Raw genomic sequence first — 1,153,433 nt, forward strand, 5'->3', positions numbered from 1 at the left:
AGAAAGGCTCTCAAGAAGAAAGATTACTAGAAGGAGATATTTAAACTAAGTGTTACAAAGATAGAGAGCAGTCACCAGGCCAGAAACCAGCCCAACACTCTCCAGCCTGGAAGACAACTCAAGAAAGGACATGCTAAAAAGCAGAAAGCAATTAAATTAACTGTACATTTACACAGACAGCCAGGGCCAGTATGAACAATTAAGACAAACATTAGAATATACAATTTAAGTAATCCCATAGGGGAAAGGGAAATGATTAAAAATAGTGGCCAAGGCCAGAATTAATAAATTAATTAGTACATTAAGTGTATCATTGTACATATGGCCAAGGCAGAATGGATTAAACAATTAATTACATTAGGATATTATCAGCCTAAAATAAGCTGGTAGAAAAAGAGCAAGTGTTAACACAAGATTAAATTAACTGTACATTTGTACAACGGCGAAAGCCAGAATTAATTAATTAGATATCTTCAAAAGTAATTTTGAACCAGAGGCAGACCTAAGCCGGAGGAGGAGCCCACACCCGGCCCAGGAAAAACTTCAAGGAAAAAAACCACACACTCTAAGAAATCAGAAAGAATAAGTATGTACAAACACAGCCTGAAAGGAGTACTATAACTAGTCTGCAGAAGGGAATATACCCAAAACAAACATTTAAATATATTAACTTATGGAACAAATAGTTAGCAGGTACCAACAGAAGACACCCAACAGAAGACAGAAGAGTTCAGGCAATATAACAACGTGACAATTTTTTCATGGTACTTAAGACAGTAAGAAATTCATACTGAAAATACCCATGAAATAAAGAAAATTCAAATTAAGGCAAATATATCATTATTAAACAGGCTGTGCTCCATTTATAAATCGACGTCTCTTAAATACTAAGTCTGCGAAAGTGGAGAAAGCCGAGAAGGACTCAGCTTACTCAAGAAATTTGGGAAATTCATCTATAGTATATACATTTGTGCAAAGGGTAAGCTGAATCCTAAGATCAGCGTAAAGATGACAATTTAGGACCAAGTGTTCCACAGTCTCCTCAGCACCACAATGGCAAAGAGGAGAGGGAACCTGACCAAGCCTCTAAATGCACGCATTAAGGTCATGCCCGGAAATCAAAAATGTTGAAAGAAGACCAGGTTGAAACCAACTAAGATTCTTAGACTTTGTAAAGACCTTGGGGATGAAGGAATGGGTGATGCGCACGTGACTAGAATTATCCCAAGAAAATTGCCACTCGTCCCGAGCCTGGGAGAAAAGACGATCAGCATCCAAAGCTGGAGTTGTAGAGTAATCATTTACAAAATTTCCGACCGAAGCAGGAGAAAGGGTTTTCCGATGATATCGAAGGTAATGAAGGATAACCTCCAAAAAGACAGGAGGATGACCATTAAGAACCAGCAGAGTGTCTGTAGAGACAGTCCTGCAGACCCTGCATGTTGCCAAGAGAAAAGACCTCTGAGATTGAAGAAGATGCTTCTGAACAAGAGGGTTTAGGGCTCTGAACCCCCAGGCTCCAGCACCATAGCAAATAATAGGGATATAAATACATTTGTATTATAGACCTAGGGTAGCCGATTTAATATTCCGTAAAGAACGTGCTAGATGGATCATCCAGCCAGAAACAGACTTCATTTTACGTTTAAGATATAGGCAATGAGGAATGAAAGAAAGCCGGTCATCAATCACCACCCCAAGATATTTATACTCTTTAACGGATTTGATTGCCTGGTTTAGAAGTTTCACCACGGGGGGACGATCACGATTCAATAGACCCTTTAGAAGAATTTGCTTTGTTTTATCAATTGAAATTGAAAGTTTATGAAGAGAACACCACATGTGTAGATCATCCAAAATGTGGTTTGCTTTAGTTTCAAGCTCCAAACGAGAACTCCCAGGGATCAACAGGGCAAGATCAGCAGCATAGGCAATACAAGTAATATCGCCATGAGGGGAATTTAGCCATCCATCAAGGACCACGTTCCAGCAAACAGGGCCAAGGACAGATCCAGGAGGACAATCCCTAGAAACCGGTCTCAAAACCGAGCAAAAACCCAAAGAGACTACTAGATTTCTATCTTGAAAATAACTGGAAATAAGGTTATATATAGGACAGGAGACCTCAGCTCTTCGGAACCTCTCCAGGACACTCTGCCACCAAATGGTGTCAAAAGCCCCTTTGAAGTCCACGAAGAGACCGAGAACGTATTTAGAAGGAGAAGAGGTAACAGTATTAAGAAGATTAATGGCATCTGTAGTTGCTCTGCCCTGCATGAAACCAAACTGAGAGGAAGAAGTAAGATTTTTAGCAGTATAGTACTTTTTAAACCTAAGAATTAGAAGTTTTTCCAAACTTTTGCCCAAAAATGGAAGGAGAGAAATAGGCCTTGTAGGAGGAAGGTGAGTTAACAGGTTTGTCCAGACTCTTGATTAAAATTTTGAGATTGACAGTCTTCCAACGAAGCGGGAAGACGCCAAAATTGAGACAAGTATTCATCAAAATGGAAAGAAGACGGTTTGATTCTCCAAACGCGCTTAATAATAGAAACTTCCAAATTATCCTGACCTGGGCATTTACCAGTGGACAGTGAATTAACCGCAAAGTCAATTTCATCAATAGAAAAAGGCGGTTCATGAGACGGACCTTGAAAAGACAAGTCCTGAAGCCGAAAAAGAGTCTGCTCAGGGCTCTCAGGAACAGAAACATCTCGAAGTAGAAGTGTATCCAAAATCGCATCGATTGAAGCAGTCCACATAAGTGTTTCTGAAGAATTAGGTAGAGAAATAGAATTTTGAGGAACATGAGGATGCAACTTTGAGGACAAAACTTTGTATGGCAAGCCCCAGGGGTCAGTTCTGACTGTCCTTTCCACGAGTCTAGACCAGGCCAGAGCTTTCTCTTGCCGAATAGTGTTGAAATAGGTGCGGCGAGCATTTTTATAGAGTTCAGAGAGCCTTTCTAACTAAGCAGGAGGCCTGTTCTTTCGCTTAGCCCTATTTAGATCTCTTCTGGTGATTCTAAGATGTTGACAAAGAGTGGTGAGCCCAGCGGTCCACCAGGGAACAGTGTTAATAGCTCACTTCTTTTTTTACAAAACTAAGATCAGAAGCTTTTGTAATAAGATCTGTAATTTTAACTTCTAGAGAATTTGGATCAAGAGAGGAAAGTTCCGAAATCAAGTCTTCAGTAACCAGCCCAAGGAAGTTTGAGTCATACAGAGACCAGTCACAGTTTTTAGTCCTATATCTAGGAACGTCATGATTAGAGTAGGAGGGCAAAGGTCTGAGAGTGGTGACCAAGTTAAACGTGATGGGATGGTGATCACTGCCAGACCATGATGGACGAACCATCCAGTCACCGACAGTAAAATTGAAAGAACGATTTGAGATAGTTATATCCAAATAGGATTGACCCAGAGCATTGGAAAAAGTAAAGTAGGAGGTTGGCCACTAGTATTGTGGATTTTGAAATTTTTAGAGATAACAAGGTCTTCGAGAAGGGCACCTTTAGGACAGGTAACGTTACTTCCCCAGAGAGGAGAAGAAGCATTTGAATCAGCGCAGATTAGTAGAGGAAGACCAGAAAATCTAAGGAGAAGATCCTCCACATAATTAAGGAAGGGCTCTATTGGTTGACGATCCTGGAAACATCTCATATACAAAGACACCATAAAAATCGCCCAAAAGAACCCTCAATGCAGGCGCAAGCTGTGAATTTAGAACAGAGGCTGGTTATTTTTGTAACAGTGATCGACGGGTCAGCAATGACCAGGGCCGCCCATACCCTAGTCACCACGTTACCGCCAGCACCAGTAGAATCAGGAGTGGAGTTTACAATTTGAACCTGAAAAACGAGGCCCTTAGTGACGCCCTTATAGGAATACAGCTCCTGAAGAGCCAAAACAGAAAATTTTTGCAAAGAAATCAATCTATTTACATCATTAACCACAGCGAGACTTCGCTGGCAGTTTAACTGCAAAATATTTACACTACTATGTACATTATTTGCTGGTGTATTAGTCATAATTAGTTCTCAGTTTGGTCTGCTCCTGTGCCCTACGAAATTCAGGGCAGGTGGTATCTTTGAACGAGTGATTATCAGGTTTCTTCCTTAATTTGCAGTTAGGACAAACTATTGGTGAAGACTTATCAGGACAGTCCGCGAGCTGATGACCCTGGCGTGCGCAATGTCCACAGGTATGCTCTTTAGATCGACAGTTCTTAGTGGAATAACCATAACCCAGGCAACGGAAACAAAGGGATGAAACAACGAAGTCTTTAACGCCATGTACGGCCCAGCCAATATACACTTTGGAACAACCACGTATCATATGACGTCTTATAATACCAGGGACTTCCAAAACCCAATGTTGATATCCTTTTTGTTGAGCACCCAACTTAAAACATAAATTTGCTGTTCTTCTTAAAATCATCGAAGGCGATGTCTGTATCACTAAAATTTTTATCAAAAAGGTCTTGGAAAAACTCCTCCTCTTCGGAGGTGTCCCTACTGGTGTCATAAACAATAACCGTCGGGTTCAACTTCTTAGGTGTATCTACGGTGAAGTGGAGTTCATCAAACTTCCTACAAGCCTTTAAAGAGTCTAGATCGGTCTTCGAAGCTGTCTCGATAATAATTCCTCTCTCTCTCTCTCTCTCTCTCTCTCGCACCTTACCAACTGCCTTAATCTTAATATTACGGAATTCATCCCTAAATTTGGAGGTAATCTCCTTCTTCACCTCCTCACTGGTTTTGAGATCGGATGTATCCTTAGCTCTGACCACAATTACATGCTGTGGTTGAGGATGAAGACCTCTGCTGAAGACCAGCAGAGGGTGGAGGAGCCATAGAAGTAACATCTGCAAAGGAAAGAACAGTCTCGGGAGCCTTGGGTTCCACAATCTTCTGTTTCAAACTGAGATGAACATCATCAGACAGGGCCTTAAAATCATTGAAAACTCGTAGATACTTTTGTTCCAAGGGGGTAAAGATCTCCATAACCTCGAACTGAGTAGAGGCAGGAATTCTATCTTCTTTCTTAAGGATATCAATGAGACGGTATCTAAGAGCATAAACAGTATCACAACAGTCCATCAAAGTATCATGGGGAAGATCAAATTTTGGATCCTTCAGGGACTTCAGTGTAAGACCTTTCCTTAGCACAATCCACCAACTCAACCCTAGGGTTTAATTCATCAGGGATTTTGATATTTCCTTCAGAAATGTCCTGAGAAATATCAAATGTATTGTCTAGAGTCAAGTCCTTAACAGGTGACATACTGGAGTCACTGTAAGTTTCTAAATCACAAGTAACATCCATAGCAAAATATAAAAGTTATTGCTGAAATACAAGGTTTAAAAAGATCAGAAGTTCACAGTGAACACGCCAGCACACCAAAACTTACAATTTAAGCCCAATGCTAGGAGAACCACCAAACTCAGCTAGTTCTCATCAAGGGGCGCTGAAAATATTCTCAAAAATAAGTAATTTAATTTTGAACCTACTCACCAAAGATGAGCAGGATGCGCCTAATAGGTGCGGAGAAAACGATGATTTAAGTACAGAATTTAACAGCCCAAACTAGCCCAAAATACAAATTGAAGGGCAGTTTGAGAATACAAGACAAAAATGACTATATCTGCGTCCCTAATTTACCAAATTCCCCGAACATTTCTGGAGGGGGTCAATAGGGCAAGAGAAGGAAGTACACTAAATATCTAAATAATAGGAGCGCCCATTAAGAAGTTATTAAATATAAGAAAATTAAGCATATAATCAAACAGTTCTATACTCACTACCTACAAGCAATGGTAACTAATGGCAACCAAAACAAATATATTTCAATAATAAACTGAGACAATATTTATATCTCAGTACACCTAATATTCTGCCATAAAGATAGTATGTCAGACAGTTCTAGATATATCAAAATGTCAGCAATAATACCTGAGACACTATAATAATACACGTCTATGACGGTCCCACGAAATGGCGCTCGCAGCGGAAGTAGCCATTAGAATACAAAATGGTAGCCAAGAGTAAATAAATAGTCCGCCAAAATCACTTGACCTTTAAGCTTATTGGGTGATAGATTGGGGAAGACAGTATGGCTTCCAATGGTAACCAAAAATAAATATGGTAAGCAAAAGCTAAAAGATAATAAAACAAGTTCATGGCTGGCTATTTGCATAAAATAAAAATGTCCAAGTTATCCCAGTGCAAGGATCAGCAACCCTAGTGTTCCAAAACAGTGTCAATACCCTTGACAACCCAAAGCTTGAGGGTCAAAAGCCAAGCAGGAGAATTTTCTGAACATGAAGGGAAACAACAACGTTAAGTGTCAGCCATTTTCTAACGTTATCTATGGCGGCAAATACAATAACAATATGCAAAAGTGAAATGAGGAGCAGAGCGCAATCCCTTCACACTCAGAAATAAGAAAGATAGTTACACACTCACCACAAGATTCTTATTATGGGGACATACTGTTTTAGAAGGGGGGGGGTGGCCTAAAACACAAAAACCAGGTAAAATCCATGGAGATTGAAAATGCACACCTAAACACAAAGAAAGCTATCCAAGTAGTTTGTACAGTATACAACTGATTTGGAATATAATTCAGAGACAGTTTATCAAAGGCTTTCTCTAGGTCAAGCACCGCTAGGATTATGCTGTACTCTTTCCGCTGACAATATGGTTGCACATCCCTCAAGAAAATCAAATTTGCTCCCATGGCTCTGCCTGGCACCCAATATGTCTGGTTTGCCCCTATAATGGATCCTAAATGTCTTTTGAGGCGATTATTCAATATTTTGTCATACAGTTTATAGTCTATATTTAGTAGGGAATTCGGCCTCCTGTCTCTCACATCTTGAACCCTTCTCCACTGCTTTTTTAAGAATACCATCTGAGCCTCCAGAAAATTTTACCCGCCAAGAAGAAGTCATAGAGATTTGTAGCCAAAACTGGCCCCGTTTTCCAAGCTTTCTTATAGAAGTCTGTTGTTATTCCATCTGGGCCTGGCGCTTTGTTTGGTTTCATTTCTTGTAAGGCTGTGGAAACTTCAATCAGAGAGATTGGATGGTTGTGCTCTTGTTGCTCAGCTGCAAAGAACCATGACGTCTCCCACCTAGTTGGTAACGCTGGCCCTATAAATGCTGCATACAACTGTTTGTATACGCCATTGACGTATTCCATGATGTCTTTGGTGGAAACGTGCTGAAGTGATCCGACTTGGATCTGTTGTATGGGGCTATTGCTCGGTTGCATCCTGTTGTAGTGATCGAAAATCAACCCTACCCTCTTGTCGGCAAGCCTATATCGCAGTCGCATTTCGACTGCTTTATTCTCTGCCTGTGTTTCCAGATGTAGCTGTATTTTTTTTGCAGTTGCTGTACCAGTATTTCATCATGACAGTAGCTTAACAATTGCCTTACTTCACACAAATACCTTAACACTTTTTCCCTTTCCACCCCTCTTTCCTTAGCTGTCTTTTGGAATGATGTTCTTACAGCCTGCTTAAAATCTGCCCAATCCTACCATGTCCAATGCTCAGACTGTACAAGCTCATGTAGACATGTATAGTATCTTATGTAGGACGGCACCTGAACGAAAGTTCAACTCCGTGTTTGTACACTGTGATGGTTACAGAGCACTGTAACAGGCCAGAAATGTGTGTAATGTTATGTTCGTGCAGTGTGTGTGTTGTGTTGTTTAGTTGTTTCTGGCTGTTTTGTCACCAGGCAGGCGATCACTGGAAAGCCTGCCCAGTGTCCGTCTACACCACGGGGAGGGAGGCCACAACTGCGCAAGAACCATGGCCAACCTCAACCATCATGTACTGAATGTCCAAAGAGGGTTTGGAGCCATTCAAATGAACCCCGTGCAGCAAGCCACAACAGTGCACGCACATGCACAGGCGCGCACGCACACACACACATTCCCAGGAGACAGGACAGCAGAAGACGAAGAAATAAGGATGAGAATAGCATAAAGTAAAAAAGAAAAATAAAATAAAATAAAATAAAAATAAATAATAATAATAATAATAAAAAAATATATATATAAGAAGAAAAAAAAATATATATAGAAAATATATGTATTAAAAAAAAAAAGGAAAATAAAATCTTTATCCATTTCTTGCCCACATCTTTATGCAGTGCTGCCCAAATTGGTCCACAAAGAGAAAAGGTGTATTGTCAAACAGAAGTAATAATATCATTCAATCATGATCGGCAGGAACAAATTCTAGATATAATTCTGAATTCTGTTAAACTGGAGTGGTGTCAGAAGACTCTAGTAGATGACGGTATCACTGAGCAGAGGTTTAGTTGAATAGAGTCTTGATAAAGGATGAGTCAGAGAAGTGCAGCCTCTGTTAAAATCTTTGTGTGGTCTTGAAAGCCAAAACAATTTTGTATATGACGCCATCAGGACGACAAGGCAGCGCACAGTTTTATTATGATTTATGATGCATTTTCAGTTTCATTTCTTGAATTAGTAATGTGGGTGGCATAACGTTGGAAGTTTAACGCATGCAGCAGCTCATGCGTTAAACTTCCAAGTTATGCCACTCGTCCTGCAAGAGAGCCAAGTTTAGCATTAGCATTTAGTATTAGCATTAGTAGAGGCATTTGATGCAAGAAAGCAAGCTTATGCAGCATCAGCCAAAAAAAAAACCCACTTTCACTTCACCCCTCTGTTCATTCAAAATACCTGTCCAGCTGAGCCTTAAACTTATTTAGGCTATCGACCTCCACTACAAGGGATGGAAGCCTGTTCCACCAACCAACCACCCGCTGGCTAAAGGCAAATTTCCACACGTCTATCCTACATCTGTCTTTCCTCAATTTGAATTTATGCCCTCTCAGGAGATTTTTCTGAGCTAGAGGAAGAATCCCATCAGCATTGAGCATGCTCAAACCATTCAAGGCTTTATACACCTCTATCAGAACACCTCGCTGGTGCCTAGTCTCCAGACACTGTAATTTGCAAAACTTAAGCCTTTCTTTGTAAGAGCACCCCTTTGTTCCATTAACTACTGTTTTGCATTCACTACTATTCATGATTGGAAAAAATTCCTGTATATCATTGACAATACTCCATGAGCTACTCTTGCAGCCTGTCTGCACTGCTCAGAGAACTTCATATCTGCCTGCACAACCACCCACAAGTCCCTTTCATTCTCTACCACTGTCAGTGTAGTACCACAGAGTTGATACATTGCTCTGGGGTTGCTGTTTCCCATGTGTAGTACTTTACATTTGTCAATGTTAAACTTCATTTGCCACCTCTCAGCCCATCTGCTCAACCTTTCCAGATCCTGTTGCAGTAGCATAGTGTCTTTCACAACCCTGCCAACTTTGTATTGTCTGCAAAGTTGGACATTAGGCTTGATATACCATCATTAATATCATTTATAAATACAGAAAACAAGAAATGGACCCAACGCTGAGCCCTGAGGGACTCCAAAATAACATTTGTACACGATGAGCAGTGTCCATTGATTACCATTGATTACCATTAAATGCCAAGTGCCTCTGCCATAGTCTATTGTTGTGCCTAACACAGGTTCGTTATTAACAATTTGTGATCCATCAGGGGGGCGTGTGTCCCAGAGATATTTACATGCCTAACTCTGGTTGCTTTGCTTGCCATATCCCTTGGTGCATATATACAGACTATTCATGTGCAAACTAATCCCCTAGACCAGGTTGCGCCGTGTGCTGTGGGAATGTGCCAATGCCATACATCCACGAGGTCTCATTTTAGACAAATGTCATGCAATTTCAGTGCACCCCTTGTCCCCCTTATAGGTTCCCACGTGCCGGTCTTATCCTTGACTGGATCTAGGACACAGTTCCAATCGCCCCCAAAGGTACTACAACGTGTGCCCATCAAAAACGGGGGCAAATTATTAATTAGCTGTACCCGTTCTGGGGCATCGTTTGGCGCATAAGCACTTATCAACCGGATTGTATGGGAATCTAGTTTCTCGTCTCTGCAGACTACCCTGCTTTCCCCATCTCTTTGAAGGTTGCAAAATATTCCTACAATGTGTGGTAGGATTATGCAGCCGAACTCCCTGGCATTACTTGTGCCAAAGCTCCAAAAGCTTAAACATTTAAACCGATTTTGAAATTTTTGTACTTGTAAGATATTTTGCATGTGGCTTCCTTGAATAAATAGAATTCCAATACCCATTAATAATATCATTCTCAAGATGTGATATTGTGTGTGCCCCTTGAAAAAACCCTGGACATTCAGGGTTCCGATAATTACCATGTGTATTGATAGTAAGTAAGTTTAAGGGTGTTTTCAGTGTCTAACAGCACCAGGGGTTTCCCCCATCTCTGCGTTGCTTTTATTGTGTTTGTACCAGTTCACTGGGAAGGCCAGAGATTTAAAAGTGTATGGATCATGGAAGTGTGGTGTTTTGTACCATTGTTCCTCAGGCCATTTAGCCGCTGGACCTCTTCTGAGGCCCAACGTTGCCCCACTTATGCCCCGTGGAGGCAGACCAGGTACCCGATAGTTTTCAGTTCACTCTATCAGGTCCTGCCACCTAATTTCCTGAGATTTCAGTGGCTAGGACCTGAAAAAAAAAATTTTTTTTTTTTACACATATGTGTAAACCTATGTGTGATATCTCTCGATTGCATAGGGTGATGTCGCTTGAATAAGGATAGACCGAAATATGGGCGTAAGTTAATTTGCATTCATTGAATTTATGTGTGTGGGGGGGCGAATTTGCTTGTGTAAAGATAGAGAGGGAGAGAATGAAGACTGGGGGGTTAAAGGAGGATAGATAAGGCCAATAGAGTAGGAGGCCTCGATTTGGTGTCAGCAGAGCATGCCCATGCCCTGCCAGAAGGAAGAATGGGGGTGGCGTGGAGGGGAGAAAACAGTATGACTGTCTCCTCCTCCTGCTGGGGTGGGGTAGAAAGGGCCGGCCAATGGAGCCGGCACAGGTCGACAATATGGCACGTGTTCAGACTGGCTGCAGAGTGGTTAAATCAGCAGGTTCAGGACAGCATCACAACACTGGCCCCACCAGGAGGTACATCCAGGGACAAGGTCTCTACTGACTTGTTCACAGATCGGTTGAATGCCAGCGTTGTTCATGGGATCAAGGTTTCATCAAGTTTGGTCGTGGTCATTCTATTTCCATTTTGGGTGGTCAATGTTGGTATGTGGTCACTTCCACTGTTTGATTTGTTGTCTGGGCGCCGATGCAGTATGTCAGTCCTGCGTATGGTGATTATCAGATTCTAGGATAGTCCGTTGGACAAATTACATGCGCTGTTGGTCCAGTTGACAAGGTGTACGTGTTTGATTGTGATGTTCGTGGGAGGGAAGTCCAGTCCGATATCGCGGTACATTGATCTTTCTGGTACAGTTGACAAAGTAATGGCAATCACGATAGCACAGCTCCGTCTGATGAGTTGTAGTTGTAGTCAAGTCCTGCCTCAGGCCTGGGGAGTTTGGGTCATTGCCGTTAGCTGGGTGAACAGCTCATGTGCAAAGCACGAGAGGGCCTTGTAGTGCTAATCCTCATGTAATATAAGGTGCTCCCATTCCTTCGGATTAAAGCGTATCTTTGTGATGATATGACATCTGATGTCCTCAAAGAGGGGACAATCGTCCATTAGGTGTGACCATGTTTGATTTTCTCTGCAGTGGCATAATGGGGAATCCCTGATGCCAAAATTTGACAGCTTGGCATTAAAAGAGCCATGCCCTGTTAGAAGAAAGGTGGTGTAGAGCCCTGGTGAGAACCAGTTTGATTGTTCGGGATACACTTGGGTAATGTCCGGGATGGACTTCCGGGTTATCTCACCTTTAGTTGAGCCCGCCCATCGGGACTGCCAGGTTTGTTGAAGATATTGGTTAGTTGTTTCTTTTCAGCGTTGCTGTTGTTGGTCGGGTCTGTCGTGAAGCCAGTGCAAGTTACACTGTTCCCTCTTGACAGTTGATATAGCATGCCACAACGGACAATCTCCAGGTCCAAGGGCCTGCAGTGTGTGTGAGCTGACCGTGCAGCATGCTCTAGAGACGGTGAGAAAGATGCTGTGCTGTATCGTTTCTAACTATCTTTTATTGACTTCGGTGATTGCTTTTTTAAACCAGATCCCTGCTGCATAGCTGATGGCTGGAATTAAGAAAGCCTTGTAAAAAGGATCAGGTTCTTTTCCTTAAGCGCCAATCCTTTCGCGAGACTCTTGCTATGAGGGCTGAGTAGTTTTTGATCTTTTTTGTAGATATACAAGGCGTGTGATGAATGAAAGATTTTTGTTAAGGATGATTCCTAGGTATTTTAATTCCGTGGTCAGTTATAAGTATTTTCCTTCTAGTTTTATCTCAGGTGACCTCCAGATATCCATTGAGCCTTTTAAAAGTATTGAGGATGTCTTATAAGGTGATTTTCTTAAGTGATGTGTATTGATGATGGATCCGCCAAGGGCTTCACCTATTTTGTTTGTGATATGCTAAGGCTGTACAGGATTTTACCCAGCTCTTCTTCTTCTTGCCCTGCGATTAATTTAATTCGGGAGGAACTTAATTGCTGTGTGATTCCTAAGAGGGTCTGTCCTACCAAATTGTCGAAGAAAATATCCGTCCCCATAAATTGTAATCTCTCCATTTTTCCTTCTCCGGTTTGCTCTAGTATTATTATGGGTTTCCGCAGACTTTGCTCCCATTCTGTTACTTTTCCCCCAGCTTTTCCTGATCTGCCGAACATATTTTGTTAAATGCTGTACCCCGATTAGCTTTTCCCTGCCTTCCCCTAATGGCCCTTCATTTTCGGAAGTCCTCTGAACCCGACTCGTCCAGATCTTCTGCAACGATGTTGTATTCCTCTGTGGTTTGCTTCTTCCTCTTTTCCCTCCCTTCTTCTAACTGTTCTCTTTCTCCGTTTTCTCCCCTCTTCTGCCCTCTTGCTGTTTCTTCTGTTTCCTTTGAGGTGGGAGTGACTTGTTTTATGTCTGTGGCCCCCTCCTCTTTTTCCGTTATTAAATTCACTGATTCTGTGAATGGAATTTTTTTCCTCTGTGTGGCTTTAGAATAATCATGTTTGCCTCTATCAAGCTCTTTTCTTTTTCCTCCCCCCCAGTGGCATCTGCGGATGACCTCATTGAGGAGCTGCCTGCTTTGTGGTTTGTATCACCATATTTGGTGCATGGTTTTGGACAGTCGCTGCTGATATGCCCAACTTCTCTACAGTTAAACCACCACCTTTTTTTGTGCAATTCGCCCCTGGATGGTCCGAACTGCGGCACTTCAAACATTTTACTCCACCCCTCTGTAGTTTAAAACTAGTCGGTTCACCATAACATATATGATATTGGGGACCTGCTTCCTCATTTCCATTTGTATCATGACTTTGCCTGTGTATAGTTCTGGGAAATACTCCCATGCATGCATTTCTATTTGTGTAACATTCCCGTATGCATCTAATGCACTTTTTAAATATGTGTTTGGTATTTCGATCAGATACCGTTCTATGGTTATATACTTCCTGATACTGCCCACCAAATGGGGTGTATCATTTGGTTCTCGAATAGAAACCCTCTAAGCAGTGTGTCTCTAGTTACATGGTCCTTACATACTACTTGATACTTCCTCAGAAGTAACAAAGTAAACCCCTGTAGTCTCGACAGGCTCACGCATTTTGCTAATCCCTCCATTACCTGCCTTGGTTCGTATTCCGTGTCCAGGGTGAATTCTAGAGTTCTTTCACGTAGGCAAACATTTATCGTGGAGACAGAGAAAAAAACACTACAAAAGTGCCCGCAGCCACTTAATCCCGCCCTGTAAGCTTTACTAGGGTCAGCAAAAAAATAAACTTAATGTCAAAACTTACATTCTCCAGAAAAATCTTCCCTCTATTCGAAACAATACCCAACGAAGCAGTACCACAGCAAAGTCCATAGACCATCTTCAGTGGGTGGGCAGGTTATCTGGTATTGCAGACACTACGACCCAGTTGTGAAGATAATCACACAACATGAGAGATGCCAAAGGGATATATGTCAATATTTAAAATAACTAAATGCACAAGGCATAATAGATTAAAAGTTTAATATCTATATAATTTCGGTGTGTAGATACACCATAGACAACTCTTAAGAAAGTACAAAGAAGTTGTTGTAGGCATCATTTGCTCTTTCTCATATTGTGCTCTGCCTTCATGATGAGTTGCCATGATATTGCACTACCTCGAATAAGTAACTCTTCACTAATAGAGAAGACTATTTTTACTTATTCTCAGTGATATCACTTATATCATGGCAACTGGTTGTGAAGGCAGAGCACAATATGAGAAAGAGCAAATTATGCCTACAACAACTACTTTGTAGTTTCTTAAGAGTTGTCTATGGTGCATTTACACACCGTCAGGGTGGGATAAAGTGCCTGCGGGCACTTTTGTAGTGTTCTCTCTCTCTCTCTCTCTCTCTCTCTCTCTCTCTCTCTCTCTCTCTCTCTCTCTCTCTCTCTCTCTCTCCCCAAGATGAATTTTTACATACGTGAAAGGATTCTGGAGTTCACACTGGACACGGAATATGAACAGAGGCAGGTAATAGAGGGGTTAGCAAAATGCGTGAGCCTGTCTAGACTACAGGGGTTTACTTTGTTACCTCTGAGGCAGTATCAAGTAGTATGTAAGGACCGTGTGACTAGCGACACACTGCTTAGAGGGTTTCTATTCGAGAACCAAATGATACACCCCCCATTTGGTAGGCAGTATCAGGAAGTATATAACCATAGAACGGTATCCGATTGAAATACCAAACACATTTAAAAATTGCATTACACGCATACGGGAATGTTACACGAATAGAAATGCATGCCTGGGAGGGTTTCCCGAAGCTATACACAGGCAAAGTCACGATACAAATGGAAATGAGGAAGCCGGTTCCCAATATCATATATGTTATAGGGAACTGACTAGTTTTAAAGTGCAGAGGGGGTGGAGAAAAAATATTTGAAGTGCGGCAGTTCGGACCATCTAAGGGCGATTTGCACAAAACGGCAGTATTTTAACTGTAGGGAAGTTGGGCATATCAGCAGCGACTGCCGAAAACCATCCAGCAAATGTGGTGATACAAATCACAAAGCAGGCAGCTGCTGAGTGAGGACATATGCAGATGTAGATGCCACTAGAGGGGGGAGGAATAAGAAAAGAGCTCGAGAGAGGGAAACATGATTATTCTAAAGCCACAGGGAGGGAAAAAATTCCATTGACAGAATCAGAGAATTTAATAACAGAAAAGAGGAGGGCCATAGACATAACACAAGTCACTCGCATCTCAATGGAAACAGAAGAAATAGCAATAGGGCAGAAGAGGTGAAAAAACGGAGAACGAGAACAGGTAGAAGGAGTGAGGGAAAAGAAGAAGAAGTAAACCACAGAGGAAGACAACATCGTTGCAGAATATCTGGGCGAGTCGAGTTTAAAGGGGAAGGCAGGTAAAAGCTAATCGGGGTACAGCATTTAACACAATATGTACTGGCAGGTCAGGAAAAGCTGGGCGAAAGGTTATCAGAATGGGAGCAAAGTCTGGGGAGACCCAGAATAATACTAGAGCAAACCGGAGAGGGAAAATGGAGAGAATACAATTTATGTGGAGGGATATTTTCTACGGCAATTTGATAGGACAGACCCGCTTAGAAATCAGACAGCAATTAAGCAACTCCCGAATCAAATGGATTGCGGGGCAAGAACAACAGCTGTGTAAAATCCTGTAGGGCCTTAGCATATCACAAACAAAATAGGTGAAACCCCTTGGCGGATCCATTATCAATACACATGGTAATTATCGGAACCCTGAATGACCGTGGTTTTTCCCAGGGGTACACACAACATCACATCTGGAGAATGACATTATTAATGGGTATTAGAATTTTATTTATTCATGAAAGCCACATGCACAATATCTTACAAGTACAAAAATTTCCAAATCGGTTTAAATGTTTAAGGTTTTGGAGCTTTGGCACAAGTAATTCCAGGGCGGTCGGCATCATAATTCTACCACCCATTATAGGAAGGTTTTGCAACATTCAAAGAGATGTAGAAGGCAGGGTAATCTGCATAGACTGGAAACTAGATTCCCATAAAATCCCGTTGATAAATGTATATGCGCCAAACGATGCCCGAGAACGGGTACGGCTAATTAACAATTTGCGCCCAGTTTTGATGGGCACACGTTGGAGTGTCCTTTGGGGCGATTGGAACTGTGTCCTAGATCCAGTCAAGGATAAGACCATCACGGGGTACCATACAAGGGAGACAAGGGGCACTCTGGAATTGCACTACATTTGTCTTAAGTGTGACCTCATGAATGTATGGCATTGGCACAATCCCACAGCACACGGTGCAACATAGACAAAGGGGTACAGTGGGCACAAAAATAGACCGCATATATGCACCAAGGGATATGGCAAGCAAAGCAACCAGAGTTAAGCTTGTAAATATCTCTGGGACACGCCCCCTGACTAATCACAAAATGTTAATAATGAACGTCCCGTTAGGTGCAACAGTAGACTATGGCAGAGGAACTTTGCATTTAAACTCGGCTCTCTTGCAGGAAGGGTGGCATAACATCGAAAGTTTAACACATGAGATGGTGCAGTCTGCCCACTAGACATTGGAGAAGTGGGCAGATTTTAAGCAAGCTGTAAGAGCATCATTCCAAAAAAACAGCTAAGGAAAGAGGGGTAGAAAGGGAAAAAGTGCTAAGGCATTTGTGTGAAGTTAGGCGATTGTTACTGTCATGATGAAATATGGGTACAGGAAGTGCAAAAAGAAATACAGCATTATTTGGAAACACAGGCAGAGAAAAAAGCAGTCCAAATGCGACTGCAATATAGGGTTGCCGACAAGAGGGCAGGGTTGATTTTCTTTCAGTACAACAGGATTCAAACAAGCACCAGCCTCATACAACAGATCCAAGTGGGATCACATCAGAACGATACCACCAAAACATCATGGAATACTTCAATGGTGTATACAAACAGTTGTATGCAGCATTTCTAGGGTCAGCGTAACCAACTAGCTTGGAGACGCCATCGTTTTCTTCGGCACAGCAACAGGAGCACAATCAGCCAATCTCTTTGTAGGAAGTTTCCACAGCCTTACCAGAAATGAAAGCAAACAAAATCAGGCCCAAATGGAATAACAACAGACTTCTATAAGAAAGCTTGGAAAAAGTTGGGGTCCGTTTTGGCTACATTTCTCTCTGACTTCTTCATGGCGGGTAAAGTTCCGAAAGCTTTCTGGAGGCTCACACGGTATTCTTAAGAAAGTAGGGGAGAAGGGTCAGGCAGTGGGAGACTTGAGGCCGATTTCGCTACTAAATGTAGACTATAAATGTTATGCCAAAATATTGAATAATCGCCTCAAAAGATATTTAGGATCCATTATAGGGGCAAACCAGACATATGGGGTGCCAGGCAGATCCATGGGAGCAAATTTGACTTTCTTGAGGGACCTGCAACCATATTGTCAGCGGAAAGAATACAGCATAATCCTTGTGGTGCTTGACCTAGAGAAAGCCTTTGATAAACTGTCTCAGAATTATCTTCAAAATCTGTTGTATACCGTACAGCACCCAGGGAAATAGTGATCCCTGGGGACTTATTTACAAGCTTGTGACCAAAAAGATTCCACCTGGGGCGATTTTCACTTCTGTCACAACAGCAGAAGGTCAAAGTACCCTATCTTGGTCTTCTACTATTGATAGAATATTAGACGTAATTATACATCAAGATTCTGATACTAATATGTCACCGGAACAAATTGACATCGTACATTTAAATTCTAACTACACAGGATTGACTGAAGAACCTCCATTCTCTCTGGAAGAGGTCGAATGCGCAATAAAATCCATGCGCTCAGGTAAATCACCTGGGTATGATAAAATTGAAGTTGATGTTGTTAAAAGAGTCTGGAAAATTGTACCAGCTTCAATATTAATTTTGTTTAATTCATGCCTACGAAGTGGTGAATTCCCTAGAGTGTGGAAAAGAGCTTTGCTCAAAATCTTGCTTAAGAATCCCAAAAAACCGGCTGAGGATCCATCATGATATAGGCCTATAGCGCTTCTCCCAGTTCTGGGAAAGGCGCTAGAGAAGGTTGTTTAGCCAGCAGATTAATTGCAGCATATGCCGACAAAAGACTTGCTTCTGGAGACCAGTATGGGTTCACCAAAGGACGAGGGACAGAAGATGCATTAGTTAGACTTCTAGATATTCAGGCTGATACAGATTCCAAGTATTTGCTCGGCCTCTTTGTGGACTTCAAAGGGGCCTTTGACACCCTTTGGTGGCAAAGTGCCCTGGCGAGGTTCCGGGAGGCCGAAGTGTCCATAAATATATATAAGCTTTTAAAGAGCTATTTTTCTGATCGTACCATTTCTGTCAAATCTGGAATGGAGGAGGTCTGTCGCAGAGTTACAAGAGGATGTCCACAGGGGTGAATACTTGGTCCCTTGTGTTGGAATCTGGTTTTTGATTCCTGGTTGGTTAAGAGTTTTCCAGCTATTCATATGATCGCATACGCTGACGAACTTACAATATTAATCCAGGGTAATTCTATGAAAAGCCTTGAAGAATCAGCAAATGCTGTGCTGTTAGAACTCTCCACTGGTCTTCAACACATAAATTGCAGGTTTCAATTGCAAAAACGTCTCAGATGTTGCTTAAGGGAAAGCTTGACCATGGAAGACCTCCAGTTATTAAATATAGGGGACAAACCATTAAGTACCTCTCGAAGACCAAATACCTAGGCATTTATATTGATGATGCTCTCAGTTTCCTACCACATGTTCAGTATGTGAAAGAAAAGGCTAAATTGTTCCTGAGCCGAATTAAGCAGATAACAAGACAAGACTGGGGTCTTAGAGGTCAAACCTTACGACTTCACTATAATTGTGTGTTTTTGTCGATAATTTCTTATGGAGCTGGTGCATGGGGCTTTAGAGCTAATAAAGTTGCTGTAGTAAAGCAACTGTTACAAGCACAGAGGGCTGCCCTCCTAACCATGTCAAGAGCTTGTCGAACTACCTCCACGATGGCTCTTCAGGTTTTGCTTGGGAAACTACCTGTCCATTTTGAAGTTCAATACCGCTACCTTAAGTATCACCTTTTGAAGAAAATACCATTGACCTATGATAACATCCAATTAGATCTAAGTGCTCCCATTAAGACTGAGAAGACAAGATTAAGGCAAATTTTTATTGCAAAATGGCAGCAGGAGTGGTCTTCATCTGATATTGGTGCAGTCACAAGGGACTTTTTGCCTGTAGCAAGGGAAATTAAAAAGGAGTAGTTAAAGTGGTTTTCGCCGGGCTTATATGGTATGTTTATATTAACTGGCCACGGAAGTATAAATACTAAACTTCACAAACTGGGACTTTCACCAACAACATCTTGTTTGTGTGGCCAGGAAGAAACTGTTAACCATATTCTTCATCAATGTCATTATTATAACGATCTTCGACGTGACCTACTTAGTTCCTAACTTGGACTCCAGCAACAATAAAATTCTGGTTGAGTCCCAGACAGCTTTTAATGCTATGAATGTGTTTGCTTCTGGTGCATTTAAAAGAAGAACCGAAATTAGGTCCTAGTTTTACTGTTCCTGCGATTTCTTGGATCCTTTATTGGATTAGGAAAGAAATATCTCTCATTTTTGATTGGATTCTATATCTGCAACTGATTAGTATCATTAAGTGCTACACTATACTTTCCTGGATTTTATAATAGACTTGTTCTTGATGTGGAACTGTTTTCAGCAGAATAGGTATTTATTGTATAAGGAATTTTCCTCTACTCATCGAGATATTATTTGGCCTTTAGCGTTTCATAGTTTTTGGAATTAATATTTCTTTGTGAGTGACATGTGACCACTGTGACTTTTCATATTACAGACTTTTCCTAGTAACTCTGTTATCAACTATCTTGGATGATTATCTTAGACTTTTTGGGCTCTCTTAGAGCTTGTATTTAGGCAAGAACTTTTTAAAACATAATTTTGAACCCTGCCTAAATGTGATCTCATCTAGGATTTGGATATGTATATTACTTTTGCGTTAACCCTGAAACATTTTATTTATTGGGCCAGGTTATGGCATTACCCTGGCATTACATTGGACGAATCTGTACATAGTGTATATTCTGCTGTGTTCCTGAAGAAGAGGATATTGTACATATTGCACATAGTGTCTTTCTGTGGAGCTTTTCAGAATTCGTGGATTTGCTTTCACTGTGTTTTTTGTTAGAAGATCAATTATTTCTTCAACAACTGAAGACGTTCTGCCTACAAGGGGTTAGGCAAACTGTAAATTAAGATGTTTTGCTGATCCTAGTTCCTAGGATGGGATTTTCCATGAGATAGGTCTCCACGGTTAGAGAAGTTAGTCCACTTCTCCCTACTTTATTCTTGCTTAACTTCTTCTCACTTCTAACTATTGAAGAGTCCCTCTGTTGATTCTCCTCTATTCTATCCATTTACCTCCCCAGATCCGAAACTTCTCCCTCTGTATTCCTCTTTTCCCACTTCATTCTCTTTTTCGGGCACTCTCAGGTGTTATGCCCTGGGCTTGCCCAGCAGGAGATAATTGATCCTGGCCGCCTCCACGTGGCGGGGATGGGGGGTGAGACGTAGTGACCAGGTGTTACTGCTTCTTACCTGCTAAGAGCCAGGTACCGGCCGATAACATAACAACAGAACACATCATAACACTTACACGTCCAACACACTACATACAATTGGCCGGTCTTGGCATAAGCTTCAACACAAGAAGTACAATAGCGGCTTATGGGGGAAACCCTGGGATCCGCCACAACAACACATGAATATCCCTGAATATCCCTGTATACCGTACAGTTGGGTTCACAGTTAAGAGCAGCCATCAGTTTATACAAAGGAACTAACATTACTCTAGCAATCAATAGATACAGCTCGAATAAAGTAAAACTGGAGAGGGGGAGTGAGACAGGGCTGCCCACGAGACCCTGCTCTCTTATCAATGGCGCTGGAGCACATACTCAGGCAAATAAACAACTCCAGTAATACCAAAGGAGTCCGCCTCCCAGAATCGAATCCAGATTGCAAATACATAGCCCATGCGGATGTTGTCAATCGACACATGGCCGATTGCAGCTCCTTGCAGAGTGCGCTGGATTTGTTCTGTTACTTCAGCCTGTCAAATGGCCTATGTCTTAATAAGCATAAAACAAAATGTCAACAATAGGAAATGGGATCTGCGGGGAACATCCCCATTCTGGGAGTGCCTTTCGCAAGAGAGCCAAAAATAACAACCCAACAACTATTAAGTGCCTGGGAGGAAAACTCGGTCAATGGAACTAAGCCTGGTGTCGTTCTCTAGAAGAGTAACAATCATATGGATGATTCTCATCCAAATGGTGAGGAATATCGTGACGGTCACCAAGTCACCAAGTTTAAATATATCACACAAAAAAGGTCACAGAAGGCTATTCAAGTTCTTCTGGAATAACAGGCAACAAGAGGTAACGCAACAAAGGTTGCATTGTAGAAAAGCGCTCGCCGATTATGAAATACCACAACTAAAGTGACTACGGTGGGCGTGTCTAAGGAAACATGTCCAAATGGCCCTATGGGACATGCATGTAGCTTCCTCTCTAATAAAATATCATATGAGAAGGTTTACAAAGTTGCTAAGAGTAGAATAGACAGGATCTGCGGCATAAATAATACCACCTTTCTACAAACTGATCATCATATACCTCCAGCAGCAATCGGCATCAGGTTTAGACATGGGGACGAAATTAAAAGTCTCGAAAATTTACTGGCAACTGTTTGACATATACATGCAACCAGTACAAAATCCCCGAGCGTGGCACAGCTTAGACGAAACCCAAATGTCTAAAAATCTTCGGAAACATACAGGATATGTGCCAAGAAATGACTTAGCCTGGAGAGTGATTTACAGGCACCTGCCGGTGGAAGTAAACAAGGCTAAGTTCCGAGGACACTCAAACACTGAGTGTCAATATTGCAAAGCGCTCGAAACAATAGATCACACATTTTTCTCCTGTCCAGCTGTACAACGTGTCTGGAACAAGGTCCACAAAATCATGAAAGTACCACGATTAACAAGAGATCAGGTGTTATTTTTGCAATTTCTGGAGCTGGTCTCCAGAGCTACACACATCTCTATTCGTAATAAATGAAGGAAAATACCAAGCGTGCAAGATTAAGAAGAGAACAACAGAGGGAACATGCATAGAGATATACAAATACACTATCCGATCCATGTATGCTGCAATTATGAGATTTCTAATGTTGGAACTTCAATTGTGGGAACCAGCAATTCCTAAAACAATGGTGTTACCCAACACCACTATGCCAGCTAGTGAACAACGAGGTGTACGTGCAGCTTAGGTGGTAAAGCTAGGGACTAGGGAGTAGAAATCTTCTTAGCTTAGGCTAGGAGGGATATGGACCAAGCTGGCTGCAAACAAATGGTCCCTCTCCCGATAATGTGGCGGCTTACATTTAGAATAAAGCTGTGTAAGGATGGAACAATGAAAGAAGTGGAGGACTTGAGAATTCATGTAGGGCAAGCCAACTCCCGGCGGCTTCTTGCGTTGCGAGTAGTCACATGGACCAGGCCCTCTACGGAATGTTTCCGAGTGAGCTTAACCCGATTGGGATATAAGATCATGTTAATAAGTGCAAATGAGACCAAATTTTTTTTTCAAGAAGTAATGGATACCTACCCACCCACTGAGGAGGAGCCAAATAGCCATAAAATGACGTTTCCTGAGCGTCCTTATGGCCACTGAGGTTCCCTCGAATGGGCAGCAACAGACCCCTCATCGGTGAAGAGCTGCCCATCGGTGGAACACGAAATCATGAATGAGCTGGAGGAATAACTGCCCCTTTCCTTCTTCATTGGCGATCTTCTTCCTCTACCTCTCCTACTATCTCTTTCCTACCTCTTTATTGCTCTTGTGATCTAATAGGGCCAGTGTGTGGATAATTCAGAATCATTATCCCTTACCTTTTTTTTCAAACATGTCTGGGTGGTGGTACTCACTGAGAATAAGTAACAATAGTCTTCTCTATTAGTGAAGCATTACTTATTCGAGGTAGTGCAATGTAATGGCAACTCGTCGTGAAGGCAGAGCACAATATGAGAAAGAGCAAATGATGCCTACAACAACTACTTTGTAGTTTCTTAAGAGTTGACTATGGTGTATCTATACACCGATATTATATAGATATTAAACTCTTAATGTATTATGCCTTGTGCATTTAGTTATTTTAAAAATTGTCAAATACACCTTTTGGCATCTCTCATATTGTGTGATTATCTTCACAACTGGATCGTCATGTCTGCAATACAAGGGTACCTGCCCACCCACTAATCGTAGGCCAATAGCCTTGAAACATGTCTAGAGGCTAGTTTGTGAATTGCTTCGATCATTTCGGTATTCTACTCGTTCTGAAGGTTGAGGAAAGTGTCCGATCGTATCAAGAGGTTAGCAGCGGTTCTTTCAGCTGAGGTTACCCCGTTGTGGGGAACCTACTTTAGGAGAGTAGTATGTGATTGATTTTCTTTTGTTTTATATTTCTTTGAAATTTATTTCTGCCAAGTTATTTATTTTCTTTTTTTATTTTGCTGGTGTCAGGCAGGTCACGGGATTTTTTAACTGTTCATTTTCCTTAAGGAACCGAGATTAGTAATGGCACAGTTCTTTTTTACAGAAAGAAAAGTGGAGTTTCAGACCACAGAGGTTGTCCAATTAGAGAGGTAATGCGGGGAGTGACTGAGGTTGTTTCGGTTCACGAGATAAAACGATTAACTCCATTACCGAGGCAGAAATATCAGTTGGTCTTGAAAACAATAGATTCAATAGAAAAGGTTTTGAAAGGGTTTTCAATTAGAAAGGTAATGATCAAACCTGTGCAAATTGGTAACATAGGCAAAGTGGTGACTATTGACAGGTTTCTGGTAGAAATGTCTGATAATCCTGTCGAATGTTTTTTTTAGCAAGTTTGGTAAGGTTGTTAAGATTCACAGGGAAGAATATGAGGAATGGCCAGGTGTAGAAACAGGTATGGTGCAAATTCATATTGACATGAAAACGCTGGTGCCAAACATCATCGATTTGATGGGTCATAGGTTATTAATAAATTACCAAGGAATTCAGAAAGTTTGCTTGAGGTGTGCAGGTAAACACCATTTGGGAGCAGAATGCCAAAAAATAACATTGTTTTAATTGTAATGGCACCAGTCCTATTACGGCCAACTGCCTTAATAATTGTAAAAAATGCAGAGCTTCCACGCATAAATTCATTCAATACCAGGAAATCATGTTTGCCGAAAGAGTTGCTGGTGGGGAGGACAGCAGAAAGCGAGCGAACCTCCAAAAAGATATGCCTAATGATGAGAGCGTGGAAACTATAGTAGCACAGAGGGGTGAGACACAGATTAAAGAAATCACACCAACGTTAAAAATAGAGTAAGATATATCGGTAACACAATCAGAACACGCAGAACTAACCGAGGATATGGAAGTGGAAAATACAGTACAAATGTACATAAGCAGGGGGAGAAGGAAGAAATAAGCCGTAAAACTAAAAGAGCAAAAGGGGGGACATAGAAAATTGAAGAAGAGACCGAAACAAAACAAATAGAGGGGGAACAAGATTGAGAAACACTTTCGGGGTCTGATTCGGATTCAGATGGCATACAAACGAAGGAATACAAAGGAATAGAATGATTAAATCTAGTAGGAAACACAAGAGAATACAGGCAATATAGGCAAAGCTTGGCAGAAATTGTTAATCGAGGAGAATGTAAATGAGGAGGTCAAGTAGTTAATATTCAGTTCAATGGGGCGATTTCGTTATTTCCAATATTAAAAACAAGAATGTTGGATTTCTCACCATGTTGCTCACCAGTAACAAGTTAAAAGTTAAATGCTGAACATAGGAATATCTTAGCAAACGTTCTAGTAAAGTTCTGCTCATAATGTCTGGAATAACATTTATGTTGTTAAATGTACAGTGTCTTAGAGCAATTAACAAACAAAGGATAATATGCCAAATTATGATGAACATGGGGGTGAAGATTTGGTTTTTATAAGAAACCCACTTTGCAAGCTTAGCAGACATCCAGTAGTTTCAAAACAGATACCGGTTGTTAGGATTTCAGAGTTTTGGGACAAATCGCTCCACAGGGGTGGGAATAGTAGTGGTTCCTCCAATTTTAGGGACTGTACAACTGGCAGTAGGGATACAGAAGGTCGGGTTGTGGCAGTGGATTGGAGTTATGGGGGGCTCACAATTAGACTAATCTGTGTATATAGTCCAAATTCCACTTTATAAAGGAAAACTCTGTTTCAGGGGCTGGGCAACTATATGAGGGGGTGCATTGGTTTATAATGGCAGGGGAGTGCAACTGTGTTCCTCACCCCATTATGACAAAATTCTGGCAGGTACCCCACATCATGGTACGGGGGGGGGTTCGTGAATTAATTGAGGTTTGTACTAAATTGGACTTGGTAGATGTCTGGAGGGAAAAAAATTCGGGGAAACGAGTGGCCACGAGAATAGCCAATAATATAGGAACTAGGATAAATCGCATTTATGCAACATTTATCTTATCCTTCAGTTGAAGGATAAGATAACAATGATACGGCATGTGAAATTTGCAGAAGGTCGACAAGTTTCAGATCACATGGTAGTAATGTGAAAGGAAGATTTATTTACGAACGTTAGTTTGGGTAAAGCCTATTACCCAAAGAAGATTTATTTACGAACGTTAGTTTGGGTAAATGTGGAAGCTCACCCCAGCAGTTCAGGAGTGAGAGGACTGGGACTTTACAACAGTTATTAAAAAGAGAGTAGAGCAAGAAGGAAATGAGTGGGAAATGTTGGCGAAAATGAAAGAAAGTGCGAAATCATTTTATTACTCCAAAATTTAGGACAGAAACGAACAACGCAGAAATAGACTGAAAGATCTCTTACAAGAAAAAAGAATTTACCAACGTTGCGGGGATGAAATGGCAACAGCGGAAGTACAAGCGATTATTGACGGTATAATATTGGAAGAAGTGAAAGAAAAGGCGCGAAAAATACAGCTGCAATTTAGGGAGGCTGATAGTCCTTCAGCTGCGTTTTACCAAAGAAGACTAAGGCTAAATAATTTAGTCAAAACGGTTCAGGAAATTAAAGACAATGACAACACACATTCAACAACGCAAACTATTATGAATAGTTTTGTAAATTACTGTGAAAAAGAGCTTGCTTTGCAGAAAAAAGAGAGACAACTCCATTTGGACGATTGGACAATTCACATCCGAGCAAAAAGCATTACAGGACAGGGAAATAATTATGGGGGATCTAACTGTGGCTCTGAAATCATGTAAATTACGACACGTGCCGGGACCTGTTGGTTTGAGGGTTGAATTTTATAAAAAAATTTGTTACTTGTTAGCGCCTATTCTTCTGGCCATCTTTAACAATTTTTTTCAGTTAGGGGTTGTTCCCGAAGGCTTTTTAAATGCCTGTACTACTTTCATTCCGAAGCATTAATGGGATTTAACGAAAATTTCTAATTGGAGACCTATAACGTTGGCTCATTGTGACTACAAAATATTTGCAAAGATTTTGCAACTCAGTTAAAACGCGACGTAACTCAGGTAGTTAGAAGCACACAGCGCTATGGTATACCGGGAGGAGGATAGAATATAACCTTTGGCTATTAAAAGATATATTGGAATATCGGAAAAGAAACAGTAACAATTTAGCGTTAGTAGCAATCGACCTAGAAAAAAGAATTTTGATAGAATCGACCACGACTACCTTTTCACTATAATTAAAGATACGAACATAGGATCTCAGTTGTTTACAGTCCTGAGAAATCTATATACACGTAGTAACACCCAACTTTTGATAAATGGAGAAATTTCGAAAACATTAAAATTGATAGGGGAGTAAAACAAGAATGTCCACTTAGTCCTTTGTTATTTACGTTACCACTGGAACCACTACTGGTAAGAATATCAAAAAAAAAATCAAATTATTATTTTAGGTTTACCCGTAATTAAATACATTAACCCGTATTTGTGTCTGTAAATTGCGTATGTTCTATGGTTGATTTGCCTGTTTTGCTGGAAGAAAAAAACCCCAGTAACTGAGGAGAAAAACCTTGCTACCTGAGACCAACTAACTCAGCCATGGAGTGAAAAAAGCCCATTAAAATTCCTCGCATCTCAATGGAATTCGAACCCAGCCCTTTCCACCCGGTGTGGGGGAGGGCGGTGAATATACCACTGTGCTACTCGCGCAGACACTGGGAAGAACTGAGGCCATTCAGGGGATACCGTTCCCAAAGCCGGCAGAGCAGTGTAAATGTATAGTGTATGTGGATGATGTTACCACCACTCTCACTACGAGTTATCCGTTGGAAGAATTTATGTCCCTCGTTACTTCTTTTTGGTAAGAAATCTGGGATAAACATAAATGAACACAAGACTAGGATTAAATTGCTAGGGGAATGGGTACATCGGCCTTTATCACAACGAGAAGTGGAGTCGGATAAATCGATCCAAATATTGGGAGTTCCGTTTAGAGAGAGTCCCATGCTACCCATAGGAGGGCTCACCACTAAAATGTGGGAAAGTTTAAAAGAGTGGGAAGTGGGACAATTTTCTTTTGAGAACAAATCCATTATTGTTAGACCGTAATCCTTCCTATTAACTTATACAGGGTGTTTATAACAGAAATCACAGCTAGGACAATGAAATGATTTTACATTCCAACATTTCAGTTTCTATGGGGAGGAAAACGGCAAGAGATAGCACAGAAATTTTTATTTTTACCGTGCGAGGATGGGGGAATAAGTATTCCCAAAATTAATTTGAGGTGTAGCTGTAAGAGACTGCTAGATGTGGCTAATATGGTGCAATCTAACCATTTAGTAGCAGTACTGATAAAATATTTTATGGGATTTAATACAGCCTTAATTTAAGGCGGCAATTATCTAGCGCCAAAAGCAGAGACAATTCTTATATATTACAAAAAAATTCGGGATATGTGCACGCAGTTAAGGGAGAAAGATATAGATCCTTTTAAGGGTGTTTAAAACGACTCTACTGGGCATTGTTTTACTCAGAAAATCCAGAAAAGCCAAATTTATGAAACCATAATTCGCAATTGTTTTTTAAAAATCTAAAAATTGGCGGAAACTATCCAGCACGTATTATTTTCCATGGAGGGTTGGTTACGGAAATATACCATTGAACGATATTACCTATAGATTTAGTCAGACAGGCAACAGATTATGCGAATTTTGTACAGTGTACCATTTATTTTATTACTGTCGATTGGCGCAGGAAGTTTGGAAAAGAATTTGTAGATTTTTGAGGATAAGACAGTTCACAATAGAGGAGGTAATTTACTTGCAATTCGATCATCCATTGGGCAAGAAAAATGTTCACGATATTTTTAATTACAGAGGAAAAATATCATGTGTGGAAGCTTCGAAAACGGAAAAGGTTTGGGACCTTTAGGGGATATCTTTGGCACTTGAAACAATGTCTGCTTCCATGCAAAGGCTTTTACAGTTGGAAAAATGGCTTTTAGGGCCTCTTAAGTTTCTGAAAAGGTGGGGAGAGCCACCTCTTCTGTGTAGTTTGGTTGTTGCAGATGAGGTTCATCTTAAGTACTGGTTTTAGTTATTTGGAGAAAAAAAAACTGTTCTTTTTCGATTCTTAAAAAATTCAGTTTTCTTGATAAAAATGTGGACATCTTAGGCTTTCATTAAAACAGTTCCATGATATAAGTTTAAATATTATAACTCATTTGTTTGGTTTAATAGACACGGTCCAATGGGTTATTTTTCACATTAATGGTGAGATGCCGGCAATAGATTGACTATTTACTGATCAAGTTTAATGTGATTTATTACTGAATTAGATTTGAACATCTAAGGTTTTCAAATTTCATAAATGCGTTTTATCATTCCTACAGGCGTTTTCACGAAAACTTATCTCCTGTACTTAAATAATCTCCTGTTCTAACTGTGCGCTTTAATACCAGATATTAAAGCACACAGGTAGAGTTCTATAAGTAGTAGTAGTAGTAGTAGTGGTAGTAGTAGTGGCATGTGATGTAAGAAAGCATGTGTATGAGCTTATGCAGCATCAGTTAAAAAAAATCACATTATTCCCTCCAAATGCCTGTCCAGTTCCTCCTTAAATTTATTCAACCTATCAACTTCCACAACAGCAGATGGAAGTTTGTTCCAGCAATTAACCACCCGCTCGCTAAAGGCAAAATTTCACATATCTATTCTACCTCTGTCTTTTCTTAATTTGAATTTATGCCCCCTTAGGTTCGTAATCTGAACAAGTGGAAGGATCCCATCAGAATTCAGCGTGCTCAACCTATTCAAGCTCAACCTTATACACCACAATCTGACCACCCCACAGGTGCCTAGTCTCCAGACATTGCAACTTGCAGAACTTAATAAGCCGCTCTTGGTAAGAGGATCCCTTCATTCCCCTCACCAATCTGGTTGCCCTTCTCTGTACATGCTCAAGTAAATCTACATCCTTCCTAAAGTGAGGCATCCAGACCTGTCCGCTGTGCTCAAGGCGTTGCCTGACCATTGCCTTATCTTCTTCTTCTTCAACAGGAGTGTTTCCATTTACAATGGGTTTCCTCAGCCTACAAGTTAATTCTTGTTAGGAAATTTTTCCCGCCATAAAATGTGGTTCTAGGTGTCTTTTGGTCGGTTAAGCCTCGGGCTGTCATGGGCTCCCATACTCCATCCATCCATGTCCTCCTAGGACTTCCTCTTCTCCTTCTTCCAGGAGGTATCCAATCCAGGATAGCCTTGGGGTATATGTTTTCTAGCACCGATTTTACATGTCCATAACATGTAAGACGCTTTTCTCTGATAGTGTCAATAATAGTCTTTTTCACTTCCATTTTATCCGTACCGTCTTAATTCAGTTTTCTGTCTCTCCTAAAAGTTCCTGCTGAGCCCTCCCAAAATTCCATTTCTTTGGGGAGCAATTTTTTTCCGCTCGCCTATTCAATGTCTAGGTTTCCGCTCCATACAAAAGAAGACTTTGTACAATCGTTTGAAATAAAAGTTTCTTTGTTTTATGGAGAATATTTTTGCTCCACAGAACAGAGTTTAACATGCCAATAGCCTTTCTGCCGTCTGTAATTCTGTTATTGATCTCTGCTTGGGATGACCATCAATTTGTAAGATTGATCCCAAATATTTCAATTTATCGATTTGTTTGATTTTAAATCCTGCAATCTTTAGAACGTGTCCTGGCCCTGAAGTCAACATTTCAGTCTTGCTAAAATTGATTTTTTTTATTTACAGAGGGATAATCACCTCATTGCCTTATACAGAGGATAATCACCTCATTGCCTTATACAGAGGATAATCACCTCCTTCTCCCTGCTAGCAAAATTCCTATATATCATTCACAAAACCCCATGACTTGCCCTGGCAGCCTGTCTGCATTGCTCAGAAAACTTCATATCTGCCTGCACAAATACTCCCAAGTCGTTTCCATTTCCTACCACCTTAAGTTTAGTACCACACAGTTGGTACGTTTCTCTGGGGTTACTTCTACCCATATGCAGTATTTTGCATTTGTCAAAGTTAAACATCAGTTGCCACTTCTTAGCCCATCTGCCCAAATTATATAGATCCTGTTGCAGTAGCACACTACCATTACTGTCATTAACAACCCTGCCAACTTTTGTCATCTGCAAACGTCTACATTAAGCCTGATATACCTTCATCAATATTATTGATAAATATACAAAACAACAGTGGACCCAACTCCACTAATAACATTAGTCCACAAAGAGCAGCACCCATTGATTACCACCCTCTGTCTTCTCCCACTTAACGATCCTTTTATCCATTGTAGCAACTTACCCTTAATATCATTCTGCTCCAAATTGTACAATAGACGTTCATGCACAACAGTGTCAAAAGCTTTCCTAAAACCCAAATATATGATATCAAACTTAACAGTTGCATCCAGTTCCTTGGTAACCACATCATAATATACTATCAAACATTGTCAGACAAGACTTTCCCTAAATAAACCCATGCTTTGTCTGAATTATTGCTGCAGTCTGGTGTAGATGATCCTGCAATGCATCTTTAACTACTGACTCCATTATTTTCCAGGAACAGAAGTTGAACTAACTGGTCTGTAATTACTCGTGTCACCTTTCCATACCCCTTTGTGAATTGGGGATACATTTGCACATCTCCAGTCCATGGAAACCTCCCCTGAGTCCAAGGATGCTCTCATAATTATGGCTAAGGGTTTGCTTAGTTGCTCTGCCACCTCCTTTAACATAACTGGATAGATCCAATCCACTCCAGGTGCTTTTGTGAGGTTTAACTTCAACAATTTCTCGTCAAATTTGCTCTCAGTTATTAAAAAATCATTAAGTATCCTGCTACAATTTGATAACCTTCTGCCATTTTCAAACCTTAATAATTCATCATGTGTGAATGTAGATGCAAAATACTCATTCACTTTGTTTGCTATCTGAGCCGGATCATCAACAGTCGAACCATCGATGTGAAGTGGACCAATCAGATTCATCCACTCCCTTTTAGAGTTTATATAAAATAAAGAAATCTTTGCTGTTTTTCTTAGCATCTTTTGCCAAGGGCTTCTCGTAATCTACCTTCGCCTGCCTAACCTACTTTGTGACCTGATTACAGACTAGCTTATATCTGCCGTAGGCTTCTGAGTCACTTGATAATTTATATGCATGGGATTTTTCTTCTCTGTTACGAGTGTCACTAGTTCATTTGATAACCATTTAGGCCTAAACCTTGAACAATATTTCTTAATTGGTATGAAACTTTTAGTAGTATCCACGATTAATTCCTTGAATGCTTCCCACTTAGAATTTACTGTTTGTAACATCGTCAGTTGATCCCACTGTACAGAATTTAAAAACTGTCTGAGACCACTGTACTCCCCTTTACGGAAGCAAAAACCCTTTCCTTTACTCCTGGTGGTAATTATACCTTTAAGTAAACCCGACATCAGCACACTGTGATCACTACCACCTAGTGGTTCCTTTATCCGCAAATTCTTAAAAACGAATAATCACTGCTGATAACCAGATCAAGAGTATTACTCTTTCTGTTTGCCTCTCGAACATGCTGGTGCAGAAAACAATCATCCAATAAATCCACAAAATTCTTACTAGTGTGTGAGTGGCCAACCCACAAGTTCCAATCAATATCTGGGAAGTTAAAATCCCCCATTATAAGACATTCTGATTTACTAGCCCACTTTATTTCTCTGTACAATTGTTTATTGTACTTATTCAAGTAATTGGGCCTATAACACACTCCTGCTCTTATTTTTGCTTTCGCAGTGTTTCTGTTACACCAAACTGACTCAACAGTGCCCTGTTCAACTGTATCAACTGAGTGCACTTCTTTTGATTTCATGTTTTTCTTAATTAACAGCATAACACCTCCTCCCTTTCTATCCTGTCTATCCTTTCTGTACACATTGTACTCCCCAAATTCCAGTTCTGCACTCCTTATATCTGTGTGTGACACCACGTCTCTGCTGTCCCAACAATATCCGCCTTTGATGTCTTGACCAACACTTCAAATTCATCAAATTTATTTACTATTCCTCTAGCATTGGTATAAATGCAAGCATACATGCTCCTATTCCTATTACTAATTACCTTAACACATCCCATATGCCCACTTATTTGAGGATAACTGCCATCCGTCCCTGAAACCCCCAACACCCTTCGCTCCAGGTCGCTTATTCTAGTAGACGTTGTGCAAGAATCACCTTCACCTCTGCCTAGGGCTACTGTTAAATTATTAGTCCTTGTATCCCCCCAATGTATCTGTTTTCCGATCCACCTAACACTGTCTCGTTAGCATCAGGAAATATTCTTGCACCCTTTCCATTTAAGTGTATCCCATCCCTGTAGAAGTAGTCTCTCCTGTGAACAAATACAGACCAGGCTTTAAAAAATTCTACCCCGTGAGCCTTGTACAATCTTTCCAGGGCCGAATTGATCGACAAGGCTCTCATCATATACTCCCTCCTATCATGTCTTGGCACAATTGCAGACACTTTCAAATTCAACCCTAATTCAACATAAGTCAGTACTCTCATTGTATAGGTTAGTATTTACAGGGTACAGGTTCATATTTGTAGTGTTAAGAAGTCGGATGTGTTTTTGTCATTCACAAAATTGGCTACACCTGGAAGAATTAAAAAAAGGCGCATTTTTGTATCCTGAACTACGATCGTTTTAGATAATTTCATGGTAGCTGTAGTTTCCTTCAGTGAATTATATTTCAAATCATGCATTTATTTATTTATTTTCATTGCGTCTCTCTCTCTCTCCTTCTCTCTCTCTCTCTCTCTCTCTCTCTCTCTCTCTCTATCTATCTATCTGTCTATTTATCTTTTCCTCGTCCTGAGACTTATAGATGTTGAGAATTGGTGTTTCTATTCTCAAGCTACCCTAGCAAAACGCTAAGCTTTTCTGCAGTGTTGAGTTAATTCTAGAGTTTAGGATTTAGGTATTGTCGAGAAATCTTCACTTTTTTTAGCAAACCATAACAGTTTAACAAAAAGGCACATCACACTTAATGAAATTTAATCAAAAATTGCTGTTTAGTCCTTTGTAATCACTTTATTATATTTAGAAATTTATAACATTATAACGAACCTCTGAATCACTTTGATTAATGACTCATTTGTGCAGAAAACTATCAACTTTTCGCATTTCACGGTAGGAAAATTGCAAAAAAAGAGTATTTCCTTTTGAAAGAAACGCTGTAGAAATTGAAGTATTCAAGCGCACATCCTTCAGAAGGTTTGACACAGTTCTCTGGTCTCATGAGATATAAACGTTGCTTATTTCTGTAACAGAAGGATGTTGTAACTCACAGGCTGGTGAACCAGATGTGAATGAGCTGATGTCTTGCGGGGCACACGGTCGGGCAGCAGAGTCCATCGATTGTCACATAACACTCCGATCAGTCAGGATATCCCTTTTCATTAGGAGGCAAAACCATCCTGAGCTGTCGTGGGAGCACTGATTCGGAGAAGTCACGTGGTAGAGGCCACTGTGAAGATTTTGATAACTAGTCCTGAAAACAGAAATTCGTTTGAATGAAAATTAATAAAAAATACACTAAATTATAAAACTAATGAAAACAGTAATGCTTCAATTATGCAACGTGGCAATTATTGCATCAGTTTTCTTATTATACTAATACCTTTAAGAATATGTAGTTTTAACAGAAATATTGAGTTTACACTGTACATGTGTCTGTATAGTATACCAAAACTGAAAGCAAAAATACAGGGTTATTCAAAATGAAGTCCAGAGTTTCAGAATTTTTTTTTGGGAAAGCGTATGTGTCATAATCATTTGTAGCTATCTCAAAAGACCGCATAATATCTCAAGTTTCGTTCCCACGCTCGCATTTGTTCGGTATGCTGCACGGCTAACGAGCAGATGGCGTTTGACGCATACCGCCGTGCAGTCGTTCGTTTTCCTGTGATGCTAGTTCTGCTATGTTGCGACATGCCTTCGGAATGTAATGTGAAAGCTTTTACTGTGTTGGAGTTTCATGTAAGTAAATCTGTTACCGTTGTGCAATGCCACTTTGCTGACAGAGTGATTTTTTCTGATGAATCGATCTTCCATTTGTCGGGGAAAGTGAATAAGCAGAATGCGATTTTGGGCGATTTCAGGTGCGATTTCACTAAAGGGTCTCCTATTGAACATTCATGAGGTATGGAAAAAAACTTAATTACTATACTTGCATTCTGGAAATATTTCTTTCTTCCTATGTCTGCTCATGTGTGTACAGGAATTGTTTGAAACCCCGGACCATTTTCAATAACCTTGTATATTGAATTGGACATAAACGCTATTTTTTATGCGTCTCAATCGCCTGGATAATTGATAGAAATACAAAAGGAATATTCACGACACGAGTACAGAAACTCCCCGACTTATGTAAAGGTTGCGTTCCATGGAAGCTAAGTAATTTGGGGAATTCCCCATGCCTGTGTTGCACTCGCAATTGCGTTCGCTGAATTGATTGAATCAAAAAATAAATGTTCGACGAACATATAAATAGAATTATTTATTCAATTTTTTATCTCATGTGCAAAAAAAATTACAAAAGCGTGCAATTTAAAAAAATTCCAAAATTATAAAATTAAAAAAAAAAGAAAACAGGAGACAGGTATAATGTCAGTAGATTTTACCTCTCGAGCATCATTTTCAGAATCGACGTCTTCAGCTGATAAGAACACCGCTCCGGAAGTTGAGAGCTGTGGAGAATTAGAAGCCACTGAACCTTACGAATGAATATATTAATGGATGACTGGACGGTGGCGTTTTCTTTTCATGGTTGATTTCTTTCGCCCCTCAGTTAACTTTGAAGAATCGTTCGCTGTCAGAATCCATTGTCTCAAACCTCGCTATTTCTGTTGCAATTTCTGAAAATGCAATTGGCGTCTCTCTGGCGATGAAGCATCTTGGCTCATCATTTGGTTCATCTTGAGCTTCGACAGCATTTTCTTCTTTCATATCGCTGCGTGAAAGTCATTAAGTTCTTCGTTAGACAATTGCTTATCTTCTTCCTCTATTAACTTCTGCACATCTTTGGCATCAACCTTCAAGTGAAGTAGCTCTGAAACGTTTACAATCTTCTCTGTAGCAGCTTCATATGATTCGTGTTTTTCAATTCGTTCAATTCGATTTTATATGTCGTGGGCATATTTTCTTCCATGCGCCATTTAAACAAATTTTATTAATTTCTGCACAGGCCTTATTAATGTTTAATTAGGCATGATATAAGATGGCATGATAAATATTGTAAGATTTCCAAGTCTCTTAACATAAAATTTTTCTCATCGTCTACTGCAGACAATGCCTCAACAAATGTTGTGCATAAATAGTATGATTTTAAATTCGAAATAAAACCGTGCTCAATAAGATCGATGAGTGAAGTCGTGTTTGGCGTTAGAAATATGACACTCTCGTTCGAATTGAAATCATCTATACGCGTAGGATGTCGAGGATCATTATCTAATAGAAGCAAAATCTTAAAAGGAAGACCGTTGTCTTTACAATATTTTTCTACCCTGGGAAGAAGCTAGAGCATTTAAACCAATCCTCACAGAGCGATATTGTTATCCATGTTCTCTGTTTGGATCGGAAATGCAAAGGTATGGTGGCTCTATTGATGGCCTTAAATGCACAAGGATTTCCAGAATGGTGCAGAAGCAGTGGTTTTAATCTGTAATATCCCACTGCATTAGCCCCAAGCAAGAGTTGGGCCCTATCTTTTGATGACTTGAAACCTGGCATTGTGCTTTTCACTTTGGCAATGTGTGTTCGAATCGCCATTTTTTTCCAATACAGAGTAGTCTAGTAATCCTTAAAATTTTCCTGCATTGAATAGCCGCCTTAATCAATATTTTTCCCAGCACATCACAAAATTTATCTCCAGCTGCTGAATCCGCATTGGCGACTTCACAGAATAATTTAAGGTTGTGAAAAGCAGTGCGATGCTTGAACTTATTAAACCACCGTTTGCTTGCCACGAACTTGGGTCGTGGTTTGCCGTACTTATCCTTAATATCTTTACAAATACTTGTTGCTTTTGAATGAATGGTCATTAGACTCAGAGGAAGTCGCTTCTGAATCTGATTTTTGGTCCATATTATTGGTCCGGTCCATATCAGGTGCCATGGAACAGCTGTTCCATCGTCGATATAACACCTGAACGCTGTTTGGTGATCACTGTTGATCTCATGTGCGTTGATTCTTTGACATGTTCCTTTATACCTGCACTGTCCTTTAAAAGAGTTCAACAGTATTCAACATTTCAACAGTTTTCACTATGGAAGTATTCAACAGTTGAACAATATTCACTGTTGAATCAGCTAGACCTAATTTCCCTTGCAATAGATGAAAAAGTTTCTCCTGCTTCATATTTAATCATTTTCATCTTCATTTCAAACTCCATTTTGTTTCATTTCCTGGCATTACCACCACTTGCACCTTTCGTTGGTCGCTTTCCCTTCAGCATTGTAATACGTAATTACAAATGAAGAGAAGTTTCTGAAAATTTGTATTTTATGTGATCGAAGATTTCAATGAAGGGGAACACATTTCACCAGAATAGCTTAAAAACTAACACATTTCAGTTTTCGGCATTATTGCAAATGTAATAAGATCGAGTTTACCACTCGTTTATAATCAGATGCACGAACAGAAAAGCCGTAAAGTTTGAACATAAAGTGCATACTGTTTTATGGTAGTGACCTCCAGAAATGTGCTTTAGATAAATATTACAAAGGCGTTCAAAATTGATTCTTATAACGGGAACATATGATAAAAATGAAAGGGTAGTGCAATTTCCATTATAAATATGACCTTTTAGAAAGATAAATTACTTAGTAATATAGCGATATTTTCAACTTCCAAGGACTTGGAACAAATTAAAAAATAAAAAACCATGTATTATTGGGTTCACATTACGATATTTTCACGATACTTACATTTATTCCTACTAGATGCAAAATACGTTTCCATGATTTTTTTATGTTTGCACGGGCGGGGAAAAACTTACGTAAAATCGAATTCAGTAAGTCGAGTTTACGGAAAGTCAGGGAGTTCCCGTATAACTTAGAAACCAACTTAGAGAAACACAAAGGTATTTAAGATAGAGAGAAAACGGAAACACAAAACAGTCAGAAATAATGGGGACTTGGATCTGAGTGAAAAAAAGATACGTGTGTGCCCTGTACACACGAAAGATATTTTCATCTCGCTGTTTGGATGATTGTAAAAGTTTGTCTGACGATAACCAGACGAGAATGTTTGTTGAAAATCAGAACCATTTTAAAATCGTACAGCTAGAACGGAAATCATGAATGATATAACATTTTAGGCTCACGCCCGTTACTTACTCTACGCATTAATGTTAGAGATATTTGCCTCATACTTCAGTCGAAATATTTAGTATGAAAGATGCAATCTTTTATGCACATGCCCACTGTTTACTATACAAAATCAACGTTTGAAAGATTTTAGGTCAGTAGGCTAATTACCCATTTGATTGTAGCCATTTGTTGAATAGTATAATTGAAACTACAAATATATGTATTGTTATAATATGCGTTTTTTTCCTGGCTAAAGGCAAATTTCCACACATCTATCCTACATCTGTCTTTCGTCAATTTGAATTTATGCGCTCTCAGAATAATCATCTGAGAGGCCATAAATACAAATTGAGGAAAGACAGATGTAGGATAGATGTCCGGAAATTTGCCTTTAGCCAGCGGGTTGATGGAACAGACTTCCATCCCTTGTCGTGGAAGTTGATAGCCTAAATAAGTTTAAGGCTCAGCTGGACAGGTATTTCGAATGAACGGAGGGGTGAAGTCGAAGGGATTTTTTTTTGTTTTTTTGGCTGATGATGCATAAGCTTGCTTTCTTGCATCATATGCCTTTACTCATGCTAATGCTAATTTTTCTTTCATTCCATTGTTAAGTGCCTAGATGTTTTCACATCAAGAATTTTGTGAGTAGTGAAAAAGACTGAATGCCATACTACTCTAACTTTTCTGTTCAACGATGCCGAAGTCAAGTACAGAGCATTGTCGGGATTATCAAACAAGCCAACAGAAGAAAATGAAGATGTAGGTGTCAATGGCTGTGCGAGAATGACAAAGGAGTTTGAGGATACACACAAGATCAAGCTTTGGATTTTGCAATGCCTTCAATCCGCAATGACACTTCATCTTACACCAATTTAACCGAAGAGAGTATTAATTGTGTACAGCAGTACAGCTCTTCTGTATGCTAGATTTCTGATCATCTTTGGTTCGAAAACGACACAAAAAACCACCTGGTAAAGATGCACCATTCAAACGAACTGCATTTCCCAATGTTGATGCGGATGGGATTCTTATGTGTAATAATAGCCGCTGAGGATCACTTCAGAACACAGCATTCCAAAACTATGTAAGTTCAATGGCTTTGACTATCCAGACATTCATTCACATTTACCGAAGTTGAATTTAGTGACAGAGACCCTTATTTCTCTTCACTTACCATTCATGCAAATAAGGCACTTGCGACATGCGTACGGACAATATGCTATTTTGGGCCAAGTGAGGAATATGCTTGTTTCAGTGAAAACAATGGTAAGAGAATTAATTTCACAAATATAAGAAGAAACCACACCACTTGGATAGTGTTACTCTGCCATGCTTTGTCGCAAATCACACATGCAGCACTATTGAGATCTGCAATAAACTTGGGAGTCTGCTTCCGAGGCTTGTTGGAGCCAAACACGTTCAAAGCCGCCAAGTGGATTTTTCTTATTTGTTGATTTGAAATTATTGTTTTTCTAAAACGTTTGATTTAATTTAGTAGTATAGCATTATACTGTGATTTTCTGATTAATCTGGTGTATTAATTCTTAACTGGGCCTTGTAATTGCATAAAAGTATCGGTAGGGGTATCAAAATCACGTGGTGCAAGTTGCAGCTCCGCTGAACGTGAAGTTTTTTGCAGCTTCATTGACAATGTTTTACATCAAATTATTTTCTGTAAGTAGAATATAGACCTAGGCAGGATCGTTAATTTATTCTGAATTGAGACAGCGAGATTTGGAAGTTAATTAATACTTAAGGGTTCATAGATTTACCCTTCCTAACTTTCCGCCTTTATTATACGATACGTTATATTCCGAACTAGATAGCGTTAGTATTGTATAGGTTATAATATTGTCAGTTGATCAGTAAAATCTATTAAACTTCTTAAACTTCGTTGTCAATTAAATAGTACTTTTAATTAAATATATATAACAGCTTAGATTACAAACGTAACATAATTAATTAATACATAACTTGATACGGAAGTTATATAAAGGGGACTCATAGATAATTAATACTTGATACTGAAAAATATATAGACCGTTACAACTGTGTTGGGATACAAGTTTAGGGTTATAATTGTGTATTTAAATGAAATTTTATTGAAATTAAATCGAAATCATGACTCACACCAGAGCAGAAAAGCAAAATGCTCAAGCTAATGGGAGTGCTGTGGCGCAGAGGAGAACTGAGGGGGGGGGATGGCAGTTGTCCTCTGAATCACAGCCTTTTAAAATGCACTGCTTGCATGATGTTTGTGATCCAATTGGGTGCGGGACATGATATTGCCATGGGTAATGTCTTTGTGAGCATGATGTAAGGAGTGTAACGAAATCAGGCAGCAACTCAGCGTTGTTATGGGCCTATACGAGAGCTTAAATTACAGGGTGGATGCCCTCGAAGGAACTAAATTAAGGGGCCCATCAAGCTCTCAACTGCCCACATCAATGCCAGAGGATGCACTTGTTCATCACGCAACACAGCGGCAACACCCAAGGCAGAAAGCGCTGGTCCCACAGGAACTAGTAGTTGTTGGTGATTCTTTTGTCAGGGAAACAGGAAATATGCTTTGTAAAAAGGATAGCTGGAACAGGACCAGGGTATGTCATCCAGGGGCAAAGGTTGATTACGTTGTAGAGCGGATATTATCTTTCAAGGGCACAAAAGGTGATATAGCTGTACACTTTGGCAATAATGATATAAAGAGTAGGAGACCGGCAGAATTACTTAATAAGTACAGGTCAATGTTGAAAAAAAGCCGTGAATTAGGGTTGAATTCGAATGTGTCTGCAATTCTGCCCAGGAACGATAGCAGGGAGTACATGATGAGAGCCTTGTCGAACAATTCGGCCCTGGAGAGATTCCGCAAGGTTCAATGGGTAGACGTTTTCACAGCTTGGTCTGTGCTGGTTAACAGGAGAGACTGCTTCTTCATGGATGGGATACACTTAAATATAAAGGGTGAAAGAACATTTGCTGGTGCTATCGAGGCAGTATGTGGAGGTCGGAAAATTGCTAGATTGGCAGAAGTGAAAATCTTGCAGTGCTTGTATTGGAATAAGCAGCAGCCTGGAATAAAAGAAGCAGGGGATTTCTGAGATTGCTGGAAGTCACTGTGGTACAGGTAAACGCGTGGGTTCTAATAGGGTAGCTAAGAATAGTAACAGGTGCATGTATAATTGCGTGAACACCAATGCTAGGAGTTTGGTAAATAAATTCGATGAATTTGAGGTGTTGCTCAAAATATCAAAAGGCAGATATTGTTCGTATATGAGAGATGTGGTGTCAAACAGATGTAGTGAATGCAGAACTCGAATTTAGGTAGTACAACATGTACAGAAAAAAAAAGTATTATTTTAGGGTTGCCCATCATTAAATACATTAACCCGTATTTGTGTCTGTAAGTTGCGTATGTTCTATGGTCGATTTGCTTGTTTTGATGGACGAAAAACCCCAGTTACTGGGGAAAAACGTTGCTATCTACGCCGCAGACCGACTAACTCAGCCAAGGAGTGATAAAAGCCCATTAAAGTTCCTCGCGTCATCGACGGGATTCGAACCCAGGCCTTTCCCACCAGGTGTGGGGAGGACGAGGACGATTCCACTGTGCTACCCGCGCAGACTACATGTACAGAAAGGATAGACAGGATAGGAATAGGAGGTATTATGCTATTAGTTAAGAAACACATAAAAACAATGAGGTATATCCAGTCAACATCGCTGGACAGTGCAGAGACAAGTCAGTTTGGTGTAACATAAGCCCTGGGAGATCAAAATTGTGAGTAGGAACTAATGACTCCGATTAGTATAATAAGGAACTGTAGAGGGAAATAGAGTGGGCCAGTAAATCAGTGATTCTTATAATGGGGGAATTTAATTCACCAAATATTGACAGGAATTTTTGCGTTGGTCACTCACACACTAGCAAAGCTTTTTGGGATTTATTGGATGATTGTTTTTTACATCAGCATGTTCAGGAGGCAATTAGATGGAGTAATACACTTGATCTGATTATCAGTAGTGATTCTTCATCCATTAAGAATCTGCAGATAAAGGTACCACTAGGTGGCAATGATCACAGTGTGTTGAATTGGGATTTACTCAAAGAGGTAACTACCATCAGGGGTAAGGGGAAGGGTTATTGCTTTCGTAAAGGTAGCTACGGAGGTCTGAGACTGTACTTAAATTCTATATGGTGATACCAATTGACGATGTTACCAACAGCAAATCAAACTCAAAATGCGAAGCATTCAAAGAATTAACCTTGGAAGTTACTAGGCTTTTCACACCAAGTAGGGAACCTTGTTCAAGGTTTAGGCCTAAATGGATATCAGATGGACTAATCAGACATATGGCAGAGAAGAAATATTCATGGGATACATATAAATTAACACGTGACACAGAAGCCTATGATAAATATAAGTTGATCTGTAACCAATTCACAAAGGAGATTAGGCAGGCAGGCAAAGGAAGGTTATATGAATCCTCTATGGCAAAGATAGCAAAGAAAAATAGCGAAGAGTTTTTCACCGATGCAAACACTAGAAGGAAGGGGATGAAGCAGATTGGTCCACTGGATATCGATGATTGAACTGTTAATGATCATGCTCATGTGGATAACAAACTAAATTAGTATTTTACATCTACATTCACGCACAATGAATTATTCAGGAAGAATTCCAGAGATGAACTAAACTGGCAGTGAGCTGGATGATTTTGTAATAACTGAAAGGAAAGTGGAGACGAAATTGTTAAAGATGAACATAAGAAAGACACCTGCGATGGAGGAGATCTCTTCAGTTATATTATAGAAGGCAGCAAAGGAAGTATGTAAACCCTTCGCTATAATTATGAGAGCTTCCTTGGAATCAGGGGTGGTACCCTGATTTCAAGGAAGAGACTAGAGAGGTGCAAATGTGACTCCTCACAAAGTAGGATCAATGGGCGACAAAATTAATTATGGACCTGTTAGTTTTACTTCTGTTGCAGGGAAATTAATACAGCAACTGGTTAAAGAAGCAGTGCAGGATCATCTAGACCAGACTTCTGTTATAGCTCAGACAGAGCATGGGTTTGTTAAGCAGGAGCTTTGTTTCTCCAATATGATTGAATATTATTATGCGGTCCGAAAGCAACTGGATGCAGGGAATAGTTTGATATAGTATATTTGGTTTTGAGAAAGGCTTTTGATACTGTTGAATATGAAAGACTGCCGCACAAATTGGAGCGTATGGCATTGGAGACAAACTGCTGCAATGGATAAAGGTATACTTGAGTGTCCCCTGATATAGAGGAATTTTTCTAGCAGGGATAAGGAGGTGATTATCCCCTTATATAAGGCAATGGTCAGGCCACACCTAGAGTACTATATACAGGTCTGGAGGCCTCATTTTAAGAAAGATGTAGAGGTGTTGGAACGATTACACAGAAGGACAACTAGATTAGTGAATGGAACAAAGAGTTGCTCTTACGAAGAAAGGCTTAAAATTTGCCAATTACAGTGTCTGGAGACTAGTCGCCTGCGAGGTGATTTGATTGAGGTGTATAAAGCCTTGAATGGGTTTAGCATGATCAATGCTGATGGGATTCTTACTCTTGATCAGAATAATCATTTGAGAGGGCATAAATTCAAATTGAGGAAAGACAGATGTAGGATAGATGTGTGGAAGTTTGCCTTAAGCCAGCGGGTGGTTGGGTGGTGGAACAGACTTCCATCCTTTGTTGTGGAAGTTGATAGCCTAATAAATTTAAGGGTATGCTGGACAGGTAACTGGAACGAATGGAGGGGTGAAATGGGAGCGTGTTTTTTTTTTTGGCTGATGCTGCATAAGCTTGCTTTCTTGCATCATATGCCTCTTCTAATGCTAATTGTAATTCTAATGGTATTGAACACTATCCTGGAAATCAAGTCAATGGAGATTTCAAGGCCTGCTGGGAATCATAGTGGAACAAGTAAATATATGGTCTGTGTTAGGTTAACTGAGGATAGAAACAGGTGCATGTATACTTCCATGAACAAAAATGCTATGAATATAGTGAATATATTTGACGAAATTGACGTGCTGATTAAGACATAAAAGGTAGATATTATCGGAATTTATCAGAGACGTGGTTTCACACAGACATAAGCAGTGCAGAATTGGAATTTGGGGTATACATGGGTAAAGAAGGATTGGTTAGGCTGTTAGATAAGGAACACAAAATCTAAGGAAGTGCAACCAATTGATGTTGATGGTCAATGCAATTTTGAATCTGTTTAGTGTGACATAAGCACTCGGGAAGGAAAAATGAGAGTAGGTGTGTTTTATAGTCCTGATGAATATAATGATTATAATGAGAAATTGTGCAGAAAAATTGAGTGGACGAGCAATCTGTATGTCTTATAATGGGGGATTTTAACTTTCCGCATATTGACTGGAACATTTGTGTGGTCACTCCCACTCTAGCAAGACATTTGTGGATTTAATTATTGACTATTTTCTTCATAAACATGCTGGAAATGCAACCAGTGGGAGTAATACTCTCGATCTGAATATCAGCAGTGATTATTCATGCATTATAATTTTCAGATAAAGGAACCACTTGGTAACAGTGATCGTAATATAGTAATGTGGGAATTACATTAAGATGTAACTACCATTAAAACTAAAGGGAAGTGCGTCTGGTTTCGTAAAGGTGAGTACAGAGGTCTCAGACAGGTTTTAAATTCTATACCGTTGAATGAACTGATGATGTTACCAATGATGATGTTCAGGGACTTAATTCTGGAGATTACAAGGCTTTTAATTCCAACTAAGAAATCCTCTTCAAAGTTTAGTCCTAAATGGATGTGAGATGGATTAATGTCTCGTGGTAGAGAAGTAAAATATATGGGATACATAACAAGTGTCAGGTGACACACATGTCTATGTCAGATATATGCTAGTCTGTAATCAGGTAACAAAGGAGGTGAGGCAGGCGAAGGCAGAATAAGAGAAATCGTTGGCAAAGGTTGCAAAAAAAAGAGCAAAGCGTTCTTTACTCTAGAAGGAAAGTGCTGAATCAGATTGGATCACTTAATAGAGATGGGTTGACTATTGATGACCATTCCCAGGAAGGTAATAAACTGAATGAGTATTTTGCATCTACATTCACACAAGAGCAGTTATTCAATGAGGGGAATACCGGAAGCTCATTTAATTCTAACAGGAAGCTAAATAATTTTTTAATAACTGAGAGCAAATTGCAGTAGAAATTGTTGCAGTTAAACGTAAGGAAGCCACCTGGGTTGGCCGGGATCTATTCAATTATATTGAAAGAGGCAGCAAAGCAAGTAAGTATACCGTTAGCCCTAATTATGAAGGCTTCCTTGTGCTCAGGGAGGTCCCCATGGCATAAAGCTGTGCAAATATATCACCGATTCACAAAAGGGATTCAAAAGATGAAACAAGTAACTGTAGACCTGTTAGTTTAATTTGTGTTCCAGGGGAAACATTGGAGCCATTTGTTAAAGAAGCATTTCAGGACCACCTATATAGAAGACAGCAGTAATAGTTAAGACACAGCGTTGGTTTATTAAAGGGAGATCTTGTCTGACAATTTTATTGGATACTATGATGTATTCACAAATTAGCGGAATGCAAAAAGTAATTTTGATATCATAAACTTGGGGTTCAGGAAATCTCTTGATACTGTTGCACATAGAACGCTGCTGTACAAATTGCAGATGTATGGCATTAAGGGTAAGTTGCTACATTGCATAAAGGGCCAGTTGAGTGGGAGATGGCAGAGAATGGTAATCAATGGACAGTGTTCTTCGTGGGCAAATGTTATTAGTGGTGTTTCCCAGGGTTCCGTTTTGGGTCTATTGTTCTTTTATATTCTTATCAATGATATTGTTGAAGTTAAATCATGTTTAATATCCAGGTTTGCAGATGATACAATGGTTGGCAAGTAAAGGTTGACAGTACAGATTGAAGGTGGAAGGTATCAAAGGTTGACAGTACAGATTGAAGGTGGAAGGTATACAAAGGTTGACAGTACAGATTGAAGGTGGAAGGTATACAAATGTTGACAGTACAGATTGGAGGAGGAAGGTATACAAAGTTTGACAGAAAAGACAGTATGCTCCTCCAACTGGATCTAGAAAACTTGGAGAAATAGGCTAAGTGGCAACTGAAGTTTGAAATTTGCAAATGCAAAGTACTGAATATGGGTAGCAATAACGCAAGAGAAACGTACCAAGTGTGTGGTAATGCACTGCGGAAAGTGGAAAGTGAAAAAGACCTAGTGGTAATTGTGCACTCGAATATGAAGTTCGCTGAGCAGTGCAGACGGAGTATCATATCAGCTCATGGACTCTTGTCAATGATATTTAGTAATTTTGCTAGCTGGGACATGGAGATTATTGTTCCATTGTGCAAGGCAATGGACAGGCCATACCTGGAGTACTGTGTACTGGTCTGGAGGTTTCGTTTTAGGAAGGATGTAAAGTTGCAAGAAAGAGTACAAAGAAGGGCAACAAGATTGGTGAGAAGAACAAAGGGTGCTCGCACCAAGAAAGGCTGAAATTCTGCAAATTCTAACGCCTGGAGAGTACCCAGCTGCAAGATGATCTGTTTGAGCTGTATAAGTCCTTGAACGGGTTGAGCAAGCTGAATGCTGATGGGATTTTTCATCTTGCTCAGGTTATGAATCTGACATGGCATTGATTCAAATTGAGGAAAGACAATTGTAGAACAGATGTGCAGAAATTTGCCTTTATTCAGCGGGTAGTTGATTGGTGGAACAGATTTCCATCTTTTGTTGTGGAAGTTGATAGCCGGAATAAATTTAAGGCAGAGCTGGACAGGCATTTGGAACGAATGGAAGAGTGAAATGGGAGTTTTTTGGCTGGTGCTGAATAAGTTTGATTTTTTGCATCGTACATCTCTGCTAATGTTAATCAAGAAGACTAAGAAGAAGAACTTTTTATTTCATACAAAAGGCACATGCCGTACACAATACCATTCACGGCTACAAGCCAGGGGTTTACAGTAAAAACTAAAACAATGTAATGAACAAGGATTAGATTGGAGGGAAAAAACCAATATCAGTGTTAATTATTCAAGTGTAGGTTTAAACATGGGAAAAAAAAAATAAAAATTTACATATTAAAATATTTACACAAGAGCATGTTATCATTGCTATTTAAACATTGGCAATAGTTATTTCTTTTAACTATTTTCTGGGTTCCATAAACAGATCAACAATCACATCCAGTGATGTGATTATATGCTCTTATTTTTTTTTTTTTAATATTGTGTATTACGCAAACTCTATCATGGCGTTGCTTATGCTGCCTTGATTAGCTTTACATGCACATCTTACTCAGTTTTTTCAGCTGGTGACTTTCAAATTTTGAAAGTCAGACCGGCCATTGACTGCCAGAGTCATGGCATATTGGAAATGGCCAGCATTTCCAATATGCCATAATCAATTTTTCCTCCTCCTAGTCATTGGTATTGTTTTTGAAATATTTCTGTCTTTATTATATTTTATTATAACTTTATGTCGCTTCACCTTTCTTTATGCTTATTGCGAACTGCTAACTTAGTAATGACATTCTACACTGGTGTGCAACGCTTAAAGACCAGTCAGGTTTTCACCCGTAGCTTCTCAGAGGACTGGCTTGGATATGGGAAAAGTATACCTAAGGAAACTCGACAGGTAAAGAAATGATGAACTGAAGGAAACAACACCGACAAAACTACGGAAACAAAAGAGTACAGAGGGAATGTATTCAAAAATGGCAACATAGCACTGGGTGCCATGATACAGATGCATCAGTCTCAAAGATAGAACAAAGGGAAGAGTGGCCCTCAGTAGGAGATATGGCAACCCCTAATGTCGATGCTAAATTTGCCCACCTGTCCATACTTAGCACAATGTTGTTAATAAGTGCTTGTGGTAATATCGTTCTTTGTCAGCGCCATCTTTAGCTGGTTGACATTTTCTGGTGGTAGTGGACGTACTGTTAGCCGTCACCCCAGAGTGTCCACTATGTGTTCGGTGGGATTTAGATATGTAGAACCGGCAGGCCAATGCACGATAAATGCCCTCAATTAAAAAAAGCATATCAACAGCTGCAGTGCAGGTGTGGTATCATCCATCAACACGAACTCGGGGCCAATGGCAAATCGGAACAGATGCACATGGGGTAGGATTACATCATTACAGTAGCGTGCACCTGTTACACTACAGCATTCCAGTATCTGGAGTTGTGTACGTCTATTGAAATTAACACCTCGCCAGACGAGAACACCTTGCTGTCATATCGATCCATTTCAGTGATGTTTGCGGGGTGATATTTCAGTGATCACAGTGTGCTGAAGTGGGATTTACTCAAAGCGGTCACTACCATTAGGGGTAAAGGGAAGGGTTATTGCTTCCGTAAAGGCGACTACGATGGACTGAGACAGTAATTAAATTCTACACAGTGGGATCAACTGATGATGTTACCAACAGCAAATTCAAAATGGGAAGCATTCAAAGAACTTATCTTGGAAGCTACTAGGCTTTACATACCAACTAAGAAATATTGTTCAAGGTTTAGGCCAAAATGGATGTCAGATGAACTAATGAGGCATATGGCAGAGAAGAAAGATGCATGGGATACTTACAAATTAACACATGACACAGAAGCCTATGATATATACAAGTTGATGTGCAACCAAGTTACAAAGGAGGTTAGGCAGGCAAAGGCAGATTACGAGAAATCCTTGGCAAGGGATGCAAACAAAAACAGCAAAGGGTTCTTTACATATGTAAACTCTAGAAGGAAGGGGATGAATCGGATTGGTCCACTTGATATTTATGGGTCAAATGTTGATGATCCTGCCCAGGCAGCTCACAAACTAAATGAATATTTTGCATCGACATTCACACATGAGGAGTTATTCAGCGAGGGGAATGCCAGAGGTGTATTCAACTCTTGCAGTAAGCTAGAGAATCGGGAAATAACTGGGAGTAATGTGGAGGAGAAACTGTTGAAGATAAACACAAGAAAGGCACCCGGGGTGGATGGGATCTATCCAGTTATATTAAAGGAGGCAGCAAAGGAAGTAAGCAAACCCTTAGCCATAATTATGAGAGGTTCCTTGGACCCAGGGGAGGTACCCATGGACTGGAAATCTGCAAATTTGACCCCAATTCACAAAGGAGGATCAAAGGCTGACACAAGTAATTATAGACCTGTGAGCTTAACTTCTGTTCCAGGAAAATTAATGGAGGCACTGGTTAAAGAAGCACTGCAGGATCATTTAGACAAGACTCCAGTTATAGCTCGGACACAGCATGGTTTTGTTAAGGGGAAGTCTTGCCTGACCAATTTGATTGGATACTATGATGCAGTCACAAAAGAACTGGATGCATGGAATACCTTTGATATTATATACTTGGATCTTACAAAGGCTTTTGATACTGTTGCACATGGAAGACTGCTACATAATTTGGAGCAGTGTGACATTGGAGGCACATTGCTGCTATGGTTAAGGGGGTAGTTGAGGGGGAGAAAACAGAGAGTGGTAATCAATGGACACTGCTCATCGTGGACTAATGTTATTAGTGGAGTCTCTCAGGGCTCAGTGTCGGGTCCGTTATTGTTTTCTGTATTATAAATGATATTGATGATGGTATATCAAGCTTAATGTCCAACTTTGCAGACGATACAAAGGTTGGCAAGGTTGTCAAGGACACTACTGGCACTATGCTGCTGCAACAGGATCTGGAAAGGTTGAGCAGATGGACTGAGATGTGGCAAATGGAGTTTAACATTGACAAATGTAAATTACAACACGTGGGAAACAGCAACCCCAAAGCAACGTATTAACTCTGTGGTACTACACTGACAGTGGTAGAGAATGAGAGGGACTTGGGGGTTGTTGCGCAGGCAGATATGAAGTTCTCTGAGCAGTGCAGACGGGCTGCAAGAGTAGCTCATGGAGTATTGTCAATGATATACAGGAATTTTTCCAGTAGGGTTAAGGAGGTGATTAATTCCCTTGTATAAGGCAATGGTCAGGCCACACCTAGAGTACTGTATGCAGGTCTGGAGGCCTCATTTCAAGAAGGATGCAGAGCTGATGGAACGAGTACAGAGAAGGGCAACAAGATTAGTGAATGGAACAAAGGGGTGCTCTTACGAAGAAAGGATTAAACTTTGCAAATTACAGTGTCTGGAGACTAGGCACCAGCGAGGTCATCTGATAGAGGTGTATAAAGCCTTGAATGGTTTGAGCATGCTCAATGCTGATGGGATTCTTCCTCTAGCTCAGAATAATCACCTGAGAGGGCATAAATTCAAATTGAGGAAAGACAGATGTAGGATAGACGTGTGGAAATTTGCCTTTAGCCAGCGGGTGGTTGGTGGAACAGACTTCCATCCCTTGTAGTGGAGGTTGATAGCTTAAGTAAGTTTAAGGCTCAGCTGGACAGGTATTTTGAACGAACAGAGGGGTGAAGTGGAAGTGGTTTTTTTTTTCTTTTTTTTTTTTTGGCTGATGCTGCATAAGCTTGCTTTCTTGCACCAATTGCCTCTACTAATGCTAATGCTAATGCTAATATCGTGTGCCTACCTCTCGCCAGATTAGCTGACGTCCAGAATTCCTGCTGAGAGTGAATATACTCTCATCAGTAAAGAGTACCTTACCCAATTGTGGCTGCTCTCTAGACTTTGTGTTTCATGAACAACTGTAAATGTTTTCTCCGATGGGCAGGTCTTAAAGGGACACACCGTACTATCCGTCGGGAAAAGAGTCCATCTTTGTGGAGTCGCCTGTTCAGAGTAATTCGGGATATCCTGCACCCTGTGCTCCTGGACAGCTGATTTCCAATGGATCCCACTGTCTGTTGTCGGTCCCTCTTGGCCTACGAGTACATAGCGGAGATCATTGGGCGTGGATTTTCTTGGGCGACAACCACTGGTCCGTTGAACCGTTTTTCTTTACATCCTTTGCCAAATATTTCTGGTAATTGCCATTTCGGTGCTTTGTCTTTGCCTTTGCCTCCATTGTGACTTGATTACAGACCAGATTATATCTATCATGGCTCTGTGTCACCGGTTAATTTACAGTATACATATATCTCATGCATTTTTCTTCTCTGTCTAATTAGTTCTTCTAACATCCATTTAGTCCTGAATTTTGAACAATATTTCTTAGAATGAAAAGCCTAGCTGCATCGAAAATTAAGTCCATGAAGTCTTCCCTTCCCGTATAAAATTCAGCGTTGGTAACATTATCAATTGATCCCACTCTACAGAATTGAAAAACTGTCTGAGATATCCGAAGTCACCTTTCCGAAAGCAAAAGCCCTTCCCTTTACTTTGATGGTAGTTACATCTTTCAGTAATTCCCACATCAGTACATTGTGACAACTGCCACCCAGCGGTTCCTTTTTCAGGAAAATTTTAATGCATGAATGATCACTGCTGATAATCAGATCAAGAGTATTATTGCAGGAGTCGGGCAGATTTTGCTGATGCGGGAGTCTGCGCGGGTAGCAGAATGGTATCATCACCGTCCTCCCCACACCGGGTTGAAAAGGCCTGGGTTCGAATCCCGTCGATGACGCGAGGAACTTTAATGGGCTTTTTCACTCCGTGGCTGAGTTAGTTGGTCTCAGGCGTAGATAGCAAGGTTTTTCTCGCCAGTAACTGGGGCTTTTCGTCCAGCAAAACAGGCAAATCAACCATAGAACATACGCAATTTACAGACACAAATACAGGTTAATGTATTTAATTACGGGCAACCCTAAAATAATAATTTTTTTTTTTTTTTTTTTTTTTTTTTGCTAATGCGGGATATCAATCTTTCATGTTCGTTCAACACTTTTTTTTTGCTGTCTCCTTAGGTGTGGACAGCCTGGGAGCGGGATAGAGGAACCCATCAGTCTTGCACTGCTATTGGTGGGTGTGGAATTGTGTGCTTACAGTATAGAAAGTTTAGTAGACCCCCCCCAGTTTCTGCTTCACATGCCAGGAAGTGACCGCCAGGTAGCGGATGCCCTGGTGGCTAACTGGCCTGCCAAAATCACGAACATTCACTACACTTACACTGACACATTTCCACTGCAGGCCTATATGTAGAAGATCCACTCGAATATATAAGATACAAGGTGGAGATGGGCATTAGCCTGGATGCATTTAACCAATGACAAAATTCAAGATGCATGGCTGTCTCCTATGTGAAGATTTTGCCTAAGCTGTGGGTGAAATGGATACAAGCTCTCTTCGTGTAGTGTTCTGAACATCGAAACGTGCAGAAAGTCTTCGCGTGCTAATTGTAGGACTGCACTGGACCATGTTCAGAATGTGTTCCCGTTCTTGCACATTTTCTTGACGTCCTGGTTCAGATGAAACATGAGCACTGGGAAGCATACCACTTTCACGCAATGCGTTGAAAACGTTGGAAAACAATCTACGATCCGGAATTCGACGTGTAGGAAAGCGCCGATGGTATTTTTCAACAGCAGCAGGGGCACTACCATCGCAGAAGCCGTAAACATACAGCATATCTGTATATTCGGCATTTTTAGCAAACGCTTCTACAATTAGAACTGACAACTGACGCTACTCACTGATTCACTTCTACAGTCACAACTATCAACTGATAACTGGCAAACGACAATCAAATGGCCCAGTCTGATGGGAGGGAAGGAAAATATTGCGCGCCAATTTCAAAACAATTGTACATTAAAGTAGCTCTTTCTGGGAAACCATTCAATATATATATATGCATATGCGTTAAGTTAATAGTGGTAAGAGTTTTTAAAGTTAAAATATGATATACTAGCTTATCAGGTAAACCATACACCATAGCGGGTACCCAACGTGACCTGGAAAAAATACAAATATATGCCATGACATAAGCAATAAATTATAAAAAAAATATATAAAAAATACCCTTAAAATTAATTATGGCAATAAAATGTTAATTATGGCAATAAGTGGCAATTTATTTGTACGGACCGATATAATGTTTAATCGTCTTGGATGGCATTAATTGGTTATGTGACTATTTAATATTTAATATAATATTTATATTTATTATATCATCTACTATTTGCTTTTTCATACTTGGATATATATATATATATATGGTGTCCCAGAAGGAAAGGTCAATATTTATTCAAGGAGGGGACGGATCATTTTAAATATTGTAACTAGAACGCGTAAATTAGATTTAATTGGTTTAAGTCTAATGACAATGCGGTATACGAAAATACAGGCACTTCCCCCCTATATTAATTAGCTTCTTAGTACCATTATTCGTTACTTTTTTTTGTATATATATATATATATATATATATATAGTGTGTTTCACTACCAGTGCGACAAATTTGCAGGAGGTGTAGGGGGCACATCGACGAATCGGAATCACATAGCATTGCAGGGTCCGAAATTCCTTCGTCATGCGGTAGAGGACGTTGAAGGAGGTCGCGTGAACAGCGATCCCGATGGAAGTCAGCATTTGCGAACCGTTTCTGTTGAAGAAACCAAGTACCAAATGTACTCCGGAGTGTTTAAACTGCAGGCTCCAATGATTGGACGCGTTGCAGATGCTATGAACTCATTTGGTTTGTTGACAGTATCCTCCATACAGTGAATTGGGAAATACCCAATTGTAGGCCTATCGCTGGAGTACTCTTACTCGGAGTGCCTTCTGCAAGATGTAGGACATTCTCCTCATTGTCTGGCGTCGTCGTCGTTTGCTCTCGAATCATGGTACTTCTCGTGAAACAACCAGTCTCACGTAACCTTCTGTGCACACGTGCGAAAATCGTATGATGAGGAGCACGCCTGTGCGGGGAACGTTCCTGGTACAAGCACAGAGCGGCGCGCCCGTTACAGTCCGCAGCTCCATACTCGAGGTGCATGTTGGCCAGTTCAACGTTTGAATACTCATCGATCCTACTGCCTTGGGAACCGGTTCGCAAATGCTGACTTCCAGCGGGATCGCTGTTCACGCGACCTCCAGTTCAACGTCCTCTACCGCATGACGAAGGCATTTCAGACCCTGCAATGTTATGTGATTCCGATTCGTCTTTGTGCCCCTACACCTCCTGCAAATTTATCGCTTTGTCGCACTGGTAGTGATTCAACCTGTATATATATATGGCAATATTTCTTGCACATTACATCAGATAAGACTGACACATGTAGGTAGTGAAGTACTATGAATTAGCTGTTATTTCAGCTATATAAGGCACGCTCTGAAAGAGATGCAGTCAGAATGGGGAGTTACGTGGAGTTGACGCCACGAAGAAAGAGCTTATACAGCATCAGCCAAAAAAAAAAAAAAAATTTTCCATTTAACTCATCCGGTCACTCGAAATGTTTGTCTAGTTCATCCTTAAATTTATTTAAGCTTTCAACTTCCACAACAATAGCTGAAAGTCTGTTCCCAGCAATGAACCACCCGCTGGCTAAAGGCAACGTTCCACACATCTATTTTACAACTGTCTTTCCTGAATTTGAATCTATGCCTCCTCATTCTTAATCTGAGGAAGCGCAAGCATCCCGTCAGCATCGAACCTACCCAAAACATTCAAGGCTTTATACACCTTATACACCATATTGCTCATAGAGTGTCTTGTAATCAGTCGACATTGAGTAGATTTCTTATCAAACTCAAGAATACCGGTTCTACTGATAGGTAAAAAGGAACCGGACGCAAATGAGTTTCTACGCCAAAACAGGACCGCATTTTGAAGCGCATATGCCTTGAAACCCGTAAAGCTTCTTGATTGAGCTGAAAGGAGAATGGGAAGAACATACAAGAGTTGGAGAAAGTGCAGGAATAGTCAGAAGACGCCTCTTCAAAAATGGAGTTCTAGACCATCGTCCTAAGAAGAAGCTCCTCCTCACAAAAAATGAAAAAGGCCTGATTAATTTGGTGTATGGAGCATGTCAAATGGATCCGCGAGCAGTGGAAGTCAGTTATTTTCTCGGACGAGAAGAAATTCAACCTGTATGGCTTTTATGGAATATGAACGATTCGCCGCAGACGTGGTGAGAATACTATACAGACTGTGTGGTGTCTACACTGAAATTCCCTACCAGACAAATGATATCAGAGTGCATTTTGTATTGCGGTGAAAATTACCTGCAGTTTATAAAAGTTTCCATAAATGCGAATGAATACCTGTCTATATTGGAAGGCAAATTGCTGCCAAAAATTAGAGACTATTTCAACCTTCCCAAGGAACTACATCTTTCAGGACGACTCTGCTGCTTGTCATTGGGCGAAAAGTGTAAGTAGGTACTTCTGTCGTTAGGTTAGCTTCATTTCTGCGTTAGTGGTTCGACAGTAATGGGCTTACATTTGTTACAGGTGAAATAATGGTTAGAAAAACGGTCCAATACAACTCTTAGCTGGCCAGGAAACAGCTCGGACCTAAGTCCTATAGAGAACTGTTGACATCGTGTGGAATGTGCAGCTGCCAGAAAGAAACCAAAGACCCTTCATAAACTTCAGGAAGCCATAATTGATTTGGAACCACGAACGATCAGCCGATTATCTTCAGAAATTGATCTTGTCAATGCCTCGACGGTGTGCTGCTGTCATCAGGGCCAGAGGCGGTTCAACTAAATATTAGTTTGCATCTGGTGAACTTTTCATTTTGTTTTCCCTTAAAAATGATAAACTGAAGGAAATTCTGATAATATTTCAGCCATAATTGTCGTGTTTACCAAAACTGTTGTAAATGCTCATTATGGAATATTTCAAGAGCACCTGTCAAATATTACTTAGCTGCCTAAACTATTAATAAATATCTTTTGTTTATATTTCTATTTGTGATGCTAGTCATTAACGTAACATAACATCGCAAAAAATGAATGCACAACAATTTGATAATTCAGTATGTAAATACAGTATACGCATAAATCAGCTATAAAAACAGCTGGTACATACTGAGATCCTGAAATAATAGTAGTATTAATCGTAATATTTATTGAGCAAATGATGCTAGAAAGCACGCGCATGAGCTTATATAGTATCAGTCAAAAGGAAAAAACAATTTCACACATCCATTACCTCAAAAAATTTGTCCAGTTCCTCCTTGAATTTACTTAAGCTATCAACTTCCACAACGATAAATGGAAGTTTTTTTCCAGCAATTAACCAACCGCTGGCTAAAGGCAAATTTCAGCACATCTCTTCTACAACTGTTTTTCCTCAATTTTAATTTATGTCCCCTCAGGATCGAAACCTGAGCAAGCGTTAGAAGATTGAAGATTTAACTGTCTTAAAATGGGCGACTTTAGATGGAACTGTTGTTGAAACTAAAAGGAAAGAATATATCTATGGATTATATTTCTATTCCTCAAGATGATTGTCCCTAATTTGTAGCTGGAGTTAACCATAGAAAGCCGATTTAGGAGTAAGCAAAGAAACACCCAAGGAGAACAACAAAGCAAAGAGAGGAGCCCGAAACACGAATTCTATTGACCAAATGTTGAAAACGTTGGTGCGGATGTAGAGATGGCAACGTTGTACTGTCCCAATAATCAATTCTTTCTCACTTCGACCTCTCACTTCGACCGTATACTTAGAAGGGTTGTTTGTGAGGAAAACTATCAAGCGTATTGGTTGTATGATTAGGATTGTCCAGTATTCTTGTAGGTAAATGAACAATCTGTGCAAGGTCATTAGTAATTACCAAATCCTCAGCATCTCGACCAGCTGGTCGGTGTGACTAGAAAACGAAAGGCAGCTGGAATTGCGAACATTAAAGTCACCAAGGAAAATTACTTCACTGTTAGGAAAGTTGGACTGGAGAAAGTCAAGTTGCAAAGCGAGGAAGTCAAAGAGCTCCAAGTGATTAGTGGAGTTGGGAGAACGGTAGAGACAACAGATGAATTTGACACAATGAAGTAGAGGGAATTTAACCAGAGAAGATCAAAGAGAGGAGATTCCAAATTGCCAAGACTCTGACAGGGAATATCAGAATGGACATATGCACAGGTACCACCTTTGAGGCGAAGGTAATCATACAGCGAAAAATTTAGGCATCTGAGATGAGCAGTAGTTGAATCAACCGATAAAAGAAATTCTGTCAGAAAAAAAGTACATGGGGTTTGGCAGACTGCAAGTGGAAATGGACATCGTTGAGATTTGAATTGAGACTACGTATATTTGTGAAATGAATTAGGAAGTGGTGGACCACGGGCTTGAACACCGATCTAATCAAGAAGCGTGTGCTAAGCACTGCTGCTCCTGCCCACCTTGCTACGGAGGCGCCCCTATATAAATAGGTTCTCATATAAAAGCTGCAGTTTTTTCATAGGATTTTATAGAAAATAGACTTTCAAACGTCAAAAACAATTGTAATAACGAAAGGCAACGATTCTTTGGAAATGTGTTTCTCCTTTAGCTCAGTACAATATTAAAATGAACTAAATTGTGTTGCTCAACTGGCATTTAAATAATAGCAACTTATTCTGAAATGATTTGATGTCACCAAACAAATCAGACCAATTATCCTTTCCCTTGTAGTTTTAAATTAAGAGCATTAAATTACTAGAAATGTATGTATTAATTGGAAGATCAAACAGCCACTCCATATTTGATAGTTGTTTTATTTATTTCCATTTTTCTTTGTTGAAACATTCGGCGATGTTTCAACAGCCATATTAAGGCCATGTGATCTTGTGAAATTTACAGTTGAAATAGCCACGTTCATAACTTGTTGGAGATCCAATATTTTCCCATATAGAGCTTCTTGATGTACAATGCAGTGAATTTCAATCGGAGTTTGAGCTCCGATATTTAACATTTTCTTGGTTATTCTACCAGTGAGCCCAATGTTTTTACCAATCATAATTTTTGCACCACCAGTTGTGACTCCTTCCAGGTTTTTAATATTTAATCCTAAGTTTTCGATAGATTGGCAAAAAATTTTGAAAAAGATTTTCACCTGTAGGTTTCCCACGCATACTCTGTAGATCAGCTAAATCTTCAACTTGCACAAATTATCATTAATTCCACGAATGAATATGAGGAGTGGGACTGTGTCATTTACATTAGTATTGTCATCCAGTGCCATAGTAAAAATTTTCAAGTGTTTATGTTTTCCAAAAGTTGTTCGAACAAATTCTTTCCAATATTTTCTACTCTTCGCATAATTGTTTGTCGAGACAAAATAATGTCTTGTATCATTGTTCGTTTCTCCGGACAAATTTCTTCCAAACTTTTTAACAAACACGTCTTAATAAATTCACCATCATTGAACGGTTTACTTTCAAAAGCGATCAAATGTACAAATTGATAACTGGCACGTACAACAGATACGTGGCAGTTCTCAATTTGCCATCATCAATTTCTTGACTGATACCTTTACAGTATTTTTTGTTGTTTTCTTAATTCGTTTTGTAACTTTGAACATTTCTTTCCGCACCACTCCTTTATGTTGACCATGAGAGTTATGATTGGAATCAGTGTCGCTTTAAATTTATATTCCTTAAAAACTCACACAGTCTTCTGACACACCAAATACACTGCTGCTTTTTCGTGGTAATCAATGAAGAAATAGTCTTCAGTCCATGGATCAAAAACACGACACTCCAAATCGATTTTCCCCTTTTGGAATCTTTTCAAGAATGATTTTTTTAATGCAATACAAATGAATAATTAATTCAATCCAATGAACAAGTTATATCAAAATACATCACTGTATTTAGCGTGCATATGACTGCACTGGACCACATGTACCTGTTGGATGCAGTCGAGATGGACGCTTAAATGCCTGTACACGCAGTGACGATCCATGCTGTTTTAGTTCCCTTTCCGCGGGCCTTATAAAAACTTATTCGCGGGTCGCATTCGTCCCGTGGGCCATAGGTTGATCACCACTGTTCTAGGTGGTGCCCATTTCATTCCTTTTTCTTTAGGTAATCTCTCTTCCTCCATTCTCATAACATGTCTATACCATTCTAATATTTTTGTTCTATATTGTTGATGATGTTTATTGAACGTCATTTGCTTTTCTTATGTATTCATTCCGAACTCTTTACAGTTTAGATTTTGGGCTGCTCTTCTCCAAAACAACGTTACTGTTCAATATTGGTTAGCCTCAGCCGCGAGGTTAATAATTAGCCATGTAACCAAAGTTTTGCGAAACTGTCATCATATTTATAAACATTCAGTGCTTTTTTTTGGGACGGTATGCAATGGTACGGCGTACCGGCACCTTTATTAACAGTGACATGTGGCACTTGGATGCAGTGCACTTAGAAATTTGTAATATTCCGTAATTTGTTTTCGCATGTTTATTCATTAAGCTTAAAATAATTTAACTAAATTTGCATATTTTACTCTCTATTTTTAAGACATTTTCTATATAAAACTGAATAACCATTTTTATGATTGTTAATTACTCAGTCGAAGCTTTGTTTAAGTCCTTTTATAGCGAATTATTTTGAATTCCCGTTGGAAGTTACATTTAAAATACTTTCGGTTGAGCGAAGAAAATTTTCATATAGCGAACGGATTAGGAGAAAAGCCTCCGTAGTAGAGTGGTCAGGAGCTGGAATGCAGTAGCACACGCTCTTTGAGTAGACCGGGGTTCAAATCCCTGATTGTTAAATACGGTCGATCTGTCAACCCGCATTGGACCATTGTCAACCCGCATTGGAAATAGACCATGCGGATTATGGTCTATTTCCCTCAGCATGAATTGTTGAGGAGGCTTCCATCCTGCAGTTCCATCCTGCAGTGAGTTGATAATGGCTGCAGTTTTTTTTTTTTTTTTTTTTAACTCGGTACGCATTGTTCGCATTTCTGGCCCTCAGACAATTTAGGCAATTAGTGCTGCTGTGCTAATTAAGAGAGCTAAACCATTCTACACCTTAGTGGTATCTGATAAAATTTATCGGACCACCTGTCTCACATACGGAGGAGTCTCGCTAGTCAAGAGTGAACAGATCCAGGTGTATTCCCAATGGGCTCTGGCCTACCTTCTACTGCAGTGGTGTCCAACCTTTTTCCGCACAGGCGCCATATTCAAAAAAATTAAAAGTTTGATTTCTTTAGCGTGTTACATTTTCCATATCTTGTTGCTTCTAAAAGTAAATATGAACATATTCGAAAATTTTTTTAAGTACAATACACATGTGTGTGTATAGGTAGGGTGGTTCCTAGAACGTTCTAGAACGTTTTGCAGAGTCTGTTCAACGTACAAAGAATCGAGCTGGATTTGAACGTTCCGTTCAAATCCAGCTCGATTCTTTGTACGTTGAACAGACTCTGCAAAACAGGCCAGCATGTAATAGTGTAATATTCATAAGTACAATGCACAATGACTTTTACTGAACAAAACATTTAATGAGAAAATTTTTTTTTTGATAAATAAAATTTAAATTGCTGTTTTTGTTCACTTTCCTCACGGGCCCTAACTTGGACAGCTCTGTGAATCAACTGTAAGCCCCCGTTCGAGAATTATAAAAGTGCTTTTCTTTAACCCGACAAATAATCATCTGTTATTTCGCGGAAGTGCGTTATTTTTTCCGTATCTCTGTTTACACGGTCACTGTACCTGGATATCCGAATGACACCGGCATTTCGGACAGTTTCAAAAAAACAAAAGAAAAGAAAAAATTCAAATTTAAGAACTAGTGACAATACCGATGACGAGAGAAGGAAAATGAGGACAACGAAGGCATTAATCCTTCTAAACATGAATTGTTGGCATTTGGTGAAAATGCAGTTAGAAAATTGTCGATTAGCTTACAGTTAAATGAAAGAGATGCAATTCGGGGATACCTAATTGATAAGAATGTTTCATAAGAATTGAAGCATTTGATGAACGCTGTAAGTACGATACCAATTTCATCGAGTGAATGTGAATGAGGATTTCACAAATTAATCTAATCGCCAGCCCAAAAAGCGCTTGGTTGATGACGAAAACAGTTTCTTGACTACTGTTTCTTAAAATTGTAGGCCCACCGCTGACCCGATTCGATCCACCAAAATACATTATGGTGATTGGTGGCTGCTTCGGAAAGTTCATCCGGCAACCGACACACGAAGAGGAAGAAAAGGAGTCGGCATTGGTCGAAAACCTACTGCTCGCGAGCCCCATGCAACTCTTTTAACATGTAACTGCGACTCTAATTGTACAGCTCACATGACGCACAGTTTGAAATGGAGTTCGAGGATATAAAAATCAAGGACATGTTGAGTGCAAGACTAAAAAGCCTTAAAACTGAAATTGAAGATTTGGAGAGGCAAAATGCTGCCCTTGCAATTCTAAACAAATGGACGGCGATAGATGATTAAAATGGAAACCAAATTGTGCTCGATGCGTGGAGTAGCTTACCGGACCCATGTATAAAAATTGGAAAATATTTGCGTTTGGACTTCTCTCAGTGTTTTGTATTGGATGTTTCTTTTATAAACACCTTCCCACTCTGTTCCATTGTCCCCTCTCAGCTTGAGCTGAGGTGTGGCCCTTTGCATTCTCTCCCTTTTTTTTCTAATTAGATCAAAATGGCTCTTTTCTCAAAAAAGGCTTCCGGCCCTTGGCATAGGGTGTCGGATGAGAACTTAATAAAAATTCGGGAATTCTAGAAAAACTTTATTATGAAATTATTTTTACTTATGTTATTAATTTTTACTGATTTTATTCACATTTTACTTATTTTTTTATATACTTGAATAATAAATTTATGCTAAATAAACTGTGTATTAATACACTTAATTTGTTCTTATTCTAAAAAAATTTCTACTAAAGTAACAATATCAGGAAAAAAAATTTCAGAGTATGTACTTCTCATATCCCTTTAAATTTTCAGATTTTCCTGATAGCAAAGAATGATTACCGGCACCTATTTTGTTTTACAAAAAAAGCATGTAAACATTTAAATTTAAGCAAAATATAATTTTAAATTTAAGTAGAATTCAGCAAAGAAAAGGCAGAGATATAAAAATCTACGTACTTATTTATGTTGATCACACTTTTGTCTGTCTGCTTGTGACTTGCAATAGCTCAGTCTGTGGAAGGCAATTTTCTTCTGTTCTCACATTATTTTGCGAAGTTTTAGTAGGAGAATACTCCTGTAGTAGTGTCGGCTGTAAGGGTAGTTCCTGGGACAGAGGCGGTGTTGAAGGGGTAGTTTGTAATAGTGGTATTCCTGAAGTATTCTAAGGTGGAAAAAAATAAGAGTGTATAAGTTTTTCATAATCGGAATGATACTTTATATCCTACTGATACGATAAACCAGATAATAAGGATAATAATGATTTCTGATTTTGTTTTTGTTGTTGTTGCTGTAGGATTACTATTTTTGTTGTTGTTGCTGTAGGATTTTGTTGTTGTTGCTGTAGGATGTGCTATGCCGTTGATTTTCTATTTTGCTGGACGAACCAGATTTTCCGGGAGCAAAAGCCATGCTACCCTCGCGGAGACGGACTAACTCAGCCATGTTTTGAAAAAGAGCCAATTAAAAAAAACTCCCGCCATCATCTGAACTCCAACATGAGGCTTTTCCTCCCGGTGTGGGGAGGTCGGCGATCAAACCAACTGTGCAAACTACGAGGTCACATGATTATGTCTAAAGCTTATTTAACCAGTTAATGGTAGCACATGAGAAAAGGACCCGGACAGCATTTTTTTTCAATGAATCTTTTAATTATCAGAGGTTCTATCTTGTCACTCTTTGTACGTCCCCCCCCCAATCACTTTCCTCTATACTTCATTAGTTGGTTGGGTATTGGGCTTTACGAGCACCAGCATCTAAGGCATATTTCCCCGTATATAATATCTGTAAATTGCGTATATTCTGTGATCGATTTTCTCTTTGCTGGGCGAAAAGCTCGAGTTTCCGGGAGAAAATAAACCATTACCTTCGCTTGAGACCAACTACCTCAGCCACGTTGTAAAAAAGGCAATTAAAAATTCCTCACGTCGTCAACGGGACTAGCACTCACATGTTTTCCATCCAGTGTGGGAACGACGGCGATTCTACCATCTGTGATACCAACGAGGCCATGATTAAATATAACTCTTTATTTATCATTCAAAAATTGTTCTGTATAGTTTTGTTTTGGGAAGACATTTGCCACAACACCATGGATTTTGTAAATTTATATGCGTATTCTCTAGTTTGTTTCGATTTCAGTGCTTAATTAGAAATTCCAGTTATATATTGATATAACTGGAGTTTCTAAATTTAGCTTTGAACTGTGTACAGAAACACACGATAAGTTACCTGATATGTAAAGGTAAAATTGCATAGATTCACATTTTTTTGCCATTTCATTCATTCATTTATTTTGTAAAGCTGCCCCTAGCCAAAATAAATCTGGAAAATCCGCCATACATAAAGAAATACAAAAGCGGAAAGTATCACGGCACTCTTTGCCCAAGATCATGGGATCAACTTAGAAGCAAAGGCTATCAAAACGAGACATCAGACCATCTCCTGCCCTGCGAATGCAAAGTATATCGTCTTGGATTCTAGCTGCTGGCCCGTAGGCATCCTCATAAAGCCATTCCAAGAAAAGAACAGATCAATCGCCTCCAACGGACCCAGTCGAGATAAACAGCCATAACTACAAAAGGATGACTTGCTACTGAAGGAGAGATTCTCTGGTTCTGGAAGAATGTACGCAGCCTAAAAACAAGCTTCATTCTTTCCAGACTCTTCCATTTCTTAAGGAATTTGATGTCATTTGCCTTACAGGAACATGGTTAACGGTGGATAGACAGCTTGATCTTACCCCTTTTAACACCTCTTACAAACACATAGGGAATCATAAGATTAGCGGGCTAGACGGAGGTGTTGAAATCCTATTTAACGATCAATTCCAGCCAATAAGGACACGAGTGAGCTAGTTGAATACATTTTCGGCAGTCTGCACGATGCTGAGGAGTCCTCTTCACCAAATCCAATGCTGCTTGGTTTACATTCCCCCAGACCACAAGGAAGACTCTAGAGTTGAGCTGCTCACATCGTTAGGAACCAGCTTAGTGCCTAATATTCCAACTGTTGTAGCAGGTGATTTTAACTTGCCACTGCCCAGGCATGGGGATGCTCTTGTGGGCCTTGAGGCCACTCTTTGGGTCTTTAATCATACGCAGTTAGTGACGCAACCAACTAGAGCGAGTCAAGCACACGACCTAACCTTCCACAACTTGCAAGACATCAAACTCCTCTCTAGCAATTTTCGATTCCAAACCGTTCACTCGCCAATTGCACGTACACTATTCTTACAGAGCAAATCTGGGATCCCTGACGAGTACTCTGCTGACTTGCCTAAGATAGCTTTCTCTACTAAATATCTGAAGCCACAGATCGTTCTCCAATGCTTGATTCGGTTTGACTAGGGAAGTCTCTATTCTGAGCTGTTGGCGGATGCCACTATGCTCTTGTCCGAACAACTAAAGTTAACTGCACTATGTGGTGCAGCTAGAATCACCTAGATTAGTAACAGGTCAAATTGCAGTTTTAATAAGGAAATTAAGACGGCTTTCATCAGGAAGCGAGAAGCCTACCGAAAACTTCCCTCAGACCTTTCCATCTTTAAGAAAGAAAGAGCATGCTTCTTGAAAAAGAAAAGACAAGTCCTTAACGAAGCAGTTCCGGATAAGTTGAAGAGGGGTAGAAGGATACTTTCGCATCATCATCATCATCAGCTAGCCATTGACGAAAAGCTTGTCCAGGAATAGGCACAGTTCAGCTTTCTGCAGGCAGATTTTCCTGATTCTAATTCCTCTCTCTCACAGGAGGACTGGTTACACAGGGCACACTTGAATGACATCGAAATAACTAGAGAGACCCTAAATGAGGTCATTAATAACCACCAACAAAGCAACTGTAGGTCCGGATGGTTTCCAACTCTTTATTATCAAAATTTTAAGCCCATATAGAGTTAACTTTCTCCTTTACTTTTTCAGATAAATACTGCAATCTGGAACAGTTCTTTCAATTTGGAGAACTTACCAGGTTAAACCCATTCCAAAGGTCAAGAAACACAAATCTCTTAAAGATCTGCAACCAATCTCTATCAGTTCTTCTTTAGACAAAATTTTTGAAAACCTAATTCGGCCAGCAATTGCCCAGCATTGCTTTGGACATAGGCCCCAGTATCTGCATAAGTTTTACACGGCAGATTGACAACTGCCAATCGTCTTGATACCCTCTTCAGAATTCAGCGGACCCTTAACAGCAAATCACAGATTGATATCATATTCCTGGACATTAAATCAGCTTTTGACAAAACACACCTCCCAGCCCTTTTTATCCTCAAGAAACACTACTTCGGCCTGGCAGATACCTTACTTCAAATTTTGAAGTCTGTGACACAAAACAGACTTCCAGGTAACTACTGACGTCTCAGGAGACATCCCGCAAGGAAGCATGCTGTCGGTATCCTGTTTGCAGCAGTTTTGGAGTTTTCCTAGCTCAGAATTCTAAATTTTTCCCTTACGCCGACGATCTGAAGTTTTAGTTGAGCTCAGATCATTATCATCAGATTCATGATATTAACCATCAAGCGTCTAGGCAGATGAGCACGGAAAATTATCTTGCCACAATTGGGTTTCAATTAAGCCTTTACAAAGGAGTGCAACTGCTGATAACCAAGAAAGAGTTAAAGATGATAACTAAATATTTGTTTTATGTGGGTAGCCGGTGCAAAATTTGACCTCCCATACTGACCTGGGCTTCACCTGGGATGTTGGGCTCACCTTATCAGGATGAGGAAGATGACGTACGCGGTTGTTTGGGCAGTGCATCAGGAGCTCGTTGGTGTGCATCACCCAGCGCTGCTTGTTCGGCACATAATGAGGTGTGTTACGCCGATCCCTCTCTGTGCATCAGAAAATAGGTGATTTGCCCTGCCTCATACCTATACAAGTATCTCAGTTTACAGTACTAGTTGCTTAGATGGATGAACAGAGTGGTAGGCCACCCCCTAACTATTTAAAGATCGATCCTGCAGGCAAATCTGGGCACCACTCCGTGCAGACATATCATCATGACAAAAAAAGTCCTCACACTTTCACAGCATTTAACGGGACGAATTGATGCTCCATCGGTGTCCACATTAATCTCTGGCCTGAAGAACGCAAGAGGGGATCAACCCGACTTCTATCTCCCTCTGCATCTTAGACTATCAATTATTGATTCCCTGAAGAACATGTTTCCAGCCAATTGTCTTCGGATCTTCAATAAATTTAGGATCCACCCTGTTATGCTATCTGAAGAAAAGCTCTAAAGGAAGGAAATCCTCAAGAATTTCTACCAGATAATGAATCTATGATACTGACCTGCTCGTGGACATGATTGAGTTTTTTTTTTTAACTTGACTATTTGTATTTGACAAGTCTTTGTTTTGTCTTCATGCAATTGTTTATTTTGTATATTTAATTTGTAAATGTCTTGGGTCGAGCACGCATTATTGTTTATTGTTTATTGTACATATCTTTCTCATACCTAAATCTGTAAATATTCACACCCGTCTGGCAGAGAGTCATAAAATAAACCACAGGATATAAGCCGAAGCTAAACAAGTCCATCTCCATAGATAGATAATGTCAGAGAGAAATATTATTCATGCTGCATCGACTGTGTAATAGAATTCGAAAGAATGGACCCAACAAGAACCCACGTGATACCTAAGCAGATGCCAAATAAATCATGTGGAGAGTAACAGACCACCTCAATCGGCAAATAATGTCACATTACCTTGACAACAATGGTGCAACGCTAGAGGCTATCCACATAATCGTAAACTGTGCTGCCATAGCAGCTACTAGAATTAATGGAAAAGACACGAGAGACCAGCAACAGAAGAACCGAAAACAGAAGGAACCGCCATATTGGGAGAGAAGACTTCAGCAGAAGATAGAAGAATTAAGAGTCAAGATAGGTCAGTTGACAAAGTACCAACAGGGTAATAGAAGTAAGAAATTGGTTGTAAAGGTGAATATTATCCTCAAGAGAGACAGCGTCCACAGCAAACATGAGACCAGAAATCAGAGAATAGGAGAATACTTGGAAACACTGAAGCAAAACCTCCTCACACCCAGCATGAGACTACACAGATATAAAGAGAACTCCCAGAGGAAAATAAAAAACAGAATCTTCGATGAGGACAAAAGAGCCTTCTACAGGAAACTAGGTGAAGATGAGAAAGTAGGAAACGGACCACCCGGGAAGAAGACGATTGAGCAGTTCAGGGGAAATATCGGGAGCAATGAAGTAAGATATAACAGCAGAGGACCCAGAATAGAAGCAGAACGGAAGAAGAGCAAGGACATACAAGAGATGAGAGATTGGGAGATTCGAGAAGAAGAATTGAAATAGTCGATCTGGAACACTCACAACTGGCGAACCCCTAGAATTGATAACGTCGACAACTACTGGTTGTGGACGTTATCACTGCACACACAAGCACCTAGCAGAACAGTTCGCTCGAATGATGAGGCACCCAGAGACAATCCCGAAGTTTCTCACCAAAGGAGTCATATCTCTGAAGTCTAAAGACGAACATACAAGAAACCCGGTGAAATACAGGTCAATCACCTGCCTCCCAACGATATACAATATCCTGACCAGCTGCATAACAGATATCAGACCACTTAGAGAGTCAGACTGTAAAGGCCGAACAGCAGAAAGGATGCAAGCAGAGGAGCAAAGGATGCAAGGAGCAAATTAACCATAGATGCCGCAGTTATGGAGCAAGCCTACATGAAGCACTGCAACCTATACACGGCTTACAAGAAATACCGCAACCTATACACGGCCTACATCGATTACCGCAAGGACTTCGACTCCGTACCTCATAGCTGGCTAATAATGTATGATAGTCAGAGATTTCCTGGAACAACAGTAATACCAGACATTACAACCACACTGTGTACTTGGCAGCAGTACCCGTCACTGAGTGGAATCTCGCAATTAGGGAGAAATAATATAAGAGCAATAATAATAATAATAATAATAATAATAATAATAATAATGGGTGCGATGGCCCAGTACCAACCTGACGGACCCGGATTCCTTGGTGGGATTCGAATCCGAGTCCGTCAGGTTGGTACTGGGCCATCGCACCCGTTTTTATGGTGGAAGCGAACGGGACTCTATAACTCTGGCAGACCGATATATTATTAATAATATTAAATAGGGAGAAAAAAAAGAAAACATCGCAAAAGTTACCCCATTGGACTTACCTTCCCCAAAGTCGGAGTTACGACTCTGGCAGCTAGTGGCACCTTCTGGTGTCACTCGCAAGCACTAAAAATAAAATAAATAAACCACTGGACATAAGCTGAGGCTAAATAAATCCACCTCCATAGATGGATGGTGTTGGAGAGAAATGTTATTCATACTGCAACGAGTGTGGTGGAGGATAAAGTCACTTGCATTCAGGCCTTAGGCAGAGAGGTCGGTTCGAAATGTTGGAGAGAGTGTCCCATGCAAAGCAGTGGAGCAAGTGGCGCCGTCCCCTGTAAGCCTACCACAAGAGAAGGGCAAGACCATCCAACCCCACCAACTGGAAGTGCTACCTGCACAACTGCGCCAGTGACCACCCAGGAAAGAAGCAAAAGCCAACTCATGAAGTGGAGCATTGAAATCAATACGTACATCATGCCAGCATTTTATGAAATAACCAGGCTAGAGACCGACATGACAATGTACATGTCGCAACTACATGCCAAGTGTTTGGAACGATACCCGGATTTTCAGGTCACCGAACAGCGATTAGCATACCAAAGGAGGGCCATCATCACGAATAACCTAATAGTTCCTGCCATCTTGAAAAAAAATAAGCAAGATGTCAGCGTTCAACTACAAAGCACAAAGAATATGGTTATTATGGAACCAGAGGAGGAACATCGTAACAGGAAACAAGAGAAGGAACAGCAAGAAGAAATACATCCCACAGTAGTTGAAGTGCAAATAGATGAAGTCATGAAATCTAGAATAGAAGGTGAGTGGAAGAAGGGCCTCTCAGAATTCTAAGAATTAGACCCCACAAAAACCCAAGTGACATCTAAGCAGAGGCCAAATAAAATTCTGTGGAGAGTAACAGACCACCCCAATCGGCAAATAATGCCACATTACTAATGAGGCATATGGCAGAGAAGAAAAATGCATGGGATACTTACAAATTAACACATGACACAGAAGCTTATGATAGATACAAGTTGATATGCAACCAAGTTACAAAGGAGGTTAGGCAGGCGAAGGCAGATTACGAGAAATCCTTGGCAAGGGATGCAAAGAAAAACAGCAAAGAGTTCTTTACTTATGTAAACTCTAGAAGGAAAGGGATGAATCAGATTGGTCCACTTGATATTGATGGGTCAAGTGATGATGATCCTGCTCAGGTAGCTAACAAACTAAATGAATATTTTGCATCGACATTCACACATGAGGAGTTATTCAGCGAGGGGAATGCCAGAGGTGTATTCAACTCTAGCAGTAAGCTACAGAATCTTGAAATAACTGGGAGTAAAGTGGAGGAGAAACTGTTGAAGATAAACACAAGAAAGGCACCCGGGGTGGATGGCATCTATCCAGTTATATTAAAGGAGGCATCAAAGGAAGTAAGCAAACCCTTAGCCATAATTATGAGAGCTTCCTTGGACTCAGGGGAGGTACCCATAGACTGGAATGTGCAAATGTGACCCCAATTCACAAAGGAGGATCAAAGGCTGACACAAGTAATTATAGACCTGTGAGCTTAACTTCTGTTCCAGGAAAATTAATGGAGGCACTGGTTAAAGAAGCACTGCAGGATCATTTAGACAAGACTTCAGTTATAGCTCAGACACAGCATGGTGTTGTTAAGGGGAAGTCTTGCCTGACCAACTTGATTGGATACTATGATGCAGTCACAAAAGAACTGGATGCAGGGAATAACTTTGATATTATATACTTGGATCTTAGAAAGGCTTTTGATACTGTTGCACATGGAAGACTGCTACACAAATTGGAGCAGTGTGACATTGGAGGCAAATTGCTGCTATGGATAAAGGGGTGGTTGAGGGGGAGAAGACAGAGAGTGGTAATCAATGGACACTGCTCATCGTGGACTGATGTTATTAGTGGAGTCCCTCAGGGCTCAGTGTTGGGTCCATTATTGTTTTCTGTATTTATAAATGATATTGATGATGGTATATCGGGATTAATGTCCAAGTTTGCAGACGATACAAAGGTTGGCAGGGTTGTCAAGGACACTACTGACACTATGCTGCTGCAACAGGATCTGGAAAGGTTGAGCAGATGGGCTGAGAGGTGGCAAATGAAGTTTAACATTGACAAATGTAAAGTACTACACATGGGAAACAGCAACCCCAGAGCAACGTATCAAATCTGTGGTACAACACTGACAGTGGTAGAGAATGAAAGGGACTTGGGGGTGGTTGTGCAGGCAGATATGAAGTTCTCTGAGCAGTGCAGACGGGCTGCAAGAGTAGCTCATGGAGTATTGTCAATGATATACAGGAATTTTTCCAGCAGGGATAAGGAGGTGATTATTCCATTGTATAAGGCGATGGTCAGGCCACACCTAGAGTACTGTATACGGGTCTGGAGGCCTCATTTCAAGAAGGATGTACAGCTGCTGGAACGAGTACAGAGAAGGGCAACAAGATTAGTGAATGGAACAAAGGGGTTCTCTTACGAAGAAAGGCTTAAGTTTTGCAAATTACAGTGTCTGGAGACTAGGCACCAGCGAGGTGATCTGATAGAGGTGTATAAAGCCTTGAATGGTTTAAGCATGCTCAATGCTGATGGGATTCTTCCTCTAGCTCAGAATAATCACCTGAGAGGGCATAAATTCAAATTGAGGAAAGACAGATGTAGGATAGACGTGCGGAAATTTGCCTTTAGCCAGCGGGTGGTTGGTTGGTGGAACAGACTTCCATCCCTTGTGGTGGAGGTTGATAGCCTAAATAAGTTTAAGGCTCAGCTGGACAGGTATTTTGAACGAACAGAGGGGTGAAGTGGTAGTGGTTTTTTTTTTTTTTTTTTTTTGGCTGATGCTGCATAAGCTTGCTTTCTTGCATCAAATGCCTCTACTAATGCTAATGCTAATTACCTTGAAAACAATGATGCAACGCTGGAGGTTATCCACACAGCCCTATACTGTGCCGCCATAACAGCAACACGGATTAATGGAAAAAAAAGGAGAGACCAGCAGAAGAAGAAACGAAAATAGAAGGAACCCACAACTTGGGAAAAAAGATTTCAGTAGAGGATTGAAGAAATTAGAGTCAATTAAGTGGTAATAGAAGTAAGAAATTGATTGCAAAGGTGAAGAGCATCCTTAAGAGAGACAGTGTCCACAGCAAACATGTGACCAGAAATCAGAGAATAGGAGAATATTTGGACACACTGAAGCAGAACCTCCTTGCATTCAGCAAGATATTACGCAGTTACAAAGGGAGCTCCTAGAGGAAAACAAACAACCGACTCTGCCAGGAAGACCAAACAGTCTTCTTCAGGAAACTGGATCAAGGTGAGAACGCAGGAAACGTACCACCCGACAAAAAGACGATCGAGGAGATCTGGAGATATATCTGCAGCAGTGAAGTAAGACATAACAGTAGAGCACCCCGGATAGATGTAGATCGGCAGAAAACCCAAGGACATACAAGAGATGAGAGAATGGAAGATTCGAGAAGAAGTAAAACAGTCCATAAGGAACACCCACAACTGGTGAACCCCTGGAATTGAAACGATCGACAGCTACTGGTACAAGAATACACCTTCACACACGAGCACCTAGCAGAGCAGTTTACTCGAATGATAAGGCACCCGGAGGCAATCCCAAAGTTTCTCACCAAAGTAGTGACATATCTCAAGTCTAAAGATGAAGATACAAGAAACCCAGCGAAATACATGAAAATCAACTGCCTGCCAATGATGTACACGACCATGACCAGCTACATAACCAAAAAGAGATCAGACCACTAAGAGAGTCACTACATAATGGCCGAAGCGCAGAGAGGATGCTAGCGGAGGAACAAATAATCATATATACCCCAGGTATTGAGCAAGCCTACAAGAAGCATCGACACTTATACAAGGCCTACATCGATTAGCGCAAGGCCTTCGACTCCGTACCTCATAGCTGGCTAATAGAGACCCTGAAGATCTGCAAGGTCAATCCGATAAACTTCCATGGAGCAACAATAGCGAAATGGAGTACCACCATTAGGGTTGAGAACATTACAACCAGGCCAATCCCGATTAGAAGAGAAATATTTCAGGGAGATGCTTTGAGCATACTGTGGTTCTGTCTAGCACTCAACCCGCTATCCTCAGGGCTTAACGGAAGCCAGTATGGATATAACCTCAAAGAAGGAAGAAAGATCCTGTACACATTCACCCACCTGATGTACACGGTTGACATCAAGCTCTACAAGGCAACCGAGAAGCAAATACAGCAACTGCTCTGGTTTATCGAAGAATTCAGCAAGGACAACAAGATCGAATTTGGTCTAGACAAATGCAAGATCCACGCATTGCAGCAGGGAAATTAGTCCGCCGAAACTACCAGCTGCTGAATGGTAAAGTGGTCGAAGTTATGTCAGGAGGAGAGAGACCTAAAAATAACTAGGGATGATGAATGTTGAGCAGTTAGAGGACAAGGACATGAAGAAGTGCCTGACCAAAAAATATTATCAGAGGTTCAGAAGCCAGTTGAATGCAAAACTGAACGGAGGGAACACATTTAAAGCCATAAACACGTGTGGATATGGCTTTATATGTGTGCAGCCACAGTACTAATATGCACCTTTAGTGTTATAGATTGGACTAACACCGAGCTAGATGATATCAGGCGAACGACAAGGACAATGATGACCAAGAGCCGCTTACTCTACCCAGTCAGCAGTGGAAAGACTAACAATAGCTTGCAAAGAGGGCAGTAGAGGCCTGATAGACATGATAGGGCAACAGAAAAAAGCGATAGTTAACCTGAAGGATTACTTCGAGAATAACACCGCACAACTCCACCAGGCCATAAGAAAGATAGATAAGTGGTATCATTCATCATCATCATCAGCCATTTTCAATCCACTGCGGGATGAAGGCCTATCCAGCAACTTTCCAGTTCCTTCTGTTTTGAGCACTGGCCATCCATTTACTACCCACAAAGTCATGAAATTCATCTATCCATCTCCGCCTTTGACTTCCAGGTTTTCTTCTAGCTCCTCTTGGATACCATTCTGTTATTTTCTTAATCCATCTGTCATCATGTCTTCGGGCTACGTGTCCTGCCCAAGACCATTTTAGTTCATTAGTTTTGATAAGAATGTCCTTTACTTGAGTTTGCTGCCTAATCCATGTATTTCTCTTCTTATCTAACAGTCTGATTCCCAATATAATTCGATCCATTCTTCGCTGTGTAGTTCTCAGCTTCTCTTCCATTCTTTTCGTGAGTGGCCAAGTTTCACTTCCATAAGTCATGGTGGGGAGTATACATTGGTTCATTATTTTACGTTTCAGACAATCTGGGGTATTGCTCTTCAGTATGTGAATATATTTCCTGAATGCTATCCATCCAAAATTTATTCTTCTATTGACTTCCAGCCATTTATCATTATTACAGCTAATAACTTGTTCCAGATAAGTATATGACTCCACCTTTTCAACTACTGCTGCTTCAATCATTATTTCCCTTTCTGCGGCATACTTGTTCATCATTACTTTTGTTTTAGCCATATTCGTCTTTAGTCCAAAATCCTTACTAGCTGTGCATAACTGATTAAAATTTTCCTATAATTCTTTGGGATCTTGGCTTATGACCACAATGTCATCTGCAAATCGTAAATGGTTTAGGTACTCTCCGTTCAATTTGACTCCTATCTGCGACCAGTCTAATCTTCTGAAAGCTTCCTCAAGGGCAGCAGTAAACAGCTTCGGAGATATTGTGTCTCCTTGTGGAACTATTTTCTCAATTGGTAATTTCGTACTGTCTTTGTCTAGCCTAATAATGGAGGTAGCACTCTCATATATTTTCTTCAAAATCATAATATATGGGGTATCAATGGCTTGTCTTTCCAATGCCCGAAACATTGCGTTATGCTGTATGGAGTCAAATGCCATTCCATAATCCACAAAGGCCAGGCATAATGGTGTTTTTTATATTCATTTGCTTTCTCCATTAGCTGTGATATTACGTGAAGGTGATCCATAGTTGAGAATCCTGTCCTAAAGCCAGCTTTCTTTTTCGGTTGATTCTCATCAAGTATTCTTTCTAATCTGTTAGTAATGACCCTTGTGAACAACTTGTATATGTGGGATAACTAGCTAATTGGTCTGTAATTTCCAATTTCTGATTTATCTCCTTTCTTAAGCAGCAAAACTATGATTGCATTATTCCACTGCTTAGGCGTCACCCCTTTTCTAATGAACTTTGTGAAGAGTCTTCCCAGTTTTTGTGTTATGTGTCTTCCTCCCAATTTTAACAACTCTACAGTAACTTCATCTTCCCCCGGGGCTTTCTCATTCTTCATTTTCTTCAATTCATGTTCTACCTCATCAGGAAGAATATCGGGTATGTCGTATGTGTTGCTACTTTGCAATCCATCTTCCCCACTGCTGGCATCATTCAACTGTTCCTTGTATAATTCTCTATAGTAGTCTTCTGCTATTTGAATTATTCCTTCTCTGCTGTTTATAAGTACACCATCGCTATTCTTCAGTTTCAGTATCACTTGTCTTTCTGTATTACTGCTCATGGCTGCTGATTTAAATCCTTTGTTTTTCATTAATGTTTGTTCTACTTTTCTTGTGTTAAATCTTCTTATGTTCTCTCTGAGTCTCTTCTAATGGCTTTGCATAACTCAGTATACTCAATTTTCTCCCTGTCAGTGATTTTCTTGCTTTTAATTTGTCGTCTTCGATTCATGATTACAAGTGTTTCTTGACTAATTTTTTCTTCTTTGGATTTCTTTTTCCCTGTAGGTTTCTTGGGCTTTATCACTTTCAAAAATTTGTAATATTCCTCGTCGATATCTTGGTCCTCAGCAGTCTGCAGAATCTCATACTTGTTCTTAAGTTCCAGTATACACTGCTCTTTCTCCCCTTCTATTATCTCAAATACCTTTGTATTATTTACTCGAGTCAGTTTCTTCCTTTGCTTTCCTATATCAAGTGTACATCTTACCATTCTGTGATCACTTCCAACATTTACCTTATTCAGGACGGTAACATCATTCACAATATATCTTCTGTTAGTGAGGATGAAGTCGATTTCATTAGTAGTTAATCCATTTGGACACTTCCATGTCCACTTTCTGTTCACCCTTTTCTTGGAAAAAGTGTTCATTATTGACAGTCCTTGAGATTCTGCAAATTCCACAAGTCTTTCACCTCTTTCATTTCTTCCACCAATTCCAAAATTTCCTATAGTTCCCCTTTCTGCGCTGTTTTGTCTTTTTCCAACCTTAGCATTGAAGTCTCCCATAATAATAGTGTAGTAGGTTTTCTGCTCATCTTGAAGACTCTCAATTTCGGTGTACCTTTCTTCAACCTCTTCTTCATCATGGCTCGATGTTGGTGCATAAATCATTATAATCTTTAGCTTGTATCTCTTCGAAATCTTGAGGATTAGTCTTGAATTTCGGTGTACATTTCTTCAACCTCTTCATCATCATGGCTCGATGTTGGTGCATAAATCATTATAATCTTTAGCTTGTATCTCTTCGAAATCTTGAGTATTACTCTTGGCACTCTTGGTGACGTATTTTTTGAATTCTAAAATGTTGTTTTTAAAATCTTTATGGACCAGAAACCCGACTCCACCTTCACTTCTTTCATATTTCCATTGGTGTACAGCAGATTTCCACTTGATAAACTTATAAGTGATTCATTTCTTCTTCTTGTTTCAGCCAAACCGATGATAATCCAATTCACATTTTCTAATTCCTTTTCCAGCTCTAATATCCTGTCTTCATCGATGAGTGTTCTTACGTTATAACAGGCCAAGTTCAGTTTCCGTGCATGGCAGCCTGGTCGTACCCAGAGATTCTTAGCACCCTCTGCTTTTACTCTGATCCTCTCGCTGCTGTAAGAGGGAGAGTGAAGACTGCTGGGGACTGAGGGCCATTTGTTTCGTCGTGCTTTCATATGCTGGAGGGTTTGGTCTTTTCCTCTTCACGCTGACCAGGCGTCTTTAAGAGAACCACTCTACACGTTCGTTGCCACCTAAGTGACGTTACAGGGCTTACCATCGAGAAGGTGTGCATTGGTGGATTTTAGGGAAGCAGGCCAACCGGACTTCTCCTAAATCTTCTGTAATGGAGAGATATTGGATACATCAATGTTTTAGGCTGAGTGTCTGATAACACACAGGATACCTGTTCCCCTCTAAGCCCCGATAAGTGGTATTCTCTACTGCAACTAAGCGAGGAACCCCCCTCCCACCCCGATGACACAAAGAATGAAGTTAGAAAGATAGGCAAAGGGAACACCTCAATGGCAGACACTACAATGACCTCCTTCAAAATCACATCGATAACATTGCTTCCAATGCATGGTTAACAAGTGGAACGCTCTTTCCCAAGACTGAATAATTCATGCTGGCCATCCAAGACCAGGTAATTATTAAGAGAAACTACAGAAAATACATCGCAAAAGAGCCCGGAGTGTCAGGAAACCCAGGAAACCCAGGAGGAAAAAATTAGGAAGTACACGAACCTGACACTTGAGGTCAAGGAGATGTGGCATATGCAAGAAGTATCGACCATCCCGATCATCGTGTCAACCACCGGTATGGTGCCCAAGATTCTACATAGCAGCCTAGCAGTAATAGGTCTCCCAGGGAACACCTACAAGGAACTGCAGAAGGTCAGAATCCTGACACCTGTAGGACAGTCAGAGATTTCCTCGATCAACAGTAACATCAGACAGACGCCTCCATAGCCAGTTGGACAGAAGCAGCAGTGCATAATATACGGTTCTTAATTAAACCGGAGTTCAAGCCCTCGACCACAAAATACGGAGGATGTGGAAAGGTCAGGGAATGAACACCCCATATCGCCAGAGGAACATGGCCTCAGTTGCTAATCTCCTAAAAACCAAATAACTACAACCACAGCAGCCATTGCAACCACCATGTGTATTTAGTAGCAGTACCCGTCACGGAGTGGAATCCCTCAATCAGAGAGAAATAATATAAGAGCAACAATAATAATAATTATTATTTTCAATACACATTTCATATTCACATTACAAATCAACTGCACTGTGCAATGGTCATCCCCTCAGCTACAGTAGAGCAACCTGGCAAATAGGCTACAGCAGAACTGATGAAAAGACACCGTCCACAGATGAGCACGTGCCATATCCTAGAGACTGATCATCACAACGAGCTCAACAAGTAGGCTACAACAGAAACCGATGAAGAGACACTTTCCACAGTATGTGCAAGCATCACATCCTAGAAATCGATCCTTGCCAGTATTCTCCAAAAGACGAAGAGTTCAACAAACAGCCATCTACCAGCAGCCAGAGAGCTCAACAGAAGTTACTCGTATTAACCAGCAAAACCAAGCTGGAAGAAGGTGTTATTGTAGGATCAAATCCAAGAAAAACAACTAAGGCTTCTTGCCAACTGCGTTGGTAGGAGCAGAATTGGCACCCACCCACCCATTAAGGAAACACTGTACCAACATCCTGTCCACCTCTAGAAAGAATTTTCTCTGTTCCTATATAGAAAATAACATACTGTTCCCATTAAAGTAGAGGGTACAGTCCACCAATTCATCCATTATTCAACCTTAACTCTTGCAATTGCAAAAGTATATTCCTTCTCATGAAAACTGAATTTGCAAAATTTTGGAAGGCAATGAAAGTTTTACTTGTTTTAATAAGTAATGGCTCAATTTCATCCACCAGACGAGTTACATCATCAACATTATTCAATAAACGCAAATCAGCAGATTCCAAACAATTAAACACATGTTCCCAAGTTTCTAGATCACCACACGTACAGTTGCATCATGCTACGATTCGAAGACTATTCAATTTAGCGATAAATGATCCATGACCTGTTAGATAGAATGTATAATGTAGACTTGGTACTCACCAGATTGGTGTAATATTTTCACACCATTAATATAACAGAAAAAGTTGAATGTTATTCTACCTTTTTCCGAAAAATTCCATCTGTTTTTCCATTTTTGTAAAAGGAGCTCCGAAATCCTTTTCTTTTCGTTTCTCAAATCATTTAAAGTGTTAATTTCGATGTCCAGCAACTCGGATTTTATACCTCTTCTCAAATAAAAGGATTGGCTTCTATACCCTAACTGCAAATCAAGTGGCATTTTGCCAGCTAACCCTTGCAAAGCTTCTGTGGAAATAGTTCTGCAGACCATAACCATTTTGAGTGACATAACTCGATGTACAGAATAGAGCTTTCTGGTGTTGCTCACATTGATTGCCTGGCCAACACAGATTGATGTGCCATGCGTAACAATCGGCAGGAAAATGCATTCATAAATCAAAAGGAGTGCTTGCCCCTTTATCCTCCATTCTACCCGTGTTATTCTTGAGATCACTGCAATAAATTTCTTCACTTTCTCTGATATATAAATAATATGCGGGATAAAGTTCAAGCCACTAGCAATACATATTCCGAAGAATTTAATCATTACCACCTGCTGTAAGGAAATACCATTCAACCTTACGAGCGCAGGTCTACTGAGAGCTAATTAACCCTTCAACAACATCATGATTTTAGTTTTGAATGTAGAGATGGTCAACCTATGTAAATTACACAATTTGCACAATCCTTTCAATATGCAATAAGGTCTCATTTCAAGTTCTTTTCTGGTGTTTCCGTGCACAAGTATTACCATATCATCTGCATACGCTGTTGTCTGTGAGTGGTAAAATTCTCTCCTGACCCAATCTTCCAAAACCAGTTTCCTTGCGGACAGCCTCGAGTCACCCAATGCATAATCGATCCAAAATTCGACTTACCCCTAACTGTCTGATCCCAAAGGTAATCTATAATTATAGATAAAATAATAAAAGAACATTTCTATCCTCTCTCAGCATCAGTACACTGTCCCAACTAATATAATCAAAGGCACCCGCAAAATCTACAAAATTCCCAAGGTATATTTACATAGATTCACATTTCATAAAATACACTCTGCAGAGTTTCTAATCAATAATTACTCAGCTTTTAACCATATTTTAACCTCGTAGGTTGGAATTCGAATTAGTCATATGGTACAAGGAAGCCATACGCTTTTGATGAACCGTCCAAAAAAAATAAAGAAAAACCTAAAATTATTAATTAACTAATTAACTGAAATAAAATAAAATACTCAACCTATTTGACTCCCCTCTTTACGTAATTCTATTTAGCGAATTTTCTCCAGCTATCAGCTTCAACCAAACATGAAGGTAACATATTCCAGTAATTTATAACTCAACGGCTAAAAATTCTTCAAACAGGCCTCTGAGGTTGGGTATGTTCATATTGTAGTTTTAAATGTTTTTCACCAACCTTATGTAGAAATAAAACACAAAGAAAACAAAAACTGGAATCTTCATAACTGTATTTATAATAAGTTATATTTGTCTGAATTTACAATAAATTATATTTAACTTTACAACTAAAATATATACATATAAAATATACATTAAAATATACTGGGTTAAGAACAATAAATTGCGCTAATGGGCTCCCCCATTAGCGCAATTATAGCTAATTTAGCTATGGAGGAGCTCGAGGCTAGAATATTTAATGTTAGTGTTCTCCCTATGCGCCCCTGGAAAAGATACGTAGATGATACGTTTTCAATTATTCGAAAGGGGAGTGAAGATCAGGTGTTGAATATTTTAAATGGCTTCTCCCCATTCATACAATTTACCTCGGAGGCAGAAGAAGGAGGAGTTTTGCCGTTCCTAGATGTGTTGGTCTGTAGGGAAGACCAACAACTAAAGACTAAGGTCTATAGGAAATCGATGTGTAAAGGTCAATATTCGCACTACAATTCAGCTCAGGCCAACCATCATAGGAACAGTGTGGTTAGAACATTAGTTGACAGGGCAAAATCACACTGTAGTACCTCCGAGGATAGGAAGATAGAGTATGAACGTGTCACGACGGATCTTACAAAATGTGGCTACCCCCAGAGGATTATAGAAAAATATATTAAAGGAAATCAGAGGAGAGGCGAATATTTTACGCCAGTATCCACTGCATATATTCCCTATTATCCGGGTCTAACCGATCACATAACTAGAATACTAAGAAATTATCAGACACGTTGTGTGCAGCTTCTGGGGCGGAGGCTGCACACAATCGTGTCACGAGTAAAGGACCCCATTCAAAAAGAGAATGCAAGTGGGGTCGTATACAGTATCAGATGCCCGGATTGTGGGGAGTGTTATGTAGGGGAAACAAAACGCCGTCTCAAAGACCGTCTGGGGGAGCACACTAAGGCAATAAGAAGTGCGGACTATGGTAAGTCCGCCGTGGCCGAGCATTTTTGGGAGAAGCAGCACCATATCTCCCCGGACGAGGCTATCATCACCGATCGGGCGAATAAGTTCTGGGACCGGAAGTGGCTTGAGAGTTTGCGGATCTGTTCCACAGTGAACATTAATAGAGATAGAGGAATGCGGATCCATCCCCTCTTTGAGGCTACTATCCTCAGAAGGGATGAACGGTTCCACATGACCCACTCTCGAGCCACTTCCGATTCCGTAACACAAGAGAACGGAACACGTGGGAATGAAACACGTGATGAGTACCGTGAACCTGCTGGTATTTAAAGACGCACAGCAGAACAAAGAAAATACCGCTGAAGGAAGGCAGGAGCCTTCGAAAGCTTTGGTTTTATCGATTTTAATTTAGTATATTTTAATGTATTTTATTGTTCTTAACCCAGTATATTTTAATGTATATTTTATATGTATATATTTTAGTTGTAAAGTTAAATATAATTTATTGTAAATACAGACAAATATAACTTATTATAAATACAGTTATCAAGATTCCAGTTTTTGTTTTCTTTGTGTTTTATTTCTACATAAGGTTGGTGAAAAACATTTAAAACTACAATATCAATGGCTAAAAGAATTTCAGTTAAGCCTTTCCTTCAGTAATCTGAATTTATGGTCCCAAGTTGTGGATTAATTTATAATAGTGAAAACTCCATCTTCATTCATGTTTCTATCCTCCCTCAGAACTTTATATAGCACAGTGAAGTTGTAGTTCTGAAGGCACCGAAACGTTTCCTCAAAGGTAAACTCATGAACCATTGCATCCAGCTCATGAACCCATGAGCTGAATGGAAGAAAATATTAGTAACTCTGTTAAAATTAGGAACCAGGTAACTTAAAGTTGATTTTCCTCTTTCAAAACCATGCCGCTTTTCATTTACCATTCCATTTAATTCTAAATGATTCTCTAATGTACTTTTGAATATTGCCTCCATGATTTTCCCTGTTACTTAAGACCTACTGAACGCATTTAGAACCACCTTTGTAAATTGGCACTTCCCAGTTCAAGGGTATCCCTCCACAGCTCGATAACATCATCATAGTTAAACTTAAGGATTCAATGCATTTTCTTGCTGCCTCTCTCAAAGTTACTGGATGTATGCCATCAACATCATGTGCCTTACTTGCCTTCTAGCTCGAACGTTTTCTAAGAAATAATTTTCTGAAATTTCAAATTCGCTAAATTCATACCCTTGAGCTTCGCCCGCACAATTTCTCCTCACTACGAAGGGTCTTCTTTGTAAATATCACCGCCGACCGGGCTAGCCAGGTGTGTAAAGTGCCTGCCTGGCAACGCAAAGGTCGCGGTTTCGAATTCCGCCTCGGGCTTCAGAGTAAAAATGCAAGAACTTGGGGAGGCGCATTATGGCCACAGAAGCCGATGCGACAACAACTAACAAAAAAAATATCAACCTCGTGGGTAGCACAGTTAGTATAGTCCCTCCCTATCGGGTGGAAAAGGAAGTTCGAATCCGGTCAATAATGCGAGTATGTTTTATGTGCCTTTATCACAAGTGGCTGAGTTATTCGGTCAAGTGGCTAAGTTGGTATGAATTTTTTTTGGGACACTCGAGTTTTTCGTCGATTTATTTTTTATTGCAAACTTTCTAATAAGAACTAATTTAAATATTGAAGTGAAGTACTAGATTAATATAAGAGCACTAAAAGGTTATCTTTGCAAATGTATAATGGATAAAGGCACCCTTGTGTTTCATGCTAGTTGAAAATCCCCGAAATTTAAAAGAAAAAAAAATTAAAATGTAAAACAAAATTTATTAAAAAAATTAGAGATATATTATGATGCTTAAAAACCTTTAAATAATAATACATAATTTATGTTTCTTGATCCTTCTGAGTTAATTTTCATTTTCGCTCTTCCACACTCATGCAATATTTCTGAAAGAATGAAGAATTTGAAAAAAAGGTACCTTTCAAAAGGTAACATTCGTTTTAAATAAAAATAAAAATAACATCAATTTTAAATAAAAAATTAAAATAACATCAATTTTAAATAAAAAATTAAAATAACATCAATTTTAAATAAAAAATTAAAATAACTCTCGTTTGAAAAAAATAATCCATTCATGTTTTCGTTTCTTTCAAAATAGTTTCAGCTTCTTCCTTTGCACGCATTGATATTATGTCGTTTTTTCTGGCCTAAATCCAGAGAATTGATACTGATGATTTTCCCTTGCATCCATAAAGCTCTGTTTTATTTCTTTCACTTTTCTTTTCATAGCATATCTCTTCTGAATGATCGCTGCTCCACGACAGGTTAAGAGGTCACTCAATAACCCTCCAACAGAACTCGGAACGGCACATGTAAATTACGATCTCACATGACTGTCTCGTCTTTCTTGCTGCATCACACCAGTCATATTTGGAGGGATCCTCTCAGTGCTGTGACAGGGTACCTTCCTCTCATCAAACGCATTGCATGAGAAGACAGAGATAACTTGAACAAATTCTACACTAACATAAAAGTAATCATGGTAATTTTAAGAATTATGAAAATATACAAAACAGCAGGAATATATATATATATATATATATATTATATATATATATATAGAGAGAGAGAGAGAGAGAGAGAGAGAGAGAGAGAGAGAGAGAGAGAGAGAGGGAGATACTCACCAACCTACTTCTAGGGTAGTCTGGACTTAACAAAGTCTGACTATTTTCTGTCTTCCTCCAATGAAGACCTTCTGTGGCTGTTTGTTCGTCATCTACGCTGCTTTCTTTTATAGGTTCTGGAAGGAAAGCAAAATAAATGCAATTGTATTTTGCAAGTGAAAGTTACAAATTTTTCATATGTACCCAGAAGCAACATATTGACAGCATAACCTTCCAGATGAGCACTGGGAACCGCTATCAGGTATGCGCATTGACAAGCGACAAGCTGTTCCGAGATACAGGATATCATTGCTGGACCGTCAGATCGTAATAGAACTCATAACACGCACTGTCATTCAGATCCAAGCTCTGCAGCATGACCTCCCTGGATAACATGTTTCAACTTAATTCCATGGGAATATTTACGAGGTTATCCATTGACTGTCAAGCTCTGCAAAGACAAAACGTACAGATCTCCCTCTCTGGCAGATATGTATGCCCTGGTCAAACTGTAGGTGATATAACTTCCAGGATGCTATATTACCTATATATTGTTATATTATGTATCTACGATTATGTATTTATGTAATCAGATGCGGTTTTAGACCATGTATTGTATCAATTCATTTGAGTATTCTGTACGTAGATTGTAAATAGCATGGCAATGTTTATTTATTCCATACTATCATGTAACTTTTTTTTTATTTAGTTTATATATATATATATATATATATGTGTGTGTGCGTGTGTGTGTATATATACATATATTTATATATACACACACACGCATTCCCCACAGGTCTAAATCTAAAAACATCAAAATTACTGCCCGACCTATTTGGCCCTAGAACAAGTTATCAGCGAACAACCCTACGCTCTTAAAATTACAACCGTTGCTCAAGAAACAGCGATCATCTCATTCTCAAATCTGGTCCTAGCCACTGAAATCCCAGGAAAGTAGGTGGCAGGACCCGCCAGAGTACTCTAGCTACAGTGGTACACCCGGTCAGCCTCCCCGTGGCATGGTGTGGTAACGTCGGGTCCCACTAGGGGCTCGGCGGCTAATAGACCGGAGGAACAAAGGGCACAACACAATATACAGCACATGACCCCCACACACTTCAAATCTCTGGCCCCGATACAATGTACACCCGCGGAGATGGGAGAAATCCCAGGAGCCGTTAGACACTAACATACCTTATACGTTATACTATCATGTAACTGAAGGAACCAGCACAGCCAACCAGTGAACAACAACTCAAGCTCTGCAAAGAAAATGAAGAATACCTCACGGAACAGATAGAACAACCATTTACAATGGAGGAACTTCAAGAAGCGACTACCCGGATTAGGCCCAAAAGATGCCCTGGAAGAGATATGCTTGAACCTGAAATCATAAAGAAGGTTGCTGACCTAGAACCACAACTTCTCTTAAGGCTGTACAATTGCTGGCGGGAGGCTGGCTACTTCCCTATGGAGTGGAGAACAGCAAATGTCAAATTAATTCTCAAAGCCCCAAGCAAAAATCCGGCATTAACGGAATCATATCAACCCATAGCGCTCCTAACAGTTTTAAGTAAGCTATATGAACGGCTCCTTCATAGACGGATACAACACTACTACTCCACTGCCAACCTTGAGGCAAAAAACCAATTCGGATTCAAGCCAGATCACTCGACTGTCGATGCGATGAGAAACCTACTGATATCAGTGAATGATTGCCAACAGAAGTACTTTCTCGCTATTGCAGTGGATTTTGCCAGGGCGTTCGACACACTTTGGTGGCCGAGCGTCCTGGGCAGGCACAGGTCCCAAGCAACCTTTATAATAATATCAAAAGCTACCTCTCACACCGAAAAATAGAAGTGAAAGTACCCTACCAACAGATCAGCAGGAACATCCACAGGGGGTGCCCTCAGGGTTCTGTGCTCGGTCCACTGCTGTGGAATATAGTATTTGATGATTTTCTGAACACCGGCCTTGGGGAGGTGGTAACCCAAGCATTTGCGGATGATTTAATTCTCACTGTGACGGCAGATAATAGGACACAACTTGAGATTCGAGCAAATCAAGCTCTGTATACTCTACAGCGGTGGGCTACGGAGAACTTTCTACAGATCTCGCCTGCCAAAACGACTTCCATCTTGCTTAAGGGAACATTGGACATAAGGAGGCCACCGCAAATTAAAATAAATTGTGCTACAATCAAATTCGCCCAACAAATGAAATACCTTGGGATCATTTTTGAGAGCAAGCTCACATTCCAACCGCATCTCAGGCAACTCAGGACGAAGATTAGGAACTACTCAGGCCTGATTGCGCGAGTCTCACGGAAGGACTGGGGACTGAGTAAACAAACCATGTTGCTATACTACAAGACTACTTTTCTCCCAGCGATCACATACGGTGCACCAATATGGTACCATAGAACCAGACTGACCACCAACAAAAGAATACTGGACTCAACACAACGAATAATATTGCTCAAAACAACCCGAGCATGCAATACTGTGAGCACGGAGGCGCTCTAGGTTCTTACTGGATCCTTACCCCTGGATCTCGAAGTGATCAGATGCGGACTAGCATACTACATATCAAATGGAATCTCTGTGACCTACTCGGGCTTTACGATTGAACCCACACACAATATAAAAATGGAAAAGGCTCGGCTCTTAGCACACTTAAAACAGGAATGGCAAAACAGATGGACAGACTCGACCAAAGGAGAGGTGACACGACGCTTCATACCTGATGTAGACAGGTTTTCCCCAAATCTACCTGTATGGTTCCACCCAGGCCTATATGCCACCTACTTATTGATGGGTCACGGCCCCTTCAACGAGAAACTAACATCCCTGGGCCTCCTCCAAGACCCCAACTGCTCATGTGGCGAACCGGAAAGCTGGACCCACCTCATGCACGAATGTACAAACTACGAGGACCTACGTGGAAATCTAATAACAAGATTGACCTACGTGCCGCGAGGCCAGGAGCATCATCTCTTGGACACAAGCGAAGAATATAAAAACCTCACCAGATTTGCACAGGAACTCTTTGCCAGAAGAAGAACCTGTTCTGCGATCAGGAACTAAGGGCACAGTATGCCTTGTAGCAGACATTAAACTTCCACAACACCGGACTATAAGCAGCACTAGACCACCCTTCCTGATGATGGAAACAGGATCAATGGACCAGACCCATCCGGGATGCAAAAGAGACACTCCACGAGACTACCCTGGTGGTGTATATACCGCATAAATGTGACTGACCTCAACTTACCTGGATGGACACATAGCCAATGAATGACATCGGGGAACTGGTTCCGACTGCTTCGTTGGACCCATATCTTTTTCCCCACCTTGAACAGCAGATTTGCTGCCAGTGCGCCAACTGGCGACCGAGCTGGGCACTCTTTCCTGGCTTTCTTTCCACTCCACTTCCCTGGCAGGGGAGGAGGTGCCTGTCCTATTGTCTCCTCCCTTCCTCGCCACCACATTTTTCCTTCTGGTGAGGCATGGGCATGCCCCACTGACACCTATTGGAGTCGCCTTCCCTATTGACTCCATATTTCTGTCTCTCCCCCCCAGTCTTCAGTTTCCCTCCCCTACTCTATCTGTACACAAGCGATTGCCCTACACGTCCAAATTTAATCATGCCCAAATTACTGTTTGCCAATAGTTTCGGCCTTTCAAATCCTAGCACTCTTAACGCTCCCCCCTACGCGAAAGATCAAAATTTTTTTTTTTTTTTTTTTTAGGTTCTAACCACTGAAATCTCAGGAAATTAGGTGGCAGGACCTGCCAGAGTAATTAATTATAATGCTGATATACCTGACCTGCCTCCACGGGGCTGAGTGTGGACAACGTTGGGCCTCAGCAGGTGTCCAGCGGCTAAATGGCCAGAAGAACAACGGTACATAGCACTATACATATACAATATCCATACACTTTTAAATCTCTGGCCTTTCCAGTGAACTGGCACACCTACAATGAAAGCAACGCGGAGATGGGGGAAACCCCTGGTCCCGCTTGACATTAAATACACTCTACACTATCATGTAACCCGAGTTCTCTACTGGACAGTTGTAAAGGGACATTACTTTGGAAATAAACTGATAATAATATCAAGTCCTCACAAATAGTACAGTAAGTTTAAGTAAAGCCCTCATAACACACAATGGAAAAGAACCGGGTGTGAATTCTGTTAGTGGCGTGAGGAAATTTTACGGGCTTTTATTTCAGAACTTCGCTCAGTTAGTCAGTCTCCGGCGTGGAATGAATATTTTTTTTCATCCACAATCGGGGATAGAATTCCCGATTGTCGCTTCCCGATGAGGTTAATTCCGGATTGTCGATATCATCGACAATCGGGAATTAACCACAGTACACACACAATTTACAGATATAACGTGTGCTGCTCCAATATAATCTAAGTCACTGATACACCTAAATTCCTATTACAACAAAAACAACTACGTCAAAAATCGGCAATATCAATTACTGCAATAAGGAAAACGATTTCCTCATATTTGGATTCGTAGGGACCGTTCTGTTAACATTTTTGTTTATTATGGTTTTTTTCATCTGTTTATCGAACTGTTTTATTTTTTTATTGAAAAACTCAACTACAGCAACCACAGTATAACACGCTACTTCTACAACACGGTTTCTCTCTAATACGATTGATAAATTGCTGCAATCCTCGCACAACACGGTACATTTATAACGATTTCGCTCTAACACTGTTAGAGAATTTCGGTAAATCTCGCATAACAGGAAATTTTTGAGTTTTTGTGCGGGGTTTGCCCAGCACAAAAGCTCAAAAATATAAGCCCTGCAATTATATTGGATGTAATTTTTAAGCATATCCACTCTTTTTGAATCCCCGATGTTGATTCGCTAGTCAAAAGAAAAAATATATATATGTTAAGAAATCGCTGTATTTTACTTAGTCGGGAAATCCCCGTGTTATGTTCTATGATATTGAACTTGTTCTTGTTGAACGTGTGGAAAAATCTAGATTTAAAAGTTTTATTACTATTGGATAGTACGCAAGGCCATCCAAAAGATTTAAGTCGTCCAAACGTTGAAGTGTTATTCCTCCCACCACAGGTTAATACTAGGTTGTACTAGGTTAATACAATTTCTTTCATTCAGCCAGATGAAGGCATTATGTCCACCTTTAAAACTCATTACATTAGAAAATCGTTACAATTGATTTTGGAAAAAAATATTCTGAATCTATTGAAGTCATGGAAATTTTCCTCAATTGTGGACTGTATCAGAATTATAGTTTTATCGCTGAAAGATGTAAAACCGTCAACGATAAATGCGTTAATTGTTGCGACGATAAATGCAACAATAAATAAGCAACTGCCTCATCAGGATTGATGCTCTTGTTAAGATCTTTTCCATTAAAGAAATCTTGAAGAAGCTTTTGAATTTTCGGAATTCTTGTGGATCCACCAACCAGAACAATGTCATGAACTTGATTTTTATCTAATTTTGCATCCCGTAAAGCTTTCTCTACAGGCTCTAAGGTACTCCTGAATAAATCTGCATTAAGCTCTTCAAACCGAGCTCTTGTTATTGTTGAGTAGAAATCTACTCCTTCAAATTATTATTATTATTATTATTATTATTATTATTATCTTTATTTTCGCCTAAGAGACATCCGCTTACAGCTATTAACCAGGGGGTGCACATTCATATATACAAATATACGTTATATAAATAATTATCTATTTATAATTTATACAAATCAGTTTTTATAAATTATACAATGTCTAAATTATACATTTTCTAAATCATACATTGTCTAATTAATTATATTTTACACATCATTGGCTTATTTTACATGACAGGCAGATAGAAAGAGAGCACAAGCATAATTTACAATTTTTCAAGGAATTAGAGAATGTTCACATCTACAGCACTATTTACATCGAGTTCACAGAAAGAGAAGACGTCCAATATAAACATAACAGGAGCAAAAACAGTCCCGACCAGTTCGTTCTTCATTTCCTGCATTCTCTTTTGTTTCCCTCAGTCGGCATCACTCAACATTTATAGATGGAGTAATGCCTTTTGAAACACTTCGGTCCTGTACCTCTTCTCTGCGCAAAGCCTTTCTGGGTCTGCTTGTAGATCGTTGAACATCTTAATGGTGTTCAAAGGAAAAAATCGCCGAAGGCTTTCCAGCTGTGTGAGCGCGCTACTGATTGGAAGGGATGTTGTTCTATTCTCCAACCTTTGCGTCATGCGGAGCCGAGTCAGCAGGTGGTCAGTTTTCGGCGAGTCGACTCTCCCGGTCAGTAGTTTTGCAAGAGTGAGGATGTTCTTGGTGACAATAATGTGAGACCAAGGCGTGACATCCAAGTTGGCATATAAAATGGTTCTTGAGATTGTAAATGGCTGCGTAGTGATCCTGTTTAACCATCTCAGCATCCAGTACTCTAAACCGAGGAAAGCCTTGATGGTAGCATCTGGGGCAGAAGACCAAATCTGAGATGCGTAGAGAGGGATGGGAATGACGCATCTTAAAATATATTGTTTAACAAGGTCAGGGTTCCTGATACCTACTAGTTCTTGTCTGGAGGTCCATAGCGCTGCGTAAGTTTTCTTTTTTACATGTCTGAAATGGGGTGTGAAGTTTAGGTTTTCGTCCCATTTCAGACCAAGATCAATATGTGTCCTGACCTTTTTGACCACACTGCCATTTACGCGTATTGATATGTGGTTTTTAAATACCTTGTTGGTGAAAACCATTTGTGCTGTCTTGTGTTCATTTAGTCGGAGCCCCATGCAATTAAGGTATTCTTGCAACTCGGCGATTTTGGAGTTTGCTTCGTTGTTGCATTGTAAAGATGTGTTTTGGTCATTCGAAGTGACGAAATATTTCAAGTCGTCTGCATATACGACAAATTGCTTTTGATTTTGGGTCAGGAAGGGATGCAGTGCTGTTGCGAAGAGAGTAGCAGAGAGGACACCACCTTGTGGGACTCCCCTGTTGACTTGGAAGGTCTCTTTGGAAGTTCCATTTATGGCAGTGATGTGTCTCTCCCTCAAAGAACTCGTTATTATAGCTAATACGTGCCCAGTTATATGGAAATATTCCTCCAAGATGATAGTAATAGCCGAGACGGATATACTGTCGAAAGCGGATGCAACGTCTAAGAAGACAATGTCTAATTGCTGTCTGAAGTTAAGGGAGTGTTGGATTCGGAATAGAGTCTCCATGAGATTGGTGGTAGTAGATCTTTGTGGGATCACTGAATGAAGGTACTCCAGTCTATGCCCGAAGCAGTGATGGTTGATGGTATTTAAAATGGATTTCTCAAATATTTTTTGAAACGAACATCCAATTTCAATAGGCCTGTAGTCTTTGGCGGACTTAGGATTGTTATTTTTGGGAACAGGTTTAACGAAATATGTATTCCATATCTTCGGAAAGTGGTTTTCACTTAAAACTTTGTGGAAAATGTGAAGGAGCAGATCTATGATGTATACACTGCTGATCTTAATCATGAAGAGCGGGAATTTATCAGGCCCAATTGTGGCTTTATTCCTGAGGCTATTCACAGCGGCTTTAATGTCATCTCTAGTGATACTGATTTGAGACAGTTCAGCATAGACCTCTGTCTTCAGTTTGCTAATTGCTTCGCGGATTTTCTCTGTGTTGACTTCACTTTCAACTTGATTTTCTGCCAGAGGAGTTCCAAAGGTGGCTTGGGTCCATTCTGAGAAGATGTACTCGGGCATTATATCCGTACGCCTTTTCTTGTTATATATTCTGCTTCCTTTCTTTAAATGTGATCGCACCATGTCATAGTGAGCTTGACGTTTCAATCGAATGAACCGCGCTCTAGCTTCTTTATATCGAATATAATCAGGTGGGTGTTCAGTTTTTTTCCATTTTCTGAACAGTTTTTGCTTCTTTTTAAAAGCATATTTTACTTGTGGACTAAACCAGGAATTTGCTCGATGGGAAATTTTAATGCGTTTTGATGCACCCTCAAGCGCAATAAAGTGAAGGGTATCCGAAAATGCTTCTAAGGCTTCGTCTACGGGGAGTTGGAAGAGATTTTGCCAGTTGAAATTTACGAGCCGTTTCAAAATTACGTCTGGTTTTATATACTTGGTTGAGAAGAAAACATCACCGTTGTTTTCCCTCCTCCAGTTCTCTTTTTGTCTACAAGCTTGACTTCTCAGGTTGACTTGGATTGAGAGAGGGATGTGATCCGAAGCGAAGCGAGTCGTACTGTTAGTTAATGTGATGTCTAGAACATTATAGTACACCAGGTCAAGGCGCTGTGTGCCTCTTGTGAGGGGCGTTTCAAGTTGTTTCATTGAGAGGGTTTCCATAGTATCATCCAACTCGCTCTTTGCATCTTTGTACTTAGGAAGAGGCATGTTCAAATCTCCCATCACGATAGATTCTACATTTGGGTTTAAGTTTGCGACGAGCCAAGTAAGGAGTTCATTTCTGACTTCGCTGTCATGGTTGGGTGGAAGGTATATAATACAAATTTGTACATTCTTTGTACCTTCTCTGAAGGTTGCTGAGACGGCTTCAAAATTTTCCGAGTGTGACTCTTGGTTTTTAATTACAGAGAAATTATTCGTATAGAGTATCATTACTCCTCCTCCTCTTTTGTTTTCTCTTCCTCTTGTAACACATTTAAAGCCAAAATTGTCAGCCAGAGCATCTAGCTGTCTATTATTATGAAGCCAGGTTTCTGTCAAGCAGATGAATTCATATTCAGAGCTTAATAGAAGGTTCTGCAAAGTGTGAAGTTTATTGGTTATGCTGCGCACATTTTGAAGGTAAAGAGAGACTCGCATATTTTCTTTCGAGTCTGATGAGGAATTCCTTAATTGCTACTGCGCTACCCTAGTTGAGGGCCTCGAAGCACGTTCCCTGAAGCGTTTAACCAGGGTGCCAGTGGGCCAAATGGTTTTGTCTAGTAATCGTGCTTCACAATTAATAGGGCATGAGATAGTGAAGGAGGAATATGCTGGATGTCTTGTTCGTACTTGTCGTACTTCCACGTCAATACCCATCCCCTCTACGCACATTTCTTTAATGACGCTCGGTGTGATACTGGGTTCAATCCGCGAGACAAATAGCTTTCCTCTTGTTTGAACTGAGGTGATGCTGTATCTTTCTGCAAGACAAGGGTGATAATCAGATGGCTGGAGTGTTGGAGGATGATCAGTAGGATCGCCATTTGTCCGTATGGCATGTTGTTGCTGATGGGCATTTAGGTGAGGGGGGTCCTTTTTAGTGGAATTTTGAGGGGCCGATTTTGTCGGCAGAGAAACAGCCTGAGCAAAAGTAGGTTTCTGGTTCATGTTTGGCACTGATGGAGGGGTTGATTTCTTTTTATTGCGGTCTTGGTTTGCAGAAGAAGTAGAGCTGGGGATAGCGGTCGCTGGACCGTTTTCAGACCTGTGCATTTGTGCATTCCTTTTATTGGAGGATTGGTTTTTTGAATTATCAACAGTTTGAGAAGGTGACTGCTCTTTGCAGGGATCAGCATCTTGCAACTCTGCCCTACCTTTGAGGGTAGTCGTCCGTTGTGATTTAATGTGCGGGTTCTCCATCGGTTTCCCTCTTGCAACTTTTGAAATACCAGCTGGGCAAGTCTGTGGGCTTTCGAGTATCGGGATATTTCGTCCGATTGTTCCGTTAATTGCGCGTAGTTGAGTTAGGACTGTGTCTAATTTATCATCAATTAGTTTCTGTTTAGCTATTAAAGTTCTATTCTGTTCATGCAGTTCATGGTTTTCTTCTTGGATTCCTTGCAGAGTTTTGTGGATCGGAAGGAGGAGTTCCTCTAGTAAATCTTTTAGTATTTGTGACTCATGATTAAAGTAATCCTGACCTTTTTTTCTGTCTTGATCATTCCGAGCCCCACTACAGCCTATTTCTTTAATGTAGTCAAGAGTATCATTTCCATCTTCATATGTTTTCTTGTGCACGCAGTCGTCTGGGCATGCATCACAACCTAAGATATCAATTAATGAGCCACTAAGGTTCCCGTTCAGCTCCGTTACTGCGAGGTTGTCGGAAACATGTGGGGAAGGTTCCTCAGTTTCTGAGTCATCGTTGTCTATGACGTGAGATTCTGCTGCATTTATTACTTCCCGTTGTTCTGCGCTATTATTCTCGTTGTGGGACTTGCATTTTGAGCAAAGGAACTTCTTTCTTCTGCTTTGATTTAAGCGCACGATGTCAACTTGGGAACAGCAGCTCCCAATGACGCTGTCACATCGCGAGCATTTAATGGCGTATTTATTTACAACGTGACAAATGCCGCATACTTGCTCCGTCATATCAGATGGTTTCTTTTCCATATTTCTAACGATTGGGATCGTAGAAGCGTTACTTATATGTTTTACTTAAATCTGGAGCGTTGGACAGATATTTCACTTATTTCTCGATAAAAGGTGCGGTAGTGGAGAGAGCTATACACTCCACACCCCGTTACGGTTAAATTGGAGCCTTTAATGCACGGAGCGACCTTGAGAGGGGATTAGTGGTGGGGAAAGCTGAGTAGTTGAACTTTCCGCAGACAAGAAAACTTATCTATAGCTGTACCACATAAAGCAAAGTTCATGCATGAGACCAAAAAACAATAATCATAATTTACCTGACTGCGCATTTCTTCCTTAGTTGGTATATTTAGATAGAGGCACTTCTGAACTTTCGATTAATACTAAATATAGCTAGTACATGACTCATAATTAAACTGAAAATATCAAAAAATACGGAGCACGATAATCACACTGTTGTCATCTCCGCCACCTAGCGGAACATCTCCAAATAAGGAGTCAATTTCCATACTGCCCAGTCTGGTTGATGATAATGTCCTCTTAGCTCTTTCACATGCAGTTCTCAATCTCCTAAGATCACTTTTGTTTGTTGTTAGATCTTTCTTGTGTTTTCTTTTAAAGTCCTGTACAAAATGGTTAACCATACGGTTGTCAAAGTCCTCTCCTCCTAGATGGGTGTCACCAGCAGTGGATTTAACTTCGAATATACTATCTTCTATTGTAAGGATAGAAACGTCAAAAGTACCACCATCAAAATCAAAAATAAAAACATTTCTTTCTCCAGTTCCCTTTTTATCAAGACCATATTAAATTGCAGCTGCTGTTGGTTCATCAATAATACGCAGCACATTTAACCCAGCAGTAGTACCAGAATCTTTAGTTGCTTGCCTCTGAGAATCATTGAAGTAGGCTGGTAAAGTTACAACAGCATTTGTAACTGTTTTTCATAGATACGCTTCTGCAATTTCTTTCATTTTGGTCAGTACCATTGAAGATCTTTCTTCAGAATAAAAAGATTTTTTTTCACCTTTGTAAAATACTTGAATCTTAGGTTTTCCTCCATCACTAATTACAGCAAATGGGCAATGCTTCATATCATATTAGATTGTACAGAAGGATCATCAAAACGTCGACCAATGAGTCTCTTGACATCAAATACAGTGTTACTTGGCCATTCTAACTCTGGCCATTCAAATTTCCACAAATTTGAATGGCCAAAGTTAGTTTATTCAGGAAATATGGTCGAGCCGGTAAAAAATGGAATCCGTGCGATAGTAGAAATTGCTACGTTGGTAGGAGCGGAAGGTTTTGATAGGGTGACTACACAAACCCTCGTGGGTAGCACAGATGACACAATCTCCCAACGTCCCATATTGAGTGGAAAAGACCTGAGTTCGAATCCCGTCGATGACGGATGGAATATTTATGGGTCTTTTCTCAACATGGCTGAGATAGTCAGGTTCAGGCGATGGTAGCATGGTTTTTTTCTCTCCCGGAAACTCGGGTTTTTCGTCCAATCAAACAGAAAATCGATCTCAGGGCATCTTCTTTGTGGTTTTTTATGCCACACACACTGTATATTTATCAATGATATTGATGAAGGTATATCAGCTTAATATCGAAGTTTTCAGATGATACAAAGGTTGGAAGGGTTGTTAATGACAGTAATGGCAGTGTGCTACTGCAACAGGATCTAGATAATTTGGGCAGATGGGCTAAGAAGTGGCAACGGAAGTTTAACTTTGACAAATGCAAAGTACTGCATATGGGTAGAAGTAACCCCAGAGAAACGTACCAACTGTGTGGTACTACACTTAAGGTGGTAGAAAATAAAAAACGACTTGGGAGTAATTGTGTAGGCAGATATGAAGTTTTCTGAGCAATGCAGACAGGCTGCCAGGGCAGGTCATGGGTTTTGTCAATGATATATAGGAATTTTGCCAACAGGGAAAAGGAGGTGATTGTGCCCCTGTATAAGGCAATGGTCAGGCCACACCTTGAGTACTGCGTAGAGGTCTGGGGGCTCATTTTAGGAAGGATGTAGATTTGTTTGAGCGTGTACAGAGAAGGGCAACAAGATTGGTGAGGGGAATGAAGGGATCCTTTTACGAAGAGAGGCTTAAGTTCTGCAAATTGCAGTGGCTGGAGACTAGGCACCTGCGCGGTGATCTGACTGAGGCATATAAGGCCTTGAATGGGTTGAGCACGCTGAATTCTGATGGGATCCTTCCACTTGTTTAGATTACGAACCTAAGGGGGCTTAAATTCGAATTAAGAAAGGACAGATGTAGAAAAGTGTGCGGGCGGAAATTTGCCTTTTTCCAGCCGGTGGTTAATTGCTGGAAAAAACTCCCATCTCTCGTTGTGGAAGTTGATAGTTTGAATAGGTTGAATAAAGAACCCACCATAAAATAATAAACACTCCCTACAAGCCCCAGAACTAAACAGTAATTCAATTAACGCCCATCAAGCTCTGCCCACGTCATATGCTGGTATGCTTACCAACAGCCCTTCTAGTGATACTTACGTCCCATCTGGAAATTGACAAAATTCCCTCATTACCACTGCCAACCCTGCCTCATATTCCTCTGGATGTCTTTCTGATATCAATATTGATTGCCTTTCCCATCACGCTAATATTCATAACCAGATCTCCCTGCCCTGTCTAGTAACAGCCTCTAAATTTCGTCTGATACTTGCCGAGATATATAGCATCTCGGTAGTTTCCACCAAAGCCAAGATTTTTGCATCCAGATTTGGACCGAGAACAAATCCCGAATCTATAATGAGAATGTTTACCGAGGAACATAACCTCTCAGTTCAGGTTAAAGGGCTTAAAAGCCGGCAAACACGATATGCCTCTTTCTTATAATGTGTTCTCCTGCTGTCTATCAAAAGGTTATACATCCAGCTTCCTGGCCCCAAGGTATATTAGCATTAGCATTAGCATTAGCATTAGTAGAGGCATATGATGCAAGAAAGCAAGCTTATTCAGCATCAGCCAAAAAAAAAAAAAAAAAAAAACACCACTCCCATTTCACCCCTCCGTGCGCTCGAAATACCTGTCCAGCTGAGCCTTAAATTTGTTTAGGCTATCAACTTCAACAACAGGTGATGGAAGTCGGTTCCACCAACCAACCACCCGCTAGCCAAAGGCAAATTTCCGCACATCTATCCGACATCCGTCCTTCCTCAATTTGAATTCTGCCCTCTGAGCTGATTATACTGAGCAAGATGAAGAATCCCATTGGCATTCAGAATGCTCAAACCATTCAAAGTCTTATACACCTCTATCAGATCACCTTGCCGGTGCCTAGTCTCCAGACTGTAATTTGCAAAACTTAAGCCTTTCTTCGTAAGAGCAACACTTTGTTCCATTCACTAATCTTGTTGCCCTTCTCTGTACCCGTTCCAGCAGCTCTACATCCTTCTTGAAATGAGGCCTCCAGAACTGTATACAGTACTCAAGATGTGGCCTAACCATTGCCTTATACAAGGGAATAATCACCTCCTTATCCCTGCTAGAAAAATTCCTGTATATATCATTGAAAAGACACCATGAGCTACCCTTGCAGCTCATCTGCACTGCTCAGAGAACTTCATATCTGCCTGCACAATTACCCCCAGGTCCTTTTCATTCTCCACCACTGTCAGTGTAGTACCGCAGAGTTGATACGTTGCTCTGGGGTTACTGTTTCCCATATGTAGTACTTTACATTTTTCAATGTTAAACTTCATTTGCCACCTCTCAACCCATCTATTGAACCTTTCCAGATCCTGTTGCAGCAGCATAGCATCAGTGGTGTCCTTACCAACCCTGCCAACCTTTGTATCATCTGCAAACTTGGACATTAAACTTGATATCCCATCATCAATATCATTCATAAACCCCGAAAACAACGGACCCAACACTGAACCCTGAGGAACTCCACTAATAAGATTAGTCCACATTGAGCAGTGTCCATTGATTACCACTCTGTCTTCTGCCACTCAACCATCCCCTTTTCCATAACAGCAATTTGCCTCCAATGCCACACTGCTCCAATATCTGCAGCAGTCTTCCATGTACAACAGTATCAAAAGCCTTTCTAAGATCCAAATATATAATATCAAAGTTATTCCCTGCACCCAGTTCTTTGGTGACTACATCATAGTATCCAATCAAACTGGTCCGGCAAGACCTGCCCTTAACAAAACCATGTTGCGTCTGAGCTATAACTGAATTCTTGTCTAGATGATCCCGCAGTGCTTCTTTAACTAGTGCCTCCATTAATTTTCCTGGAACAGAAGTTAAACTAACAGGTCTATAATTACTTGTGTCAGCCTTTGATCCTCCTCTGTGAATTGGGGTTACATTAGCACATCTCCAGTCTATGGGTACCTCCCCTGAGTCCAAAGAAGCTCTCATAATTATGGCTAGGGGTTTGCTTACTTCCTTTGCTGCCTCCTTTAATATAACTGGATAGATTCCACCCACCCCAGGTGCCTTTTTTATGTTTATCCTCAACAATCTCTCCTCCACTTTCCACTCAGTTATTACAAAATCATCCAGCTCACTGCCAATGTTTAAATTACCTACATCATTCTCCTTCCTGAATAACTCCTCATGCGTGAATGTAGATGCAAAATACTCGTTTAGATTGTTAGCCACCTTAGCAGGATCTTCAACTGTTGAACCATCAATATCCAGTGGACCAACCTGATTCATCCCTTTCCTTCTTGAGTTTAAATAGGTAAAGAACTCTTTTCTGTTTTTCTTTGCATCCTTTGCCAAGGATTTTTCGTAGTCTGCCTTTGCCTGCCTAATCTCCTTTGTGACTTGGTTACAGACCAACGTATATCTATCATAGGCTTCCATGTCACACATTAATTTGTATGTATCCCATGCATTTTTCTTCTCTGCCACATGTCTCATTAGTTCATCTGACAACCATTTAGGCCTAAACCTTGAACAATATTTCTTAGTTGGTATGTAAAGCCTGGTAGCCTCCAAGATTAGTTCCTTGAATGCTTCCCATTTTGAGTTTCTTGTTGGTAACATCATCAGTTGGACTCACTGTATAGAATTTAAATACTGTCTCAGACCATCTGTCTCATAAATGAAATACTGTCTCATACGAAAACAAAAACCCTTCCCTTTACCTCTGATGGTAGTTACCTCCTTGAGTAAATCCCACTTCAACACACTGTGATCACTGCCACCTAGTGGTTCATTTATCTGCAGATTCTTAATGCATGAAGAATCACTACTGATAATCAGATCAAGAGTATTGCTCCTCTTGTTACCTCACGAACATGCTGATGTAGAAAACAATCAACCAATAAATCCACAAAAGCCTTGCTAGTGTGTGAGTGACCAATCCACAAATTCCAGTCAATATCTGGGAAATTAAAATCCCCCATTATAAGACTCCTTGATTTACTGGCCCACTCTATTTCCCTGTACAATATCTTATTATACTCATCAGAGTCATTAGGCCTATAGCACACTCCTACTCTCAATTTTGATTTCCCTATGCTTATGTCACACCAAACTGACTCGACACTGCCCTGTCCATCGATGTCGACTGGCTTCACTTCCTTGGACTTTATGTGTTTCTTAACTAATAGCATAACCCATCCTCCCCTCCTGCCCTGTCTATCCTTTCTATACACATTGTATTCCCCAAATTCCAGTTCTGCACTCCTTATATCTGTGTGACACCACGTGTCTGATATCCCAACAATATCTGCCTTTGATGTTTTGAGCAATACCTCAAATTCATCAAATTTATTTGCAAAACTCCTAGCATTGGTGTACACGCAGGTATACATGCACCTGTTTCTATTCTTGGCTACCCTAACACAACCATGTGTTTACTTGTACCGCAATGACTCCCAGCAGTCTCTGAAATATCCTGAATCTTGTTTTTCAGGCTTCTGCTCATTTCAATAGAAGCAGTGCACCGTGGTTAGTCCTGTTAATCTATTAGTCCCTGTATGCCGACCGGGCTAGCCGAATGGGTAAAGTACCTGCCCGGCAACCCAAAGGTCGCGGGTTCGATTCCCGCCTCGGGCTTGGATCACTGTACTGCAAAAACCTTTGGAGGTGCAATATGGCCACAGAAGCCGATGCGCCAACAACTACCAAATAAAAAAAAAAAAAAAAAAAAAAATAGTCCCTGTATCCCCCCCAACTAGCAGTTTTCCGACCCACCTAACTCTGCCTCGACAGCATCAGCAAAAATTCTTGCACCCTTTCTATTTAAGTGTATCCCATCCCTGTAGAAGCAATCTCTCCTGTTAACAAGTACAGTCCAGGCTGAAAAAAAATTCTACCCCTTGAGCCTTGCACAATCCCTCCAGGGCCGAAATATATCAGACCATTTTCTGAGAAAAAGAGCCCCCATCAACAACCTGTGTGGGGATGCAGCATACCGGAAAGAGATCTTTCAGAATTTGTACAGACTTACTGAAAAATGAATCGGCGGCAAAGTACCAAAGAATTGTGAATAAAAGTGAAACTTTCTGCGTTAAGAACAATAATAATTTGTTGACTGAAAAGATATACCTTCTGTAACAGTTATGCAAATATGTAAGTTATAGATGGAATTATTAGTGAATTGTAAATATATGAGTTGTAGAATGTTTGTACAGAATGATTAATGTTTAAATACTGTATATATTAAACATAAAATGTGTATATAATATGTCGGGACGAGACTACGTGTTCAGTATATGTAACCCACTGCACGTAGTATCTCGTACCCTGATATGTACTTAGCACCCTCCTGGCACTTTGACGTCCCGGGGTGGTTTACTTATGGAAATAAACAAATAATAATAATAATAATAATAATAATAATAATAAAAATACAATACAATACAATACAATTTTATTTATCAAGATAATTCGTTTACAATAAATTAACTTGTTAAGAAAGTAAATTTCTTGACAACAAGTTGTCGTTCTTCCTTTACAAGTTTTGTACAAATTTGTTATCTTACAGAAAAGACTATGAAGTCACTACACATAGTATATTCCACACTGTAAACAGAGGTAGTTTATCTGCATATCAATTCTAATCTATTGTGTCATTGAGTATCAAGAATTTTCTTATTAGGAATTTTAATTTGGAGATGGGATAACTTCTCCTGAGCCTGAAATCAATGCTAGCCAACAAGTTGTTTATTACATTCATTGTGTGCCTATCTCCAAATCTATTTAGTATCCTAGGGTGAGGCAAAGTAATTGCTTTTGGGTTCCTTAAATTATGTGAGACATTTCTTTGCATTCAATATAATAATAATAATAATAATAATAATAATAATAATAATAATAACCTCAACTAATTCACCCTCCTCGATAGTAATCAACGCTGCAAGGGAACAAGCATGAATTCCCCACATTCCGGGCAATTTCTCAAAATGTGCGCCGCATAATTCAAAATTATACAAGTGGTGACTAACAGCGGCATCATCAAATTGGTACCATCAGCCTTCAACCATAAATAAATAACAGTTCGGGAATGCTCATCACAATGTGGGTCACGAACCGACAAATTAGAAAGCCTGCCTTGAATAAAAATACTAGAGACACTTGCCTTAAAAAGATCCAAAAAACTTACATAATCAGAGTCTTGTACCAGAATATTAGAAGCCTACGCAAAAAACTGGATATGATTGATCAAATTCTGCTCGCTAGTGATATCGATATTCTCTGTGTTACAGAATCCTGGCTTGATAAAGACCAAGAATTTTTTACATCTTGTACCCCAGATGGGTATAAATCAGCGTTTATTTCCAGAGTTGGCCAAAGAGGAGGCGGCGTTGCCATTTTCTTTAAGAGCTCACAGGCCTCACTTGTTCATCAAGTGAGCAAAACAACAGCATTTGAAGCTCTCGCTGTTACTCTCAGCTACCATGGCGTTCTTATAGATGTAATTGTTTTATATATACCTCAGCACCTTCATATGACACCATCCATGAAATATCAAATTGGATCATTAACCAGTTTCATCATTCAGCCATTTGCACTTTGTCTGTGGAAACTTTAATCTTCCTCCCCAACTAGCTAACCTTCAGAAAATGCTCCTGTCAAACCTATCTTGTACAGGGTTACAAATGATGAACGACCTTCCGACCAGAGGTAACAATCAACTAGATCTCATTCTTGCCTCTTTTCCTTGCACACCTGATTACATGCCAGAGACTTATTTTAATACGGACCACAAGCCAATTATTGTTCTTTTACAGATACCTGCTCCAAACTTCAATGTTATGAATTCATTTAACACCAAAGTAATATTTAGTCCCAGATTTTTGAGCATTGCTAAATGCGTTGAGGCTGCCTCTGCCATCCCGTGGTTAGTCCTAGAAAACTGTTATCTTGAAATTGCAGTAAATCTGCTTACTAATTGGCTTAAGACGATTGCGACATTTGCAGCATCAAAGAGAATTTCTGTTATGCCTCGGTCCAGAGCATGGTGGACTCCCCATTTAATATGAGCTTCAAATTAGAACAGCAACTCCACAAAATGTGGAAGCAGTCGCAAAGTGTTCAAGACAGGATAGTCTACTCTAGAGCCCGTGCAACATTCAACAGGCTGAAATCTCAAACAATTAAGAATTATATGGACACCACCCTTCGTAGAGGAAAAACCCCCTACTTTGAACGGCCTTCTGATTTCCCACAAAAACGTGAACCTAACCGGTGGCTAGACTTTATATCTAGATTTGCATCGACCCCGGAACAATGTGCTCATCTTGAGACACCTACAACTGAAATCCCACCTGACACTATCTGCAGTATCAATTTCCAGGGAACAGCTGATTGCTGCCATAAATTCTACACCGGCTTCTGCTAAGGCAGGTGCAGATGAAATACCCCAATTCATTATTAAATGTCTTAGCCCATACATTTTGGGTCCCCTGCTAACTATTTTATCAAGTAATTTCTTTCCCCAGCAGTGGAACATCTACCTCGTGAAGCCTATACCAAAAATTCAATCAACTACTCTTCTTAAGCACGACCGGCCAAACTCCAACGCCTCATGTCTTCTAAAACTCCTAGAGAAGGTACTTCTCCCCATTCTAATTAAACAACTTCCACATCAGCCTCATCGAATCCACTACCCTCTTCCTCATCTCAGCCACCACCAGCTCTATCCTCTCTGCGTGTGAATCTCATGCAGAGCTTGCAGTCACCTATGTAGACCTCGAAGCAGCTTTTCACTCAATACACGTTCCTGCAATGCTGAAGCTACTTTCAGACCATTATCAAATCAAGGGAAACACTCTACAGTTCCTCACTTCACTCCTTCAAAATAGAACAATCCGGCTTACTGTCCATGGCCAAACATACGAGCGATGTGTCTCTTCAGGCGTCCCACAGGGTGGTGTCTTACCCAGCCTCTTATTTACAGCGCATATCTCGCCGCTTGTTGAATCCAGGCATGATAATCTATGTTATGCTGATGATATGAAACTCCTCACACTGATTTCTCCACATGATGATCTTACCACGTTCACAGCATGAATTAACAATATACTCCTGGAATTTGCAAATTACCTCAACCAGTTTGCACTAAAAATAAATCCAGAAAAGTCTGAATTTACGATATTCTCATTAAAGAAAACGCCTTCCTATATTCAGCCAACACTATGCAATTCCCATCGTCAAGAAACATACTAATTTGGGCGTTGTATTTGATCCTATGCTCTGCTTTGGTAACCACATGGAAAAGCTGCTCACCCAGGCAGCTCGACTCCGGTGGATGGCCAAACAGCATTTGCATTATATTAATGAAGTAACGACCACCAGAAGATATATAAAAAGCACGGTATGCTCTCCGCTTCTATATGCTGCAGAAGTATGGGCATCTGCCGCCCCTAGCACAATTCGACCACTCTTTTCTACTGAGTTTTGGCTCTTAAAATGGGTCATAAACTAACATAAACTTCCCTATACAGTTAAGGACAACTGAAATGGCCAGTTTGAAAAAATATCACAGGCTTCCCACGCTGATTAGGGTGAAATGCCTTACCACAACTGTAAAAATGATCACTGGAAAGATCTCGGCACCATCATTCTAGGACCTGTGCTCTTTGAGAGTCCCTCAGCCTTCCCTCAGAGCGACTCCAACTCTATGCCCACATCTCAGCCGTCTCTCTACCTCTCCGATAGGTTTCTGCCATATCAGCTTTGGATGCTCACTTTAATAAGTTTTCTTGTGATAGGGAGTACAGATGCCGCATTCTTAAATTGTACTTCCCTGTCCCTGATTCTCCTTGAAGCTCGCCTTAACGCCGCAATCCAGCAATGCGACATGCAGATGGCTTACCAACCAACCTTGCAGTTAGCATTAGCATTAGTAGAGGCATTTGATGCAAGAAAGCAAGCTTATGCAGAATCAGCCAAAAAAAAAAAAAAAAAAAAAACCACTTCCAATTCACCCCTCTGTTCGTTCAAAATACCTGTCCAGCTGAGCCTTAAACTTATTTAGGCTATCAACCTCCACCACAAGGGATGGAAGTCTGTTCCACCAACCAACCACCCGCTGGCTAAAGGCAAATTTCCGCACGTCTATCCTACATCTGTCTTTCCTCAATTTGAATTTATGCCCTCTCAGGTGATTTTTCTGAGCTAGAGGAAGAATCCCATGAGCATTGAGCATGCTTATACCATTTAAGGCTTTATACACCTCTATCAGATCACCTCGCTGGTGCCTAGTCTCCAGACACTGTAATTTGCAAAACTTAAGCCTTTCTTCGTAAGAGCACCCCTTTGTTCCATTCACTAATCTTGTTGCCCTTCTCTGTACTCGTTCCAGCAGCTGTACATCCTTCTTGAAATGAGGCCTCCAGACCTGTATACAGTACTCTAGGTGTGGCCTGACCATTGCCTTATACAATGGAATAATCACCTCCCTATCCCTGCTGGAAACATTCCTCTATATCATTGACAATACTGCATGAGCTACTCTTGCAGCCCGTCTGCACTGCTCAGAGAACTTCATATCTGCCTGCACAACCACCCCCAAGTCCCTTTCATTCTCTACCACTGTCAGTGTAGTACCACAGAGTTGATACGTTGCTCTGGGGTTGCTGTTTCCCATGTGTAGTACTTTACATTTGTCAATGTTAAACTTCATTTGCCACCTCTCAGCCCATCTGCTCAACCTTTCCAGATCCTGTTGCAGCAGCATAGTGTCAGTAGTGTCCTTGACAACCCTGCCAACCTTTGTATCATCTGCAAACTTGGACATTAAGCTTGATATACCATCATCACTATCATTTATAAATACAGAAAACAATAATGGACCCAACACTGAGCCCTGAGGGACTCCACTAATAAGATTAGTCCACAATGAGCAGTGTCCATTGATTACCACTCTCTGCCTTCTCCCCCTCAACCACCCCTTTATCCATAGCAGCAATTTGCCTCCAATGTCACACTGCTCCAGTTTGTGTAGTAGTCTTTCATGTGCAACAGTATCAAAAGCCTTTCTAAGATCCAAGTATATAATATCAAAGTTATTCCCTGCATCCAGTTCTTTTGTGACTGCATCATAGTATCCAATCAAGTTGGTCAGGCAAGACTTCCCCTTAACAAAACCATGCTGTGTCTGAGCTATAACTGAAGTCTTGTCTAAATGATCCTGCAGTGCTTCTTTAACCAGTGCCTCCATTAATTTTCCTGGAACTGAAGTTAAGCTCACAGGTCTATAATTACTTGTGTCAGCCTTTGATCCTCCTTTGTGAATTGGGGTCACATTTGCACATTTCCAGTCTATGGGTACCTCCCCTGAGTCCAAGGAAGCTCTCATAATTATGGCTAGGGGTTTGCTTACTTCCTTTGCTGCCTCCTTTAATATAACTGGATAGATCCCATCCACCCCGGGTGCCTTTCTTGTGTTTATCTTCAACAGTTTCTCCTCCATTTACTCCCAGTTATTTCAAGATTCTGTAGCTTACTGCTAGAGTTGAATACACCTCTGGCATTCCCCTTGGTGAATAACTCCTCATGTGTGAATGTCGATGCAAAATATTCATTTAGTTCGTTAGCTACCTGAGCAGGATCATCAACACTTGACCCATCAATATCAAGTGGACCAATCTGATTCATCCCCTTCCTTCTAGAGTTTACATAAGTAAAGAACTCTTTGCTGTTTTCCTTTGCATCCCTTGCCAAAGATTTCTCGTAATCTACCTTCGCCTGCCTAACCTCCTTTGTAACTTGGTTGCATATCAACTTGTATCTATCATAGGCTTCTGTGTCATGTGTTAATTTGTAAGTATCCCATGCATTTTTCTTCTCTGCCATATGCCTCATTACTTCATCTGACATCCATTTTAGCCTAAACCTTGAACAATATTTCTTAGTTGGTATGTAAACCCTAGTAGCTTCCAAGATAAGTTCTTTGAATGCTTCCCATTTTGAATTTGCTGTTGGTAACATCATCAGTTGGTCCCACTGTATAGAATTTAAATACTGTCTCAGTCCATCGCAGTCGCCTTTACGGAAGCAATAACCCTTCCCTTTACCCCTAATGGTAGTTACCTCTTTGAGTAAATCCCACTTCAGCACACTGTGATCACTGCCACCTAGTGGTTCATTTATCTGCAGATTCTTAATGCATGAAGAATCACTGCTGATAATCAAATCAAGAGTATTACTCCCTCTAGTTGCCTCCCAAACATGCTGATGTAGAAACCAATCATCCAATAAATCCACAAAAGCCCTGCTAGTGTGTGAGTAACCAGCCCCCAAATTCCAGTCAATATCTGGGAAATTAAAATCTCCCATTATAAGACTCTCTGATTTACTGGCCCACTCTATTTCCCTGTACAGTTCCTTATTATACTCATCAGAGTCATTAGGCCTATAGCACACTCCTACTCTCAATTTTGATCTCCCAATGCTTAGGTCACACCAAACTGACTCGACACTGCACTGTCCAGCGATGTCGACTGGCTTCACTTCCTTGGTTTTTATGTGTTTCTTAACTAATAGCATAACCCCACCTCCCTTCCTATCCAGTCTATCCTTTCTGCAGACGTTGTACTCCCCAAATTGCAGTTGTGCATCCCTTATATCTGTGTGACACCACGTCTCTGATATCCCAACAATATCTGCCTTCGATGTTTTGAGCAATACCTCAAATTCATCAAATTTATTTACTAAACTCCTAGCATTGGTGTACACGCAAGTGTACCTGCACCTGTTTCTATTCTTAGCTACCCTAACACAACACAGTTTTCCCTAACACAGTTTTCCACCTATATATTCTTTGCACATTGTGATGTTTTTAATTGTATTATACTTTGAGTGTTCAGCTGTATTTACTTTTTATCCGTTCATATATGTGTTTTTATATTTAATTTATTAATTTCTTTTTCTTACATATTGTAATATTACTGTTAACCCCTGGCCTTGTGGCCGTGAAGGGCTTAAATGGTGCAAGAAAGCCTATGGCTAATGCTGCACCAGCCATAAAAAAAAAAAAAAAAAACGCGAATAGAACAATGATAAAAAAATAAAATAAATAAATAAATATATAAATAATAATAATTAATAAAATAAGAGAAAATTAAACCTATCATCCTATGCACTTCCCTTACCCGAAGGTACTATCCAGATCACCGTTGAATTTCCCGAAACTGTCAGCCTCTATCACCCATGTGGGCAACTTATTCCGATAATTTATAACTCGACGACTAAAATAAAACTTCCTGTTGTCCAATCTAAACATTTCCCTCGGTAACTTGAATTTATGTCCCGTAGTTCTAGCATCATTTATAATCTTGAAAATTTCGTCCTCATTCATTTTACTGATGCCTCTCAGAGCCTTAAGCACCTCAATCAAATCTCCTCTAAGGTGTCTAATTTCCAAACTCTGCAACCCACATATTCGAAGTCTTTCTTCATAAGGGCGCCCTTTTGCCGAACTCACCAAGCGAGTTCCCTGTCTTTGCACCCTTTCAAGAAGCTTGATGTCTTTCTTTAGGTGCGGTCTCCATACCTTAACAGCCTTATATATTGGGATTATCACGTCCCTATCTCTACTTGCAAAAGTTCGATAGAACACCATGGGCCTGCCTTGCAACCTGTTTACAATGCTCAGAGAATTTCATATCTGACAGTATAGAAACATCCAAGTCCCTTTCCTCCAGTACTGGGTTTAGTAGAACTCCTCCAAGTGAATAAGTTATTTTGGGATTACTGTTTCCCAGATGTAATACCTTACGCTTTGTTGGATTAAAGCATAGGTGCCATTTTTCTGACCATTCCTGAAGTCTATCTAGGTCTCTCTGAAGAAGCTCACCTTGACAGTGATCATTAACTACTCTACCAATTTTAATATCATCTGCATATTTAAAAATCACGCCCGCTATCCCTTCATCGATGTCGTTTGTGAAAATTAAAAACAACAGTGGTCCTAAAACTGATCCTTGGGGAACCCCACTTCTTACATCAATCCAATCTGAGGAATAGCCATTTATCACAACCCTCTGCCTCCTGCCTTGAAGCCATCCTGCTATCCATCTAAGGATTTTTCCAGTGATTCCAACCTGTTCCAGCTTATAGAGCAACCCACTCATAAGGGACTGAGTCAAAAGCTTTGCTGAAATCTAAATAAACAATGTCGAAATTATTCCCTAAATCCAGCTCATGAGTGACCCTTTGAAAATAGCGAAGCAGATTTGTTAAACATGATTTTCCCTTTACAAAACCGTGCTGAGTATCCTTGAGAATTTCAATTCGATCCAAATGATCCTGAAAACCACTCTTGAGCATTGCCTCGATGATTTTCCCTACCACTGAAGTCAGACTGACAGGTCGATAATTTTCCACTTCACTCTTAACGCTCCTAAAAACCAAATAACAAACAATCCACAGCCCTAATAGAAGAATTTGACTATTATCTTGAGAATATTCGCTTATCCATAAACCCGACCAAGTCAGCACAAATGTCTTTCACCAACCTGAAGAAGAACGTGAAGATAGATATCTACATGAATGGTATTAGGGTCCAAAAGGTCTCGCATCACACTGATCTAGGGTTTACCTGGGATGAAGGCCAGATCTTCCAACAGCACTTCGCCAACACTAAGGCAAAAATCATGATTGTAATTTATAACAAAATATAATTTATAACATATTTATAATAAAATGTAATCAAAAAGCAACGATTTTTATCCGCGAAATGAGAACATTTCGTTTATACGCTTCCATCACATTGCCGTTTCATGCCAGAACCAGCGCATGGCACCGCACATATCACATAGACTATCCATATATTGTAGTTCTGCTTCAGTTACAATATATGGTAAATGGAGAGCGTATGTGATATGTATGAAAAAGATTAAATAATAATGTCAGCATTTTTATCTTTGCTGGTCCTATTTTAATGAAATATTCGGAAGGCTTGACAAATCTTTCTAAAAGAGGAAAGCATAAAATTCCATGATCATCTGTTCACTGCAACTCGAGTGGAACAAAAGAGACAATTGCCGATTTTCTATTTGCATCAGTTCAATAAAATCTGTGAGACTTCAGTAATCTTTTGAAGGGGGCCAGACAAAAATTTTTATGAAATCCATCCGTTAGGATTTGAATTTTAAATTTGAAAAGGCCGCTAGGAGGCGAAGGTCAGTGAGTTACTGAATTATGTGCTCCTAAAAATACTCAAATACCTAAGTTAATCTGAAAGAATCATAAATGAACTGCATATTGACAGAGAGCTTATGAGAAGTGGAATCCGGATATAGTGTCTACTAATGGAATCCTGAACAGGTAATATGTCTAATCTTGATTTTAAGCATTCATACTTCGTGTAATAGTTGAGAGGAACGGTTGGTTTATAGCGATTCAGTGCAGCGGAACATAGCAATATTCTGCTTAAGGCAATACGGCACTTAAGCTCTGGACAAGGTCAAACGGTGACAAAGTTAGGGATTAAAACCTCCCCCATTTCCACCTGCATATTTCATAGGCTAGTCATCGAACGATAGAAGTGCCCTATCTTGTTGTACTAAAGACTACCTGCCTCGAAATTACTGAAATTCCGGCTCCCATTTGCATTTCAGAATGACAGATTTCAGCGCATCAGCCGTGCCGCTTACTTGCTGCATATGTCTGACCAATGATGACTTCATAATTAAATGCGTTACTTGTCACAAAAACTATTGCAATAAGCCGGATTGTACTTCTGTAGATATTAAGAGATTAAACAAAACTAGAAAACGCAAGTTTGAATGTGACGCTTGTAGGCAACAAACAGGGAAAAATAATGAAGAATTACCTAATGAAGTCATTTGTGAAGATTCATGCACAGAACAGATTAATGACCTTGAACAAGCAACAAGAGAAATCCTCTCTCAGACTGACCTTGGAAATGGCATCTTGGGCCATCCTGTAGGATCAATTTTTGAAACCTTGGGATGCGATATTTGCCCGGAAGACTGCGAGCACTCTGAAGGGGCTTTCGCTAGACAGAGGAGCAATCATAGCCCGGATGAAAGGCAGGAGGAGAACCGTAAAGAATATGTCTCGCGTACGGAATTAAAGGATATCCTTGCAGACTGCATCAGCCCCTTTTCGATGCAGGCTGTGGAATACGCTGAAAACCTCGCGAGCAATTTCATCCCTGTACATAAAATGCTACAGGAACTGCAGGAAGAGAATTTTCTTCTCAAAGAACAAAACAGTAAAATTTTGCACACCCTTAAACGACTGGAGGAAAAGCTAGGATGCTTTGAATCAGTCTTCGTTGCACAAGGTGGCTCAGCGGCCCCCGTAACCGACGAAACTTGCTATGCGAGGCAGAGCTACCCAAAGAAAAGTAGAAGTGGTATGCATGGATTGTACAGGAGGACAGAAAGCATTCAAAATCAGAAACAGAAGACAAGAAAAGAATTGAATTCGGGGGAAAACGTATCAGAACGAATTGCAAAACTACAAGACAGCCAAATAATATGTGAATTTCAAGCCCAGCCGGGAACTGTCTGTTTGCAGCAGGACCTCGCAAGCAATAGCACAAAATCCAGTGAAACTTTAGGGGCAGCACAAGGAAATGGCTCCACACATTCCACTAGGAAAAGTCGAAACCAAAATAAAGAAGTCTCAGAAATATTAGGACAACAGGAATCAACTGAAATGATTGGGGCATCCATGTATTCCAAGAGTACGATCGCGAGAGTTACATCTTCCCCCTCAAATCATGTTCCTGCAAACCCACTCACTTATGCGCATATCACTATGCTACCTAAAAAGCATAACACTTTTGAGGGTAGAAAAACCCGCCCATCCCAAAATTTCATGCCTACTCTCGCCGAGGACGGCCGACGACGTAATCCAGTTCACAGAGAAAGTATTAATGTGTCTTCCTGTAACACACCAGAAACAAACAAACGGTTTTCTGAAATGTACAACATTACTTCCGTTGCAACCAGAGAGCAAATTTTTGTATCAAGGCTGGGACCCACAACACAGCCCAAAAATATTAAAGCCATGTGTGAGGGCGAACATGGGATAACTGTGGAAGTAAAGCAAGTGAAAACACGACACCCAGCTTACTCCTCCTTTATAATCTCTTGTCCACCAGATAAGGCAACTCGCCTACAAGACGTAAGCGCCTGGCCAGTAGGTACCTTAGTCAAGCCCTACAGAGACAGATGGGCCAGACCACTGGTTAAAAATGATGCAAGGAATCGGGCTCAATAGCAATCAAGAAAACTACCCCCAGCTGGGGATGCAGAACATCACATCCACCTGTTTGCACAAAACGTGAGGAGCATCTCAAATAAGCTCCACACCCTACAAACGATGATGATGTACGGGGACCTGGATTTCATTTGCCTAATCGAAACCTGGTTGGGAAATGGAAAACAGTTAGATCGGCTAACTGCGGCAGCAAACTGCAAATGTGTGGGAACCGGAAGAACAGATAGGCGAGGAGGGGGAGTTATAATTTGCTATCAAAATAAATACCAGTCTATAAGAGAACGAAAAACCAATTCAAATAATTTTGAAGGGATTTGCGTTACCTTTTCAAAAGAGCACGTGAAAATACAGATATGCATCATATACCTCCCACCTGAGCACACAAAGGAGACAAGAAACGAACTCTATGCTTGGCTTGCTGCAAATCTAAAGCCATCAGTCGACATAGTAATAGCGGGAGATTTTAATTTGCCTCTTCCGAAACACAGGGAGGCCAAGAAAGAGCTGGATGCGACATTGGGTGCATTGCACTTAACGCAGCTTCCGACACCAGTGACAAGGGGAATGCAGCAACTTGACCTGTTGTACCATAGTTCCTTAGACATAAGGCTAACGCAAAACTGCATAAAATTTAAGTCGGACCACAATCCCATTGAAATAGAAGCAGCACTGAAGATACACAAATACATGCAGGGTAACCACACGAACTGGGAAAAGCAAAGTAAGTATCTTTTCTCCGTGAAGTATATTAATGCAGAGGTCATTCTCAGTCACCTGACTAGTTACAACTGGAATGACCTGCAAGAAAAGCCAGTAGATGAAGCTTTAGAAATGATCACTAAAAAGCTATACCAAACAGCATTGGAAGGAGCAGCAAAAGAAATCAAAATATCTGAGAGAACAAAAGAATGGTTTAACCCACAACTGAAAGCAAGTTTCCTCAGGAAGCAAAAACTGTATAGAAAATGGCAAAGAACGGGTCATCCTGCCGATCACATTCGTTATAAGAAAGAAAGAGCACATTTCATCAAAGCAAAACGACAGGCACACTGCAGTGTTATTCATAACAAACTAAAACGAGCAAAAAGAATTACTAGCAATAGAAATAACACAGAGAATATGACAGAATGCATTTTCAAGGAATGGGCTAATAACACTTTTAGTAACCTGCATGGACTGAATCAAATTGAGAACACTGATAATGGTAACAAAATTTTGGAATTCCTGAAAGATTTAAACAAGCGAAACTATTCGGCAAGAGAGGAACCAACAAGACCTCCATTGAGTGAAATACTAATCACCAAAGAGAGCGTAATGAAAGCAATCAACGATCTGCCCAATAAGGCCACTGTTGGACCAGACAAATTTCCAATGTTCATCCTTAAGGTAAGTAGCCCATTTATAATAGATCTATTACTGCACATCTATCAGAAAATCATCAGGACAGGAGCTTTCCCGCAAGCTTGGAAAAATTACATTGTAACCCCAATACCAAAGATTAAACACCCAAAATTGGCTAAGGATTACAGACCAATTTCTGTTAGTTGCACCCTACAGAAGGTATTCGAAAAAGCGCTTCTTCCCACCATCAATCAACACTGCTTCAGCCATAGACCACCACATTTGCACTCAGTTATTTCGGGTAGATCAACAATAACAAACTTACTGGAAACCCTTTTTCGCGTGCAGAAAGCACTAAATGAGAAAAAGCAAATTGATATTATTTTTTTGGATATCTCCGCAGCCTACGACAACGTCTCAATTCCAGCGCTCATTGCGATTTTAAAGAATTATTTTAATGTAAGAGGAAATCTGTTAACTATAATAAGCAGCCTGCTAGAACATAGGAAACTTATTGTTAAGCACCAAAAGCTACAATCTTGCTTTACCATCTCGCAAGGAGTGCCTCAAGGGGGAGTTCTTTCGGCTACTCTCTTCGCGGCCGTCCTGGAGCCGTTTCTTGCACGGTACTACAATTTTATAACATATGCTGACGATGTAAAATTCTTCATCACTTCCAAAGACCATGAATCAGCAGAAAGTATTTGCCAGATGGCAAATAGCACAATCCGAGAATTTGAGAGCTACCTGGATTGCATCGGGCTCCGTATTAATGCACAGAAGTCTGCCCAAATGACCATAAGTTACAAGCAGAATAAAAATGACATCTCAATCTCTGTGAACGGGTCTAATGTGGTAAAAGTGCACTCTCACCTGGACCTGGGTCTTAAGTGGGATGACAGACTCACCTTTGCTCAACACTTCGCACATATGAAGACAAAAATATTCGCCGCTTTATGGGCTACTAGACAGGAACTGGTAGGAATTAGGGATCCTCAGCTAGCGACCAAGTACATTTTAATGTGTGTCCTGCCAATTGCAATGTATGCCTCGCAAATCTGGTCTTCAGCTCCAGATTCACATTATAAGTCCGTCCTTGGGATCGAGTACTGGTTCTTGCGATGGCTTAACAGAGTTGCTGGCCACCCTTTTACTATCTCAAGGGCCATTCTCTACTCAAACCTTAACATCACACCCTGGATGCAGCGGACAATTAACAGGAACATACACACTCTCGCACAAATGCTCACAGGCAGAGTGGATGCTCCAGTCCTGGATAATATTCTAGTTAAACCGCGTGCCACTGCTAGACGTTGCGGAGAACTAAATAATCCACTGCGTTCAGTCCTGAACAATCTTAGTAGCCTGCAAAGATTCTTCCCATCAAATGCAGCGAGAATATTTAACTCACTACAGATAGATGCCGAAAAACTGTGTGAGGATGCAACATACCGGAAAGAGATCTTCCAGGATTCGTACAGGCTTACTGAAATATGAATCGGCTGCAAAGTACTAAAGAATTGTGAATAAAAGTGAAGCTTTCTGCTTTAAGAACAATAATCTGTTGACTGTAAAAATATACCTTCTGTAACAGTTATGTTAATATGTAAGTTATATGTGCTGTATAATGTATGTACAGAATCATTAATATGTAAATACTGTATATATTAAACATAAAATGTGTATAAAATGTATTTCGGGACGAGACTACGTGTTCAGTATATGTAACCCACTGCACGTAGTATCTCGTACCCTGATATGTACTTAGCACCCTCCTGGCACTTTGCCGTCCCGGGGTGGTTTCCTTATGGAAATAAACAGATAATAATAATAATAATAATAATAATAATTATGCGGACGAGCGGACTGACATGGTGAAGCCAAGAGGAGAATTATTTCTATATGCTAGCGGTTTAAAAACAATAATAATTGAATAGTTATGAGTTACTATTCAATAGCAAATATAATTTATTCCTATTGGGATAAATTCTTTTAGATAAAATTGTTCACTGGAATGTAGGTACAACTGAAAAACTTTGGATTAATTATGTTCATGCAGAACGCTATATCAGCAAGCCAGAAAAGACAATAATTTCAGTGAAATTTAGCTAATTATGTCGTAATTTATCAAAGAATTGTGTATAAAAAAATTCTTTATCGATTTATTGGATTCTCATTTTAATTTACTGCTGTTTTTGTTGTTACTGCAGGAGGATTTCGGGAGCATCAGCGACAAAGGTGTGTGTGTATTTTCTGTAATTTGCGTGTGTTCTGCGGTCGAATTTCCGTTTTCTGGACGAAAAACCAGAGTTAACGGAAGAAAAAAAAACACGTTACCCTTGCCTAAAACCGACTGACTCAGCCGCGTTGTGAAAAAGTCCCATAAAAATTGCTCGCGTCAATGTCAGAATTCGAACTCAGGTCTTTTCCAGTTAGTGTGGGGAGAAAAGACCGCAATCTTACCAACTGTGCTAGCCACGAGCCCACAAAAGCCTTCCTGTCATGATTGAATTACTTTTTACACAGGAATGGATATTTATTGTAACCGGTGCAATATACACATATCGTAATTTTATTATTCCAATATGAATGCTTTTTCTCCTGACTATAAATAAACTATATGGAAACGTAATAAATATGAAACATAAATAAGTATAAAATGTGAAATTGTTTTACCTGGTATGATGTCTGGGCACTTTTCTTCTGCTGTACAGGTACACTGTTTCCATTCATCATCTGTGTCCTTTCGTAGAGGCGTTTGACATCTTAGAAAATTTAAAAACGGTACCGAATTATACACATTAAAAATAGCTATAATACCGTTTAATTTTAAAAATGAATTTGCTTTCTTAATTTGAAAAGGTGTGCGTTTACTGATTGTAATAATCTTGGAATTTCCAGAAGATAAACACTTCACTGCGTTTATTTTTTCTGCTCTTCTATTCTCTTTTACATAAAATCTGACAGTTATTTTTAAGAGATTCAGTATAAAAAAGAAATGAGTCGATTAAACAGTAGCAAATTTATTATTTTTTGCGTCATAATAAATCTAGAAATGCTTGTATTTAGAAAATTCGAATATATCCGGAAACTATGATGATGCTATAGAGGCAGTGTTAGGTGGGTCGGAAAACTGCTAGTTTGGGGGGATACAAAGACTAATAGTTTAACAGTAACCGCAGGCAGAGGTGAAGGTGATTCTTGCACAACTTCTATTAGAATAAGAAGCGACCTGGAGCGAGGGGTGTTGGGGGTTTCAGGGACGGATGGCAGTCATCATGGAATAGTTGGGTATATGGGATGTGTTAGGGTAACCAGGAATAGGCATAGGTGCATGTATGCTTGCATGTATACCAATGCTAGAAGTATAGTAAATAAATTTGATGAATTTGAAGTGTTGGTCAAGACATCAAAGGCGGATATTGTTGGGATAGCAGAGACGTGGTGTCACAAAGATATAAGGAATGCAGAACTGGAATTTGGGGAGTACAATGTGTACAGAAAGGATAGACAGGACAGAAAGGGAGGGGGTGTTATGCTGTTAATTAAGAAAAACATAAAATCAAAGGAAGTGCACCCAGTTAATATAGATGAACAGTGCTCTGTTGAGTCAGTTTGGTGCGAGATAAGCACTGCGAAAGGAAAAATAAGGGTAGGAGTGTGTTATAGGCCTAATGACTTGAATGAGTACAATGAACAATTGTACAGAGAAATAGAGTGGGCCAGTAAATCTGAATGTCTTATAATGGGGGATTTTAACTTCCCAGATATTGACTGGAACTTGTGGGTTGGTCACTCACACACCAGTCAGACTTTTGTGGATTTATTGGATGATTGTTTTCTGCAGCAGCATGTTCGAGAGGCAACCAGAGAAAGTAATACTCTTGATCTGGTTATCAGCAGTGATCATTCGTGTATTAAGAATTTGCAGATAAAGGAACCACTAGGTGGCAGTGATCACAGTGTGCTGAAGTGGGATTTACTCAAAGAGGTAACTACCGTCAGGGGTAAAGGAAAGGGTTTTTGCTTCCGTAAAGGGGAGTACAGTGGTCTCAGACAGTTTTTAAATTCTCTACAGTGGGATCAACTGACGATGTTACCAACAGTAAATTCTAAGTGGGAAGCATTCAAGGAATTAATCGTGGAAGCTACTAGACTTTATATACCGATTAAGAAATATCGTTCAAGGTTTAGGCCTAAATGGTTATCAAATGAACTAATGAGACTCGTGACAGAGAAGAAAAATGCATGGGATGCATATAAATTATCAGGTGACGCAGAAGCCTGTGGCAGATATAAGCTAGTCTGTAATCAGGTCACAAAGGAGGTTCGGCAGGCGAAGGCGGATTACGAGAAATCTTTGGCAAAGGATGCTAAGAAAAACAGCAAGGATTTCTTTACTTATATAAACTCTAAAAGGAAGGGGATGAATATGATTGGTCCACTTGACATCGATGGTTCGACTGTTGATGATCCTGCTCAGATAGCAAACAAACTGAATGAGTATTTTGCATCTACATTCACACGTGAGGAATTATTACAGTTTGAAAATGGAAGAAGGTTATCAAATTGTAGCAGTGTGCTTAATGATTTTGTAATAACTGAGAGCAAAGTGGAGGAGAAATTGTTGAAGTTAAACATAAGAAAGGCACCTGGGGTGGATGGGATCTATCCAGTTATTTTAAAGGAGGCGGCAAAGCAACTAAGCAAACCCTTAGCCATAATTATGAGAGCATCCTTGGACTCAGGGGAGGTTCCCACGGACTGGAGATGTGCAAATGTGTCCCCAATTCACAAAGGTGGATCGAAGGGTGACACGAGTAATTACAGACCAGTTAGTTTAACTTCTGTTCCGGGTAAAATAATGGAGTCACTGGTTAAAGATGCATTGCAGGATCATCTAGACAAGACTGCAGCAATAATTCAAACACAGCATGGGTTTGTTAAGGGAAAGTCTTGTCTGACAAATTTGATTGGTTATTATGATGTGGTCACAAAGGAACTGGATGCGAAAAATAATTTTGATATCATATACTTGGATTTCAGGAAAGCTTTTGACACTGTTGCGCATGGAAGACTACTGTACAAATTGGAGCAGAATGGTATTAAGGGTAAGTTGCTACAATGGATAAAAGGATGGTTAAGTGGGAGAAGACAGAGGGTGGTAATCAATGGGTGCTGCTCTTCGTGGACTAATGTTATTAGTGGAGTCCCACAGGGTTCGGTGTTGGGTCCACTGTTGTTTTGTGTATTTATCAATGATATTGATGAAGGTATATCAGGCTTAATGTCGAAGTTTGCAGATGACACAAAGGTTGGCAGGGTTGTTAATGACAGTAATGGCAGTGTGCTACTGCAACAGGATCTAGATAATTTGGGCAGATGGGCTAAGAAGTGGCAACTGAAGTTCAACCTTGACAAATGCAAAGTACTGCATATGGGTAGAAGTAACCCCAGAGAAACGTACCAACTGTGTGGTACTACACTTAAGGTGGTAGAAAATGAAAAAGACCTGGGAGTAATTGTGCAGTCAGATATGAAGTTTTCTGAGCAATGCAGACAGGCTGCTAGGGCAGGTCATGGGGTTTTGTCAATGATATATAGGAATTTTGCTAGCAGGGAAAAGGAGGTGATTGTACCTCTGTATAAGGCAATCGTCAGGCCACGCCTTGAGTACTGCGTACAGGTCTGGAGGCCTCATTTTAGGAAGGATGTAGATTTGCTTGAGCGTGTACAGAGAAGAGCAACACGATTGGTGAGGGGAATGAAGGGATTCTCTTACCAAGAGAGGCTTAAGTTCTGCAAATTGCAGTGGCTGGAGACTAGGCACCTGCGCGGTGATCTGATTGAGGTCTATAAGGCCTTGAATGGGTTGAGCACGCTGAATTCTGATGGGATCCTTCCACTTGTTCAGATTACGAACCTACGGGGACATAAGTTCAAATTAAGAAAGGACAGATGTAGAATAGATGTGCGGAAATTTGCCTTTAGCCAGCGGGTGGTTAATTGCTGGAACAAACTTCCATCTGTCGTTGTGGAAGTTGATAGGTTAAATAAATTTAAGGAGGAACTGGACAGGCATTTGGAGGGAATGGTGTGATGATTTTTTTTTTTTTTTTTGGCTGATGCTGCATAAGCTCCTACACTTGCTTTCTTGCATCATGTGCCACTACTACTACTACTACTACTACTACTACTTGCATGTTCGAAATATATTCCAAATCTACAGCTTGGAAACTGTTCAATTATTCAGCATTTTATTTTCATTTCGACATTTCACTTTTCTTTTCCATTGTCAGAATATATTTAACCTTGAATCGAGATCATCACCCTTGATTCCAATGTGGCTTGGGATCCCTCAGAAAGGGGATGTTAATAAAGAGAATATAAGTTCTGCTGAACCGGATGAGGACTGCATCTAATCATTGATAAAGGATCTGATTGAGTTTTAATTCAATCCGATCAAACCGAAGTTTCTTTTTACTTCATTTAATTTGATGTGGGGTTTATTTTCACAAGAGGAATAGGCCGTAAATCGCCAAAACGATAAGTGAATAAAATCCTTATAAAAATGTAAAAAAAAAATCAAGTGGTTAAAAGATTACAGACCTGTTAAAATTGGTCAGATGTCAGAAAACCGATTTGTGCACAATATAAGAATACAGTATCGGTGTAAATACACCATGGTTTACCCATAAATTTAACTACATCAGTAGTGTAATGGTATTGTGTGGTTTGGTCTCATATTGTGGCTACCTTCACAACGAAATACCAGATATTACTGCACTACTTATTTATTCGTTAGAAGTAGTGCAATACCTGGAATCTCTTTGTGAAGATAGCCACAATATGAAATAAAATCAAACGATGATGTTACACTACTTATGTAGTTAAAATCATGGGTAAACTATGGTGTATTTACACCGATATTATATAGTGAATTTCACCCATAACATATTATGCCTTGTGCATTTAGTCTTCAAAATATTATCATTATCTTTACCATTTGGTATCTCTCATATTGTGGAATTAACTTCGCAACCCGTGATGGCATGGCTTCATTACCAGGATACCTGCCCGCCCACCGATGAGTGAGCCAAAAAGCTCTGAACTCGTCTGGATGGTGGTGTCCTCTGAGAATAAATAACGGTAGTCTCCTCTGCTAGAGAAGCGTTATTTATTCGAAGTATTGCAATACCAGTTATCTCGTTGTATAGCCACAATATGAGATGAAATCAAATGATGCCGTTACACTACTTATGTAGTTAAATTTACGGGTAAACTATGCTGTATTTACACCGATATTATAAATACTTAATTTCTCCCATAACTATAAAGTGTTTAAGGACAAAGGCCTCATGCTACGAGGTAGAATGACTATCATTAATTTAATTAATTAATTCAACTACTTTGGTAGATAGCTATGTTAAAATGATGCATCTCACCCATAACATATTATGCCTTGTGCATTTAGTCTTCTATATAATAAAATATAATAAAATAATATAATAAAATATTCAATATAATAAAATATAATAAAATAATATAATAAAATATTCAATATAATAAAATATAATAAAATTATATAATAAAATATTCAATATAATAAAAATTGTGAACAGGAATAAGCGATAAAAATAGAAGTAATATAAATATATGTATCAAAAGAGTGTATTTTAAACAGATGTAAACAAATTTATCAATTTTAAACAAGTAAAAATAGCTGACTCATGGTCACTGTCAGATAGTATCTGACTGAGTATATCGGGCTCAGCCAGGTGGTTAAAAGCGTTCAAAGATATACGTCATTCTTGTCTAAATGGTTAAAATGGTCTCGCAGTGCTCATAGACAGGATGGTTATCGCCCTTAGAAGAAAATGATGCGTAAGACGACTGTGTTCTCTGTGAAAACGAGCAAGAACTAGCAGTCCAGAATCATTCTGGCATTGTGCTGATCAGGCTGCAGAATCTGCGAGTTCATTACCCATAATCCCAATGTGGGGTTGGTATCACGTAGAACGGGGATGTTAAATATATATTCATAAAGAGAATATAACTTCTGCTGAACCCTGGACAGAACCGAAGGCGGACTGCATCTAATTACTGATAAAGCCTGTAGTGCAAAGAAACTGGGTAAACCATAGTCCTTTGATATTTATTGGTTTTTGATGTGATCCAAGGCTGGTTTTATAGTACACGACTCTGTATGTATATGCTGCACATTCGGGGAAACTTCTCAGATACTGCGCAACCTGGGGGAAACTTCCCAGATACTGCGCAACTGGGGGAAACTTCTCAGGTACTGCGCAACCTGGGGGAAACTTCTCAGATACTGAGCAACCTGGGGGGGAACTGCAGAGGATCCCACAGATGTCTTTTATTTCGAGTTATCAGGGAAGACAAACATGAAATCAGAGTAAGAAAAACGGTGGACCGCATAGAGTTTTAGGTAGAGAAATGGTGAAATGCTGGTCTTTCCCCTGATATTAAAGGATAAGTTGCTTAGAGGAATGTGTGCATGGCAGAGTTGGAAGGGTTGCTGTCGAAGACAGCAACATTTTCTACCATGATGCTCTTGTATACAAATATCATAGAGACGATTGGGAGTCTGACTGGTATTATAAAAATTTTTCCATCGTGATTTGAAAACGGGTGTTTTAATACGAAAGTTTGAAAGTATAAACGGGAGTTTATACTTTCAACCTGAAATGCCTTCCAGAGATTTCAGGTTGAAAGTATACTTTAACGACAATTACTTTCGTTGAAAAGACAGCTGTAGTTCATTTTCTTGGAACTTATAAACTCTGGATAGAGGAGGTTCGTAATGCCCCAGTAGCAATGCGTAGGGCTTGACGGTGAACTGGTCTAGCCATCGAAGCACACATGTAGCAGATGCGTAGACTTGGGACCCATAATCTAATATAGATCGGACAAGTGCACTACAAAGGTGGAGTGAAGTGCAGCGATCTGTTTCCCAATTATGGGAGGTTCGGGTCTCTTGTGCATCTTGTCCCTTGTTAAGAAGAGTTGTAGAAATGTCAACTTATGCTGAAATATAAGCCCTAAGAATTTTGTATCGGGTGCTATTGGAATGATGTTTTGCCCAAGTTTTAATTCTGGTTCAGGATGAAGGTTTCGTTTGCAACAAAAGTGTATGTTGACGGTCTTCTGAGATAAAAACCTGAAACCGTTATTCATCGCCCAAGATTTGAATGTCAACGGCGTGGTGCAATTGTCTTTCGATAACCCTTATGTTGTTTGTCTGCACGAAGATCGCAAAGTCATCAACGAAGATGGAACTTTTTGCAGTTGGAGGAAGTTGCTCAGGAGTAGAACTAACTTTTGTAGCAAAAAAGGTAACAATTAGAACTAACCCTTAGGGGGACTGCCTTCTCTTGACAAATGGAACTTGGAATGAGCGGTTCATTAAAAAAATGAATAAAAAGGCTAGATGGCCCCTAAGACTAAGTTTGTAGTTATCTTTCTGGATTTAAATCTCCAAGCATTGTCATACACTTATTCCACATGAAAGAATATCTCCACCAGATGCTCACTTTTAAGGAAAGCACCTCGAATAGATGTTTCCATTCTTATTAAATGATCGAGCGTTCATCGAGAGTATTCTGTTATACATACAGAGCAGGCCATTCATAGATTCAGATTAAAGATGTTCAATCATCACATAACGGTTGTCATCTGGGCCGATGGCATTCGCGGGATAGTGCCACTTTCATTTTCCAATCTGTGAAAGCCTGATTATATGCTTCACAAATATTTGATCGCAACATCAAATACTGCATTGCTTTCAGGCTTTTGTTTTAGGGCCAGAAACACAATGGTAGGATAATTCGGCAGACACTTTTGCAAATATCTCTCCTAGAGCGTTCACAATTGCAAATGTTAATAAAAAAAATTGAAATTAATATTTCATTTTTTTATTAACGTATATACAAACACTTTTCTTAAACAATTATTCGTTCTGTAGGGAAACTCGTGGTTAAAGGCCATCTTATACAAATCCATGAACAACTATAAAACATTGAAAGACTTAAGAAAACTTTCATTGTGTACCCCAGGGTTCCTCCAATTAGCAGCTTTTATTCTTCTTGTGCTGAGGCTTGCGCCATAACCGGTAACATGCGTGTAGAGATTTGTGTGTGGATTTGTGCTCTGCTGTTAAGTTGTGGGACTGGTGCCTGCATTTTACCAAAAGTCCCATCCGAGTATCAGGATCAACAACCAGAGTAAGCTCCTCAAGGATATTCCTGTCTTCTTTCAAGAAAGAATGCAAATATCATGGATTAATTTTCACCACATTAAACTCCATCAATATGGAAAAATTCATCATTAACAAGTATATGTACTATGTACAATCAATACCAAGGCTAACTTGGGTTCAACAGTTCACCAAACAATACAGGTCCAAAGGATAATCCACTGGACTGCATTCCCAAGGATCAAAAAGAAGAATTTTAGAGGTAGTAGAAATAGAGTAGTTCTAATTTATAACAATAATATTGTTACCATCTAATACAAGTAATCACTGAGAACTCGTGGTTAGAAATCACTTTTCTATTCACCACACCTGAAATACAGTCACAAGAACAGCAGTCTATGTTGAGTTAACTGATTTACGTTCATCTCTCCTTTTGAAAACACGTGTAGCAAATGTATTAAGAGCATTAAATACAACCTGAGATAAAATAAGCCAAGGTTTATATTCACTAGTGAAGTGTCCTGCAATAAGTTGAAGTTCTTGTCTATAGTCCAAATAGTAGTGACAATCAAACAACCACGTTCTCTTCCGCCCCGCATAGTGCTGCAGGAGACAGTCGTAGTTTAAACAGTTTACTATTAATGCTGCCATTACCGAAGGCAGGAATGTGCAGAGCAATCCTGGAGAAAACCATAAAAATTCTTTCTTCTTAAATTCTCTAACTAATGGTAAAAATTCTCTTGCTACACTACTATGGTCTGAGGTATTCCAATCACTTTGCCACTTTTCAGTGTAGATGGAATTCAGTGTTTTCCTCTCAGATGTCAAAGTGGCACGCAAACCAAGCTGCACATCTTCCAAGAAAACAGGGTGTGCTTTCTTCAGATGATAATTCATGTATCTCTATTGGATCTCATAATGTACTGGTAGTTTTCCAAACAGAGGCTGTAAAGCCACTGTAGATGTCATCCTACATGCTCTAGACATCATCAGGAAGGCGGCATGCTAGGCCAGTAACAACTGTCTAATCACAGCAGACTTAGTAGCTGTATAGCCTCATGCACTGGCACCATAGGTAATAAGAGACAATAAGACAATTTTAATATAGTCTGAGAGAGTGACCGCTCTGACTCCACTGCTTTCTGGTTATTAATCATAATCTTGCTAGAATTGATTTACATCTTTCCTTTATGTACCTTACATGGGGCAGAAAACTTAAGGCGTCATCAATATAGATGCCTAAATACTTATTTGTGCAATTATATTTAATAGACTGCCCCGATACTTGATTAGTGGAGGGCGCCCCCTATGTAGCTTATCCTTCAGCAACATCTGAGATGTTTTAGATGTTGAGACCTGCAGTTTGTATTTCAGACCAAGTGGAAAATTCCTGCAGTAAGTGATTGGCTGTAACCTCCAAAGATGCCCTTGAGTTTCCTTGCACAATAATGTTAAGGTCATCAGCATATGCAATCATTATGATTGCTTCAAATCTTCTGTTAAGGGGTCTGAGAGTTCCCTGTCTCAAGCTATAATAAAAGTCTGTCTTTTTGCCTGTTATTACCTATGGTGACAGTGAGCCAAATAGAAGATTAAAACACAATATTGGACCAAAATATTGTCTCCTGTGGACATCCTCGTGAAACATTCCTGAAGATTTGTACAGATCCACACTTGATGTTTATGGAACGATGTGAGAAATAGCTTGACAAAAGATTATATATTGCTCTTGACACTTTGGCCTCCAGGAACCTCTCCAAGGCATTTTACCACCAAAGGTTGTCAAAGTCACCTGTGAAATCCACAAAGAGGACAAGCAAATATTTAGTTGTAGTTTCTGCCTGTGTTGCTAGAAGAGAAGCAATTACATCCTCCGTACTCTTGGCACGTGAAAATCCATGTTGCACCGGAGAGGGAGGCCTTTTTTTAGTGTAAGCAATCAAAACACTTCCAACAATAACCTTTACAAATGCCTTGCCCAAAAGGGGAGCAAGGCAATAGACCTGAATGAGGACGGATCAGACTCGAGCTTCTCTGCTTTTTTTTAGCAAGATCACAAATTAGCAATCTTCCATGCCCTAGGAAAACACCCTGCAAAAGACAAGAGTTAAACAAAGCAAGGATAATAGCAGGAACAATCTTCCAAACCCGTTTCATCACATCAACCTACAAACCGTCATTACCCGGGCACTTGCCAGATTGCATTGATTTGATAGCATAGTCAATCTCCTCAGAAAGGAGGTTCATCAGGAGAACCAGTATAGACAGAGTTTCTCATTTTTATTTCTGTTTGCTTGTGATGAACAATCTCATTATCCTGATGCATAATGACATCAATAATCCTATTAACACTGGATGCCCAAGACAAAGTATCATGATCATCTGTCGCTCTGACCGAAGAAAATACCTCTCCAGTTGGAATCTTACTGTTCAACAGCTTATAAATAAGTCCCAGGGATCAATATTTCCCTGAGCACTCACCAAGTTTTCCAAAGAGGCTTTCTTATGTTTAGAAACCTCCTGATGATATTTCCTTCTTGCCTGTTCATACCTATTCTGTAACACAGTTATCTCTAGGGAAGAACGATATCTATCTCATTTCGCCCTTTGATATGCTGGCCTTGCATGCCTGGTCAAAGATTTCGACTAAGAAAGAACAGGGGACCACCAAGGTACATGATGTGGTCCTTTTTTTATAATGCATTGACATTTTACAAGCTGTTAGGATTTTCTTGCTATGAAATCTACCTGTTCATCGACGGGTACAGATTTCATAGAGTTCAGCTGTTCCTGTGTTAAAGATCCCTAAGGTATTCATCAAAGATCTGCCATTTTGCATTTTTCATATAAAAACTTGATCCAATCTTGATCACAATTACAGAGTGTTAACGGTGGAGGATCATTTCCTGTGAGGAGAAATAGAGTAATCTAACTATGAAGGATTCGCTAACTGACGGCAAATCTTCTCATATCTATTCTACAACCATCTTTCCTTAATTTGAATTTTTACATCCTCATGTGCACACTGAACAAGAGGAAGGATGCCAATCAGCACTGAGCTTGCTGAACCCGTTCAAAGCCTTAATCTCCTCAGTCATATCATCACAGGTGCCAAGCGTGTAGACCCAGCAACTGGCAGCAATGAACCCTTTTTTCCCCTTCTCTAGTCTTGTTGCTTTTTTGAGCCATTCGACCAGGTCTGTACTCTTCCTAAAATGTGGTCTCCACACTTGTTCCGAAATGCATGTTCTTCATCAATTAAGCAATCATTGACACTTCTTAGAAATTAGCATAATAGAGAATACTATAACACTCTCTCTCTCTCTCTCTCTCTCTCTCTCTCTCTCTCTCTCTCTCTCTCTCTCTCTCTCTCTCTCTCTCTCTCGCAAAGATAGCAAATAAATTCAGCTAGAATATAAAACACGCGATACTCACTTGTCCTCTTTGGAAGATTCTGTGTTAGCTGAAAGATAAATATAAAATGGGTTAGAACCCGTGAAAAACACAAGTAATTATATTTAATTATAGAAATAACTAAATTTGATAACTCCCAGTATACATTTCGCATCACGAAAAATACGTTTCGTGAAATGCAGATGGGAAATGCAAAATCACACTTGAAATCAATCAAGAGCAATTGAGACCCCCCCCTCTAATGAAGACCAGCAAGCGGGATCCTCCTTTAACGGATGCGACAAGCCGGAATGGTAACACCTGTATTCTTTACAGATCAAATATTGAGATAATTACCGACCCCATTTATAATGGTGTCCTGGCTGGAAGAACGAATCTAAAATATTTGTATGGAGGTGTACATTTTATTTCTTTCCGCAAATTACAGAATTGAGTCCAGATTACAATTAATAGATCCTACGTACACAAAAATGATACTTGATGAAATACTTGATAATTTAATACGCAAGGCCAACATTTATGGCTAGGGGTGAAAACAGATAAAACGCTGAAGTTCATGTGCCGCATTGGTTTTTGAGGAAAGCGGACTGCGGATCACAAGACGAGTTCCTTACATTATGTACATATTTTTCAAAATAAAGTTTAAGTTTCGTTATCTACTCATATTTACAGTGTTTTTTTTTACATTCAAGAATTGAATATGAAAATCAACCATTTATTTCAAAATACCAATGACACTCTTATTATAATAATATTCATAAATTCCTGGTATGATACAAAAACAATCAGAGAGCTATGTAGAAAAACCGGATATTATTAAAAATTGATATTTTCAAAAGTCATCATGAAACTATATTTTGTTTTAAGCTAATTTCAGCTAGTTTTAAATTCGGGGAAGGATGCGAGATCCTGGAAAACTAGTTAATGGCCGAGGGCCATACAATGTGAAAGACTGGGCTGTAGGGTGGACACCACTGAATTAATAATTTAAAATGCATTTTAAAACGCTTTAAATGTCAAAACAATGAATACATAAACAAGTATAAAAGCTAAAAATATAATTACAAAAAAATGCATCTGATAACAACTCGTCAGGAATGTAATATCCTGACCTAAAACTCTTTTCATAAATTTTATAATTTAAAAGAGAAACCTAAAAAGGGATATACGGATTGTTGCTCAAATACTGGCAGGACGAAATAATAATAAAATGCCTCACGTTTTCTTCGTGTTTTGTTTATTTTTTCGAGCAGTGGTAAATAGCAATATAGACAGAGTTAATTGCAATGATCACCACCACACAAAGTAGAAAAGATAGCATGGCAGATGTTCAACCCTCTCGTGAACATTGTGGAATTTTTGATGAATACGTTGAAGAAAAGTTTATTTTTGAGTTGTATGAGTCCCAGACGTTTTTTGTTTCCAGTGGTAATGAAATGGCATTTTGTGCACTGTTCAATTCAAATTCGGGGTGAAAGTCATGCTTGTGACAAAATGTAAGCAAATGGTCTAATGCAGTTAGAACATAAAGCCATTGGTCCATGCCCAGGAATTGAGGTGGTCGATGGCTGCTTGCAATTGTCTTTCAATTACCCAAATTTATACGACTGGGAAATTATGTTAAAATCACAGACATAAAAGGCAGCACTCTTCACAACTGGAAATATTTGTACGCTATTAGTTTACTTCTACAGCGAAAGATGTAATACTTATAACTGATCTTCAGATATTGCCAAATATGGTCGTGCAGAGGTAGATGGCGGTCCGGATGCAAAAGGGGTTAAGGGGCTTCGCTTATTAGCATTAGCATTAGTAGAGGCATTTGATGCAAGAAAGCAAGCTTATGCAGCATCAGCCAAAAAAAAAAAACACTTCCACTTCACCCCTCTGTTCGTTCAAAATACCTGTCCAGCTGAGCCTTAAACTTATTTAGGCTATCAACTTCCACGACAAGGGATGGAATTCTGTTCCACCAACCAACCACCTGCTGGCTAAAGGCAAATTTCCTCACGGCTATTCTACATCTGTCTTTCCTCAATTTGAATTTATGCCCTCTCAGGTGATTAATCTGAGCAAGAGGAAGAATCCCATCGGCATTGAGGATGCTCAAACCACTCAAACCATACACCTCTAACAGATCACCTCGCTGGTGCCTAGTCTCCAGACACTGTAATTTGAAAAACTTAAGCCTTTCTTCGTAAGAGCACCCCTTTGTTCCATTCACTAATCTTGTTGCCCTTCTCTGTACTCGTTCCAGCAGCTCTACATCCTTCTTGAAATGAGGCCTCCAGACCTGTATACAGTAATCTAGCTGTGGCCTGACCATTGCCTTATACAAGGGAATAATCACCTCCTTATCCCTGCTAGAAAAATTCCTATATATCATTGACAATACACCATGAGCTACTCTTGCAGCCCTTCTGCACTGCTCAGAGAACTTCATATCTGCCTGCACGACCACTCCCAGGTCCCTTTCATTCTCTACCACTGTCAATGTAGTACCACAGAGTTGATACGTTGCTCTGGGGTTGCTGTTTCCCATGTGTAGTACTTTACATTTGTCAATGTTAAACTTCATTTGCTTTGCTTCATTTCATTTTATTTACGTTGAGACTTTGATGGCTCCGTAAATTAGCCCCTAGACAGGGGTTCGCTGGTGGAGTGCATCCAATGCACCCTCCAATTTGCACAACCCTGTGCCCAAATCTTGGCAAAGGATCAAGAGAGAGAGAGAGAGAGAGAGAGAGAGAGAGAGAGAGAGAGAGAGAGAGAGAGAGAGAGCGAGAGCGAGAGCGAGAGAGAGAGAGAGAGAGAGAAGATGGATCCTATACGAATTTAGAAAAAAGACGGGATGAGACGGTTCTAACAAAAACAGGGAAGTTGACCTTGGATACAGATTCTATAAAGGTTTTTGAAAATGTCACATCTCCAAGTTGTGTTATATGCTTCTTCTGTATCGAAGAACAAGGATACCAGGTGGTCTCGATATACCAAAGCATCTTTGACTGGTATTTTTCATTTAATTTAATAATATGGTCCAGATCATTATTTCATAATGATGTCATCTGGCCCAACACATGTGCTTTGGTAAGAGTTAAAGCTGTGTTAACTGTCGCATTGTAAATGTGATCAACCCTTTGATACGAAGTTAGGCAATGCGCTTCACTTATCCCTTTCAGGGCCAGAACCTCTAATAGGACATTCTTCTAAAATGTCTGATGATGCAAACATTTTAAGAAAAGCTTCCCTAAGCTGGATCTGTCCCTTGTAGGTCAAATTTTCTTCCATTACTACAGCTATCAATTTAAGTTAGGTTATTATTTACAGAATGAAATTACTGACAATATGAAAAGGGTAAATTATTTACACTATCATATAAAAGTAGACGTTCGACAGTGATTTTATATTATTCATTCAATCTTTATCAGAGTAGTTTCATAAGTGGTTCTCCTGTTCTACATTTGAAGTAAGCTGTGTTCTTCACTCTGTACTGCTTGCTTTCAGAGTATTTCACAGGTTATATTGCTAATGAATTAAAAAGATTGAGTGTGTTGTTTGGGAAGAAATTCTTTAGATAGGTCAGGTCTAACAGCAGAGAATGTAACAATAGGTAGGAGTTGCTGTTACTGCGTCCAGGATATGAAGACTAAGGGAGTCAATCACACCGGCAAGCATATTAGAATGAAGAAGAATATTCCTAGATGATATGCGAACTTCCCGGGAGTGATATTTAGGTTGGTATGTAAAACAGCCCTGGAGACTGGTTGCGTTGCACGTGACCCTATTCATCCATTGCATTTCCCAGTACTCGACTGCCAGGAATAAGTTTACGTACAACGTCGGTGCAGAAGACCAGATTGGAGAGGCATACAGTGCAATTGGTCGTAGGCACCGCTGGACGTATCTTTCGACTACATCGATGTTCAGTTACCCTGTCAGTTCTTGTCAAATGGCCCATATTATCTGCGCGGCTAGCACAGTGGTATCATCACCGTCCTCCCTCCACAGGGTGGAAAGGCCCCGGTTCGAATGTTGTCGATGACGAGAGGAACTTTAATGGGCTTTTTTCACTCTGTGGATGAGTTAGACGGTCTGAAGCGTAGATAGAAAGGTGCCCCCCCCCCCAGACACTTCGGTATTTCGTCCTGCAAAACAGGCAAATCGACCAGAGAACACACACAATTTACAAACACAAATACAGGTTTATGTAAGAAATTATGGGTGACCTTAATATAATAATTTGAATTTTTTTGAATTGGCCACATTGCCGATTGTCTTCGCTTTCATGGTCGAAAAATGGTTCTGAAAAGTTAGGCCATAGGTCCAAGTTAAGACGCGGTCGGTGTGATACATCACTTTCTTTATCTGAAATCCATTTTGATGGGCTCTGATGTCATTTTCGATTATCTTTTTTATAAAGGTAATTAGAGCTGATTTAGGTTTGTTTAGCTCCTGACCTATTTGCCGTAGACAGGCTACAAAGCTGTTGATCGGAATGGATACAATGATTTATGGGACGACTCTGCTCAGCGTTTTTTTGATGTTAATCTAATTTTAGGGCGTCTGCATCAGATGGGAAATCAGTGTACTTTGTAAGGAAAGGTTCAAGGGCAGCAGACTGCACAAGTCACCTCCGTGGGGTGCTCCACGCGTTATAACGCATTCCTGTTGAAAGGATTTATGGGTGATAATGAGTTGCCTTGCTGTCCCAGTGGCTGCGTTAGTGTGTCTCAGGTGTAGATAGCAAGGTTTCCCCCGAGAAACTGGTGTTTTTCGACCTGCAAAACAGACAAATCGATCATAGAACATACGCAATTAACAAACATAAAACACTGAGCACGGCAGATTAATTTAATTATTCGGGTGGCCTAAATATAATAGTTTGGTTTTTGGTTTAGTTGTCTTGGTGTAGAGATGAGGTTGATGGTTTCTTACAAGTTTCCTGTAATGCCAAAGTATTTTTCCAGAATGTAGATGAGAGCGGGAATTGAGAGTTTATCCCATAAGAAGATGATCCTATATCAGAGAAGATGACGTAAGGCTGATATTTACTGTTGAGGGCAGTTTGAATTTTAAATTAGGGTATCCAGGAAATTCGTATATCTTTTGGGGCTCACAGTATGCTGATGTCTATGAGAAAAGCATTGGTCGATCAGGACTGATAAGATAGATTTCTCAAACACTTTTAATAAAGAGCGGCCCACTGAGATTGAACTGTTATTTAGGGGTTTATCTTTTGGGTATGGGTTGCGCCCTGTAGTGATTCCACGTTGTCGGGTTTTTTCCGGAATTTAATATCTGATTAAAGATTGTTAAAAGGGGCTACAAAATGAAGGCACTGCACACTTTAACCATGAATGATGAAAAGCCATGAGGACGAATTGTCGATTTATTCGGGAGACTGTTGATGGCATTGATAAGGTGTTGCTTCGTTAGAGTTATAGTTGAAAGTGACTATCTGGTGTATATGGATAAATAACTTAGGTTTGTGGTTTTTGGGTCTGATGGCACCTCATTGAAAGCCAAAGATACTCATTCATGAAATACCTTCTTTTCCATATGGAAATCCTTGTTGCATTTGGATGTAATACATTTGGAGTGGTTTAATTTGTTCAGTTCAAGCAGCCAGATTGTATTTTGTTATATTTAAGGAAGGTTGCCCGCTCTTTCTTGTACATCTGGTATTGAGCTGAGTTATGATACTTTTTCCATATTCTGAAAGTTTTTTATTTCCTATTGGATGATTCTTTGACTTCAAGATGGACCATGTATCAGATCTATGAGAGAAGTTTATTTTCCTGGAGAAATTGCCATCCAAGGAGCTTCCAGGACCGTTCCTGGAAGCTCCTTGGATGGCAATTTACAACTAGCTGGTTTTCCAGGTTAGATATAGAGATGTCTATTGATTTATGTTTTAGATCCCTCCAGTTTGTTTCTGTGAAATATGCAAGGATGATTAGTGGGTTTAAGTAATTGATATAATATACTGTTTTAGTCATCACTTCATTCCCGAAAGCTTCACCTAACGTACTATTAACATTATAACCAACCAACAGCAGATCAGTCTGATCTTAACCTGTACTCAGTAGCGTATGGTGTTGGTCAACTGTCAAGGTTAATAGAGCTTGATCGTGTCCGCTTATATTCTGCAATATGAAAGAGAACAGAAAATAATAAATACCTTGGTACCTTGATCGCCTTAAACTTCGTGTCTTCCTCTTCAGTCACTTGAGGAGCATAACAACACTAAAATAACCATATAAACTTAAGCATAACTCTATTAATTTTAATGATTACTGAGAGCAACACGCATATGTAACCGTACTATCCGGCCCCACCTGGTTACGCCAGCCAGAAACATTATGAAGATTCAGTTTTATTGATAACTTTCTCGAAGAAATAGTAGACAGTCAAATCAAAGTAGTATTAATAAAATTAAGTTATAAAGATAGCAGTAAAATATCACCATATATTTATCCATAATAGAATAAACTACAAAAGTAGTGTAAATGGCATCGTTTTAATTGTGTCATATTGTGACTATCTTCACAACGAGTTACCAGGTATTGCACTACCTCGACCACCACCCAGACGGCACAGTTTCAGGGCTTGTTGGACTATCGCCCGTGGGCAGGTAGGACCCTGGTGTGCAATCATGCCAACCCAGTTAGTAAGTATAATTCCACAATATGAAAAACAATAAGGTGATATTTCACTGCTAGGGACGCTTCTGTTAAAATGAAAAAAAAAATAAGAAGAAATAAATAATGCTATCTTTATAGTGTATTACTAATCCGTAACTTATTACGCCTTCTGCGTTTATTTTAATAGTATTACTACCACATACACCAAACGGCATCTCTCATATTGTGGAATTATACTTCACAACGGGGCTGACATGACGCAACACCGGGGTACCTATCTGCCCACCGATGATAGGCGAACAGGCCTTGAAACGGTGTTGTCTGGGTGGTGGTGGTATCCCTCAAGAATAAGTAACAATAGTCTTCTGCACAGCTGATTCCTTGTTCCATCGGTTATTTTATGAAACTGCTAAATGTTATCAATCAAGCTGTGTCCCTCAGTGATCACAACTAGCGGCGTTATTGTTCTGGGGTTTTAGGAGCATCAAGGACTAAGATCATATTACCCCGTGCATACTGGCGTAAATTGTTTGTGTTCTGTGATCAATTTTCTGTTGTTGAACCAAAAATTCGAATTTCTGGGAGAGAAAAACGGTGATATCCACGCCTCAGAATAAATAACTCAGCCATGTTGTGAAAAAGACACATAAAATTCTTCACGTCATCGACAGGACTGGAACTTGGGTCTTTTCGACAAGGTGTCGGCAACACGGCGATCCTACCAACTGTGCTACCCACGAGGGCACACGCGCCTTCCAATATATCTTACTAGATTTACTTGGTACTACTGTTCTTTAAAATTAATATATATTCTAGCGAAATTAGTGTCTGCAGCTTAGCGTGTTCTATTTTGTATGGTTTCTACCTTTGATCACACAGTTTTCACAAAGCATCTTCTGTATTATACTCATTAACTTATTTGGAAAATTAAATGCACTAGGCATAATCCTTATGGGTTTTGATAATTAACTATATAATATCGGTGTAAATACACCATAGTTAACCCACAGATTTGAGCTACGATTGTAGCGTAGAAGGCATCGTTTTAATTGTATCTCATATTGTGGTTGCCTTCACAACAAGATAGCTACTATTGAATTACTTCAAATAAATAACGCTTCTCTAGTAGAGAAGGCGACTGTTATTTATTTTCAGCGTACCACCACCCAGACGATCGTTTGTGAATTTAATGTGAAAAAAAAAACCCATTGGACCAGATCTATTCAAACCATTGTCCCTATTAGACTTAGAAAAGCAAAAAGGTAGAGGGAAAGTAATAGTAGGAGTGGAAGAGGAAAAAAAAAAAACGTCGTCGAAGAATGAAAGGGACAATAACTCTTCAACTCACACCACTCAAAAACTCATAAATTCCTCCAATAGGTAACGCTTCCCCAGTAGAGAAGACTGTTGTTACCCATTCTCGGAAACTCCGTGATTATCAGGCTCCACCCCCGACGATCGTTTCGAAGCTTTTTGGCTTCGTCATCAGTGGGCGGGTAGGTAATACAACAAGCCATCTCAGATGCGAAGTTATATACACATCTGAGAGATGCCAGAAGGGTGTGGTGGTAATGTATTTGGAAAATTAAATGCACTTGGAAAAAAAACGATACCTTCTAATCTCTGGCCCCGATACAATGTACACCCGCGGAGATGGGAGAAATCCCAGGAGCCGTTAGACACTAACATACCTTATACCTTATACCTTATATACCTTCTACGCTAAAATCGTAGCTCAAATCTATGGGTTAACTATGGTGTATTTACATCGATATTATATAGTTAATTATCAAAACCCATAAGGATTATGCCTAGTATAGGCATCTCTCATAATGTGGATATAACTTCGTCACCACTGATGACGAAGCCAAAAAGCTTCGAAACGATCGTCTGGGTGGTGGTACGCTGAAAATAAATAACAGTAGCCTTCTCTACTAGAGAAGCGTTATTTATTTGAAGTAATTCATTCAATAGTAGCTATCTTGTTGTGAAGGCAACCACATTATGAGATACAATTAAAACGATGCCTTCTACGCTACAATCGTAGCTCAAATCTATGGGTTAATTATGGTGTATTTACACCGATATTATATCATTAACTTATATATTATTACATAATTTATATGCCCATTTTGTGTACATTCTGAGTATTGTGCTCTCAGGCAATGGTATAGCAAATTAGCTAACAGGCGGCGAAATTAGGTAAGGAACTAGGATATAAAGAGATATTCTTGCCCTCGTATGACTAATAGCCCAGAATGTGGAAAGAATTAATTGGAAGAGAGTGAACAGTGCATGAATGAAGAATATAAGTTAGTGTTCGGGTTATCCGGGAGGACGATTTCCCCTCAGGGCTCATAATGGTCCTGGATATTGTGGATATGTGGATCAGTATATACATTGGTGTGCAAAATTTAAGGACCAGTTAAGTTTTAACCTGTAGTTTCTCATAGGAGTGGCCTAGATATGGGAAAAGCATACCAAGGGAACCTCGTGAGGAACAGAAATGATGAAGGAAACAACACCGACACAACAACGGAAACGAAACGGCACAGAGGGATTTTATTCAAATATGGCAACATAGCACTGGCTACCATGATACAGATGCATCACTGCAAAAGATGGAACAAAGGTTAAGGTAACAGGTTGTCCTCAGTAGGAGATATGGCCACCAGTAGGAGATATCACCAGAAAAGGTGTTCAAAAGAAGGCGAAAATAGCTAATTTCGCCTTCTTTTCAATGTATCTTACAACGTATCTTTTCAACATGTTTTCTCCCCTTCCCCTCCCCCCTCCCCTAGAATTTATCATTCCTTATACCATTTGCTTGTCTATACTTTTTCATGCACTTCACATATATTTGTACTATATTCGACATTACACTTTTGTAAATTTGTATATATTTGTATTTATTTTAATTTACATTTTTACACTGCGTAGGGACTACCTTGTCTACTGGTATTACGATAAAAGGCCCCATATTTGCCCATCCCCCTTTTTTATAATACTATAGACAAGTTTGGAAACGGAGTGCCTGATACATGGTGAAGAGTAGTCCCCTGATGAAATTCCTGGCTATGAATCATATTTTCATCTATTATATACAGATTCTGCATATGTGCCTTCCCCTGATTCTAGCTTTTGCTAAAATTGCCTTCCCAAATCTGAATATAGTGTTATTTATTTATTTACTTATATATTCCTTTTTTTCCTCTCAGTCCCAGTTCATTTTTGTACCAACCTTTTAAATTCTTTCACCTGTTTAACCACTTCACTTCTACTTTCTAATATCCATTAAACTTCTCTTAGTTCTAGCACCTTGTGTACTTTTCATTTCCATTTTCTCAGACACTTTATTTATTCTAAAAACCACACATTATTTATATCGTTTTCCTTCCTCCACTGCTGCACTGCGCGTTTTGGAGCATTTAGACGTACGATAACTTTTGTTATTTTCCTTTTTTCTGCTTATTTTGCTTCTTAACAGTTTTATTTTACTACTATATATATATCGACCAATATACAGGGTGGTTCACTACCAGTGCGACAAACTTGCAGAAGGTGTAAGGGGCACAAAGACGAATCGGAATCACATAGCATTGCTGGGTTCGAAATGCCTTCGTCCTGCGGTAGAGGACGTTGAACGGGAGGTCGCGTGAACAGCGATCCCGCTGGAAGTCAGCATTTGCGAACCGTTTCTGCTGAAGAAACCAAGTAGCAAAAGTCCTCCGGAGTGGATAATCCGCAGGCTATAATGACTGGACGCGTTGCAGATGGTATGAACTCATTTGGTTTGTTAACAGTATCCTCCATACAGTGGATTGGGAAATACCCAATCGTTGGCTATCGCTCGAGTACTCGTACTTGGATTGCCTTCTGCAAGACGTAGGACATTCTCCTCATTGTCTGGCGTCCTCGTCATTCGCTCTCAATTCATGGTACCTCTCGTGAAACAACCAGTCTCACGTAACCTTCTGTGCACACGTGCGAAAATCGTATGATGAGGAGCACGCCTGTGCGGGAAACGTTCCTGGTACAAGCGCCCGTTAGAGTCCGCAGCTCCATCCGCGAGGTGCATGTCGGCCAGTTCAACGTTTGAATACTCGTCCATCCTACTGCCTCGGGAACCGGTTTGCGAATGCTGACTTTCAGCGGGATCGCTGTTCACGCGACCTCCCGTTCAACGTCCTCTACCGCATGATGAAGGCATTTCGGACCCTGCAATGCTATTGTGCCCCCTACACCTGCTCAGCTTTGTGTCCCCTACACCGCCTCTAAGTTTGTCGCACTGGTAGTGAATCACCCTGTATATATATATATATATATTGGTCGATTTTATTTAATTAAATGGTATTTATCTGTAGGGAATTAGGTGTATGTGGACCAGGCTACCAAGTTAGCAAATGTAAATTAGCTTTATCCTGGGAGGTCTATAAACGTTATATTAATGAAGTGGTATTAAAATAATATGATGCTAAATAATGAAAATAACAATAAAATGATAACAACACCGACACAACGACGGAAACGAAACGGCACAGAGGGATTTTATTCAAATATGGCAACATAGCACTGGCTACTATGATACAGATGCATCACTGCAAAAGATGGAACAAAGATTAAGGCAACAGGTTGTCCTCAGTAGGAGATATGGCCACCAGTAGGAGATATCACCAGAAAAGGTGTTCAAAAGAAGGCGAAAATAGCTAATAATAATAAACAATAATAAACAACGTAAATTGCAAATAACATTCCCTCACGTGACCATCTGTCTGCTACTTCATCATGGGCTTTGAGCAGAACGATAGCCAGACGAAAGGAATGTCTCATACCAAACCGTTTCTGTTGTCACCATACCAGTTTTGTTAGATATTACTCTTTAAGTGATTGTATTAAACTTAAAATTAATAGAAATTCAATGAGAATGAAAAATGTTTAGTTTTATTTTCGTAAAATATAAAAAAAAAATTAATTTTAATTTTAAATTTTGCCAACGTACTGTCAGAAACAGCAAACTGGGATAGGTGACACAAGTTTGCTGTTTCTGACATTACGTTGGCAAAATTTAAAATTAAAATTTAAAATATTTAAAATTTTACGAAAATTAAATTAAACATTGTCCATTCTCATTGAATTTCTATTAATTTCAATTGACAGTTTGAGGAAATTCAAAAGTCATCTGGATAGTACATTTGGGTCAGGGAAGCCCATAGGAAGAAAGATTTTTTTGCTTTTCTTTTATTAATTATTATTATTTTTTTTTATTTATATTTTGTATCATTGTTTTATTCGGTTTTTTTTTTTTTTTTTGGCTGGTGCAGCCTAAGCCAACGGCTTTCTTGCGCCATGTGGCCATTACTAATACTAAATACATTATACAAGCCGTACTGAAACTCATCATTCCCATTTTCCGGGTGGCACCACATCTCTGTAAGCCCTATTATGTCCGCGTTACTTCTTTTAACCAGCAGTTCGAATTCGCTCATTTTATTGACGACACTTCTAACGTTACTGTATAAACAATTAAGATTTACTGTTCTTGTATATTTAACAACCCTTGGTGTTTTTTAGGCTCTCTTCCCTGGCATTAGCTACCCGCTCAATTGAAACGTTTCTGCCCCCAGAACACCTAGATAATATGTTCAGTTGGGGTAACAGATAAGAACTCTTGAGGTATGTGCAAGAGTTACTATGACCAATATTATCAGATAAACGCGTGTCAGTATTACATACATCCCCCCCCCCCCCAATTAACAGTTTCCGAGAATCATTAAGGTATCCTCAATAATACTGGCAAAAACTTTTGCACCACCTTTGTTTAAGTGTATCCCGTCTCTACAAAACCAATTCCTTCTACCTACAAGTGTGGGCCATGCTGATAGAAATTTCCCCCCTAAAGCCATGCATAGTCCTTCAAGTCTTGAGTTAATACACAGGGCTTTTAACATATAATCCCTCCTATCGTGTCTGGGCAGAATTGCAGACAAATAGACATTGTAGCCTAGCTCGCGGCATTTCCTCAGCATGGTCCTGTATTTTTCCAACAAATCGTCAGATCGTGTACGTTTAATATCGTTTGTCCCCACATGAATAATAATATTTTCTTTACCCCCTTTAAAATCTGACAATCTGTTGGTGACATCATAAATAGTTGCTCCCGGCTGACATACCATCTATCATTATTCTACTCCATGTATCATTATTACAAAATATATTCGACAGCCCTGACAATGGAGTCTCTTAAACAAAACAAAGTCCTTTTTAACCAGAGTAGTTTACACATGGTTTTTCTATTTTGAGGCACTAATCGTTAATTAAGACTCCAGCAATCTCACTTCGTAGATTGCTGGAGCCTTGATTCCTTGATGAGCTCCCAGATGCATTATTCTCGAGGGCAAGCACCCGTTTTTTCAGGGACTCAAATTGTTCCCTCAGTGCACCAAATTGTAATTTAAGATCGGTGCACTCCTTACAATGATCACAAAGAAAAGAAACCCCGGTATGCTATGATTAGTCACCAGGTCGACCTTGGAAAACATTCCACAGGTTCCGCAACGGATTAAGTCATGACTCACCCGTAAATCGCCATCGGCTATTTCAGAGTGAGTCATGATACCCTGTGACGTGTTTAAGCAGATCTCATAACGATGATTATAAAATTAGCTAAATATGAATGAAAATTAACATTAAAAATTTATATCTATAATATTAAAAATTAAACTGTTAGAGGAAAACCTATAACAAAATAATCCAACAATATCTAAATAAATCAAATATTGAAAAGCAATAATCAACAGTAATCCAATCCACCTAACTGAGTAGCCCTAACAAAGTGCTTCAGCTCACCTCGAATGCTAACGGTCGAATCTATTTATGCCCTCCCACCCGATTATTCTGAGCGAGAGAAAGAATCCCACCAGCATTCAGCATGCTCAAACCATTCAAGGCTTTATGCACCACAATCAGATCACCTCACAGGTGCCTAGTCTCCAAACACTGTAATTGGCAAAATTTAAGCCTTTCTTTGTGAGAGTAACCCTTTATTCCGTTCACTAATCTTGTTGTCCTTCTCTCTACTCGTTCCAAGAGCTGTACATCCTTCTTAAAATGAGGCCTCCAGACCTAGATACAGTACTCAAGGAGAGGCTTGACCACTGCCTTATACAAGGGGATAATCACCTCCTTATCACAGCTAGAAAAATTCCTGTATATCGTTGGGAAGACACCATCAGCTACTCTTTCAGACCGTCTCCACTGCTCAGAAAGCTTCATATCTAATTGCTCAATTACCCCATATCCTGTTCACTCTCTACCATTGTCAGTGTAGTTCCACACAATTGATACGTTACTCTGGAGTTACTGCTTCCCATATGCAGTACTTAGTGGGGAACAGGAATCCTGTGTGTTATCAGACACTGAGCCTAAAACACTGATGGATCCAATATTTTTCTAATACAGAAGATTTAGGAGCAGTCCGGTTGGCCTGCCTCCCTAATATCCACTCATGCACACCTTCTCGATGGTAAGCCATGTTACGTCACTTAGGTGGCAACGAACGTGTAGAGGGGTTCTCTTCAAGAAACCTGGTCAGCGTGAAGAGGAAAAGACCAAACCCTCCAGCATATGATAGCACGACAAAAACATTTGGCCCTCAGTCCCCAGCAGCTTTAACTCCCCCTCTTACGGCAGCGAGAGGATCGTAGTGGAAGCAGAGCGTGCTACGAATCTCTGGGTACGACCAGGCTGCCATGCACGGAAACTGAACATGGCCTGTTATAACGTAAGATCACTCATCGGTGAAGACAGGATGTCTTCACCGATGAGTGATCTTACGATGAGTTGTGTTGGGGTTTCTGGTCCATAAAGATTTTAAAAACAACATTTTTGAATTCAAAAGTACATCCCGAAGGGTGCCAAGACTAATACTCAAGATTTCTAAGAGATACAAGCTAAAGGTTATAATGATTTATGCGCCAACATCGAGCCATGATGTTGAAGAGGTTGAAGAAATGTACATCGAAACTGAGTCTTCATTTTCGATGTACATCGAAATTGAGTCTTCAGGATGAGCAGAAAACCCACTACACTATTATATTGGGGGACCTAAATGCTAAAGTTGGAAAAAGACAAAACAGCGCAGAAAGGGGGAACTATAGGAAATTTTGGAATAGGTGAAAGACTTGTGGAATTCGCAGAATCTCAAGGACTGTCAGTAATGAACACTTTTTTCAAGAAAAGGGTGAACAGGAAGTGGACATGGAAGAGTCCAAATGGATTAACTACTAATGAAATCGACTTCATCCTCACTATAATAGAAGATATATTGTGAATGATGTTACCGTTCTGAATAAGGTAAATGTTGGAAGTGATTACAGAATGGTCAGATATACACTTGATATGGATGTAGGAAAGGAAAGGAAAAAACTGACTCGAACAAAGGTATTTGAGATAATAGAAGGGGAGAAAGAGCAGTGTGTACTGGAACTTAAGAACAAGTATGAGCTTCTGCAAACTGCTGAGGACCAAGATATCGACGAGGAATGTTACAACTTTTTGAAAGTGATAAAGCCCAAGAAACCTACAGGGAAAAAGAAATCCAAAGAAGAAAAAATTAGACAAGAAACACTTGTAATCATGAATCGAAGACGACAAACTAAAAGCAAGAAAAATACTGACAGGGAGAATATTGAGTATACTGAGTTATGCAAAGCGATTAGAAAGAGACTCAGAGAGGACATAAAAAAGATTTAACACAAGAAAAGTAGAACAAGCATTAATGAAAAACAAAGGATTTAAATCAGCAGCCATGAGCAGTAATACAGAAAGACAAATGATACTGAAACTGAAGAATAGCGATGGTGTACTTATAAACAGCAGAGAAGGCATAATTCAAATAGCAGAAGACCATTTTGAGAATTATACAAGGAGCGAGGGAATGATGCCAGCAGTGGGAAAGATGGATTGCAAAGTAGCAACACATACGACATACCCGATATTCTTCCTGATGAGGTAGAATATGCATTGAAGAAAATGAAGAATCAGAAAGCCCCGGGGGAAGATGAAGTTGTTAAAATTGTGAGGAAGCGACATAACACAAAAACTGGCAAGGCTCTTCACAAAGTTCATTAGAAAAGGTGTGACGCCTAAGCAGTGGAATAATACAATCATAGTTTTGCTGCATAAGAAAGGAGATAAATCAGAAATTGGAAATTATAGAACAATTCGCTTGTTATCCCACATCTACCAGTTGCTCACAAAGGTCATTACTGACAGATGAGAAAGAATACTTGACGAGAATTAAACGAAAAAGCAATTTGGCTTTCGGAGAGGATTCTCAACTATGGATCACCTTCACGTAATATCACAGCTAATGGAGAAAGCAAATGAATATAAAAAAATACCATTATGCCTGGCATTTGTGGATTATGAAAAGGCATTTTACGCCATACAGCATAAGGCAATGTTTATTATGATTTTGAAGAAAATATATGAATGCTACCTCCTTTATTAGACTAGACAAAGAAAGTAGGAAATTTAAAATTGAGAAAGGAGTTCGAGAAGGAGACACAATATCTCCGAAGCTGTTTACTGCTGCCCTTGAGGAAGCTTTCAGAAGATTAGACTGGTCGCAGAAAGGAGTCAATGTGAACGGAGAGTACCTAAACCATTTACGACATTGTGGTCATAAGCCAAGATCCCAAAGAATTAGAGGAAAATCTTAATCAGTTATGCACAGCTAGTAAGGATTTTGAGCTAAAGATGAATATGGCTAAAACAAAAGTAATGATGAACAAGTTAGTAAGGATTTTGAGCTAAAGTTGAATATGGCTAAAACAAAAGTAATGATGAACAAGTTAGTAAGGATTTTGAGCTAAAGTTGAATATGGCTAAAACAAAAGTAATGATGAACAAGTATGCCACAGAAAGGGAAATAATGATTGAAGGAGCGGTAATTGAAAAGGTGGAGTCATATACTTATCTGGGACAAGTTATTAGCTGTAATAATGATAAATGGTTGGAAGTCAAGAGAAGAATAAATTTTGGATGGATAGTATTCAGGAAATATTGTCACATACTGAAGAGCAATATCCCAGTTTGTGTGAAACGTAAAATAATGAATCAATGTATACTCCCCACCATGACTTATGGAAGTGAAACTTGGGCACTAAACAAAAGAATGAAAGAGAATGTGAGAACTACACAGCGAAAATGGAACGAATCATATTGGGAATCAGGCTGTTAGATAAGAAGAGAAACACATGGATTAGGTAGCAAACTCAAGTAAAGGACATTCTTATCAAAACTAAAGAACTAAAATGGTCTTGGGGAGGACACAGCTCGAAGACATGATGACAGATGGACTAAGAAAATAACAGAATGGTACCCAAGAGGAGCTAGAAGAAAACCTGGAAGACAAAGGCGGAGATGGATAGATGAAATTCATGAGTTTGTGGGTAGTAAATGGATGGCCAGTGCTCAAAACAGAAGGAACTGGAAAGTTGCTGGAGAGGCCTTCATCCTGCAGTGGATTGAAAATGGCTGATGATGATGATGATGATGATGATGATATGCAGTACTTTACATTTGTCAATGTTTAACTACAGTTGCCACTACTCAGCATATCTGCTCAAGTTTTCTAGATCCTGTTGCATGAGCATACTGTCATTAACAATCCTGCCAACATTTGTATTATCTGTTAACTTGGAAATAAAGCCTGATATACCATCATCGATATCACTAATGAAGACAGAAAAAAAAAAAGGATTCAATCCTGAAGCCTGTGGGACTCCACTAATAACATTAGTCTACGAAGAGCAGTGTCCATTGATTACCACCTTCTGTCTTCTCTCACTCAACCATACCTGTATCCATAGCAGCAAATTGCCCCCAATGTCACACTACTCCAATTTGTGGAGCAGTCTTCCCTATTCAACAGTATCGAAAACCTTTCTAAGATCCAAATATATGAGATGAAAATTATTCTTTGCATCCAGTTCCTTTGTGACTTCATCATAGTATCCAATAAAATTGGTCAGATAAGTCTTCCCCTTAACCAACTACTCATTGTGTCCTAGCTATAAGTGAAGTCTTGTTTAGTTTATCCTGCAATGCTTCTTTAATCAGTGCGTCCATTAATTTACCTGGAACAGAAGTTAAACTAACAGATCTCTAATTACCTGTGTCTCACTTTGTTCTTGCATTCTGAATTGTGTTCACTTATGCACATCTCCAGTACATGGGTACTTCCCCTGAGTCCAAAGATTCACTCATAATTATGACTGGCCACCCCACAAATTCCATTCAATCTCTCGGAAATTAAAATCTCCCATTATAAGACTCTCTGATTTACTAGCCCATTCTATTTCTCTTCCCAATTGCTCATTATACTCATCTGATTCATTAGACTTAAAACATATACCTACTCTCATTTTGATTTTCCCAGTGCTTGTGTCAGACCAAACAGACTCAAAATTGCATTGTCCACTAACATGAATTGGTTGCACATCCTTAGATTTTACGTGTTTCTTAACTAACAGCATAACCCTTCCTCCCTTCCTATCCTGTCTATCCGTTCTGTACACATTGTCCTCCCCAAATTCCAGTTATATAATCCTAATGTCTGTGTGACACCACGACTCTGATACCTCAACAATATCTGTCTTTGATGTCTTGACTAGCACTTCAAGCTCATCATATTTATTAACTATACTCCTGGCATTGGTTTACACTCAAGTGTACATGCACCTGTTTCTACTCTTAGTTACCCTAACACAGCCCATGTATTTATTTGTTCCACAATGACCCCCAGAAGTCCTGGAAATTCCCATTGCCTTGCTTTCCAGGCTGCTGCTGTATTGCATTTCAATAAAAGCAGTGCAAGAATCATTTTCACCTCTTCCAGCGGCTATTATTAATCTTTTACAATGTGAATCCCCCCAAGCTAGCAATTTTGCTACCCAGCTTACTCTGCCTCGATAGCATCAGCAAATATTCTTGCACCCTTTCTATTTAAGTGTATCCCATTCCTGTGGAAGCAGTCTCTTCTGTTCAAAAGTACAGACTAGGTTGTGAAAAAATTTACTATATCCCAGTGACTGTGACTGGACTGTTTTAAAAACGTTTACTAATTTACTACGTGAGGATTTAGCGACTGAAGTGAAAATTTGACATTTTAACACTAAAAGTAGAACGCAATTTAGGAATGTTCGTAACAATATGACTGACTCCCACGATATGATACTACGGACTACTGATTCTTTAACACACAATCAAAATACTGACTGCCACGATATAAACTCTTATTATTTTTGGTTATTACAGAATTACCAGAGCGAAACGGTGACAAAATAAGTAATGAAGAATTTAACTTTAATTGGAAGACACACATATATTAAATTAGATACTTACAAAAGCTTTCGGTTAGTTTGCTCACCTTCATCAGTCAAACTGATAGTTAAGAGTGTGGAACATGAGGGCGTGTTCTGCCAGTCATGTATATGAAATGCGTCCTTAATTGTTGGATGTTGCAGCCTGTGATTGTGACGCATGTTGCCAACGTTTGTCTTCCATCAAAATGGTTGCTTCAATGATAGGGTGGACACGACATCCACTGCTCCTGTTGCCTGAGGTATTGGAGCATATGAGGTTCAACGACTCCAACCCGGCGCACCGCCGGTAGTGGGGGGACCTATCTACAATCACGACACCGCGGTGTGGGTCAATGTCGTGGTGGGTTAACCAGAAGTGTTCGGCAATGGCCGAGTGTTCTATGTACGCTAAGCAGATGACTCTTTCGTGTTCCGAAAGACATTTTCCGAGCCGTCTCACAGTTTCCACAATATTCCCACAATTTGCCGTGTCTGCACTGGCTGCTGCATTGGGGAAACTGGGAGGCGGCACGGAAAATGTATTTCGGAACACTACGGAGCCATCCGCTTAGCGGACATAGAACAAAAGCTGCTCCCACTTCACCCCACCATTCGTTCAAAATGCCTGTCCACTTTAGCCTTTAATTTATTAGCATCCAAAACAAAAGATGGAAGCCTGTTCCACCAACCAACTATCAGTTGACTAAAGGCAAATTTCCGCACATCTATTCCACAAATATCTTTCTTCAATTTGAAACTGTACCTCTTCAGATTCTTAGTCTGAGCAAGAGGAAGAATACCATCAGCATTTAGCTTATCCAACCCATTCAAAGCCTTATACACCTCAATCAGATCACCTCGCAGGTACCTACACTCTAAACGCTGCAATTTGCAGAACTTAAGCTTTCTTGTTAAGAGCACCCCATTGTTCCCCCTCACCAACCTTGTTGACCTGCTTTGTACTCGTTCTAACAACTCTACATCCTTCCTAAAATGAGGCCTGCAGACCTGTACACAGTACTCTCGGTGTGGCCTGATTATTGCCTTGTATAACAGGATAATCACATCCCTGTCCACGCTAGTAAAATATTGCTATATATCATTACCGGCAACCGTCCGCAACCCTCAGCGAATTTCATATTTCACTGCACAATTACCCCCAGTTCTTTTTCACTTTCGACTTCCTGCTGTGTAGCACCATAGAGTTGATATGTTTCTCTTCGATTTTCACTACCCGTATGCTTTTGCATTGTCAATGTTAAACTCCAGTTGCCACTTCTCAGCCCATTTTGCCAACTTATCTAGATCCAGTTCGAGTAGCATACCCTCTTTACTGTCGTTAACAACCCTGCCAACCTTTGTATCATCAGCAAACTTGGACATTAAATCTGATATACCTTCATCAATATCATTGATAAATATACAAAACAACAAAGGACCCATCATCGAACCCTGGGGAACTCCACTAACAACATTTGTGTACGAAGAGCAGTGTCAATTGATTACCACTCTGCGTCTCCTGCTCAACCATCCCTTAATCCATTGTAGGAACTTACCTTTAATGCCATCCCTCTCCAATTTGTTGAGCAGTCTTCCGTGTGCAACAGTATCAAAAGCTTTCCTGAAATCCAAGAATAGGATATCGAAATTATTTTTGGCATTCCGTTCTTTGTGACTACATCATAGTATCCAATTAAACTGGTCAGACACGACCTCCTTATTACAAACCCATGCTGTGTCTTCACTATTACTGCAGTCTTGTCTAGACGATCCTTCAATGCTTCTTTAACCAATGATTCCATTATTTTCCCCGGAACACAAGTTATACTAACAGGTCTGTAGTTACTTGTGAAACTTTAAACCCCCTTTGTGACTAGTGATATATTTGCAGATCTCCAGTCCATGGATACCTCCACGGAGTCCAAGGAAGCTCTCATAATTATGTCTATAGGGTTGCTTTGGTCCCTCCTTTAATACCACTGCTTCCTTTGTTGCCTCCTTTAATATAACAGGATAGATGTGGCCCACCCCATGTGCTTTCCGTATGTTTAATTTCAACAATTTCTCCTCCAATTTGATCTGAGTTATTACAAAATCAATTAGCTCCCTGTTAGCGTTTGATAAACTTCTGGCACTCCTCTCATTGAATGACTCCTCATGTGTGAATGTAGATGCAAAATCCTCATTTAGATTTTCAGCTTCCTGAGTATCATCATCAATAGTCAACCCATCTATGTTAAGTTGTCTAATTTGATTCATCCCTTTCCTTCTAGAGTTTACACAAGTAAAGAACTCTTTGCTGTTTCTCATTACATCCTTTGCCAAAAATTTCTCGTATTCTGCCTTCGTCTGCCTAACGTCCTTTGTGACTTTATTATAGACCCGTTTATACCTGCCATAGGCTTCAGTGTCATCTGATACTTTATATGCATCCTATATATTCTTCTTCTCTGCCGTGAGTCTCATAATTCATCTGACATCCATTTAGGCCTAAATCTTGAACAGTATTTCTTAGTTGGAATGAAAAGCCTAGTACTCTCCAACATTAATTCCCTCAAGGTTTCCCATTTAGAATTCAACGTTGCTCACATCATCACTTGAATCATCATTGAATTGCACTTGATTGCACTGTACAGAATTTAAGAAATGTCTGAGACCACTGTAGTCATCTTTACTTAAGTAGAAGCCCTTCACTTTAGCCTTGATGGTAGTTACATCGTTAAGTAATTCCCATATCAGTACTTTGTGATCGCTGTCACCCAGTGACTCCTTTATCTGCAAATTCTTAATGCATGAATAATCACTGCTGATAGATCACGAGTATTGCTCCCTCTGTTTGCCTGTCTAACATGTTGCTGTAGAAATCAGTCATCTGAAATCTTGCTAGTGTGAGAGTGACCAATCCCCAAGTTCTAGTCAATATCTTGAAAGTTGAAATCAACCGTTATAAGACATTCTGATTTACTGGCCCAATGTATTTCTCTGCACAATTGTTCATTATACTAATCAGATTCATTAGGCCTATAACACACCTACTCTCATTTTTCCTTTTCCAGTGCTTATTTCAAACCAAACAGACTGAACACTGCATTATCCACCAACATCAATTGGATGCACTTCCTTAGATTTTATGTGTTTCTTAACTAACAGCATAACCCCTTCTCTCTTCCTGTCCTGTCTATCCTCCCTGTACACATTGTACTCCCCAAATTCAAATTCTGCCCTGCTTATATCTATGTGACACCACGTCTCTGACATCGAAACAATATCCGGCTTTGATGTCTTGATTATCTCTCCTAGCTCATCAAATTTATTAACTAAACTTCTAGCATTGGTGTACATGCAAGAATACATGCATCTGTTCCTTCTCTTAGTTACCCTAACACAGCCCATGTATTCAATTGTTCCACTGACTCTCAGAAGTCTTGGAAATGTCCATTACCTTGCTTTCCAGTCTGCCGCTCATTCTAATAGAAGCAGTGCAGGAATCACTTTTGCCTCTGTCTGCAGCCACTGTTAACCTTTTATTCCGTGATTTCCCCCCCCCAAGCTATCGGGTTTCCGACCCACCTAACATTGCCTCGATAGCATCAGCAAATATTCTTGCACCCTTTCTATTTAAGTGTATCCCATCCCTGTAGAAGCAATCTCTCCTGTTAACAAGTACAGTCCAGGCTGAAAAAAATTCTACCCCTTGAGCCTTGCACAATCTTTCCAGTGCCGAATTGATCGACAAGGCTCTCACCATATACTCCCTCCTATCGTGTCTGGGCAGAATTGCAGATACTTTCAAATTTAACCCTAATTCACAGTTTTTTTTCAACAGTGACCTGTACACTTAGAAGTTATAGTATGTCTTAAAGTATTGTTTTATTCAATTAAATTTAATAAAATCAAGGTTAGTTCTGAAAAATTAAGCCCTTGCTATTTTTTGAATTCAGTGACCTGTACTTGTTGAGTAAATCTGCATATCTCCTATTCTTAATGACATTAGTTCCAACCTGTAAACAATATCACCTTTTGTGCTCTTAAAAGATATCTGCTCTACAACGTCATCAACCTTTGCCCCTGGCAGACATACCCTGGTCCTGTTCCACGTATCCTTCTTCCATAGTATATTATCTGTTTCCCTGACAATAGAGCCACCAACAATAACTAGTTCCTGTGGGACCTGCGCATTCTACTTTGGAGATTGCGCTGTGTTTTCTGATGCCCAGGAGTGAGCTCTGGCGTGGAGTTCGGCAGCTGAGAGCTTGACGGGCCCCTCATATTAATTTCTTCGAGTGAATTTACCGTACACCTCAAGCTCTCCTAGACGCCCATCAGAACGATGATTGGCGCCTAATTTCTGGATACTCTCGGACGCACACACAACGACATCCTCCTTAGCTAGATCATTTCCTGTTTTAGAAAGGTCAGCAAACATTTCACTTTCTTAGATGTGAAATGTTTGCCGACCTTTCTAAAATAAAATAATAACATTTATTTATTATTATTATTATTTTATTTTATTATATATTTTTAAAATTTTCTTTTAATTTTTTTTATTTATTTTATTATTTTTTTATTTCATTTTTTTAATTAATTAATTTTATTTTAAAAAAATATATATTTATTTATTAATTTTGCCGGCACTAGGGATTGGGCGACCTGGGTATGGGGTGTTGTCACCCACCTGTATAGCACTACCTCAGGTGGGTGCAGGGTTGGTGTCAATTCGCACGATGAAAATGTTAGTAGACCCAGGTTGGAAAACGTGCCTGGAACGGGCGCCAGGAAGCAGCCGCCCAGGGGTGATTGTTTCCTGGTGGTGAGGTGGCCTAAATATAATGTTCGGGCCACCTGCAATACTCAAGTACATGTTTGATTATAGTTCTAGGTGGATTTCGACGAGAGTCTTGGGGCCACCAATAGAACAGAAACAAAGATGAAGATGATGATGAAACATTTCACATTTCGCACATTTTTTGAGATTGTGATGCATTGGAGAATCGCCCCCTTCATTTCTCCAACGAGTCACCGCACTCTTGCTTCGCAGCTCTAGTTTGGGTCATGATTTCCGTTTAAATACAATTTAATTAACAATGAATTTTAATAAGATTAATATTATTTTTGATTAATTGATAATACTATAATAAGCTAACAGATTCCTAATACAATGCTTCGTATTACGCTATCAGTTCGAGATTTTATATATATAATGTATATATACACAGGGTTGATTCAGCCTTTTGATAACGATTTTGACATTAATCCTGCTTGTGATATATAGCAGCAATGTAATTTTTTATTTTCCCAAAGGCGCTGTCCCAAACCTTATGAACAGGTGTATCAGTTGTAGAAGTTGTTTTAATGTCGACATGCCTCAAAAATTAGACCCATGGTTGGAAGGTTACATAACCGCACTTTCCGAAGAAGGGTACAGTTATGCGAAAATTATTGATAAGTGCAAGTCGAAAAATTTTAGTGTACCGAAGTTCGGTATCCATAAGGTTTTTAATGGCAAAGGAAAATTCCGCGAAGCTGATACAAGTGGGCAGAAAACAGCGCAGAAACTGCAACCTGCTCCAAGTCGAACGAGGGAGGTAGTACGAAAAGTGCAGTCGCTCGTTGTCGGTGAAAAAAAGAAAACCCAAAGAGCTATAGTGTCACGTGTGGGGACATCTCAGTCAAGCCTCTGTCGCAAAATAAACGAAAATTTGCAACTGGAAAAGCACAAGGCCCTCGTACACCAGGTAGGAACAAGGCACATTGCAGAGCGGCGGGTCAATGCTAGAAAATTCTACAAATATTATCCGGCAGCTGGTGGAAATTCATAGCAACGTTGGAAGAAGCGTGGGTGCATCTCTCCTACTGCAACAAAATACGAGCAATTTATTACCGTCCACAGAGTGACAAGGCCTTTCCAAAATGGGCGCATCAGTGCAAGGAACGTTTTGGCCTAGGTTTAATGGTTGTAGCCAGTTTTTGTTGTAACGATAGATTTGAGTTGCGTAGACTCGCTAAAAATGTGAAGGCCAGCTCAATGTATCACCAGACTGAAGTTCTACAGCCGTTGTTTGAACGTGAAATACCCACATTGTACAATTCGGACGCTGGAAGGATCTGGGATAAAGTGTCCAGCCACAGTCACGTTCCAGCTGTGCTCTTTTGCGGATAATGGAAGCGGTGACAGGTATTAGTTCGATCTCGTTTGAAGATATACCTGTTAAATCACCTAACACCGCACCCATGGATTTTTGCGCATTCGGACTTTTGAAAAGAGCTCTCGGAAACCGCAGCCCCAGAACTGTTGAAGTTTTGTGGAAAGTCTGCCGGCAGGAATGGAACAAGATCGACTTGGCAGTTTTGCAGCGGGCTTTACTTCAATAGAAATTGCGATGCCGTGCGAGTCCATGAGCAGTGAAAACAAATAGAACAGAAAAGGTGGTGGCGGCACGGAATTTCGTAGTTTTTAAGGCCTGTCAAATCGTTATCAAAAGGCTGAATCAACCCTCCGTATATATATTAACCGATAATAAATATAAAATTAAAATCAAATTAAAACATTTAAATTAAAATCAATCAATAAATATATAAGTAATGATATTAAAAAAATAAAATAGATAAATAAACATGAAGTAGTCATTAGAGGCAGTAAAATACAAATCTTCCACATGATACCCAATATATTACGGAAATTACGTATTGAAAAATTAATACAAATGCCCGTAGTATGGCAAAATTACAGAGCGAAAATTTAACATAAACCTAGCAATTAATCGAAATGTGGAAGGTAGAGAAGGGGTAACAAGACAAACTATAGCCGAAAGCCTCCAAATAATTTAGAATATAATTTAAATCCAATTCAAATAAATCCATTTTAAAATTTAAAATATAGAACCAATTGTATAAAAATTTAGCAGCACCTTCCCTAGTAAGGTACCAGTTTTCTCGGAACTGGTACCTTACTTAAACTGGCCCCATATCGACAGAGGACCACGAAGCTAATAATAGTCATGGAACCGCTGCATTTCAATCGCTAGACCGTCGCATAGGTGAACCGATCAAGGACCTATCCACCCCCTCTTTCCCCCTATCGAGCCACAAATGCAGAGGATTTTTGCATAGCGGTGTTCCTTTTGCGGCGAAAAATAAACAATAGAACAGACTTGCACTCCAGAGCAAAGCCACACCACCGACATACTGAAAGCTTGGCCAGCTATAACCAGCTTATATAGACAGAGAAATAGAAAATTGGCATACACCAAACGTTATTCGTACACAATCTTCTCCCACTTTTAATATAGTGACATACTGGATTACAAAAATGTCACTAATCTTTCGTCATACACATTAACTCAACACGAAAGTTCTCTTTAGGGAAAGGTTTAAATTGTAATTTACCCCTCGTATACTTCCGAAGAAACAGTTAATAATGGACCTAGAATTTTGTCTTTGGTACATTCCTCACAAAGATGTTTTAATTCAACAATTTAATCGGATCATAAATAACCAGAACTGCCAGGTTTACAGAGATTAAATAGAAATGAGGCAACTGCAACACGTAAATTAAGGGAAAAAAAGGGTATTTTTATACACAAGGCCAATAAAGGGGATACGGTGATGATTTTGAATAAAACGGATTATTTAATAAATCGCAGACAAATCTATCAGATAGTTCAACCTATCAAGAGGTTGACACTTCCGTTTCTAACAGTGTAGTCAATAAGTAACAATCTAGTCAATGATTATAAAAAAAACACTTACGTTATATCGCAAAATGGATTACATTTCGATGGCACAATAAAAGCAACTGAAAACTAGAACGAATAATATACCTATACTTTTTGACAAGTGAAATAACATAAAACTGCACACTAAAGTAAGCCGCTTTAGGCTTAGTCTCGTGGCCAAACCGAAAATCTGTGTGTAAATCCTACCGTGAAATAAAATTCAATTTCCCCTCAATCAGTAATATCTATTTTAGGCAAACTGGTGCTATTAATGCTGCTAGTACATATTATTGTTCAATAAATCACAGATTATATCCAGAGCATTTTGGAAATAATCTGGGCCTGATTCTACCTATAGTCTTATAAAAACTCCGTTTTCATTTTTGGCTGCACTTTATATCTGCCGAAAACATTTGATAATGTTTTCGGCAGATATTAAGATATAGTATTGGAAACTATGATACTCTATATACTAATTTAAAGGACCGCAGAATTGGTGAAAAAATAGAACTATTTTACTAAACGTAATCTCACTATACACTAACGTGAATCTATATATGATATCGGTGTTTAGATACACCGTAGATAACTCTTAAGAAACTACAAAGTAGTTGTTGGAGGCATCATTTGCTCTTTCTCATATTGTGCTCTGATGATTGGCCAATAGCCATGAAACAGTGCTGTCTGGGTGGTGGTACTCAACTGAGAATAAGTAACAATAGTCTTCTCTATCAGTGAAGCGTTACTTATTCGAGGTAGTGCAATATCATGGCAACTCGTCGTGAAGGCAGAGCACAATATGAGAAACAGCAAATGATGCCTACAACAACTACTTTGTAGTTTCTTAAGAGTTATTTATGGTGTATCTAAACACCGATATCATATATAGATACGAAACTCTTAAAGTATTATGCCTTGTGCATTTATTTATTTTAAATACTAACGTTAATGTATTGTATTATATGCTCTGGATATAATCTGTGAATAATATGTACAATATTATTTATAATATGTACAATCATATGTACAATATTATTTATAATATGTACAATCATATGTACAATAATAATTGAGCAATAATATGTACTATCAACATTAATAGTACCAGGTTTCCTAAAAAAGATATTATTGATTGAAGCAAATTGCATTTTTTTCAGGGTAAGATTTATACACAGATTTTCGGTTTGCCCATGAGCCTAAGCGGCTTAACTGAGAAGATTTACCTAGACAGAATTGAAAATATGTACTTCACACCGTTTTCACCGAATTTACATTTTATGGTAGCTACCTCGACCATGTTCTCATTATTATGGATCGCAACACTGCAAACGAGGTTTTACAAACCATCAACAACATTCACAGGAAGAAAGTAGGACCATCAATTTCTTAAACTTCACGCTTAAAAGGGAGGGCGGAAACATAAGTTTTAGTATTTGTCGTAAGCCGACAAATCAGGGGATGTTTTTTTCACCACAGTAGTTATCACCCATATTCACAAAAAAAGGGGTCCAACGTGTTGAACCAATTCTTAAATGCGTATAAACTTTGAATACACAACTTGCCGTACAGACAGAAACAGAAGAAATGACAAAAAAGTTTCTAAATAGTGTACCTTCTTGCCCCTCTAGCAGTATTACATTGGAAACTAAAGATAAAATAATTAACACCAGATATGATAACAGGATCAATAAAAAATACTTGATTCATCATCATCATCATCATCGGCCATTTTCAATCCACTGCAGGATGAAGGCCTCTCCAGCAACTTTCCAGTTCTTTCTGTTTTGAGCACTGGCCATCCATTTACTACTCAAAAACTCATGAATTTCATCTATCCATCTCCGCCTTTGTCTTCCAGGTTTTCTTCTAGCTCCTCTTGGGTACCATTCTGTTATTTTCTTAGTCCATCTGTCATCATGTCTTCGAGCTATGTGTCCTGCCCAAGACCATTTTAGTTCTTTAGTTTTGATAAGAATGTCCTTTACTTGAGTTTGCTGCCTAATCCATGTGTTTCTCTTCTTATCTAACAGTCTGATTCACAATATAATTCGTTCCATTCTTCGCTGTGTAGTTCTTAGCTTCTCTTCCATTCTTTTGGTGAGTGCCCAAGTTTCACTTCCATAAGTCATGGTGGGGAGTATACATTGATTCATTATTTTACGTTTCAGACAAACTGGGATATTGCTCTTCAGTATGTGACTATATTTCCTGAATGCTATCCATCCAAAATTTATTCTTCTCTTGACTTCCAGCCATTTATCATTATTCCAGCTAATAACTTGTCCCAGATAAGTATATGACTCCACCTTTTCAATTACTGCTCCTTCAATCATTATTTCCCTTTCCGTGGCATACTTGTTCATCATTACTTTTGTTTTAGCCATATTCATCTTTAGTCCAAAATCCTTACTAACTGTGCATAACTGATTAAGATTTTCCTCTAATTCTTTGGGATCGTGGCTTATGACCACAATGTCATCTGCAAATCGTAAATGGTTTAGGTACTCTCCGTTCACATTGACTCCTTTCTGCGACCAGTCTAATCTTCTGAAAGCTTCCTCAAGGGCAGCAGTAAACAGCTTCGGAGATATTGTGTCTCCTTGTCGAACTCCTTTCTCGATTTTAAATTTGCTACTGTCTTTGTCTAGTCTAATAAAGGATGTAGCACTCTCATATATTTTCTTCAAAATCATAATATATGGAGTATCTATGCCTTGTCTTTCCAGTGCCTGAAACATTGCCTTATGCTGTATAGAGTCAAATGCCTTTTCATAATCCTCAAATGCCAGGCATAATGGTGTTTTATATTCATTTGCTTTCTCCATTAGCTGTGATATTACGTGAAGGTGATCCATAGTTGAGAATCCTGTCCTAAAGCCAGCTTGCTCTTTCGGTTGATTCTCATCAAGTATTCTTTCTAATCTGTTAGTAATGACCCTTGTGAACAACTTGTAGATGTGGGATAACAAGCTAATTGGTCTATAATTTCCAATTTCTGATTTATCTCCTTTCTTATGCAGCAAAACTATGATTGCATTATTCCACTGCTTAGGCATCACACCTTTTCTAATGCACTTTGTGAAGAGCCTTGCCAGTTTTTGTGTTATGTCTCTTCCTCCCAATGATTACAAGGTGTATTTAGTGGCAGACGGCACCAGGGGTTTCCCCCATCTCCACGTAGTTTTCATTGTGGGTGTACCAGTTCGCTAGAAATGCCAGAGATTTAAAGTGTATGGATATTGTATATGTGTAGTGTCTTTGCCGAGTTCATCTGGTCGTTTAGACGCTGGGCCCCTGCTGAGGCACAACGTTGACTGACCTTCGCCCCGTGGAGGCAGACCAGGAACCCAGTAGTTTTAGTTTCACTCTGGCAGGTCCCGCCACCTAATTTCCTGAGGTTTCAGTGTCTAGGACCTAAAAAAATAAATAAATAAATAATAAAAAATAAAATAAATAAATAAAAAATAAATAAAATAAAAAAATAAAATAAAATAAACATATTCTTATATTGTATGTATATATGTGTGTATACAAATACATATATGTAGTTGTATACTCTCAGTTTGCTCAGAACACACAGACGTACGTATATACACACAACGTGCATACACATACCAGCGTCAATCGTGGGAGTTGATGTCGATTGAGTTGATAGGCTGGGACGTGGGCGAAGATATTTTGGATGTGTTTAAATTTAGGCGTATGGGGGCTTCGCCTGCGTGAAGATAGAGAGGGGAAAGCTGAAGACTGGGTGGAGAAATACAGAAGTATTGGGCCAATAGGGAAGACAGCCCCAAGTTTCAGTGGGGCCGGCCCATGCCCAACCAGAGTAGAAATGAGGGTGGAGGGAACGAGAGAATCGTCCCCCAGGAAGTAGGGTTTAAAGGTGAAGGGGTCTAGGGCTGCTGTAAAGCTTTGAATGCTAGGCTGCGTTTGTTGTCTCATCCCTGTCCCCTTGATTCAGGTTGGGCCACTCATGGGGCAAGCCACGTCCTTTTTTTTTTAACCCTTCTTTTCTTTATCCCTTTTTCCGTTCATTTTCTTTTCTTCCGCAGTTTTCTCTGTCTTATGCGCTTTGTTTATGATACTGTATTATCAATCTCGATGTATGGCAATTAGCATTAGTAGAGGCATATGATACAAGAAAGCAAGCTTACGCAGCATCAGGCAAAAAAAAAAAAAAAAAAAAAAAAAAAACCACTCCCATTTCATCCCTCCGTTCGTTCGAAATACCTGTATATCCTTGAATTTATTTAGGCTATCAACTTCCACAACAAGGGATGGAAGTCTGTTCCACCAACCAACCACCCGCTGGCTAAAGGCAAATTTCCTCACGTCTAGCCTACATTTGTCTTTCCTCAATTTGAATTTATGCCCTCTCAGGTGATTATTCTGAGCAAGAGGACAAATCACATCCGCATTGAGCATGATCAAACCATTCAAGGCTTATACACCTCTAACAGATCACCCTTCTCCTTGTGAAGAGGTCCTGTGCGTACTAGGAAAGCGCTCGGTACTCCTCTTCCGTGTCAATGAAGTGAAGTTCAAGTCCTTTGGGGAGGTAATGGATTTTCGTGACGAGGGTGCATCTGAGATCTTCGTATTGTGGGCAGTTGTAAAGCAGGTGGTTCCAGTTTTCGACCCCCCCGTACGTGCAATTTGGGTCATCCGTGAGACCGAAGCCGAACAGTTTCTGGTTGAAGGGTCCATGTCCTGTGAGTAACGAGGTCAGGTGCAAGCCCAAGAAAAACCAGCCTGGTTGCCTTGGGTATGTTTGTTCAGTTCTGGCAATAATTTACGAGTAAGCTCGTCTTTTGTCGTCTCTGTCCATCTTTGCTGCCACTCTTGAAGGAGATAGGCCTGTAGTCGGGCTCTTTCCGTTTTTTTTTGATTGCTTGCTGGGTTGATTGTCAAGTTCTGATGATTTGCGGCCACTCCCTTTGCGTGCAGGTAGAGCAGACCTGCTTTCACAGCTTCAAAATCCAGGGGGAGCGTTCCAGCAAGCATCTGCAGCGCAGGTGTGCTTACCGTGCAGCAAGCTCGTGTGGTTGTCACTAGGATGGTCCTATGTCTCATGTCCAGGATTTTCTTGTTAGTTACTAGTGATGTTTTAGTGTACCATGCTGCAGCTGCGTAGGTTCCTGCTGGGATGAAAGTTGCCTCATAATATAGCATTTCGTATATTGAACACTGGTACAGGCAACTTAACAATCTTTTTAGATTGTTAAATTTTCTGTACAGAAATGAAATTAGTGGCTAAACCGACGCATCAATTACATTCGCTATTAAGTAATCACTCGGTATTATCTTCTTCCGAACAGTTACAAGACCTAGTTTACAACATTTCTTGTAGGGATTGTGACTCTGCTTTTAAATCTTAGGGTTAAACAACAGGCAGCATCTATTAGTGCATCGCATGCCAGTGATTCGGAACTAGCATTTGATGGTATAAATGCAAATCACACGTTTCTTTTTAATGAAGCTAAAATTCTGAATAATCAGCATAATTATACTAAATTGTTAATTGCCGAAACTTTAGAAATGAAACTACAAAGTAATTCTATAAACATTCGCCCACCATTTCTCGTATGTGATTCGTGGTCGTTGGAACGAATGCGAACTTAAGATTAATCTCCTATTAATAATATAACACACCTGCACAATATTCGTCAGTTTTATTCCAAACTGTGAGCACGACACAAGTCGAGAAGTTTTGGTCCATTTCAGGGAGGAAATTTTTAGTGGATTTTATACTTTTATTTTTCATCATATTTTAATCGTATTCAAATTTATATTTTTCACTTGGATTTTTTCTGACATAATGTCTTCCAAAACTAGAGGTTACATGGGGTTTAATATTTCTGGGGTCCGGTTAGCGTCTACGACTGGGATCCTGGGATATTTAATTACTCGTGGGCTGATGGAGAGGAACACATTTGGAGTTTTAAAATTATTTTAAATCATCATTTGTAATTTATTGGCATTCTAGGAGAGTTGGATAAGAAGTCCTATAGACGGAATGAAGATAATTCCTTTGTTTATTCTTGAATGTTAATATAACAAAGGATAAATTGAGCCTAGTGAAGCTCTTATTTAATTAATACAACATTTAAAAAAAAAGTACTTTTTGCTACATAATGGACTGACCACTATTGTAATCGAAACCCGCTAATACTATTATCGGGTCTCGATAACACAAGTTGTCTGTTCAACTTGTCGTAGTATCAAGTTTCGAGAGAACAGGTTTCCCATCATTATTTTTATACGATGTCAAGCAATATTTCCAAGAAACAATTTTGCAGTTTAAATAAGAACATTATTTGAAATGAAATGTTTATACTCAAAATAGTCACGTTCACGTGTTCTCCAATGAGAAACTTACCTTTTCTGCTGTCCTGTTTGCTCTTGAACTTCATTACCAGGACGACTATTAGGGCGAGGAGTACCAGTCCAACAACCACAGCAATAAGGACAACCAGGACAGGGCTGAAATTCATTTGCCACACATCGTCTGCGAGAAGTAAAATAACAATTTTTTTAGATACGGTATAATGGTTTTATCTGCAGAGTCGTAATTTTTAATAAACTGATTTTTGAGAATGAAAACAGAAACCGTACATCAATTGATTGGCGTGATATTGGATATCAAATCCAGGATTGCAATGCCTCTGAAGAATGGAAATAAGTTTCTTGTATATTTAAAACTATTTCTTCTACTTACATTTTGGCTGGGTTAGTCGGTCTGAGGCATAGATAGCAAAGTTACCCTCCCCCACTCCCAGAAACTGGGGTTTTTCGTCCAGCAAAACAGATAAATCAACCATAGAACACACACAATTAACAGACATAGACACACAGCATGGCAGATGAATTTAATTATTCGGGGGACTAAAAATGATTTTTTTTTTGTTTTTTTTTCATATTGGCTTACTATCTCACCATGCTATTCCATGGCAATTCCCGTGCCTCTCTTGAAAATACTGCCAATTTAGTCATGTCAGATCTCTCTGAAAGATCTACGATAAAAAAATTATCCAAGAAAACTAAAATGATGCTGGTTAATGGTTCATTTACTATTTCACGGCCACCAGTTGTGAAAGTTCAAAACAAATCATTGTCAATGGTTTCTTCCCTAAAATTTCTTGATCTGCTCATTGATAGTGAACTTCATTAAACACTTGGAACACCTCTCAGAGAAAGTCAAAAAAATTTTACTTTCTCATTTTTGTGCCTTTACAAAGAGTCTTGAGGTCTTGCTCTCTACGGTTGTAATATAAAGCTGTTTCTACAAATTTGCTCCAATAGCGCTGCAGCCTGGTTGTGGCATGTTTAAGTACAGACTAGACTTCATAGAATTCAACGTCAAATGCTGTCTGCCATTAGTTTATCGAACGCAATAGTCGAAATACTTCTTTTCTGCTGTAAACATTGTTCTCACCTAAACAAAATTTAGCGAATATTTAACACTACAGTGAAAGCTTTTTATTCCTTTCTATCCTGGGACGCATTACTTCACGTGTTTAATACCTACTCCTATTATATATTCGAAATTTTAATTTAATTTATTCTAACTTAGTTTCTAACTGATGACATGTGGGGTAGCCAGCGTAATTCATTTTATTTTCATTTTGATTATTTCCCTCAATTTCCAATTTCTTACACACGGAGTGTAAGAAATCGGAAGTTATCTTATACCATAAATACTTGAGAACAGATTTACGCAATACTTTTTATTACCCTCCATTGCAGTACAGACCTTCTACGATTATGTACCTACTCGACCTCAGTCAGTTATCCTCCTTTTAATCTTTGCATTTTACCTCTGTCGGGTCAGCCATGAAATAGGTAAGCTATACGATATATTTAAATTTAAAACCTTATCTTCAATATTGTACTTCCCGTTGTACCACGTGTTGTGTATATTTCATATCAGAAAGAGGGGCTGTACTTCTTCCCGTTTTACATGAGATTTCGGCGGCTGGCCCCAGAAGATGGTGCTGAAATCATATGACAATCGGCATTAAGTACTTGTAATTACTTATTATTATCATCTTGTCTTCTTTGTTCCCCGAAATTAAAAATTCAATTTAGTTCGCTTTTTAACCCTATCTACCTACCTTTGTACTCTCTACCTTTGTATCCAAATGGTCCTTGGGTTCATTCTGCTTAAATTTAGCAATGTCCCTGGTCCATAAACCATTAATTAATTAATAATATTTTATACCGTTAAATTCTTATAAAACGTTATTTAGCATTAGAATTTACATTAGCATACGATGCAAGAAAGCAAGCTTATGTAGCATCATACAAAATAAATAAAAACCTCCCATTTTACCCCTCTCTTCGTTCCACAGGCCTATCCAGCTCAGAATTAAATTTATTTAGGCTATTAGCTTCCACAACAAAAGATGGAAGCCTGTTCCAAAAATCCACTACCCGCTGGCTAAAGTCAAATTTCCGCACATCTATTCTACAACTATCTCTCCTCAATTAGAAACTGTGCCTCCTCAGGTTCTTAGTCTGAGCAAGAGGACGAATACCATCAGCATTCAACTTGCTCAATCCATTCAAAGCCTTATACGCCTCAATAATATCACCTTGCGGATGCCTACTTTCCAGGCTCTTCGATTTGCAGAAATTAAGCATTTCTTTGTAAGAGCACCCATTTGTTCCCCTCACTAATCTTGTTGCCCTTCTTTTTACTCGTTCTAGCAACTCTACATCCTTCCTAAAATGAGGCCTCCAAACCTGTACGTAGTACTCTAGGTGTGGCCTGATCATTGCCTTGTATAAAGGGATAATCATCTCCCTGTCCCTGATAGCAAAATGAACAAGACATTTTAGGAAGGATGTAGATTTACTGGAGCATGTACAGAGAAGGGCAACAAGATTGGTGAGGGGAATGAAGGGATCCTCTTTCCAAGACAGGCTTAAGTTCTGCAAATTGCAGTGGCTGGAGATTAGGCACCTGCGCGGTGATCTGACTGATGTGTATATGGCCTTGAATGGGTTGAGCACACTGAATTCTGATGGAATCCTTCCATTTGTTCAGATTATGAACCTAAGGGGGCATAAATTCGAATTAAGAAAAGACAGATGGAGAATAGATGTGCGGCAATTTGCCTTTAGCCAGCGGGTGGAACAAACTTCCATCTGTCGTTGTGGAAGTTGATATGTTGAATAAATTTAAAAGGGAACTGGACAGGCATTTGGAGAGAATGGTGTGATTTTTTTTTTTTTTTTTTTTGGCTAATGCTGCATTAGCTCATACACATGCTTTCTTGCATCACATGCCACTACTACTACAACTACTACTACTACTTCTGTAGTCACCTTTATGAAAGCAAAAGCTCATCCCTTTAGCCTTGATGGTAGTATTACTATTAGTAATGGCCGCATGGGGGAAGAAAACCTATGGCTTATGCTGAACCAGCCAAAAGAAAAAAACCGAACATAACAATGATAAAAAAATAATAAAATAAATAATAATAATTAATGAAAGAAAAGGAAATTAAACCTATCATCCTAGGCACTTCCCTGACCCGAAGGTACTATCCAGATGACCTTTGAATTTCCACTGATGCCTGTCACAGCCTTAAACACCTCAATAAAATCTCTTCTAAGGTATCTAGTTTCCAAACTCTGCAACCCACATATTCGAAGTCTTTCTTCATAAGGACGCCTTTTTGCCGATCTCTCCAGGCGAGTTCCCCGTTTTTGCACCCTTTCAAGAAGCTCGATGTCTTTTTTTAGGTGCGGTCAGCAAACTTGAACACATTATTCCCAGTTTGATCTAACAAAAGCCTTATATAACGGGATTATCACATTCCTATCTCTACTTTCAAAAGTTCGATAGATCATCGATAGGAGAGCCATGGGCCTTCCTTGCAACCTGTTTATAATGCTCATACAATTTCATGTCTGACCGTACAGTAACACCCAAGTCCCTTTCCTCCAGTACTGGGTTTGGTTGAACTCCACCAAGTATGTAAGTGGGATTACTGTTTCCCTGCTGTAATGCTTTACAGTTTGTTGGATTAAAGCATAGCTGCCATTTTTCTGACCATTCCTGTAGTCTATTTAGGTTTCTCTGAAAAAGCTCAGCTTGACAATTCTCATTAACTACTCTACCAATTTAACATCTGCAAATTTAGACATCACGCCCTCTATCCCTTCATCGATGTCGTTTATGAAAATTAAAAACAACAGTGGTCCTAATACTGATCCTTGGAGAACCCCACTTCTTACATCAACCCAATCCGAGGAATAGCCATTTATCACAACCCTCTGCCTCCTGCCCTGAAGCCATCTTGCTATCTATCTAAGGATTTTCCCATTGATTCCAACCTGTTCCAGCTTATAAAGCAAACGCTCATGTGGGACTGAGTCAAAAGCTTTGCTGAAATCTAAATAAACAATGTCGAAATTATTCCCTAAATCCAGCTCTTGAGTGACCCTTTCAAAATAGCTAACCAGATTTGTTAAACATCATTTTCCGTTTTAAAACCATCCTGAGTATCCTTGAGAATTTCAGTTCGATCCAAATGAACCTGAATTCCACACTTGATCATTGCCTCAATGATTTTCCCTAACACTGAAGTCAGACTGACAGGGCGATAATTTCCCAAATCGCTCTTAGAGCCACCCTCATATATGGGAGATACATTGGCACTTTTCCAATCCAACGGAAACTCCCCAGAGTTTAATGATGCTCGGATAATTAGCCTCAATGGTTCAATGCACTCGCTTGCCGCCTCTCTCAAGATTATAGGGTATATTCCATCAACTCCAGGAGCCTTACTGGTCTGTAGGCTAGAAAATTTTTTCATTAAATAATCTTGCGAAATTTCAATATCATTAATTACATATTTTTAACTTCGCTCCCACAATTTCCCATTGCATTAGCATTAGCATTAGTAGAGGCATATGATGCAAAAAAGCAAGCTTATGCAGCATCAGACAAAAAAAACAAAAAAAAAACACTTCCACTTCACCCCTCTGTTCGTTCAAAATACCTGTCCAACTGAGCCTTAAACTTAATTAGGCTATCAACTTCCACGACAAGGGATGGAAGTCTGTTCCACCAACCAACCACCCGCTGGCTAAAGGCAAATTTCCGCACGTCTATCCTACATCTGTCTTTCCTCAATTTGAATTTATGCCCACTCAGGTGATTATTCTGAGCGAGAGGAAGAATCCCATCAGCATTGAGCATGCTCAAACCAATCAAGGCCTTATACACCTCTATAAGATCACCTCGCTGATGCCTCATCTCCAGACACTGTAATTTGCAAAACTTCAGCTTTCTTCGTAAGAGCATCCCTTTGTTCCATTCACTAATCTTGTTGCCCTTCTCTGTACTCGTTCCAACAGCTCTACATCCTTCTTGAAATGAGGCCTCCAGACCTGTATACAGTACTCTACGTGTGGCCTGACCATTGCCTTATGCAAGGGAATAATCACCTCCTTATCCCTGCTAGAAAAATTCCTATATATCATTGACAATACACAATGAGCTACTCTTGCAGCCCGTCTGCACTGCTCAGAGAACTTCATATCTGCCTGCACAACCACCCCCAGGTCCCTCTCAATCTCTACCACTGCCAGTGTAGTACCACAGAGTTGATACGTTGCTCTGGGGTTGCTGTTTCCCATGTGTAGTACTTTACATTTGTCAATGTTAAACTTCATTTGCCACCTCTCAGCCCATCTGCTCAACCTTTCCAGATCCTGTTTGAATTTATGCCCACTCAGGTGATTATTCTGAGCGAGAGGAAGAATCCCATCAGCATTGAGCATGCTCAAACCATTCAAGGCCTTATACACCTCTATAAGATCACCTCGCCGAGCAGTGTCCATTGATTACCACTCTGTCTTCTCCCCCTCAACCACCCCTTTATCCACAGCAGCAATTCGGCTCCAATGCCACACTGCTCCAATTTGTGCAGCAGTCTTCCATGTGCAACAGTATCAAAAGCCTTTCTAAGATCCTAGTATATAATATCAAAGTTATTCCCTGCATCCAGTTCCTTTGTGACTGCATCATAGTATCCAATTAAATTGGTCAGGTATGACGTCTCCTTAACAAAACCATGCTATGTCCGAGCTATAGCTGAAGTCTTGTCTAAATGATCCTGCAGTGCTTCTTTAACTAGTGCCTCCATTAATTTTTCTGGAACAGAAGTTAAACTCACAGGTCTATAATTACTTGTGTCAGCCTTTGATCCTCCTTTGTGAATTGGGATCACATTTGCACATTTCCAGTCTATGGGTACCTCCCCTGAATCCAAGGAAACTCTCATATTTATGGCTAAGGGTTTGCTTACTTCCTTTGCTGCCTCCTTTAATATAACTGGATAGATCCCATCCATCCCGGGTGCCTTTCTTGTGTTTATCTTCAGCAGTTTCTCCTTCACTTTACTCCCAGTTATTTCAAGATTCTGTAGCTTACTGCTAGAGTTGAATACACCTCTGGCATTCACCTTGCTGAATAACTCCTCATGTGTGAATGTCGATGCAAAATATTCATTTAGTTTGTTAGTTACCTGAGCAGGATCATCAACACTTGACCCATCAATATCAAGTGGACCAATCTGATTCATCCCCTTCCTTCTAGAGTTTACATAAGTAAAGAATTCTTTGCTGTTTTTCTTTGCATCCCTTGCCAAGGATTTCTCGTAATCTGCCTTCGCCTGCCTAACCTCCTTTGCAACTTGGTTGCATATCAACTTGTATCTATCATAGGCTTCTGTGTCATGTGTTAATTTGTAAGTATCCCATGCATTTTTCTTCTCTGCCATATGCCTCAATAGTTCATCTGACATTCATTTTTGCCTAAACCTTGAACAGTATTTCTTACTTGGTATGTAAAGCCTAGTAGCTTCCAAGATAAGTTCTTTGAATGCTTACCATTTTTCTTTTGCTGTTGGTAACATCATCAGTTGGTCCCACTGTATAGAAATTAAATACTATCTCAGTTTATCGTAGTCGCCTTTACGAAAGCAATAACCCTTCCCTTTACCCCTAATGGTAGTTACCTCTTTGAGTAAATCCCACTTCAGCACACTGTGATCACTGCCACCTAGTGGTTCATTTATCTGCAGATTCCTAATGCATGAAGAATCACTGCTGATAATCAAATCAAGAGTATTCCTCCCTCTAGTTGCCTCCCGAACATGCTGATGTAGAAAACAATCATCCAATAAATCCACAAAAGCCTTGCTATTGTGTGAGTGACCAGCCCCCAAATTCCAGTCAATATCTGGGAAATTGCCACAAAAGGTTTTTCATTTGTAAATATCTATGCAAAATAACTGTTGAGTTCATCTGCAACGACAGCTGGTTTATTTATTACTATCCCCTTTCCCTTACGTAAATGTCCGATTTGGTTTGTCCTGCTCTTCTTAGCATTTATATATGTGAAGAATTCTTTATCCCCCCTCCTTGCTCTGTTTGCTAGTGATTTCTGGAAAAACAACTTCTGGAAAAACGTTAGCTGTATGGTATCCGTGACCCTTTGCTCTCATGGCTACGCAGCTATATTACGCATCGTTCCTTGAGCGTTATCATAGACAAAGTGAACTCAGACTGTTTTATACCACTAAGCGGAGTACTACAAGGCTCTCCGTTAGGTCCTCTTCTCTTCATTGTTTTCGTAAATGATCTTCCTTCTTTCATGTACACCTCCAATGTTCAAGTTGCTCTCTATGCAGATGATCTTAAGATCTACTCAGCAGTGAAGGAGACTACCGATTCTGAACAGCTTCAATGTGCTCTCAATAAATTCTCTCTGTGGCTATCTCTGAATGGCTTGTCTGCTAACCCCTCGAATTGCAAAGTAATCTCTTTCTCATCTTGCAGATCTCCACAACTAATGAATACGGAGTACACTGTTAACTCTGTGATCATCGAAAGGTGTGACCAAGTTAACGACTTACGGATTCTCTTTTCCAGCAGTGCTAAATTCGATGCCCATGTCCTTAAAATCACCAGCAAAGCATTCAAAACACTGGGATTCATCAAACGGAACACATACAAGTTCAAAAGCTACAGATATGCGGTTATCCTCTATAAAACTATTGTTCTGCCAATCCTTGAATTCAGTTCACCCATCTGGAATCCACACACAAAGATTTTAACTAACAAAATTGAAGCAGTCCAAAAAAATTTTGTCCGTTACCTTACGTACCGCAATCCTCTATTCTATCACTCAGTGTATTATGAATCGCTGTGTGATTACTTTCATCTGAGGACTCTGTGCACTAGAAGAGTTACTGCTGACATCACCCTCCTAGCCAAAGTAATCACTGGAATTTATGAAGCATCTGATATCCTGAGTAAAATAAACTTCAATGCTCCTTGTAGACAAGTCAGGAACCTTACACCGTTTCGCCTTGACTCTGCCAGCACGGATTTAATGAAGTTCAGTCCACTGAACAGAATCAGCAAATCACTTTCGCATTGAATTCTTTGACAACTCCCAATCACTGATGAACTCCATCCACAAGTTTGCCTCTTCACTTAAACTGCAAAGTGACTAGCTCACATCTAATTATTGTAGCTTATTATTTGTTATATTATTTTTCTATTCTCTAACGGATTAATTATTACTTGTTTTACCGGTAACTTAACTTAATACAATCCTCTTTTGTACATATGCTTTTATTGTTTGAATCTATATCAATGTTTATCGTCCTGTTGGATTTCATATTATTGTCATTATGTTTATTGATCTGATCTCAGATACACTCTCAATGGTTACCTGTTGTGTATCTTGTTATTAATAAAATAAAATAAAATAAAATAAAATTTCTCATAAGCTGCCTTTGCCTGTCGAACCTTTTCTGTGGCTCTATTACAGGTGATATACAGATCATCAGTAGTTACATGTTTAAGTAATTCCTACATCAGTACATTGTGATTACTGTCACCCAGCGGTTCTTTTATCTGCAAATTCTTAATATATGAATATTCACTGCTTACAATCTGATGAAGAGTATTACTCCCGCCGGTTACCTCTCGAACTTGTTGCTGTAGAAAACAGTCATCCATTAAATTACGCTTATATATATATATAATATTTATTACTATGTGCATAGTAATAAATAAATCAAATTAAAATAGCTATTAATTAAAATCATCACGCCTTCAATTCTCATATCACGCCAAGCGAATGGGAAAGAATTACGGAAAGGCGGCGGCCACCAACCCCCAAAAAACTAACCAACGTCACATGCCACCATGAGAATTTTGATCTATTATTTTGATCTATTATTTTGATATTTTAGTTTTTGGTAGTTTCTTTAACCTTTTTTGGTGATATTTCACGTCTTTTGGAACTGGTACCTTCGAGGGGGGTACCGCTAAATTATTTATAATTGGCATTATTTTAAATTTACATTTTTTATTAATTGGGTTTAATGACTTAATTGACTAAATTATACAGGGGATTATCGACTACCTTTTGGTCCTATTATCTCTACTTTCCCTTCCCTGTTTGTTTATTTTATATTATTTTGCGTTTCGTTTCGCTCTGTATTATTGCCGTACTACTGGCTGATGTTTTTATTTTAATTAGGCATCATGTGGAGGATGTGCATTTGCTGCCTCTAATGATAGCTACATAGCCATATTTATTTATTTGTATTACTTTTGCCTAACTTTTACCTCACATTTTATATATATATAAAACATAGAAATAAATGATAAAGGACATAGTAACATGGGAAAGTTATTAACAACAACGTGCCATGCCTAATGGAAGAAAGTATGAGAAGAAAAGAATGTTAAGATCCTAATGAATTAAGTGGAAAAAGTGGCGGAATTGATAAACCAAATCATATTTACAAAAGCTAGAAAAAAGTGGTAATTAATGTATATTAAAAAGTAGTAATAAATAGAAATGAAAATAATGAAAATAAAAATTGGTACATAGATCAGGTATTTCATCAGGGGACTACACCCGATCATGTACCAAAATACTGCGTTTCTATACAAACCCATGCCGATGGAGGTAGCAATAAATTAAAAAAATTAAAAATTAAAAATTAAAATTTTTTTGAAACCTTCATAGACATGAGTGAGGTAGCCCCAACGCAGTGTGTATATTTTAAGTTAACCGTTAAATTAAAAGGTGTAATTAAAAGGTGTAACAGGCAGCAGCATAGAAAAGGGAAGTAATACAAGGTATGGGTGGGAAAAAAAGATAGTAGTAAAAAAAGGAGGCGAAAATAGCGAGAATAAGAAAAGAAGGGATGTCCGAATCGCCCTCGTATTGCACTAATAGTTTAACGGACGGAAAAAGCAGAATAGAAAGTATAAAGACGTAAAGAGAAGGAAAAGATTTTAAGATACTAGGCAAGCTGGGTTCGTAAGTACCCCACCTCTTAGAGAGGGCCTTGGCTGTGAAGGTGTTAGTAGAAGAGGAAAATTAATACTGCTAGCCTGGGAAATATTTTTTTGTTAATGTCAGATGTAAAAAAAAAAAAAAAACTAGTATAAAATTACATACCTTTAAAATTATGTAGCATCAATTAGTAGAATTATGTGCATCAATTAGTAAAATTATGTAGGATCAATTAATAAAATGCATAATAAACATGATTAATAAATAGAATACAAACAAGGAGAGGTTGCTTAGTAAAAAAAATAATAATGGACGCCCTCTATAGCTAAAAGTGAGGAAAAGGTCCGAATAATAATTAAAAATAATTAAGCAAAAATAATTAAAATAAAATAATAATGGAAAAAATTAAATAAATAAAAACTTAAAAAGGTAACTTAGAAAGTGAAAAGACATGAGCATCGTTCAGAATAGAAGTTATATGATGTGATCACTTTCAAAGTGGTGGGAATACCACCATTTAAATTTACAACTATACATCTGTACAAATTATCATCTATGAAGGTTTCAAAAAATTTTAATTTTTAATTTTTAATTTTTTTAATTTATTGCTACCTCCATCGGCATGGGTTTGTATAGAAACGCAGTATTTTGGTACATGATCGGGTGTAGTCCCCTGATGAAATACCTGATCTATGTACCAATTTTTATTTTCATTATTTTCATTTCTATTTATTACTACTTTTTAATATACATTAATTACCACTTTTTTCTAGCTTTTGTAAATATGATTTGGCTTATCAATTCAGCCACTTTTTCCACTTAATTCATTAGGATCTTAACATTCTTTTCTTCTCATACTTTCTTCCATTAGGCATGGCACGTTGTTGTTAATAACTTTCCCATCTTACTATGTCCTTTATCATTTATTTCTATGTTTTATTTTATAGTTGTATCCTGTTCTGTAGCCTTTCGCGTCCAGGTACATCTATTTTCTATTTTCTTTTTCTTTTTTTACCTTTTTCTTCTCCTTTCTTTACCTTTTTCACCTGTTTTATATACTACATACTTTAAATCTTAGCTATTTGCAGCTTTGCGCATGGCTATTTTTAAATATAACCTCCCTTCTCTCGCTTCTCTATTTCTTACTTACCTCCTTAGTTCACATTTTCTTTTCCTTTTTTTACCTTTTTCTTCTCCTTTCTTTACCTTTTTCACCTGTTTTATATACTATATATATATATATATATATATATATATGATAGATATATATCATATCTATCATATATATATATATGATAGATATGATATATATCTATCATATATAAACCGTTTCTGTTTGTATCTATCACAGTCTATCATATATATATATATATATATATGATAGACTGTGATAGATACAAACAGAAACGGGTAAGTAAGTAATGCATTACATCGAATGGACCGTCAATCCGCTCAAAGCCCCCGATGAAGTAGGGGATTGACGACCATGTGATGTAATACAAATATGTATAAAGATGTAATACAATAAATGTATAAAAATGTTTAATATTTTATCATTTTGTCATAAAGTAGTATTGCTACAGTTTTTCATCTATAATTAATATGACAATTTCTTTAGCAATACGTAACAAGTTGAAAAATAATAAATGAATAGGCCCTGGGCATTTAAGATAACCGAGTTTAGGCTAGCTTAAAGACCAGTAATGTATTAACCATAATACCTATGAGTAGAAAACACCCGTAATCAAGAAAATAAACACAATAAACCACAATAGAAAGATAAAATAATATATATATATATATATATATATATATATATATATATATATATATATATAATATATATATATATATATATATATATATATTATCTAAATTAAAATAGGATATTCGCCAGTAGCATGGCAAACCAGTAGAGTGAAAAAAATAACTTAACCAAATAACATGACATAACAGAAAAAAAATATATATGGGGGGGGGGATAAAAAAGAAGAGGGTAGTGTTGAAGCACAACGTTCATAAAATAATTTAGAAAATTAAGCCAATTTAATTTGTTTCTATATATTTTCAGTTTAACTATTGTTTTGTCAGTGGTGTGGTTTGGCCATGCGAGTACCAGGCTTTCTGTTTATTATTTTTCGCTGCATAAGGACCACCGCTATGCAAATCTATTGCATCGGAGATTTGATCTTAGTATCATTCTTTCGTTGCATGGATTCGTTTAGCGTTCGAAATGAAGTGATTCCCTGACTATTATTGGCATCGTGGTCCTCTGTCGAGTTGGGGCATAATAGTCAGTCTATTTTAGTTCATTTCATTTTATTTTATTAATTGGTCATGTAATGTTGTTAATCTACGTTTCCACCTTAATGAAATTTCACATAATTCGGAAACGGGTGCCTTCAGGGGGACGCCGCTAATTTTGTTTTAATTGTCTTAATTTTCTAAATAATTTTAGGAACGTTGCTTCATCACAACCCTCTTCTTTTTTATCCCCCCTATATATTTTTTCTGTTATTGTTGTGTCATTTTATTTGGTTAAGTTCTTTTTCACTCTACCAGTTTGCCATTCTACTGGCAAATATCCTATTTTAATTTAGATTATTATAAAAATGTAGTGGATTGTGTTTTTCTGCTGCCACTGATGTTAGCTTTTCTGCTATTTTTCTAATTTATTTTTATTAAATTCTATCGGTGTATTTAATTTTTAGATTAATTGGATTATATATACACCGAGTGATCATTGAATTACGACCACTTACCTAATAATTCGTAGGTCCTCCTTTTGCCTTCAATACAGCAGCTATCCGACGTGGCATGGCTTCAACAAGGTGTTCGAAGCCTTTGGGAGGTATGTCCAAACTGTGTGTAATGCGGTCAGCAGTGCAGGTATGGAGGTGATTGTATTAATTGGTATATGACGTATACCAATTAATACAGTATATGACGGATTTGCCGTCAACAACATGAGGCTCTTCATCCATCATCATGGTATCAAATGGCAGGAAGTTGTACCCCTGTTGTATGTGTAACAGCGTATCAGTGGTCTCCGCTATCAACTGCTTGCTGACTGTGTACATCTCGCTATGTTACCCTTTTATCACGAATGGCGATTGTGTTTTCCAAGATGACAATGCGCCGAACCATCGTGCACTTGTTGTTCAGGAATGGTTTGAGGAACACAGTTCTGACTTCCAGCATTCCATAGCGAGATGTACACAGTCAGCAAGCAGTTGATAGCGGAGACCACTGATACGCTGTTACACATACAACAGGGGTACAACTTCCTGCCATTTGATACCATGATGATGGATGAAGAGCCTCATGTTGTTGACGGCAAATCCGTACACGACCATCCACTGTGTGGAGTAAATAACGTGACTCAACCGACCAGTACACCTTCTTCCAGTCTTCTAACGTCCAACTTGCATGCCGACCGGGCTAGCCGAGTGGGTAAAGTACCTGCCCGGCAACCCAAAGGTCGCGGGTTCGATTCTCGCCTCGGGCTTGGATCAAAGTACTGCAAAAACATTGGGAGGTGCAATATGGCCACAGAAGCCGATGCGCCAACAACTACCAAATCAAAAAAAAAAAAAAAAACCAACTTGCATGCTCTTTGCACCAGGCGAGTCATTTACGCCGATGAACTTTGGTTAGGAGAGGATGCTGTAGGGATTGTCTGTTGGTGCGAGCGTGCGACGCATGGTCATGCCAGATATTGTTCAGGGTTAGCCCATATTGTGCTAGATAGTCAACTCTTCAAGAGTGCTGCGCCTGTTAGCCTGTACGAGTCGTCGGATCCCGGCGCTCACCTCTAACATCAACGTTTGCTGACCTTTTCAGTTTTTCTGTCGGGTCGTTGTTTGACCATTTTTACGCCAGCCCAGGTACACTTTAACTACGGCGGCTCTCGAATACCCCGTCATTTCAGTCTTTTGGGAAATAGAGGGACCAGCTAGTCGAGCACCCACAATCTTTTCTCTATCAAAATCCGATAAATCCTTCCTTTTACCCATCACCCTCAGAATTTTACTACCTACTGAACCACTGACACTTTATCTATGCTACGTATTAGCATTAGCTAAAGAAACATGATGGAAAAAAGCAAGCTTATATAGCATCAGCCAAAAAAAAAAAAAAAACAAAAACAAATCTTCTAATTTCACCCATCCAATTGCTCCAAATGTTTGTCTAGTTCTGTCTTGAATCTCTTTAAGCTATAAAATTCTACAACGACAGATGGACGTTTGTTCCCCAACCAACTACCGGCTGGCTAAAGGCAAACTTCCGCACATCTATCCTACATCTGTCTTTCCTCAATTTGAATTTATGCCCTCTCAGATGATTATTCTGAGGAAGATGAAGAATTCCCTCAGCTGTTACGAGTGGTACAGATCCCACCTCTCTCTTGAATAAATTAAAACTTTTATTAGTTGAAAAACCAATATTAGCCTGGTTTCCTTTGTTGTTTGTAACTATATTAGTAATCAAACACCTGTATTTTAATTAATAACCTGTTAATTCTACCAACAAGGACGGAAACCAGTAGAATCAAGCTAATATTATTCAAAATTAGAGTTTAAATATTGAGAACCTTAAGAAAAAGCCCACCCACCCGCTTGTAACTAGCATAGAAAAAGCCATGCAGATGTACATGCCACATAAACCTAGGTTTGCATTCACAGTGCAGCGGTAGATTTCTGTTGTAAGGTCAGGAAAGGGTCAAGAAAGACTATCTTCTCCCTCATAAACATGCAAGAGCTCCGCGATTGTGGGTTCAAAGCGGAGTAGAGTGGGAGAAAATCGTTTTCCCACGTGTACAGAGAATACGTTGAGCTCTCTCTAAGTGTTTTTGGTGTTAAGTAACATTGTTGCTTTGCCCAAAAGTGGTCAAAGAGGAATACGCGATGCGAAGAGCCACAGTGGTAATTATACAAAAAAGGAGTCGTGACGTACCCATGGTTCAATGGTCGTGGAAATTCCTGAAAGATGGAGCAATGAATTCCTTATCCATCACACACTGTTCAGACCACCTGGGATCAGACCCCGGACTTAAAACATCCAATGAGAGGGAGTAGTTGTCTAAACATAGAGAGCTGATCCTGGTTTCAAAAGGGGTCCTTAGCGGGACCGGGGTGTCGTTGTCGTGATCGTTGGTAGTAGTGCTAGTGGTTGACAAGCGCTAGTCGGTGAGTGCCGTTACCAGCGTCTTTCCAGAGAAGCCAGCGAAGAGGAAACGCCGAAGTAGAGAAGCTAGCGAAGAGAAAGCGTCCAAGTAGAGAAGCCAACCCAGAGAATCAAGAAAGAAGATAGAAAAGGGGTTAGCCAAAATGCTTTATTATGTGTAAGATGTGTGTGAAAGGCAAATCTTTCAATTGAATAATAATGGAACGACTAAGTTTTAAAAGAAGATGATTCCATCCTATGATTTCCTATGATAAGCATGATATGTATTATATGTCGCGGAACATTATTTTGGTATTATGAATATTAATTGGACTAACTCAGCTGGACAGTTACCTATGTGAAGAGGGAGCCAAATAAGTAGTTTATTTATTTATTTATTTTTTTTTTTTTTTTGGTTCACCAAAAGATCAGGGCTTCCTTGCATTCTATGGCTAATACTAAAACTAATATGGCATATTTTTTCCCCTATAGAGCCTGACTCTGGGTGGACCCTATATTTTTGTAAATAATAACTGTTTTTGCCATCATTGCATCACTTGGGTACCTACCCACTCACTGACGAAGGGCCAAATAGCCCTGAAACAGTGCTGTCTGGGTGGTGGTACCTATCTGAGAATAAGTAACACTAGTCTTCTCCTTAGGTGAAGCGTTACTTATTCGAAGTAGTGCAATATCATGGCAACTCGTTGTGAAGGTATTCACAATATGAGATATAACCTAAAACGATGCCACCTTAAAAATTTTCTGTTTATTCAGAAATGGCTGTGTATTATGATGCTAAGCACTTTATATACATTATGATGCTAAGCACTTTATATACATAGAATATTAATTGGTTAATACAAATGTTTGATTATCCCATTTGCTTAAACATTATACCAAGGGATAAACTGAGAGTAAGGCGTGGTACTTAGAAAGTAACAATGGCCACGTATATACATATATAAGAATTTTATATATTACTATGTTAAAGGTATGACCTTTTTAAAATGGGTTTAATTTAAATAAAGGAATCATTGTAATGCTATAGTGATGTAATTCATTTTTCAATAACTTTGGTTTAAGGAGAAAGATAATAAGGGAATATGAGTGATGTATACATGTTTTTTATATATTCCATAAACGTTTGTTATGTCGAAATTTTTCCTCATTGCTAAGCTCTTAATCACACCAGTAATCGCAAGATTTGATTAAGATCAAAATAATAATGGTTATTGCATATTGATGAGTTTAATTGCATTAAGTTTCTCAATATTTACACAACGCTAAAATTTCCAAACTGCGGCATTAGGAGAGATGAGTTTCTCTTCTTTCTCCTATGTTGAGGGTATACGAGACCTGGTCCTAATCGAAACCACGAGACGAACACATTACGTCGAATCTGCACTGAAGGTGCAAAGTACTGGGAGCATCCCACTTTTTCTAAAGTGCGAAGGCGTAATGCAAGTGCCACATCAGAGGGTAACAACTGTGGGTGGGGTGGATCGGTTACCGAAAATATACGTGATGAAAGATGATGGAATTCCTAGAAATTTCCTGTAGAGATAATCAACCAGTCAGTTATTGGATTATCTCAATATCTGTCTCACAACCCCACCTTACATCAGGGGGCCGTGATAACTAACATGCCATCTTTCTCCCTCGCCCCCCCCCCACACAGCATTGAGATGCTGAAACCATTCAAGGCATTATACACCTCCATTAGATCACCTCGCAGATCTCTAGTCTCCAGACACTGTAATTTGCAAAAATTGAAGACTTTCTTCGTAAGAGCAACCCTTTGTTCCATTCACTAAATTTGTTGCCCGTCTCTGCACTGGCTTCAGCAGCTTTATATCCGTCCTAAAATGAGGTCTCCATTAGTCGACGTAGGTCGACTTACGCCGCATTCTCGCCTTTCCAGGATCACCTGGAAAGCCTGCCTTCCTGGTGACAAAATGGCCAGAAAAAAACTAAAAACAAAACAACATACACGCACACTGCACAAACCTAACTACATATTCTGGACTTTAACAGAGTTCTGTATTGAATTGATGTTCAATGTTCATCTGTACTTGTGATTGTGATTGAATGAATATTGAACTGACGTTCGGGTGCTGTCCTACATAATCTGGAGATGTCTCTTTGAGATATTGCTGTGATTCTCACAGGAATATCTCAAAGAGACATTCCTTGATTAGTTTTCACTGTTTTTTTCTGACGATAAAGTAAAAAGTAAAGTGCAGCCATTATCAACCCACTGCAGGATGGAAGCCTCCTCAACAATTCATGTTGAGGGAAATGGACCATAATCTGCCACGCTGGTCCAGTGCGGGTTGGCAGATCGACCGTATTCAGCAGTCAGGGGCTTGAACCCCGGTCTACTCAAAGAGCGTGTACTACTGCACTCCCGCTCCTGCCCACTCGGCTACAGATAGCACATTGCATTCAACTTTCCACATCATAATTGTGTGAGAGCTTTTATTCTCACGCAATTATGATGTGCTTTGCATAACAGAAACTTAGCTTGACCATAATGAAGAGAATTTTCCTTTTGCAGTTTCGGCTGGTTATAATATGATTCTTTGCTCCCGACAGGATAAAAGAGGGGGGGGGGGGTGGATAGGAACTTTTCTATAAAACAACACACAGGGTTGTAACCAAGAATTAAAAAAGCCATTCCAATAAGTACGAAAGCCTAATTGCGTCATGTCAATTTAACTCAGCGCACATTGATATTGCAGTTATCTATGTACACCCAGGATCCAATGCAGAAACCATCGATGAGATAACTAATTAGCTTATTCATGGGCTTCGTACGTCGCCAAGGCACGTAATTTCTGGAGACTTCAACTTATCCCCTCAACTTGTGCATCTTCAGTCAAGAATGTTAATAGCCTTCATCTATTAGGAATCTATCTAATTAATCAGCTCCCGACAAAGGGTGACAACCATCTTGATCTTGTGTTATCATTAAGCGATTGTGAACTTGATTCAATAGCAGGAACTGCCTTTAAATCTGATCATATGATAATTTTTATTAACTTGTCTTTTCCCACTGCAAACTACAATATCCCTAGGGTCCACACAAAGGTAATAACCAGCCCGAAATTAATCAACACTAGTAAATGCTTGAAGCAACACTTGAAGAAGCCACTGTAATTCCTTGGAATGCACTTCAGCAGGGTGATAGACAACTTGCCTTGGATCTGTTAACTATCTAGCTCGTCACCATTTCTAAATTTGCAGACTCAAAGAAAATAAGGATCTCGGAACCCACGAGAGGACGGTGGACTCCTGAGCACAGCAACAGCTTTAATATTAAACAGCAACTCTACAAACGATGGAAAAGAACAGGCCAAAAAACTACCTGGAAACCTTCCAACTGTTCAATAAACGCCTGAATGGATTCCGTCAGTGTCGATCCACTCTTGATATTCTAGCTTATTTTACCCATTTATGGACAAATTCAATGGAAAAGTACGGGGAAACGCAAGCAGTTGCTCTTGACATCTCAAAGGCTTTCGATCTTCTTTGGCGTAATGGTCTCCTAAACCAGCTTTCCTCTCATGGTTTGCCCCACTGCTTTTTAGTAATTGGTTATCCAGTTTTCTCTCTGATCGCTCACTGAGGGTGATGGTAGATGTCTTTCTGTCTTCTAACTTCTCAACTAATGTGGTGTCCCCGAAGGTTCAGTTCTTTCCCCCCCCACTCTTTTCCTCTTGTATATTAATGACCTTCTTCCATTGACTGGAAATCCTATCCATAGTTTTGCCTACGATAGCACATTGCATTCTATTTTCCATTTTGAGAATCCTTGCCATGCTCAATCACTTCAGATCACAACTTGGTGATTGTCTCTTCTCCAATGGAACCTTTATCTCATGCCTATTCCCAACCTCGTATTGTTTGGCATTACAAGAATGCAAAATGGGATGACCTGCGAGACTTCTTTTCTTCTTTTCCTTGGTCTGATTACTGTTTCAAAACTTCTGATGTCAATGTTTGCTCAGATCGTGTCAGTGAAATTATTCTTGCAGGAATGGAATCCTTTATCCCACACTGCACTTTAAAATCTCGTCCTTTATCTAAACCTTGGTTTTCCAATAAATGTGCTAAGGCTGTCCAAGAGAAGAACGCTGCATATCGTAATTGGCTTGTTTCTAATTTTTCAGTTTCATTTTCTGCCTACACCAAAGCTCGCAACAATTGTAAAGCAGTTATTAATCAGTCCAAACTAGAGTTTGAACAGGCTAAGAGTAGAAAACTTGCTTCTTGCCCTAATGGTAGCCGAGCATTCTGGTCTCTTGCCAAAGCTATTGGCCCCAACTTTTGCCCATCTCTGTTCCCACCTCTGTCCAAACGAGATGGTTCTGTAGTCACTTCAGCCAAGGATAAAGCTGACCTGCTTGCATCCCATTTTTCTTCGAGCTCATGTATTAATGATCTTGGTAAAACACCTCCCACCATTCCTAACACGCTCCATTCAATGCCTCCTGTGGTCTTCCGTCAAAAGGATATCAGAAGGATTTTGATGAATCTTGATGCTAAGAAAGCTCCAGGTCCTGATGGTATTTCTCCACTTGTTCTCAAAACCTGTGCTCCTGAACTTGCTCCTATTCTTTGCCTCCTTTTTTCACTTTCTTATTCCAAAGGTGTTTTTCCTTCTGCTTGGAAATTTGCTCATATCCCACCAGTTCCTAAAAAGGGTGACAAATCCCTCCCATCCAATTATCGTCCCATTGCAATTACTTCTACTCTTTCTAAAGTAATGGAGAAATCAATTAACCGCCAACTCTTAAACTACCTAGAAACCTTCCGTCTGATCAACGATCGCCAGTATGGATTCCGTCAGTGTCGATCCACTGGTGATATTCTGGCTTATGTTACCCATTTATGGACAAATTCAATGGAAAAGTTCGGGGAAACGCAAGCAGTTGCTCTTGACATCTGAAAGGCTTTCGATCTTCTTTGGCGTAACGGTCTCCTAAACCAGCTTTCCTCTCATGGTTTGCCCCACTGCTTTTTAGTAATTGGTTATCCAGTTTTCTCTCTGATCGCTCACTGAGGGTGATGGTAGATGACTCTATGTCTTCTATCTTCTCCACTAATGCCGGGTTCCCCCAATGTTCAGTTCTTTCCCCCACTCTTTTCCTCTTGTATATCAATGACCTTCTTCCATTGACTGGAAATCCTATCCATAGTTTTGCCGATGATAGCACATTGCATTCAACTTTCCATTTTGAGAAACCTTGTCCAGCTCAATCAGCTTGAAGTTCTCGAAAATCTGCTGCCAATTCCTTAAATGCCGATCTTCAGGTAATTCTCCAGTGGGGCAAAGACAACTTAGTTGATTTCAACCCTTCTAAAACTCAATCTTGTGTTATATCTCGCAAAAAGGATTCTTCTGCTCCTATGCTTATCTTTAGTGACACTCCGATTTCTAGGCAAGTTGATAAATCTCTTTTGGGGATTACCCTGACTTCTAATCTCTCTTGGCACAAGCACATTACAAATATTGCTTCCTCTGAATCTAAAAAACTTGGTTTTCTCTTTCGCACTCGGCGTTACTTTTCTCCCAAACAGTTGCACACTCTGCATATATCGCAAATCCGCCCTGCCATGGAATATTGTTCCCATATCTGGGGTGGTGCCCCCAAAACCTCTCTCAGGCTTCTTGACTCCATTCAGAAGAGGGCAGTTAGGTTAATTAATGATTCATCTCTAACAGAGTCTCTCCACTCGCTTTCTCATAGACGCACTGTTTCTGCTGCATGCCTCTTCTACAGATACTTCCATGGGCACTGTTCTTCTGAATTGGCTTCTATAATTCCCGCTCCCTCTTTCAAAACAGTTCGAACACGTGCTGCCACCTGCCAACATCCATTTACTGTCCAACTTCAAACCCACAGAACCAACTTTTCATCTTCCTCATTTATTCATTCAACTGCCGTTTTCTGGAACAACCTTCCTTCATAGGTATTTCCTGAAAATTACAATCTGCAGAAGTTCAAGTCCAATATCAACAAATATCTTCTTTCGTCTTCTCAACCTCCAACCCAAGCACAGTACTAAGTACTATAGGTTATAATACCTCTCGTGTTTAGGGTTCTCATAAAAAAAAAAAAAAAAAAAAATACGTATTTCCTGAAAATTTCAGTCTACAGAACTTCAAGTGCAATGTCAACAAATATCATCTTTCGTCTTCTCAACTTCCATCCCAAGCATGGTACAAAGTACTGTAGTTTCTATTATCTCTCATGTTTTGGGTTTCATAAAAAAAAAAGACATGGGTAGAAGTAATAGTAGTAGTGGCATGTGATGCAAGAAAGCATGCTTATGCACCATCAGCCAAAAAAAAAAAAAAATCACGCCATTCCCTCCAAAAGCATGTCCAGTTCCTCCTTAAATTTATTCAACCTGTCAACTTCCACAACGACAGATGGAATTTGTTCCCACAATTAACCGCCCGCTGGCTAAAGGCAAATTTCCGCACATCTATTCTATATCTGTCTTTTCTTAATTTGAATTTATGCCCCATTAGGTTCGTAATCTAAACAACTGGAAGGATTCCATCAGAATTCAGCGTGCTCAACCCATTCAAGGCCTTATGCACTTCAATTAGATTGCCTCGCAGGTGCCTAGTCTCCAGCCACTGCAATTTGCAGAACTTAGCCTCTCTTGATAAGAGGATCCCTTCATTCCCCTTACCAATCTTGTTCCCATTCTCTGTACACGCTCAAGTAAATCTATATCCTTCCTAAAATGAGGCCTCCAGACCTGTACGCAGTACACAAGGCGTGGCCTGACCATTGGGTTATACAGAGGTATAATCACCTCCTTTTCCCTGCTAGCAAAATTCCTATATATCATTGAAAAAACCCCATGACCTGCCCTGGCAGCCTCTCTGCATTGCCCAGAAAATTTCATATTAGTATTGGTATTAGTAACGGCCGCATGGTGCAAGCAAGCCTATGGCTTATGCTGCACCAGCCAAAAAAAAAAAAAAAAAAAATCCGAACAAAATGATAAAAACAAAAAATAAATAAATAACTAAATAATAATAATTATTAAATAAAAAAAAATAATAAAATAAAAAATAAATAAAAAGGAAATTAAACCTATCATCCTATGCGCTTCCCTTACCCGAATGTACTGTCCAGATGACCTTTGAATTTCCCAAAACTGTCGGCCTCTACCACCCATGAAGGCAACTTATTCCAGTAATTTATAACTCGCTGGCTAAAATAGAACTTCCTGCAGTCCAATCAAAACATTTTCCCCCGTAACTTGAATTTATGTCCCCTAGTTCTAGCATCATTTATATTCTTGAAAATTTTGTCCTCATTCATTTTACTGATGCCTCTCAGAGCCTTACACACCTCAATCAAATCTCCTCTAAGGTGTCTAGTTTCCAAACTCTGCAACCCACATATTCGAAGTCTTTCTTCATAAGGACGCCCTTTTGCCGATCTCACCAGGCGAGTTACCCTTCTTTGCACCCTTTCAAGAAGCTCGATGTCTTTCTTCAGGTGCGGTCTCCATACTTGAACACAGTATTCCAAGTGTGGTCTAACATAAGCCTTATATAATGGGATTATCACGTCCCTATCTCTACTTGCAAAAGTTCGATAGATCATCGATAGGACACCATGGGCCTTCCTTGCAACCTCTTTACAATGCTCAGAGAATTTCATGTCTGACCGTATCGTAACACCCAAGTCCCTTTCCTCCAGTACTGGGTTTAGTTGAACTCCACCAAGTGAATACGTTTTTTTGGGATTACTGTTTCCCAGGTGTAATACCTTACACTTTGTTGGATTAAAGCACAGCTGCCATTTTTCTGACCATTCCTGAAGTCTATCTAGGTCTCTCTGAAGAAGCTCAGCTTGACAGTGATCATTAACTACTCTACCAATTTTAACATCATCTGCAAATTTAGACATCACGCCCTCTATCCCTTCATCAATGTCGTTTATGAAAATTAAAAACAACTGTGGTCCTAATACTGATCCTTGGGGAACCCCACTTCTTACATCAACCCAATCTGAGGAATAGCCATTTATCACAACCCTCTGCCTCCTGCCCTGAAGCCATCCTTCTATCCATCTAAGGTTTTTCAAAGTGATTCCAACCTGTTCTAGCTTATAAAGCAACCGCTCATGTGGGACTCAGTCAAAAGCTTTGCTGAAATCTAAATAAACAATGTCGAAATTATTCCCTAAATCCAGCTCGTGAGTGACCCTTTCGAAATAGCGAACCAGATTTGTTAAACATGATCTTCCCTTTACGAAACCATGCTGAGTATCCTTGAGAATTTCAATTCGATCCAAATGATCCTGAATTCCACCCTTGATCATTTCCTCCATGATTTTCCCTACTACTGAAGTCAGACTGACAGGTCGATAATTTCCAACTTCACTTTTAGAACCACCCTTATATATGGGAGATACATTTGCACTTTTCCAATCCAAGGGAATCTCCCCAGAGTCTAATGATGCTCGCATAATTAGCCTCAATGGTTCAATGCACTCGCTTGCCGCCTCTCTTAAGATTATAGGGTATATTCCATCAACTCCAGGAGCTTTACTGGTCTGTAGGCTCGAAAGTTTTTTCATTAAATAATCTTGTTTAACATATTTTTTAACTTCGCTCCCACAATTTCCCTTTGCCACAAAAGGCTTTTCATTTCTCCCTGCACAATTACTCCCTGGTCTTTTTCATTTTTAACCACCTTAAGTGTAGTACCACACAGTTGGTACGTTTCTCTGGGGTTACTTCTACCCATATGCAGTACTTTGCGTATTTCAAGGTTAAACTTAATTTGCCATTTCTCAGCCCATCTGCCCAAATTATCTAGATCCTGTTACAGTAACAGTAGCAAATTGCCATTACTGTCCTTTACAACTCTGCCAACCTTTTGTATCATCTGCATCCAACCGGGCTAACCGGGTGGGTAAAGTGCTTACATGCCAACCCCAAAGTCGCTGGTTCGATTCCCGCCTCGGGCTTGGGTCAAAGTACTGCAAACACCTTGGGAGGTGCATTATGGCCAAAGAAGCCTATGCACTAACAACTACTAAAAAAAAAAACATCCGCAAACTTCGACATTAAGCCTGATATACCTTCATTAATATCATTGAAAAATATATTAGCATTTTAGCATTAGTAGAGGCATTTGATGCAAGAAAGCAAGTTTATGCAGCATCAGCCAAAAAAAAAAAAAAAAACCCACTTCCACTTCACCCCACTGTTCGTTCAAAATACCTATCCAGCTGAGCCTTAAACTTATTTAGGCTATCAACCTCCACTACAAGGGATGGACGTCTGTCCACCAACCAACCAACCGCTGGCTAAAGGCAAATTTCAGCATGTCTATCCTACATCTCTCTTTCCTCAATTGGACTTTATGCCCTCTCAGTTGATTTTTCTAAGCTAGAGGAAGAATCCCATCAGCATGGAGCATGCTTAAACCATTCAAGGCTTTATACACCTCTATCAGATCACCTCGCTGGTGCCTATTCTCCAGACACTGTAATTTGCAAAACTTAAGCCTTTCTTCGTAAGAGCACCCCTTTGTTCCATTCACTAATCTTGTTGCCCTTCTCTGTACTCGTTCCAGCAGCTCTACATCCTTCTTGAAATGAGGCCTCCAGACCTGTATACAATACTCTAGGTGTGGCCTGACCATTGCCTTATACAATGGAATAATCACCTCCTTATCCCTGCTGGAAAAAATCCTGTATATCATTGACAATACTCCATGAGCTACTCTTGCAGCCCGTCTGCACTGCTCAGAAAACTTCATATCTGCCTGCACAACCACCCCCAATCCTTTTCATTCTCTACCACTGTCAGTGTAGTACCACAGAGTTGATACGTTGCTCTGGGGTTGCTGTTTCCCATGTGTAGTACTTTACATTTATTAATGTTAAACTCATTTGCCACCTCTCAGCCCATCTGCTCAACCTTTCCAGATCCTGTTGCAGCAGCATAGTGTCAGTAGTGTCCTTGACAATCCTGCTAACCTTTGTATCGTCTGCAAACTTGGACATTAAGCCCGATATACCATCATCAATATCATTTATAAATACAGAAAACAATAATGGACCCAACACTGAGCCCTGAGGGACTCCACTAATAACATCAGTCCACGATGAGCAGTGTCCATTGATTACCACTCTCTGTCTTCTCCCCCTCAACCACCCCTTTATCCATAGCAGCAATTTGCCTCCAATGTCACACTGCTCCAATTTGTGTAGCAGTCTTCCATGTGCAACAGTATCAAAAGCCTTTCTAAGATCCAAGTATATAATATCAAAGTTATTCCCTGCATCCAGTTCTTTTGTGACTGCATCATAATATGCAATCAAGTTGGTCAGGCAAGACTTCCCCTTAACAAAACCATGCTGTGTCTGAGCTATAACTGAAGTCTTGTCTAAATGATCCTGCAGTGCTTCTTTAACCAGTGCCTCCATTAAATTTCCTGGAACAGAAGTTAAGCTCACAGGTCTATAATTACTTGTGTCAGCCTTTGATCCTCCTTTGTGAATTGGGGTCACATTTGCACATTTCCAGTCTATGGGTACCTCCCCTGAGTCCAAGGAAGCTCTCATAATTATGGCTAAGGGTTTGCTTACTTCCTTTGCTGCCTCCTTTAATATAACTGGATAGATCCCATCCACCCCGGGTGCCTTTCTTGTGTTTATCTTCAACAGTTTCTCCTCCACTTTACTCCCAGTTATTTCAAGATTCTGTAGCTTACTGCTAGAGTTGAATACACCTCTGCCATTCCCCTTGCTGAATAACTCCTCATGTGTGAATGTCGATGCAAAATATTCATTTAGTTTGTTAGCTACCTGAGCAGGATCATCAACACTTGACCCATCAATATCAAGTGGACCAATCTGATTCATCCCCTTCCTTCTAGAGTTTACATAAATAAAGAACTCTTTACTGTTTTTCTTTGCATCCCTTTCCAAGGATTTCTCGTAATCTGCCTTCGCCTGCCTAACCTCCTTTGTAACTTGGTTGCATATCAACTTGTATCTATCATAGGCTTCTGTGTCATGTGTTAATTTGTATGTATCCCATGCATTTTCTTCTCTGCCATATGACTCATCAGTTCATCTGACATCCATTTTGGCCTAAACCTTGAACAATATTTCTTAGTTGGTATGTAGGAATGGGAAGCATTCAAAGAACTTAGCTTCCAAGCTAAGTTCTTTGAATGCTTCCCATTTTGTATTTGCTGTTGGTAACATCATCAGTTGGTCCCACTGTATAGAATTTAATTACTGTCTCAGTCCATCGTAGTCGCGTTTACGGAAGCAATAACCCTTCCCTTTACCCCTAATGGTAGTTACCTCTTTGAGTAAATCCCACTTCAGCACACTGTGATCACTGCCACCTAGTGTCTGCAATTCTGCCCAGACACGATAGGACGGAGTATATGATGAGAGCCTTGTCGATCAATTCGGCCCTGGAAAGATTGTGCAAGGCTCAAGATTCCACTTGTCTCTGAAACTAAATTACTTGGGATTACAATCGACTCAAAGCTTAATTTTGTCTCTCATTTAAATAATGTAACAACAAAGATCAGAAGATTCACTGGTGCTATTGTAAAAATTTCTCGTTCAGACTGGGGACTTTCTAGACGTACCATGAGAATTTATTATAATGCCGTATTCCTTCCTATGGCTACTTATGCGGCAGGTGTATGGTTTCACAGGCTTAGAACTGTTAAATTTCGATTGAAGTTGGCTACTATGCAACGCACAATATTATTATGTATGTTAAGAGCTTGTCGTACTGTTTCAACTTCTGCACTGCAGGTTCTTGCAGGTGTATTGCCATTGGACCTTCACGTTGCTTACAGAGGTCTTTGTTATAGGTTAAAAAACCAACTATCAACTGAATTTATGGGTTTGGTTCTGAACATTAATTCAGATATTAAGCAAGAACGTAATCGTTTGTGGAATGAAATGATAAATCTATGGCAGACACGCTGGGATACGTCATCTGTCGGATCTGTTACTAGGACTTTTTTCCCTGAGGTGACCTTTTGTGTAAAGCAGAAACCTGTCTGGTTCTCTTTGGATTTATATACATCCTTCCTCTTAACGGGACATGGATCTCTTAACGAAAAACTATGTCGTTTTGGTCTTTCTAGGACGGAAGCTTGTCAATGCGGGGAAAATGAAAATTGGAGCCACATTTTATTTGAATGTCCGCTGTATAATGACTTTAGAGATGTTCTTCGTTCGTCAGTTTCTACACTCTCTCATGGGCATGAAACTTTGCTGGTGGGAGACAAGAATTCTTATGTTGCTCTTCAGCAGTTTGCATCCGATGTTTTCACAAGAAGAAGAATTAGTTATACAGCTACAAATAATTCTACTTCTTTGTCTGGTGAAGCTACTCAATAGGGAGCAACATTCCCAAAAATTTTTTTTTTTTTTTTTTTTATATTTATTTTTATTTATTTTTTATTTATTTATTTATTTTTTTTTTTTTTTATTAGTTTATTCATTTATTTTCTATTTATTTATTTATTCATTTACTTTTTATTTATTTGTTTATTATTTATTTTATTTTATTTTATTTATTTATTTTTTATTTATTTATTTTTTTTTTTTTTTAACACCACGGGAAATCCTTTTCTCTCCTCTGGAGTGGGCCCCCAGAGGAATCTGGCCCATCTTTTGCCAACATCAGGTGGGTCAGAGTCTCGAATTGAGACAGTGCGAGCTCCATTGAGACTGGCCCACCTTCCCGTGGTGTGGACGAGTACCCAGAATCATCTGTCCAGGTGACTGATGATTCTGGGTAGCCAAGCGGTCAGACACAACAACAGAACACACACATAATACACACAAACATACACTACTTATTTCTGGCCCTTCTACAGTGGTACTGTTCTTCACAGAGATACGAGGCGGAGATGAACTGACGTTCTAGGTGCCGCCCATTACAAAAACACATGTCCACATGTCCACATGTGCAAGGCTCAAGGGGTAGAATTTTTTTCAGCCTGGACTGTACTTGTTAACAGGAGAGATTGCTTCTACAGGGATACACTTAAATAGAAATGGTGCAAGTATATTTGCTGATGCTATCGAGGCAGTGTTAGGTGTACATGCACCTGTTTCTATTCTTAGCTACCCTAACACAGCCCATGTGTTTACTTTTACCGCAATGGCTCCCAGCAGTCTCTGAAATATCATGCATCTTGTTTTTCAGGCTTCTGCTCATTCTAATAGGAGCAGTGCTAGAATCTTTCACCTCTGCCAGTGGCTACTGTCAATCTATTGGTTTTTTTCTCCCCCCAAGCTAGCAGTTTTCCGACCCACCTAACACTGCCTCGATAGCATCAGCAAATATTCTTGCACCCTTTCTATTTACGTGTATCCCATCCCTTTAGAAGCAATCTCTCCTGTTAACAAGTAAGTCCACGCTGAAAAAAATTCTACCCCTTGAGCCTTGCACAATCTTTCCAGGGCCGAATTGATCGACAAGGCTCTCATCGTATACTCCCTCCTATCGAGTCTGGGCAGAATTGCAGACACTTTCAAATTGAATCCTAATTCTCGGCTTTTGTTCAACAGTGACATGTATTTGTTAAGTAATTCTGCCGGTCTCCTGCTCTTAATATTATTAGTACCAACATGTACAACAATATCAGCTTTTGTGCCCTTAAAAGATGATATCTGCTCTACAACATCATCAACCTTTGCCCCTGGCAGGCATTCCCTGGTCCTGTACCACCTATCCTTTTTACAAAGCATGTTCCCCGTTTCCCTGACAATAGAGTCACCAACAACTACTAGTTCCTTCGGGACCAGCGCATTCTGCCTTGGGGGTTGTCTCTGTGTCACGTGATGCCCAAGTGCAAGCTCTGGCGTTGATGTGTGCAGCTGAGAGCTTGATGGGCCCCTCAATTTAGTTTCTTCGAGGACATTCACCCTGTTCTTCAAGCTTTCATATAGGCCGACAAGAACGCTGAATTGTTGCCTGATATCGATACACTCCTTGCATCGCGCACACACAAAGTCATCCCCCATGGCAGTATCATGTCCCGTACCCGATTGCTCAGCAAACATCAAGCAAACGGTGCATTTTAGAAGGCTGTGAGTCAGAGGACAACTGTCCCCCTCAGTTCTGCTCTGAGCCACAGCACTTCCATTAGCTTGAGCCTTTAACCATATATAAAACAGTGGACCCAACACTGAACCCTGTGGGACTCCACTAATAACATTCGGCGACGAAGAGCAGCACCCACTGATTACCACCCTCTGTCTTCTCCTACTTAACCATCCTTTTATCCATTGTAGCAACTTACCCTTAATACCATTCTGCTCCAATTTGTACAATAGTCTTCCATGCGCAACAGTGTCAAAAGCTTTCCTGAAATCCAAATATATGATATCAAAATAATTTTTTGCATCCAGTTCCTTTGTAACCACATCATAATATGCTATCAAATTTGTCAGACAAGAGTTTCCCTTAACAAACCCATGCTGTGTTTGAATTATTGTTGCAGTTTTGTATAGATGATCCTGCAATGCATCTTGAACCAGTGACGCCATTATTTTACCCGGAACAGAAGTTAACTGGTCTTTAATTACTCGTGTCACTCTTCGATCCCCCTTTGTAAATTGGCGATAGATTTGCACATCTCAAGTCCGTCGAAACCTCCCCTGAGTCCAAGAATGCTCTCATAATTATGGCTAAGGGTTTGCTTAGTTGCTTTGCCACCTCCTTTATTATAACTGGATAGATTCCATCCACCCCAAAACAATTTCTCCTCCATTTTGCTCTCTTTTATTACAAAATCAATAAGTATCCTGCTTCAATTTGATAACCTTCTGCCATTGCCAAACCTTAATAATTCCTCATGTGTGAATGTAGATGCAAAATACTCATTCAGTTTGTTTCCTATCTGAGCAGGATCATCAACAGTACATCCATCGATATCAAGTGGATCAATCAGATTCTTCCCCTTCCTTTTAGAGTTGACATAAGTAAAGAAATCCTTGCTGTTTTTCTTAGCATCTTTTGCCAAGGATATCCCGTAATCTGCCTTCGCCTTCCTAACCTCCTTTGTGACCTGAATCCAGACTAGCTTATATCTGCCACAGGCTTCTGAGTCGCTTGATAATTTATATGCATCCCATGCATTTTTCTTCTCTGTCGCGAGTCTCATTAGTTCATTTGATAACCATTTACGCCTAAACCTTGAACAATATTTCTTAGTAGGTATTAAACTTTTAGTAGCTTCGACGATTAATTCCTTGAATGCTTCCTACTTTGAATTTACTGTTGGTAACATCGTGAGTGTATCCCAATGTACAGAATTTAAACTTTCTGAGACCATTGTACTCACCTTTACGGAAGCAAAAACCCTTTCCTTTACCCCTGATGGTAATTAAATCTTTAAGTAAATCCCACATCAGTACACTGTGATCACTGCCACCTAGTGGTTCCTTTATCTGCAAATTCTTAATACACGAGTGATCACTGCTGATAACCAGATCAAGAGTATTACTCTCTCTGGTTGCCCTTCGAACATGCTGCTGCAGAAAACAATCATCCAATAAATCCTCAAAAGTCTGACTAGTATTAGTAACGGCCGTATGGTGCAAGAAAGCCTATGGCTTATGCTGCACCAGCCAAAAAAAAAAAAAAAAAAACTAGTGTGTGAGTGACCAACCCACAAGTTCCAATCAATATCTGAGAAGTTAAAATCCCCTATTATAAGACATTCCGATTTACTAGCCCACTCTATTTCTCTGTAAAATTGTTCATTGTACTCTTTCGAGTCATTAGGCCTATAGAACACCCCTACTCTCAATTTTGATCTCTCAATCCTTATGTCACACCAAACAGACTTAACACTGCATTGTCCACCACCATCAACTGAATGCATTTCTTTTGATTTCATGTTTTTCTTAATTAACAGCATAACACCTCCTCCCTTTCTATTCTGTCTATCCTTTCTGTACACATTGTATTCCCCAAATTCCAGTTCGGAATTCCTTATATCAGTGTGACAATGTGTCTCTGATATCCCAACAATATCCGCCTTTGATGTCTTGACCAACACTTCAAATTCATCAAATTTATTACTTTACTTCTAGCATTGGTATACATGCAATCATACATGCTACTATTCCTATTACTAGTTACCTTAACACATCCCATATGCCCACCTATTTCAAGATAACTGCCATCCGTTCCTGAAACCCCCAACACCCCACGCTCCAGGTCGCTACTTATTCTAATAGAAGTTGTGCAAGAATCACCTTCACCTCTGCCTACGCCTACTGGTAAACTATTAGTCCTTCTATTCCCCCCCCCCCCCCAAGCTAGCAGTTTTCCGACTCACCTAACACTGCTTCGATAGCATCAGCAAATATTCTAGCACCGTTTCTATTTAAGTGTATCCCATCCCTGTAGAAGCAATCTCTCCTGTTAAGAAGTACAGTCCAGGCTGAAAAAAATTCTATCCCTTGAGCCTAGCACAATTTTTCCAGGGCCGAATTGATCGACAAGGCTCTCATCATATAGGCAGAGGCTGATTTTTTGGTGGAAATTCAAAGGTCAGCTGGATAATTACCGACGGGAGCAGGGAAAATCGTGGATTGTCCATTTCTCTTCCTCTAATTAATTTTTGAATTTTAACATTTTCTACTTATTATTATAAATTTAGTTTTCTTCTTATTTTATTTATTTTTGTTATTTTATTGTTTTTTTAATTTTATTTTATTATTTATTATTTATTTTTTTTGGCTGGTGCAGCATAAGCAATAGGCTTCCTTGTACCATGTCGCACTTGGTAATACTAATAATAAATTGCAGCGTGTGGAAACATGCGCGTCCGAGGCTATCTGATTGTGGTTTTAATGGATTGAGCAAGCTGAATGCTAATGATTTCTACCTCTTGCTCGTCTGTGCGGTAGCACAGTTTTTGAATCGTAACCGGCCTCCCCCAAACGGGAGGAAACGACACGGGTTCGAATCCCGCCGATGATGCAAGGAACTTGAATGGGCTTTATTCACTACATGGCTGAGTTCGTCGGTCTCAAACGTATATAGTAGGGTTGTTTTGGCCCAGAAACTGGGATTTTTCTCCCAGCAAAACAAGCAAATTAACCATGGAACACAAGGAATTTACAGACAATACACATGGGTATATGTGATCAAATACAGATGAACCTAATTGATGAACCACTGGCACAGACTTCAGCATATTAGCGTTAGCGTTAGTGGTCGGATATTAGCATTAGAGGTATATGATGCAAGAAAGCAAGCGTATGTAGCCAAAAAAAAAAAAAAAACACGAAAGCTCCTATTTCACCCCTCCGTTCGTTCCAAGTACCTGTCCAGCTCAGCATTAAATTTATTTAGGCTATCAACTTCCACAACAAAGGATGGAAGTCTTCCTAACTACCTGTTGGCTGAATGCAAACTTTAGCACATCTATCCTACATCTGTCTTTCCTCAATTTGAATTTATGCCTTCTCAGGTGATTATTCTGAGCAAGAGGAAGATTCCCATCAGCATTGAGCATGCTCAAACCATTCAAGGTTTTATACACCTCTATCAGATCACCTCGCAGGTGCCTAGTCTCCAGACACTGTAATTTGCAAAACTTAAGCCTTTCTTCGTAAGAGCACCCCTTTGTTCCATTCACTAATCTTGTTGCCCTTATCTGTACTCGTACAAACAGTTCTACATCCTTCTTAAAATGAGGCATCCACACCTGTATACAGTACTCAAGTTGTGGCTTGACCATTGGCTTGTACAAGGGAATAATCAGCGACATCGTTAATTTCTTCGTGATCATGGTCGCGTCTAACACTGTTCAGCAGTATTTCATCTTCATTTGGATGTTCTGCCGTAGTCAGATCTTGATATACATAAACATAACTATTCAGTGTTATTTCATTTTCGATGTTTCCGGACGATTCTAATAATGAAGTTTTTCAGTTGTGAAAGGGGCAGTTCATCTTGTTCGTCCAGTTGTTGTTCAACTTTTGTATTCAATGCAAATCCCGCTTTCGAAAAACAATTTTGAATATGTATTCGGTGACATCGTTTGCCCAAACTTTTGCCAGTTCAGAAATGCAATCTCTAAGGTTAATTGTAATCTCCAAGTTTCTATTCTCTGATAACGCATTGATAATCTTCATTATTATTCTCTTTCGATAATGAAATTTAAAATTTTTAATAATGCCTTGGTCCATTGGTTGGAGTTTTGACGTTTGGTGGTGAAGAAACTTTCAGTTCCTTCAAAACAGAAAGAACTGGAAAGTTGCTGGAGAGGCCTTCATCCTGCAGTGGATTGAAAATGGCTAATGGTGATGATGATGATTGGTGGTAAAAGCAACTTCACACTTATGTTTGCAGAAATACTGGCAGGATGTGCCGGACAGTTGTCAGTTACCAATATGATTTTTCTTTTGTTATACACTTGTCTAGTTTTAATATCCAGTCTTCAAAGATATCACTTGTCATCCATGCTTTTTTATTAAAGGTGTAGTCAACTTCCAAAGATTTTGTGCCTCTAAAACATCTTGGGTTTTTTGATTTTCGGATGACTAAACGTCTTAATTTTTCCCATCCTGTTATATTTGCTCCAACTAGCACAGTGATTCTTTCGTTGCTTTGTTTTCCGCCAAAACATTTATCATCTCTAAAAGCAAGTGTTCTATTCGGTAAATACTTAAATAATAAACACATTTCGTCAGCATTAAAAACATCATTATGATCATATTCTTCTAAAATCTTCTTTAAGGTATTGTTTCTCCAACTGTTGCAATCTTCTTTGCTTACATTAAAACTTTCTCCAGAAATAACCTTTTCCACAATTTTGTGGGGCTTCTTCAATTTATCTAGCCACCCAGTTCTGTATGTCCAAGGGACTGTGGAAATTTCACATCTTGTTGCTTAATTATTAGGCCTGATATTGGGATATTCTTTTCACGTATCATTTCACCCATTTTAGAACAGCTTTATCAACATCTTCGTATATACACAACTTAATTCGTTTCTTGTCTGCTCCTCCTTCGATTGCATTTAAAATTGATTCTCGATTTTTAAAATCGTGCAATATTTCTTCGCAACATTTTTTCTTAAAACATTGGTCAATATCATAACAATCTTTGCTTTATCATTAATACTTAAACACTCTCTTAGACATTGTCTCTGCAATTGTAAAAATTACTCTACTGCAGCTCATGAGGATGCATACATCGGGTCCTTGAGGTTGTCACAGACATTCTCTCAGATATGCCAGAAAAGCTGTACTTGCTACCAGGGAGTCTAAAACGCTGATGGAACTGATATTCGGGTGACATTCAAGTCAAGTAGACCCAATTTCTGCGAGGTCCGGACGGTCTGTGACAGCCAAATCCTCTGCTTGCACCTTCACGATGGTGGGACTGTTAGTAATCCTGGGTATAACTCATTCCTCAGATTGGGTTGATGTAAGAAGTGGGGTTCCCCAAGGATCAGTATTAGGACCACAGTTGTTTTTAATTTTCATAAACGACATTGATGAAGGGATAGAGGGCGTGATGTCTAAATTTGCAGATGATGTTAAAATTGATAGAGTAGTTAATGATCACTGTCAAGCTGAGCTTCTTCAGAGAGACCTAGATAGACTTCAGGAATGGTCAGAAAAATGGCAGCTGTGCTTTAATCCAACAAAGTGTAAGGTATTACACCTGGGAAACAGTAATCCCAAAAAAACGTATTCACTTGGTGGAGTTCAACTAAACCCAGTACTGGAGGAAAGGGTCTTGGGTGTTACGATACGGTCAGACATGAAATTCTCTGAGCATTGTAAACAGGTTGCAAGGAAGGCCCATGGTGTCCTATCGATGATCTATCGAACTTTTGCAAGTAGAGATAGGGACGTGATAATCCCATTATATAAGGGATTATCACGTCCACACTTGGAATACTGTGTTCAAGTATGGAGACCGCACCTAAAGAGAGACATCGAGCTTCTTGAAAGGGTGCAAAGACGGGTAACTCGCCTGGTGAGATCGGCAAAAAGGGCGTCCTTATGAAGAAAGACGTCGAATATGTGGGTTGCTGAGTTCCGAAACTATACACCTTAGAGGAGATTTGATTGAGGTGTTTAAGGCTTTGAGAGGCATCAGTAAAATGAATGAGGACAAAATTTTCAAGAATATAAATGATGCTAGAACTAGGGGACATAAATTCAAGTTACGGGGGGAAATGTTTAGATTGGACTGCAGGAAGTTTTACTTTTAGCCAGCGAGTTATAAATTACTGGAATAAGTTGCCTTCATGGGTGGTAGAGGCCGACAGTTTGGGGAAATTCAAAGGTCATCTGGACAGTACATTCGGGTAAGGGAAGCGCATAGGATGATAGGTTTAATTTCCTTTTTATTTATATTTTATTTTATTTTATTTTTTTATTTATTAATTATTATTATTTAGTTATTTATTTTATTTATTTATTTATTTTTTATTATTGTTTTGTTCGGATTTTTTTTTTTTTTTTTTGGCTGGTGCAGCATAAGCCATAGGCTTACTTGCACCATGCGGCCGTTACTAGTACTAATACTAATACTAACCTCCATGCACAAGTACACGGTGGGTGACCACACAGGTGTGAACCAACGTAAGCAGGGGTCGGGGTGTGGCGCCCACAATACATGGAGGAACGCTGCCCCCTCTATGTTACCAGGCAGTACTAGGTGGTAGATGGCTCTCATCAACCGGTGAAATACCACCACTTTGCTTATTGGAGGCTTGAAGTGGTGGAACCCATATTTAGTCTCTAGAGCTAAGTTCCAGTCAACCCTTCCCTATCTCTTCCATCATGCAGTATGATTGATGACTTTTGAGGTTGTGATGAATATCGTGGCGAGATCCAATATTGCTTACATTTCCATTACAACTCTAAAACGGTGTTCGCAGGCCGGCCGCTAGGTAGTACACCGGACTGAACCTATTGGTAACTCTCTAGGAGGCTTCCTGATCAGCTAGTGTATGATCTTGCTACCTCTACTCTGCCAGATAGTGACTCGGGGAAGTCCGAGTAGTCTGTATGCGGGGAGCATTGTCGAGGCCACGTTATGTCAAGGATCTGGGTATATTCTTACCACGTGTACCCCATATCCAAAAATTTCATTACTTCATACAGAATGTCCTACCCACTTTTTCTTACTTTTGAATACACCATGAATTGTCAAAATAATAGAGGAAGCTTATCTGCGAAAAGATCTAAACCTCCCAAGGACTTCCTAATTCATTTCACAAATATACGTGGTCTCAATTCTAATCTCAAAGATGTCCATTTCCACTTGCCATCTGCCAAACCCCATGTACTTTTTCTGACAGAATTTCAGTTATCGGTTGATTCAACTACTGCTCATCTCAGATGCCCAAATTGTTCGCTGTATGATTCCTTTCGCCTCAAAGGTGGTACTTGTGCATATGTCCGTTCTGATATTCCCTGTCAGAGACTTGGCAATTTGGAATCTCCTCTCTTTGATCTTCTCTGGCTTAAAATCTCTCTACCTCAGTGTGTCAAATTCATCTGAAGTCTCTACCGTCCTCCTAACTCCACTAATCACTTGGAGCTCTTTGACTTCCTCTCTTTGCAACTTGACTTTCTCCAGTCCAACTTTCCTAACAGTGAGGTAATTTTTCTTGGTGATTGTAATGTTCACAACTCCAGCTGGTTTCCGTTTTCTAGTCACACCGACCCAGCAGGTCGAGATGCTGAGGCTTCTGCAATTACAAATGACCTTGCAGAGATTGTTCATTTACCTACAAGAATACCGGACAATCCTAATCATACAGCCAATACGCTTGATCGTTTTCTCACAAACAACCCTTCTAATGACCTCTCACTTCCCACGGTCGAAGTGAGAGGTCCTTTAGGCACTTCAGATCACAACTTGGTGATTGTGTCTTCTCCAATGGAACCTTTATCTCATGGCTATTCCCAACCTCGCGTTGTTTGGCATTACAAGAATGCAAAATAGGAAGACCTGCGATTTTCTTATTTTCCTTGGTCGGATTACTATTTCAAAACTTCTTTGTCAACGTTTGCTGAGATCGTTTCAGTGAAATTATTCTTGCAGGAATGGAATCCTTTATCCCACACTCCACTTTAAAATCTCGGCCTTTATCTAAACATTGGTTTTCCAATAAATCTGCTAAGGCTGTTCAAGGGAAGAATGTTTCATATCGTAATTAGCTTGTTTCTAATTCTCAGTTTCATTTTCTGCCTACACCAAAGCTAGCTACAATTGTAAAGCAGTTATTAATCAGTCCAAACTACAGTTTGAACAGCCTAAGAGTCGTAAACTTGCTTCTTGCCCTAATGGTAGCCCAGCATTCTGGACTCTTGCCAAAGCTATTGGACGCAACGTTTGCCCATCTCTGCTCCCACCTCTGTCTCACCAGATGGTTCTATTGTCACTTCAGCCAAGGATAAAGCTGACCTTTTAGCATCTCATTTTTCTTCCAGCACATGTATTGATTATCTTGGTAAAACACGTCCCACCATTCCCAGCACGCTCTATTCAATGCCTCCTGTGGTGTTCCGTCAAAAGGATATCAGAAGGATTTTGATGAATCTTAATGCAAAGAAAGCTTAAGGTCCTGATGTGATTTCTCCACTTGTTCTCAATACTTGCGCTCATGAACTTACTTCTGTTCTTTGCCGCCTTTTTTCACTTTCTTATTCCAAAGTAGTTTTTCCTTCTGCTTGAAAATTTGCTCATTTACAGCCAGTCACTAAAAAGGGTGACAAATCCCTCCATCCAATTATCGTCCCATTTCAATTACCAGCCAGTCCCTAAAAAAGGATGACAAAACCCTCCATCCAATTATTGTCCCATTGCAATTACTTCTACTCTTTCTAAAATAATGGAGAAATCAATTAATCGCCAACTCTTAAACTACCTAGAAACCTTCCGTCTGATCAACGATCGCCAGTATGGATTCCGTCACTGTCGATCCACTGGTGATATTCCGGCTTATGTTACCCATTTATGGACTAATTCAATTTAAAGGTTCAGTGAAACACAAACAGTTGCTCGTGACATCTCAAAGACTTTTGATCGTGTTTGGTATAAAGGTCTTCTAAACAAGTTTCCATCTTATGGTTTGCCAACTGTTTTTAGTAATTGGTTATCCAGTATTCTCTCTGATCGCTTACTGAGGGTGATGGTAGATGACTCTCTGTCTTCTAACTTCTCCACTAATGTCGGTGTCCCGCAAGGTTCAGTTCTTTCCCCCACTCTTTTCGTCTTGTATATTAATGACCTTCTTCCATTGACTGGAAATCCTATCCATAGTTTTACTGATGATAGCACATTACATTCCACTTTCCATTTTGAGAAACCTTGTCGTGCTCAATCAGATTTAACTTCTCGAAAATCTGCTACCAATTCCTTAAATGCCGATCTTCAGGTAATTCTCCAGTGGGGCAAAGACAACTTACTTGATTTCATCCCTTCTAAAATTCAGTCTTGTCTTATATCTCGCAAAAAGGATTCTTCTTCTCCTATGCTTATCTTTAGTGACATCCGATTTCTAGGCAAAATGATATATCTCTTTAGGTGATTACCCTGGCTTCTAATCTCTCCTGGCACAAGCACATTACAAATATTGCTTACCCTGCATCTAAAAAACTTGGGTTTGGCATTAGCATTAGTAGAGGCATCTGATGCAAGAAAGCAAACTTATGCAGCATCAGCCAAAAATAAATAAAATAAAATAAAAATAAATAAATAAAAAATAACCACTTCCACTTCACCCCTCTGTTCGTTCGAAATACCTGTCTAGCTGAGCCTTAAACTTATTTAGGCTATCAACTTCCACGACAAGGAATGGAAGTTTGTTCCACCAACCAACCAACCGCTGGCTAAACTCAAATTTCCTCACGTGTAAACTACATCTGTCTTTCTTCCTTCTTTCGCACTTTCTCTTTCGAAGAAAGAGTTTTCTCTTTCGCTGTCGGCGTTACTTTTCTCCCAAACAGTTGCACACTCTGTATAAATCGCAAATCCGCCCTGCCATGGAATATTGTTCCCACAACTGGGGTGGTGCCCCCAGAACCTCTCTCAGGCTTCTTGATTCCATTCAGAAGAGGGCAGTTAGGTTAATTAATGATTCATCTTTAACAGAGTCTCTCCAATTGCTTTCTCATAGACGCACTGTGTCTGCTGCATGCCTCTTCTACAGATACTTCCATGGGCACTGTTCTTCTGAATTGGCTTCTATAATTCCCGCTCTCTCTTTCAAAACAGTCCGAACACGTGCTGCCACCAGCCAACATCCATTTACTGTCCAACTTCAAACCCACAGAACCAACTTTTCATCTTCCTCGTTTATTCATTCAACTGCCGTTTTCTGGAACAACCTGCTAGAGTCTGCTGACGAGGCTAGTAGAGACGATCGTGTTCAAAGCCGCTAAGTGGATTTTTCATATTTATTGATTTGAAATTATTGTTTTTCTAAAACTTTTGATTTAAATTTAGTAGTATAACATTATTTTGTGATTTTCTGATTAATTTGGTGTATTTATTCTTTACTCGGCGTTGTAATTGCATAAAAGTATCGGTAAAGGTTTCCACGTGTTTCAGCTCCGCTACCCTTCGTAAATTTCCCGCCTTTGTGATACGATAGTTATATACCGTACTAGATAGAGTTAGTTGAACTTCGTTAGCAGTTAAATTGTACGTTCAAATAAATACATATAAAGAATTAAATTACAAACGTAATATCATTAATTATATTTAACATAATTAATAACATAACATAAGTAATTATAATTAATTAATAAATTAATAGAATCATAACTCAGACCAGAACAGCAAAGCAAAAGGCTCAAGCTAATGGAAGTGCTGTGGCTCAGAGCAGAACTGAGCAGAGCAGTTGTCCTCTGACTCACAGCCTTATAAAATGCACTGTTTGCTTGATGTTTGCAGAGCAATCGGGTACGGGACATGATACTGCCAAGGGGGATGTCTTTGTGTGTGCGCGATGCAAGGAGTGTATCGATATCAGGCAACAACTCGGCGTTCTTGTGGGCCTATATGAGGGCTTGAAGGACAGGGTGGATGCCCTCGAAGAAACTAAATTGAGGGGCCCATCAAGCTCTCAGCTGCCCACATCAACGCCAGAGCTTGCACTTGGGCATCGCGTGACACAGAGACAACCCCCAAGGCAGAATGCGCTGGTCCCGAAGGAACCAGTAGTTTTTGGTGACTCTGTTGTCAGGGAAACGGGGAACATGCTTTGTAAAAAAGATAGGTGGAACAGGACCAGGGTACGTCTGCCAGGAGCGAAGGTTGATGATGTTGTAGAGCGGATATCATCTTTTAAGGGCACAAAAGGTGATATACTTGTACACGTTGGCACTAATAATATTAAGAGTAGGAGACCGGCAGAATTACTTAACAAGTACAGGTCACTGTTGAACAAAAGCCGACTATTAGGGTTGAATTTGAAAGTGTCTGCAATTCTGCCAGACACGATAGGAGGGAGTATACGATGAGAGCCTTGTCGATCAATTCGGACCTGGAAAGATTGTGAAAGGCTCAAGGGGTAGAATTTTTTTCAGCCTAGACTGTACTTGTTAACAGGAGAGATTGCTTCTACAGGGATGGGATACACTTAAATAGAAAGGGTGCAAGAATATTTGCTGATGCTATCGAGGCAGTGTTAGGTGGGTCGGAAAACTGCTAGCTTGGGGGGAGACAAAGACCAATAGATTGACAGTAGCCACTGGCAGAGGTGAAAGAGATTCTTGCACTGCTTCTATTAGAATGAGTAGAAGCCTGAAAAACAAGATGCAGGATGTTTCAGAGACTGCTGGGAGCCATTGCGGTACAAGTAAACAAATGGGTTGTGTTAGGGTAGCTAAGAATAGAAACAGGTGCAGGTATACTTGCGTGTACACCAATGCTAGGAGTTTAGTAAATAAATTTGATGAATTTGAGATATAAGGGATGCAGAACTGCAAAATGGGGAGTACAACGTCTACAGAGAGAACAAACAGGTTAGGAAGGGAGGAGGGGTTATGCTATTAGTTAAGAAACACATAAAAACCAAGGAAGTGAAGCCAGTCGACATCGCTGGACAGTGCAGTGTTGAGTCAGTTTGGTGTGACATAAGCATTGGGAGATCAAAATTGAGAGTAGGAGTGTGCTATAGGCCTAATGACTCTGATGAGTATAATAAGGAACTGTACAGGGAAATAGAGTGGGCCAGTAAATCAGAGAGTCTTATAATAGGAAATTTTAATTTCCCAGATATTGACTGGAATTTGGGGGCTGGTTACTCGCACACTAGCAGGGCTTTTGTGGATTTCTTGGATGATTGTTTTCTACATCAGCATGTTCGGGAGGCAACTAGAGGGAGTAATACTCTTGATTTGATTGTCAGCAGTGATTCTTCATGCATTAAGAATCTGCAGATAAATGAACCACTAGGTGGCAGTGATCACAATGTGCTGAAGTGGGATTTACTCAAAGAGGTAACTACCATTAGGGGTAAAGGGAAGGGTTATTGCTTCCGTAAAGGCGACTACGATGGACTGAGACAGTATTTAAATTCTATACAGTGGGACCAACTGATGATGTCACCAACAGCAAATTCAAAATGGGAAGCATTCAAAGAACTTATCTTGGAAGCTACTAGGCGTTACATACCAACTAAGAAATATTGTTCAAGGTTTAGGCCAAAATGGATGTCAAATGAACTAATGAGGCATATGGCAGAGAAGAAAAATGCATGGTATACTTACAAATTAACACATGACACAGAAGCCTATGATAGATACAAGTTGATATGCAACCAAGTTACAAAGGAGGTTAGGCAGGCGAAGTCAGATTACGAGAAATCCTTGGCAAGGGATGCAAAGAAAAACAGCAAAGAGTTCTTTACTTATGTAAACTCTAGTAGGAAGGGGATGAATCAGATTGGTCCACTTCATATTGATGGGTCAACTGTTGATGATCCTGCTCAGGTAGCTAACAAACTAAATGAATATTTTGCATCGACCTTCACACATGTGGAGTTATTCAGCAAGGAGAATGCCAGAGGTGTATTCAACTCTAGCAGTAAGCTACAGAATCTTGAAATAACTAGGAGTAACGTGGAGGAGAAACTGTTGAAGATAAACACAAGAAAGGCACCCGGGGTGGATGGGATCTATCTAGTTATATTAAAGGAGGCAGCAAAGGAAGTAAGCAAACCATTAACCATAATTATGAGAGCTTCCTTGGACTCAGGGGAGGTACCCATAGACTGGAAATGTGCAAATGTGACCCCAATTCTCAAAGAAGAATCGAAGGCTGACACAAGTAATTATAGACCTGTGAGCTTAACTTCTGTTCCAGGAAAATTAATGGAGGCACTGGTTAAAGAAGCACTGCAGGATCATTTAGACAAGACTTCAGTTAGAGCTCAGACACAGCATGGTTTTGTTAAGGGGAAGTCTTGCCTGACCAACTGGATTGGATACTATGATGCAGTCACAAAAGAACTGGATGCAGGGAATAACTTTGATATTATATACTTGGATCTTAGAAATGCTTTTGATTCTGTTGCACATGGAAGACTGCTACACAAATTGGAGCAGTGTGACATTGGAGGCAAATTGCTGCTATGGATAAAGGGGTGGTTAAGGGGGAGAAGACAGAGAGTGGTAATCAATGGACACTACTCATCGTGGACTAATGTTATTAGTGGAGTCCCTCAGGGCTCAGTGTTGGGTCCATTATTGTTTTCTGTATTTATAAATGATATTGATGATGGTATATCAAGCTTAATGTCCAAGTTTGCAGAAGATACAAAGGTTGGCAGGGTTGTCAAAGGCACTACTGACACTATGCTGCTGCAACAGAATCTGGAAAGGTTGAGCAGATGGGCTGAGAGGTGGCAAATGAAGTTTAACATTGACAAATGTAAAGTACTACACATGGGAAACAGCAACCGCAGAGCAACGTATCAACTCTGTGGTACTACATTAACAGTGGTAGAGAATGAAAGGGACTTGGGGGTGGTTGTGCAGGCAGATATGAAGTTCTCTGAGCAGTGCAGACGGGCTGCAAGGGTAGCTCATGGAGTATTGTCAATGATATACAGGAATTTTTCCAGCAGGGATAAGGAGGTGATTATTCCATTGTATAAGGCAATGGTCAGGCCACACCTAGAGTACTGTATACAGGTCTGGAGGCCTCATTTCAAGAAGGTTGTAGAGTTGCTGGAACGAGTACAGAGAAGGGCAACAAGATTAGTGAATGGAACAAAGGGGTGCTCTTACGAAGAAAGGCTTAAGTTTTGCAAATTACAGTGTCTGGAGACTAGGCACCAGCGAAGTGATCTGATAGAGGTGTACATAAAGCCTTGAATGGCTTAAGCATGCTCAATGCTGATGGGATTCTTCCTCTAGCTCAGAAAAATCACCTGAGAGGGCATAAATTCAAATTGAGGAAAGACAGATGTAGGATAGACGTGCGGAAATTTGCCTTTAGCCAGCGGGTGCTTGGTTGGTGGAACAGACTTCCATCCCTTGTGGTGGAGGTTGATAGCCTAAATAAGTTTAAGGCTCAGCTGGACAGGTATTTTGAACGAACAGAGGGATGAAGTGGAAGTGTTTTTTTTTTTTTTTTGGCTGATGCTGCATAAGCTTGCTTTCTTGCATCAAATGCCTCTACTAATGCTAATGCTAATGCTAATGCTAACCTTCCTTCATACGTATTTCCTGAAAATTACAATCTACAGAAGTTCAAGTCCAATGTCAACAAATATCTTCTTTCGTCTTCTCATCCTCCAACCCAAGCACGGTACTAAGTACTATACGTTCTAATACCTCTCTTGTTTGGGGTTCACATAAAAAAAAAAAAAAAAAACCTTTTCCCTGCTAGACAAATTCCTGTATATCATTGACAAGACACCATGAACTACTCTTGCAGACTCTACGTCTGCACTGCTCGGATAACTTAATATCTGCTTACACAATTACCCCCAGGTCCTTTTCGCTCTCTACCACTGACAGAGTAGTACCACAGTGTTGATACGTTACTCTGTGGTTACTCTGTTTCCTCTATGTAATACTTTACATTTGTGAATGTCAAACTTCATTTGCCACCTCGTAGCCCATCTGCTCAAATGTTATAGGTCCTGTTCTATCAGCGTACTGTCATTAGTGCCCTTAACAACCCTGCCCACCTTTGTATCGTCTGCAAACTTGGACATTAAGCTTGATTTACCATATAAATATCATTTATAAAAAAAGAAACAACAATGGACCCAACACTGAAACCTGTGGAACTCCACTAATAGCATTAGTCCACGATGAGCAGTGTACATTGATTACCACTCTGTCTTCTCCAACCAACCTTTATCGATAGCAGCAATTTGCCTCCAATGCCACACTGCTCCAATTTGTGCAGTCTTCCATGTGCAAAAGTATCAAAAGCCTCTCTAAGATCCAAATATATAATATCAAAGTTATTCCCTGCATCCAGCTGCTTTGTAACCAAATCATAGTATCCAATCAAATTGGTCAGGCTAAACTTCCCTTTAACAAATCTATGCTGTGTTTTAACTATTAGTGCAGATTTGTCTAGATGATCCTGCAGTGCTTCTTTAACCAGTCCCTCCTTTAATTTTCCTGGAACAGAAATTAAACTAACAGGTCTATGATTGCTTATGATGCCCATTGATCCTCCTTTGTGAATTGGGGTCACATTTGCACTTCTCCAATCTATGGGTTCTTCCCCTGAGTCCAAGGAAGCTCTCATAATTATGGCTAAGGGTTTGCTTACTGCCTTTGCTGCCTACTTTAATATAACTGTATAGATCCCATCCACCCGGGTGCCTTTTTTATGTTTATCTTAAAGAATTTCTCCTCCACTTTCCTCTCATTTATTACAAGATTCTCTAGCTTACTGCCAGAGTTGAATACACCTCTGGAATTCCCCTCGCTGAATAACTCCTCATGTGTGAATGTCGATGCAAAATATTCATTCAGTTTGTTAGCTACCCGAGCACGATCATTAACAGTTAAACCATCAATATTCAATGGACAAATCTGATTCATCCCTTTCCTTCTAGAGTTAACATAGGTAAAGAACTCTTTTCTGTTTTCTTTGCATCCTTTGTCAAAGATTTCTCATAATCTGTCTTTGCCTGCCTAATCTCCTTTGTGACTTGGTTACAGACCAGTTTATATCTATCATAGGCTTCCATGTCACCCATTAATTTATATGTATCCCATGAATTTTTCTTCTTTGCCACATGTCTCATTAGTTTATTTATCATAGGCTTCCATGTCACCCATTAATGTATATGTATCCCATGCATTTTTGTTCTCTGCCATATTATGTAAGAAAGCAAGCTTTTACAGCAATAGCAAAAAAAAAAGTCCATTTCACTTATTGATTTTCTCCAAAATTTTGTCCCATTCTTTATCGAATCTCCTTAAGTTATCGCCTTTCACAATGACAGCCGGAAGTTTTTTCATCAAGGCAATTAAGCACTCGCAGGCTAAACTAAAATCTTCCGCAGGAATAGTGTGCTGACATCAGGACCGTACTTCCTTTTTTGATTTCAGAGAATATTGGCACAGATATTCCCATGATTGTGACTGGCGACTTTAATAAGCCAAGCCCAAGACACGATCAAGCAAAAGAATAAGGTTAGATAGAAGGGGTGGTGGGGTAATGCTTCTTATCAGAAGCAGCCTGAGTGCGACGATAGCTTTCCCGGATTCAGACATTTCACATGCTAGTATAGAGTCTGTATGGTGTGAGATAGTTGGAAACAAAGGTATAATGCGAGAAGGAGTAATCTACAGACCAGGTGATTGTGAAGATTATGACAAAAGCCTCCACATCCAAATGGAATGGGCAAGTAAACATGAATGCCTTATTATGGGTGATTTCAATTTGCCTCTAATTGATTGGAGTAAATGGGAAGGAAACACGACATGGGGAACAAAATTTTTAAATCAACTAGATGACTGTAATTTGTATCAACATGTCAGGGAAAGTACTAGAGAAAAGAATATCCTAGACCTCATCATCACACATGAATCAGATGACATAACAGGGCTGACAGTAGAGGAACCAGTAGCAGAAAGTGATCACGGAGTTCTACGGTGGATGATGACGAGAGAGGTAGCAGAAGTAAAAGGCAAAGGAATGGGTTTTAATTTCAGAAAAGGAAATTACGATGCCTTAAGGTACTACATGGCCTCTATTAACTGGGTAGATATCGCGCAGAGAATGAATACAATTGAACTGTGGTACGCTTTTAAAACATTAAACACAGATGCCTTGAATGCCTATATACCATTAAAAAAATACTCCACGAGAAGGGTTCCAAGTTGGATGAATAGTGAAGTTGCCACAATACTTGAGCAGAAAAAGGTGGCATGGAAAGGTTACAGAGCAATAAAAAAGTACTGAAGCCCATAACAGCTACAAGGTGATGTGTAATAGAGTCACAGAAAAGGTTCGACAGGCAAAGGCAGTTTATGAGAAATCACCAGCAAACAGAGCAAAGAGGGGGGGATAAAGAATTCTTCACATATATAAATGCCAAGAGGAGCAGGACAAACCAGATCGGACCTTTACTTAGGGGAAAGGGGATAGTAATAAATACACCAGCTGCCGTTGCAGATGAACTCAACAGTTATTTTGCATCGATATTTACAAATGAAAAGCCTTTTGTGGCAATGGGAAATTGTGGGAGCGAAGTTAAAAAATATGTAATTAATGATATTGAAATTTCGCAAGATTATTTAATGAAAAACCTTTCAAGCCTACAGACCAGTAAGGCTCCTGGAGTTGATGGAATATACCCTATAATCTTGAGAGAGGCGGCAAGCGAGTGCATTGAACCACTGAGGCTGGTTATGCGAGCATCACTAGACTCTGGGGAGATTCCCTTGGATTGGAAAAGTGCAAATGTACCTCCCATACATAACGGTGGCTCTAAAAGTGAAGTGGGAAATTATCGACCTGTCAGTCTGACTTCAGTAGTAGGGAAAATCATGGAGGCAATGATCAAGGGTGGAATTCAGGATCACTTGGATTGAATTGAAATTCTCAAGGATACTCAGCATGATTTTGTAAAGGGAAAATCATGTTTAACAAATCTGGTTCGCTATTTCGAAAGGGTCACTCACGAGCTGGATTTAGGGAATAATTTCGACATTGTTTATTTAGATTTCAGCAAAGCTTTTGACTCAGTCCCACATGAGCGGTTGCTTTATAAGCTGGAACAGGTTGGAATCACTGGGAAAATCCTTAGATGGATAGAAGGATGGCTTCAGGGCAGGAGGCAGAGGGTTGTGATAAATGGCTATTCCTCGATTGGGTTGATGTAAGAAGTGGGGTTCCCCAAGGATCAGTATTAGGACCACTGTTGATTTTAATTTTCATAAACGACATTGATGAAGGGATAGAGGGCGTGATGTCGAAATTTGCAGATGATGTTAAAATTGGTAGAGTAGTTAATGATCACTGTCAAGCTGAGCTTCTTCAGAGAGACCTAGATAGACTTCAAGAATGGTCAGAAAAATTGCAGCTGTGCTTTAATCCAACCAAGTGTAAGGTATTACACCTGGGAAACAGTAATCCTAAAATAACTTATTCACTTGGTGGAGGTCAACTAAACCCAGTACTGGAGGAAAGGGACTTGGGTGTTACGATACGGTCAGACATGAAATTCTCTGAGCATTGTAAACAGGTTGCAAGGAAGGCCCATGGTGTCCTATCGGTGATCTAACGAACTTTTGCAAGTAGAGATAGGGACGTGATAATCCCATTATATAAGGCCTATGTTAGACCACACTTGGAATACTGTGTTCAAGTATGGAGACCGCACCTAAAGAAAGACATCGAGCTTCTTGAAAGGGTGAAAAGAAGGGTAACTCGCCTGGTGAGATCGGTAAAGGGGCGTCCTTATGAAGAAAGACTTCGAATATGTGGGTTGCAGAGTTTGGAAACTAGACACCTTAGAGGAGATTTGATTGAGGTGTTTAAGGCTCTGAGAGGCATCAGTAAAATGAATGAGGACAAAATTTTGAAGATTATAAATGATGCTAGAACTAGGGGACATAAATTCAAGTTACGGGGGAAATGTTTAGATTGGACTGCAGGAAGTTTTATTTTAGCCAGCGAGTTATAAATTACTGGAATAAGTTGCCTTCAAGGGTGGTAGAGGCCGACAGTTTGGGGAAATTCAAAGGTCATCTGGATAGTACTTTCGGGTAAGGGAAGCGCATAGGATGATAGGATTAATTTCCTTGTTATTTATTTTTTATTTCATTTTATTATTTTTATTTATTTATTAATTATTATTATTTATTTATTTATTTAATTTTTGTTTTTATCATTGTTTTGTTCGGATTTTTTTTTTTTTTTCTTTTTTGGCAGGTGCAGCATAAGCCGTAGGCTTTCTTGCACCATACGGCCGTTACTAATACTAATACCTTGATGCAACCCTCCAAACCTTGATACGCTTCCGACTAGGGGAGAGCAGAATTTGGATTTATTATATCATAATCTGATAAACAGAAAAAAATGTCACCCCTCAAACTAAATTTCAGTCAGATCACAACCCAATATGTTGTGAAATTTCCCTATCCATATAAAGCACGTGAGCAACGTATCGATGAGCAAACTCGTCAACCCAAGAAGATATACTCTCTTAAGTTCATTAGACCTGAGATTATTTAAAAACATCTCAAGACCTACAACTGGAATGCCTTATACAATAAACCGGTGGAAGAAGCTCCCAACTTGATAGAGAAAGAGCTCCTATTTATTGCTGACCTAGGTGCCTCAAAAGAGGTAAGGGTCACAGACAAAACTAAACTGTGGTTCAACGAGTATTTAAAACAGGCGTTTGTGGCCAAGCAAAAAGGCTTATAGGAGATAGAAAAAATCAGGATTGAATGAAGACTTCACGGACTACAAGAAAAAAAAAAAAGAGACATTTTCTTGAAAAAGAAACGACATTCACGCTACGAAGAGGTCCTTAGAAAGCTTCTACATTCGAAAAGAATCGTGAGAAAAAAGGCCGCTAAATTTGGAATGGAAGAAACCACATTCGAACACTGGGCTAAGGAGTGCTTTGAAAGGCTACCAGTTGAAGGTAAAGCAAAAAAATGTCCAAGGATATCAGCTGGAGAATTTGGCACATCATATTTTAGCTAGAGGAGGCGTTTGCGAGAATGCTTTATGGAACTATTTGTAGAGATCTCATCAATCATCTACCATCTCATCATCTACCAAATCTACGATCGGCCCCGACGGGTTTCCTATCTTTATTTTAAAAATATTCAGTGCATATATTGTTGATGTGCTGTTGCACATTTCCCAAAACATCCTGAGAGTTGGAGTCCTCCCACAGAAATGGAATCACTACTTTGTGCGACTGGTGCCAAAAAAGAAGAACCGTAAGGCCTCTTCAGACTTTCTACCTATATCCAACAGTTATTCTCTTTTAAAAAGCCATCCTTCCTGCTTTAACCCAACAGTGTTTCGCGCACAGGCCACCCCATCTCCATACCGTAGTACCGAGACGATCCACTACTATTAATCTTTTGGAGACTCTCTTCAGGATGCAGCACGCATTAAATGAAAAAGCCCAAATTGACATCGTATTCCTTGATATAAAGGCAGCTTTCGATAATGTGTCGTTACCTGCACTTGAAAACATATTGAAAGTTTATTTCCGCATTGAAGGCAAACTATTGCAGATCGTCAAGACCATTTTGAAGCCAAGGCACCTCATTGTACAACACCAAGAATTCCGTGCAGAATACACCCTCACTTGGGACAACCAAAGTGAGGGTGTGTTCTGCCATCCCTCAGGGAGGAGTTTTATCAGCTTGGCTGTTTGCTGTCGCCTTGGAACTTTTTCTGGCCCGGAATCAGAATTTTATTTCCTACGCTGATGATATAAAGTATTTTGTTGTCTCTAACGAAGGATCTCAAGTGTCCAACGTCAATTTTCATGCCAACGCTAAGCTGTATGAACTGGAGACATACCTAAGCCTTTTTGGGTAACCTTAGCATTAGCATTAGTAGAGGCATATGATGCAAGAAAGCAAGCTTATTCAGCATCAGCCAAAAAAAAAAAAAAAAAAAACAACCACTACTCCCATTTCACCCCTCAATTCGTTCGAAATACCTGTCCAGCTGAGCCTTAAATTTGTTTAGGCTATCAACTTCAACAACAAGCGATGGAAATCTATTCCACAAACCAACTGCCCGCTGGCTAAAGGCGAATTTCCGCACATCTATCCGACATCCGTCCTTCCTCAATTTGAATTTATGCCCTCTCAGGTGATTATTCTGAGCAAGAGGAAGAATCCCATCGGCATTGAGCATGCTCAAGCCATTCAAAGCCTTGTACACCTCTATCAGATCACCTCGGCGATGCCTAGTCTCCAGGCTCTGTAATTTGCAAAACTTAAGCCTTTCTTCGTAAGAGCAACCCTTTGTTCCATTCACTAATCTTGTTGCCCTTCTCTGTACTCGTTCCATCAGCTCTACATCCTTCTTGAAATGAGGCCTCCAGACCTGTATACAGTACTCAAGGTGTGGCCTGACCAATGCCTTATACAAGGGAATAATCACATCCCTGTCCCTGCTAGAAAAATTCCTGTATATCATTGACAAGACACCATGAGCTACCCTTGCAGCTCGTCTGCACTGCTCAGAGAACTTCATATCTGCCTGCACAATTACCCCCAGGTCCTTTTCATTCTCTACCACTGTCAGCGTAGTACCACAGAGTTGATACGTTGATCTGGGGTTACTGTTTCCCATGTGTAGTACTTTACATTTGTCAATGTTAAACTTCATTTGCCACCTCTCAGCCCATCTGCTCAACCTTTCCAGATCCTGTTTCAGCAGCATAGTATCAGTAGTGTCCTTAACAACCCTGCCAACCTTTGTATCGTCTGCAAACCTGGACATTAAGCCTGATACACCATCATCAATATCATTTATAAATACAGAAAACAACAATGGACCCAACACTGAACCCTGAGGAACTCCACTAATAACATTAGTCCACGTTGAGCAGTGTTCATTGATTACCACTCTGTCTTCTGCCACTCAACCATCCCTTTATCCATAGCAGCAATTTGCCTCGAATGCCACACTTCTCCAATTTGTGCAGCAGTCTTCCATGCGCAACAGTATCAAAAGCCTTTCTAAGATCCAAATATATAATATCAAAGTTATTCCCTGCATCCAGTTCTTTTGTGACTACATCATAGTATCCAATCAAATTGGTCAGACAAGACCTGCCCTTAACAAACCCATGCTGTGTCTGAGCTATAACTGAATTCTTGTCCAGATGATCCTGTAGTGTTTCTTTAACCAGTGCCTCAATTAAATTTCCTGGAACCGAAGTTAAACTAACAGGTCTATAATTACTTGTCAGCCTTTGATCCTCCTTTGTGAATTGGGGTTACATTTGCACATCTCCAGTCCATGGGTACCTCCCCTGAGTCCAAAGAAGCTCTCATAATTATGGCTAGGGGTTTGCTTACTTCCTTTGCTGCCTCCTTTAATATAACTGGATAGATCCCATCCACCCCGGGTGCCTTTTTTATGTTTATCCTCAACAATTTCTCCTCCACTTCCCTCTCAGTTATTAGAAAATCATCTAGCTCACTGCCAATGTTTAGTTAACCTACGACATTCCCCTTCCTGAATAACCCCTCATGTGTGAATGTAGATGCAAAATACTCGTTTAGATTGTTAGCCACCTGAGCTGGATCCTCAACAGTTGAACCATCAACATCCAGTGGACCAATCTGATTCATCCCTTTCCTTCTTGAGTTTAAATAGGTAAAGAACTTTTTTCTGTTTTTCTTTGCATCCTTTGCCAAGGATTTCTCATAATCTGCCTTTGCCTGCCTAATCTCCTTTGTGACTTGGTTACAGACCAACTTATATCTATCATAGGCTTCCACATCACCCATTAATTTGTATGTATCCCATGCATTTTTCTTCTCTGCCATATGTCTCATTAGTTCATCTGACAACCATTTAGGCCTGAACCTTGAACAATATTTCTTGGTTGGTATGTAAAGCCTGGTAGCTTCCAAGATTAGTTCCTTGAATGCTTCCCATTTTGAATTTGCTGTTGGTAACATCATCAGTTGGTCCCACTGTATAGAATTTAAATACTGTCTCAGACCATCATAGTCGCCTTTACGAAAGCAAAAACCCTTCCCTTTACCTCTGATGGTAGTTACCTCCTTGAGTAAATCCCACTTCAGCACACTGTGATCACTGCCACCCAGTGGTTCATTTATCTGCAGATTCCTAATGCATGAAGGATCACTACTGATAATCAGATCAAGAGTATTGCTCCCTCTTGTTGCCTCACGAACATGCTGGTGTAGAAAACAATCATCCAATAAAGCCACAAAAGCCTTGCTAGTGTGTGAGTGACCAACCCACAAATTCCAGTCAATATCTGGGAAATTAAAATCCCCCATTATAAGACTCTCTGATTTACTGGCCCATTCTATTTCCCTGTACAGTGTCTTATTATACTCATCAGAGTCATTAGGCCTATAGCACACTCCTACTCTCAATTTTGATTTACCTATGCTTATGTCACACCAAACTGACTCAACACTGCACTGTCCAGCGATGTCAACTGGCTTCACTTCCTTGGATTTTATGTGTTTTTTAACTAATAGCATAACCCCTCCTCCCTTCCTATCCTGTCTATCCTTTCTGTAGACGTTGTACTCCCCAAATTCCAGTTCTGCATTCCTTATATCTGTGTGACACCACGTCTCTGATATCCCAACAATATCTGCCTTTGATGTTTTGAGTAATACCTCAAATTCATCAAATTTATTTACTAAACTCCTAGCATTAGTGTACACGCAAGTATACATGCACCTGTTTCTATTCTTAGCTACCCTAACACAACCCATGTGTTTACTTGTACCGCAATGACTTCCAGCAGTCTCTGAAATATCCTGCATCTTGTTTTTCAGGCTTCTGCTCATTCCAATAGAAGCAGTGCAAGAATCTCTTTCACCTCTGCCAGTGGCTACTGTTAATCCATTAGTCTTTGTCTCCCCCCAAGCTAGCAGTTTTCCGACCCACCTAACACTGCCTCGATAGCATCAGCAAATATTCTTGCACCCTTTCTATTTAAGTGTATCCCATCCCTGTAGAAGCAATCTCTCCTGTTAACAAGTACAGTCCAGGCTGAAAAAAATTCTACCCGTTCAGCCTTGCACAATCTTTCCAGGGCCGAATTGATCGACAAGGCTCTCATCATATACTCCCTCCTATCGTGTCTGGGCAGAATTGCAGACACTTTCAAATTCAACCCTACTTCACGGCTTTTTTTCAACAGTGACCTGTAGTTGTTAAGTAATTCCGCTGGTCTCCTACTCTTAATATCATTAGTGCCAACGTGTACAACTATATCACCTTTTGTGCCCTTAAAAGATGATATCTGCTCTACAACGTCATCAACCTTTGCCCCTGGCAGACATACCCTGGTCCTGTTCCAGCTATCCTTTTTACAAAGCATGTTCCCCGTTTCCCTGACAATTTAGTCACCAACAACTACTAGTTCCTGTTGGACCAGCGCATTCTGCCTTGGGGGCTGCCTCTGTGTTGCAAGATGACCAAGTCCAAGCTCTGGTGTTGATGTGGGCAGCTGAGAGCTTGATGGGCCCCTCAATTTATTTCCTTCGAGGGCATCCACCCTGTCCTTCAAGGTCTCATATAGGCCCATAACAACGCCGAGTTGTCGCCTAATTTCCTTGCACTCCTTGCATCGTGCACACACAAAGACATCCCCCATGGCAGTATCATGTCCCGTACCCGATTGCTCCGCAAACATCAAGCAAACAGTGCATCTTAAAAGGCCGTGATTCAGGGGGCAACCGCCCCCCTCAGTTCTCCCCTGAGTCACAGCACTCCCATTAGCTTGAGCCTTTTGCTTTGCTGCTCTGGTCAGAGTCATGATTTCGATTTAAATGTCAATAAAATTACAATTTCAGAACAAAATTAAAACCTTAAACTTGTATCTTAACACAGTTATAACGCTATATTTATTTTTCGGTATCGAGTGTTATCTACGAGTTCCCTTTATATAACTTCCGTATCAAGTATGTATTAATTATTTGCTACGTTTGTACTCTAAGTCGTTATATATATAGTTAAAAGTACAATTTAATTGACAATGAAGTTTAACAAGATTAATAGATGTACTGATTAATTGACAATATTATATTATGCACTATACTATACAAAGCTAATGCTATCGAATTCCGGATATGCTGTATCGCGCTTCAGTAACGAGTGTTATCTACGAAATCCCTTTATATAACTTCTGTATCAAGTTATGTATTAATTATTTATTTTTACTAATTATTTATGTTCCGTAACCTAAGTGGTTATATGTATAGTTAAAATTACAATTTAATTGCCAATGAAGTTCGACAAGATTAATAGATTTTACTGATTAATTTTCACGTAACAATGGCGGCCGTTTATGAACGGTAAACACGTGGATTTGATACCCTTTCCGATACTAAGTAATACCTACAAAATCTCTATCTAAGTTATTTTAACTTTAAGTACCGTAAATAGGAATATAAAGCTACTCTAGAAATAAGTTAATATGTCAATTTAAACTAATAAAGCAGAAAATAAATCAGAAAAAACTTCTCTATTCCAAGAGCGGCAGAAAGGCACGTCCGCACAGGAAACCCTCGACCTCAACCTAACCTTCCCTTTGTTACCCTCACCAATCTCGTTGCCCTTCTCTGACACCTGTAACCCTATAAGCGCATACACTGTCCAAGGGTTAAAATTGTATCAAGTAATACATAAATAATTTTTTTTAGAAAAATACTTTGTTTCGCTCAGTTTAGTGCTTATTATTTTCCGTTCCTTTCTTTGTTGTTTATTGAATCTTCTTCAGATTTCAGGTCGCTCCTAGTGAAGGTTAGCATTAGCATTAGTAGTGGCATTTGACAAAAAGAAAGCAAGCTTATGCAGCATCAGCCAAAAAAAAAAAAAAAAAAAAAACCCACTTCCACTTCACCCCTCTGTTCGTTCAAAATACCTGTCCAGCTGAGCCTTAAACTTATTTAGGCTATCAACCTCCACTACAAGGGATGGAAGTCTGTTCCACCAACCAACCACCCGCTGGCTAAAGGCAAATTTCCGCACGTCTATCCTACATCTCTCTTTCCTCAATTGGACTTTATGCCCTCTCAGTTGATTTTTCTAAGCTAGAGGAAGAATCCCATCAGCATGGAGCATGCTTAAACCATTCAAGGCTTTATACACCTCTATCAGATCACCTCGCTGGTGCCTATTCTCCAGACACTGTAATTTGCAAAACTTAAGCCTTTCTTCGTAAGAGCACCCCTTTGTTCCATTCACTAATCTTGTTACCCTTCTCTGTACTCGTTCCAGCAGCTCTACATCGTTCTTGAAATGAGGCCTCCAGACCTGTATACAATACTCTAGGTGTGGCCTGACCATCGCCTTATACAATGGAATAATCACCTCCTTATCCCTGCTGGAAAAATTCCTGTATATCATTGACAATACTCCATGAGCTACTCTTGCAGCCCGTCTGCACTGCTCAGAGAACTTCATATCTGCCTGCACAACCACCCCCAAGTCCCTTTCATTCTCTACCACAGTCAGTGTAGTACCACAGAGTTGATACGTTGCTCTGGGGTTGCTGTTTCCCATGTGTAGTACTTTACATTTGTCAATGTTAACCTTCATTTGCCACCTCTCAGCCCATCTGCTCAACCTTTCCAGATCCTGTTGCAGCAGCATAGTGTTTCATTATATTTCACGCTAGAGATGTGGGAGCATCTCATGCACCACTGCCAACTATTCGAAGACCTCCGCTGCCTCTTAATAACCAGACTACGGTGCCTCTTAATAACCAGAATTTCTCGCCAATAAACCAAGAACAATATCTCTTGGAGAGCGAAGAATTATAAAGCCTTAACGCAATTTTCGCAGGATCCTTTTACTAGATGAAGGACATACCCACAACCTTAGCAGGAATTTTCCTACAAACCAACCACTCGTCATCCAGAATAAAGTTCCTTAGATGCCTCAACCAAACAAAACCTTACAGCTACAATCTGAAGAACACTAATCATTGACTTTACCTGGAACTGACCACTGGCTTAAACTGGAGCCATATCTGGACTTGACCACTCACACGGACAGGACAACATGTCCCTGTAATGGCATAGTACGACCCCACAAAGACATTGTGTAGTTTTCTGCCGAAAAGTCATTAGGCGATCTGAACCGGATACCCTCACCTGGTTCACTTTTCATCCCTTGCCTTTGGCGGGGGGTATGGTTACTCTGCACCCCCCCGCCACCCCTGTCTTCACCTGGTGAGGTATGGGCCTTCCCCACCGACTTTTGGGGTAATCTTCACTATTGACCCCATATTTCTGTCTTCCCCCCAAGTCTTTGGCGCCTCCGTAGCCAGGTGGGGAGTAGCAGCAGTGCGTAGCACACACTTCTTGATTAGACCGGGTTCGAGCCCGTAACCACCAAATACAGAGGATGCGGAAAGGTCAGGGAATGACCACCACATATCCTCGGAGCAATTTGGCCATAGTTGCTAATGCTCCAAAAACCAAATAACAACAACAACCCGCAGTCTTTAATCTCTCCTCCCCCTCTAGCTATCTCTCGACTAGCGTTTGACCTCTGTCAAACTACACAAGCCCCACACTCAAAAAAAAAAAAAAAAAAAAGTCTACTCTACCCCGCATAACTTCTCTTTTGGCCTGACCCAATTTCTAGCGTTTCTGCCCCTCCCCTTTTTTTTAGATCCTAGTCACTGATATCTCGGGAAATTAGGTGGCAGGACCTGCCAGAGTAAATAGTAAATCTCTAAAATACTGGTGTACCTGGTCTGCCTCCACGAGGTATAGTGTGGGCAACGGTGGGTCTCATTTGAGACCCAACGGCTAAAAGACCAGATGAACAACGGTACAAAACATTACACACCACAATATCCATACACTTTTAAACCTCTGGCCTCTACAGTGTTCTGTATCACTGTACCACAATGTATACCACACGGAGTTGGGGGTATAACTATACGCTAAACTATATTTCACGATCACCTTATGTCTCTCGATGTCAGGGACAGAAGTTGATCGGGAAATTTTTCACCAATCAGAGATAAAACGAGGTAAAATCCTAAACATATAGCCAATTCAGCAAGCTGCTGCTGCTGATGATGATGATATTTTTATAAATTGCTTCTGTTGACCACAGGTTTTTTTTTTTTTTTTATGAGAACCCCAAACACGAGAGGTATTAGAACCTATAGTACTTAGTACCGTGTTTGGGTTGGAGGTTGAGGTTAGTATTCACTGTAATTATATTGCAATACTGTAAAATTATCCTGTGTTGTTGTGTGGGTGGGGGGGGGGAGATTTGATCCCATATCTGATCCAGAATATAACCCAGCTGTGGGTTCATTCTTTTTTTATAAGAATATAATGGGTTACATTCACTGAATTCTAAGATATTTTTTGCTGAGGCGATTTGAATACTTGAATTGCCCAACTCAAAGGTTACCTGTAAAAAAAAAAAAAAAATGCTTTTTTTGTGCACTCTTACTTGACCACTTGGCTACAGTGACTGTTAGATTATATAGCTGTTCCTATTTATGCAGTATACAAAAATTAGTTTCCCCGTGAACTGGATTCCATGTCTCATTGGAAGCATAGGATCGTTATATTTGTTACTTTTGAATTTGAACTATGTGAAGCATTTCTGCGTAATATTTTTAAGTAAAACATTATTTTTAAAAAATAATAATAAACTAGAGCAGTGGTGTCCAACCTTTTCCCACGGGGACGGTATTCAAAGTTAAATTTGTTTCGCGGCCACACAAAGTGATTCGAGAAAAAATTGTCACATTTTCTATATCTTGTTACTCATAAAAGGAAGTTTCTATTTTCACGTTACCATTTTTTATTTTCAAGACATATATATAAAAATGCAAATTCCCAGTACTTTTATGTGCAACAAATCTATGTCAGCGATTTATTTTTTAGATTTTATTAAAATTATAAAAATATGACTGACTTGTGTTTGTTTTTATAAATACTTTACTTTTGCTTCTGTTTGAAATACTTCACTTTTGTTTAAAAAATATATTTTACTTTTGCTTTTATATGCTCATTTTAGAAAATTTTCAACCTGAAAAGGATCACTGCTTTTCAATATTAAGGTGAATAAATAAATATAATGATAAACCTAAAACTGCAATATTCGAAAATTTTATTAAGTACAATACACAATAACATTTACTGTACAAAACATTTAACGAGATGATTCAGGCTGGATATTTTAAAATAATTGTTCAAAATTTGGTTGCAAATTTGTGACGCCAATCTCAATACATAATGAAGATTATGTCCTGATGGTATTTCTCCACTTTTTCTCAAAACCTGCACTCCTGAACTTATTCCTGTTCTCTGCCACCACCTTTATTCACTTTCTTATTCCAAAGGTGTTTTTCCTTCTGCTTGGAAATTTGATCATATCCAGCCAGTTCCTAATGACAAATCTCTCCCATCCCATTACTTCTACTCTTTCTAAAGTAATGGAGAAATCACTTAACCGCCAACTCTTAAACTATCTAGAAACCTTCCGTCTGATCAACGATCGCAACTATTCTGTCAGTGTCGATCCACAGGTCATATTCTGGCCTATGTTATCAATTTATGGACATATTCAATTAGTAAAAATTAGATAGTATGAATCAGAGCTGTACTACTCAATATGTTATACGTTGATAATAATATTAGTAAAAATAATAAGAGGAGTTTACCTCAATTTGGACATATTCAATGGAAAAGTTCGGTGAACATAAGAGTTTCTCTTGACATCTCCAAGGCTTTCGATCGTGTTTGGCATAAAGCTTCCATCTTATGGTTTGCCAACTGCTTTTTTTTTTTTTTTTTTTTTTTTTTTGTAATTGGTTATCCAGTTTTCTCTCTGATCGCTCACTGTGGGTGATGGAAGATGGCTCTCTGTCTTCTGACTTCATTACTAATTCTGGTGTCCCCCAAGGTTAAGTTCTTTCCTGCCATTCTTTTCCTCTTGTATATTAATGACCTTCTTTCATTGATCGGAAATCCTATCCATAGTTTTGCTGATGATAGCACATTGCATTCCACTTTCCAGTTTGAAAAACTTTGCCCTGCTCAATCAACTTCAACTTCTCAAATATCCACAATCAATTCCTTAAATGTCGATCTCCAGTGAGGCAAAGACAAGATAGTTGATTTCAATCCTTCTAAAACTCAGTCCTATCTAGGTGGTACATGACTTTCATCAATCGGTGAAATACCACCACTTTGCTTATTGGAGGCTTGAAGTGGTGAAACCCATGTTTAGTCTCTAGAGCAAAGTTTCCCGCATCCTCCTCCCCCCATACTTCTCCTTCAACCCATGCATGGTACTAAGTACTCTAAGTTTTGATACCTTTCGTGTTTGGGGTTTTCATAAAAAAAAAAAAAAAAAAAAGCTTCTGATTGATTTGCGGTATTTTCTGGATTTAATGTTTAAAATAGCGGCATGAGAAAAAATTATTAACAGAGGCAAGGAAGTTCGCCATGGCTCTACTAATAAATTCATGAATTGATTTATTTATGAAAATAACAAAATTAAAGTTTGTTTCATAGATAAAGTAATAATAAGCTGGACATCAGAGTTGATCAATGGTTTCAACCGGTATGCCCAAACTTTTTCAAGTGTGCCACGAGAACTGCAAACATTCCATTCAATTAGCAACCACTATTTAGATATGTCGTGAATATGTATATTTTAAGTTCAATTGCGATAAAAACATTGGGAACCACTGGATAGATAACCGTGAAAGTTCACACAGATGTTTTAATCTAAACAATTTGAGACCTAATAGCTATTAGACTGGTGACAAATTATCAGTTTCAATGGCACTGGAGCGTGTTGCTTACTTTGCAGGCAACATAGAGGCAATCTCCAAGGCAGAAGGCGCTGGTCCCAAAGGAACTAGTTATTGTTGGTGACTATATTGTTAGTGAGACGGGAAATATACTATGCAAGAAGGATAGATGGAACAGCAGCAGGGTATGTCTGCAGGGGCAAACGTTTACTACGTTGTAGAGAATATGTAATCTTTTAAGGGCACAAAAATTGATATTGTTGTACACGTTGGAAGTAATGACATTAAGAATAAGAGATCTGCAAATTTACTCAACAAGTAGTGGTAATGGTGACTATAGTGGTCTCAGACAGTTTTGAAATTTTGTGCAGTGGGATCAACTGACGATGTTACCAACGTTGAGTTCTAAATGGGAAGCTTTCAGGGACTGAATTTTGGAGGCTGCTAGGCCTTTCCTTCCAATTAAAAAAATACTGTTTAAGGTTTAGGCCTCAATGGATGTCAGTTGAATTAATGAGATTCGTGGCAGAGAAGAAGAATGTATGGGATGCATATAAAGTATCAGGTGACACAGAAACCTGTGGCAGATATAAACAAGTCTATAGTCAAGTCAAAAAAGGAGGTTAGGTAGGAGAAGGCAGATCACGAGAAATCCTTGGCAAAGAATGCAAGAAAAAACCGCAAAGTGTTCTTTACTTATGTAAACTCTAAAAGGAAAGGGATGAATCATATTGGACCATTTACCATAGATGTGTTGGCTATTCATGATCATGTTCAGGCAGTGATAAAATGAATGAGTATTTTGCATCAACATTCACACATGAGCAGTTATTCAATGAAGGGAGTGCCAGACGTTTATCAAACTCTAAGAGGGAGTTAACTGATTTTGTAATAACTGAGAGCAAAGTGGAGGAGAAATTGTGGAAGTTAAACATAATGAAGACACCTGGGGTGGACAGGATCTATTCAGTTATATTAAACGCAGCAAAGGAAGTAAGCAAACCCACAATCATAATCATGAGAGCTTCCTTGGACTCAGGGAAAGTCTCCGTGGATTGGAGGTGTGCAAATGTACCACCAGTTCACAAAGGGGGGGGGTCGAAAGGTGAAATAAGTAATTATAGACCTGTTAGTTTAACTTGTGCTTGGGGGAAAATAATGAAATCACTGGTTAAAGAATCATTGCAGGATCATCTAGACAAAACTGCATTAATAGATTGACAGTAGCCACTGGCAGAGGTGAAAGAGATTCTTGCACTGCTTCTATTAGAATGAGCAGAAGCCTGAAAAACAAGATGCATGGTATTTCAGAGACTGCTGGGAGCCATTGCGGTACAAGTAAACACATGGGTTGTGTTAGGGTAGCTAAGAATAGAAACAGGTGCATGTATACTTGCGTGTACACCAATGCTAGGAGATTAGTAAATAAATTTGATGAATTTGAGGTATTGCTCAAAACATCAAAGGCAGATATTGTTGGGATATCAGAGACGTGGTGTCACACAGACATAAGGGATGCAGAACTGGAATTTGGGGAGTACAACGTCTACAGAAAGGATAGACAGGATAGGAAGGGGGGAGGGGTTAAGCTATTAGTTAAGAAACACATAAAAACCAAGGAAGTGAAGCCAGTCGACATCGCTGGACAGTGCAGTGTGGAATCAGTTTGGTGTGACATAAGCATAGGTAAATCAAAATTGAGAGTAGGAGTGTGCTATAGGCCTAATGACTCTGATGAGTATAATAAGGAACTGTACAGGGAAATAGAGTGGGCCAGTAAATCAGAAAGTCTTATAATGGGGGATTTTAATTTCCCAGATATTGACTGGAATTTGGGGGCTGGTCACTCACACACTAGCAGGGCTTTTGTGGATTTATTGGATGATTGTTTTCTACATCAGCATGTTCGGGAGGCAACTAGAGGGAGTAATACTCTTGATTTGATTATCGGCAGTGATTATTCATGCATTAAAAATCTGCAGATAAATGAACCACTAGGTGGCAGTGATCACAGTGTGCTGAAGTGGGATTTACTCAAAGAGGTAACTACCATTAGGGGTAAAGGGAAGGGTTATTGCTTCCGTAAAGGCGACTACGATGGACTGAGACAGTATTTAAATTCTATACAGTGGGACCAACTGATGATGTTACCAACAGCAAATTCAAAATGGGAAGCATTCAAAGAACTTATCTTGGAAGCTACTAGGCTTTACATACTAACTAAGAAATATTGTTCAAGGTTTAGGCCAAACTGGATGTCAGAGGAACTAATGAGACATATGGCAGAGAAGAAAAATGCATGGGATACTTACAAATTAACACATGACACAGAAGCCTATGATAGATACAAGTTGATATGCAAACAAGTTACAAAGGAGGTTAGGCAGGCGAAGGCAGATTACGAGAAATCGTTGGAAAGGGATGCAAAGAAAAACAGCAAAGAGTTCTTTACTTATGTAAACTGTAGAAGGAAGGGGATGAATCAGATTGGTCCACTTGATATTGATGGAAAAACTGTTGATGATCCTGCTCAGGTAGCTAACAAACTAAATGAATATTTTCCATCTACATTCACACATGAGGAGTTATTCAGCGAGGGGAATGCCAGCAGTGTATTCAACTGTAGCAGTAAGCTACAGAATCTTGATATAACTGGGAGTAAAGTGGAGGAGAAACTGTTGAAGATAAACACAAGAAAGGCACCCCGGGGTGGATGGGATCTATCCAGTTATATTAAAGGAGGCAGCAAAGGAAGTAAGCAAACCCTTATCCATAATTATGAGAGCTTTCTTGGACTCAGGGGAGGTACCCATGGACTGGAAATGTGCAAATGTGACCCCAATTCACAAAGGAGGATCAAAGGCTGACACAAGTAATTATAGACCTGTGAGCTTAACTTCTGTTCCAGAAAAATTAATGGAAGCACTGGTTAAAGAAGCACTGCAGGATCATTTAGACAAGACCTCAGTTATAGCTCGGACACAGCATGGTTTTGTTAAGGGGAAGTCTTGCCTGACCAATTTAATTGGATACTATGATGCAGTCACAAAAGAACTGGATGCAGGGAATAGCTTTGATTTTATATACTTGGATCTTAGAAAGGCTTTTGTTACTGTTGCACATGGAAGACTGCTACACAAATTGGAGCAGTGTGACATTGGAGGCAAGGGGGTGGATAAGGGGGTGGTTGAGGGGGAGAAGACAGACAGTGGTAATCAATGGACACTGCTCATCGTGGACTAATGTTATTAGTGGAGTCCCTCAGGGCTCAATGTTGGGTCCATTATTGTTTTCTGTATTTATAAATGATATTGATTATGGTATATCAAGCTTAATGTCCAAGTTTGGAGATGATACAAAGGTTGGCAGGGTTGTCAAGGACACTACTGACACTATGCTGCTGCAACAGGTTCTGGAAAGGTTGAGCAGATGGGCTGAGAGGTGGCAAATGAAGGTTAACATTGACAAATGAAAAGTACTACACATGGGAAACAGCAAACCCAGAGCAACGTATCAACTCTGTGGTACTACACTGACAGTGGTAGAGAATGAAATGGACTTGGGAGTGGTTGTGCAGGCAGATATGAAGTTCTTCTGAGCAGTACAGACGGGCTGCAAGAGTAGTTCATGGAGTATTGTCAATGATATACAGGACTTTTTCTAGCAGGGATAAGGAGGTGATTATTCCCTTGTATAAGGCAATGGTCAGGCCACACCTAGAGTACTGTATACAGGTCTGGAGGCCTATTTTCAAGAAGGATGTAGAGAGGAGAGAGAGAGAGAGAGAGAGAGAGAGAGAAGAGAGAGAGAGAGAGAGAGAGAGAGAGAGATAATCTTTAATGCCCTTCACGGCCAAAAAGCCAGGGTTTACATTTTTACAACCTCCCGAAACTTCCGGGAAAATAGAACAATTAATTTACAAAAACAGGTAATTTTACAAAAGAAAACATATTTTATACAAAAGGAGAGAACTCCTTACGAGAGTTAGGTCTGATTGAGCTGACTTAAACATCGAGATAAGAGCACCAGCTCAATCAGACAGGAACAGATGCAAAGTACACATGTCAATGCTGATTAGTCCTACTAGATATAATTTTTTCCTGTAAGTTCGGTCAACAGCGAATTTGTTCAGGTCGGCGTCAAGTGCCTGGGTTTGCTTGAACATCTGCTGAGGGAGGAACCTGTCCGAGAGATGGAGTCGCGCTGAATGCGAGTAGAGCTCGGGATTGGCCCTAAGGGCAGCAGGGGGGATCCTCCAGCCACAGGTATCCCAGAATGAAGGTGTTGCGATTATGCCTGTTATCATCTTGACTGTTGCTAGGAGGCGTTGGTCTTCGACTAAGGTGGGAAGCCGTGGAATCCCGAGAGAGTTGGCGAGCTGCGTGGTTATGAATCAGAGCTGGAAGGTTGTGCTTCCTGTTGGCCCCACTTTAGGGCCAACAGGAAGCACAACCTTCTTGTTGAGCGCTGGAACGAGTACAGAGAAGGGCAACAAGAATAGTGAATGGAACAAAGGGGTGCTCTTACGAAGAAAGGCTTAAATTTTGCAAAATTACAGTGTCTGGAGACTAGGCACCAGCGAGGTGATCTGATAGAGGTGTATAAAGCCTTGAATGGTTTGAGCATGCTCAATGCTGATGGCATTCTTCCTCTAGCTCAGAATAATCACCTGAGATGGCATAAATTCAAATTGAGGAGAGACAGATGTAGGGTAGACGTGCGGAAATTTGCCTTTAGCCCGCGGGTGGTTGGTTGGTGGAACAGACTTCCATCCCTAGTAGTGGAGGTTGATAGCCTAAATAACTTTAAGGCTCAGCTGGGACAGGTATTTTGAACGAACGAACAGAGGGGTGAAGTGGTGTGTGTTTTTTTTTTTTTGGCTGATGCTGCATAAGCTTGCTTTCTTGCATCAAATGCCTCTACTAATGCTAATGCTAATGCTAATAGTTAAGGCACAGCATGGGTTTGTTAAAGGGAGGTCTTGTCTTACCAATTTTATTGGAGACTATGATTTATTCACAGAGGAATTGAATGCCAAAAATAATTTTGGTATCATATACTTGGATTTCAGGAAAGCGTTTTATGCCTTTGCACATTGAAGACTACTGTTCAAATTGGAGAGATATGGCATGAAGGTTAATCTGTTACAATGGATAAAGGGATGGTTCAATGGGAGGAGACAGAGTGGTAATCAAAGGACACTGCTCTTTGTGGACAAATTTTCATTATTGGAGTTCCCCAGGGTTCGATGATCGGCCCATTGTTTTGTATAGTTATCAATGATATTGATGAAGTTATATATCAAGTTTAATGTCCAAGGTTACAGATGAGACAAAGGTTGGCAGGGTTGTTAATGACAGTAAAGACTGTATGCTAATTCAACTGGATCTAGATAAGTAGGCAAATGGGCTGTGAAGTGGCAACTGAAGTTAACCATTGACAAACGCAAAGTATGCTGCATATGGGTGTCAATAAACGAAGAGAAATGTACCAACTGTGTGGTACTACACTCAGGGAAATGGAAAGTGAAAAAGACCTTGGAGTAATTGTGCAGTCGAATATGAAGTTCGCTGAGCAGTTCAGACGGGCTGCCAGGGCAGGTCATGGGGTCTTGCCAATGACATATATAGGAATTTTGCTAGCAAGGACAGGGAGATGATTATTCCGTTATACAAGGTCAGGCCACCCTTTGATAGTGTGTACGGTCTGGAGGCCTCAGTTTAGGAAGGATGTAGAGTTGGTAGAACCAGTAAAATGATGGACAACAAGATTGGTAAGGGGAAAATGGGTGCTGTTCTCTTACCAAGAAAGGCTTAATTCTGAAATTTTCAGCGCCTGGAGAGTAGGCACCTGCAGTGGTGGTCTGATTGAGGTGTATAACACCTTGAATGGGTTGAGCGAACTGAATGCTGATGGGATTCTTCCTGTTGCTCAGAATAAGGACCTGAGGGGACACAGTTTCAAATTGATGTAAGACAGTTGTAGAATAGTTGTGCGTAAATTTGCCTTTAGCCAGCCAGTATTTGATTGGTGGAACAGACTTTCATCTGTAGTTGTGGAAGTTGATAGCCTAATTAAATTTTAGGCTGAGCTGGACAGTCCTGTGGAACGAATCGAATGGTAAAATGGGAGTTTTTTTTTTTGTCTGTTGCTTGCATAACCTCGTTCTTTTACGTCGTATATGATAATGCTTTTTCTAATGCTAATGTCTGTGCATTTTGTTAGCTTGACTGAAGTGGTGTGTGTGTGTGTGTTGTGCACCGATTTGCATTTTTATAGCTGGAAGAAAATCTTGCTTCCACAGCAGGAGATGGTCTAACTACAGCTTCGAAGAAAACGTTAGGAATTCCTCCAGCTTTCAACCGGAGTAGAACTTATACCTCCCCAAACCAGATGTACAGGGCGATGATCATGCTGGCCAAACTACCAGCATGATCATCACAGAGGATCAATAGATAGATCTATTGGGAACCGCGTAGTCGATTTTGCGAAATTGGCAGAATAGATAATGCATGGTTTCCGGGAATTGCAGTTTCTAACATAGGAAACACCAGTCAGCAATTTTTCAGTATTTTGAAGCGTTGTGGAAGGCTCATATTTCATAGTGATTCCTCAATTTAGCTCCATATTTTACGCATAAAAGGAATATAAATGGTCAGTGTTAAATGGACTCACCTGTGCGTGTGAGGCTCTCCGGCGTTGATAAGGTGCTCGTTCTCAAGACAATGGAGTCACTTTTTCCTTTAGTATTGACAGCAAAAACGACCAATAAGAAGTTTGTTCCTGGAGGCAGACCCCTAACTATGAAGACTGGTATGTCGGATGTTTTGTTCGCGACGCAGTCTACTAGGATTCGTGTCGTGAACTTCCAAAACGAAGTGTTGCAACATCCCTCCGTCGTAACCTTCGATACACTCGACGCGAAATGACCGCTCTGTTTGATGGTGACGGTGCAGCTCTGGACTGTTTCCGGAGGACCTGATGGAAACAAAGTTCGTTCTGTAATGAGGGAACAACACAACACATTAACACCTAGATTAAAAGAATTAGTGGGCCTTGGCACACAGTATTATTATTATATCACAACTGAGGGAAGGTGTTTGCAAAGCGGACGTAGACAATAGTCTCCTTACACAGCTGCTCTTATTACAAATAAAACCACAAGTTCTCTGAAGGAAGAAAACTATCCTTTCGATACTTATATTGTTAACCACTCGTTCTGCCCGGAAGGACTTGTTAAACAGTATTATTCAGTTTTTCTCGTTCTACGAAAAGCAGTATTTGTTATAAAAATAAACAATCTAACTCAGGAATTTTCCACCCGGTGCGGAGAGAAACGGGGGTTATAATCCACTCTGATAGCTCTCTCTCTCGTTCTTTCTCTCTCTCTCTTTGTATTTTACTGTTCGCGAGGACTAATTGGATAAAGTGAAAGCGTCATTATTTGCATCTTCTCTTACGTCTGAACTGCCGGAAGGCGCAGTGCATGAGCTAATGGTTATGGACGCTGTTGTATTCCATGCGCAATTCATCTTTCACTACCCCGTTGGGATATATATAAATAAGTAAAGTAGCAACTGTCCCATAACGACTAAAGGCTAGGGGCTCACATCAGAATTAAATAATTAATTATGTATACAACGAATAAAAAGTAATAATAACAAAAATGTAACACGTTATTACCAATCCTCACTTCTCTGACCTATTAAGCTTTCGCTACATTTCAATATGAATCCTTACATAATGCAGTATCAGCTATATTTATATGCTGCATCATGCAAGGTTAAATTTACATTAATATACACGAATGGGAATCGTGTATAGAAGAACTCTTTATGATATTCAGAACGCATCGGATTTGATCGCATCTCTATGTGTAGGAATTCATTAATTCGTTTTTTTTTCCAATTTTTTTCATCTTATTTTATCCGTCACATATGGAAGAGAATTAGAAGCATTCCACAAAAAAAAACAAAAAAAGATTGAGATAATCTCTTTCTTTTTAATGTACTAAAAACGTGGAAGTTATTGAGCCCTGTAGCTCTAATTTTTAATAAGATATTGAGAAGGCACATTGCTGTATAGAACTCCCTTCAAAGCTACAAGCCAGGAGTTTACATAAAACAAATTACACAACATAATAAACGAAGATGAAAAAAAAAACATTATGACTTCACAAAGTATATGGTGGGTGACCACCCAGGTGTGAACCAACGTCACTTTGCTTATTGGAGGCTTGAAATGGAGGAATTCATGTTTAGTCTCTAGAGCTAAGTTCCGGTCAACCCTTCCCTATCTCTTCCATCATGCAGTATGATTGATGACTTTTGAAGTTATGATGAACATCGTGGCGAGATCCAATATTCCTTACATTTCCAGGGTACAGCTCTAAAACGGTGTTCGCAGGCCGGCCGCTAGGTAGTACACCGGACTGAACCTATTGGTAACTGTCTAAGAGGCGTCCGGATCAGCTGGTGTAAAATCCTGCTACCTCTACTCTGCCAGATAGTGACTGGAGGAGATCCGAGTAGTGTGTGTGTGTGGGGAGCATTGTCGAGGCCACTTTATGTCAAGGCTCTGGGTATATTCTTACCATGTGTACGCATATCCAAAAATTTCATTACTTCATACAGCATGTCCCACTCAAATCTCAAATTTTCTCCAATAAAATCAAAACCAAACCAAACCAAACTCAATTTTTCTTACCATTCAATACACCATGAATTGTCAGACTAATAGAGTAAGCTTATTTTCTAAAAGATCTAAACCTCCCAAGCACTTCCTAATTAATTTCACAAATATACGTGGTCTCAATTCTTATCTCAAAAATGTCCATTTCCACTTGCAGTCTGCCAAACGCCATGTACTCTTTCTGAGAGAATCTCAGTTATCGATTGATTAAACTACTGCTCATCTCAGATGCCCAACTTATTCGCTGTATGATTCCTTTCGCATCAAAGGTGATACTTGTGCATATGTCCGTTTTGATATTCCCTATCAGAGACTTGGCAATTTTCAATCTCCTCTCTTTGATGTTCTTTGGCTTAAAATCTCTCTACCTCATTGTGTCAAATTCATCTGTTGTCTCTACCGTTCTCCAAACTAAACTAATCACTTGGAGCTCTTTGACTATCTCTCTTTGCAACTTAACTTTCTCCAGTTCAACTTTCCTAACAGTGAGGTAATTTTTCTTGGTGATTTTAATGTTCACAACTCCAGCTGTCTTCCCTTTTCTAGTCACACCGACCCAGCTAGTCGAGATGCTGAGGCTTTTGCAATTATTAATTACCTTGCACAGATTGTTCATTTACCTACAAGAATACCGGACATTCCTAATCATAAAGCCAATACGCTTGATCTTTTTCTCACAAACAACCCTTCTAAGTATACGGTCGAACTGACAGGTCCTTTAGGCACTTCCGATCAGAACTTGGTATTTGTTTCTTCTACAATGGAACCTTTATCTCATGGCTATTTCCAACCTCGTGTTGTTTGGCATTACAAGAATGCAAAATTGGGATGACCTGCGAGACTTAATTTCTTCTTTTCCTAGGTAGGGTTACTGTGTCAAATATTGTGATGTCAACTTTTGCTCAGATCGCGTCAGTGAAATTATTCTTGCAGGAATGGAATTCTTTACCCCCACTCCACTTTAAAATCTCGCCCTTTATCTAAACCTTGTTTTCCAATAAATGTGTTAAGGCTGTTCAAGAGAAGAATGTTACATATCGTGATTGGCTTGTTTCTAATTCTCAGTTTCATTTTCTGCCTACACCAAAGCTCGCAACAATTGTAAAGCAGTTATTAATTAGTCCAAACTAGAGTTTGAACAGGCTAAGAGTAGAAAACTTGCTTCTTGCCCTAATGGTAGCAGAGCATTCTGGTCTCTTAGCAAAGCTATTGGCCGCAACATTTTCCCATCTCTGCTCCCACCTCTGTCCAAACCAAATGGTTCTATTGTCACTTCAGCCAAGAATAAAGCTGACCTGCTAGCATCCCATTTTTCTTCTAACTCATGTATTCATGATCTTGGTAAAACACCTCCCACCATTCCCAACACGTTCCATTCAATGTCCCCCTGTGGTCTTCCGTCAAAAGGATGTCAGAAGGATTTTGATGAATCTTGATGCTAAGAAAGCTCTAGGTTCCGATGGTAGTTCTCCACTTTTTCTCAAAACTTGTGCACCTTAACTTACTCCTATTCTTTGCCGCCTTTTTTCACTTTCTTATTCCAAAGGTGATTTTCCTTCTGCTTGGAAATTTGCTCATATTCAACCAGTTCCTGAAAAGGGTGACAAATCACTCCCAACCAATTATCGTCCCATTGCAATTACTTCTACTGTTTCTAGAGTAATGGAGAAATCAATTAACCGCCAACTCTTAAACTACCTAGAAACCTTCCGTCTGATCAACGATCGCCAGTATGGATTCCGTCAGCGTCGATCCACTGGTGATATTCTGGCTTATGGTACCCATTTACAAAAGAGAAACAAAAGTAGTTGCTCTTGACATCTCAAAGGCTTTCGATCGTATTTTTCATAAAGGTCTTCTAAACATGCTTCCATTTTATAGTTTGCCAACTGTTTGTAGTAATTGGTTATCCAGTTTTCTATCTTACTGCTCACTGACGGTGATGGTAGATGGCTCTGTCTTCTAACTTCCCCACTAATCCCGGTGTCCCCCAAGGTTTATTTCTTTCCCCCACTGTTTTCCTCTTGTATATTAATGACCTTCTTCCATTGACTGGAAATCCTATCCATAGTTTTGCCGGTGATAGCACAGTGCATTCCACTTTCTATTTTGAGAAACCGTGTCCCGCTCAATCAGTTTCAACTTCTCGAAAATCTGCTACCAATTCCTTAAATGCAGATCTTCAGATAATTCTCCAGTGGGGCAAAGATAATTTAGTTGATTTCAGCCCTTCTAAAACTCAGTCTTGTCTTATACCTCGCAAAAAGGATTCTTCAGCTCCTATGCTTATCTTTAGTGACACTCCGATTTCTAGGCAAAATGATATATTTCTTTTGGGGATTACCCTGACTTCTAATCTCTCTTGGCACAAGCACATTACAAATATTGCTTCCTCTGCATCTAAAAAACTTGGTTTTCTCTTTCGCTCTCGGCGTTAGAAGAAAATATGTATTGTACAGTAAAGATACAGATACAATAACGTGCCCGCCACAGCCAGGAGCTTGACAATGATATGGGGTAATATAAAAATATGTACAGTATAAAAATTTGTACAGTATAAAAGATAACATAACAATTAAAAACGTAGCATTAAACTTTCAATAGATATGAGTATATACATAGTTGTGAGGCACACAGTACACCAAGGTATGTACAAAGCACATATTTTAGGATATTCACACAAGTCAAAATATTTCACAGTGCCAAATTGATGTTCGGTATTGCATTTTCTTGTGAAACATTCGTCCATTTGCCTGCGACGTTCCGTTCTCCGCCTCATAGGAGATAGCAGATGGAGAATCGGTATGAGTCGACATCAGGGGCCAAACAAAAGGGGAACAAGTTCGGCTAACGAGCGCCTGTAATTGCGATGAGAAGCGAATTTCTGGAGGTCAACTCCGATCATTAGCAGGGCTTGTACTGTAATAAGTACTTGTCCAGGTAGGAATCTGTCACTGATCTTCAGCCTGTTCCGTTGTAGCTGAAGAAAAGGGGTGGCTCGTAAGGAAGGAAGTGGAACATGCCACTGGCATATATCCCAGGAGTCAGGGGAGTTGATTTTGCCAACCAGCATTTTGACTGTGGTCACAGTTCTCCTCATGCTGATTATTTGAGGCAGCCGCGGGATTTGGAGTTGGTCGGCCATGCTGGTGGGCCTCTGCTGAGGGGGAATTCGATGTTTGTGGGTTGCCCACTTCAATATCTGGTATTCACTGGCGAAGATGGGCTTCACGAGAGAAGGTGCTGCGGATGCCCATATTTCAGAGGCATACAGAAAGGTAGAATACAGAACGGTTTCCAGATATCTGATTGTGGTTCTTGTGTCTGTGTTATGATGAAGATGTGGACGGGCAATCCAGCACATTCGGCTGATCTTGCGTAGAACACATTCGATATGACAGTTGAACCTAAGGTTTGGATCGAAGGTTACACCGAGATCTTTGTGTTTAGTTACACTTGGAATAACTGCATCCTCCAGTGAGGGTTGTATGAATGTGGGACACTTCTTCAGAGAAAAAACCATAATAACGGATTTTTGGGGGTTCAGTTTAAAACCCAAATGGTTGAGATGGCTAGAAAAAGCTGTGATCTTATTACAGATATCCGATGTGATCACTCCCCTGTCGGCTGATGGTGGTATTTCTGTTAGGAACTTTATATCGTCGGCGTAGGTAATAACATCATTATAATCTGTTATTATACACAAACGGAATAAGGAGGGCGGTAGAAAGTAACCCCGATAAAATGCCACCTTGCCGTACACCAGCATTGATGGATCGGGTATAGCAGAGGTTGCGATGAGTGAAGTACACTGTTCTGTTACTTTTCTTCCAAACAGCTGCTCACTCTGTATAAATCGCAAATCCGCCCTGCCATGGAATATTGTTCCCACATCTGGGGTGGTGCCCCCAAAACCTCTCTCAGGCTTCTTGATTCCATTCAGAAGAGGGCAGTTAGATTAATTAATGAGTCATCTCTAACAGTCTCTCCACTCACTGTCTCATAGACGTATTGTTCCTGCTGCATGCCATTTCTTCAGATATATCCATGGGCACTATTCTTCTGAATTGGCTTCTATAATTCCCGCTCTCTCTTTCAAAACAGTCCGAACACGTGCCCCCACCAGCCAACATCCATTTACTGTCCAACTTCAAACTCACAGAACCAATTTTTCATCTTCCTCGTTTATTCATTCAATTGCCGTTTTGTGGAACAACCTTCCTTCATACGTATTTCCTGAAAATTACAATCTACAGAAGTTCAAGTCCAATGTCAACAAATATCTTTCGTCTTCCCAACCTCCAGCCCAAGCACGGTACTAAGTACCATAGGTTCTAGTAACATCTCGTGTTTGGGGTTTACATTAAAAAAAAACGTATTCAGCCTTTTATTTATTTATTTATTATTTATTAAATCTGTTTACTGCTCTGCCAAAGAGCCACCCCCTGGACAGCTAGAAGCTAGGGGGGTGAAATTACACACAGAGGTTAAGACAGGGACATGTGCCTGGTGGTTACATGGGGCCCATGTATGCTTAACCCGACAGGTACAGAACTTAGTGTTTATTATTTTACATAATTAAAAGAATTAAAGGATATTATTTTCTCTAAATTGCTATAAATTACATAAGCATGAGGGAAATATACAAAATATAAAGAAATGAGGCAGTCCTTCACCGGTTGTTACACGTGGTATCTCTTCAATTCTTCAATCTTGAACGTAATAGTGCAGCCAGGCGTCTTTGGAGTAGTAGATTCTAAGTAAGAGAGGACCAGTGATGGCTTCACCTATCTTTAACGGGATGCATTGTGGTGGCATTTTCCTTCTGGTGGCGTCTCATAAGTGTATGTTTGCATATGTGTCCTTTAGCTTCTGACGTCTGTATGAATGCTGTTCGCAGAATCTATCCAGGTCGATGGCTAGATTGTTCATCAAATCTACCGTGTTTCCTGGGAACATGCGTCTCAATCCTTTCAGGTTGTTCAAGCTGATTGTGAGTGGGAGCCATGGGTCCATTTGATTCCTTCCCGCAATGCGTGGAGTTTTTATTAAATCAGTGATGTCAGGGGTGTCGAGTCGTCTTGTGATTAGTCTGGCAAGTGTAAGAAGGTTTGCTGCCACAGTCTGTTGTTTCCATGGGGTGACTTCCAGATTTATGTAGAACTGAGCCCTAGAAATGGTGTATTGGTTGCCAGTCCACCAGTTGAGCCATTTCAGAAGCCAGTATTCCAGGCTGAGGAACTTGTTGAAGTGTGTTGTGGGAGCAGAGGACCAAATGGTTGCGGCATAGAGAGGTATAGGATAGACACATCGGACAACATATTTCTTTACCAGGTCGGCGTCATGAATTCCCGTTAGTTCCTGGCGGATCGCCCACATAGCGGAGTACATTTTTGTTTTTAGGAGGTGAGCCCATCATCCCACACTAATCCGAGATCTTTGTGCGTTTTAACTTTCTGAATGGGTGATCCATTGATAGTAAGATTAATGTCATTGCGTGACTTCTTCCAGGTGAAGGACATTTGAGCTGTCTTTGTTTGGTTAATCTGTAGTCCGATGGAAGCCAAATATTGTTGAAGGTTATGTATGGTTTTATTTGCCTGCAAGGTAGTGCTAAGAACCTGAGTTTGGTCAGAGGATGTAATATAAAGTTTCAGGTCATCGGCGTATGATTGGAAGTCAGTTTGGTATGCAAGGAAGGGCTCCAGCGCTGCGGCAAATAGGGTTGGTGATAGCACTCCCCCTTGCGGAGCACCCCTATTAGTAATGCAAGTTGTCTGAAATCTGCGATGTGATATAATGAGATGTCTATGCTCCAGGATTGATTTAATGATACGGAGAATCCTTCCAGTGATGTTAAAATACTCCTGGAGAATGGTGATTAGAGCTTTTATATCTATTTTGTCATAGGCCGCTTTTATGTCAAAGAAAATAACATCAAGCTGTGTCCTGTTGTTGAGGGCTTTCTGGATTCTGGTAAGGGTGTCTAGGAGGTTGCTGTTAGTAGATCTCCCCTTAATCACAGTGTGGAGGTACGGAGGCCTGTGATTGAAACAGTGGTCTGCAATGGTGGGCTGGATTGCTTTTTCAAATATCTTTAGGAACCTACAGCCGATGACAATCGGCCTGAAATCTTGAGAAAGTCTGATGGTCAAGTCCTCGGGAGCAGGTTCTTATATTCTGTGACGTGATCCTGGGAAGCAAGTTGTCCGATTATTTTCTGCCTATGTTTTTATCGACTGTAAACTTGTAGACAGAGGGTGGTAATCAATGGGTGCTGCTCTTCTTGGACTAATGTTATTAGTGGAGTCCCACAGGGTTCGGTGTTAGGTCCACTGTTGTTTTGTATATTTATCAATGATATTGATGAAGGTATATCAGGCTTAATGTCGAAGTTTGCAGATGATACAAAGTTGGCAGGGTTGTTAATGACAGTAATGGCAGTGTGTGCTACTGCAAGAGGATCTAGAAAATTTGGGCAGATGGGCTAAAAAGTGGCAACTGAAGTTTAACCTTGACAAATGCAAAGTACTGCATATGGGTAGAAGTAACCCCAGAGAAACGTACCAACTGTGTGGTACTACACTTAAGGTGGTAGAAAATGAAACAGCCCTGGGAGTAATTGTGCAGACAGATATGAAGTTTTCTGGGGTATATGAAGTTGTCACTGATATATAGGAATTTTGCTAGCCGGGAAAAGGAGTGATTATCCCTCTGTATAAGGCAATGTACTGCGTAGAGGTCTGGAGGCCTCATTTTAAGAAGGATGAAGATTTACTTGAGCGTGTACAGAGAAGGGCAACAAGATTGGTGAGGGGAATGAAGGGATCCTCTTACCAAGAGAGGCTTAAGTTCTGCAAATTGCAGTGGCTGGAGACTAGGCACCTGCGCGGTGATCTGATTGAGGTATATAAGGCCTTGAATGGGTTGAGCACGCTGAATTCTGATGGGATCCTTCCACTTGTTCAGATTACGAACCTAAGGGGGCATAAATTCAAATTAAGAACAGACAGATGTAGAATAGATGTGCGGAAATTTGCCTTTAGCAGCGGGTGGTGGAAGAAACTTCCATCTATCGTTGTGGAAGTTGATAGGTTGAATAAATTTAAGGAGGAACTGGACAGGCATTTGGAGGGATTGGTGTGATTTTTTTTTTTTTTTTTGTCTGATGCTGCATAAACTGATACATATGCTTTCTTGCATCACATGCCACTGCTATTACTACTACTATGTTTAATAAATATTTTATTTCTGGTACTGTACCTGGGTTCTGGAAGACGGGTTTATTAAAATTAATAGGGAAACCTCTCAAACCAGTTACTGATCCCAGAGGCTACCGGCCTATTTGTTACCAAATACTGGAAAAGTATTGAATGATCTATATTAATCAGATTGGAGCTTTATGTTTGGTCAGGAATTTAGATTTTCCACATCAATTGGGTTTTAAAAGAAAATGCTGGACAGAGGATGCAATACACGATCTTGTTAATTATAGCATAAATTCTAATTGCAGATATGTCTTGGCCCACTTAATTGATTTTGAGGGGGCTTTTGACACCGTTATTCATGAGACTGTGTTAACCTCTTTAAGAGCACTACAGTGCCCGGATTTATTATACAGAATAATAACAGAATATTTAGCTTAGTTGTGAGGCGCGCGGATGCAGAAGACACGTGCCTTGAGTGACTTGAGTTGAAGCCCATGAGTGCTGAATACGGTGCTGTTTCCTGTATTCTGTCTATCGTGTGAACTTCTCTAACCGTTTAGTCGTCCAGGAGTATTAATAGAAAATTTAATTTAATTTTTAAATTGGAGGAGAATTATTGTTAGGGCACACATTCTAAATTTGAACGAGATATTAACAGGGGTTGCCCAGAGTGATCAGTGCTAGGTCCAGCCTTCTGGAATTTGGTACTTAATGTCTGCATGATGCTACACTTGATTGTCCTAAAACCACGATGCGAATGATTTGGGGATGTGCGTGCAAGGAAAATCAAGGAGAGATATCGAAGGTAAAATTAAGACGGTTGTGGATAGTCACACCAATTGGGCTACAGATAATAAACTTAAGTATATCTTCTACTAAGACGGTTATGAAGGGAAGCTTGATTACAATAGACCTCCGCGTATACTTATTAATAATAAGCAGATACTTTGGTCTTTAAGGTGTCTTGGTGTAATTACAGATGATAATATGTCGTTTGTGGCACCTCTTGAATATCTGAGTGGCAAGGTTCAAATATTTAATGCCTGTATTGTAAGGATCACTTGAAAGGACTGGGGACTCGGTAAAAGGGGCCTTGGGTTATATTATAAGGTTATATTCTTAGCTATATTAGATAGTATGAATCAGAGCTGTAATACTCAATATGTTCTACGTTGATAATAATATTAGTAAAATAATAAGAGGAGTTCGCAACACAAATTAATGATCTGGTATACAACATTTCTTGCGGTGATTGCGACTCGTCTTATCAAGGTTCTACGCGGTTTACTCTTAATATTCGTGTAAATCAACACGAGGCCTCAGTTCGTGATTCTCGATCAGCAGCGTCAGAATTAGCCTTTCATGCTAACCAAGTTAACCAAGTAGTGAATAACATAAAAGAAACGCGACTTCCTAAATTGAATACACATGATGGTTTAGCTTTACGAGAACTTTGGGAAAATAAGGACATTATTATACAGAGCAGATAAAGGAGATACAGTGGTAATACTAGATAAACATGATTATATTAATAAGTTAGATTCAGTTGTGTTTGATACCTCCACTTATCGTGAAGTAGACCCGGGACTGTTTACCAATTTGGTAAATCAATACAATAAAATGTTAACCACGTATGGTAAAAACGACTACATTATTATGGTTCAGTTAAAGGAATCGAAGTTCAGAACATACAATATTCCTGCACTTTTCAGTCAGGTAAAATTACACAAGCCTGGGTTTCCTATTCGACCTATTGTTTCCTACAGGAACTCGGCATTTTCATCCTTAGCCACACATGTATATAACATTATAAAACCCTTTAGACAGGTAATACAATTTGGGATTAAGAACTACGATACATTATTTAATAAGCTTAAAGACTGTAGACTCGGCGAAAATGACAATTTATTCTCACTAGATGTTACCTCGTTATATACGAATGTAAACGTTGAATACACATTAGATATTATTTGGGATATGTTAAATAAAAACTCGACACCGATTAATTATACGAAGCTACCTATTAAGGAAATTTTTGACTTAATTAAACTGTTAGTTGAGGCCAACTACATCATCTTTCGAGACAAAGTGTACAAACAAATTTTTGGTTTGCTAATGGGTTTGAGCCTGAGTGGCTTAATGTCAGAGATCTATCTCTCAACGATTGAGCAGATACATTTGACACCTTTTCGACCCCGTATCACTTACTATGGGAGGTATTTAGATGATGTTCTAGTTATTACCGATAGTAGTACTATTCAAGACATTTTACATTCGTTTAATAATATTCATTCTAGACTCAAATTTACATTGGAAAGGGAAGATACGGATACAAAGTCATTAAACTTTCTAAATTTCACGCTTACCCGGGACTCGAACAAAATACAATTTAGCATCTATCGAAAACCCACAAACACCGGTATGCTTCTACATTATAATAGCTACCACCCGTTCACCTACAAAAGATCGATTATCTTTAATCAATTTCTAAATGCCTATAAATATTCATCGACGGATTCTGCTTTGGACTCAGAAATACAAATATTAACTAGCAGGTTCTTAAACACGGGTTATCCCCTTGCCACAATAAAACGAATTAGGGTACAGGCTCAGGAAAGGATACAAAATACTACACCAACCAACAATAGTAATATCAAAAAATACTCTATTTCTGTCCCATATGTTGAACAGTGGCACAAACAGCTTAACAGATTCTTTAAAGATACCGAATTTAAAATTGTGGCCAGGCCAATACGGAAGTTACACACTATACTGAACGATCGCGCAGTCTTTTCCTCGTTCACAACACAAATTAATGATCTGGTATACAACATTTCTTGCGGTGATTGCGACTAGTCTTATCAGGGTTCGACCCGATTTTCTCTTAATATTCGTGTAAATCAACATGAAGCCTCAGTTCGTGCTTCTCGTTCAGCAGCGTCAGAATTAGCCTTTCATGCCATTAACGAAAAACATACTTTTTTATTTAACGAAGCCAAAATACTTAACGTTCAACGTAATTATACGCGACTATTAATTGCAGAAACCCTTGAAATTAAATTAAACGAGAATTCTGTTAATGTTCGGCGTCCATATTTGATCTCCGATGCGTTAACCTTTACGCGCATGCGCCAAGACAAATAATCTCTATTTAAGTATCAGGTTTAACCCGATTCGGTAATTTTCATTCCTGTGATCACGACATACGGTCGAAAAGCGTTGTCAGCTTCAGGAAGGAAAATCGTGTTGAATTTTTTCGTTAGATTCTTTTAATTGCGTTAATTTGATTTTTAATTGTTTTAAATTGTGTTAAATTGATTATTTAATTATTTATATTTTACTTTAATGTACTGGTAAGTTGTCGATTTTTTCGTTTTTTCCGTTATAATTTCTGGAGGGTATCATATGGAAGTGTTCTACGTACTATATTGAGGTAAACTCCTCTTATTATTTTACTAATATTGTTAGCTATAGTATCATACGCTACTTCTGTCTGGTTTAAGAGAATTAATGTAATTAAATTTAGGAATAAGATTAACTCAGTTCAGCGATCCATGTTGCAAACAATATTAAGAGTATGTAATGCAATTCAGATAATTGCTGGCACCCTTCCTTTAGATTTAGATATAGCGTTTAGGGCATTCAGCTAATTTTTGAGAAATGGAATTCAGATTTTATTTTTGGGTATTTACGAATGACATTTTGGTAGATAGGAAAATTGAGGAAAAGAATATATAGTTAAAGTTAAATGAAATATGGCAGAACCGTTGCAGTCGAGTGTGGGCGCCAACAGAAACTGTTATACATAAACTAACTAAACTTATTTATCGTAGCATCTATGTGAAGTGTTATCGCCTCCCTCTTGTTCCTAATAAATAGCGCCCTAGCTCGGGAGAGGGCAGTTCTCTCCGAAGATTAGCCTGAATTTTTCCACATGTTCTGCTTAACATGGAAGCTTTCAGACACTTTTGGATTCCACCAGGATGTGGGAATTATGTTTCCTTTGGCTGGCTGGACAATATTATAGAGGCGTTAATTGGAGCTCTACCGAAGCTCCAATTAACGCGTTAATAGCCGGAACTTAAGCTATAAAAGTTCCCCTCCTTTTTCGTATTCTCACTGCGCTTTCTGACTGTAGGATTCTAAGCTAGTTCAGGGATTCCTGGCTTGAGGAGGGTTAAGTATTTCCCTCAGATTTAATGCAATCTGTTTATATCATCAAGCAAGTGTCAGTATCTATGAATAACTGTAAGCAATAAATTTGGTAAAAAACCATTTTTAATACACACTCATGAATAATTACAATGTAGATATATATCCATATACATATTTGACAATTTCGTACAATCTCACACAATTGAAGGGTTAGGGTTAATCAATTATAATCTCTTAAGGGATAAAAGCAACGCTTACTTAGAGGATGAATCTGTATTATCCTTTACCTTAAAAGATTTTTTCACCTATTCTAGTATACTACCAACTTCTTTCGTCTCACTTTATATTAACGTTACTATGTATAAGTATAGTGCGAAAGCATCAATAATACATAGCCAAATCTGAATGAACAGAATATTAGCAAAGCGGCATCGTTTTAAGTTATATCTCATATTATGAATACCTTCACAACGAGTTGCCATGATATTGCACTACTTCGAATAAGTAACGCTTCACCTAAGGAGAAGACTAATGTTACTTATTCTCAGATGGATACCACCACCCAGACGGCACCGTTTCAGGGCTATTTTGAATATGTGTGGGATAATAACTCAACTATCCACTTGTCCCTAAGGCGCCTCCGTATCCAGGTGGGAAGGAGCAGCAGTGCGTAGCACACGCTTCTTGATTAGACCGTGGTTCGAGCCCGTCACCACCAAATACGGAGGATGCGGAAAGGTCAGGGAATGACCACCGCATATCCCGGAGCAATATGGCCTTAGTTGCTAATGCTCCTAAAAACCAAATAACAACAACAACAACACTTGTCCCTATTAGACTTAGAAAAGCAAAAAGGTAGAGGGAAAGTAATAGTAGGAGTGGAAGAGGAAAAGAAACGGTGTAGAAGAATGAAAGGGACAGTAATTCCTTCAACTCACACCACTCAAAAACTCATAAACTCCTCAAATAGGCAACGCTTCCCCAGTGGAGAAGGCTGTTGTTGCCTATTCTTGGAAACTCCGGACATCATCAGGCTCTCCCCCTGGTGCCGTTTCAGGGCTATTTGGCCCTTCTTCGGTGAGTGGGTAGGTACGCAAGTGATGCAATGATAGCAAACAGTTATGAAGTATAACTCTACAATATGAGCGATGCCTGATGGTGCATGATGTATTTAGACTATAAAGCATTTAGGGCGTAAGCCTCAAGCTATGGAAAAGTCTAGACTATCTCTCATATGGTGGAGTTATACTTCATAACTTTTGCCATCACTGCATCACTCGGGTACCTACCCACCCACCGAAGAAGGGCCAAATAGCCCTGAAACGGTGCCGTCTGGGTGGTGGTATCCATCTGAGAATATGTAACATTAGTCTTCTCCTCAGGTGAAGCGTTACTTATCGAAGTAGTGCAATATCATGGCAACTCGTTGTGAAGGTATTCACAATATGAGATATAACTTAAAACGATGCGGCTTTGCTAACATTCTGTTCATTCAGAATTGGCTATGTATTATTGATGCTTTCGCACTATACTTATACATAGTATAGACTTTTCCATAGCTTGATGTTTACGCCCTAAATGCTTTATATTCTATTAACGTTACTTTAACTATTGTACATAATCTGTCATATGCACTCTGCTATCTGTCCTTCTTCTTTGGGTACACATGCAAAGTATATGTGTATAATTAGAATCAAATTGTTAGTTGTAGAGTTCTCACTATATTCTTATTACTTTCGGTGCTACACTTTACAATTTCCGTCATCATAATCCGTCTCATTACTGTTCCACTCTTACAATATTAATAGTTCGTTACGCCTCCTATTATAACTATTTAGAGTCATTTCACTTACTTGAGATACCCTTTCATTCTTGTTGGAATTTCAACTGGCAGTTCCTTCTCGGGTTTTAGAAATGTTCTCAAATAGCAAGGGTTCCGGATTTCAGGACGATTACGAACATTGGCATCCATGGGCGGCGTACATCCTGGCGAAGGTGTATACATTCGATGAAACGGCCACTACCGGAATATACGATCGGGATTTCTTGATTCCCTAAAAGGCTTCGTCACAACCCAACGATTCTATCCTTATAGGCAGATATTTACCATTATCCTTACACGCTAACGCTCTTTATCATTTCGTTTCATTAGGGCCTTGATAATACTAAGAAAAACTCCCCTTCTCCATAACTGTTTTTACTACCGTACTCCTTACCGAAACTTTCTCGACTTCACTCCTTGCTAAAACTTTTTAGACTCCTCGCTTTTTCCCTCTCTTTTTATTCCTTGAAGCTCTCTACCAATCAGAGGGCTTACCACAAAATTCTTCATACCCTTTTTTGAATTTGATCCTCCTTTTTCTCTAAGGATCATTCTCCCTTTCACATTCCTAATTAGTTACGTTCTATATTAGGAAGTGATCGACAACGTATTTGATGGATAACTTCACCAGCGTACTGCACTGCTACATTCCTGGTGTATAATTCAGCATACCTTCAGCGTGACTACGCTTATCTTTCCCACTAGCCCGGATTTTTGTTGGTTTTGTAGGTTACACTAACAATTAAAGAGATTTGCATTAATTTACTCATTTAACTGAATTATTACCTTTATCTCTTTAATTTTTTTTATTTCGTTAATTTTACATAGGTCGTACTGAAATTGTGTATAAATTTCTCCCCCCCCTTTTTTTCTTTCGTAGTCCAAATGTTTCCGTCTAATTCTCTAACAGCCCATACATTGTAAGATCAATTGCTTACAAAGCCTTTGAATGCTCTGTGATGGTTAGTTTCTTTGTTGCAGCATAGAGAGAAACGGTGGCTATCCATCTTGTCATCAGGTCAATTCTGAGTTCGGGGTCGCATTCCTCAAAGCAATCCCATAGGATTGCTTGAGCCACATAAACTCACTTTTCAGGATTGAGGTATTTGGGGTCTGTAATTGTTTTCGTTGTGACTTTCTTTCTTCCAGAAGTGATGGGCATTTCTAATTGCACATGAGAGAATGATGGGGTTATGATCAGACTATATGTTGCTTATAGGGTTTTTATTAGCCACACAATTTGCTGACAGGAACCCAAGGTCTAATGTGCTTTCGCCCTTCGTGGGTGGTGTGCTAACCAGTTTAAGACAAATATACCTAGACGCTGACTCAGTCTCCTCTAGAAGTTCTCCTGAGTATTCGGGAGATTGAAATCTCCACACAAGACATGTTTCAGTGATGACTGGAGTGGTTAAGTAGTTGTTCTGATGAGAAGTGAATGAGAAGTTCATCAACTGCTTGTCCGTCTAGAATTGGTGGGATATACACTGCGACAATATGAAGAGAATTGTTCTGCCTGTTATTGTTTTTAGTGTAACTAGAACTGCTTCGAAAGGGTCATACTGGCTCGATACTGAGTGGAGGATAAAAAATAACTACTCACTGAAAAAAATTGCAACTCCTCCTTATGGGTATGGTGAGGCTTTCCCCCCAACACGAAGCAAACAAGTGTTGCCATAGCAGAGGAGAGCTTCCAGATGGTGTGAAGAGGAGCACGAGCTTGTTTTTATTGCCTTCTGTGATTCGAGTTAGCTGGTAAGACCTTTTTCTATAAATTTATTTGGAGCAGAACTTATTCAAGTCGAAATAATGATGCTGTATTCCGTTAGTATTTGATTTGGGTGGAAGTAATCTGAGATATAAAGTATCCGATGATTCGCGCAGAGCATCGGAGTCCACCAAAGTTCTGTTTTAGCTGTTATAAACGCCAGCCTTAGTGCCGTGAAGGGTTTGTAAAGTTAGGGTAACTGCGTGTACCTATGAACCTTATTATAAAGATCATATTCATTCTCCAGTAACACGAATCCCAAATGTACGGTGTCGAGATTTGGCCTGTGACCATCTTAACTATACTTCAATAATATGAGGTAGTCGCTGCATCCCCAGTGAAGTAGCGAATGTTGTAGTTCTCTCTCCTGCTGTGGGAGGCACGCTTTCAGGTATGCCCATTTAAGGAGCGAGAATTCTGCAGCGAGGACTAGCTTCTTCGTTGCAATAGCTGTTGATGCCCACACTTCAGGGGTATAAAGGAGTGAAAATTAGTCTGAATTCCTTCTGCTCTTTTCTTTTGGCAATGGGAAGTTCTGTATCATCATTGTGTACAGGAGACTAGCGGTCAGGAGTCGTCCTACTTAAGATATTATACAAAAGAAAACACAGGTGTCTAAATATATATACTGAGTGATCACTGAATTATGACCACCTACCTAATACTTCGTAGGTCCTCATTTTTCCCTCAGTACAGCAGCTATCCGACGTGTCATTGATTCAAAAAGAGATGTCGGAACACTTCGGGAGGTATGGCCAAACAAGCTGTGTATAATGCGGTCAGCAATGCAGGCATGGAGATGATTAGTGTATCTACACGCCTGATATGCCTTTTCATAGTGTCCCACGAGTGCTCTATGGGATTGATATCAGGGAATTCGGAGACCAACCGATGTGTTGGAAGTCAGAACTGTGTTCCTTAAACCATTCCTGCACATCAAGTGCCTGATGGTTCGGCGCATTATCATCTTGGAAGACACCATCGCCATTCGGGAAAAAAAAAATTAGCATTAGCAAAGACACATGATGCAAGCTTATATAGCATCAGCCAAAAAAAAAAAAAAAAACACCCTTATTTCACCCATCCACTAGCTCCAAATGTTTTTCACGTCCTGCCTTGAATCTGTTTAAGCTATCAACTTCTACAACGACAGATGGAAGTTTGTTTCAGCAATCAACAGCCCGCTGGCTAAAGGTAAACTTCCGCACAACTGTCCTAAAACCGTCTTTCCTCAATTTGAATTTATGCCCTCTCAGGCGATTATTCTGAGCACGAGGAAGCCTCCCATTAGCATTTAGCATGCTCTAACCATTCAAGGCTTTATACACCTCAATCAGATCTCCAAGCAGGTGCCTAGTCTCCAGACATTAATTTGCAATACAAAAGCCTTTCTTCATAAGAGAAACCCTTTGTTCCATTCAGTAATCTTGTTGTCCTTCTCTCTACTCGTTCCAACAGCTCTACATCCTTCTTGAAATGAGGCCTCCAGACCTGTATACAGTACTCAAGGTGTGGTCTGACAATTGGTTTATACAAGGGGATAATCACGTCCTTATCCCTGCTAGAAATATTCCTGTATATCATTGACAATACACCATGAGCTGCTCTTGCAGACCGTCTGCACTGCTCGGAAAACTTCATATCTGCCTGCACAACCACCCCCAGGTCCCTTTCATTCTCTACCACTGCCAGTGTGGTACCACAGAGTTGATAAGTTACTTTGAGATTACTGCTTCCCATATGTAGTACTTTACATTTGTCAATGTTAAATTTCATTTACCATCTCTCAGACCATCTGCTCAACTTTTCTAGATCCTGTTGCAGCAGTGTACTGTCATTAGTGTCATTAACAACCCTACCAACCTTCGTATAGTCTGCAAACTTGGACATTAAGCCTGATATACCATCAATCAATATCATTTATAAATACAGGAAACAACAATGGACACAACACCAAACTTTCCACTAATAACATTAGTGTACGAAGAGCAGTGTCCATTGATTTCAACTCTGTCTTCTCCCGCTCAACCATCCCTTTATCCATAGCAGCAATTTGCCTCCAAAGCCACACTGCTCCAATTTATGTAGCAATCTTCCATGTGCAACAGTATCAAAAGCCTCTCTAAGATCGAAGTATATAATATCAAAAGTTATTCTTTGCATCCAGTTCCTGTGTGACTACATCTTAGTATCCAATCAAATTAATCAGACAATACTTCCCATTAACAAACCCATGCTGTGTATGAGCTAAAACTGAAGACTTGTCTAGATGATCCTGCAATGCTTCTTTAACCAGTGCCTCCATTAATTTCCCTGGAACAGAAGTTAAGCTCACAGGTCTATAATTACTTGCGTCAGCCTTTGATCCTCCTTTGTGAATTGGGGTCACATTTGCAAATCTCCAGTCCATGGGCAGTTCGCCTGAGTCCAGGGATGCTCTCATAATTATGGCTAAGGGTTTGTTTAATTTCTTTTCCGCCTCCTTTAATATAACTGGATAGATTCTATCCACCCAAGGTGCCTTTCTTGTGTTAATGTTCAACAATTTCTACTCCACTTTACTCTCAGTTATTACATTAGCTTACTGCAGAGTTGAATACACCTCTGGCATTCCCCTCCTTGATAACTCCTCATGTGCGAATGAGGATTAAAAATATTCATTTAGTTTGTTAGCTACCTCAGCAAGATCATCAACATCGATATCAGGTGGACCAATCTGATTCATCCCCTTCCATCTAGAGTTTACATGAATAAAGAACTCTTTCTGTTTTTCTTTGCATCCTTTGGCAAAGATTTGTCATAATCTGCCTTTGTCTGTCTAACCTCCTTTGTAACTTCCTTAAGGACCAGCTGATATCTATCGTAGGCTTCTGTGTCACATGTTAATTTATATGCATCCCATGCATTTTTCTTCTCTGTCACATGTCTAATTAGTTCATCTGACATCAATGTAGGCCGCAATCTTGACAATATTTCTTTGTTGGCATGAAAAGCCTATTAGCTTCCGAGATTAATTCTTTAATGCTTCCCATTTTGAATTTGCTGTTGGTAACATCATCAGTTGGTTCCACCGTTGAGAATTTAAATACTGTCTCAGACCATCGTAGTCGCCTTTACGAAAGCAAAAACCCTTTCCTTAATCCTTGATGGTAGTTACCTCTTTGAGTAAATCTCACTTCAGCACACTGTGATCACTGGCACCTAGTGGTTCCTTTAAATCGCAGATTTTTGATGCATGAAGAATCATTACTGATAATCAGATCAAGATTATTACTCCCTCTAGATGCCTCCTGAACATGCTTCTGTAGAAAACAATCATCCAATAAATCCACAAAAGCCTTGCTAGTGTGTGAGTGACCAACACACAAAATCCAGTCAGTATCCGGGAAATGAAAATACCCCATTATAAGACACTCTAATTTACTGGCCCACTCTGTCTCTACGCAATTGGTGATTATACACATCAGATTCATTAGGCCTATAACACACACCTACTTTCATTTTTCCTTTCCCAGTGCTTATGTCACACCAGTCTCAACATTGCATTGTCCACCCAGATCAATTGGATGCACTTCCTTGGATTTTATGTGTTTCTTAACTAACAGCATAACCCCAACCTCCTTTTCTATCCTATCTATCCTTTCTGCACACATTGTACTCCCCAAATTCCAGTTCTGCACTGCTCAGGTCTGTGTGACACCTGCTCCATTGGAGAAGAGACAATCACCAAGTTTTGACCTGAGGTGCCTACAGGACCTCTCACTTCGACCGTGTACTTATAAGGGTTGTTTTTGAGAAAAAGATCAAGCGTGTTGGCTGTATGATTAGGATTGTCCGGTATTCTTGTAGGTAAATGAACAATCTGTGCTAGGTCATTAGTAATTGCAAAAGCCTCAGCATCTTGACCAGCTGGGTCGGTGTGACTAGAAAACGGAAGCCAGCTGGAGTTGTGAACATTAAAATCATCAAGGAAAATTACCTCACTCTTAGGAAAGTTGGGCTGGAGAAAGTTAAGTTGCAAAGAGAGGAAGTCAAAGAGCTCCAAGTGATTAGTGGAGTTGGGAGGACGGTAGAGAGAACAGATGAATTTGACACAATGAGGTAGAGATTTTAAGCCAGAGAAGATCAAAGAGAGGAGATTCCAAATTGTCAAGTCTCTGACAGGGCATATCAGAATGGACATATGCACCTTTGAGGCGAAAGAAATCATACAGCGAATAATTTGGACATTTGAGATGAGCAGTAGTTGAATCAACCGATAACTGAGATTCTGTCAGAAAAAGTACATGGGGTTTGGCAGACTGCAAGTGGAAATGGACATCATTGAGATTAGAATTGAGACCAGGTATATTTGTGTAATGACTTAGGTAGTGTTTATTATTAATTTAGGAATATATGTAAGAATATATTTAGGAATATATATTAATTTAGGAATATAAAGTAAAATAAAGATAATAAAAAAAGTATATAAAATAAACTAAAGATAATAATAAACAAATAAATGAAAAAAAAATAATAATAATCAAGCAACGACATGGAAAATCAGTGTGTGCCAGCATCACAGGAGACCCAAATCCTGGGTACTAACAAAAGAGTTCGCCTCGTGAGGCCACAATTTATGCCCCTTTAGAAGCTATGGAGTAGCAGAAAATAAAAACTCCGATCCATGGAAGGGAAGCTCGTATCGGCATGAAAGTCTCTCAGACTTACCTCTCAGGTAAGTCTGAGAGGACGCACCTGACTGGTGCGTCCTCTCAGAAATAATATCATGTAAGGGATGATTGAAATCAGTTTTTCTGGGAAGAAGAAACATCTGGCAAGATATTCTATCTACGTCCTGTCAAGTAAGGAAGTTATTTTTTTAATTTTGATAACGGTGATAGGTACGCAGAAATACGCACGCAAAAGTTTCAGTAGAATCCAAGAGCCTACTAAATCAAGTATCAACGCGGGTTTTCCCTCTCTTCTTCTCCATGGTTTGAAGTTTAGGTTACATTTCCATATCCGTGCAAAAAAGCCTGTTGAACAGTTACCATGTACATAAAATACTGATCGGAAGTTTAAGAATTTGCTGTAGATGGCGTAGATGTATTTGATAGAGTTCTGACAATTGAAGAAGTAGGAGGTGGAGGAGCCAACATCTCTTTTCTGTTTCTAAATGCTGCTAGTCCAAATATTTGGAACGCCTGAAAGGACTGTTCATTTTCCTCGAACAAAGTTTCATTTCCTTCAGCAAAATTATTATGGTAAGATTTTATTGTTGGTCATTGGTCGTTGTAGTTGGAGTAATGAAAAATCACATGAGCTCAAGTTTCTTCGGACCTGCGGGAACAAAGCTATGAGCTGACAAGGCCGAATTGAAATAATTCTGAATTTAGGGATCCGTGACCAGTGATTAAGGTATGGGAAACCACTGGTGCGCCTGACCCATTACACACTATGGTTGCTATTACATCATGCGTTTTATGCATCGCCAATCTGGTCTTCTGCTCCGCTGTAGCATGTAAACAGATTCCTGGCAGTCGAGTACTAGATGACGTGTTGGGTAAATAGGGTGATGAGCAACCCATTCATCTCCAGGTTTTTATATAGCAACCTAAATATTATTCCTAGAGAGTTCAGCTAGTATACAGGAATATTTTTTGTCTTTCTCAGATGCTTACCTGTGTGTTTGAAATCCCCAGTCTGCAGGGATTTTTCACTAATCCACGTTCTGGACCAGTAATGGCAATGCCTACCTGCCGTTGCCTTCTGTGCGGTCCAACTTCTCCTGACTAAAGAATTTCTTTCCGACCAATGCATTTAGCCTTTTTAATTCATTGGTAATAACCCTGTGAAATACTTTGAAAGCAAGCAGTACAGAGTGAAGAGCCGCCCTGAAGCCCACAGATTACTTCAAGTATAAAACGGGAGCACCCGTGATGAAACTCATGGATAAAGAAGATGGAAAGAAATGGAGAAGTAATACTGTAATTAAGAAGTAATAATCCTGTACCAAGTGAAAAAGCAATACAAATTACAAAAAAGAATTATTCACTTTGCTCTTCAGAGAGAGAGAGAGAGAGAGAGAGAGAGAGATTCTTTATTGCTCTTCACGGCCATAAAGCCAGGGGTTTACAGCCTCCCGTTACTTCCGGGATAGTCGAACAATTATTTACAAAAAAAAAAGTAATTATACAAACGAAAACATATTTTAATACAAAGAAGAGAACTCCTCACGACAGTTAGGTCTGATCGAGATGGATTAACTTCGAGATAAGAGCACCAGCTCAATCAAACAGGAGCAGATGCAAGGTACACATCAGTCATTGCCGATTAGTCCTGCTAGTCATAATTGTTTTCCGGTAGGTCCAGTCAGGGGGCGAATTTGGTCAGGTCGGTGTCAAGTGCCTGGGTTTGCTTGAGCATCTGCTGAGGGAGGAATCTGTCCGCAAGATGGAGTCGTGCTGAACGCGAGTAGAGCTCGGGATTGGCCCTAAATGCAGCAGGGGGAATCCTTCAGTCACAGATACCCCAGAATGAAGGTGTTGCAATTGTTCCAGTTATCATCTTGACTGTTGCTAGGAGGCGATGGTCGTCGATTAAGGTGGGAAGCGGTGGAATCTCCAGAGAGTCAGAAAGCTACGTGGTGCGAATCAGAGCTGGAAGGTTGTGCTTCTTGTTGGCCCACTTTAGGAACCAGAATTCGGCAGAAAAGAGTGGTTTCTTTATTAACGTTGCCGCTGACGTCCAAAGTTCAGCAGCATAGAGCAAAGGTGAAAAGATAACTGTTCTTATGTACTTCACAGTTGTCCTTTTATCGGTGATATGTAGGAGATGTTGTGCTATCCACTGGAGTCGTGAAGTAGTGTGAGGAATAGTGTCTATGTGGGCGTTAAATCCAAATTTGGAGTCGAATACAACGCCTAGATCACGATGTCTGGACTCAAGGGGATGCTGGAGTGATGAAGGAGTTCGCTTCAATGTGTGCACCATGAATTAGGACAGCAGGATTGATCTTGAGCCCAAACTGGCAGAGGTAAGATGTGACTGCAGTGAGAGTGTTGTTAATTTCCGCTTTAACCAGATCAAGGTCTTGACCAGGGATGATGGGAGTGAGTATCTTGATATCATCTGCATAGGTCAGTAGACACCGAGAATTTGCAACCAGTGGGGAGATAATAGATGAAAACAGAAGGCCCGAAAGGACCCCTCCATGGGGGACTCCTGCAGTGATGGATATTGTAAGGGTGCGATCTCTTCTATGATGCTTTATAACTCTGTCATGCAGAAGAGAGGAGAGAAAGCATAATGTTCCCTGTGATCTGGAAGTGTCATTCCAGGAGAGTGAGAAGTTGGTTTACTTGGACGGCATCAAATGTGGCCTCAATGTGTAAGTAACAACTCTTTACTTTTTGGTAAAGGCAACTCTTGCCTTTACCAAAATGCTGACAAGACAGTATTCGTGGTCGCTAGCAGATTATTGATCTGTTTGGAAGGGAGTAGTGAATTTGGGCTGGATTACTGGGCAAGATCTGCTTAGTGAGTATGGGGAGTATGACCTTCTCCAGGAGCTTCAGCAGGCTGGAGGACTTGGAGAAAAGTCGGTGGTGCTTAGGTTGCAATGGCGACTGAACTTTAGTTAAAAGTTTGATGAGATAGTTATTCCACTGCTGTGGGAAAATCTGGTTCGAGAGTATATAAAAGTGGCCGAATAATATACGGACTTAGGTATTTGACCATGAATTGGGGAACTCCATCATCACCGGTGGTTGACAAGGCAGATAGAGAATTGATGGCTACGATCAGCAGTTGTTTAGTGATCTGAATGATATTCAACACTCCGTGCTGGGTGGGCTCAGTTGGTAAAGCCAGATCTCAGTTTGACACAGGATTATGTGTTAAATCTTGTGAAGAAATCAAGCCACAATTCTGGATCAAGTTTCAGAGGAAAGTGAAGGTTCACTTTCTTGTATGAATTTTTCCTTTAGCCAGATCACGATTAACGTACAATTTCACTAGGGGGCAATTTTTTTTTTTTTTTTCATTTCTTGAGTAAAGCGGCCCCTAGCCAAAAATAAATATTTATAATATTTTTTGTAAATATTGTAAATAAATGCTCTTTTTATCTTTTTGTACACCCTTCTAGCCAGCCGGCTGTGTAAAATATGTGAAATCAATCATTTGCTGCAATACTTAAGGAATTTATTAAAAATAAAATACAATTTATTCATCAAAATAAAAAAATAATAATAAATAATAATAATAAATTGGGCGCGATGGACCAGTAGTTACGACACTGAACTGCCAGCCTGATGGACCCGGGTTCGAGTTCCGCCTCGACAGAAGCAAACGCGACTCCATCACGCTGGGAGACCGGTATAATAAAAGTAATAAATTAGAATATTAATAATAAATAAATTAATATTAATAAATAAATAAAACATCGTGAAAGTTGCTCCAATGGACCTACCCAGCCCGGCTAAGGCAGACTGCAAGGCCATCTGGTGTCACTCCCGAGAACTGCCAATGGACATAAGCCAAAGCTAAACAGGTCCACTTCCATAGATGGATGATATCACAGAGAAAGATGATGTCGAGTGTGGAGCAAGATAAAGTCAATCGCGTTCAGGCCTTGGATAGAACGGTCGGTTCGAAAAATCAAAGACGGTCTCCCAAGGAAGACAGTGGCGCTGTCCCTCGTATGGCTACCACAAGAGAATGGCAAGAACAGCCAGCCCCACCAACTGGAAGTGCTTCCTGCGCAACTGCCTTAGGGACCAGCCAGGAAGGAAGGAAACGCCAACGCATGAAGTGCAGCATCGAAATGAATGCGTACATCATGCCAGTATACTATGAAATAATGAAGCTGGAGAACAAATATGATAACGTACAGGGCGAGACTACATACCAATGTGGCTGGAACGATTCCAAAGATATTCAGGTCACCGAACAGCGAATCAGAGAAAGACCATCATCACGAAGAACCCGATAGCTCCTGCTATCTTGGATAAATCAATCAGGACGTGAGCGATCAACTACAAAGGATAAAGAATATGGAACCAGAGGAGGAAGAGCAAGAAAAAATACAACCCACAGTAGCTGAAGGGGAAAGAGACAAGGTTTTTTTGATGATGATGCTGTTGCTGTTGGTTCTCCAGGATCCCAGGCAGAAATGATTGACCTCTAACTAAATCATCGAATAAAAGAGCTCCTGTTTGCAATTGCTCTACCCTGCTTTTAGTCTTTCATTATCTATTAGTAATGCTGTGGTAATTACTTCTATCCGCTTATCCAACGCAAAATTTGAAACGGCCTTTGTTACCTTGTTACTCTCACTTGTATAATCCACTAATAGTTTTTTAAGCTTAGTAATCAACTCATATATCGAATTTACATCTCCCAGCCTACATTTTTGCTCATGAATGTTACTGACAATGATGACACTCTCCCTTACATTGAGTCCTGTGCTTCTCCTACTAATGTCACTGTAAAAGCCATCTATATCAACCTCTAAATCCCCTTGTTGAAAATCTGCCTCATCCAATGACTTAGGTTCAGAGAATATTTGTTGATATTCAGTCCCATTCTTAATCTCCTCTATTTGCACCCCTGATCACAATTCTCTGTCTGCTTTTCAACAGGCTGAATAAGAGCTATATTTAAATTAGATCCGCTACTCCCAATTGCTCCTGCATCTGTAGAAGCTTCACCACTTGATCCCCCTGGGTTAGCTAACTTAGGATTTTTTCCATTTAAATACTTTGCATCCATTAACTTCTTATTTTGATCTGAATGTAATTTTGGAATCCTAGAAGGAAGTGAGGGAAAGCACCAATCTTTTTCTGTCCCCCCTCAATATCTTCCTAGTAAGCTTACTTTCCATTTCCTATAACATAATCTGAAAGAGCATAACAAATAAACCATAAGAAACAACGAAACCTAAACTTACTGTTATCTTCCCACTGTACAAACAGTTTACTATTTCCAACGATCATTTACTCTATAATCCAGAATGCACTCAAAATTCCGGTATTTAGACCCCCAATCAATAACCCACAATCTTCTAATTCCGCCAAATTTTTTTTTAATCACAGCTCAGCAGAAGCGTAAATAACTTCTTAGGCCTCAATATTAAACACAGTATAATAGGTTCCAATATGGTTTGAAACCTACTGTACTGAAAACAACTACATGATGTAACAAACTCATATTACTTACTGTTCGTACTAACTGATGTAACATACCAAGTTACTAAATCTGTACAGTCTTTGTTTACCCCTTCACTAGAAACGTCGTATCTAATTACCGGACATGGATCCACGAATCAAAAATTACACTATCTGGATCTTCACCCAACAGATCTCGATTGTGAAGCCAAAGAGAACTGGTGGCACATGTTATTTGAGTGCATTATGTATGGAGGCTTAGAGTGGAACAAGTATTCTGCGTGTTATCAAACACTCAGTCTAAAACACTGATGGATCCAATATCTTTCTATTACAGAAGATTTATGAGAAGTTCGGTTGGTCTGCCTCCCTAAAATCCACACCTTCTCGATGGTAAGACCTGGTACATCATTTAGATGGCAACGAACGTGTAGTGGTTCTCTTCAAGACGCCTGGTCAGCGTGAAGAGGAAAAGACCAAACCCTTCAGCATATGACAGAACGACGAAACAAATGGCCCTCAGTCCCCAGCGACTTTCACTCCCCCTCTTACGGCAGCGAGAGGATCAGAGTAGAAGCAGAGAGTGCTAAGAATCTCTGGGTACGACCAGGCTGCCATGCACGGAAACTGAACTTGGCCTGTTACAACGCAAGTTCGCTCGTCGGTGAAGACAGGATATTAGAGCTGAAAAAATAATTAGAAAATGTGAATTGGAATATCATCGGTTTGGATGAAACAAGAAGAAATGAATCACTTATAAGTTTATCAAGTGGAAATCTGCTGTACACCAATGAAAACAGCGAAGTTGGAGTTGGGTTTTATGGTCCATAAAGATATAATAAACATTTTGGAATTCAAAAGCACATCAGCAAGGGTGTCAAGAATAATACAAGATTTCTAAGAGGTACAAGCTAAAGGTTATAATGATTTATGCGCCAACATCGAGCCATGATGATGAAGAGGATGAACACCGAAATTGAGTCTTCTAGATGAGCAGAAAATCCAGTACACTATTATTATGAGCGACTTCAATACTAAGGTTGGAAAAAGACAAAACAGCGCAGAAAGGGGAACTATAGGATATTTTGGAATTGGTGAAAGAAATGAAAGACTTGTGGAATTTGCAGAATCTCAAGGATTGTCAGTAATGAACACTTTTTTCCAGAAAAGGGTGAACAGAAAGTGGACATGGAAGAATCCAAATGGATTAACAAGTAATGAAATCGACTTCATCCTCACGGACAGAAGATATATTCTGAATGATGTTACCGTCCTGAATAAGGTAAATGTAGGAAGTGATCACAGAATGGTAAGATGTACACTTGATATAGAGGTAAGGAAAGAAAGAAAAAAACTGATGTGAGTAAATAATACGAAGGTCTGAGATAACAGGAGCTTCTGCAGACTGCTCAGGACCAAGATATCGATGAGGAATATTACAACTTTCTGAAAGTGATAAAGCCCAAGAAACTTATAGAGAAAAAGAAATCCAAAGAAGAAAAGTTAGTCAAGAAACACTTGTTATGATGAACCGAAGGCGACAAATGTAGAGAAGAAAAACACTGACAGGGAGAAAATTGAGTATACTGAGTTATGCAAAGCCATTAGAAAGAGACTCAGAGAGGACATAAGAAGATTTAACACAAGAAAAGTAGAACAAGCATTAAGGGAAAACAAAGGATTTAAATCAGCAGCCATGAGCAGTAATACAGAAAGACAAATGATACTGAAACTGAAGAATAGCGATGGTGTACTTATAAACAGCAGAGAAGGCATAATTCAAATAGCAGAAGACTACTATAGAGAGTTATACAAGGAGCGAGGGAATGATACCAGCAGTGGGGAAGATGGATTGCAAAGTAGGAACACATACGACATACCCGATATTCTTCCTGATGATGAGGTAGAACATGCATTGAAGAAAATGAAGAATCGGAAAGCCCCGGGGGAAGATGAAGTTACTGTAGAGTTGTTAAAATTGGGAGGAAGAGACATAACACAAAAACTGGCAAGGCTCTTCACAAAGTGCATTAGAAAAGGTGTGACACCTAAGCAGTGGAATAATGCCATCATAGTTTTGCTGCATAAGAAAGGAAATAAATTGGAAATTTTAGACCAATTAGCTTGTTATCCCACATCTACAAGTTGTTCACAAGGGTCATTACTAACAGAAATAAAATAATACAAAATATAATTCTTGATGAGGATCATCAAGAAAATCGATGAGAATTGGTTCTCATCAAGAAATAATATTTGATGAGAATCAACTGAAAGAGTAAGCTGGCTTTAGCACAGGATTCTTAACTATGGATAACCTTCATGTAATATCACAGCTGATGGAGAAAGCAAATGAATACGAAACACCATTATGCCTGGCATTTGATACAATAGAGGGTAAGGCAATGCTTCGGGCACTGGAAAGACAAGGCATAGATACCCCATACATTATGAATTTGAAGAAAATATATGAGAACGCTACCTCCTTTAATACACTAGACAAAGAAAGAAACAAATTTAAAATCGAGAAAGGAGTTAGAGAAGGAGGCACAATATCTCCGACTCTGTCTACTGCTGCCCTTGAGGAAGCTTTCACATTAGACTGGTCGCAGAAAGGAGTCAATGTGAAAAGAGTACCTAAACCATTTACGATTTTCAGATGACATTGTGGTCATAAGCCACGATCCCAAAGAATTAGAGGAAAATCTTAATCAATTATGCAGAGTTGGTAAGGATTTTGGACTAGTAGTAGTGGCATGTGATACAAGAAAGCAAGTGTATGAGCTTATGCACCAGCAGCCAAAAAAAAAAAAAAAAATTCCCTTTCCCTTCACCATTCCCTTCAAATGCCTGTCCAGTTCCTCCTTAAATTTATTTAACCTATCAACTTCCACAACGACAGATGGAAGTTTGTTCCAGCAATTAACCACCCGCTAGCTAAAGGCAAAATTCCGCACACTATTCTCCATCTGTCTTTTCTTAATTTGAATTTATGCCCCCTTAGGTTCGTAATCTCAACAAGTGGAAGGATCCCATCAGAATTCTGCGTTCTCAAACCATTGAAATCCTTATACACCTCAATCAGATCACCGCGCAAGTGCTTAGTCTCCAGCCACTGCAATTTGCAGAACTTAAGCCTCTCTTGGTAAGAGGATCCCTTAATTCCCCTCAACAATCTTGTTGCCCTTTTCTGTACACGCTCAAGTAAATCGACATCCTTCCTAAAATGAGTCCTCCAGACCTGTACGCAGTACTCGAGGCGTGGCCTGACCATTGCCTTATACAGAGGGACAATCACCTCCTTTTCCCTGCTAGCAAAATTCCTATATATCATTGACAAAACCCCATGAACTGCCCTGGCAGCCTGTCTGCATTGCTCAGAAAACTTCATATCTACCTGCACAATACTAAGCCTGATATACCTTCATCAATATCATTCATAAATATACAAAACAACAGTGGACCTAACACCGAACCCTGTGGGACTCCATTAATAACATTAGTCCACGAAGAGCAGCACCCATTGATTACAACCCTCTGTCTTCTCCCTTTTATCCATTGTAGCAACTTACCCTTAATACCATTCTGCTCTAATTTGTACAGCAGTCTTTTATGTGCAATAGTATCAATAGCTTTCCTGAAATCCAAATATATGATATCAAAATAATTTTTTGCATCCAGTTCCTTTGTAACCACATCATGATATCCTATAAATTTTGTCAGACAAGACTTTACCTTAACAAACCCATTCTGTGTCTGAATTATTGCTGCAGTCTTGTCTAGATGATCCTGCAATACATCTTTAACCAGTGACTCCATTGTTTTATCCGGAACAAAAGTTAAACAAACTGGTCTGTAATTACTCGGTCACCCTTCAATCCCCCTTTGTGAATTGGGGATACATTTGCACTTCTCCAGTCCGTGGGAACCTCCCCTGAGTCCAAGGATGCTCTCATAATTATGGCTAAGGGTTTGCTTAGTTGCTTTGCCGTCACCTTTAATATAACTGGATAGATCCCATCCACCCCAGGTGCTTTTCTTACGTTTAACTTCAACAATTTCTCTTCCACTTTGCTCTCAGTTATTACAAAATCATTAAGTATCATGCTACAATTTGATAACCTTCTGCCATTTTCAAACCTTAATAATTCCTCAAGTGTGAATGTAGATGCAAAATACTCATTGAGTTTGTTTGCTATCTGAGCAGGATCATCAACAGTCGAACCATCGATGTCAAGTGGACCAATGAGATTCATCCCCTTCCTTTTAGAGTTTATATAAGTAAAGAAATCCTTGCTGTTTTTCTTAGCATCTTTTGCCAAGGATTTCTCGTAATCTGCCTTCACCTACCGAACCTCCTTTGTGACCTGATTACAGATTAACTTATATCTGTCATATGCTTCTGAGTCGCTTGATAATTTATATGCATCCCATGCATTTTCTTCTCTGTTACGAGTCTCATTAGTTCATTTGACAACCATTTAGGCCTAAACCTTGAACAATATTTCTTAATAGGTATGAAACTTTTAGTAGCATCCACGATTAATTCCTTGGATGCTTCCCACTTAGAATTTACTGTTGGTAACATCGTCAGTTGATCCCACTGTACAGAATTTAAAAACTGTCTGAGACCACTGTACTCCCCTTTACGGAAGCAAAAACCCTTTCCTTTACCCCTGATGGTAATTAAATCTTTAAGTAAATCCCACGTCAGTACACTGTGATCACTGCCACCTAGTGGTTCCTTTATCTGCAAATTCTTAATACACGAATGATCACTGCTGATAACCAGATCAAGAGTATTACTTTCTCTGGTTGCCTCTCGAACATGCTGCTGCAGAAAACAATCATCCAATGAATCCACAAAAGTCTGACTAGTGTGTGAGTGACCAACCCACAAGTTCCAGTCAATATCTGGGAAGTTAAAATCCCCCATTATAAGACATTCCGATTTACTAGCCCACTCTATTTCTCTGTACAATTGTTCATTGTACTCATTCGAGTCATTAGTCCTATAAGACACTCCTACTCTTATTTTTGCTTTCGCAGTGCTTATGTCATGTCAAACCAAACTGAATCAACAGTGCACTGTTCATCTATATCAACTGGGTGCACTTCTTTCGATTTTATGTTTTTCGTAATTAACAGCATAACACCTCCTCCCTACCTATCCTTTCTGTACACATTGTTCTCTTCAAATTCTAGTTCTGCATTCCTTATTTCTGTGTGACACCACGTCTCTGATATCCCAACAATATCCGCCTTTGATGTCTTGACCAACACTTCAAATTCATCAAATTTATTTACTATACCTCTAGCATTGGTGTACATGCAAATATACATGCACGTATTCTTAGTTACCCTAACACACCCATATACCCACCTGTTTCACGATGACTGCCATCAGTCCCCGAAACCCCCAGCACCCCTCGCTCCATGTCGCTACTTATTCTAATAGAAGTTGTAGCAAGAATCACCTTCACCTCTGCCTGCGGCTACTTTTAACCTTTTAGTTTGAATCCCTCCAAGATAGCAGTTGTCTGACCCATCTAACATTGCCTCGATAGCATCAGCAAATATTCTTGCACCCTTTCTATTTAAGTGTATCTGATCCCTGTAGAAACAGTCTCTCCTGTCAACAAGCACAGACCACGCTGAAAAAAATTCTACCCCTTGAGCCTTGCAAAGTATTTCCAGGGCCGAATTGGTTGACAAGGCTCTCAACATGTGTTCCCTCCTATCGTGTCTAGGCAGAATTGCAGACACTTTCAAATTTAACCCTGACTCACGACTTTTTTGCAACATTAACCCGTACTTGTTAAGTAAATCTGCAGATCTACTCTTCATGCCATTGGTACCAACATGTACAACAATATCAGCTTTTGTGCCCTTAAAAGATGATATCTGCTCTACAACGTCATCAACCTTTGCCCCTGGCAGACATTCCCTGGTCCTGTTCCACCTGTCCTTTTTACAAAGGATGTTTCCCGTTTCCCTGACAATAGAGTCATCAACAACTACTAGTTCCTTTGGGACCAGCGCATTCTGCCTTGCGGGCTGCCGCTGTGTTGCGTGATGACCAAGTGCAAGCTCTGGCATTGGTGTGGGCAGCTGAGAGTTTGATGGGCCCCTCACCTTTAATCCTTCGAAGGCATCCACCCTGTCCTTCAAGCTCTCATATAGGCCCATAACAACAACGCTGAGTTGTCGCCTTTCCCCATGAAAGACTCACAGTGGACTTCCGACAGCTGATATGGACTCTAACATTGACTGTGAAACTTCCTGCTATGCTGGCGCCATTAGCGATCAGTACCTCCCTCTCTTGTGAGGTGCTCCTATCCTTCTCTTCCTGTGCGGGGGAAAGAGACGGTGTGTTGTCCCGTCTCCTCCCCTCACGGCAACCGCACTCTTCGCCTGGTGAGGCATGGCTCACCGCTTCTCTGGGGCCGTCTTCCCTATTGTCCCCATACTTCTGTCTCTCATACCGCAGTCTTTAGTCTCCCTTCCCTCTCTCTAGTTTACTGGAATGAAAATCTACGAAATCTACTTCAACACCGACTGACTTGGTCGCAGTATGAAAAAAAGCATACAGAAGTTCTTCCTGGCAAGATGGAATATTGTTATCATCATTTACATCGTGCTTTAGTATCTGAGGCCATATTGCATAAAAAAACACATGCGGGGAACTCTATTGTCTCCGCAAGCTACCGTACTACTACAGCCGTGATTAAGGGGGACTTTATGAATTGCAGCTCCACTGGGTTCGAATCCAGACGTCCGATTGAATGAGACGGTGCGAAACCACTGTACTGTCGAAAGTACAGTGGTTTCGCACCGTTTCGCAATTCAGACAAAAATAAATAAATCGGTAGATGTAATCATTTACGGAAGTTCTTTATATCATAATTTTGTACGGTCGAAAGTTCTAGTAAGATTCGAATCGAGCCTTTAAAGCATGATATCGAAGGACGGCAATCGTAACCACTATTGTGGTCGCGAGGGCTGCTTCGTACACCATTTCTTGTGGTTGAGATGTCCGTTTTCCCTTCAAAGCTATACGGCAGTTGAGTCTATGGTGAAACTATAACTGGTATCGTTCAGAGCTCATTTTTGTTGCTGAGTCCGCTGGGAAACACTTGTTTATCGGAACTGACATACTGGTCGCAATTCTAACAGCCAAGCACGTGTCACCCTAAAATGTTATGGAGTTGTCGTGCGTTTAAATTTTTAACACAATAAAGTTTGCAGGGAAAATCAGCACGCGTTAAATGTTACACAAGTTAGTGCAACGCATCATTTCAGTTCATAGCCAACTACTTCCGTTGTTATAAATTGGCATCATTAAGTATATCTCATATTGAGAATACCTTCACAACGAGTTGCCATCATTAAGTATGTCTCGTATTCACAATATGAGATATACTAAATGATAACAATTTATAACTACTTAAGTAGTTGGCTATGTACTGAAATGATGCAATTGCACTAACAATTGCATTGATAATGATAATAATAACATTATTTATTATTATCAGTTTATTAATCAAACACCGCTGTACAGAAGTCATCTAGGCCGGTGGCTCATACATATAACTTATTCGATAACATACATAGCTCATACATACATATCGAACATAACTTATTAGATAGGAACACATATAGTTACATCAAATAAAATATCAGAAAATACATAAATAAATAAGAATAACTAGTGATTTTTCATTTGAATTGAATATCATAGTCATTCTGCTGAACGGAATATCGTCACTACTATTAGTCTTTTGAAGACACTATAAAGCGTTCATTGCTGTTTTCATGAGTTCGTGGGCTTTTAAAGTCCATGAACAAAACTCATCTTTCTCGAAATGAATTCTTCTTACTTATGTAGTTCAGTGTACAGGTCCTCTGCAATGAGCTTCCTGTAGGTTCTGTCATGGCAGTATCTGTCCGCGTCTATTTTGAATTCTCAAAAGATCTCCAGAGTACTGGCAGGAAACAGCCGCCTTAATCCGTCCAAGTGATGGAGAGCGGCACGAAGACTATGAGGGTACTGGATCCGGGCCCCCGTCGAGGCCTTACCACAATATTTTTAATTTGAGGGGCATCGAAACTCCCAGTCAGAAGTTGTGCTACAGTGCAGATGTTACGTATTATGATCATCTGAATCCATGGAGCTATGTTTAAGTTTGTATACAATATGGATTTTGAAATTGCGAAGGGCTTCCCGGCAATCCTATTCAACCACCGGAGCACCCAGTATTCCAGGCCGAGAAATATTTTCTAATATAACTATTTGGAGCAGAAGACCAAATTGTCGAAACATATAGGGATACAGGAATGATAAATCTTTGGATATATTATGTAGCTCTTTCCATAACCTGAGTCCTTAGCCCTAAACTATATCGTAATGTTACACGTTGTTAAATCCCAACGAAATGTTATATCTCAACATTATACGTTGAGAGTTTTGAGACTCGAAACGAATACGGCGAACATAAAAAGGTCACGAAGGAATGAGTAGGATGAATATTTACTAGAAGATAGTATTATGTACTCGTTATACAGTTTGTTGGGTTGTTTTGTTGTTTACTGGCGCATTGACAATGGAGATCCCAGTGCGCCCGTTATACAGTAATATTATACAGTAATATTATATTAAAATTCGTTTGCTTTTAAATAATCGTAAAAATCCTTTTGCATGCACAGAGAGTTTTGTTACCTGCGGGGATCACGATGTACAAGCACGGTTCCTTCTGCAGACCGACGCTGTTCTGTGCCCAGCAAAGCAAAGTTCCATAATCGCCCTCCGTTCTTGGGATGTACGTTGCCACGCTGCGAAGACCTTCGGTCACGAACGTTACTACCTGCAAGCTGTCGGCAGAAGTGTTGAATTCCCAGCGAAAGGTCACCTGCTTCGGATCGGCGTCCACATCACAAATCACTTTCACAGCTTCGTGTCGAGCTGCTCCGTAGATTACCTTCTGTCCTAGTCGGCACACAGGTGCATCTTAAAAATAAATAAGAAAATAAACAAAATAACTCCACCTGCAGCAGGTGCGAAACAAGAAAACAGGAGTAAGAGTTGAGAAAGGAGTTCAAATATGGAAATAAATACAAAGACGTCAGGGAACTCAGCTTTGTAGCAAGAGTGATGATACAAGTGAATGGGTCAAGGCCAAAGTATATAACGCCCAAATTAGGGAAATTCTCATACGCACAGCACCTCACCGTCCCGTTATCGAAGTTCTCACGACTCGGTTAAATAAGGCTATCGAAAACTATAGAGATGCTATGTAAAGAAGCAGCGCAATGGCTCAAATTTAAAAGCAATTTGAGTAATCTTGTGCTCTGTTCAAGAGCACGAGATTACTAGAGAGAGACGGTAACATGTGGACATGTGTGTGTATAGGTAGGGTGGCTCCTAGAACGTCCGTTCAAATCCACCTCGTTTCTTTGTACGTTGAACAGACTCTGCAAAACAGGCCAGCGTGTAATAGTGCAATGTTCGTGTAGTTTAATGCATGTTATGTTGTTGTGTTATGCTGACCTCTTGGCTACCCAGAAGCAGCTATCACCAGGAAGGCTGCTTCTAGATACTCGTCCACACCACGGGAAGGTGGGCCAGTTCCAGTAGATGGGACGCATAAGGTCTCAGGTTATGAGACAACAACACTTAAAAAAAAAAAAAAAAACCCTCTGGGGGCCCAATCCAGAGCTAAAAAAAAAAAAAAAAAAATATATATATATATATATAAATAAATAAAAAAAAAAGAAAATAAATAAAATAAATAAAAAATAATAATAAAATAAAATAAAATAAAAATAAGTAAATAAATAAAATAAAATAATAATAATAATAACAAATAATAAATAAATAAATAATAATAATATAAAAAAAAAATTCTCCTCCTCATCATCACCATTAGTCTCTTGGGCATTCTGGACACACTTCGGTAATGTTTTCAACACACTATTTTGGTTCAACTGTTTAACAGGCGTTTCCTCAGTTCAAAGGCTCCCTTTGCAAAATCCTGGAATAATTGAAATACACTCCTATTAGATAAGAACACCTCTTCTCGACCTAACTCATTTTCAGCAATGATTTCCCTGATTATTTCTCTGACATTATCATAAATTGTACACACATAATATATGGTGCCAACTTTCAACCTCCCCACAAAAACAGAGATCTGTATCCGAAAGTCCCAACTGAAATAATTTCGGTTTCATCGAGCCGTGACCTGTTACTAAAAATGATGTTTGTAAACTTGGTGTAAACCAGCTTCGAACTGTTCTGTCACTTAAAAAGGTAACATCCAGAATAAATTTCTTTGTCACTCAACCAGAAGATACAGTGTCCCATCTTGTTTGCCACAAGTTAACAATCTCATTTAAACATCTTCTCTTCTCCCTCTTAATGTCAGAATTTATGTCAACTTCTATGCCAACAAGTCTAGTAGATATTTTCTTCTTAATGCCATAGCACAGCCCTCGATAAGCCACGAACAAATCCAAGGGGACTGCCCCAGCCATCACTTGAAGTGCAGTCGTAGCTACAGTTCTACATACCCTTAATATATTGAGAAGCATAGTTCTTTGTAGTGAGTTTAATTTAGCCTGAAATCTAACAAGAGCCACTCTGTGGGACCAAACTCCCGCTGCATACGTAACCATAGGCAGAAACACCACCTTATAATATAAAAATAAAGTTTTATTGGACACACCCCAATCTCCTCTTGATACTCTTGTAATATAACCGGCAAATTTCCTGACCTTGCTATGTAGATGTGTTATATGCGCATAATAAGACAACTTGTGATCAATAATGAGCCCCAAGTATTTAGTTTCAGAACCCATAGTCAGCTGTCTCCCATTTAATTTTATTTGCGGCAGTCGTCCCAAATCAAGTTTTGTTTTAAAAAGCATCATTTTGGTCTTTTGGGGGCTAATGGTAAGCTTAAATCCTTGTGCCCAGGTATTAATATCATTTATTACACGGTTTGCATTTTGCTCCAAATCGTGTCGTGATCGACCTGCCACAATTAATGTGACATCATCAGCAAAAGCTATCACGTGACAATTTACTTGTGGTCGAACCAGCCAGTTCTGTAGCACCAAATTCCAAATGGAAGGACCTAATACAGAGCCCTGAGGGCAACCTCGCGTGATTTGTCTTTGAAGGAGAAAATGTTTAGACCTTACAGTCACATCTCTCAGAAAAATAACTCCTGAACAGACTGCATAACTGCTTAGAACACTCAGCACGACACAGTTGAGAAAGAGCTGCCTCCCACCATACTGAGTCGAACGCACCTTCAAAATCTATATATATAGCAAGTTCATATTTTGAATCAGAGTTTGAAATGTATGTATGAAAGTCCAGAAGAGCATCCTCGCACGATTGCCCCGGTGTAAAACCATACTGATTAGGTGTAATCATGTCATGGCGTTCTAACAATTCTTGTAAACGTATTGCCATTAACCTCTCTAACACTTTCCCCAGATTAGCCAACAAAGCAATTGGACGGTACGATTTAGGCTCAATTAAAGGTTTCCCAGGCTTCCTAATTAGCCTCAATAAAGCAATCTTCCATTTCAATGGAAACAGTCCTTCCTCTAAGCACTTATTATATAACAAAAGTAACATGTTAGGTATCAACTTAAAAAACCTCACTATAAATGCATTCTCAATCAAATCTATTCCTGGACATTTTGCAAAATTAAGTTTCTTTAACACCCCTGCAAGTTCATCTATTGTAAACGCCATGGTATTACCTCTAGCTACATAATACTGATTTTTTCTCCGCAGTTCGGATTGGCACTGTGAGTCTAAGATGGGATCGTCAACCAGGAACAGCCTAGTTAATATTGCATCTACTGAATCCTCCCAGCTAATAGTCTCAGTAGAATCCTCTTGAATTGTATTAAATACCTCCAAACTTCTCAGTTTATCTCTTGACAACTTATATAGCAAACCCCAGGGATCATTTCTCCCCGATTCTTTTACAAACAATCGCCAGGTTTCTCTCTTCCGAGTTGCCATGGTTCTCTTGTAATTATTCTTAAGAGATACGTAATTTTCATGCAATCTAACTACCACAGAATGACCCCAGTTCCGATGCCGCTGGTACTGTCTCCTAGCTCGATATACAGCCCGTCGTAAGACAGTCAGTTCGTTTGTCCACCATGGGCAGGATTTTAGTTTAATTATCTTCTTCCTACCTGACTTATATGCCGCTCTTACTATTGAATCCTCTATAGTATTAGCTAGATATATTGCAGATTCACGAACTATCTGTTGTTGTTTATCCGAGGAAAAGTCCCGAAGAACAGAAGCTTCATACATGGACCAATCAAACGATTTCAATGAAAACCGTACAATGTGCGGTATCCGATCTTGAGTACCAGTTAAATCCGGCACATTCTTCACATAAAACAATATGGCTCGATGATCACTTTATGTCCAATCAGGCATTACCTTCCAGTTACAAATACAATGTCTAATACCAGAAGTTGTTATAGTTAAATCAATATTAGATTCACCCACTGGTCCACAGAAAGTAGACAGTTGATTTGACTTGTTCATTACAAATAAATTATGGCTCGATAAAAACTCTTCCAGCAATAAACCTCTCATGTCAGATGTTGCACTGTACCACAACGGAGACTTTGCGTTAGCGTCTGTCGAAATAATCACTTGTTTAGGCCTTAAAATGAGCAACAGATACTCTAAATAATCCACGCAATTATTAAAGTCCATTGAAGGAGCACAATACAGAGATATAAAATAGAATTGAACATTTGCCGAGGCCACCATAACACATGTAGCGAACTGGTTGCATAACCTATGAACAACCACTACGTCTAGATCTCTATTATTGACCACAATTCCAGTTTTAGGCTCTTCCTGCACCGGTTGTATTATTCGTGACGTTAAAGGATAACCAAATATTTTAGATGTTTGCTCACCTGGAACTCTAGCCCAATAAGGTTCCTGTATTGCCAACAAATCAATTTGAAAATCCTCACTAATCTTCCTAATCTCGTCCGCTACCAATCTCGATCGTTGTCCATTAATCTGCATTATTTTAATTCCTGTAGAATAAAAAACTTCAGTTAACTCAGGATCTTCGTCCAACCCCCTTTCTCTTCGTTCATTACAACTATTCATTAGCAGTCCGAGGTTCGTACCATTTCCAGTGCTCTTTGATATTCTGGGCATCTAACGTCCCTTACTGAATGGCAAAAATCCAGCTTACGGCGTTTTGCAGTTAGCACAGCTTGGCTCCTGATCTTTGTTTGGGCATTCAGCGTATACATGCCCCCCTTTTGCACAATGACCACAAGTAGGGGAGCTGTAAGTACAATATTTCGTAACCTGTCCATATCCAAGACATAAAAAGCATCTGGGAACTATAGTAAAGGGGCGGTGCCTATGCGCACTTACTGCCAAGTATAAACGATCCAATGTGGATATAAGCTTATATAACCTTGGGGAGAGAGTAATAACCCAGTGTACAAAAGCTGTACTTCTAGACTTGGTCGTAAACCTAAAACTTACGTCTTTCTTAACTTCCTCGAACGTGATCCCGCGTTCTTCCAGATTCTTACAGTATAATTCTTCAATGATATCTTCCTGACTTAACTCCTTAGGAATATCATATATAATCACAGATGGGTTGCCCTTTTTGGGAACACCCGTTGTTATTCCAACAGACGCCAAAGAATCCGATGCAGCTATATTCACCAAATCCGTCTTCATAGCTGTTTCTAATAACACACCTTTATTTCGCACCAACCGCAGAGCTCGGACTTTCACTGACTTAAATTCATTTTTTAAAGCATTTGCCACAGCAGTTTTCACTTCAGAACTCGATTTAAGCTCACTACTATCAGAAGCTCGAAGAATCATAAGATTTTCCCCAGACCTGGGTATTCCTTCCTTGGGACGAGTACCACTCGCTATCTCCGCATACATACGCTTTACTTCCACCCCCTGCACTTGCGCGTGATCTTGACTACCTATTACACCCTCCTCTTCACTCACTACTTCTTTGTGGGCTTCAGTCTTACTATAAGGCTCAGACGAAAATGTTTGAATTAAATGTTCTAATAAATTCGCCCGTTTACTAATCTCAGCATTTAAAGCTCTAAGTTTTTCATTTTCTATTAATACAGCCGTAGTCGCTGTTTCTAACTTAGCCCACTTGTCCATAATTATGTCTCCTGCCTTCTTTGTAACCTTATTAACGTCTGCCAAGAGGAAGCTCCTAATATCTTTCCTCATTTTAGAGATCCCCTCACACATTGACGATACATCTTTCACATTGTATAGCTCATCAGTCATAGTTTCAACATCCTGACTTGGTATAAGTTGCACCTCAGTATTATTCACAGCTACTTGTTCACTAACTTCCTCTTCATGCGCTAACTGAATATTCGTATTCCCATAAGCTCTAAACTGATTCTGACTACGTCCTCGAGAGTATACAAACTCCCCATATTTTATAAACTCTTCCCGCGACTGTGGCATTTTAGGTGGAAGTAGGGGGGGAACCGTCCTCCCCTGTATCAGATCCCACTGTACGTTTCCTAACTGTTCCACTTGATCCTTCCATAATTCTTATTAAATTCAATTATCCAGCTACACAGCTAACAATATGTTAGTTCTTGTTATTTTCAAACAGTAAACTCAAACTAATTACTTTGCAGTGAAAACTAATCAACTGCTAGATTATCCAAAAAAAAAAAAACACATGCAGAACAATAAACCAGTACGCTATTCTTTTCTACTGATCCTTATTGATATTAATAAATATTAGTTTCCAAAAATAAATAGTTTTCAAACAAAACAGTAATTCTGACTATGTATAATCAGACTACTCCCACCTCATAAAAGCCGGAACAACCGCTACTATTTCTATCTGCTATGAGGCAAAGAGACGGTAAGGAAAACTTATTCCTCTATACCTTTTACCTTCTTGGTGGAACAGAATCTGAGCAGAACAGAATCTGAGCAGAACTTTCTCTTAACGCCATACTGCTCCAACTTGTACATTAGTATTCTACGTGCAATAGTATCAAAATCTTTCTTAAAATTCAAGTATACGATATCAAAATTATATTTTGCATCCAGTTACATTGTGACCACATCCTGGTCTCCAATCACATTGGTCCGAAAAGACTTTCCCTTAACAAACACATGCTGTGTCTGAATTATTGCTGCAGTCTTGTCTTCATGATCCTGCAATGCATCTTTAACCAGTGACGCTATTATTTTCCCCGGAATGGAAGTTAAACTAACAGGCAATTACTGTAATTACTCGTGACCCTTTTCGATCACCCTTTGTGAATTGGGGATACATTTCCACTTCTTCAGTACGTGGGGACTTGAGATGTGCAAATGAGTCCATGGATGCCCCCATAATCATGGCTAAGGGCCTGGTTACTTTCTTTGCTGCCTCATTTAATATAACTGAATAGATCCCATCCACCCCAGGTGCTTTACTTATGTTTCATTTCAGGAATTTCTCCTCCACTTTGCTCAGTTATTACAAAATCAATTTGCCCGATGTTGGAGTTTAATAAGCTTACGTTCTCCAATTCCCTAAAGAATCTCTGATGTGTGAATGTAGATGCAAAATACTCACTCAGTTTTACAGCTGCTTGAGCAGAATTCTCAACAATGGAACTATCAATTTCAAGTGGACCAATCTGATTCATCCCCTTCCTTATAGAGTTTACATTAGTAAAGAAGTCTTTACTGTTTTTCTTTACATCCTTTGCCAAAGATTTCTCATTAGTCCGTCTGCCATCCATTTAGGCCTAAACCTTGAACAATATTTCTTAGTTGGTATGAAAAGCCTAATAGCTTCGAAGATCAATTCCTTGAATGCTTTCCATTTATAATTTGCTGTTGCTAACATCATCAGTTGGTCCCACTCTATAGAATTTAAAAAATCCCTGAGACTATTGTAGTCACCTTTAAGAAATCAAAAACCGTTTCGTTTATAACTGATACTTACGCCTTTGAGTAAATCCCACAGCAATACAGTGCTACTCCCAAAGAGTGGTTCTTTTAGCTGTAGATTCTTAATGAATTAAGAATTCTTAATCACTGCTGATAATTAGATCAACAGCATTACTCTCTGAGGTTGCCTATCGAACATGCTGCTGTAGAAAACAACCATCCAAAAATCTACAAAATATTTGCCGGTGTGCGAGTGAGAAACCCACAAGTTCCAGTCGTTATCTGGGAAGCTATAAGTTAATGGGAAGCCCCCTTTATAAGACAACTACTGGCTTTATCATCTGCTTCCAGTACGCCTCTCCTCGTGGAAGATTTTAAAGATGTATTTCATTGCTGTGTGTCTTGGAGCGGGAGTGACCAATATCAACATGCTTGCTTTGGCCGTAATCTCATCATGAATGCTTTCCACCGGCTGTCCTTTTAAATGCTTTTGTATATAGTTAAAATTTTTAAATTTTAAATTTCCTTGCGTTGTAATATCTAATAGTTAAATTGTAGAATTCTTAAAGTACCCATTTAAATTGACTCAATTTAATAGCATAGCTTAATTTGCGGTACTCACCTTTTTATATAATCTGCAATTGACGTGTTGAGATAGAATAAAATGGTAGTTGAGTTTAAAAATTGGAATTAATATGCATACGTTTAAATTTTGGAAACAAAATTTAAAATATGCTCAAGGAAATAGAAGTGCACGTCTTCATCCTTGGTTGTCATGAGTTAAAAGTTGAAATGATAAAGCTAGGAAAGTTAAATTGAGGAGGCCAAGAGCCGTAATGAATTGGCTTTCGTTGTTAACGTCTTCAGTTGGCGATAGTGGGAGGGAGTGAACGCGTGTATTTTAAAGCCTCTATGTTCCCGTGATACTCTTTGATACATGTGGTAATCTCAGGTGCATGAGATTCCAAGCCGATGAGAGGTTATAGGGTAGTTTGGCCTTTAATACGTTAAGTTTAGAATGATCACGAAACCACTCTATGATAAGGGCTTCGTACTGAAAAACTTTAAAACTAGATATTAATTAAATGATAGTTGATGGCTGAATCAACTAAGGGGGTGTGGTTGTGGGCTTGTAGATGTAACATGAGTTCTGTATTTGATTGTCCTGTTCTAAAGCTATTGTAGTGGTAATATGCACGTGCGTTTGATGTTTTTGTGGAGCCATATTTAAAGGTTGTACTACCAATGTAGCATGCATTACAGTTTTGTTGACATTTAATTAGATAAACGATATTGTTCGTGTCGCTGATTTGATATTTATGTGTGTCTTTATATGAATTAAACATTGATCCTAGTTTATTATACGTTGAAAATATGAGAGTGATGTCTGTACCGGTAAATAATCGACGGAACTGTCTAGCAAGATCACTGTGGTAAGGAATAACAACATGTGTGTTATTGCATGTAATCTGTTTGGATGGTTTGCTGATATTATTTTGGACGGTGGTGATAATTTTTTGGATTAATTGAAGAGGATATTTTCTGGATATGAATTTTTCTGTAAGGTATTGGAGTTCGTTGGATAGGTCTTCTTGTGTAGAACTGTATTTGATGGCATTATAAATTTGATTATAGAGGACAGTTGTTTTTGTACGAAGTGGATGGTGCGACTCGAAATGTAAATATTTTCCGGTATGGGTATTTTTTCTGTAAATTCTAGTTCCGAGTTTAGTATCTGTTTTATATATGGTGAGATTAAGGAAATTAATCTGTCCATTTTCTTCTAATTCGAGGGTAAATTTTAATCTGTCGTGCATTGAATTAAATTTAATAAAAAGGTTATCAATTATGGTTTTGTCTCCTATGATAAGGATGCCATCTGCGTATCGGGTATATAATTTAATCTCTGGAGGGAGAGGTTGTAAAATTTGATTTTCTATGGAGGCTAGGTATATTTCGGGTAGGGGGGGGGCTGAGATTCCCAATCCCATAGGTGAACCATTTTTTGTTGGTATATCTGATTGTGGAACGGGAAATATTTAGCATCTAATAAAAATGATTTAAGTTCTAATATACTATTGATTGAGAGAGAGGTGCGGTTGGTTAAGGTGCTATCATCCATTAGGAAATTACGTAAAGCTTGTAGTGTAGATGGCAGGCATACATTAGTGTATAACGAAACTACATCGAAAGATGCTAAAATGTCTTTATTGGAGATTGTAATAGGACTTGTTTTTTCAAAAGTGGTGTTTTTCAAAAGTGGTGGCGTTATTAATTTTATATTTCGAAAATCTTGTAAGGGAGGAAATGATCTTAACAGGAAAGGACGATAAATTGGCAAAAGCTGATTTATTGAAGGAGATTATTGGTCTTAGTGGGTGGTTGGGTTTGTGTAGTTTGGTAATACTAAACATGTGGGATGGGGTATGATATTTCGTATTCCGACTTGTTGTCAAGTGTGTGAGGTGATTTCTTTATTTGTCCTTAATTTTCTTAAGATAATGTCAAGTGTATTTTTGTGTTTGGATATGTTGTACGTATTATCGGGTTTGTATGTACCCTGGTCAGATAGGATTTGTTTCATTTTGTCGATATATGTATTTTTATTAAGAATCACTATGGTATCGCCTTTGTCGGCTTTCTGTGTAATAGCGTGCGGATTATTAGATTGGGATTGGAGTTTTGAATTAAGGATGGAATTGGCCTGATGTATTATACGCCATTTGTCTGGGTGGTTGTCCAGTTTGGTCTCAGGTTCTATGATGCATTCTTTGGAGGGGTATTGGTTATTTTTTATAGCAAAATTAAATCCGTATTCAAGGCTAGCGAGTTCAATTAGTATTAGTATTAGTAACGGCCGCATGGTGCAAGAAAGCCTATGGCTTATGCTGCACCAGCCAAAAAAAAAAAAAAAAAAAAATCCGAACAAAACAATGATAAAAACAAAAAATAAATAAATAAATAAAATAAATAACTAAATAATAATAATTAATAAATAAATAAAAAAATAAAATATAAATAAAAAGGAAATTAAACCTATCATCCTATGCGCTTCCCTTACCCGAAAGTACTATCCAGATGACCTTTGAATTTCCCCAAACTGTCAGCCTCTACCACCCATGTAGGCAACTTATTCCAGTAATTTATAACTCGCTGGCTAAAATAAAACTTCCTGCAGTCCAATCTAAACATTTCTCCCCGCAACTTGAATTTATGTCCCCTAGTTCTAGCATCATTTATAATCTTGAAAATTTCGTCCTCATTCAGAGACTTAAACACCTCAATCAAATCTCCTCTAAGGTGTCTAGTTTCCAAACTCTGCAACCCACATATTCGAAGTCTTTCTTCATAAGGACGCCCTTTTGCCGATCTCACCAGGCGAGTTACCCTTCTTTGCACCCTTTCAAAAAGCTCGATGTCTCTCTTTAGGTGCAAGTCTCCATACTTGAACACAGTATTCCAAGTGTGGTCTAACAAAAGCCTTATATAATGGGATTATCACGTCCCTATCTCTACTTGCAAAAGTAGAGATAGATCATCGATAGGACACCATGGGCCTTCCTTGCAACCTGTTTACAATGCTCAGAGAATTTCATGTCTGACCGTATCGTAACACCCAAGTCCCTTTCCTCCAGTACTGGGTTTAGTTGAACTCCACCAAGTGAATAAGTTATTTTGGGATTACTGTTTCCCAGGTGTAATACCTTACACTTTGTTGGATTAAAGCACAGCTGCCATTTTTCTGACCATTCCTGAAGTCTATTTAGGTCTCTGAAGAAGCTCAGCTTGACAGTGATCATTAACTACTCTACCAATTTTAACATCATCTGCAAATTTAGACATCACGCCCTCTATCCCTTCATCAATGTCGTTTATGAAAATTAAAAACAACAGTGGTCCTAATACTGATCCTTGGGGTACCCCACTTCTTACATCAACCCAATCTGTAGAGTAGTGGTAAAGGGTTGTGAAGAAATGTTTACTGTAGAAGATTTTGAAGGGGTGTGAGTTTTTTGTGTAAGAATGTTCCATTTTTTTGACGTGTCTTTGTTCGATATCTTTTACCGCGGCTTTTATACGTATTTCATTATATGTGGTGAATTCTGTTCAGATCTGGGTTAAGTGTCATATTTCTTTTTAGACTAAATCTTAAATGATGTATTTGAGATAGTTGTTGATGCTTTTTATTGTATCTTTTTCGCAGTTCTCTCCGTACAATATTAATACAGGTATGGTGAATAATGTATGGATATTTCTTACAGGTATTTTTGGGGAATGTACGGGCGAATTTTGGGATTATATTGTAGGTAAGGCATTTATGTAGAAAGGAAATATGGACTTTATTGGTAAAGAATTTTACGAGAATTTTTGAGAGTTGTGTTACTCTATTTGACAAGTTCAAAGGCATCAGGGATCAAGGGTTGATAGGCGGTGCAGTAAGTTGCGTTTAGTTCGTTAAAGAATTTTGTATTTTGACAATTAGATAAATTGTAGAATTCTTAAAAGTACCGATCTAAATTGACTCAAATACAAAGACTTTTAAATACACGCGTTCACTCCGTCCCACTATCGCCAACTGAAGACGTTAACAACGAAACCCAATTCATTACGGCTCTTGGCCTCCTCAGTTTAACTTTCCTAGCTTTATCATTTCAACTTTTAATTCATGACAACCAAGGATGAAGTCGTGCACTTCTATTTCCTTGAGAATATTTTAAACTCAGTTTCCAAAATTTAAACGTATCCATATTAATTCCAATTTTTAAACTCAGTTTCAAAAATTTAAACGTATCCATATTGATTCCAATTTTTAAACTCAACTACCATTTTATTCTATCTCAACACGTCAATTGCAGATTATATAAAAAGATGAGTACCGCAAAGTAAGCTATGCTATTAATTTGAGTCAATATCTAATAGCTAAATTCAAGGTAAAATATCTGAATTTCTGAGTAAAATCAATACTAGTTTAATTTACAAAATTTTCTTTCTTTTTTTTTTGCTGGGTCCCTTGCTCGGGCAACCTGGGAGTGGGAGTGCTGGCGCCCACCTCTATTAACTATATCTGGTGGGTGCGGGATTTTGTGCGTTTCAGCACTACAGGTGATAGTCGACTCAGACCAACACATTAAGCTGGCACGCGACACACAAGCGCCAACACTTTTCGTCCCGTTCTGTAGAGGTTCTGCACCACCACAGATGAACAATATGGAGATGGGCCATCAGCAATAACATAGGAGCCACCAGCAAATTATAGGTTCTAGGATCATCAAGGACTAAAGCCATTTTGCTCCATGTATATCCTCTGTAAATTGCATCTGTTCTATGGTTGATTTTCTGTTTGCTGGCCAAAATATTCGAGTTTCGGGGAGAAAAACCATGCTACAGTCGCTTGAGACCGACTAACTCAGCCACGTTGTGAAAATTCCTTACATCATCAAGGGTACTCGAACTAAGATGTTTTTCGGGTGTGGGAAGAACGGAAATTCCACCAAATGTGCTACACACGAGGGCAAACAGTGTGTCATTAAGGGCAAGTTACTGCCTTGGATAAAGGGGTGCTTGAATGGGAGAAGACAGCGTGGTGGATATTAATGGATACAGCTCTTCATGGACTAATGTTATTAGAGGAGTCTCCAGGGTTCAATGCTGAACCTATTATTGTTTTCTAAATGATATTGATGGACGTACGCCAGACTTAATGTCGAAGTTTGCAGATGATAAAATGGTTGGCAAGCTGGTTAATGACAATAATAACCGTAAGTTACTGCAAGAAGATCTAAGAAAATTACTCATATGTGCTGAGAAATAATCGTTGAAGTTTAACATTGACAAATGCGAGCTACTGTGTACATGTAGCAGTAATCCTAGAGTAAAGTACATCAGGTGTGAAAGAAATATACAAGAACAGTAATAAATAAATAAGAACAGTAAAATAATAAATATACAAGAACAGTAAGTCTTAATTGTTTATATAGTAAGGTTAGCAGTGTCGTCAATAAAATGAGCGAATTCGAACTGCTGGTTAAAACAAGTAACGCGGACATAATAGGGCTTACAGAGACGTGGTGCCACCCGGAAATTGGGGATGATGAGTTTCAGTACGGCTTGTATAATGTATTTAGGAAGGATAGAGTAGATAGAAGGGGTGGTGGGGTAATGCTTCTTATCAGAAACATCCTGAGTGCGACGATAGCTTTCCCGGATTCAGACATTTCACATGCTAGTACAGAGTCTGTATGGTGTGAGATAGTTGGAAACAAAGGTATAATGCGAGTAGGAGTAATCTGCATAGATTATGATGACGAAAGCCTCTGAAAATGGAATGGGCAAGTAAGCGTCAATGTCTTATTACGGGTGATTTCAATTTGACTCTAATTGAGTGGAGTAAATGGGAAGGAAACTCGACGTGGGGAACAAAATTTTTAAATCAACTAGATGACTGTTATTTGTGTCAAGATGCCAGGGAAAGTACTAGAGAAAAGAATATCCTAGACCTCATCATCACACATGAATCAGACGACATAACAGGGCTGACAGTAGAGGAACCAGTAGCAGGAAGTGATCACGGAGTTCTACGGTGGATGATGACGAGAGAGGCACCAGAAGTAAAAGCAAAGGAATGGGTTTTAATTTCAGAAAAGGAAATTACTTTTTAGATTAATTGGGCAGATATGTCTCTATTAATTGGGCAGATATCGCACAGAGGACGAATACAATTGAACTGTGGTACGCTTTTAAAACATTAATCACAGATGCCTTGAATGCGTATATACCATTAAAAAAATACTCCACGAGAAGGGTTCCAAGTTGGATGAATAGTGAAGTTGCCACATTACTTGAGCAGAAAAAGGTGGCATGGAAAGGTTACAGAGCAATAAAAAGTACTGAAACCTATAACAGCTAAAAGGTGATGTGTAATAGAGCCACAGAAAAGGTTCGACAGGCAAAGGCAGTTTATGAGAAATCACTAGCAAACAGAGCAAAGAGGGGGGATAAAGAATTCTTCACATATATAAATGCCAAGAAAGCAGGACAAACCAGATCGGACCTTTACGTAAGGGAAAGGGGATAGTAATAAATACACCAGCTGCCGTTGCAGATGAACTCAACAGTTATTTTGCATCGATATTTACAAATGAAAAGCCTTTTGTGGCAAAGGGAAATTGTGGGAGCGAAGTTAAAAAATATGTAATTAATGATATTGAAATCTCGCAAGATTATTTAATGAAAACACTTTCGAGCCTACAGGCAAGTAAGGCTCTTGGAGTTGATGGAATATACCCTATAATCTTAAGGGAGGCGGCAAGTGAGCGCATTGAACCATTGAGGCTAATTATGCGAGCATCACTACACAATGGGGAGATTACGTTGGATTATAAAAGTGCCAATGTATCTCCCATATATTAGGGTGGTTCTAAGAGCGAAGTGGGAAATATCGACCTGTTAGTCTGACTTCAGTGGCAGTGAAAATCACGGAGGCAATGATCAAGGGTGGTTTTCAGGATCATTTGGATAGAATTGATATTCTAAAGGATTCTCAGCATGGTTTTGTAAAGTCAAAATCTTGTTTAACAAATCTGGTTCGCTATTTTGAAATGGTAACTCACGAGCTGGATTTAGGGAATAATTTCGACATTGTTTATTGAGATTTCAGCAAAGCTTTTGACTCAGTCCCACATGAGCAGTTGCTTTATAAGCTTGATCATGTTGGAATCACTCGGAAAATCCTTAGATGGATATCAGGATGGCTTCAGGGCAGGAGGCAGAGGGTTGTGATAAATGGCTATTCCTCAGATTGGGTTGATATGAGAAGTGGGGTTCCCCACGGATCAGTGTTAGGACCAGTGTTGATTTTAATTTTCATAAACGACATTGATGAAGGGATAGAGGGCGTGATGTCTAAATTTGCAGATGATGTTAAAATTGATAGAGTAGTTAATGATACACTCAAGCTGAGCTTCTTCAGAGAGACCTAAATAGACTTCAGGAATGGTCAGGAAAATGGCAGCTATGCTTTAATCCAACAAAGTATAAGGTATTGCACTTGGGAAACAGTAATCCCAAAATAACTTATTCACTTAGTGGAGTTCAACTAAACCCAGTACTGGAGGAAAGGGACTTGGGTGTTTGCGATACGGTCAGACCTAAAAATTCTCTGAGCATTGTAAACAGGTTGCAAAGAAGGCCCATGGTGTCCTATCGATGATCTATCGAACTTTTGCAAGTAGAGATAGGGGACGTGATAATCCCATTATATAAGGCTTATGTTAGACCACACTTGGAATACTGTGTTCAAGTATGGAGACCGCACCTAAAGAAAGACATCGAGCTTCTTGAAAGGGTGCAAAGACGGGTAACTCGCCTGGTGGGGATCGGCAAAAGGGCGTCCTTATGAAGAAAGACTTCGAATATGTGGGTTCCAGAGTTTGGAAATTAGACACACCTTAGAGGAGATTTGATTGAGGTGTTTAAGGCTCTGAGAGGCATCAGTAAAATGAATGAGGACGAAATTTTAAATGATGCTGGAACTAGGGGACATAAATTCAAGTTACGGGAGGAATGTTAGATTGGACTGCATGAAGTTTTATTTTATCCAGCGAGTTATAAATTACTGGAATAAGTTGCCTACATAGGTGGTAGAGGCTGACAGTTTGGGGAAATTCAAAGGGCATCTGGATAGATCTGCCGGTGATTGAAACGCATGGGATGATAGGTTTAATTTCCTTTTATTAATTATTAGTTTTTTTTTTTTATCATGGTTTTATTCGGTTTGTTTTTTTGGCTGATGTAGCATAAGCCATAGGCTTTCTTGCACTATGCAGCCAGTACTAATACTAAATCAGGTGTGAAGTTGTCTGAGCAATTCAGACAGGCGGCCAGGACAGCTCATAGGAATTTTCAATGACATACAATAAATTTGCTAGCAGGAATAATGTGGTGATTAACCGCTTTCACAAGGTAATTGTTAGGTCTCATCTTCAGTTATGCATACAGAGATCTGCTGGAACAGGTACTGGCAACTTGATTAGTTAATGATACGAAAGATGGCCTTACCAAGACTGGCTTCAGTTCTGCATATTACAGGTTCTGGAGGCTATGCACCTAACATCTTCGAGATGATCTGATTGAGATGTTTAAGACTTTGAAAGGATTGAGCATGCTCACTGTTGATGGAGTACTTCCCCACGGCTCAGATTACTCACGAGGGGGCATAAATTCACATTGAGGAAGGATGGTGGCAGAATAAATGTATGTCAGTTTTCCTTCAGACGGCTGGTTATTGATTGTTTGAGTGAACTTCCATCTGTTGTGTAAAAGACAACAGATGGAAGTTTGTCTTGGACCAGGATTCAAGTCCGTGACTGTTAAATGCTATTAACAATTTGCACGGATTGATTTATTGTAAACTGCACTGGCCTGTTAGTTGTTCTGGAGTACAAACAAGAACATTTTTTTTTTATTTTCTCTTCCCTTATTATTCATTTAGTTTTCATTGCTAAAATTGTTTTCTAGAAATTTTAGCAATGAAATCACATTACTCAGGAAATGCAAGAAAGGTAACAAAATGTATATTTATTTTTATAAAATTAGGGTTACCCGTAATTGATCTCATAAACCCGTATTTATGTCTGTAAATTGCGCGTGTTCTCTGGTGGATTTGCCTGTTTTGCTGGAGGATAAAATCCCGGTTTTTGGAGGGGAAGGGAACCTTGCTATCTCCGGCTGAGACCGGCTAACTCAGCCATGGAGTGAAAAAAGCCCATTAACCTTCCTCGCGTCATCGACGGGATTCGAACCCGGGCCTTTTCCACCCGGTGTGAGGAAGACGGTGATGATACCACTGTGCTACCAGCGTAGACAACAAAATGTACAAAGGAATTTACAAGTGTAAAGAGTTAACAATTAATTTCAATACATGCTTCGATGGCTGTTGAACCTTGACAAGACACCACCTGCCCATTAAAAAAGGGCAGGTGGTGGCTTGTCAAGTATCCCACATGCGCCCCCTTTTCCACCATCCAAGGTTTCAAGACCTATTTACATTCTTTCACTGTGCCAAAATCAGGAAATGACAGCCTGGCGTAGTCTATGTTAGGATTTTTTTTTCTTTCACACCTTGTTTATTTTTGAGGGGGAATGGTTGTGTTGGGGTGGGACCTAGTAAAGAAATAAACAACAAAAAAAACAGGCTTTGTGAGTGAGAAAGACAATGTATTTTTTGATGGGGAGGAGTTGGAAATATCTGCTGATAAATTGTGGTATGTTGCAAATGAATGTAAATGAGATTTCACTCTTCGCAATGAAGTTAGCTTATTGTCTCGAATCGGCGAGGTTTACTGCTTGGATTGTGTAGCCTAAGCAAAGTGTCTTAGGAAGTTGCTAATGCAAAATGAAGAGACAACTTACACTGCACTCGAAGGACGACAGGATTGCTCTCGCCTTCTCCCTCGCTGTTTGCCGCCAGACATCTGTAATGACCCCTGCTGGAGCGGTGGACTTTCTGGAGTACGAGTGACTGGTTGCTGACGATGACTCCTGCCGACGTGTTAGTGTGCAGCTCGCGCCCCTCAAATCGCCAGCTGATTTCCGACACCCAAGGGTTGGCTCGTATGCTGCACTCCAGGTAGACGTCGTTTCCTTCCTGAATGTGGGAATGCCGAAGTTTGCTGCCGAGCCTGAGGGTGAGTTGCGGCACGTCTGGAAATGCAAGAAACAGGTCAGATAAATTGACGCAATTGAGATATTTCTACTTAATAACTATCAGCAAGAAACTAGCAGTAAATTTTATTGCCGTCTTAATAAAGAAATTACAATTATGAAAGGACAAAATAATTACAGGTCTTCCTTTCACTGAGCACAGCGAATGCATTCACAAAACATTCGGATTGCAGTGTGCGAAAACGCCTGCCACGTTATTAATGGATGCCAGAAGACAAGACATTTATTCTAAGAAAGGGGGCGTTCGAAAATAGCGGTGTAGGGAAAGAATTACAAATCAGAAAGCTTATTTCCTTCCACAAGGCCGTTATTAAGATGTCAGCAGAAATGAGTCACGCTGTCAGCAAGCAAATAACTCTGTTGGCCACAAAAAGCTCTTGTTGCGCATTTGTTCTCGAGAAACCACAGAGAATTTGGGCAACGCCTGCGTATCGTAGGTCAACACAAACTCTCTGGACAAATACAACCAACCACCGTGTTCACACCCCTTCCGGGCGGCGTTAAAAAGGACGCGATGACTGCTTTTCTTGAGGCTACCTTTTTTCGAGGTTACCATCATCGATCGATATTTGAGTATCAGAAGCTCAACATTAGAGAAGCCCGGTGGCTACTCTAATGATAGTGGGATACTCGCACGTTTATTTATCGTGTATATCCCCTTACCATAAAAAAGAATACCCTCACTAGAATGCATTTTCTACGAATAAGTTGAATAAAGGCAGTTAACGGCCAAACAAGTGCAAAAACAGCAGTGCAGAAGAGACTTCTGTTTTTTTTTTACTTTGTTTCATTTAATGGAAACAATATAATTGAAGATTTTTGTTGATATTAGACTTAAATTTATGTAGATTATGGTAATTTTGGGAAATACATGTGAAGGAATGTTGTTCCACAAAAGAACAGAAATAGAAAGAATAAATGTGAAAAAGAAATATTACTTCAATAATTTTCAAGTGGGGTCTCTGAGTGTGACGCTGGACAGTAAATGAATGCTGATTCATTGTGGCACGTGTCTGAAAGAAAGTAGAGGGATTATTAAACCGAATTCAGAACAGTGCCCATGGGAGTATCTACAGAAAAGGACAGCATCAGAACGTCTGTGAGACAAAGAGTGGAGAAACTTTGTAAGAGATGAGTCATTAGCATTAGCATTAGCATTAGTAGAGGCATTTGATGCAAGAAAGCAAGCTTATGCAGCATCAGCCAAAAAAAAAAAAAAAAAAAAACCCACTTCCACTTCACCCCTCTGTTCGTTCAAAATACCTGTCCAGCTGAGCCTTAAACTTATTTAGGCTATCAACCTCCACCACAAGGGATGGCAGTCTGTTCCACCAACCAACCACCCGCTGGCTAAAGGCAAATTTCCGCACGTCTATCCTACATCTGTCTTTCCTCAATTTGAATTTATGCCCTCTCAGGTGATTTTTCTGAGCTAGAGGAAGAATCCCATCAGCATTGAGCATGCTTAAACCATTCAAGGCTTTATACACCTCTATCAGATCACCTCGCTGGTGCCTAGTCTCCAGACACTGTAATTTGCAAAACTTAAGCCTTTCTTCGTAAGAGCACCCCTTTGTTCCATTCACTAATCTTGTTGCCCTTCTCTGTACTCGTTCCAGCAGCTCTACATCCTTCTTGAAATGAGGCCTCCAGACCTGTATACAGTACTCTAGGTGTGGCCTGACCATTGCCTTATACAATGGAATAATCACCTCCTTATCCCTGCTGGAAAAATTCCTGTATATCATTGACAATACTCCATGAGCTACTCTTGCAGCCCGTCTGCACTGCTCAGAGAACTTCATATCTGCCTGCACAATCACCCCCAAGTCCCTTTCATTCTCTACCACTGTCAGTGTAGTACCACAGAGTTGATACGTTGCTCTGGGGTTGCTGTTTCCCATGTGTAGTACTTTACATTTGTCAATGTTAAACTTCATTTGCCACCTCTCAGCCCATCTGCTCAACCTTTCCAGATCCTGTTGCAGCAGCATAGTGTCAGTAGTGTCCTTGACAACCCTGCCAACCTTTGTATCATCTGCAAACTTGGACATTAAGCTTGATATACCATCATCAATATCATTTATAAATACAGAAAACAATAATGGACCCAACACTGAGCCCTGAGGGACTCCACTAATAAGATTAGTCCACAATGAGCAGTGTCCATTGATTACCACTCTCTGTCTTCTCCCCCTCAACCACCCCTTTATCCATAGCAGCAATTTGCCTCCAATGTCACACTGCTCCAATTTGTGTAGCAGTCTTCCATGTGCAACAGTATCAAAAGCCTTTCTAAGATCCAAGTATATAATATCAAAGTTATTCCCTGCATCCAGTTCTTTTGTGACTGCATCATAGTATCCAATCAAGTTGGTCAGGCAAAACTTCCCCTTGCCAACTTGATTGGATACTATGATGCAGTCACAAAAGAACTGGAACGTTGCTCTGGGGTTGCTGTTTCCCATGTGTAGTACTTTAAATTTGTCAATGTTAAACTTCATTTGCCACCTCTCAGCCCATCTGCTCAACCTTTCCATCAGTTAGCCCGACTTCCCTCTTTTGAATGGAGTCGAGAAGCCTGAGAGAGAGAGAGAGAGAGAGAGAGAGAGAGAGAGAGAGAGAGAGAGAGAGAAAGAGAGAGAGAGAGAGAGAGGTTGGGAAGGGGGGTTGGAGGCAACACAAAACCTCTCTTTTGAGATATAGAGGAAGCAATATATTTGATGCGCATATGCCGAGAGAGAGAGAGAGAGAGAGAGAGAGAGGGAGAGAGAGAGAGAGAGAGAGAGAGAGAGAGAGAGAGAGGAGAGAGAGAGAGAGAGAGAGAGAGAGAAATCAGAATCGTTCATAACAGAATACCTGATCTTGTCCGGAAATGAACGGAAGGGATTTGTCACCCTAAAAGGAATTGGCTAGATATAAGCAAATTAATAAGCAGAAGCAACCGCACCAGTGGAATAAGAAATCGTAAAAAGGCAACACAGAAGAGGAGCACAGGTTTGAAGAAAGGATGAATGTAAGAAGGATGTAGAGTTGCTAGAACGAGTACAGAGAAGGACATCAAGATTTGTGAGAACAAAGGGATGCTTTTACCAAGAGAGGCTTAAATCTACAATATCTTTATTGCAATTAGCGAAATTAAGTAAATTTTACACGGATGCCTGATGCAATCCCATAACAGGGGATATACAGGGGATACTCATGTGTTGTTAAGGCAGATCCCAGAGTTTCGTACATCAGCGGCCATTGTACATCTTGTATAAAAGCTTACGCCCAAACCGGCCATTTTTATGTAGCGTGTTGGATGTGTAAGTGTAGTGATATGGTGTGTTGTTATGTTTTCGGCGGGTGCCTGGCTCCTAGCAGTTGGCAAGTTGCAACTTCAGGCCTTTCATCGATCAGAATCAACATGGTTTCTGCAGTGGCAAGTCAGTAGTCACAAATTTACTTCCTTTCTGGAAATACACCTCCGAAGCTCTTGATAACCACCTACACGTTGATGCAGTCTACACAGACATATCTAAGGCATTTGATAAAGTCCCGCACGAAGAACTTCTGGAAAAACTTAAGCTATATGGTATCCGTGACCCTTTGCTCTCATGGCTACGCAGCTATATTACGCATCGTTCCTTGAGAGTTATCATCGATCAAGTGAACTCAGACTGTTTTATACCACTAAGCGGAGTACCACAAGGCTCTCCCTTAGGTCCTCTTCTCTTCACTGTTTTCGTAAATGATCTTCCTTCTTTCATCTACACCTCCAATGTGCAAGTTGCTCTCTATGCAAATGATCTTAAGATCTACTCAGCAGTGAAGGAGATTACCGATGCTCAACAGCTTCAATATGCTCTCAATAAATTCTCTCTGTGGCTATCTCTGAATGGCTTGTCTGCTAACCCCTCGAATTGCAAAGTAATCTCTTTCTCATCTTGCAGATCTCCACAACTAATGAATACGGAGTGCACTGTTAACTCTGTGATCATCGAAAGGTGTGACCAAGTTAACGACTTGGGGATTCTCTTTTCCAGCAGTGCTAAATTCGATGCCCATGTCCTTAAAAACACCAGCAAAGCATTCAAAACACTGGGATTCATCAAACGTAACACATACAAGTTCAAAAACTACAGATATGCGGTTATCCTTTATAAAACTATTGTTCTGCCAATCCTTGAATTCAGTTCACCCATCTGGAATCCTCACACAAAGACTTTAACTAACAAAATTGAAGCAGTCCAAAAAACTTTTGTCCGTTACCTTACGTACCGCAATCCTCTATTCTATCACTCAGTGTATTATGAATTGCTGTGTGATTACTTTCATCTGAGGCCTCTGTGCACTAGAAGAGTTACTGCTGACATCACCCTCCTAGCCAAAGTAATCACTGGAATTTATGAAGCATCTGATATCCTGAGTAAAATAAACTTCAATGCTCCCTGTAGACAAGTCAGGAACCTTACACCGTTTCGCCTTGACTCTGCCAACACGGACTTAATGAAGTTCAGTCCACTGAACAGAATCAGCAAATCAGCAAATGACTCTCGCATTGACTTCTTTGACAACTCCCAATCACTGATGAACTCCATCCACAAGTTTGCCTCTTCTCTTAAACTGCAAAGTGACTAGCTCTCATCGAATTATTGTAGTTTATTATTATTTTTAAAATTATTTTTCTATTCTCTAACGGATTAATTATTACTTGTTTTACCGGTAACTTAACTTAATACAATCCTCTTTTGTACATATGCTTTTATTGTTTGAATCTATATCAATGTTTATCGTCCTGTTGGATTTCATATTATTGTTATTATGTTTATTGATCTGATCTCAGATACACTGTTAATGGTTACCTGTTGTGTATCTTGCTATTAATAAAATAAAAATAAAATAAAATAAAATAAAAACACTCTGTCACCACGCCACACCCCGCCACCTGCAGGCGTCCAGGCGTCTACTATTACCTAGTGGACTTAAGGTGAAATGAAAACGCTAGAGAAGTTTGGGAGCTGGAGAGGTAGGAAAGAATAGAAGAGAGGAGGATCAAACAGAGGAACCCTCCAATAGTTAGAAGGAAGAAGAAATAAAGCAAGGCTAAAGGAAAGAGAGGTGGAGAAGTGGACTGATTTCTCATGCTATGGGATCCCATGGAGGAACCCATCCTAGAAGCTAGGATCAGCAAGATTTCTTGAAATATAATTATGTCTAATCTCTTGTAGACATTGCTCCAGGAACTTCCTCGGCGAAACAAGTTTTTTATTTATTTTGTTTTATTTATTACCATTTATTCATTTATTTATTTACCCTAATCACGCTAGAAACTGGTTCCACGTCATCAGAACATCAAGAATTTGCACTGTATACAGGGACACGTTCAATGTCCAGCAGGATATATTTGATTACAATGAGTATCCAATCAACATCAACTCGTGATTAAATTATCCCAAATTAGCGAGTCTAAGCTCCTTTCTTCTTTTAAAAGCACGTGAGGCAAAGGTGTTCAGTGCTATAAATGCCGCTTGAGATCGAATAAGCGCTGGTTTATTTCCTATTGTGAAGGTATCTGAAACAAGCTGCAGTTCACGCCTGTAGTCTTGATAATATTGACAATCGAAAATAATGTGGCCAACATTCTCTTCCTGTCCACAGAGACAAAGCTGGGTAGGAGACAATCCTAACCTCAATAATTTGCTGTTAATACTCCTTTGGCCGATGAGTAAAAATGTACCATGCAAGCCAAGTACAAACCACAGATTCTCTCTTCCTGAACCCCTTCACTGATGGTAAAAACTCTCTGGTCACGGCGCCAAGTTCAAAAGCTGATCAGTCTCTTTCCCATTTATCTACATAAAGGGAACGAAGCCTTCTTTTCTCAGATGTTAAAGAAGCATCTAGGTCGAGTTGCACATCATCCAAAGTAACAGGTATTGATTTCTTCAGGTGATACATCATATATCTGTATTGTATTTCACAGTGTAGGGGTAATTTTCCCGAATAACACGTGCAAAGCCATAGGCGTTTTTCTACACGCCCGTGACATCATCAGGAAAGCAGCACGATGGGCCTGCAGAAGCTGTTTCATAATTGCTGGCCCTATGTCCCTATGTCCTCACGTTGGCCCTGTGTCCCCACGCTCCAGCTGCATAAGCAACGATAGGAAAAAAACCACAATTATAGTACAAAGGGTACTAGGAAAGTTTTGCAATACAGCTTTGTTTATTTAATTTTTTCAAAGTAATTTCCTCTACTTTCAATACACCTCTCCATCCTCCGAAACCAATCTTTAAACCAGTTCTGCCAAGTTTCACTAGGGAGTAAAGCACACTCGTTGTCCCAAGCCCGTAGAAGGTCCTCATCACTGGAAAACCGCCTCCCTTTTAGCTTCATTTTCACATGCGGGAACAGTGCAAAGTCGCAGGGAGCAAGGTCTGGACTGTAGGGAGGGTGCTCGAGAAGTTTCAGTCCTGTCGTGGTCAAATATTCGGTGCAGGCTTTGGCGCGGTGAGCTGCAGCATTATCGTGACGGAGGTACCAGGTGTCCATTCTTGACTTTGGCCGCAGGTTCTTCATAGATCCAATGACTTTAGGCAGGCATTGTTCAGTATACCACTTAGCTGTGACTGTCTTCTGCGTGTCCAAAACGACATGTTCCACAATTCCACTCGATTTGAAAAATACAGCTATCATTTTCTTCTTTACAGATCGGGATTTTCTGACAATTACGGGTGTGTCGTCATCATCAAAGACCCAAACTTTGTTTTGAGCCTTGGTCGGCAGATCGTAATAGTACAGCCAAGTCTCGTCACCTGTCACGTTGTTGTTCACATACCGAGTTTGTCCCTTATCAAACTTTTTTAACATCTCCCGGCACCAAGTCACACGTCGTGTCATCTGCTCTTCAGTCAGTTGATGCGGCACCCAGAGAGAACAAAGTTTCTTCACGTGCAAATGAATTTGCAGAATCGAACGAATTGCTGGTGCATTTAGGCCCAAAGTATCCTCTATCTGTTGGTAGGTCACTCGCCTGTTTTCGTCAAGCATTTTCCTCACAGCAGTAACGTTTTCCTCCGTAACTGACGTTCGTGGACTTCCGGGCCTCTCAGAATCCTCCAGAGTGAAATTTCCCCTTTGGAATTCCCTATACCACCTGAATATCGTTGTACGATGTGGACAATCATCATCTAGTGCAAGAGTCATTTCTTCTAAGCACTGGTCTATGGTTAAACCACGCACGAAATTATACCGCAAAACTGTCCTTATCTCATTTCGTGACCACGATGCCATCGCAAGCACTTTGCACTCTCACTACTAATGAATAACTGAGCCCATCGACTTGGCGCGGCGGCTACTATGCACGTATGAACATGTCTCAACATGCAGCAACAAGCAGCTTCCTGTGATTCATTGTTGCGTCATATTGCAAAACTTTCCTAGTACCCTTTGTATAACCTCAGTGAATGGCCACTCAGGCCCCATTCCTGCCTGGTTACCTGTCTCAGTCTGGATAAGAAAGACTTACACTTTTCTTTCACATACTTCGCATATGCTTCCTTCTAAAGCATATGCGATGTTTTAGTTGTTGAATTTTGCAGTTTGTGAATTGCATATCAAGTTGAAAATTCTTGTAAGACGCAGTTTGCTGTGTCTTCCAGATTCTTCCTTGAAATTCTATGGACAAGGATGGTAAGATCGTCTTCATAGACAATCAGCTTTGTTCCTTCAAAATTTCCTGGTGAGCCATGAATAAACACAACATTCCAACACAGGGGGCCAAGAATTGATCCCTGTGGGCAAACCCTTGTAACATGTCTACAGACTTGCTTAGTACCATTCTTAACTATGATGAGCGCTGGTAAAAATAGCTTGTAAGTAATTTCAAGATTGGTCTAGAAACCCCAGCCTCCCGGAACCTCTCCAGAGCACTCTGCCACCAAACGGTGCCAAAGTCCCCTTTGAAGTCCACAAAGAGGCCAAGTAGGTATTTTGTATCAGTTTCATTTGCAAAGTAAGAAGTCTGGCAATCGCATCCTCATTCCCCTTATCACGATTAAAAGCAAATTGATCCGAAGATGATAATGCTTTATTGGTGTGAATAAATAATAGTCGATTAGCGATCACTTTTTCCAGTGCCTTGCCCATAAGTAGCAGCAAGGTAATCGACCTGTATGAAGCGGGGTAGTCCTCAGGTTTCTTCGGATGTTTAAGGAATATCTTCAGGTGGGAAGGAGCAGCAGTGCGTAGCACACGCTTCTTGATTAGACTGGGGTTCCAGCCCGTCATCACCAAATGCGGAGGATGCGGAAAGTTCAGGGAATGACCACCGCATATTCCCGGAGCAATATGGCCTTAGTTGCTAATGCTCCTAAAAACCAAATAACAAAGAAACAAACAAACAACAACAAGGAGTATCTTAAAATTTGCAATTTTCCAACCTTTAGGAAAAATTCCATGTTGGAGACAAGAACTAAACAGCTTGAGAATAAAAGGAGAAACAACTCTCTAGGCTTTTTTGAGGATGTCCACTTCAAGACCATCAAAACCTGGACATTTCCCAGAGCGCACTGAATTTATTGCATTATCTACTTCTTCAAATGTGAAAGGAGCCTCTTCAGACTGTCCAATATAAGTCGAATTTTTAGATTTAATTTCCACCTGCTCCGAGAATTCATACGTTCCATTGTCCTGGTGTATGATTATATCAAGAATTCTATTAATAGTAGACGTCTACGAAAGGTTGTCCTGATTCTCTGCAGTTTTAACTGAAGCAAACACCTCTCCAGGAGAGATCATGTTACTGAGTAACTTGTACACTAGTCCCCAGGGATCAGCATTTCCCTAGGAACTCACCATACTTTCCCATGAAGCCTTTTTCTGTCTATATACAAATTTTTGTATATATATATATATTGGTGATATTGCTGTTGAGCTTGCTTATATCTATTTTGTAACACCAGTATTTCCAGGGATGAACGGGTTCTATCCCCTTTTGCTCTCTGAAATTCACGTCGTATTCGTCTAGTTAGCAATTATAGGTTCGATAAAGTGGTGACCACCAGCGTACATGATAAGGTTTCCTCTTGCTGACATTCATCGATTTGTCACACGCTGTAGTATATTGTCCTCAATGAAATTTACCCTGTTGTCAATGGAAAGAGTTTTCATGACATTCAGCTCGTCCGATGAAAGAGACTCCTTGAGGGAACTCTCAAAACTTTGCCATTTGGCCGATTGTGTGTGATATTGTGACACGGAACATGAGGAGGATTAGAATATAAAGAAGACTAACTACTTAAACATTTAAAACAGAAGAAAGTAAATATAGCAGTAATAACAGGAACAAAGAAAAATTAAAAGGTACGAAAGATTATGATTCTTATACAATGATATACAGTGGAGGAAGGAAAGGAAAGAGCTAGTGGAGGGGGAGCAATATTAATAGATCGGAAATGGAAAACCAAAATACAGAGCTACACATTTAAAAATAATAGAATTATAACAGTAGGATTTAAATTAGACAGAGGCTATTTATGTATAATTGGAATTTATGCTCCAGAAGATGGAAAAGAGGAAGAAACAGATAAATTTTATTTAGAGCTACTGAAAGAACTTGATAAGAATATAAAAAAGGACCATGTAGTTATTTTGGGAGATTATAATGCTCGGGTAGGGAATAAGCCAATAAAAAATATTATGGGATGTTATGGAGAAAATGAAGTAAATGGAAATGGATATAAATTAAGAGATTTTGCAGCATTTAATAATTTAAAGATAACAAATATTTTTTTTTAGAAAACGTGATATGTATAAATATACATGATCAGCAAGAGGTACACAATCAATAATAGACTATATAATAGTAAATCGATATGATATTAATTCAGATAATTTTTAGTGGCTTCAAAAATAGAGTTATGGGCTAAATGGAAGAAAAGAAAAGCTACTAAACAGGGGAAGGAGGAGTTGGGTTATAAAGTATATCTACTTCAAGAAGAAAGTATACAAAATTTATATGAAAAAAAGGATTAAAGACGAAATAAATAAAACATCGGTGAGAGAACAAATAGAAGAAGACTGGAATAATATAGGAAATATAATTCAAAAGAGACATTAGGACAATTCAGGAAAAACTATAAGAAGAGGGCGGGTAAAGATATGGAATGAAGAAATAGCTAAAGCAGTGCAAGCAAACATCTTAAATATATACAAAACAGGACAAGTGAGAATGAAGAAATATATAAACAAGAACGCAATAAAACTAAAGATATAATAAGGAAGGCTAAAGCAGAGTCATGGGATAGATTTATAAACGCAATAGAACATGATGTTCATGGAAGACAAATGTGGCATATAAAATGATGAAACATTTCAATAGCACAGAGAAAGACACTTCAAGAATAAATATAATAAAGAAAGAACAATGGAAAAACATTATGAAGAATTGTGGAAAGACCCAACATATCAAACAGAAGAGATACAGTTAGACGCAGTTAATGACACAGATCCGATAATGAAGGAAGAATTGGAAAAGGCATTGAAAGCTACAAAAAATAGAAAAGCAGTAGGAATGGATGGTATATAGGTAGAACTGATCAAGTATGGAGGGAGTTTTTAAAAGACAGGATACCAAATTTATTTAATAAATGTTGGGAACAATATAAAATACCAGAAGAATGGAAGACAGCAAAAATTAATTCAGTATTTAAAAAAGGAAATAGAAATGATACAAAGAATTATAGAGGGATTAGCGTACTAAATACAGTATATAAAATGTATAGCAAAATAATAAAATTATCTCTGATGAAATATTAATAGAAGAACAGGCAGGATTCACAAAAGGAAGATCTTGTACAGATAATATTAAAACAAATAATAGAAAAACGAAAAGAGTTTAATTTAGAAACGCATTTAGCATTTATAGATTATAAAAAAGCATTTGATCGAGTAAACAGACGAAAACTATGAGACATATTGAGTAATAAAGGATACCCAAAGCATCTTTCAAAAATAATACAGAGTTTATATCAAGGAACAAAAATAGTATTAGATACAGGTAATAAATTAATAAAAGAAAGTATAATAAATCAAGAGTTAGACAGGAATGTAGCTTGTCACCAACGCTGTTCAACATATATATACAGTATATAGAGATATGTAAATGGAAAGAAGAAATTAATACAGGGATATATTTAAATACAAAGAATAGGATTAATACACTGTTATTTTCAGAATATCAAGTAATTATTCAAGATGTCTAAGAATAAATAAACTCATACGCCGACCATTAAATAAAATTTTTACTGTAACTGAAGTTTATACAAATAATATCAAAAAAAAACAAATTATTTACAATAAACTGATGGTTGTATATTACGAAATGCTAAAATAAAATCATTATTATAAAATATGCTAAAATATAAAAGCGCTAAAAAAAAACTAAGGCTTTCGAGAGCGTCAGCTCCCTTCCTTAACAGTAATAAGACTTCTTGCAACATCTCTTTTGTATTGCAAGCTCACGGTACGTCAACACGTGGTATTCCTCCACGTGGTTCTATCGGCACATGGCAGAACCGGAAGCGGAAATGATTCGGGTACGTGGCAAACAAAATCGTTCATCCGACCTTAATACAATTGCTTCGAAAATAGGATGAATACGCATACCTCTGTCTCTATTCATAGTATTCTTACTGGATGAGCCATTCCGTAAACCCTCGAGCCATTTACGCTCCCAGTATCCGTGTGCACGATCCATAATAATAGCGTCCTCCGGGGAGATTTGATGCTGCTTCTCCCAAAAATGTTCGGCCACAGCAGACTTATATTATAAGTTTTCTGTGGCCGAACATTTCCAGATCGGAACAGGCGGATCGCCTAATCCATGAAGGAAGATAAGATAAAATAAGTGTATGATACCTAGGGTTATCAGTTGTATCCGATCTGGTTCTAGAGATGTCAGCACCCAAACAGAAAGTGATCAGATTATGGTCACTAGTGGACCAACTTGTGTGTAACTTTCAATCACTGATCTTAGAGTAGAGGCAATGGACTCTATACATCTATAATAACAAGAGACACATCGTTGTAGGAATATCCTTGTGGGGCTACACAAGTCGGAGGATGTCCAGAAGTATTGAGAATTCTTAAAAGTTGCGAATGAATACGTTCTCCAGCAACTCTCCTTTTTGATTTGTCTGTGGGCACATTTGTCTGTGATGGGAATGCAGAGTCCACAGGGTCGACTCTGCATTCGCATCGATCAAAACGATGACCTGTTTACCCGAAAGGGATCGTAATGTTGCATCTAGATGATTGACGAAAGGTTGAATGGAATCCCGGTACTGTGAGCACTGGCAATAAAGTGAGACCAGATAAATCTGGTCAAACCAGCCCTCCAAGCAAGCACACACAGCATGTAAAGTGTAAAGTGTGTTTAGGGTCAAACGGCACCAGGGGTTTCCCCCATCTCCGCGTTGCTTTCATTGTGGGTGAACCAGTTCGCTGGGAAATGCCAGAGATTTAAAAGTGTATGGATATTGTATATGTGTAGTGTCATGTACCGTTGTTCATCTGGTCGTTTAGCCGCTGGACCCCTACTGAGGCCCAACGTTGCCCCACTTTCGCCCCGTGGAGGCAGACCAGGAAACACCAGTAGACTAAGATTTATTCTGGCAGGTCCTGCCGCTTAATTTCCTGAGATTTCGGCGGCTAGGACCTATAAAAAAAAAAAAAAAAAAAAAAAAAAGAGAAAAATAAAAAAAAAATAAAAAATAAAAGATAATAATATATATGTATATTTGGTAAATTCGATGAGGAATAACGCTAAATTTTGAAAGGCCGAATGTATGGGTGAAAAACGTAATTTGGAGATGATTAAATCAATTTCGAAGTGTAGGGCATTCGCTTGCGTATGTGTGGGTTGAGTGAGTGGGGAGAATGAAGCCTGGGGGGAGAAAAGACAGAAGTATGGAGTCGAGAGAGGAGGCAACCCCAAGTCACAGTGGGTCATGCCCATGCCCCATCAGAAGGGAAAGTGGGAATGGCAAGGAGGAGAGGAGACAGTAAGACCGTCTCCTCCCCCCACCGGGGATAGGGATATTAAAGATGAAGGAGGCTAGGGCGCCCTCTTCAAGTCGCCAAATGGCGTTTGGCAGCTGTGCTGCATTAAGTCTCTTTTCTTCAATGTCGAGTCGATTTCAGTCCAGTCGCTCATGGGGTAGACTAAACCCCAGTGGTCGGTGTTTCCAGAAATAGACACTAGGCGCTCCCAGGAACACTTCTTACTTTTTTTTATGGTGTCTGTGTAACGGTTCCTAGCTTCTCTGTAATGTTGTCTCAGGACCTCCAACTCATTTTCGGGCCAGGTTCTGCGAGCTCTCTGGAAGTCTTTTCTTGTTTTTTGCATTTGTCGTCGTAGTACTGCAATTTCTGGTGTCCACCAGTTTTGGGTTTTTTCTTTTTATCGCTCAATCACTGATGTTCAGTAATAATTTTGTAGTTTCTCTCTGAAGGTCAGCCCGGTCGCTCCGGGGGTTTATGTTTTCCAGATTGTGTCTAATTGCCGTGGTGAGCAGCTCTCTATACAGTGTCCAGTCTGCATTTGCAACTGCATATCTCTTTTGTGGTTGGTTTGTTTGAGTTATTCTTGTTAGTTGTCTTTCAACTGAAAAGGTTATTGCCCGGTGGTCTGAGGTGGTCCATGCTTCCTCCACCCTCTAATGAGTCACATGTCCGGCCATACTCCTGGTGGCTAGGGAGATATCAATTGTGGCTTCCCAGAGGGTGTTCGAAAAAGTTGGCAGATGGTGAGGTCGATTTAGTACAGTTAGATAGGATCCTGCAAGGTAGTCTTCTAAGAGTTGTCCATTTCGAGTTCCTCGCCTGTCTGGGGTGAGGCTGTGCCATGCCGGGGAGCGACAGTTGACATCAGCTCCAATGATGACTCTTTGATTTGGTAGGGTATCCTGTAGGAATCGGAGGTAGTCGATTGCAAAGTCTATATCTTGTCCCGGTCTGCAGTAGAGTGCCACGACATATAGAGATCCTAATGCTGTGACAAGTTGGGCAGAAGCAGCCCATGGAGTACACAGCTGTGTGATTTTAGTTGCGCTGATGTTGGTATTTCTTACCAGGACGGCAGCCCACGGGGTGTCTTCATCCGTGTGGATCACCTTGTAATTGTGTGGGTACATTGCGACCCGCTTTAGATGTGTGTACGGTTCCTGGACTATAATGACATCCAAGTTTTCGTCTTCGGCTTTGGTCCGTATCTGGTCAGCAACACAGACTAGAAATCTTTGTAACTGTCAGGGTTGGATCTGTAATAACGATTGAAGCCCAGATCCATCGTCGATCATTTCCGCCAGTTCCTACTGTGATAAGTTTGGACTGTATGATCCAGAGGTTCCCAAACTTTCTCGATTCACGGCGCCCTTAGTATCCTAGTAATTTTTTCACGGCACCCTTCGGCCAAAAGAAATACCTAACAGTGGTTTTCGACCTTTTAAGATATACCTATATAATAATTTTATTCTTTCTATAGAGGTGCTATATAAAGATCAATTATAGATCACCATAAAATTAAAAATATACGGTACAATGGATACCATACACCTTTTTTATAATGAAATAAATATACAAATTTTAAAAATAATAATAATAATTATAAACTTAAACCCAAATTACACGGTACCCAAGAATGTTGTTGCGGCACCTTACTGTACCGCGACACCCCGGTTGAAAACCACTGGTATAATCCGATAATGAATAGGCAGACCCTTAACAAAAACTTTATATGAATAAGGTTCCTGAAGAGCAAGAATCTGTACGGAATGCTATTGAGGAATAGTGGTTAGGTCGTTCATAACTGAAATTGACTGCTGGCAATTCAGTTGTAAGAATTTAAGTTTGGTGTAATTTGAACTTGAAGTTGTACCTGTTGATGATGTCCTATCCATAAGAGGTCTTTCGCCGAATCATATCAACGGCTTTTAAATATTCAGTACATTTCGATTCCCTAAATGAATGCGCACAAGTTCTTTTCCTCTTCTTATAATTTGGACACTGATGGTTTATCTTTATATGGGCAGTCACCAAAATTATGACCCATAAGTCCACAATGCCTACAGGTTTTCTGCTCCTGAGTACAAACTCTTGCAGAGTGGCATATCCCAGGCATTTAAAACACCCCGGAACAATGGTGTAAACTTTAACTATATGGTTAAAGTTTACACCATTAGACCATAAAAGAATCTTGCGAATTTATTGAGACCTCAAGAATCCAATTCATCCTTGAGTTATTTCGTTTAGGCTTCGTAAAAAAACGCGGCTTTATTTGTTCTTTGACCTCCTGAGGTGTGAAACCATGATCGTTCAAGTTCTTGTGGAAGATATCGTCCACTATATCATGTATCTTTGCGTCTTTGTGTATGTCATATATTACGACAGTAGGGCCTAATTTGCTGGCGTCTCCGGCTTAAGACCGCATTCTCGCAGTCTAGGACAGTTTCTAATCTTCTCCAGATTCTGAGACGTAGCCGTCTCAATAAGAACTCTGTTTGCTCTTATTTTTCTCATATACTTTATTTTGACGTCCTTGATGTCAGATGCCAGTTTGGTTTTTATTTCAGGTCTGACCTCCTCGCTGGTAGAAAAGGTGCTGCCCTCCTGAGCCTTAATTAAAATCACATGCTGCTGCTGTGAAGGCTTGGTTGTTATTCCCTGGTTCGGTAGCAATACTTTGTGTTGGGGTATATAGCTGTGTCGCTAGAGCATACGACATAGGGGGCGTAGCAGAACCAGAAGGTCTACTATAATTTTCCTGTAACTTTTTCAATTGAAGTTCTTTTTCCTCCAGCCTAGCTTTCCAACGCTCGTTTTATAGAATTACAGTGGTAAGTAGCTGCTCCATTGCTGACCAAGTGTCTTGGATGTCCGTTGTAACTGGTTTAGTTAGTCTACCTCCATCAGAGATGATGTCAGAGAGAGTAGTTCTTAATGCAAAAACCTGTTCCGCATACACACCACTGTTTGGATTATACTGGGATTGATCAGTAATTTCAGCAGATTCATTAGGTGGAGGAGAGTCAGGGTTTTCGGATAATCCTGCAGTGTCTTTCTCTGTAGAAGCACTATCATCATCAGCCCGTGAAGAAGTGGACAGGGATGGAAAACCGTCTTGAAGTCTGTCCAATTGAACCGAATTCATTTTTTTAGCAGATAATACAGTTATTAATAAGTTTTATTTTATTTTTTTGTGGGAAAAGTCGATATGAATTTTCAATCTGACTGGGCTTAACAACGTGTTTGTTTACGACATCCGGCGTACACCAAATTTTCGCCCATACCGAAATAAACTGAATTGTACTGTCAAAAGGGACTCAACAAGGTCTGTGAAAACTTTCGTTTTTAGGGTGGACAGAGTAAATGCAAGAAGGTAAACACTTCGTAAACGAGCCCTGGAACGGCTAGCATTAAGCACGGAGAAGGAAACACTCAGTGGGGGAGTTGCGCTGACCTTGTCCACATGTAGAGTTGGCAGGAATGACTTTCTTTGTCAAAGGTGGAAAAACATTATAAAAATCATAAAAAAAAGTACTGAATCAGACGACCTGATACGATGAGACAAGACCTGGTGATCCTTTGTGAGTGTAGTCCAAAGGATCACCAAGTCTGATCTCATACCATTAAATAGCATTTAAAAATACAAAATTTCAGGAGCACCTTCAAGCACGTGTTCACAACGGCCAGTAGAAACAATAGACGCAATACCCATAACAAAAAAAAAAAAAAAACTATTATTTTAAGGCCACCTGAATAATGAAATTCATCTGCCGTTCTGTGTATTTTATCTCTGTTAATTAATGACTTTCGATTTGTCTGTCTTTTAGGTCTGTTCATGACTTTCGATTTTCTGGTCGATTTGTGTATTTTGCTGGACGAAAAAACCCCAGTTTCTGGGAGAAAAATCTTGCTATCTACGACTAAGACCGACTAACTCAGCCACGAAGTGAAAAAAGCCAATTAAAGTTCCTCTCGTCATCAACGGGATTCGAACGCTGGCTTTTTAAACCCGGTGTGGAAAGAATGGTGACCACACCACTGTGCTAGCCACGCAGACAATACCCATAACATTACACATATACAGATATACATAGATACAAACACTTTCTATTTACAATCATTGCATTCTGCGTAATAAACAATTTTAATTATACAGCTTCACTTGAAGCAATAAAACACAATAAATGATATACTATGCGTGTATGTATGTATGTATGCGTGTGTACTTGTTTTGGGTGGCACCTAGACGTTTAGCCGAAAATCTGTGTTGAGAGAGAGAGAGAGAGTAACTCTGATGTCTACACTCTGCAGCGATCAACACCCTGTCAATCAGTGCCCATTTATTAGCATGACGAGTTGTGCCTGCTTCTATTATCTAGTGCTGCTGCACCAATTTGTCGTCCAGTGGAAGGAGTGCAATACCAAGGAACCTTCAGGCTGCCCAAACCGAGGGGAAAAAAATAAATAAAGAAAATAAATATTTAAATAGAAAAAAATAATAATAATAAACAAAAAAATAAATAAAAATTCTATGTAAAAATAATAATAATAAACAAAAAAAACTATTTAAAAAATAGTGACAAATGGGCCTGGAGTACTGGGGTCCATAGTTTAACAAATAGATATTTATTGTATACCCAGTATAAAATGAATATCTATTTGTTTATTTAAAAAATTATGTATAGTTAGTACCATTTCATACATACTATATAATTACAAATTTAAGAACACAACATTTAGTTTCTAAGTTAACAGTTGTAAGGTAGAAATATAATTTCGTGAATACATCCGTCAATACTACTGTCCACTTCTAGAATTAGTAAACAAGGTGCGTCTTCTTTTAAACACCTTGTCAGAAAAAAGATTGGAATGCTGCAGAGTTCTTGGCATCTTGAATCAAAATATAGAGGTTGTCAGTGCTAATAGGTTGAGTGCAGTTAAATAGTTCTTGTCTGAAGTCGTCATACGCCGGGAAATGGAGCAGAATATGCCTCCAATCTTCTACTTCCCCATAAAAACACAAAGGTTTAGGTTCGAGTCCAAATTTACACAATTTATCCCGCAGTGAACCATGTCCAGTTATTAAATATGACGTTGTTATTGAAGGATAACTTTCTTATTTACAGCAAATGTTGCATCTGCAATGAACTGTCTGGTAGTGAGTCCTGTTTCACTGGATTGCCATCTGTATTTCCACTTCTCAGTGAATTTTGTCCAAAGATTAATTTTCTCCTGCCGAATGTCCGTGGCCGGATTACTTGTAATGTCGAGGGCAATAATAAAAGTTTGGCCTTCACTGTTAGGTGAGTAATCCTAGGAAACCGTATACTAAATATATACAAAAATATAGCCTTATAATATAATGCCAAAGTTTTGTGCTTTATACCCCATTCAGCTCTTGAGACCCTAATCAAATTGGGAGTAAACTTGTTAATCTTTTCAGCTAAATTCTTTGCGTGGGAGATAAAAGAAAATTTATCATCAATTAAGAGACGAAGATATATATTTTGAGAAAACATAAGGAATTTGGACATTGTTCATATGAGGTTTAGGAGGTCTGTTATAATCCAGTTTATTGTCGAAGATCATCATTTTAGTTTTCGTCTCAGAAATTTTTAATTTGTTTATTCTAGACCATTCCAGCAAACCATCCAGGATTTCTTTCCCATGTGTTTCTAGCAAAAGTCTTGACCTGTCTGGTATGCATAGCACTAAATCGTCTGCATATGCTATTTTATTGAAAATTTGACTTTCTTTTAGTAACCATTGGTCTAAAACAGAATTCCAGAGGAGAGGCCCAAGAACCGAGCCTTGTGGGCATTCTATGGAAATGAAAGTGTTGTGAGATGACATTTATATGCCTATTTGAAAAATAAGATCTAATAACCTGATATAGTAAATCATCACATTCTGCCTCTCGAAGTGACCTGAGGGCGCTGTCCCACCAAAGTGTATCGAAAGCGCCCTCAAAATCGATAAAACCCACCATCATGTATTTCTTGTCTGAAGGATTCACCAAATTTCTGATGGCATCTTCAATAGAGGAGCCTTTCTTAAAGCCGAATTGTGAATTAGAAATCATATTACTTGCAGCCAAAACCTTCTGCATCCAAGGAACTAATAATCACTCATAAAGCTTTCCAAGATTTCCTAAAAGGGATATTGGGCCATATGCCTTGGGATCTGTTGCCAATTTTCCAGGCTTTCTGAGCATCTTTACTAAGGTAATCTTCCAAAAATTTGGAAAAGTCCCCTCTAATAGACATTTGTTGAATAAATTCAACAATATATGGAGAAAATGTGGGTGAAATCTCTCTGATTGCCGCATTTTCAATTAAGTCCATTCCAGGACATTTTGACAGATTGATTTTAGAAATTGCAAGTGCAAGTTCATCTAGACTAAATAGTTCCGTGTCATTTGATCCCTTGTAAGATCTGAGCTTGTTCGGTTGTGTCTTGCTCTGGGTGATCATCAGGGAAAAGTCTCTCGATAATAGCTTCAACCGTGTGGAGCAATCGGTAGTCAGACTTCCGTTAGAGTAAACAGAACAATATATCTCAGGAGTTACAACTTTGTCTCGACAAAGTTTGTATATTAATCCCCATGGGTCAGAATTACCTTATGGGACACTATTTTCTGCCATGAGGATCTTTTGGCTTCCGCAACTTCCGCAATACCCATAATTTTTTTTCCATTTATTTGTACACACAGTTATTTACAAATTATATACAAAAACGTACAAAGAATATATACAGTTTTATATTCATTAGCATTCTCATTATACATATATAAAATACTATATTATATATGAACACGTGTGTGAATGTGTGTGTTTTAATTGTATCAAGGGTGGCTCCTAGGCCTAAGCCCATCTCCGCCTTGCATGTCTGTGTTGGTGCAGAAACTCTGCAAAGCTTTTTGTCGCTAGCGTACGTCCACCTTGCCACCAGGGAGCAGCCAACACCTAGGCAGTCGCTGCCCACCCCCAGGCACAAGCAGCCAAGCCTGGGTCTACTGTCATCTTTAGTGCCTTGTGCACAAATCCAGCACCCACCGGAAATAGTGCAATCCCGGTGGGTGCCAGCTATCCCGTCCCCAGGTTGCCCAAACCTGGAAACCAGCAACAAAAAAAAAAAAAAAAAAAGGAAGAATATCCAAGCCTCAGCAGCAGCAGATACAAGTCAATTTGGAAAACTGCAATCAACTTAGCGAATAAACTTTTTTACATTTGTACAAGATAATAGAATTTTAACTCTAAATCCTAGCAATACAATTAAATTTACATATCTTACAACAAGTCATTCTATTTATATTTAATGGGATACAAACATATATTAACTTCTCAGCTGTCAGGTTTATATTCGATTTTGGATTTAAGTTCTTAGTTCAAGTCTTTTCTTAAAGACCGATTCTGCAAAGGTCTGGAAAGTCTCAAAGTTTGTTTTGTTATCAACTAGTATTTTTACCTTGTCCTCAGCTAGACCTGGAACCTGATTAAGTAGCAATACTCGATGGTCTGTATATTGCGGACAAAACAGTAAAACATGGATCCAGTCTTCCATTTGACCACAGGTGCAAAAAGGGTCCGGCTCCAAACCTCTGTCGAAAAGTTTGGCCCTCAAAGATCCATGGCCTGTTAATAAATACGTCGTAAACATGCTTGGTGCAAACCATGAAACAGAAGGTTGAGTAGAAACAAACTCAACATTTTCAATATACTTCTTTGTGACTTCACCATGCACAGACTCATTCCATCTACTTTGCCAAATACTAACCATTTCACTCTATATTCTTTTCCGTTCTGTCTTCAAGTTACTAACTGGATCTGTTGTAATTCCCATAATAGATACATGCAATCCTTTCTTATGTTTATAAATCATGCCACGGTATAAGATAAATAAATCTAAAGGCAGTTCTCCTCCAAGGATTTGGAGGGCATTGTTTGATACTGTACGAGGGGCATTGTTTAGTGCCAGAAGCATTGTTCTTTGAATTGATAGTAGCTTATTTTTGATTTTCAACTTAACGATGTTCTGGTGGCAAATACCTGCTCCGTACGAAACTATAGGCAGAGATATTGCTTTATAATATAGTTTCATGGTCTTTTTATTCAAACCCCAGTCTCTTTTGGAGATTCTTATGACCGACGCAGTAAAATTTCTAATTTTTTCCTTCAATTTGGTGACATGAGGGAGAAAGGTTAATTTATCATCGAGCATTATGCCAAGATATTTGTTTTGAGGAACATAAGGTATCTGTGAACCATTCAGTTGACTTCTTGGTGGTCTTCCATAATTAAAGTGGTTTCTAAATGTCATGAAATTTGTTTTACTTGGAGATATCTTGAGCTTGCTGATTTCAGCCCACCAAATTATCTAAGATGGGTTGAATTTTGTTCTCTAATACCTTACGTGACCTTCCTTCTATGGCAATCACGAGATCATCGGCGTAGGCCACCTTTAGAGAATCCTCGTGTGTACTCGTGAGCCACTGATCTAATACGGCATTCCAGAGGAGAGTCCCCAACGCCGACCCCTTGGGGCATCCTCTCGAAACCTGGGCCTTATAAGACAGATGCTTTGCCTTGACCATGATGTATCTCTCATTAAAGTATGATCTCAATACCTTCTACACATAATTATCATATTTAGCCAGCCCTAAAGACCTGAGGCACTCTCCCACCAGAGGGAGTCAATACCCATAACAGCAAAAATTCTAGGGGTTAAAAATATCTTGGACATTTTGGAGCATCTACATTGGCAGGAATCTGTCGCCCTTCCTGAGCTTCGTCACCACGGACTGTAAAGAAGCGAGAGCCCTTAAGGGTATCGGAGGGACTCTCCAATTACAAATATGCCAAAATCTTGGTGTAATTATTACACCCTTTATCATTTTAATGTTGACGAGTAAGCGGAGGGTGAAGATGCATTCTGAGACTTTTCTGTAGTTTAAAAGTTTGGTCAAGTATGTGTGAGGGGTGGAAGCTTGTGCCTGAAGAACACCCACCAAAAACGCCAGCACTCATCACATGAGATGGTTTTTAGCACGGTTTTTGCTGCCGACGCTAATATCATTAAATTTTCGGCTTTCCAAGAATTTAAGATCTCGATACACGGTTTCTGACAGAATTTTTTACAGAAGAGCCCAGATATCAGATCCGTAGGTAATGACTGGATGAAGAATTATATTGAAGGATGTACTGAGACTCTGTGACATGAAGGAGGTGTTGTTTGGCAAGCCATCTGGATCGGCATATCTTGTTGTGGATATCTGCGACATAGTGTTTAAAGCTGAGCTTAGGGTCAAAGACGACCACCGAGATCTCTGTGCTTGGTTACTGAAGGGATGGAGGTTCCATAGATTTTCAGGTTTAGTTGAGTTGGATATGATTTGAGTGAGAACACCATTTGTGCAGATTTAATTGGGTTAATCTGAAGAGAGTACTCTGCTAAGCACGTAACAAGAGTTTTTAGGCTGTTGATGATGGTGTCGGAAGCCGTATCAAGTTTGTTAGTCCCGTGGATCCGATAGAGGAGCTTCAAATCCCCTGCGCAGCTGAGAAAATCCGTTTCCTGCAATCTTGCAAGTTTCGGCATCTGGGGACTAAGCACATGCGAGGTGATCTCGTTGAAGTGTATAAGGCCTTTAATGGTTTGGGCAGACTCAGTACTGATGGGGTAATTCTACTTGCTCAGAGTAAGAACCTGAGGGGGCATAGATTCAAATTGAGGAAAGACAGTTGTGGAATATATGTTCGAAATTTTGCCTTTAGCCAGCGGGTAGTTGGAACAGACTTCCATCTCTTGTTGTGGAAGTTGATACCTTAAATAAATTTAAGGCTAAACTAGACAAACATTTGGAATGATCGGATGGATGAAATGGAAGTTTTTTGTTTTTTTTTTTTTGACGCTATATAAGCTATATAAGCTTGCTTTCTTGCATCATATGCCTCAACTAATGCTAATGCAAATGCCAACGTGAATAAAATAACATAATGACATGGAACTTCCTTTGAATCAAAATTATCAGAACTTTTCTAATATTATTCTATCAGTACTGTATGGAAAGTATTGTATGGGAGCTTGTAATTTACTACGTTCGTCAAAGGAATGGAAGAAATACACTGTCTGCCCTCGTGGATAACACAGTTGGTAAAATCATAATGCTCGCATCATGGACGAGATTGAATCTTGTGCATGATGCGAGGAATTTTTATTGGCTTTTTACACAAGCCAAATTGCCCCAGGGGCTAATATGAGGATGTGCTGATAAAGTGAATGATTGGAGAATCTTAATTTTGTGATTATTTACAAATTTTTGAAATTTCTGTTTCACTTACAAATTTTGTTACACTGGTTGTAGTAATCAGCTGTTAAGCTGCCCTGAAGTCTGGGGATGGCGATTAGGGGTGAATCTCCTGGCTGGCTAAACGGTAATTGAGAAGTAGTGGGTGCAAAAGTTTTTTGTGAACCCTATTTCTGTGCCCTCCAGTTTTTGGCTTCTGGGACCCTCGCCCGTTAAACTTGGGTAGGGAGGTTTTAGTGGTTTCAAATAGATTTTTGAAGCATTTAACTTTCATTCGAAGTACGCTGTGCGGGCTCTCGATCCTTGTATTTGAATTTGTAAATTTGTAAATAGTTGTTTGGTTCTCATTGTTTAGTTGTGAAAAAAAAAAAAAAAAGGTGAACTGCAGCCATTATCGACCCTCTGCAGAATGAAAGCCTCCACAACAGTTCATGCTGAAGGAAATGGACCATAATCTGCCACACGGGTTGGCAAATCGACCGTATTTAGCAGTCAGGGGCTTGAAGCCCGGTCTACTCAAAGAGCGTGTGTTACTGCACTCCCGCTCCTGACCACTTGGCTACGGAAGCCGTGTTTTAGATGTACATAGTATTTATTGTTTTATTATATATTGTATATAAAATTGGAAGAAAGTACTGCGCAAGAGAGAGCGCTAGAGTTAAAGAAAGTACTAGAGTTGTACAATCAATCAAAAAATAAACTGTGGCTGAAAAATATCTATTGTCCAAATGAATGCACAAAAATTTATTTTGCATTCTCTACTTTGCAACCTGTGCTGTCAGAAGAATTTCTTCCCACCCAACTCAGTCAACCTTTTAAATTGATTGACAATAGACCACCCTGCGAAATACTCCGAAAGCAAGCAGTACAGAGTGAAGAGCTTCTCAGAATACTTCAACTATAACAGTGTCAATAATTGAATTTTGTAAATATAAACAGTTGTGTAAATATTGTAAAGAACTGTAATTGTGCATTTTTTTACACCCTTCTTATATTATAAATAATTGTAATTCTTGCTTTTTTTTTGTACACCCTTCTTATATTGTAAATAATTGCAGTTCTTGCATTTTTGTACTTCCTTGTAGCCGGTCGGCTGCGTATAAGAAGTGAAAGCAAATACTTGCTACATTAATAAACCGATTTAAAAATAATAATAATAATAAGAAGAAGAAAAAAGTGTAGCAGCGCAGGTAACTTATGAAATGGAACAAAGAAATATTGATGTATCATTGGTCCAGGAACATTATGAGGTTGCGGGCCGTATAAGGGGATATCCCAGCAGTTATAGGAAGATCTCAGAAGGAGAATATCCAAAAGCTGCCATATTGATAAGGAGTATAGAATTCGTGTTACCAAACTGACAAACTTATCAAGTGAGAAATTGGTATGCTCTGAAATAATTGGTGAGCATGGGAAAGTATTGTGTCTCATTGTACTGTCCGCCCTCGGAGATGGGGGCCATATATGAATCAATTAGAGAGAATTTGTCATTTTCTGTTACCAAATGATATCATAATAGCTCTCAATTCAAATGCAAACTCCACGCTCTGTGGCGGTGTGGAGTCTAATGAGAGGGGTGAGATTCTTGAAGACTTCTTCCTCTCTGTTTCAGGGCTGATGGTACGAATGTGCAAGGACATCAGCCAACATATTCCACCACGCATGTGGAATCCTTTATAGATGTAACTATGTGTGCAGTTGCTATTTAGCATTAGTAGGGAATATGATGCAAGAAAACAAGCTTACATAGCACCAGCCAAAAAAAAAAAAAAAAAAAAACACCCTTTCCATTTCACCCAACCATTCACTCGTAATGTTCATCTAGTTCCGCCTTGAACTTATTTAAGTTGCTGACCTCCACTACAACAGACGTAAGTTTGTACCAACCACCCTCTGGCTAATGGAAGTTTGGACCAACCACCCTCACCCTCACCCTCTGTATAGACCAACCTCTGGCTGAAGATGTGCGAATTTCCGCACATCTATTCTCTATTGTCTTTCCTCAATTTGAATTTATGCCCCTTCAGGTGAGTAATCTGAGCAAGAGGAAGAATTCCGTTAGCATTGAGCTTGCTCAATCCATTCAAGGCCTTATACAATTTAATGAGATCACCTCGCAGGTGACTAGTCTCCAGATTTTGTTTGGTTGGTTGGGGATTTATTTGCGCATCAGCATCTATGGCCATAGTGCACCACTAGTCTCCAGGCATAGGCACTGTAATTTGCAAAACTTAAGCCTCTCTACGTAAGAGCAACCCTTTCTTCCATTAACCACTCATCTCGTTGCCCTTCTCTATATTCGTTCCAGCAGCTCTACGTCTTTCCTAAAATGAGGTCTCCAGACGTGTATACAGTACTCAAATTTATTATAATTTATTATTTATGAAAGATTTCTCAACAAGTGACCATAGAGCAATTCTTTTTGAATTAAGGAGCACTGGTGTTGTAAGAGATGATAAAGAGTTGAAACGGTTTCCTGTAAAAACTGCGAACTGGGGAACATTCGGCCCGGCCTTTTTTACCCAAGTTGATGATGTAAACTGGGATGTATTGAGAACAGTTCAATTTGTACAAAAATTGCGAAGTATTCTGCATCCTGCCTCCAAGGGCAGCATGCAGAATACTTTGCAATTTTTGTACACGCGGAGGAAGAAATTTAGGAAAAGACCTGTGAATTGGTGGAATTATAGTTTAAAAATACAAAGATGAGTACATTAGAAAACAGTTTCTGTTCTATCGTCGGTAGGTGATGTACTAATGAGTGATGTTTATAAAGTAGATGTAAGAGGTTAAGAAAAGAGTATGTGAAAGTCATTTGTCAGACTAAGGAAGCCTCTTGGAGGCAATATGTAAAAGGAAGAGGATCGAGAGACCCATTGTGTTCTATTTTTAAATTAATAAGTGATAAAGTTAATTTTAATGATATTTATCATACTGCGAGTTGTAGAAATATAAATACTTTAAACTGGTATGAATCCACGAGCATGCTTCTGGACGATTTGTTTACAGAGTTAGAAATTGAGTATTCTGAGGTACAGCGGAATACGTCGCCGGCAATGCTTCGTATCAGTTTTGGAATGTAGAACAACCATTTCTGTATGATTAAGTCTCGGAGGAGATTTCACGGGCCACGGACGACCGATCGCCGGGCATTGATTTAATTTAGGTAAAAGTGATAAAAGAAGCCTTTCATTAAGGCCAATTGCATTTATAGAAATGTTTTATAAATGTTTGAAACGGGGTTCCTTTTCCCCCTGGTCTGGAGGACGGCGCTATTAAGATTGATTATAAAGAGTCCAAATAAAATTCAGAGTGAGCCTGGAGCATACAGTCCAATAGCTTTGTTATCGGTAATAGCAAAAAAGGTACGAACGGCTATTTATTAGCAGAGTCATGATTATGGATATACAGAAAAATATGTCTTCTGAAAACCATATGGTTATAGAAAAGGAAAATCTACAGAAAACGCTGTTTAGTAGATGGCGAAGTACACTCAAGAATATGAGGGGCAGTCTACTCAAAGAGCGGGAGTGCAGTAGCACACGCTCTTTGAGTAGACCAGGGTTCAATACGGTCGATCTGCCAACCCTGATTGTTGAATACGGTCGATCTGCCAACCCGCACTGGACCAGCGTGGCAGATTATGGTCCGTTTCCCTCAGCATGAATTGTGGAGGAGGCTTCCATCCTGCAGTAGGTTGATGATGGCTGCACTTTACTTTATGTTATAGGAGTATTTGCCGATTTTCATGGTGCGTTCAAGTAAAGTAAAACACTTTACTTGAACACACCATTTTACTTGAACCACTGAGTGTTCAAGTAAAATGTTTTAAATATTTAAGCAGTATTTTTGTGAAAGGAAGGTTGTTTTCAGAACAGCATGTACAAAAATTGAAAGAAATGTTAGCGGTTGTCCTCAGGGCTCAGTGATCGGTCCTCAGGCCTGGTGTATCGTGCTTGAGTTTTTAAAACAAAAATATGTCGGGCTGATGTGATAGCGCATGCCGACGATGTGCTGATACTGGAATATGGCAATGGACGGTCACAAATTGAGGATCGTGGAACGCAAATTTTGGGTGATTTGTTGGAATGGACTGGAATAAATGGACTTCATATCTCAGAAGCTAAAACAGTGCGAATGCTGCTGAAAGGTCATTTGCGCATGAATAGACGTATTTAACAACCGCATCGTATCTTATTGATATTCCTGATGCTCTCACTTGTGAGAACATCAGGAATATCAATAAGATACGATGCGGTTGTTAAATACTTTGGAACAAAGATAGGAGAGCGAATAAACGTTGTCCCACATTCTAAATATTTAAAAGATAAAGTGCGTATTCTTTACGCCAAGTTAAGGACAGTAATAAGAGTTGATGGGGCATAAAGGGCCGAGCTCTAAATTTACTGTACGATTGCCTATTTGTTCCTATTATAACTTATGCATCTATAGCATGGCTTCATAGGATAAAATCTGTGATTAAAAATATATATAACGCAGGCTCACGGATGCGCTCTCTTGTCTGTTACAAGAGTATGTCGAACGGTATCAACTGATGCTCTGCAGGTGGTGTCTGACAAATTACCAGCTGTTTTACAAATAGTGCTTTCAGCATTAATGTATTGTACAAGAAATAACATCAGAAAGTCGGTCATGAATGTGAGTACCTGTCCAGACTTAGTTATATACAAGGCAGGATTTTAGAGAAGAAAAGGATTCAAAGTGTATTAATACAGGTAATGGCAAAGGAGGTGGGAAACCTCAGAAAAGGTCGTGTAACTCACATGTTGTTGCCTAGAGTGGATATGTTACAGGTAATGAAGAATCCTAGACAGCAATTCGGAGTTAGTGCCGACTTTCTGATAACAGGTCATGGATTAGCCAAGAGACTATTTCAGCTAGGTCTGGAGGAAAATGATAGATGTGAATGTGGTGAGGAGGAAACAAAAGCCCATATTATGTTTCTTTGTGAACTATGTTGACATTACAAGTCGACTAGAGTTAACATTAAGAAATTTGGAACAGCAGCTCGTCTGAAACAGGTTGTAGATAAATGGAAATTCACTTACTTTAATAATTTCGTTTACTGTGTGTTTAAAAGGAGAGCCCAATTAAAGCTAGATGGTAGAGCCCACCTGCAGTGACAGGGATGGAAAGCTAGCCCCTTGGGATAGGCGGGATGAACAATGAATCCAAAGTATATTTCCTCTTCGCTAGAGGCAAGAGACATCGCGCTCTCCTGGAGACTTTTTTTTTTTTTTTTTTTATTTACATACAATTTTATTACATATATACACAGATACAAACACTTTATATTTACAATCGTCGCATTCTGCGTAAAAATAAAAACAATTTTAATTATACAGCTTCACTTGCAAGCAATAAAAGATATACTATGTGTGTATGTATGCGGATGTACTTGTTTTGGGTGGCACCTAGACGTTTAGTCGAACTCCACCTTGGAAATTCTGTGTTGATAGAGAGAGAAACTGTCTACACTCTACAGCGATCAACACCCTGTCAATCACTGCCCATTTCTAGGCTTGAGTAGTTGTGCCTGCTTCTATTATCTAGTGCTGCTGCACTAATTTGTCGTCCAGTGGAAGGAGTGCAATACCAAAGGACAGGAGCTCTCAGGTTGCCCAACCCGAGGGTCTCCTGGAGACTAGCCAGAGAATCATGAGCAGTCTGGCTACATCCTAGTGGTGTGTGCGGCCAACGTGCGGTCCCACCAGGAACCCTGCAGTCAAACGCCAGGACATTCAACAGAACTCAACACAATACTTCATTTACAACATATAACACTTCCTGGCTTTCACAGTAATTGTCTCCACAGAGTGCAGATGTGGGAAACCACAGGAAGCACCTTCCTCCCAAAATTATGCACTATGCGCTCTACAATTTGAGTTGCGTGTAAATTGAAATTCTTTTTGATGTCTTTTTTGAAAGTCATGAACAACATATAAACTACGCCTTGGGTGGTGGGAGGCTTACTTGGTATTTTGAATGTATGAAGGTACACCGATGAGCCAAAACATTATGACCACCTACCTAATGTGATGTTAGTCCTCCACGTGCAGCCAAAACAGCTCGTACCCGGCGAAGCATGGACGCTTCAAGATTTCTAAATGTGTCTTGTGGTATCCGGTACAACCACGTAACCAGCAGATTCTTTGACTCCTGCAAGGTCTGTGGTTGAAACGCCGCAGATCGGAGTTGCTATTCCAACACAAACCAGGAATTTGGAGGTCAGGGCTATACCTGGAAGTGTTCCGCGAACCAGTCTCGAACAATCCGGGCAGTGTGGCATGGAGCATTATGCTTCTGAAAGACGGCACTGCCAGAGGAATAGGATGTTGCCATGAAACGGTGTACCTGGTCAGCAATGATATTTAGGTAGGTGGTAGGCGTCGGAATGTCCAGCCCATGGATGACTGGATCCACGGTATCCCAGCAGAACATCGCCCAAAGCATGACACTGCGGGCACCACCACCTCGTTTTCGTTCCATGGTGAATCCAAGCGCCATCATTTCCCCAGGTAAACGACGCACACGTACCTGGCCGTCCACATGGTGCAACAGGAAACGTTATTCATCAGACCAGACGACCCTCCAATCACTGAACGTCCAGTTTCGATGCTCGCGTGCCCATTTTAGGCGCTATCACTGGTGAACCGTAGGTAGCCTGGCCACTCTGACCGGCCTGCGGCTAGACAGCTCCATTTTCAACAGGGTTCGATGTACTCTGTGTTGTGACACATTACGCCCGTCACCAGCATTCGATTACCGGCGAGTTACGTCACAGTCGCCCTTCTGTGGACATGCACATCCGGGAGAGCCTTCGCTCTCTCCGAATATCGACGAGCCGTGGTCGTCCAACACCTCGCCGGAGGTTCGTGGGTTTCCCCTTCTCGGACCACTTTCGGTAGTTGCTAATCACGGCTGACCGTGAGCATTCCACCAGCCGTGCCGTTTCGGATATGCTCGGTCTGCGCAGTAGCACAGTGGTATCGTCACCGTCACCATTCGAACCCGGGAATTTTATGCGGGGTGTAAAACGCCCAGGTTCGAATCCCGGCGATGACACAAGGAACTTTAGTGGGCTTTTTTTTTACTCCGTGGCTAAGTTACTCGGTCTCTGGGGTAGATAGTGAGATTTTTTCCTCCAGAAACTGGGGTTTTTAGTCCAACAAACATACAAATCGACCAGAGAACACACGCAATTTACAGAAAAAATAAATATATGGGTAAAGGTAATTATTTACAGGGGACACTTAATTTGGATATGCTCTGACCCAATTGTCTGGCCATTACCATTTGGCCTTTGTCTAACTCGTTTAAGTCCGCTGCCTTTCCCATCTGAACAACAAGAGTAACACTGGTAAGCGGAGCTCAGTATCAGATGATTTTTATACCGTGTTCCGACCCGCGCTCGCGCCGTATTCACCTGCAGTTGCTTCGATTTGCGTAACGACTCGCTGGTCATAAAATTTTGGCTCATCGGTGTATTATAGACAGTGCAGAATAGCATATCCTGCTGATGTCCCTGAAAGCGTACAAGAACCACCAACCAACCAATCATAGCCTTTTTTTTTCTGTAACTGAAGGTGGAATAGATACTTTCCCCTCTGTTACAACCCAAGAGGTTGTAACAGAGGGGAAAGTATTGATGGACAGACCTTCTGGCTAATAGCTTTCTCAAGAGACCGCAATTTGGAAAATAAGCAAGTTTTATATGTACTCTTAGTCCATTCAGAATCGAGTTTGGATTGTCGAAAACTGTTTGGCAGAAAATGAAACTAGGATTTTGAATAAAAAGAACATTCTATGTTCTAAAATCGAATCTTGACCAACTTTGCGCATTTATTGTAAAACCGAAGTGTGGATAGGAAACGAGATTTTAAGGTAGAATGCATAATTAAAAGATTAGATTTCATTGCTAGATGGGTTTTTCACCGTCTCAATCTGATCCAATATTGAGATTAGAAAATTTTTAAACTTTAATCTCACCAAAGAAAGAAAAAGGAGGAATGGAAATAATAATGAAAATTGCATGTACAATAAGTTAGTAACTGTAATAGAACTAAAGGTACCAATTAAGGTAGGCAAATTAATTAAAATTAAAATAAAACAAAAACTATTTTAAAATTTTAAGTTTCAAAGAATAAAAATTTGGCGTAAAATTCTATAATTCCTGCAGACATGTCAAACAACATTTGCAACTCTGCAAAAAAGGCCAATAATGAGTGCCATATTTGTGCGTTTGTGTGTTGCTTAGTTGTTTTTGGCCACATGGACTTTGCTGCTTGGAAGCGACGATCATCAAGAAGGCTGCTTTCCAGTACCCGTTCATGCTAGGAAGAGTAGAAACACAACTATGAATGAGAGAGAGAGAGAGAGAGAGTAGTAGTAGTAGTAGTAGTAGTAGTAGTAGTAGTGGCACTTGATGCAAGAAAGCAAGTGTAGGAGCTTATGCAGCATCAGCCAAAAAAAAAAAAAAAAAAAAAATCACACCATACCCTCCAATTGCCTGTCCAGTTCCTCCTTAAATTTATTTAACCTATCAACTTCCACAACGACAGATGGAAGTTTGTTCCAGCAATTAACCACCCGCTGGCTAAAGGCAAATTTCCGCACATCTATTCTACATCTATCCTTTCTTAATTTGAACTTATGTCCCCGTAGGTTCGTATTCTGAACAAGTGGGAGGATCCCATCAGAATTCAGCGTGCTCAACCCATTCAAGGCCTTATAGACCTCAATCAGATCACCGCGCAGGTGCCTAGTCTCCAGCCACTGCAATTTGCAGAACTTAAGCCTCTCTTGGTAAGAGGATCCCTTCATTCCCCTCACCAATCGTGTTGCTCTTCTCTGTACACGCTCAAGCAAATCTACATCCTTCCTAAAATAAGGCCTCCAGACCTGTACGCAGTACTCAAGGCGTGGCCTGACCATTGCCTTATACAGAGGGACAATCACCTCCTTTTCCCTGCTAGCAAAATTCCTATATATCATTGACAAAACCCCATGACCTGCCCTAGCAGCCTGTCTACATTGCTCAGAAAACTTCATATGTGACTGCACAATTACTCCCAGGTCTTTTACATTTTCTACCACCTTAAGTGTAGTACCACACAGTTGGTACGTTTCTCTGGGGTTACTTCTACCCATATGCAGTACTTTGCATTTGTCAAGGTTAAACTTCAGTTGCCACTTCTTAGCCCATCTGCCCAAATTATCTAGATCCTGTTGCAGTAGCACACTGCCATTACTGTCATTAACAACCCTGCCAACCTTCGTGTCATCTGCAAACTTTGACATTAAGCCTGATATACCTTCATCAATATCATTGATAAATATACAAAACAACAGTGGACCCAACACCGAACCCTGTGGGACTCCACTAATAACATTAGTCCACGAAGAGCAGCACCCATTGATTACCACCCTCTGTCTTCTCCCACTTAACCATCCTTTTATCCATTGTAGCAACTTACCCTTAATACCATTCTGCTCCAATTTTGTACAGTAGTCTTCCATGCGCAACAGTGTCAAAAGCTTTCCTGAAATCCAAGTATATGATATCAAAATTATTTTTTGCATCCAGTTCCTTTGTGACCACATCATAATAACCAATCAAATTTGTCCACCATCCCTAGAGAGAGAGAGAGAGAGAGAGAGAGAGAGAGAGAGAGAGAGAGAGAGAGAGATGACTGTGCCAGGCACGGCCTTATTTCGAGCGGTCGGACAGTATTATAATATATATTACAATTTAATGCGAATAATGAATAATTTATAAAAATTTTAACCCTACTTTACGACTACTAACCTGATTACAGAGATAAATAATTTTGTCAATGTAGTGTATATCTTTGGTCCTTGAGGTTGTCACAGACATTCTCTCAGATATGCCAGACAAGCTGTACTTGCTACCAGGGAGTCTAAAACGCTGATTGAACTGATATTCGGGTGACATTCAAGTCAAGTAGACCCAATTTCGGCGAGGTCCGGACGGTCTGTGACAGCCAAATCCTCTGCTTGCACCTTCACGATGGTGGGACTGTTAGTAATCCTGGGTATAACCTCCATGCACAAGTACATGGTGGGTGACCGCCCAGGTGTGAACCAACGTAAGCACGTGTCGAGGAGTGGCGCCCACACCACATGGAGGAACGCCGCCCCTCTATGTTACCAGGCAGTACTGGGTGGTAGATGACTCTCATCAACCGGTGAAATACCACCACTTTGCTTATTGGGGGCTTGAAGTGGTGGAACCCATGTTTAGGCTCTAGAACTAAGTTCCGGTCAACCCTTCCATAGGATCAACTGGTTTATAATTTTGCTACCTCTACTCTGCCAGATAGTGACTGGAGGGAGTCCGAGTAGTGTGTATGCGGGGAGAATTGTCGAGGCCACGTTATGTCAAGGAACTGGGTATATTCTTACCACATGTACGCCATATCAAAAAATTTCATTACTTCATACAGCATGTCCCACCCACTTTTTCTTACTATTGAATACACCATGAACTGTCAAACTAATAGAGCAAGCTTATCTGCGAAAAGATCTAAACCTCCCAAGCACTTCCTAATTCATTTCACAAATGTACGTGGTCTCAATTCTAATCTCAACGATGTCCATTTCCACTTGCAGTCTGCGAAACCCCAAGTACTTTTCAGACAGAATCTCAGTTACCGGTTGATTCAACTACTGCTCAATTGAGATGTCCAAATTATTCGATGTATGATTCTTTTCGCCTCAAAGGTGGTACTTTTGCTTATGTCCGTTCTGATATTCCCTGTCAGAGACTTGGCAATTTGGAATCTCCTCTCTTTGATCTTCTCTGGCTTAAAATCTCTCTACATCAATACTTAAAATCTCTCTGCAGCCAATTTTCCTCACAAACAACCCTTCTAAGTACACGGTCGAAGTGAGAGGTCCTTTAGGCACTTAAGATCACAACTTGGTGATTGTGTCGTCTCCAAAGGAACCTTTATCTCATGGCTATTCCCAACCTCGTGTTGTTTGTCGTTGGAAGAATGCAAAATGGGATAACGTGCGAGACATCTTTCCTTCTTTTCCTTGGTCGGATTACTGTTTCAAAAGTTCTGATGTCAACGTTTGCTTAGATCGTGTCAGTGAAATTATTCTTGCAGGAATGGAATCCTTTATCCACACTCCACTTTAAAATCTCGGCCTTTATCTAAACCTTGGTTTTCCAATAAATGTGAAAAGGCTGTTCAAGAGAAGAATGTTGCATATCGTGATTGGCTTGTTTCTAATTCTTCAGTTTCATTTTCTGCCTACACCACAGCTCGCAACAATTTTAAAGCAGTTATTAATCAGTCCAAACCAGAGTTTGAACAGGCTAAGAATAGAAAACTTGCTTATTGCCCTAATGGTAGCCGAGCATTCTGATCTCTTGCCAAAGCTATTGGCCGCAACCTTTGCTCCCACTTCTGTCCACACCAGATGGTTTTGTTATCACTTTAGCGAAGGATAAAGCTGACCTACTAGCATCCCATTTTTTTTCCAGCTCAGGTATTAATGATCTTGGTAAAACACCTCCCACCATTCTCCACACGCTGCATTCAATGCCTCCTGTGGTCTTCCGTCAAAAGGATATCAGAAGAATTTTGATGAATCTTGATGCTAAGAAAGCTCCAGGTCTTGATGGTATTTCTCCACTTGTTCTCAAAACCTGTGCTCCTGAGCTTACTCATATTCTTTGCCGCCTCTTTTCACTTTGTTATTCCAAAGGTGTTTTTCCTTCTGCTTGGAAATTTGCTGATATCCAGCCAGTTCCTAAAAAGGCTGAGAAATCCCTCCCATCCAATTATCGTCGAATTGCAATTACTTGTACTCTTTCTAAAGTAATGGAGAGATTAATTAACCGCCAACTCTTAAACTACGTAGAAACCTTCCGTCTGATCAACGATCGCCAGTATGGATTCCGTCAGTGTCGATCCACCGGTGATATTCTGGCTTTTGTTACACATTATGGACTAATTCAATGGAAAGGTTCGGTGAAACACAATTAGTTGCTCTTGACATCTCAAAGGCTTTTGATCGTGTTTGGCATAAAGGTTTTCTAAACAAGCTTTCATCGTGGTTTGCAACTGTTTTTAGTAATTGGTTATCCAGGTTTCTCATTGATCGCTCACTGAGGGTGATGGTAGATGTCTCTCTGTCTTCTAATTTCTACATTAATGCCGTTGTCCCCCAAGGTTCAGTTCTTTCCCCCACTCTTTTTCTCTTGTATATTAATGGCCTGCTTCCATTGACTGGAAATCCTATCCATAGTTTTTCCGATGATAACACATTACATTTCACTTTCTATTTTGAGAAACCTTGTACTGCTCAATCAGCTCCAACTCCTCGAAAATCTGCTACCAATTCCTTAAATACCGATCTTCAGGTAATTCTCCAGTGAGGCAAAGACAAGTTAGTTGATTTCAACCCTTCTAAAACTGAGTCTTGTCTTATATCTCGCAAAAAGGATTCTTCTGCTCCTATGCTCATCTTTATTGACACTGCAATTTCTAGGAAAGTTGATATATCTCTTTTGGGGATTACCCTGACTTCTAATCTCTCTTGGCACAAGCACATTACAAATATTGCTTCCTCTGCATCTAAAAAACTTGGTTTTCTCTTTCGCTCTCGGCGTTACTTTTCTTCCAAACAGCTGCTCACTCTGTACAAATCGCAAATCCGCCCTGCCATGGAATATTGTTCCCACATCTGTGGTGATGCCACCGAAATCTTACTCAGGCTTGTTGATTCCATTCAGAAGAGGGCAGTTAGGTTAATTAATGACTCGTCTTTAACAGAGTCTCTCCACTCGCTCTCTCATAGACGTACTGTTTCTGCTGCATACCTTTTCTACAGATACTTCCTTGGGCACTGTTCTTTTCCATTGGCTTCTCTAATTCCTGCTCTCTTTCTTTCAAAACAGTCCGAACACCAGCCAACATCCATTTACTGTTCCAACTTCAAACTCACAGAATCAACTTTTCATCTTCCTCATTTAATATTCATTGAACTGCCGTTTTCTGGAACAACCTTCCTTCATAAGTATTTCTTGAAAATTGCAGTCTACAGAAGTTCAAGTGCAATGTCAACAAATGTTTTCTTTCGTATTCTTAACCTCCCCCAAGCACGGTACTTAGTACTATAAGTTCTAATACTTCTCGTGTTTGGTGTTCACATAAATAAAAAAAAAAAAAAAAAAAAAAAAATCTGCCTCACCGCAATTCCTTCGGCTAGGAGGGTGTAGAGGATAATGTGGTCGAAACGCAGAATGGGTACAGTTGCAAATACAGTATATGCAATCGTGACAATCAAAAAGTATGGATAAAATCAAGTCATTTACGGATTCAAATGAATGGCGATCGGCGAAGCACACATAGAAGCAGTTGTCGACTTAGACTATTAAAAGTAACGCATCATTGTCACTCACACACAAACACCCCTTCTAGTTTAGTATTCTACTTTTGGGAATGCCGAAAAGTGCGAATAATTTGCTGTTGATGTTTCTGGACAGTGTGAGTGTTTGTTTTTTTTTTTTTTTTTTTTTCCCCGGAAGCATTAGAGCAACTAAGGCCATATTGCTCCGGGATCTGTGCCGTGGTCATTTCCTGATCTTTCCGCATCCTCCGTATTTGGTGGTGACGAGCTCGAACCCTGATGTTTGCTGATGCTATCGAGGCAGTGTTAGGTGGGTCGGAAAACTGCTAGCTTGGGGGGAGACAAAGACCAATAGATTGACAGTAGCCACTGGCAGAGGTGAAAAGAGATTCTTAGCACTGCTTCTATTAGAATGAGCAGAAGCTGAAAAACAAGATGCATGGTATTTCAGAGGACTGCTGAGAGTCATTGCGGTACTAGTAAACACGTGGTTGTGTTAGGGTAGCCAAAGAATAGAAACAGGTGCAGGTATACTTGCGTGTACACCAATGCTAGGAGTTTAGTAAATAAATTTGATGAATTTGAGGTATTGCTCAAAACATCGAAGGCAGATATTGTTGGGATATCAGAGACGTGGTGTCACACAGATATAAGGGATGCAGAACTGCAATTTGGGGAGTACAACGTCTACAGAAAGGAAGACAGGATAGGGAGGGGGGAGGGGTTATGCTATTAGTTAAGAAACACATAAAACCAAGGAAGTGAAGCCAGTCGACATCGCTGGACAGTGCAGTGTTGAGTCAGTTTGGTGTGACATAAGCATTGGGAGATCAAAATTGAGAGTAAGAGTGTGCTATAGGCCTAACGACTCTGATGAGTATAATAAGGAACTGTACAGGGAAATAGAGTGGGCCAGTAAATCAGAGAGTCTTATAATGGAGAGATTTATAATTTCCCAGATATTGACTGGAATTTGGAGGCTGGTTACTCACGCACTAGCAGAGCTTTTTGTGGATTTATTGGATGATTGTTTTCTACATCAGCATGTTCGGGAGGCAACTAGAGGGAGTAATACTCTTGATTTGATTATCAGCAGTGATTCTTCATGCCATTAAGAATCTGCAGATAAATGAACCACTAGGTGGCAGTGATCACAGTGTGCTGAAGTGGGAATTTACTCAAAAGAGGTAACTACCATTAGGGGTAAAGGGAGAGGGGTTATTGCTTCCGTAAAGGCGACTACGATGGACTGAGACAGTATTTAAATTCTATACAGTGGGACCAACTGACTGATGTTACCGACAGCAAATTCAAAATGGGAAGCATTCAAAGAACTTATCTTGAAAGCTACTAGGCTTTACATACCAACTAAGAAATATTGTTCAAGGTTTAGGCGCAAAATGGATGTCAGATGAACTAATGAGGCATATGGCAGAGAAGAAAAATGCATGGGATACTTACAAATTAACACATGACACAGAAGCCTATGATAGATACAAGTTGATATGCAACCAAGTTACAAAGGAGGTTAGGCAGGCGAAGGCAGATTACGAGAAATCCTTGGCAAGGGATGCAAAGAAAAACAGCAAAGAGTTCTTTACTTATGTAAACTCTAGAAGGAAGGGGATGAATCAGATTGGTCCACTTGATATTGATGGGTCAACTGTTGATTGATCCTGCTCAGGTAGCTAACAAACTAAATGAATATTTTGGCATCGACATTCACACATGAGGAGTTGATTCAGCAAAGGGAATGCCAGAGGTGTATTCAACTCTAGCAGTAAGCTACAGATCTTGAAATAACTGGGAGTAAAGTGGAGGAGAAACTGTGTGAGATAAACACAAGAAAGGCACCCGGGGTGGATGGGATCTATCCAGTTATATTAAAGGAGGCAGCAAAGGAAGTAAGCAAACCTTTAGCCATAATTATGAGAGCTTCCTTGGACTCAGGGAAGGTACCCATAGACTGGAAATGTGCAAATGTGACCCCAATTCACAAAGGAGGATCAAAGGCTGACACAAGTAATTATAGACCTGTGAGCTTAACTTCTGTTCCAGGAAAATTAATGGAGGCACTGGTTAAAGAAGCACTGCAGGATCATTTAGACAAGACTTCAGTTATAGCTCAGACACAGCATGGTTTTTGTTAAGGGAAGTCTTGCCTGACCAACTTGATTGGATACTATGATGCAGTCACAAAAGAACTGGATGCAGGGAATAACTTTGATATTATATATCTTGGATCTTAGAAAGGCTTTTGATACTGTTGCACATGGAAGACTGCTACACAAATTGGACAGTGTGACATTGGAGGCAAATTGCTGCTATGGATAAAGGGGTGGTTGAGTGGGAGAAGACAGAGAGTGGTAATCAATGGACACTGCTCATCGTGGACTAATGTTATTAGTGGGGTCCCTCAGGGCTCAGTGTTGGGTCCATTGTTGTTTTCTGTATTTATAAATATGATATTGATGATGGTATATATCAAGCTTAATGTCCAAGTTTGCAGATGATACAAAGGTTGGCAGGGTTGTCAAGGACACTACTGACACTATGCTGCTGCAACAGGATCTGGAAAGGTTGAGCAGACGGGCTGAGAGGTGGCAAATGAGTTTAACATTGACAAATGTAAAGTACTACACATGGGAAACAGCAACCCCAGAGCAACGTATCAACTCTGTGGTACTACAGTGACAGTGGTAGAGAATGAAAGGGACTTGGGGGTGATTGTGCAGGCAGATATGAAGTTCTCTGAGCAGTGCAGACGGGCTGCAAGAGTAGCTCATGGAGTATTGTCAATGATATACAGGGAGGTGATTATTCCATTGTATAAGGCAATGGTCAGGCCACACCTAGAGTACTGTATACAGGTCTGGAGGCCTCATTTCAAGAAGGATGTAGAGCTGCTGGAACGAGTACAGAGAAGGGCAACAAGATTAGTGAATGGAACAAAGGGGTGCTCTTACGAAGAAAGGCTTAAGTTTTGCAAATTACAGTGTTTGGAGACTAGGCACCAGCGAGGTGATCTGATAGAGGTGTATAAAGCCTTGAATGGTTTAAGCATGCTCAATGCTGATGGGATTCTTCCTCTAGCTCAGAATAATCACCTGAGAGGGCATAAATTCAAATTGAGGAAAGACAGATGTAGGATAGACGTGCGGAAATTTGCCTTTAGCCAGCGGGTGGTTGGTAGGTGGAACAGACTTCCATCCCTTGTCGTGGAAGTTGATAGCCTAAATAAGTTTAAGGCTCAGCTGGACAGGTATTTTGAACGAACAGAGCGGTGAAGAGGAAGTGGTTATTTTTATTTATTTATGTTACTTTTTTTTTTTTTTTTTTGGCTGATGCTGCATAAGCTTGCTTTCTTGCATCAAATGCCTCTACTAATGCTAATGCTAAATGCTAACCCCGGTCTAATCAAGAAGCGTGCTACGCACTGCTGCTCTGCCCACCTGGCTACGGTGGTGTCTTCTGGACAGAACGTTATACTTAATCCTTTTCACGCGAATGGAAAAGAAAGTGCAGGATCGTATCTTCAGGTCTGAATTTTTTTCCAAAATTATTTTCACGGTAAAAAAAAGAAATTTTGTAATATCTCTCAAATTTCTGTAATATCTTTCCTACGCATTAAAGATAACACGATATTCAGCAGATACGCAATTGATTTAATTTCAGTTTAAACTTGAAATGCGAGTTTGGTGATATTTCATTATCTTTAATTCTCATAAATTATTTCTTCGTAAATCGACGAGAAACTCGTGTTCCGTCCAATTTTTTCCGAAGCGTGCAGCCAAAAACCCTTTGCGAAGCCAGTGTGTGGTCTTGGGGATACATTTTCGCGGCGTGGTGGGTCTATGCCCTAAATGTTTACTGGCAGGGGAAAGTGCTTGCGGAACGCATTCAGACGTTTGCTGTTGAAAGCAATTTGGATCCGTCAAGGAACCTTGCCGGCGGAGAGTAATAAATGGTTCGTACTGCTTTCAGTCCAAATTGTTATACACTGTTTCGGAGCAAGGGAGGAGGAGGAATCGCACAGCCAACTTACCTACAGATTATATGCTGTTTGTGTCGGTCCTGATGACGGAATTTAACTCCTCGTTAAGAGGCTTTCGCATGAGGCAAAATACATCCTCCCATAGGAAAACATTCTCTTTTCATTACCTTCTAAGCTATTCGGGATGTGCCCCACCATCCCCCTAGATAGCTGTCCCCGACCAAGGCAGGTGTACTACAGTTAAAAGGCAACAGGTGTCTTTCTGCGATGTTTGTAATTTGTACGTCTCCTCCTCCTCTTTGTGGGTGCAGCGAGACAGCGAATTCCTGCGCTTTCATTCAAAGTGGACAAACATTTCTGCGCTTCTAGGCATACTCATTGCACCCCAGCAGTGTATTTTCCGAACGGACGTACCGCACTTGAAAATTGCTTTCCTCACGCCCGTGCTTCCTTCATATGACATGGTTCGAAATGAACTTGATCTCCGAAGAAAACGAATATTTCATCGTGTATCATCTTCCTTGTAGTCACCGTTTTAGCTATTGTCCGTCGCCAATTTCGAATTAATGTACAGATTTTAATCTTAGCTGGAATAATTTATTAATTACTGGTCTCTCGTTATTACACGCGTGAACACGTTCGCTAGAACCTCTGCTTCTGTCTGATTTCGAGGATCGCGAATTCCCCCTTCGCAAACACGCACGCAGGTGGGTTGAATGACCATTTTTAAGGCGTACTGCTCCAGAGCGCGTGACCCATTCCGTAGGCACCTTATCACGTAGCCACACCCAGTTCACCGACAATTTACCTTATCTGAAAGCAGTTTCCTTCTTTTGTTACAGACTTTTAGCTTTTATTAACTTCCTTATCTTTCCGTTCTGCTGTGGAAATTAGTCATCCCAACAGTCCTACCTCAATGATATATTATTCTGATTTACGTTACTTCCCAGCAGTAATTTACGTCATCATTTATAACGAAAAAATTATTTTCATTACTGCTTACTGAAAATGACAAAGACGGCAAATTAAACTCCCCTTTCCTTCGGGGAAAAAATGCAATGTTTTACAGTCATAATATTGCTGTATTTAATATTTTTAGTAATGGTTAATGAGGCAAAGAAGAAGTATTTTTCTGCATCTGGCGAAGAACAAAAAATCTCTCATTTCTACTTTCCCCGTGCCTGAAAATTTCTGCCAATTCCACTTTGAACGTTACAAAAAAAATCTCGATCGCTTGCAGTCTAAAATCGCTCGACTTCAGATTAATATCCTGGGTTGCTCGTTAGAAACGAGAATAATACAACCTGTTGAGCAGAATCCTAAATCTTGTATATTAATTTTTAATCATTCTTTAGACGTCACTTTTCTTAATGGATTATAAGAAGAAGAAGAAGAACTCTTTATTGCATACAAAACGCACATGCCGTACACAATACCCTTCACGGCTACAAGCCAGGGGTTTACAGTAAAGGTTAATACAAGGTTACAAAGGCTAATACAGTATTACAGTAAAGGCTAATACAATGTAATAAACAAGGATGAGATAGGAGAAAAATCAATATTATTACTAATTATAGAAGTGTACAATTAAATATTGGAGAAAACAAATGAAAAATTTACATATGAACATATATGCACAACAGCATGTTATCAAGTTAGATTATTCTCCAGGGAGCAGTCCTTTTACAGTGCTGGAGTCATCTGAGCAGGCGCAGAAAGTTGGAACAATGTAGTGAGGAATCCATGGAAGTGATGGACAGGTCCTTGGGAGCAGGTTCTAATGTCCTGTGACGTGGACCTCAGAAGGAAGTGGATGGAGTAAGTTCTGCCTGTATTTCTTATCCAATGCGAACTTGTAGAGGTCGCCATCCAAGGAGTATACGTACTGCAGCATTTGCACGGGTAAGAACCGATCGGATACCTTTAACGGGTTTGGGGTGGCCTGAAGGACTGGATTGGCCGGAAGGCTTGGGACTGTGATCCTCCAACCACAGTTAGCCCAGAAGTCTGGGTCCGAAATAATGCCAACCGTCATTTTTACAGAAAAGACGAGTCTTCTCTCATGGATAATGGCAGGAAGACGTCTGATGTTTAGAGCTGCCGCCATCTGGGTGGTCCTTGGTGCAGGGGGAAGCAGAAATTTCCATATGGCCCACTTCAACAGCCAAAAATTCGCCTGCAAAAATCCGTCTCAGATGCGTTGCGGCAGTTGAGGTCCAGACTTCTGCTCCATAAAGAATGACCGAATAGACACATGTCTTAATATACCTGCACCCAAAGGCCTGGTCATGGACATGCATAAGTTGTTACTTAAGCATCCACTGGAGTCGACAGAATTTTTTTTACAGGTAGTCTATGTGTGGTAGAAAGGAGAGCTTCTGGTCAAAAATAACGCCCACATCGGTGTGTTGCTGAACAGCAGAAATCGCGGATCCTCTTATATTGGGTTGCACCATTGTTGGGTTCCGTTTGAGCGAGAAAGTCAACTGTTTTAACTTCTCAGGATTGATGTGAAGGCCGAAACAGGAGAGGAAGGTCTCGGGGTTCTGGATTTTCTGTACAATTAAGGCATTTGTGTAGTCAGCAGTGTCTCCGGGGTTGATAGCAGTGAACACATTTATATCATCAGCGAAGGTGATAATGTCAGTTCGGCCCGTCACGAAAGGCAGAAGAACAGCTGAGAACAAAATACCAGAGAGGACCCCACCTTGTGGGACTCCAGCTGTAATAGTTCTGGTGTAGCGCCGATTGCCATCGCAAACAATAATAGTCCTGTTCTGAAGCATTGTCTGAATAAACCAGAGCACGTCTCCGCCAATGAGGTAATACTCACGTAATAGCCACTCAGTTCTCTATCTGTGTTTTTGTTACGCACTTCTTAATGAATGTTTACTTAATTTCCCTTTACTGCTCTCTATTGGAGGACTTTAATCACTCTCTTGCCTACCTTGAGTCTGTGATAAACACTTCCGTCCCGTATATCAATATTTTGATCTTCAACATATTGATATTCAGACTTCAACGCTAAATCAAACTTTGGGCACAGCTGTTCTACAGATGCACGTGGCCTTCTCTTGGAGGAGTTCATTATTAATTATTGTTTTGCAATTCATAGCAAGCATAATCACCATCATACTTTTTCAAGTTATGCAGGAGAATCTAATGTAGATATAACGTTGACAAACTCTTAGTTCGATTTGCGGCTTTACTGACTGACTGGTCTCTATATACGGACTGCCGTTCCAATGACTATAGAGTCATCTACACTAGTGTGCAAAATTTAAGGACCAGTCATTTTTTCACCTGTAGGTTCTCATAGGAGTGGCCTGGATATGGGAAAACCATATCAAAGGAACCTCGTGTGGTACAGAAATGATGAAAGAAACAACATCGACACAACAACGGAAACAAAACGGTACAGAGGAACTTTGTTCATAAATGGCAACATAGAACTGGCTGCCATGATGCAGATGAATCACTGCCAAATTTGGAACAAAGGGAAGAGGTGGTCCTCAGTATGAGATATGGCCACTCCTAATGTCGATGCAGGCTTTTCACCGACTGTCCATACTTAGAACAAAGTTGATAAGTTCTTGCGGTTACATCGTCCATTCCTCTGTCAGCGCCATCTTCAGATGGCGAACGTTTTCTAGTGGATGTGGACGTGCCGCTAGGCGTCTCCCCAGAGCGTCCCATATGTGTTCGATGGGATTTAGATCGGCGGGGAACGGGCAGGCCAATCCATACGAACAATGTCCTCATATTCCAAAAGCATATCAAGAGCTGCAGTGCGATGGGGTGTGGTATTATCATCCATAAACACGAATTTCGAGGCCAATGGCACCTCGGAACAGACGCACATGGGGAAGGATTACCTCAGTACAGTATCGTGCACCGGTTCCAGTATGGTCTTCCAGTATCTGGAGATGTATACGTCCATCCAAGATAACGCCTCCCCAGGCGAGAACCCCTCGACTGTCATATCGATTCCTTTTTGATGTTTGCAGGGTAATATCGTGTGACAACCTCTCGCCAGATTAGCTGACGTCCAGAATCGCTGCTGAGACTGAACCTACTGTCATCAATAAAGACTACTTGAAGTAAATATTTTGTGGTTGTAACCTTTAGAAATAGCGTTGGTCCTTAAGTTTTGCAACCAGTGTATTATGTGCTTTTCCCTGATTCTGCCGTTCTACCTTCACACAGTTTTTCACAGACGGAATTAATAAGATTTTCCATCAGAAACATTGGCTGGAAGGCTTTTGACTCTTCCATTCTTCTGGACCTTGATGAACAGAAACCTACTTGTTTTGAAACCTCAGATATTTCTCGTCTAGTGAATTATATTCAAAAACTATAATAAAAGCGTAATATAAATCTTCTAGAAAAAAAGCACGTAGTTATCATTAAAGGCATAAAAGTTGGTTGACTCCAAGCCGACGTAAATATTTTTTACCAGCGATATTCTTCATGTGAAGGCTATTGTCTCTCAAATGCGTGAAAAGTTGATGAATTTTGTGCATTCCTCTGGAAATTCTAATCCTTGTGTCTTCTTTACAATGTTGTTAGAGGAAAGACCTTTGATTCTAACATCTTTGGCTCAATTTTGTGATTGACTCCATGGAAACAATGACCTGGCGTGATTCAACAATGTGGGCTTAGATGCTCTCTTTACATTGCATAACCCTTCCTCAGACTCTGCTGTTCATTCTAAAATTCGATCCGATAATGGTTAAGTGCCCACAATTACTACCGAACCTCTTACGTTGGATAAATTGCAATGTGTCTTTCAAAAAGTTAATGTACAGAAGTGTCTAGTACTAGATCTTGTAGAAAACATTTTTATTATCAGAGTGGCAAATTTAACACCTGATATTCTAAAATTATTCAACCGATGCCTTCAGGAAGAAACTTTCCCGAAAATTTGGAAGGTGGCCCTCCTTAAGTTAATCAGAAAGCCAGATAAGCTTCTGGAGCTGCTTGGTCGTAGAGGCCGTTCGCTCTGCTGGCAAATTTGGTCAAATTGCTAAAGCGACTAATGGCCATTAGATTGAATAAACTATTGGTAGAACAGGATCTGATTTCAAGGATCACATCAGGATCTCATCCTTGAAATCAGATTAGAACAGGATCTGAAATCAGATCCTGTTCTAGTTATATGGCTTCTGTCCCGGATGTTCCTGCGAAGATGCTCTCGTAGACTTTGTCTCTTCAGCTGAAAACGCGGAATATAAACGTAACTTGGATGTTTTCATCGACTTCGAGGGCGCTGTCGACTCCCTTTGGTGGGAGAGCGTCTTCCAGCGTCAACGGTTAGCTAGGTGTTCCAATCATCTTTACATTTTAATCCGATAGAATAATACTTCACCGATAGAACCCTTATAATCAAGACTTAAGATAACAAAGTATCCATATCAGTATCTATAAGATGCCCACAGGGCTTTTTTGGGCCCTTTTACATTGATCATACTGCAGCAGTGGATCTCCCGATTTTTCGATAACGAACTCACCATCTTGATCAATGGTAACTCGAGGGCCACTCTTAGTCCACTGCAAATTCTGTTCTCCAGAATCTCCACGTTTGGACTGTTAAAATCAGCTTGTCAAAAACAAAGATGATGATTCTTGGCTCAAAGAATATCGATTTCGAAATAACAAACTATGCACTCATACAAAGAAAAACATCTGGAAAGGGTGAATGATACCAAGTTTCTAGGAATATGGCAAGATCATAAGCTGAGTTGGGATAAACAAATAATCACCTTACGAAAGAAGACTTCGTCACTAGCAGGAATACTCGCCCGAGCCTCTGCCTGGATACCTCCTTCCCTTCTCAGACTAGTATTCCTTTCCTTAATACAGCCTCACCTCACCTATGGAATCCTCTCATGGGGCACTACCCTTCAAGAAAACCATGCGAGAATCAACTCCATTCCCGATCGATGCGTTCGTTCAATTTTAGGCCTTCCCTGGAATGCATCGGTGACTTCGAGATATAAGGAAGCAAGACTCTTAAGCATCTACCAACTGCTACAGAAAGCTTTACTCCTCTCTTCAGATGCCTTCTTCTTACCAATAGAAGAAGAATATCATATAATTTAAGAAATGAAGCGAACCTGAAGGTTCCGCTTTTTAAAAAAAGCCATAGGCCAGAAAAAATATAAAATACAAAGGCGATACAACCAGGAATAATCTTCCTGAAAATATCAAAAATGCCATTTCACTGAACACATCACCAGGGATATCTGATCACGAAAATGAACACATCACCAGGGATATCTGATTTAAATCAACTTCCGCTCAACTCCTGAACTTGGCATTTCCTCTATGTTCAATAACATACAGGAAATGCAATTCCAATTTGGAAATTATGTAAACAAGTCAAAGGAACAGTTGTCACAAAAGCTTGTGATACTCTCGGGCAGGGGTATTACATTAGTCAAAATATATTAGTCAAAATCTAAATGTTATTATTATTATTATTATGCGCCCCACTGCCTACTCGTATTACAAATCCGTTGAACCACGTAACTATTCTCGTCGCTACGCAGCCGCTAGGTTTGGCTAGTGAATATTCACGCAGTTGCGTTGAGCAGAACATGGTGTATGTACGAATTCTTATTTAGCTTACTTAATATTAATAACTGGACAGTAGTCATACGATAATTTTATACCCTTTTATTTAAAACGAATACTACGAAAAAGAGTAAACGTTTCATTTTCAGCAAGAGAGGGAACTAGAATACTTTTTTAATGATAAAAGAAAAATATTGCTAGCATTAGAATTAGTAGGGTCATGCGATACAAAAAACGCAAGCTTATGCAGCATTGGCCAAAAAAATCCCTCCCTTCGTTCTAAATGCCTATCCACATCAGCCTTAAATTTATTTGGCTATTAGCTTACACAACAAAAGATGGAAATCTGTTCCACCAATCAACTACTCGCTCATTAAAGACAAATTTCCGCACAACTATTTTACAACTATCTTTCCTCAATTTGAAACTGTGCCCCCTCAGGTTTTTAGTCTGAGCAAGAGGAAGGATCCCATCAGCATCCAGTTTGCTCAAACCATTCAAGGCCTTATACACCTCAATTAGATCACCTTGCAGATGCCTACTCTCCAGGCGCTGCAATTTTCAATATTTTCCTTTGTTCCCCTCATCAATCTTGTTGCCCTTCTTTTTACTCGTTCTAGCAACTCTACATACTTCCTAAAATGAGGCCGCCAGACCTATACACAGTACTCTAGGTGTGGCCTGACTATTGTCTTGCATAATAGGATAATCACCTCGCTGTCCCTGCTAGCAAAATTCCTGTATATCAATGAAAGGACTCCATGAGCTACCCTGGCAGCCCGTCTGCACTACTCATCGAACTTCATATTTGACTGCACAATTACACTCAGGTCTCTTTCACTTTCCACTTCCCTCAGTGTAGTTCCACACAGTTTTTACGTTTCGCTTCAGATATCGCTGCCCATATGCAGAAATTTACATTTGTCAAGGTCAAACTTCAGTTAGCACTTCTCAACCCATTTTCCCAACTTATCTAGATCCAATTGAAGTAGCATAATGTCTTTACTGTCGTTAACAACGCTACCAACCTTTGTATCAACTACAAACTTGGACATTAAACCCGATATACCTTCATCGATATCATTAATAAATATATAAAACAACAATGGGCCCAACACTGAACCCTGAGGAACTCCATTAACTACATTTGTCCACGAAGACCAGCGTCCATTGATTACCACTCTCCATCGTCTCCCACTGAACCATCCCTTTATCCATTTTAGCAACTTACCCTTAATGCCATACCTCTGCAATTTGAGCAGCAGTCTTCCATGTGCAACAGTATCAAAAGCTTTCCTGAACTCCAAGTATATGATATCAAAATTATTTTTGGCATCCAGTTCCTATGTGACCACATCATAGTATCCAATCAAATTAGAAAGACAAGACCTCCCTTAAACAAACCCATGCTGTGTCTTAACTATTACTGCAGTCTTGTCTAGATGATCCTGCAATGCATGCTTCTTTAACCAGTGATTCCATTATTTTCCCTGGAACAAAAGTTAGAATAACAGATCTGTAGTTGCTTGTGTCACCTTTTGAAACCCCTTTATGAATTGGTGATATAATTGCGCACCTCTAGTCCATGGGGACCTCCCCTGAATCCAAGGAAGCCCTCATAATTATGGCTAAGAGTTTGCTTAATTCCTTCGCTGTCTCCTTTAATATAACTGGATAGATCTCGTACACTCCAGGGGCCTTCCTTATGTTTAACTACAACAATTTCTCCTTCATTTTGCTCTCAGTTATTACAAAATCATATAGCTCCCTGATAGCGTTTAATAAACTTCTGGCACTCACCTCATTTAATGATTCCTCATGGGTGAATGTAGATGCAAAATACTCATTCAGTTCGTCAGCTACTTGAGCATGATCATCAGCAATCAACCCATCTATTTTAAGTGGTCTAATCTGATTCATCCCCTTCCTTCTAGAGTTTACATATGTAAAGAGCACTTTGCTGTTTTTCTTTGCATTCTTTGCCAAAGATTTCTCGTAATCTGCCTTCGCCTGCCTAACCTCCTTTTTGATTTGATTACAGAATAGTTTATACCTGCCATACGCTTCTATGTCACCTGATACTTTATCTGCATCCCACACATGCTTTTTCTCTGCCACGAACCTCATTATTTAATTTGACATCCATTTAGGCCTAAATCTTGAACAGTATTTCTTAGTTGGAATGAAAAGCCTAGTAGCCTCAAAATGAAGTTCCTATATATTTTTTTTTTTATGTAAACCCCAAACGCGAGAGGTATTTGAACCTATAGTACTTGGGTTGGAGGTTGAGAAGATGAAAGAAGATATTTGTTGACATTGGACTTGAACTTCTGCATTTTGCTGGGTAGCACAGCGGAATCGTCACTGTCCTCCCCACACCTGGTGGAAAAGGCCCGGGGTCGAATTCCGTCGATGACGCGAGGAACTTTAGTGGGCTTTTTTGACTCCGTGGCTGAGTTAGTCGGCCTCAAGCGTAGATAGCAAGGTTTTTCCCCCTCAGAAACTGAGGTAGTTTCGTCCAGCAAAACAGGCAAATCGACCAGAGAACACACGCTCCTTACAGACACGAATACGGGTTAATGTAATCATTTACGGGTAACCCTAATATAGTAATTGTTTTTTTTTTTGAGCTTCTGTAGACTGTAATTTTCAGGAAATACGGATGAAGGAAGGTTGTTCCAGAAAACGGCAGTTGAATGAATAAACGAGGAAGATGAAAAATTGGTTCTGGAGTTTGACGTTTAACAGTAAATGGATGTTGTTGGCTGGACGTGTTCGGACTGTTTTGAAAGAGAGAGCGGGAATTATAGAAGCCAATTCAGAAGAACAGTGCCCATGGAAGTATCTGTAGAAGAGGCATGCAGCAGAAACAGTGCGTCTATGAGAAAGCGAGTGGAGAGACTCTGTTAGAGATGAATATTAATTAACCTAATTGCCCTCTTCTGAATGGAATCAAGAACCCTGAGAGAGGTTTTGGGGACACCACCCCAGATGTGGGAACAATATTCCATGGCAGGGCGGATTTGCGATTTATACAGAGTGAGCAGCTGTTTGGAAGAAAAGTAACGCCGAGAGCGAAAGAGAAAACCAAGTTTTTTAGATGCAGAGGAAGCAATATTTGTAATGTGCTTGTGCCAAGAGAGATTAGAAGTCAGGGTAATCCCCAAAAGAGATATATCATTTTGCCTAGAAATCGGAGTGTCACTAAAGATAAGCATAGCAGCAAAAGAATCCTTTTTGCGAGATATAAGACAAGACTGAGTTTTAGAAGGGTTGAAATCAACTAAGTTGTCTTTGCCACACTGGAGAATTATCGGAAGATCGACATTTAAGGAATTGGTAGCAGAATTTCGAGAAGTTGAAGCTGATTGAACAGGACAAGGTTTCTCAAAATGGAAAGTTGAATGCAATGTGCTATCATCGGCAAAACTATGGATAGGATTTCCAGTGAATGGAAGAAGGTCTTTAATATAAAAGAGGAAAAGAGTGGGGGAAAGAACTGAACCTTGGGGAACACTGGCATTAGTGGAGAAGTTAGAAGACAGAGTTCCATCTACCATCACCCTCAGTGAGCGATCAGAGAGAAAACTGGATAACCAATTACTAAAAACTGTTGGCAAACCATAAGATGGAAGCTTGTTTAGAAGACCTTTACGCCAAACACAATCAAAAGCCTTTGAGATGTCAAGAGCAACTACTTGTGTTTCACCGAACCTTTCCATTGAATTTGTCCATAAATGTGTAATATAAGCCAGAATATCACCAGTGGATCGATGCTGACGGAACCAATACTGGCGATCGTTCATCAGACGTGAGGTTTCTAGGTAGTTTAAGAGTTGGCGTTTAATTGATTTCTCTAATACGTTAGACTGAGTAGAAGTAATTGCAATGGGACGATGATTCAATGTAAGTGATTTGTCACCCTTTTTAGGGACTGGCTGGATATGAGCAAATTTCCAAGCAGAAATTAAAACACCTTTGGAATAAGAAAGTGAAAAAAGGCGGAAAAGAATGAGTAAGTTCAGGAGCACAGATTTTCAGAACAAATGGAGAAATACCATCAGGACCTGGAGCTTTCTTATCATGAATACTCGTCAATATCCTTCTGACATCCTTTTGACGGAAACCGCAGGAGGCATTGAATGGAGCGTATTGGGAATTGTTTTACGAAGATCATCAATATATTAGTTGGAAAAAAATGGGATGCTAGCAAGTCAGCTTGATTCTTGGCTGAAGTTACAACAGAACCATCTGGTTTTGACAGAGGTGAGAAAGGAGATGGGCAATTAGTTGCGGCCAATAGCTTTGGAAAGAGACCAGTATGCTCGGCTACCATTAGAGCAAGAAGCAAATTTTCTACTCTTAGCCTGTTCAAAATCTAGTTTGGACTGGTTAAAAAATGCTTTACAATTATTGCGACCTTTGGAGTAGGCACTGCAACATGATCTAGAAAAAATAGGCAGTTGGGCTGAGAAAGGGCAACTGAAGTTTAACGTTGACAAATGCAAATTATTGCATGTGGGTAGCAGTTGTTGCGCTTCTGTTGGGCAGCAGAATGCCAAGAGAAACGTGCCAACTGTGTGGTACTATACTCCGGGAGGTGGAGAATACAAAAGAATTGGGGGTAATTGAGAAGTCAGATATGAAGGTCTCTACGCAGTGCAGACCGACTGACAGAGCAGGTGGTGGAATTTTGTCAATGATAAATAGGAATTGTGCTAGCAGAGACAAGAAGTCGATTATCTCTTTGTATAAGGCAATGATCAGGCCACACCTTGGGTACTGCGTACACATCTGGTCGCCTCATTTCAGAAGGATGTAGAGTTGCTAGAACGAGTACAGAGAATGGCAAAAAGAACCGTGAGAGGAACAAACGGGTGGTCTTACGAAGAAAGGCTTAAATTCTGCAATTTCCAGCATCTGGAGACTAGGCTCCTGCGATGCGAGGTGATCTCATTGAAGTGTATAAGGCCTGCTTTGAATGGTTTGAGCAGACAGATGTTGATGGGATACTCCCACTTGCTCGGATGAAGAACCTGCGGGGGCATAGATTTAAATTGAGGAAAGGCAGTTGTGGAATAGATATTCGGAAGTTTGCCTTTAGTCAGCGGGTAGTTGAAAATTCAAAGACCACAGAAGACGAGTACGCAATCTCTTCAGAAGACCGACCAACCGAACCAAGACGTTTATCTCGAAGCAACCCCAAGGCAGACCACGTCCAAAGTCACAAAACAGAAGAAGACAACGCACACGGTGGTATGAAAAGGGCAACCCGCTAACCAAAACAACAGGAGAGACGAAAATAAATACAGAACACCACAGAGGACAAACGGTTAGATCTCAAACAAGTCCATCATACCAGCAAGTATGGAAATAAATAAGCATCTACAAACCACTCTCGACCCAAATGAAGAAGAACCTGAATTTCTGGGAACTGAAGAAGAGACCAACCGTGATTCTCACGATTCCAGTGCTTCAGAGGACGAGGAAAGCGATTTTTCCGATTTTTCCTACACTAAATGTCCTTTAACTGTGGAAAAACTACGCTCCTTTCTACGGGAAGTACGCGGTTCCCCACAGAAGCTGGTGAGAGCTCTGAAGTTCACCTCTAAAATACCCGAGCTGATCTCACAACTTACAGATCTGCGTTCCAAACTAAAAGGAAAAAAGGAAAGCGCCTGTACCTACTTGATTAACGGGCTCAAACAGCAATACCATCAATCAGAATGTTAACCGCCCCAAAACTTGCAAAACCCTTACGTTTATTCCTGCAGATAATACTGACACTTAGCATGCTATCACTTAATGCAAGAGGATGCGCCTCTGCATTACGCAGTAAGCTGACCCTTCACCAGGTCCAACGACATAATGCCGACCTACTCTTCCTACAAGAAACAAATATTAAAATAGACACAAGGCCATCCTTGAAATGGACAGAATGGCCATATGTATTCCATCATTCTCCAACCCAACAACATCATGGAGCAGGAGAGAGTGTTGGCCTTCATCATAAGTCTGCCTGTAAGCTCAATGTGATTATTTATTTATTTATTTTTATTTTTTTATTTTTATATTAGAGTTACCCGTAAATGATTACATTAACCCGTATTCGTGTCTGTAAATTGCGTGTGTTCTCTGGTCGATTTGCCTGTTTTGCTGGACGAAAAAAAACCCAGTTTCTGAGGGAAAAAACCTTGCTATCTACGCCTGAGACCGACTAACTCAGCCAAGGAGTGAAAAAAGCCCACTAAAGTTCCTCGCGTCATCGACGGGATTCGAACCCGGGCCTTTTCCACCCGGTGTGGGGAGGACGGTGATGATACCACTGTGCTACCCACGCAGACAAGCTCAATGTGATAGCAGAGATCGCTGGCTACGCAATTTAAGCCGGCTGGATACACCCCAGAAGGAAGCCCTGCACTTTTTAACATCTACATGCCACGCAGGACAGACTTGCTATTCAAATAACCAACTTTATACAAAGCCATCTCTCTACTATAGATCAAGAACACATCATTCTTGCTGGCGACTTCAACTGCACTCTTGACCCAGAAATGGACAGAGCACGATGCACTGAGCACCGCACAACATTAATCAACAACCTGCAGGCCTTGATAAACAACAATGAACTAGTCGACGTATTTAGACACCAGCACCCAGCAGAAAAGTCCTACACCTGGAGATCAGCAAATACAGCATCTGAAAGACTACCTTACCAAGCCCGACTGGACAGATACTACATCCGAAAACATTCCATCCACCTGGTCATAAGCATCACACATTTGCCATCTTATATCGCAGATCACTCCTTTATCAAATTACAGCTTTCCTTCCACCCAATCACACTGACGGAATCCATACTGGCGATCGTTGATCAGACGGAAGGTTTCTAGGTAGTTTAAGAGTTGGCGTTTAATTGGTTTCTCCAATACTTTAGACAGAGTAGAAGTAATTGCAATGGGACGATGATTGAATGTAAGTGATTTGTTACCCTTTTTAGGAACTGGATGGATATCAGCAAATTTCCAAGCAGAAGGAAAAACACCTTTGGAATAAGAAAGTGAAAAAGGCGGCAAAGAATATGAGTAAGTTCAGGACACAGATTTTGAGAACAAGTGGAGAAATACCATCAGGACCTGGAGCTTTCTTAGCATGAAGACTCGTCAATATCCTTCTGACATCCTTTTGACGGAAACCACAGGAAGCATTGAATGGAGCGTATTGGGAATTGTTTTATGAAGATCATCAATACATGAGTTGGAAAAAAATGGGATGCTAGCAAGTCAGCTTGATTCTTGGCTGAAGTTACAACAGAACCATCTGGTTTTGACAGAGGTGATAGAAGAGATGGGCAAGTAGTTGCGGCCAATAGCTTTGGCAAGAAACCAAAATGCTCGGCTACCATTAGGGCAAGAAGCAAATTTTCTACTCTTAGCCTGTTCAAACTCTAGTTCGGACTGGTTAATAAATGCTTTACAATCATTGTGACCTTTGGAGTAGGCACTGCAACATGATCTAGAAAAAAAATAGGCAGATATCATCCAATAAGCACCTTCAAAAATGAAGGTGCTTATTGGATGTTCAATAATAGCCTTCTTAAGACAAGGAATACATCTCTAAGCTACAAGACTTGCTATCCAATCTTGCTCAATCCAAAGACAGATTGGAGCCCATTAACACATGGTGGCATAGATTTAAAAGTCAACTGAAATCATTCTCGCAAACCTACAGCCATGAGAAAAGTCAACAAAAGCGTAATGACCTCTAACAACTTGAGTAAAGGCTGAAAAATCTCCCATCTGATAGTCAGACCCATCAGTCAACACTACAAGTCATACAAACCCACTTAGAACACTCTGCAAAAGGCGCCCTACTCAGTTCGAAATACACCCACATAAATCTATATGATGCCCCGACCAAATACATTTTCTCATTAGAACGCAGACATCACAAAACAACCGGCACCCCCCCCCCTCTCCCCATACTTCTCCTTCAACCCATGCACGGTACTAAGTACTATAGGTTTTGATACCTTTCGTGTTTGGGATTTTCATAAAAAAAAAAAAAAACCATCATTAATGCCATTCAGCTGCAAGACGGAAACATCACTGAAGACTCAGAGGAAAACTTCTCTAAAGTAACAAAATTTTTATAGAGAAATTTACAGTTCTCAAGAAACCTCTACCAAGGCAACCGAGGAAATCCTTTCAGGATTTAAAAAAAATCTCCCATACGGCCCAGTGCCGTATGGAGAAACAAATCACCCTACAAGAACTAACAGCATCATGCAAAGCCCTTTCCACAAATAAATCACCAGGTCTGGAGGGACTGACTTCTGAATTCTTCCAAACGTTTTGGGATCAACTCGGAGTGCTACTCTTTCGAATGTTTGAAGAAGCTCAGTCCCATGGACTATCAGTTTCTGTCACCACCTCTGTCGCTCGACTGATTTCCAAGAAAGGGGATCGCACCAATCTACAAAACAGGCGCCCGATTTCCTTAATGAATACGGACTGTAAAATCATTTCCAAAGCCATCGCCAATAGATTAAAAGCCACTCTCCCTGATAACATCGAACACCAACAAACATACTCAGTACCTGGAAGATCGATTCACGACAATCTACATCTGATCCGAGACCTCCTCTCCACTCCAAACAGCCAAAGAGAATTCCTAGCACTAATTAGCCTTGACCAGGAAAAGGCATTCGACAGCCTTGAACACAGCTACCTATTTCAAACCTTGAAATCCTTTGGATATGGACCTTACATCATCGGAACAATCCATTTGCAATACAAGGAAGCCAAATTCTGTCTAAAACTGAACAACCAGCTAACCTGCCACTTTTCGTATTCCAGAGAGATAAAACAAGGCTGCCCACTCTCTGGACAACTCTACACCAAATTCCATAAAACCATTCCCTTAATAAAATGGCCACCAGTATACAATCCCGGCGAACGCTGCTACCAGAACCCCACCTAAATATAACATACTCAGCATACGCAGATGACGTCACAATTGCAAGACGCCACGAGAGCGAATTTGAAGTCATTCAAAAGGCTCATGATATCTATGCTCAAGCATCAGGTGCAAAACTCAACCACTGTAAGACCAGCGGCCTGTGGGCTGGAAATTGGAAAACTAGAACCGACTCCCCCATCCAATGCACATGGTCCAGCGAGGGACAGAATATCTAGGTGTGTACCTCGGCAATAGCCTCCTTTTCTCCCAGAATTGGCCCGAATTGCTGAGTCGTTTCTACAAAGTACTTGGGAAATGGAGAAGCGTGTGCGCCACATCTTCGCTGAGAGGGAGAGTGCTTGTGGTCAATCATATGCCGGCGGCAAGCGTTCTTTGGCACACTTTCAAAATTCTCACTCCACCTGTTGACTTCCTCCACGAAATCCAGGCATCTGTCCGAAGCTTCTTTTGGAACAAAACTAACTTGATGCCCTGCTCCAAACTTAGTCAGCCACTTACTCACGGAGGTCAAGGGTTGGTCTCTCTTGACGACAAAATCACAGCATTCCGGATCACCTTTCTTCTTAAGACGCTGCAAACAAAATACCCACATTCCGACACTACGGATAAACTACTAGCAACAGCCACTAGAGGACTATCTCTTTCAAAAATATTGAGAATGGATATGGCACCAGCACCACTGAAACTACCGCCGTTTTATAAAGACGCACTGTACCGCTGGAAAAAGCGAAACCTTCATCATAATCTTGAGAGAACATCCCTTCCCGGAATACTTTCAGAACCGCTCTTCTACAATAAAAGAATTATAGACTCTGCAAATGATGATATTCTGTTCTTCCCTACGTGGAACTGGGCAGGAATAAGAACCATAGGCGACCTCCTGACACCAAGCCTTGAATGGAAAGGATCAGAAGATTTGCCCATTAAAACCATAAATTCAAAGCAGCAACACATACATCTAAAATCAGCGATCACACAAGCTCTTCCAGACATCACTACAACTAAATGGATTGGAAATGTCACTGGATCCTCGCCTACACCAACCTTCGTCATCACATTGATCTTATTAATTTAAAATATCATGCCCCAAACTAGAGCAGCAAAGCAACGGGCACAAAGTGGCAGGAGTGCTGTGACTCGTGGGAGAACTGAGGGGGGCGATTCTCCAACGCATCACAGCCTAAAAAAATGTGCAACTTGTGAAATGTTTGCCGAACTATCTGGAACGGAACATGATACTGCCATGGGGGATGTCTTTGTGTGTGCGCGATGTAAGGAGTGTAAGGAAATCAGGCGACAACTCAGCGTTGTTATGGGCCTATATGAGAGTTTGAAGGACAGGGTGGATGCCCTCGAATGATCTAAATTGAGGGGCCCATCAGGCTCTCAGCTGCCCACATCAACGCCAGAGCTTGCACTTGGTCATCACGCAACACAGCGGCAACCCCCAAGGCAGATTGCGCTGGTCCCAAAGGAATTAGTAGTTGTTGGTGACTCTATTGTCAGGGAAACGGGGAACATCCTTTGTAAAAAGGATAGGTGGAACAGGACCAGGGTATGTCTGCCAGGGGCAAAGGTTGATGACGTTGTAGAGCAGATATCATCTTTTAAGGGCACAAAAGGTGATATAGTTGTACACGTTGGCACTAATGATATTAAGAGTAGGAGACCGGCAGAATTAGAAGAAGAAGAATTACTTAAAAAGTACAGGTCACTGTTGAAAAAAAGCCGTGAAATAGGGTTGAATATGAAAGTGTCTGCAATTCTGCCCAAACACGATAGGAGGGAGTATATGATGAGAGCCTTGTCGATCAATTCGGCCCTGGAAAGATTGTGCAAGGCTCAAGGGGTAGAATTTTTTTCAGCCTGGACTGTACTTGTTAACAGGAGAGATTGCTTCTACAGGGACGGGATACACTTAAATAGAAATGGTGCAAGAATATTTGCTGATGCTATCGAGGCAGTGTTAGGTGGGTCGGAAAACTGATAGCTTGGGGGATACAAGGACTAATAGTTTAACAGTTGCCGTAGGCAGAGGTGAAGGTGATTCTTGAACAACTTCTATTAGAATAAGTAGCGACCTGGAGCGAGGGGTGTTGGGGGTTTCAGGGACGGATGGCAGTCATCGTGAAACAGGTGGGTATATGGGATGTGTTAGAGTAATTAAGAATAAGAATAGGTGCATGTATACTTGCATGTATACCAATGCTAGAAGTATAGTAAATAAATTTGATGATGAAGTGTTGGTCAAGACATCAAAGGCGGATATTGTTCGGATATCAGAGACGTGGTGTCACACAGAAATAAGGAATGCAGAACTAGAATTTGAAGAGAACAATGTGTACAGAAAGGATAGGTAGGGAGGAGGTGTTATGCTGTTAATAAAGAAAAACATAAAATCAAAAGAAGTGCATCCAGTTGATATTGGTGAACAGTGCACTGTTGAGTCAGTTTGGTGTGACATAAGCACTGCGAAAGGAAAAATAAGAGTAGGAGTGTATTATAGGCCTAATGACTTGAATGAGTACAATGAACAATTGTACAGAGAAATAGAGTGGGCTAGTAAATCGGAATGTCTTATAATGGGGGATTTTAACTTCCCAGATATTGACTGGAACTTGTGGGTTGGTCACTCACACACTAGTCACACTTTTGTGGATTTATTGGATGATTGTTTTCTGCAGCAGCATGTTCGAGAGGCAACCAGAGAAAGTAATACACTTGATGTGGTTATCAGCAGTGATCATTCATGTTTAAGGAATTTGCAGATAAAAGAACCACTAGGTGGCAGTGATCACAGTGTACTGACGTGGGATTTACTTAAAGATTTAATTACCATCAGGGGTAAAGGAAAGGGTTTTTGCTTCCGTAAAGGGGAGTACAGTGGTCTCAGACAGTTTTTAAATTCTGTACAGTGGGATCAACTGACGATGTTACCAACAGTAAATTCTAAGTGGGAAGCATTCAAGGAATTAATCGTGGATGCTACTAAAAGTTTCATACCTATTAAGAAATATTGTTCAAGGTTTAGGCCTAAATGGTTGTCAAATGAACTAATGAGACTCGTAACAGAGAAGAAAATGCATGGGATGCATATAAATTATCAAGCGACTCAGAAGCATATGACAGATATAAGTTAATCTGTAATCAGGTCACAAAGGAGGTTCGGTAGGTGAAGGCAGATTACGAGAAATCCTTGGCAAAAGATGCTAAGAAAAACAGCAAGGATTTCTTTACTTATATAAACTCTAAAAGGAAGGGGATGAATCTCATTGGTCCACTTGACATCGATGGTTCGACTGTTGATGATCCTGCTCAGATAGCAAACAAACTCAATGAGTATTTTGCATCTACATTCACACTTGAGGAATTATTAAGGTTTGAAAATGGCAGAAGGTTATCAAATTGTAGCATGATACTTAATGATTTTGTAATAACTGAGAGCAAAGTGGAAGAGAAATTGTTGAAGTTAAACGTAAGAAAAGCACCTGGGGTGGATGGGATCTATCCAGTTATATTAAAGGTGACGGCAAAGCAACTAAGCAAACCCTTAGCCATAATTATGAGAGCATCCTTGGACTCAGGGGAGGTTCCCACGGACTGGAGAAGTGCAAATGTATCCCCAATTCACAAAGGGGGATCGAAGGGTGACACGAGTAATTACAGACCAGTTAGTTTAACTTCTGTTCCGGGTAAAATAATGGAGTCACTGGTTAAGGATGCATTGCCGGACCATCTAGACAAGACTGCAGCAATAATTCAGACACAGCATGGGTTTGTTAAGGGAAAGTCTTGTCTGACAAATCTGATAGGATATTATGATGTGGTTACAAAGGAACTGTTTGTTGTTGTTTGGTTTTTTTTAGGAGCATTAGCAACTAAGGCCATATTGCTCCGGGATATGCGGTGGTCATTCCCTGACCTTTCCGCATCCTCCATATTTGGTGGTGACGGGCTCGAACCCCGGTCTAATCAAGAAGCGTGTGCTACGCACTGCTGCTCCTTCCCACCTGGCTACGGAGGCGCCTCAAAGGAACTGGATGCGAAAAATAATTTTGATATCATATATTTGGATTTCAGGAAAGCTTTTGACACTGTTGCGCATGGAAGACTACTGTACAAATTGGAGCAGAATGGATGGTATTAAGGGTAAGTTGCTACAATGGATAAAAGGATGGTTAAGTGCTAGAAGACAGAGGGTGGTAATCAATGGGTGCTGCTCTTCTTGGACTAATGTTATTAGTGGAGTCCCACAGGGTTCGGTGTTAGGTCCACTGTTGTTTTGTATATTTATCAATGATATTGATGAAGGTATATCAGGCTTAATGTCGAAGTTTGCAGATGATACAAAGGTTGGCAGGGTTGTTAATAACAGTAATGGCAGTGTGCTACTGCAACAGGATCTAGATAATTTGGGCAGATGGGCTAAGAAGTGGCAACTGAAGTTTAACCTTGACAAATGCAAAGTACTACATATGGGTAGAAGTAACCCCAGAGAAACGTACCAACTGTGTGGTACTACACTTAAGGTGGTAGAAAATGAAAAAGACCTGGGAGTAATTGTGCAGGCAGATATGAAGTTTTCTGAGCAATGCAGACAGGCTGCCAGGGCTGGTCATGGGGTTTTGTCAATGATATATAGGAATTTTGCTAGCAGGGAAAAGGTGGTGATTATCCCTCTGTATAAGGCAATGGTCAGGCCACGGCTTGAGTACTGCGTACAGGTCTGGAGGCCTCATTTTAAGAAGGATGTAGATTTACTTGAGCGTGTACAGAGAAGGGCAACAAGATTGGTGAGGGGAATGAAGGGATCCTCTTACCAAGAGAGGCTTAAGTTCTGCAAATTGCAGTGGCTGGAGACTAGTCACCTGCGCGGTGATCTGATTGAGGTATATAAGGCCTTGAATTGGTTGAGCACGCTGAATTCTGATGGGATCCTTCCACTTGTTCAGATTACGAATCTAAGGGGGCATAAATTCAAATTAAGAAAAGACAGATGTAGAATAGATGTGCGGAAATTTTCCTTTAGCCAGTGGGTGGTTAATTGCTGGAACAAACTTCCATCTGTCGTTGTGGAAGTTGATAATTTAAAAAAATTTAACGAGGAACTGGACAAGCATTTGGAGGGAATGTTGTGATTTTTTTTTTTTTTTTTTTTTGGCTGATGCTGCATAAGCTCATACATTTGCTTTCTTGCATCACATGCCACTACTACTACTACTACTACTACTACATCACCAGAAGACACGGTACCTCTGTCTCCTGCACCCTCCAAAAATGTCTATCAGCTAATCATGTCTCGCCATACAACCACGATTTTCCCGTCATCCACCTGCCAAGCTGTCCCTACACTCCTCTCCACTCGCAACAAGCCACCATCAAACTTTCAGTGGAACCTTCCGTACAGGACGAAATGTTCCAAATCGGACGCAGACATCCAGTGGAGACTGTGGCACAACATCCTTCCCACCCCAGTCAAGCTACAAATCTTCGGGTTACGCTCTTAAAACTACTGCCTCTTCTGCGCCACCCCAGGTACTCTGGAACACATATACCTGGCATGCCCTGTGAACGAGGAACTCGTCAAATACGCGCTTTGGATACAGCAAAGCTTGCCTGCAACCACGCCCACACTCCGGAGGACAACTGGTACCTGCTTCACTCTGAGCAGACAGCGCACATCACCTGCAACTTCTTATTCATTGCGTCCAAGGCCGTCATTTACAACTTCTACTGGAAGCACACAAGAAGCAGTGACGACGTGCCTCCTGTCGACACATCGGTGCAAAATCTGAAGTGGAGCCTACGGAGGAAGTTCCAGAGCAGACTTCTACTCGAATTCCACAGCAAAAAACTAGAAAATGTGGATCATCTTAACAGCGAATGGAAGAGTGGCGGTCACCTCTTCATCATCACCTTCAACGTGTGACACTTAATATGAGAATGATCCAACCCTAAGGAACTCTTGGAAAGCTTTATGAGAGATTATTAGCGCCTAGGATGCAGAAGGTTTTGGCTGCAAGTAATATGGATTCTAATTCACAATTCGGCTTTAAGAAAGGCTCCTCCACTGAAGATGCCATCAGAAAATTGGTGAATCTATGTAAAACTACAGACAAAAAATACATGATGGTTGTTTTTATCGACTTTGAGGGTGCTTTCGATACACTCTGGTGGGAGAGAGCGCCCTCAAGTCACTTCGAGAGGCAGAATGTGATGATTTACTATATCAGGTTGTTAGATCTTATTTTTCAAATAGGTAGATAAAAGTCATCTCGCAACACTTGGTATTTTCAAAATCATTTTCAGAGGATGCCCACAAGGCTCAGTCCTTGGGCCTCTCCTCTGGAATTCTGTTTTAGACCAATGGTTACTAAGAGAAAGGCAAATTTGCAATAAAATATGATATGCCGACGATTTAGCGCTATGCATACCAGGCAGGTCAAGACTTTTGCTAGAAACACATGGGAAAGAAATCCTGGATGGTTTGCTGGAATGGTCTAGAATAAACAAATTAAAAATTTCAGAGACGAAAACAAAAATGATGATCTTCAACAACAAACTGGATTATAACAGACCTCCTAAACTCCATATCAACAATGTCCAAATTCCTTATGTTTCAAAAATATAAATATCTTGGTCTCTTAATTGGCGATAAATTTGTTTTTATCCCCCACGTAAAGAATTTAGCTGAAAAGATTAAGACATTTACTGCCAATGTGATTAGGCTCTCAAGAGCTGAATGGGGTATAAAGCACAAAACTTTGGCATTATATTATAAGGCTATATTTTTGCCAATTGTAGTATATGCGGCAGCCATATGGATTCCTAGGATTACTCCCCTCACAGTGAAGGCCAAACTCTTATCATTGCAGAGAAAGATGATATTGGCAACACACAGATGCTGCAGAACAACATCAATCAATGCTTTACAAGTGATCTCAGGTTGTATCCCGATTGACCTTTATGTGGCATACAGAGGTATGATTTCTAACTTAAAGAAAGGTTTGGCAACTCAAATCCTAGACATTGCAAGTAATCCGGCCACGGACATTCAGAAGGAAAAAATTTATCTTTGTACAAAATTCACTGAGAAGTGGAAATACAGATGGCAATATAATGAAACAGGACTCACTACCAGGGAGTTCATTGAAGACGCAACGTTTGCTGTAAATAAGAAAGTTATGGGATGGTTTTATCCTTCAATGACAACGTCATATTTAATAAATGGACATGGTTCACTGCGGGATAAATTGTGTAAATTTGGACTTGAACCTGACCCTTTGTGTTTTTGTGGGGCAGTAGAAGACTGGAGGCATGTTCTGCTTCATTGCCCGGCTTATGACGACTTCAGACAAGAACTATTTAACAGCACTCAACCTATTAGGGCTGATAACCTCGATATTTTGATTCAAAATGCCAAGAACTTTGCAGCATTCCAATCCTTTTCTGACAAGGTGTTTAAAAGAAGACGCATTTTGCTTACTTTTTCTAGAAGTGGACAGTAGACTGATGTATTCATGAAATTATATTTCTACCTTACAACTGTTAACTTAGAAACTAAATGTTGTGTTCTTAAATTAGTAATATTATAGAATGTATGAAATGGTATTAAGTGTACATATTTTTTTTTCTTTTTTTTTAATATTTATTTTCATTTATTATTTTTTTCCCCTCGGGTTGGACAGCCTGAGGGCTCCTGTCCTTTGGTATTGCACTCCTTCCACTGGACGACAAATTGGTGCAGCAGCACTGGAATGATAGAAGCAGGCAGAACTACTCATGTTTAGAAATGGGCAGTGATTGACACGGTGTTGATCGCTGTAGAATGTAGACAGTTACACTCTCTCTCAACACAGATTTTCCAAGGTGGAGTTCGACTAAACGTCTAGGTGCCACCCAAAACAAGTACATCCGCATACATACACACATAGTATATCTTTTATTGCTTGCAAGTGAAGCTGTATAATTAAAATTGTTTCTTACGCAGAATGCGATGAAGGTAAATGGAAAGTGTTTGTATATTTGTATATATGTAATAAAAATGTATGTAAATAGAAAAAAAAAAAAAAAAAACCTAAGGAACTGTTTTTCTTATTTCCTGAAATTAAAATATTGAAACTTTTGTATTTCATTCTAAAAAGTTTTCTTTATCTTTCCTTTTTTTGCTTTGTACATAGAATGTAAATAGTTGTTGTTGAAAATGTATCTACCGTTCACGTTTTAAATAAAAAAAAAATAAATAAAAATAAAAAAAATATATATATAACTATTTCATAGTATGAATCAGAGCTGTAATACTCAATATGTTCTACGTTGATAATGATATTAGTAAATTAATAAGAGGAGTTTACCTCAATATAGTACGTGGAACACTTCCGTATGATACCCTCCAGAAATTAAAACGGAAAAAACGAAAAAATCGACAACTTACCGGTACATTAAAGTAAAATATAAATAATTAAAGTAAAATATAAATAATTAAATAATCAATTTAACACAATTCAAAATCAATTCAAAACAATTAAAATTCAAATTAACGCAATTAAAAGAATCTAACGAAAATATTCAAAACGATTTTCCTTCCTGAAGCTGACAATGCTTTTCGACCGACTGTCGTGATCACAGGAATGAAAATTACCGAATCAGGCTAAACCTGCAACTTAAATAGTGATTATGTGTCTTCGCGCATGCGCGTAAAGGTCCACGCATCAGAGATCAAATATGGCCGCCGAACATTAACAGAATTCTCGTGTAATTTAATTTCAACGGTTTCTGCAATTAATAGTCGCGTATAATTACGTTGAACGTTAAGTATTTTGGCCTCGTTAAATAAAAAAGTATGTTTTTCGTTAATGGCATGAAAGGCTAATTCTGACGCTGCTGAACGAGAAGCACGAACAGAGGCTTCGTGTTGATTTACACGGATATTAAGAGAAAACCGCGTGGAACCCTGATAAGACGAGTCGCAATCACCGCAAGAAATGTTGTATACTAGATCATTAATTTGTGTTGCGAACGCCGAAAGAACCGAGCGATTGTTCAGTATAGTGTGTAACTTCCGTATAGGCCTAGCTATAATTTTAAATTCGGTATCTTTAAAGAATCTGTTAAGCTGTTTGTGCCACTGTTCAACATATGGGACAGAAATAAAGTATTTTTTGATATTACTATTGTTGATTGGTGCAGTATTTTGTATCCTATCCTTAGCTTGTACCCTAATTCGATTTATTGTGTTAATGGGATAACCCCTGTTCACGAATCTGCTAGTTAATATTTGTATTTCTGAGTCCAAAGCAGAATCCGTCGTTGAATATTTATAGGCATTTAGAAATTGATTAAAGATAATCGATCTTTTGTAGGTGAACGGGTGGTAGCTATTATAATGTAGAAGCATACCGGTGTTTGTGGGTTTTCGATAGATGCTAAATTGTATTTTGTTCGAGTCCCGGGTAAGCGTGAAATTTAGAAAGTTTAATGATTTAGTATCCGTATCTTCCCTTTCCAATGTAAATTTGAGTCTAGAATGAATATTGTTAAACGAATGTAAAATGTCTTGGATAGTACTACTATCGGTAATAACTAGAACATCGTCTAAATATCTCCCATAGTATGTGATACGGGGACGAAAAGGTGTCAAATGTATCTGCTCAATCGTTGAGATATAGATCTCTGACATTAAGCCACTCAGGCTCAAACCCATTGGTAATCCAAAAATTTGTTTGTACACCTTGTCTCGAAAGGTGATGTAGTTAGCCTCAACTAATAGTTTAATTAAGTGAAAAATCTCCTTTATAGGCAGCTTCGTATAATTAATCGGTGTCGAGTTTTTATTTAACATATCCCAAATAATATCTAATGTGTATTCAACGTTTACATTCGTATATAACGAGGTAATATCTAGTGAGAATAAATTGTCATTGTCGCCGAGTCTACAGTCTTTAAGATTATTAAATAATGTATCGTAATTCTTAATCCCAAATTGTATAACCTGTCTAAAAGGTTTTATAATGTTATATACATGTGTGGCTAAGGCTGAAAATGCCGAGTTCCTGTAGGAAACAATAGGTCGAATCGGAAATCCAGGCTTGTGTAATTTTACCTGACCAAAAAGTGCAGGAATATTGTATGTTCTGGACTTCAATTCCTTCAACTGAACCATAGTAATGTAGTCGTTTTTACGATATGTGGTTAACGTTTTAATGTATTGATTTACCAAATTGGTAAACAGAGTCGGGTCCACTTCACAATAAGTGGAGGTATCAGACACAACTGAATCTAACTTATTAATATAATCATGTTTATCTAGTATTACCACTGTATCTCCTTTATCCGCCCTCTGTATAATAATGTCCTTATTTTCTCGAAGTTCTCGTAAAGCTGAACTGTCATGTGTATTCAATTTAGGAAGTCGCGTTTCTTTTATGTTATTCACTACTTGGTTAACTTGTTGAATAAATACATCTTTTTGTGGAACACTACGAAGTCCAAATTCAATATCAATTACGCATTGTTTTTTTGGCAGCTTTCGAGGTGGTAAATTATAATTTAATCCTTTGGATAAAAGTGAAATCTGGTCCTGCGATAGTGTACACGAGGAAAGATTTGTAACCTGTTGATGTGTCGGTTCGTTGGATACTGGGTGAGGGGGGTGTTCGTGCACTAGCTGACATATGCTGTGGTAGCACGTTGTGTGTGTGTGAAGGGGATGTCACCCAACTGGTATGAACTTGGTCGCAAGCCCGGTACAATGTGTTAGAATTCGCATGAACGTGTCTTGAACTATTCGATAATGTTTGCAACTTATTAACGTGTCTGTTTTTTATTTCTGAGGCTTGTGCTTCCCGTCGCAAATCTATGGAGGTCTTCAATACAGACCAATCGTTCGGATGTAGATCATTTTTTAATTTATCGCGAAGCTTCCTAACCTGGGAAAGGTATTTTTGTTTATCCGAATATCGAGATTTTAAGGCAAGCTTAACAATATTACGTGATGTCGCCAGTGATAGTTGTTTTATGCCTGAAATTTTTTGATTTAAATTCACCCTGGCAAACTTCGGAACGATGTTGTTTTGAAGGCAATATTTTAGGAAAGAAATATGGTAACTTTGGGCCGAGTACCTTAGTGTAGATTTAATGTAATTTTGTACCAAGCCATTCAAAAAATCTCCCATAATTGTGTGTATCGATTGTATACTAATTGTACATTGTATACATTGTCAGCTTCAGGAAGGAAAATCGTTTTGAATATTTTCGTTAGATTCTTTTAATTGCGTTAATTTGAATTTTAATTGTTTTGAATTGATTTTGAATTGTGTTAAATTGATTATTTAATTATTTATAATTTACTTTAATTATTTATATTTTACTTTAATTATTTATATTTTACTTTAATGTACCGGTAAGTTGTCGATTTTTTCGTTTTTTCCGTTTTAATTTCTGGAGGGTATCATACGGAAGTGTTCCACGTACTATATTGAGGTAAACTCCTCTTATTAATTTACTAATAACTATTTCATGAATTCCTCTAATGCTGTGGGCATCCTGGGGTATAAACCGGAAATTTATTTCACTCATTCACATAAAAGACACCGTTGAGGGAAGAAGAAGTGGGTCCCCCACTGCTTCTTCCTCCTCATAGGAGTTTTTATTTTTTTTCGGAAACAGTAATTTAATTCTTAAAATAATTTGATTGTTATTAAAATGCTAAACAGACACTGAAAAGTAAAGCATCGAATAATTACATAGTATTCCTAGTTACCTACAGTGCACCTCCAGCTTCCAGCCGTACTCTATCGCACTCCCAGCAATCAGTGGATTCTCCGCTCTACACGACAAATATTTGCCATTGTCTTCGCTGGAGGGGGTCAGGGTGATGACGCTCGTGGTAACATTTCCATCGACGGATATGTTGTCTTTCAGGGCTTTCACTCTGGCTGTCCCTTTCCACCACGAAATGATGGCCGGAGGTCGTGAACCTGTAGCTCGACAGACAAGCTCGACGGTTTTCTGCGACGACAGTGGCTGGCGATCCCCTTCGATCATGACATCAAGGGGTCTGACTAAGGGAGAAGAAAACGTATCATTCAGTACCAGAACTCTAAAATGTCACTATTAAAACACGCGTTCTGCGCTGTCGTGCCCATTTTATTTACAACCGACCCACTTTGCGGTTTTTCCTTCGGGAATGGAATTTACCGTCCGATAATTGTTCGCACTTCGCCCTCGAAAGCCGCACCTTAAAACGGTATGCTCCCTCGGATACAGGCGCGATGCGAATTGGAAAAAAATGTGAAATAAAAGCGCATATTTCTCGATTCAGAGGACACCGTTCAGTTCAAAGTTAAACAAATTAAGTCCGACGTAAATGCAAAAATAATTGTATTTTGACGCACCATGAGATCGGCAAAAAGACAACTGTGTGAGGAGTGGCTCAGATCATGTGGACTACACAGCTTGGCAACTCGACACCTTAGAGGCTTTCTCGAAATAGGACTACGAGGCTGGGAAAACTCACATTAAATAACTAAACTTCACAATAAACTAGTACTTGAAAATATTTTAATACTGTCAACTCCTTTCTCTCAACAGAGAGAAAGGAGACTGCCTTCTCCGAAAGATACAATGGTGCAGTCAGAAAAGAACTGGATGCAGCGAAGAACTTTGATATTATATACTTGAATCTTAGAAAGGCTTTTGATACTGTTGCACATGGAAGACTGCGGCACAAATTGGAGCAGTGTGACATTGGAGGCAAATTGCTGCTATGGATAAAGGGGTGGTTGAGGGGGAGAAGACAGAGAGTGGTAATCAATGGACACTGCTCATCGTGGACTAATGTTATTAGTGGAGTCCCTCAGGGCTCAGTGTTGGGTCCATTATTGTTTTCTGTATTTATAAATAATATTGATGATGGTATATCCAGCTTAATGTCCGAGTTTGCAGACGATACAAAGGTTGGCAGGGTTGGCAAGGACACTACTGAAACTATGCTGCTGCTGCAACAGGATCTGGAAATATTGAGCAGATGGGCTGAGGGATGGCAAATGAAGTTTAACATTGACAAATGTAAAGTACTACATATGGGAAGCAGTAACCTCAGGGTGACGTATCAACTCTGTGGTACTACATTGACAGTGGTAGAGAATGAAAAGGACCTGGGGGTAATTGTGCAGGCAGATATAAAATTCTCTGAGCAGTCCAGACGGGCTGCAAGAGTAACTCATTGTGTCTTATCAATGATATACAGGAATTTTTCTAGCAGGGATAAGGAGGTGATTATTCCCTTGTATAAGGTAACGGTCAGACTACACCTTGACTACTGTATATAGGTCTGGAGGCCTCATTTCAAGAAGGATGGAGAGCTGCTGGAACGAGTACAGAGAAGGGCAACAAGATTATTGAATGGAACAAAGGCTTGCTCTTAGCAAGAAAGGCTTAAGTTTTGCAAATTACAGTATCTGGAGAGTAGGAACAGGCGAAGTTGTCGGATAGAGGTGTATAAAGCCTTGGATGGTTTGAGCATGCTCAATGCCGATGGGATTCTTCCTTTTGCTTAGAATAATCACCTGAGAGGGCATAAATTCAGATTGAGGAAAGACAGACGTAGGATAGACGTGTGGAAATTTGCCTTTAGTCAGCGGGTAGTTGGCTGGTGGAACCGACTTCCATCCCTTGTTGTGGAAGTTGATAGCCTAAATAAATTTAAGGCTCAGCTGGACAGGTATTTCGAACCAACGGAGGGGGTGAAGTGGAAGGGGATTTTTTTTGGCTGATGCTGCATAAGCTTGCTTTCTTGCATCATATGCCTCTACTAATGCTAGCCGAGTGGTCAGGAGCGAGAGTGCATAGCACGCGTTCCTTGAATGACCGGGGTTCAAGCCCGTGACTACTATACATTTATTGGCGATTTATTGTAAACTCTACCGACTTGGTTGTCGTGCCGGAGTATAAACAGAAAATTTATTTATTTTTAATGCTAATACCAGTGGGTGTCAACAAATGAATTACTAGTGGAGAACTTCCACAAATTATCCTCACTTACACTCACTAATTATTATATTAAACAGATATATACAATACTTTTTTAATATGCTTAGAGTCTCTGAATTAGTGAGAACCAAGAAAGCAATATATAACATACATCTTTACAATAACAAATAACATAAATGTTGTCAATAGTAATTGGCCAAAATCAATGCAACATTAATTAACATAAATCAACACAATAGCAATCCAAATAAGTCAACACAATAACAATTAACTTAAATCTTCTGCTTACACTTAAACCTTTTGCCTTTTGTGAAGTAAATTCCCAGAAGAAGCTGAATTTCTTAGCTGAGTCCTCAATATGAAAACTGATCTTGAGAAGGTTTGCAGAGCAGTAAAGTTATTATGGTCTTCAACTAAGATATTTACATTGTTCTCCAATAAGTTTGAGAAAGCAGAAATTAAATCCGTTCTAAGTTGAGAGTACAATGGACAGTTCAGAAGTACATGAATCCACGTTTCATATTCGCTACATGTGCAGTACGGATTAGGCCCAAGGCCACGCTCAAATAACTTAGCCTGGAGGGACCCATGCCCTGTTAGCAGTTAAGAAGTTGTAATAGAAGGTCTAAACCACGAAATAACTCCATGGGTTGTTGAGAATTCCACTTGAGCAATATACTTTCTTGTTACAAGCTTAAATTCGCTCTCATCCCATCTTTTTTGCCAGACAACAGTAAATTCCTTCCAAAGCCTTTTCTTCTCCCTTTTAAAGTCGCTGGCTGGTCAGTCGTAATTCCAAGCATTGTTTTAGACTGTCCTTTTTTTAGGTAGTAAATCAAACCCCGAAACTATGAGATTACACATTGTAATCTCATTGATTCCTGTACGATTCCTGTATATAAATATAGGGGAATCGTACCACCAAGTATTTGGAGTGCGCTGTTTGAAACAGCCATTGGAATATTATTGATCGTCAAAAGAACTGATCTTTGGGTGGAAATAAGTTTCTGTTTCACTTTTACCTTTGATACTTTTTGGTACCAAACACTTGCTGCATATGATATAATAGGTAAAAATATGGTTTTATAATAAAGGTTCAAATTTTTCTTTGATAATCTCCACTCTTTCCTTGAGACTTTGATAACTGAGGCTGTGAAAAAACGGATTTTGTCCCTGAGTTTTGACACATGAGACAGAAAACTGAGTTTATCATCTGAGGTGATTCCCAAATACTTAGTTTGCGATACATATCGTATTTGGGTATTATTTAGCGGATTCTGACCGGTCTGTTGTGGCTAAAATGGTTCTTAAAAGTCATAAAACTGGTTTTACTGGGGGATATTTTCAGTTTGTTGACTGAAAATATCCCCCAGTATAGCCCATGATGACTGAAAATATCCCCCAGTATAGCCCATGACATCAAGTCAATCAAGATAGGCTGAATTTTCTCTTCAGTTATTTTCCTTGTGTTTCCATCAGCAACGATCACCAAATCAACCGCATACTCCCGCATGTTCCTGCGTTAACCATTGATTCAGCACAGCGTTCCAGAGGAGAGGTCCCAACACTGATCCTTGGGGGCATCCACTTGAAATCTGAGCCCCGTACGTAAGATTCTTAGTATTAAAATCAGTTTATTTCCCAAGAAACCTTGGGTCACCTCGGGACGGCTCTGTGCCAGAAGGGTGTGAATATTTACAGACTAAGGTGCGAGGAACACATGTACAATAAATAAGAGTACATGTGTGTTCGACCCGAGACATATACAGGATTGAATATACAAAATATACAATAATATACAAAAAAATACAGTAATATACAAAAATACAAAAAATACAGTAATATACAATAATATACAAAAAATACAGTAATATACAAAATATATAATTGCATGAAGACAGAAAGTCTTTGTCAAATATCAATAGGCAAGTTAAAAAAAAAAAAAAAAAACGTCAGTCGTGTCCAGGAGCAGGTGAGTATCATAGATTCATTATCTGGTAGCAGTTCTTGAGGATTTCCTTCCTGTTGGGCTTGTCTTCATAGAACCTATCAGGGTGGATCCTAAATTTATTGAAAATCCGATAACAATTGGCTGGAAACATATTCCTCAGGGAATCAATGTTTTGCCACCACCTTAATATGTCTGTCGCTAAAGTACGATCGCATAACACTGTAGATATACGCATCGCACTCTGCGGATCTCAAGCTCCTGAAGGCACTTCAAGAGCTTGAGTTCCACCAAGAAGTGTCAAACGGGCCCTGAAAGTCCACAAACAGAGCGAGTACGTATTTAGCAGGTGAGTTGGACACATACTTGGTCAGAAGATTTATAGCGTCTTCGGTCGACCGTCCTTTCTTGAAGCCGTATTGTGCTTCGGAACATAACTGAAGATCTTCTAGCATTTTTTGGATTCTTGGGGCTAACATTCGCTCAAACAATTTCCCCAGGTTTGCTAAAAGCAAAATAAGTCTGTTGGCCCGTGGATCTGATATTAATTTCTCAGGCTTGTGCAGTATCTTTAGTAGAGCTATTTTCCATTAACGAGGAAATATTCCTACTAGTAAACACTTATTCATCAGATTTAAAAGAATGTGTGGAAAAAATTCAAAACAATTTAAATATGACTGTGTTCTCAATCAGGTCATTACCGGCGCATTTCTTACAATTGAGCTTTGCCACAGCAGAGCCATATCATATTTGGCTCTGCTGTGGCAATGAATGGCTAGATTCGGGTGAATCTAGATTCGATATATCTTTGTGGAATAGGTTGTTAATTATGGAATCCACCGTAGACATCCAGTCTTGAGTCTCTTGATCATCTACTTTAACTGTGTTATAAACATCTCCGCAAGCCATTTTGTTCCTTAATATCCGGTAAAGCAAGCCCCACGGTTCTTTATTTCCTATATCCGCTACAAAATTTTTCCAACAAGTTTCTTTTGAGTTGGAAATTGCCTTTTGATAGTTTTTCCTTAGAGTACTGTAAGCTTCCTTGAAGTTCCGACATCCTCGGCAGAAAGATGCCTATGTCGCTGGAATTCTTTTATAGCCTGTTGAACTTGCTTTCGCAGGTTACTTAAGTCTGAAGACCACCAAGGAACAGAAGTTCTTATTGTCTACTTTCTTTTGGCTGAGTACTCCATTGCCAAATACAGGTGGGTCTGGACGAAATTTATAAATTCCATTGCCGTCATAGCGTTTAAACTATCTAACATCTGCAGAGAAAATAGTGAGATGGTAATCTCTGAATTTGTTCCATTTAATGGTATTCATTGAGAAACGTTTGAGATCGTGCGGCTGTGAATCATTATATTGCTGTCGAGGCTCAAACCAAATGCAATAGCGCGATGGTCGCTATTCACAAGGTTTGGAATAATATCTCAGTCAGTTAGAATTTCATCTATTTTAATCGTGGTAAGAGTGAAATCTATGTTTGATTCGCCATTCACAGTAGAGAATGTGAACGGCTTGTCAGGCAAGTTTTGCACACTTAAGTTGTAAGATGAAATTAAATCCTCGAGAGCTAATCTTCTAGGGTCGGTAAAACCGCTGTTATTATAAGATTTTAGAAGCGAAATTAGTACATATATTGTCCAAACGATGGAGAGTCAATTGTATGTCTTCACTAGGCGGACAGTGAACAGATGCAATGTAAAAATTTATGAAAGGGGTAGAAATCATTAAACAGGTCACAGTGGCCGTGCACAGACCTGTAACGTTGGTAACAACCAGATCATTGTTTATAACAACTATGGCACTTTTTGGAGGTATGTCAAGCGAATGAATAATTCTTGCTGACGTGGGAAAACCCATAACTTTGTGGGCACCTGCAAAGAATGAAAAGGTTCCTATATGCAAATAATATCAAAATTATTTTCAAATGGTGTTATTCTAATCTGATTCATTGCCACTCTGCAGCGCTGACAATTTATCTGAAGAACTTTTATCCCCTCATATATAATATTACCTAAAATTAGATTCTTATCGGCCAACGCTGTTGCTGAATTTGAACCATTATCACTCATTTTTGGTTCTGCTGTCCGTAAGTTGTACTGCTTTTAAATATTCTGGACACTTGGCATCACTTACTGAATGATTGTAATCTCTACCACGTCTCTTGCAGTTGATACATTTTGGAGAGTCTTCTTTATGGGGACAATCTCCGTAGACATGACCACCTCTGCACAGTGTCCATAAGAAACTGACTTATGCAAACAAAATTGTGCCGAGTGGCCATAACGGAAACACTTGCTTACAATCGTAAACTTACGGAATCTGTGTGATGTAAATCCTAGATAGATTCTATCGCTATCTAAAATATACCGCATCATGCGAGGACTGCATTGAACCATCCAATTAACCACATTTGCACCCGATCCAGAACTAAATCTTAAAGTCACCTCGTCTTTAACTTCATCTTGCGAGGAACCATAGTCTTTTAAGTTTTTAACGCAAAGATCATCAAGTATTTCCTCATTAGCATATTCACAAGGGACACCATATATTAACACTGTTGGATCAGATAACCGAGGTTTCTCCATTGTAAGAGCTATCTCTTTCAAAGCACAAACAGAACAGATCCTATTAGCATCCACCAAATTTGTGGTCTCCACAAGGATCCCCCTATTCCTAAGGAGACGGATACCTTTTACTTTCATCTCCTTGTGGTCACGCTTAATGACTTGTGTCACTTTCTGCTTTAAATCCGGACTCGAACTCAAGGAAGAGTCCTCAGTAGGCCTAAAAATAATTAGATTCTGGGGATCAGCCACACCTCTAGGAATTGATAAGGATCTAACCCGACTTGTACTGTCAGTCCTCTGTTTTGATCTTGGTTTATTCTGGTTGACAACAGGATCAACCAACTTGAGATCCTGCCGCACTATCTCTGCATAAGACTTCTTATGAAATTCAATCTGGCAATCTAACATTTCTTTTATCTGAGAAGCACTCTCCCCAGATCCCTAGCGCGTACCTTAAGGCGCTCATTGTCCACAACCAAAGCTGTGGTCACTGCCTCCTCGTCAGCCCAGAGACCATAAATTCAATTAGACGCTGGTTTTGTTATTTTACTTGAATCTTTAGACATTATTTCTCCTAAAGCCCTTCTTATCTTAGCCAATGTCACATACACCTCCGAGGCATGTAATGATCCTCCGAGGTTCAAACCATCTATAAAAGAAATCTCTTGGTCCTCGCTACTACAAACATTAACTATTTTCTCCCCTGTATCACTTGGGGAATCAAGAACTGCATAGCCCTCACTGTTCTTGGCTGTACCAGCTGGAACTTCTTTAACGAGAGACTGGCTGTTCTTATCTTCTTCATCATTCAAAGTGTTATTTTTATCCAATTTTATTTAAAGTTTAGTTTTGTATTTTTACCCTTTTGTAACAGTTTTCATTTCCTTTTACCTTTACGCTTTACTGGTGTCTGAAAAGATTCTTTGTTAGGAGACACCTGTTTTGTTGCAAAATCAGCAGAAGAAGAATATGCATCAGAAGAAGATGAATATGTTTCAAATTCCTGGGACAAAAGTAATATCGCGGTCTTCTTCTGACATTATGTTTATTAAACAAGTAATTCAGAAGACAACAACCAATTAATTTCAATGTTTAACAATATATGTCTATCTAGACGCTTTACCCGACCCGGGATGAAATCTGCATAAGAGTTGAAGAATTCATCAAGGTTGGTTTACGGGTCTCAGCCCCTAACGGACAGGGGGCGTCACAAAATTATTTATAAAATGAGTAATTTCAAGTAGATTCTTTTCCTCCAAAGTAAGATGCTCAACTCCAAAATGAAGAGAGTTATAGCCACTTTACATTTCTTTAAAAGTAGCCCAAAATTAGCCCCATGTTAACCTACGGGACTTTTCCGAAATGTAAATGTGAAATCTAACTAATAAAGACTGATATATTCCAGTATATAGTGACTTATAAATATTTAATGGCTTCTCCCTAAAGGGGACTACCGCAAAGCCAGGATTTCCAAGGCAATAAGATAAAAGTCTCCACTTTGCGTAATGTTATTTCAACGGGACAATGTAAAGTCTATGGGAATTTTCACAAGGGAAAATCCTCTATGGTAAGCCTATGAGGCTACAGTCTACATATGTCGCTCTTAGAGTTCGAAGACAATTTCCAAACACCGATATCTTGTGTGTCTCTTCAATATCTCCAATAAAATTTTATCCTATGACTCATCGAAGTTATCTCTATCCATGTCACATATTTTATAAATGTAACTACTCTTTAAACCACGCTTATATATTAAAAACAGGAGCACAATTCCATAAGCATTTAACAAAACCATCAATACGCCACCTACCAAACTTAAATCTATAGGAGGAAATACTCGTACATCGCAAAGGACCCCGGAGTGACAGATAACACATGTCGACGATGACACCTGGACTGAGAAACAATCCAGCACATCACCATCTCCCTCTGTGTGGTTAATCTGGTATGAAGGATAATCACCGAGACGGAGTAAACACAAACAGAAGCAACCAGCTTGCCAGGATAGTTCATCAGAAGCAAGCGTAAAATTACCACTTGATTAAAGAAAGTGCACTGTATTTAAAGTACTGACCTCTGGCCGTACTATTTACCCCTACTCACAAACTAACTGGGACTGTGCCATAATAACAGACAAGACAAGACGCAAAATGGACCAAACATGCCCTTACCTAACATAATTCATATCAAGAAGAAGGAAAGGGCTAACCGCCTGATCGACATAACTGTGCCCAACACCAGCGACTTCCAGAAAACCTAGGAGGAAAAAATTTGAAGGTACACAGATTTATAACAGGAATACAGAGAAATGTGGAATATAAAACAAGTAATTACCATCACGATCACCATGTCAACCAGTGGCATGGTGCCAAAGAGCCTCGATAAAAACCCTCGTGGGTAGCACAGTTGATAAAATCGCTGTCCTCCCCAGATTGGGTAGGAAAGACCTGAGTTCGTGTCCCGTCGACGAAGAGAGGAACTTTTATTGGCTTTTTTCACAAAGTGGTTGAGATAGTCGGTCTTAGGCGAGGGTAGAATGGTTTTTTCCTCCATGCAACTCGGCAATTTTGTCCAGAACACAAAAAATCGACCTCAGAACACACGCAATTTACAGAGAAAAAAAAAAAAAAAAAAAACACTGAGCATTATGGCCTTAGTTACTGATGCAACTAAAACCCTATTACAACAACAACAACAACAACAAGAACCTAGCAGCCTTAGGCCTCCCAGAGAACATTTAAATGGAACTCCAGAAAGCCGCGATCATGAACACCAATAGGACAGTAAGAGAGTTCCTCGACTAAATAATAATAATAACGGCACACAACGAACCACCCTATGCACTTCGTACCACTTCCCTTTATAGGGTGGAAAATCCATCCCGTGAAAGAGTAAAAGTTTTTATAATGCATGTAATAATAAAAGTAATTTTCATGTAGCAGCAGTTTGACAAGCTCGTAATCTGGAGGAACAAGAGAGATCCATTCAAAAAATGCAGGGTTCTTTCGCTGTTTCAAAGGCTCCCTAAACTTTTATATTAATTTGTTTAGTTCTGTAAGACCGATAGGTCAGAAATAATCCCGCAGTGAGCCATCAACTCCAATGCCACAGTTAAATGAAAAACAGAAAGAGATTCTCTTTAATTAATTTCCGAAGAAGCATCTGACACCAAATACCTAAGCTTGACCACTTTTCTAAGTAATCTGGAATCCCTTTCAATTATTTCTTTTCGACTTGGCTACTTCGAACGATCTTTCCCCCTCCCCATTCCTTCGAGTGTATCAATCGTTGGCGGAATCCATGAATCCCTAGATCTTCTTCGTGGGCGAGATAAAAATTGATTAATGCTTTCTGAGCACCGGCAGGATGAAAGGTATCCCTCAAATTGCGCTTACGACCCAGCGAGTCTTTTGACAACGTTTTATTTTTCAGAGGACGTACGCATGCATTGATTTTGGGTCACGCTTTACTTGTGCTTTCATTAGAAAGAGAAAATAATGGATGTCGGAATTCAAAGAGCCGCCTCGGGACAAAGACGTTTGTAATATTGCAAAAAACAACTGTGTTACAGTGCTGAAGCTCGACGTGCTGGCGACATGAACGCATCTCTGTAAACAGCTTCCGGAGAGAACAAGAATACGTTTCTCAATGTTTTTCTTCTGGTTATAATAGAGACTATTATACGAGGTGTGACAGAAAGAGAAACGAGACTACACCAATAAAACTTATCGTTGGAAACACAGAAATCAAAAGTTTCCTCTTTTAAAGTACTGTCCAGCACACTTCTGCATTTTCGTATTCCATGCTTAGCCCTCCCAGTAGCACAGTGGTTACAATCACCAAAAGAGTAGGGGCTCGATTTGCGTCAATGTGAATGAATTATTCGGTGACGTAGAACTGGATCCACGCAAAGGGAGTTTATCGGGTGTTGTTTGTAGTCAACAATCATCAAGATGCTCATTGGTCATGTCTACTTTGTTAATTTCGATTTCTGTGAAGCACTGGAAAGTGTCCAAGATTTTGCCCAGACACAACAGGGGATGAAAGTTAATGATGAAAGCTTTGTCAATTAGTTCGGCTCTGGATAGGCGGTGCAAGGCTTAGGATTTTTCCGAGTGTGGTCTGTGATTGTAAAGAAAAATTCTTAACAGGGGGTTACACACATATTATTTAGTGCAAATTATCACGTCTATACCCAGTAAATTAACCGAAGTTATCACAGTGGCCTCGTTTCATATCGTGAATGCCTTCACAAAGATCTGCTCTCCGGTTCCACTTCGAATAAGTAACAACAATCTTTCTCTGTCATATTTCCCATAGTGAGAGGCTTTTGACCTGAATTTTTATTGAGTGGATTATTGAGTAGGTATCCCATGATTTCTGTCCACTCAATGGATAGAAATCATGGGATACCTACCTAGTAACGGGTAGGCTCACCTTTCGCCCGGATAATTGCAGTCTCCCGTGAGGCATTGAGTCCACTAGTTCACGAAAGCGTTCCATAAGTATTTCCATCCATACTTGCTGCAACGCTGTCCATAATTCCGTGGCATTCCTGAGTGGAGGATCCAAAGCTTGAACAGACCTTTCCACAGCATCGGAAAAATGCTGCACAGGGTTCATGTCTGGTGAACGGGGTGGCCCTTATTTGAAGACAAAATCTGCGGAATGCTCTTCGAACCATGTTCTAGGGATTCTACTGTTGGCTTTCGTGGCTAGCAGACGTGCCTATTAGAGCTCTTCACAGCGACATTAAAGAAGTATAGATAAGTGGGGATTAAAGCATGATTAGTAAAGTAGAGCAGGAATTCAAAGGCTTTTTAGTATATTGTAATTTTATTTAATAAGATTTTTCCCCGTAATAGTGTGACTAATTTCTTATTATAATATAAATATAATTTTTTGAAAGTTTGTTTTATTAATAATTAGAAAATTTCATAATGGTTATTACAAGATCCGACTTGAACACTTCGTCAGAGTGTTCAAGACGGACCTTGTAATAATGACTCAAACCATGACTCAAACGGAAATAGCCGAAGGCGATTTCCGGGAGAGTCATGATTTTATCCTTTGCAGAACCTGTGGCATGTTTTCCATGGTCGACCTAGTGGATAATCGTAGCTCACTTGGAGATTCTTTTCTTTGTCACCGTTGTAAGGAGTGCATCGCTCTTAAGTTACAATTTGGTGCATTGCTAGAACAATTTGAGTCCCTGAAAAAACTGGTGCTTTCCCTCGGGAGTAACTGGCAGCTTGTCTGGGACCCAAGACTCTAATAACCTACCAAGTGATGCACTGCCGATTCGGGGCCCAGAACAGAATAACCAAGTGCAAACTACTCTGGTTCAAGAGGACTAAGTTCAATTAGGAGACTCCATTGTCAGGGAAACGAGAAATATTTTTTGTAATAAGGATAGGTCGACTAGAACCAGAATAGGTCTGCCGGGAGCAACTTTTAATTATGTCACCAACAGACTATCATATTTTAAGGGGAGGGGGATATTATTATTCATGAGGGACTAATGATATTAAGCATACACGATCTGACGATTTGTTAGACAAATATAGGACCATGCTGAAGAAATGTCGCGAGTTAGGTCACAATATCTATGTATCAGCAATTCTACCCACACACGTTAGGAGAGATTATATGCCGAAAGCCTTGTGGATTAACTCAAGACTTTAAGGACTCTTCAAGGCTTCTGGGAGAAATTTCTATCAGCTTGGTAGGTAGAATGAACTTGTTTCGTCGAGACGCTATACATTTAAACAAAGGTGGTGAAACAGGTTTTGCCAGTATTATTGAGGATACCTTAAAAGTTCATGGAAATTGCTAGTTTGGAGGACAAGAGTAATATAGATAGACGTTTATCTGATAATATTGATCAAATTAACTTTTGCACATACCTCAAGAGTATTTGTTTATTACCGCAACAAAACACAATAGCATGATAGTCTGAGGGCAAAAGCGCTTGAAATAGCGGGCAACACTGCCACGGAAGAGAGCTTAAATAACTTTAAGGGGTGCGTCAGGGTACTTAACTATACAAGAACACTTAAGTCTTAATTGTCTGTACAGTCATGTCAGAAGTGTTGTCAATAAAATGAGAATTCGAACTGCTCGTTAGGACAAGTAACGCTGGCATAATAGGGTTTATAAAAACGAGGTGCCACCCGGAGATAGGGGGTTATGAGTTTGTAGCCTGAGCGTGATGAAAACTTTCCGGGATTCAGACATTTCGCATGCTAATATAGAATCTGTATGGTGTGAGATAGTTGGAAGCAAAGGTATAATGAGAGTGGAGTAATCTGCAGGCCAGGTGATTGTGAAGATTATGATGAGAGCCTCTACATGCAAATGGAATGGACAAGTAAGCGTGAATGTCTTATTATGGTGATTTCAGTTTGCCTCTAATTGATTGGAGTAAATGGGAAGGAAACTCAACAGGGGGAACAAAATTTGAAATCAACTAGATGACTGTTATTTGTATGAACATGTCAGGGAAAGTACTAGAGAAAAGAATATCCTAGACCTCATCATCACACATGAATCAGATGACATAACAGGGCTGACAGTAGAGGAACCAGTAGCAGGAAGTGATCACAGAGTTCTACGGTGAATGATAAAGAGAGAGAGAGAGAGAGAGAGAGAGAGAGAGAGAGAGAGAGAGAGAGAGAGAGAGAGAGAGAGAAAGAGAGAGAGCAGGTAATCAAAGGCAAAGGAATGGGACATAATTTCAGAAAAGGAAATTACGACGGCTTGGGCTCTGTTAACAAGGTAGATATCTCAAGAGAGCGAATACAATTGAAATATAGTATACCTTTAAAACATTAATCTCAAAAGCCCTGAATGCTTATATATCTTAAAAAACATACTCCACGAGTAAGATTCCAATTTGGATGAATAACGAAATTGCCAAATTAGTTGAGCAGAAAAAGACTGTATGGAAAAGTTACAGAGCAATAAAAGTACTGAAGCCTATAACAGCTGCAAATTGATCTAAATTATTGGACCCCCAGAAAAGGTTAAGTTTGGCAAAGGAAGATTATGAGAAATCGCTGGCAGAGAGGGGAGGAGGGATAAGGAATTCTTCACATATATAAATGCAATGAAGAGAAGAACAAACCAATCGGACCTGTATGTAGTCGACGTGGAACAGTATAAGATACCCCAGCTGAAGTTACAGATAAACTCAACAGTTACTTTGCATCGATATTTAACAAAAGAAAACCCTTTAGGTCAATGAGAAATTATGGGAGTGAAGATGAAAAAACTGTAATTAATGATGTTGAAATTTCATATGTTTAATTAATTAAAGAACTTTCATGCCTACAGGAGAGTAAGGCTCCTGCGATTGATAGCATTTACCATATAATTTTAAGGGAGGCGGCAAGTGAGTTCATTGAACTATTGAGGCTAATTATGAGAGCATCACTAGACTCGAGAGTGATTCCGTTGGAATGGAAAAGTGCCAATGGCGTCCAATACATAAGGGCGGTTCTAAGAGTGAAGGCGCCTCCGTAGCCAGGCGGGAAGGAGCAGCAGTGCGTAGTACACGCTTCTTGATTAGACCGGGGTTCGAGCCCGTGACCAGCAAAAAATACGGAGGATGCGGAAAGGTCAGGGAATGACCACCTCATATCTCGGAGCAACATGGCCTTAGTTGCTAATGCTCCTAAAAACCAAAAAAATAAAAAAATAAACAAACTAAGAGTGAAGTGGGAAATTACCGACCAGTTATTCTAACTTCTGTAGTAGGAAAAAACATGGAACTATGATCAAGAGTGGATTTCAGAATCACTTAGATAGAAATGGATTTCTGAAGGATACTCAGCATGGTTTTGTAAAGGGAAAATAATATTGAACTAATCTGGTTAGTTCAATGTTAGCTATTTTGACAGGGTCACTCAAGAGCTTGACTAATTTCGGAATAATTTCGATTTCAGCAAAGCATATAACTCAGTCCCACAAGAGAAGTTACTTTATAAGCTGCAACAGGTTGGAATCACAAGAAAAATCCTTAGATTGATAGGAGGGTGGCTTCACGACAGGAGGCAGAGGGTTGTGATAAATGGTCATTTCTCAGATTGGGTTTATGTAAGATGTGGGGTTCCCAAGGATCAGTATTAGGACCACTGTTGTTGTTGATTTTCATAAATGACATCGATTAAGGGAGAAAGAGCGTGAGGTCTAAATTTGCAGATGATGTGAAGATTGGTAGAGTAGTTGATGATCAGTGCTAAGCAGAGCTTCTTCAGAATGACCTAGATAGACTTCAGGGATGGTCAGAAAAATATGAGCTATGCTTTAATCCAGCACAGTATTGCACCTGGAGAACAGTAACCCGAAAATAACTTATACACTTGGTGGAGTTGAACTAAAGCCGGTAGTGGAGGAAGGGGACTTGGATATTACGATACGGTCAGGTGTGAAGTTCTCCGAGTATTGTAAACAGGTTGCAAGGAGGGCCCTTGGTGTCCTAACGATGATGTATTGAACAATTGCTAGTAGAGATAAGGCCGTCATAATCCCATTATCTAAGACTATTGTTAGACCACACTTGGAATACTGTGTTCAAGTATTGAGACTGCACCTAAAGAAAGACATTGAGCTTCTTGAAAGGGTCCAAAGACGGGTAGCTTGTATGGTGAAATCGGCAAAAGGGTGTCCATATGAGGAAAGACTGATTATGTGGGTTGCAGATCTTGGAATCTAGGCAGCTTAGAGGAGATTTGATTGAGGTGTATAAGGTTCCGAGAGGCATAAGCCAAATGAATGAGGACAACATTTTCACAGTTATAAATTACTTCGGAAGTAGGGACCATGATTTTAAGTTACGGGGTGGTGGGAGTAGTTTAGACTGGATTGCAGGAATTTTAAGTTTGGCCAGCGAGTTAGAAATTACTGGAATAAGTTACCTACATGGGTGGTAAACGTTGACAATCAGTGGAAATTCAAAAGTCAGCTGAATAATTACCTAAAGGAGGAGAGAAATGCATAGGTTGTCGATTTGAGAGGTGGAACAGGACTAGCTTATGTCTGCCAGGGGAAAAGGTTGATGACGTTGTAGGACAGATATCATATTTTAATGGAACAAAGGGTGATATTGTTGTACACGTTGGCAGTAATGATATTAGGAGTAGGAGATCTGTAGATTTACTTAACAAGTACAGGTCAATGTTGCAAAAAAGTCGTGAGTTAGGGTTAAATTTGAAAGTGTCTGCAATTCAGCCCAGACACGATAGCAGGGAGTATATGATGAGAGCCTTGCAAATTAATTCGGCCTTGGAGAGATTGTGCGGGCTAGAATTTTTTTCAGCCTGGTCCGTGCTGGCGAATAGGAGAGACTACTTCTACAGGGATGGGAAACCTTTAAACGGAAAGGGTGCAAGAATATTTGCTGATGCTATCAAGGCAGTGTTCGGTGGGTCGGAAAACTGCTACATTTGGGGGGAATTCACAGACTAAAAGTTTAACTGTAGCCGTAGGCAGAGCCGAAAGTGATTCTTACACTGTTTCTATTGTAATGAGCAACAGCCTAGAGAACAAGTTGCTGGAAATTTTTAAGAGCTGCTCGGTTTCATGGAACAGGTAAATACTTGGAGTGTGTTAGGGCAACAAAGAGTAAGAACAAGTGCGTGTATACTTGCATGTACACTAATATGTATGCTAGAAGTAGAGGAAATAAAATTGATGAATGTGAAATGCTGATCAAGACATCAAAGGTTGGGATATCAGATACATGGTGTCACACAGATATAATTGGAATTTGTGAGTAAAAAGTGTAGAGAAAGGATAGAGAAGACAGGAAGGGAGGAGGGGTTATGCTGTTGGTTAAGAAACACATAAAATCTAAGGAAGTACATACAGTTGCACTGTATGTGCACAGTTGCACAGTTGAACATTGCACTGTCCACAGGTGGACAGTGCAATGTTGAAACTGTTTGGTGTGACATAAACACTTGGAAAGGGAAAATGAGAGTAGGAGTATGTTATATGCCTAATAATGCTGAAGGGTACAATGAAAAGTTGTACAGAGAAATATAATAGGCCGGTAAATCCCAGAGTCTTATAATGGGGGATTTTAATTTCCCAGATATTGACTGGAACTTGTGAGTTCGTCACTCGTATATTAGCAAGGCTTTTATGGATTTATTGAATAACTGTTTTCTACAGCAACATGTTCAAGAGGCAACCTGAGGGAGTAATATTCTTGATCCTATTATCAGTAGTGATTATTCATGCATTAATAATTTGCAAATAAAGGAGCCACTGGGTGACAGGGATCACAATGTACTGATGTGGGAATTACATAAAGATGTAACTGCCATAAAGGCTGGGGGGTTTTTGCTTTCGTAAAGGTGGCTCCAGTGGTGTGAGACAATTTTTAAATTCTATGCAGTGAGAACAACTGGTGATGTTACCAACGATGAATTCTAAATGGGAAGCTCTCTCTTGGTATGAAAAGCCTAGTAGCTTCCAAGATTGAGATCTTGGATGCTACTATGCTTTGCATACCAACTAAGAAATATTGTTCAAGGTTTAGGCCTAAATGGATGTCGGATGAATTAACGAGGCTCGTTGCAGAAAAGAATAATGCGTGGGATGCATATAAATTATCAGGAGAAAGAGAAGCCTACGGCAGATATAAGCTAGTCGGTAATCAAATCTAAAAGGAGGTTAGGCAAGTGAAGGCAGATTACGAGAAATCTTTGTCAAAGAACACGAAGAAAAACAGCAGAGTACTTTACTTATGTAAACTCTAGAAGGAAGGGGATGAATCAGATTGGTCCAATTAACATAGATGGTTCGACTATTGATGATCCTGCTCAAGTACCTGATAAATTGAATGAGTATTTTGCATCTAAATTCACACATGAGAAGTCATTCAATGAGGAAAATGTCAGATGTTTATCAAACTCTAACAGAAAGCTAAGTGATTTTGTAATAACTCAGAGCAAAGTGGTGGAGAAATTGTTTAAGTTAAACATCAAAAAGGCATTTGGGGCAGATGGAATCTGTACAGTTATAATGCAGGAGGCAGCGATATAAGTAAGAAAACCCTTAGCCATAATTAGTAGAGCATCCTAAGAGCCAGGGGAAGTGTCCATGTACTGGAGATGTGCAAATGTATCCCTCCCCAGGTCACAAAAGGGGTTCAATGGGTGCCACAAATAATTATTGACTTGTTAGTTTAACTTCTATTCCGGGAAAAATTAGGAGTCACTGGTTAAAGAGTGATACGGGATCCCCTAAACAAGACAGCAGTAACAGTTCAGACACAGCATGGGTTTGTTAAGTGGAAGTCTTGTCTGACCAATTTGATTAGATACTACGATGTGGTCACAAAGGAATTTAATGTAAAAAATAATTTCGGTATCATATACTTGAATTTCAGGAAAGTTTTTGATACTGTTGCACATGGAAGACTGCTGTACAAATTGGAGCGTATGGCATTAAGGGCAAGTTGCTGCGATGGATAAAGGGATGGTTCAGTAGGAGACGGCAGAGAGTGGTAATAAATAGACACTGCTCTATGTAGACTAATGTTATTAGCGGAGTCCCCGGGGTTCGGCTTGGCTCATTGTTATTTTTGTATTTATCAATGATATCGATGAGGATATATCAGGCTTAATGTCGAAGTTTGTAGATGATACAAAGTTTGGAAGGGTTGATAATGACAGTAAAGACTACGCTACTGCAATAGGATCTAGAAAGGTTAGGCAGTGGTGTAAGAAGTTGCTTGGTTTGGACGACCAAACCAAGCAACTTCTCACAATTAGGTGAGAAGACCAAAGAAGATATTTGTTGATACTGGACTTGAACTTCTGTAGACTGTAATTTTCAGGAAATACGTATGAAGGTAGGTTGTTCCAGAAAACGGCAGTTGAATGAATAAACGAGGAAGAACAAAAGTTGGTTCTGTTAGTTTGAAGCTGGTACAGTAAAAGGAAGTTGGCTGGTGGCTGCACGTGTTCGGACTGTTTTGAAAGAGAGAGCGGGAATTACAGAAGCCAATTCAGAAGAACAGTGCCCATGGAAGTATCTGTAGAAGAGGCATACAGCAGAAACAGTACGTCTATGAGAGAGTGAGTGGAGAGACTCTGTTAGAGGTGAATCATTAATTAACCTAAATGCCTTATTCTGAATGGAATCAAGAAGCCTGAGACAGGTTTTCTGGGGGACACCCCAGTTGTGGGAACAATATTCCATGGTAGGGCGGATTTGCGATTTATACAGAGTGAGCAGCTGTTTGGAAGAAAAGTAACGCCGAGAGCGAAAGAGAAAACCAAGTTTTTTAGATGCAGAGGAAGCAATATTTGTAATGTGCTTGTGCCAAGAGAGATTAGAAGTCAGGATAATCTCCTAAAGAGATATATCGTTTTGCCTAGAAATCAGAGTGTCACTAAAGATAAGCATAAGAGCAGAAGAATCATTTTTGCAAGATATAAGACAAGATTGAGTTTTAGAAGGGTTGAAAGCAACTAAGTGGTCTTTGCCCCACTGGAGAATTACCTGAAGATCGGCATTTAAGGAAATGATAGCAGATTTTCAAGAAGTTGAAGCTGATTGAGCAGGACAAGGTTTCTCAAAATGGAAAGTGGAATGCAATGTGCTATCATCGGCAAAATTTATGGATAGGATTTGCAGTCAATGGAAGCACGTCATTAATATACAAGAGGAAAAGAGTAGGGGAAAGAACTGAACCTTGGTGGACAGAGGCATTAGGGGAGCAGTTAGAAGACAGAGAGCCATCTACCATCACCCTCAGTGAGCGATCAGAGAGAAAACTGATAACCAATTACAAAAAAAAAGTTGGCAAACCATAAGATGGAAGTTTTTTTATTTGGCCTTGATGCCAAAGACGATCGAAGCCTCTGAGATGTGAAGAGCAACTACTTGTTTCCCCGAACATTTCCACTGAATTTGTCCATAAATGGGTAACATAAGCCAGGATATCACCAGTGGATCGACACTGACGGAATCCATACTGGCGATCGTTGACTAGACGGAAGGTTTCTAGGCAGTTTAAGAGTTTACGGTTAATTGATTTCTCCATTACTTTAGAAAGAGTTGAAGTAATTGCAATGAGACGATAATTGGATGGGAGGGATTTGTCACTCTTTTTAGGAACTGGCTGGATATGAGCAAATTACCAAGCAGAAGGAAAAACACCTTTTGGAATAAGAAAGTGAAAAAATGCCGAATGAATAGGAGTAAGTTCAGGAGCATAGGTTTTGAGAACAAGTGGAGAAGTACCATGACACCTGCAGCTTTCTTAGCATGAAGATTCGTCAAAATCCTTCTGACATCCTTTTGACGGAAGACCACAGGAGGCATTGAATGTAGGGTGTTGGGAATGGTGGGAGGTGTTTTATCACCTCCCTCCATTAATCATTAATACATGAGTTGGAAGAAAAATGGGATACTAGCAAGTCTGCTTTATCTTGGCTGAAGTGACAACAGAACCATTTGGTTTGTACAGAGTTGGGCAAAAGTTGCGGCCAATAGTTTTGACAAGAGACCAGAATGCTTGGGTACCATTAGGGCAAGAAGAAAGTTTTCTACTCTTAGCCTGTTGGAACTCTAGTTTAGATTGATTAATAACTGCTTTGCAATTGTTGCGAGCTTTGGTGTAGGCAGAAAATGAAACTGAAGAATTAGAAACAAGCCAATTACTATATGCAACGTTCTTCTCTTGATCAGCCTCAGCATATTTATTGGAAAACCAAGCTTTAGATAAAGGACGCGATTTTATAGTGGAGTGTGGGATAAAGGATTCCATTCTTGCAAGAATAATTTCACTGACACGATCTGAGCAAAAGTTGACATCAGAAGTTTTGAAACAGTAATCCGACCAAGGAAAAGAAGAAAAGAAATCTCGCAGGTCATCCCATTTTGCATCCGTGTAATGCCAAACAACAGGAGGTTGGGAATAGCCATGAGATAACGGCTCCATTGGAGAAGAGAAATCGCAAAGTTTTGATCTTGAGTGTCTAAAGAACCGCTCACTTCGACCGTGTACTTAGAAGGGTTGTTTGTGAGAAAAAGATCAAGCATATTGGCTGTATGATTAGGATTGTCCGGTATTCTTGTAGGTAAATGAACAATCTGTGGAAGGTCATTAGTAATTGCCAAAGCCTCATCACCTTGACGAGCTGGGTGGGTGTGACTAGAAAACGGAAACCAGCTGGAGTTGTGAACATTAAAATCACCAAGGAAAATTACCTCACTGTTAGGAAAGTTGGACTGGAGAAAGTCAAGTTGCAAAGAGAGGAAGTCAAAGATCTCAAAGTGATTAGTGGATTTGGCAGAACGGTAGAGACAACAGATGAATTTGACAGAATGAAGTTGAGAGACTTTAAGCCAGAGTAGATCAAAGAGAGGAGATTCAAAATTGCCAAGTCTCTGACAGGGAATATCAGAACGGACATAAGCGCAAGTACCACCTTTGAGGCGAAATGAATCATTAAGCGAATAATTTGGGCATGTGTAATGAGCAGTAGTTGACTTAACCAATAACTGAGATTCTGTCAGAAAACGTACATGGGGTTTGGCAGACTGTAAGTGGGAATGGACATCGTTGAGATTAGAATTGAGACCACGTACATTTGTGAAATGAATTAGGAAGTGCTTGGGAGGTTTAGATATTTTCGCAGATAAGCTTGCTCTATTAGTTTTACAATTCATGGTGTACTGAATGGTAAGAAAAAGTGAGTGGGACATGCTGTATGAAATAAGGAAATTTTTGGATAAGGCGTACACGTGGTAAGGATATATCCGGATCCTTGACATAACGTGGCCTCGACAATGCCATCCGCATACACACTGCTCGGTCTCCCTCCAGTCACTATCTGGCAGAGTAGAGGTAGCAAGATTATACACTAACTGATGCGGAAGCCTCCTAGAGAGTTACCAATAGGTTGGGTTCGGTGTACTAACTAGTGGCCGGCCTACGAACACTGTTTTAGAGCTGTACCCTCGAAATGTAAGGAAAATTGGATCTCGCCACGATGTTCATCATAACCACAAAAGTCATCAGTCATACTGCATGATGGAAGATGGGGAAAGCTTGACCGGAACTTGGCTTTGGAGAATAAATATGGGTTGCACCAGTTCAAGCCTCCAATAAGAAAAGTGGTGGTATTGCACTGGTTGATGAGAGTCATCTACCTCCTATTACTGCTGGTAACATAGAGGGGCTGCATTTCTCCATGTAGTGTGGGCGCCACACCTCGACCACTGCTTACCTTGTTTCACACCTGGGTGGTCATCCACCGTGTACTTGTGCATGTACCCACCCACCGTGTACTTATACCCAGGATTACTAACAGTCCCACCGTCGTGAAAGTCTAAGCAGAGGATTTGGCTGTTACAGACCGTGTGGACTTCACCGAAATTGGGTCCACTTGACTTGAGTGTCACCCGAATATCAGTTCCATCAGCGTTTTAGACTCCCAGGTAGCAAGTACAGATTGTTTGGCATATCTGAGAGAATTTCTGTGGCAACCTCAAGGACATATGAATGTGTATATTAATGTGTATATTATATATATGTATATAGCGGAGTTGCCAGTTTCTGGCTAGTGGCCGCTTGTTAATAAAAATGGAAAAATGTACATTATGCAAATTGGAGTTGATTACATTGATTGGAATTACAATAAATCAAAACAGATTGAAAATACAAAAAAAAAAAGTACTGTTAGACGAAGAAGAGGAGATTTAAAGCTGTTTGTTAACAGATCGACAGATTCTAAGACAGTGCTCCTGGTTTACGTGAATGGACAAATGTAAAGTTCAGTCAGATTGGTGTGATATAAGGAACGAAAGTAGGAGTACTTTCGTTGCTTTTATCACCCAAAAAAAGCATGTGTATTAAGGGGCAAACGCCTGTGAAAAGCGGCTTCTTTGCAAAGAAGAACACATCTTTCCATTAAGAGATAAAAGATCCCGCATCCCAAAGGGACGATGCCCATCTGTTGGGGGCACGTGTGCGTCTCTTCACAAACGCAAGCCAGATTCAAACATATCTCATTAACGGTGAGTGTTTCTCATTATATTTAATAAATCACTGAATATTTTTCACGTATCGTTCTCCATTTAAAAAATTACTACCGCGTTTTAACGTTTAATAAAGCTCGATTAATGAAATATGTATCACTTGCTGGTCCGCGCAGCACATGCACTCACTGTTCCAGTCAAAGGAGGAATTATTTCCTGTTTCGGGAGACAGATAATTATAATAGAGTACCGCTAACTTCCCTCCCATTATTTCGCTCTCATCGATATTTTCTGTTCTCCGTTTGAAAGAATAAAATCGATCGCAACTGCGCGTGTAAGGAATCGTGATAAAAGAATCGGTGACGGTAGAGTTCTGCCGAGGAACATCGGGTAATTGGACACTTCATAAACAGAAAGCGATTCTGCGAATAACAGCTCTGCAGCTTGAAATGTAACTCGTGGACTATTGGATGCATATAAAAATAGAACGGAACAGGAAAGGCACTACGCTCACGTGGACTCGAACAACCGTTAAAGTTTTCAGCGACTAATGACAAGAAATCCTCGAGAAGTACCAACGTTCCGATAAAGAGGGCCTCACGTGACAACCGAAAACTCATTCTACTGAACAGAAAACAACACGATCATGAAGCAAACATCGCGCCCTCGTGCGGTAAACATTTACAACGCTATTTTTTTCTTCTTGTTTCGGAAGTTTTCTTTCAGTGGCCCCCGGATAAATTTTTTACACTTTCTAGAGTAAGACTCCCAAAAAACCGACAGGATATCGTGAGTAGCACACTTGGTATTATTATTATTATTATTATCTTTATTTTCTCCTAAGAGACACCCGCTTACAGCTATTAACCAGGGGGTGCACATTCATATATACAAATATAAGTTATATACATCATTATCTATTTATAATTTATACAAATCAGTCTTTATAAATTATACAATGTCTAAATTATACATTTTCTAAATCATACATTGTCTAATTAATTATATTTTACACATCATTGGCTTATTTTACATGACAGGCAGATAGAAAGAGAGCACAAGCATAATTTACAATTTTACAATGAATTAGAGAATGTTCACATCTACACAACTATTTACAGCGAGTTCACAGAAAGACAGGACGTCCAATATAAACATAACAGGAGCACCAGTGCGGAGCAAAAACAGTCCCGACCAGTTCATTCTTAATTTCCTGCATTCTCTTTTGTTTTCATATGTGGGCATCACTCAACATTTACAGGTGGAGTAGTGCATTCTGAAACACTTCAGTCCTGTATCTCTTCTCTGCGCAAAGCCTTTCTGGGTCTGCTTGTAGATCGTTGAACATCTTAATGGTGTTCAAAGGAAAAAATCGCCGAAGGCTTTCCAGCTGCGTGAGCGCGCTACTGATTGGAGGGGATGGTGTTCTCTTTATTTTATTTTTATTTTTTTTATTTTATTTTATTAATAAAAAGATACACAACAGGTAACCATTAACAGTGTATCTGAGATCAGATCAATAAACATAATAACAATAATGTGAAATCCTACAGGACGATAAACATTGATACAAATTCAAACAATAAAGCATATGTACAAAAGAGGATTGTATTAAGTTAAGTTACCGGTAAAACAAGTAATAATTAATCCGTTAGAGAATAGAAAAATAATATAACAAATAATAAGCTACAATAATTAGATGTGAGCTAGTCACTTTGCAGTTTAAGTGAAGAGGCAAACTTGTGGATGGAGTTCATCAGTGATTGGGAGTTGTCAAAGAAGTCAATGCGAGAGTCATTTGCTGATTTGCTGATTCTGTTCAGTGGACTGAACTTCATTAAGTCCGTGTTGGCAGAGTCAAGGCGAAACGGTGTAAGGTTCCTGACTTGTCTACAGGGAGCATTGAAGTTTATTTTACTCAGGATATCAGATGCTTCATAAATTCCAGTGATTACTTTGGCTAGGAGAGCGATGTCAGCAGTAACTCTTCTAGTGCACAGAGGCCTTAGATGAAAGTAATCACACAGCGATTCATAATACACTGAGTGATAGAATAGAGGATTGCGGTACGTAAGGTAACGGATAAAGTTTTTTTGGACTGCTTCAATTTTGTTAGTTAAAGTCTTTGTGTGAGGATTCCAGATGGGTGAACTGAATTCAAGGATTGGCAGAACAATAGTTTTGTAAAGGATAACCGCATATCTGTAGTTTTTGAACTTGTATGTGTTCCGTTTGATGAATCCCAGTGTTTTGAATGCTTTGCTGGTGATTTTAAGGACATGGGCATCGAATTTAGCACTGCTGGAAAAGAGAATCCCCAAGTCGTTAACTTGGTCACACCTTTCGATGATCACAGAGTTAATACTATACTCCGTATTCATTAGTTGTGGAGATCTGCAAGATGAGAAAGAGATAACTTTGCACTTCGAGGGGTTAGCAGACAAGCCATTCAGAGATAGCCACAGAGAGAATTTATTGAGAGCACATTGAAGTTGTTGAGAATCGGTAGTCTCCTTCACTGCTGAGTAGATCTTAAGATCATCTGCATAGAGAGCAACTTGAACATTGGAGGTGTAGATGAAAGAAGGAAGATCATTTACGAAAACAATGAAGAGAAGAGGACCTAAGGGAGAGCCTTGTGGTACTCCGCTTAGTGGTATAAAACAGTCTGAGTTCACTTGATCGATGATAACGCTCAAGGAACGATGCGTAATATAGCTGCGTAGCCATGAGAGCAAAGGGTCACGGATGCCATACAGCTTAAGTTTTTCCAGAAGTTGTTCGTGCGGGACTTTATCAAATGCCTTAGATATGTCTGTGTAGACTGCATCAACTTGTAGGTGGTTATCAAGAGCTTCAGAGGTGTATTGCCAGAAAGGAAGTAAATTTGTGACTACTGACTTGCCACTGCAGAAACCATGTTGATTCTGATCGATAAAAGGCTTGAAGAATTCGAAGAGATGTTTGTGCACTGCTGTGTCGAAGAGTTTAGCCAGGCTGTTTTGCAAGGTTATGGGTCTGTAATCGCATACGTCATTTTTATCACCTTTTTTGAAAATAGGAACTATATTGACCTGCTTAAAGTGATTAGGATACTTCCCCAGCCTGAGAGACAGGTTGAAGATCCGCAGTATGAGGGGTTTCAATGTAGTGACAGTCCTTTTCCAAAATAGGCCTGGAATGTCATCTGGGCCTCTAGTATAGTCATTTTTCATGCTTTTTAATGCCGAGTTTAAATCTTCATCGGTGATAAAGAGATTAATGAGGATATCATCTTTAACAGGTGTGAAGTCAGGAGATGAGGCAGGTCTCAATGTATCATTTGTTTGAATTCTAGAAAAGTGTTTGGCAAACTCTTGAGCAATACTGAATTCGTCAGATAAGAGAATTCCATCTGCGTTTCGGAGTTGTAACTTTCTACTGGTTATGTTCTTATGCTTCATGAAATTCCAGAATGGTTTGATATCTCTGTGAGTAAGCAGACTATCCTGAACTGACTCTGTATACATGTTGTAGGAGTTTAATATGAGAGTTTTCACTTCTTTGCGGAGTTGGCTGAATATTTCATAGTATTGACTGTCACCTGTTTGCTTATATTTGTTTCTGTAGAATTCTTTGGATTTAATTTTACGTATTAGTTCACTATTATACCAGTGCGGGTAGGTAGAGCGTGCGGTAAGATGGGATTGAGGAACAATATCAGATATAACTGAATGGACACAGTTAATCAGGTTGTTGGTGAGCACATCGATGTCATCCATAGCGTCAGCGAGCTGCTTGTCTACGTTTCTTAGAGCTAGGTTGAGCAGAGGCCAGTCAGCCTTTCTGAAATTGAATCGTGGAGTACGGGAGCTGCATTTGAAGTTATGAGAAGTCACTGTGATGTCAAAAGTAATTGGTGAATGATCCGAGTGAAATATGGGGTTGTCGGTGTGAACATCTATATGAGTAGAGGAAAATATTAGGTCGAGGTAGGCATTTTCTCTGGTTGGAAAGTTGCAAATTTGTTCCAGACCATAGCTGTGAAGCATATTAAAGAGAGCCCTAGTCTGCAGTGATGGAGAAGAAGATTCTAAATTGGCCATTTGACAGTTAAAGTCACCCAAAACCATTGCTATGTCGGCAGATTGAATTAGTGGGAAGATTGATTCCAGCGAGCTTTCCAAGTACTGGAGGTCTATATTAGTTAAGAGAGGTGGAAAATAAAGCAATACTATTAAAACCTTTAACTTGCCAAGATGAAGAAGGCAGTATACTGATTCAATATTTGTGAAATTTGATGCAGTTTCACAGAGTATATGGTTAGAATGTATAATAGCTACTCCGCTTCCACGAGATCCTCTGTCCTTTCTATGGATTGTATGTTGTCCATCTATAATCTCCTGATCATCAATATTTATGGAGAGCCAGGTTTCAGTGAGCAGGTAAATGTCGTAAATATGTGAGCCTTGGATTGCTCTGAAGTGGTTTAGGTTGCTAATTATACTCCTGCAATTCTGAAGGTAAACACTGAACAGTTGGGATCTGGGGATTCTATGACGAGAGGAGAACGTAGTATGTGTAGATAGCAGGGTATCTGATTGCTATGCCGGTGGAGAGGAGATTTTGGACTCCCTTGATGGTCTGTCCGTGAAGCGTTTTACTAGAGCCCCTGATAAAAGGGATCTTAGATTCAACACTTTTTCTGTTTGTGATGGAAGGCATGTTATTATAAAAGATGAGTAGGCGGGACATCGTGTCTTCAGAGAACGGACATCTACTCCGAAACCATATTCTTCTTTAATTAGGTTGATAAGATCTTCAGATTTAGTGGAGGGTCCAAGTCTAGAAAGAAAAATTCGGTCTTTTGTGGGAATAATTGTGATATTATACTTGTGTTTGAGTAACTGAGATTTTTCTGCAGTAGTTACATTCTGTGTTTGATGAGTTATGGCCGGAAGCTTGGAGAAAGTACCTTGAGATATAGATGCTTTAATATTTTCTGACGGTTTGTTCTGTTTTGATCTTTGGTGCGATATTTGAGACTGGCAATTAGAAACAGGTTTACTCACTGTGGCGGCAGATCTACAGACAGGTTTGCAGACCTCATTAGATGTGGCAGCAGTTATTTTTGTATATGTTGCCTTAACTGATGTTGAAGAGGATTCCGCTTGGTGACTCTGAGCTTGTGAAATAGAAGTACAGACAGAACTGTTCCGCAGAGGAGAGTAGGTGGGAGGAGTGGTTCTATTTACATCAGAAGAATCATCTAACAGAGTCTGTTTGGCAATAAATTGCTCAGTTGAATGACTTGAATCATGAATGTTAGCAGGCTTGGGCAAGTTAATATTTGCAGCAGTAGAACTATTGAGGCCGGTGGAAGGTGAAGATCTGGTCTCAGTACTGAGGGCATCGTCAGTTAATGAAGAATTCGTATTCACTTTGAGCCCATTGGTGTCGAGAGTAGGTTCAGAATTCTTCCTAGCTTCCCTTAAGTGGCAAGACATAACTGATGTGAGATTTTTAATTTGGGCGTTAATGTTAGAAATTTCAGCCTGTTGATTAGCTAATATTGTTTTTATACCACAAATCTCCGTGTATAGCTCGCTGTTTCCTTCATTGAGTGTATTAGAATCCAGGAGAATTTCAGAGTTTGCAGTATGAGGTGCACTGATTAGATGAGTTTGAATGAGGATTTTCTGCATAGTGTTAAAGAGTAGTTCCTGGAATTCAGTTGATTGCAGAATACCAAAGGTTGGATTCAGAGTTTCCGTAGGGAAGGAGTTAGCGCTGAGATCTTCTGACAGCACAGATGTTTGAGTTGATGCATCTGAGATTTGATGCGACAACAAAGAAGGATTAGAGGCTTCATCCATGTACGATTCAGAGTCGGTATTTCTAGTTATTGGCATGATATTTGTCTCAAATGTACTAGAGTATGGCATTTCAACTTTGTTAGCCGAAGAGGAGGAAAGTGACTCAGGTTCCGTGCTGTTTGGCGTTGCAACAGTTATAGGGCTTTTCTGAGAATTTCTGAGTCGACATCTATCACAACAGAATGATTTCCGCCGACTTTTATTTAATTTTTTCAGGTCAGAATGTGTACAGTCATTGCATATTAATTGTTTGCACTCAATACATTGGACAATGGGGTCAGAGCTGGTCCCACAGATGGTGCAGACGTTAGAATTTTGACAGGAGGTAGTATTTGTCATATTGAATTCAGTTACTGTAGTTTTACTAGATAATTTAATATCACCACAGTTGTGGTTTAGCAAGCAATAGGCACTGTGACCAGCCGGTCGCCTTAGTTGCCCTGCAGTGAAATCCACAGGGAGCAGGGGACTAAGTAGGGAGAGAAGAACAGAGCGGCTAGGCAAAACTCTAATGCGTGGTCAAGGTCAAGTGTCTGTTGGACACATGTATAAGTTGAACTACAAGATAATGGCTGAAAGCGCTTGTATGGAGTAGCGGAATGAACATGCAGAAATTCATTTAATACTTATCTGTTGTCCGTTCAAATAATACAGTACTTGCACCTGGCAGTCCAAGGGCCTATCCTTATGTGGTGGCACTAATAGGAACTTAATACTTTAAATAAAAAACACACAAAACAAGAAAAGTTTACGGAGCATATCATACAGACAGCCGGACACAATCATCCCCCTAGCGGATCTTCGCCCACCTTTGCGTCATGCGGGGCCGTGTCAGCAGGTGGTCAGTTTTCGGTGAGTCGAGTCTCCCGGTAAGCAGTTTTGCAAGCGTGAGAATGTTCTTGGTGACAATAATGTGAGACCAAGGCGTGACATCCAAGTTGGCATATAAAATGGTTCTTGAGATTGTAAAAGGCTGCGTAGTGATCCTGTTTAACCATCTCAGCATCCAGTACTCTAAACCCAGGAAAGCCTTGATGGTAGTATCTGGGGCAGAAGACCAAATCTGAGATGCGTAGAGAGGGATGGGAATGACGCATCTTAAAATATATTGTTTAACAAGGTCAGGGTTCCTGATACCTACTAGTTCTTGTCTGGAGGTCCATAGCGCTGCGTAAGTTTTCTTCTTTACATGTCCGAAATGGGGTGTGAAGTTTAGGTTTTCGTCCCATTTCAGACCAAGATCAATATGTGTCCTGACCTTTTTGACCACACTGCCATTTACGCGTATTGATATGTGGTTGATTGCAGCCCCACACCCTCCCCCAGAGGGTGTAAAAGACCAGAGTTCGAATCCTATCAATGATGCGAGCAGCTTTTATTGCCACTTTTCGTAACATGGTTAAGTTAGACGGTCTCGAGCGAGGGTCCCCCCTCCCCCCCAAAGAAACTGGGGTTTTTGTTGAGCGGAGCAGGAAATCGACCGCACGAGCGAAGGCGATTTACAGACATGACAAATTGGGGAGCGCAATATGGCCTAATTAGAGAATGCACCTGAAACTGATTCATCTGCCAAACCACTCGCTAACTTTGGGAAGTTAAGAGTAGAATAAACACGAAATTAGTATGCTTAGTAGAGCATACAGACAATACAAAATATAAAAAACAGGAATTAGTACTTTACATTTGTCAATGTAAAATACAAATGCAAAATATTTTACATTTACCAACGTTAAACTTCAGTTGCCATCCCTCAGCCCATTTGCTCAACTATTCTAGATCTACTGCCATTAACAGCCCTGCCGTATCGGCTGCAAATTGGGACATTAAGCCAGACACGCCTTCATCAATAACATTGATAAATACAGAAACCCACAATGGGCCCAACAGGGACGGACCCCTTATTATTAATAACATTAGTCCAAGAAGAGCAGCACCCATTGATTACCACCCTCTGTCTTCTCCCACTTAACCATCCTTTTATCCATTGTAGCAACTTACCCTTAATACCATTCTGCTCCAATTTGTACAATAGTCTTCCATGCGCAACTGTGTCAAAAACTTTCCTGAAATCCAAGTATATGATATCAAAATTGTGTTTTGCATCCAGTTCCTTTGTAACCACATCATAGTATTCAATATAATTTGTTAGACAAGACTTTCCCTTAACAAGCCGATGTAGCGTCTGAATCATTACTGTAGTCTTGTTTAGATGATCCTGCAATGCTTATTTAACCAGTGACTCCATTATTTTAGCCGGAACACAAGTTAAACTGACAGGTCTGTGATTACTCGTGTCACTCTTCGATCCCCCTTTGTGAATTGGGGATACATTTGCACATCTCCAGTCCGTGGGGACCTCCCCTGAATCAACGGATCTCCCATAATCATTGCTAATGACCTGCTTACTTCATTTGCTGCCTCGTTTAATATAACTGGATAGTGCCCATTCACCCCGAGTGCCTTTCTTATGTTTAACTTCAGTCACCCCCCCCCCCCATTTTACTCTCAGTCATTACAAGATCATTTAATTCCCTGTTAGATGTGATAAGCTTCTGGCCTCCACTTCCCCACACAATTCCTCATGTGTGAATGTAGACGCAAAATACTCATTCAGTTAGTGATCTACCTGAGCAGAATACTCAATGATCGAAAATCGATATCAAGCGGACAAAATCTGATTCATTCCCTTCCTCCTAGAATTTATATAAGTAAAGAAGTCTTTGCTGTTTTTCTTTACATCTTTTTCCAAAGATTTCTCTTATTATGCCTTCGCTAGCCTAACCTCCTTTGTGACTTGATTACATACTAGATTATATCTGCCACAGCCTTCTGTGTCTTCTGATAATTTATGTGCACTTTTATGCATTTTTATTTTCTGCCACTAGTCTCATTAATTCGTGTGACATCCATTTAGGCCTAATCCTTTGAGAGTGTTTCTTGGTTGGTATGAAAAGAGTACTAGCTTCCAAGATTAATTCCTTGAATTAATTCCTTCGATTTAGAATTTTCTGTTGGTAACATCATCATTTGTTCCCAATGTTTATAATTAAAAAAAAATGTCAGAGACTCCTGTACTCACCTTTACGAAAGCAAAATCCTTTCCCTTTACCCCTGATGGTAGTCACCTCTTCGAATAAATCCTACAGCATTTTTTTTATCGTATGATGTGAGCAATACACGAAAGAACCAGTTTTTTCCTTCTTCCTTCGTGTATCCTGGCCGTGAGATTCAATCGGACAGTACGGCACCATCGCAATATCCAAGCCCGAGGCGGGATTAGAAAACGGGACCTATGGGTTGCCAGGTGGGCACTTTACCCACCCAGCTAGCCCGGTCGTCTCCACAGCAGTACACTGATGCCAGTGTTAAATGATGTTAAATTAGCTCAATCAGATCTAACTCTCGTGAGGAGTTCTCTCCTTTGTTTAAAATATGTTTGTTTGTATAATTAGGTTTTTTTTTTTTGTAAATAATTGTTCGATTATCCAGGCAGTATCGGGAGCCTGTAAACCCCTGGCTTTATGGCCGTGAAGGGCAATAAAGATTATCTCTCTCTCTCACTTATTTTGCTGATTTACAGTACATAATATTATTAGGTTAACTCCTCATTTCAGTTTGTACCCGTAAATGCAATAAAATGTATGTTTAGTTGTCTTGATTGGCATTTGCATTATTTCTCATATTTCCATTAATTACGCATTTTACCCTTTGCGACGATATTTATGGCAATTAGTTATATGAAGTGGGGTCTTTTTTATTTTCGGAAGGGATATATATCCCATCTAACAAATGCATTTCGACCATTTCTGCAATGCACAATGTAGCGCAAAAAAAAAAAAAATATTTGCAAAATTCACAAGTTATGCCGTTTTTTTGTCAGCCACTGTAGCTTATTGAAGTTGAATCATAGTAAGTAGCTGTTGTATGGTAAAGAAGAGGTCGTTTTGAAGTTTAATTGTAATTTTTCGGCTGAAGTTTTAATCTTCTGAAATTTTGTATCTTATCAGCTCGAATCAGACAACTGAGAGGATACGTACCCTAGGGCATTCGCGATCTCTACAGGAATAGGGGGCTCCTGTCCATTCCAGTTGAAAATAGGCGGGATGTTGGAGGAAATTTGCTATTTTGTTGCCTTATTTTATTCTGTATTTTTCTTACATGAGTATTTTTATTAATTGAGGTTGCAAATCGGATCCAAGAGTCGCTTTTCGCTTTCCTTCTGATGTGTCGGGCCTTGGCTCTGAGTTTCTTAAAATTTATAATATTATATAAGATTTATAAGATTATTGGTGGTTTGAGGAATATATTCTACGCTCGTTTTTTTTTTTTTTTTCTTTTTTGGTTACCTGCATTCCTCGTTCCACCAATAATTTATGGGTCTACAGACGTTTGACTGTGATTGTCGGATGGCAATGGATGCAGCTGTTCGAATTTGTTTGATGACATGATCGGTAACCGTGTAAACTGGAAGAGATTCGATGATCTATCTAAACGAAACATGACGCGTGTACTTTGCCCGATCTGCCTTGGAAAATTTCCATTTTAAGCGTTTTCTGCAGTTATACATTCACAACAAGGTCTGCAGAGCAAGATGGCTTGCCAAACAACACCTCCTTCATGTCACAGAGCCTGAGTACACGCTCCAATACATATACGGTTTCTGCAGCCAGTCATCACCTACGGGTCAGAAATCTGGGCGTCGGCAACGAAAACCACGCTAAAAACCATCGCATCTGATGAGTACTGGCTTATTCGGTGGGTCCTCTTCAAGCATAAACTGCCACCACTCATGCATACTTCAGATATCACCCAACTTCTAAATTACAGAAAAGTCTCCAAACGGATATTTGCCCTCCGCTTGCTTGTGACAATTAAAATGATAGCGGGTGAAGTCAATACGCCAAATTTTTGGCAGATGTGCAATTGGAGGATCCCACCAAAACCCTTAAGAGCTCTCCCCTCTCTGCAGTCTGTGGCGTGGAGGCTCAGAATAGGAGATAGATTCCTGCCCATGGAGATGCTCCACAATGTCCAGGAGATGGATGTGGACTACAAAAAGTACATAGAGGACAAATCGTATAGAAGACGCATCATCAGGGACCAGCTTTCGTCTTCAACCGAGTGACTGTCATCCTCTTTTCATCGCTTTTCATGTGTCTTCATTTCACATGTTAATATTAATTTTATATGTAAAATATGTAATTATACGTTTTATGTCCTAATATATGTTTTAAGTAATTTTTCCTGTATAAATTATTTAATGTTAAACCCCCTAGCATTGTCGCTGTTGTGGGTATTATTGCATCAGGCAATCATGTAACCAATCACTGCCTGCAATAAAGATATATATAGATGTTTGAATTTTACAAATTAATGGGTAGTGATCACTGTTCAGTGGATCATCAAGAGCTGTCCACTCAATACCAGGAAAGAGGATCAGAGAGCAGAGAGGTAGATCTATTGCAGAGAATGTTCCTGTTGGGAGATGGATGTAAGTTGATGAACCAGTATTTAGGATGGTTAAGTTTTGTCTGTCAATGAGCATTCAATGAATTGTCCTCGTCCATCCGCATTGGGAGAACCCCACAATGGGTGGTGTAAAAATCCCCAAATAAACAGAAAGGGGTTGGCAACTGCAGGATAAGTTCGTGAATAGTACAAGGATGATTGGGTGGCAGATAGATCGGAACAAGTGTCAGAGTAATGCCAATTGCCATTCTGGTAGCAAAGGCTTCTATAGGGTTTGTAAAGAAATGCGCATGAAAGGAACTCGTGAATCTAGGAGAATGGCTACTCTACCGCGATTATTATTTTCAACAGGTCGCTTGTCTGAAAAGAGTAATTTTTTTATCGGGAGATACTTGAGGCGAAAAATATGTCTCCTGTAAGCAGATGCCTACTGGATTGTGAGGCTTAATTATGTCGTAGATGTCATCAATATTGCTCCTAAAGCCTCTACGATTCCATTGGACCACGTTGTTCATTGTTTCGATTTAGACGAAGAACTGAATCTGCCTGCTTTTTTGGAAGTCTGTTCGATACAATCAATTTTAATCTTATCTCTTTTTGGGAAAGCAGGTCTTATGTCTATTTCTTCCTCTGGATGGATCTCCAGAATGGTTTCGGTATCACCTTCGGTATCAAAAGGATTTATTGTATGATTGTTTTCTGCAGCAGCATGTTCGAGAGGCAACCAGAGAAAGTAACACTCTTGATCTGGTTATCAGCAGTGATCATTCGTGTATTAAGAATTTGCAGATAAAGGAACCACTAGGTGGCAGTGATCACAGTGTGCTGAAGTGGGATTTACTCAAAGAGGTAACTACCGTCAGGGGTAAAGGAAAGGGTTTTTGCTTCCGTAAAGGGGAGTACAGTGGTCTCAGACAGTTTTTAAATTCTGTACAGTGGGATCAACTGACGATGTTACCAACAGTAAATTCTAAGTGGGAAGCATTCAAGGAATTAATCGTGGAAGCTACTAGACTTTATATACCGATTAAGAAATATCGTTCAAGGTTTAGGCCTAAATGGTTATCAAATGAACTAATGAGACTCGTGACAGAGAAGAAAAATGCTTGGGATGCATATAAATTATCAGGTGACGCAGAAGCCTATGATAGATACAAGTTGATCTGTAACCAAGTTACAAAGGCGGTTAGGCAGGCGAAGGCAGATTACGAGAAATCTTTGGCAAAAGATGCTAAGAAAAACAGCAAGGATTTCTTTACTTATGTCAACTCTAAAAGGAAGGGGATGAATATGATTGGTCCACTTGACATCGATGGTTCGACTGTTGATGATCCTGCTCAGATAGCAAACAAACTGAATGAGTATTTTGCATCTACATTCACACGTGAGGAATTATTACAATTTGAAAACGGAAGAAGGCTATCAAATTGTAGCAGTGTGCTTAATGATTTTGTAATAACTGAGAGCAAAGTGGAGGAGAAATTGTTGAAGTTAAACATAAGAAAGGCACCTGGGGTGGATGGGATCTATCCAGTTATTTTAAAGGAGGCGGCAAAGCAACTAAGCAAACCCTTAGCCATAATTATGAGAGCATCCTTGGACTCAGGGGAGGTTCCCACTGACTGGAGATGTGCAAATGTATCCCCAATTCACAAAGGGAGATCGAAGGGTGACACGAGTAATTACAGACCCGTTAGTTTAACTTCTGTTCCGGGTAAAATAATGGAGTCTCTGGTTCAAGATGCATTGCAGGATCATCTAGACAAGACTGCAGCAATAATTCAAACACAGCATGGGTTTGTTAAGGGAAAGTCTTGTCTGACAAATTTGATTGGTTATTATGATGTGGTCACAAAGGAACTGGATGCAAAAAATAATTTTGATATCATATACTTGGATTTCAGGAAAGCTTTTGACACTGTTGCGCATGGAAGACTACTGTACAAATTGGAGCAGAATGGTATTAAGGGTAAGTTGCTACAATGGATAAAGGGATGGTTAAGTGGGAGAAGACAGAGAGTGGTAATCAATGGGTGCTGCTCTTCGTGGACTAATGTTATTAGTGGAGTCCCACAGGGTTCGGTGTTGGGTCCACTGTTGTTTTGTGTATTTATCAATGATATTGATGAAGGTATATCAGGCTTAATGTCGAAGTTTGCAGATGATACAAAGGTTGGCAGGGTTGTTAATGACATTAATGGCAGTGTGCTACTGCAACAGGATCTAGATAATTTGGGCAGATGGGCTAAGAAGTGGCAACTGAAGTTCAACCTTGACAAATGCAAAGTACTGCATATGGGTAGAAGTAATCCCAGAGAAACGTACCAACTGTGTGGTACTACACTTAAGGTGGTAGAAAATGAAAAAGACCTGGGAGTTATTGTGCAGTTAGATATGAAGTTTTCTGAGCAGTGCAGACAGGCTGCTAGGGCAGGTCATGGGGTTTTGTCAATGATATATAGGAATTTTGCTAGCAGGGAAAAGGAGGTGATTGTCGCTCTGTATAAGGCAATGGTCAGGCCACACTTTGAGTACTGCGTACAGGTCTGGAGGCCTCATTTTAGGAAGGATGTAGATTTGCTTGAGCGTGTACAGAGAAGAGCAACACGATTGGTGAGGGGAATGAAGGGATCCTCTTACCAAGAGAGGCTTAAGTTCTGCAAATTGCAGTGGCTGGAGACTAGGCACCTGCGCGGTGATCTGATTGAGGTCTATAAGGCCTTGAATGGGTTGAGCACGCTGAACTCTGATGGGATCCTTCCACTTGTTCAGATTACCAACCTACGGGGACATAAGTTCAAATTAAGAAAGGACAGATGTAGAATAGATGTGCGGAAATTTGCCTTTAGCCAGCGGGTGGTTAATTGCTGGAACAAACTTCCATCTGTCGTTGTGGAAGTTGATAGGCTAAATAAATTTAAGGAGGAACAGGATAGGCATTTGGAGGGAATGGTGTGATTTTTTTTTTTTTTTTTTTTTTTTTTTTTTTGGCTGATGCTGCATAAGCTCCTACACTTGCTTTCTTGCATCATGTGCCACTACTACTACTACCTTGACTGGAAATTTCATTAGTATCCATAAGGGAGGAGTCAAATGTTTGTTTTAGAATGGAATCTGAGTTCTCTGCTTGGGCGGATCTTATGGGAACCGCATTGGTAGTAGGTTGTATCGTGACTGGTGTGTTGTTAGCTCTGCTTGAAATCTGTTGCTTTGAGGGTTGAGGTACAGAGATGAGCAGGGATCGTGCCCATTCCGAAATAGAGGTGTTTAGAGAGAGACTGCAAATCCAAATCCATAGGATTTGGATTTGCAGTCCTAATCGGTGGAAAATTGTCACAGTCCATGTTTTGCTCCTTTTGTCCCTGTGGGGTTTGTTTATCACCCAGGTTTCCGGGCCCGCCATGGGGAGGCAGGAGCAGTACCACAAAGTGGCCAAACGGCTAAGTTAGTTAATTAGTACTAACAGAAACAGAAAGGCAACTTTCCTTTCTGGGCTTTTGCCTACTACTTGTAGTGCGAAAGAGGATGATTGAAAGATTTTCTTAATAAATAAAGAAAACAGTTGTAGAACAGAACATAATATATCACTTGAAGGCTATTTGGAGATAACGCTTTGAGGAACGCACAGAAATCGCTTTGCCCCTAAACGCTTGGTTCTCGTGGCATTAAGGTAATCGCTTATATTGTTAAATATAAATAAAGTAAGATACTGTATACGTCTACAGATCTACAAGAATCTGGTCAGAAAGGTTCAGTTCTGGTAGGTAGCAAAAAATCAACTGAATAACTTCCATCATCTTGAACTGGCTACATCGTATATTCTGGCTTGTATATATTCAGTTATCCTATATGGTGTAAATACGAGGGCATTTAATGCCCTAACTAATGTTAAGCGAATCTATACAGCAGAATATTGGTTACTGAGATTGGCTTCATATAAGCTCCTAATTCCCACTTGCCACAGAACAAATGAAGTTGCAAAGCGCGATAAATGAGAAAAGTAATATAAAAGACTCATCTTCACAGTAAAAAATAATGATGATCGGGCTAATCTCTCAGCCTATTCTCTGGGAAAGTGGCGCTTCGTAGATTCCCTAATCCCAGTTACGAGCCATGCCTGTGCCAATCGCGAATTATATATCCAATAACCTTACCTTAACTGACCGATTGGCGACTCCGTAGCCAGATAGGAAGGAGCAGCAGTGCGTAACACACGCTCCTTGATTAGACCGGGGTTCGAGCCCGTGACCACCAAATACGGAGGATGCGGAAGGGTCAGGGAATGACCACCGCATATCCCGGAGCAATATGGCCTTAGTTGCTAATGCTCCTAAAAACCACACAACACACACACACACACACTGACCGATTCCTGCCCAAGCAAATGCCATCCTATTTCTGCTTCCTTTCTACCTCACATCTTGATATTCAACAGAGATGCCTCTTACTCTCATCTGTAACACAATCCCCCACACTTCACCTGCTGTCACTCTCTCCTTTCCAACTCCACACCTGGAGCATTCCGGAATTTATGACCTGGAGACCCAGTACATCTGTCAATGGTAGATATCTGGTGAGCCTCCTCGCTGCAAGGATGGGAGTTAGGGGAGGGACCGACCGGGTTTCGATCGCGCTCCTGGCGGCAAAATCGCCAATTTTGCCGGCCTACAACACTTTCAATTTAACGACTCAGCACATTACATTACCTTACCTTACACTACACTGACAAGGTCGCCGGTTAGCTTTCCAGTACAGATATCGAAGCAAAGCATTGGGGAAATTCTTAGGACCTATGTTTAATGATTCTAATTGATCACATTCATGTGAAAAATTAGAATCGGTGATATGCAAATGGCAATTTGTTTTTGTATATTCATGCAATATAAAAAAATAAAAGAAAATTCTAAGGTATCGGTAATACCCTTACAGGCCAGAACAATATGGTTGAGAATTTCCTTTTATTTTTGTATATAGTGAACACAGGTGGAGACAGCCTGGATGCCACCGACGAAAAGATTATACATATATGCAATTGATGCAATCGTCTTCCATAAATGTTGCAAATCCTTAATGTCCTATCTAATCCAACTTTTATAAACCCTGACACTGTTCACGAAATGGCCACTATTGTACATTTTTTCGCGAGTTCCATTGCGCGTTACCTGTACAATGAAGATTGTTTATTTATTTATTTCATAACTTCGTCCTCTATGCGAGTTACAAAGTTCCGTAAAAGCTCCTCCAGTACACTGGAATCGATCCTAGCCACAGAGGATTTGCTGCAAACAATGCATGAATGACATACAACCGTGGATTTTCAAAGATGGCTACAGTCAGAAGGAAGCAGAGAAAGTGATTTCGCGTGAAGAGACAGTTTTCAAAATCTCTAACACGAAATCGCTTTCGCATTCAGGCTGCGTGTATTGATGAGTACGAGAAAAAATTAAACTGAAGGGTAATTTTCCACCAGCAGCATTCGGAATGGCAGCTGATGACACCGAACTTATCTTCCCCGTTCCACATCGGTTGCCAAGTACTTAGATTGGGGATGCGAGTAATGAGCATGTCGGAGTTTCGTTTATTGAATACCGTTATCTTTCGTTCGTGTCACATGCTTTTAGAGGTAAAACGGCAAGCAGGAGAGACTAACAGCGTACCGTGACGGGCTGGCGAAGGATGGGACGAGAAATCCATTAAACCAGATCACATTACGGAAAGACGGTTTAATCTCGTTCAGTCAGTTATTAGTGAATTCCAAAAATATCTCAAGCTAGAAATCATAAGATACTGATGTTCTTTAAACATGATTATAACTTGGCTTCCAGACTGTTAACGCCTTTACTTTTCTGTAAATAGAATTTTTTATCAAGACTATGTACTGTGCTTTTATCAAGAATATGTAGCTTACTTATTTCTGTGTTCTTTGTTTGTACTTGCATTAGAGATCATGGCAGGATCATTTAGACAAGACTGCAGCAATAATTCAGACACAGCATGGGTTTGTTAAGGGAAAGCCTTGTGTGACAAATTTGACAGGATATTATGATGAGGTTACAAAGGAACTGGATGCAAAAAAATAATTCTGATATCATCTATTTTGATTTCAGGAAAGCTTTTGACACTGTTGCGCATGGAAGACTATTGTACAAATTGGAGCAGAATGGTATTAAGGGTAAGTTGCTACAATGGATAAAAGGATGGTTGAGTGGGAGAAGACAGAGGGTGGTAATCAATGGGTGCTGCTCTTCGTGGACTAATGTTATTAGTGGAGTCCCACAGGGTTCGGTGTTAGGTCCACTGTTGTTTTGTATATTTATCAATGATATTGATGAAGGTATATCAGGCTTAGTGTCGAAGTTTGCAGATGATACAAAGGTTGGCAGGGTTGTTAATGACAGTAATGGCAGTGTGCTACTCCAACAGGATCTTGAAAACTTGGGCAGATGGGCCGAGAAGTGGCCACTGCAGTTTAACATTGACAAATGCAAAGTACTGCATATGGGTAGAAGTAAACACAGAGAAACGTACCAACTGTGTTTTACTACACTTAAGGTGGTATAAAATGAAAAAGACCTGAGAATAATTGTGCAGGTTGATATGAAGGTTTCTGAGCAATGCAGCCAGGCTGCCAGGGCAGGTCATGGGGTTTTGTCAATGATAGGAATTTTGCTAGCAGGGAGAAGGAGGTGATTATCCCTCTGTATAAGGCCACGGCTTGAGTACTGCGTACAGGTCTGGAGGCCTCATTTTAGGAAGGATGTAGATTTACTTGAGCGTGTACAGAGAAGGGCAACAAGATTGGTGAGGGGAATGAAGGGATCCTCTTACCAAGAGAGGCTTAAGTTCTGCAAATTGCAGTGGCTGGAGACTAAGCCCTTGCGCGGTGATCTGATTGAGGTGTATTTGAGGGTGGTTAATTTCTGGAACAAACTTCCATCTGTCGTTGTGAAAGTTGATAGGTTGAATAAATTTAAGGACGAACTGGACAGGCATTTGGAGGGAATGGTGTGACTTTTTTTTTTTTTTTTTTTTGGCTGATGCTGCATACGCTCATACATTTGCTTTCCTGCATCACATGCCACTACTATTACTACTGCTACTACTACTACTACTACTACTACTACTACTACTTTTATTTGGTTATTGATATGATTTCAAGTTCGATTATGGAGAAAAAAATACAAAACGTAAAAAATATTACTCCACGAGCGCATGTTCCGCAATCGGCCACTATTGTAAAAGCGCTTTGTGGTTTTAAACCTAATTTAAACGAAGTCCGGACGGTCTGTGACAGCCAACTCCTCTGCTTGCACCTTCATGATGGTGGCACTTTCAGTAATCCAGGGTATAACCCCCCATGTGCAAGTACATTGTAGGAGACCACTCAGATGTGAACCAAAGTAAGCAGGGGTTGGGGTGTGATGCTCACACCACATGGAGGAATGCCGCCCCTCTGTTACCAGGCAATACTAGGTGGTAGATGACTCTCTTCAACCGGTGCAATACCACCATTTTGCTTATTGGAGACTTGAAGTGGTGGAACGCATGTTTAGTCTCCAGAGATAAGTTCCGATGTTATGATGGACATCGTGGCGCGATCCAATCTTCCTTACATTTCGAGGGTACAGCTCTAAAACGGTCTTCGCAAGCCAGCTGCTAGTTAGTACACCGGATCGAACAAGTAAAAGACGCTCTTGGGAGTCCTTGGTCTTCACAGCAGGGAACACTGACCCCTGGGGTCAGTGTTCCCCGTCTACAAGTTAACAACCAATAGACTGCATAGGAGGGCAGGTGATTGCTACCACTAGGACTCGGCAGGGAGACCTCACCCCAACCTGGGAGCTGTCGATGAATAACATACTCGACACAATAAATCAAAAACCAGATATGCTAACCATGCCAGCTCAGCAACAGAAATGGGACAGAAAAGATAACTACAGAAACCAGGCGATTGAGTCCCCCTTCACCCTGGATGAACTCAGCGTGGTCACTAGTAGGGTCAGAAATAGAAAATGCCCAGGCCTTGATCTTACTGAGCCTGATTCTGAGCTAGTGCATGCTGTACATCTTTCTTGAGCTCCTCAAAAAAGTCTCTAAATTGTGATATAAACTGTGATTTCTAGATGTAAAAGTGTCCATCGAGTTCCTCGTCTGACGGTGAGTCCATTGATAGTACTTTTGTGTCAAATCTTGTAGGGATATCGATGCTAGAAGCGTTTTTAATTAACCTCGCTCTCTTGTTCTTGCTTGCGTTGGAACGGGTGTCAAAATGGCTGCTCCTACATAGGACTGACTATTGTTAATATATTCGTGGAATTTTCTAATTGATATTGTTGCTGTTTTTTACTGTAGAATAATGATTTTTATTGCATTTTTGTTCAGTATGGCTAATATTTGTAATTGCGCATTTCATTGAGAAGCATTTGAGACTGTATATTTTGGCAACTTAACTATAGTTGTTTTGACCATGAAATTAAGTAAGCTTCAAGTCGTCATTTCTTCTTCCCCGTGAGGAAGAAAGGCCTTTGTTCCAGGAGTTCTTTGTTCGACGCCATCTTGCCCTGTTGTCGCTGGGTGACCACGTGTCTGAAGCAGTAGGTACTTGATTATTGTTACTTATCATAAAGATATTGAATCGATTTTCATGATTATATACAAGATACATATTTTGGTCTGTAAATTGTTAACTGTTGACTGATTGATTATTGCATTGTAAGCTAGCATAAGGAATACTGTAGAAGTTTCAAGGCTGCCTAGTTATAAACTCTAACTGGACATATAAACATTGGAAGATGAATATGATTTTTCGCTGCGCCCCTTGGCGAGTGTAGTGAGAAACGCAAATTATCGACATCCAACACAAACTTATACTGTTGGCTTTTCATCCCGCACTTTCATCCCAGATTTTGTAACCGCCCTGTCTCAACATGAGCACAGTGCAAAGTTCATCTACCACCACTCTGGATGAACCAGAGGCATATCATAGCCTCATACAACATAACAACCCCTCAAAAGTCTGTCACTCAACCACAAAAAAGGAAAAGAGAAAAAAGCGCACCAATTATCATTCTCAGGAAGAAGTTCAAGAGTGCTGCAGCCCCCCTGATTTGGTCCTGATGAGACCCAATGTAGTACTGCATGCACGAGAATCCACAGCCGCGGGCCCCAGTGTGGACCCCAAACTCTCAACTCCTACGCTTCCTCCTTCAGCCCTTGACCAGACGATTGTAATGGGTCTAAAACCTTCTGAACGATTGGCCATCTCGTCCTCGCTGATGCCCATGGACCGGGAAACCTCTGCTGAATCTACCACGCTTCATCAAACCATCTACAAGTTCCGCCTCGTACTTGTCTCCTATCTGAATAACGACACCAACCGGATTACCAAAACGGCTAGCACTCATGTACAGGAATTGTGGACTAAATTGGAATTGATAGCGACAGAATTAATAATAGATAACGAGAAACTCCGAGCAGTAAATGAGAGTTGAAAATAAGAACAACTATTTTCGAGAAGGTGGTGGATACTCTTTCCAAGCTGTCGCCTTCTCCTGACCAGGCTTCCCCTCTTGGAATGAATGACCTGACTATGGCTACACCTGATCCCACTCCATTCTCTTATGCGGGAGCAGTGAAAGCTAGGAAAGTGACCCATGCTGAGGCTGCAAAGCAGCAAATACAACTCCCATCAACTTCTGATAGGAAGATGCAGCATGTGCTACTACTCCGTGCTAGTGAAGACTCGAACCTCAAGACCAGTACTGAGGTGCAGGAGATGGTTGCTAACACGCTAAAGAGTGATTATCGAAATGTCAAAATCAAATCGCTTAGACCCAGCAGGAACAGGGGAGTCATCCTCGAAACTACCACTGAAGAGGACCTGAAAAGCATCTCCTCCAGCGGTTCCCTCTCATCTGTTGGTGTCCAGGCAGCACCACCAAAGAAAGCTAATCCATCGTTACTCATTTACGATACTCCCAAGGATTGGTCTAATGAAGAAATTTTAGACGACCTCTACTACAAAAATCTGGCCGACTATGGGTACACTAAAGAAGAAGTCAAAAGAGAAATTACATTCAGATTTCAAACAAAAACAAATTCGAATTCAACGGCGCACAGGGTCATTAGCCTTTCACCCAAAATCTACAAGAGAGTTCTCTCAGCTGATAGAATTTTCTTGGGTTGCAGCGCATACAGATTTCGACCTTTCACAATCGTCAAAAAGTGCTTCTTGTGCCTAGGATATGGCCACACCTCCCAACACTGTACCCATAACTCCCCCACGTGTGGCCACTGTGCACGTAGCGGGCATGTACATGTGGAGTGTCCCCATCAAGATGAGCAGCCTTGCTGTGCCAACTGCAAACGACGGAAGCGAGAGCATTCCCACTCAGTCCGTGATGTTACTTTGCCCTGAGTACCAACGTGGACTAGAAATGGTACGAATGAGAACCTCTAATGAATAGCCCAAATACAGTCAAACCAAGCCGAGCCACTGCAAAAACTTTGATTCTACTCCACAGGCTTCCACTAACTCGGTGTGGTCTAGGGCAAAGCTAAGAATAATGCAAATAAATGGACAGAGATCACGATCCGTCTCTGACGAAATTCGTGTCTCTGCTGAGGACCATGAGATCGCCATCCAGGAACCCTACACCGCTAGAATACAATCTGGACCATCAACGAGGATTATGGGCTTTCCCATCACCACCAGAGTCATTCAGACTGTCCCAGAGGACCCAAAATCCTGCATTGTCGTCTTCAACCATGAACTGGACATCTTGGTCGTGCATGTGCTCTGTAACAAATTTGCTACCTGTGTTCAAATAATTAGCCCAGTACTGACCTTTTATCTTATTTCACTGTACTGCCCACCATCTGCAGACTTCAATGACTCACTGAATTACCTAGAATTTGCACTCAATTTCCTTGAAAACAAGTCAGTCCTTCTTGTCTCGGATGTCAATGCCAAATCCCATTTCTGGCATAGCAATACCACGGACCTTCGAGGAATAATGCTAGAGGATTTCATTGTCTCCCACAAACTCATAGTCCATAATCAGCCAAACCAGCACACCACCTACAGCAGCTCCACGAGCGAATCTAATATTGATGTCACTGTCACCACCAACAATTTAGGCCCGTGTATCCATGACTGGCAGACTATACCAGATTGGACCCTTAGCGATCATAGAGTTATCACATTCGATCTAACCCCAAATGCAACTAACACATCTAGGATGCCCAGACCACCTGCATTAGTGCGGTTCTCCATCAAGAGCATCGACTGGTCTTCGTTTGATGACTCTGTAGTCAAAGACTTTATTCCACATGAACCAAACTACCTGAACTCCTGCACAGCCACTGAAATAGCAGACATGATGCAGCAAGTGTTGTTGAAGACCTCCTACAGGTCGGCTAGGAAAAAATCTATCCGTCCCACTGCCTGCTCTTGGTGGTGTCAAGAGCTTACTGCACTCCGCAGAGAGGTCCATCGTGCCCGTCGACTTTATCAACGCCATCGCGACTGGCCTCCCTCTGAAGTAGCTAGATTCCACGGCAATTATATCGCTAAAAGAACGAATATACCAAAGCCAAAGCTGCCCAGAAGAAAACCACCTGGTCGGAGTTTGTCCGAGACTCATGGATTTCCAACCCCCTGGGGACTTCTATACAAAATAGAGAGGGAAAAGACTTTCAGTCCTGAAATCTTTGGCACTGTAACTACTGGGAACCCCGAGACTTCTAACTGGACCGACTCCATCAACTCCACACTTGACAGACTGTTTCCTGAAGATAATCCAGCAGACGATCTACCTGAGCACAGAGCAATACGATTAGCTAATCAAACTTATGCTTCTGAGGAAGAAACAAATCACTTTACAATGGAAGAGCTCACAGCCGTCCTCAACAGGATCAATCCCCAAAAATGTCCAGGAATGGACCTCATTGAGTACGTCTTTGTCCTTCGTTTGTTCAAGCTTAGACCCCTATATCTCCAATTGCTCTACAACAAATGTCTTCAAGAGGGAGCTTTTCTCAAGGTGTGGAAAGTAGCCCTGCTGCGACTCATAAGGAAGCCCGGAAAACTCCCCAGGAGATCCGCGCTCCCTTAGACCAATTTCACTCTTGGCAAATCTAGGCAAAGTTCTAGAAAGGCTCATGGCTCTCCGAATCACACAACTGTTCCAGGAAAAGAACCTATTCTTCCCAGCGCAATATGGCTTCACACCAGGGCGATCTACAGAAGAGGTGCTGTTTGACTTCGTCCTCCATATTGAAAACTCCACATCTAAATATGAACTAGCCACCTTGGTGGATTTTGAAGGTGGCTTCGACACTGTCTGGTGGGACAGTGCATTGGCATGCCTCCGCCTAGCTAACTGTACCTCCCATCTCTACAAGCTTTTCCAGAATTATTTCACAGAGCGCACTATCGTGGTGAAATCCAATCTTCTGCAGATAACTAGACCAACCTCTCGGGGGTGCCCACAGGGTTCTGTCTTGGGGCCCTTTGTGTGGAACATGGTCCTGCACAGCTTTCTTTCTAAAACTTTTGAAGGATGCAAAATTGTGGCGTTTGCAGACGACCTGACTATGGTTGTTTCTGGGAAATGTCATCTGGGTTGTTATCGAAATTTGTTTTCAAATCCTTGAAAACAAAGCAAATCTTGTCCTAGCAGATCTCTACTCCTGGACAGTTCTCAACAAGTTTCAAATCAGTACCAGCAAAACAAAAATGATGCTTTTTTAAATCAAAGCTTGACCTACGTCGCCCACCACAAATCAAGATCTCCGGAAAACAGCTTCGTATTGTGACACAGGCTAAAGTCCTAGGGGTGATCATTGACCATAAGCTGAGCTTCCTTCCACATCTACAATACCTAGGGGTCAAAACGAAAAGATTTTCAGCTGCAATCATGAGGATCTCCAAGAGCAACTGGGGACTCTCCAACAAAACACTCTCTCTGTATTATAAAGCTGTTTTCATCCCTATTGTGGCCTACGCAGCAGGAGCGTGGTTTCACCGGGTTCAACGAGTACATATGAAAGACAAGGTCAACTCCATTCAACGTGCTATGCTCTTGGCCACGCACAGATTATGCCGAACAGAATCTACAGCTGCCATCCAGGTGATAGCTGGAACTCTGCCGTTTGATCTATTTGTTATCTTCAGAGGGCTTAACTTCAGAATTAAAAAGCAAATACCTACGAAGATACAGGGCCTAGAACTAAATCTCAATGCTGACCCCAAAGCAGAAAGAGCTCGCTGTTATAAGGAACTCCTCAACATTTGGCAGTCTAGATGGAACACCTCACACACAGGCTCCGTTACCAGAAATTTCCTCCCTGATGTCACTTTCACAACCCTGAAAAGGGTAAAGACCTGGCTTTCTCTCACCTTGGAATCCTCCTACTTGGTTACCGGACACGGGTCCCTCAACGAAAAGTTACATCAACTGGGTTTGCTACCAACAGATCGCTGTTTCTGCGGCAGTCCAGAGAATTGGAAACATCTTCTTTTCGAATGCAGGTTGTACGATGACTTAAGAAGGACCCTGCTGCAGGCTGTGCCAGGTACTCAGAACAGCAACCAGAGCCTCTACTCCAAACACCTGACTATCTAAAGGCATTACAATCCTATGCATCTGAAGTCTTTAAGCGCAGGAAGCTGAGCTACATCGTTGTTACTGCACCTAACAATACCTCTTCGGTGACTTAAAGAGTTCTATATTCGCATGCCACCATCTTCTTCATTTTTTTTTTTTTTTCTTTTTCACGTGCTGTCTGGAGTTCCCACTCTAGTGCAGCCAGTTTATTTATTCATTCATTTTCATTTCATTTCATTAATTTATTTATTTATTTTATTTTATTTATCTTTCTCTTCTTTATTTTCTAAATCAAATTATTCTTTTCTTTATTTTTATTAAATTATTATTTTTCTTATTTATTTAATTTGTTCTTCACGCGCTCTGCCTTGAGATCCCACTCTAGCGCAGCCAATTTATTTACTTATTTTATTATTTTATATATATTTTTTTTTTTTCACGCGCTCTGCTTCGAGTTCCTACTCTAGTGCAGCCAATTTATTTATTTATTTTATATTATAATTTTTATTTCTATTTTTATTTTTTATTTTATTATTTTTAATTCCTATTTTTTTTTTATTATTATATATATTTTTTTGTAATTATTATTTTTTTTTCACGCGCTCTGCCTTGAGCTCCCACTCTAGTGCAGCCAATTTATTTAAATTGTTTTTTTCTTCTTCTTCTTCTTATTTCTTTATTTTTTATTATTATTTTTTTATCATTATTATTTAATATATATATATGTTTTTTATTAATTAATTTATTATTATTATTTTACTCTTTTTTTTTTCCCTAACTGCACCACGGGTGTTTTTTTTTTTTATTTTTGGGCTCTTCTGTCTTTATCTCCTCCCTCTGGAATGGGCCCCCAGAGGAATCTGTTCCACCTTCTGGCAACACTAGGTGGGTCAGAGTCTTTCTTGAGACAGTACGTGTTTTTCTGGGACTGGCCCACCTTCCCGTGGTGTGGACGAGTACCCAGAATCATCTGTCCAGGCGACTGATGCTTCTGGGTAGCCAATTGGCCAGAACATAACAACAGAACACACACAAACGTACGTCACACACATATCTGGCCCATTTGTAGTCATACTGTTCTTCACAGAGACACGAGGCGGAGTTGAACAAACGTTCTAGGTGCCGCCCTTACATATACACATGTCCACATGTCAGAGGGCTACTAATAACAAGGTTGAGATACCTCCAAAAAGAACTGGAACACCACTTCCTGGACACTGAGGATGAATATAGGGCGCTCTCCCAGTTGTTGTTGTTGTTTGGTTTTTAGGAGCATTAGCAACTAAGGCCATATTGCTCCGGGATATGCGGTGGTCATTCCCTGACCTTTCCGCATCCTCCGTATTTGGTGGTGACGGGCTCGAACCCCGGTATAATCAAGAAGCGTGTGCTACGCACTGCTGCTGCTCCTTCCCACCTGGCTACGGAGGCGCCTCGCTCTCCCAGTAAGCGCAAGACCTATTCACCAGGAGAAAAACACTAATAACTATCTACAGCAACGTACATAGAGATTAACAGAAATCGCCGCCAAATGTGACAGAAAACTGAAAACCAAAACCCGCAGGGGACCATTACTTGGACAAGAAGGGTGCTGATCACACGGAAAAGAAAAGCAAGGATGGGGCTGGCCCCCATGTGTGACAAAACATCACAGAGAGTAGAGAACAGACTACACGCTGCACAGCTGCAAAGAGCCTGATGGCAATCTGAAGAGGGCACCCTAGCCCTCTTCACCTATTATTCCCACTCCCTTCGGGGGAACGCTTTATCTTCTCTCTCCTCCACCCCCAAACTTCTACTCTGGTGGGGCATAGGCATGTCCCACTGAAAACTGGGGCTATCTACTCTATTGGCCCCATATTTCTGTCTTTCCCCCAATCTTCAGTCTTCCTCCCCTCTCTATCTTCATCATAGCGAAAGTCCCACACATGAAAAAAAAACTTAATAAAATTACCTTACGCCCTAAACTCTGCCTAGCAAACCAAACCAAAGCGATATTAACCCTACGATAGCGCAGATTTTTATTTATTTATTTTTTCTTTGTTTGTTTATTTATTTATTTTATTTTTTTTTTTAATTTTTCTTTTTTATTTATTTATTTTATTTTATTTTTTTTTAGGTCTTAGCCGCCGAAATCCCAGTAAATTAAGCGGCAGGACCTGCCAGAGTGAATCTACAGCTACTGGGTTACTGGTCTGCCTCCACGGGGCGTAAGTGGCACAACGTTGGGCATCAATAGTGGTCCAACGGCTAAATGACCAGATGAACAACGGTACAGAACACAACACGTGAACAATTCCCACACACTTTTAAATCTTTGGCATTTCCCAGTGAACTGGTTCATCCCAATGAAAGCAATGCGGAGATGGGGGAACCCCTGGTGCCGTATTACAACAACACACACTTACACTTACCTATTGGAAACTCTTTAAGAGGTTTCCGGATCAGCTAGTGGATAATCTTGCTAACTCTACTCTGCCAGATAGTGACTGGAGGGAGTGAGAATAGTGTGTATGCGGGGGAGGGAGCATTGTCGAGGCCACGTTATTTCAAGAATCTGGGTATATTCTTACCATGTTTACGCAATATCCAAAAATTTCATTACTTCATACAGCAGAGTTCCCCCCCCCCACACTTTTTCTTATTATTGAATACACCATGAATTGTCAAACTAATAGAGCAAACTTATCTGCAAAAAGATCTAGATCTCCCTAACACTTTCTAGTTCATTTCACAAATAAACCTGGTTTCAGTTCTAATCTCAACGATGTCCATTTCCACTTGCAGTCTGCCAAACCCCATGTACTTTTTCTCACAGAATCTCAGTTATCGGTTGATTCCACTGCTGCTCATCTCAGTTGTCCAAATTATTCGCTGTATTATTCCTTTCACCTCAGAGATGGTACTTCTGTATATGTCGTTTCCGATATTCCCTGTCAGTGACTTGGTAATTTGGAATCTCCTCTTTTCGATCTTCTCTGGCTTAAAATCTCTCTACCTCATTGTGTCAAATTCATCTGTTGTCTGTACCGTTCTCCTAACTCCGCTAATCACTTGGAGCTCTTTGACTTCCTCTTTGCAACTTGACTTTCTCCAGTCCAACTTTCCTAACAGTGAGGTAAATTTCCTTGGTGATTTTAATGTTCACAACGCCATCTAGCTTCCGTTTGCTTGTCACACAGACTCAGCTGGCCGTGATTCTGAGGCTTTTGCAGTTACTAATGACCTTGAACAGATTGTTTATTTACCTACCAGAATACTAGACAATCCTAACCATACAGTCAATTTCCTTGATCGTTTTCTTACAAGCAACCCTTCTAAGTACACGTTCACTTACCTATTGGACCATTCAGTGAGTGGTCCTTTAGGCACCTTAGATCACAACTTGGTGATTGTCTCTTCTCCAATGGAGCCTTTATCCCATGACTATTCACAATCTCCTGTTGTTTGGCATTACAGGAATTCAAAATGCGATAACCTGCGAGATTTCTTTTCTTCTTTTCCTTGTTCGGATTACTGTTTGAAAACCGATGTCAAAGTTTGCTCTGATCGTGTCAGTGAAATTATTCTTGCAGGAATGGAATCCTTTATTCCCCACTGCACCTTAAAATCTCGTTCTTTATCTAAACCGTTTTCCAATAAATGTGCCAAGGCTGTTCAAGAAAAGACTGTTGCAGATTATAATTAGCTTGTTTGCTGTTCTTCAGTTTCACTTTCTGCCTACACCAGAGCTGGAAAAAATTGTAAAGCCGCTATTAATCAATCCAATCTAAATTTCGAACAGACTAAGAGAACTAAAACAATCTGCTTCTTGCCCTAATGGTATTCGAGTGTTCTGGTCTCTTGACAAAGATATTTGGCCTCAACTTTTGCCCATCTCTGCTCCCACCACTGTGAAAACTAGTTGGCTCTATTGTTGCTTCAGTCAAGGATAAAGCTGACCTGTTAGCATCCCGTTTTTCTTCCAACTCATGTATTAATGATCTTGGTAAAACACCTCCCACCATTCCCAGCACGTTCCATTCAATGCCTCCTGTGGTCTTCCCTCACATGGATGTCAGAAGGATTTCGAAGAATCTTGATGCTAAGAAAGCTTCAAGTCCCGATGATATTTCTCCACTTATTCTCAAAACCTGCAATCCTAAATTGGCAACATAAGCCAGATTGTACGGCTCAAATCAATACTTTTGTATCGTACCGGGCCAATTTGGCAATGCAGTAATCTTTACCGAGTTTGCGATGGATTCGTTTAAGACAGCAACGCAAATATGTAGCGCGCAAAAATTGTATCTCAATTGTTGGAGGAACCTTCTTAAGATTTTCAACATCAGCTAGAACAGCAACTGTGGCTGCCTAATTCTCCAGATTTAGGATTTAGACTGAGAATGGCTGGGATTTGCATCCCTGAAATTGTTAATCCCCTGCATTCTGACGCCGGGAATGGGTATGCATGATTTTCTCCATAATAAAGTTTACATTTATTTTTTTAGTGGAAAGGGTAGTTCTGCTTCGCAGTTCTGTACCAACCGCAATAGAGCAGCTGCCAAATATGATGATGAAAGAGTCGTGAAAACTGAGTGGTTCCTTGAAAAAAAGCAGGAAGCTGCTTTTTTTAAAGAAACTCTCTGAAAGTGTTAAACATTTCTTTCTACTCCGATGCACATTTGTGACGTTTTTGGCTGCCAGAAAAAATGGAGTTAAGGAGGAAGTTGGGAAAAAAATCTATTTATAGCGCGGCACGATCACTGCGCTAGAGGAACTCAACTACTCATTTCCATACGAATACAATCATTCGTTTACCGTATTTAGTAGTCACGTGAGGTGCAAGCAGAGTCAACCGCAATTCGTGTACTGCTGCGTGAATCTCTCGGCTTCTTCAGAAATTCGCGAATTCGTTAAATCTACGCAGGAGTAATCAGAACGCGAGTTTAGTTTCTAAGAGATGTTCTATTCAAGGGACACCAATAAAAAAATGAATTATTCCAACACTTTATAGATCGTCGCAAATATTTCGATAAATCGGCATCGGGTCACAAACTCCGTGCTAATTCTTGTTCTAGTATTAGTATTAGTATTAGTATTAGTAACGGCCGCATGGTTCAAGAAAGCCTAGGGCTTATTTTGCTTATGCTGCACCAGCCAAAAAAAAAAAAAAAAAACAAGGGATGGAAATTCTTTCTCGAATCGCTGACTTCACATCTTAAGAGGTCTCTGCTGAAGAGTCCATAAGCAGTCCCCCCTCCCTCTCTGTTTACTCCCTACTTAATTTTATTCTTGAATAATACATTGGATAGTTCCTTAAGTTTTCCCCCCGTTTTCTGCTTAACTAAGTTGCATTAAAGGAGAAACACACCTTCTTGCGACAAGAGTGACTATCATTACAACACGACCGTTTGAAAAAAGGAAGGCAAAGGAAGCGCGTTAAAACGTTGTAACAACAGCTGATTTGTGGAAAAGCAAAATCACGAATTAAACAAGTAAAAACTAGATCGTAGATAAAGTAAAAATAAAAAATAGATGAAGTAAAAATGAATAACATATTTAGCAATTCTTAATTTATCGGTACTCGCCTCAAATTATCCGTGCATTATCACATTGAAGTTACAGAAGGGTCAAAATATTAAAATACAATTCATTAAAATTATAAAAATGAGCTACTTTTTGTAATTTTAGATTAGGGCCGGCGAAAGGCCTGCCCTTCCTCTAACTTCAATGTACGGATAATTTGAGGTGAGTACCGAGAAATCGAGCCATCGCTGCATTATCGATTTGAGAATTAAGACGGTACTTTGAGACTTACTATAAAGTTTTTTCATTTAAAAAAAAAACAAAAAAACAAACAATTTTTTTTTTTTGTTTTTTAGGAAAGTTTGCAGAGGCACCTGCAGTCATGTTATACGCAAGAACCGAAACCCTGTTATATGTGTCAACGCGCGTGCATGCACACACTGCTCACGGTTTTCGATCCAAAAGTTTGAAAGAATCAAAGACCACGAACGCTCCGCACATAAGGGCCGGGCGCACCTTTTGTCTCTAAGGGCACACGTGAAAGCCATAGTCGCGTTAAGTGAAATGCGCGCACGAAAAAGGCATACTCACAGTTCATGTCAACTGTCACGGCGGACGACATGGGGACGGAAATATTGTTATTGGAGGCTTGGCACGTGAACACGGCCATCAGATCGTGGCGCTGCAAAGCGGCGATTTCCAGCTCGTTGGTGATCACTCCCAGCGATGCAGTCTGGTAAGTGTCGTCGAGGAGAACGGACTCCCTCCACCACGTCACGTTAGGAGGAGGTTTCCCTAGGTAAGAAATGTGAAAAAGAAACAGTTACTCAATGTCACTCAGGTCACTTCTTAACAGTTTGCTCATTTCTAAGATAAAATCCGATACTTTCTTCTCGCGGCGCTAATCCTCAATTGCAATGAAAGCTGAATCGGGTCGTTCACTGACCGATGCAGACGCAAAAGCTAAAAATAACTGCACACTCATCCTCGGGATAGAAGATCGAAGTTAGAACGGTCAACTCACTGTCTTTCTTTGATGCGGGTGTTCATCGTGACGTCTATTTACAAGGAGAGAACGCAGCTCGAGTAATGACGCAAATATCAGGAACACAAATACTAACACGCTGATTGTTGTTAGTTCGGACTTAAGCGCAGTGGCAGCAGAGCCATAATGCGCCCAAAATTAGGACCGGTGGTGTGGACAGTTTTTTTTAAGTCAAGAATGGAATGAGTACCATGTGCAGATGATGTTGGTTTACTGATATACGGAAAATTGTAGATTGTTAGTAAAAAATAGAGCTGAGATAACTTTGGAAAATTTTCAGGAGTGCATAAATTGAGCATATCATCAACAAAGCGAGATGCGCGAGGCTTAAAGGAAAATCAAGCGCAAAAAGGCATTACGCTGCGAGGACGAGAGGGTGCACAATGAGTTGTGAGACCCTAGTGAAGTATCTTGGGGTTATATTAGATGAAAAGTTGAGCTTCATGTCTCAAGCGAGATATGTGATGGATAAGGCGGTTGCAATTAATAATAAAATTAGAAGATTAGTGGGGAAAGAGTGGGTAATAAGAGGTGCAGCACTTAAGATGCTGTAACATTGCATACTCGTTGCAATAGCAACCTATGTGTGTGGGGCATGGGCTCTGCTGTACAGCTGTGCACACAAGAAGGCATCTTTTTGCAGCTCACAGGGCTGCTCTCCTTGGAGTTACTGTGGTGTGTACGACTATCCTCAGCAAGTATTGTCTAGTGATCTCGAATGCCGTCGATGACACGAGGAACTTTAATGGGTTTTTACACTCCCTGGCTGAGTTAATCGGTCTCAAGAGTGGACAGCATGGTTTCCCCCTCCCGGAAACTCGGATTTTTCGTCCAGCAAACCAGGCAAATCGACAAGAGAACACACCCAATTTACAGACATAACATACTTCACCAGTGGAAAAGACTACTGTTCCTTTTTCTCGGCGGATGCCACCACTCGGACGGCACGGCAGATGATTTTATTAATTATTATTAAAATCAGTTTGTTTCCCAAGAAACCTTGGGTCACCCCGAGACGGCTCTGTGCCAGAACGGTGTGAATATTTACAGACTAAGATGCCAGGAACACAATGCACAATAAACAAGAGTACATGCGTGCTCGACCCGACACTTTGACAGGATTAAATATACAATAATGTCCAAAATATACAGTAATATACAAAACATCTGATTGCATGAAGACGAAAAGTCTTTGTCAAATACAAATAGGCAAGTTAAAAAAAAAAAAAAAAAACAGTCTGTCCAGGAGCAGGTGGGTATTATAAGTTCATACTCTGGTAGCAGTTCTTGAGGATTTCCTTCCTGTAGGGCTTGTCTTCACAGAACCTATCAGGGTGGATCCTAAATTTATTGAAGATCCGAAGACAATTGGTTGGAAACATGTTCCTCAGGAAATCGATGTTTGACAGCGTAAGACGTAGAGGGAGACAGGAGTCGGGGTGCTCCCCCCTTGCCCTCCTCGGGCCAGAGATTAATGTGGATACCGATGGAGCATCAATTCGCCTCGTTAGAAGCCGTGCAGGCGTGAGAACATTTTTTGTCATGATGATATGCCTGCAGGGAGTGGTGCCCACATTTGCTTGTAGGATAGATATGGAGAATGTTAGGGGGGGTGGGCTACCACCCTGTTCATCCATCTAAGCAACCAGTACTCTAAACTGAGATACTTCTGAAGGTATGAGGCAGGGGCAGATGACCAAATTTCCGAAGCATAGAGAGGAATCGGCGAAATACACCTCAGGATGTGCCGAACAAGCAGCACTGGCTGATGCACACCAACGAGCTCTTGACGCACTGCCCAAAGAGCAGCGTACGTCTTCTGCCTCATCCTGGCAAAGTGAGGCTGAAATGTGAGCCCAACGTCCCAGGTGAGGCCAAGATCAGTATGAGAGGTCAGCATTTGCACTAAAAAAGATTTGGATATCATTTTTGACTTTCTTCTTGGTTATCGTCAGTTGTGCTGATTTGGAAGGGCTCAGATGCAGCCCTATTGTGGCAAGATAACTTTCCAAGCTCGATATCTGCCTAGAAGCTTGTTGGTTTATATCAAGAATCTGATGATTATAATCTAAGCTCACGTAGAACTTCAGATCGTCGGCATAAGAGACAAAGTTTATTTAATGATTATTTAAGGAAAGATTATTTAATGAAAAAACTTTCGAGCCTACAGACCAGTAAGGCTCCTGGAATTGATGGAATATACCCTATAATCTTAAGAGAGGCGGCAAGCGAGTGCATTGAACGATTGAGACTAATTATGCGAGCATCACTAGACTCTGGGGAGATTCCCTTGGATTGGAAAAGTGCAAATGTATCTCCCATACATAAGGGAGGTTCTAAAAATGATGTGGGAAATTATCGACCTGTCAGTCTGACTTCAGTAGTAGGGAAAATCATTGAGGCAATGATCAAGGGTGGAATTCAGGATCATTTGGACAGAATTGAAATTCTCACTGATACTCAGCATGGTTTTGTAAAGGGAAAATCATGTTTAACAAATCTGGTTCGCTATTTCGAAAGGGTCACTCACGAGTGGATTTTGGGAATAATTCCGCATTGTTATTTAGATTTCAGTAAAGCTTTTGACTCAGTCGCACATTAGCGGTTGCAGTATAAGCTGGAGCAGGTTGGAATCACTGGGAAAATCCTTAGATGGATAGCAGGATGGCTGCAGGGCAGGAGGCAGAGGGTTGTGATAAATGGCTATTCCTCAGATTGGGTTGATGTAAGAAGTGGGGTTCCCCAAGGATCAGTATTAGGACCACTGTTGTTTTTAATTTTCATAAACGACATCGATGAAGGGATAGAGGGCGTGATGTCTAAATTTGCAGATGTTAAATTGGTAGAGTAGTTCATGAGCATTGTCAAGCTGAGCTTCTTCAGAGAAACCTAAATAGACTTCAGGAATGGTCAGAAAAATGGCAGCTATACTTTAATCCAACAAATTGTAAAGCATTACAGCAGGGAAACAGAAATCCCACTTATTTACTTGGTGGAGTTCAATTAAACCCAGTACTGGAGGAAAGGGACTTGGGTGTTACTGTACGGTCAGACATGAAATTGTATGAGCATTATAAACAGGTTGCAAGGAAGGCGCATGGTGTCCTATCGATGATCTATCGAACTTTTGGAAGTAGAGATAGGAACGTGATAATCCCATTATATAAGGCTTTTGTTAGATCAAACTGGGACTAGGGGACATAAATTCAAGTTACGGGGGGAAATGTTTAGATTGGACTGCAGGAAGTTCTATTTTAGCCAGCGAGTTATAAATTACTGGAATAAGTTGCCTACATGGGTGGTAGAGGCTGACAGTTTGGGGAAATTCAAAGGTAATCTGGATAATACCTGCGGGTGAGGAAACGCATAGGATGATAGGTTTAATTTATTTATTTTTTTTTATTAATTATTATTATTTAGTTATTTACTTTATTTTATTTTATTTTATTTTATTTATTTATTTTTTATTTTATTTTTATTTTTTTTTTTTATCATTGTTTTGGATTTTTGTTCGAATTTTTTTTTTTTTTTTTGGCTGGTGCAGCATAAGCCATAGGCTTTCTTGCACCATGCGGCCGTTACTAATACTAAGTTCGGATTATAAGCAAGGAAAGACTCCAAATCTGCTGCAAACAGGATAGCTGACAGTACACTTCCTTGTGGGATGCCTCTTGAGACGTCAATAGTTACTTGAAAGTCATTGTAAGTCACAGACAGATGTCTAGGGAGTAAAATAAAATTCAAAATTTGAAGTAAAGTATCTGCAAGGCTGAAGTAGTGTTTCAGAATGGTAAAAAGAGCTGGGAGGTGTATTCTGTCATAAGCCGATTTTATGTCGAGGAATATGATATCAATCTGTGAATCGTTGTTAAGGGTTCGCTGAATTCTGAAGAGGGTATCAAGACGATTGGTAGTTGTCGATCTCCTTTGTAGAATGGTAATCAGGTACTCGGGCCTTTGTGCAAAGCAATGATGGGCAATTGTTGGCTGAATTACGTTTCCGAATATTTTGAGTAAAGAACAACTGATAGATATTGGTCGCAGGTCTTTAGGCGATTTGGGTTTCTTGAACTTTGGAATGGGCTTAACATGGTAAGTTTTCCAAATTGAAGGAACTATTCCAGATTGCAGGATTTGTCTGAAAAGGTGAAGGAGAAGGTCGATTATATATGGGCTGCAAATATTGATAATAAAGGGTGGGAAACCATCCGGACCTACAGTGGCTTTGTTGGGTAGTTTATTGATGACATCAATTAGGGTCTCTCTAGTTATTTCTTTTTCAGACAAGTGTGCCCTAGGTAACCAGTCCTCCTGCGAGAGAAAGGAATCAGAGTCAGGAAAATCTGCCTGCTGTAAGCTGAATTGTGCCCATTCCTGGGCACAGTTCGGGTGGCCTAAAAATAATATATATTTTTTTTTTTCTGTTTTTTTTTGGTATAAGCTCTGACCCATTCGCCTGGTCATTACAATATGGCCATTGTGAAACTCGCTAAAGTGTGCAACCTTTCCCATCTGAAGAACAAGAGTAACACTGTTTAACGGAGCTCAGTAGCATCTGTTTTTATAACGTGTCTCGACCTGCGCACTCGCCGTAGTTCACCTGCAATTGCTTCGATTTGCATAACGACTCGCTGGTCATAATGTTTTGGCTCTTCGGTGTATATCCGTGTAAATAGTGCTTTTGTTTAGTGTTTAAATTATATTTGATTCATGCGTTGAGACAAATGCACAAGAGGTATGTCTAACGTATAGGTTAGTGCAAAAGCATCAGTTTTAATCGTAGCCCTCTACAGAAGTAGTTAAATTAATTAAATTTGGCATTCTTTTGGTTAGAATCCCATATTGTGGGTATTTTAACCAACGTAACTTCATAAAATACCTTCACAACGAGTTGCCATGGTATGATACTACCTCGAATAAATAACACTTCACCAGTGGAGAAGACTACTGTTCCTGTTCCTTTTTCTCGGCGGATACCATCACCCGGACGGCACCGTTTCAAAGCTTGTTGGCTTCTCCTCGGTGGGTGGGCAGGTACGCTGGTATTGCAATAGTAATTGCAAGGTAATACAATCCCATGGGAACTCGTCGTGAAACATCCACAATATGAGATATAATCAAAACGACGCTAATTTAATTAATTAATTTAACTACTTTGGTAGATGGCTACGATTAAAACTGATCGTTTGCACAAACCTATACGTTAGTCATTCTACTTCGTAGCATGAGGCCTTTGCTCATATATATTTTGTAGTTTGAGATATGCTTAAAGGTCACATAATAGAATACCCTTGGGTCCTTGAGGTTGTCACAGACATTCTCTCAGATATGCCAGACAAGCTGTACTTGCTACCTGGGAGTCTAAAACGCTGATGGAACTGATATTCCAGTGACACTCAAATCATGTGGAACCAATTTCGGCGAAGTCCGGACGGTCTGTGACAGCCAAATCCTCTGCTTGCACCTTCACGATGGTGGGACTGTTAGTAATCCTGGGTATAACCTCCATGCACAAGTACATGGTGGGTGACCCAGGTGTGAACCAACGTAAGCAGGGGTCGAGGTGTGGCGCCCATACCACATGGAGGAACCCCGCCCCTCTATGTTAGCAGGCAGTACTAGGTGGTAGATGACTCTCATCAACCGGTGTAATACCACCACTTTGCTTATTGGAGGCTTGAAGTGGTGGAACCCATGTTTAGTCTCTAGAGCTAAGTACCGGTCAACCCTTCCCTATCTCTTCCATCATGCAGTATGATTGATGATTTTTGAGGTTAGGATGAACATCGTGGCGAGATCCAATATTCCTTACATTTCGAGGGTACAGCTCTAAAACGGTGTTCGCAGGCCGGCCGCTAGTTAGTACACCGGACCGAACCTATTGGTAACTCTCTAGGAGGCTTCTGGATCAGCTAGTATGTAATCTTGCTACCTCTACTCTGCCAGATAGTGACTGGAGGGAGTCCGAGTAGTGTGTATGCGGGGAACATTGTCGCGGCCACGTTATGTCAAGGATCTGGGTATATTCTTACCACATGTACGCCATATCCAAAAATTTCATTACTTCATACAGCATGTCCCACCCACTTTTTCTTTCTATTGAATACACCATGAATTGTCAAACTAATAGAGGAAGCTTATCTGCGAAAAGATCTAAATCTCCCAAACACTTCCTAATTCATTTCACAAATATATGTGGTCTCAATTCTAATCTCAACGATGTCCATTTCCACTTGCAGTCTGCCAAATTCCATGCACTTTTTCTGACAGAATCTCAGTTATCACTTGATTCAACTACTGCTCATCGCAGATGCCCAAATTATTCGCTGTATGATTCCTTTCGCCTCAAAGGTGGTACTTGTGCATATGTCCGTTGTGATATTCTCTGTCAGAGACTTGGCAATTTGGAATCTCCTCTCTTTGATCTTCTTTGGCTTAAAATCTCTCTACCTCATTGTGTCAAATTCACCAGTTGTCTCTACCATTCTCCAAACTCCACTAATCACTTGGAGCTCTTTGACTTCCTCTCTTTGCAACTTGAATTTCTCCAGTCCAACTTTCCTAACAGTGAGGTAATTTTCCATGGTGATTTTAATGTTCACAACTCCAGCTGGCTTCCGTTTTCTAGTCACACCGACCCAGCAGGTCGAGATGCTGAGGCTTTTGCAATTACTAATGACTTTGCACAGATTGTTCATTTACCTACAAGAATACCGGACAATCCTAATCATACAGCCAATACGCTTGATCGTTTTCTCACAAACAACCCTTCTAAGTATACGGTCGAGGTGAGAGGTATTTAGGCACTTCAGATCACAACTTGGTGATTGTTTCTTCTCCAATGGAACTTTTATCTCATGGCTATTCCCAACCTCCTATTGTTTGGCATTACAAGAATGCAAAATGGGATGACCTGCGAGACTTCTTTTCTTTTTTTTTCCTTGGTCGTATTACTGTTTCAAAACTTCTGATGTCAACGTTTGCTCAGATCGTGTCAGTGAAATTATTCTTGCAGGAATGGAATCCTTTATCCCACACTTCACTTTAAAATCTCGTCCTTTATCTAAACCTTGGTTTTCCAATAAATGTGCTAAGGCTGTCCAAGAGAAGAATGTTGCATATCGTAATTGGCTTGTTTCTAATTCTTCAGTTTCATTTTCTGCCTACACCAATGCTCGCAACAGTTTAAAGCATTAATCAGTCCAAACTAGAGTTTGAACAGGCTAAGAGTAGAAAACTTGATTCTTGCCCTAATGGTAGCCGAGCATTCTGGTCTCTTGCCAAAGCTATTGGCCGCAACTTTTGCCCATCTCTGCTCCACACTCTGTCCAAACCAGATGATTCTGTTGTCACTTCAGCCAAGGATAAAGCTGACCTGCTAGCATCCCAATTTTCTTCCAGCTCATGTATTAATGATCTTGGTAAAACACCTCCCACCATTCCCAACACGCTCCATTCAATGCCTCCTGTGGTCTTCCGTCAAAAGGATATCAGAAGGATTTTGATGAATCTTGATGCTAAGAAAGCTCCAGGTTCTGATGGTATTTCTCCACTTGTTCTCCAAACCTGTGCTCCTGAACTTACTCCTATTCTTTGCCGCCTTTTTTCACTTTCTTATTCCAAAGGTGTTTTTCCTTCTGCTTGGAAATTTGCTCATATCCAGCCAGTTCCTAGAAAGGGTGACAAATCCCTCCCATCCAATTATCGTCCCATTGCAATTACTTCTACTCTGTCTAAAATAATGAAGAAATCAATTAACCGCCAACTCTTAAACTACCTAGAAACCTTCCGTCTGATCAACGATCGCCAGCATGGATTCCGTCAGTGTCGATCCACTGGTGATATTCTGGCTTATGTTAACCATTTATGGACTAATTCAATGGAAAGGTTCGGTGAAACCCAAGTATTTGCTCTTCACATCTCAAAGGCTTTTGATCGTGTTTGGCATAAAGGTTTGGCATAAAGGTGTTCTAAACAAGCTTCCATCTTATAGTTTGAAAACTGTTTTTAGTAATTGGTTATCCAGTTTTCTCTCTGATCGCTCACTGAGTGTGATGGTAGATGGCTCTCTATCTTCTAACTTCTCTACTAATGCCGGTGTCCCCCAAGGTTCAGTTCTTTCCCCCACTCTTTTCGTCTTGTATATCAATGACCTTCTTCCATTGACTGGAAATCCTATCCATAGTTTTGCCGATGATAGCACATTGCATTATACTTTCCATTTTGAGAAACCTTGTCCTGCTCAATCAGCTTCAACTTCTCGAAAATCTGCTACCAATTCCTTAAATGCCGATTTTCAGGTAATTCTCCAGTGGGGCGGCAAAGACAACTTAGTTGATTTCAGTTCTTCTAAAACTCAGTCTTGTCTTATAACTCGCAAAAAGGATTCTTCTGCTCGTATGCTTATCTTTGGTGACACTCCGATTTCTAGGCAAAATGATATATCTCTTTTGGGGATTACCCTGACTTCTAATCTCTCTTGGCACAAGAACATTACAAATATTGCTTCCTCTGCATCTAAAAAACTTGGTTTTCTCTTTCGCTCTCGGTTACTTTTCTTCCAAACAGCTGCTCACTCGGTATAAATCGTAAATCAGCCCTGCCATGGAATATTGTTCCCACATCTGGGGTGGTGCCACCAAAACCTCTCTCAGGCTTCTTGATTCCATTCAGAAGAGGGCAGTTAGGTTAATTAATGATTCATCTCTAATAGAGTCTCTCCACTCGATTTCTCATAGACGCACTGTTTCTGCTGCATGCCTCTTCTACAGATACTTCCATGGGCCCTGTTCTTCTGAATTGGCTTCTATAATTCCCGCTCTCTCTTTCAAAACAGTCCGAACACGTTCCGCCACCAGCCAACATCCATTTACTGTCCAACTTCAAACCCACAGAACCAACTTTTCATCTTCCTCATTTATTCATTCAACTGCCGTTTTCTGGACCAACCTTCCCTCATAAACGTATTTCCTGAAAATTACAGTCTACAGAAGTTCACGTCCAATGTCAACAAATATCTTCTTTCGTCTTCTCAACCTCCAACCCAAGCACGGTAATAAGTACTCTAGGTTCTAATAGCTCTCGTATTTGGGGTTCACATAAAAAAAAAAAAAATACCCACATCCACGTGGTAGGGTGGGTAACCCTTCTACCAAGGCTGAGTTTCAGTAGTTTGGTGGGGCTAAAAGTTCTTCATAAGTGTTTAACTTGTATGGTTTCAAATTATTATGTGAATTGGTGTTGATGAGCGGTACTCATGTAACTCTTGAGCATAATATGATTAATGCACCCAATCTATGGCGAGAATAACGTACAGTTTCGTAAGAAATTATTTTAGCCCAACTTTTCCTCATCTTGTCCGTGAGTAATATTTTGGCTAGGACCGGTGTATCCGCTAACAGTTTTAATCCTCTGCCGTGGATTATTATTATAATCAGTTTATTTCCCCCTCGAGAACACACTCACCCCAGGGACAGCCATTGGCTAGAATGTAGAATGTGTGTTACAGTCTTAAGCGTGAAGCGTGACCCATACCATGAGGTTGCATAATCCGTGAGACCTTCACCCTTAAAGGTAATATACAAAGTGTTTTGCTGTTCCATTACATTCAGAATTATTTAAGAATCACATTTTCATATTTGTCTTCTTCCAAAAAGTTTGTAATTTCAGATTAGTCCTTGTCACACTGTGGCGAAACTGATCGATTGCTTTGGCGACTGTCTGATACCGTGGACAACCGCTACAGCTTCATGAGACGGTACGAGTCAGCGAAGACTTGCAAATCACTAGTTCTTGTCGCACAGCTTTTCTGGATTAATCTTAAGTTGATTAAAATTTTCCATGGTGTTTGTTGGTAAAAAGCGACTTCGACTACCCAGTTTTTTTTATCTTGCTGTGCAGAGAAAGTCATGTGTGAATATTCCTGGGGGGGGGGGCATGATTGGAGTTCAGGAGATTCTGATGGGAGCATCCAGTATTCACGTTAGTAGTTGAGCTAATGTGAGTATGTTTGTATTCTGTGGTTACTGTCTGTCTCCAGGTAAGATATTGAAGTGGGAACGTAGGATGGCTCTAGAAGTGGTAAAAGGGAGATTAGAGACCCGGTTGAAATCTCAGGAGCCAGTATTTAATACCGAGAAACGTTTTCAGGTTGCTAGGGGGACAGAAGACGAAATCTGTATATACTTTTCAGGATACACATTTTTCTCGATCCCGGTTTCTAATGCCAATAAATTCCTGTTTAGCAATTCAGAGCCGTATGGGTTTCTGCTTTGATTAAATCAAAAAGCTGAGCGAATGTTGGCCCCTCGTTCCTCTTTAGGCCAAGGTCTACATGAGATTTAATATTTTATACTTTGCATCCGATTGCCTCTATAACGATAGTGTTTCTAGATTTTTTTTTTTTTTTGTCATGTGTGCAGTTTCCTTGAGTTTTGATGTAACCCCATAGAGTCCAGATAACATTGCAGTTCATCCATTTGTGATATTAACTTGATGATTTATTCGCCTGATTTGTTTTTGATTCGTACATTCGTTTAACAATTTCTCAACTCATCTGCGTATATTATAAAGTTATCTTTATGGGATGTCAAAAAGGGTTTGAGGAATCCAGCAAACAGCGTTGAGGAGAGAACTCTCCCCACTGCGGGACATCCCGAGAAATGTTTTTTTTTTTTGACCAATTCAGTCCTCTCCTAAAAGAGTAGGAGGCGTATTTTTCCTATATAAACTTACAACAGATTGTCTTTTAATGTGAAATACTGCGATAGAATTTGTTTAAGAGCTATCATTAAGATGTCGAAATTTGCTGATGTGTCCAGGAATATAATATGGAGCTGTTCTTTGTTGCTGAGAGCTTTCTGAATCAGAAAGATGTTCTCAAGGGATTTGTAATTGTTGATCTACCGGCTAAAATGGAGTTTAAGTGCGTGCGAATGATGCCCGAAATATTTCTGGTTGAGGGCTGAAAATTTTAAGTCTACTCAAAAATCTTTAGAAATATACAACCTATGGAAATGAATACTCTTTTGCATGTATAGTTTCTTTATTTTGGGAATAGGTGTGACTATGTAATAATTGCATGAGAGAGAGAGAGACGTTTTGCATCACTTCACTGAAAGCATGATGTAACACCTCAAAAATGCAAGGGCTGCTGATTTTCTCCATGAAAATAGGCAAGTTATTAGGATCAACCTTTGCTTTATTTGGAAGTTCATTTACTGCTTTTACGGGGTTTTCTTTGGCAATTGAGATGACCGTTAGCCGTATCCTTGCTAATAAACGTGAACAGGGTGCTATGTTTGGTAGTACTCGATGGAGAAGGTCGTCATTTTTGTCTTTTTAAGTGTGTGACGTTGTTAAAAAGCACATTGCACCTCTCACTAAAGATTTTGGCTGTCACACAACCCTTACATCAGCAGTTCTTCTTTCTTGTTTCAGCTTTGAGGTGTACAATTGTCTGCTTGTCTTTTTACCTTTATCAAGCTTTTTAGCTTTATCCTTTTTCTGTACTGCATGTATTACTGGGGTTACCATCTTCTTCAATTTCCTGTTGGTTTCTGCAAAAAGCATATTTCCTCCGTAAGCTGAACCAATTATTAGTTTTTCCAGTTGTCCTTATGATTTTAGACGGGCCTTATTAGTATTACTATTAGTAATGGCTACACGGTGCAAGGAAGCCTATGGCTTATGCTGCATCAGCCAAAAAAATAAAATAAAATAAAAAATAAAATAAAATAAAAAACCATTAAATAAAACTCGCGTGATTTTTGTGCTATTAGTTAGAACACTCCTCTGATGGCTTCTTGTTTAATTCTTGTCAGTGCTATTCTCGGAGTTGTTTGATGATAAGATGATAATGTTTGGTTTAAAATTCTTTGCGTTTGATGCCATTGTCTATGGGGGCTGAACTGTGTGTTGCAAGTTGGGCAATGTGGGGAATCGGTGGGTTTAAGCAGATGTACACTGGTGTGCAAAACTTAAGGACCAACAATATTTCTAAAGGTTACATCCACAATCATTACTTGACTTACTCTTTACTGATCAGAGTAGATTCAATCTCAGCAGCGATTGTGGACGTCAGCTAATCTGGCGAGAGGTTGGCACACGAAATCACCCGCAAACATCACTGAAAGGGATCGATATGGCAGTCGAGGTGTTCTCGTCTGGGGAGGCGTTAACTTGGATGGACGTACACAACTCCAGATACTGGAAAGCGGTACTGTAATCAGTGCACGCTACTGTACTGGGGTAATCCTTCCCCATGTGCATCTGTTCCGAGGTGGCATTGGCCCCGAGTTCCTGTTTATGGATGATAACGCCACATCCCATCGCATTGCAGCTGTTGATATGCTTTTAAAAAGTGAGGACATTGTTCGTATGGATTGGCCTGCCCGTTCCGTCGATCTAAATCGCATCGAACACATATGGGACGCTCTCGGGAGACGCACGGGAGCGGCACGTCAATGCCAACTAGAAAATGTTCGCCAGCTGAAGATGGCGTTAACAGAGGAACTGACGATGTTACGGCAAGAACTTATCAGCAACATTGTTCTAAGTATGGACAGTCGGTGCAAAGCCTGCACCAACATTAGGGATGGCCATATCTCCTACTGAGGACCACCTCTTCCATTTGTTCCATCTTTGGCAGTGATGCATCTGTATTATGGCAGAAAGTGGTATGCTGTATTTTTGAATAAAATCCCTCTGTACCGTTTTGTTTCGTTTCCGTTTTTGTGTCAGTTGTTTCCTTCATCATTTCTGTACCGCATGATGTTGCTTTCGTATGCTTTTCCCATTTCCAGACCACTGCTATGAGCAGCTACAGACGAAAACCTGACTGGCCCTTAAGTTTTGCACTCCAGTCTAGTTTCTTGAATCGGTTTAGTGAAGTGACATTTTTGATTTTTGTGGGAAGTTTGTTCCAGCTCCTCTGTTCCAGGTTTTAACTCCTCTGTATTTTATTTTTTTCTGACCTATGGCTTTTATGAAAAGTGGAACCTTCAGGTCGGCTTCATTTCTTAGATTGTACGATATTTCTTCTTCTACGGTTATAAAAAAAGGATCCGAAGAGAGGGGGAAACTGTGGTGTCTTCAAAGCATTGTAAACAAAAACCGCCTCGGCTTTCTATAACAGTGATAGATGCTGAGGAGTCTCACTTCCTTGTATCTAGAACTAACCGATGCGTTCCAGGGAAGGCCCAAAATTGAACGAACACATCGATTGAGAATGGAGTTGATTCTCGCAAGGTTTTCTTGGCTGGTGGTACCCCATGAGATAATTCCATAGGTGAGGTGCGGCTGAATTAAAGAAAGGAATACCAGTCTGAGAAGCGACGCAGGCGTGAATACGCGCTACGCAGAGGGCCTAGCGCGTATTCACTCTAGGGACTAAGTTTTCTTTCGTAGGGTTATCATTTGTTTTACCGAATTTAGCTTATCATCTTGCCAGATTCGCGAAACTTGGTTTCATTCACCCTTTCAAGTTGCTGTTCTTTGAATGTTACGTCTAAATCAATCAATATTTAGTCGTGTGTTTTTCGTTTTAAGTTTCGTTTCGAAAGTGATAAAGCCCAAGAAACCTATAGGGAAAAAGAAATCCAAAGAAGAAAAAATTAGTCAAGAAACACATGTCATGATGAACCGAAGACGACAAATGAAAAGCAAGAAAAACACTGACAGGGAGAAAATTGAGTATACTGAGTTATGCAAAGCCATTAGAAAGAGACTCAGAGAGGATATAAGATGATTTAACACAAGAAAAGTAGAACAAGCATTAAGGGAAAACAAAGGATTTAAATTAGCAGCCATGAGCAGTAATACAGAAAGACAAATGATACTGAAACTGAAGAATAGCGATGGTGTACTTATAAATAGCAGAGAAGGCATAATTCAAATAGCAGAAGACTACTATAGAGAGTTATACAAGGAGCGAGGGAATGATACCAGCAGTGGGGAAGATGGATTGCAAAGTAGGAACACATACGACATACCCGATATTCTTCCTGATGAGGTAGAACATGCATTGAACAAAATGAAGAATCGGAAAGCCCCGGGGGAAGAAGAAGTTACTGTAGAGTTGTTGAAATTGGGAGGAACAGACATAACACAAAAACTGGCAAGGCTCTTCACAAAGTGCATTAGAAAAGGTGTGACGCCTAAGCAGTGGAATAATGCAATCATAGTTTTGCTGCATAAGAAAGGAAATAAATTGGAAATTTTAGACCAATTAGCTTGTTATCCCACATCTACAAGTTGTTCACAAGGGTCATTACTAACAGATTACAAAGAATACTTGATGAGAATCAACCGAAAGAGCAAGCTGGCTTTAGGACAGGATTCTCAACTATGGATCACCTTCACGTAATATCACAGCTAATGGAGAAAGCAAATGAATATAAAACACCATTATGCCTGGCATTTGTGGATTATGAAAAGGCATTTGACTCCATACAGCATAAAGCAGTGTTTCGGGTACTGGAAAGACAAGGCATTGATACCCCATATATTATGATTTTGAAGAAAATATATGAGAGTGCAACCTCCTTTATTAGACTAGACAAAGAGTAGGAAATTTAAAATCGAGAAAGGAGTTCGACAAGGAGACACAACATCTTCGAAGCTGTTTACCGCTGCCCTTGAGGAAGCTTTCAGAAGATTAGACTGGTCGCAGAAAGGAGTCAATGTGAATGGAGAGTACCTAAACCATTTACGATTTGCAGATGACATTGTGGTCATAAGCCATGATCCCAAAGAATTAGAGGAAAATCTTAATCAGTTATGCACAGCTAGTAAGGATTTTGGACTAAAGATGAATATGGCTAAAACAAAAGTAATGATGAACAAGTATGCCACGGAAAGGGAAATAATGATTGAAGGAGCAGTAATTGAAAAGGTGGAGTCATATACTTATCTGGGACAAGTTATTAGCTGTAATAATGATAAATGGCTGGAAGTCAAGAGAAGAATAAATTTTGGATGGATAGCATTCAGGAAATATAGTCACATACTGAAGAGCAATATCCCAGTTTGTCTGAAACGTAAAATAATGAACCAATGTATACGCCCCACCATGACTTATGGAAGTGAAACTTGGGCAATCTCCAAAAGAATGGAAGAGAAGCTAAGAACTACATAGCGAAGAATGGAACGAATTATATTGGGAATCAGACTGTTAGATAAGAAGAAAAACACATGGATTAGGCAGCAAACTCAAGTAAAGGACATTCTTATCAAAAGTAAAGAACTAAAATGGTCTTGGGCAGGACACATAGCCCGAAGACATGATGACAGATGGACTAAGAAAATAACAGAATGGTGTCCAAGAGGAGCTAGAAGAAAACCTGGAAGACAAAGGCGGAGATGGATAGATGAAATTCATGAGTTTTTGGGTAGTAAATGGATGGCCAGTGCTCAAAACAGAAGGAACTGGAAAGTTGCTGGAGAGGCCTTCATCCTGCAGTGGATTGAAAATGGCTGAAGATGATGATGATTTTCGTTCTAAACACCATATGTTTGGATTTTTCTGGATTCAGTATAAGCTGATTCTTTTGAAGCCCACTATGCATCACAAAGAGGAAGGCAGAGATTTTGAGTTGAAGCTGATTAGGGTCTTTATCTGTGATCAGGATGGAAATATCATCGGCATAGGCTACTAGGTGAGAAGATGGAAGAATAGAGTGAAATTCATCGATGTAAAGAAGAAATAGGATATGTCGGAGAAGTGAGCCTTGAGGTACTACCCTGGAGAAATAATGGATGTGGTAGTATGATTGATTTGTTCTTACGTTAAACGGCCGATCAGTAAGGTAGTCTTCAAGGACAAGGTTAATTTACCCTCTCAAGCCAAGATTACTGAGTTTGTTAAGTGGAATGATATTGTTTATGCAATCAAAAGCTTTCGATAAATCAAACAGTGCTGTAGCATAGTGACCATTTTGAAGACTATCAATGATCCTTGAGCAGAAGTCAAGATCATTTGATCTTTTAGAGTGATAAGCATACTGTTGTTGATGGATGAGCTGATTTACATCAAGAAAACCCATGAGTCTGCTATGAAGAATTTTTTCGAATAATTTTGCAAAAACTGGGAGTAGAGCTATTGGGTGAAAGTTGTTGTAGAGTTACAACGGTTTCATTTTGGAACATGGACGAATATTGCTTTCTTGATTTGAGAAGGGAATTTACCAGTTGAAAGGACATATTGCATAAATATTGCAGTGGCGTAAGATTTGAACTAAGGACCTTTTTCGACAGAGGAGATATTTCATCAAAGCCAGGCGTTCTCGTTTCTTTCAATTGATGCCCTGCTTCTAAAATCTCTTGATCCGATAGGGGAGCGAGAAAAAAGTTTCTGATTGAGTACTTGGCAGATTCTCTCACTTCATTGTCTCTGAAGTCAAGCTCGTTTTGAAACACGTAATTCTCACTTGATATAAAGTGGCTACAGAAGGCAGTAGCTTTTAGCCCGTCATCTGAAATGAGTACCTCGTTTTCAACTATATCTGCAAAGTAGCTTGTGATTTCAGTTTACTTCTCTGTAATAGCTTGTCCAAACCGTCCATTTTTTCTTGCTTGTTATGATACCTGTAAGTTGAGAACTATAGTATTTTCTTTTCTCTGACCGAATGCAGTCAGTGACTTTGTTTCTGTATTTAATTTTATCAGCCTCGATTCCTGTTGCTCTAGCAATTATTATTATTAATTATTATTATTATTATTAATGTATTTCCGAAGAAATGTCCCTTTACAGCTATGCAGCTAGAGGACACGAGTTACATACAGAAATTAAACATAAATGACAGACAAATGCATTGTGTACAGAGCCCGCATACAATACACGGCCTTAAACAGCCTCTGGTGAAGATACACAAAGATACAACAAATAAAAGTACCTACAGATACATCAGAGCGTGGATAGCGCGGCATCTGAGACTAGAAGGTGAGATATTTTTCCCAGGTAACACCCAAATCCTTATGTTGGGTGACTTTTTAACTTGAGAGTTCGCTATAATGATGTTCGCATCGTTGTTGGTATTTTTATTCTTGGTGATAGAGTTGTGAAGTTTTCTCTTTGTTGATGGAGAGCCCAATCGCATGAAGGTAATTTTCCAGTTCATGCAGCTGTCGATTGGAGCTCACAGTAACAAACTGAAGAAACTGGGGGCATTCTGTGATGATGAGGAACTTAATATCATCTGCGTAAGTTGTAAAATTAGCATTATTTGCTAGGAAGGGTTCTAAAGATGCGGCGAAGAGGGCTGCAGAGAGAGAGAAAGCCAACTTGGGGGAGCCCTCTGGAGCAGAGAATGCGGTGATTATGGTCCTGATTTCTGATCCATAGGGTCTTGGACTGAAGGAGTTTCCTAAGGAGAATTAGCATGTGGCCAGAGATTTTGAAGTAGTTGCCATATTGCTCCGAGAGCATAGGCTTTCACAATCAAAGGCAATTGGGAGGTGATCTGATGCACACTTAAAAATCGGCGTTGTGAGAGAGATGTTCGAGGTTATGGAATAAGAGGTCGAGGTTTTGATGTCGTCTTGTAGGTTGCGTATGGGTTAGTCTAAGGCCAAGAGATGAAGGAGCATTCGACGTCCTTCACAGCAGCTTCATGTCTTGGGGTGGGGGGGCATGTTGAAATCTCCTAAAACAAAGGTGAACGTGTGAGGCTTGAAGTGGGTTATAATCCAAGTAGTTAGCTCATCCCTTGTGTCGGGATTATGGTCAGGAGGTAAATATACAGCTACAACTTGAGTCCTCACTTCTTTGACTTTACAAATTGCAGAAATGGCTTCAAATGCAGAAGAGTCGCTGAGTTATGCACACATAACATGGTGGATGTCTTTGTATATGATGGAGACGACACCTCTACGTCTGTGGTAACTGCCGTTGCAAATATTTCCATATCGGTGGGGAGTGGCCATGTGGGTAAGTTGTCTTTCATGGTTAAGCCAAGTTTCCTGGATACATATGAAATCATAATCGTTGAGCAGGAGGAGGGATTGCAGAGGGGCCAATTTGTTGACAATACTGTGCAAACTTTGCGAGAAGACCCTGAATGTGGGGCATGGATGGAGGTTTTTTGGAATAGGTTACTGCTATTGTAGAGGATGAGTTAGTGGGGATTGCTGGGGAGATGGCCTTTTTTTTTTTTTTCTTCAGAGAAAGGTCTGATAACTATGGCTGGAGGCCAGTAGTCGGGATCCAGAACTTTTTCGTAGGCAGAGGATGAACACTTTACTAGGGTTGAGGCATAGCCTGTTTGCCTAGTTTTTAGCTGTTTTACTTCGATGGGGATATTGTGTTCCACAAGAAGCATTCTCTTTATAGATCCGGGGCTTGTTGAGGGTCCAAACCGGGAGACAAAAATCTTGGTTCTGGGCAAGACAACAGAGATGTCATATTTCTCTGGGAGCGTCTGTTTACTGCCATGAGTCTTTCATAATTGCTTGTTTGCTAGTGTTGTTGGAATTCTTTGGTTGCCTTCCAGCGGGGGAATGGGGGTGGGGCTTTTGCTTCTCGATACACATCCCTGGTCGATGATCCTCGGTTTAGTAGCTTGGTTATGTCTGTTGTGTGGTACATCATCGTTTCTTTCATTAAAACTGAGTCAACTTATTAGTGCGGTTCACTACGCGGTTACTTCCTGTGGACGTTTGTCGCTTGGTTTTCTTTTCTTCTTCTCATCTCGACTCTCAAGTGATTTCAGGTATTGCAGTAATCTGATTTGATTAGCAGAGTTTCGAGGGCGCTTTCATTTTCTTTAGCCACCCTATTGGAATTCTTATTGTGCATCTTTCCATTTTGTGTAAGCAGTTGGCCAGACGCCAGGGGTGTATTGTGTGACTACGCTGCGGTCATTAGTGCAGCGACATAGTTGAGTACTTATTTCCTGTAGGGTGCAAGCGATGGTCCGGAGGGCTTCGCACAATTTCGTAGTTGCTTGCTCGATTGCTATTGTTTTTCTTTTCCGAATAGCCTCCCGCACTTTCAAAATCTGTTCCGCGAATTCTTTTTCTTTCTTTGCTACATGAGTTTTTAACAACGTTAGTTCTTTCCGTATCATCATTAAGCTGGGTACTTTGGGTGTAGCTGACGGTCTGCTGTTCGCTGTGGGTGCTGCTTTAATATTTTTGGTTTGGCTACTACAATTCAAGTTATCTTCTTTTAGGAGTGGGGGGGGGGGGGGTATTGCAATCTTGCTTTTTAATTTGGTTTCGCTGAGGACAGATTTGAGTTTGCCACCCATTCTCGTTCGTTTCATGCGAGTCGTGATGCATTCAGAGACTTTGCTCTTCGAGGAGATGCCCTTGAAATATCGTGGCTATCGGAAGATTTGTTCACTTGGGCGGCGTTACCCTTACTTCCGGGGTGGTTGCAATGAGGGATCATTGCTGTGTTTATGCCCGATAGGCGCTTCGCCACTTTTTTCATATTGCCAAATAGGGCCGTTAGTTAGTGATTGGTTTAAAATTCTAGGAAGGAATAAACTCTGCTAGGTCGAGAACCCCCTATATTCGTCCTTGGGAGTCGAGACTCCCAAGGGCGAATATAGGGAGTTCTTTCAACTTCAGAACAATCGGCGTACGCAGTGAAGTGAAGTTCGCACAGACGACCTTGAGAGAAGATAACGATTAAGGGACAGGACACAAAAGGCACGTAGAGCGCTGTTGGCTTTCGATACAGCTTAATATTAAAATCATAAGTATCTTTTTATCTTATATCTTCTTTCCGGAATCACTTAAAGATCTGGGTTGGTTACTTAAATCCGCGTGGGAAGGTATCAAACTTAAGCCAATGGGATCACCGTGGCACTGAAATATTGCAGACATTGGAGGAGCACGTTGGAGGACGTTTGCAATGCATGACGAACTTTACCTAATCATCATTTCTTTCAAGGTTGTCTATTTTCTTTAACATATTACGAATCTTGTTTGAGATGAACAGGCTATTTTCCCTCTTGGCTTGGTGGTCTTTTTAATCTCTGGACTCCTGATATATGACACGTATTTTTCATAGCTATTAAGGATATGCTAAAAAAAAACAGTTGCAATTTCTTCGCCGCCTAGAGGAAATGACATCTTCTAGAAGTGGATTTGCAGTTCGATTGCCATCCTTAGATGTTTTCTGAGACGGACTGCCGACAGGAGCATATACTGGAGGGTATGAAGGTTGCTTTACACGTAAGTTACTCCCGCAACAGGAGCATGTGTTTGCTGGAAAGTAGAATTTTCCGTGGGTTTTTTTCCCAATTGTATGAAGGACTTGATGATCTACTGGAGGTTCGAATAGGATCTGTCAAATGCGAAATGTTTTGCCGAAAAATATAAATAAATTCACGCAGTTGCGCGTTTACCGACATTATTTTTTTAGTTTCATCAAGAAGAGAGACCATCATGGATTTGTGAGTATCCAAGATTTGAAAAATGAGTTTTGTGGTCAATTCATGTAGTCAGATCTCAGGCGAGGGTAGCATTGTTCTTTTCTCACTATCGCTCGGGTTTTTCGTCCATCAAACAGCAAATCGATCACATGCAATTTATAGAAATTGTTATTTGGTTTTTAGGAGCATTAGCAACTAAGGCCATATTGCTCCGGGATATCCGGTGGTCATTCCCTTGACCTTTCCGCATCCTCCGTATTTGGTGGTGACGGGCTCGAACCCCGGTCTAATCAAGAAGCGTGTGCTACGCACTGCTGCTCCTTCCCACCTGGCTACGGAGACGCCATTTATAGACATGACACATACGGCTAAGTATTGTTAAGTTGATGACGCGCCTAAAAACCGGTCTACAACTGACCAGAAGAGTGATGACCTTGACATCTGCGTGTCATAATTCGTCTCGTAAAATTTGAAAAAGAAGTGCGTACACCACTTCTAGTCGTCTGGACGTACCGTATTTCCCCATGTATAAGACGCACCATTTTTCGAAAAATTCGGGGTCTAAAAACTAGGTGCGTCTTATACAGTGGTTGTAGATTTTTGTACTTGCATTTCGCGCTTGTTGTCTTTGCGCTCATTGTTTCGCACTTGTTACTTGTATATTAGGTTACGATTTGCCACGTTCTGCCCATAAATGGCTCAGAAAAGATTTTTATACAGTGCTGAATTTAAGTTAAAAGTGTCCAGTTTGCAGGAGTGAATGGAAATCGTGCTGCTGAACATAAGTTTGGTCCTCCTCCAACTGAGAAAACAATCCGAGACTGGCTACGGGAAGAAGAAGATACTCTACTGAAAACGCTACGGCAGAAGAAGGCCATGACAGACAAGTCAGCAAAATGGACTGATTTAGAGAGGGAATTGAAGATATGGATTGAAGAGCAAAGGGCAATTGGAATTCCTGTGTCCAAAAAGATGGTTCAGCATGAGGCAAGAAGAATTGCTGATGAAAAAGAAGTTGCTGATTTCAAAGGAGGACACAATTGGTGCTTGAGGTTCATGAAACGGAATGGACTAAGCATGCGTACACGCAATAGACTTGTCCAAAAGATGCCTGAAAGCTATGAGCAGAAAGTCCTTGAATTTCATCGTTTTGTCATTCAATGTCGGAAGACACATCAGTTTGAGTTGGGACAGATTGCAATTATGGACGAAGTTCCCCTTCAATTTGATGTCCCAAGTAACAGAACTGTTGATAAGAAGGGGGTGAAAACTGTAACTCTGAAGACAAGTGGACATGAAAATAGCCATTTACAGTTGTTCTAGCTTGTTGTGCCGACGGAACAAAGCTGCCTCCTATGCTGATTTTCAAACGCAAAACAATGCCAAAAGAAGACATTCCCCGACCAGTGATTGTCCACGTTCATGACAAGGGTTTGATGGATCAGGATGGGATGAAGATCTGCTTTGAGGAAGTTTGTAGCAGGAGTCCAGGTGGGCTCTTACGCAAACCTGCCCTATTGGTGCTTGATCAGTTCAGGGCACACATAACAAAAAACACAAAGAAGATTGCTGCAGAGCAAAAAACAAAACTTGGCGTCATACCTGGAGGCTTCACATCCCAGCTCCAACCACTTGATGTCAGCATTAACAAATCCTTTAAAGCTGCCATGAGAGACGAATGGAACCAATGGATGAAGTCTTCTGGGGACAATTTGACACCAGCAGGAAGAGTGAAGAAACCAACTATAGGAGACGTTTGTACCGGGGTGAAAAGATCCTGGGATAATATCAAGATTGAGATCGTTGTCAAGTCATTTAAGAAGTGTAGCATTTCAAATGCCATAGATGGAACTGAAGACAGTGATTCGTCATCAGACACAGATGAGGACAAGCTAATGGATGGGAGTTTTGACAGTGATGAGGAGTTGTATGAATTTTATGATGAATAAAACTTGAGTTCAATGACTTTTTGTAATACATTTTTTTTCAAATTTGGGCCCCAAAATCGTCTTATACATGGGACAGTCTTATACATGGGGAAATACGGTACTTCTTTTTGAAACTTTCTTTTAAAGAGGAGTTTTTAAGGCGATAAGCATTTTAATTAAAAATTCTGTCCAAGAAAGCAACGCCGTCTTTCCTACGTTCATGTGGAAGATAAACCATCGGCAACTCACCGTCTCTATTAACGAGTGGTGGCGGTTCATCGGAAGAGCGCACAACAGTCACACAATTCAATTAATTAATTCGCTTCACTGTTCCATTTGTGCACGAACAACATAATTTTTGCGTGTTCGGATAACATTAAAGTCACAACTGCGTTTCCTATTATCTAAACGAGACGGCTTAACTCGCTTCGGAGCCGATTTATTCTGAGAAAGGAACAAATCCATGTTGAGCCTTCCGCCCTGTTGCATAATTAATCCCGGCATTTTAATTAAATTCGCGATCTGAAAGCATGCGCAACAGAACAAGTTGGACTCTGTGGCCAAGACTCGTCTACTCGGCGATCTCAGTGGATTTCGCTCTTTTCTCAAACGTTTCTCCTCGATCTTCTGTTTTTAAATTTCAATAAAATTTCGATTTAAATTTCATAAATTAAAAAAAAAAAACATTTTTCGAATAAATATTGATGACAATTATGTAAAAAAACAAGTAATTAATTGAATTCGCATTTTAAATCAAACTTTTATTACAATAATAAATATAAAAAAAAATTAAACATAATTATTCTAAAAACAAAAAAAAAAAAATACATATATATATTTTTATACAAATATACATATATAGATCCTGCAAATTTCGTTATGTCTGAGCGTCCACGTCCGATTAAAGAGAGCCCTTAAGAAACTCAACAGTGTTTTCGTTTAAACTGGATCTAATTTGGTACATATTTAATTAACGGCAGAAAACTTCCTTTGGGATTCTGCGTTGGTTGGTGTTTTGTACTGACAAGTTGCGGTTTATCCCCCCCCCCCTTATGGCCTCATCTTCAAAAAATCTTATTTCTTTTTTTCATCAAAAATGAAAAATTTCCTTTTTGACTGACGAGGAAACCAAATCTAACTTTGGGCGGGGTTATTCTATATGTATTGGCGCCTCACTAGCCAGGTGGGAAGGAGCAGCAGTACGTAGCACACGCTTCTTGATTAGACCGGGGTTCGAGCCCGTCACCACCAAATACGGAGGATGAGGAAAGGTCAAGGGAATGACCACCGCATATCCCACCGCATATCCCGGAGCAATATGGCCTTAGTTGCTAATGCTCCTAAAATTCAAATAACAAACAACAAACAATCTATATATGTATTAACTTTTATTTGACATTGTTATGATTTTCGTACAGCAGCTTCCCTCAATCACTAAGCCCCACTGCCTGACTGCGTTAAAGAATGAGAATTTCCAGATGCTGAGGGATATAACACACACACAAGTATATATCGCATATACGCAGATGAGCCAAAACATAATGAGCAGCGATTCTTTATGCAAACCGAAGCAACTGCAGGTGAATTACGGCGCGGGGAAGGACACGTCACGAAAAACAGCTGATACGGAGCTCCGTTAATCAGTGTTACTCTTGTTCTCCAGATGGGAAGGGCAGCGGACTTAAGCGAATTTGACAAATGGCCAGAAGACTGGGTCAGAGCATATACGAAACGTGAGCATCCCATGCTCACGTTCAGCCGTGGTTAATACCTACCGAAAGTGGTCCGAGGAGGGGGAACTCATGAACCAACGGCGAGGTGTTGGACGACGACGGCTCATCGATGCTCGAGCAGGGCGAAGGCTCTCCCGGATGGGACTTGACAACAGAAGGGCGACTGTGGCGCAAATCGCCTGTTGGAATTGGAATGCTGTTGACGGGAATAATCCCAACACAACACACAGTACATCGATCCCTGCTGAAAATGGGGCTGCGTAGCCGAATGCCGCTCCAAGTTCCCATGCTAACCACGGTTCACCAGCGACAGCTCCAACAATGGGCGCCCGAGCAGCTGGACCTTGAGTGTTTGGAAGAAGGTCGTCTGGTCCGACGAATCACGTTTCCTGTTGATCATTTGGACGGTCTGCGCTGTAGCACAGTGGTATCGTCACCGTCTTCCCCACACCGGGTGGAAGAGGGCTGGGTTCGAATCCCGTCGATGACGCGAAGAAGTTTAGTGGACCTTTTTCACTCCGTGGCTAAGTTAAGTCGGTCTCAGGCGTAGATAGCAAGGTTTTTCTCCCAAAAACTGGGTTTTTTTTTTCGTCCAGCAAAACAGGCAAACCGACCAGAGAACACACGCAATTAACAGTCATAATACATATATGGGTATATGTATTATGACGCCTTGAATGGGTTCAGCACGCTGAATTCTGATGGGATCCTTCCACTTGTTCAGATTACGAACTTAAGGGGGCATAAATTAAAATTAAGAAAAGACAGATGTAGATTAGATGTGCGGAAATTTGCCTTTATCCAGCGGGTGGTTAATTGCTGGAACAAACTTCCATCTGTCGTTGTGGAAGTTGATAGCTTGAATAAATTTAAGGAGGAACTGGACAGGCATTTGGAGGGAATGGTGTGATTGTTTTTTTTTTTTTTTTTGGCTGATGCTGCATTAGCTCATTTATTTGCTTTCTTGCATCACATGCCACTACTACTACTACACGTAAGAGATTACAGGTAGCCCTAATATAATAATTTGAATTTGAATTTTGACTATGTGTTTGGCCGGGTATGTGTGAGTCATTTCCCTGGGGAAGTGACGGTACCTGGATGCACTGTGGGATGAAAACAACCCGGTGGCAGTGGCATAATGCTTTGGGTGATGTTCTGCTGGGATACCTTGGGTTCAGTCATCCATGTGATGGGTACTCTGACATCTACCACCTACTCTCTAACCAGAGTTGTCTTCCTTATCAGTTCCATTTTTCTGTCTATCTCCCCCCCCCACCCCGGTGCCTCCGTAGCTAGGTGGGAAGGAGCAGCAGTGAGTAGCACACGCTTCTTGATTAGACCGGGGTTCGAGCCCGTCACCACCTAATACGGAGGATGCGGAAAGATCAGGGAATGACCACTGCATATTCCCGGAGCAATATGGCCTTAGTTGCTATTGCTCCTAAAAACCAACCTATCTCCCCCCAGTCTTCAGTCTCCCCCCTACTCCGCCTATTCGCAAGTAAATGCCGCACACGAACTAATTTGAACAATCTAAAATCAATTTCGCCCACCATTTTTGGCTTTCTTCAAGCACTTCCCCGCTATACTAAGCGATAATTTTTTTTAGGCCCTAGCCTCTGAAATCTCTATAAATTAGGTGGCAAGACCTGCCAGAGGAAATCTTAAACTACTAGGTACCTGGTCTGTCCCCACAGGGTAAAAGTGGGACAACATTGGGCCTCTGCCGATTAAATGGCCAGAAGAACAACGGTACACGACACCACGCACTTCAAGATCCATACACTTGAAAATCTCTGGCTTTTACAGTGATCTGTATCACCACACAATGTAAACTATGCAGAGATTGGGGAAACCCCTGGTGCTGTCTGACCCTAAACACACTTTACTTTACTCGCCAACCCAGATTTCTCCTTGTGGACCATGGATATGCTCCACTGACTTATAATGGGGGTCGACTCCTCTATTCATCCCATTTTTTCTGTCTTTCTCCCCCCAGTCTTCAGTCTCCTGTTCCTCTCTATCTGTCCGCCAGCGTATTCCCCTCAGCTCAAAATTTAATATCATCCAAATTGAGTTCGCCCACATTTCGGTCTTTCAATCTAGCGTTCAACCCAAGCAAACGTAATTTTTTTTAAGGTCCACTGAAATCTCAGGAAACTAGGTGGCAGGACCTGCCAGAGTAAACTACAACTACTGGGTATCGCCTGCAGGGAGCGAAGTGTGGGCAACGTCGGAGCTCAGCAGGGTGTGGCGGCTAAATGGACAGAAGAACAACGGTACACAACATCACACACCTCAAGATCCATATACTCTTAAATCTCTGGCCTTTACAGCGAACTGTATCACACCACGATGTAAAGTACGCGGAGATGGGGGAAACCCCTGGTGCCGTTTGACCCTAAATACACTTTACTTTACCTACCTACCTGCCTGAGGTTCAAAATGGCTGCTTTCCTGCGTGTACGTGTCGTTATCGGCTCCGTGAATTTTTTCAGTTTAGTTGTTTAAAGTTGTGTTAGAGTCCAGATTTTTGAAGAACTATTAAGTTGGATCACCTTGGTGAGTTTTATTTTTGCGTACTCTGGGTGCAAGCAGAATTCTGTGCGTTATTTTATTCAACGCTAAGGATAATGGGTCTGCCTTCCATAGTGCCATTGTCTTAGCATTGCAGAGCGTGGCTTCGGGCCCTTTTCGGGTCACCACGTCTGACTTCTGCTTTTCGAGTGGGCTCAGTTTCCCCCTTGAGTGACCTTCAAGAACACTTTGTAGTGCTTCGGCGTTATTTGTGACATTCAAAGTGAAAAACAGCGAATTGTCACGTGTACCGCGTGCTTACCCCTACCATAACTCATAATGGTAGTGCTTCCACTTTTCCCTCGTCAGCTTTCTCCTCAAATCGACCTCGCCAAAAGTAACCCTACCCCTCTAGGGCTATTTCTGCTGTTGGCAGTTTCCCCCATCCCACGTGTTTAATGTGTGGTTAGCCAAAAACTTGAACAGGCTATAACTCGGTGTTCAATTCACGCACGAACTTGTGGTCGGTATCTTTCGCCATCTCCCGAAGTTTGCTACTCACCCAACAGCTATCATTCCGCTTGTCCGAATATTCTCTTTTATCCGGATCTGTCATAACGGAAAGCAGCTATGACGTTTCTGAGATTCCAAATGGCACTGAAACTCAAATGGAAGACATGCTGGCTTGTGCCAGGGCAGAACCCAACCACAATATCAAGATGGAAGACCCTGGCAACCAGAAACCAGGACATATCACCAAGAGGAAAAATAAGAAAGAAGTCCCCAAATCAGACAGAGAAATCCGCAGCACCAGCCAGACTAAAGAAAACGTGGACAGAGAAACCTTCACTGCACTCCTGGGAATACCGAATGGGGCAGCCCTGCGCCTTGGCCTCCAGACTGAAGCCACCCCAAATCTATGGCTTGTTGGAGATCCGGTCGGCTCCCTTGTCTGGCCTACTTTTTACCCTTCCCTGGCGTGGGGAGACAGCCCTGCTGTCCCCCCTTCTCGCCACCCTTCTTTTCCTTCTGGTGGGGCATGGGCATGCCACATTGTAAACTGGAGTTGTCTTCCCTTTCGGCTCAATACTTCTATCTATCTCCTCCCAATCTTCAGTCTCCCTCCCCACTCTACCAGCACGCTAGTGAACGCTCCACACAATCTAAATTCCACAATTCAAAATCACTATCGCCCACCATTCTTTTGACCTTCTCCTAGCGCTTTCCTCTCCATACGATCACATTTTTTAAGCTCCTAGCCACTGAAATCTCAGGAAATTAGGTGGCAGGACCTGCCAGAGTGAACTATATACTAGCGGGTTCCTGGTCTGCCTCCACAGGGCGAAAGTAGGGCAACGTCGATCCTCAGTAGGGGCGGGCGGCTAAACGACCAGAAGAAGAACGGTACAAAGCATCACACATATACAAAGTCCACACACTTTTAAATCTCTGGCTTTTCCAGTCTACTGGTTCACCCACAATGTAAACTACGCCAAGATGGGGGAATCCTTGGTGCCGTTTGATCCTAAACACACTTTACAACTAAACATCCTCAAACATAATCCATAGCTTCTGGGCAGAGATGGAAACAATTACCACGTCATTGATAATTCAAAATGAGAATTTAAAAGTCAAGACAGAGGAATTACAAGTAAGAGTTAATATGTTTGACCAAATCATGAGTGGCAAGGCTGGTTGGGGAACCACTTTTCTTCATCCAGTCACCGCCCCTCCTATTCTGTTGCAAAACATAACAGCGATAGCTTTCCCGCTATTAGTTTTGTATGGGGCGGGACGCTTAGAATCAACCATTTCGGGGTCCCTCTTTTTCCTTATTGCCCTTATCTCGCTTATTTTTTCCTGCAACTCCAAAGAAATTTCAATAACGAACCCTCATAGACCTCCCCGAACACCGAATTCTTCGGCTTCAACTTTCCCTCGATTCGACGAGACATAAGCAATATGAATGAGGGCGAAATTTTCACGGTTATAAACTACTGGAATAAATTACCTAAAAGGGTGGTAGAGGCTGACAGTTTGGGGAAATTCATAGGTCAGCTGGATAATTACCTACGGGAGGTGGGAAAGCTTAGGTTGTCCATTTTCTTTTCTCTTATTTATTAATTATTTTAATTTTTTGGTTATTATTATTTTATTTTATTTATTTTTTTTGTTATTGTTATTTTTTTTCATTATTTTTTATTATTATTTCCTTTTCTTGGCTGGTGCAGCATAAGCCATAGGCTTCCTTGCACCATGTGGCCATTTTGACTAATACAAACTAATGTACCACTGTGTGCATTTACATCATTTCTGTTAGCAAACTACATCAGTAGTTAAAAATTGGCATCATTAAAAGGATATCTCATATTAGTATTAGTATTAGTATTAGTAACGGCCGTATGGTGCAAGAAAGCCTATGGCTTATGCTGTACCAGCCAGAAAAAAAAAAAAAAAAATCCGAACAAAACAATGATAAAAACAAAAATTAAATAAATAAATAATAATAATAATTAATAAATAAATAAAAATAATAAAATGAAATTAAAAATTAAATAAAAGGAAATTAATCCTATCATCCTATGCGCTTCCCTTACCCGAAAGTACTATCCAGATGACCTTTGAATTTCCCCAAACTGTCGGCCTCTACCACCCATGAAGGCAACTTATTCCAGTAATTTATAACTCGCTGGCTAAAATAGAACTTCCTGCAGTCCAATCTAAACATTTCCCCCCCTTAACTTGAATTTATGTCATCTAGTTCTAGCATCATTTATAATCTTGAAAATTTTGTCCTCATTCATTTTACTGATGCCTCTCAGAGCCTTAAACACCTCAATCAAATCTCCTCTAAGGTGTCTAGTTTCCAAACTCTGCAGCCCACATATTCGAAGTCTTTCTTCATAAGGACGCCCTTTTGCCGATCTCACCAGGCGAGTTACCCTTCTTTGCACCCTTTCAAGAAGCTCGATGTCTTTCTTTAGGTGCGGTCTCCATACTTGAACACAGTATTCCAAGTGTGGTCTAACATAAGCCTTATATAATGGGATTATCACGTCCCTATCTCTACTTGCAAAAGTTCGATAGATCATCGATAGGACACCATGGGCCTTCCTTGCAACCTGTTTACAATGCTCAGAGAATTTCATGTCTGACCGTATCGTAACACCCAAGTCCCTTTCCTCCAGTACTGGGTTTAGTTGAACCCCACCAAGTGAATAAGTTATTTTGGGATTACTGTTTCCCAGGTGTAATACCTTACACTTTGTTGGATTAAAGCACAGCTGCCATTTTTCTGACCATTCTTGAAGTCTATCTAGGTCTCTCTGAAGAAGCTCAGCTTGACAGTGATCATTAACTACTCTACCAATTTTAACATCATCTGCAAATTTAGACATCACGCCCTCTATCCCTTCATCAATGTCGTTTATGAAAATTAAAAACAACAGTGGTCCTAATACTGATCCTTGGGGAACCCCACTTCTTACATCAACCCAATCTGAGGAATAGCCATTTATCACAACCCTCTGCCGCCTGCCCTGAAGCCATCCTTCTATCCATCTAAGGATTTTCCCAGTGATTCCAACCTGTTCCAGCTTATAAAGCAACCGCTCATGTGGGACTGAGTCAAAAGCTTTGCTGAAATCTAAATAAACAATGTCGAAATTATTCCCTAAATCCAGCTCGTGAGTGACCCTTTCGAAATAGCGAACCAGATTTGTTAAACATGATTTTCCCTTTACAAAACCATGCTGAGTATCCTTGAGAATTTCAATTCGATCCAAATGATCCTGAATTCCACCCTTGATCAATGCCTCCATGATTTTCCCTACTACTGAAGTCACACTGACAGGTCGATAATTTCCCACTTCACTTTTAGAGCCACCCTTATGTATGGGAGATACATTTGCACTTTTCCAATCCAAGGGAATCTCCCCAGAGTCTAGTGATGCTCGCATAACCAGCCTCAGTGGTTCAAGGCACTCGCTTGCCGCCTCTCTCAAGATTATAGGGTATATTCCATCAACTCCAGGAGCCTTACTACTCTGTAGGCTTGAAAGTTTTTTCATTAAATAATCTTGCGAAATTTCAATATAATTAATTACATATTTTTTAACTTCGCTCCCACAATTTCCCATTGCCACAAAAGGCTTTTCATTTGTAAATATCGATGCAAAATAACTGTTGAGTTCATCTGCAACGGCAGCTGGTGTATTTATTACTATCCCCTTTCCCTTACGTAAAGGTCCGATCTGGTTTGTCCTGCTCTTCTTGGCATTTATATATGTGAAGAATTCTTTATCCCCCCTCTTTGCTCTGTTTGCTAGTGATTTCTCATAAACTGCCTTTGCCTGTCGAACCTTTTCTGTGGCTCTATTACACATCACCTTTTAGCTGTTATAGGTTTCAGTACTTTTTATTGCTCTGTAACGTTTCCATGCCACCTTTTTCTGCTCAAGTAATGTGGCAACTTCACTATTCATCCAACTTGGAACCCTTCTCGTGGAGTATTTTTTTAATGGTATATACGCATTCAAGGCATCTGTGATTAATGTTTTAAAAGCGTACCACAGTTCAATTGTATTCATTCTCTGCGCGATATCTACCCAGTTAATAGAGGCCATGTAGTACCATAAGGCATCGTAATTTCCATTCCTTTGCCTTTTACTTCTGCTACCTCTCTCGTCATCATCCACCGTAGAACTCCGTGATCACTTCCTGCTACTGGTTCCTCTACTGTCAGCCCTGTTATGTCGTCTGATTCATGTGTGATGATGAGGTCTAGGATATTCTTTTCTCTAGTACTTTCCCTGACATGTTGATATAAATAACAGTCATCTAGTTGATTTAAAAATTTTGTTCCCCATGTCGAGTTTCCTTCCCATTTACTCCAATCAATTAGAGGCAGATTGAAATCACCCATAATAAGGCATTGACGCTTACTTGCCCATTCCATTTGCATGTAGAGGCTTTTGTCATAGTCTTCACAATCACCTGGTCTGTAGATTACGCCTACTCGCATTGTACCTTTGTTTCCAACTATCTCACACCATACAGACTCTATACTAGCATGTGAAACGTCTGAATCCGGGAAAGCTATCGTCGCACTCAGGCTGCTTCTGATAAGAAGCATTACCCCACCACCCCTTCTATCTAACCTATCCTTCCTAAATACATTATACAAGCCGTACTGAAACTCATCATCCCCAATTTCCGGGTGGCACCACGTCTCTGTAAGCCCTATTATGTCCGCGTTACTTGTTTTAACCAGCAGTTCGAATTCGCTCATTTTATTGACGACACTTCTAACGTTACTGTATAAACAATTAAGATTTACTGTTCTTGTATATTTAACAACCCTAACACAACCCTTGAAGTTTTTTAGGCTCTCTTCCCTGATATTAACTACCTGCTCACGTGAAACGTCTTTGCCCCCAGAACATCTAGATAATACGTCCAGTTGGGGTAACAGATAAGAACTCTTAAGGTATGTGCAAGAGTTACATTGACCAATATTATCAGATAAACGCGTGTCAGTATTACCCACATCCCCCCTAACTAGCAGTTTCCCTGAGCCTTTAAGGTATCCTCAATAATACTGGCAAAATCTTTTGCACCACCTTTGTTTAAGTGTATCCCGTCTCTACAAAACAAATTCCTTCTACCTACAAGTGTGGGCCATGCTGATAGAAATTTACCCCCTAAAGCCTTGCAGATTCCTTCAAGTCTTGAGTTAATCCACAAGACTCTTAACATATAATCCCTCCTATCGTGTCTGGGCAGAATTGCAGACACATAGACACTATGGCCTAGCTCGCGACATTTCCTCAGCATGGTCCTGTATTTTTCCAACAAATCGTCAGATCGTGTACGTTTAATATCGTTTGTCCCCACATGAATAATAATATTTTCTTTACCCCCTTTAAAATCTGACAGTCTGTTGGTGACATCATCAATAGTTGCTCCCGGCAGACATACCCTGGTTCTGCTCCACCTATCTTTATTACAAAAAATATTCCCCGTTTCCCTTACAATGGAGTCTCCTAATAAGACAATGTCCTTTCTAACCAGGGTAGTTTGCACTTGGTTTTTCTGTTTTGAGGCTCGAATCGGGTGTGCATCACTTGGTAGATTGCTGGAGTTTTGAGTCCCTGACGAGCTCCCAGAAGCATTATTTTCGAGGGCAAGCACTCGTTTTTTCAGGGACTCAAATTGTTCCATCAGTGCACCAAATTGTAATTTAAGATCTGTGCACTCCTTACATCGATCACAAAGAAAAGAATCCCCAGGTGAGGTAGGATTAGTCACCAGGTCGACCTTGGCAAACATTCCACAGGTTCCACAACGGATTAAATCATGACTCACCCGTAAATCGCCATCTGCTATTTCCGTGTGAGTCACGATACCCTGTGACGTGTTTAAGGCAGATCTCGTAACAACCATTATAAAATTAAATAAATATCAATGAAAGTAACTTTAAAAAATTATATCTATAATATTATTAAAATCAAACAGTTACAGGAAAACCTATAACAAAATAATCCAACAACATATTGTGAATACGTTCACAACGAGTTGCCATGATATTGCGCTACCTCGAATAAGTAACGCTTCACCAGAGGAGAAGACTATGTTACTTATTCTCAGCGGACAGCATCACCCATACGGCACCGTTTCGGAGGTTCTCCTTTGGTGAAGCCTTACTAATTCGAGGTAGTGCAATATCATATCAACTCGTTGCGAAGGTATTCACAATATATTAGATATACTTAATGATGCCAATGTATAACTACTTATATAGTTGGCTACGTACAGAAATGATGCAAATGCACTAACTTGTACATTATTTGTTAAACTAGTTATGAAACCTGAGGCTTTAGCCCTAAACTATACCATAATACTAATACTACATTTCAATGATTACGCCTTTCTTATTTGGAACAGTTCTCTAAAAGCCAAACTCTGTCTTCTGGGGGTTGAAGAGTAATCCTGTCTTGAGTGGAGCTGAAGAAAGGTGGAGTTGTGGTTTTCACGACTGTCCACTTCTTTTATGAACATAGAAATTGTCTACTGAATCTTCCTTTCTACTGAATCCCACAGTTTTCCGATGATAATGCAGCAATTCCACTTGGAAACTGTACAAACCTTTCAGCATTTCTACATTTCTCCATGGAAGTTTTCAGCAATAGAAAACACCTGCTATCAAATATATAACATTACGCGTGTCCACGATTCTTGTCATTATGGAACTCGTTAGTGTCTTAGTTCATATCGGCAGCTCATCTCTTCCATAAACTTTGAGCGTGATATATACGTGTATGTACCTTAGCTTCATCTTTTCCGAAAATCTAGGTGTTTGCTTTGAAAATAACGGATTATAAGCGATGACGCTCACCAGCTTTTTTTTTTTTTTTATTGGTGCCCAGGTTTAGATAGTGTAAGAAATAAATGTGACAAAAATGATGGAAATATTTGTTTATCTAGAATAATATTATACTAGGGAAAGAGTGGTCATTTGCGAATGGGTGAGAAAGGTTTACTAGAAGCAGAACAATGGGGCAGTGAAATGAGGGTGATTGAGAAACGTTGGATGAATTCGGCATCTGCACATAAGTCCCGACAGACGGGCGAAAAGCATTGTCAGCTCCCGACAGAAAGGAAAATCGTTTTGCAATTTTTTTCGTAAAATTAATTTTTGACTTCATTTTCAATTGTGTTCATTTGATTTTTAATTATTGTTAATTATTTCTTACTGCAATGCAACATTTACGATTTTCTAATTGTTTTTGTTTTAACTTCTGGAGAGTATCATCCTGAAGTGTCGTACGTATCGTATTGAGATAAACTTCTCTTATTATTTTACAAAAAAGGTTTCTATTTATGTAAATTTTGTGCCGTCTGCTAACTCACCGCTTTACACACCCTAGAATTTGGGGAATTTTCTGAGAAGTGCAGTAAGATTTGCGTTTTGTGGGCTGCTGGTGACTTCGGTAGGGTGGAAGTCAACAACAAAAGAGGTGTGAAACATAAATGAAGATAAATAAATAATAAATATTTATTTATATGTACTCGTTTCTCACACACAGGGCACGCAGACCCTGAATAAAGGTGAGAACGCTAGGAGTTACAGACAATACAAAATACAATACAAAACTAGAATTAAAATGTATACAAAACTTACATTAAGAAAACAGAGTAAGCAGCAAATCCTTATAGATAGATGGATTAAGAGTAAAATCAATATTGTACTCATTCATTACCTGAAGGAAACGAAACAGAGGACTTCCAAGTAAGTGATGAGGACGAGGGACGGACAGACAGTGAGAAATTAATTTTATAACGACAATTCAAACGGGGCATGCGAAAGGAATTTGTTCAAGAAGAGATGGAGAATCGATAACTGAGTTTATGATATTGTAGACAAAAAGAGACCCATGGAGTTGTCATCTAGAGTGAAGAGGAATGATTCTGGAGCGACCACAAAGAGCTCCATAATTTCGACGGTGTCATTTCGATTCCTTAAGAATTTAATGAATTTAATTTGAATTCTCTCAAGTCTGTGAGTGAGAAAGATATTCCTGTTGTGGGAACCAAATAAGAATCAAAAATGGGAAGTGGAAACTGCTTGTAGAGAAGAATTATAACTCTGTCACTCTTGAAGAACGATTGATTAATCCAAGAAGTTTGCAAGTCTGAGATATTATGGGAAGAGGGATAAAGGTCATTCGAAATAGGCCACCTAAATCCTTGAAAGTATCAGTACTTGCAATTAAAGTTTCCAATATAATAAGCAGTAGGGACGAAGGGTCTAACTACACGATTCGAGCGACAGCGACATCATTTACATTTTAACGGATTTAGAAACAAGTTATTTTTATTGAGCCAAAGTGAGAGGGAATCGAGACAGGACTGAAATTCATCTCTGTCAGTTGAAGAGCAACAACTTTGTGAAGTTTAATATCATCTGCATAGTTGCCACTCAACATTAACGGAGTCAAATAAGGTTGACAGATCATTAGTGTAAACAATAAAGAAGAACGCACCCAATGGTGAACCTTGGGGAATACCTCGCGAAACGGTAAACGGAGTTGAAGAAAATTATTACGGATAGTTTACTAGTTGTAAGCAGTGAATCAAGCAAATCTAGTAAAGGGGATCGTAGACAATAAGATGAAAGCTTGAACAGCAAATGATCGATGTGGCCAGAGTCCAATGCATGTGAAATATCAAGGAAAAGCGAATCAGTTTGATTTCTTTTGTCCAAATTAGTTTGTAGGAAACGAGAAAACAAGGCATGATTTCAAACTGTTGATTTCCTGGGAAGAAATACATACTGATGATTATTGATAAAAGGGTGAAAATAGGAACTAAGATATTTATATATAAAGTAGGAGTTCAAAAATTTTGTAATTGTATTCAGTATAGTAATAGGTCGGTAGTTATTAGGGTTAGTTTTAACACAGTTTTTTGTATAAATCGGGATGATATACGCCTCTTTGAACGATGAAGGGTAACAGCCATGAAGAAGACAGTAATTGAAGAGATTTGTGAGAACTGGAACTACGGATGAACTATTGTTATATATATATATATATACAGTATATATAATATATACAGGGTGATTCACTACCAGTGCGACAAACTTGCAGGAGGTGTAGGGGGCACAAAGACGAATTGGAATCACATAGCATTGCAGGGTCCGAAATGCCTTCGTCCTGCGATAGAGGACGTTGAATGGGAGGTCGCGTGAACAGCGATCCCGCTGGAAGTCAGCATTTGCGAACCGGTTCCCGAGGCAGTAGGATGGACGAGTATTCAAACGTTGAACTGGCCGATATGCACCTCGCGTATGGAGCTGCGGACTGTAACGGGCGTGCCGCTCTGAGCTTGTACCAGGAACGTTTCCCACACAGGCGCGCTCCTCATCATACGATTTTGGCACGTGTGCACAGAAGGTTATGTGAGACTGGTTGTTTCACGAGAGGTACCATGAAACGAGAGCGAACGACGAGGACGCCAGATAATGAGGAGAATGTCCTACGTCTTGCAGAAGGCAATCCGAATACGAGTAGTCGAGCGATATGCCAACGATTGGGTATTTCCCAATCAACTGTATGGAGGATACTGTCAACAAACCAAATGAGTTCATACCATCTGCAACGCGTCCAATCATTGGAGTCTACGGATTATCCACTCCCGAGGACTTTTGCTACTTGGTTTCTTCAACAGAAACGGTTTGCAAATGCTGAGTTCCAGCGGGATTGCTGTTCACGCGACCTCCCGTTCAACGTGCTCTACCGCATGACGAAGGCATTTCGGACCCTACAATGCTATGTGATTCCGATTCGTCTTTGTGCCCCCTACACCTCCTGCAAGTTTGTCGCACTGGTAGTTAATCACCCTGTATATATAATTATACATATATTTGAATAGCGTTTAAAATAGTTAGAAACGGAATCTTTCATAATAAAATAAAATAAAATAGTACAGCGTACATCAGAGGCAGCAAAAAGCATATTCCTCTACATGATGCTTGAAATATAACCATATAAATAAGAATAAGAGTTAAAATAGAATAATGCCAGCAGTATGGTAAGACAAGAGCGAAAATAATCAAAATTAAACCTAAATCAAACCGGGGGGGGGGGAAGAGAAGGGTAACAAGAATAAAAATATTGCAGTAGAAACTCTTTAAAATAATTTAGAAAATCTAAATGAAAGAATAATAATTCATTGCATTTTGAAAGCCAATTAAATAGAAATTTAACGGTACCCTCTCTGATGGGTACCAGGTCCAAATTTATGTGAAATATCACCAACAGAGGTGTTAACCACTACAATAAAATAAAACAAAAATAAACTAAAAATAGACTGACCATTATGCTCCATCTGAACAGAGGGCCGCAAGGCCAATAATGGTCAGGAAATCGATCGAAAGATCAGCCCGCCATCCGATCCTCAGATCAAACCACTAATGCAGAATATCTGAACAGAGGTGGTCCTGATGCAGCGAAAATTAAAAAAAAATAGAACAGCTACGAGCACTCCAGTGCAAAGCCACACTACTGACAAAGTAATCTCAACCAGACGAATAATGAACTATCATTATTCGTCTATATAATCTGGTTGAGATTACTTTGTCAGTAGTGTGGCTTTGCACTGGAGTGCTCGTAACTGTTCTATTTTTTTAAATTTTCGCTGCATCAGGACCACCGCTGTTCAAATCTTCTGCATTGGTGGTTTGATCTGAGGATCGGATGGCGGGCTGATCTTTCGATCGATTCCCTGACCATTATTGGCCTTGTGGTCCTCTGTTGAGATGGGGCATAATGGTCAGTCTATTTTTGGTTTATTTTTGTTTTATTTTCCCTCTTGTCTTACCATACTGCTGGCATTATTTTATTTTTTTAACTCTTATTCCTATTTATATGGTTTTATATATATATATATATATATATCTGATAATTAAAATAAATATGATATTTAAAATAAAAAACATCAGCCAGTAGTACGGCAAAAATGCAGAGCGAAACGAAACGTAAAATAATATAAAATAAACCAACAAGGAAGGGAAAGTAGAGATAATAAGACAAAAAGGTAGTCGATAATCCCCTGTATAATTTAGTCAATTAAGTCATTAAACCCAATTAATAAAAACGATGTAAATTTAAAATAATGCCAATTATATATAATTTAGCGGTACCCCCCTCGAAGGTACCAGTTCCAAAAGACGTGAAATATCACCAAAAAAGGTTAAAGAAACTACCAAAAACTAAAATATAAAAATGATAGACTGACCATCATGCCCCATATCGACAGAGGACCACGAGGCCAATAATGGTCATGGAATCGCTGCATTTCAATTGTCATACAAATCATCGCAAAGGCGGAAATATCGAAGAACCAAACCACCCTTCCATTCTCCGATAGATCATCTATAGATGATCTATCGCCATCTATAGATGGCAGCACAGGCGTTGCTATTCTTTTCCTTTCTATTATATAAGCTCGTTATGTATGTATGTATGTATGTATTTAACTGTCGAAGGGTGGCACCCGGGCATACATCCATCTCCACCAATTTATCATATAACATATTCTCATAATGGCCTGTTAGTGTAAGTGTGTGTAATGTGTTATAAGTGAAACAGGCTACTCTGTCACCAGGTGATAGTCCATTGGGCAATTACCACCTGGTGCCCATCCCTGGCACGAGGAGCTATGCCTGGATCTATTAGCTCTGGCTGTGCATATTGCACCTAAATCCCGCACCCACCAGTAAGGGTGCCAGCAGTCCCGCTCCTGGGGTGCCAACACCCAAAAGCCAGCAAAAAAAAAAAAAAAAAAAAAAAAAATGCACCAACTAGGAGAATACATCTTACTAGTGAGTGCAACAATCCCGCCTCATGGTCATTCCACAAGGCCAGCCAAAAAAAAAAAAAAAAAAAAAAAAAAAATTTTTTTTTTTTTTTTCCCTTCCTTCCTCTCCCCGCCTCCAAGACAGAATGCCTATCCATCCAGAGGAGGGGAAAAAAAAAAAAAAAAAAAAAAGGTCTTTAGTCAGTATTAGTAACAACATGTATACTCCTCCTTTTATTAAATGTCAACCTGCAAAACCGTTGAAATTCTACAAAATTCCTTTCATTAGACAGCCAAATTAATTCAGAACCCCTAATAAAATTAGGTACCAAATTAAATAAGTCTAATCTAAATTCATCATACAAATTGCATTCATATCAAATATGATCCCATGTTTTCAACCTTCCACAAACACAGTAAGGATCTTCCACTAAACTAAACTGATGCAACTTACTTTTTAAGGAACCATGCCCCGTAATCAAATATGAGCATTCCATACTTGGATAAAACCAGCGATGCAATTTGTTATTAAAATTAAATTCAACACTAGGTATAAATAAATAAGTTACTCTACCAGTACTACTGGAATCCCAACGGTCCTGCCATAATTTAATTAATTTCACCAAAATTTCTTTCTTCTGTTTGCTGACTGCAGAAGAAACTTCATTAGTAATCCCCAGAAATGTAATTTGTATTCCTTTTCTTATAAAATAACAAAAAGCTCTATACACGACTGTTAAATCCAAAGGCAACCCCCACCCCCGCAATCACCTGTAGAGCATTAGTCGAAACCGTCTTACAAACACGCAAAATAGTTAACAACATTATTCTTTGTATTGATAATAGTTTTTGTTTAAATTTTACATTGACAGTACGAACATACCAAATTGATGCAGCATACGACACAATCGGAATAAAAATAGCTTTATAATATAGATACAAAATGCGTTTACCTAATCCCCAATCTTTTCTGGTAACCCTAACTATAGAAGCAGTGTAATTTTTTATTTTCCTACTTAAATAATTCAAATGTTGGAAAAATAATAACTTGTCATCCAAGATAACCCCTAAATATTTTACCTGGGAAACAAGAGGAATTTGTTTACTGTTTACTAATAATCGAGGTGGTCTGTTGTAGTCTAATTTTCCTTTTAATAACATCATGACAGTTTTAGAAGATGAAATTTTTAGTTTATTTAATGTAGCCCAATCAGTCAAATCCTGAACAATAACCTCCATTCTACTTTCTAATACTGCTCTAGATCTTCCTGTCACGCACAAAACCAAATCATCAGCATAAGCCACCTTATAACAATTAGGGACTGTTCTACTTAACCACTGGTTTAAGACCAGATTCCATAAAATAGGACCCAACACAGATCCTTGTGGACAACCGCGATCAATAATTCTATTAAAAGTTAAATGTTGGGATCTTATAATAATCTGTCTATCCATTAAATAACTTTTAATAATTTGGTATAACAAATTGGGACAATTGAATTCTCTTAATGAAAAAAGCACACTTTGATACCATACAGTATCAAATGCTCCTTCAAAATCTATGAATAATGCTAACACATATTTCTCACCAGAATTTACACTAAAATTAATCAAATCGCGTAGGGCATCCTCTGTTGAACTATTTCTCTTAAAACCATATTGATATTTAAAATGAAGATTTTGTTCGTTGAACAATTTCTCTAGCCTTAACAACAATAATCTTTCCAATATTTTGCCCAAATTTGCTAACAAAGAAATGGGTCTATAACCCCTAGGATCAGTCAACAATTTGCCAGGTTTTTGTAATAATTTTAACAGAGCAATTTTCCAAAATCCTGGAAAAACTCCTTTCAATAAACACTTATTATACATATTAACCATTATTTCTGGACACAAGTCAACAAACGTTTTAACACAATTATTTTCAATCAAGTCTAAACCTGGTGTTTTATTATCCCCAACCTTGGAACATACAAATTTCACTTCATCAATATTAAACAATTCCATCTCAGATGATCCAGTGTATTGTTCATTCCCCTGTCTAATTTGTTGCTGCTGTACACTATCTTCCCCACAATTGTCATTCAAAAATAAAGTGCTAGTAATAGTAGCAATTGTAGAATACCAATCAGTAGACTCAGTATCATTTGAATACACAGTATTAATTAAATTATTAACATTCAACTTGTTTCTAGTTAACTTAAACAACATTATAAGCTCGTTAAGCTTGCATTATGTCAGTGGTGTGTGGCTCTGATCAAGAGTGCTGTCTGTTCTATAGATTATTTCTCGCTGCATAAGGACCACTGCCATGCAAATCCTCTGCATTGGTTGATCTATCGGAGAATGGAAGGGTGGTTTGGTTCTTCGATATTTCCGCCTTTGCGATGATTTGTACGACGATTGAAATGCAGCGATTCCATGACCATTATTGGCCTCGTGGTCCTCTGTCGATATGGGGCATAATGGTCAGTCTATCATTTTGATATTTTAGTTTTTGTAGTTTCTTTAACCCCTTTTTGGTGATATTTCACGTCTTTTGGAACTGGTACCTTCGAGGGGGGTACCGCTAAATTATATATAATTGGCATTATTTTAAATTTACATCGTTTTTATTAATTGGGTTTAATCACTAAATTATACAGGGGATTATCGATTACCTTTTGTCTTATTATCTCTACTTTCCCTTCCCTGTTTGTTTATTTTATATTATTTTACGTTTCGTTTCGCTCTGCATTTTTGCCGTACTACTGGCTGATGTTTTTATTTTAAATATCATCATCATCATCATCATCATCAGCCATTTTCAATCCACTGCAGGATGAAGGCCTCTCCAGCAACTTTCCAGTTCCTTCTGTTTTGAGCACTGGACATCCATTTACTACCCACAAACTCATGAATTTCATCTATCCATCTCCGCCTTTGTCTTCCAGGTTTTCTTCTAGCTCCTCTTGGATACCATTCTGTTATTTTCTTAGTCCATCTGTCATCATGTCTTCGAGCTATGTGTCCTGCCCAAGACCATTTTAGTTCTTTAGTTTTGATAAGAATGTCCTTTACTTGAGTTTGTTGCCTAATCCATGTGTTTCTCTTCTTATCTAACAGTCTTATTCCCAATATGATTCGTTCCATTCTTCGCTGTGTAGTTCTCAGCTTCTCTTCCATTCTTTTGGTGAGTGCCCAAGTTTCACTTCCATAAGTCATGATGGGGAGTATACATTGGTCCATTATTTTACGTTTCAGACAAACTGGGATATTGCTCTTCAGTATGTGACTATATTTCCTGAATGCTATCCATCCAAAATTTATTCTTCTCTTGACTTCCAGCCATTTATCATTATTACAGCTAATAACTTGTCCCAGATAAGTATATGACTCCACCTTTTCAATTACTGCTCCTTCAATCATTATTTCCCTTTCTGTGGCATACTTGTTCATCATTACTTTTGTTTTAGCCATATTCATCTTTAGTCCAAAATCCTTACTAGCTGTGCATAACTGATTAAGATTTTCCTCTAATTCTTTGGGATCATGGCTTATGACCACAATGTCATCTGCAAATCGTAAATGGTTTAGGTACTCTTCGTTCACATTGACTCCTTTCTGCGACCAGTCTAATCTTCTGAAAGCTTCCTCAAGGGCAGCAGTAAACAGCTTCGGAGATATTGTGTCTCCTTGTCGAACTCCTTTCTCAATTTTAAATTTCCTACTGTCTTTGTCTAGTCTAATAAAGGAGGTAGCACTCTCGTATATTTTCTTCAAAATCATAATATATGGGGTATCAATGCCTTGTCTTTCCAGTGCCCGAAACATTGCCTTATGCTGTATGGAGTCAAATGCCTTTTCATAATCCACAAATGCCAGGCATAATGGTGTTTTATATTCATTTGCTATCCATGAGCTGTGATATTACGTGAAGGTGATCCATAGTTGAGAATCCTGTCCTAAAGCCAGCTTGCTCTTTCGGTTGATTCTCATCCAGTATTCTTTCTAATCTGTTAGTAATGACCCTTGTGAACAACTTGTAGATGTGGGATAACAAGCTAATTGGTCTATAATTTCCAATTTCTGATTTATCTCCTTTCTTATGCAGCAAAACTATGATTGCATTATTCCACTGCTTAGGCGTCACACCTTTTCTAATGCACTTTGTGAAGAGCCTTGCCAGTTTTTGTGTTATGTCTGTTCCTCCCAATTTCAACAACTCTACAGTAACTTCTTCTTCCCCCGGGGCTTTCTGATTCTTCATTTTCTTCAATGCATGTTCTACCTCATCAGGAAGAATATTGGGTATGTCGTATGTGTTGCTACTTTGCAATCCATCTTCCCCACTGCTGGCATCATTCCCCTGCTCCTTGTATAATTCTCTATAGTAGTCTTCTGCTATTTGAATTATGCCTTCTCTGCTGTTTATAAGTACACCATCGCTATTCTTCAGTTTCAGTATCATTTGTCTTTCTGTATTACTGCTCATGGCTGCTGATTTAAATCCTTTGTTTTCCCTTAATGCTTGTTCTACTTTTCTTGTGTTAAATCTTCTTATGTCCTCTCTGAGTCTTTTTCTAATGGCTTTGCATAACTCAGTATACTCAATTTTCTCCCTGTCAGTGTTTTTCTTGCTCTTCATTTGTCGTCTTCGGTTCATCATGACAAGTGTTTCTTGACTAATATTTTTCTTCTTTGGATTTCTGGTTCCCTATAGGTTTCTTGGGCTTTATCACTTTCAGAAAGTTGTAATATTCTTCGTCGATATCTTGGTCCTGAGCAGTCTGCAGAAGCTCAAACTTGTTTTTAAGTTCCAGTACATACTGCTTTTTCTCCTCCTCTGTTATCTCAAAGACCTTTGTATTATTTACTCGAGTCAGTTTTTTCCTTTCCTACATCTATATCAAGTGTACATCTTACCATTCTGTGATCACTTCCAACATTTACCTTATTCAGGACGGTAACATCATTCACAATATATCTTCTGTTAGTGAGGATGAAGTCGATTTCATTAGTAGTTAATCCATTTGGACTCTTCCATGTCCACTTTCTGTTCACCCTTTTCTTGAAAAAAGTGTTCATTACTGACAGTCCTTGAGATTCTGCAAATTCCACAAGTCTTTCACCTCTTTCATTTCTTTCACCAATTCCAAAATTTCCTATAGTTCCCCTTTCTGTGCTGTTTTGTCTTTTTCCAACCTTAGCATTGAAGTCTCCCATAATAATAGTGTAGTGGGTTTTCTGCTCATCTAGAAGACTCTCAATTTCAGTGTACATTTCTTCAACCTCTTCATCATCATGGCTCGATGTTGGTGCATAAATCATTACAATCTTTAGCTTGTACCTCTTAGAAATCTTGAGTATTAGTCTCGACACCCTTGGTGATGTACCTTTGAATTCCAAAATGTTGTTTTTAAAATCTTTATGGACCAGAAACCCAATTCCACCTTCACTCCTTTCACTGTTTCCATTGGTGTACAGCAGATTTCCACTTGATAAACTTATAAGTGATTCATTTCTTCTTCTTGTTTCAGCCAAACCGATGATATTCCAATTCACATTTTCTAATTCCTTTTCCAGCTCTAATATCCTGTCTTCACCGATGAGTGTTCTTACGTTAAAAAAGGCCAAGTTCAGTTTCCGTGCATGGCAGCCTGGTCGTACCCAGAGATTCTTAGCACCCCCTGCTTCCACTCTAATCCTCTCGCTGCCGTAAGAGGGAGAGTGAAAGCTGCTGGGGACTGAGGGCCATTTGTTTCGTCGTGCTTTCATATTGCTGGAGGGGTTGGTCTTTTCCTCTTCATGCTGACCAGGCATCTTGAAGAGAACCACTCTACACGTTCGTTGCCACCTAAGTGACGTAACAGGGCTTACCATCGAGAAGGTGAGCATGAGTGGATTTTAGGGAGGCAGGCCAACCGGACTTCTCCTAAATCTTCTGTAATAGAGAGATATTGGATCCATCAGTGTTTTAGGCTGAGTGTCTGATAACACACAGGATACCTGTTCCCCTCTAAGCCCCTAATGATAATTAAAATAAATATCATATTTATTTTAATTATCAGATATAATTAGACTTCATGTGGAGGATGTGCATTTGCTGCCTCTAATGATAGCTTCATATTTATATTTATTTATTTTATTACTTTTGCTTAACTTTTACATCACATTATATATATATTAGGTCAAGGTTCCGATAGATTTCGGTTTGCTAGTATGTGTGTGTGTGTGTATATATATATATACACGTTTAATTGTAGACTGTTACCGATTATTGGTGTTTTTCATATAAGTATTAGTGTTCATACAAATTTGTAATCAAGTTAACCTACTTTGGTTATCTTCATTCCATATGGCCTATACATTTTAAGTTAAGATAAAAAGTATAACGCTAAATGATAATGATTTTTCATAACATTTTACTAATGAAAACACTTTACCTGTAGTAAGATAATTATTAAATCTTAATTTCTGTATAAATTTATATAATAATACTAAATCTTAAAGACTGTACAAATTTATATAATAATATAACGTATTGCATTACACCACGTGGCCGTCAATCCCCACTTCATCGAGGGCTTTGAGTGGAGTAATCCACTCAAAGTATTATTATATACATTTATACTATTATTAGTAAAATAATAAGAGGAGTATACCTCAATATAGTGCGTAGAACCCTTCCGTATGATACCTTCCAGAAATTAAAACGGAAAAAACGAAAAAATCGGCAAACTTACCGGTACATTAGAGTAAAAAATAAATAATTAAATAATCAATTTAACACAATACAAATCAATTTAAAATTTGTATTGTGTTAAATTGATTATTTATTTTTTACTCTAATGTACCGGTAAGTTTGCCGATTTTTTCGTTTTTTCCGTTTTAATTTCTGGAAGGTATCATACGGAAGGGTTCTACGCACTATATTGAGGTATACTCCTCTTATTATTTTACTAATATTATTATCAACGTAGAACATATTGAGTAGCACAGCTCTGATTCATACTATCTAATTATACAATTATACAGAAATTAAGATTTAATAATTATCTTGCTACAGATAAAATGTTTTCATTAGTAAAACGTTATGAAAAATCAGTATCATTTAGCATTTTGTACTTTTTATCTTAACTCAAAATGTATAGGCCATATGGAATGAAGATAGCCAAACTAGGTTAACTTGATTATAAATTTGTATGAACACTAATACTTATATGAAAAACACCAATAATCGGTAACAATCTACAATTAAACGAATATATCCTGGCGCGTATAATGTACAATTGGCCTATGGCAAAAATACAATGGCATTAATGTAGCATTGATATATTGTGGGGGGTGGAAATATAACATAATGATTTTTATATATTTTCTTATTTATTATTATTTTCTATATTTATTTTGGTAGTTCCCTTATAGTGTTTATCCACCTTATTTTAATTTCCCCACTTAAACATCTGACTTTACTTTACAGGAGAATTCCAGATTCAAGGGAACTTCTCAATTATTTATAATTCCCCTCGGACAGACTGAGTGTTCAAGAATGACAAACAACACACACATTAATATATATTATTAGTTATATATGGCAATTAAATACATTGGTTTTACACTAGAAAGGTTATTTCTTTTTACACAACAAACTTAATATCTTTACAAAAACTGCTATTGTTTCTTCTTTCTTCACATATGAACAATAATCACTTAAGAGGATTAGGTACACCCTTTCTCCTATTTAAATCAAATCCTTACCTTATAAATTGATTTAGGAATTTCACTCTTAACTTCCGTTTTAATTAGTGCCCCATTTTGTCTTGGGGGAATATAATTTCACAACTTTCTCTAATCAAGACAGATAGTACATTTGACATCAATTTCTGGACTAATGCTGGTCCCAAGTGTTAGCTACATTCATAAGGGTATTTCTTTCTCTGTATTGTCTACTCTTCCCTTCCAAAATATCTCATACCTATATGTTAAACAATAACAAATATCAATTTTCTCCTTTGCCTTTCTACATATGTCCAATTATACATTAATCAAAACCCCTGTCTGATTTATCTCTATATTTATGCATATACAGTATTTATATCTTTGTATATCCTTCCCTTAACATCTTTTTAAACATTATACTAATCTGATATTAAAGTTCCAAAAGTCCTTTATTTGCGAGGGAGAATACTATATAACTAGTCACTTACTTAATTTTACGAATCGGATTTCTCCGTTTTGGGGCCTTCAGCTCCTTGTCTGGGAATGGCATCATCGTTTACCAACTGCATTCATCTCAGAACTTCAAGTTTCTCCATGGCTGTAGTCTACGTCTGGATAGGGCATCATTGTGTCTTTTAGGAATTTATGAGCTCGTCTTCGATACTGCTACTTAACCTTCGGTTCACCTATTCTGGCGGACTAGGAATTACAATTTTATCTTCTCAGCTCACTTATCTGCGCCTTGCCTTTATCACTGCCTTCAGATTAGCATTAGCATTAGTAGAGGCATTTGATGCAAGAAAGCAAGCTTATGCAGCATCAGCCAAAAAAAAAAAAAAAACCACTTCCACTTCACCCCTCTGTTCGTTCAAAATACCTGTCCAGCTGAGCCTTAAACTTATTTAGGCTATCAACCTCCACCACAAGGGATGGAAGTCTGTTCCACCAACCAACCACCCGCTGGCTAAAGGCAAATTTCCGCACGTCTATCCTACATCTGTCTTTCCTCAATTTGAATTTATGCCCTCTCAGGTGATTTTTCTGAGCTAGAGGAAGAATCCCATCAGCATTGAGCATGCTTAAACCATTCAAGGCTTTATACACCTCTATCAGATCACCTCGCTGGTGCCTAGTCTCCAGACACTGTAATTTGCAAAACTTAAGCCTTTCTTCGTAAGAGCACCCCTTTGTTCCATTCACTAATCTTGTTGCCCTTCTCTGTACTCGTTCCAGCAACTCTACATCCTTCTTGAAATGAGGCCTCCATACCTGTATACAGTACTCTAGGTGTGGCCTGACCATCGCCTTATACAATGGAATAATCACTTCCTTATCCCTGCTGGAAAAATTCCTGTATATCATTGACAATACTCCATGAGCTACTCTTGCAGCCCGTCTGCACTGCTCAGAGAACTTCATATCTGCCTGCACAACCACCCCCAAGTCCATTTCATTCTCTATCACTGTCAGTGTAGTACCACAGAGTTGATACGTTGCTCTGGGGTTGCTGTTTCCCATGTGTAGTACTTTACATTTGTCAATGTTAAACTTCATTTGCCACCTCTCAGCCCATCTGCTCAACCTTTCCAGATCCTGTTGCAGAAGCATAGTGTCAGTAGTGTCCTTGACAACCCTGCCAACCTTTGTATCGTCTGCAAACTTGGACATTAAGCCCGATATACCATCATCAATATCATTTATAAATACAGAAAACAATAATGGACCCAACACTGAGCCCTGAGGGACTCCACTAATAACATCAGTCCACGATGAGCAGTGTCCATTGATTACCACTCTCTGTCTTCTCCCCCTCAACCACCCCTTTATCCATAGCAGCAATTTGCCTCCAATGTCACACTGCTCCAATTTGTGTAGCAGTCTTCCATGTGCAACAGTATCAAAAGCCTTTCTAAGATCCAAGTATATAATATCAAAGTTATTCCCTGCATCCAGTTCTTTTGTGACTGCATCATAGTATCCAATCAAGTTGGTCAGGGAAGACTTCCCCTTAACAAAACCATGCTGTGTCTGAGCTATAACTGAAGTCTTGTATAAATGATCCTGCAGTGCTTCTTTAACCAGTGCCTCCATTAATTTTCCTGGAACAGAAGTTAAGCTCACAGGTCTATAATTACTTGTGTCAGCCTTTGATCCTCCTTTGTGAATTGGGGTCACATTCGCACATTTCCAGTCTATGGGTACCTCCCCTGAGTCCAAGGAAGCTCTCATAATTATGGCTAAGGGTTTGCTTACTTCCTTTGCTGCCTCCTTTAATATAACTGGATAGATCCCATCCACCCCGGGTGCCTTTCTTGTGTTTATCTTCAACAGTTTCTCCTCCAATTTACTCCCAGTTATTTCAAGATTCTGTAGCTTACTGCTAGATTTGAAAACACCTCTGGCATTCCCCTCGCTGAATAACTCCTCATGCGTGAATGTCGATGCAAAATATTCATTTAGTTTGTTAGCTACCTGAACAGGATCATCAACAGTTGACCCATCAATATCAAGTGGACCAATCTGATTCATCTCCTTCCTTCTAGAGTTTACATAAGTAAAGAACTCTTTGCTGTTTTCCTTTGCATCCCTTGCCAAGGATTTCTCGTAATCTGCCTTCGCCTGCCTAACCTCCTTTGTAACTTGGTTGCATATCAACTTGTATCTATCATAGGCTTCTGTGTAATGTGTTAATTTGTAAGTATCCCATGCATTTTTCGTCTCTGCCATATGCCTCATTAGTTCATCTGACATCCATTTTGGCCTAAACCTTGAACAATATTTCTTAGTTGGTATGTAAATCCTAGTAGCTTCCAAGATAAGTTCTTTGAATGCTTCCCATTTTGAATTTGCTGTTGGTAACATCATCAGTTGGTCCCACTGTATAGAATTTAAATACTGTCTCAGTCCATCGTAGTCGCCTTTACGGAAGCAATAACCCTTCCCTTTACCCCTAATGGTAGTTACCTCTTTGAGTAAATCCCACTTCAGCACACTGTGATCACTGCCACCTAGTGGTTCATTTATCTGCAGATTCTTAATGCATGAAGAATCACTGCTGATAATCAAATCAAGAGTATTACTCCCTCTAGTTGCCTCCCGAACATGCTGATGTAGAAAACAATCATCCAATAAATCCACAAAAGCCCTGCTAGTGTGTGAGTAACCAGCCCTCAAATTCCAGTTAATATCTGGGAAATTAAAAACTGCCATTATAAGACTCTTTGATTTACTGGCCCACTCAATTTCCCTGTTCAGTTCCTTATTATACTCATCAGAGTCATTAGGCCTATAGCACACTCCTACTCTCAATTTTGATCTCCCAATGTTTATGTCACACCAAACTGACTCAACACTGCCCTGTCCAGCGATGTCGACTGGCTTCACTTCCTTGGTTTTTATGTGTTTCTTAACTAATAGCATAACCCCTCCCCCTTCCTATCCAGTCTATCCTTTCTGTAGACGTTGTACTCCCCAAATTGCAGTTCTGCATCCCTTATATCTGTGTGACACCACGTCTCTGATATCCCAACAATATCTGCCTTTGATGTTTTGAGCAATACCTCAAATTCATCAAATTTATTTACTAAACTCCTAGCATTGGTGTACCCGCAAGTATACCTGCACCTGTTTCTATTCTTAGCTACCCTAACACAACCCATGTGTTTACTTGTACCGCAATGGCTCCCAGCAGTCTCTGAAATACCATGCATCTTGTTTTTCAGGCTTCTGCTCATTCTAATAGAAGCAGTGCAAGAATCTCTTTCACCTCTGCCAGTGGCTACTGTCAATCTATTGGTCTTTGTCTCCCCCCAAGCTAGCAGTTTTCCGACCCACCTAACACTGCCTCGATAGCATCAGCAAATATTCTTGCACCCTTTCTATTTAAGTGTATCCAATCGCTGTAGAAGCAATCCCTCCTGTTAACAAGTACAGTCCAGGCTGAAAAAAATTCTACCCCTTGAGCCTTGCACAATCTTTCCAGGGCCGAATTGATCGACAAGGCTCTCATCATATACTCCCTCCTATCGTGTCTGGGCAGAATTGCAGACACTTTCAAATTCAACCCTAATTCTCGGCTTTTGTTCAACAGTGACCTGTACTTGTTAAGTAATTCTGCCGGTCTCCTACTCTTAATATTATTAGTGCCAACGTGTACAACTATATCACCTTTTGTGCCCTTAAAAGATGATATACGCTCTACATCATCAACCTTTGCCCCTGGCAGACATACCCTGGTCCTGTTCCACCTATCTTTTTTACAAAGCATGTTCCCCGTTTCCCTGACAATAGAGTCACCAACAACTACTAGTTCCTTCGGGACCAGCGCATTCTGCCTTGGGGGTTGTCTCTGTGTCACGCGATGCCAAAGTGCAAGCTCTGGCGTTGATGTGGGCAGCTGAGAGCTTGATGGGCCCCTCAATTTAGTTTCTTCGAGGGCATCCACCCTGTCCTTCAAGCTCTCATATAGGCCCACAAGAACGCCGAGTTGTTGCCTGATATCGATACACTCCTTGCATCGCGCACACACAAAGACATCCCCTTTGGCAGTATCATGTCCCGTACCCGATTGTCTTCAAACATCAAGCAAACAGTGCATTTTATAAGGCTGTGAGTCAGAGGACAACTGCCCCCCTGAGTTCTGCTCTGAGCCACAGTACTTCCATTAGCTTGAGCCATTAGATGATGGACTAGGGTTATTTTTCTCCTTACACTACTTATTTTCACGCTGGCCACTTTCACTACCTTCCTATAACGGACAGGTTATTTCTCCATACACTGCAGTCATTTGCATACGGGCTACTACCCTTGCCTTTAGACGACGGACAGGCTTATTCTCCTTACACTTCATTCGTCTGCATACGGGCTACTACCCTTGCCTTCCGATAACGGACTACTCGACTGTTCTCTTCTATTATTAAACTCCACTAACCTTTCTTAAACTTACTGACTGCACTAAACTTATCTAACCCTTCACTACTCCATCTTAACTTGTCAGATCTTTCCTAACTGGCTGACAGGACAGGACAGGACTTATCTAACCCCACACAACTTATTACTCAATTTTCCCACTAACACTGTCAAAAAACTCACGTCTGTCTTTTCAAACTATTCTCCGCAAACCGCCAACAAAAGCCCAACTCTGAGTTCTTTTTAACCCATTTTCACAAACACTAACAAAAACTCAACTGTGTCACTTTCCTAACTCATCTTCACAAAAACACCAACGAAATCTCAACTGTGTGTCTCCCAACTCATCTTCAGAAAAACACAAACAAAATCTCAACTGTCAGATCTTTCCCAACTCACATTTTCATAACCACCCACATAACGCTCAACTGAGGGAACTCACCCGTTTCCCCCTGCTCACTGACTTTTTGTTACTCTGAATTCAGCAACGCCTCTCATAATTCCAGCCCGCCTTTTTTCAGATTTACCCAATCTTCTCATTTTGTCAAACTTTCATCATTTCCTATTCGTCCTTTAAAATTTCTCAAGCTGTATATTCAGAGCTCATTTTAATAAATTTCCAAATTTTTCCCAGGCAATCCGCTGCTTTGAAGTTCGCCTTCACCTTCGCCACCCCTCGTTAAACTTAGCAGATTTATTTTACATGACCTAACAACCTTGCCATCGCCGACAGTCAGACGCCAATGTGATTGCTAGCCGGAGTAATTAGATCCGTATTTATGACTTGGCCGAAATTTTAGGTGTCACCGGACAAAGGGATGTCCGACAATGTTCAGTCTACAGCCCTTTGTTTTTCAGAGCCATAGATATTCGCACCTGCACGTCATTAGTCGTTGTCACGGTGGGAACTGAAATGTACCCCTAATTGCTAATTGCTTACCGCTCCCTTCTCTAATTCAACCTTGTCTAATTTTTAATCCTTTTGAGTGACCCACAATAATATTTGTGACTGGAAATGTTTACTGTCCTATTTTGCTATTTCCCAAGCGTTATTTTAAATAAATCTCCCTCATTTCTAAAATATTAACATGTAAGATTTTTCATCTTACAATATACTATATATCCAGTGTACAGGGAAAGGATGCTGACCTATCAGTTGTAATTACCTTGGAAAATTGAGAAAGCCTGTAAGGTGAAGGAGATAACGCGAAAAAATTGATTAACATAAAAATAAAAATGATAACGATGTTACCTAAAGTAGTGGGTCCTAGCGCTCTAACTACGTCTTCTAAAGGTAGGCAGCCAAAACTGTAGTAGCCACCACAATTAGCAGGGTCTCTGTTTCTGTTATGACGTATACGTGCGAAATGTATAATAATAAATATTCATTTATTGCAAATACAGCAAGCCCATCACAGCACATGGCTAGGGGCAGGTAAAAATACTAAGGAAATTACATAAAATAATCGAGTATATGTACATAGCAGGTTTTATATAGATATTAACAATGACTAGGAGTTTTAGTTATGAATTAAAAAAAATGCAGAACAGGACATTTGGCTTTCAGTTGCAATTACTGGGTTGAATTATTTTTCTTCATTTCATCGGAGATCTGAGTCCTGTGGGCTGCAGAATTGATTAACCTGTTGCAATCAAGTTTGGGATGATTTATGAGGTGAAGGGATGGATTGGGGAACATCCTGTCCATTTGTTTTAGTCTGGAGAGTTTGGATTTGAATTGTTATTGGTTTCTTGAGTTTTCTGTCTTGGTGGGAGCTATTATGTTGGCTAGATTTGGTGAATTGGCTGTTGAAGTAATTAACTTTGCAAGAAGCATGACTCCAGACTCGTTGATCATCTGTTGCAGAGGCGGCTTTGTTTTAAGTTTTTATAAAGCTGTTGCCTGGATATTGTACGGGGAAAACGAAGTTTATTGTTCAGCCATCTAAGAACCCAATACTCTAGGGCAAGGAATTTTTTTACGGTAACTTGAGGAGCGCCAGACCAGATTTAGGAGGCATAAGACAGGATGGGAAAAATGCATCTCTGAACATGGTTAATGACTGTTTTTCTATCTTGAATCACCGCTGTTTCTTGCTTGATCAGCCATTTTGATTTTTGAATCTTTTTGGCAACATATACATAGTGAGAATTAAATGAAAGAGTTTTGTCAAAAACAACTCCGAGGTCTTTGTGAGCATATACGTTGGGAATTGAAACATTTGCAATTTTAATTTCTATGTGGTTGGGTTGTTTCTGAAGGGAATAAGTAATTTGAGTAGATTTGCTTGCATTTATAGTCAGATTGAGATTTTTTTTTAAGATACTCGAGGATTCCGCACATCTGTAAATTCGCATCATAAATCATTGCCGACCAAACAGAGACCAAAAAGAAAGGAATAAAAATTTAACTTTCAAAAAAAAAAAAAAAAAATTAGCTAAAATAATGCCAATAAAACTTTATTAAAACTAAAAGAATAATATATATATATATATATATTTTTTTTTTTTTTTTTTTTTGAAATCAAAAAGACCAATACATTACAAAAATTAAAAAAAAGTAACTGCAGATTACAGAATGAAGTCATGTTAACTTACTGGGTTTGGACCGGAATCGGTGAAATAGCTGCCTGTGGTGTTGACAGAGCAACATTGAAGACCCAAGAAAGAAAGCCGATCGATCCCTGTCCAGAATGTTTACATCAATTGAAGTAACCACCTGTGAGGGGGGAAGAATTCGAGTCGTCAAAGTGAACCGTCCCCGTGTTACGGGGAAGTAGGCAAATAAACAAATTAGGCAAAGTGCCAGCAAAGGGAGACTATGACTGAAAAAGCGTAGAAAATACACTAGTGTCTTTAGCGGGTTTTTTTTTTTTTCATGTGGGTGTTTAAGTTTAAATTTACAGATATCGTCTATTGTGTTAAAGTATTGTTTAGACTTGAAGCTAAATGTGAATCTGTGCAGTGTTCTCAGTACACTGTTTCGTGCTGAAAAGTACGTTATGTATATGTTGTACATCTTTGTTATTTTTGTACCAATCTTTAAGGGTAGCTTCAAAATTGATGAAGGTATATCAGGCTTAGTGTCAAAGTTTGCAGATGATACAAAGGTTGACAGGTTTGTAAATGAGAGTAATGGCAGTGTTCTATTGCAACAGGATCTAGAAAAGTTGGGCAGATGGGCTGAGAGGTGGCAAAGGAAATTTAACATTGACAAATGTAAAGTACTACATGTGGAAAACAGTAACCCCAGAGTAACGTATCAACTCTGTGGTAGAGAATGAAAAGGACCTGGGGGTAATTGTGCAGGCAGATATGAAGTTCTCTGAGCAGAGCAGACGGGCTGCAAGAGTAGCTCATGGTGTCTTGTCAATGATATACCGGAATTTTTTTAGCAGGGGTAAGGAGGTGATTATCCCTCTGCATAAGGCAATGGTCAGATCACACCTTCAGTACTGTATACAGGTCTGGCGGCCTCATTTTAAGAAGGATGTAGAGTTGCTTGGTCGGATACAGAGAAGGGCAAGAAGATTGGTGAATGGAATGAAGGGATCCTCTTAACAAGAGAGGCTTAAGTTCTGCAAATTGCAGCGGCTGGAGACTAGGCACCTGCGAGGTGATCTGATTGAAGTGTATAAGGCCTTCAATGGGTGTTGATCACGCTGAATTCTGATGGGATTCTTCCACTTGTTCAGATTACGAACCTAAGGGGACATAAATTGAAATTGAGGAAAGACTGATGTAAAATAGATGTGCGGAAATTTGCCTTTAGCCAGCGGGTGGATAATTGCTGAAAGAAACTTCCATCTGTCGTTGGGGAAGTTGATAGTTTAAATAAATTTAAGGAGGAACTGGACAAACATTTAGAGGGAATTGTTTTCTAATGCACTTGCTTTCTTGCATCATATGCCACTACTACTACTACTATTGTCTAATTTTGGTTTATTTTTGCTGTTAGATTTCTTAGAACGTTTATGAGGTTTGTTGTAGAATTAACTATATTGAATTTGTCATATATATATACAACAGTCTACTATGTTATTAGTAATAATTGTATGGTTGAATTTATTATTCAGTCCATATGGGTATAAGGTTTTTAATTTCAACATGAATAATTCTTCTTGCTTAGTTCTAATGTCGGTGTTATTAATGTGTGCTAGTATGGTTACGTATATATTGATTTTAAAGCTGTGTGCTTGAAAATGCATATATTCTATTTCTTATTCCATATTTATTGACAATTTAGTTGCTAATATCTGATCTGTGCAGATTTAGTCTCAGGTGCAGATTTTATATTACAACTTCTGCTCGTGATTTAGGTATATAATGTTACTGGATTTAAAAAAAAAAGACAGGTTCTGTAGCGTAATTGGTTGTTTTGAGGGTGCATGCAAGGACATGTTAAACAGTTTATTTTTACGGGTATTGCATTTAAGCCTATAGATCCCATATTTATCAAAGTTACAAGCATTAGATGCCGTTCTGTTCTGCTCTGTCGTGTGTGTATGTATAAATTGTATGTATAGAGTGATAGTCGTGGTGTGGGGTATTGTACAAAGCATGAGTCCCCAGGGTGAAATTTAGCCTACTCTGCCCATTTAGTATGTATTCATTGTCTTGAGTTCAATTTTACATAAAATGATAGTTAAAATACAAAAAATATATAGAGAAAATCGAATAACCGAGAGGAAGTAATGAAAATTGTAGACAGTAATTTCAAACATAGGTAGCGGAACAAAGAAAATATTGAAGAATATGTATTCTAGCCGCAAGATTTCTAATTTCGTGCGTAACACGTTTCTAGAGCACACGTGCACCATAGCGTACAGAACATATCGGAAACAGAAGCAAGTACATTGCCGTCTTTCTCATAATTTCGGTGGATGACCTCTGACGAAGAGACCGAAATTGAGAAAAACACTGCAATGTAGTGTTTTTCACAATTTTGGTCGCTTTTTCATACCTTATTTTAATTTTTGCCAACTATCTGTCTCTTTTTCTTATCTTTCTTGGTCACTTCATCCTACCATATGTCGCTACATTACTTGTCCATTTCGTCGAATTCGTATACCGTAGGTTCAACAGGATTAAAAAAAACTATCCTCTTCACTCTTACTTCGTACTATAATGGATATGCACATTAAAGCTGTAGGGTGCGTCTGCTTATGCAGTGTCCCTGATCCATAATTTTATATATATATAAAATTATGAAGCTATATATATATATATATATATATATATAGCTTCAAATTTATTTTCAAATTCATCAAATCAAACAAAGTAATTTCGTGAAATTAGAAATTGCTTGTTCCGCTCCTCACAAAAGTACCGGCCATCTTCTAAGAAGATCAAGTTTCGTGTTTTCATCGCTACTATGTAAAAATAATTATAAATCTTTAAAAAATCTTCTTTATCTTCGCCTTCTTCCCACGTTTATATGGGTGGGCATTTCTATCCTTAATTCGTTTCCTCCATTCCTCCCTATCCTGGGCTTCCTCTCTCCTCCATTCTCTCTCTCTTTTATATCCTCTGCCAACTTGTCCTTCCATCTCAGCTTAGATCTCCCTCTCTTCCTCTTCCCTATCACCTCCAACTTTTCACACCTCTTGACCACGTATGCCTCACTTCTTCGTTCCACATGTCCAAGCCACCTCAACCTAGATAGCCGCATTTTTTTTTACTCAGAGGCCCCACCTTAACCGTACCTCTGATGTAGCCATTTCTTATCCTGTCCTTCCTCGTCACACCACACATCCATCTTAGAATCCTCATCTCCGCCACTTCCATCTTCTTCTCCCGGGCCCTTGTAATCGCCCATGTCTCAGCACCGTACATCAATGCGGGTCTAACAACAGTTTTATACACTCTTCCCTTCATTCTACAATTTACTTTCTTATCACACAGCACTCCATTCATCTTTCTCCAGTTCAACCATCCACATTGCACTCTATGCTGTATTTCTGCACTCAGTCCTCCATCCCTCTCACCGTTCGATTCCAGATACTTATATTTCGAAGCTGATGGTAGCTTTTCCTCCTGCAGTTTTATAGAACTCTCATCTGCTCTATTCAATTCCATTATTTGTTCTACTAATCCTCATGCCTCTTTCTTCCAACGCTTTCGTCCGTTCCTCCAATTTCTTCTCTACCTTGGGATGGTTCGCACAGTACGATATCATCCCCGAACAGCAAACTCCATGGTGCTCTACCCTTCACGTCTCTCACCAACACATCCATTACCAGATCAAACAGATATGGGCTGGGAGCTGATCTCTGGTGCAGTCCCACTCCTGCAGAGAACCCCTCAGTCATACCTACACTACTGTTAACCTGAGTCACCGCTCCCTCGTACATTTCCTTCACAAACCTTACGTACTTTTCTGATGCACCCTTCTCCCTCATGCATCTCCATACCTCTTGTCTGGGCACCCTATCGTATGCTTTTTCCAGTTCAATGAACACCATGTGCAACTCTACTTGCATCTCCCTGTAGATAAAAATTCAAATTAATTTTGATGTACTTGACAATACAACCCCCTGCCCTCAAGGCAAAAATAAGTGGCATAAATCGGTAGCTGCTTACTGAACTAGCGCGAGAGGGAAAAAAATGTAATTTAAAACTATAAGGCAACAGAGAGGAGAGAAACTAGCTCAGATTTTCCTGCTTCAAAAATTATTTACTTTAAAGAGATTTTTCCTCACAGCTGACTGGATAATATCACTCTTGTGCCGTCTTTCAATAAACCAGGATTACGTTCTATTCAAAACACAAGCAATGTTAAAATTCTGCGTTATATGCTTGTATTGATTAACATATAGATCAGTATTAAGGCTCTTCATACATAAAAAAGTAAATAAGAATTTACATATATAAAAGTTATTCTTTTAATTGGACTCATTCGTTAATCGTTTTTCAAGGGAGATAAAAACTTTAATACTTACCTCCCTTTACTTCACACACAAGAACCAGCCTGTCCCCTTCGTTGTATGGTCCAATTAGACTTTGTATAACATCGCCATCCCCATCGGTTATGACTGGTTTTGCTGGAGGCACTGCAAGTACAGAAAAAAAGGTTATTTCTTCCAATTTACCATCCTGAATTGTAGCTAAAAATTTAAATTAATAATTTTGATGTACTTGACAATACAACCCCCTGCCCTCAACTTTCCCCTACACCTTTCCAGTAGCGGTCAGCGAAGCAAGTACGGGGGTAGGGAGGCGTCTACGGGAAAAGTCCTCAGGGGTAGCACAGTCATCCCACATCGACTAGAAAAGGCTGGAGTTCGAAATCTGTCAATGACTCGAGGGAATGTTATAGGATATTTTTTTGCACAAAGTGGCTGAGTTCTTTGGTAGCAGACGTGGGCTATTAGTTTTCCTCCCAAAAACTCATGTTTTTCGTCCATCAAACCGAGCGTACGCAATACAGACAATATTAACATTATTATTACTGAGAGTAATGACATATGATGCGAGAAAGCAAACATAAATAATAAGCCAAAAATAACTTCCCACAGTACCTGTCCATCCCCTCCAAAAATGTGTCTGCTTCTTCCGTGAAGTTATTCAAATTGCCCACTTTTCAAACATCAGAGACAAGAACGAAAGTTTTATTTTAATAGGGTTAAGATTATAGACTGGTTGTGTACCACCTGGAAGAAGATCAGTAAATAATAATAACTGCACGAACGAAGAAGACGAATGCGGCTCACATAACCAAGTAAGGTTTTCAAATAATTAGCTAAACAGCATTTATTTGCATATTTCTTTTATTTTTGACGAAATTTTTATTGTTTATTCCAATGTTTAATAGAAATAGGAATTCTAGAATTACAATTAAATAGAAATAGTAAAAAGGGGAGAGGGGATATTCTGTCTTGCTTGGATTCTCTGTTGGCATTTATTTCATTTGTTGATGACACTGATTTGGAACTTTCCGGATAATGGCAGAACAATCACAGCGTTGCACTGACACGCTAAAAAAACAGAACGAGGTGTTTTTAAGGCTAACATTTCTTGGACTCAATTCAGATAAATCTAACAATATTATATACCCAGTTACAGATCTAGGAAGCTTTCTTCTCACCTAAAGAGACACATTTATTTCCCAAATGACAACTTTCCAGATTTAAAACTCATCAGAAGAACTCCGATTAGAATTATGCAACAGTCACTCAACAAACTCTGGAGAAATGGAAAGGCTGATTTGCCTATGTCGTCATTGAGAGTCCATAAACAGTTTTGAGCAACATCGAGAAGATTGGGGTCGTACACATGGACACCGTATGAATATATATATATTTAAAATAAGTCTAAAAGGTATTATTTCGAATTTTGTTTTATTTCAACTTTAATTGCATATTTATACATTGTTTCTCTGAAATTTACTTATTAAAATTTCTCAGAAATAGCTTTCTTTTAGGACTCGTTGTTACATTCACTGTGACGAATCACAGAATTTGATTATTATTATTATTGCTTTTATATTATTTCTCCCTGATTGGGGGATTCCACCCCGTGAAGGGTACTGCTACCAAGTACACAGGGTGGTTGTAATGTCTACTGTTACTGTTGGTAGAGGAACTCTCTCACTATCTTACAGATCTTACAGGTGTTCAGGATTGCGACTTTCTGGCGTTCCTTGTAGGTGTTCTCTGGGAGACCTATCGCTGCTAGGCTGTTATGTAGAGTTTTTGGCACCATACCGGTGGATGACACGATGATCGAGATGGTCGTTACTTCTTGCATATGCCACATCTCCTTGACCTCATGTCTCAGGTTCGTGTACTTCTTAATTTTTTCCTCACCGGTTTTCTGGACACTGCTAGTGTTCGGCACCGCTATGTCAATCAGGAAGGTAGCCTTCCTGATTGACATAGCGGTGCCGAACTTTTGTGGACTTTTCTAATAGTGATTGGCCTGGTAGTGATGTTCTCGACCTTAATGGTGGTACTCCATTTCGCCATTGTTGCTTCTAGGAAGTTTGTCACTATCGGATTGACCTTGTAGATTTTCAGGGCCTCTATTAGCCAGCTATGAGGTACGGAGTCGAAGGCCTTGCGGTAATCGATGTAGGCTGTGTATAGGTTGCGGTACTTCTTGTAGGCTTGCTCCATAATTTCGGCATCTATGGTGAATTGCTCCTTGCATTCTTTGCTCGCATCCTTTCTGCTGTTCGGCCATTATGTTCTGACTCTCTAAGTGGTCTGATATCGTCTTGGTTATGTAGCTAGTCAGGAGCTTGTACATCGTTGGGAGGCAGGTGATTGGCCTGTATTTCGCCGGGTTTCTTGTATCTTCGTCTTTAGGCTTCAGATATGTTATTCCTTTAGTGAGAAACTTTGGGATTGTCTCCTGGTGCCTTATCATTCGAGTGAACTGCTCTGCTAGGTGCTTGTGTGTGTGCAGGTGAGCTTCTTGTAGTTGTGGATGTTATTAATTCCTGGGGTTCGCCAGTTTTGAGTGTTTCTGATCTACTGTTTTATTTCTTCTCGAATTTCCTACTCTCTCATGTCTTGTATGTCCTTCGTTTTCTTTCGTTCTACTTCTATCCAGGGGCTCTGCTGTTATGTCTTACTTCACTGCTTAAGATATTTTCGCAGAACTCTTCGATCGTCTTCTCGGGTGGTTCGTTTCCCGCTTTCTCAACTTCACCCAGTTTTATTCGGTTGTTAATTTTCCTCTGGGAGCTCTCTTTGTATCGGTGTAGTCTCTTGCTGAGTGCGAGGAGGTTCTGCTTCAGTGTGTCGAAGTATTCTCCTGTTCTCTGAGATCTGGTCTCATGTTTGCTGTGGACGCTCTCTTGAGGCATTGAGGAATTGGGAATTGAGGCATCGGCCTTGCCTCGGTCATCTATTCCGATACCGAGGTGGACAGCTTTGCAGGCATCATGGATTCATATCTCTGCGGATGTCTTCAGACATCTAGGCGAATAGCGGCTGTTATCCGTGCGAACGAGCGCCCAACCAGGTATCGCAATTCAGTGATTACTGAGTGCATGTAATGAACCACAAAGGCTCAAATTACCTAAGGTAATACTTTGGATACATATGCGTAAAATATTTATAATACATAATCAATGAAAAGTGTATTTCTTTATTTATTAACATTTGTTCTGTTTTAGGTGAACATCGAATACCACAATTTCCATTCCGTTCTGTCTTCGTTCGTCTCGTCATCGCGTGGAACCCTGTTTGGGTTTGTTTATCCACGTCTGCGTCAGTTGCCTTGTACCTATTAAATCGAAATGTTCTTCACTCCATCTTATGTTTTATGAAAGACGTTTATTTCTGGAAAGATATCTTTAATGCATCTGCTTGTATTAGCATACGGTGATAGATTACGTCGCCGCGTGAGCTGCATGCAGACTTCCATTTATAACCGAAAGAAAGGTTCAAACGGTTAGCTGACTAATTCTGCGCTGGAGCCTTTTCTACACCAACGTCCTGACTCGCGAGAGAAATGAAGAGCTGCACGGGAGAGGAGCTTGTCACGCGCTACCTCATATATAATGTAAGAATCTTGGGAGAAATAGGAGGAATTTAATTGGGACTTCCGGATACGCGGTGTGAATCGACAAACAGGACTTTAAAAATAACAAGCGAGGCGCGCTCAAAATCATGCGGGTGGAGAAGAAGGCGAAATGGGAAGAGTTCTTTGAAGACGGTTACTTCACTCATAAATCATCTCAGAATAACGGTGAAAAGAAGAAATGTGTTTCGCTGATTTTACCTTTGCCCATCGCCTACTCTGCTCCCATTAGTTGTCTCGCGATCGCGTGTGTGTGTGTGTGTGTGTGTGTAAGGCCATATTGCTCCGTATACGTACACTGTCTGTATTCAGTGGTTGATTTTGCTGAACGACAAACTCGAGTTTCCGGGAGAAAAAAAAAACCATGATATCCTCGCTTGAGACTGACTAACTCAGCCAAGTTGTGAAAAAGGCATATAAAAATTCCCCACGTCATCGACTGGTCTACCATTTGCGCTACCCTGGGAGGGCTAATTGCTGTGAAGTCTGCACAGCAAACTCATACAGCACACACAAGCAAAAAAAAAACAAAAAAAAAAACCAACACTTCCCATCTATTCCTTCTAAAAGTTGTCCAGTTCTTCCTTCAATTTATTTAAGCTATCCGCAATCACAACAACAACAACAAATGCAAGTTTGTTCCAGAAATCGGCCACTGTTTTGCAGAAGGCAAAGTACCGCACATCTATCCTGAAATCAACCTTTCTAAATTTGAATTTATACCAACTCATGCGCATACATTGAGCAAGAGGGAGAATCCCATCATCGCTGAGCTTGCTCAATCTGTTCAAAGCGTCATACATCTCAATCAGACCACGTTGCAGGTGCCTAGTCTCCGCACGCTGAAATTTGCAGAATTGAAGCCTTTCTTGGTAAGAGCACTCCTTTGTTCGCCTCACCAATCTCATTGCCTTTCTCTGTGCTCGTCCAGCAGCTCTACATCCTTCATAAAACGAGGACTCCAGACCTATATCCAATAAAGTCAACGCTAAAAACCAAAGTACTAGCTTCTTCGCTGGGTCCTTTTCAAGCACCCCTCTCTCTCTCTCTCTCTCTCTCTCTCTCTCTCTCTCTCTCTCTCTCTCTCTCTCTCTCTCTCTCTCTCTCTCTCTCACACACACACACACACACTTGAGATTTTACAAACTTACTTAAACAAAGAACAGTCTCGGAACGGTGCTTCACCCTCCGCTTACTCGACTCAATAAAAAATAACAGCGAGCGAAATTAATAATCCAAGTTTTAGGCAGATGTGCAATTGGAGGACCCCGAAACCATTAAGAGCCCTTCTCTCTTTGCGATCTGTGGCTTTAGCATTAGTAGAGGCATTTGATGCAAGAAAGCAAGCTTATGCAGCATCAGCCAAAAAAAAAAAAAAAACCCACTTCCACTTCACCCCTCTGTTTGTTCAAAATACCTATCCAGCTGAGCCTTAAACTTATTTAGGCTATCAACCTCCACCACAATGGATGGCAGTCTGTTCCACCAACCAACCACCCGCTGGCTAAAGGCAAATTTCCGCACGTCTATCATACATCTGTCTTTCCTCAATTTGAATTTATGCCCTCTCAGGTGATTATTCTGAGCGGGAGGAAGAATCCCATCAGCATTGAGCATGCTCAAACCATTCAAGGCTTTATACACCTCTATCAGATCACCTCGCCGATGCCTAATCTACAGACACTGTAATTTGCAAAACTTAAGCCTTTCTTCATAAGCGCACCCATTTGTTCCATTCACTAATCTTGTTGCCCTTCTCTGTACTCGTTCCAGCAGCTCTACATCCTTCTTGATATGAGGCCTCCAGACCTGTATACAGTACTCTAGATGTGGCCTGACCATTGCCTTATACAAGGGAATAATCACCTCCTTATCCCTGCTGGAAAAACTCCTGTTTATCATTGACAATACTCCATGAGCTACTCTTGCAGCCCGTCTGCACTGCTCAGAGAACTTCATATCTACCTGCACAACCACCCCCAGGTCCTTTTCATTCTCTACCACTGTCAGTGTAGTACCACAGAGTTGATAGGTTGCTCTGGGGTTGCTGTTTCCCATGTGGAGTACTTTACATTTGTCAATGTTAAACTTCATTTGCCACCTCTCAGCCCATCTGCTCAACCTTTCCAGATCCTGTTGCAGCAGCATAGTGTCAGTAGTGTCCTTGACAACCCTGCCTACCTTTGTATCGTCTGCAAACTTCGACATTAAGCTTGATATACAATCATCAATGTCATTTATGAATACAGAAAACAATAATGGACCCAACACTGAGCCCTGAGGGACTGCACTAATAACATTAGTCCACGATGAGCAGTGTCCATTGATTACCACTCTCTGTCTTCTCCCCCTCAGCCACCCCTTTATCCACAGCAGCAATTAGCCTCCATTAACACACTGCTCCAATTTGTGCAGCAGTCTTCCATGTGCAACAGTATCAAAAGCCTTTCTAAGATCCAAGTATATAAGATCAAAGTTATTCCCTGCATCCAGTGGAGGCGGCTTGGAGGCGTCTGCGCGGGTACCACAGTGGTATCGTGACCGTCCTCCCACACCGGGTGGAAAAGGCCCAGGTTCGAATCCCGTCATTGACGCGAGGAACTTTAATGGGTTTTTTCACTACGTGGCTGAGTTAGTCGGTCTCATGCGTAGTTAGCAAGGAATTTTTCCCCAGAAACTGGGGTTTTTCTTCCAGCAAAACAGACAAATCGACTATAGCACACACGCAATTAGCAGACATAAGACACAGCACAGCAGATGAGTTTAATGATTCGGGTGGCCTAAAAATAATAGTTTCGTTTATTTTTGTGGCTTGGAGGCTCAGGATAGGCCATATATTCCTGCCCATTGAGCTGCTTCACAACGTCCAGGAGATGGATGTGGGCTACAAGAAGTTTATAGAGGACAAATCCTAGGTAAGACGTATCATCAGGGATCAGCTTTCGTCCTCAGCTTTGTGACTGCCATTGTTTTATTTCGTGCTGTGTGTAGCATGGAAAAAATATGTTTTTTCATTTCCCGTGTTAATAATTTGTTTTATACAATTTTTCCTGTTTTGATTCCTTTTATTTTAAACCATTAGCATTGTTGCTTTTATGGGTATTTCATCAGGCATCCATGCAAAAATTAGTTTAATAAAGATCTCTCTCTCATATATATATATATATATATATATATATATATATATATATATATATAAAGTGTCACCAATGAAAGTAAAATAAAAAATAAAAACCAAAGTACTAGCTTCTTCGCTGGGTCGCTAGCTTGTTCTTCGTTGGCTTCCAGTTAGCTGGAGTTTGTGTGGAATTTCTCGCTTCTCGATAAGTTCAATTTTGCTCGGTTTTATAACGCTGGATCTGCTTTTCGTTTCCAGAGAGGAATTCACTGCAGTGTGGAGTGTGCTTCTCAATACAGGGGTGCTTTGGCGTCTTTGCTGTGCAGTAATTGGCGTGTGGGGTTGAGCCAGAGTTGACAGAGTGAGCCATTTCTCTACAGACAGTAAGGGTATGTCCAAACTTCTGGCATCTACAGTCCCCTTAAGGGGTTTGATATGTATGGCTTAATACGAGAGTTCAGATAACTTGTGTTATCTGAACGAGATAACACAAGTTCTTGTGTTATCTGTTATCAGATAACTTGCTAGTGTTAAGAATTTCAAAGTAACGATTATGATTCTATTGCGAGTAGTACATCGTCTTGCTTTATCATTACTCGTCTGACATTGATCTTGTAGTTTCTTCTTGAATTTATCATCTGATAGGTAATTGAGGCCCATTTTATCAATAATCCCTCCTGACGTATTGAGAACAGTGTGTGGATAGACAGTGATTGGAATTTATCCACATACTGTTTTTGGTAGCCGTTCACATTGTCGGATGTTATTTGTCTCTACCACCAGGTCTCCGGATCGTAATTTATGGACAGCGTTGGAATATTCTATTGTGCCTTCTATTTTATTTTTTTTATTTATTAACACACAACTGTATATACATTCTCAAGATATCTTAATCAATTTATATACAATATTAATCAATTTATATACAATATTTATATACAGATTTATATACATGCTCTTATATATACTGTAGTCTTTCTGTACATTGATTGTTTGTGTCCTGATATGAAGGGTGGCTCCTAGACACAAGCCCATCTCCACCTTTTACTCCTGAGAAAGCTCAGAACGTCTGCAAAACAGGCCTGAAAAAAAGAGCATTATGTCAGGCCATTTCGCAAGGCTGCCCAAACATGGAGGCCAGCGGGAAAAAAAAAAAAAAAAAGAAATAAAAATTTTCCAACTAAGAACAATGTACACTTGTTGAACAAAAGCAACATTATACGATTATTTACATGTAAATAGCAAATACATACACTTAGAATGACATTAACTTAACACTTAGAAACATTAACATTAACATTATCTCCACTTTAGAGTCCATCCACAAATGCAAGCCTGCAATTGGGTGTCCAGGAGCAGAAGATCATCTCGCTGTAAACAAGAAACATCCTATAAAGATGACATTACACGAAGTGTTCTGTCGTCAAATGTGCAGCACTTCCCTTAATTGGCATCCTGCAATAGATTTCTTAACTCCTGTCTTCTTTTAAAAACTTTGGCCGAGAATTCCTGAAGCAAAGCAAAGATGTCCCACCTCTGAACCAAGAGAGGTAAATTATTCTCCTTGAGGTTTGGCAACCTATTTAGTAATTCCTGCCTGTCTGAAGTATACAGTCCGCATTCAAGGATGACATGTCTCCAAGATTCCACCTCACCGCACGAACAGTAGGGGTCAGGTTCTAATCCTCTTTCATATAGTTTGGCCCTTAAGCCATGTCCAGTGATCAAGTAACTCGTGGTCATGGTGGGAGCAAGCCAAGACGACACCCTCCTGTCCATTGCAAAGCTTACAGCTGGAATGAAGCCTCTTGTAATGGTTCCATACTCACTCAAATCCCAACGTTGCTGCCAGCAATTCACAAGCTCGCCCCAAATTCTACTTTTTTCCTCCTTTATGTTGTTATTTGGATTAGAGGTGATATTCAATATGTGTAACGCCCTTCCCTTCTTTAAGTTATATACAATACCTCGGAAAATAATGTGTAAATCCAAGGGGATGGTACCTGCAATAACCTGTAAGGCATTTGTCGACACTGTCCTTGGAGCGCGTATAACTGTAAGCAACATTGTACGTTGCAGGGACAGAAGCTTGGCTTTAGTTGTAACCTTGGTAGCAGCCGCAAACCAAATACCAGCACCATAATCTACAATGGGAAGAAATATCGTCTTGTAGTACAATACCAGAGTTTTTTTGGATAAGCCCCATTCCTTGCGGGAAATTCTAACAACTGCAGCTACGAACTTTTTGATTTTTTCATTGATTTTCGTGACATGTACATGAAACCTGAGACGATCATCTAAAGTTAAACCCAAATACTTGGTGTTCTGTACATATGGAATTTGAGTACCATATAGGGTTACCTTTGGCGGCCTTCCATAATCGAAGTGGTGTTTAAACACAATGAAATTGGTCTTGGTGACAGAAATCTTTAGTTTATTCAAACCCGCCCATGCCACTAAATTATTCAAAACTGACTGAATTTTTTGTTCGAGAATTTGTCTTGATCCTCCCTGCACCGCCACCACCAAGTCATCTGCATATGCAACTTTGATGAACTCATCGCTATCCTTCGTGAGCCACTGGTCTAGCACTGCATTCCAAAAGAGAGGTCCCAAGACTGAACCCTGAGGGCATCCTCTTGAAACGGTAGTCGTGTATGATAAATGCTTTGCACATACTATAATTTGTCGATCCTTAAAGTAAGATCTGAGGACTCTGAACAGGTAGTCATCACACTTTGTCAGTTGCAGTGACCTGAGAGCACTCTCCCACCAAAGGGAATCGAAAGCGCCCTCAAAGTCAATAAAAACAACAAGAACATATTTGCTGTTTGCCTCCTGAATGTAAGTCAGCAGGGTTGAGATTGCGCCCTCAGTGGAACGTCCTTTTTTGAATCCAAACTGGCAATCAGAGGAGAGTTTATGTTCTGTAAATAATTTAAAAATCCTTGGGGCAATCATCCTTTCAAATAATTTGCCAAGATTTGCCAAAAAAGAGATTGGCCTGTATGCTCTGGGGTTTGTTTTTGGCTTTCCCGGTTTATGCAAGATTTTTAAGAGCGCAAGCTTCCATTCGAGAGGGAAAAGCCCTTCTAGCAAGCATTTATTAAATAAGTTTAATAAAATCTCAGGGAAGAATTCATAAAATTTTCCAATTACTTGATTCTCAATGAGGTCAATGCCAGGACATTTTTTATGGTTCAATTTAGCTACTGCAGCACCTAGCTCAAGCATATTAAAAATGGCAGTTTCGGTTGTCCCCTTATATTCACGATTAATGCGTCTAATTTCCGCTTGATCAGGGTTGTCCATAAACGGCAAATCTTCCGGAAATAGGCTACTCACTATCCCTTCGACTGTAGATTCCCAGTCCGAAGTTTCTTGATTCTCTCTAATTATCGTGTTGTAAATTTCACCACACAAAAGTTTATTTCTTGAAAGCTTATAGATTATACCCCAAGGGTCAGCATTTCCTGTTTCCTTCACCAGACGTTGCCAACAATTTTGCCTGCTATCAGCAATTGCTTTATGGTACCTCTTCCTCAAGTCTCTGTAATCATTTTTCAAAGCCTGAGTGTCTGCGTCCGATAGATGCCTATTCCTTTGGTATGCTTTTCGTGCTTGTTGAGTTTGTTGTCTCAATTCAGCTATTGCCGAAGACCACCATGGGACAGAAGTTCTTCCTGTCTGTTTTCTTTTCGTCGAGTAGGCCATCGCTTGATATAAATGATATTGAACCAGAAAAACATATTCTTTTGCTGTTAAGGTGTTAATAATTACTTTGTCATCTCCATTAAAAATTGTATTCAGATATTCACGAAACTTGGTCCAGTTCACCCTGTCTATCCGAAAACGCCTTAAATCCCTTATTGTTATATTCACTTGCCTATCCTCCGGTAAAATCGAGAAGGTGATTGCTCGATGGTCACTATTAATTAGATACGGATTGACGTCCCAATTTTGCACCCTATCCACCAGATTAATGGAGGTTAAAGTAGCATCTATATTAGATTCACCATTTGTCGTCGAGAATGTATATGGTTTATTTGGCAAGTTCTTTACACAGAGATTATGATCCAAGATAAGATCAACCAACTGCTCGCCTCGAGCATCAGAAAAGCCGCTGTTCCAAAGTGTAGACTTAGCGTTGAAATCTGCTGTAATTGGTAAGTTTTTAGCTGAAAATCTGCTACATACCCTGTCAGTCTGTGTAAGGCTGGCTGAATATCTTCTGAGGGAGGAAAATACTGGGAAACCAGATAAAACGACTGGTCCCTGGAGGAAACCAGGATACAAACTGTGGTAGCAGAACATTCACTTGAGATAGTTGTTATTACTAGTTCACTGTTAAAGATAATTATGGCGGCCTTGGGTCGATCGTCACTTGAGGCAATAATCCTTGCCGAAATTGGATATCCTATAACTTTATACGCTGAACCCCCTACCTGAGAAGAGTAATACGGTTCTTGCAAGCATACAATATCAAACCCCAGATCATCAGCAGCTTTCCTAATCTCGTCCGCCGCTGCACGAGATCTTTGCCCATTAATTTGAAGAATTTTTATTTCGCCGTATTGCAGGTTAACACTTGTTGAATCAATTACCGTTGTATTATTCATGTCTGGTTCTTCGGTCTGTCAATTCAACAGCTTTAAGATACTCAGGGCATTTATTATCCCTGACCGAGTGATTACAATCCCTACCTCTACGTTTACAATTAACACACTGAGGTGGTTCCTCCTTGTGAATACAGTCAGAAAAAACATGGCCTCCACCCCCGCAGTGGCCACAAGATACAGCTTTATGGGAACAGAACTGCGCACTGTGACCATATCCCAGACATCTGAAGCATTTGCTTACAAGTGTAAACTTACGAAATCTGTGTGACGTAAAACCTAGATAAATTTTGTCACTCTAAATCACGTGTCCCATAAGGCGTGGGCTGAAACCAATAACCCAATTGGTCACTCTGGTTCTGGTGCCAGAGTTAAATCTGAATGCAATCTCATTCTTAACTTCCTCCTGGCTAAAACCAAAGTCTTTTAAATTTTTATTAATTAAATGCTCCAAAATATCCTCCTTAGAATATTCCTTCGGGACACCGTAGATCAAAATTGTAGGATCGGACAATCTGGGTTTTTCTATTGATAATCCTGCTTTTTTTAATGCAGAAGCACTTGAGATCTTCTTGGCATCATCAGGATTTGTTGTCTCTAACAACACACCTTTATTTCTCAAAAGACGTACACCCTTGATTTTCATGTCCTTGTGATCTTTTTTAATCACTTCAGTAACTACCTTCCTGATATCCTGGCTAGACGCCAGGGAAGATTCTGCTGAGGGCCTAAGTATTAGTATGTTTTCGGAATCAGAGATCCCACTTCCGGAATCCATCCTATCTTCACCAGCAATTGGTCTGCCCGAAGAAGCTGCCACCTCCACTGAAGACGTTAGCAGAGGAATCTCTGTTATTTCAGGAGTCTGTCTATTTCGCTTTGTCCCACCACGAACAACTTCCGTAAAAGTCTTATGAGGATGTAGATCACGTTGGATCTGTATCATCTTGTCCAAAAGACCTGCTCTGATTTCCAATTCAGAAGCTTTGGTCTTAAGTCGTTCATTGTCAATTAAGATTGCGGTGGTAACTGCCTCTAGATCCGCCCATAGACTATGAATGCGGTTAGAGGCAGACTTAGTTATCTTGCTAGAATCCTTTGATAGAAACTCTCCCAGAGCTTTCCTGATTTTGGCAACCGTCGCATATACAATTGAAGCATTCAAAGACCCACCCAGGTCCAATCCCTCTGTTAGAGAAAGATCTTCAGAAGATTCTGTTGAAATCGAGTTACTATTGACAATGACCATCGGCGGCTCAGAAGCCAACGAAACAGAGGGACTCTCCACCACAATGTTTTTATCTCCTCGAGCTTGAGTAATTCTAGGAGTTTTGGGAGTTTTCTTCCCCCTGCACCCCTTTTTTTTCTTAGATGAATCCGTAGACTCTGATCCAGAAGAATTCTCAATGTCAATATCTTGTGTCAGTATCCTAACTTGGTCATGGTCCAATTCAGTATCCATGTCAGATAAGTGTAGGCAAAAAAAAAAAAAAAAAAAAAAAAAAAACCACACGAGTATTGTCTATCCTCTTGTTCTAAACTTGTCTTCTCAATCCTAATAGGATACTCATTAGTACCCTAAAGACAGAGTTATATCAATATGTCTATGTTTAATATGTATTTCACTTATCCAGCTGGATGGAAAGTGGAAGGGAAGTTCTGAAATCTTCGAAAAGCAGTGTCTAGATCTCAGTCCCTAATAGCCTGAGGGCGCCAGAAAAATTCTTGAAATTAAGTATTTTTATAAGATCCTCACCTACCAATAACGGGATCCCAAGGACCAATAGACGAGGAGAAATATCAACTTTAAGATTGAGAAATGATAGCCCAAACAAGCCCACAATGTTATCCAACAGAAGGCTTAAGTAAACTAATGAACAAACGATATTAAGTCAAAATACTGCGATGGCGCTAGTAAATGTTTTCCGTCTCCATGACTAATTTCAAAAAATGGAATATTTCAAGTCGCCATTATCATCCATACAAAGTCTATGGGATAATGGTATCTCTATGGGAGATTTCAGTGATATATGTATAAGCACTATGCAATGCAATGTACGACTATGAAATCAATTACTCAGTTTGTAATATAATCTCATGCAAATAATTCCACAACCCCACGGTCCCAACAACCAAAAAATCACCTATGAACTCACCACAACTTTAACTTCTAGGAAAACATATTTACACATAAGGGGGTTGTCAATGAACGCATTAAATATCTCAAAAAGCAGGAGCACATTCACAACACATGAGCCACACTGGACGATACAGCGCCCTCTCTCTATTGTGCCTTCTAGGTACTTTTGTACATGGAAAATTGAAAGCTTGCCGATGGACTGATCATTTTTGAATGCAGAATGAGAACATCAGAGTAGTTCTCCCCATTCTGTTTTCTGTCACTTTACAGAAAAATGATCACGTTCATCATGCTGTCATCTTGATATATTTGGATTAACTGATCCACGTAGTATTTTTAGCCCTAGACCAAATTCCTGTCTGGCGACGGAAAGACAGGAGCTGTGCCACACGGTGACCAACCGGCTAAGGTAGTTTTATTAATATTAATAGAAATTAAGAGAAAGTTGAATTTCGTTTCTGGACCTAGGGCTATTTCTTGTAGTGTAGTAGTAGTGGCATGTGATGCAACAAAGCAGTGTACGAGCATCAGCCAAATGAGTTATGAGCTATGCAACATCAGCAAAAAAATTCACAAAACCATTCCCTCTAAATGTTTGTCCAGTTCCTCCTTAAATTTATTCAACCTATCAACTTCCACAACGACAGATGGAAATTTGTTCCAGCAATTAACCACCCGCTGGCTAAAGGCAAATTTCCACATCAATTCTATATATTTCTTTCCTTAATTTGAATTTATGCCCCCTTAAGTTCGTAATCTGAACAAGTGGAAGGATCCCATCAGAATTCAGCGTGCTCAACCCATTCAAGCCCTTATACACCTCAATCAGATCACCGCGCACGTGCCTAGTCTCCAGCCATTGCAATTTGCAGAACTTAAGCCTCTCTTGGTAAAAGGATCCCTTCATTCCCCTCACCAATCTTGTTTCCCTTCTCTGTACACGCTCAAGAAAATCTAAATCCTTCTTAAAATGAGGCCCCAGACCTGTACGCAGTATACAAGGCGTGGCCTGACCATTGCCGGTATACAATAAAGTAGCTCGTGTGAACGAGCTACTTTATTGTATAAAATGAAAAAAAAAACTGTATTTAAAACAATACGGACTCTACAATTACCTTAACAAAGCACTAGAGAGCTCGCTTTAAACAACACATTGAAATCGCCTGGTTACTGAACCGTTGGCACACGGGCCCAGATTCCAGGGATGCTGGAATAATTACCATAAAAGGTTTACCTTGTTTGCTTACCTCGATGCTTGCCTCGTTTGATTACCTGGATGCTTATCTCGTTTGTTGCCTTTCTTAATAAAATTGGTTGGATTCCGCTGCTCCAGGTGCCTTATTTAGTTTCACCGATTCCTCTTTCACTTTCCTCTATATTATGACAGAATCATTTAGCACCTTGTTAGAATTCAACATACTTTTGGCATCTCACCCTAAAGAATTCTTCACGTCCCCATTGTAGATACACAATAACATCAGTTATGAACAATCTGTGCAGGATCATAAACTTTTATGCAATTGGCATCTAGTGGACCAATGTGATCATTCCATTCCTTCTGGTGTAACCATTTGCAAAGATCTCTTTACTACCGTTCGTGCCCTCCTGGGTAGCACAGTTTGTAGGATCGCCGTCCTCCGCTCACCGAATTTGAATCCCGTAGATGACGGGACGGATTTTTATCAGCCCTTTTCGCAACTTGGCTGAGTTAGTCGGTCTCAGGCGGGGTACATGATTTTTTCACCGTGAAACTCGGATTTTTCGCCCAGAAAACAAAAAATCGACCTATAACACACGCAATTTATAGACCACATATACGAAGCAACATGAGCTTAGTTTCATATGCTCTTAAAACCCAATAAGAACAACAAATACCTTTCGTTGCGTCTTTTGCTAGAGACTTTTTGTAATCTGCCTTAACTTGCTTTTTTGCCTAGTCTCCTATCCCTTGCGGGTTGCACAGGTATTAGAATCGCCGTCCCACACACGCCTGGTGGGGAAGACCCGAGTTCGAATCCCGGCGATGACGTCGGGAACTTTCACGGAGCTCTTTGAAAACGCAGCTGAATTAGTTTGTCTCAGGCGAAGAAGCACGATTTTTTCTCCATCGAAAACTCGAGTGTTTTGGCCAACAACCGGGCAAGTCGACTGCAGAACACACGCCATTTATAGACATAATTTAGAGGGGAACAGCATTCTGTGTGTTATCAGACACAGTCTAAAACACTGATGGATCCAATATCTTTCTATTTCAGACGATTTAGAAGTCCGGTTAGACTGCCTCCCTAAAATCCACTCATGCACACCTTCTCGATGTGCAGGAGTGGATTTTAAAAGTAAGCCCTGTTACGTCACTTAGGTGGCAACGAATGTGTAGAGTGGTTCTCTTCAAGACGCCTGGTCAGCATGAAGAAGAAAAGACCCAACCCTCCAGCACATGACAGCAAGACGAAACAAATGACACTTAGTCCCCAGCGGCTTTCGCTCCCACCTCTTACGGAAGCGAGAGGATCAGAGGGTGCTAGAGAATCTGTGGGTACGACCAGGATGCCATGCACGAAAACTGAACTTGGCCTGCTACAACTTAAGATCGCTCATCGGTGAAGACAAGATATTAGAACTGGAAAAGGAGTTAGAAAAATGCGAATTGGAATATCATCGATTTGGCTTTAACAAGAGGAAGAAATGACTCATTTATCTTCTTCTGCTTCTTTATCTTCGCCTTCTTCCCAGGTTTATATGGGATCGGCATTTCCGTACTTCATTCTTTTCCTCCATTCCTCCCTAACCTGGGCTTCCTCTCTACTCTATCCTCTCTCTTTTAAATCCTCTGCCACCTTGTCCTTCCATCTCAGCTTAGATCTCCTCCTCTTCCTCTTCCCTATCACCTCCAACTTTTCACAACTTTTCCCCACATACTCAGAGGCCCATCTTAACCGTACCTCTGATGTAGTTATTTCTTATCCTGTCCTTCCTCGTCACACCACGCATCCATTTTAGCATCCTCATCTCCGCCACTTCCATCTTCTTCTCCTGGGCCCTTGTAATCGCCCATGTCTCAGCACCGTACATCAATGCGGGTCTAACAACAGCTTTATACACTCTTCGCTTCATTTTACAATTTACTTCCTTATCACACAGTACCCACTCATCTTTCTCCAGTTCAACTGTCCACATTGCACTCTATGCTATATTTCTGCACTCAGTCCTCCATCTCTCTCACTGTTCGATCCCAGATACTTATATTTCTAAACTGATGGTAGCTTTTTCTCCTGCAGTTTTATATAGCTCCCATCTTCTCCATTTAATACCATATATTCTGTTTTTGTTCTACTTATCCTCATGCCTCTCTCTTCCAACGCTTTCCTCCATTCCTCCAATTTCTTCTCTACCTTTCCTTGAGATGGTTCGCACAGTACGATATCATCCGCGAACAGCATACTCCATGGTGCTGTACCCATCACTACTCTCACCAACACATCCATTACTAGATCAAACAGATATGGGCTGGGAGCTGATCCCTGGTGCAGTCCAACTTCTACAGAGAACCCCTCAGTCATACCTACACTACACTTAACCTGAGTCACCGCTCCCTCGTACATTTCCTTCACAAGCCTTACGTACTTTTCTGATGCACCCTTCTCCCTCATGCATCTCCATGCCTCTTGTCTGGGCACTCTATCGTATGCTTTTTCCAGTTCTATGAACACCATGTGCAACCCTACTTGCATCTCCCTATATCTTTCCATCTCCTGCCTTAAAGCAAAGACCGCATATGTTGTTCCTCTTCCCGGCATGAAACCAAACTGTTCCTCTCCTATTTCCGTCTCCTGCCTTATCCTTCTTTCCACAATTATTTCCGAGATCTTCATCGAATGAGACGTTAACTTTATTCCCCTGTAGTTCCCATATCCTTGCACTCATCCTTTCCTTTATAGATTGGCACAAGTATACTTTCCCTGCACTCATTGGGTATCCTGTCCTGCTGCCACAGTTTTTCCATAAAGTCCCATAGGATATCGATCGCTTCTTCTCTCAGACTCTACTGGTATATGATCAGCACCTACTGCTTTCCCCCTCTTCATTTTTCTGAGTTCGCTTTCCATTTCTTTCCTGATTATGCCTTCTACTACTCATTCATTCGTCTCTTCATCCTCGCATAATGATCTTGGGTTTTCCTCATTTAATAACTTCTTAAAATAGTCTTTCCACCTTTCCTTAACCTTCTCCTGGTCCTGTATAACCACTCCCTTTCATCTTTTATCTGTTTTATTCATGAGAAGTTCTTTAATGCCTTGTCTCTCGCTTTGGCTATTCTCAACAACTGCCTATCTCCATCTTTCATTTCCAGTTCCCCCTAGGCCTCGTCCACTGCTACTGCCTTTACTATATATTTATAAATAGTAGTAGTAGTAGTAGTAGTGGCATGTGATGCAAGAAAGAAAGTGTATGGGCTTATGTAGCATCAGCCAAAAGAAAAAAAAAATCACACCATTCCCTCCAAATGCCTGTCCAGTTCCTCCTTAAATTAAATTTATTCAACCTATCAACTTCCACAACGACAGATGGAAGTTTGTTCCAGCAATTAACCACCCGCAGGCTAAAGGCAAATTTCCGCACATCTATTCTACATCTGTCTTTTCTCAATTTGAATTTATGCCCCCTTAGGTTCGTAATCTGAACAAGTGGAAGGATCCCATCAGAATTCAGCGTGCACAACCCATTCAAGGCCTTATACACCTCAATCAGATCACCGCGCAGGTGCCTAGTCTCCAGCCACTGCAATTTGCAGAACTTAAGCCTCTCTTGATAAGAGGACCCCTTCATTCCCCTTACCAATCTTGTTGCCCTTCTCTGTACACGCTCAAGCAAATCTAAATCCATCCTAAAATGAGGCCTCCAGACCTGTACGCAGTACTCAAGGCATGGCCTGCCCAATATCTTATACAGAGGGACAATCACCTCCTTTTCCCTGTAGCAAAATTCCTATATATCATTGACAAAACCCCATGACCTGCCTAGGTAGCCTGTCTGCATTGCTCAGAAAACTTCATATCTGACTGCACAATTACTCCCAGGTCTTTTTCATTTTCTAACCCCTTAAGTGTAGTACCAGTTGGTACTACACTTTCCAACACATCCATTTCTCTGGGGTTACTTCTACCCATATGCAGTACTTTGCATTTGTCAAGGGTAAACTACAGTTGCCACTTCTTAGCCCATCTGCCCAAATTATCAAGTTCCTGTTGCAGTAGCACACTGCCATTACTATCATTAACAAGCCTGCCAAACTTTTGTATCATCTGAAAACCCCGACACTAAGCCTGATATACTTTCATCAATATCATTGATAAATATACAAAACAACAGAGGACCCAACACCGAACCTTGGGACTTCACTTATAACATTAGTCCACGAAGAACAGCCCCCATTGATTACCAACCTCTGTCTTCTCCCACTCAACCATCCGTTTATCCATTGCAGCAACTTACCGTTACAACTTACCGTTAATACCATTCTGCTCCAATTTGTACAATAGTCTTGCTTGCGAAGGTGGAGTTGGCTTTCTGATTCACAAAGATATAAAAAACAACAATTTCGAATTCAAAAGTACATCACAAGGGTGTCAAGACTACTACTCAGGATTTCTAAGAGGTACAAACTTAACGTTATACTGATTTATGCCCCAACATCGAGCCAAGATGACGTAGATGTTGAAGAAATGTACACGGAAATTGAGAGTCTTCTAGATGAGCAAAAAGTAGAATTACTGTAGAGTTGTTAAAATTGAGAGGGAGAGACATGACACAAAAACTGGCAATACTCCTCATAAAATGCATTAGAAAATATGTGAAGCCTGAGGAGTGGAATAATGCAATCATAGTTTTGCTGCATAAGAAAGGAGATAAATCAGAAATTGGAAATTATAGACCAATTAGCTTGTTATCCCACATCTACAAGTTGTTCACAAGGGTCATTACTAACAGATTAGAAAGAATACTTGATGAGAATCAACCGAAAGAGCAAGCTGGCTTTAGGACAGGATTCTCAACTATGGATCACCTTCACGTAATATCACAGCTAATGGAGAAAGCAAATGAATATAAAACACCATTATGCCTGGCATTTGTGGATTATGAAAAGGCATTTGACTCCATACAACATAAGTCAATGCTTAGGGCACTGGAAAGACAAGGCATTGATACCCCATATATTATGATTTTGAAGAAAATATACGAGAGTGCTACCTCCTTTATTAGACTAGACAAAGACAGTAGGAAATTTAAAATTGAGAAAGGAGTTCGACAAGGAGACACAATATCTCCGAAGCTGTTTACTGCTGTCCTTGAGGTAGCTTTCAGAAGATTAGACTGGTCGCAGAAAGGAGTCAATGTGAATGGAGAGTACCTAAACCATTTACGATTTGCAGATGACATTGTGGTCATAAGCCATGATCCCAAAGAATTAGAGGAAAATCTTAATCAGTTATGCACAGCTAGTAAGGATTTTGGACTAAAGATGAATATGGCTAAAACAAAAGTAATGATGAACAAGTATGCCACAGAAAGGGAAATAATGAATGAAGGAGCAGTAATTGAAAAGGTGGAGTCATATACTTATCTGGGACAAGTTATTGGCTGTAATAATGATAAATGGCTGGAAGTCAAGAGAAGAATAAATTTTGGATGGATAGCATTCAGGAAATATAGTCACACACTGAAGAGCAATATCCCAGTTTGTCTGAAACGCAAAATAATGAACCAATGTATATTGCCCACCATGACTTATGGAAGTGGCACTGGGGCAATCTCCAAAAGAATGGAAGAGAAGCTGAGAACTACACAGCGAAGAATGGAACGAATTACATTGGGAATCAGACTGTTAGATAAGAAGAGAAACACATGGATGAGGCAGCAAACTCAAGTAAAGGACATTTTATCAAACCTAAAGAACTAAAATGGTCTTGGGAAGGACATACGCTTGAAGGCATGATGAGAGATGGACTAAGAAAATACCGGACTGGTACCCAAGGGGAGCTAGAAGAAAACCTGGAAGACAAAGGCGGAGATGGATAGATGAAATTCATGAGTTTGTGGGTAGTAAATGGATGGCCAGCGCTCAAAACAGAAAGTTGCTGGAGAGGTCATCAACCTGTAGTGGATTTTAAATGGCTGATGATGATGTGATGACCTAAGATACATGGGTAAAGGCTAAACCCTACAAAATAACAACCTAACTACCCGTCCCCAACCCGTGACTTGACTGAGGACTACTTTATTCAGTACTTCCTCTAGGTTTCTTTATACTTTCTGTATACTAGTTTCATCAGTCCGTTGATATCCATACGGGCATAAGTTCATTTTAAGGTTAATTAAAATACTATTAATACATAATAATTAAAATACCAAGCCTCAGTTGACTCCTTTTATCGTAACTAGGTAGTTAACAGAGGCAAAGACAGAAAAAAGACGTGCACAATAAAAAGTTATATGTCAAGTCTTATAAGCAACAAAACAGCGTTATTACGTTCTTAGCGTTTTTTCACCAACCTTTCATGGAGTAAAATAAAATTAAAATAAAATACAACAAATCTTGATAACTATATTTACAATAACCTGTATTTACAAAATTAATATACGTATTACAATATTAAAAGTATTAAAACACAAGATTAAAATGCATTAAAATATACTAAGTTAAAAGCGATAAAATCCCGTAGCTTTCAAAGGCTCCAGCCTTCTTCTTCAGCAGTACTCTCTATTATTCAGTACACCTTTAAATATCAGCAGGGTAATGGTAGGCATCACATGTTTCCATTCTCACGTGTTCCTCTCTCTTGCATTGTGGAACCGGAAGTGGCTCGAACGGAAGTCGTACGGAACCGCTCATCCTTTTTTAGGATAATAGTCTCTAAAAGGGGGTGAATCCGTACACCCCTATCCCTATTAATGTTGGTTGTAGAGCTGATCCGCAAACTCTCGAGCCACTTACGGTCCCAGAACCTATGTGCCCGATCGGTGATAGTGGCATCGTCTGGGGAGATCTGGTGCTGCTTCTCCCAAAAATGTTCGGCCACGGCGGACTTGTCATATTCCGCATTTCGTATTGCTTTTTTGTGTTCCCCCAGACGATCTTTGAGACGACGTTTTGTCTCCCCTACATAACATTCCCCACAATCCGGGCATCTAATATTATATACGACCCCACTAGCATCCTCTTTTTGAATGGGGTCCTTAACTTGAGCCACAACTGTGCGTAGTCTTCGTCCCTGAAGCTGCACACAGCGTGTCTGATATTTTCTTAATACTCTAGTTATATAATCCGTCAAGCCCGGATAATAGGGAATGTATGCAGTAGATACTGGTATAAAAGATTCATCTCTCCTCTGATTTTCATTAATAAATTTATCTATAATCCTCTGGGGGTAATCACATTTAGTAAGATCCGCCGTGACACGTTCATACTCTGCTTTCCTATCATCGGAGTTACTGCAATGTGATTTCGCTCTATTAATTAGCGTTCTTATCACACTGTTCCTATGATGGCTGGTCAGGGCTGAATTATAATGCGTATATTGCCCTTTACACATCGTTTTTCTAAAGACTTTTGTCTTTAACTGCTGGTCTTCCCTACAGACCAACACATCCAGGAACGGCAGAACTCCTGCATCTTCAACTTCCGATGTAAATTGTATGAATTGGGAGAAGCCATTTAAGATATTCAACACATGATCTTCACTCCCCTTCCGAACAAATGTAAACGTATCATCCACATACCTTTTCCAGGGGCGCATAGGGAGAACACTAGCATTAAATATTCTGGTCTCGAGCTCCTCCATAGCTAGATTTGCTATAATTGCGCTAATGGGGGAGCCCATAGCTGTACCATTAACTTGCTTATATATAATGTTATCAAAAACCATAGTGTTACTTGAGAGGCACAATTCTATACCCTTCCTAATATCTTCTGGATTAAGTTGCGTCCTAGTATTTAGGGTAGTATCCCTCTGTAAAACGATGTTTGCACACCACACTCCATGGTCAATAGGAATACAAGTGAATAACGATTTTACATCAAATGATATCATAATTTCATCCTCTTCTATACGCTGGCTCCTAATAAAGTGCACAAATTCTTTACTATCCTTGATACTATATTCAGAGAGTCCTACTAGTGGAGACAATAGTTTGGCTAGGAAACCCGAAAGTGCATACATCGGACTACCTATAAATGAGACTATGGGTCTGAGTGGCACGTCTACTTTGTGGATTTTGGGTAAGCCATAAAACCTTGGCATTTGGCTACCTGTAGCATGTAGTGTCCAATATTGTTCTTTAGAAACAATATTGGACAGAATAAAGCGTTGAGCTTATTAAAAGATCAGACAACCTATAAGGTTATCCAGAAGAGTCCACTTCTTAGTTTGGAGCGACAAGTGAACGGAATGTTGCAGAGTTGGCTTAAATCTAATAAGATTTCTAAAGAACAATATTGGACACTACATGCTACAGGTAGCCAAATGCCAAGGTTTTATGGCTTACCCAAAATCCACAAAGTAGACGTGCCACTCAGACCCATAGTCTCATTTATAGGTAGTCCGATGTATGCACTTTCGGGTTTCCTAGCCAAACTATTGTCTCCAATAGTAGGACTCTCTGAATATAGTATCAAGGATAGTAAAGAATTTGTGCACTTTATTAGGAGCCAGCGTATAGAAGAGGATGAAATTATGATATCATTTGATGTAAAATCGTTATTCACTTGTATTCCTATTGACCATGGAGTGTGGTGTGCAAACATCGTTTTACAGAGGGATACTACCCTAAATACTAGGACGCAACTTAATCCAGAAGATATTAGGAAGGGTATAGAATTGTGCCTCTCAAGTAACACTATGGTTTTTGATAACATTATATATAAGCAAGTTAATGGTACAGCTATGGGCTCCCCCATTAGCGCAATTATAGCAAATCTAGCTATGGAGGAGCTCGAGACCAGAATATTTAATGCTAGTGTTCTCCCTATGCGCCCCTGGAAAAGGTATGTGGATGATACGTTTACATTTGTTCGGAAGGGGAGTGAAGATCATGTGTTGAATATCTTAAATGGCTTCTCCCAATTCATACAATTTACATCGGAAGTTGAAGATGCAGGAGTTCTGCCGTTCCTGGATGTGTTGGTCTGTAGGGAAGACCAGCAGTTAAAGACAAAAGTCTTTAGAAAAACGATGTGTAAAGGGCAATATACGCATTATAATTCAGCCCTGACCAGCCATCATAGGAACAGTGTGATAAGAACGCTAATTAATAGAGCGAAATCACATTGCAGTAACTCCGATGATAGGAAAGCAGAGTATGAACGTGTCACGGCGGATCTTACTAAATGTGATTACCCCCAGAGGATTATAGATAAATTTATTAATGAAAATCAGAGGAGAGATGAATCTTTTATACCAGTATCTACTGCATACATTCCCTATTATCCGGGCTTGACGGATTATATAACTAGAGTATTAAGAAAATATCAGACACGCTGTGTGCAGCTTCAGGGACGAAGACTACGCACAGTTGTGGCTCAAGTTAAGGACCCCATTCAAAAAGAGGATGCTAGTGGGGTCGTATATAATATTAGATGCCCGGATTGTGGGGAATGTTATGTAGGGGAGACAAAACGTCGTCTCAAAGATCGTCTGGGGAAACACAAAAAAGCAATACGAAATTCGGAATATGACAAGTCCGCCGTGGCCGAACATTTTTGGGAGAAGCAGCACCAGATCTCCCCAGACGATGCCACTATCACCGATCGGGCACATAGGTTCTGGGACCGTAAGTGGCTCGAGAGTTTGCGGATCAGCTCTACAACCAACATTAATAGGGATAGGGGTGTACGGATTCACCCCCTTTTAGAGACTATTATCCTAAAAAAGGATGAGCGGTTCCGTACGACTTCCGTTCGAGCCACTTCCGGTTCCACAATGCAAGAGAGCGGAACACGTGAGAATGGAAACATGTGATGCCTACCATTACCCTGCTGATATTTAAAGGTGTACTGAATAATAGAGAGTACTGCTGAAGAAGAAGGCTGGAGCCTTTGAAAGCTACGGGATTTTATCGCTTTTAACTTAGTATATTTTAATGCATTTTAATCTTGTGTTTTAATACTTTTAATATTGTAATACGTATATTAATTTTGTAAATACAGGTTATTGTAAATATAGTTATCAAGATTTGTTGTATTTTATTTTAATTTTATTTTACTCCATGAAAGGTTGGTGAAAAAACGCTAAGAACGTAATATGAACCCAACCTCAGAGGCCTATTTGAGGAGAAACAAAACAGCGGACTGGCACGAGCTACTTACCCACGACTTTTAACACTACAGACATGTAACGCGTTCGAGCCTTTTTAAAATCCGCCCTGCACTTGTATTCGCCTTCATCTTCTTGGAGTAAAGGGTCCAGTTTCAGCGTGGCTGGTCTGTGGGCTATACTAAGATAAGCTCTGGTTGTAAGGCTGTCTCGTGCGGCGTGCCTCGCTTGGCCGAGGTTTCCCTGTCGAGCGTCCAGGCTGTATATAGGAGTCGTCGATTCGTCTTTGTACCACAGGACAAGGGCGACAGCATCATTCCCGCCAGGTGGAGTGATATTACAAGGCAGTCCTACCGATGAACCGGCTACTCCGATCACTGTAGGTGGGGCTTCTGGAGGTTCTGTAAGAAATTCGAAACTGTATTGGCAACTGTTGCTGCGTAAATTAATTTGAAACTACTCAGAGTACATTTCCGCAATCTACTGCAACTTCCAACAGGAACACGAACATATCAGTTCTTGTTCAGCAATAGAGATAGCAAGCGAATTAATACTCTTTAAACAGAAATGGTGTTATTGTCATATTCGATAAATGTATGGTTTATAAGCTAAACAGATGTCTATTGCCGATTTGAACTTCAAACTGTTAACCTGAACTTCGACTTCAGCAATTCCAGACATTGCCAGAGAACGAAGCATAACAAGCTTAAACGCAGTACTAAAGCAGCGCGTGCCGTAGGCATGTTGAAAGATTGCCAATTAAGGCAGCGTTGTGTTACAACACAGTTCACTGATATTTTAACCTTTGAGCTACACAGCCGGAACTGATCAACCAACATTCTCCAGACCAGCTATAAGTAAAAAGGGCTTAATTCACTCAAACAGCACCACAAAAGTTCATTTGTCTCTCTTTTTCTCTGCCGCATGAGGCATCTTTGTTATACTGTTTACACACCGCTTGTATTCTGTAACCGATTTTCCTGTTTGCTGGACCAGAAACCATGCAACCCCGTCCTGAGGTTGGCTAAGTGGGCCACAATGTAAAACCGCTAGGTGGCGGAGATGACAAGAGTGTGATTATTGCGCTCCTATTTGTATATTTTCACTTTAATTAAGAGTCATATACTAGCTCTATTTAGTACTAATCGAAAGTTCAGAAGTGCCTCTAAATATACCAACTAAGGAAGAAATACACGGCCCATAAATTACGATTACTGTTTTTCGTTCTCATTCATCAACGTTGCTATATGTGACACGGCCGTAGAGAAGTTTTCTTGTCGGAGGAAAGTTCAATTACAGTACTGTACTCAGTTTCTCAAGGACGCTCCTTTCATTAAGGGCTCGATTTTACTGCAACTGGGCGTGGAGTGTGAAGCTACTCTCTCCCCAACTACCACACCTTTCGTCAAAACATAAGTGAAATATTTGGCCAATCCTCGAGAATTAAGATATACTACTATAAGTAACTCTCCGACACTGTCTCATTTGCTGTATATATGGAAAAGCAACCATCTGATATGATGGAACAATCATTGCTCTTTTCAGAGTTATAAAGTTGTTAGAAATTACTTTGCTGATCGCACTGTCATGGTCATCACAAAAAAGCGCGAAGATTCACAGATCTGCCTCCCATGGTTGCCGCCAATTTTCAATTTTGGGTCCCTCGATTAGGAACCTAGTTCTTGATGATAGGCTACTTAGCATATACAGATGACCTTGTCATTTTGGTGAACAAAAACTCAAGGTCTGGTTTAGAACTCTATGCCAATAAAGCACTCCTTGAACTAATGTTAATGTTAGGCCTCTAATGTTAATGCCGCACTCAACGTAAGCGAGGAACCTCTCCCAACCAGAAGGCACAAACGAAGACAGAAAGATGGGCAGAAATAAACACTCCATGGCAGACACTACAATGATCTTCATTACGATCACATGGATAAAATTGCTTCCTATGCATGGCTCACGAACGGGACTCTCTTTTTCGAGACTGAAGGATTCATGCTTACCATCCAAGACCAGGTAATCAACAGCAGTACCTATAGAACCTACATCACAAATGAGCTCGGAGTGTCCAATGAAATGTTGACGATGGCACCTGCCTCAGAAACAATCCAACAGTTCACCGTGGGATGCTATGTGATCAGCCAGACTGAGTACACTGATAGACAGGACCAGGTAGCCAGGATAATACATCAGAAGCTAGGAGGGAATTAACAGTTGATAATAGAAAGAATATCGTACTATGAATAAGAACTCCAGGCAGTACTAGAGACTCCAACCCACAAGCTGTACTGGGACTGCACCATAATAACGGATAAGATAATCCCGCACAACAGACCAGACATAACCATTGTGGACAAGAATGAAAAGACTACCTATCTGATTCACATAGCGGTACCCAACAGGGGCAACTTGCAGAAACCCATGGGGAAAAATCAGGAAGTACACGAACCTAAGACAGGATATCAAAGAGATGTGGCATAAGTAACAAATAACGACCATCCCGATCATCGTGTCAACACTGGTATGATGCCAAATACCCAACACTGCACATCTTAGAAGCCCTAGAACAAAGACAGGAACTTTAAATCATATATCTTGACATCCATAGTGCGTTTATTGCCATCTATATACCCAATCTCCTACATCTCATAGAAAACTACTTCGAGATGTTTCAATCAGACCACCAATCAATCATATTTAGAGCTCTTCTACCCAAAAAATACTTCAATATCCCTAAAACCAAATCTGTGCCAAATGTCACCACCCCAAAATTTCGGAAATCAATGTGCTTCTTTGAAGCTGCGTCAACAGTTAGTGGAACATTTTAGATGGATGTGAACTGAGCCTCGCAGTCGATGTAATGATCAAATGGATCAATTTTTTTTTTTTTTTTTTTTTTTTTTGTAGTTGTTGGCGCATCGACTTCTGTGGCCATAATGCACCTCCCAAGGTTTTTGTAGTATTTTGATCCAAGCCCGAGGCGGGATTCGAACCCGCGACCTTTGGGTTGCCAGGGAGGCACTTTACCCACCTGGCAACCCCGGTCGGCAAATGGATCAATACCATCGCCTTTCACACTGATACCAAGCACTCACCATCACTCTGCGCTCCAGAGCGTGGTGGACTCTCTAATTCAACCAAAGTTTCCACTACAAACAATCACTACACTCCAAATGGAAAGCTTCTGGCAATGTCCAAGACCGCATTGCATTGTCCAAAGCCAGGGCCCAATTCAACCGAAACAAATCATCTGCAATTAAGAAGCACATCGGAAGAACACTAAAAATCTTACCTAAAAAGGGGGAAAACGTTCTACAGAACAAAGGCTAGTTGTTCCAGCAACGTCGACGAGGTTGACTGGCTCGACTATTGCCAGATTTCCTAAGCAGTCTCCAGCTCTACCCAAACTGCACTCTCAACGCACTGAGAGTCTCGCCACGATTCGAATTTCCAAGAAAACAACTAATGCAAGCCATTTACACTCTTCCTCTCACAGCAACCACCGGTCACAGTGACATCCCCCGGTTTATTATCAAATGCTTAAGCGTCTTCAACATCGATCCACTCCTCAATCTATATAACAGATGCCTCGAAGTCCATTACTTTCCACCTGGTGGCAGAGCATCCTCGCAAGACTACGAGCTGCCAACCTGCCAACAAACCTATATGGACGCATTCAGAGCTAACTGAACAATATGAGGGTTCTAGTGCAGGCTCCCTACTGCAAGGTTGAGCGGCAGGTACACAGGGGCTGCCCTCAGAGCTCTGTACTGTTTCCGTTCCTATGGAATTACGTGCTGGATGAGTTCCTCTCCCTAGAACTGGGGGGGGGGGCATATGCGAGCGTGCAAGCGCTCGCATATGCAGATGACCTCTCCCTAATCCTCTCTGCTGATTCAAGAACACAACTGGAAATGCTTGCCAACTCAGCACTCTCTACACTAAGAGAGTGGACTGAAACTCATCACCTCAGTATTTCTGCCACCAAAACCCAATCTATCCTACTAAAGGAATATCTAACTCCTACCAGACCACCGCAGATAAAAATCTACAACAGAATGATCAAGTTGGCCACAGAACGCAAGTACCTAGGAGTGATCCTGGACCGAAATTTATCGTTTACACCCCACTTAAAATACATCCAGAAGAAAATGATAAACTACGCTGCCATGCTTGCCAGGATTACTCGGGCGACTGGGGGCTGAAAAGAAGAATCCTAGCAATACTTTACAAAGCAGCCATCATCCCTGCTATTGCATATGCTTCTGGTGTCTGGCACCATAAGGCCTCTATGGCGGTAAATCTTCGGCTACTCAACATCATTCACCGACCGATTTTATTAACCCTCACCAGAGCGTGCAGCACCGTATCTACTCATGCGCTGCAAGTACTCACTGGGACCCTCCCCCTTGATCTTGAAGTGATTGGCCTAGGCATGTTACCGCAGTTTAGACGAGGACATCCAACTACCTTCCAGGATCACACCACAGACCCAACTGCAAATCGGACAGTGGAGAAGAAAAAACTCCAGATCTATTTGCGATCAATGTGGCAGCAGCCCTGGACGACCTCCACAAAAGGGGAAGTCACGCGGAGGTTCGTCCACGATCTACAGCAAATATACACACAGTATCCTGCATGGCTTTGCCCTGGATTGTACAGCACGTATCTCCTAACAGGACTCGGAGTGATCCGCCACAAATTACAACTTCTGGGATTCTAAGACAACCCAATGTGTGCAAGCGGCTCTGTGGAGACCTGGGGACATCACATGGATGACTGCGATCTTTATGAAGATCTTCGTATTCAATTAATCACCCAAGTGCGCCTTAATCCCAAAAACCGGGAACACTACTTACTGGAAGACAAAGCGTCATATATATAACATTCACCAAGTTTGCCCAGAACCTGTATGCCAGACCATTGACCGTTCCTCTGCCTGCAAACCTCGAATAGACGTGTCAAACAAAGCTTCTCAGAGACCCCCAACCAGACGTCAGGTTTGACTGCTTGATCCATAAGGCTCAAAATCATCTCTCTCTCTCTCTCGCAAAAATATTTGGTACCACACTTCAGTAACGTTAATCTGCCTGCTTTTATTGCTTTTATTGTAGCTACTCTCCATTACATCACAAAAGTTCGGTCTCTTTCCACCGATGTGGCAGAATTCTACAAATATGATTCCAGTAGTACCAATACCAGAAATCAGGCGGATGTTTTATTCGCAAATATCTCGTATGCCTTTGAAAATGTTTCACACGAGTTTCTCCGCGCTAAACTTGAGATCTACGGTGCGCTTTACCGAATAGCTTTTGTCTAAAGAGCAACAGAAAACCCAGGGTTATACAATATCAGAACCACAGTGTGGAGTCCCACAGTAATCTTCACTCAGTCCGCTCCAGTTCACTACATTCGCTAATGACCTTGGCAACATCGACATGTTTTAGTCTAGATGCAGGAAATTCGGCTTTATGTTTGAAGAGGGCAATGTCTGTAATGAAGTCATTTAATTAACTTGGGTAAAGAGCACCAGCTCCAATATCTCTTCTTCTGTTGTGAAGTTAGTTCTCAGACAATCTCCGCTTTATCGCATTCCATTTCGCCCTCTCAAAAACATGGTCTCTGCTGTGGAGTAACCGGAATTGGTACAGTATCATAGTGGGGATCGGTTTCATGGCTGGGTTGAGATTCGGAAAAACGATCTCGCGATTACTGTTCGCTAAGAATGCAGTTAGAAAAGTCAATCACCGCCTGGTCTTTTGGCTCTCTTCATACAATGGGTACGGCAATGGCATCGGCTCTTTCCTTTTTCGTCAACAAGTCAATAAGCCCATTCGATCAAATAGTGCAATAAACACATCTTGCCCACGCTATATTTTGGTCATCCAGAGAATACTCGTAAATTTTCGAATATCCGACGCGATTTCATGCCGTTCTGATTTTTTAGTTCGGAAAGAACCGTGCCCACGGCAGAACTTTAGCATTAGCGTTAGTAGAGGCATATGATGCAAGAAAGCAAGCTTATGCAGCATCAGCCAAAAAACACTTTCACTTCACCCCTCCGTTCGTTCTAAATACCTGTCCAGCTGAGCCTTAAACTTATTTAGGCTATCAACTTCCACAACAAGGGATGGAAATCTGTTCCACCAACCAACCACCCGCTGGCTAAAGGCAAATTTCCGCACGTCTATCCTACATCTGTCTTTCTTCAATTTGAATTTATGCCCTCTCAGGTGATTATTCTGAGCAAGAGGCAGTATCCCATCAGCAATGAGCCTGCTAAAAACACCTCTATCAGATCACCTCGCCGTTGCCTAGTCTCCAGACACTGTAATTTGCAAAACTTAAGCCTTTCGTAAGAGCACCCCTTTGTTCCATTCAATAATCTTGTTGCCCTTCTCTGTACTCGTTCCGGCAGCTCTACATGCTTCTTGAAATGAGGCCTCCAGACCTGTATACACTACTCAAGGCGCGGCCTGACCATTGCCTTATACAAGGGAATAATCACCTCCCTTTCCCTACTAGAAAAATTCCTGTATATCATTGATAAGACACAATGAGCTACTCTTGTAGCCCGTCTGCACTGCTCAGAGAACTTCATATCTGCCTGCACAACCACCCCCAGGTCCTTTTCATTCTCTACCACTGTCACTGTAGTACCACAGAGTTGATAAGTTGCTCTGGGGTTCCTGTTTCCCATATCTAGTACTTTACATTTGTCAATGTTAAACTTAATTTGCCATCTCTCAGCCCATCTGCTCAACCTTTCCAGATCCTGTTGCAGCAGCATAGCGTCAGTAGCGTCCTTTACAACCCTGCCACGCTGTGTAAGCGTCTGCAAACTTGGACATTAAGCTTGATATATCATCAATATTATTTATAAATACAGAAAACAACACAATGGACCCAACATTGAACCCTGAGGGACTCCACTAATAACATTAGTCCACGATGAGCAGTGTCCATTAAATACCACTCTCTGTCTTCTGCCACTCAACCATCCCTTTATCCATAGCAAAAATTTGCCACCAATGCCACGCTTCTCCAATTTGTGCAGCACTCTTCCATGTGCAACAGTATCAAAAGCCTTTCTAAGATCCAAAGATATAATATCAAAGTTATTCCCTGCATCCAATTCTTTTGTGACTACATCATAGCATCCAATCAAATTGGTCAGGCAAGACTTCCCCTTAACAAAACCATGCTGTGTCTGAGCTACAACTGAAGTCTTGTCTAGTTGATCCTGCAGTGCGTCTTTAACTAGTGCCTCCATTAATTTACCTGGAACAGAAGTTAAACTCACAGGTCTATAATTACTTGTGTCAGCCTTTGATCCCCCTTTGTGAACTGGGGTCACATTTGCACATCTCCAGTCTGTGGGTACCTCCCCTGACTCCAAGGAAAATCTCATAATTATGGCTAACGGATTTCTTACTTCCTTTGCTGCCTCCTTTAATATAACTGAATAGATCCCCTCCACCCCAGGTGCCTTTCTTGTGTTTATCTTCAACAATTTCCCCTCCACTTTACTCTCAATTATTACAAGATCATCTAGCTCACTGCCAGTGTTTACTTCAACTATAGCATTCCCCTTCCTGAATAACTCCTCATGTGTGAATGTCGATGCAAAATATTGATTTAGTTTGTTTGCTACCTTAGCAGGATCATGAACAGTTGAACCATCGATATGAGATGTACCAATCTGATTCATCCCCTTGCTTCTAGAGTTTACATAAGTAAAGAACTCCTTGATGTTTTTCTTTGCATCCCTTGCCAAAGATTTCTCGTAATCTGCCTTCGCCTGCCTAACCTCCTTTGTAACTTGGTTACAGATCAACTTGTATCTATCATAGGCTTCTGTGTCACGTGTTAATTTTTATATATATCCCATGCATTTTTCTTCTCTGCCATATGCCTCATTAGTTCATCTGACATCCATTTTGGCCTAAACCTTGAACAATATTTCTTAGTTGGTATGTAAACCCTGTAGCTTCCAAGATACGTTCTTTGAATTCTTCCCATTTTGAATTTGCTGTTGGTAACATCATCAGTTGGTCCCACTGTATAGAATTTCAAATACTGTCTCAGGTCCATCGTAGTCGCCTTTACGGAAGCAATAACCCTTCCCTTTACCCCTAATGGTAGTTACTTCTTTGAGTAAATCCCACTTCAGCACAATGTGATTACTGCCATCTAGTGGGTCCTCTATCTGCAGATTCTTAATGCATGAAGGATCACTGCTGATAATCAGATCAAGAGTATTGCTCCCTCTAGTTGCCTCCCGAACATGCTGATTTAGAAAACAATCATCCAATAAATCCACAAAAGCCCTGCTAGTCTGTTAGTGACCAGCCCCCAAATTCCAGTCAATATCTGGGAAATTAAAATCCCCCATTATAAGACTCTCTGATTTACTGGCCCACTCTATTCCCCTGTACAGTTCCTTATTATACTCATCAGAGTCATTAGGCCTGTAGCACACTCCTACTCTCAATTTTGATCTCCCAATGCTTATGTCACACCAAACTGACTCGACACTGCACTGTCCAGCCATGTCAACCGGCTTCACTTCCTTGGATTTTATGTGTTTCTTAACTAATAGCATAATCCCTCCTCCCTTCCTATCCTGTCTATCCTTTCTGTAGACGTTGTACTCCCCAAATTGCAGTTCCGCATCCCTTATATCTGTGTGACACCACGTCTCTGATGTCCCAACAATATCTGCCTTCGATGTTTTGAGCAATACCTCAAATTCATCAAATTTATTTACTAAACTCCTAGCATTGGTGTACACGCAGGTATACATGCACCTGTTTCTATTCTTAGCTACCCTAACACAACCCATGTGTTTACTTGTACCGCAATGGCTCCCAGCAGTCTCTGAAATATCCTGTATCTTATATTCCGGGCTGCGGCTCATTCTAATAGAAGCAGTGCAAGAATCACTTTCACCTCTAACAGTGGCTACTGTTAATCTATTAGTCTTTGTCTCTCCCCCAAGCTAACAGTTTTCCGCCCCACCTAACACTGCCTCGATAGCATCAGCACCATATAGAAGAACTCTGTGCTAAATTCAACAAGAAACGCGGTGGGTTGCCAAGCAGCACTTGCTACACATTCACAACAGAAACCTGATAAAAATGTATATCAGGATGATGATTTTTGGAAGTGTACTGTATGGAGTAGAGTTGTGGGGCTCAGCTGCAATTAAACCATTAAAAGCCGCTGAATACTGGCTCCTGAAGTGGGCAACCTGGAAGTGTCATCTCCCACCACAGCAGCGCACAACACCGATGGCCCACGCGCTGAATTTAACCAGGTTTTCAGCATTAATGCACGAGAGAAGACTCATCTTCACCGTAAAAATGATTGTTGGGAGAGTCTCAGCACCGAACGTTTGGGACACCGTGTGCTGGTGGATTCCCCAACCAGGTCTTCGCTCCGCTCCACTCCCAAACTTCTTGCTCTTCCTTCGAGACTACATTTGAAAGATCGGTTCCTCCCTTATCAGAAGCTCCACTGGTTCAATCCCTGGATGCTGACTTATTTAAAATCATAGATGATAAAAAGTACAGACGGATCATCCTAGATCTGCACGTGGTCTCCAGAACTACCAACTGATCTCAGATTGTTTTGGCGGGGCAAGAGACTCTCAGAAAACTGGACTTGAGGAAAAGCTTTTGTTATCACAATTTGTTATTTTTGTTATTTTGTATTAGTTTTCCTTTCAAGTCAATGTTATCTGCTATGAGTACTTTTTTATTATTTTTTTTTATTATTATATAATTTGCTTATAATTAATCTTTACAATTCCTTTATTATCTCTGCCGTTTGTTAACCCCTGGCATGGTGCCGTGAAGGGAATTGTATGGTCGTGGTACCTGCGTGTACCGGTGAACTGTACAATAAAGATCTTATTTATTTATTTATTTATATTCTTGCACCCTTTCTATTTAAGTGTATCCCATCCCTGTAGAAGCAGTTTCTCCTGTTAACAAGTAACTTGCTAGGTTCCTTTTCGCACTCTCGAGGCCTGACGACAATGTTTTTCGGTCATTTGCGAAACTTACCACAATTTATAATCAACCAAATTATGAAACAGCAAAGGCCTCTTCAAACATTACATAAATATGAATACGAAAACAGGGATAATGCAGGTTGGGTGAATGGATGTCTGCGTGTGAGTGTCAGAGCCTCATCACAAATCTAGCCGAGCTAGAGGGAAATCGAAACTGGGTTGTGAATCAGCGTCCAAAGATCCATCCATCTAGTCAACGTATATATTTTGTTTCGGATGAAAAATACTCGCTGATCCGGTTAATTCATTTATCCGGCGTTCTTTTCTTAGGAGTTGGAGGAGGATTCTCTCTGTGTGGAATACACAGCGTAAACATTGACTGGGGTTCAAATTTTCGCAGCCCGAAACATTAATTTTTCGAATTGATTAATTTGTTGAAATAAATAACTAAAAATAAAATCAGTGCGGAAGAGAAACTGCCTAATCTGGTATCTTGCAAGAACAAAGGACAGTTTTCGAGACAAAAACGCGCAGTTATGTTGTCCAGTTTGTTTGAATGATACTAACTGCGCTTCACCCTTTTGCACTACGCTTTTGAATTGTGAAAGGGAGCGGCATTTGTCAGAGATGAAATTCCTTCCTGTGTGCCGTCCAGACATAGAGAGGATCTAAATCAGTAATTTAGCATTAGAGCAGAGGATTACGATGCAAGAAAGCAAACTTATGCAGTATCTGCAAAAAAAAAAAAAAACCAAAAACACATACCCTCCCATTTCACTCATTTATTCACACAAAATGCTTATCCAGCTAGGCCTTATTTAAGCTATCAACGTCCAAAACAAGAGATGGAAGTCTGTTCCAGCAATCGATTACCCGCTGGCTAAAGGCAAAGTTTCCGCACATCTATTGTACAACTTTCTTTCCTCAGTTTGAATCTATGTCCCATCAGGTTCTTAATCTGAGCAAGAGGAAGAATCCCATCAACATTGAGCTTGCTCAACCGGTTCAAGGTCTAATACACTTCAATCAGATCACTTCAATTGTGCCTAGTTTGCAGTCACTGCAATTTGAAGGACTTAAGCCTATCTTGGTATGATCACCCCTTTGTTCCTCTCACCAATATTGTTGCCCTTCTTTGTACTTGTTCTAGTTTCTGTGTACAGGTCTAGAGGCCTTATTTTAGGCAGGATGTAAAGTAAGGCCTCTAGACCTGTACACAGAAACTAAGATTTGGGCTGACCATTGTTTTATAATAGGGACAATCACCTTCTTGTCTCTGTTAGTAAAATTCGTATATATCATTGACAAGGGTCGATGGCCAGCTCCGGCAGCTCGTGTACACTGGTCAGCGAACTTCATATCTAACTGCAGAAATACCCCCCAAGTATTTTTCACTCTCCACTTCCCTCAGTGTTGTATCTAACAGTTGGTACGTTGCTACCCATATGGAGTACTTTGCATTTGTCAATGTTAAACTTCAGTTGTCACTTCTCAGCGCATGTGCCCAACTTATCTCGATCCATTTGAAGTAGCATACTGTCTTTACTGTCATTAACAACACTGTATCATCTAAAAATTGGGCATTAAGCCTGATATAATATACCTTCATCAGTATCATTTATAAATACAGAAAACAACAATGGATCCAACACCGAACCTTCTGGGACTCCACTAATAACATTAGTCCACGAAGAGCAGTGTCCGTTGATTGTCACTCTCTGTCTTCTCCCACTCAATCATCCCTTTATTCATAGCAGCAATTTGGCTCCAATGCCACACTACCTCAATTTTTTCAGCAGTCTTCCATGTGCAGCAGTATCAAAAGCTTTCCTGAACTCCAAGTATACGATATCAAAATTATTTTTGGTATTCAATTCCTTTGTGACCACATCATAATATCCAATCAAATTGGTCAGACAAGAGCTCCGTATAACAAACCCATGCTGTGTCTTAACTATTACTGCAGTCTTGTCTAGATGATCCTGCAATGCTTCTTTAACCAGTGATACCATTATTTTCCCCAGAGCACAAGTTAAACTAAAAGGACTGTAATTACTTGTCACCTTTTGAACCCACTTTGAATTGGGAATACATTTGCACACCTCCGTCCATGGGGACCACCCCTGAGTCTAAGGAAGCTCTCCTAATTATGGCTTAGTTGCTTTGCCGCCTCCTTTAATATAACTGGATAGATCCCATCCACCCCAGGCGCCTTTCTTATAACTAACTTCAACAGTTTCGTCTCACTGTCCTCTCAGTTATTACAAAATCAGTTAACTCCCTGTTAGAGTTAACCATCCATTGCACGAAAATTCTTTTGCAGCCGCCACTTATGGAAGTCGTGAGTGAGTGTCTGAACGCTTAATCAATCAGGTGATTAAGTGTTGAGAGAAAATAAGAGAACGGATATCAAGGGAAACTCCCTACGCCCCATTCGCTGCAGCGCACGCGGATGAATCTGCATCTCCACGTGCTCACATGCTCTCTCTCTTTTTTTTTTTTCCTTCAGCAAACGATCAAATCAACTGAAGAACACCAGCAATTTAGTGAAATTATGCGCTTGGGTGCACGAGCAACTGCTCGCATGAGTGACCTTTAACTTGAAAATGTTCGTATTTGTTTCTTCCGTCTCTCCGCTGATTTCTCGAGGGCTGCTACCGAGGGGTTTTGCCATTGGCCAACCTGTAAGGTTAGTTCGAATCCCGCCAGTGAGTGATGTCAGTAAACTGTCGAAGGTTTCGAGGCGAGGACGAATTGGCGACCGCCCCAGATGGACGGGACAAAGGCTTTACGACACCTTTCCAGCCATTTTCATCTCTTTTGCTTCTACAGGGATGGGATACACTTAAATAGAAAGGGTGCAAGAATATTTGCTGATGCTATCCAGGCAGTGTTAGGTGGGTCGGAAAACTGCTAGCTTGGGGGGAGACAAAGACCAGTAGACTGACAGTAGCCACTGGCAGAGGTGAAAGAGATTCTTGCACTGCTTCTATTAGAATGAGCAGAAGCCTGAAAAACAAGATGAATGGTATTTCAGAGACTGCTGGGAGTCATTGCGGTACTAGTAAACACATGGGTTGTGTTAGGATAGCTAAGAATAGAAACAGGTGCAGTTATACTTGCGTGTACACCAATGCTAGGAGTTTAGTAAATAAATTTGATGAATTTGAGGTATTGCTCAAAACATCAAAGGCAGATATTGTTGGGATATCAGAGACGTGGTGTCACACAGATATAAGGAACGCAGAACTGGAATTTGGGGAGTACAATGTGTATAGAAAGGATAGACAGGACAGGAGGGGAGGAGGGGTTATGCTATTAGTTAAGAAACACATAAAAACCAAGGAAGTGAAGCCAGTCGACATCGCTGGACAGTGCAGTGTCGAGTCAGTTTGGTGTGACATAAGCATTGGGAGATCAAAATTGAGAGTAGGAGTGTGCTATAGGCCTAATGACTTTGATGAGTATAATAAGAAACTGTTCGGAGAAATAGAGTGGGCCAGTAAATCAGAGTGTCTTATAATGGGAGATTTGAATTTCCCAGATATTGACTGGAATTTGGGGGCTGATCACTCACACACTAGCAAGGCTTTTGTGGATTTATTCGATGATTGTTTTCTACATCAGCATGTTCGGGAGGCAACTAGAGGGAGTAATACTCTTGATTCGATTATCAGAAGTGATTCTTCATGCATTAAGAATCTGCAGGTAAATGAACCACTAGGTGGCAGTGATCACAGTGTGCTGGTGGGATTTACTCAAAGAGGTAACTACCATTAGGGGTAAAGGGAAGGGTTATTCCTTTCGTAAAGGTCACTACGATGAACTGAGACAGTATTTAAATTCTATACAGTGGGACCAACTGATTATGTTACCAACATCAAATTCAAAATGGGAAGCATTCAAAGAACTTATCTTGGAAGCTACTAGGCTTTACATACTAACTAAGAAATATTGTTCAAGGTTTAGGCCAAAATGGATGTCAGATGAACTGATGAGGCATATGGCAGAGAAGAAAAATGCATGGGATACATATAAATTAACGTGTGACACAGAAGCCTATGATCGATACAGGTTGATCTGTAACCAAGTTACAAAGGAGGTTAGGCAGGCGAAGGCAGATTACGAGAAATCCTTGGCAAGGGATGCAAAGAAAAACAGCAAAGAGTTCTTTACTTATGTGAACTCTAGAAGGAAGGGGATGAATCTGATTGGTCCACTTGATATCGATGGGTCAACTGTTGATGATCCTGCTCAGGTAGCTAACAAACTAAATGAATATTTTGCATCGACATTCACACATGAGGAGTTATTTAGCGTGGGGAAAGCCAGAGGTGTATTCAACTCTAGCAGTACGCTAGAGAATCTTGTAATAACTGAGAGTAATGTGGAGGAGAAATTGTTGAGGATAAACACAAGAAAGGCACCGGTGGTGGATGGGATCTATCCAGTTAAATTAAAGGAGGCAGCAAAGGAAGTAAGCAAACTCTTAGCCATAATTATGAGAGATTCCTTGGACTCAGCGGAGGTACCCACAGACTGGAGATGTGCAAATGTAACCCCAATTCACAAAGGAGGATCAAAGGCTTACACAAGTAATTATAGACCTGTGAGTTTAACTTCTGTTCCAGGAAAATTAATGGAGGCACTAGTTAAAGAAGCACTGCAGGATCATTTAGACAAGACTTCAGTTATAGCTCGGACACAGCATGGTTTTGTTAAGGGGAAGTCTTGCCTGACCAATTTGATTGGATACTATGATGCAGTCACAAAGGAACTGGATGCAGGGAATAATTTTGATATTATATACTTGGATCTTAGAAAGGCTTTTCATACTGTTGCACATGGAAGACTGCTGAACAAATTGGAGCAGTTTGACATTGGAGGCAAATTGCTGCTGTGGATAAAGGGGTGGCTGAGGGGGAGAAGACAGAGAGTGGTAATCAATGGACACTGCTCGTCGTGGACTAATGTTATTAGTGGAGTCCCTCAGGGCTCAGTGTTGGGTCCATTATTGTTTTCTGTATTCATAAATGATATTGATGATGGGTATATCAAGCTTAATGTTGAAGTTTGCAGACAATACAAAGGTAGGCAGGGTTGGCAAGGACACTACTGACACTAGGCTGCTGCTACAGGATCTGGAAAGGTTGAGCAGATGGGCTGAGAGGTGGCAAATGAAGTTTAACATTGACAAATGTAAAGTACTCCATATGGGAAACAGCAACCCCAGAGCAACCTATCAACTCTGTGGTACTATACTGACTGTGGTAGAGAATGAAAGGGATCTGGGGGTGGTTGTGCAGGCAGATATGAAGTTCTCTGAGCAGTGTAGACGGGCTGCAAGAGAAGCTCATGGTGTATTGTCAATGATATACATGAATTTTTCTAGCAGGGATAAGGAGGTGATTATTCCCTTGTATAAGGCAATGGTCAGGCCACACCTAGAGTACTGTATACAGGTCTGGAGGCCTCATTTCAACAAGGATGTAGAGCTGCTGGAACGAGTACAGAGAAGGGCAACAAGATTAGTGAATGGAAGAAAGGGGTGCTCTTACGAAGAAAGGCTTAAATTTTGCAAATTACAGTGTCTGGAGACTAGGCACCAGCGAGGTGATGTGATAGAGGTGTATAAAGCCTTGAATGGTTTGAGCATGCTCAATGCTGATGGGATTCTTCCTCTCGCTCAGAATAATCACCTGAGAGGGCATAAATTCAAATTGAGGAAAGACAGATGTAGGATAGATGTGTGGAAATTTGCCTTTAGCCAGCGGGTGGTTGGTTGGTGGAACAGACTTCCATCCCTTGTCGTGGAAGTTGATAGCCTAAATACGTTTAAGGCTCAGCTGGACAGGTATTTCGGACGAAAAGAGGGGTGAAGTGGAAGTGATTATTTTTTATTTATTTATTTTACTTTATTTATTTTTTTTTTTAGCTGATGCTGCATAAGCTTGCTTTCTTGCATGAAATGCGTCTTCCAATTCTAATGCTAATGCTAAAGAAAACGATAACAGCTCTAGGACACGAGGCATATCGAGAAACGCATCTTGTGCTTCGTTTCCTAGTTTGATCCACCCTAGTTACGGCTTCTTTTTATTTAAAGGCACATGGAAATCATGCAGAAAATGTAGTTCTAGAAAACTGTTACTTGGAAATACCGATGTAAGGAAACAGACACGAGCCAGTAGACTTAGCAGTCTAAGTTAAGCTGATGCCGATATCCTTAAAATCACTAGCGAAACTTTCAGAACACTGGGATTTATCAAACAGAACACCTACAAGTTCAAAAACTACAGAATATATATATGCTAGAATCCTATATAAAACCATTGTTCTGCCAATCCTTGAATTCAGTTCACCCATCTGGAATCCTCACACGAAAACTTTAATTAAGAAAATTGAAGCAGTCCAAAAAAATTTGTCCGTTACCTTAGTAATGCTCTATTTGATCACTCAGTGTACTATGAATCGCTGTATGATTACTTTAGTCTGAGGCCTCTGTGCATTAGAAGAGTTCTTGCTGACATCATCCTTCTAGCCAAAGTAATCACTGGTACTTATGAAGCATCTGATATCTTGAGTAAAATCAATTTCAAATGTCAGGAACCATACGCCGTTTCGCCTTAATTGTGCCACCACGGACTTTATGAAGTTTAGTCCGCTAAAGAGAATCAGCAAATGACTCTCTGATTGACTTTTGAAAATTTATATCAGGACGATGATTTTCGGAGGTGTGCTGTATGGAGTAGAATTGTGGGGATCAGCTGCAAACATCACAATAAAACCATTAAAAGTCGCTGAATACTGGCTCCTGAAGTGGGCAACTTGGAAGTGTCATGTCCCACCACAGCAGCACACAACACCGATAGTCAAAGCGGTGCAGTTAATCACCAGGCTCTCAGCATTAATGCACGAGAGAAGACTCATCTTCACCGTAAAAATGATCGCAGGGAGAGTATCAGCGTCCAACATTTGGGACACCGTGTGCTGGCGGATCCCTCAACCAGCCCTCCGCTCCACTTCCAAGCTTCTTACTTCGAGGCTACATTTTAAAGATCGGTTCCTCCCTTATCAAAAGCTCCATCTAGTTCAATCCCTGGATGCCGAATTGTTTCAAATCATAGATGATAAAAAGTATAGACGGCTCATTAGATCCGCACGTGGTCTCCACAACTACCAACTCATTTCAGATCGTTACAGCTGGGCAAGAATCTCACGGAAAACCGGACTCAAGGAAACTATCTTTTGTTAAAGCAATTTGTATTATTTCAGTTTGTATAATTTAATCTGTATATTCCGGCGAGGTTATCTCTGCCGCTTGTTAACTCCTGGCATTGCTCTGTGAAGGGTATTGTAGGGTCGTGGTACCTGCGTGTACCCGGTGAACTTTGCAATAAAGATCTTATTTATAATTACTTTTTGACAACTCCCAATCACTGATGACTCCATCCACAAGTTTGCCTCCTCTCTTCAAATGCCAAATGACTAGCTCTCATCTAATTATTGTAGTTTATTATTATTTTTTAAAAAATTATTTTTCTATTCTTTAACGGATTAATTATTACTTGTTTTAGCGGTAACTTAACTTAATGCAGTCCTCGTTTGTACATGTGATTTTAATGCTTGAATCTATATCAATGTTTATCGTCCTGTTGGATTTCACATTATTGTTATTATGTTTATTGATCTGATCTCAGATACACTCTCAATGGTTACCTGTTGTGTATCTTGTTATTAATAAAATAAAAATAAAATAAAATAAATAAATTAAAAAAGTACACAATGAAGCGAACGCCATTTATGTTACGGCCAGGTTTCGCAATTTGGGCCGAATATTTCGGAACTGCACACGTGAACTTCATCCGATGGCTTCGCAGAGTGCCTTTCTTTCATTAACCTCGTTGTCATCCGTCTTCCACTTCCTCTCGGCGCGTAAAGAAATCGAAGTTCTGGGGAACCACGCCGCAGCTGTTACTGTCTCGCGCTGCACAAAACCCCGACGACGAACTGACATCGTAATCGGCGAATTTTAAAAGTATCGGTAAAATAATTTCCTTAATTCCGAAAGGTCAGTGATCGTCGAGCACGAACGGCCGCTTACGATTGCAAGCCGGTGGAAAGTTCGATTTGCGAGCGAAAGTGGGTTAATGCGACGTTTTGTTTCTTTTTTGATGAGTTCGAGGCTCAGTCGATGGGCTGTCCGAGGTGCACGTTCGATCTAACATTACTTTATATTCCCCGTTAATGTTAAAATATACTCCACGCGCGTACTGAGAGCCCCGTTTGTCCCGGAATAGTAAAAACAAGTTTCGATCACGAGTCAGCCGCGCTAACGACTGCACGAGAGCACACACGGCGCGAGTGGAACACTGCGGCCATCGGCGTCACAAACCGCACATCTGATAAGGGCCGTGAAAAATTTCGGTCGTTTGGCTGACGGAGTGTCTTCTCGCACGCGAATCACCCCGCGGAAACAGAGATAAAGCCGTATCTATTTCGATCCGTCGCTGGCACGAAGGTTGGAGGGGGGGGGGAGACAAAGATTTCGTGTTCGGATCAAATCATAAAGATTCCCCGAGGACTGCAAACACGAGTCGACCTGGATTGTCTAGCGACTGCAGTCGTCAAAGGCCTTGAACTTTTACTTCGCTAACGTCCAGACTGCTTTGAGATAAACCTCCAAACCAACTTTGCCCAAACCGCTTTCGAATGCCAAAGGGAGAACCGAATCTCTTCTCGCTGCGCGCGACCAAATCACAGTTTGACCTTTTAAGGTTGGTCCTTGCGGCCCGATTTTAACGGAACGGATTTCAACAGAATTGCTGTCGCGTGACGTCCAATGGATGGGACGGCCAGTTCGTCTGAACCGCTCTCCAGACCCCTTAAGGTCAGAAGGTCCAAGGTCCAAATAGGTTAGTTATGCACATAATGGACCTCAGACGCAGGGTCACGTGCAAATGAAAAACCGCGAAACTATCCCCCCTGAAGCGTTCTTTTTGCGAAAATGTCTGAAAAGTTGTTCGCCACGCAAAGAAATGGAACTACCTGCGGGACTGCACATGTGCGCGAGCGGAACGCGAAAACAACGACAGAGATTTCGGGCCGGTAAACGAAGCTCGGTGAAGGGCAATAATATTTGCGAAGGAAGAGAGACTGTAAAGGACGCAGCTCAATAATTAAGTTAGTGATTGGCACATGCGCAATAACGCCATGATGCACCAAGTCCAATATTTAAATATCTAAAAACAGCGGTGACCTACAAATATTTATTTATTTGTTTATTCAATCCGTTTATTAAAGTTGGAAGTGTTTGCTCGCACCCCTTACTCTCCTACCGTTTTCGCTGTAACGGGCATTGCATGAGGAATCCAGGTAAAACTTACTTCATCATCATCATCATCATCAGCCATTTTCAATCCACTGCAGGATGAAGGCCTCTCCAGCAACTTTCCAGTTCCTTCTGTTTTGAGCACTGGCCATCCATTTACTACTCAAAAACTCATGAATTTCATCTATCCATCTCCGCCTTTGTCTTCCAGGTTTTCTTCTAGCTCCTCTTGGGTACCATTCTGTTATTTTCTTAGTCCATCTGTCATCATGTCTTTGAGCTATGTGTCCTGCCAAAGACCATTTTAGTTCTTTAGTTTTAATAAGAATGTCCTTTACTTGAGTTTGCTGCCTAATCCATGTGTTTCTCTTCTTATCTAACAGTCTGATTCCCAATATAATTCGTTCCATTCTTCGCTGTGTAGTTCTTAGCTTCTCTCCCATTCTTTTGGTGAGTGCCCAAGTTTCACTTCCATAAGTCATGGTGGGGAGTATACATTGATTCATTATTTTACGTTTCAGACAAACTGGGATATTGCTCTTCAGTATGTGACTATATTTCCTGAATGCTATCCATCCAAAATTTATTCTTCTCTTGACTTCCAGCCATTTATCATTATTACAGCTAATAACTTGTCCCAGATAAGTATATGACTCCACCTTTTCAATTACTGCTCCTTCAATCATTATTTCCCTTTCCGTGGCATACTTGTTCATCATTACTTTTGTTTTAGCCATATTCATCTTTAGTCCAAAATCCTTACTAACTGTGGATAACTGATTAAGATTTTCCTCTAATTCTTTGGGATCGTGGCTTATGACCACAATGTCATCTGCAAATCGTAAATGGTTTAGGTACTCTCCGTTCACATTGACTCCTTTCTGCGACCAGTCTAATCTTCTGAAAAAACTTCTGAAAACTTCTAATCTTCTGAAAAATAAACTTACTTATTTTCGCCAATGGCCATAAAGATGTTATATTTATACACAGCCGGGTGTACAAAAATGCAAGAATTGCAATTATTTTCAATATTTACACAAGTGCGTATATTTACAATATTGTTTACAAAATGTAATTATTGACAGGATTATAGTTGAAGTATTCAGAGAGGCTCTTCACTCTCTGCTGCTTGTCTTCAGAGTATTTCACAGGGTGGTCAATCAATTGAAAAGGTTGTTTGGGAAGAAATTCTTCAGACAGCACAGGTTGGATGGTGTACAATACAACGGTAGGTAGGGACTGTCATTACTGTGTCCAGCACGTGGAGTACAAATAACTCTGTGCAAATCATGAGATGACTAAACAGGTAGATGGGCTACCCTTCTACCATCTCTAGGAGTGTGCTCTACGCAAACTTTGGCATGAAACCGGAGACGCCTAAACTTTACTGTGAAAATCCTGTCCCCAACATCAGAGACGTGATCTGCTGGAGAGTTCTTCCTCCAGCGCTGAGAGCAAAGCCACAGTTGTTCTTAACCCATGTGAGACTGTACATGATTGAAAGAATTCTTCCCCCACAAATATTGGTGATTATAGAATCGCTGGACGTTGATCTGTATCGGTTTGCCTGCGACAAGCAGTACAGAAGAAGGATCTTAATAAAAGCATGTGATCTGTTCCCAACCAAGCAGAGGGACGAATTTGAACTGTAAAATCTATCTCTCAACTGTGTCACTCTATTCTTTGACCACGAATTCCTGTAATCTAGATCTATGGAAACGTGGTTCACGTGGTATCTGTTCCTGGATTGGACTTTATTGATTCGATTTTGATATAATCATTGTTATTATTAATAATTATTAGTGTTATTATTTTGTTATCTTCTTACTATATCTTATTATATTTATCCATGTGAAACCCTTGGCGCCATGCCTTGATGGGTACCTTTACGTACAATAACGATTAATTAATTAATCAAAGAGAGGAACCTGCCACCTTGGCGCAACTTCTATGCTACCAAATGGTTTCGCCTGACATCTGGGAATTGAAGACAAATTCTCGGAGCTCAGAACGAATCCGGTGCAGTTCAACACCTTTTCCACGATCTTCTCTGAAAAACGTGCGATCATTGTCCCCGCGAATACGTTCGGTGTGTATAATCCCCTGTGAATTGACATCTCATCCTGCTGTAGCTTGAAGCACTATAGACAGAACACCCTGAAAGAAGTCTATAGACACGAACAATAATCATTATGAAGAAGGATTTCCCCTGCCAAGGCTTCCCTGGATTCACCCTTTTTTTTTTTTTTTTCCTTATATTTTCAATCTGTTTTGATTTCTTGTAATTACAATCAATGTAATCAACTCGAATTAGCATAAATCAACACCATTCTAGCCGCATCAGGCTGTTCCGGGGATGCCCACTGATGTGGAAAAAAATAATGTTAATAATAATACAATATATTGGATCTTAAGAAGGCTAAATCGACTAGGAGGAATGCAGTACGATATTTAACTCAGACATGACATCACAGTAACATTGACATGAAACCTTGGAAGTTCCTCTTCCTAGGAAAAAAAATTGCCAATCGGTCGAAATTACTGACTAAACGAGTAGAATTTCCTAACGAGTCGTAGATGTTTCTAAGTGCTTATTTAATCCTTATTCATGTTCGGGTTCGACATTAATTCTTTAACCACTTAGATGACTTTCATCAACCGGTGCAATACCACCACTTTGCTTATTGGAGGCTTGAAGTCGTGAAACCCATGTTTAGTCTCTAGAGCAAAGTTTCCGGCATCCCCCTCCCCCCATACTTCTCCTTCAACCCATACACGGTACTAAGTACTGTAGGTTTTGGTACCTTTCGTGTTCGGGGTTTTCATAAAAAAAAAAAAACCAGGAATGGCTGAAAAAATAAACCAGTCTTTGTGTCATGTAATCTACCAAACTATGAAGTCTTACTTGCTCGTTTATTCGAAGAACACGCGTTCTTCGCATAACGAATGCGAAATGATTCCTCTGAAGATACAGAAGAAGGTGAACAACGAAGAGGACGTCTCAAAATGATCCAAAGATAAACGGCAACTTGTGCGCACTCCACGTGCAGCAGTCCAGGGGAGTCAGTGGAACCGCAACTGTATCCCAAGCCGCGCTCCGTACTAACAATTTAACGATAATCAAATCGTGGCAATGGACTTTTTGCAGCCTCGTTTTAAACAGCTTTTGTTTCTGTCGGAATTTCAAGAATTTAAAACTCATTTGCATACAAGTAACAGCGAGGTACTAACGTCTTAACGAGCGATGGGCAACTTTCCAATATCCGTTTCTAATGAAAAGACGTTACGTACATCAATGATTGGCCGTGCAGATGAAATCAATCCGGAAATAGGATTCGTTAAGAAATTTCACGTGTTCAGTTGCTATTTAAAAGTTGAACTTCAGAGAGAGAAATCAATCGAAACACCGATTAAAAAAGCAAAACTGTGGGGAGTAAATCGAATAATTCGAACATTTTAGAGCGCGGTTCATTTATATCTACGCCAATAACAAATATCAAAAAAGTGACTTTTAGGAGGCATTAAGAGTTAGGGGAGAAGCGAGAAATTTTGCACGGTGTTGGGTAAGAAGATGCTCATTGACTGAGGGATTCAGTTCATTGGCCTGTTGTAACGATAATCTCAGAAAAAAAAAATATATTTTTTTTTATACACAGCATACAATTTTATAGAAATTTTCGATATTTAAAACAATGACATTGTTTAGAAAATTCTATTCACTTAATAGCAGTAACTTTAAAATAAAATTGATATAAAATGAATATTGTAATTACAAATAGAGGTTGTCCTACTTCTCATTTCTTCTGTCATTATAATTTTCTTTGCTTTTACAATATATTTTTGCATTAAATTATTTACATTTCTCATACAAATAAAGCTCACATTTTATAGTAGTTCTTTTGGTTGATCACATTTCGTTGGTCCATAATTTGGCTTTGTATGATCTATTTTCTCCAAAAAACTTATTTGGATCTATGGAGAAGGTGTTGAAGTGTTGGATCATGTTACACGGGAACATTCCTTTTAAAGAGTCCGTTTGGAAGTCATTGCAGAAAAATATACCTCCTTTAACTGGGATCTTATTAATCGGTGATTTTAATCTTCCACTGATAATTAACAGCCATTCTCATCGAGATAAGTTACCACAATATTGATTAGTCTCACTACCCAATATACATCTAGGCTACAAGAATTCGTAGTTCACAGAACAGTGACACAAATCGAGTTTTTCACAGTTCACAGATAAGTTTCGAAGTTCAAATTCGTGCCCCTATTGGGTGGCGAACAGATCACATGCTTTTGTTAAGATCCTTCTCCTGTACTGCTTGTCGCCGGCGAACCGGTTCAGATCAGCGTCTAGCGATTGTATAATCACCGAAATTTGCGTGGAAGAAATCTTTTGGTCATGCGCAGTCTCACATGAGTCCACTATTCGAAAGGGTCTGACGAAATACCTGCCATATTTTGAACAGAATGTAGGAAACCTTTAGAATCTGCTATTTTGAACTTATTCAGTACTTCACCGATAGAAGGAATTTATCCAATATATTTGATGAATTAATTTTTTTTTTATATTTTTATAAAAAAAACAAAAAGACCAATCCACCGGGGTTGCTTCTAGGGCTCGGTTTTGAGACCCCTTGTTTGGAATATGGTATTGCAAAGTTGGCTTAACAACACCTTTGAAAAAACAAAAATAATCGCATTCGCTGACGATTTTACTATTGTCGTCGCTGAACACTCCAGAGCAGCACTTCAATCAATAGCTCAGAAGGAGCTCAATAATCCCAATTACAACGTATGCTGCCAGCCTTTGGTTTAGACGTACTGCATTTAAAACTGTACAAACTAAATTATCCACTATTCAACGTTGTTTTCTCCTTATCCTACTTCACGTTTGCCGAACAGTATCAACTCCAGCTCTACAGACTCTTGCAGTCGCTATACCACTTGACCTGCACGTTGTGTTTAGAGGGCTTTGCTTTTACATCCGCAAAGGCATTTCTACGGAATTTCAGGGAATCATTGTTAACCCTCAGGCTGATCCCAAAACTGAGCGCACCAGATGATGGAATTTGTTAGTGAACACCTGGCAGAATAGATGGAAATCTACCGAAAAAGGAGCTATCACCAAAAACTTCGTTCCCGAAGTAACTGCACTACTGTCATCATCCACCAGAAAATGGTTTTCACCCTCACTGTTTACCTCCTACATACCAACTGGGCATGGTTCGCTTCACGCAAAACTCTACCAATTCAGACTTTCCAATGCAGTCTCCTGTCGATGTGGACTACCGGAAGACTCTCCTCACGTACAATTTGAATGCTCCATTTACGAGGATCTAAGATCGGCTCTTAAGGCAACAATACCGAACTTGTGTCCGGGATATGAGAAGATACTGATTTCTGTCAACAATTTCCAGACCCTTCAAACCTTCTGCAATGCAGCTTTTAATCGCAGGAAGGCTCTCAACCTCAACGTTAATTCGAGAAATCAAACTGAAAACACATCATAAATCATAATACAACTGTGCGCTGCCTCGTCGTCCTGATGACGTCATATACAAAATGGGTGTGGCTTTCAAGAACACGCAAAGATTTTAAGAGATGCTGCACTTTTCTGAGTCATCCTTTATCAAGACTCTCTTCAACTAAATCCTTCCTCTGTTCAGTGATACTGTCATCGACCAGAGACTTCTGACAGCACTCCAGATTAACAGAATTCAGAATTATATCTAGATCTTGTTCCTGCCGATCATGTTTGAATGACATTACTACTTCTGTTTGACAATACACCTTTTCTCTTTGTGGACTCTCATGGATAAAGATTTTATTTTTATTTTCTTTTATTTCAATTTTTTTTTTATTATATATATATATATTTTTTTTTAAATTTTTATTATTATATATATATATTTTTTTTTTATTTATTTGTTTTTATTATATATATTATATATTTTTTTTTAATTTTTTATTTTTATTATATATATTTTTTTTTATTTATTTTTATTATATATATACACTGCACGAACATAACGTTACACACATTTCTGGCCTGTTACAGTGCTTTCTGTATTCATCACAGTGTACGAAGGCGGAGTTGAACTTCCGTTCAGATGCCGTCCTACATACGATAATATACATGTCTACATATACATGTGGATGCTGTCTCTCTCTTGAGGATGCTCTTTACTTTTCCCATTAATTTCTTACTCCTTGGTACTGGGAGCCTTGGTACTTGGTACTCCTTGGTTGCCCCGTTGGTACTGGGTCAATTGGCCTATCTTGACTCTTAATTCTTCTATCTTCTGCTGAAGTCTTCTTTGCCAAGCTGGTGGTTCCTTCTGTTTCCGGTTCTTCTGCTGGTGGTTCCTTCTGTTTTCGGTTCTTCTGCTGCTGGTCTCTCGCTTTTCTTCCATTAATCCTCCTGTCGGCAGAATACACGGCTGTGTTATTGTTGTTATTTGGTTTTTTGGAGCATTAGCAACTAAGGCCATATTGCTCCGTGAATATGCGGTGGTCATTCCCTGACCTTTCCGCATCCTCCGTATTTGGTGGTCACGGGCTCGAATCCCGGTCTAATCAAGAAGCGTGTGCTACGCACTGCTGCTCCTTCCCACCTGGCTACGGAGGCGCCACATGGCTATGTGGATGGCCTCCAGTGTTGCACCATTGCTTTCGAGGATATGCGGTATTGTGCCGATTCAGGTTGTCTGTGACTCTCCACAAGGTTCTGTTCGGCCTCTGCTTCGGTATCACGTGAGTCTTTCTGGGATCCATTCCTTCGAATTCTGTTAGGGCCTTCTTCCACTCGTCCTTTAATTTGGATATAATGACCTTGTCTCTTTCCACTTCAGCTGCTGTGGGTTATATTTCCTCTTGCTCTTCCTCCTCTGGTTTGGTGGTGGTTCCATATTCTTTATCCTTTGTAGTTGATCGCCCACGTCCTGCTTGATTTTTTCCCAAGATTGCAGGGGTTGTTAGGTTCTTCGTGACGATGGTTCTTCTTTGATCCGCTATTCGCTGTTCAGTGACCTGAATATCAAGGAATCTTTACAGCCACTTGGTATGTAGTCTCGCCCTGAAAGTTGTCATATCGGTCTCCAGCTTCGTCATTTCGTAGTATGCTTGCATGATGTACGTATTCATTTCGATGCTCTACTTCATGCATTGGCGTTTTCTCCCTTCCTTGGTGGTCACTAGCGCAGTTGCGCAGGAAACACTTCCAGTTGGTGGGACTGGATGGTCTTGCTCTTCTATTGTAGTAGCCGTACCGAGGACAGCGCAATTCGTTCCACTGTCTTCCTCGGGAGCCCGTCTCTGAATCTTCGAAGTGACCCCTCTGCCTAAGGCCTGAACAGAGTGACTTTATCTTGCGCCACACTCGATGGAGTATGATTAATATTTTTCTGCGACATCATACATCTATTAGGTATTAGGTATTAGGTATGTTCGGGGTCTGACGGCACCTGAGATTTCTCCCATCTCCGCGTATGTTCTCTGTATCAGACAAGCCAGAGATTTAAAAGTGTGTGGGATATGTTGTACTGTGTAGTTTGTTGTGCCCATTGTTCGTCCGGCCTGTTAGCCGACGGGCCCCTAGTGAGACCCGACATTACCAATACCTGCCACAGGAAGGCCTGCCGGGTGTTACCAATATTTGTACTCTGGCTGGTCTTGCCACTTACTTTCCTGGGATTTTAGTGGCTAGGACCAAGTAAAAAAAAAAAAAAAAATCATACATCTATGGAGGTGAACCTGTTTATCTTCGGCTTATGTCCACTGGTAGTTCTGGCGAGTGATGCCACATGGCACCACAATCTTCCTTAGCCGCCACTCTGACCTTGGGGTAGTTTGGTCCCTTGAAGCAACTTTCACGATGTTTATTTATTTTTTTATTACTATTAATTTATTTTATTATTATTATTATTATTCTAATTTATTACTATTATTATACCAGTCTCTCAGCGTGATGGAGCCGCATTCGCCAAGGCGGTACTCGAACCCGGGTCGATCAGGCTAGTAGCCCCGTGTCGGAACAACTGGACCATCGCGCCTCTATTATTATGATTATTATTTCTGAGGTGGCATCTTGTCTTCTGTCTATCTTCACACAATAAACTGAATTTGTGCAGAACCTCTGTGAAGCAGGCCTGTATGACTGGCCTCCTCACCATCAGGGAGCAGCTGGCACCTGGACAGCTGCTCCCTAATGGACGCTCCTAGTCACGTAGTACTGTGCCTGCTCTATTATTTTAACAGTGCCTCTTGTTCCAAAATCCCGCACCCACCGAAAGTGGTGCTATACCGGTGGGTGCCAGCAATCCCACTCGCAGGCTGCCCACACCTGAGAGCCATTGCTTGGAACAGCGTGTAGAAATCGTGTTTGGCCCTGCGGGAGCAAAAGAAATTCCAAAAGTTCGGCTTTCGACCAAAGAGGTCCTCGGATGTATCGTGGATATGACAGAAAACATTGATACACGTAACGCTACGGAAAAGGTAACGGCAGCAAATTATTTCAGCTTACAAATGACGACAGCACCGAAACGTCCGTTGATTTCATTTTGGGATTCGTCGAGGGCAACTCCATTACCCAGAAGATCTTGTTCTGCAGGAACAGCGAAACCATCAATACTGGTAATGAGTGGCACTTGACTTTATATCGAGGGAATGCGCTGCACACGACATGGGGATGGAATCGGAGGACAGTCTTTCTGACGAATCACGGAGAGTTTTGAAGGAAATGCAGAACTGTCGTTTTCGGAAGGAAACACAGAAACGGACGCTGTTTTTATTTTAATTTGCCTCTTTAGGTTTAGATTACCTTAAATCAGTTTTCTGTTTTTGTTGCGATATTCTCTTCGATAAACCTTTACAGATAACTACATTTCAGCTGAAAATTCTACGAGGATTTCTTTCTCTTTTCCTAACAAAGTGGATAAATTAACGAATAAAAATTGCAGTCATCGATAACGGAGATCTGGGAATAACTTTGCGTTCTTGTCCCCCCCCCCCCCATTAAGAAATGACGGTGTCGCTTTGAGCTGTAGGTCGCAGACAATCCTTAAAGAACAATACGTGGGAACGGATAGTTGTTTGATGATCTTTAGGAACGCCCCGTGGTCACATTTTCAGTTTTACTTCCTGAAATGGCGCAATAATAATAATACTGCGGAACATCTCGCATAAAAAAGCCCGTAAAACTGAAAAATATAAAACCTGTTGGCAACAACGGTTTCCTTCTCCCGCTTTCTTAATTTATTCGTGGACCACCCGAGTCCACGGAGCAGGTATCCCGAGTAGCTTCGCAAATACGTCGTACGTGTGCCCAATCCACATTCGCATCGAGCAAAAACAGTCGCGATAAAGATGGAAGCGACGCGTAATGCTTTTAAGAAAATGGAAATCGCATTTCAAAGAAAACCGAATTTTACTTAAGCAACAGCCACGTTTGCTTATCATTACTAATGGTTTTCAATTTGAACGAAACTCGGATGCCGTGGCTAAAAGATATTTCATATTCTAATTGCTAACGAAAGTTACGTTTTGCGTATTCGCAATATGTTAGCGGAATCGATTTAAGATAATAAAAAAATATATTTTCCTTCTCCGCATCGAGAGACTCGATAGAAAAAGGCTTTCGATTACCGCATTTGTGGCCATCCGCGGCACTTAAATAAACCATTACCGGAAATTAGATTCCATTTTCTGTCCAATACACGAAACGTATTTCTCCAGTTTTCACGGGGGCCGCGCAGAACCGAGAGCCATCGAAGTATTCATCTCCGAAAACTTTAAAGAATTTTAATGCGCTTTCCTTCTCGAAATGTCAACGATCGCCATTATTAACATCTGCAGATACTCATTCGCATTCACAACGCCCCTCTTAGCGTTCTTCAGGAATTAATATCTAAAGGCGACTTTAATGAAAGTTAAACAACTTTGCCGGGCTCTAACCACTGAACGCCCCTCCTCTGCGCTAATGGGCGGATGGATATCAAAGCAGGAACTCATTTTTACGTCGGAGGCTACTCACTCGTCCTAACCGGTTATTTTCAGAATTATGCCCGTTTTAACTCTTATTAGTATTAGTATTAGTATTAGTAATGGCCGCATGGTGCAAGAAAGCCTATGCCTTATGCTGCACCAGCCAAAAAAGTTCTGGAATTACTGTTTCCCAGGTGTAATACCTTACACTTTGTTGGTAGGAACGCTAGTGAAGACATACAGAAAAAGGGCTGGGAGGCACCACAATTAGGAACAGCACCGCGAACCAACGAAGAGCCCAATAGCAATCAACAGTCAATTTTCCTCTCGCAAAAGAATCGAACCAGATTATTATCTTCTTGCAAATCGTAAGAAGCATATCGAATAAGCTTCACGCGCTACAAACCTTACTACTCAACTCGGAGAATGATGGCATATGCTTAGTTGAAACATGACTCCATAATAACAGACACCAGGACGCCCTTGCACACCCTTCCGGTTACAACTGCATCGCAAATGGAAGAGAGGGTAAAAGAGGAGGCGGTGTAATGATTCTTTTCAAGAAAGGATTCTCAGTAATCAAAGAACTCGAGGCGCAATCTGAAAATTTCGAGGCTATCGTTGCCACTCTTGGTACGGAAACGAGGAGATTGCAATTAGGCGTAATATACCTACCACCGGAACACACTAAAGAAAACAGAGCCGAGCTTCTTACGTGGCTCACCTCAAATCTGAGCACGAACACTGACACAATCATAATGGGAGACCTCAATATGCCACTACCAAACCATCGGGAGACAAAAAGCGAGTTGGACGATACAATGAATGCTTTAAACATGATCCAATGGAAAACACCAGCAACAAGAGGAACTCAATGCCTAGATCTCATATACTACAATACCCCAGATATAAAGTTGAGGAATAGCTACATGAAATTCACTTCGGATCACCAACCACTCGCGTGTGAAGCCACTTTAAGAAGAATCCGGGACATCCCTCAAGCTGTTCGGCATCCAAAAAGGGAAACTAAGATGATTTTCTCATCAAAATATATTAAAAGTGACGTCATTCTGAAACATCTGATGGCATATAATTGGCAAAACCTATACCCTTTGGGCACTGATGCATGTGGCTGAAGAAGGAGCATCGAAGGAAATAAAAGTATCAGACAGGGCAAAGCCCTGGTTCAACTCACAGTTGAAAGTAATCTTCAAAAATAAGCAAACATTGTTCAGGAAATGGAAAAGAACTGGGCATCCAGAGGACCACACCCTGTACAAACATGAAAGAGCACGCTTCATGAAGGAGAAGAAACGGGCACACATAGATATGGCTAAAGCAAAACTAAAAAAAGGTAAAAGAATTGTCAGCAAAAAAAGCCTCGCGCATAACATGACTGAGACATCCTTTAAGGAATGGACCGAAGCCACTTTCGGAACACCCCTCAAGGAAAACCAAATTGACAGCGAAGCAAACAGTAACAGGATACAAGATGTAATCAAGGGGTTTAAGGAATCTATCAATAGTAATCGGATTGTCACTAACAATGAACATCTAAAGGAAATCAGTATTAGCAGAGACAACCTAAAAAAGTGCAATCAACAGCCTCCCAAATAAAGCAACGATTGGGCCAGATAATTTCCCACTATTTATGATCAAAATCTGTAGCTGTTACATCATCGATGTACTACTACACATATTCCAGAGAATTTTGATGGAGGAGAACTTCCCGAAGCTGTGGAAAAGCTATTTGTTATAAACCTATCCCCAAAATAAAAAACCCAAAATCTGTAAAAGACTTCAGACCAATCGCTATCGGATGCTCTTTGCAAAAAATCTTTCAAAAAAACAATCCTGCACACCATTATCGAGCATTGCTTCAAGCACAGGCCAGAATACCTGCACTCAGTACTCCCACAGAGATCGACCATCACCAACCTCATGGGGACACTGCTAAGGATCCAGCAAGAACTATACAGCAAGCAGCAGGTGGACGTAGTCTTTTTAGATGTGGCAGCCGCGTATGATAACATATCCATCCCAGCTATCATAGTCATTCTGCGGGACTACTTTCACATTACAGGAGATGTCCTCCATTTATTAAAGAGCACTCTTCGGCGCAGACAAATTACAGTGACAAAGGAAAACATGTACGCAACATATGAGATTGATAAAGGTGTCCCGCAAGGGGGAGTCTTGTCTGCCACACTTTTTGCCATAGCCCTTGAACCCTTCTTAGCCCAGAACAAGAAGCACTTCATCACATACGCCGATGATATAAAATTTTTTATTGCCTCAGGAGATCAAAAATCAGCTGACTACCACAACCAAGTGGCTAATACTAAAATAAAAGAACTTCAAGAGTATCTTGATTGTATCGAGCTGCAGTTGAATGAAAAAAAGACGGCACAAATGACTTTCACAAATAAAATAAAGCCAAACAAAATGGAAATATTTCTGAACGGCATCCTCGTTCAAGAGGCACAGTCACGCGTTGATCTTGGACTGAAGTGGGACGAAGGCCTGACCTTACGCCCGCACTTAGCATACATCCGTAACAAAACATACGCGGCGCTTTGGGCAACCAGGCAGGAGCTCACCGGTATTAGAGACCCCGGTCTGATGAAGCAATACATCAACAGATGTGTTACTCCTATTCCCCTATACGCGGCACAAATCTGGTCTTCAGCTGCCGAATGCAGTATCAAAGCCTTTCTAGGACTCGAATACTGGCTCTTGAGATGGCTGAACAGAATTTCAGCTAAACCTTTTACCATCTCAAGAGCTATACTATACTCCAATTTAGAGGTCACACCCTGGAGACAAATAATCACGTCAAGAAACATAATGACCCTCGCTCAGCTTTTAACGGGACGACTGGATGCACCGAAAGCCCGAGAGTGGATAATAATACCCGGCGAAAAACCAAGACGAGTTGCAGATAAGGAACCACAACTGAAAGCGGTATTTACGCAGTTGGATAGCCTGGGAAGATTCTTTCCAGCAAACACCATCCAGCTATTTAACAACCTCAACATCAATCCTGAAAAGCTATGCAATTGCAAATCCTACAGAAAGGAAGTTCTCAGAAACTCTTACTTGCAAATACAGATGTGAGGATACAGTTTCAGCACCTTGTTCGGCCAGGCACGAGCCACTGGACTTTAGGAAACCCGACCTCATCAAGAAATAGGTGTCAGGATTGTCCTACCCACCCCACCCAACTCTAATCTCCACAGAAGAAGACGACTGCTGGAAAATTGAACTTTCAAATTTTTATTTTGCTGTATCGCGTTCATTCCTGTTGTTTCATATGCTGTACGTTGTTTGGCTGTAAATATTTGTGTTTATGTAAATATGGAGAAACTCCCCCTTGTGTGTGTGTGTTTAAGCAAAAGGTATGCTTCAATTGTCACGGCATTATGTTCTTACCAGTTTACAGTAGTAAAAGCCTTTGCGAGTAATTAATAACTCAAATATTCTATATTACAAATAAAGTGTACTTGTAAATCAGATATTATGTATTTCATGTATTTTATAATTGTAACATAGATGTATATTTTGTAACATAGTTGTATATGTATGATCACCCTCTAGCCAGTGGCTGTAACCGGGTGTTCTCCTAAGAGAAATAAACTGATGATAATAATAATAATAAAAAAATAATTAAAGCATAGCTGCCATTTTTCTGACCATTCCTGAATTCTATCTAGGTCTCTCAGAAGAAGCTCAGCTTGACAGTGATCATTAACTACTCTACCAATTTTAACATCATCTGCAAATTTAGACATAACGCCCTCTATCCCCTCATCAATGTCGTTTATGAAAATTAAAAACAACAGTGGTCCTAATACTGATCCTTGGGGAACTCCATTTCTTACATCAACTCAATCTGAGGAATAGCCATTTATCACAACCCTCTGCCTCCTGTCCTGAAGCCATGTGGGACTGAGTCAAAAGCTTTGCTGAAATCTAAATAAACAATGTCGAAATTATTCCCTAAATCCAGCTCGTGAGTGACTCTTTCAAAATAGCGAACCAGATTTGTTAAACATGATTTTCCCTTTTAAAACCATGCTGAGTATCCTTGAGAATTTCAATTCGATCCAAATGATCCTGAATTCCACCCTTGATCAATGCCTCCATGATTTTCCCTACTACTGAAGTCAGACTGACAGGTCGATAATTTCCCACTTCACTTTTAGAGCCACCCTTATGTATGGGAGATACATTTGCACTTTTCCAATCCAAGGGAATCTCCCCAGAGTCTAGTGATGCTCGCATAACCAGCCTCAGTGGTTCAATGCACTCGCTTGCCGCCTCCCTTAAGATTATAGGGTTTATTCCATCAACTCCAGGAGCCTTACTGGCCTATACGCTCGAAAGTTTTTTCATTAAATAATCTTGCGAAATTTCAATATCATTAATTACATATTTTTTAACTTCGCTCCCACAATTTCCCATTGCCACAAAAGGCTTTTCATTTGTAAATATCGATGCAAAATAACTGTTGAGTTCATCTGCAACGGCAGCTGGTGTGTTTAATTCTCTCCGCTTTCCCTTACGTAAAGGTCCGATCTGGTGTGTCCTGCTCTTCTTGGCATTTATATATGTGAAGAATTGATTATCCCCCCCTCTTTGCTCTGTTTGCTAGTGATTTCTCATAAACTGCCTTTGCCTGTCGAACCTTTTCTGTGGCTCTATTACACATCACCTTGTAGCTGTTATAGGCTTCAGTACTTTTTGTTGTTCTGTAACCTTTCCATGCCACCTTTTTCTGCTCAAGTAATGCGGCAACTTCACTAGTCATCCAACTTGGAACCTTCCTCGTGGAGTATTTTTTTAATGGTATATACGCATTCAAGGCATCTGTGATTAATGTTTTAAAAGCGTACCACAGTTCAATTGTATTCATTCTCTGCGCGATATCTACCCAGTTAATAGAGGCCATGTAGTACCTTAAGGCATCGTAATTTCCTTTTCTGAAATTAAAACCCATTCCTTTGCCTTTTACTTCTGCTATCCCTCTTTCTCTTCATCATCGAGCGTAGAACTCCGTGATCACTTCCTGCTACTGGTTCCTCTACTGTCAGCCCTGTTATGTCATCTGATTCATGTGTGATGATGAGGTCTAGGATATTCTTTTCTCTAGTACTTTCCCTGACATGTTGATACAAATAACAGTCATCTACTTGATTTAAAAATTTTGTTCCCCATGTCGAGTTTCCTTCCCATTTACTCCAATCAATTAGAGGCAAATTGAAATCACCTATAATGATGCATTGACGCTTACTTGCCCATTCCATTTGCATGTTGAGGCTTTTGTGATAATCTTCACAATCACCTGGTCTGTAGATTACTTCTACTCGCATTATACCTTTGTTTCCAACTATCTCACACCATACAGACACTATACTAGCATGTGAAACGTCTAAATCTGGAAAGCTATCGTCGCACTCAGGATGTTCCTGATAAGAAGCATTACCCCACTACCCCTTCTATCTACCCTATCCCTCCTAAATACATTATACAAGCCGTACTGAAACTCATCAACCCCAATTTCCGGGCGGCACCACGTCTCTGTAAGCCCTATTATGTCCGCGTTACTTGTTTTAACCAGCAGTTCGAATTCGCTCATTTTATTGACGACACTTCTAACGTTACTGTATAAACAATTAAGATTTACTGTTCTTGTATATTTAACAACCCTAACACAACCCTTGAAGTTTTTTAGGCTCTCTTCCCTGGCATTAGCTACCCGCTCACGTGAAACGTTTCTGCCCCCCAGAACATCTAGATAATACGTCCAGTTGGGGTAACAGATAAGAACTCTTAAGGTATGTGCAAGAGTTACATTGACGAATATTATCAGATAAACGCGTGTCAGTATTACACACATCCCCCCTAACTAGCAGTTTCCCTGAACCTTTAAGGTATCCTCAATAATCCTGGCAAAAACGTTTGCACCACCTTTGTTTAAGTGTATCCCGTCTCTACAAAACAAATTCCTTCTACCTACAAGTGTGGGCCATGCTGATAGAAATTTACCCCCTAAAAATAAGCTGAAAAGATCTAAAAGACTCCAGAAACAGAGCCATAAGCGAATCAATATGAAGGAAGAAATATTTAAAGAATGGACTGAGCTTACTTTTCAACAGACCGACCAGTCACATGTTCCACCCCCGCCCACACAATCTAATTTCCACAAGTGAAAATCAATTTCGCCCAACATTTCTTTTGACCTCCTAGCACTTCCTCCTCAACGTGATCACATTTTTATTTATTTATTTTTATTTATTTTTATTTATTTTTATTTTATTTTATTTTATTTTATTTTTTATTTTATTTTATTTATTTATTTTATTTTTTATTTATTATTTTTTTTATTTTTTATTTTTATTTTTATTTATTTATTTATTTATTTTTTATTTATTTTTTTTTTTTTAAGGTCCTAGCCACTGAAATCTCAGGAAAGTAGGTGGCAGAACCTGCCAGAGTGAACTATATTCAAGTGGATACCTGGTCTGCCTCCACGGGGCGAAAGTGGGGCAACGTCGGGCCTCAGTAGAGGTCTGGCGGCTAAATGACCAGATGAACAACGGTACAAGGCATCACACATATACAAAGTCCATACACTTTTAAATCTCTGGCTTTTCCAGTAAACTGGTTCACATACAATGTAACCTACGCGGAGATGGGGGAAACCCCTGGTGCCGCTTGACCCTAAACACACTTTACACTTTACACACTACACATTTTGGCCCTCTCTTCAAACCTCCAATATCACTCATAACCATAACCCGGAACCATCTGATGGAGGTCATCAAAAAACTTCCACTGAAAGCTGTTGTGGGTCCCGACCGGTTTCCTCTGTTTCTAATCAAAATCTGCAGTACATATATTATAGACCCACTAGTCCATATTTTTAACAAAATCTTAGAAAGTGGGGAGATTCCAAATATCTGGAACACATACTTTGTGCGGCCAGTCCCTAAATGCAGGGACCCCAAGCGGTCTCAAGATTTCAGGCCGATTGCCATCGGCTGTGGGTTCCTAAAGATATTTGAAAAAGCAATCCAGCCCACCATTGCAGACCACTGTTTCAATCACAGGCCTCCGTACCTCCACACTCTGATTAAGGGGAGATCTACTAATAGCAACCTCCTAGACACTCTTACCAGAATCCAGAAAGCCCTCAACAACAGGACACAGCTTGATGTTATTTTCTTTGACATAAAAGCGGCCTATGACAAAATAGATATAACAGCTCTAATCACCATTCTCCAGCAGTACTTTAACATCACTGGAAGGATTCTCCGTATCATTAAATCAATCCTGGAGCATAGACATCTCATCATATCACATCGCAGATTTCAGACAACTTGCATTACTAATAGGGGTGTCCCGCAAGGGGGAGTCCTATCACCAACCCTATTTGCCGCAGCGCTGGAGCCCTTCCTTGCATCCCAAACTGACTTCCAATCATACGCCGATGACCTGAAACTTTATATTACATCCTCTGACCAAACTCAGGTTCTTAGCACTACCTTGCAGGCAAATAAAACCATACATAACCTTCAACAATATTTGGCTTCCATCGGACTACAGATTAACCAAACAAAGGCAGCTCAAATGTCCTTCACCTGGAAGAAGTCACGCAATGACATTAATCTTACTATCAATGGATCACCCATTCAGAAAGTAAAAACGCACAAAGATCTCGGATTAGTGTGGGATGATGGGCTGACATTCCAGGCTCACCTCCTGAACACAAAAACAAAAATGTACTCCGCTATGTGGGCGATCCGCCAGGAACTAACGGGAATTCATGACGCCGACCTGGTAAAGAAATATGTTGTCCGATGTGTCTATCCTATACCTCTCTATGCCGCAACCATTTGGTCCTCTGCTCCCACAACACACTTCAACAAGTTCCTCAGCCTGGAATACTGGCTTCTGAAATGGCTCAACTGGCGGACTGGCAACCAATACACCATTTCTAGGGCTCAGTTCTACATAAATCTGGAAGTCACCCCATGGAAACAACAGATTGTGGCAGCAAATCTTCTTACACTTGCCAGACTAATCACAAGACGACTCGACACCCCTGACATCACTGATTTAATAAAAACTCCACGCATTGCCGGAAGGAATCAAATGGACCCAAGGCTCCCACTCACAATCAGCTTGAACAACCTGAAAGGATTGAGACGCATGTTCCCAGGAAACACGGTAGATTTGATGAACAATCTAGCCATCGACCTGGATAGATTCTGCGAACAGCATTCATACAGACGTCAGAAGCTAAAGGACACATATAGAAACATATACTTATGAAACGCCACCAGAAGGAAAATGCCACCACAATGCATCCCGTTAAAGATAGGTGAAGCCATCACTGGTCCTCTCTTACTTAGAATCTACTACTCCAAAGACGCCTGGCTGCAATATTACGTTCAATATTGAAGAATTGAAGAGATACCATGTGCAACAACCGGTGAAGGACTGCCTCATTTCTTTATATTTTGTATATTTCCCTCATGCTTATGTAATTTATAGCAATTTAGAGAAAATAATATCCTTTAATTCTGTTAATTATGTAAAATAATAAACACTAAGTTCTGTACCTGTCGGGTTAGGCATACATGGGCCCCATGTAACCGCCTGGCACATGTCCCTGTCTTAACCTCTGTGTGTAATATCACCCCCCCCCTAGCTTCTAGCTGTCCAGGGGGTGGCTCTTTGGCAGAGCAATAAACAGATTTAATAAATAAATAAAATAAATAAAGCCTTGCCGTAAGACTCATCCAAAGGGGAAGGTAAATCAGCGCAACACTTTAAGCCTTCGACCAGTAATTAATCGTAGAACACCAACTAGGTGGCCATGCTACCAGTCCGCGGGACACCAATTGATAATTTCGGATTCTCTCTGACTTCTTTCCTCGCATTCAACATGGCCGAATTACTGATGAGTTCACTTCTGGTTGGGAGAAAAAGTAAAACGGTTTTTAGGAACAATAGTCAGATTATCGCGTTCAGTTGGAGATTATCCAGAAAGTCTCTCTATTGCTCTATTTTAAAACATATTCCTCCTTGCGATAACCTACTCGGCTGGAGCTTGGTTTCGTTGGGTAATAATTGTTCCGCATACAAGTAAATTACAATCGATTGAGAGATATATTCCTCTGGTTGTTCGTTCTCGTGAAAATGTTTCCACATCTGAACTCCAGGTCCTTGCTGGACCACATCCTTGAATTGTTTGTCGTCTTTCGAGGCTTTTGTTATCGAATTTAGAAACGAATCCCGACACCGCGTTTTGGGAATAGAGTTAGGATTGCAGAATAGTTCAAAAGTTAAGAAATAAAATTGTTGGAATGAACTAATTAATATCTGGCACACGAGGCAGGACGGGCGCCTCGGTAGCCAGGTGGGCAGGAGCAGCAGTGCGTAGCGCAGGCTTTTTGATTACTTCATTAGACCGGGGTTCGCGCCCGTGACCACCAAATACGGAGGATGAGGAAAGGTCAGGGAATGACCACCGCATGTCCCCGGAGCAATATGGCCTTAGTTGCTAATGCTCCTGTCTAACAAAATGGTGTTCCATGAGTTGCAGGACGTTGTTTTTGCAGTGTTTACAAGAAGAACGCAGATGCTTAGAGTTTGAAGAAGTAATTCGCGTTGACAGATCGACCTGTATTTGGCAGTCAGGGTTTTTATTTTATATATTTTATTTTATTTTATATATTTTATTTTATTTTATTATTCCCCTTCTTTTTCTAATTACACTACTGGCTTTTTCCCTCTGGCTATTTTTCCCCTGTATCTTTATTTTTAATTTTATTTTATTCTGTATTATATATATAATTTTTATTTATTATATATATTTTTTTATAATTTATTTATTTATTATATATATATATTTTTTTTTTCATTTACACCACAGGATTTTTTTACCCTCCTCCGGAGTAGCCCCCAGAGGAATCTGGCCCACATTTTGGCAATATCAGGTGAGTCAGAGTCTGTCTCGAACTGAGACGGTACTAGCTTTACTGGGACTGGCCCACCTTCCCATGGTGTGAAGGTGTACGCAGAATCATCTTTCCAGGTGATTGATGCTTCTGAGTAGCCAAGTGGCCAGAACAGAACAAGAGGACATACTCACTACTAACATACCTGGCCCATTTATAGCGGTAATGTTCTTCACAGAGAACGAGGCGTAGTTGAATTGAAGTTATAAATAAATGTTCATTTACTGTAAAGACAGCAAAGTCCATCACAGCCCTAGGCTAGGGGCGTAAATTCAGTACAAAGGAGATAAATATAAAAAGAAATACATAGCAGAATTCATATATCCATAAACAATGCAGATGAATTATAATGATGAAATAAAAAAGAGATGATAATGATTTAAATCAATGATTGATCTTAGTTAAGGTCCAAGATACCCGGTTACCACTCGTTACTGAAACTAAGTATCTTAGAGCAAGCATAGACCATAAATGTTTCCTTACTCATCTTCATCATTTTAGTACTAAAGCCAAGAAATTCGCTAGCAGTTCTATCAGTTTATCGGGACCTCTCCCGAAAAATCTGCATCTTTACTCTCAGGCTCACTTCCTCCCGATGGTTTCTTTCGGTACTAGAACTACTTGGTTCCGTAGAGTATGAAATGTAAAATTCCAAGCAAAAATCAATTCCCTGCAAAGAACAGTGTTACCAACTACTACAGGAGTTCGCAGAACTGTTTCTACAGTGGCTCTTGAAGCGGTTGCTGTTACCATCTCTTTCTCTTGATCTCTCTTATCGAATCAAGAAACAAATTCCTATTAAGAGCCTGGCCACTGAAATCAATCTAGAAATAGACGCTAAAAAAGAGAAATTAAGATGCCAGAATGAGCTCATAAATCACTGGGAGCAAACTGTGGTCCATAAACTCGTATTTCATAAAAGAAATCATGCTACGTATAAGCAGAATCACCTTTCCCCTAATTCTTCAATATAAGCAGAATCGCACAGTTCATCATCAACATCATCATCAGCCATTTTCAATCCACTGCAGGATGAAGGCCTCTCCAGCAACTTTCCAGTTTCTTCTGTTTTGAGGCCATCCATTTACTACCCAAAAACTCATGAATTTCATCTATCCATCTCCGCCTTTGTCTTCCAGATTTTCTTCTAGCTCCTCTTGGGTACCATTCTGTTATTTTCTTAGTCCATCTGTCATCATGTCTTCGAGCTATGTGTCCTGCCCAAGACCATTTTAGTTCTTTAGTTTTGATAAGAATGTCCTTTACTTGAGTTTGCTGCCTAATCCATGTGTTTCTCTTCTTATCTAACAGTCTGATTCCCAATATAATTCGTTCCATTCTTCGCTGTGTAGTTCTTAGCTTCTCTCCCATTCTTTTGGTGAGTGCCCAAGTTTCACTTCCATAAGTCATGGTGGGGAGTATACATTGATTCATTATTTTACGTTTCAGACAAACTGGGATATTGCTCTTCAGTATGTGACTATATTTCCTGAATGCTATCCATCCAAAATTTATTCTTCTCTTGACTTCCAGCCATTTATCATTATTACAGCTAATAACTTGTCCCAGATAAGTATATGACTCCACCTTTTCAATTACTGCTCCTTCAATCATTATTTCCCTTTCCGTGGCATACTTGTTCATCATTACTTTTGTTTTAGCCATATTCATCTTTAGTCCAAAATCCTTACTAACTGTGCATAACTGATTAAGATTTTCCTCTAATTCTTTGGGATCGTGGCTTATGACCACAATGTCATCTGCAAATCGTAAATGGTTTAGGTACTCTCCGTTCACACTGACTCCTTTCTGCGACCAGTCTAATCTTCTGAAAGCTTCCTCAAGGGCAGCAGTAAACAGCTTCGGAGATATTGTGTCTCCTTGTCGAACTCCTTTCTCAATTTTAAATTTCCCACTGTCTTTGTCTAGTCTAATAAAGGAGGTAGCGTCCTCATATATTTCCTTCAAAGTCGTAATGTATGGGGTGTCTATGAGTTGTCTTTCCATTGCCCGAAATGGAAAGAGAAAGAGAAAGAGAAATCCCTTATGCTGTATGGAGTCAAATGCCTTTTCATAATCCACAAATGCCAGGCATAATGGTGTTTTATATTCATTTGCTTTCTCCATTAGCTGTGATATTACGTGAAGGTGATCCATAGTTGAGAATCCTGTCCTAAAGCCAGCTTGCTCTTTCGGTTGATTCTCATCAAGTATTCTTTCTAATCTGTTAGTAATGACCCTTGTGAACAACTTGTAGATGTGGGATAACAAGCTAATTGGTCTATAATTTCCAATTTCTGATTTATCTCCTTTCTTATGCAGCAAAACTATAATTGCATTATTCCACTGCTTAGGCATCACACCTTTTCTAATGCACTTTGTGAAGAGCCTTGCCAGTTTTTGTGTTATGTCTCTTCCTCCCAATTTTAACAACTGTACAGTAACTTCATCTTCCCCCGGGGCTTTCCGATTCTTCATTTTCTTCAATGCATGTTCTACGACATCAGGAAGAATATCGGGTATGTCGTATGTGTTGCTACTTTGCAACCCATCTTCCCCACCGCTGGCATCATTCCCTCGCTCCTTGTATAATTCTCTATAGTAGTCTTCTGCTATTTGAATTGTGCTTTCTCTGCTGTTTGTAAGTACACCGTCAATAAAGAAACCACTCTTTGCCACAGAATGCTGGCTCCTAAAGTGGGCCAACAGGAAGCACAACCTTCCAGCTCTGATTCGTACCACACAGCTTGCCAACTCTCTCGGAATTCCACGGCTTCCCACCTTAGTCGACGACCAACGCCTCCTATCAACAGTCAAGATGATAACAGGCATAATCGCAACACCTTCATTCTGGGATACCTGTGGCTGGAGGATCCTCCCTGCTGCCCTTAGGGCCAATCCCGAGCTCTACTCGCATTCGGCACGACTCCATCTCTCGGACAGGTTCTTTCCTCAGCAGATGCTCAAGCAAACCCAGGCCTGAACAAATTCGCTGCTGACCGGACTTACCGGAAAAACATTATGTCTAGTGGGACTAATCTTGCATCTGTATACCTTGCATCTGTTCCTGTCTGATTGAGCTGGTGCTCTTATCTCGATGTTAAGCCAGCTCAATCACATTTAACTCTCGTAAGGAGTTCTCTCCTTTGTATTATAATATGTTTTCTTTGTAAAATTACCTTTTTGTAAATAATTGTTCAATTCTCCCGGAAGTTTGGGAAACTGTAAGCCCCTGGCTTTATGGCCGTGAAGGGTAATAAAGATTATCTCTCTCTCTCTCATCGCTATTCTTCAGTTTCAGTATCATTTGTCTTTCTGTATTACTGCTCATGGCTGCTGATTTAAATCCTTTGTTTTCCCTTAATGCTTGTTCTACTTTTCTTGTGTTAAATCTTCTTATGTCCTCTCTGAGTCTCTTTCTAATGGCTTTGCATAACTCAGTATACTCAATTTTCTCCCTGTCAGTGTTTTTCTTGCTCTTCATTTGTCGTCTTCGGTTCATCATGACAAGTGTTTCTTGACTAATATTTTTCTTCTTTGGATTTCTGGTTCCCTATAGGTTTCTTGGGCTTTATCACTTTCAGAAAGTTGTAATATTCTTCGTCGATATCTTGGTCCTGAGCAGTCTGCAGAAGCTCAAACTTGTTTTTAAGTTCCAGTACATACTGCTTTTTCTCCTCCTCTGTTATCTCAAAGACCTTTGTATTATTTACTCGAGTCAGTTTTTTCCTTTCCTTTCCTACATCTATATCAAGTGTACATCTTACCATTCTGTGATCACTTCCAACATTTACCTTATTCAGGACGGTAACATCATTCACAATATGTATGGCGCCTCCGTAGCCAGGTGGGAAGGAGCAGCTGTGCGTAGCACACGCTTCTTGATTAAACCGGGGTTCGAGCCCGTCACCACCAAATACGGAGGATGCGGAAAGGTCAGTGAATGACCACCGCATATCCAGGGGCAATATGGCCTTAGTTGCTAATGCTCCTAACAAACAAACAACAACATTCACAATATATCTTCTGTTAGTGAGGATGAAGTCGATTTCATTAGTTGTTAATCCATTTGGACTCTTCCATGTCCACTTTCTGTTCAACCTTTTCTTGAAAAAAGTGTTCATTACTGACAGTCCTTGAGATTCTGCAAATTCCACAACTCTTTCACCTCTTTTATTTCTTTCACCAATTCCAAAAATTTCCTGTAGTTCCTCTTTCTGCGCTGTTTTGCCTTTTTCCAACCTTAGCATTGAAGTCCCCCATAACAATAGTGTAGTGGGTTTTCTGCTCATCTAGAAGACTCTCAATTTCGGTGTACATTTCTTCAACCTCTTCATCATCATGGCTCGATGTTGGTGCATAAATCATTATAATCTTTAGCCTGTACCTCTTAGAAATCTTGAGTATTAGTCTTGACACCCTTGGTGATGTACTTTTGAATTCCAAAACGTTGTTTTTAAAATCTTTATGGACCAGAAACCCAACTCCACCTTCACTCCTTTCACTGGTGTACAGCAGATTTCCACTTGATAAACTTATAAGTGATTCATTTCTTCTTCTTGTTTCAGCCAAACCGATGATATTCCAATTCACATTTTCTAATTCCTTTTCCAGCGCACAGTTGCAGAGACTTTACTGAAATCCAAGTATCTGATTGTCAGAATTCTTCTTTGCACGCATCCATTTAGGTTTTGTCCCTGCACCTTCTGCAGTCGCAAAAATTGTTTGAATTTTATCTCCCGATGGGAATTTCCTTCCGCGAAGTAACTTTCGCCCTTTCTGTTACTCTTCGTTCTTTCGATTCCTGCCCAAAGTGGCGCGCAGTTTGACGTTGAAACGTGTCATATTTCACACAATCGATTTTAAGCTGGTCTCTTCTGTAGCCTCAAAATTCTTTCTCTTTTTCTTAGTAGCCACTGCTATGATTTCTAAATTAGGATTCATATTTCGCGCTATTACCTTTCTTCCAGTTACGATTGCATTTCTGAGCTTTAATTTGTGCGCTTTACGCGTGTTATGTCGCCACTGTTTTCGCATGTTTCGTTTCAATTTCGATTTGTCCCGTTTGTATGTGATATTCATGCTTCAATACGTGACAACGTGAAGAATTTCTCATTTTCTGCAATACTGTTGCTGATATTGCAGGACCAGACTGTTCTCTGCACAATAACGAAGAACTACGTAATTGGGACTACTTGGAAGCTCGCAAAATGTGAAGAACGCGTAATGCCCTATTTGCACGTGCTCAGAGTCGCGCCTGCCACGGGAGAAGTGCGCCACGTAATGACCATTTGCGCTGTAAAATCGCTTCAAAAGAAACTTCATTCTTTCCCTCTTTTCAGCTATAAGAAAGTATTACTTTAAGAATGAACTTTTCTCTCTTCTGAAGGGATTTGTGCGCGTGTCGTTCTTTACGTTCCTTTCCTGGCGAGCGAATTCTTTTTTATGTTAGCCCCAGGGACACCTGCGCGTGACTGCGGCTACCCCTCGCCGCTAAAGATGGGAATCCGCAGATGTTTCTTTAACGGTGTTCTCTCACAAAAAAGGTAAATCCTTTATTCATTTCGGTTGGAATATTTGCCTCGCGAGCTGTTGGAAATTATGCAGCGGCACCTGTTTCACATAAATCGATGACAACCCGTCGTAAATCGTTCTGTTTATTCGTCTGTAAATACGAACTTTGTTTCCTTCTCCGGCGTATAACTGAAAGCAGCCCGTTCCGCATCCCCCCAGCTTCCACGCAGTGCTTTAAGAATAACTTCTCGAAGGGTTTCGCTGCCGCAACACTCTCAGCGAAACTCAGTTCTCGCCAACGCCAAATCATCTCCGAGAGGGTGGAAGAAACAACGAATGAAAACCTGTTTCAAACTAATACGTAATTACGCAGTTACGTTAAGCACGGTGGTGCAATGTAGATATTTTATTTTGCTTCTTAAAAGGAAACCCGTTTATTGCGTACACCAAAAATTGCTTTTGTCACCAAAACAGCAATTCTTGAAAGGAATCATCTTTTGGGAGATTCAAATGCAACGATGTCAGTTTTTTTTTTTTTTTTTTAATTTACTCTTTAGGGGAAAGGCGTCGGGGAGGGAATGAACTCTGCGGGGAGTGCTGCAGAACACTGGGAAAAAGTCAACATTAAAACGATATGAAAAGTTGCAGAGCCTATTAGCTGTCAAGGGAAATTTATGGACAGGATTGTGGCTGCCAGCCAAAATAAGCATCTACGTAATCCATGCCAAGTGAGAGAGACAACGCTTTAGATTCCCGGGACAAGGGCGCACGAGGAGAAGAGCGAGGAATGAAATACACCATCTACTTTCAACTTCAGTTCCTGCGGAAGAGCCAACTCTTTCTTATTTTATTATTTCGTACGAAATAAACAAATGCTTGCGAACGATGGACGACGCAAAATGGTAGAGAGAGTTTCTGAATGCAGTTGGACTGTGGTACAAAATCCAGAAGATTTTTCTTACTTGACGTTACTCAACTTTCAAATATATTAATAGTTCGCGACAAGGCCATTATGGACGCAACGTACACGCGTGGATTTTTATTAAATCATGAAATACTTTTTTTGCCGGATTCATCAGCTGTCCAAAATGATTTTGCCGCATTGAGTATTTCCAAATCTTCCTTTCTGTCGTGTGCGTTATTCTGCTGAATATTTGCACAAGCGTAACAAACAGGTGAAGAATGAAGTCTCGTTCTCCGCGCCTATTTTAAATATTTAGTAACTGTAAAATACACGCGAAATTTATTTCAGGTTGTAGTTCAGAACCCGAATTTAAGAGGAAGCTTTCAAAGCCCTCCAGACCATTTCTAAGCCCTCGTGGGTAACACACTTGGTAGGATCGCCGTGCTCCACACACTGGGTGGACAAGAGCTGAGTTCGTATCCCGCCGATGATGGCAGGAATTAGTCTGAGTTAGTCAATCTCAGGCGAGGTAGCATTTTTTTTTTCTCTTGAAACTCGCGGTTTTCGAACAGTAAACGGAAAATCGACCTCAGAACAGACTCAATTTATAGGCAATATACACGGAGCAACATGGCCTTTGTTTTCGATGCGCCTAAAATCCAATAATAACAACAACATAACAGCCACTTCTAAAACTCGGAAATGGCCTGTAGCAGATTAAAAATGTCCAGTAAACATTCTTTGGGTGTGGACTTCGATTACGATAGATCAAATTCCAATGGGCTCGCATTCACACTTTTGCGGACTATAAAACCAGCCTCGCTCAATGTGCTGTGTCGAGGTCAATCAAACACTGTTTTCCAAATTCCGCATCATGGCCAGAAACAGCCGTGTTTCGAATATTTTTGAGAAAAATGCATTTAGTTACAACTCCGCGGAATGAATAACGCCTTCGGATTGCAATTCAGACGTCCAATGATCAGAAAGGATTCAAACAACCGGTTCCGTCACATTGCAAGCTGATTTTTTGTATTGTCAGATTTTTCAATGGTACAATAACTGAAAAAAATCAAATTTATTAGGGCTGGAGTTTTTTACATACAAATCGATTTCACATTCCAGAAACCGATCAAAACTGAAACAAGAGATTGTAATTTCGGAGGAAAAGAGCGGCTTTTCGACTGGACACTCATGTATAGACCATTTATTTACTGTTAAGCAAATTCTGGAAAAATGTCAAGCTTCAAACCAAGATGTATGTTGTTCATAGACAGATAAAAAGCGTATGATAATATGCCAACAAATCTTTTGTGGAAAGCTATGGAAAAAAAATGCCAATAAGTCAGCCATTAACTGATATAATTAGAAGGATCTACAAGGATAATATATGCTGCGCTAAAATTGGTTCAAAACTATCAAGAAAATTTAAAACTTCCAATGAACTACTTCAGGGATGCTGTTTGTCGCCTACTTTGTTTAAGCTATACCTGGAAGTTGTTCTAAGACCATGTTCACAGAAATGTAAACAAGGGTCAAAATAAGTATGTTTAAAATCTGCTGTTTGTAGACGACCAAGTTGTGGTAGCACAGGATGATGAAGATGCAAATTACATGGACAGAAAGTTACGAGAAGAATATAAAACATGGGGACTGAGAGTGAATTTTAATAAGACAGAGCACATGATCGAAGTGATGATGTTCTGGAGTTAGATGGAATACGGGCGAAAACTGTACAAATATTTAAATACTTTGGTGCTATGATCCAGGTTGACAGATCATCTGAAATTGAGAGAATACTGGGTGATGGTAGAAAGGTCATAGGAATGCTCATTTCTGTGCTATGGAATAAAAATATCATTAATAAAACTAAATATGAAATATATAGTGCGATATTACAAATTATTTTATTATATGAACGTGAGACTTGGATGAAAGGCAAAAAAATAAAATAAACTACTGACTGTTGAGTTGAGTTTTTCGCGGAGATTGGCAGGAAAGTCTAGGACTGAAAAAGTTAGAAATGACATGATAAGGAATAGAATGAGCGCCCAAGAAAACTTCATTGATAAAATAAAGAAAAACAAGGTTGGAATGATGATCGTGTAAAGAGAATGGAGTTAGATGGAGCCATGGAATGGATGCCATGGAGAAGAAAAAGGAGAGGAAGACCAAGACGGACATGGATAGAGGGTGTGAGAACAGCTATGGACAGAACAGCACTAGTGGGCGGGGATTGGCAAAACAGAAGAGAGTGGGAAAAAAGAATAAAGGAATGACGTTTTAATGTTCGGTTAAGGACAGTAGTTGCGATAACGGATAAATCCTAAGAAGAAGAAGAAGATGGCATTGGAAATATTCACAAAACAAGGAATCGGAAGGGATGAAACGATTAAAGAGTGTTCATGGCTTTGAGTGTTCCTTTCGTCATAAACAGATGTGATATAATCACTTGTTCTGACGATGCCAATTTACTCACGACAATTAATCCTGAGGATTATCCTCTCAACGCTCTCAGAAGCTTATTAATCAGAAGTTAGCTTATCTTGTAAAATACCTGAAGAGCGAAAAATCAACTACTCTACATGAAATGACTATTGTTATTATTATTAGCTTTCTATACATTAAAATAATTTTACTCCTAGTGATATTTATTCAGCCAATGGGGAGAAGTGGGATGCGGGTTACGTGGCAATACGTAACAAATACTAAAATACGTAACAGAAGCTTATGTTACCATAGTAAAAGAAGTTTCTGTTTTAGCGTGGGCATGCTAGATAAACCTCGTGCACACGCTTTGTTTATCTAGCATGACCACGTGGCACCATTCTTGATTTCCATATGTAACGTACTTATGTATTCGTAGCTGAGGAAGAGACACACAGTGTCGGAAACTTTTGTAAGGTTTTTTTTTTTTTTTTATCAAAAGAAGCGAGCGCAGCGAGCAGGGGGCGAAATCCCCTAGTTATTATTATTATTATTATTCAGTTTATTAAGTTTTCTTTCACCCCCCCCCCAGTACAGTTAGTTGGCTATAAGGGTATACAAAAATAGTTTAAAAACATATATATTGAAAGGACGATTGACAGTGTTTGACAATACACTTAGCTCTGCACTTGGTATAGTTCAAGTATATATATATATATAGGTATTAGTCAATTTAATTTAATGGTATCTATCTGTAGGGAATTAGGTGTATAAGGACTTTTACTAACAAATTAGTAAAAGTAAACTAGTTTTAGCCTAAATGAGAATGGGTTCTTACTTCCTTCTTGTTCTGTGGTGGTCAGACTGAAAAGGGATCTGTAAGAACTATTCTTACACTTATATTTTTAGAATTTATAAATTATCAAATTTTAATAAATGAGTGAGTTAAAAACAGTCAGGCCCTCGGCAGAATTGTTTGTGCTGGTTTACTCTTCGAAAGTGAGAGATTAGTGTAGCAGCAGGAGGGACGCTGACCAGATTATGATACAATGGGTAGGCCAGTTTGACGCAGTTCGTGCCCACAGAAAAAATAGGGCTGTGGCTGCTGACGGTAACTGGGGACAAAAGAACGCCCACACCCCTAAAGTGGTTCCATCTCCATCCAAAAGGAAGACCCAGATCAGTAAACAAACCCAGATCAGTAAACAGACTCGAGATGTAAACAAAGTACAAACAGGCCGACATGAGAAGCACTCAATGATTTCACAGGCGATGTCTTGTAAGGAAGCGTGACAGAAGAGGTAAGTGAAATGGTCATCCCAGGATAATTTCTAGAGATTGGTTAGAGCCCGGATGTTGTGAATACAAAGAAAGGAGTTGTACCTATCAGACGCGGGTCCAGGCGAGGAGAAAAGAAAATTAAGCGAATGAAATTCAAGATGAAGAGAGAGAGAAAAATATGATTGGATGGAAAATAAGCGAGAGTTGGAAACAAAACTCGGATGCAAGAGGGGAAAAAAAAAGAAGAGGGAGCAGAGCCCGAGAGTCAGAGTCCCGAAGCCTGGAAGGGAAAGATCCGGAGGAGAATCCCGGAGGTGCGAAGGAGTGGCGGAAAGATATTTTGGAGTGCGGGGAAACGCGTACGGAAAGTAGTTAGATCATGACAGTTTAGTGGGTGCAGATAATAGCGAAAGGCAGAATGACCTGGAGGAAGTCCTGAGTGTGGGAAAGTCAACGAGGAGACAGAAAAGAGCCGTAAGCCCAGCTGATCAGGGAAGACATCGCAGGAAGGCCTAAAGGATCGAAAAACTCATCCAGGGGGTAGAAAAGGAAAGCAAGTAAGTTTATGTAGAATAATTATTAACGGAAACGGTGTTAGAAATAAATAAACGAAAGACAAAGTAATGGACAGGACATTTTGTAAAGAACTGAGACCAGGGGAACAGAATATATTGTAAGTGATAGGAAGTAGAGTCAATAACTTGGGAGAAAGAGAGAAAGAAAGTGTGTGTTACTCATCTGTGAATAGAAGTGTCTGAGAACAAGGAAAGTTGTTAAGCCTGAAAAGGCTCAAATGATTGTGTTAACCTCAAATGATTGTATTGGTTAGTTATTAGCATTCTGAATAGTAGATGAGGAAGTTACAATTATGGTTAGAAGAACAAAGATGAGTGTAGACATCATAACAAGTATAGTAATAGTTGATTGTTGTAAAATTTCGATATTATGAATTATAAAGTGTGTGTAAATAATTGTACAAATGGTAAATAAATCTAGTTTGTTGTTTTATCATGAGCTTTATGTGTGATATTGACACCAAGCATTAATTGTAAGTCACGGGAACTATTCTAGCACGGGGAGCTAATAACACAAATAACAGAAAATTAGTATTTCCTCCAACTTGGATCTTCTGATAAAATTAATGGATAATATATATCATGCAGCAGGTAGCATGTGGGCCTTGGAAGGAAATTGAGGACCCCCCCTTGCTTCAAGAAAAGAAAATCAAATAAATTTCTTAAGCATCGGCCTAATGAAGGTTCCAAGGAGAGGGATGAATATATATATTGTGTATAAATAGATAAAATAATATATATAATAAAAAGAAGCGGTAATAATAAAATAATCATCATTCATTAAAAAAATCCCCCCCCCACAGATCAATTCCCGCCTTCTGGTTGTTTTGTGTTGATTAAATGATACTGCGCAGCCGCGCTTTTCATAGACTATGGCGTGATGGTGAAATTGCTGTAAGCAATATGCCCTATGCCAATGCAAATGAGCTGATATGCCCTATGCCAATGCACATTTAATCTGATACGTACCCGTTGGGCCTTGTGTCGCCTATCCCAGTTAGCTGATTCTGACACTATTTTTACAAAATTTAAATTAAACACACATTATCTTTTCTCATTTATTTTCTATTAATTTCAATACAATCACCTAAAAATTGAAATCAGGCAAAACTAGAATGGGGACAACAGAAACGGGTAGGTATGAGACATTCTTTTAGTCTGGATATCGGTCTGCTCAAAGGCCCCCGAAGAAGTAGCAGACCGATGACCAGGTGGGTGAGAGAATGTTATTTACAATTTTCATTGTTTATTATCATTTTTTAATCGTTATTTTCATTGTTCATCATCATCTTTATTTTTATTTTCATTAATATAATTTTATATAGGCCTTCCAGGCTAAAGCTAGTTTACCTTTACGAACTTGTTAGTTTGGCCCTTGCACACCTAATTCCCTACAGACAGATACCACAAAATAAAATTGACTAATACAAATTCATGCACGTATAATGCCTAATTGTCCTATATGCGATAGCATTAACGTTGTACAACTGACAGGTACCTAATACGGTCAACTTTACCAAATATCATTTTTATCATTTTATCATTAGTCTTCAGTGCGTGTGTGATTTTTTTTTTTTTTTTTTTTATCCTAAAGGCCTTAGTCAGGAGGTCATTCCAACATGGTTTTGAGTGGGGACTAAGATGAAACTAATGGTCATATAGTCTGGCTGTCTCTTTAAAAGAGTGTAACTGAATTACTATCATATATATAGACAGGGTGATTCACTACCAGCGACAAACTTGCAGGAGGTGTAGGGGGGCACAAAGACGAATCGGATTCACATAGCATCGCAGGGTCCGAAATGCCTTCGTCATGCGGTAGAGGACGTTGAACGGGAGGTCGCGTGAACAGCGATCCCGCTGGAAGTCAGCATTTGCTAACCGTTTCTGTTGAAGAAACCAAGTAGCAAAAGTCCTCGGGAGTGGATAATCCGTAGGCTCCAATGATTGGACGCGTTGCAGATGGTATGAATTCATTTGGTTTGTTGACAGTATCCTCCATACAGTGGATTGGGAAATACCCAATCGTTGGCCTATCGCTCGAGTACTCGTATTCGGATTGCCTTCTGCAAGACGTAGGACATTCTTCTCATTGTCTGGCGTCCTCGTCGTTCGTTCTCGATTCATGGTACCTCTCGTGAAACAACAAGTCTCACGTAACCTTCTGTGCACACGTGCGAAAATCGTATGATGAGGAGCACGCCTGTGCGGGAAACGTTCCTGGTACAAGCGCCCGTTACAGTCCGCAGCTCCATACGCGAGGTGCATGTCGGCCAGTTCAACGTTAGAATACTCGTCCATCCTACTGCCTCGGGGACCGGTTCGCAAATGCTGACTTCCAACGGGATCGCTGTTCACGCGACCTCCCGTTCAACGTCCTCTACCGCATGACGAAGGTATTTCGGACCCTGCAATGCTATGTGATTCCGATTCGTCTTTGTGCCCCCTACACCTCCTGCAAGTTTGTCGCACTGGTAGTGAATCACCCTGTATTTATATATATATAGAAAATTATTTTAATGTTATGTGCAAATCTTTAATTTAACTTATGCTAATAATGAAAATACCGTGTACCCTGGGAGCGATGTATGTTGAATAAAGGGGGGAAGAACGGAAAAGAGTAACGTTATAAACAAAGTGCGAATTTTGAAAAATGCAAAATTATTGAAAAGAACGACCAAAGTAGAAATAGCATTGCAGTATCTTTCATAATTTCTGTGTCTTCTTCAGAGGTCATCCACCTAAATTATGAAAAAGAACAGCAATACTCTTACTTTTGTTTCTGACATGTTCTGTATGTCAAAAAACACGTGTACGCGGACACGTTGTAAAAAATAATTTAGAATATAAATTTTGAAAAAATAAAATACAAGTTAAGCAAAAATATTATGCCAAAGTATAACATACAGAACATGGATGACCTTACAGAAGTAAGTAACCCGCCAAAAAGAGAAGACAAAGGAAGCGAGTGTCCGAATGACAAGAATGACAAGAATGTCAATAACTTACCGCTACGTGACCGGTCGACAAAAAAGAAAGAGCCGGAGGCTAAACAGTGTATATATGTGAAGAAACGCTAGCGGCACCTAGCGTTAGACGAATTTTGGTGTATGTATATTTTGTAATTTACGTAAGCGGTGGAGCTACGCTAGGTTCAAGTTAAGTACATGATACTCAAACTTTCGGGATAGCAAAGAAATATAATTGCTTACAAAGTAGCAGTAGAGTAGCTAAACTTTGTTAAGGCGAAAAATTATGATTGGGTATAGTAAGAAAAATAGTACTCTGATATTGCTTTCGTTACACTAATCGCTCACAGAGCATAAAATGTAGAATTTAGTAAAGCAAAAAGATGATGAAATTAGGGATATAAAGTTGGGCTAGGGTAGTTCGGGGTTGCAAACCCGTTCCTATAGTTAGGACCCTGAACGACTGTCCGAGAGTAGGTGCACCATGTACTTAAGTCAGTTGTGTTAAAGTGTAAGATATATATATAAGTTACAATTAACAAATAAATAGATAAATAAATCAAGATATAATCAAAATTAATTAAGATATAATTAAAATTAATTACAAGGTAATTACAAGGTAATACACTATGTTAGACCAATCGGTGGGTACAAGTTTTCCAGACCGTAAGACACCAAAGAGGCCTAGTGTATTGTTTTTACACTATTTACAAACTTGATGCGTATGGGAGTAATTATTAGTTATCAACTGATATGCTGTTTATATTGATATCTATTAAGTTTTTGTGCCTTAATATGTTAAGGGCTTTATTGATATGATGACGCAGGTATTTAATAGGAAAAAGATTTCTGGTCAGTTTACTGTACAATGATCTGATGTTATCAATAACTGTTGTTTTGTCGCTGCATATCGTTGCAATTCTGATGCATTGTGCTAAGATAACGTTTGCATGTACCTGTTTGGAAATATTGGAATTCCATTGTGTATAGTTTACTATGCTAAAGTTGAAAGCTTCACGTTTGTTGTACAAATTGATGGAGGCTATACCATTTTTTATATTGATGTCTAGATCCAAAAATTGGGCTGCTGTGTCAGAATTGTTAGTTCTTTCTAGTACAAGTTCGCTAGGGTATAGATGTGCATAATCCTGGATGAAATTCGGGCAGTTAATTACTATGAGGTCATCTATATATCTAAATAGTATTAGTTCCTGTGGAAATGAGGTTTCTGACCAGTATAGATATAGGTTGGCTATTATGCATGAGGCTGGGCTGCCCATAGGTGTTCCATTGGTTTGGTGATATACTGTATCGCCATCATATATGAAATTATTGGAAATACATAAATTAAGTATGTTGTTCCAGTAATAGGTGTTGCAGGAAATAAAATTCTTATGTTTATCATAGATATCTTTGAGTACCAATTTGCGATTGGTTTGATTGATACTGGTAAATAGGCTATGGAAATCAAAGGTTTGAATATTATTGACTGTATTACTTTGCAAAAATTTTTTATATATATATATATATATATATATATATATATATATATATTAAAATAAGGTATAAAATAAAAATTAAAATAAAATAAAATAAAAATAAAAATAAAAATAAAATAATGCCAGCAGTACGGCAAGACAAGAGTGAAAAGACAAAATTAAACCTAATTAAGCAGGGAGGGAAGAGAGGGGTAAAAAGAGTAAAAATATTGCAGCAGAAACTCTAAATTAATTTAGAAAATCTAAATGAACGAATAATAATTCTTTGAAATTTAAGAGCCAATTAAATAGAAATTTAACGGTGCCCCCTCTGACGGGTACTACCTATGTGTACAACCAAATTTATGTGAAATAACACCAAACAGATATTTAAACCTCTACAATAAAACAAAAACGGACTGATCATTATGTCCCATCTCGACAGAGGACCACAAGGCCAATAATGGTCAGGGAATCGCTGCATTTCGAACGCTAAACAAATCGCCGCAAAGGAGAATCGATCGTAAGATCAGTCCACCACACCGATCCCCAGATCGATCCACCAATGCAGGGAATTGAACAGCGGTGGTCCTGATGCAGCGAAAATCAGAAATAGAACATACATGAGCACTCCAGTGCAAAGCCACACTACTGACAAAAATGTCTTTTGTCTTTGGACAAAAGGTGATACTTAAGGTAGCGGTACTGAACTTCAAAATGGACAGGTAGTTTCCTGTCCATTTTGAAGTTCAGTACCGCTACCTTAAGTACCACCTTTTGAAGAAAATACCATTGATACTAAACTTCACAAACTGGGACTTTCACCAACAACATCTTGTTTGTGTGGCCAGGAAGAAACTGTTGACCATATTCTTCATCAATGTCATTATTATAACGATCTTCGACGTGACCTACTTAGTGTAGTTCCTAACTTGGACTCCAGCAACAATAAAATTCTGGTTGAGTCTCAGACAGCTTTTAATGCTTTGAATTTATTTGCTTCTCGTGCATTTAAAAGAAGAAACGAAATTAGGTCCTAGTTTTACTGTTCCTGCGAGTTCTTGGATCCTTTATTGGATTAGGAAAGAAATCTCTCATTTTTGATTGGATTCTATATTTGCAACTGATTAGTATCATAAAGTGCTACACTATACTTTCCTGGATTTTATAATAGACTTGATGTGTTCTTGATGATGTGAAACTGATGTGAAATGTGAAGTTCTTGATGTGAAACTGTTTTCTGCAGAATAGGTTTTTTCTGTATAAGGAATTTTGCTCTACTCATCGAGATACTATTTGGCCTTTAGTGTTTCATAGTTTTTGGAATTAATATTTCTTTGTGAGTGAATACCACACACAAATTGTATTTAGGCAAGAACTTTTTAAAACATACTTTTGAACCCTGCCTAATGTGATCTCATCTAGGTTTTGGACATGTATATTAATTTTGCATTAACCCTGAAACATTTTATTTATTGGGCCAGGTTATGGCATTACCCTGGCATTACATTGGACGAATCTGTACATAGTGTATATTCTGCTGTGTTCCAGAAGAAGAGGATATTGTACATATTGCACATAGTGTCTTTCTGTGGAGCTTTTCAGAATTCGTGGAATTTGCTTTCACTGTGTTTTTTGTTAGAAGATCAATTATTTCTTCAACAAGTGAAGACGTTCTGCCTACAAGGGGTTAGGCAAACTGTAAATTAAGACGTTTTGCTGATCCTAGTTCCTAGGATGGGATTTTCCATGAGATAGGTCTCCATGGTTAGAGAAGTTAGTCCACTTCTCCACTTCTTCCTAATTTATTCTTGCTTTACTTCTTCTCACTTCTAACTATTGGAGAGTCCCTCTGTTGATTCTCCTCTATTCTATCCATTTACCTCCCCAGATCCCAAACTTCTCCCTCTGTATTCCCCTTTTTCCACTTCATTCTCTTTTTCGGGCACTCTCAGGTGTTATGCCCTGGGCTTTCCCAGCAGGAGATAGTTGATCCTGGCCGCCTCCACATGGCGGGGATGGGGGGTGAGACGTAGTGACCAGGTGTTACTGCTTTTTACCTGCTAAGAGCCAGGCACCGGCCGATAACATAACAACAGAACACATCATAACACTTACACGTCCAACACACTGCATACGATTGGCCGGTTTTGGCATAAGCTTCAACACAAGAAGTACAATAGCGGCTTATGGGGGAAACCCTGGGATCCGCCACAACAACACATGAATATCCCTGAATATCCCCTGTCTTTGGACTAATGAATGTGGACTAATGTGGACTAATTTGAATGTGGACTCGCCCGTTGGCTTGTGTATATGTGCTAACATTGTGCTTATTACTGTCGATACTCTTGGATTAACTATGCAAATAGGATACCATTGGATCTATGAAGGGTTGGTGAGTACATAGAGATAGGTTTCACCGTGATTCCTGCAGGGATTATAGTAAGAAATTTGTGGTTTTCTGAACGTTATTGAAAACAAACATCGTGCCGTAGACTACAATGGAAAGCGTCTTCCATATGTTTACGTAGGGTAGCTATTATTAGACTGTTTGTAATGGCTGACAGTTTTTGAATAAATATTATTTCAAACATAGGGTTGTTACAAACCCCTGACTGTACAGTGGGAAAAAAAATATAGAAGACTACGGAGAGAATAATTTTCTCTTTCTTGTCGTATACTGGATTCCAAAATTGGTTTACCCATTGAGAAGCTATCAGCGAACGTGTAAATATTATTTTTAATTATGCTTTTTAGGTTGAAAATTATGGCTGCCACAGCGTCTTCACTCCAAAAGAGTTGGAGGGAAAATTGAATGTCGCCAGTTTGGAACACAGCGCCTCCTAGGATTTAGGTAATTGTTTTTCAGCTTAGAAATAAAAATACAAAAAAAAAAAAAAAAAATTAAGACTCTTAAAATTTAGATGAATAATAAGAATAAAATGGATTCCGATGATTTAGTCAACTTGCTGAACAATTTTCCACCATTACCTTCACAAGTTGTTGAAGGTAGAGTTGAGGACACAGACTGTTCCTCAGAATTGGGTGTTAGGGTGCAGTTGCCCAAATTGGAACCCAGTGATAGTCCATTGGTCGCGAACACGATTTCAACTAGGTCTCAGGATTCCCTGGATGCTACTACAGCCAGAGACTCGGTAGATAGTTTATTTATTTTTTTTTTTGTCCATTTTGGACAGTACCTGCATAGTTATGACCACCTCCTCGTGGTGTGGAAGGGTACTGAGGAGCAGTCTTTCTGGTGATAGTGGTCAGAAACAACTAAACAACACACGCACACACCAATGTGGACATGTGGCGTATCTTATTTAGGCATACTCCACAGTCGTTCGAGATTGCGTCTTTCTTTAATGGCGATGAATACTGATCAATGTGTCCACTCCAGAAGATTCCTGCTCACCCGTATATTGCATGACATCCAAAACCTTGACCGTTACCGGTGAAAGTTTCCAAACGCAAAAACTATTGGTTATCTTGAGTGTTTCCCTTTTTATGTGAACCGCAAACACGAAAAGTATTAGACCCTGCTGCATTTCGTACCGTACATGGGTTGGAAATTGAGAAGACAGAAAAAGATACTTGTTGATACTAAACTTAATTTTTTGCAGATTATAATTTTCGGGCAGTGACAAATGAAGAAGAAGAACGGTTGGTTCTGTAAGTTTGAAGTTGGAAAGTAAATGGACGCCGCCTGATTGCGGTACGTGTTTGGATTGATTTGAAAGAGAGAGAGGATTAATTACAGATGCTAATTCAGAAGAACAGGTTTTGGAAGTATCTATAGAAAAGAAATGCAGCAGAACAATGTCTATGAGACAAAGGAGAGAATTGAATTTTTAACAGATTGTTCAATAATTAACCTAACTTCCCTATTTTCAATGGCGTCTAGAAGCTTGAGGAGGTTATGTATGGGGCACAGAGCCAGATGTAGGAACAATGTTACATGGTCAGGCGAATTATAGATTGGCACAACTAAGATTTGAAATTTGTTGAGTAGCTGTTTAGAAGAAAAGTAACGCCGAGAGTGAAAGAGGAAAAACCAGTTTTTTTAGATGCAGGGAAGCAAAGATATTTGCGATGAGCTTAAGCCAAGACAGGTCAGGAATCAGACAATTCCATAAGAAAGTTGGGAATTTTGTGTAGAAGGCTAAACATCATCATAGATAAGAACAAAAGCAATAGATTCTGTTTTGCGAGATACACGAAAGAACTGAGTTAACTTTGTTCCATTGGAGAAATAGTTGTAGATCAGCGCATGCAAGGACTTGGTGGAAAATTGTCCTCGAGGTTATCACAGACATTCTCTCAGATATGCCAGACAAGCTGTACTTGCTACCTGGGAGTCTAAAACGCTGATGGAACTGATATTCGGGTGACACTCAAGTCATGTGGATCCGATTTCGGCGAAATGCGTACAGTCTGTGACAACCAAATGCTCTGTTTACACCTTCACGATGGTGGGACTGTTAGTAATCCTGGGTATAACCTCCATGCACAAGTACATGGTGGGCGACCACCCAGGTGTGAACCAACGTAAGCAGGGGTCGAGGTGTGGCGCCCACACCACATGGAGGAACGCCGCCCCTCTATGTTAGCAGGCAGTACTAGGTGGTAGATGACTCTCATCAACCGGTGCAATACCACCACTTTGCTTATTGGAGGTTTGAAGTGGTGGAACCCATGTTTAGTCTCTAGAGCTAAGTTCCGGTCAACCCTTCCCTATCTCTTCCATCATGCCGTATGATTGATGATTTTTGAGGTTATAATGAATGTCGTGGCGAAATCCAATATTCCTTACATTTTATATATCTTTATTGCAGGCATTGATTGGTTACATGATTGCCTAATGCAATAATACCCACAACAGCGACAATGCTAGGGGTTTAACATTAAATAACTTATACATGAAAAATTACTTAAAACATATATTAGGACATAAAACGTATAATTACATATTTTACATATAAAATTAATATTAACATGTGAAATGAAGACACATGAAAGGACGATGACAGTCACTCGGTTGAAGACGAAAGCTGGTCCCTGATGATGCGTCTTCTGTACGATTTGTCCTCTATGAACTTTTTGTAGTCCACATCCATCTCCTGGACATTGTGAAGCATCTCCATGGGCAGGAATCTATCCCCTATTCTGAGCCTCCACGCCACACACTGCAGAGAAGGGAGGGCTCTTAAGGGTTTTGGGGGGATCCTCCAATTGCACATCTGCCAAAAATTTGGCGTATTCACTTCACCCGCTATCATATTAATTGACACAAGCAAGCCGAGGGCAAATATCCGTTTGGAGACTTTTCTGTAATTTAGAAGTTGGGGATTTCGAGGGTACAGCACTAAAACGGTGTTCGCAGGTCGGCCGCTAGTTAGTACACCGGACCGAACCTATTGGTAACTCTATAGGAGGCTTCCAGATCAGCTAGTGTATAATCTTGCTACCTCTACTCTGCCAGATAGTGACTGGAGGGAGTCCGAGTAGTGTGTATGCGGGGAGCATTGTCGAGGCCACGTTATGTCAAGGATCTGGGTATATTCTTACCACATGTACGCCATATCCAAAAATTTCATTACTTCATACAGCATGTCCCACCCACTTTTTCTTACTATTGAATACACCATGAATTGTCAAAATAATAGAGCAAGCTTATCTGCGAAAAGATCTAAACCTCCGAAGCACTTCCTAATTCATTTCACAAATATACGTGGTCTCAATTCTAATCTCAACGATGTCCATTTCCACTTGCAGTCTTCCAAACCCCATGTACTTTTTCTGACTGAATCTCAGTTATCAGTTGATTCAACTACTGCTCATCTCAGATGTCCAAATTATTTGCTGTATGATTCCTTTCGCCTCAAAGGTGGTACTTGTGCATATGTCCGTTCTGATATTCCCTGTCAGAGACTTGGCAATTTGGAATCTTTTCTCTTTGATCTTCTCTGGCTTAAAATCTCTCTACCTCATTGTGTAAAATTCATCTGTTGTCTCTACCGTTCTCCCAACTCCACTAATCACTAGGAGCTCTTTGACTTCCTCTCTTTGTAACTGGACGTTTTCCAGTCCAACTTTCCTAATAGTGAGGTAATTTTCCTTGGAGATTTTAATGTTCACAACTCCAGTTCGCTTCCAATTTCTGGCCACACCGACCCAGCTGGTCGAGATGCTGAGGCTTTTGCAATTACTAATGACCTAGCACAGATTGTTCATTTACCTACAAGAATACCGGACAATAATAATCATACAGCCCATACGCTTGATCGTTTTCTCATAAACAACCCTTCTAAATACACGGTTGAAGTGAGAGGTCCTTTGGGCACTTCAGATCACAACTTGGTGATTGTTCTCTTCTCCAATGGAACATTTATCTCATGGCTATTCCGAACCTCGTGTTGTTTGGCATTACAAGAATGCGAAATGGGATAACTGGCGAGACTTCTTTTCCTTGGTCGGATTACTATTTCAAAACCTCTGATGTCAATGTTTGCTCAGACCATGTCGGTGAAATTATTCTTGCAGGAATCGAATCCTTTATCCCACATTCCACTTTAAAATCTCGTCCTTTATGTAAACCTTGGTTTTCCAATAAATGTGCTAAGGCTGTTCAAGAGAAGAATGCTGCATATCTTAACTGGCTTGTTTCTAATTCTTCAGTTTCCTTTTCTGCCAACACCAATGCTCGCAACAATTGTAAAGCAGTTATTAATCAGTCCAAACTAGAGTTTGAACAGGCTAAGAGTAGAAAACTTGCTTCTTGCCCTAATGGTAGCCGAGCATTCTGGTCTCTTGTCAAAGCTATTGGCCGCAACTTTTGCCCATCTCTGTACAAACGAGGTGGTTCTGTTGTCATTTCAGCCAAGGATAAAGCTGACCTGCTACCATCCCATTTTTCTTCCAAATTATGTATTCATGATTTTGGTAAAACACCTCCCAACATTCCCAACACGCTCCATTCAATGCCTCCTGTGGTCTTCCGTCAAAAGGATATCAGAAAGATTTTGATGAATCTTGATGTTAAGAAAGCTCTAGGTCCTGATTGTATTTCTCCACTTGATCTCAAAACCTGTACTCCTGAACATACTCCTATACTTTGCCGCCTCTGTTCACTTTCTTATTCCAAAGGTGTTTTTCCTTCTGCTTGGAAATTTGCTCATATCCAGCCAGTTCCTAAAAAGGGTGACAAATCCCTCCCATCCAATTATCGTCCCATTGCAATTACTTCTACTCTTTCTAAAGTAATGGAGAAATCAATTAACCGCCAACTCTTAAACTACCTAGAAACCTTCCGTCTGATCAACGATCGCCAGTATGGATTCCGTCAGTGTCGATCCACTAGTGATATTCTGACTATGTTACACATTTATTGACTAGTTGAATGGAAAGGTTCGGTGAAACACAAGTAGTTGCTCTTGACATCTCAAAGGCTTTTGATCGTGTTTGGCATAAAGGTCTTCTGCACAAGCTTCCATCTTATGGGTTGCCAACTCTTTTTAGTAATTGGTTATATAGTTTTCTCTCTGATCGCTCACTGAGGGTGATGGTAAATGTCTCTCTGTCTTCTAACTTCTCCACTAATGCCGGTGTCCCCCAAGGTTCAGTTCTTTCCCCACTCTTTTCCTCTTATATATTAATGACTGAAAATCCTATTGACTGGAAATCCTATCCATAGTTTTGCCGATGATAGCACATTGCATTCAACTTTCCATTTTGAGAAACCTTGTCCTGCTCAATCAACTTCAACTTCTCGAAAATCTCCTACCAATTCCTTAAATGCCGATCTTCAGGTAATTCTCCAGTGGGACAAAGACAACTTAGTTGATTTCAACCCTTCTAAAACTCAGTCTTGTCTTATATCTCGCAAAAAGGATTCTTCTGCTCCTATGCTTATCTTTAGTGACACTCCGATTTCTAGGCAAAATGATATATCTCTTTTGGGTATTACCCTGACTTCTAATCTCTCTTGGCACAAGCACATTACAAATATTGCTTCCTCTGCATCTAAAAAACTTGGTTTTCTCTTTCGCTCTCGGCGTTACTTTTCTTCCAAACAGCTGCTCACTCTGTATAAATCGCAAATCCGCCCTGCCATGGAATATTGTTCCCACAACTGGGGTGGTGCCCCCAGAACCTCTCTCAGGCTTCTTGATTCCATTCAGAAGAGGGCAGTTAGGTTAATTAATGATTCATCTTTAACAGAGTCTCTCCACTCGCTTTCTCATAGACGCACTGTTTCTGCTGCATGCCTCTGCTACAGATACTTCCATGGGCACTGTTCTTCTGAATTGGCTTCTATAATTCCCGCTCTCTCTTTCAAAACAGTCCGAACACGTGCCGCCACCAACCAACATCAATTTACTGTCCAACTTCAATCCCACAGAACCAACTTTTCATCTCCTCATTTATTCATTCAACTGCCGTTTTCTGGAACAACCTTCCTTCATACGTATTTCCTGAAAATTACAATCTACAGAAGTTCAAGTCCAGTGTCAACAAATATCTTCTTTCGTCTTCTCAACCTCCAACCCAAGCACGGTACTAAGTACTATAGGTTCTAATACCTCTCGTGTTTGGGGTTCACATAAAAAAAAAAAAAAAAAAAAGCAAAAGTATTTGCGATGAGCTTAAGCCAAGACAGGTCAGGGATCAGAGAATTCCCTAAGAGAGATAGGTAATCTTGTGTAGAAGGCTAAACATCATCAAATATAAGTGCAAGAGCAATAGACTCTGTTTTGCGAGATACACGACAGAACTGAGTTAACTTTGTCCCATTGGAGAAATGGTTGTAGATCGGCATGCAAGGACTTGGTGGAAGATGTAAAAGAAGTTGAAGCTCTTTGTGCAGGATAATGTTTCTCAAACTATAAGGTCGAATGCAATGTGCTCTCATCAGAAAAACTATAATTTCCAGTCAATGGAATAAGATCATTAATATGCACACATATCTATCCATTGATAGATGCCAGTGTTGCTTGTCGGCACATCCTGAGGTGTATTACTCCAATCACTCTCTATGCATCCGAAATTTGGTCATCGGCCCCTGTCTCATACCTAAACATGTATCTCAGGTTGGAGTACTGGTTGCTTAGATGGATGAACAAAGTGGTAGGCCATCCTCTAACTATCTCCAGATCGATCCTACAAGCAAATCTGGGGACCACTCCCTGGAGATATCTCATCATGACAAGAAATATCCTCACGCTTGCGCGGCTTATAACGGGACGTATTGATTGCTTCATCAGGATCTACATTAATCACTGGCCAGAAGAAGGCAAGAGGGGAGCACCCCGACTCCTGTCTCCCTCTGCGTCTTACACTGTCAAGCATTGATTCCCTGAGAAACATGTTTCCAGCCAATTATCTTCGGATCTTCAATAAATGTAAGATCCACCCTGGTAGGTTCTGTGAAGAGAAGCCCTTCAGGAATGAAATCCCCAAGAACTGCTGCCAGATAATGTATCTATGATGTTCTTCTGCTCTGGGACATGACTGACTTCTCTTTTTTCTTTTTTCTATTTATACTTGACAAAGACTGTTTTTGTCTCCATGCAATTGTATGTTTAATCCTGTAAATTTCTCGGGTAGAGATGTGTTCCTCGCACCTTAGTCTGTAAATATTCACACCCTTCTGGAACCTTGCCGTCCCGGGGTGATCCAAGGTTTATTGTGGTAATAAACGGATTTTAATAACAGTAATAATAATAATACTCCCCCAATCAGGGAGTAATAATATAAGAGCAATATTAATAATAATATCCCTTTCCAAACCAAAGTAACCGAAGTCTAACAGAAAAAAATAAATAAATAAAAAAATAAATATTATTATGAAATATAAGAAAAAAGTATAAAAATAGAATGCAAGCAGAGTGAGAATGCAGATTACGAATGAAGTAAATGTGCGTCTCTTCCACTCACCACTGTCAGCAAACATATCCTAACCCCGGAGCACGATGGGCAGTTTGACCCTCCGTACTCGAATCGGCTCAACACGCCATTTGGCGATCTCAACTGGCTACTCAAACCCAGTTCCTCTTAAAATCCCATTTCGGGGCAGGGGGTAGGAGACGGTTTTCTGTCCACTCCCTGCTTCCCCCATACTTTGCCTGGTGGGGCTCGTCCCCATCGATCTCTATGACGATGCCTACTCTATCGTCTCCATCCTTCTACCTGTTTTCCCCCAATCTTCAGTCTTTCCCCACTCTATCTAAACTAACTCCTTAACAATGCCGCCAAATTCTAATCAACATCTAAATTCAACCGCTGTCTCGAAAATCTCTTTTGGCCTTTCCAAATTCTAGTGTTCACCCCTCCCCATTTCTTTTTTAATAAATAGGCCTTCTCATTAAAATCCTTGGAATTAGAAGAACTCTTTATTGCATACAAAAGGCACACGCTGTACACAATACCCTTCACTGCTACAAACCCCAAGGGGTTTACAGTAAAGGTTAATACAAGGTTACAAAGGCTAATAAAATATTACAGTAAAGGCTAATACAATGTAATAAACAAGGATGAGATAGGAGAAAAAACAATATTATTACTAATTATACAAGTGTAGGAAAGCAAATGAAAAATTTACATACGAACATATATACACAACAGCATGTTATCAATTAGGTGGCAGGGCCTGCCAGAGTACTTAAATAATGTACTGGGTGCCTGACTTGCCTCCTCGTGGCAAAGTGTGGGCAACGGTGAGTCCCAATAGGGACCCGACGGCTAAATGTTCAGAAAAACAACAGAACATAACACTACAAGACATTGCACTCCCCACACATTTTAAATCTGTGGCCTCCACAGAGTTGTGTGTCACAAAAACAGAGCACACATCACGGAGATGGGTCAAACTCTTGGTGCCGTCAGACGATTAACACAGTTTACACTTTGCTTTGGAAACCGAAGTTTCTACGTGGCCATTAATATAAAAGAGGAAAGGAGTAAGAGAAGTACGAAGCTTGGCAACACTCGCATTAATGCTGAGTCATCTACCGTCAGTCGCATCTAGTGGTCAAAGAGAACACTGGATATCAAACTGCAGAAAGAGCGGAAGCCCATGTTGTTTAGGAGACCTTTATGGAAACACAATGAAACGAACTGAAATGTGAAGAGCAACTGTTCGAGTTTCAATAAACTTGTCCATTTAATTTGTCCATGGATGGGTAACCAAAGCCAGAATATTAGTAGTGGATTGACACTGAAGAAACCCATATTGGCAATCATTGATCCCCCTTTCTTCCATTCTGCCTGATGTAGTTAACCTCTCTCTCTCACACACACACACACACACACACACACACACACACACACACACACACACACACACACACACACACACACACAATCTTTGGCTGTTCGTCGGTGAGCGATTTCTCACCTCTTGACAAACCTGTGCAGCCTTGTAATAATGATTACGAATACTTACGTTGCCGTATATGCATATTTTGTGTACACAGCATAATAATGATATACACTGCTCGATAAAATTAACAGAATAAAGTGTTGTTCATGATTATATTATTGTGAACAGAGTCGCCGAAAGCGAATATTTGATGTAATAGACACCCTGGCACGCAAATTCTGAGAATCCAATAGAAATCGATCGACCACCTTACAGAGCCGAACATTATCCATGCCTCTTAAAACACGGGTTGCGACTACATCACTCCATTCCCGTTTTTTTGGCTTTCTCAGTGGGACAGCCACGTCTCCAATATTTTCTGATTATACTCCGGGAGGACCAAAGGTAAGAGGTCACAAGATAGACAGAATACAAGAAACAGCACCGTATTCAGCAGTCACGGGCTTGAACCCCGGTCAATCAAGGCACGTGTATTTACGCACCCACGCGCTTGATCACTTGGCTACGGCGGCCGTTAAAATCTTTTTTATACTCCGGCACCACCACCAGGTCAGTGGACTTTACAATAAAGCAATCAATACAAACGTTAATCGTATTTCGTGGTCACGGATTTAAAACCCGATCCACTCAAAGAGCGTGTGCTACTGCACTCGGCTACGTGTCTTGTCATCATCATTTAGATCATTGGTTCCCAAACTGCCGAGATCTACGGATCCCTTTAAAAATGAAAAAAAAGTTTTTGGACCCCCAAATATAACATATGCATACTGTATATGGTCGACCAACGTTTCGCGGATGCCCCCCCCCCCGGGACTGGTCGACGGCCCCCTAGGGGTTCGCAGACCCCAGTTTGAGAAACGCTGATTTAGATGATTGGATGGCGGGCCGTTGGATGTCTTGAAGCCGGGCAGTCGAAAATGGACGTGGCCCGTTGGCTAAATAAATCACGGAGTGTCGTCTCGGTACTATGGAAGGAACCCATACTTCTGTCGTTTCCCCCAGCCTTCAGTTTCCCCGCACTCTCTCTCTATACATCACAGCGTGCGCCCCACGCAATCCAAATTTTAAATTCCAAATTCAAAGTTACAACTGTGAATCGTTTCAGCTTTTGACTTCATTAGCGTCTAACCCCCTAAATCGCGTTTTTTTTTTTTTTTTTAATGTAGGACCTTCCACATTACTTATCTAAAAATATCGGTGTACCTGGGCTGCGTCCACTGGGATTAGTGTGGTCTACGTTACGCCTTAGCAAGGGTTCAGCGGCTAAATGGTCACATGAACAACAATACAAAACATAAGCAAATGAAGTTTAACATTGACAAGTGTAAAGTACCACATATGGGAAGCACTAAACCCAAAGTGACGTATCAAATCAGTGGTACTACACTGGCAGTGGTAGGGAACGAAAAGGACCTTTAGGTTGTTGTGCAGGCAGATGTGAAGTTTTCTGAGCAGTGCAGACGGGCTGCAAGAGTAGCTCATGGTGTCTTGTCAGTGATATACAGGAATTTTTCTAGCAGGGTTAAGGAGGTGGTTATTCCCTTGTATAAGGCAATGGTCAGGTCGCACCTATTGTATTGTACATGTATATAGGTTTGGAGGCCTCATTTCAAAAAGGATGTAGAGCTGCTGGAACGGACTCCCATCCCTTGTCCTGGAAGTTGATAGCCTAAATAAATTCAAGGATGGACTGTATTTCGAACGAACGGAGGGATGAAGTGGAAGTGGTTACTTTTTATTTATTTATTTTTATTTTATTTTATTTATTTTTATTTATTTATTTTTTTTTGGCTGATGCTTCATAAGCTTGCTTTCTTGCATCAAATGCCTCTGCTAATGCTAATTACACACCTCAATCTGCATTCACTTTGAAATCTCTGGCTTTTCCCTCTAGTGATAGGGAACAGTTGTGTGAAATTGTCAGTCCGTTTCACTTATAGGCTGTGCTACATTCGGCGAAGAAAGAATTTCTGATTTATTAGCTCAACATGCAATCGCTCTGTTTATAATTCGAACAGCTCGAATGGAGTATCAGCTGCCAGGTATAGAGAGAGAGAGAGAGAGAGAGAGAGAGAGAGAGAGAGAGAGAGAGAGAGAGAGAGAGAGGATTACAGCTCGAGAAGTCACGCGTCATCCCCTAGTACCTAGTTACTACGTCAAGGGAGAAAATTCTCCGGGAAACAGGAGAAGGTTGTTAACCCTGCAGCAAACAAAATGTCTTGAAATATTCATGTGCGTCTGACTCGTAACCTGTTCGTAACGCTGAATGGTGACCTGCGCATGTTTGTGGAGTAGCCCAGCTGTTCTCCGACACGGAAAGAAAAGACGATGGAAGTCAAATTCAAATTTAGCATGAAATGGCGCTCGAAGTCGTCTCCTGACCCAACCTAATCAAAAACGTGTTAGCAGTGACCACAGCAGGCATCGCGGCATACAAATTCCGAGTGTCCAAGAGAAATCGAGCCACCACCACCTTACAGACCCCCGCATTATTCTAACTATTCGTGCCTAGAAAAGCGCGTGTTGCGACCACATCACAACGGAATGAGGGCAGCAAAGCCGTTTCTTTAAACATACACCGATGAGCCAAAACATTATGACCAGCGAGCCGTTATACAAATCGAAGCAACTGCGGGTGAATTACGGCGCGAGCGCGGGGAAGGACACGTTATAAAAAACAGCTGATACTGAGCTCCGTTAATCAGTGTTACTCTTGTTCTCCAGATAGGAAAGGGCAGCGGACTTAAGCGAGTTTGACAAAGGCCAAATATAATGGCCAGACGACTGGGTCAGAGCATATCCTGACCAGATACACCCTTTCATGGCAACGGTCTTCCCCTCTGGCGGTGCGGATTTTCAGCAGAATAATGCCTCATGCCACACCGCCCGGATTGTTCGTGACTGGTACGAGGAACACTTCCTGATATTGCCCTGGCCTTCAAATGACCCAGACAACAATCCCATAGAGCGCTTGTGGTTGTTAGAACATGAACTGCGATCTGCCGCATCTCAACCACGGACCTTACAGGAGTTAAACGATCTGCTGGTTACGTGTTTGTACCAGATACCACAAGACATATTTAGGAATCTTTTAGCGGCCATGCCTCGCTGGGTACGAGCTCTTTTGGCTGCACGTGGAGGGTCAACATCATATTAGGTAGGTGGTCATAATGTTTTGGCTCATTGGTGTATACTACTGGTAACAACCGGTGATGGACTGCCTGAATCCATTTTATTTTTGTAGATATTTCTCACGTTATTGTACAGCACTTTTCGATAAAATAGGGAATCCCTCGGTGTTCCACGACTTGTAAGTATGTAGAATAAAAAGGCCTCCGTAGCCCAGTGATCAGGAGCGGGAGTGCAGTAGCACACGCTCTTTGAGTAGACCGGGGTTCAAGCCCCTGACTGCTGAATACGGTCGATCTGCCAACCCGCACTGGACCAGATTATGGTCCTGGCAGATTATGGTCCATTTTCCTCAGCATGAATTGTTGAGGAGGCTTCCATCCTGCAGTGGGTTGATAATGGCCGCACTTTACCTTTTTTTTTTTTTTTTTTTTTTTTGTTATAATAAAACACTCCGTAAATTCTGCACCTTTCCGGTTAAGCATACATGTGCTCTATGTAACCTCGGTCACATGTCCCTGCGTTAACCTTATGATATAAATGTCACCCCCATGGATCTTGAGCAGAGCAATAAAGAGATCTAATAAATAAATAAATACCATTTGGTTTGGTTGATCTTTCACTCCCCATCCCCTTCCATCACCTTAGGTGGCACTCTCCCACCCTTCGCCTGGTGGGGTTCCCCACCGTTAACTACCATATTCCACTCCCAGAGTAGGATAGGCATCGTGACCTGGTGGTTCCTTTTTGTTCCCCCCTTTCACTACTGACCCCCTCTATCGCTCAACCGATTTGGTTCGTCTACTTTCTGTCTCTTCCTCTCACCATTGAGGAACTGCGCACTGCTTCTAGTAGACTCCGCAGCAATAAACATCCAAGACCAGACCTACTTGAACCGGAGATCATAAAAAAAGACAGTGGAGCGTACCCCCGGACATCATCACTGCCTGTAGACAGGGCGCTTCCCTTCTGATTGGGAGACAGCAAACAAAAATTCTGATTCTGAAAAACCCAGCCAAACCTCCAAAAATCCCATCCTCATTTAGACAGATTGCCCTTCTAGCCAAAGTAATCACTGGAATTTACGAAGCATCTGATATCCTGAGTAAAATAAACTTCAATGCTCCCTGTAGACAAGTCAGGAACCTTACACTGTTTTGCCTTGACTCTGCCAACACGGACTTTATGAAGTTCAGTCCACTGAACAGAATCAGAAAAACAGCAAATGACTCTCTCATTGACTTCTTTGACAACTCCCAATCACTGATGAACTCCATCCACAAGTTTGCCTCTTCTCTTAAACTGCAAAGTGACTAGCTCACATCTAATTATTGTAGTTTATTATTATTTGTTATATTATTTTTCTATTCTCTAACGGATTAATTATTACTTGTTTTAGCGGTAACTTAACTTAATGCAGTGCTCGTTTGTACATGTGATTTTAATGCTTGAATCTATATCAATGTTTATCGTCCTGTTGGATTTCATATTATTGTTATTATGTTTATTGATCTGATCTCAGATACACTCTTCATGGTTACCTGTTGTGTATCTTGCTATTAATAAAATAAAAAAAAAATAAAAATAAAATAAAATTATCGATGTGCTAAGCAAGCTTTTCGAATACTGTACCTTGTACAAAAAAATAACACAAATTATGATATTCGTGTCTCCCGTAAATGATTACATCTACCCATATTTATTTTTCCTGAAAATTGCGCGTGTTCTCTGGTCGATTTGTCTGTTTGCTGACAAAAACCAACCCAGTTCCTGGGGAAAAGAAACTTGCTATCTATGCCTCAGACCGACTAACTCAGCCATTGAGTGGAAAACGCCCATTGAAGTTCTTCGCGTCATCGACGGGATTCGAACCCGGACCTTCTCCACCCGTTGTGGGGAGGACGGTGACGGTACCACTGTGATACCCGCGCAGACACCCTTCTGGAACAGAGCCGTCCAGAGTAACCCAAGGTTTATTGGGAAATAAACTGATTTTAAGTAATAAAAAAAATAAGACGCTACCTCCCAGCCAGAGAAATACATGTCAATACACCATACTGCACAATCAAACGCCAGATTCACAGGGAATGTCCGCGAGGCTAGGTAATGGGGCCACTCCCTTGGAATGTCGTACTTGACGACTTCCTCACAACTAAGTTGAATGAAATTAACCCCCAGGTGTACGCTGACGACCTAATCTTGGCCGTAGCTGCAGACAGCAGAGCACAACTGAAATTCTGAACTTCGGGCTCTCTCAATACTACAAAACCGGACAAGATGTCATAATGTTGAAATCTCTCCAATGAAGACCAATTCCATCTTACGTTTTTCCTTTTTTTTATGAAAACCCCAAATACGACAGAAACTAGCAGGGAAAAGAAGGTGTTTGTCCCTCTGTCAGGTCAATGGTCAGGTCACGCCTTGAGTACTGCGTACAGGTCTGGAGGCCTGATTTTAGGAAGGATGTCGATTTGCTTGAGCGTGTACAGAGAACGGCAACAAGTTTGGTGAGGGGAATGTATGGATCCCCTTACCAAGAGGGGCTAAGTTCTGCAAATTGCAACGGCTGGAGAATAGGCACCTGCGCGGTGATCTGATTGAGGTGTATAAGGCCTTGAATGGGTTCAGCACGCTGAATGCTGACGGGATCCTTCCACTTGTTCAGATTACGAACCTAAGGGGGCATAAATTCAAATTAAGAAAGGACAGATGTAGAATAGATGTGCGGAAATTTGCCTTTAGCCAGCGGGTGGTTAATTGCTGGAACAAACTTCCATGTGTCGTTGTGCAAGTTGATAGGGTGAATAAATTTAAGGAGGAACTGGACAAAGCTAGAAACGATTCTCCTTACTATTATCAGAGCCTGCCGAACTGTCAGCACCCATTTTCTTCAGAAGCCGGCAGGCACCCTCCCTTTCGACCTGGAAGTCATCCGGGATACCATATTCATGCAAGTTCGTGCGGCACCTCACACCCACCGTTTTGTCCGAAGATTGCAAAGGCAACACTTTGCAGACGAATCGATCATCAGCCATTGTAAATAATCTTTATTTGTCCTTCGCTACTAAATAAGGGGCGCCTCTGTAGCCAGGTGGGCAGGAGCAGTAGTGGTAGCATACGGTTCTTGATTAGACCGGGGTTCGAGTCCTTGACCAGCAAATATGGAGGATGTGGAAAGGTCAGGGAATGACCACCGCATATCCCCGGAGCAATATGGTCTTAGTTGCTAATGCTCCTAAAAAAAGACACACAATAATAATAACTAAATAAGATGTTACAATGGTGAGTTTTTCGCTATTACGAAAAGTTCAAAGGAATTCAGCTGGTGGCTTGCTTTCCGGCTTGGTGCTCTTTTCTTAGAGAAGAAAGTCGTACGTGGCACGTAGGAAGATGAATGTAACTGTAGAGAATGGGTACAATTTGCGCTCTCTTATGTTTCTCTTACTGCAAGCCTGTGGCACCTCGCTGTGACCTGTATTAAGTTCGTACATTCTTTTTAGCGAATAATAAAGATCATTCGTTGCGAACACACTCTTCGTGATTTCCTCTTTAGGAAATGTATCTTATGAGCTGGCCATCCCGCGTCTTTCCATCGCCTACTCGGCGCGATTAGGATGAGCTTAAACACGCGAAATGACATTCGCAGCTCGCATTTTCCTGTTCAAATGTTGCATCCTGTTCGCTTGTTTGTGCGTCCTGCACGTTGCAACAACAAAGGTTTTGTGTGCAGGAGATTGTTTAATTATTTTGGGGCCACAAATAATTCAAAAGAGTTGCGGTAGTTCCTACTTTCACTTTTCATCGTGCAGTTCAACGATCCTCTGTGGAGGGTCGTTCAACTGGGCTTGCGTTTGCTCTCTTTTCTTGGACTTCCGTTAAATCTTTTTTCTTTCTTTTTTCTCTTTGGGCGTATCTGGTTCGAGCGATAGTTCACAATCTGAGGGAAGATCGCTGGAAGCGCAGTTTGAAAAAAAAATAAAAATTCCGTTTTAATGCACTTTGACACAGTTTCGCACGGGGGTAGTCGTGCGTATGAATCTGCAGCGAGAACTCGGCCTTTGGAAAGATGCCAGAGACGGAAGCATAAATAAGAAGTCCAACGAGCGAGTTTTTCCAGCCGAAAAGCGAAGGGACGCGTGAAAGAGTGGTTCGGTCCTTAGGAATTTACGTGAATGGTGTGTGGCTGCGTTTACGTCTCCACTAAAGGGTCCGATGGGTGCGAGCAAATGCCAAAATGGTCTTTTTTAACCGCAACTCTGTTCGTTGTGGAAAAGCCCCTCCTCTCGCTAATGCCGAAGCCTTTGTTCGATTACACGAGCGCAATCCCTGTCACCGAGAACTGAAGACCACGTGATGCGATGAATGACGTGACGCCGATTGAAACTGCTCCAAACAACGCGACTCAACTCCTTACTCCTGCGTGAAGTGTAGAAGCAAATTTAAAATAACAAAATCGTTTCCGAAAAGGGGGAATAAAAAAATCGAAATTAAATCTTTGCTTTTTTCTGCTGTCGAGAGTGCAGCAAATCCCAAACTTCTGCTACCCTTGCAAGGATTCGATCACTAACAGACGGCAAACAGAAAGGAAAATTTGAGTGGGAGTAGAAGCAACGTAATACCACCTGAAAACATAATCGTGCCACGTGAAACGCAATCCACCTGGAAAGTGGATGCAGTCACTCTGCAATGAAATCGATTTGCCAAATCGAAGTGCGGGTTGGCTTTCCTTCGAGCACGAGCCGAGCTGACTTCTATAAACAAGAGGATTTCGAGGGGCACGAAGATAAGAAGTTTCCATCGGTAATATTTATTGGCCAGAAGACAATAAGTAATAGAGATCTGTTTACTCGGCGGTTTGTCATCGCGCGCCTAAGACAGATCATCCTGCAGACCGTTGACATCGCGTCAGTTTCCAAATTGAAACACGTTCGGGGAACGAAAAAGAAATTAAACCATCCCCCTAAAGGGCCGGCTTTTGTTTCGAATCATTTCCGAGGAGCGTCTTGTCGGCCGGAAGAAGTAATCGGATTCTGAACTCGAGTTCTCCTTCGAGTATCCGGTGACGCGGCGGTCGGTCGGCTGCCTATAGAATGCTAGAAAACGCCAAACCATCTCAGACACACATCTTAAGAAGGGGAGGGAGAGAGAGAGAGAGAGAGAGAGAGAGAGAGAGAGAGAGAGAGAGAGCACCGCTGACAGATGCGGCATCAAAATTCAAAGAAAGTGAGTTGAGGGGCATTCATTCACAAATACGGGGGATGGAACGCAGTGACGGCTCTCGCTGGATCGAGCAGAATAACAACTTTAATCAGGGACTGCCAACTGAGGAGCACGTGCCAGTTTATCGACAAATACTTTAAACAATCTGAATTCACAGAGCGAATTCGAACTCCGCGGTAGAACGAATGATTGTGACACAACTGAGCTAACAAAAGGTGGTGCCGCCCGGAAATTGAGGATGACACCTCATTTCAAGAAGGATGTACAGCTGCTGGAACGAGTACTGAGAATGGCAACAAGATTAGTGAATGGAACAGTTATGTAGTCAAGATAGGGAAGAATAAAAAAATGGGTAGTGGCGACGTGCACCATATCAAAAGCAACCTCAGCGAGCTTTTGCTGCGTCTGGCAGCAGAGAATCCTTGTGGTCGGAGTTAGTTGAGAGAGCAAGGGTACAATGAGAGTTAACTACAGATCAGAAGATCGTGAAGACAATGAGGAGAGAGTGTAGAAATGCAGACGGAATGAGCAAGCACGTGTGAATGTCTTATTAAGTGGGAGGGAAACCGCCGTAGGCAATCAAAATTTTCAATAAGTTAGATGATTATTATTGAGCCAGCACGTAAGAGAAATTAGTAGGGATGATGACATTCTTGGCCTCATCGTCCCTTAAGTATTAACTGTTCGCATAACTGTGTTTCTAAATGATTCCTCTGGGCATTGTAACGGGGCCTTCGCTTGTAACGCGTTATTAAAAACTAAAATTCAGACGTCCCTCATGGAATAAGATTTGATGATGAAGACGTGTATATTTTAATACTAGTATTGTATTGATTATTACTGTTTTGCATTTTCTCTAACTCTTAGCTTTCTCACCATTATTTAGGGTCTGTGTGCCCTGTGTGTGAGAAGTCTATACGACTTCGAGGGGGCTTTCGATAATATCTGGTGGGAGAGTACGCTGGACCGCCTCCGAAAAGCAGAGTGCCCAAAAAAACCTCTGCTTGCTATTAAGAAGCTACTTCGCAAACAGATCTACTGTAATTACATCTAAACACCTCCAACCTAATGTGCTGGTTTGGGTCCACTATCACCTCTAGTGCTGAAACGCACAAAATCCCGCACCCACCGGAGACAGCGCAATACCGGCAGGCACCAGCAATCCCGCTCCCAGGTTACCCAAACCAGGCAGCCAGCAAAAAAAAAAAAACTCTGTGTAAATTAACTAATAATTATTTTACTCAGAAATATTCTGATTTTTATCTTACTTAAATTTATCTTTAGGATATTGCCAGGAAATTAAAAGTTGAAACTTTGACTATATACAAAAGCATTTAAAAGGATAGCCGGTGGCAAGTAGTCATAATGAGACTGCTGCCACAGGAAGCATGTTCATATTCGTCTCTTCTACTCCAAGATACACAACAACCAAATTCATCTTTACGGTTTTCACGAGAAGAGGCGTACTAGAAGTAGATGATAAAGCCAGTGGCATCAACAGGAAACCAACAGCCACAATGAGACTGTTTCTCTATAAAGCGCTGATTGCCATACCGTCAAATTCAGGAAAATTTGATTAAAATTTAATGGTGACGATGAACAGCCTCAATGAGACTGTCGAAGCCCATTAATATTAGCTGGTCCAAAAAGACGTTGCTCAACTTGAAATATCAACCTTACAAGAGACCACTGTCACGAAGAGCATAATGATTCTTGTCATATTCCCAGTCAAAGGTACTCAACATACAGCACCAAAGCTGTGTGCTGTGTGCTGGGCCCCTGATTTGGAACCTGGTTCCCAGAGACTGACTGAGTTACACATTTGAAAAAATAAACAAAAGTTATAGATTTCGTCGACGATCTGACCACCGTTCTCTCCGAAAAATCACGAACCAGAATAGAACAAGCAGCCCAAACGATCCTCACTAACCTGATATCATGGATCACACTGAATAAACTCAAGATCAGCCGAACAAAGTCCAGCATGATGGTGTTAAAAACCAGATTAAAACTGCGAAGCCCCCCCCAGGTCAAAATTACCGGCATCCAACACTCCCCATCACTGAACAATCCAGAGTTTTCGGTGTAATAAAGAACCATCAACTCTCCTTCCTCCCGCACCTGCAGCATATCCACAACAAAACAAAGAAATTCTCTGCATCCATAGTGAACTCCATAGTGAATCCATAGTGAATTCTCTGCATCCAAAGTCAGGGAACGTGTGGTGGCTCAAGGCGCACCCTAACCCTCTATTATAAGGCGGTTTTTCTGCACATTGTCTCATACGCAGTCGGGGCCTTGTTCCACCGAGCGACGAACAGAGAAATAAAAGAAAAATTATCTTCAATCCCAAGGTCAATGTTGCTACCTCCCATCTGGTTTGTCGCACAGTCTCCACGGCTGCATTACAAGTATTGGCTGACGCCCTACCATCGGACCGCCTTATTATATTCAGGGGGTTATCCTACAGAATCAAGAAACTCATCCCAACAATAGCAGGAATATAGATCAACCTAAACACAGAAGAAGTTAAACACGAAAAAATACGCTGTTACAATGAAATGGTAAAACTGTGGCAAACCAGATGGGACACCACGCCAGAAGGCGCTGTAACCAGGGTTTTTCTTCCACAGGTAACTTTCACTACACCCAAAGCAACCAACAAGTGGTTCTCTCCAACCCTCCGGTCCTCTTTCATTCTCATTGGACATGGGTCAATAAATAGCAAACAGCACCAGCTAGGACTCCTTGACACAGATTGCTCTTACTGCGGACAGGAGGAAAATTGGAGGCACATGCTCCTCAACTGTGTCCTCTACCAAGAGCAAAGAAACAACGCATGCATGTATGTATGTATTTCTATAGGGCGGCACCTGGAACGTTAGTTCATCTCCGCCTCTTTTCACTTTTAAGATACAGGACTCTGTAGAAATGGCCAGAAATGGATTGGCTGTTTGCCTACCGGAATCAGCAGGTCGGAAACGCGCTACCACCATGGGAAGGTACCCCAGGGGTTACCAGCCAGCAACAGTAGAAGAGAGGGATGATACCAAAAGACCAACAAAGTTCCAGCTAAAGACTATTCAAAAATTGTTAAAAAAAAGAGAGAGAGAGAGAGAGAGAGGATATCTTAACAACTATACAAAAATTAAACACTGTGCACAAGATAACTTCAACATATTGAGATAGTCACACGATACTTTGAGGTTTTCAAAGAAAACAAAGCAAGTAATCTCATTAAATTTTAAAATATCATAAGTATCAAAATTAAAGATTATATACAAGAACAAAGAAAATAATTAAGGATAATAATTCCAAACCAAAAAAAAAAAGGGCCTAGGCCAATAACATTTAACCGTCATAACTTTACACAAACATTTTTAAGTCCTGCAAACATCAGTAGCAAAGTCACAGTCAGTCAATCACCAATAACAAAGTCACAGACAGTTAACAGCCAGCCGAGCACACGAATTTTCAACGTTGAATTGAGTTGGAGGTCGAGAATTTGTAGATTTGAAAAAAATAAAAAATAAAAAACCAGCACACTAGTCCAAAACGGTAAATCTTGTTGAGAAAATGGATGTCATTGTAATGAAGGTGAGGATCTTGAGCTTAATTTGAAACATTCGCAGGTGCAGTCATTGCAGAAAGAGTTTCGAGCCTTTTATTGGAGACTGCCTTAGCAAAATCCTGAAGGGCGCGGTAACTGGTGGCATTTGGTACAAAATTACGTTCCAATCCTGATGAAAGGTTGAGAATTGCATTCTGCAGAGTTACTCGGAATTCACTGTATGAAGAACAAGAGTACAACACATGCTGCCAATCTTCCACACCGCCGCAATGAGAGAGTTCCTTAGGACACCAACGAAATTTAAACAGTTTCTTATTTAATGATCCATGTCTTGATAACAAATAAGAGTTGGATAGCAAACATCTCCTTCAATATCAGAGATAAAACGACAACCGTGAGGTACATAAGAACAGTTATCTTTCCACCTTTACTCTATGCTGCTGAAATTTGGGCGTCAGCGGCACCGTCAATAAAGAAACCACTCTTTGCCACAGAATTCTGGCTCCTAAAGTGGGCCAACAGGAAGCACAACCTTCCAGCTCTGATTCGTACCACGCAGCTTGCCAACTCTCTGGGGATTCCACGGCTTCCCACTTTAATCGACGACCAACGCCTCCTAGCAAAATCAAGATGACAGGAGGCATAATTGCAACACCTTCATTCTGGGACTCCTGTGGCTGTAGGATTTCCCCTGCTGCCCTTAGGGCCAATCCGAGCTCTACTCGCGTTCAGAACGACTCCATCTCCCGGACAGGTTCCTCCCTCAGCAGATGCTCAAGCAAATCCAGGCAATTGACGCCGATCTAAACAGATTCGCCGCTGACTGGACTTACAAGAAAAAATGATGACGAGCAGGACTAATCAGCAATGATTGTTGTGTACCTTGCAATCTTAGAGAGAGAGAGAGAGAGAGAGAGAGAGAGATAATCTTTATTACCCTTCACGGCTATAAAGCCAGGGGCTTACAGTTTCCCAAACTTGGGAAAATTGAACAATTATTTACAAAAAGGTAATTTTACAAAGAAAACATATTATAATACAAAGGAGAGAACTCCTTACGAGAGTTAAATCTGCTTGAGCTGGCTTAACATCGAGATAAGAGCACCAGCTCAATCAGACAGGAACAGGTGCAAGGTATACATCAGTCATTGCTGATTAGTCCTACTCGTCATAATTTTTTTCCGGTAAGTCCGGTCAGCAGCGAATTTGTTCAGGTCGGCGTCCAGTGCCTGGGTTTGCTTGAGCATCTGCTGAGGAAGGAACCTGTCCGAGAGATGGAGTCGTTGTTGTTGTTGTTGTTGTGATGGGGGTTTAATGGCGCACGAGCTGCTGGGGCTATAGTGCGCCTAAAGATGGAGTCGTGCTGAATGCGAGTAGAGCTCGGGATTGGCCCTAAGGGCAGCAGGGGGGATCCTCCAGCCACAGGTATCCCAGAATGAAGGTGTTGCCATTATGCCTGTTATCATCTTGACTGTTGCTAGGAGGCGTTGGTCATCGATTAAGGTGGGAAGCCGTGGAATTCCGAGAGAGTTGGCAAGCTGTGTGGTACGAATCAGAGCTGGAAGGTTGTGCTTCCTGTTGGCCCACTTTAGGAGCCAGAATTCTGTGGCAAAGAGTGGTTTCTTTATTGACGGTGCCGCTGACGCCCAAATTTCAGCAGCATAGAGTAAAGGTGGAAAGATAACTGTTCTTATGTACCTCACGGTTATCTTTTTATCTGTGATATGAAGGAGATGCTGTTTTGCTATCCACCGGAGTCTTGAAGCACGTGTGAGGAGCATATCCATGTGGGCGTTGAATCGAAGTTTTGGGTCGAATACAACGCCCAGATCACGATGGCTGGACACAATTGGGATGAGGGTGTTGCCGACCGAAGGCTGGAGAGAAGAAGGAGTTTGCTTCAATGAATACACCATGAATTCGGACTTAGCAGGATTGATCTTGAGCCCAAACTGGCAGAGGTAAGATGTGACTGTGGTGAGAGTGTTGTTAATTTCCACTTTTACCAGATCTAGGCCTTGACCGGGAATGATGGGAGTGAGTATCTTGATATCGTCCGCATAACTCAGTAGACATCGAGAATGTGCAACCAGTGGGAAGATAATGGATGAAAACAGAAGGCCCGAAAGGACCCCTCCTTGTGGAACTCCTGCGGTGACGGATCTAGTAAGGGTGCGATCTCCTGTATGAAGCTTTATAACTCTGTTATTCAGAAGAGAGGAGAGAAAGCATAATATGTTCCCTGTGATCTGGAAGTGGCATTCCAGGAGAGTGAGAAGTTGGTTTACTTGGACTTTTCCTGTCTGATTGAGCTGGTGCTCTTATCTCGATGTTAAGCCAGCTTAATCAGACCTAACTCTCCTGAGGAGTTATCTCCTTTGTATTGAAATATGTTTTCATTTGTAGAATTTACCTTTTTTTTTGTAAATAATTGTTCGAGTATTCCGGAAGTATCGAAAAGCTATAAATCTCTGGCTTTATGGCCGTGAAGGGCAATAAAGATTATCTCTCTCTCTCTCTCTCTCTCTCTCTCTCTCTGCATCCACAAACACACACTAACGGGTGCATATTGATCAGCAACTCACACTTCAGGCCCTGTTTACAGAGGTGCTGTAGTCAACATACAGACAATTGGCGGACATGACCCTGGTCTTGGAGCCGCTACAAACAAGCCACATACAATACATAAACTCAGCCACTAACGTTGATTCGGTAGAGTAAGTAGTGGGCATGAGCATGAAATGTGGCATCGCTTATACTAAATATTTCGGACTGAAGCAAGCCTGATTGGGAAGATAAATACGAGACGGAAATGACGCGAATGTCGTCACTTCCTAAATGTCACTAACTGAGTCACTAACGTTGATTCCTGTAAAGTAGCGGAATCAAGATTAAGCATGAAACGCTAAAGTTTTATGCTCACGCCCGGTTCTAGCTGTTCGATTTTAAAAATGTGAAAGGTTTTGAATTTCGTCAAAGATGTTTTCACCTAAAATAAAACGCCTTTCGTGCGTACACGCAGCTTCTTTTTTTTCTTTGGCTGATGCTGTATAAGCTTGCTTTCTTGTATCAGATGCCTCTACTAATGCTAATGAGGAATCTTTTAGGGATGAGGATGCCAGACGTAGATCAAATTATAGGGAGTTAAATGATGCGATAACTAAGATTAAAATGGAAGACAAATCACCCAATATAACTAGAGAGATTCCATCCAAATATGTTGATCAAGACAACAAAAGAGTTAACCAAACATTTTTCTGTAATTATGAGAACATCTGGATTCCAGACAGAGTTCTATGACAGAGTTAGAAATGCACAAATGTGCCTTCAGTACAAGAGGGGCGAATTCAAAAGAGAAAACACTTACAAAGGTCGGTAAGCTTGACCTAAAAGAGGTATTGCTGGTTGTCATTTCCGTACTACAGAAATGCAGACATAAAATTGAAATCACAGCATGGATTTGTTAGCGGAAGATCTTGTCTGGCCAGTCTCGTCAGCTGCAATGGCATTTATTTATTTATTTACACATAATTACAAGGCATAACACATAATTACAAAAAAATCGCATAATTAACACATAATTACAAGGGTACACCAAATAATTTTGGCACGGTACACTTGTATTTCATTAAACCTTTGGACATGTGTACAAATTGGAGCAGTGTGGCATGAAGAGCCATTTGCAGCTACGGATAAAGGGATAGCCGAGTGACAGAAGACAGAGGGTGGTAATCAATGGACAGTGCTCTTCGCGGACTAATGTTACTAGGGGAGTCCCTCGTCGTTCGGTACTAAAGCCATTATTATTTTCAATATTGGCAACATTGAAGAAGGCGTAACGAGCTTATCGTCTACGTTTGCAGATGATGCAAAGTTTAATGTGAAATCGGAAATATGCCTAATTTCTATAGGTCTTGTGGCAGTAGCAAAAACAGGTAGAGATATTGGGCAGATGGGTTCAGAAATCGCAACTGAGATTTAATAGTGACAAACGCAAAGGTACTGCATATGAGGTTCAGACAATGACATTCGGGAATTTTCCGTTATGATCCATTAATAGACCAATTGTTCGACCGCACTTCAGTATTACCTGTCTGTGATGTTCCAAAGAAAGGCTGCCGTTCTGCAGATTGCACAGCACCTGCGAGGAGATCTGATTGAAGAGTTTAGGGCGTTGAATAGATTGCGTAAGCTCAGTGGTGATGTCGTCCGTGCTCGTGCTCAGAGTATGCAAATCGTGGGGCTTAAATTCAGACCAAGGAAAGACGGTTGCAGGACAGATAGTTGCGGAAATTTGCCTCAAGCCACAGGGTGGTTGAATGTTGTAACAAACTTCCATCGGTTGTTATGGAAGTGTAATGGGTAGTTTGAAAAAAAATTCAAGAACTAGAAAATACGATTGGTGGAGGGGACGGATTGATAAGGTGGGTATTGTTGTTTTTTCTTTTGATGATTATGAAATTTCCTTTTGTTCATCATTTGCCACTCCTAATATTGAGTGGAAGCACCGTTTAGAAAAGAAAAGAAAAGTAGAAAAAAATTAGCCAGGGACAGAGCGTGCCAAGAAAAAGTAGTATAGATAATGGTTTCGAGCTCAAATGAATAAAAACACGAACTTCGAAACAAATATGCCCTTTTGCCCGCAATGAACCTTTTTTTATCCTTGTAAGCTGGCTTCGCCGCACCACTGTGCTGTTTTGCGCGAGGTCTTTCTGCACCTGACATGACATTGTGCTTCCAACCCATGCAAGTGTGTGTGGGCGATACACAGTTCAGCTGTTTCGGTCACCGGTGATTTATTATTATTATCTGTTTATTTCACTAAAGGAAACCACCTCGGGATGTCAAAGTACCAGGAGGGTGGTGATTACATAGTAGGGTACGAGATACATATACTCAATACGTAGTCTCGTCCTGAAATTTTATAATTATACACATTTATATTTTTAAATGCAATTATGCATTTCAATTCAGTAATTTCACATATAAAACATATATTTACGCAATTGCTAAAGTGGACATGTTTCCAGTCACAAAATATTACCTTTCTTAAAGTAGATTGATATTTAATAATTAATAAATATTAATTGATAATACAATTAATATTACTCTTGTTTAATTAATATAAAGTGAATCTCGATTTTAATGACAAGGTTTTAAGATTAACTCGATAATAGGTGGTAGATGGCTTTCGTCAACCGGTGGAATACCACCACTTTGCTTATTGGAGGCTTGAAGTGGTGAAACCCATGTTTAGTCTTTAGAGCAAAGTTTCCGGCATCCCCCTCCCCCTATACTTATCCTTCAACCCTAACCCAAGCACGCGGTACTAAGTACTATAGATTCTAATACCTCTCGTGTTTGGGGTTCACATAAAAAAAAAAAAAAAAGATAATAAGAAGAGGGATGTTCAGAAAAGATAAAATAAATGGCAAATATACGAGTCGTCCTACACGCGAGAAAGTTATTTCTGATGACTTTGATTACGTCCGAAGAATTGTCTTCGATTTCTGAGACAAAGCAACATTTTTTTCAATATTCTCAGCTGGGCAACCTGAGTGTTAATGTGGGGAGGGGGGGTTGGCCCTCACCTTGCTCACCTGTATAGCCCTACCCCAGGTGAGGTCGGCGTTGATCACAAAGACAGCTGAACTATTTAAACCCATTAATTTTTATACTAATGGACATCGATACTAGGTGGATTCGAACGCAAGTATAGGGCCCACAGCAAGACATCCATACGTTACAGCAACATTTAGATGCCAACATTAGAATTTGTTTTGTAGGCTAGGTCCAATTTGCCTTCTATTCGCTCTCGGCACCAGTTGCGTGGCTTTCGTTTTATTTCCAATTTTCTCAGTCCCCTTTTAACTCAAGATTCGTCTCCACCTTTCTCTCGTTCCAATAATTCTTTATCTTCTTCCACCCGGTGTTTTATTCGATAAAGTTGATTACGCGTACTGAGTGGACACTTTCATTAAGAAGAATGAATTATTAGGAAAAATGCGCTTTTAGTTGTGCTCGGATAGTTATTGTTTTTAAGTATTTTAAATTTAATTTAGATGCAATTTAATTTAATTTTAATTGTTACACAAATTTTAACCGCTAACGCTTTATCTATAACGCTATCATTTCTGTTGACTTGACCAAAAAGTACCTTATTTGCACTTATTTTGAGAAATGCGCGTATTTCCCGCATATTGAGAATTGGTGGTTCGTGGGCTGTCGTCAAACAAGAAAATAAAACGAAGCACACACACCCTCGCTGTCTAACCTTCGATGCGAACTCTCACATCAGATTTTAAAATACGATGGTGAAGGGGTTTCAGAGTAGAACTGGGCAGAGACGGAAGCTTACCTCGAGGGATATTTTAAGGTGAGAGGGGCAGGCGAAATCATTTAATTTGATTTAATCTAATAATTTTAAATTATTACTCTTATTTTAATATATATCGCAGTTGTGTTACACATCTCACAGTTAATAAATTAAAGCGGGGAAGAAGAAATACACGAAGGTATCCTGCTCGGGTGGAAAATAATTCTTTGAGGGGAGAAGAGGGGAGGGGAGAAAGTAGCTTTTAGAAAAGATCAAACTGCTGTCCAAAACATGGCAACGAAATTTTAAGTTGGGGCAAGAAGTAAAACGAAAATAAACATTTCTCAAGGCACAGTATGTATTACTCTATTCTCAGAGGCAAAGTGTAAAGTGCAAAATTGGTTGCCTGACGGCACCAGGGGTTTTCTCCATCGTGTAATGTACTCTCTTTGTGTAGCACAGAACTCTGTGAAGGCCAGAGATTTAAAAAGTGTCTGGGGATTGGAAGGATGTGTAGTGTTGTGTACCTTTGTTCTTCTGACCATTTAGCCGTTAGGCCCCTGTTGGGACCCACCATTACCGCACTTGGCCCCGGGGAGGCAGGTCAGGTACCCAGTAGATTTTTTGTATTCTCACAGGCCCTGCCACCTAGTTTCCAAAGATTTCAGTGGCAAGGGCCTCTGTGAAAAAAAAATAATAATAAATAAAAAAGAGGATTATGCTAGAATACAAAAGGCCAAGAGAGGTTTATGCAAGCATAAATTTGGTTTAAATTTGGACGTTATTAATTGATAAGTTTTGTGGGGGTGTACACTGCGAGTTAGACAGAGTAGTGGGAAGACTGAAGGCTGGGGGAAAAGACAGAGGTATGGGGACGATGGAGAAGGCAACCCCAGAAATTCAGTGAGGCAGGCCCATGCCTCACCAAGCGGAAGAAGGGGGAGGGGCATCATCATCATATTTACACTCATTGAAGCGTTCCCCGAACAGAAAGCTCAACAACGCAATTAACTATTTACAATCGACCTATTTAGCCTTCCATGCAGCAAGGAAACCCCTGCATTTAGGGAAGTTTACCATCCCTAGCCCCGTAGAGGCAGGTCGCTACTATCATTTCCAATCACCATTAATTTGAAACAACACCAAGTACAAAGATTTCTGATTGCTTTGATCTCAACTACAATCAAAATCACCAATTTCTAAAAACAACTTCAATTTAGACATCAATTATAAACAAAAATATAATTATGCATATATACATATACGGGGTGATTCACTACCAGCGCGACAAACTTGCAGGAGGTGTAGGGGGCACAAAGACGAATCGGAATCACATAGCATTGCAGGGTCCGAAATGCCTTCGTCATGCGGTAGAGGACGTTATCTGCTTTGACGGTCTCATTATGACTGCATTTGACTGCATGGCACAGCGCTTTATAGAGAAACAGTGTCATTGCAGATGTATGTTGTTTCCCTGTTGATGCTACTGGGTTTATCATCTCCTTTTAGTACGCCTCTTCTCGTGAAAGACTGTAAAGATGTATTTCATTGCTGTGTATTTGGAGCAGAAGAGACGAATATCAACATGCTTCCTGTGGCAGCAGTCTCATTATGACTACTTGCCACCGGCTATCCTTTTAAATGCTTTTGTATATAGTTAGTTTTAATTTTTCTTGCAATATCTTAAAGTTAAATTTAAGCAAGGTGAAAATCGAAATATTTCTGAGTAAAATAATTAATAGGTTAATTTACACAGAGTTTTTTTTTTTTTTTTTTTTGTTGACTCCTTGGTTTGGGCAACCTGGGAGCGGGAATGCTGGCTCTCATCGGTATTGCACTGTTTCTGGTGGGTGCGGAATTTTGTGCGTTTCAGCACTACAAGTGATAGTGGACCCAGACCAGCATTTTAGGCTGACATACGAACGCAACACTTTTTCGGGCCCGCTCTGCAGAGGTTCTGCACCAAACAGATGAACAAGGTGGAGATGGGCAAATGCCTAGGAGCCACCAGCAATAACACACACACACACACACACACACACACATGAAGTAGACAATAAACAGTCTAATTAAACTTTACACGTTGAAATAAACAGCGTAATTGACCTGGTAGTTAATGATCATCGTGTTCCTTTGTAAACAGGCTAATCGTATTAGAGAATTTATACAGTTACTTGTGGTCTTGTATGTAGTTTAGGTGATTTATGTAGTTCGATACTGCTATTTGTCTTCGTCGCATACTTCGTAGGATCAGTGGCTCCTTGCGACCGTTTCGTCTTATTAATGTCATACGGCTTATTGTGCCATGTGTTTGTCCTGTGGTTCCTTGTGCCACAATTTATATTCATTTCTGTAGATCATATGAAACTGTATATTATATAAATCTCTATAAAATAGAGTATACACACATAGCGCAGCTGCCAGTTTCTGGCTAGGGGCCGCTTGCTAATCGAAATAAAAAAAAAAAAATAAATAAATAAAAAAGAGTTGACATTAGTGGGTCAGGCAAACTGCCACTTCGAGGATGAGATTCGGGAGGGAAGGCACACAATCGAGTAAGGCATATGACAAAAGTTACAGTTGCAGCATATCTGACAGTTTTAGCACTCGTAGGATTAATCTGTGCCTTCCTCTGAGTGCAAATTTTGACACCCACCCATCCACCCACAATGCACTGCACTCATTTCTGTCCCTTCTAACGAGTTATCAACGCGGTAAATAAATATATGCATAAAACAAAGTACTTTTTTTTTTTTTTTTTTTTTATGAGAACCCCAAGCACAACAGGTATTAGAACCTATAGTACTTAGTACCGTGCTTGGGTTGGAGGTTGAGAAGACGAAAGAAGATATTTGTTGATGTAGAACTTGAACTTCTGTAGATTGTAATTTTTAAGGAAATACGTATGAAGGAAGGTTGTTCCAGAAAACGGCAGTTGAATGAATAAATGAGAAGATGAAAAGTTGGTTCTGTGGGTTTGAAGTTGGACAGTAAATGGATGTTGGCTGGTATTCGGACTGTTTTGAAAGAGAGAGCGGGAATTATAGAAGCCAATTCGGAAGAAAAGTGCCCATGGAAGTATCTGTAGAAATGGCATGCAGCAGAAACACTACGGCTATGAGACAGCTAGTGGAGAGGCTCTGTTAGAGATGGATCATTAATTAACCTAACTTCCATCTTCTGAATGGAATCAAGAAGCTGGAGAGAGGTTTTGGGGGCACCACACCAGATGTGGGAACAATATTCCATGGCAGGGCGGATTTGCGATTTATACAGAGTGAGCAGCTGTTTGGGAGAAAAGTAACGCCGAGAGCGAAAGGGAAAACCAAGTTTTTAGATGCATAGGAAGCAATATTTGTAATGTGCTTCTGCCAAGAGAGATTAGAAGTCAGGGTAATCCCCAAAAGAGATTTTTGCGAGATATAAGACAAGACTGAGTTTTAGAAGGGTTGAAATCAACTAAGTTGTCTTTGCCCCACTGGAGAATTGCCTGAAGATCGGCATTTAAGGAATTGGCAGAAGATTTTCGAGAACTTGAAGCTGATTGAGCAGGACAAGGTTTCTCAAAATGGAAAGTTGAATGCAATGTGCTATCATCGGCAAAACTATGGATAGGATTTCCTCTCAATGGAAGAAGGTCATTGATATACAAGAGGAAAAGAGTGGGGGAAAGAACTGAACCTTGGGGGACACCGGCATTAGTGCAGAAGTTAGAAGACAGAGAGCCATCTACCATCACCCTCAGTGAGCGATCAGAGAGAAAACTGGATAACCAATTACTAAAAACAGTTGGAAAATCATACGATGGAAGCTTGTTTAGAAGACCTTTATGCCAAACACGATCAAAAGCCTTTGAGATGTCAAGAGCAACTACATGTGTTTCACCGAACCTTTCCATTGAATTAGTCCATAAATGGGTAACATAAGCCAGAATATCACCAGTGGATCGAAACTGACGGAATACATACTGGCGATCGTTGATCAGACGGAAGGTTTCTAGGTAGTTTAAGAGTTGGCGGTTAATTGATTTCTCCATTACTTTAGAAAGAGTAGAGGTAATTGCAATGGGACGATAATTGGATGGGAGGGATTTGTCACCCTTTTTAGAAACTGGCTGGATATGAGCAAATTTCCAAGAAGAAGGAAAAATACCTTTGGAATAAGAAAGTGAAAAAAGGCGGCAAAGAATAGGAGTAAGTTCAGGTGCACAGGTTTTGAGAACAAGTGGAGAAATACCATCAGGACCTGGAGCTTTCTTAGCATCAAGATTCATCAAAATCCTTCTGATATCCTTTTGACGGAAGACCACAGGAGGCATTGAATGGAGCGTGTTAGGAATGGTGGGAGGTGTTTTACCAAGATCATTAATACATGAGCTGGAAGAAAAATGGAATGCTAGCAGGTCAGCTTTATCCTTGGCTGAAGTGACAACAGAACCATCTGGTTTGGACAGAGGTGGGAGCAGAGATTGGCAAAAGTTGCGGCCAATAGCTTTGGCTAGAGACCAGAATGCTCGGCTACCATTAGGGCAAGAAGCAAGTTTTCTACTCTTAGCCTGTTCAAACTCTAGTTTGGACTGATTAATAACTGCTTTACAATTGTTGCGAGCTTTGGTGTAGGCAGAAAATGAAACTGAAGAATTAGAAACAAGCCAGTTACGATATGAAACATTCTTCTCTTGGACAGCCTTAGCACATTTATTGGAAAACCAAGGTTTAGATAAAGGACGAGATTTTAATGTGGAGTGTGGGATAAACGATTCTATTCCTGCAAGAATAATTTCACTGACACGATCTGAGCAAACGTTGACATCAGAAGTTTTGAAACAGTAATCAGACCAAGGAAAAGAAGAAAAGAAGTCTCGCAGGTCAACCCATTTTGCATTCTTGTAATGCCAAACAACAGGAGGTTCGGAATAGCCATGAGATAAAGTTTCCATTGGAGAAGAGACAATCACCAAGTTGTGATCTGAAGTGCCTAAAGGACCTCTCACTTCGACCTTGTACTTAAGAGGGTTGTTTGTGAGAAAAAGAGCAAGCGTATTGGCTGTATGTTTAGGATTGTCCGTTATTCTTGTAGGTAAATGAACGATCTGTGCTAGGTCATTAGTAATTGCAAAAGCCTCAGCATCTCGACCTGCTGGGTCGGTGTGACTAGAAAATGGAAGCCAGCTGGAGTTGTGAACGTTAAAATCACCGAGGGAAATTCCCTCACTGTTAGGAAAGTTGGACTGGAGAAAGTCAAGTTGCAAAGAGAGGAAGTCAAAGAGCTCCAAGTGATTAGTGGAGTTGGGAGAACGGTAGAGACAACAGATGAATTTGACACAATGAGGTAGAGAGATTTTAAGCCAGAGAAGATCAAAGAGAGGAGATTCCAAATTGTGAAGTCTCTGACAGGGAATATCAGAACGGACATATGCACAAGTACCACCTTTGAGGCTAAAGGAATCATACAGCAAATAATTTGGATATCTGAGATGAGAAGTAGTTGAATCAACTGATAACTGAGATTCAGTCAGAAAAAGTACATGGGGTTTGGAAGACTGCAAGTGGAAATGGACATCGTTGAGATTGGAATTGAGACCACGTATATTTGTGAAATGAATTAGGAAGTCCTTGGGAGGTTTAGGTCTTTTCGCAGATAAGCTTGCTCTATTATTTTGACAATTCATGGTGTATTCAATAGTAAGAAAAAGTGGGTGGGACATGCTGTATGAAGTAATGAAATTTTTGGATATGGCGTACATGTGGTAAGAATATACTCAGATCCTTGACATAACGTGGCCTCGACAATGCTCCCCGCATACACACTACTCGGACTCCCTCCAGTCACTATCTGGCAGAGTAGAGGTAGCAAGATTATACACTAGCTGATCCGGAAGCCTCCTAGAGAGTTACCAATAGGTTTGGTCAGGTGTACTATCTAGCGGCCGGCCTGCGAACACCGTTTTAGAGCTGTACCCTCGAAATGTAAGGAATATTGGATCACGCCAGGCCGTTCATCATAACCTCAAAAGTCATCAATCATACTGCATGATGGAAGAGATAGGGAAGAGTTGGCTGGAACTTAGCTCTAGAGACTAAACATGGGTTCCACCACTTTAAGCCTCCAATAAGCAAAGTGGTGGTATTGCTCCTGTTGATGAGTCATCTACCACCTAGTACTGCCTGGTAACATAGAGGGGCGGCGTTCCTCCATGTGGTGTGGGCACCACACCTCGACCCCTGCTTACGTTGGTTCACACCTGGGTGGTCACCCACCATGTACTTGTACATGGAGGTTATACCCAGGATTACTAACAGTCCCACCATCGTGAAGGTGCAAGCAGAGGATTTGGCTGTCACAGACCATCCGGACTTCGCCGAAATTGGGTCCACTTGACTTAAGTGTCACCCGAATATTAGTTCCATCAGCGTTTTAGACTCCCAGGTAGCAAGAACAGCTTGTCTGGCATATCTGAGAGAATGTCAGTGACAACCTCAAGGACCAACTTACGAATTAGTATTAGTACTTCAGTGTAGATACATAACATTTTGGCAGCGTAGGCGTTGTCTCCTAAGATAAAGCGGAAGGTCATGTGATTCAACGTACAAACTGTGTACTGGCGAAGTACTGTGGGCACCTAGTGCAGACCGCAGGGCATTGTGTTCTATGGTGTTGAGAGACCGTGAGATGCTGTTTTCAGCTACAGCATACACTTTATCTCCATAATCTAATCGTGACCGGATTAGAGCACGATTTAAATTCATCAGTGACTGCCTGTCAGCACCCCAAGATGTTGAGGATACTGCGCGAAGGATATTATATTTTTGGAGGCACATATAGTTCTCACGTAGGTTATAGCTTTAAGAAAATTAAATTTGGTGTATAAAAAAATTAAACCGAATAATCTTTTGTAATCTGTCATCTGTAATTCTCTGCCTTTCAGTTTTAAGAGAAGTTCCGGATGAAGCGATCGCAATTTACAGAAGTGTGTTGCTGCTGTTTTCTCCTCGGTTAATTGACAACTGCAGCAATTGAAAATTGCTAACTGCAGTTGTCTTTCAATGTTCGATGTTGGACAGGAAATAGCAAGATCGTCTGCATGCATATAAGTTTCCACCGTAGCTGGGATGTCTCGATTAATGCCATTGGTTCGTAATGCAAAAAAAGTGTAGCAAAAACCAAACATGTATTGCATTACTCGAACAAATAATGCTTCACCATGGAGAAGACTATTGTTACTTATTCTCGGGGACGGCACCACACGGGGATACCACCAGACGGCACGATTTCAAGGCTTGTTGTCCTATCGTCAGTGGGTGGTAAGTACCCTGGTATTGCAATCATGACAATCCATTTGCATAGTATTTCCACAATACGAGATTTCGTATTGTGGAAATACTATTCCACAATACGAGATTTCGTATTGTGGAAATATCACAATCTATTTGCATTGGATTAAATTCATCCCGGAATTTAATCCAATGCAAAATTAAAATTAAAAAATTCATCCCGTACGTGTGGAAAATATTCCCGCAAACGCCCACTTGGTTCAAACCAGGACTTCACACATCATATGTACTGACAGGCCATGGCGCCTTCAAAGAAAAGCTGGCCCAGATGGAATTGGAAGAAGACCCGAGATGCGTGTGTGGTGAAGCGGATTGTGGGACACACGTTATGTATAACTGCCCAAACTATGAGGACGTGCGATGTAGGTTAATGACTACAATAAAGTACTTCCCAAAAAATATGGAATCACATTTGCTTGACTCGAGTGAAGAATATTGAGCACTAACACACTTTGCTCAGCAGCTCTTCATCAGGCGAAGAACACTCATCGCCTTACACAAAGTGACATAAAAATGGTGATACACAACAACACAACAAAATGTCTACGTTCTCACCAAACCTCCCAGACAAGACAACAACCAGAAAACCGGACTAGACTAAACGAGAAAACTGCAATTACTAAATGGAAACGACAAACCGTCTCTTTCCCCGTGCACCACCGAGTGCTCCGTGGTGTGGTGACTCCTGAAAAGACTACCCAAATACAAGGACTGCAACGGACATACTCTGAACCTTGGACGATTCTCCTGAAAGCCGAGGAAGACCATCTGGCAAACGGGGCTAGACATCTGTTTCAGCCTGCTTTTCCCCCCTTTCCTAGGCGAGGGGGGCGACACTTTCGGTGTCTACTCCCCCTCCCACCGCCCGACTTTTCCTTCTGGTGTGGCATGCCTACTGAAAAACGAGGGACTACCTTCCCTATCGGTCCTTTCCTTCTACTTCTACCCCCAGTCATTTGCCTCCCATCCCAAAACTTTTTCTGCACAGCATATAATCCCACAGGGCCAAATCTAATACACCAAAATTACTGCTCGAACTATTAGACCTCTAGAGAAACTCATTCAGCAAAAACTTCACTCAATGTTTCAACAAATCGTATTATTAAGCAAACCGCGAATAATTTATTTTAAGGCCCTAGCTACTGAAATCTCAGGAAAGTAGGTGGCAGGACCTGCCAGAGTACAATTAGTCTTATTGGTACATCCGGCCGGCGTCCCCGTCGCTCGGTATGAAAACGTCGGGCCCCACTAGGGGCCCTGCAGCTGACAGGCCGGATGAACAATGGGCACAAAATACTACATTCTACATTCTACATGACCCACACACAGTCAAACCTCTGGCATTGACAGGGCACTGTCACTCGATACAGAGAGCGTACGCGCAGATGGCAGAAATCCCAGGAGCCGTTAGACCCTCAACATACCCAATACCCTATCCATTTGCATAGTATTTCCACAATACTCTCCCACCAGAGGGAGAGTGCCCTCAGGTCTTTAAGGTTGGCTAAATTATTATTATTATTTTTATTATCTGTTTATTCATATTTCGAGACACCCATAGATAGCTTGGCTCATGATAGCCTTAGATGCTGATGCGCCATTAAACTTCTAATAACCAACCAACCAACCCATAGATAGCACGTGGCTAATGGATTAATTGTTAAGTTGGTTTCATTAATTGCGAATGGTTGTTAAATGCTAAACATTATTATATAAATTATTAAATTAGTCTTCTTATTATATTTGTACCTGCCGGTACACATTACCAAACATTTCTGTCCTATACATTTTGTCTGTACATAGTTTCTCTCGATCAATATTTAAATTATTAAATTAACAGTATTTGCTGGGAAGGAAAAATCTCCCCAGAGAGTCCAATTGAGTCAGTTGGCACTTGAGACTTGGTTCTTCTCTGTTTATTCTCGGTCGTATCATCCGAGGACGAGTGATCACGTTTCCCACTTTCGGCGCATCTGTTCTCTCCCTTAGTTGCTTTGCCAGAGTTAAGATGTTTCTAGTTATGATGATATACTTCCAGGGTGTGATGTCCAGACTGGCAGACAAGACCAATCGCCGCTAGGTGGCCGGTACTACGAGTTGATAGTAAATTGTGCTCCCTAAAGTGATTTAAATTTAGTGATTAAATCTAGTTTGTTTCTTTATCTGATGGATATCATCGTGTAGCGGACGCCAAAAGCTTTTCAACCATACGGGTTATGGAGGTACCGGACTTACAGCAGATAAGTAACTTTAAATTTTAATTTGTATATGAACGATCTTGCTAAAGCCGAAGCGAACTGCTGCCATTATCTGACCGGCTGAAGGTCACTGCTGGGAAACGACTGGTTAACATATATAAAGCTAATTGCCAAGGTCATGCTGCTTTCACTGCTTGCGGCCTAAGCCTTCGTCGCACTATACTGCCTTCGGAAATAGTTTCCCACCCGCGACCACCTGTTTTTATCCCATTTCATTGCAGCGCGCTTGTCCGACTTAAACGCTATTGTTCTCCCTCAAACTCTACCAACTTGTACTTAGACTGCAGAATTGTCAACTGACTGCCCCACCCCAAAAATTCCCACACTTCACTATGAGTGACGCAGATATCGAGGTTATTGACCGGCAGCGGTCTGACTATCCTATCCGCTCAAGAACTGAAGCGCCGGTTACAAATGAAGAGACAACCAAATCTTCGAAATTAAAACTAAAGAAGGGGTGTAGAATAAAATCTGCGACAGACTCGCAACCAGCAAAGGAAAATCCAGACGACGGAGAAAACGAATCGACAAGTGATTCCGACCACGAGGATAATAATACCCGAGCCTTTCCCCTTACTCAGAGTCGCCCACTATCAGGAACCCCTGTGGACCAAGTCATTGCTATTAGAGGGACACTTGATGAATATTTGGGCAAGAAATCCAACAGAGTCACTGCTGCTATCCGCACTGACATTCTCACCATCTTCAGCAAAATGGAGACGGTAATCCTAAATCTCCATATTGAACATGAACGACTACAATCCAAACTGGAAGTTCTTTCGCAGGAAAGGGGAAATAAAATGCAAAAACGCCCCCCAACCTTTACAGAATCTTTGAGAAATGGCGCGCCTGTTGCGCCTAACAAACCTGACATTTCCCAGACCAAGAGGACAAAACGAAAGCCAGAATCGCACATCGTTTTGATTAAACCGGTAGAGGATGCGCAGCTTGACACTAGTGAAGCCGTCAAAGAGACGCTGACAGCTAATCTAAAGGAGCAAATGAAGACTGTCAAGATTAGGAGTATCCGGAAGACCAGGCACCCAGGTGTGGTGATAGAAACAGACACCAAGGAAGAGGCACAAACTATCCTTAACAATGCCAATATGACCAAGTTTGGACTAAAGGCAGAAGTTCCCAAGAAAAAAGGGCCTTCAATCGTAGTGTTTGACGTAGATCAGGACGTCACTCCTGAAGAACTTGCAGAAGATATTTACAGTAAAAACCTCAGCCTGCACTTACATGAAAACGCAGAAGAAGATGACGTCTCTCCAAAATACAAGACTAAATCAAAAACTCATTCTAACGTAAACTGGGTAATCCATCTCTCTACTAGAGCGTGGCAAATCCTAAGAACGCAGAGCCGTATTTTCATTGGCTGGGGAAGCCACAGATTTAAAGAACATATTCCTGTCCCCAAATGCTATAAATGTCTTCGCTTTGGCCACACTTTGCACACATGCAACCAGCGAGAGTCGACGTGTGGCCACTGTGCCCAAAAAGGGCATGGATACAGGGACTGCCCAGCAAAAGATCAACCACCAACCTGTGCCAACTGTAAGGTGGCCAAGGCGCCCCATCAGCACTCAATCAGGGATGGAAACTGTCCAGTATACCTAAAAGCTAAAAGTCTGTACCAAATGAGAATCAACTATGGATAGAGCCCCTTTAACCAATAACTACAAAGAAATAAGAATTGTCCAACAAAATGCACAGAGAGCTAGGGGAGTAGCCGACCAGCTAAAAGTAAAAATAGAGGAAAATCAAATAGATGTGGTCTTACTTCAAGAACCCTATGTCCGGTCGGGAGTGGTTACTGGGTATCCTGCAAAATACAAAACAGTTTATTGCACAACAGAGAACCCTTGGGCTGCAATAATAGTCAGAAATCCAGATATCACTACCACCAAGATAACGCCACTCTGTACTGCAAACAGTGCTTGTGCACAAATTATAACTCCACTGGGCCCGCTCTTCTTGTTGTCCTTATATACCCATCCTGGAGAAGATATTGCCCCAGCAATCTCAACTATCCAGACAGCTCTCCAACTTCTTTCAGGGGGGCGGTTGCTAATAGCCATGGACGCAAACTGCCGATCTGTGCTTTGGCACAGTCACACACCTGACAGGTCTGCTCATAGGAATGGTGCACAACTTGAAGATTTCTTCCTCACAACAGGACTTCAAGTTATAAACCGCCCTGGTCATCTCCACACCTACAGCGGCCCCCTCTGGGAAAGCAACATTGACGTTACAGCGGCGACTCCAGATATTGCTGTCAAGCTCGCCAGATGGACTGTTCAAGAATCCTGGACTACGTCGGACCACAGAGCAATTTCATTCTCCCTGGTTCGCTCTCTGGAACGTACCCCTCCAGTCCCCAGAGATGTGATACGTTATAACGTCAAGAAGGCTGACTGGGAGCGCTTTCGAACAGAACTGTCAACGAGACTCCCTGAAGATATTCCACTCTTTGACACGCTAACTCCGGATGACTGTGTAAAAAGCATTACCGCTACTATCAGAAGCGTCTGCGACCTTTCCATCCCACGCAGAAGGCCCTACAGGTATGCTGTCCCTTGGTGGAACCACCAGCTAGACGATCTAAGAAGAAGGGTCCACCATGCTAGGAAAATGTTCCAGCGGGCAAGGGCGACGATGTCCTCCCAAGAGATTACGGCAGCCAGGGAAGCTTACCGCACAGTCAGAAATGAATATACTAAAGAAATTCGCAAAAACAAAAAGCAATCGTGGCAAACTCTGGTGTCTATCTCCGGAAATGAGAACCCATGGGGCATCGTTTTCAAAATTGTAACTAATAAATTACCACGTGGTGAGGTGCTTGATACAACACTGAAAATAGACGGTACTTCCACCTATACCTGGGAGGATACTATAAATAACATTCTTGATACCATTTACCCTGTTGAAGAGGCACCTTTGACGCAACAGCAACAAGAAATTATCAACCAGAATTTAGAATACCACACAGCAACGGTGGAGCCCCCGTTCACCAGCTTTGAGATGGACGTGGCAATTAACAAGATGAAAGATGGAAAAACACCAGGTGCAGACCTGCTGGAAGTAGAAGTTCTCAAAAAATTCGCTGAGGCCTGCCCAGCTATACTTCTAAGCCTACAGAATAAGTGCCTGGCAGAGGGCACCTTCCCAGCTTCATGGAAGACTGCAACCTTAAAACTAATTCTGAAAAACTCGGACAAGTCACCACAGAACCCAGCCTCATATCGCCCGATTGCCTTACTCTCCGTGATGGCCAAACTACTGGAGCGTCTACTCTTGTTTAGACTTTCTGCCTGCTATGAGGAACACCAACTCTCCTCAGAAAAACAATATGGCTTTAAAAAAGGCTGCAGCACTGAAGACGCTGTCAACAATCTAATCACCCAAGCAACGCACTCAGCTTTCAAGTACTCTCTTGCTATATTGGTGGACTTTGCTGGAGCTTTCGACCGCCTGTGGTGGCCCAGCGTTCTTCGGAGACTTCGGCACTCAAATGTTTCTAAAAATCTATATAACAGTTTGAAGTCTTATCTAACCAACAGAAAAGTACGAGTTACTAACAAATATCAGACAGTTACCAGATTCATCCACCGGGGATGTCCGCAGGGCTCTGTGCTTGGCCCGTTCCTCTGGTCTATTTTCTTGGACGAGTTCCTGGGCTTGGACCTTGGGGGGGCTGAGCCCTTGGCCTTTGCGGACGACCTTGTCCTGTTGGTGCGTGCGGACACTAGGTCGTCCTTGGAAATTATTGCAAATACGGCGCTTGTGAAGCTCCAGAACTGGGCAGCCTTGCACAACCTTACCATCTCGGCAGAAAAAACAAAATCCATTCTCCTAAAGGGCAGACTACAAATTAGAAGACCACCTACGATGAAATCAAACTTCACCCCCATCCGACTGTACACAGAGGTTAAATACTTAGGTACTTACATTGACTCAGGTCTTAATTTCCATAACCACCTGAAATATCTAGCCACCAAAATCCGGAAGTATGCCGCCATGATCAGGAGGGTGAGCAGAGCCGACTGGGGCCTGAAGCACAAAGCTCTGACCCTCATATACAAAGCAGTATATGTCCCGATTGTCTGCTATGGTGCCTCCACCTGGTATAGACAAGCTACACTATCAAAAAACAAACAGAAGCTGGATACAATTCAAAGGTTCATGCTGCTATCAATTAGTAGGGCGTGCCGCACTGTTAGCACCCCTGCCTTGTAAGTTCTAACAGGTTGTCAGCCACTCTACCTAGAAGTAGTCAGGCGAGGCCTATATTACCACCTTAGGAAAGGAACACCAGCTGAAATAGTAAATCTCCAGCTGGATCTTGCAAATGACCCCAAGATAGAGAAGAGGAGAATCACCCAACACCTACAAGCGATATGGCAACAGAGCTGGGAAACCACACAGAAAGGAGACATCACGAGGCGATTCCTCCCAACTATAAACCATACTCACCCAGAGCCCCCTCCATGGTTCTCACCTGGTCTGCACATGACGTTTATCATCACTGGACACGGCCCCTTCCGTCAGAAACTCACAGCTATGGGGATTGAAAGAGACCCACGGTGCCATTGTGGAGAAGAAGAGTCCTGGGGGCATCTCATGTATGAGTGCCCTGCCTATGACAACAGCAGAATCAAGTTTGCTACCGCAATTCAAAGGAATCCACGAAACCAAGAGTCCTCACTGCTGCTCGATGAAAACACATACAGGGCACTAACTGTGTATGCGCAGGAAATCTTCGCACTGAGGCTAGCCAAGATTGCTGAAATGAGAACAACATTGGATCATGCTGCCCAAGGCCTGAATCAGACTGGCGTGGGTTAGCTCCTCCTCCGCTAGAGGACACTGCCTTGACAACTTGCAAATCCTTTAAGGGTAGGAACACTGCTGGTACCATTCTGGTGCGGGACTGCTGGCACTCATCGAGTGCGGGATACTGCTGGAAACCCCTTATAGGGTAGGATCAGCCGGCACCGTTCTGGTGCGGGATTGGTGGCACTCTGGAGAACTCCTGAGTGCGGGATACAGAGTCCATTGGCCTCTGGTGATCATGCAGGGGCACCTGTCCCCTGCTACTTTAACTCCCACCCCCCAGATCCCTATTTTCACCTCACAAAGAGCGGACTGCTCCTTAACTTCAGTCCGTCCTCCTTTCCCTCTTTCTGTTCCTTCTAACTCGTACTCCTGCTCTGTTTTCTTCCCCCCCCACTTTTTTATTTTTTATTATTATTTTTTTTTTATTTTTATTTATTTATTTATTTTTTTTTAAATTTTTTATTATTATTTTTATTTATTTATTATTTTTTATTTTTATTTTTTATTTATTTATTTATTATTTTATTATTTATTTATTTATTTATTATTTTTTTTTTTATTATTATTATTTTTATTTTATTTTATTTATTTTTATTTATTTATTTTTTATTTTTTATTTTTTTTTATTTTTTTTCACTTGACCTTTGTCAGGAAGCTTAGGCAACCCTGGCAAAGGCCAGCCAGAGTATAATGGGCAGCCTGGCTCACCTCCCAGTGGTGGTGGCGGGCAACGTGGGGTCCCACTAGGGGCTCTGCGGCCAAGCAGCCAAAGACACAACAACAAAACATAACACTACTCTGACAGAAACCAGACATTACACTTTTTCTGGCTTTTACAGAGATTCTGTACTTCTTCACAAAGTACCATGGTGCAGATGTGGGAAACCACAGGTGGCGCCTTTCACAAATCACTATGCCACTATGGCAGACAAGACCTGTTATAAGGAACTCCTCAACATTTGGCAGTCTAGATGGAACACCTCACACACAGGCTCTGTTACCAGAAAATTCCTCCCTGATGTCACTTTCACGACCCTGAAAACGGTAAAGACCTGGCTTTCTCTCACCTTGGAATCCTCCTACTTGGTTACCGGACACGGGTCCCTCAACGAAAAGTTACATCAACTGGGTTTGCTACCAACAGATCGCTGTTTCTGCGGCAGTCCAGAGAATTGGAAACATCTTCTTTTCGAATGCAGGTTGTACGATGACTTAAGAAGGACCCTGCTGCAGGCTGTGCCAGGTACTCAGAACAGCAACCAGAGCCTCTACTCCAAACACCTGACAATCTAAAGGCATTCCAATCCTATGCATCCGAAGTCTTTGATCGCAGGAAGCAGAGCTACATAGTTGTTACTGCACCTAACAACACCTCTTCGGTGACTTAAAGAGTTCTATATTCGCATGCCACCATCTTCTTCATTTTTTTTTTTTTTTTTTTTTTCCACGTGCTGTCTGGAGTTCCCACTCTAGTGCAGCCAGTTTATTTATTCATTCATTTTCATTTCATTTCATTAATTTATTTATTTATTTTATTTTATTTATTTTTCTCTTCTTTATTTTCTAAATCAAATTATTCTTTTCTTTATTCTTATTAAATTATTATTTTTCTTATTTATTTAATTTGTTCTTCACGCGCTCTGCCTTGAAATCCCACTCTAGCGCAGCCAATTTATTTACTTATTTTATTATTTTATATCTATTTTTATTATTTTTTATTTATTTTTTTTTCACGCGCTCTGCTTCGAGTTCCCACTCTAGTGCAGCCAATTTATTTATTTATTTATTTTATTTTATTATTTTTATTTCTATTTTTATTTTTTATTTTTATTTCTATTTTTATTTTTTATTTTAATTCCTTTTTTTTATTATTATATATATATATATCTTTTTTAATTAATTTTTTTTCACGCACTCTGCCTTGAGTTCTCACTCTAGTGCAGCCAATTTCATTAAATTGCTTTTTTCTTCTTCTTATTTCTTTATTTTTTATTATTGCTTTTTTATCATTATTATTTAATATATATATTTTTTATTAATTAATTTATTATTATTATTTTACTCTTTTTTTTTTTTCCCTAACTGCACCACGGGTGGTTTTTTTTTTTATTTTTTTATTTTTTATTTTTTTTTTGGGCTCTTCTGTCTTTATCTCCTCCCTCTGGAATGGGCCCCCAGAGGAATCTGTTCCACCTTCTGGCAACACTAGATGGGTCAGAGTCTCTCTTGAGACAGTACGTGTTTTTCTGGGACTGGCTCACCTTCCCGTGGTGTGGACGAGTACCCAGAATCATCTGTCCAGGCGACTGATCCTTCCGGGTAGCCAAGTGGCCAGACCATAACAGGACACACATATAATACACACAAACGTACGTCACACACATATCTGGCCCATTTGTAGTGATTCTGTTCTTCACAGAGATACGAGGCGGAGTTGAACAAACGTTCTAGGTGCCGCCCTTACATATACACATGTCCACACATGTCCATGGCAGACAAGACCGCTCTTGAGATGGTAAACGGTTTCCCGGCAATCTTGTTTAACCATCTCAGGAGCCAGTATTCTATTCCTAAGAAGGCCTTGATGTTGCTCTCAGGGGCCGATGACCAGATAGTCGATGCCTACAACGGAATCGGTGTAACGCATTTAAGGATGTATTGGATCATCAGATGAGGGCTTCTGAGACCGGTGAGTTCTTGTCTAGTGCTCCAGAGTGCTGCGTATGTCTTTTTCCTAATGTGTTCGAGGTGAGGTATGAAGTTTAATCCTTCATCCCACTCAAAAATCTTATATGGCCGTCATTCAGTGCAGCTACGATTTCTCGAGCTCCTGAATTTTGAATTATTTAATGTGTTTAAAGTGTTTTCTTCCACTGGAAAAGTGTGTCAGCTGAAAGAACTAAGCAAGCGGATTATGTGGGTAAGAAAATTTTGTCATTACCACAGTTATCTTGCGAGAACCCTCTCATTATCTACTTAATCTCATTAGGCTTAGCATTCTTAGCGTTCCCACTAGAATATGCTTCTTAGTGCGCATGCGCCAGTTGATGTATGTCGTGTTCGGTTATGCTCTTCATAGATAGCAAGTTTTAGTTACCTATCCTTGACCGTACAGCATGATTCAAGTACCAATAGATTCCTCTTCTTGCGCCCAACACGGATGAGCCATAATCTCCATCATCAAACAAACAGGTACCTCATGTTTTATAGATTTTTTTTATGCTATTGCTTCCATTATATTAGCTCTAACCCATATACAGACAGCAAACACTAGTGCCCTAAAGGCATATGACGACATCGTGGTCAACCTTGAGAAGTCACAAAGCCCTGCGCTGCTGAACCCCTAGGGTTACGTTAAACTCTCCTGTTCTTTCAACTAAAATACAAGCGGTTTTAATTCTCCCCAGAAAAGTAATTAGTCAGACAAATTTCAACCTAAAGGCAAAGTATGGGAGAATCAGAAATTTCGACAAGCACTCCCATGTGCTTCCGTTGTAAAGTAGATCGTCAGGAAGCAGAAATCCAATGTACGTCATGTCGGCAATTTTACTGCGCGGTCTTGTACCAAATGCGACGTTAAAAGTACATCTGCCCATTCTGCAGAGAAAGTAAAGAACAAATGACAAATGCAACGGAATATGTGGATATCCAGAATGACACGGAGATCGAAAATAAACAAACAAACGTCCAAACATCAAATTTTAGTCAGACTCACGCTGCAAGTCAAACTGACTCAGTAGCGGTTAACCCGCAGTGTGAAATGGACTCAGATGTCTGCATTCAACAACCAATCATCGCGACACATGAAAATACTGTGGAATGTAGGAAACAAAGCCAAGGGGAAAGTGCCCTCCTTAACGGTGAGCAAAACAGGTTCCTGAAAAACATTAATGACATCTGTACAGAACACATGAAATTGTACCACATTCAAATTGCAGAATTGCTGGAAAACATAATGTGGAAACTGACATCGATTTCTGATAGTCTGCAGAATTTATCTGAAGAGAACCGGCAGCTTCGTGTACAGAACAATGACATGAAACAAGAAATAGGTCTCCTAACCAATCAAATGCATCAACTAGCAACCTTATTTATGCCCAATGAAAACAGTATATCCAACAACGTCCCATACAACATGGCTCAGGGAACCTCGGAAAACAAGCCACAAGAAGTAGAATTGATACATGATTCCAACGCTGAAAGGAATTATACTCCCCAATTTTTGTATAATGCAATGCCTCATATGCCTGTCACCCTTAGCCCAATGGCAGCCGTAACACAAGGAGATAAGAATCAGCTTAATAGCGGAGATGCAGGGCTGAATGACTGTAACTCACCCAAACCTGCATCTAATAACACTCGGGGATAGCCACTCAAAGACCTCTCAGGTGGCCCTCTCCACAATACCGAACCAAAATACTACTAAATCTAAAAGGTTAAAGGAGACAATCCATACTGGAAAGGGTGCATCAAGACCCACATTTGCAGAAGTAGTCACCGGCAAAAAAGATGCTGAGAATAACCAAAAGATCCCACCAGCAGGGCTCATAGGCAGCCGCTACTCCCTGGCTTCTCTCACCGACCAACATGTTCACTCAAAAGAAACCCGGATGACATATTCAACATATCAGAACATGGAACATGAAAGACAACATGGCAATAGAGATGCCACAGAACTTTCCTCGAAGGGGACTCTTGCTAATTCCTACAATATCACAGCAGTTCAGACTCGTGGTCGAATCTTTATATCTCGACTGGAACCGACTACTAAACCAGAGAGGTTAGGTTAGGAAAATTTATACGCCCATGATATGGTAAAAAGTTTGAATGGATTTCAATTAAAACGCCAGTTGTTCCTGCGACATTTATTAATTAACAAGGTAGACCACTTTCCAACCATGAAGTTGCTGAAGATTCCAGAAAGTAAAATTGAAAAATATTGTGAAATTATCAACGCTTTGAATGACGACTTTTCACGAAGATTTGGCGACTTCCGAAAAATTGAGGCAAGTTTGACAATAGTGCGCGACCCATTTTCAATAGAAATTGATATTGCACCGAGTGAACTACAACTTCAGATTATTGATCTGCAGTGTCATACCGATTTAAGGGAATTGCACCGTCGTGAGAAAATCTGTAAATTTTACAATACTCTTAATTCGGACAAATTCGACGAACTTAAAGATTTTGCCCGAAGAATGTTGGTTATTTTTGGATCAACCTACATATGCGAACAAACATTTTCCATCATGAATCTAAATAAAAATTCTTTACGATCGAGCATCACCGATGAACATTTACAAGCAGTTTTAAGAATCTCAACTGCAAAAAAAAAATTAAAAATGTTAAAAGGTGTAAAACAGTTCCATTCATCTCATTAAATTCTTGGTTGCTAGAGAATAATTTTTTTATCTTATATTTCTTCTTCATGATAACAAATAATATATATCTAAAAATAGTATTTTACGTGCGGCACGCCTTCTTTTTGAATTCCTAATGTGGCCTTTCAGCCAAAACGTTTGCCCAGGCCTGGTATAAATAAATAAGTTACTCTACCAGTACTACTGGAATCCCAACGGTCCTGCCATAATTTAATTAATTTCACCAAAATTTCTTTCTTTTGTTTGCTGACTGCAGAAGAAACTTCATTAGTAATCCCCAGAAATGTAATTTGTATTCCTTTTCTTATAAAATAACAAAAAGCTCTATACACGACTGTTAAATCCAAAGGCAACCCCCACCCCTGCAATCACCTGAACAGCATTAGTCAAAACGGTCTTACAAACACGCAAAATAGTTAACAACATTATTTTTTGTATTGATATTAGTTTTTGTTTAAATTTTACATTGACATTACGAACGTACCAAATTGATGCAGCATACGACACAATCGGAATAAAAATAGCTTTATAATATAGATACAAAATGCGTTTACCTAATCCCTAATCTTTTCTGGTAACCCTAACTATAGAGGCGGTGTAATTTTTTTTTTTATTTTCCTACTTAAATAATTCAAATGTTGTGAAAACAATAATTTATCATCTAAGATAACCCCTAAATATTTTACCTGGGAAACAAGAGGAATTTGTTTACTGTTTACTAATAATTGAGGTAGTCTGTTGTAGTCTAATTTTCCTTTTAATAACATCGTGACAGTTTTAGTAGATGAAATTTTTAGTTTTTTTAATGTAGCCCAATCAGTCAAATCCTGAGCAATAACCTCCATTCTACTTTCTAAGACCACTGGTTTAAGACCAGATTCCATAAAATAGGACCCAACACAGATCCCTGTGGACAACCGCGATCAATAACTCTATTAAATGTTAGATGTTGGGATCTTATAATAATCTGCCTGTCCATTAAATATATCTTTTAATAATATGGTATAACAAATCAGACAATTTAATTCTCTTAATGAAAAAATAACACTTTGATACCATACAGTACCAATTGCTCCTTCGAAATCTATGAAAAATGCTAGCCCATATTTCTCACCAGAATTTACACTAAAATTAATTAAATCGCGTAGAAAGACCACCGAGGTACTTTATAACCTCTCTGTTTCCTTCTCTTAGCAGCCAAATTTAAAGCATTAAAATAGAAGATTGAACAAAAAATGCATGTTCAGAAGCAGTTAATGAATTTAAGTTGTCCCTAGTATAAATTGAAAAACTATGTAACGCAGCACCTTTAAATTTATCCCACTTAATATTCTTATAATTAAATCTCAAAGTATCATCTGTTGACATATCTGTGTCGCTAATTTCTGATAACTTTATAGTTATTACAATAGCTCTGTGATCACTGTTAGTGATATTTGTAACAACATCCGAAGAACTGACTCTTCTATTTAATTGATTATTTACTAAGGTGATATCAATATTGGAAACACCATGAATGTTATCAAAAGTATATGGTTTAAAAGGTTCATTCAAAACACTTAAATTATGATATAAAATGAATTCCTCTAATTGAACACCTCTATAATCAACCATATCACTATACCACAAATGTGATTTTGCATTAGCATCCATTGCTAAAATAAGATTACTAGAAGCTGCAAAATTAATTACACTTTCTAAGTATTGCACTGAAATATCGATATTAAATGAAGGTGAACAGTATAGACATACCAAACAAAATGATATCACATTAGTTGAAACATGGATACAAGTAGCATGTTCAGAGCAAAGACTAGATACAAGAGTGATATTAAAACTCTTATTAAAAACTACAATAGCAGTTTTACAGTCTACAACTGCTACAGCGTGAAGGTCAATATGGCATAGAAGATCTAGTGGATTGCGCTTCTCTTTGGGATAGGAATAACATTAACTGTTTTGAATTGAGCGGGGTAAATACCAATCTCAACGTAAAGACTGGATATTTGCAATATTATATATTTAAGTTGTGGAAAGAATTTCTTCCACATGATAAGTGTAATCTTATCTGAGCCAGCTGAAAAAATCTTCTGTAAGTTTCCAAAGCGCTTCAATGATATTGGCTGTGTCCACCGAGAGATTATTCAGTGTATCATTCTTAATGACTTGAAATTGATAAGTTGAAGCAGCAGTAGCTGCAGTTTTCTCGGAGGAGGAGGAGAAAAAGATCTGATTTAGTTTTGTTACAGGCTTCCCATCAGAATCAATGATCCTGGTTCCCGTTGAGCAGTTATTGGAATTCTTAAGCATGTTCCAAAATGGCTTCAGGTCTCCATTCACTCTGAAACTGCATTGAACTGATTGAATATAACAAGCGTACTGATTTCTGATCATCATTTTAATCTTGCTTCTATGTTCCTTGAACAGTGTCATATATGCTTCATCATGTGTCGCCCTAAAGTGTTTTCTGCACTGCTCTTTGGCTCGGGTAATCGCAATTATGTCTGTTGTGATCCAATGGAGGAATCTATTTCTGTAATTTTTACTGAGAGATACGAACTCTTGAATGATACACTGTGCTGCCACTTTATTAGGTACACCTACCTAGTAGCGTTGAGCCTCCTTTAGCCTTCAAAACAAAACAGTCTGAATTCGTCTAGGCGTGGATTAAACAAGATGCTGGAAATGTTGTAGGAATGGAGTACCATGCAGATATAAGTGTGTCACGCAGATCATTGAGATTCGACGGCGGTATAGGTCTGCAGCGAACAGCCTTTTCCAGCTCATCCCAAAAATGTTCAATAGGATTGAGAACGGTGGATTGAGCGGGCGGCCACTGCAGGAAAGAAAAGTCATTGTCATGTTCCTGGAACCATTCCATAGTAATTCGGTCTTTGTGCGCCGGCGCATTATACTGCTGGAATTAACCATCTAACTGAGGATAAACTGGCAACATGAACGGATGGACTTGGTCAGCAACGATGTTTAGGTACAATGTGGCATTCAGACATGAATCTATGGGTATCAATGGACCCAACGTGTGCGACGAAAACAGTCCCCACACCATAGCACTGCCCCCACCACCTTGCACAGTAGTCGTCAGACATAACAGGTCCATGGATTCATGTTGTTTTCGCCAAATTCTGAGCCTTCCATCAACATGATGCACCAGGACCTTCGACTCGTCAGACCAAGCAACTGTTTTTCAATCCTCGATAGCCCAGTGCTGCTGTTGCTGTGCCCACAGGAGGCGTGCTCTCTTGTTCTTCATTGATAACAAAGGTACGCGATGTGGTCATCGGCTGTTGTAGCCCATTCGCAACAAAGTACGACTAGTGGTCCGTTGCGATATTTTGTTCTGCGCACCAAGGTTGTATTCTGACGTGATGTGCGACATTGTGACCCGTCTGTTTGCTTGCACAATTCTAGCCATCGTCCTCTGACCTCTCTCATCAACGCGAAAGATCAAAATTTTTTTTTTTTTTTTTTTTAGGTCCTAGCCACTGAAATCTCAGGAAATTAGGTGGCAGGACCTGCCAGAGTAATTACAGTAATTATAATGCTGATATACCTGGCCTGCCTCCACGGGGCTGAGTGTTGACAACGTTAGGCCTCAGCAGGGGTCCAGCGGCTAAATGGCCAGAAGAACAACGGTACATAGCACTATACGTATACAATATCCACACACTTTTAAATCTCTGGCCTTTCCAGTGAACTGGCACACCTACAATGAAAGCAACGCGGAGATGGGGGAAACTCCTGGTGCCGCTTGACACTAAATACACTCTACACTCTACACTCTCATCAACAAGCGATTTTCTTCCACTGGAGGGCCGTTGAGAAGATGTTTTCTGTTCGTTGCACCATTCTCGATACATCCTTGAAACTGTGGTGCGTGAAAAGTTCATGAGAACTGCCGTTTCAGAGATGCTTTGTCCAGCACGTCTTGCACTTACTAGCATGCCACGTTCGAAGTCCATTAGATCACTAATTTTCCCCGTTCTTGCTACGGTTTTTACGCTTAACTGATACTAGAAAGGTTGTTCTGCTGCCGTAGCCTAGTGGTCAGGCGCGCGGGTGCATAAGTACACGTGCCTTGAGTGACCGGTGTTCAAGCCCGTGACTACTGAATACGGTACTGTTTCTTGTATTCTGTCTATCTTGTGAAACTCCTCTGACCGTTTGGTTGTCCCGGAGTATAAACAGAAAAATTTATTAATTATTTATATATCCACAACTGTGGTCATGTGACTTGCAGCGTTGTGAGACAAACCATTTGTGTGCACAGCAGGGGTGTACCTAATAAAGTAGCAGCACAGTGTAGAGGAGATTGTACTAATAAGATGATCGGTGACTGCGTCAAGATCGTTTATCCGTGGAAAGGAGAACCAATCAATGCAATCAAGTTCAGGCCCAATAATTGCCAGTCTGCTCTCCTAAAGTTCAGCTTGGCTGGGACAAGAGTAGTGCATCTACTCTTCTGTGATATGTTTATTTGACAGCTTAAAGCCGTGTGATCAGACGACAGAAATGAAATTGCTTTTAAAATAAGGATCTGCTTGGATGCGAAATGAGATCCAGCATCGCTTTGCCTTTAGTATATGTATTTTTATACTACTTGAGGCCCAGTTCAGACATGATGTCATATAGCAGTCTAGTTGTAGCGGATGACTCCTCAATGCCTAGTGGAGAGTGTTGAGTATTGAAGTTTCCAAACAACAAACTTCATCCGACTGGTGAAAAAACGTTTCAAACTCACAGAGCGCTTGCGACAGCCTCTCCATAAGAAGAAGATCGACCGGGGACGGAAGGTAGATAGCTGCAATGAGAACAGTTTTGTTATGAACTTTCAGCTGACAAAAGATTCCTTCAATATTGTGGAAAGTCCTGTGCATTGTAACTGCAAATTGTTTTGAGATAATAATCGCGACACCACTTCTCCTAGATCCCTGTCTCTTCTGAGGATAGCTGCCACTTCCGAATTCAGAATCCCATCGTGCAGCCATGTTTCTGTGAAGATATATACATCAAACTCCAGAGAGCAAAGCGAGATCGTTGTATCCACTGTCTTGCACTCCACGAGTAGACGCTGAATGCGAGTTTTTTCTTTGAATGATCCCAAACTCGTTTAGGACATTCAGTATGGTCCGCAACAGTACATGCGTTGTTGTGGCCCACTTCCTCGTGGTGTAGACGGGTATTAGGCAGGCTTTTCACATGCTGAGCGTCGGTGCGGATGCAAACTCTATGTGTTCCTTGTGTGCGCTTAATAGCGAATGAAATTCTCTATGATATGATCAGTTCCATGTGTAGCGTCAGCATGATCCTAAGGATACCAGTTACATAGTGATACTCTTCTTTGACCTGTGCCTTAATCAGGTTATTATTTATTAATATTTTTATATTAATAGTAATTGAAGTCCAAAGTATGGACTTTTGGCCATAAAACCGTCTGAACCTTGTTTCAAGGTTATTCAACGATAACCTTGTTTCAAGGTTATCGTTGACCCTGCATGAATAGAGCTATTTGACTAGTTAGCCTCATGAGTCGAAAACGGCCACTGCCCTTCCTCTAGGAATTCTAATATTTTAATTCAGCAAAAACAGCAAGCTGCTTGCTAACGGCAATAATGACTGAGACTAAGAACACAATACTCGCAGTAACTGCTAGGCTATGTGACCTCTGCCATACTTTTGCATACGAAACCTTAATCTGCAGCAAATTCAAGCACATAATATGCCTGTTATGCTCGGGGTATTCACGCCTCTCTCGCTTGTCACTGAACAAAAGGAAAGGGTTTCTGGGAAAATGTTGTGTAAAGGAAAAATGAAAAGGAACCACAGCAACGGCCAATAGGAGGGATGATAACACCCCCCCCCACCTTCGCGAAGAGAAGATAATGCATCGGTAGAAATATTTAATACTTTGGAAGAGGGCAATTCCATAACCCCTCACCGTTTCATTGAAATGCAAAACAATGACTTGGAGAATGAAGAAAGTAATTTCGAACAGGAAGGGAGACATCATTTAGAATATGAGCGATACTGGACAAATAACCCACCCAGTGATGGTAAGAGAAAAGCCGTTAGTTCCCAAACGCATTCTACCACCATTATAAACAAATCGTGTTGTTGTTTTACCTGTCCTGACAACTGATAGGTGTCTCACTGCTATACCACTATATGCATCTGAAATCTGGTCCTCAGCATCTGCCACTGTGCGTAACAGATTCTTGTCGACGGAATACCGGATTCTGCGGTGGCTGAACTGTTTGGGAGGGAACCCCTTCACCATCTCCAAATTTATTCTTCTAGTCAATCTAGGCATGAACCCTGGAAGCTCACTGTTCTTAAAAAAAAATTGTGCACATCCTCTAAGCTGCTAACCCGTCAGATTAATGCCCCATCGATAGAGGATATTATCTCACTTCCCAAAGCAAGTAACAGAAACCACCAAAGCGGACAACGTCCCCTTAGGATGAAGCTCAATGATGATCCTGGACTCCCTGAAAGGAATGTCCCCGTGTAATACGATTCAACTTTTCAACACCTTCTCCATAGATCCAAATACGTTTGGAGAAAATAGAAGATACAGAAGCGAAATTATCGATGAAATCTTGACCAAATCGCCAGAATTATTATAAAGTGCGAGCTTTATTTGTATGAGGAATGTAAATTATTTAATGCAAAAATATAATGCAAAGCAGATTGTAATAACAGAAAAAATATGTAGGACAACCTGTATTTGTAATTACAATATTAATTGAATATCAATTGTATTTTAAAGTTACCGCTATTAAGTGAATAGAATTTTCTAAACAATTTTTTAAATATCAAAAATTTGTATAAAATTGTACACTGTATTTAAAATATATAATTTGTACACCCTCCTAGCCCACTGGCTGTTCAGGGGGTGAACCTAAGGTTAATAAACAGATGATAATAATAATAATAATAATAATAATAATAATAACTGCCAAAATGCCGGTCGTACCTGCTCCGTACACGCAGATCCCCGTGATGCAGAGAGTGAACAGACACACACCTCACATTTCAGCAACCTGAATAGTCTTATCAGCGTAATAGCGGAAGCATTTACACAATTTGTTTACCCTCTTGCTATGGAGGCTGAAGAGCATATGCACAATTTAGAGGAGAAATTTCCAAAAATTTATGAATGTTTATCCACTCTACTCAGTATGAACGCAATTTATGCTATCGCAGATATCTGCATTCCGATCTTCTATGCGGGTTCCTCAGACCTCAGAGATGTTGACACTGTATCTCCTCAATAGGGAAAAGATTGTGTTGAACGCGTATCCTTCTCGACGACTAGCTCTAGCGTTGAAGCGGAAAACCCACCAAAACACGCAGTCGTGAACACGCCGCCCAAATACAGTCTGTGAACGTAATAGAGAAACAAGAGATTGCATTGAACACCCCTCTGAGAGAGCTAAATTATGTTCAAATGTGCTCAAGCTAAAACTGCTCAAGGGAACAAACGTGTTCATGTGCCACCCGACCAAGTACGCCCTGATCAGTACAGAAACCAAAATGCCGTATCGTACACCCTTGAACTGTACCCAGGAATTCACTCGTCAGTTAGCCCTAAACAAACCCACACGACTACCAGGTGTGCCACCAACTTGGTGCTGGGTGCCAAACCGGAAAATGTCCAGACTACCAAATGCAAGACCGCCAGTCAAAACAGTTCGAATAGGAGGAAAAACACTTGGACGGGCGCCTCACTAGTTTCAAAGCTTCAGCCTTTCAAACCGGTTGGTTCATCACCCCGACTTTCCCCCAACAGTTTGTTGGTATCGCGTTTGGCCCTGGACAAATCAGCAAAACTCGTCACTGATGTGCTGTTTGAGGAACTCCAGCTGGATTTAAAGATTCAGAGACTGAACACTCGTAGCACATCCTATGCTTCTTTTCGCATCTATTGTGAGAGAAGCCAGTTTGAAAGGATTGGAACCTGCACCAAATGGCCCCTGGGCACCATCATTAGGCCATTTTATGAAACACGAAACAGAAAAGAAGCGATACCCTCAAATACCCCTGAGAGGTGTGCACAACAGTCCAGACTCTAGCTAGATGATGTATTCTATTCTCAACTAACAACCGAACTGCTGTAAATGGAATTGGCCATAGCAAAAATGTAATTCCATTTTTCGCCCTTAACATACCTATGGAAAAGGGGCTCTCAATCGTAACTGAAAACTACTCAATATCCCCGGCATCTCTATCTCCGAATTTTACGAACCCTGTCATCGTTTCAACAAATCAAAAACTAGCAACGCATCGCAGACGGATCAGACAGTGTACATCCGTCGTCAAGGTCAAAAAAACAGCTTCATTCCAACTGCTATTTCAAAATGTGCGATCGATGAGGAACAAATTTAATGAAGTTGAGGAGATCTTGCTGTCCAGTTCAATAGACGTGATTTGTTTCACAGAAACATGGCTTGATCCCAGTGAAGAAACACTTTGTTCTTCTACTTGGTCTGCAAGATATCAGATGGTGTGCACGTCTAGAGAAAACTGCAGGGGAGGAGGAGTTGCAATTTTGTTCAATGAGCGGGTATTTTCTATCCTCCACTCAGTATCGAGCCAGTCCGATTCTTTAGAGTCAGTTCTAGTAACACTAAAACCTAAAAACAACAACAGCCAGAACGGATTTCTCGACATTGTCACAGTGTATATCCCACCAGTTCCAGATGCACAAATAGTTGATGAACTCCTCAATTGACTGCTTAACCATCTCCATTCATCACTGAAGCACGTCGTCTGTGGGGATTTCAACCTCCCAAATAACCTGGGGGAGCCTCAAGAGAAGACTGAGTCAGTGTCTAGACATATTAGGTCTCAAACTGGTGAGCACACCACCGACGAGGGGTGAAAGCACATTGGACCTCGTGTTGGCGTCAACTAATTGTGTAACTAATCAAACCCCACAAGCAACGTACAGTTTGATCATAACCCCATCATTTTGTCTGTGCAAACAGAAATGCCGATCACTTCTGGCAGGAGGCAAGTCACAGCCAAAACAATTACAGCGTCCAAATACCTCAATCCTGAAATGTGTGTTTGTTCAGCCCAGGCAATCCCATGGGATATCCTTGAGGAATGCGACCCTGAACTCGGAATTGACATAATGACAAGATCTCTCTCTCTCTCTCTCTCTCTCTCTCTCTCTCTCTCTCTCTCTCTCTCTCTCTCTCTCTCTCTCTCTCTCTCTATGCTGCAACAAAGAAGCTAACCATTACAATACAAGAGCATACAAGGGCTTGGTGGAGTCCAAAAATCTCTGAAAGCTTCCACGTCATGTAGAACATACATAAGCGTTGGAAAAACTCCGGCTTACCCTCGGACAGAACTGCCTTCTCCCGAGCTAGGGCGCTTTTTACTAGGAGCAAGAGAGAGGCAATAAAACTTTACTTAGATGCTATCATAAATAAGGGGGAACCCTTCCATAGAAGCAAATCAGAGGACGCCATAGACCATATAACTAGGTTCGGGGGTCAGCCAGAATCCACTATACCAATGTTATTCCCAATCAATCCGATTTCGATAGATTCTTTAAATTCAGTTCCTCTCACCAAATACCAGCTGATCGACGCAACGAATAGCTTGGCAACTACGGCCGCATCGTGCCGACGGAATTCCTCAGTTTATGCTGAAATGCCCGAGCACGTTTATTGTTGATCCTATTCTGTCGTTATTCAATAAAATCCTTCATCAAAAATTCTTCCCTCCTATGTGGCACGTCTATCTAGTAAGACCGCTGCCAAAAATACGCTCTGCTTCTAAGCCCAGTCACTTCCGCCCTATTTCTTCTGCATCAAGCCTACTAAAGCTATTTGAGAAATCTCTTCTGGAAACGTTAACCACCCAAATAATGCCACATCACCCACCGCAGATCCACTATGCCACCCGGTCAAGATCCACCGCTACTGTTAATCTAGTCACCACCACTACCAAGATCCTCGAGGCATTTGAGCACTGTTCGGAAATCACTGTTACTTATATCGAGTCCAGGCATCCTTTGTAGCCTTTTGAATTTGTTCGCGGTATTTTGTAGCCTTTTGAATTTGTAAACTGTATTTTGTAGCATTTTGTATTTGTTCGCTGTACTTATCTTTTCTCTAACTGCTATATGTGAACCCCTGGCGCTCGTCGCCGTGATGGGATATTGTGCTGTAACTCTACTTCACAATAAAGATTTATTTATTTATTTATTTATCATTTGATTCCGTATTCGTTCACGCGTTGGCAAGGCTACTACGTTAGCCTCATTGGCGGAGACGTACTCTGTTTTATTCAGACAATGCTTGAGAACAGGACTATTATTGTTCGCGATGCCAATCGGCGCTACACCAGAACCATTACAGCTGGAGTCCCACAAGGTGGGATACTCTCTAGTATCTTGTTCTTAGCTGTTCTTCTGCCTTTCGTGACGGGCCGAACTGATATTATTACCTTCGCTGATGCTATAAAGCTGTTCACTGCTATCAACCCTGGAGACAGTGCTGACTACATCAATACCTTAATCCTACAGAAAAACCAGAACCTCGAGGCCTTTCGCTCCGTTTTCGGCCTTCACATCAATCCTGAGAAGTCGAAACAGTAGACTTTCTCGCTCAAACGGAACCCAACAATGGTGAAACCAAATCTAAGAGGATCCCCAATTTCTGCTGTTCAGCAACACACCGGTCTGGGCGTTATTTTTGACAGAAGCTCTTCTTTCTGCCACACATAGACCACCTGCAAAAAAAGTTCTGCCTACTCCGGTGGATGCTTAAGCAACAACTTATGCATGTCCATGACCAGGCTGTTGGGTGCAGTTATATTAAGACATGTGTCTATACGGTCATGCTTTATGGCGCAAAAGTCTGGACCTCAACTCTCGCAACGAATCTCAGACGGATGTTTGCGAGCGAATTTTGGCTATTGAAGTGGGCCATATGGAAATTTCGGCTCCCCCAGCACCAAGGACCACCCAGATGGCAGTAGCTCTAAACATCAGAAGTCTTCTTGCCATTATTCATTAGAGAAGAGTCGTCTTTGCTGTAAAAATGATGGTTGGCATTATTTCGGAACCAGACTGCTGGGCTAACTGCGGTTGGAAGATCCCAGTCCAAAGCCTTCGGGCCAATCCAGTCCTTCAGTCCACCCCAAACCGGTTAAAGCTATCCCATCGGTTCTTATCCGTGCAAATGCTGCAGTATGTATACTTCTTGGATGGCGACCGCTACAAGAACTTACTCCATTCACTGCCTTCTCAGGACCATGTCACAGGACATTAGAACCTGCTCCCAAGGACCTGTCCATCACTCCCATGGATATATTTCACAAAATGGAGACGATCCTCCATGACACGTATGTAGAAAGCCAGAAAGCTAAAGCACGGCTACAAGCATATAAATAATGCGGAGCAAAACAAACGCCACAGCGCGCCCCGACATATTCGGAAGCGCTGAGGATCCCAATATCAACAGAAACCCAACCAACCACAGAGACGCACCAGAAGAGGAAAACACTGTTACCAACACCAAACCTGGTGATACTCCGACCAAAGGAGACTGGCAAGATCCCCTCTAGTGAGGAATTAAAAACAAAAGTAATTAGTAATATGAGGGAGGATCTTAAAAATGCAAGAATAAAAGGAATACGGAAGCTGAGAGACGTAGGACTAGTAATTGAGACCAAAACTTGACAAGAAATACAAAGTATCATAGAAAACCCCAAAATAGACGCTCTCGAATTAACGGCCCAGCCGCCCAAAAGGAAGGGACCGTCAATAATAATCTATGACGTCAATGCAGAAGTAACAGCCGCCCAGCTGGCCGAAGAGCTCTACCTCAGGAATCTGCAAACGGAAATACCAGACAAAGAAACACACGAAGTAATAACCACAAAGTTTCATATAAAGGCGAGAGGAGAAATAAACAACAACTGGAGCGTGGAGCTTATACTGGAAGCGTGGCAAGTCTTAAAGGACAGAACAAGGGTATATATTGAGTGGGGCAGCTACCGATTCCGGGAACGAGTGGTGGTTCCGAAATGCTTTAGATGCTGCAAGTTCGGACACACTACGCATGTCTGCACCCAGACAGTTCCAAATTGTGGACACTGCACAGAGAAGGGACACGCCTTTAAAGACTGTCCACACAAAGACAAGGAAGCCACCTGCTCAAACTGTAAGGCAATGAAAGTAGAACACGCACATTCAATCAAGGACCCGAAGTGTCCAGTCTACCTTAAAGCCAAAAGCATATACCAAAATAGAATCGATTATGGGGACAAGAAATAAAGAGTATAATATAGCAATGATTAAGATAATCCAGACTAACGCGCAACGAGCCAAAACAGTGGCAGACCAAATCCGGGTCAGGGCCGATGAGGAAGACACCGATATAATCATATTGCAGGAGCCATACGTTCACGCAAAGCGGGTGGCGGGGTATCCACTGCAATATAAGGCCGTCCACACGGAGGAGGACACCCCATGGCAGCGGTCCTAGTCAGGAACACCAAAATCACTGCAACAAAAGTAACTCAACTGTGCACGACCTGGGCTGCCTGTGCCCAGCTCATTACAGAACTAGGCTCCCTATATGTAGTGGCCCTTTACAGCAGGCCAGGACGGGAAATTAAGACCACAATCAACTACCTGCGCCGTCTCCAAAACACTCTACCGAATGAAAAAATAATTATAGGAGCGGATGTAAACGTTACTGCTGACAGAAGAGGAACAAGAAATGGGCAGCAACTCGAAAACTATCTGATTGGATCCCAATTTGTTGTACTGAACCAACCGCACCAGCTGCCAACATTCTGCAACACCCTCTGGGAGGCCACCATCGATATCACCCTAGCAACTAGGAACCTGGCGAACCACGTGACCGACTGGAGGGTGGAAGACGCTTGGACCACCTCGGACCATCGGGTCATCACCTGCAAAGTAACAAGAACGCTGCCAAGAATAACAGCAAATATATAAACACCCCACAGATATGCAGTTGCCAAGGCAGATTGGCCCCAATACAAAGAGCTACTAACTACAGCGGTTAACAACAACCCTCCGTCCCTAAATCCACAGAATAATCCGAATGAACTGCAGAAGGCGACTACTAAATTGATGATAGACATCAGCAACCAAACTAGCAGGAAGAAACACCCCCAGCTGGGCGCAGTCCCATGGTGGACCCCGGACATTGCAATGCTCCGGCGACAAATGAACAAGAGTAGGAAGGACTTCCAGAGGGCCCGAAGGACATGGCCAGCAAATGAGGTTGAAGCCCTGAGGCAAAGATATAGAAAAATAAGAAAGGTAAAGACAAATAAGAAATTATGACGCCATAAAGACAAGTAAAAGACGCTCTTGGGAGTCCTTGGTGTCCACAGCAGGGAACAATGACCCCTGGGGCCTTTTCTACAAGGTAGCAACCAGTAGACTACCTAGGGGGGGGGGGAGGTTATTGCTACCACTAGGACTCGGCAGGGAGATCTCACCACAACCTGTGAGCAGTCGATGAATAACATTTGACACAATATATCAAAAATCAGATATGCCAAGCTTGCCAGCTCAGCAACAGACATCTGACAGAAACGATAACTACTGCAACCAGGCGATTGAGCCCCATTCCCCCTGGATGAACTCAGCGTGGCCGCTAGTAGGGTCAGAAATAGAAAATTTTATTTTATTTTATTATTTTATTTTATTTTATTAAGAAAAAGATACACAACAGGTAACCATTAACAGTGTATCTGAGATCAGATCAATAAACATAATAACAATAATATGAAATCCAACAGGACGATAAACATTGATATAGATTCAAACAATAAAAGCATATGTACAAAAGAGGATTGCATTAAGTTAAGTTACCGGTAAAACAAGTAATAATTAATCCGTTAGAGAATAGAAAAATAATATAACAAATAATAAGCTACAATAATTAGATGTGAGCTAGTCACTTTGCAGTTTAAGTGAAGAGGCAAACTTGTGGATGGAGTTCATCAGTGATTGGGAGTTGTCAAAGAAGTCAATGCGAGAGTCATTTGCTGATTTGCTGATTCTGTTCAGTGGACTGAACTTCATTAAGTCCGTGTTGGCAGAGTCAAGGCGAAACGGTGTAAGGTTCCTGACTTGTCTACAGGGAGCATTGAAGTTTATTTTACTCAGGATATCAGATGCTTCATAAATTCCAGTGATTACTTTGGCTAGAAGGGCGATGTCAGCAGTAACTCTTCTAGTGCACAGAGGCCTCAGATGAAAGTAATCACACAGCGATTCGTAATACACTGAGTGATAGAATAGAGGATTGCGGTACGTAAGGTAACGGATAAAGTTTTTTTGGACTGCTTCAATTTTGTTAGTTAAAGTCTTTGTGTACGGATTCCAGATGGGTGAACTGAATTCAAGGATTGGCAGTACAATAGTTTTATAAAGGATAACCGCATATCTGTAGTTTTTGAATTTGTATGTGTTCCGTTTGATGAATCCCAGTGTTTTGAATGCTTTGCTGGTGATTTTAAGGACATGGGCATCGAATTTAGCACTGCTGGAAAAGAGAATCCCTAAGTCGTTAACTTGGTCACACCTTTCGATGATCACAAAGTTAATACTATACTCCGTATTCATTAGTTGTGGAGATCTGCAAGATGAGAAAGAGATAACTTTGCACTTCGAGGGGTTAGCAGACAAGCCATTCAGAGATAGCCACAGAGAGAATTTATTGAGAGCACATTGAAGTTGTTGAGAATCGGTAGTCTCCTTCACTGCTGAGTAGATCTTAAGATCATCTGCATAGAGAGCAACTTGAACATTGGAGGTGTAGATGAACGAAGGAAGATCATTTACGAAAACAATGAAGAGAAGAGGACCTAAGGGAGAGCCTTGTGGTACTCCGCTTAGTGGTATAAAACAGTCTGAGTTCACTTGATCGATGATAACGCTCAAGGAACGATGCGTAATATAGCTGCGTAGCCATGAGAGCAAAGGGTCACGGATGCCATACAGCTTAAGTTTTTCCAGAAGTTGTTCATGCGGGACTTTATCAAATGCCTTAGATATGTCTGTGTAGACTGCATCAACTTGTAGGTGGTTATCAAGAGCTTCAGAGGTGTATTGCCAGAAAGGAAGTAAATTTGTGACTACTGACTTGCCACTGCAGAAACCATGTTGATTCTGATCGATAAAAGGCTTGAAGAATTCGAAGAGATGTTTGTGCACTGCTGTGTCGAAGAGTTTAGCCAGGCTGTTTTGCAAGGTTATGGGTCTGTAATCGCATACGTCATTTTTATCACCTTTTTTGAAAATAGGAACTATATTGACCTGCTTAAAGTGATTAGGATACTTCCCCAGCCTGAGAGACAGGTTGAAGATCCGCAGTATGAGGGGTTTCAATGTAGTGACAGTCCTTTTCCAAAATAGGCCTGGAATGTCATCTGGGCCTCTAGTATAGTCATTTTTCATGCTTTTTAATGCCGAGTTTAAATCTTCATCGGTGATAAAGAGATTAATGAGGATATCATCTTTAACAGGTGTGAAGTCAGGAGATGAGGCAGGTCTCAATGTATCATTTGTTTGAATTCTAGAAAAGTGTTTGGCAAACTCTTGAGCAATACTGAATTCGTCAGATAAGAGAATTCCATCTGCGTTTCGGAGTTGTAACTTTCTACTGGTTATGTTCTTATGCTTCATGAAATTCCAGAATGGTTTGATATCTCTGTGAGTAAGCAGACTATCCTGAACTGACTCTGTATACATGTTGTAGGAGTTTAATATGAGAGTTTTCACTTCTTTGCGGAGTTGGCTGAATATTTCATAGTATTGACTGTCACCTGTTTGCTTATATTTGTTTCTGTAGAATTCTTTGGATTTAATTTTACGTATTAGTTCACTATTATACCAGTGCGGGTAGGTAGAGCGTGCGGTAAGATGGGATTGAGGAACAATGTCAGATATAACTGAATGGACACAGTTAATCAGGTTGTTGGTGAGCACATCGATGTCATCCATAGCGTCAGCGAGCTGCTTGTCTACGTTTCTTAGAGCTAGGTTGAGCAGAGGCCAGTCAGCCTTTCTGAAATTGAATCGAGGAGTACGGGAGCTGCATTTGAAGTTATGAGAAGTCACTGTGATGTCAAAAGTAATTGGTGAATGATCTGAGTGAAATATGGGGTTGTCGGTGTGAACATCTATATGAGTAGAGGAAAATATTAGGTCGAGGTAGGCATTTTCTCTGGTTGGAAAGTTGCAAATTTGTTCCAGACCATAGCTGTGAAGCATATTAAAGAGAGCCCTAGTCTGCAGTGATGGAGAAGAAGATTCTAAATTGGCCATTTGACAGTTAAAGTCACCCAAAACCATTGCTATGTCGGCAGATTGAATTAGTGGGAAGATTGATTCCAGCGAGCTTTCTAAGTACTGGAGGTCTATATTAGTTAAAGGAGGTGGAAAATAAAGCAATACTATTAAAACCTTTAACTTGCCAAGATGAAGAAGGCAGTATACTGATTCAATATTTGTGAAATTTGATGCAGTTTCACAGAGTATATGGTTAGAATGTATAATAGCTACTCCGCCTCCACGAGATCCTCTGTCCTTTCTATGGATTGTATATTGTCCATCTATAATCTCCTGATCATCAATATTTATGGAGAGCCAGGTTTCAGTGAGCAGGTAAATATCGTAAATATGTGAGCCTTGGATTGCTCTGAAGTGGTTTAGGTTGCTAATTATACTCCTGCAATTCTGAAGGTAAACACTGAACAGTTGGGATCTGGGGATTCTATGACGAGAGGAGAACGTAGTATGTGTAGATAGCAGGGTATCTGATTGCTATGCCGGTGGAGAGGAGATTTTGGACTCCCTTGATGGTCTGTCCGTGAAGCGTTTTACTAGAGCCCCTGATAAAAGGGATCTTAGATTCAACACTTTTTCTGTTTGTGATGGAAGGCATGTTATTATAAAAGATGAGTAGGCGGGACATCGTGTCTTCAGAGAACGGACATCTACTCCGAAACCATATTCTTCTTTAATTAGGTTGATAAGATCTTCAGATTTAGTGGAGGGTCCAAGTCTAGAAAGAAAAATTCGGTCTTTTGTGGGAATAATTGTGATATTATACTTGTGTTTGAGTAACTGAGATTTTTCTGCAGTAGTTACATTCTGTGTTTGATGAGTTATGGCTGGAAGCTTGGAGAAAGTACCTTGAGATATAGATGCTTTAATATTTTCTGACGGTTTGTTCTGTTTTGATCTTTGGTGCGATATTTGAGACTGGCAATTAGAAACAGGTTTACTCACTGTGGCGGCAGATCTACAGACAGGTTTGCAGACCTCATTAGATGTGGCAGCAGTTATTTTTGCATATGTTGCCTTAACTGATCTTGAAGAGGATTCCGCTTGGTGACTCTGAGCTTGTGAAATAGAAGTACAGACAGAACTGTTCCGCAGAGGAGAGTAGGTGGGAGGAGTGGTTCTATTTACATCAGAAGAATCATCTAACAGAGTCTGTTTGGCAATAAATTGCTCAGTTGAATGACTTGAATCATGAATGTTAGCAGGCTTGGGCAAGTTAATATTTGCAGCAGTAGAACTATTGAGGCCGGTGGAAGGTGAAGATCTGGTCTCAGTACTGAGGGCATCGTCAGTTAATGAAGAATTCGTATTCACTTTGAGCCCATTGGTGTCGAGAGTAGGTTCAGAATTCTTCCTAGCTTCCCTTAAGTGGCAAGACATAACTGATGTGAGATTTTTAATTTGGGCGTTAATGTCAGAAATTTCAGCCTGTTGATTAGCTAATATTGTTTTTATACCACAAATCTCCGTGTATAGCTCGCTGTTTCCTTCATTGAGTGTATTAGAATCCAGGAGAATTTCAGAGTTTGCAGTATGAGGTGCACTGATTAGATGAGTTTGAATGAGGATTTTCTGCATAGTGTTAAAGAGTAGTTCCTGGAATTCAGTTGATTGCAGAATACCAAAGGTTGGATTCAGAGTTTCCGTAGGGAAGGCGTTAGCGCTGAGATCTTCTGACAGCACAGATGTTTGAGTTGATGCATCTGAGATTTGATGCGACAACAAAGAAGGATTAGAGGCTTCATCCATGTACGATTCAGAGTCGGTATTTCTAGTTATTGGCATGATATTTGTCTCAAATGTACTAGAGTACGGCATTTCAACTTTGTTAGCCGAAGAGGAGGAAAGTGACTCAGGTTCCGTGCTGTTTGGCGTTGCAACAGTTATAGGGCTTTTCTGAGAATTTCTGAGTCGACATCTATCACAACAGAATGATTTCCGCCGACTTTTATTTAATTTTTTCAGGTCAGAATGTGTACAGTCATTGCATATTAATTGTTTGCACTCAATACATTGGACAATGGGGTCAGAGCTGGTCCCACAGATGGTGCAGACGTTAGAATTTTGACAGGAGGTAGTATTTGTCATATTGAATTCAGTTACTGTAGTTTTACTAGATAATTTAATATCACCACAGTTGTGGTTTAGCAAGCAATAGGCACTGTGACCAGCCGGTCGCCTTAGTTGCCCTGCAGTGAAATCCACAGGGAGCAGGGGACTAAGTAGGGAGGGAAGAACAGAGCGGCTAGGCAAAGCTCTAATGCCTGGTCAAGGTCAAGTGTCTGTTGGACACATGTATAAGTTGAACTACAAGATAATGGCTGAAAGCGCTTGTATGGAGTAGCGGAATGAACATGCAGAAATTCATTTAATACTTATCTGTTGTCCGTTCAAATAATACAGTACTTGCACCTGGCAGTCCAAGGGCCTATCCTTATGTGGTGGCACTAATAGGAACTTAATACTTTAAATAAAAAACACACAAAACAAGAAAAGTTTACGGAGCATATCATACAGACAGCCGGACACAATCATCCCCCTAGCGGAGTCTACCAAAATGCCCGGGCCTCGATCTTATTGAGCCTGAAATACTCAAGAAAACCGTGGTATAAAAGCCGCACCTACTCCTCACATTATACAATAGATGCTTGGAAACAGCACATTTCCCAACTGTATGGAAAACAGCAAATTTAAAACTAATACTGAAAAATCCTACCAAAAATCCAGAATTTCCGGATTCATATCGACCCATCGCACTGCTCCCAGTGGCAAGCAAATTGTTTGAAAGATTACTCCATGTGAGAGTTATAAAACACTATGAAGCGGCAGGCCTACATGCCAGAAATCAGTATGGCTTCAGACCAGGATCCTCAACTGTGGACGCACTGGGAAACTTGTTAAGGATATTCCAGGATTGTAGACGAAAGTATCTGCTGCTCATCTCTGTTGACTTTGCTAGGGCGTTTGATTCACTTTGGTGGCCAAGCGTCCTGGCAAGGTTGAGGGAGGCTGAGGTGACTCTTAACCTCTACAAAGTAACTGAAAGCTATTTAACGCAAAGAAGAGTGGAAATCAACGTACACTATCAAAAATAACAAGGAGGTTCACAGAGGATGTCCGCAGGGGTCGGTGCTCGGGCCGCTCCTGTGGACAATGGTCCTCGATGAATTCCTGATGACAGACCTGGATGTGTTCTGTGGCAACACACGCCTTCGCGGACGACTTGACATTGACGGTAGAGGCGGACTCCAGGGCCCAATTGGAGATGTTGGAAAATCAGGCACTGCAGCGGCTGCAGCAATGGACATCAAAGAACCAGCTGAGAATATCGTCAGACAAGACCTCATCGATCCTCCTGAAGGGGACTCTACAACTACGGCGACCCCGCAAATTAAATTCAACAATGTATCAATCAAATTTGTGAGTCAACTGAAGTATCTGGGCGTTATCCTAGATAAAAAACACGTTCCAGCCGTATCTGAAATACATAAGAAAAAAAATCAGAGGATACTCTGGACTAGTAACGAGAATCACAGGGAAAGATTGGGGACTCAAGAATAAACCACTGATGCTTTACTATAAAACAACCTTCCTGCCAGCAATCACCTACGCAGCAGCGGTGTGGTATCCAAAAACGACACTGGTAGTCAACAAAAGAACACTAGAAATGACCCAAAGGACCATACTGCTATCAACAACGCGCGCTTGCAGCACGATAAGTACCCCAGCATTGCAGGTACTTGTTGAAGCGCTCCCTCTGGATCTGGAGGCAGTTCGGGTGGGGCTACTGTTTTAGCTGGCCAGGGGAGTGGGCGCTACCCACAAAGGATACGCGACTGACCCGGCGGGAAACCTAAAACACGAAAAAATTAGGTTACAGACCCACCTCCCAGATCTTTGTCAGAGAAGGTGGACAAAGACTACAAAAGGCGAAGTAACAAAAAGATTTCTTCCAGACCTCCGGAAAATATACCCAAAGCAGCCGGTCTGGTACTTCCCAGGGTACCATATGACAACACTATTAACCGTACAAGGAGAAGCTGTTTGGCTTCGGATTCGTTGAGGACCCCAACTGCATATGAGGGGAAAGTGAAAGCTGGAGCCACATGGTCTATGATTGTCAACACTATGAAGACCTCAGAGGGCTACTAATAACAAGATTGAGATACTTCCCAAAAGGACTGGAGCACCACTTGACATTGACATTGACAGTGCCCTATATTCATCCTGGACACTGAGGATGAATATAGGGCACTCTCCCAGTATGCGCAAGACCTATTCACCAGGAGAAAAACACTAACAGCAACGTACACAGAGATTGACAAAAATCGCCGCCAAATGTGACAGAAAACCGATACCCGCAGGGGACCGGTACTTGGACAAGAATGGTGCTGATCACACGGAAAAGAACACCAAGGACGGGGCTTGACCCATGTGTGTCAAAACAGAACAGAATTCAGCACAGACAGTAGAGAACAGACTAAACCGAGCACAGCGCAAACAGCCTGATGGCCATCTGAAGAGGGCAACCTAGCCCTCTCCATCTATTATTCCCGCTTCCTTGGGTGGGTGGGGAGGGGACATTTTATGTTCCCTCTCCTCCACCCCCAAATTCCTACTCCTGGTGGGGCATGGGCATGCCCCACTGAAAACTGTGGCTATCTACTCTATTGGACCTATATTTCTGTCTTTTCCCCCAATATTCTGTCTCCCTCCCCTCCCCTCTCCACCTTCATCATAGCGAAAGCCCCACACGTCAAAAACTTTAAAATGATAAAATTACCTTACCCAAAACTCGGCCTGACAAACCAAAGCGATATTACCCCTACGATAGAGCAGATTTTTCACTTATTCATATATTTTTTTTATTTATTTATTTTATTTTTATACATTTTTATTTTTTATTTTTTATTTTATTTATTTATTATTATTATTATTTTTTTGTAAGGTCCTAGCCGCCGAAATCCCAGGAAATTAAGCGTCAGGACCTGCCAGAGTGAATCTACAGCTACTGGGTTCCTGGTCTTCCTCCACGGGACGTACGTGGGACAAGGTTGGGCCTCAATAGGGGTCCAACGGCTAAATGACCAGATGAACAACGGTACAGACCACAACACATGAACAATTCCCACACACTTTTAAATCTCTGGCATTTCCCAGGGAACTGGTTCACCCCAATGAAAGCAGCGCGGAGATGGTGGGAACCCCTGGTGACGTAAGACAACAACACACACTTACACTCCCATGGATCCTTCACTACATTGTTCCAACTTTCTGCGCCTGCTCAGATGACTCCAGCACTTTAAAAGAACTGCTCCCTGGAAAATAATTCATTCAACGTGATAACGTTCTGTTGTGCATATATGTTCCTATGTAAATTTTTCATTTGCTTTCCTACACTTGTATAATTAGTAATAATATTGTTTTTTCTCCTATCTCATCCTTGTTTATTTCATTGTATTAGCCTTTACTGTAATATTGTATTAGCCTTTGTAACCTTGTATTAGCCTTTACTGTAAACCCCTGGCTTGTAGCCGTGAAGGGTATTGTGTACGGCATGTGCGTTTTGTATGCAATAAAGAGTTCTTCTTCTTCTTCTTCTTCTTCTTTCCCTAGGGTCGCATTCCTGATGCAAAGTGGCCAGAAAAAAAAAAGGTTCTGGCATTTTACAGAGTTCTGTATTCATCGCTGAATGGAACTGATGTTCTGGTGCTGTCCTACATGAGATACTAATTCGTGTCTACATGTCTACACTATTTGCAAAATATGTACTTTATCGACAAGGACACAGGTTTCAAAATGGGATTAAAATTCTCATCACGAACCCTGACCCCGATTTTCCATTGCGATGTGGTCACGTTGACGGAATTCAAAACAAAAAAAAACGAAAAACAGATTTATAACTATTATTATTTTGATAGAGTTCTCCAGGTGCAATTGTAATGATTATGGTGCCTGCACTTAAGGGCCCTTTCAATTGTGTGCGGATAAAGGTCGTTTTTAATATTTGTAAAAGACCAAGATGTTAGTATTAGTATTAGTATTAGTATTAGTAACGGCCGCAAGGTGCAAGAAAGCCTATGGCTTATGCTGCACCAGCCAAAAAAAAAAAAAAAAATCCGAACAAAACAATGATAAAAACAAAATTAAATAAATAATTAAATAATAATAATTAATAAATAAATAAAAATAATAAAATGAAATAAAAAATTAATAAAAAGGAAATGAATCCTATCATCCTATGCGCTTCCCTTACCCGAAAGTACTATCCAGATGACCTTTGAATTTCCCCAAACTGTCCGCCTCTACCACCCATGAAGGCAACTTATTCCAGTAATTTATAACTCGCTGGCTAAAATAAAACTTCCTGCAGTCCAATCTAAACATTTCCCCCCGTAACTTGAATTTATGTCCCCTAGTTCTAGCATCATTTATAATCTTGATAATTTTGTCCTCATTCATTTTACTGATGCCTCTCAGAGCCTTAAACACCTCAATCAAATCTCCTCTAAGGTGTCTAGTTTCCAAACTCTGCAACCCACATATTCGAAGTCTTTCTTCATAAGGACGCCCTTTTGCCTATCTCACCAGGCGAGTTACCCTTCTTTGCACCCTTTGAAGAAGCTCGATGTCTTTCTTTAGGTGCGGTCTCCATACTTGAACACAGTATTCCAAGTGTGGTCTAACATAGGCCTTATATAATGAGATTATCACGTCCCTATCTCTACTTGCAAAAGTTCGATAGATCATCGATAGGACACCATGGGCCTTTCTTGCAACCTGTTTACAATGCTCAGAGAATTTCATGTCTGACCGTATCGTAACACCCAAGTCCCTTTCCTCCAGTACTGGCTTTAGTTGAACTCCACCAAGTGAATAAGTTTTTTTGGGATTACTGTTTCCCAGGTGTAATACCTTACACTTTGTTGGATTAAAGCACAGCTGCCATTTTTCTGACCATTCTTGAAGTCTATCTAGGTCTCTCTGAAGAAGCTCAGCTTGACAGTGATCATTAACTACTCTACCAATTTTAACATCATCTGCAAATTTAGACATCACGCCCTCTATCCCTTCATCAATGTCGATTATGAAAATTAAAAACAACAGTGGTCCTAATACTGATCCTTGGGGAACCCCACTTCTTACATCAACCCAATCTGAGGAATAGCCATTTATCACAACCCTCTGCCTCCTGCCCTGAAGCCATCCTTCTATCCATCTAAGGATTTTCCCAGTGATTCCAACCTGTTCCAGCTTATAAAGCAACCGCTCGTGTGGGACTGAGTCAAAAACTTTGCTGAAATCTAAATAAACAATGTCGAAATTATTCCCTAAATCCAGCTCGTGAGTGACCCTTTCGAAATAGCGAACCAGATTTGTTAAACATGATTTTCCCTTTACAAAACCATGCTGAGTATCCTTGAGAATTTCAATTCGATCCAAATGATCCTGAATTCCACCCTTGATCATTGCCTCCATGATTTTCCCTACTACTGAAGTCAGACTGACAGGTCGATAATTTCCCACTTCACTTTTAGAGCCACCCTTATGTATGGGAGATACATTTGCACTTTTCCAATCCAAGGGAATCTCCCCAGAGTCTAGTGATGCTCGCATAACCAGCCTCAGTGGTTCAATGCACTCGCTTGCCGCCTCTCTCAAGATTATAGGGTATATTCCATCAACTCCAGGAGCCTTACTGGTCTGTAGGCTTGAAAGTTTTTTCATTAAATAATCTTGCGAAATTTCAATATCATTAATTACATATTTTTTAACTTCGCTCCCACAATTTCCCATTGCCACAAAAGGCTTTTCATTTGTAAATATCGATGCAAAATAACTGTTGAGTTCATCTGCAACGGCAGCTGGTGTATTTATTACTATCCTCTTTCCCTTACGTAAAGGTCCGATCTGGTTTGTCCTGCTCTTCTTGGCATTTATATATGTGAAGAATTCTTTATCCCCCCTCTTTGCTCTGTTTGCTAGTGATTTCTCATAAACTGCCTTTGCCTGTCGAACCTTTTCTGTGGCTCTATTACACATCACCTTGTAGCTGTTATAGGCTTCAGTACTTTTTATTGCTCTGTAACGTTTCCATGCCACCTTTTTCTGCTCAAGTGATGTGGCAACTTCACTATTCATCCAACTTGGAACCCTTCTCGTGGAGTATTTTTTTAATGGTATATACGCATTCAAGGCATCTGTGGTTAATGTTTTAAAAGCGTACCACAGTTCAATTGTATTCATTCTCTGCGCGATATCTACCCAGTTAATAGAGGCCATGTAGTACCTTAAGGCATCGTAATTTCCATTCCTTTGCCTTTTACTTCTGCTACCTCTCTCGTCATCATCCACCGTAGAACTCCGTGATCACTTCCTGCTACTGGTTCCTCTACTGTCAGCCCTGTTATGTCCTCTGATTCATGTGTGATGATGAGGTCTAGGATATTCTTTTCTCTAGTACTTTCCCTGGCATCTTGACACAAATAACAGTCATCTAGTTGATTTAAAAATTTTGTTCCCCATGTCGAGTTTCCTTCCCATTTACTCCAATCAATTAGAGGCAGATTGAAATCACCCATAATAAGGCATTGACGCTTACTTGCCCATTCCATTTGCGTGTAGAGGCTTTTGTCATAATCTTCACAATCACCTGGTCTGTAGATTACGCCTACTCGCATTGTACCTTTGTTTCCAACTATCTCACACCATACAGACTCTATACTAGCATGTGAAACGTCTGAATCCGGGAAAGCTATCGTCGCACTCAGGCTGCTTCTGATAAGAAGCATTACCCCACCACCCCTTCTATCTACTCTATCCTTCCTGAATACATTATACAAGCCGTACTGAAACTCATCATCCCCATTTTCCGGTTGCACCACGTCTCTGTAAGCCCTATTATGTCCGCGTTACTTGTTTTAACCAGCAGTTCGAATTCGCTCATTTTATTGACGACACTTCTAACGTTACTGTATAAACAATTAAGATTTACTGTTCTTGTATATTTAACAACCCTAACACAACCCTTGAAGTTTTTTAGGCTCTCTTCCCTGGCATTAGCTACCCGCTCACGTGAAACGTCTTTGGCCCCAGAACATCTAGGGAATACGTCCAGTCGGGGTAACAGATAAGAACTCTTAAGGTATGTGCAAGAGTTACATTGACCAATATTATCAGATAAACGCGTGTCAGTATTACCCACATCCCCCCTAAACATTCGAGAAGAATATTATAATATTCTTCTCGAATGTTTAATCCTACTCTTGTTTAATTAGTAATGATATTGTTTTTTATATTGTATTAGCCTTTCTTTCCTCGACGAGGAAGGAAAATTGGGTTGCAATTTTTTCGTTAAATTAATTTTTTATTGCGTTAAATTGATTTTTAATTGATTGGGTTTAATTATTTGTTACTGTAATGTAAGATTTCCGATTTTTCCGTTTTAATTTCTGGAGAGTATCGTACGGAAGCGTTCTACGCTTTTTTTTTTTTGTCTGGTGCAGCATAAGCCATAGGCTTTCTTGCACCATGCGGCCGTTACTAATACTAATACGCATCCCAATGAGATAAACTTCTCTCATTCTTTTACAAATATTGATATCAACGTAGAACGTTCGAGCATTACAGCTCTGGTCCATACTATCAAAACCATTTCTGAATGAAATCGGATTACAATTAGAAATTGTCATCTGGAAAGACAAAAGACCAGGAAAATTGTTCCCGATGCGGATTCCTGCAAGAGATCTCAGCTTGAAACGTGGCTTTATAATTACGTTCGCCGATGAAGATGACAGCGTTCTTCCTTCTAAGGAGATACCTTCTCCAGCGTGCCCTTACTTAGCTTCTAATTAGATAAATTGATCTTCAGTCCTTCACACATTCCCCCATTCATCCTTAAAATATCAGAAGAAGAAGAATCTTTATTGCAAGAATAATAAAAAATTATGCAAAATACAGTTTATGTTGAACCTATCCGTAACGGCCACAGTTTTACATGTTTAGGGAATGAATTTCAATGAATTTAAATTCAATTTAAATTTAATGAGTTTAAATTGAAATTTCGGTATAATTTAAATTCGATTAATTTAAATTATACTGAAAAGTAAAACGGTATTTACAAACATAATATACAAAGTGGTTGTCAGCCTCTACACGCAGTCTTCGTTCAATCGCTGATATATTTAATGAACACTTCGGGCAGAATTAATTCATCAAAAGTAAAAGCGTTTACCCTTGATGTAAAATCGAGTGTAATTTCGTTTTCCCTATAGAACTCAAAATTCCATCTAATGACAGACTTCCCAGTCACACCTCCTCTTCCTTCTTAAGATCATTCAAAGAATTACATTTCTCGCTTCTTCCAAAATTATAGAGTCACTGCGGTATTACATCGACAACGAGACACAATATCTCCGAAGCTGTTTACTGCTGCCCATGAGGAAGCTTTCAGAAGATTATGCTGGGCGCAGAAAGGAGTCAATGTGAACGGAGAGTACCTAAACCATTTACGATTTGCAGACGACATTGTGGTCATAAGCCCCGATCCCAAAGAATTAGAGGAAAATCTTAATCAGTTATGCACAGTTAGTAAGGATTTTGGACTAAAGATGAATATGGCTAAAACAAAAGTAATGATGAACAAGTATGCCACGGAAAGGGAAATAATGATTGAAGGAGCAGTAATTGAAAAGGTGGAGTCATATACTTATCTGGGACAAGTTATTAGCTGTAATAATGATAAATGGCTGGAAGTCAAGAGAAGAATAAATTTTGGATGGATAGCATTCAGGAAATAGAGTCACATACTGAGGAGCAATGTCCCAGTTTGTCTGAAACGTAAAATAATGAACCAATGAATACTCCCCACCATGACGTATGGAAGTGAAACTTGTGCACTCACCAAAAGAATGGAAGAGAAGCTGAGAACTACACAGCGAAGAATGGAACGAATCATACTGGGAATCAGACTGTGAGATTGTTGTTGTTTGTTTGTTTGTTTGTTTTTTAGGAGCATTGGCAACTAAAGCCATATTGCTACGGAAAATGCGGTGGTCATTCCTTGACCTTTCCGCATCCTCCGTATTTGGTGGTGATGGGCTCGAACCCCGGTCTAATCAAGAAGCGTGTGCTACGCACTGCTGCTCCTTCTCACCTAGCTACAGAGGCGCCTCAGACTGTTAGATAAGAAGAGAAACACAAGGATTAGGCAGCAAACTAAAGTAAAGGACATTCTTATGAAAACTAAAGAACTAAAATGGTCTTGGCCAGGACACATAGCTCGAAGACATGATGACAGATGGACTAAGAAAATACCGGACTGGTACCCAAGGGGAGCTAGAAGAAAACCTGGAAGACAAAGGCGGAGATCGATAGATGAAATTCATGAGTTTTTGGGTAGTAAATGGATGGCCAGTGCTCAAAACAGAAGGAACTGGAAAGTTACTGGAGAGGCCTTCATCCTGCAGTGGATTGAAAATGGCTGATGGTGATGATGACGGTATTACTGAAAGTCACTACAGACACAAAGTTCATTCGACCATCCGCTATTGTAAGCTTGCGTGTATGGCTAGTGAGCATGTAGTGCGGGAGTTCAAAGATCCCTATTGATCCTCTCTTTTTCCCAACAGCTAAACCTGTTATCACATTACTACGCTATATTCAGGAGACCATTTATTTCTTATACAGAACCCCCTCCCCTTATCTGACCGAGGATCTCCAACCTCAAACGAGAACTGTATCTATTGGAACCTCAGTTATTCGATGGAACATTGAGTTATTTAGGATAATGTGGATGTGTGTTGTGTCTTATAGAAGGGCCCCTAAACGGTTGTTCAACTCCACTATGGTTCTCTGCGATTGCATACAAAACTCTCTACAATTGCCAACATGTGTGTGTGTGTGTGTGTGTGGTGTGTGTGTGTGTTGTTTCTGGCCACTTAGCTACAAGGAAGGCCGATTTACAATAATATGGGTGGGGAAGGACGGATATTACAGTATTACCTTCCCGACAGAAAGGCTGTAATGTTGAGAGAAACCAAAAGTACTCCAGGGGAACATTAAATTCCTCTCTTTTTCTCACTCTCTCTCTCTCTCTCTCTCTCTCTCCTCCGGCTCACTCATTTCAGGGATCGCCAACAAGCTAATCAACATTCGGGGGTGCTCCCCTCTAGTGGAGATCATCGCCAGCGAGCATCGGGAACAGTAGCCGATTAATAAAGCGCCGAAGAAATGCACGAGGGCGAAATCGCAAAGAAGCAGCGATCTTTTGAAACTGTAATGGCATTACAGACGATGCGTAAGTAAGGAAGTCCATAATCGTTGGCGTAGAGCGCCCGTGTGCCGCGTGGTAATGCCCGATGGAAGCGCATCTCTTTACGTAATTGAAATCGATACAAAATGCAAAATTTCTTCGTTTTGAGCGTCGCATTTCTGAAGAATAAAAACGCTTTGTTTCTTTCCCATTTAGCTTAATACCCTCTCTTACTCAACGAAATTGGCTTTTCGGTGCATTAAGACCTGGATGCCGTCCCTAACGATGCCCGTTTCTAATAACGAAGAACGATACATTTGTTTGGCCTATTTGGCGACAGATCCTGCTGGTCCGATGCAAAAGAGTTGACTCATGACTGGCAATCACTTTAAGTGCCCGTAATTAATGCGATGGGGCGAGTCAATGATCGGCCCTCATTACAACTGACGACGTTCACAGCTGCACACGCGGTCATAATTACGTGACATTAAAAGCCGTCAAAAATCCCCGCACGTAAAGAAATAATCTTTAATATGGGGTTCGGAAGGAAAAATAAACCGCTAAATATAGATCTGAAAATAACGTACAAAGGAAAACAACTGGAAAGGGTGAATGATATCACGTTTCTAGGAATGTGGGTTGGGATAACCGAATGGTCACCATTCGAAAGAAGACTTCGTCACTACGGGGAATACTCGCCCGAGTCTCTGCCTGGGTGTCTCCTTCCCTTCTCAGACTAATATTCCGCTCCTTAATTCAGCCTCACCACATATGGAATCATCTCATACCACCTGACAAGAAAACCTTGCGAGAATCAACTCCATTCCTAATCGATACGTTCGGTAAATTTTAGGCCTTCCCTGGAATGCATCTACCAACTGCTACAGAAAGCTGAGGCTGTCTTTGTCTACAATGCTTTGAAAGCCGCACGCTTTCGTCCTCTCTTTAGATCGTTCTTAACAACAGAAGAAGAATAAATATCGTACAGTTTTAGAAATTAAGACAACCTGAAAGTTCCGCTTTTCAGAAAAGACGTCGAACAGAAAAATATAAAATACAGAGGCGCTAAAACTTGGAATAATCTACCAAAAAAAAAAAAAAAAAAAAAGAAAAAAGAAGAAAAAAATGCCACTTCACTAAACCGGATCAAGAAGCTGCTAATTGAACACATCACCAGAAATGTCTGATTCGAATCGCCGTCCATTCATTTTGAAATTATGCAAATAAGTTAAAGGAATAGTTGTCAAAAAAACCTGTAACACTCTACTCACGTGTGCAATTTGTATGCAGTAAAGAGATTCCAATTTGTAAAAGTTCATTTTAGTAATCAATTAGTAATGAACTCTGTAATGAAATGTCCCATTATTTATGATTTATTCTGTCGAATTATACCTGTAAAATTTCAGAACTGCTTTTGTTTTTTATCGTTATTCATATCTCTCTCAAAGGAAACACCCCTAAAAAGCCTTTGGCTTTTGTGTTCTCACACCGTTTTCGCTGTTATCTCCAAACAAGTGTAACGTAAAATACGGATAAATAAATTATCAATCAATTATCATTTGGACTATGTATATAAAGTGCTTAGCATCATAATACACAGCCATTTCTGAATAAACAGAAAATTTTTAAGGTGGCATCGTTTTAGGTTATATCTCATATTGTGAATGCCTTCACAACGAGTTGCCATGATATTGCACTACTTCGAATAAGTAACGCTTCACCTAAGGAGAAGACTAGTGTTATTTATTCTCAGATAGGTACCACCACCCAGACAGCACTGTTTCAGGGCTATTTGGCCCTTCGTCAGTGAGTGGGTAGGTACCCAAGTGATGCAATGATGGCAAAAACAGTTATGAAGTATAACTCCACAATATGAGAGATGCCTGATGGTGTATGATGTATTTAGACTAAGACTACTTAGTGTATTATGATGCTAAGCACTTTATATACATAGTCTAAATTTGTTCGCAGCTTGAGGCTCTAGCCCTAAATGCGCCTTAGTCAATTATCATTTTTAAATGAACGTGGTATTTTCTTCCAAAATTAATCTGTTCCTGCGCAGATCTTTCAAGTTCCTTTGTTTTCACGGCTACCAGTGGAATCTCGATTGTTTCCCTCACCCCGGCCACGCTCCCTATTTTTCGATTTGTTATTTTGCGAAGCCAGGTAAGCAGACTGTGCGGCCCTTATTTCCCGAAATTACTCCATGCGGATCGAGAGGAACCTCATCAAAATTTTGGACATATTGAGTGGACGATGTCGACTCGAGTGGAGCGATTCGGAGATTTTAAGACAAACTGCCGGTGGACAGAAGACTGGCAACAGATGATCTGCCCGCCTGAATTCGTGTTCGATGCCGAGAAGTGGAGCGTTCGTAGTGACTGCAGAGAAAAGCTTTGATTCACTGTTCATTGCAACCAAATATGAATTGCAGATCCCCAGAAAGGTATTGTACGACGCCGGACAGACAGGGAACCGGGAATGACCAACGACATGAAGGGTTTCTCTCAAATTCACCAACAGACATCTTCAATCAACCGCACAACTTACCAACCTTCTGCAGCACACTCTGTAAGTCCACGATTGAAAACACTTTGGCCGCCAGAAACGTAGCAGGCAACCTTACTGGTTGGTGTTTCCAGGATTCGTGGATTACTTCTGATCGAGTGAAAACTTACCAGCTCACAAGATCGCTAAATAGACTTCCTATCCCAAGACAACTTATTCACTGCTATGCAATAAACAAAGCAAACTGGGAACTCTTCAAGGAGCATCTGACTACCTCCTTAAGAGATTCATTCATTCATTTATTAATTACACACAATATAGAGTCTCGAGATTACGTACATCAAAGTATATATATGCTTTGTATACAATATATATTTACATATAATAATATGTTCTGTACATGTCATTAAACACTGGTGTATGTATGGGTGTAAGTGTGTTCTTTAACTTGTGAATATATAACCTTTACAAAGCAGGCCTGGACCAGGTTTGCCTCTCAAAGAAAGGCTCTAAGAAGAGTTCTTCTTTCAAAAACAGCAGCTGAAAACTCCTGAAATTAATTAAAACAGTCACGATTTGCAATAAGTAAATGCACTGTATCAAATGATAAGTCAGGAATATGTGCCATCGAAGTCTGCCTTTGGTTTTCATACTCCGACATAAAAAAAAAATTACATGCATCCAAGTCTGCTGTTCGCCACATGTACAGAAAGGATCGGTCCCCAATCCTCTCTCATATAATTTGGCCCTAAGTGAGCCGTGTCCTGTTAACAAATAAGAAGTGTACATAGAAGGCGTAAACCAAGATGCCACGGTTTTTGCCAATGCATAGTTCACCTGGGGAATATATTTCCTCGTCACAGCTCCAACATCACCACTTTCCCATATGGCTTCCTTTCCCGCCTTCTTTAATGTAACTGAATAGATCTCATCCACCCCAGGGGCCTTTCTTATGTTTAACTTCAACAATTTCTCCTCCACTTTGCTCTCAGTTATTACAAAATCATTAAGCACCTTGCTACATTTCTGGAATTATCCTCACTGAATAACTCCTCATGTGTGAATGTAGATGCAAAGTACTCATTCAGTTTATCAGCTACCTGAGCAGGATCATCAACAGTCAAACCATCGATATCAAGTGGACCAATGTGATTCATCCCCTTCCTTCTAGAGTTTATATTAAGTAAATAAGTCCTTGTTGTTTTTCTTAGCATCCTTTGCCAAAGATTTTTCGTAATCTGCCTTGGCTTGCCTGACTTCCTTTGTGACTGATTACAGACTATCTGTCATGGGCTTCTGTGTCACCTGATAATTTATATCCTAAAGAATCCCACCAAGCGGCCGGAAATGGCGTTCTCCTACAGGCCGATAGCCCTCCTATCAGACCTCAGTAAGCTCATTGAACGCCTGCTGTATAATAGAATTCAACATCACTAATCAAATGCTAACCTTCCTTCACGCAAGCAATAAGGTTTCAAGTCAGAGTGCTCAACAAAATTACTATATTGGGGTTACCCGTAAATGATTACATTAACCCGTATTCGTGTCTGTAAATTGCGTGTGTTCTCTGGTCGATTTGCCTGTTTTGCTGGACGAAAAAAACCTCAGTTTCTGAGAGGAAAAAACCTTGCTATCTACGCCTGAGACCGACTAACTCAGCCACGGAGTGAAAAAAGCCCACTAAAGTTCCTCGCGTCATCGACGGGATTCGAACCCGGGCCTTTTCCACTCGGTGTGGGGAGGACGGTGACGATACCACTGTGCTACGCACGCAGACCAGAGTGCTCAACAGTCGATGCTCTCCAAAACAGTCGATGCCCTCCTTACTGCTGCAGCAACAGATGAGAAATCAGCAGATGCTCAAGCAAACCCAGGCACTGGACGCCGACCTGAACAAATTCGCTGCTGACCGGACTTACCGGAAAAAAATTATGACGAGTAGGACTAATCAGCAATGACTGATGTATACCTTGCACCTGTTCCTGTCTGATTGAGCTGGTGCTCTTATCTCGATGTTAAGCCAGCTCAAGCAGATTTAACTCTCGTAAGGAGTTCTCTCCTTTGTATTATAATATGTTTTCTTTGTAAAATTACCTTTTTGTAAATAATTGTTCAATTTTCCCAAGTTTGGGAAACTGTAAGCCCCTGGCTTTATGGCCGTGAAGGGTAATAAAAGATTATCTCTCTCTCTCTCTCTCTAAATACTTTCTGCTTATTTCCGTTAACTTCGCCTTGGCATTCGACTCGCTTTGGTGACCGAGCGTTCTTGGCCGTCTCCGTCAAGGGCACTTACCAACAAACCTCGCTAGCACCATTAAAACCTATCTCTTCGACAGATCTGTATCTATCAACGCACCATTCCAGAAACTCACGAGGTAGATTTACAGGGGCTGTCCCCAGGATTTTGTCCTGGGACCCGCTCTCGTGGAATATTGTCATGGATGATATTCTCCACATTATTCTGGGCGAGGTTAGTTCACAAACCTTTGCGGTTGACCTCATACTCATTCCAGCTGCCAACAGTAGATCACAGCTTGAGAATATGGCAAACCATTCTTCCCAATTTCTTCAGGGCTGGGCAAGATGGTACCATCTCAGGATCTCCCTAAACAAAAATAAGCTCTATCCTGTTGAAGGGTACCCTATGCGACGGCCACCATAAACAAAAATTGAAGGTAAAACAGTTAAACTAACAACGCAGCTGATAATCCTAGATCCAAAATTGTTATTTTTAGCCACATCTTAAATATCTGAGAGCGAAGATCAGAAATTATGCCGCCCTGGTGGCCAGATTCTCACCACCTGACTGGGGACTGAAACAGCGCATTCTGTCATTGTTTTACAAAGCGTAATGTTTATGCTTCTGGCATCTGGTTCACGAAGGACACAACTGCAAAAAACAAGAAAACCCTCGAAAACATTCGACATTCAATACTCTTAATCCGTGCCTGCTTCACAGTTAGCACCCATGCGCTACAGACCAAGGTGGGTGCCTTTCCACTTTATTTGGTGATTGTCCGCTGTGGGCTTCTTTACCAACTGTCCAAAAGGATTCCGTACACCTTCCTAGCCTCCACAGTGGACCCCGCGAACAGCCGCAGAGCAGAAAAGAAACGTCTTATAACCATCTACAGCACGTATGGCAAGAAAGATGGAGGCACTCATCTAAAACAGAAATCACGCGAACATTTATCCCTGATTATGGCAGAGTGTACCCGAGTTATCTCCTTTGGTTCTTCCCCGGGCTGTACCCAACTTTTCTCTTGACCGGACACGGATCTATTAAAGCCAAACTCTCCTTGCTGGGCATTGTAAAGGACCCGACTTATTTCTATGGGAGCTGAAGAACTGGCAATACCTGATGTATGACTGTCCACTATACGAAGACCTATGATGCATCTTCATTACTACACTGGTGGGCAAAACGTATGGACCACCACCATTTCTAAATGTCACCACCACAAAATCTTTACTTAAGGTACTCTTTACTGATAAGAGTAGATTCAATCTCAGCAGCGATTATGGACGTCAGCTAATCTGGCACACGCTATCACCCCGCAAACCTCACTGAAAGCGATCGATATGGCGGTCGAGGTGTTCTCGTCTGGGGAGGCGTTATCTTGAATGAACGTACACAGCTCCATTTACTACAAGTAACTGGAGTTGTTACTAGATATAGTATGTGTTTCGAATGTGTGTGGTTTTCAGGAATTGTTGCAGTCAAATTTGAACAGAAACTCATCATTTCAGACGCATATTATGTTAGCACTATTTATAATTTGTACACTATTGTGAAACACTTAAGGGTCAACGCTATTTCTAAAGGTTACAACCACAAAATCATTACTTGAGGTACTCTTTAATGATGAGAGTAGATTCAATCTCAGCAGCGATTCTGGACGTCAGCTAAGCTTGTGAGAGATTGGCACACCGTGTCACCCCGCAAACATCACTGAAAGGGATCGATATGGCGGTCGAGGTGTTCGTACACAACTCCAGTTACTGGAAGGCGGTAATGTAACTGGTGAACGCTACTGTACTGAGGTACTCTTTCGCCATGTGCGTCTGTTCCAAGGTACGATTGCCCCCGAGTTCGTGTTTATGGATGATAACGCCATACCCCCCATCGTACTACAGTTGTTGATGTGCTTTTGGAAAGTGAGGACATTGTTCGTATGTATTGGCCTGCCCGTAGATGCCTAGCGGCACGTCCACACCCACCAGAAAATGTTCACCAGCTGACAATGGCGCTGACAGAGGAATGGGCGATGTTACCGCAAGAACTTATCAACAACACTGTTCTAAGTATGGACAGGTGGTGCAAAGCCTGCATCGACATTAGGGGTAGCCATATAACCTACTGAGGACTACCTCTTCCCTTTGTTTCATCTTTGGCAGTGATGCATCTGTATCATGGCAGCCAGTGCTATGTTGCCATTTTTGAATGAAGTCCCTCTGTACCGGTTTGTTTCCTTCATTTCTGTACCTGACGAGGTTCATTTGGTATGCTTTTCCCATATCCAGACTGCTCCTACGAGAAGCTACAGCGACTGGTCCTTAAATCTTGCACACCAGTGCAGGATCCGTTTATTAAAGTAGCAAGTGTTTGCTTTCACCCCTTATACACAGCTGTAAATAAATATATTATTTACATTATATTCATAAAAATATTATAATTTCGACATTATTTACAATAGATTAGACATTATTACACTGCCCATAGTGTACAGCGTGTTTAGGGTCTATCGGCACCAGGGGTTCTCCCAATCTCCGAGTAGCATACATTGTCCTGTGATACAGAACACTGTAGAGGGCAGAGATTTAAAAATGTATGGATATTGTAGAGCGTTGTGCATCTTGTTCATCTGACCTGTTAGCTGTTTTATACCCCTGGTGGGCCCACCGTTTTCCGCCCATAACTGATAACAGCTTAAGAGCCTAACATCAACCAGTTTGAACTTTTAAGGATCAGTTTTCGGTATTTCCGATCCTTCGAAAACTTTTAGAGGTCGCTGTCGATTTCTTGGACTGTGAGAGCATCGGTCACAAAGGGCTAGTCTGTTAGGACGGGCTATGTGCTTGGGAACCGACCTAAGTACGGGTTGAGGGATTCTCCAGTCGCATAGTTCCCAGATGTTTGACTCCGAGATTATGCTGGTAGCCATTTTGGCAGTGAAGACGAGGCGTCTTTCCCTTACATGATTTGGTAGTCGGGCAAAGTTTAGCGAGATCGCCATTGCAGTTTTTCTTTCCTGGAGTGGAAGACGATGTTTATGTGTGATCCAACGAAGGAGTCAATATTCGGTGGAGTACACGCTCTTGATGTTGGTGGGGGCTGCAGACGTCCAAATGTTTGAGGCATATAATACGACAGAGTATACAGAAGTGCATACGAACTGACGAGTCACTTCCAGATTTCTGAGGTGGAGCAGTTTTTGTTTTGTATGCCCTCCTCTACTCCTCCAATATTTCTACCTTTCCTTTCCCATTTGACACTGCTCCTAAACTCTCCCTTCTTCTTTTTTTTTTCCTTTTTTTTTTTTCTTCTCTCTTTTTTTGCTTTATTATTTTCTTTTAGCTCGGTCTCTGTCCAGGAAGCTCAGGCCACTCTGGTACCGACCAGCCAGAGAAGCAATCTATATTGCCTGGCTCACCTCCTAGTGGGTGTGTACGGGCAAAGTAGGGTCCGAACAGGGGCCTCAACAACAACAGAACACGACATAAACCCAAATAAATCCACACACATTTCTGGAATTTAACAGTGTACTGTGTTCTTCGCAAGAGTACTGGAGGCGCAGTTGTGGGAAATCACCGGTGGCGCCCCCCCCACAAACACTACGCTCATTGCAACGCCTTCGTTGGAAGATTCAGCTGAATTCGTTTGGTTTGGCTGCAGCTGAAGTATTCGCAAACGCTTCATTAATGGACTGCTGGGAAAATACTGCAATGCCATTCTTGTTTCGGATAGATGAAAGCGATGCTTTCTTGATTTTTTTTTTTTTTTTTTTTTGTAGATCGGAAATGAGCGGATGCCCCAACCCTTGACGATATGTGATTTCGGTGATTTCCTCGCGTAGGGCTGTTGGAAGCTTTTCCCAAAACAGAAACTGGCCACAGTAGCCGATTGGTCGGTTCGAGCCAACACGATCACTAAATAAGATGCTGTTTCTTTTATCCTCTCTATATTGAGGCCGCCGTAGCCTAGTGGTCAGGCGCGCTGGTGCATAAGTACACGTGCCTTGAGTGACCGGGGTTCAAGCCCGTGACTACTGAATACGGTGCTGTTTCTTGTATTCTATCTATCTTGTGAACTCCTCTGACCGTTTGGTCATCCGGAGTATAAACATAAAATTTATTTATTCGTTTATTATGAACTCTTCTGACCGTGTGGTCGTCCTGAAGTATGAACCGAAAATTTATTCCTTCGTTTGGTCAATTATCTCTGCGTTGTACCGAGCGGGTTACTTCACTTTTTCAGATCAGAAATTACTTCCTAAGCAAATTGAACGAGATCGCTGGTTACCATATCGATGGAAATTCTGGCATTCGGTCGTAATAGGGTGGCGCTGGTGACATTTAGTGAATCTGTGCGGCAGGGTTGGGACTGTCTCAGAAAGTTGCGACGCGAGTTCGCTTCTGGGGATGGTGGATTCGTACGGTTGGCATCAGGAGCATCCTAGCAAGAGTTAATCCATCAATGCCTTGTTCGACAATGCGTTTAATTCCAGCGCACGGGAGCGCATTTCTTCGTCACCGGGAACTCATGCCATATCGAAAACAACGACTACCCTCCCCCTCCACAGGTTCATCTTGCTAAGGCGCAGATCAGATATGATCGGCAAGTGCTCGAAGCGAAAACGAAATGCAATGAATTGACAAAAAGACAAACAACCTCAGTCGTTTTTGGGGCCGCAATGCCCGTTTCGTCCCTAAACGGAGTCCCCTTCCAGCAGATGCTGCGGAGCAGTGTGATCTACGGAGGCGAATCTTTTCCAGAACGCCACACACACAAGACGTTCTGTCAGGCATTTCTTTCCACCTTTGCTGATTAATGATTGCGAAGTAAAATTGGCAAAGCGCTCGTTTGCTAACAATGACGGTCGATGATTTATAAGAGGTTATCACGCCACACGCGCCGACCTCATCACGTAGAACAACTTCGGAATAGTTGCTTTAATGACAGACTTCGTGCGAGTGAGACCCATGGCACGGCGTAATGCGAGCTCGGTACGGACGGCTTTCGGAACTGCGGTAACGATATGGCGAGGGCAGGAGAGAGGGAGGGAGGAGAAATTTATCTTCCGGTCGAAGTTTAGCTCTTTATGGGCTGACAAAGTGCAAACACCGTGATAAACGACGACAGAACGCACCTGTGAGTGCCCGAGATTCGCCCGTGCCGAAATAGAGAGAACAAAACGTTACTAATTGGGTTCGAATGAAGGATTCGGAATGACTTTCAGCGAGTGACAGCGTATGTCGCGGGAGCATCGCATAATCTAATAGTCGAATATCAGTTTCGTTTTTCACACGCGCTGCATGCTTTAGTTTTCTTTAATAGATTCAAAACTTCAGAAAAAGGGAAAGAGCTCGTACCACAGGCACTAACACAAAGATGAAGATTGCATCTTATGATGCCACACAGCCATATGGAGCCCGGGCTGGACACTCTGCCTAGCCCGTTTTCACTCCTCTTTCCCTGGCAGGGGGAGGGGACGTGCTGCTGTCTCCTTCCCCTCCCGCCACCGCTCTTTCTCCTCTGGTGGGGCATGAGCATGCCCACTGTTTCAACAGGGGTCATCTTCCCTATCGACCCCTTACTTCCAATTTCCAACCCCCCAGTCTTCAGCCTTCCCTCCGATCTCTTTCTCCATACACAGCGCCTGCCCCACACGTCCAAATTTAAAACATCAAAATTCATGCCCGACCTATTAGGAAATCTTATCACTTCCAGCGCATATCCCTTGAAGTCCCTCTAAACAGCGTATAATATACAATGTGGCCAAAAGAAAAGAAGAATTTTTTTTAAGGTCCTAGCCACTGAAATCTCAGGGAAGTAGGTGGCAGGACCTGCCAGAGCAAACTTTAAAGGAACACCAGGCTGGCCTCCCCGTGGGGCAGTACATAAACGTCGGGTCCTATCAGGGGTCCTGTGGCTATCAAGCCAGATGAACCAGGGGCACAACATATTACACAACGCATGACCCACGCACTTTTAAACCTCTGGCCTTGACAGCGTACGCACCTCGATACAAAGAACATACGCGGAGATGGGGTAAATCCCTGGTGCCGTTAGACCCGAAAATACTCTGTACCAGAGGCAATGTTGGATCCGTCCTGCAAAGTTAGCATTAGCATTAGCATTAGTAGAGGCATTTGATGCAAGAAAGCAAGCTTATGCAGCATCAGCCAAAAAAAAAAAAAAAAAACCCACTTCCACTTCACCCCTCTGTTCGTTCAAAATACCTGTCCAGCTGAGCCTTAAACTTATTTAGGCTATCAACCTCCACTACAAGGGATGGAAGTCTGTTCCAGCAACCAACCACCCGCTGGCTAAAGGCAAATTTCCGCACGACTATCCTAGATCTGTCTTTCCTCAATTTGCATTTATGCCCTCTCAGGTGATTATTCTGAGCTAGAGGAAGAATCCCATCAGCATTGAGCATGCTCAAACCATTCAAGACTTTATACACCTCTATCAGATCACCTCGCTGGTGCCTAGTCTCCAGACACTGTAATTTGCAAAACTTAAGCCTTTCTTCGTAAGAGCACCCCTTTGTTCCATTCACTAATCTTGTTGCCCTTCTCTGTACTCGTTCCAGCAGCTCTACATCCTTCTTGAAATGAGGCCTCCAGACCTGTATACAGTACTCTAGGTGTGGCCTGACCATTGCCTTATACAATGGAATAATCACCTCCTTATCCCTGCTGGAAAAATTCCTGTATATCATTGACAATACTCCATGAGCTACTCTTGCAGCCCGTCTGCACTGCTCAGAGAACTTCATATCTGCCTGCACAATCACCCCCAAGTCCCTTTCATTCTCTACCACTGTCAGTGTAGTACCACAGAGTTGATACGTTGCTCTGGGGTTGCTGTTTCCCATGTGTAGTACTTTACATTTGTCAATGTTAAACTTCGTTTGCCACCTCTCAGCCCATCTGCTCAACCTTTCCAGATCCTGTTGTAGCAGCATAGTGTCAGTAGTGTCCTTGACAACCCTGCCAACCTTTGTATCATCTGCAAACTTGGACATTAAGCTTGATATACCATCATCAATATCATTTATAAATACAGAAAACAACAATGGACCCAACACTGAGCCCTGAGGGTCTCCACTGATAACATTAGTCCACGATGAGCAGTGTCCATTGATTACCACTCTCTGTCTTCTCCCCCTCAACCACCCCTTTATCCATAGCATCAATTTGCCTCCAATGTCACACTGCTCCAATTTGTGTAGCAGTCTTCCATGTGCAACAGTATCAAAAGCCTTTCTAAGATCCAAGTATATAATATCAAAGTTATTCCCTGCATCCAGTTCTTTTGTGACTGCATCATAGTATCCAATCAAGTTGGTCAGGCAAGACCTCCCCTTAACAAAACCATGCTGTGCCTGAGCTATAACTGAAGTCTTGTCTAAATGATCCTGCAGTGCGTCTTTAACCAGTACCTCCATTAATTTTCCTGGAACAGAAGTCAAGCTCACAGGTCTATAATTACTTGTGTCAGCCTTTGATCCTCCTTTGTGAATTGGGGTCACATTTGCACATTTCCAGTCTATGGGTACCTCCCCTGAGTCCAAGGAAGCTCTCATAATTATGGCTAAGGGTTTGCTTACTTCCTTTGCTGCCTCCTTTAATATAACTGGATAGATCCCGTCCACCCCGGGTGCCTTTCTTGTGTTTATCTTCAACAGTTTCTCCTCCACTTTACTCCCAGTTATTTCAAGATTCTGTAGCTTACTGCTAGAGTTGAATACACCTCTGGCATTCCCTTTGCTGAATAACTCCTCATGTGTGAATGTCGATGCAAAATATTCATTTAGTTTGGTAGCTACCTGAGCAGGATCATCAACAGTTGACCCATCAATATCAAGTGGACCAATCTGATTCATCCCCTTCCTTCTAGAGTTTACATGAGTAAAGAACTCTTTGCTGTTTTTCTTTGCATCCCTTGCCAAAGATTTCTCATAATCTGCCTTCGCCTGCCTAACCTCCTTTGTAACTTGGTTGCATATCAACTTGTATCTATCATAGGCTTCTGTGTCATGTGTTAATTTGTAAGTATCCCATGCATTTTTCTTCTCTGCCATATGCCTCATTACTTTATCTGACATCCATTTTGGCCTAAACCTTGAACAATATTTCTTAGTTGGTATGTAAAGCCTAGTAGCTTCCAAGATAAGTTCTTTGAATGCTTCCCATTTTGAATTTGCTGTTGGTAACATCATCAGTTGGTCCCACTGTATAGAATTTAAATACTGTCTCAGTCCATCTTAGTCGCCTTTACGGAAGCAATAACCCTTCCCTTTACCCCTAATGGTAGTTACCTCTTTGAGTAAATCCCACTTCAGCACACTGTGATCACTGCCACCTAGTGGTTCATTTATCTGCAGATTCTTAATGCATGAAGAATCACTGCTGATAATCAAATCAAGAGTATTACTCCCTCTAGTTGCCTCCCGAACATGCTGATGTAGAAAACAATTATCCAATAAATCCACAAAAGCTCTGCTAGTGCGTGAGTAACCAGCCCCCAAATTCCAGTCAATATCTGGGAAATTAAAATCTCCGATTTTAAGACTCTCTGATTTACTGGCCGACTCTATTTCCCTGTACAGTTCCTTATTATACTCATCAGAGTCATTAGGCCTATAGCACACTCCTACTCTCAATTTTGATCTCCCAATGCTTATGTCACACCAAACTGACTCAACACTGCACTGTCCAGCGATGTCGACTGGCTTCACTTCCTTGGTTTTTATGTGTTTCTTAACTAATAGCATAACCCCACCCCCCTTCCTATCCTGTCTATCCTTTCTGTAGACGTTGTACTCCCCAAATTGCAGTTCTGCATCCCTTATATCTGTGTGACACCACGTCTCTGATATCCCAACAATATCTGCCTTTGATGTTTTGAGCAATACCTCAAATTCATCAAGTTGATCAGACCAGATCAGCACTGCAATTAGTTGAACCGACAAGCACTCTGTAAAGTATGAAAAGCAACAAAAAAGAAATGTGGGACCAGCTCTTTAAAGATTGGACAGAAGACATGTTTGGAGTCCCCTTAAGTGGAAACTAGAATAATAGAGAAAGAAAAAAAAAATTGAGGGATGGAGGATATAATTAAGAAACTGATGGAAATTGCAGTAACCAATCAAAGCTATGAATACGTCCCAACAAGGCAACGATAGGGTCGGACCAGTTCCCGCTATTTGTGATCGAATCTGAACAAGTGCAGTACATTCGTAATTGACCCACCTATTCCATCGAATACAAAAAGTAGGTTCTGTTCTGAAATCAAGGAAAATATATGGGGTGAAACCAGTTTCAAAAGAACCCTAAATCCTGTAACAATCGATTTCAGACCTACTCCCATTGGATGCTTTCTGCAAAAAAGGATTCGAAAAGGCAATCTCGCCTAAACTTGTAAATTTCTATTTTCGGTTAAATCTGCTGCCTAAATATGTGATTATTTCTTAACCACGGCAGTTCATTACATAAGTTTATCAGGGCCGTAAAGTCAGGGGTTTACAGCCTCCCGATACTTCCGGGATACTCGAATAATTGAAAAAAAGGTAAATTATACAAATTAAAACAAATTTCAATACAAAGGGGAGAACTCCTCACGAGAGTTACGTCTGATCGAGCTGGCTTAACATCGAGATAAGAGCACCAGCTCAATCAGACAGGAAAAGTCCAAGTAAACCAACTTCTTAGCTGAAAAGATTAACAAGTTTACTCCCAATGTGATTAAGCTCTGAAGAGCTGAAAGAAGTATAAAGCACGAAACTTTGGCATTATATTATAAGGCTATATTTTTGCCAATTGTAGTATATGCGGCTGCCATATGGTTTCCTAGGGTGACTCACATCACAGTGAAGGCGAAACTGTTATCATTGCAGAGAAAGATGATATTGGCAACACACAGATGCTGCAGAACAACATGAACCAATGTTCTACAAGTGATCTCAGGTTGTATACCTGTTGACCTTTATGTGGCATACCGAGGTATGGTTTCTAACTTAAAGAAAGGTTTCGCAACTCAAATCCTCGACATTGCAAGTAATCCGGTCACGGACATTCGGAAGGAGAAAATTGATCTTTGGACAAAATTCACTGAGAAGTGGAAATACAGATGGCAATCCAGTGAAACAGGACTCACTACCAGGGAGTTCATTGAAGACGCAACGTTTGCTGTCAATAAGAAAGTTATGCGATGGTTTTATCCTTCACGTCATATTTAATAACTGGGCATGGTTCACTGCGGGATAAATTGTGTAAATTTGGACTTGAACCTGATCCTTTGTGTTTTTGTGGGGCAGTAGAAGACTGGAGGCATGTTCTGCTTCATTGCCCGGCTTATGACGACTTCAGACAAGAACTATTCAACAGCACTCAACCTATCGTGGAACGGGTGGATATATGGGATGTGTTAGGGTAACAAAGAGTAGGAGCATGTATGCTTGCATTTATACCAATGCTAGAAGTATAGTAAATAAATTTGATGAATTTGAAGTGTTGGTCAAGACATCAAAGGCGGATATTGTTCGGAGATCAGAGATATGGTGTCACACTGATATAAGGAATGCCGAACTGGAATTTGCGGAATACAATGTGTACAGAAAGGATAGGACAGGATAGGAAGGGAGGAGGTGTTAAGCTGCTAATTAAGAAAAACATAAAATCAAAAGAAGTGCATCCCGTTGATATAGATGAACAGTGCACTGTTGAGTCAGTTTGGTGTGACTTAAGCACTGCGAAAGAAAAATAAGAGTAAGAGTGTGTTATAGGCCTAATGAGTCGAATGAGTACAATGAACAATTGTACAGAGAAATAGAGTGGGCTAGTAAATCGGAATGTCTTATAATGGGGGATTTCAACTTCCCAGATATTGACTGGAACTTGTGAGTTGGGCACTGACACACTAGTCAGACATTTGTGGATTTATTAGATGATTGTTTTCTGCTGCAGCATATTTGAGAGCAACCAGAGAGAGTAGTACTCTTGATCTGATTTTCACCAGTGATCATTCGTGTATTAAGAATTTGAAGCTAAAGGAACCACTAGGTGGCAGTGATCACAGTGTACTGATGTGGGATTTACTTAAAGATATAATTACCATCAGGGGTAAAGGAAAGGGTTTTTGCTTCCGTAAAGGCGAGTAGAGTGCTCTCCGATAGTTTTTCAATTCTGTACAGTGGGATCAACTGATGATGTTACCAACAGTAGATTCTAAGTGGGAAGCATTCAAGGAATTAATCGTGGATGCTACTAAACGTTTCATACCTATTAAGAAATATTGTTCAAGGTTTAGGCCTAAATGGTTGTCAAATAAACTAATGAGACTCGTAACAGAGAAGAAAATGCATGGGATGCATACAAATTAACATGTGAAACACAAGCCAATGATAGCTACAAGTTGATCTGTAACCAAGTTACAAAGGAGGTTAGGCAGGCGAAGGCAGATTACGAGAAATGCCTAGCAAAAGATGCTAAGAAAAACAGCAAGGATTTCTTTACTTATATAAACTCTAAAAGGAAGGGGATGAATCTGAATGGTCCACTTGACATCGATGGTTCGACTGTTGATGATCCTCCTCAGTTTGCAAACAAATTGAATGAGTATTTTGCATCTACATTCACACGTGAGGAATTATTAAGGTTTGAAAATGGCAGATTGTAGCAGGATACTTAATGATTTTGTAATAACTGAGAGCAAAGTGGAAGAGAAACTGTTGAAGTTAAACGTAAGAAAAGCACCTGGGGTGGATGGGATCTATCCAGTTATATTAAAGGAGGCGGCAAAGCATCTAAGAAAACCCTTAGCCATAATTATGAGAGCATCCTTGGACTCAGGGGAGATTCCCACGGACTGGAGATGTGCAAATGTATCCCCAATTCACAAAGGGGGATCGAAGGGTGACACGAGTAATTACAAACCAGTTAGTTTAACTTCTGTTCCGGATAAAATAATGGAGTCACTGGTTAAAGATGCATTGCAGGATCATCTAGACAAGACTGCAGCAATAATTCAGACACAGCATGGGTTTGTTAAGGGAAAGTCTTGTCTGACAAATTTGATAGGATATCATGATGTGGTTACAAAGGAACTGGATGCACAAAATAATTTCGATATCATATATTTGGATTTCAGGAAAGCTTTTGACACTGTTGCGCATGGAAGACTATTGTACAAATTCGAGCAGAATGGTATTAAGGGTAAGTTGCTACAATGGATAAAAGGATGGTTAAGTGGGAGAAGACAGAGGGTGGTAATCAATGGGTGCTGCTCTTCCTGGACTAATGTTATTAGGGGAGTCCCACAGGGTTCGGTGTTGGGTCCACTGTTGTTTTGTATATTTATCAATGATATTGATGAAGGTATACCAGGCTTAGTGTCAAAGTTTGCAGATGATACAAAGTTGGCAGGGTTGTTAATGACAGTAATGGCAGTGTGCTACTGGAACAGGATCTAGATAATTTGGGCAGATGGGCTAAGAAGTGGCAACTGAGTTTAACCTTGACAAATGAAAACTGCTGCATATGGGGTAGAAGTAACCCCAGAGAAACGTACCAACTGTGTGGTACTATACTCAAGGTGGTAGAAAATGAAAAAGACCTGGGAGTAATTGTGCAGGCAGATATGAAGTTTTCTGAGCAATGCAGACAGGCTGCCAGGGCAGGTCATGGGGTTTTGTCAATGATATATAGGAATTTTGCTAGTAGGGAAAAGGAGGTAATTATCCCTCTGTATAAGGCAATGGTCAGGCCACGCCTTGAGTACTGTGTACAGGTCTGCAGGCCTCATTTTAGGAAGGATATAGATTTACTTGAGCGTGTACAGAGAAGGGTAACAAGATTGGTGAGGGGAATGAAGTGATCCTCTTATCAAGAGAGGCTTAATTTCTGCAAACTGCAATGCCTGGAGACTAGGCACTTGCGCGGTGATCTGATTGAGGTGTATAAGGCCTTGAATGGGTTCAGCACTCTGAATTCTGATGGGATCCTTGCACTTGTTCAGATTACGAACCTAAGGGGGCATAAATTCAAATTAAGAAAAGACAGATGTAGAATAGATGTACGGAATTTTCCTTTAGCCAGCGGGTGGTTAATTGCTGGAACAAACTTCCATCTGTCGTTGTGGAAGTTGATAGGGTGAATAAATTTAAGGAGGAACTGGACAGGCATTTGGAGGGAATGGTGTGATTGTTTTTTTTTTTTTTTTTGGCTGATGCTGCTGATAAGCGCATACATTTGCTTCTTGCATCACATGCCACTACTACTACTACTACTGCTACTATTAGGACTGACAACGTCGATATTTTAATTCAAAATGCCAAGAACTTTGCAGCATTCCAATCCTTTTCTGACAAGGTGTTTAAAAGAAGACGCATCTTGCTTACTTATTCTAAAAGTGGACAGTAGACTGATGTATTCATGAAATTATATTTCTACCTTAGAACTGTTAACTCAGAAACTAAATGTTGTGTTCTTAAATTAGTAATAATATTGCATGTATGAAATGGTATTAACTGTACATTTTTTTTTTTTAATATTTAGTTTCATTTATTATTTTTTTTTCCCCTCGGGTTGGGCAGCCTGAGGGCTCCTGTCCTTTGGTATTGCACTCCTTCCACTGGACGACAAATTGGTGCAGCAGCACTGGAATGATAGAAGCAGGCAGAACTAGTCATGCTTAGAAATGGGCAGTGATTGACAGAGTGTTGATCGCTGTAGTATGTAGACAGTTTCTCTCTCTCTCTCTCTCTTTCTCTCTCTCTCAACACAGATTTTCCAAGGTGCAGTTCGACTAAACGTCTAGGTGCCACCCAAAACAAGTACATACGCATACATACATACACGCATAGTATATCATTTATTGTGATTTATTGCTTCAAGTGAACATGTATAATTAAAATTGTCTCTTACGCAGAATGCGATGATTGTAAATGGAAAGAGTTTGTATATTTGTATATACAAAGGGTACTAGGAAAGTTTTGCAATACAGCTTTGTTTATTTAATTTTTTCAAAATAATTTCCTCTACATTCAATACACCTCTCCATCCTCCGAAACCAATCTTTAAACCAGTTCTGCCAAGTTTCACTAGGGAGTAAAGCACACTCGTTGTCCCAAGCCCGTAGAAGGTCCTCATCACTGGAAAACCGCCTCCCTTTTAGCTTCATTTTCACATGCGGGAACAGTGCAAAGTTGCAGGGAGCAAGGTCTGGACTGTAGGGTGGGTGCTCGAGAAGTTTCAGTCCTGTCGTGGTCAAATATTCGGTGCAGGCTTTGGTGCGGTGAGCTGCAGCATTATCGTGATGGAGGTACCAGGTGTCCATTCTTGACTTTGGCCGCAGGTTCTTCATAGACCCAATGACTTTAGGCAGGCATTGTTCAGTATACCACTTAGTTGTGACTGTCTTCTGCGTGTCCAAAACGACACGTTCCACAATTCCACTCGATTTGAAAAATACAGCTATCATTTTCTTCTTTACAGATCGGGATTTTCTGACAATTACGGGTGTGTCGTCATCATCAAAGACCCAAACTTTGTTTTGAGCCTTGGTCGGCAGATCGTAATAGTACAGCCAAGTCTCGTCACCTGTCACGATGTTGTTCACATACCGAGATTGTCCCTTATCAAACTTTTTTAACATCTCCCGGCACCAAGTCGCACGTCGTGTCATCTGCTCTTCAGTCAGTTGATGCGGCACCCAGAGAGAACAAAGTTTCTTCAAGTGCAAATGATCTTGCAGAATCGAAAGAATTGCTGGTGCATTTAGGCCCAAAGTATCCTCTATCTGTTGGTAGGTCACTCGCCTGTTTTCGTCAAGCATTTTCCTCACAGCAGTAACGTTTTCCTCCGTAACTGACGTTCGTGGCCTTCCCGGCCTCTCAGAATCCTCCAGAGTGAAATTTCCCCTTTGGAATTCCCTATACCACCTGAATATCGTTGTACGATGTGGACAATCATCATCTAGTGCAAGAGTCATTTCTTCTAAGCACTGGTCTATGGTTAAACCACGCACGAAATTATACCGCAAAACTGTCCTTATCTCATTTCGTGACCACGGTGCCATCGCAAGCACTTTACACTCTCACTACTAATGAATAACTGAGCCCATCGACTTGGCGCGGCGGCTACACGTATGAACATGTCTCAACATGCAGCAACATGCAGCTTCCTGTGATTCATTGTTGCGTCATATTGTAAAACATTCCTAGTACAATTTGTATGTAATAAAAATGTATGTAAATAATAATAAAAAAAAAAACAACTACATGGCCTCTATTAACTGGGTAGAGAATGAACACATTTCAGCTGTGGTATGCTATTAAAACATTAATCACAGATGACTTGAATGCGTATTTACCATTAAAAAAATACTCCACGAGAAGGGTTCCAAGTTGGATGAATAGTGAAGTTGCCGCATTACTTGAGCAGAAAAAGGTGGCATGGAAAGGTTACAGAGCAATAAAAAGTACTGAAGCCTATAACAGCTACAAGGTGATGTGTAATAGAGCCACAGAAAAGGTTCGACAGGCAAAGGAAGTTAATGAGAAATCAGTAGCAAAAAGAGCAAAGAGGGGGGATAAAGAATTCTTCACATATATAAATGCCAAGAAGAGCAGGACAAACCAGATCGGACCTTTACGTAAGGGAAAGGGGATAGTAATAAATACACCAGCTGCCGTTGCAGATGAACTCAACAGTTATTTTGCATCGATATTTACAAATGAAAAGCCTTTTGTGGCAATGGGAAATTGTGCGAGCGAATTTAAAAAAATATGTAATTAATGATATTGAAATTTCGCAAGATTATTTAATGAAAAAACCTTCGGGCCTACAGACCAGTAAGGCTCCTGGAGTTGATGGAATAACCCTATAATCTTAAGGGAGGCGGCAAGTGAGTGCATTGAACCATTGAGGCTAATTATGAGAGCATCACTAGACTCTGGGGAGATTCCCTTGGATTGGAAAAGTGCAAAGGTATCTCCCATATATAATGGTGACTCTAAGAGTGAAGTAGGAAATTATCGACCTGTCAGTCTGACTTCAGTGGTAGGGAAAATCATGGAGGCAATGATCAAGAGTTGAATTCAGGATCATTTGGATCGAATTGAAATTCTCAAGGATACTCAGCATGGTTTTGTAAAGGGAAAATCATGTTTAACAAACCTGGTTCGCTGTTTTGAAAGGTCACTCACGAGCTGGATTTAGGGAATAATTTTAACATTGTTTATTTAGATTTCACCAAAGCTTTTGATTCGGTCCCACATGATCGGTTGCTTTATAAGCTGGAACAGGTTGGAATCATTGGGAAAATCCTTAGATGGATAGCAGTATGGCTTCAGGGCAGAAGGCAGAGGGTTATGATAAATAGCTATTCCTCAGATTGGGTTGATGTAAGAAGTGGGGTTCCCCAAGGTCAGTATTAAGACCACTGTTGTTTTTAATTTTCATAAACGACATTGATGAAGGGATAGAGGGCGTGATGTCTAAATATTCAGATGATGTTAAAATTGTTAGAGTGGTTAATGATCACTCTCAAGCTGAGCTTCTTCAGAGAGACCTAGATCGACTTCAGGAATGGTCAGAAAAATGGCAGCCATGCATTAATCCAACAAAGTGTATTACACCTGGGAAACAGTAATCCCAAAATAACTTATTCACTTGGTGGAGTTCAACTAAACCCAGTACTGGAGGAAAGGGACTTGGGTGTTACGATACGGTCAGACATGAAATTCTCTGAGCATTGTAAACAGGTTGCAAGGAAGGCCCATGGTGTCTTATCGATGATCTATCAAACTTTTGGAAAAAGAGATAGGGACGTGATAATGCCTTATATAAGGCTTTTGTTAGACCACACTTGGACCACACTTTTTGTTAGACAACACCTTTGTTCACCAATTTTTTTTTTAAGTATGAGGACCGCAACTAAAGAAAGACATCGAGCTTCTTGAAAGTTTACAAAGACGAGTTACTCGCCTGGGAAGATCGGCAAAAGGGCGTCCTTATGAAGAAAGACTTCGAATATGTGGGTTGCAGAGTTTGGAAACTAGACATCTTAGAGGATGTTGTTGTTATTGTTATTTAGGAGCATTAGCAAATAAAGCCATATTGCTCCGGGATATGCGGTGGTCATTCCTTGACCTATCCGCATCCTCTGTATTTGGTGGCGACGGTCACCTTACAGAAGGTTTCATTGAGGTGTTTAAGGCTCTGAGAGGCATCAGTAAAATGAATGAGGACGAAATTTTCAAGATTATAAATGATGCTAGAACTAGGGGACATAAATTCAAGTTACGCGGGGAAATGTTTAGATTGGACTGCAGGAAGTTTTATTTTAGTCAGCGAGTTATAAATTACTGGAATAAGTTGCCTTCATGGGTGGTAGAGGCCGACAGTTTGGGGAAATTCAAAGGTCATCTGGATAGTATTTTCGGGTCAGGGAAGCGCATGGGATGATAGGTTTAATTTCCTTTTTTTAAAATTAATTATTATTATTTATTTATTATTTTTTTATCTTTGTTTTATTCGTTTTTTTTTTTTTTTTTTTTTTTTTTGGCTGGTGCGGCATAAGCCATAGGCTTTATTGCACCATGCGGCCATTACTATTACTATTACTAATACTAATATTATAAATCGGTCCTCCTACTAATTATACTATGTGTTTCAAATGTGTGTGGTTTTCAGGAATTGTTGCAGTCAAATCTGAACAGAAACTCATCAATTCAGAGCTATATTATGTTAACCCTATTTAGAATTTGTACACTGGTGTGGTAAACTTAATGACTTACACTATTTCTAAAGGTTACAACCACAAAATCATTATTCGAGGTACTCTTTACAGATGATAGCAGATTCAATCTCAGCAGCGATTCTGGACGTCAGCTAATCTGGCGAGAGATTGGCATACCGTATCACCCCGCATATACAGGGTGTTTCAGTTAAACGTTTCAGAACTTCTAAGAGGGGTAGGGTACATCCTGACAACTCGAAATCATATAGCAATGTGGGGTCGGAAATGCTTTCCTCAGCGGTATTGTACACAGAAGTCGTCGTGCGACGTCGTGCAGCACAGATTCGATTTTCGGTCAATGTACGGGCCGGTATTATGGGAGATCACCTCATCGGACTTTACCTGTTACCGTGTCATCTAACCGGACCTATCTACTTGATCTTTCTGCAGCAAGTATTGCCACAACTTTTGAGAGATGAACAGATTTCTGCATCGACGCAACAGACAATGTGGTTCCAACACGATGGAGCCCCTGCCCATTATAGATGTTCGTAACTACCTGGATGTCACATTTGGTCAACAGTGGATCGGACGTGGTGGTCCCGTGCGTTGGCCTGCTCGGTCACCCGACCTATCATGTCTTGATTTTTATTTCTGGGGTCATATGAAATCACTAGTTTATGACACCCCTGTTGACAATGCTGAGGAGCTGGTTGCAAGAATCGCAGTAGCTGCCGAAGAAATTCGCCTGGAGTATTCCAGAATGTTCGGATGTCCATGCGTCGGAGATGTGAGGCGTGCATTGTAGCCCGTGGAAGAAACTTCGAACACTTACTTTAATCCATGTACCTTTTGCTTCTTTTCATGTATTATTAAAACGATTTCTCACTTACGGTCTCTTTTCTTTATGGTGCTTCTGTGTTCAACACCGCTTCAGGAAAGCATTTCCGACCCCACATTGCTATATGATTTCGAGTTGTCAGGATGTACCCTACCCCTCTTAGAAGTTCTGAAACGTTTAACTCAAACACCCTGTATATCACTGACAGGGATCGATAGGCAGGCGAGGTGTTCTCGTCTGGGGAGGCGTTATCTTCGATGGACGCACACAACTTCAGATACTGGAAGGCGGTACTGTAACCTCAATACGCTACTGTATTGAGGTATACCTTCCCCATGTGTGTCTGTTCCAAGCTACGATTGGCCACGAGTTCTTGTTTATGGATGATAACGCACACCCCATCGCACTGCAGCTGTTGTTGTGCTTTTGGAAAGGGAGAACATTGTTCGTTCTGCGAAACTAAATCCCATCGAATATATATGGAACGCTCTGGGGAAGCGCCTAGCGGCACGTACACACCCACCAGAAAATGTTCACCAGGTGAAGATGGCGCTGACAGAGAAATGGACGATGTTACCGCATGAATTTATCAACAACATTGTTCTAACTATTAACAGCCGGTGTAAAGCCTACATTGACATCAGGGGTGGCCATATCTTCTACTGAGGACCATCTCGTCCATTTGTTCCATCTTTGGCAGTGATGCATCTGTATCATGGCAGCCTGTGCTATGTTGCCATTTTTGACAGTTTTGTTTCCGATGTTGTTTCCTTCATCATTTCTCTACCTCATGATGTTCTTTTGGTATGATTTTACCATATTCAGGCCACTCCTATGATAAGCTACAGTTGAATACCTAACTTGTCCTTAAGTTTTGCACACCAGTGTTGGGCAGTGTGTGCATTTGCCTTAGTAAAAAAGGTTAATGCTTGGTTCTTTCCTGCAATGTAGACGTTGTATTTGTTGACGCGACATGGTTCATTGAATTTTAAATTACGTTTAAATTTAAATTTGGCAACAGATCCTTACTGTTTCTGCTCCTGTGAGCAATCATGGAATCATATTTTGTATGGCCGTTTAATCTACGAACAATTTAGACTGCAATTAAAAAATGTTCTTATTAAAAGAAGACATATGTCAAGATTCGTATTAAACATTGGATGACACTCTGTTTTTTCTTTTTTTTTTTTTTTTGTGTGTATGTGACTTTTTGTTTTGGTGGTTGGCGCAGAGACTGTTTTTAGTGTAGGAATTGAATGCAGTAACCCTGAGAATTTTTTTCTTAAAATCTGATACAGTGGAAATAGGCGTAAGCCTGGGTGCCACCGTCGACAGGATTATATATACTATACAATATTATACTTCTACTGTCGACCCCATATGGACGTGGGAAGAAGGCGAGGAAAAAGAAGAAGAAGATACTATACTTTTACTATTATATCCCCCGTGCGGCTTCGACCAGTCATAAGCCCACTTCCAGAAGACAAGTTTAAATCCCGTCTGAGGCCGGAAGCATTAATAAAAACCTCTTAAATTGGGGCTACAAAGATCTGGAGAAATAGTACAAATTGAAATCAGGTAATGCCACAGTTGAATCCACCCCCCCCCCCCCACCCAGCCAATGTTGAAATGCCCCTACGATAAAACGAGTTCCTTCAGAATTCAGTTGGTGGACTGAGCCGTCAACTATTTCGGAGAGGCCAGACGGAAAGCTAAAAGTTAATGCCTGGCGGATGCGTGAAGTGAAATTTCACACTTCTTTAAAACAATATTTCGAAATTTTAACCAGCAAAGATATCGAAGAAAAATTGGAGCCTCAAAGTGTATTTCGCAGGCTGTTTCAGGTGGGTTTTCAGAGCATTGATTGCTTTGATCATAACCGGACTCCAGCAAAACCAGAAAAACTATGGAGGATGGGACTATTCCATCTACCTGGGATGGCCAACTAATCCCTGATTGAAGAATCTTCTAAAAAGTCGTCCCCTCTCTGGCACAAACGAACAACCATTTCCTGAAGCGCACAACCATTTCATCTTCAAAGAGGACCAAAGTTCAGGCTCCGATAACTATTTGAAACACAAAACAAAACAATCAATTTTATTTTTTATTGATTATTTATTAATCTTTATTATTTTTTTAATCTGACTGCTGGCAAGGGCGGCAGAAATAAGAATTAATGAGTGGTTTCTTTGTGTTTTTTTTTTTTTTTTTTATGAAACCCCAAACACGAGAAGTATTAAAACCTATAGTACTTAGTATCTTGCTTGGGTTGGAGGTTGAGAAGACGAAAGAAGATATTTGTTGACACTGGACTTGAACTTCTGTAGATTGTAATTTTCAGGAAATACGTATGAAGGAAGGTTGTTCCAGAAAACGGCAGTTGAATGAATAAATGAGGAAGATGAAAAGTTGGTTCTGTGGGTTTGAAGTTGGACAGTAAATGGATGTTGGCTGGTGTTCGGACTGTTTTGAAAGAGAGAGCAGGAATTATAGAAGCCAATTGAGAAGAACAGCACCCAGGGAAATATCCGTAAAAGACAGCTAGTGGAGAGCCTCTGTTATAGATGAGTCATTAATTAACCTAACTGCCCTCTTCTGAATGGAATCAAGAAGCCTGAGAGAGGTTTTGGGGGCACCACCCCAAATGTGGGAACAATATTCCATGGCAGGACGGATTTGCAATTTATACAGAGTGAGAGAACAGCTGTTTGGAAGAAACGTAACGCCGAGAACGAAAGAGAAAACAAAGTTTTTTAGTTGCAGAGGAAGCAATATTTGTAATGTGCTTGTGCCAAGAGAGATTAGAAGTCAGGGTAATCCCCAAAAGAGATATATCATTTTGCCTAGAAATCGGAGTGTCACCAAAGATAAGCATAGGAGCAGAAGAATCCTTTTTGCGAGATATAAGACAAGACTGAGTTTTAGAATGGTTGAAATCAACTAAGTTGTCTTAGCCCCACTGGAGAATTACCTGAAGATCGGTATGTAAGGAATTGGTAGCAGATTTTCGAGAAGTTGGAGCTGATTGAACAGAACAAGGTTTCTAAAAATGAAAAGTAGAACACAATGTGCTATCATCAGCAAAACTATGGATAAGATTTCCGGTCGATGGAATAAGGTCATTGTTATACGAGCCGAAAAGAGTGGGGGAAAGAACTGAAACTTGGCGGATACCAGCACTAGTGGAAACTTTAGAAGACAGAGAGCCATCTACCCTCATCTTGCGAGTGATCAGAGAAAAAACGGGATAATCAATTACAAAAAACAGTTGGCAAACCATAAGATGGAAGCTTGTTTAGAACACCTTTATGCCGAACACGATCGAAAGCTTTTGAAATGACAAGAGAAACTGCTTGTATTTCACCCACCTTTTCCATTGAATTTGTCCATAAATGGGTAACATAAGCCAGAATATCTCCAGTGGATCGACACTGGCGGAATCCATACTGGCGATCGTTGATCAGACGGAAAGTTTCTAGGTAGTTTAAGAGTTGGCGGTTAATTGATTTCTCCATTACTTTTGAAAGAGTAGAAGTAATTGCAATGGGACGATAATTGTATGGGAGGGATTTGTCACCCTTTTTAGGAACTGGGTGGATATGAGCAAATTTCCAAGCAGAAGGAAAAACACCTTTGGAATAAGAAAGTGAAAAAAGGCAGCAAAGAATACGGTAAGTTCAGGAGCACCTTTTTAGCACAAGTGGAGAAATATTATGAGGACCTGGAGCTTTCTTAGAATCAAGATTCCTCAAAATCCTTCTGACATCCTTTAGACGGTCGACCACAGGAGGCATTGAATGGACTGTGTTGGGAATGGTTGGAGGTGTTTACCAAGGTCATTAATACATGAGTTGGAGGAAAAATGGGATGTTAGCAGATCAGCTTTATCCTTGGCTGAAGTGACACCAGAACTATCTGGTTTTGACAGATGTGGCAAAAGTAGTAATAGTAGTAGTAGTAGTGGCATGCGATGCAAGAAAGTAAGTGTATGGGCTTATGGAGCATCAGCCAAAAAAAAAAAAAAAAAAAATTCACACCATTCCCTCCAAATGCCTGTCCAGTTCCTCCTTAAATTTATTCAATTTATCAACTTCCACAACGACAGATGGAAGTTTGTTCCAGCAATTAACCACCCGCTGGCTAAAGGCAAATTTCCGCACATCTATTCTACATCTGTCCTTTCTTAATTTGAATTTATGCCCCCTTAGGTTCGTAATCTGAACAAGTGGAAGGATCCCATCAGAATTCAGCATGTTCAACCCATTCAAGATGGGCAAATGCTTTGGCAAGAGACCAGAACGCTCGGCTACCATTAGGGCAGGAAGCAAGTTTTCTACTCTTAGCCTCTTCAAACTCTACTTTGGACTGGTTAATAACTGCTTTACAATTGTTGCGAGCTTTGGTGTAGGCAGAAAATGAAACTGAAAAGTTGGGAACAAGCCAATTACGATATGTAACGTTCTTCTCCTGAACAGCCTTAGCACATTTATTGGAAAACCAAGGTTTAGATAAAGGACGAGATTTTATTTTTTATTTATTTTTATTTTTGACATATAATATACGCAATATTTAACATATAATATACGCATTCGTCCAGTTAAAGTGTATAACAGAGCAAAGGTTGTACAAAACATAAAAATAAATGGTAGACTAATATACTTTGTATAATGAAAGTTAATTCAAACGGGAAAAGTCCAATTCACAAAAATAAAAAAAAAAAGATATTCATGACGTCAAGTCCAGTGCTATGTAAACTCCCAGAAAGCAGTTTTCTGCAGGAGACATCATCGCGTACACACACGAATAGTTCTGTGAAATTGTTTCTTGTTCACAGCCATATCCAAGTCAAACTTGTTCATGAGAGCCAAAGTTCTTTTGAAGAAGGAGTTCCTCGATATCTCTAATCTGGAGTTCCCGATGTGGAATGTAGTCTTCTGTCTAGTAGCCACCACTGGAGCGGGAAGGCCAATATGGCACAGAAGATCAGGCAGGTAGGTTGAACCAGCGAAGGTGTGGTACAACAGTTTTAAATCAACAACAGTTCGCCGAGTTTCCAGAGATTGAAGCTTGAAGTAGGAACAGAGATTCCGGTAGAAGAATCTGTGGCAAAACCTGGGGTTACGTCTGGAAAGATAGTGGATAAATTTCATCTGGAGCGATTCTATTTTCTGTATCAATTATGCATAGTGTGGTTTCCATATAGGAGAAGCAAACTCCACTATAGGGAGTATAGTTGTCTTAAATAGGAGCACAAAGAACTGAGGATCTTGAAATCTGTACGTCTGCCGTTTAATGAAGCCAATTTGTTTTTTCGCTTGGTTTAATATATTCCTAACATGTTTATCAAATCCACATGTAGCGGTAAAAGTAACTCCCAGATCTTTAACTTCGTCAACTCTGGAAATCGACATCTCCTTGATGCAATATTCATTAACTAAAGTCTTAGTTTTCCTCGTAGCTGCAAAGGAAATAGAGCTGCATTTCCTTGTATTAACCTCCAAACCATTCAAAGTAACCAAATCAGCAAAAGAGTTGAGAGCAGCTTGAAGGTTAACTGCATCATCTTGACTGCTGATACGTGAATATAGTTTCACATCGTCGGCAAACATTAGTGTCTTGATACTACCTCTCTCAACAAATTGTGGTAGATCGTTGATAGAGATGGTGAATAAAAGAGGCCCAAGAGATGATTCCTGTGGTACTCCTCTCGATGGAAAAAATTTCCTTGAGACTTCCTGTGCGATGATCACCCTATGTTTTTGTATATGAAATATAGCTCATCAACCAGGATAATAAAGGGTCAAGTGTTCCATAGTGGCTTAGTTTTTGAGCAAGTTGATTTTGCGGGACACTGTCGAAAGCCTTAGTGTAGATCACATCAACCTGTCCCACGTGATCGACGGTGTCTAGAATCTGTTGCCAGACAGTGAGAAGATTAGTGGTAGTTGATCGGCCCCTGGTGAAGCCATGTTGGCAGTCGCAGATAAAGTGATGAAAATATTCCATTAATCGGTGGTGAATGACAGTGTCCAGAATTTTTGCCAGCGAGTTCATAAGACAGATGAGACGGTAATTCTCTAGTGAGTGGTTTGCACTTCTCTTTGGGATAGGAATAACATTAACAGTTTTGTAGTGAGTGGGGTAGATACCATAGTTAACGGAAAGATTGAATATATGCAATATTATATATTTAAGTTGTGGAAAGCATTTCTTCCACAATATAAGTGGATTCTTATCTGGGCCTGCAGAAAAATCTTTTGTTACATTCCGAAGCGCTTGAATGATATCGTCTATTTCACACTCCATTTTAAAGTGGAGTGTGAAATAGAGGATTTCATTCCTACAAGAATAATTTCACTGACACGATCTGAGAAAACGATAACGTCAGAAGTTTTGAAACCATAATCCCACCAAGGAAAAGAAAAAAAGAAATCTCGCAGGTCATCCCATTTTGCATTCTTGTAATGCCAAACAACACGAGGTTGGGAATAGCAATGAGATAATGGCTCCATTGGAGAAGAGACAATCACCCAGTTGTGATCTGAGGTGCTTAAAGGACCATTCACTTCGACCGTGTACTTAGAAGGGTTATTTGTGAGAAAACGAACAAGCATGTTGGCTGTATGGTCAGGATTGTCCGATATTTTTGTAGGTAAATGAACAATCTGTGCAAGGTCATTAGAAATTGCAAAAGCATCAGTATCTCGACCAGCTGAGGTCTGTGTGGCTAGAAACGGAAGCCAGCTGGAGTTGTGAACATTAAAATCACCAAGGAAAATTACCTCACTGTTAGGAAAGTTGGACTTGAGAAAGTCAAGTTGCAAAGAGAGGAAGTCAAAGAGCTCCAAGTGATCAGTGGTGTTTGGAGAACGGTAGAGACAACAGATGAATTTGACACAATGAGGTAGAGAGATTTTAAGCCGGAGAAGATCGAAAAGAGGAGATTCCAAATTGCCAAGTCTCTGACAGGGAATATCAGAACGGACATATAGAGACCCCGGTCTGATGAAGCAATACATCAACAGATGTGTTACTCCTATTCCTCTATACGCGGCACAAATCTGGTCTTCAGCTCCCGAAAGCAGTATCAAAGCCTTTCTAGGACTCGAATACTGGCTCTTGAGATGGCTGAACAGAATTTCAGCTAAACCTTTTACCATCTCAAGAGCTATACTATACTCCAATTTAGAGGTCACACCCTGGAGACAAATAATCACGTCAAGGAACATAATGACCGTCGCTCAGCTTTTAACGGGACGACTGGATGCACCGAAAGCCCGAGAGTGGATAGAAATACCCGGCGAAAAATCAAGACGAGTTGCAGATAAGGAACCACAACTGAAATCGGCATTTACGCAGTTGGATAGCCTCGGAAGATTCTTTCCAGCAAACACCATCCAGCTATTCAACAACCTCAACATCAATCCTGAAAAGCTCTGCAACTGCAAATCCTACAGAAAGGAAGTTCTCAGAAACTATTACTTGCAAATACAGATGTGTAAGGATACAGTTTCAGCACCTTGTTCGGCCAGGCACAAGCCACTGGGCTTTAGGACACCCGACCTCATCAATGTGTAAGGATTGATCTACCTACACAACTCTAATCCCCACAGAAGAAGAAGACTGCTGGAAAATTGAACTTTAAAATTTTTATTTTGCCGTATCACGGTCATTCGTGTTGTTTCATATGCTGTACGTTGTTTTGGCTGCTGTAAATATTTGTGTTTATGTAAATCCCACTTGTGTGTGTTTAAGCAGAAGGTATGCTTCAATTGTCACGGTACGTTCTTACCAGTTTACAGTAGTTAAGTAGTAAAAGTATTTGCGAATAATTAATAACTCAAATAGTGTATTTTCCAGATAAAATGTAGTTATAAATCAGATATTATGTATTTCATGTATTTTATAATTGTAACATAGATGTATTTTTGTGTAACATAGATGTTACACAAAAATACATTGTAACATAGATGTATTTTTGGCGTACACGTGGTAAAAATATCCCGAGATCCTTAATATAGCGTGATCTCGACAATGCCCCTCGCATACACACTACTCGGACTCCCTCCAGTCACTATCTGGAAGAGTAGAGGTAGCAAGATTATACACTAGCTGATCCGGAAGCCTCCTAGAGAGTTACCAATAGGTTCGGTCCGGTGTACTAACTAGTGGCCGGCCTGCGAACACCGTTTTAGAGCTGTACCCTCGAAATGTAAGGAACATTGGATCTCGCCACGATGTTCACCATAACCTAAAAATTCATCAGACATGATGGAAGAGATGGGGAAGGATTGACCGGAACTTTCCAGCAAAACCAGAAAAACTGAAGGAGGATGGGGCTATTCCCTCCACCTGGGATGGCCAACTAATTCCCGATTGAAGAGGCTTCTAAGAATTCGTTCCCTCTCTGCAAATACGAACAACCCATCTTCTGAAGTGCACGACTATTTCACCTTCAAAGAGGACCAAAGTTTATGCTACGATATCTATTTTAAACACAAATGTGAACAATCAATTTTATTTTTTAATTCATTATTTATTAATTTACATGTATTATTATTTTTGTTCCTAAGACGGCTGGCAAGGGCGGTAATATTAAGAATTAAAGAGTGTATGGGGAATACTGGAAATTTTTATTTGGAATAAAAGAGATATAAAATAGGGTTAACATTAAATTAAAACAAGAAGTGGAATATAAATATGTTTTCTAATGACACGCACAGGAGTTCAATTTAAAATCGGATGTTTTCAGAGCGATACCCAAAAAATTTGACTTCAACTGCGAGTTGAAATAAAGTTCTGTAGATGTCGTGGAAGCGTGAATAAATTTTAAGGATTGGCGAAGGATTGCTTCGCCAAATATCTCTAAGTTGGATGAACCCCACAACTTCATCTCGCCGGGAAATCAACAACTGGGATTTGTCTTTACTATGTTCTGCTGAGAATAATCACCTTTCCTGCCATGTTTAATCATTATCTATACATTTTCAAATATTGATTCCATCTCTGTTTATATGCAAATATATATCATTCTTTTATATGCGTTGCTATTTAATTCTTCTTTTATAATATTGTTACTGGAATTTACTCTGTAATCTATATTTTTTGAATGAAATGTAAAGTGAAATTCCGGCACCAATTTCCCACAGACGTCTTGCGGATGTCTGAATCTGAGCTCGGCAGGCCATCCGTCATCCGAGACAGACGCCCTTCAATCCGCGATTTTCAGTTCGCCCTTAAATTGGTGACGTTTGTCATCAAATCGGAAAGCACAAAATGGATTCAGTCTCGAGAGGAGCTCTCCACTGAAAGCGTCCATCGTTCACTCGGCCTTGACAACTTTAATGGCCGAGATGGTTCAGCCAGTACTCGCGAGGATGAGATAATGGCATTAAAGTGCGGACCAATTTGTTTTACGTCGACAGAACCCAATGGGAAGTAAGAAGTGAGCGGAGCGCGAATGCAGCGGGCCTTCCCCCACTAATTCATCGTCCCGAACACGCGCACTTAAGCAGCTACACAGAGTCCTTTCGTGCGAAGGAATCGCTGCCATTAGGCGCCTTTAATTCTGCCTTCTTCCGAACAACGTCCACTAATTCGAATGCCCGTGAATGCAGTTGACCCCCGCGAATTATATGAAATACCGCGACTAGCGTTGTTCTTCCCAATGTCTGGGAAAGCAGTAATTACCATCCAAAAGTCTTCACTTAAAGTAAGAAATGTATTATTCTCTCTCTCTCTCTCTCTCTCAGTACAGAGAAGGGTTGTTGCACTAACCATTCGTTGGACGTTCTTCAAAACAATTCCCAAATGGCATTACTTGAAGACAGACTTTCTTTTTATTTCTCTCTCTCTCACTCTCGATTAATAAACACACACATTAGAGAAACAGTTCCAATAGCAGTACGTGAAATACATGAAGATTGAACGCGACAATAAATATTAAATAAACAAAACCAGCATAATCGTAAGATAACTAAAATTATCGGTCAATCAAGTGATAATCCGAGATGTGCTACAGGAAGAGATTCTCTGCTGAAAATGGGTCCACTTGTTCGTTATTATTCAAGACGCTCAATAAACAGTGTATTTGGCTAATGTTTCCGTATTATGTCGTACATAATCTGATCTCAATTTCACTGAAAATACGGGATTCTTCTAGTAGAACGTAGGAATATTGCGAAACTGAGACGCACCAGGGGACTTTATGATTTAAGTTTCCCGCCCGGCCCCCCCTTTGGAAGAGTTATTTTAACTTTATGATATCTAATTAACTGCTCTAATTGGCTACATTTGCGTTAAACTGGTTACCTACTAATAATGAAGGAAACCAGTTTAACCAAAAGCAATGATAAATATTTGATCGACGTTGTAATTCTTAGAGAATGCATAATAGCGAAACCAACGATGCAGTGTAATCGTTCACCCGTGCACATCACCAGCAATAAAATAAATATGGAAGGAAGAAGGGATGTTCGGTGTATGTTTTGTACCTACCGATCCACAGTACCCGATTCAATCGATGTCAAAAAACATAAATTTGAATTATAATCGCAATGTGACTTCCACCTTGCTAGAGTGAATTAGTAGTAGTGGCATGTGATGCAAGAAAGCAATTGTATCAGCTTATGCAGCATCAGCCAAAAAAAAAAAAAAAAAAATCACACCATTCCGTTCAATTGCCTGTCCACTTCCTCCTTAATTAACCTATCAACTTCCACAACGACAGATGGAAGTTTGTTACAGCAATTAACCACCCGCTGGCTAAAGGCAAATTTCCGCACATCTATTCTACATCTGTCTTTTCTTAATTCGAATTTATGCCCCCTTAGGTTCGTAATCTGAACAAGTGGAAGGAAATCATCAGAATTCAGCGTGCTCAATCCATTCAAAGCCTTGTACGCCTCAATTGATCACCGCGCAGGTGCCTAGTCTCCAGCCACTGCAATTTGCAGAACTTAAGACTCTCTTCGTAAGAGGACCCCTTCATTCCCCTCACCAATCTTGTTGCCCTTCTCTGTACACGCTCAAGCAAATCTACATTCTTCCTAAAATGAGGCCTCCAGACCTGTATGCAGTACTCAAGGCGTGGCCTGACCACTGTCTTATACAGACGGACAATCAACTGCTACTTTTCCCTGCTATCAAAATTCCTATCATTGACAAAACTCCATGGCAGCCTGTCTGCATTGCTCAGAAAACTTCGTATATGACTCCACAATTACTCCCAGATCTTTTTCATTTTCTGCCACCTTAAGTGTAGCACCACACAGTTGGTACGTTTCTCTGGGGTTACTTCTACCCATATGCAGTACTTTGCGTTTGTCAAGGTTAAACTTCGGTTGTCACTTCTTAGCCCATCTGCCCAAATTATCTAGATCCTGTTGCAGTAACACACTGCCATTACTGTCATTAACAACCCTGCCAACCTTTGTATCATCTGCAAACTTCGACACTAAGTCTGATATACCTTCCTCAATACCATTGATAAATATACAAACCAACAGCGGACCCAACACTGAACCCTGTTTGTTTGTTATTTTGTTTTTGGGAGCATTAGCAACTAAGGCCATGTTGGTCCGGGATGTGAGGTGGTCATTCCCTGACCTTTCCGCATCCTCCGTATTTGGTGGTGACGGGCTCGAACCCCGGTCTAATCAAGAAGCGTGTACTACGCACTGCTGCTCCTCTCCACCTGGCTACGGAGGCGCCACTGAACCCTGTGGGACTCCACTAATAACATTAGTCCACGAAGAGTAGTATACATTGATTACCATCCTCTGTCTTCTCCCACTCAACCATCCTTTTATCCATTGTAGCAAGTTACCCTTAATACCATTCTGCTTCAATTTGTAAATTAGTCTTCCATGCGCAACAGTGTCAAAAGCTTTCCTGAAATCCAAATATATGATATCAAAATTATTTTTTGCAGAATCCAGTTCCTTTGTAACCACATCATAATAACCAATGGAATTTGTCAGATAAGGCTTTCCGTTAACAAGCCCATGCTGTGTCTGAATTATTGCTGCAGTCTTGTCTAGATGATCCTGCAAGGTATCTTTAACCAATGAGTCCATTATTTTACCCGGAACAGAAGTTAAACTAACTGGTCTGTAATTACTCGTGTCACCCTTCGATCTCCCTTTGTGAATTGGGGATACATTTGCACATCTCCGTGGGGACCTCCCCTGAGTCCAAGGATGCTCTCATAATTATGGCTAAGGGTTTGCTTAGTTGCTTTGCCGCATCCTTTAATATAACTGGATAGATCCCATCCACTCCAGGTGCTTTTCTTACGTTTAACTTCAACAATTTCTCCTCTACTTTGCTCTCAGTTATTACAAGATCATTAAGCACCCTGCTACAATTTGATAACCTTCTGCCATTTTCAAACGTTAATAATTCCTCACGTGTGAATGTAGATGCAAAATACTCATTCAGTTTGTTTGCTATCTGAGCAGGATCATCAACTCTCGAACCATCGATGTCAAGTGGACCAATCAGATTCAACCGCTTTCTTTTAGAGTTTATACAAGTAAAGAAATCCGTGCTGTTTTTCTTAGCACCTTTTGCCAGGGATTTCTCGTAATCTGCCTTCACCTGCCTAAACTTCTTTGTGACCTGATTACAGACTAGCTTATATCTGCCATATTGCCATATTGAATCGGTGATGATCTCTCTCTTGAGGGCCACCTCAAATTTATTTGGGTAAAACTGCAAGACAGATCGCACTCTCAATGGTATTACCTCACGAATCAGTGCCGGGTCCTCTGATTTAACTTTTGTGATATCCATTTATTGTCAAACAGCCATTGTCTCAAAGAAATGTTACAATGAAATGTAACATTTCTTAAGACTAACGACTATCTTACAGAAACTTATAGACGTGTACGTAGCGCACTGCACTCTCCAAATACATATAAAGTGGTTCTCTAATACAGCATTCCGAACAGACAAACGCATATAGATGCACAAATAGAACAGAAAAGCCAATTTTCACAAACAGCGCGTGGAAAGTAAAATTGTACAAAAAGGTGTCGCATAAATAATTCAGATAGCGCAGAAACCGTAACGAAAATTAATATTAGGTACTGTAAGGTTAATGTCTTTGTTAACCCCCATCAGAACTGCATTTTCTGGTCCGATCCTGTTCCTGATACAAAAACCTCTTCATGGCACAACAGAAGCACCTCATTTCCTGAAAACCGATTGTCAAAACTGGATCATTGGGTACAACTTTCTTACGATTCTGTTCTGTACAAATCCCCTTTATGGACCCTTCTTGGATCTATGCCCACTGCATTGCGGATGTCAATTGTAATCGCAGGGACAACCTTCCATTGACGCACCGGGTTGCTGAGAGCAGAGCGGAGTGGCCGTTTTGGTTTCTTGTTGGGGAATGTGGGTTCGGGGTGATGTTTGATGGCCGCCGTAGCCGAGGGGTTAGGCACGAAAGTGCATAACTACACATGCTTTGAGTGATGGTGTTCAAAACTACTAAATACGGTGCTGTTTACTCTCTTTCTCTCTCTCTGTATTATGAACTTCTCCGACCCCCTCCAGAACAAATATATATAATTAATTAATTATTTATTTTTATGCTTTTGCATAAACATTGCGTTGGCACCACTTATGGAATTTCCAGAAAGAGAAAATCTCTTATTAGTATGTCGTGCGGGTGACAAGGAATTAATTGTGCCGTGAAAAAACGGGCTGAGGAAGTCTGCTAAAATTTGTGAACATTTTTAGCAAATGAATGGGCAGTCTTTCGAAAAACACCGTAAATGTAAAAGTGTATCTTTTCTGACATCCCAGGAAGTCCATAGCATAATACGATTCTAATTTCGACAGGCAAATAATACCCAGGGGTTACCGAGCTTCGCACTTCGGAGGCAACCTTTGCACCCAACTACTCCTTCGTCGCCCAGGTCAGCAAAATAACAAATAAAGCGGGTACGAAAACGATTGGCAGATCATTGCGAAGAAACATCCACTCCAACAAAGCCGTCCTGGCACGATCACTTCTAGTCAGAGTAATCGTGAGCAGCCAGGGCCTGGTGTGGCTCGATGGAGGGTGGAGAAGCCCACGTCAAACGATCAGCAGAAGCTACAACGGGCGGAGAAAATTCTTTCAAATTTTGTTGCCCCCAATTGCCGGTAGCTGGCATATTACAGTAAAAGACCTTTCGGAAGAAGCACTGCCCGAACCACAGCTCTGAAAAATTGCACTTTAAAATGACGTAACGAATTCCAGCTGGTGGAGATTCAGGAAATGCGATAAAATTCGGAAGGCAATTGGCAAAAGCGTTTCATTAAGGTAAAATACCCGCTGAACGTTACGCCACCGCTGTCACGTGCAAAATTGTTTCCAGAGAATAAAAGGCGCGACCCCCACCATAGGGCTATTTATGACCCCCCCCTTAGAAACAAGATGCCTCCACTTTCTTCTCGCAAAGATCAAACTAAGAGATTCTGACTTCTGCTAACCGAATTTCGGTGGACGAGCCAGCCCGGCGTGAAAACGAAAATCGCGGTCGGGCGTGTTATAATCTGTAAAAGAAGCTGCCAGCCCGCGTGCCATAAAGGGAGCGGCTCATAAAACCAATGCGAGATATCAGTTCGAAGAATTTCTCCAAATTTCAGAAAGGCAATAAATTCCGATTTATTACCTCCGAAAAACTTTCCTGAGTCGAGCTTAGAAGAAAGTTTAATTTTCTTCGCCCAAAACGCGACGCACCGAAGCCATAACTTGCGGGCAAAAGGAGTGGTAAGCGGCTCGCGCCTACTGTAAATCAATATTTACAGATAACAAATTTGAAAGGAAGAAATATCGGCCATCTTCCGGAACTTGCAACATGCCGAGAACCACATCACTTCCGCCATTGTAATAACACTTCGCTCGGGCTTAGAAAAGCGCCCTCGGCTACGCTTCGCATATCTGCGGTGGTCTAAGCGAGAGAAAGTTTCCAATCTGCGAGGATGCGCGGGAAGAAAGCAGTTGGCCCCGTAGATAACGCGCAGAGAATCCCCGTGTGCGAGGGATGCTCTGCTCGTTTTGGGGAGGGATGCGCTTGAAGAATTCCATTTCTTGAAAATGCTTTGCGTGGTGTGAAAAGTGGACCACTGACACCGTCCATTCGGAACCTGACACCGGCCATTTCCGAATCAATATGGAAATGGTCGTAGCTAATTAATTAAGAATTAAGGCAGGTAAAAATAAATACACAACGTACAGAAACAAAATCACCTACTGCATTCGGTTAGAGAAAAGAAAATACTAGTTCCCCACTTACAGATATCATAACAAACAAGAAAAGATGAAGGGTTTTGGACAAGCTATTACCTGGACGGAAACTGAAATCGCAGAGCTACTTTGGAGATGTGGTTGAGAACGAGATACTCATTTCAGATTGACCAGGAAAAAGCCTCAGCCATCTGTAACCACTTTATCACCAGTGCGATTAACTTCTTTCAAGACGAACTTGACTCCAGAGACAACGAAACGAGAGAATCTGACATGTACTCAATCAGAAACTCCTTTTTTTTCCTCCCTCCCCTCTCGACTCAAGAGATTTTAGAAGCAGGACAACAACTGAAACAAAAGGGAGACCCTAGCGTTGATGAAATATCTTCTTCTCTGGCGAAAAAAGGTACTTATCTCAATTCTTATACGACTGAAGTATATATTCAATCTCTCCTTTTAATCTGGTAAATTCCCTTCTCTGTTCCAAAAAGCAATCATTCTCCCTGTTCCAACGGGAAAACATCGCAACTTTATCAACAACTTCGCCCAATATTTCTAATCTGTTTTTGCAAAATTATTCAAAAAATTATTCATGGTAGACTCGTGAGTTTCCTTGTAGTAAATAAGCTTGTCCATCAACAATGATATCCCTATCGTTCAAAAAGACCCATTGATGACTTCTGCTAAAGGATCATGGATAGTCTTGAAAAATGTCCCTAAGCAATACCACTGTTCCTTGACTTATCTAAAGCTTTTGAGTGCATAAAAGTCGTAATATTCTACTAAACAATCTTGGCTTGAGAGGGGAAAATTAAATTAACATTACTGATCATCCGCTGGTCATAAAAACCATCAATCGAATTCCGAAAATTGGTATTTCTCCAGGGGGAATACTTCAAGGCTCACTTCTTGGACCTATCGTATTTGTTTTTTGCATCAATGAATTTCTCTCTGTCTCCTTTCATCTACCCACCTAGCAGCGTATGCCCATAATATTTTCATCCTGATCACAGATAAAAACCCCAACCAGCTTCAAATCAAAATCTCTGCCTTGCTCTCTATAATGCATAGTCGGCTTCAAAAGAATCAGCTTATACTAAATCCAAATATATGGTGTTTAGAACAAAAAATAATTCACCAAGTTTCGATGAATCTGGCTCGATGACAAGCTAAATTTGAAAAACCTTACGAAACGATAACCTGGAGAAAGAAGACTTCGTCACTAGCGGAAATACCTGCCAGGGGTCGCCTACGAAGAAAACCTAGCGAGATCAACTGCGTTATCAATCGATGCATTGCTCAATTTTAGTCCTCCGCAGGAATGCATCGGTTAGTTCGAGGTATAAAAGGAAGACAAACGAGATTTCAGTAACTGTACCAATGATTTTACCAACAGCAAATTCTAAATGGAAAGCATTCAAGGAATTAATCTTGGAAGCCACTAGGCGTTTTGTGCCAACTAGAAAAAATTGTTCAAGGTTTAGGCCTAAATGGATGTCAGATGATCTAATGAAACTCGTGGCAGAGAAGAAAATGCATGGGATGCTATAAATTATCAGCCGACACAGAAGCCTGTGGCAGACATATGCTAGTCTGTAATCAAGTCACAAAGGAGATTAGGCAAGCGAATTCTTTGGCGAAGGATGCTAAGAAAAACAGCAAGGATTATTTTCTTATATAAACTCTAAAAGGAAGGGGATGAATTAGATTGGTTCACTTGATATCGACGGTTCGACTGTAGATGATCATTCTCAGAAAGCGGCCAAACTAAATGAGCATTTTGCATCTACATTCACACATGAGGAATTCTTTAAGGAAGTGAAGAACAGAAGCCTACTAACATTTGGCATCAGAATGTTATTAATGTTGCTGTGAAGAGGAAGTTAACATCAATTCAAAGATCTGTTCGTCTCACTGTTCACTGCGTCCTTCGTACGGTTTCAAATAATGCACTGCAAATTCTTGGTGGTGAAATGCCCATATATTTATGTATTTTATTCAGAGGCATAATCTACAAGTTAAGGAAGGGGACACCTACAACGTTTTGGGGCATAACATAAGACCCAGAAAACGACATTAAAGCAGAAAAGAAAAGAAAAAATCTGGACTGAGATAACAGCTATTTGCCAATCCAGATGGGACCAATCTGTCTTGACTGATAACCAAAAGGTTCATTCAACAAATGACTTATCCGTGAATCTGTTCATGGTTCGCACCAACTATGGCTACAGCATATTTACTAACAGGTCACGGTTCTCTTAGGGCTAAGCTCCATGAGATGGGGCTGGAGCCAGATCCGTTTTGCATTTGTGGTCAGAACGAGGATTGGGAACATGTACTGTTAACGTGTCCACTGTACTCGGAACACAGAAGACGTCTTGTGAATAGAGTCCCTAATCTATCGGTTGGAATACCTAGTTTTTACACTTGTTGTAAAGAAAGCAGATATCAAGTAAACAATGTAAATATTAAAAGTACCAATACTAGGAGGGAAGATCTTCTTGGGAGAAAAAACGTTTAAGTTCATTTTTTGAATCTTGTAACCTCATGATTTTTGGACTCTGGAAATAGATACCACATTAATTCGACACCACAGTGTTCAACATAAAATTCAAACTGCATGTTCAAAAACCCCACTTTTGGATTAGATAACATAAATCGTGCCGTGATAGTCTCATTGCGACTGTTCACAGCAACTTTCATCACTCCTAATTTTCTGATCAAATGATTTCCTACACTTGACTGAGTGAGAAATGATGAATTGTAAAACGATGTATTATAGAGGCACAGTCTCATTGTGGCTGCTGACCTCATTCCTGACAAGATTTTGTGATCTGCATCCGGTATATCTCTTGTGTGCAAGATTGAAAAGCAAGGTTTCTAATTGTTGAATACCTTTCGGGTCCGCTAGGTGGCCTGATTTGAGAAGTCACGTTCTTTTCGCGCTCGTGTATATTTGTTATTCTAAGTGTTTTTTTTTTTTTTTTTTTTTTTTTTTTACTTTGTGGTAATTAGTTATGCTGTGCCTGATGCCGGATCGCTGTTCTTGAAACCTGACTGCTTCCTTATACCGAATCTTGCCCCTAGAGTAACCCCTGGCTTGTAGCCGTGAAGGGTATTGTGTACGGCATGTGCGTTTTGTATGCAATAAAGAGTTCTTCTTTTTGTTATTTTAATCTTAAATTCTGCATTGCTACCGCTGCTGACCACTGTCTGGCCGCTCTTCTACTCTGCGACTGGTTTCTTTCGCCACTCTGAACTTTCATCTTGGAGTGTGAAACAGTGCCACAGAAAAACTTCAAAAGGTTTTCTAAGAGAGAGAGAAGAAGACTAGTACAATAGGTTAGGAATTTTCTTGCTTCTGCTCCAGTGAATTCTCTCCCCCCCTCCTTCTTTCTGGTTGTCTGCTGCAACCCAACCTGTTTTCCAAAGACTTGTCAGTTCAACATAGCATTACTGTAAAGAAAAATATGGCTATATAAACGCCTTTTAGTAAAATTCTTTTGCAAGGTATTCACTGGCGATCCCACGGAGCAGCAGAGCAGTATTGAAAATTGTAAAATAACTGCTGATTTATCTCTTTTACATTATCTGATTTCGTGGACACTGACAATGGCCGGGAATCGAAATAACTTGTTTTAAACGATGCTTTTAAGAGGTGACCTTATTATAACTGTTACATTGTACATAGGTTGTCTAACTTATATATAATTATTGTACATCTCAAGAAATTTTGTAACTATGTCTGACGAAAATTGTTCATCTTCCATGCCAGGGGATTTAACCGTTGCTCCGGAACTGGCGGATTTCCAGGACCCTTCTCCAATTTTGTTGATATTTTACGGCAACATTTCTCCCCACTTGCACTGGTCCAAGAAAGGACAAAGGAAACTGATAATGAGATAGTCCATTTAAATGACTCTGCTGTTCTTGATTACGTTTTTGCTCTGAAGAATAGTTTATTTGTCTTTCTTAAGAATGGGATTAATAAAAATATATAACAGCCTCTACTGCAGCTCTACAAGTACTCACCGTAATCTTCCCTTGAAATATCATGCCATGCTCCAGGGTTTAATTTATTGGCATGAATAAAGTTGCCTCCGTATTGGTATTGAAACACAATTCGACACCAGAGCAGAAAAACAGCGCATTTGGACAAAACTCGCTGTCGTCGGTAGACCGGTTGGTCAACTGGTGAAAAAAGGTCTTGTTACAAAAGAAGTTCTTTCCCATGTTCTCTTCCATCAATAAGAAATATCTTTACAGTGCTTGAACCTAGAGACCTCATTTGTGTAGCTGGATATGGTTCAATCAAGAAACAGCTTTGGGTCATTCTGAAGATTTGGGTCATTCTGAAGATGCTTCTTTAGAAAATCTAAAGACTGGAACCACATAATCTCTTTTTGCACCATCTACCTTGACCCCCGTCAACAACTACTCACAGATCTTCACTTGATTACTATGCAAACTGTTAGCGCACCAACAATCGGTTCCAAATATGATTTCACAGCATTATCCGCATATGCTACTTCCTTCTTCAGGTGAAGAAGATACATCCTGGCATCAACTCATTCACAAACCATCCCACAAACAGTTCCCACCCACCTATTATATTTCAACCTGCTGCTGTATTTAATACTTCTTGCCCACTTTAAAGAGTACGCCTACTCTATGTCATTACTCCAATGTCTTCCCATTCCAGGGTCACTTCTCCAACACTGGATTCTCCCTTTTCCAAGCTATCAGTTGTGTGTTTCTGCTAAACTAAGTGGCTTCTACTTTTGCTGAAGACGGCTCCTTCCTTGTCCAGGAGTTTCTGCTCTTCAGGATGGAACTTCCTCCTTTGCTTCTCAATTTCTCCTCCACTGCTCTCTGCAAACATTTCTCCTTATTCTTCTTCTAACCTTGCTGGACTCATCTGATCAACATGGAACTTAAGCGCAAACCTTCACTCAATGCAAACTCGGGCCGCTTGTCCCGACTAGGATCTGCTAACGACGAATTCTCCTTTGTGGGATTTATTTGCTCTCATGAAGTTTTAGATATTGCTGATTCTTTCGAAACTTCCTCCCGCATAGAATTCTTGACAACACCATCTGGACGGCATCTTCTGTTGTCTCCTACTGGCCTCTTTGGCTGTCTTCTAATTCAAGAGGAATCTTCCGCACTTTTCATGGCTCTATCTCTGAAATGTTGCCTGGGTGTCTTTATCATCGAATCTGGAATGCCCTTGCCTCCTTAAATCCTTCCAAAGGTCTATGACCTTATTTGCTGACTGCTGGCTATCCTAGGACTGTGATTGTTATACTGGAATGAAGAACCTCTTACTAGGTGTTTGAGCTTGACTCAATGATATTTTCATAATGTTTCCTTATCTGCCCTTGAAAATATTTTGTCACTTTACTTCCGCATTGAAGACAAAAACTATTAAAGATTATTTTCAAGACCATTTTGAAGCCAAGAAACCTAATTGTACAACAACAAGAATTCCGTCCAGAATTCACCCTCACGTGGGGAATCCTTCAGGGTGGTGTTTTATGAGCTTTGCTTTTCGCGGCAGGATTGGAACCTTTTCTATCGTAGTATCATAATTTTATTTCATACGCCGATGATATTAAGTGTTTTGTAGTCTGTAACGAACTCGTCCTTGTGGTCAATTCCCTTGTGGTCTGAAACGTAAAATAATGAACCAATGTATACGCCCCACCATGACTTATGGAAGTGAAACTTGGGCACTCACCAAAAGAATGGAAGAGAAGCTGAGAACTACACAGCGAAGAATGGAACGAATCATATTGGGAATCAGACTGTTAGATAAGAAGGGAAACACATGGATTAGGCAGCAAACTCAAGTAAAGGACATTCTTATCAAAACTAAAGAACTAAAATGGTCTTGGGCAGGACACATAGCTCGAAGACATGATGACAGATGGACTAAGAAAATAACAGATTGGTATCCAAGAGGAGCTAGAAGAAAACCTGGAAGACAAAGGCGGAGATGGATAGATGAAATTCATGAGTTTGTGGGTAGTAAATGGATGGCCAGTGCTAAAAACAAAGTGTTTTTGTATTATTCAAAGTGGTTTTTTTTTTTTTTTTTTAGTGCTCAAAACAGAAGGAACTGGAAAGTTGCTGGAGAGGCCTTCATGTTGTTTGTTTGTTATTTGGTTTTTAGGAGCATTAGCAACTAAGGCCATATTGCTCCGGGATATGCGGTGGTCATTCCCTGACCTTTCCGCATCCTCCGTATTTGGTGGTGACGGGCTCGAACCCCGGTCTATTCAAGAAGCGTGTGCTACGCACTGCTGCTCCTTCCCACCTGGCTACGGAGGCGCCGAGGCCTTCATCCTGCAGTGGATTGAAAATGGCTGATGATAATGATGATGGTCAATTCCCACGCCAACTCTCAGCTTCATGATCTGCATTTATACTTAGGTAAAATAGGTTTATGGCTAAACTGTGACAAGTCAGCACAACTGACAATAACAAATAAGAAGATAAAGAATAGAATTGAGTTATCTATAAATGGAGCACAGAATAAGAAAGTCAGTACCTACACTGACCTTGGATTGACGTGGGATGAGGGCCTTACCTTTAAAAGGCACTTTCAGAACAAAAACTCTCGCTGCCATTTGGGCTGTAAGACAGGAGATAACTGGGATTCGGAATCAACAACTAGTGACCCAATACATCCAAAGATGTATTGTTCTTGTTTTCCTCCGTGTCTCAATTATTTGGTCTTCTGCCCGAAATGCCTATATTAGGAAGATTTTCGGCGTGGAATACTGGTTGCTCTGGTGGTTGAATAGGATTGTTTAATATGAATACAATTTCAAAATCCGTACTGTATACAAACTTAAACATAGCTCCATGGATTCAGATGATCATAATACGTAACATCTGCACTGTAGCACAACTTCTGACTGGGAGTTTAGATGCCCCTCAAATTGATAATATTTTGGTCAGGCCACGCCCTGGGACCCAGCTCTAGTACCCTCATAGTCTCCGAAACGCTCTGCACCAATTGGATGTTTTCTTCCAATACTCTGGAGCTCTTTGGAGATTCAAAATCGACCCGAACAGGTACTGCCATGACAAAGCCTACAGGAAGCTGATAGCAGAGGACTTGTATACTGCACTAGAAATTGAATGAAGAGGACAGTGTACATTTCTGTGGAATTTGAACTGTTGATCATTCGTAATGAACGATTTTTGTGTCAAGTGACTGTTGTTGTATTTATTCTTATATATTGATTGATTGATTTATTTATTCTTATGTATTTATTGATTTATTTATTTATTCTTATTGATTTATTCTTATGTATTTTGTGATTTTCAATGTTGCCGTCTAATTTGTTGTAGGATGTCTGTATTAGCCACCCTCCCAGATAATGTCTGTACAGGGGTGTTACATAAATATATTAATAATAATAATAATAATAGTAATAATGGCTCTTCTGTAGGGTAACATCTGACCACATGTTTGCGCAGTTACTATACCCTTCTTCAGGGTCCTCTCCCCCCCTCCCCGACTATAGCCTTATATGCTCTACTTCTTCCTGGGGAGCTTTCCTAATATCCCCCTCTATGCATTCACCTCTCATTCAGACTATCCCTGCTATTAACCCTTTCTTTTCTCGTGGGTTTGCCTACATCCTTGCCGTGATAAGAGTGCAGGCAATCCAGCCAGCAGTTCTCACACGGTGAGCCTCCTACTGGCAGCAACGCGAACTAGTCAACGAATCTCCTGTTGACTGCGGTTACTTGGCTGCTAAGTGGCCAGTCATACAACACAAACACGACACTTTACCACCCTATCTAACAGTGACAAACTGGCTTAGCAGTGTTCGAGTTCAAGCACAGTGCCATTCGAAGGGTGAGTAGGAATTCCCCCCCCCCTGGTTCCGCCATGGCAAATGACGCCCTTTCCCAAAGTTACTACAAAAAGGGTTTCCCAAGGAAGGACGAGTCCTTTGAATTTCAGCCCCTTATCTTCGGTGCCTTCCTTGAAATCACCGAGAACCGATGACCCTCAGGTTGCACGTCGCACGCACGCTCTGCAGTAGAGCCCATCACGCGCGTAGTGGTTTCCCGTAAGCCATCCTGGACCTTCGTCGTGTGGGAATATTTTCTGATTCGCTCGTCGCAAGCACCGCACGACACCACCGTTCCTTCTTTGGGGCATTCACCATCCAATTTGTCTTGGGGGGGTTTGTATGGGGGGAACGGGCGTTGAGAGACACGACGCATTTTTTGTCTTCCCCTGAGCGGTGAAGACCGACTCATTAATTGATTTCTTTTCGAAGTATTGATTTCTTTCCGAGCCAGGAATGGCAGAAATCAATCTCATTTCATTGCCTTGACCCTCGCATTTGAACCCCCGCAGTCAATAGAAACGGCGAAAAAATATTTCCGCCATCGCGGGTGATGCGGCAGATGACGGGCGAACCAGACTGAGGAGTCCCATTTCGGGATTCGGTCCAGCAGAAGATGCAGTGGCGTCGTTAAATTGAGACCCCGCTATTGTTTCACCCCTTCAGTGCTCCGATCCTCAAAGCAGACTCCACAATGCAAAATGCCCCCGATAACTTCATTCAGCTGAATGTCACCCTGTTCAAAGTTTAATGTCACATCCAGCCGGCTACCGGGAAAAGTTTAAAAGTTTGACCGTTCCCTCCCCCGCCTTCGGCTCTGCCCCCCTAAGAAGAACGCAGTTTCAGTAACGCACCTCTGCAGCTGCTCCGCCGGTTATGCAATTCTGAAAAGCAACCGCTAATAAGAGCGTGATTGGGGAACAGCTGTCCAACAGGTGAGTGAGTGAGTCGACGTGATCCGTTGAGGAGCACACGGAAAGGGAGGCGGGGGGGGCGAAGGATTTTCTCTTTGTCGGCAAGGGTGCAGCCAAGAGGTGAGAAAAGTGTTAAAAGACATAATTTCGCAAACGAGGCAGCTTCGACAAGTGTAGGTGTGGGGGGGATCGCTGTGAAATGTTCTTTTCCCCCTTTCGCAGTTCTCTCTCTCATTTGCTGAAAAGAACGATTGATGAGGATGTGTGACGTTTCGAGGACATTATTCAGACAGGCAAACATTTTTTTTTTTTTTTTTTGTATCATAGAAGAACCCAGGTCACGTGCTGACGAATTTAAAGTAGATCCTGGGGAGGTTGAGCGCAAAGTGCGCTTCACGCTGAGCGCTAGCGGCGACTCAGAAATTCTGGGAACGGAACCGAAGCTGACGAAGTGCACTTCGCGGGTAATTTGAGCGAAACCCCGCTGACAGCGACTCCGTTGAACTGCGCGACCCCCGCATAATAAGGCCTCCCGAGGAGACGCAATTTCCCCAATTACTTCGCTTTTTTCGCGGTTAATGAAACGCTTAATCTTAAGAACACTTTATCACGTTCTGCGCGCGAAGTCGCGACGGGACATACAAGTGACCCCGCCGTAGATTTCAGCGCCCGCTGATCGCGGCAGGGAGTTCATCATCGCCGATCAGTTTCGTTGGGGCCGACGAAGAAACCCGGTCCAACCTGTCGCGCTGTGTCTACGCACGTTCAGTTCACCCTTCGCAGCTGCTTCATCCGACATCGTTTTATTATTTTACAACGGGAAGCACCCTGGTCCGGCGCCGAAAGTTGCCCCAATCCGAGGGGTATTCCATTTGAAGTCGAAAACGTGAGACCGGCGAGTGTCACTCGGAGGAATCCTGCGGGACAAACTGAGGAGGTCCCGCACCAATAAATAAATGATTGACGCGGAATAATAAGAATAATAATTATTATTGTTATCTGTTTATTTCCATAAGGCAACCACCCCGGGACGGCAAAGTGCCAGGAGGGTGTTAATTAATTATTAATTTCTTTACGATATTAAGACCCCAGGAGGGAGGGTCTTAATATCGTAAAGAAATGCATTTTTGTGCACCCTTCTCAGCGGGGGGGGGGGCTGTGTAAAGGGAGAAGCAAACACTGGGTGAATTCAATAATAAGATCTGACAATGTGTTTACACGGAACACCCTTCGAAAGAACGTCGCGCGCTTAGAAACTGCACCGAGTGAAGGAGTTTTTGCTTTCTTTCATTCCTCGCAATACTGAACAGGAGACTTTAAACTATTCAGCGAAAAGGAAAGGCTACCACGAGGCGCGTGTTGATCGAATCGATTGGGGGGGGGCGTAAAAGTTGCGAAACAGCGAGGGCTCGCATTAATCGGTCACCGATGAAACTAATTAAGGCGGAAACACACTGTTATCGCCTCATGGACTCTCGTGATGCCCCCTGTCACAGAGGTTTCCTGTCCTATTTATATCCTTATTTCCAGCTACTTTCAAGATAGGAACCTTGTGGTCTCATCGGGCTTCTGCTCGGTTTCGAGACCGGTTTCTAAGGGTTGTCCTCAGGGATCCGTTCTTGGCCCTGTCTGCTGGAACGTGGTCCTTGATGGATGGCTAAATGCCCCTCATGGCGATATTGTTAATATTTCCTATGCTGATGATCTTGTCCTGCTGATCCCTGGGAATTCTCGCCTTGAGCTTGAAACAAAGGCTAACCACATCTTGGATGATCTACACATATGGTGCTCACTTCATAAACTTTCGATTTCTGTATCTAAGACGAAGCAGCTTCTCTTAAAAGGGCTGTTAAATCGTAATCGTCCTCCTGTGGTGAGGCTTCTCAACCAGACAATCAAGCTTGTACGTGAATTTAAATACCTTGGGGTGGTGATTGATGATCGCCTTTCTTTCATTCCACACTGCAAATTCCTAAAGGAAAAAATTAAATCAACTACTGGCTGGTTAATTCACATTGCCAAATCTCTTTGGAACCTCAAATCTAGAACATTGGGTTTATACTACAAATCTCTATTCCTCCCAATTGTTACATATGGCGCGAGTGCGTGGGGTTCCCGTGTTCAAAACTCTCTCATCCTTAAAATTCTTCTACAGACGCAAAGATCCTTCCTTTTGGCCGGCCGACCGGGCTAGCCGAGTGGGTAAAGTACCTGCCCGGCAACCCAAAGGTTGCGGGTTCGATTCTCGCCTCGGGCTTGGATCAAAGTACTGCAAAAACCTTGGGAGGTGCAATATGGCCACAGAAGCCGATGCGCCAACAACTACCAAATCAAACCAAACCAAACCAATCCTTTTGGCCACGAGCAGGGCATGTAGAACTGTTTCTACTGATGCCCTGCTAGTTCTGAATGGGCGCCTTCCCATTCATTTAGAAATTATCCTTGCATTTCTTAAATTTCACAGGAGGCGTCTTACCCCTGCTTCCATTGGTGTTTTTGAAAATAATTATAATAACTCTACCGACCTTGAAGTTTCTCGACTGCTCAGTTTGGCCCTTGATGAGTGGCAGCTCTCTTGGGATGACTCTTCCTTTGGCAGAATTACTTTCTCCTTCCTTCCTAAAGTCTTTGTAAAATCTAAGAATCTTTCCTGGCTTCAACCTGGACTTTTTTCCTCTTTTCTTCTTACGGGTTAACTTCCGCCTTTTTAGGTTTGGACTGGTCCCCTCTCCTCTTTGTCACTGTGGAGCCGAGGAGACGGTGGAACATTTAGTCCTAAATTGCAACATATATTTAGATTTACGTTACCAGCTCATGTTAGACACTAATGTTTACACCCTAGATGATTTCCCAAAATTTCAGAATCCTTCTCCTAACTCCGTGTTTAGAAGACGAAAGATGCTAAACACAGCTCATCCTGTTTAACTCAAAATTTTGGATTAAAAAAAAAAAAAATTATTGTTTAGAATTACAACTTCCTTTTTTTATGTAATTGTGATCTTAATTTTATTATGACTCGCGGAGTTAATAGCCTTGTTAAATCTCAAGTTTTCTTCATTGTGTGTTAAGATACTAGAAATGCAGTTCTAACAAAATCACTGAAGGTTATTAGATTGCTTGTTATTTAGTGTAACTGTTTAAAACTCTTACCAACTATTGTTCAGACAAGTTCTTCTGGGCTTCTCAGAAGTCTTGTCTTCTCACTGTAAATTTTTGGAAAATTTTGTAATTAGATGCTAAGTTAAGTTATTTTCTTGGTGTCTCAGACACAATTAAATTTGTTTCTTGAGTTTTCCTTTCTCTGGCTGGCTGAGGTCCAAATCCTCTTCCAGTCGGAGAAAACCTAACTTTCCTCTCTGTTCTTAGTTGTTAATTCATCCTACCGTTTTCTGCTCCTTTCTTAAGAGAATATCTCTCTTCTTTCTTTGTCCTACTTCTCCTTCCCATAACTTTCACGGGTTTACCACTGGTTGGAAACCCTCTTTGCGGTTACTAACCCCTGGAGCGCCTCCTCGTGGCAAGGTACGGGAGTCTGGACGCAGGTGGCTTCCCCCCCCCTGCCTCCAGGCTGCAAAGTCTCCAGGGCCGGCAAACAACACCCATCAGAACCTACACTAAAACATACACACATACATTTATACACACTTGCCGGCTATAAATAAACTACAGAAGGTACAGCGGTATATAGGGGAAACCCTGGAGGCCGCAATCATTACACGAATACCTTGTACCTTGTCACAGAGGGCCCCTGTCAGAGGGTAGTACTCTGTGGTCCCTGTTTAGTGTAAACTGCGTAGTCGGTCGGAGAAGAAGCGTCGTCATTGTAACGTAGAATGGCCAGATTAAAAATTTAACCTCGAGGTACTCGTGCTTTTTATCATTATTATTAAATCCGTTTATTAAAAATAGCGAGTTTTTGCTTTCACCCCTTATACACAGCCGGCTGGCTAGAAGGATGTACAAAAAGCAAAAATTACAATTATTTACAATATAAGAAGGGTGTACAAAAATGTAAGATTACAATTATTTACAATATTTACACAAGTGCGTATATTTACAAATTCACTCATTGTCAAGATTATAGTTGAAGCAAAAGCTGTGCGCTTCTGAGATGCTCTTCACTCTCTACTGCTTGCTTTCGGAGTATTTCACAGGGTCTATTGTCAATGAGTTCAAAAGGTTCACTGCGTTGTTTGGGAAGAAGTTCTTCAGACAGCACAGGTTGGATAGTTTAGAAACCAAAGGTAAGTAGGGACTGTCATTACTGCGTCCAGCACGTGGAGTAGAGATAAGTCCTCGAAGACTGGGGGGCGTCAATCACACCGGTAAGCATCTGAGAAAGAAGAAGAATATTCCTGGATGCACTGTGAACTATCCAGGGAGTGATATTTAAGTTGGTATATAACACAGCCCTGGAGATGGTGAAAGCATTGCCCGTGACCCTGTTTATCCATCGCATTACCCCGTACTCGACTGCGAGGAATCTATTTATGTACGACGTCGGGGCAGAAGACCAGATTGGTGATGCATACAATGCGATAGGTTGTAGGCACCGCTGAACGTATCCTCCGACTACATCTACGTTCAGTAACCCCCTCAGCTCTTGTCGAATTGCCCACATCGCCGAGAAAGTCTTCGTTTTCATGGTCGAGTAATGGTTCTGAAAAGTGAGGCCCTCGTCCCAAGTCAAGCCGAGGTCGATGTGAGACTTCACTTTCCTTATCTGCACTCCGTTGTGATAGGTTGTGATGTCATTTTTTATTCTCTTTTTTGTAAAGGTAAGTTGAGCTGACTTTGATGCATTTATTTCCAGACCTATTTGCAGTAGATATGCTACAAGGCTGTCGATTAGAACGGAGACTCGCTGATTGGTCAGGTGAGTTTGTTCAGCTTCTTTAGACGTTATGTATAATTTGAGGTCGTCTGCATACGATGAGAAATGAGTGTACCTTGCGAGGAAGGGTTCAAGGGCAGCGGCGAACAGTACACAGGATAGAACACCTCCCTGTGGTACTCCTCTCGTTATACTGCACTCCTTTTGGAAGGATTTATAGTTTGGGTATAGCTTATGTTTGGGGTATTCATTCCTCGTTTAGGGACACTCGCGTTATATCTTAAAAAAAAAAAAAAAACGTACGATTTTAATAACGAATATTTTATTTTTATATTTTGTTTCGATTTTTAAAAGTTCGTGGAATGCGAAATTAATGGTGAATTCAATAATTCACCATTAATTTCAGTAGTGGTGAATTATTGAATTTCAATAAAACTAACCGAATTAGCCTCCGCTTTAATTCGAAAAAAAATCTTGCGAGAGTTGTAAACGCTAAAGCAAACTTCTCCCCCATCAAATGTTTATAATTGTTTACGATACGTATTCAATAAACCCGATTTATTAATCAAAAAGAAAAGAGTTACCTACCAACAAATACTTTTCATTTGAGCGAATTTTCTTTAACAGTTTGTAATTTTTTAATGCTCGTGCGTAAAATTCTTTGCGTGACATTTTGAGATTGGTTTTCGCCAACGGTTTTCCTTCAGCATTCTCAATTTAGGTCTCATTTATTTCTATCCTTTTCCACGCGTTAAACATTGAGCTAAATACTCACTCACTCGTCGCACTCGATTTTAGGATGTTAGGATTTGGTAGTTGTTGGCGCATCGGCTTCTGTGGCCATATTGCACCTCCCAAGGTTTTTGCAGTACTTTGATCCAGGCCCGAGGCGGGAATCGAACCCGCGACCTTTGGGTTGCCGGGTCGGCCGTTGCACTCGAGTGAGGAAAAGCAGAAACAAAATTTATAATTCTTTCTGTTTTACGTACTTCGTACCCATTTCATTTTTTTATCCAAACATCTTCGGTGTTTTGAGGTCTCAATATTTCTACGGAATGACTTCAACGGAACATCTTCTTCGTACAGCAAATCGATATTGATTATTGGGAATTTTAAATAAAAAAAGGTTGTTGCCTGAGCCTTAAACCGTTACAACGAAATAAAAAAGAAGTCAAGTAGAATTTAAAGGTTACAAATAAGCATAACATAAATATTCCAACCCTCTTTGTAAATAGGATTGAATGGCTTTAATTAAGGGTGCATTTCAACAACAACTTTATCGCCAGTTAATTCTTTCTTCTTCATTTATCACCCGAACGTGGTGTTTTATTATCACCCTGTTCAGATGATTTATTAGGGTGTTTTATGATTTCTGCTTTTTTCAAATACCCCATTTCAAATGTTAAAAAAGGGGTATCTTGGAAATTTATTATAATTCCGAAAAGGGGTATTATACTCCGAAATGGGGTGTCTGGCAACCTTGCTGTAACGTTGTATGTGTGTTATTCTCTGAGGAATGCTGAAGCGGAATGAATTGCCACAGTTCATCCCCCCTCTTCAGATTTTGAAGAAGATTTAGAAAAGGCACGCGCTTTTCTTATAGCAGAGAAAACAAGAGTACGCAATGGATACGCGGCATCAACTGGAAGAGGCGAAAAAAGGCGAATTCCATCGTTTACTGCGGGACTTGAAGAAGATGAAACTCGTTTTAGGATGTACTTACGGATGAATAAGGAAGAATTTAATATCCTATACGGTATATTCTAATTAAGGATGACATTCGAGGGCAAAATACGCAATTTCGAAATTCAATCAGCGCTAGGGAAAAATTAGTTGTATGTTAGAGGAAAGTTGAAATACTGCAAGTTTAATTTTGAATAAGGACTTATTCTGGCAAAACACGAAACAATAATTTTTAATGAAATTTAATAACAACAAAAAACTTCTTCTCAACCCTAAAAATTGAACTTGCAAGAAATTGTTACGAGTTGTGCACATTGAAATGATCCACTTGTTCGATCATTTCAATTTGCAATTCTATTTTCCTCCTTTGACCATTTTTGAGCGTCCCTGTGACTGGCCATTTGCGATGAGGTGCCAAGTAGCTGATCGAAGAGGAAGGTGCTTCGGAAAGGCACAGGAGCAACGTCCTTGAAGTTGTTGTTATTTGTTTTCGGATATTCTTACTTGTGCCCTCAACACAGATTATTTTCTTCTAATTTAATTTTCTATTAGCATTTCCTCCATTTTCCTCTTGTCACGCTATTATGCCTAACGAAATTTCTGTTCGAACAGAAAAATCTGAGCTCCTGACAATGTGCATTCGGCCTTGAAATCCGACGTGTTTATCTTGTGATTACAGCCAATGACAGCAGTGCGTCTCCGAGCAATAAACTGAATGGGAAATATAGCTCCCCCACTTTTGACGTTAGACATGTATACAATTGAAGTCTCGTGAAGTGATAGTAGTGCGTTTCCGCCCTTTTTAAATCGCTCTTCGGAATCAGAGTTCGTCCATAACAGCAGGGAAAGCCGAAAGGAACGTGTTCGAGGGTCAGAGGGACACCTCCTAAAAGGCGTCAAAATGTGGTAAAATGCCTCAGTCCGTTCATCCTCCAACCGCTCAGGCCCATCTTCAACGGAATTCTAACCACAAGAAATTTTCCTAAAGCCTGGAATTGCTACCTTGCCAGATCACATCCAAAAGTTCGAAACCCCGCTCTACCCAGGCACTTTCGGCCGATATTTAATCCATCAACGTACTGAAAATCCTGGAAAAAATAATTGTGCCCACCTTAATGAATCAGATTATTGGAGATAATCTGCCACAGATCCACTACGCCATCCGAAACCAATCCACAGTGACGAACCTCCTTGCAACCACATGTAATATATTGTCCGCCTTTGAACAGCAAGAGGAACTCGCAATCACGTACCTGGATATTGAAGCTGCCTTTGACTCCATCAACGTGTCGGCGCTCCTCCGCTTACTGAAAGACCACTATCTATTCCAAGGTAATATCCTCTGGTTCATAGCATCACTCCTCTATGATAGGGTACTACCAGTCGATGCCTACGTACAATCGCACAAGAAGTCGATCTCTGATAGTGTTCTGCAAGGAGGAGTCCTATCTGGCTTAATATTTACAGTCATCATTGCGCCTCTTGTCCGTAACCATGAGAAAATCATCACCTATGCGGATGATATAAAAATTTTAACGCCTATTGCTTCCAACAATCACCTTGAAGCTACAGCAAGCATTAATAATAGTCTCATCAACGTCGCCTCTTACCTCAAACAGTATGGACTCTCGATCAACCCACAAAAAAAAACAAAACTAATGGTGTTCTCTCTCAGACCGACCCCTACAATAATATCCCCAACACTCGATGGAACTGTAATATCTACCACTCCTACAGATGCGAATTTGGGAATAGTATTTGACCCAAAACTCCGATTTCATGCTCATGTAGACAAGCTCAGTACCAGAGTAGCCTGTCTCCGATGGCTAGCTAAACAACAACTAATTTATGTTAAGGAGCCTCGTTTAATTAAGAAATTCATCAAAACAGTAATCTATTCTCCACTCCTTTATGCTGCTGAAGTGTGGGCATCAGCAGCTACTACAACGAAGAAACCAATCCTCGCTGCCGAATTCTGGCTACTTAAATGGGCTAACAGAAAAGCTTGTCTCCCACCACAGTACAGAACTACAGCCTTATCAACCTCACTGGGGATGCAGCGACTCCCTGACATCATTGAAATGCAACGACTGATAGCTGCAGTTAAAATGATCAGGGGTCAGATCTCAACACCGTCCATTTGGGATTCGTGTTACTGGCGAATACCCAAGCCAGAACTTCAGTCAACCCCGATGCTCTGCTCGAGGAATCGGTGACTTCATGTCTCAGACCGCTTCCTCCGAAACCAAATGCGACCGAAAGTACAGCACCTCGACACTGACTTGCAGAGGTTTTGCAGCAATAAAACCTAGAGGAAAGAAGTCGCTCCAATCCCAGAATCGAAAAAGAAGAAGTTCGTGTGCCCCCGCACCACCTGCGAAGCTCTCCTGTGCCACGACAAAATTTGTTTGACAGAGAAGTGCCATTCGTGTATATTTTTATTGTAAATATAACTGTATTTATGATGTAACTTGTAAATATAGTTAACACTGCTTAATGTGAGGAAGTGCAATAACATGTGTACAATTTTACTTTTTACATATTTAATTTTAAAGTGTGCATTATCTATTCTGATATGAGCCTTACCTATAATCTATGTACATCATCTATTAACATAATAGATAAAGCAGAGTAAAGTGTGTTTAGGGTCAAGCGGCACCAGGGGCTTCCCCCATCTCCGTGTAGTTTACATTGTGGGTGAACCAGTTGACAGGAAAAGCCAGAGATTTAAATGTGTATGGACTTTCTATATGTGTGATGCCTTGTACCGTCGTTCATCTGGTCATTTAGCCGCCAGACCCCTACTGAGGCCCGACGTTGTCTCACTTTCGCCCCGTGGAGGCAGACCAAGTACTCACTAGTATATAGTTCACTCTGACAGGTCTTGCCACCTACTTATCTTGACATCCATTCCGCATTTGATGCCATCTATATACCTAATCTTCTACGTCTCTTAGAAAACTACTTCTATTTTCGCGGCTATGTTCTCTGGTTCCTAGAATCTCTCCTATCGAAGAGGACCCTTGTTCTAAAGATCGGAACAACGACCTTCACGCGTCACATAACTGCACCAACAAGTGCAATTGGATCACATATGCTGACCAACAAGTGCAATTGGATCCCATATATGCTGACGATGTCAAGCTCCTTACTAGAATATCGCCATCCAACTCGGCAGCCGAAATCACTCAGCAAATCACTAGCAAACTGCAGGACATGGCTGACTACCTGAATACTTTCAACCTCTAAATCAACCCGCTAAAATCGGCACAAATAATTTATTCACTAAAGGGCAGCCCAACAACGTTGGACTTTGTGCTTAACGGCTCCTCAGTTCCAAGTGTTCAAACGTACAAAGATCTTGGGTCGTTTTCGACTCCAAACTATCTTTCACGATCACATAAACCTCATACAGTCGAGGCTGAATTCACTACGCTGGGTCGCCAAACAACAGCTGCTCCACACCACCGACCCACAACTGGTAAAAAGATACATCGTATCAATCCTTTACCCGACAATTATTATTATTATTATTATTATCTGTTTATTTCTCTTTCGAGACACCCATAGACAGCACGTGGCTAGAGGGTGTGGTTACATTATAGTATTTACAAGCATGTTTACATGAACTTATTTACAAAATTTGGAGATGCAAAAACACAGAATAAGTGGTTAATGAATTAATTGTTAAGTTGGTTTAATTAATTGCAAATGGTTGTTAAATGCTAAATATTATTATATAAATTATTAAATTAGTCTTCTTATTATATTTATACTTGCCGATACACATTACCAAAGATTTCTGTCCTATACTACTGTATGCTTCAGAGATATGGGCATCGGCTCCCGAATCCAACATCAAAAGAATATTCTCTGCCGAATTCTGGCTTCTAAAATGGGGCAACAGCAAACTCCACCTTCTCCCGGCTCTCAGATCAACGCAGTTAGCAGAAGCTCTTCAACTACGCAGGCTCCGGTCCTACATCGGAGAAAGAAGGCTGCTGTTCACCATCAAGATGGCCACCGGTAAAATTACAGAGCCGAACTTCTGGGATCACTGCTGTTGGCGCATTCCTCCCCCTCATCTCCGATTTTCAGCACAACTGCTAGCAAACCGTAACCGGCTAGTACTAACCGATAGATTCCTGCCAAAGCAAATGCTGCCCTCACTGCAAGCCATCGACGGGGACCTCCAAGAAGTGGCCAATAATAAAAAATACAGGAAGGGTATCCTCGTCGAACTGAAAAGGTAAAACTGTGCTTTGTTAATAATCTGATTTATCTTTTTTTCTCATGTGTATCTCTTTTGTAAACCCCTGGCACCACCATGCCGTGACGGGACTAATTGTACGGCCTCCGTAGCCGAGTGGGCAGGAGCGGGAGTGCAGTAGCACACGCTCTTTGAGTAGACCGGGGTTCAAGCCCCTGACTGCTGAATACGGTCGATCTGCCAACCCGCACTGGACCAGCGTGGCAGATTATGGTCCATTTCCTTCAGCAATGAATTGTTGAGGAGGCTTCCATCCTGCAGTGGGTTGATAATGGCTGCACTTTACTTTTTTTTTTTACATTGCTGCAATTAAAGATTCTGTTCTATTCTATTCTATTCTATTTTATACTTTCTTGAGATTTCAGTGGCTAGGACCTTTAAAAAAAAAAAATGATCGCATATGCGTTGAGGGAAGCGCTATGGAGAAGTCCAGAATGTTTGGCGAAATTAATTTAGATTGGTGACTTTAGTTTGTGTGGGCCGTGTTCACGTTGCTGTCAGATAGAGTGGGGAGAAGGCTGAAGACTGGGGGGGGGAGAGATAGACAGAAATATGGAGCCGAAAGGGAAGGGAACTCCAGTTTACAGTGGGGCATGCCCATGCCCCACCAGAGGGAAGAAATAGTGTGCATTATCTATTAACTAATTATCTATTCTGATGTGAGCATTATTTATGACTTATCTATTAACTTATTCTGATGTGCGCCGTTGGCCGTGGCGGGACAATTACAACTTCACTTAAGTCTATGTTTTCATTTAGTTGCAATAAAGATTTTCTCTCTCTCTTGCAATGCCCTTTTGCGTTTTTCGGCAAAAGAGGTGGGGGGGGGGGGTTGCCGTGGTTTGTCAAACACTTTCGATCAGCAGCGTGTGCAATGATCTAACTAATTAACTCTTATATTTAGGCCACCCGAATAATTATATTCACCTGCCGTGCTGTCTCTTATGTCTGTTAATTGCGTGTGTTCTATGGTCGATTTGTCTGTTTGCTGGACGAAAAACCCCAGTTGCTGGGGAAAAAACCTTGCTATCTAAGCCTGACACCGACCAAGTCAGCCAAGATCAATCGCACGAGGAACCATTCTCACAAATATATAACAGGGGCCGAAAACCGTTTGCCCGAACCAGATTTCTTTGGCCCGGCTAAGTCCCCGATCAACCGGGCCAATCGTTATTTTCTCCTAAGAGACACCCGCTTACAGCTATTAACCAGGGGGTGCACATTCATATATGCAAATGTAATTTATATACATAATTATCTATTTATAATTTATACAAATCAGTCTTTTAAATTATACAATGTCTAAATTATACATTTTCTAAATCATACTTAATTATATTATACACATCATTGCCCTATTTTACATGACAGGCAGATAGAAAGAGAGCACAAGCATAATTTGCAATTTTACAAGGAATTAGAGAATGTTCACATCTACAGCACTATTTACAGCGAGATCACAGAAAGACAAGACGTCCAATATAAACATAACAGGAGCAAAAACAGTCCCGACCAGTTCATTCTTCATTTCCTGCATTCTCTTTTGTTTTCCTTTTGTCGGCATCACTCAACATTTATAGGTGGAGTAATGCCTTTTGAAACACTTCGGTCCTGTATCTCTTCTCTGCGCAAAGCCTTTCTGGGTCTGCTTGAAGATCGTTGAACATTTTAATAGTGTTCAAAGGAAAAAATCGCCGAAGGCTTTCCAGCTGTGTGAGCGCGCTACTGATTGGAAGGGATGTTGTTCTATTCGCCCACCTTTGCGTCATGCGGGGCCGAGTCAGCAGGTGGTCAGTTTTCGGCGAGTCGACTCTTCCGGTCAGTAGTTTATCATGCCCTCCTCTCTCCCTCTCTCCATCCCAACAGACTGTCGTAAATTTTGTGGAATTTGTGCATCGTCATCGAGACTTCCTCTCGCTAGAATAAAGGGTCGGCTTCGTTCATTAATGTCGTTTAAGTAATCACAATGTCAGGACCAGTTTCAGCGTTGCCCTTCGTTGTCACTTTGGTGTTTCCCCACCCATTACAACCCAGCAACTCCACCCATCCATCAAGAGGGAATCGCTTTTCCGTTTCCAAAATGGACACACACTGAAGGGCATTGATTCGGCGTGCGGTGCTTTCGGACCTGTTGTTCTCCCTCCCTCCCATAGGACCCCTTCCGATTTTGCTTTCTCCCACGTGGAGCCAGCGAGTGCTGAGTGGCGTCATCCTGGCGTTCCGTGTAGATCAGCGCTGCGCATCTTCGTTGTGAATGTGCTTCTTCGGGAGGAGGAGGAGAAGAAAAGAAAGGTCGATAATGCCCCCATCGATCTGGGGAGTCAACAGACTGCTTGTTGTTCGGAGGAACAGCGGGAAACTTGTTTTCAACTCGCACCAACATTTATTGCTTCGACAAACTTGTCCGCTCTGCAATAACCACTTCCTTCATCGACTGCTCTTCGACCGCATCCGCAGGCGCAGTTTCTGCCTTCTTTTCCGCGTTAATGATTGGCGTCATTCGCATTAAGGGCCCCCAATCACTCGGACCGAAATTATTTTGCCGAATAGATTTCTGAAGCGAATTTCGGCCCGGCGCAATATTTGCTGGAATGCATCCGACAGCCATTTAACCAATTCCCTCTTAAATACTTCCTCGTTCTAGTTGGTGCCATTATCGCCTCAACATTAAACATCTTCGAGATTTTTAAACAAAAGAGGGCGCCAAAATGCCACTTTAAAAACTTACGAAGGCGAGTGAAGGGAGTTTAAAGAAATTTGCTAGCGATATCGGGGCGTCCTTGTAAAACATAGCAATTGCAAATAGGTCTGACCAAAGCCGAAAACAAGAAAAACCCTGTTTTCGACTTCCAACAGGTTCAAATAATCAAACGATTAGCCGAAACAAAAAAATCGATTGGCTCCATGGAGCCGAAGGTGGATCCGTGAATAACGTCATGTGTAAGGAAGAAACACTTAGAAACATTTAGATTTCAGCAAAGCTTTTGACTCAGTCCCACATGAGCGGTTGCTTTATAAGCTGGAACAGGTTGGAATCACTGGGAAAATCCTTAGATGGATAGAAGGATGGCTTCAGGGCAGGAGGCAGAGGGTTGTGATAAATGGCTATTCCTCAGATTGGGTTGATGTAAGAAGTGGGGTTCCCCAAGGATCAGTATTAAGAACACTGTTGTTTTTAATTTTCATAAACGACATTGATGAAGGGATAGAGGGCGTGATGTCTAAATTTGCAGATGATGTTAAAATTGGTAGAGTAGTTAATGATCACTGTCAAGCTGAGCTTCTTCAGAGAGACCTAGATAGACTTCAAGAATGGTCAGAAAAATGGCAGCTGTGCTTTAATCCAACAAAGTGTAAGGTATTACACCTGGGAAACAGTAATCCCAAAATAACTTATTCGCTTGGTGGAGTTCAACTAAACCCAGTACTGGAGGAAAGGGACTTGGGTGTTACGATACGGTCAGACATGAAATTCTCTGAGCATTGTAAACAGGTTGCAAGGAAGGCCCATGGTGTCCTATCGATGATCTATCGAACTTTTGCAAGTAGAGATAGGGACGTGATAATCCCATTATATAAGGCCTATGTTAGACCACACTTGGAATACTGTGTTCAAGTATGGAGACCGCACCTAAAGAAAGACATCGAGCTTCCTGAAAGGGTGCAAAGTGGGTAACTCGCCTGGTGAGATCGGCAAAAGGGCGTCTTTATGAAGAAAGACTTCGAATATGTGGGTTGCAGAGTTTGGAACCTAGACACCTTAGAGGAGATTTGATTGAGGTGTTTAAGGCTCTGAGAGGCATCAGTAAAATGAATGAGGACAAAATTTTCAAGATTATAAATGATGCTAGAACTAGGGGACATAAATTCAAGTTAAGGGGGGAAAATGTTTAGATTGGACTGCAGGAAGTTTTATTTTAGCCAGCGAGTTATAAATTACTGGAATAAGTTGCCTTCATGGGTGGTAGAGGCCGACAGTTTGGGGAAATTCAAAGGTCATCTGGATAGTACTTTCGGGTAAGGGAAGCGCATAGGATGATAGGATTAATTTCCTTTTTATTTAATTTTTAATTTCATTTTATTATTTTTATTTATTTATTAATTATTATTATTTATTTATTTATTTAATTTTTGTTTTTATCATTGTTTTGTTCGGATTTTTTTTTTTTTTTTTTTTTTTGGCTGGTGCAGCATAAGCCATAGGCTTTCTTGCACCATGCGGCCGTTGCTAATACTAATACTAAACACAATTTAAGCTTAATAAAATCAGTTTTATTTTAGTTTGAATTTTCATTTAAAATCAACAATAAAGGTTTGTGGTAACTAAAGTAGGATACATAGTGGAAACAATTCAAACTATTAACATTGCGATTGAAGACCAAGTCGATACATGATGACCACGCTAATAGATTTTGTAGGATCTGATGCCAGTTTAAGATCGAATGTTTATTCCATGAAGTCGAAGAATGCCCAGTCCCCTCTTAGATTTGTAATTTTATCGAAATCTTTGAACACGTTTAGTTGATGTAACTTTCGGCATCGTCACAACTTAACTTAATGAACGCAACCGCACTGTTCGACAAGTGCGAAGTAACTGAACGAAGTGGTTACTTTAACGAGTTGTTCAACTCTCGAATGCAGTTAACTGGACAATACAACTTGAATTGGGCTGTGGATCGTAACGTCGCCAATCGCATCCATTCTAACCATGACGCCCTAATAGAAGAGATGCGCTGGCTTCGAGAGCAGAACCAACGGATACTGACGGAAATCTAACAGTTAAAATCACAGTTGGAAAACATTGAAACTCGCTTACTTTTCGAATCTCAGTACCTTAGAAACTTTTATAAATCTACAGACGTTGACATAACGAAAACAGGTGTCAAGATGATTTTGAGATTATAGAATGGAACCAGGATCTTAATGAGTACACCCCCAAGTGGGGCCCTTCTCAACGAACAGAACAATGCTATTTATCTGAGGTCATGCGGATAAAAATTCCAATATCTTCTTATCATTTTTACCCTCAGGATGTTCAACCAATGGGTTCTGGAGAACAAATTCTCCAAACACGAACCCCAATGAATCACACCTCAATATCAACTGCATTTACAAGCCAGCAACACTCCCCACAGGAGGTATTCATCATCATCATCATATTTACATTCATTGGAGCGTTCCCTGAGCAAAAGCTCAACAACGCAATTTAACTATTTACATCGACCTATTTGGCCTTCCAAGCCGCAAGGACTCGCCTTACTGATCGGAAGTTTACTATCCCTAGCCCCGTGGAGGCAGGTCGCTACTACCCTTATTATTTGCATCATATTTACAACACTCTAAGTGAACAGAATTCTGATTGCTTTCATCAGAACCACAATCAAAAATCTATGTGAATTTAAAAATCAAAAGTTTACATTTCAATTTTGAGATCAAAAGTACCATGCAACATACCGGAGAGAGATCTTCCAGGATTCGTACAGACTTACCGAAATATGAATCCGTTGCAAAGTACCAAAGAATTGTGAATAAAAGTGAAACTTTCTCCTTTAAGAACAATAATAATTTGTTGACTGTAAAAATATACCTTCTGTAACAGTTATGTAAATATGTAATTTATAGATGGAATTATTAGTGAATTGTAAATATATGAGTTGTAGAATGTTTGTACAGAATGATTAATGTGTAAATACTGTATATATTAAACATAAAATGTGTATATAATATTTCGGGACGAGACTACGGGTTTAGTATATGTAACCCATTGCACGTAGTACCTCGTACCCTGTATGTACTTAGCACCCTCTTGGAACTTTGCCGTTCCGGGGTGGTTTCCTTATGGAAATAAACAGCTGATAATAATAATAATAATAATAATAATAATAATAATAATGTGCATAATATACAATTTAGCAACGACAACGGTTGCAATATAAAACTAACATCCGCAAGCATGCGGGAATAAATGAACCTAATAGTTCAAGCAGTGCCCTGAGCACTACGTATAACATTTACATTTTTAAGATACGTTATAAAAACTTTATATATACTTTCATTTTTAAAGAGCTTCTGCATCTCATGGGGTGAGGATACCCCTAACTGGCCAAGCAGCCTTTGTCTTGGCACGTCATATAATTGACATTGAAAAATTACATGCTGGCTATCCTCAATCTGCCCGCAACGACCGCGATTACAGTCGCAAGGCCCAGTTGATGAAGCCGCAACCGAAGTCCGTGTCCAGTGACAACCATAGCCTGAAAAACTCCAAGCTTAGGCCACCTGCGTATCTGTTCTAATCGTGAGATGTCAGGCATCATCTCATACTTCACTCTGCCCTTGGAGGACGTCGTCCAACGCTCCTGCCAGAGTCGATGGACTTCCAGCAAAATTCTCTTGCTCTCAACCTTCAAGTCGGGTCTGCAGTAGACTCTTCCCGCATCGGGGCAACAACGGACACCCATCAACTGCAAAGGCAAGTTGTTCTTGGTTCGATATCGTAGGAGTTTCTCCAAATCAGTAATTCAACTGGCTCTGCACTTTCAAGAATATGTAGGGCTTCTGTGGAGACAGTGCGGCAAGCTCTGGTCACACTTAACAATGCATACCGCTGAGGAGCCATCAAGTGGCGCCTCACTAAGCATCTCTCTATGGCCTGTCCTCAGGCTCCACAGGTATAGGTAATTATAGGGACAAAGAGGCACTTGTAAAGCATGTCCAAGTTCCTTCCTTTGATACCCCAGTAAGCTCGGGTGATTCTCCTAATCTTCCCATACAGCTTCTTAATTTTATACCTCATGAACTTCGCATGAGGATTAAAGCTGTCTCTGATCCAGATTGACTCCCAGATACTTTATCACTGGCACAAAACCCAAGGAAACCCACCAAGGCCTACTGTGGGATGTCTATTAGGACTGAAAAGTCCCTTCAGCATCATGCACTGCGACTTCGTCGGCGATATCATTAACTTGTGAACCGAGGCCCAAGTCTGTATCCTGTCTAATGCCCAACTGGCTTTTTGCTCCAGTTCTAATCGGGCGTCACTGCACACAAGTACGGCAAGGCAACATCATCTGCGTAAGCTACAATCTCCACACCATTCCAGTCTTGGTTCAATAACTCGTCCAAGACGAAGTTCCACATAAAAGGGCCTATAATGGAGCCCTTCGGAACCTCCTCTGGAGGCCGTGTGACAAACTTTCTCGAGGCGGTTATAGACCACCACTCTCCGATCTTGAAAGTAGCTGCGCATGAGACGATAGATATCAATCGGACAGTCCACAAGTCTCAATCGGCATAAGATGCTTTCCCACCAGAGGCAGTCAAAAGCTCCCTTAAAATCAAGGAAAATGCCCAGGACGTATTTACTCTCAGAGCCACGAACCAGGGAGAGCAGTCTCACCACGGCATCCTCAGCAGAACGGCCTTGTCTGAAGCCAAGCTGCCGATCGGTCTCCTGGTGCTTGTCTCTATATGCTGCATTCAATCGACTCATTATGAGTCTCTCAAACGTCTTTCCCAAGAGAGATAACAAGGCAATCAGCCTATAAGAAGACGGATCCGTCCTCTCAGGATAAATAAATAAATAAATCTTTATTGTGAAGTAGAGTTACAGCACAATATCCCATCACGGCGACGAGCGACAGGGGTTCACATATAGCAGTTAGAGAAAAGATAAGTACAGCGAACAAATACAAAATCCTACAAAATACAGTTTACAAATTCAAAAGGCTACAAAATACCGCGAACAAATTCAAAAGGCTACAAAATACCGATCACAAATACAAAAGCAATACAAATACAGCATAAAAACGCAGAGCTGGACATAAATACAGAAATAAATACAAATTGGCCATATATCAGGGTTCAAGGGCTTTGATAAAGTTGTGTCTGTCCTTCTTCTTACTTATTATGCTGCCGATGTCGGCGTCCACACGGTTGAGGGCAGCGAGCATCTGCTTGGGAAGAAATCTCTCAGTGAGTACAAGCCTGTTGTGGTGAGCCACGAGTGCTGGTACCGACCTTAGGCTTGGCTGTGGAATCTTCCAAGAGCAAGCGTTCCAAATATTTGGAGATGATATCTGGCCCGTGATGAGTTTGGCTGTGAAGACCAGACTCTTTTCCACGATTAGGAACTTCAACCTCGGGATATCGAGTGCTTGTGCCATCATGGTGGTTGTGGTAGTGGGAGTTGGACGAAGCTTGTTATTGGCCCATTTCAGTAACCAGTATTCAGCGGTGTACACTCGCTTGAGGTTTCTAGGTGCAGCAGAGACCCATATTTCTGCACCATAGAGAATGGCGGGGTAAACGGTGTAGGTGATGAACCTTTTAACAGTGACAGGATGTCGGACGTGTAGCAGCTGCTGCTTTGAGATCCACCGTAGACGAGAGAATTTGGTACTGATTTTGTTGATCTGGTTGACAAAGGACATCTTTTGGTCAAACAGAACGCCAAGATCTGTGTGCGAGGGTACATTTGGTATTCGTACCCCTGCGAGTGAAACGTGGAGTACTGTCGGCATGGATTTAAGGGAGAATATAACCTGGGCAGACTTCACTGGGTTGATTTTTAGATTGAAGTTTGCCAGGTACAGTTCTAGATCCTTAAGTTGGGAATTGATCTTGTTGCTGAGCTGAACGGGATTGTCGCCAGGGTTAATTTGAGTCAGCAGTTTGAGGTCATCGGCATAGCATAGGAGACTCTTCGTTGAGGCAATAATGGGCACGATGATAGCTGTGAACAGGACACCAGAAGTCCTGTCAGAAGTACGACAATCTGGCTTCTTTCCAACTCTGTGGAAAGGTGCACTCTTCGAAGCACTAGTTGTACAACGACAGTAATAAGTCAGGAAAGTGTCTGAAGAATTTCTTCAGAATCTCAGCAGAAATACTGTCAGTGCCAGGGGCTCTACGATTTCGCATACTTCTCACGGCCTGCTCGAGTTCAGCCATAGAAAACATCTCAGTGGATGCGCCAGAACTACAGTAGTTCTGGGTAGCTAAACGTAGAGTAATCTGGTCTGCCGTCTCCCCATCAACATCGTCGACGGGAAAAAGCGTGCTGAGAACCGTAAGCATCGTGTCATTCCAGGTCTGAGTCTCGCTCAGCCCTCCCAGAACTGTGTGCTGGACCTGTTCCAGTCGAACCTTCTCCATCACTGACTGGTATGGCAACCCCAAGGGTTCGAGTTGCCTCTCTCGGAGACAAATTCCTGCAAAGCCTTGCGCTTGCAGTCTCGAATCTTCTTGACATAGTTACGGTTTGCCGTAGCATAACGCTCTCGGTAGCTGGCAAGGTTTAAGTAACCCGAACATCTGGCTCTCTGAAACTTTCTGCGAGTCTGGTTGACAAGGCGTCTTTGTCTGCTCAACTCCCCGCACCACCAGGGAACAGGTGTAAGGTATAAGGTATATTGTTGTCATGCGGCACCAGGGGTTTCCCCCATCTCCGCGTTGCTTTCTTTGTGGGTGTACCAGTTTCCTGGGAATGCCAGAAGTTTAAAAGTGTGTGGGTATTGTACCTGTGTAATGTCGCGTACCGTTGTTCATCTGGTCATTTAGCCGCTGGACCCCTGTTGGAGCCCAGCTTGCCCCACCTTCGCCCCGTGGAGGCAGACCAGGAAACACCAGTAGGCTAAGATTTACTCTGGCAGGTCCTGCAGCTTAGTTTCCTGAGATTTAGGCAGCTAGGACCTATAAAAAAAAAAAAAAAAAACCTATGTACACATACACATAAATTAGCTTTTGACACGGAGGCCTTTGATAAATATAAGTTGGTCTGTAACCAAGTCACAAAGGAGATTGGGCAGGCAAAGGCAGATTATGAGAAATCCTTGGCAAAGGATGCAAAGAAAAACAGAAAAGAGTTCTTTACCTATGTAAATTCTACAAGAAAAGGGATGAATCAGATTGGTCCACTGGATATTGATCGTTAAACAGTTGAGGATCCTGCTTAGGTGGCTAACAAACTAATCGAGTATTTTTGCATCTACATTCACTCACTCATGACGAGTTATTCAGGAAGGAGAATGACAGAGGTGAAATAAACTCTGGCAGATAGCTAGATGATTTTGTAAGAACTGAGAGGAAAGTGGAGGTGAAATTGTTGAGGATAACATAAAAAAAGGAACCTGGGGTGGGTGGGATATATCCAGTTATATTAATGGAGGCAGCAAAGAAAGTAAGCAAACCCTTAGCCATAATTACGAGAAATTCCTTGGACTCAGGGGAGGTACCCATAGACTGGAGATGAGCAAATGTGACCCCAATTCACAAAGGAGGATCAAAGGGTGACACAAGTAATTATACACCTGTGAGTTTAACTTCTGTTCCAGGAAATATTAATGGAGGCACTGGTTAAAGAAGCACTGCAGGGTCATCTAGACGAGACTTCAGTTATAGCTTGGACACAGCATGGTTTTGTTAAGGGAAAGTCTTGCCTGACCAATTTGATTGGATTCTAGATTGCAGCCACAAAAGAACTGGAGGCAGGGAATAACTTAGGTACTATATTTGGATCTTAGAAAGGCTTTTGATAATGTTGCACATGGAAGACTGCTGCACAAATTGGAGCAGTCTGCCACTGGAGGCAAACTGCTGCTATGGATAAAGGGATGGTTGAGAGGGAGAAGACAGAGTGGTAATCAATACACACCGCGCATCGTGGACTAGTGTTACTAGTGGAGTCCCTCAGGGTTCAGTGTTGGGTCCATTATTGTTTTCTGTATTTATAAATGATATTGATGATGGTATATCGAGCTTAATGTGCAAGTTTGTAGACGATATGAAGGTTGGCAGGGTTATCAAGGACACTACTGACACTATTCTGCTGCAGCATGATCTGGAAAGGTTGAGCAGATGGGCTGAGAGGTGGCAAATGAAGTTTAACATTGACAAATGTAAAGTATTACATATGGGACACAGCAACCCCAGAGCAACGTATCAACTCTGTAGTACTACACTGACAGTGGTAGAGAATGAAAAGAAACTGTGTGGCAATTGTGCAAGCAGATATGAAATCCTATGAGCAGTGCAGACGGGCTGCAAGAGTAGCTCATGGTGTCTTGTCAATGATATACAGGAATTTTTCTAGGAAGGACAAGGAGGTGATTATTCCCATGTATAAGGCAATGGTAAGGCCACACCTTGAGTACTGTATACAGGTCTGGAGGCCTCATTTCAAGAAGGATGTAGAGCTGATGTAACGAGTACAGAAAAGAGCAACAAGTTCAGTGAATGAAACAAAGGGTTGCTCTTACGAAGAAAGGGTTAAGTTTCGCAAGTTTCAGTGCCTGGAGACTAGGCACCGGCCAGTTGATTTTCTAGCGGTGTATAAAGCCTTGAATGGTTTAAGCATGCTCAATGCTAATGGGATTCTTCCTCTAGCTCAGAAAAATCACCTGAGAGGGCATAAATTCAAATTGAGGAAAGACAGATGTAGGATAGACGTGCGGAAATTTGCCTTTAGCCAGTGGGTAGTTGATGGGTGGAACAGACTTCCATCCCTTGTTGTGGAAGTTGATAGCCTAAATAAATTTAAGGCTCAGCTGGACAGGTATTTCGAACGAACGGAGGGGTGAAATTGAAGTGGTTTTTTCTTGGCTGATGCTGCATAAGCTTGCTTTCTTGCATCATATGCCTCTACTAATGCAAATGCTAATGCTAACTACTGCAGATCACCGAATAATTCAGCAATGATATTGGGCTGGAATTTGGTTTTGACAAATGCAAGACAGTAATTGCAACTAGTTAAGTTTAATCAACCGAAACCACCAGCTGCAAAGTGGTAAAGAGATCGAATCCATGGCAGAGGGAGGAGAGTCGTACATATATTTGGGGATGATGCAGGCTCAGCAGTTACAGGAGAAGGAAATTAAGGGCTGCCTGACCGAAAAATATCATCTGAGACTCAGAAACGTGCGGACTTCAAAGGTGAATTGAGGAAACGCAGTTAAAGCCACAAACACCTATGCAGTCCCAGTGCTAACATACTCATTCGGGGTTATAGATTGGACTAACAGCGAGCTGGTGGATATCATGATAAAGACAAGGACAATGATGACCAAGAACTACCAACAGAATCTGAAATCTGCCGTGGAGAAACTGACAATTTCTCGGAAAGAAGGAGGAAGGGTCCTGATAGACCTTATTGAGCAACAGAAGACAGCGATAGGTTACCTGAAGAATTACTTTCAGAAACACACAGCAGCAGTCCGCCAGGCCATAAGGAAGATAGACAAGCGGTATACCCTAGAACCTAAGCGGGGAGTCCCCCCAACCAGGAGGTACAAACGAAGCTTGAAAGTTGGGCAGAGAAGACACTCCATGGTAGACACTACAATAATCTCCATCAAGATCACATAGATACAATTTCTCTCAATGCATGGCTCACGAGCGGGACGGTCTTCCCAGAGATGAAGGATTCATACTCGCCATCCAAGTTCAGGAAATCAACACCAGGAACTATAGAAAATACATCACTAAAGAGCCGGGAGTGTTCGATGACACATGGAGGCGATTCCACCTGGCCTCAGAAACGATCCAACACATCACCGCGGGATGCAAGGTGATCACCCAGACTGATTACACTTATAGACACGACCAGGAAGCCAGGATAATACATCAGAAGCTAGCAAGGAAATACCAGTTGATCGAAGAAAGTGTACCGTACTGCACGGATGATCCCTAGGCAGAAGTGGAGACCCCCAACCCACAAGCTGTATTGGGACCGCGCCATAATAACGGATAAGATCATCCTGCAGTACAGACCGGACATAACCCTTGTGGACAAGGAGGAAAAGACTACCTATTTGATTAACATAGCGGTACCCAACACTGCCAACCTGCAGAAAACCCATGGGGAAAAAATCAGGACGTACAAGAGCTTAAGACAGGAGATCAAAGAGATGTGGTTTGTGCAATAAATAACGGCCAACCCGATCATCGTGTCAACCACAGGTATGGTTCCAAATACCATATATAACAGCCCTGCAGCAAAAGCTACATAACAGCCTAGCAGCAATAGCTACATAACAGCCTAGCAGCAATAGCTACATAACAGACTAGCAGCAATAGCTACATAACAGCCTAGCAGCAATCTCCCAGAGAACATCTACAAGGAACTGCAGAAAGTCACAATCCTGAACACCTGTAGGATAACGAGAGAGTTCCTCGACCAACAGTAACACCAGACATAACAACAACCACCCTGTGAACTTGGTAACAATACCCGTCACTAGGTGGAACTCCCATTCAAGGAGAAATAATATAAGAGCAATAATAATAATAACCACCCATATCAGTAGATTTTCCAACACACATCATCAGCCACAAGACAGAGTTTGAGTGGGTTCCGTTGGTTTATAATGAGCTGGAGTCGGTTATGATCACGAAAGGAGCGCTGATATAGAGTAATAATTCCCTTAGGGCCACTAGGACAGCAGAGGTCGATCGGGTGCCCACTTCATGGTAGAGTATCTCAGCCCATATCTAATTGAACCACTGCAAGCTCTTTATAACTCTATCATGGAAAATAGAGTTTTCCCGAAAAAGTGGATTAAATATACTGTCATCCGTTTCCAAAAAAATTACTAACCCCAGTCTCATGGAGCACTATAGACTTATATTGACTTCATCCACACTCGTGAAAATACTGGAGAAAGCTCTACTGCCAAAATTGACAAAAAGTGCGAAGTATTTTAGTCGTCTGATGTCACCAGGGGTTTCCCCCATCTCCGTATTGCATTGTATACTCTGTTTGTGTAGCACAGAACTTTTTGAAGGCCAGAGATTTAAAACGTGTGGTGGGGGGAAAGATGTGTAGTGTTTTGTACCGTTGTTCTTCAGACCATTTAGCCGTTGAGCCCCTGTTGGGCCCACCGTTACCGCACTTGACCCCAGGGAGGAAGGTCAGATACCCAGTAGATTTTTTGTACTCTGGAAGGACCTGCCACCTAGGCTAAAATTGTCTAGGTGGCAAGGCCAACACATCCTGAGCAGCCAGCTTCAACAAATTCATTTTGCAATATTTAACAGATCAACAATTTTATTTATTTATTTATTAAATTTACGAACCTTCTTACTGTGCTTGGTTTCAATACTGAGCGCTTTCCATGCCGGAAATTAAGTTTCAATGGTATATTGAAACTTAATTGCCAACACAAAGGCCACCTTGGATAGTGTGAATGCATATGCTGTACTACGTCTGCTGCAACACGCCTTCCGAATAAAAGGAAACTTGCTGAAGTCCCTGTAGTCCTAAATTGCCGTTCCATTTACTTCCAGACAGACAGGCTGATACTCCAACGACTTATCCATACAGGAGTTCCACAGGGTGTTATCCGGACTCCTCTTTAACGCAATAATGATCCCGTTCTGTGAGAGCAGGGACGATATATACACGTACGCAGATGACATTAAAATCTCAAGACCATCCAACTGTCCTTGTCTAATAGTGCAGTGTGTGACCAGATCAATCATAAGCTTATGGAGCTATTCATACACTTGATAACTATTCATATACTAGATAAATTGTTCTGGCCCTAAATCCGCAAAAGATTGTAATGATGGTGTATTCTCTCAAAATATCACCAACACTCATAATCGAAAAATAAATGGAATGTCCATCCCTATTGTCACCAATCATAGAGATCTGGGGTTAATATTTGACATCAAACTTACTTTCACGTCGCATATTGGTTTACTTGTAAAGATGATGAACTGTCTACGTTGGACATCCAAGCAGAACCTTTTGTACGTTAGACAACCTGCGACAACCGCACGATACATAAGAACCACACTGTATTCGGCCATATTGTACGGTGCTGAATTGTGGGCGTCCGCCACCCCTATCCACATTAGAAGAATATATGCGACTGAATACTGGCTGCTGATGTGGGCCAACAATAAGCACCATCTCCCCCATCAGTTAAGGAACGACATCATTGCCTGGAAACCAATCGACTTCAATTAAGATGATGACGGGCGTGATATTCTCACAGTCCTTCTGGCAGATTTGTGAGTGGCACATCCCACCATCTGCCTTAAGTGGCACCAAATCCCTGACGATGAAAGCAAACAGACTGAAGATGCTGATAGGTTCGTACCAGCCAGGGCGTTGGAATCGATCCACTGTTTATCTCAAATTGGAATCGACCTCGAAAGGCTAATAGAAAATCCGAAGTACAGGAAACAAACCGTGATATGGTTCGCTGAGGCTACTGTCGTTTAACAGTTGTGCGCGTTTTTAAAGTGCGTGTACTCAATGGTGTGCTTATGTGAACAAGTGTCTGTAGTGATTTCATTGTGTATAGTTGCTGTAATAGTGAGTAACTTGCACTTAACTTCCAGGACAAAAATTCAGTGTAAACTTAATGAACTATATTTTCTATTTGTTTATATTGTATTGTATGGGGAATCCAGTGGCATTTACTGCCTGAAGGGAATTTTTTACCCGCCATTGGGACAGTTCATTTAGTATGGGAGGACAAATAAAGATTATTTATTTAATAGCCTTATACGTCGAATGCGTGACAGAGGGAACATTCCCTAAAATCCGTAAAAAGGCAACAGTAAAGCCTGACGAAGCCGAGTGGTCAGGAGTGTGAGTGCAGTAGCAAGCACTCTCTCAGTGGCCGGGGGTTCAGCCAGTGACTGCTAAATGCGATTAACGTTTGTATCGATGATTTTTTTTTTCTTTTTTTAATTGCATGAAATTCAGTAAATGCACCTCTCAAAATGCGGAATATTGCATTTCGTGCGTATGAACGATTTAAAGGGAACAACTTGGAAAACCTCGCGGTATTACTCAAATGGCTTTCTTCCCTCCAACCCTTTCTACTTGGTTTCAGGACTATTTTCACAATCGGAAAAGTATTATTTGTTATAATGACGTTTCCTCGGAGCTCATTAATATTCAGAGTGGTGTTCCACAGGGTTCCTCTCTTGGCCCTTTACTTTTTAGTAATTTTCTTAATGATATATCCGCTTGTCTTCAGAAAGCGAAATTCAGTATTCGTACCTACGCTGATGACATGAAATTATACAAAGAAATTAATCAGTGTTTTGATTGAGAGGAGCTGCAAAAAGGTATTCAATACCAATGGATTAAAAGTCATGTTAATATTGATAAAGGTCATGTCATTACCATTTCAGATCCTCACAAACAAGTTGTCATCTGTCACAATTAGAATCTTTAGAATCTTTGCGTATTAATAGAACTCATGAAATAAAAGATTTAGGGATTTTAAGAAGTAGTAATGGCTCTTACACAACTCATATTAATAAAGTAACTGTAAAAGGTTTTTCGGGTTCTCTTTCCCGCAAAAAATCGTAAATACAAAATCGATTATCGCAAACACAGAAGTGAAACAAAAACGATCGCTGCATTTAACGTAATATTATTTTCGGAGAGTTTTCTCAAATTTCGATCTGTTAAATTCCGATTCGTGGTCTATTTGAGCAATACTCATATTTGAGATTTTACAAGTGGTATCAGCTGATATCAGTGCCAAAATGTTCCAAGCAGGTTCGTTTTTCTGTATCTTCCAAAAAGAAAACTATCGCTCACCCTTCCCCGTTGCCAAAAGCGTGGATCTAATTCCGCTTTCCACATTTTTTTTTTTTTTTCTTTTTTACAGGGCCCGTGGTTCGACCACGCAGTTCATTCCAGTGATCTGCATAAGTAAACTTCACCACTTCCAGCCTTCTGTTACTGCCGAAAACCCTGTATTTGTGTCCCTGGTTCTTCTCTCTTTTCCCTTTAAAAATATACTTCCCTCGTTCAATCTACTTCAAGGCTTTGTCTCAGATCTCCCCCCCCCCCACGTACTAAGGTGACTAATTGACAAGTCTTGCAAACCGCAACTTCTAGCCCATTCTAGAAAGGGTTCAGAGACCACATTGGTTGACTTTCTCTGAGCTCCTTCTAGAAGAAGTTCACTGTCTTTTATCAAGACAGTGAACTTCTGGTGAGACGACCAACGTCTTCATCACCTTTGAAGGTCGTCATCAATAGGTGATGACGACTTATTGTATCTGTATCTTTACTGTACAATAAAGATTTTCTTCTTCTTCTCCTTTTTGGTACTTGCGAACGTACCAAAAAGTCGCACACGAAATTTTCTGTGATGTGTGTGTGTGTTCGGCACGTACACACACATCACATAAAATTTCGTGTGCGACTGAAATGTAACCCGTCATTCTCTTCCATATTGGGCCACTTTAAACTCCACTCCCCTCTACGTAACTCCCATATTTCTGTTCCCCCAGATTCAAAACCATGCGTGAGCAGCATAAACTTCATTGCATTTTTACCATTCGCGCAACCGATCTGTGCAATGTTTTAGAAGCAAAAGATTTCTTTCCGGCTGTTAATAAAGCTTTGGAAACGATTGATTGAATTATGTCTTTTTAACTGCGAATCTTACTTCGGAACCATCTCTTGCTGCGAGAAGTCCAAGTAATACGCAAGGCAGAACGCGGGATAGGAAATAAAATAAAATAGCAAATTATTTAATATTGCAGTATTATTCGAATTTTGTTTCGCGCTGCCTGAAAGTACAATTACGTGGCAAATCCAGCTTTCGAATTGAAGTGAATCCTTTACGAAACTGCCTCTGTTTCACTCAATGTACGTTGCTGCTGCTGCTCTCTCTGTGCATCCCGATTAGGTCCTTGTCCTGGCATCTCTTCAGCCGTTACTAAGCAACGCCAACCAAGTGATACACTGAGAGCAGAATGTCAGAGTAGACAAAAAAAAGAAAACGAAGACGGATGTTACGACGGCTGCTTAACGTAAAGAGCACGTAGTGTTTTTACTGCGGGAAATTTTAGCGGAATCGCTTGTACAGTTGCGAGTGTGTTCTCCAATAAGGTGCTCGTTGAATGCGGGGCGACTCGTGGTGTCGGAAGTTGTGGTTAAAAATTTAGATTTCAAACATCCTCGATTCGAAAGTGTTCTTGCGATTGCAAACTGAAATCGACATCTCCGAACGTTAAAATCTGAAAAGGTACATCCCCACAATTAACTGAACGAGGGTAACATTGATTCGTCATTCTGCGGTTGTCTCGTTCGTGCGCCAGCAAGAACCCGCAATGCGTCTGGCGAAGCATTTCCCCAACATCTCCGAAGCGCGAATTCTGCAACCCGGCCAAGCTGAATCCTGCGATGACGTTCGTTCCCGAAATCCTGCGCACACACGGAAATGCCATTCGGCAGAGGTCTCTGCGCCCGCGGCACACCAACTGCAACCGGGTCAGTCGCCACTAGTAGATTGGCCAGTCCTCTCGAATCCCCGGATGTTGTGCCTCTGGCCAGTGTCAAGCCGAAAACTAAGTTTTGCGGAGGCAGAAGAGGACCGAAAGCGTTCATAAATGAGCTAACGCAGATGCCACTCAGAGGAGGGGAGGGGGGAGATAATCCCCCATTTTCTGTCGTAATGTGCAATCCCAACGTGTTCTTCTGATAAGGAATATTTCCTCCTGGATATCTCTGTGCACGAAACCGCACTTTCTTAGTTAGTTTATTATTTGGTTTTTTAGGAGCATTAGCAACTAAGGCCATATTGCTCCGAGGATACGCGGTGGTTATTCCCTGACCTTTCCCCATCCTTCGTATTTTGGTGGTCAGGGGCTCGTTTGTTGTTTGTTATTTGGTTTTTAGGAGCATTAGCAACTAAGGCCATATTGCTCCGGGATATGCGGTGGTCATTCCTTGACCTTTCCGCATCCTCCGTATTTGGTGGTCAGGGGGTCGAACGCCGGTCTAATCAAGAAGCGTGTGCTGCTACTGCCCACCTGGCTACGGAGGCGCCCACTTTCTTAGAAAGGAATGTTTATTGGCTTATTGATGCGACACTTTACAGGTTTCAAGATGAGAACCCAACACTCTGAGGGCGAGTAACCTCTTGAGCGAAGGGGTGTTCGAAAGCATCTATTTCCTGGCGTCGTTTAATTTGCCCCCCCCCCACCAAAAAATGCTGAAATGATCGCCATAGCAATCCAAGCATAACGCGACGAAACCCTGTGCAGAAAGTGTTCGAAATCATTGCCTGCAAAGTTTCGAAATGGCTCTCAATATGCTGAAATTGCCCGCGACATTCCTTTTTTTTTTTGCTCAATCCTCAGTAGTGACTTCAGCGGACTTCCTCCCACCCTTCGGTGATTTGCGCCAAACATTCTTCAGTCGGGACAGTCGACGTGCGAACACCACTCGCAAGATAGCATCCCTCAACAGCCCGCAAGCTTCGTATCGCGCAACTGGATGGAGCCCGAAGACATCGACATTTCCGATAAAAGTGACGATCAGTAGTTTTGTCCCGAGGGAATGATCGATCCCGAGTGTTCCACGCCCCTCTGCACAGAACCCCATGTTGAATCGCTGCAGGGACGTCCAACCTTATTTGGCCAAACAGATAAAATTCTTGTGGTCGCGAATTTTCGGGCTGCAAAACCAGTTTTGTTGTTGGCTGTTGTTGTTATTTGGTTTTTAGGAGCATTAGCAACCGAGGCCATATTGCTCCTGGATATGCGGTGGTCATTCCCTGACCTTTCCGCATCCTCCGTATTTGGTGGTGAAGGGCTCGAACCGCGGTCTAATCAAGAAGCGTGTGCTACGCACTGCTGTTCCTACCCACCTGGCTACGGAGGCGCCTTGTTGTTGGCACATCGGCTTCTGTGCCCATAATGCACCTCTCATAGTTTTGCTTTTTTCTAGTCTAGACTTTTGCAATTGTAGTACAAAGTAATGGCTGATAAAAATTAAGGAGTACAAATATTCACAAAGCATTTAAAGAGGGGATGAAGTTCAATTGTATTCATCGATTTGCGATGTCTTTTTTTTTTTAATCTGATTATAAAAGCCTATTAATTTTAGGTAGTAAAAGACTTCTTTGTATATTATTTTCCTCGCTTAGAAAGTTTTACCAAGCAGGAGAATGTTGAATTTTAGTTTGGGTTTTTATGGACTAAAATGCCTTTCTCTCTTTTTTTTTTTTTTTTTTTTTTTTTTTGCTTATAAAGGTTGGACAATCTAGTAGTAAACATTTAACTGTTTGCTGTACGTGGTACTGATTACACTGAGGCGGTTCTTTGGCTCTGAGTAGATAGGAATGTCCTATCATTAATCTGGTAAGGGTTACTTATTTTCGGACATCTCTTTCGCCGGATTTCCACTCTTTTAGATCCGATTTAATTTGAAAGGGTTTATTTTAGGTTTGCTCGTTTCGTATTTTTGCCCCTGTTCCTTGCTGTTCATTTGGATGTCATGTCTGTATAGTCTGCGGATGGTACTTTCGTGGTTGGAGATATGGTGACCGATGCCGTTTCTGCTGCGTGGTCAACTTGCTCATTTCCCTTAATCCACGTATGTCTAGGGATCTCTGCACTATCACGGAACACTTATTCTCCATCAGGAACAACATCTACTATCCTGTGACATTAGTACTGGAATGCACAGGGGGTGTCCTATCTGATTTTGTATTCACGGCTATTATTGTGCCCAAATCAACCCACAGAAGTCTGCTCAGATTATATTTTCCCTAAACTCCATGTCAACACTTCTCACCGTTTCACTTAGAGGGTTACCAATACAAACCGTGCTCTTACACACAGAACTTGGCGTTCTATTTGACCAAAAGATGTCTTTTGTCAACCAGATCGACAAAATCAATATCAAATTTTCTCGCTTTAGGTAGATCTCAAATCAGCAGCTGCCACACGTTCGACATCCCCTCATTGTCAAAAGATTCATCATCTCCACGCTCAACCCCGCCATTCTCTATGATGCAGAATTATGGTCCTCAGCCGCGCCCACAAACCTTAAGCGAGTGTACACAGCTGAATACTGGCTACTGAAATGGGCTAATGCCAAGCTTCGTGTGCCTCCCGCCACCACACAATGAAGATGGCAGAATCACTGGAAATCCCGAGGGTGAAGTCGCTGATCATGGAAAAGAGCTTATTCTTCAAGGCCAAACCCCCCACTGGGCAAATATCATCTCCAAACATTTGAAACACCTGCTCTTGGAGGATCACACATTAATTTTCATTCATTTATTAATTACACACAATATACAGTCTGAAGATTATGTGCATCAAAGTATATACATAATTTATACACAATATATACAGTATTTACATAAAATTATATGCTATGTACATATCATTAAACACTCGTATTTTGTGTGTGTGTGTGTGTGTGTGTGTGTGTGTGTGTGTGTGTGTGTGTGTTCTTTAATCAGGGTAGCTCCCAGGCAGTGTATATGTAGTGTTTATAAAGCATGCCTCGAAAAGTATGTTGAATTACCTTGGTCTGATTTTACGGTAGCGCAATTCGCGCATGAAATCCTGCATCCACTGGAGGTAGTGCAATACTAATGAGTGCCAGCAATCCCGCCCCCGGGTTGCCCATACCGGGGAGCCAGCAGAAAAAAAAAAAAAAAAAACATTAATAATCAATAGGATGGCACAACTATAAACTTCAAAAATCACAGTTCAACTGAATATTTCCTCAGTTGCTGTTCCACATGCACTGGAAGCTGCAAACCCAAAAAAGGTACTGTCCAGCAAATATCCAACTATACGCCATGGATAATAGAATCATTAGAGCACCAGACCCGATGCAATGAATCAGGTCTGGTGCTCCAATAGTTGAACGTAACGTTCTCCAAAATCAGAGAACCGACACAAGGAGTCGGGTCCAATAAGAAGCTCCATGAAGACAATCCAGTCACTTCTCAAAAAAAGGTTCGAAGAACAGTTCTTCTTGCAAAAACAGCTGAAACTGCTGAAATGAATTAAAACAGTCACGATTTTCAATAAGTAAATGTACTGTATCAAATGATAAGCCAGGTCATCAAAGTCTGCCTTTGGTCTTCATACTCCCGACATAAAAAAAATTATATGCATCCAAGTGTCCTGTTCGCCTCATGTACATAAAGGATCTGCCTCCAATCCTGTCTCATATAATTTGGCCCTAAGTGAGCCGTGCCCTGTTAACAAAAAACGAAGTATACATAGAAGGCGCAAACCAAGATGCCAAGGTTTTTGACAATGCATAGTTCATCTGGAGAATATATTTCCTCGTGACAGCTCCAACATCACCAGTTTCCCATCTGGTCTGGGAAAAATCCATTAATTTTTTTCCATATTCGTTGTTTTCTTCTTTAATATTATTCTCCAAATCGATTTTGATATCCAAAAACTTTAACAACATACCCTTTTTCAATTTGTACAAAAACCCTCTGTACACAATAAATAAATCCAATGGCATGGTACCAGCAATTACCTGTAGGGCGTTTGTAGATGCTGTTCTAGGTACTTTCAATAAACGTAATAACATAGAGCGCTGAAGCGATAAAAGTTTCAATCGAATCCTAGTTTTAGGTACCACAAAAAACCAAGCAACAGTCGCATATGCCACTATCTGGAGAAAAATAGTCTTATAATACAATGACATCACCCCCTTATTCAATCCCCACTATTTACGAAAAATCCTAGCAATGGAAAAGTGGCAAAAGTACATGTGGCAAAACACGAAAATTTGTCATCTATGATTAATCCAAAATACTTAGTTCTATCCACATAAGGAATCTGAACTCCATCTCAAAGAACTCTTGGAGGTCTGCCGTAATCAAATTGTTTCTTAAAAACTATAAAACAGGTCTTACTTGCAGAGATCTTCAATTTGTTCAAATTGGCCCACTGCATTAAATCATCAAAAACTGGCTGTATTTTTTCTTCCAATATAAGTCTGGAGTGTCCAGAAACTCCAATCATTAGGTCATCGTCATAGGCTACCTTAACAAACTCTGTATCCTCCTTAACAAACCACTGATCTAAAACTGCATTCCAAAAGAGAGATCACAAAACCGAATCTTGAGGACATCCTCTTGAGACACCGGCACTATATGACAGATGACATGCACACACAGTAATAAATCTATCTGTCCTGAAAGTATGACCATATAGTGTTAAATATGTAACTATTACACTGTGCAAGCAGAAGAGATCGAAGGGCACTTTCCCACCATACCGAATCAAATGCTCCTTGAAAGTCTATAAACACCATAAGAACAATAGGCTTGCACTCACTGATAGGTTTCTCCCCAAGCAGAAGCTCGCCACCCTGGACTGCGTAGACACCATCTTTAACAGCCTAATAAGTAGCAAGAAGGACAGAAAGAAACATCATGATCTACTAAAAAGGGATCACGATGATTCCATCCTCAGGTTCAAATTTGTCATTACTGGAGCCCTGCCGAAAAACTGGAGGCCTTACCTTCCAGCGGCACTTTCAGAACACCAGATCAAAAACTTGCTGCCGTATGGGCTGTAAGACAGGAAATAACTGGGATTGGAAACCAGAAAATAGTGACCCAATATATCAAAAGATGTATCGTTTCTGTTTCCTTATATTCTTGAACAATTTGGTCCACCGCCCCAAATACTTATATTAGGAAATTTCTCAGCCTGGAATACTGGTTGTTCTGGTGGTTGAATAGAATTTCCGGGAAGCCCTTCACAATTTCAAAATCCAAACTGTACGCAAACTTGAAACAGCTCCGTGGATTCATATGGTCACATTACGTAACATCTGCACAACTTCTGGCTGGGAGTTTAGATGCCCCTGAAATTGAAAATCTTGTGGCCAGGCGCCTGGAGCCCGTCTCCACTACCCTCATTGTCTCCGTAGCTCTCTCCATCATTCGGACGGATTATGGCAGGTGTTTCTGGCCAATGCTCTGTAGCTCTTTAGAGGCTTTAAAATAGACCTGGACAGGTACTGCCATGAGAAAACTTATAGAAACCACATTGCAGCGGATCTGTATGCGAAACTAGAAAAGATCAAGAATTCAATTCAAGAAAGGCTTGAAGCACCCTTGAACTCATAAAAATATGAAATGAACGATTTATTGTGTGTTCAACAGGAAGACCCTTAGAGGAAGGAGGGTATTCCTTTTTGTTCAACAGAATGACTATCAGAATCAATTCATAGTGCAAATGACCGTCATTTTTCTATGTATGTATAATATTTTGAAAATTTAAATTTTTCTCTAATATTTTATAATTTTTCTATGACCGGATGGTTTCTGTATCTATCTAATTTTCCCCTCTATATTTATTTTATGTATTTTATGATATTTTATTCTATGTTACACTCTAATAAGTTTAGTTGGATGTATGTATGAGAACCCCTCCGAGATAATTTCTCTACAGGGGTGTTTGTTAAATGAAATGATGACAATAATAGTAATAAATTATAAGGGCAGTCTAAATCAGGACTGCACCATAACATAACTCAGTAATATGCTCTGCGAACAACAAGAGGACCGAAACTTACAGAGATTCAAGTAGTGAGAACGATACTAAATCAGGCGGATGTGAACGCGCTGGTATTCAACAAATTCAAAAGGCATCATGTGCAGTAGGCATAATGTTTTACTAACCTGCTTGCCCAGTCCATCTCCATGCTTACCTTTTCAATCTACATCTAGAGACGAAGTCTCTACCTGCAGACAGAATGGGCTAGCAAAAGACAATCACCTATTATTATTAGTGAGTTTAATCGGCCCCCGATTGATTAGATTAAGTGGGAGGGGAAACTCAGTGCAGAGAATTTTTTGTAATACACTAGATGATTGTACGAGCATGTTAGAGAAAGTACTTGGGGCGAGAATATTCTTGACTTCATTATTATGAAGGAATCAGATGACATCCCAGGACTAAAGTACTGGAACCATTGTCAGGAAGTGATCATGCAATCGTCAGTTCGAAGATGAAGAAAGACGTTGCCGTAGTTAAAATTAAAGGCGTGGGTTTTAACTTCGGAAGAGGGGACACTGACAATTTAAGGTGCTACATGCCATCTGTGAATTGGAAGGATTGCCGAGGGATGGCGAATACATTTCAATTACGGAATACTTTTAAAGGAAAAGTCACAGAAACCGTGAAGGCATACATACCATTAAGAAAGTATTGCAGGAGAAGGATCCCGAAATGGACGAGTGGAGCTGGCTGGTCAAACAGTGCAGAAAGAGAAAGCAAGGGACAGTTAGAGAGCGATGAAAGTACTGAAACCTACAAGTTGATTTATAATAGTACCGCAAATAAGGTCATGGAAGCCAAGGCTGCGTATGAGGAAGCATTGGCTAAGAGAGCATAGAATAGGGACAAGCATTTTTCATGTATGTGAATACAACGAAGAAAAAAGCGAATCAGATTGAACCCTTGCGCAATGGGTGTGGGAAAGTCTTAGATAACCCAGCTGATGCATTTGAATTGAACACGTACTTTGCATCTGTCTTTACTGAAGAAAGATATTTCATGCTGAGAAGAAGCTGTAAAAGTGAGGCTGAGTCATATGATGTTAGTTAATTCGAAATTAATCGACTATTTATTACAAAAACATTTGAACATAAGCAAGTAAGACTCCTGGATTTGATGGCATATTCAAAGTGGCGCCTCCGTAGCCAGGAGCAGTGCGTAGCACACGTTTCTTGATTAGACCGGAGTTCGAGCCCGTGAGGCACCAAATATGGAGGATGCGGAAAGGTCAGGGAATTACCACCGCACATCCCCGGAGCAATATGGCCTTAGTTGCTAATGCTCCTAAAAAAAAACCAAAACCAAATAACATATACAAAGTATTTTTGAAGTAAACGGACAGAGACTGTGTAGACCCAGTGAGATTAATTATGGGGGCATATTTTCACTCGGGTGAGATTTCTTTGGATTGAAGAAGTGCCAACACATCGCCAACATATAAAGGCGGTTCTAAGAGTGAATTCAGTAACTACAGACCAGTTAGCCTGACTTTAGCGGTAGGAAATATCATTGAAGCAATTTTATTTTATTTTTATTTTATTTTATTTTATTTTATTAATAGCAAGATACACAACAGGTAACCATGAAGAGTGTATCTGAGATCAGATCAATAAACATAATAACAATAATATGAAATCCAACAGGACGATAAACATTGATATAGATTCAAATAATAAAAGCATATGTACAAAAGAGGATTGTATTAAGTTAAGTTACCGGTAAAACAAGTAATAATTAATCCGTTAGAGAATAGAAAAATAATATAACAAATAATAATAAACTACAATAATTAGATGTGAGCTAGTCACTTTGCAGTTTAAGTGAAGAGGCAAACTTGTGGATGGAGTTCATCAGTGACTGGGAGTTGTCAAAGTAGTTAATGAGAGAGTCATTTGCTGATTTGCTGATTCTGTTCAGTGGACTGAACCTCATAAAGTCCGTGGTGGCAGGGTCAAGGCGAAACGGTGCAAGGTTCCTGACTTGTCTACAAAGAGCATTGAAGTTTATTTTACTCAGGATATCAGATGCTTCATAAATTCCAGTGGTTACTTTGGCTAGAAGGGCGATGTCAGCAGTAACTCTTCTAGTGCACAGAGGCCTTAGATGAAAGTAATCACACAGCGATTCATAATACACTGAGTGATAGAATAGAGGATTGCGGTACGTAAGGTAACGGATAAAGTTTTTTTGGACTGCTTCAATTTTGTTAGTTAAAGTCTTTGTGTGAGGATTCCAGATGGGTGAACTGAATTCAAGGATTGGCAGAACAATAGTTTTATAAAGGATAACCGCATATCTGTAGTTTTCAATGATTAAGAGTGCAGTCCAGGGACATTTTGGTAGATATGGCATTCCGAAGGACACATAACATGGCTTTGTTAACGGAAATCATCACGTTTAACTAAATTAGTAGGATATTTTGGCACAGTTCCTTATGAGATGGAAGTAGGGAACAATTTCGATGTAGTTTATTTTGATTTTAGCGAGACATTTGCCTCGGTTCTTCATGAGAGGTTACTGCATAAGTTGGAATATATGCGGATTACTGAAAATATTCTAAAGCATATTGCTCGATAGCTGCAGAGCCATAGTTATAGGTTGGATTAATGGATATTCTTCAGAATGGTGAGCGTCAGAAGTGGTTTCCCCAAGGATCGGTTTTTAGACCACCTATTGTTGTTTTGGATGCTCATGGATGACATCGAAGATGGGATAGAAGGCTTTATGTCAAAATTTTCAGTCCACGTACAGAATGATGGAGTAGTTAATGATCAGTACCAAGCACCATTCTTTCAGGATTCTTTCAGGACTAGAATAAGCTGAAATAATGGTCAAAAATGTGGCAGCTACGTTTTAATGTTACTAAATGCAAGGTCTTACGTTTGGAGAACAGCAACCAACGAATAAATTATACACTTGGCATATTGAATTAAAAACAGTAGAGGGGGAAAAAGGGATCTGAGAATTAAGATTTTACACTGTTCATAAAAGAAATTTTCTGAACAGTGTAAACGGGCAGCCAGGAAATGTCATGGTGTGCTTAGCAATGATTTATTGAACATTATCCTGTGGAGATGGGAGATCATAACCCTATTGTACTATATAATGCAATTGTAAGACCGCATTTGAAATATTGTGTTCAAGTATGGTGACTTCATCTGAAAAACGATATTGAGCTTTTTGAAAGGGTCCAAAGATGGGCAACCGAATGGCGAGATCGGCAAAATGACGACCATACGAGGAAAAACTCCAATTATGTGGGCTACACAGTTTGTCAACCAGGCACCTCAGAGGTGCCCCGATTGAGGTTAATAAGACTCTGGATGGGGGGGGGGGTTAGTAAAATAAATTGAGGCAGAATTTTCATCGTTATAAGTAATAAATTCAAATTACAGGGGAAGAGGTTTAGCCTAAACCTCTGTTTAGGTTAAACAGAGTTTTACCTAACCAGTGAGTTGTTGAATACTGGAACAAGTTGCATCCGCACGTAGTTGAGGCCCACATTTTGAAAAAAAAACTCAAACCGCTGGGATATACGTCATCTGTGGGATCTGTTACTAGGACTTTTTAACCCCTGAGGTGACCTTTTGTATAAAGCAAAAACCTGTTTGGTTCTCCTTAGACATTCTTCCTCTTAACGGAACATGGATCTCTTAACGAAAAACTGTAGTTTTGGTCTTTCTAGAACGGAAGCTTCTCAATGCGGAGAAAATGAAAATTGGAGCCATATTTTACTTGATTAATCGCTATATAATGACATTAGAGATATTCTTCGTTGTCAGTTTCGATACTCTCTCATGGGCACGAAACTTTGCTGGTGGGAGACAAGAATTCTTATGTTGCTCCTCAGCAGTTTGCGTCTGATGTTCTCACAAGAAGAATAATTAGTTATATGGCTACGAATAATGCTCCATGGCTGGTGGAGCTAATCATTAGGAAATAATATTCCTTGGGTGGAGGTTATACACATTGTGTATTAGTGGCCAGTGGACATCTTGGGATGGCATTTACATTTTTTTTTTAACTTTGAACTTGAACTGATCTGCATGCATTTGGATTGACTTTGACCTTGCTTATGATATAGAATATTGCACTTTACAAGTCAGGTTGCTTATTTTTGGAGGGTTCGATCGCGTGACCACCAAATATGGCGGATGCGGAAAGGTTAGGGAATGACCATCGCATATGCCCGGAGCAATATGGCCTTAGTTGCTAATGCTCCTAACAACCAAATGACAACAACTTATTTATGGCGCGGTAAAACTTAAGCCATCTTCAGACAATGCGAGGTCCATTGAGGCTGACCCACCTTCCCGTTCTGTGTACGATTGCCCAGAATGATCTGTCCAGGTGCCTGATGCTTCTTAGTAACCAAGAGGCCAGTACTCGCATAAACAAACCTACACTCCTCATTTCTGGCTTTTTACAGTCGTTGTTCTGCGCAGAGATAGGAGGCGGACACGAACTGACGTTCTAGGTGCCGCCCATTACAAAAACACACGTCAATGTGTTTTTGTAAACCACCTTAATGGGGCAGCAGCAGAGCGGTACCCATCATCAGTACGAGGAGGTGGGCTGTATTAATTTAATTGGGACAGATCTCGCACCTATCAAAGGAAGTGTTAAATCGATGGGCGCAAGCAGATTTCTCTCGTGTCCCGTTAGATAAAAAGAAAAATAAATAAGTCGCTGAATTCCAGTATTGCTAAGCATAATCCTGAGAGAGAGAGAGAGAGAGAGAGAGAGAGAGAGAGAGAGAGAGAGAGAGAGAGAGAGAGAGAGAGAGAGAGAGAGAATATTTAATGCCCTTCACGGCCAAGAAGCCAGGGGTTTACATTTTTACAGCTTCCCGAAACTTCAGGGAAAATCTAACAATTATTTACAAAAAAAGCAATTTTACAAATGAAAACATATTTTGATACAAAGGAGAGAACTCCTTACGAGAGTTAAGTTTGATTGAGCTGACTTAACATCGCGATAAGAGCACCAGCTCAATCAGACAGGAACAGATGCGAGGTACACAGCAGTCCTTGCTGATTAGTCCTACTAAAAGGCAAGCAGGATGCGAGAAGAAAGCATTCGTTCACAATGAAGCGTCGTGGAAGTTGTCAGTAACTGCCTTCTTCCGTTTCAAATGGAGAAATTGGAGACAGTTCCAATCAAAACGTTTTACATTTTGTCAGGCGAGTACTGCGGAACTGTTTCCAGTAGGGAATTTCTAAAGTGACAATAAAAAGCGCAGTGGAAGACAACGTGCGTTCAGTCTTCTCGCTGCGGACAACGCCAGTGTGATTATTTTCTAAACCGAACTGAAGTTTCGATATGATGGAACCGGGTCCACTGACGAGAAAACACGTGTAATTATTAAGAGAGAACCAAGATGAAATTTAGCGATCAGAAGCAAACAATATTTTAAAAAAAAAACGTACTTAAAAACTTGCTACTTTGTGATTCGGTTCTAACCTGGGTGCCCCATTTATAACAAAATGAAAAAGGGTGCTTGTGCGTCTCTGGGCAGCCACCATTTTGCTATTCTCCATCTCTTCGTCACTGTCCAAAGCGCACATTTTAAGGGTAAACCGTCGTTCCCTTAATCTCTGCGGGAAGGCTGTGCACGGTACTGATTAAAAATGATGATTTACCCCTTTCTCGGTTGGTGTCCGGGGTCCCGGCGATGCACATTTTTAGTCTGTTGGAAAGACGAATGGCCTCAAACTGTTGTCTGGAAGAAAACCCTCTCGTTTATTCGATGCTACTGGGGACCGACGAAGCTGTCTTTGGCGCATCCCATATGCTGCTCAGAAGAAGCTGATGCGCCGCTTGCCTCAAATCAGTTCCGATTTACACCTGGAGGGGTGTCATTGGGAAAGACGTTTTTGCGGAGGGCGCGATGTGCTCTTTATTGAAGGACGTTCGTCGCAACGAGCACGAGATGATGACAGTCACGGGGATAACTGTAAGGGGAGAGAGGGGCTGTTTTAATAATAAAATAAATTTTCTGTTTATACTCCGGGACGACCAAACGGTCAGAGGAGTTCACAAGATAGACAGAATACAAGAAACAGCACCGTATTCAGCAGTCACAGGCTTGAACCCCGGTCACTCAAGGCACGTATACTTATGCACCCACGCGCCTGACGACTTGGTTACGGCGGCCTTTTATAGTTGGTCGATAAACGTTGGCGAGATTAGAATGCGACCTGCAGACGGATATTTATCCAGCGGCCATTTTGCGTGTTCGGCAGCAGGCCGAGTATCCGATCTCGTTAATGTTCCGGACGTGCGGAATTAATAGAAGAAAGAAAGACATTACTCGGAACCACTTCCTGGCTCGCTCAACGACGCTTTCTCTGCAGGGGGTCGATAATGGACGCGATCAAATTATGAGTTCGCGTGTAACACCGAATCCCACACTTGTCCGACAACGACAGCACGTGCTTCATAATCCTCCCGGTAAATCGATACGGCGCTGATAAGCGCAGTTGACCCGCTGAATAATACTCCGTCCGTCTCTAACTCCTCCCCCTTCCAGCGCGCGATTGTTCCGTCCGCTCTGCCGTTTTTAGTGGCCTCCGGCAAAATCTTGTTAATCGATCGGATCCGCTCTCGGCAAAGTTTTCGGTTCCGTTGCGAGACGCAATTTTGTAATGAACCACTTCTCGTGTGTCTTCGTCGCGCAGAACGAACAATGGACGGAGGAGGACGCCGTTATTTCCATTTCGTTTCTATTTCGTTTCTATTTCGTCCCCCGCTCCATCCATCCTTCCTCGTTCTCTCCCCCCCCCAAGTGCGTATTCCTGCTTCTTCGCAGAAATCCACGAACGACGACTCCGTTCTTGATTTGTCGGCGAGTCCGCAAACAGGAGGCGTTTTATGCATCGCCGTGTCAAAGGTGGCCGCTTCGTTTACGGCATCCCCTGCCAACGACATCGCAGTGACGACGACGCTTTGGGCACTAATTGCGCTCAATAGTTCGGCGAACGAGTTTCGACAGCTCCCACCCCGCAATGTGCGCAGGTCGTTTCTCCCGCAGGATTGGGTTGAACACGAACCGGATGCGCAACGTGAAATCGAGCTGAAAATATACAGGGGCCCAGCTCGAAACCTTTTAGATTTTTAACAAAAATTTCTCCCCCCCCCCCGGTCTTTCTCTCCCATAAATATTCGAATTAAACGCAGCCTTCTCCCGAAACTCTTTCCCGTTGGTCCATTTGATTTCTTTCGATCCCTTTCAATATTTACATCAGCAGACAATTCGGTGTCGGTTTTTAAAGACGTTTCGAGTCACGATTACGTTTAAATTTGAACATTGGCGTCGTTACGCGATCAGCGAGCAGCGCACGTTTCGTTTAAAAATGCTACGAACACTTTGTAATTATTTATTCGTCTTTTCACCCGAAAGCGGTACAAAAGGTGAAGAACGTCTCTGAAGCGCGCGGCTTACTTGAACCATAGAACGAGCACATCCCCCGAGCAATCTACTGGGATAAAGAGGATGGAAGGAGGACCGTTGAACGTCTACTTTTCAATGACGCGCGGCGGATAGGGGAAACCCTGGAGCCCGCAGATAATAATAAAATACTTTTTCAATGACGCTGTAAACAATTAATTTTGTCAACAATTGCGTTTTGTAAATATACGCACTCGTGTAAATAATTGCGATCCTCGCATTTCCGTACACCCCTCTACTGGTCAGCGGTGTTAAAGGGGTGAAAGCAAAACTTGCTACAATAATAAACGCGGTTAATAATAGTTTACATTCAGCCCTGGACGGTGTGTTCGATCCTTGTTCGAACCCCGCAGCGCTTTCTTCCATCCGTCCCTTTGAAATTCAATCCGCTTTAAACATTTGAAAATGTAGTCGAGAATTGGGAGCATCGCCAGTCTGGGGCCGTATTGCAACGTTTCTGTTATGTTTCTGCTTCGAGCGGCGAGGTTTGTGTGTGTGGGTGGGGGAGAGAGGGGCGATTTGCTGTTTGCTTCACGAAAAACGCGAGTATTCCTGTAGCGATTAATTATTACTTGTTTTAGCGGTAGCTTAACTTAATGCAATCCTGTTTTGTACTATGATTTCAATTTTTAAGTCCATATCAATGTTTACCTTCCTGTTCGATTTGTTATTGTTGTTATTTATTGCGTTCATTGTTCTGATCTGAGATACACTCTTCATGGTTACCTGTTGTGTATCTTGTTATTAATAAAAATTAAAATGAAAAAAATAGTTGTATCAGATTCCTGACAGCCTTTTCTTATTCTTATATTTATTTGTTTTTAATTTATTTCTTTTTTTATATATATTATTTTGTTTTCCCTTCCAACGTCTTTTGATTCGTTATTTTGAATAACATTAACACACGCACACTTTAACACACATACACTTTACACTACAGGCCCATTTGTGGAATATACAGGTGGAGATGGACGTTAGTCTAGGTGTCACCTTAGACAAGTACATGAATAATGAAACACAGCATATTTGAACACCAATTGTAGTATTGTGTGCAAATATTGATCCCAAACTGTGAAGTGTATGGTCGTTTTATGTAGTTGTGTCCATTAACTGCAGTGGATATTGTGGACAACACAACTAGCTGTTTTGGACTGGAACTGGACAAGCAGCCTCCTGATAGATACTTGTGACACCATATAAATAAAGTTATTTTTCACTCGATACCGTTTAAATCAATGGAAAAGAATAAGTTTCGACCTTAATTTTGCGGTGGACCATGTTCATGAATTAACATTGAAATTACGCAGACCCGTTCAGATTTAAGATCACACGAGGAAACAGACTTCAACATCGGAAAATATATTAAAACCCTTCTAGTGCCAGAACAGGACTGTAAGAACTCTGTAGTTGCAATCTCATCGTGATGCCTATTGACTGGATATCTTAACCACTATCTAGTGGTCAGCATACGCAGATGACGTCACAATTGCAATACGACACGACAGTGAATTTGAAGTCATTCAAAAGGCTCATGATCTTTATGCTCAAGCATCAGGCGCAAAACTCAACCACTGTAAGACCAGCGGCCTGTGGGCTGGCAACTGGAAAACTAGAACCGACTCCCCCATCCAAGGCACATGGTCCAGCGAGGGACAGAAATACCTAGGTGTGTACCTCGGCAATACCCTCCTTTTCTCCCAGAAGAACTGGCCCGAATTGCTGAGTCGTTTCAACAAAGTACTCGGGAGATGGAGAAGCGTCTAAAGAGACCAACCCTTGACCCCCGTGAGTAAGTGGATGTCCTGCTCCAAACTTAGCCAACCACTTACTCACGGGGGTCAAGGGTTGGTCTCTTTAGACGACAAAATCACAGCATTCCGGATCACCTTTCTTCTTAAGACGCTGCAAACAAAATACGCACATTCCAACACTACGGATAAACTACTAGCAACAGCCACTAGAGGACTATCCCTTTCAACAATATTGAGAATGGACATGGCACCAGTACCACTCAACCTACCGCTGTTTTATAAAGACGCACTATACCGCTGGGAAAAGCTAAACCTTCACCATAATCTTGAGAGAACATCCCTTCCCGGAATACTTTCAGAACCGCTCTTCTACAATAAAAGAATAATAGACCCTGCAAATGATGATATTCTCTTCTTCCCTACGTGGAACTGGGCAGGAATAAGAACCATAGGCGACCTCCTGACACCAAGCCTTGAATGGAAAGGATCAGAAGATTTGCCCATTAAAACCATTAATGCAAAGCAGCAACACATACATCTAAAATCAGCGATCACACAAGCTCTTCCAGACATCACTACAACTAAAGGGATTGGAAATGTCACTGGATCCTCGCTTACACCAACCTTCGTCATCACATCACCAGAAGACACGGTACCTCTGTCTCCTGCACCCTCCAAAAAAGCCTATCAGCTAATCATGTCTCCCCATGCAACCACGATTTTCCCGTCATCCACCTGCCAAGCTGTCCCTGCACCCCTCTCCACTCACCACAAGCCACCATCAAACTTTCAGTGGAACCTTCCGTACAGGACGAAATGTTCCAAATCGGACGCAGACATCCAGTGGAGACTGTGGCACAACATCCTTCCCACCCCAGTCAAGCTACAAACCTTCGGGTTACGCTCCTCAAACTACTGCCTCTTCGGCGCCACCCCAGGTACCCTGGAACACATATACCTGGCATGCCCTGTGAACAAGGAACTCGTCAAATACGCTTTGGATGCAGCAAAGCTTGCCTGCAACCACGCCCACACTCCGGAGGACTACTGGTACCTACTTCACTCTGAGCAGACAGCACACACCACCTGCAACTTCCTATTCATTGCGGCCAAGGCCGTCATTTACAACTTCTACTTGAAGCACACAAGAAGCAGTGACGACGTGCCTCCTGTCGACACATCGGCGCAACATCTGAAGTGGAGCCTACGGAGGAAGTTGCAGAGCAGACTTCTACTCGAATTCCACAGCAATAAACCAGAAACTGTGGATCATCTTACCAGCGAATGGAACAGTGGCGGTCTCCTCTTCACCATCACTGAACAGTCCATCACCTTCAACGTGTGACACTTAACATGAGAACGACCCAACCCCAAGAAACTGTCTTTTTTTTTCTTATTTCCAGAAATTAAAATATTCAAACTTTTGTATTTCTTTCTAAAAAGTTTTCTTTATCTTTCTTTTTTGCTTTGTACATAAAATGTAAATAGTTGTTGTTGAAAATGTATCTACTGTTCACGTTTTAATAAAAAAAAAAAAAAAAAAAAAAAAAAAATAGTGGTTAAGATATCCACTTAACCACTATCTAGTGGTTAAGATATACTGGATATCTTAACCACTATCTAGTGGTTAAGATATCCAGTCAACAGGCATCACGATGAATCACGTCAATAGGCATCACAGAGATTATCTTAACCACTATCTAGTGGTTAAGATAACCAGAATTTAGATATATATCAATGATAACGTAGGATTATTCATATCATAACAAGAAGGATTATGTGAAGATTTTAGTGAAGGAGATAGCATCTGCAATCTCATTATGGTTGTCAGCTGCCTTGAAAATTCTAGTGGACAAACAAGCCATATATTCATGGATGATAAAAGAATGTGGAGGTGGTCTCCTTACAGCTGCTTGCCATGGCTCACATCTGGTCTGTGAACCATCTTTTCTATTATCTTTCCTAAACAGCTGGTCAAAGATATTGGGCGATAACTATTGGGGGAGGCAGCATCTTTCCCGGTTTTTGCTATGGCTACCACAACTGACTGATGCCATGTATCAGGGTAAACATTCTCCTCAAAGATTCTATTGTAAAATTTCAGTAGTATAGATTTTGAGTTTGAGATGAGGTGGCGAAGCATTATATAGAAAATGTCATCTGGTCTAGCAGAACTATTTCTAGAATTCTGGAGAGCTTCGTTGAGTTCATTCATAGTGAACGGAAGGTTATAAGAATAAGATTGGTTTGTAGCAAAGTTAATTTTATATTTTTCCACATACTTTTTTTCCGTCTAAATGAGTCTTCGTAAGATTGAGATGATGAAGTGACTGCAAATATTTCTGCTAATGCCTCTGCAATATCAGTTAGAGAAGAAATATCTGTTCCTTTCCAGGACAGGATTGGGGCTTTGGTTTGCTGACACTTTCCACTGAGGATACGGATCTTTCTCCAAATTATTCTGGGGGTCAGTGTTTCTGCAGATGGTAGAATTGAATCGAATCCACGAATCCTGTTTAGCTTTTCTACGAATTCGTCGTGCTTCAGCTTTCAGCCATTTTTTTGTTTATAATGTTCTCAATTGTAGCATTTCGGCGAAAAATGTTCCAAGTTTGGTTTTGTTTTCTATTGGCAAGAAAGCAGTCCCTTGTCTACCAACTATTATATCTTTGTTTCGTAAAGTTTACTTTCGGTATAGCGCTGGCAACAGCTCCAAGTAGTTCTTCTACTATATGTCTAGTGACATTATTAATATTGCAGTAAGAATCAAATGGTTATCAAATTGCACTGTTTTCGAAAACTTATTCCAGTTAGCTCGGTGAAATTTCCACTTAATTCTTTGGTTAGATGTATAGTTTGTATCCGTCTGTATTTTGCAAATTATAGGAAAATGATCACTGTTGTGAAGGTCAGTTAATACTGTCCAATCAAAGCTAGGCTAGATGGACGAGGAACATATGGACAGATTCAGAGCAGAACTAGAACCTGTAGGCAAGTGGATTAAGTATGCACACCGGGATTCAGTAGTGTTAAGTGATGGTTATCAAGTACAGTTCCGATCATCCTCCCTCTGCGATCTATGTTCGGGGAACCCCACAAAGGATGATGAGCATTTAGATCACCTAGAAAGCACATAGGTTGGGGCAGTTGATCAAGTAAATTGTCAAGTTCTGCAATGGAACATGAAACGTTTGGTGGAATATAAATGGAGATAAGAGTGAGATTAATTCCAAGAACAATACGAACGGCTACTGCTTCTAGATTAGTAGAAAGCTGAAGAGGTTTCGATGGTACATTACTACGAACTAATATTGCTACTCCACCTCTTGCCGGAGACTCAAAACATCTGTCACGTCTATATAGCGTATGTCGTGAGAAGTATGGGGTATAATTTGATGATAAATAAGTTTCCTGTAGACAAATACATGCAGGATCATGCTGGTGCATTAAGCATTTTAATTCGTCAAGATTGCTTCATAGTCCTCTACAATTCCATTGAATAATTTTCTGCATTACTTGGGTTTAGGTTAGGTGGATTGGTCTGATCGTTTGTTTATCCCTCGATCCTGTTTATATTTCTCTCGTTTTGAAAAGACTGGGCGAGTAATATCCATCTCATCATCAGCATGAAGCAGGAGAACAGCATCTTCATTATCTAACTTCTCATTGATTTCCATAGTTCGTTCAGTTGGTTTATTGTGTGTATGATGAGCAACTTTCTCCTTTGATAATGTGCCTGAGTTGGGAATGTCTTGTTGTGGCTTGGATGGCTTTGTATTAGTAAAATTTGATGTACTCTGTCTTTGTTGCTGTCAGTGTCTCACCATCCGCAAGGGTGGATCTAGCCCATTGAGGAAGAGATAATTTAGGAGGAACAGTAATATAAGTCTGTGTTGAAAATTCCTTAGTGTTTTTGACTGCATTGGAATATGTTTTGGCAGGCGTCACATTTAATATCTGTTTACGTGCCTCTTGGTAAGATACATTTTTCTCTACCTTGTACTTCATTATTTTCATTCCCATTTTCCATAATTCGCAAGTTCTAGAATATGCGGGATGAGTACCCTGCCAATTTGGACACTTTGGCGTTGCTGCTGTTTGGCGTACATTCAGTTTGGAAGTAATCTGATGAGCCACACAGGGGACAAATTGCCTTACCTTGGCATGCTGTTTGAGAATGACCATACTTCTGGCATTTAAAGCATCTAAGTGGATTTGGTATATATGGTCGGATCTTACAGGAAAGGTAGCCAGCTTTTACTGATTCTGGGAGATTCGGACTGCTGAAGGTAAGGATAACATTTCTTGGGGGTGTAAGGACACCGTCTTGTTTGTTCATAATTCTCTTACACCGACAACACGTTTTGCCTTCAGTTCTTCAGCAATTTATTCCTCAGGAACATTAAAGAGGTCCCATTCCGAAATGACTCCCTTGAGGTGTTTAAAGTTCGGTGCGGGGTTACCGAAATGGGAAGGCCTCCGAAGGTCGTTTGCTTCAGGAGTTGTCTAGAATGACTGGGATTGGAGGTCTCTATAAGAATATCACCTGAGCGAAGGCGTTTGAAAATTTTGGGAGAACCTGCTACAGCCTCTATGCTTTCCTGCACAAGAAAGGGCGATAAGCTACTAAGAGGCTTCGTCCATAACGAGTGTAAAATTACAAAGCAGGTAGGTCATGTGAAGAATCATCTTTTTTAATTCTTTTTGCTTGAGATGACTCAAATTCGTGTGAGCACGTAGGCTCTACAGTCGGTGATATTAATGGATCCATAATTGCTCCTTTTCGCTCTGAGTATTGAATTATACTCGGATTACCAGCCCCGCCATGTGGAGGCAGGAGCGGTGCCACCAGTGACCAAGAGATTAGTGGTTAGTGTGTTAGAGAAATTGGTTATATATATAAAGGTGTCTTTCCTTCCTTGATACGAAGCTTAGTTCTTTATTTAGAAAAAGTTATTTACAAAATTAAATAACTTTATAAAGAAAGGATTTTGACAATCTCTACAATCTGTCGCTTAGAGAAAAGACGCTTTCAAATCACTTTGGAAAATATCGCTATGATCACATGCTTGGCACTTGGGGCCTGACACCAGGACCGAGCTTCTTGTGTGGATTTCAGAGAATATTGGCACAGATATTCCCATGATTGTAACTGGCGACTTTAATATGCCTAGCCCAAGACACGATCAAGCTAAAGAATACCTTGATGCAACCCTCCAAACCTTAGGACTGACCCTACTTGATACGCTTCCGACTAGGGGAGAGCAGCATTTAGATTTATTATATCATAATCTGATGAACATAAAAAATGTCACCTCTCAAACTAAATTCCAGTCAGATCACAACCCAATATGTTGTGAAATTCCCCTAGCAAATAGAGCAGGTGAGCAACGCATCGATGAGCAAACTCGTCAAACCAAGAAGATTTACTCTCTTAAGTTCATTAGACCTGAGATTATTTTAAAACATCTCAAGACCTACAACTGGAATGCTCTATACAATAAACCGGTGGAAGAAGCTGCCAACTTGATTGAGAAAGAGCTCCTATTTATTGCTGACCTGTGTGCCTCAAAAGAGGTAAGGGTCACCGACAAAACTAAACCGTGGTTCAGCGAGTATTTAAAACAGGCGTTTGTGGCCAAGCAAAAAGGCTTATAGGAGATGGAAAAAATCAGGATTGAATGAAGACTTCACGGACTACAAGAAAAAAAAACGAGCCATTTTCTTGAAAAAGAAACGATATTCACGCTACGAAGAGGTTATTAGAAAGCTTCGACATTCGAAAAGAATCGTGAGCAATAAGGCCGCTAAATTTGAAATGGAAGAAACCACATTCGGACACTGGGCTATGAAGTGCTTTGAAAGGCTGCCAGTTGAAGGTAAAGCAAAAAATGTCCAAGAATATGGCACAACGTATTTTAGCGAGAGGAGGCGTTTGTGAGAATGCTTTATCCACAGTCACTATTTCTAGAGAAGATCTCATCAATGCCATTAATTTCTTGCCTACCAAATCTACGATCGGCCCCGACGGGTTTCCTATCTTTATTTTAAAAATATGCAGTGCCTATATTGTTGATGTGCTGTTGCACATTTCCCAAAACATCCTGAGAGATGGAGTCCTCCCCAAGAGATGGAATCACTACTTTGTGCGACCGGTGCACAAAAAAGAAGAATCCTAAGGCTTCTTCAGACTTTCGACCTATATCCATCAGTTGTTCTCTTTTAAAACTTTTTGAAAAAGCCATCCTTCCTGCTTTAACCCAACAGTATTTTGCGCACAGGCCACCCCACCTCCATACCGTAGTACCGAGACGATCCATTACTACTCATCTGTTGGAGACTCTCTTCAGAATGCAGCACGCATTAAATGAAAAAGCCCAAATTGACATCGTATTCCTTGACATAAAGGCAGCTTTCGATAATGTGTCCTTACCTGCACTTGAAAACATATTGAAAGTATATTTCCGCATTGAGGGCAAACTATTGTAGATCATCAAGACCATTTTGAAGCCAAGGCACCTCATTGTACAACACCAAGAATTCCGTGCAGAATACACCCTCACTTGGGGCATCCTTCAGGGAGGAGTTTTATCAGCTTTGCTGTTTGCTGCCGCCCTAGAGCCTTTTCTGGCGCGAAATCAGAATTTTATTTCCTACGCCGATGACATAAAATATTTTGTTGTCTCTGACGAAGGATCTCTGGTGTCCGACGTCATTTTCCATGCCAACGTTAAGCTGGTTGAACTGGAGACATACCTACGCAAAATCGGTTTGTGGCTAAACTCAGACAAGTCAGCACAACTGACAATAACTAATAAGAAGATAAAAAATCAAATCAAATTATCTATTAATGGAGCACAGGTGAAGAAAGTCAACTCATACACCGACCTTGGAGTGACGTGGGACGAGGGCCTTGGCTTCCAAAGGCACTTTCAGAACACGAGAACAAAAACTCTTGCTGCCATATGGGCTGTAAGACAGGAAATAACCGGGATTCGAAACCAGCAACTAGTGACCCAAAAAAGTATCGTTCCTGTATCCATATATGCTTCGACAATTCGGTCCTCTGCCCCAAATATTTATATCAGGAAATTTCTCATCCTGGAATATTGGTTGCTCCAGTGGTTAAATAGGATTGCCGGGAAGCCCTTCACAATTTCGAAATCCCTACTGTACGCAAACTTGAACACAGCTCCGTGGATTCAGATGATCACAATACGTAACATCTGCACTCTGCACAACTTCTGACTGGGTGTTTAGATGCCCCTCAAATTGAAAATCTTGTAGTAAGGCCCCGCCCTGGAGCCCGCCTCCACAACCCTCATATTCTCCGAAGCGCTCTTAATAACGCGGTGGATTAAGGCGGATGTTTCCTGCCAATACTCTGGAGCCCTTGAGAGACCTCAAAATAGACCCGGGCAGATACTGCCATGAGAAAACTTACAAGAAGCTTATTGTAGCGGATCTGTATACGAAACTACAAATATGATGAAGAACGTAATTGAAGAAGGACTTCAAGTGCCCTCGAACTCATAAAAATCTTAAATGAACGATATATTCTGTTTCCAAAAGACTCCTATAGGACTGAGGGAATTCCTTTTGTTCAGAAAATGACAATGAGGACCAATTCATAGTGTAAATGACGATGTCATTTTTCTATGTATGTGTATTGTTTTGTAATTTTGCTATGAATGTATGATTTCTGTATATATGTAATTTTTCCTCTATATTTATATATCTTATGTAATTGCTGATATTTTATTCTATGTTACACTCTAATAAATTTAGTTGGATGTATATATGAGCCACCCTCCTGGATTAGATAATTTCTGTAAATGGGTGTTTGTTGAATAAATTGATGATAATAATAATAGACTAGCCATTGTTCTAGACAAGTTATTACTATTATTATTATTATTTAATCAGGTAAAGAAAATTTACCCTTGACAGCAATCAAATGCTAGGAGGGTAACAGAATTATAAAAGTGAATACAACATCGATATTGGGTAAAATAAAACACACGGAGATCGAGTCACTAATTACTTACAGAAGTTAAGATAGATAGATTAAGTCCTACATATTACTTTAAATAAGTTCAGCGTCTGTCCAAGAAGAGTGTAGGGATGCCGGAAAGATGCTGCAGGCTCCGAGGAACATGAGAAGGAGCGCATATCATCCTCCAACACAATAGCCACGTATAAGCGATGGTGATATGAAAGATCTAAAATTGCAAGACTGTGTAGGTATCAGCTAAAACTTTTGGTCTGTAGGTTTTGTCGGCGCAAATCGTCTCAGGGTTGATATTCACGTCGTTGAGGAGTCCAATCGTGTTTCCTGGGAACATCATCAGTTTGCTGAGAGAACTGATTTGGTTGAGGGCAGGTCTGATCAAAGATGTCTGCCCGTTAGTTATTCTGCTATTCTTCGTGGGCAAGATAACATGGCTATCGATGTTAGGAGCATCCAGTGTACCCTAAATGAGTTTAGAGAGGGTAATTATGTTGCGAGTAGTGATTATTTGTTTCCGAGGAATCATTCCATGCAGCGAATCTAGTATACCCCTAGAGATAGTAAGGGGATGTCCTGAAGTCCTATTGAGGGATCGCAGAAGCCAATACTCAGTCCCCAAGAACAGTCGCAAGTAGGTCGGAGGGACAGAGGACCAGAATTCCGATGCGAAGAGTGCCACCGGTGCTGCACAAATTCGGACAAACCTCGTTATTAGTTTCTTATTACAGAAACCAGCCAGTTCTTGTCGAGCAGACCAAAGGGCTGCAAAGAATTTGTTGCTTGCTTCCTTGAAGTGCTCCAGAAAAGACAGGTTCGAATTCCAGACCAAACCTAGGTCCTTGTGACAGTTGACAAGTTTAATGTGGTGTCCATTTATAGAGATGTGTATTGGGTATATTCGTCTCCTCTTTGTAAACGTCATCTGGGCAGGTTTTTCGACATTTAGCTCAAGACCAATGTATTGAAGGAATGTGCTTATCTGAGAGATTTGTTTTGTAGCAACTCTTTGGGCAGAGAGCGCTTGGTCCAGCTGATCTTAATGGATGAAGAGCTTGAGATCGTCAGCCTACGATATCATGTTGTGGAAACATGAAAAATCTCTGAGATAAGCACATTCCTTCAATACACTGGTCTTGAGCTAAATGCCGAAAAATCTGCAATGATGACGTTTACAAAGAGGAGACGAATAAATCCAATGCACATCTCTAAAAATGGACACCAAATTAAACTCGTCCAATGTCACAAGGACCTAGGTTTAGTCTAGGATTCGAACCTGTCTTTTCTGGAGCACTTCTGTGACTCAAAAGAATACAGAACAGAGAAAGTACAGGAAACTCTCACGTGGACGGAGCTCTGACATTTACTCCCACCGAAAAGCTGTACCTCAATTTGTAAATTTGTCGACTGTTATATCGGCGACTGAAATTTGTAAATATTTCTTATTTGTGGCCGTTATTTATGCAAGTTCACATCCACTGATTGTAAAAACTGATTCATATTTTTCATATTTAATGTAAACTTGTTTGTTTACGGATCGCCCTCTTGGCTGAATGGCCGTGTAGGGGTTCGCACCATCATTATTGACGCAATAAACGAATTTAATAATAATATTAAAATAATACGAAACTGAGGGTGTACGTTGGTGGGGGGGTTCTGCTCCGGGTGAGTCAGCAGCGCGGGTAAACATAAAGACACTTTCTTTGTCGAGAGGCATCGCGATATTGGTACTGTGGCACGTGCGGGAAAGAACCCCCTTTGTTCTCATGCAGTATGCATAGTGTCCGTCCGTACACACGCAGATAAAAACGCGCGGGTTTCGCTAGGAATTCCGTGGCTCGGGGAAACAAGTGCAGCCACTCCGAACCCGCACTGAATAATTAACGGGGAGCGCTCCTTCCGTGCACGAGATCTCGGTTAACGCACCAGGGAGCGAGTACAGAATGAAGGGAAGATGTCTCGTGTCATCCTCTTTTATCAACAGCGGGCGTCCTCGAGCATCGCGTGCCTTTCCATCAGGCAACGAGATGTCATTGTTCTCCAGCGCAACATCCCCCCCCCCGCTCTCCGCGCGGGGAAATGAAGTTTTAATGCGTGACTGGGGACCGTGATGGGCTCGGGTAATACCTGCGCGAAGCACGAAGATTTCTGTAGCGCGACACGAGTCCTGTATCGGTCCGACTAAAAGCAAACACGCACGCAACGAACACGCGAACTGTCAAGAGGAGCTACAAAAGCGCACGTGCGCGCCTAATGACGGCTTGTTTCTCGTAGACTCGTTGTCAGACCTTCGGCAGTTTTTATACCTCCGCCGATGCTTTTTCAGCAAATTTGCTTCACGGTGGCAGCTGTAATGACACGTGACTGCGATCTCCGGATACAAAGCGCAGCCATCCGCGTATATCCCAAAATGCATCTCGAGTCATCTGCGGCCCTATTTCCAGGCCATCCCCAAACACCGCTTCATCTTCCGAATTTGATCTTTCAGTTTTTTTTTTTTTTCTTTTTTCTTCAACGGACCGCAAACACAATCACGTGGTTAGAAGTGACATCTTCACAAACCCAGACAGTACGCTCGGTGTTTCACCGTCTGCCAGTGCGTCTTTTAAAGAAATTCCTGACTCGGGCTTTGCAACCATTGAGTGTCCTTCTCGGTGGCGCTAGTTGTCCCAGTCCCAATTCACAAAGGAGGTTCCAAAGGTGACACAAATAATCAGTTTAACTTCTGTTCCGGGGGAAATAATGGAGTCACTGGTTTACTCCATTATTGAATTATTACAAGACTACAGTAACAGTTCAGACACAGCACGGGTTTGTTAAGGGGAAATCTTGTCTGACCAATTTGATTGGATACTGATTGGATATTGTATATAATGTCAAAAAATACTGTATAACATTTTTATGAATATTGTGAATAATTTAACTGAAACCTATTATATTGTTGGCCCTGGGGGATGAACCCGAACTTCGATGTGGGCCCATCCTCAAGGCCTTTGTACACCAGCCAATGTGAAGGCCCCTGGCATTCCTGCCCTGAAGGGTAAATTGTATACATCCTTTGTACAATAAAGATTATATATATACTATGATGTGGTCACAAAGCAACTGGATGAAAAGAATAACTTTGATATGATATATTTGGATCTTAGAAAGGCTTTTGTTACTGTTGCACATGGAAGACTGCTGCACAAATTGAGCAGTGTGGCATTGGAGGCAAATTGCTGCTATGGATAAAGGGCTTGTTGAGGGGGAGAAGACAGAGTGGCAATCAATGAACCTGCTCTTCTCGGACTAATGTTATTAGTGGAGTCCCTCAAGGTTCGGTGTTGGGTCCATTGTTGTTTTGTATATTTATCAACGATATTGATGAAGGTATATATATATATATCAGGCATAATGTCCAAGTTTGAAGATGATACAAAGGTTGTCAGGGTTGTAAACAACAGAACGTTACTGCAACAAACACGATCTAGAAAAGTTGAGCAGATGGGCTGAGAGGTGACAACTGATGTAAACAAACTATTGGAAATGAATAGTGAAATGGGAGGTGTCGTGTTTTTTTTTTTTTTTTTTTTTTCCTTCCTCTGATGCTGTATAAGCTTGCTTTCTTATTCATTTGCCGCCACTGCTATTGATAATGTAATCCCCGAGTAACTTATCAGCTCTGATGAAGCACACTCAGGTTAGCGGAAAATGGAAATGACATGGGTGCAATTGCGCAGTCAAATATATGAAATTCTTTGAGCAGTGTGAACATTCTTCCAAGATGGCTCACTGGGTTTTGTCCATGATATACGTGTGGTATTTTTCTAGCAGGGGTTAGCGGATGAGTGTCCCCTTGTATAGGTCAAGGTCAGACCACATCTTGAGTGCTGCATACATGTCCGGAGGCGATGCTAATTTTATGAAGGATGTTGATGAAGGAGCCGGAACACAGAACGCAAATGAGATTTGTGAGGGGAGCGTTTCAGGCTTCAGTTCTGTAAATTGCAGCGTCTGTAGACTAGCCACCTTACAGGTGATCTGATTGAGGTTTTTAAGCATTTGAATGGTTTGAGCAAGCTCAGCGTAGATGACATTCTTCCTCTTCTTCAGACCACACACGTGAGGGAAGCACAAAGTCAAATAGACAAAGGATAGTTGCATTATAGATGTGTGGAAGTTTGGCTTTAGCCAGTGGGTGGTTGATTGCTGGAACAACAAAAACATTCTATCTGTTATTGGGGAAGTTGGTAGCTTAAATAAAAGCAGATTGGGGAACAGAATTTTTGCATTCTTTCAATAAACAAATGTTTGTATCTCAGTAAGCATTTCATTCGATAAATTTAGAGGCATTTGACTTAAAATTGTAGTTTCACACGTTTAGGCAATAAAGAGCTCTCTAATCGCACATGGAGACCATACGAAGGGGGCGCAACAGAAATTTCAGGGCATAACACATCTCATGAAGTTCACCTATGAATGGACAGCTGGTAATCCAAAATTCGAATAACTTGGCTCGCAGCGTGGCAGAGTTGGTGACACTGGCAAGGTTAAAGGTGGAACCGGATGGCTATCTTTGTGGGGAACTGCATGAATATCTTTTTTTTTTATTTATTTATTTGGTTTAATGCAGAGAAGTCTGCTTCTTCGATCATTTGGCTTTCCTAAACTGTAAAATGGGCAAAGATGCACCATTGCTTTTAAAACAGATTCTGCGTAATTTTTAATCAATATAATTTATTCAACTTTTAACCATAGGTATGATTCGCTTCGTTTTGCCATTGAATTTTGATGAATAATTTCAAAATTAATGCGAAATATTAGATTCACATACGGTCACTAAAATAAATACGATCTTCAATGTAAGGTGCAAAGGTACACGCAGGTACCCTCACTTTACAAAACCCTTCACGGCACTAAGCCAAGTGTTAAAAAAGGGCCCCTTTACTCATATATTGGTATAAATAAATACCTGTTTTATATTCAGCAAAAGCCAATTTCAATCCATTGCAGGATGAAGGCCTCTCCAGCAACTTTCCAGTTCCTTCTGTTTTGTACTACCCACAAACTCATGAATTTCATCTCTCCATCTCCGTTGTTGTCTTCCAGGGTTTTTTCTTTGCTCCTCATGGGTATCACTGTGTTGTTTTCTTAGTCCATCTGTCATCATGTCTTCGAGCTATGTGTCCAAGACCATTTTAGTTCTTTAGTTTCTATAAGAATGTCCTTTACTTCAGTTTGCTGCCTAATTCTCTTGTTTCTCTTATCAAACAGTCTAATGTCCAATATAATTCGTTTCCTTCTTCGCTGTGTAGTTCTCAGTTTCTCTTCCATTCTTTGGTGAGTGCCCAAGTTTCACTTCCATAAGTCATGGCGGGGAGTATACATTGGTCCATTATTTTAGCTTCAGACAAACTGGGATATTGCTCTTCAGTATGTGACTATATTTCCTGAATGCTATCCATCCAGAATTTATTCTTCTCTTGACTTCCAGCCGTTTATCATTATTACAGCTAATAACTTGTCCCAGATAAGTAAATGACTCCACCTTTTCAATTACTGCTCCTTCAATCATTATTTCCCTTTCCGTGGCATACTTGTTCATCATTACTTTTATTCATCTTTAACCGGAAATCCTTACTAACTGTGCATGACCGATTAAGATTTGATTAATTCTTCGGGATCGTGGCTTACGATAAATGTCATCTGCAAATCGTGAATGGTTTTTAATATTGGCTTTTCATAATTAACTTTGTCGCACCTCTTTGGCCAACTAGTCAAGCGCGAGGGTACAAAAGTTCTTTGAGTGACTGTGGTTGAAATCACGTGACTACTAAATACGGTAAAGCTGTCCTTGAATTCTCTATCTCTTGTGAACTCCTCTTCATGATGTGGTCATCGCGAAGTATAAACACAAAATTTATTGGACAACGATTCCACATCGATTTAAATGAAAAACAATAATGAATATGTTGCAGAATTTATTTAAGGACTGCAGGGTAGCCTTAACTTGTTTGAAAAACATTTCCCTCTCGTCCTTGATATGCAACAACACAAAAGGTTACCTGTGAGATCCAAGTGTATGATAATGGAATTATTTTTTGCATCCAGTTGCTTCATTACTGCATTAGAGTCTTCCGATTGGTCAAACAAAAGTGGCCCCTTAACGAATCCATGCTGTGACTGCACCCTGTCCAGATGGTCCTGCATTACTTGTTTAACCAGAAACCCCTGGAACATGGATTCTCAACGGGGGGGGTGAAACATCATGGGTATTACAATGGTTTGTGGCCCTTCAAAGCTCAACCCAACCCGGTAAAAAAAAAAAAAAAGTAAACCCACTATAGGATGGAAGCCTCCTCAGCAATTCATGCTGAGGACAATGGACCATAATTTAGCAGTCAGGGGCTTGAACCCCAGTACACTCAAGGGGCGTGTGCTAGTGCACTCCCGCTCCTGATGACGTATTATTCCTTAATACAGTATTTAATTTCTTTTATCGGGTTTCCTTTTCCCTTGAGACAACTTACTTTTAACATATGGGTATATTACATTAGGAATAAGTGAGAAATTTTGATAAAAATGAGGAAACGTTTAAGTTTGTTTTTGTTTCTACTTTCTTCTAAGCGACAATTAATATTGATTCGTTGTTTCCTTGTGGAAGTTGTTTACTTTTGATCCACAGTGCTTTTGGGAGTGACTTGGGCTATATAAGCGTTAAATAAAAAGAATTTATATTTTTTATTTAATTCTTTGTAGTTATTCAACCCATCACAATCGTGTCAAGTGCTGGAAAGAAAGTGTCAACAGTATCTGGGTCGATATCTAGTTTATAGTTTTATTGAAAGCCCATTCGACTCAAGACGGCCCATGCATCTTATGTGTAATAGTTCTTTTTGAAACGAGACTATGAAACCATCAAGGCTATTAGATCACTTAAAAAGGAAACATCCAAATAAAGTTGGAATCCTAACGAATATTTTAAAAATTTAAAACAGAATTGAATTTTGAGCAACGTAATACTCTTTTACTTCCTTATTCAAGAAGAACACGCAAATAAATGATGATGGAATGGTTGCGTCTTATAAAACTGTAGAAGTCATTGCAAAATCTGGTAGTGGTCATACAGTTGCTGAGACTGCTATACGACCCACATTAGAGACAACAGTGATGCAACAAAATCCTTCTAGTATTTTAAAAGCATTGCCATTGAGCAATTCGTCTTCAATTCGAAGACGAATCGATGAGATGTCAGTTAACATCGAAGAGCAGCTAATTGGCAAACTGAAAACGAGAAAATTTTCTATTCAGATTGATGAATCCACAGTTACTGACAATAAGGCCCTTCTAATGGCGTACTTTCGTTATTTCGATGATGATTTTAAATTGCTAGAAGAGATTTAATAACTTTACTGAGAGATTGGTGAACTGGACTAACATTTTTTGCAACCAGATAATGTTGGTGCACAATGCAGTGTATTGCAAGAACTTCGGGACATGCTTCCTTTAGGTATTCCGACCACGGAGTTAGCGCCATCAGTGGCACAGGATACCAAATTTTGCAATGGTATTTGTTTTTCATCAATCCGTGTTTTTACAGCAGCAAAAATGAATGATCGAGTACAGTCAGTTTCTATAGAATTTGCAAACAACATCCATCATTAAAATAAAGTCACGTAATAAATGTGATCGCCCTTTTAGAAAATTGTGTTGATAATGAAGAACAGTATGTGAGGCTTTTTTTACATACAGCAGTCAGATAGTTTTCTAAAGGAAAGTGTCTAAGAAGATTTGTAAAGCTTTTTGATAAGATAATTAGTTTTTCAGAAAGTGAAGGAGATACAGATTTAGCAAAGGAGATCGGAAAAAACACAAAAACGTATACTATATTGCTTGGATTTTTGGAAAACTTAATGAATTATCACTTCAACTTCAAGGGCGACAGACTGACTGCAAACGCGTATTAAAACCATTCGCTGAAAGAAAAACTGGAAATATTTGAAAACAATTTAAGGAGAAAACAATTTCATGGTATGCAAGAGTTAGCTGAAATCAATGAACCTCTCACCGAGATGATCTTAATAATTATTCAGATCATTTGCATTCTTTAAAAGGTGAAATAATTAAAGAACTCATTGAATTAAAATGCACCGAAGAATGCAAATAAAAATTACAAAAAGCTGGAATGGCTGAGTTGTGGGGATCAAAAACAACTAAACTTCTTTAATCCAAAAATGTGGTCTGAAATTGCCAAAGAACTTCTTTGTTTTCCAACATCTTATATGGTTGAAAGTGTGCTAGTTCTGTAAATAAAATATTAACGAATGAAAGAAACAGAATTGAAATATGTTCTAGAGGAGACATTACAATTGAGCTTACTAACATCATACGGAACATTGAACTTTTAGCGAAGAAGCATCAGGCTCAGGGATCCCGTTGAATAAAAAGAGTAAGTGCAAAGTATTTTCTTGTTTAAAATTTCCTGGGGAGCGATTAGAAAAAAAAAAATTGTCTTAAAAAGCCATTTAGGAGAAGATAATAAAAAAAAAAAAAAGGTTGAGAACGCTGCCCTGGAAGAAGTTCAGCTAAGAGGTCTGAAACTTCTCGTGTCACCTTCTCACTCCCAGTCCCCTTTGTGAATTGGGGATTTATTTTCACATCCCTAGTGCTGCGCGACCTCCCTTGATTTTCACGGCGCCTGCAACTAAGGCAGTTCGATTAATAACTACAATTGAAACTCACCCGGCGACTGGTGTAAAGCCACGTTTAGGGAAAGACCCTTCTGCTTTTGTTTTATTTTATTGGCGGCCAATTTGTTTTGTAGGCATTTAATTCGTTTCACGAAGGCGAGTTAGAAGACAGCGGCGCCAGTTTTCACAATCTTCCCCTTATTATGATTATTATTATTATTTTTTTTATTACAGTATTTATTTTTTTTTTACGTGCACTTTTTTTTTTCTTTTTTTCCAAACCGGCACCACGTTTTCTCTCTCTCTCTCTCTCTCTCTCACCTCTGCAATGGGTCCCTACAGGAATCTGGCCCACCTTTTGACAACATCAGGTGAGTCAGAATCTCGTATTGAGACGTTACATGATATACTGGGACTGGCCCACCTTCCCGTGCTGTGGACGAGTACCCAGAATCATCTGTCCAGGTGACTGATGCTTCTGGGTAGCCAAGTGACCAGAACAGAACAACAGAACACACACAAACCGACGTCACACACACACATCTGGCCCACTTGTGGTGATACTGTTCTTCACAGAGACACGAGGCGGAGTTGAACAAACGTTCAACTTTCAATGTCCCCTTCATTTGTCCGGTTAAGAGAATTCGAGTGACCGAAAGTGAAATTTGACGTCTGAACACCGACAATGCGCAGTTCGGATCATGAAATCGCCCGTTTGCGGGAATTTCACATTTTGCAGTCACCTGACAAACGCGGGAATTAATTCGCGAGACATTCTCGGCACACGCTTCTCAGAGGCGTCTGCACTCTGCCGATGACGCCAAATGCCCCGTCACCTGTCTCTCTTTCGACCGCATCACGTGCGAAGAGAGCATCCCATCTGGCACACTCCATCCGCCTAATTACGGCCCCGATAATGAGGCCGTGAGACGAGGCTCCGTGCCTCACTGGAGGTGCGCCGCCTGCGAACAGGGTTATTACCCGCCGCGTTCATTTGTAACACGGAACGCGGGGTAATCTGAGTCGACCCCAACACAGCCAACGCTCTTTCCTTCCGAAACTTCCCCGAACTGGAAAAGTAACAGACATCATCGTCTCGTGCTCACCGGGGCGAATTGGCGTTTCCCTTCTCGAAATAGCTTTGTTTACGGCAAACCTCACCCCCGACACCGAAACAACGGACGGACGAGCAGCACTGTAAGGACGCCACGGAACTTAATCTCGAGCTAATCGAAAGCGACCATTTGATGAACTCGCTGCACAAGGCACACCCAGACCCGATGGGGGTTTCTTTCGGCGGGGAACAAATTATCTCTCACCAAAGGGGCGGCGAAGAGCGTGGGAGGAACGTGTTAATGGCACCCGCTATCTGACCGCACATCTGCGTAGTCTGTCTATCTCAGTTCTGGTAGATAATGGGCGCTATTAACACCTTGCACGAGATAAATAAGGTCGTCAATCCGCATTACGTGACCCTCGCCCGATATCTTCCTTATCACGCTGCCGGATATTCAGATTCGTTTTGTGGCCCACATTTCCCTCCACACGAAATTGGCCACTTGCCCGATGCGTGCATCCCGGGGCCAACAAAGAGGGTGTCGTGGGGGGGGGGGGGGGCGACGGCAGATTTTTTAATGGCGGCTATCGTCACTAATGCATCGGCCTCGCTTCGTGTCGCTCTCTGGATGGTCATGAAAGGGAACGCACGTGGAACACGACAATGCTTGACCGTGTCGGTCTAATGAAAAACGATGAGGTTCCGAATGGAAGCGAACGTCGAGGAAGATCGCGAGGATATTAATTTCTGTCAAAACGTCATTAAGGTCGACGGAGGACATTTACAAGGCGGCGCCCTGGTGGGAATAACTGCGGAAAGAGTTGGGTTACAGCGGCGATGACGGGGCTATTAATGTCCCGGAGGAGCCGACCTTCGCCGAGAAGTAAGAAACTAACGAAGAATAAAGACGTCGGGCCTGACACTTAAGGATGACTTTTGACACAGACCAGCGAGTACGGCGAACAAACGATGACATCCCCCACGTAGACCTCGGGCTCGAAACATCATTTCCAGCTCTCTGAAAGTCGTTTCTCAGTTCCAGCACGCCAACATCGTCAATTCATTGAGCGTTGACGGCGCCTACCCGATCCCTGGAACATCGCATCCCCCTTCGCCCACCCACTCATATACGGGCCACGGAGAGGAGTTCGTGCTGAAATGGTTCCTGGGGATTTCGTGATGGCAGCAACACGAGAGAGAGCGAAATGACAAACGAAGAGGCGACTCACTTTCTGAGAGGACCCCGAGGCTACCATCACGATCGCGAACGTTGACCCTGAAGAACAGACCCGTCCTTATTCCGATTCACACCATCGCTCGAGAGCTGAACCCGGGCTGGCGATGCACACTGTTCGCCACCAATTAATGGCGGAGGCCCGCGTGATCTCCCACAGTAATTCCAACGACAAACTCGTTTACCTGTTGAACTGACCACCAAAAAAACTACTTCCATTTCGACAGCAAACTGACGACTTCCTCTTCTCGAATTACTATTAGTAATAGTAATGGCCATAATATCGTGCGAGGAAGCTTAAGGCTCATGCTGCAGCAGCCACAAGAAAACGTAAATAAATAATAAAATAATTAATTAATAAAAGAAAAGGAACAAACAACCTATGCATTTCCCTCCTCCCGTCGGTAACTATCCAACTGACCTTTAAAGTTTCGGGCAACGAGAGAGAGAGAGAGAGATGCTGCTGATGCGTTCCCTCTCCCCTTCCCCGTTGGCATCAGCCTAATGAGATTAAACAGAAGACAAGATAAAATCTTCGCGTTTTGTGCATCAGAAGCAGAGTGGGCGACGCATTTCCTCCCATTATTGAAACATCTTCTGAAGCTCATTCTAACACGATTAGTCGACACCCTTTAACAAATCCACACCAGATTTAATTGAACGATGCTCGTCGAAGAATTCCGTGTAGTAACAGCCTCCGTTTAAAGTAGGACCACCCAAACGAACTCTCGAAAGCATGAATTTTTTCTTTCAATTTTTCCAACTATATTAGACTCGGGGCATGCTTTTCACGAAGGCTTCCGAAATTAGGAGCGCTGCATTTCGTACCCACAAGCCCAACCTGGTCATTTTGTCAATTGTTCAATTTGTAGACAACACACCTAGTTCACCACGATCAATCGGACACGCTCTCGCTTGAATATTTGAAGATCAACTGCGCAAAGACGACGCCGACAGAGGTAACGGAAGAACTTGACAGAACGCAGTCGAGGGATTTTTTGAGCCAGAGAAGATGGAAAAGAGCAGATGCCACATTACGCAGTCTCTAAGAGGGAACATCGGAGTGGGCATAATCAGAAATGCAGCGAGTGAAGAGAAAGAAATCGCAGTTAGGACAACGGGATGAGCAGTGGTTGAATCAACTTGTAGCTGGCTCTCTGTCACAAACAATACTTAGGGCTTTGCAGACTGCAGGTTGAAAGTGCGTCACTGAGACTACGAATATTTATGAAATGAATGAGGAAATCTTTCGGAGGTTTAGATCCTTTTACACGTCAACCATTAATTCATTTGACCTCCTCAGCAACCAACAAGACAAATTAATCTCCCCAGTCGATATAAAACAGCCTACACAATCTTTCATGTTCTATCTAATCGTTTTTGGGTAAACTTTCAATGGGTTTTATTTTAAATGCAACCATCAGCGATGCTAAGTCTTTCCACCAATTTCAAACCAAAGTTGGGGCACTGTCCGTGCTCACCAAAATTTACTTTCTTTCGCATTTTTATTTTAAATTTATTTATTAATCACAGCAACAGCGTAGAACAATTAAATTCCTCAGACCACAAATCGCCAATCGCCATACAACACCAAATTGCTTATGATTGGGAGCTTTTCCGTCTTCATATGGCCTTTGAAAATATAACTTATAATTATCAGAGTACCTAGCTGAGGATCATGGCTATCGCGAGAGCATCCAAAATAGTCAGAATATCAAATAAAACCAAAAACTGGTTCAACGAATTAAAAAAGAAATGGCGTTTATTCAAAATGAGAAGTCCTACAGAAAATAGCCGAAGTCCAGATCACTTACTGACCACAATATCTATAAAAGAGAAAGAGCATTACTTCTCAAATCCAGAAAGACAGAACACGCCATTCCCATCTTTCAAGAGAAATAATAGCGCAGAATACTTCCATGACGTAGAAACCAGTTTCACATGGACACAGACTCTTTAAACATTGGACAAAGCTTCCTTTCAATGAGAAAGGAATGATGGTTTTATGTTAAACCCTTAGCACTGTTGCTGTTATGGACATTACACCAGGCATGCATGTAAAATTTTCACTGATTGCGATAAAGATATTATAATATGAAGGTGAACAGCGCATTTCCCCTAATCTACCCAATGCAGCACTTCCTAACCTCCAACCATGACAAATAACACTGATCTGGAAGCACCGTTAATAGATGTGATAAACGTTCAAACCAAAAAAACAAGTTTTCTATCATGTGCCGATGACATTAAGTGTTTTGTAGTCTGTAGCGAACTCGCCCTTGTGTCCTTGTGGTCAATTCCCACAATGTCAATTCTAAGAGTGAAGTGGGAAATTATCGACTTGTCAGTCTGACTTCAGTGGTAGGGAAAATCATGTTTAACAAGTCTGGTTCGCTATTTTGAAAGGGTCATTCACGAGCTGGATTTAAGGAATAATTTTGACATTGTTTATTTGGATTTCAGCAAAGCTGTTGACTCAGTCCCACATGAGCGGTTGCTTTATAAGCTGGAACAGGTTGGAATCACTGGGAAAATCCTTAGATGGATAGAAGAATGGCTTCAGGGCAGGAGGAAGAGGATTATGATAAATGGCTATTCCTCAGTTTGCGTTGATGTAAGAAGTGGGTTCCACAAGGATCAGTATTAGGACCACTGTTGTTTTTAATTTTCATAAACGACATTGATGAAGGGATAGAGGGCGTGATGTCTAAATTTCCAGATGATATTAAAATTGATAGAGTAGTTAATGATCACTGTCAAGCTGAGCTTCTTCAGAGAGACCTAGATAGACTTCAGGAATGGTCAGAAAAATGGCAGCTGTGCTTTAATCCAACAAAGTGTAAGGTATTACACCTGGGAAAGAGTAATCCCAAAATAACTTATTCACTTGGTGGAGTTCGACTAAAGCCAGTACTGGAGGAAAGGGACTTGGGTGTTACGATACGGTCAGACATGAAGTTCTCTGAGCATTGTAGACAGGTTGCAAGGAAGGCCCATGGTGTCCTATCGATGATCTATCGAACTTTTGCAAGTAGAGATAGGGACGTGATAATCCCATTATATAAGGCTTATGTTAGACCAGACTTGGAATACTCTGTTCAAGTATGGAGACCGCACCTAAAGAAAGACATCGAGCTTCTTGAAAGGGTGCAAAGAAGGGTAACTCGCCTGGTGAGATCGGCAAAAGGGCGTCCTTATGAAGAAAGACTTCGAATATGTGGGTTGCAGAGTTTGGAAACTAGACACCTTAGAGGAGATTTGATTGAGGTGTTTAAGGCTCTGAGAGGCATCAGTAAAATGAATGAGGACAAAATTTTCAAGATTATAAATGATGCTAGAACTAGGGGACAAAAATTCAAGTTACGCGGGGAAATGTTTAGATTGGACTGCAGGAAGTTTTATTTTAGCCAGCGAGTTATAAATTACTGGAATAAGTTGCCTAGATGGGTGGTAGAGGCTGATAGTTTGGGGAAATTCTTAAGGTCGTCTGGATAGTACTTTCGGGTAAGGGTTTTATTTCCTTTCTTTTATTAATTATTATTATTATTTTTTTTTTTTTTTGTTTTTATCGTTGTTTTGTTCGGATTTTTTTTTTTTTTTTTTCGGCTGGTGCAGCATAAGCCCTAGGCTTTCTTGCACCATGCGGCCATTACTAATACTAAACCTCCCTTTCTTTCTTTCTTTTTTATATGTATTAATGCACCAGGAGAACGTTTTCTCTCTTATGTTTTTTTATATATTTATTATTATTTATATATTTTTCCCCCTTTTTCTTTTATTATTATTTTCTTGTTCCTGTTTCTTTTTTCTCCCTTTTTTTCTGTTTTTTTTTTTTTTTCTGTTTTTTTTTTTTATTATAAATACAGCAAGGGAACCTTATTTTTCTCTCCTCTGGAGTCGGCCCCCGGAGGAATCTGGCCCACATTCCCGTGGTGTGGACGAGTACCCAGAATCTTGTGTTCAGGTGACTGATGCTTCCAGGTAGCCAAGCGGTCAGACACAACAGAACCCAGACAAACCTACGTCACTCACACATCCTCCCCATTTGTTCTTTAAGGAGATACGAGGCGGAGCTGATCCCACGTTCTAGGATCCGGTCTTTACAAATCACGAGTCCATACTGTTTTAGTCATCACTTGTTCGTTCTCGATTGCTTTTCTTTAATTTGAGGCGACAGTAACGTAGAACTCAAACGTGATGAGAGGGTGAAGAGATGAGAAACTGTGTTTGGGTTTTAGGAGCACCAGCGACTAAGGTCATATTGCTCCTTGTATACTGTCTGTAAATTGCGTACGTTCTGTGGTCGATTTTCTGTTTCGCTGGACGAAAACCCGAGTTTAAGGGAGAGAAAAAAAATCCACGCCATCCTCGCTTGAGACCGACTAACTCAACTATGTGAAAAATACCCAGAAAAATTTCTCACTTCATCGACAGGACTCGAAATCGGGCCTTTTCCACCCGATGTGGGCAGGACGGCGATTCTACCAACTGTGCTATCCACGAGGGCATGAGAAGTGATGTTTTGTGATCACGCTCAGATGTGACAGATTATGGAACAAAGAGATTCTGCATCTTGTTGTCGCTGGTAGGAGGTGTTATCTGCTGGAAAAACCCAAATGTCCCAATGAGTGTTATGAGATCTTCAGTGTCCTCATCACGTCTCAGCGTAGGCATGTTAATTTCGCCTACAGTGACTATCGGAGTATTGGGCTTAGGTTGTCAAGTATCTACGCTAATATTTCTCCCCTTGAATCTTCTGTGTGGTCAGAGAGGAGTAGATATGTACGCAAAATCTGGAGTTGTATGGGATCATTTTGGAATGTGGCTCGTGTGGTTTCACCGTTATCGGCTTTGATTACCTGAAATCTGGACTGTTTGCTTGTTTGGGATTTTTTTAGGCGCATGGGCGTCTATGGCCATAATATGCGCCAGGACTGTTTGCAACGATGCGTACAGTAAGGCATCATCTTCGTCAAGACTGCTACCCTTAGAATTATGGAGGCTGACCTACTACATCCGGTTGCCTTCCGACATGTTCGACAGACAGCTTTGTGTAATCGAGACCCGCTAATAACAAGTTGCCTTCGGTGAGAAAACCAGTTTTCAATTAACCAGATGAACTGATGTTCCGATAGTAACATGGATTGTAGAGGATGTTATTTATTGCTGATGTTGCGAACATTTCTGTAGGAGCATTTAAGGGAATTGTTTGGACAGGTTTGAATAAAGTTTGGTAAACATTGGTTGGTATCCCTCTCTTGTAATCTATCTTATTCGGTAGAATGCGGAGATTGTCCGTTTTTCGTGCATCTTCATTAGTGTTCCCGGTAGTCAGGGTGCCAGTATCCAGTTACTTTTGTTCATGAAGTTTGTCGCAAGTAATAGTGAATGAGGCATGGGACGAATGTTTTGTTTTCAAAGGGTTCATAGCCACCTTGATCCCTATTTAGTGCTCAAAGAAATTAAATAAGTTGTCATCCGTTGTGCATGATCCAAGTCCATATAAAGATTTTCGACTTTGTTTCAATGTATGTGGTCTCCAATATGTTGGCTTCGTTGTTCCGAAATGCTTCAGTTGTTCCTCGAGTGGAGTTAGCCCTGTGGGCATCTCTTCTACTTACAAAACTATCTTTGTGAGAAATTGGATCATTTCTCGATGAAACAAAAGGAAAGTCTCGCTTCAGATCTTTCGTCTGTCTCCGTTTGGACAGACGCGTGCAACGATATTTCTTTAACACTGCTTCGAACACATTTAACAGGTTACATCTCTGTAAAGGTCCCTGACCTGGTCATTAGGCGAACAGTCCACGGAACGCGAGCACGACGCGTGCGAGTGTCTCGTAAGTGCTGGAAGCTACTGCGTCTTGGAGAATGAAAAAAAAAAATTGTATCAGAAATGCGTTTAAGCACAAAAAGAAGATAGAAAGGCGCGAATGGAAGAAAGAAAGATAGTAACAGGCGAGAGAGAGAGAGAGAGAGAATGAGAGAGAGAGAGAGAGAGAGAGAGCTGGAAGGACAAGTGACAGGAAAGGGTCCGCAGTAAACTCTTTCAGATAAGAAAGCGTACAAGAAAATCGTTTTCATTTTTTTCGAAGAATCTTTTTCTACTCAGAAAGTTAATTCCGATAAGAAGTTTCAAGGAGTGCTGAAATGTACTTCGCGAGAGTGCGCAGTCATTCCCAGCCGAATTTTAAAAGGAACACCAACTGAAATTATCCCGGCATACAGACAGTCATTGGGCACGTGTTACTCAAACAACGTTCTCGATCAGCGACAACCCGGGTGGCTTTGGGTTGGCAAGGCTGCAACTGCAATGTGTGCAGTTTCGAGAAACCTCGAAAGATATTCTATTTCTGGATGGCAGGCTTCATTCTTCAAAGGAAACAGTACCTTACTTTCCTAGCAGCGAATAGCTCGATTTTGATTAGTCAAAACCTATACCTAATTTCACGAATGCCCTTTTTTTTTTCCCGTCTCAATGCGATGTCCATCACATACGATGAACCCACTCTTCCGAGCACAGCGAACTTAAATCGGACACTTGTCCAGTTGCTATGCGTTAAAACATTGAAGAAACTCAAAATTCCTGGATTGTTTCGGTTAGTGATTGAGGGGATTTGGAGCCGAGTCTGTAGAGCCACAAGAAGAACAGCTATGTTGGCGAGTACACAATTCCCGGAATATATAAATTTACCCGGTATATAATAACGATTATATACCACGTGATATTTCTTAACAAATGGGTTTTATTAAATTGATGCAAAATACAAGCTCAATGCTAAACTAATCTGTTAGCCGGTGAAGTTTTGGGATTCTTGTTTATTTTATAGTCTGAAGGTGGGTTTCGGCAAGAATCCTATAATTTATTAAATAAATTTGAGGTTAGATGAATTCTGTATAATCCAGAAAAGTTTTAATAATAAATGACAGGAAGCTTTCAGAGTTAAATGGGCCCCTTCTTCAGCAATTTCGAATGGGATAAAGACGTTAGGGATAAAATTTAACAGATACAGAGTTGTGTGCGCACTGATGCGTGCATGGACACGTGATAAGACATTCAACAACCAAGTTGCTGTCCATTGTTGTTGCACGGATGTGTGTGGATTTGCTGCCACCGTTTATCCACTTTCAAGATAGTTGCTTCTAAGATAGGGTGTAGCCTTGTGCCCTTGCAGCGATTCACAGTTCTTGAATTACCTGATATACTAAATTCAAAAATGATATACTAAGCGACTCTAGCCAGAGGCGATGGGCGCCTCCGTAGCTAGGTGGGCAGGAGCAGCAGTGGTAGCACACGCTTCTTTATTAGACCGGGGTTTGAGCCACCAAATATGGAGGATGCGGAAAGGTCAGGGAATGACCACCGCATATTTCCGGAGTAATATGGCCTTAGTTGCTAATGCTTCTAAAAAACCAACCAACCAACCAGAGGCGATGGCGAAAGTGTCGGGATTAGTCAATCACTTCGCAATCGCGCTTATGGTTAAGGTCATGGTGGGTCCAGAAGTATTCCGCAATTGCGGTTTGGTCAGTCTCACCAAGGCGGTCTTGAAGGCGACTCGAACTCCCCACTATGTAGCAGCTGCCACAATCTTTGCAACTTACGCGGTATAACACCCTGCTGCGCAAAAGCAGTCGTCTTCTTATTTGGATGCTCTTTGCAAAAAATCTTTGAAAAAACAATCTTGCATACCATTATCGAGCATTGCTTTAAGCGCAGGCCAGAATGCCTGCACTCAGTACTTCCACAGTGATCGACCATCACTAACCTCATGGGGACACTGCTAAGGATCCAACAAGCACTAAACAGCAAGCAGCAGGTGGACGTAGTCTTTTTAGATGTGGCATCCGCGTATGATAACATATCCATCCCAGCTCTCATAGTCATTCTGCGGGACTACTTTCACGTTACAGCAAATGCCCTCCATTTATTAAAGATCACTCTTCGGCGCAGACAAATTACGGTGACAAACGAAAACATGTACACAACGTATGAGGTTGATAAAGGTGTCCCGCAAGGCGGAGTCCTGTCTGCCACACGTTTTGCACTAAAAAAAAATATATATATATATATATATATATTTTTTTTTTAAAGGTCCTAGCCACTGAAATCATAGGAAACTATGTAGCAGGACCTGCCAGAGTGCAAATTTAAACTAGTGGTTACCTGGTCTGCCTCCACGAGCCGAAGTGCGGACAACGTTGGGCCTCAGCTGGGGTACAGCGGCTAAATGGCCAGAAGAACAACGGTACATAACACAACACACTCACATGATCCATACACTTTTACTGGTACACTCACAATGAAAGCAACGCGGAGATGGGGGAAACCCCTGGTGCCGTTAGACACTTATTCCACTTTGCACACTTTTTGCCATCGCTCTCGAACCCTTCTTAGCCCAGACCAAGAAGCACTTCATCACATACGCCGAGGATATAAATTTTTTTATTACCTCAGGAGATCAGAAATCAGCTGACTACCACAACCAAGTGGCTAATACTAAAATAAAAGAACTTCAAGAATATCTTGATTGTATCGGGCTGCAGTTGAAGGAAAAAAAGACGGCACAAATGACTTTCACAAATAAAATAAAGCCAAACAAAATGGAAATATTTGTGAACGGCATCCTCGTCCAAAAGGCACAGTCACACATTGATCTTGGTCTCAAGTGGGACGAAGACCTGACCTTCAGCCCGCGCTTCGCATACATCCGTAACAAAACATACGCGGCGCTTTGGGCAACCAGGCAAGAGCTCACCGCTATTAGAGACCCCGGTCTGATGAAGCAATACATCAACAGATGTGTTACTCCTATTCCCCTATACGCGGCACAAATCTGGTCTTCAGCTCCCGAATGCAGTATCAAAGCCTTTCTAGGACTCGAATACTGGCTCTTGAGATGGCTGAACAGAATTTCAGCTAAGCCGTTTACCATCTCAAGAACTATACTATACTCCAATCTAGAGGTCACACCCTGGAGACAAATAATCACGTCAAGGAACATAATGACCCTCGCTCAGCTTTTAACGGGACGACTGAATGCACCGAAAGCCCGAGAGTGGATAATAATACCCGGCGAAAAACCAAGACGAGTTGCAGATAAGGAACCACAACTGAAAGCGGTATTTACGCAGTTGGATAGCCTGGGAAGATTCTTTCCAGCAAACACCATCCAGCTATTTAACAACCTCAACATCAATCCTGAAAAGCTCTGCAATTGCAAATCCTACAGAAAGGAAGTTCTCAGAAACTCTTACTTGCAAATACAGATGTAAGGATACAGTTCCAGCACCTTGTTCGGCCAGACACAAGCCACTGGGCTTTAGGAAACCCGACCTCATCAAGAAATAGGTGTCAGGATTGTCCTACCTACCCCACTCTAATCCACACAGAAGAAGACGACTGCTGGAAAATTTAACTTTCACATTTTTATTTTACTGTATTGCGGTCATTCCTGTTGTTTCCTGTTGTTTCATATGCTGTGCGTTGTTTGGCTGTAAATATTTGTGTTTTTGTAAATATGGAGAAACTCCCACTTGTGTGTGTTTAAGCAGAAGGTATGCTTCAATTGTCCCGGTATTATGTTCTTACCAGTTTACAGTAGTAAAAGCCTTTGCGAGTAATTAATAACTCAAATATTCTACATTCCAGATCTTTATCTGTACTTTTAAATCAGATATTATGTATTCCATGTATTTTATAATTGTAACGTAGATGTATATTTTGTAACATAGTTGTATATGTATGATCACCCTCTAGCCAGTGGCTGTAACCGGGTGTTCTCCTAAGAGAAATAAACTGATGATAAAAAAAAAAAAAAAAAGGGGCGACCGGATCTTCACGTTAGAAACCAGAGAACGCAATCTCCTACCGGGCAGTTGCACGCATTTTATACTGTATTCCCGGAGTATTTTTGAAATCGGGCCCAACATGCTAGTAGGGAATGTAGGTGGTGGCATATTATTATGCGTCGATGACGGTCTCGGGTGGTTCGTGACCTACGGCGCTTGCAATAAGCACTTGTCTGATATATGGGTTGGATAGCCACAATTGGCCAGGGCCGTTCTCACTCTGGAAATCTCGGTGCGCCTAGCTTCATCTGAGCTGGAATGGCTCCAAGCACGGGTGAACAGGGTGCGGACGGTGCTGATAGGATGGCTAGGAGCATGGCCCGAACTGTAGTTGATAAACTACCCCCACCACATTGCCTTACAGTATACTGAGGTTTCCAGGTCCTGGTTTTACCGGACATCTAAGAATGGAAGCAACCCGTCCACTTCTCACTTTAAAGTGAACTGGATGAACACTGACAACGAATTGAGGTATCCAGTAACGTTGCTTCAGAACCACATGGGATGAGGGTGAAGATGTCATCGACGTATCTCCACCATGTAAATTTGAGGTGTTGGTCAAAACACCAAAGGCAGATATTGTTCGGATATCAGAGACGTGGTGTCACACAGATACTGTATAAGGAATGCAGAATTGGAATGAATTTAGGGAGTACAATGTGTACAGAAAGAATAGACTGGACAGGAAGGGAGGAGGGATTATGCTGTTAGTTAAGAAACACAAAATCTAAGGAAGTGCCTCCAATTGATGTTGGTGGACGCTGCAAGGTTCAGTCTGGTTGGTGTGACATAAGCACTGGGAAAAGGAAAATGAGAGTAGGTGTTTGTTTTAGGCCTAAAGAAGCTGATGAGTATAATGAACAATTATACAGCGATATAGAGTGGGCCAGTAAATCATAATATCTTATAATGGGGAATTTCAATTGATTGGAATTTGTTGGTTGGTCACTTGCACGCTAGCCAGAGTTTTGTGGATTTATTGGATGATTTTTTTTTCTACAGCCGCATGTTGGAGAGTGTAATATTCTTGATCTGGTAATCAGCAGTGATTATTCGTGCATTAAGAATCTGCAGATAAAGGAACCACTAGGGGGTTGTAATCACAGTGTACTGATGTGGGATTTACTTACCATATCATCAGGGGTAAAGGGAAAGGTTTTTGCTTCCCTAAAGGTGACCACGGTGGTCTCAGACAGTTTTTAAATTCTGTATAGCGGGACCGACTGGTGATGTTACCAACGGTGAATTCTGAATGGGAAGCCTTAAGGGACTTAATATTGGAGGCTACTAGGCTTTTCATACGGTTCCCAAAGGATGGGCGGTGGCACTACTCTTGTTTTTTTTTAGGAACATTAGCAACCAAGGCCATATTGCTCCGGGGATATGCGATTCTCATTCCCTGACCTTTCCGCATCCTCTGTATTTGGTGGTCACGGGCTCGAACCCCGGTCTAATCAAGAAGCGTGTGCTACGCACTGCTGCTCCTGCCCACCTCGCTACAAAGGCGTCACTCTTGTTTTTGATTTTCTTAAGTGATATCAACGGAGAGATGGAGGGAGTGATGCGAAATTCGCAAACGACATCAAAAATGGGTACAGTTGCCAGCTCAGCAGCTTCAGGGAGACTTAAGAGATGATCAGAAAAAATAACTGCTAACTTTAATGCAGCAAAATGCATGATTCTCCACTTGGGTAATAATAACCTCATCCACAAAGAGTCCCGACTACTGGACACGCAGGAAGAGTACACAGCACTAACTAACTTCGCAATACAATTGTTCACAAGAAGGAAAACAACTATCGCAATGCAACCTAATCCTCGGGAGGACAATAACACCCAATAGATATATCACAAACTAAACGTCACGTACGAACTAAAAATAAAGGAGAGAAACAGAAGAGTCAAAACAAGAGCAAAAGAATAATATCTCAACATGAAGAAATAGACACGCCATTTGAGCCACAAGAGACCTGCGCAGGGCTGTTCCTCCTGGGAGAGACCAAAGCAAGAATCCTGCGGCCGACAATCTCGGACTTGATACAAACGCGCCACAACGAAGTTCCTGAAAAGGATAAAAACTGGAATAACATCAGAACTAGAGTGACATCTGACTATCAAATCTCTTTAAAACCCTAATCCCTGGCGGTGGGAGAGAGAGATACACGATCCCTTCCCCCGTGCCAACCCTATTTCCTTCTGGTTGGGCATTGGCATGCTCCACTGAAAAACGGGGGGTCACCTATCGACCCCTCTGCTTCCTATTTCACCCCCCAGCCTTTTTGTCTCCCCACCCAAATCTGTCATCTCACACCGCGATTAGCCCTACATCAAAATTCTAAGCCACAGAAAAATTCTTGCCCGACCCAATTAGGCTTTATCAAGACCTTCAGCGTAAAACCCCAAACAGTGCTCCTAAAGCAAAAACCCAAATTCGCAATAAAACATCCTCGCGACTATTTATTTTTCTAATTTTTATTTTATTTATTTTGGTCCTAGCCACTGAAATCGCAGGAAGGTAGGTGGCAAGACCTGCCAGAGAATTGTTTCTATCACTAGTAACACCCCACCGACCTCCCTGTGGCTGGTATTGGTAACGACTTGCCCAAATAGGGGTCCGGCGGCTAACAGGCCGGATGAACAATGGGCACAACATATCCCGCACACGTTGACTAACATCTGGCATTACACAGTTAATAACATACTAGACTCCACTTTCAAAACAATCGAAGGCAACAACTGCTATGCCAGGCCAATGAAGCATACAAATCCCCCAGAACGGAGGAGCCTTTTACCCACCCAGAACTACAAAATGCCATAAGCAAGATAAGAAATAGGAAAACTCCAGGGCTAGGTATGCTTGAGCCAGAGCTGGTTAGGAAAGTGGCTGAATACACCCCGGACCTGCTGATGCTGCATACGTTCACACACTTGCTTTCTTGCATCACATGCCACTACTACTACATCAAATTGATCCTAAAAAATCCATCCAAACTACAGCATAAACCAGACTCATATCGACCAATTGCCCTACTGTCTGTGTTCAGCAAAGTACTGCAGCAGCTGCTCAGACAGAGGATTGAAGTGCACTATACCACTGCTAGCTTAATAATCAACAAACAATTTGGATTTAAGCCAGGAAATTCCACCGTCGACGCACTGAAATCCATCCTTAACATGGCGGAGAGCTGTCGACAAAAATACTTTCTCCTCATCTCTATTGACTTTGCGGGGGCGTTCGACGCCCTTTGGTGGCCGAGCGTCCTCGCAAGGCTCAGAGCTGCCCAACTGCCGACAAACCTCTATGATTGCGTAAGAAGCTATTTGACCACCCGACGGGTCCTGGTACAGGCCCCCCTATTGCAAGGTTGACCGACAAATACACCGGGGATTCCATAGTTCCACAGAAGAGGTCTTAGGACCTCTCCTGTGGAACTATATACTGGACAAGTTCCTCGCCCTCGACTTAGGGGGCATACAGGCATTAGCATATGCAGACGACCTGTCCCTTACCCTTACTGCAGATTCAAGAGCCCAACTAGAAACTCTCGCGAATGCAGCAGTAATCACACTGCGAGAATGGATGGAAAGGCATCGATTCACCATACCGGCCACCAAGACCAAATCCATCTTACTTAAGGGCTACTTAACCCCAACTAGACCGCCGCAAATAAGAATCAAGAATGGAACAATTCAGCTAGCCACAGAACTAAAGTATCTGGGTGTTATCCTGGACCGTAATCTATTTTTCGCCCCACAACTAAAATATATACAGGCTAAGCTGAAAAAATATGCTGGCATGATTGCGAGAGTCACACGTCGCGACTGGGGCCTAAAAAGGCGCACCCTTGTGATCCTTTATAAAGCAACCATTATTCCGGCAATCACATACGCCTCCGGTGTCTGGTTCTACAAAGCCTCAACAGTGGTAAACCGCAGACGAATGGATATTATACATAGACCCATCCTATTGACCCTCACCCGAGCATGCAAGACAGTCTCTACTCACGCACAACAAGTGATCACGGGTGCTCTCCCTCTTGATCTTGAGGTGACTCGCACCGGCATGCTTGCAACTCAGACGCGGCAAAGCCACAACCTTCCAGGACCACACCACAGACCCGGCAAATCACGAGTGTGAGTGTGAGTAAAGCTGAGAAGTACAGGCTGCAAACCTACTTAACATCAATATGGCGACAACGCTGGACGATGTCTGACAAAGGAGACGTCACCCGAGGTTCCTCCCAAACTTGCAACGAGTATACGCAAAATATCCCACATGGCTCTCATCTTCTCGACTCGGAACAAGAATACAAAGCCCTTACCATTTTTGCACAAAAACTCTTTGCTAGAAGGCGAGCACTTATAGCAAACCACCATGCACAGCACCCAGAAGCTGATGATGAATCCCAACACCAAGACTAGAGAAAACCGGAATACACAAGAAAACTGTACCAAATAACCCACGAACATGACCATCATTTAGCCTTGTTCACAAGGGAACTGACAACCAGGAAGACCTACGTCTGAACCAGAGACAACCTGACACAGGACTTCATTCATGTATGACCCTGCGACTGGGATCTGACTCCCACATTGAAAAAAGAACACCAAAGAAGATCCGGTTCAGATCGCTTGGACCCGCACGTGCTCACAACTGTCAATGCCTGATGGCGATCAGTACCGGGCTCCCTTGCCTGGTACCTTTACTCCCTTTCCCCTGGTGGGGAGGAGGAGACAGTCTTGTCTCCTCCCACCTCTGCCAACCCTGATTCTTCTCCTGGTGGGGCTTGGGCCTGCCTCACTGAATATCCTGGGGTCGTCTTCTCTATCGTCCCCATACTTCTGTCTTTTCCCCCCAGCCTTCAGTCTCCCCCCCTACTCTGCCTAATACGCCAGCGTATAACCCCACACAAACTGCAAAAACATAACTTCGTCCAAATTAAATCGCATACACCTCAATTGGCTTTTCTAATTCCAGCGCTCACCCCTACCGAGTTGTTTTTTTTTTTTTTTTTTTTTTTTTTTTGGTCCTAGCCACTGAAATCTCAGGAAACTAGGTGGCAGGGCTGCTAGAGTAAAATTTCATTCTGTGTACCTGGTCTGCCTCCACGAGGCCAAGTGTGGACAACGTTGGGCCTCAGTAGGGGTCCAGCGGCTAAACGGCCAGATGAACAACGATACACAACACTACACATATACAAAATCCACACACTTTTAAATCTCTGGCCTTCCCAGTGAACTGGTACACCTACAATGAAAGCAACGCGGAGATGGGGGAAATCCCTGGTGCCGTTAGACATCAATACACTTTAAACTTTACACATGGCTCTGCCCTGGTCTCCATGTCACCTACCTTCTCACTGGACATGGAGCCATCCACTATAAGCTTAACCTCTTCGGACTAACAGATAACCCAGCATGTGCGTGTGGCTCCCTTGAAACCTGGGACCACCTGCTGCACGAGTGTGAGTTGTATGAAGATCTTCGGGGTCACTTCATCACACGAGTCCACTTCAACCCTAAAAACCAAGAGCACCACCTACTAGAAGACGAGGCAACTTACAATGCCCTCACTAACTTTGCACAGTGCTTATTTGCAAGACGACAGATTCTACCTATGCCACCAAACCCAGAACAACCAGAATAAAACATCATACATACATACTGAAACTGAATATTGATTCATGCACGGGACATTGATTCCATGAGAGAATTGAACCAACGAATGACATAATCTGCACGGACCGCCACCAAAATCCTGGCTGACTGTCCGGATTTCCTACTTGCCGATCTATGGACGAAGTCACCACCGACGAGGACAAACTCGCTGAACAATGGACGGGATTTGTATCCCATGAGTGAATACATAACCAGAACTTACATAAATCACTACAAAACCTAGACCAAAACCTTAGATGGAAACACCCTCGCTGGGTTCGCGGATGGCACAACCCTGTTGCCTTAGCACCTGGCCTGCAGCCTCTTGCATCCATGCCCTATTGGCGATCTGGGCCAGTCTCCTTGTCTGGCCTACTATTTTTCCCTCTCCCTGCGTGGGAGGGGAAGGAGATGGTTTTGCTGTCTCCCCCCCTTCTTCCATCCCTTTTTACCTCTGGTGGGGCATGGGTATGCCCCACTATAAACTGGAGTTGCCTTCCCTTTGGGCTCCATATTTCTATCTATCTCCCCCCCCCCCAGTCTTCAACCTTCTCCCCACTCTGACAGCAACGTGAACACACCCCACACAATCTAAAGTCACCAAACTAAATTAATTTCCCCGAACATTCTGGACTTCTTCCCTAGCGCTTCCCGCAACGCGTATGCGATCTTTTTTTTTTTTTTTTTTTTTTTAAGGTCCTAGCCACTGAAATCTCAGGAAATTAGGTGGCAGGACCTGCCAGAGTGAACTATATACTAGTGAGTACCTGGTATGCCTCCACGGGGCGAAAGTGGGGCAACGTCGGGCCTCAGTAGAGGTCTGGCGGCTAAATGACCAGATGAACAATGGTGCAAGGCATCTCACATATACAAAGTCCACACACTTTTAAATCTCTGGCTTTTCCATTCAACTGGTTCACCCACAATGTAAACTACGCGGAGATGGGGGAAACCCCTGGTGCCGTTTTACTCTAAACACGCTTTACACTTTTAAATCTTTGGCATGACCAATACAGAGAACGTACTGCGAAATTCCAGGAACCGTTAGAACCCCAAACTACAAAAAAAAAAAAAAAAAAAAAAAATAGCTCGCACACTTAGTGGGGCTGAACTCGAAACAGGAGAGGAGGAAATATTTGTGAGTTACATATGGTAGTCTAAGAAGTTGAGCGGGCAATGCAGACAAGCTACAAGAGGCCCATATGGTCCTATTGGTGATTATTTTCTTATATTTGCTTGTTGAGATAGAGAGGTGATAATCCCATTGTATAAGGCTATTGTTAGACCACACTTGGAATAAAACGTCAAAGTGTGGTGATCTCATCTGAAAAAAAGACATCGAGCTTTTCGGAAAGGTCAAGAGATGGACAACGTGGCTGGTGAGATCGGCAAAAGGGAGTCCGTATGAGGGGAAAATTTTGGAATATGCGGGTTGCAGAGTTCGGAACCTTAGAGGAGACTTTATTGAGGTGTTTAAGGCTCTGAGAGGCATAAGCAAAATGAATAAACGGTTGTAAATGATTGTAGAACTAGAGGCCATAGTTTCAAGTTACGGGGGGAATTGTTTAGACTGGATTGCAGGAAGTTTTATTTCAACCAGCGAGTTATAAATTACTGGAATAAGTTGCCCACATGTGTGGTAGAGGCTACCGGTCGGGGGAAATCCAAAGGTCAGCTGGATAATTACCTAAAGAGGAGGGAAATGCATGGGTTGTCCATTTCCTTTCTCTTATTATTTATTTATTTTATTATTTTACTTTTTTGTTACTTCCTTGCACCATATGGCCATTACTAATAGCAATAAGTGTACTGTAGAAATTGGACACTACGACACCTTAGAAGAGATTTGATTGAAATCTAGAAGGCTCTGAGAAGTGAAAGTAAATGTATTATGATGAAATTTTCCATGCTACTAAAATTCTAGAACTAGGGGCCATAAATTCAAATTAGTAGAAAAGGGCTTCTTTTTTTCCAGCGAGTTGTTCATTACTGGAATAAGTTCCCTCCATGGGCGACTGAGATTTACAACACGGGGAAATTCAAATTTCAGCTGGGTAGATACCAACGTGAAAGCGCGAAAACAATATCAGACCCACAGAGATTGGCCAGCTCCTGATGTCACCAGGTTCTATAGAGAGACCACATAAATAACTAAATGTACAAGGCATAAGAGTAAGAGTTTAATATCTATATAATATCGTTGTAAATACATCATAGATAACTCTTAAGAAACTACGAAACCATCGTGGTTTCTTAAGAGTTATCTATGGTATATCTACACCGATATCATATATATATTAAACTGAGAGAGAGAAAATCTTTATTGTACAGTAAAAGGTACAATAATGTGCCCGCCACAGCCAGGAGGCCATAGGCTTGACAATGATATAGCGTAATATAAAAATATGTAAAGTATAACAAAACTCTTACTCTTAACCTATTATGCCTTGTACATTTAATTAATTTTAAATATTATCATACAAACCTTTTGGCATCTCTCATATTGCGTGATTATCTTCGCCACTGGGTTGCGATGTCTGCAATACCAGGGTACCTGCCCACCCACCGATGATAGGCCAGTAGCTTTGAAACGATTCCGTCTGGGGGAGCCTGATATTCACGGAGTTTCCGAGAATAGGTAACAACAATCTTCTCTAATGGGGAAACGTTGCCTATTCGAGGAATTTATGAGCTTTTGAGTAGAGTGATTTGAAGGAGTAACTGTCCTTTTCTTCCTTCTACGGCATTCCTTCTTCTACCTCTCCTTCTATCACCTTCCTACATCTCTTTTGCTTTCCTAATTCTAATAGGGATAGTATGAGGATAACAGAGATCTTTATCCCATACCATATTTCAAATGGTGCCGTCTGGATGGTGGTACTCACTCAGAATAAGTAACAATAGTCTTCGCTATTAGTGAAGCGTTACTTATTCGAGGAAGTGCAATAAATGGTAACTTAACCCAAGCACGGTTACTAAGTACTATAGGTTCTAATACCTCTCGTGTTTGGGGTTTACATAAAAAAAAAAAACTCGATGCGAAGGAAAAGCACAATATGAGATACAGAGCAAATGATGCCTCCCACACTACCATCGTAGTTTCTTAAGATTTATCTATGGTGTATCTACACCGATATTATATAAATAAATAAGAAAAATACATATACCAAGGAAATAGCCAAAACAAAGAAAGAGAACCTGGTCCAACTTTGTAAATGAATCAGGTAATGCGAATCCATTGGGATTACTATACAAGTTTGCACGAGACATGACTCTCGCAACTGACATCTTTGGAACAATCAAATCTCGTAAGCAGGAAACATCTAACTGGGCTGACTCAATCAACGCCATTCTCAACAAACTTTTTCCTGATGATAATCCCCTGGAAGACTTTCCAGAAAACAGTACAATCAGAAGAGACAATGAAAAATACCAAACGTCAGTGCAAACTGACCCATTCACAAAACAGGAAATTGAAGTAGTTCTTAAGAAGATTAACATCAAAAAATGCCCAGGACTAGACATGGTGGAATACGCTTTCATCATTACACTACATAAAATTAAACCTGAGCTCCTGCTACATTTTTTTCTGCTACTGTTATACAACAAATGTCTCTCTCGCTTTTGTTTCCTACAAATCTGAAAGACTGCACTACTCCGTCTCATCGCAAAGCCCAATAAACCAATTAGAGAGCCGAGATCCTTCAGACCCATAGCACTTCTGGCCAACTTGGGAAAAATCCTAGAACGGTTAATAGCTATGCTCATTACAAATCGGTTTCTTTCTCGGAATCTGATCTCGCCTGCACAATATGGATTTACCCCAGGTAGGTCTTGTGAGGAGGCCCTCTCAGACCTGGTCCTGCATTTGGTAATGTCCAATTACAAGTACGAAATGGCGTTGTTCATTGATTTTGAGGGGGCCGTCGACAACGTGTGGTGACAAAGCGCCCTGGAATGCCTCAGATCGGCAGAATTCCCTCACAATCTCTATTGGCTAATCCGAAGATACTTTTCAAAGCGATCGATCATCCTAAAAGTAAATACCAACAAATTCACAGGCCTATTTTACTGGGGGTGTCCATAGGAGTCGGTTCTAGGACCCCTGGTCTGGAACATGGTGCTTCGAAACTGGCTCCACAAATCATTTGAACATAAAGTCAGTGCATTTGCTGAGGATTTGACTGTCATCATCTCAGGTCATTCGAGATCTGTCCTTGAACTGAGAGCGCAGAAAGTCCTTGGTAGCCCCACCTCCTTGGGTGGCAACCAACAAACTTCAGATTAATCCCATCAAACCAAAGATGATGATTTTCAAAACCAAACGACATTTTGGTTTTGAAAATCACAAACGACAAACGAAATAAATAGCAAGAAGGCACCCCAGGTCAAAATTAATGGTATCCAGCTCCCCCTGGTTTTGCATTCTAGGGTCTTGGGCACGATCATAGACCACAGGCTTTTATTCCTACCTCACCTACGTGAAAAAAACCAGGAAGTTTACAGTCTCCATCATTAGAATTTCAAGAAATGAGTGGGCCTGTCCAGACAGAGCCTTCTCCTCTACTATAAAGTGGTATTCCTTTCCATAGTCTCATTCGCGGCCGGAGCTTGGTTCCACAGAGTGGTAATCGTCAAAATGAAGCAAAAACTCAACTCAATCCAGAGGGCAATGCTACTAGAAGCACATTGCATCTGTCGAACGGTGTCCACTGCGGCAGTCGAGGTTATTGCAGGGACTCTGCGATTAGAGCTTTATGTAATATTTAGGGGATTTTACTTGAGGCTCAAAAAAGGAATACCAACCTCCATCATGGATACAGACCTATCGTTGAATGATGACAATATGTAAGATCCCAAATTTTACAAGAATAAATAAAAGGAATAATTTTAATTTAATTAGTTAGAAAAATATTTTATATGAAAATTTTCTAATTCTCCTTTGTGGTTAACTACAAAGAATCTAAGATATGGTAAGCTAAGTGCTTTTGCATCTAAATTCGCACAGATATTCTTTTGAAATAGATTGCTAATTAGTTATGCCTATTTGAGCAAGTACAGGACAATTGGAATGTGACAATGGATAGCAAGTTGATTTCTAATAAAATGGTTTGGAATGCAGATGATGGCAGGAAATATGTTGGGAAAGGAATAAAGTCTCAGTCCCAAATTAGCCATTAACCCTATGCATGTGTAGAGCAATGGATAACAACTTAAGCTTCTGGTACATACAATGAAACTGACCCTAGAATGCATTTGGGAAACTGAAGGGCGTCTGTTTATGACTATGAGGGGAATGAACCGGATTAAGGGAAAATACACTTAGGAGAAAGGCCAGGAGGAAATGGATCCGCAACCCTTGTACAACATAAAAACACAAAGGGGAGAAAGATGCCCAGCTATACAGCGTCCGGAGAAAATAAACATTTCAGATGAAGGACGAATTATAGTAGAGATACTGGAAGTGAAGATGATTGTGAATTGTAAAGAGGAAGGCGAGAAAATGGGAACCAAAAGCGGGAGTACGAGGAGAAAGTGTTGTCGAAAAAAAACATGTGTTTGTGAATGTCTGAAAACTAATGTTGTAACTGCGGGTCCGAAAGAATGGTCAAGTAGAAATGGCTGAGTTTGATGTAAAGGTTGGAAGAGTGAAAGATAGTCGCCAAAAATGAGAAGTGCATCTGATGAATGGTTAAGAAGCCCAAACCTCATCATATTAAGCAAATAAATGGATTCAGACTATCGCTCATAGATTTCTCGGAAGGATAATCTAGGAAAGAAATACCTGAAAAATCTTTAAGCCAAGGAAGACGGCACAAGGACGTCTTCCAGGTACAAGGAAGACGACTGCGAAGAAAGATCAGAAGGGGAAGATCAATCCACTGGTGGCTGTGGAATAAAGAAAGGGCAAGGGAAAGTAAGTCCCCAACAATTATAAAGGTTAATGGTTAGAATGCGCTCACGACTGATAATTGTTACTTTGTCAACGCATATCTTGAGATAGGCTTAGAACAATAATAAATAGCAAGAAACTGGGGGGGGGGAGAGGGAGAGAGAGAGAGAATACTATCTATCTCTGATATAATGGGCTTATCTAGAATATATGTTATATGGTCAGGATTATATTGTATAAGTGCTCTTGGGAGAATATATTTATCCTAAAGTTGTATATGTTTACAAATAAAAAAAAAAAAAACACAAAGGGGTAGATATTTGATTGATAATTGGCGAGAGGAGTAGTATTTTGTAAGGGTAAAAGAATTGGTTTAGGAGAGTTCTATAGTCTGAGATTGTTAGAGAAAGGGTGTTGGGTGTACAAAAGGATTTGAAAGAAAATTTTAGATTAATTGAACAAAACAAAATGTATGATGAATATGCATAAAGGAAGTAGAAAGGAGTTTTATTGATCCTGAAGTTAATTTTAACTAAAAGTAGAGTTGTACAGATTTCAAAAGGAAGGTGGAGAGAATATTTCTTAGCATTAAATGAGACAAGACTGTGTAAATTTTGATATAGAAATAAACCTTTGTTATGTTTAGAAATTTAAATGAGTGCTTCATTACTGTAAGAGAAATATATACTCCCCTCAAAAAGAAAAAACACTTGTGCAAGGAGAATAAATATATTGCTGAGTGCCCAGAATCTTCTGTGACAGAAAGAAAAAATATAGCAGTCAGGTAGCTTGTAAGGGTGAGGAACCAGTTGCACTTAAATAAAAAAAAATAATAATAATAATACACAACTACCAAAACTGGGTTCCAAAGCACGGGGTATAACAACACATAAAAAGATAAATAAAGAGTAAGAAACTCCGATTCTCACAAATAAAAGGGAGAAAGTTCGACGCTTTAGCGAGCTAATAAGTGTCTGGCAAACAAGGAGGGACAATTCAGCTGTTGGGATTGTAACCAGAAATTTCCTACCGGATGTCTCCTTTGTGATGTCGAAGAAGATTCGCTCATGGTTTGCAATTAGTCTGGAAACATCGTATCTTATTATTGGGCATGAGTCCCTTAACGAAAAACTCCACCAGCTAGGCCTCTTAAATACTGACCTCGGTTTCCGTGGAGCAAAAGAAAACTGGCAACATCTTCTCCACGAACTATGAAGAAATTAGGAATGAGCTGCGAAATGAAGTCCCATTCTTCAGCATAAATCAAGTTGACCGACTTGTTCTGACCCCACATCACTTGTCTGCACTCCAGGCTTTTGCAGCTGCTGCCTTTGCCAGAAGGAAAGATATGCTTACAACTAATGCGGTAGCAACATAACCTCAAGCACCAATCAAAGATCAACCTACTGACCTTTTCAGGCATATTATTATTCTATTTTATGTTTATTTTTTCCTTTCCTCCTTATTTTTTTGTTCTTCCTTCTTTTTATTTTTTTATTAATTTTTTCCCTCTCAAAACCTGCACCACGGGTGGATGTTTTTTTGTTTTTTTTTTGCTGTTGTCCCTCTTGACTGGGCGCCCAGAGGATCCTGACCCACCTGCTGTCAACACCAGATCTGTCAGAGTCTCTTTTGAGACGCACGTGATGTATTGGGACTGGCCCACTGCACCGTGGTGTGGACGAGTAACCAGAGTCATCTGTACAGGTGACTGATGCTTCTGGGTAGCCAAGAGGCCAGAACAGACACAAACCTATACCAACACATTTCTGCCCCTTTACAGTTGATTCTGTTCTTCAGACAGACACAAGGCGGAGCTGAACGAATGTTCCTTTACATATACGCATGTCCAACGAGAGGAAGGAATCGAATATGTGGTTTTTTTCTTTATTGTCATTTTTGTAACTTAATTATCATTATTATTATTTATTTATTTTTGGCTGGTGTAGAAAAAGCCTAGGGCTTCTCTGCACTATACAGCTCATTCCCACATACACCAAGTCGTACTTCTAATCAACAGCTGAACGCTGCAGCTGGATCACCGCAAAATTCCCCTTTCGTCTCCACCTTCCAGGGTCACTAATGAGCGTGTCGCATGCCTAACACCGTGCAGGAAGTCTTGTTTTAATGACTAGAAGCATCTCGTGAGGTCCACAGCTCGTAATGTAGGGTGTAAGCCGTGTCGCGTGATGAGTATCCCACGAAAGGGCCTCAATTTTGGTGTCGAATCCCAGTGGAAGTCTGAATACTCGGTAAGTGACAGGCGACAGCAGTCTAGGGCGCCTGTCGATGTGTTGTTCGCCAAAACACCATTAACGGGGTAATCACGATGGAACTCCAAATGATCGCTTCATTACGAATTGTTTAAACAGGAAAGAACTGTTTGCGGCATTTTTTTCAGCAGTTGCCAAGGACACAAAGGCTTTATTCACGAAGGAAGGGTGATCTCACTGAGTGATTCCACGAAAAGCCCGGCATCATTCGTTTTTCCTCAAATAAAAAGTTCATTATACCACGTGGAAAAGTGGGGGCAAAAACGTCTGCGAAAATATAGGGTTCGATTGAACCATTTACGGAGGGACTACCGGAATTTGATTGTTTTCTTTCCCACCGTGGAATATCCACATCTTCTATTGCTAAATCTACTGGAAACTCCTCGCATTAGGGCGGTGGCTCTAATCACCGTCCTCCATACACCGAGTAAAAATGGCCGGGGTTATTATTCTCAGTTTATTAACGAAACACCCCTGTGCAGAACTTATCTAGGAGGGTAGCTCGTCGAAAGAACTTATTAGATAGGGACACATGTAGTTACACAAAATAAAATATCACAAAATACAAAAATTAATAAATAAGAAGAACTACAGTCGTTCTACACCTGAATTCAATATCATAATCATTCTGCTGAACGGCATATCGTCAATCCTACAAGAGTCTTTTGAAGTCTTTTGCTGTGAACAAAAAACTTTCTTTCTCGAAATGCATTATTATTAAATCCGTTTATAATTATAGCAAGTGATTGCTTTCATCCCTTTTACACAGCCAACCGGCTAGAAGGGTGTACAAAAATGAAACAGTGGTAATTTTTACAATGCAATATTTACAAATCACGTTTACAATATTTACAGAAGTGCGAATAATTTACAGTATTATTTACAGAATGCAATTATCGACAACTTACTTTAGAAGAGGAAATTATTCACAGTACCATTTACAAGTAGATGTCCAACAGGTATTTTATATTTTGGTCATTCCTTCCTATTCAAGCTTCTTCTTCGTACTTCTATAGTTCAAGCAAGCTGTAAGCTTCAGAGAGAATCTTCACTCTGTTCTGCTTGCCTTCACAGTATTTCACGGGATCTATTGCCAATGTTTTGAAAAGGGGGACTGCGTTGTTCGGAAAGACAGCACAGGTTGGATAGTGTAGAATGCAACGGTAAGTAGGGATTGTCATTACTGCTTCCAGCACGTGGAGTAGCGATAACTCGGTGAAGACTGGGGGCGTCAATCACAACGGTAAGCATCTGAGACAACAAGAATATTCCTGAATGCAATGTGAACTCTCCAGAGAGTGATATTTAAGTTGGCATAAAAAACAGCCCTGGGGTCAGATGGTGAATGCGCTGCCCGTGACTCTGTTCATCCATCGCATTACCCAGTACTCGACTGCCAGGAGTCTGTTTATGTACGAGGTCGGTGCAGAAGACCAGATTGTTGACATATAGTGCGATTGGTTGTAGGCACCACTGGACGTATCCATCGACGTGCAGTAACCCAGTCAGCTCTTGTCGAATTGCCCGCATCGACGAACAAGTCTTAGTTTTCACGGTCGAAGAATGGTTCTGAAAAGTGAGGCCTTAGTTCCAAGTCAAGCCGAGGTCCGTGTGAGACTTCACTTTCGTTATCTGCACTCCGTTCTAATAGGCTGTGATATCATTTTTGATTCTCTTTTTTGTAAATGTTCACTCTTGTTATATTTGTAGTTTAGTGTACAGAACCGCTACAATCAGCTTCTTGCAGGTTCTTCATGGCAGTACCTGTCCGGGTCTATTTTGAAGACAAAAATTCTATACAGCTCCACAATATTGGCAGGAAACAGCCGCCCGCCTTAATCCCTCCGTGTGATGGATATCGCTACGGAGACAATGGGGGTTAGTCGAGCCGGGCCGGGCCTGATCACAAGATTTTCAATTTGTGGGGCATCTAAACTCCCAGTCAGATGTTGTGCCAGCGTGCAGATGTTACGTGCAGTTACCATCTGAATCCACGGAGCTGCGTTCAAGTTTGTATACACGAAATACCGATTTTGAAATCGTAAAGGTTCGAATCCCGTCAGTGACGCCAGAAACTTCAATGGGTCTTCTCACTCCGTGGATGAGTTAGTCGATCTTGGGTGTAGAGAGTAAGGATTTTTCGCCTCGGACACTGGTTTTTCGTCCAGAAAAACAAGCAAAGAACGACCAGAGAACGCACGTAATTGGTGGAACTATTACACATGGTGGGCGAGGTTGTTCTCGCGTTAAATGGCAATTTTATTCTGTTTGTTCCGTTTCTTTGGTTGTTGCCTCAATTCTGTGGTCCATTCGGATGTTTTGCTTGATAAGACGGATTTCTTGGGAGAAAATCTCGTAACACAAACCCCACGAGAGAGTATACCTTTGCAATGGTGTGAATGCACTCATGAAATTCCGCACACTACTATCAGAATTCGAACCCACAAGTTACGGAAGACCAGCGATTATAACTGGCACTAGAACTGGCCACTTCATGGTCTACTCCAGTTTCAGCAGCCCATGTTTGTTTAATTCCATTAAGATCCAAAGGCCACCACAGCAATTAACAAGAGGAAGCTTGACTCGATTCAGCGCGTCATCCTGCTCACCATCACCAGCGCCTGCTGCACAGTCAACATCCATGCCTTGCAAGTGCTGGCTGGCGTGCTACCTCTAGATCTATAAATAGTCAAATGTGGTTTGCTTTATATGCTTTCCAAAGGTAAAGCCATCTCCTGTCTGAATTTTACCACCGGCCCCTCAAATAACATCAAGGCCGAGAAGAAGCGCCTCACTGAATACTTGCAGCAAGTCTGCCAGTCGAGGTGGATACAGACTACAAAAGGAGAAGTCACCAGAAAATTCATTCTTACAATAGCAAACAGTATACCTGAAATGTCCCACATGGTTCTCTCCTATCTAATACGTCACCTTTTTTTTGTTAACTGGCCATGGATCTATCAAGAGGAAACCCCACTGCACTCGGAATCACCGAAAACCCACAATGCCTCTGAAGACTGGAGGTACCTCCTCCTGACTAGGGTACATTAACTTCCTAAAAACCAAGAACAGCACATCCACCAAAGAGAAAACTACGTTACCTTTAGGCACTATGCACAGGATTTATTCGCACGACGGAAGAACCTACCATGGATATAGTCACTATCTGGATCATCATCTAAACCAAGACAAGACAACAACCTTCATTTTGGGAATCAATACAGATGAAATGAGACTACACCACCACCAAATCTGAGAAGATCCAGTATAGGAACAGCCACAGTTGCATTCCTATTTATATCCCTACTTAGTTAGACACAGATCCCCGGATAGGACTTTAATTACCTCACCACTGAAACTGACATCACGACCGGACCTGAATGAGAAGAGAAAGAAGATTGTGCCAAATGGCGAGCACGCTTGTGCTCCCTTGCACTGCAACTCTTTTCCCACTCCCATCCCCTATTTTGGCCTGATGGAAGTTTTCCATTGTACCTTCTTCTTTATCCCCCTTACTGCTACCTATTCTCTCCTTCCTTTCTTGACTCCAAAGCCCACACACTAACGATCCAGTCATAATGGCCCTCCAGGACGAAGTGGAGGACCGCCACTTCGTCCTGGGGGTCCTCCACTTCGTCCTGGAACCCAACCCAACACGAAAAAATCGCAAACAGGTGGTTTCCAAATCACAGCGGGAAACACGCCCACAGACGAAGACTAGTAAACACACAAACTATTCTGTCCCAAAAGGACACGAACGAAGATAGGGCAGCAGGTCCCACCCTTGACCCTGCTATACCAGAGCGTTCTATATATGAGAAGACCCTATATCTCAAAACCACACTGGAAAATATCTTCAAAGAAAATTCAGAGTGTCAACCGGCCTGAGTCGCAAATCGTTACCATCTTTCACAAAATGGAAACGATTCTCGATGATACATATCGTGACAGCAAGAGAGCAACTGCGCGGCAACAAGCCTATAAGGAATGTGAGGCAAACAAAATGCCACAGCGCACCCCACTTATGCTCAAGCTCTGTGGAATATACCAAACGAGGCAGGAAGAACAAACAATGTGGAAATCCAACAAAAGAAAACACTACTGAAAACCCCAAACATCGTTATACTAAGACCCACTGGAGAAGAGAGGCCCTCCAGTGAACAAATAAAGCAAAAAGTCATAAACAATCTAAGAGGACTTCGATGACACTAGGATAAAATCCATCCGGAAAACAAGAAGTCCCGGTATCGTAATTGAGACGGAAAACAAGGAGGGAAGCTCATGGGACAATAACTAATCCCAAGCGAAATGGCCTGAGACTCATGGCGGAGGCTCCAAAAAAGAAAGGCCCATCAATAGTTATTTTTAACGTGGACCAAAACCTACAACCACAGCAAATCACGGAAGAAATATCTAGAAGAAACCTAAAGAGCTACCTACCGAATCAAGAAGGGGCGGCACTGATGACCCTAAAATACAGAACTAAATCGAAAACTAGTGGAGAATACAACTGGACCATTGAGCTGACCCCAACCGCCTGGCAGGTCCTAAGAAACTAAAGCAGGATTTCTATCGAGTAGAGCTGCCTCCTTTTTCGAGAGCACGTGGCAATACCAATGTGATGTTGAAAATATGGCCACACCTGCGCCCAAAAAGGAACTAACCTGCGGCCACTACTCAGAGAGGGAACATGATTTTAAAAACTGCCCCAACAAACTAAGGAACCCATCTGCATCAACTGCAAAAAGCTCAAAAAAGGAACACAACTAATCCATCCGAGACGCAAAATGTCCCACTTACCTCAAGATAATAGGCACCAACAAAGAATTGACTATGGGAATACACCATAAAAAATACAATTACAGCGTACTGAAAGTACACCAACTAAACCCACAGCGAGCTCGAGCGGTTTTTTGGCAGGACATAGTGGACATAGTGTTTTTTGTTATGCGGTTCCCGTGGTTTCCCACAAATCCGCGTTAAATACTCTGTTAACATAGCAAAGCCAGTCAGTGTGGGTTATGTGTGAGTAGTGTGTTGTTTGTGTTGTTTGACTGGCCTCTTCGTTACTGGGAGGCGCGATCACCAGGAAGGAGCCTCCCAGCATCCGTCCACTGGCACGAGGAGCCGGACCAGGGAGTAAAAGACATCTGACGGGCCGTCCACACTCTTGCAGGAGCGAGAGTGGGGAAGGCCAAGGAAAGAGCGGAGAAGAGACAGGAAAGTGGAAGACAGACAAGATAAGAGAGGATGACAGAGCGTAGGCATCCTCCCAGGCGAAACGGAGCAGGAAGAGTGCTAGGTGCAGTTGTGGAGTCCTGGAGAAAGACTGTGGGTAGGAAGAAGAGAATAGGTAAAGTTCAAATTAAAGAATCCAGGATCGTCACAATGGAGAATCACGGAGCGGCGTCGACAGGGCTGTCCGCCATTTGCAGTTTCATGTCTGGAAGTTTCCGGTGCTGCGTATCAGTTGCTGTCTAGAGGAGGTTATCCAGGAGTAGTGTTCGGGAGTTGCAGGTGATGCCAGCGACGACGAAAGACCTCGTTGGCATAACTGGTCAGTGCAGGGAAGGCATCATTAGATTCCAATAACTTGGTTTCTGACCGAAGTGATGTAGTGTGGAGGTCTAGGAGTAGTTGGATTCTTAGATCTAAGTATACGTTGCATGAGTGCATCACGTGATCCCAGTCTTCAGGTTCTCCGCAGGTACAGAGGGCATCCTCGACTAGGCCGAACTCTAGAAGGCGTCTCTTGAAGGACCCGTGGCCAGTTAATAGGAAGGAAGCATAGACGTTATTGAAGAACCAAGTGGAACGTTGCTTGTTGATGTAGGTTACCTCAGGAAGGAAAAGTTTAGTAGTTGCACCAGTTGTGGAGTTATTCCAGCGGGTTTGCCATAAGTTTATCGATTCTAGCCACACACGTTTATGTTCCTGTTTGATGTCCATATCGGTACGGGTTTGAATAGTGAGGAATTCAGCTTCCTTATTCTTCTTAATTGCATTAGAGAGTCCGATAAAAGCGACGTGGAGGTCCAAACGGAGGCGGCCTGTTAGTAGCTGTAGGGCGGCAGTTGATGTCGTTCTACATGCGCGGGTCATTTGTAGTAGCATAAGTCGTTGAATTTGCTGAATTTTACGTTGAGCATGCACTAAAGTCATTCGGTGGTACCAAACTGCAGCTCCATATGTAACAATTGGTATAAATACTGCTGAGTATAAAAGGCGTTGAGTTGGTCCTTTAAGACCCCAGTCCTTGCGGGTAAAGCGTGCTAACATACTGATGTAATTTTTTATCTTTTCTTTGATAGCCTGGATATGAGGAATGAAAGTTCTCCTGTCGTCCAAAATTACTCCTAGGTACTTCACCGATCGGTAGTTTTTCAGTGGGCGGCCATTAAAACGTATGGTAGGAGGTCTGGAGAAGTCCAGTTTGCCTTTTAATAGGATGGTTTTGCTCTTCTCAGTGGAGACTGAGAGTTTATTTTCCGTGGCCCATACGGATAGAGCAGCGAGAACAACCGTAGCCTGGGTTTCTATGGTGGCGCGGGTGGGGCCCTCAATGATAATAACCATGTCGTCGGCATAAGTAAGCTGAGTAGTGTGTGGGTAGTCCCTCAGGAGCCAGTCGTCGAGTATCATATTCCAGACAGCTGGCCCCAGGATGGAGCCCTGGGGACAGCCTCGGTTAGATGTCGGGTGATGCAGTGATATTTTGTTTTGATGCTGACCTTGCGGTTAGAGAAGTAGCTTTTGAGGCAGTGGTAGAAATTCCAAGTGCAGTTAGAGACTCTGGCCCTCTGAAGAACGCCCGGCCACCACACTGTGTCAAAAGCTCCTTTGAAGTCAATGAAGATTGCCAGTACATAAGTTGCATCCGACTGTTCTGCAACTTTGAGGGTTTTGGATAGAGCATCAATTGTGGAGCACTCTTGTTTGAATCCAAATTGAAGCGAGGATGCCAAACCACTGGCTTCATATCGGGGTTGGAAGCGGGAGAGCAGCAGTCTCTCAAAAACCTTGCCGAGAATGGGAAGCAGCGCAATCGGGCGATATGCCTTGGGGGTACCTGTGGGATCCTTAGGTAAGGGCCTCAGATTAGCATGCTTCCAACGTGATGGAAAGTTACCCTCATTCAGACAGGTGTTGAAGAGCTGAAGAAGTATCATTGGAGCTATGGCCCAGAGACGTTGCACAGTCTCGCCTTCAATAAAATCCAAACCAGGAGCTTTACCTTTTTTTTTTGCTTTTTTTAATTGCTGCATCGCCTTCTTCCTCTGGACAATTCCAGCATTATTATTATCCTAGAATCGTATACCAACCAGAAACAAGTCAGGGGTTACCCGCTCAACTATAAAATTGTGCAAAGCGATGAAGACACCCCCATGGGCAGCAGTACTGATAAGAAACCCACAGATAACTGTAACAAAGATACCACAACTTGGCGCACACCCTGTGCCCGTGTTATGTGCTCAATAGGCAGTTACTACATAATAGCCCTTTACTGTAGGCCGGGAACAGATGTTTGTTTGTGTAGAAGAAAATCTGCGACAGACTCGCAACCAGCAAAGGAAAATCCAGACGACGGAGAAAACGAATCGACAAGTGATTCCGACCACGAGGATAATAATACCCGAGCCTTTCCCCTTACTCAGAGTCCCCCACTATCAGGAACCCCTGTGGACCAAGTCATTGCTATTAGAGGGACACTTGATGAATATTTGGGCAAGAAATCCAACAGAGTCACTGCTGCTATCCGCACTGACATTCTCACCATCTTCAGCAAAATGGAGACGGTAATCCTAAATCTCCATATTGAACATGAACGACTACAATCCAAACTGGAAGTTCTTTCGCAGGAAAGGGGAAATAAAATGCAACAACGCCCCCCAACCTTTGCAGGGGCTTTGAGAAATGGCGCGCCTGTTGCGCCTAACAAACCTGACATTTCCCAGACCAAGAGGACAAAACGAAAGCCAGAATCGCACATCGTTTTGATTAAACCGGTAGAGGATGCGCAGCTTGACACTAGTGAAGCCGTCAAAGAGACCCTGACAGCTAATCTAAAGGAGCAAATGAAGACTGTCAAGATTAGGAGTATCCGGAAGACCAGGCACCCAGGTGTGGTGATAGAAACAGACACCAGGGAGGAGGCACAAACTATCCTTAACAATGCCAATATGACCAAGTTTGGACTAAAGGCAGAAGTTCCCAAGAAAAAAGAGCCTTCAATCGTAGTGTTTGACGTAGATCAGGACGTCACTCCTGAAGAACTTGCAGAAGATATTTACAGTAAAAACCTCAGCCTGCACTTACATGAAAACGCAGAAGAAGATGACGTCTCTCCAAAATACAAGACTAAATCAAAAACTCACTCTAACGTAAACTGGGTAATCCATCTCTCTACTAGAGCGTGGCAAATCCTAGGAACGCAGAGCCGTATTTTCATTGGCTGGGGAAGCCACAGATTTAAAGAACATATTCCTGTCCCCAAATGCTATAAATGTCTTCGCTTTGGCCACACTTCGCACACATGAAACCAGCGAGAGTCGACGTGTGGCCACTGTGCCCAAAAAGGGCATGGATACAGGGACTGCCCAGCAAAAGATCAACCACCAACCTGTGCCAACTGTAAGGTGGCCAAGGCGCCCCATCAGCACTCAATCAGGGATGGAAACTGTCCAGTATACCTAAAAGCTAAAAGTCTGTACCAAATGAGAATCAACTATGGATAGAGCCCCTTTAACCAATAACTACAAAGAAATAAGAATTGTCCAACAAAATGCACAGAGAGCTAGGGGGGTAGCCGACCAGCTAAAAGTAAAAATAGAGGAAAATCAAATAGATGTGGTCTTACTTCAAGAACCCTATGTCCGGTCGGGAGTGGTTACTGGGTATCCTGCAACGTACAAAACAGTTTATTGCACAACAGAGAACCCTTGGGCTGCAATAATAGTCAGAAATCCAGATATCACTACCACCAAGATAACGCCACTCTGTACTGCAAACAGTGCTTGCGCACAAATTATAACTCCGCTGGGCCCGCTCTTCTTGTTGTCCTTATATACCCATCCTGGAGAAGATATTGCCCCAGCAATCTCAACTATCCAGACAGCTCTCCAACTTCTTTCAGGGGGGGCGGTTGCTAATAGCCATGGACGCAAACTGCCGATCTGTGCTTTGGCACAGTCACACACCTGACAGGTCTGCTCATAGGATGGTGCACGACTTGAAGATTTCTTCCTCACAACAGGACTTCAAGTTATAAACCGCCCTGGTCATCTCCACACCTACAGCGGCCCCCTCTGGGAAAGCAACATTGACGTTACAGCGGCGACTCCAGATATTGCTGTCAAGCTCGCCAGATGGACTGTTCAAGAATCCTGGACTACGTCGGACCACAGAGCGATTTCATTCTCCCTGGTTCGCTCTCTGGAACGTACCCCTCCAGTCCCCAGAGATGTGATACGTTATAACGTCAAGAAGGCTGACTGGGAGCGCTTTCGAACAGAACTGTCAACGAGACTCCCTGAAGATATTCCACTCTTTGACACACTAACTCCGGATGACTGTGTAAAAAGCATTACCGCTACTATCAGAAGCGTCTGCGACCTTTCCATCCCACGCAGAAGGCCCTACAGGTATGCTGTCCCTTGGTGGAACCACCAGCTAGACGATCTAAGAAGAAGGGTCCACCATGCTAGGAAAATGTTCCAGCGGGCAAGGGCGACGATGTCCTCCCAAGAGATTACGGCAGCCAGGGAAGCTTACCGCACAGTCAGAAATGAATATACTAAAGAAATTCGCAAAAACAAAAAGCAATCGTGGCAAACTCTGGTGTCTATCTCCGGAAATGAGAACCCCTGGGGCATCGTTTTCAAAATTGTAACTAATAAATTACCACGTGGTGAGGTGCTTGATACAACACTGAAAATAGACGGTACTTCCACCTATACCTGGGAGGACACTATAAATAACATTCTTGATACCATTTACCCTGTTGAAGAGGCACCCTTGACGCAACAGCAACAAGAAATTATCAACCAGAATTTAGAATACCACACAGCAACGGTGGAGCCCCCGTTCACCAGCTTTGAGATGGACCTGGCAATTAACAAGATGAAAGATGGAAAAACACCAGGTGCAGACCTGCTGGAAGTAGAAGTTCTCAAAAAATTCGCTGAGGCCTGTCCAGCTATACTTCTAAGCCTACAGAATAAGTGCCTGGCAGAGGGCACCTTCCCAGCTTCATGGAAGACTGCAACCTTAAAACTAATACTGAAAAACTCGGACAAGTCACCACAGAACCCAGCCTCATATCGCCCGATTGCCTTACTCTCCGTGATGGCCAAACAACTGGAGCGTCTACTCTTGTTTAGACTTTCTGCCTGCTACGAGGAACACCAACTCTCCTCAGAAAAACAATATGGCTTTAAAAAAGGCTGCAGCACTGAAGACGCTGTCAACAATCTAATCACGCAAGCAACGCACTCAGCTTTCAAGTACTCTCTTGCTATATTGGTGGACTTTGCTGGAGCTTTCGACCGCCTGTGGTGGCCCAGCGTTCTTCGGAGACTTTGGTACTCAAATGTTTCTAAAAATCTATATAACAGTTTGAAGTCTTATCTAACCAACAGAAAAGTACGAGTTACTAACAAATATCAGACAGTTACCAGATTCATACACCGGGGTTGTCCGCAGGGCTCTGTGCTTGGCCCGTTCCTCTGGTCTATTGTCTTGGAGGAGTTCCTGGGCTTGGACCTTGGGGGGGCTGAGCCCTTGGCCTTTGCGGACGACCTTGTCCTGTTGGTGCGTGCGGACACTAGGTCATCCTTGGAAATTATTGCAAATGCGGCGCTTGTGAAGCTCCAGAACTGGGCAGCCTTGCACAACCTTACCATCTCGGCAGAAAAAACAAAATCTATTCTCCTCAAGGGCAGACTACAAATTAGAAGACCACCTACGATGAAATTAAACTTCACCCCCATCCGACTGTACACAGAGGTTAAATACTTAGGTATTTACATTGACTCTGGTCTTACTTTCCATAACCACCTGAAATATCTAGCCACCAAAATCCGGAAGTATGCCGCCATGATCAGGAGGGTGAGCAGATCCGACTGGGGCTTGAAGCACAAAGCTCTGACCCTCATATACAAAGCAGTATTTGTCCCGATTGTTTGCTATGGTGCCTCCACCTGGTATAGACAAGCTACACTAACAAAAAACAAACAGAAGCTGGATACAATTCAAAGGTTCACGCTGCTATCAATTAGTAGGGCGTGCCGCACTGTTAGCACCCCTGCCTTGTAAGTTCTAACAGGTTGTCAGCCACTCTACCTAGAAGTAGTCAGGCGAGGCCTATATTACCACCTTAGGAAAGGAACACCAGCTGAAATAGTAAATATCCAGCTGGATCTTGCAAATGACCCCAAGATAGAGAAGAGGAGAATCACCCAACACCTACAAGCGATATGGCAACAGAGCTGGGAAACCACGCAGAAAGGAGACATCACGAGGCGATTCCTCCCAACTATAAACCATACTCACCCAATAGCCCCTCCCTGGTTCTCACCTGGTCTGCACATGACGTTTATTATCACTGGACACGACCCCTTCCGTCAGAAACTCACAGCTATGGGGATTGAAAGAGACCCGCGGTGCCATTGTGGAGAAGAAGAGTTCTGGGGGCATCTCATGTATGAGTGCCCTGCCTATGACAACAGTAGAATCAAGTTTGCTACCGCAATTCAAAGGAATCCACGAAACCAAGAGTCCTCGCTGCTGCTCGATGAAAACACATACAGGGCACTAACTGTGTATGCGCAGGAAATCTTCGCACTGAGGCTAGCCAAGATTGCTGAAATGAGAACAACATTGGATCATGCTGCCCAAGGCCTGAATCAGACTGGCGTGGGTTAGCTCCTTCTCCCCTAGAGGACACTGCCTTGACAACTTGCAAATCCTTTAAGGGTAGGAACACTGCTGGTACCATTCTGGTGTGGGACTGCTGGCACTCATCGAGTGCGGGATACTGCTGCAAACCCCTTATAGGGTAGGATCAGCCGGCACCGTTCTGGTGCGGGATTGGTGGCACTCTGGAGAACTTCTGAGTGCGGGATACAGAGTCCATTGGCCTCTGGTGATCATGCAGGGGCACCTGTCCCCTGCTACTTTAACTCCCACCCCCAGATCCCTATTTTCACCTCACAAAGAGCGGACTGCTCCTTAACTTTAGTCCGTCCTCCTTTCCCTCTTTCTGTTCCTTCTAACTCGTACTCCTGCTCTGTTTCCCCCCCCCCACTTTTTTATTTTTTATTATTATTTTTTATTTTTTATTATTTTTTTTTATTATTATAATTTTTTTTGTATTATTTTTTTTTATTATTATAATTTTTTTTGTATTATTTTTTTTTTATTTTATTTATTTATTTATTTTTATTTATTTATTTATTTTTTCACTTGACCTTTGTCAGGAAGCTTAGGCAACCCTGGCAAAGGCCAGCCAGAGTATAATGGGCAGCCTGGCTCACCTTCCAGTGGTGGTGGCGGGCAACGTGGGGTCCCACTAGGGGCTCTGCGGCCAAGCAGCCAGAGACACAACAACAAAACATAATACTACTCTGACGGAAACCAGACATTACACTTTTTCTGGCTTTTACAGAGATTCTGTACTTCTTCACAAAGTACCATGGTGCAGATGTGGGAAACCACAGGTGGCACCTTTCACAAAACACTATGCCACTATGTTTGTTTGTTATTTGGTTTTTAGGAGCATTAGCAACTAAGGCCATATTGCTCCGGGAAATGCGGTGGCCATTCGCTGACCTTTCCGCATCCTCCGTATTTGGTGGTGACGGGCTCGAACCCCGGTCTAATCAAGAAGCGTATACTGCTACTCCTTCCCACCTGGCTATGGAGGCGCCGCCGGGAACAGAAATCGACTTTGCTACACCGTATCTACAATCTCTGCAGACAATCCTGGCAGGCCATAAAACCTTGATTGCAGCGAATGTTAACTGCCGATCACCTGTATGTTGCAGTGCCACACCGGACCTCAGTGGAACTTCCAACGGGCGGAAACTAGAAGACTTTCTTGAAAACCCAATATTTACAGTCCAAAACCAGCCGTTCTCCCTCCCAACGTACTACAACATGCTATGGGAGAAACAATCGACATGACCTCACCTACCAAAAATAGAGGCAAACGTCACCAACTGGACCGTGCAAAACGCATGGACTACGTCTGACCACCTGCAGAGTACAAAGATACCAAGCCAGATCTATCGCCACCAAACACCTGCTAAACAGGTTCGCAGTGGGGAAAGCGAATGGGGGACGCCTACTGCAAATGCCTAACCTCCAAAGGAAAGCAATACATGGGGAACCTGGCTAGACAGGAGATTGAAGGTGAAAGAAGAGGCTCCAACCAGCTCGCGCAGGAGATAACCCATATAATTATAAATGTAGCAGAAGTGAGCATAAAAAGGAAAACCCCGATGGCAGGAGCCATATGCCATGATGGACTCCGGAGCTATAGAGGATACGAAAACAAGTCCAGGAAAAGAGAAAGCAGTATCAGAAGGCACGAAGAGCAGAAGTCGCGGAACTGAGGCGGTTCTACGACAGATGAGAAACATTCACGCAAAACCATTAAGAACATCCTGGGAGCGATTTGTCCATGTAACAGGAAATACTGACCCCTGCGGAGTGGTGTATAAAATCACCACAAACAAACTCCCAGAGGTGAGGCTCCAAGATTATTCCAGTGGTCATTTTGGCAGTTAGGGGGAGGCGTCTTTCCATTATCAGATTTCGCAGTCGATCAAAGTTTAGTGCGGTTGCCATCGCAGTTGTTCTTTGCTGGAGTGGGTGATGATGTTTATGTGTGATCCAACGAAGGAGCCAGTATTTGGAGGAGTACAAGCGCTTGATATTCATGGGGGCTGCAGGCCAGAGGAACAACAATACACATATGCAATATCCGCACACTTTAAATGTCACATGACAATGTATAGTACGCGAACATGCGGAGAACCCCAGGTGCCGTCTGACAACTAACACACTAAACTTAGGCGAGGCGTGTGGAAGGAAGGTGGAGTAAGAAACGAGGGAATCGGCAGTACGTAGATTTCGCAGTTAAATAGAGCACAAGGATGTTGAATAGCTCTACCATTTTCTCGAAGAAGATTAATGGAGGATTAGGCTCAGAGTTTAATTTTTTTATTTTTTTTTTTTAAACACCCAAGCGTCTTTAAACAAAGCAAATCTGATTTTTGAAATTTTCCCAATTAAAATTTGCAATTTTGTGAAGCTATTTTCCGTAATTTTCCGGATTCCTCTTTTCTAATCAAAATCTGCAGTTCATATATTATAGACCCCCTATTCCATATTTTCAATAAAATCTTAGAAAGTGGAGAGATTCCAAATATCTGGAACACATACTTTGTTGAGCCAGTCCCTAAATGCAGGGACCCCAAGCGGCCTCAAGATTTCACGCCTATTGCCATCGGCTGTGGGTTCCTCAACATATTTGAGAAAGCAATCCAGCCCACCATTGCAGACCATTGTTTCAATCACAGGCCTCCGTACCGTGATTAAGGGGAGATCTGCTAACAGCAACCTACTAGACACCCTTACCAGAATCCAGAAAGCCCTCAACAACAGGACACGGCTTGCTGTTATTTTCTTTAACATAAAAGCGGCCTATGACAAAATAGACATAACAGCTCTAATCACCATTCTCAAGCAGTTCTTAAACATCACTGGAAGGACTCAGTATCATTAAATCAATTCTGGAGCACAGACATCTCATTAGCTCATATCGCAGATTTCGGACAACTTGCATTACTAATAGGGGTGTCCTATCATCAACCCTATTTGCCGCAGGAGCCCTTCCTGGCATCCCAAACTGACTTCCAATCATACGCTGATGTCCTGAAACTTTATATCACATCTTCTGACCAAACTCAGGTTCTTAGCACTACCTTGCTGGCAAGTAAAACCATACATAACCTCCAACAATATCTGGATTCCATCGGATTACAGATTAATCAAGCAAAAACAGCTCAAATATCTTTCACCCAGAAGAAGTCGCGCAATGACATTAATCTTACCATGAACGGATCACCCATCCAGAAAGTTAAAACACACAAAGATCTCGGATTAGTATGGGATGAGGGGCTGACATTCCAGGCTCACCTCCTGAACACAAAAACCAAAATGTACTCCGCTATGTGGGCGATCCGCCAGGAACTAACGGGAATTCATGACCTGGTAAAGAAATGTTCTCCGATGTGTCTGTCCCATATCTCTCTATGCCGTAACCATTTGGTCCTCTGCTCCCACAACACACTTCAACAAGTTCCTCAGCCTGGAATACTGGCTCTTGAAATGGCTCAACTGGCGGACTGGCAACCAATGTACCATTTCTAGGGGTCAGTTCTACGTAAATCTGGAATTCACCCCATGGAAACAACAGATTGTGGCAGCAAACTTTCTTACACTTGCCAGACTAATCACAAGACGAATCGACGCCCTTGATATTTCTGATCTAATAAAAACTGACCGCATTGCCCTAAGGAATCAAATGGACCCAACGCCCCCACTCACAATCAGTTTGAACAACCTGAAAGAATGGAGACGCAGGTTCCCAGGAAACACTGTAGATTTGATGAACAATCTAGATTTCGACCTGGATAGATTCTGCGAGCAGCATTCATACAGACGTCAGAAGGTAAAGGACACATATGCAAACGTACACGTATGAGACGCCACGAAGGAAAATGCCACCACAATGCATCCCCTTAAAGACAGGTGAAAAGGAAAATAAAGTGAAGCCATCACTGGTCCTCTCTCTCTTAGAATATACTACTCCAAAGACGCCTGGCTGTGAGCACTATTACAGTGAAGATTGAAGAGATACCACGTGCAACAACCAGTGAAGGACTGCCTCATTTCTCTATATTTTCTACATTTCTCTCATGCTTTTGTAATTTATAGCACTTTGGGGAAAATAATATCCTTTAATTCTTTCAATTATGTAAAATAATAAACAGTAAGTTCTGTACCTTTCGGGTTAAGCATACATGTGCCCCATGTAACCGCCAGGCACATGTCCCTGTCTTAACCTCTGGCCAGGTGGGAAAGAGCAGCAGTGCGTAGCAACCGCTTCTTGATTAGACCGTTGTTCGAGGCGTCACCACCGAATACGGAGGATGCGGAAAGGTCAGGGAATGACCACCGCATATTCCGGAGCAACATGGCTTTAGTTGCTAATGCTACTAAAAACCAAACAAACATAACTCTGTATGTCAATATCCCCCCCCCCCCTAGCTTACTGCTGTCACGGGGTGGCTCTTCGGCAGAGCAATAAACGGATTTAATAAATAAATAATATTTTGTCAATTTATTTCCTCCTTTTTTTTAAAGCTAATTCTGCTAATTTATATATTTCTTTAATCACTGAAGCTTTTTAGCTGCACTAGTTACAAAATGCATTGGAGCACTAAGCAATAAAGCACATTTTACGCAAATTTCTAGATGCAAAAGAGTGGAAGACAACACTGCAGTAAAAGAGATTAGTAAAAGCAATGTTACAATTTCAGTTATAAATGAAGCTACCAAAGGTGGGTAGGTTAACGTTTCTAACAGTGTCCCCGTGAACATGACCTTGGGGAATTTTAACGTGGGATACCTAAGGAACATGGAACGCAATAATGCTGTTTGCTGCTGGAAAACTTAAGATTGTGGCAAAGTAAATGAAAAGACTTAAATGTACAGGTGATGAGGCTAGGCAAAACTGGGTGGCCTACTTCAGTCATGTGTTTCAAAAGATATGACATTGTACGACTCTGGAAATGAAAACAACATACGAAGCATGGAGTGGGGATCCAAGTCATCAAGGATATCTGGAAAAGCGTTCTCAACTTTGTGCCATATTCCGAGCGAATAATGTTACTCCAACTGCACGAACAGCCTTTAAATCCCAATGTAATCCAAGTACATGCTCAGAGAAAGATGTGGAAATTGAAAGTTTTTATACAGAGCTGAAAGAAGTAGTCAAACTAATAAAGAACCAGGATCCAGCTTCGGTTATGGGAGATCTGAAAGCTAAGGTTGGAAAAGGCAGATCTGGTGAAACTCTAGTATTACTTGGTCTTGGGGCAAGTAATAAAAGAGGGATTCGGATGGTACAATTTTGAAAAGAGGAGAACTTGATTGCGAACGCTTAATTAAACTCCCAAAGAGAAGACAGCATATATGGAGGTCAATCCTAAACAGCAAACGAAATGTGGTCAAACACCAATTTGACTATACAAATTTGTATTATGATTAACCTGCGTTTCCGGAACAGTATTAGTACTAGCTGCATGGTGCTAAAAAGCTTATGGCTTATGCTGCACCAGCCAAAAAAAAAAAAAAAAAAAAAAAACAAAGAGTAAAACAATGATTGAAAAAAATAATAATAAATAAAATAAATAAATAATATTAATTAGTAAAAGAAAAGGAAATTAAACCTATCATCCAATGCGCTTCCCTCATCCGCAGGTATTATCCAGATTACCTTTGAATTTCCCCAAACTGTCAGCTTCTACCACCCATGAAGGCAACTTATTCCACTAATTTATAACTCGCTGGCTAAAATAAAACTTCCTGCAGTCCAATCTAAACATTTCCCCCCGTAACTTGAATTTATGTCCCCTAGTTCTAGCATCATTTATAATCTTGAAAATTTTGTCCTCATTCATTTTACTGATGCCTCTCAGAGCCTTAAACACCTCAATCAAATCTCCTCTAAGGTGTCTAGTTTCCAAACTCTGCAACCCACATATTCGAAGTCTTTCTTCATAAGGACGCCCTTTTGCCGATCTCACCAGGCGAGTTACCCTTCTTTGCACCCTTTCAAGAAGCTCGATGTCTTTCTTCAGGTGCGGGCTCCATATTTGAACACAGTATTCCAAGTGTGGTCTAACAAATGCCTTATATAATGGGATTATCACGTCCCTATCTCTACTTGCAAAAGTTCGATAGATCATCGATAGGACACCATGGGCCTTCCTTGCAACCTGTTTACAATGCTCAGAGAATTTCATGTCTGACCGTATCCTAACACTCAAGTCCCTGCTGGGTTTAGTTGAACACCACCAAATGAATAAGTTATTTTGGGATTGCTCTTTCCCAGATGTAATACTTTACACTTTGTTGGATTAAAGCATAGCTGCCATTTTTCTCACCATTCCTGAAGTCTATCTAAGTCTCTCTGAAGAAGCTCAGCTTGGCTGTGATCATTAATTACGCAGATCATTATGCAGAGAATATCAAAGGTTTTAGAGAGGAGAAGCTGTTCGACAGTGTCTAGCTTGTTACAAATACTCCTTGCATTTTGATAGACAATTCGAATGGTGGTAGCCATAATAACTGGAGTTCGTACAGGTGGCAGGTCTCTTTTTAAGGTTCGCACTGGTTTACTGTGCATTGCGATGTGTACAGGGATATTCTTTACAGGTCTGAAACTCTTTGGATTATCATTATAATCTGCTGAGAGTTGGATTGACCGATATGTGGACAGTTTGTTTTCCTATGGTAAATTTGTTCTCAGTGAAGTTATTTGATTTCTCATGCGTTTTGTTGGCTTGGGAGCTTGGTAGCTTTAATTGCTATTGTGTTTGATGTTGATGTCGGTGGTTTATTGCAGTTCTTGGCTGCTGATCTAGGAAGGGTTTGATGAGGGTTCCAGAGGGCCACAGCCTTGGATCCAGTGCGAAGCTCATCTTCTCAGGGTGGCAGGTAAGGATGAAAGAGGCATAGGTTTCGATACCTGGTTCTTCTCTGTCTCATATCAATATTCATCCCATTTACTTCTGTAAACATGGCCTTAATGCTGCCTGGTTTAGTAGTCGGTTCCAATCGAGATATAAATGTTCGACCACTAGTCTGAACTGCTGTGATATTGTACGAATTAGCACGAGTACCCTTTCAGGAAAGTTCTGTGGCATCTCTATTGCCGTGTTGTCTTCCATGTTCCATGTTCTGATATGTGGAATATGTCATCCGGTTTTCTTTTGAGTGACAATGTTGGTTGTTGAGAGATGCCAGGGAATAGAGGCTGCCTATGGGTCCTGCTGGTGGGATCTTTTGGTTATTCTCAGCATCTTTTTTGCCGGTGACTACTTCCGCAAATGTGGGTCATGTTGCACCCTTTCCAGTATGGATTGTCTCCTTTAATCTTTTATATTTAGTATTATTTTGGGTCGGTATTGTGGAGAGGGCTATGTGAGAGGTCTTCGAGTGGCTACCGCTAGCGAGTGCATCGAACCATTAGCCTCAATGGTTCAATGCACTCGCTAGCCGCCTCCCTAAAGATTATAGGTTATATTTTATCAACTTCAGGAGCTTCACTAGCCTGTAGGCTCGAACGTATTTTCATTAAAAAATATTACGAAATTTCAATATCACTAATTAGACAATTTTCAATTTCGCTCCCACAATTTCCTACTGCCACAAAAGGCTTTTCATTTGTAAATATCGATGCAAAATAACTGTTGAGTTCATCTGCAACGGCAGCTGGTGTATTTATTACTATCCCCTTTCCCTTACATAAAGGTCCGATCTGGTTTGTCCTGCTCTTCTTGGCATTTCTATATGTGAAGAATTCTTTATCCCCCCTCCTTGCTCTGTTTGCTAGTGATTTCTCATAAACTGCTTTTGCCTGTCGAACCTTTTCTGTGGCTCTATTACAGATCACATTTTAGCTGTTATAGGTTTCAGTACTTTTTATTGCTCTGTAACCTTTCCATGCCATATTTTTCTGCTCAAGTAATTTGGCAACTTCACTATTCATCCAACTTGGAACCCTCCTCGTGGAGTTTTTTTTTTAATGGTATATACGCATTCAAGGCATCTGTGATTAATGTTTTAAAAGCGTACCACAGTTCAATTGTATTCATTCTCTGCGCGATATCTACCCACTTAATAGAGGCCATGTAGTACCTTAAGGCATCGTAATTTCCTTTTCTGAAATTAAAACCCATTCCTTTGCCTTTTACTAGTGCTACCTGTCTTTCTCTTCATCATCCACCGTAGAACTCCGTGATCACTTCATGCTACTGGTTCCTCTACTGTCAGCCCTGTTATGTCATCTGATTCATGTGTGATGATGAGGTCTAGGATATTCTTTTCTCTAGTACTTTTTTCCCTGACATGTTGATACAAATAATAGTCATCTAGTTGATTTAAAAAGTTTGTCATGTCGAGTTTCCTTCTATTTACTCCAATCAATTAGAGGCAAATTGAAATCGCCCATAATAAGGCATTGACGCTTACCTGCCCATTCCATTTGCATGTAGAGGCTTTCGTCATAATCTTCACAATCGTTGTTTTTGTTTTTTAGAAGCATTAGCAACTAAGGCCATATTGCTCGGGGATATGCGATGGTCATTCCCTGAACTTTCCGCATTCTCCATATTTGGTGGTGACGGGCTCGAACACCGGTCTAATCAAGAAGCGTGTGCTAAGCACTGCTGCTCTTTCCCACCTGGCTACGGAGGCGCCCTCTTCACAATCACCTGGTCTGTAGATTACTCCTACTAGCTTTATACCTTTGTTTCCAACTATCTCACACCATACAGACTTTATACTAGCATGTGAAACATCCGAATCCTGTAAAGCTATCGTCGCACTCAGGCTGCTTCTGATAACAAGCATTACCCCACCACCCCTTCTATCTACACTATCCTTCCTAAATAGATTATACAAGCCGTAGAAGCCCTATTATGTCCGCGTTCCTTGTTTTAACCAGCAGTTCGAATTCGCTCATTTTATTGACGACACTTCTAACGTTACTGTATAAACAATTAAGATTTACTGATCTTGTATATTTAACAACCCTAACACAGCCCTTGAAGTTTTTTAGGCTCTCTTCCCTGATATTAGCTACCCGCTCACGTGAAACGTTTCTGGCCCCAGAACATCTAGATAATACGTCCAGTTGGGGTAACAGATAAGAACTCTTGAGGTATGTGCAAGAGTTATTTTGACCAATATTATCAGATAAAGGCGTATCAGTATTATCCACATCCCACCCTAACTAGCAGTTTCCCTGAACCTTTAAGGTATCCTCAATAATACTGGAAAAAACGTTTGCACCACCTTGGTTTAAGTGTATCCCGTCTCTACAAAACAAATTCCTTCTACCTACAAGTGTGGGCCATGCTGATAGAAATTTACCCCCTAAAGCCTTGCAGATTCCTTCAAGTCTTGAGTTAATCCCCAAGGCTCTTAACATATAATCCCTCCTATCGTGTCTGGGCAGAATTGCAGACAAATAGACATTGTAGCCTAGCTCGTGGCATTTCCTGAGCATGGTCCTGTATTTTTCCAACAAATCATCAGATCGTGTACGTTTAATATCATTTGTCCCTACATGAATAATAATATTTTCTTTACCCCCTTTAAAATCTGACAATCTGTTGGTGACATCATCAATAGTTGCTTCCGGCAGACATACCCTGGTTCTGCTCCACCTATCTTTATTACAAAAAATATTCCCCGTTTCCCTGACAATGGAGTCTCCTAATAAAACAATGTCCTTTCTAACCAGGGTAGTTTGCACTTGGTTTTTCTGTTTTGAAGCCCTATCGGGTGGCATCGCTTGGTAGATTGCTGCAGTATTGGGTTCCTGACGAGCTCCTAGGTGCATTATTCTCGAGGGCAAGCACCCGTTTTTACAGTGACTCATCGTTCCATCAGTGCACCAAATTGTAATTTAAGATCGATGAAAAGAATCTCCAGGTGAACAATGATTAGTCAAGTTCGACCTTGGAAAACTTTTCAACAGGTTCCACAACGGATTAAATCATGACTCACCCATAAATCACCATTGGCTATTTCCATGTGATTCAAGATACTCTGTGACGTGTTTAAGGCAGATTTCGTTGTTGTTTGGTTTTAGGAGCATTAGCAACTAAGGCCATATTGCTCCGAGATATGCGGTGGTCATTCCCTGACCTTTCCGCATCCTCCATATTTAGTGGTGACGGGCTCGAACCCCGATCTAAACAAGAAGCGTGTGCTACGCACTGCTGCTCCTTCCCACCTGGTTACGGAGGCGCCTGGCAAATCTCGTAACTACCATTATAAAATCAGCTAAATATCAATGAAAATTAACTTGAAAAAATTATATCGATAATATTATAAAAATCAAACTGTTTCAGGAAAACTTATAACAAAATATTCCAAAAATATCTTAGTAACTGCTATTTAAGAATAACTGAAATAATAAGACTGCTGGAAGTCACTGCGGTACAAGTACGTTGTACTTGTACCGCAAGTACAACGTACAAGTACAAGTACAACGTACAAGTACAACGTACAAGTACAAGTACAACGTACCGCAGTACGTTGTACTGCGGTACGTTGTACTTGTACCGCAGTGACAGACGTTGTACAGACATTGCGTTGTACAAAGTCTGTAACGTCTGCGGTACAACGTCTACAGAAAGGATAGACAGGATAGGAAGGGGGGAGGGGTTATGCTATTAGTTAAGAAATACATAAAATCCAAGGAAGTGAAGCCAGTCGACATCGCTGGACAGTGCAGTGTTGAGTCAGTTTGGTGTGACATAAGCATTGGGAGATCAAAATTGAGAGTAGGAGTGTGCTATACGCCTAATGACTCTGATGAGTATAATAAGAAATTGTACAGGGAAATAGAGTGGGCCAGTAAATCAGAGAGTCTTATAATGGGGGATTTTAATTTCCCAGATATTGACTGGAATTTGTGGGTTGGTCACTCACACACACACTAGCAGGGCTTTTGCGGTTTTATTGGATGATTGTTTTCTACATCAGCATGTTCGGGAGGCGACTAGAGGGAGGAATACTCTTGATTTGATTATCAGCAGTGATTCTTCATGCATTAAGAACCTGCAGATAAATGAACCACTAGGTGGCAGTGATCACAGTGTGTTGAAGTGGGATTTACTCAAGGAGGTAATTACCATCAGGGGTAAAGGGAAGGGCTGTTGCTTTCGTAAAGGCGACTACGATGGTCTGAGACAGTATTTAAATTCTATACATTGGGACCAACTGATGATGTTACCAACAGCAAATTCAAAATGGGAAGCAATCAAAGAACTTGTCTTGGAAGCTACTAGGCTTTTCATACCAACTAAGAAATATTGTTCAAGGTTTAGGCCTAAATGGATGTCAGATGAACTAATGAGACATATGGCAAAGAAGAAAAATGCATGGGATACATACAAATTAATGGGTTACATGGAAGCCTATGATAGATACAAACTGGTCTGTAACCAAGTCACAAAGGAGATTAGGCAGGCAAAGGCAGATTATGAGAAATCTTTGACAAAGAATGCAAAGAAACACAGCAAAAAGTTCTTTACCTATGGAAACTCTAGAAGGAAGGGGATGAATCAGATTGGTCCACTGGATATCGATCGGTTAACTGTTGATGATCCTTCTGAGGTAGCTAACAAACTAAACGACTATTTTGCATCTACATTCACCCACGAGGGGTTATTCAGGGAGGAGAATGCCAGAGGTGAAGTAAACTCTGGCTGTGAGCTAGATGATTTGGTAATAACTAAATCATCTAGATGATGTGGAATGGAGTTAAATGAAGGAGAATTTGTTGAGGTTAAACTTAAAAAAGGCACCCGGGGTGGATGGGATCTATCCAGTTATATTAAAGGCGGCAACAAAGGAAATAATCAAACCCTTAGCCATAATTATGAGAGCTTCTTTGGACTCATGGGAGGTACCCATTAACTGGGGATGTTGAAATGTCACCCCAATTCACAAAGGAGAATCAAAGGCTGACACGAGTAATTATAGACCTGTGAGTTTAACTTCTGTTCCAGAAAAATTAATGGAGGCACTGGTTAAAGAAGCACTGCAGGATCATATATCGAAGACTTCAGTTATAGCTCGGACAGAGCATGGTTTTGTTATGGGAAAGTCTTGCCTGACCAATTTGATTGGATACTTTGTACTTTGATGCAGTCACAAAAGAACTGGATGCAGGGAATAACTTTGATATTATATACTTGGATTTTAGAAAGGCTTTTGATACTGTTGCACATGGAAGACTGCTACACAAATTGGAGCAGTGTGACATTGGAGGCAAATTGCTGCTATGGATAAAGGGATGGTTGAGGGGGAGAAAACAGAGAGTGGTAATCAATTGACACTGCTCATCGTGGACTAATGTTATTAATGGAGGCCCTTAGGGTTCAGTGTTGGGTCCATTATTGTTTTCTTAGAAAGTATGAATCAGAGCTGTAATACTCAATATGTTCTACGTTGATAATAATATTAGTAAATTAATAAGAGGAGTTTACCTCAATATAGTACGTGGAACACTTCCGTATGATACCCTCCAGAAATTAAAACGGAAAAAACGAAAAAATCGACAACTTACCGGTACATTAAAGTAAAATATAAATAATTAAAGTAAAATATAAATAATTAAATAATCAATTTAACACAATTCAAAATCAATTCAAAACAATTAAAATTCAAATTAACGCAATTAAAAGAATCTAACGAAGTAAGGAAGAAAAATCGTTTTGAATATTTTCGTTAGATTCTTTTAATTGCGTTAATTTGAATTTTAATTGTTTTGAATTGATTTTGAATTGTGTTAAATTGATTATTTAATTATTTATATTTTACTTTAATTATTTATATTTTACTTTAATGTACCGGTAAGTTGTCGATTTTTTCGTTTTTTCCGTTTTAATTTCTGGAGGGTATCATACGGAAGTGTTCCACGTACTATATTGAGGTAAACTCCTCTTATTAATTTACTAATATTATTGTTTTCTGTATTTATAAATGATATTGATGATGGTATATCCAGCTTAATGTCCAAGTTTGCAGACGAAGAAAGGTTGGCAGGGTTGTTAGGACACTACTGAAACTATGCTGCTGCTGCAACAGGATCTGGAAATATTGAGAAGATGGGCTGAGAGTTGGCAAAGGAAGTTGAACATTGACAAATATAAAGTACTACATATGGAAAATAGTAACCCCAGAGCAACGTATCAACTCTATGTTACTACACTGACAGTGGTAAAGAACGAAAAGGATCTGTTGGTAATTGTGCAGGCAGATATGAATTTCTCTGAGCTGTGCAGATGGGCTGCAAGAGTAGCTCATGGTGTCTTGTCGATGATATACAGGAATTTTTCTAGCAGGGATAAGGAGGTGATTATTCCCTTCTATAAGGCAATGGTTAGGCCACACCTTGAGTATTGTGTACAGGTCTGGAGGCCTCATTTCAAGAAGGGTGTAGAGCTGCTGGAAAGAGTACAGAGAAGGGAATAAGATTAGTGAATGGAACAAAGGGTTGCTCTTACGAAGAAAGGCTTAAGTTTTGCAAATTACAGTGTCTGGAGACTAGGCACCAGCGAGGTGATCTGATAGAGGTGTATAAAGCCTTGAATGGTTTGAGCATGCTGAATGCCGATGGGATTCTGCCTCTTGCTCAGAATAATCACCTGAGACGGCGTAAACAGTTGTAGGATAGATGTGCAGAAGTTTGCCTTTAGGCAGCGGGTAGTTGGTCGGTGGAACAGACTTCCTTTCCTTCTTGTAGAAGTTGATAGCCCAAATAAATTTAAGGCTCAGCTGGACAGGTATTTCGAACGAACGGCTGGTGTGGAATGGGAGTGTTTTTTTTTTTTTTTTTTTTTGGCTGATGCTGCATAAGCTTGCTATCTTGCATCATCATATGCCTCTACTAATGCTAATGCTCATTCTAATTCAGTGATGAAGGGAAAAGCCTAAAGACCTGATGAAATCTTACAAAAATACCGACATTTGTGAATTATTTAACAGAATTTACGCACGGCCAACATCCCTTGGGACTGGTAACATCGACGTCCATCACTGTTCCAACAAATTTAAATACCAGGACTTGTGGAAACTTCAGACTAACCAGTTGGATGAGCGAAGTACTCAAAATGTTCCTAAAAATAATTCAAAATCGGATTTTCAGGAATTGTGAGGAGTCGATGGACGATGCGCAGTTTGGATTTAGGGAAGGACTGGGTCGTGACGCAAGGGTGCAGAGAAAAACAGATCGACGCTCACCTTTGTTTTATTGACTTTGAGATGGCCTTTGATCGACTCCAACAAACCAACTCATTGGAATCCTTCAGCAGTTCGGCCTTGACGACATCTGAATGATCAGAAACCTCTAGTGGAAATAAATGGCATCGATTGTAGTTGATGGCAGAAATACATAAAACGTCAACATTGAATGTGGAGTGAGGAAAGCATGCGTACACCTTCCCCCTCCTGTTTAACATTACTCGGATGTCAACTTGAAGACAGCGTTAGACAGAAGAAATATCTGTCAATGGCAGAGCGATTAACAACCTTGGCTATGTGGTTGGCACTACTCTTTAGGATCCGTAGTCTAACGAACGAAGGACCCTTATGTCACTCAGTTGTCTGTCTGTCCGTACCAGCATTGTATCTCTGGAACCACTCAACCTATTGACTTAATATTGCATGGGTATGTAAATAGGGTGGGCTAACATAACACCATATTGATCGTTGTTGACAAAAATTTGTCTGAGAAATGGGGGATAAAACGTAGGGGGATTTGTTTTCGATAAACTGTAGCTTATTATATACCGTTGAAAATAGCTCAACGAGTAGGTTTAAGCTGTAATTTTAAAACATTTTAAAAATTAAAAATGGCGGCGCCAAACAGGAAAATGTGAGTACCTTTCGTGTCCCACCCCATTTCTAATGGAGGTAAAAATTTAAAATTCACATTAGCTATGCGTTATGCGATGCTTATCAAGGGAAAAACTATTCCGATTGAAATCTATCATTTACGTTTTGTGTTAAAATTAAAAAATCAATTTTTTATTGCTCTTCGATTCTTTGTACTAAGTAACTCTCCTTTTGGTGACAAAAAAAGGTTGCTAAATAGTCAGTTAATAATGCTATAAAGGTCATTTATAAATTTTGCGACGAGAAGCATTTTTTAACAATTTTCAAAGCTGGAGTTGTCCCAGCTTGGGAGCAAGGAAGTACTGAGAGCCAGTGTTGAGGCGGCGGTGGTGGGGAGTCTTGCACGGCCCTCACCTGCCAGTCGCTTCTCCCCCAGATACTTTAATCGCTTCTTCAGAAGAAATCTGAGTTTCTTCTCCCACCCTTGTCATTCACAACTGGAAAGACTCTATAGACAACGTTTTTGTTAGTTCCTCAGTTTCAGACCAAGCCAGGGTACTAGAAATTTCTTACCATGAAGCTTTCTATTTGAGAAACTAACGACCATTCTTGAACTTCAACCTGAGTGCCCGGCACTTAGAAGTTGACCGATTTTTATAACTAATATGCAGGACTTACAGCTATTCCTCAAATCGCTTGAGTGAAGAAAGTGAAAGAATGGGTTTTCTGCTTAATGTCTAAGCTCATGGTACTTAATCGGGCGATGCCCACACCTTCTATCATGTTAAACGGAAGGCTGATAGCGAAAGTTGACACATTCAAATATCTAGGATTTTGGATTAATGAAAAAAAAAAAAAAAATGAAACGGATATGGAAATCTAGCAGGGATTGAAATAGCCAGACAGTATTTCCTTAAAAGAGATCTACACCCTCCTGGCACTTTGCCGTCCCGGGGTGGTTCCTTATGGAAATAAACAGATAATAATAATAATAATTTTAAGAATATGTTGCAATATTTCCAAACCGGCTTTCATTGTTTCAGCTAGGAAACAGTGTTAGTGATATTGGTAGTGAGTAGGGCTGATGGGTTTCGTGAATCTTGCTCCTTGTGAAAGAAGAGAATTTGTTTTATTTTATTTTATTGGTATTGTCATACACGAGAGTAAAGCCAACAACGGCGTGCAGAGTTCAAGACAACAGAACGTAAAATATTAAATTAATATGAAATAATAAGCAGGTATGAATTACGAAGGGGAAGAAAGAAAAAAGGGTACAATAACGAAAGAGTTGGTATACTTCAGATAGCACTTCTGAGTTGTCTCAATTCTTGGTGGAAATTAGCTGGCTCCTGGAATGTAACTAATTCAGTTCTATTTGCAATATTTCTTAGTCTGTTAATGATGCTGTTCTTTTCCAGATTGGTTTGGAAAGCATGATTCTTGAAGATATCTATTTTATCGATTTCTACCAGCGGGCAGTAAGGCGTATCTTCTCTAGCAGTTCAAGTGAGGTGTAGCTTCCTGTTATTATGTGGTAAAGGAGTTTAATATCGGCGTCGTTTCTACGAGTAATCAGCGACTGAAGATTAAAGTAGTCCAGCACAGCGAGTTGTGGTACTTGCTCCTGCAGAACACTGGATTTCTGTTGGAGAGGTACCTTTCAAAATGTTTCTGAACACCCTTCTTGGTCCACACTGCCCAATGGGTTCCAAATGGGTGATGCCTATTCGAGAGAGGGCAGTTCCATCATCTTGAACAAAATTGTAGTAAATTGTGTATCACGGTGCGCATCTGTATTTCTTTTTTATAAATCATATTTGGTAACTGAATTGATCCGTTCACTGAATGTCAGTCCCAGGCGTTTAACAGTTTGCGATCTGCTGCTTATGGAGTCAGTTGTTGAATAATGATGTTTGATCGAATTCCTCCTTTTGTTATTTCGGTAAGTCACTGTTGTACATTTAACTGAGATGATATTAAAACCATTGGCAGCTGCCGGAAAAAATTCATTTTCTGATTGCTGAAAGCTATCAGAAAATGAATCAGCTATCAGCATCTTCTTGACACTAAAACACTGAATAATTTCACAGATCAGCAGAAATAAGAAGTTTGGAGTTTGAGGGCCCAAAGGAAGAACATTCTTAAATATTACGAACAGCAGGGTCCTGAAGCCGATATTGTGGAAAAGCACAGGAACAGAAAAGGTGCTTCAGCAGGACGATGCTCTTGTCTCAATGTTTGATGTGCGACAGCTTCGTTTGGAAAGCTTTAACAGCTGCGAGCCTGATCTAAGCGCTTAAAACAGCACTGAAGGAAATGTAAAAGGCTTCTCATCCACGAAAGACAATGCCGCTCGTCAAATTGAACACTCTTCTCTGCAGCAATGGAGAAATATTTCAGTTGAATCAAACGGTATCTCACGGTAAATACGTGCTGCATTACAGGACGAGGAAAACCCCACACTGTTAAAATACCTTTGTAATCGATCATTCTCTTTTCTGTGTCCAACTACCTTTGGTAGTACGGTGCGTATAAATTGGACACACATGCTAAAATTCGTAGTAAACGAACCCGAAAACAGTTTCGAACACGGTTCTTTCTTTCTTTCTGTGCGCATGTGTCATGCACTACGAAAGATCCACGGCAATCGTGGAATTAAATGGTGGCTCGCACTCATTTATCCCTATCTCTGCCACCAGATGGAGCGACAAAAGATGGATGCTGACACGAGAAGGAGTACGATGAACTGTGGAGGGAGGGGCAAAGTTATTCGTTAAAGGAATGTATCGATAAACTCTCGCGAGTCCATCTTCGTTTATCTCGCGATGCGACTCGATCTGCGGCACGCTGAATACCCATTAAGTGTGTCAGCGTCCAGTCGAACTGCCTTGCAGCCAGATATCGAAGCATTCTGTCACGCCTTTCTCCGTTTCCTTTGTCCACTTGATGTCACTCTCGACTGCTCGATCCACTTCGATGACTAACGATCGTGCGGGTCTGCAATTACTGCCAGCTTCTGCGGAAAGGGGTGAAAATGTGTCGCACGGGAAAAGTAATGAACGGGTGTCAGAAACAATAATATTCCCGGTAATGCGTTTTTGTCACCTTCTCGTTGTTACGTACATTTCCGGGTTTTCTCGACAACATTCTCCAGCCGAAATTAAAGGTGATGGAAACGTGCGACCCGACACACCCGCTTCATTTCCGAAGTCCTCGTCGCTCACCTCTGGGCGGAATTCCCAGCAGTAACAATAAAAAAGATATCCTTCAAAAAAACTGCGCACCGGAATCCCTATAATTCAGATTCAGCTGTGCACTCCTATTATTTGGTGGTTACCCAGTTGCAGAAACTGTGTTCCACGCACTATGTTTGTGCCGAGATCATTGGTTCATTTGGTAGAGTGTACTTGGTTAGTATTTACGCCCAGTATCGGGAAGAACCACAGGCCTATCTCCGATATGTCGATGAACTTTGTACTGAGTTAATGGGTAAGAAATTACTCATAAGTATCAATGCCAATGCCAAGTCGGTGAGTTGGGATAGTACAACCTCGGACTATAGAGGGGTACTTTTTGAAGACTGTATCTTGGCTAATAGGCTCGAAATCCTAAATGTCCCTAACCAACCTTGTACTTATTCTACACAGCAAGGAGAGTCTAACATCGACATAACTCTTTGCACTGGTACCTTAGTCAATGAGATCACTAAGTGGTCCGTGGAGACCGATTGGTCGACTAGCGATCACAGGGTCTTACGATGCGAGATTCGTCCTTTTGAACGCAGAACTGAAAACTGTAACGTGGATAGGTTTGTGGCGAGTACTGCTAAGTGGAAAAGGTTTAAGTCAGTCTTAGACAGCGTAACTGCCAATGAATCTCGGAGACAGCAGTGGAGTCGTAGCCTGGTGGCCCAAAGGGTTTCTTTAGTGAATAAATTGCTTCAAAGGGCTTGCAATGCATCTGTGAGGAGAGGTAGGAATAGGACGACTTCTGTTCGCTGGTGGTGCGGGGAGTTGAGCAGACTTAGACGCCTTGTCAACCAGACTCGCAGAAAGTTTCAGAGAGCCAGATGTTCGGGTTACTTAAACCTTGCCAGCTACCGAAAGCGTTAGGCAAAACGAAACTATGTCAAGGAGATTCGAGACTGCAAGGGCAAGGCTTGGCAGGATTTTGTCTCCGAGAGAGGCAACTCGAACCCTTGGGGATTGCCATACCGGTTAGTAATGGAAAAGGTTCGACTTGAACAGGTCCAGCACACAGTTCTGGGAGGGATGAGCGAGACTCAGACCTGGAATGCCACGATGCTTACGGTTCTCAGCACGCTTTTTCCCGTCGACGATGTTGATGGGGAGACGGCAGACCAGATTACTCTACGTTTAGCTAACCAGAACTACTGTAGTTCTGGTGCATCCACTGAGGTGTTTTCTACGGCTGAACTCGAGCAGGCCGTGAGAAGTATGCGAAATCATAGGGCCCCTGGCACTGATAACTTTTCTGCTGAGATTCTGAAGAAATTCTTCAGACACTTTCCTGACTTATTATTGTCGTTGTACAACCAGTGCCTCGAAGAGTGCACCTTTCCACAGAGTTGGAAAGAAGCCAGACTTGTCGTACTCCTGAAAGGAGACGATCATGAGAGAACGGATCCGTCTTCTTATAGGCCGATTGCCTTGCTATCTGTCTTGGGAAAAACGTTTCAGAGACTCATAATGAGTCGATTGAATGCAGCATATAGAGACAAGCACCAGGAGACCGATCGGCAGCTTGGCTTCAGACAAGGCCGTTCTGCTGAGGATGCCGTGGTGAGACTGCTGTCGCTGGTTCCTAGCTCTGAGAGCAAATACGTCCTAGGGATTTTCCTTGAATTTAAAGGAGCTTTTGACCGCCTCTAGTGGAAAAGCATCTTATGCCGATTGAGACTTGTGGACTGTCCGAGTGATATCTATCGTCTCAAGCGCAGCTACTTTCAAGATCGGAGAGTGGTGGTCTATAACCGCTTCGAGAAAGTTTGTAACACGGTCTCCAGAGGAGTTCCGCAGGGCCCCATTATAGGCCCTTTTATGTGGAACTTCGTCTTGGACGAGTTATTGAATCAAGACTGGAATGATGTGGAGATTGTAGCTTACGCGGACGATGTTGCCGTACTGGTGTGCGGTGACGCCCGATTAGAACTGGAGCAAAAAGCCAGTTGGGTGTTAGACCGGATACAGACTTGGGCTTCGGTTCACAAGTTAATGATATCGCCGACGAAGTCGCAGTGCATGATGCTGAAAGGACTTTTTAGTTCTAATAGACATCCCACAGTAGGCCTTGGTGGGCTTTCCTTGGGTTTTGTGCCAGTGATAAAGTATCTGGGAGTCAATCTGGATCAGAGACTGAACTGTATTCCTCATGCGAAGTTCATGAGGGAGAAAATTAAGAAGCAGTATGGGAAGCTTAGGAGAATCATCCGAGCTGACTGGGGTATCAAAGGAAGGAACTTGGACATGCTTTACAAGTGTGTCTTTGTCCCTATAATTAGCTATGCCTGTGGAGCCTGGCGACAGGCTATAGACAGATGCTTAGTGAGGCACCACTTGATGGCTGCTCAGCGGTTTGCATTGTTAAGTGTGACCACTTAACAATGACATCTCACGATTAGAACAGATACGCAGGTGGCCTAAGCTTGGAGGTTTCCAGGCTATGGTTGTCATTGGACACGGACTTCGGTTGAGGTTTCATCAACTGGGCCTTGCGGACAGTGATCGCTGTCGTTGCGGGCAGATTGAGGATAGCCAGCATGTAATTTTTCAATGTCAATTATATGACGTGCCAAGGCAGAGGCTGCTTGGCCAGTTAGGGGTATCCTCTCCTCATGAGATGCAGAAGCTCTTTGAAAATGAAAGTATATATATATATATATAATCTTTATTGCATACAAACGTGGTATATGCAATACAAATATATATACAATATATATAAAGTTTTTATAATGTAGCTTAAAAATGTAAATGTCATACGTAGTGCTCAGGGCACTACTTGAACTACTAGGTTCACTTATTCCCGCATGCTTGCGGATGTTAGCTTTATATTGCAACTGCTTGTCGTTGCTGAATTGTATATTATGTACATGGTACTTTTGATCTCAAAATTGAAATATAAACTATTGATTTTAAATTATAGATTTTGATTGTGGTTCTGATCAAAGCAGTCAGAATTCTACTCACTTAGAGTGTTGTAAATATGGTGCAAATAAGGGTAGTAGCGACCTGCCTCCACGGGGCTAGGGATGGTAAACTTCCGAGCAGTAGGCGAGTCCTTGCGGCTTGGAAGGCCAAATAGGTCGATGTGAATAATTAATTTGCGTTGTTGAGCTTTTGCTCGGGGAACGCTTCAATGAGTGTAAATATGATGATGATGATGTGCACTCCTATTGTCCTCACGGGTAGCATGTTGGTCATTATCACCCTCCTCACCACACCGCGTGGAATAGGCTTGGGTTCGAATCCCATCAATGGCCCGAGGAGCTTTGATGGTTTATTTTACTCCGTGGCTGAATTAGTTGGCATTAGGCGTGTATGGCAAGGTTCACCTCTCCCCTCCCCCTTTCCTGAAACTTGAGGTTACGTCCAGCAAAACGAAACGAAAATCGACCAGAGAACACACGAATTTGCCTCTTCCGAAACACAGGGAGGCCAAGAAAGAGCTGGATGCTACATTGGGTGCATTGCACTTGACGCAGCTTCCGACACCAGTAACAAGGGGAATGCAGCAACTTGACCTGTTGTACCATAGTTCCTTAGACATAAGGCTAACGCAAAACTGCATAAAATTTAAGTCGGACCACAATCCCATTGAAATAGAAGCAGCACTGAAGATACACAAATACATGCAGGGTAACCACACGAACTGGGAAAAGCAAAGTAAGTATCTTTTCTCCGTGAAGTATATTAATGCAGAGGTCATTCTCAGGCACCTGACTAGTTACAACTGGAATGACCTGCAAGAAAAGCCAGTAGACGAAGCTTTAGAAATGATCACTAAAAAGCTATACCAAACAGCATTGGAAGGAGCAGCAAAAGAAATCAAAATATCTGAGAGAACAAAAGAATGGTTTAACCCACAACTGAAAGAAAGTTTCCTCAGGAAGCAAAAACTGTATAGAAAATGGCAAAGAACGGGTCATCCTGCCGATCACATTCGTTATAAGAAAGAAAGAGCACATTTCATCAAAGCAAAACGACAGGCACACTGCAGTGTTATTCATAACAAACTAAAACGAGCAAAAAGAATTACTAGCAATAGAAATAGCACAGAGAATATGACAGAATGCATTTTCAAGGAATGGGCTAATAACACTTTTAGTAACCTGCATGGACTGAATCAAATTGAGAACACTGATAATGATAACAAAATTTTGGAATTCCTGAAAGATTTAAACAAGCGAAACTATTCGGCAAGAGAGGAACCAACAAGACCTCCATTGAGTGAAATACAAATCACCAAAGAGAGCGTAATGAAAGCAATCAACGATCTGCCCAATAAGGCCACTGTTGGACCAGACAAATTTCCAATGTTCATCCTTAAAATAAGTAGCCCATTTATAATAGATCTATTACTGCACATCTATCAGAAAATCATCAGGTCAGGAGCTTTCCCGCAAGCTTGGAAAAATTACATTGTAACCCCAATACCAAAGATTAAACACCCCAAATTGGCTAAGGATTACAGACCAATTTCTGTTAGTTGCACCCTACAGAAGGTATTCGAAAAAGCGCTTCTTCCCACCATCAATCAACACTGCTTCAGCCATAGACCACCACATTTGCACTCAGTTATTTCGGGTAGATCAACAATAACAAACTTACTGGAAACCCTTTTTCGCGTGCAGAAAGCACTAAATGAGAAAAAGCAAATTGATATTATTTTTTTGGATATCTCCGCAGCCTACGACAACGTCTCAATTCCAGCGCTCATTGCGATTTTGAAGAATTATTTTAATGTAAGAGGAAATCTGTTAACTATAATAACCAGCCTGCTAGAACATAGGAAACTTATTGTTAAGCACCAAAAGCTACAATCTTGCTTTACCATCTCGCAAGGAGTGCCTCAAGGGGGAGTTCTTTCGGCTACTCTCTTCGCGGCCGTCCTGGAGCCGTTTCTTGCACGGTACTACAATTTTATAACATATGCTGACGATGTAAAATTCTTCATCACTTCCAAAGACCATGAATCAGCAGAAAGTATTTGCCAGATGGCAAATAGCACAATCCGAGAATTTGAGAGCTACCTGGATTGCATCGGGCTCCGTATTAATGCACAGAAGTCTGCCCAAATGACCATAAGTTACAAGCAGAATAAAAATGACATCTCAATCTCTGTGAACGGGTCTAGTGTGGAAAAAGTGCACTCTCACCTGGACCTGGGTCTTAAGTGGGATGACAGACTCACCTTTGCTCAACACTTCGCCCATATGAAGACAAAAATATTCGCCGCTTTATGGGCTACTAGGCAGGAACTGGTAGGAATTAGGGATCCTCAGCTAGCGACCAAGTACATTTTAATGTGTGTCCTGCCAATTGCAATGTATGCCTCGCAAATCTGGTCTTCAGCTCCAGATTCACATTATAAGTCCGTCCTTGGGATCGAGTACTGGTTCTTGCGATGGCTTAACAGAGTTGCTGGCCACCCTTTTACTATCTCAAGGGCCATTCTCTACTCAAACCTTAACATCACACCCTGGATGCAGCGGACAATTAACAGGAACATACACACTCTCGCACAAATGCTCACAGGCAGAGTGGATGCTCCAGTCCTGGATAATATTCTAGTTAAACCGCGTGCCACTGCTAGACGTTGCGGAGAACTAAATAATCCACTGCGTTCAGTCCTGAACAATCTTAGTAGCCTGCAAAGATTCTTCCCATCAAATGCAGCGAGAATATTTAACTCACTACAGATAGATGCCGAAAAACTGTGTGAGGATGCAACATACCGGAAAGAGATCTTCCAGGATTCGTACAGACTTACCGAAATATGAATCGGCCGCAAAGTACTAAAGAATTGTGAATAAAAGTGAAGCTTTCTGCTTTAAGAACAATAATAATCTGTTGACTGTAAAAATATACCTTCTGTAACAGTTGTGTTAATATGTAAGTTATATGTGGAATTATTAATGAATTGTAAATATATGAGCTGTATAATGTTTGTACACAATCATAAATGTGTAAATACTGTATGTATTAAACATAAAATGTGTATATAATATTTCGGGACGAGACTACGTGTTCAGTATATGTAACCCACTGCACGTAGTATCTCGTACCCTGATATGTACTTAGCACCCTCCTGGCACTTTGCCGTCCCGGGGTGGTTTCCTTATGGAAATAAACAGATAATAATAATAATAATAATAATAATAATTTAGAAAGATATCACACACGGGCATATAAGTTAATTCTGGATGGCCCTAATATGACGGAGTTTTGTTTATCGAACTCAATCTGCTACAGGAACTACTCACACCAAAAAAAACGCTACGTTGGGTAGATGGAACCACTCCGCCAATTTATTTGAGGAATTCCTGCATCACTCAGATTCAGACGAATCCTGAAGTCAAATCACTTCACTCATTGCTGACAGATTGATGGAATGAACTTGTTTCGCAACAAGACACACCTCTCTCTCAAACAGCCACTAGATCGGAGGAAGGCGCATTATAGCCAAAGCAGCTTATGCGCCATAAAACCCCCATAACAACAACAACAGATCGGAGGACTGTTTCTCCCCAGCTTTATATACTTATACTCGCTAATGTGTAATTAATATTACCACAATGCAATGCTTCCGATTCTATTTATAAATCCGAAATTTACGTTGAATTCCACACATTTATTTCGGTGAAAGTGAACTGTGCAGTAGAAAATTATACAGTCTGGCAAGAGGGAAAAAAATAATAAATGATAGTACATATGTCGTTTGCGGGCTCGGAGAGTTGATCGGAATCACTTGATTTCGTGGAAGTACAGACATCATGGAAAACAGTGGGTAATATCCTACTAAACTGATTTTATTTCCTTTATTTATTTTACAAATTTCAAATATAAATTCGAAAGAGTAATTTCGTGGACCTCGCAATTATTTGCTTGAAAAACGATGAGAATGATTTATTATTACTATTATCTGTTTATTTCCATAAGGAAACTACCCCGGGACGGCAAAGTGCCAGGAGGATGCTAAGTACATATCAGGGTACGAGATACTCTTCCGTGCAGTGGGTTACATATACTGAACACGTAGTCTCGTCCCGAAATACATTTTATACACATTTTATGTTTAATATATACGGTATTTACACATTAATGATTCTGTACATACATTACACAACTCATATATTCACAATTCACTAATAATTCCATCTATAACTTACATATTTACATAACTGTTACAGAAGGTATATTTTTCCAGTCAACAAATTATTATTGTTCTTAAAGCAGAAAGTTTCTCTTTTACTCTAAATTCTTTGGTACTTTGCAGCCGATTCATATTTTGGTAAGTCTATACGAATCCTGGAAGATCTCTTTCTGGTATGCTGCATCCTCACACAGTTTTTCGGCATCTATGTGTTAAATATTTTCGCTGCATTTGATGGGAAGAATCTTTGCAGGCTACTGAGATTGTTCAGGACTGAACACAGTGGATTATTTAGTTCTCCGCAACGTCTAGCAGTGGCACGCGGTTTAACTAGAATATTATCCAGGACTGGAGCATCCACTCTGCCTGTGAGCATTTGTGCGAGAGTGTGTATGTTCCTGTTAATTGTCCGCTGCATCCAGGGTGTGATGTTAAGGTTTGAGTAGAGAACGGCCCTTGAGATAGTAAAAGGGTGGCCGGCAATTCTGTTAAGCCATCGCAAGAACCAGTACTCGATCCCAAGGACGGACTTATAATGTGAATCTGGAGCTGAAGACCAGATTTGCGAGGCATACATTGCAATTGGCAGGACACACATTAAAATGTACTTGGTCGCTAGCTGAGGATCCCTAATTCCTACCAGTTCCTGTCTAGTAGCCCATAAAGCGGCGAATATTTTTGTCTTCATATGGGCGAAGTGTTGAGCAAAGGTGAGCCTGTCATCCCACTTAAGACCCAGGTCCAGGTGAGAGTGCACTTTTTCCACACTAGACCCGTTCACAGAGATCGAGATGTTATTTTTATTCTGCTTGTAAGTTATGGTCATTTGGGCAGACTTCTGCGCATTAATACGGAGCCCGATGCAATCCAGTAGCTCTCAAATTCTCTGATTGTGCTATTTGCCATCTGACAAATACCTTCTGCTGATTCGTGGTCTTTGGAAGTGATGAAGAATTTGACATCGTCAGAATATGTTATAAAATTGTAGTACCGTGCAAGAAGCGGCTCCAGGGCGGCCGCGAAGAGAGTAGCCGAAAGAACTCCCCCTTGTGGCACTCCTTGCGAGATGGTAAAGCAAGATTGTAGCTTTTGGTGCTTAACAATAAGTTTTCTATGTTCCAGCAGGCTGGTTATTACAGTTAACAAATTTCGATTCCACAATAAAAATGATACGATTTTATTTCACCCAGGCAGATGCAGAATAAATTTATCTCCTTGCTCATCCTATTTTAATACTAATTTTAAAAAAATATATATTAATAGTAACAGATAAAGTAAACAGACTTTACCCCGTGAAGCACACGTGGAAAGATGGAACGCTTATTGTAAGAGCCCCAAGCAGTGCCAACAACTAAATCAATTCTCTATCTTTTCGATTCTGTGTTGAAATCCGTCTTGTAACCTGGATTTTTGGTTTTGGATAAGTTTGTTGACTTGACCATGGTAGATCAAACTGTGCTGCAGGAGATACCAAGCTATGCTGCCAGAGAGAGACAGTGTTGTACCACACAAATCTACCACATCTTTGGGCTGTTCTTATAATTATCCTCTTGTTCCAATAATGCTTTATAAGCTTGCTTTCTTGCATCACGTGTCTCTACTAATGCTAATAAACTAATTAAATACTTAACTTGCCAAAAGTGTTTACCTAAACCTACTCAGTAGTAATTCCACATAATGTCCTTCTCAAATTTAATATAACGAATAGATTATCAATTATTTTCGGCAGGATCATCTAGACATGACCGAAGTAATAATTCAAACCCAACATGGGTTCGTTAAGGGAAAGTCTTCTCTAGCAAATTTGAATGGATACTATGATGTGGTTACAAAGGAACTGGATGCAAAATGTAATCGTGATATCATATACTTGGATTTCAGGAAAGCTTTTGACACTGTTGCGCATGGAAGACTGCTGTACAAATTGGAGCGGTATGGCATTAAGGGTAAGTTGCTACAATGGATAAAAGGATGGTTAAGTGGGAGAAGACAGAGGGTGGTAATCAATGGGTGCTGCTCTTCGCGTACTTTTGTTATTAGGGGAGCCCGTCAGGGTTCGTTCTTCGGCCCACTGTTGTTTTGTATATTTATCAATGATACTGATGAAGGTATATCAGGTTTAATTTCCAAATTTGCAGATTATACAAAGGTTGACAGCGTTGTTAACGACAGTAAAGACAGTATTCTACTTCAACTGGATATAGTTAGTTGGGCAAAATGGGCTGAGAAATGGGAACTGAAGTTTAACATTGACAAATGCAAGTATTGCACAATGGTAGAAATAACCGAAGAGAAACGTACCAATTGTGTGGTACATTTCTCTCAGGAGAGTGGAAAGTGAAAAAGACCTAGGGGTAATTGTGAAGACAAATATGAAGTTCGCTGAGCAGTGCAGACGGGCTGCCAGGGCACGTCATGGAGTCTTGTCAATGATATATATAAGAATTTTTTTTTTATTTTTATATATATAATTTGCCTATAATTAATCTTTACAATTCCTTTATTATCTCTGCCGCTTGTTAACCCCTGGCATGGTGCCGTGAAGGGTATTGTATGGTCGTGGTACCTGCGTGTACCGGTGAACTGTACAATAAAGATCTTATTTATTTATTTAATTTTGCTAGCAGGGACAGGGAGGTGATTATCCCCTTGTATAAGGCAATGGTCAGGCCTCACCTTGAGTACGGTGTACAGGTCTGGAGGGCTCATTTTAGGAAGGATGTAGAGTTGCCAGAACGAGTAAAGGGAACGGCAACAAAATTGGTGAGGAAACGAAACGGTCCTCTTACCAAAAAGACTTAAGTTCTGCAAATAGCAGCGTCTGGAGACTAGGCACCTGCGAGGTGATCTGATTCAGATGTATAAGGCTTTGAATGGCTTGAGCAGGCTCAATTCTGATGGGGTTCTTTCTCTTGCTGAGATTAAGACCCTGAGGTGGACACAGATTCAAATTGAGGAAAGATAGTTGTGGAATAGATGTGCGGAAATTTTCTTTAGCCAGCGGGTAATCGATTGTTAGAGAAACTTCCTTTTCTGTCGTAGAAGTTGATAGCTCAAATAAATTCATGTGTGAAATGTTTTTTTTTTTTTTTTTTTTGGCTGATGCTACATAAGCTTGCTTTCTTGCATCATATGGCTCTTCTACTACTATTATATACATTAAAACTAAACTGCGCGGAATAAATGCCACGCAATTTGGATTTAGTCTGTCTGGTTTGTAATGAAATCCGAAAGCTTCGTGAAAATTAAGATTGCACCAACATCAGGTTCCATTCTTGATAATATTTAGATACAAAATATTTAGAAACTGAGGACTGTTGTTGTTGTTTGGTTTTTAGGAGCATTAGCAACTAAGGCCATATGGCTCCGGGGATATGCGGTGGTCATTCCCTAACCTTTCCGTATCTTCCGTATTTGTTGGTCACTGACTTGAACCCCGGTCTAATCAAGAAGCGTGTGGTACGCACTGCTGCTCCTTCCCACCTGGCCACGGAGGCGACCTGAGGACTGTAATTTCCGTTTACTCTGAGACGCTGTTATTGAGCGATGTACCCAAATTCTCTTGCACGGGTTTTCGTTGTTATGCGCTGAAATACAGCCCTGCTGATGATTTTTTTCAGGAGATGGATTTTTGTCCTGACGTGCGAGGTACTTTTTTTTTAATCAACGTTTCATTGAAATGTATATTAAATAATTTTGAGTTGAACTCAAAGTCAAAGACTGACGTTCCACGAAAGAATTGTTTCACTAATTTTCAGAAAGTCTTCATCTGAACTGATATCAAATGTTCTTCCCAATTTAATTTGCTGCTGTTTTGGAACATATTTCAGTTAGCATTAGTGAGGACGATTGACGCAAGGAAGCGAACATTTTCTCCACCAGCCAAAAATAAATAAAAAAAAAAGTTATTGAAGATGGAATGCAAATTTTTTCTTAAATCCGATTTTCATCCTTTAGGTGAATTACTTAAAGAAAACGGCGTTCGAATATTTGCAGATTAATTCTTCTTCTCGTTCGTTAACTAAATGAGCTTTTTTCTCTCTTGTTTTAATAACAACCTTTTGGATTCCAGTAAATCCATTTGAGAAGTCTTATCTGAGAAGAAAGAATTTTCAGTTTTAATAATTCTACGCCTTTATCTAAGAAACATGGATTGGGCCTCTTAATTTTTGGGAAATAATACAAAATTAGTATTCGGGATTGCTGTAATTCAACCGAAAATCTGCGCAATTTTAATGAAGTTAATCAACTGAGACAGATTAAGTCGAGTTCTAATTAAAAAGTTGAAACTAAATAAATCTAAACTGAAGTTAATCCGACGGGAAGTCATTTAATCTTTAGTACACTTTCATCACTCTTAATCTACACCTTGTTTTTTTTTTTTTTTTTTTTTTTTAATTCAAGAAGCTGATTTTGTCCTTCTGAGATCGGCTGTGTGAAATTAAATCCCTCCTTGCTTCTCGGAATACTCATAAGAAATCGGCTCTATCTTAACGTCCAGTCAGTTCAGAAGCAGGTAGTAGTAATAGTAGTGGCATGTGATGCAAGAAAGCAAATGTATGAGCTTATGCAGCGTCAGCCAAAAAAAAAAATCACACCATTCCCTCCAAATGCCTGTCCAGTTCCTCCTTAAATTTATTCAACCTGTCAACTTCCACAACGACAGATGGAAGTTTGTTCCAGCAATTAACCACCCGCTGGCCTAAGGAAAATTTCCGCACATCTATTCTACATCTGTCTTTTTTTAATTTGAATTTATGCCCCCTTAGATTCGTAATCTGAACAAGTGGAAGGATCCCATCAGAATTCAGCGTGCTCAATCCGTTCAAGGCCTTATATACCAATAACAAAAAAATAATTGAATAAAACACATTGTACTCATTCGAGTCATTAGGCCTATAACACACTCCTACTCTAATTTTTGCTTTCGCAGTGCTTATGTCACACCAAACTGATTCAACAGTGCACTGTTCATCTATATCAACTAGATGCACTTCTTTTGATTTTATATTTTTCTTTATTAACAGCATAACACCTCCTCCCTTTCTATCCTTTCTGTACACATTGTACTCCCCAAATTCCAGTTCGGAATTCCTTATATCAGTGTGCCAATGTGTCTCTGATATCCCAACAATATCCGCCTTTGATGTCTTGACCAACACTTCAAATTCATCAAATTTATTTACTATACTTCTAGCATTGGTTGGTATACATGCAAGTATACATGCACCTATTCCTATTCCCAGCCACTCTAACACATCCCATATACCCACCTGTTTCACGATGACTGACATCCGTCCGTGAAACCCCCAACACCCCTCGCTCCAGGTCGCTACTTATTCTAATAGAAGTTGTGCAAGAATCACCTTCACCTCTGTCTACGGCTACTGTTAAACTATTAGTCCTTGTATCCCCCCAAGCTAGCAGTTTTACGACCCACCTAACACTGCCTCGATAGCATCAGCAAATATTCTTGCACCCTTTCTATTTAAGTGTATCCCATCCCTGTCGAAGCAATCTCTCCTGTTAACAAGTACATTCCAGGCTGAAAAAAAATTCTACCCCTTGAGCCTTGCACAATCTTTCCAGGGCCGAATTGATCGACAAGGCTCTCATCATATACTCCCTCCTATCGTGTCTGGGCAGAATTGCAGACACTTTCAAATTCAAGCCTAATTCTCGGCTTTTGTTCAACAGTGACCTGTACTCGTTAAGTAATTCTGCCGGTCTCCTACTATTAATATCATTAGTGCCAATGTGTACAACTATATCACCTTTTGTGCCCTTAAAAGATGATATCTGCTCTACAACCTCATCAACCTTTGCCCCTGGCAGACATACCCTGGTCCTGTTCCACCTATCCTTTTTACAAAGGATGTTCCCCGTTTCCCTGACAATAGAGTCACCAACAACTACTAGTTCCTTTGGGACCAGCGCAATCTGCCTTGGGGATTGCCGCTGTGTTGCGTGATGACCAAGTGCAAGCTCTGGCGTTGATGTGGGCAGCTGAGAGCCTGATGGGCCCTCAATTTAGATCTTTCGAGAGCATCCACCCTGTCCTTCAAACTCCCAATAGGCCCAGAACAACGCTGAGTTGTCGCCTGATTTCCTTACACTCCTTACATCGCGCACACACAAAGACATCCCCCATGGCAATATCATGTTCAGTTCCAGAGAGTTCGGCAAACATTTCACAAGTTGCACATTTTTTTAGGCTGTGACGCGTTGGAGAATCGCCCCCCCTCAGTTCTCCCCCGAGTCACAACACTCTTGCCACTTTGTGCCCGTTGCTTTGCTGCTCTAGTTTGGGGCATGATATTTTAAATTAATAAGATCAATAAATTAAATTAAATTAAATGTCAATACTACGCTATCTAATAGAAACAGTGAAGGGTATTACTGTTTCTATAATTATACGTTAGAGCTACCTAACTACCTCAATTAAAAATGTGAATTCCCTATCACTATATACAAAAACAATGCCTGCAATATTCGATTGAAATAACGGTTTTATAAAGTATTACGTATATCTACAAAAACTGTTTATACAAATTAAAATAAAAATACCCAGCGTAATTAGAACTATAAGACTACGTATTAAGTACAATATAAAATAACAATTATGTTATTTTATATCATGTTATTTATATCAAGGCCATCATTCAATAAAGCCGCAAACTCCATTTGTTGCAGGTGTAACAATTATCTGCACCTGAAGCAGCCGTATCCTAATTTTCCTGTAATGTTTCGTGTTGCAGCAATATTGACCCACCGCGGCATTATTTATTATACCGCTTATTATGTGACCGCACTGGTTGCATAATAAGCAGCCCTTCTTTTCTTTGACACCGCAAAACGAGCACATCTCACATTCACTTTTACACGACGATTGATAATGATCATCCTTTAAATACCGCGGCAACAGGGTAAAGTTTGGAGCAATTTAAAGAATCGAAACTTGAAATCATTTAACACAAAAGGACGCAGTATTCTTTCATGGAGTTTGGACTGCAAAAGCTGCTTCGGACAATCCTTTCAATGTTTGGTTTAATCACTGTTGCAACACTTCTGATGATACAATGAAGACTCCGACACTTCTACTTTACAGGCGCGTTTGTAAATCCAAATAGTTCCCCGAAAGATTTTTTTTTTCCAATGGAGGAAAGGGTTTATCTTAAATCATCATTTCCTTCGAAAAAGCATTTACTTATGTGTATTCTTGTCGCAGGGAGGCCCCTAGACTTACGTCCATATCCACCTGTGCATTCTGTGGGCAAAGTAAATCTTAAACTGTTAGCCTGGAAGTGTATGTTCCAGTGGTGTAATTTAACATCAGGCTATTTTGTCACCAAATAGCAGCCACGATACGGGTAAAGGCCAACTGGTGTCCGTCACTGGCACGGGGAACCGAGCCTGGGTCGGCTAAATCAGTCTGCGCAATTCAGCACTGAAATCCCGCAGCCCCAGTTGTAGTGCAAGACTGGTGGGTGCCAGCCATCCTGCTTGCAGGCTGCCCACACCTGGAACGTGGTGCTCGACAGCTATCTAAACCTCGACCTTGGTGATGTGAGGGCACAGGCCTATGCGGATGACCTGATCTTGATGCTGGCGACAGACTCAAGAGCTGAACTAAAAATCTCTGCAAACCGTGCTATAAATATCATAAAAGAATGGCCCACCCAAACCAATTAGAGATATTCCCAATAAAAACCTGCTCCATCCTTCTTAAAGGTTCTCTCAATATCAGAAGGCCTCCCCAGATAAGATTCAGGAACCAACAATTAAGCTTTCCACCGAACTTAAATATCTTGGTATTCTGCTAGATAAAAAAAAAAAAAAAAAAAAAAAAAAAAATGTTATTCACACCCCATCTTACTTACCTCCGAAGCAAAATCAAAAAATACTCCGCACTAACAGCTAGAGTCATTCGCCGCGCCTGGGGCTTAAGAAGAGGACCCTAGCCGTCTTCTAAAAGGCACTCTTCTTACCAGCAATAACATACGCATCAGGAGTCTGGTTCCACAAGGCGGAAACAGCAGTAAACAAAAGGAAGCTAGTGACCATTCAACGTTCAATCCTACTGACAATCTCGAGAGCTTGTACTGTAAGCACCCACGCCCTCCAGGTCCTCTTGGGCGCTCTCCCCCTGGACCTGGAGATCGTCCGCTGTGGGTTGCTTTATCGACTATCCAAAGGCAGAGCACTCACCTGCGAGTTCGACGATACAATGAAGGCTTTAAACATGATCCAATTGAAAACACCAGCAACAAGAGGAACTCAATGCCTAGATCTCATATACTACAATACCCCAGATATAAAGTTGAGGAACAGCTACATGAAATTCTCTTCGGATCATCAACCACTCACGTGTGAAGCCACTTTAAGAAGAATCCGGTACATCCCTCAAGCTGGTCGGCATCCAAAACGGGAAACAAAGATGATTTTCTCATCAAAATGTATTAAAAGTGACGTCATGCTGAAGCATCTGATGGCATATAATTGGCAAAACCTATACCGTTTGGGCACTGATGACGCCTTATCAGCGCTCTCACAATCACTCATGCATATGGCTGAAGAAGGAGCATCGAAGGAAATAAAAGTATCAGACAGGGCAAAGCCCTGGTTCAACTCACAGTTGAAAGTAATCTTCAAAAATAAGCAAACATTGTTCAGGAAATGGAAAAGAACTGGGCATCCAGAGGACCACACCCTGTACAAACATGAAAGAGCACGCTTCATGAAGGAGAAGAAACGGGCACACATAGATATGGCTAAAGCAAAACTAAAAAAAGGTAAAAGAATTGTCAGCAAAAAGAGCCTCGCGTATAACATGACTGAGACATCCTTTAAGGAATGGACCGAAGCCACTTTCGGAACACCCCTCAAGGAAAACCAAATTGACAGCGAAGCAAACAGTACCAGGATACAAGATGTAATCAAGGGGTTTAAGGAATCTAACAATAGTAATCGGATTGTCACTAACAATGAACATCTAAAGGAAATCAGTATTAGCAGAGACAACCTAAAAAGTGCAATCAACAGCCTCCCAAATAAAGCAACGATTGGGCCAGATAATTTCCCACTATTTATGATCAAAATCTGTAGCTGTTACATCATCGATGTACTACTACACATATTCCAGAGAATTTTGATGGAGGAGAGCTTCCCGACGCTGTGGAAAAGCTACTTTGTAAAACCTATCCCCAAAATAAAAAACCCAAAATCTATAAAAGACTTCAGACCAATCGCTATCGGATGCTCTCTGCAAAAAATCTTTGAAAAAACAATCCTGCACACCATTATCGAGCATTGCTTCAAGCACAGGCCAGAATACCTGCACTCAGTACTTCCACAGAGATCGACCATCACCAACCTCATGGGGACACTGCTAAGGATCCAACAAGCACTAAACAGCAAGCAGCAGGTGGACGTAGTCTTTTTAGATGTGGCATCCGCGTATGATAACAAATCCATCCCAGCTCTCATAGTCATTCTGCGGGACTACTTTCACATTGCAGGAAATGTCCTCCATTTGTTAAAGAGCACTCTTCGGCGAAGACAAATTGCGGTGACAAACGAAAACATGTGCGCAAGGTATGAGGTTGATAAAGGTGTCCCGCAAGGCGGACTCTTGTCTGCCACACTTTTTGCCATAGCCCTTGAACCCTTCTTAGCCCAGAACAAGAAGCACTTCATCACATACGCCGATGATATAAAATTTTTTATTACCTCAGGAGATCAGAAATCAGCTGACTACCACAACCAAGTGGCTAATACTAAAATAAAAGAACTTCAAGAGTACCTAGATTGTATCGGGCTGCAGTTGAATGGGAAAAAGACGGCACATATGACTTTCACAAATAAAATAAAGCCAAACAAAATGGAAATATTTGTGAACGGCATCCTCGTCCAAAAGGCACAGACACACGTTGATCTTGGTCTCAAGTGGGATTAAGGCCTAATCTTTCTCCCGCACTTCACATACATCCGCAACAAAACATACACGGCGTTACTTTGGGCAACCAGGCAGGAGCTCACCGGTTTTAGAGACCCCGGTCTGATGAAGCAAACATCAACAGATGTGTTACTCCTATTCCCCTATACGCGGCACAGATCTGGTCTTCAGCTCCCGAATGTAGTATCAAAGCCTTTCTAGGACTCGAATACTGGCTCTTGAGATGGCTGAACAGAATTTCAGCTAAACCTTTTACCATCTCAAGAGCTATACTATACTCCAATTTAGAGGTCACACCCTGGAAACAAATAATCACGTCAAGCAACATAATGACCGTCGCTCAGCTTTTAACGGGACGACTGGACGCACCGAAATCCCGAGAGTGGATAAAAATACCCGGCTAAAAACCAAGACGAGTTGCAGATAAGGAACCACAACTGAAAGCGGCATTTACGCAGTTGGATAGCCTCGGAAGATTCTTTCCAGCAAACACCATCCAGCTATTCAACAACCTAAATCGATATGAATCCTGAAAAGCTCTGCAATTGCAAATCCTACAGAAAGGAAGTTCTCAGAAACTCTTACTGGCAAATACAGATGTAAGGATACAGTTTCAGCACCTTGTTCGGCCAGGCACAAGCCACTGGTCTTTAGGAAACCCGACCTCATCAATGTGTAAGGATTGATCTACCTACACAACTCTAATCCCCACAGAAGAAGAAGACTGCTGGAAAATTGAACTTTAAAATTTTTATTTTGCCGTATCACGGTCATTCGTGTTGTTTCATATGCTGTACATTGTTTTGGCTGCTGTAAATATTTGTGTTTATGTAAATATGGTAAAACTCCCACTTGTGTGTGTTTAAGCAGAAGGTATGCTTCAATTGGCACGGTATGTTCTTACCAGTTTACAGTAGTTAAGTAGTAAAAGTATTTGCGAATAATTAATAACTGAAATAGTGTATTTTCCAGATAAAATGTAGTTATAAATCAGATATTATGTATTTCATGTATTTTATAATTGTAACATAGATGTATTTTTGTAACATAGTTGTATATGTATTTTCACCCTCTAGCCAGTAGCTGTAACCGGGTGTTCTCCTAAGAGAAATCAACTGATGATAATAATAATAATAACTAATCCGGCGAGCGAGCGTAAACTCTAGAAAAAACGCCTTCTTACCCACCTACGGCAGGTCTGGGAAATCGGCTAGATAAGGCACAATATGGCCTTAGCAGCCCTTGTGCCATTAAACAATACATCAACCAACCAACCGGCTAGATGACTTCGACAAAAGGGGAAGTCAGCCAAAGATTCATACCGCATAATCAACTAGTGTTTCCCAAAAGCCCAAACTGGTTTTCACCGCGACTGCTGACATCTTACCTACTCACGGGGCACGGCGCAATAAGAGCATTACTCTCCAGTTTCGGTTTGAGTGACAACCCTCTCTGCCAATGTGGACATCACCATATTTACACTCATTGAAGCGTTCCCCGAGCAAAAGCTCAACAACGCAAATTAACTATTTACATCGACCTATTTAGCCTTCCAAGCCGCAAGGGCTCGCCTTACTGCTAGCAAGTTTCCCATCCCTAGCCCCGTGGAGGCAGGTTCGCTACTATCCTTATTTGCAACATTTTTTACAACACTCTAAGTGAGTAGAATTCTGACTGCTTTGATCAAAACCACAATCAAAATCTATAATTTAAAATCAAAAGTTTATATTTCAATTTTGAGATCAACAGAACCATGTACATAATATACAATATAGCAACGACAAGCAGTTGCAATATAAAACTAACATCCGCAAGCATGCGGGAATAATTGAACCTAATAGTTCAAGTAGTGCCTTGAGCACTACGTATGATATTTACATTTTTAAGATACATTATGAAAACTTTATATATACTTTCATTTTCAAAGAGCTTCTGCATCTCATGAGGAGAGGATACCCCTAACTGGCCAAGCAGCCTCTACCTTGGCACGTCATATAATTGACATTGAAAAATTACATGCTGGCTATCCTCAATCAGCCCACAACGACAGCGATCACTGTCCGCAAGGCCCAGTTGATGAAGCCCCCAACCGAAATCCGTGTCCAGTGACAACCATAGCCTGGAAAACTCCAAGTTTAGGTCACCTGCGTATCTGTTCTAAGCGTGAGATGTCAGGCATCATCTCATACGTCACTCTGCCCTTAGAGGACGTCGTCCAACGCTCCTGCCAGAGGCGGTGAACTTCCAGCGAAATTCTTTTGCCCTCAACCTTCAAGTCGGGTCTGCCGTATACTCTTCCCGAATCGGGGCAACAACGGACACCCATCAACTCCAAAGGTAAGTTGTTCTTGGTTCCATATTGGGGTGGCTGAGGGGGAGAAGACAGAGAGTGGTAATCAATGGATACTGCTCGTCTTGGACTAATGTTATTAGTGGAGTCCCTCAGGGCTCAGGGTTGGGTCCATTATTGTTTTCTGTATTCATAAATGATATTGATGATGGTATATCAAGCTTAATGTCCAAGTTTGCAGACGATACAAAGGTAGGCAGGGTTGTCAAAGACACTACTGACACTAGGCTCCTGCAACAGGATCTGAAAAGGTTGAGCAGATGGCCTGAGAGGTGGAAATGAAGTTTAACATTGACAAATGTAAAGTACTACACATGGGAAACAGCAACCCCAGTGCAACGTATCAACTCTGTGGTACTACACTGACAGTGATAGAGAATGAAAGGGACCTGGGGGTGGTTGTGCAGGCAGATATGAAATTCTCTGAACAGTGCAGACGGGCTGCAAGAGTAGCTCATGGAGTATTGTCAATGATATATAGGCATTTTTCTAGCAGGGACAAGGAGGTGATTATTCCCTGTATAAGGCAATGGTCAGGCCACACCTAGAATACTGTATACAGGTCTGGAGGCCTCATTTCAAGAAGGATGTACAGCTGCTGGAAGGAGTACAGAGAAGGGCAACAAGATTAGTGAATGGAACAAAGGGGTGTTCTTACGAAGAAAGGCTTAAGTTTTGCAAATTACAGTGCCTGGAGACTAGGCACCAGCGAAGTCATCTGATAGAGTTGTATAAAGCCTTGAATGGTTTGAGCATGCTCAATGCCAATGGGATTCTTCATCTTGCTCAGAATAATCACCTGAGAGGGCATAAATTCAAATTGAGGAAAGACAGATGTAGGATAGACGTGCGGAAATTTGCCTTTAGCCAGCGGGTGGTTGGTTGGTGGAACAGACTTCCATCCCTTGTCGGGGAAGTTGATAGCCTAAATAAGTTTAAGGCTCAGCTGGACAGGTATTTTGAACGAACAGAGGGGTGAAGTGGGGTTTTTTTTATTGGCTGATGCTGCATAAGCTTGCTTTCTTGCATCAAATGCCTCTACTAATGCTAATTCTAATGCTAATATCGTAGGAGTTTCTCCAAAATCAGCAAGTCTACTGGCTCCGCACTTGCAAGAATCTGTAGGGCTTCTGTGGAGACAGTGCGGCAAGCTCAGGTCACACTTAACAATGCAAACCGCTGAGCAGCCATCAAGTGGTGCCTCACTAAGCATCTGTCTATAGCCTGTCGCCAGGCTCCACAGGCATAGGTAATTATAGGGACAAAGAGGCACTTGTAAAGCATGTCCAAGTTCCTTCCTTTGATACCCCAGTCAGCTCGGATGATTCTCCTAAGCTTCCCATACTGCTTCTTAATTTTCTCCCTCATGAACTTCGCATGAGGAATACAGTTCAGTCTCTGATCCAGATTGACTCCCAGATACTTTATCACTGGCACAAAACCCAAGGAAAGCCCACCAAGGCCTACTGTGGGATGTCTATTAGGACTAAAAAGTCCTTTCAGCATCATGCACTGCGACTTCGTCGGCGATATCATTAACTTGTGAACCGAAGCCCAAGTCTGTATCCGGTCTAACACCCAACTGGCTTTTTGCTCCAGTTCTAATCGGGCGTCACCGCACACCAGTACGGCAATATCATCCGCGTAAGCTACAATCTCCACATCATTCCAGTCTTGATTCAATAACTCGTCCAAGACGAAGTTCCACATAAAAGGGCCTATAATGGAGCCATGCAGAACTCCTCTGGAGACAGTGTGACAAACTTTCTCGAAGCGGTTATAGACCACCACTCTCCGATCTTGAAAGTAGCTGCGCTTGAGACGATAGATATCACTCGGACAGTCCACAAGTCTCAATCGGCATAAGATACTTTCCCACCAGAGGCGGTCATAAGCTCCCTTAAAATCAAGGAAAATCCCCAGGACGTATTTGCTCTCCGAGCTACGAACCAGCGAGAGCAGTCTCACCACGGCATCCTCAGCAGAACGGCCCTGTCTGAAGCCAAACTGCCGATCGGACTCCTGGTGCTTGTCTCTATACGCTGCGTAGTGGAAGTAGGTTTTTTTTTTTTTTTTTGGCTGATGCTGCATAAGCTTGCTTTCTTGCATCAAATGCCTCTACTAATGCTAATGCATTCAATCGACTCATTATGAGTCTCTCAAACGTTTTTCCCAAGACAGATAGCAAGGCAATCGGCCTATAAGAAGACGGATCCGTTCTCTCATGATCGTCTCCTTTCAGGAGTACGACAAGTCTGGCTTCTTTCCAACTCTGTGGAAAGGTACACTCTTCGAGGCACTGGTTGTACAACGACAATAATAAGTCAGGAAAGTGTATGAAGAATTCCTTCAGAATCTCAGCAGAAAAGTTATCAGTGCCAGGGGCCCTACGATTTCGCATACTTCTCACGGCCTGCTCGAGTTCAGCCATAGAAAACACCTCAGTGGATGCATCAGAACTACAGTAGTTCTGGTTAGCTAAACGTACAGCGATTTGGTCTGCCGTCTCCCCATCAACATCTTCAACGGGAAAAAGCGTGCTAAGAACCGTAAGCATCGTGTCATTCCAGGTATGAGTCTCGCTCATCCCTCCCAGAACTGTGTGCTGGACCTGTTCAAGTCGAACCTTCTCCATTACTAACCGGTATGGCAAACCCCAAGGGTTCGAGTTGCCTCTCTCGGAGACAACGTCCTGTCAAGCCTTGCGCTTGCAGTCTCGAATCTCCTTGACAAAGTTTCGTTTTGTCGTAGCATAACGATCTCGGTAGCTGGCAAGGTTTAAGTAACCCGAACGTCTGGCTCTCTGAATCTTTCTGCGAGTCTGGTTGACAAGGCGTCTAAGTCTGCTCAACTCCCCGCACCACCAGCGAACAGAAGTCGTCCTATTCCTACCTCTCCTCACAGATGCATTGCAAGCCCTTTGAAGCAATTTATTCACTAAAGAAACTCTTTGGGCCACCAGGCTACGACTCCACTGCTGTCTCCGAGATTCATTGGCAGTTACGCTGTCTAAGACTGACTTAAACCTTTTCCAGTTAGCAGTACTCGCCACAAACCTATCCACGTTACAGTTTTCAGTTCTGCGTTCAAAAGGACGAATCTCGCATCGTAAGACCCTGTGATCGCTAGTCGACCAATCGGTCTCCACGGACCACTTAGTGATCTCATTGACTAAGGTACCAGTGCAAAGAGTTATGTCGATGTTAGACTCTCCTTGCTGTGTAGAATAAGTACAAGGTTGGTTAGGGACATTTAGGATTTCGAGCCTATTAGCCAAGATACAGTCTTCAAAAAGTACCCCTCTATAGTCCGAGGTTGTCCTACCCCAACTCACCGACACATATGGGTAATTTCTTACCCATTAACTCAGTACAAAGTTCATCGACATATCGGAGATAGGCCTGTGGTTCTTCCCGATACTGGGCGTAAATACTAACCAAGTACACTCTACCAAATGAACCAATGATCTCGGCACAAACATCTCTGTGCTCCACGCACAGAAGCTGTGCGTGGAGCACAGCTTCTGCAACTGGGTAACTACCAAATCTCTGTTACAGACAATTATCGCAGCCTGACAACCCTGACCAGACTGAACAACACTATAATCTAGGGGATAGCCACGAACTTTATCGTTCGCTATGTACGGCTCCTGCAAGAGGATGCAGTCACACTTTTCTCTCCTAGAGCGCTCTGCCACCTGTACAGAGACCAGGTATGATCTCTGACCGTTGATCTGTATAACTTGGAACACATCGTTGGAAGCCGTATTGGATATACTATCCATACACGACTTTACTCTTGATTAGTTCAAAGAAACTCTTGTAGACAGGGCAATCTCTACTTCTAACAGAATGGTCGGAGGTCTTCCCTCGCCTAACACAGTTAACACATTTTGGCTTCTCAGCCTTTTTAGGGCACTCTTTGTAAAGGTGGCCATCTCCCGCACAGTGACCACACAGTCTTCGACTTACAATTCTTTGCTATATGCCCGAAGACAAGACATTTAAAACACTTTACCGTGAAATATATGTCACGGACTTTATAGGACAGCCAATGCATGAATACTCTTCCTTTCTCGACGAGGATGTTCCGCAGCTCGGCATGGACCTCGATGATCCAGTTTTTGGTATCCTTATTGGCAACTTTCGCCACTGACCTGATCAAGGTATCCTTCTGGAATTGAGCTCTTGTTATACCGCTTGAACTGAAGTTACGCTCATATAATTCTGACAGAAAATCTTCCTTTCCGACTTCTGCATCTACATAGTAGATAATAAGATGTTTCCCAGGTTTCTTGGGGACCTCCGTCCTTAGACCCTTGGCTCTTATCGTCTCGCAGTTAAGAATGCGTTGTGCGTCTTCCATGCTGTCCGCCTCCAGCACCACTCCAGTATCCTTTATGGTTCGCATTCTTCGAACATTAACGCTCTTTAACGCAGGCTTTACAGACTGTAATACCACTTGCTTTACAGCCTCACTGGTTTTAAGAGTCTCAGAGTCAGATTTTATAAGAGCAGCATGTACTTCTGGTTTCTTAGGTGTTGAGCGCTTCTGGCTCTGTACGACATTGGCGTCCGATGCAGGCGCAACGCTGACGGAGGGTTGACTCCTCTTCAGTGCTGCCTTAAAGACTTGTTTTCGGCGTATACTTCGATAGCCCGAAGCTCCAATTCGTCCCACATTCCTAGAATAGTACGCATGGCTGATCTATTGACCTAGTTCGAATCGTTGAACATAAAGTCATGAAGACTTTGACGCACCGCCTTCAAGTCCTTGAAGTTATCCATCGGGGTGTCCTCATCGTCGGAGGAATCCGGTCTGAGTCGTTTTACAGCAGTCCGCTGGTTCGATTCAGCAGCCGCCGGATCGTTAGATGAGTCATCCATGTATACCTCAAGGAGATCTCCAGGCAATTGTTCAAGCACTACTTGCGTCGTTACTGGATCTGCACCTCCAGCGCTGCCGTCCGCAGTGATAGAAGCACCAAGATCAACGATCGCAGTCGTCTCTGAGTCCGATGTCTTCGGGTCTAGCTTGGCTCTAGATGGCACAGGCATGGTTAATGATAATACAGACACTTTGCAACAGTACTTAATACAAGTAAATAAGATCTTTATTGTAAAGTTCACCGGTACACGCAGGTACCACGACCATACAATACCCTTCACGGCACCATGCCAGGGGTTAACAAACGGCAGAGATAATAAAGAAATTGTAAAGATTAATTATAAGCAAATTATATAATAAAAAAAAAAAAAAAAAGTACTCATAGCAGATAACATTGACTTGAAAGGAAAACTAATACAAAATAACAAAAATAACAAATTGTGATAACAAAAGCTTTTCCTCAAGTCCAGTTTTCTGAGAGTCTCTTGCCCCGCCATTACGATCTGAGATCAGTTGGTAGTTCTGGAGACCACGTGCAGATCTAGGATGATCCGTCTATACTTTTTATCATCTATGATTTTAAATAAGTCAGCATCCAGGGATTGAACCAGGTGGAGCTTCTGATAAGGCAGGAACCGATCTTTCAAATGTAGTCTCGAAGGAAGAGCAAGAAGCTTGGGAGTGGAAGAAGTAGTACAAGAAGGCCAATACAGTAGTAAACCGATCGCGCCTAAGAACTATCCAGCGCTCCCTTCTCCTTCTGCCCTCGCGTGCTTGTCGCACTGTCAGCACCCATGCGCTCCAGGTCCTCACTGGATCTCTTCCACTGGACCTGGAGATTGTTCGTCATGGGCTGCTCTATCAAATAGCCAAAGGAAGAGCAGTTACCTGCGCAGGTTTCACCACTGACCCAGCAAATAATAGAAACGCTGAAAAGAAGAGACTTAATGAACATGTAACAGACACCTGGCAAGAAAGATGGCAGACCTCAACTAAAAGCGCTGTCACCAAAATATTCTTCCCGGATGTCAGGGCCTCCTACCTCTTCACACCTGTCTGGTTTTCACCGGGACTCTATGCTACCTACCTCCTTACTGGACATGGCTCCTTCCAGAAAAGACTACCTGACTTCAGAATTTCAGACTCGCCCCGTTGCCACTGTGGAGAGGATCAGACGTGGGAGCACCTTGCCCACAGCTGTGAAATCTACGAGGACTTCAGGAGGATCCTGATAACGAGACTACGCTTCAACTACCAAAATCAAGAACACCTCACCCTACAGAATGAAGAAACTTACAGAGACCTGACTCAATTTGCAATGGACCTATTTACTAGGCAGAAAGCGCTACCACCACCTTAGCATCCGAATCAATGTCATAACAACTATGACTGTCAACTGTTGCTGCGCATCATTGAGCCATGGATGCTAACGCCCTGGACCAACTTACACAAGACTGAACCAACAAACCATCCGGAGTACAGAACCTAACTTGATCCCTCACATGTCAAGTAGTCAACTGGTCTCCCCACTTGGTTGGGACAATACTAGCACTGCAATCAAAGACAGGGTCCACACATACCTTGACAAATTCCTCATCATTGATTCCTGGACCATCTCCTCCCGACCAGACGTGACACATCTCATCAAGAACAGACCTACCATCGATCCCCGTACTTGACCATCATATCTTGGACTCCTGTTTTTTTATTATTGTTATTATTATCTGTTTATTTCTCTTACGAAACACCCATAGACAGCACGTGGCTAGAGGGTGTGGTTACATTATATCAGTATTTACAGGCATATTTACATGAACTTATTTACAATATTTGGAGATGAAAAAACACAGAGTATGTGTTAATGGATTAATTGCGAATGGTTGTTAAATGCTAAATATTATTATATAAATTATTAAATTAGTCTTCTTATTATATTTATACTTGCCGATACACATTACCAAAGATTACTGTCCTATACATTTTGTCTGTACATAGTTTCTCTGGATCTATATTTAAATTATTAAAATAATTCACAGTATTTGCTGGGAAAAATCTCCCCAGAGAGTCCAATTGAGTCAGTTGGCACTTGAGACTTGGTTCTTCCCTCTTTATTCTCGGTCGTGTCATCCGGGGGCGAGTGATCACGTTTCCCACTTTCGGCGAATCTATTCTCTCCGTTAGTAGCTTTGCCAGAGTTAAGATGTTTCTGGTTGTGATGATATACTTCCAGGGTGTGATGTCCAGATTGGCAGACAAGACCGCTCTTGAGATGGTAAACGGTTTCCCGGCGATCTTGTTTAGCCATCTCAGGAGCCAGTATTCTACTCCTAAGAAGGCCTTGATGTTTTGACCACCCCACTATTCGTTATCATGGACTACTGGACCAGCCTTCAGTCTGGATGCAACACAGACTCACCAAATGGAGTCCCAATGACAACACCTGGACTAGACCTTACTGAACATAACCCATCCACCATAGCAGCACTCACACTGCTGGATTTCCACCAAGTGTCGGCTCCAACTGACTGGCCGTACTAGCTGTACCTACTCTGCACTTGCAGGGTCTCTCTCTCTCTCTCTTCCTATCTTTTTTTTTTTTTTTCTTTTGTGGGGAGGTGGTTTTTTTTTTTTTTTTTTTTTGTGTCCACCCCACTCTTCTCTCTTGTGAAGCACTGGGCATGCCACACTGTCATCAGGGGCCATCTTCCCTGTCGGCCCCCTTCTTCTGTTTCTACCCTCCAGTCTTCTACTTTCCTCCCTTACTTTACTCTTTCACAACTTTTTTTTTTTTTTTATATATATATATATATATATATATATATATATATGTGTGTATATATATATATATATATATATATGCCCCACAGGTCTAAATCTAAATACATCAAAATTATTGCCCGACCTATTTGGCCCTAGAACAAGTTATCAGCGAACGACCCTACGCTCTGTAAAAATTACAACCGTTGCTCAACAAACAGCGATAATTTCATTCTCAAATCTGGTCCTAGCCACTGAAATCCCACTAAAGTAGGTGGCGGGACCCGCCAGAGTACTCTAGCTACAGTGGTACACCCGGTCAGCCTCCCCGGTGTGCACCACTGATGCTACAGTACGGTGTGGCACGGTGTGGTAACGTCGGGTCCCCACTAGGGGCTCCGCAGCTAATAGACCGGAGGAACAAAGGGCACAACACAATATACAGCACATGACCCCCACACACTTCAAATCTCTGGCCCCGATACAATGTACACTCGCGGAGATGGGAGAAATCCCAGGAGCCGTTAGACACTAACATACCTTACACCTATCTTCACCCGGTGAGGCACTGGCCTGCCTCACCGACGTTTGGGGTTATCTTCACTATTGACCCCATATTTCTGTGTTTCATCACCCAGTCTTCAGTGTCCCTTCCGTCTCTAGCTATCTCGCGACTAGCGTTTGACTCTTGTCAAATAATTAAGTCTACCCCGCATAACTTATACCTCTTTTGGCCCGACCCAATTTGTAGGGTTTTTCTTCCCTCTTTTTTTTTAGGTCCTAGCCACTGAAATCTCGGTAAGTTAGGTGGCAGGACCTGCCAGAGTAAATATTAAATTTCTAAAATACTGGTGTACCTGGTCTGCCTCCACGAGGTATAGTGTGGGCAACAGTGGGTCTCATTTGAGACCCAATGGCTAAAAGACCAGATGAACAACGGTACAAAACATTACACGCCACAATATCCACACACTTTTAAACCTCTGGCCTCTACAGTGTTCTGTATCACACCACAATGTATACTACGCGGAGATGGGGGAAACCCCTGGTGCCGTTAGACCCTAAACACACTATACCTGGAAGCCAGCAAAAAAAAAAACACTCCCCCTTTGAGTAATCATTCCCGCATAAGCCTAACAGTAGGACGATGCCTGCAAAAAAGAAAAAAAAAAAAAAACGTCCACCTTCGAAGACAACATGTACAGTGTATATCTGTCTCACAGTGGCACCAGGATCTCTTAATCGCATCGGCCGGAAGTGTAAATATGTATTTACCAGGCCTCTCTGCCATCAGGTGGCAGCCACCAACATGGGCAAATACCACTCGATGCTCGCCCTAGCATAAGGAGCCGAACGTGGGCCTACTCCTATGTCAGTGCTAACATAGTGCCAGGAAATCCCGCACCCACCAGTGGCCGTGCCAAACCGGCAGGTGCCCGCAAAATCCCGCTCCCAGGTGGCCCATACCCGAGAGCCAGCAATAAAAAAAAAAAAAAAATTCCTACGTCTGAGGAAAGAAAAAAAATCAGATGCCAGCAATCCCGCTCACCAATTGCAATGTGCACATATTAGCCGGCATGCAGCAAAAAAATAAATAAATAAAAATGATATGTACAAGTTCGTGCAACTGTATCATGTGAGTACACACAGCCAATTCTAGATTAGCAAAAATTATTTGCAAAAGTGGCATCGTTTAAGTCATATCTCATGTTGTGTGTACCTTCACGACGAGTTGCCATGACATTGCACTACTTGGAATAAGTAAACGATGCCACTTTTGCAAATAATTTGCTAATCTAGAATTGGCTGTGTCCTAATACGATGCATTTACACTAACTTGTACTTAGTCTAACTCTCTCGCAGCCTGAGGCATAAGCCCTTATTGCGTTATAAAAATAATAATAAAAAACACAAAATAAATAAATAATATATATATAAAATAAAAATAAATTTAAGAAATAAATTAAAAAATGAATAAAGTCACATCCCCTGGAATACAAATCCAAACTGAAGATATATAATATCCCCCCTACAGTTACACTGAAACTACAGGCCACAAAAAGAAAAAAATAAATAAATAAATAATAATAATAATAATAATAATAATAATAATAATAATAAACAAAAAAAAATAAATAAATAATTTATTTTCCTTCTCTTTTTACTGCTCAGCAAGACCAGAAGTTGACATTACAAGGAAAGACATTTGTCTCTTCGCTTATTAAAGACCAATCTTGCAAGGCATTAAAATAACTTCTATTTACGAGGTATAATTTTTCATTTCCAGGACCTCTTTCGACAATAGCATTTCTTAAATTTGGTCTATACTGCTCATAAATAATGCAATCATAATGCAGCACATGAGCCATCCCAAGTTTCAACACACGTACAGTAGCAAAACGGGTCAGGTTTTAGCCCAAAATAATGCAGCTTATAATTAAGAGATCCGTGTCCTGTCATAAAATACGAGGTTTTCATTTCTGGAAACAACCAGCTGTTTTTTCTTTTAACACAGACAAATTTAATATCTGGAAGAAACAAACGGTGGATAACCGAACCAGTCTCAGTACTACATCATCTGGCCTGCCACTGATCCATCAAAACAATCATTATCAATTTCTTAGCCTTACACTTAGTTATATCTAAATTATTAGTAACACCCATAAAACTAACAAAAAAACTCTGTAAGCAGCATAGAGATCTCGAGGCATACAACCAAATATAACCTGAGCAGCATTAGTGGAAACACATTTTAAACAAAGATAGTATCATTTTTCTTTCTATAGACACTAATTTTTGTCTGAATTTCACAGCGAATAATCTTGAATACCAAACATTAGCTCCATACACAATGATAGGCAGAAATACTGCCTTACTGTATAATACAAGAGTCTTTTTACTCAGACCCCATTCCTTTCTACTAATCCTAATAATAGACGAAGAAAAGTTAATTTTTTCACCTAAATACTCTAAATGCTCCATAAAAGTCAACTTATTGTCAATTAATACCCCTAAATGTTTTGTTGTCTTAACCATAGGGATTTGTTTCCCTTCAATTAATACCCTCGGAGGCCTTCCCACCTTTAATCTACCTTTACATAACATCATTACAGTTTTACTAATAAATATCTTTAACTTATGATCTGTTGCCCAACATACCAGATTATCCATTACAGTAGCTGCCTTAATCTCTAAATCCCGTCTTGACATGCAATCAAAACCCAGCACCAAATCGTCTGCATACGTAATTTTATGGCATTGCATATCTGTGTTTTGTACCCATAAATTCTATACCATGTTCCAGAAGGTTGGCCCCAAAATAGATCCCTAGGAACAACCTCTGGAAATATTCTTCGAGTTCACCAAATGCTGAGATCTTACCAAAATCTTCCTGCCGTGCAAATAATTTGACAAACATTTATATAACGATTGAGGACATTTCAACAAGTGCAAAGAAGAAAGTATGCTTTCGCTCCAGACATTATCAAAAGCTCCTTCGAAGTCTGTATAAATAACTAATACATGTTTACTATTTGAAGAAGCAACATAATTATACAAGGCCCTTTAGTGCATCTTCAGCGGAACATTTTCGTTTAAACCCATATTGATACGGTAGCGTATAATTACACTTAATAAATAATCATTTAATTGGAGGTGTAAGAAATCTTAGACATATTTGGAAGTAAAGAGATAGGCCTGTATGCTTTAGGTTCCGACAAATCTTTGCCAGGTTTAGGTATCAACTTTAGCAAGGCAACCTTCCAATATCCAGGAAAGCTACCAGTCAAATAACACTTATTAAAAACTCCAACATTAGATGTGGATAGACGTGAACCATTTTGAGTATTACATTATTTTCAACAAGATCAATACCTGGAGTTTTATTGATGTTAATATCCGAACAAACTTTTTTTAAGATCGTTAACCGTAAATAAAGTATCCGCGCGTGAACCAACATAATTACAATTACCACACCTTACACGCAACTGATTGACAGTATCATCCCCCACATTATCATCTGGAAATAAACAGTTCACTATACCTGCGCTCTTATCTCCCAGTCACTTGTTTCACAACTACCTGACTTAATAGTAGACAACAGGGGACTGATTTCCATCTTATTAGTTACCAACTTATATAAAAGTCCCTCGGGACCTGAGACCAAGTTCGAAAATTAGACCTTCGAAAAAGCAGTGTGCCCTTTGCGGCCAAAAAATGCAATTGAATCACGCATGCTCACGGTGTCAAGCACCTTCCTAGGATATCGCCATCTTACTCGCCAGCCGAAACCAGTCAAGAAACTAGTGAATTTAGCCAACTTCCTCAACGCCTTCAACTTCCAAATCCCCCAGTCCTCTAAAATCATTAGAAATCATCTTCTTAATAAAGGGCAGTCCAACAATGCTGGAGCCTGCGCGCATTTTTATTTTTTTTTATTTATTCATTGTACTAGGCGGTCCCACCCAGCTTTCCTGGCATCCCCCTCACTAATTTTTTTTTTTGTCCAGATAAATTCAATTGCTCCATTATAACACATTGACGTTCCAAACTTCATGTGCCTGCTCCAGTATAAGGTATTGAAAGCCTACAGTTCACGTCATGTGAGTTTAAAAACAACCAGTGAGAAAGTCCTTGCACTATCCCTCTTGAATCATTTAACCTGTCTTTTTCTATCATGTTTGCGGCAGCCGAAGAGACATTCCACATGCATCGGTTTCACTCACGAAAATTGAAATGCGCCATGGAAGTATCCAGTGCAGCGCAGGGGAGGGGAATGCAGGGATCATCTTATTCCACGTTGCTTTCACACAAGATCACCATAGAACTTCTACTTTCGCACAAGTTTGATGTGCTCTGCTTAACAGAAACCTGGCTTGACCGAAATGAGGAGCATTTTCCATATGCAGTGTCGGCTGGATATAATGTGATTCTCTGCTCCCGACAAGGCAAAAGGGGAGGTAGAGTGGGACTCTTCTACAAAACACCGCACATACTTGTTACTAAGAATTATAAAAGTCAGTCCACTAAGTTCGAAGGGCTAATTGTGTCATGCGAATTTAAATCTGCTCGCATTGATTTTGCAGTTATATACACCCCTCCAGGACCCGATGCTGAAACCGTCGACGAGATAACTAATTGGCTCATTCATGGGCTCCATCACTCAGCAAGGCATGTTATCTGTGGAGACTTTAACTTTTCCCCTCAACTTGTTCATCTTCAGTCCAGATTGCTAAATAACCTTCACCCATTAGGAATCCATCTGATTAATAATGTCTCGACCAGAGGTGATCACCATCTTGATCTTGTGCTATCATCGAGCAATTGTGAACTTGATTCTACAACAGAAATAGCTTTTCAATCTGATCACATGCCAATTTTAATTAACTTATATTTTCCGACTCCAAATTACAACGTCTCGACTCAGGTCCACACCAAGATAATAACGAGCCCAAAATTACTCAACATTACTAAATGTCTAGAAGCAGCCACTGCAATTCCTTGGAATGCACTTGAGCAATGTGATAATCAACTTGCCTTAGACCTTTTAACTCGCTGGCTCATCACAATTTCTAATTATGCAGCCTCAAAGAAAATAAGGATCTCTGAACGTACGAGAGGATGGTGGACTCCTGAGCTGAGTAACAGTTTTAAGCTTAAACAGGAATTGTACAAACAGTGGAAAATGACAGGACTAGCTCTGGACCGAATTGCGTACTCCAAAGGACGAGCAAGCTTCAACCGCCTCAAGTCTCAAGCCATAAAACATCACATTGAAACCACACTTCATAAGGGCTGTCCATCATACCGACAGAAATACTGTGAACTCCCTCCACAGTTTGATCCTGAAAGGTGGATGGACTTTATTGCACGAGTTCAGCAAAACCAACTTGAGCCCAGTGATATTCCCATGTCTGATGATGATGTGCCCAGAGATGCACTTGAAACCATTCAATTAACAAGACAAGACCTTTTATCTGCGATTAATAAGTTGCCTGCAACTGGTACAGCGGGAATCGACAAAGTACCACAATTTATCATTAAATGTTTAAGCCCATTTCTAAGTGATCCCCTCCTAATAATTTTCAACAGCATATTAAAAGGAGAATTTTTCCCTCCAATATGGAATTTATATTCTGTTACGCCACTCCCAAAAGTTTCCCAGCCAACTGAAGCCAGGCACTTTAGACCCATCTCTCGTTCCTCGTGTCTATTGAAATTACTTGAAAAAACAGTACTGAAAACACTTACCACGCACATTCTCCCGCACAGGCCCCATCAAATTCATTATTTGTTGCAAAACAGATCAACAGTTACTAACCTGATTATGACTACTAATGCAATCCTTGGATCATTTGAGGAGAAAGAAGAAATGGCAATCACATATCTTGATTTACAAGCTGCGTTCGATAGTGTTCATATCCCAGCCTTGCTCAAACTCCTTCGAAATTATTATCACATCACAGGCCCAGTATTGAAGTTTCTGGCATCCTTTCTTCAGAATAGAATCATCCAAATGTACATAGGAAAACAAAGGTATACTAGACAAATACAAGCAGGCGTTCCACAAGGAGGAGTCCTGTCCGGAATTCTTTTCACTGCTATCATCTACCCACTAATACACAATAGAACAGATATGATATCATATGCAGATGATTTAAAGATCTTCACAAAAATAAATTTGACCGATGAAGCCAAAAACGCCACAGTAACCATCAACAAAACCTTATCAGAAGTACAGCAGTACCTCAAGAAATTTGACCTGCAAGTGAACCCTGAGAAATCTGCCATCATGGTATTCTCTCTTAAACCCATACCAACCATAATTCAGCCTGCGATTGACGGAGTCCCAATCCCCTGCGTTGAAAAGCAAAGAGATCTGGGTGTAATCTTCGACAGAAAATTACGATTCCATCACCATATAGAAGAACTCTGTGCTAAATTCAACAAGAAACGGTGGGTTGCCAAGCAGCACTTGCTACACATTCACAACAGAAACCTGATAAAAATGTACATCAGGATGATGATTTTTGGAAGTGTACTGTATGGAGTAGAGTTGTGGGGCTCAGCTGCAATTAAACCATTAAAAGCCGCTGAATACTGGCTCCTGAAGTGGGCAACCTGGAAGTGTCATCTCCCACCACAGCAGCGCACAACACCGATGGCCAACGCGCTGAATTTAACCAGGTTTTCAGCATTAATGCACGAGAGAAGACTCATCTTCACCGTAAAAATGATTGTTGGGAGAGTCTCAGCACCGAACGTTTGGGACACCGTGTGCTGGTGGATTCCCCAACCAGGTCTTCGCTCCGCTCCACTCCCAAGCTTCTTGCTCTTCCTTCGAGACTACATTTGAAAGATCGGTTCCTCCCTCATCAGAAGCTCCATCCCTGGATGCTGACTTATTTAAAATCATAGATGATAAAAAGTATAGACGGATCATCCTAGATCTGCACGTGGTCTCCAGAACTACCAACTGATCTCAGATCGTTATGGCGGGGCAAGAGACTCTCAGAAAACTGGACTTGAGGAAAAGCTTTTGTTATCACAATTTGTTATTTTTGTTATTTTGTATTAGTTTTCCTTTCAAGTCAATGTTATCTGCTATGCGTACTTTTTTTTATTTTATTTTATTTTTTTTTATTATATAATTTGCTTAATCTTTACAATTCCTTTATTATCTCTGCTGTTTATTAACCCCTGGCATGGTGCCGTGAAGGGTATTTTATGGTCGTGGTACCTGCGTGTACCGGTGAACTGTACAGTAAAGATCTTATTTATTTCACTGGGAGCGATAGTTGCATTTGTGTAGTTTCGCAGGTAGGCTACTTGCGCTCAATGGCTCCTCAGTTCCATGGGTTCTAAGTGTTGAAACCCACAAAGATCTAGGAATTTCACACATTCCGGGCGGATTTCTCTTCACTGGGTCGCCAAGCAAAAGCAACTCCACGCCAATGACCCACACCTGCTAAAACGACACATCGTATCCCATCTATACCCAGTCGCTTTACACGCAGCAGAGATATATGGGTCTCAGATTTGTGTGAGGAACGTTAGTGTCTGGGTCCTTTGTCCCAGGATTATGTCCGCTAGGGGGACGATTGTGTCCGGCTGTCTGTATGATGTGCTCCTTAAACTTTTCTTGATTTGTGTGTTTTTTTTAATTAAAGTATTAAGTTACTATTAGTGCCACCACATAAGGATAGGCCCTTGGATTGCCAGGTTCAAGTACTTTATTATTTGAACGGACAACAGATAAGTATTAAATGAATTTCTGCATGTTCATTCTGCTACTCCATACAAGCGCTTTCAGCCATTATCTTGTAGTTCAACTTATACACGTGTCCAACAGACACTTGACCTTGACCAGGCATTAGAGTTTTGCCTAGCCGTTCTGTTCTTATTTATTTATTTATTATTCAATTTATTCCATATGCTTCACCCCTGAACAGCCTTCAGCTAGGAGGGTGCCTATATACATTTGTACATTTTGACTTAGACAGCAAACATAGAAGTCGTACATAAATTACACATATTATTATTATTTCTATTTTATAGAAACAGTTTCTATATAATATTATGAACATTAGTTTCTTTATCCAACAAACATCTAAAGTGAGCAAATATAGCGGATAAAAATATATACAGTGACACGAGCAAAAGGTAGAGACATATAAACACATATGCGTCCTAATGTGTGCACATACAGCCAATACATATACATACAAAACACATAATGATTTAAAACAAATTAATTCTTCAGCAAAGTAGAGTTCATGGGAGATTCCATCCTGAAGGAGATAATCAGGAAACTTCTACAGTTGTATGTGGTGGTACATGTCCTGTATCTTCTCAGATCTGTACGCTTTCTCATCACAGAACTTGTGGGGATCAATCTTCAGGGTGTTGTACGTTTGGAGGATGTTAGACGGAAAACATCTTCTAAGCATAGTTAAATTCTGTAATAAGCTTCTTAGGGGAATCCATGAACTATTGCAAAGGACGCGGGAAAGCCTAGGACCTGCAACAAGATTATGGACATTTGGAGCGTCAAAGCGATCGGTGAGGAGTTGACAGAGATTACGCAGATTTCCTGTAATCAGCAACTGATTCCAAGGGGTGCAACCGAGGTTAGCATACATGATTGATCTCGAGATGGTGAAAGGGAGGCCATTAACAAGGTTCAACCACCTTAAAATCCAGTACTCGATACCCATGAATTTTTTGATGTTAGTGAGGGAAGCAGAGGACCAGATCGTCGAGGCATACATGGGAATGGGAACAAGACATGTTTGTATGTAGTGAGTGGCAAGTTTTTGGTTGTTTACTCCAGTAAGTTCCTGTCTTATCGCCCACATTGCTGACAGAGTTTTTGCTTTAGTGTTGGCAAAGTGCTGTTGGAAGGTCAGGCCTTCATCCCAGGTGAGCCCTAGATCAGTGTGATGAGAAACCTTTTGCACTCTAATACCATTTATGTAGATGTTTATGTTCATCTTCTTCTTCAGGTTGGTGAAAGACATTTGTGCTGACTTGGTCGGATTTATGGATAGGCCAATATTCTCAAGATAATGGACAAGTTCTTCTATTAGGGCAGTGGCATGGGCGTTGATTGCTTCAGATTTGTCACCGTGTTTTGACGAGATGAAGAGTTTTATATCATCTGCGTAAGAGCTGCAGTCAGGATGCGTAGAGAGGAAGGGGTCCAAAGCGGCAGCAAAAAATAGTGCGGAAAGGACGCCACCTTGGGGGACTCCTCTGTAGACGACGTGGTTCGATTGGAATGTTCTATGTTCTACTCTCAAATGCCTTTGTTTGAGAATGGAAACGATGACTTTTAATAGGCCTCCCTGTATTCTGAAGTGCCTTTCAAGTATTGTCATCAAGGAATTGATTGAGACATTATCAAAAGCAGCTTTAATGTCTAAAAATACTACATCAATCTGTTCTTCCCTCCCTACTTAGACCCCTGCTACCTGTGGATTTCACTGCGGAACAACTAAGGCGACCGGCTGGTCACAGTGCCAATTGCTTGCTAAACCACAACTGCTGTGATATTAAATTATCTAGTAACACTACAGCAACTGAATTCAATATGACAAATACTACCTCCTGTCAAAATTCTAACGTCTGCACCATCTGTGGCCACAAATTCTGACCCCATTGTCCAATGTATTGAGTGCAAATAATTAATATGCAATGACTGTACCCATTTTGACCTGAAAAAATTAAATAAAAGTCGGCGGAAATCATTCTGTTGTGATAGATGTCGACTCAGTAATTCTCAGAGAAGCCCTATTACTGTTGCAACGCCAAACAGCACGGAACCTGAGTCACTTTCCTCCTCTTCCGCTAACAATGTTGAAATGCCGTACTCTAGTTCATTTGAGACAAATATCATGCCAATAACTAGAAATACCGACTCTGAATCGTACGTGGATGAAGCCTCTAATCCTTCTTTGTTGTCTTTGGGGTCGCATCAACTCAAACACATATATCTGTGCTGTCAGAAGATCTCAGCGCTAACTCCTTCCCTACTGAAACTCTGAATTCAGCCTTTTGTATTCTGCAATCAACTGAATTCCAGGAACTACTCTTTAATACTATGCAGAAAACCCTCATTCAAACTCAGCTAATCAGCGTACCTCATACTGCAAAATCTGATATTCTCCTGGATTCCAATACACTCAATGAAGGAAACTGCGAGCTATCCACGGAGATTTGTGGTATAAAAACAATATTAACTAATCAACAGGCTGAAATTTCCGACATTAACGCCCAAATTAAAAATCTTACATCAGTTATGTCTTGCCACTTAAGGGAAGCTAGGAAGAATTCTGAACCTACTCTTGAAACTAATGGGCTCAAAGTAAATAGGAATTCTTCATTACCTGACGATGCCCTCAGTACTGAGACCAGATCTTCACCTTCCACCGGCCTCAATACTTCTACTGCTGCAAATATTAATTTGCCCAAGCCTGCTAAAATTCATGATTCAAGTCATTCAACAGAGCAATTTATTGCCAAACAGACTCTGTTAGATGAGTCTTCTGATGTAAATAGAACCACTCCTACCACCTGCTTTCCTATGCGGAACAGTTCTGTCTGTACCTCTATTTTACAAGCTCAGAGTCACCAAACGGAATCCTCTTCAACGTCAGTTAAGGCAACATATGCAAAAATAACTGCTGCCACATCTAATGAGGTCTGCAAACCTGTCTGTAGATCTGCCGCCACAGTGAGTAAACTTGTTTCTGAGTGCCAGTCTCAAATATCACACCAAAGATCAAAACAGAACAAACCTTCAGAAAATGTTAAAGCCTCTATATCTCAAGAAACTTCCTCCAAGCTTCCAGCCATAACTCATCAAACACAGAATGTAACTACTGCGGAAAAATCTCAGTTACTCAAACATAAGTATAATATCACAATTATTCCCACAAAATACCGAATTTTTCTTTCTAGACTTGGACCCGCCACTAAATCTGAAGATCTTATCAACTTAATTAAAGAAGAATATGGTTTCGGAGTAGATGTCCGTTCTCTGAAGACACGGTGTCCCGCCTACTCATCTTTTATAATAACATGCCTTCCATCACAAACAGAAAAAGTGCTGAATCTAAGATCCCTTTTATCAGGGGCTCTAGTAAAACGCTTCAAGGACAGACCATCAAGGGAGTCCAAAATCTCTTCTCCACAGGCATAGCAATCAGATACCCTGCTATCTACACATACTACGTTCTCCTCTCGTCATAGAATCCCCAGATCCCAACAGTTCAGTGTTTACCTTCAGAATTGCAGGAGTATAATTAGCAACCTAAACCACTTCAGAGCAATCCAAGGCTCACATATTTACTACATTTACCTGCTCACTGAAACCTGGCTCTCCATAAATATTGATAATCAGGAGATTATAGATGGACAATATACAATCCATAGAAAGGACAGAGGATCTCGTGGAGGCGGAGTAGCTATTATACATTCTAACCATATACTCTGTGAAATTGCATCAAATTTCACAAATATCGAATCAGTATACTGCCTTCTTCATCTTGGCAAGTTAAAAGTTTTAATAGTATTGGTTTATTTTCCACCTCCCTTAACTAATATCGACCTCCAGTACTTAGAAAGCTCGCTGGAATCAATCTTCCCACTAATTCAATCTGCCGACATAGCAATGGTTTTGGGTGACTTTAACTGTCAACTGGCCAATTTAGAATCTTCTTCTCCATCACTGCAGACTAGGGCTCTCTTTAATATGCTTCACAGCTATGGTCTGGAACAAATTTGCAATTTTCCAACCAGAGAAAATGCCTACCTCGACCTAATATTTTCCTCTACTCATATAGATGTTCACAATGATAACCCTATATTTCACTCTGATCATTCGCCAATTACTTTTGACATCACAGTGACCTCTCATAACTTCAAATGCCGCTCCCGTTCTCCACGATTCAATTTCAGAATGGCTGGCTGACTGGCCTCTGCTCAACCTAGCTCTAAGAAACGTAGACAAGCAGCTCGCTGACGCTATGGATGACATCGATGTGCTCACCAACAACCTGATTAACTGTGTCCATTCAGTTATATCTGACATTGTTCCTCAATCCCATCTTACCACACGCTCTACCTACCCGCACTGGTATAACAGCGAATTAATACATAAAATTAAATCCAAAGAATTTTATAGAAACAAATATAAGCAATCAGGTGACAGCCAATATTACGAAATATTCAGCCAACTCCGCAAAGAAGTGAAAACGCTCATATTAAACTCTTACAATATGTATACAGAGTCAGTTCAGGATAGTCTGCTTACTCACAGAGATATCAAACCATTCTGGAATTTCATGAAGCATAAGAACATAACCAGTAGAAAGTTACAACTCCATAACGCAGATGGAATTCTCTTATCTGACGGATTCAATATTGCTCAAGAGTTTGCCAAACACTTTTCTAGAATTCAAACAAATGATACATTGAGACCTGCCTCATTTCCTGACTTCACACCTGTTAAAGATGATATCCTCATTAATCTCTTTATCACTGGTGAAGATTTAAATTCGGCATTAAAAAGCATGAGAAATGACTATACTAGAGGCCCAGATGACATTCCAGGCTTATTTTGGAAAATGACTGTCACTACATTAAAACCCCTCATACTGCGGATCTTCAACTTGTCTCTCAGGCTGGGGAAGTATCCTAAGCACTTTAAGCAGGTCAGTATAGTTCCTATTTTCAAAAAAGGTGATAAAAATGACGTATCTGATTACAGACTCATAACTTTGCAAAACAGCCTAGCTAAACTCTTCGACACAGCAGTACACAAACATCTCTTCGAATTCTTCAGGCCTTTCATCGATCAGAATCAACATGGTTTCTGCAGTGGCAAGGCAGTAGTCACAAACTTACTTCCTTTCTGGCAATACACCTCTGAAACTCTTGATAACCACCTACAAGTTGATGCAGTCTACACAGACATATCTAAGGCATCTGATAAAGTCCCACAAGAACAACTTCTGGAAAAACTTAAGCTATATGGTATCCGTGACCCTTTGCTCTCATGGCTACGCAGCTATATTACGCATCGTTCCTTGAGAGTTATCGTCGATTAAGTGAACTCAGACTGTTTTATACCATTAAGCGGAGTACCACAAAGCTCTCCCTTAGGTCCTCTTCTCTTCATTGTTTTCGTAAATGATCTTCCTTCTTTCATCTACACCTCCAATGTTCAAGTTGCTCTCTATGCAGATGATCTTAAGATCTACTCAGCAGTGAAGGAGATTACCGATGCTCAACAGCTTCAATGCGCCCTCAATAAATTCTCTCTGTGGCTATCTCTGAATGGCTTGTCAGCTAACCCCTCGAAGTGCAAAGTAATCTCTTTCTCATCTTGCAGATCTCCACAACTAATGAATACGGAGTACACTGTTAACTCTGTGATCATCGAAAGGTGTGACCAAGTTAACGACTTGGGGATTCTCTTTTCCAGCAGTGCTAAATTCGATGCCCATGTCCTTGAAATCACCAGCAAAGCATTCAAAACACTGGGATTCATCAAACGGAACACATACAAGTTCAAAACTACAGATATGCGGTTATCCTTTATAAAACTATTGTTCCTATTGTTCTGCCAATCCTTGAATTCAGTTCACCCATCTGGAATCCTCACACAAAGACTTTAACCAACAAAATTGAAGCAGTCCAAAAAAATTTTGTCCGTTACCTTACGTACCGCAATCCTCTATTCTATCACTCAGTGTATTATGAATCGCTCTGTGATTACTTTCATCTGAGGCCTCTGTGCACTAGAAGAGTTACTGCTGACATCGCCCTTCTAGCCAAAGTAGTCACTGGAATTTATGAAGCATCTGATAATCTGAATAAAATAAACTTCAATGCTCCCTGTAGAAAAGTCAGGAACCTTACACCGTTTCGCCTTGACTCTGCCAACACGGACTTTATGAAGTTCACTCAATTGAACAGAATCAGCAAATGACTGTCTCATTGACTTCTTTGACAACTCCCAATCACTGATGAACTCCATCCACAAGTTTGCTTCTTCTCTTAAACTACAAAGTGACTAGCTCACATCTAATTATTGTAGTTTATTATTATTTGTTATATTATTTTTCTATTCTCTAACGGATTAATTATTACTTGTTTTACCGGTAACTTAACTTAATACAATCCTCTTTTGTACATATGCTTTTATTGTTTGAATCTATATCAATGTTTATCGTCCTGTTGGATTTCATATTATTGTTATTATGTTTATTGATCTGATCTCAGATACACTCTTCATGGTTACCTGTTGTGTATCTTGCTATTAATAAAATAAAATAAAATAAAATAAAATAAAATAAAATAAATGAAATAAAATTGATTGGACCACAGCAGCTGATTGTGGGTTTAACCACTTGACAAGAGGAGAGGGAGGTTTAACTACCAACCCTGAGATTAGCCGGTCGTGCTTTTCGGGATACATCTGTACTACCTTAGCATATGTCTGTTTGATGGGAGGGCTTGAAGGGTCACACTGGTTGTTATTCTGAGAGTTATCTGGTGGCTGGCTCTGAAAGCTTCGTGATTTTGTACTTTGACTGATGATAGTTGCTGGGTTGTTCTCTTGTGCCAGTTCACCAGATGCCACCACAGGGAAAGGAAAACAATTATCTCAATGCAACCCGATCCTCGGGAGGACAATAACACCCAATAGATATATCACAAACCAAATGTCATGGACGAAGCAAAAATAAAGGAGAGACACAGAGGAGTCAAAGCAAGAGCAAAAGAATAAAATCTCAGCATGAAGAATTAGACACGCCATTTGAAACTCAAGAGACCTGCGCAGGGCTACTCTTCCTGGGAGAGACCAAAGCAAGAATCCTGCGGCCAACCATCTCTGACTTGATACAAACGCGCCACAACGAAGTTCCTGAAAATGATGAAAACTGGAATGACATCAGAACTAGAGTGCCATCTGGCTATCAAATCTCGGACTAGCGAGATTTCTTTAAAACCCTAATCCCTGGTGGTGGTGGGGGGGGAGAGCCACACGCTCTCTTCCCCGTTGCCAACCCTATTTCCCTCTTGTGAGGCATGGGCATGCGCCACTGAAAAACGTAGCGTCACCTTCCCTATCGACCCCTCTGCTTCCTATTTCACCCCCAGCCTTTTTGTCTCCCCACCCAAATCTGTCATCTCACACAGCGATTAGCCCTACATCAAAATTCTAAGCCACCAAAAATTCTTGCCCGACCCAATTAGGCTTTATCAAGACCTTCAGCGTAAAACCCCAAACAGTGCTCCTAAAGCAAAAACCCAAATTCGCAATAAAACATCCTCGCGACTATTTATTTTTCTAATTTTTATTTCATTTATTTTGGTTCCAGCCATGAAATCCCAGGAAAGTAGATGGCAGGACCTGCCAGAGTACTGTTTCAATCACTGGTAACACCCGTCTGGCCTCCTCGTGGCTGGTATTGGTAACGTCGGGCCCCACTAGGGGCCCGGCGGCTAACAGGCCGGATGAGCAATGGGCACAACAAACTACAGAGTACATATCCCACACACTTTTAAATCTCTGGCTTGACCGATTTGGCGAACATACGCCGAGATGGGAGAAATCCCAGGAACAGTTAGACCCTCAACATACCAAATACCGGGAAATGCTGCTGGCTTGGGAGTGTGGTCGACAATGAGGTGCGATTCACTGTGGTGTGTGTTTGGAGAATTGATCCTCTAGTAGTCTCTGGCTGAATATCCTCAGAAAAATGGTAAGAGGACTGGCATTTCTATCCTAATCACGTCAGGTGAGTTTCAGCGTCCTGTTGGTTGAAAAGGCCCGCACTTGGGGATGTACGCATTAAGAACCTGGTTCAGTTGTGTTATCTCAAAATCAACTTGAGACGTAGATTCGTTACGTCGACTCCTGAGACGTTCGGCAAATTGAGAATCGTTTCGAAGGTACTGAGATTCCAAAACTAAGTTGGTTTCAATGTTTACTAACTTTGGTTTTAACTGGTAGATTTCCACCAGTATTCTTGAACATTGTACATGTGGTTCCTCGCACCTCAGTATTTAAATCTCACACCCTCCTTGCACACTCCCGTCCCGGGGTGATCCACAGTTTCTTGTGGTTAATAAACGGTTATATGTTTCTTAAACTTCTGTCATAAGGTTGCAAAAATTTTGGACAGTGTGGACCTGTGAGATGGTTACTTGAGGTGTTAAGTTTTATTTTTGAGTGTTCAAGGCTTGATCTTTGGCTTATTCTCCTACCAGTTCTTTTCAGTTGGAGTCATCGATTCTGTAACATCAATGTTAGGCAAAGTCTGCTATTGTGTTTCTTCAGGAGTTACCTGTGTTGTGTTGGAGTTATGCAAATTATCTTCATTCATTGTATCCTCTGTAGGAAGATCTGTGTTGTGCGTATTAGAGGTATGGCTTCTACATGCTTTACAGATCCAAGTGAGTCTTCTTTGCTTAATTAATTTCTTTTGTGAGGGGGTAAGACAGGTGCTACAGATTTTCAGGTTGCATCGACAACAAATCAAATCAGTATTATTATTTAATCGACAGATGGCGCACGTGGTTGGGTGCTGAGTGGATTTTTCGCCCTGCATTTTCTCCTGTTGAGTACATAGAACCCGATTGCCTCATGCAACAGATACTGATCAGTGAAAGGATTCTATTTGTTTACGCCCTGTCTTGCCGAAGGCAGTGGAAGGCGTTTAAGGGCTGCTACTGTTGGGATAAGCTTCCAGAGGGGTGACGACCTTGTTCTCACCTAAATTGGTCAGAACAATGCAATGTGAACTGGAGAGTTCACATTGCATCCAAGAATATTCTTCTTCTGTCTCAGATGCTAATTGGTGTGATTGACGTCCCCAGTCTTCACGGAGTTATCGCTACTTCACGTGCTGGAAGCAGTAATGACAATCCCTACTTACCGTTGCATTCTACACTATCCAACCTGTGCTGTCTTTCCGAACAACGCAGTCCCCCTTTCCAATTGATTGGCAATTGACCACCCTGTGAAATACTGTGAAGGCAAGCAGTACAGAGTGAAGGGCCTCTCTGAAGCTTACAGCTTGCTTGAACTATAGAAGTGTGAAGAAGAAGCTTGAACTAGAAAAAGCGAGGAACTTGAACTTTATAAATAGGAAGGAGTGACCAAAATATAAAATAGCTGTTGGACATCTACTTTTAAATGGTACTGTGAATAATTTCCTCTTCCAAAGTTGTCGAGAATTACATTCTGTAAATAATACTGCAAATGATTTGCACTTCTGTGTAAACGTGATTTGTAAATATTGCCCCCCCCCCCCCCCCTTGCATTTTTGTACACCCTTCTAGCCGGTTGGCTGTGTAAAAGGGACGAAAGCAATCACTTGCTATCAATAAACGGATTTAATAATTATATCAGTACGCTTGGTGTCTCGTTATTGTGGTATGTTCATAAGGAGGCAAAGACAAGGCAGTGGGCGAGTGGCTAAAAAAAAATAAAAGATTACCTGTTGGAAGGTCTTCTGTAGAAAAATTAGTAGCTGACGGGCGAATCTTTCCTGATCCACACAGACTTTTGATGGCGTTCCTACATGAACTAGAACTACTTAAAATTGCGGATTGAAGGGGAACACACAAATAATGGACCGGACCGTGGACGGCCAACGACTATTATTTACACTTCGGGTTATCGGGACTGCAACAGCGCGCGTTTTGCCGTAAATTCTGTCGAAGCGAAAAGGAGGGAGGGGCTCGTTGCCACTCCACGAAGGAGGGTCTGAGTGCGCCTCCCAACTGCAACGAGCAGCCGAAGTTCGGTGCGAGTTTCAATGCATGCGTGAGAGAGACGTACAACGTTTGAATAAAGTAATCCGTCATGTGACCCCCGAACACGAGCATGACTTGCGCTGCCACAGCTTCCTTCCGTGAATCTATCGGAAATGCAAAACAATGGAAATCGCAGATACCCTCGCGGAAAGCGCGCATGCAGAATCGTAAGGGAAATTGAGTGCACGACGGAGTGGGAGTAGACGGTCCCCGAATTGTAATGGCCATTTCGATGGAGCGGGCACATCGGTCGTGCATGTCGTACTCACCCCACGTAATACGCGCAGAAGTGGATGAAGGAGACGACGAGGAGGAACAGAAACTGCTGAGAGTTTCATCCCCGTCCTCACTCCGAACGGAACTTAAAAATGACGCCGCTCGTTCCCTCGTGAGGACTCGATAAGAGAGGGTGGATAACGATGTGCTCGGCGCGGATCGATAACTTCAGACGTCCATCGGGCGTAAAACAAAGCGGCCACTGCAGCCGGAAACATGTGGAAAACGCAGTTGGCTAAGAAAGAGGAGGGCCTAATGGCCCCTTCCGAACGCACTCGCGGAGAATCTCTGGTCGTGGCGTCCGCTCGATAACTATTACAACGAGCTACGATGGAGAAGAAGGCAGCGCGCCCAGTAATGGCACGTGCCAGATGTTCAAACTAGCGGATGGGGGGGGGGCTTAAAAATGCGACGATCGACTGTTGACCGGCGGAAACTTTCCTTCCTTGATCAAAAATGAGAATGAAAGAATAAATCCGCGCAGAGCACCCTCTCTGGGAGGGGGCATGAGAGTGAGAGAGAGGGACTGCATCGAAGTTATTTCAGTTGGGACCTTCGGATACAGATCTCTGTTTGTGTGGAGAGGTTGAAAGTTGGCACCATTTATTATGTGTGTGTACAATTCATGAGAGTGTCAGGGAAATTATTGCTGAGAATGAGTTAGGTCGGGAAGAGATGTACTTATCTAATTGGAGTGTATTTAAATTATTCCAGGAGCTTGCAAAGGGAGCCTTTGAATTGAGGAAACGCCTGTTAAACAGTTGAACCAGAATAGTACGTTGGAAAGATCACTTAAGTGTGTCCAGAATATTCAAGAGACTAATGGTGGTGCGAGGACTTTATTTTATTATTTTTAAAAATTTCATTTATATATATACACACACACAGGTAACTCTCGATTTACGTCGGGGTTAAGTTCCTGAGGGGACAGGCGCAAATGGAACCCTTTATATAATGGAGTCAATCGGAAATCACAGGGTTAGGTTGTGGGCACCAAAAATTTTACCTCCCACTTTGCATCGATTGTTTTATTTTATTATCATTCTTCGTAGTTGTAGTAATAGCTGATGGAGGCCTCCTCATGGCCCTACAAACATTAGGGCGGGTTTCATCACACTCCATCCTCCGAATATTGCACTAGAGATTCTTTCAATGACCTTCTTTTCTCAGACATGGCGTTTCTTTATTCTGTTAAATTAAAAACTTTATAACACGACTGGAAAAAACACGGCTCTCACTATCATTAATTATTATTTAATTTATTAATAGGAAAATTAATAAAAAATGTTAGCGTAATAAGTTTCGAACACGTGTAAATACGTAAACAACAACCAACTGGATGGTTCACCGAGTGGCCCTTTACTACCGCATCCACGAGTGGTTACTTTGAGGGTGGGAATCTTTCTCGTCCCTGATACGAATGCGCTAATTGGCTCGCATTGTCCTAAATCACGTGAACAGTGCACGATACATAGCGATACATAGTATGATGCCGATAAGTTTTGTCTGATCATTTTAAACTTTCAATTTATAAACAAAAAAAAATGCAAAAATAAATAAACGAAAATGCCGTTGTGGTCACTGATCGGCGTTATTGCGAATCGGCGCAAAGCGGACTAGCGCAAAACGAAGGCAGCCTGTATTTTTTTATTTATTCATTTATTTTTTTAAACTGGTGATTGAGCCCCCAGAGGTTTTTATTTTATTTTTTTTATTTTTTTTTTTTTTGTTGTTGTTGTCTCATAACCTGAGACCTTATGCATCCCAACTACTGGAACTGGCCAACCTTCCCGTGGTGTGGACGAGTATCTAGAAGCAGAGCAGCGTTCCTGGTGATAGCTGCTTCTAGGTAACGAAGGGTAGCAAACACAACGTGCATTAACTACACGAACATTCCAATATTGCACGCTGGCCTCTGTTTTGCAGGGTCCGTTCAACTTGCAAAGAAACGAGGTGGATTTGAACGGACGTTCTACGAGCCACCCCACCTGAACACACACAAAAACAAAAGTCCCAACTGGGGAGAGTAGGTGGACTCCGCCCAAAGCATCCATTGTCCGTGGATTCGAAGAGGTCAAAGCGAACAAACCCACTAATGAGTTAACGCGCGTGAGTGTTACATTTTAGGAGGGTTAGGTTTTTCTTTAATTAAACGAGTTATTTTTCCGTGATTAACAGAAGTGAAAAGAAAACAGTGAATGTAAAAATCTGATTGAAATAAAAAAAAAAAACAATAATTTTACTGAGTTTAAAACTTTAGCGAAGACGTAATAAAACTGTATTTTCACATTCTGTCAATTTAGCCATTCACTTTAATCGCAAGTTCCAGGGCTGTGGCTCTGACTAGAACCACAGCCCTGGAACTAACAGCGTGTACGGCGTGTGGAGGGTACACGTTCTGCATGTTTCTAGGTGAACAGTGCGTGCCTTCTGGTTTTCTATTCTATGCGACAGAAGCGAATTCGATTAATAAGGAAACTATCTTTTGTTATGGCAATTTGTATTATTTTAGTTTGTATAATTTAATCTGTATTATTATCTTTATTTTCTCGTAAAAGACACCCGTTTACAGCTATTAACCAGGGGGTGCACATTCACATATACAAACATAAGTTATATACAGAATTATCCATTTATAATTTATAGAAATCATCGTCTTTATAAATTGTCTAAATTATACAAAATTATACATTGTCTAATTAATTATATTATACATATCATTGCCTTATTTTTACACGACAGGCAGATGGAAAGAGAGCATAAGCATAATTTTCAATTTTACAAGGAATTAGAGAATGTTCACATCTACACAACTATTTACAGCGAATTCACAGAAAGATAAGACGTCCAATGAAAATATAACACGAGCATAAACAGTCCCGACCAGTTCATTCCTGAATTCTGTTTTTGTTTTCATCTGTGGGCTTCAGTCAACATTTATAGGTGGAGTAATGCATTCTGAAACATTTCAGTCCTGGACCTCTTCTCTATGCAAAGCTTTTCTGGGTCTGCTTGAAGATCGTTGTAGTTCTTAATGGTGTTAAAAGGAAAAAAGGCTTTGCAGCTGCGTGAGCGCGCTACTGAGTGGAGGGGATAGTGTCCTATTCGCCCACCTTTGCGTCATTCGGGGCCGAGTCAGCAAATAGTCAGTTTTCGGCGAATCGATTCTCCCGGTCAGCAGTTTTGCAAGTGTGAGAATATTCTTGGTGACAATTATGTGAGACCAAGGCGTGACATCCAATTTGGCATATAAAACAGCCCTTGAGATTGTAAATGGTTCCGAAGTGATCCTGTTTAACCATCTCAGAATCCAGTACTCTAAACCCAGGAAAGCCTTGATGGTAGCATCTGGGGCAGAAGACCAAATCTGAGATGCGTAGAGAGGGATGGGGATGACGCATCTTAAAATATATTGTTTAACAAGGTCAGGGTTCCTGATACCTACTAGTTCTTGTCTGGAGGTCCATAGCGCTGCGTAAGTTTTCTTCTTTACATGTCCGAAATGGGGTGTGAAATTTAGGTTTTCTTCCCATTTCAGGCCAAGATCAATATGTGTACTGACTTTTTTCACCACGCTGCCATTCAGGCGTAATGTTATGTGGTTCTTTATTACCTTGTTGGTGAAAACCATTCGTGCTGTCTTGTGTTCGTTTAGTCGGAGCCCCATGCAATTAAGGTATTCTTCCAACTCGGCGATTTTGGAGTTTGCTTCGTTGTTGCATTGTAAAGATGTGTTTTGGTCATTCGAGGTGACGAAACATTTCAAGTTGTCTGCATATACGACAAATCGATTATGATTTTGGGTCAGGAAGGGATGCAGTGCTGTTGCAAAGAGAGTAGCAGAGAGGACACCACCTTGTGGGACTCCCCTGTTGACTTGGAAGGTCTCTTTGGAAATTCCGTTTATGGCAATGATGTGGCTCTTCCTCAATGAACTCGTTATTATAGCTAATACGTGCCCAGTTATATGGAAATATTCCTCCAAGATGATAGTAATAGCCGAGATGGATACACTGTCGAAAGCGGATGCAACGTCTAAGAAGACAATATCTAATTGCTGTCTGAAGTTAAGGGCGTGTTGGATTCGAAATAGAGTCTCCATGAGATTGGGGGTAGTAGATCTTTGTGGGATCAGTGAATGAAGGTACTCCGACCTATGCCGAAAGCAGTGATGGTTGATGGTATTTAAAATGGATTTCTCAAATATTTTTTGAAACGAACATCCAATTTCAATAGGCCTGTAGTCTTTGGCGGATTTAGGGTTGTTATTTTTGGGAACAGGTTTAACGAAGTACGTATTCCATATCTTCGGAAAGTGGTTTTTAACTTAAAATTTTGCGGAAAATGTGAAGGAGCAGATCTGATGTATACACTGCTGATTTTAATCATGAAGAGCGGAAATTTATACTTCCGGCGAGGTTATCTCTGCCGATTGTTAACCCCTGGCATGGTTCCGTGAAGGGTATTGTAGAGTCGTGGTACCTGCGTGTACCCGGTGAACCTTACAATAAAGATCTTATTTATAATTCCTTTTTGACAACTCCCAATGGCTGATGAACTTCATCCACAAGTTTGCCTCTTCTCATCAAATGCAAAATGGCTAGCTCTCATCTAATTATTGTAGTTTATTATTATTATTTGTTTGATTATTTTTCTATCTTCTAACTAATTAATTATTTGTTTTACAGTTAACCTAATGCAATCCTCTTTGGTGCATATGATTTTAATGTTTGAATCTATATCAGTTTATCTTTCGGTTGTATTCTTGATCAACTCTACGCATTGTTCTGCTCTCGCATACACTCTTCATGGTGACCTGTTGTTATTAATGAAAATAACAAAAGAAAACAAATAATAACAATAACTGTTCGTTGGCTTTTCACAGATATCACATTTCATAATTTAATCTTTGAAAGGACAACTGGAAATTGCACGCACTTCTAGTAGTGATTGAGCCACGAATTCTCCATCAAAAGATGTCTCATTTCGCGAAGAAAAATTGAATGTCGGATGGAAGTAAACGCGTTAAGGACCTCAAAAGTACGGGTTTAACGACGAAAAAACGAGCGTTTATTTGGGGAAATGCATCATCTGAGCAGTTACTGCCGCGCTCCCTCTTTTCGCATCAAACCCCTTCCGACTTGCATCCGCAGCCTCCCTAAACCCAGCTCCTCCGTCTGTTGGAAACCGCGAACTTTGGAACGCCATGTTATTTCAACACGCAGCTTCCGACATTAAATAAACATGCGAAGAGACTCCAGCGGAACCACAACGACAACGGGGATGAAGCGCCGCGAAATGAAGATGCCGCCTCGTTCGCTGTCTCGAAATGAGCGCAAAGAGGTTCGTCGCAGCGATTGCAGCCAAAAAGTAACCGACAATTAAATAAATAAAACGAAAGAACCTCGTTGGGAAGTGCAGAGAGTGCGCAACCGGCTGCTGTTGCGAAAACGTGGCCAGGAGAACCGTTCTCGGTCACCGTCTGCTGTTCAGACAGATGGCAGCACCGGCCCACAAAGCTGACGAACAACGACTTACCGTAGCGCTTCCTGGTGAGGGATAACTGCAAGTCAGATTTGAAAATGAGCGAAAGATCCGACCCACGCCTCTCTCACTCCGAAATTTTCAAAATGTTCTGCGTTGAAAATGAAGAACTCTTTGTTGCATACAAAAGGCAGACAATACCCTTCGTGGCTACAAGCCAGAGGTTTACAGTAAAGGCTAATACAATCAAGGAATAAGATAAGGGAAAAAAATATATTATTACTAATTATAGAAGTGTACAATTAAATATTGGAGAAAACAAATGAAAAATTTACATATGAACATACATACACAACAGCATGTTATCAAGTTAAATTATTCTCCAGGGAGCAGTCCTGTTAAAACAGTGCTGGAGTCATCTACGCAGGAGCGGAAAGTTGGAACAATGTAGTGAGTGATCGATTGGCAGTGATGGACGGGTCCTTGGGAGCACGTTCTAATGTCCTGTGACGTGGTCCTCAGAAGGAAGTGGATGGAGTAAGTTCTGCCTGTATTTTTTATCCAATGCGAACTTGTAGAGGTCGCCATCCAAGGAGTGAATGAACTGCTGCATTTGCACGGGTAAGAACCGATCGGATAGCTTTAACCGGTTTGGGGTGGCCTGAAGGACTCGACTGGCCCGAAGGCTTGGGACTGGGATACTCCAACCGCAGTTAGCCCCGAAGTCTGGATCCGAAATAATGCCAACCATCATTTTCACAGCAAAGACCATTTTGACAGACGACCCGCCTTTACAACAAAGGTTGTTTATTCGGTCACCTGCACCCACCCCCACTTCTCCGGGAGTAGATTACTCGCGAATTAGTTAATGTATAATCGCGATACCGGAAGTGGCGGCCTCTTGGCTGCGCACAATGAATGCGCAGCGGACACACCGATATTGATTTGGACTCGGAGGTAAGCAGACAGCATGCGTGCGAGGGGGCGCGCGCACACGCATTTCTCAATATGCGCAGCCCCTCTTCGAGAGGAGAAAACTGCTAACTACCATAAATCGCGTCTGACGAAAGACCACCACAAGTTAAACTGTACAAGACCATAAAATGCTATCCAATGGAGTGACTACAGAGAAAAACCCTGAGACAAGAACGTGAAAAACACAAGGACGGGACTTACCCTATGAGCGACTGGACTGAAATCGACTCGACATTGAAGAAAAGAGACAACGCAGCAGAACTGCCAAACGCCATTTGGCGACTTGAAGAGGGCACCCTAGCTACCTTCATCTTCAATACCCATATCCTCGCTAGGGGGGAGAGGGTCTTACTGTCTGCTCCCCTTCTCGCCGTTCCCACTTTCCCTTCTGGTGGGACATGGGCATGCCCCACTGTGACTTGGGGTTGCCTCCTCTCTCGACTCCCTACTTCTGTCTTTTCTCCCCCCAGGCTTCAGTCTCCCCATCCACTCTACCTGCACATACGCAAGCGAATGCCCTACACGTCGGAATTGATTTAATCATCTCCAAATTACGTTTTTCGCCCATACACTCGGCCTTTCAAAAATTTAGCGTTATTCCTAGTCGAATTTACCAAAAAAAAAAAATAAAATAAATAAATAATATATATATATATATATATATTTTTTTTTTTTTTTTTTTTTAAGGTCCTAGCCGCCGAAATCTCAGGAAATTAAGCGGCAGGACCTGCCAGAGTAAAACTTAGTCTACTGGTGTTTCCTGGTCTGCTTCCACGGGGCGAAAGTGGGGCAACGTTGGGCCTCAGCAGGAGTCCAGCGGCTAAACGACCAGATCAACAACGGTACATGACATTACACAAGTACAATATCCATACACTTAAATCTCTGGCATTTCCCAGCGAACTGGTTCACCCACAATGAAAGCAACGCGGGGATGGGGGAAACCGCTGGTGTCGTTTGACCCTAAACACACTTTACACATCTGTCAGCGTTGTACTTTCGAATTACAAACGTTGCAGCTCCATATGCATCTAGGAATATTTTCAATGAGTGCCCATGGCGCGTGAATTCAAAATTTATCTCTCTCTCTCTCTCTCTCTCTCTCTCTCTCTCTCTCTCTCTCTCTCTCTCTCTCTCTCTCTCTCTCTCATTGGTTTCGAGAATTTTTGGCATCTATCATTTGATTCACTGGAAGATGTTATTCTTGCTCATGGTCTTACCGTTCAAAATTTGCCTAATAAACCCTACACGTTTTCGACCGTCAACGGTGAAAGCAACATTGATATTACTCTGACCTCTGTCAAAATTGATTGTTGTATCTCTCATTGGGATGTTGTCCCAGAGTAAATCAACAGTGACCACCGTGCCATAGTTTGTGGTCTTCTTCCTGGGCAGCGAGTCGATGACCTTCAACTTACTGATGTCAGGAGATTTTCCATTGAGACTATTAAATGGAACAAATTTAAAGATTTCCTCTCTGCTGTCTTTACGACAGAAATAATCGAATCCCTTAATATATTAATGGCTGAGGAGATTGTTGATTTTGTTCAAACCCAGTTGTATCTGGCCACGGATTATGCATCGAAGAAAAAACACAAGATAAATCCTGTCCCTTGGTGGAACTCAGATCTTGCAAATTTAAGATCGCAAGTTCAGAAAGCAAGGAAGGAATACCAAAAACACAGAAATCTGTCTCAACGGGATGTTCAAGCATACAAGGATTCTTATAGAGATCTTCGAAGGAGATACCACAAAGAAATAGCTAAGGCTAAAATAGAATGTTGGCAAGGATTTGTCAAACAGGTTGGAAATCCAGAACCGTGGGGATTAGTTTACAAAATCTCCAGAAACAAATTAATCTGTGGAGAAGTGTACAATACAGTAAGAATAAACGGAGCGGAATCTGAAGACTGGAGCTCCACGGTACATGCTATAGTGTCAAGTCTGTTCCCTAAAGATATTCCAGAGTTGGATACATTGGAGCAATGCCAGATACGTCTTGAAAACAGTATGTATACGGGTTCAACTGATATTGAGTGTTTTAATCTGTTGGAGTTGGGTTCTGCCATAGCTAGACTAAACAGCAAAAAATGCCCCAGAATTGACCTTGTGGAGAATCTTGTTATCGTCAGGTTTTTCAACTTATACCCACAAGTACTGCTAAATCTCTTGAACAAATGCCTCCTGGAAGGATAATTTCCAAATCAGTGGAAATTGGCATTGCTCAAGATTCTTCACAAGACAGGGGAAAATCACATCCGATCCCCGTGCTTATAGGCCAATTTCCTTACTTGCTAATCTGGGAAAGTTATTCGAACGTCTTCTGGCTCCCAGAATACTAAAGAAATTTGAGGAAAACCAACTATGTTCAAACTGTCAGTTTGGCTTCAAAAAAGGGAGGTCCACCGACGATGCTATTCTTACGTTGACGAACTTTATCCAGAATTCATTTTCTAAATATGTTTTGGCAATTTTTGTGGACTTTGACGGCGCTTTCGACTCCCCCTGGTGGGAGAGTGCCCTCAGGTCTTTAAGGCTGGCTAAATGTGATAATTATGTGTACAGGGTACTGAGATCATACTTTAATGAGAGATACATCATGGTCAAGGCAAAGCATCTGTCTTACAAGGCCCAGGTTTCGAGAGGATGCCCCAGGGGTCAGTGTTGCGGCCTCTCCTCTGGAAAGCCGTATTAATTCAGTGGCTCACGAGAACACACGAGGATTCTCTAAAGGTGGCCTACGCCGATGATCTCGTGATTGCCATAGAAGGAAGGTCACGTACGGTATTAGAGGACAAAATTCAACCCATCTTGGATGATTTGGTGGCATGGGCTGACATCAACAAGCTCAAGATATCTCCGAGTAAAACAAATTTCATGACATTTAAAAACCACTTTAATTATGGAAGACCACCAAGAATTCAACTGAATGGTTCACAGATACCTTATGTTCCTCAAAATAAATATCTTGGCATAATTCTCGATGATAAATTAACCTTTCTTCCTCATGTCACCAAACGGAAGGAAAAAATGAGAAAGTTTACAGCTTCGGTCATAAAAATCTCCAAAGAGACTGGGGTTTGAATAAAAAGACCATGAAACTATATTATAAAGCAATATTTCTGCCTATAGTTTTGTACGGAGCAGGTATTTGGCATTAGAACGTCGTTAAGGTGAAAATTAAAAATAAGCTACTATCAATTCAAAGAACAATGCCTCTGGCACTAAACAATGCCCCTCGTACAGTATCAAACAATGCCCCTCGTACAGTATCAAACAATGCCCTCCAAATCCTTGGAGGAGAACTGCCTTTAGATTTATTTATCTTATACCGTGGCATGATTTATAAACATAAGAAAGGACTGCAGGTATCTATTATGGGAATTGCAACCGACCCAGTTAGTAACTTAAAGGCAGAACGGAAAAGATTATGGAGTGAAATGATTAGTATTTGGCAAAGTAGATGGAATGAGTCTGGACATGGTGAAGTCACAAAGAAGTATATTGGAAATGTTGAGTTTGCTTCTACTCAACCTTCTGTTTCGTGGTTTGCACCAAGCATGTTTACGACGTATTTATTAACTGGCCATGGATCTCTGCGGGCCAAACTATTCGACAGAGGTGTGGGGCCGGACCCTTTTTGCACCTGTGGTCAAATGGAAGACTGGATCCATGTCTTACTGTTTTGTCCGCAATATACAGACCATCGAGTATCGCTACTTAATGGTTCCAGGTCTAGCTGAGGACAAATGTGAAAATACTAGTTGAGAACAAACCAAACTTTGAGACTTTCCAGACCTTTGCAGAATCGGTCTTTAAGGAAAGACTTCAACTAAGAACTCAGATCCAAAATCGAATATAAATCTGATAGCTGAGAAGTTAATATATATGTTTGTATTCCATTAAATATAAATAGGATGATTTGTAAGATATGTAAATTGAATTGTATTGCTAGGATTTAGAGTTAAAATTCTATTATCTTTTGTACAAATGTAAATATTTACTTCACTAAGTTTATTGGAGTTTCCAAACTGGCTTGGTTCTGCTGTGCCTTGTTTTTTTTTTTTTTTTTTTTTCTGATGGGTTCCAGGTTTGGGCAACCTGGGGACGGGTTTGCTGGCATCCACCGGTATTGCACTATCTCCGGTGGGTGCGGGATTTGTGCCCAAGGCACTAAAGGTAATAGTATACCCAGGCTTGGCTGCTTGTGCCTGGGGGCAGGCAGCGGTTGCATAGGTGTTGGCTGCTCCCTGGTGGCAAGGTGGACGTACACAAGCCATAAAAAGCTTTGCAGTGTTTCTGCACCAACACAGACGTGCAAGGTGGAGATGGGCTAAGGCCTAGGAGCCACCCTTGATACAGGTAAAACACACACACACGTGTTCGTATATAAATATATATATATGTATATATTTATTTTTTTTTATATGCATAATGAGAATGCTAATGTATATGAAATGCATATATATCTTCTCTGTAAGTTTTTGTACATAATCTGTAAAGAATTGTGTGTACAATAAATGGAAAAAAAATTGATTCACTAATTCCTGTACAGCGTGTTTGTTCTTTTATTTTATTGATAATAAAACGCCCTCCAAGTACAACCACAGTGTATCTGAGAGCAGACAATGACCACAGTTGATAATTATTTCGACATCTAACTGTAAAATTATTTATTTTCTCCTCCTAAGAGACACTCGGTTACGCTGTTCACGGGGGATGCACATACAAATATAACTTACACGTATCATAATACATCTCCTTATCCTATTATTATGCATTTTTTTTCTTATTAATCACAAAAAACAGCAAAACGTCTTACATTCAACGCATACTTTGTGTAATTTCACAGGAAATCAAAGTAACATTTAAGAATGTCCACACCTACACGACATCTACAGCCAGACAGCGCAACAAAACAAAAATGTCACTGCTCAAATACTACAGTGTCCCCAACATTCAGTTTGTTTTCCTTTCACTTTGTCTTATCGAATTCAGTTCCCTCTTCATTTTAGCAATCCGTTTTCTTCTGTGGACTTCACCTCCTCGCAGCATTTGTAGGTGGAGAAATGCATTCCGAACCATTTTTATTTATTATATCTGTTTATTTCCCCGCTCAAGAGCCACCCCTAGACAGCAGTAAGCTAGGGGGGCGATATATACATTCAGAGGTTAAGACAGGGATATGCGTCCGCCGATTACATGGACCACATGTTGGCTTAACCTAAAAGGTACAGGGTTTACGGTGTTTATTTGATATATTCAAAATTTGTGCAATACCGAAGTGTCCAAATTAAGAAGGACATTACTTTATTTTATTTTATAAACAACAAGACACAACAACAGGTTTGGGTTTTTTTTTTTTTTTTTTTTTAGGAGCATTAGCAACTAAAGCCATATTGCTCCGGGGATATGCGGTGCTCATTCACTGGCCTTTCTGCATCCTCCATATTTTTATGTTAACCCCAAACACGAGAGGTATTAGAACCTATAGTACTTAGTACCGTGCTTGGGTTGGAGGTTCAGAAGACGAAAGAAAAAAATTGTTGACATTGCACTTGAACTTCTGTAATTTTCAGAAAATACATATGAAGGAAGGTTGTTCCAGAAAAGGCAGTTGATTGAACAAATGAGGAAGCTGAAAAGTTGGTTCTGTGGGTTTGAAGTTGGACAGTAAATTGATGTTGCTGCACGTGTTCGGACTGTTTTGAAGACAGCAGGAATTATAGAAGCCAATTCAGAAGAACAGTGCCCATGGAAGTATCTGTAGAAGAGGCATGCAGCAGACACAGTGCGTCTATGAGAAAGCAAGTGGAGAGACTCGGTTAGACATGAATCATTAATTAACCTAGCTGCCCTCTTCTGAATGGAATCAAGAAGCCTGAGAGAGGTTTTGGGGGCACCACCCCAGATGTGGGAACAATATTCCATGGCAAGGCGGATTGCGATTTATACAGAGTGAACAGCTGTTTGAAAGAAAAGAAACCCCGAGAGCGAAAGAGAAAACCAAGTTTTTTAGATGCAGAAGAAGCAATATTTGTAATGTGCTTGTGCCAAGAGAGATTAGAAATCGGAGTAATCCCCAAAAGATATACCAACTTAACTACAAATCGCAGTGTCGCCAAAGATAAGCATAGGTGCCGAAGAACCTTTTTGCGAGATATAAGACAAGACTGAGTTTTAGAAGGGTTGAAATCAACTAAGTTGTCTTTGCCTGTCCCACTGGAGAATTACGTGAAGATCAGCATTTAAGCAATTAATAGCAGATTTTCGAGAAGTTGAAGCTGATTGAGCAGGACAAGGTTTCTCAAAATGGAAAGTTGAATTCAATGTGCTATCATCGGCAAAACTATGGATAGGATTTCCAGTCACTGGAAGAAGGTCATTGATATACAAGAGGAAAAGAGTGGGGGAAAGAACTGAACCTTGGGGGACACTGGCATTAGTGGAGAAGTTAGAAGACAGAGAGCCATCTACCATCACTCTGAGTGAGCGATCAGAGAGAAAACTGGATAACCAATTACTAAAAACAAGTACGCAAACCATAAGATGGAAGCTTATTTAGAAGGCCTTTATGCCAAACACGATCAAAAGCCTTTGAGATGTCAAGAGCAACTACTTGTGTTTCACCGAACCTTTCCATTGAATTAGTCCATAAATGGGTAACATAAGCCAGAATATCACCAGAGGATCGACACTGACGGAATCCATACTGGCGATCGTGGATCACATGGAATGTTTCTAGGTAGTTTAAGAGTTGGCAGTTAATTGATTTCTCCATTACTTTAGAAAGAGTAGAAGTAATTGCAATGGGACGATAATTGGATGGGAAGGATTTGTCACCCTTTTTAGGAACTGGCTGGATATCAGCAAATTACCAAGCAGAAGGAAAAACACCTTTGGAATAAGAAAGTGAAAAGAGACGGCAAAGAATATGAATAAGTTCAGGAGCACAGGTTTTGAGAATAAGTGGAGAAATACCATCAGGACCTGCAGCTTCCTTAGCGTCAAGATTCATCAAAATCCTTCTGATATCCTTTTGACGGAAGACCACAAGAAGCAGTGAATGGAGCGTTTTGGGAATATTGGGAGATGTTTTACCAAGATCACTAATATATGAGCTAGCACGTCAGCTTTATCCTTGGCTGAAGTGACAAAAGAACGCTCTAGTGTTTACAGAGGTGGGAGCAGAGATGGGCAAAAGTTGCGGTCAATAGTTTTGGCAAGAGACCAGAATGCTCGGCTACCAATAGGGCAAGAAGCAAGTTTTCTACTCTTAGTCTGTTCAAACTCTAGTTTGGACTGATTAATAACTGCTTTACAATTGTTGCGAGCTTTGGTGTAAGCAGAAAATTGAAATTTTCTAGAAAATGAAATTGAAAATAGGAAACAAGCCAATTACGATATGCAACATTCTTCTCCTGAATGGCCTTAGCACATTTATTGGAAAACCAAGGTTTAGATAAAGGACGAGATTTTAAAGTGGACTGTGGGATCAAAGATTCCATTCCAACAAAAATAATTTTACTGACACGATCTGAGCAAACGTTGACATCAGAAGTTTTGAAACCCCAATTCAACCAAGGAAAAGAAGAAAAGAAATCTCGCAGGTCATCCCATTTTGCATTCTTGTAATGCCAAACAACACGCACGAGGTTGGGAATAGCCATGAGATAAAGGTTCCATTGGAGAAGAGACAATCACCAAGTTGTGATCTGAAGTGCCTAATGGCCCTCTCACTTCGACCGTGTACTTAGAAGGGTTGTTTGTGAGAAAAAGATCAAGCGTATTGGCTGTATTAGTATTAGTAACGGCCGCATGGTGCAAGAAAGCCTATGGCTTATGCTGCACCAGCCAAAAAAAAAAAAAATAAATAACTAAATAATAATAATTAATAAAAAAAAAAAAAAAAAGGAAATTAAACCTATCTTCCTATGCGCTTCCCTTACCCGAAAGTACTATCCAGATGTCCTTTGAATTTCCCCAAACTGTCGGCCTCTACCACCCATGAAGACAACTTATGATTAGGATTGTCCGGTATTCTTGTAGGTAAATGAACAATCTGTGAAAGGTCATTAGTAATTGCAAAAGCCTCAGCATCTCGACCTGCTGGGTCGGTGTGACTAGAAAACGGAAGCCAGCTGGAGTTGTGAACTTAAAAATCGCCAAGGAAAATTACCTCACTGTTAGGAAAGTTGAACTGGAGAAAGTCAAGTTGCAAAGAGGGTAAGTCAAAGAGCTCCAAGTGATTAGTGGAGTTGGGAGAACGGTAGAGACAACAGATGAATTTTACACAATGAGGTTGAGAAATTTTAAGCCAGAGAAGTTCAAAGAGAGGAGATTCCAAATTGCTAAGTCTCTGACAGGGAATATCAGAACGGACATATGCACAAGTACCACCTTTGAGGCGAAAGGAATCATACAGCGAATAATTTGGGCATCTGAGATGAGCAGTAGTTTAATCAATCGATAACTGAGATTCTGTCAGAAAAAGTACAAGGGGTTTGGCAGACTGCAAGTGGAAATGGACATCGTTGAGATTAGAATTGAGACCCCGTATATTTGTGAAATGAATTAGGAAGTCCTTGGGAGGTTTAGATCTTTTCGCAGATAAGCATGCTCTATTAGTTTGACAATTCATTGTGTATTCAATAGTAAGAAAATGTTGGTGGGACATGCTGTATGAAATAATGAAATTTTTGGATATGGCCTACACGTCGTAAGAATATACCCAGATTGAATAACGTGGCCTCGACAATGCTCCCCGCATGCATACTACTCCGACTCTCCTCTCCCCCAGTCACTCTCTGGAAGAGTAGAGGTATCAAGATTATACACTAGCTGATCCGGAAGCCTCCTAGAGGCTTTCGGATCAGCTAGTAGATTATAATTACCAATAGGTTCGGTCCGGTGTACTAACTAGCGGCCTGCGAACACCGTTGTAGAGCTGTACCCTCGAAATGTAAGGAATATTGGATTTCGCCACGACATTCATCATAACCTCAAAAATCATCAATCATACTGCATGATGGAAGAGATAGGGAAGGGTTGGCTGGAACTTAACTCTAGAGACTAAACATGGGTTCCACCACTTCAAGCCTCCAATAAGCAAAGTGGTGGTATTTTACCGGTTGATGAGGGTCATCTACCACCTAGTACTGCCTGGTAACATAGAGGGGCGGCGTTCTTCCATGTTGTTTGGGCCCATATCAACTCGACCACTGCTTATGTTGGTTCACACCTAGGTGGTCACCCACCATGTACTTGTTCATGGAGGTTACACCCTGGATTACTAAGAGTCCCACCATCGTGAAGGTGCAAGCAGAGGATTTGGCTGTCACAGACCTTCCGGACTTCGCCGAAATTGGGTCCACTTGACTTGAGTGTCACCCGAATATCAGTTCCATCAGCGTTTTAGACTCTCAGGTAGCAAGTGCAGCTTGTCTGGCATATCTGAGAGAATGTCTGTGACAACTTCAAGGACCGATATTTGGTGGCTCACGGGCTCGAACCCCGGTCTAATCAAGAAGCGTGTGATACACACTGCTGCTACCCACCTGGCTACGGAGGCGCCGATACACAACAGGTAACCATTAACAGTGTATCTGACGTCAGAACAATAAACACAATAACAACAGATCCAACAGGAAGATAAACATTGATGTACATTCAAACATTAAAATAATATGTACAAAAGAGGATTGCATTAAGTTAGGTTACCGGTAAAACAAGTAATAATTAATCAGTTAGAGAACAGAAAAATAATAAAACACAAACTACAATAATTAGATGAGAGCTAGTCACTTTGCAGTTTAAGAGAAAAGGCAAACTTGTGGATGGAGTTCATCAGTGATTGGGAGTTGTAAAAGAAGTCAATGAGAGAGTCATTTGCTGATTCTGTTCAGTGGACAGAACTTCAAGTCCGTGGTGGTAGAATCAAGGCGAAACGGTGTAAGGTTCCTGACTTGTCTACAAGGAGCATTGAAATTGATTTTGCTAATGATATCAGATGCTTCATAAGTTCCAGTGATTACGTTGGCTAGAAGGTGATGTCAGCAATAACTCTTCTAGTGCACAGGGGCCTCAGATGAAAGTAATCACACAGCGATTCATAGTAACACCGTGTGATAAAACAAAACAGAGGATTACGGAACGGTAAGGTAACGGACAAATTTTTTTTGAACCGCTTCAATTTTGTTGGTTAAAGTCTTTGTGTGAGGATTCCAGATGGGTGAACTGAATTCAAGGATTGGCAGAACAATAGTTTTATAAAGGATGACAGCATATCTGTAGTTTTTAAACTAGTGTTATCAAAAAGTGCTGTAAATTACAAAACATGAGAAATATGTACAAAAAGAATAAAGGATTGAGGCAGTCCATCACCGGTTGTTGCTGTGGTGTCTCTTCAATCTTGACTGTCTTCGCGCTCACAGCCAGGCGTGTTTGAAATAATAGATTCAAAGAGAGAGGACCAGTGAAGGCTTCACTTTATTTTATTTTACATTCATTGTATCATGGGAAGCATCGTCGTGGCAATTTTCTTTCTGGTGGCCTCTCATAAGTGTAAGTTTGTATATGTTTCCATTAGCTTCTGTACATATGTATCTGTTGCGTCTGTTTGCAGATATTCTGCGAGCAGCATATGTACCACTGGCGTCTCAACATATGCTGATTGGAGAATTTATCAAGGTCGATGGCTAGATCGTTGATCAAATTTGGGAACATGGTTCTCAAGCCTTTCAGGTTGTTGAAAGTCATTCTGAGTGGGAGCTTTGGGCTCATTTGATTTCTTCCAGCAATTTGGGGGGTTTCTTTCAGATTAGTTATGTCAGGGGTATCGAGTCGTCCTGTGATTAGTCTGGCAAGTGTAAGAAGGTTTGCTGCCACAATCTGTTGTTTCCGTGGAGTGACTTCGAGATTTATGTACAGTTGGGCCTTAGAAATGGTGTACTGGTTCCCAGTCCTCCAGTTGAGCCATTTCAGAAGCCAGCATTCCCCGCTGAGGAACTTGAAGTGTGTTGTGGGGACAGAGGACCAAATTGTTGCTGCATACAGAGGTATGGGATAGAAACATCGGGCAACGTATTTTAAGATGCATCATCATGGGGATGAAGCATTTTAAAATGTATTGCTTAATAAGGTCTGGGTTCCTGATGCCTACAAGCTCCTGTCTGGAGGTCCATAGTGCTGCATAATTTTTCTTCTTTACATGTCGACAATGCGTTCCATGACACGATGAATTTAAAACAAAGAAAGTGGAGACGTCACTGGTCCCCTCTCTTGGAATCTTTTACTCCAAAGACAACTGACTGTGAGCACTAAGACAGTGAACATTGAAGAGATACCGCGGGCCACAACCGGTGTTGGACTGCTTCAATCATTTATATTTTTGTACAAAGTTCCCATGTTTGTAATTTACAGCACTTTTGATAAATCAATATCCTTGAATTTAGGACACTTCGGTATTCCAAAACTTTAAATATGTCAAATAATAAATCACTGAACCCTGTACCTTTCAGGTTAAGCAACGCCTGTCCTAAATTCAAGCATAGATGTGGTCCATGTAACCGCCGGACACATGTCTCTGCCTTAACCTCTGAATGTATATATCACCCCCCCCCCAGCTTACCGCTGTCCAGGGGGTTGCTCTTGAGCAGAGCAACAAACAGATTTAACAAATAAATAAGTCCGAAAGAACTAATAATTTGCAAATTCTAGCCATGAAAAAGGCTTTCGCTGCCAAAATCGATGTTCGTCGCTTTCAGATTTCGAAAGACTCCATGCGCACAACGTCATCAAACCATTTCTACTAAAGCTCGAGGGATGACAAATCCCGTGCCAGTATTTCCTCTTCTGATGACCTCGTGTACGGCGATGCCAGCTAACACCGCTTCGAATTTCACTGCCAAGTAGAAAGACAAAAGAACTCGCTCACCGCCCCCTTCCCCCTGGAGTACTGAAGAGCACGCGCAGTGATACGAAAGTCAATGATTGCAAAATGTAGCAAAATCCTCATCGGGCCGCAACGTCGGCCCGATGAGGCGAGGCACACGCGAAAATAACGTTTCCGGAACAGTCCGCTTGAGAGGAAATCCGATACGAACTAGTTCACCACGGCGGGTGGGTGGAGCCCCTTGGGATGGCACGCAGAACAATTTAAGGATCACGAGCATGATTAAGAAGAGCATTAAAAGAAGAATTGGAGTTCCGGCAGTTCCTTTACGCACGGGTTTCCCTTACAGTGAGCAAGTGCACGTTCATGGTGTTTCCGAACCCACCTTTTGCGGTTTTAGGACTGCGCGTTCCGCAAGTAGGAAGGAATATAAAAACCCACTAGGAGAGCGTTTCATGTTCATCGCGAATTTCGGCAGTAACTGCGCGCAAGTGAGCACATCCGCTTGAATTTAAACGGTTCCCCTAAAGAGGAACAAAAGGAATGTGTCCGAGTATCTGAAGAATAACATCCGTTACCAATGAAGGACGTGCTGTGAAAGAAAATCCTCTGATCGAGTCGCCAATTAAATTTATGAAATTCGCCGTTGATTCTCCTCAACAAATTTCAGTCATTCGCAGAATCCTGCGAAACTCCCTAAACTATCAATACGTGCTCGAATAGTATCCCCAGTTTTATGGCAAAGTAATGAAACTTATGGATGCAACCCACGAACAACTTGGACGCTGAATCCCAATCAATTGTGTATTAAATTCGGGAAAGCGTCTTAAGCGGTTTTCCGGGAAAGCGGAGCACTATGGGATTAACCACGAGATCCTTCGGTGGGTTGCTGAAAGAAGAGGAGGGAAGTCACGCGCAATATCCTCAAGGCGGACCGTCTATCAAGTGGGATCCCTCAAGTATCACAACGAGGTTTGCGGATGGTTTTAATGCAGTAAGGGGAGGGGGAGGAATAACTACAAAAACAAATGGTGTTGCTTCAAGACGACACTCGGATTGGATCCAGAAATGAGCTGGGAAAAGGAAATGGAGCTTTATTTTCTTCTAACTGTAAAAAGGAACAGAAATCCAAACGGTATTTGCAAGGTGGGAGAAGTGCATGTGGACATGGACATGTGTTTTTGTAAGGGGCAGTGCGTAGTGGCATAGTGTTTTGTGGAAGGCGCAACCCTCAAGTGGGATTAGCATTAGCATTAGTAGAGGCATATGATGCAAGAAAGCAAGCTTATTCAGCATCAGCCAAAAAAAAAAAAAAAAAAACAACCACTACTCCCATTTCACCCCTCAATTCGTTCGAAATACCTGTCCAGCTGAGCCTTAAATTTGTTTAGGCTATCAACTTCAACAACAAGCGATGGAAGTCTATTCCACAAACCAACTGCCCGCTGGCTAAAGGCGAATTTCCGCACATCTATCCGACATCCGTCCTTCCTCAATTTGAATTTATGCCCTCTCAGGTGATTTTTCTGAGCTAGAGGAAGAATCCCATCGGCATTGAGCATGCTCAAGCCATTCAAAGCCTTGTACACCTCTATCAGATCACCTCGGCGATGCCTAGTCTCCAGGCTCTGTAATTTGCAAAACTTAAGCCTTTCTTCGTAAGAGCAACCCTTTGTACAATTCACTAATCTTGTTGCCCTTCTCGCATTTCTACTGTGCTCCGTGTTTTCTTCGCCTCATAGCAGATAAAGATAGTAGCAGTTGTTCCGGTTTTTATGAGGTGGGAGGAGTAGTCTGATTATACATAGTCAGAATTACTGTTTTGTTTGAAAACTATTTATTTTTGGAACTAATATTTATTAATATCAATAAGGATCAGTAGAAAAGAATAGCGTACTGGTTTATTTTTCTGCATGTGTTGTTTTTTTTTTTTTTTTGGATAATCTAGCAGTTGATTAGTTTTCACTGCAAAGTAATTAGTTTGAGTTTACTGTTTGAAAATAACAAGAACTAACATATTGTTAGCTGTGCAGCTGGATAATTGAATTTAATAAGAATTATGGAAGGATCAAGTGGAACAGTTAGGAAGCATACAGTGGGATCTGATACAGGGGAGGACGGTTCCCCCCTACTTCCACCTAAAGTGCCACAGTCACGGGAAGAGTTTATAAAATATGGGGAGTTTGTATACTCTAGAAGACACAGTCAGGATCAGTTTAGAGCTTTTGGGAATACGAATATTCAGTTAGCGCATGAAGAGGAAGTTAGTGATCAGGTAGCTGCGAATACTGAGGTGCAACTTATACCAAGTCAGGATGTTGAAACTATGACAGATGAGCTATACAATGTACAAGATGTATCGTCAATGTGTGAGGGGATTTCTAAAATGAGGAAAGACATTAGGAGCTTCCTCTTGGCAGATGTTAATAAGGTTACAAAGAAGGTAGGAGACATAATTATGGACAAATGGGCTAAGTTAGAAACAGCGACTATGGCTGTATTAATAGAAAATGAAAAACTTAGAGCTTTAAATGCCGAGATCAGTAAACGGGCGAATTTACTAGAACATTTAATTCAAACATTTTCGTCTGAGCCTTATAGTAAGACTGAGGCCCACAAAGCAGTAGTGAGTGATGAGGGGGGTGTAATAGGTAGTCAAGATCATGCGCAAGTGCAGGGGGTGGAAGTAAAGCGTACTTATGCGGAGATAGCGAGTGGTACTCGTCCTAAGGAAGGAATACCCAGGTCTGGGGAAAATCTTATGATTCTTCGAGCTTCTGATAGTAGTGAGCTTAAATCGAGTTCTGAAGTGAAAACTGCTGTGGCAAATGCTTTAAAAAATGAATTTAAGTCAGTGAAAGTCCGAGCTCTGCGGTTGGTGCGAAATAAAGGTGTGTTATTAGAAACAGCTATAAAGACGGATTTGGTGAATATAGCTGCATCGGATTCTTTGGCGTCTGTTGGAATAACAACGGGTGTTCCTAAAAAGGGCAACCCATCTGTGATTATATATGATATTCCTAAGGAGTTAAGTCAGGAAGATATCATTGAAGAATTATACTGTAAGAATTTGGAAGAATGCGGGATCACGTTTGAGGAAGTTAAGAAAGACATAAGTTTTAGGTTTACGACCAAGTCTAGAAGTACAGCTTTTGTACACTGGATTATTACTCTCTCCCCAAGGTTATATAAGTTTATATCCACATTGGATCGTTTATACTTGGCAGTAAGTTCGCATAGGCACCGCCCCTTTACTATAGTTTCCAGATGTTTTCTATGTCTTGGATACGGACACGTTACGAAATATTGTACTCACAGCTCCCCTACTTGTGGTCATTGTGCAAGAGGGGGGCATGTATATGCTGAATGCCCAAACAAAGATCAGGAGCCAAGCTGTGTTAACTGCAAGCGCCGTAAGCGGGATTGTTGCCATTCAGTAAGGGACGTCAGATGTCCAGAATATCAAAGAGCACTGGAAATGGTACGAACTCGGACTGCTAATGAATAGTTGTAATGAACGAAGAGAGAGGGGGTTGGAAGAAGATCCTGAGTTAACTGAAGTTTTTTATTCTACAGGAATTAAAATAATGCAGATTAATGGACAACGATCGAGATTGGTAGCGGACGAGATTAGGAAGATTAGTGAGGATTTTCAAATTGATTTGGTGGCAATACAGGAACCTTATTGGGCTAGAGTTCCAGGTGAGCAAACATCTAGAATATTTGGTTATCCCTTAACGTCACGAATAATACAACCGGTGCAGGAAGAGCCTAAAACTGGAATTGTGGTTAATAATAGAGATCTAGACGTAGTGGTTGTTCATAGGTTATGTAACCAGTTCGCTACATGTGTTATGGTGGCCTCGGCAAATGTTCAATTCTATTTTATATCTCTGTATTGTGCTCCTTCAATGGACTTTAATAATTGCGTGGATTATTTAGAGTATGTGTTGCTCATTTTAAGACCTAAACAAGTGATTATTTCGACAGACGCTAATGCAAAGTCTCCATTGTGGTATAGTGCAACATCTGACATGAGAGGTTTATTGCTGGAAGAGTTTTTATCGAGCCATAATTTATTTGTAATGAACAAGTCAAATCAACTCTCTACTTTCTGTGGACCAATGGGTGAATCTAATATTGATTTAACTATAACAACTTCTGGTATTAGACATTGTATTTGTAACTGGAAGGTAATGCCTGATTGGACATCAAGTGATCATCGAGCCATATTGTTTTATGTGAAGAATGTGCCGGATTTAACTGGTACTCAAGATCGGATACCACACATTGTTCGGTTTTCGTTGAAATCGTTTGATTGGTCCATGTATGAAGCTTCTATTCTTCGGGACGTTTCCTCGGATAAACAACAACAGATAGTTCGTGAATCTGCAATATACTTAGCTAATACTATAGAGGATTCAATAGTAAGAGCGGCATATAAGTCAGGTAGGAAGAAGGTTATTAAACTAAAATCCTGCCCATGGTGGACAAACGAACTGACTGTCTTACGACGGGCTGTATATCGAGCTAGGAGACAGTACCAGCGGCATCGGAATTGGGGTCATTCTGAGGTAGTTAGATTGCATGACAATTATGTATCTCTTAAAAATAATTACAAGAGAACCATGGCAACTCGGAAGAGGGAAACCTGGCAATTGTTTGTAAAACAATCGGGGAGAAACGATCCCTGGAGTTTGCTATATAAGTTGTCAAGAGATAAACTGAGAAGTTTGGAGGTATTTAATACAATTCAAGAGGATTCTACTGAGACTATTGGCTGGGAGGATTCAGTAGATGCAATATTAACCAGGCTGTTCCCGGTTGACGATCCCATCTTAGACTCACAGTGCCAATTCGAACTGCGGAGAAAAAATCAATTTTATGTAGCTAGAGGCAATACCATGGCGTTTACAATAGATGAACTAGCAGGGGTGTTAAAGAAACTTAATTTTGCAAAATGTCCAGGAATAGATTTGATCGAGAACGCATTTATAGTGAGGTTTTTTAAGTTAATACCTAACATGTTACTTTTGTTATATAATAAGTGCCTAGAGGAAGGACTGTTTCCATTGAAATGGAAGATTGCTTTATTGAGGCTAATTAGGAAGCCTGGGAAACCTTTAATTGAGCCTAAGTCGTACCGTCCAATTGCTTTGTTGGCTAATCTGGGGAAAGTGTTAGAGAGGTTAATGGCAATACGTTTACAAGAATTGTTAGAACGCCATGACATGATTACACCTAATCAGTATGGTTTTACACCGGGGAAATCGTGCGAGGATGCTCTTCTGGACTTTCATACATACATTTCAAACTCTGATTCAAAATATGAACTCGCTATATATATAGATTTTGAAGGTGCGTTTGACTCAGTATGGTGGGAGGCAGCTCTTTCTCAACTGTGTCGTGCTGAGTGTTCTAAGCAGTTATACAGTCTGTTCAGGAGTTATTTTTCTGAGAGATATGTGACTGTAAGGTCTAAACATTTTCTCCTTCAAAGACAAATCACGCGAGGTTGCCCTCAGGGCTCTGTATTAGGTCCTTCCATTTGGAATTTAGTGTTACAGAACTGGCTGGTTCGACCACAAGTAAATTGTCACGTGATAGCTTTTGCTGATGATGTCACATTAATTGTGGCAGGTCGATCACGACACGATTTGGAGCAAAATGCAAACCGTGTAATAAATGATATTAATCCCTGGGCACAAGGATTTAAGCTTACCATTAGCCCCCAAAAGACCAAAATGATGCTTTTTAAAACCAAACTTGATTTGGGACGACCGCCGCAAATAAAATTAAATGGGAGACAGTTGACTATGGGTTCTGAAACTAAATACTTGGGGATCATTATTGATCACAAGTTGTCTTATTATGCGCATATAACACATCTACATAGCAAGATTAGGAAATTTGCCGGCTATATTATAAGAGTATCAAGAGGAGATTGGGGTGTGTCCAATAAAACTTTATTTTTATATTATAAAGTGGTGTTTCTGCCTATGGTTACATATGCAGCGGGAGTTTGGTCTCACAGAGTGGCTCTTGTTAGATTTCAGGCTAAATTAAACTCAATGCAAAGAACTATGCTTCTCAGTATATTAAGGATACGTAGAACTGTAGCTACGACTGCACTTCAAGTGATGGCTGGGGCAGTCCCTTTGGATTTGTTCGTGGCTTATCGAGGGCTGTGCTATGGCATTAAGAAGAAAATATCTACTAGACTTGTTGGCATAGAAGTTGACATAAATTCTGACATTAAGAGGGAGAAGAGAAGATGTTTAAATGAGATTGTTAACTTGTGGCAAACAAGATGGGACACTGTATCTACTGGTCGAGTGACAAAGAAATTTATTCCGGATGTTACCTTTTTAAGTGACAGAACAGTTCGAAGTTGGTTTACGCCAAGTTTACAAACATCATTTTTACTAACAGGTCACGGCTCGATGAAAGCGAAATTATTTCAGTTGGGTCTTTCGGATACAGATCTCTGTTTTTGTGGTGAGAGTGAAAGTTGGCACCATATATTATATGTGTGTACAATTTACGATAATGTCAGGGAAATAATCAGGGAAATCATTGCTGAAAATGAGTTAGGTCGGGAAGAGGTGTTTGTATCTAATAGGAGTGTATTTCAATTATTCCAGGAGTTTGCAAAGGGAGCCTTTGAACTGAGGAAACGCCTGTTAAACAGTTGAACCAGAATAGTGTGTTGAAAAGAATACTGAAGTGGGTCCAGAATGCCCAAGAGACTATTGGTGATGACGAGGAGGATTTATTTATTTATTATTATTATTTTTTTATTATTATTATTATTATTATTTTTTAATTTATTTATTTATTTATTTATTTTTTTTTTTTATTTATTTTTTTTATTATTTTATATATATATATATATATATATATATACACGTGTGTTATTTATTATTATTATTATTTATTTTTTTTTTTTTTTAAGCTCTGGATTGGGCCCCCAGAGGTTTTTTTTTTTTTTTTTTTTTTTGTTGTCTCATAACCTGAGACCTTATGCGTCCCATCTACTGGAACTGGCCCACCTTCCCGTGGTGTGGACGAGTATCTAGAAGCAGCCTTCCTGGTGATAGCTGCTTCTCGGTAGCTAAGAGGTCAGCATAACACAACAACATAACATGCATTAAACTACACGAACATTGCACTATATTACACGCTGGCCTGTTTTGCAGAGTCTGTTCAACGTACAAAGAAACGAGGTGGATTTGAACGGACGTTCTAGGAGCCACCCTACCTATACACACACATGTCCACATGTCCACATGCCCTTCTCTGTACTCGTTCCAGCAGCTCTACATCCTTCTTGAAATGAGGCCTCCAGACCTGTATACAGTACTCAAGGTGTGGCCTGACCAATGCCTTATACAAGGGAATAATCACATCCCTGTCCCTGCTAGAAAAATTCCTGTATATCATTGACAAGACACCATGAGCTACTCTTGCAGCTCGTCTGCACTGCTCAGAGAACTTCATATCTGCCTGCACAATTACCCCCAGGTCCTTTTAATTCTCTACCACTGTCAGCGTAGTACCACAGAGTTGATACGTTGATCTGGGGTTACTGTTTCCCATATGTAGTACTTTACATTTGTCAATGTTAAACTTCATTTGCCACCTCTCAGCCCATCTGCTCAACCTTTCCAGATCCTGTTGCAGCAGCATAGTATCAGTAGTGTCCTTAACAACCCTGCCAACCTTTGTATCGTCTGCAAACTTGGACATTAAGCCTGATACACCATCATCAATATCATTTATAAATACAGAAAACAACAATGGACCCAACACTGAACCCTGAGGAACTCCACTAATAACATTAGTCCACGTTGAGCAGTGTCCATTGATTACCACTCTCTGTCTTCTGCCACTCAACTATCCCTTTATCCATAGCAGCAATTTGCCTCGAATGCCACACTTCTCCAATTTGTGCAGCAGTCTTCCATGCGCAACAGTATCAAAAGCCTTTCTAAGATCCAAATATATAATATCAAAGTTATTCCCTGCATCCAGTTCTTTTGTGACTACATCATAGTATCCAATCAAATTGGTCAGACAAGACCTGCCCTTAACAAACCCATGCTGTGTCTGAGCTATAACTGAATTCTTGTCCAGATGATCCTGCAGTGCTTCTTTAACCAGTGCCTCCATTAATTTTCCTGGAACCGAAGTTAAACTAACAGGTCTATAATTACTTGTGTCAGCCTTTGATCCTCCTTTGTGGATTGGGGTTACATTTGCACATTTCCAGTCTATGGGTACCTCTCCCCTGAGTCCAAAGAAGCTCTCATAATTATGGCTAGGGGTTTGCTTACTTCCTTTGCTGCCTCCTTTAATATAACTGGATAGATCCCATCCACCCCGGGTGCCTTTTTTATGTTTATCCTCAACAATTTCTCCTCCACTTTCCTCTCAGTTATTAGAAAATCATCTAGCTCACTGCCAATGTTTACTTCACCTACGACATTCCCCTTCCTGAATAACTCCTCATGTGTGAATGTAGATGCAAAATACTCGTTTAGATTGTTAGCCACCTGAGCTGGATCCTCAACTGTTGAACCATCAACATCCAGTGGACCAATCTGATTCATCCCTTTCCTTCTTGAGTTTAAATAGGTAAAGAACTCTTTTCTGTTTTTCTTTGCGTCCTTTGCCAAGGATTTCTCATAATCTGCCTTTGCCTGCCTAATCTCCTTTGTGACTTGGACCAACTTATATCTATCATAGGCTTCCACGTCACCCATTAATTTGTATGTATCCCATGCATTTTTCTTCTCTGCCATATGTCTCATTAGTTCATCTGACAACCATTTAGGCCTGAACCTTGAACAATATTTCTTGGTTGGTATGTAAAGCCTGGTAGCTTCCAAGATTAGTTCCTTGAATGCTTCCCATTTTGAATTTACTGTTGGTAACATCATCAGTTGGTCCCACTGTATAGAATTTAAATACTGTCTCAGACCAGCATAGTTGCCTTTACGAAAGCAAAAACCCTTCCCTTTACCTCTGATGGTAGTTACCTCCTTGAGTAAATCCCACTTCAGCACACTGTGATCACTGCCACCCAGTGGTTCATTTATCTGCAGATTCCTAATGCATGAAGAATCACTACTGATAATCAGATCAAGAGTATTACTCCCTCTAGTTGCCTCCCGAACATGCTGATGTAGAAAACAATCATCCAATAAATCCACAAAAGCCTTGCTAGTGTGTGAGTGACCAACCCACAAATTCCAGTCAATATCTGGGAAATTAAAATCCCCCATTATAAGACTCTCTGATTTACTGGCCCATTCTATTTCCCTGTACAGTATCTTATTATACTCATCAGAGTCATTAGGCCTATAGCACACTCCTACTCTCAATTTTGATTTACCTATGCTTATGTCACTCCAAACTGACTCAACACTGCACTGTCCAGCGATGTCGACTGGCTTCACTTCCTTGGATTTTATGTATTTCTTAACTAATAGCATAAACCCTCCTCCCTTCCTATCCTGTCTATCCTTTCTGTAGACGTTTTACTCCCCAAATTCCAGTTCTGCATTCCTTATATCTGTGTGACACCACGTCTTTGAAATTCCAACAATATCTGCCTTTGATGTTTTGAGCAATACCTGAAATTCATCAAATTTATTTCTAAACTCCTAGCATTGGTGTACACGCAAGTATACCTGCACCTGTTTCTATTCTTAGCTACCCTAACACAACCCATGTGTTTACTTGTACCGCAATGACTTCCAGCAGTCTCTGAAATATCCTGCATCTTGTTTTTCAGGCTTCTGCTCATTCCAATAGAAGCAGTGCAAGAATCTCTTTCACCTCTGCACGTGGCTACTGTTAATCCATTAGTCTTTGTCTCCCCCCAAGCTAGCAGTTTTCCGACCCACCTAACACTGCCTCGATAGCATCAGCAAATATTCTTGCACCCTTTCTATTTTAGTGTATCCCATCCCTGTAGAAGCAATCTCTCCTGTTAACAAGTACATTCCAGGCTGAAAAAAATTCTACCCCTTGAGCCTTGCACAATCTTTCCAGGGCCGAATTGATCGACAAGGCTCTCATCATATACTCCCTCCTATCGTGTCTGGGCAGAATTGCAGACACTTTCAAATTCAACCCTAATTCTCGGCTTTTGTTCAACAGTGACCTGTACTTGTTAAGTAATTCTGCCGGTCTCCTACTCTTAATATCATTAGTGCCAACGTGTACCACTATATCAACTTTTGTGCCCTTAAAAGATGATATCTGCTCTACAACGTCATCAACCTTTGGATCCCTCAAGAATTACAGAATCTCTGTAAAAGCCAGAATAAGTGTGGTGTCTGGTTTGTGAGAGAGTAGTGCTGTGGTCTGTTTCTGGCTGCTTAGCCGCAGGGTCCGTAAGGGAACCCCACGTTACCCGCCACCACCACCACTGGGAGATGAGCCAGGCTGCCCATTATACTCTGGCTGGCCTCCGGCAGGGTAGCCTGAGCTTCCTGACGGCGACATAATTAAAAAAAAAAAGATATATATATATATATATATATTTAAAAAAAAAAAAAAAAAAAAAAAAAAAAAAATATATATATATATATATTTAAAAAAAAAAAAAAAAAATATATATATATATATATATATATTTAAAAAAAAAAAAAATATATATATATATATAAAATTAATTAAAAATAATAATAAATTAAAAAAATAAATAAATAAAATAAATAATGTAATAGATTAAAAAAAAAAGAGGATTAAAGGGGGGATGAATTTGGGTGGGTTGGCAGTGGAGAATAAATCCACCCTAGTTTAGGCGAAGTATAGGAAAGGGAGAGGGTTTAAAAGTCACAGCGAACAGGGGCCCGTGTGTAATTGCCAATGGCATAGTGCCTGTAGATCCCGCACTGAGGTCAGTGCCAGCAATCCCGCACCAAAATCGGTGCCAGCAGTATATCCTACCCATTTTGGGTTTGCGATGACTAAAATCCCGCACTCCGAGGAGAGCCAGCATCCCGCATCTTGGATGATGCCTGCAATAGATCCTACCCTATTAGGGTTTGCATGATTATGTCTGCGTTGTTCCGGGGAGAAGGAGAATTATCCCACGCCAGTCCGGTTTAGTTCTTGGGGTCTGAGTTCTCCAATCTTAGCTCGCCTAAGTGCAAATGTTTCCTGCGCGTAGGTGATTAATGTTATATAGGTATGTTCCTCGAGTAGCAGAGTGAATTCTTGATTGCGAGGGTTTTTCTGTATTGTGGTGAGGAATTTAAACCTAACGTTGTCGTATCTGGTGCACTCATACATGAGGTGCCTGCAGGACTCCCCTTCGCCTCAGTGGCAACGTGGATCATTCTCGATTCCCATGGCTGTCAGTTTTTGTTGGAAGGATCCGTGGCCTGTGATGATAAAGGTCACATGGAGGCCAGGCGAAAACCAGGGTGGAGGTTCTGGGTGAGTTGTAGTTATAGATGGAAGGAATCGCTCTGTGATGATAGCTTTAAGGGACAGTGCAATTGAAAGTAGAATGAGGCTTACGGGTTGCGATTCGCTCAGACACGAAAGTGTCTGAGCGAATAAACTTCAAAGACATCACAAGGTGTCTTTCGTTGAAGTTTATGAGCGAAACCGACAGACACCTTGTGGGATCAGATGAGATGACAGACTCATCTTTGCTCAACACTTCGCCCATATCAAAAATATTCGCTGCTTTATGGGCTACTAGACAGGAACTGGTAGGAATTAAGGATCCTCGGCTAGCGACCAAGTATATTTTAATGTGTGTCCTGCCAGTTGCAATGTATGCCTCGCAAATCTGGTCTTCAGCTCCAGATTCACATTATAAGTCCGTCCTTGGGATCGAGTACTGGTTCTTGCGATAGCTTAACAGAGTTGCTGGCCACCCTTTTACTATCTCAAGGGCTATTCTCTACTCAAACCTTAACATCACACCCTGGATGCAGCGGACAATTAACAGGAACATACACACTCTCGGACAAATGCTCACAGGCAGAGTGGATGCTCCAGTCCTGGATAATATTATACTCAAACCGCGTGCCACTGCTAGACGTTGCGGGGAAGTAAATAATCCACTGCGTCCAGTCCTGAACAATCTTAGTAGCCTGCAAAGATTCTTCCCATCAAATGCAGCGAAAATATTTAACTCACTACACATAGATGCCGAAAACTGTGTGAGGATGCAGCATACCGGAAAGAGATCTTCCAGGATTCGTACAGACTTACCGAAACATGAATCGGCTGCAAAGTACCAAAGAATTGTGAATAAAAGTGAAACTTTCTGCTTTAAGAACAATAATAATTTGTTGACTGGAAAAATTTACCTTCTGTAACAGTTATGTTAATATGTAATTAATAGATGGAATTATTAGTGAATTGTAAATATATCAGTTGTATAATGTATGTACAGAATCATCAATGTGTAAATACTGTATATATTAAACATAAAATGTGTATATAATATTTCGGGACGAGACTACGTGTTCAGTATATGTAACCCACTGCACGTAGAAGGCCACCGTAGCCAAGTGGTCAGGCGCGCGGGTGCATAAGTACACGTGCCTTGAGTCACCGGGGTTCAAAGCCCGTGACTGCTGAATACGGTTCTGTTTCTTGTATTCTGTCTATCTTGTGAACTCCTATGACCGTTTGGTCGTCCCGGAGTATAAACAGAAAATTTATTTATTTATTAGTATCTCGTACCCTGATATGTACTTAGCACCCTCTTGGCACTTTGCTGTCCCAAGATGGTTTCCTTATGGAAATAAACAGATAATAATAATAGACGTGTTTTTTTTTTTTTTTTTGTGACCGGCCCATAAAACGCCTGTGTCCTTGCATCATTTAGCGATTATAACGCTAATAATTATAAGCTGAGGAAATTAAGACGAAACCAAGCAGCATCACGTAGCGACTGCGCAGTTGATTCATGCGCGCGGTGTGAACTTGGCAGTCGGCCAAGTTTATGCCTGTTCACTTTTGCCCGCGGCACGTGGCGAATTAAATTACAGCGATTCGTGCTCTGAAGTCCCTGAGGCAAGTTCGATTGCTGTTTAATAAATAAATAAATAAAGCGTATGAAATTTTCAAAGGGCCGTCTCGTGAATCTTCGCTTCCACATCGAACAGCTCGTAGGTCGTTTTCAATGTTTAAAAATGGACGCGAGTCAATGACAAAAATCGGCGGAGGTGCAGCTCCAACTACTGCTGTCACCACCAAATCGATACACTCTGCGTCTGCAATCGTGAAAGAAGATCGTCGTAGAAGAATAAAGCAACTGGCGGAGATGTTGAGATTAATAGTATGGAGCACTTGCTGTGTCCTCTTCATGACCATTTGAAGAGGACACGTGCTTGAGCGCGCTGGCTGCAAAGACACCTCACACTTCAGCGACAGCAAGTTCGCAGGAGATCTGTCAGGAGCTCCTGCGAACTTGCAGGAGCTGCAACGGATGGTTACTGGAGGTGGTATGGTCCTGCCCATAGTGCTTTTGTGTGGCAGCACCGCGGGTTTCCTCCAACTCTACTATGGTCCTATTATGGAAACGTATTACATCCAAATGTAACAAAGACTTCCATATCCATGAGAAGGTATTTCGAGAATGGGTATCTTTGAATTTCAATGAGATGCCATTAGACCCAAAAACCCTAAACCTAAGTGATTTCGTCATGCACCCCAGACAACCCTTTCAACTACAACGCTAACAAAACAACACCTTATAAATACCATCAATAGACTTCCTAATAAATCTACAATTGGTCCTGACGGCTTCCCTCTCTTCATGGTTAAAGTGTGTAGTGCCTTCATTGTGGAGCCCCTTCTTGTAATCTTTAATCGCATATTGAAGTCCGGATCAATCCCGACAATGTGGGATCACTACAGGGTGCAACCCATACCCAAAAGGAGAAACTCAAAGGAGTTCAGACCGATCTCAGTGGGCTGCTCTCTATTAAAGGTGTTTGAGAAAGCTATCTTATCAGCACTGATCGACCAATGCTTCTCTCATAGACAGAAACATCTGCTTACCGTGGTCCCCAAAAGATCTACATTTACAAACTTACTGGTACCTTATTTAAAATTCAAACTGCTCTCAACAGTAAATCTCAGCTGGACATCATCTTCCTGGATTCATCTGCTTATGATAAGCTCTTAATTCCCGCTCTCATCTACATTCTAGAAAAGCACTTCGGCATTACTGGAAACCTGATAAAAACCTTACACCAAGAAAACTCATCATCAGCTATAAAATTCTTTTCGTTATCTCGTTATAATGCACTCCAACCGGAGTGCATTATAACGAGAGGAGTACCACAGGGAGATGTCCTATCCTGTGTACTGTTCGCCTCTGCCCTTGAACCTTTTCTCGCAAGGTACACTGATTTCTCATCATATGCAGATGACCTCAAATTATATATAAAATCCAAAGACCCTGAACAAACCCACCTGATAAATCAACGAGTCGCTGTCCTGATCAACACCGTTATAACCTATCTACTGCAGATAGGTCTGGAGCTAAACTTATCTAAAAATATCTAAATCAGCCCAAATCATATTTACAAAAACGAGAATCAAAAATGACATCACAACGGAGTGCAGGTAAGCAAAGTTAAGTCTCACACCGACCTCGGCTTGACTTTGGACGAGAGCCTCACTTTTCAGAACCGTTTTTCGACCATGAAAACGAAGCCTTTCTCAGCGATGTGTGCAATTTGACAAGAGCTGACGGGATTACTGCACGTCGATGTAGTCGGTGAATATGTCCAGCGGTGCCCACAACCTATTGTGATCACGTGTATGCATCACCAATTTGGTCTTCTGCCCCGACGTCGTACATAAACAGATTCCTGGCAGTCGAGTACTGGTCACTTCGAGAGGCAGAATGTGATGATTTACTATATCAGGTTATTAGATCTTATTTTTCAAATAGGCAAATAAAAGTCATCTCGCAACGCTTGGTATTTTCAAAATTCATTTCCAGAGGATGCCCACAAGGCTCAGTCCTTGGGCCTGTCCTCTGGATTTCTGTTTTAGACCAACGGTTACTAAAAGAAAGTCAAATTTGCAATAAAATAGCATATGCCGACAACTTAACGCTGTGCATACCAGGCAGGTCAAGAATTTTTCTAGAAACACATGGGAACGAAATCCTGTATGATTTGCTGTAATGGTCTAGAATAAACAAATTAAATATTTCTGAGACGAAAACAAAAATGATGATCTTCAACAACAAACTGAATTATAACAGACCTCCTAAACTCCATATCAACAATGTCCAAATTCCTTATGTTTCTCAAAATAAATATTTTGGTCTCTTAATGGATGATAAATTTTCTTTTATCCCCCACGGTAAGAACTTAGCTAAAAAAGATTAACAAGTTTACTGCCAATCTGATTAGGCTCTCAAGAGCTGAATGGGGTATAAAGCACAAAACTTTGGCATTATATTATAAGGCTATATTTTTGCCAATTGTAGTATATGCGGCTGCCATATGGTTTCCTAACGTTATTCACGTCACAATGAAGGCCAAACTTTTATCATTGCAGAGAAAGATGATATTGGCAACACACAAATGCAGCAGAACAACATCAACCAATGCTTTACAAGTGATCTCAGGTTTTATCCCGATTGACCTTTATGTGGCATACCGAGGCATGATGTCAAACTTAAAGAAAGGTTTGGCAACTCAAATCCGAATTACATTGCAAGTAATCCGGCCACGGACATTAGGCTGGAGAAAATTAATCTTTGGACAAAATTCACTGAGAAGGGGAAATACAGATGGCAATCCAGTGAAACAGGACTCACTACCAGGCAATTCATTGAAGATGCAACGTTTGCTATAAATAAGAAAGTTATGGGATGGTTTTATCCTTCAATGACAACGTCATATTTAATAACTGGACATGGTTCACTGCCGAATAAATTGTGTAAATTTGGACTTGAACCTGACCCATTGTGTTTGTGTGGGGCAATAGAAGATTGTTCTGCTTCATTGCCCGGCTTATGACGACTTCAGACAAGGTGTTTAAAAGAAGACGTACCTTGTTTGCTTATTCCAGAAGTGGACGGTAAACTGATGTATTCACGAAATTATATTTCTACTTTACAACTGTTAACTTAGAAACTAAATGTTGTGTTCTTAACTTAGTAATAATATAGAATGTATGAAATGTATTAACTGTACATATATTTTTTTCTTTTTTTTTTTTTTTAATATTTATTTTCATTTATTATTTTTTCCCCCTCGGGTTGGGCAGCCTGAGGGCTCCTGTCCTTTGGTATTGCACTCCTTCCACTGGACGACAAATTGGTGCAGCAGCACTGGAATGATAGAAGCAGGCAGAACTACTCATGCTTAGAAATGGGCAGTGATTGACAGGGTGTTGATCGCTGTAGAGTGTAGACAGTCTCTCTCTCTCTCTCTCTCTCTCTCTCTCTCTCTCTCTCTCTCTCAACACAGATTTTCCAAGGTGCAGTTCGACTAAACGTGTAGGTGCCACCCAAAACAATTACATTCGCATACATACATACACACACAGAGTATATCTTTTATTGTGATTTATTGCTTGCCAGTGAATCTGTATAATTAAAATTGTTTGTTACGCAGAATGCGATGAATTTAAATGGAAAGTATTTGTATATTTGTAATAAAAATGTATGTAAATAGTAAAAAGAAAAGAAAAAAAAAAGTCGAGTACTGGGTAATGCGATGGATGAACAGAGTCACGGGCAGCGCATTCATCACCTGACCCCAGGGCTATGTTATATTTTATGTATTTTATTAAATCTGTTAATTGCTCTACCGTAGAGCCACCCACTGGACAGCAGGAAGCTAGGGGGGGGTGATATTTACATACAAAGGTTAAGACAGGGACATGTGTCCGGCGGTTACATGGAGCACGTATATACTTAACCCGAAAGGTAGGGAACTTTTATTTTACATAATTGAAAGAATTAAAGGATATTATTTTCCCCAAAGTGCTATAAATTACAAGAACCATGAGAGAAATGTACAAAATACTTAAAGAGAAATGACGCAGTCCTGCACCGATTGTTGCACGTGGTATCTCTTCAATCTTTATGGTAATAGTGCTCACATCCAGGCGTCTTTGCAGTAGTAGATTCTAAGAGAGAGGACCAGTGATGGCTTCACTTTATTTTCCTTTTCACCTGTCTTTAAGGGGATGCATTGTGGTGGCATTTTCCTTCTGGTGGCGCCTCATAAGTGTATGTTTGCATATGTGTCCTTTAGCTTCTGACGTCGGTATGAATGCTGCTCGCAGAATCTGTCCAGGTCGATGGCTAACTTGTTCATTAAATCTACCGTATTTCCTGGGAACATGCGTCTCAATCCTTTCAGGTTGTTCAAACTGATTTTCAGTGGGAGCCTTGGGTCCACTTGATTCCTTCCGGCAATGCGGGCAGTTTTTATTAGATCAGTAATGTCAGGGGCGTCGAGTCGTCTTGTGATTAGTCTGGCAAGTGTGAGATGTTGTTGTTATTTGGTTTTTAGGAGCATTAGCAACTAAGGCCATATTGCTCCGGGATATGCGGTGGTCATTCCCTGAATGACCTTTCCGCATCCTCCGTATTTGGTGGTGACGGGCTCGATCCCCGGTCTAATCAAGAAGCGTGTGCTACGCACTGCTGCTCCTTCCCACCTGGCTACGGAGGCGCCGCAAGTGTGAGAAGGTTTGCTGCCACAATCTGTTGTTTCCATGGGGTGACTTCCAGTTTTATGTAGAACTCAGTCTTGAAAATGGTGTATTGGTTGCCAGTCCGCCAGTTGAGCCATTTCAGGAGCCAGTATTCCAGGCTGAGGAACTTTTCGAAGTGTGTTGTGGGAGCACAGGACCAAATGGTTGCGGCATAGAGAGGAAGTGTAAAGTGTATTCGTGTCAAACGGCACCAGGTGTTTCCTCTATCTCCGCGCAGTATACATTGTCACGTGAAACAACACTGTTGAGGCCAGAGATTTAAAAATGTATGGATTTTGTACATGTGTACTGTCGTGTACCATTGTTCATCTGGTCATTTAGCCGCTCGACCCCTACTTAGGTCTAACGTTGCCCACACTTGGCCCAGTGGTGGCAGACCAGGTACACAAGTATTACAACTATTAACTCTGGCAGGCCCTGCCACTTAATTTCTTTAGATTTCAGTGGCTAGGGCCTATGTATAAAAAAAAAAAAAAAAAAAAATTGGGTAGACACTAGAGGTTTAGGTAAGGCCGAGATAAGTTTTAAACGAAGGTTAGGTTAATTTTTCACATTCAAGTTTAGCAGCTTGCAGTGGGACATTCACGGCGGTAAAGGTAGAGTGGGGGGAAGACTGAAGATTAGGGGAACAGGTAGAAGTATGGGAACGACAGAGAAGGTGATCCCAGGAGTGTCAGTGGAGCAAGCCCCACCAGTCAGAAAAGGGGGGAGGAGAGAGGATGAGACAGAGGCCCATCTCTTCCCCTTCCCTGCCTAGGGATGGGGTTTTAAATGTGAACTAAGAAAAGGTGCCCAGTTCAGAACGCCAGGCGACGGGCTGCAGCAGAGTTGCTGTGGTCATGTGGTCCAGTCATTGCGTCGCACATAAGAGAAAGAGTCCCGTCCAGAGAGAGATCATTGTTTAGTAGGAGTCCACATGTATGGTGTCGGATCGTCCATCATTTGCGATGGATGTTCAATCCTAGGAGAGATAGTGAGGTCCTACCATAACGGCCATAGTCTGGTTCAGTTTGGATGCTCATGTGCAGGGAGCCCTGGGCTAACGGCGTGCATTATTGATTGCAATTTGTGTTCTCCTTCTTGGAAATAAGTCTTGTGAAAATTTGGCAAGCGCACTATATTCATCGAAGCTGTCCAGGAGATGGTGTTCTCGGTCCTGAGGTAAGTAAGTTAGTCGGGTGATTAGGATTCCTCGTAGGTCGTCGTACAATGGACATTGGTGCATCAAATGTAGCCAGCTCTCGCGTTCCCCACATGGACAATGTGGGTCCTCCACAAGCCGAAAGGCTGCAAGTTTTTCATTGAAAGGTCCGTGACCCGTCAGGAGGTAAGTGGAGTGCAGTCCTGGGTGGAGCCAAGGCGGTGATTTAGGGTACACTTTGTGTATGTCCGGAAGAAATTTCCTTGTCACTTCTCCTCTGGTGCTGTTTGTCCAGCGGGTTTGCCATTCTTGTTTTAGATGCCCCAATAATCGGGTCTTTTCTGTCTTACTGTCATTTGTAGGTTCGATGGTGTACCACATGAATGTGACGGGCATCCTTTAGATAGGTAGTATGACAGGCCACACCTGACAATCTCCAGGTCCAGCGGGAGAAACCCTGCCAGCACCTGGAGGCATGCATACTGACAGTCCTGCATACGCGGGTTATTGTTAGAAGGACTGATCTCTGGATTGAATCAAGAATTCTTTTATTTACGACCATGGCTGTCTTGTGGAACCAGATTAGGGCAGCATATGAGATTGCTGGTATAAATGTAGCCTTATAGTAGCGAGAGTGTTCGCTTTTTCAGGCCCCAGTCACGCCTTGTAACACGGGCAACCAGTGCAGAGTAGTTTCTAATTTTTATTCTTAGTTGCTTCAGATGAGGTTTGAAGGAGAGATTGTTGTCAAGGATGACACCTAGATATTTCATTTGGGTTGTAAGCTTTATCGTTTTTCCTTTTATTTTAATTTGCGGAGGTCTTCTGATATTTAATTATCCTTTGAGAAGGATCGACGTTGTTTTTGTCGGTTCAATTTGTAGGACGTTTTCTTCTGCTCATTGTTGTAGGATCTCTAGGGCATGGTTTGCCTGTATCTCCAGTTGGGCCCTGGAGTCTGCCGCCACCATCAGTGCAAGGTCATCTGCGATGGCTTGACATTTTACTTCCCCCAAGTTGGTGTCAAGGAAGTCGTCGAAGACTATATTCCAAAGCAGGGGGCAAGAACGGACCCCTGCGGGCATCCTCTATGGATATTTCTTGTTATTCTTTGGAAGGGCGCTATGACTTCAGTTCTTCTTTGGGACAGGTATGCTTTGACAGTATTGTAAAGGTTTATGGGCGCATGCGCTTTGCGGAGTCTGCCAAGGACGCTTGGCCACCAGAGGGAGTGAAATGCCCTAGCAAAATCCACAGCGATCACCAGAAAGTATTTACTTTGGCATGCATTGGCAGTATTTATAAGGTTCCTGATTGCTTCGATTGTCGACAGTCCCGGCCTGAAGCCATATTGGTTTGCTGCCTCGAGGTTTGCTGTGGAGTAGTACTGTTGAATCCGCTTGTATAAAAGTCTTTCATAGAGCTTGCTCAAGACCGACAGCAAAGCAATGGGCCGACAAGAGGTCGGAAGAGTTGGGTTTCTGTTAGGATTTTTTAGGATTAATTTAGTATTGGCAATTTTCCAGTCCTTGGGGAAGTACCCATGTTTCAGACAACAGTTATAGAGTCGAAGTAGGAGTCCTGGTGTTAAATCCACAACACGCTTAATGATTTCCGGTTCAAGCATATCCTTGCCCGGGCATTTCCTAGTTTTTTTATCTGCGCAGCAGCGCTCTGAAGCTCTTCCTGAGTGAACGGCTGTTCCTGGTTGTCAGTGGCATAGTCATCGTTTTCTTTACAAAGACTGCGTTGTGCTTGTGACTGCGGGTAAACCTGCTCCTTGAAGATGGAGTTGAGGATGGTTTCAATCGACTGCTCCCACGACGTTGTAAGCAGTCCCTGCGGTGTTCTGGTAGTAGTAAGGATTTCCGCCCATGGGGAGTTTGTTGGTGGTAACTTTATATACCACCCTCCCAGGGTTCTGTGTTTCCCATGTTGGTGACGAGTTGCTCCCAGGAGTTTCGTTTGCTTCTTCTGATCGAGTCCGTTAACAGGTTTTTGGCAGCCTTGTAGCTCTGTCTCATGACTTCTACTTCAGCTTCTGGCCAAGAGCGCCGGACTCTTTGAAATTGTTTCCTGCGCATGATGACCTCCTTCCGCAGTGACTGCAGATCCCGATTCCACCAAGGCACTGCCCCTGGGGATAGAATTTTCTTCTTAATTGCTATCTTGCTGAATTTGGTGATGGGTTCCGTAATCTTTCGTTGAAGGAGATCCTGATCCTCTTCCAGCACCAGGTCCTGCTGTCCAGCATTTACAGCTGTGAGGAGCTTCTCAGCAAACAGATTCCAGTCTGCCTTGTTTATTGCATATCGGTTGTCCAGTTGTCTTGGGATCGGAGTTCTGGTTAGTTTCCTAGAGATTTTCAGAGTGATGACATGGTGATCGGAGGTTGTCCAGGGGTTTTCTACCCTCCAGTCGAAAATGTGGGCGGCCGTGTTGGTGGATGCAAGTGAGATATCAATCATTACCTCCCACAGTGTATTGCAAAAGGTGGGGAGTTGGTACGGCTAGTTGAGTATGGCTAGGGGTGACCCAGCAAAGAAGTTTTCCCAGAGCTGGCCATTATTTGTTCCTCTTCTATCTTCGGTTGGACTATGCCAGGCAAGCGAGCGGCAATTGACATCTGCTCCGACGATGATTTTCTGGTTTGGAAGTACATCCAAGAGGTGTTGAAGGTAGTTTATGGCAAAAGTGATTTCTACCCCCCGGTCTACAATACAAGGAGACCACATAGAAGGAACCCATGGGTGTGATTACGTGGGCGCAAGCTGCCCAGGTCGTACATAACTGCGTCATTTTGGTGGCTGTTCAGACAACATATTTCTTTACCAGGTCGGCGTCATGAATTTCCGCTAGTTCCTGGCGGATCGCCCACATAGCAGAGTACATTTTGGTTTTTGTGTTCAGGAGGTGTGCCTGGAATGTCAGCCTTTCATCCCATACTAATCCAAGATCCTTGTGTGTTTTAACTTTCTGGATGGGTGATCCGTTGATGGGAAGATTAATGTCATTGCGTGACTTCTTCCAGGTGAAGGACATTTGAGCTGTCTTTGTTTGATTAATCTGTAGTCCGATGGAAGCCAGATAATGTTGGAGGTTATGTATAGTTTTATTTGCCCGCAAGTAGTGCTAAGAACCTGAGTTTTGTCAGAAGATGTGATATAAAGTTTCAGGTCATCAGCATATGATTGGAAGTCAGTTTGGGATGCCAGGAAGGGCTCCAGCGCTGCGGAAAATAAGGTTGGTGATAGGACTCCCCCTTGTGGGACACCCCTATTAGTAATGCAAGTTGTCCGAAATCTGCGATGTGAGATGATGAGATGTCTATGCTCGAGGTTTGATTTAATGATACTGAGAGTCCTTCCAGTGATGTCAAAGTACTGCTGGAGAATGGTGATTAGAGATGTTATGTCTATTTTGTCATAGGCCGCTTTTATGTCAAAGAAAATAACATCAAGCTGCGTCCTGTTGTTGAGGGCTTTCTGGATTCTGGTAAGGGTGTCTAGGAGGTTGCTGTTAGTAGATCTCCCCTTAATCACAGTGTGGAGGTACGGTCTGCAGTGGTGAAACAAAGGTCTGCAATGGTGGGCTGGATTGCTTTTTCAAATATCTTTAGGAACCAACAGCCGATGGCAATAGGCCTGAAATCTTGAGGCCGCTTGGGGTCTCTGCATTTAGGGACTGGCCGAACAAAGTATGTGTTTCAGATATTTGGAATCTCTCCACTTTCTAAGATTTTATTGAAAACATGGACTAGGGGGTCTATAATATATGTACTGCAGATTTTGATTAGAAACAGGGGAAACCGGTCAGGATCCACAACAGTTTTCAGTGGAAGTTTTTTGATGATCTCCTTCAGATGGTTTCTGGTTATGGTTATGAGTGATATTGGAGGTTTGCAGGGAGGGCCAAAAAATGTAACTGGGGGTGGAGCATGTGATTGGTTGGTCTGTTGAAAAGTAAGCTCAGTCCATTCTTTAAATATTTCTTCCTTCATAGTGATTTGTTTATGGCTCTGTCTCTGGAGTGTTTTAGATTTTTTCAGCTTATCCAGGGCAAATTGTTTGCAGACAAGTTGTTTTTGTCTTAAGAAGAGAGCCCTTGCCTTTTTATAGGCGCTGAAAGTTTCGGTGTCAGCTGATTTTCTCCATCGTCTGTAAGCCTTTTGCTTCTGGAGAAAAAAAAGTTTGCTTGATTGGAGAAAAGTTAAACCATACAGAGGTTCTGGAGGTGATGCGTATTTCTTTAGAAGCTCCCTCTTTGGCTATTCCATACAGCTCTTCGGCTAGGTGGTTTAGGGCTACGACAGGAGGGACAGTAAACAAGTATGTCCAGTTGAATTCTCTGAGACGTCTGAGGATGATTTCTGGTTTCAGGAATTTTGTAGAAAAGGTTAGTTCTCTCTCAGGTTGGTTTTCTTTTCTGGGCAAGTGATGATTGTGATTTTTTTGTAAGGCGATTTCACATGTGCCAACTTAAATATGACTCCCTGGAGAGTTCACATTGCATCCAGGAATATTCTTCTTCTTTCTCAGATGCTTGCCGGTGTGATTGATCACCCCCTCCCCAGTCTTCGAGGACTTGTCTCTACTCCACGTGCTGGACGGAGTAATGACAGTCCCTACCTACCATTGCATTCTACACTATCCAACCTGTGCTGTCTGAAGAACTTCTTCCCAAACAACGCAGTGAACCTTTTTAATTCATTGACAATAGACCACCCTGGGAAATACTCCGAAAGTAAGCAGTACAGAGTGAAGAGCATCTCAGAAGCGCACTGCTTACTTCAACTATAATTTTGTCAATGAGTGAATTTTGTAAATATTGTAAATTATCGTATTCGTGCATTTTTGTACACCCTTCTTATATTGTAAATAATTGCAATTCTTCCATTTCAGTATACCCTTCTAGCCGGTCGGCTATGTATAAGGGGTGAAAGCAAACATTCGCTATTTTTAATAAACGGATTTAATAAATAAAGTGATAACGGCGGATGTGACATACTTTCATCATTTTGACCCAAAGAATGCGCAACAACGATTTGTGTGGAAGATACATCAACGCCAACAGCGAAGAAATTTCGCAAAAGTTAGTGTTCTGCGGGAAACGTTATGGGCATCTCTTTTGTTTGTTTTTTTGGCTTTCAAGGAATGGCTTAGCAGCATGTTTTTTCGCGTCGTATAGTACGACTGGTGCGGGACCTTTTACTACAGAAATGTACCGCACATTTTGCCGAATCGCAAATGATCGCAACTATGGCTGCTGCATCACGACAATGCTAAACCTCGCATTGTCATCGAGTACCTAGTGAGGATTAATGTTTTCCTCATCTGCCCTACGACCCTGATGTTGTACCCCCGATTTGATTTTTATTTTCCAAAGTTAAATAAAGAAGTTTGGTGAGGAAAACGTTTCAGGGATCAGAAGTCGATTCGCTATCGGATGTCAAAAACTTGTTTTCTTGAATGTCAGGAAGCGGAGCAGGTGCGTTGAAGCAGATGGGGGCTAGTTGGAGACTATTTAGGCTACAAGTGCATTGGTAGAGGGAGAGAGATCAAAAGGGGCGGAGGAGTAATGATGCTAAATAAAACAGACTTCCAGATTGTGAAAGAACAAAAGCTCTAATTCTGATAACTTTGAAGCTGTTATCGCCACATTCTCTGGTAGCTCATCCCGCGTTCTTAACCCCCCCCCCCAAAGAAAAGCCAGTTAATTTGCCACCCTGAAATTGGACAGCTTGAGTAAGAAATAATCCGTTGAGTTATTTCTTCACTCCCACAGGGGAAAAAAAAAAGATTTCGCTCCCCTATCATCTGCAATGTATCGAAGGTCGCCGGAACCGGACTGCGGCTCGCAATGAGGAAAACAAATGACAAATCAAACATTTCCTCCTACCGCGCGTGACGCAACTCGCTCGATTGGTGGGGGCCCAGAACGTAAGAGAAACCGTTATTGGCAACTAAGAGTTGCTCGGAGTTGAGGCTGGTTTCCAGTAGCGGGTGGAATTTGAGTAATTCCGTGTGCGAGATTGCAGTGGGAGCATCTGAAGGGGCATTCCTTGCAGAGAGAGATTGTTTCATTCAAGGACTCACACAGGAAACTCCGGTAAATATGCACGGTAGAAAACTTAATGGCACAGCCACTGGAAAGTACGATAAACACACCCGACTGTACATATTGAGACAAACCTGATGAAAGCGTTTATTGCAGAGGAAATGTAGCAAAAAATGTCATTTCTGCAAAAATTGGGAAGAAATGCGAATCTTGCATTCTATGCTTGAATAACGACAAGTCCATGTAGCTGATGGGGTGGGAGTGCTTCGGGGGCAAACATCCAGAAACATCTTAACTCTGGCAAAGCTACTAACGGAGAGAGAGAATAGATTCGCCGAAAGTGGGAAACGTGATCACTCGCCCCCGGATGATACGACCGAGAATAAAGAGGGAAGAACCAAGTCTCAAGTGCCAACTGACTCAATTGGACTCTCTGGGGAGATTTTTCCCAGCAAATACTGTGAATTATTTTAATAATTTAAATATAGATCCAGAGAAACTATGTACAGACAAAATGTATAGGACAGTAATCTTTGGTAATGTGTACCGGCTGAATTGTACAAATATAATAAGAAAACTAATTTAATAATTTATATAATAATATTTAGCATTTAACAACCATTTGCAATTAATTAAACCAACTTAACAATTAATTCATTAACCACATATTCTGTGTTTTTGCATCTCCAAAATTTGTAAATAAGTTCATGTAAACATGCTTGTAAATACTATAATGTAACCAGACCCTCTAGCCACGTGCTGTCTATGGGTGTCTCGAAAGAGAAATAAACAGATAATAATAATAAAACATCAATTAAGCACTCATGTGTTCCCCGAAGATACGTTCGGATTGTTTTCCTCCCTGGGAATTTGTACCTCCCCTTTCTGGCGCTAAAAGCGCTATAGACAAGACATATTGAAAGAACTCTATAAACACCAACAATAAGCATTGTGTGAAAGGAATTCCCTGGAACGGTTTTCTGGATTCACCATTGTGTTTTTATTGTTTGTTATTTATTTATTTTATTGTTTATTATTTTATTTATTGATTTTTTACTATTTCTATTTTCCATCCGTTTTAATCTCTTGCAATTCCAATGAATGCAATCAACTGGAATTTGCATAATGTACGCTGTAAGCCCTGATTTAGCAGAACTAAAAAAAAAAAAAGTTATTGCACTTATAAAATTTGGAAAACGCGAACAATTTGAATAGAATAGAAACGGGCAATAAATGTTTTAAGAAGGTGCGCAAATGGTCAAGGATCGTTTCCTGGAAGAGACCTTTTTCCTGGAAATGGCCAAGCCAGGAATTATACGAGGAAACAAACAGAAAGGGATTTAGATGGCCAAGGACGGGATCAATGGGGATTACAGAAAATTAAGGGGAGGAGAAATGAGAACATAAGTTGATATATAAGGAATTGAAGGGCGGGAAAATGAGTTGTTGCTCTTTCAGGTAAGGCTTTGGTGGTGTGTGGAGGGAAGGTAGTAGCGACGTGTACGTAGGCTGGACAGGAAGGGTTCAATTATAGTTAGCAAAGAATCGGATTGAGCTGAACAGAAAAGTTGGAGATAAAAGGTAAGCAGAGGAAGCTGAAAACGCAAAAAGGACCACGAATATAAAGTCAAGCAATGGAGGACCCATCCTTACTAAATATGCTGGCGCGACCTGTTGAAAAGCGATAAGTAAGAACTTGTTGAGTTTAGTGTCCCAAAATTTTAGCCCAGGGGAACAAGATTAACTATTAAGAATTTTTCCCCTACCAGAGGCAGTAACCTGTTAGACCTAATATTTGCAACAGACACCCTTATCTTTGACAGCCAACCGGAAACGGCCTTCATGTCAGACCATCTACCAGTAGCCCTCATTCTTCCAATCACTCCCAGGACATCATGGCAACATCAGGCACCAGTTAAGTAGACAGTGATTAGCCCTTCTCTCCTCAATCCAGAGAAAAGCTGCTTCGCAGCATCCATTTTTCAAAAGTTCATAGAGGACATTGGAAAGCCCTAAACCAATGTGATCCACAGCAAGGGCTGCACTTTCTTACCTGCTGGCTGCAGTCTATTGCTCGAACTGAAGCGTCAAAAACAGTTTCAATCTTCTGTCGAAGCAAAGCATGGTGGACCCAAGATCTCAGCTTTAAATTTCAGAATCAACAAAGGCTACATGCAAAATGGAAAGCAAAATCAGACGCACTAGACAGAATTGCATACTCAAGAGCCCGTTCCCAGTTCAACAGAAGCAAATCTGAAGCCATTAAAGCCTACATCGACAAAACAATCAAGATCGGGAAGGCACCGTTTAACACAAGGCATGATGAAATCCCTGAACAACTTAATCCAATCGAAAGGCTAGACTTTAAGCCAAAGTCAGCGTCAGACCTTAAGAGCATTCACAGCAGTTGTCAGCGAGATGTCCTCGCTTCCATCATCATCAAAAAAAGAGAGCTTATACAGGCCATCAATGATATCCCAGCAACGTCTTGCACTGGATATGATGGGGTTCCACAATTCATTATTAAGAGCGTTAGTGTTTCCATCATTGATGCACTCCTAGGTATCTTCAATGGAATCCTCACAAAGCAAAGTTTCCCAACAGCCTGGAATCAATATATTGTTCGACCAATCCACAAAAGACAAGGAGCGACATCAATTTCACAATTCAGGCCAATAATGAAAGCCTCATGTCTCCTCAAAGTCGTGGGGAAGTGCTTTCTTCCCATCCTAACCAATCATGTTCTGACTTGTGAATCACAATACGTTCACTATGCCTTGAAACGCAGGTCACCATTACCAACCTATTCCAAACCATCAACACCATTCTGGGGGCTCTACAAGATAGGGCTGAGATGGCAATTGTTTATCTGGATATCCAGTTTGCATTCGACAGCATAGACATCCAGCCCCTCCTGCAACTTTGTGAGGATGGATACCAGATAAAAGGCAATATACTGGAATTCTTGAAGACGCTGCTTACGACCAGGGTCCTTTACTTGACTGTGAATAAAAAATCTTTCACAAGGAAAGTTTGTGTAGGTGTATCCCAGGGCGGAGTTCTCTCAGGGCTCCTCTTTACGGCTGCCATCCACCCATTCCTGTGTCAGCAAACAGAATTTATCAGTTATGCAGACGACTTGAAGCTCCTCTATCCGATCAACGGGACCACTCGACCTGATTCTCTTTCTGGAAACATTATCAACAGCCTCAAGAATCTGATTACGTACTTGGCACAGTTCTCTCTTAAAATAAATCAAAAAAAAATCTGCACAAATGGTATTTTCCCTCAAGTCAAACCCAAAGCAACTAAACCTGGAAATCTACAGAACCCCCATCACCCCAGTCATCAAGCACAAAGATCTCGGCGTTATATTCGACCCTAAACTCAGTTTCAAACACCATGTTGCAGACATTCACAACAAGGTCTGCAGAGCAAGATGGCTTGCCAAACAACACCTCCTTCATGTCACAGAGCCTGAGTACACGCTCCAATACATATACCGGTTTCTGCAGCCAGCCATCACCTACGGGTCAGAAATCTGGGCGTCGGCAACGAAAACCACGCTAAAGACCATTACATCTGATGAGTACTGGCTTCTTCGGTGGGTCCTCTTCAAGCATAAACTGCCACCACTCATATATACGTCAGATATCACCCAACTTTTAAATTACAGAAAAGTCTCCAAACGGATATTTACACTTCGCTTGTTCGTGTCAATTGAAATGAAAGCGGGTGAAGTCAATACGCCAAATTTTTGGCAGATTGCAATTGGAGGATCCCCCCAAAACCCTTAAGGGCCCTCCCCTCTCTGCAGTCTGTGGCGTGGAGGCTCAAGATAGGGGATAGATTCCTGCCCATGGAGATGCTCTACAATGTCCAGGAGATGGATGTGGACTACAAAATGTTCATAGAGGACAAATCGTACAGAAGACGCATCATCAGGGACCAGCTTTCGTCTTCAACCGAGTGACTGCCATCGTCCTTTCATGTGTCTTCATTTCACATGTTAATATTAATTTTAAATGTAAAATATGTAATTATACGTTTTATGTCCTAATATATGTTTTAAGTAATTTATTCTGTATAAGTTATTTAATGTTAAACCCCTAGCATTGTCGCTGTTGTGGGTATTATTGCATCAGGCAATCATGTAACCAACCACGCAATAACGATATTTAATTAATTAACTTTAGAACCCCAATGCAATAAGAAGGCACTCTTTATTCTTATAGACTAGGATACTTAAGGAAAATTGCAGCTGAAGATAATGTTCACTTTTCTGCAGAAGGACACCGTACGAATCGTTATGTAAGATATACTGAGGATGAAAAATTAATGTAATCACTATATAAGGAAGTGTCAGAGAGCTGTTTGTTGAATTGGTTCTCTCGTAATATTATAATAAGGAAGGTTAATTTAATGCAAGTGCCGGTTGTATACCTATTTTATGTTTTGTTTGTTTCATTAAACAAAATTGAATACGTATGTGTCCAATGTCGTGTTCTATCACTCGACTCCACTTAAGATTTGAGGGCCTGATCCTGAAAGCAGTCAGTGGCCCGAGGTAACAAAAGGTTAACCTTAAAAAGAGTAGATCATAAAAATATAACTCAGCTAATTATACGATATAGAAAAAACGCAACGCCTACAACACCCTTCAAGCCGAACCAGGCTGTTCCAGGGATGTCCACTGATGCGGAAATAAAAACGGCGTTAATAATAATCACGTTGGGATTATCCGGAGGGATTTAGAAAAAAAAATACACCGAATTTTGCCAATCGACAGGCACGTGTGAACAGTGGTCATTTAGGAGCAGGGTGGCACATTACCGGAAGCACTTCGGCATCCGGGAAGACGTCTTCCTCAATATCTTTGTCGTCGCGTGCTTCCGTTTCTTGAAATTGGTGCCCTCCCGTGGCAGACAATGAACTTTACTTTTGTTCGAGTTTACGTCGTCGAGGGTGTGGAACTGTGCGGCTCGTGCAGATTCCGAGATGGGTGCAGAGGGGCTCGTGCGGCAGATGAAGGCGACATTTTATTTTTTATTTTATTAATAACAAGATACACAACAGGTAACCATGAAGAGTGTATCTGAGATCAGATCAATAAACATAATAACAATAATATGAAATCTAACAGGACGATAAACATTGATATAGATTCAAACAATAAAAGCATATGTACAAAAGAGGATTGTATTAAGTTAAGTTACCGGTAAAACAAGTAATAATTAATCCGTTAGAGAATAGAAAAATAATATAACAAATAATAAGCTACAATAATTAGATGTGAGCTAGTCACTTTGCAGTTTAAGTGAAGAGGCAAACTTGTGGATGGAGTTCATCAGTGATTGGGAGTTGTCAAAGAAGTCAATGCGAAAGTGATTTGCTGATTCTGTTCAGTGGACTGAACTTCATTAAATCCGTGCTGGCAGAGTCAAGGCGAAACGGTGTAAGGTTCCTGACTTGTCTACAAGGAGCATTGAAGTTTATTTTACTCAGGATATCAGATGCTTCGTAAATTCCAGTGATTACTTTAGCTAGAAGGGTGATGTCAGCAGTAACTCTTCTAGTGCACAGAGGCCTCAGATGAAAGTAATCACACAGCGATTCATAATACACTGAGTGATAGAATAGAGGATTGCGGTACGTAAGGTAACGGACAAAATTTTTTGGACCCCTTCGATTTTCTTAGTTAAAGTCTTTGTGTGAGGATTCCAGATGGGTGAACTGAATTCAAGGATTGGCAGAACAATACTTTTATAAAGGATAACCGCATATCTGTAGTTTTTGAACTTGTATGTGTTCCGTTTGATGAATCCCAGTGTTTTGAATGCTTTGCTGGTGATTTTAAGGACATGGGCATCGAATTTAGCACTTCTGGAAAAGAGAATCCCTAAGTCGTTAACTTGGTCACACCTTTCGATGATCACAGAGTTAATACTATACTCCGTATTCATTAGTTGTGGAGATCTGCAAGATGAGAAAGAGATAACTTTGCACTTCGAGGGGTTAGCAGACAAGCCATTCAGAGATAGCCACAGAGAGAATTTATTGAGAGCACATTGAAGCTGTTGAGAATCGGTAGTCTCCTTCACTGCTGAGTAGATCTTAAGATCATCTGCATAGAGAGAAACTTGAACATTGGAGGTGTAGATGAAAGAAGGAAGATCATTTACGAAAACAATGAAGAGAAGAGGACCTAAGGGAGAGCCTTGTGGTACTCCGGTTAGTGGTATAAAACAGTCTGAGTTCACTTGATCGATGATAACGCTCAAGGAACGATGCGTAATATAGCTGCGTAGCCATGAGAGCAAAGAGTCACGGATACCATATAGCTTAAATTTTTCCAGAAGTTGTTCGTGCGGGACTTTATCAAATGCTTTCGATATGTCTGTGTAGACTGCATCAACTTGTAGGTGGTTATCAAGAGCTTCAGAGCTGTATTGCCAGAAAGGAAGTAAGTTTGTGACTACTGACTTGCCACTGCAGAAACCATGTTGATTCTGATCGATAAAAGGCTTGAAGAATTCGAAGAGATGTTTGTGCACTGCTGTGTCGAAGAATTTAGCCAGGCTGTGGGTCTGTAATCGCATACGTCATTTTTATCCCCTTTTTTGAAAATAGGACGCCCCCGAAAGAACGATTCGCTGCAGTTCGTCAATCGAACTCGGAAACATTTCTACGTTCTCTTCCTCGTCACGAACGAGGGGAAGCGATTTGGGGGTTGGTTCACGAAAGGACAAAACAAATAAACAAAAAATTGGCCACAGAACGGAGTGGGAACTGAAAGCGGTGTGGAAACAGAACTGCACGAGGGAGGGATTAAAAAGTGCGACACACCCAGGCGCGAGCCTTACTTCTCGCAACACCCCTCGCATCTGTCCTTCGCCCTTTAAACGTTTTCGCCGTAATCCAACCTTCGCACGCGCACTTCTCGCCGGCCGAAATCAGTCCCTCCCTCGCGCACTGATTTAAGAGGTTTAATTAAGAATTCGAAGGGCAATTAATAGACCGGAGGGCTCACCCGGGCGAGGGCTCTTCACAGAGCCTGGTTCTCCCCTCTCTGTCTGACACGGTGCGCATTCCCTGCTCCCGCTAATTAATTATTAATAAACGGACTGCCGCGTGACCTCTTGACGAAAGGATGGCGAGTAATTAAATTTGATGTCGCGAGTTCGACTCAAATTATTCCGCTTTTGACGCCGAGACTTAAATCACCGAAATTAAAACCAATCACTGCGCAGATCTGTCACTCCCATCGCAATTTCCTCTGTTTTTTTTTTTTTTTTTTTAATTTCTCTCCGGGGCATCTTCAACACTCAGCGGCACGCGAGCCTGTCTAAAATTCTTCCGAGCGACACTAAAATATTACTGAGAACAAGGTTATGTAACATCGGGCCCTCGAGTACATTAACGAAATCAAATTAATTTGAATCTTTGGTTCAAATTATTTAATCTCTAAATTTATTACTATTTTTTTATTATTTTAGATTCATCTGAATCTTTAAATTAATTAATCTAATCAAATTAATTTGAATGTTTAGATTCAAATTACTTTCCCTAAATTTATTATTGTTATTATTTCGTATAACTTACTATCAGATATCGTTCATTACAGAAACAAACTCCTCCTTGTCGTTTTTTGCCTTCGGTCTGGGTGGTTGACCCCAGACGAAGTCACCTACATTGTACCAAATAGCGATAAGTTTTGCGTATATATTTTAATTTAATTTATATTCTCTTCTTTACCCCTTTTTTTGTACACATTTTTCCTCTTTCTACTAACCTTACTTTATCCCTTGCTTTTAGCCTAGTGGTCAGGCGCGCGGGTGCATAAGTACACGTGCCTGGAGTGACCGGGGTTCAAGCCCGTGACTGCTGAATACGGTGCTGTTTCTTGTATTCAAACTATTGTGCGAACTCTTCTGACCGTTTGGTCGTTCTTGAGTACAAACAAGAAATTTATTCTTATCTTGAATTGTCCTCAATATTAAATGCAACATATTTTAAACACATTATATGCGTAATGCATCATTGCTGTTACAAGTGGGTCCACCATACTTTGCATGGTGGACCCAAGATCTCAGCCTTAAATTTCGGAATAAACAAAGACTACATGCAAAATTAGACCCACTAGACAGAATTGCATACTCAAGAGCCCGCGCCCAGTTCAATAGAAGCAAATCTGAAGCCATTAAAGCCTATATCGACAAAACAATCAATGCCGGGAAAGCACCGTTTAAGGCAAGCACGATGAATTCTCTCAACAACTTAATCCAATCGAATGGCTAGACTACATCACAAGATTTACGCCAAAGTCAGCATCAGACTTTAAGAGATTCACAACAGTTGTCAGCGAGATGTCCTCGCTTCCATCACCATCACAAAAAGAGAGCTTATCCAGGGCATCAATGATATCCCACCAACGTCTTGCACTGGATATGATGGGGCCCCACAATTCATTCTTAAGAGTGTCACTGTTTTCATCATTGATGCACTCCTAGGTATCTTCAATGGAATTCTCACAATGCAAAGTTTCCCAACAGCCTGGAATCAATATATTGTCCGACCAATCCACAAAAGACATTGAGCGACTTCAATTTCACAATTCAGGCCAATAATGGAAGCCTCATGTCTTCTCAAAATCATGGAGAAGTGCCTATTTCCCATCCTAACCAACCAGGTTCTGCCATGTGAATCACCATACGTTCACTATGCCTTGAAACGCATGTCCACCATTATCAACCTACTGCAAACCACCAACACCATTCTGGGGGGGGGGGGGGCTCTACAAGATAGTGCTGAGATGGCAATTGTTTATCTGGATATCCAGTCTGCATTCGATAGCATAGGCATCCAGCCCCTCCTGCAACTTTGTGAGGATGGATACCAGATAAAAGGCAATATACTGGAATTCTTGAAGTCGCTACTTATGACCAGGGTCCTTCACTTGACTGTGAAGGAAAAATCTTTTACAAGGAAAGTGTGAGTAGGCGTACCCCAGGGCGGAGTTCTCTCAGGGCTCCTCTGTACAGCTGCGATCCATCCATTCCTGTGCCAGCAAACAGAATTTATCAGTTATGCAGACGATTTGAAGCTCCTCTATCGGATCAACTGGACCGCCCGACCTGATTCTGTTTCTGGAAACATTATCAGCAGCCTCAAGAATCTGATTACATACTTGGCACACTTCTCTCTTAAGATAAATCCAGAAAAATCTGCACAAATAGTATTTTCCCTCAAATCAAACCCAAGGCAACTAAACCTGGAAATCCACGGAACCCCCATCACCCCAGTCATCAAGCACAAAGATCTCGCCGTTATATTCGACCCTAAACTCAGTTTCAAACACGATGTTGCAGACATTCAGAACAAGGTCTGCAGAGCAAGATGACTTGCGAAACACCTCCATGTCACAGAGCCTGAGTACACGCTCCAATACGTATATAGGTTTTTTATTATTATTATTATTATTATCTGTTTATTTCCATAAGGAAACCACCCCGGGACGGCAAAGTGCCAGGAGGGTGCTAAGTACATATCAGGGTACGAGATACTACGTGCAGTGGGTTACATATACTGAACACGTAGTCTCGTCCCGAAATATTATATACACATTTTATGTTTAATATATACAGTATTTACACATTAATGATTCTGTACATACATTATACAGCACATATAACTTACATATTAACATAACTGTTACAGAAGGTATATTTTTACAGTCAACAGATTATTGTTCTTAAAGCAGAAAGCTTCACTTTTATTCACAATTCTTTAGTACTTTGCAGCCGATTCATATTTCAGTAAGCCTGTACGAATCCTGGAAGATCTCTTTCCGGTATGTTGCATCCTCACACAGTTTTTCGGCATCTATCTGTAGTGAGTTAAATATTCTCGCTGCATTTGATGGGAAGAATCTTTGCAGGCTACTAAGATTGTTCAGGACTGAACGCAGTGGATTATTTAGTTCTCCGCAACGTCTAGCAGTGGCACGCGGTTTAACTAGAATATTATCCAGGACTGGAGCATCCACTCTGCCTGTGAGCATTTGTGCGAGAGTGTGTATGTTCCTGTTAATTGTCCGCTGCATCCAGGGTGTGATGTTAAGGTTTGAGTAGAGAATGGCCCTTGAGATAGTAAAAGGGTGGCCAGCAACTCTGTTAAGCCATCGCAAGAACCAGTACTCGATCCCAAGGACGGACTTATAATGTGAATCTGGAGCTGAAGACCAGATTTGCGAGGCATACATTGCAATTGGCAGGACACACATTAAAATGTACTTGGTCGCTAGCTGAGGATCCCTAATTCCTACCAGTTCCTGTCTAGTAGCCCATAAAGCGGCGAATATTTTTGTCTTCTTATGGGCGAAGTGTTGAGCAAAGGTGAGTCTGTCATCGCACTTAAGACCCAGGTCCAGGTGAGAGTGCACTTTTTCCACACTAGACCCGTTCACAGAGATTGAGATGTCATTTTTATTCTGCTTGTAACTTATGGTCATTTGGGCAGACTTCTGTGCATTAATACGGAGCCCGATGCAATCCAGGTAGCTCTCAAATTCTCGGATTGTGCTATTTGCCATCTGGCAAATACTTTCTGCTGATTCATGGTCTTTGGAAGTGATGAAGAATTTTACATCGTCAGCATATGTTATAAAATTGTAGTACCGTGCAAGAAACGGCTCCAGGACGGCCGCGAAGAGAGTAGCCGAAAGAACTCCCCCTTGAGGCACTCCTTGCGAGATGGTAAAGCAAGATTGTAGCTTTTGGTGCTTAACAATAAGTTTCCTATGTTCTAGCAGGCTGGTTATTATAGTTAACAGATTTCCTCTTACATTAAAATAATTCTTCAAAATCGCAATGAGCGCTGGAATTGAGACGTTGTCGTAGGCTGCGGAGATATCCAAAAAAATAATATCAATTTGCTTTTTCTCATTTAGTGCTTTCTGCACGCGAAAAAGGGTTTCCAGTAAGTTTGTTATTGTTGATCTACCCGAAATAACTGAGTGCAAATGTGGTGGTCTATGGCTGAAGCAGTGTTGATTGATGGTGGGAAGAAGCGCTTTTTCGAATACCTTCTGTAGGGCGCAACTAACAGAAATTGGTCTGTAATCCTTAGCCAATTTTGGGTGTTTAATCTTTGGTATTGGGGTTACAATGTAATTTTTCCAAGCTTGCGGGAAAGCTCCTGACCTGATGATTTTCTGATAGATGTGCAGTAATAGATCTATTATAAATGGGCTACTTATTTTAAGGATGAACATTGGAAATTTGTCTGGTCCAACAGTGGCCTTATTGGGCAGATCGTTGATTGCTTTCATTACGCTCTCTTTGGTGATTTGTATTTCACTCAATGGAGGTCTTGTTGGTTCCTCTCTTGCCGAATAGTTTCGCTTGTTTAAATCTTTCAGGAATTCCAAAATTTTGTTACCATTATCAGTGTTCTCAATTTGATTCAGTCCATGCAGGTTACTAAAAGTGTTATTAGCCCATTCCTTGAAAATGCATTCTGTCATATTCTCTGTGCTATTTCTATTGCTAGTAATTCTTTTTGCTCGTTTTAGTTTGTTATGAATAACACTGCAGTGTGCCTGTCGTTTTGCTTTGATGAAATGTGCTCTTTCTTTCTTATAATGAATGTGATCGGCAGGATGACCCGTTCTTTGCCATTTTCTATACAGTTTTTGCTTCCTGAGGAAACTTTCTTTCAGTTGTGGGTTAAACCATTCTTTTGTTCTCTCAGATATTTTGATTTCTTTTGCTGCTCCTTCCAATGCTGTTTGGTATAGCTTTTTAGTGATCATTTCTAAAGCTTCGTCTACTGGCTTTTCTTGCAGGTCATTCCAGTTGTAACTAGTCAGGTGCCTGAGAATGACCTCTGCATTAATATACTTCACGGAGAAAAGATACTTACTTTGCTTTTCCCAGTTCGTGTGGTTACCCTGCATGTATTTGTGTATCTTCAGTGCTGCTTCTATTTCAATGGGATTGTGGTCCGACTTAAATTTTATGCAGTTTTGCGTTAGCCTTATGTCTAAGGAACTATGGTACAACAGGTCAAGTTGCTGCATTCCCCTTGTTACTGGTGTCGGAAGCTGCGTCAAGTGCAATGCACCCAATGTAGCATCCAGCTCTTTCTTGGCCTCCCTGTGTTTCGGAAGAGGCAAATTAAAATCTCCCGCTATTATTGTGTCGACTGATGGCTTTAGATTTGCAGCAAGCCAAGCATAGAGTTCGTTTCTTGTCTCCTTTGTGTGCTCAGGTGGGAGGTATATGATGCATATCTGTATTTTCACGTGCTCTTTTGAAAAGGTAACGCAAATCCCTTCAAAATTATTTGAATTGGTTTTTCGTTCTCTTATAGACTGGTATTTATTTTGATAGCAAATTATAACTTCCCCTCCTCGCCTATCTGTTCTTCCGGTTCCCACACATTTGCAGTTTGCTGCCGCAGTTAGCCGATCTAACTGTTTTCCATTTCCCAACCAGGTTTCGATTAGGCAAATGAAATCCAGGTCCCCGTACATCATCATCGTTTGTAGGGTGTGGAGCTTATTTGAGATGCTCCTCACGTTTTGTGCAAACAGGTGGATGTGATGTTCTGCATCCCCAGCTGGGGGTAGTTTTCTTGATTGCTATTGAGCCCGATTCCTTGCATCATTTTTAACCAGTGGTCTGGCCCATCTGTCTCTGTAGGGCTTGACTAAGGTACCTACTGGCCAGGCGCTTACGTCTTGTAGGCGAGTTGCCTTATCTGGTGGACAAGAGATTATAAAGGAGGAGTAAGCTGGGTGTCGTGTTTTCACTTGCTTTACTTCCACAGTTATCCCATGTTCGCCCTCACACATGGCTTTAATATTTTTGGGCTGTGTTGTGGGTCCCAGCCTTGATACAAAAATTTGCTCTCTGGTTGCAACGGAAGTAATGTTGTACATTTCAGAAAACCGTTTGTTTGTTTCTGGTGTGTTACAGGAAGACACATTAATACTTTCTCTGTGAACTGGATTATGTCGTCGGCTGTCCTCGGCAAGACTAGGCATGAAATTTTGGGATGGGCGGGTTTTTCTACCCTCAAAAGTGTTATGCTTTTTAGGTAGCATAGTGATGTGCGCATAAGTGAGTGGGTTTGCAGGAACATGATTTGAGGGGGAAGATGTAACTCTCGCGATCGTACTCTTGGAATACATGGATGCCCCAATCATTTCAGTTGATTCCTGTTGTCCTAATATTTCTGAGACTTTTTTATTTTGGTTTCGACTTTTCCTAGTGGAATGTGTGGAGCCATTTCCTTGTGCTGCCCCTAAAGTTTCACTGGATTTGGTGCTATTGCTTGCGAGGTCCTGCTGCAAACAGACAGTTCCCGGCTGGGCTTGAAATTCACATATTATTTGGCTGTCTTGTAGTTTTGCAATTCGTTCTGATATGTTTTCCCCCGAATTCAATTCTTTTCTTGTCTTCTGTTTCTGATTTTGAATGCTTTCTGTCATCCTGTACAATCCATGCATACCACTTCTACTTTTCTTTGGGTAGCTCTGCCTCGCATAGCAAGTTTCGTCGGTTACGGGGGCCGCTGAGCCACCTTGTGCAACGAGGACTGATTCAAAGCATCCTAGCTTTTCCTCCAGTCGTTTAAGGGTGTGCAATATTTTACTGTTTTGTTCTTTGAGAAGAAAATTCTCTTCCTGCAGTTCCTGTAGCATTTTATGTACAGGGATGAAATTGCTCGCGAGGTTTTCAGCGTATTCCACAGCCTGCATCGAAAAGGGGCTGATGCAGTCTGCAAGGATATCCTTTAATTCCGTACGCGAGACATATTCTTTACGGTTCTCCTCCTGCCTTTCATCCGGGCTATGATTGCTCCTCTGTCTAGCGAAAGCCCCTTCAGAGTGCTCGCAGTCTTCCGGGCAAATATCGCATCCCAAGGTTTCAAAAATTGATCCTTCAGGATGGCCCAAGATGCCATTTCCAAGGTCAGTCTGAGAGAGGATTTCTCTTGTTGCTTGTTCAAGGTCATTAATCTGTTCTGTGCATGAATCTTCACAAATGACTTCATTAGGTAATTCTTCATTATTTTTCCCTGTTTGTTGCCTACAAGCGTCACATTCAAACTTGCGTTTTCTAGTTTTGTTTAATCTCTTAATATCTACAGAAGTACAATCAGGCTTATTGCAATAGTTTTTGTGACAAGTAACGCATTTAATTATGAAGTCATCATTGGTCAGACATATGCAGCAAGTAAGCGGCACGGCTGATGCGCTGAAATCTGTCATTCTGAAATGCAAATGGGGGCTGGAATTTCAGTAATTTCGAGGCAGGTAGTCTTTAGTACAACAAGATAGGGCACTTCTATCGTTCGATGACTAGCCTATGAAATATGCAGGTGGAAATGGGGGAGGTTTTAATCCCTAACTTTGTCACCGTTTGACCTTGCCCAGAGCTTAAGTGCCGTATTGCCTTAAGCAGAATATTGCTATGTTCCGCTGCACTGAATCGCTATAAACCAACCGTTCCTTTCAACTATTACACGAAGTATGAATGCTTAAAATCAAGATTAGACATATTACCTGTTCAGGATTCCATTAGTAGACACTATATCCAGATTCCACTTCTCATAAGCTCTCTGTCAATATGCAGTTCATTTATGATTCTTTCAGTTTAACTTAGGTATTTGAGTATTTTTAGGAGCACATAATTCAGTAACTCACTGACCTTCGCCTCCTATCACCGTCAGTTTCTGCAGCCAGCCATCACCTAAGGGTCAGAAATCTGGGCGTCGGCAACGAAAACCCCGCTAAAAACTATTGCATCTGATGAGTACTGGCTTTTTCGGTGGGTCCTCTTCAAGCATAAACTGCCACCACTCATATATACTTCGGATATCACCCAACGTCTAAATTACAGAAAAGTCTCCAAACGGATATTTGCCGTCCGCTTACTTGTGTCAATTAAAATGATAGCGGGTGAAGTCAATACGCCAAATTTTTGGCAGATGTGCAATTGGAGGATCCCCCCAAAACCCTTAAGGGCCCTCCCCTCTCTGCAGTCTGTGGCGTGGAGGCTCAGGATAGGGGATAGATTCCTGCCCGTGGAGATGCTCCACAACGTCTAGGAGATGGATGTGGATTACAAAGAGTTCATAGAGGACAAATCGTACAGAAGACGCATCATCAGGGACCAGCTTTCGTCTTCAACCGAATGACTGCTATCGTCCTTTCATGTGTGTTCATTTCCCATGTTAATATTAATTTTATATGTAAAATATGTAATTATACGTTTTATGTCCTAATTTATGTTTTAAGTAATTTTTCCTGTATAAGTTATTTAATAGGGGTTTAACCCTAGCATTGTCGCTCTTGTGGGTATTATGGCATCATGCAATCATGGAACCAATCACTGCCTGCAATAAAGATATATATGTATTAAAAATAGTTCGTTGGCCCAAAAGTATTAGTTAAAGTTCGTTACAATTTATTAACTTTCTTTCATATTACTCACACACACACACACATATATAATTAAAAATAGTGGTAACAATAAAATTGATCGAACATTGTGAGTGGGGAGCGCAGATATATATGTTGGATGGGAACCAGCCTGAAATTATACGCGCACTATAGCCCCCAGCAGCTCGTGCGCCATTAAACCCCCATCACATACATACACCCTGAAATTAAAGTACGCGTGATAGTTCATTGACAATAGACCCTGTGAAATACTCCGAAAGCAAGCAGTAGAGAGTGAAGAGCATCTCAGAAGCGCACAGCTTACTTCAACTATAACCTTGTCAATGAGTGAATTTGTAAATATACGCACTTGTGTAAATATTGTAAATAATTGTAATCTTACATTTTTGTACACCCTTCTTATATTGTAAATACTGTAAATAATTGTAATTTTTGCTTTTTGTACACCCTTCTCATATTGTATATAATTGCAATTCTTGCATTCTAGCCGGTCGGCTGTGTATAAGGGGTGAAAGCAAACACTTGCTATTTTTTTTTTTTTAATAAACGGATTTTAATAATAATAATAATAGTGGAGAAAGCGCACCTATCATTTTGGTATTAAAGTTAAATTAAAGTTTAAGTTGCTTCGTACCAACCCCTCTTTTAACGTTTCACCCGACAACATTCACTCGGGAATAAAGAATTCGTCAAAATTTAACAACGGGCGGTGTTTGAAAAGACATTCTCAAATTAACCCAAATACTGTTCGTACGTGCAGCAACACGGCAGAGTTCATTAGCAGAAAGGGGAGCGGAGGCAACAAGCGGTACACGGTATAAAAACTATCACCTGATTACTTCCTACAGATGTGCGCTAAAACTTTGCTTGGGTCACCAATGACAAAAACACACTCACGGTGAGCGAATGCGCTTTTGGTGGATCACTTAAGAATGCAGCGCAATAAAATTATATGAAAGATATAAAAAAAATTAATTAAAAAGCAGAAATTATATGGCGCTATCCCCTGTTATGATTCAATAAATTTAAACTGCGGTTCTAATTAGACGAGAGGTTTACGCGCTGCAATTAGAAAGGGTTCGCGTGTAGACTCAATAAAGAGACTGTTCAATCAACCAACGATTCCTTCAAGCGGAACCTCGCATTAAGTTTTAAAGGAAGGTTTTCTGCAGCTAAAATCTCTGAAAAAGTAAAATGAATAATTCTGCCGTGTACCTTTTAAAACCTTTCGTGTACCCGCAGGGATACGATTACCACACTGTGGGGACAATGCTGTAGGGTAGGGTTTCCCAAACTCTTGCTCGCCTACCCCCTTTTGACTACGAAAAATAACCACGGATCCTCAACTCCAACAAATGTGGGCTGTCCGGACGATAGGTATTCGAAATTATCCCACAAGTGATTCACTTGATGCGTACCATCTGCCCTTTGGAGAGTGACACAAAACAAACTAATAACAATCAGTTTCTACTCGATATACACAACCAGTCGTAGGTCAGAGGTTGCTGCTTTGTGAAGCATGCTGTTGTTTCTTCGTCTTACAAAGTCCTCTAAAGTTGGAAGTTATTGTAGACAACTGAATTCGCATGTTGGGTGCGACACCCAGTCTGTAAAGGAATCTAGATTTTTTTTTTTTTTTAAGTAAAATTCAAAGTGGTCATTACCGAAATTATCCACAGATCTCTTCGGATCCACTCGTTTCCTAGGGAACTCGATCTCCCCTTAACAGTACAGAGATTCAAGTCTTCGCCTCCCACAGGTCTTGCGCACAAAACGACCCAATTATTAATAAAGCCCTCGTCAGAGTGCGTAGCATTGCGACGTCTTGGACTGCGACTTGCTCACATTTCAGAAAGATTCTTCAACAATTGTGAGAGGGAGAATACTTCTTAAGCGATTACTTTCTCGTCGCGCAGATTATGCGCAATTAAAACGTAATCTTAAACACAAACTGCGCCTTACAACAATAATATTGCACTTTCGCATTCTTTGTATTTCGGTGTCGAGAGCTGCGCATAATCGCACGAATAAATAAATCGACGCGTCCTTCGTGACAGCGAGCAATGGATCTACTAGCGAAGCAATCCCTGGCCACAACGCGAGAAAAGATCAATGCCACAAACCATTTCCCCCTTTCAAAGCAGTGTTGGCGCAGACAGGAGTTAAACACTTCCCCCCAAGTCGAATACCGTGACTGCAGAAAATTCTTCGGCCGCGCCAATAAATCTGCGTGCCAAAGAAGTGCGCTTCTAAATTAGGGAGAACGGAAGTGAATTTTATTGCTGCACGAGAATTAATCGACCCGATGGAGTTCCGTGGCATCTCAATATCAAAAGAAATTGTGCCCTTAGCATTAGTTAAGTCATATGATGCAAGGAAGCAAGCTTATACAGCGCCACCAGAAAAAAAACTTCTCATTTCACCCATCCACTCGCTCCAAATGTTTCTCAAGTTCTGCCTTGAATCTGTTTCAGCTATCAACTTCTACAATCACAGATGGAAGTTTGTTCAGGCAATCAACCACCCGTTGGCTAAGAGAAAACTTCCGCACATTTATCCTACAACCGTCATTCCTCAATTTGAATTTATGCCCTCTCGGGCGATTATTCCGAGAAGGAGGAAGAGTCCCATCAGCATTGAACATGCTCAAACAATCCAACTCAAACCCTTAAAACTTAAAGCTTTTAAAACATTAATCACAGATGCCTTGAATGCGTATATACCATTAAAAAAAATACTCCACGAGGAGGGTTCCAAGTTGGATGACTAGTGAAGTTGCCACATTACTTGAGCAGAAAAAGGTGGCATGGAAAGGTTACAGAGCAATAAAAAGTACTGAAGCCTATAACAGCTACAAGGTGATGTGTAATAGAGCCACAGAAAAGGTTCGACAGGCAAAGGCAGTTTATGAGAAATCACTAGCAAACAGAGCAAAGAGGGGGGATAAAGAATTCTTCACATATATAAATGCCAAGAAGAGTAGGACAAATCAGATCGGACCTTTACGTAAGGGAAAGGGGATAGTAATAAATACACCAGCTGCCGTTGCAGATGAACTCAACAGTTATTTTGCATCGATATTTACAAATGAAAAGCCTTTTGTGGCAATGGGAAATTGTGGGAACGAAGTTAAAAAATATGTAATTAATGATATTGAAATTTCGCAAGATTATTTAATGAAAAAACTTTCAAGCCTACAGACTAGTAAGGCTCCTGGAGTTGATGGAATATACCCTATAATCTTGAGAGAGGCGGCAAGCGAGTGCATTGAACCACTGAGGCTGGTTATGCGAGCATCACTAGACTCTGGGGAGATTCCCTTGGATTGGAAAAGTGCAAATGTATCTCCCATACATAAGGGTGGCTCTAAAAGTGAAGTGGGAAATTATCGACCTGTCAGTCTGACTTCAGTAGTAGGGAAAATCATGGAGGCATTGATGAAGGGTGGAATTCAGGATCATTTGGATCGAATTGAAATTCTCAAGGATACTCAGCATGGTTTTGTAAAGGGAAAATCGTGTTTAACAAATCTGGTTCGCTATTTCGAAAGGGTCACTCACGAGCTGGATTTAGGGAATAATTTCGACATTGTTTATTTAGATTTCAGCAAAGCTTTTGACTCAGTCCCACATGAGCGGTTGCTTTATAAGCTGGAACAGGTTGGAATCACTGGGAAAATCCTTAGATGGATAGAAGGATGGCTTCAGGGCAGGAGGCAGAGGGTTGTGATAAATGGCTATTCCTCAGATTGGGTTGATGTAAGAAGTGGGGTTCCCCAAGGATCAGTATTAGGACCACTGTTGTTTTTAATTTTCATAAACGACATTGATGAAGGGATAGAGGGCGTGATGTCTATATTTGCAGATGATGTTAAAATTGGTAGAGTAGTTAATGATCACTGTCAAGCTGAGCTTCTTCAGAGAGACCTAGATAGACTTCAAGAATGGTCAGAAAAATGGCAGCTGTGCTTTAATCCAACAAAGTGTAAGGTATTACACCTGGGAAACAGTAATCCCAAAAAAACTTATTCACTTGGTGGAGTTCAACTAAACCCAGTACTGGAGGAAAGGGACTTGGGTGTTACGATACGGTCAGACATGAAATTCTCTGAGCATTGTAAACAGGTTGCAAGGAAGGCCCATGGTGTCCTATCGATGATCTATCGAACTTTTGCAAGTACAGATAGGGACGTGATAATCCCATTATATAAGGCCTATGTTAGACCACACTTGGAATACTGTGTTCAAGTATGGACACCGCACCTAAAGAAAGACATCGAGCTTCTTGAAAGGGTGCAAAGAAGGGTAACTCGCCTGGTGAGATCGGCAAAAGGGCGTCCTTATGAAGAAAGACTTCGAATATGTGGGTTGCAGAGTTCGGAAACTAGACACCTTAGAGGAGATTTGATTGAGGTGTTTAAGGCTCTGAGAGGCATCAGTAAAATGAATGAGGACAAAATTTTCAAGATTATAAATGATGCTAGAACTAGGCGACATAAATTCAAATTACGCGGGGAAATGTTTAGATTGGACTGCAGGAAGTTTTATTCCACCGAGTTATAAATTACTGGAATAAGTTGCCTTCATGGGTGGTAGAGGCCGACAGTTTGGGGAAATTCAAAGGTCATCTGGATAGTACTTTCGGGTAAGGGAAGCGCATAGGATGATAGGATTAATTTCCTTTTTATTTCATTTTTAATTTCATTTTATTATTTTTATTTATTTATTAATTATTGTTATTTATTTATTTAATTTTTGTTTTTATCATTGTTTTGTTCGGATTTTTTTTTTTTTTTTTTGGCTGGTGCAGCATAAGCCATAGGCTTTCTTGCACCATACGGCCGTTACTATTACTAATTACTAATACTAATACTTACACACCTCAATCAGATCACCTCGCAGGTGCCTGTTTTTCCTGGGTTTAGAGGGGATATGTGGTTATGTAAGGGGCGGCTCCTAGAACATCAGGTCAGCTGCGTCTCGTATCTATGTGAAGAACAGAACCGCTGTAAGAGGAGGCAGGAAATGGGTTGGTGTATGTTTGTGTGTATTCTGTTGTAATGTTCTGGCCGCGTGGCTACCTAGAAGCATTAGTTTGCTGGAGAGATGATTCTGGGTCCTCATCCATACCACGGGACCTGTGCTGCCAGCCTACCCTGGCCCGCAAAAACAAAGGTCCGTGTTACTTAGTCCTAATGCATATAATTTCTCATTCCCTGCCCTGTTAACAAAAATGACGACTTTAAACTAGGTGTAAACCAATTGCGAACCTTTTTATCATTCAGAAAAGTCACGTTCGGGATAAACAAGTTGGTCACTCTTCCAATAGGTATGGTATCCCATCTTGTCTACCATAAATTGATACTTCATTCACACTTCTTTTCTTTTCGCCTGTACAGTCAGAGCGAATATTTATCTCTATACCAAAAAGTTCTGTAGGAATTTCCCTCTTAATACGGTAGCAGAAACCACGATACAACAAATAAATAAATAAGATCTTTATAGTACAGTTCACCGGTACACGCAGGTACCACGACCATACAATACCCTTCACGGCACCATGCCAGGGGGTTAACAAGCGGCAGAGATAATAAAGGAATTGTAAAGATTAATTATAGGCAAATTATATATAAAAAAAAAAAAAAAAAGTACTCATAGCAGATAACATTGACTTGAAAGGAAAACTAATACAAAATAACAAAAATAACAAATTGTGATAACAAAAGCTTTTCCTCAAGTCCAGTTTTCTGAGAGTCTCTTGCCCCGCCATAACGATCTGAGATCAGTTGGTAGTTCTGGAGACCACGTGCAGATCTAGGATGATCCGTCTATACTTTTTATCATCTATGATTTTAAATAAGTCAGCATCCAGGGATTGAACCAGGTGGAGCTTCTGATAAGGGAGGAACCGATCTTTCAAATGTAGTCTCGAAGGAAGAGCAAGAAGCTTGGGAGTGGAGCGGAGACCTGGTTGGGGAATCCGCCAGCACACGGTGTCCCAAACGTTGGGTGCTGAGACTCTCCCGGCAATCATTTTTACGGTGAAGATGAGTCTTCTCTGGTGCATTAATGCTGAAAACCTGGTTAAATTCAGCGCGTTGGCCATCGGTGTTGTGCGCTGCTGTGGTGGGAGATGACACTTCCAGGTTGCCCACTTCAGGAGCCAGTATTCAGCGGCTTTTAATGGTTTAATTGCAGCTGAGCCCCACAACTCTACTCCATACAGTACACTTCCAAAAATCATCATCCTGATGTACATTTTTATCAGGTTGCTGTTGTGAATGTGTAGCAAGTGCTGCTTGGCAACCCACCGTTTCTTGTTGAATTTAGCACAGAGTTCTTCTATATGGTGATGGAATCGTAATTTTCTGTCGAAGATTACACCCAGATCTCTTTGCTTTTCAACGCAGGGGATCGGGACTCCGTCAATCGCAGGCTGAATTATGGTTGGTATGGGTTTAAGAGAGAATACCATGATGGCAGATTTCTCAGGGTTCAATTGCAGGTCAAAATTCGTGAGGTACTGCTGTACGTCTGATAAGGTCTTGTTGATGGTTACTGTGGCGTTTTTGGCTTCATCGGTCAAATTTGTTTTTTGTGAAGATCTTTAAAATAATCTATGTAGATCCAAGGGTAGCGCTCCGGCCAACACCTGCAGCGCGGCAGTAGACACAGTTCTGCACACTCTTAGAATACCAAGAAGCATGAGGCGCAGTATGGAATTTAGTTTAGCCCGAAATGTATCTATTTTAACTCAATGGAACCAGGCCCCTGCAGCGTACGTATTTAGAGGAAGGAATACTGCCTTGTAATACAGAAACAGTGTTTTATGTGATAGGCTCCAGTCAGACTTTGAAACTCTAATGATAGCACGAGAAAAGTTCCTGATTGTATTGCTTAAATATAATAAGTGATGATGAAATGATAACTTACTGTCCACAATAATTCTCAGATCTTTGGTATCAAGGACCATAGGTAACTGTACACCATTCAACTTGATCTGAGGAGGTAGATTTATATCGAAAGCTGTTTTAAATAACATCATTTTAGTTTTGTAAGGACTAATAGCAAGCTTAAACCTTTGAGTCCAGGAACTTAAGTCTGTCAGCACACTACTAGCTCTCTGTTCTAAGAGTGAGCGAGATCATTCTGCAATTATAATCGTCAGATCATCTGCAAATGCCAGCACCTTACAATTAGGGAACGTGCGAACCAATCAATTCTGTAAGACTGGCTTCCAAATAAGGGGTCCCAAGATGGAGCCTTGAGAATACCCTCTCACAACCTGTTTTCGTAGCTCAAAGTGGTTGGACTTCACTAGCACATATCTGTTTGAAATGTAACCGTTGAAAGCATATATAATTCCTTGGAACAATCAGCGTTTCTTAACTGAGCCATCGCCGCCTCCCACCAAACAGTATCAAATGGCCCTTCAAAATCAACGTAGATTGATAATTCATATTTGGATGTAGAATTCTCAAATGAGTTCGAAATGCCACTAGACAATCTTCACAGGATTTCCCAGGAGTGAACCCATATTGCTGACGCGATATCATATCCTGCTGCACTAACAGGTCCGTTACCCATAACGCCATTAACCTTTCAAGGATTTTACCAAGGTTTGACAATAGAGCGGTCGGGCGATATGATTTGGTTCAGATAGTGGCTTCCCATGTTTTCTAACTAACTTCAATAATTCAATCTTCCACTGAGTTGGAAACAGCCCTTCTGTTAGACATTTCTTATACATTAATAAAAGGATATTAGGTATCGACTTATAGAACCTTGTTATAAATATAATCTGGACTAAATCGATTCCAGGACATTTGAGATTAAGCTTCTTCAAAAGTCCTCCAAGCTCTTCCATCGAAAATCCGCAGTATGTTCCAAGCTACAAAGAGCCGATTATCTCTACGTTTACCACCCAGCTTGACGATCAGTATCTTCCTGAGGATCTGTAAGACCTGAAAATCTTACAAAACTAAAATAATTTTTTAAACTTTGGAAGTCAGTTTTCCTTTGATTCTTTCCGTTAATAGGATAAATGGGTAATATATGCAGTTTCAGAAATAAGAATTATTCTGGTAGGAGGTATAAAAATTAAAAGGGTAGTAGGATCGAAAACAGTGCCATTAGCTTTACATCCGTTAAAACTGGGAACTGACGGAGAATACTATGACAAACCCAGCAGGGGGTTCGGCGCTACAAAAACAACTTAAGGTTTATGAGGGGTCACACACCGGAAATGTATTCGGAAAAACACACACTAGTCTCTAAAAATAGACGCGATGGTCTTCAGTGTCACAATTTGTGGTTTTTCTGAAGTGCTACAGAGACAAGCTGTGATGAGACAGGAGGAGTTGTTTCGATATATTCGGCCGACATCAAAGAGCACAACGGATGTCAACAAGTTGGAAATAAAAAAAAAAAGAGAGGGGTATTGTGAATCACGTGCTACGGGGCAGGCTGACCTAGGCCTTCCAACTAATGAAAGGAGAAAAATGAATATAGGAAGAGAGAGATTGGTAGAAGTCACTGGGAAATGGCGTGGCGAAATCGGCACTAAGATGTAGGAAAAAGGGCAGTGAAAGAGTAGCAAGACAGACACAGTTGAGATTTTGTTAGTGTTTGGTGAAAATGGGTTAAACAGACACAGATCCCTCAGTTGAGTTATGTGGGTGGTTATGAAGATGGGTTAGCGGTATACTAAGTTAAGTTTTTTAGTTAGAGTTGCAGAAAATGTGAGTTAAAGCCAGGACACAGTTGCGTTATGTGGGTGTTATGGAAATGAGTCGGGGAGAGCTAAGTCGAGATTCTTGTCCGTGTTTCATAGTTTGAACACAACACACTGAGCTCAGTTTTGTGGCGTTTTTTTAAGTAAATTGAAATAGTCAGCGGACACAGCAGTTAAAATTTTCGTCGGCGTAAGTGAAAGTAAGTTAGTAACAGATAATAGTTGAGGGTTTCGACGTTGTAGAAAATATGTGTTAGCAACAGTTGAGTTTTTGGGGTGTTATAAAGAGTAAGAAGATTATGCCTGTCCGTCATTCGGAGGCAAGAGCAGTAGCTGGTTTTACGAGTCTAACCGTCATGGATAGTGACCGTGAGCTAACGAGCACTGTCAAATAATTCTGAGTTTAATAAGAAGTTTGTGAAAGGTGGAGTAAGAAGGGTAGCTCCGGTGAGCACTCTCCCTGTGGAAAAGATAGCCGAATCGGGTGGAAAAAGGCCTAAGGAAAGATAGCAGTCCCAGTAGCCTCGGAGTAGGACCGTACGACAAAGTGACAGTCCTGTTCAAGTGTAGTCCATCTGAATGCCAGAATTGTGATCCTCATTAGAGAAATTAGCTAGGAGTTCCAGAATGAATGCCCAGATATACGAAGATGACATTTCCAACTAAGAATGGAAGGATCCAAAACAGCGAAGCCCGACAAAGGGAAATTAAGTAAGTGCCTAACATAGTATTCTTGTTACCTTAAAGGACTTTAGGACCCTAATAACTGATTAGTGTGGATTTATGATACTTAGAGATATATGTACTTGTATAAAATTATATACGTAAGGTGAGAGGGATAGGTTAGAAATATAATAGAAATTTGACTGATATAAATTTTGTAATTAGAGCAAAGAACTAAAGAAAAAGATAAGAGAGGTAATGATATTAATGGCTTTGATTACTAATCAAACATATGTTATGTTATAATAAAGGAGAGAAAAAGGGAATATTTGTAATAAGTTTTTTCCTGGAAATTGTAGGTATGAACAGCATTTTTAGAAAGGGAGAGTAAGGTCCTAAACCTGTGTATAAGGTAAGAAATATGGAGCATGTAAAGAAAATTATGGATAATGTGCAAGGAAGAAACGATAATAGGTTACTGTACTGATATCGTTTGTGTTATAAATTACAGGATAACATTAATTGAGAATATCCGATATATGAAGTTGAATATTAATTGTACATTCCCCAATTGTTCATTTTGTATGTTGTATATATATATATATATATATATATATATATGAAAATAAACTGTGTTATATTATATATTTGTGTGTGTGTAGTTGTACTGGACACAAGCCTAACCAATGGGAATTAAACATACATAAGAGTTTCTCCCCTATGAACTTAGAATTTTCTGAGAAGTAAAGTCAGATACGCAAGTGGGGTGTAATATTATAAAGGGGATATATAAATAATAAAGGGGACAATCAAAAAGAAAAAAATATATGTAATAACAATAAATATAAAATCCCCCCCCACAGATCGTCAGCTGGAAATAGCTTACTTAAAATTATCTCAATGGAGTCCTTCAAACCAATAAACCTTCTTCTGCCCCGACGTCGTACATAAACAGATTCCTGGTAGTGCGATGGATAAACAGGGTCACGGGCAACGCATTCACCATCTGACCCCAGGACTGTTTTATATACCAACTTAAATATCACTCCCTGGAGAGTTCACGTTGCATCCAGGAATATTCTTCTCCTTTCTCAGATGCTTACCGGTGTGATTGACGCCCCAGTCTTCGGAGACTTATCTCTACTCCACGTGCTGGAGGCAGTAAAGACAACCCCTACCTACCGTTGCATTCTACACTATCCAACCTGTGCTGTCTGAAGAATTTCTTCCCAAACAACCTTTTCAATTGATCGGCCTGTGACCCCCTTGTGAAATACTGCGAAAGCAAGCAGTACAGAGTGAAGAGCGTCTCTGAATACTTCGACTATAATCTTGTCAATAATTGCATTTTTGTAAACAGTACTGTAAATACACGCACTTGCATAAATATTGTAAATAATTGCAATTCTTGCATTTTGTACACCCTTCTAGCCGGTCGGTTGTGCATAAGGGGTGAAAGCAAACACTTGCCACTTTAATAAATAAATGGTCTCACTGATATCCGTGGTTAGAGTACTAAACATTTCCCCACTCCTGAATTTTTCGCGTGACAGTTTATATAATAAATTCCAATGGTTAGAATTTCCCGATTCTTTCACAAAGAAAAGTGTTCTAGTCGCCCGTTTTGATCAGCTCTCTTCCTACTGTAAATGGACTATTTGTCCTGCACGAGAATAAATAGTCCTCGTGCAGCCTTGCAACCTCGGAGGGGACCAATGTCTGGACGTTGATATTGTCTTCTAGCCCTGTTTACTACTCGCCTCAACACTGTTAACTCTGAAGTCCACCAAGGACAGGATTTGGATCTAGCAACTTTCTTCTTACCCGCATTGTACGTTGCTTTTATAATTGAATCCTGTATAAACACAGCAAGAGAGTCGCTAAAAATTGAACTTTATGGACGAATTGGTCTGTATATATAGTACATTAATACTGAATGATGAGCCGAATACTCTGACGTTGCCTTATCACAGAGAAGTCCATAAGAATTTATGCATCGAACGCAGACCAATAACCCCTGGCTCGTAGCCGTGAAGGGTATTGTGTACGGCATGTGCGTTTTGTATGCAATAAAGAGTTCTTCAATTGTTTTCAATGAGAACCTAACCAACTCTGGCACTCGATAATGACTAGCTGAAGTTGTAATATTTTTTACATAAAAGGAGATAATTCTACGGTCACTGAATGTCCAGTCAGAAATGACCCGTCAATCACAGATGTAGTGTCGTAGGCCAGAAGTTACTATAGTTACATCAATGTTGGACTGCCCCATAGGTCCAGAGAATGTGGCCGGCTGATTGGATATATTCATCACATATAAATTGTGATTAAATATAAATTCTTCAAGCAGACGACCTCTCCCATCTGTTGTAGAACTATGCCATAGACTTGATTTAGCATTTGTATCAGTAGTGATTATTACATGATTAGGCTTTAACATAAATATTACATGTTCCAGATAATCCAAATTGCTATAAAAATCCATTGATGGAGCACGATATAATGAAATAAGATAAAAAATTGCAATGTTGTTGTTGCAATCCTCATGCATGCGGCACATTGATTACACAACCCGTGTATCACCACAACATCTAAACCGTTAGTTACAACGATTCGTGATTTGGGCTCATCTTGTACAGGCTGCACAACTCGTGCACTCAGAGGGCATCCCAGTATCTTAAAGCTTTGCTCCCATTGAACCCTGGCCCAATGCGGTTTTTTACGGATATTGTATCAATCAAGTTCTCCTCCATTGACTTCCTAATTTAATCAGCCACTAGCCTAGAACGTTGGCCATTTATCTGAATAAATTTTATTCCTGAAGAACCAAGAACTCTATCCACCACAGAATCATATGCAGATCCTCTACTGAGTTTACTAACTCCATTCGATTGTTGATTATAATAATAAGTTCTTTATTGTAAGGATCACCAGTACATGCAAGTACTACGACTTTACAATACTTTTCACGGCATCATGCCAGGGGTTATGTCGATTATTCATTGGCCGTTCTTATTCGTACCAGTTCCATAGCCCCTAAATATTCCGGATAACGGGAATCCCACCGAGTGGTGAAGTTCACGTTTCCAAAGCTTATGATTTTTCGTCCTTATTGGGACACTCTGCCAGTACATCCCCGCCTCTTGCGAAATGGCCACAAGATGGGGAGGTTTGAGAGCAATATTTTGCTCTAAGTCCATACCCAATTCATAAGCACCACCACCGAAACGGCCTATACTAGTCAAGTAAATTCTATCCAATGTAGAAATCAGTTTATACAATTGTGGAGAGATACTAATTTCCCAATGCCCTGTTATAGTGTTTCTGTACTGAGTTGTAGATCTGATCCCTCTTAACTTCCAAATACCAAACTCTTATAAATTCTTACAACATAATTCTTCTAGTATCTCATCCTAACTCAAATCTTTTGTTATTATTTTTTATGAAAACCCCAAACACGAGAGGTATTAGGACCTATAGTACTTAGTACCGTGCTTGGGTTGGAGGTTGAGAAGACGAAAGAAGATATTTGTTGACATTGGACTTGAACTTCTGTAATTTTCAGGAAATACGTGTGAAGGAAGGTTGTTCCAGAAAACGGCAGTTGAATGAATAAATGAGGAAGATGAAAAGTTGGTTCTGTGGATTTGAAGTTGGACAGTAAATGGATGTTGGCTTGTGAAAGCACGTGATAATTGGATGTGAGGGATTTGTCATCCTTTTTAGGATGACAAATCCCTCCCAGGAACTGGCTGGATATGAGCAAATTTCCGAGCAGAAGGAAAACACCTTTGGAATTAGAAAGTGAAAAAAAAGACAGAAAAGAACAGGAGTAAGTTAATGTGCGTAGGTTTCGAGAACAAGGCCTGCTGCTTTCAGGAACATCATAAATGATTACGGATGGATTATCTTTTCTAGGAACCACCATAGTAATTCCTGCTATAGCTAAAAAAAGAATAGCATTGAATTATTTATTAAATCATCTTTTGATGCTGTTTCTAATAAAACTCCCTTGTTACGAACTAATCTTAATGACTTAACCTTAATGACTTAACCTTAATCGCTTAGATTCAGATTTCATTCTATTCGCAGCATCGAACTCAATCATCAGAAATCCTTTGTCGCGCCAGTTCTAAAGGCTCTTTTATATTCGCAGCAGTTGGGATTTTTAATAGATTCTGGAAATTTCTTTTGCGCCCTTTATAATTTGTACAAGAAGAGGATTCCTCTTTATTTGGGCATTCTGCGTAGACCTGATCACTCCGGGCACAGTGCCCACAAGATGGAAATGTGTGGGTACAGTACTGAGCCGTATGTCCGTATCCCAAGCATAAAAAAAATTCTTTTAAGATATAATGCGAGTACCCCTAGACGAGGAATGAATACCCCAAACATAAGCATGAGTACCCCGAGATGAAAATTTTAATCTGGTCACCCTACGTTACAGTGATGCTTCTCCGACAGACTTCGCAGTTTACACTAAACAGGGACCACAGAGTACTACTCTGTGAAAGGGACATGACGAGAGTCCGTGACGTGATAACAGTGTGTTTCTGCCCTAACACGATACGCGTAAGTGAGAACGGAGTAACAAGTTACGAAGCTTTAAAAATAGGAATGAAGAGAAGATTCTGAAAATTAATTTTTTTTATATGATAGAAGATTCCATGGAAGTGTAAACACATTTCACCGTAATAACCCACACAATTCCAGCTGTCGGTATTATCGCAAATTCAATAAGATCGAGTTCACTCTCTGTTTATGATAGATTCCACTAACAGAAAAGCCCAATAAACAGGCGATGCTAATTGTTTATGGTTGTGACCTCTAGAAATCCGACCGAACCACGTGGTACGGTTGGAGAAGATCGTAGGGTAATCTCCAGTGCTGCGGTCTCCTGCCCTGATTAAACAGCGTGTTGTCCCAATTAAGTGAAGTAAACCTGGCTATTTTAGAAGAACTCGTTATTGCATACAAAAGGCACACGCTGTACACAATACCCTTCACGGCCAGGGGTTACAATTGGGTTCTGTTTTTTTTTTTTTTTAAGATTTTCCCCAAATAAACGGCTGCCCCGATTAACTGGTGGCCCAAATAAACAGAATCCACTGTATTATTAATCATGTTATTCTTTAAAAACAGCAGCTAAAAAAAAAAAAAAACCACCTTAAATGTAAGGTCTGGTGGTGACGCAATTGTTTACAGCAAACTGTAATTATTTAGAGTCCCAAGGAATAATAAAGATCACGGGAACTGCGCTCTCCCCTAGCCGAGGGCAATGAGTTCCAAGAAAGCAGCGCACAGTCCCGTTCTGTACAATATTTCCAGAAGGCGACAAGTTTATTCAATTAGCGACCAATGACAGCAAACGTCTTTAACTCCGAACAAAGACAGTTGTGTCAGCCGTGATGTTCATATCAAAATTAAAAATACAAAATACTTATGTATGCAAATGAATCCATGGAAGTCAAGAGCATATTGGTTGCTGAGATGGTTAAACAAGATCACTACGCGGCCATTTACCATCTCAAGTTGGATGACACGCCGTGATTCCACATAATGGTCACAAAGAACTTTCTTACGCTTGGAAAACTGTTCTCCGGGAGACTCCACTCGCCGAAAGCTGAGTACTTACTGATTCGGCCCCGCATATCGCAAAGGTGGGCAAATAGGACACCATCACCTCCACTTTTTTTTTTTTTTGGTAGTTGGTGCATCGGCTTCTGTGGCCATAATGCACCTCCCAAGGTTTTTGCAGTACTTTGATCCAAGCCCTAGGCGAGAATTGAACCCCTCGACCTTTGGGTTGCCAGGCAAGCACTTTACCCACCCGGCTAGCCCGGTCGGCAAACCACCTCCACTCAGTAGCGCTCACGCAGCTGGGAAGCCTTCAGCGATTTTTTCCATCTAATACCATTAAGATCTACAACGATCTTCAAGCAAACCCAGAAAGGCTTTGCACAGAGAAGTACAGGACTGAAATGTTTCAGAATGTTCTACTCCACATATCGGATGCTCATTGCAAAAAATCTTTGAAAAAACAATCCTGCACACCATCATCGAGCATTGCTTTAAGCACAGGCCAGAATACCTGCACTCAGTACTTCCGCAGAGATCGACCATCAACCAACCTCATGGGGACACTGCTAAGGATCCAGCAAGCACTAAACAGTAAGAAGCAGGTGGACGTAGTCTATTTAGATGTGGCATCCGCGTATGATAACAAATCCATCCCAGCTCTCATAGTCATTCTGCGGGACTACTTCCACATTACAGGAAATGCCCTCCATTTATTAAAGAGCACTCTTTGGCGCAGACAAATTGCGGTGACAAACGAAAACATGTGCGCAATGTATGAGGTTGATAAAAGTGTCCCGCAAGGAGGAGTATTGTCCGCCACACTTTTTGCCATAGCCCTCGAACCTTTCTTAGCCCAGAACAAGAAGCACTTCATCACATACGTCGATGATATAAAATTTTTTATTACCTCAGGAGATCAGAAATCAGCTGAATACCACAACCAAGTGGCTAATACTAAAATAAAAGAACTTCAAGAGTACCTAGATTGTATCGGGCTGCAGTTGAATGGGAAAAAGACGGCACATATGACTTTCACAAATAAAATAAAGCCAAACAAAATGGAAATATTTGTGAACGGCATCCTCGTCCAAAAGGCACAGTCACACATTGATCTTGGTCTCAAGTGGGACGAAGGCCTGACCTTCCGCCCGCACTTCGCATACATCCGCAACAAAACATACGCGGCGCTTTGGGCAACCAGGCAGGAGCTCACCGGTATTAGAGACCCCGGTCTGATGAAGCAATACATCAACAGATGTGTTACTCCTATTCCCCTATACGCGGCACAAATCTGGTCTTCAGCTCCCGAATGCAGTATCAAAGCCTTTCTAGGACTCGAATACTGGCTCTTGAGATGGCTGAACAGAATTTCAGCTAAGCCTTTTACCATCTCAAGAGCTATACTATACTCCAATCTAGAGGTCACACCCTGGAGACAAACAATAACGTCAAGGAACATAATGACCCTCGCTCAGCTTTTAACGGGACGACTGGACGCACCGAAAGCCCGAGAGTGGATAATAATACCCGGCGGAAAACCAAGAAGAGTTGCAGAAAAGAAACCACAACTGAAATCGGCATTTACGCAGTTAGATAGCCTCGGAAGATTCTTTCCAGCAAACACCATCCAGCTATTCAACAACCTCAATATCAATCCTGAAAAGTTCTGCAATTGCAAATCCTACAGAAAGGAAGTTCCCAGAAACTCTTACTTGCAAATACAGATGTAAGGATACAGTTTCAGCACCTTGTTCGGCCAGACACAAGCCACTGGGATTTAGGAAACCCGACCTCATCAAGAAATAGATGTCAGGATTGTCCTACCTACACAACTCTAATCCCACAGAAGAAGACGACTGCTGGAAATTTGAACTTTCAAATTTTTTTTAACTGTATCGCAGTCATTCGTGTGGTTACAAATGCTGTAAGTAATTAATAACTGTATAATTGTATAATTAATAACTGAAATATTCTATATTACAGATAATTATAAATCAGATATGTATTTCATGTAGTTTATAACTGTAACATAGATGTATGTTTTGTAACATAGTTGTATATATATGTTCACCCTCTAGCCTGTGGCTGTAACCGGGTGTTCTCATAAGAGAAATAAATTGATGATAATAATAATAATAATAAAAATAATAAATGTTGCGAGCAAGTCAACAGATGAAAGCAAAACAGAACTGTTTTTGTTCAGCACTAGCACTCCTGTTATGTTTATATTAGACGCATTATCTTTTTTTATGTCGCTGTAAGTAGTGATGTAGATGCAAACATTCTTTAAAATTCTCTAATTCCTTGTAAAATTACAAACTATGCTCTATAGCTGCCTGTCATGTAAAAATAAGGCGATGATATTTATAATATAATTAATTAGGCAATGTACAATTTATTAAGAGTGATATGTATATTAATATTAAGATGTATATAAATTACAAGTGGATTATTATGTGTATAACTTATATTTGTATATATGAATGTGCACGCCTGATCAATAGCCGTAAGTGGGTTTCTCTTAGGGGAAAATAAAGATAATAATAGTCTCCAGATGCTGCAACTTGCAGGCTTAAGCCTTTCTTGGTAAGAGGACTCCTTCGTTCCCCTCACCAATCTCGTTGCCCTCTGTACTCGTTCCAGCAGCTCAACGTCATTCCTGAAATGAGGCCTCCACGCTTGTACGCAAGGTGTGATCCTTAATGCAAAAGAGTTCATTAAACACATTTCGTAAATTTTTTTTTTCTAATTCTCAGAGTCACCACCAAAACATAAATATCGTCGTGAATGACCGAAAACGGCGCAATAGAATGTGTTGCCGGTAAATTGCGATATGTCGAATCTTTGACTCAGGTTTCCGTGACATTCACGCGCGCTCGGGAAACCATAAATTTCGTTGCCACTCTTAAACAGGATTAATGTCCATCGAACCTTCGGGTCGACAGACCCATTTTCCGGGGTTGCCCTCAGGGCTTTGTTCTGGAGCACCTCATCTGGAATATGGTCCTCCAGGTATAGCTGGCCAATACCTTCAACAATATCAAAGTAATAGCCTTTCAGACGATCTCACTATCATTGTGTTTGGGCACTCGTGGTCTGCTCTATAGTTGCACGTGCAGCAAGTACCATCCAATATTTCCTCCTACTCAAGTACCATTCAATCTCTCGTCCAGGTCGCGGAGCATTCTGCGCACCAGCTCAATTACACTTCACTGCAATTTGGTGGAGCATCGCTGCCAAGCAAGTCATGCGTATGTTGGGCAAAGTGTGTTTGCGTTCTGTTGTTCGACCAGCCACTCTGCAACCAGGAAGCAGTAGCCAAGAAAGCGGATTTCTGGTTCCCATCTCTGTCACGAGGAGTCAGATCAACCACCCTGTCCGGGTACAGAAACCGGATGTATAAAAAATTAAATAAGTAAAATTGAAAATAAACTAAAACCAGTTTTGGTGTTACTCTCTAACGTTCGTATTGTTAAATAATTAACAAAAATACTTAATGAATAAAACTACTTACAGGAACAGCGCGCACCTTCCTTTCTTATTTTGGTGACCCACCAATCACGAGTTGACGTAGAGTTCGGCTGCGTTGCTTTCAAATCCCCCGAGCATCGCCGAATTCTGTTGTAAATTGTGCGCGTTCCAAGGGTGGTTGTTTGTTGGAAGAAACAAAAAGGAAAGAGGGGATGGGAGGTGGGAAGAACTAGAGAAGAACAAAGTCTCCAAATCAAACAAAACCCCATCTTTCTGTATAAACAGAATAAGTAAAGCGCTTTACGACGCGGACCTGCTGAATTATCGTCAACAGTTGCCTCGCCAAGTTTACAGCGACTGAAATCCATCGACATTGCAAATTCCATTGTGGAAATACTACGGGTACAAGTTATTATTATTATCTTTATTTTCTCCTAAGAGACACCCGCTTGCAGCTATTAACCAAGGGGTGCACATTCATATGTACATAATTATCCATTTATAATTTATACAAATCATCGTCTTTATAAATTATACATTGTCTAAAAAAGTTACTATTTTGTCCATTCAGAATTATGTTGAGGGGCTGCGAATCGTCGATGAAACCCCCCCCCCCCTTTCGTGTTTTCCCTTATCTCGTACACACTTGGCGTGGCACGTGGTGGTGAGATATGCGCGTAGGTATTTTTTCGGGCCTTAATTCTAATCCTTTCTCGAGCGCATCTCGTGGTGCAGAGCGCGGAGTTGTTTCCTCTCGCTGGTTGTCGAATAACGAGATGACGTAAACGCGCGTGTTCGTTCATCTGCACGAGAAGTTGATCTCTCGCGGGCAACAGAACTTGATCACTAGTGGGCGGAAGATCCCTACAAGGCTCGCGGTCAGAAGGCAAGAGCAAGTTGAGCAGGGACGAAGAAACGACACTTCGTCTCAGAAGAAGGATTTTTTCTTCTTCATTTTCTTTTTAAATCTGTTCCACGCGTAAGCCTCGAAATGAGTTCGAGGTGGGGTAATCTTACGATTCAAATTCCTGGCTCGTAAGTGCTTTTTAAACGCGGCACTTGCACGGATCGGTAGCTGACATGACTAATCGATGTCCTCGGTAATAACCCCGTTAAGAGAAAAAGAAACGAGCCTTTTTACGCTCCGACGAGGCCCGAGCGAGTGTGACCTATGAATAAACAATTTCCCCCTCATTACCGCATTCGGGCCGAAATGAATCAAAATGCGCATCTAATTACGGCTGGAGGGGGCCCCCAATTAAGCGAGGGATCAGAAAGATGCTCGCGCACTAACCTTCTAAATCGGGGGAAAAAGAATCGCCTCGTCGAACATGTCAGACACGTCCTTCGAAGCCGCGTTAACAATTCTGGGAGCGCCTTCTCGAGAGGGAAGTGCACCCGGTTAGCGTGCCACCGCGTTTTGTTCCACGCTGCCTAATTGACCACATCCTTTGGGGCATCCTGCGCGCAGATGAAGCGGAAAACGTAGCTTACTGGGATGTGGGTCGGAGAAGTAACCAAAATTAGAAGAACGATTTCGGATTCAGCTGACGCAAAAGCAACCCTGGGTCGCAGAACTTCTCTCTAAACTTTAATCGGGGCGTCTCCCTCTTCGCAACTCGGCCGAGCGGAAACATTTTGTTCAGCTTGCTTTCCATTTTCAGCCTTTTATTCACCAGATATTACTGAATATTGAAAATATTACCGAAGAAACCTAACCAGGCTTGCGTGATTAGGTTATTTTGGACTCGAGTATTTTCCCCGGAGAGCGATATAAACGACACAGGTCAGCATTCCCCAAACTCTTCTACCTCAGAGACACCTTCCCAGCAAACAATTTCGACAATCTACAAATTGAACCTAAGAAGCTAATCGATGAAAAGAGATTCAAGAAGCATATCCTGGAAGATGTGCATCGCGATATCGACCTGTCATGGGCCTTGGCTAACTCCATCTACCAACTATCCTGCGGGTCCGTTATTTTGCTTCTTTGTCCTGAACTGTTTTTATTAGAGAAGCAATCTATACTTCCAGGTTCTAAATGTACACAATCGATCTCCAGCAGTTCACTTGGGCCAAGTCCTACAGAAAGCTTCTCAGTGACCTTCTGATTGTGTTATTAATTTTGACTGTATGATGAGAACCTTCTCAATCCATTCAGCCCTGGAAGGAGTGTGCAAAGCTCACGGGTTAGAATTTTTCTCAGCTCGGTTTGTGCTTGTTAACAGGAGAGAGAGAGAGAGAGAGAGAGAGAGAGAGAGAGAGAGAGAGAGAGAGAGAGAGAGAGAGAGACTGATTCTGCAGAGATGGGGTGCACTTAAATAGGAAGAGTTCAAGAATATTTGCTGATTAGGTGGGTCGGAAAACTGCTAGCTTGGGGTGGGGATTCAGACTTGTGGGGGGGGATTTATGGTTATACAAATAACAAACTGGCTCGCCAATTGTGGGAACGGGGTTTTCTTATCCCGGCTATAGCTTGACAATTGTGTGTGTGGGGGGGGGGGGAGAGAATAATATTGATAATTATTCTCTCTCATCTATTTTTTTTTATATTACTATAATCTAACCCTAACTATTTCTTTCCCCCTTTACCTTGGAACCACAAAGGCTGTTGTTTTTATTTCTTTATTCCTTTAAACAGTGGGGGGGGGCTAACTTCCCTTCCAAGGCCCACATGCTATCTGCTGCATAATATATTATTTCGATTAATTTTATCTTGTTTGTTAATCAGAAGATCCAAGTACTGAGGACTTTATTTTATTATTTTTCTCTTTATACTAGCTTCCCTTGCTTAGATAGTTCTCATTAATTACTAATTATAGCTCTGAGGTGTCAGTCTATTAAGACGAAACAAGGGGTATTAACATAACAAGGATTTATTTACCATTTGTACAACAATTTTTTGCACATTCCATATTATTCACGATTATCAAAATCTTACAACACAGTAATTATTATTATACAAGAAATGGTGTCCTCCCTTAATCACTCTTCTTAAACAATTCATAAACTTCCACTAGGTTTTCAATACAAAATCTTAAATATTCTATCTTATACACTTTTATGTGGTCATATATATATCCTCTCCAACAATTTTTCACTCTCTCTTACATACTCTAAGGAGAAAATTTCTACTCTGTTAATAGCAATTAGACAATTCATGATATCAACTCTTTTACTTTTAACACATTAATTAAGTTTCTTATCAATAACTACAACAGATGAGTAACGTACTCACTCATTCTCTTTCTCTATTATATCCTATTCCTATCCTTATATTATAGTACTCATCACGTTACAATACTTCTCAAACTGTCCTGTCCGATTTTCTCCCATGGATTTCTTTATAGCACAGTTCTCGTTAGTAAAATTCTCTAAACTGACTTACTTGGTCCCATCCCACTCTACCTGGAAGAGTAGTTGATTTCCAGTCCTTCCGGTCTTTCAAGGGTGCCTCTTCTCCGATTTCTTCTCTGATCCGCTAGGCTTACGGCTCTTTTCTGCCCCCACGTCGATCTTCTCACACTCAGCTCTTTCTCCAGGTCATTCTGCCTTTCGCTACTATCTTTACCCACTAAACTATCAGGATTGGCCTTTGCGTACGCGTTTCCCGCACTCCCAAAATATCTTTCCGCCACTCTCTCGCTCCTCTGCTCCGGATCCTTTCCTTTCCGGAACTCTGTTTTTTCTTGGGCTCTCGTCTCCTCCCTGCATCACCTTTTTGTTTCCCTTCACTCCCTTACCTTTCTTCCAATCATTTTGTAGTCCTCCATCACTTTCTTCTTTTTCATTCGTTCACTACTTATTCCATTGTTTTTAACCAGATTCTGGTAGGTCAAACTCCCTTCTTTGTGATGAGAGCATCCGGGCACTACATCATCACTAGAATTTTATCTGCGATTGTCCGCTACTACTTACATTTCAGTCACGCTTCCTTTCGAGACACCGCCTCTGAAATTGTTGGAGTGTCTTCCGAGCCGGCTTGTTTGTACTTTGTTTATCACTCGAACACGGTGTGCTCTCTGATCTCGGGTCTTTCCTTTGGATGGAGCCCACAACCGTTCTAGGTTGTGGGAGTTCTTTTGTCCCCTGCTGCCGTACGTTGGCCACAGTCCTTTTTCTGTAAACAAGAATTGCATCAGACTGGCCTTCCCATTGAACTACTGCTCGGTCAGCCCCCCCCTGCTGCTACGCTAATCTGGTCCCTATTGAAATGTACACAGCGCAAGCAAATTCTGCTGAGTGCTTGTCTGTTTTTAAACATTTGATATTTTTCAATAAAATGGTAAATCTTAATATCCTAATGTATTTAAGAATGGTTCTTACAGACTAATATATTAACAGAAGCCGCAGTCAGAGGTGGAATTTTTTTTTTTTTTTTGGTAGTTGTTGGCGCATCGTCTTCTGTGGCCATAGTGCACCACCCAAGGTTTTTTACAGTACTTTGATCCAAGCCCGAGGCGGGATTCGAACCCGCGACCTTTGGGTTGCTAGACAGGTACTCTACCCACCCAGCTAGCCCGGTCGGCCGTAATATTGTATTAGATTTTGTAACCTTGTATTAGCCTTTACTGAAAACCCCTTGCTTGTAGCCGTGAAGGGTATTGTGTACGGCATGTGCGTTTTGTATACAATAAAGCGTTCTTCTATCCCCATGGACTGGAGATGTGCAAATGTGTCCCCAATTCACAAAGGGGGAGCAAAGGGTGACACGAATAATTACAAACCTGTTAGTGTAACTTTTGTTCCAGGGAAATTAATGAAGGCACTCCTTAAAGAAGCGCTGTACGATCATCTAGACAAGACTGGTTATAGTTCACACACAGCATGGATTTGTTAAGGGGAAGTCTTATCTGACAAATTTAATTGGATTCTATGATGTGGTTATTACGAAGGAACTGAATGCAAAAATATAAATTTGATATCGTATATTTGGATTTCAGGAAAGCTTTTGATACTGTTACACTTGGAAGACTACTGTTCAATTTGCAGCAGTGTGGCATTAAGGGTAAGTTGCTACAATGGATAAAAGGATGGTTAAGTGGGAGAAGACAGAGGGTGGTAATCAATGGGTGCTGCTCTTCGTGGACTAATGTTATTAGTGGAATACCCAGGTTTCGGTGTAGGACCCAGTGTTTTCTTTTCTGTAATTATTAATGATATTGATAAAGGTATTTCAGGGGTTAATACATAAGTTTGCAGACGATAGGTAGGTTGGCAGGGTTGTTAATTACAACTGTGGTAGTATACTACTGCAACAGGATGTAGAAAAGTTGAGCACATCGGCTGAGAGGTTGCAACGGCCGTTTAACATTGATAAATGCAAAGTACTGCATATGGGTAGAAGTACTGCATATGGGTAGAAGTAAACCGAGACCGACTGTGTGGAACTACAATGAAGGTTGGGGAGGGGTAATTGTGCAGTCAGATATGAAGTTTTCTAAGCAGTGCAGACTGTATGAAAAGACACTATTAGCTATTGTGAAAGAATAGCTCATAGTGTATTTTCAATGATATACAGGAAATTTGCTAGTAGGGATAAGGGGGCGATTGTCCCCTTGTATAAGGCAATGGCCAGTCCACAACCTTGAGTACTGCACACAGGTGTGGAGGCCTCATTTTGGGAAGAATGTAGAGTTTCTAGAACGGGTACAGAGAATTAGTATTATTAGTAATGGCAGCATGGTGCAAGAAAGCCTATGGCTTATGCTGCACTAGCCAAAAAAAGAGAAAAAAACCGAATAAAACAATGATAAAAAAAAAAAAAAAAATAAATAAATAAAAATAATAACAATTAATAAAAAAAAAAGGAAATTAAACCTATCATCCTATGCGCTTCCCTGACCCGAAAGTACTATCATGATGACCTTTGAATTTCCCCAAACTGTCGGCCTCTACCACCCATGAAGGCAACTTATTCCAGTAATTTATAACTCGCTGGCTAAAATAAAACTTCCTGCAGTCCAATCTAAACATTTCCCCCCGTAACTTGAATTTATGTCCCCTAGTTCTAGCATCATTTATAATCTTGAAAATTTCGTCCTCATTCATTTTAGTGATGCTCTCAGAGCCTTAAACACCTCAATCCAATCTCCTCCAAGGTGTCCACACTCTGCAACCCACATATTCGAAGTCTTTCTTCATAAGGACGCCCTTTTGCCGATCTCGCCAGGCGAGTTACCTGCGTTTGCACCCTTTCAAGAAGCTCGATGTCTTTCTTTAAGAAGCATTAAAGAAGGACAATAAGACTGGTGAGGGGAACAAAGGAGTGCTATTACGAAGAAAAGCTGGCTTAAGAAGAAGGGTTGGCTCCAGACCCTGCAATTTGCAGGGTCTGGAGACTTGACACCTGCGAGGCGATCTGATTGGAGTGTAAAAGGCCTTGAATGGTTTGAGCATGCTCAATGCTGATCTGATTCTTCCTTTTGCTTAGATTACCCACCTCAGGAGACAAATTGAAATTGAGGAAAGATAATTGTAGAATAGATGTGCAGAAATGTGACTTTAGCCAGAAGGTGGTTGATAGTTGCAACAAACTTGCATCTGTTGTAGTGGTGGTTGACAACCTAATTAAATTCAAGGCAGAACTAGATAAGCATTTGGAGTGAATGGATGAGTGTTATGGGAATTTCACCCATCCATTTTTTTTTGCTAATGCTACTTATGCTTGTTTTCTTCCATCGTATGCCTCTATTAATGCTAATATATAGTACATATATAATTAGATGTATATGTATTATCTTTCTACTTACTATTAGATGTAAATAACCTGTACACCTACCTAGCCAAGGGCTGTTCAAGAGATGGATTTTAGTTCAACAAACGGATTTATTCGGTGCTTTAGGCGTGATTAAACGAAAGAGCCGTCTCATTCCCTCGTGAAACGCGATCATCTTTTATTTGCCCACTCGGTAAACCTTCTGATGAAATATTACGTCCGCCTCAATTACGACTTTAAATTTACTAAATGTCTTCCACAACAACTGTAACCCACATCTAAGACCATGTGGAAAAGAACTTTTAAGTAACTGTAAGGGTTGTATTGACATTGTCATATACAGTGGTGCTTGGGCTATTGTAAACAGATTAATGAATTTGAGTTTTGATGGAGTCAACTAATGCTGATAAAGTTGGCCTTATGGAAACAGCATTACTCACAGATACAAGGTGAGGAATTTTATTGCAGTGAATGTTGTGTGCTGAGAAGGAATAAGGAGAATGGGAATTCTCCTTATTCCTTCTCCTTATTTGAATGAAGTACTACCTGAAAGTAACAAGCATTTCTCTGAATAAGATCAAGGTAAGTTTGAGTCTGTGTGGTGAGAAATGACTTACAGTAAATGGAAGATGATGGTGGTATGTTACAAGCCAAATAACTCTGAGGAGTGTGACAAAAATTGCTTTAGGCAGATTCATTGGGCTGGTATGTATATGATTATCTCATTATGGATTACTTCTCCTATCCTTTATACAGTAGAGTCTCGTAAGTCTAGAGAACGCGAAACTTGGAAGCAGATGGAATTGTAGTATGAAAGAAACGTCTTCCCCAGCCAGCGAACAGAGGTTGATGCACCCCTTTCCAGCACTGTATTTCAGCTCTAACAACTAAGTGGCTCTTCTGCCTCTAAAATGTTTTGATCTTACTTCCCTCTTCGTGAGGATCAGTGGCACTGACAATTATTCCGCCGCTGGGAATGAACTTTAATTCGATGAAATAACATTTTTTTTTTTTTTTTTTTTTTGAGGTCATGAACTGGACTAGAAGAAGTGTGCAGATGTCTGTAAAGGCTGTGAAAGGTCCCGTTTCAGCTGTTGTTAACGAGAATCAATGCAAAATGTTTGTTACCCCATACTTCGTCTACCAGAAATCGTGTTTAATTAATTTCACGAAAGTTCCCCTTCCGATTTATTCTTCGTTTCATCTTACGTCTCCACAGCCTGTCCAAGCTGCTCCGACCCTCTTATCAACGATGCCGGCCACAGTTTTTCTGGACATTTCGCCGTTGGTCCGATTAATAGGGCACGGGTGGTCGCGAGTGCCCTCATTTACCGCACCAACCAGAAAAGCTCCGAATTTGAAAAAGAAATGCAATTCTTAAATTCGGGAGAGAATGAAACCACCTTCTGGGCTTCTGCGTCGCGTCTTTCACGAGGGAAGTACTTTTAAGCTTTAATTTCGCACGAACGAAAGTTGCAAATATCGATTATGATCGAGTATAATCCAGCGAAAGAACCGCGTTTCTTCTTCGCCACAAACGTCGATCGCAGTGGCGCCCTCTTCCAGCAGTGCCAATAGTTTCAAAGTGTATCCGCTCAAGAAACCGGTAATGCGCCGAAATGAAAATATCGCATCCCGTCTTTTATTTATTTATTTTTATACATTTTTATTTTATTTATTTGTTTTTATTATTATTTATTTTTATTTCATTTATTTATTATTATTTTTTTTAAGGTCCTAGCCGCCGAAATCCCAGGAAATTAAGCGGCAGGACCTGCCAGAGTGAATCTACAGCTACTGTGTTCCTGGTCTGCCTCCACGGGGTGTAAGTAGGACAACGTTGGGCCTCAATAGGGGTCCAACGGCTAAATGACCAGATGAACAACGGTACAGAAAACACAACACATGAACAATTCCCACACACTTTTAAATCTCTGGCATTTCCCAGTGAACTGGTTCACTACAATGAAAGCAACGCGGAGATGGGGGAACACCCTGGTGCCGTGAGATAACAACACACGCGCGCACACACACACTTACTTCTCCTTACATGGATCTGGAGGTTATCCAGGACGGGTTGCTGTTCCTGTTGTCCAGGGGAGTGGCTGCCACCCACCAGGGCTACACGATTGATCCGGTGAACAGCCTAAATAATGAAAAAGTCAGGTTACAGACCCACCTCCTAAACCTTTGGCAGAGAAGGTGGACTGGGACCACCAAGGGAGAAGTGACAAAAAATTCCTACCGTACTTCTGCAAGATATATCCAAAACAACCGGTGTGGTACTTCCCAGGGTACCACATGACAACGCTGTTAACAGGACATGGCCCCTACAATGAAAAGCTTTTCGGGCTGGGTCTCACCGACTCAACGTTGCCCTACTTACGCCCCGTGGAGGCAGACCAGGAACCCAGTAGACTCAGTTTTACTCTGGCAGGTCCTGCCGCTTACTTTCCTGAGATTTCAGCGGCTAGGACCTAAAAAAAGAAAATGCTAATTGCAATCTACAGCAATCAACACGGAGACTGACAAGAAAGGCTTCCAGATGAAACAGAAAATCGAAATTCGCGGGATACCAGACTCGACCAAATGTAACACTGACAACTGGAAAAGACGCTAGGACGGAGACTACCCCATGAATGACATTGAAAACAGAGAAGAGACAAAAAGCAGCATAATTGCCAACAGACTGACGGCTACCTGAAGAGGGCATTCTAGCTCCCTTCACCTTTTATTCCCACATCCTTGGGGAGGAGACGACCTCCGTTCCCTCCCCTCCCTACATATTCTACTGTGGTGGGGCATGGGCATGCCTCACTGAAAACTGGGGCTACCTACTCTATTGGCCCCTTATTTCTGTCTCTCATCCCCCAGTCTTCTGTCTTCCCCCACTTCTATCTTTACGCTAACGAAAGTCCCACACAACAAAAATTAACGTGCCAAAAATCCTTTGAGCCCAAATTCGACATAACAACCTTAGCGAACATACCCCCACGCCAACGCATATGTAATTGTACAATGTGTATATATGTGTGTGTGTGCATCGTCACTAACCTAATGGATTTTTTTTTTTTTAGGTCCTAGCCGCTGAAATCTCAGGAAAGTAAGCGGCAGGACCTGCCAGAGTAAAACTGAGTCTACTGGGTTCCTGGTCTGCCTCCACGGGGTGTAAGTGGGGCAACGTTGGGCCTCAGCAGGGGTATAGCGGCTAAGTGACAAGATGAAGAACGGTACACGACACTACACATGAACAAGTCCCTCACACTTTTAAATCTGTGGCATTTCCCAGCGAACTGTTTCACCCACAAAGAAAGCAACGCAGAGATGGGGAAAACCCCTGGTGTCGTATGACAATAACACACTTTACTTCTCCTTACAATGTGTCGGTCACGAAGTTTGACGTGCCGAGGAGTCGTGGAAATGGAGCTGAGGGGTGACTGGCAGACGGGGGCCCTTCGCTCTCTTCTACAGCTTGTCCAGCAACGATCCGCATCGCCCGAACTTCGGAAGACGCTGTGTACCCAGTTCGCTTAATATTCTGTTAGGGAAGATTCACTTGTCGGTTCTCGGATGATTAAAAGTTAAATGTAAGTCTCGAACTGCTCGCTGCGCTTTAGAATGATGCGAAAAGTGGTTGCGCAGCCCTCACGGGGAATATCTTATAATTAGCATTATTTATTTCAATTTTGGAAACGTACGACATTCAAAGCGCACATGATTATAATATTTCCTTCTTTTCTTTAAATTTCACTCGTCTCTTGCAGAACTCTGTCATTGCGGCCGTGTGGAAGATTGGTAGCACGTGTGCTCTTGTCCCTCATACAATGAATTTCGAGTAACTCCGCAGAATGCAACTCGCAACTTTTCATCAGGATTGGAACCTCATTTTGTATCAAATGCCCCCAGTTATCACACCCTTCAGGATTTTGACAGAGAGAGATAATCTTTATTGCCCTTCACGGCCAAAAAGCCAGGGGTTTACAGTCTCCCGAAACTTCCGGGAAAATCGAACAATTATTTACAAAAAAAAAAAAGGTAATTTTACAAAGAAAACATATCATAATACAAAGGAGAGAACCTCTTACGAGAGTTAAATCTGATTGAGCTGACTTCACATCGAGATAAGAGCACCAGCTCAATCAGACAGGAACAGATGCAAGGTACACATCAGCCATTGGTGATTAGTCCTGCTAGTCATCATTTTTTTCCGGTAAGTCCGGTGAACAGCAAATTGCTAAGGCAATCTTCAATAAAATGTTGGCAATTCTTTCCGCAATGACTGCACCTGCGAATGTTTCAAATTGAGCCGAAGACTCTTCACCTTCACTAGAATGATGTCCATTTTGGACTTGTGCTGGGCGTGATTTTTTATTTTATTTATTTTTATTCCCCTCAACTCTACAAGTGTCCTAACAACTACAACTCAGTTTAACGATGGAAATTCCTCTTGAAATTGCTCGGCTGGCTGTTAACTGACTGCGACTTTGTTATTGGTGATTGACTGACTGACTGACTCTGATTTTGCTTCTGATGACTGCGTGACTTACTAAGATGTCGCATTTAACCGAAGCTGTTTATAAGGTTTTTGCCTGCATGCGGGCTTGTGTAAAGTTTTGTCGGTTAAATGACAGTAGTCTAGGTTTTTTTTTTTTTTTTTTTTTAACAATTTTTGGCTAGAGTCTTTGGTTCGAACTTTATTGGGCTCTTGGCGTCCTTTTCTGGTGCTGCTGGCTGGTAGCCCTTATGTACCTTCCCATGGTGGTGGCGCGTTTCCGACCTGCAGATTCTGGGTAGCCAAACAACCAGTCCATTTCTACAGAGTCCTGTATCTTAAAAGTGAAACGAGGCGGAGATGAAGTAACGTTCCAGGTGCTGCCTTACACAATTACATACATTTTGCCTTCTATTCTAACCAACGAGGTTCTATTAACGTCAATTGCACACGACATTTTGGACATTTCCTGTAATCTGAGCATAAACCTTCGAAATGCTTTGAGACAAGAGAGAAGAAAACATCGCACGAACTTCTTTCCATTTCGCTACATTTTACGACTACGTCGTCACCCTTAATAAACTGGCTTCCCCCTTACAAGGAGGGACCCGCTGTCCCCCGCAGAAGAGAATTTCTCGGAATAACGTTTTCAAAGCGCAGAATGCGTTCAGGGACGAGCTCATCTCGCTTTCAATCTGATTTCAAAGGCTGCAATCGAAGAAGATTGATGTCCGTGGCCTCGTTGTAAAAGGTCAGCGGGCAGTTTACGCAAGTGGACTGCAGCTGCACCCGCGTGTTTCACTTCGGGCTTTCTGAAAGATGAATATCGAGGACCGGGAGCGGGCAGTTTGGAAGGCGCGCATTTTCCTGGAGGGCACCTCGCCCAAAGAGAGACCACCGGATAGTCGAGGCAATAAACGAGGCTCCTGTTGGGGATCGGCCCGCAACCAAGTGCCGCGCCTCCTTCGTGGGATTCCCACGTTTCGTGAGGAAATAAAAGTGCCGAAGAATGTCGAGATTTAAAGTGGGGCAGTTAACTGGTGCTGAAGCGCACACGAATCAGAATTCCCTTCCCTTCATATTTGCCCAAAGTGTCGTGTACGAAGTACGAAATACGACAACTTGCTAGGGAGGGGGGGATTGCGCTAAAAAGAATATTGAAATTCGAAGATGCCTCGAAAACTGCCCCTTAACCGCTAAAGTGTGTGCGTGTGGGGGGTGGGCTTAAGTTCTAAAGCGATACGGTTTTGTCGAAATCAACTGTTCGGAGAAAGGAATCGAAACCAGTGAGACGACAGTCTTGAATAGAGCAGAGAGGTCGGGCCCGAGGGTGCGTAGCTTTGAATGACCGAGGTTTTTTTTTTTATTATCTTTATTTTCTCCTAGGAGACACCCACTTACGGCTATTAACCAGGGGGGGGGGTGCACATCCAGATATACAAATATAAATTATATACATATCATTGTCTTAATAAATTATTTACATTGTCTAATTAATTACACAAAGACTTTAACTAACAAAATTGAAGCAGTCCAAAAAAACTTTATCCGTTACCTTACGTACCGCAATCCTCTATTCTATCACTCAGTGTATTATGAATCGCTGTGTGATTACTTTCATCTGAGGCCTCTGTGCACTAGAAGAGTTACTGCTGACATCGCCCTCCTAGCCAAAGTAATCACTGGAATTTATGAAGCATCTGATATCCTGAGTAAAATAAACTTCAATGCTCCCTGTAGACAAGTCAGGAACCTTACACCGTTTCGCCTTGACTCTGCCAACACGGACTTAATGAAGTTCAGTCCACTGAACAGAATCAGCAAATCAGCAAATGACTCTCGCATTGACTTCTTTGACAACTCCCAATCACTGATGAACTCTATCCACAAGTTTGCCTCTTCACTTAAACTGCAAAGTGACTAGCTCACATCTAATTATTGTAGCTTATTATTTGTTATATTATTTTTCTATTCTCTAACGGATTAATTATTACTTGTTTTACCGGTAACTTAACTTAATACAATCCTCTTTTGTACATATGCTTTTATTGTTTGAATCTATATCAATGTTTATCGTCCTCTTGGATTTCATATTATTGTTATTATGTTTATTGATCTGATCTCAGATACACTGTTAATGGTTACCTGTTGTGTATCTTTTTCTTAATAAAATAAAATAAAATAATATACATATCATTGCCTTATTTTTACATGACAGGGATAGACAGAGAGAGAAAGAGGGCACAAGCATAATTTGCAATTTTACAAGGAATTAAAGAATGTTCACATCTACACCACTATTTACAGCGAGTTCACAGAAAGACAAGACGTCCAATATCAACATAACAGGAGCAAAAACAGTCCCGACCAATTCATTCTTCATTTCCTGTTTTCTTTCCATCTGTGAGCTTCACTCAACATTTATAGGTGGAGTAATGCATTCTGAAACATTTCATTTTTTGAAGCCCGTGGCTGTTAAATATGGTGCTGTTTCTGGTATTCTCTGTACCTTGTGAACTCCTCTGACCGTGTGGTCGTCCAGGAGTATACTGTAAACAGAAAATTTACTTGGTAATGTCAATTTTGTAACCTTCTTAATTTCAGGCCACCGATTGCGGCACAAAAATAATTCCACGGAAGGCAAAACAACACTTCTACAACGATTTCCCACTTGCAAAGCGAATGAGGCCATCCTAGGTGACCTGTACGCAATCAGTTGCTTTTATCAGAGGGGGAAAACTTATATAATAATATCAGGACGAGTGGCAGTGAGAAAAGTCGGCCTGCTGGTGGACCACGGCTTTCAACGTCCCCCCTTCTTAAAGAATTTCGAATCCGCACAGAACTACCGACATGTCAGCAGTTAATCCAATGAGGGAAATTCCACCCGCTGTGCTGTGTCTCCGTGGGCGAAGCAAAGCGAACGAGTGCTTTTGTAAAATGTGTACGACGAGGGATCTCTACGAACTCGTCGCCTGCCTGGTGTGGAAACTAATCCCTCCCCCGTACGAATCACTTTGGGGAAAACGTCATCCGGTGACTGTCTGCGCACATAATGAAGAAAGTGTCAACAGTATTCGGCAGAGGTCGCTACGAATGATCAAAGGGAGGGTTGGCAACAAACTTGAAAAGCCCAAAATTGGAGATTTGTTAAAGAGCCGCTTCTAATACTCAATCTCAAAATATTTGAAAAAGTGATTCGGTCGGCAATTGGATAGCGCTTGTGGGGATTATCTTTTTTTTTTTATGCTTTTTTTTTTTTTTTTTTATTTATTTAATAATCTTGTTTTGTTCCCTAATAAATACATGGACCCCTTGTCTTATATCCCCACTTACACATTTGACTTTGTATTCGCAGGAGAATTCAGGTACAAGGGAACTTCTCAATTATGTAAAATTCCCTCCGGAAAGGCTGAGGTTTCAAAAATAACAAACTCACCAATTAATAAATAACACAGTTTATTTACACAACATGATAAAATGATCAAAACTCAGGCACATACTAATATTATCCAAATTTGCCCATGTAGCATCAGATATATATATATACTGTATACAAATAACCACATTGGGTTTAAACTAGAAGGGTAATTTCTTTCTACACAACATAATCAATATCCTTACAAAAACTGCTATAGTTTCTTCTTTCTTCACACAAGAACAATAATTACTTAAGAGATTTAGTTTACACTCTTTCTCCTATGTAAATCAAAGTCTTACCTTATAAATTGATTTAGGAATTTCACTCTTAACTTGTAATTTATTTAGTGCCCTTTTTGCCTTGGGGAATATAATTTCACTAACTTTTTCTAATCAAGACAGATAGTATATTTGACATCAATTTCTGGACTAATTCTTGTCCCAAGGGTTAGCTACATTCAGAGGGCTATTCCTTTCTCTGTATTTCTCTACCTTTCCCTTCCAAAATATATCATACATATATGTTGGACAATAACTGATGACAAATATCCAATTTCTCTCCTTTACCTTTCTATATATATGTCTAATTATTCATTAATCAAAACCCATAACTATCATCTGACTTCTCTATTTTTATGTATATATATATATATATATATATATATATTTACATTTTTGTACATCCTTCCCTTAGTATCTTTCTAAACTTCTACTAACCTGATATTAGGGTTCCTATAGTCCTTTAGGGGTAAGTGAGAATACTGTATAACTAGTCACTTACTTCATTTTTCGAATCGGAGTTCTCTGTTTTGGGCCTTCCGCTCCTTGTTTGGGATTGTTCTCATCGTTTGCTAAGGGCATTCATCTCAGGACTTCCAGAGGATTTTCGTGCGGGTCACAGTTCTGCTACTCTGCTTAAACTCACCCGGCAATCTGGGCTGGGCTGGACCGGCTCTTTGACGTACGGTCCTACTCCGTCGTTACGAGGACTGCTGTCTTTCCTTCTGCTTTGCTCCATCCGCTCTAGGCTGGCACTTTGCCTTCACTGCCTGTTAGTTTCGATACAGGGGCAGCTTCATACCGTCTGGGACATCGGAACTCGATGCCTTCATCGAAAGGGGCTTCCTCCTTTTCCAGGCACTTTTGTCTTCGCTGATTTCTGTCATTCCATTCCTTTACCTTATCCGTTACTTTTCTTTCTTTCTTTCTTTCTCTCTCTCTCTCTCTTCTCCGCTCCACTTTTTCATTAAAAACTCATTCACAAGAATGAAAATTTCACCGGGAGCTTCTCTCACTCTGGTTAACTCTTTTTGTTCGTCTCAATTCCGTACAGCCCGTATATTTCAGGTTCGCCCTTGTTCCCCGGGTGTTAACCAATCTTCTCATTTTATCAAACCTTTCTCTCTGTCCTATTCGCCCATGTTATCCTTTCCCATGCTGTCCCTTCAGTGCTGGATCCAACTTCTCATTTTAATAAATTTCTAAATTTCCCAGACTGTCTGCCCCTTTGAAGTGGGCCGACCAATTCCGAACCACCTGGTTCTACTTAGCACCTTTACTTCATAAGATCCACAAAACTTGCCAATACCGACAGCCAGACGCCAGTTTTAATTCTAATCCGAGCATTTGTCAAGTATTTACTTCTCGTCTCGTCTCCCGATCAAAGGAATGTTCCGACAATACTGTCCTCTGCACTATTGTTTCTCCAGAGCCATCCTTTCACACCTATTCCCCAACAGCCGCTGCTACCTGTTCCCGTTGTTTCGGTTTATTCACGTGTACTCGGAGCTGAAGTGTACCCCGTCTGCTACTAGTCTTTCTCATGCTTACCCCTCCCTTCTTGTAACCTTGTCTAATTTAATTCCTAGCGAGTGACCCATTATCTTAAATAATATTTGTGACTGATAATGCTTCGCCGCCCCATATTGTTATATCACAAGTTTTACTTTTAATTAATCTCTCGTGTGTATAAAATTTTTTTCTTGTAAGATTTCATATCTTACACGCTGCTTTAGACACAGACTGGAGTATCATCCACAAAACAACCCCAACTACCAAGCATCTAGATACCTTGTTCGGAGTAAGCAGCCTCTCAACAACAGATCCCACATTGATATTATCTTCTTGGACATAATCGCACATAACACAGTATATCTGCCCGCTTTCTTTCTTTTTTTTTTCTCCTACTCAAACGCTACTTCAGCTTGTCAGATACCATAGCGCAGTTTTGGAGTGAATCCTTATTTATTTGTCACTTTAGTACAGGATTTCCATTCCTGGACAGCAATTTTGCTAGAAGGGGGTTCGTTTTCTAACAGTTTTTCAATTATGAAATTTTTCATTTAAATAACGTCAAAAATAGCATATTTTCAATGTGTTATTTTCGACGTTATTACGCGATTTATACGCAGGTTGTTGGACAAATGTATGTTCAAGTACTGAGAGTTCGCAAGAGATAATCTGCAGAGAGAGAGAGAGAGAGAGAGATCAAAGCTCTCAAGTTATAACTAGCAGAGTCGCTGGAAATAATTGAACGGTAGTTTTGAGGTGGTAAATTGATATTTCCTTCAACATCGATGTCTTTTGTTTCTGTCGGAACAGAAACCCCTGCATCAATTTGAAGAGAATTACGGAACACCGATTTCGATATCGTGGGAGGATTGCTCAGCCGCCATTCTAACTTCTCGTGAGATCCCCAAACTCTGAATTCTCGGGCCCTGTGTGCCCCCCATAAAGTGAAACCTGTATTTTTATAAAAATATCGTACACAACTGCAACGCATAAACACGTTTTGGTGTGCAGGAAGTGCAGATGACCGGTGATTAAATGATGCCGGGGTACATTAAAAGGTATTGTACTACTGTAGTAGCTTTTGGCTGGCGACCCCTGTTAATTCTTGCTTAAGGCTGCAGTATGGCATGATTTTTTTTATTTTTTTTTTAAGGTCATTGAAGTGATAAATAAAGCTGACTTTTTTGCCTTTATGCAAATTTACTTTGTGGATTTGGGCCAAGTCGATAAACGGACATTTTTTTTTTTTTTTTCTTTTTAATTCGCTTCTCCGAGAATGTGAATTGTACCAATTTTTCTTTATTAGATGGAATCCAATGGAATGTAAATAATTATTTAGCTGTTTGGATCTCCAAGTTGGCCATTTGTACACAATCAAGAATGTCTGAGAGCTCGATGTCATCAGCGTACATCAAAAAATTAGGATTTCCTGAGAAGAATGGTTCAAGTGCTGCTGCTGCAAACAGTGCTGAGGACAAAAGTCAACCATGCGAAACACCTCTAGTTACATTTAAATTAGGGAGAGGTGTTCCGCATGGGCGGAGTTTTGTCCCCTTAGTGTCCCACAACTTCCAGGTAACCTTCAACGTCACGAGAGGAATCCTACAGGAGATTCCTGTTGTGTATCTTGTTATTAATTAAAAAACAAAAACAAAATTGACACATATCACCTTTAACTGTACTAGTTCACCCCTGAACAGCCTGCAGATTAGAGTATACAGTAGGTATACAGTGTCAGTCACGGAAGATGTAAATACAATATTCAGCGAAATTTCAGCAACACATTTGACTCAGTCCCTCATGAGAGGTGAATGTTGTTGGAATCGCAGAAAAAAAAAGTTCTTAGATGGATTGCAGGGTGGCTGGAAGGCAGATGGTTATGTTTAATGGATATTCTTCAGATTGGGGTTATGTAAGGTTCCTCAAGGATTACTGCTGAGACCACTGTTTTTGATTTTCTTAAATGACATCAACGAAGGAACAGAGGGCGTCATGTCAAATGTACATGGCTGTTAAAAAGGTTGGTAGAGTTAATGATCAGCGCAAACTTGGGTAGGTCGTCTTAGAAAAGCGCATCAGGGAGGGTCAGAAAAGTGGGAGCTATCTGTTAACGCTTTTAATGAATAACTCCCGAAGTGCAAAGTCTTTCACTTCGACAGTAGCAACTCCAAAATAACTTATACACTTAGTGGGCGCTGAAAAAAAACCAATAAAAAAAATAAAAAAAAAAGTAGATGAAAGATACGCATTTTGGGGTTACAATACGGGAGGATACAAAGTATGTAGGCGGTTGCCTGGTACCCCATCAAGGCTTTTTGAACATTTCATTTTAGAGAGATGGCGAGGTCATAATGTCATGTTGTTTCGTATGGTGTACGTTGTTCGGCTGTAAATATTTGTGTTTATGTGAATATTGAAACTCCCACTTGTGTGGGTTTAAGCAGAACGTATGCTTCAATTGTCACGGTATTAAGCTCTTACCTGTTTATACTCAGTTAAGTTGTAAAAGCCTTTTGGTTCATCCTTTAATCTTACAGCAGTGGTCCTGTCACCAACTTGCATCACTTTCTTGAGGCTTTTCTGTGTATTTTTGTTGTGAAGTATAGCTACCCCTCGCTGGCTGCCATTCTATAGGTTTTGATACCTTTCGTGTTTGGGGTTTTCATAAAAAAAAAAAAAAAAAATATATATATATATATACACTTTATATTCCAGATAAAATGTATTTCATAATTGTATTGCATTTTGTAACATAGTTGTATATGTATGACCACCCCCTAGCCAGTGGCTGTAACCGGGTGTTCTCCTAAGAGAAATAAACTGATGATAGTAATAATCGCACTGTACATGATAATGATAAGACCCACATTTGTAATAAAGTTCAAGTATGAAGAAGCACTTAACAAAAAAATATATATATATATTTTTGAAAGAATCGAAAGAAAAGCAACACGCCTGGTAAGATTGGCAAGAGGGCATCCATATGAAGAAAGACTTCGATTATAATAACAATAATAAAATTCTTTATTCATAGAAATGTAGGACACGATTCCCGCTACAGGCAACCAGAAGGAATCTCACAATGAACTGGACACATTACATTCAATACATAAAAAACTACGTGGGTACACAGGAAATACATACAGTGCAATATACACAGCTAATATTGCAATAAATGTATTTTATAGTTATTATAATATATTGATTATACAGAGCTAGGCAGTATGTGGGCAGTAGTTTACTAATTAGATACCTTACAGGTAATTGGACTGAATTTATGGCCTCTGAACTAGTGGTCATAAATTCAATTTCCGGAGGAGAAGGTTTAGACTGCATTTCAAGACTTGTCTTTGACGGCGAATTGTCGAATAACTGACCAAGGGGGAGTCTGATAGCATAGGATAGCTGTGGTCCCCCCACCTCGCCCGTGGCATGAACAGGTATTGGAAAGCAACCTTCCTGGTGATGGCGATTTCCCAGTAGCAAATTCGCCAGAAACGACACACACTACACTCATTTCTGGCCATTTTTACAGAGTTGTGTCATCATAGTGGATCAAGGCAGAGCTGAAGTAACATTTGCACGTCTTAGAAGCCTTTAGAACAGGAGCTGTCAGTTATTTATCTTAACATTCATTTTGCATTTGATGCTATCTATATACACAAACTTCTACCGACACACAGGAACTCAGAAATTTGTTCTTGACTGGAGCAGCAAAAGCCTCAGCTTCCTTGCACAGTCTCTCTAATAATTTTAAACATTAAATATTATTAATGCTTATGCACTGATCAAATAGACTGTTAACATATTTTTATTCATAACCTTTTTTGCTTGTTCTGGAATTAACTTCGAACCTCCTTGACTACTAAATACGATAAATATTTGTATTGACGATTTATTGTAAACTCTACTGACTTGGTTGTCGTGCCGGAGTATAAACAGAAATTTTTAGGCTTGACGTAGCCGAGTGGTCAAGGAGCGCGAGTGCAGTAGCACACGCTCTTTGAGTGGACCCGGGATTCAACCCGTGACTGCTAAATACGATTAACAATTTGATTGATTTATTGTAAACTCCACTGACCTGGTGGTCGTGCCGGAGTATAAACAAGAATATAACATATGGATAATAATCTCTTATAAATCTATTTCAATTTCCACAGCGATGTTTTCTGGTTCCTAGAATGTCTCCTATTCAAGAGAACCCTTGTGCTAAAGATCGGAACGAAGACCTTCATGCGTCACATAACTGCTGGTGTGCCTCAAGGGAGGAGTCGTGTACCGCGTTCTCTTCACGGCAATAATGGTGGCCAACAAGTTGTTGTTGTTGTTATTTGGTTTTAGGAGCATTAGCAACTAAGGCCATATTGCTCCGGAGATATGCGGTGGTCATTCCCTGACCTTTCCGCATCCTCCGTATTTGGTGGGCACGGGCTCGAACGCCGGTCTAATCAAGAAGAGCGTGCTACGCCCTGGTGCTTCTGCCCACCTGGCTACGGAGGCGCCCCCCCAAACAAGTGAAACTGGATCACATATGCCGAAGATGTCAAGCTGCTTACTAGGATATCTCCATCTGACTGGACAGCCGAAGCCACGCAACAAATCGACAGGAAACTACATGATATAGTTAACTACCTCAAATCATTCAGCCTCCAAATGAACCCTCTGAAATCGGCAAATATCTTTTCACTAATTGCCTCCGCTAGGTGGCGAAGGTCAGTGAGTTACTGAATTATGTGCTCCTAAAAATACTCAAATACCTAAGTTAACCTGAAAGGATCATAAATGAACTGCATATTGACAGAGAGCTTATGAGAAGTGGAATCTGGATATAGTGCTTACTAATGGAATCCTGAACAGGTAATATGTCTAATCTTGATTTTAAGTATTTATACTTTGCGTAATAGTTGAAACGAACGGTTGGTTTATAGCGATTCAGTGCAGCGGAACATAGCAATATTCTGCTTAAGGCAATACGGCACTTAAGCTCTGAACAAGGTCAAGCGGTGACAAAGTTAGGGATTAAACCTCCCCCACTTCCACCTGCATATTTCATCGGCTAGTCATCGAACGATAGAAGTGCCCTATCTTGTTGTACTAAAGACTACCTGCCTCGAAATTACTGAAATTCCGGCTCCCATTTGCATTGCAGAATGACAGATTTCAGCGCATCAGCCGTGCCGCTTACTTGCTGCATATGTCTGACCAATGATGACTTCATAATTAAATGCGTTACTTGTCACAAAAACTATTGCAATAAGCCTGATTGTACTTCTGTAGATATTAAGAGATTAAACAAAACTAGAAAACGCAAGTTTGAATGTAACGCTTGTAGGCAACAAACAGGGAAAAATAATGAAGAATTACCTAATGAAGTCATTTGTGAAGATTCTTGCACAGAACAGATTAACGACCTCGAACAAGCAACAAGAGTAATACTCTCGCAGACTGACCTTGGAAATGGCATCTTGGGCCATCCTGAAGGATCAATTTTTGAAACCTTGGGATGCGATATTTGTCCGGAAGACTGCGAGCACTCTGAAGGGGGTTTCGCTAGACAGAGGAGCAATCATAGCCCGAATGAAAGGCAGGAAGAGAACCGTAAAGAATATGTCTCGCGTACGGAATTAAAGGATATCCTTGCAGACTGCATCAGCCCCTTTTCGATGCAGGCTGCGGAATACGCTGAAAACCTCGCGAGCAATTTCATCCCTGTACATAAAATGCTACAGGAACTGCAGGAAGATAATTTTCTTCTCAAAGAACAAAACAGTAGAATATTGCACACCCTTAAACGACTGGAGGAAAAACTAGGATGCTTTGAATCAGTCTTCCTTGCACAAGGTGGCTCAGCGGCCCCCGTAACCGACGAAACTTGCTATGCGAGGCAGAGCTACCCAAAGAAAAGAGGTGATATGCATGGGCTGCACATGAGGATAGAAAGCATAGAAAATCACAAACAGAAGACAAGAAACGAATTGCATTCGGGGGAAAACATATCAGAACGAATTGCAAAACTACAAGACAGCCAAATAATATGTGAATTTCAAGCCCAGCCGCGAACTGTCTGTTTGCAGCAGGACCTCGCAAGCAATAGCACCAAACCCAGTGAAACTTTAGGGGCAGCACAAGGAAATGGCTCCACACATTCCACTAGGAAAAGTCGAAACCAAAATAAAGAAGTCTCAGAAATATTAGGACAACAAGAATCCACTGAAATGATTGGGGCATGCACGTATTCCAAGAGTACGAACGCCAGAGTTACATCTCCCTCAGATCATGTTCCTGCAAACCCACTCACTTATGCGCACATCACTATGCTACCTAAAAAGCATAACACTTTTGTGGGTAGAAAAACCCACCCATCCCAAAATTTTATGCCTACTCTCGCCGAGGACAGCCGACGACGAAATCCAGTTCACAGAGAAAGTATTAACGTGTCTTCCTGTAACACACCTGAAACAAACAAACGGTTTTCTGAAATGTACAACATTACTTCCGTTGCAACCAGAGAGAAAATTTTTGTATCAAGGCTGGGGCCCACAACACTGCCCAGAAACATTAAAGCCATGTGTGAAGGCGAGCATGGGATAACTGAGGAAGTAAAGCAAGTGAAAACACGACACCCAGCTTACTCCTCCTTTATAATCTCTTGTCCACCAGATAAAGTAACTCGCCTACAAGACGTAAATGCCTGGCCAGTAGGTACCTTAGTCAAGCCCTACAGAGACAGATGGGCCAGACCACTGGATAAAAATGATGCAAGGAATCGGGGTCAATAGCAATCAAAAAAACTACCACCCCCAGCTTCGGATGCAGAACATCACATCCACTTGTTTACACAAAACGTGAGGAGCATCTCAAATAAGCTCCACACCCTACAAACGATGATGATGTACGGGGACCTGGATTTCATTTGCCTAATCGAAACCTGGTTGGGAAATGGAAAACAGTTAGATCGGCTAACTGCGGCAGCAAACTGCAAATGTGTGGGAACCGGAAGAACAGATAGGCGAGGAGGGGGAGTTATAATTTGCTATCAAAATAAATACCAGCCTATAAGAGAACGAAAAACCAATTCAAATAATATTCAATAGAAGACAAATTTGTAAGTAAGCCTGCGCATTTTAATAAGTTTCAAACTGCGATACCTCCCACCTGAGCACACAAAGGAGACAAGAAACGAACTCTATGCTTGGCTTGCTGCAAATCTAAAGCCATCAGTCGACACAATAATAGCGGGAGATTTTAATTTGCCTCTTCCGAAACACAGGGAGGCCAAGAAAGAGCTGGATGCTACATTGGGTGCATTGCACTTAACGCAGCTTCCGACACCAGTGACAAGGGGAATGCAGCAACTTGACCTGTTGTATCATAGTTCCTTAGACATAAGGCTAGCGCAAAACTGCATAAAATTTAAGTCGGACCACAATCCCATTGAAATAGAAGCAGCACTGAAGATACACAAATACGTGCAGGGTAACCACACGAACTGGGAAAAGCAAAGTATCTTTTCTCCGTGAAGTATATTAATGCAGAAGTCATTCTCAGTCACCTGACTAGTTACAACTGGAAAGACCTGCAAGAAAAGCCGGTAGACGAAGCTTTAGAAATGATCACTAAAAAGCTATACCAAACAGCATTGGAAGGAGCAGCAAAAGAAATCAAAATATCTGAGAGAACAAAAGAATGGTTTAACCCACAACTGAAAGCAAGTTTCCTCAGGAAGCAAAAACTGTATAGAAAATGGCAAAGAACGGGTCATCCTGCCGATCACATTCGTTATAAGAAAGAAAGAGCACATTTCATCAAAGCAAAACGACAGGCACACTGCAGTGTTGTTCATAACAAACTAAAACGAGCAAAAAGAATTACTAGCAATAGAAATAGCACAGAGAATATGACCGAATGCATTTTCAAGGAATGGGCTAATAACACTTTTGGTAACCTGCATGGACTGAATCAAATTGAGAACACTGATAATGGTAACAAAATTTTGGAATTCCTGAAAGATTTAAACAAGCGAAACTATTCGGCAGGAGAGGAACCAACAAGACCTCCTTTGAGTGAAATACAAATAGAAATCACCAAAGAGAGCGTAATGAAAGCAATCAACGATCTGCCCAATAAGGCCACTGTTGGACCAGACAAATTTCCAATGTTCATCCTTAAGATAAGTAGCCCATTTATAATAGATCTATTACTGCACATCTATCAGGAAATCATCAGGTCAGGAGCTTTCCCGCAAGCTGGGAAAAATTACATTGTAACCCCAATACCAAAGATTAAACACCCAAAATTGGCTAAGGATTACAGACCAATTTCTGTTAGTTGCACTCTACAGAAGGTATTCGAAAAAGCGCTGCTTCCCACCATCAATCAACACTGCTTCAGCCATAGACCACCACATTTACACTCAGTCATTTCGGGGAGATCAACAATAACAAACTTACTGGAAACCCTTTTTCGCGTGCAGAAAGCACTAAATGAGAAAAAGCAAATTGATATTATGTTTTTGGATATCTCCGCAGCCTACGACAACGTCTCAATTCCAGCGCTCATTGCGATTTTAAGGAATTATTTTAATGTAAGAGGAAATTTGTTAACTATAATAACCAGCCTGCTAGAACATAGAAAACTTACTGTTAAGCACCAAAAGCTACAATCTTGCTTTACCATCTCGCGAGGAGTGCCACAAGGGGGAGTTCTTTCGGCTACCCTCTTCGCGGCCTCCCTGGAGCCGTTTCTTGCACGGTACTACAATTTTATAACATATGCTGACGATGTAAAATTCTTCATCACTTCCAAAGACCATGAATCAGCAGAAGGTATTTGCCAGATGGCAAATAGCACAATCCGAGAATTTGAGAGCTACCTGGATTGCATCGGGCTCCGTATTAATGCACAGAAGTCTGCCCAAATGACCATAACTTACAAGCAGAATAAAAATGACATCTCGATCTCTGTGAACGGGTCTAGTGTTGAAAAAGTGCACTCTCACCTGGACCTAGGTCTTAAGTGGGATGACAGACTCACCTTTGCTCAACACTTCGCCCATATTAAGACAAAAATATTCGCCGCTTTATGGGCTACTAGACAGGAACTGGTAGGAATTAGGGATCCTCAGCTAGCAACCAAGTACATTTTAATGTGTGTCCTGCCAATTGCAATGTATGCCTCGCAAATCTGGTCTTCGGTTCCAGATTCACATTATAAGTCCGTCCTTGGGATCGAGTACTGGTTCTTGCGATGGCTTAACAGAGTGGCTGGCCACCCTTTTACTATCTCAAGGGCCATTCTCTACTCAAACCTTAACATCACACCGTGGATGCAGCGGACAATTAACAGGAACATACACACTCTCTCTCGCACAAATGCTCACAGGCAGAGTGGATGCTCCAGTCCTGGATAATATTCTAGTCAAACCGCATGCCACTGCTAGACGTTGCGGAGAAGTAAATAATCCACTGCGTCCAGTCCTGAACAATCTTAGTAGCCTGCAAAGATTCTTCCCATCAAATGCAGCGAAAATATTTAACTCTCTGCACATAGATGCCGAAAAACTCTGTGAGGATGTAGCATACCGGAAAGAGATCTTCCAGAATTCGTACAGACTTACCGAAATATGAATCGGCTGCAAAGTACCAAAGAATTGAGAGTAAAAGAGAAACTTTCTACTTTAAGAACAATAATAATTTGTTGACCAGAAAAATATACCTTCTGTAACAGATATGTAAGTTATATGTGGAATTATTAGTGAATTGTAAATATGTGATTTGTATAATGTATATACAGAATCACTAATGTGTAAATACCGTATATATTAAACATAAAATGTGTATATAATATTTCGGGACGAGACTACGTGTTCAGTATATGTAACCCACTGCACGTAGTATCTCGTACCCTGATATGTACTTAGCACCCTCCTGGCACTTTGCCGTCCCGGGGTGTTTCCTTATGGAAATAAACAGACAATAATAATAATAATAATAATAATAATAATAATAATAATGGGCAGCCCAACAATGATGGAGCCTACGCTCAATGGCTCCTCTGTCCCAAGTGTTCAAACGCACAAAGACCTGGGGGTCGTTTTCGACTCCAAGCTATCCTTCACTGAGCACGTTACTTTCATACATTCTAGGCTGACTTCACTACGCTGGGTTGCCGAACAACAGCTGCTCCACACCAATGGACCACACCTGGTAAAAAGGTACATCGTATCAAATCTCTACCCGACTGTACTATATGCCTCAGAGATATGGGCCTCTGCTGCAGAATGCAACCTTAAAAGGATATTCGCTGCCGAATTCTGGCTGTTAAAAAAGGGCCAACACCGAACTCCACCTTCCTCCAGCCCTCAGAGCAACACAGTTAGCCGATGTCTTCAACAGCGCAGCCTTCGATCGGACATAAGAGAAAGAAGGTTACTATTCACAGTCAAGATGGGAAATTGCCTTGATCACTGATCTTGGAACATTCCTCCCCCTTATCTCCGGTCTTCGGCACAGCTGCTGGCCGACCATAACCGGGTCGTGCCTACCGACAGATTCCTTCCAAAGCAACCGCTGCCCCCAGTGCAAGCGATCGACGCCGACTTCCAAGAAGTGGTGAACAACAAAAAATAAAGAAAGGGAACCTTCGCTAAACTGAAAATTTAGAACTGCGCTGTGCCTGAAGTCTCCGTGTACAAAATAGCATGGATGCATTTCTCATGTGTATCTCTGAATGATGTAAACATGTATTGTAAACACCTGGCACCACCATGCCGTGCCGGAAATAAGTGTACGCAGGTCATACTACAATTAAATATTGTATTATATTTATTTTTTATTAATCACAATAACATCATTTGTGATTTATAATTTACTTTACAACTGTCGCTTATGAACACAAAACGTACAATCTCCAGTAAATAAAATATTTATAAGGAATTTAAAGACAGAAACAATAATTAATAGGGTAGTTTTAATTAATTAAAAGCACGATGTAATATAACGATTAAAAGGGGAAAAAAATTTAAAAAATATGGATAATATTACATAATTATCAATCAGATAAATTTATTTTAAAAAATACATAAAACCTAATAAAATAAATTATAAACTAGGAAACATTAAAAAATCATTTTTAATGCTGATTTTGCTGAAAAATATCAATATTGTTTTCAGTTAAAAATGTGCAGTTCCATCAAAGTATTCAAATTTCAGTTGATTTGTTCTAAATTTGGCGATATGAAATAAATTACGTGGGTGGGCAGTTAATATAAGATAGGAGCGTCTAATTTACCTCGAATTATAGAGTGTAGCAGATTACATTCAAGCATGTTTCTTCTTTCCTTCAAGGTGGCGAATTGGAAAATTTTACACCAATCTTTATAATTGTGCAAATAAAAGTGTAGATGTGACTTATAAGCTAAAAACCTTTTAAAGAAGAGAATATTGCACCCGTTCTAACATATTGATATTATTTTTTCCAAAGGGATCCACATCTGTGTTGCATACTCCAGAATTGGTCGAACTAATGACATACACATGTGTATGAGCTTATTTTGGGATATCAGGGCCAGCAAAATCAAAGCAGGCTCTTTTTATTAATCCAAGCATTGTAAATGCTGTGGCAATTATTTTGATAATATAAGAGGAACCATTATAGGTTCTTAATACCCCTTAATATCCTCAATTTCAGGTATTCTTTTAATGTGTACAGATTCCAAGGTGTAATTATAAGAGATATTCATAATTGTTTGTGAGAATCAGTTATGGCAATGGCATTACATTTATGAATATTCACAGATAGGCCATTATTTTTAATCCAAATATTAATCAACTGAATGCCCTTTTCTAACTGCTTACAATCAATACATTGGTTAATTTCCTGCACAATTTCATCTCATCACCATAAGTGAGTACACTGAACTTTATTTCTGTAAACATAAATATGTCATTCAAGAATATACTGAATAATAACGGACCAACAGATGAACCGTGTGGAACATCCTTCTCTACATTAATGTGATCCGAATAAAAGCCATTAAAACAGATTATACTTTGATTATTTTTAAAATAGTCTTGAAACTAGGTTAAAGCTAGTCCCATTACACCCATATCAGTAAGTTTAATACACAATATATTATGGGAAACTAATCAAAAGCTTTTTGAAGGTATAAATAAATAATACCGATCTGCTTATTGTTATCAAGTGCCTTCCTAATATCAAACTCCTAAACTCCAGTGTCAATAAATGTGTAATTGATTATTAGGAGCAACCCTGCTTGTGACACAACCCATGTCCACCCGTGTCAGAAGTGAATCACACGAGTAATTTTATTTCATTATTTATTTATCACGGTTGGAGAAGGATGATAATAGTCTGAGGATGGGTTCCCGAAAGGTACCTTAGGTGTTTTTTTTTTTTTTTGTTTTTTTTTTATATTTATTATGTAAACCCCAAACACGAGGTATTAGAACCTAAAGAACTTAGTACCGTGCTTGGGTTGCAGGTTGAAAAGACGAAAGAAGATATTTGTTGACATTGGACTTGAACTTCTGTAATTTTCAGGAAATACGTATGAAGGAAGGTTGTTCCAGAAAACGGAAGTTCAATGACTAAACGAGGAAGATGAAAAGTTGGTTCTGTGAGTTTCAAGTTGGACAGTAAATGGATGTTGGCTGCATGTGTTCGGACTGTTTTGAAAGAGAGAGCGGGAATTATAGAAGCCAATTCAGAAGAACAGTGCCCATGGAAGTATCTGTAGCAGAGGCATGCAGCAGAAACAGTGCGTCTATGAGAAAGCGAGTGGATAGACTGTGTTAGAGATGAATCATTAATTAACCTAACTGCCCTCTTCTGAATGGAATCAAGAAGCCTGAGAGAGGTTTTGGGGGCACCACCCCAGATGTGGGAACAATATTCCATGGTAGGGCGGATTTGCGATTTATACAGAGTGAGCAGCTGTTTGGGAGAAAAGTAACGCCGAGAGCGAAAGAGAAAACCAAGTTTTTTAGATGCAGAGGAAGCAATATTTGTAATGTGCTTGTGCCAAGAGAGATTAGAAGTCAGGGTAATCCCCAAAAGAGATATATCATTTTGCCTAGAAATCGGAGTGTCACTAAAGATAAGCATAGGAGCAGAAAAATCCTTTTTGCGAGATATAAGACAAGACTGAGTTTTAGAAGGTTTGAAATCAACTAAGTTGTCTTTGCCCCACTAGAGAATTACCTAAGGATCGGCATTTAAGCAATTAATAGCAGATTTTCGAGAAGTTGAAGCTGACTGAGCGTGGCAAGGTTTCTCAAAATGGAAAAACGTGCTATCATCGGCAAAATTATGGATAGGATTCCCAATAAATGGAAGAAGTTCATTAATATACACGAGGAAAAATGTGGGGGAAAGATCTGAAACTTGGAGGGAATTATTGGAGAAGTCAGGAGACAGAGAGCCAGCTACCATCACCCGCAGTGAGCGATCAGAGAGAAAACTGGATAACCAATTACTAAAAACAGTACGCAAACCATAAGATGGAAGCTTGTTTAGAAGACCTTTATGCCAAACACGATCAAAAGCCTTTGAGATGTCAAGAGCAACTACTTGTGTTTCACCGAACCTTTCCATTGAATTAGTCCATAAATGGGTAACATAAGCCAGAATATCACCAGTGGATCGACACTGACGGAATCCATACTGTCGATCGTTGATCAGACGGAAGGTTTCTAGGTATTTTAAGAGTTGGCGGTTAATTGATTTCTCCATTACTTTAGAAAGAGTAGAAGTAATTGCAATGGGACGATAATTGGATGGGAGGGGTTTGTCAACCTTTTCCGAAACTGGTTGGATATGAGCAAATTTACAAGCAGACGGAAAACACCTTTGGAATAAGAGTAGAAAAACGCGGCAAAGAACAGGGGCCAGTTGAGGAGCACAGGTTTTCAGAACAAGTGGAGAAATAACAACTTGACCCGGAGCTTTCTTAGCATGAAGATTGGTCAAAATCCTGATATCTTTTTTGACTGAAGACCACAGGAGGCACTGAATGGAGCGTGCTGGGAATGGTGGGAGGTGTTATACCAAGATCGTTAAGATACGTGGTGGAAGAAAAATGGGATGCTATCAGGTCAGCTTTATCCTTTGCAGAAGTGACAACAGAACCGTCTAGTTTTGACAGAGGTGGGAGCAGAGATGGGCAAAAGTTGCGGCCAATAGCTTTGGCAAGAGACCAGAATGCTCGGCTACCATTAGGGCAAGAAGCAACTTTTCTACTCTTAGTCTGTTGAAAATCTAGTTTGGACTGATTAATAACTGCTTTACAATTGTTGCGAACTTTGGTGTAGGCAGAAAATGAAACTGAAGAATTGGAAACAAGCCAATTACGATAGGCAACGTTCTACTCTTGAACAGCCTTAGCACATTTATTGGAAAAAAACCAAGGCTTAGATAAAGGACGAGAGTTTAAAGTGTAGTGTGGAATAAAGGATTCCATTCCTACAAGAATAATTTGACTGACACGATCTGTGGCAACGTTGACATCAGAAATTTGAAACAATAATCCGACCAAGGAAAAGAAAAGAACTCTCGCAGGGCATGGCATTTTGCATTCCTGTAATTCCGAACAACACTTTTGGAATAGTTTTGGAATAGCCATGAGATAAAGGTTCCATTGGAGAAGAGACTATCACCAAATTATGATCTGAGGTGCCTAAAGGACCACTGGGAATGGTGGGACCATTCACTTCGACCGTATACTTAGAAGGGTTGTTTGTGAGAAAAAGATCAAGCGTGTTGGCTGGATGGTTAGGATTGTCCGGTATTCTGGTAGGTAAATGAACAATTTGTGCTAGGTTATTAGTAATTGCAAAAGCCTCGACATCTCGACTAGCTGAGTCTATGTGACTAGACAACAGAAGCCGGCTGGAGCTGTGAATATTAAAATCACATTGGAAAATTACCTCACTGTTAAGAAAGTTGGACTGGAGAAAGTGAATTTGCATAGAGAGGAAGTCAAGGAGTTCGAAGTGATTAGTGGAGTTGGGAGAATGGTAGATATAACAGATGAATTTGACAGAATGATGTAGAGAGATTTTAAATTAGAGAAGATCGAAAAGTGGAGATTCAGTTTACAAAAAAAGTGAGAGCAGTCCTTCTCAAACTAAAGACCAGTTTGTCAATTAAATACACTCGCAAAGCTAATTGAATACATTGTAATGAACCACCTATTCAAATTTATATTTATGAAACTTAATCTGTGGGATTATTCTCACGGATTTGTCAAGGGTCGTTCCACCTCTACAGATATTTCGTTTGTCTCGAATATATCTCAAGCGCTTGTCGAAGGAAAACAAGTAGATCCCATCTGCCTTAACTTAAGCAAAGCCTTCGACAAGGTACTTTCATCAGAGGCTAATTAATAAACTGCATCGCTACGGTCTCAGAAGACAGGCACTGAACTAGATTGCAAACTAGTTGGAAGGTAGAGACATGTCGGTGATATTTAAAGGTAAAATCTCACTCTTTTAAACCTTAAATTGGTGTTCCACAGGGGTCAATCCTTAGGTCCAATATTATTTTTTTTTTATCTAAATCAACTATCTGCCAAATACTCTTGGAGACTACCAAATCAAAATTAACATATTTGCAGACGACAAAAATTTATAAAGAAATTCGCAGTACCAATGACTGCATCATCCTAAATGAAGCTTTTCAACGAGTTACTCAGTGGCCCAAGAAGAACAAAATGGTAGTCATTGAAAATAAGTGTGAGCTGATGAGTTTTGCCAATGCCCACAAGAAAAACAAACTTAATTTTTCTTATTGTATTAACAACAAGGCGATCAAAAAAGTTAATACAGCCAAGAATGTAGGTATCTTTATTAAAGAATCGCTTTCCTTTGATGTCCATGTTTCAAACATTGTGAAGGCAGCTAGCAAAAAACTAGGTTTCCTGAAAAGAATTAACTGAGACTTCAATCTGGCAATTTTCATATTTCTCTACAAAATCTATGTTAAGCAGAACTGGTCAATTTCGTAAATTTGAGTGATCCATTATATAAATACCTTTCTGTACCCTAGAATTTGCCTCACGGGTCTGGTCCCAACATGTAGCTTACCAAAAATTAGAAATTGAAAATATTCAAAAAAGAGCAATCCAATATGTTTGCTTTAAAAGTGGCCTTGAATACAATGAGAAATCCTACCAAGAGTGGTGTTTGGACTCTTTGGACTCGAAACGCTGGAAGAAAGAAGAAATAAAGCCGACTAACTCCTTTTTAATCAGCTGTTAAAATGGTACCCTGAATTGCCCTCATCTCGTCTCGCAAATAAACTTCAACGCATTGACAAGAGCTTTAAGAAATCATCCTATGTAAGAACTAATTATGGACAACTTCTATAACACGACTGCAAGATCAATCAACAAAGCAAATCTGGAAATATTCTTTTGGAATATCCGATTGAAAAAAAATGAAGTGGCAATGAGACTACCAATAAAATTTTAAACGTGGTAAATGTTGACCTTGTATTAAAACTAAGATGCATTTAGGGCTAAAGCCTCAAGCTGCGAGCAAATTTAGACTATGTATATGTTAAGTGCAATAGCATCATTAATGCACAGCCATTTCTGAATAAACAGAAATATTCTGTTTATTCATAAATGGCTGTGTATTAATGATGCAATTGCACTTAATATATACATAGCCTTGTATTAAAATTAAATGCAATTCTTACGTAATTATATATAATATCGGTGTTTAGAATCACCATAGATAACTCTTAATAAACTACAAAGTAGTTGTTGTAGGCATCATTTGCTCTTTCTCATATTGTGCTCTGCCTTCACGACGAGTTGCCATGATATTGCACTACTTCGAATAAGTAACTCTTCACTAAAAGAGAAGACTATTGTTACTTATTCTCAGTTGAGTACCACCACCCAGACAGCACTGTTTCACGGCTATTGGCCGATCATCAGTGGGTGGGCAGGTACCCTGGTATTGCAGACATGACGACCCATGGGTCGTCATGTCTGCAATGGGTCGACCCATGGGTCGTCATGTCTGCAATACCAGGGTACCTGCCCACCCACTGATGATCGGCCAATAGCCGTGAAACAGTGCTGTCTGGGTGGTGGTGGTACTCAACTGAGAATAAGTAACAATAGTCTTCTCTTTTAGTGAAGAGTTACTTATTCGAAGTAGTGCAATATCATGGAAACTCGTCGTGAAGGCAGAGCACAATATGAGAAAGAGCAAATGATGCCTACAACAACTACTTTGTAGTTTATTAAGAGTTATCTATGGTGTATTTAAACACCGATATTATATAGATACCAAACTCTTAAAGTATTATGCCTTGTGCATTTATTTATTTTAAATATTACGTAATTATATAAATCGTAATTGCGAAAGTTGCACAATGATCGGAATTTGTAATTTAAAATTTCAGTGCAAATAAAATTAAGCAGAACTGGTCAATTTCGTAAATTTGAGTGATCCATTATATAAATACCTTTCTGTACCGCAAGCGCAGTTACTGAAAGTGGAAAGTTAAAATGTTCCGCATCCACCACTGTATCGTGATTTCTCCATCCATAATAGATTGCAAGCTCCACGAGCAACATGCTGTTCTGGAGCAAAATCATTTGGTTTAATAAACCGAAGGAATTCACAAAGTTATCAGCTAACAACTAATCAACGTGTACGCAGCCGCGTGATCACACGGGAGGGTACTTTTGGATGCTGAACTTGGTTCGATGTTCCTTGGCTGCTAAACGTTCCTGCATTCTCTGCTTTGTGAATTTGCATTGATACGTCGTCCAAGAGTATAAATGAGACATTTATTTTCTTGACAATTTTGCAAGATTTTCAATAGAAGATCTGGACCTTTTAAAGAAAGAGCAGGAAAAAAAAATTATAAATTTAAAAACTGATTAATTTAAATTAAGAAAAGGTTTTGAAACATAAATACAGTATCCATTTTGAAACATAATTCATCGCCGTGACGGGTGTCGCACTGACTGCGGTCCACCCTCCCTATCAACTAACGTCAGAAAATATTGCATAATTTCCTTCTGAAGGACAGACTTGAGACATTCGTCTTGTCACAGTGATGACGCCCCAGGGCTTCAGTTTCCTTGGCTGTAATTCAAGTTAATCGAACCCTTTCCTAACTTTGAGACTTTAAAATTCTTCGAATTCAATCGAAATTCGCCGATCCGAATGTTAAAACCGGTGATTTCTTTCGACGTGGGTTGCTTAACAATTCTGGATTAATTTAGTGAGTCATTGGCTGATTGCCAGTGGAATGTTACTACAAGTAAGTCTAAGAGCAGTCTTTCTTCCATGTCTTTTAGGTGCATTTAAATTCAGGTCAGTTAAGGCAAAGATGATTTTTTTAATCTTTATTAAATCCATTGAACAGCGAAAGCCTCACAAGTGAAACAAATAACTCGTCTATAAATTTAAAAACCAAGTACGCAAAGCAAATATAAGCGAAGATTAAAAATATGTATATTATATTCAATTAAAAAATATATTCTACGTAGTAAGAAAATTAAACCACTAAGATATTTGTATTAACAACAACTTACAAATGTTTCAACTCTGTTGGAAATCTTCGATTAAAGTATGCGCGGATTCTTTCAAGTCCCAACGTCTTTGAAATCTGAGGAACATTGCAGCTCAGACAATTAGAGAAACATCGCAGAAACAAGAAAGTAATAGAATTGGAAAGGAGGGAAAGTATATTCGAGCAAGTATCATTACAAATTATTAATTAAGGTGGCTCTCTTCGTAATTCTTTATCGGAATATTTAAAACTCCAACGTGTTAAGACGAATGGGTGCTCTAGTGAAACCTTCAGTGGCCAGTTCTACGAGTATGAAGGGCCATTACCACAGGGCTGTAGTGGAGGATATCCGCCGCACACCCTCTGAATATCTTTTTGGCGAATAGCGGGTTTTTTTTTGAAAGACTTTGAAAAAACAATTTTAATTCTAATATATATAAGTAAGTAAATATGCCGCGTGTGTGTGTGTGTGTGTGTGTGTGTGTGTGTGTGTGTGTGTGTGTACACACGGGTTTACGCCGTGAGCACAGCAAGTCTGGAATGGCATTTTATGTGGGTGTTTTAAGTAGGAGGCTGTACACTGATCTTGAGTTTTTTGCTATAATTGTACAGTACGTGTGAATCGTTATTCAAAGAGAATAAAATTTTGAATTTATAGGGTATTGCGAATCAGTCATTACGAATTGAACTGCCAGAGCATCTAGAATGTTTGACTGAAAAGAGCTGCTCTGATTTGCTTGGTCCGGACTTTTACAAAACTGAATTCTATTTTGCTCAATTTTGGAGTACCCTTCCCGGGTGTGGATCGCCTTAAAAAATTATATAAAAATGTCAGAACGTGCACCGAAATCTGTCATCGGATATTTGATAAGAAATCGGGTCTACATTTTAATTTATATATAGATTTAAGGATTGGTGTAAGATTTTGTCTCCCCACCGTGAAAGACCGAAGAAAAATGTTTTTTTTTTTGTAAATTCTTCACCCGAAGATAAACTCGATGCTCCAACACCTTTTTATACCGTATTAATTTTAAATACGCCACTGAGGGTGCAGAATTCAGAACTTAAAACAAATAATCTCAAGTTTGAATACTTTAAAACGATCGACACTTTTCTTAATGAAAAGAAGAAAAACTTTTATAGTAAAACAGGTAAGAAAAATTAATTTTGCAACTTGTTTTATACTTTATATTTTTAGTTTTCCTACTATTTAAACTACAGAGATATTTATCTAATGATAATAAAGTAACTTATGCTCTTTCTACTGTTTTGCTTTTTTATCCGCCATTTTATATTCCACCGTTTATTGTATTTTTATTTAAAAAATATTTTTTTGTAGTTTATACTTGTTTCTCATTTCTAAAATTTTTAAAAATGTGTTTACTAAGGTTCGAACTTTTATTATTTAATCATTAAACAATAAACGCCGTGTATCTGTACGTGATGTAGTAAATTGTAAACCACGAATCGTTTGAATAATTAATTATGATGACAACAGGCTTCGTGCTGTTGTTGTCGTAATTAATTATTCAAAAGAATGGGGATACAAAGAACATCGGCATGGAACTAGAGCAACAAAAGAAGATGGGGTGGCGAAGAAACAAACGAAGAATAACGGTTGTAGAGAAACACGTTCCTATATTAAATTGGAATTATAACCAACTAGGACAGATTGTGGCACATTAAGTCGAAAGCAATTTTTTTCTCGTAGGAACACTGAGAATTCGAATAATTTGTTACTTAATAGCTTACCGGTTATCGATTAAGCCATTCACTTCGATTCAGTTATTGGCAACAGTTGTGGCAAACATCAAGAAAGCAAAAAAGCATCAGCAACAAAAAGGAAAAAAAGACATTAACCATATCACCTATCCATCTTTAACAGTTTGTCCGCGTCCTTCAATTTATTCAAACCGCTGACGTCTACGATACCGAATGAGTGGGAGATTAAGCCAGCAATCTTTTATATGCGACTCTATGAAAAGCTTGCAGGAGATCTCAGTATATGATGTCAAAAATCTAGAGAAAGGCACTTCCACAAACTGCAAAGCATATCACAAAAAATTCTACTAAACATCGATGTTATCTGGAGAGCCATCCCATACGATATATTTTATCTTTTTATACCCTCGCCCAAAATGTATTGCGCACTTATGTGGAATACTGGTTGCCACATGCGTTCGGGCTGCTTTGAAAGAAAGAGCGGAATTATAGAAGGCAATTCAGAAGAGCAATCCCCATGGAAGTATCTGTAGAAAAGGCATGCAGCAGAAACAAAGTCTCAGACAGCGAGTGGAGAGACTGTTAAAGAGGAGTCATTAATTAACCTAATTGCCCTCTTCTGAATGGAATCAAGAAGCCTGAGAGGCAATTTCCAGACTCCTTACTTTGCAAAAGGAAACTGACACAAAATACCTACTTGGCTTCTGTGGACTTCAAAGGGGCCTTTGACACCCTTTGGTGGCAGAGTGCTCTGGAAAAATTCCGGGAGGCCGGGGTTTCTAGACCAATCTTCAAATTACTTACAAGCAATTTTACCACCGCTCTATCATAGTTAAGAGTGGTTCTAAGCAGGTCTCTAGACATGTTACAAGGGGTTGCCCACAGGGATCAATTCTTGGCCCCCGTGTTGGAATGTTTGATTAATGGCTTACCAGGAAATTTGAACGAACAAAGATGATTGTCTATGCACACGATCTTGCCATCCTCGTCCGCGGAAATTCAAGGAAAAATCCGGAAGAGACAACTAACTGCGTCTTACAAGAACTTTTAACTTGGTCTGCAATTCACAAACTGATAGTTTTAACAACTAAAACATCGCAGATGCTTTTAAAAGGAAAATCAGATAGAGAACATCCGCCACTTATAAAGGTCAGAGAACAGACAATTAAATATACTGCCATTACAAAATATTTAGTTATTCAACTTGATGATGCCTTAAGTTTTCTGCCACATACAAAGTATGTGAAAGAGAAGTGTAAATCTTTCTTATCCAGATAAGTGTAAATCTTTTTTATCCGCGGCCAACAAATCTGCAATTATGAAACAGCTTCTGCAAGCCCAGCGTGCTGCGCTCCTGATGATGTCACGGGCGTGTAAAACAACTTCTATGGTTTTGCAGGTGTTATTCGGAAAATTATCTCTACACTATGAAATACAATACAGATATATGATGTATCACTTGAAGCAATCAATGCCTGTTACTTTGGATTATGTGCAACTCGACCTAGATGCTCCTTTAACATCTGAGAAAAGGCGGCTTCGTTTCCTTTATGTAGATAAATGGCAAAGAGACTTGTCAGCTTCGGAACTTGGCGCCGTGACCAGAGAGTTTTTACCATCAGTGAAGGAGTTCAGGAAGAGAGAATCTGTGGTTTGTATTTGGCTTGCATGGTACATTTTTACTCATCGGCCACTGGAGTATTAACAGCAAATTATTCAGGTTAGGATTGTCTCCTACCCAGCTTTGTCTCTGTGGACAGGAAGAGAATGTTGACCACATTATTTTCGATTGTCAATATTATCAAGACTACAGGCGTGAATTTCAGCTTGTTTCAGATACCTGCACAATAGGAAATAAACCAGCGCTTATTCGATCTCAAGTGGCATTTATAGCACTGAACACCTTTGCCACACGTGCTTTTAAAAGAAGAGAGGAGCTTAGACTCGCTAATTTGGGATAATTTTATCAGAAGTTGATGATGATTAGACACTCATTGTAATTAAGTATGCCCTTCTGTACATTGAACGTGTTCCTGTATATGGTGTAAATTCTTGGTGTTCTGATAACGTGGAACCAGTTTCTAGGGGGGAGGGATTTGAGATTTGTACAGAGTGAATAGCTGTTTGGAAGAAAAGTAACGGGAAAAAGAAAACCAAGTTTTTTAGATGCAGAGGAAACAATATTTGTGATGTGTTTGTGCCAACAAAGTCAGATTAGAAGTCAGAGTAATCCTCAAAAGAGATATCATTTTGCCTAGAAATCGGACTGTCACCATAGATAAGCATAGGAGAAGAAGAATCCTTTTTGCGAGATATAAGACAAGACTGAGTTTTAGAAGGGTTGGAATCAACTAAGTTGTGTTTGCCCCACTGGAGAATTACCTGAAGATCGGCATTTAAGGAATTGGTAGCAGATTTTCGAGAAGTTGAAACTGATTGAGCAGGACATGTTTTCTCAAAATGGAAAGTGGAATGCAATGCTGACAATTGAGTCAGCAAAACTATGGATAGGATTTCCAGTCAATGGAAGAAGGTCATTAATATACAAGAGGAAAAGAGTGGGGGAAAAAATTGAAACTTGGGGGACACCGGCATTAGTGGAGAAGTTAGAAAACAGAGCCATCCATCATCAGTCATTACGAAAAAAAAAAAAAAAAAAAAAAACATAGCTGGCAAACCATAAGATAGAAAGAAGCTTATTTAGATGACCACTGACCTGCTTATCTAATACAATGTAGTAATTCTTGGAAATTATCCATTGGGATACGATCCCAATTGGAATTGCAGTTCACGAATATTTCTGGGCTAATTTCAGAATTGCTGATGATTTCTAAACAAATCCTGCAAAGTGAGTTTGTTGTCACATTTATCATTTTTTAATGAATAGAATCTTTCAAATCATTCCGCAAATTCTTCCCTAGTTGAGAATAACGAAATTTGTTCCATCATCGGTCCATTGATTCCAAAATGGATTTTTTTTTTTTTTTTAATAACTGAAATTCTATTGAAGATTAGTATTTATAATAAGCAATTCTCATTCTGTACTTCACTTCTTTCCTAGGAGGAAATCTATTGCAGTCTGTAAAACGGTTACCATCTTTTAATTGGTTAAACCCGTACTTGGCTTGTTCTTTCTGCATATTTATTTTTAATTGAGTACAAAATCGCTATATATATATATTCGACAACAAACCTTATAAACGTTCTAATAAATCTAAGAAATCTAACAGTAAAAAGAAATCAAAATTAGGCAATTCTGAAGCAACCCTTAAAGACTGGCACAAAAATAACATGGATGTACAATATATGCATACCATACTTTTCAACTCCAAACACAATGAGTATTGAGAGCCCTGCACAGATTCATATACACATTTAGCTTCCAGTCTAAACAACTCTTTCGCACAATAGACGAAATCTGTAAATTTACACTTAAACACCCACAGAAATCTATTTTTCGCCTTAAAGTTCAGCAGCTTTTCACCGCTACTTTGTTAGTTATTACATCTCTCAACTATCCTGAGCACTTTGTGTGTGTACCATGTATTTAACAGCGTTCATCATCACATACATATACATCCAGCTAGCTTATGGACATTATAACATTTTATTTTTTATTTTTTTATTTCTAACGCTAGGAACCGTTAGTGAACCTATGCAAAATTTCAAATTTTGTGAGTAACACGTGTCCACAGCATAACATACAGAACATGTCGGAAACAGAAGCGAGAGCATTGCCTTTTTTCTCATAATTTCGGTGGATGGCCCGAAATTGTGAAAAACATTGCAATGCAATCTTATTTTGGTCGCTTTTTCATTTCTTATTTTAAATATTTTGCCAACTATCTGCCTCTCTTTTCTCCAGTGTCCGTCGATTTGCGCCGGTTACGGATTTTTGAAACCAGGGTGGAGAGGTTATTGCTGGTAGGAAGATTGTTTTGTAATAAAGTGACAGGGTGCGTTTGTTGAGCCCCCAGTCTCGCCTTAGTGATTCTGACCACTAGTGCAGAGTATTTCTTAATCTTTGCTCTGATGTATGTCAGGTGGTACTTGAATGGTAGTTTAGAGTGAAATATAAGGCCGTGTTTTAGTTGGTCCACTAGTTTGATAGTCTTATTTTTTCATTTGTGGTGGCCTGGGTAGGTCTAGTGTTCCTTTGAGCAAAATCAAGGAAATTTTGGTCGGTGATATCTTCAGTAGATGAGTCTGCGTCCACCCCTGAAGTATCCTCAAGGCCTGTTCGCATTGTCCTCCACTGGGCCCTGCTATCTGCAGTGACTATCAAGATTAAGTCGTCCGCGAAGGCCTGGGAGTTCTTCTACACTGAACTCCAGAAAATACACAGATATGCTCGAAATGTATGCTGCATGTCAGCTGGAAGATACTGTATGCATCCGCACGGTGTTCTATCAGCAAGATGGGTCAACCACCATCACACTGGAACTTGCAAGTACACGATTTCCTGAATAAAAATAAATTTCTAACAGATGAATCGGCCGAGTTGGTCGCATTCAATGGTCTCTTCATTTCCCAGCTCTCAGAGCCATGGGTTTCTTTGTATGGGACTGCGTAAATGTCAAAGTGCACGCAAAAAAAATAAATAAATAAATAAATAAAAAGTAAATAATAATAACAAAGTTTTAAAAGACTGGATTGAACAGGCAGCGACCTCCGTTTCTCAAAAGATTCTTCGAAACACAGGTAGAGGTTTACTGAAGTGCAATTGTGTGATAATAAATTCTTTAATAATAAAACTTTAATCGAGCTTCACAGTCAAGTAAATAACTTATTAGGTATCCTATCTTTCGAGGAACTGCTTTACTATCTTTATATCTCTAACAGGCATGCAAATTTTCTGCTTCTCATTTAATTAAGAACAGGTAAAAGTTCTCCTTTTAACACAAGATCAAGTTTGGGCTCAAGATCAATCCTTCTAAGTCCGAATTCATGGTGTATTCATTGAAGCAAACTCCTTCTTTTCTCCAGCCTTCGGTCGGCAACACCCTCATTCCAATTGTGTCCAGCCATCGTGATCTGGGCGTTGTATTCGACTCCAAACTTCGATTCAACGTCCACATAGACATGCTTCTCACACGTGCTTCAAGAGTCCGGTGGATAGCAAAACAGCATCTCCTTCAATATCAGAGATAAAACGACAACCGTGAGGTACATAAGAACAATCATCTTTCCACCTTTACTCTATGCTGCTGAAATCTGGGCGTCAGCGGCACCGTCAATAAAGAACCCACTCTTTGCCACAGAATTCTGGCTCCTAAAGTGGACCAACAGTAAGCGCAACCTTCCAGCTCTGATTCGCACCACGCAGCTTGCCGACTCTCTCGGGATTCCACGGCTTCCCACCTTAATCGACGACCAACGCCTCCTATCAACAGTCAAGACGATAACAGGCATAAGTACAACACCTTCATTCTGGGATACCTGTGGCTGGAGGATTCCCCCTGCTGCCCTTAGGGCCAATCCCGAGCTCTACTCGCATTCAGCGCGACTCCATCTCTCGGACAGGTTCCTCCCTCAGCAGATGTTCAAGCAAACCCAGGCACTTCACGCAGACCTGAACAAATTCGCTGTTGACCGGACTTACCCGAAAAAAATGATGACTAGCAGGACTAATCAGCAATGACTGCTGTGTACCTTGCATCTGTTCCTGTCTGATTGAGCTGGTGCTCTTATCTCGATGTAAAGTCAGCTCACTCAAACTTAACTCTCATAAGGAGTTCTCTCCTTTGTATTAAAATATGTTTTCTTTTGTAAAATTACCCGCTTTTGTAAATAATTGTTCGATTTTCCCGGAAGTTTTGCTGATTTACCAGTTTTGGCTGTGAAGGGCAATAAAGATTATCTCTCTCTCTCTCTCTCATAAACTCCTTGAGTTTTAATACAGTATTTCATTTGAAGTTATTTTCTCTCTAAAAGTTTATCTCCTACTGATATTTATTTGAGCCAATGGGATGAGGGGTTCCGGTGAGGTGTCAAGTTGGCGGCCAATTACGTCACTACAAATGCGGAGATAAATAATTACGTAGGTCATTTGCTGATTAGATTTCGATCACTGCGTTATAATGTTAGTATATTTAAGAGATGGTGTAGAAGATTTGACTGACTCCGTCATACCTCTACATTTTGCGTGGGACAAAACGCGAAATAAATGGCGTCGACGTGAAGTGGTCGCTCGGTTGAAGAGCATCTCACCGCCAGATGTCGACATTCCAATTTGTTACTCGAAGCAAAACGTCTAAGGTGTTTGGAAGACGAGGGGCAGGTGTGAATAAAGCGTCAATCACGTGACGGAAACTTTCCGAAGCTGCTTCAGTCAGTAATGATGCCGAGCAGGTTAAGACATTTATTTTATTTTATTTTATTAGCAACAAAACACACACCAGGTAACGATTGAGAGTGTATCTGAGAGCAGAACAAGGAACACAATTGGTAACAAAATTATGAAATCCAACAGGAACACAAACATTGATTCAAACATTAAAATCATGTGTTAAAAAGAAGTACAAAGTTAAGTTACCGGTAAAACAAGTAATAATTAATCCGTTAGAGAATAGAAAAATAATATAACAAATAATAATAAACTACAATAATTAGATGTGAGCTAGTCACTTTGCAGTTTAAGAGAAGAGGCAAACTTGTGGATGGAGTTCATCAGTGATTGGGAGTTGTCAAAGAAGTCAATGCGAGAGTCATTTGCTGATTTGCTGATTCTGTTCAGTGGACTGAACTTCATTAAGTCCGTGTTGGCAGAGTCAAGGCGAAACGGTGTAAGGTTCCTGACTTGTCTACAGGGAGCATTGAAGTTTATTTTACTCAGGATATCAGATGCTTCGTAAATTCCAGTGATTACTTTGGCTAGAAGGGCGATGTCAGCAGTAACTGTTCTGGCGCACAGAGGCCTCAGATGAAAGTAATCACACAGCGATTCATAATACACTGAGTGATAGAATAGAGGATTGCGGTACGTAAGGTAACGGACAAAGTTTTTTTGGACTGCTTCGGTTTTGTTAGTTAAAGTCTTTGTGTGAGGATTCCAGATGGGTGAACTGAATTCAAGGATTGGCAGAATAGTTTTATAAAAGATAACTACATATCTGTAGTTTTTGAACTTGTATGTGTTCCGTTTGATGAATCCCAGTGTTTTGAATGCTTTGCTGGTGATTTTAAGGACATGGGCATCGAATTTAGCACTGGAGAAGAGAATCCCAAGTCGTCAACTTGGTCACACCTTTCGATGATCACAGAGTTAATAGTGTACTCCGTATTTGTTAGTTGTGGAGATCTGCAGGATTTAAAGGAGACTTTCTCCTACTGTTGTAATTAAGTGCGTGTTCACCCAGGAAGAAGTCTTCATTATCTCTTCTCTGTGTACATTTCATATTGGCTGGGGGTTTGCGAGCAGTGCCCCCTATAGTTATTATTAAAATCAGTTGATTCAGCTAAGAAATATGGTTTGCTCCTCCTCCTTATATGGGAATTCCAGTGATGGAATTACAGGTTTTTGTTTTTTTTTTCCGTTTTGCTAAAACAGGTTTGGGCATCCGGTGAGCGAGATTGCAGGAACCCACTGGTATTGCACTACCTCCGGTGGGTGCGGTATTTTTGAGTACTGAACGCATTAGACAACTCATAGAAGACTCAGGTCCGACTTCCCGCGCCTAGTACGGAAGCCTTGCCCCGTTGAACTACTTTCTGGGCGAATTAACCGATCCAATCTCGATCTTTGTCAGCTGCTCGATCTCATTCCAAAATCCAACGCACACAAATTTAATTTTTCGACGTTGTCCAGCGCCTCATTGCACGAAAAACTATTCAAGAAATACCCACTTTTAAAGTTAATTTTATTCTATTGAATGTGTGTCGAAAACGTGAGTTTCCCCTCTTGCAAATGGGAGGTTCCTGCAAATAAAATAATTTCGTGGCTTTCAATAAAAGGAAAATCAAAATATTTTTATTTTTTCTCTTTTCGCCTTTGTGTTTAAAAAAAAGATGCCGCGTCGTTCCCGGTCCAGCGATCGGACGAGTTTGCGACGGAGAAGCACGTTGGGGGGGAGGTACATATTTCGCCCAGGATTGCGACTCCTGTTGCGCAAATTGATCGTTTCTTGCGAGCAATTCGAGCTGCCACTGTCACGAAGGCGACGTTTTCAAATCATTTCGATGTGGTCCTCGGTTTGGAACATTCGAGCAGGGTGCTCGAAGAAGAAGACTCGAGTTGAGGGAACGTCCAAAGAACTGCGGCCATTATAGGAAAGCGTTAGACCACGAATCTGAAGTTTCTGATGTTCAACATCAACCGCGAAGCGAAAACCACAGCGCAGATGCCACTGGTGGCGCCCTCGAAGTCGAGGAGACATTAAGCGCAGATAATACCATCGCGAGCAATTCAGCTGCCGGCATCTCTCTCTCTCTCTCTCTCTCTCTCTCTCTCTCTGCTTTTGACTCTCCCAGCGATTTCACGCGAAGGGTGCTCCGGAATAATCCCGAGTGGTAAACGTATTCGGCATTTATGAGAAGAAAATGTCCACAAAATAACGGCTGCTCGGATTTAACACCAACCACAGCTGCGAATGTGGTCCCGCAGAAGCGAGTGTTTCAAAAGAAACGTGGAAATGCAACAACAGCGGAAGAAATATTTAAAATGTTTCTGATCTCTTTTTTCATTATTTCTTTATGGGTCATTACTCGATACTTTTTATTGTAATGATTTTAATGCTTGAATCTGATTCGATGATTCATTTTACGGTTCTATTGAAATATTACTCTTATTTGTAGTTGACCACGTTCCGTTGTCAATAGTTCCCCCCTTGCGTGATCGAAATAATAAAGTAAATTGAACCCGTCGTTGGCGAGCGTTGCACTGTTTCGCCTCCTTCCCATAAATATCTTCAGGACGCACCCGAATATTTTCCTTCATTGTTCTAGGGAAGTTGCATCCGAGTACAACTGGATGTCTTTCTTTAAACGAATTCCTACTACGACGTAATCTTCTGTCCCAATTTTTTTTTTTCATTTTTTATTGGTCCCAAATTTTATTGGCTCTCCTCGTTCCTTGGCACGTTCCTAGTGCAAATCTCGTTTCCAACGAGATCTCTCCTCGGCGTTTTTCGGAAGGAAGTCATCTTATATATATGAAATTTCAACGAGATGCCATTAGCCCAAAAACCCCAAATCTAAGTGATTTCGTCATGAACTCATGACAACCTTCTTTCAACTATAACGCTAACAAAACACCTTATAAATACCATCAATAGACTTCCTAATAAATCTACAATTGGTCCTGACGGCTTCCCTCTCTTCATGGTTAAAGTGTGTAGTGTCTTCATTGTGGAGCCCCTTCTTGTAATCTTTAATCGCATATTGAAGTCCGGATCAATCCCGACAATATGGAATCACTACAGGGTAAAACCCATACCGAAAAGAAGAAACCCAAAGGAACCTAAGGACTTGAAACCGATCTCAGTGGGCTGCTCTCTATTAAAAGTGTCTGAGAAAGCTATCTCATCAGCACTGATCGACCAATGCTTCTCTCATAGACCCCAAACATCTGCATCCTGTGATCCCCAAAAGATCCACAAACCTACAGGACACCCTATTTAAAATTCAAACTGCTCTCAACAGTAAATCTCAGTTGGACGTCATCTTCCTGGATATTTCATCTGCTTATGATAAGCTCTCAATTCCCGCTCTCATCTACATTCTGGAAAATTACTTTGGCATTACTGGAAGCCTGCTAAAAACCATCAACCGCATCCTTACACCAAGACAACTCATTATCAGCTATAAATCCTTCCAACAGGAGTGCATTATAACGAGAGGAGTACCACAGGGAGGTGTCCTATCCTGTGTACTGTTCGCCACAGCTCTTGAAACCTTCCTCGCAAGGTACACTGATTTCTCATCATATGCAGATGACCTCAAATTATATATAAAATCAAAAGACCCTGAACAAACCCACCTGATAAATCAGCGAATCGCCGTCCTGATCAACAGCCTTGTAACCTATCTACTGCAGATAGGTCTGGAGCTAAACATATCTAAATCACCCCAAATCACATTTACAAAAAAGAGATTAAAAATGACATCACAACGGAGTGCAGATAAGCAAAGTGAAGTCTCACACCGACCTCTGCTTGACTTGGGACGAGGGCCTCACTTTTCAAAACCATTTATTATTATTATTTCTCGACCATGAAAACGAAGACCTTCTCGGCGATGTGGGCAATTCGCCAAGAGCTGACGGGGTTACTGAACGTAGATGTAGTCGGAGGATACGTCCAGCGGTGCCTACAACCTATTGTGATCACGTGTATGCATCACCAATCTGATCTTCTGCCCCGACGTCGTATATAAATAGATTCCTCGCAGTCGAGTACTGGGTAATGCGATAGATGAACAGGGTCACGGGCAATGCTCTCACCAACTCCAGGGCTGTTTTATATACCAACCAACTTAAATATCACTCCCTGGAGAGTTCACATTGCATCCAGGAATATTCTTCTTCTTTCTCAGATGCTGACCGGTGTGATTGACCCCCCACCCCCCCAGTCTTCGAGGACTTGTCTCTACTCCACGTGCTGGACGGAGTAATGACAGTCCCTACCTACCATTGCATTCTACACTATCCAACCTGTGCTGTCTGAAGAACTTCTTCCCAAACAACGCAGTGAACCTTTTCAATTCATTGACAATAGACCACCCTGGGAAATACTCCGAAAGCAAGCAGTACAGAGTGAAGAGCATCTCACAAGCGCACAGCTTACTTCAACTATAATCTTGACAATGAGTGAACTTGTAAACAATATTGTAAATATACACATTTGTGTAAATAATTGTAATCTTACATTTTTGTACACTCTTTTTATATTGTAATTTTTTCTTTTTGTACACCCTTCTAGCTGATCGGCTGTGTATAAGGGGTGAAAGCAAACACTTGCTATTTTTAATAAACGGATTTAATAATAATTGTCCGTATTTCGTGGTACGAAACCTTCGTTTGAATGATATTTTCGTTCCTAAAAATCCGTTCAGGAAGCGCACCCTCGTTGCGCTAAAATACTTTTCTTCCATTTTTTTTTTTTTTTTTTTTTGGCGGGTGCAGCAAAAGCCTGCGTGGCTATCACTAATCTGCGGTCCACTTTGTTCAAAGTTGTAAAGAAACGCGCAAAGAATTGGAGGACGATTCTCACATCGCGCGGTACTTCTGCGTTGATCCGTTTGCTTGGAAAACGGCCGTTTCCAGAGAAACGGATGAACCCCAGAGAGGAACGTGCGCACGTTTAAGAGGGAAAGTCGCGTCACTCTTTAGACAATTGAGGGATAGTTAAAGCGAGTCCGGCAAGGAGCTTACCAAAACTACGTTTCTTTTCTTTATTAAACTGAACCCCCAAAAATCCGTTATTATGGTTTTTTCTCTGAAAAAGTGTCCCACATCCATACAACCCTCACTGCAGGGTGCAGTTGTCCCAAGTGTTACTAAACACAAAGATCTCGGTGTAACCTTCGACCCAAACCTTAGGTTCAACTGTCACATCGAATGTGTTCTACGCAAGATCAGCCGAATGCGCTGGATTGCCCGTCAACATCTTCTTCATAACACAGACGCAAGAACCACAATCAGATATCTGGAAACCGTTCTGTATCCACCTTTCTGTATGCCTCTGAAATATGGGCATCCGCAGTACCTTCTCTCATGAAGCCCATCTTCGCCAGTGAATACTGGATATTGAAGTGGGCAACCCACAAACATCGACTCCCCCCTCAGCAGAGGACCTCCAGCATGGCCGACCAACTCCAAATCCCGCGGCTGCCTCAAATAATCAGTATGAGGAGAACTGTGACCACAGTCAAAATGCTGGTTGGCAAAATCAACTCCCCTGACTTCTGGGATATATGCCAGTGGCATGTTCCACTTCCTTCCTTACGAGCCACCCCTCTTCTTCAGCTACAACGGAACAGGCTGAAGATCAGTGACAGATTCCTACCTGGACAAGTACTTCCTACAGTACAAGCCCTGCTAATGATCGGAGTTGACCTGCAGAAATTCGCTTCTGATCGCAATTACAGGCGCTCGTTGGCCGAACTTGTTCCCCTTTTGTTTGGCCCCTGATGTCGACTCGTACCGATACCTCCACCTGCTATCTGCTATGAGGCGCAGAACGGCACGTCGCAGGCAAATCGACGAACTGTCTCACAAGAAAATGCAATACCGAACATCAATTTGGCACTGTGAAATTTTCTGACTTGTGTGAATATCCTGAAATACCCGGCATGTGCTTTTTACATATGAACGTGAACATACCTTGGTGTACTGTCTGCCTCACAACTATGTACATACTCATACCTATTGAATGGCTAATGCTACGTTTTTAATTGTTATGTTATCTTTTATACTGTACATATTTTTATATTACCCCATATCATTGTCAAGCCCCTGGCCTCCGGCTGTGGCGGGCACATTATTGTATCTTTACTGTGCAATAAAGATTTTCTTCTTCTTCTTCTAGTCGCTGTTCGAATTGAGTTCGTTTTTTTCTGGCGCCCTCCCTACCGGAGCTTTGCTAAACCAACTGGTATCGCGGCAACCGAAATGAAAAGACCACGAAGGAACCTTATGAGATTCATTCGCAGCGAGTGTTGCTCGAATTCACGTTGCTCGCATCGAGTGACTCGCTGTTCGTGGATTTATTCCGATGTGTTTTCTGATTTTCGACGTTTCGTCTAATTTTTGTTGGATGTTTGTATTAGCCTCCCCCCCCCTAGCTCCAAGACAATGTTTGTACAGGGGTGTTTCGTACGTAAACTGATAATAATATTTAAAAAAGCGACGTAGCTTCCGTTCGCGACTTTTGTTTATTTAGCGCGACCCATTTCACCTTTGCCCTGTCACGAGAGTGCGAGAAGCCCGTCATGTTGCGCAAACGTAACACGAGGAACGACCGTGCGTACACAGATTAAGGAGGAGGGGAAAATTCGCGATAAAAACATACAAATAACTAGAAGAGATGCCAACTCGGGCAAGGTTTTGTCGAAAGAAAGAAAAGAAATGTGCAGTAATAAAGCAGAGGGGATTTGAGGTATTGAAAACATTTGAACATTTGGAGGATTAACACGAAACAGATTTCATTGCGAGGCCACAGAGTGCAGATGGAGTGAAGAAATGGACCGAAACTTAATATTCAAAGAGAAATAGAAACATTTCCCTTAGATGGCTCTCGATACTTATTGTTTGTGTAGCTAAAAAGTCGAGGTACAGAAGGGGATGCATCGCAATATTTTATGCGTTCTTCTTTTCCGGACGTTGCAGAAGCGCTATTTCGCTGGAAGATCGAACTCTCATAACTGCCAAATTCATCCCTTGTCGTCAACGATTTCATCATTTTAATCTGGACTTTTTCTTCTTTCGTTCTTTAGAAACACGCGACCTAGTAGGGGAAGCGCCAGAGTGGTGTACAGTGTTTTGGTTGAATGAGTAATGTCGAAAGAGGAAGAGTAACGCGTTATGAAACGTTGCTCGAGAAATCTGATCACATGTTTGTTTGGCGATTTATAACTCTCGAAGTTCTAACCAAACTGAACGACTTTCTTGAGAGGATCTTCGTAAGAAACAACCACCTCCTATTTATCGATAATTATTCGTAGATCATTAAAAGCTTGATTCAACGATAAAAAAAAAAGCATTCCAGAAAGATCTGAAGTTTAATGCGAGTGAATTAAGGGGTCTTAGAATAGAAATGCGCTGAATCGCACTATTGTCGGAGTGTAAACACGGAATAACTCACGAGGAACCCTCCGCCTCAGGTCGGCTACGCGCGGCCTCGATGCAGCGCCACCGAGCAGATATCGAAGGTACTAATTGTACGTAGCTCACGCCGCGATTAAAACGTTCTTTTGTTTCTCCGCGAGAAACAAACCGCACGGCGAGACCGAAACCGACACACGGTGACGAGAGCTTCGAGTTCGACGAGGTTACGCGAGTGATGCGCATTCACGTCGAAATGTTCACGCGATGCGCATCGAGGTGTAAAAGACACGCGACTACGTTCATTTCGTATTCATTTAGAGACTTGTCACCCACAGGAACGCAGACCCTAACGACGGGAATTACAGAATCAGTTTTGATCAAACTACAATTAAATAATGGAAAATTCGGATTAAGAAAAAGGAATTTCTTACATACTTACAGTCGTAGACGGTTAAATCAATAATGAGATGATGGAACACGCGTGAAGGAAACGAGAGCGGAACTGAAGGAAGTGTTGAGGACGGGGACAGGCATCGCGGAATTCGTTTTTTAACGAGAACGCAAACGGGGTACGGAGAACCTACTCGCACCGCCTTAGATCTGCCTCAAGTGAAAAGGTCTTTAAGAATCAGAACAGTAATCTATTCTCCACTCCTTTATGCTGCTGAAGTGTGGGCATCAGCAGCTACTACAACGAAGAAACAAATCCTCGCTGCAGAATTCTGGCTACTTAAATATGCTAATCGGAAGGCTTGTCTCTCACCACCGGACAGAACTACAGCCTTATCAACCTCACTGGGGATGCAGCGACTCCCTGACATCATTGAAATGCAACGACTGATAGCTACAGTTAAAATGATCACGGGTCAGATCTCAACACCGTCCATTTGGGATTCGTGTTACTGGCGAATACCCAAACCAGAACTTCAGTCAACCCCGATGCTCTGCTCGAGGAATCGGCGACTTCATATCTCAGACCGCTTCCTCCCAAACCAAATGCTACCGGAAGTACAGCACCTCGACTCTGACTTGCAGAGGTTTTGCAGCAATAAAACCTACAGGAAAGAAGTCGCTCCAATCCCAGAATCGAAAAAGAAGAAGTTCGTGCGCCCCCACACCACCTGCCAAGCTCTCCTGTGCCACGACAAAATTAGTTTGACAGAGAAGTGCCATTCGTGTATATTTTTCTTGTAAATATAACTGTATTTATGATGTAACTTGTAAATATAGTTAACACTGCTTAATGTGAGGAAGTGCAATAACATGTGTACAATTTTTATTGTAAATATAACTGTATTTGTGATGTAACTTGTATATATAAATAAATAAATTTTCTGTTTATACTCCGGGACGACCAAACGGTCAGAGGAGTTCACAAGATAGACAGAATACAAGAAACAACACCGTATTCAGTAGTGACGAGCTTGAACCCCGGTCACTCAAGGCACGTGTACTTACGCACGTGCCTTGAGTACTTATAGTTAATACTGCTTAATGTGAGGAAGTGCAACAACATTTTTCCTTTTTTTTTAATATTACAGCGTGCGCACAACTAATTATCTGCTGTGATGTGGGCCCCTGGCCTTTGGCCGTGACGGGACAGTTGAAACTTCACTTAAATCTACGGACATGGTGTTCATTTGGTTGCAACAAAGATTTTCTCTCCGCAATAATGAAGATTTTGTGCAATAAAGAAGGGACAATCGATAATGCAGTTTCACAAATGAAGTTGCCGCGTGGAGGGAACTCGGACGATTCTGGAATTGCGGCGAATCGTTAAGCGAACGGTTTATTCGCGAATTGACACACAATTCCGGGCGGACTATTTTAGCGTATCCATCCTCACAGACATCTCTTTACGCTTCCATTACGAAAGCTTCAATTCTTTCGGGGGTGGACACAAAGTCACAAACATCCTGCTGGACAATCCGTGGGGATAACTTCGCGCGAAGTGGAGATGAATCTTTCTCTCCGCCATTCGCTTCTTTGCTCGGCACTTTTCGCGCGCCGCAGGAACAGTTAGGCTCCTTCTGTCGCGCTTAATGTTGGAAGCGCGCTCGCAATTCCCCAAAGCCTTCGCTCCACCGATCAGCGGAACCAACTTTGATAGTTGTACCCAACAGAACCCCAATAAGCGTTGCAGGCAATAATAATAAAATCGCTTGGAAAAAAAAAATAATAAATACATAAATAATGGGCAACCACATGGGTCACCTTGGCCATTTTCAAAGAGACTTCATTCGAAACACTTCTTGTTAAATAAAAGGAGAAGAAAACGGTTAAGACGGAACAAAAGGTCCAAAATGACAACGCTTAAATGCACTTCTCATGAGAGGATTCTTCGGGCGAAGATCGAAGACAACTGCGCGAGTGCGTTTAGCACACGGGGGAAGGCAATTGTCTTTTTGTCAAGACGGCCACGGTGCACCTTTCGGATACGGCACCAGCTGGGGGTTGTCCGATCAAGTGCGACTCGAAAAGACCGCGCCAATTTTAGATCCGTTAAAAGCAACTTCGGGAAGGCTTTTGGAGCATCAGTGGCCTTAGCATTTCCGATTGAGGTCAACTCTCGCGTTAATCCGAGGCGAACTGCAAACCCAGTGGTAGCACCCCTCGTTGAAATTACCCAAAAGGAGTCAACGAGGGGGGGGGATGCGCTAAAGCGTCATTGTTTCCAATTAAATCACATTCATCCGCCAAAACGCGGTTGGATCTAATTTAAGAAAGCCGAACCGTTGACGATATCCTTCCGCCTGACAGCGGTCGTCAGCAGAGCCACAACGGCAATCTTTTGCTTCCTCCCGTCGTAGGTTATTCGCCGCCGTGAAAAATGAGCAACCCCGAAAAGCGAAACTGTCGGGTGAGACAAATCCCCGGGGAGATCCGACTCAAAATGCACCTCAGGATGGCGGCCAAGAACGCTGTTTCAGATCGCAATAACGAAGCATATTCACGTCATACGACAGCGAGCCCGCAAGTTCCGCATTGGGTCAGTTTGACCTGTCGACGGAGGGTTGAAAAAGAGGCGGACGAGTCTGTCTACTTCGCGCGAAAGGCCTTTAAAAGAAATGCCCGCGAAATGAGCAGGCTGAAGCGCGTTCCTAAAATTACGTTTCCTGAAAAATAATTTTTTCACCCGAAAAAAAAATGTAATTTGGGCTTGGGCGTGTTTGGGATTAGCAGACGAACATTCATTCAAAGTAATTTCTTCGGCAACATCTTCAACAACAACAACATTAAGAGCAATAATGGCGCACACATTGAAAAACAAGAAGAGAGAAAAAGGGCAGTTGCAAACTTATAATGATAACAATCAGATCGCGGGCTGAGACAGCTGCAAGAGATCACACAGTAATCCATCTCGGGGCACTCACAGCTGTCTGTCCCGCACAAAACCCAATACATGAACTTTCAATTACCGGGGGCACAAGAGTCCTGCCCCACCCCTTAACCCACTCCACTCGGACTTCTTTTAAACCGGAAACTCGGGTGTCCGCAGCATTTCACGTTTCCGAACACTTCAACCAGAACCGATGACCGCGCACACTGACCCCGGCGGAGACGAAACGAACGATCCAATTTTCGGACATTTTTTTCTTATCAAAAGGGGTTTCGATGCTCCCAGCCCGATCCGAGTACGCAGCTGCGATCCGGTGGTGCAATTCGGATTTGAAATTCAAGCAGACAACGCACGCATGCCAAACAACCCCTCGTTTATCACCGAGCGAATCCTTCATGCACCCTTCCCCGAGAAAACAGCAGCAGGTTGACCCGAAATAAAATTCTTCCCCCCCCTTCAAAAGGTCAGCCCACCCCTCAGCAAAGGGCTCATCGACTGGTTGTTCGCGCGACACCCAACGTTCGTTATTTCGCCTACCGAGGGTGCGCTGCTTCACCCACCGTTGTTCGAAGAGGGCACACTGCCGAGAACGAGCGGTCAGAGTTGACTCCTTCGGCGAAACACCGACAAGCGGCAACGAAGGCAAATTCTGTTCTTCACGCACGCAACTGCGGTTGGGGTTGAGCTCATTCGTGCAAAGACGAACGAAATACGGAGGTCGGGAGCGAGCAGACACCGCGAAGAACTCTTTTCTCGCAACACCCTCGACGCAAATGGGCGTCAAAGAAGAAGGTGCAAAAATGAAACATTTATTTTTTGCTCTTTTAAATTGCGTCCACCCTAATCAACCACCCACCCACCCCTGCCTGCTTCTCTGTCCCACCCCGAAGGCCTTCAGTTTCAAGACAGCCGAACATTATCGTACAATTTCTTTCCTTACACTTTCTTTCTTTCTTTCTTTCATTCATTCTCTCTCTCTCTCTCTGTGTTGGCTCAACCTTTGACTGCAGAGTCGCCTGAAAATTTTGAAGTCGCGATTTTGTCTCGCATCGTTCCCGACAAGCGTCGAAGTGCCGCACCCCCAGCCGAGCGGTTGCTCAAAACCACTGGGGAAGGGAGGAACGAATCGGTTCGGGGGGCGAATTCGCTCTAACGGAACGAAATAAGAGCGAAAACCCCTCATTCGCGTTCATCCGACAACACGGTTCGGCTCACTGACCGCTGCGTCCGGTCATAGGCTTGTTGGCGGAATCCTTCGCGAGAACATCCCTCCCCACAGATTAACGCGTCCAAATCCGTCGCTGTTTCGAAGTCTGTGGAGGGTGAGGGGGAGGGGGAGGACTCGGTACAAACTTACCTGTTGTTGTGAGCGGCCCAGCGACGGCCAGTTGGACGAGGGCGAAAACCAACGACAATCCTGCGGCGGCACACGAGAACTTAACCCGCACTTCCATCGCTGGCACGAGAGGAGGAGGATCACTGAGACGCTGCTCTTTTCGGCGTACACTTTCCGCACGCACGCGATCACCACAACGAGGAGTGTCTACAGACGGGTATCCGCTGTTGTTGCACTTCTGAGGGCACCGCACATCACCCCGAACGGCGCTCGAGGAAGAGGTCACTTATATCCAAAGAAGCGAGAAGCACGGACACGAGCTGCAGACGCGCACTTCTGACGGCGAACTGTCGATGATGTGCCGTAAACGAAATGCACTCGCAGGAGCCGTTAACTGCGCGCTCTGCCTGCCTGCACTGTGCTGCCATCTGGTGGCAGAGCAAAAACCTAATGCCGTAGTCTTAATGACTGCCGCTGCGTGGTCGGATCGACTTCGGCAGGTGGGTGGTGCAGATGCACTTCCCCGAAAGGGCGAGCGCGCTTATTTCGCCGAATTACAGTTTCAGCGGCGCTCCGTCTTCGCCACAGGAGCGTCTTTGTGCGCGTGCAACGAGTACAGCGACAGATATGCGCGCGGCACCCATCGGTGCAAGTCCGCTCCACCGACGGCCGAATGGGGGTCGGGTGGGACCGTTGTGTGCGGCAATGAACCCGTCTTAATGCTGGAAGAGGGTTCATCCGAAATATCGCTTCTTTCGGATCATTCCCGCATGGACTTTTCAACTCCGTCTCGGCTGCCTGCCGGAAACAGAAACGAAACGATCCTCGGCAGGTCATGCATTCAGTCGGAAGAAACGAAACAGCCCCAACTTCTCTTTCCGTGATGGAGAACAGAACGGATCCACTACATTCGTCATCATTCTGCCACCAACAGCAGCGTTTGTGTCGTTTTGGGGCTCAGAAATTCCACCTTCTCCGTCGAACGATTCTTTTGGCGCGAGGATGCTCACTGGCGATGCAAATTCCGGAAGAGGGCGTTCTGTCAGCATTTCAACTGGCTTATCACGATAGACGTGAATGATTTCAATCTCTCTCTCTCTCTCTCTCTCTCTCTCTCTCTCCAGTGGTAGCAGATGACAGTTGGATGTGGAGGTTCCTTTTTCTTTGGAAGATGCACGCAGAACACGGTTTTCTGACCACGTCATTAGGAATGCATGCGCATAACAGCTAGCAGATCTGCTGTTAGCCGCGGGAACAGCCTGTATACGACTTGGCATCATCCAAATGTGCAAGGTGCTGGTCCGCGTTGACTCAATTGCTTTTTACAGTCGTTACAGTGTCGATAGTTGCGGATCTCCTCTGCTTCGAACAGCTCGTTCCAGCCTGGCGAGGCTGGAACGAGCTGTTCGAAGCCAGAGATCTGGCGAGGCCACGCACTAGGTTGCATTGAATGCTTCTCCAGAGAGAGTCAATGCAACTGATTCAATCCTACAATCAGTTTTGTATAATTCTGGACTTGTGACATTGCGGATTATCTTGTTGAAAGAATTTGTCCGGGCGGGTAGCACAGTGACATCGTCACCGTCCTCCTCACACCGGATGAAAAAGGGCCGGATTCGAATCTCGTTTATGACGCGAGGAACTTTAGTGGGCCATTTTCACTCCGTGGCTGAATTAGTCAGTCTCAGGCGTAGATAGCGAGGTTTTTTTCCCCCAGAAACTGGGTTTTTTTCGTCCAGCAAAACAGGCAGATCAACCAAAGAACACACTCAATTTACAGACACAAATGCGGGTTAATGTATTCAATTGCGGACAACCCTAAAATAATAATTTGTTGGAATAAATTATTCGCGGAATGGTTTGTTCCAGCTACGAGACAATGCGTCTAATTCTAAATTTCCAGAGAACGCATGGCATCCAAAGTTGCTCCACAGAAATCAAGGGGGTCAATGTGCATCTCTGTCTGCGCCTTAGTTGCTAATGCTCCTAAAAACCAAACAGTTGCTTATGCTCCTAAAAACCAAATAACAAACAGCGGAGCTCCACGGCTGGATTTTCACGGCAAAGAGCAGCCCACAGCGTTCGATAGCAAAAACAAATGTCGTTGGCGAAAAAAAGGTACATTGAACTTGGACCGCGGATTACTGGAAATTGGTCCCGCGGAACGAGGAATCGCGCCACACTTCGCATTGTGGAACTGACTGTTGTGTTCGGCAGTAATGTTCGGAACAATTTGGTGTACCTGCAGGTGGCAATTTCATGGGAGGGGGGTCCCTCTTGCTGCCTTTTCTATGAAGAAGGGAAAGATGAACGAGTTGAACGACCAAATCGAAAAGGAACATTAAAAGGATCACAAACCGTAGAATACTGCGTACAGTAGGTAAGAACTTCCAATTGGACAACGCTCGGCGTCACAAAGTCACAATGAATGTGCACCCCCTGGTTAATAGCCGTAAGCGGGTGTCTCTTAGGAGAAATTGAAAGTACTAAATAAAAAGCACAGATTCTGAACACGTCCTTTGCAGAAAATATGTCACAATAGCGGACTACAAGTGTCCCGACGCTTTCTGTGGACAAATCTGAACTTGCTGCACGCCCTCGCAACCCAAATCACTCCCGTTCAATGGACTGTCCCGTCGGGTCGGCTCTTCTTCATTGGCAAATGGTGGGTGTCCAGAAATGCTGTTTCTAACGAACCTGTCCATATTAGCGTGTCCTAACGTACACTTTTCGATGCCGCGAGGAAAGTGAAAGTGAAAGTGAAAGTGAAAGTGAAAGTGAAAGTGTGTTTAGGGTCCAACGGCACCAGGGGTTTCCCCCATCTCCGCGTAGTTTACATTATGGGTGAACCAGTTGACTGGAAAAGCCAGAGATTTAAAAGTGTGTGCGAATTGTATTTGTGTGGTGTCGTGTACCGTTGTTCATCTGGTCATTTAGCCGCTGGACCCCTATTGAGGCCCAATGTTGCCCCACTTTCGCCCCGTGGAGGCAGACCAGGAACTCACTTGACTTAAGTTACTCTGGCAGGTCCTGCCGCTTAATTTCCTGAGATTTCGGCAGCTAAGACCTAAAAAAAAAAAAAAAAAAAAATTGAAGATATATAAGTGTGTATATATATATATATATATATATATATATATATATATATATATATATATATATATATATATATATACAGGGTGTTTCAGTTAAACGTTTCAGAACTTCTAAGAGGGGTAGGGTACATCCTGACAACTCGAAATCATATAGCAATGTGGGGTCGGAAATGCTTTCCTCAGCGGTATTGTACACAGAAGTTGTCGTGCGACGTCGTGCAGCACAGATTCGATTTTCGGTCAATGAATGGGCCGGTATTATGGGAGATCACCTCATCGGACCTTACCTGTTACCGTGTCGTCTAACCGGACCTATCTACTTGATCTTTCTGCAGCAAGTATTGCCACAACTTTTGAGAGATTTCTGCATCGACGCAACAGACAATGTGGTTCCAACACGATGGAGCCCCTGCCCATTATAGCGGAGATGTTCGTAACTACCTGGATGTCACATTTGGTCAACAGTGGATCGGACGTGGTGGTCCCGTGCGTTGGCCTGCTCGGTCACCCGACCTATCATGTCTTGATTTTTATTTCTGGGGTCATATGAAATCGCTAGTTTATGACACCCCTGTTGACAATGCTGAGGAGCTGGTTGCAAGAATCGCAGTAGCTGCCGAAGAAATTCGCCTGGAGTATTCCAGAATGTTCGGATGTCCATGCGTCGGAGATGTGAGGCGTGCATTGTAGCCCGTGGAAGAAACTTCGAACACTTACTTTAATCCATGTACCTTTTGCTTCTTTTCATGTATTATTAAAACGATTTCTCACTTACGGTCTCTTTTCTTTATGGTGCTTCTGTGTACAACACCGCTTCAGGAAAGCATTTCCGACCCCACATTTCTATATGATTTCGAGTTGTCAGGATGTACCCTACCCCTCTTAGAATTTCTGAAACGTTTAACTGAAACACCCTGTATACATGCAGTTGTAATTACTTTTTGAATGTTTGCATACAGCGCATAGCGTCCATGCATTCAAACGGCAGGAGCAGGGCAATGCATGTGATAGGCAGAGACTGGGCGAAAATTATTTTGGATTTGATTATTTTAGGATGTAGGGCGTTTGCGTCGTGTATAGGTAGAGTGGGGGAGGAGAGGCAGAAGGCTGGGGGGTAAAGGTAGAAGTATGGGGGCGACAGAGTAGATGTCCCCAGGTGGTCAGTGAGGCATGTCCATGCCTCACCAGAAGGAAAAGGAGGGTCGGCGGAGACAGGGAGGGACAGAGTGTCTCCCCTCTTCCCGCCTGGGTTTGGGTTTAAAGTAATCGAGTCAGGTGCTCGATTTTGTTCGCCAATATGGCTTGGTGGCAGCGAACTGCACGGTCCAGGTCGGTGTGTTCCTTTGACATGTCCAGGGTTGTCGTCATTCTAATGGTTGTAAGCCGTGTCCTTTATTGTTAGTAGAATCGGTTTCCTTGTAGGGTCCACGATGCAGCAGTCATGACACCTAGTCGTTATCAGTTCTCAACTTGAATTAGTTTTATTGCTGTTGGTCACGGTTTGGTTGTTGTACGATGAGGGTTCGTCTCCTCTTGTAGAGGTCTTCTGCGAATTTGGAGAATGCAATGTATTGCTCTTTACTGTCGAGTAGGTGCTTTTCTCTGTCTCTGGGCAAGAAGGTGACCCTGGGATGTGTTGACCCCCACGGAAGTCCCCACGTATTTCCCGTTGCATCGCTATCCGGGGTTAATCGGATTCGGCGCATCACAGTGATCCGCGGGGGTATTTCCTAATTCCCCCACTGAGTTTAATGTTAAAAGTGAGCGCATTTTCGTTTCCTCTCGCCATATCGACTCGTCAATCGATCCCCTCGCAGTTCTGTTCTGTGACAGTCGTGCCTGATTCTGTCTTCGCTGCGCATTTCTTCACGCGACCACTTTCTGCGTAATTTATCGCCGGCAACTTTCGTTGTCTTCGTAAACTGCGGAACATCTTCGCGACACCGTGTCATAAGCAACAATAACACGATCCGTCGTCTACTGCGCGAAATCGATACTCCGCTGACACACCCCTGCCCTCGTGGAAATGGCTCCGCTACCGATAATGCACCCCTGCAGCTCCCCCCTCTCCATCCCTCTCTCTGCCTGGAGAAAATGTTTCCGATAGGAAGTGACAGAAGTAACTGCTCGACCACCATCTCGTTCTTTGTGTCGCGGTCATCAACCATTCGTGTGAACATCGGCGGCAGCTTCAAAATATTCTTTAAAATCGCGTACGAGCGTGCAACGGGATGTCATCACTCCGAGGATGACAAATTAGCGCTGCCGTACAATCCTTTCAGTATGTGTGTGAAAGAGAGAGAGAGAGAGAGAGAGAGAGAGAGAGAGAGAGAGAGAGAGAGAGAGAGAGAGAGAGAGAGAGAGTTATTATTATTATTATCATCAGTTTATTTCTCTTAGGAGAACACCCGGTTACAGCCACTGGCTGGAGGCTGATCATACATATACAACTATGTTACAAAATATGTTACAATTATAAAATATCTGATTTACAAGTACACTTTATCTGGAATGTAGAATATTTGAGTTATTAATTACTCGCAAAGGCTTTTACTTTAAACTGGTAAGAAACATAATACCATGACAATTGAAGCATTCCTTCTGCTTAAACACACACAAGTGGGAGTTTCACCGTATTTACATAAACATCAGTAATATTTACAGCCGAACAGAGTGCAGCACACGAAACAACAGGAATGACCGCGATACAGTAAAATAAAAATTTGAAAGTTCAATTTTCCAGCAGTCGTCTTCTTCTGTGGAGATTAGAGTTGGGTGGGGAAGGTAGGACAATCCTGACACTTATTTCTTGATGAGGTCGGGTTTCCTAAAGCCCAGTGGCTTGTGTCTGGCCGAACAAGGTGCTGAAACTGTATCCTTACATCTGTATTTGCGAGTAAGAGTTTCTGAGAACTTCCTTTCTGTAGGATTTGCAATTGCAGAGCTTTTCAGGATTGATGTTCAGGTTGTTGTTGGAGTAGCTGGATGGTGTTTGCTGGAAAGAATCTTCCGAGGCTATCCAACTGCGTAAATGCCGTTTCAGCTGTGGTTCCTTATCTGCAACTCGTCTTGGTTTTTCGCCGGGTATTATTATCCACTCTCGGGCTTTCGGTGCATCCAGCTGTCCCTCCCGTTAAAAGCTGAGCGAGGGTCATTATGTTCCTTGACGTGATTGTTTGTCTCCAGGGTGTGACCTCTAAATTGGAGTGTAATATAGCTCTTGAGATGGTAAAAGGCTTAGCTGAAATTCTGCTCAGCCATCTCAGTTAAGAAAGCCGACGAATCTTGGAAAAAGTCTTTTAATTGAGTACCTCTAACGAAATAATGATCGGCGTTTACTGAGCTTTATTTCAGAACAGAAAAATTAATTTGGCATCATTTTCGAAGTGATTACGCCATAAAAACACAAATCAAAACTCGGCATTTCAATTCAGTCTTTCCAAACACGAAGCGCAGATTTTGTTGATGGTGGGAGTGGTGGAGAACTCGATTGCGACTGCATTCTGCGACTGCGACGATTTTTCACACGCACGAAAAATCGTCGGGGATATAAGAGCGGTTTTTCCAGTTGCGCGTGAGTCTCGCTCACACAGTGCTGAATAAACCGATTTCTAGCTGACGTAACTCGACCATAGACTGGATCTGATACCAAATCTAGTCTATGAACGAGTTCCTGTTTCACCGAACATCATGAACAAACAACTTCCAGTAACAAAAATCGTGCGATCTTTGCTAACTTGGCCACGGTGCGTGTATCATCTTATAAAATCCCATAAGAGTTTCTATCATCTCGATGGGACTCTAACCCAGACCTCATCTATAGGGTGTGGGCAAACAGCGACCTAACCACTGTTCTGGCTCGAGGATGGATCAAGAATTGAGATCGCGCTTGCCTGAACGCCAAATTAAAAATCGGAACAGCTAACTGGCGAAGCGCCATCTACCAAAAAAGAAACGATTTCTGAATAAATAAAACGAGTTTAACAACGACCCAATTTAGCTTTAAATAAAAACAGTTTACATTTATTATCACAACTGCGTTTATTTTATTTATTATTTTTATTTTCCAATCAGTCCGCAGATCTGCAACCTGAACATCAAATCCAAACAAGCAATACAAAATAATAATAATAAGCAAAGCTAACCATTAGCTGGCAAAGAAGGATGATGGTATCTCTGTAGTAGCAAAGACCGGTCCTCCACTACCCTGAGTTCGTACGTTATTGTGGGTCAACAACTCAGGTGAAAAGTTACCATCTCATTCTCAATCTGTGGAACTTTCTGCATAACTAGAGAATAACATTTCTGGTTCTCATCCTAATACATCTGTTTGCGAACAACCTTCGAACACACGTCCACCTCAGCATGTTTCTTCAAAATGCAAGAAGCAGAAAAAATAAACTGTCTACGCTTATTTCATTATTGGTTGAAGAATCTCGTGATCATTCGTTTAGTTGAAATGTGGATGCACGAATCTCTACAGGATGTTTTTCCACTGCCGAAGAATCTCAGCTACATGCCATACATGACATCAAGAATTAATCTAGAAGTGGTGGGGGACAGCAATAATTTCAAAATTCAATATTAAAGTTTTGAATACATACAACTCTAATACCTTCAACTTTGAGGGAATTTCCAAGTTAAGGATTCTCTGCTTCAAATTTATAATATTTATATTGCGCCTGGACCTGCTGATAACATCATTAATGAAGTAATAACCTGGATCACTACTGTTCTTAAGCCTCAAACTTACATCGTTATAATGAGCGTCTTTAACCTCCCCCCCCCCTGCCCAAATATAATTTACAAATGAAGTCGCTGTCCGACTCCTTATTAGTTCTAGGAGCTAAAAAAATCAACGTCTCTGTTACAAGAGGGAATCAAGCGCTTGATCTTGGAAACTCCAATCTCCAACTTCAAGAAAAACTTAGCAGCAACATTACATTTAGATCTAACCAAAAAAGTATAGAACTGCGAGCAACAATTTGCTGCGGGAATCCTCTTTATTTATTTATTACTTTGCATTTGCAATGGCAAGGCAATAAATTGCAGCAGCGTACTGTCATTACTGTCATTAACAACCCTGCCAACCTTTGTGTCGTCTGCAAACTTGGACATTAAGCCTGATACATCTTCATCAATACCATTGATAAATAGAGAAAACGGCAATGGGTCCAACACAGAACCCTGGGGGATTTCACTAATAAATTTACTCCACGAAGAAAATGTACACTGATTACTACACTGTTTTTTCTCACTGAACCACCCCTTAATCGACATCATTGTGGCATTAAGGGCAACAATTCCGCAATGCTCCATTTTGTATAGTAGTATTTTATATATCAAAAGCTTTCCTGAAATCGAAGGATAACAAAATTATGTTTTGCATCCAGTTCCTTGGAGACCGCATCGTAGTACGCAATCAGATTTTCCAGACAAAAAAAGATTTCCCTTTAATGAACTCCTGCTGTTTGAAGTACAACTGCAGTCCGGTTTAGATGGTCCTGCATTACTTCTTTAACAACTGATTTCCCTGGAACAGAAATTAAATTAATCGGTCCGCAATTATTTGTGTCACCCTTCTGACCTCCCTTATGTCTTCCTGCACAGGGTCTTCCTATGTCTTCCTAACTCAGCCAAGGAGTGAACGAAAGCCCACAATACGTCCTGGCCTCATCAGCCGGATTTTAACACGGGCTTCATGCACCCAGTACGTGTGTGTGTGTGTGTGTGTGTGTGTGTGTGTGTGTGTGTGTGTGTGTGTGTGTGTGTGTGTGTGTGTGTGTGTGTGTGTGTGTGTGGGGCGGTCATTATAACTACTGTGCTAGCCGCGAGGACATCGAAATGACAGAGCGTTAAAACGATCCTAAGGAAACTGAAAGCGATGGCAGTTTGATCCCAATGGTTCCACAACTCAAATATCTCGGAGTTATTGTGGATTGAGTTTTGTGGCCCACGTCAACTATCTAACTTGAAAGATAAAAAAGTATACTAACGCTATAACCAAAATCACCAAGACTGAATGGGGATAAAATAGGAAAACTCATTCCCTATTACAAGACTGTTTTTGTTCCAGTGGCCACGTACGTCTCTGAAGCGTGGTTTCGCAGGGCAACAAACATCAAATTTAAAGGTAAACTAATCACACTTCAAAGATCTATGCTCCTTTCCATGCTTCGCGCTTGCAGGACAGTATGTCCTGCTGCACTGCAGGTCTTGGGAGGTGCGCTTCCTATGGACCTTCACCTCGTGTACAAAGGTCTCTGCCACCGAATAAAACAGAAAATTTCCACTGAAATCAAGTAAGAGAAACTCAGAATATGGAAATATTTGATAAACATCTGGCAAACCAGATGGGACAGCAGCCAAACTGGGCATGTGACACGAAACTTTATATCAGATGTTACCTTTGCCACGGGAACAGATGTTTAGAAATGGTTGAACCCTAGTCTGTATTCTTCATATTTAATCGCTGGTCACGGATCCCTAAATTCAAAATTATTTCAATTCGGCCTTGTCAACTCACAGTTTTGCTCCTGCGGATCCGAGGAAACTTGGGCTCCTGTGATTTATCATCGCTCCAACTACAATGACCAAGGATCAACAATAAAGTGTCATCATAATAATTTTGCTGAGGGAAATGAAGCTATATTCGTGGAAAATGAAGAATCCTTTCAGACATTTCAAAGATTTGCACTAGAAGTATCCACAAAATGAAAAGAGATGTTGGCTGCTCCATCTCCTGCTTCTTCTTCAACTGTCGGACCGCTGGCAAAGACACCTACGCCATCTACAACAAACTCTTAAACTTCCGACTACTACCTTACGTGAATGTTAACTGCACAATGGGCTTTTTTTTGCATTTATCTAGAAATGTATCCTAAACTTCAAACAATAGAGAAGAGGAGAAGAAAAAAAAAAACAACTTATGCTGATACTTGATTACGCTCTTGGACTCTATTGAAACAAATACTTAGTATTCAGCGCACCTATTACGGTTATATTATAAAATGGACCTGACAGGACGTACCTCAGAGAGAATACTTCTCTTTGATATTTCTCTTTTGCCAGAAGAACTAATTTCAAACCAGAATGATTTTTCGATAGGACTCATCCGACTGGACTACCTCGTTGGACTTTACTGGCTGCACTTACCTGACAATACGAACTTGCTTTCTCCTTCCATGGATCGGAATTTTCATTTTCTGTTTCTCCACAGCCTCTTGTGGCCTCACGAGGCGAACTGTTTTGCTGGAACCCAGGGTTCGGGTCTCCTGTGGTATGGGATTGCTGGCACTCACCGCTTTCTCCGTGTGGGTGCGAGATTATTAATTTTTTTAAATTTAATTTTATATATATTTTTAATTCGTTTTTTTATTTATTTATTATTTCTTTTTAATTCATTTATTTTATTTTATTTATTTATTTTTTTATCTATCTTATTTTACATTTTCATAATAATACACAATTATTATTTTTTTATTTTACGAATTTATCTATCTAATTCTTTTTCCCATCCTATTCGTATTTCAATTTACTTTTTATATTCATTACTATTTTTTTTTTTTTTTCTCTCGCTGGCACCGAAGGACTTCATTACTGTCCGTGGGTGCGGGATTTCTTTTTCCTGACCTCTTGCCCTTCTCTCGAGGCGGGATTTTCCTGGGGTTGGGCTCCCTAGGTAGGGGATCTCAGCATCCACTAGTCTTGCATTTAACCGGTGGACTTTGAATTTTAATTTATTTTGTCATTTTAATTATTTATTTTATTACTTTTTTTTTTTCTCTTTGAATGATCCCAAACTCGTTTTGGGCATTCAGTACGAGCTACCCGAAGTCCGCCACATAATATGCGTAGTTGTGGCCCACCTCCCCGTGGTGTAGACGGACACTGGGCACGCTTTCAAGGTGACCGCCTGCCTGGTGACAAAACGGCCAGAAACAACGCAACAACACACACACACACACACACACACACACGCTGCACGAACATAACATTACACACAATTGTGGTGTTTTACAGAGTTCTGTATTTACAAAGGCAGAGTTGAACTGACGTCCACGTGCCGCCCCACATGAGATACTGCACACGTTTACATCCTGAAGGCGATGATGTCTTCAAGAGAAGCGGATTGCTCGGGTGCATTGTCACGTTATCTCGTGTAGCGTCAGAGTGTAACGAACATTTTTCCTTTTAAGCAGAATTTTCTTTTTATTTCAACGCTTTTCGTCGAGGGGAACACATTTCGAAAGAGGGAGACGTCCGAAACACGACGCTTAGCCGGGGATTAAAAGCGGAGCGAAAATTCGGATTATTGGTGTGTGGTGGGGTGGGGGTGGCCGCAGTGGAAAGAAGGCATCGCGCAAGCAGAATTTATGCGTCTGTTTTTGTTTAGAAAGGGTGGGGAAAGAGAAAAAGGAAGAGGAGAGAAAGATCGGTGATTGTAAGAGCGAACCAAAGTGAATGGCAGAAGTGAAAGAGGCAGCACCATTAATAATTACGGCGTCTGTTCAATTAAAGGCTATAATTAGGAGCCTAAACGAATGATTAATGCGCAATGCGGCAGTGATGACAACTCCCTTCTCGGGCATCTGTTTATTTAAAAGTCCGGCGATTAAGGTAACGCCACGTGACGAGCAGAAAAACACCGATCAATATTCGGCGGATAATTTAAACGGAGGTCATTAACGAATCGTCATCGAACTGTCGCCACTGCACGATTTCGAAACTGGTTACGGAGTGTCGATATTGCAGGAGTTGACTCAGACACTTCACGTTTCACCTTCCCAACTCTGCACACCTCCCTTGTTCTGCAAGCTCTCTTTCTTGCCCTGGCTTTCGGTGGGCTCCCAGACCAGGGGTGATTCCTTACTTCTCCGTTCCCACCTCTTCTTTCCGCTGGAGGATGCCTTCTTTCTTCATCCTCCTCCTTTTGCCTACTTCGACTCCACCACTTCTACTATCTTCCCCACTCTCTTTCTCTTTTTTTTGTCTCCGTCCAGAAAGCTCAGGCTGATCCCCGCCAGACACTGGCGGGGATCAGCCAGAGTATCGAGGCAGCCTGGTTCACCTCCCAGGTGGTGGTAGGCAAGGTATGGTTCCACTAGGGGCCCTGAGGCCAAGTAGCCAGAGTCACAACAACAGAACGTAACACAAGTGTATCCTTCCCGACAACTAGCTCTGGCGTTGAAGCGGAAAACTGACCAAAAGGCGCAGTCGCTAACACGCCGCCTATTACTGTCTATGAGCGTAATAGAGGAACAAGATATTGCAGTGAACACCCTTCTGAGAAAGCTAAATCATATTCAAATGTGCTCAAGCTAAACCTGCCCAAGGAAACAAACGGTGTTCATGTGCCACCCGACCAAGTAAGTCCTGATCAGTACAGAAACCAAAATTCCACATCACACGCCCTTGAACTGCACGCAGGAATTCACTCGTCACTTAGTCCTAAACAAACCCGAACCACTACCAGGTCTGCCACCAACTTGGTATTCGGTGCCAAACCAGAAATTGCCCAGACTACCAATCAAAACAGTTCGAATAGGAAGAAAAACACTTGGACGGGAACTGCACTAAATTCGAAGCTTCAGCCTTTCAAACCGGTTGGCTCATCACCCCGAGTCTCCCTAAGCAGTTTATTTGTGTCGCGTTTGGCCCCTAACACGTCAGCAGAACTCGTCACTGATGTACTGTTTGAGGAACTCCAGTTGGATTTAAAGATTCAGAAATTGAACACTCGTAGCACATCTTATGCTTCTTTTCGCATCTATTGTGACAGAAGCCAGTTTGAAAGGATTGGAACGTGCACCAAATGGCCCCTCGGCACCATCATCAGACCATTTTATGAAACACGAAGCAGAAATGAAGCGATACCCTCAAGTACCCCTGAGAGGCGTCTACAACAGCCCAGACTCTGACTAGACGATGTATTTCGATTCCCAACTAACAACCGAGCTGCTCTATATGGGATTGGCCATAGCAAAAAGGTAATTCCATATTTCGCCCTTAACACACCTACGGAAAAGAGACTCTCAACGGTGATAGAAAACTACTCAAAATCTCCGTCATCTCTACCTCTGAATTTTACGATCCCTGTCATAGTTTCAACACATCGAAAACCAGCAAGGCGTCACAGACGGACCAGACAGTGTACATCCCTCGTCAAGGTCAGGAGAACAGCTTCATTCCAACTCCTATTTCAAAATGTGCGATCCATGAGGAACAAACTGAATGAAGTTGAGGAGCTCTTGCTGTCCAGTTCAATGGATGTAGTTTGCTTTGCAGAAACATGGCTTGATCCCAGTGAAGAAACACTTTCTTCTACTTGGCCTGCAGGATATCAGATGGTGTGCACGTCTAGAGAAAACCGCAGGGGAGGAGGAGTAGCAATTTTGTTCAATGAGCAGGTATTTTCTATCCTCCACTCAGTATCGAGTCAGTCCGATTCTTTCGAGGCAGTTCTAGTCACACTAAAACCTAAAAACAACAACAGCCAGAACGTTTCTCTCGACATTGCCGCAGTGTATATCCCACCAGTTCCAGACGCACAAGTAGTTGATGAACTCCTCAATTGGCTGATTAACCATCTCCATTCATCACTGAAGCATATCGTGTGCGGGGATTTCAATCTCCCAAATACCCTGGGGAGCCTCAAGAGAAGACTGAGTCAGGTCAGCATTTAGACATATTAGGTCTTAAACTGGTGAGCACACCACCCACGAGGGGTGAAAGAATATTGGACCTCGCGTTCGCGTCAGCAAATTGTGTGGCTAATCAAAACCCGACAAGCAACCTACAGTATGATCATAATCCCATTATTCTCTCTGTGCAAACAGATATACCCATCACTTCTGGCAGGAGGAAAGTCACAGCCAAAACTATTACAGCGCCCAAATACCTTGACCCTGAAAGGTGTGTTTATGCAGCCCAGGCAATTCCATGGGATGTCCTTGAGGAATGCGACCCTGAATTCGGAATTGACCTAATGACAAGATGCATAGCCACTGTCTCTCTCTATGCTGCAACAAAGAAGCTAACCATTACAGAGCATTCAAGGGCCTGGTGGAGTCGAAAAGTCTCTGAAAGCTTCCACGTCAAACAGAACATGCACAAGCGGTGGAAAAACTCCGGCTCACCCTCGGACAGAACGGCATTCTCCCGAGCCAGGGCTCTTTTCATTAGGAATAAGAGGGAGGCAATAAAACTTCACCTAGAGGCTACCATAAATAAAGGGAAGCCCTTCCATAGAAGCAAATCTGAGGACGCCATTCACTCACTCAATCTGAGCAGTTGGCTCGACCACATAACTAGGTTTGCGGCTCAGCCAGAATCCATCACACCAATGGAATTACCAATCAATCCGATTTCAACCGACCTCTTAAATTCAGTTCAACTTACCAAATATCAACTGATTGATGCATTAAACAGTTTAGCACCTACGGCCGCATCCGGCGCAGACGGGATTCCTCAGTTTATGCTGAAATGCCTGAGTACATTTATTGTTGATCCCATTCTGTCATTATTCAACAAAATCCTTCATCAAAAAATCTTCCCTCCTATGTGGCATGTCTATCTAGTAAGACCGCTGCCAAAAATACGCTCTGCTTCTCAGCCCAGTCACTTCCGTCCTATTTCTTCTGCATCAAGCCTACTAAAGCTATTTGAGAAATCTCTTCTGAAAACGTTAACCACACAAATAATGCCACATCAGCCACCGCAGATCCACTATGCCACCCGGTCAAGATCCACCGCTAAAAATCTAGTCAGTACCACTACCAAGATCCTCGAAGCATTTGAGCACGGTTCGGAAATCACCGTTACGCATATCGACGTCCAGGCAGCATTTGATTCCGTATCCGTTCACGCGTTGGTAAGGCTATTGCGTGAGTATTACTTCATTGGCGGAGACGTGCTCTGGTTCATTCAGTCAATGCTTGAGAATAGGACGATTATTGTTCGCGATGCCAATCGACGCTACACCAGAAATATTACAACTGGAGTCCCACAAGGTGGGGTCCTCTCTGGTATTTTGTTCTCAGCCGTTCTTCTGCCTTTCGTGACTGGCCGAACTGATATTATCGCCTTCGCTGATGATATTAAGCTGTTCACTGTTATCAACCCCGGAGACACTGCTGACTACACAAATGTCGTAATCGAACATAAAATCCAGAACCTCGAGGCCTTCCTCTCCGGTTTCGGCCTTCACATCAATCCTGAGAAGTCGAAACAGCTCACTTTCTCGCTCAAACGGAACCCAACGATGGTGCAACCCAATATAAGAGGATCCGCGATTTCTGCTGTGCAGCAACACACCGACCTGGGCGTTATTTTTGACCAGAAGCTCTCCTTCATACCACACATAGACCACCTGCAAAAAAAATTCTGTCGACTCCGGTGGATGCTTAAGCAACAACTTATGCATGTCCATGACCAGGCCGTTGGGTGCAGGTATATTAAGACGTGTGTCTATCCGGTCATTCTTTATGGAGCAGAGTCTGGACCTCAACTGCCGCAACGCATCTAAGACGGATTTTTGCGGGCGGATTTTGGCTATTGAAGTGGGCCATATGGAAATTCCGACTTCCCCCTGCACGAAGGACCACCCAGATGGCAGCATCTCTAAACATCAGACGGCTTCCTGCCATTATCCATGAGAGAAGACTCGTCTTTTCTGTAAAAATGATGGTGGGCATTATTTCGCACCCAGACTTCTGGGCCAACTGCGGTTGGAGGGTCCCGGTCCCAAGCCTTCGGGCCAATCCAGTCCTCCAGGCCACCCCAAACCGGTTAAAGCTATCCGATCGGTTCTAACCCGTGCAAATGCTGCAGTACGTATACTCCTTGGATGGCGACCTCTACAAGTTCGCATTGGATAAAAAATACAGGCAGAACTTACTCCATCGACTTCCTTCTCAGGACCATGTCACAGGCATTAGAACCTGCTCCCAAGGACCTGTCCATCACTCCCATGGATCCCTCACTACATTGCTCCAACTTTCTGCGCCTGCTCAGATGACTCCAACACTGTAAGAGGACTGCTCCCTGGAGGATAAATTAGCATGATAACATGCTGTTGTATATTTACGTTCATATGTAAATTTTCCATTTGCTTTCATTTCATTACACTTGTATAATTAGTAATAAGATTATTTTTTCTCCTATCTCATCCTTGTTTATTGCAGTGTATTAGCCTTTGTAACCTATATATTAGACTTTTACCTTGTGTTAACCTTTACTGTAAACCCCTGGCTTGTAGCCGTGAAGGGTATTGTGTACGGCATATGCATTTTGTATGCAATAAAGATTTCTTCTAATACTGCATAAACCAGACACTACACTTTTTTCTGACTCTTGCAGTAGTTCTGCATTCCATCAGACTGTGCATATGGCGCAAATGTGGGAAACCACAAGTGGCGCCTAACCATAAATACTATGCTACTATTGCAAAAGGTGATCACAACCCCCCTCAGGGACAGCAAATGCTAATTTAGAAGATGGGACTGGTCGGTGACGTCGGGCCTCAGCAGGGATCTGGCGGCTAAATGGCCAGAAGAACAACGGTACACGACATCACACACCTCAAGATCCACATACTTTTAAATCTGTGGCCTTTACAGTGAACTGTATCACATCACGATGTAAACTACGCGGAGATGGGGTGAACCCCTGGTGCCGTTCGACCCTAAACACTTTAGTCGGTGACGCGTGGATGAAAAGCAAAAACTGTTCCACGGCAGAGCGCGAATCTGTTTGTAGTTCCGAAGACGATGGGGTGTTCGATGCCTGAAACGGGAAATGAAGGATTGACGTCGAATGCAGTTCAGTATTGAGGGCTTCATTCTTGTCGAATACACCGGCGTTGCACCGATCGCATCGGCGCACTGTCTGATCGCGTTGCGCAATTTCCAGATTCTGTTCTTTGTGTATTAAGTCCGAAGAAAAACCGGGAAGACAGGAATTGTGCCCTTCACTCTTTCACCTTTGCTAAACCGATGTAGTCCCGCGTAAAAGTGCGGTGGAAAGAGAAGAGTGTACAAAGGTCAGGCAGCCTTTAAAAGGTCGATAAATAGTTGGAACTGAAGAATTGATTTTCTGAGACTAGTAGAGTTTTCCCGGAATTTTAAGGGAAATAGGTTGAAGAGAACCTGGGGAGTGTGAATTTACGATCGAAAATTCGCAGTCCACAGATGCGATCATAATTAGTAATTCTAACCTTTCGTACTGAAGAATTAATTGGTTCACACTAACCTGTTAGCTGCGTTTCAGTTGACAGTTATTCATATTGAAATTGCAATTTTGTTTATTGAAGTTACTAATAAGAATAACATTACAGTATTGGAATCAACAGTGAGGTACGAGAATTGCTTAGTTTGGTGTAATGGAAGGAAAAAATAAAAGGGATGATAAATCTTCAGCAGGATTGGAGGGGAAGACAGTTTCCTCTTACTTCCTCCTAAGATACCTCAATCTACGAAGGAATTTAGCAACCCAAGGGGGATTTGCGTATTGAAAGGGACATAAATATAAGAAGATTCGGCCTCTCGGCAGTATTTTAGAGCAGGAAACACCTGATAAAGAATTGGTAGTGGAGCAACAAGTAGAATTTTCGTGGGGAGAGGGAAATGTTTTTACTAACGAGGATGGAACCGTGACAGAGGTAGTGGGGGATGTTCAGGATGCGTTCTTCATGTACGGAGAAATAGCTAAAATCCGGAAAGATAATGAATTTCTTATTAATAAATTTTCTGTTTATACTCCGGGACGACCAAACGGTCAGAGGAGTTCACAAGATAGACAGAATACAAGAAACGGCACCGTATTTAGCTGTCACGGGCTTGAACCCCTGGCACTCAAGGCACTTGCACTTATACACCCTGGCCCCTGACCACTTGGCTACGGTAGGAAGAACGAATAAAGTTACAAAAAGGGCCGGGGATATTATAATTGACAAATGGTTAAATCTGGAAACTGTGGCTACTGCGTTACTAATAGAGAGTGAGAGTGAGAGACTTAGATCAATTAACGAGGCAGTAAATAAGCGTGCCCAATTGTTGGAAAAAAAAAAATATTCCTCCCTTTGTATCAGCACAGGGATACAGATATCAACAAAGAGAATCTAATTTGGAATTCAGTTCGCAAGATCGCATATCACATCAGTTACCTAAAGATAGAGATAAATTGGTAACAACTCAGCAGAGATCTCTCGCAGATATTGTTAAAAAAACAATTTCGAGTGAACAGGAGAATAATATAATAATACTTTAGCGCTTCTGATTCTTGTGATTGTAAGTCTAGTGTTGAAGTAAAAAATTTAGTGACCAAAACCCTGCAATCAGATTTTAAAAGTGCAAAGGTTAAACCACTTAAATTAGCCCGTGGGGTGTTCATTGACCCAGCTTCTAAATCTGATGCTCAGTCTATTTCAGATTCAAAGTCTTTAAGCTGTCCAGCGTTATCCTGTGGAGTTCCACGTAAGGATAACTTTTCAATTTTACTGTATGGCATTCCGAAGGATCTTGGGAAAGATGAAATAATCGAGAAAATGTATATGAAGAATTTAGTTGATTGTGGGTTTACTTTAGAGGAAAGAAAGCAAGGGACTTCTTTTCGATTTTCTACTAGAAACAGAGTATCAGCTAATGGTCATTGGGATTTATGTTTCACCCCCAAAAATTTATAAGCGTATTTCATCTCTTGAACGATTATATATGACCCGGAGTTCTCATAAATTTAGACCTTTTGCAATAGAGTATTTTAGGATCTAATAGGATTTACCAGGGATTTACCCCATCTCCGCGTATTTCCTTTGTATCGAGGACAGTTCTCTGTCATAGCCAGAGATTTAAAGTGTGTGGATCATGTGTTGTGAAATACGTTGTGCCCAGTGTTTTTCTGGGTTGTTGGCCACCAGGCCCCTAGTGGGATGCGACGTTACCATACTCTGCCACGAGGAGGCCAGCCAAGTGTATCCATTTATTCATTTGTTTCTCTAGCAGATCCTGCTACCTACTTTCCACAGATTTCAGTGGCTAACAACTTAAAAACAATGTATATCACGGTTCAGTTTTTCCTAAGTTCATTTTAAGAACGCAAGTTGGGTTTGTACGCTGAAAAGATAATATTAGTGCCTGAAAAGTTGGGCTAAATTTCGATGTTTAAAAATTGACGTGTGGGACTGCGCGCTGTAGAAATAGAAATAAGGGGTCTACAGGGAGAATGGCCCTTTGTATTCAGTAGGACATGCTCATGCCTCACTAGAAAGAAAAGAGGGGTGGCGAGGAGGAAGGCATAGCCACCTCCTCCGAATTCCTGAAGAGGGCCTTCAGGAATTCGGAGAGAGTCCAGGCCAGTGCCTCGCAGTTGTGGTAATACCATCCTAGGGACAGATGGAATGCAGTGGCTTAGCATTGGAAGTTGTGGTTTCCTTCAACGATTCAAGTGTAGATGAGGGTCCAGGGAGGGATCAAGATTGCTGGGTATTTGATTTCTGAAAGCCGGGTGTGTGTGACTAGAAAACGGAAACCAGCTGGCGTTGTGGACATTAAAATCACAAAAGAAAATTACCTCACTAGAGGAAAGTTGGACGGACAAATTCAAGTTTCTAAGAAAGGAAATCCAAGAGTTCCAGCTGATTACGGAAGTTGGGAGAACGATAGAGTCAGCATATGAATTTGACAGAATGAGGTAGAGAGATTTTAAGCCAGAGAAGTTCGAAAAGAGGAGATTCCAAATTACCAAGTCTCTGACAGGGAATATCAGAACGGACACATGCACCAGTATAGAAGAAGAAAAGGAAGAAGAATCTTTATTGTGCTTAGAAAGATAATTTACATAATAGTAGTTGCAAGAGCCCGTCACAGCACAGTGGCCAGGGGTTCACAATGTACTACAGAGACATCATTGCCTCAACAAAGTCAAAGATACATAAATAAATAATAGAATAATAAATAAGTGAAATAAAGTAGAGAAAAATGGAGAAATGACTCAAGTATACTACATAAGTGAGTGTACAACAATTTGTTTCAAAATACCTACTATAAGGATTAAAGTGAATAAATATGTACATAGTTGGTTTTAAGACACATATTATGACAGTAGTAGTCTTGGCCACCCCACTGGGTATTCTTTTCCTGTATTGTCGATCTCAACAGAACTCGCTGAAGTCTAAATCTAAGTCCTGCACGCGAGGAAGAAAGCGGCCGGACAGATGGTGTCTTTGCAGAGGGTATAGCTGGGGAATTTCTCGTAAACGTGCCATTGGGATCCTCTTGTCCCAGAAGGAGGGGGAGGAGATTAGACAGGTCATGAGTTTGACTGTTGTGATGAACCTCCTTTCATGGTTCATCACAACAGTCAAATGGGCGACTTGAGCATTGGGCTGTTAAAAGCGTTGCCATAGCGGTGGTCCGGAGCTGAGGAGGCAGGCTAAAATTGCGGCACTTCCACTTCAGAAGCCAAAACTCGATTGAGGAAAACTGGTTTGGTGGTAGAGGGGAGGTGCAGATGCTCAAATCTCTCCAGATAGAGAAGTGGCAGATACACTATTGTTGAAATCTATCTCAACATAGCGGATTTGTCTGTTAATTGGTGCAGATGTTGCTTGCATATCCATCTCAGTCTGGCGGGTTTTGTGTTGTCTACGCGTGTAGCACAGTGGTATCGTCACCGTACTCCCCACACCGGGTGGAAAAGGCCCGGGTTTGAATTCCGTCGATGACGCGAGGAATTTAATGGACGTTTTTCACACCGTGGCTGAGTTATTCGGTCTCAGGCGTGGATAGCAAGGTTCCCTCCAAGAAACTGAGGCTTTTCGTCCAGCAAAACAGACAAATCGACTGTAGAACACACGCAATTAACAGACATAAGACACATAGCACGGCAGATGAATTAATTATTCGGGTGGCCTAACTATTATATTATATTTAGGTTTTTGGGTTTTGTTTTTTTTTTGTGGTTTTTGTGAGGAGTATGTCTACATGCTGGTCGAGAAGAAGCTTTGGGTCAAATCTGATTCCTAGGTCAATGTAACGTGGGACAAGTGAGGGGCAGGCTCCATTGAGGACTGGATAGAGTTTTGTTGAATGTTGCTTTAACGAGAAGACCATGAGTTCTGAATTCTCAGGACTGATACGCAGACCAAACTGTTTGAGATAGATACATATTGAGGAGAGAGAGTGGAGGATAGCTCTTCTGAGATTTGGCGATGGTTTTGGTTTGCCTTAATTGGAGTGAGTACTTTTAGATCGTCAGCATGGCTGCCGTAGCCGAGTAGTCAGGCGCGCGGGTGTATACGTATACGTATACGTGTCTTGAGTGACCGGGGTTCAAGCTCGTAACTGCTAAATACGGTGCTGTTTTTTGTATTCTGTTTATCTTGTGAACTACTCTGACTATTGGTCGTCGTCTCGGAATATAAACAGAAAATGTATTTATTATATACCAGGATATTTAACTTTTAGAATACCGTTGGAGCAATAAGGGCGGTGAAGAGGAGGACAGATAGTACTGCCTCTTGCGGGACTCCAATCGAAATTACTTTAACCTGACCTATCACCTTTGAAGCGAAAGGAATCATACAGAAAATAAGTCGAACAACTGAGATGACCAGTGGTTGAATCAACCGATAACTGGGATTCTGGGAGAAAAAGTAAGTGGGACTTGGCAGACTGTAAGTGGAAGAGGGCATCATTGATATTGGAGCTGAGACCACGTATATTCGTGAAATGAAAAAGGAAATGTTTGGGAGATTTAAATTTTTTCGCAGATAAGTTTGTTTCTATTAGTCTCAGAATTCAAGATGTATTCAGTTGTAAGACGAATTGTATGACGAGCGAAATTTATGGGTGGCATACACACTGCAAGAATATACCCAGCTTTTTGACTCAGTTGATCAAAGAAAGCGTACCGTAGTACAAGTACGAACCTGAGGCCCTTCTGGAGACCCTTACTCATAAACTATACTGGGACCGTGTCATAATAACAAACAAGATAATCCTCTGCAACGGAACAGATATAACTCTCGTTGACGATAAGGAAAGGGCTACCTACTAATAAAATTTCTTAACACCTGCAGGATAGTAGAGAGTTCATTGAGTTTATGTATATTTAGACAGTAATGTCTAAAGATGCATCGACATTCGTGTTTATGTAGTGGCTGTAAATACGGCGCTGTTCGTTGTATTCTGTCTGTTTTGTGAGTTCCTTTGAATGTCGGTGAAAAAATCCGATTTTCAAGGAAATCCTCCGTTCAATGCTGAGACCAACTGACTTAATCATGCTGTGGGAAAAAATAATAATAATAAATAATTAAAAGAAAAAGTTGCTGTGAATAATATTTCGACATCAACACCCGTTGCACAGCCTGTCGTTTGAATTGGTTCCGTTGCATGACCGTAAACGACCTTACTTTTTGTATATCGAGATTTATGCCCCTTCCCTGCGTTTTGCTGTGGAGTGAATGTGGTTTTGGTTCATGATTTCGCCACAGTCCCTTATTGCAAGGGACGAAGCAGTTGGAGGTCAACACGAAACTAGCGAGATCTGTGACCTTTAAAACCAACCTCCGTTTGACTCGTTTGTCACGAAGGTCATCGGGATCAGAGGGAAAAAAATCCCCTTTGTTCAGTTGCTTCAGAAATCAAGTAACACCAGGTGGCGTAGCTCACACCTGCTTAACAATGCCCGAAGGAAAATGGGGCCGAGCGAGAGGAGCGTGCAGAACCCGATTACGATGCGCCACTCCGCTATGAAACAGATAGGGGCGGTTTAGTAATGTCGGAGAAAACAAGATGGTCTTTGCAAGGCGGGGGGGGGTCGAAAAGTTTCATTTAAACAGGGTGATGTGCAGTTCATGCCGACAGAAGTCAAATTATTGAACCGACTTCCGGTAATCAAAAGAACTGGATGCAGGGAATAACTTTGATATTATATACTTGGATCTTAGAAAGGCTTTTGATACTGTTGCACATGGAAGACTGCTACACAAATTGGAGCAGTGTGACATTGGAGGCAAATTGCTGCTGTGGATAAGGGGATGGTTGAGGGGGAGAAGACAGACAGTGGTAATCAATGGACACTGCTCATCGTTGACTAATGTTATTAGTGGAGTCCCTCAGGATTCAGTATTGGGTCCATTATTGTTTTCTGTATTTATAAATGATATTGATGATGGTATATCAAGCTTAATGTCGAAGTTTGCAGACGATACAAAGGTAGGCAGGGTTGTCAAGGACACTACTGACACTATGCTGCTGCAACAGGATCTGGAAAGGTTGAGCAGATGGGCTGAGAGGTGGCAAATGAAGTTTAACATTGACAAATGTAAAGTACTACACATGGGAAACAGCAACCCCAGAGCAACGTATCAACTCTGTGGTACTACACTGACAGTGGTAGAGAATGAAAGGGACCTGCGGGTGGTTGTGGAGGCACATATCAAGTTCTCTGAGTAGTGCAGACGGGCTGGAAGAGTAGCTCATGGTGTATTGTCAATGATATACAGGACTTTTTCTAGCAGGGATAAGGAAGTGATTATTCCCTTGTATAAGGCAATGGTCAGGCCACACCTAGAGTACTGTATACAGGCCTGGAGGCCTCATTTCAAGAAGGATGTAGAGCTGCTGGAACGAAGGGGTGCTCTTACGAAGAAAATCTTAAGTTTTGCGAATTACAGTGTCTGGAGACTAGGCACCAGCGAGGTGATCTGATAGAGGTGTACAAAGCTTTGTATGGTTTGAGCATGCCCATTGCTGATGGGATTCTTCCTCTTGCTCAGAATAATCACCTGAGCGTGAGCGGGCATAAATTCAAATTGAGGAAAGACAGATGTAGGATAGACGTGAGGAAATTTGCCTTTAGCCAGCGGGTGGTTGGTTGGTGGAACAGACTTCGATCCCTTGTAGTGCAAGTTGATAGCCTAAATAAGTTTAAGGCTCAGCTGGACAGGTATTTCGAACGAACAGAGGGGTGAAGTGGAAGTGGTTTTTTTTTTTTTGGCTGATGCTGCATAAGCTTGCTTTCTTGCATCAAATGCCTCTACTAATGCTAATGCTAATGCTCAGAGTTTTTCTAATCCGTCAATTGATCGAAACTCTTAGTTCGGAATTGCTTTTCGTTAATTCGCTAAAGTTCCCTAAACAACATGTGTCCCTTTGCTTAGGAACTGGAGTAGCACACGTAATGTTAGAGGAGATATGTTTACTTGGAATATTTGCATTTTTATAGGTCCTAAATCGTTCCTTGACGTAGGTCTCATATATTATGATACACGGTGTACATACAAAGTGACTGCAATAAACCCATTACAGAGCCGCTTGTAGAAATCTTTAATGGCATATTGAAGTCCGGATCAATCACGACAATGTGGAATCACTACAGGGTACAACCCATACCCAATACAAGGAACCCAAAGGAACCTAAGACTTGAGACCGATCTCAGTGGGTTGCTCTCTATTAAAAGTGTTTGAGAAAGCTATCTTATCAGCACTGATCAACCAATGCTTCTCTCATAGACCGAAACGTCTGCATACCCTGATCCCCAAAAGATCTTCATATACAAACCTATTGGATACCCTATTTAAAATTCAAACTGCTCTCAACAGTAAATCTCAGCTGGACGTCATCTTCTTGTATATTTCATCTGCTTATGATAAGCTCTGAATTCCTTCTCTCATCTACATTGTGGAAAAGTACTTCGGCTTACTGGAAGCCTGCTAAAAACCATCAACCTCATCATTACACCAAGAGACCTCATCATCAGCTATAAATCCTTCCAACAGGAGTGTATTATAACGAGAGGAGTACATTTTTCATTTTTTTTTCATTTATTTGTGCAAGCACAATTATTACACATATATATATATATATATCCAAATTGAATAAGTTATAGTGTAAAGTAAGTACTTCCATAGTTTGAAAATCGATGTAGCCCCAGGCCAACCGTACATCCAGTATACATGAAAAAATATAAAATATTAAGTTAGTTAACATAATAAGCCTTACATGGGAAACCCATATTGCAAGAGACTTTGTTGAGGGCTAAACCCTTACGAAATAAACAACCCATGTTAGACTGAGCCATCGGTTTCTGTTATCATCTGCCTCTATGCCAAAACCAAAATTCCATAATAATGGATAATTCATCTAATTTAAAAATTAGGTTATAGTAAAGAGTATAAATCAGTATAAATCTAGCAGTCCAAAAAGGGGGGTATGTCTAACCGTAATTTGTAAGAATACAGGCTGGATGATATTTAGCCCGACCGATCGCTGCAACATTATAAGCACAACTGAGAAATTATTAATATTTGCCGAACAATTTGCAGAAAAAATGGCTAAATTAGCTAACTAAAGGCGAACGGAAAGCAGAGTAGTTAAAGCAATGGTACCTCACTCCCCCTCGAATTACTCTAATAGTTCGTGAGATATGAGAAAACAAGGCAAGATAAAAGTGAAACAGAAAAGGATAAGCAATTTGTCGATAATACATCGGATAAAACCGGGAGTGTAACTTCCCGACCCTAATAGTAGGGATCCTGGTTAATAGTAAGAGCAGGTAAAAATATATCAGTAGAATGCGAAAAGGAACGGAGAAAACGGAATGGCTAATTCCTAAGATAATTTACTATAAATCTAACCACTATAAACACGCTATATTTAGCTTACGCCTTAGAAAAGTGGTACCATATGTGTTTTTACAGTAGGAATTAATTCGTTTATATTTTACTAAGAGTTCTCTTCGACATCTGAGAATTATTGGTTTTGTTTTCTCTACTATAGAGGGCGCTATTATACTTTTGGTTCATCCCAAACTTGACTATTATTGGACAAATCTTAGGTGGCGCAGTATACGCGGCAGTTATAAACGTCTTGTGCGTTAACCGCAGCCGTTTCGTTTTTTCCCGCCTTGGGCCACGGTAGGTAGATTCTTTGAACGGACTAAACTGGTTCTACGGTATTCCCTCCTTTGTTTAACGCTTTACATAAAGTTCGCCACTACGTGATATTTTGACGTTAGATTTATAGTAAATTATCTTAGGAATTAGCCATTCCGTTTTTTCCGTTCCTTTTCGCATTCTACTGATATATTTTTACCTGCTCTTACTATTAACCAGGATCCCTACTATTAGGGTCGGGAAGTTACACTCCCGGTTTTATCCGATGTATTATCGATAAATTGCTTTTCCTTTTCTGTTTCACTTTTATCTATCCTCTTGCCTTGTTTTCTCATATCTCACGAACTATTACAGTAATTCGAGGGGGAGTGAGGTACTATTGCTTTAACTACTCTACTTTTCGTTTGCCTTTAGTTAGCTAATTTAGCCATTTTCAGCAAATATTGTTCAGCGAATATTAATAATTTCTCAGTTGTGCTTATAATGTTGCAGCGATCGGTCGGGCTAAATATCATCCAGCCTGTATTCTTACAAATTATGGTTAGACATACCCTCCCCCCTTTTTGGACGGCTAGATTTATACTGATTTATCGATTTATACTGATTTAGTCTTTACTATAACCTAATTTTTAAATTAGATGAATTATCCATTATTATGGAATTTTGGTTTTGGCATAGAGGCAGATGATAACAGAAACCGATGGCTCAGTCTAACGTGGGTTGGTTATCTTGTAAGGGTTTAGCCCTCGACAAAGTCTCTTGCAAAATGGGTTCCCATGTAAGGCTTATTATGTTAACTAACTTAATATTTTATATTTTTTCATGTATACTGGATGTACGGTTGGCCTGGGGCTACATCGATTTTCAAACTATGGAGGTACTTACTTTACACTATAACTTATTCAATTTTGACATACCTACCGTCCGATGTAATGTTATATCGTTTGATGGCATTAATCGGTTAGTTCTATATGTAACTCTAAATAATTATATATATATTTTACAATTTAAACTCTGTAATATTTGGATTCTATATATATATATATATATATATTAAATAAAATAAAATAAAACATAAGCCAGTAGTATGGCCAAAACTGTAGAGCGAAAATTAACCAAACAAACGAACGGAAAAAAAGAATAAAAGTTAGACATAAATAATAGCCCAGAAACAAATATGGGTAATAATTGTGTCCTGTCCACTCTACTGTTGGCCACTGCCCTTGAACCGTTCTTCGTAAGGTACACTGATTTCTCATCATATGCAGCCGACCTAAAATTAACATAACATCTAAAGACACCGAACAAACTCAGCTGACAAATCAGCGAGTCTCCGTCCCGGACGACAGCCTTGCAGACTTCTACTGGAAATAGGTCTGGAACTAAACATATCAAAATCAGATGAACTTACCTTCACAAAAGAGAATCGAAAATGACATCACAAAGGATTGCAGATAGGGAAAGTGAAGTCTCACACCGACCTCGTCATGACTTGGGACGAGGGCCTTGCTTTTGAGAACCATTTTTCGACCATGAAATCGAAGACTTCCTCAGCGATGTGGGCAATTAAACCAGAGCTGAGAGGGTTGGTGAACGTCGAAGGATACGTCCAGCGGTGCCTACAACCTATCGCACTGTAGGCCTCACCAATCTGGTCTTCTGCCCCTACGACGTACATAAACTGATTCCTGGCAGTCGAGTAGTGGGTAATGCGATGAATGAACAGGGAAACTGCAACACATTCAGAATCTGACCCCATGGCAGTTTTATATATCAATCTAAAGATCACTCCCAGGAATTTTCACATTGGATACAGGAATATTTTTCTTCTTTCTCAAATGCTTACCGGTGTGTTTGACGCCCCCAGTCTTCGAGCACTTATTTCTACTCCAAATGCTGGACGCAGTAATGACAGCCCCTACCTACCGCTGTATTCTACACTGTGCAACCTGTGCTGTCTGAAATTCTACACAGTGCGACCAACCGATGCTGCTACCAACAGCAAACTCGAAATGGGAAGCACCCAAAGAACTCATCCTGGAAGCCACCAGGCTTCACACACCAACCAAGAAACACTGCTCAAGGCCCAGGCCCAAGTGGATGCCAGACGAACCAATGAGACATATGGCAGAGAAGACAAATGCACGGGATACATACAAACCAACACGTGACACAGAAGCCCACGACAGATACAAGCCGATCTGCAACCAAGTCACAAAGGAGGTTAGGCAGATTACGAGAAATCCCCGGCAAAGGATGAGAAGAAAAACACCAAGAGCTCCCTACCCATGCAAACTCCAGAAAGAAGGGGACGAATCAGACTGGTCCACCCGACACCGATGGGTCAACTGTTAATGATCTCGCTCAGGCAGCCAACAAACCAAATGAACACTTTGCATCGACATTCACACATGAGGAGCCACTCAGCGAGGGGAACGCCAGAGGTGCATCCAACCCCAGCAGCAAGCCAGAGAATCTTGCAACAACTGAGAGCAAAGTGGAGGAGAAACTGTTGAAGACAAACACAAGAAAGGCACCCGGGGTGGATGTGATCCGTCCAGCCACACCAAAGGAAGCAAGCAAACCCCTAGCCACAATCAGGAGAGCCTCCCTGCCCTCAGGGGAAGTACCCACGGACCAGAAATGCGCAAATGTAACCCCAACCCACAAAGGAGGATCAAAGGGCGACACAAACAATCACAGACCTGCCAGTTCAACCTCCGCTCCAGGAAAACCAACGGAGGCACCGGCCAAAGAAGCACCGCAAGACCATCCAGACAAGACCCCAGTTACAGCCCAGACACAGCACGGCTCCGTCAAGGGGAAGTCCTGCCCGACCAATCCGATTGGACACCACGATGAAGCCACAAAAGAACTGGATGCAGGGAACAACCCTGATACCACATACTTGGATCCCAGAAAGGCCTCCGATACTGTTGCACATGGAAGACCGCTGCACAAACTGGAGCAATGTGGCGCTGGATGCAAATTGCCGCAGTGGATAAAGGGGTGGCTGAGGGGGAGAAGACAGAGAGTGGCAATCAATGGACACCGCTCATCGTGGACCAATGTTACCAGTTACGTAAGGTATTAGAGGACAAAAGTCAACCCATCTTAGATAATTTGGTGGCATGGGCTGAAATCAACAAGTTCAAGATATCTCCGAGTAAAACAAATTTCATGACATTTAAAAACCACTTTAATTATGGAAGACCACCAAGAATTCAACTGAATGGTTCCCAGATACCATATGTTCCTCAAAACAAATATCTTGGCATAATCCTAGATGATAAATTAACCTTTTTCCCTCATGTCACAAAACTGAAGGAAAAAATTAGAAATTTTACTGCTTCGGTCATAAGAATCTCCAAAAGAGACTGGGGTTTGAATAAAAAGACCATGAAACTGTATTATAAAGCAATATTTCTGCCTATAGTTTCGTACGGAGCAGGTATTTGGCACCAGAACATCGTTGAGATGAAAATCAAAAATAAGATACTATCAATTCAAAGAACAGTGCTTCTGGCACTAAATAATGCCCTCGTACAGTCCCAAACAATGCCCTCCAAATCCTTGGAGGAGAACTGCCTTTAGATTTATTTATCTTATACCGTGGCATGATTTATAAACATAAGAAAGGACTGCAGGTATCTATTATGGGAATTACAACAGACCCAGTTAGTAACTTAAAGACAACGGAAAAGATTATGGAGTGAAGTGGTTAGTATTTGGCAAAGTAGATGGAATGAGTCTGTGCACGGTGAAGTCACAAAGAAGTATATTGAAAATGTTGAGTTTGCTTCTATTCGACCTTCTGTTTCATGGTTTGCACCAAACATGTTTACGACGTATTTATTAACAGGCCATGGATCTTTGAGGGCCAGACTTTTCGACAGAGGGTTGGAGCCGGATCCTTTTTGCACCTGTGGTCAAATGGAAGACTGGATCCATGTTTTACTGTTTTGTCCGCAATATACAGACCATCGAGTATTGCTACTTAATCAGGTTCCAGGTCTATCTGAGGACAATGTAAAAGTACTAGTTGAGAACAAAGCAAACTTTGAGACTTTCCAGACCGTTTCAGAATCGATCTTTAAGAAAAGACTTGAACTAAGAACTCAAATCCAAAATCGAATATAAACCTGACAGCTGAGAAGTTAATATATATGTTTGTATTCCATTAAATATAAATAGGATGACTTGTTGTAAGATATGTAAATTTAATTGTATTTAGAATTGCTAGGATTTAGAGTTAAAATTCTATTATCTTGTACAAATGTAAATAAGTTTATTCGCTAAGTTTATTGCAGTTTTATAAATTGACTTGTATCTGCTGCTGATGAGGCTTGGATATTCTTCCTCCTTTTTTTTTTTTTGTTGCTGGTTTCTAGGTTTGGGCAACCTGGGGACGGGATTGCTGGCACACACCGGTATTGCACTATCTCCGGTGGGTGCGGGATTTGTGCACAAGGCACTAAAGGTGACAGTAGACCCAGGCTTGGCTGCTTGTGCGATTTGCTTTATAGGCTTTCCAAAGGTAAAGCCATCTCATACCTGGATTTTACCACAAACCCCTCAAATAACATCAAGACCTAGAAGAATCGCCTCACTGCATATTGCACCAGGTCTGGCAGTCTAGGTGGACACAGTCTACAAAAGAAGAAGTCACCAGAAAATTCATTCCTACAATAGCAAGAGTATACCCAAAATCTCCCACATGGTGCTCCCCTGGTCTATACGTCACTTTTTTTGTTAACTGCCCATGGATCTATCAGAGGAAAGCTCACTGCACTCGGGATCACCGAAAACCCACAATGCCTCTGTGATTCCCTCGAAAGTTGGGACCACCTGATGTACGAGTGCGAAATATATGAAGATTTGAGATGCCTCCTCCTGACTAGGATACATTGCCTTCGTAAAAACCAAGAACAGCACATCCTCGAAAGAGAAGAAGACTTAGCCGAGTGGTCGGGAGCGAGGGTGCATAGCACGCGTTCCTTGAGGCGCCACCGTAGCCAGGTGGGAAAGAACAGCAGTGCGTAGTACACGCTTCTTGATTAGACCGGGGTTCGAGCCCGTCACCACCAAATAAGGAGGATGCGGAAAGGTCAGGCAATGACCACCGCACAGGAGCAATATGGCCTTAGTTGCTAATGCTCAGAAAAAAAACAGAAAAATAACAAATAAATAGCGTTCCTTGAGTCGATCGGGGCTCAAGCCCGTGACTACTAAATACGATAAATATTTGTATTGACGATTTATTGTAAACTCTACTGACTTGGTTGTCTTGCCGGAGTATAAACAGAAAATTTAATTAATTTATTTATTTTTTTACTATGGCGCCTTTACGCGCTACGCACAAGACTTATTCGCATGACGGAAGACCCTACCATGGATATAGTCACTATCCGGATCATCATCAAAACCAAGAGAAGACAACCACCTATATTTTGGGAATCAATGCAGAGGCCTACCAGCAAATGAGACTACATCACCACCAAATCTGAGAAGATCCAATATAGGACAAGCACAGCTGCATTCCTCTTTATATCCCTACTGATTTAGACACGGATCACCGGATAGAACTTTAACTGCCAAACTGGACAGCACTGAAATTGACATCACGACCGGACCTGAATGAGAAGAGCAAGAAGATTCTGCCAAATGGCGATCACGCTTGTGCTCTCTTGCGCGGCGACTTTTATCCCACTCCCATCCCCTACTTCAGCCTGATGGATGTATTCCATTGTACATGGGGGATGCCTTCTTCTTCATCCGCCATATTTCTACCTGTGCCCCCCTTTTTTCTTGACTGTAAAGCCCACCCGCTCTAACTCTCACTCTCTCTCTGTTGTTTTTTTACATTGTTCTCTAGGCGACCCTGCAGAGACTAGCCATACAATAACGGGCAGCCTGGCTACCTCCTAGCGGTGTTTGCGGGCAACGTGGAGTTCCACCAGGAGCCCTGCGGCCAAATGCCAGGACACCCAACAGAACCCCACGCAAAACTACGTATTGAACACAGAACACTTTTCTGGCATTTACAGTGTACTGTATTTCTTCAGTGTACATAGCGCGTAATATCGGAAACCAGGCTGCGCCTGACCCTAATACTGTAAAGTGTAAAGTGTGTTTAGGGTCAAACGGCACCAGGGGTTTCCCCATCTCCGCGTTGCTTTCATTGTGAGTGAACCAGTTCGCTGGGAAATGCCAGAGATTTAAAAGTGTATGGATATTGTACATGTGTAATGTCATGTACCGTTGTTCATCTGGTCGTTTAGCCGCTGGACCCCTACTGAGGCCCAACGTTGCCCCACTTTCGCCCCGTGGAGGCAGACCAGGAAACACCAGTAGACTAAGATTTACTCTGGCAGGTCCTGCCGCTTAATTTCCTGAGATTTCGGCGGCTAGGACCTAAAAGAAAAAAAAAAAAATAAATAAAAGAGGAAAAGAAAGTTAAAAAATAAACTAAGATATATATATATATATATATATATATATATATTATTTTTTTTTTTGGTAAATTCTATGGGGAATAACGCTAAATTTTTGAAAGGCCGAGTGCATGGGCGAAAAACGTAATTTGGAGATGATTAAATCAATTCCGACGTGTAGGGCATTCGCTTGCGTATGTGCAGGTAGAGTGGGTGGGAACACTGAAGTCTGGGGGGGAAAGACAGAAGTATGGAGTCGAGAGAGGAGGCAACTCCACTATGCACGCTATTGCATGTTCATGCCAGATATTGTTCCGGATTGGCCCATGTTGTATTGGGTAGTCAACTCTTCAACAGGGTTGCGCCAGTTTGCCTGTTCGAGTTGTCGGACTCGGCGATTACCTCTAATACCGACCTTTCGCTGACATTTGCAGTTTTGCCGTCGGGTCGTTGTTTGACCATTTTGACGCCAGTCCTAGTATACTTTAACTACGGCGGTTCTCGAACACCCCCACCAGTTCAGCCGTTTGGGAAATCGAGGCACCAGCTCGTCGAGCTCCCACAATCTGTCCTTTTATCCAAGTCCGATAAATCCTTCCTTTTAGCCATCACGCTCGGAATTTTACTGCCTACCGAACCACTGATACCTTCTTTATGCTACGTAGGTCGACTAACTGCGCACTCTCGTACCTCACGTGGTCCACTGGTCGCATTCAGTTTTCATAGGGGTGGTCATAATTCAGTGATCACTCGGTGTATATACTTCCATGCAACTACAGTGGGACCTGTTCAGCTTTGGTTTTTGTATCCAGTGTTGGGTGGCGTCTTTATTGCAATTAGTGAAAATCAGCGACACGTTTTCCATGTATGCCTGATGCAATGCCCTTAACAGCAAAAGAGCTAGGGGTTTATCGTAGAGACGAACTAAAACGAAAAACAAAAAATGGAAACACGTGAAAACAGTTTTTTTTCTGACAATGGCAACATACCTACCACGGAAAAACAATGACAGTCAGTCAGCTGAAGAAGAGGGCCGCTGCCTGATGATGTGCCTTCTGTAGCCTTTGTCCCGAATGCATTTGTTGTTGTACGTTTCGAAGCATCTCCATTGGCACTAATTTGTCACCCCTCCCGAGCCTCGAAGCCACGGACTGTAAAGAAGGATGATCTCTTAACGTTTGGGGGGGGGATTCTCCAGTTACACATCTGCGAAAAGCTTGGAGTATTGATTTCCCTCGCTATCATTTTAATTAAGACGAATAAGCGGAGAGTGAAAATAGTTATGGGAGTTATTTATCGGTAGATAGTTATTGCTCCCAATAACTACCGTTTTTGGGAGCAATAGCTAGTGGTGACATCTGGTGTTGCTCCCAGTGACTACCGTTATTGGGAGCAACACCAGATGGTACCACTCTTTGCCTTGGCCACCACTTTAAAACCAAGAGCAGCACAGCTTAAAGTTCAGTCCGATGAAGCGACTTTCGCGATGCTTCCCTAGTGTGTTTTTTATTTATTTATTTTTTTTTTTTCGCTTCGGGATTCCAACTTGGGTCAATGATATATAATGCTTACGACCTAGCACCTACCCCTGATTATCGAGTCTACGGCTGGTCTCCGATAGAATGCAAGTTTGGAAGTAAAAGCCACGACGTTAAACTTCATTTGCGGTTCGTTTCGGTTATTCGCAGTAAAAGAAGTTTGTGGCGATTCTTCGGAACCTGAATTCAAAATGTTGGAACTTGAACGATCAGCACCATTAGCAAAATCGGGTAGCAGTTGAAATTGGGGCGTCATTAACACGTCTGATAGGATTCTTGTTTGTTTCTTGTCAACCCCGGTGATATCCTGTCCCTATGAGTGGTGTAGGTAGTGTGGGGTGGTCCGCATCAAGGTTTGGTGTCTACGCTTTGATTTGTTTCGTCTCTCGCTGTATTCATCTGCAAGTACACCAATGTGCGTAATTAGCATTTCTCTCTGTTCACCCCAACGGTCTTTTCAACTGCATGCACCGCGTTGGGCAATACACGCACTCTTCGTTGATTTCGTTCATGAATTCAAATCGCATTTAGAAGTGTAATGAATTACAGCGAAAAATGGCTTGAAGGAAAGGCGCGACTGCTTTCTCTTTTCTTTCTTTATCTTCCTGTTTATCATCAAAGAAAAATGTGTGGAAATAAAGCTGTCAGCCCCTTGCAAGGGGTGGAACGTGTCATTTTCGTCGATTCGGTTCCGCCCTTATTTTGACAGGCGTTTTCCGAGTGACGAGATCTTAAATTTTAAACCATTCAGCGGATGGTTTATTCCAAAATTTCAGCTTGCACATTGATGCTTTCAACACACCCACCACCAGAGGGCGGTTCTTAACGTCTGGACCTCCTCAGGTGCAAAAGTCATCTTGGTTTCGAGGCCTGCAGGCACGAAGCATGGAACTCTCTCTCTCTCTCTCTCTCTCTCTCTCTCTCTCTCTCTCTCTCTGCCACTGAAGTTACCTGCCAAGCAAAATAAACTTATTTCGCTTTCAGGGAAGAGGATTTTAATTAAGATATCTCGTGTGAACTGTTTTCTCTCTTTACTTTCAACCCCATGGATGAAAATAAACCTAGTTCTCAGGACTCTGAGTCTGAGACTATAGACTCAGATGCGAGTGCTAAATCTGCACCAGAACTCCCGTCTAAGAGAGCCAGGAAAAAACGTACCATGGTTATGTCTGATTTCAGACAATGCATTCCCAGTTAAATCAGCTTCTCACTGCTTTTTAAAGCAAGATGGAAAAAAGGGCCCAAAACGGACTGACGTAGATGCTGGGGAGCAGATTGCCAACACAGCAAATGTAAAAACTGTTGGTAAAAAAGGAAAAAAGGAATTGCTAGAATCTAGCTTGGCCAACATAAGTTCCCTCAAAATTTGAGGGAACTTATAAAAATGCGGACAAAGTGTGCCGTAAGATCGTGATCAAAAAATTTGTGATCAGGTCTCCGATACTGAAGAGAAGAAAAACTCCCTTACATCGGATACCAGTGAAGTAAAGGTAGATAGAAACCCAGACGTACATGCTACCTCAAACTTAAGTTCACTGAGCAATCACGAAATTGTACATGAGTACTCTGATCTAGATAAAAATCTTGAACAGGAAAAAGCTTTACCCAAGTCTGACTTGATACAAAACACTTCTTTTGTGGAAGGATTTGATTTTTCTGAACCTCTCGACCCTACAAGGGTATATAACACAATTACAAAAATTAAAAGATCTCTAGGGGAATACTTGGCAGCCGAATCGAGTAAGGCAACAAAGGCTGCCTCTAATTTTATCCAGGGTTTATGGTCAGATTTCCTATTTCCTATATATATTTAATCATGCATCACTAAAACCATTAATGACATGTATCAATCCCTTTTTATTCTTTTCTACATATATTTAATCATGCATCATTTAAAACCTTCAATAATATGTATCAATCCCTTTTCATCCCTTTACAAAATATCTTATATCTAATATTTTCCCCTTTGTTAATGTCTTTCCTTCCTGACTCTACTCTAACCTATCTTTACAACTTGTTATTTTTAGTACATATCTCACAGTATTTTTAAAAGTCCTGCTGATCAATTTTCGGGATTCCTACAGTTCTTTGTGTGTATTAGAGTACTTATTAGCATTAGATAGAGGCATTTGATTCAAGAAAGCAAGCTTATGCAGCATCAGCCAAAAAAAAAAAAAAAAAAAACCTTTCCACTTGACCCCTCCGTTCGTTCAAAACACCTGTCCAGCTGAGCCTTAAATTTGTTTAGGCTATCAACCTCCACCACAGGGGATGGGAGTCTGTTCCACCAACCAACCACCCGCTGGCTAAAGGCAAATTTCGGCACGTCTATCCTACATCTGTCTTTCCTCAATTTGACTTTATGCCCTCTCAGGTGATTTTTCTGAGCTAGAGGAAGAATCCCATCAGCATTGAGCATGCTTAAACCATTCAAGGCTTTATACACCTCTATCAGATCACCTCGCTGGTGCCTAGTCTCCAGACACTGTAATTTGCAAAACTTAAGCCTTTCTTCGTAAGAGCACCCCTTTGTTCCATTCACTAATCTTGTTGCCCTTCTCTGTACCCGTTCCAGCAGCTCTACATCCTTCTTGAAATGAGGCCTCCAGACCTGTATACATTACTCAAGGTGCGGCCTGACCATTGCCTTATACAAGGAAATAATCACCTCCCTATCCCTGCTAGAAAAATTCCTGTATATCATTGATAAGACACCATGAGCTACTCTTGCAGCCCGTCTGCACTGCTCAGAGAACTTATATAACTAACCACTTACTTAATGATCTTGGGGGCTCTGCGGCATGTCCATCTTTCTCGCAGTGAACAGCAGGTCTATTCTATCAGGAACGCATCTCATAAACCCTTCGAAAGTTCGACAGGAGTTATCGGATTTTCTTCCTGGGTCTCAGGTACCTATGCTCCTGGAAAGCGATTCATTTCATCTGGTCAACATGTTTGTTCTCCTTTCTGTAGGGCTCCGGATCCTATCGGCTTCAGCACCATCATCTCCTGGGCATCAAACATCTTGTTTACTAACACAGGAGTTGATTCTTTCTCAATTGTTGTGTAAGATCCTACAATGAGCTAACTTCTACCGTATTCTGCCTTCTCAACTATTTTAGTTGCCTTCTGCTCTTTACTGACAATACGTCGGGCTTCCTTTATTGTCCAACGATTTTATTTTTTTCTCTACGGCACTTTTCTTCATTCCTTTCACTCCTTCATTCAAAAAAAACATCTTAACATCTTAACTGCTACATCTTAACTTAACATTTTAACTCTGCTCTGCCTAACTATCTCCTTCCAACCCTTCACTTCTTTACTCCAAAAATACTCTGTCTGCTTTTGACATTACTGACGGATTGACTAACTGACTGACTAATACATCTTAACTTATTCTCTCCACTTACTCGACTGTCTCTCTCACCAGTTCTTCTATTTTTAAAGTTATCTACCCTTTCTCAACTAACTACACTTTAAAACTTATCTACCCTTTCTTGGCTAACTACTCCATCTTAAACTGGTCAGCACTTGCTCAACTCTGACAGACTCCCTTTCCAACCCTTTCACTCCCCTTTTGTTTCTACCTTCCTTCATCTCTTAGTCCAGAGTTCGCCACGCCTATTCTCAGTGACTCCTTCCAATCCTATAGTTAACTTCGGATTTTTTCTCCTCATTTCTTAGAAGATCTTTATTCAGCCTGCCCAGTAGCACGTGTTTCAATACAGCCACTTTTATTATTTTTCCGGATCTGCTGCCATACAGTGTGCCCTTTGATGTTTGCCGATTATCCAAAATAAGGACGCTCCCCTCTCATATAAAGCCTTGTCCCCGTAGCGTTATAAAACTACGAAAATCACATCTAGTGACCACAACACCTATATTTGTAAACTTGTGTGCCAAGAACCCACTTCCTGTTTACGATCTGACTGTATCCTTCTAGAAATAACCTTCCCTACTAAGTTCGACCCCGCATAAACCTTAATTCGTGTGTTTTTGTTTGGACCCATGCTGCTTTACAGTAGTTTTCTACGTTTATTCCGCACTTATAACGGAAGTTGTTGGCTGGAACCCTGCTTTTATTTCTTACTACCCATTAAATTTATATTTCATACTGAATAATCCTTATTATTGAAATCAGACGATATTACTATCTTATTCACTAGCAACAACAATTCCTATTCCTTAATTAATAAAACCAACTTCTTATTATTTTTATTCTGTAAGATTTTGTATCTCACAATGGACATGTCGGCTTTAACCACCAACATCGGTTATCAGTGTTGACGATGTATGACCTCACCACTGACATCACTAATGACCGCAACTGTGAGAAGAGAAAAATCACCGACCACCTAGTCCAGATTTGGCAGAGGAGATGGAGCGACACAGAAAAAGGCACAGTGACTAGAAGATACTTCCCCACTGCCACCAAGCTGTACCTTAAGACGCCAGCGTGGTTTCACCCAGGTCGGAATACCTCTTTCCTCCTTACAGGATACGGCCCGTTTAAAGCTAAGCTTCACCAAATTGACATCATAGATCACGCGGACTGTCCCTGTGGCAACCAGGAGTCCTGGAGACACTTAATGTTTGAGTGCGATTTGTATGATGACCTACGACTACGCCTAATCCAATATATCCCAGACAACCAAGAACCCAAACTGTTAGACACTGAAGAGGACTACAAGGGGCTCAGTCAATATGCCCAGGATCTATTTTCCAGGAGGAAATCAATGATTGCAATACAGCAAAGGCAACCGGACTAGAACGATTGCAGTACTCAAGATACGTGAAAAAACTCCCCATACCACAGAAAGACAAGGCATTAGGGTGATTTGGATGGCCTACTGGCGACCAAAAACCGCACTCCCTTGTGCGGCCTTGTTTTTTTCCTATTTCCCAGGGAGGGGGAGGAGAGTATTTGCTCTTCTCCCCTTCTAGCCTCCCCATATTTTCAATCTGGTGGGGCATGTGCATGGCCAACTTAAATTGGGGGTCACCTTCCTATCCGACCCCTCTTTTTCCAATTTCATCCCCCATCCCCCGTCTTCACTCTCTCTCTTACTCCCATCACTTTCTCTTGTACAGCGACTGCCCCACATGTCCAAATTTAAATCGCATCAAATTTTGCCCGACCTTTTAGGCTCTCTAGAAATATTTCTTTCAGCGTAAAACCCCACGCAGCGCTTTCTAAATGCAATTTTACTGAAATCAACCGCGAGCGCAACAACATTTATTTTAGGTCCTGGTCACCGAAATCCCAGGAAAGTAATTGGAAAGACCAACCAGAGTATAACTAGTCTCTTGGTACACCCAGCCGGCGTCCCTGTCGCTAGATATGGTAACGCCGGGTCCCACTAGAGGTTCGGTTGCCAACAGGCCGGATGAACAATGGGCACAACAAACTACATACCACATGACCCATACATTATTTTTAAACCTCTGGCATCGACAGGGTACTGTCACTCGATACATAGAACATACGCGGAGATGGGAGAAATCCCCGGAGCCGTCAGACCCTCAACATGCGTATACCTATACGGTACCTCACCAGACACCCTAGCCCTCTTCACCTATTATTCCTACTCCCTTGGGGGGAGGGGACGTTCTATGTTCCCTCCTCTCCACCCCAAATGTCTACTCGATTGGCCCTATATTTCTGTCTTTTTTTTTTTTTTTTTTTTTTTTTTATGTTCTAGCCGCCGAAATTCCAGGAAATTAAGCGGCAAGACCTGCCAGAATGAACCTGCGACTACTGGGTTCCTGGTCTCCCACCACTGGGCGTAAGTGGGACAACGTTGGGCCTCAATACGGGTTGTTGTTGTTGTTATTTGGTTTTTAGGAGCATTAGCAACTAAGGCCATACTGCTCCGGGATATGCGGTGGTAATTCCCTGAACTTCTGCATCCTCCGTATTAGGTGGTGACGGGCTTCAACCCCGGTCTAATCAAGAAGCGTGTGCTACGCACTGCTGCTCCTTCCCACCTGGCTACGGAGGCGCCCTCAATACGGGGTCCAACGGCTAAATGACCAGATGAACAACTGTACAGAACACTACACTTGAACAATCCCTACCCACTTTTAAATCTATGCCATTTCCCAGTGAACTGGTTCACCACAATGAAAACAACGCGGAGATGGGGAAAATTCCTGGTGCCGTATGACAACCACACACACTTACCTCAACAGGCCAGGCAGAAGATCTATCAAAGTCTGTCATCCTGAACAAATATCTGTCCTCTTTCTGTGAATGCTCTACCCATTGTGGGCTTTAAATAAAGCCTGGAAAATCCAAATATATCATCTTCTCACCTAGAACACAAGCAGACCTGAATCCTGTATCCCTCCATTGCGGGGCATGTTCTCGTCGCCACTCATTCCTTAAAATTCCTAGGAGTGGTGATGGACGAAAACCTAACGTATAAGGAACGAATCCAGCAACTGCGTTCGAGAGCATTACGGTCTTTCTGGGGTATGAAACTTGATCTCTGTAGAGCGCACAACAAGGAAACAGTCAGAAAATTTCTCCTCTACTACTTTAGTTTGCCCTACACGTCCAAATTTAATCATGTCCAAATTACTGTTTGCCAATAGTTTCGGCGTTTCAAATTCTAGCGCTCTTACCCCCCCCCACGCGAAAGATCCATTTTTTTTAAATTTATTTTTATTTTTTTTTTTTTTGGTCCTAGCCACTAAAATCTCAGGAAATTAGGTGGCAAGGCCTGCCAGAATAAATAATTATAATGCTGGTATACCTGGCCTGCCTCCACGGGACTGAGTGTGGACAACGTTGGGCCTCAACAACCCCAGTCTAGCACACGCTCTTTGAGTAGACCGGGGTTCAAGCCCCTGACTGCTGAATACGGTCGATCTGCCAACCCGCACTGGACCAGCGTGACAGATTATGGTCCATTTCCCTCAGCATGAATCGTTGAGGCGGCTTCCATCCTGCAGTGCGTTGATAATGGCTACACTTTACCTTTTTTTTTTAGGGGTCCAGCGGCTAAGTGGCCAGAAGAACAACGGTACATAGCACTATACATATACAATATCCACACACTTTTAAATATCTGGCCTTTCCAGTGAACTGGCACACCTACAATGAAAGCAACGCGGAGATGGGGGAAACCCCTGGTGCCGCTTGACACTAAATACACTCTACACTCTTATCAACAAGAGATTTTCTTCCACAGGAGTGCCGTTGAGAGGATGTTCTGTGTTCGTTGCAACATTCTCGATACACCTTTGAAACTGTGGTGCGTGAAATTCAGGAGAACTGCTGTTTCAGAGATGCTTTGTCGAGCACATCTTGCACCTACTACCATGGCACTTTCGAAATCCGTTAGATTACCCCTTTTCCCCATTCTTGCTACGGTTTTTACGCTTAACTGGTACAAGAAAGGTTGTTCTGTTGCATTTATATCCACAACTGTGGTCATATGACTTGTAACGTTGTGGGACAAACCATTTATGTACACAGCAAATGGTTGGTTTGAGGGTAAACAGATCATCGGTCGTTGTTTTGAGGGTAAACAACACCATCGTGGGCCTGCAGACGTTTATGTTTACTCAAAACTGAGATGGACAACTGGTCAGAAAACGAAGTTTCCGTTGATTTGGTTGTCCGTTGGCGTGATATTTGTGCGGAATTTCAGTTCGTTCGAATAAACGGTGGTACCCTCTCTGAAATTATCGATAGGTACGTTTCTTCTGTGATGAGGAAGCCTGAGAAGACACTCCATGGGATAACCTTGTGCAAATGTGGTGAATGTTTCTGGCTAAAATTAGCTGAATGTCCCTGCTAAAAGTGAATGAATTCAGAAATCTCAGCATGACTCATTTGATGTTCAATACTTTGATACGATGTTGAAGACTTTAGTTAATAGCTGAATGAAAACTGAAATCAATTGATAATCTGATAACGAGGAGAAAGTAGTGTCAGGAGTGTTGTGAAATGCGCATGCAGGTGAGGCAGGGCAGGAATCCGAGGTGAAGCATCGGACTGTAGGATTAAAGTCTGCCAGCGCGCCCCATCTGGGCATTTTAATAAAAATAGTCATTTCTGAGAAGAGGTGCAATGTGAGAGTGGGGATGCGCTTCCTCGTTCCGAATATCTCCGAGAAACGGAAGAGGCTAACGAAAGAATTTAGTGTGTATCTTTAAGCAGCCTCTGTTTCAAAAGGGAAGAAGGGGAGGCTGCTTATTCCGCGAAGGTGGCCACTTGCCACCTTAGCGGCAGAAGCACTTCACTTAGACGATGCTGCCAGTCATATTTTAATGCACTAAACAGTCGCTGCTTTGTACCCTCCTAGAAGACATCATTTGCTCAGTTTGGGACATCTACTGGCGTGGGTGAGATCGCCCCGAATAAATTAAGGGATGCGTACATCATCATTCTGCAATAACTGTCGCGCTATCCATCTGTTTGCGCTAAATAGGACGCGTCAAACAGCGACCAATATGACTTCCCCTCCCTTATTAAACGCTACCCGAGGAATGTCGCCTCATTGGAATCGTGTTTGTTTTGGCTCCACGCCCATCTTGATTCGCTATTAATATCGACCCGCCTTGATATCCTCTGTTATTAGCCATCACCCCAACCCTTTACATTGAGCAGCCCCCACGCACACAAACTCCGTAGGGTCACTCCATTCGAATTTACGCAGAAAATTGCACGTGTATTAGAGCTTCGGATAACGAGCGAGCAGAACTATTGCAGATGTTGTTCGCATTCGCGAAGGGCAGAGAGAGAGAGAGAGAGAGTTGTCGCGTCAATTTTCATTGCGCTTCTTGGCACATGAAGAGATAATGATGGGGTGCGTCTTCTTCTTCCGACATATTCTTACGTCCATCTGTTCGGTGCTGCGGGGAATCCGGCGTACTTTTACGTTTCTAAAACCGAGAATATTTCGACAAGAAACGAAGAGGGGTGGCCAAAAAAAATGCATTCCTCTGGCGGTCAATTTTTTCGCTCGAATCGGGGGAACCGAGAACTTTTAAAGATGTCACGTTAAAACTTTTATACAAGTAAATTGCCCGGTAATTAGGCGTTTAAGAAATGCCGAAAATAGTTTTCCACAAACAAGATTATTTGATATGACTGGCAGAATGAACGGTGTCAAAACCAAGGGAAAGCAGACTATCGTTTTCTCTGGTTGCAAACATAAATGACTGAAGTTGAGTAACTCGTCTCCATTGCAAACGCAATGTCAGCACAAATTGAATTTTTAACTGACTGCCACGGAATGGCACAAGGGTAAACTTTCCAAACGGAATTTAATATATTGCTCACTAAATATGTAGTATCCGGGAAAAGACTCTCCAAAATGCGCATCTGGGGTAAATTAAGTTGTGTTTTTTTTTTTTTTTTTTTTTTTTTTTTTACGTTAAAAACGTTTTTAACGTTTTTACTGTCGTTATTCTAAAATTTTGTAACGAAAAACCGTCATGCGAAAAGCGTTACGGTAGTGACGTCATCTTCAGCTTCCGCCAGAAGCGAATTATTGTAACTTGTAATGTTGCGATCATACTTGTACGATGGCAACAATAATTCATCTTCTACTGGACCAAATTTAATGAAATTCTGCGCTTAATCTTATCTCTGTACTAGAGGAAAAACTTTCAAGCCTCGGAAAATTGCTGTAGCTTTTCTAGGATAGTGGAAAATGTGAACGTGTGATCGAGGATCGTGCGATCTCACGTAATAAACGGGATAATGCGGAAGTATAGCATATCGTTGGAAAGCTAAGGAATTTAGAAACAGAAATATTAAGGTTTTAAGATTCAAATGAACTGAGGCTGGAAAAGAGTTGCGCATATTTACGAAAACATTCTTCAACTCGGACACGTCCTCAGATCTTTCGATAAATCGCAATGGAACAACGATAGACGGCGTTTTCAGTCGTGAACTCTTCGATGTAAAAATTAATGATATATCCTACTTTAGTCATCACACTTTCAGTAACCGATAGGTAATTATTACTAATAAAATAAAAACATCTTTCTATTATTATCCGTCAATTTTATTAATATCTCAAAATTAAAACGTTTTTAAAGCTTGGCGATCTCCCTTAAATGAAAAACACGTTAAATATGCTAGCGGCAGGACACTCAATGTACCTGTATAGAATTTTTTTTTATTATTAATATTATTGTTTTTCCTTTTTGAATAAATTGATAATTGGAAAATTCCTTTCTGAAAGAAAAAATAAAGAAAAATAGCAATGATATTAGAACCATCCAAGCAACCGTTTGTTCGTGGTTTCAGGAGATTTCCTTAACCCTCAAAAGAGAAGTTCTCCCCCTGAATCGTATTCTAATCCTACTTGCCTCCGTTTCCACAGTTACTACGGCGATTCGAGAGTATTAATAGGGAACTCTTTACCGTTCAATCTCAATTTATCTCGTGGCACGAAGATTAAACACGCCCATCCGAAATGTTCAGGCAGTCTTGATGAACTTAACTTTACATTTCGTTTAAATAAATCTAATTTATTCCTTAACTTTTTTTGTTCACTGGAAACGCGTACGAAGAAGGTGAAATGTGCAATTCTGAGGGGCGAGACGGAGCTCAACGTTTACGTCGACCCACTTTTGCAAAAACAACCTTGAAATGAATTCAGGTCTCCGTTGCATTAAAAATAGTTATGAAATATGTTTCCCACTCAACTATAGAAGTGGTCCATATCCGAACAAGTTTGTAAAGCCCCCTCTATGCGATCGATTCAAATCTTTATTGCAATCGGCGCAAAGTTTTACGTGGATGCCTGGTGCAATTCCCATAACAGCAGCGATGCTGAGGGTTTAATATAAAAGGAACTAAAACAGGAAAAATTACATAAAACAAATTAATGACATGGGCAATTAAAAAAAAAAAAAAAAAAACATTTTTCAATCAGCTAAAGACAAAAGCTGTTCGCTGACAATACGCTTCCTGTAGGATTTGTCCTCTATGAACTTTTTGTAGCGGACATCCATCTCCATGGGCAGGAGTCTGTCGCCTATCCTGAGCCTCCACGCCACAGAATGCAGAGGGGGAAGGGGCTCAAAGTTCTACGTGAGTTCAAACCATCCTGATCAGATCATGGATATTAACCAACAAGCCACTACACAGATAATGAAACTGGAAAACTATCTAGCCATAATTGAGTTGCATCTGAACCCTTCCAAATCTGTTCAATTACCGATAACCAAAAAAAAAAAAAAAAAAAGAGTTAAAAGTGATGTTCAAATCTTCGTGGGCGAGGAAAGGGTGCAAAGGGAAACTTCCCGCACAGACCAATACACATCAGCCAAAATCTTGGCACGTTGATTTCGCCCACTATCATTTTTATTGAGACGAGGAAGCGGAGGGTGAAGGTTAGTAGTTTCGTCATTTCTGAAGGGTGTGCGTGAGGGTTGGAAGTTTATGCTTGAAGAAGACCTAGCGAAAAAATCAGTACAGAGGAGATGAGGAGGTGAGGGTTGGAAGTTTATGCTTGAAGAAGACCTAGCGAAAAAATCAGTACAGAGGAGATGGTTTTTAGAGTGGTTTTCGTTGCCAACGCAAAGAGTTCAGATCCATTAACTGGCTGCAGAAACCGGTATATGTATTGAAGCGTGTACTCAGATTCTGCGAATGAAGGTGTCGTTTGGGAAGCCATCTGGTTCTGCAGACGTTGTTGTGAATATCTGCAACGTGGTGTTTAAAGCTGAGTTTAGGGTCGAAGATAACGCCGAGATATCTGTGCTCGGGTACTGGAAGGATGGTGGTTCCATGGATTTCCAGGTTTAGTTTCGTTGGGTGTGATTTAAGTGAAAACACCATCTGTGCGGATTTATTTTGATTTACCTTAAGAAAGAACTACGCTAAGTATGTAATAAGATCCACAAGGCTGTCAGGATGGTTTCAGGAGCAGAATCAGGTCGGCCGGTCCCGTGGATCCGATAGAGGAGCTTCAAATTATCTGCGTAACTGATAAATCCCGTTTGCCGGCACAAGAATGAGTGGATGGCAGCCGAGAAAAAGTGCCCAGAAAGAACTGCACCTTTGGAAACACCAACACAAACTTTCCTTGTCAATGATTTTTTTATTCACTGTCAGGTGAAGGACACGGGTAGTAAGTAGCGACTTTAAGAATTTTAGAATATTGCCTTTGATCTGGTATCTCTCCTAGCAAAGCTGAAGGAAGGGCCGGACATCTATGCAGACTGGATATCCAGATAAACAATTGAAGAATAGGGTAGCCAATTTAAATGCCTACCTTCCCTCATATTGCTCGTGCCAGTTTAAAACAGAACCGGAGAGTGGCCATCCTGGAAAACAGGCATTTTGAAATCGTGTGTGCGTCCCTCAGATGTTCTGCAAAAGGCAAAACCTGATCATAGCGAAGATTTGTATGACCTACCTCAATCATCTTGGTTTGTATTTCAAGTTTAGGCTATTTTAATAAGAGTTTAAAACATCCCCAAAGCGTCATTGACCCACCACCAATAGCTTGTAAGACAGTTTTCACACAGTTTGAATGGAACACCTCGTTGTTTCTCCTGTGAACTCAATGCCTGGCATCAGGAAAGTATTTTTATTTATTTATTGCAGTAGGCAGTCCAAGTGAACGATTGGCAAACACGCCGTGCTGCACGTTAAAATGAATAATATCATACTGGTAATGAGGAACAATATCATGAAAACAATATCTTGCAAAAAAAAGGAATCATAATTAAATTCATTTTATGGTTGAATAAACAGTTTCTTATCAATTAAATTCGATTCCGGTCCATAATTTCATGCTTGATTTTGTACATGCGTAAAGATTCATTTAATATTTTTCGGGCAAATCTAAGGCCAACCTCTCGCAGTTGAAACCAAATGTACGCTATGAAAACACAAACTGTGCCTGCAGAGCTTAAGGATACAGAACCAATCCTCTCGGGATTCGCTTCTAATTCGTTCCCGTTCGGCAGGAAAAGGCACTATTTTGTTCGTCTTTTCCTCTAAAGTTGCGTAATTGAAGTAATTCTCGGAGCTCGTGTCTGGCATTGTAAACGCGCATCAATATTTCACGCTCACGGAAGGAAGACATCGCACGTGGACTCTGGGTTCCTTCGCGCAGAAAAGAGAATACGATGGAAGAACAACAAACGGCTTATCTCTTAGAAGTCCCCGTGCCATTATAGATTCACCTGGTTCCTCCGCCCAGCTTGCTCGATGACCGCAGATCGACAGATTCAGTCCCACTGGAAGTGCTGCGCATCGGCCCTAATTCATTAGAAGTCAGAGAGTGATTTGTAATTAATGGACGGTTTTGCGATGCTTGGCCAGAGTTAAAGAGCTCTCTCTCTCTCTCTCTCTCTCTCTCTCTCTCTCTCTCTCTCTCTCTGTGTGTGAAAGGAGAGATTTGTTCGCAAATCCGTTGTATTGTCATCCGCATGTCGTGTAAGAAAGATAAAACACCTCAGTGATGCCTTCAAAATCTCCCCATCAAATTACCTCCTCGAACGAAGCCCCGAGTATGAAAGTTTAATTGCCAGCTCTGGTGGTGATGTGATTCATCTCACTTTGTCTCATCCTGCGGGCCACGTCACTTCAACGGAAGGCTTCGAGCCTCGAAACTGCCAGTGCGGATTGCGCTAAATGAAATAATTACAGCTCTCTACGGGAACTCTTGTTTCCATCAGTCATTAATCCAGGAAATCTTCCCGCAGATGTCCGCGGCAATGCACTCGAAGCGAAAATACCTTTCGGTTCTGGAGCACTTTAAAAAGGGCTTTGTCTCCGGGGCTTTACTCCTCTGATCCTCTCCTTTATCGCTCGAGCAACTCATCTTCTTCTCTCCTCATACCTAAAATGCACCGATGTCCACCCGTACAAATAATTTCGACGAGGTATTAAATGAAGCCACTTAACGGAACAGCTGAGACCATTTTCACTGTGAAAACGCAACTTGGGATCACTCAAAGGGACTCGACACAATCACATGTGGGAAACAGGTAATGCCGGAGTTAGGTACTGTAAAGTGGGTTCGTGCCTAAGGGTACCAGGGGTTCCACCCATCTCCGCGCGATATACGTTGTCACGTGAAGCAGTACACTGTTGAGGCCAGAGATTTAAACGTGTGTGGGTTTTGGCAGGTGTAGCGTTGTGTACCGTTGTTCTTCTGGCCATTTAACCATTGGGCCCCTAATGGCACCCACCGTTATCCACACTTTTCCCCGTGGAGGCAGACCAGGTATCAAGGGGTGAATGCTAGAATTAGAAAGGACAAAAAAAAAAAAAAAAGAGAAAGCGATTTAATTTGGACATAGTTAGATTTTGCAGAGTGGGGCGTACACTGGCTTATAAGCAGAGTACCGGAGAGGCTAAGGACCGGGGGGACTGAAAGGCAAAAGCATGGGGACGATAGAGAAGGCAGCCTTGGTGGTCAGTGAGGCAGGCCCATGCCCCACCAGGCGAAAAGAGGGGCGGCAGGAAAAAGAGGATATAGAAAACCGGCTCTTTACCCCCCCTGCTGTGATTGAAAATTCAAGGTGAATAAGGGTGCAACAAGACCCACATTTGCAGATGTAGTCACCAGCAAAAAAGATGTTGAGAATAACCAAAAGATCCCACCAGAAGGGCTCATAGGCAGCCTCTATTCCCCGTCATCTCTCATCGACCAACATGTTCACTCAAAAGAAACCCGGATGACATATTCAACATATCAGAACATAGAACATGGAAGACAACGCGGCAATAGAAATGCCGCAGAACTTTCCTCAAAGGGTACTCGTGCTAATTCGTACAATATCACAGCAGTTCAGACTCGTGGTCGAATCTTTATATCTCGATTGGAACCGACTACTAAACCAGACAGCATTAAGGCCATGTTTACAGAAGTACATGGGATGAATATTGATGTGAGACAGAGAAGAACCAGGTATCCAACCTATGCCTCTTTCATCCTTACCTGCCACCCAGAGAAGATGAGCTTTGTACTGGATCCAAGGCTGTGGCCCCCTGGAACCCTCATCAAACCCTTCCTAGATCAGCAGCCAAGAACTGCAATAAACCACCGACATCAAACGCAATAGCAATTAAAGCTACCAAGCTCCCAAGCCAACAAAACGCATGAGAAATCAAATAACTTCACTGAGAACAAACTTACCATAGGAAACAAACTGTCCACATATCGTTCAATCCAACTCTCGGCAGATTATAATGATAATCCCCAGAGCTTCAGACCTGTAAAGAATATCCCTGTACACATCGCAATGCACAGTAGACCAGTGCGAACCTCAAAAAGAGACCTGCCACCTGTACGAACTCCAGTTATTATGGCTACCACGATTCGAATTGTCTATCAAAATGCAAGGAGTATTTGTAACAAGCTAGACACTGTCGAACAGCTTCTCCTCTCTAAAACCTTTGATATTCTCTGCATTGCCGAAACGTGGCTTGGAAACGGCCGGGACTCCCTTGCCTGTGCTCCTCAGGCTGGGTACCAGAAGCTCAGTTCCTCCAGAGAGGATCGTAGAGGCGGGGGAGTCGCAATATTCTATAATACCACTATCTTCTCATTGGCACATTCTGTAGTAACCCAATCCCTTGCATTTGAAGCTGCTATGGTATCCCTCAAGCTCAATGCCAACCTGATAGACATAGCAACAGTATACATTCCACCAGGCCCAAACAGTGACATCATTGAAGATGTGATCCACTGGCTGGTAAATCACCTCCATGCCTCTGCTAAGCACATTGTTTGTGGAGATTTCAATCTTCCACCTACTCTCACACATCTTAGTAGGAAACTCATTAGCAATATGGATTCATTGGGTATCGGCCTACTTAACTGCCACCCCACGAGAGGACCTAATCTCTTGGATCTGATGTTCTCTTCAGCACCATGCGACCTCGAAGACAGTCCTCAAAACCTATTTCAATCCGATCACGAACCCATTGCCATACTCCTGCACTTAGCCGCACCTAACTTTGATATCCAAGGCCCAAAAAAGAAAAAAGACATCACAGCACACAAATTCATGGATCCATCACGATGTCTCGAAGCTGCATCCTCGATAACTTGGGAGGCTCTCAATAATTGTGATCTCGAGCTAGCTGTGGACCTCATGACCAGATGGATTCGAACCATTGCAAGTTATGGTGCTACAAACACTGTCTGCATCACTCCCCGTTCGAGAGCTTGGTGGACACCAGCACTGAACAACAGCTTTCTACAAAAACAAAATCTGCATAAGAGATGGAAAGATTCGGGCGCTATACAAGATCGTATTGCCTTCTCCAGAGCCCGAGCAGTTTTCAACCGTCAGAAAATATTTGCAATTAAAAAGCATTTAAATTCAACCCTACGAAAAGGCAAATCGTTTTATGACTTTCAACATACAGGATTACCTAAAGCACTGGACCTTGAACTGTGGATGGACCACAATGCACGGTTCTCAAACACTGTGGCCCCGATGCACCTAGGCAACTTACCCATCAACAACGTCCCTACTGATATGCTCGCGACCGTTCGCATCACCAGGAAGCAGCTTATAACTGCTATAAATGGATTGCCACCCACTGCAACTGCAGGCCCCGATCTTGTGCCACAATTCATGATTAAATGTCTTAGCTCGTTTATAATCGGTCCTCTACTATCAATTTTTAACCGTGTCTTAACGCAGCAATACTTTCCCCCTCTTTGGAACAGATATACTGTGAGGCCACACCCTAAATGCCAATCTGCAACCCTAATTAAACAGTTCAGACCAATTTCTCATTCTTCCAGCCTCCTGAAGCTCATGGAGAAGACATTACTTTCCACCATCATCAATCAAATCATGCCTCACAAACCCCCACAGATTCACTATGGCATTCCAGGTAGATCCACAGTCACCAATTTAACATCGATAACCAACACCATCCTTAGTGCACTAGAAGCTAAAGCAGAGCTTTCTGTCACCTACATCGACCTGAAAGCTGCTTTCGACTCGATCAGTATCCCCTCACTTGTTCACCTCCTAGAAAACTACTTCTACATAAAAGGTGACATGTTGTGGTTTATCACAGCCCTGCTCTCTGACAGAACCATTCTTCTGAAAGCGGATCAACACACAATCCGGAGAAAGATCATTGCGGGAGTTCCCCAAGGCGGAGTTCTCTCCGGAGCATTATTCACCGCTGTTATTATTATGTTTGTGCAACAGAGAGAAGACATACTCTGCTATGCCGATGATATTAAAATATATACTCAGATTAACCCTGGCGAACATCTCTCAAACATCAATAAAAAGATCTGTGAAAAGTTACACGACTTAGGAGACTATCTCCATCAATTTGGCCTCCTCATTAACCCTGCCAAATCAGCCCAAATTGTCTTTTCTCTGAAGCGCCAACCCACTGAAATCCAAGCTTCTCTAGACGGCATTCCCATCCCAGTGGTCAAGATGCATACAGACTTGGGAGTCGTCTTCGACTATAAACTGAGCTTCAACCCCCACATTGACAAGCTCATAGCAAAATTCTGTCAAATGCGCTGGACCACAAAACAACAACTGCTCCACGTTAGGGATCTGGATGTGACTCGACGGTACATATACACCTCAGTATACTCCGTCGTACTGTATGCTTCGGAAATTTGGGGGTCCGCGGCTCCTACCAACATCAAGCCCGTGTACTCCGCCGAATACTGGCTCCTTCGTTGGATCACGCAAAAACATCGTCGTCCACCCCAGCAAAGGACAACTGCGATGGCGACGTCACTTCACTTTGCCCGACTTCCAGATCTTGTATTTGAAAAACGCCTCGTTCTCACTGTCAAGATGACAACCGGAATGGTCTCGGAGCCAAGCATCTGGGAACTGTGTGGCTGGAGGATCCCTCTACCCGGACTGAGGTCAGCTCCCACGCTCACAGCTCACTACAATAGGCTATCACTCAGTGACCGCTTTCTCCCCAGGGAGATGCTCCCCACAATCCTTTCAATTGACTGTGACCTCTGCAGGTTTGTGAAGGATCGGAGGTACCCACCGAAGACAGATCCTTAAGATCCTGACCTTGACCAGGCAAAGTGCACATTGATAAGGGCAGCATAATAATAATGCCCAATATATTGTAAATAATGTTCAAAGCACGATGTCTTTATGAATGTGTTGTAAATAAAGTGAAGAATATCTTTATAAATATTATTAATATAACATAATGTAAATATGAATATCTTTATTATTTCATTGTAAATATTAAGAAAAGCATAATATCCTGTAAATAATCTGACACTGATTCTATGTTATTGTTGGCTCTGGGGGATGAGCCCGAACTTCGATGTGGGCCCCGTCTCCCCAAGGCTATTATTGTCCACCATCCAATGTAAAACCCCTGGCATTGCTGCTGTGAAGGGTCTATTGTATATACCACGTTTGTATACAATAAAGATTATATATATATATATATAGTAGGGTTACAGCACCCTATTTAGATCGCCGAGTGGCGTTGGTAGCGTGGCTGCAGAGGTCGTATTTATGTGACAGTTAGACGCTCCCCAGAACGAAAAGCGTCTAATTGATTTCAGGCTTCGCGTGGGAGCCGGTCCCGTCCAAGATTGTTGTCCGTCCGATGCAGTGCAGTTTTTGTCTTAGTCCTCCATCGTGTGAATTTACGTTCGTTGAAGCGAGAGTTTTGCGGGGTCCAGTCGGTGGGAGTTCATTGGTGAGTGTCACTTCGTTCCCTGGATCTCTGGGATGGTGTGGAGGTAGTTTCTTCTGTGGCGATTTGGTTGGAGGCCTACGTAGCAATTAAAATGGTTAATAGGTAGGCTGTTGTTGTTTGGAGAGAAGTTTTCATGGTGGTCGCAACGCAGGAGGTGCGGAAAGGGTCCCGCGCCTCACGAAGAGCTCCTGTGCAAACTGGGTAAGAGCTTTATAATGATCTTCGGATTGTAGCACTAAGTGTCCCTGATTTTCAAGCGAGAAATGAGTATTCGTGATGAGGATGCAGCGGAAGTCCTCATATAACGGACATTCGTACATAACTCATTCTCCCCACAACTGCAGGGCGGCGAGTCCACAATGTAGAAAGAGGGCAGCTTCGCATTGAAGGAGCGATACCCCTTGAATAGGAAGGTGGTGAACTAGCCAGTTGATAGACATTGTGGTTGCCTCGAGTATACTAATCTTATGTCGGGATTAAACTTTCTCTTTTGGTGGAATCCCATCTTGCCTGGCATGCTTGTTGTAGTTGGGCTGTGAGTAGTTGTTTGTCCATGCTTTTGCTATTGTTAGGTTCAGTTGTGAATCCTATGCAGGTTTTAGATGTTTCTTTTGATAAGTGGTACACTAAACCACAGTAAATGATTTCCAGGTCTAGGGGGAGGAGATCCGCCAGAATATGGAGCGCTTGTGTGTCCCCGTACAGCATGCTCTTGAGGTTGTGAGAAGGAAGGTTCGTTGCAGAGTGCCCAGTTTTCTTCTGTTTATGGCATTGGTTGCCTTATTGAATCAGATGTCTGCGGCATATGAGGCAGCAGGGATGACTGCTGCCCTGTAGAAGAGGGACAAAGTCCTTTTCTTTAACCCCCAGTCGGTTTCAACCAAGCTCCTTGCAAAGAAAAACGAAAAACAATCCACTTCGAAAAGTACAGATTTCCTCTGTAGACAAACAAAAAAAAAAAAAAAAAAAAAATTATGAAATCAGGGTCCCCTATAAATGATTATATCTACCCATATATTTATTTTATCTGAAAATACCCCAGTTTCTGGGGAGGATACCTTGCTATCTACGCCTGAGGCCGACTAACTCAGCCACGGAGTGAAAAAACCCACTAAGTTCCCACGTCATCAACTGAATTTGAACCAGGGCCTTTTCCGCCGGGTGTGTGGTGGACGGTGATGATGCCACTCTGCTACCCGCGCAGACCTCCTTTGTAGGCAGAAGTTAATAGTGCAATAGTTAGTGTGTAAAGTGTAAAGTATTTGATGTCTAACAGCACCAGGGTTCCCCCCCCCCATCTCCGCATTGTATGCATTGAAGAGTAGCACAGAGGTCTGTGAAAGCCAGAGATTTATAAAAAGTATATGGGCAGTGTCGTCTTGTGTAGTGTCATGGTACGTCGTATTTCTGACCAGTTAGCCGTTGAACCCCTGATAGGACCCCTCGTTGCCCACACTTGCTCCGTGAAGGCTGGTCGGGGTACCCAGTAGCTTTATATTGAACATTCTGGCAGGCTCTGCCACCTAGTTTCCGGAGATTTCAGTGGCAAGGGCATAAAAAAAAATTTTCTTGGGGCTTATCGCTTTAAAAATGCTTTTTCAAAAGGATTAAAGGTTGATTGAATTTTGGTTAAATTTAGTCCGAGGGCTGCGTATGCGTGTGTACTTTTTTGGGTGGCACCTACATGTTTAATCGAACTCCACCTTGTAAAATCTGTGTTGAAAAAGTAACTGTGATGTCTCCACTCTACAGCGACCAACACCCGCTCAATCACTGCCCATTTCTAAGCATGAGGAGTTGTGCCTGGTTCTGTTATCTAGTGTTGCTGCATCAATGTTTCGTCCAGTGGAAGGAGTGCAATACCAAAGGATAGGAGACCTCAGGCTGCCCATCGCGGGGAGAAAAAAATATAATAAATAAAAGAAAGAAAAAAAAATTCTAAGTATAGTTAATACCATTATATACATTCTATATTATTACTAATTTAAGAATACAACACTTAGTTTCTAAGTTAACAGCTATTTGACCTAGTAAGGTAGAAATATAAGTTCATGAATACATCAGTCTACTGCTCACTTTTAGAATTAGTAAACAAGGTGTGTCTTCTTTTAAACACCTTGTTAGAAAAAGATTGGAATGCTGCAAAGTTCTTGGCATCTTGAATCAAAATACCGAGGTTGCCAGTCCTAATAGGATGAGTGTTGTTAAATAGTTCTTGTCTGAAGTCGTAATAAGCCGGGAAATAAAGCAGAACACGCCTCCAATCTTCTACTGCCCCACAAAAACACAAAGGGTCAGATTCAAGTCCAAATTTACACAATTTATCCCGCAGTGAACCATGTCCAGTTATTAAATATGACGTTTTTATTGAAGGATAACTTTCTTATTTACAGCAAATGTTGCATCTGCAATGAACTGCCTGGTAGTGAGTCCTGTTTCACTGGATTGCCATCTGTATTTCCACTTCTCAGTGAATTTGTCCAAAGATTAATTTTCTCCTGCCTAATGTCCGTGGCCGGATTACTTGCAATGTCGAGGATTTGAGTTGCCAAACCTTTCTTTAAGTTAGAATTCATATCCCGGTATGCCACATAATGGTCAACAGGTATACAACCTGAGCTCGCTTGTAAAACCTTGGTTGATATTGTTCTGCAGAATCTCTGCGTTGCCAATATCATCTTTCTCTGCAATGATAAGAGTTTGGCCTTCACTGTGACGTGAGTAACTCTAGGAACCCATATGGCAGCCGCATATACTACAATTGGCAAAATATATCCTTATAATATAATGCCAAAGTTTTGTGTTTTATACCCCATTCAGCTCTTGAGAGCCTAATCACATTGGCAGTAAACTTGTTAATTTTTCAGCTAAATTCTTTACGTGGGGGATAAAAGAATATTTATCATCAGTTAAGAGACCAAGATATTTAGCATTAGCATTAGCAGTAGTAGAGGCATTTGATGCAAGAAAGCAAGCTTATGCAGCATCAGCCAAAAAAAAAAACCCACTTCCACTTCACCCCTCTGTTCGTTCAAAATACCTGTCCAGCTGAGCCTTAAACTTATTTAGGCTATCAACCTCCACCACAAGGGATGGAAGTCTGTTCCACCAACCAACCACCCGCTGGCTAGAGGCAAATTTCCGCACGTCTATCCTACATCTGTCTTTCCTCAATTTGAATTTATGCCCTCTCAGGTGATTTTTCTGAGCTAGAGGAAGAATCCCATCAGCATTGAGCATGCTTAAACCATTCAAGGCTTTATACACCTCTATCAGATCACCTCGCTGGTGCCTAGTCTCCAGACACTGTAATTTGCAAAACTTAAGCCTTTCTTCGTAAGAGCACCCCTTTGTTCCATTCACTAATCGTGTTGCCCTTCTCTGTACTCGTTCCAGCAGCTCTACATCCTTCTTGAAATGAGGCCTCCAGACCTGTATACAGTACTCTAGGTGTGGCCTGACCATCGCCTTATACAATGGAATAATCACCTCCTTATCCCTGCTGGAAAAATTCCTGTATATCATTGACAATACTCCATGAGCTCCTCTTGCAGCCCGTCTGCACTGCTCAGAGAACTTCATATCTGCCTGCACAACCACCCCCAAGTCCCTTTCATTCTCTACCACTGTCAGTGTAGTACCACAGAGTTGATACGTTGCTCTGGGGTTGCTGTTTCCCATGTGTAGTACTTTACATTTGTCAATGTTAAACTTCATTTGCCACCTCTCAGCCCATCTGCTCAACCTTTCCAGATCCTGTTGCAGCAGCATAGTGTCAGTAGTGTCCTTGACAACCCTGCCAACCTTTGTATCGTCTGCAAACTTGGACATTAAGCCCGATATACCATCATCAATATCATTTATAAATACAGAAAACAATAATGGACCCAACACTGACCCCTGAGGGACTCCACTAATAACATCAGTCCACGATGAGCAGTGTCTATTGATTACCACTCTCTGCCTTCTCCCCCTCAACCACCCCTTTATCCATAGCAGCAATTTGCCTCCAATGTCACACTGCTCCAATTTGTGTAGCAGTCTTCCATGTGCAACAGTATCAAAAGCCTTTCTGAGATCCAAGTATATAATATCAAAGTTATTCCCTGCATCCAGTTCTTTTGTGATTGCATCATAGTATCCAATCAAGTTGGTCAGGCAAGACTTCCCCTTTTGAGAAACAAAAGGAATTTGGACATTGTTGATATGAAGTTTAGGAGGTCTGTTTTAATCCAGTTTATTGTTGAAGATCATCATTTTAGTTTTTGCCTCAGAAATTTTTAATTTGTTTATTCTAGCCCATTCCAGCAAACCATCCAGGATTTCTTTCCCATGTGTTTCTAGCAAAATCTTGACCTGCCTGGTATGCATAGCACTAAATCGTCGTAATATTCTATTTTATTGAAAATTTGACTTTCCTTTAGTAACCATTGGTCTAAAACAGAATTCCAGAGGAGAGACCCAAGGACCGAGACTTGTGGGCATCCTCTGGAAATGAATTTTGAAAATACCAAGTGTTGTAAGATGACTTTTATCTGCCTATTTAAAAAAATAAGATCTAATAACCTGATATAGAAAATCATCACATTCTGCCTCTCGAAGTGACCTGAGGGTGCTCTCCCACCAGAGTATATCGAAAGTGCCCTCAAAGTCGATAAAAATAACCATCATGTGTCTCTTGTCTGTAGTTTTACATAGATTCACCAATTTTCTGATGGCATCTTTAGTTGAGGAGCCTTTCTTAAAGCTGAATTATGAATTTGAAATCATATTACTTGCAGCCAAAACCTTCTGCATCCCAGGCGCTAATAATCTCTCATAAAGCTATACAAGATTTCCTAGAAGGGATATTGGGCAATATGCCTTGGGATCCGTTGCCAATTTTCCAAACTTTCTCAGCATCTTTACTAATGCAACCTTCCAAAAAATTTGGAAAAGTCCCCTCTAATAGACATTTGTTGAATACATTCAACAATATATGTGGAAAATGTTGATGAAATCTTTTGATTGCCGCATTTTCAGCTAAGTCTATTCCAGGACATTTTGGCAGATTGATTTCAGAAATTGCGAGTGCAAGTTCATCTAGACTCAATAGTTCCGTTTCATTTGATCCTTTGTAAGATCCCTTGTAAGTTCCGTTAACGAACCTTATCTGAGCTTGTTCGGTTGTGTCTTGCTCTGGGTGATCATCAGGGAAAAGTCTCTCGATAATAGCTTCAACCGTGGAGAGCCAATCAGTAGTCAGACTTCCGTTAGAGTAAACAGAACTATATATCTCAGGAGTTACAAGTTTGTCTCGACAAATTTTGTATATTAATCCCCATTGATCAGAATTACCTGTCTCGACAAATTTTGTATATTAATCCCCATTGATCAGAATTACCTGTCTCGACAAATTTTGTATATTAATCCCCATTGATCAGAATTACCTGTATGGGACACTAGTTTCTGCCATGAGGATCTTTTGGCTTCCACAATAGCTTCGAAATATTCCTTACGTAATGGATAATAGACTTCTTTTAGTTGCCTAATGTCTGTTTCTGTTAAGTATCTGTGCCTCTGGAAATTCTTCCTTGAATCTATAACCCGTCTTCTCAAAACAGATATCTGGGGATTCCACCATGGGGTGGAGCCAGGTCTCCTAACTTTCCTTTTAGTGGATTCAGTCAAAGCTCTGTAAAAGGTGTTTTGCACAAAGTAAGCATATTCTACTGCAGATAAACTGTTCAATTGTGCAATTTTATCTTATAAAAATTCTTGTTGCAAGACTTGCTTAAATTTGGTCCAGTTCGTGGTTCTGATAGAGAAGCGGTTTAAATTCTGAAGATGACCTGAAGAAACTCCATCCCTAACATTTAATACTAAATCAAAAGTGATAGCACGGTGATCGCTATTGCATACATCCAGGCAGACCATCCAGTTTTTTACATGCTGCGACATGTATGGAGAAGAAAGGGTAAGGTCTGTGTTAGACCATCCGGGAACGTTCTAAAAGGTTGTTGGCATGTTGGTAAGATTATGCACATTCCAATGGTTAGTCAATATAAATTCTTCAACCACAGATCATCTATTCGTTACGTTCGCTAAACCAAAGTTGAGATTTTGCATTGGAGTCAGTTGAAACCAATATATTTGCACTAGGAAAAGTGCTTGAAATTTCTTTCAAAAGATGCATTGGTACCTCAATATTATCATTTGGAGCGCAATATAAATGAACCGTGTAGAAGTGTAAAAATTGGGTAGAACTGTGGATGCAGATAGAAAAGGATGTGCAAAAACGAGATATGGCTGTTACAGTTAGAGCTCCATTAAATACAACAATGGCAGTTTTTGGCTGTTTGGATTCACATGCAACGACTCTCGATACTAACGGGTATCCAACAACGTGATATAAGTTATCCGTTTGTCTATACATCGAGTAGGGCTCCTGAGTAGCCAAAATGTCTATTTTATCGTGCAAACATGAAGCTCTTAGTTCATCTGCAACGCAACGTGAACGTTGCGCGTTCACCTGCATTATTTTTAGGAAGTATTTGTTGGTAGATCTATTGTAATTTAGATGGTTTATTTGTGTATTATTCATTAGCAATTTTCAGTCTTGCAAGTTCAGCTGCCTTCTGATATTCTGGACAGAGTGGGTCCCTTACAGAATGTGAATTGTCCCTATTCCTCCTCTTACAGTTTATCCATCTCGGGGGTTGTTCTTTTTGGGGGCAATCTGCATATATATGTCCCCCAGCCGCACAATGACCGCAGTCTTGTGGGTGCAAAACTGCGTGCGGTGGCGAAATCACAAGAAACGGAAGCATGTTGTCACTATTGTAAATTTCCTGTATTTATGGGCTGAGAATCCCAAGAAAATTCTATCGTTTTCTGAGATATGTTTAAATACTCTCGGTGAGAAACCTATCACCCAATTTATCACTTTTGTCTTTGTACCGGAGCTAAAACGTAACATCACCTCTTCCTGAATTTCTTCGAAAGTAAAGCCATAATCTTTAAGATTTTTCATAAAGATGTCCTCTACTATTTCTTCCTTAGTCAAATCTCTTGAAATGTCATAAACTAATAGTGTAGAAAATGTAAATTTTTTGGTTTGTCCGACTGTAGTCAAACATCTTTAAATGTGGATGATTGTCTAAGCAGCTCTAAAAGTTCCTTGTTAGATGTTTCAACTAACACTCCATTATTTCTCACAATTCTGACGTTTTTAATTTTTAAATTTTTATGTTCAGAACGCAGAGATTTGGCTATTACTTCTTTAACCTCCGACCCCGAGGCCAGCTTGGAGTCGTCCACCGGTCTGAAGATCGCCACATGCTGAGAGACACTGAATTGTGTTGTAACAGTTTTAGCTTCCATAAGTATCCTATCTCTAGAGTCAGTTATATTATTATTATTATTATTATCTGTTTATTTCCATAAGGAAACCACCCCGGGACGGCAAAGTGCCAGGAGGGTGCTAAGTACATATCAGGGTACGAGATACTACGTGCAGTGGGTTACATATACTGAACACGTAGTCTCGTCCCGAAATATTATATACACATTCTATGTTTAATATATACAGTACTTACACATTAATCATTCTGTGCAGACACTCTACAACTCATATTTACAATTCACTAATAATTCCACATATAACTTACATATTAACATAACTGTTACAGAAGGTATATTTTTACAGTCAACAGATTATTATTGTTCTTAAAGCAGAAAGCTTCACTTTTATTCACAATTCTTTAGTACTTTGCAGCCGATTCATATTTCGGTAAGTCTGTACGAATCCTGGAAGATCTCTTTCCGGTATGTTGCATCCTCACACAGTTTTTCGGCATCTATGTGTAGTGAGTTAAATATTTTCGCTGCATTTGATGGGAAGAATCTTTGCAGGCTACTAAGATTGTTCAGGACTGAACGCAGTGGATTAATTACTTCTCCGCAACGTCTTGCAGTGGCACGCGGTTTGACTAGAATATTATCCAGGACTGGAGCATCTATTCTGCCTGTGAGCATTTGTGCGAGAGTGTGTATGTTCCTGTTAATTGTCCGCTGCATCCAGGGTGTGATGTTAAGGTTTGGATAGAGAATGGCCCTTGAGATAGTAAAAGGGTGGCCAGCAACTCTGTTAAGCCAACTATTATAATGCTCCCCTCGTTCCACTCTAACCCCTTCAGAATACATCTGCTTCGTTTGTGTCGAGCTGATCCAGACTTTATCGGCGTAAGATGGCTGTAAAGGTGGCATCAAACCAGCCTTGCCACTCAGGATTTGGTCAAACATTTAGCTCTTACTTGTAATTCCTTTGTCTTGACTTTTATCTTCTCATTTTGAATTATCAGTGACGTGTTAATCGTTTCCATCTCTGCCCAAAAGCTATGGATTATGTTTGAGGCTGCCTTAGTTACTTTATTGGTTTCAGCAGCCATGAAATCACTCAAGTTTTTCTTTATTTTGTTCAAAGCCAGCCGCATACTAGCACTATCTGCGAGGCATTCGGCATCAATCGTAAAAACTGGGTCTGACTTAGACTTATCAGTATTCATTTTATCCGGACATTCTTTGTCTTTTATGCCCTTATCCTCAAGAACACCCAGATTAACCTGAGAAGTAGACGCGTTAATTTCAGAATCGCTTTGTACAATATTTACACAAGAAGTCGTACTTTCAGCTTCAATGGATGTCTTTGTCTCCTGACTCCAAACTTATAGTTTTATGAGTAGTGGAGGTAGGTTTAACCCGATCCTGAGCCAAAGGAGGTAGGTTTAACCCGATCCTGAACCAAAGGAGGTAAATACTGCTGTGTCAGTTGAGTAACGTGATTACAGAGGGCGTCCGTAAGCGCAGTTATCAACTCTCCATAGATCACTTGGCTGCTCGTATAGCCATTGCCTTTATCAGGATTCAGTATTATAGTTTTCTGATGTGGTCAGATTTTCCCTTTGAGAGATGTCTGCGGGTGTAATTCCTACACTTTCCTGATATTCCTGGGTAACTGGACTTTTTGTCTCTTCTCCAGATGTCAATTCTTTAGTTGTCAGATCTGGTTTTGTGTTAGTTCTCGCGCTGCCACGACAGAAATCACAAGACCGTTTTAGTCGCCTTTCTTTCTTTAACTTTTTAAATGATGGACCTAGGCAGGCTGTACAAAAATGACGGCTACATTTACAGCATTTAAAGATGGCCTCAGGGTTCTGGTGATAGTAACGCATTCCTGTGTCATTTTAGAGCTGATATCCCTTTCAGATTGCATACTTTAATTTTAACTCGCTTCTACACCTGCCTCTATGCTACGGTTAAATTTCGCTGTTTGTGAGGTTTACAAAGATACTGCTCGGGGTCTACTCTTAATCCTCTTGTCTTTGTTCTTAGATACTTGCTTCAGGAGGGTTATCTCCCTCGGGTATTAACCCTACTCAGTGCTGTGAGTACTAGCTAGTTTAGTGCTTTGCTATTGGCCAGTATACATCAAACTATTCTTATGATTTTTATTCTTGCAAGAAACTGGATAACTACTGCATGCGGTAGTAAACCTAAAACTAAAAATAATTACCTGTTCACTGCTTGCATGTTTAATGTCGATCATATATTCGGGCATCCTCTTAGCTATCCATCAGTATATGTCGCTATGGGGAAACTTTTAATAATTCATACTTTAGAGAACTTTCTTACTATCATACATTAAGTGAACCTAAAATTTTATGTTGCCATGCCGGGAATCGAACCCGAACCAGGTGGGTGAAAGCCAGGTATCCTAGCCACTAGACACAAGGGATCCTTTTATTCGATATAGAAAAGTGCTCTGGTGACGGCTCGCATTTAAGACTCATTGACATCGGCAAGCGTCTCTGTTCCCGCACACTCCATAGATCCTGTTTCTACTATCCTCTCTTCTCTAAAAATGGGACTGCCTCTCTGATGTTTGTAGTGGAGCCAGCATCCACTGAACATGAGACAAAAACTCAGAGAATAGGAGAGTACTTGGACATATTGAAGCAGAACCTCCTTGCCCTCGACAAAAAACTACACCGATACCAAGAGAGTTCCCAGAAGAAAATAAACAACCAAATCTTCGATTAGGACCACCCGAGCAGAAGACGATTGAGGAGTTCTGGGGAAACATATGGAGTAGGGAACGTTCTAGTTCTATCCAGCCGAGTCCCCTGGATAGAACTAGAACACCAAGAAAACCAAGGACGTAAAAGAAATGAGAGGGTGGGAGATTCGGGAAGAAGTAAAACAGACAACCAAGAACTCTCACAACTGGCGAACTCCAGGAATAGATAACGTCCACAATTACTTGTTCAAGAAGCTCACTTGCACACATAAGCACCTTTATCACCAAGAAAAGGAAAATACAGGACAATGCTCACAAAATTCAGACAGACATCACCGTTGCTGCTAAACAAGATCTAAATAGAATAAGAATGCTGTTAGTCTCCAGGTGGCAGGAGAAATGGAACAACACGTATTTGGTCGTGACGGACTCAAACCCCGGTCTAATCAAGAAGCGTGTGCTACGCACTACTGCTCCTTCCCACCTGGCTACGGAAGCGCCTGAACCATAGAGAGGAATCGGTGTAATGCACCTCAGGATGTGCCGAAAAAGCAGCGCTGGCTGATGCACACCAACGAGCTCTTGATGCACTGCCCAAAGAGCAGAGAACGTCTTCTGCCTCATCCTGGCAAAGTGAGGCTGTAATGTGAGCCAAACATCCCAGGTGAGGCCAAGGTCAGTATGAGAGGTCACTTTTTGCACCGGTTCCTCACTAACAAAAATTTGGATATCATTTTTGACTTTCTTCTTGGTTATCGTCAGTTGTGCTGATTTGGAAGGGCTCAGATGCAGCCCTATTGTGGCAAGGTAACTTTCCAAGCTGAATATCTGCCTAGAAGCTTGTTGGTTCATATCATGAATCTGATGATTATGATTTGAGCTCACGTAGAACTTCAGATCGTCGGCATAAGAGACAAAGTTCGGATTCTGAGCAAGGAAAGGCTCTAAAACTGCTGCAAACAGGATAGCTGACAGTACGCTTCCTTGTGGGATGCCTCTTGAGACGTCAATAATTACCTGAAAGTCATTGTGGGTCACAGACAGATGTCTAGGAAGTAAAATAGACTTCAAAATTTGAAGTAAGGTATCCGCCAGGCCGAAGTAGTGTTTCAGAATGGTAAAAAGAGCTGGGAGGTGTATTCTGTCATAAGCCGATTTTATGTCGAGGAATATGATATCGATCTGTGATTTGTTGTTAAGGGTTCGCTGAATTCTGAAGAGGGTATCAAGAAGATTGGTAGTTGTTGATCTCCTTTGTAGAAAGGTATGCAGGTACTCGGGCCTGTGTGCAAAGCAATGCTGGGCAATTGTTGGCTGAATTACTTTTTCGAAAAATTTGAATAAAGAACAGCTGATGGATATTGGTCTCAGGTCTTTAGGCGATTTGGGTTTCTTGAACTTTGGAATGGGCTTAACATGGTAGGTTTTCCGAATTGAAGGAACTATTCCAGATTGCAGGATTTGTCTGAAAAGGTGAAGGAGAAGGTCGACTATATATGGGCTGCAAATTTTGATAATAAAGAGTGGGAAACATGTTTTGTAGCTTCACCCTCAGGCACGTTTCATTGCTGTTTTGTAGCTGTTAACAATAATAATAATAATAATACAATACAATACAATACAATACAATTTTATTTATCAAGAGAATTCGTTTACAATAAATGTACAATAATAATAATAATAATAATAATAATAATAATAAAAAGGGCGAAGTTAGGAAATGAGGCAGGTTTCAGTGTATCATTTGTTTGAATTCTGGAAAAATGTTTGGCAAACTCTTGAGCAATACTGAATTCGTCCGATAAGACGATAAGTTACAACACCATCTGCGTTATGGTGTTGTAACTTTCTACTAGTTATATTCTTATTCTTCATGACATTCCAGAATAGTTTAATCTCTCTGTGAGTAAGCAGACTATCCTGAACTGACTCTGTATACATATTGTAAGATTTTAATATGAGGGGTTTCATTTCTTTGCGGAGTTGGCTGAATATTTCGTAGTATCGACTGTCACCTGATTATACTTGTTTCTATAGAATATAGAAACTTGTGTAGGGGATGGATAAAATTGTTATTTTATTCTGGGGGGATGAAGCTTTATTATTATTATGTATAATTATCTGACCCACCTCTCTTAACTTTGTATTTCCCCGTTTATTTTCCCCCTAATTTAACACATTAACACCTGACTTGTATATTGCACAGAAGATCACAGATTCTGGGGGAATAGTGGTTCGTGTATGTCTCCTCTGGACTGGCTGAGTATTCAGAATGACTCGTACTACACTTGATAAACATATACAATATTGTTTATTCACAGTATATACATTAAAAGAATATATCATACATCATCGTTTGGGGATTATGTTAATTAATAGCATTATATGTGTACTAAGATGTATAGTTAATCACAATTCATATATCTTCATGTCTTTCTGCCTTTTCTTCTTCTGGTTTAGTTTACATCTCATAACATTCTCTTGTCTTCTAACAATTTAAACTTCCCAACAGGGATTACAGCAGTGAGCATAACACCTATATGTGTATTTTCCCACATTTATAAATCCCCGCTATAATCTTTCTTTAATTATCCCTTCCAAAATAATTACATGTGCATAGAACATAGTCTCAACTTAAAACACACTAGTCTCGAGAACATACATCTAAATCTTCCTTGCTTATTAACTTATCTTTGTGATGAAATACATATATATATATCTTATGAACTTTTTCCTTCCTTTTATGCTAAACAATACCAAATCTACTATCAACTAAATAAAGACCTTTCCTAAAATCCTTTCCCTCAATTCAAGCTTAAAACTATTATCTGGTACTTACATAACATCTTAGGGGCATAACATAACATAACTTACATCATCATCAATATAGGGCATCGTCAGACTTCTACTGGAATTAGTCATCGGCTAAGGAACTGCTGCTCATCTACAGGAATTCTCTCTCTTTCAGGAACTCTCCTTTCACCCTAAATGGGTTGCTCTGGCCCGCTTTGGGCGTCTGATCAGCTCGACGATACTGGGGTGCATAATAAAATTATCAGGACTCTCCTTACTGCTCTATCGAGAAGCCAGACTATACAACTCTTCCTTATCTTTCTATACCGAGACTTTTCGATCCTTATCACTCAGCTCCAGCATATGTGTCTCCCTCTTTCATTGGGCATCTTCTTCCTATTTCTACGTTTCGGCCGACCTCTCCCAGAACTTGCCTAACGAATTGTCTTTGCGACAAACTGCTTCAGTTTCCACTACCACATTCCAGAGATTCTCCCGGCACTTCTCGGGATTTCTTTCCGGCCGCACATCACTCAGGCACACCCACAGGAACTCTTCAACTTCCAAAAACTCCCAAACTGTCAAAAACTGGAACTCTTCCTCCTGTTTCATCTCCTTTTGTTTCAGCCACCCCTTCCCTTCTGATTCAATCGCAGTTTGTTCTTCATCATCTCTATATTCTCATTTGATCTCTCCCACTTCCTCCGTTTTCTTGGCCCTTCCCTTTCCTGGGGGAAACATCCGATTTCTCGAAATTTCTAGAAGCTTCGATGAACTTCCGGAAGTCTAGAAATTTCTGGATATCTCCTTGTGATCATTCCCGATTCACTTACCGCTATTAGTACACTATGTTTTTTTCTCTACCGCTCCTTGAAATCAGTAAGTGCCCAAGGAGTCGGTTAGTTTTATCTAGCGGCTAGCCATTACCACAGTTGTATGCCGCATCCAGGGTTCCCTCCACCCTCTTAGTCTTTAAAATTCTTCTTCTTCTTCTCCACAAGGGGTAGTCGGTTCCCTTGTTCTTTTCTTCCAAAGAGCTGCCCACTTTCTGTTTATAGCGACTTGAACTGGCCTTACGGTGCTCCCATTGTACTTTTGTGCCCTGTCCAGCTACCCCCCGTTGTTACGCTAATCCTCCCCTACTTAACTGTACGGTGCAGAGCGATCGCGATCTAAGCTGAAAATCATCCTATGTAAATAATATTATTTAATATTTATTTATTTATTTATTTATTTATTCATTTTATTACAATGCTTCACCCCCGAACAGCCTTCAGGTAGGAGGGTGTCTATATACATTTATGCATCATAAGTTAGAGAGCAAACATAGAAATCGTACATCTAAAGTGAGCAAATAAAGCAGATACAAATATATACAGTGACACAAGCAAGATAGAGACATATAAACACATACGCGTCCTAATATTTGTTTTGTAGAGACGGGATACACTTAAACAAAGGTGGTGCAAAAGTTTTTGCCAGTATTATTGAGGATACCTTAAAGGCTCAGGGAAACTGCTAGTTAGGGGGGGATGTGGGTAATACTGACACGCGTTTATCTGATAATATTGGTCAATGTAACTTTTGCACATACCTTAAGAGTTCTTATCTGTTACCCCAACTGAACGTATTATCTAGATGTTCTGGGGGCAAAGACGTTTCACGTGAGCGGGTAGCTAATATCAGGGAAGAGAGCATAAAAAAACTTCAAGGGTTGTGTTAGGGTTGTTAAATATACAAGAACAGTAAATCTTAATTGTTTATACAGTAACGTTAGAAGTGTCGTCAGTAAAATGAGCGAATTCGAACTGCTGGTTAAAACAAGTAACGCGGACATAATAGGGCTTACAGAGACGTGGTGCCACCCGGAAATTGGGGATGATGAGTTTCAGTACGGCTTGTATAATGTATTTAGGAAGGATAGAGTAGATAGAAGGGGTGGTGGGGTAATGCTTCTTATCAGAAGCAGCCTGAGTGCGACGATAGCTTTCCCAGATTCAGACATTTCACATGCTAGTATAGAGTCTGTATGGTGTGAGATAGTTGGAAACAAAGGTACAATGCGAGTAGGCGTAATCTACAGACCAGGTGATTGTGAAGACTATGACAAAAGCCTCTACATGCAAATGGAATGGGCAAGTAAGCGTCAATGTCTTATTATGGGTGATTTCAATTTGCCTCTAATTGATTGGAGTAAATGGGAAGGAAACTCGACATGGGAACAAAATTTTTAAATCAACTAGATGACTGTTATTTGTATCAACATGTCAGGGAAAGTACTAGAGAAAAGAATATCCTAGACCTCATCATCACACATGAATCAGATGACATAACAGGGCTGACAGTAGAGGAACCAGTAGCAGGAAGTGATCACGGAGTTCTACGGTGGATGATGACGAGAGAGGTAGCAGAAGTAAAAGGCAAAGGAATGGGTTTTAATTTCAGAAAAGGAAATTACGATGCCTTAAGGTACTACATGGCCTCTATTAACTGGGTAGATATCGCGCAGAGAATGAATACAATTGAACTGTGGTACGCTTTTAAAACATTAATCACAGATGCCTTGAATGCGTATATACCATTAAAAAAATACTTCACGAGGAGGGTTCCAAGTTGGATGAATAGTGAAGTTGCCACATTACTTGAGCAGAAAAAGGTGGCATGGAAAGGTTACAGAGCAATACAAAGTACTGAAGCCTATAACAGCTACAAGGTGATGTGTAATAGAGCCACAGAAAAGGTTCAACAGGCAAAGGCAGTTTATGAGAAATCACTAGCAAACAGAGCAAAGAGGGGGGATAAAGAATTCTTCACATATATAAATGCCAAGAAGAGCAGGACAAACCAGATCGGACCTTTACGTAAGGGAAAGAGGATAGTAATAAATACACCAGCTGCCGTTGCAGATGAACTCAACAGTTATTTTGCATCGATATTTACAAATGAAAAGCCTTTCGTGGCAATGGGAAATTGTGGGAGCGAACTTAAAAAATATGTAATTAATGATATTGAAATTTCGCAAGATTATTTAATGAAAAAACTTTCAAGCCTACAGACTAGTAAGGCTCCTGGAGTTGATGGAATATACCCTATAATCGTAAGGGAGGCGGCAAGCGAGTGCATTGAACCATTGAGGCTAATTATGCGAGCATCACTAGACTCTGGGGAGATTCCCTTGGATTGGAAAAGTGCAAATGTATCTCCCATACATAAGGGTGGCTCTAAAAGTGAAGTGGGAAATTATCGACCTGTCAGTCTGACTTCAGTAGTAGGGAAAATCATGGAGGCATTGATGAAGGGTGGAATTCAGGATCATTTGGATCGAATTGAAATTCTCAAGGATACTCAGCATGGTTTTGTAAAGGGAAAATCATGTTTAACAAATCTGGTTCGCTATTTCGAAAGGGTCACTCACGAGCTGGATTTAGGGAATAATTTCGACATTGTTTATTTAGATTTCAGCAAAGCTTTTGACTCAGTCCCACATGAGCAGTTGCTTTATAAGCTGGAACAGGTTGGAATCACTGGGAAAATCCTTAGATGGATAGAAGGATGGCTTCAGGGCAGGAGGCAGAGGGTTGTGATAAATGGCTATTCCTCAGATTGGGTTGATGTAAGAAGTGGGGTTCCCCAAGGATCAGTATTAGGACCACTGTTGTTTTTAATTTTCATAAACGACATTGATGAAGGGATAGAGGGCGTGATGTCTAAATTTGCAGATGATGTTAAAATTGGTAGAGTAGTTAATGATCACTGTCAAGCTGAGCTTCTTCAGAGAGACCTAGATAGACTTCAAGAATGGTCAGAAAAATGGCAGCTGTGCTTTAATCCAACAAAGTGTAAGGTATTACACCTGGGAAACAGTAATCCCAAAATAACTTATTCACTTGGTGGAGTTCAACTAAACGCAGTACTGGAGGAAAGGGACTTGGGTGTTACGATACGGTCAGACATGAAATTCTCTGAGCATTGTAAACAGGTTGCAAGGAAGGCCCATGGTGTCCTATCGATGATCTATCGAACTTTTGCAAGTAGAGATAGGGACGTGATAATCCCATTATATAAGGCCTATGTTAGACCACACTTGGAATACTGTGTTCAAGTATGGAGACCGCACCTAAAGAAAGACATCGAGCTTCTTGAAAGGGTGCAAAGAAGGGTAACTCGCCTGGTGAGATCGGCAAAAGGGCGTCCTTATGAAGAAAGACTTCGAATATGTGGGTTGCAGAGTTTGGAAACTAGACATCTTAGAGAAGATTTGATTGAGGTGTTTAAGGTTCTGAGAGGCATCAGTAAAATGAATTAGGACAAAATTTTCAAGATTATAAATGATGCTAGAACTAGGGGACATAAATTCAAGTTACGCGGGGAAATGTTTAGATTGGACTGCAGGAACTTTTATTTTAGTCAGCGAGTTATAAATTACTGGAATAAGTTGCCTTCATGGGTGGTAGAGGCCGACAGTTTGGGGAAATTCAAAGGTCATCTGGATAGTACTTTCGGGTAAGGGAAGCGCATAGGATGATAGGATTAATTTCCTTTTTATTTAATTTTTAATTTCATTTTATTATTTTTATTTATTTATTAATTATTATTATTTATTTATTTATTTAATTTTTGTTTTTATCATTGTTTTGTTCGGATTTTTTTTTTTTTTTTTTTTTTTTTTTTTTTGGCTGGTGCAGCATAAGCCATAGGCTTTCTTGCACCATACGGCCGTTACTAATACTAATACTAATACTAATATATGCATTTACAGCTAATACATATACATACAAAACACACATCGATTTAAAACAAATTAATTCATCAGTAAAGTAGAGTTCATGGGAGATTCCATCCTGAAGGAGATAATCAGGAAACTTCTACAGTTGTATGTGGTGGTACATGTCCTGTATCTTCTCAGATCTGTACGCTTTCTCATCACATAACTTGTGGGGATCAATCTTCAGGGTGTTGTACGTTTCGAGGATGTTAGACGGAAAACATTTTCTAAGCATAGTTAAATTCTGTAATGAGCTTCTTAGGGGTTCCAAGCACTATTGCAAAGAACGCGGGAAAGCCTAGGGCCTGCAACAAGATTATGGACATTTGGAGCGTCAAAGCGATCGGTGAGGAGTTGGCAGAGATTACGCAGATTTCCTGTGATGAGCAACTGATTCCAAGGGGTGCAACCAAGGTTAGCATACATGACTGATCTCGAGATGGTGAAAGGGTGGCCATTAACACGGTTCAACCACCTTAAAATCCAGTATTCGATACCCATGAATTTTTTGATGTTAGTGAGGGAAGCAGAGGACCAGATTGTCGAGGCATACATGGGAATATATATACATATATTTTCTTGTTATGTTATAATATTTATTTCATAACATTCCTTAGGATAAGTGTAAGAATTTGGTTCTTACACTTGCATATACTTGTTTCAATAGAATTCTCTGGATTTAATTTTATGAATTAATTCGCTGTTATACCAGTGCGGATAGGTAGGGCATGCGTTCAGATGGAATTAAGTAAAAATGTCGGATAGAAATAAATATGATCTTTATTGTAAGGTGTACAGGTTCACGCAGATACCCTAACTTTATAACACCCTTCATGGCAATAAGCCAGGGATTATTATTAGATGAATTGATTGGACGCGGTTGATTGGTAGTAAATTGCACATGCTTATTGGTGGTAAATTGCAGATGCTAACAGAAACATCAAAATAGCATTAGTAGAAATCAAAACTAACCCGGTTTATTTTAAATTTCTGTTTCGAACGTGATCCACCCACCCTTTTGGTTTCCCTGACGTTGTGGCTCGGCATAAAAACCTGGAGATCGAACAGAACGTTTCGGCATAAAAATGGCATCCAGACCGTTTTGCTCGGCATCTTTAACAGTCCCCCCGCCCTTTAATGCGCGATAAAACTGCGACTGGGGCACGTGCATTCTTCGTACCCATAACTCCACCTTTCGTCGCGTTGAATAACGGATTACAACAACCGCTGTACAGAGAGATGCGGTGATATTTACGACGTCACATCACGCACGGATTCAGATGGCCTCGTTAACGGACCCCGAAGAGCGGGAGAGCCACATGCTTCTCCGTCTGCCCCGGGTAATGCGGCCATTCCCAACCTTATCGATGGGACAGTGGGCGAGACGATTGAGACGCTTCTCAACTTCTCCGAGACAAAGGGACTGCCATTCTCTGCTGCGTCCGCTGGCCTTAATAGATGTGGCTTTCCTGTCCCCTGACGTGTTCTTCGCCACTGCTTGCCGAGGTCCTGTCCAATAAACTTACTGAATGGATCGTTTGTCGCTTTGGCTCTTCGTGAACAACTGGTAGCCCCCAGTCGGGGTGAGGAAAGAGAGACATTTCTGTCTCGCGATATTTCCAACAGCTGCTGACACACACACACACACACACACACACACACACACACACACACACACACACATCTTCCCTTCCGAAGTGGAAATAGATTGCTTATTTACATTTTAGTGGCGTTATGCGAAATACGGGCAAAGAAAATCTTCGGAAAAGGGATCGTACATGTACCCCTACCCCACCCCCTACTTCTGCCATCTGGACGGATTTTCTGTTGCCTTGGCAACAGAAAAATACATTCTGTTATGTATGTATGTATGTATGCCAAGGGTTAAAGTGTGTAAAGTGTAAAGTGTATTTAGGGTCATACTGCAGGAGGGGTTTCCCCCATCTCCGCGTTGTTTACATTGTGATGGGTGTGCCAGTTTGCTGGAAATGCCAGAGATTTAAAAGGATGTTGTTCATGTGAGTGTGTCGTGTACCGTTGTTCCTCTGGTCATTTAGCCGCTGGACCCCTACTGAGGCCCAACGTTGCCCCACTTTCGCCCCGTGGAGGTAGACCAGGTACACCACTATTATAATTATTTACTCTGGCAGGTCCTGCCATCTAATTTCCTGAGATTTCAGTGGCTTGGACCTAAAAAAAAAAAAAAAAATTCCACAAAGTTAAGCGAATTTCGTTCTTTTGCAGCGAATTCAGAGTAATCGTGTCGTACTTGTTCGGCAAAGGCGAATCGGGCCAAAAGTCACAGTCGAGGGGTTCGAGAGGAGCGCGTTTAGCACGAGTGAAATAATCTGAACTCATGCGAATAGAATGCGCGGAACTTTTCCACGGCACTAAATGCGACCTCCTTCGTAATCAGGAGAAGGGTTCGTTTTTTTTTTTTTTTTTTTGGCTGATGCCGTATAAGCTTGCTTTTTATTATTATTATTATCATCAGTTTATTTCTCTTAGGAGAGCACCCGGTTGCAGCCACTGGCTAGAGGGTGAAAATACATATACAACTATGTTACAAAAATACATCTATGTTACAATTATGAAATACATAATATCTGATTTATAACTACATTTTATCTGGAAAAGACACTATTTGAGTTATTAATTATTCGCAAATACTTTTACTACTTAACTACTTTAAACTGGTAAGAACATACCGTGACAATTGAAGCATACCTTCTGCTTAAACACACACAAGTGGGAGTTTTACCATATTTACATAAACACAAATATTTACAGCAGCCAAAACAACGTACAGCATATGAAACAACACGAATGACCGTGATACGGCAAAATAAAAATTTTAAAGTTCAATTTTCCAGCAGTCTTCTTCTTCTGTGGGGATTAGAGTTCTGTAGGTAGGCCAACCTTACACATTGATGAGGTCGGGTTTCCTAAAGCCCAGTGGCTTGTGCCTGGCCTAACAAGGTGCTGAAACTGTATCCTCACATCTGTATTTGCGAGTAAGAGTTTCTGAGAACTTCCTTTCTGTAAGATTTGCAATTGCAGAGCTTTTCAGGATTGATGTTGAGGTTGTTGAATAGCTGGATGGTGTTTGCTGGAAAGAATCTTCCGAGGCTATCCAACTGCGTAAATGCCGCTTTCAGTTGTTTTTTATCTGCAACTCGTCTTGATTTTGGCTTTCTTGCCTCATATGCCTTTACTAATGCTAATGCTAATAAATTCATTTTACCGACAGCACAAATCTCTTTCCAACACATCACGTGTTTCGAAAAAAACTTACTGATGTTGAGGTGTGGCCCTGCGTGAGTTCCTCCCGACTTCCTCCTGAACATTGGTTCGGTTAAATGAGGGAGTCCTCGGCACATAGTGCCATAGTGTTTTGTGAAAGGTGCCACCTGTGGTTTCCCACATCTGCACCATGGTACTTTGGGAAGAAGTACAGAATCTCTGTAAAAGCCAGAAAAAGTGTAATGTCTTGTTTCTCTCAGAGTAGTGTTATGTTTTGTTGTTGTGTCTCTGGCTGCTTAGCGGCAGAGCCCCTAGTGGGGACCCCACGTTGCCCGCCACCACCACTGGGAGGTGAGCCAGGCTGCCCATTATACTCTGGCTGGCCTTTGCCAGGGTTGCCTAAGCTTCCTGACAAAGGTCAAGTGAAAAAAAAAAAAAAAAAAAAAGTGGGGGGGGACATAGAAGTACGAGTTAGAAGGAACAGAAAGAGGGAAAAGGAGGACGGATTGAAGTTGAGGAGCAGTTCGCTCTTTGTGAGGTGAAAATAGGGGTCTGGGAGTGGGAGTTAAAAATAGCAGGGGACAGGTTCCCCTGCATGATCACCAGAGGCCAATGGACTCTGTATACCGCACTCAGAAGTTCTCCAGAGTGCCACCAATCCTGCACCAGAACGGTGCCGGCTGATCCTACCCTATAAGGGATTTGCAGCAGTATTTGTGAATGTTCAACAAGCGACATCGGAACGGAAGCAACGAAATTGGCGCTATCAATACGGAGAAGAGGTCCTTCAGTTCGGCTAAAGTGTCATGTGCGTCGCGCAGGAGTCGAGAGCAAACTTCAGGCTAGCCGCGCGTTATGGAAATGAGTGCTTAATTTTGACGGAGTTTATGATGCTCTGGCACTCAGTTCCAAGAACTGCACTTCCACGACACTCCGTTCATCGACCAATCGCGAAAGTAAACGAATAGAAGAAATTCGGCCGAAAATTCTGATCGGATGTTTGTTCTTTACGAAAGATGCAATTGGCGTTGTTTCTTTATAAAATAAGTCTTCGGGGCGTATCCACGCATAATCCAATTTTCGAGCCATCTCAAGAGCCCAACTGCATATAAACTTTAAAAATTACAGCCTCCCAAAATAGAATCTCCCCACAGGTCTGGGCGCTTAACCTCAAAAAGCTCCAACTTTATTACAATGCCATTTTTGTCCCTATGGCGACCTATGGTTCGTATGCCGATTCAACAGGGCAAAGAAGTCCACTTTCCAAACCAAACTATCAACCCTTCGGCGATCGATATTTCTTGCTAATTCTTAGGACTGCAGGGCAGGGCGGTTTCTGCACTTCAGATTTTGACTGTACTTTCATCTAGTTCCTAAAGGTTAAAGCTACATTTCAAAATGGAGAATTCCCACTGATTTCCTCTGAATTACATTTGCCTTAAATGCCAACACTAACAGTGAAAATGCTGCAGCGAGTGCCTCACCATCCGAAAACTCTTTGGGACAGCAGTATCAAAGGACGTTCACGTATTCTTCCTTTCACGTGTCACGTTTATCACCGAGGAAGAGATAAAGAAATGGTTTGCACCAATCCTATATACATTTTTATTACTTTATTTTATTTTATTTTTATAACAAAATGCACAACAGGTAGCCATTAAGAGTGAATCTGAGCAGAACAATGAAAAGAGTTGACAGTCATTTAAAATTTTCCACTCGCTCCAAATGTTTGTCTAGTTCTGCCTTGAATCTATTTAAGCTATCAATTTCTTCAACGACAGATGGAAGTTTGTTCCACCAATCAACCCCACTCTCGCTAAAGGCAAACTTCCGCACATCTATTCTGCAACTGTCTTTCCTCAATTTTAATTTATGCCCTCTCAAGCGATTATTCTGAGCAAGAGGAAGAATTCCATCAGTATTGATCATGCTCAAACCATTCAAGGCTTTATACACCTCTATCAGATCACCTCGCAGGTGCCTAATCTCCAGACACTGTAATTTGCAAAACTTAAAGCCTTTCTTCGTGAGAGGACCACTTCGTTCCCCTCACCAATTTTGTTGCCATTCTCTCTACTCGTTCTAGCAACTCTACATCCTTTCTAAAATGAGGCCTCCAGCCCTGTATACGGTACTCAAGGTGTGTAACCGCGCCTAACCGTCGCCTTGTACAAGGGAATAATCACCTCCTTATCCCTGCTGGAAAAATTCCTGTATATCATTGACAAGACACCATGAGCTACTCTTGCAGACCATCTGCACTGCTCAGAAAACTTCATATCTGCCTGCACAATTACCCCCAGGTCCTTTTCGTTCTCTATCACTGTCAGTGTAATACCACAGAGTTATAGAATTTATGTATCTATCTATATATTTTTATCTATGGAACTTTTAAAAATTTCTGCATTATGCTGCTCACGTTAGCAGGAGCAGCTCACTTACGCTATAGGTTCGGACATTGAAAGCATTGGCGAATTAACAATTGTCTTTTTAATGCTTAATATTGTTACAGAAGATAGAAAAGTTGTGTAGGACAACGAACTCGAACTCCGATAACTACCTATATAATTTACATAATGATATATCTTCATATTTTCAAATCCTGGTTGATTTTGTTTTTGTGTGATCTAATTGTGTTCTTTGTTGGGTGCCATTGTTCCTTCCCCAACCTACATAAAAACAACAACTTGGTCACGTGATCGGCAGGAAGGCACGCCATTGGCTGTCGACATCCTACCTACTTGACAAGCAAGTAAAAACCCTAAACCTCTGAAATACCTTGATTTCATTAATCTCCCCCCCCCCTCAAGGAGATAGCCAAAAAACTTAAATTTGCATTACACGGCCGAAAATTGAGAATTAAGACGTTCTGCCACATTTAGAGACCTCCTACCATAGGAAGTGGGAAAATTCGTTTTTCCGGATAAATCTCGTTTGTAAGTAGGAAAATAGGAAAACTGGAAGGAAAAACGGAGAAATCAACAAAAGAACCCCAACTAGAACCCCAAGGGGGGGGACAACGACCTAACAATTTTGAATTGCCAGGAACCCCACAAGCAAAGAGAAAAGGCATGAAGAAAATGGGGCCAAAAGGCGAAAGGGAAACAAGGTCACAGACGGAATCGAGGAACACAGTGGAGAAAACACCAATCTTGAAGGATTCCTCCGAAGATAAACAGGATAAACAGGAGACCCAGAGGGAACAATACACGAAAAGGCACTCAGTCTGAAGACCGCCCTTGAAAGCATTTTTAAGGAACAATCGAGCAGAATCTCCGCAGGAGTGAGAGCACAAATCGTCACAATACTTAACAAGATGGAAACTATCATGACAGAAACACACCTTGAAAGTGAGAGAGCTGCAGCGAGACTGCAAGCCTCTATGGAAATGTGGGGCAAAACAAATGCTACAGCTTGCTCCCACATATGCCGATGCGCTTAGGTTAAATCAAAACCAACCGCAGCAAACAACAAGCGTCCCACAAAGGAAGAGCCAACCACTATTGAAGACACCGAAATTGATAATCTTCAGACCCGCTGATGATGAGAATACAAAGAAAGCTAAGATCAGCGAAGAAATAAAATCCACTGTCATGAGAGAACTAAGGAGGGCTTTAAAACCACACAGATAAAATCCATATGAAAAACCAAAAATGTATGTATTATTATTGAAACCGAGCCTAGGGAATATATTCAAGAAATAATAGATAACCTAAAAATTGCTGCCCTCGGGCTTACAGCAAAGATGCCAAAGAAAAGAGGTCCAATCATCATCGTATTTGAAGTGGACAAAGACCTGACGCCCAGTCAAATCGCCTCAGAAATTGTCTCCAGGAACTTAGAAGAGTTACACCAGCAAGAACAACGCCAAAATCTGGTCATGCCCAGATACTTCATTAAACTAAATACGGGATCTAAGAGAAACTGGGTTATTAAATTTGTCCCAGCCGCCTGGCAGAGGCTTAAGCACCAGAATAGAATTTACATCGCGTGGGGCTCCCACCGTATCCGGGAGCACGTCACTGTGCCAAAATGCTTCCTGTGCTGCAGGTTTGGCCACACCACCCACACTTGCAACCAGGATACCCCCACCTGTGGCCACTGCTCCAGTAAAGGCCACGAATACAAGACGTGCCCAAACATAGAACAAAATCCAACATTCATAACCTGCAAGTCTGCAAAGTTATAATGTTCCCATTCAATAAGGGATCCAAAATGCCCCATTTTCTTAAAACCAAGCGTCTCTACCAACTCTGAACCGATTATGGAGTGACGTAGTAAACATTATAACACAACCAGAGTTCAATTAATGCAGCTTAATGCACAGAGAGCAAGGGTTGTCGTAGAGCAGCTCAGAATCAAGGCTGATGAGGAAGGAGCAGACTTATTGTTGTTGCAAGTACCCTACACACACACACATAAACCGAGTGTGTGGATACCCAATCAATTATAAAATAAATCGTACAAACAAAGGAAGAAACGCCGTGCGCAGCCATAGCCGTAAGAAACCCAAACTACACTGTCACGAAAATAACTCAGCTATGCACCCCCTGGGCAGCTTGTGCCCAAGCACTAACACCACTAGTCCCCTTTTCTGCGGTCTCACTTTACTGAAGACCGGGAGAAGAAATCACCTTTGTCATCAAATACCTGAAAAAAATGGTCGACCTGCTCCCGGATCAAAAATTATTGGTGGGAGTTGCTGTAAACTGTCGCTCCCTGGTCTGGCACATCATCATATTTACACTCATTGGAGCGTTCCCTGAGCAAAAGCTCAACAACCCAATTAAACTGTTTACATCAACCTATTTAGCCTTCCGTGCTGCAAGGACTCGCTCTGCTATCGGGAGGTTTACCATCTCTAGCCCCGTGGATTCAGGTCGTTACTACCCTTAGATTTTCACCAGCTTTTATCTCTAAGTTCATCGAATTCAGATTGCTTTGATCAAACCATAATCTAAAAAAAAAACTATATTATTATTATTATTATTATCATCTGTTTATTAACCTTAGGTTCACCCCCTGAACAGCCAGCAGGATAGGAGGATGTACAAATATATATTTTTTAATGCAGCGTACAATTTTATACAAATTTTTGATATTTAAAATAATGAAATTGTTTAGAAAATTACATTCACTTTAATAGCAGTAACTTTAAAATAAAATTGATATTAAATTAATATTGCAATTACAAATACAGGTTGTCCTACATTTCATTTCTTCTGTCATTACAATTTACTTTGCTTTATATTTTTGCATTAAAAAAATATTCGCATTTCTCACATAAATAAAGCTCACATTTTATAGCAGTTCTGGTGATTTGGTCAAGATTTCATCGATAATTTCGCTGCTGTATCTTCTATTTTCTTCAAACTTATTTGGATCTATGGAGAAGGTTTTGAAATGTGGAATCGTCTTACACGGGAACATTCCTTTCAGGGAGTCCAGGATAGCGAGCTTCATCCTAAGGGGACGTTGTCAGCTCTGGTGGTTTCTATTACTTGCTTTGGGAAGTGAGATAATATCCTCTATCGATGGGGCATTAATCTAACGGGTTAGCAGCTTAGAGAGTGTGGACAGATTTTTTTGAGAACAGTGAGCTTCCAGGGGGTTATGCCTAGATTGACTAGAAGAATAGATTTGGAGATACTGAACGGGTTCCCTCCTAAACGGTTCAGCCGTCGCAGAATCCAGTATTCCATCGCCAAGAATCTGTTACGCAGAGAGGCATGTTCTGAGGATCAGATTTCAGATGCATATAAAAAGTATAGGAGTGAGACACCTATCGATATATTGACAGATCACATTGATTTTATTTATTTATTATTCAATTTATTACATATGCTTCACCCCTGAACAGCCTTCAGCTACGAGGATGCCTATATACATTTGTACATTATAAATTAGAGAGCAAACATAAAAATCGTACATAAATTACGCATATTATTATTATTTCTATTTTATAGAAACAGTTTCTATATAATATTATAAACATTAGTTTCTATATTCCAACAAAATAACATCTAAAGTGAGCAAATAAAGCACATAAAAATATATACAGTGACACAAGTAAAAGGTAGAGATATATAAACACATACGCGTCTTAATATATGCATACACAGCCAATACATCTGTACATACAAAACACATAATGATTTAAAACAAATTAATTCGTCAGCAAAGTAGAGTTGATGGGAGATTCCATCCTGAAGGAGATAATCAGGAAACTTCTATAGTTGTATGTGATGGTACATGTCCTGTATCTTCTCAGATCTGTATGCTTTCTCATCACAGAACTTGTGGGATCAATATTCAGGGTGTTGCACGTTTGGAGGATGTTAGACGGAAAACATCTTCTAATCATAGTTAAATTCTGTAATAAGCTTCTTAGGGGAATCCATGAACTATTGCAAAGGACGCGGAAAACCTAGGACCTGCAACAAGATTATGGACATTTGGTGCATTAAGGCGATCGGTAAAGAGTTGACAGAGATTACGCAGATTTCCTGTAATGAGCAACTGATTCCAAGGGATCCAGCCAAGGTTAGCATACATGACTGATCTCGAGATGGTGAAAGGGTGGCCATTAACACGGTTCAACCACCTTAAAATCCAGTACTCGATACCCATGAATTTTTTGATGTTAGTGAGGGAAGCAGGGGACCAGATCGTCGAGGCATACATGGGAATCGGAACAAGACATGTTTGTATGTAGTGAGTGGCAAGTTTCTGGTTGTTTACTCCAGTAAGTTCCTGTCTTATCGCCCACATTGCTGACAGAGTTTTTGCTTTAGTGTTGGCGAAGTGCTGTTGGAAGGTCAGGCCTTCATCCCAGGTGAGCCCTAGATCAGTGTGATGAGAAACCTTTTGCACTCTAATACCATTGATGTAGATGTCTATGTTCATCTTCTTCTTCAAGTTCAAGTTGGTGAAAGACATTTGTGCGGACTTGGTCGGATTTATGGATAGGCCAATATTCTCAAGATAATGGTCAAGTTCTTCTATTAGGGCAGTGGCATGGGCGTTGATTGCGTCAGATTTGTCACCGTGTTTTTATGAGATGAAGAGTTTTATATCATCTGCGTAAGAGCTGCAGTCAGGATGCGTAGAGAGGAAGGGGTCCAAAGCGGCAGTAAAAAATAGTACGGAAAGGACCCCACCGTGGGCAATTCCTCTGTAGACGACGACGAGTAGAACATAGAACCTTCGATTGGAAGGTTCTATGTTCTACTCTCAAATGCCTTTGTTTGAGAATGGAAACGATAGCTTTTAATAGGCCTCCCTGTATTCTGAAATGCCTCTCAAGTATTGCCATCAATGAATTGATTGAGACATTATCCAAAGCAGCTTTAATGTCTAAAAATACTACATCAATCTGTTCTGTGGCGTTCAGAGACGTCTGGATTCGAAATAGGGTGTCCATTAGATTAGTCAAACTTGATCTCTTTGGAATCACAGTGTGTAAATATGGTGGTTCTTTTATGGAAAAAATGCACAACAAGAATTGGCAGCAAGGTCATCTTGAACAATTTTAGTAAATTGCAGCTGATAGAGATGTGACGGAAATCCTTCTTGTCTTTCGGATGTTTGACTTTAGGCACGGGTTTTACAATATAATGTCTCCATATTTCAGGGATAATTCCAGTGTGTAGGGTTTCTCTAAATATGTGTAGCAAGACCTCGATGAGGAATGGACTGCTTACTTTCATGATGAAGAGGGGGAACATATCAGGGCCAGAAGTGGATTTATTTGGGAGACTATTTAATGCCTGAATTACATTTTCTTTGGTATATGGTGATTAGCATTGGTATTTAGTATTAGTATTAGTATTAGTAACGGCCGCATGGTGCAAGAAAGCCTATGGCTTATGCTGCACCAGCCAAAAAAAAAAAAAATAAATAAATAAATAAATAATAATAATAACTAAATAATAATAATTAATAAAAAAAAGGAAATTAATCCTATCATCCTATGCGCTTCCCTTACCCAAAAGTACTATCCAGATGACCTTTGAATTTCCCCAAACTGTCGGCCTCTACCACCCATGAAGGTGATTTGGTCCAGTAATTTATAACTCGCTGGCTAAAATAAAACTTCCTGCAGCCCAATCTAAACATTCCCCCCCGTAACTTGAATTTATGTCCCCTAGTTCTAGTATCATTTATAATTTTGAAAATTTCGTCCTCATTCATTTTACTGATGCCTCTCAGAGCCTTAAACACCTCAATCAAATCTCCTCTAAGGTGTCAAGTTTCCAAACTCTGCAACCCACATATTCGAAGTCTTTCTTCATAAGGACGCCCTTTGCCGATCTCACCAGGCGAGTTACCCGTCTTTGCACCGTTTCAAGAAACTCGATGTCTTTCTTTAGGTGTGGTCTCCATACTTGAACACAGTATTCCAAGTGTGGTCTAACATAAGCCTTATATAATGGGATTATCACGTCCGTATCTCTACTTGCAAAAGTTCGATAGATCATCGATAGGACACCATGGGCCTTCCTTGCAACCTGTTTACAATGCTCAGAGAATTTCATGTCTGACCGTATCGTAACACCCAAGTCCCTTTCCTCCAGTACTGGGTTTAGTTGAATTCTACCAAGTGAATACGTTATTTTGGGATTACTGTTTCCCAGGTGTAATACCTTACACTTTGTTGGATTAAAGCACAGCCGCCATTTTCTGACCATTCCTGAAGTCTATCTAGGTCTCTCTGAAGAAGCTCAGCTTGACAGTGATCATTAACTACTCTACCAATTTTAACATCATCTGGAAATTTAGACATCACGCCCTCTATCCCTTCATCAATGTCGTTTATGAAAATTAAAAACAACAGTGGTCCTAATACTGATCCTTGGGGAACCCCACTTCTTACATCAACCCAATCTGAGGAATAGCCATTTATCACAACCCTCTGCCACCTGCCCTGAAGCCATCCTGCTATCCATCTAAGGATTTTCCCAGTGATTCCAAACTGTTCCAGCTTATAAAGCAACCGCTCATGTGGGACTGAGTCAAAAGCTTTGCTGAAATCTAAATAAACAATGTCGAAATTATTCCCTAAATCCAGCTCGTGAGTGACCCTTTCGAAATAGCGAACCAGATTTGTTAAACATGATTTTCCCTTTACGAAACCATGCTGAGTATCCTTGAGAATTTCAATTCGATCCAAATGATCCTGAATTCCACCCTTGATCATTGCCTCCATGATTTTCCCTACTACTGAAGTCAGACTGACAGGTCGATAATTTCCAACTTCACTTTTAGAGCCACCCTTATGTATGGGAGATACATTTGCACTTTTCCAATCCAAGGGAACCTCCCCAGAGTCTAGTGGTGCTTGCATAATTAGCCGCAATGGTTCAATGCACTCGCTTGCCGCCTCCCATAAGATTATATGGTATATTCCATAAACTCCAGGAGCCTTACTGGTCTGTAGGCTCGAAAGTTTTTTCATTAAATAATCTTGCGAAATGTCAATATCATTAATTACATATTTTTTAAGTTCGCTCCTACAATTTCCCATTGCCACAAAAGGCTTTTCATTTGTAAATATCGATGCAAAATAACTGTTGAGTTCATCTGCAACGGCAGCTGTTGTATTTAATACTATCCCCTTTCCCTTACGTAAAGATCCGATCTGGTTTGTCCTGCTCTCCTTGGCATTTATATATGTGAAGAATTTTTTATCCCCCTCTTTGCTCTGTTTGCTAGTGATTTCTCATAAACTGCCTTTGCCTGTCGAATCTTTTCTCTTGCTCTATTACACATCACCTTGTTAGTAGAGGTCTGATATCAAGATTGGATCCGGATGGAGTCATGTTATTCGTGGAATTTACCAGCCAACTGGTATTGTCTCGTGCGAGAGAGTTATACTTTAAATTAGGATCTGGAGAAATTCCGAAGGTTCTGTTCGCCCATTCCCTAAATAAGGTTTCGTCCATGGTGAAGTTGGTATTCTTGTTGTTATTGATTCTTTTTGACTGTTTAAGCTTTTTAGAAATTGCAAAGTTGTACTCTTGGTGTTTGTACTTTAAGAAATAGGCTCGTTCTTTTTTGTAAGCGATGTAGTCTTCGGCGGTTCTGGTTTTCTGCCATTTTCTGTAAGCCTTTTGTTTTCTTACAAACACAACCTTCATTTTGTTGTTAAACCACCAGTTTGATCGATGTGAGATCCGAATCTTCTTAGACGCACCAACACAAGCTATTTTAAATAATTCTTGAGCCAGGATGGAAGCGGCTTCAGGCCCTGACTTTTCTAACAGATAGTTCCATTTATACGTAGTGAGGCGATGGAGGATTATTTCTTGCCTAATGAACTTGTTTGAAAAGACTCTTCTCGTATGCAGCGGGCCACATCCTTCAACCGAGATATTAGAGAGGTCGAAATGGGCATAAAATTCACAATCTAACGGTTGAAGTTCTGATTTGAAGAAGAAGGTTGGTTCGATAAGTTCTGCATGAAGTGTGTTGTGAAAAATGAGGTCGAACTGCTGATTTCCGCGAGTTGGGGGAGTGTGAAGAGGATGAAGGTCGAGCATATGTAACAGGTTTTCCAGAGAAGACTGGGCCGTTGAGTACCTTGGCAGGGGCATGTTAAAGTCCCCTACGAGAATAGTAGGGACGTTTGGTTGGAGATTGGTAGTAATCCAGGTCGCTAATTCCGTTCTATCCTCTAGGGTGTGTTCTGGAGGGAGGTAGACAGTGCATATCTGTATTCTAATTTCCTCGAAGTCAAGTTGCAGAGATGGCTTCAAAGTTTTCGGAACTACTTGAGTTGGTCCAATGTCCAGAAAAGGAATTTTTATAGATAATTGGAACTCCACCACCACGGCGAATGGCATGTCCATTAACTTGAGCAGCATAGTTCAAAGGGAGGCAAAGAGTGTTAATTCATCTATTGTGGTTCATCCAGGTCTCCATTAAACAAATAATATCGTACTCTGCAATTGAGGAGAATAGATTGAGGTGTATGGAGTTTGCAACTCATGCCTCTTATGTTATGGATGTAGCATCTGATAGTTATAGATGCGGGTGTGGATGAGACACTCTGTAATTACTATACCTGAATATTATTATATCCCCTCTGGAGCACGCTAGCTTTTCTGTCTTCAAAAGGTTTAATTAGAGTATTTTGTGGCCATGGGTCCAAGCTTATTTGCGGTTGGCAGGGGTCATCTGGCTTTGAGGCAATGAAAGAGGCATAAGATGCGTGCCGCGTACGTAGTTGTCTAACATCTACTCTGATGGAGTATTCCTTCCAATACATTTCTGTGATTGCCTGAGTAGTGGTTTTTGGATTTAATCTTGACACAAAGATTTGGTCCCGAGTCAGTACAGCCGTTATATTGTAGTTATATGCTGGGCAAGTCTTTCGTTGAGTGGGTTTCGGATTATGTCTTATGATACCCTTTTCTTTGATGATTTTTAGAGATGATAAGAAAGTGGTGATTGAAGTTGAAACAGAAAAAGATCTAGATTTGATTACAAAATGTGTGAAGTTTAAAGAACTTAAATTGAATGCTGAAAAAGTGAAGAAGCAGAATCCGAAGATTTTGAAATATGATGTTGAAACCGACATTGATAGGAAGGAGTTATTAGAACAGCTATGGTTAAAGAACTTGAAAGATTATGGAATAAAAGAAGACCTGTTTCAAGAAAATCTGGCAGTTATATCTGTGAATAAAGCCAAGAAGAAGAATGTTAATAACTGGATTCTTCAAGTCTCCAGTCCTGTTCATAAGCAGTTAACAAGTGTGGGTAGAGTATTTTTGAATTGGTCCGCTTGTCGAGTTCGTGACATTGTCACAGTAACTCAATGTTATAAGTGCATGACTTATGGCCACATTGCCAAATTCTGTAGGAATGAGGTTTTTTGTGGCTATTGTGCAGCACATGGGCATTCTTTTAAAGATTGCCCAAATAAAGATAAAGTCCCTTGTTGCGTAAATTGCAAGCGCAAGAAAATTGTAAGTGATCATGTTGCAGTAGACCATGCATGTCCAGAGTTTAATAATGCAATGGAATTAAATAAGAAGCGTACTGATTACTATTAGACGTTACTATTAGAAGTTAATGACATTATTGTTGTCGATAATATATCTGGATTTTGATGTTGAGGTGCTGTGGCGGTGTCGTGGGCTTGGCGAGTATGGGACTAGTGTGTGGATGTTCTATGTGTTGGGAAGAGACCTAGTGTGAGATTTGAGTTAGACAGCCAAATTTGTATAATATGATTTTAGAATTTTAGTTAACCTTCTGAACGAGTAGAGGTCTTCCTCCTCGAGGAAGGGGCGGCAACTGGAGTCGCATGAGATACTAAACTATCTTCATGCGATGACAGGCTAATGACCGAAAATTTGTAAGTCATTTAAACAATGGAATGGTTAAATGTACAATTAGGACATAGTTTGATTTGAGATTATAACACCAAAAATTTTAAAAGTACAAAATTCTCTTTAGACTTCTGTGCAGATAGGCATATTTGCCTAGGTGGCACGTTGAGATTCCGTTGTTTATATGTATGTCACAGTTATGTAAATATGTAAGTTATAGATGGAATTATTAGTGAATTGTAAATATATGAGTTGTATAGTATGTACGCAATTGTGGGGGGTGGTAAATGTGTGTTATTTTACTTGTATCTTCTTTTTTTGTATTAATTTATATTTATTTATTTATTATATTTATATATCCCCTTATAAACCCCTCCCACTTTGACACCTGACTTGTTTTGATTACAGAAAATCCCAGACTCAAGGGGACCCCAAATATATCAGGTATTCTTCCACTGGACTGGCTGAGTTTCGGAATGACAGACACACACACACACGAACGTAGAATGATACAATGTTTATTAACATGTCATACATAAAAACTTGCAATAATATCTAACTGATTATAATATTTGGTTGGAAACTTGTTATCTTTCTAACTTTTAAATGTGTATATATCTTGATCTCAAACCAATTATCTCACCAACAATTATCCAATTCTAATACATATTCTTATACATTATATCATGGTGTCTCTTCATGTTTTCACATGGGCTTCGATAGGGCGTAGTATTCACCTCATACAATCCGTCTCACTCTACTCCTAAACAGTCTGTATAATGGAACAACAAACTACCAGTCCATGAACTGGCTAACAAAATCTTTAAGAGTTCGTTTCTCAAACTTGTAAGGAAAGTACATTTATTCAATCAAACATTTTCTTGTAGCCAGGTTAACAGTAAACATTAATCAACTCAATTAAATAGTACCCTTCTGATCAATTAGTCCACAACTCCTTAATAGTTCACCTGTTAATCAACTCCTACTCCAATCAGATATACTCACAATAATTCAACTTTCATAATAAATTAAAGTTCAACCTTTAACTTCACACTAGTTAGAAAACCTTTACTCAATCGTAACAATTCTTAGTTAATTATTACCTCTTTTCTTTCTATCAAACTTTAATATATAGGACTTCACTTCCAATTACAGATTACTTACGCCTTAATTATATTACACTTATATACATATATTCATCACTTAGACATCCCTCCTTAACTATATAGCATTCTCCTGTAGTCCTTCCCTTATTAATATAGGTACATTTATTCTCAGTAAACTTCCTAACACTTACGTGATTGTCTGGACTCTTCTCCCTGCTCGGATTCCTTTCCTATCTGCCCTTCGTGTACTTGAATGCGGAAGGCGCCCATCCGGGATCACGGTAATCTTTCTGATGTTTTCCTACAGGGTACTGCGCGGCTGGATTTAAATCTGGATCCTATATTCCTTTCTAGTCGGCATTTTTTTCTTCCGTGGACTGAGGTGCTTTCTTAGTAGGCCAGTCGTTCGACTGCTCATTTGATTATTCTTTGCCTAAAGAATTCTCAGAGTGTGTTTCTCTTTTCTCCTTCCATACTGCTTCAAAGTCTACAGGTGAACATTCCTTCCTATTGTAGTCGTACGCAGAGTTCTTATCACAACTTCCATCTACCCCAGGACTTAGACCACGACTCCAACTTAGACCACGACTTTCCTTCCTCAGAAAAACTCCTCGAATCTCCTCAGTATCAATTTTTTTCAGACCCTTCTCTACGTTCTCTCAAAAATCCCTCCGCTTTCTTCCTGGCCAATCGTTGACTTCCACATCCTTTCCTTCGTGATTCTTATTCGTCTCCTTTCATTTCCGTGGGCGTGTTTTTCCATCCTTTTGTGTCCGAACTTGCGTTGGTCTGGAAATTTCTGGCAATTTCGAGAAAAATAAACGTAAGTTCCGGTCAATTAAGCAAGTTTCAGGCCTTCTTTGTGACCTCACATTCACATCCATTACTACCTCGCCCACATCTGCTAGAGTCGCACCGTGAAATCTTTAAGAGGGCCACTCCCGCACTCAGTGCCCTTTCTATAGAGTATATGCTCCTGTCTTAAGTGGGATTTGTTTCGGTCTATTATACTTTTACTTACTCGCTTAAGGAATCCTTTACAACCGAGATATAACTAACTGGGAGTGTCTGGAATAATCTTCGAATTCCAGTGTTTCCCAACCCATGATATTTGAGCTAAAAACTATTTATACTACAATTAATTCTCCCAATATTTAACAAAACTTTATTAAATTATTGTAAGGATGGGTCCTTACACAATCATTAATGTGTAAATACTGTATATATTAAACATAAAATGTGTATATAATATTTCTGGACGAGACTACGTGTTCAGTATATGTAACCCACTGCACGTAGTGTCTCGTACCCTGATATGTACTTAACACCCTCCTGGCACTTTTCCGGCCCGGGGTGGTTTCCTTATGGAAATAAACAGATAATAATAATAATAATAATAATAATAATAATAATAATAATAATAATAAGTGCCCCATAATGATAGTGTAGTGGGTTTTCTGCGCATCTAGATGAGCAGAAAACACACTCTACACTAGTTTCGAAGCCCTTATGCCGAATTCACCAGACGAGGTTTTGGACCCTTTCAAGAAGAACAATGTCTTTCTTTAGTCTCGATACTTGAACAGAGTGTTGCAAGTGTGGTCTAGCAAATAGCCTTATACAATGGGACTATGATGTCTTTATCTCTAGTAGCGATTGTTTAAAAAACAAAGTACTGTAAATTATTACTCTGTTGAAAATAATAGACAAAATGAGATACAAAATAAGCGCTTTTTTCAGTTTGTTACGCTCTGCGAGTTGTAATTTCGTCCCAGCTGAGCATGCGTGCTGCTCCGTGTAAGCAAGGACACACAGTTCTTGCTTTACGTTTTTATACGAGCGTGTTCTTCGCCCACGTCCAGCCTCCCAGTGCCAAGGTGTGGCTCATAAAACGAAAAATAAACGGACGCTACTAAAATATGTTCTCCGTTCCGTTTTACCCTTAATCGGGCCCACAAGGGTTCCATTTCACGCGAAATTGCGATCCTAATAAATGAAAGCTTTCCTGCGCATTTGAGAAGCGCGAGGCACGTTCCTCTCGAAAATAACCGGAAATAACTGATCAGCGTCCATTTGATAAATTCCGAATGGAAACCACTTTCATTAATCGCTCGGGGGTGGCCGACGCACTTCCGTAATGACCTGTTGTGCTCCGATAAACATCGACAAGGAACGTCCAGTTAACACCTTGGGGGATCTCGTTGGCCAAATGATGCTGACGACCCTCGCAGAGATAAATCAAAGATGGAGGACGGTTCGTTTAACGGGGAGATGCGACTCCGTTATTTCTGGTCTTCTTCGTTTTCCCATCGCATGGTATGCACGAAGACTCGTGCCACCTGCATCGAACTCGTGGTTTGAGTGCCATCCGACTTCTTTCTTGGGGAGGGGGGGAGCAAAGGGGTGGTTTGGCGGCGTTTTGAGGCCCCTTTGTGCAATCTCCAAAGAAACTTGGAGTTAGCGAATACGTCCACTAATCAATTATTCGGCGGAGAATGAAGTGACCGCCGCGTTGCTGTCAAGAGAAGTCCATTATGCAGTGAGCGAAGCCCCACAGGGCTCCGCTCTTTACTGTCCATTAAGAGAGAAGTACGCAAAGCTTCGTGTTTGTTGTGGGTATTTACTTAATTGTCGTTTTTGTTCTTCGTTTCTTCTTTTTCGCTCGTCTGTTTGCGGGATGAAAGGATGAAAAATTAACTTTTAAGAACCGCGTTTTACACCGACTCTCCGCAAATGCATTTTGCACGCGCGCTATGTAAATAAGCCCGAAACACGCGCTGATATCTCCTGTCGAGACTTTTTAAACTGCGAGGAAATTGCGTTCTTTGTGAAGGCCACAAAGCAGCAAAAGATTCGGGCGTGGACGGAAGATGAAACATTAATTTCGTGGCACCAACTCCATTTATCACGTCCTCATTGTGCGATAGCCCTCGTGACAGCACTGTTTATCAAAGTGTCGGCATTCTTTCCCTGCTGGGGGGAAAGGGGTCGCTTGGTGTATCGACGAGCTGCGCTGTGACGTGGAAGAGATGGGCTCCTTTTCAATAACTCCTTCGCTTGCTCTTTTGGCTTCGTCCGCAATCGCAGCTCAATCGTTCTCGAATCCCCGCGAAATTGCTTATTATAACCATATCGGGATCAAGCGGCTCCGACACCAGTTCCCACCACAAGGGGAGGTGTCGCCGGAATAACCGAGCCACGCTTCAGAGTCTTTTACAAAGGATTTTATTGAATAAATCCTTATTCCCATCACGGCAAGTTGCCAGGGTTCGCAAAGTAAATGGGCGCTAACAATTAAAAAAAAATAAAAAAGAGAGTAAAGAAAAAAGGTTAGCGTATAAGCAAAACAATGAAAAACAAAAACAGAAACAAAACAACATATCTTGTAATGAGAGAAAGGTAAAATGTAGTGAATTTGTGCACGCGCGAACACTTAACACTAACTCCTATTGATCACTGTGAGAGAAACAGATCGTTCCAGATCGAGATTATGACGGTTATCCATTCACAGCTGGAAGAGCAGAAGCACATGGCGCATGTAAGTATCGTTGGTGGCAAATCGATGTATATGTCTGCATCGAGTCTTTGGATTGTATCGATCATCTGATTCGATAGGAAATGGTTCGATAAGGCAAGCCTGTTGAATGTATTTGATGTTCGAGCGCCACCTAGAACAAGGTTTCAACCCCGCCTGACAACGACACATCAGATGAAATACACTATGCGAGATTTACAAGACACACAACACTTAGACAACAGTAGCCTCAGAGAACCACACCGCGGTTTATTTCCTATAGTTCGCATCTTCTATAGGCCTTTCAAGATCAATTCCCATATGAGATAAGCTGCAAGTTGACTTAAACGTTCTGACTGCTATGACCTATCGACTTATCGACCATCTTCATTCTGTGGGCTTTTGTCTTCAGGGATTGGGTGCCTCCTAAAGTTGATGGCGGGATGTGCCACTCATACAGCTGCCAGAAGCAAGGTGGTGAGATCACGTAGTCATCTTCTTTATTGTAGTTATGAGTAGTTCCAGGCAATGATGTCTGGTAAACGCTGTACTTTCAGCTGTTTAGCAAGCTGTGTGGTCCACATCTGATGGGGGAGATGGTGCTTATGGTTTGCCATTACAGAAGTCGGAATTCAGTGGCATACATTCTCCTGATGAAGATAGGGTGGCAGAAGTCACAATTTAGCGTCACATAATATGCATGAATACACTGTGGTTCTTATATATTGTGCAGTTGTAGTTTGTTTCACTTGGAGGAGGTGCTGTTTCGTTGTCAAACACTGCGCAGGTAGCACAATGGTATCATCATTGTCCTACCCACACCAGGTAGAAAAGGCCTGGGTTCGAATCCCATCCATGACGCTTGGAACATTCTTGGGGTTTTTTCACTCCGTGGCTGAGTTAATCAGTCTAATGTGTAGATAGCAAAGTTTTCCCCAAGAAACTGATATTTTTTCGTCCAGCGAAACAGGTAAATGGGCCATAGAACACATGCAATTTACAGACATAATACATATATATAATATTTATATTAAACAAAAGTGGTATATTCAATAAACCCTTCACAGCAGCAATGCCAGAGATTTTACATTGGCTGGTGGACAATAGCCTTGGAGGGACGTAGCCCACATCGAGGTTCGGGCTCATTCCCCCATAGCCAACAATAGAATCAGTTCACATTATTTACAATATTTACAGAATTTACAATGTATTAATAAAGATATTCATAAATATATTCGCATTTATATTCATAAAGATATTCTTGACTTTATTCACAGCACTTTCATAAAGGCATTGTCTTTTGAACATTATTTACAATATACAATATAATGGGCATTATTATGCTGCTCTTATCAATGTGCAGTTTGCCTAGCCAGGTCAGTCTATTAAGGATCTGTGCTCGATACTTCCGATCCTTTGCAAACCAAAGAGGTCGCCGTCAATTTATTGGATTGTGGGGAGCATCTGCATGGGGAGAAAACGGTCACTATGGGCTAGTTTGTTATACTGGGCTGTAAAGGTGGGAACTGACCTCAGTCCAGGTAGAGGGATCCTCCAGCCGCACAATTCCCAGATGCTTGGCTCCGAGACAATTCCGGTTGTCATTTTGGCAGTGAGAACAAGGCGCTTTTCAAATACAAGATCTGGAAGTCGGGCAAAATTTAGTGAGATCGCCATCGCGGTTGTCCTTTGCTGGGGTGGACTACGATGTTTTTGCGTGATCCAACGAAGGAGCCAGTATTCGGCTGAGTACACGGGCTTGATGTTGGTAGGGGCCGCGGACCCTCAATTTTCCGAGGTATATAATATGACGGAGTATACTGAGGTGTATACGTACCGACGAGTCACATCCAGATCCTTAACGTGGAGCAGTTGTTGTTTTGTGGTCCAGCGCATTTGACAGAATTTTGCTATGAGCTTGTCAATGTGGGGGTTGAAGCTCAGTTTATAGTCGAAGACGACTCCCAAGTCTGTATGCATCTTGACCACTGGGAAGGGAATGCCGTCTAGAGAGGCTTGGATTTCAGTGGGTGGGCGCTTCAGAGAAAAGACAATTTGGGCTGATTTGGCAGGGTTAATGAGGAGGCAAAATTGAAGGAGATAGGATCCTAAGTCGTGTAACTTTTCACAGATCTTTTTATTGATGTTTGAGAGATGTTCGCCGGGGTTAATTTGTGTATATATCTTAATATCAAGCATAGCAGACTATGTTTTCTCTCTGTTGCACAAACGGAATAATAATTGCAGTGAATAATGCTCCCGAGAGGATTGCGCCTTGGGGAACTCCTGCAGTGACCTTTCTCCAGATTGTGTGTTGATCCGTTTTGAGAAGAATGGTTCTGCCAGAGAGCAGGGTTGTGATAAACCACAAAATATCAAATTTTATGTAGAATTAATTTTCTAGATGAACTAGCGATGTTATACTGATGGAGCCGAAGGCAGCTCCAGGTCGATGCACATGACGGCAAGCTCTGCATGATATCTACGCTAGGTGGCGGAGATGACAACAGTGTGATTATCGTGCTCCGTATTTTTTGATATTTTCAGTTTAATTATGAGTCATGTACTAGCTATATTTAGTATTAATCGAAAGTTCAGAAGTGCCTCTATCTAAATATACCACCTAAGGAAGAAATGCACAGTCAGGTAAATTATGATTATTGTTTTTTGGTCTCATGCATGCTATATGTGGTACAGCTATAGATAAGTTTTCTTGTCTGCGGAAAGTTCAACTACTCAGCTTTCCCCACCACTAATCCTCTCTCAAGGTCGCTCCTTACATTAAAGGCTCCAATTAAACCGTAACTGGGTGTGGAGTGTATAGCTCTCCCCACTACCGCACCTTTCATCGAGAAATAAGTGAAATATTATTATTATTATTATTATTATTATTATCCGTTTATTTCCATAAGGAAACCACCCCGGGACGGCAAAGTGCCAGGAGGGTGCTAAGTACATATCAGGGTACGAGATACTACGTGCAGTGGGTTACATATACTGAACACGTAGTCTCGTCCCGAAATATTATATACACAATTTATGTTTAATATATATAGTATTTACACATTGATGATTCTGTACATTTGTACATTATACAATTCATATATTTACAATTCACTAATAATTCCATCTGTAAATTACATATTAACATAACTGTTACAGAAGGTATATTTTTACAGTCAACAAATTATTATTGTTCTGAAAGCAGAAAGTTTCTCTTTTACTCACAATTCTTTGGTACTTTGCAGCCGATTCATATTTTGGTAAGTCTATACGAATCCTGGAAGATCTCTTTCCGGTAAGAATTCTGGAAGATCTCTTTCCGGTATGTTGCATCCTCACACAGTTTTTCGGCATCTATGTGTAGTGAGTTAAATATTTTCGCTGCATTTGATGGGAAGAATCTTTGCAGGCTACTAAGATTGTTCAGGACTGAACGCAGTGGATTATTTACTTCTCCGCAACGTCTAGCAGTGGCACGCGGTTTGACTAGAATATTATCCAGGACTGGAGCATCCACTCTGCCTGTGAGCATTTGTGCGAGAGTGTGTATGTTCCTGTTAATTGTCCGCTGCATCCAGGGTGTGATGTTAAGGTTTGAGTAGAGAATGGCCCTTGAGATAGTAAAAGGGTGGCCAGCAACTCTGTTAAGCCATCGCAAGAACCAGTACTCGATCCCAAGGACGGACTTATAATGTGAAACTGGAGCTGAAGACCAGATTTGCGAGGCATACATTGCAATTGGCAGGACACACATTAAAATGTATTTGGTCGCTAGCTGAGGATCCCTAATTCCTACCAGTTCCTGCCTAGTAGCCCATAAAGAGGCGAATATTTTTGTCTTCATATGGGCGAAGTGTTGAGCAAAGGTGAGTCTGTCATCCCACTTAAGCCCCAGGTCCAGGTGAGAGTGCACTTTTACCACATTAGACCCGTTCACAGAGATCGAGATGTCATTTTTATTCTGCTTGCAAGTTATGGTCATTTGGGCAGACTTCTGCGCATTAATACGGAGCCCGATGCAATCCAGGTAGCTCTCAAATTCTCTGATTGTGCTATTTGCCATCTGACAAATACCTTCTGCTGATTCGTGGTCTTTGGAAGTGATGAAGAATTTTACATCGTCAGCATATGTTATAAAATTGTAGTACCGTGCAAGAAACGGTTCCAGGGCGGCCGCGAAGAGAGTAGCCGAAAGAACTCCCCCTTGAGGCACTCCTTGCGAGATGGTAAAGCAAGATTGTAGCTTTTGGTGCTTAACAATAAGTTTCCTATGTTCTAGCAGGCTGCTTATTATAGTTAACAAATTTCCTCTTACATTAAAATAATTCTTTAAAATCGCAATGAGCGCTGGAATTGAGACGTTGTCGTAGGCTGCGGAGATATCCAAAAAAATAATATCAATTTGCTCCTTCTCATTTAGTGCTTTCTGCACGCGAAAAAGGGTTTCCAGTAAGTTTGTTATTGTTGATCTACCGGAAATAACTGAGTGCAAATGTGGTGGTCTATGGCTGAAGCAGTGTTGATTGATGGTGGGAAGCAGTGCTTTTTCGAATACCTTCTGTAGGGTGCAACTGACATAAATTGGTCTGTAATCCTTAGCCAATTTTGGGTGTTTAATCTTTGGTATTGGGGTTACAATGTAATTTTTCCAAGCTTGCGGGAAAGCTCCTGACCTAATGATTTCCTGATAGATGTGCAGTAATAGATCTATTATAAATGGGCTACTTATCTTAAGGATGAACATTGGAAATTTGTCTGGTCCAACAGTGGCCTTATTGGGCAGATCGTTGATTGCTTTCATTACGCTCTCTTTGGTGATTTGTATTTCACTCAAAGGGGGTCTTGTTGGTTCCTCTATTGCCGAATGGTTTCGCTTGTTTAAATCTTTCAGGAATTCAAAAATTTTGTTACCATTATCAGTGTTCTCAATTTGATTCAGTCCATGCAGGTTACTAAAAGTGTTATTAGCCCATTCCTTGAAAATGCATTCTGTCATATTCTCTGTGCTATTTCTATTGCTAGTAATTCTTTTTGCTCGTTTTAGTTTGTTATGAATAACACTGCAGTGTGCCTGTCGTTTTGCTTTGAAATGTGCTCTTTCTTTCTTATAACGAATGTGATCGGCAGGATGACCCGTTCTTTGCCATTTTCTATACAGTTTTTGCTTCCTGAGGAAACTTGCTTTCAGTTGTGGGTTAAACCATTCTTTTGTTCTCTCAGATATTTTGATTTCTTTTGCTGCTCCTTCCAATGCTGTTTGGTATAGCTTTTTAGTGATCATTTCTAAAGCTTCGTCTACTGGCTTTTCTTGCAGGTCATTCCAGTTGTAACTAGTCAGGTGACTGAGAATGACCTCTGCATTAATATACTTCACGGAGAAAAGATACTTACTTTGCTTTTCCCAGTTCGTGTGGTTAACCTGCATGTATTTGTGTATCTTCAGTGCTGCTTCTGTTTCAATGGGATTGTGGTCCGACTTAAATTTTATGCAGTTTTGCGCTAGCCTCATGTCTAAGGAACTATGATACAACAGGTCAAGTTGCTGCATTCCCCTTGTCACTGGTGTCGGAAGCTGCGTTAAGTGCAATGCACCCAATGTAGCATCCAGCTCTTTCTTGGCCTCCCTGTGTTTCGGAAAAGGCAAATTAAAATCTCCCGCTATTATTGTGTCGACTGATGGCTTTAGATTTGCAGCAAGCCACGCATAGAGTTCGTTTCTTGTCTCCTTTGTGTGCTCAGGTGGGAGGTATATGATGCATAACTGTATTTTCACATGCTCTTTTGAAAAGGTAACGCAAATCCCTTCAAAATTATTTGAATTGGTTTTTCGTTCTCTTATAGGCTGGTATTTATTTTGATAGCAAATTATAACTCCCCCTCCTCGCCTATCTGTTCTTCCGGTTCCCACACATTTGCAGTTTGCTGCCGCAGTTAGCCGATCTAACTGTTTTCCATTTCCCAACCAGGTTTCGATTAGGCAAATGAAATCCAGGTCCTCGTACATCATCATCGTTTGTAGGGTGTGGAGCTTATTTGAGATGCTCCTCACGTTTTGTACAAACAGGTGGATGTGATGTTCTGCATTCCCAGCTGGGGGTAGTTTTCTTGATTGCTATTGAGCCCGATTCCTTGCATCATTTTTAACCAGTGGTCTGGCCCATCTGTCTCTGTAGGGCTTGACTAAGGTACCTACTGGCCAGGCGCTTACGTCTTGTAGGCGAGTTGCCTTATCTGGTGGACAAGAGATTATAAAGGAGGAGTAAGCTGGGTGTCGTGTTTTCACCTGCTTTACTTCCACATTTTCCCATGTTCGCCCTCACACATGGCTTTAATGTTTCTGGGCTGTGTTGTGGGTCCCAGCCTTGATACAAAAATTTGCTCTCTGGTTGCAACGGAAGTAATGTTGTAGATTTCAGAAAACCGTTTGTTTGTTTCAGGTGTGTTACAGGAAGACACGTTAATACTTTCTCTGTGAACAGGATTACGTCGTCGGCTGTCCTCGGCGAGAGTAGGCATGAAATTTTGGGATGGGCGGGTTTTTCTACCCTCAAAAGTGTTATGCTTTTTAGGTAGCATAGTGATGTGCGCATAAGTGAGTGGGTTTGCAGGAACATGATTTGAGGGGGAAGATGTAACTCTGGAGTTCGTACTCTTGGAATACATGCATGCTCCAATCATTTCAGTTGATTCCTGTTTTCCTAATATTTCTGAGGCTTCTTTATTTTGGTTTCGACTTTTCCTAGTGGAATGTGTGGAGCCATTTCCTTGTGCAGCCCCTAAAGTTTCACTGGGTTTGGTGCTATTGCTTTGGTTTGGTGCTAAATATCTGGCCAACGCTCCAGATTTAAGTAAAACATATAAGTAACGCTCCTACGGTCTCAATCGTTACAAATATGGAAAAGAAACCATCTGATATGACGGAGCAAGTATGCGGCATTTGTAACGTTGTAAATAAATACGCCATTAAATGCTCGCGATGTGGCAGCGTCATTGGGAGCTGCTGTTCTCAAGTTGACATCGTGCGCTTAAATCAAAGCAGACGAAAGAAGTTCCTTTGCTCAAAATGCAGGTCCCACAACGAGAACAACAGCGCAGAACAACGGGAAGAAATAAATGCAGCAGAATCTCACGTCATAGACAACGATGACTCAGAAACTGAGGAACCTTCCCCACAGGTTTCCGACAACCTCGCAGTAACGGAGCTGAACGGGAACCTTAGTGGCTCATTAATTGATATCTTAGGTTGTGACGCATGCCCAGACGATTGCGCGCACAAGAAAACATATGATGATGGAAATGATACTCTTGACTACATTAAAGAAATAGGCTGTAGTGGGGCTCGGAATGATCAAGAAAGACAAACAGGTCAGGATTACTTTAAGCATGAGTCTCAAATGCTAAAAGAGTTACTCGAGGAACTCCTTCTTCCGATCCACAAAACTCTGCAAGGAATCAAAGAAGAAAACCATGAACTGCATGAACAGAATAGAACTTTAATAGCCAAACAGAAACTAATTGATGATAAACTAGACACAGTCCTAACTCAACTACGTGCAATTAACGGAACAATCGGACGAAATATCACGATACTCGAAAACCCACAGGCTTGCCCAGCTGGCACCTCGAAAGTTGCAAGAGGGAAACCGATGGAGAACTCGCACATTAAATCACAACGGACGACTACCCTGAAATTTAGGGCAGAGTTGCAAGATGCTGATCCCTGCAAAGAGCAGCCACCTCCTCAAAATTTTGATAATTCAAAAAACCAATCCTCCAATAAAGGGTATGCACAAATGCACAGGTCGGAAAACGGTCCAGCGACCGCTATCCCCAGCTCTACTTCTTCTGCAAACCAAGACCGCAATAAAAAGAAATCAACCCCTCCATCGGAGCCAAACATGAACCAGAAACCTACTTTTGCTCAGGTTGTTTCTCTGCCGACAAAATCGGCCCCTCAAAATTCCACTAAAAAGGACCCCCCTCACCTAAATGCCCATCAGCAACAACATGCCATACGGGCAAATGGCGATCATACGGGCAAATGGCGATCCTACTGATCATCCTCCAACATCCCAGCCATCTGATTATCACCCTTGTCTTGCAGAAAGATACAGCATCACCTCAGTTCAAACAAGAGGAAAGCTATTTGTCTCGCGGATTGAACCCAGTATCACACCGAGCGTCATTAAAGAAATGTGCGTAGAGGGGATGGGTATTGACGTGGAAGTACGACAAGTACGAACAAGACATCCAGCATATTCCTCCTTCATTATCTCATGCCCTATTAATTGTGAAGCACGATTACTAGACAAAACCATTTGGCCCACTGGCACCCTGGTTAAACGCTTCAGGGAACGTGCTTCGAGGCTCTCAACCAGGGTTGCTCAGTAGCAATTAAGGAATTCCTCATCAGACTCGAAAGAAAATATGCAAGTCTCTCTTTACCTTCAAAATGTGCGCAGCATAGCCAATAAACTTCACACTTTGCAGAACCTTCTATTAAGCTCCGAATATGAATTCATCTGCCTGACAGAAACCTGGCTTCATAATAATAGACAGCTAGATGCTCTGGCTGACAATTTTGGTTTTAAATGCGTTACAAGAGGAAGATAAAACAAAAGAGGAGGAGGAGTAATGATACTCTATAAGAATAATTTCTCTGTAACTAAAAACCAAGAGTCACACTCGGAAAATTTTGAAGCCGTCTCAGCAACCTTCAGAGAAGGTACAAAGAATGTACAAATTTGTATTATATACCTTCCACCCAACCATGACAGCGAAGCCAGAAATGAACTCCATACTTGGCTCGTTGCAAACTTGAACCCAAATGTAGAATCTATTGTGATGGGAGATTTGAACATGCCTCTTCCTAAGTACAAAGATGCAAAGAGCGAATTGGATGATACTATGGAAACCCTCTCGATGAAACAACTTGAAACGCCCCTCACATGAGGCACACAGCGCCTTGACCTGGTATACTATAATGCTCTAGACATCACATTAACTGACAGTACGACTCGCTTCGCTTCGGATCACATCCCTCTCTCAATCCAAGTCAACCTGAGAAGTCAAGCTTGTAGACAAAAAGAGAACTGGAAGAGGGAAAACAACGCTGATGTTATCTTCTCAACAAAGTATATAAAACCAGACGTAATTTTGAAACGGCTCGCGAATTTCAACTGGCAAAATCTCTTCCAACTCCCCGTAGACGATGCCCTAGAAGCACTTTCGGATACCCTTCACTTTATTGCTCTTGAGGGCGCATCAAAACGCATAAAAATTTCCCATCGAGCAAATTCCTGGTTTAGTCCACAAGTAAAATATGCTTTTAAAAAGAAGCAAAAACTGTTCAGAAAATGGAAAAAAACTGAACACCCACCTGATTATATTCGATATAAAGAAGCTAGAGCACGGTTCATTCGATTGAAACGTCAAGCTCACTATGACACGGTGCGATCACATTTAAAGAAAGGAAGCAGGATATATAATAAGAAAAGGCGTACGGATATAATGCCCGAGCACATCTTCTCAGAATGGACCCAAGCCACCTTTGGAACTCCTCTAGCAGAAAATCAAGTTGAAAGTGAAGTCAACACAGAGAAAATCCGTGAAGCAATTAGCAAACTGAAGACAGAGGCCTATCGTGAACTATAGCCTCAGATCAATATCGCTAGAGATGACGTTAAAGCCGCTGTGAATAGCCTCAAGAATAAAGCCACAATTCGGCCTGATAAATTCCCACTCTTCATGATTAAGATCAGCAGTGTATACATCATAGATCTGCTCCTTCATATTTTCCACAAAATTTTAAGTGAAAACCACTTTCCGAAGATATGGAATACGTATTTCGTTAAACCTGTTCCCAAAAATAGCAATCCTAAATCCGCCAAAGACTACAGGCCTATTGAAATTGGATGTTCGTTTCAAAAAATATTTGAGAAATCCATTTTAAATACCATCAACCATCACTGCTTCGGGCATAGACCGGAGTACCTTAATTCAGTGATCCCACAAAGATCTACTACCACCAATCTCATGGAGACTCTATTTCGAATACAACACGCCCTTAACTTGAGACAGCAATTAGACATTGTCTTCTTGGACGTTGCATCCGCTTTCGACAGAATATCCATCTCGGCTATTACTATCATCTTGGAGGAATATTTCCATATAACTGGGCACGTATTAGCTATAATAACGAGTTCTTTGAGGGAGAGACACATCACTGCCATAAATGGAACTTCCAAAGAGACCTTCCAAGTCAACAGGGGAGTCCCACAAGGTGGTGTCCTCTCTGCTACTCTCTTCGCAACAGCACTGCATCCCTTCCTGACCCAAAATCAAAAGCAATTTCTCGTATATGCAGACGACTTGAAATATTTCGTCACCTCGAATGACCAAAACACATCTTTACAATGCAACAACGAAGCAAACTCCAAAATCGCCGAGTTGCAAGAATACCTTAATTGCATGGGGCTCCGACTAAATGAACACAAGACAGCCCAAATGGTTTTCACCAACAAGGTATTAAAAAACCACATATCAATACGCGTAAATGGCAGTGTGGTCAAAAAATCAGGACACATATTGATCTTGGTCTGAAATGGGACGAAAACCTAAACTTCACACCCCATTTCGGACATGTAAAGAAGAAAACCTACGCAGCGCTATGGACCTCCAGACAAGAACTAGTAGGTATCAGGAACCCTGACCTTGTTAAACAATATATTTTAAGATGCGTCATCCCCATCCCTCTCTACGCATCTCAGATTTGGTCTTCTGCCCCAGTTGCTACCATCAAGGCTTTCCTGGGTTTAGAGTACTGGATGCTGAGATGGTTAAACAGGATCACTACGAAGCCATTTACAATCTCAAGAACCATTTTATATGCCAACTTGGATGTCACGCCTTGGTCTCACATTATTGTCACCAAGAACATCCTCACGCTTGCAAAACTACTGACCGGAAGAGTCGACTCGCCGAAAACTGACCACCTGCTGACTCGGCCCCACATGACGCAAAGGTGGGCGAATAGAACAACATCCCTTCCAATCAGTAGCGCGCTCACACAGCTGGAAAGCCTTCGGCGATTTTTTCCTTTGAACACTATTAAAATGTTCAACGATCTTCAAGCAGACCCAGAAAGGCTTTGCGCAGAGAAGAGATACAGGACCGAAGTGTTTCAAAAGGCATTACTCCACCTATAAATGTTGAGTGATGCCGACAGAGGGAAACAAAAGAGAATGCAGGAAATGAAGAAAATGAACTGGTCGGGACTGTTTTTGCTCCTGTTATGTTTATATTGGACGTCTTGTCTTTCTGTGAACTCGCTGTAAATAACTTTTACAAGGAATTAGAGAATGTGAACATTCTCTAATTCCTTGTAAAATTGTAAATTATGCTTGTGCTCTCTTTCTATCTGACTGTCATGTAAAATAAGGCAATGATGTGTATAATATAATTAATCAGACAATGTATGATTTAGAAAATGTATAATGTAGACATTGTATAATTTGTATAATTTATAAAGACTGATTTGTATAAATTATAAATAGATAATTATGTATATAAATTATATTTGTATATATGAATGTGCACCCCCTGGTTAATAGCTGTAAGCGGGTGTCTCTTAGGAGAAAATAAAGATAATAATAATAATAATAATAATAATAATAATAATAATAATAATAATATCTATAATATCCATAACCAACACCATTCTCAAGCACAGAGAATGATGTTGGTTATGAATGTTGAATAATAATAATAATAATAATAATTATTATTATTATTATTATTATTATTATTATTATTATTATTATTATCAGTTTATTCAATTGGTGACTGTGTATCTTTCTGGAATAGCAAAATGAATCTGAAGGGTTTTGTGATGGTTGAAAGTAATATCTTCTGCATGAGCTTCAAGAGGTTGGAAGAATGAGAGATTGGCCTGGACTGCTTAATGAGGGTTGCAGATTGGCATTTAGGGTGTGGCCCCACAGAATACGTTCCAGAGAGGGGGAAAGTACTGATGTGTTAAGATACGATTAAAAATTTATAGTAGAGGATTGATGATAAATGAGCTAAGACATTTGATCATGAATTGTGGCACAAGATCGGCAGCCTACAGTTGCAGTGGGCGGCAATCCATTCTATAGCAGTTATAAACTGATTTCTGGTAATGGGAACAGTGGCAACCATATCAGTAGGAACGTTGTTGACAGGTAAGTTGCTGAGGTATATCGGGGCCACAGTATTTGAGAACCGTGCAATGCGGTCCATCCGCATTGCACTGAGAGCCATAAAAGGATTTGCCTTTTCGTAGGGTTGCATTTAAATTCTTTTTAATTGTAAATGATTTCTTGCGGTTGAACACTGACCTGGCTCTGGAGAAGCCAGGTCATTGTTGAGTAACAACGGGACGTGGTCCCAGGAAGGACCTCCAGACAGACATGCAGCTGTCACGATGCTGACGCTTCTTATTGGCGAACTGGACCTGCACCCTTGCACGGTCCTCTTTCCCTCCAAATCCTCGGCGGCGTGGAGGTGACTATCTCATGGTCTCCTTCCCTCTCCACCCCTACTTTCTCTTCTGGTGTGGCATGTGCATACCACACTGAAAACTGGGGTCGCCTTCCCTATTGACCCCATATTTTTACCTTTTTCCCCCATTCTCCAATCTCCGCCCCCACTCTTCCTATACAACACAGCGTATGCCCTACACGACATAATCTAAATATACTTCCAAATTCTGAAAGCTAAATCTCGCACCACTTTCGGCGTAAATCCTATTAGCGCACTACCCCACAGAAAAGGGAAAGAAAAAGAAAAACTGTTTCTTTTTTTTTTTTTTTTTTTTTTTTTTTATGCCTGGCCATTGAAATGTCAGGAAACTAGGTGGCAGGGCCTGCCAGAATATGCAAAAATTTACTGGGAACCTGGTCTGCCTCAACGGGGCGTAAGTGGGACAACGTTGGGCCTCAGTAGGGGTCTAATGGTGACCTGGATGAACCACAATAGATGTATTGACACTCTCTGCCTCCCTTTGAACTATGCTGCTCAAGTTAATGGGCGCGCCATTCGCCGTGGTGGTGGAGTTGCAGTCATCTATAAAAATTCCTTTTCTCGACATAGGACCAACTCAAGTAGTTCCGAAAACTTTGAAGCCATCTCTGTAATCCTTGACATCGATGAAATTAGAATACAGGTTTGCACTGTCTACCTCCCTCCAGAACACACCCTAGAGGTTAGAACGGAATTAGCGACCTGGATTACTACCAATCTTCAACCCAACGTCCCTACTATTCTCGTAGGGGACTTCAACATGCCCTTGCCAAGGTACTCAACGGCTCGGTCTTCTCTCGAAAAAATGTTACATATGCTCGACCTTCATCCGCTTCAAACTCCCCCAACTCGCGGAAATCAGCAGCTTGACCTCATTTTTCACAACACACTTCATGCAGAACTTATCGAACCAACCTTCTTCTTCAAATCAGATCATAAACCGTTAGATTTTGAATTCTATTCCCGTTCCGACCTCTCTAATACCTCGGTTGAAGGATGTGGCCCGCTGCATACGAGAAGAGTCTTTTCAAACAAGTTCATTAAGCAAGAAATAATCCTCCATCGCCTCACTACGTATAAATGGAACTGCCTGTTAGAAAAGTCAGGGCCTGAAGCTGCTTCCATCCTCGCTGACGAATTATTTCAAATAGCTTGTGTTGGTGCGTCTAAGGAGATTCGGATCTCACATCGATCTAACTGGTGGTTTAACAACAATATGAAGGTTGTGTTTGTAAGAAAACAAAAGGCTTACAGAAAATGGCAGAAAACCAGAACCGCTGAAGACTACATCGCTTATAAAAAAGAACGAGCCGGTTTCTTAAAGCACAAACGTCAAGAGTTCAACTTTGCAATTTCTAAAAAGCTTAAACAGTCTAAAAGAATCAACAACAACAAGAATACCAGCTTCACCATGGACGAAACCTTATTTAGGGAATGGGCGAACAGTACCTTCGGAATCTCTCCAGATCCTAACTTAAAGTATAACTCTCTCGCACCAGACAAAACAAGTTGGCTGGTAAATTACATAAATAACATGTCTCCATCCGGATCCAATCTTGATATCAGACCTCTACTAACAGAAATCACCATAACCAAAGAAAATGTTATTCAGGCATTAAATAGTCTCCCAAATAAATCTACTTCTGGCCCCGATATGTTCCCCCTCTTCATCATGAAAGTAAGCAGTCCATTCATCATCGCGGTCTTGCTACACATATTTAGAGAAACCCTACACACTGGAATTATCCCTGAAATATGGAAACATTATATTGTAAAACCCGTGCCTAAAGTCAAACATCCGAAAGACAAGAAGGATTTTCTTCCCATCTCTATAAGCTGCAATTTACTAAAATTGTTCGAGAAGACTCTGCTGCCAATTCTTGTTATGCATTTTTTCCATAAAAGACCACCATATTTACACACTGTAATTCCAAAGAGATCAACTGTGACTAATCTAATGGACACCCTATTTCGGATCCAAACGACTATGAACGCCAAAGAACAGATTGATGTAGTATTTTTAGACATTAAATCTGCTTTCGATAATGTCTCAATCAATTCCTTGATGACAATACTTGAAAGGCATTTCAGAATAGAGGGAGGCTTATTAAAAGTCATCGTTTCCATTCTCAAACAAAGGCATTTGAGAGTAGAACATAGAACCTTCCAATCGAACCACGTCGTCTACAGAGGAGTACCCCAAGGTGGCGTCCTTTCCGCACTATTTTTTGCTGCCGCTTTGGACCCCTTCCTCTCTACGCATCCTGACTGCAGCTCTTACGCAGATGATATAAAACTCTTCATCTCGTCAAAACAAGGTGACAAATCTGAAGCAATCACCGCCCATGCCACTGCCCTAACAGAAGAACTTGACCATTATCTTGAGAATATTGGCCTATCCATAAATCCGACCAAGTCAGCACAAATGTCTTTCACCAACTTGAAGAAGAAGATGAACTTAGACATCTACATCAATGGTATTAGAGTCCAAAAGGTTTCTCATTACACTGATCTAGGGCTCACCTGGGATGGAGGCCTGACCTTCCAACAGCACTTCGCCAACACTAAAGCAAAAACTCTGTCAGCAATGTGGGCGATAAGACAGGAACTTACTGGTGTAAACAACCAAAAACTTGCCACTCACTACATACAAACATGTCTTGTTCCGATTCCCATGTATGCCTCGACGATCTGGTCCTCTGCTTCCCTCACTAACATCAAAAAATTCATGGGTATCGAATACTGGATTTTAAGGTGGTTGAACCGTGTTAATGGCCACCCTTTCACCATCTCGAGATCAGTCATGTATGCTAACCTTGGTTGCACCCCTTGGAATCAGTTGCTCATCACAGGAAATCTGCATAATCTCTGCCAACTCCTCACCGATCGCTTTGATTCTCCAAATGTCCATAATCTTGTTGCAGGCCCTAGGCTTTCCCGCGCCCTTTGCAATAGTGCTTGGAATCCCCTAAGAAGCTCATTACAGAATTTAACTATGCTTAGACGATGTTTTCCGTCAAACATCCTCGAAACGTACAACACCCTGAAGATTGATCCCCACAAGTTCTGTGATGAGAAAGCGTACAGATCTGAGAAGATACAGGACATGTACCATCACATACAACTGTAGAAGTTTCCTGATTATCTCCTTCAGGATGGAATCTCCCATGAACTCTACTTTACTGATGAATTAATTTGTTTTAAATCATTATGTGTTTTGTATGTATATGTATTAGCTGTAAATGCATATATTAGGACGCGTATGTTTTTATATGTCTCTATCTTTTGCTTGTGTCACTGTATATATTTATATCTGCTTTATTTGCTCACTTTAGATGTACGATTTCTATGTTTGCTCTCTAACTTATAATGTATAAATGTATTAGGCACCCTCCTAGCTGAAGGCTGTTCAGGGGTGAAGCATATGTAATAAAATGAATAAATAATAATAATAATAGTGGCTAAATGGCCAGGGGAACAACGATACACAACACAATACTTCCATACCCCATACACTTTTAAATCTCTGGCCTAGACAGTGATCTGTTACACACACAATGAAAACTACACGGAGATGTGGGAAACCCCTGGTGCCGTTTAACACGAATACACTTTAGAATTTAAACTTTACACTTTCCTTTGTCCTCAGATCCTGCACCTGCAGAAGCCTCTTTAAACCCCATTTCCTTGCAGGGGGAGGACCCACTTCTCCCCTTGCCACCCTTCTTTCCCTCTGGTGGGGCATGGGCATGCTCCATTGAAAAACGGGGGGTCATCTTCTCTATCGACCCCTTTGCTTCCTATTTCCACCCCAGTCTTCTGCCTCCCCACCCAAAACTATCATCTTACATAGCGATCACCCCAACATCAAAATTTAAGACACACCAAAATTTATGCCCGACCTTTTAGGCCTTACAGACTTTCAGTGTAAACCCCAAACGATGTTTAAAAGAACCTTAACTAACTAAACTACGCTCGCGACTTCACCAATGTATTTTATTTTATATATATATATATATATTTTTTTTTTTAGGTCCAAGCCACGGAAATCTCAGGAAAGTAAGTGGCAGGACCAGCCAGAGTAAAATAGTCTCATTGGGTACACCCGGCCAGCCTCCCCGTGGCAGGGTGTGGAAACGTCAGGTCCCAATAGGGACCTGGCGGCTAATAGCCCGGATGAACAAAGAGCACAACACGCCACATAGCTCATGAACCATATATATTTTTTAAAAAATCTCAGGCTTGCCCAAAACATAGAAAATACGCGGAGATGGGGGAAACCCCAGGAGCCGTTAGACCCCCAACACACCTTACACCTTACTTTCCTTAGCCTTTGCAGCTCAGGGGTCCACCAAAGCATTGGCCTTGAGATCGGCATTCTCTTTTTCATGCTTGGATCCTCCGCCGCGGTGACCATTTTGGTCATGAGTCCTTGAAGGATTTCCATATTTTCCATCTCCGATTGTTTATTTGTGTTGGCTTCCACGTAGGCCTGTTCTTGGCTTTAGTGTCCTTTTGAATTTGTCCCAGCTTTGTGGATGTTGAAATTGTTCTGCTTCTGTATTATAATAGGGATCCTTTCCAAGCTTTAGTTTATGGAGTATGTGATTGTCCCGTGGTCTGAATTCGCCCAATCACTTTGCACTGTCCAGTCGGAGATGTAATTTTTAATATTCCTTGTCACCAGGGTAACATCTATGGTCGATTTCCCACAGGGTGTTTGAGAATGTGGGAAGGCAGTGAGGTTGATTCATAACAGTAAAGATGGAACTTGATAGAAAGTCTTCTAACGTCTGTCCATTTGTTGTTGCTCGTCGATCAGGAGTATAGCTATGCCACTGTGGGGAGCGGAAATTTACGTCCGCACCTATAATTATCTTGTTTCCAGCTAGGATTGACTTGACGTTTTCTAGATATGATGTATCAAAGTCAATTTCTACCCCGGGTTTACAATATAGAGCGATTATATAAATGGTTCCAACAGATCTGATCAGCTGGGCAAGGCTGCCCAGGGTGTGCAGAGCTGTTGGATTTTAGTGACAGTTACAGTTATGTCTGAGTTCCTTACTATAATTGCTGCCCAATGCGTATCTTCTGTACAGCGCACGATTTTGTACGATATAGGGTACCCCTCACCCGCTTCTGATGTCTGTATGGCTCCTGCACTATTAGAATATCTGTGTTTTCCTCGTCTGCTTTCTTTCTGATCTGCTCTACCATTGCTCGGGCTCGCTGCGCGTTTAGTTGCTGTATCTTTAGGATCCCGGTGTTGTATGATCGTTTAGAGAGTGTCCCCATAATCGATCCTGGCCTGGTATAGTGTGTTTAGAGTCTAACGGCAACAGGGGTTTCCCCCATCTCCGCGTAGTATACATTGTGGTGTGATACAGAACACTGTAGAGGCAAGAGATTTAAAAGTGCATGGATATTGTGGTGTGTAATGTTTTGAACCGTTGTTCATCTGGTCTTTTAGCCGTTGGGTCTCAAATGATACCCACCGTTGCCCACACGTATACCTCGTGGAGGCAGACCAGGTACACCAGTATTTTAGAGATTTACTATTTACTCTGGCAGGTCCTGCCACCTAATTTCCTGAGATTTCAATGGCTAGGACTTATAAAAAAAAAGGTGGGGGGGAGAAATGCTAGAAATTGGGTCAGGCCGAAAGAGATATAAGTTATGCAGGGTAGAGTTAATTTTCCCTTTTCCTTTTTTTTTTTTTTTTTTTTTTTTATTTAAATGTGGGTGTTGTGTAGTTTTGACAGGGATCAAACGCTAGTCGCATGATAGCTAGAGAGGGCAGGGATACTGAAGACTGGGGGGGGTGAAAGACAGAAATATGGGGTCAATAGTGAAGATAACCCGAAAAGTCGGTGGGCAGGCCCATTCCTCACCAGATGAAGATAGGGGATGGCAGGGGGGAGGGTACAGAGTAACCATCTCCCTGCCAAGGGAAGGGAAAGAAAGTGAACCGAGTGAGGGTACCCAGTTCAGATCGCCTAATGATGTTTCGGCAGCAAACTGCACAATGTCTTTGTCAGGTCTTCGTATGCTATTCCTGGGACATATTGTCCCATCCGTGTGAGTGGTCAAGTTCAGATAATGACTCCAGTTTAAGCCAGTGGTCAGATCCAGGTTAAGTTAATAATTAGTTCAGATCATGGTCAAGTTCAGATAATGACTCCAGTTTAAGCCAGTGGTCAGATCCAGGTTAAGTTAATAATTAGTTGTTCTTCAGATGGTATAAACTCTTTGTGTGGATGTATGTTGGGCAGTTTGGATCTCTGATTGAGTGTGCATGATCTGATTTTAAGCCTTTGCAGCTGGCGCAGTTTGGTTCGCTAGCTTTATTCGGGCAATTTTTAAATTCGTGTCCTTTTCCCGAGCAGTGGCCACAGGTAGTTCCTTCTGTGTGCATGTATGCGTTGTGTGGCCATGCTTGCAGCAGCGAAAGCATTTTGGTATCACAAAATGCTCTCTGAAGCGCAGACTACTCCACTCGACATAGATTTGAGATTGATCCTTAATGACTTGCCAAGCAACCGGAGCTAACTCTATCGTCCAGTTGCTATCTATTCCGTTTCTTGCCTTTGTTTTGTATTTAGGCATAACTATATTTTTTGCTTCCTTGTCTGGGAGGACCTGTTTGAGATTCTTTCTAAAGATTTCCTGGGCTAGTTGTTCTGGTGTTATGTCAGAGTCGACACCGAACACGACTATTGAGGGGCCCTTTCTTCGCGGGATTTCCGCCTCTAATCTAAGTGTCGTTATTTTGGTGTTTGTCAAGATCTGCTCAGCTTCCTCTTTGCTTGCCGTTTCTATCACCACTCTCAGGTTTCTAGTTTTCCTTATTGACTTGGTTCTTGTGTTTTCCAAGTCACTCTTCATATTTTGTTTAACCTTTTGTTTGATTTGGTCGCTTGTATTTTTCCCTTCTTCTGTTGGTCTCAGGATTACTAGATTTGGGGTCTTCAGCAATGTTTTTTTCTTCTGAGCTTGGTCATTGGTCTTGTTTGTGTCCTCAGGAAGTGTGTTCCTCAGAGCGTCGGCGTATGATGGGGAGCGCCGTAGCATTTGTATACCTTCATCAATCTTGTATGTTTGTAATGCTGCGATTGCGTTTTGGTGTTCTACATTAGTCTGAAGTAGAATAGTTTCTAGCTTTGTCCACTGCAGGACTATCTTTGCTCATATTTCAGAGGAAATTCTGCTGCTGTTATCTCGCATTATGGTCTCTAACGCAGCTCTGAGCACAAGCATTTGGTCAAGCACCGAGCCTTGTGGCAGGGTGGGGTCGAGGGGGAGTCCTTGGTTCTGGCGGTTCTTTAGCATCACTGTTACTCCTGGTTTCCCTGTCATATCTTGCGATGGTATTTTTCCTCTGTCGGCTTCTAGTTATTGCGCCTTGTTTAGGGACTTCTTGTTCTTCTGCCCTATTGTTGATGTTCATATCTTGTTCCCCGTCTTGCAGTGCCAATTGGCTATATGGTTGTGTTGGGTTGTATCCATTCATCGTTTCTGTTTCATCTACCTCCATTTGCTCAAATTTCGTTATAACGGGATATCCGGTTTAACGGAGTTGAAATTTAGTACGTTTTAAAGAGGACTGAAAATGCTGCCGAACAACAACAGTGTTAGGTCCGTATGATGATTTGAAGCCGCACGTCAACGTTTCGAAAATTTTTGAATTATCCCCAGAACACAAGTGGGGGGGAAGTTGTAGCCAGCGGTGAGTGTCGCCCTAGACGTTGAAATGCGCGTAGCAAGTGATGGCCGTGACGAAGCTACTGCCGAAGGCTGTATATGGCAACCAGGAGCTCTCGCTAATAGAGGCTTAAGCATTAACACACATGGGATCACCCTCCCCACTCACTAATGCAGATCACCGTAGTCACACTCTCCAGTTCAAGAAAAATCGGTGACAGTATGTGTGACGGCGCAGGCCGTCCCAGTGTAGCACGGCGCAGTAAAAAATAGTTCCCTACACTAAGTACATGTTCAAAGCACACGATTTTATACAATTCGGTGGTTTACGGTACAGTTTGGTGGAGCGGTCTTTCAGCTCAGTTTTAAACACAGTTTGGGCAACTCCCCAGTCAAGTGTAAACTACCAACGTGGCTTCTGCTTTACATCAGTGCCTCTCTATGGCCCTTCTGCCAGTCACATGATGACCATAGTAGTCTGACAACAAAGGATACAGATAGAAAAGCTGGTAATTTACTAAATTCCCAATAAATAATAAAACTAATCTCACCTACGGAATCCTCCAGATAAGCTCTTTCAGGTGGAACACTTTTTTTAAACTGATTAAACATTTTAAACACTTAATTTCCACACAAATTCAGGAGCGCGAAATAACGTGTCCGGTCGTTTCAGAGTGCCCGGCACATCCAGGCTGCCAAACCACATGTACTTTTTCTGACACAATCTCAGTTATCGGTTGATTCAACCACTGCTCATCTCAGTTGCCCAAATTATTCGCTATATTATTCCGTTCGCCTGAAAGTTGGTATTTGTACATATTCATCTGTTGTCTCTACCGTTCTCCAAACTCCACTAATGACTTGTAGCTCTTCGACTTCCTCTCTTTGCAACTTGACTTTCTCCAATCCAACTTTCCTAACGGTGAGGTAATTTTCCTTGGTGATTTTAATGTTCACAACTCCATCTGGCTTCCATTTTCTAGTCACACCGAAACAGCTGATCGGGATGCGGAGGCTTTTGCAATTACTAATGACCTTGCACAGAGCGTTTATTCACCTACAAGAATACCGGACATTCGTAACCATACAGCCGACACGCTTGATTTTCTCACAAACAACCTTTCTATGTCCCCCGCCGAAGTGAGTGGTCATTTAGACACCTCAGATCAAAACTTGGTGATTGGGTCTTCTCCAATGGAACCTTTATCTGATGGCTGTTCCCAACCTCGTATTGTTTGGCATTACAAGAAAGCAAAATTGGATGACTCGCGAGATTTCGTTTCTTTTTTTTCCTTATTCGGATTACTGTTTTAAAACTTCTGAGGTCAACGTTTGCTCAGATCGTGTCAGTGAAATTATTCTTGCTGGAATGGAATCCTTTATCCCACACTTCTATTTATTAATAACAGTTTTATAACAGTAAGCATCCTTTGTCCTCAAAGTGTTATTGAACACTCTGCTACAAAGTCAGTATAAAAATTGATTTTTTTTACAGGAGCATATCTGCTATACGCTGAGCAGTGGAGAATATACAGCCCATTTCCTTGTAGTTCCAAGACAGAAGTTTATCAAATAATCATAAGCATCGTAGTAGTTATCTTCATACATCATCCAAGACTTGGTACTCAAAGGAAAATTAACTACAATTATTCAAAATTGCTTCCAACTGTTACTTCATTGTTTACATTCAGTTTGTAAAATGATATAATACATGGCCACATGGCATCCCAACTAAAGTTCCATTCAATTAACATCTATCAAATGACTTTCCTGAATGGGACTGAAACACTCAGTACTTGGACAAGGCTAAGGCAAGAAGTGTAATCATCTCTTTCTGAAGGCAGCAATTAAAATTAGGCACTGTGCCACCATGAAATGATATATCCCTGATAATACAGAACACTGTCCTGAAATATGGCGCAGACATTGTAAACCTCTTGTGAGCAAGTAGTTCTAGTTCCATTTAGTGAAGTATGAATTTGGGAATGATGAAATTTATTATTTTTTTTTTTAGTGGTTTCATTTCATGGTGACTATTTACAGATTAACAAAAAAAAAAAAAAAAAAAAGGAGAAGAGAATGGCAATGTCTCGTCCTTTATCTAAACCTTCGTTTTCCAATAAATGTGCTAAGACTGTTCAAGAGAAGAACGTAATTGGCTTCTTTCCAATTGTTCAGTTTCATTTTCTGCCTACACCAAAGCTTGCAACAATTATAAAGCAGTTATTAATCAATCCAAACTAGGGTTAGAACAGGCTAAGAGTAGAAAATATGTTTCTTGCCCTAATGGTAGCCGAGCATTCTGGTTTCTTGCCAAAGCTATTGGCCGAAACTTTTGCACTTCTCTGCTCCCACCTCTTTCATAACTAGATGGTTCGGTTGTCACTTCAGCCAAGGATAAAGCTGACCTGGTAGCGTCCAATTTTTCTTTCAACTCCTCTATTAATGATCTTGGTAAAACACCTCCCACCATTCCCAACACGCTCCATTCATTGCCTCCTGTGGTCGTTCCGTCAAAAGAATTTTGAGGAATCTTGATGCTAGGAAAGCTCCAGATCCTGATGGATGGTGTTTCTCCACTTGTTCTCAAAACCTGTACTCCTGAATTTACTCCTATTCTTTGCCGCCTTTTTTCACTTTCTTATTCCAAAGGTGTTTTTCCTTCTGCTTGGAAATTTGCTCATATCCAGCCAGTTCCTAAAAAGGGTGACAAATCCCTCCCATCCAATTATCGTCCCATTGCAATTACTTCTACTCTTTCAAAAGTAATGGAGAAATCAATTAAACGCCAACTCTTAAACTACCTTGAAACCTTTCGTCTGATCAACGATCGCTAGTATGGATTCCGTCAGTGTTGATCCACTGGTGATATTCTGGCTTATGTTACCCATTTATGGACTAATTCAATGGAAAAGTTCGGTGAAACACAAGCAGTTGCTCTTGACAATACAAAGGCTTTTGATCTTGTTTGGCATAAAGGTCGTCTAAACAAGCTTCCATCTTATGGCTTGCCAACTGTTTTTAGTAATTCTTTATCCAGTTTTCTCTCTGATCGCTCACTGAGGGTGATGGTAGATGGCTCTCTGTCTTCTACCTTCTCCACTAATGCCGGTGTCCCCCAAGGTTCAGTTCTTTTCCCCACTCTTTTCCTCTTGTATATCAATGGCCTTCTAACATTGACTGGAAATCCTATCCATAGTTTTTCCGATGATAGCACATTGCATTCCACTTTCTATTTTGAGAAACCTTGCCCTGCTCAATCAGCTGCAACTTTTCGAATATCCGCTACAAATTCCTTATATGCAGATCTCCAGGTAATTCTCCAGTGGAACAAAGACAACTTAGTTCATTTCAATCCTTCTGAAACTCAGTCTTGTCTTTTGTCTCGGAAAAAGGAATACGAGGCAAGATGATATATCTCTTTTGGTATATCCTGACTTCTAATCTCTCTTGGAAAAAGCATATTATAAATTTTTCTTCCTCTGCATCTAAGAAACTTGGTTTTCTCTTTCGCTCTTGGCGTTACTTTTCTTCCAAACAACTGTTCACTCTTTACAAAGCGCAGTTCCGCCCTCCCATGGAATATTGTTCTCACTTCTGGGGTTGTGCCCCCAAACCCTCTCTCAGGGTTCTAGATTCCATTCAGAAGAGAACAGTTAGGTTAATTAATGATTTCTTTCTAAAAGAGTCTGTCCACTCGCTTCACACCTGATAAAGTTGATATTCTCATCAACATCTTTATCACAGATGAAGATTTAAAGTCACAATAAAAAGATCAAGAAATGACTATACTAGAGGTCCAGATTACATTCCTGGCCTGTTTTGGAAAATGACTGTCGCTACCTTAAAACCCCTCATTCTCTGTATCTTCAACTTGTCCCTCAGGCAGGAGAAGTATCCTAAGCACTTTAAGCAGGTCAATATAGTTCCAGTTTTAAAGAAAGGCGATAAAAATGATGTAACTGATTACAGACCCATATCGTTGTAAAACAATCTGTTTAAACTCTTCGTACCTTACATACAAACATCTCTTCGAATTCTTCAGGCCTTTCCTAAATCCGAACCAACAAGGTTTCTGCAGTGGGAAGTCAATAGTCTCAAATTTCCTTCCTTTCTTGCAATACACCTCTAAAGTTCTTGATAACCACTTAAAGTTGATGCATTGTACACAGACATATTTAAGGCATTTAATAAAGTCCCACACCAACAACTTCTGGAAAAACTTAAGCTACATGGTATCCGTGACCCTTCGCTCTCATCGTTACTCAGCTTTATTACTCATCGTTCCTCCAGCGTTATCATCAATCAAGTGAACTCAGACCGTTTTTTGCCACTAAGTGCTGTACCTCAAGGCTCTCCCCTAGGTCCTCTGCTTTTCATTGTTTTCATAAATGATCTTCCTTCTGTCAGCTGCACCTCCAATATTCAAGTTGCTCTATATGCAGTTGATCTTAAGATCTACTCAGCAGTTAAGGAGACAACGGATTCTCAACAGCTTCAATGCGCCCTCAATAAATTCTCTCTGGGACTGTCTCTGAATGGATTGTCTGCTAACACCTCGAAGTGCAAAGTAATCTCTTTCTCATCCTGCAGATCTCCACAACTAATAAATACGGAGTACACTGTTAACTCTGTGATCATCGAAAGGTGTGGCCGAGTTAACGACGTGAGGATTCTCTTTTCCAGCTGTGCTAAATTCGATTCTCATGTCCTTAAAATGACCAGCAAAGTATTCAAAACACTGGGATTCATGAAACGTAACACCTACAAGTTCAAAAACTACAGATATGCTGTCATCCTTTATAAAACTATAGTCTTCCAATCCTTGAATTCAGCTCACCCATCTGGAATCCTCACACGTAAACTTTAATTAACAAAATTGAATCAGTCCAAAAAAAAATTGTGTCCGTTACCTTACGTACCGTAATCCTCTGTTTTATCACACCGTGTACTATGAATCGCTGTGTGATTACTCTCTTCTGAGGCGTCTGTGCACTAGAAGAGTTATTGCGGAAATCACCCTTCTAGCTAATGTACTCACTGGAAATTATGAAGCATCTGATATCATGAATAAAATAAACTTCAATGCTCCTTGCAGACAAGCTAGGAACCTTACATTGTTTTGCTGTGACTCTGCCACCACGGACTTTATGAAGTTTAGGCCACTGAACAGAATCAGCAAATGACTCTCTCTTTGACTTCTTTGTAAAATCCCAATCACTGATGAAGTCCATCCACAAGTTTGTTTGTGCCTCTTCTCTTGAAATGCAAAATGACTAGCTCTCATCTAAATATTGTAGTTAATTATTATTTTTTAAAATCATTTTGCTATTCTCTAGCTAATTAATTTATTATTTGTTTTACCGGTAACTTAACTTAATGCAATCCTCTTTTGTACATTTGATTTTAATGTTTGAATCTATATCAATGTTTATCTTCCTGTTGGATTTCATATTATTGTTATTAATTGTGTTCAACGTTCTGCTCTCAGACACACTCTTCATGGTTACCTGTTGCATATCTTGTTGTTAATAAAAGAAGAATTTCATCTCAAACATTCTTCTTGGTATTCTGTTCGAGTTCATTCTCTTCATGTGTCTTAAACGTGATGCAATCATCTTCTCCCTGAAACTTTCTATTCCCAACTTCGATCTATTGTCACTATTTCTAATTTTGTTTCTTCTAGTTTTAGCTAACATAGTCATTGTAAAACCTACTTATCCATTGATTGGATTCTGCCGGTATCCGTTTTATTCATCCTCCATGTCTCAGCAGCATAGGTCAAAATTGGGACGAAATATGCACTATTTATCAACATTTTACACTTCAACATGCAACTGAATCGCCATTTTTTTTAAAAGAAGGAGAAGTTTGGTTAGATTATATTAATCACTGCGAACGAATCCCAAAAGGAATTTTTGGATTCGTTCCGCAGATGTTATCAGCTGGACTTCTTGATTGCCTTCGCGGATGGCGGTGGATGGTGTTTCTGTTGATTCTTCTCTACTGTCCACGTCTTAAGTAGTAATCGGCCTCACATAGCGCGCTCTTGCGTTTTTCTAATTGCGAATTGCTTACCACAAACCACAGCCGCTGCTAGAGAAGCTCCTTAATCCCTCCAAACAGAGGACTCGCTTCATAACGGCGTGATTTAAAGCCCAAACTCCACCCTGCTATTTACCGAATCGAACCACCCTGCTATTTATTCGACTGACGTCAAAGTGATTTAAAGCTTATGTCAAGCGGGCCCCAAAAGCACCGTCAGTAGGATGGACACATGGGAGGGAAGTTCCGATATCAGTAAAACAGCGCTTTAGCTTTGGCCATCCCCTTGCCGGTAGCGGTGACGGTTAAGGGAAGCAAAAAAAGGAAAGAAATGAGAAGAAAATGCATTTTCGAGGTCGTTGTTCGTCGATGAGCAGAAAGGTAAAGAGTTGTTGTTGTAGTAAGAATTTTGGAGCATCAGCGACTACGGCCATATTGCTCCGTATATAGAGTCTGTACTCAGCGTTAAAATTCTGTGGTCGATTTCCTGTTTGATGGACGAAAAACCCGAGTTTTCCGGGAGACGAAAAACCACGCTATCCTCCCCTGAAACCGACTAACTCTTCCTTATTATGAAAATTTTCCATAAAATTTTCTCACTCCATCGATGAGACGCGAACTCAGGTCGTTTCCACCCGATGTGGGAAGGAAGGCGATTCTACCAACTGTGCTATCCACGAGGGCCAGGTAAAGGGACATACATGCACGTATGTATGACTTATGAAGACGGCACCAAGAACATCATTTCATTCCACCGTGTGAAGGTAGGAAAGGCCCATTCTGTAGAAAAGGCCAATTTCTAAATCAATTGTCATTGTTAGTGTAAGCGTTTTCTGGTACCCACTGGTATTGCACTACCCACTAGACCTAGAGCAACACCAGTTAAGGATACCAGGAAATAAAATTTATAAAAGATCAAGTAATACACGTTTCATAATTAGAGTTTAACACGAACGAGTATGAACTACAGCATTACGGTAAATATAATTTCAGGAATAATTCCTACGAATCGGGTGAGCAAGAAGATGAAGTGGCCAAAGAAATGAGGATGATGAAAACTGCCGGGTATAAAATAAAACCGACAGATCCCAGGGCCTGTGAATCGGGGAAGAAGAACAGAAAGCCAAAGGTGGAAGGAGAAAGGAGGATACTAAAGCCTCTCAGGTAGACGAAATAGGTTGAGATAAACAAAAGGATTTGCTTCTTTCGAAACGATGTGTAGCAAAATTGTGAAAGGAGTGAAAGATGAAAACGAGGTTTCTTGAGATGGAGATATAAGGTGTGCAAGAGGAAAGAGATCGAGCCAGAGGTCATTGCCTAGCTCACAAGGGGAAATAACAAGTCTTCCACTAGACTACAAATGCTGTTTACGAAAGATGGAAGTGAGAAGGAACAGTACATTGTGTTTACGGTCCAGCGTTGTGGTTTCCCAAAACTCCGAGATCAGTTTTCTTGTGTTCCAGTAAAGACCAGATAGTGGGAGTGATGTGTGGTTTTTGTAGTGTAGGGCTATATTCTTCATCTGGCATCTTTGCCTAAAGGGCCTGTGGAACACCGCTGAACCCTAGTTACCGTACCAGGCGCAGGAGGCAGGGCCTGGTACGGTAACAAGGGGACGATATCCTGGTACGGTAACCGATTTGGACATCAATTACACCTTGGCAGCATATCACCATTACTAGAAACATCAACTCCGGCAAAGTTATTAACAGAGAGAGAGAGAGTAGGTGCACCTAAAGTGAGAAATTTGATTACTCTCCCTCGGATGATGCGAAGGAGAATAAAGGGGGAAGAACCGGTCGGAGGTGTAACTTAACTCAGTTAGATTCTCTGGCAAGATTTTTCATATAAAATACTGTTAAGTTATTTAATAATTTACATAGAAATTAATAAATAACTTAACAGAGAAAATATGTACAGACAAAATGTATAGGACAGAAATGTTTGATAATGTGTACCGGCTGGTACAAATATAATAAGAAGACTAATTTAATAATTTATATAATAATATTTAGCATTTAACAATCATTTAGTAATTAATTAAACCAACTGAACAATTAATTCATTAACCACATGCTCTGTTTTTTCATCTCCAAATTTTGCAAATAAGTTCATGTAAATATGCTTGTAAATGTAACCACACCCTCTAGCTACATGCTGTTTATGGGTGTCTCGAAAGAGAAATAAAAGTAGAATTTTTCCCTCCAACATGGAACTGTTAGGCCATTTCCGAAAGTTTTCCAGCCAATTGAACAACTGAAGCCAAGCACTTTAGAGCCATCTCAAGCTCCTCAAGATTTACTGAAGTTGCTTAAGAAAACATTGTTGAAACCATTTGCCATGCCCATCCTCCCTCCCTCACAGGCCTCAGCAAATTCGTTATGCTCTGGAGGATAGAACAATCAACAGTTAGTAATATCATCTGCAGATGATATTAAACTTTACAAAGGTATTTGTTCTTCAACTGTCAGCGATGAACTCCAGTCCTCTCTTCTCAGAATCTTCTCTTCATTCGCTTTCACTCCGGCTCAATAAAAATAACTTGTTTCTGAATCCACTAAAATGTAAATGATGTCCCTTTTCCTCGAATCGTGTAGTTAGACCCTGCATCCTTACTGATTATTATATTGGAAACTTTAATTGCAAGTACTGATACTTTCAAGGATTTAGGTGTCCTATTTTGATGCAACCTTCATCCCTCTTCCCACGTTGATCGCGTAATATGTGAGACTTCCAAATTTTTTGGATTAATCAAGCGTTCTTCCTCTGTTTTCAAGAGTGGCAAAGTTATAATTCTTCTCACCAAGTAGCTTGCACTTCCCATTTTTGATTATTATTTGGTCCCCCACAACAGGAATATCTTTCTCACAGACTTGAGAGAATTCAAATTAAATTCTTACGCTATCGAAATCACATTGCCTTTCGCCGTCCAAATTATGGAGCTCTTTGTGGTCGCTTCAGAATCGTTCCTCTTCACTCTAAACGACAACTCCATGGGTCTCTTTTTGTCTACATAAACTCTGTTATCGATTCTATATCTCTTTTTGAACAAATACCTTTCGCTATACCCCGCTTGAATTCTCGTTATAAAAGTAATTCCTCACTGCCTTACTCCTCTGTTTCGTTTCCTTCAGGCACTGAATAATTATTTTATATTTTATTTATTTTTTTTTTATTAATAACAAGATACACAACAGGTAACCATGAAGAGTGTATCTGAGATTAGAACAATAAACATAATAACAATAATATGAAATCCAACAGTAAGATAAATATTGATATAGATTCAAACATTAAAATCATATGTACAAACGAGGACTGCATTAAGTTAAGTTTCCGGTAAAACAAGTAATGATTAATCAGTTAGAGAATAGAAAAATAATAAAACAAATAATAAACTACAATAATTAGATGTGAGCTAGTCATTTTGCAGTTTAAGAGAAGAGGCAAACTTGTCGATGGAGTTCATGAGTGACTGGGAGTTGTCAAAGAAGTCAATGGGAGAGTCATTTGCTGATTCTGTTCAGTGGACCGAACTTCATAAAGTCCGTGGTGGCAGAGTCAAGGCGAAACAGAGTAAGGTTCCTAACTTGTCTACAAAGAGCATTGAAGTTGATTTTGCTAAGGATATCAGATGCTTCATAAATTCCAGTGATTACTTTGGCTAGAAGGGTGATGTCAGCACTAACTCTTCTGGTGCACAGAGGCTTCAGATGAAAGTAATCACACAGCGATTCATAGTACATTCAGTGAGTGATAGAATAGAGGATTGCGGTACGTAAGGTAACGGACAAAATTTTTTTGGACTGCTTCAGTTTTGTTAGTTAAAATCATTGTGTGAGGATTCCAGATGGGTGAACTGAATTCAGGGATTGGCAGAACAATAGTTTTATAAAGGATAACCGCATATCTGTAGTTTTTGAACTTGTATGTGTTCCGTTTGATGAATCCCAGTGTTCTGAATGCTTTGCTGGTGATTTTAAGGACATGGGCATCGAATTTAGCACTGCTGGAGAAGAGAATCCCCAAGTCGTTAACTTGGTCACACCTTTCGATGATCACAGAGTTAATACTGTACTCAGTATTTATTATTTGTTTAGATCTCCTTATATATTAATTAATAACAACGTTGATTTTTCGCTTAATATATCTATTTATTATAATTTGTTCATTACTCTGTTTTCTTAATCTTAATTTGTGTATATTTTTATTCCAGTTCCAGGTTTTTTATTGATTAACACTGTTTTGTATTGATTCTGTAACTCTCGGCTTTCTCACCATTATTTAGGGTCCGTGTGCCCTGTGGGTGAAAAGTCTGTACTGTATATAAATAAATAAATTTGCTTATGAGTACAAATGCCATCTTTATAACTTTTGAGGATCAAGAAGAAATTGCAATCACATATCTAGATCTACAAGCTGCGTTCGGCAATGTCAACTTCCCAGCCCTGCTTAAGCTCCTTCAAAATCACGATCAAATCACAGGACACGCATTGAAGTTTCTGACATCCGTTCTTCAAAAGAGAACCATCCAAAGGCCATAGGACCGAAAACTTATACTAGGAAAATACAAGCAGGCGTGCCACTAGGGGAGAGCCCTCTCTGGCATTCTTTTTACAGGTATAATTAACCGGCTAATACACGACAGAACTGACATATGCGGATGACTCGAAGCTCATAACGAAAATAAAATCGGCCGATGAAGCTACACTTATCATCAAGAAGACTACCGGATATACAGCAGTCCCTCACGTCATGTAACCCGCAAATTAACTCTGAAAAATCACATGATCGATTAACTCAGCCATGGATTATTCCGAGATATCTCGTTTTTAGTTTAAAAGTTATTTGGAACAACACGAAATATCTCGGGACACAATAACACTCGAAGCAAACAACAGTACCTCCAAATTTATAACTGAAACGTATTTTCTCTGCCATTTATCTGGCTAATTTTGCATTAGGCAGTAAACACGAGTTTTCTCACGCCTGGCATCAAACGACTGGATTTCGTTTTGCTTGTATCGTACAGCAATGTCAGAACAGTAGCGCTCGTTCCTGTGTCGCCATGAATCAAAATATAAAACCGATTCTATATAAATATTTTAACAAGCTGCCCAAAATATACCCGTAGATCAAAATACCAATTAACTCTATAATAGCCGATACCGGCCCCTGTGACCAAACCTAGTAAAAAATAATGATTAGTAAAACAAAGTAATAATAATATAATACCAAATGTTAATTTTAGGTAATAGGATACATTGAAAGGGACTTTATCGGGGGTCAACCCTCTCAATATATCCCACTCATAATTAACAGAGCTATCTGTTTCTGTTGTCATCTGCCTGTATAACATGGTCAAATATGTAATATTAAGAGTTTAGTGGTTTAGTAGATAAATAGTTAGGAAATAATTTAGTTGTTAACAGGCAGGATGACATTTAACCCAACCGATAGCTAAAACACATAAATAGAAAACTTGAAGAAGCAATTATTTAGAATGAAGAGAAAAAGAGAACCAATATCAATCTATAATTTTCATATAAATAAGTACAAAAGAAGCTATCGCTAAAATAAGTAGAACGGAAGTAAGGTTTAAGTATAGTAACAGTACCTCAATCCCCCACGAACTGCTCTAATAGTTCATGAGGTAAGGAAAATAAGATTGTGTGGGGGTGAGGAAAGTCTTTACTTCTTTTTTTGTGATTTTATTTAATATCAATATTAAATATTCTGTTTCTTGTTTTGTTCCCTAATAAATATATAGACCCCTTTCTTTATACCTCTATACTTCGGAAAGGCTGAGTGTTCAAGAATGACAAAAGCACACGTTAATTTATAACATAACATAGTTTATTTACACATATAAATAAATAAATTCTTTATTACTAATAAGTACAGGACATGTACTAGAGACAATAATACTCAACACGGCGACATGGCCAGGAGTTTTACATTATAAATGAAATTAATTGGCAAAAGGAAAAAAAAATTACCGTTACATGTAAATTATAATAATGAAAAAATTAAGACTAAACGTCATATGGAGGAAATTATCCCAGTTCCACAGATAGAATCCACTCGAGGAGCATGTGACGGTATTTGTAGTCGGTAGCTAATTTCTGAAGGTCGACTCCAAGACGGAGCAGTGCCTGAATTTTGGGGAGTACCTGGGCGGGTAGGAACCGACTACAGTTTCAACCGGTTGTATTTGAGGGTTAGTGTGGGCTCCGACCTCAAGGATGACGGAGGATTGTGCCACTGACAAAAATCCCAGATGTTTGGGGCGTTTATCACTCCTGTGTACATTTTTACTGAAGTCATTAAACGCCTGCGTCAATTAACCTCGGGAGCCTGGGTACATTTAGCTGCTCAGCCATGCCAGTTGTTCTCCGTTGAGGGGGTCGGCGATGCTTATTTGTGGCCCATTTCAGGGTCCAGTATTCACACGAGAACACCGATTTTTGAAGTGAGGGCGACGCAGATGCCCAAATTTCAGTAGCGTCTAAAATAGCCGGATGAACAGTGGCTTGAAGATATCTGGTAGTGGTTGCTGCATCGTTGCAATGAAGTAAGTGTTGTTTCGCTCTCCAGCGTAGGGTGTTAAAACGCTTTCGGAGGTATTCTGTGTGAACATTAAATTTCAGCTTCGGATCAAAATAGACACCGAGATCCTTGTGGCAGGTAACTACTGGGATGAGAGTACCTAAAACTAAAGGTAGAATTATTGTTGGTTGCTGTTTCAATGAGTAAGTCGTTATTGCAGATTGATGGGTTAAGGTTTAATCCAAACATGTTCAAGTAAGTTGAAAGACTGGTCAAGTTCTGTGTGATGGAAGACGTAATTGCCATTGGGTTTGCAGACGGTGGGATTAAGGTAAGATATATATATATATACACACACACACAACATGATAGAGTGATCAAAGCTCATGCACATACTAATATTATCCAAATTTGCCTATGTAGCATCAGATATATAAGCAATTAAGTACATTGGTTTTACACCAGAACGGTTATTTCTTTCTACACCACAAACTCAATATCTTTACAGAAAACTGCTAAAGTTTCTTCCTTCTTCACACATAAACAATAAATACTTGAGAGGTTTAGTTAACACCCTTTATATACAACCTATGTAAATCAAATTCTTACTTTATGAATTGATTTAGGAATTTCACTCTTAACTTCTGATTTATTTAGTGCCCCTTTTTCTGTCTTGGGGAATATAATTTCACAAACTTTCTCTAATCAAGATAAATCGTACATTTAACATCAATTTCTGGGCTAATGCTTGTCCCAAGGGTTAGCTACATTCAAAAAAAATATATCATACATATATGTTAGACAATATCTAATAACACATATCAAATTTCTATCCTTTATCTTTCTATATACGTCTAATTATGCATTAATCAAACCCATAAATATCATCTGACTTATCTCTATATTAATATATATATATTAAAATTTTTGTACATCCTTCCCTTAACTTCTTTCTAAACTTCTACTAATCAGATATTAGGGTTCCTTCAGTCCTTCATAGGTGAGTGAGAATACCTTATAACTAGTCACTTAATTTTTCGAATCGGACTTCTGTCTTGGAGCCTTCCGCTCCTTGTTTGGGACTGTCCTCCTAGTTTGGCAAGGGCATTCATCTCAGGACTTCCAGAGGATTTTCGTGCGGGTCATAGTTCGGCTACTCTGCTGAAACTCACTGTTCCATCTGGTCTGGGCTGGCTCTTTGATGTACGGTCCTGCTCCGTCGTTACGGGACTGCTATCTTTCCTTCTGCTCTGCTCCGTCCGCTCTAGACTGGCACGTTGCCTTCACCGCCTGTTAGTTTAGTTACAGGGGCTGCTTCATACCGTCTGCGACATTGGAACTCTATGTCTTCATCAAAAGGAGCTTCCTCCTTTTCCAGCACTTTTGCCTTCGCTGATATCTATCATACCATTCCTTTACTTTCTCCGTTACTTTTCTCTCTCTCCCACTTTTCTGCTCCACCTTTTCTTAAAAACTCATTCACAAGAAGAAAATTTCACAGGGCATCTCTCTCTCATTTCTCCACTCCGTCTGTTCAACACTCATTTACACTAACACTCACAAAAATCTCTACTCTGTCTGTACTAACTGATTCTAACTAACTCCGACAGAAATCTCAACTCTGTCCCTACTAACTCATTCTAACTCCGACAAATATCTCAACTTTGTCTCACACTAACTCATTAACTAACTTCGACATTTACCTCAAATTTATCTCACTGTCTAAATCATATTAACTAACTCCGACAAATACCTCAACTTTGTCTCGCTATACTAATTTTACTACCAAAAAGTCAACTCTGTTTCTTTCTAACTCATTTTTTCACTAACCCTATCAAAAACTGACTTTTGTGTCTCTTCTTCCCCCCCCCTCGGTTCTCTCTTTTGTTTGTCTTAATTCTGTACCACCCCTATTTCAGGCCCGACCTGCTTCCGGGTCTTAACCAATCTTCTCATCCTATCAAACTTTTCTCTCTGCCCTATTCGCCCATGTTATCCTTTCCCATGCTGTCCCTTCAGTGTTCGATCCAACCTCTCATTTTAATAAACTTGAGAATTTCCCAGGCAGACTGTTGCTTTGAAGTCCGCCGACATTTCCGCAACTCTGGTTAGTCTTGACAGCTTTACTTCACAAGATCCACAAAAATTGCCATCACCGACAGCCAGACGCCAGTCTTAATTCTAATCCGAGCGTTTGTCAAGTACTGAATTTACTTCTAGTCTTGTGTCCATATGTTACCGATCACAGGAATATTCCGACAATACGGGCTACCGCACTTTTGTTTTCCAGAGCTAGTAGTACCCCTTTCACACCTATTTACCAACAGCCGCTGCTACCTGTTCCCGTTATTTTGGTTTATTCCCGTGTGCTCGGAGCTGAAGTCCTTGTCTAATTTAATCCCATCGAGTGACCCATTATCTTAAATAATATTTGTGACTGGGAAGGTTTGGCCGCCCCATATTGTTATATGAGAAGTTTTACTTTTAATTAATCTCTCGTGTGTATAAAATATTTTCCTTGTAAGATTTTATATCTTACAGTTCAGTAGTCTATAGTTAAAAGTAAGAAAAAAGCGTCAATGCAAAGCTTCTAGGGTGAGAATTAATTTCTTGGCTTCTCTCTTTTGCGCCTGAGAATCTTATATCTGTGGTCTTTTTCTAATGGTACTCCTCTAAAGATAATACATAATTTTTGGTAGTTACCGCTTAATTATAAATCTAGAGGGCGCGCACTCTATTTGGTTCATTTAATTTAATCTATTTGGTTTATTTTGTTAACTAAATTTATGTGTCAGAACTGCGAGGACGCTGGCATCAACTGTCATCGGAGATATAATAACGCGTGCTCTACCATGCAGCCTTTCTTATATTTCTTTCCTTTGTGTTAAGATGTTTGCTATCTCCTAATCATTATTTATTTAATGTTGTAATCAGAATTATTCAATATATAACGGGCCTTTATACCACTTTTTATAGCTTATAGGAATTAGCCATTCCACTGTTCGCTATTTTTCTATGTTATGCCTTATATTATCCTATATTTCAGTGTTATCCTTATGACATACCAGGATCCCTTTCTATAAGGGATGGAAAGTTACTCTCCCGGTATTATCCTACGTACTTTGGCATTAACGCTTTTTCTTTACTTTTAACTATAGACTAGCGAAATCTATTTTCCTTACCTCATGAACTATTAGAGCAATTCGAGGGGGATTGAGGTACTGTTACTATACTTGAACCTTACTTCCGTTCTACTTATTTTAGCGATAGCTTCTTTTGTACTTATTTATATGAAAATTATAGATTGATATTGGTTCTCTTTTTCTCTTCATTCTAAATAATTGCTTCTTCAAGTTTTCTATTTATGTGTTTTAGTTATCGGTCGGGCTAAATGTCATCCTGCCTGTTAACAACTAAATTATTTCGTAACTATTTATCTACTTAACCACTAAACTCTTAATATTACATATTTGACCATGTTATACAAGCAGATGACAACAGAAACAGATAGCTCTGTTAATTATGAGTGGGATATATTGAGAGGGTTGACCCCCGATTAAGTCCCTTTCAATGTATCCCATTACCTAAAATTAACATTTGGTATTATATTATTATTACTTTGTTTTACTAATCATTATTTTTTACTAGGTTTGGTCACAGGGGCCGGTATCGGCTATTATAGGGTTAATTGGTATTTTGATCTACGCCTATATTTTGGGCAGCTTGTTAAAATACATATGTTCTTATATTCAGCATTAATAGAGTCATATGATACAAGAAAGCAGCATCAGCCAAAAAAAAAAAAAAAAAAAAAAAATGCCATTTCCACTTCACCCCTCTGTTCGGTCGAAATACCTGTCCAGCTAAGCCTTAAACTTATTTAGCCATGACAAGGGATGGAAGTCTGTTCCACCAACCAAAAATCCGCTGGCTAAAAGCAAATTTCCGCACGTCTATCCCACATCTGTCTTTCCTCAATTTGAATTTATGCCCTCTCAGGTGATTATTCTGAGCAAGAGGAACAATCCCATTAGCATTGAGAATGCTCAAGCCATTCAAAGCCTTATACTGTACACCTCTATCAGATCACCTCGCTGGTGCCTAGTCTCCAGACACTAATTTGCAAAACTTAAGCCTTTCTTCGTAAGAGCACCCTTTTTTTCCATTCACTAATCTTGTTGCCCTTCTCTGTACTCGTTCCAGCAGCTCTACATCCTTCTTGAAATGAGGCCTCCAGACCTGTAAACAGCACTCTAGGTGTGGCCTGACCATTGCCTTATAGAAGGGAATAATCACCTCCTTATCCCTGCTAGAAAAATTCCTGTATATCATTGACAATACACCATGAGCTACTCTTGCAGCCCGTCTGCACTGTCAGAGAACTTCATATCTGCCTGCACAATCAACCCCAGGTCCCGTTCATTCTCTACCACTATCAGTGTAGTACCACAAAGTTGATACGTTGCTCTGGGGTTGCTGTTTCCCATGTGTAGTACTTTACATTTGTCAATGTTAAACTTCATTTGCCACCTCTCAGCCCATCTGCTCAACCTTTCCAGAGCCTGTTGCAGCAGCATAGTGCCAGTAGTGTCCTTGTCAGCCATGCCAACCTTCGTATCGTCTGCAAACGTGGACATTAAGCTTGATATACTATCATCAATATCATTTATAAATACAGAAAACAATAATGGACCAACACTGAACCCTGAGGAACTCCGCTAATAACATTAGTCCACGATGAGCAGTGTCCATTAATTACCACTTTGTCTTCTCCCCCTCAACCACCCCTTTATCCACAGCAGCAATTTGCCTCCAATGCCACACTGCTTCAAACTGTGCAGCAGTCTTCCATGTGCAACATTATTAAAAGCCTTTCTAAGATCCAAGTATATAATATCAAAGTTATTCCCTGCATCCAGTTCTTTTGTGACTGCATGATAGTATCCAATCAAATTGGTCAGGCAAGACTTCCCCTGAAAAAAACCATGCTGTGTCCGAGCTATAACTGAAGTCTTGTCTATTTGATCGTGCAGTGCTTCTTTAACCAGTGCCTCCATTAATTTTCCTGGAACAGAAGTTAAACGCAAAAGTCCATATTACTTGTGTCAGCCTTTTATCGTCCTTTGTGAATCAGGGTTACATTTGCACATCTCCAGTCTGTGGGTACCTCCCCTGAGTCCAAGGAAGTATATAATTATATACTTCCTTATATAATCATAATTATGGCTAAGGGTTTGCTTACTTCCTTTGCTGCCTCCTTTAATATAACTGGATAGATCCCATCCACCCCCAGGTGCCTTTCTTGTGTTTATCTTCAACAATTTCTCCTCCACTTTACTCTCAGAGATTACAAGATTCTCTAGCTTACTGCCAGAGTTGAATACACGTCTGGCATTCCCCTCGCTGAATAACTCCTCATGTGTGAATGTCGATGCAAAATATTCATTTAGTTTGTTAGCTACCTGAGCAGGATCATCAACACTTGACCCATCGATATCAAGTGGAACAATTTGATTCATCCCCTTCCTTCTAGAGTTTACATAAGTAAAGAACTCTTTGCTGTTTTTCTTTGCATCCCTTGCCAAGGATTTCTCGTAATCTGCCTTCGCCTGCCTAACCTCATTTGTAACTTGGTTGCATATCAACTTGTATCTATCATAGGCTTCTGTGTCATGTGTTAATTTGTAAGTATCCCATGCATTTTTCTTCTCTGCCATATGCCTCATTAGTTCATCTGACATCCATTTTGGCCTAAACCTTGAACAATATTTCTTAGTTGGTATGTAAAGCCTAGTAGCTTCCAAGATAAGTTCTTTGAATGCTTCCCATTTTCAGTTTGCTGTTGGTAACATCATCAGTTGGTCCCACTGTATAGAATTTAAATACTGTCTCAGTCCATCGTAGTCGCCTTTAAGAAAGCAATAACCCTTCCCTTTACCCCTGATGGTAGTTACCTCTTTGAATAAATCCTACTTCAGCACACTGTGATCACTGCTACCTAGTGGTTCCTTTATCTGCAGATTCTTAATGCATGAAGAATCACTGCTGATAATCAGATTAATCGTATTACCCCTAGTTGCCTGCTGAACATGCTGATGTAGAAAACAATCATCCAATAAATCTTCAAAAGCCTTTCTAGTGTGTGAGTGACCAACCCCCAAGTTCCAGTCAATATCTGGGAAATTAAAATTCCCCATTATAAGACTCTGTGATTTACTGGCCCACTCTATTTACGTGTACAGTTTCTTATTATACTCATCAGAGTCATTTGGCCTATAATACACTCCTACTCTCAATTTTGATCTCCCAATGCTTTGTCAGACCAAACTGACTCAACACTGCACTGTCCAGCGATGTCGACTGGCTACACTTCCTTGGTTTTTATGTGTTTCTTAACTAATAGCATAACCCTACCTCCCTTCCTATCCAGTCTATCCTTTCTGTAGACGTTGTACTCCCCAAATTCCAGTTCTGCATCCCTTATATCTGTGTGACACCACGTCTCTGAAATCACCACAATATCTGCCTTTGATATTTTGAGCAATACTTGAAATTCATCAAATTTATTTACTAAACTCCTAGCATTGGTGTGTACACAAGTAAACATGCACCTGTTCTTTTTCTTAGCAACCCTAACACAACCCATTTGTTTACTTGTACCGCAATGATTCCGAGCAGTCTCTGTAATATCGTGCATCTTTATCCTTTATCCTCCAGAATCGGTTTTATATTTTCGGCCACCACCATCATATCTAACATTGTTGGTATTGTTATTTGGTTTTTAGGAGCATTAGCAACTAAAGGCATATTGCTTCGGGGATATGCTGTGGTCATTCCCTGACCTTTCCGCATTCTCCGTATTTTGTGGTGACGGCTCGCACCCCGGTCTAATCAAGAAGCGCGTGTGCTACGCAGTGCTGCTCCTTCCCACGTAGCTATGGAGGCGTCTCATATCTAAAATACTATTAAATAGCACGTACCTATTTTACTTAAGCTATAATAAAATATATATTACGATGGACGTAATGTACTATCTAAAATAGTTGGCATTAATCCGATCTGGATTATGTTGCATAAGATATTTATAAATTGTTCCTATTATATATATATATATATATATGAGATAAGTAGATAGTGGTAAGAGTTTTTTAAAAAAATAAAATATACTAGCTTATCGGACAAACCATAAACCATGGCAGAAACCCAATGTGACCTGGAAAAAATCAATCTATGCCATAATGAAAATATATAAATATACTATTAAAATGTTAATTATGGCAAAAAGATACATTGAAAGGGACTTTTTCGAGGGCTAACCCTTTCAATGTGTCAACCATAATTAACGAGCTATCCGTTTCTGTAGTCATCGTCCAGCATAACTATTTCCAAAAATATGTAGTAGGTTAGAGCCGAAAATTAAGAGTGGTAAAATTAGTTATTTAATCCCAAATTTAGCAGTAAGCTGGCAAGATGACTGTTAGCCCGACGGATAGCTAAAAATTAAAATTAAAATATAGAAAGAGCAATAATTATTGTTAGTCATATGTGCGTAGTGTATATTTAAAGCAGCAATGGTAGTTGAAGCAAAAATAACAGTATGAGCATTCGCTAAACAAGGTGAACGGCAAAAGGTATAAGAATAGATATAGTACCTCAATCCCCCTCGAATACTCTAATAGTTCATGAGATATGAAGAAATAGGAATAAGAAAGCGAAAGTAAAACAGCAAAGAAAAAGCAAAATAATTAACATAGGATGCAACCTTATAGCAAGGTATCCTAGGTAGAAAGTTTTAAGATAAAAATAAAAATAATAATGCTTACCATAGTATGGCCAAGGTACTAGAAAAACAAATGTATAGTCACATCTAGCATATATAACTACCGATCGTAGCCCCCACTAGGAAATATAATAATTAAGTTAAGTGATGAAATACGTATAACATCATGCTGTATTTAACTTCCGTATAATATAACACATAGAAAAGCCGTCAAATAAATATCTCTCTAGAAGATATAGTAGAGGTTTACAGAATAAATTCCTACTCATGGAGTAAATATAGGTACAGGTTTTTAATACAAGTAAGCTATATGTAACTTACTCCATGAGCAGTGCCTAATATTTACATAATTACAAGTCCAACGAAATTTATCCAATTCAAAGCAACACCTACGAAAATTTTACAAATGCTATGTTATATTAACGCCTGTTTAGGACTTTATCTATAATACTCTGCGCGTTAAGGCTATATTTCCCTTTGTTGTTTGCTATCAATATAGCCCTATACATATATTTTGTAATTATGTGGTGTGGGAAGTCATTTTTAAGAAGCTTGGTTCTAAATCCAATGAGTGCGTCTATAATATAATCTGTCTGGTTACATATGTGTATTCTTCTGATGGTTTGTGCAATTAGGGTATTGCGATGTATCCTATTTGAGATATTCGAGTTCCAGTTAGTGAGGTCAATAGTATAAAAATGAAAATTATTGCGTTTATCATACAGTTTGGTGTGTACCGTATTGTTGTTTATCCTTATATCCAAGTCCAGGAAGGTAGCAGATATAGAATTATTAGTGTTGGTGCGTTCTAATGTTAATTCAGGCGGATAATATTTGATTGCTTCTGTCAGGAAGTTAGGCTTATTAAAGACTATTAAATCCTCAATATATCTGTACAAAACCATATTTTAAACAAAATATGGTTTTGTGCAGATATATTGACGATTTAATAGTCTTATATATTGACAGATATATTTTGTTAACGCGCAGAGTATTATAGATAAAGTCCTAAACAGGCGTTAATATAACATAGCATTTGTAAAATTTTTGTAGGTGTTGCTTTGAATTGGATAAATTTCGTTGGACTTGTAATTATGTAAATATTAGGCACTGCTCATGGAGTAAGTTACATATAGCTTACTTGTATTAAAAACCTGTACCTATATTTACTCCATGAGTAGGAATTTATTCTGTAAACCTCTACTATATCTTCTAGAGAGATATTTATTTGACGGCTTTTCTATGTGTTATATTATACGGAAGTTAAATACAGCATGATGTTATACGTATTTCATCACTTAACTTAATTATTATATTTCCTAGTGGGGGCTACGATCGGTAGTTATATATGCTAGATGTGACTATACATTTGTTTTTCTAGTACCTTGGCCATACTATGGTAAGCATTATTATTTTTATTTTTATCTTAAAACTTTCTACCTAGGATACCTTGCTATAAGGTTGCATCCTATGTTAATTATTTTGCTTTTTCTTTGCTGTTTTACTTTCGCTTTCTTATTCCTATTTCTTCATATCTCATGAACTATTAGAGTATTCGAGGGGGATTGAGGTACTATATCTATTCTTATACCTTTTGCCGTTCACCTTGTTTAGCGAATGCTCATACTGTTATTTTTGCTTCAACTACCATTGCTGCTTTAAATATACACTACGCACATATGACTAACAATAATTATTGCTCTTTCTATATTTTAATTTTAATTTTTAGCTATCCGTCGGGCTAACAGTCATCTTGCCAGCTTACTGCTAAATTTGGGATTAAATAACTAATTTTACCACTCTTAATTTTCGGCTCTAACCTACTACATATTTTTGGAAATAGTTATGCTGGACGATGACTACAGAAACGGATAGCTCGTTAATTATGGTTGACACATTGAAAGGGTTAGCCCTCGAAAAAGTCCCTTTCAATGTATCTTTTTGCCATAATTAACATTTTAATAGTATATTTATATATTTTCATTATGGCATAGATTGATTTTTTCCAGGTCACATTGGGTTCCCGCCATGGTTTATGGTTTGTCCGATAAGCTAGTATATTTTATTTTTTAAAAAACTCTTACCACTATCTACTTATCTCATATATATATCTATACAGACCGATATAATGTTTAATCGTCCTAGATGGCATTAATTGGTTATGTGGCTACTTAATATTTATTGTAATTATTAATATTATTATTTTCGTTATTATAACATTTTATTTCTGCTTTTTATTGCTTGAAAAAAAAAAAAAATATATATATATATATATATATATATATGAGTTAAGTTAATAATGGTTAGAGTTTTTTTAAAAATAAAATATGGTATACTAGCTTATCAGGTAAACCATAAACCATGGCGGGTATCCAACGTGACCTGGAAAAAATCAATCTATGCCATGACATAAGCAATAAATATATATAAATACTATTAAAATGTTAGTTATGGCAATAAGATACATTGCAAGGGACTTTTTCGAGGGCTAACCCTTACAATGTACCAACCATAATTAACGAGCTATCCGTTTCTGTAGTCATCGTCCAGCATAACTATGTCCTAATATACGTAAAATAGTATTAAGTTAGAGCCAAATGTATAAATATAGTAGTAGTTAGAGCCAAAAGTATAAAATTTTGTAGTAAGTTAGAGCCAAAAGTATAAAATTTTGTAGTAAGTTAGAGCCAAATAGTAGTAATAAAATTTGTTTGTTAATCCCAAATTTAGCAGTTAACTGGCAAGATGACTGTTAGCCCGACGGATAGCCAAAATATTAAATTAAATTAAAATTATAGAAAGAGCTATAATTATTGTTAGGCATATGTGCGTAGTTGATAGTAAATGCTGCCACGGTAGTCTCATCAAATTAATAAAAATAATAACAGTGTGAGCTATAGCTAACAAAGGCGAACGGAAAAAGGTATAAGAATAGATATAGTACCTCAATCCCCCTCGAATACTCTAATAGTTCATGTGGTATGAAAAAATAGGGATAAGAAAGTGAAAGTTAAACAGCAAAGAAAAAGCAAAATAATTAACATAGGATGTACCTTATAGTAAGGTATCCTGGTTAGAATGATTTTAGATTAAAATTAGAATGCTTACCACCGTATGGCCAAGGTACTAGAAAACCACATGTATTGGCGCGTGTAGCATATATAACTACCGATCGCAACCCCCCCTAGGAAATGTAATAGTTAAGTTAAGTGATAAAATAAGTATAATTACATACAGCGCCATCTGCTGTTATTTAATATACTGTATAGTATTACACATAGAAAAGCCGTCAAATAAGTATATCTCGAAGTAATAATAGAAGTTTACAGAATAAATTCCTACCCATGGAGCAAATATAGGTACAAGTTTTTAATGCGAGTAAGCTATATGCAACTTACTCCATGGGCAGTGCCTACTATTTACATAATTACATATCCAACGAAATTTATCTAAGCCAAAGAAACACCTATGAAAATTTTTTACAACGGCTATGTTATATTAGCGCCTGTTTAGGACTTTATCTATAATACTCTGTGCGTTAAGATTATAGTTCCCCTTGTTGTTTGCTATCAATAAAGCTCTATACATATATCTAGTAATTACGTGGTGTGGGAAGTAATTTTCTAAAAGCTTGGATCTGAATTCAATGAGTGTATCTATTATATAATCTGTCTGGTTACATATATGTATTCTTCTGATGCTTTGCGCGATTAGGGTATTGCGATGTATCCTTTTTGAGATATTCGAGTTCCAGTTAGTGAGGTCAATAGTATTAAAACGAAAATTTTTGCGTTTATCATACAGTTTAGTGTGTACACTATTGTTATCTATCCTTATATCCAAGTCAAGGAAGGTAGCAGATTTGGAATTATTAGTGTTGGTGCGTTCTAATGTTAATTCAGGCGGATAGTATTTGATTGCTTCCATATGGAAGTCAGGCATATTAAAAACTATCAAATCGTCAATATATCTGTATAGAACCATATTTTGTTTAAAATTATATTCGAAGTGGTGTAGGTATAAATTTGCCACAATGCATGAGCTACATGCACCCATCGGTATCCCTGTATGTTGCCTATAAAGATTACTGCCATTAAATATATAGTTATTGAAGATGCAAAGGTTGAAAAGGTCATCCCAGTGGTGTTTCTCACAGGGTAAGATATTTTTGTATTTATCATAATAATGGCTGAACACAGTTTTTAGGCTGTTATGTGGGATGCTAGTAAACAAGTTATTAAAGTCGAACGTATTGATATGTTCTATCGTATGGATGCCTGTGTTGCTATTAATGTAATTTAATACCGGTCTATTATTGAGAATAATATTTGAATGACCTATGCTATCAAAAATAATTTGAAGTAAATTAACTAGTTTGCGATGCGGAATCTTAGCGTAGCTATCCCTACACGAAGTTATAAATCTAAAACCTGTCGGATTTTTATGAAACTTAGGTATACAGTATATGTATGGGTATGTAGTTGTATGGTTGGTAAGTTTTAATTTTTTATGCCACGCACGTATTTTCTTAGTAATAGCGTTACGTTTATCCGTTACTATATTGTATGTGCTACTGTTGTTAAGTTCATTTAGTAATACTGTAGTGTAAAATTTTTTACATATGATGCTGTAGTTATTAGAGGCTTTATCAATAGTAGTAATAATAAACTTATCTTGCATCAGTTTAAGCTTACGCTTAATTGCATCTATATTAAAAATCTTAGTAGGTGGTAGTTTCCTGCTTGCGGACTTTATTTGTTTCTTGATGGCCTGAAAGGTGCGTGTAAGCCACTTGTGGAAGGCTTCCAAGGATGTGTTATATTTGTAGGATAACTTTAGGCAGAACTTCATTATATCTGAATGTAGTTGTTTGATGATGGCATAGGTATTAATATCAGTATTTGGTCGAAATTTAAAACCAAATGATAGAATCTCACGTAGCTCAGGATAGTCTATAATGTTCAAATCTCCTGTGATAATGTGTTTATGGTGTGCGTCCACATATGTCTGATATTGCGGTAAATGGCAATAGCAATCCGCCTCAATATCACTATTGACGAGGTTAGTAGCTGCTTTTTTATAGTTACAGACCAATAGTCCAAACGGTTTATTATAGCTGAATCTAGTACGTAACAGTGCATTGGTAATAGGTAAATCACTTATATATACGTTAATGGTTTTATCTAGGCAGACATAATCGAATAATGCGTGGCTGAATTTAATGTTTATTTATTCATATGTAACCTTCGTTTTTTTATTACTAAAAATAAATTTAATTATGTCTTTAATCAGGAGGTTAAGGTGTAAGTTGTTATGTTTATAGTTGGAGTTGATGGTGTCAAGGGCTCGGATTTTACTATGTTTCAACCCGAATATAAAATCATGAATCTGTTTGACATGTATAATTGGTTTGTCCCAATGCATTAACATGTCATTGAAATCGTCAGCTATATTTGGTGTGCGGGCTTTTTTATTGTATGTTTTGGTTATTCTGTTAGATTTGGGTCTTTTCACTATTTGAAACAGGCTATATATACAAGAATCGTTCATAGTATTGCTAGTGTAGCAATTTCCATTAAATTTATTATTAAGACCATAAGGATACAGTGTTTTATATTTTAATATATTGATATTTTCGGATTCTAACCTGGTATTGTGGTTACTTTCAATAGCTAATATAGTAATAGAAGTATTGCTAAAGCTGTGTAGTTGAAAGTGCTGTAGTTCGATGTCTTTAATATTAACGAAGTTTTTAATGTGGGATCTATGCACGTTAATTCTAATGTGTAGCTCCCCTCCAGTTTGTCCTATGTATTTAGCTTCACATAAGTTGCAATTAATGAGGTACACCACCCCACTGGCATGGCAAAAAACTGGAGCGTCGATGTTATTAGTAATATGATACTTGCTCATGTTAGGACAGGTCTGACAAAGTGTATTATTACAACTATTAAATTTTAGATAGCTGCTATTATGTTTATTGCAAGTTACTACGTCTGTAGTATCAGGAGCATAGCAGGCAATATCGGTAAGCGCTACATTATTATTTGCTATCTCGGTAAGATCATTAGTATGGCATGCTATGTTAGTAGGAGCCTCAGCATTGGCACTGAATAGATTCAATTGGACAGCAGCATTAGATGTTGAATGGCTAGTAGAAGAACTTGTCGGATCACCCAGAGCCCCAGTGATATCCGCGGTACAATTTATTCTACGCGACCGACGTAGCATTATGTTATTCTTATTTGTGTAGAAACTCATGATCGTATAAATATAAGATGTGCGTATACACATAAAATTCTCCAGTAAACGTCAGAAGACCCAAACAGGGAAAAAGGCTGTCTGAGAGGCCACCATTACAGACTGTATTTAATACTAAGAAGTGTTAACGGATGTATATATGTAGCTATGTAGGAAAATTCCTGGTAGACGAGTCACAACTCAGGTAATCCCCTTTGTATTTCCAAGTATAACGAAGCAAATATTAAATGTTATAATAAATATAAATATTATAATAAATATTAAGTAGTACAGAAACGGATAGCTCGTTAATTATGGTTGATACATTGTAAGGGTTAGCCCTCGAAAAAGTCCCTTGCAAAGTATCTTATTGCCATAACTAACATTTTAATAGTATTTATATATATTTATTGCTTATGTCATGGCATAGATTGATTTTTTCCAGGTCACGTTGGATACCCGCCATGGTTTATGGTTTACCTGATAAGCTAGTATACCATATTTTATTTTTAAAAAAACTCTAACCATTATTAACTTAACTCATATTCATACAGACCGATGTAATGTTTAATCGTCCTAGATGGCATTAATTGGTTATGTTACTACTTAATATTTATTATAATATTTATATTTATTATAACATTTAATATTTGCTTCGTTATACTTGGAAATATATATATATATATATATATATATATATATATATATATATATATATATATATATTAAAGCAAGTAATAGATAAGTTAGTGGCAACAGAACGCTATACTAGCCATTACTGGTCCTTAGTTCAAACCTGGAAAGGATACATATAAATAGAATAGAGTAGAGAAAATAATATAATATAATAGATAAATCATAAAGGTAGAACATAACATAAATAAGTATGGTATGTTAATTATAGGAGATAGTAACACAAAGAAAGGGACTTTTTCAAGGGCTAACCCTTTCAATGTGTCCTCCTATAACTAACTGAGCTATCAGTTTCTGATATCATCTGCCTGTTAAACGTTGCCGAATGGTGATAAAAGATATCATTGGGGTGGAAGGTTTAAGTTAAAGTTAAACATAAAGAATTTTGTGGTAGTTAACAATAGGTGGAGATTTGTGGTAGTTAACAGGCTAGATGACTTTAGCCCGACCGATAGCTAAAACACAACGAAAAGTAGAGGCAATTGAGAACCAATAGCATCATATTAATGGGTGGTACAGTAGCTAAAGCTAAAAAAGAAGAACGGAAAAAGGGTTTAAGAAAAGGGATAGTACCTCAATCCCCCTCGAATTACTCTAATAGTTCATGAGGTAAGAAGAATAGAAAAAGACAGCACATAGATAAAAGTAGAGGAGAAGCAATATTGCAATTGTACGTCGGATTATACCGGGCGCGTAACTACCCGTCTCTTATAGTAAGAGATCCTGGTATTTCAATAGCATAACATAACATGGCAAATTTGGATAAAATATAAATTAGATAAAATGAAGGAAGACAGGAAAGGCAAGTTCCTAATCACTTACTTACATCGTGGTACTTGGTGCATAGATAGTAGACCTATCTCGATGATGAAACAAGAAAAACCACGTTGTAGTGCACGTGTTAATTTATATATGAAGATAATAGTGGATGTCAGCGCCCTCTTACTGACATGTAATTAGTTGTAGATTCATTATAATAGGCCCAAAATAAGCCAAAATAATAATGGCGCGCCCTCTGGTATTATTAGCGTATAGCATGAAGAGGCGAAAACTAGAATAGGATGAGCGGTTCTCATAAAAAGCCAAAGAAAAAGAAAACGAAAAGGAAAAGAAAACGAAAAAGCTGGCTAAGGGGGGAAGCCAAGAATAAATTAATTACTACCTCAGGAACAAATATAGGTACAACTTTTTCAATGAGTGTAAGCTATATTAATTTTGTTCCTGAGGCAGTGCCTAATAATGTACATATATACAGGCTCTGTAGAAGCCGTCAACCGTAAATAATCCAGTAGGTACTTAAGCACAGATAATGTGGGTGAAACGTTAATTACGCAAAACACGCGATATAATATAATGGTGGTCAAAACTATTATGGAAAGTATTTAAGGCTATCAACATAGCTGTATGTAAGTTTTTAATAATAAAATGATCCGGGAATCCGTTATCAGATAACTTTTGTCTGAAATCGATAAGCGTGTTGATAATGTTGTTTGCCTTATTGCATATTTTAATTAATCTAATGCTTTGTGACACGATTATATTTTTATGGATTCTTAATGATATGTTTGAATGCCAGTTGGTAAGGCTAATGGCCTTAAATCCGAACGCATTACGTTTGTCGTAGACGTTAGTATCTATATTATTAGTGTGTACCTGTATGTTTATATCCAGGTATGTAGCTGATTTGGTGCTATCTGTGTTGGTGGCAACTATTTCTAATTCCGAAGGGTAAAATTTGCCAAATTCAGTGAGAAAGTTAGGATGATCAAAGACAATTAAATCGTCAATGTATCTATATAGTGTTATTTCCTTGCTAATTTTTGTTTCAAAGAAATGCAAGTAGAGATTAGCAACCAGGCTAGAGCTACAAGCTCCCATGGCAATCCTTGTATTCTGTTTATATATTCTAGTACCATTGTAGATATAGCTATTAAAAATACATATATTTATCAGATCATTCCAGTGTTGCTGCTTGCATGGTAATATATTTTTATATTCAGTGTAATAGTGACTGAGTACGTATTTTAAACTATCGTGCGGGATACTAGTGAACAGATTTTTGAAGTCGTAAGTGCTTACATGTTCAATAGAGTCATTATTGTGTTTTAAATATTCTAGAATTGGGTTATTATTGAGAATGACTCTAGCATGGTCAATGTTTTTAAAAATAATATTTAGTAATTCAACCAGCATTTTATGTGGAATTTTAGCGTAACTGTTCCTGCATGAAGTGATGAATCTACAACTGATGGGTGACAGCGTATATTGCTACAAATATTGAATTTTAGGAAATTGGTATTAATTTCAGGATTAATATCCTTGGTCTTTATAGTTGATAGTGGCGTGTCAGGGTGGGTAACCCGGTCTGGTGTGAATTCGTGCGTAGTATTATCAGAATCCACTGCATTATTGGTATGGCGGTCCTCCAGTGGGCCTAAAGCATTAGATGCTGCATGGCTAGTAATGTGACTTATCGGACCACCCAGAGCCCCAGTGGTATCCGCGGTACAGTTTAGCCTACGCGACCGACGTAGTATCTTATTATTATTTGTGGTGTAAATACTCATGGTAAATTAGTTCGATATCCTAGTGTATAGAACCTGGCTGCCTCCACGTGGCTTGGGATGGGAGCGGGGGGTTGGGGCATTTCTCGCCCTCGACCCCCTGCTGCTAAACGCCAGGTGCCAGCCACATACAACAGAAACAACACATAATTCACACTAAACTACCCAACTGAGTATACGCAATTAAAATTACACTTAGAATTCTTCATCCTAACCCAAACTTAAACTAAAATAGACTCATCGCGGCTCAAACCACGTAAGCTACACCCAAAACCGAACAAATCATAACTAAACTAAAAACTCACTTAACTTAAATAATACATAACCTAAACTCACATGAACACAAACTCATATCAAATACCCAACCACTTAAACCTAACCAACTTAACGTCATTCTAAATCTCACTTAGCTCACCTAAACTTAAAATCACTTATTGATAACTTGAACTTCAACTTAACTTAACTAAAGCTTAAATTTAACTTCAACACCGCCTAAAACCTAAACAAAATCAACTTAAACTAGATAAAAAATTTAACTTAGACTTAAAAACATTAGAGGAATTTTGCTATACAGCTGGCAATTAACATGCTTAACGAACGGCGGACATAGGGGGAACCCTGGAAACCGCCAGTAACTAACATAATTACTTTGCAGTGTATCACTCTCTACAGTATAAACATAATGGACCTGGAGATAGCTAGAATAGGTGTGTAATCATGTGCAATTTTAAGTATTACTATAAATTAATGCATAAAGGCAGAGTCCTGGCAGACAAGTCAAAACGCAGGCAAACCCCTTTTTTGTATAGCGAGCAAATAGAATACGTGAACAGAATTTATAAATAACTAAACAATAGAATCTAGGAGCGAGAGAAATACTAAAAATACTAAAAGGAGAAGAGCATGGAGATAGCTAGAATAGGTGTGTAATCATGTGCAATTTTAAGTATTACTATAATTCTCTTCTCCTTTTAGTATTTTTAGTATTTCTCTCGCTCCTAGATTCTATTGTTTAGTTATTTATAAATTCTGTTCACGTATTCTATTTGCTCGCTATACAAAAAAGGGGTTTGCCTGCGTTTTGACTTGTCTGCCAGGACTCTGCCTTTATGCATTAATTTATAGTAATACTTAAAATTGCACATGATTACACACCTATTCTAGCTATCTCCAGGTCCATTATGTTTATACTGTAGAGAGTGATACACTAGGATATCGAACTAATTTACCATGAGTATTTACACCACAAATAATAATAAGATACTACGTCGGTCGCGTAGGCTAAACTGTACCGCGGATACCACTGGGGCTCTGGGTGGTCCGATAAGTCACATTACTAGCCATGCAGCATCTAATGCTTTAGGCCCACTGGAGGACCGCCATACCAATAATGCAGTGGATTCTGATAATACTACGCACGAATTCACACCAGACCGGGTTACCCACCCTGACACGCCACTATCAACTATAAAGACCAAGGATATTAATCCTGAAATTAATACCAATTTCCTAAAATTCAATATTTGTAGCAATATACGCTGTCAAACCTGTCCGTCCATGAACACTAAACATTCCACTAGCTGTACAGAAGCTCCAACTTTTTGCCATGCCTGTGATATCGTTTACCTTATCACTTGCAATACTTGCTTTGCAAAATATATAGGGCAAACCGGAGGAGAACTACACATTAGAATCAATACGCACCGATCACATATTAAAAACTATGTCAACATAAAAGACATAGAAATACAGCATTTCCAGTTGCATAACTTTAATGACATCACCATCACCATTTTAGATATAGAGCATAATTATAGAACCAGGCTAGAACTAGAAAACATTAACATACTGAAACATAAATCTCTCTATCCTTACGGACTAAACAGTCTATTTAATGGGCATTGTTACACTAATAAAACTTCAGATGCTTGCGTCTATAACCTATTTCACTTGGTCAAAAGACCTATTTTCAACATAGTAAAAGTTACCACTAACATAACAACCCATACTGCAAAAGTTACACATACTAATAACACTACTCTGGTTAGATTTGCAGATGTATTAAGTTCATGGGACGAACCCATTATACCTGTCAAGCAGATACACGATATTATCTTCGGACTAAAACTGAGTAAATTTAAAGCTTTAATAAAAATCAATGCCACATATAGCTACAAGAATATACATCTGAAGCACTTACTTAGCGATATCTTTAAATACAGATGTAGCAATATTTATAGCACTACCAACGAATATATTAACATCAAATACAGCTATAACATGTTGGATCATATAAACCTAAATAAACTCATGAATATCTACAAACACGACCTGCCTATTAACAATCTGATTATCAGTACCAGATTCAGTTACAATAAGCCTATTGGTCTTACAGTCTGTAACTATAAGCAGGTTGCATGTAACCTAGAAAAGAGCGATATTGAGGCCGAATGCTTATGTCATCTGCCTCAATATATTGCTTATGTGGACAAAGATCACAAGCACATTATTACTGGTGACATCAGTATCATTACTGAACCCGAATTACGCAACTTACTCTCCTATGGATTCAAATTTAGACCCAGCACTACATACAATACCAATAAGATGTCCAAACAAATACATCAAGACCTCATACAATTTTGCCTAAAACTAGCCTACAAACACAACATACCACTAGAAGCTTTCCACAAATGGATATCCCTCACATACCAAGCTATTTATAAACAGCTTACTGTCTCACATAATAATAAACAGCATGCCAAGACCTTTGACTTGGGTAAAATAAAACAACAATTAAAAAAGTTACAGGCTATGTTTATCATAACCTCCATAGACAAAGCAGCCAACAACTACAGCTTCATATGCAAGAAATTCTATACTACTACCTTACTAAACGAGCTGAACAACAGTTCTACATACAAAGTAGAGACTATTAAACGCACCACCATCACCAAAAAACTACTGGCTATACACAAAAAACTAAAACTAAACAACACCAACACTAATTTTCCGTATGTTTATTGCATACCCAAATTCCACAAATCACCCATCAGTTTTAGATTCATCACTTCATGCAGGAACAGTTACGCTAAAATTCCACATAAAATGCTGGTTGAATTACTAAATATTATTTTTAAAAACATTGACCATGCTAGAGTCATTCTCAATAATAACCCAATTCTAGAATATTTAAAACACAATAATGACTCTATTGAACATGTAAGCACTTACGACTTCAAAAATCTGTTCACTAGTATCCCGCACGATAGTTTAAAATACGTACTCAGTCACTATTACACTGAATATAAAAATATATTACCATGCAAGCAGCAACACTGGAATGATCTGATAAATATATGTATTTTTAATAGCTATATCTACAATGGTACTAGAATATATAAACAGAATACAGGGATTGCCATGGGAGCTTGTAGCTCTAGCCTGGTTGCTAATCTCTACTTGCATTTCTTTGAAACAAAAATTAGCAAGGAAATAACACTATATAGATACATTGACGATTTAATTGTCTTTGATCATCCTAACTTTCTCACTGAATTTGGCAAATTTTACCCTTCGGAATTAGAAATAGTTGCCACCAACACAGATAGCACCAAATCAGCTACATACCTGGATATAAACATACAGGTACACACTAATAATATAGATACTAACGTCTACGACAAACGTAATGCGTTCGGATTTAAGGCCATTAGCCTTACCAACTGGCATTCAAACATATCATTAAGAATCCATAAAAATATAATCGTGTCACAAAGCATTAGATTAATTAAAATATGCAATAAGGCAAACAACATTATCAACACGCTTATCGATTTCAGACAAAAGTTATCTGATAACGGATTCCCGGATCATTTTATTATTAAAAACTTACATACAGCTATGTTGATAGCCTTAAATACTTTCCATAATAGTTTTGACCACCATTATATTATATCGCGTGTTTTGCGTAATTAACGTTTCACCCACATTATCTGTGCTTAAGTACCTACTGGATTATTTACGGTTGACGGCTTCTACAGAGCCTGTATATATGTACATTATTAGGCACTGCCTCAGGAACAAAATTAATATAGCTTACACTCATTGAAAAAGTTGTACCTATATTTGTTCCTGAGGTAGTAATTAATTTATTCTTGGCTTCCCCCCTTAGCCAGCTTTTTCGTTTTCTTTTCCTTTTCGTTTTCTTTTTCTTTGGCTTTTTATGAGAACCGCTCATCCTATTCTAGTTTTCGCCTCTTCATGCTATACGCTAATAATACCAGAGGGCGCGCCATTATTATTTTGGCTTATTTTGGGCCTATTATAATGAATCTACAACTAATTACATGTCAGTAAGAGGGCGCTGACATCCACTATTATCTTCATATATAAATTAACACGTGCACTACAACGTGGTTTTTCTTGTTTCATCATCGAGATAGGTCTACTATCTATGCACCAAGTACCACGATGTAAGTAAGTGATTAGGAACTTGCCTTTCCTGTCTTCCTTCATTTTATCTAATTTATATTTTATCCAAATTTGCCATGTTATGTTATGCTATTGAAATACCAGGATCTCTTACTATAAGAGACGGGTAGTTACGCGCCCGGTATAATCCGACGTACAATTGCAATATTGCTTCTCCTCTACTTTTATCTATGTGCTGTCTTTTTCTATTCTTCTTACCTCATGAACTATTAGAGTAATTCGAGGGGGATTGAGGTACTATCCCTTTTCTTAAACCCTTTTTCCGTTCTTCTTTTTTAGCTTTAGCTACTGTACCACCCATTAATATGATGCTATTGGTTCTCAATTGCCTCTACTTTTCGTTGTGTTTTAGCTATCGGTCGGGCTAAAGTCATCTAGCCTGTTAACTACCACAAATCTCCACCTATTGTTAACTACCACAAAATTCTTTGTTTAACTTTAACTTAAACCTTCCACCCCAATGATATCTTTTATCACCATTCGGCAACGTTTAACAGGCAGATGATATCAGAAACTGATAGCTCAGTTAATTATAGGAGGACACATTGAAAGGGTTAGCCCTTGAAAAAGTCCCTTTCTTTGTGTTACTATCTCCTATAATTAACATACCATACTTATTTATGTTATGTTCTACCTTTATGATTTATCTATTATATTATATTATTTTCTCTACTCTATTCTATTTATATGTATCCTTTCCAGGTTTGAACTAAGGACCAGTAATGGCTAGTATAGCGTTCTGTTGCCACTAACTTATCTATTACTTGCTTTTAACATATTAAGACTGATGTAATGTTTTATCATGTTATTTTTGATGGCATTAATCAGCTCTTCTCCTTTTAGTATTTTTAGTATTTCTCTCGCTCCTAGATTCTATTGTTTAGTTATTTATAAATTCTGTTCACGTATTCTATTTGCTCGCTATATATATATATATATATATATATTATGTGAGGTAAAAGTTAGGCAAAAGTAATAAAATTAAATCAATATGAATATGAAGCTATCATTAGAGGCAGCCAATGCACATCCTCCACATGATGCCTAATTATATCTGATAATTAAAATAAATATGATATTTAAGATAAAAACATCAGCCAGTAGTACGGCAATAATACAGAGCGAAACGAAACGCGAAATAATATAAAATAAACAAACAGGGAAGGGAAAGTAGAGATAATAGGACAAAAAGGTAGTCGATAATCCCCTGTATAATTTAGTCAATTAATTCATTAAACCCAATTAATAAAAAATATAAATTTAAAATAATTCCAATTATAAATAATTTAACGGTATCCCCCTCGAAGGTACCAGTTCCAAAAAACGTGAAATATCACCAAAAAAGGGTTAAAGAAACTACCAAAAAACTAAAATATCAAAATGATAGACTGACCATCATGCCCCATATCGACAGAGGACCACGAGGCCAATAATGGTCATGGAATCGCTGCATTTCAATCGTCATACAAATCATCGCAAAGGCAGAAATATCGAAGAACCAAACAACCCCTCCATTCTCCGATAAATCAACCAATGCAGAGGATTTACATGGCGGTGGTCCTTATGCAGCGAAAAATAAACTATAGAACAGACAGCACTCTTGATCAGAGCCACACCATTCATATTTTATCTATTCTATCATTCATATTTTAGTTTTTGGTAGTTTCTTTAACCCTTTTTTGGTGATATTTCACGTCTTTTGGAACTGGTACCTTCGAGGGGGGTACCGCTAAATTATTTATAATTGGAATTATTTTAAATTTATATTTTTTATTAATTGGGTTTAATGACTTAATTGACTAAATTTTACAGGGAATTATCGACTACCTTTTTTGTCCTATTATCTCTACTTTCCCTTCCCTCTTTGATTATTTTGCGTTTCGTTTCGCTCTGCATTATTGCCGTACTACTGGCTGATGTTTTTATTTTAAATATCATATTTATTTTAATTATCAGATATATATATATATATATATATATATATATATATATATATAACCACTAACTACGCAGAATACTGGCTCCTGAAGTGGGTGACCTGGAAGTGTTATTTCACTCCACAGAATCACACAACACCAACGGCCAAAGCACTGAATGTAACCAAATTTTCAGCATTACTGGAAGACGACTAATTGTCACTATAAAAATGATCCCTTGGAGATTCTCAGCGCCCAACATGTGCAACACCTTATTCAACTCTCCCCCAACCAGCTCTAATCTCCACTTCCAAGCTGCTTGCTCTTCCTTCGAGGCTGCATCGTAAAAACTGCTTCCTCCCTTACAAAAAGTTCCCCAGAGTGGAAAAGGCCGGGGTTCCAATCCCGTCGATGACGCAAGGGAATTTTGTTGTTTTTTTTTTCCCTCCATGGCTGAGTTAGTCGATCTCAAGCGTAGATAGCAAATCCCCCCCACCCCAGAAACTGGGGATTTTTCATCCAACAAAACAAACAAATCGACGACAGACCACAGGCAATTTACAGACAATACATATTGAGTAGATATAAGAAATTACCGAGTGACCCTAATATAGCTAGGCGGTAGAAAAATCAGTATGCACTGGAACCTAAGAACAAGTTTGAGCCTCTGCAGAAGCTCAGGACCAAGGTATTGATGAGGATTATTACAACTTAAAAGGCGGAGCAATATGGCCTTAGTTGCTAATGCTCTTAAAAAAAAACAAATAACAAACAAATTAAAAGGTAACACGAAATCCAAAGAAGAAAAAATTAGTCAAGAAACACTTGTCATGATGAACCGAAGACGACAAATGAAAAGCAAGAAAAACACTGACAGGGAGAAAATTGAGTATACTGAGTTATGCAAAGCCATTAGAAAGAGACTCAGAGAGGATATAAGAAGATTTAACACAAGAAAAGTAGAACAAGCATTAAGGGAAAACAAAGGATTTAAATCAGCACTCATGAGCAGTAATACAGAAAGACAAATGATACTGAAACTGAAGAATAGCGATGGTGTACTTATAAACAGCAGAGAAGGCATAATTCAAATAGCACAAGACTATTATAGAGAATTATACAAGGAGCGAGGGAATGATACCAGCAGTGGGGAAGATGGATTGCAAAGTAGCAACACATACGACATACCCGATATTCTTCCTGATGAGGTAGAACAAGCATTGAAGAAAATGAAGAATCAGAAAGCCCCGGGGGAAGATAAAGTTACTGTAGAGTTGTTAAAATTGGGAGGACGAGACATAACACACAAACTGGCAAGGCTCTTCACAAAATGCATAAGAAAAGGTGTGACGCCTAAGCAGTGGAATAATGCAATCATAGTTTTGTTGCATAAGAAATCAGATAAATCAGAAATTATAGACCAATTAGGTTTTATCCCACATCTGAAAGTTGTTCACAAGGGTCATTACTAACAGATCAAAAAGAATAATTGATGAGAATCAACCGAAAGAGCAAGCTGGCTCTCTTTAGGACAGGATTCTCAACTATGGATCACCTTCACGTAATATCACAGCTAATGGAGAAAGCAAATGAATATAAAACACCATTATGCCTGGCATTTGTGGATTATGAAAAGGCATTTGACTCCATACAGCATAAGGCAATGTTTCGGGCACTGGAAATTCAAGGCATAGATACCCCACATCGTATGATTTTCAAGTAAATATGAGAATGCTACTTCTTATTAGACTAGACAAAGACAGTAGCAAATTTAAATTGAGAAAGGAGTTCGACAAGGGGAGACAGTATCTTCAGAGTTGTTTACTGCTGCCCTTGAGGAAGCTTTCAGAAGATTAGACTGGTCTCAGAAAGGAGTCAACCTGGATGGAGAGTACCAAAACCTTTTACGATTTGCAGATGACATTGTGGTAATAAGCTACGATCCCAAAGAATTGGTGGAAAATCTTAATCAGTTAGCAGTTTGCGTTGTTCTGAAGCGTGTTAACTTCCGATGTCAGGAGAGTTAACTTTTTTTTCCTTTTTATTTGCACGTTCATTCAGATGTTGTCTCCGAAAGCGAGGTTTTCTTCAGCCGGTGTCCTGAGAGTTAGTAAGGATTTTGGACTAAAGATGAATATGGCTAAAGCAAAAGTAATTATGAACAAGTATGCCATAGAAAGGGATATAATGATTGAAGGAGCAGTAATTGAAAAGGTGGAGTCATATACTTATCTGGGACAAGTCATCAGCTGTAATAATGATAAATGGCTGGAAGTTAAGAGAAGAATAAATTTTAGATGGATAGCATTCAGCAAATATAGTCACATACCGAAGAGCAATATTCCAGTTGGTCCGAAGCGTAAAATAATGAACCAATGTAAAACTTGGGCACTCCCCAAAAGGATGGAAGAGAAACTGAGAACTATACAGCGAAGAATGGAACGAATTATATCGGGAATCAGACGGTTAGATAAGAAGAGAAACATGGATTAGGCAGCAAACTCATGTAAAGGACATTCTTATGAAAACTAAAATGGTCTTGGCCACGACACATAGCTCGAAGACATGACAGATGGACTAAGACAATAACAGAATGGTACACAAGAGGAGCTAGAAGAAAATAATAATAATACTCGGCGAAAAACCAAGACGAGTTGCAGACAAAGGAACCGCAACTCAAAGCGGCATTTACGCAGTTGGATAATGTACGCTTTTCAACAACCTCAATATCAATCCTAAAAAGCTCTGCAATTGCAAATCCTACAGAAAGGAAGTTCTCAGAAACTCGTACTTGCAAATACAGATGTAAGGATACAGTTTCAGCACCTTGTTCGGCCAGGCACGAACCACTGGGCTTTAGGAAACCCGACCTCGTCAAGAAATAGGTGTTAGGATTGTCCAACCTACCCCACTCTAATCCCCACAGAAGAAGACGACTGCTGGAAAATTGAACTTTCAAATTTTTATTTTGCCGTATCGCTGTCATTCCTGACTTTTGGCTGTAAATATTTGAGTATATGTAAATATTGTGAGCTAAGCCTTTTACCATCTGAAGAGTTGTACTCCCACTTGTGTGTGTTTAAGCAGAAGGTATGTTTCAATTGTCATGATATTATGTTCTTTCCAGTTTACAGTAGTAAAAGCCTTTGCGAGTAATTAATAACTCAAATATTCTATATTCCAGATCTTTATCTGTACTTATAAATCAGATTTCATGTATTTTATAATTGTATTACATTTTGTAACATAGTTGTATATGTATGATCACCCTCTAGCCAGTGACTGTAACCGGGTGTTCTCCTAAGAGAAATAAACTGATAATAACAATAATAATAAAAACTGGAAGACAACGACGGAGATGGACAGATGAAATTCATGAGTTTGTGGGTAGAAAATGAATGACCATAGCAAAAAAACAGAAAGAAATGGAAAGTTGCTGGAGAGGCCTTCATACTGTAATGGTTTGATAATGGCTTACCATGATCACTCATCAACCGGTGCAATACCACCACTTTGCTTATTGGAGGCTCGAAGTTGTGGAACTCATGTTTTGTCTTCTTCCCCATCTCTTCCTCATGCGGTATGACTGATGATTTTTGAGGGTATGATGAACATCATGGCGAGAACCAATCTTCCTTACATTTTTTTTTTTTTTTTTTTTTTATGTTCACCCCAAACACGAGAGGTATTAGAACCTATAGTACTTAGTACCGTGCTTGGGTTGGAGGTTGAGAAGACGAAAGAAGATATTTGTTGACATTGGACTTGAACTTCTGTAGATTGTAATTTTCAGGAAATACGTATGAAGGAAGGTTGTTCCAGAAAACGGCAGTTGAATGAATAAATGAGGAAGATGAAAAGTTGGTTCTGTGGGTTTGAAGTTGGACAGTAAATGGATGTTGGCTGGTGGCGACACGTGTTCGGACTATTTTGAAAGAGAGAGCGGGAATTATAGAAGCCAATTCAGAAGAACAGTGCCCATGGAAGTATCTGTAGAAGAGGCATGCAGCAGAAACAGTGCGTCTATGAGAAAGCGAGTGGAGACACTCTGTTAGAGATGAATCATTAATTAACCTAACTGTCCTCTTCTGAATGGAATCAAGAAGCCTGAGAGAGGTTTTGGGGGCACCACCCCAGATGTGGGAACAATATTCCATGGCAGGGCGGATTTCCGATTTAATCGATTTAATACAGAGTGAGCAGCTGTTTGGAAGAAAAGTAACGCCGAGAGCGAAAGAGAAAACCAAGTTTTTTAGTTGCAGAGGAAGCAATATTTGTAATGTGCTTGTGCCAAGAGAGATTAGAAGTCAGGGTAATCCTCAAAAGAGATATATCAATTTGCCTAGAAATCGGAGTGTCACTAAAGATAAGCATAGGAGCAGAAGAATCCTTTTAGCGAGATACAAGACAAGACTGAGTTTTAGAAGGGTTGAAATCAACTAAGTTGTCTTTGCCCCACTGGAGAATTACCTGAAGATCGGCATTTAAGGAATTGGTAGCAGATTTTCGAGAAGTTGAAGCTGATTGAGCAGGACAAGGTTTCTCAAAATGGAAAGTTGAATGCAATGTGCTATCATCGGCAAAACTATGGATAGGTTTTCCAGTCAATGGAAGAAGGTCATTGATATACAAGAGGAAAAGAGTGGGGGAAAAAACTGAACCTTGGGGGACACCGGCATTAGTGGAGAAGTTAGAACACAGAGAGCCATCTACCATCACCCTCAGTGAGCGATCAGAGAGAAAACTGGATAACCAATTACTAAACAGTTGGCAACCCATAAGATGGAAGCTTGTTTAGAAGACCTTTATGCCAAACACGATCAAAAGCCTTTGAGATGTCAAGACCAACTACTTGTGTTTCACCGAACCTTTCCATTGAATTAGTTCATAAATGGGTAACATAAGCCAGAATATCTCCAGTGGATCGACACTGATGGAATCCATACTGCCGATCTTTGATCAGACGGAAGGTTTCTAGGTAGTTTAAGAGTTGGCAGTTAATTGATTTCTCCATTACTTTAGAAAGAGTAGAAGTAATTGCAATGGGACGATAATTGGATGGGAGGCATTTGTCACCCTTTTTAGGAACTGGCTGGATATGAGCAAATTTCCAAGCAGAAGGAAAAACACCTTTGGAATAAGAAAGTGAAAAAAGGAGGCTAAGAATAGGAGTAAGTTCAGGAGCACAGGTTTTGAGAACATGTTGAGAAATACCATCAGGACCTGGAGCTTTCTTAGCATTAAGATTCATCAAAATCCATCTGATATCCTTTTGACGGAAGACCACAGGAGGCATTGAATGGAGCGTGTTGGGAATGGTGGGAGGTGTTTTACCAAGATCATTAATACATGAGCTGGAAGAAAAATGGGATGCTAGCAGGTCAGCTTTATCCTTGGCTGACGTGGCAACAGAACCATCTGGTTTTGGCAGAGGTGGGAGCAAAGATGAGCAAAAGTTGCGGCCAATAGCTTTGGCAAGAGACCAGAATGCTCGGCTACCATTAGGGCAAGAATCAAGTTTTCTACTCTTAGCCTGTTCAAACCCTAGTTTGTACTGATTAATAACTGCTTTACAACTGTTGCGAGCTTTGGTGTAGGCAGAAAATGAAACTGAAGAATTAGAAACAAGCCAATTACGATATGCAACATTCTTCTCTTGAACAGCCTTAGCACATTTATTGGAAAACCAAGGTTTAGATAAAGAACGAGATTTTAAAGTGAAGTGTGGGATAAAGAATTCCATTCCTGCAAGAATAATTTCACTGACACGATCTGAGCAAACGTCGACATCACAAGTTTTGAAACAGTAATCCGACCAAGGAAAAGAAGAAAAGAAGTCTCGCATGTCATCCCATTTTGCATTCTTGTAAGGCCAAACAATACGTGGTTGGGAATAGCCATGAGATAAAGGTTCCATTGGAAAAGAGACAATCACCAAGTTGTGATCTGAAGTGCCTAAAGGACCTCTCACTTCGACCGTGTACTTAGAAGGGTTGTTTGTGAGAAGGTACAGCTCTTTTCGAGGGTACAGCTCTAAAACGGTGTTCGCAGGCCGGCCGCTAGTTAGTACACCGGATCAAACCTATTGGTAACTCTCTAGGAGGCTTCCGGATCACCTAGTGTATATTCTTACTAACTCTACTCTGCCAGATAGTGAATGGAGGGAGTCCGAGTAGTGCGTATACGGGATGCATTGTCGAGGCGACGTTATGTCAAAGGTCTGGGTATATTCTTACCATGTGTCCGCCATATCCAAAGATTTCAACACTTCATACAGCATGCCCCACCCCCACTTTTTCTTACTTTTGAATACACCATGAATTGTCAAACTTATAGAGCAAGCTTATTGCATATTGAGTTCACATTGCATCCAGGAATATTCTTCTTCTTTCTCAGATGCTTACCGGTGTGATTGACACCCCCAGTCTTCGAGGACTTATCTCTACTCCACGTGCTGGACGCAGTAATGACAGTCCCTACTTACCACTGCATTCTACACTATCCAACCTGTGCTGTCTGAAGAACTTCTTCCCAAACAACGCAGTGAACCTTTTCAACTCATTAACAATAGACCACCCTGGGAAATACTCCGAAAGCAAGCAGTACAGAGTGAAGAGCATCTCAGAAGCGCACAGCTTACTTCAACTATAATCTTGACAATGAGTGAATTTGTAAACAATATTGTAAATATACGCACTTGTGTAAATATTGTAAATAATTGTATTCGTGCATTTTGTACACTCTTCTTATATTGTAAATACTGTAAATAATTGTAATTTTTGCTTTTTGTACACCCTTTTTATATTGTATATAATTGCAATTCTTGCATTTTGTACACCGTTCTAGCCGGTCGGCTGTGTATAAGGGGTGAAAGCAAACACTTGCTATTTTAATAAACGGATTTTAATAATAATAATAATAATAATAAATTATCTGCGAAAATTCTAAACCTACCAAACACTTCCTAGTTCATTTCACAAACATTTTGTATAGTTTGTAAATATTTCAGTTAAAATTTTAGTCCTGCTCTTTCAGACGCAACAATATTCCTCATGTGTTAAGGAACACGAAGCAAAAGGCCTTTGACTAAAATGTATTATTTGTGTCCCACTTGTCTCTGCACTGTGGGCGTGGTCGCAGAACGGAGTGATCGTACAGTCGAGTTGTGCTTGGGTGATCATTATTATGAATGCGTTTTGTTTCTAGTTGTTTTGTGTCGTCGAGGAGGGGGGGTTGCTTAGCTTAGGTAGAGTGTTTATCTCTCCCATGCTGCTGATTTAAAATCTGAAAACGAGTTCCCTATTTTAAAACAGCAGCAAGTGGGGGGGGATAAACACCATCGGCTTGTAAATCTAGGAGGAAAGTGGCAGTGCTAAACGGTGATTGCACTTGTCAATCACTGCCTTCTTCCTGACTTTTAGTCGAAGTATGGATTGGAACCGAAGATCTGAATTTTCACCAGGGCTAAGTGACCTATGTAAACATAGGTGAATAATTGCCCAGTGATATTTATTCGACCTTGAGAATGTTTGTTCGTTATTTGGTTTTCAGGAGCATTAGCAACTAGGGCCATATTGCTCCGGAGATATGCGGTGGTCGTTCCCTGACCTTTTCGCATCCTCCGTATTTGGTGGTCACGGGCTCGAACCCTGGTCTAATCAAGAAGATTGTGCTACCTTGAGAATGCCGCGCACTACAAATGCACAGGAAATTTCTGATTAGATACCGAACAGTGCGTTTCGACATGTGTCTTTTACATAGAAAAGAGTTGCCTTACTCCCTTTTTTTGCGTTCTACAGTGATATTATTATTATTTTATTTATTTATTTATTTATTTATTTATTTATTATTATTATTATTATTTTTTTTTATTTTTCTTTTGCACCACGGGAAAATCTAAATAAATATATATGTTTTTTTTTTTTTTTCTTCTCTCCTCTGGAGTGGGCCCCTAGAGGAATCTGGCCCACCTTTTGGCAACATCAGGTGGATCAGAGTCTCGTATTGAGACAGTACGTGATTAGCTGAGACTGGCCCACCTTCCCGTGGTGTGGACGAGTACCCAGAATCATCTGTCCAGGTGACTGATGCTTCTGGGTAGCCAAGCGGCCAGAAAAGAACAACAGAACACACACAAACCGACGTCACACACATATCTGGCCCATTTGTAGTGATACTGTTCTTCACAGAGATACGAGGCGGAGTTGAACTGACGTTCTAGGAGCCGCCCATTACAAAAACACATGTCCACTCCCTATACGTCCACATTTTATGTAGAAAAGCGGGCGAGGGGGTTGGCGAGTTGGGGTGGAGCCCCCTAGTTATTATTATTATAGGGACATGTTTCCTGTAAATTGTGGCGGTATCATCAATAAATTTGGGATACACCCTGATAGGTTCTGTGAAAACAAGTGAGGACCTGTCCTTACAACTGTTATTTTATAATGGTTATTGATATTGGAAAATTATTAGTGAATATTAATACAGACAACCATTAGAAATATATATCAGTTCAAAACTAAATAACAGAATTTGAATAAGGTAATTAAGATAAGTCCCAGGCTTAATTGTGCTCGTTTCGCCTATTTCCTTTAACCAAGAGGAAGATTAACGTAGCAACGGGGGAGGGAAGCGGTTCGAACACGCGATACAATAGAAACATCGATTGAGCAGTCCGTAGTTAATGAGCACAGATCAGAGTCAACTTTTCGCCCCTAAAGAACAATGGGCCGAAACAAAAACACAATTAAGATAGAGATGGAGCTCAGTAATTGAGGTACTCAAGAAATTGAGTGCACACTTTAAAAATTTCATGGGGGCAATTAACGACAGATGTAGCAAGACAAATACAGGGCGTAGATGGGCAAACACAAAGAAGATCGAGAAACTTCCGGTCACCTTTCTAGAAAGGTTCAGAAATTTCTGGAAACCGGAAGCCCGCTCTAAAAAGGATGGAACACATGCACACGGAATAGTAAAGGAGACGAATGGGAATTAAAAGGGGAAGAGATGTACAGGTCAGCGATTGGTCAAAGAGAAAAGCGTAGGAAATTTTGAAATTCAGAGCAAAGAGAAATAAACGTTTTTTTTTTAGTCTTTTGGTGTGCGTGTGTGGGAAGACATTCGTGTGGCAGAGTCGTTGTTGAGTTTTGGGTGGTGGTGAAAGGTTTGGGAGAGGCGGCCGGAGGAATAGGAAGGAAATTTTTCTTGTGAGTAATTTATGTAAGTCTAAAGTTGGAGAAAGAATGTGTCCACGTAGAAGAATGAAGATACAGCACAGTAACAGAAGCTGATCAATTCATAGAGAACGAATGAGAAGAACGTCCAAGGAGAATTCTAGAGGTAGGGTACTCAACTGAGTAGTGATGAGCGACAGGCCGACCCTAAAATTTTCGCAGTGCCACAGCGGTGTACGGATGCAGCGCTGACCGTGACATAAGAAAGGATCCTTAGTCAACTCAGCAGAGCGGTGCCTACGGGAGAGCGAAACTCAGCTAGATTGATATATTCTAAGGATGAACAACCACCCGCCTTCTAGTCTACGCCGTTATGTTGATGGTTATGGCTGCCCAGAATAGAGAGAAAACTCGGAAAACTGAGTAAGTGATAGTTAAGTACGAAGCAAATCTTAAGTTAGTGAAGGAAGGACTCTAGAGGAAATACTTAATCTATGAGAGAAAACTAAACGTAATTGCACCCATGTACACAGAGTTGTAGAGAAATTAATGAGTAGGACCTTATGGTGAAAGTTAATTAGTGGGTAGAAGGGATATGTTATACTGGGTGTGTGTCTTATACTATTATACTTCTTGCTATTATTATTTTTTTCGTTCGGACTTCTCTGGACAACACATCTGTATGGCGGGACGTTTTCCTTCTTTGATCATTTGTTCTGTCATACCCCCAGTATACTCATGTGACCGTCTAGTGGTTTTTTATATTAGGACAATGGTCTCAGCCCTCAATATCCACCCTTTTGAGGGGAATGGAACCGCAGCATCGACCAGGCGTTGTGACAATACTCAAACTCTTTCCAATTATAGGCAGAAATTCGAGTACCCGCGGTAACAGTTCTATTCAAATCCTGAATCTAATCTAATCCTGAATATCTACTGATCGTCGTGTGAATAGAGGATAGGTCTGAGACATATTTTTAAACAAAACATAGTTTAATACAATCTACTATAGAATCAATACATGTATAGTAACTACTGCCCTAGTGGCAGTGACAAGCAAATACTAAATCATTTGGTTACAAAAATACAAGCTGATTTTATGGGAGTATTTAAGAATTCTTAGCATTATTGATGTTTTGGAAATTAATGGGCTATTCACATAGGTGTTCTTCGTGTGGATACTTCATCTCAGGCAAGAACTGGCATGTGACATAATAGTTATACAAACGTGATGGGTGTCAATACTAAACTATCGCGCATAAGATGTTTTAACTTATTGTACACTATTTTATCTATCGTTAATTGCGATAGACGACAATCTAAATGATGCGCTATTTAAGATAGCCGCATTAGGATATTCTATACTTAACAATAGCAACATTATAAATCATACTGGTTACATACAGTGTCAAAAGAAGTAATGGGAGTTATTACTACAATGTCGTGCTACTTAGGATAGCACCCATAAGATAAGTTTTGCCCTGTGATACATCATGTTACCAATAGTAAATTATGATAGACTGAAATACTATGTAGTAAGCTATTTAAGATAGCAGCATTAGGGCATTCTACAATTTATCAATGCTAACATAATTAATTATATTACTGAGGAGTAAGGTTTATGTATAGCTGTTGGGATAACTTACCTAAATAAGGATGACTCATTCTACGGGGGAGGGCGGAACTCGGCGAGGGGATTCCGTGCTTTCGCAGTCTTCCTTCGGGTTCTGCTATCTTCGCTCACTCATTCTGTATCTTCTTGCGCTGTCCTTCAAGCTTCTCTCTGTACAGTCATTCTGTAACGTAAATCCCGCTTCCCAAAAACTTACTGTATTTTCTCACTCTCTCTCATACAGACTAACTAACCGACTGCTTCTGCCAAAAACCACCACAAAACCACTCTAGTCTCTCCCGCTCTGTCGTCCACCGGGTATATCCTTCCTTATCGCGTGAACTTTCACCTCCTCCTCCTCAGAGCTTGGTCAAGGGTGGGACACTTTACTCACGTGGTTGACAACGGACAGCTGAACAGTGTTTGTCAGAGAGCGAAAGTTCGTATTTTCCTGGACTTGTGAACTTACTTCTGCGTGTAGCGACCGTTATCTTGAGTTAAGAAGAATAATGGCAAAGGGAATTTATAACTGAGAAAGCAACCAAGTCGAATTTAACCATTCTATATTTGACAAGAAACTGATAGCGGTTAGTCATGTACGATGGGTATTTATATTTTCTGCTGAAACGGCCAAAACAACTCTTTAGCAAGAAGGGGCACAGCAAAGGGGGGAGGGAAATGCATGGGAAATATCTGTAAATTAATATGAAAAATGTGGGCATTTTACAGATACCTTGATATAATGACAGTGGTAGAGAATGAAAGGGACCTGGGGGTGGTGGTGCAGGCAGATATGAAGTTCTCTGAGCAGTGCAGACGAGCTGCAAGAGTAGCTCATGGTGTATTGTCAATGATATATAGGAATTTTTCTAGCAGGGATAAGGAGGTGATTATTCCCTTGTATAAGGCAATGGTCAGGCAACACCTAGAGTACTGTATACAGGCCTGGAGGCCTCATTTCAGGAAGGATGTAGAGCTGCTGGAACGAGTACAGAGAAGGGCAACTAGATTGGTGAATGGGACAAAGGGGTTCTCTTACGAAGAAAGGCTTAAGTTTTGCAAATTACAGTGTCTGGAAACTAGGCACCAGCGGGGTGATCTGATAGAGGTGTACAAAGCCTTGAATGGTTTGAGCATGCTCAATGCTGATGGGATTCTTCCTCTAGCTCAGAAAAATCACCTGAGAGGGCATAAATTCAAATTGAGGAAAGACAGATGTAGGATAGATGTGCGGAAATTTGCCTTTAGCCAGCGGGTGGTTGGTGGGTGGAACAGACTTCCATCCCTTGTCGTGGAAGTTGATAGCCTAAATAAGTTTAAGGCTCAGCTGGACAGGTATTTCGAACGAACAGAGGGGTGAAGTGGAAGTGGTTATTTTTATTTATTTATGTTACTTTTTTTTTTTTTTTTTTTTTTTTTTTTTTTTGGCTGATGCTGCATAAGCTTGCTTTCTTGCATCAAATGCCTCTACTAATGCTAATGCTAAAATGCTAATAATAGTTAATTTTGGGGGAATGACTAATTAGGTAACAAAGGATTGTAGTTGAAAGTTAATATAATAGTGAATTGGGATTTAGTAAGAGTATAGTTTAGTGTGATAGTAATTGTTTAATAACGAATAAAACACTGATTGAGTGCCTAGATAATTAAAGAATTAAATTATTAGACTAGATATCCGGGAAGTTGGTTAATTACATTGGTCGATTATGAATGATGAACAGGTCTGTAGTTGAGGAAAGGATTTTCTAACCGAGATATATATATATAATCAAATTACTAAAGCGTGGAACTGTGATGTTATATTTACTAATGCTATAACTACTAAAGCATTGAACAGGGATATATATGATAATATTAACCAATCGGATTAATGCCATCTGCGATAGAACATTACATCCATCGTTATGCAGTAATGAAATAATGTTAAAATGTAGAGGCCTTCCTGTGGTTTAAAAACACGAAGCAATCCATGAACTAACCGGAACCTAGGCAACAACGGTTAAACATAAATATTAAACTCAATAAAAATTATATATAAATAGCCGTCCAAGGGAAAAGATACTTTGCAAGGGACTTTGTCGAGGGCTAAACCCCTACAAAATACCAAACCCATGGCTGGCAGAGCTATCAGTTTCTGTTGTCATTCGTCTGTATAATTAGCACCTAAAGAAGTTCATAAGTACCCGTAAGATGGGTATATTATAATAAGATAGAAATTATAATAATAATAAAATGAGGTATGAAAAAGAGAATAAGATAGTTAAAAGTAAAATGTGAAGGAAAAGTGTTTATACGATTATACATCGGAAAAATGCCGGGAACGTAACTTCCCGACCCTATAAGAAAGGGATCCGGGTATTAGTACTAGTAATGGCTGCACGGTGCAAGAAAGCCTATGGCTTATGCTGCACCAGCCAAAAAAATAAAAAATAATAAAAAATCCGAACAAAACAATGATAAAAACAAACAAACAAACAAAAAAATAATAATAATAATTAATAAAAAAAAGGAAATTAAACCTATCATCCTATGCGCTTCCCTGACCCGAAGGTAGTATCCAGATGACCTTTGAATTTCCCCAAACTGTCGGCCTCTACCACCCATGAAGGCAATTTATTCCAGTAATTTATAACTCGCTGGCTAAAATAAAACTTCCTGCAGTCCAATAACTTGAATTTATGTCCCCTAGTTCTAGCATCATTTATAATCTTGAAAATTGTGTCCTCATTCATTTTACTGATGCCTCTCAGAGCCTTAAACACCTCAATCAAATCTCCTCTAAGGTGTCTAGTTTGCAAACTCTGCAACCCACATATTCGAAGTCTTTCTTCATAAGAAGAACGCCCTTTTGCCGATCTCACCAGGCGAGTTACCCTTCTTTGCACCCTTTCAAGAGCTCGATGTCTTTCTTTAGGTGCGATCTCCACACTTGAACACAGTATTCCAAGTGTGGTCTAACATAGGCCTTATATAATGGGATTATCACGTCCCTATCTCTACTTGCAAAAGTTCGATAGATCATCGATAGGACACCATGGGCCTTCCTTGCAACCTGTTTACAATGCTCAGAGAATTTCATGTCTGACCGTACCGTAAAGGGTTAATATTTATGTTTAACCCTTGTTGCCTAGGGTCCTGTTAGTTCATGGATTGCTTCGTGTTTTTAAACGACAGGAAGGCCTCTATATTTTAACATTATTTCATTACAATATATATATATATATATATACATACACGTAATAATTTTGGAAAGGGATATAAATATATATATCTACTTGTAATTGTTTATTCTCATACTGAAAGCTACCTGTAGACCTAGTAAGAAAGCTGATGTAAGGATTATGAAATGAAATGAACTCCTGGACCTGTTAGAACCCAAGGATGAGGCACACTAAGAACATGATGATATATATATATATATATGTATAAACTTTAGTAGTTTGAATTACAAGGATATTTACACAGATAAGGCCTAGCAGTCTAACAAAGCCACACATCATAAAGTTCGCAGTTAATTGTAACTATTGATTGAAATGTCAATAAATATTATTATGTTTTGTACTCATGTGTCTGTCAGCCATTTTGAACTTCAGCCAGTCCAGAGGAGGAATACCTAAAATATTGAGACCCCCTTAGAGGAGTCTAGAATCTTCTGGGAGACAAACAAGTCAGGTGTAAAGTGGGAGGGGACTAAACGTGGGGGGGGGGGCACAGAAGAGTACAGGGAATAATTAAATCAAGTCTTATAGCATTGAGAAAAAAAATAAATAAATTGAATATAAGATATATATATAAAGGCCAAAGAAGCATCATCATCAATAAATCCCCCCCCCCAACAAAGCTGTACAGGAACTAAATCCTCAAGAACTGCTTCTAGGTAATGAATCTATGATGTTCAAGTCATGTCCAAGGAGCAGTCAGTCATGCTCTTGGACATGACTGACTGCTCTCTCTCTCTCTCTCTCTCTCTCTCTCTCTCTCTCTCTCTCTCTTTTTTTTTACTTGCCTACTTATGTCTCCCTGTATTTGTATGTCTAATCCTGTAAATTTCTCGAGTCGAGCACGCATGTACTCTTCTGTATTGTTCTTCGCACCTTAGTCTGCGTCGCACAGTGCCGTCAGGGGCTGACCGAAGGTTTCTTGTGGTAATAAACTGATTTTAATAATAATAATAAATATTATTATTCTTTTATTTTGTTACTTTTAAGTTAATATAATGAGCATTATGTTATTTACGCATAATTTTTCTTTAATTTAATCGCCTTAAAGCGATTGTACGTGTCCTCTGTTATAATTCCGGCGAGATGATATCTCTGCCGCTAATTGACCCCTGAATTAACGCCTTCTTCCAGTATGTGGAAAATGTGATGTCAGACTGAGATTTTAACACAACGAAAGAGTGCAGTAATGGATTTGCATCTGAGTGGGTCTTTTCTAGAGGTAGAACGGATTTCTTTGGCCTGAATGCGTTGATGATAGCGAAAGACCAGCATTACCAAGTCTCAGCCAACATCCATAACTACTCCAATGGAGTCCACCTGTCACGCGGCAAATATGAATCCCCTGGGTGACCGGAATTGTGTATTCTGGAGCGGTGAATCTCGATGCACGCTTGTCTCCTCCATTGGAAGACCTTCTGCGTGGCACATCTATGAAAATGAACTTCCAACGGTGAATCGAGGTGGCAGGCACATGATGTTGTGTGTGGTGAAACTTGTTTTTTTCTTTTTTTTCAGTCCGGTTATTTTATTTATTTATTTTTATTTTTTTTTTTTTTTTCACCTTTTTTGCACATTTCAAATTTTCTTGGATCATTTATTGTTGGTGATTGGTGTTTCGGTTGGGCTTCATTAAACGTACAATGCGCTGTTATCAGTTTTACCTCGCCTTGTTTCCACTTTCAAAAACTCCTACGACAAATACTCTCTGGGCTCTTCTGTTCTCCGACGCAAAATCGGGTTGTCCACTTTGCGTTATTGTGCGATTGGACAGATTGCCCAATGTGGACGAGTGCCGAGGAGCCATCATTGAGAGAGAGAGAGAGAGAGAAAGAGAGAGATTAAATTTTGCCAAGCAACAGAGAGAATGTTTTGACACTGCATTTCTTTGGTTCCTTCACCACTATTTGGGTGACCTCCTTTGAGGGTCACGAGTACTCGGTAAATATTTGGCGACTTTTCAGTTCATTGTGGTCCTCTGAAAAGTTCCTCCGCATTTCAAAGGGATACATGACTATTGTGAGAACCCCCAGTTAAACGAGCGGCGGGACAAGCAGTTATGTCGCACAACCTTTGACATACGTCTCGCATAAATATCGGACCATATCACGACGCCGCAACACATGACGCCCTATGATCTGTGGCGCTGAGTGAAACGGAAACTCTATGCCCAGACGTGATGCCCCCCGCAGGGACCACCCGGGGGCTTCTGGTCCGTTTCGCGTTACCGAAACCTTTCAGTACCTGTACAAATAGCGTCTCACCTCCCCCTCTCCACCACTTTCGAGCCCTGCCGATTATTTTTGGCGTTCCGGTGTAGGAGTCTGCGCGGTAACGCAGTGCTATCGACACCGTCCTCCCCAAAAGCGGGTGGAAAAGGTCCGGGTTCGAATCTTGTCGAAAATACGAGGAACTTTAATGGGCTTTTTCACTCCGTGGCTGAGTTGGTTAGTCTCAGGCGTAGATAGTAGCAAGCTTTTTTTTCGTCCAGCAAAAGAGACAAATGGCCTCATAGAACACGCGAAATTAACAGACATATGGCACGCAGCACGGCAGATGAAAGTATTTATTCGGGTGGCCTAAAGAGAATAGTTTTTTTTTTTTTTTTTTCGTTCTCGTGTAGGTACAATGACTTTCAGCACATTTATGTATGCGCGAGTAATTCTGTCATGGCGTTTTACAGCCATCGTGCCACTCGCTGTTACGTCATTCTTACCTCATTATCACGTGACACCCACCCTCCGTATATTATTAGCTATTATTACCGTCTATTAACAATACATAAAGGCCACAGCTTCCGACAACCAGTGGTTGCAGGTTTGCGCAAAAGGCATCCTGGACAAAGTGCCAGACCAGAGTGAGCCATGTGGAGATGTGCCATCAATACAGTGTAATGAACATGCTGACAATGCTGAGCTTGCCCAGGGACAAATAAAGCAAGAGCTATAGGGGCTTACAGTAAAGCATAAAGACGCATACAATTAGAATAAAGTACAATTGTCGTGTGCACCTTATGTAGTTGACATAAAGTGCACACGACTGCGGGACTTGGCAATCCCTAAATTCTCGAGGTCAGCTAATGCATGAGAACTGCAATTCAAGAGAAACACAAAATACCGGAGTTGTCTGATGAGTGGAAGGTGGGTGTTCGCCTAAATATCTATGTATACTGGAAAACTAGAACCGACTCCCCCATCCAAGGCACATGGTCCAGCGAGGGACAGAAATACCTAGGTGTGTACCTCGGCAATACCTTCCTTTTCTCCCAGAAGAACTGGCCCGAATTGCTGAGTCGCTTCAACAAAGTACTCGGGAAATGGAGAAGCGTGTGCGCCACATCTTCGCTGAGAGGGAGAGTGCTTTTGGTCAGTCATATGGCGGCAAGCGTTCTGTGGCACACCTTCAAAATTCTCACTCCACCTGCTGACTTCCTCCACCAAATCCAGGCATCTGTCCGAAGCTTCCTTTGGAACAAAACCAACTGGATGTCCTGCTCCAAACTTAGCCAACCACTTACTCACGGGGGTCAAGGGTTGGTCTCTCTTGACGACAAAATCACAGCATTCCAGATCATCTTTCTTCTTAAGACACTGCAAATAAAATACCCAAATTCCGACACTACGGATAAACTACTAGCAACAGCCACTAGAGGACTATCTCTTTCAACAATATTGAGAATGGATATGGCACCAGCACCACTGAAACTACTGCCGTTTTATAAAGACGCACTATACCGCTGAAAAAAGCTAAACCTTCACCATAATCTTGAGAGACCATCCCTTCACGGAATACTTTCAGAACCGCTCTTCTACAATAAAAGCCAAAACCGCTAATAAAAACCGCTCTTCTACAACAAAAACCAAAAACTTGCCACTCACTACATACAAACATGTCTTGTTCCCATTCCCATGTATGCCTCGACGATCTGGTCCTCTGCTTCCCTCACTAACATCAAAAAATTCATGGGTATCGAGTACTGGATTTTAAGGTGGTTGAACCGTGTTAATGGCCTCCCTTTCACCATCTCGAGATCAATCATGTATGCTAACCTCGGTTGCACCCCTTGGAATCAGTTGCTGATTACAGGAAATCTGCGTAATCTCTGTCAACTCCTCACCGATCGCTTTGACACTCCAAATGTCCATAATCTTGTTGCAGGTCCTAGGCTTTCCCGCGTCCTTTGCAATAGTTCATGGATTCCCCTAAGAAGCTTATTACAGAATTTAACTATGCTTAGAAGATGTTTTCCGTCTAACATCCTCCAAACGTACAACACCCTGAAGATTGACCCCCACAAGTTCTATGATGAGAAAGCGTACAGATCTGAGAAGATACAGGACATGTACCACCACATACAACTGTAGAAGTTTCCTGATTATCTCCTTCAGGATGGAATCTCCCATGAACTCTACTTTGCTGAAGAATTAATTTGTTTTAAATCATTATGTGTTTTGTATGTATATGTATTGGCTGTATGTGCACACATTAGGACGCGTATGTGTTTATATGTCTCTACCTTTTGCTCGTGTCACTGTATATATTTTTATCCGCTATATTTGCTCACTTTAGATGTTTGTTGGATAAAGAAACTAATGTTCATAATATTATATAGAAACTGTTTCTATAAAATAGAAATAATAATAATATGTGTAATTTATGTACGACTTCTATGTTTGCTGTCTAAGTCAAAATGTACAAATGTATATAGGCACCCTCCTAGCTGAAGGCTGTTCAGGGGTGAAGCATATGGAATAAATTGAATAATAAATAAATAAATAAAAGAATAATAGAACCTGCAAATGATGATATTCTCTTCTTCCCTACGTGGAACTGGGCAGGAATAAGAACCATAGGCGACCACCTGACACCAAGCCTTGAATGGAAAGGATCAGAAGATTTGCCCATTAAAACCATAAATGCAAAGCAGCAACACATACATCTAAAATCAGCGATCACACAAGCTCTTCCAGACATCACTACAACTAAATGGATTGGAAATGTCACTGGATCCTCGCCTACACCAACCTTCATCATCACATCACCAGAAGAAACGGTACCTCTGTCTCCAGCACCCTCCAAAAAAGTATATCAGCTAATCATGTCTCGCCATACAACCACGATTTTCCCGTCATCCACCTGCCAAGCTGTCCCTACATTCCTCTCCACTCGCCACAAGCCACCATCAAACTTTCAGTGGAACCTTCCGTACAGGATGAAATGTTCCAAATCGGACGCAGACATCCAGTGGAGACTGTGGCACAACATCCTTCCCACCCCAGTCAAGCTACAAATCTTCGGGTTACGCTCTTCAAACTACTGCCTCTTCTGCGCCACCCCAGGTACCCTGGAACACATATACCTGGCATGCCCTGTGAACGAGGAACTCGTCAAATACGCGCTTTGGATACAGCAAAGCTTGCCTGCAACCACGCCCACACTCCGGAGGACTACTGGTACCTGCTTCACTCTGAGCAGACAGCGCACATCACCTGCAACTTCCTATTCATTGCGTCCAAGGCCGTCATTTACAACTTCTACTTGAAGCACACAAGAAGCAGTAACGACGTGCCTCCTGTCGACACATCGGTGCAACATCTGAAGTGGCGCCTACGAAGGAAGTTGCAGAGCAGACTTCTTCTCGAATTCCACAGCAAAAAACCAGAAACTGTGGATCATCTTAACAGCGAATGGAAGAGTGGCGGTCACCTCTTCACCATCACTGAACAGTCCATCACCTTCAACGTGTGACACTTAATATGAGAATGATCCAACCCTAAGGAACTGTTTTTCTTATTTCCTGAAATTAAAAAATTGAAACTTTTGTATTTCATTCTAAAACGTTTACTTTATCTTTCCTTTTTTTGCTTTGTACTGTATTATTATTATATCAGAAGGGCAAGAGCACACAGACATTATTAGAGAACTTAATAGACTCTCTAAACTTACATTTAAACAACAATAACTTCATATTGATTTTATTTATAGATTTGACCAAAGCATATGACCTAATTGATATCCCAATATTGCAACAGAAATTACTGAAATATGGTATAAGGGGAAGACTCAATCAACTATCAGACTCAATCGACTGTCAGATTTTAAAGGGGGTAAAGAAAATATTATTATTCATGTGGGGACAAACGATATTAAACGTACACGATCTGACGATTTGTTGGAAAAATACAGGACCATGCTGAGGAAATGTCGCGAGCTAGGCCATAATGTCTATGTGTCTGCAATTCTGCCCAGACACGATAGGAGGGATTATATGTTAAGAGCCTTGTGGATTAACTCAAGACTTGAAGGAATCTGCAAGGCTTTAGGGGGTAAATTTCTATCAGCATGGCCCACACTTGTAGGTAGAAGGAATTTGTTTTGTAGAGACGGGATACACTTAAACAAAGGTGGTGCAAAAGTTTTTGCCAGTATTATTGAGGATACCTTAAAGGCTCAGGGAAACTGCTAGTTAGGGGGGATGTGGGTAATACTGACACGCGTTTATCTGATAATATTGGTCAATGTAACTCTTGCACATACCTTAAGAGTTCTTATCTGTTACCCCAACTGGACGTATTATCTAGATGTTCTGGGGGCAAAGACGTTTCACGTGAGCAGGTAGCTAATATCAGGGAAGAGAGCCTAAAAAACTTCAAGGGTTGTGTTAGGGTTGTTAAATATACAAGAACAGTAAATCTTAATTGTTTATACAGTAACGTTAGAAGTGTCGTCAATAAAATGAGCGAATTCGAACTGCTGGTTAAAACAAGTAACGCGGACATAATAGGGCTTACGGAGACGTGGTGCCACCCGGAAATTGGGGATGATGAGTTTCAGTACGGCTTGTATAATGTATTTAGGAACGATAGAGTAGATAGAAGGGGTGGTGGGGTAATGCTTCTTATCAGAAGCAGCCTGAGTGCGACGATAGCTTTCCCAGATTCAGACATTTCACATGCTAGTATAGAGTCTGTATGGTGTGAGATAGTTGGAAACAAAGGTACAATGCGAGTAGGCGTAATCTACAGACCAGGTGATTGTGAAGACTATGACAAAAGCCTCTACATGCAAATGGAATGGGCAAGTAAGCGTCAATGTCTTATTATGGGTGATTTCAATTTGCCTCTAATTGATTGGAGTAAATGGGAAGGAAACTCGACATGGGAACAAAATTTTTAAATCAACTAGATGACTGTTATTTGTATCAACATGTCAGGGAAAGTACTAGAGAAAAGAATATCCTAGACCTCATCATCACACATGAATCAGATGACATAACAGGGCTGACAGTAGAGGAGCCAGTAGCAGGAAGTGATCACGGAGTTCTACGGTGGATGATGACGAGAGAGGTAGCAGAAGTAAAAGGCAAAGGAATGGGTTTTAATTTCAGAAAAGGAAATTACGATGCCTTAAGGTACTACATGGCCTCTATTAACTGGGTAGATATCGCGCAGAGAATGAATACATTTGAACTGTGGTACGCTTTTAAAACATTAATCACCGATGCCTTGAATGCGTATATACCATTAAAAAAATACTCCACGAGAAGGGTTCCAAGTTGGATGAATAGTGAAGTTGCCACATTACTTGAGCAGAAAAAGGTGGCATGGAAATGTTACAGAGCAATAAAAAGTACTGAAGCCTATAACAGCTACAAGGTGATGTGTAATAGAGCCACAGAAAAGGTTCGACAGGCAAAGGCAGTTTATGAGAAATCACTAGCAAACAGAGCAAAGACGGGGGATAAAGAATTCTTCACATATATAAATGCCAAGAAGAGCAGGACAAACCAGATCGGACCTTTACGTAAGGGAAAGGGGATAGTAATAAATACACCAGCTGCCGTTGCAGATTAACTCAACAGTTATTTTGCATCGATATTTACAAATGAAAAGCCTTTTGTGGCAATGGGAAATTGTGGGAGCGAAGTTAAAAAATATGTAATTAATGATATTGAAATTTCGCAAGATTATTTAATGAAAAAACTTTCAAGCCTACAGACTAGTAAGGCTCCTGGAGTTGATGGAATATACCCTATAATCTTGAGAGAGGCGGCAAGCGAGTGCATTGAACCACTGAGGCTGGTTATGCGAGCATCACTAGACTCTGGGGAGATTCCCTTGGATTGGAAAAGTGCAAATGTATCTCCCATACATAAGGGTGGCTCTAAAAGTGAAGTGGGAAATTATCGACCTGTCAGTCTGACTTCAGTAGTAGGGAAAATCATGGAGGCATTGATCAAGGGTGGAATTCAGGATCTTTTGGATCGAATTGAAATTCTCAAGGATTCTCAGCATGGTTTTGTAAAGGGAAAATCATGTTTAACAAATCTGGTTCGCTATTTCGAAAGGGTCACTCACGAGCTGGATTTAGGGAATAATTTCGACATTGTTTATTTAGATTTCAGCAAAGCTTTTGACTCAGTCCCACATGAGCGGTTGCTTTATAAGCTGGAACAGGTTGGAATCACTGGAAAAATCCTTAGATGGATAGAAGGATGGCTTCAGGGCAGGAGGCAGAGGGTTGTGATAAATGGCTATTCCTCAGATTGGGTTGATGTAAGAAGTGGGGTTCCCCAAGGATCAGTATTAGGACCACTGTTGTTTTTAATTTTCATAAACGACATTGATGAAGGGATAGAGGGCGTGATGTCTAAATTTGCAGATGATGTTAAAATTGGTAGAGTAGTTAATGATCACTGTCAAGCTGAGCTTCTTCAGAGAGACCTAGATAGACTTCAAGAATGGTCAGAAAAATGGCAGCTGTGCTTTAATCCAACAAAGTGTAAGGTATTACACCTGGGAAACAGTAATCCCAAAATAACTTATTCACTTGGTGGAGTTCAACTAAACCCAGTACTGGAGGAAAGGGACTTGGGTGTTACGATACGGTCAGACATGAAATTCTCTGAGCATTGTAAACAGGTTGCAAGGAAGGCCCATGGTGTCCTATCGATGATCTATCGAACTTTTGCAAGTAGAGATAGGGACGTGATAATCCCATTATATAAGGCCTATGTTAGACCACACTTGGAATACTGTGTTCAAGTATGGAGACCGCACCTAAAGAAAGACATCGAGCTTCTTGAAAGGGTGCAAAGACGGGTAACTCGCCTGGTGAGATCGGCAAAAGGGCGTCCGTATGAAGAAAGACTTCGAATATGTGGGTTGCAGAGTTTGGAAACTAGACACCTTAGGGGAGATTTGATTGAGGTGTTTAAGGCTCTGAGAGGCATCAGTAAAATGAATGAGGACAAAATTTTCAAGATTATAAATGATGCTAGAACTAGGGGACATAAATTCAAGTTACGGGGGGAAATGTTTAGATTGGACTGCAGGAAGTTTTATTTTAGCCAGCGAGTTATAAATTACTGGAATAAGTTGCCTTCATGGGTGGTAGAGGCCGACAGTTTGGGGAAATTCAAAGGTCATCTGGATAGTACTTTCGGGTAAGGGAAGCGCATAGGATGATAGGATTAATTTCCTTTTTATTTAATTTTTAAATTCATTTTATTATTTTTATTTATTTATTAATTATTATTATTTATTTATTAATTATTATTATTTATTTATTTATTTATTTAATTTTTGTTTTTATCATTGTTTTGTTCGGATTTTTTTTTTTTTTTTTTTTTTTTGGCTGGTGCAGCATAAGCCATAGGCTTTCTTGCACCATACGGCCGTTACTAATACTAATACTAATACTAAACTACTAGCAAATTATTTAACCAAGAGAAAAATAACAGTAGAAGTAGAAAATATAAAGGGAAAATCGTATAATAATGTAAAGAGAAGAGTACCTCAGGGTACACATTCTGGGCCAGTCATGTTCAACATCTATATAAATGACATATTCGAAGTAATTAAGAACTCCTTTATAAAAATTTATGCAGATGATATAATCTTATATACAATAGGAAAGGACCTAACAAAAATGGCGAATCATTTACAACAGGATGCAATACATTTACAATCTTGGCTGCACGATAATAAATTAGCACTCAGCTTTGAAAAAACTAAATTTTTGGTAATAAGGCCTCCTCATCAAACCTTGGACATTCAACCCTCTATCAAATTGCACAAACATGATTGTCTACATGAACAGAATTTCCAGAATTGCGAATGTCTAACTGTGGAAGAAGTTTCAAATAATTTTACCTTGGGTTATGGATCGACTACAGTCTAAGTTGGATAATGCATATAACAAACTTGTACAAAAAAATGAGATTTTATGTGAACTTTTTCTACTACATTAAGAATAGTTAAATCTTAGAACAAAAGTTACCCTATATTATGCATTAGTGGACTCCCAACTCAATTATTTAGTAAATGTATGGGCACGAGCAAATAAAACAGAAATAAGGGCAATAGACAACTTAATGAATAGGATTCTGAAACTTTTAATGGGGACAAACTCTTGGAATGACCTGAATAAGAGAAGGCAATTTTTGTTGAAACATAAAAAATTGTATCCAGTTCAAAAACTGAAGTTAAATCTATTCTTAAAAAATCTTAACACTATTTTTGAAGAGTCGAATCTGCAAAGAAATATCTCACATAATTTAAGGAACCCAAAAGCAATTACTTTGCCTCACCCTAGAGTACTAAATAGATTTGGAGATAGGCACACAATGAATGTAATAAACAACTTGTTGGCTAGCATTGATTTCAGGCTCAGGAGAAGTTATCCCATCTCCAAATTAAAATTCCTAATAAGAAAATTCTTGATACTCAGTGGCACAGTAGATTAGAATTGATATGCAGATAAACTACCTCTGTTTACAGTGTGGAATATACTGTGTAGTGACTTCATAGTCTTTTCTGTAAGATAACAAATTTGTACAAAACTTGTAAAGGAAGAACTACAACTTGTTGTCAAGAAATTTACTTTTCTTAACAAGTTAATTTATTGTAAACGAATTGGGACAGCATATGTATACATATTTACAAGAAGGAAAAAACTTACATTTCAACATATACAGATAATTAATTATTACAATGTTCTTACAAAATTACAAATTATTACAATATTTACAAGTTTACGATATAAATTCAACCACTTAAATGACAGCCAAAGTTTTGAACTTCAGAGAATTTTATGCATCTGTCGATGGCATGTGATGGACTGATAGATGGAGTGACTTGATCGTGTTTATCGAGATTCACTGGAGGTCGGTGCTTCAATGCAAAGGCCCCAGCATAATCTTCCAGTATTTCTTGTCATCTAATAGTTTGTTGGGATTAATTTGCAAATTGTTGAAATGTCCCGTAATGTTTGCAGGAAACATATCTCTAATGCGGACAAAGTTGGTAAGAGTCGAGCTAAGCCGTTGTTAATGTCGCTCTCTTGGATGGGTACTTGAGGCTAAGATCATTTCTTGCACGTTGGGAGAATCAATCTATTAGTTAACTGTTTGGCAAGAGTGATGAGGGATTTTTCCAGAATTTTGACCTTCCGTGGTGTCATGTTCATGTTCCCATGGATCCTGTTCAACCACATCAAAACCTAATATTCAATTGCTGGGTATTTCTACACAATACTTGATGGGGCTGAGGATCATAACTCAGACGCTTATAAAGCGATGGGAGTGAGACACCTTTCAACGCATTATTTCCAGATTATTTGCATATTAGGAACATATTTTGCCAACCAACAAGGTCCTTCCGGATTGCCCAGAAGGCTGCATATGTTTTTTTTTTTTTTTTTTGTATATATGAAATGGTCCTGGAAAGTAAGATTTTCGTCCCAGCTGAGACAAAGGTCTGTGTAAGTTGAAACCTTTGTGACCTTATTGCCATTTATTAGAGCTTGAATATCATTTTTGTTCCGCTTCTTGGTTATAGATATTTTGGATGCCTTTTTCCGATTTATTTGGAGCCCTGCCATACCTAAGTAGTCAACAAGTTGATTGCTTTGTGTAGCAGTATCTTCATTTATATCTTAAACGCTCTTTTAATGTTTTCAGAGATGAAAAACAACTTCAAGCCATCAGCGTAAGAGCTTAAATTTGTAAACTTCACTAGAAATGGTTGTAAGATTTGTGCAAAGAGCGTGGTAGATAACAATCCACCCTGTGGTACCCCTCTTCTTACCGTTATCATAGTCTGATAGTGACTATGGAATATTATCAGTATCCTTTCGTTAAGGAGGTTGCGAAATATGGAGATTTAGTGAGACAGTTGCCTTGTAGTAGTTCTTGAATAAATGAAGCAGTGTTGGAATTGAGACATTGTAGAAAGCTGATTTTATGTCAAATAAAATGATGTCTATTTGAGATAGGACGGAAATCAGTTGGTAACTTTGGATGTTTGTTTCTTGGAACCAGTTTGACATAGTAGGTCCTCCAATGAGACGGGACAGTCCCAGTTTCCAGTATGCATTGGAAAATATGTAAAAGGGTTCAACAATATAAATTGAGAATATTTTAATGGCAAATAGGGGGAAGCCATCTGGCCCAACAGTAGTAGCTTTATTTGGTAAGGTGTTAATAACATTAATTAACTGTTCCTTAATAATGGTGATTTCTTTCATGGCCTGTGGGAGACAACGGTCCACAACAGGTAGAAGGCTGGTAATTGACGATTGTTGTTCTCTGAAGGACTATTCAGCACACTTTGAAAAGAGTTTTTTGTCCATATTAGACTTGTGGTCGCGTCGTGCAAGAATCCTTCTAGACTGTTTTATGCGCGAAAGCAAAACATTGTTGTCGGCTGACTTCTTTAATCTGAGGAAGTGAGCAAGGTCCCTTTTGTATGTTGCCTGGTTGGCTAAGGTTCTTGATTTCAACCGTTCTATATGATTTTTGCTTTCTTGTGAAAGCCACCTTGATATCTTTATTGAACCAGTTTCTGAAATGGACAGGTATTGCGAGTTATTTTGATGTTCCAGCTGTAGCAGTAAGTTTCAACTGTTGTGAGAGTTCAATAGTTGCTTCTTCTATATTTAAATTTTTTATGCTCAGGCAGTCATAAGCAGTCAGGTGAGACATAATAACCTGCAGCCTGAAAAACAGTTTATGTTGTGATGCGTTTGCTTGGGAGTTTATGGAGGTGTTTAGCCCCTCTGTGACAATGATGGTACATGTGAGGGGTAGGTGGTCTTACGTAAAGGAAAACTGAGAAGGCTGCGTTTTTACAACTGGTAAGCTGTGGAACATGAGGGCGAGAGCTTGTCCATCTCTTTTAGGTGGCGTATCAAGTCTTCAGAGTTTATTGTTAATGTTATGTAGTGCCGAGGCATGCTTGGAAATGACATGTTGAAATTACCACCAGGAATGGTAAGGTGTGTTGGTTTCAGATTAGTCACCAGTCAAGATTGAAGTTCAAGCCTAGACGCATTCTGTGTGGTCAGGTGGGAGGTAAACTAGGCCTATCTGGATGGTACAATCCTGGTGCTTCAAGGTGGTACATAAAGCCTCAAAATTCTCAGTTTTACTCGACGTAGATTTTGTCGAATTCCAGTGATTATCATAGAATATAACCACTCCTCCACTCCTTTTGTTGGCTCTGGAATTGCTAAGGGCATTATAGGGCACAATGTGGAGGAGTAGATCAAGTTTTTTATCATCTGACAGCCTCTTAGGAAGAGCAATGTTTGGAGCGTGTGTAATTTATTTGCCAAGCTTTTTATGTTCTGACAGAAGTAAGTGAGGAAGCGACTATTCTTATGAGCTGCACTTGTTGAATTAGTTAGTTGCTATGGAGCTGGTTGGAAAAGTGGGATCCTGATAGGTTTCTTTTGATACCTGTCTTTGTACGGTTTTACTAGTGTTCCATAAGGCCATGACTTCCGATCAAGTACTGTGTATGTTCATGCGAAGACGTGATTATAAAAGATGCATAATAGGATGCTTAGGTTTAATCTTTCTTACCTCAGTTGCCAATTTATGCTAATTTGCAAAGAGGCTCTTTATACTACTTGCCTTAGTTGCTGGACTAAGCCTCGATACAAAAATCGTGTCTTCTCTCTGCTCTGCTTTAATTTGGTAGGTCTCCTCTAGTCGCTGCATTTGTCTTATGGGGACGGTATTGCCTGTCGGATCTCCCTGGTGATGTGTATCTCGAGTGGCTGGATGGGCAATATTCATCATCATCATCATAGACCGGCGGAATTACTTAACAAGTACAGGTCACTGTTGAAAAAAAGCCGTGAATTAGGGTTGAATTTGAAAGTGTCTGCAATTCTGCCCAGACACGCCGCACGGTAAGCACACCTGCACTGCAGGTGCTTGCTGGAGCGCTACCCCTGGATTTAGAAGCTGTGAAAGCAGGACTGCTCTACCGGCGCTCAAAGGGAGTGGCCGCAAATCATCAGGACTTCATAATCAACCCAGCAAGCAGTCAAAAAACGGAAAGAGCACGACTACAGACCTACCTCTTTCAGCAGTGGCAACAAAGATGGACAGAGACGACAAAGGGCGAGATCACTCGTAAATTTTTTCCAGAACTGAACAAAATATACCCAAGGCAACCGGGCTGGTTCTTCCCGGGCTTGCACCTGACCTCGTTACTCACAGGACATGGACCCTTCAACCAGAAACTGTTCAGCTTCTGCCTCGTCGATGACCCAAATTGCACGTGCCGGGAGTTCGAAAGCTGGGACCACCTGCTTTACGACTGGTCACAATACGAAGACCTCAGATGCACCCTCATCACGAAAATCCATTACCTCCCCAAAGGATTTGAACATCATTTCATTGACACGGAAGAGGAGTACCGTGCGCTCTCCCAGTATGCACAGGACCTCTTCACAAGGAGAAGGGTGTTAATTGCCATACACCGAGACTGATAGTACAGTAACATAAATCGCATAAGACAGAGACAACTCCTGGAAAAGAAAACTGTGGAAGAAAAGAAAATGAATATAAAAGAAAGGAATAAAGAAAAGAAGAAGGGAAAAAGAAGAAGAAGAAAAGAGAATCAGCGGGAAAAAAAAAAAAAAAAAGGACAGGCATTGCCTCATGAGTGTCCCAATCTGAATCAAGTGGACAAGAATAGAGACAACAAATTGCAGCCTAGCTCCCAAAGCCTCACGGCAGCCTGAAGAGGACACCCTAGCCCCCTTCACCTTTAAACCCTACTCCCCCGGGGAGACGATTCTCTCGTCGCCCCCCCTCATTTCTACTCTGGTAGGAATGAGGGTACAAGGGACATGGGCATGCCACACTAAAACTTGGGGCTGTCTTCCCTATTGGCTCCATACTTCTGTCTTTCTCCCCCCAGTCTTCAGCCTCTCCCCCCGTCTATCTTCACGCTAGAGAAGCCCCACACACCTAAATTTAAATACATCCAAAATATCTACACCCACGTTCTGGCCCAACTCAAGCGACGCCAACCCCACGATTGACGTTGGTATGTGGCACGTTGTGTGTACATATGTGCATGTGTGTATATATGTACTTGTATGCACGCATATATGCACCCAGCTCAAGTGACGTCAGTCCCACGATTGACGTTGGCATATGTACTTTGTATGCTGTGCATATGTGCATGTGTGTATATATGTGCTTGTATGCACGCATATATGCATGCAATATAAATACAATTTTTTTTTTTTTTTTTTTTTTTGTTAGGTCCTAGCCACTGAAATCTCAGGAAATTAGGTAGCAGGACCTGCCAGAGTAACTTAAGCCTACTGGGTTCCTGGCCTGCCTCCACGGAACAAAGGTGGGGCAACGTTGGGCCTCAGCAGGGGTCCAGCGGCTAAACGACCAGAAGAACAACGGTACACGGCACTACACATATACAATATCCATACACTTTTAAATCTCTGGCATTTTCAGACATTTTCTGGCATGAGGTAGTTTCTGGCTTTTACAGTTAGCACAGATTGATTCATTGGCCTTGTTCGGGCAGGTTTCATAGCTATGGCCTTTATCAGCACAGTGACCACAGGTCTGTTCTGTCTGGGTGCACGTGTGGGTCGTGTGACCGAAACGACAGCATCTGAAGCATTTTGGGACAGCTACATGCTTCTTGTAGCGGAATCTATCGTGTATGAATCGCCTGTGGAGAGGGAAATGGATCTCGTCTGCGCTGCTGCTACTGTCAAAGAAACTCCAAGTGTGTCCGACCGTGTCCGCCAATCCATGCTGCTTCGGTGTCATCGCGTCTCATGGTGGAACCTTCGAGCATCTGTTGTAACATCATGAAATGCATCCATCTCGTACTCCATTGTCAATATTATGTCAAATAAATGTTTGCCACTAATTACCGTCTTGTGTGATTTCTGCTTCTTGTGCCTCTCCTACTACTTTCCCGTGACGTTTCCGGTTATGGATTCCTACGCGATTCGCATTCCTTTAGATGTTACCTACCTCCCCTAAACCTTTGTACCAATATTTTTGAGACACCCTGTATACATATGTTCTTATATGTGTATATGTGTATATAAGGTTTATATGTGTATGTGTACATAAGGTTTTTTTTTTTTTTTTTTTTAGGTCCTAGCCACTGAAATCTCAGGAAATTACGCAGCAGGACCTGCCAGAGTAACTTAAGTTTACTGGGTTCCTGATCTGGGTTCCTTTTTTAATAATTTAAACATAGATGCAGAGAAACTATGTACAGACAAAATGTATAGGACAGAAATATTTGGTAATGTGTATCGGCAAGTATAAATATAATAAGAAGACTAATTTAATAATTTATATAATAATATTTAGCATTTAACAACCATTTGCAATTAATCATATTAACACATACTCTGTGTTTTTTCATCTCCAAATATTGTAAATAAGCTTGTAAATACTGATATAATGTAACCGCACCCTCTAGCCACGTGCTGTCTATGGGTGTCTCGTAAGAGAAATAAACAGATAATAATAATAATAATAATAATAATAATAAAATCTGCCTCCACGGGGCGAACGTGGGGCCACACTGGGCTCCAACAGGGGTCCAGCGGCTAAATAACCAGATGAACAACGGTACATGACATTACACAGGTACAATACCCACACACTTTTAAACCTCTGTGTTCCCAGGAAACTGGTACACGCACAAAGAAAGGAACGCGGAGATGGGGGGAACCCCTGGTGCCACATGACAACAATATACCTTACACCTTACACCTTACCACTGGAAGGAGAATGCCATCTAGAGAAGTTGGGACTTCAGTTGGTTGTTCTGATTTTGCAGGATTAATAAGTAGTCCAAATTGATGGAGATAGGATATTAAGTCTTGTAACTTTCGATTGATCTTTTCATTAGTTTTTGAGATATCTTCGCAGGGGTTAATCTGGGTGTGTAGCTTAATATCGTCAGCATAGCAGATTATGCCTTCTCTCTGTTGAACAAATGGAATAACGACTGCAGTAAATAATGCTACGGAGAGGACTCCGCCTTGGGGAACTCCCGCAGTGATTTTTCTTGAGATTATATCTTGATCTGCTGTAAGAAGAATGATTCTGTCAGAAAGCAGGTTTCTGATAAACCACAACATATCACCTTTTATATGGAAGTAATTTTATAGGAGGTGAACGAGTGAGGGAATGCTGATTGAGTCGAAGGCAGCTTCCACGTCGACGTATGTGACGGCAAGTTCTGCTTTAGCTTCCAGTGCTCTGAGAATGGTGCCTGTTATGGATGTTAAATTGGTGCATGTGGATTATCCGGGAATGGTATAGTAAATTTGTGGGAGCTTGTGAGGCATGATTTGATTGGTGATGGATGAAAGTAATGCCTTCTCCATAAGTTTCAAGAAGCTGGAAGAGCGAGAGATTGCTCTAAACTGTTTAATGGGGGATGCAGATTGACATTTAGGATGTGGCTTCACAGCATATCTGTTTCAGAGAGGGGGAAAGTAGTGCTGCGTTAAGACACGGTGAAAAATTGAGAGTAGTGGATCAATGATAAACGTGCTGAGACACTTGGTCATGAATTGTGGCACAAGGTTGGAGTCTACGGTTTCGGCGGGTGGCACTTTATTTATAGCAGATATAAGCTGCTTCCTGGTGATTCAAACGGTGGCGAGCATACCCGTTGGGACGTTGTTGACAAGTAAGTTGCCAGGATACGTCGGGGCCACATTGTTCGAGAACCGTGTAATGTGATCAATCCACAGTTGAAGGTCCATTGTTTTAGGAGTTCCTGTGTTCTGAGAGTCATAAAATGGTATGGCTTTTCATAGGGTTGCTTTTACATGTTTTTTAATTGCAGTTGATTTCTTGCGGTTGAGCACTGCCCTTGCTCTGGAGAAGGCAATCCGATCTTGTACAGCGCCTGACTCTTTCCTCTCTTATCCGGATTTTATTTTTCTTGAATGGTTTTGTTCAATGCAGGTGTCAACCAAGCTCTTGAGGGGGGAGTGATGCAAACAATCTTTGTCGCTCCGTAACTGGCAATGGTTCGGATCCACCTGATCATGAGGTCCACAGCCAGCAGGAGATCTATTCCACCTTGTGGAATAGATCGCAATTATTGAGAGTTTCCCAACGGATGGAGGATGCGGTTTCAAGACGTAGTGGATCAATGATTAAGGGGTAGAATTTTTTTCAGCCTGGACTGTACTTGTTAACAGGAGAGATTGCTTCTACAGGGATGGGATACACTTAAATAGAAAGGGTGCAAGAATATTTGCTGATGCTATCGAGGCAGTGTTAGGTGGGTCGGAAAACTGCTAGCTTGGGGGGAGACAAAGACCAACAGATTGACAGTAGCCACTGGCAGAGGTGAAAGAGATTCTTGCACTGCTTCTATTAGAATGGGCAGAAGCCTGAAAAACAAGATGCATGGTATTTCAGAGACTGCTGGGAGTCATTGCGGTACAAGTAAACACATGGGTTGTGTTAGGGTAGCTAAGAAAAAGAAAAGGTGCATGTTTACTTGTGTACACACCAATGCTAGGAGTTTGGTAAATAAATTTGATGAATTTCAAGTATTGCTCAAAACATCAAAGGCAGATATTGTTGGGATATCAGAGACGTGGTGTCACACAGATATAAGTAATGCGGAACTGGAATTTGGGGAGTACAATGTCTACAGAAAGTATAGACAGGATAGGAAGGGAGGAGGGGTTATGCTATTAGTTAAGAAACACATAAAAACCAAGGAAGTGAAGCCAGTCGACATCGCTGGACAGTGCAGTGTTCAGTCAGTTTGGTGTGACATAAGCATTGGGAGATCAAAATTGAGAGTAGGAGTGTGCTATAGGCCTAATGACTCTGATGAGTATAATAAGAAATTGTACAGGGAAATAGAGTGGGCCAGTAAATCAGAGAGTCTTATAATGGGAGATTTTAATTTCCCAGATATTGACTGGAATTTGGGGGCTGGTCACTCACACACTAGCAGGGTTTTTGTGGATTTATTGCATGATTGTTTTCTACATCAGCATGTTCGGGAGGCAACTAGAGAGAGTAATACTCTTGATCTGATTATCAATAGTGATTCTTCATGCATTAAGAATCTGCAGATAAATGAACCACTAGGTGGCAGTGATCACAGTGTGCTGAAGTGGGATTTACTCAAAGAGGTAACTACCATTAGGGGTAAAGGGAAGGGTTATTGCTTCCGTAAAGGCGACTACGATGGACTGAGACAGTATTTAAATTCTATACAGTGGGACCGACTGATGATGTTACCAACAGCAAACTGAAAATGGGAAGCATTCAAAGAACTTATCTTGGAAGCTACTAGGCTTTACATACCAACTAAGAAATATTGTTCAATGTTTAGGCCAAAATGGATGTCAGATGAACTAATGAGGCATATGGCAGAGAAGAAAAATGCATGGGATACTTACAAATTAACACATGACACAGAAGCCTATGATAGATACAAGTTGATATGCAACCAAGTTACAAAGGAGGTTAGGCAGGCGAAGGCAGATTACGAGAAATCCTTGGCAAGGGATGCAAAGAAAAACAGCAAAGAGTTCTTTACTTATGTAAACTCTAGAAGGAAGGGGATGAATCAGATTGGTCCACTTGATATTGATGGGTCAACCTGAGCAGGATCATCAACAGTTGTGTTGATGATCCTGCTCAGGTAGCTAACAAACTAAATGAATATTTTGCATCGACATTCACACATGAGGAGTTATTCAGCGAGGGGAATGCCAGAGGTGTATTCAACTCTAGCAGTAAGCTACAGAATCTTGAAATAACTGCGAGTAAAGTGGAGGAGAAACTGTTGAAGATAAACACAAGAAAGGCACCCGGGGTGGATGGGATCTATCCAGTTATATTAAAGGAGGCAGCAAAGGAAGTAAGCAAACCCTTAGCCATAATTATGAGAGCTTCCTTGGACTCAGGGAAGGTACCCATAGACTGGAAATGTGCAAATGTGACCCCAATTCACAAAGGAGGATCAAAGGCTGACACAAGTAATTATAGACCTGTGAGCTTAACTTCTGTTCCAGGAAAATTAATGGAGGCACTGGTTAAAGAAGCACTGCAAGACTTCAGTTATAGCTCAGACACAGCATGGTTTTGTTAAGGGGAAGTCTTGCCTGACCAATTTGATTGGGTACTATGATGCAGTTGTAAGGACCCATCCTTACAATAATTTAATAAGGTTTTGTTAAATATTGGGAGAGTTAATTGTAGAGCAAATAGTTAGTTTTCATCTCAAATATAATGGGTTAGGAAACACTGGAATTTGAAAGTTATTCCAGACACTCCCAGCTTAAGTTATATCCCTCGTTTGTAAAGGATTCCTTAGTGAGTAGTAATTATAATGGACTGAAACAAATCCCACTTAAGACAGGAGCATATACTCTATAGAAAAGGCACTGAGTGCGGAAGTGGCCCTCTTTAAAATTTCACGGTGTGACTACTAGCAGGTGTGGGCGACGTAGTAATCGATGTGAGTGTGAGGTCACAAAGAAGGCCTGAAACTTTTTTGGTTGACCGGAACTTACGTTTTACCTCCTAGAATGATCCCGAAATAAAGGATGAAAAAACACGCCCACGGAAATGAAAGGAGACGAATAAGAATCACGAAGGAAAGGATGTGGAAGTCAACGATTGACCAGGAAGAAAGCGGAGGGATTTTTGAGAGAACGTAGAGAAGGGTCTCAAAAAAATGATACTGGGGAGATTCGAGGAGTTAGTTTTTGGGTGATTCGGAAAGAGTCGTGGTCTAGTTTGGGTGGTGGATGCAGTCCTGGGGCAGATGGAAGTTGTAGCGGGAGAATTGTTATAAGAACTCTAAGTAAGACTAGAGTAGGAAGGAATGTTCACTTGTAGATATTGTAGCAGTATGGAGGGAGAAAGGAGAAACATACTCTGAGAATTCTAGAGGTAAAGTTTAATCAAATGTCTGTCAAGCGACTGGCCTACTCGGAAAGCACCTCAGTCCACAGAAAAAAATGCTGACTAGGAAAGAATATTGGATCCTGAATTAAATCCAGCCGCGTAGTACCCGGTAGGGAAACATCAGAAAGATTACCGGGATCCCCGGATGGACGACCTTCCGCATTCCAGTCCACGCCTAAGGCAGATTGGAAAGTAAACCGAGCCAGGAGAAAAGCCCAGTAAATCACGTAAGTGTTAGGAAGTTTTCTGAGAATAAATGAACCTAAATTAGTAAGGGAAGGACTATAGGATAATGCTATATAGTTAAGGAGGGATGTCAAAGTGATAAATATATATATAAGAGTACTAATGTAATACATAAAGAAAGATAATCAGCCTAGAGGGTGGCATAAGAGTAATGTAATCAAGGTGTAAATAGTCTATAATTGGAAGTGAAGTTCTGTATTAACGTTTGATAGAAAGAAATGACCTATTAAGTAATTAAGAATTGTTAACGATTGGGTAAAGGTTTCCTAACTAGTGTAGAGTTAAAAGTTGAATTTTGAATTATTGTGGATGTTGATTTATGGTGAATATATCTGATTGGAGTAGGAATTGATTAAACAGGTAGGCTATTACGAGTTGTGGATTAATTGATTGGAAGGGTACTATTTAATTTGGTTGATTAACGTTGACTGTTAACCTGGCTATAAGGAAATGTTTGATTGAATAAATGTACTTTCCTTACTATTTTGGAAAACGAACTCTTAATGAATTTGTTAGCCAGCTCATTGGCTGATAGTTGGTAGTTCATTTATACGGACTGTTTAGGAGTAGAGAGAGAGGGATTGTGTGAGGTGAATACCATGACCTATCGAAGCCTATGTAGAACATGAAGGGACTCAATGTTATAATATATAAGAATATGTATTAGAATTGGATAATTGTTGGTGAAATGATTTATTTGATATCACGATTATATACACATTTAAACGTTAGTATGATAACAAGTCTCCAACTAAATATTGTATTCAGTTAAATGTTATTGCAAGTTTTCTTATGTATGATATATCAATAAACAATGTTATATTCTACATTCATATGTGTGTCTGTCATTCCGAAACTCAGCCAGTCCAGTGGAAGAATACCTAATATAATTGAGGTCCCCTTGAGTCTGGGATTTTCTGAAATCAATCAAGTCAGGTGTTAAAGTGGGAGGGGTTAAAAAAGGGGGGGGGGATTAATAATATATATATATATAATAAATAATAAAATATAAATTAATACAAGAAAAGAAGATACATGAAATAAAACACTTTTACACCCCCCACACAGTCACAAAAGAACTGGATGCAGGGAATAGCTTTGATATTATATTCTTGGATCTTAGAAAGGCTTTTCATACTGTTGCACATGGAAGACTGCTACACAAATTGGAGCAGTGTGACATTGGAGGCAAATTGCTGCTATGGATAAAGGGGTGGTTGAGGGGGAGAAGACAGAGAGTGGTAATCAATGGACACTGCTCATCGTGGACTGATGTTATTAGTGGAGTCCGTCAAGGCTCAGTGTTAGGTCCATTATTGTTTTCTGTATTTATAAATGATATTGATGATGGTATATCAAGCTTAATGTCCAAGTTTGCAGATGATACAAATGTTGGCAGGGTTGTCAAGGGCACTACTGACACTATGCTGCTGCAACAGGATCTGGAAAGGTTGAGCAGATGGACTGAGAGGTGGCAAATGAAGTTTAACATTGACAAATGTAAAGTACTACACATGGGAAACAGCAACCCCAGAGCAACGTATCAACTCTGTGGTACTACACTGACAGTGGTAGAGAATGAAAGGGACTTGGAGGTGGTTGTGCAGGCAGATATGAAGTTCTCTGAGCAGTGCAGACGGGCTGCAAGAGGAGCTCATGGAGTATTGTCAATGATATACAGGAATTTTTCCAGCAGGGATAAGGAGGTGATTATTCCATTGTATAAGGCGATGGTCAGGCCACACCTAGAGTACTGTATACAGGTCTGGAGGCCTCATTTCAAGAAGGATGTAGAGATGCTGGAACGAGTACAGAGAAGGGCAACAAGTTTAGTGAATGGAACAAAGGGGTGCTCTTACGAAGAAAGGCTTAAGGTTTGCGAATTACAGTGTCTGGAGACTAGGCACCAGCGTGGTGATCTGATAGAGGTGTATAAAACCTTGAATGGTTTAAGCATGCTCAATGCTGATGGGATTCTTCCTCTAGAACAGAAAAATCACCTGAGAGGGCATAAATTCAAATTGAGGAAAGACAGATGTAGGATAGACGTGCGGAAATTTGCCTTTAGCCAGCGGGTGGTTGTTTAGTGGAACAGACTTCCATCCCTTGTAGTGGAAGTTGATAGCCTAAATAAGGTTAAGGCTCAGCTGGACAGGTATTTTGAACGAACAGAGGGGTGAAGCGGAAATGTTTTTTTTTTTTTTTTTTTTTTTTTTTTTGGCTGATGCTGCATAAGCTTGCTTTCTTGCATCAAATGCCTCTACTAATGCTAATGAATTTGGGGGCTGTTAACTCTTTTTTCTTTTTAGGGCGTTGGATATTGAAGTTAGGTGCGGCTAAGTGCAGGAGTATGGCAATGGTTTCGTGATCAGATTGAAAGAGATTGCGAGTACTGTCTCGAGATCGCATGTTGCTGAGGAGAATACAAAATCTAAGAGGTTGGATCCTCTCTTGGGGTGGCAGTTGAGAAGGCTGATACCCAGTGAATCCATAGTACTAACGAGTGTCATACTAAGATGTTCTAGAGTAGGTGGAAGATTGAAATCTCCACAAACAATGTGCTTAGCAGAGGCGTGGAATTGATTCACTAGCCAATGGATAACGTCTTCAATGATATCACTGTTTGGGCCTGGTGGAATATGTACTGTCGCTATATCTATCAGGTAGGTGTTGAGCTTGAGGGACAACATGGCAACTTAAATGAAAGAGATTGGGCTAACACAGAATGTACCAATGAAGACAAGGTGGTATTGTAGAGTATTGCGACTCCCGTCCTCTACGATCCACTCTAGATAAGCAGAGCAGCTGGTAACCAGCCTGAGGAACACAGGCAAGGGAGTCCTGCCCATTCCCAAGCCACGTTTCAAAGATATATATCTATCTATGGTTTTCGAGAGCAGAAGCTGTTCAACAGTGTCTAGCTTGTTACAAATACTTCTTGCATTTTGAAAGACAATTCGATCGGCGGTAGCCATAGTAATCGGAGTTGGTACGGTGACAAGTCTCTTTTTTGGGTCCGGATTAGTCTACTGTGCGTTTTGATGTGTACAGGGATATTAGAGGCAGGTTTGCAGCCTTGGGGTTTGACATCATAAACTGCTGGTAGTTAGATTGATTGATATGTGGACATTTTGTTTCCTATAGTAGGTTTGTTCTCAGTAGATTTATTTGAATTCTTCTGCGTTTCTTTGGTTTGGCAGCGTGGTAGCTTTAATTACTATTGCATTTGATGATGATTTTGGTGTTTTATCACGGTTCATGGCTTCTGAGCTAGGAAGGGTTTGACGAGTGTTCAAAGGGGCCATAGCCGTGGATCCAGCACGAAGCTCATCATCTCTGGGTGGCAGGTAAGAATGAAAAATGTGCATGTTGGGTATCTAGTTCTTCTCTGTCTCACATCAATATTTATTCCATGAAGTTCTGCAAACATGGTTTCAACCTGGTTTCAACATGGTTTCATTAATTCAACCTGGTTTAGTAGTTGGTTCCAGTCGAGAAACAAAGATTTACCCACAAGTCTGGACCGCTGTAATATTGTATGAATACGACGGATTTCCCTGAGTTGAGTGTTGTGTGGCACATGATTTTCCCGTTTGTCTTCCACGTTCCATTTTCTGATAGGTTGAATATATGATCTCGGTTTCTTTTGAGTGAATCTGTTGATCGGCGAGATGAGACTTGGGCAGGGAGTGCATGCACAACCCTCACGAAAGTCCACCACTTAACAGATTCTCGTTAGCAACTAGCTACCTCGACGTTATTTTCGCAGTCCCAGAATCTCACAGGTAGTCAGGCATCCACACTAACGCACAGACGAAAATTCGTTCGCTCTTGCGTGACCTCTTCTGTCAACACGCACTGATAAGTTAACTTCATCCTGATGGTTGTAATGGCTGGTGTAACCATTATTGGGGTTGTACGAATTTTGGTTGCCGACGCCTTCATATTAATGACCCTTCATTATAAACCGTGGTCATTACCGTTAATTATTATCTCTCTATACATTAAAAAAAGGTTTTTCCTCCTAGCGATATTTATTGGAGCCAATGTGAGAAGAGGGTGGGGCAATACGTCACTACAAAGGCGCTGATAAATAAATACATAAGTCATTTCCTGATAAGATTTCGATCAGCGCGTTATAATGTTAGTATATTAGTATAATGTTATTATACTAATAACAATACAAACTATTGTATAAACAAATATTTACAAAATACTAAATTATTTACGGTTATACCTCTACTATATCGGGACAATGGGACCCTGCTTCAGCTGACATTAATATACAAAAAAAATGTTACAGTGGAACATCAAATGATGCCTGGCGTGGTCATGTATTACACAGAGAAACACATGCACGAGGAGCGAGTACGTGAGAAATTATGCAAATTATTCTTGACACGAGTGGGACCACATTACGACGGGCCCTGTCCTGTTGAAATGGCCGGTGTTTGATTCCCGGGTGCCAAAGTCAGATATTCTTCCCATCGGGCACTGAAAAGAAAACATTCACGCAGCTTCTTTGCAGCGTAGTAAAGTTCTACTAGCCAACCGTTTCTAAAAATTCCGGGTTCGACTCCTCTCTCCAGTGCGACTCGAGCTGTTTCCCAATTTTCGAGCTGAGTTAGCCAGTCGCAAGAGTAGGTTGCTTTCTACGCTTCCAACATTTTATTTTCTTTATTTATTTTTTAATTATTATTTTTTTTTAATTGGAAAGCGACAAACCCTGGAGAAGTGGTTTTCAACAGGGTGCCGTGTAATTTTCGTTTAATTTACTTAAAATTATTATTTTTTTTTAAATTTGTACATTTATTTCATTATAAAAAGATGTACCGTTTCTTTTTAATTTTGTGGTGATGTATAATTGATCTTTATTTAGTAACTCTACATAAAGAATAAAATTATTATTAGAAGAAGAAGAACTCTTTATTGCATACCAAAGGCACACTACGTACACAACACCCTTCACGGCTACAAGCCAGCCAAGGGTTTAAACAATGTTACAAAGGCTAATACAATATCACAGTAAAGGCTAATACAATGTAATAAACAAGGATGAGATAGGAGAAAAAAACAATATTATTACTAATTATAAAAGTGTAGGATTAAATATTGGAGAAAACAAATGGCAAATTTACATAGGAACATACATACACAACATCATGTTATCACGATAAATTATTCTCCAGGGAGCAGTCCTCTTACAGTGCTGGAGTCATCTACGCAGGAGCGGAAAGTTGGAACAATGTAGTGAGTGATCGATTGGCAGTGATGGACAGGTCCTTGCGAGCACGTTCTAATGTCCTGTGACGTGGTCCTCAGAAGGAAGTGGATGGAGTAAGTTCTGCCTGTATTTTTTATCCAATGCGAACTTGTAGAGGTCGCCATCCAAGGAGTATATGTACTGCAGCATTTGCACGGGGACAAAGTATGTTGAGGGTCAAACGGCACCAGGAATTTCTCCCGTCTCCGCGAGTGTTCGCTGTATCGAGGGACAGTACTCTGTCAAGACCAGAGATTTAAAAGTGTGTGGATCATGTGTTGTGTAGTATGTTGTGCCCATTGTTCTTCTGGCCTATTGGCCGTCGAGCCCCTGATGAGACCCGACGTTGTCCGTACTATGCCAACGAGGAGGCTGGCCAGGTGTACCTTGAAATTTATTATACTCTGGCAGGTCCCGCCGCCTAATTTCCTGGGATTTCAGCGGCTGGGTCCTATAGGGAAAAAAAAAAAAAAAAGATGATCGCGGTGGTATAGTTGCAAAATCGCTATTACGAGAGATAGTATGTGGGGTTTGTTCCCCGAAATTACCATGGGGTTGTACGCTAAAATGACAAGTTCTAGAGGCTTAATGGGGCGGGCAATAATTTTGGTGCTAATTTAAATTTGGATGCGTGGGGCTTTCGCGGTGTATAGTCAAAGAGAAGGGTAGGGAGCCTGAAGGCTGGGGGGGAAGAAAGAGAAGTAAGGGGCCGATAGGGTAGATGGCGCCTGCAGTCAGTGGGGCATGCCCATTCCCCACCAGAGGGAAAGGGGGATGGCAGGAGGAGGAGAAGACAGCGAGCCATCTCTCTCCCTCCCCACCAAGGAATAGGAGTGAAAGCAGGCTAGTCAAGACTACTAGCCCAGATCGCCATATGGCTCGGTGGCAGCAATGTGCTGCAGTCATTTCTCTGAGCCCTTGTATGGTAGTCTTGTTGTCTTGATCAGGTTGTCAAATGCCTGTGCTGGATGAGGTTGTCTAATCGGGTTGTCACGTCAGATGGATACATCTATCAGTAGTCATAGAGATTGTGACTTCAGGTAGACTCAATTGTGAGGTTTAATTCCTTAGTTGTTTCACCATGGTGTCAGTTCATCATCTGGGAAGGTTTCCGTGGTTGTGTAGACATTTTGCTGGTCTGCACGGCATGGTTGTTTACTGCAGTGTTTGAGGCTGCGGGAGCATCCTTCTCCTTGTGAAGAGGTCCTGGGCCGGCTGTGCGAATGCATTGTATGTGTCAACTTCAGCTATGGCGAGGTCTTCTTGATTACGGAGGTTAAGCTGTATTCTAGTAATGAACCTACAATAGAGGTCCTCATATAGTGGGCAACTGTACATTAGGTGCTCCCACGTTTCATGTTCACCACAGAGGCAAAACGGTGTATCACTCAGTCGAAATCCTTGTAGTTTGTCTCTAATGGCCCCGTGTCCCGTCAGCAGGTAGGTTGTGTAGAATCCTGGTGAGAGCCACGCTGGATAATCCGGGTATACCAGCTGTATGTTGGGTAGAAATTTTCTAGTTATTGCACCTTTGCTGGAGGTCTCCCAGCGGGCCTGCCAAGTTTGTTGTAAGTAAGCGGAGAGACGGTTCCTTTCTACTTTGGGATCATTTGACAGATCTATGGTGTAGTCGAGGCATGTTGCCGTTCTGCCTTTGGTCAGTTGATAGAGTAGCCCATGCTTAACAATCTCCAGGTCCAGAGGGAGGGATCCCGTTACGGCGTGGAGTGCGTGGGTACTTACAGTGTTACATGCTCTCGAGATGGTTATGAGTATGTGTCGCTGCGTAGTCTCCATTTTTTTCCGGTTCACTGCAGTGGTCGCCTTGCGATACCATATTCCAGCAGCATGTGTAATCGCTGGCAGGAAAATAGCGTTATAGTAGAGGCTGAGGGTTTCCTCCTCAAACCCCATTCCTTGCGTGTGATTCGCGCAAAAAGTGCGGAGTATCCTCTAATTTTCTTTTGTAAGTGCACTATATGTGGTGTAAAGCACAGGTTCTTGTCTAGTACGACTCGAAGGTGCTTTAATTAGGTGGTAAGCTTAATTGGGTTACCTTGTATCTTGATTTGAGGGGGCCGTCTGGTGTCTAGGGCTCCTTTTAATAATATAGATCTTGTCTTCGAGGATGAGATCTTCAAGTTATTGTTGTTAGCCCAGTCCTCTAGAGTTTCTATTGCTCTGTTGGCGGTGTTCTCCAGTTGCGTCCTAGATCCCCCAGGCAGCATCAGAACCACATCATCCGCATAGGCTAGGGGAACGACGTCGCCGAGTTCCAGGTTCAAAAAGCCGTCTAGAACCAAGTTCCATAGGAGTGGACCCAGGATTGAGCCCTGTGGGCATCCTCTGAATACTTCACTTGTTACTGAACAGTATGGTGCTCTGACTGTCACGAACTTATTCGACAGGTAGGATTTGATGACTTGATACAGATTTGATGGTAGGTTGGCCTTCCGGAGTCGAGCCATGACGCTTGGCCACCATAAAGTGTCAAAAGCCCCAGCAAAGTCTATTGCTATGACCAGAAAGTATTTCTGATCTGAGGTAGTTGCAGCATTAGTAATATTTTCCAGGACATCCAAGGTTGAGCATCCCTTCCTAAATCCATGTCGGGGTGACTGCAGGCCGGCTGCAATGTAGTGAATCCCTATTCTGTTTCTTAATAAGTGCTCAAAGAGCTTGCTCAGGACTGATAACAGTGCTATGGGTCTGTATGACCCCGGAAGGTCCAGTTGTTTGTTGGGACTTTTGGGAATGAGTCACAAGTTTGCAGTTTTCCAGGCCTGGGGGAACAGCCCTTCTTTGAGGAAGTGGTTGTATAGGTTAATGGAATGGTTTCGACGGCTTTCTTGACAATTTCTGGCTCCAAAAAATCAGAACCAGGATATTTCTTGTTTGTAATCCTCATGGCAGCTGTTTCCAGTTCACGTTTGGTGAAAGGGTTTTCTGTTGCAGTCGTGCAGTATGTTTCATTGTCCGCACAGATGGTTATCTGCTCTGAGGTAGAGGGGGCAAGATGGTCTTGAAACATGGTATCCATGATGTTAATAATTGTTTCCTGCCAGGTCCGGGTATAAGTATTATTATTATTATTATTATTATTATTATTCTTAAAATCAGTTTATTTCCCAAAAAACCTTGGGTCACCCCGGGACGGCTCTGTGCCAGAAGGGTGTGAATACAGACTAAGGTGCGAGGAACACAATGTACAATAAACAAGGGTACATTCGTGCTCGACCCGAGACTTTTACAGGATTAAATAAACAATAATGTACAAAATATATAGTAATATACATGATTACATGAAGACAGAAAGTCTTTGTCATATACAAATAGGCAAGTTAAAAAAAAAAAAAAAAAAAAAAAGGTCTGTCCAGGTGCAGGTGAGTATTATAGGTTCATAATCTGGTAACAGTTCTTGAGGATTTCCTTCCTGTAGGGCTTGTCTTCACAGAACCTATCAGGGTGGATCCTAAATTTATTGAAGATCCGAAGACAATTGGCTGGAAACATGTTCCTCAGGGAATCGATGTTTGACAGCATAAGACGTAGAGGGAGACAGGAGTCGGGGTGCTTCCCTCTTGCTCTCCTCGGGCCAGAGATTAATGCGGATACTGATGGAGCATCAATTCGCCTCGTTATAAGCCGTGCAAGCGTGAAGACATTTTTCGTCATGATGATATGTCTCCAGGGAGTGGTTCCCAGATTTGCTTGTAGGATAGATCTGGAGATAGTTAGGGGGTGGCCTACCACCCTGTTCATCCATCTAAGCAACCAGTACTCTAAACTGAGATACTTCTGAAGGTATGAGGCAGGGGCAGATGACCAAATTTCTGAAGCATAGAGAGGAATCGGCGTAATACACCTCAGGATGTGCCGAACAAGCAGCGCTGGCTGATGCACACCAACGAGCTCTTGACGCACTGCCCAAAGAGCAGCGTACGTCTTCTGCCTCATCCTGGCAAAGTGAGGATGAAATGTGAGCGCAACGTCCCAGGTGAGGCCAAGATCAGTATGAGAGGTCACCTTTTGCACCGGTTCCCCACTGACAAAGATTTGGATATCATTTTTGACTTTCTTCTTGGTTATCGTCAGTTGTACTGATTTGGAAGGGCTCAGATGCAGCCCTACTGTGGCAAGGTAACTTTCCAAGCTGAATATCTGCCTAGAAGCTTGTTGGTTCATATCATGAATCTGATGATTATGATTTGAGCTCACGTAGAACTTCAGATCGTCGGCATAAGAAACAAAGTTCGGATTCTAAGCAAGGAAAGGCTCCAAAACTGCTGCAAACAGGATAGCTGACAGTACACTTCCTTGTGGAATGCCTCTTGAGACGTCAATAGTTACTTGAAAGTCATTGTGGGTCACAGACAGATGTCTAGGAAGTAAAATAGACTTCAAAATTTGAAGTAAGGTTTCCGCCAGGCCGAAGTAGTGTTTCAGAATAGCAAAAAGAGCTGGGAGGTGTATTTTGTCATAAGCCGATTTTATGTCGAGGAATATGATATCAATCTGTGATTTGTTGTTAAGGGTGCGCTGAATTCTGAAGAGGGTATCAAGAAGATTGGTAGTTGTCGATCTACTTTGTAGAACGGTATGGAGGTACTCGGGCCTGTGTGCAAAGCAATGCTGGGCAATTGTTGGCTGAATTATTTTTTCGAAAATTTTGAGTAACGAACAGCTGATGGATATTGTTCTCAGGTCTTTAGGAGATTTGGGTTTCTTGATCTTTGGAATGGGCTTAACATGGTAAGTTTTCCAAATTGAAGGAACTATTCCGGATTGCAGGATTTGTTTGAAAAGGTGAAGGAGAATGTCGACTATATATGGGCTGCAAATTTTGATAATAAAGAGTGGGAAACCATCCGGACCTACAGTGGCTTTGTTGGGTAGTTTATTGATAACATCAATTAGGGTCTCTCTAGTTATTTCTATTTCAGACAAGTGTGCCCTAGGTAACCAGTCCTCCTGCGAGAGAAAGGAATCAGAGTCAGGAAAATCTGCCTGCTGTAAGCTGAACTGTGCCCATTCCTGGACAAGCTTTTTGTCAATGGCTAGATGATGATGGTGATTCAAAAGGGTCCTTCTACCACTCTTCAACCTATTGAGAACAGCTTGGTTAAGGACCAGCCTTTTCGTTTTCAAGAAGCAAGCTCTTTCTTTCTTAAAGATGGAATGGTCTGAGGGAAGTTGAGTTTTCTGCCATTTCCGGTCGGCCTTCTGCTTCTTGATGAAAGCCATCTTAGTTTCCTTATTGAAACTCCGATTCGACCTGTTACCACTCCAGTGATTCTGGCTGCACCATGTAGTGCAAT

General features: G+C 40.8%; 1 protein-coding gene across 1 annotated transcript; it reads right to left on the reverse strand.

Annotated features, from left to right (window-relative positions):
- Nucleotides 1–33,954: 33,954 nt before the first annotated feature.
- On the reverse strand, nt 33,955–960,627 carry LOC150080029 (kin of IRRE-like protein 3). Its single transcript, XM_090381806.1, is given in 16 exon segments — nt 33,955–34,207; nt 61,984–62,188; nt 83,167–83,282; nt 115,207–115,295; nt 126,182–126,209; nt 159,270–159,398; nt 226,098–226,257; nt 226,259–226,368; nt 226,371–226,400; nt 261,931–262,218; nt 279,592–279,882; nt 347,984–348,280; nt 401,770–401,973; nt 460,696–460,806; nt 485,521–485,868; nt 960,375–960,627. Coding segments are annotated over 15 exon segments (2,490 nt in total). The 5' UTR covers nt 960,472–960,627; the 3' UTR covers nt 33,955–34,207; nt 61,984–61,996.
- Nucleotides 960,628–1,153,433: the final 192,806 nt, after the last annotated feature.

Source organism: Mastigoproctus giganteus, chromosome 9 (genome assembly GCF_048544385.1).
Source record: "Mastigoproctus giganteus isolate SK-2022 chromosome 9, ASM4854438v1, whole genome shotgun sequence".
In the NCBI taxonomy this organism is placed as follows: domain Eukaryota; kingdom Metazoa; phylum Arthropoda; class Arachnida; order Uropygi; family Thelyphonidae; genus Mastigoproctus; species Mastigoproctus giganteus.